The sequence below is a fragment of the Schistocerca piceifrons genome, chromosome 4, assembly GCF_021461385.2.
Source record: "Schistocerca piceifrons isolate TAMUIC-IGC-003096 chromosome 4, iqSchPice1.1, whole genome shotgun sequence".
NCBI classification, from domain to species: domain Eukaryota; kingdom Metazoa; phylum Arthropoda; class Insecta; order Orthoptera; family Acrididae; genus Schistocerca; species Schistocerca piceifrons.
In genome coordinates, this window is record NC_060141.1 from 303,474,895 (window position 1) to 304,628,327 (window position 1,153,433).

Genomic DNA, 1,153,433 nt, shown 5'->3' on the forward strand with positions numbered 1-1,153,433 from the left:
GTCAAAATTGGAGACACGTTCGATGACACCGATGATCTGCCAATATCTGATTTGTTGCCCGAAATCAGTTGTGATATTCTCAGTTGGCGTGACTTTGAAATGTATGCAACAATAGATGATTACCTTGTTACCTTCAAGAAGGGTTTCCGTCATGCGGAAGGCACAACTGAAGGAGTAAATACCGTCAAAATTGAAGACACGTTCGATGACACTGATGATCTCTCACTATCTGTTTTGTTGCCTGAAATCAGTTTGATATTCTCAGTCGGTGCGACTTTGAAATGTATGCAACAATAGATGATTACCTTGTTACCTTCAAGAAGGGTTTCCGTCATGCGAAAGGCTCAACTGAAGGACTAAATGCCTCCAAAATTGAAGACACGTTCGATGACACTGATGCTCTGCCGCTATCTGATTTGTTGCCTGAAATCGGCTGTGATATTCTCAGTCGGTGCGACTTTAAAATGTATGCAACATTAGATGATTACCTTTTTACCTTCAAGAAGGGTTTCCGTCATGCGGAAGGCACAACTGAAGGAGTAAATGCCGTCAAAATTGAAGACACGTTCGATGACACTGATGATCTGCCACTATCTGATTTGGTGCCTGAAATCAGTTGTGATATTCTCAGTCAGTGCGACTTTGAAGTGTATGCAACAATAGATGATTACCTTGTTACCTTCAAGAAGGGTTTCCGTCATGCGAAAGGCACAACTGAAGGAGTAAATGCCTCCAAAATTGAAGACACGTTCGATGACACTGATGATCTGCCACTATCTGATTTGTTGCCCGAAATTAGTTGTGATATTCTCAGTCAGTGCGACATTGATATGTATGCAACAATAGATGATTACCTTGTTACCTTCGGGAAGGGTTTCCGTCATGCAGAAGGCACAACTGAAGGAGTAAATGCCATCAAAATTGAAGACACGTTCGATGACACTGATGATCGGCTACTGTCTGATTTGTTGCCTGAAATCAGTTGTGATATTCTCAGTCGGTGCGACTTTGAAATGTACTCAATAATAGATGATTACCTTGTTACCTTCAAGAAGGGTTTCTGTCATGCAGAAGGCACAACTGAAGGAGTAAATGCCGTCAAAATTGAAGACACGTTCGATGACACCGATGATCTGCCAATATCTGATTTGTTACCCGAAATCAGTTGTTATATTCTCAGTTGGCGTGACTTTGAAATGTATGCAACAATAGATGATTACCTTGTTACCTTCAAGAAGGGTTTCCGTCATGCGAAAGGCTCAACTGAAGGACTAAATGCCTCCAAAATTGAAGACACGTTCGATGGCACTGATGCACTGCCACTATCTGATTTGTTGCCTGAAATCGGTAGTGATATTTTCAGTCGGAGCGACTTTGAAATGTATGCAACAATAGATGATTGCCTTGTTACCTTGAAGAAGGATTTCCATCATGCGGAAGGCACAACTGAAGGAGTAAATGCCATCAAAATTGAAGACTTGTTGGATGACACTGATGATCAGCCACTATCTGATTTGTTGCCTGAAATCAGTTGTGATATTCTCAGTCAGTGCGACTTTGAAATGTATGCAACATTAGATGATTACCTTGTTACCTTCAAGAAGGGTTTCCGTCATGCGGAAGGCACAACTGAAGGAGTAAATGCCGTCAAAAATGAAGAAACGTTCGATGACACTGATGATCTGCCACTATCTGATTTGTTGCCTGAAATCAGTTGTGATATTCTCAGTCGGTGCGACTTTGAAATGTATGCAACATTAGATGATTACCTTGTTACCTTCGGGAAGGGTTTCCGTCATGCTGAAGGCACAACTGAAGGAGTAAATGCCATCAAAATTGAAGACATGTTCGATGACACTGATGATCTGCTACTGTCTGATTTGTTGCCTGAAATCAGTTGTGATATTCTCAGTCGATGCGACTTTGAAATGTATGTAACAATAGATGTTTACCTTGTTACCTTCAAGAAGGGTTTCCGTCATGCGGAAGGCACAACTGAAGGAGTAAATGCCGTCAAAATTGAAGACACGTTCGATGACACTGATGATCTGCCACTATCTGATTTGTTGCCTGAAATCAGTTGTGATATTCTCAGTCGGTGCGACTTTGAAATGTATGCAACATTAGATGATTACCTTGTTACCTTCAAGAAGGGTTTCCGTCATGCGGAAGGCACAACTGAAGGAGTAAATGCCGTCAAAATTGAAGAAACGTTCGATGACACTGATGATCTGCCACTATCTGATTTGGTGCCTGAAATCAGTTATGATATTCTCAGTCAGTGCGACTTTGAAATGTATGCAACAATAGATGATTACCTTGTTACCTTCAAGAAGGGTTTCCGTCATGCAAAAGGCACAACTGAAGGAGTAAATGCCTCCAAAATTGAAGACACGTTCGATGACACAGATGATCTGCCACTATCTGATTTGTTGCCCGAAATTAGTTGTGATATTCTCAGTCAGTGCGACATTGAAATGTATGCAACAATAGATGATTACCTTGTTACCTTCGGGATGGGTTTCCGTCATGCAGAAGGCACAACTGAAGGAGTAAATGCCATCAAAATTGAAGACACGTTCGATTCCACTGACGATCTGCCACTATCTGATTTGTTGCCTGAAATCAGTTGTGATATTCTCAGTCGGTGTGACTTTGAAACGTATGCAGCAATAGATGATTACCTTGTTACCTTCAAGAAGGGTTTCTGTCATGCGAAAGGCACAACTGAAGGAGTAAATGCCTCCAAAATCGAAGACACGTTCGATGACACTGATGATCTGCCACTATCTGATTTTTGTCCGAAATCAGTTGTGATATTCTCAGTCGGTGCGACTTTGAAATGTATGCAACAATAGATGATTACCTTGTTATCTTTAAGAAGGGTTTCCGTCATGCGGAAGGCACAACTAAAGGAGTAAATGCAGTCAAAATTGAAGACACGTTTGATGACACTGATGATCTGCCACTATCTGATTTGTTGCCTGAAATCAGTTGTGATATTCTCAGTCGGTGTGACTTTGAAATGTATGCAACAATAGATGATTACCTTGTTACCTTCAAGAAGGGTTTCTGTCATGCGAAAGGCACAACTGAAGGAGTAAATGCCTCCAAAATCGAAGACACGTTCGATGACACTGATGATCTGCCACTATCTGATTTTTGTCCGAAATCATTTGTGATATTCTCAGTCGGTGCGACTTTGAAATGTATGCAACAATAGATGATTACCTAGTTACCTTCAAGAAGGGTTCTGTCATGCGAAAGGCACAACTGAAGGAGTAAATGCCTCCAAAATCGAAGACACGTTCGATGACGCTGATGATCTGCCACTATCTGATTTGTTGCCTGAAATCAGTTGTGATATTCTCAGTCGGTGCGACTTTGAAATGTATGCAACAATAGATGATTACCTTGTTACCTTCAAGAAGGGTTTCTGTCATGCGGAAGGCACAACTGAAGGAGTAAATGCCGTCAAAATTGAAGACATGTTCGAGGACACTGATGATCTGCCAATATCTGATTTGTTGCCTGAAATCAGTTGTGATATTCTCAGTCGGTGCGACTTTGAAATGTATGCAACAATAGATGATTACCTTGTTACCTTCAAGAAGGGTTTCCGTCATGCGGAAAACACAACTAAAGGAGTAAATGCCGTCAAAATTGAAGACACGTTCGATGACACTGATGATTTGCCACTATCTGATTTAATGCCTGTAATCAGTTGTGATATTCTCAGTCAGTGCGACTTTGAAATGTATGCAACAATAGATGATTACCTTGTTACCTTCTAGAAGTGTTTCTGTCATGCGAAAAGCACAACTGAAGGAGTAAATGCCTCCAAAATTGAAGACACGTTCGATGACACTGATGATCTGCCACTATCTGATTTGTTGCCTAAAATCAGTTGTGATATACTCAGTCGGTGCGACTTTGAAACGTATGCAACAATAGATAATTACCTTGTTACCTTTAAGAAGGGTTTCCATCATGCAGAGGGCACAACTGAAGGAGTAAATGCCGTCAAAATTGAAAACACGTTCGATGACACTGATGATCTGCCACTATCTGAGTTGTTGCCTGCAATCAGTTGTGATATTCTCAGTCGGTGCGACTTTGAAATGTATGCAACAATAGATGATTACCTTGTTACCTTCAAGAAGGGTTTCCGCCATGCGGAAGGCACAACTGAAGGAGTAAATGCCATCAAAATTGAAGACATGTTCGATGACACTGATGATCTGCCACTATCTGATTTGTTGCCTGAAATCAGTTGTGATATTCTCAGTCGGTGCGACATTGAAATGTATGCAACATTAGATGATTACCTTGTTACCTTCAAGAAGGGTTTCCGTCATGCGGAAGGCACAACTGAAGGAGTAAATGCCGTCAAAATTGAAGATATGTTCGAGGACACTGATGATCTGCCAATATCTGATTTGTTGCCTGAAATCAGTTGTGATATTCTCAGTCGGTGCGACTTTGAAATGTATGCAACAGTAGATGATTACCTTGTTACCTTCAAGAAGGGTTTCCGTCATGCGGAAGGCACAACTAAAGGGGTAAATGCCGTCAAAATTGAAGACACGTTCGATGACACTGATGATCTGCCACTATCTGATTTGTTGCCTGAAATCAGTTGTGATATTCTCAGTCGGTGTGACTTTGAAATGTATGCAGCAATAGATGATTACCTTGTTACCTTCTAGAAGGGTTTCTGTCATGCGAAAGGCGCAACTGAAGGAGTAAATGCCTCCAAAATTAAAGACACGTTCGATGACACTGATGATCTGGCACTATCTGATTTGTTGCCTGAAATCAGTTGTGATATTCTCAGTCGGTGCGACTTTGAAACGTATGCAACAATAGATAATTACCTTGTTACCTTCAAGAAGGGTTTCCGTCATGCAGAGGGCACAACTGAAGGAGTAAATGCCGTCAAAATTGAAAACACGTCCGATGACACTGATGATCTGCCACTATCTGAGTTGTTGCCTGCAATCAGTTGTGATATTCTCAGTCGGTGCGACTTTGAAATGTATGCAAAAATAGATGATTACCTTGTTACCTTCAAGAAGGGTTTCCGTCAAGCGGAAGGCACAACTGAAGGAGTAAATGCCGTCAAAATTGAAGACATGTTCGATGACACTGATGATCTGCCACTATCTGATTTGTTGGCTGAAATCAGTTGTGATATTCTCAGTCGGTGCGACTTTGAAATGTATGCAACATTAGATGATTACCTTGTTACCTTCAAGAAGGGTTTCCGCCATGCGGAAGGCACAACTGAAGGAGTAAATGCCTCCAAAATTGAAGACACGTTCGATGACACTGATGATCTGCCACTATCTGATTTGGTGCCTGAAATCAGTTGTGTTATTCTCAGTCAGTGCGACTTTGAAATGTATGCAACAATAGATGATTACCTTGTTACCCTCTAGAAGGGTTTCTGTCATGCGAAAGGCACAAATGAAGGAGTAAATGCCTTAAAAATTGAAGACACGTTCGATGACACTGATGATCTGCCACTATCTGATTTCTTGCCTAAAATCAGTTGTGATATTCTCAGTCGGTGCGACTTTGAAACGTATGCAACAATAGATAATTACCTTGTTACCTTCAAGAAGGGTTTCCGTCATGCAGAGGGCACAACTGAAGGAGTAAATGCCGTCAAAATTGAAAACACGTTCGATGACACTGATGATCTTCCACTATCTGAGTTGTTGCCTGCAATCAGTTGTGATATTCTCAGTCGGTGCGACTTTGAAATGTATGCAACAATAGATGATTACCTTGTTACCTTCAAGAAGGGTTTCTGTCATGCGGAAAGCACAACTGAAGGAGTTAATGCCATCAAAATTGAAGACATGTTCGATGACACTGATGATCTGCCACTATCTGATTTGTTGCCTGAAATCAGTTGTGATATTCTCAGTCGGTGCGACTTTGAAATGTATGCAACATTAGATGATTACCTTGTTACCTTCAAGAAGGGTTTCCGTCATGCGGAAGGCACAACTGAAGGAGTAAATGCCGTCAAAATTGAAGACACGTTCGATGACACTGATGATCTGCCACTATCTAATTTGTTGCCCGAAATTAGTTGTGATATTTTCAGTCAGTGCGACATTGATATGTATGCAACAATAGATGATTACCTTGTTACCTTCGGGAAGGGTTTCCATCATGCGGAAGGCACAACTGAAGGAGTAAATGCCATCAAAATTGAAGACATGTTCGATGACACTGATGATCTGCTACTGTCTGATTTGTTGCCTGAAAGCAGTTGTGATATTCTCAGTCGATGCGACTTTGAAATGTATGTAACAATAGATGTTTAACTTGTTACCTTCAAGAAGGGTTTCCGTCATGCGGAAGGCACAACTGAAGGAGTAAATGCCTCCAAAATTGAAGACACGTTCGATGACACTGATGATCTGCCACTATCTGATTTGTTGCCTGAAATCAGTTGTGATATTCTCAGTCAGTGCGACTTTGAAATGTATGCAACAATAGATGATTACCTTGTTACCTTCTAGAAGGGTTTCCGTCTTGTGAAAGGCACAACTGAAGGATTAAATGCCGTCAAATTAGAAGCCACATTTGATGATACTGATGATCTGCCACTATCTGATTTGTTGCCTGAAATCAGTTGTGATATTCTCAGTTGGTGCGACTTTGAAATGTACTCAATAATAGATGATTACCTTGTTACCTTCAAGAAGGGTTTCTGTCATGCAGAAGGCACAACTGAAGGAGTAAATGCCGTCAAAATTGGAGACACGTTCGATGACACCGATGATCTGCCAATATCTGATTTGTTGCCCGAAATCAGTTGTGATATTCTCAGTTGGCGTGACTTTGAAATGTATGCAACAATAGATGATTACCTTGTTACCTTCAAGAAGGGTTTCCGTCATGCGGAAGGCACAACTGAAGGAGTAAATACCGTCAAAATTGAAGACACGTTCGATGACACTGATGATCTCTCACTATCTGTTTTGTTGCCTGAAATCAGTTTGATATTCTCAGTCGGTGCGACTTTGAAATGTATGCAACAATAGATGATTACCTTGTTACCTTCAAGAAGGGTTTCCGTCATGCGAAAGGCTCAACTGAAAGACTAAATGCCTCCAAAATTGAAGACACGTTCGATGACACTGATGCTCTGCCGCTATCTGATTTGTTGCCTGAAATCGGCTGTGATATTCTCAGTCGGTGCGACTTTAAAATGTATGCAACATTAGATGATTACCTTTTTACCTTCAAGAAGGGTTTCCGTCATGCGGAAGGCACAACTGAAGGAGTAAATGCCGTCAAAATTGAAGACACGTTCGATGACACTGATGATCTGCCACTATCTGATTTGGTGCCTGAAATCAGTTGTGATATTCTCAGTCAGTGCGACTTTGAAGTGTATGCAACAATAGATGATTACCTTGTTACCTTCAAGAAGGGTTTCCGTCATGCGAAAGGCACAACTGAAGGAGTAAATGCCTCCAAAATTGAAGACACGTTCGATGACACTGATGATCTGCCACTATCTGATTTGTTGCCCGAAATTAGTTGTGATATTCTCAGTCAGTGCGACATTGATATGTATGCAACAATAGATGATTACCTTGTTACCCTCGGGAAGGGTTTCCGTCATGCAGAAGGCACAACTGAAGGAGTAAATGCCATCAAAATTGAAGACACGTTCGATGACACTGATGATCTGCTACTGTCTGATTTGTTGCCTGAAATCAGTTGTGATATTCTCAGTCGATGCGACTTTGAAATGTATGCAACAATAGATGATTACCTTGTTACCTTCAAGAAGTGTTTCGGTCATGTGGAAGGCTCAACTGAAGGAGTAAATGCCGTCAAAATTGAAGACACATTCGATGACACTGATGATCTGCCACTATCTGATTTGTTGCCTGAAATCAGTTGTGATATTCTCAGTCGATGCGACTTTGAAGTGTATGTAACAATAGATGTTTACCTTGTTACCTTCAAGAAGGGTTTCCGTCATGCGGAAGGCACAACTGAAGGAGTAAATGCCTCCAAAATTGAAGACACGTTCGATGACACTGATGATCTGCCATTATCTGATTTGTTGCCTGAAATCAGTTGTGATATTCTCAGTCAGTGCGACTTTGAAATGTATGCAACAATTGATGATTACCTTGTTACCTTCAAGAAGGGTTTCCGTCTTGTGAAAGGCACAACTGAAGGATTAAATGCCGTCAAATTTGAAGCCACGTTTAATGACACTGATGATCTGCCACTATCTGATTTGTTGCCTGAAATCAGTTGTGATATTCTCAGTCGGTGCGACTTTGAAATGTACTCAATAATAGATGATTACCTTGTTACCTTCAAGAAGGGTTTCTGTCATGCAGAAGGCACAACTGAAGGAGTAAATGCCGTCAAAATTGAAGACACGTTCGATGACACCGATGATCTGCCAATATCTGATTTGTTACCCGAAATCAGTTGTGATATTCTCAGTTGGCGTGACTTTGAAATGTATGCAACAATAGATGATTACCTTGTTACCTTCAAGAAGGGTTTCCGTCATGCGAAAGGCTCAACTGAAGGACTAAATGCCTCCAAAATTGAAGACACGTTCGATGACACTGATGCACTGCCACTATCTGATTTGTTGCCTGAAATCGGTAGTGATATTTTCAGTCGGAGCGACTTTGAAATGTATGCAACAATAGATGATTGCCTTGTTACCTTCAAGAAGGATTTCCATCATGCGGAAGGCACAACTGAAGGAGTAAATGCCGTCAAAATTGAAGACACGTTCGAAGACACTGATGATCTGCCACTATCTGATTTGTTGCCTGAAATCAGTTGTGATATTCTCAGTCGGTGCGACTTTGAAATGTATGCATCAATATATGATTACCTTGTTACCTTCAAGAAGGGTTTCCATCATGCGGAAGGCACAACTGAAGGAGTAAATGCCATCAAAATTGAAGACTTGTTGGATGACACTGATGATCAGCCACTATCTGATTTGTTGCCTGAAATCAGTTGTGATATTCTCAGTCAGTGCGACTTTGAAATGTATGCAACAGTAGATGATTACCTTGTTACCTTCAAGAAGGGTTTCCCTCATGCGGAAGGCTAAACTGAAGGAGTAAATACCGTCAAAATTGAAGACACGTTCAATGACACTGATGATCTGTCACTATCTGTTTTGTTGCCTGAAATCAGTTTGATATTCTCAGTCGGTGCGACTTTGAAATGTATGCAACAATAGATGATTACCTTGTTACCTTCAAGAACGGTTTCCGTCATGCGAAAGGCACAACTGAAGGAGTGAATGCCTCCAAAATTGAAGACACGTTCGATGACACTGATGATCTGCCACTATCTAATTTGTTGCCCGAAATTAGTTGTGATATTTTCAGTCAGTGCGACATTGATATGTATGCAACAATAGATGATTACCTTGTTACCTTCGGGAAGGGTTTCCGTCGTGCGGAAGGCACAACTGAAGGAGTAAATGCCATCAAAATTGAAGACATGCTCGATGACACTGATGATCTGCTACTGTCTGATTTGTTGCCTGAAATCAGTTGTGATATTCTCAGTCGATGCGACTTTGAAATGTATGTAACAATAGATGTTTACCTTGTTACCTTCAAGAAGGGTTTCCGTCATGCGGAAGGCACAACTGAAGGAATAAATGCCTCCAAAATTGAAGACACGTTCGATGACACTGAATATCTGCCACTATCTGATTTGTTGCCTGAAATCAGTTGTGATATTCTCAGTCAGTGCGACTTTGAAATGTATGCAACAATAGATGATTACCTTGTTACCTTCAAGAAGGGTTTCCGTCTTGTGAAAGGCACAACTGAAGGATTAAATGCCGTCAAATTTGAAGCCACGTTTAATGACACTGATGATCTGCCACTATCTGATTTGTTGCCTGAAATCAGTTGTGATATTCTCAGTCGGTGCGACTTTGAAATGTACTCAATAATAGATGATTACCTTGTTACCTTCAAGAAGGGTTTCTGTCATGCAGAAGGCACAACTGAAGGAGTAAATGCCGTCAAAATTGAAGACACGTTCGATGACACCGATGATCTGCCAATATCTGATTTGTTGCCCGAAATCAGTTGTGATATTCTCAGTTGGCGTGACTTTGAAATGTATGCAACAATAGATGATTACCTTTTTACCTTCAAGAAGGGTTTCAGTCATGCAGAAAGCACAACTGAAGGAGTAAATACCGTCAAAATTGAAGACACGTTCAATGACACTGATGATCTGTCACTATCTGTTTTGTTGCCTGAAATCAGTTTGATATTCTCAGTCGGTGCGACTTTGAAATGTATGCAACAATAGATGATTACCTTGTTACCTTCAAGAAGGGTTTCCGTCATGCGAAAGGCTCAACTGAAGGACTAAATGCCTCCAAAATTGAAGACACGTTCGATGACACTGATGCACTGCCGCTATCTGATTTGTTGCCTGAAATCGGTTGTGATATTTTCAGTCAGAGCGACTTTGAAATGTATGCAACAATAGATGATTACCTTGTTACCTTCAAGAAGGATTTCCATCATGCGGAAGGCACAACTGAAGGAGTAAATGCCGTCAAAATTGAAGACACGTTCGAAGACACTGATGATCTGCCACTATCTGATTTGTTGCCTGAAGTCAGTTGTGATATTCTCAGTCGGTGCGACTTTGAAATGTATGCATCGATATATGATTACCTTGTTACCTTAAAGAAGGGTTTCCATCATGCGGAAGGCACAACTGAAGGAGTAAATGCCATCAAAATTGAAGACTTGTTCGATGACACTGATGATCTGCCACTATCTGATTTGTTGCCTGAAATCAGTTGTGATATTCTCAGTCAGTGCGGCTTTGAAATGTATGCAACAATAGATGATTACCTTGTTACCTTCAAGAAGGGTTTCCCTCATGCGGAAGGCTAAACTGAAGGAGTAAATGCCGTCAAAATTGAAGACACGTTCGATGACACTGGTGATCTGCCACTATCTGATTTGTTGCCTGAAATCAGTTGTGATATTCTCAGTCGGTGCGACTTTGAAATGTATGCAAAATTAGATGACTACCTTGTTACCTTCAAGAAGGTTTTCCGTCATGCAGAAGGCACAACTGAAGGAGTAAATGCTGTCAAAATTGAAGACACGTTCAATGACACTGATGATCTGCCACTATCTGATTTGTTGCCTGAAATCGGTTGTGATATTCTCAGTCGGTGCGACTTTGAAAAGTATGCAACAATAGATGATTACCTTGTTACCTTCAAGAAGGGTTTCCGTCATGCGGAAGGCACAACTGAAGTAGTAAATGCCATCAAAATTGAAGACACGTTTGATGACACTGATGATCTGCCACTATCTGATTTGTTGCCTGAAATCAGTTCTGATATTCTCAGTCGGTGCGACTTTGAAATGTATGCAACAATAGATGATTACCTTGTTTCCTTCAAGATGGGTTTCCGTCATGCGGAAGGCACAACTGAAGGAGTAAATGCCGTCAAAATTGAAGACACGTTCGAAGACACTAATGATCTGCCACTATCTGATTTGATGCCTGAAATCAGTTGTGATATTCTCAGTCAGTGCGACTTTGAAACGAATGCAACAATAGATGATTACCTTGTTACCTTCAAGAAGGGTTTCCATCATGCGGAAGGCACAACTGAAAGAGTAAATGCCGTCAAAATTGAAGACACGTTCGATGACACTGATGATCTGTCACTATCTGTTTTGTTGTCTGAAATCAGTTTGATATTCTCAGTCGGTGCGACTTTGAAATGTATGCAACAATAGATGATTACCTTGTTACCTTCAAGAAGGGTTTCCGTCATGCGAAAGGCTCAACTGAAGGACTAAATGCCTCCAAAATTGAAGACACGTTCGATGACACTGGTGCACTGCCAGTATCTGATTTGTTGCCTGAAATCGGTTGTGATATTCTCAGTCGGTGCGACTTTGAAATGTATGCAACAATAGATGATTACCTTGTTACCTTCAAGAAGGATTTCCATCATGCGGAAGGCACAACTGAAGGAGTAAATGCCGTCAAAATTGAAGACACGTTCGAAGACACTAATGATCTGCCACTATCTGATTTGTTGCCTGAAATCAGTTGTGATATGCTCAGTCGGTGAGACTTTGAAATGTATGCATCAATAGATGATTACCTTGTTACCTTCAAGAAGGGTTTCCATCATGCGGAAGGCACAACTGAAGGAGTAAAAGCCATCAAAATTGAAGACTTGTTCGATGACACTGATGATCTGCCACTATCTGATTTGTTGCCTGAAATCAGTTGTGATATTCTCAGTCAGTGCGACTTTGAAATGTATGCAACAATAGATGATTACCTTGTTACCTTCAAGAAGGGTTTCCGTCATGCGGAAGGCTAAACTGAAGGAGTAAATGCCGTCAAAATTGAAGACACGTTCGATGACACTGGTGATCTGCCACTATCTGATTTGTTGCCTGAAATCAGTTGTGATATTCTCAGTCGGTGCGACTTTGAAATGTATGCAAAATTAGATGATTACCTTGTTACCTTCAAGAAGGTTTTCCTTCATGCAGAAGGCACAACTGAAGGAGTAAATGCTGTCAAAATTGAAGACACGTTTGATGACACTAATGATCTGCCACTATCTGATTTGATGCCTGAAATCAGTTGTGATATTCTCTGTCAGTGCGACTTTGAAACGTATGCAACAATAGATGATTACCTTGTTACCTTCAAGAAGGGTTTCCGTCATGCGGAAGGCACAACTGAAGGAGTAAATGCCATCAAAATTGAGGACATGTTCGATGACACTGATGATTTGCCACTATCTAATTTGTTGGCTGAAATCGGTTGTGATATTCTCAGTCGGTGCGACTTTGAAATGTATGCAACAATAGATGATTACCTTGTTACCCTCAAGAAGGGTTTCCATCATGGGAAAGGCACAACTGAAGGAGTAAATGCCTCCAAAATTGAAGACACGTTCGATGACACTGATGATCTGCCACTATCTGATTTGTTGCCTGAAATCAGTTGTGATATTCTCAGTCGGTGCGACTTTGAAATGTATGCAACAATAGATGTTTACCTTGTTACCTTCAAGAAGGGTTTCCGTCATGCGGAAGGCACTACTGAAGGAGTAAATGCCTCCATAATTGAAGACACGTTTGATGACACCGATGATCTGCCACTATCTGATTTGTTGCCTGAAATCAGTTGTGATATTCTCAGTCGGTGCGACTTTGAAGTGTATGCAACAATAGATGATTACCTTGTTACAACTGAAGTACAAACTGAAGAAATTGCAAATGAAGTGAAGAATCAGGGCCACAGTGACCATGATGTGAGCGATGAAGATGCAGTAGTAGATGAAGAAGAATGGAATTAAGTGCATATCCCTACTAGGAGTGAGTTTTTAGAAACTATTAGTATTCCGACAGTTTTCTATGAAGCAAGGGGCGGGCGCAGTGAAACTGCAAATAAAATAATGAACATTGAACGCAATGTAGGAGTGTATGGGGCAAATATACCACAGAGAAAAATGACTACTCCAGTCCCAAGTAAAGAAGTTTGGTGAGTACTCGACATACTGCTGTATACACTGTATTCATGTACGATCAGGAGAGAATACTGTATGTAAAATAAAACAAGGCTAAAACATTTTTTCTTCTCCGTTTTCCACCACAACATACTGAAAATACGACTCTCGGTTAAAACTACACTTTTTTATAACAACATAATTTTCAAGGCTCATGAATGTTGTTACAGTGAGGTTCCACTGTATATCAGAACGTTTTTCCACAAAGTTGTTCCTTCAATTTGGGAGACAAATCGAAGTCTGGAGCGCTCATATCAGGACTGTTTAGTTGGTGAATAAGTATTTCCCATCCATATTTGTCACTGGTAGGTCAGTATGAAGTATGTATTATCGTGCAAAATGAGAACACCAACTCCAAACATGTCAGGCCATCTCTGACGACTGTTCGAACGGAAAAAGATTTGCATGAAAAGCGTATAGTACGCACCTTTTACAGACTTCTCCTGGAGCACCCTGTTTGTAACTATGACTCCATTTACGTCATACGCAAAGATCATCATCAGTTTCACATTTGATTGTTGACGTCGGGATTTTTTGCGGGCGTGGAGAGTCGGAATTTTTCCACTGTGACGACTGAGACTTCAGTTCTGGCTCAAAATTCCGTACGCAGGTTACATCATGTGCAACAATCGTTTCCAGAAACAATTTTCACACTGTTCGATAACTTTGAAACAATTCTCCTGCGGCTGTTTTGCGATCTGCTTTCTACTCTTCACTCAGAACGTGCGGAACCCACCTGGCAGCAATTTTTCTCATCTTTAACTTTTCAGTTATGATTCTGTAAACTGAAGTGACATACATTCTGGCCTCATATGCAATTTCTTCACATGTTTCTCGTCGGTCTTCTCTCAAAATGTCATTGACAATAACCTGACAGGTGTAGACTGCTGCAATTCCACTTCTTGGGTTGTCCTCAAGTGGTCACCCGGCCTTCACGAAAACGAGCAGACCAACGGGATGCTGTGCTATGATCCACTACACTATTCACACACACCTCTCTCAAAGCGTCGTAAATTTCCTTCAAGATCTTTTCACGTACGGATTCGATTGTGATGTAGGAACGCTGGTCACTACCTGTAATCCAACCTTACTCGGTTTCAGCTTCCAGTCTGAAACTGAAATACTCACGACGCAGCCACACCAACCAGCGAACACATAGATGACGGTCACGCCTAAAGTTTCGCTCACAACTAACATGAATTTCAGCTTGATCGCGCCAACGTAACGCTCGTGCATGCGCAGTGTGTACAGGACTTTCGAAATGACTCTCGTACAATACGCAGCTATACTGCCGACCTACAGAGGGTATTATCTTCACCAGTAAATATCCCTCAGCTTGCAAACGACAGGATTCTACGTCCCAAGCAAATAAATGACTGATAATATTTCTAGTTTGACTACCACTATAAAAAATTCTGAAACAGTATTTACACTGAAATACCTTGGTTATAGCACCGTAAAAATCAGTTTCAGTTATCTTTTCCAACAGAATGACAAATCTCTACACAAGAACTACGTCATAAGGTGGCAGATAAATGACGCTGTAATCACACGCCCGCTTCTTGCACAGGATCCTTGGTAACAGAGTCGGCTGGACGTTGCAAATCAACGTTGTAATAGCTTTGTGTGAACAGGCACTAAACGCCTGCATCTACGTCTACATCTGCATCTACCTCCACATCTACAAACCACTATGAAGTGCATGGGAGGATACGACCCATTGTGCTAGATATTATGGCTTTCTTCAGCTCCATTCACGCAGTCCCGGATCTAAGATATTTCCGAACCTGGGCTAAAACTTGATAGAGCCCTCCCCCCCCCCCCCCCCCCTTTCGAGCGGTTGAGATAGGACGTCAAAAATTCAAAAATTTTAAAAGATCTCTATTTTTCAAGAATATATTCATTCTACAGGGCACATCTCTCTGAAGAGTTTTATATATAAAACATATATGCTCGAGGAAATGTAAGACATGTTATTTGGCCTTAAGTGTACAAACGTGGAATGCCACGTCTCTTCACACAGCATTCTTCCATCGCACATCACTGTATTTCGCTCTGTTGAACTCAAACGTGTATATTTTGTAATGGAAGCCATCAAGCTTATATTCAGGACATGTCCTGTGGTGCCTTCCTGCTCCCAATCGCCTGGTTTGACATCCTATCCCCTTAAAAAATACTTCGTAGATTTATTAGTGGCAGGGAGAATACGAACTCTTCAGAAAATTTGAACTCTATATTGCCTATTAGCTAGTAACTTTCTTTTCTACGTGACATAAAAGTAAATATAGAAAACATAAAACCAATAAAGACAAGAGACAAGCAAGACAGAACACATTTCTTCAATCCTAAGGTCCCAGCATGGTTTTTCTCTAGTCTTGCTACAGTTTTGCATGGCGTGCCTTTTTTTCTGCGAAAGAAACTATTAACGTCATCTGAGTCCGTCAAACGTTTTGCTGCATGAAAAATCAAAATGTCGCTGTCTAATACTGAAAAATCTGTTAATACGAATAGTACCCAAGACTGGCGTGGTTTCTCAATTTGATTACGTCTATTTTGTTGCTTTCTGCTAGGTAAAACGAAATACGCCATGTTAATATTGCAGCAGTTGTAACACACACAAAATAAGCGAGACTTTTTGGAGCACAAATGGTCATTTTATGTACCTCATTTACATAAATAACAAGACAGCATATAATTCACGAAGAACCAATATCATATGCCTATTAGAACTACAACAAGCAAAAATTTTAATGTTAGTAAATAGTTTTACATTTCATTCATACGCTTCAGTTTCTCAAGCATGAGATCAAAAAGCAGTAATAGGAAATTTTTATATAAAGTTGTAATCGTCGTCTTCTTCCATATAATTTGTGTGATGTTCCCGTTTCTCCTCTTTCCTCGTTCTAGCAAACTATCTTGTCATCACTAATTCTGTAACTATTCCTGCAGTTGTCAAAATTTATTCTCCAATTAACTTCAAAAATCCTGCCAGAATCACCAATTAAGTTATCCCGCGTTTATTCTCCAGTTAAGTCTTATTACGTGTTCGTACAACGCCTTTTCTGCGGTATTCCGAGAACAGAACCTAAGCGGCTGCTAATTAGGGACTGTACAATTCAGCGATCTGGCAAAAATTTTATGTCAAAACTTCATTTTCTTGGATACACCGAAAAGATTCACATGTAATCTTCCTTACCGGTTATTCCCGTTAGTCGTTTACTTCCACTCTGATAGTCTGAATCTATGAATTTCGCTAACAATTATAACAACGCTGATCATTCGCACACCCAGTCAACCACACTAAACAAACAGCGATTGGAGTTCACCCGTTCGGGTTATTCGGCTCAGCCGTGTCCCCTTTTGTCTGTGGGAAAGATTTTTTATTTCTATATGCGACGGGGTTCCCCTGGCAGAGACATCATGTACGCTCTGCACGCATTCAAAAATTAACTTATGATTCCTTCAGAAATCAACTTAGAATATGTTCAAAAATGTTTAAAAACCAACTGAGATGCTTTTCAAAATAACATGAATAATCGATAGACCAACATGCGCTGGATGCCAAGCGCTCTGTGAAGCAAGGTTTTTTCCTTCAAGAATATGGATCTGGCGCTACCTGAAAATGCCGGCCGAGGCACATAACCCGGTTTACCCTCTCCCCCGTCCCCCGTACATCTGGGACTGCATTGAAGTACGGAGCGTACGACGAATGATTATTAATTTCTTCTGTGCGTCTTTCATTAAGTCTAATGTAGTCTTCGTGATCCCTACGCGCGATATGTAGGGGCTTGTAATAGTGGGTAATTCTAAAAGAACTTTAGATCTTAACTTGCATTACAGGGTGACAATAATTGAACTGTACGAAAAAAAGTAAATTAATTACAAACTACGGCGTGCACACACTTTATTCAGCATGTAAACACCACTACAGATATTCGGATTTAGGTTATGACGCGTTCAATATTCTTGCCATCATGGACGATGATCTGGGGCAGATGAATAACGAAATTCTGCATGGCCCGCTGAAGAGTCGGAAAATAGATGCTATCGATGACCTCCTGAATGGCTGTTTTCAGCTCAGCAGTGGTTTTGGGGTTATTGTTGTACACCTTGTCTTTAACGTAGCCCCCCCCCCCAAAACAAAAATTAGTAGATGTCTTCAGATCCGGAGAATATGGCGGCCAATCGAGGCTCTTGCCAGTAGCCTCTGGGTACGACAGAGCCAGGATGTGGTCCCCAACGCGCTCCTCCAGGACACCAAACACTCTCCTACTTCGATGGCGTCAATCTCCTTCTTGCATGAACCACATCCTGTCGAAATCAGGGTCACTTTGGATAATAGGGATGAAATCATCTTTCAAAACCTTCACTTACCGTTCGGTAGTCACCTTGCCACTATGGAATATCCACTGATCATTCCTTGACCGGACACTGCACATCACACGGTCAACCACTGAGGGCGAAATGCGGATTCTAAGTCCTTGAAATGCGCCAATTTTACTTACTGATGAACCTATCCAAATGTAAGTGGGATTCGTCGCTAAACAAAACCATACTAATTGCCATCATGCCCCGCGGGCAACCACGCAGTTTGGTCGTGCGAACGCAAACCGTTCAGGAGGTATGACAATTTTTTTTTTCATACAGTTCAATAATTGACACCCTGTGGAATTTTATTGATACGACTTAGACGTGTAATTAACGTACCATCTTGTAACAAAAACTTCAGTCAGTTACTGTTGTAGTACCAAATTCCACCACTAGGAACAAAAATTGAAAATAAAGTGGCAAACTTCACAGGAATATGCTATATGAAGTGTAGCAAGAAACTAACCCCCTCCCACCCCCACCCCTCAGCATTTCATAATTATGTAAGCGGTGCAAATACAGCCACAGAGAATGTCATGGTTGTCATCTCACTGATAGTCACGGATATCATAGCGACGATATCGAACCCAGATTTTTGGAGAACCCATCTCTCAAGATTACTTGTTCCCCACAAATCTCTAGTTAGATCTGGGCTGTAATGTGGTTGCTTTTTGTAACGTAACGCCAACGTCAGAGAGCTTTACAAGATAGATCGACTACAGTACCGCAGTGTCAGGATATGCTTGTGTACAATGGAAACGACGCCCACCAATGCAATCTTCACTGAAGCTCTCTGGGAATGGTCTTGCAAATGAGAAGCTGTATGTTTACAGCCCGTTATGTGATAGAACCTCTAGCATACACAAACCACTCACTTCACTAACTCTTTCATGAACTCTATACGCCGTCCGCAGGTCATAGTCGTGCGGTAGCGTTCTCGCTTCCCGCGCCCGGGTTCCCGGGTTCGATTCCCGGCGGGGTCAGGGATTTTCTCTGCCTCGTGATGACTGGGTGTTGTGTGATGTCCTTAGGTTAGTTAGGTTTAAGTAGTTCTACGTTCTGGGGGACTGATGATCATAGATGTTAAGTCCCATAGTGCACAGAGCCATTTGAACCATTTGAACTCTATACGCCAGATAGAAGACGATTGATGAGAGTACCAGTCATCATTTCCCAGTATGAAGAATGTCCTCGGCTATGCAGCAATGTGTCATAGTCAACACTCATCTCAGTATTCGAGTGCCACTATTTCTTGCTAATAGGAAATATTCCCGTGCATTCTGTTTACTTTGTAGAAGGAAATGTCGTATAAACTTAACACGTCAGAGCCTGGTTAGGGGTACTATGGCAGGTTTCAGTTCATTTTTATTTAGTTGGACCCAAACTAAAGGATGTAGATAACTCGGTATACACGTACTTTCCCCACAGTTACGTACTAATAGATTATTCCATCCGCCAAAAGAAGCGTGTGTTTTCCTTATGGAAGTCGTTGCTATCTTGGAGCCTATTAAATACTGCGGAAGCAGGAGTTGTTAAACTACAAATTACAGTAGGCTATCATAGACTATCGTAGGTAAGCGTATTCTGCAGTAAGTTTCCTAGTAGCCTTGGTCAGTTAAGATATTGACAGCGTTACCTGTTCGTCAGGTGTTATCAGGCGTCACCTCATTTGAATCCCTTTGTCTGAGTACGCAATTAGTGTCTTACTACATTCACCTCGAAACTGGAAGCGGTGAACCGTCTAGTAACTAAGTGAGGATGTACAAAGGGCCACATAACCTATATAATATGTTTGCTCTACACACCTATCCTCCTGTCTCTTACTTAAAAATAAACAATATTTACAGTAAAATTGAAATCCTCAATACAGATGTATCATATAGCGCTAGAAAACGTAATTTCCTCAAAAAAGGAGAAATTAAAAAAACGCTAAACAAAAACATATCCAACATTGCTTCAGTACTTCATTGAGCATATGTAAAAATGTTTCATAATTATCAATGGCTTTGATCATGATGAAGAACGTTCTGTTGCGTACAAAATAATAATAATTACATATGTTGTTTTCTGTGTTTGCTTACTTAAATTGTACTTGTAAGAAAAGTAATTGTTTTGGTGACATAAAAAAGCAGACGTTAAGCGACCAACTAATTATTCTTACTTATAAAATGCAATTTATATTTTGTAAGGATATAGAATGCACAGTGGACTAGCATAGAATGAAGTGCGATTCTAGTAATGTGCAAAACAAACCAACAAACAAATAAAAAACAAACAGCACTCGTCGGCTCCCACTTTATCTCCCACACATCTTTTAATGTTTCTTTCCCTACCAATGTTACCAATACTAGCGATAATCCTATTATTTACTAAGTCATTTATGCAATGTACCAAAACTACCGAACTGTAGTTTTTGCGGAGCACAACTTTGGTCAAAACCCATCTTCTAAGCCGTCATTTATACTCGGGGGCCGGGGGGAGGGTCTAGAAGTGCTCTATAACCTGCATCTACCTCCCAATGGAGCAAGAGAACAAATAAACACACCTTGCAAATCCATTTGGGTGCAGGTACACTCTGGTATCTAAAGCAATGAACGAATTACTGAATAGTGAACTGCCATTTATAGAATTAAACCGTTTTATCAGAGAGACGATTGGCTCTGAGCAGCAATAAGAATGGAAACTTACATCTTGCTTCAAAGGATTAAATCGAAAAAGTACAAAGAAGGGCGGCTTGTTTTGTATTATCGCGAAATAGGGGAGATAGTGTCACAGACATGATACGTAAACTGGAGTGGCAATCATTAAAACAAAGGCGTTTTTCGTTGCGATGGGATCTTCTCATGAAATTTCAATCACCAGTTTTCTCCTCGGATTGCGAAAACATTCTGTTGGCACCCACCTACATAGGCAGAAATGATCATCACGATAAAATAAGAGAAATCAGGGCTCGCACAGAAAAATTTAAGTGCTCTTTTCTCCCGCGTGCCGTTTGAGAGTGGAACGATAGAGAGATAGCATGAAAGTGGTTCATTGAACCCTCTGCCAGGCACTTTATTGTGAATAGCAGAGTAATCACGTAGATGTAGAAAGGAAAGCATTAAACATATCTTCACTACAGTACCACAATAGCCATGGGTCGTTCAGGTTAACAGCTATAGAGAGGGAATATCCCATATCTTTAGAACGAAACTTATCCATGCCAGTTCCCGAACTCATCAAATCTCTCCTATGAAACAACGATTGACGAGGTACTGGCAGAAGTAAAGCTGTGAGGACGGGGCGTGAGTCGTGCTTGGGTAGCTCAGTTGGTAGAGCACTTGCCCGCGAAAGGCCAAGGTCCTGAGTTCGAGTCTCGGTCTGGCACACAGTTTTAATCTGCCAGGAAGTTTCAACGATTGACAAATATTTGCTGATAGTTTGGGATATAGTTTTGGAGCGCAAATTCAGTTGTAATTATACAGGGTGTTCAAAATTCGCGTTGCAAACTTCTAGGGCTTGTAGAGGGGAGTGAGTAAATAATACGTCGGGAAGAGTACCGTTTCTGTGCGACAATCATTTGAAAACTTGTTGGTAACGCGACCAGTTTTACAAGTAATTAATTAGACGTGACCTAGTACGCCACTTGTTTTACTCTTCCATTCTTTAGTCGCCGAAGAAATTGCTCGAGTGCTCGTTGTCGGGTTCTCTTCAACGTTATGCAGTACGGCCTCTTCCAGTTATGGTGTGCGGCGTCTCCCTGGACCATGACAGTCACGCCTGCTGGCGCCAAAGGTACTCTTTCTCGAAGCCGTTGCGTAGTTGTGCCTGTAAGGTTATGCGATGGAGTCGGACGTTGCGGAAACGGTCTCGATAAAGGCGACGGGCAGCCCACTCATTACCGTGAGCCTTGCCATTCAGAAGGATCATGTCGGTGTATTCTGGAAACATGTGTTCAGTATTGCTCTTTCACGACACGTGAATGAGGCTCGAACCAGTTGAGAAAGGTAGGACAGACGTCAATGGCATCAGCGGATCCGACATAACCACTCCCTCCCCCCCTCACCCGCCCCCCCCCCCCCCATGACTACCATGTTGTATACTTACCTAACAAACATGTTTTCAAACGGATGTAATACGGATACGGTACATTTCCGGACATGGGTTTCTATTCAAAATGTTATGTACTCACTCCCCTGAACAAGTCCCATAAGTTTTGAAACACGTATGTAACGTAGCAGCGATGGCGAGACATTGCAGCGTCTCTGACCAGAGAGTCTGCGCTTGACCGCGCGAGTGTTGCGAGCAGTTCGCTAGTTGTCGCTATGCAGAGCTGTACTCTGTCAGTAGTCGTTGCGAGCAGTAGCTCTGTTCAGTCGAGTGGAGATGTGTGTGTAAGGAGTCGGCAAGCGTCGACATGGCATTCTGGTCAAGAGGTTAAATGAGGTATATTCTGAATTAAGGTAATCAATAGATAATGTAAAGTTTATTTATTGTAACTAATCTCCAACAAGTGCCCCAATAATAATTTTTTATTTCAAAAGCATTTTTTCAAAAAATTTAATTTTTTTATTGAACTAAAGATTTCGTTGCACTTCCCATTTCATTCCACTTCTTTTGAAGAAAAATTTCAGTAAAATCACAGAAAAAAGGAATATTATTATTTGCAATGCAGTTCCTCCAAGCCGTGCGCACGAATAAGAGCAGAAATTTGACATCCAGTTATTCTGAGGTAAGACTTTAATTCTGATTGTTTTACACAGGGCCAAAGACCAATATTTCGATTTAATTGAATTTTTTTATCACTGAATAGACTTTAATTTTTTGTGAAGAACTTATATTTGAGTCAGATTGCGATTCTCATTTTTATTGTCATTAAATTTATTTGTGGGGAGGTTACACTCGGCTCCCATTTGTATTAAGTATTGTCTTTTTCTTTTAAAATTATTGTGGGGAGGTTACACTTGGCGACACCCAGTCCAGGATCGTATTTCGTTGAGAGTCTTTTGAAAAACAGTCAGATATCTGCTCTTATTTGCTTAAGTATAATTAGAATTTGGCGCAACGCTTTTATTAATCTTGTGACTTTCTTTCCACAGATCAACGACAATTCGTTTGCTCTGTTGTATTTGTGTGTTGTTTTTGCATTGTGCTTATTTATTTTGTGAAAAATTTTGACTATTGTAAAAATGCCGCGAAAGACTGTGAATAGTGTATCGCGAGGTATTATGAACGAAATTACCGACTTAAACAACGTGACTGATAGTAATTGTGACACGCAGTGTAATGATGTCAATCCTGCGTTCACTAACAATCAGTGTATTCCAACCACTAATGATGACTTTTGTCTTAATGATGAACAAACGAACTCGATTGTGTCTTGTGTTGATTTGACGGCAATTGATGACGCGGGACGCTCCATTGTAATGAGCGCTACCCAGCTTAACACAACCGGTTTGGAAAATTTAAGTAACATACAAACAAATTTTTCGAATGAAAATGGTCAGTGTAGTGAAAGTACGACGGATTTATTTAATTCCGAAATAGGGACTGACAGTGTATGTTTAACTGGCAAACCTTTTTGTAAATTACAGAATGACCAAATGGTCACGCAAAACGAGACAATTCCAGATCGACCATTGAATAGCACAGAGAATAGAAATGCCAATTTTGAATCGGATCCAATTATGGCATTTTTGCGGCAAAATTTCAAACAGTTTAATGAAAAACTAGACAAACTTATTGAACAGATCAGACAACAGAGTGAAAGTTTCGACAACCATGACAAACAACTTAGCGAAACAATTGATAAAAGTTTCGAGCTCACAAACGAAAAACAAGACGACCTTAAAGAACGGAACAAACAAGTTAGTGAGCAGATTACAGCTGTTACCGTGCAATGTCAGGACAGTAAAGGACAATTACGTGTGGATACTAAGACTTGTGCTAATAACAGTAATGAAGAAGTTGGCACTGTTGCACAAGAATTAAGTAGCACACGTGTAGGCACAACAGAATCACATAAAGACGGGATTATTGCAGTCACCGAACAATGTTCAGCAAACGAAACACAGGTACACGAAATTAATGCAATCACTGAACAATGCCCTAAAAACGCAGTACAGATTTGCGACGAAGTTAATTTAGAGTCAGTGGAAGTTTCACACACTGCGAATACGGAAGTCAATTATAAAAGTGAACGACAGAACAACCAAAATGTCGAAAGTGTTACAGTAACAGAGTTGAAAACTATTTCAGTCACCAATACGTCACAGAATCCGCCACGTTGCGAGCATTTGCCTGACTCACGCAGCGTGTATAATGTGAACAATTTACAGAGACTACGCGAATTAAAATCCGAGAAGCTACGCGACTCAAAATATGAAAAGCTACGTAACTTGAAGTACGAAATGACACAGACAAACAGACTTGCACACAAACCTGAACGTGTTCTCAAATTCAGTGACGAGAACGTTGATTATAAGCAATTTGTATTTGTAAGAAAATGTAAAGAATTTAATAATGACAGAACACAGGTACACGCTTTGAGCTGTATACGACAATTTGTTTTTGTACTTTCACCGCTATTACCTGTAATGCAAAAGCTAGCTTTGAACCAGATGCGACAATTTATTTTTGCATTTTCATCAGCACTACCTATAATGCAGAAATTTGAATTAGCACGGATACAACAATTTGCCTTTGAAATTTTACCGCTATTGCCTGCAACGCAAAAGCTAAAATTTATTTGCAGTACGTAATTGACCTCAGGGGATTCATTACGCTTTAATGAATATGTGCCATAGCGAGCATAGGGCCCCGAGCTGTAGTAGTGCTGTTTCATCTTTAGTTTTCTGCACTGCTGCCTTTTCTTCTACTATCCTTTATATCTATCAAAACTGCTCTTTAACTATTGCTCTATCTAGGATTAAGAAACATTGTAATGAAAACCGGATATGACAAATATTTTACCGAATGTGACAATTTTCAGTAGGCACTCCCGTAATGACAACTACCGCCGTAATTTTTAATAACAGATAAAATCGTAATCATCAGTATGTGTAAAATTAACAGCAAACGCATTTTGGTAACAATAGACCTTTTCACCACAACAGTATGAAAGTAAGCCGCTTAGCATACCTAACCAACAATGCAGTCTACAAGGTCAACCAAACTTTAATGTTTCGCCGCGTGCACGTATAGTCCCAGCTCCAACAAATAGTAACGCACGGGAGCAAGGAAACAACTATGTACAGACAACACACTATTTCAACTCGCATCGCAATGCGCCGTATAGAAATTACTATCATGACAGACGTAAAAAAAAAATGATCAGGACAATTTTCAGCGTACATTTAATAACAGTCGATCTTATGAGCAGCAACAACGAATAATCATGAATGGAACAGACAATAGGTGTCATATATAGCGTAACACGTCAATAAGAAATAACAGAGCAGTTCATATAGTGGATATGCCACAACATTCTCCCGTAAATAATAGGACGTACGACAGAATTTGACCAGACACAGTACAGGTTTCATATTCCAGTAACGTAAGCAATAATTTTGACACGCAGAATCTTCTTCACGAAAATGTTATTAATTTTGACGCCATCCGACACACGTTTGCATTAAGGACAGAATTACGACGTATGTAGACGACATTCTTATTGCAGAAGCTAACTGGTCTGAACACAATCTGATTCTTGAACGTCTGTTACAAACTTTCCATGCACAAGGACTTACAGTTAATCTTAGTAAATTGCACTTTGGCAAAACTTCTATAAAATTTCTTGGACACGTAATTTCAGCAGAAGGCATTGCACCTGATCCGGAAAAACTTCAAGCTCTACGTGACATTACTGTTCCTACGACGAAGAAACAATTACGCAGTTTTTTTGGGCTTAATTAACTTTTTTCGCAAATTTATTCATCACTCTGCTTTAGACACACCCAGATTATGCCAATTAACAGGTAAAAACACTATTTGGTCTTGGGATAAGCAAGCACACTCTGAATTTATGAACCTGAAACATGCTTTGTTGAATGCACCACTTTTATCGCACTCAGATCTTACGAGAAATTTTTCCATTGCCACCGACAGTTCTAACACCGCTTTAGGCGTACACATTTTCCAGGAAATTGAAGAAGATGGTTCAACAGTAATTAAAAACATCGCATTTGCAAGCCGCATTCTGTCACATACTGAACGAAATTATTCCGTTACAGAACTGGAAATATTATGTGTTGTATGGGCTTTTACGAGATTTCGGCATTTTCTTTATGGCAGACATACCACAGTTTACACAGACCATAGAGCTATACAATTTTTGCTTTCAGCTAAATTTACTCACGACAGATTAAGTAGATGGAAACTTTATTTACAGGAATTTAATTTTACAATAGTTCACATTCCCGGCACACAAAATGTTATAGCAGACGCACTATCGCGTTCTCTCGGCAACAATCAGCAAGACGTAGCAACCAACTTCTGCAAAACAAATTTCAGTGTCATGTACATTCAGCAAGTTGCATTTGAAAACTTTATTTCATCGTCATTACAGGACATAGCACAAGAACAAAATAAAGACAATGTGTGGAAAGAAATTAAACACCTTTGGCAAGATAGAAAAAATGTTACGATTAGGAACCATTACACTGTACGCAATGACATTCTGTTTCGCCGCTCTCATCCTGACAGCAACAACTGGTTATTATGCATTCCTGACGAACTGGTTAACAAATTAATTTGGTACATTCATTTAAGTTACGCACATTACGGAGCACGAAAATGTTTTCTTATACTGAGACAGAACTGTTATTTTACCAACATGGAGAAACGTATACGACGAGTTTTAGCGTCTTGTAAAATTTGCCAGAAAGCTAAATCAGACACCACTTCACATATTCCTCCATTATATCCCATTATACCTGTTAAATTAAGACATATGGCCGCAGTAGATATTTTTGGTCCGATTCCCAGAACTAACAGAGGTTTTTGCTACATATTTGTCGCTGTTGAGCTCACTTCAAAATTTGTTACTTTCACTCCATTACGCAAAGCTACTGCTAAAACTGTTTCGAAAGCATTTTCATGTAGGGCATGTGATGAAAGTAATTTCTGACAATGGATCACAATTTCGTAGTGCCATATGGACACGCATGTTACAAGCCAGAAACATTTCTCCGATCTATATATCCAAGTACCATGCTTCTTCGAACCCTTGTGAACGGTTAATGAAAGAAATTGGTAAACTGTGTAGAATATACTGCCACAAAAGACATATTGATTGGGATACACACATACTCTCATTCCAAGATGTAATTAATTCCATTCCAAATGAATCCACTATGCTATCTCCGTCTGTTATACTGAAAAACGTTGAACCACCAAACAAAATTAAAGAATTAGTAAAATTCCCCAAATGTCGGCGACTAAGACACCACGAAATAATTGACATTGCGCTGAACAACATCAAACGTGCCGCAGAGCGCCGGAGAAGACAGCAAAAACAGGTTTGTACACGCCGCGACTTTCACGTTGGACAGAAGATATTAATACGTACACACTATTTATCCAGCAAATTAAAAGGTAAGTGCAGTAAATTTGAACTTCTATACGCAAGTCCATATCGGATTCGCAGCATTCCTCATCCCAATGTTGTACACGTCGAAACTTTGAGAACCAGAAAATCGAAAGGCAATCACCATATCTCAAACATTAAACCGTTTATTGAGTGAAACCACTTTATGATTCAACACACTATGATGTCATTTACTAATGCAATTATTTCACCTGACTAATTACTGATGATTATCGTATTTTTTCTTGGCAAGTGCCCGGCAAGGTAAGGTTAGCAGGTCGCTTTTCTTGTCGTTACACATCAGACCGTGCATATTTTTCCAGATGAACTTACGTATTTTATGAATAATTATGCAATTGTATGTAATGACGTATTAATTTTATCAAATTCTCTCTCCATTAAAGTCTTTAATTCTCGCCTCTATTAACTACACTACATACAAGCTGAACACAACGAACGTCACATTTTTGTCTTTTTTATGTACGATTGTATTCCAGTTTTGTTAGTATGCACTGTGAAATAGTTAAGATATAACACACACCAGTTGACTTTGACATTTTTTGCCTTATGACATCTCAACATCGTGACTGTTTTACATTTTTTGCTGCTGCATTGTATTATTCTGTGTACATTTTTGCATCTGAACACTGTCAATGTCTTTGATATATTACGTTTTCTGTCATGTTATGCTGTATGGTTAATTATGTCACCATAAACCAGTCTTTATTTAGAGGGTATATGATTTAAATGCAAGACATTAATCTTTGTTCATGAATTTCAGAAAGAAATGATGCGTGTAAGAAATAAATTTAATAGAAATGGGAATTTCACCTACGAAATAAACGATAGAAGATGCAATAACTTTATGAGGAAGAGTAAATGGATCAGGATTAACAAGCATTAACAAGAATATACTATACTCATCATAGAATAGCAGTCTTAACTAATTTTTTCTTTCAGAATACAAGGTGATTGATGCAGGCTGTCAGACTGAACTACACATCTTAGTTTTAGTGATGAAATATGCTAGAGATAAGGAATAGTTGTATAATGAGTAATGAAGTGATTTTTTGCAGATGATAATGAACACTGATGAATAATGATGAAGGAAATGGTATTATGAATAATGAAGTTTTTCTTTACAGGTGATGATAATAGTGAAGTTATGATGATATTGATAATGAAGTTTTTTTTTCTTTACAGATGAGGATAATGTTGAAGTTATGTATTTATGCTATGTAGTTATTTAAGTATTTGTTGCAGTTTGTTTTGACAGCAGGTGTTACATTGCATAGTAGGATGACGGAAAGTTTAGGAAAGGACAGCTATGGAACACATTTTTATACACATTTCACTACCTGTTAATTCGAAGTTCACTACTTTTCAGCATAGTGCGCGTTTCTTCTTTCAGGTCAATAATCCATGTTGTATTTTTTCCAGGAGAAGCTTTTCATGATACTTACTAAACCTGTTAGTTATTATACCTGTTCTAGTACTTGCATTTTCATTTTTTACCCATTTGTGTTTATGATTTATAAATGTGATCACATGTACTGCCTTGTTACATAACCTTGCTACAGCTGACTCATGACGAATGACGTTACCTATCCTCATTTGCAGCAATAGGTCAAAAACAAATAGTGTTATGCCTCAGCAATTAATTATCGATCCCAACGCAATGCATTGCTAACAAAAAAAAAAAATGTATTACCAGTCCCAAGTAGTGATACCAGTTTGAGAAAATTCTGAATAATACTGATTAGCTCTGAATAGTATGTCACTTCAGTAATGACTTCTTAATGAGACAAACAAAAAAGTATATATTTAAAATAATGCTTTGTCACTAGCTAATAACTGGCACTGTTTATTGTAATGAGACTACCTATAACGCCCATGAATATTAATGCTATGATTGTAATTAGCTGATTTTTAATAATGACTTCGTAATGATCTGAATAATACTGAATGATGATTCTATTCAATACTTGCTGGCCACTGAGTGCCAATAATTAATGTCACTCGATGAATTGTTATTAATTATGCCATTAATTAGCTCTTGTTTTCCATGTTCATACTTTGTTATTGGAAATGAATGTGACTGTTTAATAATGCTTTGTAATTAGGAGAAGGCTAATGAGTCTTACTATATTGGAATGACAAATGATTAATTAACTGTAATTAGAAGAAGGCTAATGATTCTTACTAGATTGGAATGACAAATGATTAATTAACTGTAATTAGGAAAAAGCTAATGATTATTACTATTGAAATGACAAATGATTAATTAACTGACACATAATTGATTAACTATGCTATACTTTGTAACTGGAAAAGAATATGATTCTTACTATATTGAAATGACAAATGATGCTATGCTTTGTAATTAGAAGGCTAATGAATCTTAATTACTGTTTAATAATGCTTTGTAATCAGGAGAAGGCTAATGATTCTTACTATATTGGAATGACAAATGATTAATTAACCATGCTATACTTTGTAACTAGGAAAAGAAGACTACTGATTCTGTGTAAAACAATTAATGAACATTTTTCTGTAATACTACATACTTGGTACAGAAATGTTCAATAACTGGGCTATGAATGCCACAAACTATTAATGAAGACTGTAATTGTCAATATTATGTGACATAATGTCCTTCACCTCATGAGCTAACTACCCTGAATTACTGCAATGTCCATTTTGTCCTGTTTATCCCAGTGATCATGGAGCACTATCTTTGGTTTTGCACTAATTCAACGTTGGTGTGCCTTGTAAGAGCGTGGTGTTGACACGACATGCTGTCCACCACCGTGAGCGATGAAGACGTTATTATGGTCCCACCGTTTGGTGTACCTAATGTACTGCCAAAATGAGAACATGAAATATTACTACGACAATTCAGTGTCTTGGCTACGCTGATAAATTCTGATGGGAAAAGAACTTCAAGTTGTGTCACTTTGTGTTGTACTTCTGTGGAAAGATATGGACTTTCAGAGCAGCTGTGTGCAATCTAAAGTGCTACAACCATGATGCAATCCTTCCCTTTCCTATCCTAATTCTTGTCACATAGTGAAAATCATTTTTTGCTAACATTATTTATGTTCATGGCTATACATTTTTTTAGATTTGCTCAACTCCAGTGTGAGTACACTTATGGCACTGGTCGACATGATGTTTTGCCATTATGTTTATTTGTTGTGAAAATGCTAAAGACATTTTTCAGTGCGTGTGCACTTTGGACATGATTTTTTGCCATTATGTTTATTTATTGCGAAAATGCTAAAGACATTTTTTCGATTTGTTCTGAAGTACAGTATATGTACACTCTTGTCTTTTATATTGTATATACATTTTTATTTTAATGATATATTCTGAACTTCAGTGCCTGTGCACTTTTCTCATTTTTCAATATGATTTGTACTATTCTGTATATTCAATACTTCAATGCGTATGCACTTATGTCATTTGTTACTAATTGTATATACATTTCATCATTTACTGATATGTTCTCAACTGCAGTGCATGTGCACTCAAGTCACTTGTCAACATAATATTTTTTGCCAGTCTGTTTATTTGTTCTGAATATGCCAAAGAATTTTTTCAGTGCCTGTGCACTCTGTTATCTATCAAATAATTTGTATATACATTTTTCTGATTTGCTACTATGTTTTGTACTCACATTTTGTCTTTGTCTGATATATTTTGTACTTAGTGCGTGTGCACAACATCTAATTCATGTACTACATCTAAATATTCTGTAAATTGTAGAAGTTTATTAATTAGAAAAAAATTTTGCCGCGATTGGCAAGTCCAAATGACTCACCATCGCTGCCAAATTTTTGCCCCCCCAGTGGAGGGTTATGAAACACGTATGTAACGTAGCAGCGATGGCGAGACATTGCAGCGTCTCTGACCAGAGAGTCTGCGCTTGACCGCGCGAGTGTTGCGAGCAGTTCGCTAGTTGTCGCTATGCAGAGCTGTACTCTGTCAGTAGTCGTTGTGAGCAGTAGCTCTGTTCAGTCGAGTGGAGATGTGTGTGTAAGGAGTCGGCAAGTGTCGACATGGCATTCTGGTCAAGAGGTTAAATGAGGTATATTCTTAATTAAGGTAATCAATAGATAATGTAAAGTTTATTTATTGTAACTAATCTCCAACAAGTGCCCCAATAATAATTTTTTCAAAAATTTAATTTTTTTATTGAACTAAAGATTTCGTTGCACTTCCCATTTCATTCCACTTCTTTTGAAGAAAAATTTCAGTAAAATCACAGAAAAAAGGAATATTATTATTTGCAATGCAGTTCCTCCAAGCCGTGCGCATGAATAAGAGCAGAAATTTGACATCCAGTTATTCTGAGGTAAGACTTTAATTCTGATTGTTTTACACAGGGCCAAAAACCGATATTTCGATTTAATTGAATTTTTTTATCACTGAATAGACTTTAATTTTTTGTGAAGAACTTATATTTGAGTCAGATTGTGATTCTCATTTTTATTGTCATTAAATTTATTTGTGGGGAGGTTACACTCGGCTCCCATTTGTATTAAGTATTGTCTTTTTCTTTTAAAATTATTGTGGGGAGGTTACAGTTTGTAACGTGAAATTTCCGAACACCCCTTCTAATGCCTATTGCGCTATTTTCGTTTCTTTGCTATGGAATGTCAACATTAAATTTAAATATATCGTTAATGTGTACCAACAGCATGTATTTTATGTTTTAAGTAAAATTTCACCTCATCTTTATGTTACAATTTATGTACATCGTTTGTGATTCTGCATTACGTTGCCCAAGGCTAAATAATTTATATAACTTGGTAAGACACCACTCTTAATACGATGGTTAACTGAATTTTTTGGACACATTAATTGTTTTACTGACAAGTGAGACAGCTGTAGGCGTAGAACTTGTAGAGCACGCAGGAGGGAGTGTAGACTAAGGTCTATACCAAGATATGCTGCTGTATAGGGTTAAGCCGAACGTAAGAGACAGACTTGCTTGTTAATCAGAGAATTCGATAAACGAAATAATTATAGGCAACGATAATTATGTACTGAAAAGATGTATGATGGTGACCAAATGTCAATAAAAAGAAATATGCAGTTATCAATGTTCTGTAACGCTGCAGGAATGGTACAGTTAGTTTAAAGATGATCTCATTAATATCGAGCTAATATCGTGTCTGATAAAAAGATTGTGATACTTAACTGGTTTTACAATGTGTCTGCGTAACCTTACGTCACGTAACTTAGTTGCTTATCTCCTAGTTCAGTCTGAATGTCATTGAACAGATAAGATATTTAAGAGCATTTCAATGCCAAGATTGATTTATGGAGATTAAAGCGCCAAAGAACAGGACAAACACATAAATATGTTAATAACCAATATTGACTTTTTTTGTAATCCAGTGTTGCAGCGGAAATGAAATTCACAGTGACAATCCTACTTGACTGTATGTAAATCTAATAACGACAACAGCTGTTGTAGTTCGTTGTTCAGGTGACTTTTCTGAACCCAGCCGCACTGCCTTACCATTACACATTTAATATTTCTAATATCCTCACTTCTTTCCAGTATTTTAAACAACCTACATTTTTTTGTTTGATTCTCCCCGGTGAAATTTTTGCCCAAACTTGAAAAACAGTCGTCGTAGGCATTGTTTATTTAAATAAACAGAGCGCTCCTATTGGTTTCATATAATTTAGGAGAGTGTACTCTACGTCTCTCCCCCCCATGAACCATGGACCTTGCCGTTGGTGGGGAGGCTTGCGTGCCTCAGCGATACAGATAGCCGTACCGTAGGTGCAACCGCAACGGAGGGGTATCTGTTGAGAGGCCAGACAAACGTGTGGTTCCTGAAGAGGGGCAGCAGCCTTTTCAGTAGTTGCAAGGGCAACAGTCTGGATGATTGACTGATCTGGCCGTGTAACAATAACCAAAACGGCCTTGCTGTGCTGGTACTGCGAACGGCTGAAAGCAAGGGGAAACTACAGCCGTAATTTTTCCCGAGGGCATGCAGCTTTACTGTATGATTACATGATGATGGCGTCCTCTTGGGTAAAATATTCCGGAGGTAAAATAGTCCCCCATTCGGATCTCCGGGCGGGGACTACTCAAGAGGATGTCGTTATCAGGAGAAAGAAAACTGGCGTTCTACGGATCGGAGCGTGGAATGTCAGATCCCTTAATCGGGCAGGTAGGTTGGAAAATTTAAAATGGGAAATGGATAGGTTGAAGTTAGATATAGTGGGAATTAGGGAAGTTCGGTGGCAGGAGGAACAAGACTTTTGGTCAGGTGACTACAGGGTTATAAACACAAAATCAAATAGGGGTAATGCAGGAGTAGGTTTAATAATGAATAGGAAAATAGGAATGCGGGTAAGCTACTACAAACAGCATAGTGAACGCATTATTGTGGCCAAGATAGATACGAAGCCCACACCTACTACAGTAGTACTAGTTTATATGCTAACTAGCTCTGCAGATGACGAAGAAATTGAAGAAATGTATGATGAAATAAAAGAAATTATACAGATTGTGAAGGGAGACGAAAGTTTAATAGTCATGGGTGACTGGAATTCGAGTGTAGGAAAAGGGAGAGAAGGAAACATAGTAGGTGAATATGGATTAGGGGACAGAAATGAAAGAGGAAGCCGCCTGGTAGAATTTTGCACAGAGCACAACATAATCATAACTAACACTTGGTTTAAGAATCATGAAAGAAGGTTGTATACATGGAAGAACCCTGGAGCTACTAAAAGGTATCATATAGATTATATAATGGTAAGACAGAGATTTAGGAACCAGGTTTTAAATTGTAAGACATTTCCAGGGGCAGATGTGGACTCTGACCACAATCTATTGGTTATGACCTGTAGATTAAAACTGAAGAAACTGCAAAAAGGTGGGAATTTAAGGAGATGGGACCTGGATAAACTGAAAGAACCAGAGGTTGTACAGAGATTCAGGGAGAGCATAAGGGAGCAATTGACAGGAATGGGCGAAATAAATACAGTACAAGAAGAATGGGTAGCTTTGAGGGATGAAGTAGTGAAGGCAGCAGAGGATCAAGTAGGTAAAAAGACGAGGGATAGTAGAAATCCTTGCGTAACAGAAGAAATATTGAATTTAATTGATGAAAGGAGAAAATATAAAAATGCAGTAAGTCAAACAGGCAAAAAGGAATACAAACGTCTCAAAAATGAGATCGACAGGAAGTGCAAAATGGCTAAGCAGGGATGGCTAGAGGACAAATGTAAGGATGTAGAGGCCTATCTCACTAGGGGTAAGATAGATACTGCCTACAGGAAAATTAAAGAGACCTTTGGAGATAAGAGAACGACTTGTATGAATATCAAGAGCTCAGATGGAAACCCAGTTCTAAGCAAAGAAGGGAAAGCAGAAAGGTGGAAGGAGTATATAGAGGGTCTATACAAGGGCGATGTACTTGAGGACAATATTATGGAAATGGAAGAGGATGTAGATGAAGATGAAATGGGAGATACGATACTGCGTGAAGAGTTTGACAGAGCACTGAAAGACCTGAGTCGAAACAAGGTCCCCGGAGTAGACAATATTCCATTGGAACTACTGACGGCCGTGGGAGAGCCAGTCCTGACAAAACTCTACCATCTGGTGAGCAAGACGTATGAAACAGGCGAAATACCCTCAGACTTCAAGAAGAATATAATAATTCCAATCCCAAAGAAAGCAGGTGTTGACAGATGTGAAAATTACCGAACTATCAGCTTAATAAGTCACAGCTGCAAAATACTAACACGAATTCTTTACAGACGAATGGAAAAACTAGTAGAAGCCAACCTCGGGGAAGATCAGTTTGGATTCCGTAGAAACACTAGAACACGTGAGGCAATACTGACCTTACGACTTATCTTAGAAGAAAGATTAAGGAAAGGCAAACCTATGTTTCTAGCATTTGTAGACTTAGAGAAAGCTTTTGACAATGTTGACTGGAATACTCTCTTTCAAATTCTAAAGGTGGCAGGGGTAAAATACAGGGAGCGAAAGGCTATTTACAATTTGTACAGAAACCAGATAGCAGTTATAAGAGTCGAGGGACATGAAAGGGAAGCAGTGGTTGGGAAGGGAGTAAGACAGGGTTGTAGCCTCTCCCCGATGTTGTTCAATCTGTATATTGAGCAAGCAGTAAAGGAAACAAAAGAAAAATTCGGAGTAGGTATTAAGATTCATGGAGAAGAAATAAAAACTTTGAGGTTCGCCGATGACATTGTAATTCTGTCAGAGACAGCAAAGGACTTGCAAGAGCAGTTGAATGGAATGGACAGTGTCTTGAAGGGAGGATATAAGATGAACATCAACAAAACCAAAACAAGGATAATGGAATGTAGTCTAATTAAGTCGGGTGATGCTGAGGGAATTAGATTAGGAAATGAGGCACTTAAAGTAGTAAAGGAGTTTTGCTATTTGGGGAGCAAAATAACTGATGATGGTCGAAGTAGAGAGGATATAAAATGTAGGCTGGCAATGGCAAGGAAAGCGTTTCTGAAGAAGAGAAATTTGTTAACATCCAGTATTGATTTAAGTGTCAGGAAGTCATTTCTGAAAGTATTCGTATGGAGTGTAGCCATGTATGGAAGTGAAACATGGACGATAAATAGTTTGGACAAGAAGAGAATAGAAGCTTTCGAAATGTGGTGCTACAGAAGAATGCAGAAGATTAGATGGGTAGATCACATAACTAATGAGGAAGTATTGAATGGGATTGGGGAGAAGAGAAGTTTGTGGCACAACTTGACCAGAAGAAGGGATCGGTTGGTAGGACATGTTCTGAGGCATCAAGGGATCACCAATTTAGTATTGGAGGGCAGCGTGTAGGGTAAAAATCGTAGAGGGAGACCAAGAGATGAATACACTAAGCAGATTCAGAAGGATGTAGGTTGCAGTAGGTACTGGGAGATGAAAAAGCTTGCACAGGATAGAGTAGCATGGAGAGCTGCATCAAACCAGTCTCAGGACTGAAGACCACAACAACAACAACTGTACGTCTCTTAGAAAGGAAGTAAAAACGCACATACACTGAAGAGCCAATGAAATTGGTACACCTGCCTAATATCGTGTAAGGCCCCCGCGAACATCCAGAAATACCGCAACAAGACGTCAGATGGACTCGACAAATGTCTGAAATAGTGCTGGAGGGAACTGACACCGTGAATCCTGCCGGGCAGTCCAAAAAACCGTAAGAATACGAGGGGATGGATATCTCTTCCGAAGAGGCTCCATAATGATCATGTCCCGGGAGTTTGATGACCATCGGAAGTGTTTGAACTGAGATGAGTGCTCCTGAAGCCACTCTGTAGCAATTTTGTACGTGTGGGGTGTTGCATCGTCCTTCTGAAATTGCCACAGTCCGTTGGAACGCTCAATGGACATGAATTGATGCAGGTGGTCAGACAAGGTGCTTACGTACGTGTCACCCGTCAGAGTCATATCTAGATGTATCAGGGGTCCTATGTAACTCCAACTGCACATGCTCCACACCATCACAGATCCTCTACCAGCTTGAACAGTCTCCTGCAGACGTGCAGGGTTCATCGATTCGTGAGGTTATCTCCACACCCGTACACGTCTATCCGCTCGAAACAATTTGAAACTAGTGTCGCCCGACCAGGCAACATGTTTCCAGTGATCAACAGTCGAATGTCGGTGTTGACGGGCAAAGGCGAGGCGTAAAGCTTTGTGTCATGCAGTCATCAATGGTACACGAGTGGGCCTTGGGCTTCGAAAGCCCATATCAATGAAGATTAGTTGAATGGCTCGCTCACTGAGACTTGTTGATGGCCCAGCATTGAAATATGCAGCAATTTGCGGAAGGGCTGCACTTATGTCACGTTGAACGACTCTCTTCAATCGTCGTTGGTCCCGTTCTTGTGGGATATTTTTCGGCAGCAGCGATGTCGGTGATTTCATGTTTTACCGGATTCCTGATATTCACGGTACACTCGTGAAACGGTCGTACGGGAAAATAAGCACTTCATTGCCGCCACGGAGATGCTGCGTCCCATCTCTCGTGCGCCGACTCGCTTAAATCTTGGTAATCTGCAATTGTAACAGCAATAACCGACCCTTCAAATGTGCCAGACACTTGTCTTATGTAGGCGCTGCCGACCACAGCACCGTATTCTGCCTGCTTACATATCTCTGTATTTGAATACGCTTGCCTATACCAGTTTTTTTGACGTTTCAGTGTAGAAGAAAACAGAGTTGGTGTCTTATGATAGAGGTGAGGCACTTGTTGTCTTATATAGGCGCTGCCGACCACAGCACCGTATTTGAATACGCTTGCCTATCCCAGTTTCTTTGAAGCATCAGTGTAGAAGAAAACGGAGTTGGAGTCTTATGACAGAGGTGAGCTTATTGTACGTATTCCAGAGAAGAAATGAAGACATACGTAAAATAAGGAAAAATATTTACGTAAGGAACTATATGAAGGCCTGAGGAAAGGGCATAGCAGTAGAAGTCGGCAAAAAATTTGCCTTCCTTGCCCCAAGATGATTTTCAAAAATTAAAACTATACATTGACATTCAGAATATGAAAGTGAGAGAGTTATTTATTTCACCAAGTTTGACTCGTGCTCCTAGAATCGCGTAGCGATAGCCAGTGCGTTTCTCGTGAAAGGTGATCTGAAAAATAGGAACTGTAGAGTAGCAAGCGCCTGTCTATCATCTACAGATGCAGAATACAGTACTTTGATGTTCAGTCTTGGACAGCTGAACAGAAATGCGCAGTAACAGCAGCACTGAATGAGAATTCTATTTTGCACTACTTGACCGTTGCGGCAACATTTTGTTTTCTTGTGATAGCGAATAAGGATATATCCTGCGTAGGAAATGTAAGAATAACATGTGTTGTCTGAAGGGCAGATACCTAGTTCATGACCACAGCCGTATATACATTCTTGATGAAACTGAAATTCCGACAGTAGCCGCAAATCAGACATCGAAATAAATTCAGTGGTGACACGTGAAAATTTGTGGCGGAGCGAGACTCGAACCCGGATTTCCTGTTTTATGCGAGTGGACGCCTTAACTGTTCGGCTATCCAAGCACGCTTCCCGTGCAATCCAAATTCCCAACTAGTCGCATACTGCAGACATAGTGCCCCCAGCCCATTACCCTCGTTGCTCGCAGCCTCATACTTATTCCCACAAGAGTTCGGACGAAGAGTGCATCTGCATTGAATGATCGTTAATTGCCATCGAGGCGCGTATATTTATATGAGTGGTGTTTCATGATTAGATAGCCAAAGCTGTTAAGGTGACCACTCGCGTAAAGCGAGAAAACAAAGTTTGGTCCTGGTCCGGTACAAATTTTCACTTGTCACCGAATTTATTTTAATGTACGGTTGCGGCTAAGGTCGGAATTTCAATGTCGTATTAGACAGCCAGTTTTCTCTGGTGCATTAGAAAACTAATTTTCTCTGGTGTTTGAGCAGATATGTATAGTTTTCTTATTTCGATGTAGATACTGTTAATTAAGTATTTCGAACGACGCACAGCTTTAAGGGAAAACTTTTGTTTCTTTCTCATTACAGGGAAAAAAAAAAGTTTTGAAAAGTACAATTTTATATGCTCATTCGGGAGAATAGCATTAAATAGCTCTAATGAGATATTATGTTTAACAATATGTATTAACATGGACAGCAAAACACAAAATACAATCAGTTCCCAGCCGCGCTGGGTAGCCGCGTGGTCTAAGGAGGCCTTGCCACGGTTCGCGCGTCTCGCCCTGTCGGAGGTTCGAGTCCTCCCTCGGCCATAGGGTGCGTGTGCTGTCCTTAGCGTAAGTTAGTTTAAATTATATTAAGGGGACCACACCCTGCCTATCTAACCCATGTTAATTTAGGCAAGTGTTTGACGCATTTCTGAAAAAACTATGTGATGCAGGACCTTAATATTTTTACTGTATGTTACATGATTCTAATATAGTCAACTGTACTAGAATCTACTTTATCCATTTTATAGTTTTAAAGAAATACATTTTTAAATTCATTAACAAAAAATATTAAGATTTTTCTGTAGAAAATATTTTTTGTGAACTTCCTAATGGGGGAATATTAATGAATGTAGTACCAGAGTGGTTTTTTATGTTATGCAGAGTCTCTGAAAATTTCATTCATTTATCTATGATAGTTTCTGGTATAATGGGGCATATGCACTGAAAATTTTAGTTTGCGGGATATTGACTTTAAGGAAAAAACTTTTGAAATTTGTTACTTACAGTTAATTAAAACTGTCCTGCTGCATATGATGGCCCTTCTTTGGCCTCTAGCAGGTCTTCCAGCTTCTTTTTCACCTTCCTGGATGTTTGTCTTGCTTTCTTGGCCATATTAGATGCAGGTCTGTCTGCATCGGCTATCCTCATTTTATCGCAATGTTGCATCCCAGTGATCATATTTTCACCAGGATTAATTCCCAGCTTTTTCAGTACCCAACACTTTCCAATATTACCACAACTGAATGTAATAACAGCATCATGAACTCCTAGTTTCATTGTATGCATGCCTACAAATACATTTTTAGGAAGGTGGTTCTAAATTATGCTGTTGAAACATTCATTTAGGTTCTGAGTGTGCCCATGCAGACATTTCCTTAGAAGATCAGGATGAGCCAAGTCTCTGAAAATAGGTTTAATTGCTGTAATAATAGCAGCAGATTCTCCAGTACCTGACCCCTATTGTATTTGCAGAACGAATTTTCTCCTGATGGACACAATCCATGACATGGCTTATCATCAGTAGAGGACTTATTGAAGAATATGGCCCAAACATCTCCCTTCATTGCCTCCAGATTTTCTTTATTTCTCCTAACTGCTTGCCCATAGTATACCTGCAAGTTTTCTATAACAACTACTCGCAATCACACTTGAACAAAACTAACCAAGTGTTTGAAAGCGTGTTGTTTACAAACAGCAGAAACAAAAAAAAAAGAAACCGACCGTTGCATTCCAAGGATAGCCAACACACTAGGGAGTGTGTTATGTTACTAAGCTGTTGTATCCGAAGCTTCATGTTTATCATGCCTTTAATCAATGAGATACAAAAAGCTGAAGTTAAATCTTTATTTGCAGTTTCTTTTTTCGGCTTGTTTGCCTCAATTTATGTAGCATTTACCTCTTGCTGAAAACTTTACCCTCAGTTCTGAACGGAGGGGGTGTTTAAAACACGTTGTTTTGAATTAGACTGGTTTTGAAACGTTAATAGAAAATGGTCTTTGTAAAAGAAATGTCGAACGTACACTATTTTTACCTTTTCGCAAAAATCGTCATCTTTTCGGCGAATTTGCTGAATATTGAAAAACAGGAGGTCAACGAAATTTTGTATTCCACATAGTTATGCTACAGAGCTATTGCGTATTGAGTTTTATTTTGAGCATGACTTTACGAGGTATAAGGATCCAAAGCCTACATTTTTTTCACACTGCAATTTTTGCGCCCAACTTTGATTCAAGTTATTCAGCATTGTTAATGCGCGTTGGATAATCAAATACTATTTTTCGGTTAAAATAATGGTATTTCTAATGAGGGCAGTTTGAAAAGACACAAAGATTTTTGCAAAATCAAGTCGAAAATACCGTATTTTTTACCCTTTTACGATGTATTCAACTTTGCACTTAATTTATTCAGTACTGGTAAGTGGTACATAAATGGAGCTTCATATTTGAGAAACTTGTGTTGTTAGGTTACCACATGCCAAGTTTCACGTTCGCCACACCTTTAGTGTCTGAGATATAAGAAGCAAACTGAGATTCTTACGGACAACGGTTTTTTTCGGGCGAGCTTGTCTAAAATATGTTGGTTTAATACGGCTCGTAAAATTCTTTCCATTATTATGCTTAAGATAAAGCATACAGTTGCACAAGGTGGCCAAATTTCATTTCTTTTGCAAGGTATTGCCCTAGATATAGCAGCCGAAACTCGCCAGAAATTCACGCTCGCACTGTGCAAAGTCCTGCATGGAGTCAAACGAGTAATTATATTTCGGCCACTATTGCTTCTACGAACATTAAATTTTATCGATGTTCATTAGGGACATCTGCCAACATTCACAGAAGACATCGTCGAAATCCGTGAATCCTAGGTGAGTGGGCATGGAATTACCTATTCAAAAGTTTTCTGTATCGACTCAATGAATGCATTTTGGTACAAAGTACAACAGCGAAATAGTACATTACGTGGCTCATGTTAGGTATGACATAGCATAACGTACGCCTATTGAAGATAGGGTTGATTTAATTGCCTCAAACAGTGGAGAATCGTGGCTCCATTTCGTTCAAAACGTGATTACGCTCCAAAGCTATCACATTATGTGAAGTTAAGTGAACAAATCAATGAATAAAAAGTAAATATTAGAAGTGTTCAGTTACAGTAGTCTGCATCCACCTACATGTATACATTTTAGTTTTGTTGTGACTCCATTTTTTGTCCTTTTATTCCATGTGCCGCTATCGGCATGCCTCATTTGGTCTATAGACTGCTCGGAAAACATGCAGTCAGTGTAAAGAATATTTTAGTCTGTATCAACACCGTGGTTTTGGAACGTTTCACGTATCTCTCTAACTTATGTGCATTCAGGATATTTGTTTATCTTTGCTGATTAATTCTAAAACATATTCCTCACCAAGGTAAAAGTATTATTGCCTGCACGATCATGGAAGTAAACGTCGAAGAAAACTGAAAGCGAAAAATAAGTGAATCACAGCATCACACAACGAACTATATTTTTCCAATTTAGTAGCGCCGTCTTTAATCAGATAGAGTTTGATGCGTTACTGAAACAGAACCATGAAACAAAAACAACTGTACACAAAAAATGTCGCAGATCTGGAAATCTCACTTTAGTCAGGGGAAAAACTGAAAGCACTTCTAATCACGTTTCGGAGGGTAATATTTACAGATGGGAGTCAGTTTCAATGAATAAGAGTTATCAATATGCGACAATCATTAAAAAACTGGGTTTGTTTTGAAAATGTAAGAGCTTTCATTAATCTTTTCCAGTCGATGTCTGCACGTTTCATTCAACAAGGCCACGACCAATTTTCTCCGTCATTAACGACCTTTTTGTAGACGAAACAAACGAGACTTCCTTCCTAAGTTGATTTCAAATGAATTTGAATGTTTGACTATTAACCGCTTATCGTCGAAGAAAATAATCATTTTGGAAAGAATCTATATTCTGAGTGTAAGCTACTTCTCGTCAATATTTGTTTCATTGCTGTTAGTCCTGGAAGATAAGTTTCAGAATTTCTGATGGGTTTGGAAAGTAGATGAGAGATGCTGGTAGATGGAAGCCGAGAGACAGGTACTCGTACATGATACAGTTTCAATCTCTCAGAAACGTTCATGCAAATTAAGAACTGTTCGTAATGTGTAAGGTTCGTTGACTTTTTGCAGTGCAACGGCTAACTTATAAAAAAAGTGTATCAATATTACATCTATCACAATGGTGGTCTTTCAATCTTACTGAACCAACAAAACAGCAGATAACGGCAGCAATGGGGATTTGTTTATTTTGTTTTTATTTAGAGGATTAAAAGAAGACAAGCTTAAGCTGTTTTTTTTATCGTTCCACTCATTTTATGCCGCAGAAACAGGAATGAATGAGTTAATGAATAATATCAATTTTGCGCTGCAAATTATGTCATAGTCTCGATGAATCAGCATCTCTAAAGGATGATTCATATAGTGATAATCTTGCTCATGCAGTTTGCACGTATCTCAGTTCTTGTCAGTGCTACTTATAAATTACTCACTCTTAAGTACTGCAAGTGCTGCGTAGAATAAAGTTCTATTGGTATAGCACAATTGGACAAATTCGAATAGAAATACATAGGTTGTCTATGAAACTGATCAGAATGTTTATAGATCAACAAAATTACTATAAAATTCTATCAAACGAAGGAAGAGAAATACAGATAAATTGGCTTAATATTCAACGAAATCGTTTCATCATTTGAAAACTACATAGCGTGTTCTGTTAGCTCATATTTAACTAGGTAATGCCGTTTAGTCAACTCACTTGGAAATCTACATCTATGCTCTGCAAATCACTGTGAAGTGCATACCAGGGGTACATCCCATTGTACGAGTTATTAAGGTTTCTTGTCGTTCCATTCACGTATATAGCGCGGGAAGAATGCTTGTTTAAATGTCTCTGTACGTGATGAAATTAATCTAATCTTGTGCTCATGAACACTATGTAAGCGATACTTAGGGGGTTGTAATACATTCCTAGAGTCATCATATAAAGTGGATTCTCGGAACTTTGTAAGTGAGCTTTCATATCCCTGCGAAGGTTTTCACACGGGTACGTTATGAATTGACCGATTCCAACTGTGACTCATTGATATTACATTCGTAGGCTACAACTTTTTTCGTTTTGTGAAGTGTACAATTTTATATTTCTGCAAATTTAAACAGTTTGCCAGTCTATGCACTAGTTTGAAATCTTATCAAGATCTGACTGAATATTTATGCAGCTTCTTTCAGACAGTACGTGGTTCTAGATAACTGCATCATCTGCGAAAAGTCCGAGATTACTATTAAAACTGTCCGTAAGGTCATTAACATACAACATGAGCAGAAAGAGTTCCAGCATACTTCTCTTAGGTATACCCGAAGTTACTTCTACATCTAACAATGACTCTTCATCCAAGATAACACGCTGCATCCTCCCTACCAAAAAATCCTCAGTCCAGGCACAAATTTTGCTTGAAACTCCGTATGACTGTACTTTTGGCAATAAGCGTAGATACGGTTCTGAGTCAAATTCTTTTCTGAAATTGCTGCGCGCGGTAGCCGCGTGGTCTGGGTCGCCTTGTCACGGTCCGTGCGGCTCCCCCCGTCGGAGGTTCGAGTCCTCCCTCGGGCTTGGGTGTGTGTGTTGTCCATAGCGTAAGTTACTTTAAGTTACATTAAGCAGTGTGTAGTTTTAGCGACCGATGACCTAAGTAGTAGTTTGGTCCGATAAGACCTTACCACAGACAAACTTTTCTGAAATTAAGCAATACTGCATCTGCCTGACTATTTTGATTCAGAGCTTTCAGAATGTCATGTGGGAAAAGTGTGAGTTGGGTTGCAAATGACCGATGTTTTCATAATTCAAGCTGTTTGGCATGGAGGGGGTTATCATCAAATCCACAATTATTAAATTCAAACACAGATCACATTCGTGCAATCCGAACCATTCAAATATTGACATGAACGCTAAATTTATTACATAATACGTTAATGTATTTTTTCCTTTATTGTTGTTTCATGCCACCTGCAACATATGGACCGGTTGGAGAGGTGAGATGGGCTGTCAGCAGTACAGTCAACCCGCTCTTCAGTCAATTGACAAGAAAATGTATATGAGATGAAATAATAATAATAAACAGAAAGGACAGATATTAAGAACAAATATAAAAAAAGCAAAAGGTGAAAATAAAATGAAAATTTTTATATATAAGAGACACGATTTCATTCGCTTTTAGTTAAAAATGTTTGTAATGATTTTAAAAAACAGTACACAATAAGCTTACATTTAAAAACAGTTTTACAAACCTTGATGCAAAACACTTAGGTTAAAAAGGGGCACTTCACTGGCACTAAGGGGGGAAGGACCTGCCCTGGCTTAGGTAGTCTGCTGTTCAAGGGGAAAGGTGATAGTTCAGGAGGGTAGAATGGAGGTGTTATATAGATGGTATGAAGGGTGGAAAGGGAAAAAGGGGGGATGGGGAAAATATGGGGAAGGGACAAAGAGGGAGCTGTGACAAGGTGGATTGAGTGGGGTGGATTTATGTTGATAAGAGAGGTAAATGTTGGCACAGAGATCATGAGCTGGAAGGGGGAGATGTGGAAGATGGGAGACTGTGTGGAGGGTGTGTAGGTGTAGAGAAAGTGGGATTTAGTTGGGAGAGGTGCCGCAGCGTACTGGGGTTAGAAAGTGGAGGAGAAACTGCAGCATTATTAGAGTCGATTTGTGGATAATTTAGGTTGTTCAGAGGTGTTCAGTGTGTATGAGAAGAGGAGGGAATTTGATGAGTTTGTAGAGGATCCACATGGAGGAAAGTAGTCAGTTACAGAAGGCAAAGTGGAGTGCATGGCGCTTAAGTATCTGGAGGGACTTATAATACTAAGGGGGAGGGGCAGATATCCATGCAACATTTGCATAGCAAAGGATGGGTGGGACCAAGGTATGGTGGGTGCAAGGAAAATGGAGGGGTACAGTCCCCAGCTTTGGCCAGTTAGTAGTTTTAGTATATTGCAGGCTTTCTCTTGGATGGTTAGTAGATCAGGTTTACATGTTAGCTGCCAGTCAATGGCTGGGCCAGAATATTTCAGTGTGTTGTTTGACTGGATAGGACGGTCGTAAATGGTAAGGTTGAAGTCATGGAGACAGAAAGTGCAGGTGGTGTCTCCTACAATTATTGCCTGGATTTTCGAAGCACTGATCTTCGGGAGCCATTGGTTACACCAGGAGATAAATGGGTTGAGGTGGGTTTAGAGGGACTTCAAATGGCTCCAAGCACTATGGGACTTAACATCTGAGGTCATCAATCCCCTAGACGTAGAACTACTTAAACCTAACTAACCTATGGACATCACACACATCCAAGCCTGAGGCAGGATTCTGAGCTGATCATAGCAGCAGCATGGTTCCAGACTGAAGCTCCTAGAACTGCTCGGCCACAGCGGCTGGCTAAGAGGGACTGTTGAGATTTCTGAAGTGTAGGATAAAGGGCGAAGAGAGAAATGTCATCAGCATACTGAAGTTGATGGTTTGGATACATCAGCAGTGTAAAGGAGATAAAGGTGATGGAGCCATGGCGGTACACCTGCAGTGGAATGGAAGGTATGAGAATTGATGTTGTTAATGGCGATAAAGGATTGGCGCTTAGAGAGGAAGAATGCAACAAGGTGAACATAATTAATTGGAAAGGCATAGGTCCTGAGTCTGAAAGGGAGACCAGAACGCCATACATAGTCGTAAGCTTTCTCCATATCAAGGGAGATGAAGACAGCAGATTTATGAGTATTAAGTGATGAAATAAGAGATGGATGAGGTGCAAGAGATGGTCATCAGAGGAGAAGGTGGAATGGAAGCCACACTGATTAATGGTAAGGCGGTGGTGTTGGTTCAGGTATTGATGGATATGTCAGGAGAGGACAGATTCTAAGACCTTGCTGAATAGTGAGGTGAGGTAGATGGGGTGGTAGAAGGAGTTATCAGTAGGGGGGTTTGTGCAGTTTGAGGAAAAGTGGGACAGTGGAGGTTTTCCACAGATCAGGATAGTATCCTGAAGAGAGGACAGTGCTATAAAGGGTTGCAAGAGGACTAGAAAGGAGAGAGGGCTTTTTAAAGTGCCATTAAGTAATGGGGTAGTGACCAGGAGGTGTGTTACATTTTAAGTGAAGAACTAGTTTTATGTCATGTGCTGTGATTGGCTTGTTTAATTCGTTCTTGGTATGCTATTCAAGTACTGAAATACTGGAAGCTGGGACATTGGTATTTGTGCGTTCGTGGATGGTGGAGAAAAGGTTTGCGTTAATGTATTTTTTCCTTTATTATTGTATCATCCCCCATGCCCATTTGTGGGTTTGGGGGATTGTCAGTGGTACAGTTAACTATTCTTCAGCCAAGCTAATTTTAAACAATTACAGTGAGAAATATAAATGGAAATATGTACATTTTAAAGACACATCACAAGAAGGTAAAAATTCTTCTGATAAAAACACCAAAGCACTGCACTTTCACTTAAAATCTGAGAGCCTGCTCTAGGGTGAGAGGTATTGCTGTACAACAGAGTATGTTCCATATGTGAGTAGAAAGATATGCGTCTGTTAGATACGAAAAATATGGACATGAGAGGTAGGAGTTGAGACCGATAGTGGGAAACACAATCAGTGGGAGGACAGAGGGTGAGGAATAGTTCAGTGTGAATATGGCAGTGGTTGCGAGAGGAAAGGGATAGATGGAGAGGAAAAGGAGAGAGGAGCCTGATGTGGAGTGGGAGAAGAATTATATCTGGTAGGAGGGATAAATATCTAGGCGGTGCTCATTGTCTGGGAGAGGGAGTTGGTTGAAGTTCCACTGGGATAGTATATGGAATGTTTGTGGGTTTAAGGATGACGGAGTGTGTTTGTGAAGGCACAGCAGCACATCAAAGTTGGTGATCAGAGGAGATACAACGAGGTGATTGGAATCTAGTTTTTAGGTAGTATAGGAAGTGAGGTGTTCATGTTGGTCAGGACGAGTAGTCATTTGATGAGATGGTAGGGGATCTGGGCGGGGGAAGGCAACCAGGTGTGACAAACAAGATGGAAGGTTGAGTTACAGCATCACCAGTGGATCTGAGTCTTGCTGTCTTGGTGTAAAGGTAAAACTGTTCTATTCTACAATGGTATCATTCTAATGACGACAGTGGAATGCACGTTGAGGATGTGGTGGTGGGACTGGAAGTCCGCGCAATAGATAGCGCAACTACAGATACCACACTATCCTCTAACACTGGTAGTGCAGGATAACAGGCAATTGATAACTCAACTACAGTTGTACTAATACTGTTTTTTTTTTCTTTATTGAATTTCGATTCCCCCCATAGGGTGCCGGCTGGCAGCAGCTTAGTATGTTGCTCTTCAGCCTATAGAATTTTTAAAATATAAGAAGATAAGAAACAATAAAAGCAGGTGATAAAATGGTGACTTAAATTGAAAAACAGCGGAAAAGCGTGGAAAGTTAAAAAAACAAAAACAAAGGATGGGCGATGTTAATAAAATACACAGGAAGCAGACAGGTAAAATAGTAGACTGACAATTAAAAAAACACGGCGACAGTCTGGTTTCTGTTCGCAAAAGGTATAAAAATCACACCCAGTGACAATATGATGTCCGTTCGCAACAATTCAGAAATGACGCACAACACTTAACAATCACTGGAAACCTGAACTAAAAAGTCGGTACAAAGATGATACACCACAGCCAAGGGCAGATGGGGGGGGGGGGGGGACCTGGACAGATGAGGGGAAAAAGTGGGGAGGAGAGGAAGAACGAAAGGGGGCGGGGAATCGACGGAGGGAGAGGACTCAAAAGGGGAGGGACAGGGCAGATGCGAGAGGGAATGAAGAAAGGCAGAGGAGGGAAATTCAAAAGAACTCGGGGGAGAGAATGGAGGCAGATGGAATGCGGGGAAGAGGGAGCCCAGGAAAAGGAGAGAGGAAGGGAGGGAGAGGTGAGAATCAGAGTTGATAGGAGGGGTAAATGGAGGGAGAGAGGGCACCATCCAGGAGGGGGAGTTGATGGAAGCCACCTTGGGAAAGGAGATGAAGGGTGTAAAGACAGAGGGTAGGGGGGACACAACAGTGAAGGTGTGGCAGAGGGCGAGGGTTAGAGAGGAGGGGAGCAATCAGAGGATGAGGGGATCAAGGCGGTGGGAGGTGTAGAGTATGCGGATATGTTTGAGGAATAGGAGCAGATGGAGGAAAGGAATCTGGTTGTTGAGGATTCGCGTGGGGGATGGGAGGCATACACAGAAGGTGAGGCAGACTGCATGGCACTCGAGGATCTGGAGAGACTTATAGAATTTGGGGGGGGGGGGAGGCATATCCAGGTGGGACTGGCATAACAGAGGATGGGATGGATTAAGGATTTGTAGGTGCGGAGGGTCGTAAAGGGGTTCAACCCCCTGTCTGGCTGGGGGAGCAGGGGCATATCCAGGTGGGACTGACATAACAGATGGGATGGATTAAGGATTTGTAAGTGTGGAGGGTCGTAAAGGGGCTCAACCCCCTATCTGGCCAGAGAGGAGTTTGAGGAGTTGGAGGCAGTTGTGGGCTTTGGATTGGATAGAGTGAAGATGAGGGATCCGGTGAGGTGATGGTCAATGGTGAGGCCAAGATAGGTGAGCGTGGGGGAGAGGCGGACAGGACGGGCGCAGGTGGTAAGGGAGAAATCAAGGAGCAGGAAGGAGCGATTGGTATGACCTACAATGATTGCCTGGGTCTTGGAAGGATTGATTTTCAGGAGCCACTTGTTACACCATGTGGCAAAAAGATCAAGATCAAGGTGATTCTGGAGAAGGTGTTGGGACCATTGGAGGGTAGGGGCAAGGGCAAGGAAGGCAGTGTCGTCAGCATACTGCAGGGGGTGTACTGGAGGGGGGGTTGGGGCATATCTGCCGTGTACAGGAGGGAGAGGAGAGGGGAGAGGACAGAGCCATGGGGCACACCTGCAGAGGGGTAGAAAGTGTGAGAATCGGCGTTATGGATGGTAACATAGGAGGGGTGGCGGGAGAGGAAGGAGGCAATCAGACAGACGTAGTTGACAGGAAGGGTGTAAGTCTGGAGTTTAAACAGGAGACCAGGATGGCAGACACAGTCGTAGGCCTTTCCGAGGTCGAGGAGACAAAAATCGCCGAGTGATGGGAGTTAAGCTGGAGGGAGAGGAGATGATTGAGGCATAGGAGTTGCTCATCAGCAGAGAAGGAAGGTCTAAAGCAACATTGGGTGTTGGGGAGGAGGTGGTGTCAGTGGAGGTGGTGATGGATGTGCCGGCTAATGATGGCTTCCAAGAGTTTGCTGAACACTGAGGTGAGACTATAGGGCGATAGGAAGAAGCATCAGATGGAGGCTTGTTAGGTTTGGAGAACATCAGGAAACGGAAGGTTTTCCACAGGTTGGAGTAGGAGCCGGTGGCAAGGATTACGTTGTAGAGGGTGGCAAGGACTGTAAGGAAGGAGGAAGGGCAGTGTTTAAGGTGGTGGTATGTAACGCGGTCATGGCCTGGAGCAGTGTTGCACTTGGTGTGGAGTGTGAGGCTGATGTCCTGTGTAGTGATGGGAGTGTTAAGTTCAGATGGCGGTGTGTGGCCCAAGTACTGGAAACTAGGAGCAAGAGGAGGAACAGAGGTATCTGTACGGTCGATGACATCAGGGAAGGGGGAATAATCAAACTGGGGATCATCTGGGATGGAAAAAACATCAGATAGGCGAGAGGCAAAGTGGTTTGCCCTATTGAGGTTGTCAGGAAAGGGACGGTCATCAAGGAGGAGAGGGTACTGTGGGGTGGGGCGGTTCCCAGTAAGGCGGTGGGAAGCAGACCAATACTTGGAAGAGTTTATGTGGAGTGTGGTGTTGAGTTGTGTACATGTCTGTCACCATGAACTGCGTTTCTTCGCAGTAAGCAGGTTGCGGATGTGTCGTCGTAATTGTCGGTGGCGGGTGAGTGTGTCCCAGGCACGAGTGAGGAGAAAAATGTGGTAGAGGCGGCGGGATTCACGAAGGAGAAGGACAGCTTGTGGGGGCAGGGCTGGGCAGTGAGGGTGAATGGCTTTGGTAGGGAAATGGGTGGCGACGGCGTCAGACAAGGTCTGGGTCAGGAAGGCAGCAGAGCAGGAGGTGTCATCAGGAGATTGGAGGGTAGGGTCGTGGCCTTCGACCTGAGTGTGAATGGAGTCCCGGTAGGCGTTCCAGTTGGCATGGGAGTAATCATGGACAAGTTTAGCAGGGATGTCAGGGCGAGGAGCGAGTGGGGATGGCGACCATTAGAGATAGTGAGGAGAATGGGAGCATGGCCACTACCAATGAGGTCAAAGACATCTGCTGTGATGCACCAAAGGAGGTTGGGAGAGGCAAGGATCACATCGGGAGTGGTGTTGGATTCGGGTCAGGTGTGCTGGGGGAGGGGAACCAGGTCTCCCTGGAGGGTGGTGATAAACAGATGCCACTGCTCGAAGTCAGCAGGAGCACAGATGTGAATATTGAGGTTGGCGGCAATCACGTAGGTGGAGAAAGTGTGGTCAATGTGGGCCAGGAAATCATACAGTATGGGGGTTCGAGAGCAGACATAAATGGTGGCACAGGTGACAGTAAGGGTGGGGAAGAACAGGCTGAGGCTGAGATGCTTGGCAGGATTGTTGAGGAGAGGTTGGGGCCAAACAGGGAGGTGCTCGAGGAGGCCTATAGCAAACCCACCACGCGCCAGAGGGTACGAGTTATTGGTGCGGTGAAGGGTGTAAGGAGCTGTGGAGATGGACATACGGGGTTGAAGGAAGGTTTCATTTAAGATGAAGGCATCCACGTGGTGCTGATGGAGGGTGCGGAGGAAGAGGAGTTTGTGGTTGGGCAGGGAGCGGATATTATGGTACAGGATACTGTAGTGTTGTCACACCATGGGAGGGGAACGGTAGATGAGGGTGGTGAGGGGGGTGAAGGTGAAGTGGGCCTGGTTGTGGGAGTAGGTGGCATAGGTGGTAAGATGAAATGGGCAGCGAGGGCGATTTGGATAGGGTGTGGGAGCGTTGGAAGGGGTGGATGTTTTGGAGCACAACGGTGGTGAAATGGATGATGTCCTCTGCAGTAGGGGGAGGGCGGAGCGAGTTGTTGGGGTGAATGGGCTCATCAACGGGACGCACAGGGACAGTGAGCTCAGTGGTGACTGGAGGAGGTTTCGCTTTACACTGCGAGGAGTGCATGGTGTTAATGTATATACTGTGCAAAATAAATAGCACAAATTATAGGGAGATTATGCTGAGTAAGAAACATTCTCGCCACAAATGGTTGAAGTTCACGCTCGCTAGTAATATCTCTGTTAACATACCAGAAACCAGTTTTTCCCCTAGCTTTTGTGAAGACTATCTCTTTTACAGTTTTCCATTAAACTAGACATAATAAGCTTTTGTAACGTACTTCTCCTTAGTGACTAGATGTACTATTAAGACGTTTACGCGTGGTGCTGACAACAGATGGCATTATAAGAGGTTGGTTTACGCTTACTAAAGGTCTGCATCTGACATTTACGCTCACTCGAATTACTCGGTACATGTAGTTCCGTCAGATGTCAGTACAGTCGATTTGGAATGAGGGGGCAACCGCACTAGACTTCACGACGCTCTTTCGAGCGTCACACTCTTGAATTGCTCGGTCGTTTGCTGTAGTTATCCGAGCGCCACTCGGTCGCCCGCTGTAGAATCACGGCAAATGAACGCGATATGAATACGAGCGCGAAATAATATATCCTGAGTGAGAAAGACGGTTGCTGGAACACTGTTTGGGAGAGATTTTCACCAGTGAATGGTAAGGATATCGGCTGCAAGTACTGTAGCAAGCGCTCTTCTTGCTCTCATGTCTTGCAGGTGCGTCACCGCAAATCTGAAGGCACATGTCTGCAGATTACGACAGAGTGTAATTTCTGGAGTATTAGCAGTTTCAGTGAAATGTGCGTAGAAATGTGTGGCAGAGACTTTTATCGATATAAGTGAACATTAGGTGAAGCATTTTGCGTTTTATATTAGGAGCTTCTAAATATCTGTTCAGAATCTGGACATGTACATGTTTGCAACATTTTGCCTCATCCTTTGATAGTAGACAATCCGATGAAATAGGAGCAAATATGATGCCCAGCATTAGCCAGGCCATAGGGGTGAATGCATGTCGATTTATAGCGGATATATTGACCGAGAAATATCGGAAAAATGTGTTACCTATCTAGTACTGTGCACTTTGCTTATCGAGAGTAGGCGCTGCGAAATATGGCATTGGTGACAAATCAGTTTTATGAGAAAAAAAAGGGGGGTAGGGAAGTGATTAAGAACTACTTCGAGGAAACATTATTCAAACTGTTAGGAGTAAATCCCCAGCATTTTAATATAATTTCAGTTCCCACTGAAGAAGACGCTAATATACGCAAGGTACTGCAATCCTCTGGGCATTATTCATGCATTGCAAATGTTTTGAACACAGCCCTGAAACACTTCCTAGACGACGATTATTTGATAGATGGGCTTGCAGTGATTTATTCCACATCTTACGCTGCTATAGATAGAGACCGTTTCATGAAGAAAACTGTTGACGTGAATGCGATACAGACAAGCTTGAAGTAAGAAACGTAAGGTGTAACACCTTGTTTAGAATGCTACAGCAGTACGGCAAAATCCTGGAACTGCTTCCGGAGAGGGGTCTATCAAAAACTTACTGGTTACGACCAAAAAACTGCGAAAGAACTCATGACAATTGTAGAGCCATTCAACGGCGCAGGAATGCTGGAAGGCGAGCAGTCACCAACAGTTCAGTTTGTTTTGTTACGCTTGCACAAACTGAAAAGTCGTTGTAATATAGGAGAAGATGCAAAGGTGCTTGCGTTTAAATTACTGTAGACACGCTGCGTGCCCAACCAATGAAAATTGCGCTTAATTCCTAAACGCCAAATTCAGTGTCATCGGTATTTTGACAGTACAGAACAACGGTCGTATTGTCACCTATTAACTGTAAGTACTACAAGTGCTGAATCACAGCTGTCTCCGTCTCACAGATGAGAAAGTCAAAATTCTGGCGTTGCACAGAATACAATCCTGTGGTCGCACTTCTGGTTATTGTAAATCGTATCTGTTTGTGATAGAGATGAGACTTTAAGTACCGTGTGCCAAATGTGTGATGAAGTTTCAGGTTCTAATAAAAAAATAAAAAAATTCTGCGCGGTTTGGAACATTATTTCTCACTGACGAAGTAAACTTGATCCCAAACAAGTCGATTCATTGTAATTACGCCAACAGGAAATAATTTGGAGACAATTTTGTTCTTGTTGGACTTTAATTTATTAGGTGCTCAAGTTCAAATATGTACATTTGAATCAATACACCAGATGATGTTGCAAAAAACAGCAATGTGATTTTTCATTACGAGACCGACAAAAGTTGATAGTTACTTAGTTTTCCTGTGAAATTCCAAATTGTTTCCAAAATTTCGTTACTGCATAACGCAAGCTACACTCCTGGAAATTGAAATAAGAACACCGTGAATTCATTGTCCCAGGAAGGGGAAACTTTATTGACACATTCCTGGGGTCAGATACATCACATGATCACACTGACAGAACCACAGGCACATAGACACAGGCAACAGAGCATGCATAATGTCGGCACTAGTACAGTGTATATCCACCTTTGGCAGCAATGCAGGCTGCTATTCTCCCATGGAGACGATCGTAGAGATGCTGGATGTAGTCCTGTGGAACGGCTTGCATTCCATTTCCACCTGGCGCCTCAGTTGGACCAGCGTTCGTGCTGGACGTGCAGACCGCGTGAGACGACGCTTCATCCAGTCCCAAACATGCTCAATGGGGGACAGATCCGGAGATCTTGCTGGCCAGGGTAGTTGACTTACACCTTCTAGAGCACGTTGGGTGGCACGGGATACATGCGGACGTGCATTGTCCTGTTGGAACAGCAAGTTCCCTTGCCGGTCTAGGAATGGTAGAACGATGGGTTCGATGACGGTTTGGATGTACCGTGCACTATTCAGTGTCCCCTCGACGATCACCAGTGGTGTACGGCCAGTGTAGGAGATCGCTCCCCACACCATGATGCCGGGTGTTGGCCCTGTGTGCCTCGGTCGTATGCAGTCCTGATTGTGGCGCTCACCTGCACGGCGCCAAACACGCATACGACCATCATTGGCACCAAGGAAGAAGCGACTCTCATCGCTGAAGACGACACGTCTCCATTCGTCCCTCCATTCACGCCTGTCGCGACACCACTGGAGGCGGGCTGCACGATGTTGGGGCGTGAGCGGAAGACGGCCTAACGGTGTGCGGGACCGTAGCCCAGCTTCATGGAGATGGTTACGAATGGTCCTCGCCGATACCCCAGGAGCAACAGTGTCCCTAATTTGCTGGGAAGTGGCGGTGCGGTCCCCTACGGCACTGCGTAGGATCCTACGGTCTTGGCGTGCATCCGTGCGTCGCTGCGGTCCGGTCCCAGGTCGACGGGCACGTGCACCTTCCGCCGACCACTGGCGACAACATCGATGTACTGTGGAGACCTCACGCCCCACGTGTTGAGCAATTCGGCGGTACGTCCACCCGGCCTCCCGCATGCCCACTATAGGCCCTCGCTCAATGTCCGTCAACTGCACATACGGTTCACGTCCACGCTGTCGTGGCATGCTACCAGTGTTAAAGACTGCGATGGAGCTCCGTATGCCACGGCAAACTGGCTGACACTGACGGCAGCGGTGCACAAATGCTGCGCAGCTAGCGCCATTAGACGGCCAACACCGCGGTTCCTGGTGTGTCCGCTGTGCCGTGCGTGTGATCATTGCTTGTACAGCCCTCTCGCAGTGTCCGGAGCAAGTATGGTGGGTCTGACACACCGGTGTCAATGTGTTCTTTTTTCCATTTCCAGGAGTGTATTTTCTCTTATGGATCACAATGATGTCACGATTAGAAACTGCGCCCCGGAGTATACGTCTACAGCGTAATCACATATATTCAATCACTTGCAAATGGCATAAAAGGCCGAAACATGGGTCGTAATTAAATAAAGAACAATACAGTCAAATAGAGTTGTGTTAATTTAAAAATTAAAAAAAAGTGAGCTGAGTGTAGTTCCGTCAACTGGCGAGGAGTATGTCAGGAGCGAGACCAGCCTGCAGACATACGGAGCTGCTACTGAGATGGTCGCAGCGAAAGCGATGCGAGCGCGCCACCCCTGACCGACCCACGGCGTCTCGTTCTCCACAGCCTGCCAGCTTCGATAGTTCGTACTCGGGGACGCCGTGCCTGGGCGCGGTAAGCTGGAGCGAGTGTGAGCGAGCGATGTGTCCTCTTCCCAGGCCTGTGATGCCTACAGTCCTAGCCCTTCGTAAACGCCACGTGCTGTCTTACGCCAAAAGTGCGAGCACCCGCCCTGCATTTTCTGCCGCGCGGCTTAACCGTCCTGTTATTCCTCGGTATATCTAAAATTTTAGCGAAATATTTATCGTCATCGTTGAATTTTCTCTTCATCAGTACTAATTTCACGAGTAAAATTCTGTACTGGACAATTCTTCATCACATTTCGGAACTACAGTTCACAGTCAATCGTCGGCGTCTTGAGGCCGTGATAGACGCTTAGTATGGCATTAGAAGTTACTTCAGCGTCAGCATCAGGAGCGTCTGTTTGAGTCAGCGTAGCTTCAGACGCCTTCATCAGTTGCTAAGTGGTGTGTTTCATAGTGAATGGCTTGCTTGTTGTACAGCGCCTTTCCTTCGATGGTACTAAGATCAGGATGTCGGCAAATCTTACGTACAGTGGAACAGGGGCGTCCGCAAAAATTTATCTAGATGAGCGTGGGGCATAACGCTAAAATTGTAATTTTTTATGTAAATGAGTTGGTCGGTTTCGGGACGTCTAATACGACAAGAACTAAATTCAATATGTGCTGCAATTGGTTACAAAAAGCGTTTAGCAGAATCCTGTAAGGAATAGAAACGCTGTACTCCAGATGTCAGGTTAGGGGGGGGAGGGGAGGGGAACACAAGTGTGTCGTCTTGCCCCTTCCCCTCCTCGCGCACGTCTATGTGTGCAGCTAAGAAGATTCACCTGCCTATTGCGCATCTAGCATAGTAACGCTGGTCGTATCTGAATTCTTTTTGCCCGGTGGTTGACCTCCAGCACTGATTTCTCACAGTCTGCGTCATAAGCCAACACCTAGCCATGACATTTTCTAATGTTGATGATCAGAGACCAGTTTACTTGCACCATAAAAACCTTAAAATATGCATGAAAATATTCATGAAAACGCTTAAAAATGCATCAAAAGGGTCGAAATAAGCAAGATAAAATTATAAAAAGACATGGTAGTTACTGACTGCATTATACCTCAAGTCGAATCTACGCATATCAGTTATAAGGGGGAGCACCGGCACGCGAAAAATCGGTGCATTTAGAACGCTGAAATCATTTTCTGAATACTTACTGGTAGAGGTTTGGAAGGGGGCCTTTCTGGGATTATTTTTTAAAAATTTGAAAAGTGGAGAAGCATACCGTGTTCGAGAATTGTTCCGTCTTTGCCATTATTGTCGGTAACAAGCGGATGGGCTGCGAGTGAGTCGCAGCGAAACAATCGATATGTACAGGGCCAACTTCGAGAGATATCGCACGCACAGGGGCACGCTCAAAAACTCCGTAATATTTAATTTAAAAAAACAACATACAACCATGAATTTTTTATCAGCCTTAACTTTTAATTAATCGTATTGGACAAAATCATTATTTACAATTTATTTTACATGTTTCTACTATTGTAAACATAAAGTACCAAGTACTGTTCCAAATGTTCGGTAGTAAGATTGTGTCTTCGCTTTTATAATCAGAAAAGGACCATTCTACATTAACTGAGGTAACTGGGCAGGATTTGAATTTGAGTGCTCCGTTGGCATTTATTGTTTCTGGTAAACGTTCACCCGTCCTATTAACAAAACTATCAGTTTGGCACAAGCGTTCAAAGCCTGGGTTATTGTTTAAAATGTTTTCAAATTTTCCTTTAAGTTTTCTTGGTAACACCTCCGACAATGACGAGTTCAGTAGAATAATTTTATTCATTAAGTGAATAGCTTTATTCATCGCCAAACCTCGAGTTTCAAGCTTTTAATACATCCAGGTATATGGGAAAAATAATTGCTAATCACAGCAACGTCTTTTTTAGTATCGGAATCATTAAAAGTTTCCTTGCACCGGCAAACTGTCAAAGACTCTGCGCTGTCGGAGTCGTTACTACCGCTCTAATGGCCTCGAAATGTTCACTGTAAAACAACACAACTTCGACCTGAGTGGCCGTGCGGTTCTAGGCGCTGCAGTCTGGAACCACGAGACCGCTACGGTCGCAGTTTCGAATCCTGCCTCGGGCATGGATGTGTGTGATGTCCTTAGGTTAGTTAGGTTTACGTAGTTCTAAGTTCTAGGGGACTGATGACCTCAGAAGTTCAGTCCCATAGTGCTCAGAGTCAACCAACACAACTTCGACACCACCCCAACGACTTACCACCGGTTTGGGAGGTAAAGGCACATTTGGTAGTTTTTCTTTGTTTGTCTTTATGGGAGCAGGAGCCTTTAGAAACACTTTCTTTGTGGATGAAATCAGTTTATTTACATTCACAAACGTGGAACGTACTTCTTCAGCAAGGCGATGTACTCCATGAGCAAAGCACATCACATGAATCAAATTGGGATAAAATACTCGGAGGGCTTTTCCTATTTTGATCATATAGGAAGCAGCATCTGAAATAAACACAAACACCCTTTCATCTACAGAAGATTCTGGAAATATTTTTCTTATACCCTCAGGCACAAATCTGGCAATCGTAGAATGATTAACTTTTTCAAGTTCTTTGAAGGCCTCGAAATAGGAAGGAGGTTCTTCTTATAAAGTATCAACAATTAAATTTGCAATGTAACGGTCACAAGTGTCTGTAGTTTCGTCAACTGATATACAGATAATGCAGTCCTAAAGTTTATTGCGTATTTCTTGCAGAACATTTACGTAAATTGTCGGAATGTAATTTTTAAGCAATGTTGATTCATCTGGTATATTTTGACTTAAGCAATATTTCAGCAGGAAGCCGTTGAGGATAGGTTTGTAAATTTGTGATGAGAAATATTGCTTGCAATGAATGCTTCACATAAATCCATGTGAAACCGACGTTTTTGGTTACCTTTGGACCAATGCCTGCTACTGCAACTTGGCTGTTGTCAGATGTTATTGTCGAGGTCCTTTCTTTTGCATCCCTGCGGTATGTCTTGACATACTGGTCTATTTGAAACCTTTTTTTGTGCGAACGTTTTTCTCGCAAACTCGACAATAAAAAACAATTCTGTCATATGTAAATGTTCCAGGATGGTCAGCTATCCACGAAGCGACGTTTCTTTTTTCGGGGGGGAATGGCGCACAACACGTTACACACCACACGCCGTAAAGCGTATGGTATGACAACGAGGAGGATTAACCGGGGGCGCGGGCACAGGAGCATTCACTCTTGTCTGCCTGTTCCTGTTCCTCATATGTGATGATTTCGATAGGCAGTGGCCTCTCGGTTAGCGATTGAACACAGCTCTAGGTCGTGGTCAATCTGTGAGAAATCAAAACTAGATCGAGCTAGAGACCGCCCGTCAAAATTTTTAAAATATGTAAACATAAAGCGAAAATATGTATCGCCACTAGTTTTTAGTTAAAATATGCAAAAACCGGTGAAAGGATCCAAATATGCAAATGCATTTACAACATGAAAATGCATATAATCCGGTCTCTGTTGATAATACAACCTTAGGACTCAGTTGCCATGTTTTTATCTTTATTTTTGAGAACCAAGTGGGCTATCAATCAGCTCTCGTGTGGTGTTGTAAGTGCCATGAAATTATGACTTCTCTTCCCCGTAGGACGTAGTGCTTGCATAATCACGCGATACACAGATGTTCGCTAAGCTGTTATCGAGCGTGTTTTATTTGCGACCACTATCATACACTTGACCGAATATGTACCGCAACAGGTGTGCGACGATACTGCCGTTCGTTATTCACTGTGCTCGTCGGTTTTGGTTTGCTAAATAATTTACATTGCTGCTGCATCAGCATATTTTCTCTCACTGTCAGTTGTGCAGCTAGTTAGTCATAAATACAATTAACTAAATGCTCGTGCGTAGACTATTCGAGTGGCTCCTCTTATGTACATAGAATATCTACGCTCTGCTTTACACAAATGGATTCCCGCCGTTAAAATAGAGCATGTGCTTCCCGGCTTGACGTTTCTGCAGCTTGCGCGTAAAATTTGGACATTTTGTTCGCGTGGCCCCTCATTCGGCGTCAAAAGCTTTAGTTTTACGCTTTTCCACCAAAGGCAAATCTGAAGAGGTATCCGACAATCGAACTTGGGACTTCCGCAATCTTAGCCACTGACGTTGACCGATCGTTATGAAGGAATGAAATTTACTGATGAATTTTAGACTAGCGAATTGCCTCCTGGTAACTGGTTGGGAACCGTTTTATCAAATATTAGAACTCCTACGTAAAAAGTGTTTTAGTCTACAGTCGCACTTTACCTTTATTTTGCCGTAGAACGTAGGGGAAGATTGGGACTGTAGACTAAAGGAAATACTTTTTTCTAAGTATATTGGTCGCTTTTCCAACCGGCAGTAAGTCAGTAATAAGTAAAACATTACTACATTAACTTAAGCTCCCACAGCTTATTTTCGATTTAGGTCTACGTATTTTGATTAAATAATCAAATGTAAGTCCAAAATTTGTGTTATGGGTTAATATTATCGTGCATGTAGCCTTCGTTTGCTTTTAGTTTCAGTTACGATACTCACAGGTTCATTTCACTCAGAGAAATGTAGCTAATGACTATGAATGGAATCTTCTGAAAACTGCTTCAATAATTTATCCTTGATCAGGAGCCACAAAAGAGATGCTGAAAACTGGACAGGACAAAAAAATGGAATTTGTTGCACTAATGTGTTTGGCACATCCACTACCACTGTTGATCCCATTGTCTTGTAGACTTTTAGACTTCGGTGGCCGGCAGAATTTAACATTACCCTCCAAATATCTCCGTCCACCTGCTAGCACATTCATGGGCACAAACGATCTTCAGAAATAGAAAAAGCTATACATTCGTAAATACTCATAATATCCACGGTATCCTTCTGTGCTTGTATATGTTTTCTGTTCAGGACGTAGATGTCTGCAAGGGGCAGACAGATGACAGTACGAAAGTTCCATCTTCTGACATCAATGTAGGCTTACGCAGTGCTCTGTCAAAACCTTGACGCATTATGAGAGAGAGAGAGCAAACCGCAGTCTCAGAAAGAATTTTTACAAATCTTCAATTGTCTATGAGCACTATGGGACTTAACATCTGAGGTCATCAGTCCCCTAGAACTTAGAACTACTTAAACCTAACTAACCTAAGGACATCACACACATCCATGTCAGAGGCAGGATCCGAACCTGCTACCGTAGCCGTCGCGCGGTTCCGGACTGAAGCGCCTAGAGCCGCTCGGCCACATCGGTCGGCTACAAATCTTCATACCATGGGAGTCGATGAGGAGGATCAACGGGAAGGTAATGCTTATACATGACATTTGTGCCGTAATCAATACATCAGAAATTGTAACTCGGATAATGGCGAATGCCAGTGCAATCCCACACTCCAGCTCAGACGAGAATTAGTTGAAAAGACTCGGCTGGACTTTAGAACCAGAAACAATAAAGAGTAAGGATAGATAGAGAAAGTAAAATTTATGGCTCTGTCGTGGTCTACAACGACAGCTGCCAGTGTTAAGGTAGGAGAAAGCGAGCCCCGAAATAAGAAGCGCTAGCTGGCGAAGTGTACATACAGTCTAAACGCAGGTGCTGCTCCTCTGCATAGGCGCCGACTCCATGGGGTCTGAGGGGGCCCTATCCCCCTCAAAAATTCGTTTGCCAGAGTGGAGCCCCCCCCCTCCCCCTCCCAGTAACTCAAGAAAATTAATAGTTGCTTTGTAAAATCACAAAATTATGTTGGAACTTTTTATTTTCCTTGTTTGACGATAGTTACCTTTTTAAGTACATTCAGTAATGAGTTAAAACAAATAATTAATACGGTAATAAGCAGGTTAACTGAAAACGAGTGGTGTGAATCATGAGAGTGTTACGGTGCTGCGGGCTCTATTAGAATTTGAGCCGGTGCGCGAACCTCCGGGTAAAGTCTGACGCCGGCGGGCCAGCGCTGCGGCCGCGGCGACATCTTAAGGACTGGAGCAGAAGCGCCTGGAACCCTTCGTCTCGCGTCGCATTGACGCTTCGAGACATCACGACGCCGCGGCTATATAAAGCCCCCCCCCCCCCCCCCTGCTGTCGCAGTCATTCATTGTGGATAGTTTCGTTCAGTGCATGCTGCGGATGTGTTTAGTATTCCGACTTTAGTGTCTAGTCGACAATTTTATATGACTATATTTTATTCGTTTACTTTAGTCTCTTAGTGTATTGTGAATTAGGTTTGCAACGGATAAATTTGCTACCAAAAAGGCGTTTTCCCCCTCATCGGTCACTCATCTGCCCGCGTGTCGCCTCTATAGTGCTGTTTTAAGTGAGTGTTCAGTGTTGTGCATCCCCTGTCGGTGTTGCGAACAGCCACCATACTGTCACTAGTTGTGTTTTTATGTTGTGCTAACAGAAACCAGACTGTCGTCGTGTTTTATTAATTGTGCCTGTCTATTTGATATGTGTTTCAATCAGCATCACCGACCGTTTGTTTTTATATTTTCTTCTCATCTTTTTCTCCATGTTTCAGTTTTTAACAGACGCCGTTTTATCGCCTGCATTTATTGTATCTCATATCTCCTCATTCTGTTAGGCTGCAGAGCGGTATATTGTGCTGCTGCCAGCCCGACCCCCTTCTGGAGGGGAATCGTAATACTAAAAAAAAAAAGGCGCGCTAGGAAGTTGATGATACTGCAAGTCAACCTCCAACATTTATTGTGTCGTCAATTGTGTCGTCTTCAGGCAAGAACCGTTCACAGCCGAAACCTGAACAATCCGGTAAGAGAAGATCATTTCAGAACTCTTGGTTGATCAAATATACATGGCTAGAATATAATGCATCTACTGAAAAAGTTTTTTGCAAAACCTGCAAACAGGCAGATGCTAAAAATCTATTACAATTTTCTTCAAAAAAAGAATATGCATTTACTTCCGTAGGGTTTTCTAACTGGAGAAAGGCTTTGGAAAAACTCCGTCTTCATGAAAATACGTTTATGCATGAAGAAGGTGTTCCGAAACCAAATTCTATCACTAACCGAAGTGTGGCCTTCATGGGCGTACCCGGTGAGGGGCAGGGGGAGGGGCAGTTTCCCCCTCCCCCCCGTAGAAGATATTTGCAGTTTTTCACTAGTTTACTGTTTTATTTAATAAGAAATGCTGCATGTTTTCTCGGATTGTACAAGTGCATTCTTGTATTTAAAATGTTTATTAAAAGCAGTTTTTCACTGGTTTACTGTTTTATTTAATAAGAAGTGCTGTATGTTGTCTCGAGTCCTTGTTTCCTGAGACTAGTATGACCTGCCCCCTCCCGCTAGTTCAGATCCTGGGTACGTCCCTGGTAGCCCCCCAATTGAATGAACAGTTAGACAGTGATATGAAGAAAGGCCGTTTAGCTCTTGAGACAATTTTTACTACCGTGCAATTTCTATGCCGACAAGGACTAGCAATTAGAGGGCACGGAGATGTAAATTCAAATTTTTTTCAATTGTTGGAACTCCGAGAAAATGACATACCTTAGTTTAAAGATTGGTTAGGGCGTTCGGGGTATAAGTGGTCGTCCCACGATATTAAAAACCAGATCATTGATCTACTAGGAAAGTCTGTGTTGGGAAATGTATTGGCTTCTATCAAGAAGACTGAACATTTTTCTATTATGGTTGAAGAAACAAGTGATTCATCGATTAACGAACAAGTGTCATTTTGTATTCGTACTGTCGACGATTCCTTAATCATCAACGAAGACTTTATTGGCTACCCCAAACACGGAATCACAAACTCTGTTTAATATTTTAAAAAGATGTTTTTGCACGTCTTGATTTGTCATTGGATAACTTAAGAGAACTGTGCTATGATGGTGCCTCGAATATGAGAGGTAAGTTCAAAGGACTAAAAAAGTTAGTTGTGGACATACAACCAAAAGCACGTTATGTGCACTGCACTGCTCACAGTTTAGATTTGGCAGTTGTAGACAGTCTCCGCCATCTTACGTCTATGAGCGCTATTATGGCTTCAGCAAAGGACATAATAAACACCGTAAGGGAATCTAACAAAAGGACGGGACTTTTCAGAAGCATACGCTTGAGAGCGCCAACGACCAAGCTGGTCTACGACCCCTTTGCCCGACTCGATGTCAATGCGAGCTTCTAGTATCTTGAGAATATTGAATAACTTTGAAGAACTTCTAGAGTTTTTTGAGACATTTTCTGCAGAGGACAAAACAGAAGCAAGTTACAAATGTGCAGGCTACGTTGAGTCAATGTTACAATTCAAGACATTTCTTTTTACGTCTTTATTGCCATGCCATGAACCCAGTAGAGGATGTCAATGAAAAAATTCAATGCCTCCATCAGGCGTTCCCCAAGGAAGTGTTACAGGCCCTCTATTGTTCCTGATCTATATTAACGACACAGGAGACAATCTGAGTAGCCGTCTTAGATTGTTTGCAGATGATGCTGTCATTTACCGTCTTGTAAAGTCATGAGATGATCAAAACGACTTGCAAAATGATTTAGATAAGATATCTGTATGGTGCGAAAAGTGCGAAGTTATTCACATGATGTGGCGTTTATCTTGTGCATGTTACAATGAGTACTAAAAGAAATCAGCTAAATTTCTATTACGCGATAAGTCACACAAATCTGAAGTCTGTAAATTCAGCTAAATACTTAGCGATTACAATTACAAATAACCTAAATTGGAACGAAGAGACTGCTTACAACACGCTTGTCCGCCCTATTCTGGGGTAGGCCTTTTGCTGTGCGGTGTGGGATCCACATCGTGTGGGACTGCGGATGACATCGAAAAAGTACAAAGAAGGGCAGCTCGTTTTGTATTATCGCGAAATAGGGGAGATAGTGTCACAGACATGATACGTGAATTGGAGTGGCAATCATTAAAACAAAGGTGTTTTTCGTTGCGACGGGATTTTCTCATGAAATTTCAATTACCAGTTTTCCCCTCCGTTTCCGAAAAGATTCTGTTGTCATCCACCTACATAGGGAGAAAAGATCATCACGATAAAATAAGAGAAATCACGGCTCACAGAAAAATTTAAGTGCTCGTTTTTCCCGCGTGCCGTTCGAGAGTGGAACGGTAGAGACACAGCTTGACGGTGGTTCATTGAACCCTCTGCCAGGCACTTTATTGTGAATAGCAGAGTAATCACGTAGATGTAGATGTAAGTGTTGCTGGTCTGTAAAAAAATATATGAGGGCTTGATTAGTATATTGAATGGTCGCTTCCTCGGAATCGAAGTATACCAAAGAAATATGAAAACAACGAAGCCAGCTCACGGCACACTTTTAAAACCCCAAAGGAATACTACAAAGCTATTTAATTGAAGTTTGTGAAACGGTGCAATCTTGCATTAGTGACCGGTTTCCTACAACTGGTCTCGCACAGGTCATTGCAGTTGAACAAGAGTGCTTGCTTTTAGTAAACAGAGGTGAAACAAATTTGGAAAAATCAACTGAGTTTTTCAAAAGTGACCAGGACATTGAGAGATTACGCTTACACTTGAATATGTTAGCCGATGTCGCTAATTAAAAAAAACCGGTCTTAAAAAACATGTGTGACTAAGCAAATACGTTACACGAGAGCCTGCAGTTGGAGAAATGTTATGTGAAGTAGTGAAGTGCATTAAGCTTCATTTACTGCCGTTAGACATCTGAAGTCATATCTCCGATCAACAATGGGACAGAAGCGATTGAACAACTTGATTGTTCTTCATGCCCACAGAGATGTTTTGGATGAATTGGATATCCGACCAGTCATCAACGACTTCATATTCAGTAATCCTGTCAGACGGTCGATATTTGCACCTTTCTAAAGACACTCTAGCCCTAATAATGGCATTTAGAGCAATATTAAAAATCTTTATAAAATAGAGAATTAAATACATACATAATGTTAAATTTTCAGTTTCAAAATATTCTTACTAGTTTAGTGCTGTATTACTATAATATTGTATCAGTTCTTTCCAAATACTTAAATATTTTTAGAGTTGTTGTTGTTGTTGTTGTGGTCTTCAGTCCTGAGACTGGTTTGATGCAGCTCTCCATGCTACTCTATCCTGTGCAAGATTCTTCATCTCCCAGTACGTACTGCAGCCTACATCCTTCTGAATCTGTTTAGTATATTCATCTCTTGGTCTCCCTCTACGATTTTTACTCTCCACGCTCCCCTCCAATACTAAACTGGTGATCCCTTGATGCCTCAGAGTATGTTCTACCAACCGATCCCTTCTTCTAGTCAAGATGCACCACAAATTTCTCTTCTCTCCAATTCTATTCAGTACCGCCAAATTAGTTATGTGATCTATCCATCTAATCTTCTGCATTCTTCTGTAGCACCACATTTCGAAAGCTTCAATTCTCTTTTTGTCTAAACTATTTATCGTCCACGTTTCACTTCCATACATGGCTACACTCCATACAAATACTTTCAGAAACGACTTCCTAACACTTAAATCAATACTCGATGTTAACAAATTTCTCTTCTTCAGAAACGCTTTCCTTGCCATTGCCAGTCTACATTTTATATCCTCTCTACTTCGACCATCATCAGTTATTTTGCTTCCCAAATAGCAAAACTCCTTTACTACTTTAAGTGTCTCATTTTCTAATCTAATTCCCTCAGCATCAGCCGACTTAATTCGACTAAATTCCATTATCCTTGTTTTGCTTTTGTTGATGTTCATCTTATACCCTCCTTTCAAGACACTTTCCATTCCGTTCAACTGCTCTTCCAAGTCCTTTGCTGTTTCTGACAGAATTACAATGTCATCGGCGAACCTCAGAGTTTTTATTTCTTCTTCATGGATTTTAATACCTACTCCGAACTTTTCTTTTGTTTCCTTTACTGCTTGCTCAATATACAGATTGAATAGCATCGGGGAGAGCCTACAACCCTGTCTCACTCCCTTCCCAGCTACTACTAGCCTTTCATGTCCCTCGACTCTAATAACTGCCATCTGCTTACTGTACAAATTGTAAATAGGCTTTCATTCCCTGTATTTTACCCCTGCCACCTTCAGAATTTGAAAGAGGGTATTCCAGTCAACATTATCAAATGCTTTCTCTAAGTCTACAAATGCTAGAAACGTAGGTTTGCCTTTTCTTAATCTTTCTTCTAAGATAAGTTGTAGGATCAGTATTGCCTCACGGGATCCAACATTTCTACGGAATCCAAGCTGATCTTCCCCAAGACTGGCTTCTACCAGTTTTTCCATTCGTCTGTAATGAATGCGCGTTAGTGTTTTGCAGCTGTGAGTTATTAAACTGATAGTTTGATAATTTTCACATCTGTCAACACCTGCTTTCTTTGGGATTGGAATTTTTATATTCTTCTTGAAGTCTGGGGGAATTTCGCTTGTCTCATACATCTAGTTCACCAGATGGTAGAGTTTTGACGTGACTGGCTCTCCCAAGGCCATCAGTAGTTCTAATGGAATGTTGTCTACTCCCGGGGCCTTGTTTCGACTGAGGTCTTTCAGTGTTCTGTCAAACTCTTCACGCAGTATCTTATCTCCCATTTCATCTTCATCGACATCCTCTTCCATTTCCATGATATTCTCCTCAAGAACATCGCCCCTGTATAGACTATCTATATACTCCTTCCACCTTTCTGCTTTCCCTTCTTTGCTTAGAACTGGGTTTCCATCTGAGCTCATGATATTCATGCAAGTGGTTCTCTTTCCTCCAGAGGTCTCTTTAATTTTCCTGTAGGCAGTATCTATATTACCTCTAGTGAGATAAGCCTCTACATCCTTACATTTGTCCTCTAGCCATCCCTGCTTAGCCATTTTGCACTTCCTGTTGATCTCATTTTTGAGATGTTTGTATTCCTTTTTGCCTGCTTCACTTACTGCATTTTTGTATTTTCTCCTTTCATCAATTAAAGTCAGTATCTCTTCTGTTACCCAAAGATTTCTACTAGCCCTCGTATTTTTACCTACTTGATCCTCTGCAGCCTTCACTATTTCATTCCTCAAAGCTACCCATTCTTCTTCTACTGTATTTCTTTCCCCCATTCCTGTCAATTGTTCCCTTATGCTCTCCCTGAAACCCTGTACAACCTCTGGTTCTTTCAGTTTATCCAGGTCCCATCTCTTTAAATTCCCACCTTTTTGCAGTTTCTTCAGATTTAATCTACGGTTCATAACCAATAGATTGTGGTCAGAGCCCACATCTGCCCCTGGAAATGTCTTACAATTTAAAACCTGGCTCCTAAATCTCTGTCTTACTGTTATATAATCTATCTGAAACATTTTAGTATCTCCAGGGTTCTTCCACATATACGACCTTCTTTCATGGTTCTTGAACCAAGGGTTAGCTATGATTAAGTTATGCTCTGTGCAAAATTCTGCCAGACGGCTTCCTCTTTCATTTCTTAGCCCCAATCCCAATTCACCTACTATGTTTCCTTCTCTTTTTTTACCTACTGCCGAATTCCAGTCACCCATGACTATTAAATTTTCGTCTCCCTTCACTAACTGAATAATTTCTTTTAGCTCATCATACATTTCATTAATTTCTTCATCATCTGCAGAGCTAGTTGGCATATAAACTTGTACTACTGTGGTAGGCGTGGGCTTCGTGTCTATCTTGGATTACGGCTGAAAGCAAGGGGAAACTACAGCCATAATTTTTCCCGAGGGCATGCAGCTTTAGTGTATGATTAAATGATGATGGCATCCTCTTGGGTAAAATATTCCAGAGGTAAAATAGTCCCCCATTTGGATCTCCGGGCGGGGACTACTCAGGAGGACGTCGTTATCAGGAGAAAGAAAACTGGCATTGTATGGATCGGAGCGTGGAATGTCAGATCCGTTAATCGGGCAGGTAGTTTAGAAAATTTAAAAAGGGAAATGGATAGGTTAAAGTCAGATATAGTGGGCATTAGTGAAGTTCGGTGGCAGGAGGAACAAGAGTTTCGGTTAGGTGAACACAGGGTTATAAATACAAAATCAAATAGGGGTAATGCAGGGGTAGGTTTAATAATGAATAAAAAAAATAGGAGTGCGGTAAGCTTCTACAAACAGCATTTTTAGAGTGTAAGACCCAATTAAGAGCCACTATGTACGTACTTTTTGACCGAAAGTATTAGGCGTACTGTATTAACTTTATTAACTGTATTAAAACATTATCTTTGTGATATTGTTTTTATTTAATGAACCCTGAGTCTTATTCAAAGTAAGCTATTTCACTTAGTAATGAAAGTGCTATTACTGTGTGACAGCAATATTTTACGTTTTATTCTTTTAATGATATTTTAGGATATGTTTAAATATAATTTCAGTCTTTTAGAGCTGTATATTCATTGCTCTATAATAGTCAATAAGCATGATTATTACTGTAAATTAAATTTGCTTTTTACGAAAATACCGTGCATATTTATGTTTTGTTTCTTTTTTCAAAGCCAAAAATTTTGTCAGGTTTGTCAAGTTTCCCGGAGTGTCGAGTTATCGAGAGTCCAGTTTTTAGTGTTGTAATGTTGATCATATGACTCTAAAATACTTTAAAAAACTTTAAAACTCACTATTTTTCAGCTAAAATTTAGAAAATTTCCCAATGCAAGACCCCCAGTATGCCGCCCCCCCCCCTCCCTAATATTTTTTAAAAGTCAGCGCTCCTGCACCGCTGAAGAAAGCATTTATGTTACCCGAGAATCTCTGACGATCACGCTTGGTTTTACGGTAACATATTTGTATCAGGCTTGCTGTTAGTAAGAGGTTGATAACTCGTCATCGTGCGACTTCATGACTCAGTCCTATGTGCCCTAATGTCTGCAGTTATGTGTTCCAATGCTCTCTTTTTGTGGACAGTTTTTCAATCTTTTGTTCGTTTTCCAGTCAAGATTGCTTGACGACCGCAACTTACATTAAGAAGACTCAAATTGTGGGCTAAAACAGCAAAACTCAATTTTCCTCCTTATAAATGTGTGTGCATGTGTAAGCGTGTGTGCATTTTAATCATTCACGGCAGGTCATATTCCGAATTAACCTGAGCAGCAAGGAACCAGTGAAATTCTCCAGTGATAAACTCATCTTATTGCTATTACAGACTGAAGGTAGTTGGCATACTATTTGGTAGAGTAACTTCAAATCAAGCATAACTACAGTTGAGACAGTAAAATGGCAATGGAAGATTGGCTATCACAATTTTTAAGGAGAAATCCACAAATTTCTTCGTGCAAACCATCTGCAACAAGTATTAACAGAGTGACTGGGTTCAATAAAAAGGCCAGTCAGTACAAAGAAGGTTCAATTATTTTTTAAAAATCTAAATTCATTTGTGGATAAATATAAATTTGAACCATCCAGGATATTCAACATGGACAAGATTGGCATTCCTTCAGTGTAGAAACTGGGTCACATTTTAGAGCATACAGATCAAAACAAGTTGGAGGTGTGACCATCTTGGAGGTAATACTACAGTTGTGTGCTCTATGAGGGCTTTTGGAAAGTATGCCCCCCCCCCCCCCCCCCCAATGTTCATTTTTCTCAGAAAAAGGATGATTCTCCAACTCAGGAGAGGGAGATCAGCAAGTAACTTATACAAACATTCACACAATGAATGGTCTGATGAAGACCTTTTCCTTGGTTTGCTGAAACACTACAATAAATTCACTAAGCCATCAAAAGAAGAGTCAGTTCTGCTCATACACGATAATCATGGAAGTCACTTATCACTGGATTAGTATGAGTTTTGTCAGCATCGTGTGTCATCAGTTCCTCCGCATACATCCCAGAAAATGCAATCACTTGATGTCACATGTTTTGGTCCACTGAAAAATGTTTCAATAAGGAATGTTACAAATTCATGAGATCAAATGTATACAGAAAAATAACACCTTATGACATTGCTAACTTATTCAGTGTTGCATACATGAATGTGGTAACAACTGAGAAAGACAGTTTTTGGTTTTAAAGTACTGGAATCTATCTAGTAAAAGCAAATAAGTTTAAAGACGAGGACTTTGCACCATCTCAGGTTGTATACCCTTTCATGATAGATGTCCAGGACGATGAAGAGGTGAATCATTCCAACACTAATCATGAATCTGCAGAGCTTCATCCAAACATGAGTAGGTCTATACTGCAACAGAGAATCTACCCTCAAAAGACACAGAACACCCCTTTGGAAGCTAAAGGGCTCGTGTGTACACAGTAGATAGTTTGCTTGGAGTTCATGGATGCTCTGGAACGTCATGAGGAAGTAAAGTTGGGAAAATGTTTTCACAACTGTTGGATAAGCTGTCACCAGGTCCCAAAGTGCCAGTGATCAATGTTAATGGAAATACAAAGCAAGAAAGTCACCCTGCTATTCGAACATTCACTCCTATTAATTTTTTTTTTTAAGATAGCGAATGTAAAACAAGAGAAAAAAGTATCAAGAGAGAATAAGCTGTCAAGAAAGCTGCAACAAATGGTTTGGAAGGAAATACAAAAACTTTGAAAAAGAGGTATTCTAATAAAAAGAAGAATGCTTCATTAAAGAAAAACAAACCACTATCTTCCTGCCATACAATTAAATTTGAGGGGCTGTCAAATGAAGACAGCATGGATTTAGACAAAAAAGCCATATGCAATCATGATGAAGACGATGTTATTGACACAAGACAGATTATCTTGAGCTTGCCTTGTTTGTGAAGAGTACAGCTTCAGTGAACTTTGGTTCAAATGTAAACAGCATGGACAATGGGCACACTCCAAATGTTATCTTCTTAATGTGTATTAATGGTTGTAAACATTAACTGTATAGATATATATCATTATAGAACACATTTTTCATTAAATTATTCATTTTTTTTATTTTCTTTCTCTTGATGGTATGATCACCCCATGGGTATGGCAGAACTGATCAGGTACCTGCGGAAATCTCACCACTGTGCAGACATTTAATTAAATATTTCAATGCACTAAGAGTGAAAGTAGAAGAAACAAAAAAATTTGAGGAGAACTAAAAAACTTGGAAGGAATTCAAAAACCATGAAAAAGAGGTATTCTAAAAAAAAAGAAGAATGTTTCATTCAAGAAAAACAAACCACTATCTTCCTACCAACACTAATAAGTGCAGAGAAAATGTAAATTACTAGAATTACAAATTGCAAGTTTACATCTATAAACTCACACCTTCAAAATCATCAAAAGAGCAGGAAAAAAAAATTCAGAGCCTAAGTGTATGACGAGTGAGCCAACTCGAAAAACTCAGAATGTCTGGTACAGATCAGAAGAATATACTCAGTCATGAGTAGGAGTATAGCACAAAATCAGTCAGCCACATAAACCAGATTAGGTAATGATATGTAGACTCTTGAAAGGAGAAAATAATGGAAAAATATTAGGGCCTATACTTACGATGTCGGGACTGACCCATGAATCCAAACCACACTGGTACACACCAGCAGAAATGTTTTGACACAACAAAATGAATAAAGTTCATAAGCATATATCAATAAGTTCAATCATATGTAAAGAATAATTAGAGGAAGCATCTAGCCTCAGTCCATAGTTGCACACTCTCCATGAGTATACACACAGTCTCGATGACCAGGTGTATCCAAAACAGAATTAAGCATGAGTTTGCACACAACTCAAGTTCCAAGTAGCTTGAGGACCAAAATCAGTGTGTGAAATCAGAAATGTATACATCTTGTTATACAGTCTATACTTGATTTATGATCACAGTCATAAATGTCTTCCACACTATTTGTTAACTGTTCATGCAAACTAACCTACACACATAGAAGCCTAGAAGATTCATTTTCAATTGATAAAAAAAATATATACTGAGTGCTGACATAAGAAAATTTATCATAATATATGACTACTAACCTAACAATGCTTAATTTTATCAGATTCTGATAATTATTTACAACATGATTCATAGAATGCACTAGTGAACTAGTTTTCACATTTCTGTGTTGAACATAAGAGTCATAGAACATCAACCTTCCACTGCATTATTTATAGTTACATAATGTATTGGGAAGTTAATCTTCCCACTTGAAAAAATATTTGTTTATGTGGAATAACCATGTCCATAGCAGTGACTACTTTTCTAAACAAATAGTTCCACGAATCCTTCATACAAGGTAATTTCTTGGTGAACAATTTACAAATTTGAGTCACACGACTGATGTAGTTGACAGATGCTTGAGTACATTACCCAGCACCTATGATGTCTTGTAAGTTGACTTGACCAGCAAGAGTGCAGCCATACAGGAGTGTAGGAGTGGATCCACACACGTCTTTCAGTTTCCTCCCTAGATTTCTCATCACACTCTTCAGTGGATAAGTACCTTCCCATCTAGCTTTCACATCAAATCCTGAAACATTGTTTTGTGTACTAAGTGTGATGTGCAATACCTTCCTCACATCACACAGCATACGTTTTGCCTATCTATACTGAAAAAAAAAGTATACTGGGTTTACGTCAGAATGGATTAAAAAGTGTTCACGTATACAGTACATTTATAAACAGAGCTAAATACAATGAAAAAACAAACTAGTGTGGTAATATACACAGATATATTTGCACATGTGAAACTTTCAGATATTATTCCTAATATAAAATATATAATATAAAACGAGTCTTCACTCAATTTATCTCAACACCCATGACTTTACCCAACAGAGCTCATGAGAAATTTAATTATTTTCTGCAGAGCACACAGGCATCATAATAATATTTAACACTGATGGGATTCTAAGATAAGAAATTTATTACTAGACATTTAATGGCATTGTCCCTTTTCAAAACTGTAAAAGGATCTACTCATTTAGTCACATGGCATGTTGTTGTTGTTGTTGTGGTCTTCAGTCCTGAGACTGGTTTGATGCAGCTCTCCATGCTACTCTATCCTGTGCAAGCTTCTTCATCTCCCAGTACCTACTGCAACCTACATCCTTCTGAATCTGCTTAGCGTATTGATCGCTTGGTCTCCCTCTACAATTTTTACCCTCCACGCTGCCCTCCAATGCTAAATTTGTGATCCCTTGATGCCTCAAAACATGTCCTACCAACCGATCCCTTCTTCTAGTCAAGTTGTGCCACAAACTTCTCTTCTCCCCAATCCTATTCAATACCTCCTCATTAGTTATGTGATCTACCCACCTTATCTTCAGCATTCTTCTGTAGCACCACATTTCGAAAGCTTCTATTCTCTTCTTGTCCAAACTGGTTATCATCCATGTTTCACTTCCATACATGGCTACACTCCATACAAATACTTTCAGAAACGACTTCCTGACACTTAAATCTATACTCGATGTTAGCAAATTTCTCTTCTTCAGAAACGATTTCCTTGCCATTGCCAGTCTACATTTTATATCCTCTCTACTTCGACCATCATCAGTTATTTTACTCCCTAAATAGCAAAACTCCTTTACTACTTTAAGTGTCTCATTTCCTAATCTAATCCCCTCAGCATCACCCAATTTAATTTGACTACATTCCATTATCCTCGTTTTGCTTTTGTTGATGTTCATCTTATATCCTGCTTTCAAGACACTGTCCATTCCGTTCAACCGCTCTTCCAAGTCCTTTGCTGTGTCTGACAGAATTACAATGTCATCGGCGAACCTCAAAGTTTTTATTTCTTCTCCATGGATTTTAATACCTACTCCGAATATTTCTTTTGTTTCCTTTACTGCTTGCTCAATATACAGATTGAATAACATCAGGGAGAGGCTACAACCCTGTCTCACTCCTTTCCCAACCACTGCTTCGCTTTCATGCCCCTCGACTCTTATAACTGCCATCTGGTTTCTGTACAAATTGTAAATAGCCTTTCGCTCCCTGTATTTTACCCCTGCTACCTTCAGAATTTGAAAGAGAGTATTCCAGTTAACATTGTCAAAAGCTTTCTCTAAGTCTACAAATGCTAGAAATGTAGGTTTGCCTTTTCTTAATCTTTCTTCTAAGATAAGTCGTAAGGTTAGTATTGCCTCACGTGTTCCAACATTTCTACGGAATCCAAACTGATCTTCCCCGAGGTCCGCTTCTACCAGTTTTTCCATTTGTCTGTAAAGAATTCGCATTAGTATTTTGCAGCTGTGACTTATTAAACTAATAGTTCGGTAATTTTCACATCTGTCAACACCTGCTTTCTTTGGGATTGGAATTATTATATTCTTCTTGAAGTCTGAGGGTATTTCGCCTGTATCATACATCTTGCTCATTAGATGGTAGAGTTTTGTCGTGACTGGCTCTCCCAAGGCCATCAGTAGTTCTAATGGAATGTTGTCTACTCCCGGGGCCTTGTTTCGACTCAGGTCTTTCAGTGTTCTGTCAAACTCTTCACGCAGTATCTTATCTCCCATTTCATCTTCATCTACATCCTCTTCCATTTCCATAATATTGTCCTCAAGTACATCGCCCTTGTATAAACCCTCTATATACTCCTTCCACCTTTCTGCCTTCCCTTCTTTGCTTAGAACTGGGTTGCCATCTGAGCTCTTGATATTCATACAAGTGGTTCTCTTCTCTCCAAAGGTCTCTTTAATTTTCCTGTAGGCAGTATCTATCTTACCCCTAGTGAGACAAGCCTCTACATCCTTATATTTGTCCTCTAGCCATCCCTGCTTAGCCATTTTGCACTTCCTGTCGATCTCATTTTTGAGACGTTTGTATTCCTTTTTGCCTGCTTCATTTACTGCATTTTTATATTTTCTCCTTTCATCAATTAAATTCAATATTTCTCCTGTTACCCAAGGATTTCTATTACCCCTCGTATTTTTACCTACTTGATCCTCTGCTGCCTTCACTACTTCATCCCTCAGAGCTACCCATTCTTCTTCTACTGTATTTCTTTCCCCCATTCCTGTCAATTGTTCCCTTATGCTCTCCCTGAAACTCTGTACAACCTCTGGTTTAGTCAGTTTATCCAGGTCCCATCTCCTTAAATTCCCGCCTTTTTGCAGTTTCTTCAGTTTCAATCTGCAGTTCATAACCAATAGATTGTGGTCAGAATCCACATCTGCCCCTGGAAATGTCTTACAATTTAAAACCTGGTTCCTAAATCTCTGTCTTACCATTATGTAATCTATCTGATACCTTTTAGTATCTCCAGGATTCTTCCAGGTATACAACCTTCTTTCATGATTCTTGAACCAAGTGTTAGCTATGATTTAGTTATGCTCTGTGCAAAATTCTACAAGGCGGCTTCCTCTTTCATTTCTTCCCCCCAATCCATATTCACCTACTATGTTTCCTTCTCTCCCTTTTCCTACTGACGAATTCCAGTCACCCATGAGTATTAAATTTTCGTCTCCCTTCACTACCTGAATAATTTCTTTTATCTCGTCATACATTTCACCAATTTCTTCATCATCTGCAGAGCTAGTTGGCATATAAACTTGTACTACTGTAGTAGGCATGGGCTTTGTGTCTATCTTGGCCACAATAATGCATTTACTATGCTGTTTGTAGTAGCTAACCCGCACTCCTATTTTTTTATTCATTATTAAACCTACTCCTGCATTACCCATATTTGATTTTGTATTTATAACCCTGTAATCACCTGACCAAAAGTCTTGTTCCTCCTGCCACCGAACTTCACTAATTCCCACTATATCTAACTTTAACCTATCCATTTCCCTTTTTAAATTTTCTAACCTACCTGCCTGATTAAGGGATCTGACATTCCACGCTCTGATCCATAGAATGCCAGTTTTCTTTCTCCTGATAACGACGTCCTCTTGAGTAGTCCCCGCCCGGAGATCCGAATGGGGGACTATTTTACCTCCGGAATATTTTACCCAATAGGACGCCATAATCATTTAATCATACAGTAAAGCTGCATGCCCTCGGGAAAAATTACGGCTGTAGTTTCCCCTTGCTTTCAGCCGTTCACAGTACCAGCACAGCAAGGCCGTTTTGGTTAATGTTACAAGGCCAGATCAGTCAATCATCCAGACTGTTGCCCCTGCAACTACTGAAAAGGCTGCTGCCCCTCTTCAAGAACCACATGTTTGTCTGGCCTCTCAACAGATACCCCTCCGTTGTGGTTGCACCTACGGTACGGCCATCTGTATCGCTGAGGCACGCAAGCCTCCCCACCAACGGCAAGGTCCATGGTTCATTGGGGGGCTCACTTGGCATATATGTATCAAATTCTAAATCACAAATCTATTACCCAGATTCTGGGCTCACATGGCATATATGTATCAAATTCTAAAGCACGAATCTATTACAAAACAGAATTATATAATTGTATAAAGCTGCACATATGGTGTGGCATAAATTTAAACTCAGTCGATAGATAAGGCAGAACTTTGGAAATCACATCATCATCTTACACACGACATTCTTGACAAGTGAGAATAGAGACACACACACACACACACACACACACACACACACACAGTACTGGACATTAAAATTGCTACACCAATAAGAAATGCAGATGATAAACAGGTATTCATTGGACAAATATATTATACTAGAACTGACATGTGATTACATTTTCACGCAATTTGGGTGCATAGATCCTGAGAAATCAGTACCCAGAACAACCACCTCTGGCCGTAATAACAGCCTTGATACGCCTGGCCATTGAGTGATACCACAGTTCATCAAGAGTAGCGACTGGCGTATTGTGATGAGCCAGTTGCTTGGCCACCATTGACCAGATGTCAGTTGGTGAGAAATCTGGAGAATAAGCTGGCTAGGGCAGCAGCCGAACATTTTCTGTATCCAGAAAGGCCCGTACAGGACCTGCAACATGCGGTCATGCATTATTCTGTTGAAATGTAGGGTTTCGCAGGGATCGAATGAAGTGTAGAGCCACAGGTCGTAACACATCTGAAATGTAATGTGCACTGTTCAAAGTGCCGTCAATGCGAATGAGAGGTGACCGAGATGTGTAACCAATGGCACCCCATACCATCACTCCGGGTGATATGCCAGTATGGTGATGACAAATTCACGCTTCCAATATGCGTTCACTGCGATGTCGCCAAACATGGATGCAACCATCATGATGCTGTAAACAGAATCTGGGTTTATCCAAAAAAATTATGTTTTGCCATTCGTGCACCCAGGTTCGTCGTTGAGTACACCATTGCAGGCGCTCCTGTCTGTGATGCAGTGTGAAGGGTAACTGCAGCCACGGCCTCTGAGCTGGTAGTCCATGCTGCTGCAAACATCGTCAAACTGTTCATCCAGATGGTTGCTGTCTTGCAAACATCCCCATCTGTTGACTCAGGGATTGAGACGTGGCTGCATGATCCATTACAGCCATACAGATAAGACACCTGTCATCTCGACTGCTAGTGATATGAGGCCGTTGGGATCCAGCACGGCATTCCGTATTACCCTCCTGAACCCACCGATTCCATATTCTGCTAACACTCATTGGATCTCGACCAACTCGAGCAGCAGTGTCGCGATACGATAAACCGCAGTCGCAATAGTCTACAATCTGACCTTTATCAAAGTCGGAAATGTGATGGTACGCATTTCTCCTCCTTACATGAGACACCACAACGTTTCACCAGCCAACACTGGTCAACTGCTGTTTGTGTATGAGAAATCCGTTGGAAACTTTCCTCGTGTCAGCATGTTGTAGGTGTTGCCACTGGCACCAACCTTGTGTGAATGCTCTGAAAAGCTAACCATTTGCATATCACAGCATCTTATTTCTGTCACTTAAATTTTGCTTCTGTAGCACGTCATCTTTGTGGTGTAGCAGTTTTAATGGCCAGTAGTGTAGATACTTATGGATCATGTCTATAACCTTTCAGTTCAGTGATGTTGTGTAATCCAAACAACTTCTTAGATTAAGGATACACAAGTCCATGTGCATTAGGATGCAGATATTCAAGAATTTTGAATGGTCCTATATAAATATTGAAAAATTTCTTTATCTCAGATGTCAACACTTTAGATTTCTGTTTGGTTTTTGCCAACACAAGATATGCTACCTCAAACGTAGAAAATCTGACTTTACCATCATGTCTCTGATTTCTCTCATACTCCTGCTTTTTCATCATCTCCCTGACAATTCTTCACTCTCTTGTGGTGACAGAATTTTACATGGAGGAAACTCAACATTCTCAGAAATAAAGTTAGCTGGTCTGCGACTAAACATGATTTCACATGGTGAAAAGACTCTTGAAGAATGTTGCAAGCTACTCATGATGTCCTCAAAATCACTGACATTATCTATCCAACTGGTATGATTCTTATACGCTCTACACAGTCTTCCAATTTCTCTCATATATCTTTCCGTAGGACTATTCGACAGATAGTACACAGAGGTTAGAATATGCCTTACTTTTGCATGATCAACAAAATCTTCCCATGCTTGTAATGTAAACTGAGAACTATTGTCAGATAAAATTGTTGTAGGAATACCCATCTGATGAAAGTGTGTGTTTTCGAACTTAGAAATGATTTGCTTACTTGTACTTTCTTAAGAGGAATCAGATTTATGAACTTTGTAAATATATCAACCACCACAAAAACATAACAAAGTCCATTCTTAGACTTAGGCAAAGGTCCATAAACGTCCACAGACATGAGATCTAGGTTACTATTAGGCAGTATGTTTTGCATTTGGCCTTTACTTGTTTGGTTACTTACCTTCACTCTTTGACATCTTTCACAGCTGCCAATATTCTTCCTATGTTATAAAAATAGATGTTTTGTGTACATTTTGTTGATCCACAGTGATCAAAACTGTCATGCGTATATGTAATTAAAGTATCAATACACTGTTCCGGCCAACATAGTTTCCAATCATTTGAGTCTGTCTTATGTCTCCTGAATAAAATACTCTTGTGTACCTTATAATACTGTTCTGTCTTTTCTCCTTCTTTCTTACCCAAAATTCTTTTAACAAATTTCCAAATTTGATCATGATTTTGATACCTGTGGATGTCTTTGCAAGTTTTCAAGATCTCTTTTTCCTCTTTCACACCTCTCAAGTACATAATTTTAAACTCTTTCTCTCCTTCTCCAAAGTTGTTAGATGATTCAGACCCTACAGGTAGCCTTGTTTGTGCTCTTAATATATCTGATTTCATAATTGAACTGCTGTAAAAACAAGACCCAATGAGTAATTCTTTTAAGGTATAGCTTACTTACCTGGAGAGAACATAATGCTTTGTGATCAGTATAGATGATGACTTTTGAACTAGTAAATAATTTTTTAAGTTTTCCAATCCCAATGTACAGCCAAAATTACTTCCTCAATTACTGTGTATGTCCTTTCATGCTTCTGCAATACTCTGCTAGCAAATGCAAAAGATCTGTGTTCAATAACACCTTCAACTTCAACCTCCTGAAATAAATGAGCACCCAACAAACATTGCTACTGTCTGTCATGATAAAAAAAGGAAGAGACAAAGCCAGTCTGAACAATATCTAACTTTGACATACTGTCCTTTGATCTGATCAAAAGCATCCTGACATTCCTTATTCCAATCCCAAATAGTATTCTTCTTCATAAGTTCACACTGGCATGAAGCATTCAATGCTTGGCTGCCACAGAATTTTCTATAGAATCCAGTTAACACAAAAAATTATTTAAGCTGTTTTTGTTGCGAGGAGTAGAAAAATTAGCAATAGCATCAAGTTTCTTTTTATCAGGTGCAATTTCTTTCTCAGATATGTGGCACCTAGAAGCCAAAGGGCCCAAGTACAGAAAACATTATTCCGAGATAAATGAAGTTAAAGTTCAAAAAAATTCCAGTAGGTCATGTTTGGAGTTAGGTAGTTTTGTTTACATTACCATGTACCTCAAGGATATAGTTCATCATAAAAGCATATTACAACATTATTTTAATTATATGTAAACATATTTTTACATGCTGAAAGTTCACCAAGTTTTGCACACTGCATTTGGATCTCTTGTATACGTGCGCTTGGACCCCTTGGCTTCTAAATGTAGGTCAATAATGAAATTATTTTGAAAGTAGAAAAGTACTTCTCTTTATTTTTAAGACCTAAAAATTGGTTTTACAAAAAATAAAGATAAATAAAAAACATACAATCCAAAAGACGGGACAAAATACAAATTTTCATTTTCATTCATCCTCGTCAGTTCCATAAACACCATCCAGAGCTTCATCTTCTTCATCTGCATCACTTAGTTTTGCCTCTTCATCATTGTGGCTTTCTGCTTGGGCTTGAGGCCAAGTGGCTGCATTTTTTATTCCAGGGCGCCTCTGCCTATTTTCGTGACTCGTCCCGCATTGTCTCAACTTATTTTGACTTTCTAGGTGGGGGGGGGGGGGGGGGGGGGTGATGTAGTGATTCGTGAATTTCCACATAAATTCTGGAACCACTTGAACTTCTGTCACCTTGAACACATGATGTTTTAAAGATAAGTGTGAGAGAGATCCTATTTACTTTGCAACACATGTCTGTGTGTGCAGGATGGACGTTGGTCATGGGAGGACAGGAGCTGCGTCAGACAAGCGATGCCGACAAGTGTTTGCCGCTCACAAAAATATGCCCTTGTAAAATACTATGTTTTGAAAACTGTAATTTCAATATTAAAACATAATAAACAACTGTGAAACATCTAAGGATATTTATGAGGCACTTACTGAACATATATCAGAAGTATGCAGACCAACAAGACCCAATTACTTGGAGAGTTCTACAACTTTGATATGACAAAGTCGAGAAATGATGTCCAGTGTTGCTAAAGTGAAAGCCCTAGCTTTCACATCGAACTGTTTGAGGCAGAATTTTGATGAAATAGCATTCATTACACTAATAATAATCAAGTTGCCTGATGAATATAAAAATTTTGCACGTGCTTGAGACTCTACAACTAAGGAAGAGAAAATGTTGGAAACCCTAAAACCAAGACTTCAATCTGAAGGGAAAGAAAAGAAGAAATAAATGTTTCATTGAATACTGCAGTCTACAAGAAGAAAGACTGGGATAAAAACAACCAGAAATAAGTGATGTGCTTTGGATATGGATGGTTAGGTCACTAAGTAAATGAATATTAAAAGAAACTTAGTGATAACAATACCAAAACACCTTTCAGGAGTGCTAGTTCTGCAAGGTTCGCAGGAGAGTTCCTGTAAAGTTTGGAAGGTAGGAGGTGAGGTACTGGATGGTTAGGTCACTAAGTAAATGAATATTAAAAGAAACTTAGTGATAACAATACCAAAACACCTTTCAGGAGTGCTAGTTCTGCAAGGTTCGCAGGAGAGTTCCTGTAAAGTTTGGAAGGTAGGAGGCGAGGTACTGGCAGAAGTGAAGCTGTGAGGATGGGGCGTGAGTCGTGCTTGGGTAGCTCAGATGGTAGAGCACTTGCCCACGAAAGGCAAAGGTCCCGAGTTCGAGTCTCGGTCCGGCACACAGTTTTAATCTGCCAGGAAGTTTCATATCAGCACACACTCCACTGCAGAGTGAAAATCTCATTCTGGAAACCTACGGTAATCATCAGGGAGAGTGTTGGGCAACAAAGGGACTGCCTCCATGGAAAAATGTTAACTACAAAGAGAAACGTGAGAAGATGAAAAAATCGCCAGAGGTACTTGTGACAGAAAAGCAAGAAAAGAAGATTGATAAAATAGATGCCAAGTTTGTTGTAGACAGTGGTAGTAACGAGCACATGCCACACAAGATGAAAGATACGTCAAATGTGAAGAGGTGTGAAAGTACAAAAATTAAGATTGCAAATTGAAATGTCTTGTGTTCTAAACTTGGGGAGGTTTAATGATAATAGGCGTAGCTGATAAATGTGCAACACTGGTTTAGGCCCAAGTGACACAAGTGACCACTTGGGGTGCCAAGTGAGAGTGACACCAGAGGTGTCCTTAGTGCAAAATTTGTGCACAGCATGTATGTAAAGTAGTGAAAAAAAGCAGTTCCACACTCACCAGATTTAGATTTAATTTTAAAAGTCTTATCAAGAGCCTGAGGAATGGTAATTAATATACATGGGGGGAAAGGGTGCCAAATGATGTATCATTTGTGTTGAAGAATGGTGGTGTGGGGTATAAGGAGTCACCCTTCTCTAACATTACCTTTTTTTTTTTATATAGAAATAACTGATAACACGTATACTATTGATTCTTGCATAGATTAAAATTATCTCAGCTGTTTTACAAAAATAATTCATATGATTTTGTATATGGTATATTATATTTCAGTCAAAAATGTATAAAAAGAAATTAATGTGTTACAATCGATGCATACTAACAGTTAAAATTACTCTTCTTTCAAGAATAATCGAAATTACAAAATTTCTGGCATACTTAAAATTCATATTGTCAATTGCACAACCAAAAGCTAATTATTAAATATGTTTCTGGATTTATTTATGAAATAATGATATAATGTGGTAAAAATACTTCTCCTGTTGAGAAAGTTTGTAAACTCTTTTGCTTTGTAAACTCTTTGGAATAATGTGAGTACCACAGAATGTAAGTAGAGGCAGGCATGACTCAGATGGAAATGCATATATTTTGCTAATCTTGTCTCTAATAACGTAATTTGTGAGTGACAAAAATGGTAATTCTGAAGTCAGTGTGGTATAGAAGAATGCGATTAAATGAAAAGATATTTGTAGCAACAGGCAAATCTTCATCACTTATCGAGTGAAATAAGAACCCAAAACATTAAATCAAAATTTTCAGCAGCAAGAATGTACTCTTAGACACAAAAAGACTTTGAGCCAGCATCGACAACAACAAGATACTCAAGATAAGTAAAAAAGTTCTTTTGCAATCTTACTCCTCTCAAAGTTTTCAAAATTTGTGCAAAGAATGAGAACTTTAATGGTGATGTGTTGGAGGGTAAGATTACTAGTGGGGGCATCAGCCATGATCTGTTGACTGATAGCGAAGTTTTGTCTGTTGCTGAAGAAGAAAGGACAATTATATGTCATTTACAGCTTTTATACACATACAGAAACTCCAATTACTTTAAGAAAGAAGACAACGAAGTTGTATCAACAGAGAATTTCATATGATATCAACAATGATGGACCAAATGAATTGAACGAGGACTTTACAACTACAATGAAGGACATCAGAAAAGATAAGTCCAAACCATTTGTGAAATTAGTTCTTCTTTGTGGACTTGTGTAATTGCTAGCAAAACGAACAGAGATGAGGGTAGTGGTGATGAAGTGAAAGCTGTAGGACATAGGCTACACATGTTTGAATGAAGTGAAAGTGTAGAAAGCAAACAGACAGTGAAAACCAATATTAAGCCGTTGATTTTGGCAAGATTAGAAATAAAAACAGGTAAGAAAAGCAAATTTAGTGCAGTTAATGATCAGTTAATGGAAATACAATCTGAAAACAATAGTAAAATGGACAGGGTACAATACCAAATAGACCAACTAAGTAATCAAGTTTTGGAGATAAAAAACTGGTTGTCAGATGGATTAAAAAGTGTGAATGAAAAAGTCAATATATTAAAAAAGAAATTTATTGTTTTGGAAAATGAGTTAGTTGCACAATCTTCACAACAGGAGAAGAATTCAACAGAAGGCTGTAAAGGAAAAAATGGAACAGAACTTCAGTAGTTTAGATAAAAAAAATTTAAATGTTAGAAACAGTATATGAATGTTCTAGATCAAAAAATTCCAGTAATTCAGGCAAATTTCATTCACAATAATTTGCATTCAAACAATGGTATTGCATGGTCCAACATTCCAATCAAAAGTTCTCCATCAGACACGTTACATCCAGTGGACTTTCTACACCACTGTAGAGATAGTTTTGTGTCAGGCATGAGTGATGACCAAAAGATTAAATTTTTTAAAAGATGTCTTGAAGGCGAAGTTCTGCCATGGGTAAATCTAAATTTAAGCCAATGGGAGACATACCAATGTGTTGAAAAAGGTTTTTTAAATAAATTTTGGTCAGAAGCTGAACAAGAGAGAATTAAAAGTGAATTTCTGAATGGTCCAAATTCTAGGAATAGGAACGGTACACTGAAAGAATTTTGTAAGAATCAAGTTAAGAAATTAGCACACCTTGACAGTTAATGAAATGACATGAACTGATGCACTAAAAAGGAGATTACCAGAAAGGTTGCAGTGGGATTTAAGACAGACCTGAAGATTGTCTAGAACAATTTTTACAACATGTAGACATGCTGGATAGGGCAATAAAAAGAAATATGTACCATAATAATCGAAATGATACAGATCACAGTGGTAACAAGTGTAGACCAGATGTGGCTTGGATGCAGAGAAATAGTATTAGCAGTAATTGAGAGATTTATACCAAGTAAATGAAGAAATGATGGAGCTGATCCTCCTTGATACACAAAACAGGTCATAACACTGTTGCAGAAATAACAAAACGAACATGCCAAATTTAAACAGACACAAAATCCCCAAGATTGGCGATCTTTTATAGAAGCTCAAAATTTAGTGCGGACTTCAATGTGAGATGCTTATAACAGTTTCCACAATGAAACTTTGTCTCGAAACCTGGCAGTAAATCCAAAGAGATTCTGGTAGTATGTGAAGTATGTTAGCAGCAAGAAACAATCGATGCCTTCTCTGTGTGATAACAATGGGGATACTATCGAAGACAGTGCTGCCAAAGCATAGTTACTGAACACAGTCTTCCAAAATGCCTTCACAAAAGAAGATGAAGTAAATATTCCAGAATTCAAATCAAGAACAGCTGCCAACATGAATAATGCAGAAGTAAATATCCTTAGAGTAGTGAAGCAACTTAAATTACTTAGTAAAAGCAAGTCTTCTGGTCCAGACTGTATACCAATTGTGTTCCTTTCAGAGTATGCTGATGCATTAGCGCCATACTTGATCATATACAACCATTCACTCAACAAAAGATCCGTACCCAAAGACTGGAAAGCTGCACAGGTCACACCAATATTCAAGAAAGGTAGTAGGAGTAATCCACTTAATTACAAGCCCATGTCATCAACATCGATATGCAGCAGGATTCTGGAACATATATTGTGTTCCAACATTATGAATTACCTCGAAGAAAAAGATCTATTACACACAGTCAACATGGGTTTAGAAAACACCATTCTTGTGAAACACAAATAGCTCTTTATTTGCATGAAATGCTGAGTGCTATTGACAAGGTATTTCAGATCAATTCCATATTTCTGGATTTCCAGAAGGCTTTTGACACTGTATCACACAAGTGGCTTATAGTGAAATTGTGTGTTTATGGAATATAATCTCAGTTATGTGACTGGATTTGTGACTTCCTGTCAGAGAGGTCACAGTTCGCAGTAATTGATGGAAAGTCGTTGAGTAAAACGGAAGTGATTTCTGGTGTTCCCTGAGGTAGTGTTATAGGCTCTTTGCTCTTCCTTATCTATAGAAATGATTTGGGAGACAATATGAGCAGCCGTCTTAGGTTGTTTGCAGACGTCACAGTCATTTATCAACTAATAAAGTCATCATAAGATCAAAGGAAATTGGAAAACGATTTAGAAAAGGTATCTGATTGGTGCAAAAATTGGTGTTTACCCTAAATAACAAAAAGTGTAAGGTCATCCGCATGAGTGCTAAAAGGAATCTGTTAAATTTTGGTTACATGACAAATCAGTCAAATATCAAGGCTCTAAATTCACCTAAATACCTAGGAATTATAATTACGAACAACTTAAATTGGAAGGAACACACAGAAAATGTTGTGGGGAAGGCTAACCAAAGATTGCGTTTTATTGGCAGGACACTTAGAAAATGTAACAGATCTACGAAGGAGGCTGCCTATACTACGCTTGTCCGTCCTCTTTTAGAATACTGCTGCATGGTGTGGGATCCTTACCAGACAGGACTGCTGTAGTACATTGAAAAAGTTCAAAGAATGGCAGCACATTTTGTATTATTGTGAAATATGGGAGAGAGTGTCATTGAAATGATATACAATTTGGGTTGGACATCATTAAAAGAAAGGCATTTTTCGTTGCGAATGAATCTTCTCACGAAATTCCAATCACCAACTTTCTCCTCCGAATGCAAAAATATTTTTTTGACACCAACCTATATATATGGAGAAATGACCACCACAATAAAATAAGGGAAATCAGAGCTCGTACAGAAAGATATAGGTGTTCATTCTTGCTGCTCACTATACAAGATTGGAAAAATAGAGAACTGTGAAGGTGGTTCAGTGAAACCTCTGCCAGGCACTTAAATGTGATTTACAGAATATCCATGTAGACGCAGGTGTAGATGTACAGCAACAGAGATGCTGGTAACTTTCATCAGTGTCAACATTGTAAAAAGTGACAGAAATTATGAACCTCGGCAGAACAGGAATAATAGGGATAACCATGTGCAGTATAATGGAGAAACAGTCATAGAGGCAACTATTCAGGAAATGGTGGTCCACCTCAGTGAAGGTTCGCAGTTTTGGGGCGAGAAAACTGATCAAGTACAGAGATTCTTCTCCTGTCAAGATAGCTTGTAAACTCTTTTGCTTTGTAAACTCTTTGGAATAAGAGAGTACTGCAGAATGTAAGTATAGGCATGGACACAGGAGAAGAAAAAAAACACTCAGTGGCACAAAAAACTAAGACATCTGAATCTTAATAAACTGAAGAAACTACCAGAACTACGTGGGTGAAGCTGTGTCAAAAGAGAATGTACCTTATTGTGAAAGATTTGTCGTGGCAAAAAATAAGGAAACTATTCAATGTTATGTGGCACAGGACAACAAGGCCTCTTAAGATTATGTGCACTTACATATGTGATGAGGTAATCCCATTAACTTATCTCAATTAATATTTTTAATGTCTTGATGACTGTACACATTTCTTGAAAGTGTATGCTTTAGATACAATTGGTGAAATGGGAGACTACATCTGGGAATTTGTAAGTGAAAGTGAAGCTCATTTAAATTTGCAGACGGAAAAAATAGATTTAACAGAAAAGGAGAGTACAGAACAACTGACTTTAAGGAATGCTTAAAAAAACAGTGTAGTGATGGATTATACAATTAAAGGGTCTTCTTAATTGAATAGTAAGGCAGAAAGAATAAATCTTAATACCACGAACAAAGGAAGGGCTTGTTAATTGATTCAAAAGTTGGAAAGAAAATGTGAGAATTGTAATCCACCCCTCCCTCACATCATTTATTGACCGTCAGTGACTTTATAATTAACTATTTTAATAAAATTATAGGGGAGTAAGATTTACATTAAACTTTTGACTTATCCTCTTTTCTCATAGTTTGCTCCAGTTCTCCACATCTAGGGGCTGATTCTTGAAGTTGAAATTTTTGACATTGTAGGTCTTCATGGCTCCAACTGACGTAAATAATGCTGAAGTAATGCCTGAGCAGTTAATTTTATTCTCTCACATTTTTCTATATCACACTGTCTTTACAATTTCCACTCCAAAACCGAAAATTACATTGTTAATGCAAAAATTAAAATACGCCCGATTACATCAGAGGCATGCCCACTACTCATCCTTTCTGCGGTACTAACAATATGTCAAAGAGTTTAAAAATTTTCTTGACAAATGAATCTCCACCAACTTATATCATTATTTTATAAATGAATCCAGAAGTAAACATAATAAATATCATCAGGTTGCACAATTAATAATAAGAATTTAAGTGTGACAGATATTATGTAATTTCAAATATTTGTAAAAAAAAATAAAAATAAAAAAAATGGAAATTTAACTGTGCATACATGGTACACATCGATAATAACAACGAAAATAAAGTAATTTTTTAAATTGATTGTAGACTGAAATATACTACATTGTGTACAAAATCAAATTAAATTCTTTTAGAAAAACAGCTGAGATAATATTAACCTGTTTAAAAAGGTTGTTATTATTTTTGGTATCACCTACTTCTGTTGAGGAAAAGTAATGCTAGAGGAGGGTGTCCCTTTACAGACTGCAGCTTAGCTCATGGACAGAAGTCTTATTACAACAGATGATGTGATTCTAGCTCAAATTGGTTATGGAAGAAGAACAAATTTGTCAAGACTGGGTATTTTTGGATCTGTGATGTGTACAAAACAACTTGGGTATTAAAAAAAACTGAGTGTAAGAGAGGAAATAAGTGTTTCTGTAGGATGTGCAGACAATGGCTATCATACGACTATTAATATAAGGACACAATTGGTATCAGTGCATTGTTTCTCTAAGAAACTGGGAACATGACTTGGTTGTTATTTGAATAAAAATAAAGCCAGTCATTATTTGTTGCTATCTGCTTCAGTGTATTCTATAATGGAGAAATCCATATATTGTCTCAAGCAATAAAAAACACTCCCCTGATTTTACAACAAAATATCTTGACAGAAAGATGGTTCAGTATCCTGTTGTTTCCTACTTTCTCAAAATTTTGAGAACATGTGAAGCAGTGAGACTGGTCTATAATTAGAGGTCATCTGCTTACCTCCACTTTTCTATATTGATGTTACTACTACATATAGTACATCAGTCTTCCAGGGGATATGCCTTAACACATAGAACAATTACAAAGGTAACTCAAGGGCTGCATTACCAAGTCAGTGCAATATTTTAGTATTTGACCAGGATACCATCATATTTAGAAGGGTCATTAGCTCTTAGTGATTTCTGTGGTCTATCTAACAGATGTATTGGAAAAACTGTTACCTGATAGTAGAGTATGCATTTCCTCTCTAAGCAAGTTTAGTGGCTCTGCTTTCAGTGGGTGATTTTTTTCCTGTTTTTTCCACTGTTAGGAACAATGCAGCCAATTTAGAAACAATGGTTTTAATTTTTTATCACTTGTGTCAGTGCTACTGCCACCTAAAAGTTCAATATCATTTGCCTTGTCAAGTTTGTTTTGTGCCTAATAATGCCTGATATTGTTCATGTCTTGTTCATGGAATTTTGAATTTTTTGTCCGCAATACATTGTTTGTACTCTTTTGATGACATGGTGAAAAATATTGCTTATAGTATACTTTTAAGTCTCAATAGAGCTAGTTCTTTGCATTAGATGAAGTTCTCTTTACCAAGCACAAAGTATTTTAAGCCCAGTTATAAGCTACCCTTTTTCTCAGCTTCCATTGAAAATGTCCCTGACCAGCTGCAAAAGAAAGCTGGGTTCATAATGTTGTAAGTATATGTTTAGGAATGAATTAAATTTGTTACATACTGTGTGTCCTTGGTAAGCTTCTTCCCATTTTTTAATCCTATAAATTCTCTCTAAATAGTGTAACTGAGTCACCATGTACAACTCTGTTAAATTTTCCCCTTCTTTCCTCAGTTATAACTAATTGATGGGGATGGGTTATTACTGCCATTTGAACATCATGACAAGATAAACCATTTATTATGGTGCTCACATCAATTCTGTTCAAGACAGATGCATTTAGTAAAACTTTGTGTAGATGAATACTTCACAAGATACATATATCCAACCCTTTTTTACAGTCAAACATATACATAGGCATCCAAAAGGAGGAACAAGATGGGGCACTGATCTACCCTCCCCTTTCGCTGAAATCCGGAGTAAAGAGTTTTTATTCATCACAGAATTCTCACACATTTCAGTTCTGTGGGTAAAATACGGCAAGTTTTTTGTCTCACCTATAAAATTTATTTATTGTGGCATGACACATCTCAAAACAGATCAACACAGTTGTATAAAAAAATTGCAATTTTAGAGTCTCTATTTTTTCAAGTTATTTAATTATTCAGACTTTTAATACTTAAGGCCAACTGAATGAAAATCTCCATTCCTCATGCATATCTCTAACAACTGACAGCATACACAGAATATCACTTCTATTTTGGGATTAGCCAGCATAGGGATCTTTCTAGGGTGCTGAGTGCTGAATTAGGGCAATATATTTCAGTTAAATTAAGTTGTTTATCATAGTTTATAATTGGGATACCAAATACATATCTGTGCTTGCTATTCAGTGTGAAATTACTTTGTGACCACTTCAGCTTGCAGACAGCTACTAATTGTGGTACTGTATACTTCTGCTGATGGTGTATCTGTTACTCCTTTCTGCTGCATGTTTCATACTAAACCAAGTTTTTAGTGGTGGGGAGTGGATGACTGGGATTTTAGTAACTGACAAAGTTGATCTGAATAGCATTTATTGAAAAATTTAATTGTGGCTGGTACATTAATCTCAGAGGCTACAGTAAAGATTATGTCATGGTTACCAGACCACCAGCCTGGAAGATGATGTCAGGCACCACTGATCCACATGGCCACATATACTCTCCTGTAACTGAGATTAGTATAAGAACCATGGCACACTTACATTGTCAATACACTTAAATATGACAAATAACACAAGATTTTGGGTGAATATCAGAAGATTAGATAACTTTATATTGAATGTATTATGAAAATATTTTTCCTTTAAGAGTTCATAAATCAACATCAAGAAACTATACAGTCTTTAAAAAAACTCTCTAAAACCCACAGATTCTCATTTAATACTAAAAATTTTAAAACTGACTGCCACTTATGCTGTTACTCAAAAGGCTAACTTCAATTGTGTGATAATACACATTCAAATTTGATGACTAATATCCGTGCTTTAGTTTGCCTTTTGACAGACTTCCACTTTTAAACATGGTAAGTCGATTCATCACGTATCCAATTTATCCTCATCAACAAGAATTACTCCACACTACAATTTACACCTCATGTAACAACTAATGAACTATGGTTACCGATTGCCGCAGGACACAACATGTAACATGGGACTACAGCACATAATGTGTCACCTTAACAGTAAGGCACTACAAGCAGTGCTCTCTACATGTCAAAGCATCAGCAACTCAGACTATCCATAACACTTGCAGCAGAATTTAGATAGCTTAGCAGACCTTAAGAGAGCTTTATTCTAAATCAGGCCAGCATAGCAGCACTAGATGTCCATAGATACCACTTACGCTAGATAACTAACTAGTATACTAGCCTAAGAGAGTGAGGTGCACCACATCTAACTTAGAATTACGGGGCAGCCCTTTTGGATGCAAGAATATGTCTTATACTAGTACCCGTAATTTAATTAAGTACAACACTGACAACCAATATGAGAGGGCAACACTGAATGTTCTTTACCACAAATTACAAAGTCACCAGTTCTTTACTCACAATAAATTTGCCAAACTGCAAATAAACTTCCTGACGTATATTTCATATTACATAAGATGTGTAATACTTAGATTACGTAAGATGTGTAATACTTTCACAGCCACTGTCACTAAAGGTGCAACCCTCCACTTTTATCACATGTGTGGTGCCAGAAAATCAGGCTGAACAAGAATCTCAACTACAACCATACAAACCAGCACACGTGTATAAAACTGTAATCACATTTCACCACATGAAGCCTGCAGTTAATCTGTAACGTCTACTGTCCAGGTGCTTCCACAGAATTGCAGTCTTGGTCACTGAATGTGCAATAGTACCTCTCTTCACTGTAAGATATTTTCTCTAAACCAATAGTGAATGCCTGTCAAAACAGTAAAACCAAGGGGCTCACATTAACAACAGTTATGGAGCAAAATCCTCCAACTGCACACCAGTCACAATTTCTCTGACTGGTGTGCCTACACAAGATGACCACCACCAATGGCAATGATGTTAAATCAATCCTAAAATTCAATGCAAACCATTCAAACTCAATATAAATGAATGGTATCCATTCATTGACCAGATACTCTGGTTTTTGCATCTTTGACCCTTCACACTATTGTAATACAACCTTATGAAACTGATAACTCAGACAAGACATGTGAATTCACAGTGCAAAAACTACAGATCAACACTGTGTCCACAGACATTATCCATTAACACTTTGTCCTATTATGCACAAGCTGCACAATGCTACTTCCACAATTAACAGGAGTGTCTCATTCTCAGTAAGTCATAGGGCTGACAGACAGCTCCCCACCTCAGCTATGCACCATGAGCCCACCACAGAGAGCACTCACTCAACAGCCTAGAAGCTAGTTTCCCACCAGCACCTTCAAGTGCAGTGCCCATCAAGCAGGCATTCAAATTCAAATCCCTATAATGATGGACATCCAGGACAACATGATACAAGAGTAGATCTTAAACATCCAAGCATAATATAGTTTTGAAACCTTATTGTACTATTGTATCAGTGGTGTGTTTAGCTTGAGGACAGGCAGGTTCCGTCAGAGAGCTTTATGAAGGAGAATGAAGTGCACAATATAATAGGAACTTATGAACAGCGAATACCAAGTGTGATTGCACTGTTGGTGCAAAGTCAGTATGTTAAATCTTGGGCAAACTGTAATCCCTCCTTGATAATAGTCTATAGTTTCATGTCACAGGACATTCAGACTTTAATTTGTATATTTTACAAGCAAGATACTTTTCATGAATGAGGTTTAATACATTTGAAAACATGATAATTCATTGTGTCTTAAACATATTAGTTCCTGGTTGGTTTTAGTAACCCTCTTATGTGGGTACTGGGTGAACAACACACTTAGTTTTAACTTCAGACCACCAACAGAACCAGTTTTTACCTGTCACAGATGGAATATCCTACGAATACAGTGTCCCTATGTGGCATAATACACTGTTGTACCGTGTGACCGCTAAGGTCGCAAGTTCAAATCCTGCCTCGGGCATGGATATTTGTGATATCCTTAGGTTAGTTAGGTTTAAGTAGTTCTAAGTTCTAGGGGACTGATGACCTCAGAAGTTAAGTCCCATAGTGCTCAGAGCCATTTTTTGAACACTGTTGTAAATAGGTTGCTTGCAGCATTTAACATGGAGCTGTTTGATAGATTTCCACAACACTTTAATAGTATGAATCCACAATGGTATTTTAGAAACTGAATTGATATGATTTTTACATTTCTATGTCTTTTAGAATGTTACCCTGTTTAATCATGAAGTTTCAATTTAGTTCCTGATACAAAAATACATGGGGACACTTGAGCATGAAACATGCACTGTCATTGTGAATATTTGTTATCTGACAGTATGTCCTACCAACCGGTCCCTTCTTCTCATCAAGTTGTGCCACAATCTCCTCTTCTCCCCAATTCTATTCAGTATCTCCTCATTAGTTATGTGATCTACCCATGTAATCTTCCGCATTTTTCTGTAGCACCACATTTCGAAAGCTTCTATTCTCTTCCTGTCCAAACTATTTATCGTCCATGTTTCACTTCCATACATGGATACACTACATACAAATACTTTCAAAAACGACTTCCTAACAACTCCTTTACTACTTTAAGTATCTCATTTCCTAATCTAATTCCCTCAGCGTCACCTGACTTAATTCGACTACATTCCATTATCCTCGTTTTGCTTTTGTTGATGTTCATCTTATATCCTCCTTTCAAGACAATGTCCACTCCGCGCAGCTGCTCTTCCAAGTCCTTTGCTGTCTCTGACAGAATTACAATGTCATCGGCGAACCTCAAAGTTTTCATTTCTTCTCCATGGATTTTAATACCTACTCCGAATTTTTCTTTTGTTTCCTTTACTGATTGCTCAATATACAGATTGAATAACATTGGGGAGAGGCTCCAACCCTGTCTCACTCCCTTCCCAACCACTGCTTCCCTTTCATGTCCCTCGACTCTTATAACTGCCATCTGGCTTCTGTACAAATTGTAAATAGCCTTTCGCTCCCTGTATTTTACCCCTGCCACCTTTAGAATTTGGAAGAGAGTATTCCAGTCAACATTGTCAAAAGCTTTCTCTAAGTCTACAAATGGTAGAAATGTAGGTTTGCCTTTCCTTAATCTTTCTTCTAAGATAAGTCGTGTTCCAATATTTCTACGGAATCCAAACTGATCTTCCCCAATGTCGGCTTCTACCATTTTTTCCATTCGTCTGTAAAGAATTCATGTTAGTATTTTGCAGCTGTGACTTATTAAACTGATACTTCAGTAATTTTCACATCTGTCAACACCTGCTTTCTTTGGGACTGGAATTATTATATTCTTCTTGAAGTCTGAGGGTATTTCACCTGTCTCATACATCTTCCTCACCAGATGGTAGAGTTTTGTCAGAACTGGCTCTCCCAAGGCCGTCAGTAGTTCTAATGGAATGTTGTCTACTCCTGGGGCCTTGTTTCGGCTCAGGTCATTCAGTGCTCTGTCAAACTCTTCACGCAGTATCGTATCTCCCATTTCATCTTCATCTACATTCTCTTCCATTTCTATAAAATGTCCTCAAGTACATCACCCTTGTATAGACCCTCTATATACTCCTTCCATCTTTCTGCTTTCCCTTCTTTGCTTAGGACTGGGTTTCCATCTGAGCTCTTGATATTCATACAAGTGGCTCTCTTTTCTCCAAAGGTCTCTTTAATTTTCCTGTAGGCAGTATCTATCTTACCCCTAGTGAGATAAGCCTCTATATCCTTACATTTGTCCTCTAGCCATCCCTGCTTAGCCATTTTGCACTTCCTGTCGATCTCATTTTTGAGACGTTTCTATTCCTTTTTGCCTGCTTCATTTACTGCACTTTTATATTTTCTCCTTTCATCAGTTAAATTCAATATTTCTTCTGTTACCCAAGGGTTTCTACTAGCCCTCGTCTTTTTACCTACTTGGTCCTCTGTTGCCTTCACTACTTCATCCCTCAGAGCTACCCATTCTTTCTCTACTTTACTTCTTTCCCCCACTGCTGTCAATTGTTCCCTTATGCTCTCCCTGAAACTCTCTGCAACCTCTGGTTTAGTCAGTTTATCCAGGTCCCATCTCCTTAAATTCCCACCTTTTTGCAGTTTCTTCAATTTTAATCTGCAGTTCATAACCAATAGGGTGTGGTCAGAGTCCACATCTGCCCCTGGAAATGTCTTACAATTTAAAACCTGGTTCCTAAATCTCTGTCTTACCATTATATAATCTATCTGATACCTTTTAGTATCTCCGGGATTCTTCCATGTATACAACCTTCTTTTAGGATTCTTGAACCAAGTGTTAGTTATGATTAAGTTATGCTCTGTGCAAAATTCTACCAGGCGGCTTCCTCTTTCATTTCTTAGCCCCAATCCATATTCACCTACTATGTTTCCTTCTCTCCCTTTTCCTACACTCAAATTCCAGTCACCAATGACTATTAAATTTTCATCTCCCTTCACTATCTGAATAATTTCTTTTATCTCATCATACATTTCATCAATTTCTTCATCATCTGCAGAGCTAGTTGGCATATAAACTTGTACTACTGTGGTAGGCGTGGGCTTCATGTCTATCTTGGCCACAATAATGTGTTCACTATGCTGTTTGTAGTAGATTACCCACATTCCTATTTTCCTATTCATTATTAAACCGACTACTGCATTACCCCTATTTGATTTTCTATTTATAATCCTGTATTCACCTGACCAAAAGTCTTGTTCCTCCTGCCACCGAACTTCACTAATTCCCACTAAATCTAACTTTAACCTATCCATTTCCCTTTTTAAATTTTCTATCCTACCTGCTCAATTAAGGGATCTGACATTCCACGCTCCGATCCGTAGAATGCCAGTTTTCTTTCTCCTGATGACAATGTCCTCTTGAGTAGTCCCCACCCGGAGATCCTAATGGGGGACTATTTTACCTCCGGAATATTTTACCCAAGAGGACGCCATCATCATTTAACCATACAGTAAAGCTGCATGCCCTCGGGAAAAATTACGGCTGTAGTTTTCCCTTGCTTTCAGCCGTTCGCAGTACCAGCACAGCAAGGCCGTTTTGGTTATTGTTACAAGGCCACATCACTCAATCATCCATTCTGTTGCCCCTGCAACTACTGAAAACGCTGCTGCCCCTCTTCAGAAACCACACGTTTGTCTGGCCTCTTAACAGATACCCCTCCGTTGTGGTTGCACCTATGGTACGGCCATCCGTATCGCTGAGGCACGCAAGCCTCCCCACCAACGGCAAGGTCCATGGTTGATGGGTTGGAAGTATTCATAATAATGCATGTGTAAATCTCCTATTCACTTGAATACTCAAGCTACATTCTCACAAATGACAATTCTATAATTTTCTGAACAGTAGCACTCTGCCTCAGTAGTTGTTTATTTTGCATACACTACTGTACAGATTTATCTGTGTAGCCATATTCAAGTGACTGCATAGTGTAACTCATCAAATGGACATACTTAGGCTTCAATCAAAGCATTTGTCAAATTACATAGTAGTAAAAAACTAGAGTATTCGGAGGGGGGGGGGAGGGGGAGGCACTCAACAGTTAAAGAAAAGACACTACATGTTTCTTGAACATCAGTGACATCACACAACAGGTAGGTTCATAACATTGTACACTGACATCTTACTCCCTGGTAACTTTGGTGTTCAATGGGTGAGACTTTTAAATGCAAAATATGTTGAAGTGACTTTTGTGATTAGGCTATCTATCCACTGATTGCATTTCAACTTTTAGGTACATTTGCACATAATGCTACATTTACTGAATGGTCATTAATGAAAGAGAAATACCAACATCAGACACCTGAGGGCAGTGAAATAATTCAGTGGTGACAACTGCAAGTTAGTTCTGGAACAGGACTCGAACCTGCATTTCCCACTTTATGCAAGCAATCACCTTAACTGCTTTGGCTATCTGAGCGCATTTCCTGTTGAACCCATATTTCCAACCTGTGACACACTGCTTCCATAGCACCACCTTTTCCACCACCCTTGTTGCTCACAGTATTTAGTGTGGCTCCAACAAGAGGTCAGGGTACATTCACACTAAAGATATCATGAAATGATGCCTGAAAGAACAGATACTACACATCTAAGAGTAACATTTAATCTGTTTGCTGTGAACCAATTATAGGCTTGTACAGATTTTATAACTATTATTGTTTGAGCAGTCATTTAATATCACTGGAAGATTACTTTTGTGTGTTAGGAGCAAGAGTGGAGACTATACAGAAATTTTTGTGCCTCCTTTCTAACTCTGGTTTTGTTTATGTAATTGCAGTTACAGACCATCTGCTTACTGTTATGCCCTTGATACCATTAGACTTTTTCACTCAAGTAGAATGTCAAGACAATCAAAGGCTGATCAATGTAACACTATGTTGTTGTTGTGGTCTTCAGTCCAGAGACTGGTTTGATGCAGCTCTCTATGCTACTCTAACCTGTGCAAGCTTCTTTATCTCCCAATACTTACTGCAACCTACATCCTTCTGAATCTGTTTAGTATATTCATCTCTTGGTCTCCCTCTATGATTTTTTCTCTCCACTCTCCCCTCCAATACTAAACTGGTTATCCCTTGATGCCTCAGAGTATGTCCTACCAACCAATCCCTTCTTCTAGTCAAGATGCACCACAAATTTCTCTTCTATTCAGTACCACCTCATTAGTTATGTGATCTACCCATCTAATCTTCAGCATTCTTCTGTAGCACCACATTTCAAAAGCTTCTATTCTCTTCTTGTCTAAACTATTGATCGTCCACGTTTTACTTCCATACATGGCTACACTCCATACAAATACTTTCAGAAACGACTTCCTGACACTGAAATCTATACTCAATGTTAACAAATTTATCTTCTTCGGAAACGCTTTCCTTGCCATTGCCAGTCTACATTTTATATCCTTTCTACTTCGACCATCATCAGTTATTTTGCTCCCCAAAAAACTCCTTTACTACTTTAAGTGTCTCATTTCCTAATCTAATTCCCGCAGCATCACTCAATTTAATTCGAGTACAGTCCATTATCCTCATTTTGCTTTCATTGATGTTCATCTTATATCCTCCTTTTAAGACACTGTCCATTCCATTCAGCTCCTCTTCCAGGTCCTTTGCTGTCTCTGGCAGAATTACAATGTCATCGGCGAACCTCAAAGTTTTTATTTCTTCTCCATGGATTTTAATTCCTACTCCGAATTTTTCTTTTGTTTCCTATACTGCTTGCTCAATATACAGATTGAATAACATCGGGGGCAGGCTACAACCCTGTCCCACTCCCTTCCCAACCACTGCTTCCCTTTCATGCCCCTCGACTCTAATAACTGCCATCTGCTTACTGTACAAATTGTAAATAGCCTTTCGTTCCCTGTATTTTACCCCTATCACCTTCAGAATTTGAAAGAGGGTATTCCAGTCAACTTTGTCAAAAGCTTTCTCTAAGTCTACAAAAGCTATAAACGTAGGTTTGCCTTTTCTTAATCTTTCTTCTAAGATAAGTCGTAGGATCAGTATTGCCTCACGGGATCCAACATTTCTACGGAATCCAAACTGATCTTCGCCCGAGGTCAGCTTCTACCAGTTTTTCCATTTGTCTCTAAACAATTCATGTTAGTATTTTGCAGCTGTAGCTTATTAAACTGATAGTTCTGCAATTTTCACATCTGTCAACACCTGCTTTCTTTGGGACTGGAATTATTATATTCTTCTTGAAGTCTGAGGGTATTTCACCTGTCTCATTCATCTTGCTTACCAGATAGTAGAGTTTTGTTAGGCCAGGCTCTCCCAAGGCTGTCAGTAGTTCTAATGGAATGTTGTCTACTCTTGGGGCCTTGTTTCAACTTAGGTCTTTCAGTGTTCCCTCAAACTCTTCACACAGTATCATATCTCCTATTTCATCTTCACCTACATTCTCTTCCATTTCTATAATATTGTCCTCAAGTACATCACCCTTGTATATACCCTCTATATACCCCTTCCGCATTTCTGCTTTCCCTTCTTTGCTTAGAACTGGGTTTCCATCTGAGCTCTTGATATTCATGCAAGTTGTTCTCTTTTCTCCAAAGGTCTCTTTAATTTTCCTGTAGGCAGTGTTTATCTTACCCCTAGTGAGATAAGCCTCTACATCATTACATTTGTCCTCTAGCCATCCCTGCTTAGCCATTTTGCACTTCCTGTTGATCTCATTTTTGAGACGTTTGTATTCCTTTTTGCCCGCTTCATGTACTGCATTTTTATATTTTCTCCTTTCATCAATTAAATTCAATATCTCTTCTGTTACCCAAGGATTTCTACTAGCCTTCGTCTTTTTATCTACTTGGTCCTCTGCTACCTTCACTCTTTTATCTCTCAAAGCTACCCATTCTTCTTCTACTGTATTTCTTTCCCTCATTCTTGTCAATAGTTCCCTAATGCTCTCCCTGAAGCTCTCTACAACCTCTGGTTCTTTCAGTTTATCCAGGTCCCATCTCCTCAAATTCCTACTTCTTTGCGGTTTCTTCAGTTTTAATCTACAGTTCATAACCAATAGATTGTGGTCAGAGTCCACGTCTGCCCCTGGAATTGTCTTACAATTTAAAACCTGGTTCCTGAATCTATGTCTTACCATTATGTAATGTATCTGAGACCTTCCAGTATCGCCTGGCCTCTTCCATGTATACAACCTCCTTTTATGATTCTTGAACCAAGTGTTAACTATGATTAAGTTACACTCTGTGCAAAATTCTACCAGGCAGCTTCCTCTTTCATTCCTTCCTCCCATTCCATATTCATCTACTACATTTCCTTCTCTTCCTTTTCCTACTATTGAGTTCCAGTTACCCATGACTATTGAATTTTCATCTCCCTTCATTTCTTTTATCTCATCATACATTTCATCAATCTCTTTGTCATCTGCTGAGCTAGTTGGCATATAAACTTGTACTACTGTGGTAAGCGTGGACTTCGTATCTATCTTGGCCACAATAATGCGTTCACTATGCTGTTTGTAGTAGCTTACCCACGTTCCTATTTTCCTATTCATTATTAAACCTACTACTGCATTACCCCTATTTGATTTTGTATTTATAACCCTGTATTCACCTGACCAGAAGTGTTGTTCCTCCGGCCAATGAACTTCACTTATTCCCACTATATCTAACTTTAACCTATCCATTTCCCTTTTTAAATTTTCTATCCTACCTGCCTGATTAAGGGATCTGACATTCCATGCTCCGATCCGTAGAACGCCAGTTTTCTTTCTCCTCATAACAACATCCTCCTGAGTAGTCCCCACCCGGAGATCCGAATGGGGGGACTATTTTACCCCCAGAATATTTTACCCAAGAGAACGCCATCATCATTTAACCATACAGTAAAGCTGCATTCCGCCGGGAAAGGTTACAGCTGTAGTTTCCCCTTGCTTTCAGCCATTCGCAGTACCAGCACAGCAAGGCTGTTTTGGTTAGTGTTATAAGGCCAGACCAGTCAATCATCCAGACTGTTGCCCCTGCAACTACTGAAAAGGCTGCTGCCCCTTTTCAGGAACCACACATTTGTCTGGCCTCTCAACAAATACCCCTCCATTGTGGTTGCACCTAAGGTACAGCTATCTGTATCACTGAGGCACGCAAGCCTCCCCACCAATGGCAAGGTTCATGGTTCATGTAACACTATATCTAGCCTAGTATTCTGCTGTTGTCTAGCTCTTTCAAATTTTTGTATGAGAGTTCACAAATGGCTTTCTCTTTAGCTAATCATTATGAAAACTAAAATGAAAGACAGCTAGCAATTTACATTTCAAAATATTATTATGGGCCATTTTGTCATGTTTTTCCTTGAAGGCTGGAGGAGTGACATTGGACTGTGGTTAGAGAAGTCATTTAGTAATACAATGCTTCCTGAAGCTTCCTTTGGTGTTCTGTTTTTTAAAGTAATGTCTATTGTCAGAGTAAAGAGTGTATACAGAGTAAATCTAATGTCTACGAATTTGCTTGTTTATTTATAGGCATCATGTTGGATGCCAAAGTGGGAAGTAGTCATTTAAACGAGTGGCCAATGATTGCAATATGTCATGATTTCAGCCATTAATAGCTATTCTTGTTTGTTGTAGAGAAACAAGATTCAAAGTGCTGAAGAACTATTTTTAAGAAAGAGGCCAACTTTTCATCAATACTGTCTCTTTGGAAATCTCTTCACACAGTTCTTCCTGTAAGTTTTATCTAAATGCCAAGATCACCTCACCAGTTTTGTTTCTGTTACAAACTATTTTGTCATGATTTGAATCTAATTCCTTTATGTGTTTTATTGTCAAAATTTCACTGCCATGGTCATTTTATTGCTTTTACTTGTAAATAACTGAAGGTGTTCGAGTCTGATAACAAGTTGCCAGTAAATGTTGTAGTATGACATTCAATCCTTGATGGAAATTTTACTGTCAGACATAATTAAAAGGTGGACATGGTCATCAATATATTCTGGATTAGTGCTATCATACAGAAAATCGTTACAAATGTCACCACAAATAATGAGTCTTCTGTTACACCTTCACAATATTATTAACTATATCACCTACTGTTTGTTGGAACTTATGACATTTACTGCTGTAGGGCTGTAATTTGTCACTATAACTAATCTAAGTGTTTGAAGATCCACTGTTGTTGCACAACATTTAAATATCTATTTGATACAATATTCAGTCATCTGTAGAGCCCATGATTTCCATGTGGCATTCAGATAAACATAACAGTTCTGCTGATATCGCAACTGTATTGATTTTTCTTTATGACAAGCCTTATGTTTTGATGAAAGACACTAAGCGAATGGTCATTCAGAATGATGGAGTTGTGCTTTCCTGGTGTCTGTTTTCATCATAACTGTATTTACTCTGCAGCTCTGTCTTTTGGAAGAATGTATCCTGGAAAAAACTCTGTTCAAAACACTGAAAATTGCTGGGAATAGATGGATATTGTTTTGTTTTGCTCACACTGAATGATGATTATGATTATGATTATTATTATTATTATTATTATTATGGCAATTACATGTGATAGTAGCCTCTTACCAGAAGCACTCTGATGCAGATCCCACAGCATATATTGCCTCTAAAAAAAAGAGGGTCAATGCAACCATCATACCCATGTGCAAACACTCTCTTCTCATGAGTTGCTAACAAAGCTTTGCATTATGCTATATATGCTATGGGTCATCCAAGTGTTGCTGCTCTGCTCAAAGAGTGACATAATCTCCACACTAGTAAGAGGAACATTCCTTGCAGTGTGCATAATGGCATCCACCATTGTATTATTATGACTATAGTTCAAAGCATTTACTGCAAATCCATGTATAATTGCATGATCATCTTTTGTTACCAAGATCCTTTAAAGAATCTAATTCACTGGTGACATTGCTGAATTTTGCATTTGATTTAAAAAGTATAAGTAACTTTAAGAGCTGAATAGTTAAACAACCATTTCATAGTAAAAAATAAGTCTTAATGCCAAAAGACTATACTTATGGTACTGGAATTTTATTTCTCAGTTGTGGCTACTTTTACACATTATGAAGGATTCCATTGCCACCCAAAATGGAAATAACTGCATATATAAACACATTTGTGCATCTTAAACAAGTATACGATGAACACCTAATGTTCTAATCATATCACACATCTAGTTGCAACTGTGATCTCTCTCTCTCTCTCTCTATCTCTATCTCTCTATCTATCTATCTGTGCATTCTGTCCACAGCCTTACACTTGCACCATCACTATTCTTATTTTTTTCTTTTTGTTCCTGTAGGTTCACTCCAATAGGCTGGTGTATACCTGGTTGTGCTGAAACAGTCAAAATATGAAATCAGCAGTGGAAACATTCTTTAGTGAAACAGCATAGTAAACACAGCACACATAGTGGAAGACCATTATCAGAGTTAGTATGATATATTCCTCATTGTTATAGAAACTAGTACAGATTTATATCTTCCACTTGCCTCCATCTACTGTTTTTAGATGAATTATGTCACACTAAATTTTATGCATGTGCGTTTTATAGGTGCACCTGATAACCTCAGTGTCAGCAGTATTTCATTTGAAAAGACATGTATTAGACCTCTTGCTTACCAAACTACCAGAAATGGTGAAATTTAACGCATCTGTACATATCCATGATGGATGGAGCGAGGAGGACATAAAAAGCTGACTAGCACTGGCAAAAAGGGCATTCCTAGCCAAGCAAAGTCTATTAGTATCAAGCATAGACCTTAATTATAGGAAGAAATTTCTTGGAATGTATCTTTGGAGCACAGGTTCCTATGGCAGTGAAACATGGACTGTGGGAAAACCAGAAAAGAAGAGAGTTTAAGCATTTGAGATGTGGTATTACAGAAGAGTGTTGCAAATTAGGTAGTCTAATAGGGTAAGGAAAGAGGAGGTTCTCTGGAGAATCAGTGAGGAAAGGAATTTATGGGAAACACTGATAAAAAGAAGGACAGGATGGTAAGATGTCCATTAAGACATAAGGGAATTACTTCTGTGCTACTAGAGGGAGCTGTAGAGGACAAAATCTGTACAGGAAAACATAAATTGGAATACATCCAACAAATAAGTGCAACATTGGTTGCAAGTGCTACTCAGAAGTGAAGAGGCAGAAACACTGTGGATATAAATTATTACTGTTATCCTAGAAAAGTTGTCCAACCATAGAATACTTAATGTTACCTGTGCAGATCTGGGATGGGTCACTAGTATAATACAAATCTGCCACCCCATGTGAGGCACTAATATTATCCAACATGTTTTACAATTAAACATATCATTATTCTAATGCAATGAATTCATTATTTGTCTCTCCTATTGCAGCACCGAACAGAATTGCAAATAAGGCTGTATAATGGTACATATGGCCCCCATGAAGATGAGCTCACGGGTCATATAGTGATCAAGTACAACTTATCAGCAGATCTGGAATACAATGGAAATTAGCAGACAAACTTACCAACTCACTGCAGTTGTCAAGGAATGGAAGACGATGAAACATAAACATGAGGAATGTGTCACGTCATAACAGGATGCAGGGCCTATCTAGCACATTTTTAATAAGGTGCATAATAGGTGTTACTACAGTGCAGAAAGCATGCCAGTGACAAATGGGTCATTAAGAAAGATTCTGTACATTGCAAAATGAGTGAGAAAAGTTTTTACAGTCAAAAACTGTACCACAAAAAATATGATGCAGCACTAATCTGCAAACATACCCTAAAGATTGTACACGAGAATGTATTAACAAACATAGATGATGGAATAAACACTTTTTTTAGCAGTGAATGGAGGGATGCTTCACTTTTATGTTTCTTGTGAACATTGATTTCAGATTGATTATTGCCAACACTTGAAAATAATATATTTGAACCTTGTAAACTGTTTCTGTAGAACAAAATAAAAGTATGAAGGGAGCTATATCTATGTACAACAAAATTCATGCACATAAATTGTGTTGTGAAAGAGATTTTGAAGTGTCACAACTACTGAGTGGCAGAAAAAATTATTGTTTTATGTGTATACAGATACCTGATAACAATGTAGTCTTTCTTTCTTTTTTCAACCAGTGTGCAAACTATTACCCACAGAAGGGGTTAGAGTCAGAAAAATATTGAACACTTCCAATCCCTAATTAGTGAACAATCTTCGTCAAAATTATATGATATCTCTATTACCAACAAAAAGATGGGGAGTTGTTTACCATTTTCAAGCATAACTTTCATGTAGCTTGTCCAAAATTGAAAGTAATCTCCACGTGTAACAGTAAACAAGAACTTTTTTCTCTAAAATAAACAGCGACCTGGAATTTCTAAGTTATTTTAAAAAATAGTTCTGAGATGTGTCATAAAAGTGGGTCAAATAAAAGAAAACAACAAATTTTTCATGGCTCATCCAATGAAAATAAGTCCATGTGGAAAACTGTGCAAGATGATATAGGGAAGAAGAAAATTCACCAAATATTGTGTTAGCACAAGGTAGAGAAAAACGTCACTGATTCCAAGTCAGTTATAACAATTTTAATTCTTATTAGGAACAGTTGCTGACGAATTAGTGAAGGAAAAGTTTTGAAATCCAGACACTACATCAGAGAACTTTCATGTATTGAAATAAACATTATGTCTACAGAAAAATCTTGTATTTTATTGTATTTGTTTTCATCTGATAACATACATTTTACAGATTATCTGATTGTATTGTACAGGAAACATGTTAATTTTTGGCTTATGGGATATGTATAGATACATATACACACAATTTTTTAAGAGTAATTTTATCAGCACAGGTTTATGTTGAACAAATTAATAAATTGTTTTTACCATAATGTACAATACTTAGCGTCTAAATTTTCAGTCATTTTTTATACATACAATATTATACATTACACTATGATGCTAATTACTCACACTGTTCAAATGATCATCTCATTGTTCACAAATTCTCCAACTGAATAGTAGCATTTTTCAACCTATAGACCCATTTTCAGTATATCCCTACCCTCGAGTTTGTTGTAGACTTTAATTCCCATGTAGTTGGGTGTCTGTTGGTAGGGTCTTAAGTGATCTGTTGGAAACAGGAAATTTTCTTTGTGTCTAGTGTTGTACATTTGTCTGAAACAGTTTTCTTGTGTTACCTCAGGACTTGTGTGTACAAGGACAATGATCTCAGATATGCACAATGCAGGGAAAGGTTCTTGAAGACTGGGCAGTAGGACATTCTTGGAGAGGCAGCAAACATTTTTCTAACAATTCTTTTCTGAAGTAGTAGGATTTGTGACATGTGACTTGAATTCTGCCCCCCCCCCCCCCCCCCCCCCAAAAAAAAAAAAAAAAAAAAATTACCATATCTAAGTACGAATTCAAAGTAACAGTGGTACTTGAGCTTCCTGCTGTTTATGTCTGCTACACCAGATAGCAGGTCCACTGTAAAAGCAAGGCTATTTAATTTAGTTTTGATTTTTGATTGTTTGGTTTTATACTGAGGAAAAAGTATCCTTGAAAATTTAAGTTTAAGACAGCATCCAGAATTTCCCTCACATTTTCTCTTTCAATAAGTACTGAAGTACCATCTGTAAACGTGACTGGTTGGGAACTGTTATGGAGAGGTAAATTATTTATGTAAAGGAGAAATAAGCCTTGAGGGCTCCTTGTACAATTGTATCTCACTGAGATGCATAACTGATGGTATTAGATTTTATGATTACCCTTTGCTTCCTGTTTGTCACATAAGGCTTAAGTCACTACAGAGCACTTTATCTGATCCCATACCTGCATAATTTATGAAGCAGCAGGGAGTGATTCACTGAATCGAATGCCTTTGTAAGGTCACAGAAGATAACTGCCAATTGATTGCTTTTGTCTAGTGATGAGCTGATTTTTTCCAATGAATTCAGTGATTGCATTCATGGTGTTTTTCCCTTTTTCAAACCAACACACCTTGGTTTTTGGGAATAACATTATGTTTTGTGATAAAATGTATATCTGGACTGTAGCTAGTTTTTCAAATGCTGTGGATAACCCTGAGAGGATAGAGATGTTGTTGGTGTGGTCTACAACCCAGAGACAGGTTTGATGCAGCTCTCCATGCTACTCTATTCTGTGCAAGATTCTTCATCTCTGAGTAACCACTGCAACCTACATCGTTCTGAATCTGTTTAGCATATTCATCTCTTAGTCTACCTCTACTATTTTTACCCTCCACGTTTCCCTCCAATACTAAATTGGTGATCCCTTGATGCCTCAGAACATGTCCTACCAATTGGTCCCTTCTTTTTGACAGGTTGTGCCACAAATTCCTCTTCTCCCCAATTCTGTTCAGAACCTCTTCATTACTTACATGATCTACACATCTAATCTTCAGCATTCTCCTGTAAGACCACATTTCAATAGCTTCTGTTCTCTTCTTGTCAAAAAATACTTTCAGAAAAGACTTCCTGACACTTAAATCTATACTTGATGATAACAAATTTATCTTCTTCAGAAACACTTTCCTTACCATCGCCAGTCTACATTTTATATCCTCTCTACTTTGACCATCATCAGTTATTTTGCTCCCCAAATAGCAAAACTTCTTTACTACTTTAAGTGTCTCATTTCCTAATCTAATTCCCTCAGCACCACTTGACTTAATTTGGCTACATTCCATTATCCTCGTTTTGCTTTTGTTGATGTTCATCTTATATCCTCCTTTCAAGACACTGTCCATTCCGTTCAACTGCTCTTCCAGGTCCTTTGCTCTCTCTGACAGAATTACAATGTGATTGTCAAACATCAAAGTTTTAATTTCATCTCCATGGATTTTAATATCTGCTCAAAATTTTTCTTTTGTTTCCTTTATTGCTTGCTCAATGTACAGATTAAATAACATCAGGGATAGGCTACAACCCCGTCTCACTCCCTTCCTAACCATTGCTTCCCTTTCATGCTCCTCTACTCTTACAGATGCCATCTGGTTTCTGTACAAATTGTAAATAGCCTTTTGCTCCCTGTATTTTATACCTGCACCTTCAGAATTTCAAAGAGAGTATTCCAGTCAACATGGTCAAAAGCTTTCTCTAAGTCTACAAATGCTAGGAACAAGTCTTAGCGTCAGTATTGCCTTGCGTGTTCCAACATTTCTATGGAATCCAAACTGATCGTCCCCAAGTTCAGCTTCTACCAGAATAGAGATAGGATGGTAATTTTCCATACGCTCCCTTGACCCTTTTTTATTTAGTGTTTTAACCTCTGCATACTTAAGTACTTCAGGAAAGTTGACTTGCTCAAATGACTGAATCATGATTAAAGATAGAGGGCATCATAGACAAATTAAATTACTTTAGTAGGTTCTTGATCCCACCCTGCAGAGTTTTTGTTTTTGAAGGACAAAATAGCGTTTTTACATCTTCAGTAGAGACTTTATTAAAGACCACAGCGGGGTCACTATCCTGGTCCATGCCAGATATACACTGTTTTAATAAGTAATCACATCAACACTATATTTTGCTACATTCATGAAAAATTTATGAAAGCATTGAGACATTTGAACAGGATAGAAAATAGTGTTGTTGTTTTGTTTAATTTTTGAAATTCCGTGTTGGTTGATTGCTGTACCTAATTCATATTTAATAGGCCATACTGCCTTAGACATTATGTCATAAAATAAACTTGTCATTTGACGTTCTTTTGGCAGTTTTGGCAAAACTTTTAAGTACAACTTTATAACATTTCACATAGTTAATAAAGTCAGGATTCTAATTGTATTTCATCTCTTTATGTAGATCTTGTTTTGTAGCACTAGATATTTTTAATCTTGTAATACTTCAGTTTAGTTTACTTTTGGCTATTTGGTGCCAGATCCTTCGTGTGAATGATTCGCTGAACATCTCTAGAAAACTGCTCAGAAATTTATCAAAGTTCTCAGTGCTTGATACACTATTATCTATGTGCCATTTTACTGCATCTATCTTTCATAAAAGTTTATTCTCATAAAACCTTTCTTAACATTTGGTTTAGTTATTCCTTACAGCTGAATAAACAATGCAGAATGTCAGAAATTAGTTGAATGAGTGTTTTCTCTACTGAATTCACAAAAATTTAGTTCAAAACAAGAGTTCTGCATTAAATCAATAAACAGTTTTGAGTTATAGTCATGACTTCTCACATTTACATTAAAACAGCTGCTATGATAATATTTTTCTTCCTTTTTTCCTTAAAGGGTGATGTAATGGAAAATTTAAACATTTATTTAAAAAATCATTACAGCCATATTTATTAATGTACAAATCTAAAATTTGCATGTGTAAAGCAAAAGAGCTGTGCTTTAATGGAGAAATACAATAAAATAAGCAGGATCAATATTTTGCCAGAAATTTGAATTTTTAATAAAAAGCCATAACTCAAATTCTATTCATACCATTAATCTGAAAATTTTATTGTAGTGTCCTGAGAAGGTTATAAAACCACTGTACTAGTTATCAATTTATGGTACAAATCGTATCATTAACAGAGTTTCTAACTTTGTACATCCACAATTAACTTTTTTTCTACATACAATCATCTAAAAATCAGAAAGTAATTGCAGGATCTCATATTTTTTAGTTCCAGGGAGACAGCAACACACTGCAAACAGTTCCTGAAAATTTCATACCATTAGCTCATATACTTTTTGAGAAAAGGCTTCTAATAACACAAAAAAAGAGAAAATGTAAAACAGAGGAAAGGAGATTCAAAGATTTCCTTCTCATACTTCTACATGTAATAAGCTTACCTCTGATACTCCTCATCCTCCAGGGTTTTCTTCTCTCCTCTTCGAATCTGCCTGGCCTGTATTTGGAGATAAGACACAGATTTGTTAGCTTTCTTGACCCTGCTCTCATCAATGGTGTAAAATGTTTTTGTTTTAAACACACCAGGATCTACACCAACTTTCTTCAGCACTTCAATTCTGCGATCATTTCTGTTATTGTAACATAAAACTGCAACATAGACACCTATTTTGAGTACTTCAAGTCCACAGAATATCCTTTTTGAGCATCTATTCCAAATTAAATTATTGTGGCTTTGATTTGCATTTTGTGTCTTCCCATGAAGATACTTCCTCAATAAATGACTGTGGGCTTAACTGCATTCGTAACATGTCCTGGTAATGAGTTTTTATGTGAATACATCTCATTTCTGTTGTTGAACTTACATCAATCGTCTTTTAGACACAGATTGAGCATTGCTGTTTGGTCAGTGGATAGTTTGTGGAAAAAAATGCCCACACAGCACGACTCGTTGCCTCTAAATTATGTGTGCTTTTCCTGATAGCTCTCCTATAAAATAGCTGAAGAGAATCAATTTCTTTCAGAGTAAGCCTGCCTTTTCCTCCTAGTGGTTTTTCAGCATCAAGTACTTCACCTTTCTTCTTTTTCACTAAGGACAAGGAATGAAGCCTCCCACCAATCCTACGGCCAACACATTCAAACTTTTCTATTGTTTTATTTTACAGATTTTTACCTGTTACTGCTTTGAATGAAGAAGAGTCCCCATCACCAAGGTAATTAGGATATCTAACACCATACTGGTCCTCAGATCTGGAGAACATCCTCACAACTGCAGCAGCCTCCATGCCCCCACTTGAGCCACTATAATTTTTAGAGCATGCTACTGCTGCGTGCTTTTCTTGCCATCGTGTCTGCACTGTCTTCATTGTTGGACATTTTCCTTGTTGCTCGCTGGTGGCAATATTTAGACATAATTTCTACATCTAAAACTTTACCTGAGTCAATACCGATAATAGATGCAACTCCATACAGAGATGTGTGACAACTTTTCATCCAGGTCCCATCTACAGACACACACAGTTCAATAACATTTGTAGGAGATTCAGATTCACTGTCATGAATATCTACCCCAGGATCTATTCCTCCACTGCTTTCTTCATAGAAACTTTGGCAGTATCACATACAGCATCAGACATTTCTTTATTTATTTTTTCAAACCTTGCACAAGATGGAGGCATGTTCAGAAAACCACAAAATAAATTACCTCTTTCCCTGACCTGTCCAAGGCATCTTAGAGCATATGACAACCGAAAATTGCTTTCATAGGTATCAGTGTCAGACTTTTTGGCTATGAAAATTCATAGCCACAAGAATTACAAATTAATTTAAAATCACAAGCTATTACCACTCTTCTTTCTTCAAAACACTCATAATTCCGTATTTTTACGGCTAGCAGATGAACATGAAAACTTTATAGCCTGGCAGAGAAGCTCTAAATCAATAAGTCTGAATCCAGTGGAATCAATATCAACATCATTCATGCAACTGTGTAGTTCTCCTGTCCCAAGTTTCGATACTGAAGGTGAGAGCTTATGTTTTTCATTTTGAGCTGCTTTCTCTTTTTTGTTGGTAAATCAATTTCCATGAAACCTCCATTCCCTAAACACAGTTTTTCCACCAGCCATTATGTATAAATCTTGATTTCCAAGTAAAGTTTTGCAAATTCAACCTTCCACATACTAATATGTGTTTGTATTATCAAAACGTAAATAACCCACATGCATGAAAGTTTTCAGGCAAAGATATAGATGTCAGCCAGAGATATAGATGCCAGCCAGAGATGATGTTGTTGTGGTGTTCCCTCTACAAATTTTACCCTCCACACTGCACTCCAATACTAAACTGTTGATCCCTTGATGCCTCAGAACATGTCCCACCAACTGATCCCTTCTTCTAGTCAAGTTGTGCCACAAATTCCTCTTCTCCCCATTCCGTTCAGTACCTGCACATTAGTTACGTGATGTATCCATCTAATCTTCAGCATTCTTCTGTAGCACCACATTTCGAGATCCTCTATTCCCTTCTTGTTTAAACTATTTATCATCCATGTTTCACTTCCATATGTGGCTACTCTCCATACAAATACTTTCAGAAAAGACTTCATGACACTTGAATCTATACTCAATGTTAACAAATTTCTCTTCTTCAGAAACGCTTTCCTTGCCATTGCTAGTCTGCGTTTTATATCCTCTCTACTTCAACCATCATCAGTTACTTTGCTCCCAAGAAAGCAAAAATCATGTACTACTTTAAGTGTCTCAATTCCTAATGTAATTCCCTCAGCAACACTTGATTTAATTTGACTATATTCCACTATCCTCATTTTGCTTTTGTTGATGTTCATATTACATCCTCCTTTCAATACACTGTCTATTCCATTCAAATGCTCTTCCAGGTCCTTTGCTGTCTTTGACAGAATTACAATGTCATTGGGAGACCCCAAAGTTTTAATTTCTCCTCCATGGATTTTAATTCTCACCCCAGATTTTTCTTTTGTTTCCTTTACTGCTGGCTCAATATACAGATTGAATAACATTGGGGATAGGCTATAACCCTGTCTCACTCCCTTCCCAGCCACTGCTTTCCTCTCATGCCCCTCTACTCTTATATAACTGCCATCTGGTTTGTGTACAAATTGTAAACAGCCTTTAGTTCCCTGTATTTGACCCCTAACACCTTCAGAATTTGAAAGAGAATATTCCAGTCAACGTTGTCAAATGCTTTCTGTAAGTCTACAAATGCTAGAAACATAGGTTTACCTTTCCTTAATATATCTTCTAAGATAAGTTGTAGGGTCAGTATTGCCTCATCTGTTCCAACATTTCAATGGAACCCAAACTGAACTTCCCCAAGGCCAGCTCCTACCAGTTTTTCCATTTATCTGTAAAGAATTCATGTTAGAATTTTGCAACTGTGACTGATGAAACTGATAATGTGGTAATTTTCACATCTGTCAACACCTGCTAACTTTGGGACTGGAATTATTATATTCTTCTTGAAGTCTGAGGGTATTTCACCGGTCTCATACATCTTGCTCACCAGATGGTAGAGTTTTGCCAGGACTGGCTCTCCCATGGCTATCAGTAGTTCTAATGGAATGTTGTCTACTGCCGGGGCCTTGTTTCAACTCAGATCTTTCAGTGCTCTGTCCAACTTGTCACACAGTGTCATATCTCCCATTTCATCTTCATTTACGTACTCTTCGATTTCCACAATATTGCCCCCCAGTACATCGCCCCTGTATAGACCTTCAATGTACTCCCTCCACCTTTCTGCTTTCCCTTCTGTGCTTAGAACTGGTTTTCCATCTCAGCTCTTGATTTTCATACAAGTGATTCTCTTTTTGCCGAAGGTCTCTTTAATTTTCCTGTAGGCAGTATCTATCTTACCCCTACTGATATACGCCTCCACATCCTTACATTTGTCCTCTAGCTATCCCTGCTTAGCCATTTTGCACTTCCTGCCAGTCTCATTTTTGAGACATTTGCATTCCTTTTTGCCTGCTTCATTAACTGCATTTTATATTTTCTCCTTTCATCAATTAAATTCAATATCTCTTCTGTTAGCCAATGATTTCTACTAGCCCTCATCTTTTTACCTACTTGATCCTCTGCTGCCTTCACTATTTCATCTCTCCAAGCTACCCATTCTTCTTCTACTGTATTTCTTTCCCCCGTTCTTGTCAATCGTTCCTTAAGCTCTCTCTGAAACTCCCTACAACCTCTGATTCTTTTAGTTTACCCAGGTCCTATCTCCTTAAATTACTAACTTTTTGAAGCCAAAGATATCAAAGGAAAATAGCCTTCACACTGACAAAAATTCCGCTGAAGCAAGCAGTTTCCCAAGTTTCAGAAAAGGTGGGAGTGGCCCCCAGTGCAGAGTTAATTATTTTAACAATTTAAAGGCATTACTAAAGCTGCTATCATGATAAAATTCACACACATCATAGAATAAACTGTGTAGATCAAGAAAATAATATTTTTGAAAGACCAATTTTTTGGACCAAAATACATTACATCCCCCCTTAAGTTTACATTGGATTTCTGTTCGGGTGGGTGCATTGAAATAATGTAACTTTTGATGAGTGTTACTCACATCACATTCTATCAAAGTATTGAGTTGTATCAAAGTCATGGTCATCTATCTCAATCCCTTTGTCCTTTAGTGGGGATCAGCCCAATGATGTGGGGTGGACTGCCATTTAACACTCAGTGCATTTATTCTTTCTCAAAGCTGCAAAGCATTAATTGTTAGGCACATGCTTTGTGTACAGCTGCTAATGCAGGGTTCCATACCTCACACAGCTGGTAGCCCATTCACTGTTGAGATTGTCTTGGAGCCTTACAGTGCTCCCCCAAAAGCCACTTGCTAGCAGAACATTTTCGTTTTCTCAATCTCAATCATATCTCCTTCATTGGCACTGTGTTCTTTCACTGCTTACTTGTCTTTATTCCCAAGACTTATGCAATTAATGTGTTCCATGCAGCATTATGATGTACAGCACTGTGTTCTTCTGATGTACTGGAGTCCACAATCACAAAGGATGCTATATATAGTTGATATCTGCAGTTGCAGATTGTCACTTATCAAGCCAAGCACATCTTTTATTTTTTTCAATGGTGAAAAGAAAGCTTTAATGTTTTTTCTGAGGGCTGTCTCAGTTTTGGCTGAAGGAGGCCCAGTAGAGAGGATAAGGCAAGTTTATCTTTCTCTAACTCTTCCTTGCACATGCCTGTATCATTTGTTTTCTTCAATGCAAGTATAATCTGCACTTTTCTGTAGGAATTTTAGTGAGACATGTCTTTAAGGAGCTACATGTCAGCCGAGAGAGTGTCTTTTACACAAATGACATATGTCCTTGTACTGTAACATAACTAAACCTGTTGTGGTACAAGCCTCCAGTAGCAGCACAGTTTCACTGAATGACAATCTAAAAAGGCTGATGTACGATCTATCCTTAAAACAAATAGTCAGAAGCTTCTTTTTAAGTTCAAAAGAGGAAGTTCATCAGTTTTTAATCATGTCCTTAAGATCCTACTGGTGATGGTGAGGTCTCTTACAGTCTCTAATAACATTTACACACAGGTAGGTAGTACAAACATATATGGAGCTTACTCATTCTTATTTCATCAAAAGATAAAATAGTGCACAATACAGATGAAGTGATTATACAAGTAGGAAAAGTCACAGAACTATTACTGTAGTGATAAATATTATTCAAATTAACCACAACATATATAAATTTTGATGTCTGCTTATCATAACTATTAAATATGTTCTCACGATCTGAATTTTTAAAAATGGAAAGGCACCACAAATTGTTCCCAAGCTTGGGATAGAATACAGACTTGCTAGCCTGAAGCTATGCCAGAAAACAAAGACTAAGAGCAAAGTGGCCAGAATCATTGAAATGGTGTGAGCATTGTTCAACTTCTATAATTTATAACAGTTATAAATTTTATAGGTGAGCATGTTTTCTTTTAAGTGCCTGAGTAGATTATTATTGTATTTTGTTTATATATTATTTGGTAAGAACAGCAGCTAATAAAGCACACAATTCTAATTTATGCCTATGCAGTGGAAATCTCAGGTTTAGACCCACAAGATCCATCTTGTATGTTAAAATGTTTTTATTGAAAATTAAATGATTTTTAATGAGGGACTCTTGCTCATTAATATTGGTGTCAACTTATTAAGAAAAATCATGTGATTAAAAGTATATCAGCAGATACTGGAAATTTATAGTGGTTTCACTCTATTTTTTCCACTAAAAGTTTGGACAAGGTGAAATCATTAGTAATATCTTTTAAATTAATTAAGTTTGGGATAGTGGGAATATATTATTAAAATTGGAAAATTTCTGTTTATACTAAAGTTTGTATTTCCTTCTGAATTTACCTACTAGCTCATAACATTTTCTCTATGGCTATATGTAGAAAATTTTGTAATTGCGGTGATTAATGACCTTCACTTTTGATGAAATTAATTACCTCAATTATAGTGAGGACAACAACCTGAATGATTTGAATGATACAGTTTTGTGGCGGGAATTTGTTTCTACAATTTTTTTGAAAATTCGTGTAACATCAGCTTAACGTAGGAACTTTAACATTGAAATTTTGGAAAGAAAATAAGTGAAAATTTAATACAGATCTTAATTCATGAAATAGGAGTGCACATGAAGTAGGATGTGGGTGTCAACCACCTCTGTCACATCCTATAAAGTAGAGCTGTTAGAACAGTGTACCAATGTGTCTGATGATGACAGCTCATTGCATGCAGGTACATATCTGTGTGGGCCTTCTTTGTGTAGACTGCATATTCTAGAACACCATTTGCTTTTCTTTTTATTAGAATGTATGCAGATGGAAGACAACCAGTTTGTTATAACTCCTTTGTGAACTTGTGAACTGTATGTTTTAATGGACACTCTTCATGTGACAAAGGAACTCCTTCAGGGTTTCTCTGACAAGTCCCCACACAACAAAGGTGTCATCCACTTAGCAGGAGAAGTGTTTGGGTTTGAGCAGTAGGGTTTAATATCATCTCTTTAAAGTGTTCCTTACAGGGATTGGCAATCCCAGGGGTCACTTTGTAATACGAGTATGTCATTGATAAAAATGTAATCATTTTATGTAACTATGGTATACATATTACATAAACATTGGAAAATAGAAAAAAATGTATTTAAGGAGTTAAGTAGTAGCATATGGAGCCATCTCATCTTGCCATGTCTCATTATCCCCACTCTCAATGGACTGTATGGTTATATGTTGCCAATAGCTATCTGGATAGTATAATGTACTCATAAAACAAAAGCACCCTTAAAACATTCAATACTGTAAGAGTAGATGGACATTTTCAAAATTATCAGAATGATGCTATTTTGAAACTTATACCTATGAAAATTACATGACAAATATGCATTGAAGAATTTATATTTTGTGTGAGAGATGCAATTTTAAAATGTGGTCGGTAATCATTCTGTACATTACCTTTTAACATATTAACTGAAAACTCCGCTGAACAAGCCATAAGGCTCCATGGTACCAACTGGCTGCCGTGTCTTCCTCAGCCCACAGGCATCACCAGATGTGGATATGAAGGGGTATGTGGTCAGCACACCGCTCTCCTGACCGTATGTGTTTCCGAGACCAGACTCGCTACTTCTCAATCAAGTAGCTCCCCAGTTTGCCCCACAAGAGCTGAGGGCACCCTGCTTGGCAACAGTGCTCAGCAGACTGGATGGTCACTCATCCAAGTGCTAGTCCAGCCTGACAGTGCTTAACTTTGATGATCTGACAGGAACCGGAGTTACCACTGCAGAAAGGGTATTGGCACAGTAAATAAAACCAAGCTGATAATTGTCATACAAAGTAGCTTTTACAAAAAAAAAAAACCATCAATTACATATTTCATAAATTAACGGAAAATTTTAAATAAAAAGAAATAGTAATTTGATAGATTCTCATCCAATATTAAAAATGTTTTTCATAAAAAAATTTGAAAAAAATGTTGTAGCTGTTTTTTCTTTTCACTTTACATTCATTATGTTTCACTCACTTCATTTGTTTGAGTACATCTTGAAATGAATCTGCTACACAAAAAACAAAAATTATCAGTTAATTAATTGGCTCTTTGACTTTTGTCTTTGACAAAGATAAGACAGGTACTGCCTTAAAAAACTCTCTTTTGAACTTTTTTTGTCTAGATGCATACATTATAAAATTTTTAGCTGTCTAAAGCAAACAATCTGTGAAAAAATTTGTCTATAGATGAATATGTTTCCTTCACAGCTGCTGTAAAGAGAGAACAGGTTTGGTACAGGATGAGTTGGTGGTCGGAGGTTTCTGCTTCTCCAGTTCTCAGAGAACACCAGGTGAAGTCGGAGAAAACTGCTACAACTCGTGATGAAGATATCACAATATTCACAGTCACCGTAAGGTTTTCTTTTCTGGAAACACTTTCAGAATGATAAGGTTGAACAACAGTGGAAGTATGATATCTTCTGACTAATAAACTGGTCACTTAGGAAACACCTTGAACATACAAGATGACGGCGAAATACTGCACGTTGTTCTGACCATGATAGTAGCAGATTCACCCTTGTTAATTCGAGAAAAAAACAATATGCACTGTACTGCTAAACACACTAATAGTTTTTATGAAGGTATGAGGATCCAACATTGAATAAAGGTTCATAAAGGTATTTACCTTCATTTTTTCCACAAATTGAATTTTTATTCTTGATAATCTTGATTACATCTTGACCTCTGCACTTCAGATTACTTCTGTATGCAAACTTATATGACGCCAAAAAGGCACAATGTTCAATCAGCATTTCTTATCACCAACAATTACAAGAGAACCCAGAAAATATTAGATACAGGCTCCCAGGTAGATGCTATTTTTCTTGACTTCCGGAAGGCGTTCGATATAGTTCCGCACTGTCGCCTGATAAACAAAGTAAGAGCCTACGGAATATCAGACCAGCTGTGTGGCTGGATTGAAGAGTTTTTAGCAAACAGAACACAGCATGTTGTTATCAATGGAGAGACGTCTACAGACGTTAAAGTAACCTCTGGCGTGCCACAGGGAAGTGTTATGGGACCATTGCTTTTCACAATATATATAAATGACCTAGTAGATAGTGTCGGAAGTTCCATGCGGCTTTTCGCGGATGATGCTGTAGTATACAGAGAAGTTGCTGCATTAGAAAATTGTAGCGAAATACAGGAAGATCTGCAGCGGATAGGCACTTGGTGCAGGGAGTGGCAACTGACCCTTAACATAGACAAATGTAATGTATTGCGAATACATAGAAAGAAGGATCCTTTATTGTATGATTATATGATAGCAGAACAAACACTGGTAGCAGTTACTTCTGTAAAATATCTGGGAGTATGCGTACGGAACGATTTGAAGTGGAATGATCATATAAAACTAATTGTTGGTAAGGCGGGTACCAGGTTGAGATTCATTGGGAGAGTGCTTAGAAAATGTAGTCCATCAACAAAGGAGGTGGCTTACAAAACACTCGTTCGACCTATACTTGAGTATTGCTCATCAGTGTGGGATCCGTACCAGGTCGGGTTGACGGAGGAGATAGAGAAGATCCAAAGAAGAGCGGCGCGTTTCGTCACTGGGTTATTTGGTAACCGTGATAGCGTTACGGAGATGTTTAATAAACTCAAGTGGCAGACTCTGCAGGAGAGGCGCTCTGCATCGCGGTGTAGCTTGCTCGCCAGGTTTCGAGAGGGTGCGTTTCTGGATGAGGTATCGAATATATTGCTTCCCCCTACTTATACTTCCCGAGGAGATCACGAATGTAAAATTAGAGAGATTAGAGCGCGCATGGAGGCTTTCAGACAGTCGTTCTTCCCGCGAACCATACGCGACTGGAACAGGAAAGGGAGGTAATGACAGTGGCACGTAAAGTGCCCTCCGCCACACACCGTTGGGTGGCTTGCGGAGTATCAATGTAGATGTAGATGTAGATGTAGATGCACCTCTTTTTTTCAGCAAATTACGGTAGTGCATAATTGCTGGTACTCGCAGCCGGAATATTACACTCATATTACATTACATTGATACATTACGAACTTTTCATGAGGTTTTCCTCATTTCAACAACCATCATTTGCAAGTTCTGGTATCAGCTCCCACAACTCAGTGTCTATTACAGCTATCATCCAGAGTCCAGCATCTCAAAGATTCACATATGACAAAGAAACAACAAAACTTACATTAGTATGCATACACAGAGTGATTCCAAGATGATGTTACAAACTTTGAGGCATGATGGAGCAGGGTTAATGTATCAGTTTGAGGTAAGAAATCCTGGTATGGAAATGAAAGAGTTGAAAATTATAAAAAACTATCATTCTGATGCCTGTGACAGTGGACATCTTCTATTCCAAGCACTTTGCTTCCCATATTTTGGGAGGAGGTAGTATGGACCAAAACAAGAAAAAAATGTCCAGTAGACAAGATCTCCAAAGTGCATACATGAAGAGCTATGAGTGTTTGTTTATTTTTGCTACTATAAAACATCTTTTTTACTAAACAATTGCTCATAGGTCTTGAGGTATACATCTTAGAGACCACATTTGCTACACAATTTTTTCTTGTTAATACAGAAAGCAAACAGGTTGCAGTAGAAGAGGTCCACTATCAGAAATATCAGAGTGATTTTTGCTTGTAACTTTTGACTTGGTCATTTCAGATCCCATGTCCTTTACCTCATATTGATACAAAACCCTTCTCTAGCATGCCTGATAGTATGTAACATTATCACACAGTTTCTCTGTACATATCTCAGCTTTCATTCTACTCGTTTTCTATTGTGAGATAGTTGTCTATGTTACATCAAAACTTAGCAAACATTTACACAAAGTACACCAACACAGATGCATCCATTGAGTAAACATCTGGAAGTCACATTTCTCTAGCAATTATTATCCAAAATGCTATTCATTATTCTTTTCTTTACACCAAATGCTTGTATTCAGAATTCAGAATTAATTCTTGTTTGAGCAGTCCACGGTCTTTCACTGTAATTACTCAAATGATTGTTAAACCAACAGGTCTCCAACATATTTCAAGACAAACACAAACAATGTATTAACACAAAAATTGTGAGGTCAGCTATGATACCATTATTCTGAAGGCAAAAAAGTATTATTAACAACCATGAAAGAAACCTAGTCTCATATCCACAACATTTACAAAACATTCTGAAAAGAAATCTTAATATTACAGAGTACTGCAGACATACAATGCTATACAAATCATTTCTGTTCTTTAAAACATTTATTTCTCCCCCATCACAAACATTTCATTTTATTGGTTTACCTATTGTTTAATTTTTTTGACACGTTATTTTCTTCAGTCAGTGCTACTTAGGGTATATTTATCCAGTTCTCTTTAATGGATTCCACAGTTTTTAGGTTAAACAGCTATTAAAATATGTGTGTGTGTGTGTGTGTGTGTGTGTGTGTGTGTGTGTGTGTGTGTGTGTGTATGGTATATGGTATATGTATTCAGCACTTTCTTTTATCATAGTATTCTACTCTGATTACGAGGTCTGTTCGAAAAACTTCGTAATTTTGCCTGCAAAATTTTTCCTCATTTACATTTTACTTATTGTGCATGGTTTTCTTCAAAATACACTTGCCCACAATTGAAACACCATTCCCAATACCATTTCCACTTCCAGAAGCAGTCTTGGTATGCCTCTTGATGGATCACATAAAATGCCGTCTGTGAATTTTCTTTTATCTCTTCTATCACTGCAAATCACTGGAAATAAAAAAAAAAAGATGTCCATAGGGGACAGGCCGGGAGAGTATGGAGGATGAGTCAGCACAGTGATTTGGTTTTTTGTGCAGTAGTCATGCACCAATAGGGATGAATGGGTGGGTGCATTATCATGATGTGAGGGCCTGAATTGTCTCGTCACATTTCAGACTGTCCCCTTCTCACATTTTTGTTGCAGGTGTCACAACATGTCCTGATAGAACCATCAATTAACAGTTTACTCCTGCAGCATGAATTCATGATGAACTAATCCTTAAAAGTCAAAGCTTTGAAATTTGATCCGACATGACAAGCTTTTTTTGGTCCTGCAGAACCTTTCACAACATGTTGTGGAGGTTAGACCTTGGTGGTGACATCATAACTGCAGACCCACATCTCATCACCAGCTATGATTCTCTTGAGGAACATCTTGTTTTCATTTGTGTGATCCAAAAACTCTTCACAGATTGTGAGGTGAAGGTCTTTCTGGTCTTGACACATGAGCCATGTGACAAACTTGGTGGCAACATGATGCATTCCGAGATCCTGTGCCAGGATTTCATCACATGATCCAGCTGACATGTTACATTAGTCTGCAATCTCTTGGAGAGACAGTCTTTGACTGGCATGTATAGTTTTGTTGACATTCCTGACATGAACCTTATTGAGATGTCGAAGGGCATGCTGAATGACTGTCATCTTAAGTTTTCATCTGGCTATTTTTTAAACCATTTGAACCACTTGTAACACCAAGTATGGCTTAAGCACTCATCACCATAGGCTTCCTGCATCATTTTATGTGTCTTTGTAAAGGTTTTCTTGAGTTTCACACAAAATTTAATGCAGATGCTTTGCTCCTCTAACTCTGCCATCTCAAAATTCACAAACTGTGCTACACAGTGTTCTCCTCAATAGAGCACTGAACAATAACTAATAGACATACAAGAATGAAACTTCTGGTAGTTACACAATAAAGCCGAGCGGTTCTTGGCGCTACAGTCTGGAACTGTGCGACCACTATGGTTGCGGGTTCAAATCCTGCCTTGGGCATGGATGTGTGTGATGTCCTTAGGTTAGTTAGGTTTTAGTAGTTCTAAGTTCTACGGGACTGATGACCTCACAAGTTAAGTCCCATAGTGCTCAGAGCCATTTGAACCATACACAATAAACACAGGCATGTGCAGGGGTGCCAACTGCATTTTGATCCAACACACCATTAGTACAAAATTACAAATGTTCTGGAAATTTTTGAACATGCCTCATATTTGGCAAGTGTCTTGTTACCATAACTTACCCATGTGATGACTTATTCAAAGCTATTGTTTTGGTTACTCAGTTTTATCAGTTCCTGTGATGCATGTTATTAACTGTTACTTTATGTATAACTTCTGCTGAGTTGCCATTCTTATATTATTATACTTTTACATTAACACAGATACTGACTATTCACTGGCAAGATCCCCAACAAAAACACCAACACTGAAAACTGTCATATTATTTCTTCTTGTTCTTCATTTATTATTTCATTAGCTCTCATTTATACCTCTCACATAAATGAGCAATTCTTTTGCCATTGTTTGTCAAGTTCATCGTGTCTTTTCAATAATTATAAATCAACTATTATACCTTTCAACTACAACAAAACATACTATCATAAACTTTCATTCTTTCTTACTAAAACTCTGCATTTGAAGTTACCTTCTTTCAATAAAGGTTTTGCTGTATACTGGCCACATAATATTACAATATTACATGATATTCTTTACAGTTTTTATTTACTTCAGTCATCAAAAATGTAAAACATGCAATAACACAAACTCTCTACATCTACTTATCCAGATGGAAGCATTATACAGATTAAGCTATTTATTTTAGTACGCATATATTTTAGTTGAGTCTTAGATCCTACTTCTAGATTTATGTTGTAATCAGGTCATATGCTTAGTTTCATTTGCGTTATATGTTCATAATCCATTTATATAATCATCGAAGAATATTCGCAATAAAGATTAATAAAAGTAAACTGTAATTCAGGAAAGAAAGAAAAGTCATAACAGTCTGAGACTCCATGTTCACCATATCATTTAGTCACAAAGACTGGCGGTTGTTAAACACTTTTTCATCCAGAATTTTTTCCTAAGTTGTGAACAAATGACATTTTACCGAAATTCTGCAATACTAGAATTTCGTCCTCTTTGGGTCTGAGTTACTTCAGACTGTTTTCTAGCAAACCGTAAGGCTGAATTTAAATTATTCCTCAAACCATATAATCTTTTGGATTTAGAATAAATGAGCATTTTCATAGGCAGCTTGTGAAACTTTGAATGTTCCATGGTAAATGTATAACAATTTTCCTATTTGTGAATCCACTTTGCTGGATGTTTATTTGGTTTTCAGCAAAACGATATCTCCTATTCTAAAATTTAGAGATGCTCCTTTACAATCATATCACCTTCTTCTTTCATTTGCTTCCTTTTTCATCATTTCTTTGGCCAGGCCTATTTTGTCTTACTTGGTTATTACACTTAAGGGGACCACACCATGGTTCAGGTCGAAATAAATTGATTTTCGGTTTTCACCGTATTTCGATAGATTAAGGTTTTATTTATTAGCAAAATAGAATGTGTAGGCCATGTTAAAAAACGTTTGGGAACAAAGCAGAGGAAACTAACTGTTGTTATGACAGGGAAAAAAAGAAATTAGAAGATGGAAAATTGTTGACCAGACGGGGTCGGTTAACTAAAACTGAAATAGAAAGCTTGCTGGCATACTATGGGCAGGCAATTAGGAGAAATAAAGAAAATCTTGAGGCAATGAAGAGAGATGTGTGGACCATATTCTTCCTTAAGTCCTCTACTGATGATAAGCCACGTCATGGATTGTGTCCATCAGGAGAAAATTCGTGGTGCAAATACAATTGGGCTCAGGCAACTGGAGAATTTTATTCTCACCAGCATTCTCTTCCTGCTGCTGTTATTACAGCAATTAAACCTATTTTCAGAGACTTGGCTCATCCTGACCTTCTAAGGAAATGTCTGCATGGGCACACTCAGAACCCAAATGAATGTTTCAACAGCATAATTTGGAACCGACTTCCTAAAACTGTATTTGTAGGCGTGCATACAATGAAACTAGGAGTTCATTATGCTGTTAGTACATTCAGTTGTGGTAATATTGGAAAGTGTTGAGTACTGAAAAAGCTGGGAATTAATCCTGGTGAAAATATGATCACTGGGCTGCAACATTGTGATAAAATGAGGATAGCCGATGCAGACAGGTCTGCATCTAATATGGCCAAGAACACAACACAAACATCCAGGAAGGTGAAAAAGAAGCTGGAAGATCTGCCAGGAGCCAAAGAAGGGCCATGATATGCAGAAGGGCAGTTTTAATTAACTGTAAGTAACAAATTTCAAAAGTTTTTTCTTTAAAGTCAATTTCCTGCAAACTAAAATTTTCAGTACATATGCCCCATTATATCAGAAACTATCATAGATAAATGAATGAAATTTTCAGAGACTCTGCATAACATAAAAAGCCACCTCTGGTACCACATTAATTGATATTCCTCCATTAGGAAGTTCTCAAAAAAAATTTTCTTCAGAAAAAACTTAATATTTTTTGTTAATAAATTTAAAAAAAGTATTTCTTAAACTCTATAAAATGGATAAAGTAAATTTAAGTACAGTTGACTCTATTAGCATCATGTAACAAACAGTAAAAATATTAAGGTCCTGCATCAAATAGTTTTTTTCAGAAATGGGTCAGATACTTGCCTAAATTAACATGGGTTAGATAGGCAGTGTATGGTCCCCTTAAAATAGGAAATTCTTTATCTTTGCTGATTGTATTAGAAGGTTTCCTACCAAAGGGCAGCCTACATGGACAAAACTGTGTAACTATATTCAATAAATTATTAATAATTTCTTCAAAATTTACAGTATTCTTGGGCAACAAAGTCTGACTTTTGCTACAGTAAGTTCTACACAACATACTGATCTCCTTCATTACTCCATCACTCACATTGGCCTGTGGAGAGTAGTTTGATATCCTTATGCGTTTACTCTTGTGCATTCCCATGCATTTTATTAATCATTCATAAACAAATTGAGATACATTGTTAGACAACAGTGCTTTCTTAACCCCCACTTCGAGAAAGCCACTTTATTCTACTTTTTTCTCTGGCTGTTTTAATAAGAAAAAATTTTGCAACCTTGGAAAAGATTTCAAGAGCTGCAAAAAACATGAGTTGCCCTCCTATCAAAGTCAGTAATTGGTCTAATAAATCTCCTGCTACCGAATCTTCAGGAGCATTTCGTGGTACTGAGAGCACCAAACCTTTCATCATAACTGTGGATGCCATAACCCTTCGGCATATGTCATGGGTAGTCAATCTTTCTCTTACTCTTCTCCACGTATTCTCAAACGTTACTCGTTCTGGCAATTTGGAAAAATTTTCCTAGCCCCATAGGGACTACAGCACTGGTGTAAATAATTAATCATTTTATCTAGAAACTGCTGGAGAAAACAGTTTCTGTTCCTGGTTACCCAGAATTTCCTTCTAAATTGTATCCTTTTATAAATAGCAGAACATTGATTTACATTTGGATGACTTCTTGAGTTATAGTAATGTTTATCTTTCCATAAGTTTTCATCTCCATTCTGTTCTCTTTCCATATATTTACATACTTTTCTAATTATCTTCTCCTGCTTTATTCCAGCCTTGATACTGATATTGTTTACATAGTAATCCTGTGAATCCTCATCAACTTTCCCAATAGGCATTCTAAATGAAGTATCACATATTGTGTTTTCCTTCCCTTTTATGTATTTCATTTTAACATCAAAGCAAGCAAGAAAGCAAAGCTCTGTGATCTGGCCCACATGGGCCAATTGGTATCAACTGACCAGCAGGACATTCAATGCCAGTGGTGTCATTCAGATGTGATACAGAAGGGTATAGGGTCAGCATATCACTCTCCCAGCCACTGTTAGTGTTTTTGAGCTTGGAGCTGCTGCTTTTCACTCAAGTAGCTCCTCAATTGGCATCACAAGGCCATGCTCCAAGCTTTGTACCTCCCACCAAGTAAAAATCCCTAGCAGTACTGAGACTCAAATTTGTGTCCTCCACATAGCAACTGGACACACTGACCACTGAGCTATGGACCACTGAACTTCCATATCAAGCTGTTGGAGAATTAAGAGCTCATCTTATCAGTTTTGGATGTTTTAATGTACTATTTTGTAAGAAGCTCAAAGCTTGACGATCTCTAAGCACTATTGTTTTCTATTCCTAAAAGTCTTCTTCAATTTTTTAAAATTTGTATACTGTAGTTGATGCTTCAGGTTCTGCAATATAGTGCCTTTCATGTTGTCAGAGGGTTCTACCAGCAAATGCTATAGTTTTATGCATTCTTCCACCTTCAATGTCTGCAAAAGCACAGTTGGCATACAAAATGGTAATGGAAATTCTAGATGGTATAAAATTTTAATGTTAAGTGATTCTTTATTTTCACTTCCTGAAAACATTTTCGCAGTCCTCATTAAAAAACCATATCACATTTTCTTTAATAATTTACTCAAATATGGTACACTAAATGATTTTTCATTTACAATTTTTGCTAAAACCCAAATAATCCTAACATGCCTTTAAGTTGTTTCATATTTCTTAGAACAGAAAAATCATGTCACTTTACTGTAGTCTGGCATTATAACCTTTTTATTTAATGGAAAGGTTATAATATGGCCCAAAAGTGAAATCTCTTTTTTCACAAATTCTGACTGTAACATCTTGTAGGACAAAAAGACTCAATGTGTGAATTCAGTCTGGCTATTGCGTTGCTGTTTTCAGTCAGAGCCCTGAGCGTGCATATTGTTACCGCTGCTGCCCTTCAGCTATTCCAAAACTTCTTTTCAAAATGATTAATTTTAGAACAACACTTTAACCTTGTAGTGGGTGGAGTAAAATAGCACTGTTAAAGAAGAGCCGATATTATATTAATTGATTCAAAGATTTTGTAATCATGATCGTACTACTGGTAGACTTGGCTACTTATTCCATTGTTTTGTGAATGGCAATAAACCACATGATAATGGTGAGAACTGGCAATCAAATACTTATTATTTTAGATAAAAATGTTAATCATGCTTCTTATTATTAGTATCACATGTATTGATGAATATATATGGTATGGCTATTATTCAGTGAGTTAATGCAAAAGCAAAATTACAGCCTGCTATCTTTAGAGAAAATTATTCACTTCCAACTTACAAAAATAAAAATCTTGTTGTTAACTGTCAGCTTGTCAAGCAAGGAAACTTGTTGAGTCATTGTGATACACTGCCAGCCATGGAGGCAGAAAAGGTATGAAATGAAATATGTGTGTAAAGATGGTACAGTACAATTGTTTCCATAACCCCAAAAATAAGAATCTATTATATCATGAGACATCTACAAAACGAGACTCCATAAGTTGCAATATCATGAATATTCTTTGAATATTGTTGTTCTACAAATAATGAGTTTTCTTCTGTTTTATTCACTGGATAAACTAGTGGAGGAAAGAAATCAAAAGTAAGATGTGGAGAATTTTTCTTAGTCGAGAACTTTCCAGAGGAGCAAGTTGGAAAAATATATATTACTTGTCTCTGTGAGCTATCTGGCTTGAAACAAGTTCTATTATGCAAAGTTCAGATTTCGCTTATATTTGTAGGCAAATTCATTGTTATAGCAGAAATATATTCTTTTTCTGATTTTGTGGAAAAACTGCACACCATGTAAGTATAATAGCCAGGTACTCTTAGATTGTTTTCAAGGTAACTGAAAATTTGAAGGTAATATTAGAGCTCAATTGTTGTAATAACAAACGAATACACATAAGTTTGGGTTGGTTATTTATTGTTATTGTTTTAATAGTTGGTGGTTTTCGAGCTTTAGGTGATACTTTCAGCTATGATGGTAAAATTTCCAAACAAATGAAGATAGGCATAACATTTAAAAGCACTGCCCAGCCAGTTAACAAAATTATTACTGCATGCGTCAACATAAAGACTCAATAATGGAATTATTTAAAAAACTGTGAAGTCATCTGGTACAATGTCTGTAGTACTTAACCAAGTAGCTGTCATGTTTAAAAAGCAGGAAAAATTGCTGCAGGGAAATTCTGTTATCCAATCCACTTTGGTGAAGGAACTTTCCAAGCTGAAAGCCACAATGGCAAAAGCAATTTTTGAGAGACAAAATCAGACTTCTAATGAGATGACCAAACTGATAACAGCTCAAAATGGTGTACCTGAAGATATAATTAAATTAACTGACGAGGTAGGAGAGATAAAGCAGGCTCAGGAATCACTATATGAAACTATTTGTCAGTTGGCAGAATGAGTTATCAACCTTTCTATTGAACAAGAAAAGAAAAAAAAATGAACAATTTGAGTTGCAATGAGAGCAGTTTGCAGCCAGACTTGTAAATCAGACATCCATAAATGATGAACAGATTGCCAAGGAAATAGACAATAAAGTTGAGACCACAACTAATCTCATCTCAAAGGAACATAGTGGTTCAGCAGACACAGTAGATAATGAGCTGCCTCAGAAAAAATGTGAATCAATTGACCTAGTAAACAGAGAATCAGCTCATGTTAGAGAGGTTGTGCATGATACTCAGTCAACTATGCACAAAGCCGAGAAGATACAAGCTTTTGCACCACTGACAGATCAAACACAGTGAGAGCACTATGAGGTTGCATCAAATTTGTGATGTAGGCTGCAAAAAACTGTACATTGGTACCCATGAAAGCGAATTTAATTGAGCACATGGCGTTTCTGACCTTTTCACCAGACAAGATGAGTGTACATCCCCTTGTATTCATTTGTGCATTACATGGTATGTTGCCATGCTCTTGGAATGATGTAAAAAAATAGGCTTTGTTTTTGGATGTATTCACAAGATGCTGCACTGTGGGATACCGAGGCAGCAGAGTACTCTCACACCAATGATGAGCTGGGAAGAGCATTTGCAGTCAAATACAGGTCAAATGGTATTCATGAATGCCTCTGGAGAGAAGTGTTCAATCAGGAGCCTTTCAAATTCTTGCAAGGGAGTCTCAGACATTATTTCAAGAAAGGCCTGATACCCGGATGAGCTGATGTCACATTGTGAAATTCTGCAAACCTTAAAGAAAAAATTAGCAGCTGATGAGTGACAGAATCTGATTCATGCATCAGAGTTGATCTCAGAGAAATTTACGTCAGTACTCAACTCAGTAGATCTGATACACAGAGATGCTAAAGTGAGAACATGTCAAGCAATAAGTCAAGTGATTGTTGGTGGCACTAGCAATGGTCACAGATATAGTGCATCCAGTGCCTGCCATGAGCATCAACCAAATTCTCAGCATCATCAGTGAGACAACAGCTATAGTAAGGACCACAGCAATAACTGCAATAAACAATAGCAACAAGCATTTGGGTTGTATGCCAAATGGTTACATACAAACAAAAATAATCAAAAGTGGCACAACAGCCAGCAAGAAAGGCATAACAATCACAAGAGGAATTAACTGCCAGTAAACACAGAAGTTACTTATGGTAACAATCATTTGACCTACTCTACTGACATGACTGCTTCTAGCCCTGAAATATCAGTCACAGAATGTGCTAGTGACTGAGACAGAAATGTAAGTATATTATCTTACAATGATGATGCAGACATTAGGTGGTAAATGTGCTCAGATATAAATAACTGCAAAACAAATATGTCAAAATTTGTATGAGGTGAAATTTCTTAACAGAATTATGCAAAATTTATAATTAAATTGATACGTTTATTCAGTAGTTATAGAAAATATTTCTCATCTTTGCAGTTGAGTAGTTTAAATATATTCAAATGATACTCAAAGAACTGCAAGTGAACACAAAACCTATATATAGGAAAATACACATATATTTTCTATAACTCTGACCTCCAAATACCTTTTCATGTATTTTCCTCAGTATATAATATAGAGATAATATTGGGTTGGTCCATAAGTTCATAGGTTTTCCCATAAGTTTAATAAGTACAACAGATACACACAACAGAGACTTAAGTCATCAATAATATATTCTCCTTACAAAAGTATATTCTTGTTTACAGTCTGTCAATGCTGTGGCAACTTTCCAATTCTGTGAATGCAGAAATTATGTGGTTTTGAGGTTAAGATCTTGTTGAGCATGTTTGGAGTGCATTTTCACCCGGAAAGGAAGTTTCTTGAAAGTTTTTGAATAGAGAGTAGAAAAGGTGAAAATCTGAGGGTGTGGTGCTAAGGTGAATAACATGGGTGTGGAATGACTTCCCAACCCAACACGTCTCAGTTGTTGTCAATAAATGTGAGCAGTGATGATTACACCTGAGGGAAGCAATTCATAGTACACCACACTATAGCTGCTTCACCAGGTACATAAGACTGTCTTTTGTCATTGTCTGCAGGTCTTTGTACTGGGAGTTTCTGCTTTGTTAGGACTCAACCATTCCCTTCCTCCCTTGTGTTAGTATAAGGATGCCACTTCTCATCACCAGTAAAGATACAGGATAGAAATGTTTGGTGTCATTCATGAGCCAATTCATGATAAACAAGCAGTGATGCACATATGGCCACCCACTGATTTTTGTGATTTTGACTTAGAGCATGTGGTAGCCATTGCACCTGAGTTTTTAACCTTCTCCAGTACATGCAGGTGTTGCATAAAGGTGTAATGATCACAGTTCATTACATTTGCCTGTTCTTGAGTACAATGATGTGGATCATTGTGAATTAATGTGTATAACCAGTCTTCATCAAACCCTGAAGGTCTTCATGAATATTGGGCCACTAAGGTCCAAACAATCTTCCCTAGAATGACACTGTCCGGCAGTATTATCCTCACACACAGTACAAATGTTTCTGGCTGCCTCCACTGCTGTCACCCCTCTAATAATGTCAAACAGAAGAATATGTCGGAAATGTTGTGATTTCTGCTTTTTGAACTCCATTTTCTAGCATCCACAGACTTGAAGAATGTATTTTTTTGCGCCAAGCTGATGTTTCAAGAGGATGTTCCAGAGGAACTTAGGGATGCAGTAATGCAGAGCAAATTTTTCCTATAATGGAAACATAAATATACTGATGACTGGCTGTGAATATGGTGGACTAAGAGATCAGAGAGGTATTGGTTTGATGAAAGAATGTTTTGAAAAGGAGCAGAAAACCATGCTTACCTACATTTTGCTTTCATGCAATCTTTCAGCAGCCTCACTCTTTTTTTGTGAAAGTATGAGATAGAACAGGAGTTAAATCTGAAATTTGACCAAAGATAATAAAACTGTATTAATATGGGAAATGAATCAAAGAGGTAGAATAGTTGGGCACATTGAGTGAATTGTGTCATTGTTGGAAACTATTTTAAGGATGAGTGGGAAGAACCGCTGCATAGAGCAACTCTCTTGGAACAAATGTCAGAACGGAGAGCCACTAGTTATGTGACATGGTAATCATTATTTTGGATTGCTGACAGATACAACTTATCTCTTTCTGCTGAGGCACATAGGGGCACAATCGGCCCAACTTGAGGCTAGCTCCGACATAGTGGAAAGGGTGCTACTTCAGTGAGGGCGAGGCAGTGGTGGGACAGATGAGGCATCTGTGGGCCAGCTCAAAGGTGCTGATGAATTCAGTCTGTGCTGTACTGTCTCTGCCATGAAGAGGCAGTGTCTGTGGGCTTTGGTGGCCATTGGAGACGCCCACACTGGATGCTAGCCAAGGGTTTGCATCTATACTGTGGCGCCCATGCAGAAACTATGGTGTGTGATTCCTCCTTACGCTACTGGGTTGGAGGGGTATGGGAAAGGTTCACAGGTGTCTGCCATACAGGAGCTCCACTGAATCATAAAAAAAAAAAAAAACAATGTTAGGGCACATTCTGTGGATATCAGCTGGATCACTGCCTTCATTTTCTCCATAAAGGTGAAGACTAACTGCTACGCCTCCCCATTGAATTGTGGGTCGTAAGGAGTAGTAAGGAAGCGAATGCCCCATTGTTCGAAAAACTCTGTAGAGATGCCATACTTGAGCTGGGAACCATTGTTACTGACTGCTGTCCTTGGCAGTCCTTTGATGGTAAAGACTTGAGTTAATACCTTAACTATTGTCTACGCTAGTATTTGGTACACATACTGATTTCTTGAAAACAAGTCCGCCACTATAAACCACACCACAATGAAATCAACAAACAGTTGGTCCTAAGGATCAGACAGTTGAAGTCATTGAGGAGGAACGTTTGAAGGAGATCTTTGCTGAGGTGCTTAACCCCTCCAATTCCGAGTATTTTTTGTTACACTGAGTACCATTGGGGTATTTAGTGACCCCAGCAGAATTTATTTCTTATTAAGGATAGTTTTAATAATGGTTGAATAAAATCACATTCCTTATTTTTTCCACAATCTAAAACATGATGTCAGTGACATTACATTAAATTAAAATGTATTTTTTTAAAATTATTTATTTCTGTAAAATTTACAAACGATTCTCATGAAACTACAAACACTTTTGGTTAAATTCCGAATTGACATTTATGACTCATTACACTTACAGAAATAAATTGCAGAGTGGTTTTTACATACAGAACATCCACATTTTGAACATTTATCGGTGAATTTTCTATCCTCAGACCTTTTGCAAAATGGACACTTTCCTCTTTTTTTGTCTGTACTGTTGATGGAAGTACTGCGGAAATAATTTTGTCTGGCTTTCTTCTGCTGAGCTGCTTTCTGAATTCTATGAGAAATGCGTCTCTTGTAGTTGATCCCTTCTGCCCAGTCTGTGGTAAGAAGTAGCACTGATCTCAGTCATGTTGTAAAATAATACCATTGGCCACTGTCTGCTCATCCTCTTTGTAGTGTATGTTCTAACCAGCTTGTCCATGGTACCTACTCCTGATTTTGTTTCATCATAATCCAGAATCATTACTGGATTGAATTCTTCACGATCTTCCACTTCCTTCCTTGAATGAATTATACACTCCTGGAAATGGAAAAAAGAACACATTGACACCGGTGTGTCAGACCCACCATACTTGCTCCGGACACTGCGAGAGGGCTGTACAAGCAATGATCACACGCACGGCACAGCGGACACACCAGGAACCGCGGTGTTGGCCGTCGAATGGCGCTAGCTGCGCAGCATTTGTGCACCGCCGCCGTCAGTGTCAGCCAGTTTGCCGTGGCATACGGAGCTCCATCGCAGTCTTTAACACTGGTAGCATGCCGCGACAGCGTGGACGTGAACCGTATGTGCAGTTGACGGACTTTGAGCGAGGGCGTATAGTGGGCATGCGGGAGGCCGGGTGGACGTACCGCCGAATTGCTCAATACGTGGGGCGTGAGGTCTCCACAGTACATCGATGTTGTCGCCAGTGGTCGGCGGAAGGTGCACGTGCCCGTCGACCTGGGACCGGACCGCAGCGACGCACGGATGCACGCCAAGACCGTAGGATCCTACGCAGTGCCGTAGGGGACCGCACCGCCACTTCCCAGCAAATTAGGGACACTGTTGCTCCTGGGGTATCGGCGAGGACCATTCGCAACCGTCTCCATGAAGCTGGGCTACGGTCCCGCACACCGTTAGGCCGTCTTCCGCTCACGCCCCAACATCGTGCAGCCCGCCTCCAGTGGTGTCGCGACAGGCGTGAATGGAGGGACGAATGGAGACGTGTCGTCTTCAGCGATGAGAGTCGCTTCTGCCTTGGTGCCAATGATGGTCGTATGCGTGTTTGGCGCCGTGCAGGTGAGCGCCACAATCAGGACTGCATACGACCGAGGCACACAGGGCCAACACCCGGCATCATGGTGTGGGGAGCGATCTCCTACACTGGCCGTATACCACTGGTGATCGTCGAGGGGACACTGAATAGTGCACGGTACATCCAAACCATCATCGAACCCATCGTTCTACCATTCCTAGACCGGCAAGGGAACTTGCTGTTCCAACAGGACAATGCACGTCCGCATGTATCCCGTGCCACCCAACGTGCTCTAGAAGGTGTAAGTCAACTACCCTGGCCAGCAAGATCTCCGGATCTGTCCCCCATTGAGCATGTTTGGGACTGGATGAAGCGTCGTCTCACGCGGTCTGCACGTCCAGCACGAACGCTGGTCCAACTGAGGCGCCAGGTGGAAATGGCATGGCAAGCCGCTCCACAGGACTACATCCAGCATCTCTACGATCGTCTCCATGGGAGAATAGCAGCCTGCATTGCTGCGAAAGGTGGATATACACTGTACTAGTGCCGACATTGTGCATGCTCTGTTGCCTGTGTCTATGTGCCTGTGGTTCTGTCAGTGTGATCATGTGATGTATCTGACCCCAGGAATGTGTCATTAAAGTTTCCCCTTCCTGGGACAATGAATTCACGGTGTTCTTATTTCAATTTCCAGGAGTGTATGAGCAAAGTTACAACTTTTCCCTTTTTTGGACAATATGAAACAATTGAAGCATGCTCTTGGAATCCAAAAATAGATGAATATTTGACTCGACCTTTGGTCTGAGTGAAAGCTTGTGGTAGTTCTCCTTTATTTTTCCTAATTGTTCCTAAGAGTGTGAGACTGATTTTCAGAAGTTCTCTTGCCAAACTAATGCTAGTGAAAAAATTGTCAGTTGTTACATTTCTGCCACTGTTTTCTAAGCCTTTCACCATATCTAAAGCAATTCTCTTACCATGACCAACTTCACGAGATTAATTTTCTTGTCGATCAGTGTAAACTTGGAGATTGAGAACGAAAGATGTTGAACTATCACATACAGCCCATAATTTCAAACCATATTTTCCTGGTTTTGAAGGAATATATTACCAAAATGGACATCTACCTCGAAATACCACAAGTTGTTCATCAATTGTTACGTTGCTGTGAGGAACATATGCTTCTTGAAATGTGTGTACCCACATTTCAAATATTTCTCTAATGGGAGCCAGCTTGTCAGGAGCACAGTTGTGACGTCTCACATCTGCATCATCAAATCAGATGCGCCTTGAAATTTGCGTAAAGCAATTTCTAGCCATTGTTTCACTAAAAATGGGTCTACTATCCTCTTTGTTCCACAGATGTGTAACTGCTTCATTATGGGCCTTGTAAGCACCTGCTAGGATCAAGACACTGATAAAGCACTTCAGTTCAATGGCATCTACTGGTTTCCATTTACTACCGTAAACAAGACTACCCTTTTTTTTAGTCCACTTTAGAATTATATCAACAATGTTTCTCCTAAGAAACAACTGAAAAGCTGATTTTATGGAGTCTACATTTTTCACTGTGAATTTTTTTGGACCTGGCTTTACTTGCATTATGTTCTATCTCTCTTCGCTTCCACGAGCTCTTCTCAACTTGTGTTTGTGCCACAATTCTTCTTTGTTTTTAGATCTACACAAAATTTAAAAAAATATAAAGGGTATATCTTGGCGCTAGACCTAACGCACATTTACAAAAATACAATGTGTACTTACATACAACAGTGAGAAATATGTGTAACTTTCTGTTCAGGCTGGACGTCTGCACTGTCTAAATCTTCTTCTGAACTTCCATCTGATTGAGAAATATTCTCTTCTAAGACGTCAATTTCTCCACCACTGCATCAGACATCAGAAACTTTTGTTGTTGTTGTTGTTGTGGTCTTCAGTCCCGAGACTGGTTTGTTGCAGCTCTCCATGCTACTCTATCCTGTGCAAGCTTCTTCATCTCCCAGTACCTACTGCAACCTACATCCTTTTCAATCTGTTTAGTGTACTCATCTCTTGGTCTCCCTCTATGATTTTTACCCTCCACGCTGCCCTCCAATACTAAATTGCTGATCCCTTGATGCCACAGAACATGTCCTACCAAACAATACCTTCTTCTAGTCAAGTTGTGCCACAAACGACTCTTCTCCCCAATCCTATTCAATACCTCCTCCTTAGTTATGTGATCTACCCATGTAATCTCCAGCATTCTTCTGTAGCACCACATTTTGAAAGCTTCCATTCTCTTGTTGTCCAAACTATTTATCGTCCATGTTTCACTTCCATATCAGAAACTATATCGCTGATATCACTATTTGATTCTCCAGATAGAGGATTATCCCGCACAAATATTTCAAGCACTTCATCTTCGGAAAGGTGACGAGACATTTCCCACTAGATGCAACACACAATAGTAGCCTCCATTTGTATGGAACAAATAACTGTCGGCTTATAAAGTATTGGCAACAATCATACGTTACAACAATATTTACAAGAATAAAACAGCAACAGTTACGGATTCAGTGTAGCATTATTAGGTAATAATACCACAAGAGAGAAATGGGGTCGCATTTAACCCCAATGGTATTCAGTGGTTCTGTCTTGAATTTCTGCAAAACTAAATATTTTCAAAAAGTTGTATTAATATATTATGAGCCCATTTCTTAATTCAGGAATAGTCTGAATTTTTCATAATTTTTAGAAATAGGAAATAAGTTATATTTTACATAAAATTATAGACCCCACAGTATTAGGAGGGTTAATTAAAAGATGGATGGACAAGATGTTCAGTTTCCTTATTTACAGCAAACCAGAAGATATGGTGGCGGGCTAGGGTTCTACATACAGCAGTGAAATAATTTTAGCACAGAGGCCGAGGCAGGGCTTAATTTCTTTGCCAGTTAGTAGTATACAATCTTGAGTAGTTAAGTGACGCCTCAAAGCATAGTAGCTTTTCAGCATCATATAGATCCATGCTGGTAGACAATAAGGCCAGTCTAACTTCACCTGTTGCACAAGTTGTCAAAGTATGGTATCCTTCTTCGACTATGCTGTAATTGTTCATCCCGCAACATGAAATTCTTGTAATGTGTGGCATGGTTCTATGTTTAATTTTAAAACATAGAAATCTTATCAGTCAAAATCAGTGTCTGAACCACATGGAAGCCTAGATAATGTTCCTGCATTGGTCTGCCAACTGATAGGATTGTTCCCAATGTGACAGTCATATGCTGATGAGAAAAGAGCTCCCTGAGTATGAATTGGACTGGTTTATCCATTAGGACCAAAGAATGGCATTTATGAGTTGTGGTCCATCATGAGGAGGAATTTGTATCTATCATAGATAATTTAATATTTGTACATAATTTTGCAGGACTGAGTTCAATACCTTTGAATTACACACAGCTTGTAACTATCTCCTTCACAGAGAACAAGGCTGTCTCAGTTTCATAGTGAGAGGTTGTCAGTGCTAATATCAGCAGAGTCCTGGAGAGTGCAGTGTTAGACAATGTGCTGATGCTATCTCTTTTTGAGGATGCGAAACTTTTTATCATTCCTTGATGATCATGTCAACTAGGGTCCGCCGGCCTGAGTGGCCGTGCGGTTCTAGGCACTACAGTCTGGAACCGAGTGACCGCTACTGTTGCAGGTTCGAATCCTGCCTCGGGCATGGATGTGTGTGATGTCCTTAGGTTAGTTAGGTTTAATTAGTTCTAAGTTCTAGGTGACTGATGACCTCAGAAGTTAAGTTGCATAGTGCTCAGAGCCATTTGAACCATTTTTGAACTAGGTTCCCTTCTTCCAAAGTTCATTGAGAGGATTCATGATATGTGCTTCATTGACAGTGAACCAAGTGTAATAGTACACTTGTACCACAAAGGATTGCAGCTCATTCAGACTGGGAGGAGGGTTGGCTAGTCAATGACCTGTACATGCTGTCAAATAGAAAGAATATCATTTGAGTGATTATGAAACCTAGATACTTCACAAACTGTCTGAAAAATTGTAATTTCTGTAGACCATATTTCAGGCCTGCATTCTATGTTGTAATGAGTAGTATGTGGAGGTTCTGCACAAGTTTGCTTGTATTGCCTCCTATGACAATTACGTCATCAAGAAAACTGCTTTATGCAGGAATATTGCTGATCATCTTGTCTCAATAGCGCTGAAACATAGCTGAGCGTTAGCTATTCCAAAGGGAAATCATTGATACTGACATAAAATTAATGACTGTATAAAACTGAAAGTTGTTGGGACCCTGGACGCAATGGAAGTTGTAAATATGCAGTGGACAGGTCGACCATGATATAGCATTTCCCAGCTTTTAGTTTGAAAAATAAATCTTTGGAGTACACTAAACTGAGAATTTTCTGTTTTCAAGGCCCCACAAAATATGATGTAGCCGTTTGCCTTTTGTACAATTGCTAACAGACACTCCTCAGAGGTAGATGAGATCTACATCTACATCTACATCTACATCTATACTCCGCGAGCCACCTTACGGTGTGTGGCGGAGGGTACTTATTGTACCACTATCTGATCCCCCCTTCCCTGTTCCATTCACGAATTGTGCGTGGGAAGAACGACTGCTTGTAAGTCTCCGTATTTGCTCTAATTTCTCGGATCTTTTCGTTGTGATCATTACGCGAGATATATGTGGGCGGTAGTAATATGTTGCCCATCTCTTCCCGGAATGTGCTCTCTCGTAATTTCGATAATAAACCTCTCCGTATTGCGTAACGCCTTTCTTGAAGTGTCCGCCACTGGAGCTTGTTCAGCATCTCCGTAACGCTCTCGCGCTGACTAAATGTCCCCATGACGAATCGCGCTGCTTTTCGCTGGATCATGTCTATCTCTTCTACTAGTCCAACCTGGTAAGGGTCCCATACTGATGAGCAATACTCAAGAATCGGACGAACAAGCGTTTTGTAAGCTACTTCTTTCGTCGATGAGTCACATTTTCTTAGAATTCTTCCTATGAATCTCAACCTGGCGCCTGCTTTTCCCACTATTTGTTTTATGTGATCATTCCACTTCAGATCGCTCCGGATGTGTGGAAAATTCTGCCTTGATTACATCTTGGACAAAATGGGGAACTGTGGTTTATTTGATGTGAATATTGGACCATCTTTTATATATTTGTGCCTGGTCTTGCTTGCTCATTTGTCACAGCTCCTTCCATGCCGCTTTCTCAGTTATGGGGTCAGCAGTTGCACCGTTTGACTCAGGACATCACTCACATGAGTTGGCTGTGTTTGAGGAAAATGACCACACATGCTGCAGATGGGAACACACAGCTACTGCATTAACCATGGCACTTCCTGCACACCTCTAAGCTGCTTTGATGGTGCCTCACCCATCCTGACGCTCCCACCGCCCAAGACTCAGCTAGTATGCACTCACTCCCTCTGGCATTTGACAACACTAGAATGCCTCCTTCATATTTCTGCACTTTCAAAAGTTTCTTTCCCTGCTGCCTCCAGCCTGTTCGCCTCTGGCCCATCTGCCTCTAGCAGACTTGCCATCAGTGCTGCCTGCTCTGTCCCTGCCCCAGTGTCCCACTCCCTGCTGCCCCCTGTCCCACATGCCCTATGCAACAGCAGCCCAAGCCCCAGGGCCCACTGCGCCCACACTCCCTACCTTGGCATCCATTACATTGGCACCTCTGCAGCTGCACCACCAGCTCCTGCACCAACAGCTCCTGTACCTTGGGCTCCACCAGTTCCTGGACTTCAGGCTCTACCAGTTCCTTCACCATATCCCTGCAAGCTTCTGCTCTGCAGGCCTTAATGGCTTCTGCCCCACTGGTGCTGCTAGTTCCTGTGCCCTGGTCCCCATTGGTTCCAGTGCCTCATGCTCTGCTGGCTCCTGCATCACGAGACCTGCTGACTTTGGCAACATCAGCTTTGGCACCCTTGCTCTGGTGCTACTGATACTGACACTGCCCACTCTGGTGCTGCTCGGTATGATGCCACTCACTCCAAGAGAACCTGCCTCGGTGCCACTCATTTCAGAGCCTCCCCATCTGGCACCTCCCACTTTGGTGTCTCTTGCTCCAGCCTTCAGCTACAGCACCTCCAATTCTGATGCATCCCACTCCAGCACCTTCTGCTCTGGTGCTTCCCACTCCAGCACCTCTGACTCCGGTACCTCCAGCTTCAGTCCATCCTACTACAGCACCTCAAGCTCCTGCACCTCTCACTCCTGGGCCTCTTGCTCTGGCACCTCCTGGTCTGACACCTCCCAGTCTGACACCACCCAATCCAGTGCCTCCCATTCAGGAGACTCCCAATCCAATACCTCCCGACATTGTGCCTTCTAACCAAGCACCTACTGATCTGATGCCTCCCAATCCAGCACCTCCACTGCAGTACCTCCTGCTGCAGTGTTGCTAGCTCCTGCATTACCTACACCAGCACTGCTGCCACTCTCACTGTCACATCCAGTGCACATTCGAGTTCCAGAGTGGATGGTGCCCTAGCTGCCAGCCTCAGCACCTCATCATGTCCCAGTACCATTGGCACCCTCTCTGCCACTGGTCAGCATGTCACTCACCTGGTTCCATTGGCCAACAAATTGTCAGCCCACATGCCACAGGCATGCATGGCACTGGCCCACTCAACACACTCCTCCATTGGCCATGTCCTTGACCTTCCTGTCCCTTTGCTTCCTTTCATGTCTGTGACCTCACCTGCTCGGTCTGAGGGTGATGTCACTCTGTTCTCTGTGTCTTCACAGTCCACACATTATTCTCTCTAGGCACACTACCCTCGGTTTAGCCCTCATCCTTCGAGCCATGTTCTGGGCTTCTTCCCTTTGGAGTATAGGTCACACTCGCCTCATGCATTTGGTTCCTCCTCCAACAGGTGCCTCCTGGCACACAACATACCTACTCTGAGATTGTGCTCCACGTTGGTCCATCCTGGTCACTGGTCTCAGATGTCTCCAGTCATGGTGATCTCTTGTGCCCTCCAGGATTTCTCCTTTTCACAGAGCGCCTGTCTCTTCTCCTTGGGGCAGCTTCCATGAGTCTTGAGCTGCTCCAGTTTACAAGCTGTGAAAGTCCACTGCAAGCCTGGTCTCGCCATGTCCCACCACCTTCAGTGGTCTGGCCACCCCTTGCTTGATGATGACTCTGCATGTCTCTTATTGTCCAGGTCCACCCCTCCCAGTTTTCCACCAAGTGGGTATATCTCTTTGTGGCAGTCTTCCCACTGCCAGCCATCAGTCCTGCTTCTAGTTGAGGGCTCCACTGCTGCAGATACCTGTTCCAGTATCTGCTGTCCCAGGCTAAGACATTTCCTTCGTCAAGGAGGTGCTTGTTCTCCATGATGGCTTCACCACCTCTCTACTGGAGAAGTAGGGACGCCACATCTGAGGACGTCATCTACGTCACAGCTGCTGACTCCAGTGAGACGGCTCTGCCATCTCCTCCATAGGGAAAGGGATGCAGCATCCTTGGTTGTTGCTGTGTCATAGCTGCCAGCTACACCTGGAGATGGCTTTCCTCCAATGGAAAGAGGGATGCAGTAGCCAAGGCTGGCATTTTACAATCGAGGCAACAACCATACAGCAGAGAGCTGTGGGTTGTCGTGCTGTCAAGGCACTCGCAACTCAGCAGATATGGACTTTACCTATGGCAGTTTTTCCTTGCTGTGACTGACCGTGTACTTAAAGTATACCTTCAAGAACTATTGTCGAGTAGTTCAGTTTTTCATCAGATCAGGGCAGTCTCTCAGTTCCATTAATTCAGAAGCTGTTCAGTTGTTATTCAGATCCTAACGTTATGATGTATTTTTTGTACTAGTAATAAATTTCTATTGTTCTTGATTATCTGGGCACACTTCTCTTCTTATAGCGTGCGTCATACGACAGGATATAAACCAAAGTCTAACGCGACGAATCACGTGCAGGCACACTCATCTGCAAATGAGAATCCACCCAATACAACAAACTGTAGCTACAGCTTACTGTAGCAGTAGTTGTCGAAGGAATGGCCAGCTTGCAATTGATGAGAATTAAGTGCAAAACACACTAATCTCTTGGAGCTCGCTGCACTGGCTTATGTGGCGCCCAAGGGTGAATCTGCTGCATAGAGTGTTGCTTTCAGTACAATATTGTGAATACCACTGGTGGATGCGTGACATGACAAATGTTGCCGATGGAATCTCTGTCAGAGTCACTGATAGATGCAGAAATAAGTACATTATTTCATTTAGAACCATTAACTCTAAAGGAAATTCCGTAACACAAAAGGACTTACAGGTTGTACAAAGCTGGCTCGAACCCTACTCTGCATATCAATACAATACGAGACGCTTCACGGTAAAAACTTACGCAAGAGAGCTTCTTGATTAATGTATCTATACGTTTACTCAGTTGCTGAGTATAATCCACCTGGGTACTAAGGGCTTTAACTTACAATGGTTTCAGTTAATGCATAACCATTAATATATGTTTCTTATACAAATATCACATAAAATGGTTGTTGATTGCATTTATCATTATCATAGAGGAAGAAAAATAACTGAGTTGTTAAATAGAGGTGTTCACGTTAAACTTATAGAAACATAAAGTGGTATGGTTCTACAACTATGGTAACGCAAAACGTTTGTTTACACGCATAATATACCTCGATAAGCGTATCGTTAATGGCCCGATAGTCATCCAATCTGTATTCCGCTACTCTCCAAATATTTTGCAATACTGTAGGTGTTATGTTGGCAATGTCTGGACAAATGCGATGTCACCGATCTGGTAGATCACAAACTGGTGCTTGGTACACTTGATTACTGATAAACCCCAACAAACGTTGTAGTAATATAACATACTTCAGCTCCGAGAGACAAAGCACACAGAATACCTTCTGCTACGGAGACCGCATGGCTGCTTAAGCGAGTTTAAGTGAACAAAGTAGTTTCGGGCACGAACATGTGGTACCACCTGCCGCCAGGAAGTTACCATACTTGTAGAAGCAAACCGACAATAAATATCTCAATTACGCTTCAAGTTATTACATTTTATATTATTATGTGTTTAACCCTGATACCCTGTAAGTTGCCAAAAAAGTCTGTACATGTAACCTTGACAGGTAATAAATATTCTGTCGAAACAAAGGCTGATTCTGGGGTTCTCCTAAAAGGTCTTCAAAATATGCACAGTATATTAATTTAGAAGTTATATAAGTTTCCAAGACGGTTTACTTAACTTCCTACGGAAAAGAAACAGCCCTAAACTTTTAGTGAAGACTTTAGTAAAATGGTGTTAAATAGAGTTACTGATATCTGCTTATCTCTCGCTATTTATCACTATTTCTGGAGTAGAAAGAACACTTATTTCTGTGCAGAACAAATGATTTGTTGAAATGTTAACGTATAAGCTACTGCAAATAGTTTGAACTACTAAAATTGCTCAGAAGACAAAAGCTCTCAAACAAAATTTCGATCTTCTGATTATTATATGCGAGTAACTGAATTTGTACATCATCTCTCGGTGCGTTTTGCGACGTAAGTTTTTCAAAATCTGGTTTTGTTTACGTAAACTTGTGATGCCGGGTTAAAGTGAAGTGAAAAAGATATGAAAAACCATGCATGGTAACACGTGGAACAATATTACGTCTTAAGACGACCGTTAAGGAATGTTTTATACTTGCTTACAACTTTTGCTGGAAACCACGCGGTTAGATCTAGTCTGTGGAAATGTTTTAATTCTAAACTCTTAAGGATTCCTTTGTCCTGCTGTGAAGAGAAGGGATGTGACTGTTGGATAAGTCTCTAATTGCCTACGATAATTTGGTCGAATTGGACTACATCTCTGTACAATGCTGCAGTTAAAATGATCATGGTAGGTGCGCAGACTAGCCGACAACTAGTCTTTCAATTGCTAGCTGTAAATATGCACGTTGACTGTGTGACTTTTTCAAGAGAATATTGTCGAGAAGACCTTCTGTTATTGCCCTTATTATAAAGCGAAGGAGCAAAAAAAATTGAGAAATTACTAAGCCACAGTCATTGGGTACCCCTAGTATTCGGTGCTATGTTGGTGCGAAGAACGCTTTACACACTGCATTGTAAACTACTACAACAGTGGTCGTCAAACTGTGGGTGCGGACGGCATGCGGCCTGAATCAGGTATTCGCGCGCCCGTGGTTCTCAGCCGCGTCGAGAAACTTAACAACGAAATCCAAAAACGTCAAATATCGTTACGAACTTTTTAACTGCGGAATTTTCCTACTTGGTAACAAGTAAGAAATGCTTACAGAGGCAACATTACTTAATTTTTATTAACGTTGGTGAATTCGGCCGCGGTCCAATGAAAGTTAGCCGCTTGCCTGACGAGCAGACAGGCAACTATTGCTGATACTTAAGTGTTAAGATGATGTGACTGAGGGAATGTTTTAATGTTTATGTTCCAATACTGATTACCACGAGCGTGCGTGACTCGTAGACTACTGATCAAACGCTGTGGTATAAATATCAAACGGAAGTAACATAGATTCATGAATGCGCATTATAGACACGTTTATCTTCAAGTGCGTTACTTATCTGTAGCGAGAAGAACTAAATTAAGGATGTTGTTATAATACAATGCAATGAGTAGAAGAAAAATGACATTCAAAACATTTAGTAAATATTTGTCTCGTGTCTCAATTGCATAATGCATTTAGATATAAGTACAGTTACTGTTATTAATCGATCAATCATATTCTCATACAGACAACAGAACACTCTTTCGTCATACTGTACTGTTTCTCCTGGGTGGACATGAATGTGAAATGTATAGATTACATGTTTTTACGATAAGTATTCTAGGAGTAACTTGCGAGTTTTACCAGGGAACAATATATTATGCTACAACGTATGCCTGTTCCATGGAATTGAGATTGTGTTTGAACTCTGACCTCTTTTGTTATTACTACTCTTCCTTCTATCTTATGATGTGGACGCGAACCGTAAGGAGCGTTTAATGAAGGTTCATCTTGCTGTATCAGCCAATGTAAGTTATTAACAAAACCGAAAATAGAGTTGTTTGTGACTTAAAAATTGTGTCTGTGTTGCTTGTCTAGAGTAGACATGGGCCTTTACAGAAATTCTTCGTTGTTAGGTGCCACCTTAAAAAATAATTAAGAACTTTCTTTTAGCTCATCGTCGAGACGTGCCGCCGGTTAGAAAACTAAACTTTTCTTTCAGATTCTACGAGCCTGGCGGCCGCTGCATATAATTTAATAAGATTCACTTTCAGATTTTCTCAAAGTTGCGAGATAACAAACCCAGGCAGGAAGGCCTGGTCACAGGATTCTAGTTCTGGTATAAGATTTTATTTGCAAAAGCTACGCTTGTTATATCGGGAATCAAGACGAAACGACGATTTTGAGTTACGGAATTTATTGTTGTACTGTGAACAGACTGATAAAATATTGTCTGGTGCTATAAGCGCGCGACTTTCAACTTGACGTCGACTAGGCAAATATTGAGGAATATCTATGGTGTTTTAATAGTTAAATAAATGAATATTTACAATTCCGTAACCCCTGAGAACTGAGCTAGTTTACTGAGTGCTTACACGCGTCGGGCTAAATTAAACAACATAGTACACTGTTAATAATATTCCTACATTACTTATTTCTCTTTTATGCTGAGCCATTGCATTAATGTGTGTTTCTTTTTTATATAAGTCACGGCTCATATACAATTACATTACACTGATAGTAAAGAAAAAGAGTCACAACTATTTTTATTTTATTACATTACAATACAGTTACAATGTCATAACTTTGGGGGTTACTGAGATTGGGAGCAATGTAAAACAGAGAACAGCCGACAAGAAGTGTTGGGAATGACGCCGACTTCTAACGATCTGTACTTGGGTGCCAGCGGCCAACTTCAGAGCTTGGTAAATTAATGAGACTACATAAGGGAAAAAAGAGGATACAATTTTACGACGTCATAATGTCTGTAGAAGAGAGAGTGAGTGAAACGTCAAGGCAAGTAAAACATATATTTTCTGTTTATAGATATATTTATTATTTAATTAAGATACATGTTTCTTAGAAATCATTTAATTCAGAAGCATCAGTAAAATTGGAGTAATATGATTGTACAGAGTCACTGGGTCATTCGGACGATGTGAAGTTTTAAGTGTCCCATGTTCTGTTGGCAAATTCGGTGATGAATAGTTACCACTAATATGCGAAAAATCATTTGTTTGATTTATCACCAATTGCGCTGGAAAATTGGTCGGTCCGTGGACGATGAACCAGAGAAGAGGGCGAAGTTGATTGGCGTCTGTTGTAGCCGCCTGTACGTTGCAATAGTGCTTTGTCACCATCATCAAGAAAAATACGATTCTGTCAGAGACATTTTTTACGTCGAGGGTGTGCGACTGGTGCACAAGTAGGAAGTCCACACGCATTGTCAGGTTCAAGATCATAGTCATTCAGAGAATGTGCCTGTCCTATGTTACCTTCTGTCGAACGACTGCCGATACATGAAAGTAAAAAAACATTTTGTCAAAGTAGACATATTTTCATCTTTTGCTCGAGGCCTGACCCGGCGTCGTATTCTTTTATGCATTCAATTCTCTAGGAAAATAAGTTCGCAAGTGTACCACTTTTTCTGTTCTTCGTGGCGTGCAGCTATAATAATACAATTTAGCTGAGAGTAATAGAGAGACTTTCTAATTGTTGCCATTATTATTATTGTTATATCGTTTTTCAGGTATCCGGCTACTGAGTCTAATTTCAACATGCTGTTAATCGAGTACCTTATTGGGGTGTCTGCAATACGAGACAGTGTAAAAACAACGTGCAAGCAAACATGGAACATAGGCCTATTTAAACTCTGTGGATGTCAAATAAAGATGATGAATTTATAAATTTCTAGCGAATTTTGTTGTCGTATTAATTTTCAAAACGTAACTGGAGTGGTCGACGGCAAGCATCCACGAATGGTGCAGCCACATTTCGGATCTTCACATTATATCTATAACAAGTTCTTATCGTGTTCTGATAGCTTGGGTCGACGCACATTATAAATTTGTTTACATAGAGATCGGTTCTTAGGGAACAATTAGTAATTCAGAGGTACTCTTAGAATATCTAACATGGTTGAACGGCTCTCAGGAAACCAATTGAATGTTCCTCCACCCCACCTCCCACAAGAAAATTGCACGGTGATGGACGGAGAAGCTATACTATTTTTTGTTACAGGCATTTGGGCTAGAAAATTACATACGTATATATGGAAAAAAATTACACCAACATGATTTTTAATACCAAAGCTCACCGCCTCGTCCAATCTACTTTCGATTTTATAGTAAGAAAGTGGCGTATTTTTCACTGTCAGTTAAACAACAATATAAATTTTTAAGTCCGCATTACAAAAGCTTGCTATTCCCTACACATGTATAAGGGAGTGCTGTTAAGTCCTAATTTTTGCTGCCTGATGTCTGACTTCTCAGGACAAGCACCGTCTTTCAGAAACAAGATTCCTTTTATCAGCTTCCATTGACGTTTCTAGATCAGTTTTTGCTCCATTTTGTCGAGAAGTTCAACATAGTGCTTTGCCGCGATGATTTTACGATTTTGTAAATGGCCAATAAGAAGGATTTCTTCTTTATCCGAAAGACGGATGCGAGGAACTTGGTTGCTTATCTTTGTGTTTTGAACAGCTTTGGACGTGGAGAACCATCACGTCTCCGTTCTTCGGACTTTTCTTTGGTCTTCCATGGTGACTAGTCGATCTAAAAATCCCACAGCACCCCGGCGAAACTTCATCAAAATGGACTGTGAAGCAAGCACTCATTTGAGCGTTTGGCCTGCATCAAGACATCTAGGAACCCATTTGACAGATAGCTTTCTCATATCCGAAATCTCATGAATAATGTGACCCATACGTTCCCGGGATAAACCCAGGGCCTCTGGTTTCTTTTTGGCAGTTATCCTCTGATTATCCAGGTTCATGGAATGAACAGCATCCGCGGTTTCCAGAATTGTGACTTGAGTTGGCCTTCCAAGATTCTCTCCGGCTTCAATGCTGTAATGCCCTGTTTTAAATGCACTAACCCAGTTCGGGGCAGTGGAGTTGGAAGGGCAGCTACCACCCACTGTACCATACAAATCATCATAAATTTATTTGGCTGTGTCCCCTTTCAAAAAAAGTTACTTCATCACAGCACGATTCTCTTTCACTATGAATTCTCTATATTCTTGCCCCATGCTCACATCAAACCAGAAAAGAAAAATAATGTACCGCTACGCACTTACTATGACGCATAATGCAATGAACAAAGTTTATTGCAAAAAAATAGTATTAGTCTACACTCATTTTAACTAGGAAAAGCCAGACAACCGGCCGGAGTGGCCGAGCGGTTGTAGGCGCTACAGTCTGGAACCGCGCGACCGCTACGGTCGCAGGTTCGAATCCTGCTTCGGGCATGGATGTGTGTGATGTCCTTAGGTTAGTTAGGTTTAAGTAGTTCTAAGTTCTAGTGGACTGATGACCACAGCAGTTAAGTCCCATAGTGCTCACAGCCATTTGAACCATTTTTGAAAGCCAGACTTATCAGCAGGCTCTTTTACGTACGTATAAAAGATGGAGTGAAATTCGCAGATACGCTCTACAATTGCCCTATGGATAATTTCATAGTTATGAAAACAAACGAGGAAAGAATAATGCGACTGACACACGACAATACTTGTCGTCGTATTCTACTTCATCACAAGACTGTTTCATTTCAATATGATAGTGTTATGCTGTTAAGAGATGTATAAAATACTAAAAACACAAACTAAAATAAATGAACGCCATTTCGCTGCCTCAGAGTACGTACAGAAAAGAGTATCAAGCTAATAACTTACCTTTTCAACAAGTCTGCGCAGTCGTACAGTGCGGCGTGTTGTATAAAGCAGTCGGCCGATTGTTGGCAAACAATGAAGCTTGAAGGGAATCGCAAGGTCCATTAAACTTTGTTGTTGACCGGTTTTAAATCTTTTGAGTGTGCACCCTTGCATTTGTCTTCGTGGTAATTAAAAGACCCCTGATACCGGTCTGTCTCTAAAGGCGCCTACAGGTGCTCACTTCTAGTGAGTCCTCTGAAAATCTTAGAAAAGCGTATTTCAGGGCTTCAGTCTACTGGGATGATCTGCCTTATTCATGTGAGAGTGTATATCAATTTTCTTTTTCCCTTGCTTTATGCACTTTTATTTCATGACTATTATTGCAAAAGTTCTGGATGTCACTTCTTTTTTAGGTGTAGCCACATTTCGTCACACTTTCAATGATAAATACTGATTACGAACTGATTGAGATGCACCAGCCCATAATAGTTCTTAGGAATCATAGAACCCAGAGCCTTCTGATCCTGAGTTAGATAATCAACCGACTGCGAAACATCCTGGCATGAAGGTTCATATCAAAGACGGCGATTCAATCATTGTCACGCACTGAATAGATTGGCAGGTGTAGTGGGTGCTCTTTTCAATAATTCTTCGAAAATGAAATTTGTTTTGTTTGGTAGCGCTTGTTCCTGAGGTCAATGAACAATTTTAATGTTCGAAAACATTTCATTTGTGTCTTATTTCGTTGATTTTGATTACGTATGGAAAACTATCCCCAAAATAATGGCTGACAACACTGATTCACTCTCAAAAACTATTTCGCAACTCTTAACAGTCAGTGCATGAGCATATTCCAGCTCTGCCTCGACGATCAGTAGTGACTGAATTCCAAGCAACGCACAGTGGAAGTTCTTTCACTGCTTCTAATAGCAATTCATTATCAGAACCTTTCAGAATAAATCAGACCACATGTTGGCGTATGTTTAATTCCTTGTAGTGCAAGCAAAACCAGTCGATCTACAAAATTTCAGCGTATCCTTCCCAAATCATACGTACCTAATGAAATAAAATATGTTACATTTTTCTTGTTTGATTTTTCTCAGTTAGCTTTTTCTATGAACCTTGTTCGTGTATATCATTTAGTTATTTTATTCGGTTTAGATAAGTTTAATTACGCAGACAAGTTCATATGCAATGAATCTAGTTTTATTATCAATTAAAGGAGAAGACTTACGATATGGATTTGAAAAAACGTCCCTTAAAGCTGCTTATTCGTAAAAAATCTGAACTTGTATTTGTCCGTTACTCACTATATAATTATGATGTCGATGCTGCTGTTGAAAAACATTGTAGCCTACACAAAGTTTCCTGCTGTTGAATGTACTGTGTGTATTCTGGGTTGCTAGAGTCATTGCGCAGACATAACACTTAGCGCACTAATAAATCTTCCGTTTTTAGAATCTAATTTTTGAAGTGAGTTGTGTATTTTAAGCGAACGCAAGACGGTAGGTACGACTTCCTACTTCCGTTGAGTTATGTGAAGTGAGTTTACTGGTTTGAACGATATACTATCTCAGCTAACAGTGAAATGTACACTTTCAAACTGAGAAGATTGTCTCAAGAATAAAGTTACATATGGTGCACGTTGCGCAGTGTATGAACTACTATTGTGCAGTGTAAGTACTATTATTATGCCATCTTGCAGCAATAACGCATAAGTTATGTCTTTTGTTTGATGACAGGATGGATCTCCCACAAATCCAGGTAGTTAAAGAGATGAATGAAGGCTAAAGCCGTCCAGGTATTGGAAAAGGACTGGGACGCAGCATGCCTGCAAAAGACTTTTGCTGTTCTTCAACGGACATGGAACTGAATGAATAAGTACTTGCAAAGTGGATTAGAAGCTAGAATCTGGCTTCCATACTGAGCTAAGAGAACATTCTTTTCCGAAAACAAAGCTGAAATACAAAAACTAGCGCTCGAATATTAAGCTCTAGTACTTGGCACGACTTCACCTCTCTTGAATTGATACAAAACGACAAAAAAGTCCACTGTTGTTCGGACTTTATATTTGATTTGAATGCCTTCATAACTATGTGAGTCAAGCAACATAGCGGAGGATGGCAAAAGCATTTTATCTGCAGCTAGGACCAGACTTGCAATGCACTGTGGTGTTTAAACTAATCTTCGTGTTGCTGCCCGCTTTACTGATTTCGGGATGCTGTAATAACGCTATTAAATAAACGAAGTCTGCGTAATGCGAACTTGTCAAGAATGAGTGCGCAAAGTGCATGTGAAAAGTAGAATTTATCTAAACACATCCAAACGATGCATGGTGTATTGCCGGTTAAAATATCCTGAGATACAAGTAGCTGTGACACAAGCCCTCACACTTTATTGTTCTCAATGAAATAAGATAAAATAAAATAAACATACCGTTATGGTAGTTATTTCTAAAACCAAAGTTGAGGATCTTTTCCTGGACACATAATCACATTTCATGTGAGAGAACAAAAAGTTAAGAAATAACGTCACATAATAATAGTGGTCAAGAGTAATATATAAGGAAGTCTTAATTAGACCATTCAATAGAAAAATAAATGTGCTCTATCCTGTAACTAAGAAAGTCATCAGTAGTCAGTAGCCAGACATCTGACTAAGGAGCTAGTCAATGGAAAGACATAATCGAAAAGATTTTAGTAAGTTGAAAAGCTTTTTAAATGTTTTCAATTATGCTTTTCCATTGACTTGCTCCTTAGTTAAATGTCTGACTTAAATGACTACTGATGACCTTTTTAGTTGCAGGGTAGAGCACTTTATATTTCTATTGAATGGTGTAATGAAAAAATCAAAAAAAAGGTAGGAGGAGACCTAGGAGTGTTTGTAGAGTGCTTATAAGGTCGAGATATTGCAGAAGTATTCGTCATTAGTATATTTCGTGCTTATATCGACTAACATGAATCACGTACATACGGGAAAGTGATAGAAAACCTAGAAAGACCACAGGTATAAAGAGCAGGTATCGAGTTTCTAACCCCCGTCACATTTAATGGTAAGATGGCCCAGTAGATAGCCCATCAAAAACTGAGCACATATCAAGAGTGAACACAGGGGAAAGGTGTACCGAACTGTGAAAAAAAGCAAAATAGAAACATTGGACGGTCCTATCCAAGAACAAGTGCAATAAAGAGCAGCTTTAAACAGCAACGACGTGCGACGTGTGGGTAAGTAGTCAAGGTGAAAAAAATAGATTATACTGCCAAGCGGACGAGCGATGTTCAAATCTCCCTCGTGCCGTTTATTTATTACTTTTTTCACAACGTTATGAATCTACCCTTCCGGTTATTGAAATGTTTGATCTCGTTCTGTAGTCTTGGCAGTTGTCCTTGCTTATAGAATATGAGCCATGTGGTAAGAATGCCTTACTGTCGCAAGAAAATGTGATGAATATCGAGAGTAGGCGAGATACCACATAGACGTTTAAACAGAAATGGAAACAACAAACAAACGCGTGTGAACTTTGTTTCAACAAAGGAATTCAATAGTCAAGACTTCCAAAATGGAACGAAACTTCAAATTTTTTTTTCTTTTTTCTTTTTTTTGACAGAGCACAGAGAAACTATGTGTTTGTGAAATTGGTGCATTCATTTGTTGCAGCTTATGCGAAAAACTATTATGTTTTTATCAATTCCTTGGGAGTGATCACAATCACATTAGTACGAATAGCTATATCAGGCAAGGAGGCATATCTCAATCACTTACCGGCCGTACAAATTAGGTGTGTCGATAAGAGATTCCTAACAAATGACACACGTACTGTCGCTAATGCCGTGTATGATACAGCAGACGTGTTTTCCGGCGGAGAATTCGGTTGACTTGTCATCGAACGTTTGCGGTTCCCATTCGAAAGCCGCTTCCTTACGGCTGCTAAAATGTTCAAACATGTGTGAATTCCTAAGGGACCAAACTGCTGAGGTCATCGCTCCATAGACTTAACATACTAACTTAAACTAACTTGTGCTAAGAAAAACACACACACACACACACACACACACACACACACACACACACCCGTGCCAGAGGGAGGACTCGAACCTCCGATGGGACGGGCCGCACAATCCGTGACATGGCTCGGCTGCTAATACAGTAGTTGTGCAGAATCAACTGTCATTTTACGACCCTACCTTACACCTCGCTGTTGAAAACGGATGTTATACCACAACACAGACACAAATCTGAATAAAGCGAACAGCGGAAAAAAAGCCGGCACGAAGGAGGTTTGACCACGGCTCGGCCGCTTCGCAGTCCTGTACCGTAACCCCATAACCTCAATACCAGCTTCTTCACGGCTGTTCTATATTAGACTTGGTTGTTCTTGGATCGTTCACTAGATTTTCTTCTTTTTTCACGGTTCAGTATAACTTCTTCTTGTTTTCATGCTTGATGTGTGTTCAGTTTTTGACGATTTGTCCACTGGGATCTCTTACCAATAAATCTGAAGGGGTTGCGATGGGGAGTTTCCCTTGTAAGAAGTTTTGGAATGAAGTCTCGATAAGCATGGAGAAAAATTTTTACGATCAAGAGTGCATTAAGTGAACTAATAACGAAATTAGTAAATACTTCAAGGAAGTTTTTAGAGTTGGTGTAGGAAGATAGATAACCTTGACTGTGGAACTATAGGCGCATCGAGGAAAATTAAGGCACTACACACACTACATAAGATGAAAGAAAATAAACAGTTGATGACGGTTCTTAAAATCGTATTTATCGTACGTAGCATTGCCAACACAGAAAAATTTATTCCGCTAAACTGAAGTTAAAATTCCGCTAAATGATTATTATTGTTATTTACCCTCCTAAAAACGAAATTTCAATGCACTGATAACTTACAAAGAAATTATTATTATTATTATTATTATCACTTCTACTACTGAAAGGAACTTTACTAAGTTCAGGTTCCACTCACCACGTTAATGTAGTTCAAGCCACAGTATTTCATTTTCCTCCTCATCCTGCAGTAGGTTGTCTGCTAAAGTACTGGGAGCGGTTGAAGATCTCCCTGGGACATATGCTCTCATGGTGCCGATTTCTAGGAGAACATTCGTGACAGCACTTATCAACACGATTAAGACCAGCTCTTATTGTAATCATGGCGTTCACCATAATAGTAGTTAGTCTGTTCCGGAGGGACATTTTTATCAAATTTAGTTGGCTAAAGGCCCTTCCCAACTCTGCATTGGACCGTGGTAAAACTAAAAGCATAATAGACAGATATGAGAGTTCTTGGAAAGGATTTAAGCCCATGGCATCTCTGTGTGACCTACTTTTATTCCAGAACGCCGCAGTATTGTTGAATTGTTTTCTCTGGACAGTAGTGAGCTTGGAGCAATGAAATTCAATTTCTGTTACTGCACTGTCTGACAAGCCCATTTCTTAGCCAGCGATACTATCGGTTCTTTTATCACTCTCAAGCATTCTCTTGGAACAATTAAGGATGCTTTTTGCAACACTTTTACATTTTGGGGCAAGCGGCGTTGCAACTCAGAAGCAAGGGAAACAAGGAAATGTTCACATATTTTCCTTGCAGCATTCTCAAACTCAGATGAAATTTTGTTGGAAGTATTCTTATCCCGCAGTAAGACTTTTACTTCATGACCTAAGTATATTCTTGCCAACGTACTGTATATTTGCGAACATCTGCTGTTAAAAGATCGCCTCTATACCCTGGCACAGGAGTTCTCCTTACGATCCCACTGATCAGTAAAACAACATTGTTTAGGAGCCGTGATTGGTCTGCAGAATTTGGCTGAAATTCCTGATTTACCAGCTGACATTCTTCCAAATAAGATTTCACAAAAGTAAGATAAATTTTGTTCACGACATCACTGCACATATTATGGAGGATTTGGGCAGTGTAGCACTTCTCATGAAGCGCTGCCATAGCAAAGTGGGTTTTTAGATCAAGCCACTGAGACAAATCACGAGAATCAGCCTCTAAAATACACATCCATTGTGTATTGCACTTCTGAACTATTTTCAACGGATTAGCTACGTCATTTATTGCACTGAATAACGAGATGAAGACTTGGAAAACCAAGAACATGTTCCTGACAACAAAAATTCCAAATTCCGGGGCAAAGTTTCAGCTGCGGCAGAAGATACCGCCAGCTTCAAGGAATGGCAGACGCGAGGAATTAAGACAAGATGAGCAACTTCTCTTTTCAAATTCTGGTACACACCATTATTGATGCCTACCATAAATGCGGCATTGTTAGTATCCAAACCCCGCATTAAATGAATGTTCAAGCCGTACTCGTTAAGCAAAGGTTTCAAACCATTGGTTACTGCCCCTGCGTTGCCTTCCTCTGTCATTCCCAAGAATGTGGAAACAATGCGACCTTGGGCCTCAGAAAAGTATATCACACACGCAGCTAACAATTTACTGGTACTAATGTCTGTAGATTCATCCAAAAGTACACTGAAATATCCGTCTCCTATGTCCTTTTTCAGACTGACCTTGAAATGTGGGTAAAGAACGTTTTGAACCACACCACTACACTTGCTTATATGCAAACGCATCCGCGACATGGCCAGCACCTATAAACCACCTTTTTGAAAGGTATCAGAGTTGATCCACAGATCTTATTGCGGAATGGTTAAATGCAGCTTCTGCAACAGAAACTTCATTGGACTGCGTAACTGCATGTGCATCTAGTTTCAACACGCTTTTTGCTTTTTGAATGATTCAATAAATCCGACAGACGCGAATTTAAATTGCACTGGAAAAATCGAATTCGCACACTTGAAGGATCAGCGGGGATCTCAAGAAGCATGTCTTTCAATTGTTTGTTGCTAAGCCACTCTTTTCTAAACTTTTGGGTGTATTTTTTGTCCTTTTGCTTCGATATTTTATGAGACAACTAATAGAAAAAGTAAAGAAAATCACTAACGCAATTAGCTGCACCATAAACATTAACAATTCAACACTATACACTGAACCGACTTCGGTGCACGGTAACTTGTAACTGCAATGCTAAAAGCAAAGAAGTAAGACTGGAATGGATTGTTCTGTTGTGCTGAGGCAGGGAAAACACTACATCGATATCAAATTATTAAGAGTTAGCTGGAGCCATATTGTTGCCACTTTAGGATTTTTCATGCTAAATATAATTTCAAATTGTATAATGAAAAGACTGAATTAAACGGAAAAAATATTGTTGCCGACATCAATCCACAAATCCGTTAAAAAATCCGTTGACCGCTAAATGCAAAATTTCACCCACTGACAGTGTGTAAAATCAGTCAAATTTAGCGGAAATTCCGCTAATTTGGCAACCCTGATCATACTTCCTCATTGTCAATAAATAATCAGCGTGAATTATAACACACATATATTGCAAAGGCTGGAGTGACTTTTGTAAAGGAATGTTTGACCAATAGTGTGGACTGTGACCCTTCAGTGCACTATTTGAGCATGCCTCACGAAGTGTTTCAAATTTCCATTTTAGCACTCATTCTTCTTCACACGTACACACTGCTCTTTTACCATCATGATTTTCTGTAAAGAGATTTTTAAATTTGAAAGAAGAAATCAATGTATTTACTTAATTAAGATGCTCTTCACAAAAGTTGTCGCTTCAAACTAACCAAAACCTAAGCATTTTTTAAACTGAAATTAGATTTTAGGGGTTCAGTAGTTTGGGGAGTACGTCGGAAGATATATAAATGAAACAACAAAAAAGATACAATAAGCTTTATTTACAACTGTAGTAGCAATAACGAGTTTTCCGCTACAGATTAATGTAATACATTACGTCATGATTAGCTTGGTTCCTTTAACCATCTGAAAATTATCCCAGACACGTCGCATTGTCGCATTTTTCTGTATGAGCTACTGTTGTCAGCTGCTTGTGTATAATGTTGTTTCTAAGTTACAGACTTGCAATACTTCTCTTATGGAACACAAGTTTGCTGTTATGCACATGGGTAAATGATTAAACATGTTGAGCATCTTCTCTGTTTAGCCGATATGACTGTTGCGGCACTTTTGTGGCGCTGACACTGAGGTAAGTTGCTCTAATCTGAGTGACAGGTAAAATTTTCATATATGGTTCTTGACGCGTGTACAGTTCTTGAGTAACAAAGTGTTGGGCAACATCGTGCTTTGTAGAGTGAGGGCATCTGAACATATGTACGGTGAAACGTCCATGCGCTGGAAGGCCTCAAACTTGGTGGCCATTTTCGTGCAATTTGAGAGGAGTAGGCTATGATCTAGCACCAGATTTCAACATCCTCCTTACTTTAATTCCCATAACCAATCATAAAAAAGAAAAACAACAGAGCAATAGTAGACAGTACAAAAACTCATGAGGACACCCACACGACACAAATACACTTGAACACTGCATTGGTGGGAAATGGAGGGTCATATATTATTACTTAGTAATTTTCACGACTTTTCTTCGTTCACGGTTTCAATTAATGACTGAGCAGAGGCGGAGAATACCTGATGGAAGGTGGTTATTCTCTTTACGAAACGATATTTCTGATGCAAAAATAAATACGTATAGACAGAAAAACAAAAAGAGAAAAAATGCTCACAAGTAGGTCTATAACAGTTAGTGAGCAGTACAAAGTTAGAACTGGAGTTCCTCACAGCAATGGTCTTTCGACAGTGCTTTTTCAAAGTTGCATAAAATCTTAAGATACTGGGGAGAAGCAATACGAGGGAAAAAGAGCCACAAATAGTACTACAGAAATTCTCAATGGAGTTACGGCGAAAACGAGACTATAAATTAAATATGTGGAATTTATGCACCGTGGACAGGAGCACAATGCGGAAAGAAAGAGAGAATTGACAAATTTAAATTCGTAGATGAGCGGATCCAGTCAATCGGACTAGAGGGCATAATCAATAACGAAAGGTTAAGAAAGTACTGCACAAACTAACATAAAACGGTTACGGCCAAATTTATTGAAGCAGTAATTAAGCCAGAGATATTGTGTGGACGGGAGTACCATAAGTTGAAAATGTGAAAAAAAAATAGGAAAGGAAAATTAGGCGGCTGAAGAAGAATAACGAAAACACCTGAAACAAGAGAAAGAACAAAGATTTGCTCAGAAACAGATTAAAAAACACAAGGCTAAAACCTTACGGACGCCTGCACACACTGAACAATAGGTTAACATAATAATTTGTAACTTCATTTTTAGTTTAAGACAGCGACAGCCTGGCTGGAAAAGATAGGACGGCATTTCAGAAGCCTTAAAATCACATATCGTCGGGAATGTATCTGAATCTGCGTAAATTCAGCAAAATTTCGGCTGAGTTATGAAATTAATCCCTTAAGAGGATAATGATTGACTATGAGAGTGCATAAAGAGAAACGCAGTTCTAAGACAACTACAAATGGTAAAAATAGTAAATTTATGAAAGAGGGACTTATGTTAACGTTTTCCTGCGGTATATCCAAAGTGAGTGAGAAAAAAGGACGAATGACTGCCAACAGGAATGTCCAGGAAGCGAAACACTCTCGTCCAACAAAATCGCCTTGCGGTTCACACGAACACTGGTTGGTGTGGTGGGGCTAGTGCGCCTTCAGCTTGCCGGGGGATCCCCTGCACAGTGTGGTAACTCTCCTGGTGAGGAGGCGGCAGCACAGCAGGACGGAGGCGACTGCTACCGCGAGTGCAGCCAGCACGTCGAGCAGCAGGTACTGGGGGAGCGGCGCATCCACCGCGGCCGAGCGCAGGTGGGGGGCGCCGCCGTGGCGCAGCACGTACTCCGACCAGAAGACGGCCGTCTCCAGGGGCGGCGTCCGCCAGTCTCTGAAGGCGCGCGACAGCTCCACGGCGCGCTCCTTGTACCTGTCCGACAGTCACACGCTCAAGTCTCGCATTCGGGACGGCAGTACGTCGTATTCCAATCGTCAAAGCACCAAGACAATTATATCGACTGACTTACGCCGATTTACGACGGGCCTTCAACAATTAATGCAACACATCTTTTTTTTCTGAAAACAGGTTGGTTTTATTCAGGATTCCAATACACCATATTAATCTACATCTACATCCATACTCCGCACGCCACCTGACGGTGTGTGGCGGAGGGTACCTTGAGGACCTCTATCGGTTCTCCCTTCTATTCCAGACTCGTATTGTTCGTGGAAAGAAAGATTGTCGGTATGCCTCTGTGTGGGCTCTAATCTCTCTGATTTTATCCTCATGGTCTCTTCGCGAGATATACGTAGGAGGGAGCAATATACTGCTTGACTCCTCGGTGAAGGTATGTTCTCGAAACTTCAACAAAAGCCCGTACCGAGCTAGTGAGCGCCTCTCCTGCAGAGTCTTCCGCTGGAGTTTATCTATCATCTCCGTAACGCTTTCGCGATTACTAAATGATCCCGTAACGAAGCGCGCTGCTCTCCGTTGGATCTTCTCTATCTCTTCTATCAGACATATCTGGTACGGATCCCACACTACTGAGCAGTATTCAAGCAGTGAGCGAACAAGTGTACTGTAACCCTCTTCCTTTGTTTTCGGGTTGCATTTACTTAGGACTCTTCCAATGAATCTCAGTCTGGCATCTGCCTTACCGACGATCAACTTTATATGATCATTCCATTTTAAATCACTCCTAATGCGTACTCCCAGATAATTTATGGAACTAACTGCTTCCAGTTGCTGACCTGCTATATTGTAGCTAAATGATAGGGGATCTTTCTATGTATTCACAGCACATTACACTTGTCTACATTGAGATTCAATTGCCATTCCCTGCGCCATGCGCGCTGCAGATCCTCCTGCATTTCAGTACAATTTTCCATTGTTACAACCTCTCGATATACCACAGCATCATCCGCAAAAAGCCTCAGTGAACTTCCGATGTTATCCACACGGTCATTTATGTATATTGTGAATAGCAACGGTACTACGACACTCCCCTGCGGCTCACCTGAAATCACTCTTACTTCAGAAGACTTCTCTCCATTGAGAATGACATGCTGCGTTCTGCTATCTAGGAACTCTTCAATCCAGTCACATAATTGGTCTGATAGTCCATATGCTCTTACTTTGTGCATTAAACGACTGTGGGGAACTGTATCGAACGCCTTGCGGATAGTCAAGAAACACGGCATCTACCTGGGAACCCGTGTCTATGGCCCTCTGAGTCTCGTGGACGAATCATTCTTGGCTACAAAACATTATTTTTCAACCTTGTCTCTGTTCAATGTCTTCGTTCCCTTCTGGGAGGTCCTGTGTGACCTCATGTCACCACTCTACCGGTCGACATCGGAGTCAACGTCTTGTTAATCAATAACCTCCCCACCAACCACATTCTGCTTCTCGCCTTGGGGCAAACAGATGTGCAGTGGTTGGCACACTGGACTCGCATTCGGGAGGACTACCGTTAAAACTCGCGTCTGGCCATCCTGAATTAGGTTTTCCGCGATTTCCTTAAATCTCTTCACGCAAATGCCAGGACTGTTCCTTTGAAAGGGCAAGGCAGATTTCCTTCCCATCCTTCCTTAATACGAGCTTGTGCTCAGTCTCTAATGACCTCGTTGTCGGCGGGACGCTAAACACTTATCTCTTCCTTGGTTCAAATGGCTCTGAGCACTATGGGACTTACCATCTATGGTCATCAGTCCCCTAGAACTTAGAACTACTTAAACCTAACTAACCTAAGGACATCACACAACACCCAGTCATCACGAGGCAGAGAAAATACCTGACCCCGCCGAAAATCGAACCCGGGGACCCGGGCGTGGGAAGCGAGAACGCTACCTCACGACCACGAGCTGCGGACATATCTCTTCCTTCTCCTCCGTAAACAAATGGAAGTCGGAAGCGGGCACACACCTCTGATAACCCAAATGGTTGACGAGTGTGTCAGCGCTACCAACAGCTACGTTTAGTTATTCAGGGAGGTGTTTGATTGTGAACTTTGATCACCTCGAATGAGCGTGTCCGCACGTTCAAAAAGGAAGCTGTGTGCAGCCGGTCGGCACGCAGAAGATCGGACAGGTCTGCAAGACCTTGTTGCGATGATGACAGACGCCTTCCCCAATGACTCAAAGTTCTTTTGTTCACATCCAGGTCTCAGTAGATATTCTGCAAGCGCCTACGAGTATCTACGATGCTCTGGTTTTCCGCCAAAAGAAACTCAGCGACAGCTCTCTCCTCGGAACGTGTCTCCGTTATGGTCGCCATTTTGCAGGTTACGTATAGCCTCGCCACCTATGACAACTTCATGAAACTATAGGGGATGAAACGGGAATATTCTACAATGTCTCACAATAAATTCTGCATTTTTTTAAAACCGAAATTGGCCGAGAAAAGGAAATGTGTTACATTACTTATTGAACGCCCATCGTCGTAGTATTAGCGGTTCTATTCATCCATGCATCACTTTTACAAGTTACTGGTGGCGTCATGGTACCAGAGGTCAAGAACAATAACCGTAGTTCACACATCGAAAACTCCCAATTATCCAGGTGCGGATTATCTCGTTTGCAATCTGCTTTGCAAGTTAGTCGAGCAAAGTTCAGCTATATTTGTCAAAATTGTAAATTAGGTTTGTGGTATTATATTGTTGTTATTAGAAGAAATGTTAACGTCTAGAATACACTATTATGCATTTGACTGATGTTACAGCGTCGGAAGACGACTTGGGTCCCAATCCCACTGCCAGACACCAAGAAATATTTTTCCGTTGTTTCCCATTTCATCTTCCGGTACATTCGGGCACTCCGTCCTTGCTACATGTTCGCGGTCGATTTTCTGTGTATATATTGGTCAGGACGTTTCCCTAGGAGCTAAAGGTCGCTAATTTCAATCGGTCGTTTCCAGCGCGTAGCACATACACTATCTCATCAATAGTATCTGGATACCTATTTGTAATGCGGAACACTTCGAATGTGGACTGGGCGCTGGATGTCACCTGAGTAACAATACCATCACGGATATTTCAACCATTCTAAAGCTGCCCAAGTAGACAACTGGAGATGTGACTGAGGAATGGAAACGCAAAGGAACAACCTGAGGTAAACCAAGAACAGGCAGACCTCACGCCCTGACCGACAGGGGTCGTGGAGCATTGCAGAGGGTAGATGTAAAAATTATATGAAATCCGTGAAAGTATTACTCGTGAGCTCCAAAGTGCTACCAACAGTCCGTGTGCGTAAGGAGTTAAAAAAGAAGGACAGTGATCCAGATATTCTCATAACGTTTCTCTGGTCAGTGCTAAGCGATGATTCAGGTGGTGTAAAGAGAGAGGCCACTGGATGGTGTATGACTGGAAACGAGTGACTTGGAATAATGAATCACGCTATACCCTGCGGCAATCTGATGGAAGGTTTTGCGTTTGGCAAATGCCTGAAGAACGTTACCTGTCGTCGTGCATAGCGCCAACGGCGAAGTACGGAGGAGGTGGTGTTAAGGTATGTGTTTCTTTCATTCTTAGGGTGAGGTTAGCCTGTTACCCTTAAGAAAATGATAAACGCGGAACGATATGAACACATTTAACAGCACTTTATACTGCATACAGTACAGGAACAGTTCAGAGACCATGACTGAATCAGCATGACAATGTAAGATATCATGAAGCATTTGTGAGGCCGTGGTTTGTGGACAGTAACGTTTCTGAAATGTACTGACCTAACCAGAGTCCCGACTTGAACCCAATGGAGGACTTCGGGATGAATTAGAAAGTCAACCTCGCTGCATACCCCAAGTTCAACATTCACTACCTTCGCTGGATTCGGTTCTTGAGGAGGAATGGGCGGTTACCGTCCTCCACAGACATTCAGACATCTCACTGAAGGAGTCCCCAGCAGATTTCAAGCCGTCGTAAAGGCGAGGGATGGTCATAAGACAGATTAATGCCCAGTAATATGTGTCTGGATCTTTCTACTGAAGAAGTGTAAATAAAGTAGTGGACTTTCAAAAGAAGTCTGCAGTATGTTTTGTAAACGTAGGTCATCCGGATCATCGAAAATCCGTATAATCCGGTAATTTAGAACATATTAGAATGACTAGCGTTAAATGCCAAAAACACACACATTGTATTTATTTTAATGTAAATACACGTTATACATTATTTTCACATAAAATATGACGAAATACTGAAAAAGTAAAACGAGTTTCACAAGGGTCATTTGATAAGTCTGGTAAATTTCCATGAATGAATGGAATATTTTTGTTACGCCTTCCATAGTTGGTAAGCTTGATTATTCCAAAGATCTTATAAGAAATTTCAGCAATGTACAGCGTACAGTTTACCGCTGACAGCCGTTTGAATTGGTCAGTGTGTCGACTGCGATTCAAAATTGAGAAAACCGAGTTTCTTGCTGTTATTAAAATTTTCATTTGGAGGGTTAGACTGCCGCACAGATCAAAACAGAACTGGATGAAGTTCCACCAAAGACGAGGAGCGCTCCGGTCGTCCAAATAACGTCACCACTAAGGAAAACAATTAACAGAATCTGAAGGCTGGTGAAAGTGCGCCGAAGGAAGCTAAGGCCATTTTGTCAGCTGGTAAGGTGGTGGCAACTGTTGTTTGGGATTCCCAAGGAACAATCGTCATAAATTACTTCGAAAAAGGGAGAACCATAACTGTACCCTAGTTTGCTTCGTTGTGGGATCGTTTATAACTTGTGTGGAGAAAAGAAAATCAAGGCTGGCACGCAAAATGTGTTCTTTCATCAAAACAATGCGCCATCCTACACATCTGCGATAACAACAGCGAAAGTGCGTCATCTGACCTTTGAATTGGTTCCCCATCCATCCTATTCACCAGACTTAGCGCTAAGGGACTTTTTCCGGTTCTCTAACTTGAAACTTTGACTTGCTGGGAAGGAATATTCATAAAACGATGAAGTGATGGTTGCAGTCAACGAATAATTTGCAGAGTTTGACAGAACCTATTTTTCCGGTGAAATAAGAAGGTAGGAGGATCATTGGATCAAGTGCGTTTCCCTCAAAGGAGACTATGTCAAGAAGTAAGGGGATATGTTTACGAGACAAACATTTCTTCTTGCATTTTTAGCTGACTTATCAGACCACCTACACAATCAAATAACGAGTGAGTTTCTTGTCAGTCCGATTAGTATGTTGTTTATTGGCAGCAGGATCACACAGTCGTTTCACCAGCAAAATTTCGGACGAAGTATTTTCCTCCAAGTGTTTCAAATAAATAATTATTTTTTCCACCTGCGTTGTGGCATGTGTTTGTATCACAATTTCTTCAGATTGAACACCGACATCACTATCATCATCAACATCATCACCAAGCGATCAAATGGCGATAATTTCGTAATCCGAAATCATATCCTGTAGCAACCTGTCATCTACGTCATTAACACAAACGTGTGAGCCTGCTGGGAACTACATAAATGCTTCAACGATATAGTTTCTCAACAGTTATCCATTATCAGCCTATGCAGAGCCGCTAACTGTTTGTCCTTACACAGTACCATCTACTTTATCTTTGATGCAATTTTACATTTCCAACAAATGGAGGTAGTACAGTTCTCTATAACTCAGCGTTAACTGGCACTGTGTCAAGATCCGCGAAATGGCCGTTGGTTGAATTTAAACTGAATAACTGACGTCATCGAGTGTTGCCGCTGTTACTGTACTAAATAAAATTCGGATTCAGGGTTGGATAAACGAGGTTATTATCGAAAATCAGTTTTCTGATAAAAGCTGATTTCTGGTAAAAAACATGTACATTTTGTATTATTCGTGTTTTACGTTTAATCGTACAGTCTCGGGTCCGCATTAACCAGACGAACTAGTATAAAGGTACGAGGCGAGCTCAGGAATTTTTAAGGGAGAGTTAGATAGTAACAGCAAGCAAAATAAGCCATCAGTTAGGGAAGACGTAAATCACACAATGATAATACAAGAAATTACATATTTTGATCAGGGAAGTTCGGAGCGGCCAGTCACAAATTACCTAGATAATACTCAGAGATCAAAATGAAGCAGATCCAGTATCGAATGAGATATGCCATTATGACGCAATAATTCAAATGTTTCAAATGGTGAATGGTATATTAGTATATGCTTTAACCCATCAAATGCACAAAGTGATGAACAGTAAGATAGATTCTTCAAATAAACCAATAAATTGTGAATTAAAAAGGGAAATACTGTCACTGTAAAGTAGGATGAACTAATTATACCTTGGAACAGATTCTTTGAATGAATTAATGGACAGTAAAGTTAAAGAAATTAACGACAAGCTGGAGTTGTATGCCAATGCTCAAGCAACTGTTTGTTATAACCTTGCGGAGAAAATTAATCATGAAATTAGGATCGTCAGCGGAAAGCAAGGAACTACGAGCAAGGATATTCTTATTGAACCGAATTAATCTGTAGACATTTTGAAGGGACGAGTTCAAGCAAACAGAAAGTGCTGTCACAAAGTTTCCAGACAGCAGTTGACAACCAATTGTCCGATATTGTAATTACAATTAATACAGACTTTCATGGTCTAAGCCAAATTTGAGAGAGTGACATAGACCATCAAACCACTGACCTTAAAAACGAAGATACAGAAAGTTTGAAATCCGATACATCATAAATAAATAAGAACGTTGAAGGTCTAGAGAATGTCAAAAGCTCGATCTGACAGGAAAAATCTACCCACAGTCATTTAAGGACGTGCGTAGGAAATTGATTCCTTGAACATTCCCTGAAAAGAATTACATATTAATTGCACAAACAAAACTCAACAGATATAAGCGTAATTGGATATGTGGTGTAGTGGAAGATTACGAATGCTTAGAAGAATGTTGTACTATATTTGAGGCTGAGTTCTGGTCACACAGTGAGAAAAGCGAAGTACACTGCCGGAAAAAAAACAATATACCCTTTTAGAGGTTTCTAGTTCACTCAAGATTTATTATTGCAATAGTGCGTATGGCGTACATGAAATGATTGCGTTTACAAAAATACGATCAACTGTGTGTGAAATATTATGGGACTTAACTGCTAAGATCATCAGTCCCTAAGCTTACACATTACTTAACCTAAATTATCCTAAGAACAAACACACACAACCATGCCCGTGGGAGGACTGGAACCTCCGCCGGGACCAGCCGCACAGTTCATGACTACAGCGCCTTAGACCGCTAGGCTAATCCCGCGCGGCGATTACGTTTACAGATCAATAGCATAAGCGGTTCAGAGGTACCAGGTATCGAACCATGCTGAAATAACCATATTAGTGCGAGGTGTAGCCTCTACGGGCGTCAATACAGCTGGCATCCAGTCGATCGTACAGATTGCGAAAACTGTTCTTGGATACGTTATTCCACGCCTGCCTGACCTGTTCACGCAGTTCTGCAAGAGCTCTTGGCTGACGTGTCGCACGACCCAGTTCTCGTCCCATCATATCCCACACATTCTCGATTTGAGGCAAGTGCAGAGCTCCTACTGGCCAAGAATGTTGCTGCACGTCTTGCCGAGTAAGTTGGGTTTCAAGGGCAGTGTGTGGGTGAGCATTATCCTGTTGGAATAAGTGATCATGGGTATGCCAAAATTCTGCACATACCGAGAATTAGCTAGCGTCCGTCCAAAAACATCAGTGGTGAATGAGAGTTGTAGGTTTTCGCACGCCAGACTATAAGGCCTGGGATGGCACCAGTGTGCCTTGGACGAACCGAATCTACAAGACAGCGTTCACTAGATCTACGTACTACACGCAAACGACCATCACTTTCATGCAGGCACAACGTACCTCTATCGCTGAAGACCACGACGCACTATTCCATCTTCCAAATGATTCACTGACGGCACCAGTGCGCGGAAGACGGGCTAGAGGTGTGCATGCCCGTAGTCCCACATCCAGTAACCGGTTCTCAATAGTTCGTGTTGACACGTCTGGGCTCACGTCCTCTCGTCCGTGCTGTGGTAGCTGTACGATCTGCCACTGCTGCCCTCACAGTACGACGATCCTGGCGGGCGTCTGTGCTCTCATCTACGGCGTGAGAACGTCACGTGACCACTGATACCAGTATTGTTGCAAAATTGACGCAGCATGTACAACTTGTGTGGTAATTCCCCAAAAGGACCATCAAACCACTCGGAAGGCCTCAGTATGTCCCGTTTCAAACGCGCTCAAGGGTGTACGAAGCACTTATGTATTTCTGTGGCGTACTTGCCTGTTTGCTTCACGCGATTGCACCAAACTGAGCCTTTTGGCTGTAAGCACTCCTATTAAAGAGTAAACACAGGTGGCGCCCCGGTAGCTATGCCTCTATGCTTTCCGTTGCCGGACGACTTGAAACCACTGTCATCATTATCGGTATCAGTGCATCTACTAACTTCCAAGGTAGCATGTGCCTTCATTGGATCAAAATCGATGTCCTCTTTCCAGGTGTACTAGTTTTTTTCCGGCTGTGTATCAGGAATTCCTGAATGCTCCTCCATATCGAACAGACAGAGAAAATGATACAAAATCTTGATGTGGACAACTATCAGAAAGGTTGAGAATCTAAAAGATCTTTTAATAGCAGAACATCTGTTGCACATACTGCATATAAAATTCCCTAAGAATATTCAAGGTAACTCAGGTTCTGGCAGACAGTGGAAGTCAAACCAATGTTGTATCTCAGTCGTTTTACGAACATCTTAAAACAAAACCTGATGTGGTTGAAATGCCTGTTATAGCCGTGAAATTAATAGCTATCTGTATAGTTATCCCATCAAGTCACAAAATTTCGCGCGTTGTTTCGACCAAGGTGTTACTTTTGAACACAGATTTTTAGTAATACTTCAACTGAGTATGGAAGAATGGATCGATTGAAACACGTGATCGTTGACTATAATAACAATTGAAGTCAATTTTGATGAAGTAAATGAAATAGCTGACAATGAGTAAAAAAACCTGTGACTAGTTATATTGCCTGCATGTAATGGGTTAGGTAATAGAGCAGAGTACTATCATGTTCAGAACTTCAATGGGACTTCCTGCTTAAAGGATGAATTACAGACATACTAGACCAAGTTTTGGAATCATCACAAAACTAAGAAGTTTTGCACAATATTCCGATTCAGTATAAACAGCTATTTACAGACTAACTAGACACACACTGCAATTATGAGTATAAAGCAGAAACTCTATCGCACGAGCCATTTTGCGTGGATCGGTATCACAGTTATCTAAAAAAGAGACAGTGCAAAACGAAACAGACGATGTGGAAGAGTGACAGAATGACGAAGGATGTAAGAGCCAGTAAAATAATCCAATCATTGAAGCAACTAAAGAGGATGGTAGAGTTACAGTGATGACAGACACATGTACTCTGAAGAAAGCTGTTAAACGTGAGACAGACTGTCCAGAATGTTTAGATGAGATGTTGCAGAGATTTCATAATTTACAGTATGTGTTAAGTTTAGATCTGACAGCGGGCTGCTGGCAAATTCCTTTGGAACAGGAATCGAGAAAATTTATGGCTTTTCTCTTAGCCGGGAAATGCTATCAGTATAACGTTATTTTTCTTGGACTGAACATATCAGAGTGCTCTTAATAGCGTATTGGTAAATGAACTGACTGCTGGAATTACAATCTATGCCGATGATTTACTGATAGCAACTTCTTTATGGGAAGAACACTGCGATTAATGAACAAAGTTTTCCTTGAATTTAGAAGTGGTGGAATGACATTAAAAATAAAGAAATTCAAATTTGTGAAATTAGAATTACAATTTTTAGCCCTTCTTATAAAGACATCAGATAACTAAACACCCTCATAAGGCAGAAGCAACAACAATGTGCTCACCTCCAAAAACAAGAAAACAATGACAAGTGTTTCTAGGATTATGCAAATTTTATCACAAATTCATGGAGGGGCAAGTTTCCACTGATTCAGATTTTTGTCATTTGCTAAAGGAGATAGTATTTGTTGGGGGCAGGCAAATGCCGAAGTTTAAGGAAGTTCTCATGAAAGATCAAGTTTTACATCACTCTTATTTGATTTTACCATTCAATGTGAGAACAGATTCTTGCAAATAAGGCATCGCAGTTCATATATTCCAAGAAGCACAGGAATAAGAAAACGGAAAGCATCGTACAATAGCTTCAGCGAATAGAACACTAAGTACATGTAAAATTATACATTTTTTAAGAAGAAAGCCTTAGCGACTCTTTAGGGTTTTGAAAGAACGAAAGGATTTTTGTGGAGACACAAAGTTCTGGTTCATACTGATCGTAAGACCTTTATGTTTTTAAAAGAAATATTGTCTGCTCCGCAGCAAGATGGTTGTTATTTACACGACAATTTGCCTACGATATATATTACGTAAGAGGTCGGACAATCGCGTTACTGACACATTGTCTTCATTACTATGGGATTCTAGTAATTCAGTCAGCAAAAGTAATATAGAGAAAAAGTTTAAAATAAAGCATTTAGAATATGTCAAAGAGAGAATGAAAATAAAGAATGTATGTAAAGGCATGTGCCACCATCAGAATGTGGATGAGTGTTTGAAGTTAGTTAAGATGAAGTCTTACGTCACAGATAGTGACAGTGTGAAGTTAAGAGAATACTACATGACATATACTACCTTTGCGAAAGAATTAGAGTAGAGAAGAGTGGCGTGTATGTCGACCAGTCAAGTAAGAGTCTGATCTGATCGACTATTGTCATATACGTTTTGGCCATTGTGGACTGAAAAGTTGAGTACATATGACAACAATCCGTGACTTTCAACACGTAATGAGAAAGGTAACTGAGAGGATATGAACGTATCATAGGCGTCAAAAAGTAAAAGTGACCAATATGAGTGACTGTGATCCAATGCAAAGTTTTCAACATAGATGTATTACGAATATTGGCTACCAATTTGTGTGGACTGTTACCCATGACCTCTGGCAGCTTCACATACATATTTCCAAATTCGTTGAGCTAAGTACTTTACGTGTAGCTACGGCTAAAACAGTATTCCATAAAACTGTAGAAGATTATTGGGAAGCTGAAATCAGTATTATCTCATAATGGGCCTCAATTTATTTTTAAAATTTGGAATAATGTTATAAAGAGGGAATCACTAATCACGTATCTTCCTGCCACGTAACGAGCGATTTAGGCAGATAATTTAAATGTAAAATCGAAAAGTGTGATGGAAGAATTAATTAACTTACCACCATGACACGACCTGGATATTCCCTCCCTCCTCCAAAAAAAAGTGAAAGCTTGCTGAAGTGAGGATTAAAAGACGTGAAAAGGATCTCAACCAACAGACTTCTAATTAGGAGACATGCAATTTGTTAACACATGAGAAATTGAGTGAAATAGACAATGTGTCTGTGGTATCCACATTCCTATGGAATACTAAATGTGTGTGACAATGTAGAGCTGACACGTTGTCATAGCAGAAATTATTGGTTGAGTGTACTAAGTAATTTTATGCACAAACGACTGAAGTGTTTAACATATAATACAGTATGTAGAAATAAATCAATTTTATCAAGTTTTCGACCAACATTATTCATAAAAAGATTTTAGTAAAGAGCAAACAGTTCCTTGCTGTAATGGCTGTTATGTTAGCTAAGAAGCCAAAACATTTTCAAGTTTTCTTACTACATTATCAAAAGAAACTTGATTAGAACAGTAATCCACCACGATAATTGTTAGCTTTCAACGAGTTAATAACGTATGTGAAGTGTAGATTCAGAAGTACTGATACATTTTGTATCAGTTTCGGATTAAACAAAATGCTGCCAATGTAAAAGATCGCTAAATAAGTTAGTAAGTGATGACTGAACACATTAAGTGAAAAATGTTCAACAAATGTCGATACATTAGAGGAAGTGCATGATATGATGCTGAAATAATTACTTTTGCTTTCAGGAAAAGTTGTTGTTGTTGTTGTTGTTGTTGTGGTCTCCACTCCTCAGACTGGTTTGATGCAGCTCTCCATGCTACTCTACCCTGTGCCAGCTTCTTCATCTCCCAGTACCTACTGCAACCTACATCTTTCTGAATCTGCTTAGTGTATTCATCCCTTGGTCTTCCTCTACGATTTTTACCCTCCACGCTGCCCTCCAATACTAAATTGGTGATCCCTTGATGCCTCAACACATGTCCTACCAACCGATCCCTTCTTCTAGTCAAGTTGTGCCACAAACTTCTCTTCTCCCCAATCCTATTCAATACTTCTTCATTAGTTATGTGATCTACCCACCCATCTAATCTTCAGCATTCTTCTGTAGCACCACATTTCGAAAGCTTCTATTCTCTTCTTGTCCAAACTATTTATCGTCCATGTTTCACTTCCATACATGGCTACACTCCGTACAAATATTTTCAGAAATGACTTCCTGACACTTAAATCTATACTCGATGTTAACAAATTTCTCTTCTTCAGAAACGCTTTCCTTGCCATTGCCAGTCTACATTTTATATCCTCCCTACTTCGACCATCATCAGTTATTTTGCTCCTGAAATAGCAAAACTCCTTTACTACTTTAAGTGTCTCATTTCCTAATCTAATTCCCTCAGCATCACCCGACTTAATTCGACTACAGTCCATTATCCGCGTTTTGCTTTTGTTGATGTTCATCTTATATCCTCCCTTCAAGACGCTATCCATTCCATTCAACTGCTCTTCCAAGTCCTTTGCTGTCTCTGACAGAATTACAGTGTCATCGGCGAACCACAAAGTTTTTATTTCTTCTCCATGGATTTTAAAACCTACCCCGAATTTTTCTTTTGTTTCCTTTACTGCTTGCTCAATATACAGATTGAATAACATGGGGGAGGGGGGGGGGCGGTAGGCTACAACCCTGTCTCATTCTCTTCCCAACCACTGCTTCCCTTTCGTGCCCCTCGACTCTTATAATTGCCATCTGGTTTCTGTACAAATTGCAAATAGCCTGTCGCTCCCTGTATTTTACCCCTGCCACCTTTAGAATTTGAAAGAGAGTATTCCAGTCAACATTGTCAAAAGCTTTCTTAAGTCTACAAATGCTAGAAACGTAGGTTTGCCTTTCCTTAATCTTTCTTCTAAGATAAGTCGTGAGGTCAGTATTGCCTCACGTGTTCCAGTATTTCTACGGAATCCAAACTGATCTTCCCCGAGGTCGGCTTCTACTAGTTTTTCCATTCGTCTGTAAAGAATTCGTGTTAGTATTTTACAGCAGTGGCTTATTAAACTGATAGATCGGTAATTTTCACATCTGTCAACACCTGCTTTCTTTGGGATTGAAAGTAGTATATTCTTCTTGAAGTCTGAGGGTATTTCGCCTGTTTCATACATCTTGCTCACCAGATGGTAGAGTTTTGTCAGGACTGACTCTCCCAAGGCCGTCAGTAGTTCTAGTGGAATGTTGTCTAGTCCGGGGGCCTTGTTTCGACTCAGGTCTTTCAGTGCTCTGTCAAACTCTTCACGCAGTATCGTATCTCCCATTTCATCTTCATCTACATCCTCTTCCATTTCCATAATATTGTCCTCAAGTACATCGCCCTCGTATAGACCCTCTATATACTCCTTCCACCTTTCTGCTTTCCCTTCTTTGCTTAGAACTGGGTTTCCACCTGAGCTCTTGATGTTCATACAAGTGGTTCTCTTATCTCCAAAGGTCTCGTTAATTTTCCTGTAGGCAGTATCTATCTTACCCCTAGGGAGATAAGCCTTTACATCCTTACATTTGTCCTCTAGCCATCCCTGCTTAGCCATTTTGCACTTCCTGTCGATCTCATTTGTGAGACGTTTGTATTCCTTTTTGCCTGCTTCATTTACTGCATTTTTATATTTTCTCCTTTCATCAATTAAATTCAATAGTTCTTCTGTTACCCAAGGATTTCTACTAGCCCTTGTCTTTTTACCTACTTGATCCTCTGCTGCCTTCACTACTTCATCCCTCAAAGCTATCCATTCTTCCTCTACTGTATTTCTTTCCCCCATTCCTGTCAATTGTTCCCTTATGCTCTCCCTGAAACTCTGTACAACCTCTGGTTCTTTCAGTTTATCCAGGTCCCATCTCCTTAAGTTCCCACCTTTTTGCAGTTTCCTCAGTTTTAATCTACAGGTCATAACCAACAGATTGTGGTCAGAGTCCACATCTGCCCCTGGAAATGTCTTACAATTTAAAACCTGGTTCCTAAATCTCTGTCTTACCATTATATAATCTATCTGATACCTTTTAGTATCTCCAGGGTTCTTCCATGTATACAACCTTCTTTCATGATTCTTAAACCAAGTGTTAGCTATGAGTAAGTTGTGCTCTGTGCAGAATTCTACCAGGCGGCTTCCTCTTTCATTTCTTAGCCCCAATCCATATTCACCTACTAAGTTTCCTTCTCTCCCTTTTCCTACTACCGAATTCCAGTCACCCATGACTACTAAATTTTCGTCACCCTTCACTATCTGAATAATTTCTTTTATTTCATCATACATTTCTTCAATTTCTTCGTCATCTGCAGAGCTAGTTGGCATATAAACTTGTACTACTGTAGTAGGTGTGGGCTTCGTATCTATCTTGGCCTCAATAATGCGTTCACTATGCTGTTTGTAGTAGCTTACCCGCATTCCTATTTTCCTATTCATTATTAAACCTACTCCTGCATTACCCCTATTTGATTTTGTGTTTATAACCCTGTAGTCACCTGACCAGAAGTCTTGTTCCTCTTGGCACCGAACTTCACTAATTCCCCCTACATCTAACTTTAACCTATCCATTTCCCTTTTTAAATTTTCTATCCTACCTGCCCGATTAAGTGATCTGACAATCCACGCTCCGATCCGTAGAACGCCAGTTTTCTTTCTCCTGATAACGACATCCAGGAAAAGTTAACTATTTGAAATATTATGCATAACAGAGTAAACTACTTATATGATCAAAAGACTGATTAACTCTTTGTCAAAGACAAATATTCTCTTGGGGACACTCGTCAACACTGAATTCCATTATCGTGTAAACAGGTTGCTGTGATAGACACTAATAACTTTTAGCTCATTGAGGAATTAACTAATAAAAAATTTAATATGGTAATTAAAAATAAGAACAATATTAAGTATCTGCTTAAGTTAAATTAGCGTCACAGTGTGTCTAACAAAACGTTACACATGTTAATATAATTTGAGGCAGTAACAAATCTGAAACTTAAAAATACAGAAGACAGACACCTTCACGTACCTCTGTGTCAACGTCAACCAACAAAACCTTATAAAACAAGAGATAGTAACAAGAATTCAAGCTGGGGGAAGATGTCAAGGAGGTATGCACAACATCACGAGATCGAAGTTACTATCTAGGCAGCCAAAAACAATAATATGCCAGACCATCATCAAGCCAGTAGTGTACTATGCAAGTGAGACATGGACCCTGACAAAGAAAACAGAGAAAAACTCATCACTTCTGAAAATGAAGTACTGAGAAAAATATATGGACCAGTGAAAGAAAATGAACAGTGGAGAATAAGCAAAAACAGAGAACTCAGAAAATTATACACACTGCCGAAGCGAGTGTGAAAGTTAACAGACTAAGATGGTATGGACATGTGAGGAGGAGATGGCAGAACACAGTAATAAAGGCTGTAATGGATGGAGAAGTTGAAGGAAAGATACCACTGGAACGGCCGAGAATGAGATGGGAGACATGCAGGTACTGGGTCTGGGAGATGAAGATGCAGATGACAGAAAAGTGTGGAAGCTGGACTGAGTGAGGCCAAGGACTGGCTGCAGTTTGTGTGGCCAGTAGAAGAGTAAGAGTAACAATTAGGATTTTTGGCGGTATGATTTTATGCCTTATGTATATATCAATGTTTTTTACTTATCTAACAGAATCTTACAATGTATACTGTTTGTGGCAAGCAACAATCTTTATGCCATTACTTCATAACGTATTTACTTAGCAAGTAATGTATTCTTTCTTTGTAAAATTATCATGCAGTGCATGTGTATTTTCAGAATTATTACAAGTACAGACAACACATGTAACATACAGACAACTGTGGTGCAATTTCTGGCATTTCTTTGATCTCTTCTTGTCATTACAGATCAATCAAATGTGGGACACATATAACACAACAACACAGTACTTCATAATTATCACATTAATTCTTTTTGCTTTTTCTATATTTTTTCATATTATAATTGTGTATAATTTATCATTTTCTTGTCTATATTAAATTTTTAAGGGTTTGTAAAGTAAATTAATTACAAACTATTTAAAAACAATGTTGGAAGCAATGTAGTTGACACACAGGCATAGTCACGATCTCTGCTACATAAACAACAAGCAATAACCAAAGATACTATCAGGATGGCACTAACATCTTTGGTATGTGAGAGTGTGCACAGCAAAGGGAGACAGAAGTTAACAATGAGTGAGGTGAGATGTGAATAACTGTGAAAGTGTGAACAAAATTTAGTGTGTGACCTTCATGCTGAGAAAATGTTTGACAAAAGTCTTTGTGAGGAGAATGAGTTACCAGAGGTATGGGCCACAGTAAACTGTTTATTTGAGACTAGTTTCCAGAGTATTAATGGAATAAAAGTACTGGGTGCTCAAATATATTTAATTCTGCTCGTAAATGGAACAAGAGACTTGGCTAAAGCTGTTGTCATCAACTTATTACATGGTGCCTAAAGCAGGTCCACCTCAAAGTAAGCCGGCCGGAGTGGCCGAGCGGTTATAGGCGCTACAGTCTGGAATCGCGTGACCGCTACGGTCGCAGGTTCGAATCCTGCCTCGGGCATGGATGTGTGTGATGTCCTAAGGTTAGTTAGGTTTAAGTAGTTCTAAGTTCTAGGGGACTGATGATCTCAGAAGTTAACTCCCATAGTGCTCAGAGCCATTTGAACCATCTGAACCTCAAAGTAAGGCTGCAATTTCAGAAGTTTAGAAATGTAAAATACTTTCCAGCATAGCAGAATCATTTACTGAACATCACAGTTTTTATTAATTTTAATTCTTATCATTTTCCAGTCATTATAATAGCTGAGTGGCAAGTGATTTAAGCAAGGTCTGTTATGAAAATACTCATTATACCAGAAGTAAATTTTTCATTATGCTACTTATGTGAAAGAGAAACTTTACAATCTAACTAAAAGCATTCATCAAATTTTGCAAGCTTGACTACGTTTATTATCTTCTCGATAAGAAGACTTATTAAGCATCAAAATTAATTTGTCTGCCAGGTAACAGCATGGTCAGGTGGCACAATTACGATCATTTCGGACAAATGTTATTGTAGCTGGAGATATATCGAGAAAAGAAATAATTTTAACTGTGGCACTTGTTCTTGGATTTTTAATGAATATGTAACACAAATATCAGACAGTTACAAATGTTGGTATAACCACAAAAAAGGGTTACAGAATTGAGAAAAATCGATCGAAATTGTACTACACTAGGTACAATTGTGATAACTTTCTGGTACAACTTTGATCACTGACATCTTCCACATAAAAAGAACTTTTTCCTTCGGGCACCAACACATACATTGTTCTTGTTGCATTTGTTCTTTGCTTTCCTTGCGCCCTGTTGAAAAAGTTTTGCTGCGGAAGTTTTCCAGGTTTTCATCTGAAGTGAGTCTAGCTGATGTCTGTGTTTTCCTCTGCCGAGACGATAATTTTTTTTCTGGACTTTACAAAATGTCCTTGACAGCATCGTGCTGAGAAATGGTACTGGACCGTGGCGTTACGGATTTGCCGTGTTCTTCAGTTACATCTTTTGAAGATAAGGGTTCTTCTCCCATAATGCTGTTAGTAGCTTGAGTGGTGGAGATTGAAGGAGCAGAAGCCTCCAATATCGTTGATGGTGCAAATTTCTCTTCGGGAACAATGTCTTTGCAAGAGGCATTATTCCTGTACATTGGAACCCTTTGACTGCGCACCCAACGAACGCAGTTTTTCTCCAGGCCTCACAGAAAATATTATAGAATCGTTGTTTTGTAATGCTTTCATTGGGATTGCGATGAACCCAGTCAGTTGCATTTCTGTGATACTGAGCCTTTAGGGGCTCAAAGAAAGTTCTGTCTAATGGTTGCAGTACATGTGTACTGTGCGGAGGCAACCCCAGAAGTTCTGTTCCATTTTCCCGACAATACTCTACAGCATCTAAGCTGGTATGGCTGCCATGGTTGTCAATAATAAGAAGTGTAATAGGCCTACCCATTGTTTTGTATTTCTTGAAGTGTCGAAGCCAGACCATGAACAATTCTTCATTAATGTACCCCGATTCACTCATCTCCGTAATGGAACAAGGAGTAAGCCACTCGAAATTCATGACGTTTCCTCACACCTTTAAAAATTACCATTGGTGGTAAATATATACCATTTGCATTCATGCATGCAGCAACAGTCACATTTTGTCCTCTTTCCACGTTTGGTAGTGAAACAACTTCTTGCTTTCCTTTACGACTTACTATTTTTGTGAGTCTGTTGTTAAGAGGAAACCCGGATTCATCCATATTATAAATACGCTCTGGTTTATCAAAAAAATCATATTCCTTTAAGATTTCTTCTCAATTCTGAAAATATTTACTTACTTCTGCTTTATTTAAGCCCTCAACTCTGGCTCGTGAAAGACCCTCGGGTTTTCTCAGGCTAGGGTGAGTGTGTCTGTTAACAAATGCTCTAAACCAATCAGTTCCAGCAACCTTGCTTTCTAAGTTCCATGGATGATTCAAATTATTTTTCTCAGCTAACCGAAATGCAGCTTTTCGTAACTGTAGTGGCGACAGACCCAATCCTCACTGTTATAGGAATAAAGCTCTCTGGACCAAAGCATCTTCCATTTCAGAACGGAGTACCGTTGGATGACCAATTCTGTTTTCTATAGGACTAGTTGGAGTTAATCCAGCTGGCATTTTCATTTTAGTTTGCAGTTCACCATGTAAAGTGCTGAAAGGAATGTCATGTAATTCTGAAGCAGCTCGAAGGTTCGAATGTCAACTCATTACACTCTTTATTGCCTCATCTAATGCAGCTGGACTCCATTTATTGTAGATTTTCATTTCTGCTCGTTTTCGTGGCATCTAGAAAATGAGAGGTGGCTTTAAAATCGTGTAGGAAAATGTTTAAATATACAGAATTTATCTGCAATAATTGTGTTATGTGTCTGTGGTGACCAATCGTGACGGACTAAACTAAAAATGTGCACTGATCGAAACTGTACTAAGGTATCGAAATTGTACCAATTTTCAGATCGAAAATAGTAGTGAATTGTGCCAAGAGATGCCAACACATATCACAGAGGCTTTCTCTGTAGGTGCCTCAGAACACGCTCGAACGGAAAACAAGTTTATAACCTCACTAATATAAAATTTACAAGCGCGTGGAAACTAGAACATCTGTAAGAGAGTATTATAATAAGTAGCTTCACTTACCTCTTAACACAAAAAATTTATATCTCCGTAGCACAAAGTGGTGTACTCTTGGAAAAGACAGGAGAAGCTATAGTAACCTGCTACACTACAACGCCACACGAAGCCAAGTGCTACCAACACTACGAGACTGACAAATGGCGCGAAACCTTATGTTGATCGGAATTGTACTTACATTGAAATTGTACCACCTTACCCTACATGATTATTTCAACAGTATTATGTAACTATGTGCTTATTTACGTGTTGTGGAAACATGGCTTTCGTGCCTTTGTCATTGCCTGCTCTAATTGCCGATAACTGTGATGTAATCAATGTTCAGCTATTTTTTTCCAGTAACGAGCTTATTTATTAGAAGGAAGTGGTTAGTGAAATTTGAAGACATTGAACATTATAGGGCAATATCGTTCCTCTGCTATTACTGCATTACTTGTTGCAGTTAGCAGATTACTTCTGACTCTGACTTACTGCAGATTGTTCACTGTCATGATAATTAACTCTGAAACATTTTGTAACATATTGTTTTTCCAGTTTAGTTCCTGCTTGCAGAAATTTCTATGATTGTTAGATAAATTCAGTTTCAACACAACATAATCAGTTTCATAACTTTTGTCCGTAAAGGGACTGTTGACCGTATTATGTCATCAAAAACTACAGTTTTGCTAAATTTCAGGTTCATAAATGATAGAATTCACGTTAACTAATTGAAATTAGTTAACCATTTTACATATTTTTGTTTATGACATTCTTAGTACAACTTATTTGGACGGAATTACAAACTTTCAGTAGAACACTATCCGCATTCCGTCGGTACAAAATTCTCCACAATAGACGGTTATTCTGAAAATTACAGAAAATCTGGTTATACGTGTCATCAATGAAGCAGAGAGTGTAGTTATGTTAGAAATTGAGCCATAAATTCTGTACACTGCCAAAGAAAAATTCATACATCATAAAAGATAAATTTAAACGATAGTAACGATCTACGTGTAGACCACTGTTCAGACGTCTGGGAATAGCAGTACCCGTACGTCTATACCATCTCTTGGTGTCTGTATTATCTCTCCTCTTGCTGCTCCATGTGTGACTAATGACTGTTCCACAATAACTTGGATAGTGAAGGTTCAGATATAAGAACACCTACATTAACGGTCACCAACGTTAGTTTACTAATTCTTTTATCATGCAGCCCCCCACAAAGATTCGCAATAAATGCTATTAGACTGCGCGCCACAGGGTATCACTAAATTTTTCACACCGTATTTTTAGATGGCATTACGACTCCTGGCACAGATACACAATTTCAGTTTACAATGTATCTCTTGTGCAGTATGCTCATTACTTCTTGTTGAAAAGTTAATCGCGTTATTCAGTCTGTAAACTTGTTGGACTGCTGCATGTTATCGTATGAAGTAGCCAGACTGGACAAACAGTTGGCCACTCCCAGGGGTCATCACGCTAATACCGTGTTAAAACGCCACTATTATTGATAAAGGTTTCATTTCAGTAAGATGTAAATGTCGTGTGACTACGTCACTACGGGCTCCCGCCGGGTGCAAGTCTTTCGATTTGACGACATTTCGGCGACTTGCGCGTCGAAGAAGAGTGTCCACAAGTTTCTTCAGGTATGCCATATTCAGCACAACCCACGCAACTATGATTAGATCCTGGAGAGCTGTCAGATTGCGGGGATGTTGGTTGCTACATTTCACCTGCTGTTCCACATGGTGCCACACATTTTCTACGGGATTAAGACTGGGTGACCGACAGGGTACGGTTCAACCCGTCTCCGGCCATCCTGATTTAGGTTTTCCGTGATTTCTCTAAATCGCTTCAGGCAAATGCCGGGATGGTTCCTTTGAAAGGGCACGGCCGATTTCCTTCCCCATCCTTCCCCCACCCGAGCTTGCACTCCGTCTCTAATGACCTCGTTGTCGACGGGACGTTAAACACTAAGCTCCTCCTCCTCTTCCTCCACCGACAGGGTGCCTAAGTATTCACCAAACCAGGAACTCAGCGAGCCATATGAATGCAACTGATGTATACTTGGAAGACGAGAGTGTCGTTAGAGTGTAGATGGAAGGTCAACATTTGCTTACCGAAAATGTTCTAAATATTTTCACGGTACCGTCTCTAATGACTTCGATGTCGACGGAACGTTATACTCTAATCTTTCTTTCTTCATTTTCATGATAACCTGAATATGTGGGCTCAAGTCATAGAACGAGAAAAACCTCCCCCTCCCTTCAAAAAAAAAAAAAAAAAAAAAAAAAAAAAAAAAAAAAAAAAAAAAAAAAAAGACAAAAATAGAAAGAAAGAAAGAGAAGAAAGCCACACACAACCATGTAATTCGGAACTATTCCGGACCTTTGCGAGGTACCCAACTCCTGATGTACATTTCATGGCGTTCCTTTCTAAATGTTCTCTAGGAATCTGATGAGATGGAACTGCACTCACTGATACCAGCCATTCCTGTCCGGTTTGAAACTTTTAGTAATTGACAAGGCACGGCATTTGTTCAAGTCCCTGTCAGTTGGGATTTTCCAAGACGACATTTCTTACGCTATGTTAAGTGGTTTGAGTGATCATTCCTTGTAGACATGTTGAAGATGCCGGCAACGGCGCAAATGGCTTTTTAGCGCTAGACAGACAAAGCTGCTGTCAGTACTGCTTGAAAGCCACACTTGCCGTGTGAGCGCTTAGGCACTGCGCAAGCAACATTTCGTTACGTGACTGGTCGTGTTAGGCGTGCGAAACAGCTGCTCAGAACCCAATTTAACTGACAGCGGTCTTCTTTCGCCTTAGGGAGCGTATTGGCTCACACTTTCTAGTGTTAAAAACCCTTCCTTTCAAAATACTACGAAGGGTGTATATAACACATATTTATTGTGAAAGCAGGTTGCTTTTGTTCATGATTTCAACACACCATATTATTCTCCACTCTTTTGATTAAAACAACCTGTTTTTTAACAGGATCTCCATTCAATGAGGCGACATTACGCCACCTCACAGTAAGGACCTGTACACCCGCATGGTACCAGTCTACCGGCCAACCTCTGAAACAACGTCTTGCTGGATCAATAACCTCCCCATCATCCACATAATGCTTCGCGCAGTGTACATCCTTCATTGGGGCAGACAGGTAGAAGTTGGAAGGTGCGAGATCCGGACTGTAGGGTGGATGGGGAAGAACAGTCCAATGCAGTTTTGTGAGCTCCTCTCAGGTGTGCAGACCTGTGTGAGGCATTGCGTTATCGTGGAGAAGGAGAAGTTAGTTTGCATTTTTGTGGCGACGAACACGCTGAAGTCGTTTCCTCAGTTACCTGAGGTTAGTACGATACACTTCAGAGCTGGTCGTTGCACCGTGGTTGGGGACATCAAACAGAATAACCTCTTCAGAAACTCAGAAGAACGTCGCCATGGCTTTACCTGCTACGGGTGAGGCTTTGAACCTTTTCTTCTTGGTAGAGGTGGTGCAAAGACACTACATGGATTGCTGTTTTATTTCCGGTTCAAAGTGATGAGCCCATGTTTCATCACCCGTGACGACGTTCGACCAAAAGTTGTCTTGATCAGCCCAAGCAATTCCCAATTCCGCATATATGGTCCTTCGTTGCGTGTATGATCTTCAGGTAGGCTGCTAGGAACCCAGTGAGTACACACTTCTAAGTACCCCAAATTTTGAATGAATGTGTCAGCACTACCAACAGAGACGTCTAGTTGTGTGCCAAGGTGTTAGATTGTGAGCCGTCGATCACCTCGAATGAGGGTGTCCGTACCTTTCAACATTGCAGGAGTCACAGCTGTGTGAGGCCGGCCGGCATGTGGGAGGTCGGACACGTATGTGGGACCTTGTTGCGATGATGATCGGCGGCTAGCCCAACGAGTCAGCGTGCTTTTGTTCACTGCCAGGTATTAGTACATATTCTGTAAGCGCCTAGGAATATCTGCGATGCTCTGGTTTTCCGCCAAAAAAAAAAAAAAAAAAAAAAAAAAAAAAAAAAAAAAAAAAAAAAAGCAGCTCAATGACAGCTCTCCGCTTACAGAGGTCGTTTTGAAGGCTACGTATAGTGCAGCCACCTATGAGAACTTCATGAAACCATAGTGGCTGAAGCAGGCATATTCCTTGGTCTTCCAAAACAAATTCCACATTTTCCGACAGAAAACGCTCCTTATAGTACTGGTCTTTGCAATGTCCTACACAGCGACAGCAGCGGAACATACAAGATCAAGGTGACAAGTGCCAATCGTCCAGCAGATATGGAAGAATATCCCACCAGACGCACCCTTCGCAGATGAATGGGATCATAAATTCCCTCAAATAGGGACTTGGCACCAACTATGTCATGCTAGTGTTCCAAGCCATCAAAATCGCATTGGGCCTTGCTTGTGCTACATCACTGTTTGCGTCTCTCTAAGCAATTACTCTAAATTCCACTGGCTCGTTGTCTATCTGTCCTCAGAATCGTTTCTAATCTGATTTCTTGTTGTTCTCTTACTATGCAGAAGGGTGATTTTGCTAAATGGGGAAAAACGACGATAAGGAGCCAAAATGGTCGTAGGGAGATATGACCGGAAATGCTTTACTAGGAAGGTACATAGACTTGAAGGTGGAGATAAAGAAGTTTGAGAAAGCCTCCAGCAGCAGCATCAGGCAGAGGATCCACCAGCGTGGGGTCAGCCAGACGACTGTGTGTAACATTCTCCATGTCAAATGCCACCATCCATATGACTTATAATGCGTGCAGGACTTGCCTCCTTGGCGACGATTTTGTCGCTGGTTTGTCGCAAATGCCATCACGGAGCTGGGATTACTGTCATCCTTCCTATTCACATATGAGTCAACCGTTACGAAGGGCGGTTTTGTCGACCTTCACAACACTCACTCACCTGTGAGCTACAGTGACTACCCATGGTATTGTGGCCGCAAACTATCAACTCCGTTTCTGCCTCTTTATGTAATTGGTGACTACTGGCGACCATCGCGTAGCACCACTCGTCCTTCCGCAACACCACTTCCTGCACGTCACCCTAAACCCCTCCTCCCCCCTGGAAGACGTGCCCTTGGTGATACGATGGGCAATGTGGCTGTTACGTGCAAATGCTCCAACTCACTGTCCTCTTAAATATGGAGCTAAACACATGTCCAGACAGAACATCATGTGTGCTTTCAGTCATTGAAACCTACATTGCCATATGCCTTTTATCTCCACCTTCAAGACAATGTACCTCGCTTGGAACCTATGTCCGGCCATATGTCCATATGGGTAGAGTTATACTTGACAACCACAATGAATTAATAATTGGTTCCTTTTATCGATCCACACGACTCAAATGATTCACTTGCTAAACCGTTCAAAGAAAACTTGAGTATCATCTCAAATAGGAACCCCATTCATACAATGATAGTTGGTAGTGACTTCAATCTACCCTCGATATGGTGGCCAAAACGCATGTTCAAAGCCGTTGGCAGGCAAAAAACGTCATTAGAAATTGTACTAAACGCTTTCTCCAAAAAATTATTTTGAGCAATTAGTTGAGGAGCCTACTCGAAGTGTAAATGATTGCGAAAAGATACTTGATCCCTTAGAAACCAATCGGTAGCATCATGACGGATACAGGTGTGATTAACCACAAGGTCATTGTAGCGATACTGGCCACCGCAACATCCAAACCCAACGCAAAACACATCCATGTAAAAAACCAGACAAAAATTTCCATGATGCCTTCGTTAGAGATGGTCTCCACCCCTCCCCAAGTAGATATATGTGTGTACACCAGATGCAGCTTAAATTCAAGGTCATAGTATCGGTTGCAAATCGAGTGATTTAATCAAAATAATTTAATAAAAGATGGCACTGATTCCCCATGGAGCACAAAATCTGTCAAAACACTGTTGTAGACGCAAAGGAAAATCCAGCCAAATTTAAAATTACACGAAATGTTCAACATTGGCGATGGTTTACTGAAGCTCAGTGCGAGATGCTTTTAACAGCTTCTGTAAAAAAATTCTATCTCGAAATCTAACAGAAAATCCAAAGAGATTCTGGTCGTATGTTAAGTACACCAGTGAATCAAGAACAGCTGCCAACGTGAGTAACATAGAAGTAGACACCCTAGGCGTAGCGAAGCAGCTTATGTCACCAAATAACGGCATGTCTTCCAATCCAGATAGTATTCCAACTAGGTTTCTTTCAGAGTATGCTAACACAACAGCCCCTTGCTTATCAATCATGTACAACCGCTCGCTCGTTGAAAGATCCGTACTTAACGACTGGAAAGGTGCACGAGTCACACCAATACTCAAGAAAGGAAGTAGGACTAATCCGATGAATTACAAGCCAATATCACTGACGTCTATTTGCAGTAGGATTGTGGAACATATACTGAACATTATGAATTACCTTGAAGAAAGTCAGCACGGATTCAGGAAATGCTGTATATTCCTGTGAAACACAACTAGCTCTTTATTCGGACGAAGTAGTAAGTGCTATCGACAAGGGATCCTAAATGGATACTATATTTCTAGATTTTCAGAAGACGTTTGACACCGTTCCTCACAAGATATTTCTAATCATATCGCATGCTTAAGGACTGTCGGTTCACTCAAGCAGCTGGATTCGTGATTTCCTGCTATTTCTGTCAGAAGCAATTCAAAGTATGCTGATACAACAGCTCCGTATCAATCAATTATGTACAAATGTGGTAATCGGTGGAAAATAATCGAGTGAAACAGAAGTGATACCTGGCGTTCTTAAGGAAAGTATTTTACGTCCTCTACTGTTCCTAATTTGTATAAGCGATTTAGGAGACAATGTGACCAGCTCTGTTAGCATGTTTGCTGATGATACTGCCTTTGATCATATAGCGAATAGAGGCAGTTGTGTCTGAATAAGGAACAGTGTGAGCACGTCCACATGAGTACAAAAATATATTCGATATATTTCGGTTACACGATAAATCATACAAATTTAAAAGGTATCAATTAAAATAAATACCAAGGAATTACAGTTACGAACAACTTAAATAGGAACGATCACATAGAAAATACTGTAGCGAACACAAACCAAACACTGCGTTTTATTGGTAGAACATTAGACTGTCTACACTACGCTTGCCCATTATCTGCTATTGCTGTGCGGTATGAGATGTTTAGTAAATATAAACGGTGTCACTGACATGATAAGTGAGCTGGGATGGCAATCGTTAAAACAAAGGCTTTTGCGACTGCGACGAGATGTCGTCACGAAATTTCAATGAGCAGCTTTCTCCTTAGAATGTGAAAGTATTTTCTCCAATCTACATAGGGAGAAATGATCATCGTAACAAACCAAGAAGAATCGGAGCTCGTACAGACATACTTAAGTCTTTGTTTTTCCCACGCGCTGTTACAAGTGGAACGGTAGAGAAATGGTCAGAAGTAATTCAAAGATGCCTGTGCAAGGCACTTATGTGTAATTGCACAGTAGTCATGTAGATGTTGATTTTTGTTGCTCCTTATCTTTTCAGTGTTCGTTTCTTGCACTTTGTACCCAGTTAGCAAAATCATCCTGTACAAACACATTCCTTATCTTCATTTAACACATAAGACTTGGTTACTCACAAATTGTGCTGGATTTTCATGAAACACTGTACGTGACATATTGGGAAAATATTACGATGAAGTTGTTTGGAAACGACTTGCTTCACGAAGGTGGTTAGTGAAAGCTGTTCGGCTACCAAAAGCTTTAACATATTTGACAATGAGAACAGCCCTCGTCTTCTTTCATGACAGTGCATTCCATTAGTGTCAACAGCATCAAAGAAAATTCGTTTTAATGAATTCCTTTACCGGCAACTGGTATCAGCATGTGATGAGCAAAGCAACACTAGACTCATACGGAGAGATTCACCTTGCGTATTAAGTTTACAGTGTGGATACTGAAATGTTTTCTGACAGTTGTAGTAATATGAATAAAGCAAATATCTTCATGAATGCAGGTTTCTGGCCTTACCCAGGGTCGTTCAATACTTGTCGCAACGCGGACAAGATGCGTTCCTTTGTGGTTTCGAGGAGGGGTAACAGCACCGCGACGCCCTTGTCGACCAAGGCTATGCTGTTCCTGTGCTGGTCGGCGAAGAGCGGAATAGTTACCATGGGAACGGCGTTGTACACCGCCTCTATGACTCCCAGCTGGCCGCCATGCGTCATGAAGACTCGAATCCCGGGGTGACCTAAGAAAGCAACAAAAAGTTTACGTGTTTACGTTCTGTTGCTTGTTCGCCTAATGGGAACTTGCGCCCCTATGCATTTGTAAGTGTATCAAAACCTACCTTTGGACCCAAAGTGCTTTGACAATGCATTAAATTTCTAATGCTTAATGAGTAAATGACGAGTGTCACGCACCTTCGTAATATGAACTGAAAGTTCATTGTTACTTTTTTATCTAGTACTAATAAATGATTGAGTGGCCATGTGCACTGTGCATGTGTGCATTCTGATCTGCGCTGACTGTAATGTGAGGTGTGGCTATAAAAGAACGGATGTGTTGGTGTCAAACATATTATTTCAAACACATACATATTTAGTTATTGTCACGCTCAGTATATTCCCCTCTTCCATGGCTACAATAGTCGATGCGAATTTTCTATTGATAGAAACAGTGCTGGAATTCTTCCTCTGAGAACTTCTTGATGACTCTTGCCACCTTTCCTTTCACTGCATCAGCGGACTGAAATCGTGTTCCTTTTAATGCAGATTTCACCTTGGGGAATAGAAAAAAGGCACGTGACGCTACATCAAGGGAATGAGGTGGGTGCTCTAGCAACGGGTGCTGCAGTATGCTAGAAACCTCTTTGACAGATAATGCGGTATGAGCCGGTGCGTTGTGTTGATGCAGAACCCAGGAGTTGTTCTTCCACATTTCCGGTGTTATTTTCTTATTTTCTCAACGAGTTGACCCACAACCTCAAAGTATTAGTATAGGTCAATAATTTGACTTTATAAACCCAGTGAAGATACACAATTCCATGAACATCGGAAAAAAATAATCATAATCGCTTTGAATCTTGATTGCTCATGCGAGCTTCTTTCGCTCTCGGCGAAGTTGGTCTTCCAGTGCATGGATTGACGGTTAGTTTCTGGAACATAAGTGAAAGAAATTAGGATCATTTGCATTGGGGCACAGTGTCAGTAAAGATCGTGAGAATTTTCGGCATAACTTTGGCACACACTTTTCTCACGTTAAATTGGTTACATAAAATTTGTCTTGCGCGTTCTTTGTCCATTTCTACAGTTTCAGCAGTCGATCAAATACTCAAAAAACGGCCATATCGAAACATATTACCTTCTTTTTCGAGATTTTCATCCGTTTTTGATGTTGAATGGCGTCCCCGGCGTGAGTCATCTTCGACGTCAACTCCACAATCTTGGAAACTCTTGAATCACTCAAAAACTCGCGTACGTGATAAACAGTTCTAGCCATAGACATCTCTTGCTAAACGATAGGTTTCAGTAGCAGTTTTTCCAAGTTACATGTGAAACTAAATGACAGTTCATTGCTCTATTATTACACTTACACTTACAAAAACGAAGGCCACACTGGTTTCTCTACAAACACCAGAGACGCCGCGTTCCACTGAGAAGGCTTGACGCTTCACAGCTATTGGCTGTTTACCTTTTACGCATGAGTAATTACTCTGTGATAGCACCAGTCTGGTTATTTTACAGCCACACGTAGCATAATATTGAAAAAAATTCGAATATCTAATCGCCAGTCCTTCCTAATTTGTCATCTGCTCTCCATATTTCGTTTCTATTCTCTGTTTCAACTTGTAACTTAATTACCACCGTCATTCAGGTCATATTTTAAATAATATAGGCAACTTCAAATTTTTTATCAAGTCACCAAACAAAGTACAAGCACCCTTCTGGCTTGCGTCCACCCTCTACGACAGCTACCAGAATAAGCAGGATAACTACACTACTGGCCATTAAAATTGCTGCACGACGAAGATGACGTGCTACAGATGCGAAATTTAGCCGACAGGAAGAAGCCGCTGTGATATGCAAATGATTAGCTTTTCAGAGCATTCACACAAGGTTGGCGCCGGTGGCGACACCTACAACCTGCTGACATGAGGAAAGTTTCCAACCGATTTCTCATACACAAACAGCAGTTGACCGGCGCTGCCTGGTGAAACGCTGTTGTGATGCCTCGTGTAAGGAGGAGAAATGCGTACCATCACGTTTCCGACTTTGATAAAAGTCGGATTGTAGCCTATCGCGATTGCGGTTTATCGTATCGCGACATTGCTGCTCGCGTTGGTCGAGATCCGATTGTTAGCAGAATATGGACTCGGTGGATTCAGGAGGGTAATACGGAAAGCCGTGCTGGATCCCAACGGCCTCGTATCACTAGCAGTCGAGATGACAGTCATCTTATCCGCATGGCTGTAACGGATCATGCAGCCACGTCTCGATCCTTGAGTCAACAGATGGGGACGTTTGCGAGACAACAACCATCTGCACGAACAGTTCGACGACGTTTGCAGCAGCATGGACTATCAGCTCGGAGACCATGGCTGTGGTTACCCTTGACGCTGCATCACAGACAGGAGCGCCTGCGATGGTGTATTCAACGACGAACCTGGGTGCACGAATGACAAAACGTTATTTTTTCGGATGAATCCAGGTTCTGTTTATAGCATCATGATGGTCGTATCCGTGTTTGGCGACATCGCGGTGAATGCACATTGGAAGCGTGTATTCGTCATCGCCATACTGGCGTGTGCCATTGGTTACACGTCTCGGTCCCCTCTTGGTCGCATTGACGTTACATTTTTAGATGTGTTACGACCCGTGGCTCTACCCTTCATTCGATCCCCGCGAAACTATACATCTCAGCAGGATAATGCACGACAGCATGTTGCAGGACCTGTACGGGGCTTTCTGGATGCAGAAAATGTTAGACTGCTGCCCTGGCCAGCACATTCACCAGATCTCTCACCAATTGTGGCCGAGCAACTGACTCGTCACAATGCGCCAGTCACTCCTATTGATGAACTGTGGTATCGTGTTGAGGCTGCATAGGCAGCTGTACCTGTACACGCCATCCAAGCTCTGTTTGACTCAATGCCCAAGCGAATCAAGGCCGTTATTACGGCCAGAGGATGTTGTTATGGGAACTGATTTCTCAGGATCTATGCACCCAAATTGCGTGAAAATGTAATCACATGTCAGTTCTACTATAATATTTTTGTACAATGAATACCCGTTTATCATCTGCATTTCTTCTTAGTGTAGCAATTTTAATGGTCAGTAGTGTAATTTTTTTCTTCTTCCGCTGATGACAAATGAAAATGAGCAGCACCTTTCAGGTATTCTGTCACGCTTCCACGACCCATATTACAGCGCTGATTACATGCAACCGACTGGCAAATGCTTTCCACTTCACTTTCTTGACTTCGTCACAGTTGGACGGTCACGTCACGGGCTGGCACCACACCAACTACAGCGTTCCAAAGCGAGCAGTGTGATTTTTTATGGATGTAACAGCTTTTTTGATGGATGGGCTTGCCTGTGGTTGTGGTAATGCGGATGGTTTACGAAGACGCAGTGGATCACGATTGGGAAGCATTAAGGACGCTGGATCCCAAAGCAGCACTGAGGAGTGAGTCGACCAGGCGCCAGTGTCCAGTTTACGAGACAGTCGGGCGCAAGCACCATGTTGCCCACCCTGCCCGCCATTTCGTTGATATGCAACGGAGACAGTTCCGCTTCTATCACTGAAGGAAACATTGTTCAGTGCTGTTCAGCTCATTAATCCAAGTGATTAGAAGAAGGTGGTCTCAGAGATGGTACACTGAAATGTATAAACGATTGCTACAGTAGACCCCTGCTGACGTGTCATCATACGCCCAGGGATTCTGGTAGACAGTGACTGTTTACTGGGGCAGTTTCAAGATAGGTACAGTCGTAGAAAACAGCATTAAATAGTTCGGACGTAATACATAGGCAAGAGAAAGGCCGACGTCTTAGGCACGGGTGCGAGAGCGTGCGCTACTACTATGTTCCAAAAACCTCACATTAATGAAATAAAGTGTCATGGTTACGAAAGTATGTGCTGAGGGCAAACTGGAAAATAACTTTAAAGTAATGTTTAAAGAGCTCAATAATAAAGAGAATGGTACGTTGGCGGTGGTGCAGCACTTCAAGAGCAAGTAGCATTCGTTGGGTAAGTTCACAGACAGCATGAGGACATTGCACTTTGGAGATAAAGGGTGGTTGTTTCCCAATTTAGAGGAAGTGGGGAATTTTTGGTCTTTGAGAAATGAATGCGTCCGCGTCTTAAATGAGAAAACAGAAATGCGCAAGAGGCATTTCTGGGCCCGATTTAGCGATGTTCCCGTTGGGAAGCAGTCAGCAACTTCCAATTAGCGGCGTTAATTTTATGTTTCCTGTTGGCCATTTTATCTAAATGAACGCGATGCAACAAAGCTCAAGTATTGGTTTTTAGAACTTGTTGGGACTTGACGTATAATGTTCATAGATCTTGCGATAGACAGTAGCATCAACGGGGATCGTGACGTATGCGCTGCAGGAAAGTACGTTCTTTGGTACGAGGGTTGCCCAGAGAGTAATGCACCACATTTTCTTTTCTCAGCCGAAAACAATACTACGAATGCGAAACGTTCCATATGTATTACTTGAAGTGTTTTGAGTGAGTGCGCCAAGTTTCCGTCACTTCCGACAAATAGCGTAGCTGCAGGACAGTATCAAAATGGTGTCTGTAGGTGATGTACGTTAGGGTACGTTACAAGTAACTTGCCGTCATTGCATTTCTCACTGCAGAGAAAGAAACTGTAGGGAATTTTCACGAACGCTTGTGCAAAGTCTATGGAGCATCTGCTGTCGAGAGAAGTAGTTAGTCGCTGGGCACGGAGTGTAAGGTCATCAGAATTCCGTTCGGTGGAGCTCCATGACTTTCAGCGGTCGGGGAGACCATCCACGACTGTCACATCCGCATGTTGCAGCGAGCTGATGTTGTCATTCGCGAGGACAGACGCATTACAACTCGGCACTTGGCGCTACATCTGTCAATCAGCAAATGAGGTGTGGATGCAATTATCCGCACCCTTGAATATTCAAAAGTGTGTGCAAGATGGGCTACTCGGGATCTAACGCTGGATCACAAATCGCACAGAAAAAAAACATTTTCCTTGCTTTGTTGCAACGTTTTGAAGCTGAAGGGGTGGCCTTCTTGTCCCGGATTGTGTCAAGTGAGATCTGGGTTCACCATTTTGAGCCCAAAATAAAACGACAGTCGATGGAATGGCGCCTTCCCACTCGCCACAGAACGAAAAATTCAAAGCAGCTGCTTCCCTCGGTAAGGCGATGATCACCGTGTTCTGGGACTCAAAAATGTTCAAATGTGTGTGAAACCTTATAGGACTTAACACACTACTTAACATAAATTATCCTAAGGACAAACACATATACCCATGCCCGAGGGAGGACTCGAACCTCCACCGGGGCCAGCCGCGCAGTCCAGGACTGCAGCGCCTTGGACCGCTTGGCTAACCCCGCGCGGCTGTTCTGGGACTGTGGAGGTGTGAGTCTCATTCATGTGATGCCAAGAGGCGGTACCATTAATTCAGAAGCATATGTCCACACATTAACAAAACTCAAGACGCGCTTCCGGCGACTTCGGCGCCACAGCAACCCAGGAGTTGTTTTGTGCATCACGATAAAGCTCGGCCCTACAGAAGTCTGAGATCTGCTGAACACATCGCAAAACAGGGTAGGACAGTGTTACTCCATTCACCCTACAGCCCTGACCTAGCCCCCTCAGAGTTCCACTTGTTTGGGCCATTAAAGGATGTCATTCGTGGAAGACATTTTGAGGACGATGAGGAGGTGATTCACAAAGTGAAGCACTGGTTCCGACATCACGACAAGGGTTGGTGCCGACAGGGCATACAGACCCCTGTTTCGCGCTGTAGGAAGGCAGTATAACGGGATTACGTGGAAAAATAGGGTGTGTAGGTAAAACACCATTCTTTTGTGTGTGTAATTCTCATTATGTTCAGTACAGAATTGCTGAAGGAAAAAAATGCGGTACATTACTTTCTGGGCAACCATCGTAGGTGCAAACGGCTACCTTCAGTTTACAGCTGTGCTTTGAGAGTATAACAAGTATAATAGGCCACTTTCCGAGCGGGAAGGAGCGCCGGTCCCCGGCACGAATCCTCCCGACGGATCTGTGTCGAGGTCCGGTGAGCCGGCCAGTCTGTGGATGGTTTTTAGGCGGTTTTCCATCTGCCTTGGCGAATGCGGGCTGGTTCCCCTTATTCCGCCTCAGCTACATTATGTCGGCGATTGTTGCGCAAACAAGTTCTCCACGTACGAGTACACCACCGTTACTCTACCACGCAAACATAGGGGCTACACTCGTCTGGTGTGAGACGTTCCCTGCTGGGGGGGGGGGGGGGGGGGGTGTCCACCGGGGACCGAACCGCACAATAACCCTGGGTTCGGTGTGGGGCTGCGGAGGGGTGAAGTGGACTGCGATAGTCGTCGTGGGGTTGTGGACCACTGCGGCTGCGGCGGGGACAGAGCCTCTCCGTCGTTTCTAGGTCCCCGGTTAACGTAACATAACACAATAGGCCAACATGAAATGCATATTTGCTGCTGGACTTTTACTTTTTCTTGTGCCTGATGACAAAGAAGCTTTGAATTATGTTATAGTCAGAATGATATAAATATTTTTATATGGCGGTTAGTAGGTATCGTACTGTGATTTATTGATTAGTTTCCACGTTTTGTAATATTTGCGAATGGGATAACATTGTACCGAAACATGCTGTACTAAAAATATCACACATTTGACAACCGGTAGCGTAACATTCTCTGTACTGAATCTTGAGACAGTTGTACGATGGCTTCACAACATATATTTTTTGCGTTTGGTATTTGTGTACTTACGAAGGACGTCGGTCTGTGGCAGCCATCTGCGCACCATGACGTTGGGGCTAAGGTTGGGGACGCCATCCGCGTTCCCCTTCCAAAGCACACTCTGCGGCAGCTCGGCGAAGGCCGCCGCCATTGCCGCCGTCACCTCCTGGGGTACGGCTTCTGGCCGGATTGTTGAGCCAAACGTGAAGAGGATCACTCCATGCTCGGCCTCGTCCATGAACGTCTGTATGTCCTGCGGGTTTAAGTGGGTTATGGCTGATCAAGCATGTAATTCTGTCGTATAAGTCGATCTACATTAAATGTTTGATTGGATACTAAACTAAGCTGAATAATTCCATGTACCGCACGACAGCAACAGTGTATAATTACGAGGTGCGTTCAAAAAGTAATGCAACACTCTTTTTTTCTGAAAGCAGGATCGTTTTATTCAGGATTCCAATACACCATACTGTTCCTCACTCTTTTGGCTTCAAAACCCACTTTTTCAACATAATCTCCACTCAATCCGACGGCACTTCGCAATCTTACTTGGAGGGCCTACATGTCGGCATGGTACCACTCTCCTGGTCAATGCCGGAGCCAACGTCTTGCTGCACCAATAACCCCCCCCCCCCCCCCCTTCCCGACCCCGTCATCTACGTACTGCTTCCTGCGGAGTGCATCCTTCGTTGGGTCAAAGAGATATAGTTGGAAGGTGCCACTTCCGGCTGTCGGGCGGATGACGAAGACCAGTCCCATGAGGCTTTATGAGGCCATTTCGTGTGCGTAGACTTACGTGAAGCCTTGCATTGTCCTGGAAAAGGAAAAGTTCATTTGTATTTTTGTGCCGATGAACACACTGAAGTAGTTTCTTAAATTTCAGGACGGTAGCACAATACACTTCAGAGTTGATCGTAGCACCGCGGAGGAGGCCATCAAACAAATAACTCCTTTAGAGTCCCAGAAGACGGGCGCCATGACTACTGGCTGAGGGTGTAGGTTTGAACTTTTTCGTCGGAGGATAGACGGTACAGTGTCACTCCATGGGTTGCTGTTTCGTTTCCGGTTCGAAGTGATGAAACGGTATCTCATCGGTTGTGAAAATGTTCGACAAGGAAATTCTCACAATCAGCCTCGCACTGACGGTCCTTCGTTGCTCTTTGTGGTCTTCAGTTAGGCGGCTAGGAACTCAGCGGGTACCTGCTTTACAGTGCCATAACCGGTGGACGAGTGTGTCAGCACTATCGACAGAGAAGTCCAATTATGCAGCGAGCTGTTCGATTGTGAGCCGTCGATCGCCTCGAATGACAGTGTCTGTACATTCCAAAATTGCAGGAGTGACAGCTGTGAGCTGCCTGCTGGCACGATGGAGATGGGACAGGTTTGTGTGACCTTGTTCCGAACGACTCACCGTGCTTTTGTTCACTGACAAGTATCCGTAGACATTCTGCAAGCGACAGTGAATATCTGCGATGCTCTGCTTTTCCGCCAAGACAGCCAGTGACAGCTGTCTGCTTAGAACGCACCTCTGTTACAGACACCATTTTGAAGGCTTCGTATAGCGCCGTCACCTGTCGGAACTTCATGAAACTATAGGGGCTGAAGCGGGAATATTCCACGATGTTCCTCACCAAATTCCACATTTTTTCAACTGAAACTAGCTGAGAAGAAATGTGTTGCTTTACTTATTGAATGCCTCTAGTAAGTGTTGAGTGTACGGCTCCGACGTGTACTTGGCAGGAGGAGAGCATACACTGATCAGCCAGAACATTTTTACTACCTACGCAACAGCCTGTATGCCCACCTCTGGCACGGATAACGGTGGCGATTCGTCGTGTCATGGAAGCAATGAGGACTTGGTAGATCGATGGAGGGAGTTGGCATCACATCTGCACAGAAAATTCACCAATTCCAATTATTTCCGGAGAGGGGGCGACAGTGCTGACTCCACTTTCAATCACATGCCAGATATGCTCGACCGGGTTCAGATTTGGTGAGTTGGGAGGCCAACGCATCAGCTAGATCTCACCACTGTGTTCCGTGAACCACTCCAGCACACTCCTGGCCTTGTGACATCGCGCATTATCGTGCTGAAATATGCCATTGCCTGAAATATGCCATTGCCGTCGGGAAACATTACGGTCATGAAGGGGTGTACGTTGTCTGCAACCAGTAAATGATTCTCCTTGGCCATCATGATGCGTTGTACGAGCTCCACTGAACCCTTGGATGGCGACGTTAATGTTCCCCGGAGCGCAATGGAACCGCTGACAGCTTGTCTCCGTCCTGCAGTACAGGTGTCAAGGAGCTAATCAGCTGAAAGACGACGGATTCGCGCCTTCCCATCAACACGATGAAGAAGGTATCAGGATTCATCAGACCATGCAATGCTCTACCATTGCGCCAGCGTCCAGTGCCCATGATCACGTGACCGTTTCAGTCTAGTTGCTGATGTCGTGGTGCTAACATTAGGACATGCATGGGTTGTCGGCTGCGGAGGCCCATTGTTAGGAGTGTTCGGTGCACTGAGGGCTCAGACACACTTGTGCTCTTCCCACCATTAAAGTCTGATTTTAGTCCCGCCACAGTTCGCTTGTCCTGTTCTACCAGCCTGCCCAGCCTACGACGTCCGACATCCCTAACGAGAGGTGGCCCCCAATCCCATGACTTCTGGTTGTCTCTGTCGGACCATTGTGGCCAGGGGACATCTACTGGTACGTACTTTTCAATACAATAAAATTTACCAACAGCAGCACGCTTTAAGATATTTTATTTTATTTCAAACACAACCATTTTCAGCAATTCATTTTGCCATCTTCAGGCCCTATACGCTTTTTTAGAATCAATGAGCTTATTGTAATGCGCATAAAACTGGATATAGTGAATCCCAATCGTTGTGTAGATGATTCATACTAGAGCGTGACAGTTACGCAGCGAGCTGTTCGATCGTGACAGTTGCTGTCACACTCTCTTATGAATCAGCTGGACAAGCGCATGGGGCCTGAAGATGGCAAAATGAATTGTACCGAAACTGGTTGTGTTCGAAATAAAATAAAATATCTTAAAGTGTACGGCTGTTGGTAAAGTTTATTGTATTGAAAACTTGTCGATGTGGTTTAACCATGGTTTCGTCGCATGTTGAAGACAATCGCCACTCCACTCTTCGAACACTCGAGGAGTATTGAAGTTTCAGAAATGTTCGTTCCGAGCCTCTGGGCCATCACAATCCTCCCGCAGTCAAACTCAAATAGATCGCGCTCCTTCCCTATTCTACACACGGACGGCACTTTCATTGATACTACACTGAAGAGCCAAAGAAACTGGTACACCTGCCTAATACCGTGCAGGGCCCCAGCGAGCATGCAGAAGTGCCCCAACACGACGTGATATGGGCTCGACCTAATGTCTGAAGTTGTGCTGGGGGGAACTGACACCATCTTTCCTGCAGGACTGTCCATAAGTCCGTAAGAGTAGGAGGGGTTGGCGACCTCTTCTGAAGAGCACGTTGCAAGGCATCCCTGATATGCTCGATAATGTTCATATCTGGGGAGCTTGGTGGCCATCGGAAACTCCTGGAGCCACTCTGTAGCAATTCTGGAGGTGTGGGGTGGCGCAATGTTCTTCTGGAATTGTTCAAATTCGTCTGAATGCACAATGGACATGAATGGATGCAGGTGATCAGACAGGATGCTTACGTACGTGTCACCTGTCAGAGTCGTATCTAGACGTATCTGTGCCCCATATCACTCCAACAGCACACGCCACACACCATTACAGAGCCTCCATCAGCTTGAACTGTCCCCTGCTGAAATTCAGGGTCCATGGATTCATAAGGTTGTCTCTACACCCGTACACGTCCTTCCGCTGGATACAATTTGAAACTAGACTCGTCCGACCAGGCGACAGGTTTCCAGTCATAAGCAGTCCAATGTCTCTGTTGACGGGCTCAGGCGATGCGTAAAGCTTCGTGTAGTGCTGTAATCAAGGGTACACGAGTGGGCCTTCGACTCTGATAGCCCATATCAATGATGTTTTGTTGAATGGTTCGCACGCTGACACTTGTGATGGCCTAGCATTGAAATCTGCAGAAATTTTCGGAAGGGCTGCACTTCTGTTACGTTGAACGATTCTGTTCAGTCGTCGTTGGTTTTGTTGTTGCAGGATCTTTTCGACCGCAGCGATGTCCGAGATTTGATGTTTTACCGGATTCCTGATATTCACGGTACACTCGTGAAGTGGTCGTACGGGAAAATACGCACTTCATCGCTACCTCGGAGATGCTGTGTCCCATCGCTCGTGCGCCTATTACATAACGTTCAAACTCATTGTCATTGTAGCAGTAGTAACCGATCTATCAACCATGCCAATCGCTTGTTGTCTTACATAGGCGTTGGCGATCGCAGCGCCGTATTCTGCCTGTATTTCAGTGTTTGAATACACATACCTACACCAGTTTCTTTGGCGCTTCAGTGTACATGCACCGTGCGTGTGTCTGACGGGCAGTCACTCCTTGCAGGTAACGCTGTTATTGCCCGGATTTATGTTGACAGTGGGTCGGTGGACATAATGTTTTGGCAGTTAGCGTGTGCGAAATAAGCCTACATTTTCTTTTAAGGACATTTAACTTTAAATCATCACAACACATGTACATATAAGATCGGGATGAGACAGAAAGAATGATAAAACCAAAGTTTTATTTATCAGAAAATATTACTATGGCAACACGACTGTTTATAGAGAGCCGGCCGAAGTAGCCGTGCGGTTCTAGGCGCTGCAGCCTGGAACCGCGAGACCGCTACGGTCGCCGGTTCGAATCCCGCCTCGGGCATGGATGTGTGTGATGTCCTTAGGTTAGTTAGGTTTAACTAGTTCTAAGCTCTAGAGGACTAATGACCTCAGAAGTTGAGTCCCATAGTGCTCAGAGCCATTTGAAGCATTTGTTTATAGAGAATCTTGTGGGTGTTCGGACTGGCGTGGAAAAAGTAATATTTCTTGAGTGAGATGAATGTTTGGTGGATATAAACAGGTGTACAGTATATGAATAGTGCACTTGAGTTACTTAATGATACATGCGCCTCCATTGTCGATGACTCTCTTTCAGCGCTGGAGCGAGGCCATATTGCAATTCTGAAGAAATGTATCGGTTCAGTCAAAAAGCTTCCAAGTCTAATTTTAAACTATATTTTCTTTATATAACGGCTTTCCTGTGCCATAGAGAAAAGGAAGGGTGGGAATCGGATGACACAAACACGGAAAAGTATGGAGAATGTGTAATTTACGTCCAATGGAAATGGAAATGAGCGTTCGACGTCATTGGCCGGGAGGCCCCTTACGGGCCCCTTACGCCACACTAGGCGACCTGCGCGCCGGATGGGGATTGAAATGATGATGAAGACTACGGAACACCTAGTCCCGGAGTGGAGAAAATCCCCAACCCAGCCGGGAATCGAACCTGGGCCCCTTAGGACAGCAGTCCGTCTCACTCAGCATTTAGCTATCGGGGCGGACATTAACGTCCAATAAAACCGAGCGAGATGGCGCAGTGGTTACACACTGGAATCGCATTTGGGAGAAAGACGGTTCAGAAACGTGTCCGGCCATCCTGATTTAGGTTTTCCGTGATTTCCCTACATCTGCATCTACATCGTACTCCGCAAGCCACCTAATGGTGTGTGGCGGAGGGTACTTTCGGTACCACTATCTGATCCCTCCAACAAATAATGCGTGGGAAAAATGATTGTCGGTAAGCCTCCGTATTGGCTCTAATTTCTCGAATTCTCTCTTCGTGGTCTATACGCGAGATATACGTCGGGGGAAGTAATATGTTGTCTGACTCCTCCTGAAAAGTGCTGTCCCGAAATTTCAATAGTAAATCTCTCCGTGATGCACAACGTATCTCTTGTAACGTCTGCCAGTGGAGTTTGTTTAGCATCTCCGTAACGCTCTCTCGCCAGCTAAACGATCCCATGACGAAACGCGCTGCTCTTCTTTGGATCTTCTCTATCTCCTTTATCAGTCCTACCTGATAGGGATCCCAGATAGATGAACAAGACTCAAGATTCGGGCGAACGAGCGCCTTATACGCCACTTTTTTCGTCGATAAGCTACATTTCCTTAAGATTCTTCCCTTGAATCTGAGTCTTGTGTCTGCTTTTCCTTCTATCTGTTTTATCTGGCCATTCCACTTAAGGACGCTGTGGATAGTTACGCCTAGATATTTTACGGCAGACGCTGTCTCCACCGGTTTGTCATCAATAGTGTAGCTATACAGTAGTGGATTTCTTTCCTTATGTACGCGCAATATGTTACCTTTATTTACATTTAGGGTTAACTGCCAGGGTCTGCACCATTCATCAATTCTCTGCAGGTCGTTCTGCAGATTCTTACTATCTTCTGACGTTGCTACTTTGGCATAAACAACTACATCATCTGCGAATAGCCTTAAAGGGCATCCGACGCTTTCTACTAGATCATTTACATACACTCGTGGAAATTGAAATAAGAACACCGTGAATTCATTGTCCCAGGAAGGGGAAACTTTATTGACACATTCCTGGGGTCAGATACATCACATGATCACACTGACAGAACCACAGGCGCATAGACACAGGCAACAGAGCATGCACAATGTCGGCACTAGTACAGTGTATATCCACCTTTCGCAGCAATGCAGGCTGCTATTCTCCCATGGAGACGATCGTAGAGATGCTGGATGTAGTCCTGTGGAACGGCTTGCCATGCCATTTCCACCTGGCGCCTCAGTTGGACCAGCGTTCGTGCTGGACGTGCAGACCGCGTGAGACGACGCTTCATCCAGTCCCAAACATGCTCAATGGGGGACAGATCCGGAGATCTTGCTGGCCAGGGTAGTTGACTTACACCTTCTAGAGCACGTTGGGTGGCACGGGATACATGCGGACGTGCATTGTCCTGTTGGAACAGCAAGTTCCCTTGCCGGTCTAGGAATGGTAGAACGATGGGTTCGATGACGGTTTGGATGTACCGTGCACTATTCAGTGTCCCCTCGACGATCACCAGTGGTGTACGGCCAGTGTAGGAGATCGCTCCCCACACCATGATGCCGGGTGTTGGCCCTGTGTGCCTCGGTCGTATGCAGTCCTGATTGTGGCGCTCACCTGCACGGCGCCAAACACGCATACGACCATCATTGGCACCAAGGCAGAAGCGACTCTCATCGCTGAAGACGACACGTCTCCATTCGTCCCTCCATATACGCCTGTCGCGACACCACTGGAGGCGGGCTGCACGATGTTGGGGCGTGAGCGGAAGACGGCCTAACGGTGTGCGGGACCGTAGCCCAGCTTCATGGAGACGGTTGCGAATGGTCCTCGCCGATACCCCAGGAGCAACAGTGTCCCTAATTTGCTGGGAAGTGGCGGTGCGGTCCCCTACGGCACTGCGTAGGATCCTACGGTCTTGGCGTGCATCCGTGCGTCGCTGCGGTCCGGTCCAGCTAGCGCCATTCGACGGCCAACACCGCGGTTCCTGGTGTGTCCGCTGTGCCGTGCGTGTGATCATTGCTTGTACAGCCCTCTCGCAGTGTCCGGAGCAAGTATGGTGGGTCTGACACACCGGTGTCAATGTGATCTTTTTTCCATTTCCAGGAGTGTATATTGTGAACAGCAACGGTCCTATCACACTTCCCTGTGGTACTCCGGATATTACCTTTACCTCTGTCATTTCGGTGCCGGTGTGGTCGCTGAGAGAATGAATAGATGATTTTGACCTTGACCCACTACTGATTTTACATACGACCAAAATCTCTTAGGGTTTTTATTCAGGTCGGTTGACAACATCTTACTTTCGAGATCATTGAATGCTTCTCTCATTGCTCTCCTTACGCTCATTTTCGCTTCGTTCAGCTTTTGATATCGGTATAAATGGTTAAATAGGTTTTGATATAGGTCTAAATCGCTTCAGGCAAATGCCGGGATGGTTCCTCTGAAAGACCACGTCCGACTTCCTCCATCCATCCTTCCCTAATCAGATGGGATCAATGACCTCGCTTTTTGGTCCCTTCCCCCAAATCAATCAACCAACCAGCCAACTTCCGATAAGCTCTTTAATGTCTTTTGTCTTTGTATTAGCGTCATGTGGGTGTATTTAACTGTGTTGTAGCGACTCTTAATGCAACGTTCTCTGTCGATTTTCTTCAGTTGCGTCAGCAAGATATGTGATTGTAAAACAATTTAGTAGCTACGAGTTCACTTTTGGGAATTAGTCGGAAGTCAACGACTTCTGCTTTACTCAGCCAGAGAGATTTGTCCGTCTTCTGTTTGTGGAGGTACACTTTTGTATAGGTTGTTGCTATTTTTTTTTTTGTAGAGCTGAACCATTCCTGTGTGTTGACGTGAAGAGCCATTGCTCGTCACTGGTAAGGACGTCCGCAGCTCGTCGTCTAGTAGCTAGCGTTGTTGCCTCTGGATCACGGGGTCCTGGATTCGATTCCCGGCCGGGTTGGAGATATTCTCTGCCTGGGGACTGGGTGTTTGTGTTGTCATCATTTCATCATCATCGTCATAATTTGTGATAGTGGCTAGCTTGGATTGTATCAAACTTGGACCGTACAAATTGGGGATTTGTACGGGGGCTGATGACAGCGTGGCTGAGCGCCCCACAAACCAACATCATCTTCATCACTAGTAAGGACTATTTCGGACTTGACTGATGTAACTTATTCGCAAATTATCTCCCGCAGACTTTTCTGAATTGACCTAAAGCAAGCAGTATCCATACACGGAATCTTTGCAGACGAAACGTAGAAGCGGCGTACTGCATCACTGGCCAAGACCCTCCTCTGAATGACAGTGATGTTCATGGTTATGGTCTTTATCAAAGCCTGACGGTCTGCCGAACGTCAAGGCGGTCTTCTTTAAACTGCGAGGTTCAGTTTCTTGCAATGCGTACACCCTGAAGTTCTTTGCTTAACGCTGCTTGTAAGCATCTGCTTAAAAGAATAATATTCTAAAATGTAACTATCTACCTGAATTTACATCTTCCGTACCTCACTAATAGTACATTAATTTTTTCTCAGGAAAATTCAAGACTCTGTTGCAAGTGAAACGTGGGTAAATGACATAATTCAAGGGCAAACAATGTCCTTTCAACATACAATTTTGGTACCGAATAAAAAGTCTATACACTTGATCGCTAGCCCAAACTTTTAATGATCATCAAGAACGAAGTAATAGTGTTCGCATCAGCATTGCAGAACGGAAGTACAACTGGGTAGTAAGTGCTGAGCGACAATCTACACACAATGTGGATAATAGATTACGACTACTTGACCATTTTTTTTAATCCCAGCGCAACGTAACAGAGGTGGCGCTGAACTTAAAGAAAACCTCAGGATTATAAACTGTAGATCCTACAGTAACAGTACTACGCATAGGAACTAAGCTGAATGAGGTTCTTGAGGACATGCAAACACTGATGAAATGTGGGCATTGGGACGGTGTTATCCTTCCTAGCTGAAGAAATACGGGATTGGTACCATAACCTGTTTTCAGTATAGACGTTCGACTATGCAATATGTTTACTATAACTGACGACTAGAGAACGCTGCTCTCTACGGCAATAAATCTAGATGTAGATTAGCACCAAAATATTACAAATATCAAGAAACTGCATTAACAGATATGAGACAATCCTTATCGCCGGTACACTCGAATTTATTACAACAGGTGACATTTCAGAAACGTTACTCTCTATTTAGTGCCTGAGACTCTTAACTATACCACAAAATATCATTCAGTAATACCTAGTCAAAACTAGTTTACGAAAGAATATATGGACTTCCAAGTTTATATCATAACTCGCAGTATTCTCCTCTGTAAAAGGTTTTCCAACACGTCGTTCATTTACGAGTGGTTTTTGCATGAACTAGTTAATGAACTAATCACCTAAAAAAAGCAATTAACGACGTCAAGCACTCTATAGATAGTTCAATATTATCAATAACGTACCACTGGTAATTTCGTCGTATTCATGATGACACGTCAGGCTATATGCAGTTCGAAAGCCGCTTACCACCCTTTGTTATCTAGCACAAACTATTAAAAGTATAAGGTGGTCATGAAAAACTAAGAGGGCTGTTCAATAAAGAATGATTATAATTTTTTTAACAACATACCTTTATTCATCGTCATAATTTCCATGGTCCTTCTCAACATAGTTTCCCATGAATGCGATACACTTGTCCCAGCATTTATATTTTTTGAGAGGTCCTTTAAAATCGCCTCCTTAGCCTTCAACACTGCTTCTGATGATTGATAACGCCTCCCACGAAGGTGTTTCTACATATTAGGGAATAGAAAAAAGTTCCATGGGGGTAAACCGGACTATAAGGGGGGGGGGGGGGGTGAGGGGTGCACTTCACGCTTATTTTTGTAAGATACTTGGCAACAACATTGGTAATACGTGGCGGCGCGTTATACTGGTGCAGCATCCAGCCTGCTTCACGAAATGTGGTATTTTGCGGCTGATTTGGAGTTGCAATGTTTTCAGGACATCCCTGTAGTATTGTCCAGTTACTGATGTGTGTGCAGGTACAACATGCTGATAAACCATTCCATGAATATCAAAGAGTGAGATGACCATAACCTTCCCAACAGAAGCAACAACTTTTTCTTTTTGGGGGGTTGCTGATGAAGGAGATCTCCACACTGAGCTTTGCTGTTTGCTCTCAGGATCAAAAAGATGTAACCAAGTTTCATCAGCAGTGATTACATTTGAAATAAACTCCGGATCTTCCTCTAACATCAACTTTAACTGCATGCAGACCTGCACGGGAATGTCCTATTGTTGGGGAATCAACAGTCTTGGAACCCATCGCGCACAAACAAGTGTCATGTGTAATTTTCTGTCACCAACGTGTGGGTGGCAACCAATGAAATGTTCAGTATTTCGGAAAGTGATCTTAAGGTAATTCGTCGATTCTCTCTCACAATGACAGCAGCAGTGTTGAGGTTTTATTCCGTAAGAGCAGTAACTGGAGCAGCGGGTCCACCTTCCTTTGAAATTGACTGTCTCCTGTTTTTAAGCATTTTAAACCACCATCGAGCTGTGTTGTAAGGAAGAATAGACTCCCCATAGGCTTCCAGTAACATTGTATAGGCCTCAGCTGCAGATTTTTCGAGACGAAAGCACAATTTCAAAGCCACATATTGTCTGTCGCGTGTTACCTCCATTGCAGCCGTAGGCGATACTGAACATATCTGACCTTGACTGCCTCTCAGAGGCGGGAACCAGGGGTTCTAACAATGAATCTACTAGGGCGTGATTGTTGCACATTAAGCTAACAGAATATGATAAGATTAGACTTTAGCGCGAGAAATTATGACCATAAAAATTATGATCATTCTTTACTGAACAGCCCTCATAGTTGTCTGGATTGTATTATTCTGAATACGATTCAAACCTAGCCTTTATAGCCAATACAAAACAAGCAAAGTTTTCATGTCTGATGGAGATTCGAACACAGCACTGATCATTATTGCTGACTGAGCATGAAGAGAGGTGGAACATAATTTTTTTTTCAGATGACAGTTAACAGCATAAATATATGCGGAGAAACGTATAAGCATACAAGACTTACAAGACAGCACTGTGTTACACAGTACATTTCTCCAAATAAAATTTTTTCCCTCTATCAGCAAGACTCACCTTGAAATTACATGACGAAAATTTGGTGCTGGGTTGGGACTCCTGTCCAGCAACTGTCGTCCCTGGAAACTAGCTACGAAATATATTAAATATGGTTTCATTCAAAGTAACAAACTTGCAATGGCGTGACCTAATGTTTTGTGTTGAGAATCAGAACGCATCGCCTAACAGAATTATTACGCAAGTACAATCAAATGTTGGATATCGAGTTTTTTCACAAGTAGCGAGATGTTTGTAACTGAAATGATGAGACACAAAAGCCGGCCGCTGGACCGAGCGGTTCTAGGGGCTTCATTCCGGAACCGGGCTGCTGCTACGGTCGCAGATTCGAATCGTGCTTCGGGCATGGATGTGTGTGATGTCCTAAGGTTAGTTAGGTTTAAGTAGTTAAGTTAGGGGACTGATGACCTTAGATGTTAGTTAAGTTAGGGGACTGATGACCTCAGATGTTAAGTCCCATAGTGCTTAGAGCCATTTGAACCATTTTTGATGAGACATGCCTTTCTAGCGTTAGAACCAGGCGCTTATTGCAGTTGTTTTCTATCTATGACGTTGATTTGGTGCGGTGTGGGGGGGGGGGGGGGGAGGGTGAGAGGAGGGGGGGGGTGGAGGGTGGGCGAGAAACATTCTCACGGACATAGTTGGCTACATACGAAGAGAAGTTAACTATAAAATTCATTTTCACTGGTAGCTAGGAGTGGTACGCTTCAACCTGAAAAGATGTGATTTAAGTTTTATGTCTGACTGGGAGTCAGAATCGGCACCTAGGCTGTTGTTGACAACACATGAAGAGAGATAAAATAAACACTGATTTGTATATGCAGACTGAAGCGATGTGGCTGATGCTTAGATGGAAATTTGGACTAAGGAGGGAGGGGTGCTAGCGTAGTCCATGCAGTGGTGCGAAGCTACTGTGACGGGATGGCGTAGTGGTTAGTGTATCTACCTCGTCAGCAGAAGACTTCGGTTCGCGTCCTGGCCCTGGCACAAATTTTCATTCGGCGCATACATAGATACATCATACATTTTTGTGTCTTCATAAGGTCTGTGGAACCATACTGTTTCATTTGATTAAAATCAGAATTATTTTTCACTAACAGTAATGTGTGCAAATGCTGGAACTCTAAATGACATTACGAAGAAAGGTATAGCTTTGGACTTGTTCTCTCTAGTGGAAATAGATTAGTGCGGTGGTGCAAAGAAAGGCTATTGGCTGCTTAGCAGATTTTTCAGTTTTATTCCCTCATGCGGTGCAGAAAGAAATCATTAGCATAGAATAAAAGAACAGGATGGTAAGGATAACAGGAATAGAAATAACACAAACCGTATCTCTGGACCTGCCGATTGATACAACTTTTGATAATAAAAGTACTCAGCTAACTGACATCCACTAAAAGCCTGAAGCCCTCCTCTAGACATTTACATCCATGTTGCTTCTCCGTGTTATCTAATGTCGTCTCTATCTTCTTTTCTGTCTCCAAAAGCAGCAGAATACTTCAGAAGATGAACGAACATTAGAGTTTGACATGCAATCGTCAACAAGGTTATTGCAAAGGACAGAGAGACGAAAACAAAACACGCGCATTTCGTGAAGACCTTGAGGAATTTGGGAACTTTGGGAAGCAACGAAATGTTGGAACTGTGTTGTCCTGATTGGGTCAAATCCCTCACCAATATTATCAACGACTCAGGCTCAGCTACAACTAGAAATAAGTGCCGTATGACCTTAAATTATGATTGGTGTATTAAATGAAATAAACTTTCCAACGGCCATATCTTTCTGGTGAGCATGCACCGAAAAGCCGGCCATGTTGGTCTCATTGTTTTCGTATCCTCCTCTAGTACTTCAAGGTCACGATGGCTCATGAAGCTACTTACATGCAAATAAAATATATATTGGCTACCATTTGAATGTCTGTTTATAAGTTACATACGGAACTGTTTGTATTTTATTTATCATTGTGCTTTAAGAGTCATGTGCTATAAATCTAGTGTAAACAGCTTGCTGGTGACAGAGATTTATATATCTGTAGAGTGAAGCTACGAACGAAAATTTGTACCAAAGTCTGGATTCGAACCCAGATCTCCAGCTCACTGGGTAGATGGGCTAAAACTTCGCCACACTGACACAGTGGCTTTGCACAACTACATGGACTAGAACTTGATATTTTTAGAAATATCGGGAATCTGATACATCAACATTTTAAAATATATTTTCATCAGATCTCGATCTATCGAAAGAAGTATTGGTGTATCGTTATGTCGCCGGAAAGAATATCGACGTACGACCCATAAAAAAAATCGACTGCCAATTGTAAATATACTGCCAGTTTTAGAGCTGTATGTTTAAGTACTCGTATTATTATAAGACATTCCCTACATCAACAAGCTAGCACCCTGACAATCCGCCTTAGAGCAAGAACTGGAAGGAAAACGATGCACGTTCACGCTTGGCGATAACCACTTTGCTGACAGTAGTAACTGCATAAGAGTCACAGTGAAAGCTGTCTTATGAGTGCGTATTCGGTTTCGTCACGTATCGGTATGTCCAGAACACATTACATCGACTTCTCCTTTTTTCATTTCTGCCAACGCCAGCGACCTAGCAGGCGTAGTGTCAAAATTGCGTGTTGAAGCTAAACGTTGCAGTTTCTTTTGGAAGCGCCGATTACGTCAGCATTTTCTGTCACACTTCACCACCCACAGCAAAGACCAATATTCTCATTCAGATTTTTGTTCATAATTTTGAGTATCTATTTCTGGAGAACGCCGATGTGAAGGAATAGCATACTAGTTGCGCTAAAAATTGTTTTTAACGCGAGTGGTGTGCTATTTCTTCACATCAGAAATCTCGTTATTCCATTCACATCGCCACTCCCCAGTGCAATCTGACTTCCGCTTTTGTGCCACCTATACTTGCATCACACATTCAAAGAGCAAGGTTGGACGTGATGAAAGCACCAAAAGTAATAAGACTCCTTCACATAGTGAAAGTAAAGTTACGTTCTACTACAATTTGGAAAGAGCAACCTCAAATATTTACCGACAATTGAGGAAAAGATATACTATGAAACAAGAACATTGGCACTCAATGTTGCCATTTTGATATCGTTATATTGAAGAAAATAATTTCACCGTTATATGTCGATAATCTTTAGAAAGCATACCAATATGTCGGTACCTTATCAACAGAACTTGCGCGGACTGCCCCAGCACACGTAGCACCTCAGTCCAATTTCCTATTCATACCTGAGCCCGTTTGACGTTCCCTCTACATTGGAACACAACTGTAGAGGCTCTCCAACGATACTGGAACAGCAAATCAACAGCAAATCAAACACCGACGCAGACTGACCTCCAGTCAGTAGCGAAGGGACATCATGTTTGATGTGGATTTGGAACCACGTCTAGCATGGCACCGAGATGGGGTCCGCACTCCATTCTGCCCCATCTACCTTGATTATTGACTTAAAGGATTTCAGGAGCCAATGCGGGTTTGGCTTATTAAAATTCAAAAAAGACAATGTGGTTGATTTGAGTGTAACTAATTTCATGAATTAACGTGAGCCCGAATAATGCACCAGAGGAGGATGCGAAAATTTTCAGAACCAACATGCCTGCCACTGCGGCGCATGCTCGCCGGAAAGGTGGTATATGGCCGTTGGAAGACTTCCAGGCACGTTTGCAGATTACCACTTTCGAGAGTTCCTTAGCTTGAAAACCCTTTCTTGCAAGACGGGAACTGTCCCTTTTTCCCGAGCAAGGAAAGACGCAAGGTAGTTTGTAGCTTTTTTACTTCTTACAAGCGCTCTTCTTAGTGTTGCATGAAAGGACGTGAGGCAACGAGCACGAATTAACTTTATTTACCTAGCTATTTACAGAGGGCGACGTAGACAGAATATTAGTTGTTCCTCGATGAACAGGAGCTTCTGGTATTCAAGAAGAAAGCGTTGTTACTGGGCACTCGACAGAAGTCTCTGTGAATGCTCGATGAAGACAGCGACGTAGCCGAGATAAATGTTCTGGAGGCGCTCACTACAAGAGTTACAGTGATTCTACCAGACTCGTCTGTGTTCCACCAGACTGAAATACGCCGAGGGAAGCTTCGGCGTCGGCAAGTCATTCCAGCAGCAGCTGCACCGCCATCCCTAGGAGTGAATGATGGCAATACTGCCCTGCAGTTTGCTTGACGTCTCACGTAAGTCTCCGGCTCGCTAACGTCAGTGTATGCATTTTCTCGACAGTAACTAAAATCACAGAGGGCCGCTGGGTCGCTATAAATAACGTTGGGTGCTCTAACATTTGGAGAGATCCTCGAGTAGAGAAATAACATGAAAGTCCAGTATGGTAGGACTAAAGTATGGGTCTCTTTGCTTTGCTGCCAGGCACAGATGTAACTGGCGAAGTGCTTTGCGCCTTTTCTCGTTTTAAGAAGCCACTGTGCTTCAAAGAAAATGATTTCCTGTGAAAAGTTAAATTTGTTCCGATTGACTCATGGTTCCAAATCCTTTCCTAATGAAGGATAGTGTTATTCCGTTCTGTAACTGTGTCATGTACGAATATATTACTACTGAACGATACATAAGTTTTTTCTTTTCCCTGCATTTACTTTATTCTCTGTTTTACTTGCATGAAAATTTGAAAAAGTTATTTCATGATGAGTTTTGCAAAATTTCTTTCTTTCTACAACTATGTGTCTGTTTACGTCATTCACTTGCTGTGAATGTAATTGCTACTTTCATTTGTACTGATGTATGCTCTCACTTTTTTTAACATGTTGTTTAAATTTTTTTTTCATGAACAGAATAACATAAACTCGTAATTACGCACGAAACTGTAAATCTGTGTACTCAGATTTTTTGAAAGTGTAATGTGAAGCGAGACATCTTGAACAGTGTAGACAGGTCGACAGAGAACAGCATCAACAAAGGGTCGGGAGCAGGGAGAACATGATGACTATCGTGACACATGAGTGCTGGTGTGTATTGTGCCGGTGACCGATGTAAATTAACTGTTTGAAAAGTGATACGATTTTGTGGTGTCGGTGTGTACCATGTATACATAATCAAATAACCATACGTGTTGCGTTGCTTGTTAGTCGGAACTGCTTATCACAAAAGTATGATGTGCTGATCGTCAAACTGTGTGAATGTTGTGAGGCCACTGTTTTGATTGTAGACAGCATGGACTGTTTAGTGTATACCGTGTATGGTAAAATTAAACAGAAATATGGTAATGTACTTCCTTATCACTAAGTGATACTAAGAACCCTAATCTTTAATGTATACCAATGAGGCAAAACATTATATTCTGTACGTCAGGGATCCGACAGCTTGTTGGTAGGTTTGTGGAGGTGTGTAGCATTAGATGTCTATGCGCAGGTCATATAATTCGTGTAAATAATGGGCCACCGATTTGCGCATGCGGTGATGGCGCCCGATAGCGGCACACACGGTTCCATAGGATTTACATCAGGCGAATTCACTATAATGCTCCTCAAACCACTGTAGTACGGAGATAAAAATACTATAGTTTCTGTGGCTAACGAGAAGACAAACTGTTGCTACCCAGCCTTGTGATCGTTTCTTTCAGAGCTTTATATTAGATATTAGATACAGGCTCCCAGGTAGATGCTATTTTTCTTGACTTCCGGAAGGCGTTCGATACAGTTCCGCACTGTCGCCTGATAAACAAAGTAAGAGCCTATGGAATATCAGACCAGCTGTGTGGCTGGATTGAAGAGTTTTTAGCAAACACAACACAGCATGTTGTTATCAATGGAGAGACGTCTACAGACGTTAAAGTAACCTCTGGCGTGCCACAGGGGAGTGTTATGGGACCATTGCTTTTCACAATATATATAAATGACCTAGTAGATAGTGTCGGAAGTTCCATGCGGCTTTTCGCGGATGATGCTGTAGTATACAGAGAAGTTGCAGCATTAGAAAATTGTAGCGAAATGCAGGAAGATCTGCAGCGGATAGGCACTTGGTGCAGGGAGTGGCAACTGACCCTTAACATAGACAAATGTAATGTATTGCGAATACATAGAAAGAAGGATCCTTTATTGTATGATTATATGACAGCGGAACAAACACTGGTAGCAGTTACTTCTGTAAAATATCTGGGAGTATGCGTGCGGAACGATTTGAGGTGGAACGATTATATAAAATTAATTGTTGGTAAGGCGGGTACCAGGTTGAGATTCATTGGGAGAGTCCTTAGAAAATGTAGTCCATCAACAAAGGAGGTGGCTTACAAAACACTCGTTCGACCTATACTTGAGTATTGCTCATCAGTGTGGGATCCGTACCAGATCAGGTTGACGGAGGAGATAGAGAAGATCAAAAGAAGAGCGGCGCGTTTCGTCATAGGGTTATTTGGTAAGCGTGACAGCGTTACGGAGATGTTTAGCAAACTCAAGTGGCAGACTCTGCAAGAGAGGCGCTCTGCATCGTGGTGTAGCTTGCTGTCCAGGTTTCGAGGGGGTGCTTGTCTGGATGAGGTATCGAATATATTGCTTCCCCCTACTTATATCTCCCGAGGAGATCACGAATGTAAAATTAGAGAGATTAGAGCGCGCACGGAGGCTTTCAGACAGTCGTTCTTCCCGCGAACCATACGCGACTGGAACAGGAAAGGGAGGTAATGACAGTGGCACGTAAAGTGCCCTCCGCCACACACCTTTGGGTGGCTTGCGGAGTATAAATGTAGATGTAGATGTAGATGTAGATATAGTCTTCACAATGTAAACGATGTATATAGTTCTAAAATGAAAATTCCACTTTCTTACTATTAACGCAATTATATTTCTTCTAACGCACTAAACAGTGATTGTTTAGCACTTAAAGAAATGAGTAATTGCTTCTGATCAAAATTACTTTTTTCGTATTTAACTCAAATCAACAGATAAAGGTGTTGATGCTAGCTGATGAAGTTGAATTTAAGGTCTTTTTAGAAAGATATCAACTGCAACATAATGTTTTATTGTTATAACGGACGGAATCATTTTTTTAGACAGCCCAAGAATTGCAAACTAGTACTCTGCTGCTTTTGAACAATGATGGGGATTGATTGCTAGGACTTTCTTGACAGAAACTGGAAATAACAGAACCTGTTTAAGGCCTAAGCGACGCAAGCTACCGCTTCGGGTGCCAAGCTGAGAAGGGTGCCAGAGGCACTAGAACAGATTTCTCTACAGGACGAATCACAATTAGCAATCGGCATTTTGGATGCCAAGTTGAGAGACGCAAGATTTTTATATAATGCGTATCACAATTAGTAGCGAAAGCTGCCGTAGGTGAAAGTACAAGAGGAAAGAAAAGGTAGGGGGCGCCAAATGATATGTCGCTTGTGTGGAGAAATATTGATCAAAACAAAATTGAGGTTTAGGAACAGTACGATTAGGATATACTGGAAAAGATCGGAAATATAATACTGAGAAAAGCAGACGTGTTGTCATTGTTGTGGTTTTCAGTCGGAAGACTGGTTTAATGGTAGCTCTTCTCTCTAGTGTGTCCTATGCAAGCGTCTTCATCGCTACCTAACTAAGAGGCAGTCAAATGGAAACGAGACAGACGGGAAAAAGAAAGTGAGCTGATTATAATTTTAAAAGTAATCGCCGTAACTGTTAATACATTTATCCCATTGTGAACAAGACGATCAATGTCTCTTCATGGAAATATGTTTCTGGTTGCTTACAGAAGCATGATTGTACCCAGGCACACATCTCTTCGTCTGAACCTAATCGACGGCCACGAATACCTTTCTTCGGGGCTCCAAAAATGGAAATCGCGTGGGAGAAATCGGGAGGATGTGTAAGAGCTTTCCAACGAAACTTCTACAGCATATTCGAAACAGCTTTGGCAAAACTGTGGGCGGGTCGCGGTTGCTTCGAGTACGCTGCAGAGGTTTCGTCGGGAAACATTTAAACATCATTAATTCCCACTCGATATTTTTGGAGTCCCGAAGAAAAATTCGTGGCCGTCGATTTGTTACGGACGAAACGGTGCATGCGTGGGTACAATGATGATTCCTTAGGCAAACACATCTTTTTTCATAAAGGCACTGGCCGGCTAGTCTCACAGTAGAGTAAATACATTAATAGTTATGGCGATTACTTTTGAAATAACAAACATTTTACTTACTTTTTTCTGTAAGTTGTAATGACACATTCCGACGCAGAGACATAAAATACCTTAAAGGCTGCGCCAAAGATTAAATTGAAAGGGATGTAGAATATAATCTCTGTAATGTTCATATTGGATTCTCTTTTGTTTCATACTTCAAGAAGGAATTAAGAGACACTTTTGATTGTTACCTTGTAGGGGATGGACGTAGTTTTTGCTGTGTGCGGAAAGGCAGCCATCTTGTTAGTATTTATGGTTTGTGCGACGAGCAGAGCAAGTCTTTTTGTGTTGTGAATAAAAAATAGTGAGAAGTATCTAAGTTTTATGAGAGTTATTTAAAGCGACGTAGCATTGTATTCCTTGGTTTCCACCGTCTTCGTGAAGTGAACCGATGCCGACTCAGGAGGACACACACGGTCAACAAAGAGAAGAACATCGATGGCGACCAATGAATTAATATTGTGGCAGAAGGACGAATTATGCGTCTAAGGTGAGAACTCTGAGTAAATCAACAACGACGTAGAATTCAAAAATGTAATTAATCGGAATTGTAAATTATATTACAAGCAAATTTCACGCAGCACTTAATTTGTCCGCATTCAAGCCGGTCAATACAGTCCGTATAAAAGCCTATCAAAAATTCTAAGGTTTCAGTTCCATATCCATAATTTTTTCTCTTTTCAAAAAATCAATAATTTTTTTTTATTTACTTCGCCACAAAGTCTCGTTTTTATTTGGCTACAGCTGGCCGGAGTCGCCGTGCGGTTCTAGGCGCTATAGTCTGGAGCCGAGCGTCCGCTACGGTCGCAGGTTCGAATCCTGCCTCGGGCATGGATGTGTGTGATGTCCTTAGGTTAGTTAGGTTTAACTAGTTCTAAGTTCTAGGCGACTGATAACCTCAGAAGTTAAGTTGCATAGTGCTCAGAGGCATTTGACATTTGACATATTTGGTTGCCCCTTATACTGCAAATTTCTGTTCTCTCCGTTTTTGTTTAGCACCTCTTCATTAGTTACTCGATCTACAGAACTAATATTAAACATTATACCCTAGCACCACGTTTCAAGAGCTGTTATTCTCTTCTTGTCTGAATTTTTGTCGTCTACGTTTCACTTCTCTATAAAGTTACACTCCAGACAAATACCTTCAGAATAGACTTTTAAGTATTTTTTCGATATTAGCAAATTTCTCTTCTTCAGAAACACTTTTCTTGAAGTAGACAAAACGTGTTTTATAGCCTCTGTACATCGGCCATCGTTACTTATTTTACTGTCCAAACACCAAAACACAGCGATCAGTTTCTAATATCTCATTTCCTAATCTATTGGGTTGGTTCGTAGTGCTCTACCATAAGTTTATTAAACACAACAGAAAGACGTAACATGGACTTTTGTCATCAGTAATATATTCTTCACGATTTAGAACAGTTTGCAACGGTGGGACAACTTTCAGATTCCGCGACTGTAGAAATCACGTGGTTTTGAAGCGAAGAACCCGTCGAGTGCATTTTCATCCGGAAAGGAAGTTCCTTGAAGGAGAGCAGAAGTGGTAAAACTCTTGAGGTCGTAAGGTCAGGCGAATAAGGTGGGTGCGAATGACTTTCCAATTCAACTGTTGTGAAGTGTTTTTTTTGTCAGCGGGCGGGTGTTCTCGTGGAATAGCTTCACTTCACACAGTCCCCCTGGTTGTTCTTGCATTGATTCTGAAAGACCTCTCAGTTGTTGGCAATGAATGTCAGCAGTGATACGATATTGCAGTCTCTGTGTTATTCTGATTACGATGCAAAATTCCTTTGGACATGTGTGTATCTCTAAAGGAACAGGCACTGCGGCGACTACAGCCGTTACGAAATATATTAAATGAATTCCCAATTGCGAATAAGGACAAACCATCATCATGTGGTATCCCTACACCCAATTTCTGAATTTTTCCCATTGCATGCAAATGCCGCATGATGCTCGAATGACCACAGTTCATCACATTTGTCAGTTCTCTGCTAACCTGCCGCGGGTCATTGTGGATTAATGCATTTAAATGATCTTCATCAAACCCCGTAGGTCTTCCTGAATGTGAAGAGTCACTAATGTCGAAACGATCCTCCTTAAAACAAGAAAACCATGTTCTTTCCGTGCTCTATCCAATTACATTATCCTAATAATCGGCGCACATGTTTCTGCTTGCCTGGATTGCTTTCACCCCTCTATTGAACTCAAAAAGAAGAATGTGTTGGAAATGTTCCCATTTCTTCACTTAGCACCCCGTTTTGTAGCGTCCACAGCTCCACTCATATCACTAAATGACTAAAGGAAATTGTGTAAACGGAAATAGCAACAGTGAACTTAAAAAAAAATGATAATCGATAACATACTAACAGCAATACCAACACGCAAAACAAAAATGCTACGAACTTATACATCAATATACTAATTCTGTCGGCATCCCCTTATTTAATTGTATTACATTCCATTGCCTTTTTTACTTTCGTTGGTTTCCATTTTATAACATCTTTTCAACAAGCGATCGATTCAGTTAAACTATTCTTCGAAGCTCTTTGACGTCTCTGACAGAATTACTAAGCCACCGGAAAACCTCTAGGCTTTTATTACTTCTCCCTGTATCTAGATTCCCTTTCCAAATTTCTCTTTGTTACCTTTACCGTTTGCTAAAGGTACAGACTGAATAACACTGGGGACAGTCCCTTGTACTTTATCCCTGTTACTTTCAGAGTATGTCAGACAACATTATCATATGCTTCCTCTAAATCTAGAAATGTGACAAACGTAGGTTCGCCCTTCTTGGACCTATCTTCTGACATAAATTGTAGGGTCTGTATTAGCTCTCGTATTCTTACATTTCTTTAGAACACAAATTCGTTTCAGTACTTTACAATATTCACATTTGTCCACAGAGGAGAGTGTTGCACCTTGGAACACTTTTTCGTCTATAGGCCACTCAAAAATACAAGTTTAACTTATTTTCTTTTTCCATTTTTCAGTGGTAGCATTCACTTTTTGAGAGCTGCAGTCCTCTTCCTAAATTGCAAAAATTAGTTTGAAAAAGTACGGTTTCTCCAAATCTGCAAAACTGTTCCAAGGTACAACATGGTCACGTGCCTAGGGCCAAATATTCTATTGAAATTTAAAAGTGCTGCAACAAAGGAAATCTTGACAATACTGTATTAAATTATATTTGTTACATTTCTGATCCACTGCTTACTAATGATCAGTAAATGAAGTTAAATTTAGCTGAATTATTACCAAATCCAGTTACAAGTTAAATATATTTAGAAATACAGGCTGTTGCAAACCAACGTAAATTTCCACTTTCAACACTGGTAGGATTGCTTACATACTAAAGAGGTTCAGTTTATTTGGAAATATCGCATTTTGGAGCACGGCTTAAACGTCGACACGTTATGTAACGAGTTTTAAAAATTTACAGAATTTTACTCGTCATAAAATTCTGCAATCGAAGAATTAACAATAACATTCAAGTAACTTCAATATATTATAAGACACTTAAATGTGGAGAACTCCAAATATTTTCGAACGCCACTCGAAAACCAACCTCATATCTCACAACAACACAAACAAGAGACTGGCAGCTGTTTAAGGTGGTCTTTAGTGCACATTCTTTCATGTGATTCTAAAAACAGTCACTAGATGTAAACACCGATCAGTAAGGATCATGTACACTATCAGCATAGGGTACACTATCTTCAAAGTACAACAGTCTCCCTATCTACTGTGAAGACGTCTGTTGATTGTGAGTGGTATATTTTTCTTTGGTTTATTATCTTTACTGATTCAGATGTCTTGTTTTGTAAAGAGTAACTATGCATTACTTTTATCGTGTTATGATTCATTAACTATTAAAATGATTTTGTTAATTCTTTTGGATACACAACTGCTCGACTAAATTGTTTGCTGTGACGTGTGCGCATTAAAACACTAGCAGCCGCTATAAAAGTAATAAAGCAGTTCCCTACGTTTGAAAGTCATTCGCCAGACTGAATTCGCGAATGTGATACGTGCGGCAAAACTGATGAACTGCAGCTTCTCGACCTGGCAGTTGTAGTGGATACCGTACGCTTTCAAACACTGTGCACTTGGCGTTATTAACTGCATCATGTGTCCAAAATGTTATCGTCGTACGCGTATGAACTATACAGTACCAGCTGTTTCCGACCAGCCTATACCAGAAGGAAGACGACTGAACAATAGTATTACCGTCTGGTGGATCATGCTCTAGGTAACAGTATGAAACAGCTGCAGACTGCCACTGATGGACCTGTTATGATTACGTCACAGCCAACGCACAGCTGCTGACGTCATTAAACGTCACCCGCAAAGCACAGATAAGCTCTCTCTCTCTCTCTCTATCTCTCTCTCTCTCTCCATCTCTCTCTCTCTCTCTCTCTCTCTCTCTCTCTCTCCCTCTCTGTCTCTCACTCTCTATATCAGTTTGCGAATACGTATTGACGTCAGATGTTTGTGATATACTGAAATTTGTGTCAGACCAGGACTCGAACCCGGATTACCCACTTAACGCGAGCAGTCACCTTAACGACTTGGGCTATCTGTATACGCCTCGAGGACCGACCCAGACCTCTATACGGCACGTTGTCCACAGCTCTTATGCTCACACAATTCGTAATGCATACATGTCTGAAGGACATTGTAGTGTAATGATACGGACACTACATGAACACAGACGTTGTTATTATCAGTTCACTGACGGGCTACAACGACGATAATAAAATATTTGTCTCTACCTCTGTGGGAATCACGAAATGTGCCAACGTAAGAGTCGTGGACAATGTGACACATGAAGGTTCGCGTCAGTGCTAGGGGCGAGGGCAGATAGCCGAAGTCGTTAAGGTGGCAGCTCGCATTCAGCGGGAAATCCGGGTTCGAGTCGGCACAGAGTTTCATGTGTCACAGGCAGGTGACGTCAAAACGTATGAGCAAACTGCGAATCCACTTCGTAATATTTACAACAGCTGCAATCGTCAGAACAGTGTTAGTTCTTTGAGAAACGCATGCAATGTAGAGATAAAAATGGTTCAAATGGCTCTAGCACTATGGGACTTAACATCTGAGGTCATCAGTCCCCTAGACTTAGAACTACTTAAACCTGACTAACCTAAGGACATCACTCACATCCATGCCCGAGGCACGATTCGAACCTGCGACCGTAGCAGCAGCACGGTTCCGGACTGAAGCGCCTAGAACCACTCGGTCACAGCGGCCGGCCAGTGTAGAGATACAGATAGTATATAAACATATATGTTGTAATCATGAATGCTGTATTTATGGTGACTGGTATAAAAATTTCTTTTTGTCATTGTTTGCCGTAGTATTATTTTTCTACCATTACTGTTTGCTAACTCCAGCTCTTTTTATTTTTAATTTTTGTTAGCCACTGCTTATATATGGCGCATCTTTTGGGGGATGTGCTTTGATATGTCTGTGGGCAGTGATTATGTTAGGTACTTTTACGTATTTAAATATTGTATTTGTTGAAATGGATTTTCTGCGGCGTCCATCGTTTAGTTTCCGGACTGCAACCAATCATAACAACGCAGGTCATTGCTCATTGGTGCAAGAATAAAACTCAGTGGGAATTTTAAATTTGACAGCTTTTCGACTACAGGAAATTATGTGTACATTCTGGAACCTGTCATGTCGTAGCATTCTCAAAACCATGAGTGAGTTAATTTGCTTCTGTAGATATTAATGAGTGAACTTTCAGCATTGCAGCGTGTCAGCAATCTTAAGTATCGAAATAATTATGAAAAATCCGCCTCGATTGCACAAACTACCTGGTGTTTACCTATAGTCTGGGAGACGAGTCTTTGGTATTGACAGCTCGGTAGCGTCTTTCCGTTGCCTAGCGACCGCAGGCAGGCTGCCAATGACGGCCTGACTTTGAGCGGGTAGCAAGGGCCACGTTGCCGCTCTGAAACCCGGTCGCGCGCGCTTATGAAACTTACCAGTGTCTCGCGTGCAGGCGGTGCGGTCGTTCGTCGTTTGTCTGAAGTTGAATTCGCAGTTTATTTCGTTTTTGTTGTTTTTAGTGTTTCTTTGTTTATGTTTAGTTGTAAACAATGTCTAGTGCGGCGGGTAGTACCAGCCCAACACAAGAAGTGAAACGGAGGAAGAAAAGTGTACTACACACCCAGGCCCGTGAATTCGTGTGCTCTGTGAAGGATTACTTTGAGAAAGAAAAGGACAAAGGTGGGCCCTTAATTCCTGTTGTTCAGGTTGTGAAGAGAACTGCAGCAGCATTGAAAATAAGTAAGAACACTGTTGTAAAGATAGGGAAAGAACAGTATAGTGTAGATTGTGACGAGAGTGGCACAACAAAGCTGCACACACCAGGAAAGAAGCGACCGAGAAATAAGCAGGTGACAGCTTTGGACGATTTTCAGAAAGACGCTATTCGTCGTCATATATACAGCTATTATAAGAGAAGGGAACATCCCACTCTATCTAAATTACAGGTGTCGCTTCAGAAAGACGATCTTTTTAAAGGGAGCAAATTTTCATTGCGTACAGTGTTGAAAGACATAGGCTTCAGCTATTCACTGTTTAACGGACGCAAAATATTAATGGAACGGACAGATGTAGTTGCATGGCGGTGCAGATTTCTGCGCAGGATCATGGGTGTGGAATTCGAAAGTATAGTGTGGTTAGATGAAACTTGGGTCAATGCCAGCCATTCTTTACGTAGAGGCTGGAATGATGGAACGCCCGAGGGGACAATGGCAGTGCCTGTTGGCAAAGGAGGGCGTATTATTGTCTTACATGCAGGAACACCGAAAGGTTTTGTGCCAAGCTGCTTGAAAATGTTTCGGTCAAAAAAGACGGGAGATTACCATGAAGAAATGAACAGTGTAGTATTTCAAGAATGGTTCGTGACATCGCTTATGACGAATCTGAAAAGTCCATCAGTGATTGTTATGGACAATGCGCCTTATCATTCCGTTGTTCACGATAAGGCACCAACCTTGACAACAAAAAAAGACGATATCATTCAGTGGTTGAAACGGCGAAAAGTAGATTAAAGAGAAGATTTAAGGAAGGCGGAACTGCTCGAAATTGTGGCACAAAAGAAACCCCAATTTCCAACATATGTAATTGACGAGATTGCTAAAAGGCACGGGCATGAAATCGTTCGGCTTCCTCCATACCACTGTCACTTCAATGCAATTGAAGGAGTGTGGGCGCAGATAAAAAATTACATTGCTGCAAACAATAAAAAATTCACGATCTCTGAAGTGGAAACTCTCTTTCCAGCAGCTATCAATAAAGTGACAAGCTAGACGTGGGCTAAAATTTTAAACAGCACTGCAAGTGCCATCAGAGAGGCGGCCAAAACCGAAGGGGTTGTGGAAGAATGCATCGAAAATTTAATTATACATCTGGGAGAGAGCAGTGATAGTTCGAGTAGTGCTGAGGAACACAATGTCAAATCAGATTCTGACAGTGATGTGAGTGGTGTTTTTCCATTACAGTAACTACAACGTATTCAGGAATGTAAGGAGGGAGTTTGCTATCGATCTACAACCAGATCATCATATTGTGAGTACTTTCTTCAGATTATAACTCTTAATACACTGACCAATTATTCTGTAGCTTGTAGTAGAACAAATTAATAATGCTAATACTTAACAATGGAAACCAAAACTGCTAATGTTCAACAACTTGCGAAAATAGTTTTCATTTCAGTTGTGAAGTTTAACAAATAACTTTATTATGTTTCAGCATCTTAGATACTTGTACGAAATAGCTCTTATCAGTTTTCGAGTTATTATATTTCAAGCATCAACTTTAAATAAATTCACGCGTACCAATACGACTAGTATTTTGTCTCGCTTTTATTTCTGCTGCTAGAGAATACGCGTGTAGCAGACAGGGCGCCGCGTGCTGTGAGCCACGTTCGGCAACAGCGCCGTCTGCCCGCCGGAACTGTCAGTACCAGTCACTCGTCTCACGGACTATAGGTTTCAGTGTGGGTAACCACGCCTTCTTCAGAACATATATAAAACAGCTTGCCTAAATAGGCATAGTCAAAGACTAAAATCAACACCTACAATACATGGTACATATGCACCAAGTCAATAATAGTACTTATCTCAACCCTGTGTGTGCTGCCTCGCCCCAGCCAACGTACGATGGTCACAGGCTCTCCACCGAACTGAGGCACCGCAGGCTGCTCACATGCGCGGCTATCGAAATCACTGCGCGGCCAGGAAACGCTCTTCTTATGCATGGGAGCGGGATTACAAAGTTAACACGGATCGGGACCTAACAGATTGCCAAACGTTGTCACAAATAGCAAATTGAGCAATTGATAAAAGCCATGATGCGGGAATTAAGACATATTTAATAGCAACGCACGACAAACTTTGTGCATGCATTTTAAATCAGCCAAAAGCTAATATGGAGGCCCTAGAATTAGGTAGAAATTACAACTAAACTAAAAAGATAGCTATGCTAAGGACGTTACTGTTAACGGATAAAACTGCACTAATAATATCTGCAGCAGAAACAACCATAGTCGCTACATCGCCATAATACTAAGCAGCCGACAAGGCAGTAATCAGAAGTTAAAGATTTATAACATACCTTGGCTCCATGACCTTATAATTACATAGAAGCCAACGAAGATATATAAAATACCTCCTAAAAGCGCGCAGCAATAAGAAAATACAAATGGTGTTCTTCTTGGCTAACCAAACCCTCAACACAGTAGGAGGGAAAACGTACCAAACCGGGGGGGGGGGGGGGGGGGGTCGTTACCATCCGTGAACAGTCAACATCGTGCGCGTGTATCAACCAACTTCCACGTCATGTAACTTAATGTGAAGAATTAAGTAAGGGACCCAAACCTTCAAAGAAATTTCTGTTTTCTAATTGGAGCTGATCGTTAAGGACATCGTCTTTGGCATACTGCAGGTGTTTAAAAATCTGCATTTGCTCTAAGATGTCCAATTTTAAACCCTTAACTTCAGCATGAAGTAACTCGGCCACTTAGTATTATGGCGATGTAGCGACTATGGTTGTTCTGCTGCAGATATCATTAGCGCGGTTTTATCCGTTAACAATAACGCCTTTAGCATAGCTATCTGTTTAGTTCAGTTGTAATTTCTACCTAATTCTAGGGCCTCCATATTAGCTTGTGGCTGATTTAACTTCCGCTACACGAGAGGGCCCCCATGAAAAACGAATGATCTCAGGACAATGTAACTTCGTCGAAACATTTGTAAGGACATTCAGAAGAGAAATAACAAATGAGCAATTTAAAGAAACACCTTCTAGTTTGCACGCGACAGAGTAATATCTGTTAATTGCGCAGCATTTTTACATTCCGGGTTACAGACGTTGCGCAATGTGACGGTCATCTGCATTCACGACACCTTGGAACTGCACTAGAGTTAACATTTCACAGTTTTTTATAGCACTTTTTGAATGGTGCACCGTGGAATTTTCAGCTGTGGTGACGCAGTAAGTGCACTGACTGAAGATGGCACTTTACGTCCAGAATTCTCAGCCACGGCGACAGTTACTTCTTGAGCAATTTGTGGCGCAAATGGATGTCGTCCTCTCCCAGGAGCAATGCCCAAATCACCAGTTAATTCGAATGTTCGAATCATGTTCTTCAACCTGCCCTGCTGACCTTGCTCAGATCTATGTTGACTGTCTGCAACTGTAATGCACGCGGATGCTCGTGTTTCATCCCTCCGCAGCCGTACCAGCACCGGTACCTAACGGCAATCGTGACGCTAACACTGCTAACAAAACAAATCATGCAGCACAATGTCCGAACAGCATTCCTGTAAATTTGGGTTCCCACACGGTAAATAGTTTCCCGTCTACAATAGCGCAAGTAGTGAAAGCTTAATTACAGCCGCCCAGCACTAGGCACATTCAACGTCAAAATTCAACATTTAAATCTCTCCACAGCCACTTTCGTTATCCTTCCTGTTTTGGAACTGGAATAATTACATTCTTCTAGGATAGAGTTACCATTACAGATTATAATTGTAACGAACGGATAAAGGAAATTGAAGAAATTAAATAATTAGAGAAAATACGCAAATTAACGGAAAAATAATGTGGTGTGATGTTCCCCATGCAGTGTACACAAAAATATTCACAAACTGAAAGAACCGGAGGAAGATCTTTAAGACGTCCAAAGAAACGACGGGCAGTTTCACTTTATCATTACATCACAGCAAGAAAAAAGAGCTGTATCATATTGACCACTGTAAGGGGTCCACCATCCCCTGCTCAGAGATAAACACGTTTTGCCTCACACGAGTCGACGGTAGGCAGAATCGATTGCCAAGTGCCACGAGCGCTAAGTGAGTGAGTATAATAATAATCAGGGCGTAGCCTTCGGTCAGTGGGCATATCGTGGTCGGAATGGCGGGAGAAAGTATCTCGTGATGTCCTACCGGCTGAGTGTGCTCTCACCGCTGCTTGTTGCCCCCAGTACAACGCAACAGAAACATTATACAGAAACGCGACAAGTGATATCACCGAAGAGTCTTGAGTACATTTATGGAGTGACGAAAATACGCATTCGCGTCAACCGAACCAGCGGCTCAATAGACTGCAGTGATGACTGTGTACGCTAACTATCAAAATGGTTCAAATGGCTCTGAGCACTATGGGACTTAACATCTAAGGTCATCAGTCCCCTAGAACTTAGAACTAATTAAACCTAACTAACTAAGGACATCACACACATCCATGCCCGAGGCAGGATTCGAACCTGCGACCGTAGCAGTGGCGCGGTTCCGGACTGAGCGCCCAGAACCGCGAGACCACCGCGGCCGGCGCTAACTATCGTTACAGCGTGTGACGATATACCAAAGTATATAATCGTGTTGAAATTAACAGTAATTGGAAGTCTAAGACGAAAGTAGTGTCTGTCTCACTTGGTGTCTAACTAGAATACGTAGCTCAAACAGTGTAAATTATCTTGACAGTGATTATTGCAAGAGCCCCTCTACATGTTGGTGTTGTGGTCTTCAGTCCTGAGACTCGTTTGATGCAGCTCTCCATGCTACTCTATCCTGTGCAAGCTTCTTCATCTCCCAGTACCTACTGCAACCTACATCCTTCTGAATCTGCTTAGTGTATTCATCTCTTGGTCTCCCTCTACGATTTTTACCCTCCACGCTGCCCTCCAATGCTAAATTTGTGATCCCTTGATGCCTCAAAACATGTCCTACCAACCGATCCCTTCTTCTAGTCAAGTTGTGCCACAAACTTCTCTTCTCCCCAATCCTATTCAATACCTCCTCATTAGTTACATGATCTACCCACCTTATCTTCAGCATTCTTCTGTAGCACCACATTTCGAAAGCTTCTATTCTCTTCCTGCCCAAACTGGTTATCGTCCATGTTTCACTTCCATACATGGCTACACTCCATACAAATACTTTCAGAAACGACTTCCTGACACTTAAATCTATACTCGATGTTAACAAATTTCTCTTCTTCAGAAACGATTTCCTTGCCATTGCCAGTCTACATTTTATATCCTCTCTACTTCGACCATCATCAGTTATTTTACTCCCTAAATAGCAAACCTCCTTTACTACTTTAAGTGTCTCATTTCCTAATCTAATCCCCTCAGCATCACCCGATTTAATTTGACTACATTCCATTATCCTCGTTTTGGTTTTGTTGATGTTCATCTTATATCCCCCTTTCAAGACACTGTCCATTCCGTTCAACTACTCTTCCAAGTCCTTTGCTGTCTCTGACAGAATTACAATGTCATCGGTGAACCTCAAAGTTTTTATTTCTTCTCCATGGATTTTAATACCTAATCCGAATTTTTCTTTTGTTTCCTTTACTGCTTGCTCAATATACAGATTGAACAACATCGGGGAGAGGCTACAACCCTGTCTCACTCCTTTCCCAACCACTGCTTCCCTTTCATGCCCCTCGACTCTTATAACTGCCATCTGGTTTCTGTACAAATTGTAAATAGCCTTTCGCTCCCTGTATTTTACCCCTGCCACCTTCAGAATTTGAAAGAGAGTATTCCAGTTAACGTTGTCAAAAGCTTTCTCTAAGTCTACAAATGCTAGAAACGTAGGTTTGCCTTTTCTTAATCTTTCTTCTAAGATAAGTCGTAGGGTTAGTATTGCCTCACGTGTTCCAACATTTCTACGGAATCCAAACTGATCTTCCCCGAGGTCCGCTTCTACCAGTTTTTCCATTCGTCTGTAAAGAATTCGCGTTAGTATTTTGTAGCTGTGACTTATTAAACTGATAGTTCGGTAATTTTCACATCTGTCAACACCTGCTTTCTTTGGGATTTGAATTATTATATTCTTCTTGAAGACTGTGGGTATTTCGCCTGTCTCATACATCTTGCTCACCAGATGGTAGAGTTTTGTCATGACTGGCTCTCCCAAGGCCATCAGTAGTTCTAATGGAATGTTGTCTACTCCCGGGGCCTTGTTTCGACTCAGGTCTTTCAGTGCTCTGTCAAACTCTTCACGCAGTATCTTATCTCCCATTCCATCTTCATCTACATCCTCTTCCATTTCCATAATATTGTCCTCAAGTACATCGCCCTTGTATAAATCCACTATATACTCCTTCCACCTTTCTGCCTTCCCTTCTTTGCTTAGAACTGGGTTGCCATCTGAGCTCTTGATATTCATACAAGTGGTTCTCTTCTCTCCAAGGGTCTTTTTAATTTTCCTGTAGGCAGTATCTATCTTACCCCTAGTGAGACAAGCCTCTACATCCTTACATTTGTCCTCTAGCCATCCCTGCTTAGCCATTTTGCACTTCCTGTCGATCTCATTTTTGAGACGTTTGTATTCCTTTTTGCCTGCTTCATTTACTGCATTTTTATATTTTCTCCTTTCATCAATTAAATTCAATATTTCTTCTGTTACCCAAGGATTTCTACTACTGGTAGCCCACGTCTTTTTGCCTACTTGGTCCTCTGCTGCCTTCACTACTTCATCCCTCAGAGCTACCCATTCTTCTTCTACTGTACTTCTTTGCCCCATTCCTGTCAATTGTTCCCTTATGATTTCCCTGAAACTCTGTACAACCTCTGGTTCTTTCAGTTTATCCAGGTCCCATCTCCTTAAATTCCCGCCTTTTTGCAGTTTCTTCAGTTTCAATCTGCAGTTCATAACCAATATATTGTGGTCAGAATCCACATCTGCCCCTGGAAATGTCTTACAATTTAAAACCTGGTTCCTAAATCTCTGTCTTACCATTATGTAATCTATCTGATACCTTTTAGTATCTCCAGGATTCTTCCAGGTATACAACCTTCTTTCATAATTCTTGAACCAAGTGTTAGCTATGATTAAGTTATGCTCTGTGCAAAATTCTACAAGGCGGCTTCCTCTTTCATTTCTTCCCCCCAATCCATATTCACCTACTATGTTTCCTTTCTCCCTTTTCCTACTGACGAATTCCAGTCACCCATGACTATTAAATTTTCGTCTCCCTTCACTACCTGAATAATTTCTTTTATCTCGTCATACATTTCATCAATTTCTTCATCATCTGCAGAGCTAGTTGGCATATAAACTTGTACTACTGTGGTAGGCATGGGCTTTGTGTCTATCTTGGCCACAATAATGCGTTCACTTTGCTGTTTGTAGTAACTAACCCGCACTCCTATTTTTTTATTCATTATTAAACCTACTCCTGCATTACCCCTATTTGATTTTGTATTTATAACCCTGTAATCACCTGACCAAAAGTCTTGTTCCTCCTGCCACCGAACTTCACTAATTCCCACTATATGTAACTGTAACCTATCCATTTCCCTTTTTTAAATTTTCTAACCTACCTGCCCGATTAAGGGATCTGACATTCCACGCTCCGATCCGTAGAATGCCAGTTTTCTTTCTCCTGATAACGATGCCCTCTTGAGTAGTCCCCGCCCGGAGATCCGAATGAGGGACTATTTTACCTCCGGAATATTTTACCCAAGAGGACGCCATCATCATTTAATCATACAGTAAAGCTGCATGTCCTCGGGAAAAATTACGGCTGTAGTTTCCCCTTGCTTTCAGCCGTTCGCAGTACCAGCACAGCAAGGCCGTTTTGGTTAATGTTAGAAGGCCAGATCAGTCAATCATCCAGACTGTTGCCCCTGCAACTACTGAAAAGGCTACTGCCCCTCTTCAGGAACCACATGTTTGTCTGGCCTCTCAACAGATACCCCTCCGTTGTGGTTGTACCTACGGTACGGCCATCTGTATCGCTGAGGCACGCAAGCCTCCCCACCAACGGCAAGGTCCACGGTTCCCCTCTACATAGTGTTTGATATTGTTGTGCAGCAGCATTCTGATTAGATACGACTCCCAATTAGCGCTTATCTATTGAGTCACGCTCACATAAAAATTAGAAAATGGTTCTGAGCAATATGGGACGTAACATCTATGGTCATTAGTCCCTTAGAACTTAAAACTACTTAAACCTAACTAACCTAAGGACATCACACAACACCGAGTCATCACGAGGCAGAGAAAATCCCTGACCCCGCCGGGAATCGAACCCGGGAACCCGGGCGTGGGAAGCGAGAACGCTACCGCACGATCACGAGCTGCGGACTAAAGATTAGAACTCAGGCTGCTATTCAATTGCCGGCCGGTGTGGCCGAGCGGTTCTAGGCGCTACAGTCTGGTGCCGCGCGACCGCTACGGTCACAGGTTCGAATCCTGCCTCGGGCATTGATGTGCGTATTGTCCTTAGGTTAGTTAGGTTTAAGTAGTTCTAAGTTCTAGGGGACTGATGACCTCAGCAGTTAAGTCCCATAGTGCTCAGAGCCATTTGCTATTCAATTATTAACAATCGACGGAATTTAATATGGAGTACATGGGAACGGAGGCTTTGTCGGCGAATCTCGATGAAGGATTTTTCTCGGGTTATTAGTCGAATAAACCCGTCGTTGGCGGTAACGTTTTCACAGGTTTCCACTCGTCATCTTCAGGTGAAGTGTCGGGTTCATCTCCATTGTGTGTCTTTATAGCCGCTGGACCACAGACTGCTCTGTCTCGACTGCAGACATGCAATAGACATGAATCCGACACTTCTCCTGAAGTTGACGAGTAGGAAACTTATGGACACATTGCCGTACAACGACGCCTTGACTCGGATGATAGACCGAGAAAAATTCATCGTCTTTTATCGGGAGTATTGCAACACGAAGCCGGAAGAAGCGCCAGCAGCTATGATACCGACCTGTGGAAGCTTCTTAAGTTGCGGCAAGTGGATTCCAGCCACCTCCACTATCGCGGGCACCATGGCCCGAGGAAGGTTCAGCACTGGACTCGTGTTCAGCAGCAAGAGGCTGGTGTTCTTCGCAATCTCGTGCATTGGTGGTAGCGACTCGCCAAAGTATTTCGCTGCCATAGCGTTGATGGCAGGCTCCACATACCACTCGTAGTACCAGTTTAGGTACACGGAGAAGAACGTGTTCTTCACGCGCTGGAGGAAGTTCATCCTGTAGATTCCTGGAGAGAACTGGGTAGGGATGTAGGAAGGGTTGGTCGGATTGCCGAACCGGTAATCGGTCCACGTCATGTGGACGGACGAGAACATGGCGATGTGGGGCGCCTGGAACTTGTGCACGAAAGGCAGCATACAATCGGAGTGGAACATTTCAGTAAAGACGAGATCGAACGACTCGTTGGATTTCATAAGTTCCTGCATAGCACGAGACTCAAGTGTAGCCTCGCACGTGTTCAGAGCTGTCGCCTCGATACCGCACACGTCTGTGAAAATGTTGTTGGTTCCGATCCCTGGGAAGAAAGGGACGTTCTCTAGCACTAGGGGCATGGAGCCCACCAAGCTGACGTCCGTGTAGTTGGGCGACGGCTGGCGCTGTGGGAAGTGGCTGTAGACGGTCACTCGGTGCCCTCGAGCAGCCAGGGCCTTCATGAGGGGCTCGTACACCACGAAGTGGCTGACGCCCGGGTACGGAAACAGGCCCAGCACGTTTGCCGCACCAGCTGGATCCAGGGGCGCGGCGCAGAGCAGGGCTGCCACCAGCACCCACGTATTCATCTAAACAGAAAGCAAACAACCGAAAATCCAGAATGGAACAACGACTATATTATGAAAAGGACAGATTGCTACTAAACATCTCCTCTGAGGAGACAGAGGAGATAGAGAAGATCCAAAGAAGAGCGGCACGTTTCGTCACAGGGTTATTTGGTAAGCGTGATAGCGTTACGGAGATGTTTAGCAAACTCAAGTGGCAGACTCTGCAAGAGAGGCGCTCTGCATCGCGGTGTAGCTTGCTGTCCAGGGTTCGAGAGGGTGCGTTTCTGGATGAGGTATCGAATATATTGCTTCCCCCTACTTATACCTCCCGAGGAGATTACGAATGTAAAATTAGAGAGATTCGAGTGCGCACGGAGGCTTTCCGGCAGTCGTTCTTCCCGCGAACCATACGCGACTGGAACACGAAAGGGAGGTAATGACAGTGGCACGTAAAGTGCCCTCCGCCACACACCGTTGGGTGGCTTGCGGAGTATAAATGTAGATGTAGATATAGGTGTAGGAGTAGACAGGCACAACAAAAAGACTGCTAAACATGTGAGCTTTCGACCAAAAGGCCTTCTTCTAACGTAGGAAACACACGTACACTTCCACGTAAGCACAACTCACACACATGACAACTGATCCAGAATAACATTTTCACTCTGCAGCGGAGTGTGCGCTGATATGAAACTTCCTGGCAGATTGAAACTGTGTGTCGGACCGAGAATCGATCTCGGGACCTTTGCCTTTCGCGGGGAAGTGCTCTACAATCTGAGCTACCCAAGTCCTCACAGCTTACTTCTGCCAGTACCTCGTCTCCTACCTTCTGGAGCACTTGCCCGCGAAAGGCAAAGGTCCCAAGTTCGAGTCTCGGTCCAGCACACAGTTTTAATCTGCCAGGAAGTTTCATGGCAACTGATTCTGGTCACTGAGATCCGGCTTCGGCGACCAGGGACAATTGTGAATGTGTGTGTGTATTCTGCATTAGAAGAAGGTCTTTTGGCCGAAAGGTCATAAGCAATTTTTTTGTCGAGTCTGTCAGCGAGTCAGCATTTCCTCTGTATGACGAGCAGTAATCTCCCCTACTCAAAATGTTGTCGGTAAACAGAAAGTAAGATTTTTTTTTAGTTTCTTCCTTGCGTTTCCTACTTTCATTAAAAGGTGCACGCACGATGAACCTCATTGTAGATTTGACACTTAGAAAATGAAGTAGATAAGAAATAAATAAGTCTCCACCTGTGCAAGATTTGACGAAATTTCGGAGACTTTGTAACGGAACAACTATGCCAGATACATAAACATTAACTGCTTTTAAATCGCTTTCGATACAAATATTAGTTGATTAATCTTGAAACTACGAGTATATGTGAATGCTGCCAATGGATGTATCTCAGTAAACTTGTAAAAAGTGTTAATTACAATATGCGCATTATTTTAAAAAGACGAAAACACGTAAAAGTTATTTATCAAATTTTAAGCGACTGCTTTACTTCGGGGGTTTAATTAATTCTTTAATGAAGAGAAAAATTAATACTGCGAAAATCTAGCAATCGGAATGGACGATTGGTTTGGAGCGCTCTGTTGTGCTCTGTGAAAAAAGGCGACAGTGGTGAGGGGTTGAACGGTTGTACACGCACTGTTGATGGCCACGGTTGTAAAATTATTGTGGTGCTAAAAATCCGTCGAATCTTCAACAAAGTGGTGTAGCTTTTTCCTTACACGCCAATAAGTCGTCCCTGCAACCATCAAGTCGCGGATGCAGAATTTTAAGACTTACAACACTCTGAAATTTAGTAAGCCATACTGCTACTGGAGCAACGTCTCTGGGAAGAGTAATGTTGCTTGGAGCATATTAAGCTATCAGAGACGTGAAGAAAGGGTGTGAGATCTTCGCTCGCCACACTTACGATAGGGAAAACCTCGACAAGGCAAGACTTGCAGTTTTTTCAGAAAAGTTTTTTTCTTAACAGAGTATCAGTCACGACAGGTCAAAATGAAACAACAATTAATTTTAACATTATAGTTTATTACTAACAGTGATTAGACTTTTGTCTCATCAGTATCTTACTGTATTATCTTCAGTCCTTCTTCATTGATTAATAACAATATTTTGTATAAAAATTACTGTCTTTCGAATCATGATATATTTAGGTTATAGGATTACAGAATGCAATGCTAAAAATCAGCAGTTTTAAGTACCTATGCACTGATTGCCATTTGCTGACGTAAATTTTGCTAACTGAAAGTCCACAATCCAGTTAATAATTTTCAAAAATTCATTACATAATACGGTTTAAAGATGGCTGCCAGTAAATTGGATTAGAATCAGTTTGGCTTACTTCCATCGTGAAATCCTGAGTAAAAAGTACAGTTAACAACTTTGCTTCTAAATTCACAGTAAACTTACGAATTAATTAAAATCAAATTAACTCCTACAGAACTTGGTAATAATATGCACCTAGACGTTGTATTTTTTTCAAAGGATTTAATAAGGTAAGGCACAATCTTCTCTTTCCCTATACTTACAAATTAAGCTGTTCAACGCATGGATATATTTAAGTATCACAACGATACTGAAGGTAGACAGTGTTATGATTAAGGAGTGAATTTTACTATTGAACTCCTGTGTCCCTCAGTCTGTTCGGAATCAGTAATCAATCGCCTTAATTGTTTAACAGCAATACTTTTAGTAACCGCGCTGTTCAGTTCATAAAGAAAAGTAATAATAATATCGTTATTTGAACAAATAAATAAATTCAAATGCTCCAGTGAGCTATAGGGAAATTTTTTTGTGTTCGCTGATAACTTTTGCGAAGGCTAAAAATTACCATCTTTGCTACAGTCAAGCGCATGCGCCACAGCTAAGCAGGTGCCAGCCATAGCGTCCGAATTCCCATGCAGCGGCCGATGACCAGAACAACAGCTTTCGTTATTCAGTATAAAAGTTATGACCTTGCTTGGTCCATTTAAGCGATATTAACACATGCAACAAACAACTGTAAGACCAGCTTGCCAAACAACATGTTTTATAATAGCTGTCAAATAGAAAAATTGCAAATTGAATTTACGTAAAACCATGAGGATTTTCTCACAACATGGACGTAAATTTCGCTGCTTATTTATCCTACGTAATTACTGCTCATTTTTGTCAGCGATTTACTAAAATTCTGAAGCTACATCTCTTTGACAATAAAAATGGGATACTGTACTGACGACCATGTGCGCAGAGAACAGCATTATTGTGTGCTGTGGACGGTTGTTTGCAAGAATTTGTCTATTACTGAAATAGCAATTTCATTAAGTTCCGTTTTAAGGTTGGTCTGGGAAGCTGCTGGTGGAGATGGATGTATGAAAATGTGTAAATAATGTGTATGTGTAAATGGACAAAAGGAGGGACACTGCAAAAAGATAACTGACAACAACAAAAATTCTGTAAGTCAAGAGCACTATCTTGTATTTAATAATGTTTTTCTGTATATGCGATTTGTGTGAGCGTGTAGTTTTTATAACGAGATTAAAATAACTGAGTGAGTTCATCTTACGAAATTTTAATAAATACGGAATAATATATACATGTTTCTTTCACAACAGTAAAATAATTGATATTTATTATTTAAGCGAAAAAAAGGAAACAAAGAAACACATGTTCTCTCTCTCTCTCTCTCTCTCTCTCTCTCTCTCTCTCTCTCACACACACACACACACACACACACACACACACACACACACACACAGAGAGAGAGAGAGAGAGAGAGAGAGAGAGAGAGAGAGAGAGAGAAAGTATTTATGCGTTTTCAAATGCATTTGCAAATCAAGTCCGATGATGGAAATAAGTAAGTAGATGTAAAAAAAAAAAAAACAAGACAGAATGTCATCGAAATTCCTTTTCAACACAGAGATGTTTGGCTTTGTGGAAGAAGTTACAATATTGTTTTCGTAACATTCCACATTCGTGATCGGACATTCCTTTGACTGGGACACGCGTCCTGCATTCCACTGTAGCACTGTAAGATGATCTTACTTGAAATCCTTTCTTCACATTCTCCCCAACCAGAAATCTAAATATGAGAAGTTCCATCAAGAACTCATTTGAAACAAATTCGCGTTAACTGGGCTGTAGCACGTAGAGGTATCCAAATGCGTAAGTAATCCATTGCACAGACGTTGTGCACGGAAAAATGGGCTTCTGAAAGCAGTGTAACTTAGTGATTCACTATCGGCCCTTCAACGTATATATTCAATTGAAAGTTCAAAAATGTTAACAATCGCCACAAGTTTATCTAGTGTAAATTCATTATTAAAGGAAGAGTAATAAGCAATCTGTCAACGGGTATCATCCCACGTTGGGATTCATGATAATGAAGATTCAGAACAACTAGCCAAGAAAAATACTTCAGTACAACAAACTAACGTTCAAAACGACCAGTACAACCTATAATAAAAGTCCTATGTGAAAATGTTCGAGAAGATTGCTTAGAATGTCTTACGGCACTGAGTGAAAATGAGAAACGTAAAAACCTTTTACACAATTGAGAAGTTATTCTAAAATGTACACTGAACGAAATAATGGCATCACAACAAATAAATGCAGATTATCTTTCCCTTTGCTGATCATTGCACCGAACTGCTGCGTTTGCGTAGCCTACATGTGTGACGAAGACACTGTTATGAACTGGCGTCAGCCGCTGAGCTATGAGACATTACAACGATGTGAAAGACCACCAACTGGAACATTGTGCTGAGTTGTAAGCAAATGTTTACGTAATACTCTCAAGAGTATACCTTCAGCGCCAGTATGAACATTTTGCCATTACAACGTAGCTTCCGACGTACTAGTATCCATCTATCAGACTGTGCTAATGAGTACCGTGACTCGTACGTACCACTCAATAATATCTTTGTACGGATCACAAATGTTTTGTTAATTTAATGATGCATTTAGTCCACTCTAAAGGACTGTACAAGAAAGACAAAATATCAGAAAAATAGTTCTGTATTTAAATACACTACTGGCCATTAAAATTGCTACACGACGAAGATGACGTGCTACAGACGCAAAATTTAACCGACAGGAAGAAGATGCTGTGATATACAAATGATTAGCTTTTCAGAGCATTCACACAAGGTTGGCGCCGGTGGCAACACCTACAACGTGCTGACATGAGGTAAGTTTCCAACCGATTTCTCATACACAAACAGCAGTTGACCGGCGCTGTCTGGTGAAACGTTGTTGTCATGCCTCGTGTAAGGAGGAGAAATGCGTACCATCACGTTTCCGACTTCGATAAAGGTCGGATTTTAGCCCATCGCGATTGTGGTTTATCGTATCGCGACATTGCTGCTCGCGTTGGTCGAGATCCAATGACTGTTAGCAATACGAAACGCCGTTCCGGATCCCAACGGCCTCGTATCACTAGCAGTCGAGATGACAGGCATCTTATCCGCATGAATGTAACGGATCATGCAGCCACGTATCGATCCCTGAGTCAACAGATGGGGACGTTTGCAAGACAACGACCATCTGCACGAGCAGTTCGACGACGTTTGCAGTAGCATGGACAGTAAGCTCGGAGACCATGGCTGCGGTTACCCTTGACGCTGCATCACAGACAGCAGCGCCTGCGATGGTGTACTCAACGACGAACCTGGGTGTACGAATGGCAGAACGTCATTTTTTTCGGATGAATCCATGTTCTGTTTACAGCATCATGATGATCGCATCCGTGTTTGGCGAAATCGCGGTGAACGCACATTGGGAGTGTGTATTCGTCATTATCATCACCATACTGGCGTATCACCCGGCGTGATGGTATGGGGTGCCATTGGTTACACGTCGCGGTCACCTCTTGTTCGCATTGACGGCACTTTGAACAGTGGACGTTACATTTCAGATGTGTTACAACCCGTGGCTCTACCCTTCATTCGATCCCTGCAAAACCCTACATTTCAGCAGGATCATGCACGGCTGCATGTTACAGGTCCTGTACGGGCCTTTCTGGATACAGAAAATGTTCGACTGCTGCCCTGGCCAGCACATTCTCCAGATCTCTCACCAATTGAAAACGTCTGGTCAATGGTGGCCGAGCAACTGGCTCGTCACAACACGCCAATCACTATTCTTGATTAACTGTGGTATTGTGTTGAAGCTGCATGGTCAGCTGTACCTGTACACGCCATCCAAGCTCTGTTTGACTCAATGCCCAGGCGTATCAAGGCCGTTATTACGGCCAGAGTGGTTGTTCTGGGTACTGATTTCTCAGGATCTATGCACCCAAATTGCATGAAAATGTAATCATATGTCAGGTCTAGTATAATACACTCCTGGAAATTGAAATAAGAACACCGTGAATTCATTGTCCCAGGAAGGGGAAACTTTATTGACACATTCCTGGGGTCAGATACATCACATGATCACACTGACAGAACCACAGGCACATAGACACAGGCAACAGAGCATGCACAATGTCGGCACTAGTACAGTGTATATCCACCTTTCGCAGCAATGCAGGCTGCTATTCTCCCATGGAGACGATCGTAGAGATGCTGGATGTAGTCCTGTGGAACGGCTTGCCATGCCATTTCCACCTGGCGCCTCAGTTGGACCAGCGTTCGTGCTGGACGTGCAGACCGCGTGAGACGACGCTTCATCCAGTCCCAAACATGCTCAATGGGGGACAGATCCGGAGATCTTGCTGGCCAGGGTAGTTGACTTACACCTTCTAGAGCACGTTGGGTGGCACGGGATACATGCGGACGTGCGTTGTCCTGTTGGAACAGCAAGTTCCCTTGCCGGTCTAGGAATGGTAGAACGATGGGTTCGATGACGGTTTGGATGTACCGTGCAATATTCAGTGTCCCCTCGACGATCACCAGTGGTGTACGGCCAGTGTAGGAGATCGCTCCCCACACCATGATGCCGGGTGTTGGCCCTGTGTGCCTCGGTCGTATGCAGTCCTGATTGTGGCGCTCACTTGCACGGCGCCAAACACGCATACGACCATCATTGGCACCGAGGCAGAAGCGACTCTCATCGCTGAAGACGACACGTCTCCATTCGTCCCTCCATTCACGCCTGTCGCGACACCACTGGAGGCGGGCTGCACGATGTTGGGGCGTGAGCGGAAGACGGCCTAACGGTGTGCGGGACCGTAGCCCAGCTTCATGGAGACGGTTGCGAATGGTCCTCGCCGATACCCCAGGAGCAACAGTGTCCCTAATTTGCTGGGAAGTGGCGGTGCGGTCCCCTACGGCACTGCGTAGGATCCTGCGGTCTTGGCGTGCATCCGTGCGTCGCTGCGGTCCGGTCCCAGGTCGACGGGCACGTGCACCTTCCGCCGACCACTGGCGACAACATCGATGTACTGTGGAGACCTCACGCCCCACGTGTTGAGCAATTCGGCGGTACGTCCACCCGGCCTCCCGCATGCCCACTATACGCCCTCGCTCAAAGTCCGTCAACTGCACATACGGTTCACGTCCACGCTGTCGCGGCATGCTACCAGTCTTAAAGACTGCGATGGAGCTCCGTATGCCACGGCAAACTGGCTGACACTGACGGTGGCGGTGCACAAATGCCGCGAAGCTAGCGCCATTCGACGGTCAACACCGCGGTTCCTGGTGTGTCCGCTGTGCCGTGCGTGTGATCATTGCTTGTACAGCCCTCTCGCAGTGTCCGGAGCAAGTATGGTGGGTCTGACACACCGGTGTCAATGTGTTCTTTTTTCCATTTCCAGGAGTGTATATTTGTCCAATGAATACCCGTTTATCATGTGCATTTCTTCTTGGTGTAGCAATTTTAATGGCCAGTAGCGTATATTAGCTATCATTAGTTTCAAACTGTCATGGACAGAATAGACACAATGTAACATATCACAGTTTCTAACAAAACTGAAGTGTAAACTGAAAGATATGGGAGAATCGGCGATAGACCATTTTCACAGCACTGTATGAACTGGAATAAAGTATGAGAAAAGCAATTACATAAATAACATTAACAATTGCTAGTTTAGACCCCGTGAAATAGAAGGTGAAAAGTATCTCCTGGATGTTGGCGTTACAAACCACGGGTGCAACTGACAGGTCTAGGTAAGCAGAGTCCCATAAGAAAACAAGTAGGACACCATTTGTCTCTGTAGATTACAGGACATTAAATAATATGATATTCACTATAGGACAATTGTTTAGAACACTTTTGATGTATTCGATGTGCTATACTTTTCCATCGGTTACCTCGCATGTTACAATCAGTAGATAATAAGAACTACATTAATATACTTTGACGAAGACAAATATGAAATCACTAATGCAACAACTGTAATACCGTTCCAATATAAAGCCTATAGTTCCCATGTATTGGCATAATTTCCAAGTTTTGTGAATAGCCAGACACACAATCTCATGTCGATCCTATCACAATCAGGTGACATGTGTGGATTCTCCTCGTAATTATAAATGTGATAATATACAAGAGAGGCAGTACAAAATACAACATTGTTTAACCAGTGTGTACAACAGAAAACTGTTTGCTAATTATGCAGGCTCTGACTGATTATACAATAATTAACAAAGGGGAGATCATATAAATCTTACAGTTTTCTTCGTACGTTTCATGGAAGTCATATAATATCCATTCCATTAATGTAAACGACATCACGTAGGCATCAATACCTTTATAGTGGTGTTGCTAATATGAATGGCATCATACGTACATACATGAAACATATGAGAAATATAAAAATCCAGGCGACCTTTTTACCCTTGCTTCGAACATCCAAAGACGTTGTTCCTACGCTTATGCTAATGAAAGTGCATCGTGGCCGTCAGTGACTAAAGGTGCACGTGTAGAACCCTGATTTCTGGGTCCTACAGGAAAGATATGGTTGTTGATAGTATGGTTGATCACAGGTGGTTATTACCTAGCACTGAAGTTGTGGGGCGGCGGGTGGAAATTAATTGCTGTTATTTATTTGAATGTAGAAACACTGCAGAAAAGATGCATTTCCCTGCCGATGCTCCAATTGTGGGAGGCTGGTGGAATTAATTGTTATATAAATGTTCCTATTATTTATGCTGTCTTTTGCCGTTCTCAACACTGGCTCTCTAACTACAATATTGGCAACCAGAAAGTGATTAGCAAAACGTGAAGCCTGTAATTAGAATTCCTAGTGCCCACTTCATCTGAGAAATACACTTACAGCTACAGCTTATAGCTCTGAGGAATTAGGAGATTGTCTGGGATTCATAATCAAAATACGATCCTGTAAAAACGTTCGCTATATTCTGAAAGTCACAGATGAAAAAAAAAGAATCCACACAATCCAACTACCAGAGAAGTTCAGAGTCTAATGCGCTGATGCAACTATAACTGTCCAAATTAAATGTTTAAGTGAATGCTCGCCATAATTTGATGATAATGTTCATCAAACGCCACGCTAAATAATGGTAGAATGTTTGTCCCGCGGCGGCACGTGAAAATACGACATACGCAAACTGAAGACAGATCATTAAAGTCATCCCAGAATTAACACTTCACTCGAAAATGATTTCATGGTTACGCGTATCCCGAGTAACTTAATACGGCATCCGAGGCTGTTTATAGCAATGATACCGACGCGACGCGACTCCCGGCACAGGTGGTGTGCTAATCTGCGTCTGGAGAGAACTGGGGACTTTCTTCCTCGCGCAGCGTTCTTATATATACGAGGTGCATTCAAGTTCTAAGGCCTCCGATTTTTTTTCTAATTAACTACTCACCCGAAATCGATGAAACTGGCGTTACTTCTCGACGTAATCGCCCTGCAGACGTACACATTTTTCACAACGCTGATGCCATAATTCCATGGCAGCGGCGAAGGCTTCTTTAGGAGTCTGTTTTGACCACGGGAAAATCGCTGAGGCAATAGCAGCACGGCTGGTGAATGTGAAGCCACGGAGAGTGCCTTTCATTGTTGGAAAATGCCAAAAGTCACTAGGAGCCAGGTCAGGTGAGTAGAGAGCATGAGGAATCACTTCAAAGTTGTTACCACGAAGAAACTGTTGCGTAACGTTAGCTCGATGTGCAGGTGCATTATCTTGGTGAAACAGCACACGTGCAGCCCTTCCCGGACGTTTTTGTTGCAGTGCAGGAAGGAATTTATTCTTCAAAACATTTTCGTAGGATGCATCTGTTACCGTAGTGCCCTTTGGAACGCAATGGGTAAGGATTACGCCCTCGCTGCCCCAGAACATGGACACCATCATTTTTTCAGCACTGGCGGCTACCCGAAATTTTTTTGGTGGCAGTGAATCTGTGTGCTTCCATTGAGCTGACTGGCGCTTTGTTTCTGGATTGAAAAATGGCATCCACGTCTCATCCATTGTCACAACCGACGAAAAGAAAGTCCCATTAATGCTGTCATTGCGTGTCAACATTGCTTGGCAACATGCCGCACGGGCAGCCATGTGGTCGTCCGTCAGCATTCGTGGCACCCACCTGGATGACACTTTTCGCATTTTCAGGTCGTCATGCAGGATTGTGTGCACAGAACCCACAGAAATACCAACTCAGGAGGCGATCTGTTCAACAGTCATTCGGCGATCCCCCAAAACAATTCTCTCCACTTTCTCGATCATGTCGTCAGACCGGCTTGTGCGAGCCCGAGGTTGTTTCCGTTTGTTGTCACATGATGTTCTGCCTTCATTAAACTGTCGCACCCACGAACGCACTTTCGACACATCCATAACTCCATCACCACATGTCTCCTTCAACTGTCAATTAATTTCAATTGGTTTCACACCACGCAAATTAAGAAAACGAATGATTGCACGCTGTTCAAGTAAGGAAAACGTCGCCATTTTAAGTATTTAAAACAGTTCTCATTCTCGCCGCTGGTGGTAAAATTCCATCTGCCGTACGGTGCTGCCATCTCTGGGACGTATTGACAATGAAGTCGGCCTCATTTTAAAACAATGCGCATGTTTCTATCTCTTTCCAGTCTGGAGAAAAAAATCGGAGGCCTTAGAACTTGAATGCACCTTGTAAAGCCGCGGTGCGGACGGCTAAGGGAACGCCTGATCAAATCGGCTCTCCCGACTAGCCGCTGGGCTAGTAATGCACCACTTTAAGTTATTGAATAAATCATCGCTTCCTTTGCTGATGGCCGATGAAGCTCTCAATTTAAATGTGCAATCAGCACACATGTAAGTAATCATAATAAAAGTCTGACGTGGCTAAGTCAAATATTTTGGGCGAGAGAATTAATTTAATTACACTACACGCAGTAGACGAGCTCTGAACTTGCCCTTTGGAGATACGCTATCGCTATAGTCTTATAGTTATTCAATTGGAACTTCTCACATCTTTATGATTATAGCGGATCTCTATTCTACTTAAATTTAAACATCCTAGCCTTATTTATTAGCCTACTTAACCTATCTTGCTTCCTTAATTTTTAAGACAAAAAACCAGAAAATCATGAATGTCAACTAAAATCTTAATTTGTGAGATACAGAAGACTGTTTCTACTAAATTATTATGAAAAAGGAATCTAAATATAAAATTTTAAGTCTCTAGCTCTTTTCTGTTGCGCCAATGATTTTTACAGAAAAACGTCCAAATTTCGAAAATGGTTAAAGTTGTTGAACTGACATTCAACACATATTGATTTAGTGTTACTCCTGGCATGCCAGAAACGTTTCAGGTTATTTACTTGATTTTTAAAGTATTGCGCAACATTTATGATGTCAGAGCTAGTTACAGCAGACTAGGCTGGCACACAATGGAAAGACTGATGTGAATTTTATACGGCATGAGTAGGCTGCTTCCCTACATCACCCTCTACTTAAATTTTTTTTGGATGTTAATGAACGAAAAAAAATTAATTACAAAAGGGGAAGCAAGAGTACAGCTTAACTCCCTATGAAAATTAAAATTGAAATGTGAACATATAGAAATATTAAAAGAAAACTGATTACCTACTTCAATTATTTAAATTGCTGGCATGTTCACTGCCTCATAAGCAACATTATCACTCAAAATTTAAGCAAAATCAGTGAAACACTTTGGCATACATATTGCCTTAGACAAACAAACACATAAAATATGTAAAATTATGAAAATCTTAAATCCATTAAACACATTTTTACATTCACAAATTCAAAGAAAATAACACAGTTATTCATGATACATAAACAGATGATTATATCTTAGCAGTCTTTTCTAAACCTGAAAGAAAATTTCACAACTCATGACAATTTCCTTTTTACACTTGTGGTTGTAGCCGCTTTGGCCGCGTTCTACACTTCCATTCACAAGGGTAGAGGAGGGGAAGTTGCTATGGAGTGCGTCCTTCACGTTCACGCTAAATTACATGGGGAAAGGGGAGTGGTCACTGTGAGATGTGTCCAAGTCACTCCACGCTTTCACGCAGCTACCAGGCTGCCATTATCTGGTTTGTCCTGTAGAACAAACAAAGAGAGTGCCTCAGACTCTGTTCACTTAATATCTATGGGTGGGTCACAATGAAATGAGGATATATACATTTTATCTTTCAATATGTTACTGGAACAAAGTTAACAGAACTTTTTCAATTTTACTCACGCGGTTACTTAACTGTCATAAAATCGATAAACAAATGGCTCAAAACGCCGTTAGTCACGTACTAGAGAAAATTTATGCTCAAGGCATACAATCATATATCCTATTTAATTTCAATTTATTATTTCTGGGCCGGAACACTGAACCAATGTTCGGTACATTCTTGATACATTTATATTTTATTTACTTAGCTGACTCATCTTTGATTACCTTATTCTTAGAGATAGTATGAATATATTTGATTAGTAATTGTCTTCTCAGCCTCTTTGTACATGTGAGTAACTTGTGGTAATAGTACAGTTCTGAGTGTTCAAAACACACTACGTTTAGTTGACTACTAAATCCACTTATTGGTCCTCTGCTGCTGTGTCAGTTCCACATCTGCAATTATGTACTTACTTCATCAAAGTGTATTTATGCTGAGCTATAAATAACCTTTCATGTCTGCCATTATGTTACTCAATTATGTTGCTAGTGTATGTACTTATTTAACACTCACTCTATTAACATTTAAAGCATAGGATAGCACATTTATTTCATATCTATTGTGTATTGCAGCTGATCAGTTTGCTCACGTGGCAATCCATTTCCACTCGATCGGACGCTGAAACCACAGGTAGTCTCTCTCGACCTATCGCTAAAGTGCATTAAGTAATTATGGACGAGCGTAATGCTAAATTCTTTAAACCTATAGGACACCATGAGCTGCTCTGTCTCATCTAACATAAGGGTACCTATGGTCACATTCACGCCTCCAACTCATAACCTCAATACATGTAGGTGTGTCCTGTCACACACTACACCAAATTACGGCCAGCTCCAACCTTATAAATATTTCAAAGACGTGTCCTTCGCGTCTCAACCACAAACACTGTTCAATTCTATTACACTGCTACACAAGGTGAGTTCATTCTTACGACGTATCTGCATATTTTTCATAACACTTAGCAATCTCTTTTACTATTAATTAGTTAGCTCTACAGCATACAATAGGTTTCACTGCCACTTCAGATCGTGCTTGTACACGAATTTGTACATCTTTTTAAAATATTATTGTGGGACCCTTTCCAATACAACAACACTTTGTACTTACAATATTACCAGAGTTCTATACATACTTGTTACTCAAAAACCTTTGTATCTTAATTACATCATACTTCTCTGTTGTTTATGTCACTGTTAGTTTTGTCACATTAGGTATTTTCTTCACTAATCGGTGGATTGATAGCCATGACAGAAAATTTTAGTATTGCAAAGAAGGAGTCGAAACTTCGGTGGATAGGAAAGGTGAAGAGCGAGTGAGACCTGAAATGGAAAGAAGATCTCACACAGCTGGGACTGCACAGCTGCCACACTGTGTAGAGGTTACAGAACAACCTCCCCCCTTCAGAATTCATTGGTTTATTAAAATTTTCATATTGGAAAGAAGGGGCCGAAATTTTTTTGGATAGGAAAGATGAAGAGTGAGTGAGACCTGAAATGGAAAGAAGATCTCACACAGCTGGGACTGCACAGCTGCCACACTGTGTAGAGGTTACAGAACAACCTCCTCCCTACAGAATTCATTAGTTTAAGAAAATTTTCATATTGGAAAGAAGGGGCCGAAATTTTTGTGGATAGGATAGATGAAGAGAGTGTGAAATCTGAAATGTGAAAGAAGATCTCACACAGCTGGGACTGCACAACTGCCACACTGTGTAGAGGTTACAGAACAACCTCCTCCCTACAGAATTCATTCACTACCTATGAACTTCTTTAGGTCGATCACGTTCCTGAGACCTAATAGCTTTTTACTCTTAGGGTACTCTAGCCTATATGCATTGGCATGTGGTTTTCCTATGATCCTGAAAGGTCCTTGGTATACAAACATGAATTTCTTTGTTTCTGCATTTATTTTCTTTGATTTTTTCTTGGTTTTGACAAGGACTAACTGACCTATTTCAAAACTGGTGGGTACAGCTTTTGTGTCATGACGCTTCTTTCTTTCTTCTGTGTTTAGCATACTTTTACTAAGATTAACACCTTCGTCCCAATAGCTCCTATTTTTCAGAACTCGTATAGGCAGCTCCCAAGTTTCATCATTAGTTACTACATGTTTATCAATATAAGGTACCGTAATTACTCCGGTTATCGGCAAGACCATTTTTAACTGGCTTCTTTCAAAGTCAACAACACTCTGATATTTCGACAAGAAATCTATGCCAATTAAAACCTCAATACTGAGATTATTTACAATTAAGCATGAATGATCAATTAAATTACCATTAATGTTAAAGTGCAGCAAAGCTTCTTGCTTTACCGTTTTTGACACCTTGTCAGTAGCACCAGTTATTCTTAGTCCTGATACCCTCATTACTGTAAGCTTGTCTTTACCAGGTAACGCATCAAAGAAGGACTGAGATATCGCACTCACCTCACTTCCACTGTCTAAGAGACAACGTACATTGATACCCAACATATTCACTATTATTATAGGGTGGCTTATTCTAGGTTGTACAGGTGGTTCCTCAAACCCATCCAATAGTTCCTTTTGGATTTGTCTCCAACTAAAGTGATCGACATCTGTCTTCATTACATTTAGGTCAAAGTGTGTAGGGGTTTCCTGAATTACATTTTCAGCTGCCTTTTCCAGTCGGTCTATTAATTTCAAATCGAAACACCGCACGACTTCATTACATTTAGTTTGCTGAACATGACCCAAATTACTGCAGTCTGAGCGATTCTGCGGCTCCAGACCGGGCATAACACTAGTTACAGCTAAACCACTTTCATTATTATCGTCGGGTTTCTTCTCAAGTGACAACTGGTCACAGCTACTGGGTTCATCGACCCCCAACAGGCTATCCTCTACACTCTCACTTACCTCCTTTCCTAAATCTATTAGTACAGTATCAACATCCTGCACAGGCACTTTAGATAAGAGCACATCATCCTTATCGTAAATATAAGCATGAATTTCTTCTGCTTCTTCACCTGACAATTCAGTATTTTGTAGCTCTTCCCTACTGTTACACTGCTGCGCCTTCTCTTTCTCTTCCCACTTAGAAAGCGTCTCCAACACGGTATCTATCAAATACTGTGAGTGATCTAATATTTCTGCTGTGTCCTTAGATGCTACCGACCCCTCATCCACATGTTCAGTCTGAGTATTCTGATCTGTCTTACCAATTAACGTAACTACTGGCTTAGGAAAAGTATGTGTCTGGTGAGCGCCAGTGTCCTAATAGACGGGAACTAGTTTTCCTGCCTCGGCCTACTATTGTTTCCTTTATTTACATTATAATTAACTGGCACAGCATTGCTTTCCGCACTGTTGTTTACCTGCATAATTTTGTTCTGAACAAAATTACTATCATTTGGTTGCCATTGTTGGTTCTGATAATTATTTCTCCAATTCCTACCTCTCTTAGGATGGCGAACACCTACTGCTCTGATGTTTACATTGCCCTTCTGCTCGTTCTTAAAATTACTACTAGTGTTATTAGCACTTCTGTTATTACGTGCTTGCTCCTCATTGGCAGCCACACGCTCCACACGTTCCAAATATTCAATGAAACGATCCACATTGTCTCTAGGGGCAGATATAATTCTAGTTTGCCAATACCATGGCAGTTTGGCTTCAAGACCTAGTATTATCATTTCAGGTTTTAGATTTTCGGCCAAATGTGACAAACGTGAGATCCATGGCCTAGCTAATTCTTTGATAGATTCCTTGCCTACATTGAAGCGTTTTCCACTCCAAAATACTTTCAACACTTCATTTTGCCTATTACTAGACCAATACACATTAATGAAAGCTGTTTTAAATTCCGCTAATGTTTTACACTTCAACATAACATCAGCTGACCAACGCATGGCGTCACCTGCTAAATGGCTTCTAATAAATGAGATTTTCTCTCGTTCAGACCAAGTTGGTGGAATCACATCTTCAAAATCGTTCCAGAAATCTAGCGGGTGGATATTTTTATCTGGATCGAACCGCAAGAACTGCCGACACACGATAAAAGCGGCGTTTGCAGCTACAACTTGTTGTATACTACCATTACCAGAAGTTACTAAAGCTACTTTATACCCAATGTTAGCAATGTTAGCACTAATATTTTCTACTCTCATTTCAACATTATCTACTCTTTGCTCAATATGAGTAGTGTCAGTTTTGATTGCATTTACTTCTGCTTGACATATGTATACATTTATATTAACATCTTTAAACCTATCTGAGCACAGTTCAGATTTCGCCTCGATCTTTTCTGTTAACTTGTGCTCCAGCTTCGCATCTTCCATTTGGAAGTCTTTGCGAACCTCAGCAACTTCGGATTTTACTGTTTTATACATTTCAGAAAATTGTTGAGCAACCTTTTTCTTAACATCCTCATGGTTGTAATCAATTTTATAATTCAAACTGTCCAGATCCTCTTTCAACTTATTGCAACCAACCTTGAAGGTATTGTCCATTACCTCCAATCGTTTATTAAAATTAGTTTGGCTGGCCATAATCTCATACTTTAATTCAGCATTATTGGATTCTAATTTATTGTCCATTGCCTCAAACCGTTTATTAAAATTGGTTTGGCTGGCCACAATCCTGATATTTACCTCAATTATATCAGACTTTAATTCAGCATTACTGCTTTTGACCTGTTCACTTATTTCAGACTTTAATTCAGCTGTCATTCTAGCATTACTGGCAGCTATTGCTTGTAATATTACATTTAAATCCATATCCCCAATATCTTTGGGTTGCTCACTAGCTGGCTTTTTATCGCTCTCAGGTGACGAAAAACTAGCTCCAACACCAGAATCATCAAAACTAAATGAAACATCTTATTGGTCAGTCAAATCTAACTTCTCCTTCTTAAACTCTACCACCTCTGATGACTGTTTCGTTTTTAATTCATCAGATAAACTATCATCCAATAAATTAACAATTTCTAATTTCTGCTTTACTATAGGGGTCTCTATTATTGAATCACTGCCCCTTTTCACACTACTGCCAGGAGACAATACTTCATATTTCACCGTAACATTGCTATTTTCATGCATATTTACACTTGAATCGTTGTCTGGATTTACAGTTCCCTCAACAGACATAGGTTCTGATTTAAGTTTAACCTCAGTTTCTTCTGGCTGTTCCATCGCCGAAAGTTTTTTTAGTGCAGGTTAGTAAAATTTTTAACAGCTTTTCACTTAACTTAGTTCCTTTTGCAGGACGTATGGCGTTGCCGGCGTGGCGTACCACGATTACTGATGCGACGCGGCACGTTGAACTGCAGACGGCACTTCGACGGCTGCTGTGTGTTTGCGTGGCCCGCAACTGCAGGCACGGCTCCGGTTGCTCCGGCGGACAACTGCGGTGAGGCGAAACTGGCTTCTCGCGATGCCAGCAGCGCCGCTAGACTCAGTGCCAGCTCCATCAATCCAGATGCGTTGTTAATCCAATTGCGTCGTCCACATGCACACGTAACACTATCACTGGTCTGTCACTCAGTTGCGTGTCGCATTTCACACCCGAATTCGAATATTTAAAAATCACTTTCACTATTACTCAGTTTCTTTCCCAGCCGATGCACCAATTGTGGGGCGGCAGGTGGAAATTAATTGCTGTTGTTTATTTGAATGTAGAAACAGTGCAGAAAACATGCATTTCCCTGCCGATGCACCAATTGTGGGGCGGCGGGTGGAATTATATGTTGTTATATTTAAAATGTAGAATGTAATGTAGAAAAGATGCATTTTCCGGCCGATTAACCATATGTGGGGTGGCGGGTGGAATTAATTGTTATATAAATGTTCCTATTATTTATGCTGTCTTTTGCCGTTCTCAACACTGGCTCTCTAACTACAATATTGGCAACCAGAAAGTGATTAGCAAAACGTGAAGCCTGTAATTAGAATTCCTAGTGCCCACTTCATCTGAGAAATACACTTATAGCTACAGCTTATAACTCTGAGGAATTAGGAGATTGTCTGGGATTCATAATCAAAAAACGATCCTGTAAAAACGTTCGCTATATTCTGAAAGTTACAGATGAAAAAAAAGAATCCACACAATCCAACTACCAGAGCAGTTCAGAGTCTAATGCGCTGATGCAACTATAACTGTCCAAATTATATGTTTAAGTGAATGCTCGCCATAATTTGATGATAATGTTCATCAAACGCCACGCTAAATAATGGTAGAATGTTTGTCCCGCGGCGGCACGTGAAAATACGACATACGCAAACTGAAGACAGATCATTAAAGTCATCCCAGAATTAACACTTCACTCGAAAATGATTTCATGGTTACGCGTATCCCGAGTAACTTAATACGGCATCCGAGGCTGTTTATAGCAATGATACCGACGCGACGCGACTCCCGGCACAGGTGGTGTGCTAATCTGCGTCTGGAGAGAACTGGGGACTTTCTTCCTCGCGCAGCGTTCTTATAAATAAAGCCGCGGTGCGGACGGCTAAGGGAACGCCTGATCAAATCGGCTCTCCCGACTAGCCGCTGGGCTAGTGATGCACCACTTCAAGTTATTGAATAAATCATCGCTTCCTTTGCTGATGGCCGATGAAGCTATCAATTTAAATGTGCAATCAGCACACAGGTAAGTAATCATAATAAAAGTCTGACGTGGCTAAGTCAAATATTTTGGGCGAGAGAATTAATTTAATTACACTACACGCAGTAGACGAGCTCTGAACTTGCCCTTTGGAGATACGCTATCGCTATAGTTTTATAGTTATTCAATTGGAACTTCTCACATCTTTATGATTATAGCGGATCTCCATTCTACTTAAATTTAAACATCCTAGCCTTATTTATTAGCCTACCTAATCTATCTTGCTTCCTTAATTTTTAAGACAAAAAACCAGAAAATCATGAATTTCAACTAAAATCTTAATTTGTGAGATCCAGAAGACTGTTTCTACTAAATTATTATGAAAAAGGAATCTAAATATAAAATTTTAAGTCTCTAGCTCTTTTCTGTTGCGCCAATGATTTTTACAGAAAAAAGTCCAAATTTCGAAAATGGTTAAAGTTATTGAACTGATATTCAACACATATTGATTTAGTATTACTCCTGACATGCCAGAAACGTTTCAGGTTATTTACTTGATTTTTAAAGTATAGCGCAACATTTATGACGTCAGAGCTAGTTACAGCAGACTAGGCTGGCACACAATGGAAAGACTGATGTGAATTTTATACGGCGTGAGTAGGCTGCTTCCTTACAAAGTGGCGTGCTGGCTAATATGCTATATTGTGTCCTATGTAGTACACTGTAGATTTAGTGGCCCACAGCAGTCGGCTTTGACTGTGGTAGTTTCAGCCGAACTGTAAGTAAACCTGAACTTCTAAAACAATAAATAAAACATACGGACTCCAAGTTACGTTACATAATAGTTGACAGAGGAGCGGTTCTAATTCTCATTCTTTACGGGCGCAGGCAGAATAGAGTCGAATTATCCGTTGCAAGATAAGAACAAATTGTAGGGCCTAAATTAACCCTTTGCCGAGAAAATTAGAAACAGTATGCATTAGCAAAATTCAGGAGATGCGTTTTATAAAAGGGCTCATCTGTGTAACAGACATTGTGTATGACTGTTTCATAACAACGTCATTCTTGATAACCATTCTTTATGTTCAGTGTCATTTACATATAGTCAGATGCAGTTTAGTTTAACTAGTATCATATGCATCGTGTATCTCCAAATGTAGTAAAGTGTAAATTAATGCTGATGAGTAGGAAAAACAAACCCGTAATGTTCGGATACAGCTTTAATACTGTCCTGTTTGGTACAGTCACGTCCTTTAAATATCTGGGCGTAACGTAACAAAGCGATATGAAATGGAACGAGAATGCGAGCATTGTAGTAGAGAAGGCGAATGGTCGACTTTGGTTTACTCGGAGAATTTTGGGAAAGTGTCGTTCATCTGTAAAGGAAACCGCATATAGGACGCTAGGGCGACCTACTCTCGAGTACTGCTAGAGTAATTTGGGATCCGTACCAGGTAGGATTAGAGGAAGACACCGAAGCAGCTCACAAGCGGGCTGCTAGATTTGTTACTGGTGGGTTCGAACAACACGCAGGTGTCACGGACATGCTTCAGGAACTCAAATGGTAATTCTTAGTCGGAATGCGGTAGTCTTTTCGAGGAACAATATTGAGAAAATTTAGAGAACCAGCACTTGAAGCTGACAACAGAACAATTCTACCGCCTCCAATATACACTGCGCGTAAGGACCACCAAGATACGAAAGAGTCTTATTTCCCTCGAGCTAATTGCAAGAGGAACAGGAAAGGAAATGACTAGTAGTGGTACAGGGTACCCTCCGCCAAGCGCCGTATGGTGAATGTGGAATATCTGTGTAGCTGTAGGAAAGTAATTTGCACAGTTGTGTTCATGTATAAAAGTAGGACAGCAAAACTGATTCTAGATCAGACACTGTAATCGTAATTGAAAAGTACTTGCTTTCACTTTACTGGCGAGAGTTTTTGACATATAGTTCACGGTTAACAATTTCAGTAGTTCATTAGTTTCACGGTTTGTGTCGGAGGTTACTTTTGTACCACTCGCGAATGGCATTGTTACTTTCTTATAGACAACCCCATCATCTGCAAACGGTCTTAAACAGCTTCCGACGCATCATTCATTGTAAACACTAATGTTCCTATCATATTTCCTTGGGATACTCCCGAAATTACCATTACATCTGCCATATTTGCTCCGTTAAGAGCGGCGTGTTGAGTTATTTCTGCACGGAACTGTTGAACCCAATCCCAAATCTGGTCCGATACTCTGTTAGCGCGTATTTTTTCACTAAACTGGAGTGCGCGACGGTGTCAAACGTAAAGGAATGCGGCGTCCATCTGAGCGCCGTTATCTACAGAGCTATGGATCTCAAGAAGAACATAGCGAGCTGAGTATCTCAAGATCTCTGTTTTTTGGAATCCATCTTCATTTTTATAGAGCAGATTTTCGTTCTCCAAAATCGTCATAATTCTTGACGATAAGACATGTTCCATAACTTCACAACAGATTGACTTCAACGATGAGACCCATAATTGTGTTCATCTGTGCTACAACCCTTCTTGGCAAGGAGAATGACCTGTGATTTTCTCCTGTCGTTATGTATCCTTCTTTGCTCCAGCGGTCTAAAACTTCTGCTAGAAGGGGAGCAAGTTCTTCTGCATAATGTTTGTAGAATCTTATAGTTATCTCGTCTGATCCTAATGCCTTTCCACTACTAAGAGATTTTGTCTGCTTTTCTATTCCGCGATCGGTTATCTCAAAAGGTGTCATTTCGACGTTCGTACCATGATTGAGAAGAGGGACCGTGTTACGATCCTCTCCGGTGAAATAGTTTCTGCCCTCTCTCTGCCATTTTCCGTTTCGCACGTGCAGAAACATCGATCGCTCACACAGATGCCACGTTACTGTAGGAGGAGAAGGCGTACCCGCCCAACAGTCTATAAAGCACTAGACAATGTTTCTATCAAGCCGAGAACTATGTAGGCTCACAAGTCGTGTTGCACGGCCCATCAGTTTTCTGTGGTGGAGTTCTGAACTTGATCCTGAGCAACAATGATGCCAATCAGTAAGGTAATGGCTGGGTCATCATTGCTTTAGTACGTGGACCTAAAGTCGGTAAAGTGGCAGGTGAACATCTTATTGATTTATCAGAACCTCTTAGGGTTTTTACTCAGATCGGTTGGCAAAACTTTACTTTCAAAGTCACTGAACGCTTCTCTCACTGCTCTCCTTATGCTCATTTTCACTTCGTTCAGCTTTTGTGTGTCAGCTAGGTTTTGACTATCCTTGAATCTGTGATGAAACTCTTTGTTTTCTAACACGGCTATCAGACCACGGCTGGTCTTCCCGATCCCTTAAAACCTTGCTCGGAACATACTTGTCTAAGGCATACGATGCTTTTGAATTTTTTCCATTTGTGCTCTACTTCTTCATCCTCAGTTGACTACTCAGGTATACTGCAATTTATATCCTGTCACTATTATTAAGGAAAAAATATTTCCCTATCTTTCTTAACAATCCTTATCACAGCTTTATGATCACTGATACCGTCCTTTGCGGTAACTGTTGCGATAGGTTCAGGTCTGTTTGTTGCTAGGTGGTCTAAGACACCCTCAAGAGTTGGTTCTCCACTTATCCGTCCTAAGCAATTTTCGGACATGACATTCAGGATAATGCCACACGATTCCGTGTCTCTGGCGCCAGTTTTGATAGCATGACTCTCTTAATCTATACCTGGCAAGTTGACGTTGCCGTCGATTACAACAGCATGATCAGGAAAATTATTAACGGTATTTCCTGTAGCTCCTGAGCCAGGCGGTTGGTTAGAAGACGGTTGTGAGGAACAGTGTCGAAAGCCATCTGGAAATCTAAAAATATGGAATGAATTTGACATCCCCTGTCGATAGCACTTGTTACTTCATGAGTATGAAGAGCTAGTTGTACTTCACAAGAACGATATTTTCTGAAACCGTGCTGACTATGTGTCAATAAATCGTTTTCTTCGAGGTATTTCATAATGTTCAAATACGGTATATGTTCCAAAACCCTACTGCAAATCGACTTTAGTGATATAGGCCTGTAATTCAGCGGATTACTCCTACTTCCCTTTTTGGGTATTGGTGTGACTTGAGCAATTTTCCAGTCTTTAGGTACGGATCTTTCTGTGAACGAGTGGTTGTATATAATTGCTAAATATGGAGCTATTTTATCAGCATACTCTGAGAGGAACATGAATGGTATACAATGTGGACCGGAGGCCTTGCCTTTATTAAGTGATTTAAGCTACTTCGTTACTCCGAGGATATCTACTTCTATGTTTCTCAACTTGGAAGTTGTTCTTGATTGGAATTCGGGAATATTTACTTCGTCTTCTTTGGTAAAGAAATTTCAGAAAACCGTGTTTAATAACTCTGCTTTAATGGCACTGTCATCTGTAACTTCACCGTTGTTATCACGCAGTGAAGGTATTGATTGCGTCTTGCCACTGGTGTGCTTTATGTATGATCAGAATCTCTTTGGGTTTTCTGCCAGATTTCGAGACAGAATTTCGTTGTGGAAATTATTAAAAGCATCTCGCATTGAAGTACGCGCCATATTTCGAACTTCTGTAAAACTTTACCATCTTGGGGATTTTGCGTTCTTTTAAATTTGGCATGCTTTTTTCGTTGCTTCCGCAACAACGATCTGACCCGTTTAGTGTACCATGGGGGATCAGTACCATCACTTATTAATCTATGTGGTATATCTCTCTCAATTGCTGTCGATACTATCTCTTTGAAAACATTCCACAACTTATCTACGCTTATATGATCACATCGGAAAGACTGAAGACTGTCTCTTAAAAAGACGTTAAGAGCATTTTTATCAGCTTTTTAAAACAGATATACTTTGCGTTTCTTTTTGATGGTTGTAGGTGTTACGGTATTCAGCCTAGCAGCAACTGCCTTGTTGTCGCTAATCCCTGTATTCGTCACAATACTCACTATTTGTCCAGGATTATTTGTTGCTAAAGGTCAGCTATGCTTTCGAAATTCAGTACAATTTAGGATGACGTTTTATGCCACCCTTTGCAGCCTGTCGCACCCAGTGTGGTCGTTAGCCACCGGCAGAGCCTCGTTCACTTCATGGACGAGATCCTGCGGCAGATGTACCTGCATGCAATTCCCTGAGGGGCTCAATTACCCGACCAATCTTGGAGTTCCCACGGTCTAGCATATACACCCTCTGCACTTTTTCGGACTGGACACGAAAACTGGCCGCTGGAGAGGCATACCGTGCCGGCTAAGAAGGATTATCGGTACTGTGTAGCACCTCGTACCTATTTGCAAAGGTGTAGGGAGCCAGCAGTGCGTCTGTTCCCTCTTCCACCTTCCGCACAGTGACAAGCGAACCCACCACTGTCTGTCACTCACTTTCATTCGTTCCCGCTTGATCTTCCGCATATAGGTAATGGGGTAACGGTGTTAATTGTTAGTAAATTTTGCTACTTCAGCTAGCATACTTATTGACGAGTCAGAATAGTGTAACTTAACGATGTGTAACTTAACGATGACATTTACGAAATCTTCACGTCACACGTCACGATAAGCAGGCCGAGAGACTGTTCAAAGTGGGAAGAGTAAAAACCTAGTATTTAATTTACGTGAGCAACATTCGGATCCAGTAAGTATGCAGACTGAAACCAAGTCTGAGTGGAAGTAATTGGGCACCGCCTGATGACTTGTAAGCACAGTAGGATCCTCACACAGACTGAAGTCTTGTTTCCCAGAATGGCGTTGTATACAATCTCAGCAGACGGATTCTGCCAATGTGATGTGTAGCTACATCGTGTGTGGCCACGACGCACTTATTTATTTACTTGGCCTTATGCATTAGCCATTTTTCCAGCGAAATTGAATATTTACAAATTGATTTCTTTACCAAACGTTGAAAATAGGCATTTCAGATTAAACTAATACCATTTAAACATCATGCTAGTTTTGAATTGAAGTGGGAGAAGTCAAACCACTATTATGTTTCACTGTTCACAAAATCACAATAGCAGTGAGAAGTAATTGCTGGTTCAAATGGCTCTGAGCACTATGGGACTTAACATCTATGGTCATCAGTCCCCTAGAATTTAGAACTACTTAAACCTAACTAACCTAAGGACATCACACAACACCCAATCATCACGAGGCAGAGAAAATCCCTGACCCCGCCGGGAATCGAACCCGGTAACCCGGGCGCGGGAAGCGAGAACGCTACTGCACGACCACGATCTGCGGACTGAAGTAATTGCTCTCCGGCGCTGTAGACACTTCTCCATTTACATCGTGCATGAATATGTTCTTCATACGAAATCCCATAGAGACTGTACGAGCTGACAGCTGCCCATTTTTCAATTTCAAGAGTGCACCTCGACAGCATCCTTCTTACTCACCACTGATTGCTCAACGCCGTCCACGTGTCATAACATATCACGCTGGAGTGAATTATCATCTAGTCTTACGTCTGCTTTATGTATGTATATCCACTACTTTCATTTAACCGGCAATACTGAGGCTCTGAAACAAATCTGTCTGAAAAATAGTCACGCGCGGAATCGTGGAGGGGGGGGGGGGGACGAAAAATTGGGTAGAAAGCTTTTGGTTTAGCCCTGACTAGCGGCCATTTTTATAGCCATAGCTATGATACAGCATTTTAAGAAATGTTCGAACGACGAACCAGAGCTGGCGCCCAGACAACTTGTGCGAATCGATTAATTCTTTCTGCAAAATATTTTAATTGGACTGAAATTAATGCTCAGCTAATGACACCACCTGCATGTGCACCGTTCGGATATTAAGTGTAGAAACTGCCACACTTAAATAGCTCCGTACTGGAGCGAGGCTGATGGTTCATATTTGGATCACCGGTGTGTCGGATCTTCGCCTGAGACAAATCTTAACAGCTTGATTTGAATTTTAAGTGCAGACACATGTTTTTCTTTAAGGTTTTTGAAGTGCGCCACTTCAACACTTGAATGTAAAGTCAAGACGAAATTTTTTTATCCATTAATATTTATCCATTGTCGAGATACGACGCCTTGAAGTCGAGCTTAATGTTGCATGTAAAATTCGTTCTTACTTGAACTGAATGCGCAGCAACTGTTTAAAGTGAATCAAATAAACAAGAAATGCATTCTTGCTACAAAATTGAAATTTGCAAGAAGGTAGACAAGTACATGTACTTAATGGTCATCCTGTTGTTTTGTGAAAGCATTATCCGTATCCACGATGTAAGTAACAGGATTCTAAAGACAATTAAAAATCCCATTCCAGATCAATCTACGCTCAAGTAAACAAAAATGCACATAGGTTGTCAACCTACGGCGGCCTAATTTCAAAATTATGGCAGGGTAAAAGTTGGGAACCAGAATGAAAAATGGTCCTATAAAAGCGCAAAAAGGCAACTATATACAGAGTTAGCGCTTTTTTACGTTTTGTAGTTTATTGACACTGATCCTGTTCCTAAAATCCAGAATATTCGCCAGCCTTAGTAACCAACATGTTACGAGTGCTGTCCAGAAAGTAAGTTCCGGTTGGTCGTGAAATGGACACCACGGTGAAAACCCGATGAAACTTTGCACAGATGTGTTGGGTAGTGTCTCTAGTATGACCGCCGATCGCATCAAGACGCTCTGTACAGTTGTGAGCGACTAAAGGTGCCTAGATCAACGATGTCTCCCTTCAAGTAGGAGGGCCAGCTGAGAGGCTTCATCTTACTGAATGCAGCCCACCTAACACAACTGCCACGCACTTCCTTCTTCATGGCAATTCTTAGCCGCACTCTGCAGGGGCAGTGAAGACGCTCCTGCAGCCTTTTCGATGGGAAGTGTTCGATCACCCACAACACAGTCCTAATTGGCTCGTCCTGAGTACCATCTCTGTTCACATGAAACGCTGGATACTAAGACAACACTTGGGCGCAGGCTACGCGCTATAGACCAGCGCAGAGAATTATCAGAATGCAACAGGTGGCTGCCTTCTATGACGATGATGTTGGAAATTTGGTATAACGCTCCGACAACTGTCTAAGTCGGAGCGGCGACTATACAGATAAGTATCTGGAAAGTGTAGCTAACTCTTGAAAATAAAATGTTTCTGATTTTCACCGTGGTTTCCATTTAGCAACCGATCGGAACTTACTTTCTGGACAACCCTCGTATATCATATGGCTGCATACATGACACGATGCATTACTGTACATTAGGTGACGTTGGTACTATAACAAGTGAAAAATAGCGGATATATTAAAATATTTGATTTAAATGTCTTTGAAGTTGCGAGATGCGTCGAAAAGCTTCTTTTACAAGCCTAACTCTGCCCAGGACATATTAACCCTTTTTATGCTGCGATAGAAATGTTTTTCTTTCTGTACCACATGGCTGAGGTCTGGGAACTCATCGGGAAATTCGTCACAGTACAGAGTTGCTAGAACTTTCTTCCTTTTTAGGTGCAAAGGATAACAGTCATGATCCAACCTGACGCTCGTTACAGTTGTGGTGTCTCGTCTAAACAGTTTTGACAGTGAAAACCAAGTTTCCGACGGAATGATGGGTTGTATTGATGCTCAATATTTTCCTTTCGATTGTTGAAAGATCTGACACATCGGTGTATATTTCGGAAGGTTTATATTTTTAACCCACCAATGAAACCCGTACAGACGAGTAGAATAAAGTTAGCCATAAAACATACCAGTTTTCGCCTGGTGATCCACCATTTTGATACTTGATCCCATTTCCATAGTAACAGGCTATGGCACTCACACTGGTAGACCAATTTAAGTATGTCAAGGACATGGCTGTTAGTTTTCGAGCACATTCCCGTTTTTCTATGATTTCCAGGGTCCTCTGTACATACACTGAAGCGCCAAAGAAACTGGTGTAGGCATAGGTATTCAAATGAAGAGATATGTAAGCAGGAAGAATACGGTATACGGTGCTTTGGTCCGCAGCGCCTATATAAGACAACAAGTGTCTGGCGCATTTGTTAGATCGATTATTGCTGTTACAATTGCAGATTATCAAGATTTAAGTGAGATCGAACGTGGTGTTATAGTCGGCGCACGAGCATCTCCGAGGGAGCGATGACGTGGGGATTTTCGCGTACGATCATTTCACGAGTGTACTGTGAATATCAGGAATCAGGTAAAACATCAAATCTCCGACATCGCTCCGGACTGAAAAAAATTCTTCAAGAACGGGACGAACGACGACTGAAGAGAATCGTTCAACGTGACAGAAGTGCGACCCTTCGGCAAATTGCTGCTGATTTCAATGCTGGGCCATCAACAAGTGTCAGCGTGCGAACCATTCAACGAAATATCATCGATATGGGCTTTAGGAGTCGAAGGCTCTCACGTGTATCCTCGATGACTGCACTACACAAAGCTTTATGCCTCCTCTGGGCCCGTCAACACCGAGGTTGGACTGTAGATGACTGTAAAAATGTTGTCTGGATGGGCGAGTCTCGTTTCAAATTGCATCGAGTGGATGGACGTGTACGGGTATGGAGATAACCTCATGGACTGTTAAAGCTGGTGGAGGCACTGTAATATTGTGGGGCGTGTGAGGTTGGACTGATATGGCACCCTGATACCTCTTGATACATCTCTGAGAGGTGACACGAACGTCAGCATCTGTCTAATCACCTACGTCCACTCATGTCCATTGTACATTCCGACGGACTTGGACAATTCCAGCAGCACAATGCGACATCCCACACGTCCAGAATTGCTACAGAGTGGCTTCAGTTACACTCTCCTGAGTTTAAACACTTCCGCTGGCCACCAAACTCCCTGAAATGAACATTATTGAGCTTATATGGGACGCCTTGCAACGTGCTGTTCAGAAGAGATCTCCAACCCCTCGTACTCCTACGGATTTGGCTCGAAGACTTCGTAAGTAATAGGACCCAGTACGTTGTCCTCGGTGGTGAGTGTTCATCGGGGGTGAGGGTATCATCTGGAGTGCCCCAGGGATGTGTGGTAGGTCCGCTGTTGTTTTCTATCTACATAAATGATCTTTTGGATAGGTTGGATAGCAATGTGCTGCAATTTGCTGATGATGCTGTGGTGTACGGGAAGGTGTCGTCGTTGAGTGGCTGTAGGAGGATACAAGATGACTTCGATAGCTAACTCTAAATATAGATAAATGTAAACTAATGCAGATGAATAGGAAAAAGAATCCCGTAATGTTTGAATACTCCATTAGTAGTGTAGCGCTTGACAAAGTCACGTCTATTAAATATTTGGGCGTAACATTGCAGAGCGATATGAAGTGGGACAAGCATGTAATGGCAGTTGTGGGGAAGGCAGATAGTCGTGTTCGGTTCATTGGTAGAATTTTGGGAAGATGTAGTTCATCTGTAATGGAGACCGCTTATAAAACACTAACACAACCTATTCTTGAGTACTGCGCGAGCGTTTGGGATCCCTATCAGGTCGGATTGAGGGAGGACATAGAAGCAATTCAGAGGCGGGCTGCTAGATTTGTTACTGGTAGGTTTGATTATGACGCTAGTTTTACGGAAATGCTTCTGAAACTCGGGTGGGAGTCTCTAGAGAAAAGGGGGTGTTCTTTTCGTGAATCGCTACTGAGGAAATTTAGAGAACCAGCATTTGAGGCTGACTGCAGTACAATTTCACTGCCGCCAACTTATATTTCGCGAAAAGACCACAAAGATAAGATAAGAGAGATTAGGGCTCGTACAGAGGCATATAGACAGTCATTTTTCCCTCGTTCTGTTTGGGAGTGGAACAGGGAGAGAAGATGCTAGTTGTGGTACGAGGTACCCTTCGTTACGCACCGTATGGTGGATTGCGGAGTATGTATGTAGATGTTGATGTAGATTTATGGACAGCCCTGCAGGATTCATGGTGTCAATTCCTCCCAGCACTACTTCAGGCATTAGTCGAGTCCACGCCACGTCTTGTTGCGGCACTTCTGCGTCCTCGCGAGGGCCCTGCAAGATATTAGACAAGTGTACCAGTTCATTGGGCTCTTCAGTGTATAAGGGCTCTCTTGATAGCGAGAGCTTCGGCAGTGAAGAGCTGGCTTTCGGTGGGAGCTCAAACATAGCCCAAAATAGTGTATCCTTCCAGAAATCAGCAAAGCCAGTGAACTGTCATCCACGACGGACATGTGAATATTCACATCTCTTCTTCGCCCTAGCTGCTGTTGTCTCCCAGCTGTGATAGCAACTCCACGTTGACATCTTATTACAGACCAAATATGACGTTCATAGTAGGAATTGATGTAGTATGCAATTTAAAAGAGAAGGTTGCAAACAAGTAAATCGTTCCAGAGCATCATGACCCCGGGAGTGAGGATGCTTTTTACAAACAGAGTAAGATGGTGGAATGGTGCGTGTAGAGTTTGTATGCTGTTCAAACATGAATTTTTCGTGGTTTAGGTAGAAGATTAGTTTCACCAACAGAGCAGTAAACACAGAATTGAACAACACGAACACTAAAGGAGAGTGGACAAAAATATGGATATAGCAAGAACCCAACACATCACCATGCCTAATACGGTGCAGAATACTATTAGCATTCAAAACAGCTTTCAGTCATCTCGCCGGCCGAAGTGGCCGTGCGGTTAAAGGCGCTGCAGTCTGGAACCACAAGACCGCTACGGTCGCAGGTTCGAATCCTGCCTCGGGCATGGATGTTTGTGATGTCCTTAGCTTAGTTAGGTTTAACTAGTTCTAAGTTCTAGGGGACTAATGACCTCAGCAGTTGAGTCCCATAGTGCTCAGAGCCATTTTTCAGTCATCTCGGAATAGATAAATACAGGTCCTGCGGGGTTTCAAGAGACTCTTACACTCTTCTTCCTGCAAAATAGTGGCATGTTCTGGTAACAATGGTGGAGGTGGAAAGCGATCGTGCGCCATTCTCTCCAAAGTAGTGCGCTAAGGCTCAATTGTACTGAGATTTGGCGGGAGCTGTAGCCAGGCGAGAAGCAACAGTTCATCCTCGTGCCCACAAAACCAGTCCTGGACGATGTGAGCTGTGTGAAGAAACGCCCTGTCATCTTGTAACACAGGTTCACCGCTGAGGAACAAACATTGTACCATGAGATAGACGTGATCAGCCAATCATATATATATATATATATATATATATATATATATATATATATCTTGGTGTCTCGGTTATTGTTCGTCACCGACACAGCGCTTGACTGGTCTGAGGAATCGTGTTATCAAATCAGTACTCGGGATTTTGAAATCATTCAGAATTTTCCTCTCTATTTTCGATGTATTGCTAAAGCAGATACTTCCGACCCATGTCTTTAGATAGTTTTGCTGTACGTAAGCCACGAGTGACCATGTAATTTGAAACAAATTCACCACCCAGTGGCGCGTCGCTACTTTTCGCACAGTCACGCTCTATCCATGTGGTCAGGTGTTCTAATACACCATATGGAGAGTGACGATGCTTGAATTGTGATTCATCACTCGCTCCAGAGGAAAATTTTGTTACTGTTGCATCAATAATCAATGGGGTGTGGTGTGAACAAAGCAATTCGTTCGACGTCATTCTACTCGGCAGCGCATGGAATCCCAAATTCAGCAAATGACCTCTCGTTGTAATGTCTGTGCAGAGCATCAACTCGCTGCAACTTAGCGCTTCTTTTAGTGGCCATAGCTACACATATACACTCCTGGAAATGGAAAAAAGAACACATTGACACCGGTGTGCCAGACCCACCATACTTGCTCCGGACACTGCGAGAGGGCTGTACAAGCAATGACCACACGCACGGCACAGCGGACACACCAGGAACCGCGGTGTTGGCCGTCGAATGGCGCTAGCTGCGCAGCATTTGTGTACCGCCGCCGTCAGTGTCAGCCAGTTTGCCGTGGCATACGGAGCTCCATCGCAGTCTTTAACACTGGTAGCATGCCGCGACAGCGTGGACGTGAACCGTACGTGCAGTTGACGGACTTTGAGCGAGGGCGTATAGTGGGCATGCGGGAGGCCGGGTGGACGTACCACCGAATTGCTCAACACGTGGGGCGTGAGGTCTCCACAGTACATCGATGTTGTCGCCAGTGGTCGGCGGAAGGTGCACGTGCCCATCGACCTGGGACCGGACCGCAGCGACGCACGGATGCACGCCAAGACCGTAGGATCCTACGCAGTGCCGTAGGGGACCGCACCGCCACTTCCCAGCAAATTAGGGACACTGTTGCTCCTGGGGTATCGGCGAGGACCATTCGCAACCGTCTCCATGAAGCTGGGCTACGGTCCCGCACACCGTTAGGCCGTCTTCCGCTCACGCCCAAACATCGTGCAGCCCGCCTCCAGTGGTGCCGCGACAGGCGTGAATGGAGGGACGAATGGAGGCGTGTCGTCTTCAGCGATGAGAGTCGCTTCTGCCTTGGTGCCAATGATGGTCGTATGCGTGTTTGGCGCCGTGCAGGTGAGCGCCACAATCAGGACTGCATACGACCGAGGCACACAGGGCCAACACCCGGCATCATGGTGTGGGGAGCGATCTCCTACACTGGCCGTACACCACTGGTGATCGTCGAGGGGACACTGAATAGTGCACGGTACATCCAAACCGTCATCGAACCCATCGTTCTACCATTCCTAGACCGGCAAGGGAACTTGCTGTTCCAACAGGACAATGCACGTCCGCATGTATCCCGTGCCACCCAACGTGCTCTAGAAGGTGTAAGTCAACTACCCTGGCCAGCAAGATCTCCGGATCTGTCCCCCATTGAGCATGTTTGGGACTGGATGAAGCGTCGTCTCACGCGGTCTGCACGTCCAGGACGAACGCTGGTCCAACTGAGGCGCTAGGTGGAAATGGCACGGCAAGCCATTCCACAGGACTACATCCAGCATCTCTACGATCGTCTCCATGGGAGAATAGCAGCCTGCATTGCTGCGAAAGGTGGATATACACTGTACTAGTGCCGACATTGTGCATGCTCTGTTGCCTGTGTCTATGTGCCTGTGGTTCTGTCAGTGTGATCATGTGATGTATCTGACCCCAGGAATGTGTCAATAAAGTTTCCCCTTCCTGGGACAATGAATTCACGGTGTTCTTATTTCAATTTCCAGGAGTGTATATTCATTTCAGACCACAGCTTCATATACACATTGATTTCTTGGGTCCGTTCTACGATGATGATTGTTTTAGAAGCATACAGTAAATTTTCTTTTGTTGTCCCCATGACATCCACCTTTACTGCAAGCTCTGTATCGGCTTTGTCTTCTAGTTTTTGTCTTGACGGTCCTTGTCTCGGACAATGGACCACAGTCAACGTCAGCCGATTTTCAACAGTTTTGTGACGAGAACGGTATACAGGTTGTAACTACTGCTCCTTTTCACCCTCTGCCTAATGGTGAAGCTGAATGTTCAAAAGTCATTTGGATAAACTCTGTTTCTACCATACACAGGAGCAAGGCTTAAAGATTTTTATTTCCTCCTACTACTCCTTACTACATGATGGGGAGTCGCCGGCAGAATTATTACATGATCGTCGTCATCGTAGCCAGTTACATCTTCTGCGGCTGCCGCGGGAACGGTTTATTCCGCCGGTTCAGACGAAGTTTCAATAGCGGTGTGAAGTTTTCTTTAAAGTTTTTGGCAAGAAACACCTTTGGGAGGACGGTGTCATCGCACAGGTCTTGGGCCGTTCCTCTTACGTTGGTGAAAGGTCCTCTGGGCTGCATCGGCGTCACCAGAATCAGCCGCGGAGCTCTTATGTCTGTGATTCTGCAGCAGCATTTTTGTCCACAGATTCAGCTCGCCGCTGAGGTCCGCAACAGCAGTCGGCTCCGCCTCTCCGCCCGTCTCGGTAGGTGCAATACAGGGCGGTGCCGATGAAGATCGACGTCTCGCCGTCGCCTCCGCCGTCGCTGACGGTCCAGCTGCCTGAGCCGATGTCCGTGGAAGCGCCGCTCCCGGACAGCCATCTCGGGGCCCTGGAGTTCCGCATGCAGTCAACTCGACAAAGCGGTTGCGTCACTGGATGCACCCTTGCATCCTGACGCCGGTTCTTCGCCTGACGTTCCTGGTCACTGGATACCAAGGTGCGGACAGGGAGCTACCATCGGTCGTCATTACGCTCCCTGTCTCCTCAACTAGGTCCGCATTCAGGTCTTGCCCCACGACGACGGTTCGGAGGTTTGAGGATGAGGTGAGGGGGTTGAGACGGTGGTGGTGGTAGTGGTGGTGGTGGTGGTGGTGGTGGTGGTGGTGGTGGGGGGGGGGGACATGAGGAACATGGTGTCGTCCGAAGAACGAGGTCCCATGTCAAAGTTGGAACCACAAGTAGGGACTGTCGCTGTCACACACAGCAACGAGTGAGATATGTTGGCGTAGCCACACCCTCAAGATGTTCCATGCGCCGCGCGGGATTAGCCGAGCGGTCTGAAGCGCTGCAGACATAGACTGTGCGGCTGGTCCCGACAGAGGTTCGAGTCCTCCCTCGGGCATGGATGTGTGTGTTTGTCCTTAGGATAATTTAGGTTAAGTACTGTGTAAGCCTACGGACTGATGCCCTTAGCAGTTAAGTTCTATAAGATTTCACATACATTTTAACATTTTTTTGAACATGTTCCATGCGTCGCCGCTGCTGGATGAGTTCCTACGTCAGAGCTCAGTGTCACTCAGCCCACTCAGCGATCATTGTTTATGACGGCAGCACAGTTTTACTTCAGATCCAGCAGCACGAAGGCTACCCAGATTATAATGACGTCTTTTTCTATCGCTGAGGTGGGCGGGGACACGGCCGCCATTCTGGTACTATAACATTGCGGCAGTGGTAGGGTATTGCCTGTGTCTCTGACACTTTTCTTTGTGTAACGCGTTAAAAGTTGCGCGTTCGTTGCCCAATTGAAATTTATCGCTACCTTTGTGATCTGCACGGAAAAGTAATAACGAGTGAAAACGAGGTAAGGAATTGATGCTTTGATTTAAAAAAATGACCGTACCAATGTTCACCATGAGGACCGCAGTGGTAGGCTTAGCCTTGTGACTGGCGAACTGACGATGAAACTCGTCGTTTTACGATTACGTAACTTTCGCAACATTTTCCTCAAATTTCAAGGACTTTGATGCACAAAACTGTGACGGAAATGCTTGACCACTACAAATTTTGTGCTCGTTGGCTACAGCACTAACCTTTCTCAAGGATCAAATCCTTAACTTCTGCACCAATATACCAGTAAAAGAAACAGTCTCAGTAATTAAAAATAATTTGCTTGAATGTAAAAAGATCAGTCTACCTAAAATTTATGCAGTTGTGAACTTCTAACTTCAGTGCTATCAAATAATTACTTCAGCTTTAATAACAATTTTATGAAGAGGAAGATGGCCCCGCAATACGCAGTTGCCTAGTTAGCCCGCTAGCCAACTTTTGCATAAATTGTTTAGAAACATCCTTTCAGAACGCTCATTTGACAACAAAGATAAAAATAATGTTTTACAAATGCTATGTGGATGACGCACTTACGTTATTTGATGGAACAGTGGAAGAAATTGATCAGTTTGGAAAACAGCTTAACAAACTCCATCAGAACATAAAATCTTCTCTTGAAAATGAAACCGATAATGGCATAAACTTCTTGGCTGTGAAAATTAGTAAATACAATGGTAAACGTAAATTAAAAATATGCAGAACCGACTACAACAGAGACCACAATCAACAACTCATCATGTCACCTCAAAGAACATGAAATGACATATTATAGGACAATTGTCAACAGAATGGTAAAAACCCCTTTCAACACTGAAGATAGACTAAAAGCAATGAAACAAACAGCCTACAATAATGGTTACTGACCTGACACCACCATAAACTTCACAATAGAATTAAAAACAAATTCAGTAACAAAGATAGTTCTATGTCCAAAACAAACAGCACTTTAGCACAAATAGCTCCTCAAAACTCTGTGAACTATTTCCGCATACCACTCCTTGACCAAGTGTCACATGAAACTGCGAATTTTTGCTGTGCCAGAAATATCAAAATAATTTTTGGCACAAACAATAAAGTGAAACACAAAATTGTTCACAGCTTAAAAACTGAAGTGCAAGCACACCATAGGTGTGGCATTGATAAACTAAACTGTTCTGTGTGTCCCAAATTTTACATTGGCCAAACTGGTAGGAGTTTAATGTGTGATTCCAGGAACACATGGATGTTGTCAGGCTCAACAATTTAAATACGTCCACATTCGCTACTCACTTTTTCCAATATGGAAACACTGACATAAGTATAAAAGAAAACATAGAAATATTTCATTTCGCCAAAAAAGGACTGCAGATGAATTTCTTAGAGAAATTAGTAATATAAAGCCACATTCACAATAAAAGTGGCTGCATACGGAATGATCAACTACAATAAGAAAACCAAATGTACATCAAAAATTTCAAACAATTCTTATAATTTGAAACGATAGAAACAGTTACTCTACCGATCGAAAGTTCTTCATTGGCTATTTGCAGCGCCTTCAAACCCAAATTATAAAATGCTAAACTGTGTAAAATATCTGTACTATGTAGAAATGTATTTGAAGTAACTCCAGAAGGTATATTTTGATGTATACTCTTTCGAATATTCTCTTTGTTAGACTTAGGAAAACAAATTCTTATGACAGTATATGTATGTGCTTTGTTGAAAGAAATATTCTATCATTAACTTACTTATTACTACACATATTTCTATAATCAAATTTTCTCCTTATGTCAAGTCCAAATGACTTAACGACGTAGCAAAATTTTAAGGAAATCCAGTGGAAGGTTATGTAAGATGTGTATATTTCTATTGTTTATTGTCAAATCACAATTTATGAACGATGTTTATATTTTATTAATAAGATTAAGTAGGAATAATTAATATTTGTCATGTTGGAAATAATTGTGGTAGCAGGGAATGTCTGCACCAAAGTATTGTTGACAAGAGAGACCGCAAATTGATATAATTTTAAAAAGGGCGGGAGAGACCGCGTATGGATACATTTTAAGAAAAGAGCGGGAAAGACCGCGCATTGATACATTTTGTAATGGTATCAGGGATTGTCTGCACCAGAAAACATTGTTGGCAGGAGAGACCGCACTTTAGCGTTCGTAGGAAGTCAGTAGTTTGGTGCAGATATTCCCTGCTACCACAGTTATTTCCAACATGACAAATATTAACTGTTCCTACTTAATCCTATTAATAATATATAAACATCGTTCATAAATTGTGATTAGACAATAAACAAAAGAAATATACACGTCTTACAAGTGTAACATATCCGTACACATATTACATTCTTTGTCACATATCAGCAACCTATGTACATAAACGCATCAGCCATCTTGTTTTTAGTTCAGTATGGCGTGTAAAAGAAAACAAAACCTCTATCTTATAATACTTAAAGGTTGGCTTCTCAGAAAGTAAGGGTAATGAATAGAACACATGGTACAGTAACACTATGTAATCACAAAAACTTTGTTAATTTTAGGACGCAAATGTTAAATGAGAAACCTTTCGTAAACTATGGATTCCAAAAACTACGTTGTACTTTAGGACACAAAATTAAAACCTGTCTGCTGTTTGATTCTTATGATGAATCTAATATATATTTGCTGTGAAACAGCCATGTTGTTTCAAACTGTACAAACGTAAAACTTGCAAGAAGTCAACGCTACTATCTGACGATAGGCTCAGGCCTGAAACTGGTAACTGTATAATAAAACCATTCTAAGAAAACTTGTGTCTAATTGCAGTATTTCCTACAGTGTAATTTACGAAAACATCTGAAGTGTTCTCCAACCAAAATGGTGAAAATAATTGTTTAAAGTGACGACCGCCAGTCTCAATGTATGCATGGTAACGGCGCATGAAGTTCTGCCACATTCTCTCAAACATCCGAGGTATCTCTTGTACCAGGAGACAAATAGCTTGGACTGCAGCAAGCAGGTCTTCATCCATTTCTGAAGAGGTTTCGTACACGTACTTCTTGAGGTAACCTCGGAGGAAAAAATCCAGAGTTATGAGACCCGGCTGTCGCACTGTCCGTGAGATAGGACCTCCGCTTCCAGTCGAATGATGAGGGTACGTGTTGTTCAGGTGCTCGTAGACTTTAACATCGAAGTGGGCTGATGCACCATCGTATTGAAACGACATCCTTTTACGGACTGGATGCAGTCTCCAAGAATTGTGGCAGTACATCTTGCAGGAACAGCAGATAATGTGAACCAGTCAAATGGGGAAACAGCAAATTATGTTCTGTTAGGTGATCTTGGACAATGTGCACCCATACCTTGACAGAGTTTATTTGCTGGTTTGCACTGATGTATGTGGCGTTTGGACTGACCTCACTCCAGTTGCGGCTGTCGCGGCAGGTGAAAGCACCATCACGGCTGAATGAGGCCTCATCTGTACGAACAGCACTGCTGTGGCTAATCCACTGAGAGAAGTGAACGTGAGGCTCAAAATCCGTTGATCCCAGTATTTGCAAATATTCTTATGATAAGGGTGTAATACATGTTTCACTAGTACTCTCCACACTGTATCCTTCAGATTGCGTGTTTCACACACAAGTTGATGGATGCATATTGCTGAGTAGTCGGCCATCTCCTCAAAGTCTGATAATTGGATATGTCACTGGCGGGAACCTTTGCCAGCTCTCTGTGGTGTAAATGACCCCCATCTCCAGTAAGCTAGTATCCACAGAAATAAACTTCTTCTAATTGGGTGTCGCCTATTGGGAAAGCATTCTCCATGCATTCGTACTGCCTTACGGACAATACATCCTGCCACATGTAGTGGGACTTTGAATTTCGCCGCGCTACACTCGTTCCCTCAGATATAAATTATACCGTCGCAGCTGTATGAGCGCTCGACAGCAGAGAATATATATATGAAAATGAAGGTACAAAAATTGTAACCTCTTTTTGTTTTCTACCCGCTCTTGTCTCTTGAGAGCGGAAGCTTAACTTACTTATTAGCTAGTCTTCGTCGGATTAACACGGAAAAACGTATTGATGTGCAGACGTATTGTGGAAGTTTGTATGAAATTTGGAGAATGGAAGCAGCAACGTAAAACGCATTGCATTCAATATCAAGATGGTTTTAATTTGTATACATTAGTAATTCCTGGACAATGAAATTTATTGCAAGATTTCGGAGCAGCTACGACTTTTCACGCAGAAATGAAGCAGGAGATTTTTGGAGAACAAGACCTGGACGCCGCACGAGAGAAGACATATTAACATGGTAAAGAATGAACTCTTATCTACGCCATTTCCCCATATTAATCACATTTTGTTATCCTCTGTTCTCTTTCAAATAATTTTTGTAGCGGAAATTGGTTTGACTTTTGCTCAGAAACGCCACAAGGGCCACCCGAACAACAGCTTTTCCGAATCACAAAGTCCGATAACTTTTCTGTAATACGAAGTCCGATTTGCATTTCATTCTTTCCCTTTTTCAAGGTAATTAACGATTTTAAAACCCCCTTTTTATTCAAAATTTCTTCCCACATTTTCACCCTTTTCTTTTCTTCTCTTTTTCTTTTTTATTAACCACTACAACTGGTCACCGTGACACGACAGATTGTCTGAAATAAACTTCTTCCAATTGGATGTCGCCTATTGGGAAAGCATTCTCCATCCGTTCGTACTGCCTTACGGACAATACATCCTGCCACACCTTACATTAAATGCATGTCTGTCAACTCTTGTGACGAGTAACGTACTATCTTTGACTATACTCATGCACCGTAAACAGCAACATCCCTCACCAAGGACAGATCACAAGCTGTCCGATGAATGGGCAAATGACGCCTAAGACAGTGGGATGCATGTGGTCATACATGAAACACGGGCTATGAGCTAACTGAGTACAGTATGTCTCTTCCGTTGTCAAGAGCGTACGCTATTTATCACCCGTTGCCTGTTCCAGTGTACATCAGACATCCAGAATTTTTGCGAAGCTGCCGCAGAACTGCATGCGCCATTGCCATGCATGCACTGAGATTGGCGGTCGTCGCTTTGAACAACACTATGAGGCGCGTTGTTGTTACGTACACAATAAATATTCATTTCCGACCACTGGTTTCCTATCTCAACATAATCGGTTTCGAACCCACTGTCACCAGTATCAGTCCGATGCAAAAGATTTGAGAGACCCTGTGTATCACTAAATCACTATCCCAGAACCAAACACTGTCGCACGTTGCCCGTGTAACAAATTCCAGAAGTAACAAGAATTTCATTTTTAATATTTCGCGTAATTATTGACCGAATTTAAAAATTTTAAATGCTTTCATAATCTGCTCATTAAGAGATATAATCTTATGTTAGAAGTTTACAATAAGATAAATATTACAGTCAGAAACTGTGTGTTTAACTTGTATGTAACTGACGGCGCGCGAACATGCGGACTTTATTTATGCAATAGTTGAGAATACGAGCACTTAGCGACTTCCAACAAACTTCACACATAATTTCGAACTGTTGCAAAACTTTTTCTTGCTGACACCCACCACAAAATGATGGAAGACAAATAAGGCTTATCGCTTAATATATTTTCTCTGTTGATGCAGTCAGACTTCAGCATCAGACATGACGTTTTGATTTAATTCCTCTTTACTTTTGACTCTATTTGCTATACAGTTAGCACACTGTGTTCACATACACTACTCAACGTATCTCCAAAAAAATTTATTGTACGGCGCATAATTCCGGAGCTATGAATATTTATACGAGCTTTTGCTTAAGATTTCGTGCAGTAACACTTCAACATCAGACATGACGTTTTGATCTTTACTTCATAACTATTCGATCCATTCGCAACGTACTTTGCAGACAGTATCTACATACATCATTGAATGTATCTACAGCATTACATCATTGTACGACTCGAAGTTCAGGAGCTATAAAGTCATAAACATTGAAATGCGCTAAGAATAGCTGTTGATGAGCGCAAATTATATAGACTATACTCATCCAATAATATTTGAGAACATTTCTCATGGAGAACAGCGGCCTGGCAAAAGTATTTTAAAAATGAACACCAACAGTGGTAGGCAGTGGCGGGTTCGTACAGTTACAGCACACACTCTATTCACCGCCACTGCCTACCATCATGGTATGAGGGTCTGAAGATAGCCAAAAACTGACTGAAACTGGCTATCGCAAAATAAAGGCTTTTCCGGTCGAGACTCTTTGGTTCTTTTTTAAAGTATATTCATCGAATGTTTTATAATAAGAACACTTTGCGTTCAGGTGCTCACTTAAAGCACAATTTCAAACCTTTCCTACACTTTTTCTCACTTACATGCTGAAAATCAAATACTAATGTTCAACACATTATCTCATTTGTAACGTAATCAGACGTTTGAAGCAGTTTTATTTGTGGGTGCTCAATTCTGCATAGAATCTGGGATTTACTGGTGTATGAGAAGCTCAAACTCTTTCGCAAATCACTAAATAGCAGTTCATGTGTGCTACCAATAAAGTGAGTGGGTATACCACGTTTGGAAGAAAGATGGAAGTAATATGTTAATGCAAAAAATTAAGATAGTATTACGTTTCCTATACGGAAGAGCATCGTGCGATCTCACCAATCAAAGTAGCAGACGACTCTGTCTTGATCTGCGTCCGTTCAGGTCAGAAATCCCATCACGAGTGCTAAAGCAAAAAATCGCCTTTCAAATTTCCGACGTCCGAAACGTGATTGGACAATAATTGTAGTAAATCACGATTATCGTCAGTTTTGTCTTCACTCGTTCGTAAGTTGCTTCTGAATTATATTTATTATTATTAAAATTATTGTCATTATTTTGTTAGGGACTGTGGCCCGTCCAAGCAACTAAGTAAAAAACTGTTTGTTTTCACTGAATATGTGGTTTGTTTCCTTTTATTTACGATGATCCTCAGTGGCCTGTCACACATGTTTATTGCATGTTTGTAATAAATCTGTTACAAAATATTTCCAAATACCATAACGCACCCGGACGGTCAACCCAAATTCAAATAGAGTAAATGACTGTGTAATCAATTGTTCACCCAAGCATACAGAAATCAGGATCAAGAAAACTAAATTCACATCATTCTCGACATCAACTATACACTGCCTGACAAAAAAAGTGAAACATGCAGAATGGGCTAAGGAAACGAAATGAAACAGCACGGCTTGAGAGGGTGCGTGATGCTATTTTAGTGATTAGTAAATGAAGTCAGTTTTATAAAGAACTTGGCAGTAAGAGTCCATTTATTAGTACGACTCTGAAAACCCCCTCTGGCCTGAAAGCATGCAGTGATTGTTGGAAAGGCTGTCAAAACCGTTGTATCCTCAGCTGAGGCAAGCTAGCCCACAAATACTGTAATTGGTCCTTCACATCCTCGATACCCACAGTGGGTCGGGGTTAATATCTGAGCTGGTCCCACACATGTTCTATTAGGGACAAATCTGGCATCTTGCTGGCCAAGGGAGTACGGCTACATCACGCAGGCAGTTAGTAGTGACACGTGTCATGTGTGATCCAGCATTGTCCTGTTGAAATATGACACTACGATTCTGTCGCATGAGAGGTAACACATGAGGGCGCTGAATGTCCTTGAGGTACCGTTGTGCTGTCAGAGTTGCTTCAATCACTACCAGCCGTGAAGTGATGTAATGCCCAATGGTCCCCCCCCCCCCCCCACACACACACACTGACGACAGGATAAACAGCGCTGTGCCTCTGCAAAACGCCATCCTACGTCGGGACGGCAGGTGTGTAGTGCGGCTGGTGCTAGTTTCCAACTAATGGTTGCAGAACGACACAGAACGTTGCTGGGTGTTCACTACATGTTCTCAGACGGTAGGTGGAGATGTGAATCAGTTGCAATGTGATTGACGCACACTACGGTGATCCTCCTCTGTAATGATCCGAAGTGGTCCAATGGAACCTTGACAACGGGTATACCGGCCCTCTCTTTCCCCTGAAGTCAGTCACCGGTCCATTGTCACTACTGAATGTCCAACAAATCTGGATATTGCGCGATTAGACCAGCCAGCTAAATGGACACATAGAATGAGATCACTTTCAAAAACTGTGAGATGGTGATGCCAGGGTCTCACATGAGTACGAGGCCTCTTTCTGTCCTTCAAAGTGATCACTCACCGTCTGACACTGTTTCACGTCCCTTACATGTCGTGCGAGGCTTGGTGACAACACTAAACCCAAACAACACAAATACACTCTGGCGGTTATTATATCCGTCACAGAGAACTACAACTCTAGTGATTTATATAACCGACAATGGTGTGGAGATGTATGATGTTGTATTGATATATATGTCTTCTGGGCGCTTCACTCTTTCTGTCAGGTAGTGTAGTTGCCACACGTATGTAGTACAAATGCTGCTGAATAATAAGTATGCTTGCATCCAGAAATGCACTTTGTCACTTTAAATGTATTGTCGTGCCAGAAGCATGCAACTCACACAATATTGTAAACAAACCAGCCTCAAACACATGTGCACCAGCCGTTATATGTGAACCCCGCGCGGACTGTGGTTCTCGGCCAAAAGGAACAAAAATTTATGATTTGCTCTCGTGCATTCCGTACAATGATAGTCGGCATATTTGTTCACTTCAGGAAAACATTTGTTTACTGTTTGAGAAATCACAGTCTATGAAACAGGGTTAATGTACTAAATAAGCGGGATAAATAGAAATACTGTAGGGAGGAATGTGGGACAAACTCTACATTTATATTTTGGTACCGTTGCAAAAACGACAGTGCTGTCGATCTAAGGCAAGAACAGGAACAGAATTTTATTTTAAAGAGAAAGCAAACAACTTTTGTAACTCATACCTACCTTCTATTCACAAGTTATAAGAGTCTCTGGTTTGGCTGCACCTCATTTCGTTGCTGGATTTCAAGATAGTGTGGCGATGATTGAGCTTGATACTTGCGGTGAAGATAATTTGAAGAGAAAGTCGCCCACTCGGACTTCGCAGAGCGGTACCTCACATGCTAGCCATACAAAAATGTCTGTCACAAAATTTCGTCCTGCGCATATTTCCGGTAGTAAATGGATGTTAAAGATTGGCAATCTGGCAACACACTAATCATAAGATAGTAACTATCTCTGTCAGGATAGACCAGCAGTGCTGTGCAGCGGATAGCGTTAAGGATTTGCTTGCAGGAGATCGAAGGGTCTATTCTGTGTCGAGGTATATTTATTTTTATTCGCCAGTTTCATTCTTCCTTATAATATTGTAGTATATACTGCGTCTTAAACCACACGTATCCGACATATTCGTAGTACAGGTGTGAACATAACAAAAACGTGGTCAGACTATTCAGAAATAGACAGCTGAAATCAATAACCTGTCATAGGAAAGAAAAACTACATAAAAAATATCATTTACGAAATGCTAAAGATGATTGCACGGTTAAATACCAGTCGTTTATACTAAATGCAGTACGTCCGCTCAGGTGTAACACATTAGCAAACAGTGACAACAGTAGTTTCCATTGAATGACCGAATGACGTTTACAAAAGAATATGTTGTCCTCGCAGCAGACGCTCAAAGCGACCCCCTGCACGTCCAAACATTGCTCTGAACTCTGTGCAACATGGCTGCATCCACAGATACAAGAGCAGCATGAATACGTGCAATCTTTTCTTCCATATGTGTCGGCGGTGTAGCATACACGTGCTCCTTCAAGTGTCCGCCAGGAAGAAATCCAGAGGATTCAGATCAGGTGAATGCGGGGGCCATATATTCACAATTCACAATATACATAAATGACCTTGTGGATAACATCGGAAGTTCACTGAGGCTTTTTGCAGATGATGCTGTGGTGTATCGAGAGGTTGTAACAATGGAAAATTGGACTGAAATGCAGGAGGATCTGCAGAGAATAGACGCATGGTGCAGGGAGTGGCAATTGAGTCTCAATGTAGACAAGTGTAATGTTCTGCGAATACATAGAAAGATAGTTCCCTTATCATTTAACTACAAAATAGCAGGTCAGCAACTGGAAGCAGTTAATTCCATAAATTATCTGGGAGTACGCATTAGGAGTGATTTAAAATGGAATGATCATATGAAGTTGATCGTCGGTAAAGCGGATGCCAGACTGAGATTCATTGGAAGAATCCCAAGGAAATGCAATCCGAAAACAAAGGAAGTAGGTTACAGTACGCTTGTTCGCCCACTGCTTCAATACTGCTCAACAGTGTGGGATCCGTACCAGATAGGATTGATAGAAGAGATAGAGAAGATCCAACGGAGAGCAGCGCGCTTCGTTACAGGATCATTTAATAATCGCGAAAGCGTTACGGAGATGACAGATAAACTCCAGTGGAAGACTCTGCAGGAGAGACGCTCAGTAGCTCGGTACGGTCTTTTGTTAAATTTTCGAGAAGATACCATCACCGAAGAGTCAAGCAGTGTATTGCTCCCTCCTACGTATATCTCGCGAAGTGACCATGAGGATAAAATCAGAGAGATTAGAGCCCACACAGAAGCATACCGACAATCCTTCTTTCCACGAACAATACGAGACTGGAATAGAAGGGAAAACCGATAGAGGTACTCAGGGTACCCTCCGCCACACACCGTCAGGTGGGCCGGCCGCGGTGGTCTAGCGGTTCAGGCGCTCAGTCCGGAACCGTGCGACTGCTACGGTCGCAGGTTCGAATCCTGCCTCGGGCATGGATGTGTGTGATGTCCTTAGGTTAGTCAAGTTTAAGTAGTTCTAAGTTCTAGGGGACTGATGACCACAGATGTTAAGTCCCATAGTGCTCAGAGCCATTTGAACCATTTTGAACCGTCAGGTGGCTTGCGGAGTATGGATGTAGATGTAGATGTAGATGTAGACCTCTCCGTCCGAACCATTTCCCTGGAAATGTTCTGTTTAAATATTGTCGCACATTAATTCCAAAGTGTGGAGGTGCACCACAGTGTTGGAACCATAACATCTGCCGAAAATGAACATCTTCCACTGCACCAGGCAAATAATTTGGGAGGAATACATGATACCTCCGTGCAGTAACCGTTTGGGCAACAAGTAGGAACAGAAACTCCTGTCTTCCAATATTCCGGCCCAGCCATTGATGCCAAAGCGAACTTGATATCCACGGTAGCGGGTGACGTGCGTTTTAACGTCATACCAAAGGTGAGAATTGTGCATATTGAATACACCCTCGCGAGTGAACGCTGTTTCATCCGACCACATTACAATGTCTATGAAGTAGTCGTTGGCTTCCTGTTGTAGTTGAAACCATTGACAGAATTGCTTCCGTAGACGGCGGTCTACAAGACGCACGTGTTGCGTTAAAGAATAATGATAGAGGTGCAGCCAATGACCGTGCAGCACGTCAACGACCGTGCGATGCGAGACACGTAGACCTTGCTACGCTGCGTGTACTTCGCTGCAGTTCTTGGTGTATGCCCCCAGAATAGCTTCCTCTGTAGCTGGAGTACGGCGAGTCCGTGGACGAACTCTGTCACGCGATGGTGGAAGGAGAGAATTTGTTTCCTGAAAGCGAAGATCCATACGAGGGATCACATTTTTTTCTGGATGACGTCGACCACAATATCTAGCAGCATATTTATAAGCCACGACAGCAGCCTGATTATCAGATGCACCTACGACCAGAACCATATCAGCATATTCATCATTTCCGTATGCTACACATCTGCCACAATGTTTTTGGAATAACACAAGAAGAAAATTTGATATGTGTACAAATGTACATGGAGTTTGTCACGGTAGGATTAATCCGCTAGCAATTAGTCCCTTTGTTGAACAGAGCATTCAGTATAAACACGTCATTAGTCGCAGTGGGCTGTTCCGCCTAACGCGCATTACCTCTCTTACACCTTTTTTTCTGCATGTTTCGTCCTGATACTGCTAAGTGTAAAATGTTTTCCAATTACCCTGACGGTAACGGGCGCGATGTTTCCACATTTCCATCCATTATAATAACAACGACAGTAACAATATTAAATATATCTTATAAAAGTAAGTGTTCAATGTGCGTGCCGCTGAAACTCAGAAATGGTACGATAAGGGGGGGGGGGGGGGGGGCTGGTATAGTGCGGTAGTAGCCCTTCCATATGAATTGTTTCGATGTCTTCCTAAAACTCTCCCAATTAAATCCTTACGTGCTCGTTCCAGTTCATATCGCTTTATAATGTTGCTCCTAGTGTTTAATCGACCTGACTATGTTAAGTAGCACACTACAAATGCGGTATTCGAACATTACGGGATTGTTTTTCCTAGTCATTCGCATTAACCTATCTGTTTCTACATTTAGAGCTAGCTGCCATTCATCACACAAACTAGAAATTTTGTCTAAGTTATCTCGGATCCTGGAGTCACTGAACGACGCCACTATGCCCTACACCATATCACCATGAGCAAAAAAGCTGTTCACCCTGTGCGTCAGACATTTGTCTGTAAGAGAATAATAGCGGTGCTCTGACACTAAACTGGGTTCATTTCCGACGATACCCTCATCTCTGATGAACTCTCGCCGTCGAGGTCAACATACTGGGTTTCTATTATGAACGAAGTCTTCGAGCCACTCATATATATGGGGACCTATTCCGTATGCTCGTACCTTCGTTAACAATCTGCAGTTGGGCACCCTGTGAATCGCTTTAGGAAAATCTGCCCGTTGCCATTCATACATAATTCGTAGGGCAAGCTGAGTTTCGCACGAGCGACGAGCGATGCTTTCTAAAATCGTGCTGATTTACGGACAGATGCTTCTCCGTCTCAAGGAGCTTTATTGTACTCGTTCAAGAATTCTGCAGCAATCCGACGTTAAGAATGCTGGTCTGTAATTCTGCAGGTCACTTTTTTTACTGTTCTTATGTACAGGAGTCACCTAAGCTTTATTCCTGTTGCTTGGGAATTGGCGCTGGACGAGAGATTCGCGATAAAAACTAGCTAAGTAAGGGACCATTGCCGTAGAGTAATCCTGTAAAACGGTAAAAGGGATTACGATTTCGTCCGCACCTGGCGACTTACTTGTTTTTTTAACTCCTTCAGTTTTATCTACGCCAGGGATGCCTACTACTCTGTCTTCCGTAAGGGAGTCTGGAGTCCGTGCGATGGTCAAACGACGGTATGTTTGTACGATTCTCCTGCGTGAACGATTTTCTTAACTTGGAATTTAAAACTTAAGATTTCCTTTTGCTGTCTTGTATTGCCACCCCAGAATGGTCAACGAGTGACTGGATAGAAGTCTTCGACCTGCTTAGCGTTTTTATTTAGGAAGAAGGAAGGAAGGTTAAAGTTTAACGTCCCGTTGACAATGTGGTCGTTAAGACACTTACCCCTCGTAATGCGAAGGGCAGGGGCGGAGGGGGGTCGGAGGCGGGTGGGGGGCGTGGTGGGCCTAGGGGGGAGTACTTTATGTCCATCATTCGAAAATATTGTAATGTTGTTGTTGTGGTCTTCAGTCCTGAGACTGGTTTGATGCAGCTCTCCATGCTACTCTATCCTGTGCAAGCTTCTTCATCTCCCAGTACTTACTGCAACCTACATCCTTCTTAGTGTATTCATCTCTTGGTCTTCCTCTACGATTTTTACCCTCCACACTGCCATCCAATCCTAAATTTGTGATCCCCTGATGCTTCAGAACATGTCCTACCAAACTGTCCCTTCTTCTTATCTAGTTGTGCCACAAACTCCTCTTCTCCCCAATTCTGTTCAATACCTCCTCATTAGTTGTGTGATCTACCCATCTAATCTTCAGCATTCTTCTGTAGCACCACATTTCGAAAGCTTCTATTCTCTTCTTGTCCAAACTACTCATCGTCCATGTTTCACTTCCATACACGGCTACACTCCATATAAATACTTTCAGAAACGACTTCCTGACACTTAAATCTATACTCGATGTTAACAAATTTCTCTTCTTCAGAAACGCTTTCGTTGCCATTGCCAGTCTACATTTTATACCCTCTCTACTTCGACCATCATGGGTTAATTTGCTCCCCAAATAGCAAAACTCCTTTACTACTTTAAGTGTCTCATTTCTTAATCTAATTCCCTCAGCATCATCAGACTTAATTTGACTACATTCCATTATCCTCGTTTTGTTTTTGTTGATGTTCATATTATATCCTTCTTTCAAGACACTGTCCATTCCGTTCAACTGCTCTTCCAAGTCCTTTGCTATATATGACAGAATTATAATGTCATCGGCGAACCTCAAAGTTTTTATTTCTTCTCCATGGATTTTAATGCCTACACCGAACTTTTCTTTTGTTTTTTTGTTTCCTTTACTGCTTGCTCAATATACAGATTGAATGGCATCGGGGAGAGGCTACAACCCTGTCTCACTACTTTCCTTTCATGCCCCTCGACTCTTATAACTGCCATCTGCTTTCTATACAAATTGTAAATAGCCTTTCGCTCCCTGTATTTTACCTCTGCCACCTTCAGAATTTGAAAGAGAGTATTCCATTCAACGTTGTCAAACGCTGTCTCTAAGTCTACAAATGCTAGAGACATCTTTAAAATTTTCAGTTAGACTTAAACTAAACATGTAAGTCGCAGTAGTATGAGCCACTTTCCCTAATGTACGTCGTATTCAATGTTTCCAGGTTCAGGGCCTTCCTTATGTATCAGAAGCTCTTTGAAAAATTTGTTAAATATAAAGGTCAACAACATTGAATGAAGCTTGCATTTTTAAATTTTTTATGATGCTCACGAAGTTGATAACACACGTTGTTGAAAGTGAGCTGATGTTTCTAACAGTATGCTGAAGGTATTTCTAGGTTCTGGACCCTAGTTACACATCAGTACCTCTTTAAGAATGAGTTATTAATATATTTCAAGAATAATTAATCAGTTCTGTTGTTTTCTTTTTTCGGGTTAGTATAAAATCCTCCCCCCCCCCCCTCCTTCCACCTCCCTGATAATGCGCGTTACGGGAAAAGCGTTGCTATTGCTAGAGTTAAAATCTGAATAAATATCTTCATGGGAGAAAAAAATAAGAAATTACTTCTCTCTAGAAGTACCCGAAACAGTCAGTTGATGGTAGCAAATGTCAGCAACCGTTGTAGCTTCCTGCATGCTTCTACCATCTCTGGTACTCAAATATAGTTCACCTTCCATTTATAGGCGTCGCAGTTGTATGCCGCGAGTTTTCAACGTTCGGTAGAAAGGGGTTAAAGAACACATGCTTCAAATGAGGAAGGATGGGGAGGAAAATCGGCCGTGCCCTTTCAAAAGAACCGTCCCGATATTTGCCTCGAGCGATTTAACGAAATCACGGAAAACGTAAATCTGAGTGCCGACACAGGGATTTCAACCGTCATCCTCCCGAATGCGAGTCCACTGTGTTGACGACAGCACCACATCGTTCGGCGAATGTACTGATATTTATCACTAAACGTGATGAACGAAACAAAACCGTAAAGGAAGAAATATTTACGTGGTCTCCCTAGAACTATATTTTTGCCGTATGTTTCTGTATGAGATTTTTTTTTTGTTATTCTCCTATTGTTAGGAAAGAAAGAGCTTTTTAAGGTTAACTTAACTGTTTGATTCTGCTTACATACATAAATCAACACACAGGAAACCAAATACAGTAAATAAACAACGATTACATATAGCCGATTACGTATAGCATACAGAACAAGAAATACACTCCAGTCACATTTACGCACAACAATGCAAAAACTAGACAAATACAAATGAGCCGGTACATACTAGTTAGAATGTCAGAATTAAAAATCAGTGTACCTGAGACGACAGCCAGAAATTTCAGAACTAGACACAAAGAATAGCCGGCCGCGGTGGTCTAGCGGTTCTGGCGCTGCAGTCCGGAACCGCGGGACTGCTACGGTCGCAGGTTCGAATCCTGCCTCGGGCATGGGTGTGTGTGATGTCCTTAGGTTAGTTAGGTTTAAGTAGTTCTACGTTCTAGGGGACTTATGACCTAAGATGTTGAGTCCCATAGTGCTCAGAGCCATTTCACAAAGAATACACAACGAGCTAGAAGTAAAGAGTAGCCATTCTATCTTTGATGAACGCCTAATAAAGCATGAGCAGGAACTGTTAACAAGGAACAAGACACGAAGATTATTAGAATCGAAAATCGAAACAGAAAACTCCGAATATCCCAGGAAAATTTTCACATACGGTATATTTTCTTGCAATGAAAAAGAAAGTAAAAAGTGACCAGATCAATGTAAGAAACGATTCTCTGATCATATTAGTTACTGAAACAAGAACAAACCGAAATGATAAACATAACCGATCTGACAGCAACCATTTCAATCCCCTTAGCACGAACACTTTAATTAAAAACAAACTACAGATACTAATACAGACCTACATAAGAAAAGGGTATCAGACAGCATACAAGCACGACAGCGCAAACAAGACGACTGAAAAACACACAAAAACACTATAAACAGTAAGCATACACAGCTAACGCATTTTAAAAAGAAACACGTAGTGCAAGTGTAGTGTTCAAGTGAATTGTGTTCACAAACGCCGAAAACTGGACACACTGGTGTAGGCGGGACAACGAGGCACTATCACAGGGCGACACAAATGGGGTAATAAGATCTCAGAAATTGTAAGTAGAGCCAAATAGTAATGTAACATTACGAACGCTCCAGAAAGTTATTTCTTACCTGACAAAAAGAGAATGGCAAAAAATTGTTATTTAGCAATACATTTATCATATAGGTATAAGAAACGTATTACAGGTCACTAAGGAAGCTTCGTTAATAAAAGCAAGTAAAACGTGCAAGGCATAAAAGCAACTAGCATTTTATTTATTAGCTCAGACGGACCACATCTCCTAGAAGACAACAGTAAGAATAAAATAATGATGAGATCGTGTGGTAAGATGTGCAGTTGCTGATAAATATGTAAACACACAATGATTCCATCAGATGAAGGGAGATAAACTAATGAAATCCCGTTGCTCTAAAATACTTGGGTCATTTTAGATGAGAAACACCAGACTCCAAGTCAATCTAAACTGCGTCATAAAACTGTCGGCAAACATGAAAAGAGTAATCAGATTTTAATTACTCAAATTGCAGTTGCTCCTTAACCTACCTCTGTTCAAGTTCCTGTGACTTCGAAAAGCAATGGTATACTGGATATGCGGATGAAGGTACGTTTATTGTTACTGTAGAGAACGTGGACTCCGCAGAGGGACGCGGTCTAGAGTTGAAGCTGCAAATGAATCTCGAGATGGGAAACGCATAATGCTAATGACGGAAGCCTAAACGATAGGGCAGTAGAAGGTTTCAGTTCGTTACTCTAAGACAAAGGGTCAAGGCTGGGCCATCAACTCGTTAACATCGCCGCCGGACGCAAATAAAAGCACTCATTATCCAGCGAGGACTCTGTTAAGTGTTTATTGTTTATCCCTTTGGTGTTTCAACGACCATACTATAACCGGATGTACTTTATGCATTATTCAGAATAAACGCGGAAGATTATAGCGCGTCTAATGTAGTTATTCATCGCTTGTGTTATCGAGCGGCAGTCCGTTGTTAAGCTTCGTCGGCAAAGATGTAGGTTTTACGTAGCTCAAAGGGGTGCGCTCTTGCTAAATTTGCAAACTGTTGAATTGTAAATCATCGGTTTAGCATAAAATCAATAGCTCTCTTTTCTGCGAGCAAAGGAATACGAATTCAATAGGAGACGAGCCATTACGTAGCAAGAAATTGAAAAGAAATACACTTCGGGACGCCGGGACGGACAGAAAATTGAAGGAAAATAAGAGCCTGGCACTTTCTCAATAAACTGTGTCTGCACGACTTCACTGAAAATGTAATCGGTTAGCATACATACATTTTATTACTTCTGAAAACCTTTCACCGTTCTGGTACTGGGATGAGTAATGAAAGATGAACAGTACCGGAACCTGCAGCAGTTCAGTTTCAGAAACTGCGTCCTGATTCACAGCGAACAGAAAAATTCAGCAGGCTTGGTTGTATGGCTACTCCTCTACCATTAAATGTACCGTTTGTGACAACAGCTGCCGTTACATGACAGCTACAGAGCCAGTAATCGGCTTGCCTCGCAGAATGAGCTGTTTGTTAGTTCTGGATGTGAGATTTTCAAAATTAAAACGTCTGTGGGCGATGTGAAGTTTTCACTTCCATGAATGTCAAATTGTCGTTTAAAATATCATCTGCTGTCACAATAGAAAATCGGTTCATAATCTGAAAACAAAAACTATTTCTTTAATATAATCTCAGTACTATGTTTCAATACTACAACTACAATTTTTCAGCATAAACTCGTAAGACACATATCTAAATGATCTATTTTTAAACTGAATGTCTTGGTACGTATTCAGGTACACAAATAAAATATTTCCACTAAAAACTGCAGATAACTATAATCATTATAAAATGAACAGTCCTCGGTCGACATTTTTTGTAGCCTGACAACAGTTGTTACAAAAGATAAATTAAATCTATTATTCGTGCCAGTCACTTTTATTTTATCCCATGACGCGTTTCGAGGGCTTATACCTTTGTGCATTATATTACACTTTTATTTGATGGATGTAGCCATTTGTCGCTATTGAGTTTCATTTTGCTGCAAGTAAGTTGTGACTGGTACTTGTTAATGTAATATGACACTAGAATTACAAATTTTAAATAAAGCTACTTACCAGATGTGTCAGAGAAAAGAACCCTGAGAGTCATCATAAAAAAAAAAACATTGAAACATGGCACACGAAACAACATAAACAGTCCAGAGATAGCACAGATGTAGAAATACAGTGCCTTGTTAGTCAAGCAGCATGTATATAGAACTTATAAATCTATATCTCAGCATGTTTAGTTGATAATGTATACAGTAGTTGATTTGGATTTGTTTCCATGATTTAGGTCACTAAAAGTATATGGTAGGAAAAGTTGCTGTGCATGGTCTAAGAGCATGAGAAACTTCTAAAAAGTTCATTACCACTATCTCAGCTTTGTCAGTGCGTATGTTCTGCCCATGTTTTCTGTGGTAAATAAAAATTTCTAGTTATTCATAAAGGTTCAATTTGTGCCATTTGTCTAATTTGTGAAATATTATTGAATTACTATCAGTATTGTTAAAAACAGGTCATGTGTCGTTAATTGAGAATCTATAGCAGATTTATTGGTAGTATTGTACGTAGATGCGTGTATGTGTTTTTTAATTTTAGTTCGGAAGCTTCGTCCAGTCTGACCCACACACCATACTAGGCACATATGCATTTCACGTTGTAGACGCTTGAGATGTCTTTGTTGGATGTTAGGTTGTGTGGCTGTCTATTACAAAATTTATTGCATCTCTTACGTTGCATAGTCTCATATATTAGCGATTTTCTATTATATGACATCAAACGAGGAGTCTACGCACATGCTTTGTCACATTTAACAGCAGAAACTGATACAGTTCCTTTGGAAAACTAGTGCAGTTTAGAGGAGAGACTACACGACGTTTAGTGAGGGCTCTTATTACAATTTGTCTGAGTGAAAACTGAATTACGGTATCTTAAACGGTTTCGGGAATACTTGAAGTGAACAGCTAGTATGCTCCACCACGTATCTGAATAGTAAAGCTCTTTGATTCTTGTATTCTTTCGCAAATATAAGAAAATCGGTTCTGCGAGGCAGAAACTTGTGTGAATCAGGCAGGGACAAAATGATGGTGGCTGTGCGTACTGTGATGTTTGATTAGAAAAATATGTAACTGATGTTTGTTAAAGGTGATACGTTCAGGGAGCTTACATTCAAGAGCAACGTTACAGACTGCAATTTCTTTGCGCAGGGCTCTTGCAATGTACCTTAAATAATCCAAGTAACATCAAACGGTTTGCACCTGTTAAGTAACACACTGCAGGCAGGCGGTAAAAGCACTAAAAGGAGAAAAGCAAAGGGAGGCATAATTGTTAAACACAAGAGGGTTGACGCTGTAAAGGTGTGATTGCATTCACTCTGAGAGTTGCAGCCTTTTACTGCTTGTAAATGACAGCATTTCGTTCATCCTCCGTGCGCGCGAAATGTGAATTGCAGTGCGAGTTGCTTCCCGCTGTGGCTAAATTCAGCGCCTTACAGCTGCCACGCTGCGCTGACTACGTTCTATAGCTTAAGAGGCAGTTGCTTTTGATGCAGCCAGGTTTCTGATATCAATGCCTTTTAGCAGACAAATCCAACGGAACTCCCACACGTGTTATACAAAGTTATAAAGTTTATTTTACAAATAATAAATAGAACTTCGACATGGCCTCCTTTAGTTTTGCAGAGGATGTCAAATCCTTTAATTCTCCACCCACGTCCACTCCGAAGTCAACGATTTGCGTCCAAAGATCTTTCAAGTTACGTAGTGTAATGTCAGAAATGTCGTCGCAGAAGAAGGGGAAAAGTGGTGACCTCTAGCAAGCTTCAGTTTCCCTCACCCCTCTACCCCTAATTCCCTCCCATCTTCCGTCTTGCTAAAGTTTCACGCAACACACCTGAATGTAAAACAAAAAGTATATGCAAGGAGGTATAAACTGTGCAAAATTATGTGAACGTCGTGGAGTACAGCAGCAAAAACTTCTAAAACTACAGAATCTCTAAAATCATTGGGGTAAGTGGCAACAAAACGAGTATTCACGTTGGTGTGTAGCATATATGAGGCTGGCGATATACCACCTGGTATTCAGAACAACAACATTCAAACAATTCCGAAGATTGCAAGAGCCAAGAAGTGCAAGAATTATCGCATAATCAGCTTAACAGCTCATGCATATGCATTACCGACAAGAATAATGTACAGAGGAATGAAAAAGAAAATTGAGAATTTCTCAGATGACGATCAGTTTAGCTTTAGGAAGGGCACCGGAGACGCAGTTGCGATGTTGTGGTTGATAATGGAAACAGGACTACGGAAAAATCAAGGTACGTTCGTAGGATTTGTCGACCTGGAAAAAACGTTCGACAATGACAATTGGTGCAAGATGTTCGAAATTCTGAGAAAAATAGGGGTGGGCTATAGAGAAAGACTGGTAATATACAATATGTACATGAGCCTAGAGCGAACAATAAGAGTGGAAGACCAAGATCGAAGTGCTCGAGTTAAAAAATATATAAAATAGGGATGTAGTCTTTCCCCGCCGCTGTTCAACCTACACGTCGAAGAAACAATGACGGAAATAAAAGAAAGGTTCAAGAGTGGAATTAAAAAATCAAGGTGAAAGGACGTCAGAAATTCAAGATGAAAGGATACCAGCGTTAAGATTCGCTGATGATTCTGCTGCCCTCTGTGAAAGAGAAGAATTAAAAGATCTGTAGAATGGAATGGTCTAATTAGTACAGATTATGAATTAAGACTAAATCGAAGAAATAGGAAAGTAATGAGAAGCAGCAGAAACGAGGACAGTGAAAAACTTAACATCAGGATTGGTAATCACGAGGTAGATGAAGTTACGGAATTCCGCTATCCAGGCAGCAGAATAGTCCATGACGGACGGAGCAAGGAGGACATCAAAGAGGTAAGGAGGACATGAAAGACTAACACTGACGAAAAGGGCATTCCTGGCCAAGAGAAATCTGCTAGTATCCAACGTAGACAGTAATCTGTGGAATAAATCTCTGACAATGTACGTTTGGAGCACGGCACTGTATGTTAGTGAAACATGGATTGTGGGACAACGGGAGCAGACGAGAATCGAAACATTTGAGATGTGGTGTTACTGAAGAATGTTGAAAATTAGGTGGACAGGTAAGGTAAGGAAAGATGTTCTCCGGAGAATACTAGAGGAAAGGAATATATGGAAAACACTGCAAGAAGAAGGGACGAGATGTAGGACATATTTTAACGTATTAAGGAATAACTTCCGTGGTAATGAAGGGAGCTGTAGAGGGAAAAAACTGTAGAGGAAGATAGAGGACCGGATTACATCTAGCAAATAATTGAGGACGTAGGCTGTAAGTGCTACTCTGTGCCAATTTGAGAGGTTTGCACAGGAACCAGTCAGAAGACTGATGACTAAAAAAAAGAAGTCATTCCTTTCTCTTTTTCCTTGTAATCATATAGGATGAGAAGCCTGAAGTCATTGAAATCACCGTAGCGCGTGAACATGCTAGCAATGTTTGGTACAATTTTGCCCACGCTACGCAAATGGACATCGCGATTATTGAGTTGTGTATGCTCATTACTGAATTTCTGAAACCTACACCGCAGGGAACTCCACTGTGTGGCTGGAATTGCCCCTCCACACACCATGTACGATATAGCTGCATGTAGAGAAAGGTATAAGATTAGAGAAGTTATAAGGTCTCTATCCCCAGTGAGCATTCATTATATGGCCACTATATTATTCCCTTAAGAGTACCGTCCAGGAAACGTTTCATGACGACAACAACAACGGCCAACAGATGCGTTCCCGAGTATCTACATGAAAGATGAGGTCTGAACATGGGTGGATGCCACCATCGGAAAATACAGCAGCTGATTTCTATGAAGAATGGCCCAGATGAAAAACTCTAAATAACCTCAGAACAGGGATTTCTCGGACAAAAGATAATTTGCGGAAATAGGGCTATTCAACATTATCAATGCTTAATGGCTGTTGAGTCCAACACAGATGACTTTATCAATGCAGAATATGTCCTATAAGCTGTACCACTGTCTTTAAATTTTAGAGTAACTGTTAGCTGATAAATGTATGTATGTACGTATATGTATCTCGTATTCTGAAGTTGATTACTTTTCTCACAAATAAATAATAATAATAATAATAATAATGTAGTAGAACCCCGTTCCTCAGCACTCAGGGGAGTGGAACACCGCTCTGATGCCATTAGTAAAACTACAATTCTGCATTGCTGTGGAAGCCATATTCGGTTTGCATCTCTCGGTAGGTTAGTACAGTGATCGTCTTCTACTTGCTGAAAATTGCTAAACGGTTAAAAATGGCTCTGAGCACTATGGGACTTAACATCTGAGGTCATCAGTCCCCTAGAACTTAGAACTACTTAAACCTAACTAACCTAAGGACATCACACACATCCATGCCCGAGGCAGGATTCGAACCTGCGACCGTAGCGGTCACGCGGTTCCAGACTGAAGCGCCTAGAACCGCACGGCCACACCAGCCGGCGAAAATTACTATACTGATCAAGTTACACATCAGAACCTTCAGTCTAATCGTGTATTCTCGGGTATTAGGTAGGTGTTGTGAACTGTATTTTCGGGAGCTATTACCTTTTTGCTGATCGCACCTGCTTCCCAACTGGCATTTTGTGCACGAACAGTCTACGTTCTGCAGAGACCATGCGTAGTCTGCATGCGTCTGAAGTTCCGAACATGTGTGTGTGTGTGTGTGTGTGTGTGTGTGTGTGTGTGTGAAGCTGACAAGTTAAATTCCCATTGATGATTGTTGATTTTAATTTTTTGTAGTTGTAGTGGTAGTAAAGAAATCCAAGACTGATACCGTATTTTTTTAACCTTCTCTGCCTTAACATTTTTTTTAGTTAGCAAAATAGTGCAGTGGTTGAGACACTAGATTATTAATCGGGGAAAAAAGAGATTCTACATCAACGTCTTCATCTATACTCCGCAAGTCACCTTATAGTGTGTAGTGGAAAGTACTTTACATACCACTGTCTCTTCCCTCAATTTCCTGTTCAGTAGCAAATGGGTCAGCGAGAAAAACGATTTCCGGTAAGCTTTTGTGTGAGCTCGAATCTCTCTGAGTTTACTTTCATGATTCCTTCAACAAATATACATGGGAGGGAGCAACATATTGGTTGACCCTTCCAGGAACGTACGCTCCAGGAACTTTTAACAGTAAAACACACCTTGATGTACAACTCCTCTTTTGTAGCGTCTGCTCTAGACTTTCCTGAGCATTTCCGCGAGGTTTCCGCACTTACTAAATAAACCTCTAACGAAACGTGCTGCTAATCTTTGAATCTTTTGTGTGTCCTGTGTCAATCCTATCTGGAGCGTATCTCAGACTGACGAGCAGTAGTCAAATATTAGTCCAACCATAGTTTTGCAAGCTACGTCCTTTGTGTATGGCTACGCTTTCTATGGTTTCTTCCGATGAATCTCAGTCTGGCATCTGCCCTACCTGCGATTAGGTTTTTGTAGTCGTTCTACTTTAAGTCGCTCAATATAAATACTTCTAGATATTTAATGGATGTGGCTGCTACCAGTGATTGTTCTGCAGACGTGTAATCACACAGTAATGGGTCTTTCTATCGATGTGCAGTAAGTTATATTTGTTTACATTGAGAATCAACTGCCAATAATCACTGCATGAATCGACGATCCTCTACAGGCCTCTATGCAGCTTTCTACAATTCTTAGCGTTGCGACTTCTCGGTATAAAACAGCACCATCCGCGTAAAGCCTGCTGGGACATACAACGTTATCCGCCAGGTCACTTATATGTGGTCACTTATATATACATATAAAGCGAAAAGTTACATCGGTTGCACAATTTTCTTCTGTCAGTTGTCCATGGTTTCGATTGACCTAGTACAATCAAAACTATGGCCAACTGACAAAAAAAATTATGCAACCGATGTGGCTTATATACATCCGGTAATTAAATAGCGTACGGCTGCTGGATCACAGCCAATCAAAACGTTTAAAATAGTGAAAAGTAATGACCCTATAACACTCCCTTGAGGTACGTCCGAATTTATTTTTACGTCTGAAGATTTCTTTCTCTTGTAGATACGACGGGTTTTCCAATAACTACTTCGAATAATTCAGGTATCACACTGGCAAAGCGCTGTGAGTACAAAAACATTTGGCGAGTAAAAGATTAGTTTCCTCTTACAGTACTATACCCTGTGCAACTGTTTATCATCAATTGGATTGGAAGCGTTTCTTAGTAATCAGCAGTGATTACTGAGAATGAACTCGCAAACTGCGATTATAGCTCTGCATCATTTGCAGAACATTTCAAAACAGACGAGGATTCAAACCCCGATTTCCCGATTGTCGCAAGTGGTCGCTTTATCCACTTCGGCTATCCGTGCATGCTTCCAGGATCGACAGCTGATGCAGAACCATAACCACAATTTGAGCGTTCATTCTTAGGGGAACGCAGCTGTTGATCGTGAACGCAGTGTTTCAGACACTGCACTACGGTTATTATTGGAAATAAATTAGTTTTATTATTATTTTACCCTTTGTAAGATAGTCAATAAGATGAAACGCTTTTGCTTCCCAGAAAACACTGACCTATTGCACTTGAAATCAGTCTCGCCTACTCATTGAGTCGCTGGATTCAATTCATCCCTTCAACTGCAACTTCGGTTTTGAAATTAATTTGCTGACTGACGTCTCACCAACATTACCTAATCAGCGCATAACGTCAGCTGGATTCATTTTGAAAGAATTTTATTTAAAACTCATGGTTACAGCTATTTCGTATTCATTTCATTATTGATATCCCAATACCATATGGTGCGCTTTGTTATCTTTTTCATATACGGTTGCAGTTATGAGACGTCCATCACGTTGATCATCTTCGAAGGAACTGGTTTCAAATGGCTCTGAGCACTATGGGACTTAACATATTAGGTCATCAGTCCCCTAGAACTTAGAACTACTTAAACCTAACTAACCTAAGGACTTCACACACATCCATGCCCGAGGCAGGATTCGAACCTGCGACCGTAGTAGTCCCGCGGTTCCGGACTGTAGCGCCTAGAACCGCACGGCCACCGCGGTCGACTCCGAAGGAACTACGGTACGTTTGAGTCTAGGTCCCCCTTTCCCTGAAAGTTAAAAAGAAGACTCTTTATAAACCCACATTTACTTTAGGTCAATTTATTTTACTGGTAAATCGTCTGAAAGAAATGGTTCAAGGTTGTCAAGTAAAGGTTGTCAAGGTATTATAAATTATACATTTGAGTGAAAAGAAGATTTTGTGACTCCTTTCAAAGGCCCCATAAAAAACAAAAGAAAAATATTCCGCACATATCTAACACTCGACTTGTCTTGTTACAAAACCTCAATGAAATTTATCAGGCCTACAACGTTTCACATTGCCCTCGCATACAGCTCGCTGTTATTATTACTGGGCACAAAATTTGCATCACCGAAACAACAGAAGGAAAAGCATGAAGAAACACGTTTGTTTTTAAAAAAAATACATTCTCACGATGAAATTAATGGAACTGTTTTTGATGACTAATATACCCCCAAAAGAAACAGACTTGGAAACTAATTCAGAATCAGGCATGACAACTTGAAAGAGCATGTGCGGTGTGTCACCAGTCGTGCTAGAGTAGGTGGTTGCAGTTCAGTGGAGATTCACTTAAGCGATTATTGCTTGTACGATATAAACTGTGCCAGGGCACTCTGGTTGAGCGGGTCCCATATCTCGTCGAGGCTTTGAGTGATGGCAGTTTAACGCTCGCCTCGGTGATTAAGGCCCCGTCATTAACACGGCCTCTCACCCTGCGTGATGTGCGGCTTGTGCGCTGCACATCTCTGCCATCTAGCCAGGGTTTCATTCCAGGCTAGCCTTAATGCAGGGGGTACTTGTTGGAATCCCAGGTGACATTAAGCGTGGTTCCGCATTTAATGATGCAAAACTACCTTCTTAGCCTTACCGGTAAAAGCAGCCACATTATATGTTCTTTACCTGCCTTCTCACAATACAGGTTTTCTATTCTCTCCGGTAGTGTGAAACAACAAAAACTAAAGGTATTTTATTCGATCATGGACTTAATGCATATCAAGTGTCTTCTACCTTGATACGCCATAGAGCCTAAACTTTGATGCTACAGTGTATGCTCGAAGTTGTTTAAAGACGTATCTTTCTTGCGAGTTTTTAGTTAGATTTATTACTAAAGATCGCATCACAAAAATGCAGAGAAAAAAAAGGAATTGACTAAAAGCATTGCTGAAGATACACAGAAAGTTCAGAGAAAGATAAAACAGGACCAGGTTTACAAGAAAAACATAGCTCTTCAGAACAACCCTACAACGAAATCTCTAGCAGTAAAATACAATGGGGTAATATCACTGTTGGATAAAGGTGAGATATGTGTATGTTGGAAAGAACACACACAAGAATTGTACGATTATAAAGACTTCAGGTACGAAAATAATCCAGTTGAAAGCAGCAATGAGTGTGAAAGAGAAATGCAAGGTCCCCCAATCGTGTGACGTGAATTTTAACAGGGTGTCAGATTAAAAACCTTTCAGTCGTCTAGTTTCCAAAATTATTTTCTTTTATTTGGCTACCAGTTTCGGTGATTTACTACGCCATCTTCAGGCCCCTGACTGATGTGTAGGAAAATCCTACCTCGGTTCTCGTCAAAACAGGAGCCACCATTCGAATACTGGTATCTGTAGGTTTCTACTTGCTAAAGCGATCACTTCAACCATTATCCCCCCTTTAGCAAGAGGAATCGCGCCAAAAGACTTCACACAACACAGAATCATAACCATACGTAAAATACGAAAGGCCGTTGACTGCAGCAGTACAGAACATTTCAATATGTCAAACAGACAAAGTTGCAAAATATCTCTTCTAATTATTTGATGATGACTGGTTTCGGGTTTTTATTCATAACTCATTCTCAAATCATCCGTCCAAAAAATCTGAAATTAGTCATAATCAACTATGTTGTTGTTGTTGTGGTCTTCAGTCCTGAGACTGGTTTGATGCAGCTCTCCATGCTACTCTATCCTGTGCAAGCCTCTTCACCTCCCAGTACATACTGCAGCCTATATCCTTCTGAATCTGCTAAGTGCATTCATCTCTTGGTCTCCCTCTACGATTTTTACCCTCCACGCTGCCCTCCAGTACTAAATTTGTGATCCCTTGATGCCTCAGAACATGTCCTGTTAACCGATCTCTTCTTCTAGTCAAGTTGTGCCACAAACTCCTCTTCTCCCCAATTCTATTCAATACCTCCTCATTAGTTATGTGATCTACCTAACTAATCATCAGCATTCTTCTGTAGCACCACCTATTGAAAGCTTCTATTCTCTTCTTGTCCAAACTAGTTATCGTCCATGTTTCACTTCCATACATGGCTACACTCCATACAAATATTTTCAGAAACGGCTTCCTGACACTTAAATCTATACTCGATGTTAACAAATTTCTCTTCTTCAGAAACGATTTCCTTGCCATTGCCAGTATACATTTTATATCCTCTCTACTTCGACCATCATCAGTTATTTTACTCCCTAAATAGCAAAACTCCTTTACTACTTTAAGTGTCTCATTTCCTAATCCAATTCCCTCAGCATCACCCAACTTAATTCGACTACATTCCATTATCCTCGTTTTGCTTTTGTTGATGTTCATCTTACACCCTCCTTTCAAGACACTGTCCATTCCGTTCAACTGCTCTTCCGAGTCCTTTGCTGTCTCTGACAGAATTACAATGTCATCGGCGAACCTAAAAGTTTTAATTCCTACTTCGAACTTTTCTTTCGTTTCCTTTACTGCTTGCTCAATCTGTCTCACTACCTTCCCAATCACTGCTTCCCTTTCATGTCCCTCGACTTTTATAACTGCCATCTGCTTTCTGTACAAATTGTAAATAGCCTTTCGCTCCCTGTATTTTACCTCTGCCACCTTCAGAATTTCAAAGAGAGTATTCCAGTCAACATTGTCAAAAGCTTTCTCTAAGTCTACAAACGTTGGAAACGTAGGTTTGCCTTTCATTAATCTTTCTTCTAAAATAAGTCGTAGGTTCAGTATTGCCTCACGTGTTCCAACATTTCTACGGAATCCAAACTGATCTTCCCCGCGGTCGTCTTCTACCAGTTTTTTCATTCGTCTGTAAAGAATTCGCGTTAGTACTTTGCAGCTCTGACTTATTAAACTGATAGTTCGGTAATTTTCACATCTGTCACCACCTGCTTTCTTTGGGATTGGAATTATTATATTCTTCTTGAAGTCTGAGGGAATTTCGCCTGTCTCATACATCTTGGTCACCAGATGGTAGAGTTTTGTCAGAACTGGCTCTCCCAAGGCCGTCAGTAGTTCTAATGCAATGTTGTCTCCTCCCGGGGCCTTGTTTCGACTTAGGTCTTTCGGTGCTCTGTCAAACTCTTCACGCAGTATCTTATCTCCCATTTCATCTTCATATACCTCCTCTTCCATTTCGATAATATTGTCCTCAAGAACACCGCCCTTGTTAGACCCTCTATATACTCCTTCCACCTTTCTGCTTTCCCTTCTTTGCTTAGAACTGGGTTTCCATCTGAGCTCTTAATATTCATGCAAATGGTTCTCTTTTCTCCAAATGTCTCTTTAATTTTCCTGTAGGCAGTATCTATCTCACCCCTCATGAGATAAGCCTTTACATCCTTACATTTGTCCTCTGGCCATCCCTGCGTAGCCATTTTGCACTTCCTGTCGATCTCATTTTTCTTTTTTTCTGCTTCACTTGCTGCATTTTTGTATTTTCACCAGTCATCAACTAAATTCAGTATCTCTGCTGTTACCCAAGGATTTCTACTAGCCCTCGTCTTTTTACCTACTTCATCCTCTGCTGCCTTCACTATTTCATTCCTCAAAGCTACCCATTCTTCTTCTACTGTATTTCTTTCCCCCATTCCTGTCAATTGTTCCCTTATTCTCTCCCTGAAACTCTGTACAACCTCTGGTTCTTTCAGATTATCCGGGTCCCATCTCCTTAAATTCCCACCTTTTTGCAGTTTCTTGAGTTTTAATCTACAGTTCATAACCAATAGATTGTGGTCAGAGTCCACATCTGCCCCCGGAAATGTCTTACAATTTAAAATCTGGTTCCTAAATCTCTGTCTTACCATTATATAATCAATCTGAAACCGTTTAGTATCTCCAGGGTTCTTCCTTGTATACAACCTTCTTTCATGATTCTTGAACCAAGCTATGATCAAGTTATGGTCTGTGCAAAATTCTACCAGGCGGCTTCCTCTTTCATTTCTTAGCCCCAATCCATATTCACCTACTACGTTTCCTTCTCTTCCTTTTCCTACTGTCGGATTCCAGTCACCCAAGAGTATTAAATTTTCATCTCCCTTCACTACCTGAATAATTTCTTTTATCTCATCATACATCTCATCAAGTTCTTCATCATCTGCAGAGCTAGTTGGCATATAAACTTGTACTACTGTAGTAGGCGTGGGCTTCGTGTCTATCTTGGCCACAATAATGCGTTCACTATGCTGTTTGTAGTAGCTTACCCGCACTCCTACTTTTTTATTCATTGTTAAAGCTACTCCTGCATTACCCCTATTTAATTTTGTATTTATAACCCTGTATTCACCTGACCAAAAGTCTTGTTCCTCCTGCCACCGAACTTCACTAATTCCCACTATATCTAACTTTAACCTATCCATTTCCCTTTTTAAATTTTCTAACCTACCTGCCCGATTAAGGGATCTCACATTCCACGCTCCGATCCGTAGAATGACAGTTTTCTTTCTCCTGATAACGACGCCCTCTTGAGTAGTCCCCGCCCGGAGATCCGAATGGGGGACTATTTTACCTCCGGAATATTTTACCCCAGAGGACGCCATCATCATTTAACCATACAGTAAAGCTGCATGCCCTCGGGAAAAATTGCGGCTGTAGTTTCCCCTTGCTTTCAGCCGTTCGCAGTACCAGCACAGCAAGGCCATTTTGGTTAGTGTTACAAGGCCAGATCACTCAATCATCCAGACTGTTGCCATTGCAACTACTGAAAAGGCTGCTGCCCCTCTTCAGGAACCACACGTTTGTCTGGCCTCTCAACAGATACCCCTACGTTGTGGTTGCACCTACGATACGGCTATCTGCATCGTTGAGGCACACAAGCCTCCCCACCAACGGCAAAGTCCATGGTTCATGGGTGGGATCATCACCTAATAAAAATATATAATTTGCATCTTTGGCTGTTTGTCACATTGAAATAGTAACACAAGTTTCTGACTCTTCAACTTCCCGGCGTTACGGAAATCCTTAAATTATAGAACAAGGAAAACCTACTCAAATTGAAATTACTTTAATTTTTATAGAAGGAGATTGCTAGTAAAAATATATATACAGACATCGTCTGTGTACGTGTACCTCTATTAGTGTGAATAAAAATTGAAAATCCGAATAACTGCGGGACATTTTCTCTAATGAGCCATCGATGTCGAAACAATTTTGGCATTACGTCGGTTAAATTACTCTCTTTCGTTTAGTAGCAACTCTTTCATAGCAAGACAAACTTTTACTATTTCGTTTTGTGCTTTGAAGAGGTTTGTATGTGTCTGCTTGACACAGAATGACTGAAATTGATCGGGATGGTGTTGGAGACAAATATAGTATAATGATACTGACATGAAGTCATCACGTAATTTGAAGCGGTTCTCTTCCGTGTGCTGAGTCCTTTGCAGAGTTGCGAGTCTGCCAAGTTCGTTTTATAAAGCGCGCCAAAATGACACCTCCATTGAGTTCCGTAATGTCGTACAGCTTGTAACACCTATTTTCGACCTATTTTGTATCCGTATCGATATTTCTATGTCAATTTGTAGTGTTGTTTATGTAGAGTGTTGTATCTATCATGCAAATTCTTTGACTATGTATACTTGTTTTAGTTACGTGAACTTTCGAATGATGTTGTTTAAAGTATGCTTGTGGATTTAAATAACTATTGGAATGATTGTTATATAATGTGCTACGAATGACTTGGTCCGTAGTTAGGGAACGTAGTATTGAATGTAAAAGATATAGGGAAGCCCTGCAGCTACGGAAGTAGCATGGCGGAGTGGAAAAGGTGTGGTTGGCGCGCAAGTGGCAATTCGTTCTTAGTGACGGTAAAGAGTCTGGGCTGAGCAGTGCTGTGGTTAACATCTCGCTAGCAGTAGCGGAACATTGTGGCTCATACTCTTGGAGTTTAGAGGGCAGAAGAGCTTAAGAACAGCAATTATGGGCCTCGGATATTGAATTTTGTGATAATGTTATCATGGCACGGTTTTTTGGCCCTGTAAAGATATAATTCCGACGCCAAGAAGATTAGTAATAGGGCTAGGTCAGCAGTACTGCCATGACTGCATCGCCGCCATGTTAACAGCTACTGGAGATTAAGTCTCCAGTACCATCAGCCTTCCACTAAATTGTTTATATTTGGCACTCTGTAAATGGACCAAGTATTTGTGAAATTTGGTTGATATTAATAATGATCGTGGTCTTAGTAAAAACTCTGCCTTACACCCGTGATCATCTCAAGTCATAAACCTGGGCAGCAATCCTGTCCTAGTGAATTTAATTCCGAGTGTCCTATATTATTATGGAAATACTTATTTGACAGCTGTAAAAATAGTTATGACTGCTTTCTAATGTGTGGTGTTATTGTGTTTAAAATTCAGTTTTATAGTTCGAGAAGTACTCTATTTGCAGTATATTTTGAGACCAATCTACTGTCATTTCCTTAAATAATTTGCCTTACTTGAAAAGCTGCCTAAAAATAGCGAAGTTAACCATAAATGAAAAAGATTATTAAATGCGGCATTTATGTGCACTTTGATCAGAATTACGAAGTTGTATCAGTGTTCATTTCATGAGAAAGTGGTTGAACTTGTATTTAATTTTGTGTTGAGATTTGCACAGCCAATTATATTTTGAGTAGGTTAAAAGACTACTTATCAAGGCACATTTTTTATTTAAAGAGTTATAGTTTGTTGTGCTTTACTTAATTAATAATGATTTATAAGAATACCTCCCATTTCTCTTACATACTGGTGTAGTTTTGTTATGAGCATGGTTCTTCAAAACATAAAAGTTTAAGGTTCCTCATGTAGTAGACTAGTTAGTTAATGAAGCAATGCAAAGACTCCCTCATAGTCAGTGTAGTTAGATTTGAAAAGAAATATTTACTATGTTAGTTATTCTAATGAAGGTAGTTAGTACACAGGCATACAGACCCTGTACTAAGCAATGATGTATAGAATATGATCATTAACAGATACCTTGTGCCGGCCGGTGTGGCCGAGCGGTTCTAGGCGCTTCAGTCTGGAATCGCGCGGCCTCTACGATTGCAGGTTCGAATCCTGCCTTCGGCATGGATGTTTGTGATATGGCTCAGAGCCATTTGAACCATTTTTTAAGATACCTTGTCTTAAATTAAAATCGTTTCATGCTTTTCCCCGTTCAGTATTGCTACTAGTTTCAAGCGTGTTGGTGACTGGTTCTATAAACTGCTGCATCTAGTTCATTTAAGGTACGTGTTGTTGAGAGGCATATGTTACTGTTTGCTATCTCACTGGCCATTTGTTGGTCTGACTTCCAAGTTGGCGTTACACTTATCTGCAACGTTAGATTACTGTGTTTTAGTGTGAACAGATATAAAGAAAGAGTTTAGTGACTGTGTCAAGGAAGGTTAGGTTATCCTTAGCACCTCCTTCTGCTTTATTATGTTGCTTGATATTTGAATGCCTCATTAGGCTGGCGACCGATTTCAGTATGTAATGTTACAACTTGCTTTTGTACTGGGAGTACGTCTGTCCCTGAACCACCTGTTTACTGTTAGGTATACTCTCCTGGAGTGTTTCCGAAACGAATCGCAGTTTGATTGTTCTGTTTCCATTAGGTTATCTCACCGTCACAACTCATCAAAAATTCCTCGCTGAAGTATAACGTTAGCATCGATTACCTTTAAAGGTAAGCGGCAATACCGTTACAAGCTGTTACATACGAATGAACATCGAGTTGCACAGCTCCACGAAATAACCGACCTGCTACAAATAGGTTGTATGAAGGGCCTCAAAAGGAGTGTATCCAGTTGCTTGTGTTTCGCGTGAAACTTCCTCTGATTCAGCATCATAATCCGAGCTCTTCGTTCTTAGTATTCCACTTTCATTGTTTCCTCTTGGCCCTTGTAAATAATGTACATCAAGCGTCTTTCTCTTTAATTTATCCCTATTTTGCTCAGAATTTCGAACATCTTCCACTATTTGACATTTACGAAAACTTTTTCCAGCACAAATTCTATTAACGTATCTTGATTTTTTGTTAGTCTTGCTTACATTATCAACTGTGACGTGAGAACTGCCTCTCTGGTGCTTCTACATATCCTAAAGCCAAACTACTTGTCATATAACAGACCCTCAATTTTCTTTTCCGTTCTTCTGTATGTTATCCTTGTCAAAAAATTCGTTGCATGAGATGTTAAGCTGATTGTGCGATAACTCTCGCACTTGTTAGCTCTTGCAATCTTAGGAACTGTATGGATGATGTTTATCCGAAAGTCAGATGGTATGTCGCCTGACACATAATCTACACACACCAACGGTAATAGTCGTTTTCGTACCACTACCCCTAATGATTACCTAGCGAGGAGGAGCAGTGTTTAGCACACGGGACTCGCATTCGGTGTGGGGGACGACGTTTCAAACCTGCATCCGACCATCCGGATTTCGGTTTTCCGTGATTTCCCCAAATCACTTGAGGCAAATGCCGGAATCGTTCCTCTGACAGGGCACGGCCGTCTTCCTTGCGTAATCCGACGGGACCGATGACCTCGCTGTTTGGCCCCTCCCTCGAATCAACCAACCAACCAACCAACCAATCCTCTAATGATCTTAGAAATTCTGACAGAATATTATCTATCCCTTCTGTCTTATTTGATCTTAACGCTTCCAAAGCTCTTTTAAATTCTGACTCTTAAATTCTGTCTCTTCTATACTGACTCCTGTTTCTTCTTCTATGTTGTCATCACACAAGTCTTCCCGCCCCCACTACCACAGAGTACTTCAATGTACTCATCATTCCATCTATCAGTTTACTGCTCTGCATTTAAAAGTGGAGTTCCCATTGCACTCTTAATGTTACCAGCATTGCTTTTCATTTCATCGAAGATTGTTTGTTCTACATGCTGAGTCAGTGCTTCAGACAACCAGTTCTTTTTCGATTCCTTCACATTTTGCATGCAGCGAGTTCGCCCTAACTTCCATGAACTTCCATTATATTTCATACCTAAGTGACTTGCATTTCTATATTCCTGAATTTTCCTGAATATTTTTCTACTTTCTTCTTTCATCTGTCAACTGAAGTATTTCTTCTGTTACCCATGGTTTCTTGGCAGTTATCTTCTTTGTACCTATGTTTTTCTTCCAACTTCTGTGATCGCCCTTTTCAGAGATGTCCATTCCTCAGCAAAGTTACTGCCTACTGAACTATTCCGACTCCCTTTGCCTGTACTTCCTGAATTTTGAGGGCAGTTTTTGTATTAAATTGGACATATAAAATCTAAATAAAAGTCTTGATTCGGTGATTACGTTTTTGGCGGAGTCTTGTGGTTTTTTAGGCGCTAAAAGTTGTCTGGACTGTTGACTCTCACCCCGCTGTTATCAATGGTTCGGTCAGCGCCGCCTCGTCTGCGAAATCCGTCGACTCGCATTCTACCTGCGTATTACAAAGCGCTATTGCGCTACAGAAACCGTAGGTCAGCCTCTGTCTGTCCGACTTTCCGCTGCTACATCCATCCTCACACCTTTTTTTGGGACAACCACAGCAACTGACATTAAACTTTTTGTGTCCTTTGATATGTGCTGTTACAACAGAACAGTGGACTACGCAGTACGAATGTCGATGTAGATGCAGATGTAGGTGACACTGTCTTGACCGATACACCGAAAGACATATACACGGTCCAGTGACATTAATGTGACCACAGACTCAGTATATCAACAAGCACAGACGTCACGTGGCAGCACTATTAGTGGAGGGTATATAAAGCGTGTCGGTGGTCGCGGGCTACAGAACTTGCGAATGTAGGCCAGGCCCTATCACAGTATTGTCACAAATACAATGTGCCTCGAGCCATTATTGCACCCCCACAGGACCATCAAAGATGATGCAATCTTCAGTTATTCGTGGTAGTTGCTGTCCATCAGTCGTACGACTACCTAACCAACATCCTCAAAGGCCTCAAGGACACACAGGGAGACCAAATCCCTTTGCAAGCGAATACACAATAAAGTGAAACCATTTATCCCACCTTGCCACTCCAGAAGAAAAAATCGCGAGTAACAAAGTCGTCGTATGCGCAAACGGAGCAATTTATCTGACGTCAAAAAGGACTTGATCACTGACTTTCGGGCCAAGAGTGCATTTGCGGAACGGCTAAATTTGTAAACTCTTCGCCTACCGTCGTGATTAAAGTATACGGTGCATAGGAAAATGGCTTTATCGTAAACCGGAGCCGGGCAACCGTAGTGTACCAAGGGCCGTAGATGACAGGAGTGAACGTCGGCTGAGGAGAAGCGTACAGGCGAACAAACGTGCCAACTGTTGAGCAACTGACCACCCAGATCAAGGCGCTTCCAACAGTGCCTCATCAACGACCGTTTAGAGAATGTTGCTGTGTATGGACCTCTACAGCAGGCGCCTGGTTCATGTGCCCATGCTAACCGCCGGAATTAGCACGTCAGTACCGCGGCTGGACGTTCACTGGCATGTGAGTGGCGACAGGTGACCTTTTCAAATGAATCACGTTTTATGCTCCATCGGACAGACGGCCATTGGCGCTTAAGGCGTGAAACGCCTGAAAGCAAACACCCACGCCGGAGGAAGGATCTGTGGAATGGTTTCGTTGCATTCCCTAGATGATATCGTCGTTTTGGAAGGTAAAATGAATCAACACAAGTATTCATCTATCCTTGTGGACTATACTGACTCGTAAAAGCAGTTTTACTTTTCTTTGGCACGACGGCCTCTACCGGCAGGATAATGCAACGTGGTACACAGCTCGCAGTATGCGTGCGTAGTCCGAAGAGTATCAGGATGAGTTTACCGTGCTCATCTGGTATCAAACTCCCCGCCGGATTTAAACCCCGAGAACCCGTGGGACTCCCTCTAAAGGGCTGTTCGTGCCGTGTATGCACAACCGAGAAACCTAGCGCAGCTAGCCACGCTGCTGGAGCCGGCATGGCTCCATAATCCCTGTCGCTACCTTTAAGAACCTAACTGACTCTTCGTGCACGTCTCGTAGCTGTCTGCGATGCAAAACGTGGTTGTTCAAGCCTTTGACAGACTCCGAACTGTGTATTTTAAAACGGTTCGTTGTAGATTTGCGAAAACATTACATCTTTCCCAGCAAGTAGAGGGATTATTGACCCTCACGCAGAAATTATTCAGTCGTTGAACCCACCATGGCTCTCTGTAAAAAAAAAAAAAAAAAAAAAAAAAAAAAAAAAAAAAAAAAAGGTGCCAGTGCCACCATCCCTTAAAGTTAACAGTTATGATTATCTGCTGCGTTTTATATATGTTATAGTGGAAAGGTTATGTTGGCAACACTACAAAACACAAAGAAATGCATACTGCTGCAAAACAACTAAAAATTAAACCAAAATTATTTGTGTCTCAGTGTCTAGCGCAGAAAAACGACGATGTGCTAGCAGACTGCATTTCCCGATGTAAGCTAGAAATCAACCGAAAATCACCGTAAGTACTAATCAACTTACTTTTAACGAACCGTTTTTCGGTTTAAAAGGAAATCAAAGGGTAAATAACTTAATTACAGACCACTGATTATGCTCTAATTCAATAAAGCGTGTGGTGGAAAAAATCACACATTTTTGTAGTTGCAACGACAGAACAAAATACTCTCAAGAATTATCAAGCAACTACGAACACTACTGCCCTACAAATGAAGACTTGAAAGGTGGCTACACTGAGTCACAGCGCCAGAGATTGCGCCAAAAGAGTATTATTCAGCCGCCTCCACTGGCAGTGTTTGTTCAGAAGTTCCCGTAGTTAGTGCTTGTCGAGAAGTCGTCGTGGAGAGAGCTTATTGAGAAGTGGGCAGTGCTTGTTCAGAAGTGGTGGTGGTTAGTGCTTTGCTGAGAGGATGTTGATAGCTGTACTTTTTGAGGCCATGTCGTGTGCAGTTGTTTTGATGGGCTAGACAGCAGATGTTGTTCGATTGCGGATGTTGTAATGATCAGAGTGTATGTTTCGTCAATATATATGAAGGTAAAAAATTTTTTTTAAAAATTTCAAATGTCTTAAACAATAATGCCTCTTGGTCACAGGTTCAGTCAACAAAGCATCTGGCTTGTGTTCTTGTATTAAACTGTAATTCTGGTTTCTATATGCAATTATTGTATTTCTGGTTTTTTTTAATTACTTCAGGGTAAATGGTGTTTAAAGCATCTTGTCGTATTGAGGAAGAACCGTGCCAGATGTGTACGTTGAATCACACTTCCACACACAGAACAGTTACACTTGTGGTTCGTTGTTCGTAGTTTTGTTTCGTAGCTTTTATAGTTGCTGGGGACTTAATTAATTAATTGTGTTAACGGAAGTTTTGTTTCATTCTTTGTTGTTATTCTATGCAGTCAGATTGCGTACTAATACTGATCAGGGCCCACCGGTTACGAGACTTCGTAACCGGACAGACAGTGACTAAAATTAAAAAATATTTGCATTGTATTTAATTAAGCCCCCATGCAGACTACGCTTAAGACTACGTAAGAGCGTGGTTTAGGTTGCAAACCTTGCACAACAGAAAGATCTGAAGCTCTAAAACTAAACGTTAGTTCAGCAAAGAACACTGACAAGCTCGAAAAAACTGCACCATGTTTGGTCACCCGTACAGGGGAAACACACCATTGACCATCTTCCTGCCACCCAGTGCTCAGAGTCAGCATCACTAATAACGATTGAAGGCCATTAGTTGCAGGATGACCTGTTGACGTACAACGAAGTATTTCCAGGTGATTCCAGTTTGGAATCTACTTCCACGAGGCCACAGCCATCCGGCGGCGACAGAGGAGAATCCTGATAGCGGTTAGTCCTCCCGGTCACAATGGTCGCTGACTGAAGATGAGGGCCGGAAAGATCTTCCATGGAAGAAGCCTAAGTGCAGCAACCTGAGGCTTCGTCGGACATTCACAAGCACACCAGCGTGTGGAGACACACTGACCGTTGCCCCGCTCCGCACGAGGCCACGTACGCAGCCGCGGCCAACACTATGGGATTCGATCGCAGAGTCCATGACTTGCAATGACGTGCCATGGAGAGGCAGCACGGCCGCTACCAGTGTAGCCTGATTCACTGTAAAACTCTCAGAAATAAATGCACATTGGTTTAATGCTGTCTCATTGGCAGGGGCTCTCGTCACCGCTTCCCCACTCGATCGTCCTGAACTGTAGAGGGGACACAGGAAATGAATCCCTCTAGTGAGATTGTAAGCAAGACATTTTCCATTTTCGGCAAGTGTGCAGTATCAGAATACGATCTCTAACCTATTTTCCAGCCTACAGCTAACATTTCGGCGGTGGATTCGTTGTTTAACATAATAGTGTATGAACGCACCACGACTCACTCGTGGACATCTTCCTTCAGGAGGAGGCATTTAGTAACATGCAACAGATTTAACACGATTGCAACTTGCAGTGTGTCATCCCAGGAGTCTTTGTTACATATTGAATGGTGTCAGGAGGTCTGTAGTCTAACAGTGGGGCAGAATGGAACAACAAAATCCCACCAGCTTATGGACAGGACGCCAATGAGGGTCGACACGTGCTACGTTGCACGGGAGGGGGGGGGGGGGGGGAGGGAGCATCACGGGGAATAGTGTGTTAAGCAGTAGCAGGTTTTGATTTCATAAAAGTGCAGAGGATTTTGTTTTCGATCAGACTGCGTTTGTTTTGTTTACCATATTCAGGCACTTCATAAACGGCCGGCACTGCGTGAAAATGAAAAGAAAAACCATAAAAAGACACAGGTGCGAGTGCGCGCGCGTACACACACACACACACACACTGAGCTGCAGCAAGAGCAATCAAATTATAAATCCCTGACTTCAGCGATTTTCGGTCCCTTATGTATTCATATACTTCGATCGAGATGTTACTACAGTAATCACGTTTTCGCGCTTTCAGCGCAGTGGTACGAGTAGTGTCAGTGAGTTACAAGATTTTGGCTCTTCGGTAAGTTTGGGGGGGGGGGGGGGGCGTTTATTACGGTTAGGGAAAGTTGAGGCAGATGTATGTATCACGCTAATTCGTTTCCATGCACGATGTAAACTTCTGCTTCTAAAGTGTTTTCCTTTTGAACGGCGGGCGTATAGGGAATGGAAACTGAATAGTTAAAGAGTTTCTGCAATGAGTGACTTGTTCTCCGTTGTGCTTAAATATTTCAAATTTAGTCATGTGCAGTATTCAGTCTTAGTAGGATGTAATATTAAAATGATAGGCAGACGCACTTTAATGCACATAAATGACCAGTAATGCACATAAATGACCAGTATCAGTCAAATATACCTGAATATTCAGTGATGGACGAACGCAAATTTACAACGTACAACGTTGAAGAAACTACTTTTAGCACATGTTTGTTTAATAATTATTCTACCTGTTGATTAAACGGAAATTGAATGAAGAATAAGGTAGTTTAGACTCCCGGACATAATCACAGTGTAACACATCACTTCCTGGCACCTATATGTGCTAGCCCTATTTTTGGAACAGAGTTTTTGCTCGACCACTAGATGATGGGGCCAGACTTCCCTAATCCTCCTAAGTGGGTTGTGACTGGAGCCTACGTGGCTGGCTTACAGGGAGATTAATTTCTCCACGCCGGCTGATGTTGTAGAAAAAGCTCTTAAAGACGTGCAGGAGAGACACTGTTGGCAGTGAGAATCCCTACATACTGCTCCTGATTCTGGTTAGCTGAAAGTCCTGTACGGTATTATCACAGGGGTAATCAACCTCTTTTACCTAATGCTCACTTTTGTATATCTGCCGGCTGGTTCCACTGTACGTGTTGTATACAAAATGCGGAAGTAATTTTACTTTATAAAATTTATAAAGTAGAGCTACAGCAAGTCACAGCAAATAATAATAGTTCCTTACATCTACATCTACGTCCATACTCCGCAAGCCACCTGACGGTGTGTGGCGGAGGGTACCTTCAGTACCTCTATCGGTTCTCCCTTCTATTCCAGTCTCGTATTGTTCGTGGAAAGAAGGACTGTCGGTATGCCTCTGTGTGGGCTCTAATCTCTCTGGTTTTATCCTCATGGTCTCTTCGCGAGATATACGTAGGAGGGAGCAATATACTGCTTGACTCTTCGGTGAAGGTATGTTCTCGAAACTTCAATAAAAGCCCGTACCGAGCTACTGAGCGTCTCTCCTGCAGAGTCTTCCACTGGAGTTTATCTATCATATCCGTAACGCTTTCGCGATTACTAAATGATCCTGTAACGAAGCGCGCTGCTCTCCGTTGGATCTTCTCTATCTCTTCTATCAACCCTATCTGGTACGGATCCCACACTGCTGAGCAGTATTCAAGCAGTGGGCGAACAAGCGTACTGTAACCTACTTCCTTTGTTTTCGGATTGCATTTCCTTAGGATTCTTCCAATGAATCTCAGTCTGGCATCTGCTTTACCGACGATCAACATTATATGATCATTCCATTTTAAATCACTCCTAATGCGTACTCCCAGATAATTTATGGTATTAACTGCTTCCAGTTGCTGACCTGCTATTTTGTAGCTAAATGATAAAGGATCTATCTTTCTGTATATTCGCAGCACATTACACTTGTCTACATTGAGATTCAATTGCCATTCCCTGCACCATGCGTCAATTCGCTGCAGATCCTCCTGCATTTGAATACAATTTTCCATTGTTACAACCTCTCGGTACACCACAGCATCATCTGCAAAAAGCCTCAGTGAACTTCCGATGTCATCCACCAGGTCATTTATGTATATTGTGAATAGCAACGGTCCTATGACACTCCCCTGCGGCACACCTGAAATCACTCTTACTTCGGAAGACTTCTCTCCATTGAGAATAACATGCTGCGTCCTGTTATCTAGGAACTCCTCAATCCAATCACACAATTGGTCTGATAGTCCATATGCTCTTACTTTGTTCATTAAACGACTGTGGGGAACTGTATCGAACGCCTTGCGGAAGTCAAGAAACACGGCATCTACCTGTGAACCCGTGTCTATGGCCCTCTGAGTCTCGTGGACGAATAGCGCGAGCTGGGTTTCACATGACCGTCTTTTTCGAAACCCATGCTGATTCCTACAGAGTAGATTTCTAGTCTCCAGAAAAGTCATTATACTCGAACACAATACGTGTTCCAAAATTCTGCAACTGATCGACGTTAGAGATATAGGTCTATAGTTATGCACATCTGTTCGACGTCCCTTCTTGAAAACGGGGATGACCTGTGCCCTTTTCCAATCCTTTGGAACGCTACGCTCTTCTAGAGACCTACGGTACACCGCTGCAAGAAGGGGGGCAAGTTCCATCGCGTACTCTGTGTAAAATTGAACTGGTATCCCATCAGGTCCAGAGGCCTTTCCTCTTTTGAGCGATTTTGTATGTCAAAATTTTATGAAAACTTAATGAAATTGTTTTTAAAACCCCTTAAGGCCTACCACCCACCATGAAAGTTAGAACTCCCACTAGTTGACAGTAGGGAACAGGTTGACTACTAGTCGTTAGATAGTTTCCAGAAGCGGTGTAGTGTTTGGAGCTCTCGAAATCAAGGAATCGGCTGGCAAGTGTCGTGGGGTCAGGTGCAAAGTTGTGACCTCCTGGGGTGGAGTTTATGAAAGTGGTCATCATTTCGGATGTCTGTGGTCCTTTGTGATCAACGAGGTTATTAATCCGGAACGCAAAGCTCACAAAGGATTCGAAAGTGTCTTCGCATACAGGGGCATCGAATTCGGCTTGGGCACTTTCCAGACTTTCCCGGCTAGTATTGCAGAGTTTTGAACGGCGACTTGTTCGGTAAAAGTAGGCCTCAGGAAAGAGCGCGGTTTGATTAGCTAGCTGGAGATGGTACTGCACTAAAGTGGTGGCTTGAATAGGGTTGATAAACGCCAATAAATGTCATTTGTTACTATGAATATTGGAGTGTGGTATTTTCATGAGACTTTATCCGATACTGAGACTGAACTATGTTGCCGTTTTGCTGTGTGAAGATTATCGGCAAGAGTTGCTAGTAGGCGGCTGGAGGCGGTGTGCAGAACTATTATCAGTGAACACACTCCAGTCCAGTGTCCGAGCCTTGGAATCTTCCCTGAAAGTAGTTCGGTTGCTACAGAGCATTAACTGTTGACATTGGAATAGTGAGAAGCTTATCAAGGCTCCCTCAAGGGTCAAAGTGAGGCTGGAGATCCTTATTTATACTGGTTTTATACGCATTGCAGCTTAAAAGTCCACTGATACATGATTCCAAGTAACCTGAGGAGCAGTACGTCACACTGTTTCTCTCGCACGTCGCACATCGTCAACAGGGAATACTGAACGGGTGCAAAGATGGACAAGCACGAATGTTCTCAGCTTTGTTCGACCCAGGAAAGAGTGACATGAGGTTGCTGAAGGAACTGAACTGACGGTCGCTTTTAAGCAGACACTGACTATCTCATGAAATCGACTTACAAGGAAAACTCACCATCGCACTCCCTTCAGATTTAGTTGTAAGATGGCCCAGTGGATAACCTGCCAGAATTTGTGCACGGACCAAGCATGAAAACAGGAAGACGGTATACTGAACTGTGAAAAAATAATAAAACTCGAAACAGTGAACGGTACAAGCTCAAGATTTGCAACACTGAATGAAGGTGAATAGCTGCGGCGTCGTTGTTATATGGTCAAGAGTAGGACTGAGACCCGGGAGGTTCGTGTTCAAACATCTCTGGTAACCAATTATTTTTTTCGCAAAATTATGAACTGCGCGTCCAGTCATTGACATGCCTGTTCGGCGTATTCAGATATATGGCTGTGTTGTGGTGTAACGTCCGTTAGCAACAGTGAGATCTAAGGAAGGGACCTACAGACGTACATACCTCGTGTTTGTTCTACACAAATACCACATGTTAGGGCTCCTGCGTTCCGTTTTGGAAGTTTTGACTCTTGAACTGCTTTATTGTAACAAAGTTCACATCCGATTATTTCTGTGGGAAGTCTATGCCATATCTCGCCTGCTCTCACTATTCATCATACTGATTGCCACCGTAATATATTCCCACCACAAGACCCTTATCCTATAAGCAGGGTATGGTATGACAGTTGCCAGGATTACAGAAGGAGAACAGACACCTCAGTGACCGGACGGAAAGTTCATAATTTTATGAAGAAAAAAAAAAATCGGATTTCAACACCGTTCTGCAGTCGAACGCTGCGACCACACAGTCACGACTCCGTGATTCCCGTAATTCGCACGATGTGCACATGTTGAGGTTGGACCGATCATTATTTTTATTTTGCTTCTTTTTTCACAGTTCAGTGCACCTTCTTCCTGTTTTAGAGCTTGACCTTTGTTCACATTTTGAACGATTTTTTTTCTTTACTGTGTTTTCCCTTTATACAAAGGTGGGCCGACAGTGGCGTACAGATGCCGCTCTTCGGCTAACAGAATAAACGCATAGCGAACATGGAGACATAGAAACAGAAATAAACGAATGTTAAAAACACAAGACACACACAAGAATAGTAATGAAGACGTTCGTCGGAAGGCACTGGTTTCAGAAACAAGGTCCACAAAGCACAAAAACGAAGGTAATCCGTTTTAAACTCGAACGAAGGAGCACACCGAAGATAACACTGACGCACAGAAACGAAGAAAACATCATCAAACTAAACACTGAACACTGGTGACGATCTTTGGCACAGAAAACACTGAACACACTTTGGGGGGGGGGGGGGGCTGCAACCGAGTGTAGGGGACAGACAGGGGGGGAGGAGGGGGGGAAAGAAGCCAGTGGAAGAAAAGAAGGGAGAGGGAAGGGAGAAGGTAGGGTTAGGTGTGGAAGCCCAGGGAGGGGGGGGGGGAGAAAGAGGGAAAAATGGGAGCGGGGAGGGAGGAGGAAGAAAGGATCGTGAGAAACAAGAGAGCCCTGGAAGAAAGGAAGGGGGAGAGGAAGGGGAGGATTAGATCTGGTAGGAGGGGTATATAGAAGGAACGAGGACATCGTCAGGGAGGATGAGTTGGCGGAAACCACCTTGGGCAAGGGTACGGAGAGTGTGAAGATGGAGAGTAGGTGGGGTGCAATGGTACAGATGGGGCAGCAGGGTGGGCTTTGACTGACTATCCACTGTGCCATTTTACCACAAAATGTGACGGGGTGCAATGGAGAATTTCCCTTGTCAGCAAATGTCTAGAACCAATTGATGAATTTACGAATGTATTACTATCCACTATGCATTGCATGCTGGATCCATCATTACGAACCTGAAACAAAACGCCAGACTGTGGAATGGGATCGCTTGGATTCACCATCGAAGATTAAAGAGAAGGCAGTGCCATATGCAGGCAAAGTTATGGGCACTGTCTTCTGGTATGGACAGGACTGAATTATGACTGATTTTCTTGACCCTGGACAAATCATGAATGCTGCCCGCTATACTTAGAATCAGACACGTTTAGTGCATGGGTATAGCGAGCAGCTCCGACATGAGTTGCACGATAAACGCCGTGGGAAAAAGATCGTCCCGCAACAGGAACGCCCATTGCCGCACTGCTCGTGTCACTATGGAGAAGTTGATGACATTTGGGTGGGAAACTCTTCCACATATCCCTACCATCCTGACTCGTCACCCTCCGACCACTATTTTCCTCTGTTAAGGAGCTGATGTGAGACCTATACAACGAGACGGTAGAGGATATTTGGCAAACACAGCACCAAAGTATTCGGAAAACCAGAATAGAGGCTACTTTGCAACTTGCAGAACGATTGGAAAAATATGTGAAAAGGAAATGAAGACTATGTTGCAAAGTGACAAACGGCAGTGAATTTCTTGGTAAAAAAAATCAAGCTTAAAAATTCTATTAATGTTGAAATAACTACGCCCGCACAGGCAATGAAGTCCCAACGGTACCGACCGGCCGGCCGCCTATCATCCTCCCGTATGTCAGTTTTCGAGACCGGAGCCTCTACTTCTCAGTCAAGTAGCTCCTCAGTTTGCCTCACAACGGCTGAGTGCACCCTGCTTGCCAACAGCGCCCGGCACACTGGATGGTCAGCAAGCCAAGTGCTAGCTCAGAGCTTAACCTCGGTGATCTGAAGGAAACCGGTGTTTATTAATATTTGCTCAATACTTCTAGCATAGCCCTCGTAGATTCTACCCGAGGCCACGAGTGTGACTTCGTACGATGCCATGGAACATTGTAGTGGAGATGAGAGGACCCTTTCAGATGGTGTAGTGGAAAAATATCATTGAGTCCCTGTAGAACGTTCAAATCAAAAAGGTAAACGAGTGAAATTCAATTTCCCATTGACATCGCACCGAGAAATAAATGCAAGTTAGGGCACAAAAGCAACGTACTGTTATTAAAAGGCACACACACACACACACACACACACACACACACATACGACTTACTTATTAATTTATTATCCATTTCAGCATACTCCCCTTGTAAACTTAAACACTTTTCCCAATGTTACAAGCCTGTGACACGTAATTATTGTGGCGGCGTTCGCATCTAAAGAGTGACTGTTCCTTACATTGCTGCAATCCTACAACCGATGTGCCCTGGGGATAGCGAATTACCGCTACTTGTGGAAACTATGTCTCGTGTACTGAGATACCACACTAAAAAGAGTTTGCGACAATTGGTATCATAAGTACCGTGGACGTCCGTTCGCAACGGGAACGTCACGGCGCGCAAACCAATGACGCCACCAGCGAGAATCACGCCCCCTGGGGTGGCAGTGCCACCAGGAGGTGTGTTTGTTTAATCGTGTACGAGCAGAAATCGGGAGCTGCAAGTTGTTGGTCAGTCCGAGTCTGGCTAGGGAACTCCTGCAGAACGTTCGACGTGTCTTCAAGTTGTTAAGTCGTCGAGTGAGATGTGTGTGTGTGAATTCCTAAGGGACCAAACTGCTGAGGACATCGGTCCCTAGACTTACCCACTACTTAAACTAACTTATGATAAGAACAACACACACACCCATGCCCGAGGGAGGACTTGAACCTCCGGCGGGAGGGGCCGCGCTGTCAGTGACATGACTCCTCAAATCGCTCGGCCACCCCGCGCGGTAGTGACATAGAAACAGTAGTCAACGGATAGGCAGTGGTTAGTCTTAAATAGAAATGGAACAGTGAAGAGACTTATCTTGTATGGACAGAGATCACCTGCCTAGCATTTAACTGAATACTGTTTGGAGCTGTTCTTCGAATAGTACACCAAGACAGGAAACTAGTTTTCTTCCATCATTATTTAGTTGTGTTCATGGATCTGTAATCAACGTGGGATGGACACGCTAAATCTTCTTTCTATAATTGCTGTAACCAGGGTACCAAACCTGAGTAATATATTTTACTATTCACTTATGTGTTACTTTCATTGTGTGTATACTGCCCTAGAACCCACGCATCCGTCCTACAAAGACATCTGTCTTTGTCTTTTTGAGCAGCGAGATTTTCATGGTAGTGGAAGCCCCCAGCCCACAACACAATGTGCCATCAATGGATAATAAGCGACAGGACGCCCCCTGTTTGCGATTTTTCTTGTCCTTTCCTGGACTCCTCTATCCAATTGAACACATATTTCCATTAAATACAGTTCAATCCATATACGGGACGAATTTCACTACGGGCGTGCTCTGCGGATAGTCCCTTGCTTAACAAAAATCGCGTTGTTGTAGTCGGGTACACACTCCTAACACACCTGCCATCTTGATCTAACTACAGATCATTAACTATTGGGCGCGGAATATTGTGTATCGGCTGCTTTCCACGCGACACGCGCTGCCACGTTCTAGATGCGTACAAGCGCTAAATTTAAAACGCTTTGCGGTATTTTGGCGTTGATGACTTATTTCTTGACTCACCCCTGTAAAATTATTGCAGTCAGGTCAAGATAGCGCTGTGTCATGAGTATGTACCCTACTTCAACAGCGATTTTTCTTAGCCGAGGGACTGTCCGCAGAGCACGTTCACAATGAAAGTCGTCCCGTAGATGGTTTGAACTGCGTTTCGTGTGTTTCTATATATGTACAGCACGGTCCATTGATAGTGACCGCGCCAAATATCTCACGAAATAAGCATCAAACGAAAAAAAACTACAAAGAACGAAACTCGTCTAGCTTGAAGAGGGAAACCAGATGGCGCTATGGTTGATTAGCCGTGTTAAAATGGACCGTTTACCAATTGCGGGAAAAGTCGATATCGTGTTGATGTATGGCTATTGTGATCAAAATGCCCATCGGGCGTGTGCTATGTATGCTGCTCGGTATCCAGGACAACATCATCCAAGTGTCCGAACCGTTCGCCGGATAGTTACGTTATTTAAGGAAACAGGAAGTGTTCAGCCACATGTGAAACGTCAACCATGACCTGCAACAAGTGATGATGCCCAAATAGGTGTTTTAGCTGCTGTCGCGGCTAATCCGCACATCAATAACAGACAAACTGCGCGAGAATCGGGAACCTCAAAAACGTCGGTGTTGAGAATGCTACAACATCGATTGCATCCGTACCATATTTCTACGCACCAGGAATTGCATGGCGACGACTTTGAACGTCGTATACAGTTCTGGCACTGGGCACAAGAGAAATTACGGGACGATGTCAGATTTTTTGCACGCGTTCTACTTAGCGACGAAGCGCCATTCACCAACAGCGGTAACGTAAATCGGCTTAATTTGCACTATTGGGCAACGGAAAATCCACGAGGGGTTCGACAAGTGGAACATCAGTAACCTTGGCGGGTTAATGTATGGTGAGGCATTATGGGAGGAAGGATAATTGGCCCCTATTTTGTCGGTGGCAATCTAAATGGTGCAATGTATGCTGATTTCCTACGTAATGTTCTACCGATGTTACTACAAGATGTTTCACTGCATGACAGAATGGCGCTGTACTTCCAACATGATGGATGTCCGGCACATAGCTCGCGTGCTGTTGAAGCGGTATTGAATAGCATATTTCATGACAGGTGGATTGGTCGTCGAAGCAGCAGTACCATGGCCCGCACGTTGACCGGATCTGACGTCCCTGGATTTCTTTCTGTGGGGAAAGTTGAAGGATATTTGCTATTGTGATCCACCGACAACGCCTGACAACATGCGTCAGCGCATTGTCAATGCATGTGCGAACATTACGGAAGGCGAACTACTCGCTGTTGAGAGGAATGTCGTTACACGTATTGTCAAATGCATTGAGGTTGACGGACATCATTTTGAGCATTTATTGCATTAATGTGGTATTTACAAAAATTCAAATGGCTCTAAGCTCTATGGGACTCAACTTCTGAGGTCATCAGTCCTCTAGAACTTAAAAGTACTTAAACCTAACTAACCTAAGGACATCACACACATCCATGCCCGAGGCAGGATTCGAACCTGCGACTGTAGCGGTCGCGCGGTTCCAGACTGTAGCGTCTAGAACCGCTCGACCACTCCGTGGTATTTACAGGTAATCACGATGTAACAGCATGCGTTCTCAGAAATGATAAGTTCACAAAGGTACATGTATCACATTGGAAGAATCGAAATAAAATGTTCAAACGGACCAATGTTCTGTATTTTAATTTAAAAAACCTACCTGTTGCCAACTGTTCGTCTAAAATTGTGAGCAATATGTTTGGGACTGTTACAGCGCCATCTGTCACAAACCGCAAAAAATGGTCCAACTAAAACATTCATATTTCTTTACGTACTACACGAATATGTAATAAAAAATGGGGGTTCATATCTAAAATAAACGCAGTTGACATCCGTTTCATCTATGGCAGCACCATGTAGCGGGCCAACCATAGCGCCATCTGGTTTCCCCCTTCAAGCTAGACGAGTTTCGTTGTTTGTAGTTTTTTCGTTTGACGCTTATTTCGTGAGATATTTGGCCCGGTTACTATTAATGGACCACTCTGTATATGTGTGTGTGTGTGTGTGTGTGTGTGTGTGTGTGTGAACATTAAAGTTATAAGTGAAGACACTGTGGGAGTGGAATGAATAGTATAAATCTGGCTGTCTGGTCGGAAACCAAAGAGACCTGCGCCCGAAGAGACACCAGGCGCCTGCGCTCGCCAGAGAAAGTGTCGCAGGCGGTGGGAAGATGGTTTCTCAACCGACGTTTAATTTTGCGCGTGGCGCTCGCGCTCTCAGACAGGCTTAACGCTGTTAGCCGTCGGCACCTCTAACCAAGTTTGCTGCAGAGCAGAGCAGAGCAGAGCTAGCGGGGCAGGGCAGACACGGGCGGTGACTGGCCGCGCGGCACTGAGCTGCGCCCGCTCACCTCCCTGGCGTGCCGTCTCGCCGCCGCGCCCAGCTTTTAACGCGATGCTGGCACTAGCAGACCTCAACCGGCGCGCCGTCATAACCGAGTTACAGCGAAGACACGGCCCGGTACGTGCCCCGGCGACGGCTGCAGCAGGGGACCGCCGGAACAATAGTCCGCTTGGCAGCGAATTGGGCACAAAATTCTACCCGGACGCCGCGCTCGGTCCCTGTGGCGCCGTGGCCAACCTCGTTCTGACGCTGTTGTTCACTGTTGACTTCCATTTCGCTGCAAGTCTCCGCAGAAAATACGCGACTCTGTCACTCAAGTCTTGCGGGGGAGAAAATGCCGTGAGTGGTTTCAGTACAGCTGCCAGCACTACCGCAGGGAGTCTGAAATCAAAGTGGGCTTTCAGTGAGTACTGATTGTTAAAAGATGCCATAAAGCAGTGGAGAAGACACTATAGTCAGAAATCTTTTCTAATTATCTATATAACACAGTTTATTTCACAGTTTTTATTGTTGGTTCGATAAGCGGTTTCTGCCAGTATACACTATCTCATCAAAAGTATCCGGACATCCCCAAAACATACGTTTTTCATATTAAGTGCATTGCGCTGCTACCTACTACCAGGTACTCCATATCAGCGACCTCAGTTATTAGACATCGTGAGAGAGCATCATGGTGCCCTCCGCGGAACTCACGGACTTCGAAAGTGGTCAGGTGAGAGGGTGTCACTTGTGTCATACGTCTGTACGCGAGATTTCCACACTCCTAAACGTCTCCAGGTCCATTGTTTCCGATGTGATAGAGAGGTGGAAAAGTGAAGGGACACGTACAGCACAAAAGCGTACAGGCCGACCTAGTCTACTGGCTGAGAAAAAATGGTTCAAATGACTCTAAGCACTATGGGGCTTAACGTCTGAGTCCATCACTCCCCTAGACTTAGAACTACTTAAACCTAACCAACCTAAGAACGTCACACACATCCATGACCGAGACAGGATTCGAACCTGCGACCGTAGCAGCAAGGCGGTTCCGGCCGGCACTGACTGACAATTGAAGAGGGTCGTAATGTGTAATAGGCAGACGTCTATCCAGACATCACACAGAAATTCCAAACTGCATCAGGATCCACCATAAGTACTATGACAGTTAGGCGGGAGGTGAGAAAACTTGGATTTCATGGTCGATCGGCTACCCATAAGCCACACATCACGCCTATAAGTGGCAAACGACACCTCGCTTGGTGTAACGAGCGTAAACATTGGACCTTTGAGCACGTTTTTCATGGAGGGGGCTTGCACCCCTTGTTGTTTTGCATAGCACTATCACAGCACAGGCCTACATTGATGCTGTAAGCACCTTCTTGCTTCCCACTGTTGAAGACCAATTCGGGGTTGGCTATTGCGTCTTTCAACACGATCGCCGGCCGTTGTCGCCGAGCGGTTCTAGGCGCTTCAGTCTGGAACCGCGCGACCGCTCCGGTCGCAGGTTCGAATCCTGCCTCGGACATGGATGTGTATCATGTCCTTAGGTTAGTTAGGTTTAAGTAGTTCTAAATTCTAAGGAACTGATGACCTCAGCTGTTAAGTCCCACAGTGCTCAGAGCCATTTTTCTCAACACGATCGAGCACCTGTTCATAATGCACGGCCTGTGGAGGAGTGCTTATACGACAAAACATCCTTTTAATGGGCTTGCCTGCACAGAGTCCTGTCCTGAATCATGTAGAACACCTTTGGGATGTTTTGGAACGCCGACTTCGTGCCAGGTCTCACCGACCGACATATATACCTCTCCTCAGTGCATCAGTCCGTTAAGAATGGGCTGCCATTCCCCAAGAAATCTTCCAGCACTTTACTGAACGTATGCGTGCGAGAGTTGAAGCTGTCATCAAGGCAAAGTGTGGGCCAGTACCATATTGAATTCCAACATTCCGATGGAGGGCCCACGAACTTGTAAGTCGTTTTCAGCCAGGTTTCCGTATACTTTTGATCACATAGTGTATACTGCCCAGTCACGTTAATGTGATCACCTGTCAAAAGCATCAGTAGGCACCTTTTCCAGCACGAGACGAACAGGAAGACACTCAGTGAGGATGCTGTTCATAAGCCACACATCACGCTGATATATGCCTAACGACGCCTCGCTTGGTGTAACGGAGCGTAAAAACTGGACCGTTGAACAGTGTAAAAACGATGTGTGGAGTGACGAATCACTGTACAAAATGTGCAAACAGAACACAGCAAGTTGTTCTCAATGGAGAGACGTCTACAAACGTTAAAGTAACCTCTGGCGTGCCACAGGGGAGTGTTATGGGACCATTGCTTTTCACAATATATATACAAATGACCTAGTAGATAGTGTCGGAAGTTCTATGCGGCTTTTCGCGGATGATGCTGTAGTATATAAAGAAGTTGCAGCATCACAAAATTGGAGCGAAATGCAGGAATATCTGCAGCGGATAGTCACTTGGTGCAGGGAGTGGCAACTGACCCTTAACATAGACAAATGTAATGTATTGCGAATACATAGAAAGAAGGATCCTTTATTGTATGATTATATGATAGCGGAAGAAACACTGGTAGCAGTTACTTCTGTAAAATATTTGGGAGAATGCGTGCGGAACGATTTCAAGTGGAATGATCATATAAAATTAATTGTTGGTAAGGCGGGTGCCAGGTTGAGATTCATTGGGAGAGTCCTTAGAAAATGTAGTCCATCAACAAAGCAGGTGGCTTACAAAGCACTCGTTCGATCTATACTTGAGTATTGCTCATCAGTGTGGGATCAGTACCAGGTCGGGTTGACAGAGGAGATAGAGAAGGTTCAAAGAGGAGTGGTGCGTTTCGTCACAGGGTTGTTTGGTAAGCGTGACAGCGTTACGGAGATGTTTAGCAAACTCAAGTGGCAGACTCTGCAAGAGAGGCGCTCTGCATCGTGGTGTAGCTTGCTGTCCAGGTTTCGAGAGGGTGCTTGTCTGGATGAGGTATCGAATATATTGCTTCCCCCTACTTATACCTCCCGAGGAGATCACGAATGTAAAATTAGAGAGATTCGAGCGCGTACGAAGGCTTTCCGTCAGTCGTTCTTCCCGCGAACCTTACGCGACTGGAACAGGAAAGGGAGGTAATGACAGTGGCACATAAAGTGCCCTCCGCCACACACCGTTGGGTGGCTTGCGGAGTATAAATGTAGATGTAGATGTACCGACAGGGATGTGGAGCTATGCTGACCCCAGTGTCGTAGCCAGCTGCGCTACGTTTCTCGGCTGAGGGTCAGTTGGGCGAACAGCTTGTTCACGGTGGTCCCACAGATTCTCGATTATCTTTAAATCTGGGGGTTTAATGGCCATGAGAGTACGGTAAATTCATTCAGGTGATCTTAGAACCACGCACGCACTCTGCGAGCTGTGCTGACACGTTATATTGATTATCCTGCTACTGGATGCCATCGTGCCGAGGAAAAACAAACCACATGTAACGGTGGACGTGAACCCCAAGGATAGATGCATACGTGTCTTGATCGATGGTGCCTTCTGTAATGACGATACCGCCGAGGGGATATCACTAGAGCATTTGCCAGACCATAAAGCTACCTACTCCGGCCTGGATCCTTCCCACTATTATTTCAGGATGTTTGCCTTTTCACATGTCACACCGATGGAGCATAAAAGGTTGTTTAACGGTAAAGTTAACTTGTCGTCACTCAGTGGACGTGGCGTGCAAATTCGAGCCTTTGTCGCCGATGAACAGCAATTAACATGGGTGCATGAACCAGTCGTCTACTGCGGAGGTCCACACGCAGCAACGTTCGCCGAACTGTCGTCGAAAAGACACTACTGGTAGCCCCCTGTGTGCGGGCAGTTGCTCAACAGGTGCACTTCTATTCGCCTGTACACATCTCCACAGCCATCGTTCACCTCATTTACCATGCACGGAATACTTTAACCACGGCGTCATGCAAACAGTTTACAAACATCCTATTCAGAAATGCACACACCCGTGGCCCAAAAGCCAGTCATGATGCCTTTCAGGACGTCAGATAAATCGCTCCCGTTTCCACACTAGGACAACAACTGTTCTGTTTCCCGTCCTCCATTGCTACGGTTGACACCTACCGTCGTTATTGCATGTTGACGTGGAACAGTCATCGGATCAATGTGACTGGATCACTAATAGACCAATGTTAAATAGAATTACACTGAAGAGCCAAAGAAACTGGTACACATGCGGAGATCCACACGCAAGGTCCTCGCGAGCACGCAGAAGTGTCACATCACAACGTGAAATGGACTCTACTAATGTCTGAAGTACTTCTGGAGGGAACTGATACCATGAATCCTGCAGGACTGTCCATAAATCCGTAAGAGATCTCTTCTGAACAGCGCGTTGTAAGGCATCCCAGACATGCTCAATAATGTTCATGTCTGGGGAACCTAGTGGCCAGCGGAAGTGTTTAAACTCAGGAGAGTGTTACTAAAGCCACTCTGTAGCAATTCTGGACCTGTAGGGTGTCGCATGGAATTGCCCAAGTCTACAACGGTCATGAATGGATGCTGGTGATTAGGCAGGACACTTACGTACGTGTCATCTGTCAGAGTCGCATCTAGACGTATCAGGAGGCCCATGTCACTCCAGCTGCACACGCCCCACACCATTACAGAGACTACCAGCTTGAATAGTCGAACAGTCCCCTGCTGACATACAGGACCCATGGACTCATGAAGTTATCTCCATACCAGTACACGTTCAACTGCTCGATACAATTGGAAACGAGAGTTGTCCGACTAGGCAACATGTTTCCAGTCATCAACAGTCCAGTGTCGGTGTTGACGGGTCCAGGCGAGGCGTAAAGCTTTGTGCCGTGCAATCATCAAGGGTACACAAGTGGGCCTTCGGCTCCGAAATCCCATATCAACGATGTTTCATTGAATGGTTCGCACGCTGACACTTGTTGATTACCCAGCAATGAAATCAGCAGCAATTTGCAGAAGGGTCTTCTGTCACGTTGAACGATTCTCTTCAGTCGTCGTTGGTCCCATTCTTGCAGGATCTTTCTCCGGCAGCAGCGATCTCGCAGATTTGATGTTTTTCGGATTCCTGATGTTTACCGTAGACTCGTGAAACTGTCGTTCGAGAAAATCCCCCACTTCATCGCTACCTCGTAGATCCTGTGTCCAATCGCTCGTGTGCCGACTATAACAGCACGTTAAAACTCACTTAAATCTCTATAACCTGCCATTGTAGCAGCAGTAACCGATCTAACAACTGCACCAGACACCTGCTGTCTTATATAGGCGTTGTCGACCTGCCTGTTTACATACCTCTGAATTTGAATACGCATGCCTATACCAATTTCTTTACGCTTCAGTGTAGTTATGCGTTACAAACACTACCTGTATCAGCTAGCAAAATAAACTAAATAAAACAGGTTATAGGTGAATATTCGAGGGCGTGCTGAAAAGTAATTCCTCCTAGTTTTATACGCGAAACCTCTTAAACCTCTCTAAATAAAACATACTTTATTAATATTCTGCATCCATATTCTTCACGTCTATATATTTATTTCTCAACAATGTTCCTCTGACGACGATCACATTTCTCCCAACAAGGGACCAGTTTTCTGATGCTGATTTTCGAGTTTATTGATGGAGCCACAACTTCACCTCTGCTTACCCTGCTTCATCAGCATCAAACTGAAGTCCTCGAAATGATCTTTAAGTTCTGGGAACAGATGAAAGTCCGATGTAGCCAAGTCGGGACTCTATGGAGGATGATCGATGACAGTGAACCCAAGACGTGGGATTGTTGCAGATGTTGCATCGTTCGTGCGTGGTCTCACATGGTCTTGCTGAAGAAGAGGATGCTCCATGTGTGGATGAACTCTTCGCATTCGAGACTCGATCGTGGCAGGCAGTTTCTCATGCACCACATAGTTTCGTTACAAGTCGCCACGTTACTCGCTACAATTCTAAGGCCTCTAGTGGCAGAGGGCATGCAAATACGTAGACATGAAGAATAAAGATGAGGAATGTTAATGACGTTTGTTTTATTTAAAAATATTCTATATTTTTCACATGAATAATTCGGACGCACTACTTTTTAGCAACCCGCCGTCTACCTCGTCCCAGCAAACGTCGTAAACTATCAACTGAACTGTTAACAGTACTTAAATGAGTAGTAAGAGCTTCTTACTGGAGACGACTTACTTTAATTTACTTATGTGGATAGAAGTTTAAAAAGTTTGGGGCATGTTTGTATTTTACTAGGCATAATGTCGCATTGTAATAACTGTGTAGTACACAGTTCCTCCATCTGTACTGCCAGAGACGTTTGTATTTGTTTGAACAGTTAGTCATAGTGGATAGACACATCAGTTAGACAGCAGCTTCCGTCCCTGCAACAACGTATTCGTTTGTGAATTATTTACACCTTCTAACTAAAGCCGGCCGGAGTGGCCGTGCGGTCTGGGCGCTACAGTCTGGAACCGAGCGACCGCTCCGGTCCCAGGTTCGAATCCTGCCTCGGGCATGGATGTGTGTGATGTCCTTGTGTTAGTTAGGTTTAATTAGTTCTAAGTTCTAGGCGACTGATCACCCCGGAAGTTGAGTCGCATAGTGCTCAGAGCCACTTGAACCATTTGAACCTTCTAACTAAAAGCGACATATTTTGTTTTGCTTATGCGGTTTATAGTTTAATTTTTAATTCTATTGCGTGTTTGTGTATTTGCTGCGAAATATCTTGCTTTTCAAAAAGTGTGTAGTATGTAGTTCTGACGTCACTAATGTGGATATGGACTACAATTTCTGTGATTCGGAGCGATCTCTTTTGGTAACATTTCACTGACAGCTCCAGGTGGTGCTGGCGTTGCTCACCCAGCATGAGACTTTTGTCAATCAGCATCATTGAGAGGGCCAGACGTGTGGATCCAAAGCACGTCCAACACGTCCCAAGTGCCCCCGATTAGTCCACTAACATAAGTGGTCACCCCGATTATTGCCAGCACGGAGGTTGAGCCTCACCCACGGCCGAGTGGAAGGTCACTTCAAGCTGTAACAAGCAGTATAGGGCTTTCTGGGGCGGACAACAAAACGCTTTTTGGAGGCCGATCGAAAGGTCTCCCCATTTTACCGACAAACAAGTATCAGCCTTAATCTGTGGACAATAATGGTCCTGAGCCAGATGCAGCACCTGCCTTGTTACAGAGGAAGCCTCTCAGCCTGAAACATCCAGGCATTCAAAGAAGGTGGAATTACTGACGGTTGGGAGCTCCAGCTGTTTTCCAAGAAAATATTCGTAACTAACATTTTAATCTGTCTCATTTTGATTTGCAGTCATATAGCGCATGTAAATTTCACTGAAAATGGAATGTTATTTCGCAGGCTAGTTGTTTGATGTACCGGCTAGTCTGGATTTCGCAACGTGTAGCGTGTGTTTTTCATACTTCCGGTCAAATTTTAATTTTAACACAGTTCCGTTGCCCTCCTCTGAAGTTTACGAATTTTGATATCAGAATAAGTTTTACCAAATTCTCAAATACCAACCATACACTTACAAAAACAAATTTAGAAGTTTAACATCAAACTTTCAATTACTTTCGTTTTTCTTCATATTCTATACTCAGCCGATTGTTCATTCCATTCAGCACATCCTGTAGTTCTTCTTCGCTTTCACTGACAGTAGCAATGTCATCAATGAGTCTTAATACACTTCTGAAACTTTCTTTTATTTCCGTCTGGCTTCTTCGATATATAGGCTGAACAGTAGGGACGAAAGACGACATCCCTGTCTTACATCCTGTTTAATTCGAGCAATTCATTGTTGGTCCTCAACTCTTATTGTTCCCTCTTCGCTCTTGTACATATTGCATATTGGCTGTCTTTCCCTAGCCGGCCGCGGTGGCCGAGCGGTTCTAGGCACTTCAGTCCGGAACCGCGCGACTGCTACGGTTGTAAGTAGGCTGTTTAGGTTTTTATGTTGGTAACGCCACGTAGCACTCTGTATGAAAATCACTGGCTGTGCTGTGTGCAGTCTGTGGCAGGTCTGAGTACATTCAGTTTTGCTAAAGCTGTTTGAAAAGCAAACAATGTAAGAGGTTTATCAGCACAGTCATTCATAAATTTTTCTAAGGGGAAGTTTCAAATGTCGACCCTTAGCTGAGGATACCTTACTGGAATCTTCTGATTTTTTCTTGTAGTTTGTGTGATTAGTGTAGCTTTTGTTTATTGCTAGCGCGTAACTATAGAGAGAATTTTCTTTGTAGTTGTAGTTTTTCATTGTTGTACAGTAAAACAGTAATGGCATGCATGTAGATTTGCACCAAGTATTTCGCAGTTGCGCTTGCAACTAACTAGATATTATTTTCAGTGCTATATTAATGTGTTTTCTTATTTTGCTCTTCAAATTATGCTTTTCTGTGTTATCGTGTGAAATATTGTGACAATAATGGCGTGTGGAAAACGTAACACTAGCCTCCAAAGTAAACTGAGAAATAATAGTGACGACGAGCGTAGCTTATCAGCACCACTGTGTAATGAATTAACAGACATTCAAAGTAGTAATTTGGTAATTGTACATAGGGAAGTGGAGTGGGCTGCAAATAAAGGTGTGGACAGTGAAACAATTAGTGAACAGGGAAGCATTATCGATCGATCGGTTGGCAACAGCTCGCCTCAGGAATCCGAAATGACAGGACACAATCTCGCAAATACTGTAGATTCAGGTTTTGGGTCCTCACCGTTTTCTCAAATAAGTCAAGACACATTTTCTGCTTCTCAAAATGCGAATATTGCCGGTTCAAATGCACTGCCGAATAGCACTGCAGAACATGTTTCAGACACCAGTGCACTGTTATTACAATTAGTGCAACAAATGGGACAAAAGCTTCAAAAGTTAGATACAATGGAACAAAATCAGAGACAAACACAGCAATAGCTTCAAAAGTTAGACACCACGCTTGAACAAACACGTGAAGGTTTAACTGCTGAGTTACTTAAAATCGAATCTAAATGTCAAAAAGTCTGTAATGACGTAAAAACACAAATTTGTGAGGATTTCCAACCTATTTTTTCGCGTCATGAAAATTCATTACAGAATCACGAAGCAGTGATAAAATAACTGCAAACTATTGTTCATGAAAATCACGACACCTTGCAAGCTAAAATTGACTCAGTTGCATCTACTGATACGGTTACGCAACTTGCAAAAACTCAGGAAAACTTAAAGGACACAGTAGATACGATTTCAACACAAATGGACACTCTGAAACTTGGTTCAGAAAAACACGATGAGGAAATCAGTTCACTATCGGAGAAAGTAGCCGAACTTTCGGATCAGTTCACTAACTTATCTACAAAGGTAGATGATGATCTGAATGACACAAGACCCCTAGCCTTCAATGACACAGAAGAATATGAACAAATTAGGAAATTCAAACAAAATCAGAATGAAATTAATACGCAACACAAAAGAGAAATCCGGGAAGTACAAGAGCAGTTGGCACAAATAATACAAGAATTAGATATTTCAGAGGAGACACGCACTCCAACACGGGAAGAGGGACACAGAAATACGGAACAGCGCCAAAATAATAACACAGGGCACTTCGGAAATTATAAAAGAAATTGGCAAGGTACACCGAATTTTGAGATGGAACCGTCGAAACGAAGTAACAATGACCGATATGCGACTCGCCGACATGACGATTTTGATTATAAGCTGTTCATTACTACATGTAAATTCAAAACATTTAAGAATTCTGGCAACGACATTCATCCACAAGCATGGCTCCATCAATTCTCTCATTGTTTTCCTCCCAACTGGTCATTGGAGCACAGGTTAGAATTTCTGTGTGGCTACTTAGAGAATGAACCAACTGTAAGAATGCGATCGGTCATTCACGATTGTCACAGTGAAGGAGAATTTTATCATGCCTTCCTCTCAGCATATTGGTCTCAAGCTACACAAGACCGATTAAAACATTGCATCATAATGATGAAACATTTCGAACAATCTGAATTTTCCAGTCTTGTCAAATATTTCGAAGACATGTTACATAAGAATCAGTATCTTTCAAACCCATACAGCCCCTCAGAACTCATCCGCATTTGCTTAATCAAATTGCCTGAACATTTACGACATATTATTTTGGCGGGACGTAGCAAAGACGACACTGAAGCTTTTCAGGGACTGTTACAAGAATTGGAAATTGACACTGACAATCGCGGAACTCGAAAACAGGAGCACAACAATTACAGGTCACATCCGTCACAATTCCGCGATGACAGAAATAATAACTGGACACGACAAGGCTATTCTTACAATTTAAATCGTGACCAAAACAGACACCACCCGTATGACAACCGTTGGCAGAGTAGTAATAATTACAGGGAAAGATCACCTCTCGCGGTAATGACTATCACAGAGACAATCAGAGAAACATATAATATGGGAACCAAAATAATTATTATCAAGGGAGACAGAATAACTTCAGACGCAACGGTCCACAGTGCAGTTACGATTGCGGGAGAAATTCTCCACCACATGACCGACGAAAAAGAAACTATGTAAACTATCGACAAAACGACAGACCTGAATTTCATCAGAACTGGCGGGATCCAAACAGGGCAGGGTCATCTCGACACGGTGAATTTGTAGAAGTTAGATCTCCAAATCCTAATAACGACGCGCGCTAACAAAGAGACAATAGACAATGACTCACACCACTGGCAGCCACGAAACGTACTTATGAAGCTGACGACGTAGCTGCCGTAGCTAGTAATTACGTAAAAATGGAAGACATTAGGGACATCCTACTCCAGGAACACAACGTAAAACATAACAACATTGCGTATCCTGTAATTCACATTACCGTAAATGACTTAGAATTTACGGCAGTACTTGCTCTGGCAGTCCCATTTCAGTAATTAGTGAAACAGCCTTTAGCAAATGCAACAAATCGAAAGATTGCCCCACACTTCCATTACGTAAGATTAAATTACAAGGTGCAATCGTTGGTAAAAGTGTAGATGTACGCCAACAAACCAACTTAGAATTCTTTTGTCAAAGTCACAGATTCTCTATGAACTTTCTTATTGTTCCATTATTGTCGACGGCAGTTATATTGGGAGTAGACTTTTTGAATGAATACAAAGCAATCTTAAACTTTCACGATGCTGAAATAAGTTTAGAGAAAGAAGGTAAGTCAATAGCTTTGAAATTTGAGGATTGGCTCTCAAACCATGACGAGGAAATTAATCGACTTTACCTCCAGTTAGACAACAGTTCGGAATTTTCGACGGAACTTGACACTAACAATCATTCTGCAAGTACTGACAGGGATGATATCGACGGCGTATTTGATACTAATGAGTTAATTCAGAATAAAATTCAATCAACTGAGAATTGTAATGACACTGATAGGCAGGACCTTCCACAGTTTTTACTCACAAAACAGGAACAATCAAGGGATTTCAATACCAATTTCGTGTTCGTGAGCATACTAAATTTTGTGTTAGACCATACGTAATTACAGCTCATTATAGGGACCGTGTTAGAACAGAAATACAATCTATGCTTGACGTGGGCATTATTGAGCCTGCAGTAAGCTCATAAAACAATCCATTACATGTTGTTGAGAAAAAAATGGATCAATCAGGCTTGTCTTAGATTCGAGACAAGTCAATACTATCATCATTCCTGAAACAGACAGGCCGCAAACGTTGGAAGAACTTCTTCAAAATTTTAATGATGTAAAAGTGTTGTCTTCTGTTGATCTCAGATCCAGTTTTTATCAGATGGAACTTCATCCAGAATATAGAAAATACACAGCGCTTCTTTGTTTCGGCGTTTGTTATCAGATTCGGAAACTTCCTTTTGGTTTGAACATTTCTTCGGCAGCATTCATTCGCGGGCTAAATTCCATATTACCTGAGTTCTTAAAACGTCACATCACCTTATATGTGGACGATATTCTGATAGCAGAAGCCTCATGGGAACAACATAATCGCATCCTTAACAGTATGTTACGTATTTTTGCAGAATCTGGAATTACAGTTAACTTGGAAAAGTCTGAATTCGGTAGGACAAAGGTGAAGTTTTTGGGACATACTATTTCTTCTGAAGACATTCAGCCGGATACTGAAAAGTTAGAAGCAATCAGAGCCATTCCAGTTCCATCCACATAAAAACAAGTCCGCAGTTTTCTAGGTCTCGTAAATTTTTACCGTCGTTTTCTGAATATGCAAAATCTATTAACACCAAAACTTTGTTCTCTCACTGGAAAAAATACTATTTGGAACTGGGACGAACAGGCACAGTTGGAATTCATTTCTTTGAAACAAGCGCTACTTAAAGCGCCAATACTAGCTCATCCAGATCTGTCACAAGAATTCTGCCTTAGCACGGATTCTTCTAAAGTTGGTCTTGGTGCCCATTTATTTCAAGAAGCCATAGAAAATGACACTACTGTTCAGAAAACCATTGCTTTTGCTAGCCGAGTGCTAACAAAATCTGAAAAAAATTATTCCATTAGTGAATTAGAAGCTTTAGCTATCGTTTGGGCATTTAACAAATTCCGTTTCTTTCTTTCTGGTAAGCACGTAAAAGTATACAGTGATCATCGTGCATTACAATTTCTTATGTCTTCAAAATTAAATCATTACCGGTTAAAACGTTGGACATTGTTTCTGCAAGAATTCGACTTCACAATAGTCTACATTCCTGGCAAGGAGGACATTGTTGCAGACGCACTGTCACGCGCACCGGCTGGGCTTGAGAAAAGTAACACAGAAGGCAACCTCGAGAAAAATTTCAGTATTCTTTACATTCAGAAAGTCGCCTTTGAAAATTTCATCACCACATCTTTAAAGGACATTGCTCATGAACAAGATAAAGATCCGATTTGGAAAGACATCAAAAGTAAATGGCATGGAAAGACACACACTCAGATTCGGCATTATTACTCTTCAAACGCTGCACTGTTGATGACAAGCTATGGGTACTTTGCATTCCTGACGATTTAGTTAATAAGCTCATTTGGTACATTCATTTCAGCTACGCACATTTTGGTCCAAGAAAATGTTATTCTTCGGACGACTTGTTATTTTAACAATATGGAAAAGAGAATTCGAAGAGTCTTGTCTATTTGTAAACTTTGTCGAAAAGCTAAACCATCTACCATCTCACATCGTGCTCCGTTGTTTTCTATCATCCCTTCTAAATTAAAAGAATTTGCTGCTGTTGGTCTCTTGGGACCCCTTGTCAGAACATCAAATGGATTTTCGTACGTTCTAGTCGCTGTTGAACTTACTTCAAAATTTGTTTCTTTCACTCCGTTACATAAAGCCACTGGACGGTCTGTATCCAACGCCTTTGTTAAAAATTTCTTACGTGAAGTTGGACACGTTAGTAAAGTCATTTCAGATAACGGACTGCAACTCAGATCTGCTGTTTGGTCACACACGCTTCGGAATCATAAAATCAAACCTGTTTTTATTTCGTTGTAGTCACCACATTGTAACCCGTCTGAACGGATTATGAAAGAAATCAAAAAGCTTTGCAGACTGTATTGTCACAGAAAGCATCAGCATTGGGACAGATATTTACACTTATTTCAAAACGTGCTGAATGAAATGCCTCATGACTCCACTGCTTTACCACCTATTCTTGTACTGAAGAATGAAGAACCACCGAACAGAATCAGAGAGCTTGTACCTTTTCCGAATACACGTAAACTTCGACACAAAGACATAATTGATTTGGCTATTAAAAATATAAAATCTGCAGCAGACAAAAGGAGAAAATTGCACGGTAAAGCAAATGCAAAGAAACTATATATTGGTCAGAAAGTTCTCATTAAAGCTCATTCATTGTCACATAAGAAGAAATACTTGAGTCACAAATTCTTTCTGGTTTACAATGGACCTTACAGAATCCGACGTATACCACATGATAACTGCGTTGAAGTTGAAACTCTGCTTACTAGGAAGAGTAAAGGTTTACACCACATTTCACATGTAAAACCGTTTATTGAGAGATAATCTGCTTTTTAACTTAGTCTTTGCTATAAAATTTGTCACTTTACGTTACTAGTATGCTTTGTCACACTTAGAAACTGTTAACATGCCAGAATGTTTGAAGTTAAATATCCAGTGAATAACCTAGAGAACTTATTTAAACAGATATTACGAATGCATTGTTATAGTCAACAGACGACACAGTGTTATTGTGTGTGTACATTCTTGCTTGTTAGTTGCACGATTAGTAACGACTATAAGGCTTACATACTTAGAACATATACTGCTAATGAGATTTTAATGCAACATTTTGGTTTCCTTGAAAAGACATTCCTTATTTGAAGTACTTTCTGTGAGATTAAAGATGACTTAGTATTTGGGTATTTGGTTTCTTTGACAGCTACACGATTATATCACGACAGTACTAATGTGTGACACAATTTACATTGTTGCTTTTGCGGTGTATCTGTTTTATATCTGCACAGTTTTTCTGTATTATTCTGGAAAGTAAAACATGTTTTAGTAGTAACTTTTGTGGTATAGCTTAGGGTGACCAAACGTCCCGGAAAACCGGGATTGTCGCGGTTTTCGTTCCTGTGTTCCGGTGTCCCGAAAATTTGTTTCGGGACGCTCAAAAGTCCAGGAATTCAGTTTTTAAATACATTTCGTGAAACTTTCTCAATTTTTTGGGATTTCGCTATATTAAAGGAAATACAACACAAGACATTAATATATTTTAGCTTATTTGTCTAAAACGTCCATTGTCCCATACTAGTAATCACAGTATCAGTATTTATAAACTCGGGCAATAATTTACTTTGAGCGGCACTTTGGCGAACAAGTAGTAAGTTTTATTATTGTAACAGAGCTATGAAACCGCCCGATTGTCGCGTCACTTACTCACACACTCATTGTCAGAACAGTGTAGTGGTTGATGTTTTGTCAGACAAACTGCAATAGTATTTCTCATATTAGTGGTATTATTGCTGCAGTACTGTGATGCGCAATGCCGAAACGTGCCTGCAAGTTCAGTGACTGTTATTCCAAGGAATGGAATTTCATTAAGAAAGGTCGTTTGATTACGAAGCAGTGTTCCGTATGTAACTGTTTTATTAGTATAAGTCATGGTGGACGTTCCGGCATAGTTGATCACATCAGGTCAAAGAATCACATTAACAGATACAGTGCACCGAGCTGCAGTAAAACTCTACAAAATTATTTTGTGAAACATCAGTCAAGTGAAGAGACGAAAGTTCGAGCAGCCGAGCTTACACTAGCCTACCACACGGTAAAACATCACCAAACTTATAGATCCAGTGATCGTGCTAATAAGCTTAACAGCATTATGTTTGATGATTCTTCCATTACAAAAAAGTTTAGTTCAGGAAGAACTAAAGTGTCAGCCTTAGTGAAAGGAGTTATTGCTCCCCGGAGTGTAAAGGAAAGCCTTGAATACATCAAAGTCTTCTTTCTACAGGATATCCACTGATGCCAGCAATCATAAGGCCACTATAATCTTTCCGTTTGTTGTTCAGTTTTTCGATATTAATCAGGGAATTCAGACCAAACTTTTGAAGGTGAGTTCCCTCTTTTGTATGAATACTATCGAAATGTTTGATCTTGAGAAAAATAAATGTGCGGCATTTTGTGGAGACAACACCAAAACAAACCTTGGTGGTTTAAAAAGACAAGGCAAATGCAACGTATTTACCAAATTAAAGGCAACATTGCATGAAAACATTGAAGGCATCGGGTGCCCTGCACATGTTTTACACAATAGCGTGCAGACATCTGCTGACAGTTTAAGCTGTGATGTTTAAACTATCGTCATGAAGGTATACTCACACTTTTACATATATACTGTTAGAACAGAGAGGCTTAAGGAGTTCTGTGATTATGTGGGAACTGAATATACGAATGTAATATCACTCGAAAACTCGCTGGTTATCACTTTTCCCAGCAGTTGAAAGAGTAATCCGCCTGTTTGAACCGTTAAAAGACTTTTTCTAAATGAAGACAAAGCCCCCAAAATATTGGTTCAGTTTTTCAGTAACCCCTGTAAGTGAAGCCTACTTATGGTTCATTCACAGTCAGTTTAGCACTTTGCAGCATGGGATAAAGGAAATAGAGGGAAGCACGAAAAGTGTAATAGAGGTAAATAATGTATTGAAAAATACTCTGGAAACTGTTACTAAGAGGAGAGAACAGCTGTTCATTTCTTTTAATGTTAAATCTGTCCTTAAAAGAGCAGAAGTATCAGAAGCAGCGGAAAGGAGTTTTAGAAAAGAAGTTAACAACTTTTTTGACACTTGTGTAGAATATCTCAGCAAGTGGAGCGCCTCATATTTACCCTCATCGCCGGTGTTTGATTGGATGTTACTGAAGAGAGTGCCAAAATGGGAAAGTGTTGAAGAGACAGTTTCTTATTTGAAGAGTAAAGAGATTGAAATCGATGATTCCATTCTCTTTTATCAGTTCGGCATACTGACAAATTTTGTTGAAGAAAGTCTTCACAAGTGGAATGATGAAAAAAAAACACCATTGGAATGTCATGAGAAATGGGTGAGCTTTTTAAAAAGCTGTGACTGTCTTCAGCGTTACTCTGAGTTGGTAATAATTGCAAGGTATTTATTTGCAATCCCAGCCCATAATGCCAATGTGGAAAGAATATTTTCGTTCATGAATATCCAGTGGACTGATGAAAGAAACAGAATGGAGGTGGACTCTCTTGAAGCAATCCTGCAGATCATGTACAACTACTAAATGGATTGTGCCGAGTTTTATCACTGTATCTCAAAGAATAAAGACATGATCAAAAAGGATGGAGACAGTGAAAAATACCCTTTTCTCCAAGGACAGTCAATTCCGTCCACAAGTGGTCAGAAATATTAAAGCTCATGTTAATATAAATTGATTAAAAGTTGAATGGCTGTGAAATTTTGTAAAATCGTAATACATTTCTTTATTACTGTATAAATTTATTAAATGTCATTAATTATACGAATAATCTAGATTATATCAATCTTTTGTGTCCTCTTATTAGTTATAATAATCGGGTTAACAAAATGGTTCAACAAAACAATATTTGAAAATTAAGAAACCTGGGTACATGCGGAATGAGTTGTCCATTGGCACCCGGGTGAATGTGTCCCGATTTTCACCGAAAATAATTTGGTCACCGTAGTATAGCTACAATGAGACCGCCTCTTCCGTAGCACAACAATACATTACATTACAGTACTTTCTTGATCACGGTACTGTACGTAATAACTACGATATCTATACGCATAGCATTTCGCTTTTGTTTATTACGAGGTAAGTACATTGACTTCCACAGAACTTTGCTTACGGACGACGATAATTACGACACTTGGCACATTTTTTACCCTCAAGTAATTACAGAGATTATGTTACAACAAGACGCACAATTTAGCGCGGCAGTACACTTATTTGAGTGATTAATTTTGTACTTGAAACATTTATTTTTAAAGATTTTTGAATTACGAAGAAAGTTTTCCGTGATACATTTCATTCCAAATAATTACTATTAAAAACAGTCTTGATCACAATTTATTTTATAAGGTGACCGGTTTCGACCACTGCTGTGGTCATCTTCAGACCATTGAGTGGAAACCCCTTTCTGTTGTGATTCTCCAACAGAAAGGGGTTTCCACTCAATGGTCTGAAGATGACCACAGCAGTGGTCGAAACCAGTCACCTTATAAAATAAATTGTGATCAAACAGAAAGGGGTTTCCACTCAATGGTCTGAAGATGACCACAGCAGTGGTCGAAACCGGTCACCTTATAAAATAAATTGTGATCAAGACTGTTTTTAATAGTAATTATTTACAATTTTATTGATCACTGTTGTTCCCATAATGCATTCAAAAGTATTACATTTCATTCCATTTCTGTTATCTGTAAACCTGAGGGTATAATTACATAAATCCTCAGGGAGGTACACACTTACTTTGTGTACCATGTGGCTGGCAAACACAAGGAGCCCTAGCTAATATGGTATTTGCTTATACAACTTTACACATCGGTACCATATTTCTCTAACACATAAATTACACAGCTATCTGATCATTTAACTGAGAGAGACAAACATTTATTTTACTACATCAGTGACAGATGTTTACGTAATTACACAGTTGGATAACTTCACACATATGAAATTGTATTTTGTATGTACTTCGTGAACTGTTCATATATTTTTCGGAACCATTGTGATACTATGAGAGCTTTGAATGACGTATTTGGTATGGGATCATGATTTTTAAAGTACGTTTGAGATAGATGACACTATTGAAATGAGCAGAGAATTTTTTTAAAGTTTTGGAATTATTGGGGGAAGCTACGACGATTTTGAGATTTGGCTGACGTTTTATGATGTTATTGTTACGATGACGATGTCTATTATGCTGTTGAGATATGTTTGTGATCAATAAGCTGATGCTATATGAGGAATTTGATTATGCTACGTATTTATTATGAAGATATATTGAAGAAGTGTCGACGAATATGTACATGTGTAATAAGGTAAGGAATAATGAGCAGTGGTTATGGATGCTGATTTGTGAAAAAGGATGTTGGAAACAAAGAATCATACTTTAAGAGTTATGAAATGTGTGTAAATGCGTGAATGTATTACAATGCCGACGAAAAGTTTTTGGACACTGTTATTTTTATAGGATTTTGTTTCTACACATTTGCATCGCAAATTCTCGACGTGTGAAATTTTTTATGTGAGACTGTCACTGTAGTGCAAACTGGTGTCGTAAATATTTCGGTAAGAAAGCTATGTGAGCTTGATGTAATGCATTATGGGCGACCAGCTGTGCCAGTCGCCTGGAGAAAAAGCCATTAGGAAAAAAAAAGGAGACCATTAACCTCGCTATTGACATTTCTTTGTAGAAAGCATTTCAAATAAGACACGATCATACCTGAAACATATGATTACAGTTTTGAGCTCATACTTTCTGGTATTTACTGAAATGCCTAATGAAATGATGAGAAATATTTTATGTCTATACACCTGATTATGACTACTATCTTTCTAGTTGAGAGATTTTTTACTGCCTTATGAAATGCCATATGGCTAGTGAATGATGTTTAATGCTTTGCTTTGTATTTATATTTGCCTATTTTGTTTCATATCTAGTTTCTAGTTGCACTGCAGCATTGTTTAACTTATAATTTAATAGATGTACTAATAGAAACGTTTTCTGTCTACAGACCCATTAAACAATAATTTTATGATCTACTTTCTTAAAAAGGGAGCACAAATAGACACTTCTCTTCACAGGAATTGCATACATAATTTTTTTCAGTGACTGGGTAACTTGTTTCATAGAGTAATTTATTGTGATGCATCAGTCTAGTGTTAAGTTCTGATGTAGGTATTAGACATGGCCATCTTTACTGTAATATTTTTTCTGCTTGAACTTTGTCATGTTTAGATATAAGTTATGGCATTTGCTGCTGCTGTTTGCCAGGCATAGTGCTACTCAATTTCACTTTGTATCACTCTGTTAAGCCAGTATTACTACTGATTTATTTTTCTTGTGGATGCACATTGGCTAATATTAGTTGTAATGTTGCATTTGCTCTGCTAATTTAGATATACTGCTGCTTGCTTTGCCAATTTGCATTTTTTTGTCATTGCTGTTTGTGTTAATTGTTTTGTGCTGCTGCATTGCCTCGTCCCTTAGTTTAGCATTTGAGCTCAGTAGATTTAAGTTAGCTTAAGAGGGGGTAGGCTACATAAGAGAATGAGTTGTCATGAATTGGAAGAAATGCATTGACAAGATAAAAAAAAGGTGAAGTAAGAGGAAACATCTATGAAATGAAGTTTTGGGTTAGACTGCAGCACCAATTGTCACACTGAAAACAAACGCTGTCCTGTCCTTTTGTGTTTTTCTACTATGTGTCAATGTACCTTGCGTGTTTGTGTTCTTCCTGTCTTTATGTGTTTATTTGATAAGACTTATGTTGTTGAATTTTTCTAATACTGAGCTACATTCACTATGATGAGGAATACTGTTATCCTAAAATATAATTTGCATTAATAATATGTTATTTTCTTTGTAAAGATGTTTATTGGCATTATTAATTCTGTTCTGTTTCAATGCTCATATCTGAAATTAATGTTTCGAAAACTATTCTCATTATTTTATATATTTACTTATGTCATAATTCCTGTAACACTGATGTATATGTTTATTTCTATTCTTCTGTAAAGCCTGTATTACTACAAATGTTATCTGTATTATTATGTTTTAATGATGTTTTCTGTATCTTTGTAATTGTATTCTCATGTTATGAAATTGTAATGGACACCAGTTCGTCAAATTAAGTAACTTATAACCATACATTTCACTGCACACATTTCTGTTGGTCATAGTATATGCACAATAGATGAGAAGTTGGGACTGTTAGTGTTTGCACGTGTGTTGAAAATTCAGCAAAGGACTGGTTAACAGCATTGCTGGTTCTAAGGACATGCCAGAAAGTTTGTGAGTGCACAAGTGGTGGTTTATGGACTTGCTATATTGTCCGCAAGACTCTTCGGTGATTATTGTGCACCTGCACAGTCGCAACAGATGGCTGCTGGCCGTCTCTACAAGGACTGCAGTGGGTCTGCACCTTTGATGGTCCACCAATACCATTATATCTACAAGGACTACACTGGGTCTGCACCTCTGGTGGCCTACCTGTACCATACTCTCTACCAGGACTACAGTGGGTCTGATCTGTGATGATCTACCTACCAATATTCTTCAAAACTTCGACTGACTCTGCTGTGGGTTTGCTCTGTTGTGGCCCATTACCTGCCTGCATGTTAAGAGACAGCATTGTCTATCCGTTGGAAGGAAAACACTGCTTCTTCAAGACTGCATCGAAATCCACTACTTCCGTGTGCATTTTCTTTTACTGTTCAGACTTTGAGAAAAAAAACACTGCAATTTTACTGTGATGAATGATCAGGACAGTCTTTATGGACTGTGAGAAAATTTTAGCTTTTGACCAACAGTATATCAATAAGTGTGTGCATTTGATATCTTTGTTACTGTAATTATGGAAAATTTTTTCAAATCTGTATTGGCCACTGCCCAAAACAATTTGTAAAATTTTTGTGGGGAGCATGGGGGCTATGTAAGTAGGCTGGTAACGCCACGTAGCGCTCTGTATGAAAATCACTGGCTGTGCTGTGTGCAGTCTGTGGCTGGTTGCCGTTGTTGTAATATTCGCTATTGTAGTGTTGGGCAGTTGGCTGTTAAGAACGCGTAGCGTTGCGCAGTTGGAGGTGAGCTGCCAGCCGTGGTGGATGTGGGGAGAGAGATGGCAGAGTTTTGAGAGCAGATGGTCTGGACGTGTGTCCATCAGAGACAGTAAATTTGTAAGACTGGATGTCATGAACTGATATATAATGACTTTTGAACACTATTAAGGTAAATACATTGTTTCTTCTTTATCAAAATCTTTCATTTGCTAACTATGCCTATCGGTAGTTAGTGACTTCAGTAGTTACAATCTTTTATTTATCTGGCAGTATTGGCGCTCGCTGTATTGCATTAGTTCGAATAATGAAGATTTTTGTGAGGTAAGTGATTCATGAAAGGTATAGGTTATTGTTAGTCAGGGCCATTTTTTTGTAGGGATTATTAAAAGTCAGATTGCGTTGCGCTAAAAATATTGTGTGTCAATTTAGTGATGATCAGAATAAGTGAAGAGAGAAATGTCTGAGTACGTTCAGTTTTGCTCAGCTGTTTGAAAAGCAAATAATGTAAGAGGTTTATCAGCACAGTCATTCATAAATTTTCCTAAGGGGAAGTTTCACGGTCGCAGGTTCGAATCCTGCCTCGGGCATGGATATGTGTGATGTCCTTAGGTTAGTTAGATTTAAGTAGTTCTAAGTGCTAGGGGACTGATGAACTCAGATGTTAAGTCCCATAGTGCTCAGAGCCTTTTTTTTTGTCTTTCCCTATAGCTTACCCCTATTTTTCTCAGCATTTCAGAACATCGTGCACCATGTGACAATGTCGAACGCTTTTTCCAGGTCGATAATTCCTGTGAACTTGTCTTGATTTTTCTTTAGTTTTGCTTCCATTTTCAACCGAAACGTTAGAACTGCTCCTTTGGTGCCATTTACCTATCCCAAAAGGAACTGATCGTCATCCAAGACATCTTCAGTTTTCTTTTCCATTCTACTGTATATTATTCTTGTCAGTATCTTGGATGGATGAGCTGTTAAGCTGATTGTGCAATAATTATCGCACTTATCGGCTCTTGTAGCCTTCGGAATCATGTGGATGATGTTTTACCGAAAGTCAGATTATTTATCGCCAGACTCATACATTCTAGACACCAAAGTTAATAGTGGTTTTGTTGCCACTTCCAATGATTTTAAAAATTCTGATGGAATGTTATATATCCCTTGTATCTTATTCGATCTTAAGTCTTTCAAAGCTCTTTGAAATTCTGGTTCTGGTACTGGATTCCCTATCTCTTGTAGTATCGAGTCCGCCGCGCGGTTAGAGGTGGCATGTCACGAATTGCTTGGCCCCTCCCGCCGGAGGTTCGAGTCCTCCCTCAGGCATGGGTGTGTGTGTGTGTGTGTGTGTGTGTTGTTCGTAACATAAGTTACTTTCAAGTAGTGTGTAAGTCTAGGGACCGATGACCTCAGCAGTTTGGTCCCTTAGGAATTCACACACATTTGAACAATACCGAGTCCTGTTTCTTCTTCTATCACATTGTCAGACAAGTCTTTCTCCGCATATAGGCCTTCAAAATACTCTTTCCACCTACCCACTCTCTCCTCTAACTTTAACAATGGGATTGTCACTGCGCTCTTAATGTTACAATCGTTGCTTTTAATTTCAGTGAAGAATGCTTTGGCTTTCCTATGAGCTGAGCCAGTCCTCCCAATAATCATTTTGCTTACGATTTCATCACATTTTCATGCAACCATTTCCTTAGCTTCCCATTACTTCCTATTTATTTTGCTCAAATTATATTTGAACATTCAAATTAATTAGCCTACATTCGTTATCTAAATTCTCTCGTAAGTTTTTGAATGCTCAATACTCTTTCCACCTTAAAACTTTACGACAAAACCTATTTTCTTATCCTTAAACTCACTGGACACAGCACACTGCATTTCTAAATCCAAGAGCATTCTTACAAATAAGAAATTATTATATCAATGAATAATTTTATTTATAGTTACGTCTGTGCCGCTGATTTTAATAAAAACTCGGTGCCACTGCTTATGTTTTCTCACTCGCTCACAGATGTCAGTATCGCCGACAGTGCACGTCTTCGCTATCGAGTCCTTCTTAATCCCAACAGATGGCAATACTCTCCTCTATCACGAATCATCTCTCTCGTTCTCTCCGTAGTTTATGGCATGAAAAACGAAATTTAGGTACTACTTCCTCTTTACCTATCTAATTGAAAACATTTTACTTAAATTATATTCCATGTGTGTATTGCTAGAAATTGTCTGCATTCATGCGATACAAAAAACACTGCTTCCGAACTAAATTCGAGTTGAAGTAAATAGCTTAATTTAGACAGCAGCAGTTATATTACTGAAGTGTTAAGGCTGGCAGCGTTGTTCTATATTTATGGTCTCTGTGACATTTCCTTCAACACGATAATGAAACCCACATGTTGTACATACTGTCCTGATCTATCTTACTTCTGAGTGTGCTGGACTGTTGATGTGGTCTGTGCGTTCTCCAGATCACTTACTCGTTGAAAACATACGTTGCCGAGTGACAGGTACCCCACTGGTCATTAGCCGCTACGATTGGTAAACCCTGACGTAAATGATGTATCTGTCGTTCAAGTGTAGCTCGATTCGATGGACAGCGGTGTTGCAGTTCTGTGTACTAAATTTTGAACCTAGTCTACCAGCAAATCACATACCAATTTAATCATAAATTCTTCCTGCTATAGAGTATACGGACAATATTGCACAAAATTTGCTGTACTGATTGGTTTTGCGGTTTTTGATGGTGAACACTACAGATTCTGCATCAATCTTCATACTTTCATATATACTATTACTTCTAGCAGCGCTATTGCGTAACATGACTTTGCATACTATGCTAAACCAGTAACTGGTAAAACACAACACTGTTTCACAGCACTTTCTGCAGACTGACATAAGCTTAATTCTTTAGCTTCGTCATAGCTTTCCTTCCTTGTTCTTCCTGATCTGTCAGTGTGCCTATAAATGACCGCAGTTGTTGCATAATAGTAACCCTTAAAACTCTTACCTGTCCCCGTAAGGTTAAGCTTCCTCCTGGCGACGATACTTATGTCTCACAGCGTTGACCAACTTCATTATACTAGTCTACACGTCGACACATTCGCGCGAAAATTATAGAACCAGAAATCAGTTGGTCTGCATAGAATGATAAAGAAATAAACAGAAGATATGAAAGCTGATAAAATGTGCCCATATACATGACAGCAGGAAAGGTAATGTCTCGCGACAGATGTCAATACGAACCAATCAAAAGTGATTAAAATTTGTTTGTGGTTTCACATATTTGCGAAATTCAAAATAATCTAGTAAAGAAATATTAAATCTAGAAAGTAGCATTCTGTGTTATATAATGCAAGAGAAACATAGTATCATTTAATGGTAATGACAAATACAGAACGTGAAGCACAATGTGGTTTGTGTAGCATTGTGATCCATCACATAGGTAGTGTCAACTAAGCTGAGCCTTCTAAATTATGTAGCTTAATCTTGAAAGAAATAGCAGACAGCGAAAACATCATTTAGCTTTTATTGATCATTATCTAATGCGCGACCATCCATTTGATTTTGAAGGAGTCGTTATCGGCGTAGCTAAGTAAGGCACTATTGGAAATATGAGAAATCAGTAACCATGTGACTCGAAGTTTAAGCTTTGTTTTAAAAGAAAAGGAGACACAGTTTCCACTCATTGCCCTGATAAATTTTCATTTGTCTGTTCGTTTGTGAAAATACAAGAAAACTTGGAAATTAACACACAAATTTAATCTTCCCGTATTGAATGTAACATAGAGATTTGGTGTTATGTCCGTACCTCATCAAGTTTGCATTTCTAAATCTCGAAAACTCTGTTATCTGTCTGCGAAACCTAAGACAAGTCCCTAAGACATACATAATGTAGCTTTAAATTAAGAAAATACTTCTTTGGCAGCAGTCAAATCGTATGTTAGCTGTAAACCATCACTTTATCAAATAGTTTACAGGAATGGAGCAGGGTGATGTCTTCGTTAATCGCCGGCCGCGGTGGTCTAGCGGTTATAGGCGCTCAGTCCGGAACTGCGGGACTGCTACGGTCGCAGGTTCGAATCCTGCCTCGGGCATGGATGTGTGTGATGTCCTTAGGTTAGTTAGGTTTAAGTAGTTCTAAGTTCTAGGGGACTGATGACCACAGATGTTAAGTCCCATAGTGCTCAGAGCCATTTCTTCGTTAATCGCCGATGTCCGGACGAATGCAGAAAGGTAACACCTTGCAAGGAAATTTAAAACCACCGCATGCACAGCATTTCGGGAAAGATAAAACACACACACACACACACACACACACACACACACACACACAAGCACACATGCACTCTGCAAACACTAGCGCCACCTCACAACCATCTTGAAGACTAAAGGGGTACTTCGTTCCTCTGTTCACTGATCCCACGTCATCTCATACCGTAAGAGGTAAGAGTAAGCTGAAGTTACCCATCTTGTGCCACCTTTCCTCAGAGTGGTTATAGTGAAAGATTAGGTGCTCATTGCGCTGTCGACCAACCGTCCACTGAGTGAGTAATGATAATATCGAGATGGCATCGAAGTCTATGGTCTCTTTGCCTTACGCGGGAAGCATTTCCAGTGGGACAGCTCGTATTTTGCAGAAACGTAATATGAAATCTGTTTCTCCACCACCATCTGAGACTAGGGTGTTCTTAGGGTCCGGAAAGAATGATCTTGGTTCGCGTCAGGCGGGTATGTATAGTGTATACTAGTCAGACGATCTGGACCGTGGAGGTCTCGTGCACTGAGCAAAAGCGTCACACATGCTTATAACACCAGTCATCCTATTGAATATAACGACACGGAGATTCTGACGTGCACTTTCAGCTATTGGGATAGAGTTATTAAGAAAACAGCTGAAATTAAATGATTTGAAGTTGCCATATAAATAAATGTGGAAATTTTTGTTTAAATTCTGCGGTGGAATCCTGCTTTCTCTCTCTCTCTCTCTTAAATCTACCTCACCCGTTGGTTAATAATTTTCGCTACCGATAACTTCTGACGTTAGTCATCTTGGTTGTGTGGTGGTACTAGTGTCAACAGTGTGTGTGTGTGTGTGTGTGTGTGTGTGTGTGTGTGTGTGTATGTGCTGTCTTTCCGGAAATGCTCTCCATATCGAGGTTTTAAATTCGCTTCCACAAAGCTTCCTTGCTACATTTGTGCCTTGAATATGTCAGCGTGTGCATCTGTCGAAATATCTATGGCCGTCGCATAAGTCATTTGAACGTTTTGTACTCCGGGAGAAACTCAGGTTTCACAGTAATTTTACCAAGTTTTTGAAATGAAATATTATCCCAATTTTTGAGTCTTTTAAAGTTCATCATCGTATTGTAAAGAACAACAGTAACTTTTTTTATAGAGCAGATGTGTTACTCGTAGAAAACCTGTTTCAGTTGTTGAACAACCGTCGACGGATAACAGCTTTTAACGCAACTGGTACGTTAACGCACGTTCTGCGGCGTAACCAACAAGGTTGCATTGATAACAGCAAATTGTCAAAGGGCTGAGAATGTTCCCAATGATCTATCAGCATGCCAGACAGCTACCACGAAACTGAGCTCTGTGCCCCCCCCCCCCCCTACTTAAAAAAAAAAATACACAGAACAAGCGAGCCCTGCAACACAATCCGACACAGTCTACAGTGGGATTCGATACCTATGGAGGAGAAACCGAAACCGCATACCTCCCATATACCGGAGCCATTTCCGGAAACATCGGGAGAATGTTTTGTAAATGTCTAGCCTCCAATGAAATTAAAATGTCCTGTATGTTGACTGAAAATTCCTGTAAGCGATGCATACGGTATGCTGGAAATTCCTTAAGAAATGTTGGACGAATGTATATAGACCACAAGCGCAACACCAAACTTAAGCAGCTACTAAATCAGCTGTCGCTGTACACTGCCTCACCTGTGAGTATGGAACGAAATACGAAGATGCAGTACAAGCATCGTGGCGCAGCCAACCAATTCCTGGAAGAGTGTAGTAAAGGAAGGAACAGTGGCAGGTGATGCAATCAACAAGTTCAGATGCCTTATCTTAAGTAAAGTGTCATATCCGCAAATGACGCCAGAAAGCATAACTATGTTCTCTCTCTACCTCACAGAAAAGGGCTTACTAAATAGTTTTTGGGGGCGGATACTGTATTGTGGTTTTCCCTTTACTTCTAACTTCTTTTTATTATGTGGGATTGCTGTTAATACGACAATATCTGTGAGTGCTTTATTCTTTTACAGAGCTGGAAAACAATCTTTTGGCCCATGCACATTATGTCCCGTTCACAATTTGGTTGTAGCTCGAACATCAAGCAACACCTGAGGAAGAAAAGTAGGAAAGTTATCGAAAAATTGTGTAAAGAAAATAATAAATCGGCTGCAAACACCCCCCCCAGCCCCCTCTCCTGATCCAACCCCCCCCCCCCCCCCAGCAATAAAACCTTAAATTACCTTTTTTACAGGCGTAGCCGAAGAGCTCACATTATAACTTTATTTAGTCAAATTAATAAAAGTTTCTTTTAATTTACGTCTATGGTCACAAACTTTTTGTTACCAGATTACCGGTTTTGGTCTTTAATGACAATCATCAGATCTGCAGCAAAAATGTGAAAAACATAAATACACTCGCAAACTGTCTACAGCTTAAGAACAATACACAGACCATAATGAAAAGTAGTACTGACAAAATTTGCATTTGTGCGCTTTAAATATGAAGAGGCATACCTGTTTCATAAAAGCAAATGTCGTAGCTTATGAAAACTCGATAGCTTTACGATTGCGCTCATGGAAGCACGTCGACTTAGGTATGACATTTGACTAGCCTTGAGATGGTGTTTTATGTTTAAGTTGCGAAGATGTGAGCGGATACAGTCGATCATTCACACACAAAAGGAGGGATAGAGAGAGAACGGTTCACATAAAAGGACAGGCATCTTTCACAAGTTCACATTAGCAAAGACGAAACTAACGTTCACTAAAATTAACACCGTTCAATCACTTCAAAGTAATTAATTATAGCTAATTGCACTTCCTCTTCAAATTAAACACTATTAGGCAACATTCAATGTTGAGCGTGGATAATGAGTATCTTCTTTCATTATTACCGTTGTTATGCAAGGCATAAACGGGAAATACTGCTAAACTCATAACAGATTTAAAATTAAGACACACAGGAATTACAGACATTGGATGCGAACGGGCAACGATTGAAATCAATGGAGAAAGTTGAATATTAATGCCCGACCGGGATTCGAAGCCGAGTCTTCTGCTTACGAGGCACACACTCTGACCACTACGCCATCTGGACGCAGTGCTCATTGCAATTGCACGGACTACCACAGCGTGCATCCTGTTAGATCCAAATTCTCAACTTATCGACACACTACTTATGTGGCGTTCCGTGCCCATGATCCAAATTACTTGCGGGATTTCGACGGTTTCCGTAAGAGTTATAGCATCTACACTGAAGAGATCATTAGCTGTCTCACCTTAATTATACATACATGTTGCGTTCCTTCGGACATGTCTGAAAGAACAGACACCACATGTCTGTACGACTTAAAATTGTACCCACATCTACCCTGTCACAATTTGTAGAAAGAGGTAGGCTTTGCGAGTAAAATGACGATCACTCATTTCTTAATGGAAAACTGCCGCAATTTTTGCCTACAGTATGTGTTTCATGTGTTATTTACTTTTTACGAATTAATACGGTTCTGTACCCGTAGGAACAGAAATTGAGAGCTGCCAAGAAACACAAATAAATCTGGCTGCTTTGAGTTTATTGTTATGGTACAGGGCGGTGGGATCAGACGGCGATCTGGGGACGGAGACGGCGTTCCGATGGAGGCCGCACGGAGATGAGGGGACAGAGGACGTGGTTACCCACTGGGGATAGGCGCTCCCTCTGAAGGTGAATGGGATATGAAGTTGAGGCTAAGACATATCGGCTGGGCCGCCGGCCCGCCGTCTGCATGCCTTGGCCAAGCGCCGCCGATAGATATTGGTTTATTTATTGCGGTCCGGGAGCCTCCGCGGTCCCCCGGGAGATCTTGTAGAAGGGGCGGCTGGCAGAGTGCGCGCGCCCCGCTCACAGAAGAGGGCCTGCCGCCCACGGGCCACTGCCAAACTACCCCATGTTTCTCACGAGGAACGGTATCACTGGAGATATCGACAATTCGATGCCGTGACGCAGGTACTCAAAAAATGTTCAAATGTGTGTGAAATCCTATGGGACCCAACTGCTAAGGTCATCAGTCCCTAGGCTTACACACTACTTAACTTAAATTATCCTTAGGACAAACACACACACACACACACACACCCATACCCGAGGGAGGACTCGAACCTCCGCCGGGACCAGCCGCACAGTCCATGACTGCAGCGCCTAAGACCGCTCGGCTAACCCCGCGCGGCGCAGGTACTCTGGCCAGTCAAGATGTACTCAGTCTCCCAGCCAGCATGTTGTTCTCAATGGAGAGACGTCAACAGACGTTAAAGTAACCTCTGGCGTGCCACAAGGGAGTGCTATGGGACCATTGATTTTCACAATATATATAAATGACCAAGTAGATAGTGTCGGAAGTTCCATGAGGCTTTTCGCCGATGATGCTGTAGTATACAGAGAAGTTGCAGCATTAGAAAATTGCGGCGAAATGCAGGAAGATCTGCAGCGGATAGGCACTTGGTTCAGGGAGTGGCAACTGGCCCCTAACATAGACAAATGTAACGTATTGCGAATACATAGAAAGAAGGATCCTTTACTGTATATGAAGCGGATCAAACATTGGTAGCAGTTACTTCTGTAAAATATCTGGGAGTATGCGTACGGAACGATTTGAAGTGGAATGATCATATAAAATTAATTGTTGGTAAGGCGGGTGGCAGGTTGAGATTCATTGGGAGAGTCCTTAGAAAACGTAGTCCATCAACAAAAGGGGTGGCTTACAAAACACTCGTTCGACCTATACTTGAGTATTGCTCATCAGTGTGGGATCCGTACCAGGTCGGGTTGACGGAGGAGATAGAGAAGTTCCAAAGAAGAGCGGCGCGCTTCGTCACAGGGTGACCGTGATAGCGATACGGAGATGTTTAGCAAACTCAAGTGGCAGACTCTGCAAGAGAGGCGTTCTGCATCGCGGTATAGCTTGCTGTCCAGGTTTCGAGAGGGTGCGTTTCTGGATGAGGTATCGAATATATTGCTTCCCCCTACTTATACCTCCCGAGGAGATCACGAATGTAAAATAAGAGAGATTCGAGCGCGCACGGAGGCTTTCCGGCAGTCGTTCTTCCCGCGAACCATACACGACTGGAACAGGAAAGGGAGGTAATGACAGTGGCACGTAAAGTGCCCTCCGCCACACACCGTTGGGTGGGTTGCGGAGTATAAATGTAGATGTAGATGTAGATGTACTACTCCTTCCCTCCTGTAAACTCTCACCTCACTATTTAAACACACAAACACACGCATGCTCACGCACACACACAAAACTACAGATCAGAAATGAGCTCTGTACACTCACTGTAAACTTGTCAGTGAGTCTCCGTGTGCCCGGAGGTTCTACTGTTGAGTCTCCGCCGCAGCTGAGACTTTTGTCGGGTGGAAGTGGACTCTGCTCGCTCAGAAGGGTGAGAGAGTACACGAGTTCGTAAGTATAAGAGCGGACACGGGGCATACCTGCTATGTAATGCAACCGTTTTGAAAGAAAATCCACCATTAAATTATAAATTACTGGTCATTTACTTCAGGCAATATTTCGGCTTGATAGCCATTCTCAAGTGCAAGTTGCAATGCCAAAAAATGTATGACCGGTATAAATGACAGAAGTAAGTTATATATCAATACAGCGACTGAGCTGTTAACAGCGAATATTATTCTGTTTTTACATACAATTATATACAAAAAGCTTCTTCGAAGACTGCTGTAGATTTATTTTAATATTTAATTTCTACGCAGAGAATGTCAAACAATTACGTTGAAATATACGCACTTTCGAGGCATTACCGATTTTCTAACGACGGTACCAGAAAACGTGACATGAAGATGAAATCAGTCTCTCCAGAGTGAGTGATTATTAAAGTATCTTTCAGAAATTAATCATGAACTACACAACTCGCTGTTAGCCCATAAACGCAAGTTGCAGTGAGTAAATGACACAATTTGATTGAATTTTCTCAATTTGAGAGTACTGAAGGGCGATCTGTTGTAATTGCTAAAAACCATTCAACAATCAAGATCGCATAAAACATTTATTTATTTAAGACAATCGGTTTCAACAGATTTTGCTGTGATCTTCGGGTCTTAAAAACCGTTTAGCTATAAAATATGTTCATTTTACACTGATCCTCACGTCAAGATGTCAAGTGGATAAAAATCAGCACATTATAAAAGGTTTCTCATCGCTAAAATATTTAAAAACATAAAGCAACTTGTTAAAAACGCCTTTTACATATCTTTCATAATGTGCTGATTTTTGTGCGTTTGACATCTTGACATAAGGTTCAGTGTAAAATAAACACGTTTTACAACAAAAAGATTTTGAAGACCTGAAGATGACAGCAAAGTCTGTTGAAACCGGTTGTCTTAAAGAAAGAAATATTTTATGCGATCTTGGCTGTTGAATGGATTTTGATTTCAGGTGTGCCGCAGGGGAGTGTCGTGGGACCTTTGCTGTTCACAATATATATAAATGACCTTGTGGATAACATCGGAAGTTCACTGAGGCTTTTTGCGGATGATGCTGTAGTATATCGAGAGGTTGTAACAATGGAAAATTGTACTGAAATGCAGGAGGATCTGCAACGAATTGACGCATGGTGCAGGGAATGGCAATTGAATCTCAATGTAGACAAGTGTAATGTGGTGCGAATACTAGAAAGAAAGACCCTTTATCATTTAGCTACAATATAGCAGGTCAGCAACTGGAAGCAGTTAATTCCATAAATTATCTGGGAGTAGGCATTAGGAGTTGGGGTTGGGTTGTTTGGGGGAAGAGACCAAACAGCGAGGTCATCGGCCTCATCGGCCTAGGGAAGAACGGGGAAGGAAGTCGGCCACGCCCTTGCAAAGGAACCATCCCGGCATTTGCCTGGACCGATTTAGGGAAATCACTGAAAACCTAAATCAGGATGGCCGGACGCGGCATTGAACCGTCGTCCTCCCGAATGCGAGGAATGGAATGACCATATAAAATTAATCGTCAGTAAAGCAGATGCCAGACTGAGATTCATTGGAAGAATCCTAAGGAAATGCAGTCCGAAAACAAAGGAAGTAGGTTACAGTACACTTGTTCGCCCACTGCTTGAATACTGCTCACCGGTGTGGGATCCATACCAGATAGGGTTGATAGAAGAGATAGAGAAGATCCAACGGAGAGCAGCGCGCTTCGTTACAGGATCATTTAGTAATCGCGAAAGTGTTACGGAGATGATAGATAAACTCCAGTGGAAGACCCTGCAAGAGAGACGTTCAGTAGCTCGCTACGGGCTTCTGTTGAAGTTTCGTGAACATACCTTCACCGAAGAGTCAAGCAGTATATTGCTCCCTCCTACGTATATCTCGCGAAGAGACCATGAGGATAAAATGAGAGAGATTAGAGCTCACACAGAGGCATACCGACAATCTTTCTTTCTAAGAGACTGGAATAGAAGGGAGAACCGATAAATGTACTCAAGGTACCCTCCGCCACACACCGTCAGGTGGCTTGCGGCATGGATGTAGATGTAGAATACAGAAGTAGCACGCTTTTTGTAGCGGTGATATAACAGTGACATTGCTCTGTGCCCAGTTTTCGTTTGCCGCAGCACACATGTTTTCTCATGATGGCGGTGGAATGAACAAGAATACAACCATTTTGTTTGCATTGCACCAGACTTTTATGTTCCTCATCAACAGCGAGCACTATGTTGTGAATGGTTCAAATGGCTCTGAGCACTATGGGACTTAACATCTGTGGTCATCAGTCCCCTAGAACTTAGAACTACTTAAACCTAACTAACCTAAGGACATCACACACATCCATGCCCGAGGCAGGATTCGAACCTGCGACCGTAGCGGTCACGCGGTTCCAGACTGAAGCGCCTAGAACCGCACGGCCACACCGGCCGGCCTATGTTGTGAAACTTATTCAAGATATCACTACTCCTCTAATGGAACACATTTGCTAAGCGTCCTGCACGATGTATCACAAAAACAGCTTCGTTAAAAGCCATCTGATTACGACAGTCAGCCATTTCGCTTTCTCAGTGATACCTTACAGCAGCAAGATCGTGTTCTCATCCTTCGTACTAGCAGTAACTCTCAACTAGCCTCACACTCCTGCACGCTTCAGTAAGAGAGAACGAGTTCACGAGTATGAAGCGACCACTGCGCCACAGTAGTCCCACTCGTCCGCGGAACTACAGCGTGAACGAAGGAAGCCCGTTAGCCCTGTTGTAACAGCGGCTCCTTGATTTGTGAAGTATGCAATCCCAACTTCAGCTTCGTACTAGCTCCGTTTCTGATTTCTGACACACACACACACACACACACACACACACACACACACAGATGTATAAGGTTGGTTGGTTGTTTTGGGGAAGGTGACCAGACAACGAGGTCATCGGTCTCATCGGATTAGGGAAGGACGAGGAAGGAAGTCGGCCGTGCTCTTTGAAAGGGACCATCCCGGCATTTGCCTGGAGCGATTTAGGGAAATCACGGAAAACCTAAATCAGGATGGCCGGACGCGGGACTGAACCGTCGTCCTCCCGAATGCGAGTCCAGTATCTAAGGATGTATAAGGTTACCGGGCAAAATGTGTCAGCCGCTTAAAAGAGTACACTGGTCGCTATGAAGCGGTCTAGATGATTCAGTACTTGTAGCAAGAGGTCACGTGATCCTCCGTCATGGCTAAGAAGCTGTATTTATGTGCCATTCCGTTGTATAGAATTAGCATAATAAGACGTGTCGAGATGGAGAGGCGGCAGAATTGCAGAAAGGTGCTTTCGTGCTTGGATTACATCGTGAATGAAGTTACTCGATTTGCTGTAGACTTTCCACCTCGTCTACAAGGAATAGTGTACCATTCGAAGCCATGAACTTGATATACAAACAATGGTCGTAAAAGGGTACTAAATCCAGTATTAAAAGACGCACCTGATATGTACAAGTCCGCTGTAGCTAGCCAGTTAGCGGCAGAAAGGATGAAGCTGCGATTTCAGCAGACGGTTTATCCGCCGGCGAATAGTAGGAACCGTTCTATTCTGTCGTGGATCCACGTAAGCGCAGAAGTGAATGCGCGCAAGCGCAGGACGCAGCATTTTGAAGAGGCTATCTGCTTGTTATTGTTTTCACTAGTGGTCAACGACGAGAAATACGTGAGCTGTTGAGCACTATTTTGTCTGCTATGCTACACATTTTTCACCGAGAATTTATTTTGTAAATACAGTAATAAACATTCTCCTTCTCGTATAGCCAATGGGAAAAACTGTATAATGTTAACTTCTTATTGTATAAATTGAATGAAACAAAGAAAATTTAAGCCTGATTACTAAGAGATATGGCAAGGGAGTTTGTCTATATGATCCTCTACGTACGTTGTATCACAGTAAAATACGTCTACAAAATTATGATTGTCAGTTTACGTGTGTTACTTAAATATACATTTAATTTTAATTTCGATATGTGTACCTATCGCCTTAATTAATGAAAGTATCGCAGTTGTTTGCTTTGATTGCACCTTTTGTATAATTTCAGCTTGTCAGGCATGACAGTACTGACAGAATAGCCACGAGAGTCAGAGCTGCTGCGCGGCCACGACCAGTGAGGACTGTAATAGGCATTTTGCATCTCAGCGGCCGCACTATCGTGAAATGACTCCCATCATTACTGTGTCACTTGCACCAATCCCGTCATGTACGGTCGACAGCAGCTTGTCGAAACAAGGCACATCCATTCTGAAGAAGCTCCTAAATTTTTGTCGACCTTCGGGCCTCAACTCCTACATTAACATGGAGTATGTGTCAGTGCCTTCACCCCTTCTTCCCACCGAGCGGGGTGGCACAGTGGTTAGCACACTGTACTCGCATTCGGGAGGACGACGGTTCAAACCGACATCCGGCCATCCAGATTTAGGTTTTTCGTGATTTCCTGAAATGAATCTAGGAAAAGGCCGGGCTGTATCCTTTGAAAGATTGGTGTTTACACTCCATGGACGCTGAGGTTCCATCTGACGAAGCCAATGGCGATAGTCAAGAGACCAATAGTGCGTGTTTCGATGGTTTAGCTGGCCCTGATTGGTAAATGTAGCTTGACACAATCCGAGCATGTGCTCCGTCTCTAATGACCTTGACACCGACGGAACGTTAAACCCAATCTTCTTTCCTTCCCTTCTTCCCAGCCCTCCTCCTAACAACTAAGACGGACTCAGTTACGACAAATGTTGCGTAGACAATTGCGTCCTCCATGTCGAAAATGCGGTGAAACATCAATGTAGCCAATAATTTGCTTGTAGCAGCACGGCATGTAATTTCATTCTAGGTGCGCAATATAAAAATAATGCTTATAAATACCAACCTAGACTTCTTATAAGCAGCAGCTCAACGTGAGTAAGCAGCAACTTTACAAAAATGTCAACTTCCACGCTCAATGACGTAAACAAGCCTGCAATTTCGAATCAGTACCCTAGGGGCGCTGGTGCAGACTTGTACATAATAGGTGTATCGTGTAAATACCAGCTTAACTATTTCACAACAATAATCGGTTTCAAACACGACACGAATTTCTTCGGCCAGTGAATACAGGTCCATCTTAACCAGTTTCCGAGGGAACGTTGCGAAAGAAACTGCATACAATTGATATTTGTAGTCGGGTACCTTGCAAAAGTAAAAGCTAGGGCGCCAACGGAAATTCCATTGTTAAACGTGGAGGACTTGCGTCAGACACTGATTTTGTCTGTTAAACATCCTGAGCCAGATGCAGGCGCTTGCCCTGTTTCAGGGGAAGCCTCTCGGTCTGGGCAGTTACAGAGGGTGGGATTGCTAGCAGCTGGGAGCTCCAACGCTAGGTGCGTAATGAAGCCGCTTAGGGATCCGGCTACCGAGGAAGGAAGAAATCCAGTGTGCACTCTGTGTGCATACCAGGAGGAGTCATCCCAGATGTGGAACGAATGCTTCTTCATGCCATAAAGAGCACAGGGTACAGCCAACTGCGGGTGGTGGCTCACGTAGGTGCCAACGATGAGTGTCGCTTTGGATCGGAAGAGATTCTTTCTGGTTTCGGGCAGCTAGCTGACATGGTATAGTTTACCAGTGTTGCTTGTGAGACGAAGGTGGAGCTCACCGTTTGTACCATCGTCAGCAGGACCAACTGCGGACCTTTCGTATAGAGCCGAGTGGTGTGTTTGAATCAGAGGTACAAAAGGTTTTGCGACCCTGTAGGCGGCAGATTCCTCAAAGAGGAGAAGCTGACGTAACATCTGATCCCGCCGGTAGATTCTGAGAGTATTTAAAAATGTACTACAAAACCTGGTAGTGTATGTGTTGCACTGCCACCACGCTCTGTGCACGAACCATCACAAAAATCTGTGCTGGAAACGACTGTGCTTCGTTAAGAGGGAAAATAAGAAATACGAAGGTTGGAACTTAAATAGTGGCAGCTTTTATTCACAACCGATACAAAAGAGTTACATGTTTGCACCTATTACTGTCCTTCAAAGTAGTCACCAGCGTTGTGTAGAACCCATTGCCAGCGATGTGGAACGCGTTGTATACAGTTAGCAGACCCTATTCTATTGATGGTGCGAATGGAGCGGTCTACTGCATGTCGAATCTCTGGAACAGTTCTCAAGCGAATGCCACCATCAATGCACAGTACTACTGTTCGTTTTTGGAGCATCACCTGCGACTAGCTTTGCGAAAGAAGCAGCGACACTTCCTGCGCAACCCACCCATCATTTTGCACGACAGCGGAAGCTGTGGCTGCTCTGTTCGGTCGATGAGACTGGGAAGTACTGTACCATCCACCATACGCCCCAGAATTAAGTCCTTCTGACTTTGATTTGATTCCGAAAATGAAGGGACCATTTCGTGGCATACGCTTCAGAAGTGTTCCAGAGATTCGACAGGCAGTAGACCGCTCCATTCGAGCCATCAACAGAACAGGCTCTGCTAACGGTATACTACGCCTTCCACATTGCTGGCAACGGGTTCTATACAACGCTGGTGACTACTTTGAAAGACAGTAACAGGTGCAAACATGTAACTCTTCTGTATTGGTTGTGAATAAATAGTTGCCACTATTTAAGTGCAAACCCTCGTCTCATGGTATTTGTTGAATTATGTATGAAGTGATTTCCAATAAAAATATTAAAATGTTATTGAGGTAACTTGATAAAACGTTACCTTACATTTTATCGAATGGTTCATGGTAAACAAATCCACCACAGTCGTAAAATATTTTATTGATAGAAGTCTTTCATAATCTATTGTTGCCTGTACAGATAATATCAGCTTATATATGGTGTGTTGTCCTGCTAAAACTGACTATAAGTGAGTAACATCTATAATACGGGGTGTTTAAAAAGTGTCTCGCAGTGCCGTATGATTGTTAGCCGCGCGTGCCATATGCCGCAGTGAATATACCGAAATGAAACTCAGTGAAATACAAGTTATTAATTTATTGAATATTCATTTTTACTTACAAATTTTCACGTTAAATGTTGAAAGTGCCCCCCCCCCCCCTTATTGTTGAATACACAATTCAATTCGTCTAATCATGTTTCCAAACACAAGCTGTCACAGTTCTTCTGTAACAGAAACAGTGAATGTGGATATGCAGTTTTAAATTCATCGATGGATTTTGGACGGTTTTTATAGACAGTTGCTTTCGCTGCATCCCAGAAGAAAAATTCAGGTGGTGTTAGGTCAGGCGATCGTGGTGGGCAAAGTCCCTGTGAAATTATGCGATCACCAAAAAATCAGCAAGCAGTGACACTGAAACGCGAGCTGTATGCGCGGTTGCACCATCTTGTTGAAAATAACCGTTCAGCATTTCACTTAACACAAGTTCTCCTATGAATGGGTACAGAATATCACTGCAGTATCATTGTGCGTTTATTGTTTCGCTGAAAAACCCATGCAGGCGAACAATCATACGGCACTGATGACAGACTTTTTGAACATCCCGTGTGAACGTATGTAGAGAGGCAGGTATGGCAAGTATTGATGGCACTGAACATCTCTCCAACGTTTGATTGCATCTTTTTATAGTGTAGTAGAGTAGGCTGTTTCAGTTCCGTGATGGTGTTTGGGGGGATGATCTATTGAACAATAAAACAACAGAAGGAAATTACATATTCTATGTCCATGCAAAAGTTTAGCTTAGTAATGTGAATACTCTTCATCATTATCAGATAGAGAGGTTGCACCCAAAAACAACATTCTTTTTCATTTATACATTATCCTCCATGTTCCGAAAGCGTAAGCAAAATCTCAATAGTTGTTTACCACTTAACATCGTACATTTTGAGGTTCACTTTCACGCTCCTTTGTCGTCAACTGTTAGACCCTGGGTCATTAAAAACCACAATTACATATATTCGATTTTCATTCCACGCAATGTGGAACACGTCACGATAATGCCATGGCAACTCGCTTCGCGCTTCTTCCTTTCAGCTGACTTACTCCATGCTTTCTCTTGTCCCTCTGTTTTACAGCTACGTAGTAATTTCTGTGCAAATATTCTACAATATATGTTGGATACATTATTTCATTCAGTTCTTCCTCCTCTTCTTATTCTCGCTACGGATTATCTACGACTGGTTCCGGTTCTCCGACCACAGTCGTGATCATGTCTTCACTTTCTTCAGCATTCATATTCCTTGCCTCCATTGCCTCCTCCACATCATTTTGCTGCATCGCAAGCGAACCCTTTCTTCAGATAGGATGGTTCCATCGTCTTCTGTCTTCATTCATCCAACTCAATTGGTCAAACCACATCAGCTGTTTTTGTTGAATGCCGTCTCAAATATCCATTCTCATCTTTTGTCGAATTACAGCATTTCTTATCCTAGCATAGCTTGAGCTTCGTATTAAGTAATCCATCGTGTGTGTGTCATCTGCTCCGTACAAAACTACACTCTGAACTATAGTTCTAAAATTCTCTTCTTCGATCTTCTTCTTCTTGTCTTTTTGTTGCGCAGAAGAAGAACAGAGTTCATAGCCCAGAAGAAGAACAGAGTTCATAGCCCTTGTTACAGCTCGTCCTTCATTAATCCTACCGATGATTTCATCATTACTTGTGCTCTGTTTATTAAATAATACTCCAATACATTTTGCCTTTTTCACACCTAAAATTACTTCTTCATTTACCTCCAAATCGTGAACTTTTTACACTCAACGGCCAAGTACTCACACTTTTTATGTTCAACTTCACGACATCATATCACTCTTCGAGCTTTCTTACCATATAGCTCAGATTATCTTCATCTTCTCCTAGTAAAATCTGGTCATCTTTAAAATACAGGCTAAATATCTTGCTGTCCTCACTTTCACTCCGATAACTTGGCATTTTCTGTGCCAAATCTACAGCATTACTTTTAGATACAGCTTAAAGAGGGTTGGTAACAGCCCACACCCCTACCATTGCCAGAAGTCGGAAACAGTGCGAAAGAAGACTCATCCCATCTAATAACGTCCTTCCATTGCTCGACAGTCCATGTTTTATGGCTTCGGCACCACACATTTTCCTACGACAGGCATTTGCATCATCGATGAGTGGTTCTGGAATTCCATCTCGCCCTGCAGTTTCATCTTATGCAGCATTTTTCAGCTTGATTTTGGGGTAACAGGATTCGTAAGCGCGACATTCAGTTCTACAGTACTTTTGCAGGAGTCTTTCTCTTATTTTTCGCGACAATCCTCTTTAACCACCACGATCACGCAACTCACACTTAGAGGATGATGTTTTTCCCCTTTCCCTGTATGTGGTATAGATCTTAGATACGGAGCATCAGAAAACACCAAACACTATGGCTGCCGTGGTCACGGAAGCACCAACCGTACGAGTACCAACAATTTGCCCACGTGAGAATTCATTTAGCTCCAAAATAATGAACACATGACCTCACAGGACACTGTGCTGAACGCAGATGATACTTGCAACGTATTGAGGGCATTGCACAGGAGCAGTTTGTGGTCAAAAACAACAGCTAACAAGCTGGACTAGCATCCGCGTATGTGTTAAGCCCAATCCAATGATTTTGAAACAATTCGTGAAGATATGCTGTGGTACTTCGTGCACTATGTGGTGGACAGCATTCACGTTGGTACCAAAGGTTCCTTCTAGTCTGCAGGGGAACGTCTTTTAGCATCCGTGGAAGATGGTCTGTTAAGAAGCTGCGATACTTCCGCGTGTTCAGTGTTCTGTCTATGAAAAAAGGACCTACGAGTTGATGGTTCACCATCCCACACCACACGTTTACACTTCATGTACGCTGACGTTCCATCTGACGAAGCCAATGGGGATAGGCAAGAGATCAATAGTGCGTGTTTCGACGGTTTACCTTGCCCTGATTGGTAAATGTGGCTTCATCACTAAACAAGATACACGATACGTCTGGAGTATCCTGTCTTAATGCCCATATGTAGATCTAACACGTCTGTCATAATCGTTTCCATGCACCTCGTAATGGAGAGAAATGTGGTAGGGATGGAACATAAGTCGATCGAGAAAGCCTGGGACACTTTCCTGACTCATTCCGCTCCCTAGTGCGATTGTACTGGAGCTAACGTGTGGATCAACTGTAACAGCAACAAGAACATTAATTTCCCCCTCTTCCGTCGTCACTTGTTTCCTTCTGTTACGTTGTTTAGGTGTTACACTACCAAATTCACGTAACTGGTTGATGTGCTTGGTAAATAATTGCCGAGATGGTTGACGTCTATTGGTATATTTTGCCGCATACACCGTGCAAGAACGAACAGCATTCTTCCTACATTCTCCATACACCGAGAGAATGTCGGCCATTTTCTGCATTGGTAAATCCCATCATCCATCCACAACGTGCTGCATGGACTATCATATGCTAACAGACTAGCAAGTCACAATGCACTTAAGGAACACAAGCGCACTGTAACCAAACATAACGGCATCGTATCCAGCAACTATGCTCCTTGAATGACACGAGTGTCGCCATGAAAGCCTTTCAAAACACGGAAATGACTCGCACTACAATCCTGCATCACGGATATTCTTATGTATTTTACATTTGCTTTTTTAATGTCAGTAGGCATTGTTCCATTTTAAAAGTGTATTCTTGTACAAAAAATACTCTTTCTAAGTATTATTATAATTTTTTCTTGCCTAATAATACGAACCCCTGACTATCAATCCATTCGGTTAAATGTACCTCAATAGAACTTTCCACTTTCGCAATACTTGCTGTGGAAGTTTTACGTGATTCACACTGTACGCAACTACAGTTGCTGAAAATGGGTAAAATAGATAGAAGATAGATAAAACAGATAGAAGATCAGTCTCACCAGATAACTTCCCGTCAGTTACTACGAACTGTGGCTTTCTGACAGGAAATCAAGAATCCAGTCGCACAGATGAAACGATAATTCACAAGCAAGCAATTTGATTGCTTGTGAGAAACGGTGTCAAAGGCCTTTGGAAATCTAGGAATATGGAATCAATTTGAGAATCCTTGCCGGTAGCACTCATTACTTGGTGCGAATGAAGATCCAGCTCGGTTTCACAGGAACTGTCTTGTCAGAATCCATGCTAGTTGTGTGTCACTTTTTCGTATTCTTTATCGTATTTTTCGAGGTACCGGTACTTTGATAATCTTACTATCGTTGTCAATGATGTGGTTCTATAACACATCAGATTGCTTCTAGTTTCTTTCTTGTTTATTGGTGTGACCTGCTCAGCTTTCCAGTCTTTATATAGAAATCTTTCGTCCAGTGAGCGGTTGTTTATCCTAAAAAAGATATACTGAAAAATTTAAAGACTAAATGGACCCTAATTGGTTTACAATCAGGACCTGAAGAAGTTCCCTCGTTACCGGAGTTAAAATGCTTCGCTACGAATGGTATCTACTCGCGTTGGGAGCCGTTTTTAATTCGAATACCATGTCGGCACCGATTTTGGTGGAGAATTACGGAAAATCGTGTTTGTAATCCGCCTTGAGTGACGCTGTCGTCAGCGACGTTACCATTGCTATCACTTAGTGAAGGTATTGATTGTATCTTACTGCTGGTACAATCTTCTGCCAGAGTTTCGTTGCGGAAAATGTTAAAACCATTTTGCACTGAAGTCTGCTCTATGTCTCGAACATCTGTAGAACGTCAGCAATTTTGGAGATCAGTCCTTTCTATTACCAGTTAGGGGAGAGGGTGGGGAGGAGGGAGAGAGATCTTCGAAAGCGGGTAACAGTATTTTGTGTAATTATTGTTCTTGAAGATAAAATATTAGAAAATGCAATCAATGTTTATAAACAGAGATATGTTATGAGAACAATCTTGGTAACAAAGATGTCATCGAATTATTTCTGGGGTTACGCTACTGTTTAGGGGGTAGTACGGTTAGAGCAAAACTAACGAAGGAACAAGGATATTGAGCGAAAAGCAAAGTGTAGTATAGCTTAATTGGATAGATGAATTGTAAAAGATGAGAGGGAGTACTGACAAAGTGTTAACCAAGTCTGTACACACTACAGACTATAACTACCCTAAGCATCAGTATCATAAGTCAACAATAGCTTCATATCGAAGCTTCTTAGTGTATTTATCTGGTCAGTGTTGCTATTTTAACGTTTTCTTTCTATTGAATCACTTAAGCTGTAAAAGACTTTAATGACGCAACTCTTAGTGGACGCGGATTATTGATGTTACTCGTCCCTCTTACTTTAATAACCTGTAAAGCCGTCGTGTCGAGCAGTTAGTAGTTTCAAGTGCTTGTACGATAAATTTTACGGGACGACGTGTCCGCGTGTATACACCGCCATCGCATGCATAGTGGATTAAACACACAGTGGATTCCGCACTCGTGTACTGTATCGTAACAAAGGCCGGCGTGCAGTTCCCGGACAATGAAGCGGCGATGCGCTAATATAGTCGCTTTGCTAGAACGCTGCGCTGCGGTTGCATAGTTCGCTACTAGCTCTCAACGGTCAGAGCTATGACTACATAATGACGAGGCTCGCAGCCCTATGAACTATGAGGGACATTCAGTAATTAAAGAGACAAACTGATGTAGAAATGAAACCGTTCGTAAGAGGAGTTTCGTATATCCATGACGTTAGGTTGGTATCACTGTGATGAAATGTGAACAGCTGACTACTTAAAATTGTTTTGTTTATAATCTCGATATCCCATTTAATGATGACGTGTCTGCTTGAAGTTTCTACATTACTAGAACAACGCCCATCGATGAGTCTTTTTTCTTTTTGATTTCTAAAGGTGAAAAACTGGCTAAAATCTTTTCTCTAATGATTTTGCAGTGTGACCAAGGCTGTAAGAACAGCGGAAATTTTTATAAGCATGTAGACCAATCCAAAAACGGTCGAACCTCAATGACTGACGAGCAACTTCCTGGCCGGTCAGTTGAAGTGCCTTCGCTTGAAACTCGCACTGACGACATTATTCGTTAAGACCGACGCATTGTAAATGAACATATAGCATTGTAGTAGGTGTTAGCACTTTTAATAAGGACATCAAGACATGTGCAAGGTGCGTCCCGAAAGAGTTTCCGCGACAACAGAAGGAAACAGCACCCAAAGTGTGTAGAGATCTGAGAAGGCTATAAATTTGTCCTCCATATAGTACAGATTTGGTTCTTTAAGATTTTGATTTTTTGGTCTACTGAAGGGAAAAAAAGTTCATTAACCACAAGGAGGTCAAAGAATTAATGGAGAAACGACTCAACAACAAGATAAATACTTCTTTTCATCATGCACAAAAAAGTTAGTTCATCCTTGGTACAAGTGTGTTAATATTAGTGCGAATTCATGCCATCAATACCTATCACAACTACCTCTTTAAAAATTCTTTGATTTAAGAACTATTCGTTTACATTTAATACTAATATTACAACATGCCAGATAAAAGTTGTTATTGTCCCATGTTGCAATAAATTACTTACTCTTCGTGCATTTAAATGTATCAGTGATTTTCATTACGTGCGGGTCCCTGAGTGTGCTAAGTGATTGGTTTTACGTCCAACGGCCTGCCTAACTGCCCTAATGCCAGTAGCATATCCATAAAGCGTTGCTATACGACGTATGTTGTTTACACCAATAAAAACATTAATTTCGGAGCATTAGTTCCTTATCTAAAAAACTCACTGTTGGATTCTCTATACTAACGGCTTTAGTCGGCCTGCATAATTTTTCTGGTGAGCTTGACTCAGACATTAAGATCAACTGCTACCGTGAGAGCCAGTATTGTTAAACTTTGGATTATTTCGTAGTACAAGTAGTGTGGAATTTGTACTTTTTAATTCAGTACTTTTCTGATGTACTGCTTTGTATCAGCATCGCTCCACAAAGTAAATTAGCTTTCCAGTGTTGGAAGCTGTAAGAATATTAGGCAACTCGTCTATCAGTTCTGGGGTGCGACTTAGAAATTGTCAGAAACAAACTGTATTACGATGGACATTCAATAATTAAGGAGACAAATTGATGTCGAAAAAAATTGTGTACTTTATACATAATTAGACTTTCCTACTATTTCCCAACATAATGACCACGAACAATAACACACTTCCCCAAGGATAAACTAAGTTGTTTGCACCTGATAAACAGAAATATTGATTTCGTCGTTTGGGCCGTTTTTCCCTAAATTATTTGACTTCCTAGTGGTTGCTCAACTGTTTTTCCTTGATCAGACAAAAAAAAAAAAACTAAAATGTGAAGAAGCCTAATGTGGAACTTACCATTCTTTCAAGCCTGTACACACATATCGAATATTGTCTGCTCGGTTAGTTACATATTGACATACCACATCGCCACCACAACTGTTCAGGATATGTTTAACTGCAGTAATAATGCATGTCCAACGTCACTCAATCCTAGTGCTTTCCTCTTTTGTAAGATAAGCCTTAAGATCAATATAAATAACTGCGAGAGTAATCTTTTTTCTCGCTTCTCAGTTCGCAAATTTTGTAGAATCTGTGTTTCACTGCTGTCACAGAAACGCAGTTTTACTAATTAATTTTGTCCATTGTGGTACGGATGATCAAACTGTTTTACACAGCATCACCACAGAGTTGGAATATCTTCAGAGTGAGCATTATGCATTGCGCATGGGGCTAACAGCAACTAATGACGTCACGTTACATATGACGTTGCCGTTAACGTTTTGCTCTAAGATCTAAACTTTAATTTTGCACGTAGTCGCCAATTTTTTCATACTCTTGTTTATTAGCAACGCCAATGATGTTAAAGTGTTGCTGCTACAGATGAAAATAGAGATTAGTTGAAGAAGGAAAACTTATTTTTCGCAAATAAGTAACATGAACATCAGATTATAGTTATCACAGTCAATTAATAAGAATCCTTTGGGAAGGTTAATATTATTATATAATGAGTCGCACTGAGAACCAGTGCAATGAGAATGTCGAGTCGTAAAGCTAATCTGAGTGACTGGGTGGCCACGCTCACTGTCTAATGAAATTTATCCGGACACCTTTTAGTAGACGTTAACATGACGCTTGTATACTCTTCGCTTTTATAGCTTGAACTCTCCTGGGATAACTTTTAATGGCGTTTCTAAAAGTCTGTGGAGGAGTAGTAGCTCATTCTCCCTCAACAACCGATTTTAGAGAGGGTTGGACGCTGGGGTCTTCAGCGAAGTCGACATTCTGAAACATCCCCCAAGTATTACGTTGGGTTAAGGCTGGGACTCTTGGTAGGCTAGTCCATTTCAGGAACGTAGTTGTCTCACAGGTGGGGTTTATGACAGGGTGCACTGTCAAGCAACCTATTACCGATTCCAGCATTTTTGCCAGTCCCGATATTACTTTGTCTCAGCACACTCAAAATACCACAGCTGATCTCCAAACTTCCGCTCAGTCTAACGGTTTGCAAAATTCTCCTCAGTCTAATAATAATGTCACGAACAATACGCATATTTTACCACACAACACAGTCTGCAATGCAGACAAAATTAAACAATCAGTTTCGAAACCAGAAATTTCTTGCACTAATACAGATATTAAACTCACGTTTCAACAAAGTATGCAGCAAAACATCCAACAATCCGAACAAAGCAACCAAAAGCTCTAACAAATTTTGCTGCAAAACATCCAACGATCCGAAGAAAACATAAACCGACTTGAACAATTGATGGAGCAAAACAACCAACAAACCCTCCAACTCAGACAGGAAGCTTGCTTCGTCTAACTTTCCGTAAAACCAGTCTCCAAAATTTTTTGAACATGAACACGCCAAACCGCATTATCAACAATTGGGCCCACTCAGACGTGATAGGAACTTTTCTTTTGACGACGGATTCTCTCATCCCGATTTTAACAGACAAAAATTTGGTAAATCACCGAGACATGAGGATTTCGACTTCAAACACTTCCTCTAATTTTTTTAAGTTCAAAGTTTTTCGAAATACTGCAAATTATTTACATCCATACGATTCGATCATCAATTTACTTATTCTATCTCACCTCAGTGGGGGTAACTCAAAAACTGGAATTAATATGCAGCCATTTAGACGGTGAACCAGCTATGAGAATGCGGCCAATTGCGCGTCAGTGCTACTCGCTGTAAGAATTTCAAAACCGTTTTCTAGACAAATATTGGTCAGAAATAACAAAACGTGGCACGAAACATGAACTTCTTAGTTTACCATATTTCCATGAGTCACAATTTGCAACCATCATACCGTTTTTTGAATACATGACACAGCAAAAGCAACACTTAACAGATTCGTACAGTCCATCCGTGCTTATACAACTTTGTATTTCAAAACTATTGAAATCTTTACGCATTCCTTTATAGGCTTATCATCAAAAGGATAACACAGATGTATTTTGCTACGTCTTTCAACTTATAGAACTTGATGATTCGCAAGATTCACGGCGAAACAATTTTTCTTCACGTAATAACCGAAACACATATGATATCCGTTATTGGAGACAACACTATTCTTTCTACAGTTCTGATCAGCGCTGTGCTAATAACCGGCCGAAATACAATAATCATAATCACTATTCCAACAACTAGTTTACAAGAAATAGAGGCCCAAACCGGAATCAGCAAAACTACGTGCAGCAACAGCCACCCCCGCAATCCTTTTCACGGCAGAATAATTTTAGCAGCAATTTTGGGCACAGAAACGACAACTGGTGAAATAATACACAGCAACCGTACCTTCACAATCAGTACAACAAGAAATAGCAAAATCTTAATCACTACAACAACGGTTAGTTTAACGGTAGGAAAAATGTTGACGAACGACGTAATAATCATGATAATCAGCAAAATTTCACCCCAAATCAACTGGATACTCGTTTCCATCCGGAACAATCATCCAGCTATTCCGAACCCCAAATATCAGTGCAAATAATTCAATCGGGAACAAACAACTTGCAAAAACAACGAGGTAGTGGAAATCAACAATGACTAGCCGACCAATATCCGAGTCATGACCAATCTGTGATTACACAAGACCCCACAGTTTCACAGGATATTACCGAAAATTTTATTTCCTAACAAGACGTTAGGGACTCTCGGTTACCGAAAAAAGAAGAACCTCAAAGCCACATTTTTCATCCAGTTGTTAACATTCAGATAGGCAACAATACGATAAATGCAGTTCTTGATTCCGGTTCTTCCGTGTCAGTGATCAGTGATTCCGCATCCAATAAAAGTAATTCTGATGACAATTGTCCAGCACTACCCATTACATAAAACAAAGATTAGAGGTGCAGTTTCTGGCAGAAGTGGGGATGTCAAACTACAAACTCACTTGGAATTTTCTGTTCAGGGACATTCATTTTTCGCCAACTTCCTAATTGTCCCTCTTGTTACTACCAAAATAACCTTAGACACCGATTTCTTACATTTCCATAAAGTAATCTGAGATTTAACTATTCCTGCTTTCCTTTCAGAAAGTTGACATTCTGATTACTTTGCATTTTGATCATAATGTGTCTATGGAAAACCACGATATCAATCGATTACATGTCTTAAGGTTAAGCAAAAATACAAACTGGTTCACATCCCACTTTACTTCAGCAGATCTCCCTTTTTATTCTTCAGACGACCAGTTGCACTCTGATATCGTAAAAATAACACAAGCCAAAGTTGAAACCAGTGAGGAAGCATCTGCCAATGACAAATCCCAACTACAACAAATTTTAACCAAACACTCTCACGTCTTTGACAACGTTCCTGGTACCATTCGTGGATTCCTGTACGAATTTCATGTTGAACCCTATGATACTTCTGTCGCCCGTCATTATATTATTCCTTTCTGTCATAGAGACCAAGTACACCAAAAAATTGAGTCTGTGTTACGGAAGGCATTATTGAATCAGACACCAGTCCTTATACCAGCCTTGGACTTGTGATTGACTCACGACTCATTAACGACGTCATTGTTCCAGAAACAAACATCGAATGAATTACTACGGAAGTTTCATGGCATTTCTTTTTTTTCTACACTAGACTTGAAATACGGTTTTTGGCAAGTTGAGTTGCATCCAGTTGCCACAAATACACCGCATTCCTTTGTTCTGCAAATTACCATTCGGCTTAAAGATCTCTTCACCAGCCTTACTTAGAGGCTTACATCCGCTTCTACTAGACGACATACACAGCAGAATTACAACATATGTTGGTGACATTCTTATTGCAGAGAAAACTTGGCAACACATAACAGCATTTTGCACTCCCTTTTACAGTCTTTTGCAAAAAATGGGATTATCATCAACCTGCAGATATCAAATGTTTAGGCCACGTTATTTCCGCTTTTGGTAGCCAACCGGATCCAGACAAATTCCAAGCCATTCTCGACATTACAGACCAACAAATAAACGTCAGGTTAAGAGTTTTCTCTGACTCATTAATTTACTTGCCGTTTTATTCACTACAAAGCCTTGGACACTCTAAAATTAATTGCATTAACTGGTTAAAATACAAACTGGAGTTGGGATGGGCACACACAAAAAGAATTCGTCACATTTAAACAAGCCTTGTTAGACGCACATTTGCTTTCCCACCCTGACCTTTCTCATGCCTTGCACTGTCACAGACAGTTTAAAGATAGCTGTTGGTGTACATATTTTCCAGGAAACTGAAAAAAACGATATTGAAGTCTTTGAAAACATTGCATTGGCCAGACTTGTTCTTTCACCAACAGGATGTAAGTATTCCATCACAGAACTGGAGCACTGGTAGCCGCATAGCCTTCAACAAATTTCCGCACTTTTTACCACGAGACATAACATGGTTTATAAAGGCCATTGCGCATTACAGCTACTGTTGTCTGCCAGTTATCTCACGATCAGTTGGTCAGATGGGCTTTGTTTCTGCAAGAATTCAGTATCACAGTTATACACATTCCTGGTACAAACAGTGTTGTAGCCAACGCTTTCTCACAGTCACTGGGAGGCTCTCAAAACGAGACATCTGCAGATTTATGTCAGTCTAACTTCAGTTTAGTATATATTCAGCATATAGTTCCGGAAACAATGTATCTTCAGCCTTACATGTCACTGCCAGAGAGCAAGACAAAGATGAGATTGATCTTTTTTTTTTTAATAGTGATTATTCAACAAGCAACACATTTTTTTTCTCTTTCTTGCGACGTTTAGCGTTACGACTTTCAGCTCTTGTTCAGATTCAGCACTTTTTTTTAGCAGAATGTCTTGTGCCATTTTCCATTCTTTTCTCTAACATGCCAGTCTTGATGTATTGGTGATAAGTTTATAATACAATATGTCTTATTTTTAAAAGTATACATTCAATAACAAGACCAGCTGTATTTCTTTTATACTCTCACTCTCACGTGATACCACTTTACTTTTGCAGATTAACATACATTTTTAATAAGCCACTGAACTTAATTTTTCCTATGCAGCTCTATAATACAGAATTAATAGGTAAGAGCCTTGTACAAGGATATAAGAAAACGAATAATTTGCACCACCTTTATGCACCAAAAAGAAGAAAGGGTTAACTGCAGGTCGGTTTTTGACTAGGTTGATGATGAGTTACAGTGGACTTTAGCCCATTTTTTTGTTGAAGTATAAAGAAAACGAGGTAAAAGTGTCTTTACTTTCAGGTAATTAACTGAACTAGGATGATGACGTTTTACGATTTTTTGCAGATGATCACAAGACTTTTTTTCTTTCGGATATTCAGTACATAAGAGATAAGTGAATGATTATAGAGGTTTTTGAGATGATGATGATGCTTATAATGATGATGCTATGAATAGTTTGAGATGAGTATTGGGTTTATGAGGATTATAGTACGAGGTTGAAGTCATGATGTTTATGAAGATTTTTATGGATTATTTTGGAGGAGTTCTGAGAAAGCGAGTGAAATGATGGAGAATTTGCAGGGACTTGTGGTTCTTTTGCTTATAAGGCTGCGACCCGGCAAAAGAAATGAAATTCACCTCTAAGGAGACGGCGATTGGCTGAAGCCATACTGGCTGACGCAGGTGCGACATCGTGGGGAGATCCCCATTATACAAAAACATTTTGAGAAATAAAATTTCTAGACATCTCTCTTGTCTTGTGGCGGACTGCACAAGTGTGTGGAAAATAGTGAGAGTGTTAAGAGCTTTGATTTCTGCGAGGTATGGACGATACGTTTCACATATCGTGGCGACAGATAGCAAAGAGGTAGTTAATTATTCCTGGGGGAATTTTTGTGGGCGAGGAAATTGTGCATGTCACTCCAACTCTTAGCGAGCGTGCAATAGCCATTATTTTGACTAGGGAAAAATTAATGTTCTATGGAACACAGGAAAGTTGAGACTGAGTGGATTCAGTCAAGGCCAGAGTGGGGAATTAGCGTTACAGATCCAGTATGGAGACAATGCTGTTGCAGATGCCACTTGTTAAAGTACTATCATGCATTAGGCCACAGTAAATCTAAAGGTTTTGCTCACTCCAACTTGCGTATGCTTTGACCATTGAATATCAAAACTGCTCTTCCAAGTCCTTAGCTGTCTGTCACTGCCAACTCCAAAATTAGAAGTAATTTAGTCCACTCAACATTGTCGCAAGGTTTTTCTAGATCCACAAATGCTATAAATGTAGTTTACCTTTCTTTAACCTATCTTCTAAGATAAGTCGTAAGAGAACTGTTACATCGCGTGTTCCTACATTTCTCCAGGAAATTAACTGATCTTTCTGAAGGTCAGGCTCTGCCTGGTTTCCCATGCTTCTGTAAATAATTCGTGTCAATATTTTGCTACCATGACTCATTAAACTGGTAGTTCTGTAGTATACACGCCTGTCAGCACCTGCCTTCCTTGCAACTGGAATTATTAATTCTTTCAAAGTCTGAGTTCTACCAGGCAGAATAATTTTGTCATGGCTGACTCCCCATTGAGCCTAATAATTCGAAGGTAATGTTTTCTACGCCAGGGGCTTTCTTTCATTAGTTCTTTCAGTGCGCTGTCATGATTTTCTCGCAGTACCATACGTCCTAGCCCGGGTTCCCGGGTTCGATTCCCGGCGGGGTCAGGGATTTTCTCTGCCTCGTGATGGCTGGGTGTTGTGTGCTGTCCTTAGGTTGGTTAGGATTAAGTAGTTCTAAGTTCTAGGGGACTGATGACCATAGATGTTAAGTCCCATAGTGCTCAGAGCCATTTGAACCATTTTTGAACCACACGTCCTAACTCATCTTCATCTACTTGTTCTTCTCTTAAAATAATACTGTCCTCAAGTTCTTTCCCTTTTATGGAGACCCTCTATGTATTCTTTCCACCACCCAACTTTTCCCTCTTTTCTTCGTAATGGGTTGCCATCTGAGCTCTTGACATTCATACAACTGATTCTTTTTCTCCTGAGGTCTTCTTAATTTTTCTATATACGGCATATGTCTTTCTCCTAGTTGTGCTCGCTTCTACAGCCTTAAACTTGTCGTATAGATATTTCTGCTTAACGATTTTGCACTCTCTGGAAGTTCCTCATCATTTAGGCTTCTCTGTTCCCTTTCGCCACCTTCATTTTCTACTTTTTATGTTATCTCTGAGTTATCCAGATATTTCTACAGCTCCTCGGCTTTTCACCCGCGTGATCCTCTTCGGTGTTCCCTATCTCTCACAGCTACTCATTCGCCTTCTGTTTTATTCCTTTCCCCTGTGTCTGTCCAAAGTTGCCTAATTGCACCATCAGAAACTCTCAGCAACCTCTGGTGCCTTGAATTTATCCAGGTCCCATCTCTGCAATTTTCTTCCTTTCTGCAATTTTTTTTCAGTGTTAATCCTCAGTTTGTAATCAATAAAGTATTACAATTTTAGTAAACATTTTTGGAATACAGTGATCAATAGATTATTATATTTTAAATAAAGTTCAGTCTTGATCACAACACTTATGCCTCAATAACATAGGTGACCGGTTCGGTTATATTTATATAACCAGCTTGAGACCTATGGGTTCCTTGGAGGATGCTAAGCGGACCTCTCCTCAGCTGCTTCCTCCAAGGAAGCCATGCGTCTGAAGATGGTTATATAAATATAACCTAAACTGGTCACCTATGTTATTGAGACATAAGTGTTGTGATCAAGACTGAACTTTAGTTAAAATATAATAAAGTATGATCAGAATCCACGTCTGCCCCTCGTAAAGTTTTACAGTTTAAAATACAGTTTTCGAAATGTCTGTCTTGCCATTGTGTAATCAGCCTCAAACGTTGTAGTGCCCTCAAGTCTGTCTCATGTGCACAACCTTGTTACACATTCTCCAGCCATGGTGTCAAAACTCTACCAGGCGGCTTACTCTATAATTTCTTTCCCCCACTCAATGTTGTCCTGCTATTTTTTCTTCTCTATGGTTTTAAATTCCAGTCACCCATCACAATTAAATTTTTGTCTCCTTTAACTCGCAGAATAATTTCCTTCAACATACACTCTTTCAATCTTTCCATTACCTGTGGAAATGTATGGCATACAAAGTTGTACTTGGCTACGATCATGCAGTTACTATTCTTTTGGTAGTAATTTACTGGAATTGCTGTTTTCTTGTATATTATCAGGCGTCCTCCTACATTACCTCTGTCTGATTTTATGTTTATAACCCTGTATTCACCTAACTTGAAGCCTTGTTGTTCTTGTCATCGCACTTTTTAATTCCCACAATATCGAGCTTCAACCTATCGATTTCCCTTCTTAAAATCTCTAACGTACCTACTCGATTAAGAGATCTAATATTCCTCGACCCACCCTCAGAATGCCCTACTCATTTCACATCCCTACAAACTCTTACACCCACGTATTTGTATTAGTTGGCTAATTATAGTTGAGACTAATGTTGTAGTCGAACGACTCTTCTTTTCTGTTTTACAAAGTGTGCAATTATACATTAGTTCAAATTTAAAGGCAATTTATCTACCTTTGTAAGATTTGGAAAAGTTGTCAAGATTTGACTGGATACGTATGCAATTTTTCTTGAGATAGTAGTTCATTAAAGATGACTCATCAGCTGTAAAAGTCTGTAGTTACTGTGTTGTTGCTGTTGTTGTTGTTGTTGTTGTTGTGGTCTTCAGTCCTGAGACTGGTTTGATGCAGCCCTCCATGCTACTCTATCCTGTGCAAGCCTCTTCATCTCCCAGTACTTACTGCAACTACGTCCTTCTGAATCTGCTTAGTGTATTCATCTCTTGGTCTCCCTCTATGACTTTTACCCTCCACACTGCCCTCCAATGCTAAATTTGTGATCTCTTCATGCCTCAGAATATGTCCTACCAACCCTTCTTCTTGTCAAGTTGTGCCACAAACTCCTCTTCTCCCCAATTCTATTCAGTACCTCTTCATTAGTTATGTGATCAACCCATCTAATCTTCAACATTCTTCTGTAGCACCACATTTCGAAAGCTTCTATTCTCTTCTTGTCCAAACTATTTATCGTCCATGTTTCACTTCCATACATGGCTAAACTCCATACAAATACTTTCAGAAACGGCTTCCTGACACTTAAATCTATACTCGATGTTAACAAATTTCTCTTCTTCAGAAACGCTTTTCTTGCCATTGCCAGTCTACATTTTATATCATCTCTCCTTCGACCATCGTCAGTTATTTTGCTCCCCAAATAGCAAAACTCCTTTACTACTTTAAGTGCCTCATTTCCTAATCTAATTCCCTCAGCATCACCCGAGTTAATTCGACTACGTTCCATTATCCTCGTTTTGCTTTTGTTGATGTTCCTCTTATATCCTCCTTTCAAGACACTGTCCATTCCATTCAACTGCTCTTCCAAGTCCTTTGCTGTCTCTGACAGAATTACGTCATCGGCGAACCTCAAAATTTTTATTTCTTCTCCATGGATTTTAATACCTACTCCGAATTTTTCTTTTGTTTCCTTTACTGCTTGCTCAATATACAGATTGAATAACATCGGGAAGAGGCTACAACCCTGCCTCACTCCCTTCCCAACCACTGCTTCCCTTTCATGTCCCTCGACTCTTATAACTGCCATCTGGTTTCTGTACAAATTGTAAATAGCCTTTCGCTTCCTGTATTTTACCCCTGCCACCTCTAGAATTTGAAGGAGAGTATTCCAGTCAACATTGTCAAAAGCTTTCTTTAAGTCTACAAATGCTAGAATCGAAGGTTTGCCTTTCCTTAAACTATTTTCTAAGATAAGTCGTAGGGTCAGTATTGCCTCACGTGTTGCAATATTTCTACGGAATCCAACCTGATCTTCCCCAAGGTTGTCTTCTACTAGTTTTTCCATCCGTCTGTAAAGAATTCGCGTTTGTATTTTGCATCTGTGACTTATTAAACTGATTATTCGGTAATTTTGACATCTGTCCGCACCTGCTTTCTTTGGGATTGGAATAATTATATTGTTCTTGAAGTCTGAGGGTATTTCGCCTGTCTCATACAGCTTGCTCACCAGATGGTAGAGTTTTGTCAGGACTGTATCTCCCAAGGCCGTCAGTAGTTCTAATGGAATGTTGTCTACTTCCGGGGCTTGTTTCGACTTAGGTCTTTCGGTGCTCTGTCAAACTCTTCACGCAGTATTGTATCTCCCATTTCGTCTTCATCTACATTCTATTTCCAGAATATTGTCCTCAAGGGCGTCGCCCTTGTATAGACCCTCTATATACTCCTTCCACCTTTCTGCTTTCCCTTCCTTGCTTACAACTGTGTTTCCATCTGAGCTCTTGATATTCATACAAGTGGTTCTCTTTTCTCCAAAGGTCTCCTTAATTTTCCTGTAGGCAGTATCTATCTTACCCCTAGTGAGATAAGCCTCTACATCCTTACATTTGTCCTCTAGCCATCCCTGCTTAGCCATTTTGCACTTCCTGTCGATCTCATTTTTGAGACGTTTGTATTCCTTTTTGCCTGCTTCATTTTCTGCACTTTTATATTTTCTCCTTTCATCAAATAAATTCAATACTTCTTCTGTTACCCAAGAATTTCTACTAGCCCTCGTCTTTTTTACCTACTTCATCCTCTGCTGCCTTCACTACTTCATCCCTCAGAGCTACCCATTCTTCTTCTACTGTATTTCTTTCCCCCATTTGTGACAATTGTTCCCTTATGCTCTCGCTGAATCTCTGTACAACCTCTGGTTTAATCAGTTTGTCCAGATCCCATCTCCTTAAATTCCCACCTTTTTGCAGTTTCTTCAGTTTTAATCTACAGCTCATAACTAATAGATTGTGGTCAGAGTCCACATCTGCACCTGGAAATGTCTTACATTTTAACACCTGGTTCCTAAATCTCTGTCTTACCATTATATAATCTATCTGATACCTTCTAGTATTTCCAGGAGTCTTCCATGTGTACAACCTTCTTTTATGGTTCTTGTACCAAGTGTTAGCTATGATTAAGTTATGCTCTGTGCAAAATTCTACCAGATGGCTTCCTCTTTCATTTCTTTCCCCCAATCCCAATTCACCTACTATGTTTCCTTCTCTCCCTTTTCCTACTCTCGAATTCCAGTCACCCATGACTATTAAATTTTCGTCTCCTTCACTACCTGAATAATTTCTTTTATCTCATCATACATTTCATCAATTTCTTCATCATCTGCAGAGCTAGTTGGCATATAAACTTGTACTATTGTAGTAGGTGTGGGCTTCGTGTCTATCTTGGCCACAATAATGCGTTCACTATGCTGTTTGTAGTAGCTTACCCGCACTCGTATTTTTTATTCCTTTATTAACCTAATCCTGCATTACCCCTATTTGATTTTGTTTATATAACCCTGTATTCACCTGATCAAAAGCCTTGTTCTTCCTGCCACCGAACGTCACTAATTCCCACTATATCTAACTTTAACCTATCCATTTCCCTTTTTAAGTTTTCTAACCTACCTGTCGGTTAAGGGATCTGACAATCCACGCTCCGATCCGCAGAACGCCAGTTTTCTTTCTCCTGATAACGACGTCCTCTTGAGTAGTCCCCGCCCGGAGATCCGAATGAGGGACTATTTTACCTCCGGAATATTTTACCCAATAGGACGCCATCATCATTTAACCATACAGTAAAGCTGCATGCCCTCGGAAAAAATTACGGCTGCCGTTCGCAGTACCAGCACAGCAAGGCCGTTTTGGTTAGGGTTACAAGGCCAGATCAGTCAATCATCCAGTCTGTTGCCCCTGCAACTACTGAAAAGGCTGCTGCCCCTCTTCAGGAACCACACGTTTGTCTGGCCTCTCAACAGATACCCCTACGTTGTAGTTACTACACACATCAAAAAGAAGTATTGCGTCACCCAGGTTCCCAGAACTCCTGAAGATAGACGTTGACTGTGGATATTGTATCACAGACACTTTCCCTTTGACTGTTCAGAGATCTCACTATCTCCGCCCAAAGATGTAAGGAACCATGTATGAGCAGCGCCTATTAGACGGAGGGGTCCGACAGCCTGTCATTTCCAGTCTTTCTACGAGGAAGGAGATACACGGCTTGTGTTGTCTGTAGTTCAGCCATGCCTAGACGGGCAATACCGCGGTTCTATCGCGTCCATGTCATTACTTTGTGCCAAGAAGGGCTCTCAACAGAGGAAGTGTCCAGGCGTGTCGGAGTGAACCAAAGTGATGTTGTTCGGACATGGACGAGATACAGAGAGACAGAAACTGTTGATGACACGCCTCGCTCAGGCCACCCAAGGGGTACTACTGCAATGGATGGCCGCTACCTATGGCTCGGACGAATCCAGATAGATTGAAAAATGCTGTTTATGAACGACGTGACCCACAAACCACTCTGAGGGATCCATGCCGAATCGCCGTTGAGGAGTCGGACAATCTGGAGCAATAGTGCCTTGATGAATTTGTGGATAGTATTTTTTTTATTAATAATGAAATTCCTCCAGCTGTACTTAAGATTTTTTATTTACTTCGCTACTAGTTTTGACGTTGTGTCAACGCTATCTTCAGGCCCGTACACTTTGATGAAATCAGTTGTATGTGGCTCACTCTAGAACTCTGCAGTGAGATCAACACGTGATGTGGAGCACGTGTTGATCTCACCGCGGACTTCTAGACTGAGCCACATACAGCTCATTTCATCAGTGTGTACGAGCCTGAAGATGGCGTTGACGCAACGTCGAAACTAGTAGCGAACTGAATAAAAAAATCTTAAGTACTGCTGGAGGAATTTTATTTTTAGTAAAAATTATACCAGCTGTGTCCCACGTTCATCCAGTTTCAATATGGATGTTCGAAGATTTTGGATAGTATGCCACAACGATTACATGTATGCATCAATGCAAGAGGACGAGCTACCGGGTATTAGAGGTACCTGTGTATACAGCAATCTGGACCACCATCTCTGAAGGTCTCGCTGTATGGTTGTATATAACGAGCGAGGTGGCGCAGTGGTTAGTACACTGGACTCGCATTCGGGAGGACGACGGTTCAATCCCGTCTCCGGCCGTCCTGATTTAGGTTTTCCGTGATTTCCCTAAATCGCTTCAGGCAAATGCCGGGATGGTTCCTTAGAAAGGGCACGGCCGATTTCCTTCCCCATCCTTCCCTCACCCGAGCTTGCGCTCCGTGTCTAATGACCTCGTTGTCGACGGGACGTTAAACACTAATCTCCTCCTCCTCCTCCCTCCTATGGTGGTATAACATGCAGTGTGTGGTTTTCATGAGCAATTGTCGGAACCGAGGTGATGCAAAACTTCTTTTGATGTGTGTATTATAACCAGGTCACTATATACAACGTGAAGAACAAAAATCCCAGTACACCTCCCTGGGATACCTCTGAAGTCACTTCTGCTCCTGTCGGTGACTCTCCATCCTAGATATCATACTATTCTGCCCTATCAAGAAATCCCTACTCCAGCCATAAATGATGTTTGATTCCATATATGGGGTTGCTTTTGTTAATAAAAGTGATTGTTACTGCTCTCAAACGCGTCTTGGAAATCAAGATATACTGAAACCACCTAACTGCCTTATCTCAAGGCTTGCAGGATATCGTGCGAGAAAAACACGAACTGCTTTTTACATGGCCGATATCTTGGAATCCAGCCTTTTTGAGATGCAAGACGACATTCTTTTCCAGATATCTCATTATGTATGGCTGTGAATACGTTCTACAACGGATCATCGTTCTCAATGGAACATCATATTATCACCTGCCAGTATTATAAGCATAGACAACATGGGAGTTACTAATATGAAACTTGTCTTGAAAAATGTAAGTCATACGCCCCAAATGTCTTACATTGTATTAGATTATCATTCGTTGGGAGCAGAGTCTGAATTTCAGTTAGCTCCCCCCTTGCCCCCCCACTCCCAAATTTTCACATTCAGATTGAGTAACTGTTTTATGAATTACTTCAGTTCGCTGATAGCCCTAGAGCGAGAATCTCAGCAACTCGGTGATTCTGTAAAACAAACATGGTGTTAACAACAAGGTACTCAAAATTAACAGAAAACATGAAAAAACTGTCACAAATCTACAGTAATATGGAATACCATTACGTTTCATGGCTCGCAGGTCTCTGTAAATTAACTGGCGCAAGTTCTAAAATTAACAGAAAACATGAAAAAACTGTCACAAATCTACAGTAATATGGAATACCATTACGTTTCATGGCCCGCAGGTCTCTGTAAATTAACTGGCGCAAGTTCTAAAATGTGGCTGGAAAACGCATATGTACTTTGGTTCCTTATTTATTTATACAGGGTTATTACAAATGATTGAAGCGATTTCACAGCTCTACAATAACTTTATTATTTGAGATATTTTCACAATGCTTTGCACACACATACAAAAACTCAAAAAGTTTTTTAGGCATTCACAAATGTTCGATATGTGCCCCTTTAGTGATTCGGCAGACATCAAGCCGATAATCAAGTTCCTCCCACACTCGGCGCAGCATGTCCCCATCAATGAGTTCGAAAGCATTGTTGATGTGAGCTCGCAGTTCTGGCACGTTTCTTGGTAGAGAAGGTTTAAATACTGAATATTTCACATCACTATGCGTGAAACTTGCCCATACGCGTTCAACCGTTTCTTCGCCTACTGCAGGCCGACCCGTTGATTTCCCCTTACAGAGGCATCCAGAAGCTTTAAGCCACGCATACCATCGCCGAATGGAGTTAGCAGTTGGTGGATCTTTGTTGAACTTCGTCCTGAAGTGTCGTTGCACTGTTATGACTGACTGATGTGAGTGCATTTCAAGCACGACATACGCTTTCTCGGCTCCTGTCGCCATTTTGTCTCACTGCGCTCTCGAGCGCTCTGGCGGCAGAAACCTGAAGTGCGGCTTCAGCCGAACAAAACTTTATGAGTTTTTCTACGTATCTGTAGTGTGTCGTGACCATATGTCAATGAATGGAGCTACAGTGAATTTATGAAATCGCTTCAATCATTTGTATTAGCCCTGTATTTGCTGCTAACACTCACTTTTATTTGTTTTATTTTTATTTTAAGATAATGCATCGCATTTCTATCATTTTCTGTCCGTCTTCAGGGGTTTATACACATACAAAATGGTTACCTTCGGTATGAATAAATGCCTGAAAATGGGCAGAACATGCTGGAAAAGCCCTGCGTTTCGTTAAGTTAATCGTAAAGCAAGTAAAGGTGACTGGTGGCAGAAAATACAGATAAGTAATTATTCCACAGAGTCGCGGTTTCCATCGTAGTCAATGTATTCACGGTTAAATTTGTTCATACTACGATGAACTCGTGCGATATAAGGCGAAATGTACGGGTGTGTAGGACGACAGTAACTGGGTATTGCTAACTATAGAGTCAGCGATTTGATTACAGTATGAAGCTGCTCCCAATAGCAAATCGAAAACGTTACCTCTTATCGTTGTGCTGGGCTTTAGATTCTTGATTGGACGGTTGGACATTGGACCATTGGACATTTGCTTTTCGTATTGTGTCTGGCTGATTCGACGCTGGAGCGGATAATTGCTGTTGGCTCTGTAATCAAATCGAAGCCCAACGCGATTAAACGTCTGGAAATGTGTTTTCGAGGGGGACAGGTTCAGCTAGGTGCCAATATAATTTTCACATCTTGACAGCGACAAAGCACTGGCTACAACATCTTTGTAGCGAACTGCCCGGCAATCTCAATTTGAACTGTTACTGAGCTCATTAATAGTCGCTGAAATTCAGAGCAGCAAATAATGTTCCCAGATTTGGTCTAACACACACATCTTTCAATGACGAATATTTGAATGGCTGACGAAAAAAAAAAAAAACTGTATGTTATAAGGAAGGTAACCCATCTCGAACCGCTAAAAGCGAATAAAAATTATTTTAAAATTCGGAAATGCGTTCGTTCTACCACTTATCAAGATTTTTATCTGTAAATGCGCACACTCGATGTTTGAAGGATAGCAAATCTAAAGAGTGCATGTGGGTAACTCACTAAAGAAACAGTACCGCCTAAAAGACAATAGTAGATAGTAGATCCACCAGATTGAGGCGAGGTATTACGTGACGAAAAGCTAGACATTTGCTCGAATCAGTAAATGTTAACAACAGCAGAACATACAAAATCACATTTCTCAAAATAGAAATTACTGCGTTGTACGTTCTTCCCTTATTCATTGTCTTACAACGGGCCCACGCCTACCACGGATTTCGTCCAAAATTGTGATAATACACCTAGTCAGAAATGTCAGAAATGGGAACTCCAGATAGCCAAGCGTTTAGAAAAAAACATTTTTTTGGTGAGTGTTGGGCCATGCCTGTGCCATTTATGTTAGATTACTTGCGAGGCAGCGCTTGGCGTAGTGGAACTAGCACAGAATAGTGATCCGAGGGTGGTGGGGTCGAGTCCGAGAGCACAGCCTTTCCTTTTTGTTTTTTCGTCTTCAGTTCTTACGTTACCTACGCTGCAACCATACCGAAAAAATGATCAGTATATCGTATTTATTAATATTTTCGTAAAAAGAATAAAATGAGAGGCAATGCAAAATTTGGAATTGCAAATAAATTCACACGAAGGGATTGTAAGGCGTACACGAGAACTTCGTACACAAGTTGATAGTTTTGCTATTTTAAGTTGATGATTTACCCATGCTGTTCTGACATTGATTGTAAAAACAGTGGAAACAGCAGTTATCTCGGCATCTTGCACACGTTACAAACGACAAATTTTTACTATTACCTGGATGTTTTAAAGTTTCTGTACAAAAACAAAATTTTTACATTCATAAAAGGTTCTCTCTAATCGCACACTTTGGCTGCAACTAAACCATAATACATCATTTCGCCAAATACTGGTGAAGTTATAACGCCATTTGTTTATGATTCATGTATATTTTTATATATTTTTTTTAATTTTCACATATTGGTACTATAATTTCTGTATATGTAATGTAAAGTGTGCTATACTGGAGACTGAAGTTCTATGCATGGTATGTGAGCAATATATGTAAAATACTTTGTAAATTGTTTATTACGTTAAATAATTTGCTGATGACAATTGTATTTAAAAATATTTGTGTGTATAAACTATTCATATTAATGTAAATTTGACAATTGTAAGACATGATCACACTTAGGAGCAATGTAAAGAATATGTGTTACGTAAAAGCCAGTGTGCTTTTGTTTGAAACGAAAGTGGCTCTGGGTCATGGAAAACGTGTCAAGGACGAATTGGGGCGCTACCTTGAGCAAGCGCGGGAAGTAAGTCACACAGTCTGTAGGTAGCAGTGATTGAGGCAACACCCTTGTGGAGCAGGAGAAACTTTCCTGCAAATTTGCACAAAATTGCCTCGGATGAAGACTGCAAACGGCCTACGGCATACCTGCGAGTTGTTGGGCTACTGTATGTAAAGCTGAACGACACCAAGAAGAGAAATGGAGCCCATACAGCGAGATATTTGCAGGCTGTACTGTGGGTAGTGTAACCTTCAAAATTTTCGCCACACCCAAGCCTACAGCCACCAGATAAAATTTTTTTAATATTTTACTTTTGTACAGCGTGAACCAATAATTTATACTGTGATTTTAATATCATTCTTGAACTTTAAAGAAACTGGTTAACCCTGTGATTACGAAGGCTTTCCCGGGGTAATAATTGATAATATTTTTCTCGGGTGTGACAGCCGGATCATAACTTCATCTTGACACTATTTCAGCGGTCCAACTGGCCACCATCTTCAGGTGAGAATGCTGGTAGACGATCTCGCTGGAACTGACTTCTCAATGCAAGCTAGGCCGCAGAAGGCCCACAACGTGTGCGTGAGAAGGTGCGGTAACTCCCCTCTAGCGCAAGTAAACATACCGCGCCGCCAGTGGTGGATCCAGGTGAAATCGAGATATCGCTATCAAAAATTAAAAATTATTCCGACGATCGAAACACAGACAGTTGTTTTTTAATGTCTGATAACACCGGGTTCCAAGTTTTACTTAAAAGGGTGCCCTTTATTAATAAGATTATCAGATAAACGAATCTCTATGGATTCTTTTAAAACACAATCCCAATAGAGAGATGCAGGGGCAACCATTTGTGTCTCGTCATACAGCATTCTATGTCCCTCGGTGAGACAGTGCTCCGCCATTGGCAGATTTCTCAGGTTAAAGCAACCGTGTGTGCTCAACACATCGGTCCTGAATGGTCCTTATTGTCTGACCAATATAAGCCTTCCCACAGTGGCAAGGGATCTTGTATACAACGGGTTTCCTCAAACCCAAGTCATCCTTAACAGAGCCAAGAAGCGCTCTAATCTTGGTTGGCGGACGAAAAATACTTTTGATATGATATCTTTTTTCGAGGAAATGCTCCCAGCAAAAGGTAGAAAAGCCACCGATTTGAAGACATCTTCTGGTGGTTCAGGCGAAAGTCCAAACTGGAAAGCACGACGGATCTGTTTACCTATATAGCCGTTCTGCTAGAACACAACCTTGAGATGGTCCAATTCTTGTGTCCAGCTTTCTCCGTCTGAAATGGCGTAAGCTCTTCTCGCCAACGTCCGCAGGATCCCCGTACGCTGGAACGATGGATGGCAGCTAGAAGCATGCAGGTAACGGACCGCGTGTAGACTTTCGATAAACACTGTGTCGCAGTGTCCCATCATCCTTTCTGTACACCAGAACATCCAGAAACGGAAGCTTTCCATCACTTTTCACCTCCATGGTAAACTTGATGCTAGGATGCAGGGAATTAAAATGATCTAGGGGGCGGTCAAGAGCTTCTTTCCCATGAGGCCACACCATAAAGGTATCGTCGACGTACCTTCAGCGCCGTGTCCTCAGAATCCTACCCTGTCATTTCATCCTAATCATACACCTATATAGAGTTCCTTCCTGGTTTTTGATTAATCCGAGTATCCTGTTTTACAGATTTATGAAGTGTCAAGTTAATATGAAGAGCCACCACTTACATTGTTTTTGTGTAAATAATGTGAAATTTTTCTTAACTATTGCTAAGTGTTATAGTAAAAGTTTGCTTGCATAAAATTCGATCAGAGTGAAGCCAAGTTAACAGAATCTGTTAAATGACTATGCAGGGTTAGTTCAAAAAAATAGTAGCTTTTGATAGTAAATTCCTTTAAGAAAGCGGTTTCCTTGAAGTGAAATGTCCAGTATAGAAACTGAGTGCTTTAGTATCTAAGTATTTTAGTTTTTGAGTTTGTTGATTATGGAAAGTTCTTTACTATAGGTACCCCCTGGTCAAAAGTTTTTAACTTCCTTGAAGTTATCTACTGGGCTTTTTCTCTTTTAAAAACGTAATGTATAGGGGTGTAGTCGAACATTGTTTAAGCGGAGTAATATTTATTTGAATAAGCAACTTAAACAGTAGCAAGAAAGTGGTCAACGTTCGTACTTCTACTTTTCCAATACTTCGCTGTCTCATTGCCTGGGTAGGCTGGCCACTATTAGTACATATTTTAAACCACTAAATGAACTTGGAACTGAGTTGCCTAGCTTCAATATATTACTAGGTTTCTTTCTAGCCGCTGCGTAAAATCTTAGGAAAAGAACTGAATAGTCTGATTAACTCTGTTGATTAGCTTTTCCTATTAACAGGACTATCCTTGTTTTTATTTGGAAACTAAACTAAATTTAGTGCGAGGGTTATATATGGCAACACAGAGACAGGGCTTTCTGTTATTTAAGTAAAAGCATACTAAATTACGAATACAATAGTTGTGGTAGGTTTATAGTTAGCTGGCGATGTACAGTGTTGTGTGTTTTGACGCAGTCTTCTCGGAAAGCGATGTATTTTGCTCTCTCGATGACATAAGAGCAGTTTTGAAACTTTTTGATCAAATCCTTTACCTGGTGGCGAAAATAGACATCGCAGGGCTGCTCTAGCGGAGTACATTTGAGGGAATCACTTTACCTCTGTACGATGGCATCCTCCTTTACCATGAAGAATCTGGTCGTATAATTGTGGATTCTCACCCACAACTCCACGAATCAGTTGTCCTTCTGCTCGAAGGGCTTTTTTTTTTATTCTCTTAACGTTTCTTTCCATTTCATGTTTTTTTTGTGGAAATATTGATAAATACAATACATTGAGCATTATTTCGGTTTATTTGCATTGTACGTAATGTAAAGGTAAAAATAAAAAAGTGCCGCATAGGGCTTCGGACACACGACCTTCGGGTTATCAATCTGTACCCTTTCCACTACGCCAACCACTGTCTGGAAATAGCATATGTGGTCATTCCTCGCCCGACACCCGAAAAAAGTTACTCTTTTTTTAAAAGCTTGGCCATCTGGAGATCCCTCTTCTGTCATTTTTATTTCTAGGCAAGATCTGCAAATGCCATAAATCTGGAGGAAATCAGTTGTGGCGTGTAGACACGGTCCCCCTGTAATGCAAATTTATTGTCAATGAAGCGACTAAACGCAGCAGAACGGACGGTATGCACATTTGACGAGGACGACATGTGAACGTGCTACATAATTTTCGATGCACTAGTACTACAGCAGTCCAGATCGGAAGCCGCAGTTGTAAGCGTATTGTCATATCGCTGGCTTTGTCACGGAGTATCTTTCCGAGCGGCTGCATTTGCATAGTCGAACACGGGACACGGAGCTGCTATGCTGTGTTGTGGGTAGCTCTGCGTGGGAAACGCATTATTATGGAAGTGAGGTTGCAAGTACTATTATTGTGAAGTAAGTATGGAAGTGGATTCAGTGAAAAGCGCGTAAAGAAGTAATTAAGAATTAGCAGGGCCACCGATAACGTATTTGAGTATCCACCCGTTTGAGTGTCGAACCGTGCAACGTCAGTCATCTGTGTCGTGTTCGGCCCCCAAGAATGAAACTAATGTGGATCAGTATAATAGTTTACCACAAACGAAAGCAATCAAGTGCCAGCGTTTTGTAGCGAGCAACATGCGTTCGGTCATCGGGTTTCCGCATCGTCAACGATCAGCCGCGTCGCAGCGCTCGTACTATTGAGAACAGTGAACTATAAATTAACTTTTATGAACAGTGTTACAGTGTTATATTATTTCAAGTGTCAAGAAGGACTGGTACTAGATATCTGTCTTTACGTGACGAGCCTAAGAACTTTCGTTCGACCATTTGGCTTCCGCATCATCAACAATCACGAGCGTCATGTCGGTTACGTGTACGCTCTTCCAAGTGATTACTGCGGCAGATAGTCATCATACTTGCGTGTGTCTCTATCACCGAAGGTTCGGCCAGAGTAAGACTGTGAAATACGTGTGACGGTTTGAAGTACAATAGTGACAGACATTAACATCGTCAAGAATACTATAGAATAATAAGGGAATGATAACTATGACCTCTCATCAAATTAGCAAGAATGTTAATTGGCATCAACATTTACGACTCAGTGTGTAAACAGTGCAACCTGCAGTTTTATTATAGTCTCAGAATATAAGTTTTCATACAAGACGTAGGACAGTGTTGTATTTAGTGGTGAGTGGCTCGCCTAAACCCGCTTGCATATTTATATACATAATTTCAGGCAAGCCAGCTGCAGTGTGGAGCAGGAATACTACGACCACCGTGGGAGTATCAGGTTTGTGGCGTGGACAGGGCGCGCGGTTAAAGTGAGAACAGTTTAAGGGTCCTCCACCAGTTGTACCCCCGAGCGTGTTACGTAGTGATCATCTTATTAACGTGTTTGTCGTGAGCTGTTCCGTTTATCTGTGTTGTGAGGTACTGTTTCAGCAGTGACGTGATTCTCCAAGTTTTTAGATTCGTTAACTTTCAAATACAGATTGTGCACACGAATAGTGTTTTGCCGAAAAGTGACCTTGATGGGTTGTAGCACAGCCACATCTCTGTATTTTAAAACCTTTCTAGTGGAAGTACGTCCGTTTTTAGAGACAGCGTACGTGTTAAGCTTAATCTAAAATCTGGAGTGTGTTCAACAATTTTGTTGTAGTGCTGCTAGTAAACGTTACAATGAAATACACGTATGTTCAGATAAAACCGAACACCTTGAACGACTAGAGATAGAACGTTCATATTCACAGGACGTATATATTAGTATGTTCTGCAGAAATGATTAGCATTTCAGTCAACTCGGTTCAGAGCGTCCCGTTGCCTAGCAGGCACAGGGTCTGCCATGGGCCTGATAACTTGTTCCATGCGTGATGGCATCGTCGCGTATAAGGCGCGAATGGTGTCCTGTGGTATAGCCATCCATGGTGCATTCACCTGGTTGCAAAGTTCATCTGTGCTGGTGGCATTGGGTCATAGCGCTACACCTGTCGTTTCACCATATCCCACGCTTTTCGACTGGCGCTAATCTGGCGGGTCAGGGCCACAGGCTGATATCCTGTGACATCAAGAAAGCACGTGTTCGTACAGCAACATGTCGTCGTGCATTGTTTTGCTGAAAAATGGCGTCTGTGATGTTGTACAGAAAGGGTATTGATAACGGTTGCAGGATGTTATTCACGAACGTCATACTAGTCACAGTGCTCTGGACACGCACCAACTATGATTTGTGGTAGTACCCAATAGCACCAGACACCGTAAAGCCTTGAGTTTGGACTGTACGTCTTGTGTGGATGCAGTCACTGTGATGCCGCTCCGTCTGTCTGCGGCGAACCAAGATGAGGTCATCATTATCAAACAAATAGAACCTTCATTCGTCCCTAAACACTATCTCATGCCGTTCCTCTTTCCAGTGACGTCGTTCCATACACCATTGCCGCCTTACATGTTTCTGCACATTCATCAAAGGTGGACGGAGAAGTGGATGACGCGCGCGTCGCCCATGCCGCAATTAACTGTTAACTCTTATAATGTACATTGTGTTACACTGTTCCAATGTTACGCCAGAGCCAAGGAGGATGCAGATATGTCCTGCAATGGCATTCGGATGAGGAATCGATGTACTCATTGCTGATCTGGGTGTTGCTACTTGACTCATCTTGTCATGTTCTACGACCTTCGTGAACCATTCTGCGAACACCCGTTGCACTGTCTAAACACTTCGTCCCACACGAGTAGCAGTTTTTCGAATGAGTGAATCACATTCTCTCTTACCGATCATGAGTCCTCTTTCAAACTGACTGATTAAACGGTATGGTTCGCGCATATATCTGCGAGGCATCCTGGATGTCTGCTCAATTCACACTGATGCATTACCTTCAGTTTATAGCGACAACGAGACCCGCAGGTACCTTTTACCGGTAGGTGGTGTTACGCCGCGATATCGATGCTGTCCTTGAGCCCGCTGACCGACATGGTTCAAATGGTAATCATTTCTGCAGAACATAGTAATGAAAAAGTCCTGTGAATATGAACGTCCTACCTTTAGTGGTTCAAGACGTTCTATTTTTTTCTGAACATGAGTGTATGACCAGATGTTCATTACTTCCACCCCCCCCCCCCCCCCGCACCTTGCTCGCTCCGTTACGAGAAATACATAATATTATGCATCTCTCATTCTGCTGACTTGTGCTACGTCTATAAAATGAAGAACTTGTAGCAGTATTTGTGTCCTGCTTACATTAAATATACTGCATATGCTCCTTTTGTTACAGCTTAAACATTGTTCTCATTTAATAGAAAACCTGAGACAATCACTTCCAATTTAAATAATTTTGTCATGATTAAAAATGAATTCGCAGAATTATTGTGGTTTTTATGTGCCTGTGTGTCTATCTAACGCTGCAACTGGGTGAGAGCTTACAGTACCGGCCACTACTGTGATTTCCCTTTGCTCCTTCGAATAGCAGAAGTGTGCAGTAAGCAGAAGCATGCTTGTGTATCCTTGTGCACTGGAGTCAGATAACTTCTTCCACTCTTCAGTGCTTTGCCTGCTCTGGCTGATTGATGAGGTTGCTGTAGCTCTAAGTACACAGAAGTTGTTTTGAGGCGCGTTGTAGCCGTTTTTGAGGAAAGTTATTAATTTAGTTGCTATATTTTAGTTAGCTATGTCAACGGAAGGGTATCTGTTGAGAGGCCAGACAAACGTGTGGTTCCTGAAGATGGGCGGCAGCCTTTTCAGTAGTTACAGGGGCAACGGTCTGGATAATAGACTGATTTGGCCTTGTAACATCAACCAAAACGGCCTTGCTGTGTTGGTACTGCGAATCGCTGAAAGCAAAGGGAAACTGCAGCTGTATTTTTTCCCGAATGCTTGCAGCTCTACTGTAGGGTTAAATGATGATGGCATCCTCTTGGGTAAAATATTCTGGAGGAAAAATCGTGCCCCATTCCGTTCTCCGGGCGGGGGCTACTCAGGAGGACGTAGTTATCAGGAGGAAAAGAAAAACTGGTTTTCTGCAAATAGGAACGTGGAATGACAGATCGCTTAATCGGGCAGGTACGTTAGAAAATTTAAAAAGGGAAATCGATAGGTTAAGGTTAGATATAGTGAGAATTAGTTAAGTTCGGTGGCAGAAGGAACAGGACATCTGGTCAGGTGAATACAAGGTTATAAATACAAAATCAAATAGGGATAATACAGGAAAACGTTTAATAATGAGGAATAAAAATAGGAACCCGGATACGCTTCTATGAACAGCATAATGAGACATTATTGTAGCCAAGATAGACACGAAACATACACCCACCACAGTAGCAGTAGTTTATATGCCAACTAGCTCCGTAGATGAGAAGGAAATTGAGGAAATGTCTGATGATATAAAAGAAATTATTGAGGTAGTTACGGCACTCGAAAATTTAACAGCCAGTGGAGAGTGTAATTTGATAGTAGAAAAAGGAAGAGAAGGAAAAATAATACGTGAATATGGAGTGGGGGAAAGGAATGAAGGAGGAAGCCACCTGGTAGAATTTTGCACAGAACATATTTTAACCATCGCTAACACTTGGTTAAGAATCATGAGAGAAGAATGTGTAGGTGGAAGAGTTCTGGCATCGGAAGATTTCAAATTGACTATATAATGATCAGACAGAGATTTAGGAACGATGTTTTAAACTGTAAGACATTTCCAGCAGCAGATGTGGACTCTGACTACAGTTTATTGGTTATGAACTGCAGATTAAAACTAAAGAAACTGCAAAAAGGCAAGAATTTAAAGATATGAGACCTCGATAAACTGAAAGAACCAGAGGTAGTGGAGGGTTTCAGTGCGAGCGTTAGGGAACGATTGACAAGAATAGAAGAAATGAATACAGTAGAAGAAGAATAGGTAGCTTTGAGAGAAGAAATAGTGAAGGGAGCAGTGGTTCAAGTAGGTAAAAAGACGAGGGCTAGTAGGAATCCTTGGGTAACACAATAGATATTAAATTTTCATCGATGAAAAAAGAAAATATAAAAATGCTATAAATGAAGCAGGCGAAAGGGAATAAAAACGTCTAAAAATGAGATGTACAGGAAATACAAAATCGCTAAGCAGGAATGGACAAATGCAGGGATGTAGAAGCATACATCACTAGGGACAAGATAGATACTGCCTAGAGGAAAATTAAAGAGACCTTTGGAGAAAAGAGAACCACCTATGTGAATATCAAGAGCTCAGATGGAAAACCAGTCCTAAACAAAGAAGGGAAAGCAGGAAGGTGGAAGGAGTATATTGAGGGTTACAAGGGAGATGTACTTGAGGGAAATATTGTGGAAATGGAAGAAGACGAAGGGGAAGAAGAGAAGGGAGGTATGATAATGCGTGAAGAATTTAACAAAGCACCAAAAGTGGCAGTGGACAACATTCCGTTAGACTTACTTATAGCCTCGGGGGAGCCAGCCAGACAGAACTCTTCCATCTGATGAGCAAGATGTATAAGACAGGCGAAGTACCCTCAGACTTCAAGCAAAATAAAAACTGAAGCGCCAAAGAAACTGTTATGGACATGACTATTCAACATAGATAAGTAAACAGGCAGAATACGGCGTTGCGGTCGACAACGCCTATATAAGACAAGTGTCTGGCACAGTTGTTAGATCGGTTACTGCTGCTACAATGGCAGGCTATCAAGACCTAAGTGAGTCTGAACGTGGTGTTACAGTCGGCGCACGAGTAATGGGCTACATCATCTCCTAGGCAGCGATGACGTGGGGATTTTTCCCTTTCGATCATTTCATGAACGAACTATGAATATCAGAGCCCCGGTAAAACATCAATTTTCCGACATCACTGCGGCCGGAAAAAATCCTGCAAGAACAGGACTAACGAAGACTGAAGAGTATCTTTCAGCCTGATTGAAGTGCAGCCCTTCCGAAAATTGCTACAGATTTCAATGATGGGCCGTCAACAAGTGCCAACATGCCAATCATTCAACGAAACATCATCGATACGGCTTTCGGAGCCGAAGGCCCTCTCGTCTACCGTAGATGACTGGACGACACAAAGTTTCACGCCTCGTCTGGGCCCATCAGCACCGACATTGGATTGTCGATGACTGGAAACACGTTGCCTATTGAGATGTGCCTCTTTTCAAATTGTATTTAGCGCATTGACGTGTACGAGTATGGAGACAACCTCATGAATCCATGGACCCTCCCTGTCGCCAGGGAACTGTTCAAGCTGGTGGAGGCTCTGTAATGGTGTGAGGCGTATTGCAGTTGGAATGATAAACGACCCCTAATACGTCTAGATATGACTCTGACAGGTGACATACGTAAGCATCCTGTCTGAATACCTTCATCCATTCATATCCATCGTGCATTTCGACGGACTTTGACAATTCCAGCAGGACAATGCGATACCCCATACGTCTAGAATTGCTACAGAGTGGCTCCAGGAACACTCTTCTGAGTTTAAACACTTCCGCTGGCCATCAAATTTCCGAGACATGAACGTTATTGAGCTTATCTGAGATGCCTTGCAAAGTGCTGTTCAGAAGAGATCTCGATCCCCTCGTACTCTTACGGATTTATGGACAGTTCTACAGGATTCATCGCGTCAATTCTCTCTAGTCGAGACCACGCCACGTTGTATTGCGGCACGGGGAGTCGCTACACGACATTAGGCAGGTATACCAGTTCCTTTGGCTGTTCACAATCCCAATTCCATACAACGCAGATGCTGACAGGTGTGAAAGTTGGCGAACTATCTTTTCAGTAAGTCACGGTTGCAACTAACACAAATCCTTTACAGAAGAATGAGAAAACTGGTAGAAGCCGACATCGGGGTAGATCAGTTTGGATTCCGGAGAAATGTATTAACTCACGAGGCAATCAATACTAACCCTGCAGACAAGTCAAAGAAAGGCAAACCTTCGTTTATAGCATTTGCAGACTTAGAGGAAGCTTTTGACAATGTTGAGTGAAGTATTCGTTTCAAATTCTGAAGGTGGGAGGGGTAAAATACAGGGAACCTAAGGCTGTTTACAATTTGTACACAAACAATATGGCAGGACACGAAAGGGAAGCAGTGTTTGAGAAGGGAGTGAGACGCTGTTGTTGCCTATCTCGGATGTTGTTCAATTTGTATTTTGACCAAGCAGTAAACGAAACAAAAGAAAAATCTGGATTGGGAATTAAGGTCCAGGAAGAAGAAATAAAGACTTTGAGGTTCGCCGATGACATTATAATTCTGTCAATGACAGAAAAGGACTTGGAAGAGCAGTTGAGCGGAATGGACAGTATCTTGAAAACAGGCTATAAGATGGACATCAGCAAAAGCAAAACGAGAATAATAAAATGTACTCGAATTAAATCAGATGATTTTGAGGGAATTAGATCAGGAAATGACATTTAAAGTAATTGAGTTTTGATTATGGAAGCAAAAAACTGATGATGGTTGAAGTAGGGAAGATATTAAATGTAGAATGGCAACGGTAAGAAAAAGTGTTTCTGTAGAAGAGAAATTTTTAACATTCAGTATAGATTTATGTGCCAGGAAGTCCTTTCAGAAAGTATTTGTATGGATCGCAGCCATGTATGGAAGTGAAACATAGACGATAAACAGTTCAGACAAGAAGACTGGCTCTGGGCACTATGGGACTTGCATCTATGGTCATCAGTCCCCTAGAACTTAGAACTACTTAAACCTAACTAACCTAAGGACATCACACAACACCCAGCCATCACGAGGCAGAGAAAATCCCTGACCCCGCCGGGAATCGAACCCGGGAACCCGGGCGTGGGAAGCGAGAACGCTACCGCACGACCACGAGCTGCGGGCTCAGACAAGAAGAGATCAGAAGCTTTTGAAATGTGGTACTACAGGAGAATATTGAAGATTAGATGGGATGATCACTTAAAACAGAAATTTGTGGTAGAACCTGACTAAAAGAAGTGATCGGTTGGTAGGACACATTCTGAGACGTCAAGGACTCATCAGTTTAGTACTGGAATGAAGCGTGGGGGGTAAAAATCCTAGAGGGAGACCAAGAGATAAATATAGTAAGCAGATTCAGAGGGAAGTAAGTTGAAGTAGTTACTCGAAGTGGCTTGCCCAGGATAGAGTAGCCTGGAAAGCTGCATCAAATCATCCTTTGGACTGAAGACGACAACAACAGCAACAACATGTTACGTAACAAATGACATTTAACTAGCGTTTCATGATCTTTTCGATAAAAGAACGTTTAATATGACTAAATCACACCGTGTGTCTATTATGTAGTACTGACCGCCCGGTTACATTTCACTGTCGGCTAGAACCAATTTCAGTTTTTAATTTATGTTTGGTTCTTCTTACTTCTTTTCGGACTGAAATGGCAGAAAATGAGAAAAAAAGGTGGAGTGAAGAGAGCCTGTATATAGCTGTTAGCATGAAACTTCCTTGCGGATCAAAACTACGAATAGGACCGAGACTCAAACTCGGGACCTTTTTGTCTTTTTTTTCTTCGCGTGCAAGTGCTCTACCAACTGGGCGTTTATCCGTTACTTTACACCTTCAAGATGTTTCCAGAAAGATGACCTCTGTTAGAATTGAATAACTTTTTTGTTTACATTGATGATGACTGACAGCCGTTCGAGATTAAATCTAAATAAATTCCTTGAATTCCAATAGTTTGGCGTCAGCTGCTTTAGGTGAAAGTGTTCCACCAATTGGTGCACGGATAGCCTAATGGTAAGGCGACCGCTTCCAAAAAGCGGAAAATTCGAGTTCTAGTCCCGGTCCAGCATAAATTTTTACATTTCACCAACACACAGAACGTCTGCACCTAATACAGTAGACGCCAAGTTATTCGCATTCAGTGAATCTATTTAGGTCTTGAGAAAAGTCTGGAATTCTCGGTGTATCGTCTCTCGAAGGTTATTAATTGGATTTTTGAAACATGACTATTAGGAAAAAATAGGAAATAAGAAATCAGAAGAATCCAAGTGTTGATTTAGGAAACTAGGTGAAAGAAAAACATTGAAACGGTTTTTGTATAAAAGCTATTATTTTACTTGTGAAAGATGTATTATTTTTCATATTTTCTAAACTCTTACGATGAAGCAATCACTCAGTTCTAATGTTGTTTGTAATTCACAGAAATTGTATACGAGAAATCTTAAAGATAGTCTCTACATTTCTTTCAATTTTTTTTTCTTAAAACAAAAGTTTGGAAAGTGACGACTTGTACTTCTTGGATTTAACTCCAGTTGTTAACTACGAGACAATAGGAGATATGTGGGATTGGGTTGTGTGTGGTGTGCTACTTATTTAATAACAATTATCACTTTTCTGTTAAATGTGTCAGCATTCATTGTAGAACTCTTCTAGCGAGAACTATTAATTCTGTTATGTGAATTTTATGTTACAGATCAAAGTGTCACGAACGTGCACACATTAAGAGCAGACTGACCGATAGTTTATCGCCTTGTGTCGTTGAATTATTATGTTCATACGAAGTTAAGCCTGTATATCCTTTTCTACGAAGTCCGAATTAACACTTGTTATCACTTTTTACGTGGAAATTAGTATAGTATTTTCACGAATAAAATGCTTTCAAACAATGACGATGTAAAGTAGCCACCAGAGTCTGATACATTAAAGGAAAAAAAAAAAGCGGTGGTCTACGAATGTCTGTGAATGCAATAAAATATAATACGACAACTGATTACGATTTTATTTATGTTATAAGAGTAACCGCATCGTGCCATAGCATTTGTGTTGTATCTTTCCCGAGACAAACCGTTGTTAATGCAATGCATATTTTTACATTTAAATTTGTTTTCACGTTTTGTTCTGCCAGTGAGGCAAGATACATTACAGAGCGCAAAAAATGTTTTTCAGAAGAGGAGGAAAGCTTTTTAAATAAGTCATATGTAAAGGCATTTCTCAGAATTTCAGTGATGTTGCCAGACTGAATGGTGCGTCTGGTGTACAATCGTGGTAAATGGCGATACCCTCCGGTGTCTCTAAACTGTACTTTATGTCTAGGTAACAAAATATGCAAATTTTTGTGTTCAGTAATTAATGGCCAATAATAGCCCGGGTCTTAACACGTGTAATTAATGTCTAATTGAAATGTTATAATTTTTTCATGTACAGTGCAATTGTTTGAGTTCTTTGAAGCATTGTCAGAATACATGCAAGCGTTTTCCAGCTATCTGGAACTTCCCTACTTCCCACATTGTTAGCACTTTCAGCTACAAGGTGTTGCATTATGGATGGTTATGACAGCCTGTGTACAATCGAAATGTGAAATATCGACAATGTGTTACGGATAGGATATAACGAAATACTACCTGCGTAAGGGAAAGAAGCTGTAGACTTCACCTCTTCGACGTCTTCGCGTCCAACGATTGCACAAAATTACATCCGGTCATCTTAATGGACTGTAATGATGCAGAGAGCCTGACGTGCGTTTGCTGTCAGTTGGGTAGTGATATTAAAGTAAGTTGTTGAGATTAAACTAGTAAGTGACCCTGTAACCAGAGACGGAAGTTGGATTCCAGCTCTCTGCATGATTAAAATGCTGGAGGAACAGAGTCAGTGGTACTTACTCACGTGTTTTTAGTTAATGTTTCACTGTAGATAACGCCTGACGTTGGTCACATTTGCTATTAGTTTACTGCGTGTGTTGTCTTTTGGTTTCAGGGTCGGCGCAGCCTCATCCATCGAAGATTTCAAATAGCCATGCACGGTGATCTCTTGTTGCATTTGTGCCTCGTAGATGGCAGGGTGTTCAGCTGTCGAAATATCGGCTGTTGCCGAGGACATCAACCGGCTGCATGACCGTGAATTATTTCGACTAAGATTAACAACAGTTAACGCAGGCTGCTGAGCATAGAAGGGACGCAGGATTAAGGATAGCAAGAACTTGAGTGGGAGACCAGGAAGTTGCAGGACTTGTGACTTAAGCGAGGCTGCTCTTAAGCACCTTTACAAATGCGACTTATTGTCTCAAATGACTGCTTGTGTAGAGTGAGTCTACTGCAGCGCCCCTGGTATATTGTTCCTGTAATGCGATACCCTTGTCAGGAGTGGCTATTTTCGTTTAGACGTCGGCACGAAAATTGCATGTAATGTTAGTGCTGTCTAATACGTATTTGGACGTCTGAGTGATATCTCTTAGAGATCTTATGTAATAAATCCATATTGCTGCTACAGTAGTTTAATGATGTATATTTCGATATATAGCACAACAAACCGGTTTCAACCCAGACAATACAGATACAAAAAAGGAAAACTACACCTACGCAACGAGAAATTCAAAAGGACATAAAATTGTCGAGAGAATGACCAAAGAAGACCAGACCAACATGCATACAACATATTGGGATACAGTGGCAAAGAAATTAAAGTCACTAATGAAGAATACAATTATCCAATTCGCGTATAGAACTAATAACAATATTCGGCATAGGATGTCTTCAGGAAAAACAATATACATTAACATTTACAATATACAAAAGTCCTGGCGTATACAAAATATAATGTCAGGAATGTAATATTTTTACATATGGACAGAACACGAGAATTAGAGAAAATAACCCATCTACGTTCTTCAGCTGTTTGAAGAACAATAACAACAAAGCAGAGCGAATGGAGTTAGTAATGAACATTTTACACATATTACCTAACCGCTTAACAGTGAACGTATTTGAAGAGACAGAAATCTACATACATTCAAACAAAGCCCTGCTGATATTTCAAATGAACAAATGGATTTTAAGCATAAATATTTCATAGAAAATTCTATTGAATTCCTAACCAAAGATAATGGATGGACACAAACAACTACCCACAGGCACGTATATTGTAAAGATCACTCTTAAAGCCCGAAATACCAAATCAATACACCATAGAAACTGTAAACATATAGCATCTTTGTCCAACAGTCACAGCTGTCAATTGTCAAATCAGACTATAAATTGAAAAAAAAAATTACCAGAAGGACCACTAACAACAGGAGAAAACGACGAAACATCTTATAGTGTAAGAGTCCTCAACCTACATTGTGAAACAACATGGACTGACAGCGACCACTGATATAGGGACGTAAGTGCCAAATTTGTAAATACGAAGACATGATTAACCAAACTTATAATAAAAGTAAAAATGTTATTTAAGTTTTGCAGATGGTCTGAAGATCTGAAATCTAGCCGAAATGGAACCTTCACAGTAAATATAACATTAAAATACTATAGCTGCGATCTGGATTTTATTACATAATGTTTTTAAGATGAGACTGCACTTATGAGGCAATATGCATACTACAAAAAGTTGACATATAGTAAAAGAATTAAGAATGATAATGGAGTTTAATTATGACAAAATCAAAATTCATAATGGACGTTTTTGACAAAGGTCGCACGGTGAATTCTCCAGACTGCTGAGAACTGAAAGAACAGAAAAAAGATCATCGAAACATTTCTGAACATCAACTTTTATTTATTACACAAAATATATTATACATACATACAATTAAAGCAATATTTAGAATGCAGTATACAGAGCCCTTTATTTTTACCATTCCTCTCTTGTTTTCTTTCCAAGGACCAGTAAACATAAAAAACTATTTTTTCTATCAGTAACCTTGGCTTGTTCCCTGTTGAAACAGTTTTCGTGAAAAACATTTTCCATTTGTTTTTAATTTACTGACTGTGTAGCATTGTCTTTTCCTTGTCCAGGTTTGCATATGCTGGAAATTGATGTAGACAAAGACACTTATATCATTAATTTTGTGTAGTGCTGACATCTGTGAAATGATCGATTGTTAGCTTCTTGTACCATAAATTCTGTGACTGTAAATAATGAGTTGTTTTCTACTGAAATCACTACTTACTACTGACGTCACGGCAACAAAATTGCAATAAGTTTTTGCTTTCAGATATTTGACTTCTCTTGTGGGAGAATAATCGAAGGATATACTCTATGTCAAGTCGTGATGCAATCTTCACAGTTTGACGGAAAACAAGCAATAAAGTAAGGACTGTTGTCGTGGTCTTCAGTCGGAAGACTGGGTAGAACGGTCCCACGCAACTCTCCACGCTAGTCTACCCTGTGCAGCGCTCTTCACTTCCTAATAACAAGTGCAACCTACGTCCTTTTGAAGCTGCCGACTACATTCATGCTTACTTCTCCCTCTGCAGTTCCCCTCACCCCAGCCTGTCCAACGCACTTCCCTGCATTACCAAACTAATAGTTTAATGATGCTTCGGAGTATGTCCTAGCCACAGATCCCTTCTTTAAGTCGCGTCATTATCTCCTCATTGGTTATTCGATCTACCAGTGTAATCTTCAGCATTCTTGTACAGCACCTCACCATTCCAAGCTTCTGTTTTCGTCTGAACTGCTTATCGTTCGCGTTTCACTGCCATACGAGGCTACTCTCCAGCCACGTATCTGTAGAAGAGATTTGCTAACCTCTAAAATTATTAATAAAATAAATGTAAGACATATAAAACATCTAATTTTTACGTCTAGTGAAAAATAATTTGACAATTATCACATGTATTACATTACCACATATATTACATTACCACACCAGTAATACACATGTGCTTGTAAATGACAAGTCGTTGAAGTTAGCTAATCGCACGATTTAAATAAAGATCGTCTACATTACAGCCTACCACGGACCTTGTTTCTGTTATTTTATTAAAAACAAAAAAAAAACATTAAAATTATTTTAAATGTTAACAATATCCTTTTTTCAGGTTTTTTTTTTTTTTTTTTTTTTTTTTTTTTACTGCCTGGCTGCATTTTATATCCTCTCGGCATAAGCCATTATCATTTAGTCCGCTGTCCAAATAGCAAAACCCGTCTACCACTTTTAGCGCCTAATTTTCTAATGTAACTCCCTCAGCATCACCCGATGTAATTCGTCAACATTACATTACCCTTTTGTTGATGTGCTTCTTGTAAGACACTAACTATGTGATCAGAAGTATCCGGACACCCCCAAAAATATACCTTTTTCATATTGGATGTATTGTGCTACCGCCTGCTGCCAGGTACTCCAAATCAGCGACCTCAGTGGTCATTGGACATCGCGAGAGAGCAGAATGGGGCAATCCGCGGAAATCACGTACTTCGAACGTGCTCAGGTGATTTGGTGTCACTTCTGTCATACGTCTGCACGGGAGATTTCCACAGTCCTAAACATCTCTAGGTCCATTGTTTCTGATGTGATAGTGAAGTAGAAACGTGAAGGGAGACGTGCGGCACAAAAGCGTACAGGCCGACCTCGTCTGTTGATTGAGAGAGACTGCCGACAGTTGAAGAGGGTCGGTCGTAATGTGTAATAGGCAGACAGAAATTCCAAACTTCATCAGGATCCACTGCAAGTACTATGACAGGCACGAGACAAGAAAACTTGGACTGCATGGTCGAGCAGTTGCTCATAAGCCACACATGACCCGGTAAATTCCAAACGACGTCTCGCTTGGTGTAAGGAGCGTAAATATTAGACGATTGAACAGTGGAATTACGTTATGTGGAGTGACGAATCACGATGCGCAAAGTGGCCATCCGATGGCAGTGTGTGGGTATGGCGAATGCCCGGTGAGCGTCATCGGCCTTCGTGTGTAGTGCCAACACTAAAATTCGGAGAAGATGGTGTTATGGTGTGGTCGTGTTTTTCATGGAGAGGGCCTGCACCCCTTGTTGTTTTGCGTGGTACTATCACAGCACATGCCTACATTGATGTTTTAAGCACCTTCTTGCTTCCCACTGTTGAAGAGCACCTGTTCATGATGAACGGCCTGTGGAGGAGTGGTTACAAGACAATAACATCCCTCTAATGGACTGGCCTACACAGAGGCCTGACCTGAATCTTATAGAACACCTCTGGGATATTTTGGAACGCCGACTTTGTGCCAGGTCTCACCCACCGACATCGATACCCATCCTCAGTGCAGCACTTCGTGAAGAATGGGCTGCCATTCCCCAAGAAACCTTCCGGCACCTGATTGAATGTATGCCTGATAGAGTGGAAGCTTTCATCAAGGCTTAGGGTGGGCCAACACCACCTTGAATTCAAGCATTACCGATGGAGGGCGGGCACGAACTTGTAAGTTATTTTCAGCTAGGTGTCTGGATACTTTTGATCACATAGTATATCTTTTAAAGACACTGTCCATTCCGTTCAATGGGACTTCTCAGTCCTTTGTCGACTCTGACAGTATTACAGTCTCATATGAAAATCGGAATTTTTTTATTTCTTCTCCTTAAAATTTAAATACGTTTGAAATTTCTCCTTGGTTTATTTCGCTGCTTGCTAAACGGACAGATTTAAGATAGATTAAGATGATACAAAAATACGGAGTGCATTACTGTAACGGGATAAAGCGAAGTGAGTGACTACTGGTTAACATCCAATGTTGGAAGATGATGCTGCCACCCATGTTGCATTCACAGTGTTCAGTATACTGAGGATTTTAGGCCTCTACACTCGACTCTATCAAGTGATTGCTGACGTCATCGACGTGATTTCCGACTTGTTTACACGATCTTGCGTGATGCTGAGAGATTGCAGGGCACTCTCACTTCTGATTCGGTGTAGCGAATACGATCTACGGCGATTTGACTTCATACATTGTGATGAAATGGTGGGCAGCAGTTTATGGTCTTGTTTGCGTGCTCTAGGGAAAGAAATACAGTAAGCTTTACCTGCATTCAAAGGAACAGGGTGCCGACTTAAACGACTGCAGTAAAAGCACGGAGTTGGTGGGCTGACAAAACACGTTTTTTTCTGGGGAACAATGAGGTGTTATTTCCAGATGGCCGTGTGCAGTGTTCACGTTGTGCAAAACACATTAGCTTGGTGCCAGAGAGGGGGCAGACATCCAGGTATCCGACCTAGCGCCAAAAAGTCACTGACAGCGCATTGTGGACCTTGTTAGCGAGCAAACCACCAAAAGAAATGTAAACGTTCTGCAAATATCCGCGGGACAGGGAAACTGGCGCCCAGACATCCAGACTCTATTTCAAAATATACTTTGTCAGTGCACGAAGCTGTCTGTGTGTTTATGGCTGTTCTTTGCAAACTCTGAAATGGACTCAACAGGGAGGATAACAAGCTGTTTATGGAGGGCTGTGCTTCCACCCTGTATTGTGTTAGCAAAAGACACGGCAAATGTGTGGGAAAGAGGCCGTAAAGCTGAATTTTTTCCGTTTTCTGCCAATTAATTTTAAAGTATCTGATTGGTCAAATCGGTTTGCAGTGCAAAGACCATTCTTCGAGCTTAGAATGCCGGGCTCCAGTTCGTGATTGGCTTGTGCGAAAGCGAGGGAAGTCAAAAAAAGAGAAATGTGCTTTTGGAACCGAGCTGAGGAGGAAACACAGAGAAAGGGAGATTGAAACTCTTGTACAAGTCTCTTGTACTGGTGCTTCGCTAGTAAGGAACTGCAGGTCCCTACCTAAACGGTGAGACTTGTGTCCTTTGCTAGTGTGCGACTTAGAGCCTGTGCCAGTCACATTGTGAACCGTCAGAGGTACTGCTTATATCATCATGGTCACAACGAGTGACGCTTGGGTGTACTTATTTGTCGTGAGTCGGCCGCTTAAACATTTGATGTAGTCTGATAAGCACAGTCGTGGCACGGAGTCAAATTGGTTTTGCAGACCAGCAAACGGGTCCACCTGCACACTGGAATCCATCAGGGTTTCAGAGGGTCTTTGGGAAGTAGCTGCGTTCTGAATTAACCGAACGCGAGACTGTGTACTTGCATTTTTCGGGAACGCGCATTTAATAACAGATTGCCGCCGTCCATGACTTCAGTCGCCGAACGCATCGTGGTGTGTCGCCTTGACCTGTAGGATGGTAAAGTATTCGCTGCTGCGACGTAGGGCTATAATATCTATTTCTCAGCACCCTGTTCTTTCGAACCATATTTTTCCTTTCTTTTTGTACGGTAGAATATAGATACTTGGTGGTGGAGTAGTTTGATGCCATAACCTGGATTCACGTATATGAAGTGAGATAGAGCGAGTAGTGTTCCGGTTAATGTCGCGTAACGATCCCCAGCAGATCACTTTGTCCACCATAGATCCCATTTTAGTAAGACTTTTGTTAAATAAAAATTTTTTATATGATGTTTCTTTAATAATGTTGTTGTCTTGTCATGTTTAAAATCAATAAATCGATTGTGAATTAGACTACAACGTCTCCCTGAGTTCTGATCAACAGTTCCTTCGCGTTTTTGTGGCAGTCTAGATCAGAAACATAAGGCGTAGCTTTTTCATTTGGTGTCCACTTCATGGACCTTTACTTCATTTACAATAATCATCTTTCATGTGTACTTAACAGAGCAGTTGGTTTTAAGCGGAAAATAGTTGTGTGAAACAGGTTTTAGACTGTAAAAGCCTCTACACCTTTGAAAGTGCTACGAGACGTAGCTGAAACTCCTGAAATGCGAGTCAGAGACCGAGTGCGGCTTCCGGTGTCTCTTTCAAAAGGGGGGGGGGGTGGAAGTGGACGCGACGCGAGATCGCGGGCTCACAGAGAGCAAGCCAGATGTGACGCCTACAGAGGGCGGACGCCGGTTCGGCAGTCGGCGTGGCGCAGCGCGGGCGCCGTTTATCGCTGGCGTCGCGCCGCTGGTCGCACGCGGGGCTGTCGCGATTGATCGCAGGAGCTGGCCTTTGTGTTAGGTATGTGTCCGTGCTCAATCTCGGCGGGGGTCCGCCGATAAGGGGTGGGAGCGAGCTGTCAAGGGGGTGGAGGGTGTGGGGGAGTGGGAGTGAGGCAGGAGTCTGTTGCCTCCGGAGACCGTCTACGTCTCGTGGTCTCTCGTTCTTCCTGGGACAATCCGATATCAGCATCCTCATGACTCATATCCATCCTAGAGCAATAATGTGTAAATTGTCAGAAGACGGCAGGACCAGATGGGATGCATTCTGAATTCCTTGTCTGACGAAGTACAAACACAATGACTGCCAAATCTGTTCAATAAAATTCATAATTCCGGTGTCATTCCTCAAAAATTGGTTCAGTCAGACTTCGTAGTTTTAGCAGAAATTTCAGAAGTAAGTTTCATCAGCGATCTCCTGAAAATACAATACTGGCCATTAAAATTGCTACACCACGAAGATGACGTGCTACAGACGCGAAACTTAACCGACAGGAAGAAGAGCTGTGCTATGCAAATGATTAGCTTTTCACAGCATTCACACAAGGTTGGCGCCGGTGATGACACCTACAACGTACTGAAATGAGGAAAGTTTCCAACCGATTTCTCATACACAAACAGCAGTTGACCGGCGTTGCCTGGTGAAACGTTGTTTTGATGCCTCGTGTAAGGAGCAGAAACGCGTACCATCACGTTTCCGACTTTGATAAAAGTCGGATTGTAGCCTATCGCGATTGCGGTTTATCGTATCGCGAAATTGCTACTCGGGTTGGTCGAGATCCAATGACTGTTAGCAGAATATGGAATCGGTGGGTTCAGGAGGGTAATACGGAACGCCGTGCTGGATCCCAGCGGCCTCGTATCACTAGCAGTCGAGATGACAGGCATCTTATCCGCATGGGTGTAACGGATCGTGCAGCCACGTCTCGATCCCTGAGTCAACAGATAGGGACGTTTGCAAGACAGCAACCATCTGCACGAACAGTTCGACGATGTTTGAAGTAGCATGGACTATCAGCTCGGAGACCATGGCTGCGGTTACCCTTGACGCTGCATCACAGACAGGAGCGCCTGCGATGGTGTACTCAACGACGAACCTGGGTGCACGAATGACAAAACGTCATTTTTTTCGGATGAATTCAGGTTCTGTTTACAGCACCATGATGGTCGCATCCGTGTTTGGCGACATCACGGTGAACGCACATTGGAAGCGTGTATTGGTCATCGCCGTACTGGCGTATCACCCGGCGTGATGTTATGGGGTGCCATTGGTTACACATCTCGGTCATCTCTTGTTCGCATTGACCGCACTTTGAACAGTGGACATTACATTTCAGATGTGTTACGACCCGTGAGTCTACCCTTCATTCGATCCCTGCGGAACCCTACATTTCAGCAGGATAATGCACGACAGCATGTTGCAGGTCCTGTACGGGCCTTTCTGGATACAGAAAATGTTCGACTGTTGCCCTGGCCAGCACATTCTCCAGATCTCTCACCAATTGAAAACGTCTGGTCAATGGTGGCCGAGCAACTGGCTCGTCACAATACGCCAGTCACTACTCTTGATGAACTGTGGTATCGTGTTGAAGCTGCATGGGCAGCTGTACCTGTACAGGCGATCCAAGCTCAGTTTGACTCAATGCCCAGGCGTATCAAGGCCGTTATTACGGCCAGAGGTGGTTGTTCTGGGTACTGATTCCTCAGTATCTATGGACCCAAATTGCGTGAAAACGTAATCACCTGTCAGTTCTAGTATAATATATTTGTCCAATGAATACCCGTTTATCATCTGCATTTCTTCTCGGTGTATCAATTTTAATGGCCAATAGTGTATTTCTAAAAATTATCATTCACCAAAGAACATACAGGGGTATGCTGAAAAGTAATGACTCCGAATTTCTTTTTTTTTTATTTAGAGAAACATACGTTATCAACGTTCTACATCTTTATTCTTCACGTCTACATATTTGCAGCACTCTGCCGCTAGAGGGCTCCAAACTGTAGCGTGTAGCATGGCAGTGTGTAACGTAACTATATCGGTGCATGAGAAACAGTGTGCAGTTATCGAGTTGCACGAATTCGAAGAGTTAGTCCACTCGAGGAGCACTCTCTCCTTGAGCATGAGAATGCCAGAACACACGTGAGCCATGCGACCTTTGCAGCATTCGACGCCTCGGGGTCACTGCCATCGATCATTCTTCACACAGTCCGGACTGGGCCCCCAACCGATTTTCGTCCGTTTCCAAGACATCAAGAACTCGTTTGAGGACTTCACTTTGATAGTGATAGTGATAGTGATAGTGGTGCAAGCAGCCGTGAGGTTGTGGTTTCGCCAACGAAGTCAAACAGTGGAGGTATCGACAAACTGGTCTTCCATTGAGAGAAATGTGTTCGTAGCCGGTGTGATTACGTCGAGAAATAAATATCAACATGAAGAATAAAGATGCGCTAGGCTAATAACGTTTGTTTTATTTAAAAGTATATGAGTTTTCAAATAAAAACATCGGAAGTATTACTTTTCAGCACGTCCTCGTACGAAGAACGAATGATATTTAAGCAGTTTTCTTCAAAACTGCTGTCGGTACTGGAGAGGCTCTGTTCTGCACTGGCATCTCATCCCAGAGTTGTACAGATCTGAAATGTAACGTCTATGCTTTTTTCATTGATTATTACAAGGTTTTAGATAGAGTGCAGCACTACAAGATGCCGGAGGTTCTAAAAATAGTGAAATAGATGACAAAAAAACCTCCGGAGGAAAATTAAGCAATAATGGAATCAATACGCTGCTGTGGGAGCAGAAAATGAGAAATGCATCACATTGAAGATACACCGAGGAATGATACAGCCGAAGAATGATACAGGGCCGTATTTTGTGGCCGCGGCTATTTCCTCCTTATTCGGAATATATTATGAACAATGCCCTTCGAAATGTCTAAGAAGGAATCGCCTTGAATGGAAAGATGCTGAATAATACCTGCTACGCTGATACTATATTTGCTGACAGCTTGAATAGACTTAAACATCTTGTATCTCGACTCAACGAACGTAGTCGGTGTTACGGCGCGGAAATCAAAGTAAGTGAAACGAAATTAATGGTCATCAGCAAGAAAAACATACAAACTGTTATGTAAACATTAATGGAAAATTTTTTGAACAAGTAAACAAATACACGTACCCTATTTTGTCGAAAATTGACGCTTTGAGACAATGCTGTAATATTATAACGTTTATAATCTAAACGAAAACAGCCACAAATATGCTTTAATAAGGAATAAGTAATTTTCGTCCAACTGTTAAAAATCGGACATCGTATGTTTCTAGAAGTTCTAGGAGATGTGGTGGCTACAGCAGAATGTTGAAAATAATGTGGACCGTTAAGGTGAGAAATGATAAGGTTCTCCAAAGAATCAGTGAGGAATATATTGAAAACACTGCCAAAATTTGGTTCAGAATGCCAGCACATCAGTTATGGCATCAGGGAATGACTTATATAGTACTATAAGGAGCTGTAGGGTGTGAAAATTTTAGAGGTAGTATATACAGAAAATAATCGAAGATATAGGTTGCAAATGCTAAATCGAAATAAAGAGGTTGGTACAGGACAGGGATTCGTGATGGGCCGCATCAAAATTGATCACTCAAAATCATTCCTTTCTCTTTTTCCTTTTAATTATACCAGACGAGAAGCTTGAAGTCATTTAATTAAAAGTTGGAAAAATAGTAGCGTGTAATTTTGTATTTGCTTGGAGCAGAGGAAATTACACAGTTGCTTGGAGCAAAGGAAATTACACAGCGTTTCGCTGCAGTGTGCAGCCCTATAGCGCTGATGCAACATTGCGTTTTTTGGGTGCAATTAACTAATCCCCGTCTGTTTGAAATGTCGGCTGAAACCGTAACAGCCGGCCGCAGTGTCCGAGCGGTTCTAGGCGCTTCAGTCTGGAACCGCGCGACCGCTACGGTCGCAGCTTTGAATCCTGCCTTGGGCATGGATGTGTGTGATGTCCTTAGGTTGGTTAGGTTTAAGTAGTTCTAAGTTGTAGGGGACTGATGACCTCAGATGTTAAGTCCCATAGTGCTCAGAACCATTTGAACCACTTTTTTGAAACCGTAACATTGCCTAGCAGTTCGTGACGCAAGAATTGTGTTTCCGTAAGACTGTTCTCTGTTACAATTAACGTGTTTGATGTTTCAACATACTATACTCTGCAGCGAGTCCTTTAAATTGCGAATGGTCTCTATAGGGAGTATTAACACAACGGGTGTTTTACGATTTGGTGTAAGTAGAGTATACCCTTACGCAGTGAAAGGCACCAGCGCACTGTTGCTCGACGAAACGAATCAAATCTGAAGAACAAGCAGCAGAATCTCATCCTCCATTTAGCTCCTGGTTCGAGAAGAACATCAAGATACTGTGGGATACGTAAACCGTTTAAGTCACCTGATTATTAATAAATAGCTAGTAGTTTCCAATGCTTGGTAACAGGAAAGAAACCCTGTTCGTGTTCTCTATAATTAATATCGAAAGTTTCTCCAAAATATGACGTTGTTACGGGAGTATCTACACAGACTACCTATAATAAAGTTATCCACTTTTACCCTTTGTCTTTGCAATTCATAGTTCGTTAACTTTAAAGAAGTTTCAGCGCGTATTTCAGCTACCACAGCAACTTCCAAGACAGTACATTTTCTTTACTCGCCCATCTCTTACATTCGCCGGCTAACATCGATGCAAGTAACAAGGAACTGGGTGGAGATGCCATTACGATAATTTTCATACATAAAAAATTTGTTAAGATGCTATTACGAGCTTTAAAAATCGTTGGTGAAAATTACTTCCATCCCGGAAAACATCTCCGTAAAGTAAATCGTTGTGTTTGCTAATACAGGAAGTGGTCTGTTGCCCTGCCGCATCTACATCTACATTTGCATATGTACTCCGCAAGAGACCTAATGGTGTGTGGCGGAGGATACTCTTTGTGGTATTGTCACTTTTCCCCCTCCATGGGGACAGCAGCCGGACATGAAGTACTTCAATAGTGATAACTGAAACAAGCAGATATATTGTAATCCAATGTCGTTTATTCAAAACATAGCACGACAGTAAAGTATGAGAGCACAGATTACAAAAATCGCAGTTTTTGATTAAAAAGGAGACAAATCATATTAAAAAATTAATTATATGCTATCGTTATCCATACAATACAAATTCAGGATCTAAGTTACATTCTACCCGTGGCGAACGCACGCGTACAACTAATTACACGAGCAAAGCAGTGAAGTCACACATATGTCTAACCGCAACACCTAGGAGTATGGGATATATCGATACCACAAAAAGGAAACAAACTAATAACATAATACCAAACAGCTAGAGTAAACAAATGCAATGAAAACCTAATGAACGAACTTTCACTGGATAATGCAAACCTACCGGATTAATAACATATACTCTAAGACCTGTAATGCCTAAAAATGTTAAACACTGTCTACAACCTAGTATACAAATAGCACAGGAGTTACAAAAAACTATAAACAAATGCTTCACTGATATTAATAAGCACCAAACCAGTCATATCCCTTAAGTCCGCGACCACGACAGCACAGCAAAAGTGCGGCTTGTGTAAGTAAAAGATCCTAAATGCTACCTGTCCGAAGTAACAACGAAAAAAGTCACCAACGTTTCTATTAAGCCCAGGAAATTTAGAGGACGTAAAACAGTGTTGCCAACATTAATCACATCCACTGTCATCATATACTCACAGGGTTAAAAATAAAGTACATGATACATGTCGACGAACAATTGCCGAAGAACGTCTCGTGCTAAAAATCCTCTATTTATGTGTAACAACAACCTATAAAGTAACCTTGCAGAAGTCGATCAATAAAACCAGTAGCTACATTTGTATCACAGGCACATGCAGGACCATGAAATTAGAAATGGCCTGGGTATTTAACGTCCTTTTCCTGTTTTTAAGATGTGTGAGCATATCGTTTATTTTACCTTTCACTACTTTCTGCATACTTGTGCAGTGTTTGGTTGTGACTTTGTTTCAGGTGATGTTATGCTGTGTAACGAATGACTTCGACTACCGCTTTTATTTCGGTTTTGAATGTAGGGTTGAGTCTGCTTCATTAGTACTGCGAGTGGGTTCAGTGTTGATTTTCTCTGTACGAAGTGTCGTTTGGGCCCACAATTTGGTTTCGTGCTGATGTTCCACTATCACAGTATAGTTTAGGTGTGCGGAGTTTTAATGTACGAGTTCCGATTAATGTTAATTCACGTAGATTGAGATTGGGTATTAGACGGATGGCATCACATTTTTCTAGGTTAGCAAGAACATATAACGCTCGATACACGGAATTTGTCACGTTTGTGTGTTATTGTCTGGGATCCTCTTCTTATGAAATCTTCGGAGTTCATTGTCTTGTTCTTGTGTGTTAATACGTACGTGTTCTTGGTTTTATTCCGCTGGATTTCCATATGGGCGTTTCTGAGTTCATAGTCCTGTAAGTTTATTTTATGCACATGTGGCTACTCGTTTTACAGTTTGACTTCTACTAGGTTACTTTGTAGGCCACTGTTACACATAAATAGAAGATCTTCACTACGAGATGTTCTTCAGCATAGGTTCTTCGTCATGTATCGTGTATGTTACTTTTAACTCTGTGGGTACATATTGGCGGCGGATGTCACTAATGTTGGCAACATTGTTTTAGGTGCAGCATATTTCACAAAATTAATAGAAACATTCGCGTTTTGTTTCGTTGTTACTGTGGAGATACCGCATTTAGGATCTTTTATTTAAACAAGTTATACATTTGCTATGCTAGTGTAGTCGTGGACCTTAGGGATATGACTGGGTGTGTAGTAATATTAATGAAGCATGTGTATATAGTTTTTGTAATTTAAACGCTATTTGTAAACATGGTTTTAGACTATGTTTGACATTGTTTATGTCATTAGATTTTATGATCTTATTTCGGTGGATTTGTATTATCCAATGAACGTTTGTTCTTTTGGTTTTTGTTGGATTTGTTCACTCCAGTCGTTTGGTGTTACGTTATTTTGTTTCGCTTTCTTTTATTATTGGTACACCCCATAGTCGTTGGTGTTCCAATTGGGTATCTATGTGACTTAGACTGCTTTTCTGGCGCAACTCGTTGTACGTTTGCGTTCCCCTCGGGTACATTACGTCACTGGGATATGGGAATATTAGATTAAAATAAACTATAAAAATATAAGTTAGATACTGAATTTCGTTTTGTATGGATAACGATAGCATATTTTAATGTAATTTTATGATGTGATTTTTTTATGTCTGTACCCTCATGCATTACCGTCATGTACTGTATGTTTCCATATACTGAGACCCATAGGTTATGTTTTTGACTTCGAAACCGATGGCAGGTTTTGAGTAAACAACGTAGAATTTCAATACAGCTGTTGGTTTCAGTTTTAATTATTCAAATACGTCCCTCTTCGCTGATCTAGTCGCGAATTGTGCGATGGTTGAACGATTGTAAGAAAGCCTCCGTATGACCTCTAATCTCTCTAAGCTTACCTTAATCTGATACTGAAACTTCTGGGAACATACGCTGTACTATTTTTAACAGTTGGACAAATAATACTTATCCCAGTGAAAAAGTTAACTAAACATGCTGCCTGTCTTTGCATCTTCTTTCTTTTCTCTGTCTGTCCAACCTGGTAAGAGTCCCACACTAACGAGGGTATTGTAAGCTGAGTGCATTCTTCCGATGAAGATCAGTGTGCCATCTTCATTTCCTACGAGTAGTTTCATATGGTCACTCTACTTTAAATCATCCACGCTACAATACGCCCAGATATTTAAGTGATGTTACTGCTTCCAGTAACAGTTCAGCAGTCTTGTAATCATGCAGTAACGGATCATTCCAGTTACTTACTTGCAATGCGTTACTTCCCTTTTATATGCCGAGGGTCAATCTCCAGTGCCTGCACCAAGTGTCGATCCCCTGCGGGTCTTCCTGCATTTCGCTACAGTTTTAGAGCGCTGCGACTTTTCTTGCAGCAAGTATTTCGCAGCTGCGCTTGCAATTAACGAGATATTATTTTCAGTGCTACGTTAATGTGTTCTCTTATTTTTGCTCTTCAAATTGTGCTTTTCTGTGTTATCGTGTGAAATATTGTGACAATAATGGCGTGTGAAAAAAGTAATACTAGGCTCCAAAGTAAACTGAGAAATAACAGTGAAGACGAAAGCAGTGTGTTAGCGCCACCGAGTAATTAATTAACTAATGTTCAAAGTAGTAATTTGGTAATTGTGCATAGGGAAATGGAGCGGGCTGCAAACAATGGTGTAGACAGTGAAACAATTAGTGAACAGGGAAGCATTATCGATCGATCGGTCGGCAACAGCTTGCCTCAGGAATCCGAAATGACAGGACACAATCTTGCAAATACTGTAGATTCAGGTTTTGCGTCCTCACCGTTTTCTCAAATAAGTCAAGACACATTTTCTGCTTTTCAAACTGCGAATATTGCCGGTTCAAATGCATTGCCGAGTAGCACTGAGGAACATGTTTCAGACACCAGTGCATTGTTATTACAATTAATGCAACAAATGGGACAAAAGCTTCAAAAGTTAGACATAATGGAACAAAATCTTCAAAAGTTAGACACAATGGAACAAAATCAGAGACAAACACAGCAAAAGCTTCAAAAGTTAGACACAATGGAACAAAATCAGAGACAAACACAGCAAAAGCTTCAAAAGTAGACACCACACTTGAACAAACACGTGAAGATTTAACTACGGAGTTACATAACATTGAATCGAAATGTCAAAAAGTCTGTAATGACGTAAAAACACAGATTTGTGAGCATTTTCAACCTATTTTTTCGCGGCATGAAAATGCATTACAGAATCACGAAGCAGCCATAAAAGAACTGCAAACTATTGTTCATGAAAATCATGAGACCTTGCAAGCTAAAATTGACTCAGTTGCATCTACCGATTCGGTTACGCAACTTGCAAAAACTCAAGAAAACTTAAAGGACACAGTAGATACTCTGAAAATTGGTTCAGAAAGACACATGGAGGATATTAGTTCATTATCAGAGAAAGTAGTTGAACTTTCGGATCAGCTAAATAATTTATCTACGAAGGTAGATGATAATCTGAATGACACAAAACCGGTAGTCTTTAATGACACAGAAGAGTGTGAACAAATTAGGAAATTCAAACAAAATCAGAATCAAATTAATACGCAACACCAGAGAGAAATCCAGGAAGTACAAGATCAGCTGACATAGGTAATACAAGAATTACATATTTCAGAGGACATTCGCGCTCCAATACGGGAAGAGGGACATAGAAATACGGAACAGCCACAAAATAATAACACAGGGCACTTCGGAAATTATGAAAGAAATTGGCAAGGTACACCGAATTTTGCGATGGAACCGCCGAAACGACGTAACAATGACCGACATGCGACTCGGTGACATGATGATTTTGACTATAAGCTGTTCATTACTACATGTAAATTCAAAACATTTAAGAATTCTGGCAACGACATTCATCCACAAGCGTGGCTTCATCAATTCTCTCATTGTTTTCCTCCCAACTGGTCATTAGAACACAGATTAGAATTTCTGTGTGGCTACTTAGAGAATGAACCAGCTGTAAGAATGCGATCGGTCATTCACGATTGCCACAGTGAAGGAGAGTTTTACCACGCCTTCCTCTCAGCATATTAGTCTCAAGCCACACAAGACCGAGTAAAACATGGCATCATAATGATGAAACACTTCGAACAATCTGAATTTTCCAGTCTTGTGAAATATTTTGAAGACATGTTGCACAAGAATCAGTACCCGTCAAACCCATACAGCCCCTCAGAACTCATCCGCATTTGCTTAATCAAGTTGCCTGAACATTTACGACATATTATTTTGGCAGGACGTTTCAAAGACGACATTGAGGCTTTTCAGGGACTCTTACAAGAATTAGAAATTGACACTGACAATCGCGGAACACGAAAACAGGAACACAACAATTACAGGTCACATTCGTCGCAATTCCGCAATGAAAGAAATAATAACTGGACGTGACAAGGCTATTCTCACAATTCAAATCGTGACCAAAAATAAACACCACCCGCATGACAACCGTTGGCAGAGTAGTAATAATTACAGGGAAAGATCACCTCTCTGCGGTAATGACTATCACAGAGACAATCAGAGAAACAGACAATATGGGAACCAAAATAAATATTATCAGGGGAGACAGAATAACTTTAGACACAACGGTCCAGCGCGCAGTTACGATTCAGGGAGAAATTCTCCACCACGTGACCGACAAGAAAGAAACTATGGAATCTACCGACATGACGACAGACGATATGATCGTAACGACAGACCTGAATTGCATCAGAACTGGCGGGATTCAAACAGAGCAGGGCCCTCTCGACAAGGTGAATTTGTAGAAGTTAGGTCTCCTAATCCTAATAACGACGCGCGCCAACAAAGAGACAGACAATGACTCGCACAGCAGGCAGCCGCGTGCGCCAGCTGGCTCAGAGAAAAATAACATAGATGCTAACCTTGAGAAAAATTCCGGTATTCTTTACCGACATATACCACACGATGATTCCGTTGAAGCTGGAGCTCTGCATAGTAGTAAGAGTAAAAGGCTTGCACCACATTTCACATGTAAAAGCGTTTCTTGAAAGATAATCTGCTTTTTAACTTTGTCTTTGCGATAAAACTTTTCACTTCACATTTCTAGTATGCTTTGTCAGACTTAAGAAACTGTTAACATGCAACAATGTTTGAAGTTAAATATCCAGTCTAGAACCCAGGGAACATTTTTAAACAGAAATAACGAATGCATTGTTATAGTGAACAGACGACACAGTGTTGTATTTGTACATTCTTGCTTGTTAGTTGCACGATTACACAACGACTATCAGGCTTACATACTTAGGACATATACTGGTACTGCTAATGAGATTTTAATGCAACATTTTGGTTTACTTGAAGATACATTCTGGATTTAAACTACTTTCTGTGAGATACCAGATGACACAGTGGTTAGTTTATGTGACAGCTACACGATAATACCACGATGTTACTAATGAGTGACAATTTACAATGTTGCTTTTGCGGTGTATCTGTTTATATCTGCACAGTTTTTCTGAATTATTCTGGAAAGTAAAACATGTTTTAGTAGTAACTTTTGTGGTATAGCTACAAGGAGACAGCCTTTTCTGTAGCACAACAATATGTTACAGCACAGTACTTTCTTCATCACAACAATAAGCGTAATAACTAAGATATCTATACGCACAGCATTTCACTTTTGTTTATCATGAGGTAAGTACAATGACTTCTGCAGAACTTAGTTTTCGAAGGACGATAACTACGAGAGTTCCACAGAGATTATCTTACAACATGACGCACAGTTTAGCGCTACAGTACACGTATTTGAGTGATTAATTTTGTACTTAAAACATTTATTTTTAAAGATATTTGAAGTACAATGATACTAAGGTTTTCCGTGATACATTTCATTCCATTGCTGTAATCTGTAACACCTGAGGGTATAATTACATTAATCCTCAGGGGGTACACGCCTATTTTGTGTATCATGTGTTTGGCAAGCACAAGGAGTCCTAGCTAATATGGTATTTGTTTATACAACTTTACACATCGGTACCATATTCCTCTAACACAGAATTACACAGCTATCTGATTATTTAACAGAGAAAAAAACTTTTTTTTCACTATGTCAGTGACAGATGTTTACGTAATTACATAGTTGGATAACTTCACACTTACGAAATTGTGTTTTGTCTGTACTTTGTGAACTGTTCATATTTTTTCGGACCCATTGTGATATTATGAGAGCTTTGAATGATATATTTGGTATGGGATCACGCTTTTTAAAGTACGTTTGAGGCAGATGACACTTTTGACATGAGCAGAGAATTTTTTTTAGGTTTTGCAATTATTGGAGGAAGCTACGACGATTTTGAGAGTTGACTGAGGTGTTATGATGTTATTATTACGATGACTATGTGTATTATGCTGTTGCGGTATGTTTATGATCAATAAGCTGATGCTATATGAGTTATTTGATTATGCTACGTATCTTTTATGATGAAATATTGAAGAAGTGTCGACGAATAAGGTAAGGAATAATGAGTAGTGGTTAGGGACTCTGGTTTGTGAAAAAGGTTGTTGGAAACCAAGAATCGTACTTTAAGATTTATGAAATGTATGTAAATGCGTGAATGTATTACAATGCCAACGAAAATTTTTTGGACACTGTTATATCAATAGGATTTTGTTTCTACAGATTTGTAACGCAAATTATTGACCTGTGAAATATTTTTATATGAGACTGTCACTGTAGTGGAAACTGCTGTCGTAAATATTTCGGTAAGAAAGTTAAGTGACCACCTTCACGTAATGTGTCGTGGGCAACCAGCTGCGCGACAGACGCCTGGAAAAAAGCCATTAGTGTGTGCCTTTCAGAGGCACAGGTGGAGAAGAAAAAAGATAAAAGAGGCCATTATCCACACTATTGACATTCCTTTGTAGAAAGCATCGTAAATACGACACGCTCAAACTTGAAAACATGATTACACTGTAGAGTTCTTAATTTATGATATTTACTGATATGAAATGATGAGAAACATTTCATGTCTATTGTCTTGCTAGTTGAAAGATTGTTTACTGCATTATGAAATGCCTTATGGCTAGTGAATGACGTTTCACGCCTTGCTTTGCCTATTTTGTTTAATATCTAGTTCCTAGCTGCACTGCAGCATTGGTTAAAATAAAATTTTATAGATGTACTAATATAAATATTTTATGCCTACAGATCCAGTAAAAAATAACTTTAGGATGGATGTACTCCAAAAAAATGAGGGAGCACAAAAAGACATTTCAACTTCACAGGAATTGCATACATAATTTTTGTCAGTGACTTGGTAACTTGTCTGCTAGAGCAAGTTACAGTGATGCATCACTCTAGTGTTAAGATGTGACATAGGTATTAAACATGGCCATTTTTACTGTAATATTTATTCTGCTTGAGCTTTCTAATGTTTAGATATAAGTTATTGCATTTGCTGCGGCTGTTTGCCAGGCATAGTGCTACTAAATTTCACTTTGTATTACTCTGTTAAGCTAGTTTTACTACTGATTTATTTTTCTTGTTGCTGCACATTGGCTCATATTAGTTGTAATGTTGCATTGCTTGGTAATTTAGATTTACTGTAGCTTGCTTTGCCAATTTCCATTTTTTTGTCATTGCTGTTTGTGTTAATTGTTTTGTGCTGCTGCATTGTCTCATCCCTTAGTTTATGCATCTGAGCTCAGTAGATTTAAGTTAGCTTAAGAGGGGGTAGCCTATAAGAGAATGAGTTGCAATGAATTTGAAGAAATGCACTGAGAGGCTATACGAGAAAAGTACAGAAAGCAGGTATAGATAGGACTTTTTGGAAATAATGAAGAACGAAGGGAGATCTCCGAGAAGTAAAGAAAGTTTTGTTTGCAAAATACTGCAGTAAAACAAACCCTGTCCTTTCCTTGTGTTATCCCACTATGTGTTTGTGTACCCTTGGGTATTTGTGTTCTTCCTGTCTTTATGTGTTTATCTGATGAGAGTTATGTTGTATAATTTTTCTGATAATATGTTATTTACTTTGTAAAGATGTTTAGACATTATTTATTCTGTTTTGTTTTAATGCTCATGTGTGAAGTTGATGTTTCAAAAGTTATTCTGATCTTTTATGTATTTACTTATGTCATAATTCCTGTAACACTGATGTATATGTTTATTTCTATTCTTTTGTAAAGCCCCTATTACTACAAATGTTAGCTGTATTGTTATGTTCTTTAATGATGTATTCTGTATCTTTGTAATTGTATTCTTATGTTATAAAATTGTAATGGACACCAGTTCATCAGAGTAAGTAACTTGTAAGTTACATTTCAATGCACACGTTTCTGTTGGTCATAGTATATGGACAATATGTAAGAAGTAGGGACTGATAGTGTTTGCACGTGTGTTAATAATTCAGCAAGGGACTAGATAACAGCATTGCTGGTTCAAAGGACAATTCGAGAAACTTTGTGATTTCACAAGTGGTAATTATGGACTTGCTATATTATCCGCAAAACTCTTCAATGGTGATTGTGCACCTGCACAGTCACAACAGATGGCTGCTGTCCATCTCTACAAGGACTACAGTGGGTCTGCATCTTTGATGACCCACCAGTACCATTATTTCTACAAGGACTGCAGTGGGTCTGCACCTCAGGTGGCCCACCAATACCGTAATCTCTACCAGGACTACAGTGGGTCTGCTCTGTGATGACCTACCTACCAATATTCTTCAAAACGTCGAATGACTCTGCTGTGGGTTTGCTCTGTTGTGGCCCATTACCTGTCAGCATGTCAAGAGTCAGCACTGTCTTTCCGTTGGAAGGACAACACTACTTCTTCAAGATTGCATGGAAATCCACTACTTCCGTGTGCATTTTCTTTTACTGCTCAGACTTTGAGAAAAAAAAAAACACTGCAATTTTACTGTGATGGATGATCAGGGCTGTCTTTATGGACTGTGAGAAAATTTTAGCTTTTGACCAACATTGTATCAATAAGTGTGAGCATTTGATTTCTTTGTTATTGTAATTGTGAAAAAAATTTTAACAAATATATATTGGCCAGTGCCCAAAGAAATTTGTAAAATTTTTTGTGGGGAGCATGGGGGCTATGTAAGTAGGCTGTTTAGGTTTTCTTATTTGTAACGCCACGTAGCGCTCTGTTTGAAAATCACTGGCTGTGCTGTGTGCAGTCTGTGGCTAGTTTGCATTGTTGTCTGCCATTGTAGAGTTGGGCAGCTGGATGTTAACAGCGCATAGCGTTCGGCAGTTAGAGGTGGGCCGCCAGCAGTGGTGGATGTGGGGAGATAAATGGCGGAGTTTTGAAATTTGTAAGACTGGATGTCATGAACTGCTATGTATATTATGATTTTTCAACACTATTAAGGTAAATACATTGTTTGTTCTCTATTAAAATCTTTCATTTGCTAACTATGCCTATCAGTAGTTAGTGCCTTCCGTAGTTTGAATCTTTTATTTAGCTGGCAGTAGTGGCGCTCGCTGTCTTGCAGTAGTTCGAGTAACGAAGATTTTTGTGAGGTAAGTGATTTGTGAAAGGTATAGGTTAATGTTAGTCAGGGCCATTCTTTTGTAGGGATTATTGGAGTCAGATTGCGTTGCGCTAAAAAATATTGTGTGTCAGTTTAAGCACAGTCATGTATAATTTTTCTAAGGGGACGTTTCAAACTAGAGACATACTATCAGACTTTCCGAAATATCATCCATAAAATCACGATGAAAGAAACGTTAAGAAAGTGCGAGAATTATCAGAGAATAATTTTAACGTCTTACGTACCCCAGCTTCTGGCAAGTATAATATTCAGAAGAATAAAAAAGAAAATCGAGGCGCTGTTAGATGACGATCAGTTTGGCCTTCGGGAAGGTAAAGTCAGTGGAGGGGGAATTCTGACGTTGCGCTTGATAATGGATTTCTCGACCTAGCGTTCGACAGCGAGGAATGGTGCAAGTCGTTCAGTGTTCTAAGAGAAGCAGGATTAAGCCTTAATGAAAATCTGGTAGTATACAAAGTGTACAAGGACCAAGAGCTAACAATAAGAATGGAAAGCCAAGAACAAAGTGCACGAATTAAACGTACTATAACATAGAGACGCTGTATTTCGCCTCTATTGCTCGATTTATACAACGAATCGAAAATGACAGAAATAAGAGAAAGTTTCAAGAATGGGATTAAAAATCAGTTTTAAAAGGTAGCAATGATAACAATCGTTGACGGTTTTTGTATCCTCAGTGAAAGTGCAGAACAGGACCTGTTGAATGAACGCCAACTTAGATCACACTAAGTATTTTGAGTAAATCAAAGAAAGGCTAAAATAATGACTAGTATCACAAACTGGCGATCACGAAGTGGATGAATAAAAGGAATTATGATGCCCTGGAAACAAAAAACCCTTGACAGACGAATCAAGGACACAAAAAGCAGACTAGCTCAGACGTAGAGGGCATTCCTAACCAAGAGGTATACTATCAAGCAAGGGTCTTTATCTGAGGGAGAAATGTCGGAGTGCATGTTCGGAGCACAGCATTTTGTGGAACATGGTCTATGGGGATACCGAAGAACAAGAAAACTGAAGCGTTTCAGATGTGTTGCTGTTGACAGATACTCAAAATCAGGCGCACCGATAAAATTAGGAATATGGAGGTTCTATGCAGAATCAGTGATGAAAGGATCATACGGAAAACACTAAGAAGAACAAGGGAAAGGATAGGTGGACATGTATTAAGATGTCAGGGTATAACTTCCACGGTACTAGAGGGAGCTGTAGAGGATAAAAGATGTAGGGGATCATAGAGATTGGAATATATCCAACAAACAACTGAGAACGTTAGACGCAAGTGCTACTCTGAGAAGTAGAGGTTGGCACAAAAGAAGAAGCTTACTGTCAGGAAAGAACCGCTATGGAGATAAGAATCTCCTCCTAAATATCTGGATCGATTTCAACCGAATTTGGGATACATATTGTCAGGAAAGGAATACTGTGGGGTAAGAACCGGCAACCTCCTATTGCGGTGGAGGTGAAAATGTGGTGAGAGAAGGCAGAGCTGGACGCAGAGGTGACGAAAGAGATGGACACAGATAGGGGAGAGGACGAGATAGACCAAGAGGGGAGAGGAGGAGATTGTCAGAGGGAGGGGAGAGCAGGAGATGGACAGAGAGAGGGGAGAGGAGTTGGACAGAGAGAGGGTCAGGTGGAGAAGGTGGACAGATGGGGGAGGAGGCGATGGACACAGGGAGCGGGAAGAAGGAAGTGGAGTAATAGAGTACTTGAGTCAGCTGGAATATATATATACGTTTTAGTTGCATTAATGTGAACAACGGCTTATGTTCGATGTCAACGTGCAATGACCACTCATAGACGGCAAGTGGCAGTACTAACAGTGGAGGGTATATAAAGAATGTTGGACGGGGTGGGAGAGACGCAGACAACAGCGCAGTCATTGTCGTAATGCGGAAAAGAACATCATAAACGGCATGATTATTAGCTTTCATGTCAAAGGTGGGCTAATTGTGAAACGGCTAAGTTTGTAAACTCTTTGCATCGTGCAGTTGTTAAAGTGCAGTATATCTCACATGGCGAAATAGCGCCATCCAAAACTAGCCTCGAGGCAACTGTGGTACGCCACGGGCTATAGATGAAAGGAGTGAATGACGGTTGCGGCGAGGCGTGCGTGCGAACAGACGTGCACCTGTTGAGCAGCTGACCACCCGGATGAACCGAGGAGCTATCAACAGTGTCCCCTCAATTAACGTTCTGTGAACGTAGCTGCGTGCAGCCCTCCGCAGCAGGCATCTGACTACTGTTCATTGGATGAAATTTGCACGTCATTGCCACACCTAGGGGAGCAATCAGTGGCGACAGGTGTCCTTTTCAGATGAATATTTTATGGGGCAGATGGTCGTTGGATCATCCGACGGGTTCAGGCAGCGGAAAGGAGCGCTATTGTCGGGGGAATATTTTAATGGCATTCCCTGGTGCTCTCGTCATTCGGGAAGGCACGGTGTATTAACAGCATCGTGCATCTATCCTTGGTGACATCACAAGCGGACTGACTTTCGTCGGTGCGATGTCGTTTACCAACAGGACAATGCACCGTATCACACATTTCGCAGTGTACCTGCGTGGTTCGAAGAGCGCCAGGATGAGTTTACTCTACTCCCCTGGTCACCAAATTCCGTAGATTTTAACCTAATCGAAAATTTGTGGAACAGTCTCGATAGGGCTGTTCACACCACAGAAGCTCAAGCGAGGAACCTAGCGCAGCTCGCCACGGCACTGAAGTCGGCATGGCTCCGTGTAACTGTCAGTACCTTCCAGAATGTCAGTGACTCACTTCCTACACGACACACATCGGGACGTGTGTGAGTTTTACCTGCTGTCGCGGTTAATCCGCACATCAGTAGCAGACAAATTGCGCGAGAATCGGGAATCTCAAAAACGTCGGTGTTGAGAATGCTACATCAACATCGATTGCACTCGTACCATATTTCTATGCGCCAGGAATTGCATGGCGACGACTTTGAACGTCGTGTACAGTTCTGCCACTGGGCTGAAGAGAAATTATGGGACGATGACAGATTTTTTGCACGCGTTCTATTAAGCGACGAAGCGTCATTCACCAACAGCGGTAACGTAAACCGGCATAATATGCACTATTGGGCAACGGAAGATCCACGATGGCTGCGACAAGTGGAACATCAGCGACCTTGGCGGTTAATGTATGGTGCACCATTATGGGAGGAAGGATCATTGGCCCCCATTTTATGCTGATTTCCTACGTAATATTCTACCGATGTTACTACAAGATGTTTCACTGCATGACAGAATGGCGATGTACTTCCAACATGATGGATGTCCGGCACATAGCTCGCGCTGCGGTCGAAGCGGTATTGAATAGCAAATTTCATGACAGGTGGACTGGTGGTCGAAGCACCATACCATGCCCTGCACGTTCACCGGATCTGACGTCCCCGGATTTCTTTCTGTGGGGAAAGTTGAAGTATATTTGCTATCGTGATCCACCGACAACGCCTGACAACATGCGTCAGCGCATTGTCAATGCATGTGCGAACATTACGGAAGGCGAACTACTCACTGTTGAGAGGAATGTCGTTACACGTATTGCCAACTGCATTAAGGTTGACGGACATCATTTTGAGCATTTATTGCATTAGTGTGGTATTTACAGATAATCACGCTGTTAACAGCATGCGTTCTCAGAAATGATAAGTTCACGGTACATGTATCACATTGGAACAACCGAAATAAAATGTTCAAAGGTATTTACGTTCTGTATTTTAATTTAAAAAACCTACCTCTTACCAACTGTTCGTCTCAAATTGTGAGCCATATGTTTGTGACTATTACAGTGCCATCTATCACAAAGCGAAAAAAGTGGTCCAACTAAAACATTCATATTTCTTTACGTACTACACTAATATCTAATAAAAATAAGGGTTCCTATTTTAAAAAAACGCAGTTGATATCCGTTTGACCTATGGCAGCGCCATTTAGCGGGCCAACAATTGCGCCATCTAGTTTCCCCCTTCAAGCTAGACAAGTTTCGTTCTTTGTAGGTTTTTCGTTTGACGCTTGTTTCGTGAGATATTTGGCCCGGTCACGATCAATGGACCACCCCGTATACATCCGAGACGCAGAGTCTCACGCACACACAGTGTCTAACCTATTTAACAGGGGTCAGCGTTTTACTATCATTATTAAGACGTATAAAATTATTGGTGTTTAATTATGGTAGTTTCCCTAATATACAGTATCTTCTAGTGGACCAAACATCCAATACTTGCGTGCCAGATCGCAGTGAGGATTTCAATAGTGGTAGACGCAGGCGCTGAGACGCCATCTGCAGACTGGCGCCTCATTTCCGCCAGGAGGAGAAGTCTTTCTGACGTGTGTGCAGCCGAGCGTGCGCCACATCCAGCAGCTCCTCGCCTGAATAAAATATCCTGCCTCCAAAATCGATCTGGGTAGTGCAAAATGTGGACCCTACCGCCGGCGCAGGGCGCCCAGGAACAAATCGTTTGCGTGACTGGTGCTGATAGGGGAACATTTATCTCGACAGGCCGCTGTGTAATAGCTGCAAACTGTCAGTGGCATAGGGGACTGATGACCATAGCTGTTAAGTCCCATAGTGCTCAGAGCCATTTGAACCATTTTTTTGTCAATGGCTTTGTTTTCATTATAGCTTTGTGTATAAAAACCAGAAGTGGCATGTTTTTCTTCAATCTATATTCTTGAATATGTGTGTCTGACTGACTGATTCTGTAGAAACTTCCAGTTTACTGAGCAGAAAAAAAGAGCAAGTAAACGTTGTTAGTGCAAGAAACTCACGTTACATCCTTTCAAACATCCTTGGCTGATCATTTTCTCTAGAGAGTTTCCAGTTTTTCTTTTCATTGGAAAAATATGTTACGTTAAACTTTGCAAAATACTATTCAGTGATAACGATTAGTACTTCATTCGACAGAAATATTTTCCGATAAAGACAAGCTTTCTTGTAAGGACAGAAAAACGAGCCACTCGGAGTTAAAGAGGAAAAAATGGCTGAAGAACCCGTCTGTAAACCAGTTCACACACTTTTATCATTATCGTTGGTGTAGTGGTTGAAGATACAGTATTTGTAGAATACATAACTTTTTTCACGCTAATTTTGGTCGTTTTTTTATGTTCAAGTTTCAGATTGTTGAACAGGAAAGTATGATAAGATCCATACTTGGTTTTGTCCTTTTCCAAGTTAATTGTAATTGTTGTGCTGGGTATTACAACAGACATTGGTTTCCAGGCATATCAGCTGACAAAATAAGTTTAGCAATCCCCACAGAAACCCTTTTTTGTCTTCATCCAGCGTTTTGACTCACATGTGGCAGGTGCTTTTGTTTAGCTGTGGTATTTTAAGCACTTCGGAACAACGTATTAAATAGCACTGTAATGGGTAACTTCTCTTCACTGTAGACCATATTTGTTGATTCATGTAGAACTAGTTATTAATGATGTCACTGCACATGGAACACTTCGTCTTTAATTTTTTTGATTAAAAATATAGAAATCAAGTGGATTACTACAATTAATTTGCCCGATTGCAACGCGTTACACTTAAATTCATGAATTATAATCAAGTGTAGTGTAAGTTATCCACCTAAGCCAGCTAAGATTATAACCCCATCAACAAAAAAGTGAAGTCCATGGAGTGCTGTTAAAAAAGTACAGCTGTTACATTAAGTTCCCAATGAGAGTCTGACAAATTTTGAACTGCATAAAACTTGGCTTACAACATAGGGCTACCCGCATATTGTTACATTCGTTTTTCCGTATTCCCTAATTTTATTTGAAAATAAGTTCTTCTTCAAATAATAAAGGAGCGGAAGAACAAATCGCAGTGGCAAGTAGTTCTCAGTAATTTTATAGACAGAAAACGTAAACGAATTTTGTGTGTTAACTTCGCTGTGCATGTGTTGTAAAGACGGTTTCAGTTGCAACTTTTGCGTATATCTTTCTATGGCATTTGGCTTTCTGATTGCAGTTTAAATGGCTGGAAAAGATTATAGACGTAAATATTTTTTTTTTTGTGTCAACGACAGAAATGAACAAGAGCTCAGACGAAGCAAAGGCCGGAAGAAAATCGAGAGTGAGGAAGCCAGAGCCTGCGTGGCCCGACGTGGTGCAAGAGAATACAGTGAGATTCGTAATCCAAGGAGGCACTAGTCAAATCAGCGTTCTCTCCCTTCCACCACACGTTTCTAGTACGCTGCAGAACTTTCGCTGCCAAGCCCTTACACATGCTCCATTAAATCCCAATCCCTCCCCACGCGACTTCCATATGTTTGGAGCCCTGCACAAAGACATACCTGGCCGTCCATAGGCGTCGGAGGGGAAGTGCACGCCTGGGTACAAACATATTTCCGTAGGCAACTGCAAACATTTTTTCATGAAAGCATTGACCGTCCTGTCTCACAGTCGGATAAATGTGCTTTGCGGCGATTACATAGGAAATAATAAACAGTTTACATCCTTTTTCCAATCATTTGCGTTCCCATCCGACTGCCTCTTATAGAATTGAAGTACTGCTAAAAAAAAAGAAAAAATCTAGCTACAATTCCATTAAAATATTTGATATGTTGTAACACGTTAAGACGTTCGTTGAATAATGTACATGATCATACTGTAAATAAGTTCTCTAATGTTTGAGTCGTCAGATGAAAGAGTATTTTGTTGTGGAGTTTCTTTTATTCATTTTGCAATGCGACTCCAGATTTCGATTGAATAAACGGCAACTGATTACGCTTTTCAAAAGCATGCGGCTAAGAATGAAGACAGAATGAGAAAACTTATGGTTACTTATTACTGTGAGGAACTTTCTATTAGATGAAAACATCTGACATTCCATTGTGATTCAAGTTGGCAGTCATGCTATTTCAACTCTGCTTCTGATTCTCAAGGTCTCTCTGACTTTGCGCTGCGGAGGCATGTCTGTTTGTTTTCTGCTCGCTCTTCAGACTTTGATTCTGGTTCCTAATGTTACTTTCCATTCAATTTTGAACGGCTTTCCTTTCTTTCCATTGTTCGGGATCATGAACGTCTGACTGTACTTCTGCTGCATGACTAAAGACTCTAAATGTGACTTGGACACCACCTCTGTAGCCGAATTACTGCAGAGAAAAGACGCTGCATGAGCATCGGAAGACTTCGATAGGATGTTGTATTCGGGACAATAGAGGTACGTGGTGGTTTACCTGTAGAGGACTATGGAGAAAGTTACGGACTGGTTACAGGGTGCCGCGCGTGATTAGCCGAGCGGTCTTGGGCGCTGCAGTCATGGACCGTGCGGCTGGTCCCGGCGGAGGTTCGAGTCCTCCCTCAGACATGGGTGTGTGTGTTTGTCCTTAGGATAATTTAGGTTAAGTAGCGTGTAAGCTTAGGGACTGATGACATTAGCAGTTAAGTCCCATAAGATTTCACACACATTTGAACATTTTTTTTGGTTACAGTGAAGCTACTCCGAGCAACGCCCATGAAGCCACAGGTAAATGAAGATGAAGTATGACGGATGTCAGATAACAGCAATACGACCGTCCCCTATTATCTGGAGATCAACAAGTTTTGCGTACATCCTGTCTCATTAAGCAACGTATAGAGTCCAAGTAATTGATAGTGCCCCATTCCTCTTTTCAAATGTCCAATTACTGAGCTGTGTTTCCGTCCAGTCAAATTCTCACTAACGATAATGAACTGACAATTTACATGTCACCGTCCAAATGAATAAACTTAATTGTCAGCCAACATCACTGTTTTCATCTGAATTTTTTTTTAATTTTTTTTGCAATCCCATTACTTTTTTCCATGTAATGATGAAGTTATGGAACCAGCTGAGACTCCTTTGTATTAGGGAATTTCAAATCAACACCTAGACTGACGGTAAAAGAAACAAACACTAGAGTAAAACTGATCTTAGTACATCTAATAAAAAATATTTTATTTCACAACCAAGTTTCCAGTCTGTCTCTAAACGAAGATATACAATCACTGTCTATGGCCAGTACGCAGGAGTACCGATTGGGCACTGGATTTCTCATTCACAAATCGAATAATAATGTTGGTTGTAGCGGAGAAGACCATGTTATGTCTTGTGTAGGGATAAGAAACGTTTATCAATATGTCTCGGTATTCGACAATAGCAAGATTAAGGACTGTGAAAACTTGTTTACCCTTCCGCAATACTGCTCCTCGCACTGGTCAGAATCCCAGGTATGTCACGCAAATATGAAATCGATGGATTCAGGAAGGGTATACTCAGCACTATGCAGAATCTTACTAGTCCTGTGGTACATGTGCCATAGGAGACAGACGTATTCTTCGCTGACAAGGAGAACAGGTATAAGCCTTAACCTAATTTCCCAGAAATTACGTTCAGTGGAAGAGAGTTCAAAATAAATGAACACGTATCTCGGCTCATCCGTAAAAAATTCGACCGTTTTTGAGAAAACAACGGTCAAAGTTTTGGAGGTGATTTATGTCCCTTTTAGCAAATGAATAGTCCAACTGATGGGGTTGTTAGTGGCTAGCGCCGTGGTTTCACACTTTTCCTCCCCGTGTTCGAAATCAGATTATTACTTTTTTTCTCTTTTATCTACCCTTGACCGTACAATATTACTATACGGATGTTCTCCAATGTACACTGAGGTCACAAAAGTCATGGGATACCATCCGTTACCGTGTCGGATGACCTCTTGCCTGGCGTAGTGCAGTAGCTCGACGTGGTATGCACTTAATAGGCCGTTGGAAGTCCCATGCAGAAAGATTGGGCCATGCTGCCTCTGTAGCCGTCTATAATTGATGGCGCAGGAGTTTGTGCACAAACTGATCTCTCGACTATGTCCTACAAATGTTCAATGGGGTTCACGTCGGGCGATCAGGGTGGCCAAATCATTGGTTTGAATTATACAGAGTGCTCTTCAAACCAGTTGGGAACAGTTGTAGCCCGATGACATGGCGAATTATCATCCATAAAAATACCATCGTTCTTTGGGAACATGAAGTCTTGGCTGGCTGCAAATGGTCTCCATTTAGCCGAAAATTAACATTTCCAGTCAATAATCGGTTCAATTTGTCCTAGCCCATTCGGTTTAAACAAACCTCACACCATTACGAACCTGCCACCTGTTTGCACAGTGTGCTGTTTATGGTTGGTTGATTGAGGGGGGGGGGGGGGCACCAAACGGTGAGGTCATCGACCCCGTCGGCTTAGGGCAGGGTGGGGAAGGATGCCGGTCTTGCCCTTTTAAAGTAACCATCCCGGCATTTGCCTGAAGCGATTTGAGGAACCTGAATCATGATGTCATGACGCGGGTTTGAAACGTCGTCCTCCCAAATGCGATGCCTTGTTGATTACTTGGATGTAAGGCTTTGGGGAATATACGCCATATTCGAATTGTACCATCAGCTCTTACCAGCTGACATCGGAACTCATCGGACCAGGTCACGGTTTTCCATTCGTCTAGGGACCAACCGATATGGCCACGAACCCAGGAGAAGCGCTGGAGGCGACTCGAGTAGATAGCAAAGACACTCGCGTCGATCAGCTGCTGCCATAGCCCATTAACGCCAAATTTCGCCACACTGTCCTAACGGATACGTTAGTTTCTGAGGTTGCTTCAGGCAGGGTTTGATTGTCTGTTAGTACTGACAACTCTAAGAAAACGGCGGTGTTCTCGGTCGTTAAATGAAGGTCACTGGCCACTGCGTATCCGTGGTGAGAGCTAATGCCTGAAATGTAGTACTCTAGGCACACTGTTGACACTGTCGATCACAGAGTATTGAATTCCCTAATGATTTCCGAAGTGGAATGTTCCATGTGTCTAACTCCAACTACGATTCCGAGTTAAGAAACCTTTTCACATGAATAACCTGAACACAAATGATAGCTCTCCAAATGCAGTGCCCTTTTATACTTTTCAGAGCGATACTACCGCCATCTGTACATGTGCATATCGCTATCTCATGACTTTTGTCACCTCAGTGTGTAATAAATGAATGACGCTTGCCGGCCGGGGTGGCCGGGCGGTTCTAGGCGCTACAGTCTGGAACCGCGCCACCGCTACGGTCGCAGGTTCGACTCCTGCCTCGGGCAAGGATGTGTGTGATGTCCTTAGGTTAGTTAGGTTTAAGTAGTTCTAAGTTCTAGGGGACTGATGACCACAGCAGTTTAGTCCCATAGTGCTCAGAGCCATTTGAATGACGCTTATTGTGAAACCTACTTGTAAGTTTACATTTCATATAACAGCCTTTTATCCCCTAACTTAATAAGAAACGGAAGCCGCAAAAATGGTCGCCACACTGACAGTTGGTGACATGCCAGTGGCCGCCGCACTGTCCGTCTTTCTGCAAACGAGTCCTTTAGCAGACACAGGGCATGTGAAGTGGCTCTATAGTCCACTGCTGCTCACGAGGAGAACACGGCAAGTGCCATAACCCGATTTCCCAGAAACATCGTTCAGTGGAAGAAGAGCCAAAATAAGAGAACACTTGTCTCGGATTTTTCGTAGATAAACTCTACTGTTTCTGAGAAAACGCCTGTCAAATTTTTCGGCGTAATTTAGATGCCTTCTTCCAGCATGCTATTAGCTCAACCCACTTAATGCCATAGCACTGTCACTGGTCTCATATTCGGAAAGATGGTGGGTCAAGTCCCCGTCCATCCATCCACATTCAAGTTTACTGTGTGTTCTCCAAATCGCTTGACGTGAACACTGGGACGGTTCCTTTGAAAGGGCACGGCCGATTTTGTTCCCCATCCCCTCGTCAAACGAGCTTGTGCTCCGTCTCTAAGTACCTCGTCGTCGACGGGATGTACTTACATTATACGCACAGGGTAAATAAATGAAAAAATAAAATAAATAAAAACAATAAACGGATTTTGAACACAAGATGCAAAAGGTGAGAGATCGTAACCCAGAGATAGGTCCACCGACAATGGTGTGCCCAGTGACAACCCCATACACAGAAGTAGTACCATGTCGTCACAGTTCTATCTACAGCGTCACAATGGACATTTTGAAAAACTTTTCAGTCACACTGTAGACGCCAGTGATAGCTTGTTTTGAAATTAATTTATTACGTGTCACAATCACAACTATTTCAACACGAGATTACCGGTTTCGGCCGTCACCACCCATCCTCATATCAAGAGACGGATGTCATGGTTCACTTCTACCAATGCGGAAACCTCTTTGTCAGTGACAGGCAACATATCATTTTGAGGCTGCGAGGAAATTGAGTGTTGCCAGATTGCACTCTTTATCCTCAAAGGGGCTCGGTACCTAGCGTGATCACGCAATCATTCCTGCTTTACATGGCTGGCAATTTGAACAGCAGTCATTACTTTACTCTTCTGGCTAGAGGCTTTGTACGATTCTGTAACGTTATTTTTCGACAATATAATAAAAGACCTACCTTGATATGGAGGGCATTTGACTGTAGCCAGCACGTACTGCAGATTCTCGCCCACTGAGAACATATGGTAATGGGTTGCTGGGAGACTGGGATGCCATCACTTTGCAGCAGATATTATTGATGAATTCTGGGCTAGAGCAAAAGCGGAATCGAATGATATACGCATATCTGTCAACCAAGCGCAGTTGGATTCGATACCTGTCCAGGTTATAGCAGGTGGTTCTGCTGAAAGAGGTTGCCTCTCTGTGAACTAAGTTTCTCACTCAGTATTTCCCTAAATCAACTACAAACTTCATAACTTATTATTTCTTTTACATTGCCCAGTGACCTGTCAAAAGCCTGAACAACCATCGTTCGCACAGCAGACCGCTGCGACACATGCAGGAAGAGAGTCAATGAGGTTCTGGAACGTACCGATAGTGATGTGGAACCAAATGGACTCCAGTGCCGTGGTCAGCCGCGCTAGGTTTCTCAGTTGACGATTCATGGCGCGGACTGCACAATCGAGATGGTCTACAGATTCTCGATTGGGTTTAAATTCTGGGATTTTGGTGGCCAGGGAAGTACAATAAACTCTCCCTGGTGCTCTTCGAACCACATATGTACACTGAATGCTGTGTGACATATTACTGGTAAATGTTACGTGCCAGGGAAACAAAAACTACTCGTAGTGGTGGAAGCGGTCTCCAAGGATATATGTATACTTGTGTTGATTCATCGTGCTTTCCATAATGACGAGATCACACATGGAATGCTACGAAAAGATTCCCCAGACCGCAACGCTCCCTTCTCTGGCTTGAAGCTTTCCAATGATTGCTGGATGGTGTTTGCTTTCAGCCGTTTCAAGACGATGGAACCTAAAACGTGATTCATCCGAAAAGGCCAGCTCTTGTCAGTCAGTGGAAATCCAGCTGCGGTACTGGGGTGCAAATTCCAGACTTTCGTCGCCGGTGAACAGTCGTCAGCATGGGTGCATGAATTACGTGCCTGCTGCGATCGTTGAGGAGTCATTGATTTTAGCCCCTTGATAAATCGCTCCGTCTTCACGCTACAACGACTGCACTCTTTATCCCGTCCTCTCAACACGTTTTGTATACCCTCCACTGCTAGTGCTGCCACCTGCCGTCTGTGAGTGATTACTGAACGTTGAAGTCGAACATGGGCGGCGGTCTCTTTAATGTGACTGGAACGTGTATACTGAAAATGCACAATAAGTAAAGTTTCATTATTTGCTATGCTTCTTGGTGTTGCAATATCAGTGGCCAGTAGGATGAGCCAATACGTACGACAGTAATATCCAAATTTTTCTTAAGTCTTGCTTCCATTATAGGAGAGTGGTGAGAAACATTGTAGCAATTCACATACTGTGACAAATATTGAGTAGTTCAAAAGGACAATGTTATGAACATAAGGACAAATGGACTAAATTAAAGTCAAATTAGGGTGTAATGTCGTGTAATTTCCGTCCCCCTCTACAGCTGAATGGTCAGTGCGGAGCGCCCAGGTTCGATTCGTAGTAGCAAGGATTTTTCCTTGATGGGAGAGCTGAAACTGGGTGAATTCGCCCTTGTGATGCCAATTGATGAGCTACCTGAGAGGGTAGTAGCGGTTCCAGGTCACGAACACTGACAACAGCTGGGAGAGCGGTGTGCTGGTGGTGCGCTCCTCCATATCGCATCCAGTGACGCCAACGGAAGACGACGACACGCCGTTAGGTCGGGACCGATGGGCCCGCCACGGTGGACGGAGTTTACGTTTAACTCGTTTAACTTTATCTCTCTAATTGTCTTTGTACATGTTTTCCAGTTTAGATATACTTATACTGATTTCTAATACTTCTTTATCCATATAGAATTTCATTGGTTTCTACAATTCGCCATTTGTTTTGAGTTTGACTGATTTTTAGTACTCATGTATTCACTTCATTTACGATCTCTGAAGACAGTAAACAACGTCACTGGCATAGCGTAAAATCTCTAAATGTAAAAGGCAATGTCCTGACTGACTGACTCATCATCGCCCAGCCCAAACCGCTAGGAACAGAAACTTGAAATTTGGAGAAAGCGTGCATCTTATGCTGTAGGCGTCGTTTAAGAAGCAGTTTTCTAAGTTCCTATACTAAGGGGGTGAAATAGGGGATGAAGGTTCTTTGTCGCTATTAAGGCAGTTTTGAAGCTAGACGTACGAAAATTGGTATTTGGTTCTCGGTCAGAAATAAAAGAAATACGTGTTTCAGCATTTTTGGAAATTTAACCCTATGGGGGTGAAATAGTAAGTGAAACCTTTTTTGAAACTATATCACTATTAAAGAACTACTTAAGTATTTTTATAGCTACATCTATGAACATTGATATTTGATTTCTCGGTTATAAATAAAAAAATACCTGTTTCATTGTTTCTGGCAATTGAACCCCTAAGTGGGTCAGATAGGGGAGGAGATTTTTTATGAAAATATTTTATTATGAAAGCACTTTTAAAGCTAAATCTATGAAAATTTAAATTTGGATTCCAAATAAAAAATAAAAAATACTTGTCTCACTTGTTTTGGAAATTCAGCTCCTATGGGGATGAAACAGGGAATGCAAGTGTTATGGAAATATGTCATTGTACAAGCATTTTAGAAGCTAAATTTATGAAAAATTGTATTTGCATTCTCTGTAAGAAATAAAACATACCTGTGTCATTGTTTTTGGAAGTTTAAACCCTAAGGAGGTGCTATAGGGTCAGACTGTTTCACTGGACAGGAACTTGAAGTTTGGAGAGGGTGTGGATCTTACACTGTATGCATCGTTTAAGAAGGGATTGCCCGAAATTCTACTTCTAAGGGAGTGCAGTATGGGACGAAAATTTTTAAGAAAATATTTCGTTATATTGAAAAAATTTTAAAGCTAAATTTACGAAAATTGGTATTTCACTTCCCCCTTAGATATAAATAAACATTTGCTAGGGGATGTAAGTTGCAACGTAAATATCTCCACAAGAACGCAAAAGGTTCGAGTAACAAAAACTTTGAACTACAGCTACCAGAATCACTTTTTGGTCGGAAGTATATTCGGAAACGGCCTTAATTAGGTGAACTGCAATTTGTAAACAACACAAAAATTAGATTAAATAAGGAAAAACAAAAAAAGACTGCAGGGCATACAGGCTACGCGAGCGAAGCAGCTCGCACTAAATTAGTAATGTATAAAATGGGCCATATAAATTTGCTGTAAATGTACCTCACACACAAGCATCTGGTGACAAAAATGACAAATGTTACACTTATTCACGAGAAACTACACCACTACGACTGTATCCTAAGAATGTCTTTATAGTTTCATATGACTAGTTTCGGCGGCACTTTACCGCCATCCTCAGGCCCCACCACTGCCAAATACTATTCTATTTCCTTGCCGCATTTATTGTGGAGTCCTTGTTACTAATACAAGTAGGCTAACTTTCCTCAGGAGTTTCAACTCGACACCATGGTGTCTCCAGTGCCAAAAACAGCAACACGACAACACTTTGTCGAGCTGAGACTCCTGAGGAAAGTTAGCCCACATGTATTAGTAACAAGGACTCCGTAACAAATGCGCTAAGGAAATCTAATACTCTTTTGGCCTGAGGATGGCAATAATGTGCCGCCGAAACTAGTCGTCTGAGACAATAAAAACATTCTCAGGATGCAGCTATAGTGGTATTTCTTCTCGTAAATAAGTGTTACATTTGTCATTTTTGTCACCAGATGCTTGTGTGTGAGGAAAATTTATAGCAAATTTATATGGCCCATTTTATGCTGTACAAACTTAATGCCTGCTGCTTCCGTGCTGTGCTGGTACATTTTCTCATATACACTACTGGCCATTAAAATTGCTACACCAAGAAGAAATGCAGATGATAAATGGGTATTCATTGGAGAAATATATTATACTAGAACTGACGTGTGATTACATTTTCACGCAATTTGGGTGCATAGATCCTGAGAAATCAGTACCAGAACAACCACCTCTGGCCGTAATAACGGCCTTGATACGCCTGCGTATTGAGTCAAACACAGCTTGGATGGCGTGTACAGGTACAGCTGCCCATGCGGCTTCAACACGATACCACAGTTAATCAAGAATAGTGACTGGCGTATTGTGACCAGCCAGTTGCAAGGCCACCATTGGCGAGACGTTTTCAATTGGTGAGAGATCTGGAGAATGTGCTGGCCAAGGCAGTAGTCGAACATTTTCTGTATCCAGAACGGCCCATACAGGACCGGCAATATGCGGTCGTGCATTATCCTGCAGAAATGTAGGGTTTCGCAGGGATCGAATGAAGGGTAGACTCACGGGTCAGAACACATCTGAAATATCCACTGTACAAAGTGCCGTCAGTGCGAACAAGAGGTGACCGAGACGTGTAACCAATGGCACCCCATACCATCGCGCCGGGTGATACGCCAGTATGGCGATGACGAATACACGCTTCCAATGTGCGTTCACCGCGATGTTGCCAGACACGGATGCGACCATCATGTTGCTGTAAACAGAACCTGGATTCATCCGAAAAAATAACGTTTTGCCATTCGTGCACCCAGGTTCGTCTTTCAGTACACCATCGCAGGCGCTCCTCTCTGTGATGCAGCGTCAAGGGTAACCGCAGCCATGGTCTCCGAGCTGATAGCCAATGCTGCTGCAAACGTCGTCGAACTGTTCGTGCAGATGGTCGTTGTCTTGCAAACGTCCCCATCTGTTGACTCAGGGATCGAGACGTGGCTGCTCGATCCGTTACAGCCATGCAGATAAGATGCCTGTCATCTCGACTGCTAGTGATACGAGGCCGTTGGGATCCAGCACGGCAATCCGTATTACCCTCCTGATCTCACCGATTCCATATTCTGCTAACAGTCGTTGGATCTCGACCAAAGCGAGCAGCAATGTCGCGATACGATAAACCGCAATCGCGATAGGCTACAATCCGACCTTTATCGAAGTCGGAAACGTGATGGTGTGCATTTCTCCTCCTTACACGAGGCATCACAACAACGTTTCACCAGGCAACGCCGGTCAACTGCTGTTTGTGTATAAGAAATCGGCTGTAAACTTTCCTCATGTCAGCACGTTGTAGGTGTCGCCACCGGCGCCAGCCTTGTGTGAATGCTCTGAAAAGCTAATCATATGCATACCAAAGCATCTTCTTCCTGTCGGTTAAATTTCGCATCTGTAGGACGCCATATTAGTGGGGTAGCAATTTTAATGGCCGGTAGCGTACATCAGCTGAAGTCCCACATCGGTGCAATACGCTTATTTAGTTGACAAACTATCAACAGGGCCTGAATAAACTACGCTATATTGACAATCTCTGTATAACTTTAGCATTAGATTATCAGAAGTATAGAAGTAACAAAAAAAGAATCCATTCTTCAAGTTATTCCTCCTACTCCAACCACCGAACGAGGTAGGCAGCAACGTGAGCACAGTAGAATGGCGCAGTGGTGCGGAGACAGCAACACCGTCCCACGTGCCCACCATAAACACTAGCGAAGATCAAGTGTTGTCGCTGGCGGTACCGTCACGACGCAGCCCCCCCCCCCTCCCTCTCACACACACACACACACACACACACACACACAGGCTGGCTGAGAGAAGCGCCGCTAATCTCGGCGAGCAATCGCGCGCCGTGGCGAGGTCCGGCCGCTGGGATATTGGCTGCTCCTGGCGGGAGGAAACTTTAATCTGGCCGGTCGCCTTTCTTCGGCCCGCAGCCATTCCTCTTCCGACGGAGGCAGCGCCGCCACGCCACGCGGTTTTCTCGTGGCCCAATCTCCGCGGGGACCGATCTCCCAGAATGTCGCGCGCGGCCGCAGCGGGCCGCAGGTCAGCACAACAAGCTCCGCGAAATTATTTCCCACCTCTGCGGGTCCCGTCGACAGCTCGTTAACACGAGGAGGGAACTGCAGCAAGCGAAATGCGGGAAAACGATTTCTTCTCAAAAATTGTGAGGCTAGAAAAAAATGAGATTACGATATGCTAATTATGTCACATACATATAAGTACAATAAACGAAGGCTATACCACATGACTGTATACACAAAGAGAATTGTAACAATGCCTTTTACGAGACCTCATGTGAATAAAAATAGTGACGACTAATGTGGTAATACAACAGGTCAGCCACTTTAATTATCTGGGATGATATCACGTAAGACTACGATAAAGACGTAGACGAGAAAGTAGCAAACTCTGTGAAACAGTAAAAATGTACCTTAGAAACAAGACACAAATATAACACGAATGAAGTGGTCTATGGAAGTCAGCCTTGGATCATTTACAAATGACAGGAAAGTATGAGGGAGGCAGCTGAAATGAGGTTTTTTTTATGGCTCCCAATGATTGTACATAGTAAAAGAAATCCACTACTGTGCAACTACACTATTGATGGTAAATTGCTGGAAATAGTATCTAACGGAAAATATCTAGGAGCAATTATCCAGTGCGACATCAAGTGCAAGGACCAAGAAAAACAAATAGTAGGGAAATGGATGCCAAACTGGGATCAAGAGGACGAATCTTACGGAAATGTAACACATTCACGAAGGAAATGGTTTACAAGTCGCTTTTCGAGTGATTCTTGTGTATTGTCCATCAATCTGCGGTCCTTAGCAAGTAGGACCGACAGAAGAGATAGAGAAGCTCAACGAAGAGGGTACCTTTCGTCACGGGATCATTCAGTCGGAGCAAAGCCTGAACAAACTCCAGTGGCAGACATCACAAAAGAGGCGCTGTGCATCACTGTGAGGCTTACCACTGAAACATATTACTTCCTCCCACATACATCTCATGAAAAGAACACGATGAGGAAATGCGAGAAATTAGAGCTAGTATAGAGGGGTACCGATAATAATTCTTCCCACGTTCCGTTCGCGAGTGGGAACGGGAAGCGGGTAATTGTCAGTGTTACCAGAAGCATCCTCCACCACACACCCACACACCATCAGGGAGCTTGTGGAGTACAGATGAAGATGTACCGGAGTACATAGACTACGAAACAATGACATCATGAAGGATTTAGACATATTTAAAGTAAGGAATAAAATTGAAGACCTAAAAAATGGAGTGGACATCTTGACAGAATGAACAGTGGTAGATTACCTTACAAAGATGAGATTATAATCCGGTAGGCTGAAGAGGTCTCGAAGGGCCAAAGTAGGGGATGGTCATCGTAAGAGGTGCAGATGGTTCAAATGTCTCTGAGCACTATGGGACTTAACATCAGAGGTCATCAGTCCCCTAGAACTTGGAACTACTTAAACCTAACTAATCTAAGAACAGTACACACATCCATGCCCGAGGCAGGATTCCAACCTGCGACTGTAGCAACCATGCAGTGGGTCGCCCACCATAGAGTTCCGAACAGAACGTCGCTAAAAAAATTATTACAAAAACGTAATTGATTCTTATTCTCTTTTTTGTTTTCACGTGGACTCGTGTTAATGGTATAAGTGCAAGGCCGGATGCTATTACCGACATAGAGTGAGGTTAATAATCACTGAAGGCTAGTCAGAGAAGAACTGTGCTTGGGTGTATTAAATACGAAATACCGCAGATATGTCACAGTAAATAATGGTTTTTATCACTGGTGATTCGAAGCGATTGGAATGTTTGATTTGTGTATCTATTTGATTTCAATTTATGTTAAAGTGTTTTACTTAAGTGATACCGAAGAAAGTATTTAGTACGATCTACATGTCTTTCTACTTCGATTTGATATACACTCCTTGGGGTCGGTTAATTTTGGTCTTTAGAAGTCTCAGTGGGATCAGGAACTTCTCTCTAGCTGAAAGAAATAAGATTATGACAATAATTTACTATCTAATTCGCTAATAAATTGTCTTCTTTCTTAGGGGATTTACAATGAAGCACCAAGAAACTGGTAAAGGCATACATATTCAAGTACAGAGATATGTAAACAGGCAGAATACGGCGCTGCTGTGGGCAAAGCCTATATAAGCAAGTGCCTGGCGCAGTTTTTACATCGGTTACTGCTGCCACAATGGCCGGTTCTCAACCCTTAGGGGAGTATGAACGTGGTGTTATAGTCTGCACACGAGCGATGGGACACATCATCTTCGAGATAGCGATGAAGAGGGGATTTTCTCGTACTATCATTTCACGAGTGTACCGTGAATATTAGGAATCCGTTAAAACATCAAATCTCCGATAACGCTGCGGCCGGAAAGAGATCTTGCAAGAACGGGACCGACGACGACTGAAGAGAATAGTTCAGCGTGACTGTAGTGCAACCCTTCCGCAAATTTCTGCAGATTTCAGTGCTGGGCATCAACAAGTGTCAGCGTGCGAACCATTCAACAAAACATCATCGATATGGGCTTTCGGAGCCTGAGGTCCACTCATGTACCCTTGATGACTGCACGTCACAAAGCTTTACGCCTCGCCTTGGCCGTTAACACCGACATTGGACTGTTGATGACAAGAAACATGTTGCCTTGTCACACGAGCCTAGTTTCAAATTGTATCGAGTGGATGGACGTTTACGTTTATGGAGACAACCTCATGAATTCGTAGATCCTGCATGTCAGCAGGGGGCGGTTCAAGCTGGTGGAGGCTCTGTAATGGTGTGGGACGTGTGCAGTTGGAGTAAGTGGGACACCTGATACGTATAAATACCACTCTGACAGGTGACACGTACGTAAGCATCCTGTCTCATCACGTGCATCCCTTCATGTCCATTGTGCATTTTGGCGGACTTTGGCAATTCCAGCAGGAGAATGCGACACGTCACAAGCCCAGAATTGCTACAGAGTGGCTCCAGGAACATTCTTCTGAGTTTAAATGCTTTCGATGGCCACCAAACTCAGCAGACATCAACATCTTTGGTATATCTGGGATGTCTTGCAACTTGCTGTTCAGAATAGATCTCCCCCTCTACTCCTCCCCCCCCCCCCCAACCCCTCGGTAGTTACCGATTTATGGACAGCCCTGCAGAATTTATTGTGTCAGTTTCCTCCAGCACTACTTCTGACATTAGTCGAGTCCATGCCATGTCGTGTTGCGGCACTTCTACTTGCCAGCGGTGGCCCTACACGATGTTAGGTGTACCAGTTTCTTTGGGTCTTCATTGTAATTCAGATTCCTTTCTGTTTTTGATCTCCCTGAAGTGACAGTTAAATCGTGAAACTTCTTGAACTCAAACAGGGAAGTGGATAGACGGAAGAACATTCCGCCAGTATACGAGAGATCCTATTGATAAGAGGTTTCCAGTATATTCCAGAGCTTATTGATAGGCGATCGCCACAAAGGATAGACTGGACCAAATGTACTTCGCAAATACACTGCTTTCCACAATTAAAGCAAAAAACCGCTGTTTCCTCGTCCTCTGTCTAATTCACAATATAATCATACAAACTGTCAACCAAATGTCCGTACGACCGTCCTCTGCATGGAAGATGACATTCCGGTCAACAGGCAACCACATCATGGACGGCGTCAGAACACCTATGAAACGAGGTAGCTATTGCTGGCTAGCCCCAAATCCACAGTCGCTGTGTACACAGTCACAGACGGTGCAGTATAGCACAGAGAAGATGTCTACCAGACTCTCTGCTGTGGAAGACCATGGAAAGAAAGGAAGCAGGACAGTCGGAAACTGATGTGACGCGATGGCTTAATGTGAATCGTTCTGTTGTTTCTCGGATGTGGTGACATTTTATAGAGACCGAAACTGTATCCCGAAGACCAGGGCAGGGCCGGTCACGTGTGACTTTAGAAGAGAGGACCATTATTTGGCTGTAAGGGCACGACAGTACCGTACCAGTACTGCACAGCAACTGGCATGTTAGCTCGCCGCATCCACTGGACGTGTTGTATCGAGGCAGACGGTGCAGAAGGCTTCGGCAGAGTGTTCTTTATTGTAAGAGACCTACTTTATGTCTACCTCTGACGCATCTTCACAAAAGGGAACGCCTAGTGTGGAGTCATCAACATGCCACCTGGATGGTCGAACAGCGGGCCAACGTTGTTTTCACAGAGGAGTCCCGATTTAGTCTGGAGAGTAATTCCCGATGGATTCACCTCTGGAAGGAATGTGGTACACGATTTCGGGACCCAAATATTGTGGGAAGCGACCGATATCGAGGAGGATCCCTAATGGTGTGGGCAGGGATTATGTTTACCACTCGGACTCCACTTCATGAAATTGAATGAGTCAGTCGGCTAGGTTTAGCTGCTATCAGGTATCGTGACGGGATCTTGGGACTTCATTTGCGGTTGTTGTGAGGTGCTCTGGGCCCAGACTTCGTATTGATGGACGATAATGTTCGACCTCATGGAGCACAGGTGGTTGACCTTTTCTTGGAAATGAGGTATTGCATGTATGGCGTGGCCTTCTCGCCCTCCTGATTTGAATTCCATAGCGCATGTCTGGGATGCACTTGGGAGACGGGTTGCTTCATGACAGCATCCACCAACCTCTCTCCAAGACTGCGAGCAGCTCGCAGGAAGAATGGGGGTTATTAACTCACCATGACACTGATGTCATAATTCACACCATGTCCCGTTGTTGTCAGGCCTGTATTGATGCCAGGAGTGGTCACATCCCATACTGAACACATTAAACAGTTGTCCGAATGTGTGCGCAAATCCGGTAAGTTGGAAAAAACGAAGAACCTGGAGGACATGGACTGAGACTGTAGATGGATGGAAATGTTGATCGGCAGAGAGGCGTGCCGAGGTAGTCCACGCAGTTGCGATAAACAATATGTCCAGGTGGCACCGTGGTTAGCGAAACTGTCTGGTAAGCAGGAGATTCCGGATTCCAATTCTGGTCCGGCAAACATTTTCGCTGGTCACTGCTGATTCTGCATGAAAAAGTCCTGATGCAGTTGATATCAACAGTTCCTTTCCCTCCTTCCTGCCCCTTCCACCTTCAGTTTACATATGTGTCATAGCCACGGATTCCGTCAATATTCATTCATACAAATAAACCTCTGGATTTAAGTACTAAGGAAAACAAAGGTCGCTAACTCTTAATGTGGATAGTTATATAAAATATGGAAGGAGTAACATTGGTGTGAATGAAAGCAGATGAGGAAGACTCTACGATCATATTCCTGGGAATTCAAGGGAGCTACTCTTTCGGCCAAGCTGAAAGGCGTGTCATACTGGCACTCTTATATTCTAATCGATTCCTTCCAGCCAGGATGTAAATAATACTATGCGAAAATGTAGACCATTTTTGTTGATATTCAAGAAACATCACACCCTCCATCATAATATTATCTTTGCCTGACTAACTACTGTTTTATTAACGTTTCTGTCAGGTTCATATTTCTTTCTCACATGCCGTTGCTTGGAGGAGTATTTTCTGCTGGGAATGTGTGTTTCTTATCCATGAAGTCCGTGAATAGTTTTGCATTAATTCTTTCCCTGAGATCATAAGACGTGACTACGTGGGCATAATATTAATTCATTTTGTTCTAGATACAGAGATGAGCAAATGTGTGATTTTTCTTAACATGGTGTCGGGTGCCATGTGGTCACAGGCCACTTAAACCATTCTGTATGCAGCAAGTGCTGCTTAGGTTTACTTTATTATAACTTCATTGGATGGAGTGAACTCAGGCCCACGAGTTCAACGTCTGCCTATAGCCTACTCATTGTATTAAGACAACAACTTTCTTTCAGTCTGGTGTTAAGTTTTGTAATAAATAACCAGACTTCTGAATGCAAGTTAACTGATACTCAAGAATGTTCCCCTTCAAAAATGGTTCAAATGGCTCTGAGCACTATGGGACTTAACTGCTGAGGTCTTCAGTGCCCTAGAACTTAGAACTACTTAAACCTAACTAACCTAAGAACATCACACACATCCATGCCCGAGGCAGGATTCGAACCTGCGACCGTAGCGGTCACACAGTTCCAGACTGTAGCGCCTAGAACCGCTCGGCCACTGCGGCTGGCTTGTTCCCCTTCCATTTCTTTCAGAGAGCATAGACTATGTAAGATGTCACTAATCTGCCAAATAAAATGCACACTGAATGAAAGTAGAGAGATCCATTACCGCACTGTCGTGCTCTTTTTTGTTGTTCCTTTGCCAGATCAGTCAGAAAGTGTAGGGTTTATATATTTTTCCGTGACATGTCAGGATCCAGTAGAAGCCTTGCAAGTGCAGTGAACAGTTTAGCCAAGGCGAACTACGACGATTGAAATCTTGTCCTGTGTGCTGGCCCAAATAATATTCCCACCAATTTATGTGACAACAAAGCACACGATTGACCTGATAATTCAAGCATGTGGTACAGTTAGGATAGACCCCTTCGCATACAGTGACTGCTGCTTGCGCTTGCTTTATTATATGTATTAAATGGTAGCTAAGGACCAAATTAAGATATCCTCCTTTCATATGACGGCCCTGCTTAGCATGGTTTTATATAATATAAAGGCGCACAACAGATCAAATTTAGATACCCCCTCGTTTCACTACCATAACTTTTATTTGGCCATTCAATTTTATGCCGCTCCGTACGGATACTCATAGATATTTTAAGACGGTTTCTGTTGATTTTTTACCTATCGTGTAGTCAAGCAATAACGGGTCTTCCGTCTTCTCACTCATTTATGTGCAAGAAGTTACATTTATTTTTGTAGATAGTCCACTGTCTCTGATAGCGACAAGCATGGATCTACTAAACATCTTCCTGCATTTAGCCATCCTCTTTTTTACATCGAGACTGTCCTGTATCATACGCGATCAGACTAACAGAGTTCCGACGTTATCTAACAGAAAATCTGTTGTTAATTTAAACAGTAGTGATACTTATCACTTTTTTGTAAAATAATTGTGCAGAAATAACTTCACGTTATGTGTGCGATTTATCTCCTTATGTACTGGGTAACTGGCGTCCATACTCCAGGTAACGCAATTCGTTGTTTCTGTCCTGCTCCCTCGGAGTGACCGCTCTCGCCTATGTTCTTGTGTTGCCGGTGTCATTGTCTACCAAATAGTGCACAAGATCGGATACTAACTGTGCAGTAAGTGGTAACAATATATTATTATTAAAATAGTGATGTAAAACTACAAAGAGCTACTGCTACTCCATAGTAGAGCCACCGCTATTCCGATTGCAGCTGCCGCACTTTTATACTGTACGAAGTGTCCGGAAATTTGTCGGCAGAGTTAGCTTCCATCTCGTTAGCAAACTTTCCCGACAAATTTCCAGACATTATTCAGCGACCTCTGCGTTATATGATACTACCATGGGGGGTGTCGTGAGTCTCGTTACATCACAAGCCGACCGGAGATTCTGTACGCGTCACCTGGAACACATCTTTTCACATTATTTGCATGTACCTCTGATAGTTAAAGTTATTTTGCATTAATATTTTGTGTAGTGGTATCGGGATTTTCGCAAAACTTGTGATATCCCCAAATATACAGTTTTCTTAGAAATGGGTTACGCCAGACGTTCCCGTTCCGCAACTGTCTCTATAGCCTGGAATAAATTCCGTGAACCTAATCTTTTGTCACCGTGGAAGTGTGTAGAGTGCACGACCCCTCCAGCAGACACACCAATGGATGTGAATTTTAAAATTCGATGGCTCAGCTGAAGGTGACTGCCCAATCGAAATGGCGTGCGATGAATTAAACGACAACCGGTTGCAAGCCCGAAGTTTGTCTGAACCTCAGTGGATTTCGGTGCTGCAGTTGAAGAGCTGACACTGACGTTAAAAATGTATCTAAGTTTTCTGGAACGTGAAATTCGTTGCACTGTCCCTCATGTCTTCTGCATGGTATTTAGTATCTATTTTAAAAGCTATGAATTATTGAATTTCATAATTATACTTTACGAGAGCTCACCACTTAGTCTTTGGTTCAGACCTCCAGTTCCTGGCTTGGTGATCAGGTGAGAGAAATTTTTCTATCATAAATTGATTGATTGGTGAGGTCACCTACAATCGAGAGAACAAAAGATTTAATAGCATCAAAGAATTGTTGTCGAAAACAATCGCAAAAACCGGATAGGCACATATAAAAGAGTCAGTTCCGAGAATTTAATTGCCGTTGGCAATGGATGGCGTTTCGGATTGTGATGTCATGGGAAGCAATTATGCGACGTTTACGGAGCCAATAGCAGATGTCCTTTGTATCTCTACAAGCCAAACAAAGTGTTTCCTCAATGCGAAATCATAATAATTGCGTTATACAGCTTGGATGCGTGTGATCAGGTCTCAAACATACTTGTGGTAGCATACTCGAGAAACGCGAAGTTAACGTCGGCATGTTGCTCGTGCGTGAGCACTGAAAAACGTCTGAAGCATTGCCAGTATGTTGACAGGTAGTCCAGATAAAATTTAAAAAAATTATATTTACCTATTAGGACGGTTTGGTCTACACCGCTACAATGGTTGCGGATCTGGGAAGCGTTGGGAAACAACATAAAGACCAACAGTTGATATGGCCTCGGCTTTTTCGTATTCACTACGCTGTTTCTTTGTTTTTGGCGTGAGCAAGACAACCAGTTGTCCGTATTGACCCAACAAATGCTTAAAATAAGAAAAGGTTTCTGGAAGAACACACGCACGCACATTCCACGGGTGACTGTCTGACCGAGAAAATCACCCAATTTATTTAATTTATAGACAAACGACCTACTTGTGAAGCGCAAAGATTAAATACAGTTAGGAATCAAAATAAAATCTACAGTAACATTAAATACGCAGTTATATGCCAATAACCAGGTAATTATACAGGAAATGGAGGCTAATTTACAAAGAGCAGTATATAAATTAAGTCGAAATGCGATGTATTACAAGTTGACTGTATCTGAAAAGAAGACATAGACAATGGCTTTCAATGGAAAGAATCCAGTCAGATCGAATATCATAGTAAACAAGGAAAGTTTAGAACAAATATTACACCAGTTACCTAGAACGTGATATACTTTTAACTATGACAAATACATTGAGAAGAAGGTTAATAAATATTAACCTGCCTGAGGAACAGTTGCAGACTCTAGGAAGAAGAACAATAAAAGAAACAAAAATGAAATTCTATAAAATTGTGGCTGTGCCTACTCTTATATAAGGTTCCGAATCATAGACAGTAAGCAGAAAAAAATCACGTGTATAAGCAACGGAGATGAAGTTCGAGAAATATGTAAGAGCCTGTAACAAAATTGATAAAATGAGGAATGAAACAATAAGATCTGATTTAAAAATCTTTTTACTTAATGACAAGCTAGAATAGAACAGAATGAATTGGAAGGATCATGTTGATGGAATGGGTAAACACATGTTGTTAAAAAAGATAATGAATTATCCGCTGAAAGAGAGAACTGGGTAGACTTCATAAAAGATGGATGGATGGATGATGGAGACCGGAACAGGTAGCTACAAAACCTAATTGTTGGAAGGAGATGGTAGTGATTGTCTGATCGACTGAGATTGTAATAATTCCATTGTAATTTCTAACTTTTTGATACTTCCTTTGGAAAGCGTTCTGAAGCAATTAAGGTATTGCAGTCGATGCAGAAGTCTAAGTACCTCAATATATGTCACTTACATGGACGATGTTTTAATTAATTAAAATATCGATAATTCATGAAGTAATTTTGTTATGTGTGAATCAAATCCACAGTTTTGGGATAAACTACAATTTTATTCTGATATTTTTGTAGCGACATTCGTCTTTGTAGGGTTACGCTCCCCAATAGATAAAAACAGAACGTTTATAGGTTTACGTCGGTGGCCGTCCGTCTCTCTGTGTGTCTGCACGGCTATTAAATACCATTATTTCAGGATCAGTTGGACGTATGAAGTTGAAATTTATGTCACATAGTTAGGCCTATGGTCCCTTATCGGTGTAATAAACGTTAGCTTCGAAGTCAGTGCAACAAAAAGTTACGGACATATATGTCACATATTTTGACACTCGCAAATTCACACTTCAAAACCTAGAGGGTACTTCCCGTTGGTGTAGAATCAGGAAATTTGGCAAGAAGTAAGGTTTTCCTGGATAAGTAAAAGAATAAAATCCGGAAATTATGAATTTGTAATTATATCATACAAAATATTTATTTCCCTTTGAAGGAGTATACTGGGGCGCACTTGTATGTGGCACCAGAATAAGATAAGAATGTTAATAAATTAAAATCAAACTAGTATACTATAAACGATGAATGTCTCTGATAGGCTCGATAATGCGGATCGCAGGCTGTGCGCGACCGCAGAGCCAAAAGATACTGTACTGCTAGTGTTGGAGTAAGAGAAATCTTGGCGCACCGTTGTAGGTAGCTGTCTGTGAGGGAAAGACGATGGTGGCCGAGCGGTTCTAGGCGCTACAGTCTGGCACCACGCGACAGCTGCGGTCGCAGGTTCGAATCCTGCCTCGGGCATGGATGTGTGTGATGTCCTTAGGTTAGTTAGATTTAAGTAGTTCTAAGTTCTACGGGACTGATGACCTCAGTAGTTAAGTCCCATAGTACTCAGAGCCATTTTTTGAAAGACGATGGAGTAGGCAGTTTCTGTGGTGTGCTGTGTGAAGCCACCAAGAGTTAGATTAATGTGGGTATCTCAGTATTGTTGGACGTGGAAGCAGACGTCTTCAGGCAATTAAGGTAAAGATGTTCAATAAACACGATTTCTGTTTTTGCCAGCGCGTTAGTATAGATGAGTTGGCTGATAATTTGTAATTTTTGAGTAACCCCAGAATGTACGTAAACTGTTTTGAGAAAAAGACTAGTTATATATTTCATTTTTGTAATGCTTTTAAGATTTGTTAACAGAGCTGTACGTAATTTGAAGATGTACATTAATGTTGGATTAATGAAGTAAGATAATACTTGCTGTTTAAATCTCATTGTTTGTGGATCAATTGTGAGTAATGTTACTTCAATTGTCAAATGTTTTTTAAAAGCCAAACTTAACTTGCAATATAATTTTGCTAAAAAAACTGAGAGTTAGTAATTCACCATAATCAGTGCCTCCTCCCACTCCAGGTCATGTATGTTTTTAAGGAAGTATTATGGCCGCATTGCACACTCCTGAGCTTGTAGTTAACATAGTAGTATTTTTTATGAGATACCAGAATCTATCGCGTTACTCAGTTGCTGCTTTAGAGGTAAGACAATTTAATTTATTTGTTATGTGAACAGGGCCTTCGGATTCCATGCTTAAGGGGCTGAGTGTATTTTGTAGTGACTGTATTTCTTTATTGGTACATATTGGGAATTGCATTGCCCAATCGATTCGTAAAGTTTGCTAACAATAACACAAAGTAAGCACACCACTTGCAGTTACAACACGCCACACGACAATTAGAGTTTTGTATCCATACCACAGTTCAGACCTCATTCAACGTAATCGTATAGTTTATTATTTCATTATTTTAAGGATATTTACACTTGAGACAGGTCTGCCAGTCGTTCGCTTTGTGAATAGTTTGATATTAAAATAGTCAGATAAATATGTTCTGTTATCTCTGTCACAATGTAGCGATAATAGTTATTAGATTTTTTGGCGCAACGCAGTTTTCTGACTTGTACAAAATTTTTCCAACGTTCATCGGCAATTGTATGCTCCGCCTTGTTTTTTTTTCTGTTGAGTTGAGTGTTGAAATTTTGTCTTTGTATTTGCGTTCTGTATTTGATTTACGATGCCGTGGAAAAGTTTCAAGGTTACGGCTCGTAATCTTACTATTAGAGATACCGCAATAGATGATTTTCCGATTTCTGACAATAATGTTGACAATGACTGTGATCACTCTGCTGGTCAGCAGTTACAAAGCACCACAGAAAACGGGAGTTCCGTTTCTAAAAGTAATGTACAGTTTCCTGACACTGTAATTTCACCCACTAATTTGACTAGTAATCAGACGGTAGATTCCGGTATTGCGGACGCAGCTGATCTGCACGTGGCTGATGTGCACAATTGAAAACTTGACTGTTTACCGAGTGAGGTCGGTGATTTGCCTGCTTTTCACACAATTGGTCTGATCGCCAATAGTATGTCAGAGGAAAAAACAGTGCAAGGTGCTCAGTCTGTTCTTAGAAATCCATCAGATATTGTTAACGGTAATTGTGCAAATAATGCAACAAACGAGACGTCGATGGTTGTAGATGAAGTCTCCACACCAAAACAAGGCGACACCTGACGTATTAGTTGAATAGAATACAGAAGCGACGCGTCAGACCCTCATGCAAATGATCGTTAACCTGAATACTCAGTTCAATGAACAATTTTCGGGCATACGAGAAATGCGAGAAATACAGGTTGACACCACGAATCAGTTACGACAAGAAATACGAGAAATACAAGTTATGTATATATAATAAATATATTCTGAAGCAGTTATAAGTATGTGTATTATGTTTCTCACGTTTTTTCCTTGTTTTCCAGGTTAGAAACAACTATTCCAGGACAAGTTTCGTAAGGTTAAATTATCGTTTACTGTTACTTACCATTTAGAATGTTGCTAGTTCCCGTGTTCATTGTGTGTTGAACTTGTGTTTACAGTGTGTAGTGTTGCCAACAGTCGCTTTATCTTTATCTTCTGAATTTTGTTTGTGTTGTGTGTGTGGTTTGATATTAGTTAATGTGTGCGCGTGTGTGCTTTGTTTCGTGTGAATATGTTATTCTTTATGTGAGTGGATTTTGTGTGTAGGCAAGAGGGCAGCTATAAAGAAACAAGGATTACACATTGCTTACAGAATAAAACACACACCAGTCAAATTTCCAAACAACAGATAAACCAGATAAATATCAAGGAGCAGGTTTATACTAGAGTGTCAAGAATACGTATCAGTATATCTGGGAATGAAGGCAGGAATATCAAAATTTTGTATAAAGAACATGTAAGAAGCTGGAAGTATGAAAAGAGCAAATTTACCTTTGCTGAACACTTGATAAAACATTGACCTGACCCATCCAACACGGAAAATTATTAGAGTGAACAATTACAACAGATAACTCCTTAATATTATGAGATAACTTTTATATACGAAGAGCCCTTGTGATGAAAAAGAAAGTGGTTAATACAAGCAATAACTCACTGATCACGTTAGGCACTAAAACAATAACAGAAATATGAAACAAAACCACATAGCCGCGCCGGATTAGCCGAGCAGTTCAAGGGGCTGCAGTCTTGGACTGTGCGGCTGGTCCCAGCAGAGGTTCGAGTCCTCCCTCGGGCATGGGAGTGTGTGTTTGTCCTTAGGATAATTTAGGTTAAGTAGTGTGTAAGCTTAGGGACTGATGACCTTCGCAGTTAAGTCCCATAAGATTTCACACACATCTGAACATCATCATCATAACCACGTATATAATATAAATGAATCTCCCCATCCTCTCTCTCTCTCTCTCTCACACACACACACACACACACACACACGCATACACACACACACCCACACACACACACACACACACACACACACACACACACACACACAGAGAGAGAGAGAGAGAGAGAGAGAGAGAGAGAGAGAAAGACCAAATGCAGAAATGACAACCCGCGCACACAACACAAATAAAAGACGAAAGACAAACACACAGCGACAGATGGCAACTCTACGCACCGTTAACATTCACCGTTCAACATACAATGAAACGTGCAAGTGAAGTGCTGTAACAAATGACGGTGAAAAAACGAAAACGCCAGAGATTGGCCCTCTACAATGTCGGGATAAGGTAAACTCATCTCCAGGAGGACACACATGGACTAGCAACATTCAAAACCGTAACACAAAACGATAATTTAACCTGACGAAACTACGAGATTTGTTTCTAACCAGAAAAATAAGAGAAAATGTAACCTAATAATATACTTGTAACTACTACATACTGCATTTATTTATTTAGAAACGGATATATATTACAGGCCACTGAAGATGCTTCCCAAACAAAAGAAGCGAAACCCATGTGGCAAAAAACAAATTGCCTTTCATTTAGTTACAAAGATGGAACGTTCGCCAAATAAGTAAGATATTTTGATTAAATTTAAGATAAGTGTCACATAAAACTGAATATGAAATGTAACACAAGGAAAAGGATAAAGCATAAATAAAAGAAGAGAAATAATGTGTAAACCAAATAACTGCAAAATGCGACCAAGACGCTGTCAAACAACCCGATCTCCGCCATCAGAGGAAAAGAAAAAAAAATGAAATAAGAACCAAAAATTCATGCAAATGACATGAGACTGTAAGTCAGTGGATTACTTCTACTTCCTTACTTGTGTGGGACCTCCCAAGTCCTTTAGTCTTTAGGTACGGATTTACGTCTAGTGAACGTTTGTATTTGGCTGCTTAGACTGTGGCTATTTCATCAGGATATACCTGCAGGAATCTGATTGCTATAGAGTCCGAAGTGTATTAAAATGGTCTTGGACTTGGTCAGATGTGTGAGCGAAGGGATTGCATATACCAAGACGGCGTCGACGACTTTCCGCTCTGTGCCAGGAGGACATTTCGAGCTGAGGATCCTACTTTGCAAGTACGCTGGAAGGAACAGCGGGCAGTAACACCGCTAGACCTGGCTGGGTAGGGGTGCGGTGGTGTTCCAGATGAGAAGAGACAGATATGAAGGGCTGGGACATTACACCGGCCGCACCGCCGGCAGCAGATAGGGCAGCCGCTCGTATTACGGAGACTCGAGTGGCCCGCAGCTTTTGTCCTCGCCGCACGACAATGACTGCCGCTATTTGCATAAGCACCGCTCGTCGGCTAAAGGCACTCGCCGATGCCTGCGCACCGCCGCGGGACACGGAAACTGCGGAGGAAACTTCGTGCGCAGGCAACTGCAAGGAAGAAACAGAGCCCTTCAAAGGAAGACGTTGCTGGGTCGTCTCTTTGCACTACCGCCAACAGTACCGCAAAGGCGAATTGGCTTTTAATGCTGGCAACCTCTGCAGCGCTGTACTCAGCACATTCGAGCAGACGGGCGTGCAGTTAGCAGATCTGGGTGACTACAGTCTAATCTGAAATATTATGCAGTAGGGAGCACATGCATAAATAAAACGAATAACGGCATGTGTTCTTTATCTTGTAATTCATAAACTCGTACCCTTAGTATCGAATTCAAAACTCGTGGGTGAAGCGATGTTAACGTCGCTCATATTCATCATAAGAGAAGTAATTTCCAATAGTAGGCGTCGTTGACTACATAGGTTCTACGCAGCGATCGAAAACGTGGCATTCTCACCCTCCGTATCCGCCTCCCGACATGCACTGTAATTGTGGTCCTCAGTCTGAAGACTGGTTTAATGCACCCTTGCACACTGCTCAGCCCTGTAAAAGGATCTATCTATCTACAGGGTGTTTCAAAAATGACCGGTATATTTGAAACGGCAATAAAAACTAAACGAGCAGCAATAGAAATACACCGTTTGTTGCAATATGCTTGGGACAACAGTACATTTTCAGGCGGACAAACTTTCGAAATTACAGTAGTTACAATTTTCAACAACAGATGGCGCTGCAAGTGATGTGAAAGATATAGAAGACAACGCAGTCTGTGGGTGCGCCATTCTGTACGTCGTCTTTCTGCTGTAAGCGTGTGCTGTTCACAACGTGCATGTGTGCTGTAGACAACATGGTTTATTCCTTAGGACAGAGGATTTTTCTGGTGTTGGAATTCCACCGCCTAGAACACAGTGTTGTTGCAACAAGACGAAGTTTTCAACGGAGGTTTAATGTAACCAAAGGACCGAAAAGCGATACAATAAAGGATCTGTTTGAAAAATTTCAACGGACTGGGAACGTGACGGATGAACGTGCTGGAAAGGTAGGGCGACCGCGTACGGCAACCACTGAGGGCAACGCGCAGCTAATGCAGCAGGTGATCCAACAGCGGCCTCGGTTTTCCGTTCGCCGTGTTGCAGCTGCGGTCCAAATGACGCCAACGTCCACGTATCGTCTCATGCGCCAGAGTTTACACCTCTATCCATACAAAATTCAAACGCAGCAACCCCTCAGCGCCGCTACCATTGCTGCACGAGAGACATTCGCTAACGATATAGTGCACAGGATTGATGACGGCGATATGCATGTGGGCAGCATTTGGTTTACTGACGAAGCTTATTTTTACCTGGACGGCTTCGTCAATAAACAGAACTGGCGCATATGGGGAACCGAAGAGCCCCATGTTGCAGTCCCATCGTCCCTGCATCCTCAAAAAGTACTGGTCTGGGCCGCCATTTCTTCCAAAGGAATCATTGGCCCATTTTTCAGATCCGAAACGATTACTGCATCACGCTATCTGGACATTCTTCGTGAATTTGTGGCGGTACAAACTGCCTTAGACGACACTGCGAACACCTAGTGGTTTATGCAAGATGGTGCCCGGCCACATCGCACGGCCGACGTCTTTAATTTCCTGAATGAATATTTCGATGATCGTGTGATTGCTTTGGGCTATCCGAAACATACAGGAGGCGGCGTGGATTGGCCTCCCTATTCGCCAGACATGAACCCCTGTGACTTCTTTCTGTGGGGACACGTGAAAGACCAGGTGTACCGCCAGAATCCAGAAACAATTGAACAGCTGAAGCAGTACATCTCATCTGCATGTGAAGCCATTCCGCCAGACACGTCGAGACGCCTAGTATTGGAAATTACTTCTCTTATGATGAATATGAGCGACGTTAACATCGCTTCACCCACGAGTTTTGAATTCGATACTAAGGGTACGAGTTTATGAATTACAAGATAAAGAACACATGCCGTTATTCGTTTTATTTATGCATGTTCGGGTAATTTCATTCAGAGACTACGCCATATTATTGCTACGCATGGTGCATATGTGGAAAATATCGTACTATAGAGTTTCCCAGACCGCAGCGCCATCTGTTGTTGAAAATTGTAACTACTGTAATTTCGAAAGTTTGTCTGCCTGAAAATGTACTGTTGTCCCAAGCATATTGCAAAAACGGTGTATTTCTATCGCTGCTCGTTTAGTTTTTATTGCCGTTTCAAATATACCGGTCATTTTTGAAACACCCTGTATCTATATCCGAATCCCCCTACAGCTACTGCCGGGTCTGGGTGCTGACGAGTCCTCTCCATTTGGCTCGGTTCTCCCACCACTTTTCTTCCTCCACTTGCTGCCAGGTCACACCTCTCCTTTCGACTGATATTCTCACTCCCATTTTCCACCGTGTTCTTGGGCGCCCCCTAGGTCTTTTCCCATCCATCTTTAGTTCTTCCATAAGTTTGGGGAGTCTCTGCCCATGCATCCTTTTAACATGCCCATACCATCTTAATCTCTTTTTTTTCAATTTCTTCTTTCATACTTTCTTGTTTAAGGTCCTTTCTAATCTCTGCATTCCTTACTCTGTCCATTCTTGTTTTTCCCTTAACTGCTCTGAGAAATTTTATTTCCCCTGCTTGCAGTCTGCTCCAGTGCCTTTCTGTCATTGTCCATGTTTCTCCAACATAGGTGACAATAGGGAAGTAATAATTCTTATACATAAGGAGTTTTCCTTTTTCTGAAACTTCCGTATTCCAAATCAGGTGTTTCATTGTTCGGTAGAAATTGCCTTCCTTCTGTAACCTCCTATTAATTTCGTTAGTTATTCTTCCATCCAAAGATATTTCACTCCCTAAATAAGTGAAACTTTCTACCACTTTGAGGAGTTCTCCATTCAAGTTAATATTTCCGTTGATCCCTTTCTCTCTTCCAAATACCATTACTCCACTCTTACCTTTATTTATTTTTAAACCGTACCTTTTCATTATTTCCTTCCACGCATAAAGCTGTAACTGTACATCTACCCCTTTATCACCCCATATTACCGTATCATCTGCAAACATAATCTTTTTGTCTTTTTCTTTTACTATATCTTTAACTGCCCTGTTCATTCCCTCCATCACAACATTAAAAAGTGGCACCATACACAATCATTAACCCGGCTCCAGGCAGGTAGGGTCGCATTCCCTATTCCTCCACTGGGGTAATTCCTGTCTGGCGCGTCCACGTCGCGGGGGTGGGCATCCTACACTTCAGTAGGCCGGAGTGCTAGGATGGCTGAATTCAGACAGGGACCCAATCCCGTGGGCTATAACACGGAACTCATGCCCAGGGTTACGGGTGAAGACCTTAATGGCAGCGACGGCGGAGATGGAAGACTTCAAAACGGCGTAGCTGGCAGATGAGGCAACCCTCCTTTCTGGGGATAAAATGAGAAGGGAACCACTGCCTTGTGGTGGAGGAGAAACTCCAAAGGCTAAGGGAGACAACCCCAACAGAAAATCCTTTCTTGCGTTAGGCCTAGCAAGCCAGTAGGATAGTCTTCATGTATTGCTTTCAAAACACAGACGAGCCTCGGAACGAACCACTCAGGAAAAGGATCTTTACCTCTGTTTAATTAACGCAACATACGTACACCCCAACCTGTTTACTGTACAAAAATCTTGATCTCCACGATTTTCACTCTCTCCACAATTTTCTCCTTTTGCGCATTTTCTTCCACAACCTAGTAAATTAAATATCGATGCCTTTGGAGTTACCTATCAGCAAATCCACTATTTTGCTCAAATTATCCTATAACTTTTCTTTTCTTTCAAATTAGATTATTCATTAATTATCCACCCTAACCGTCTACCTTTCAGTTTTCTTCTGTGGCATCACATTTCAAAAGCTTCTGTTCTCATCTCTACTGTTTATCATCCACGTTTCACCTCTATGTCGAGATACGTTCCATGTAAAGTTACATGTGTTCCTAACACTTAAATTTATATTAAATGTTAAACTATTTCACTTTTTCAGAATCAGCAGTTTATTTCCACTTTATTTCCCCGATTGTCATATTCTTTATCATGTGACATACGATTTACATTCTTTGACGTATTTTAGACTTCATGATGTTAGTAGTGCGTAACAGAAATTGTTTACATATTGACGATGCTTTTTTGTGGATTAATTACATCTGGATACGGCAACTTGTTACTGATGCCGGAAAATGAATATTCTTATTCGGAAGTGAGGTAATAAATAATTGTAGTGACTGTACGTATGGCGGAAAGGTATGTCCAATTCTTCACGGATATCTAAAAAGTGAGGAAGTGAACCACTGCTTGCTCTGGGTGCTGTTTAAAGCTTTAGCGCTCAAAGAAACAATCGATAGACAAATGTAGCTCTGCTTTTTATGACCAATCTGTGTCTCTTACGGCAGTTCTGGAAGGACCGGTCTTCGGCATTAAGTTGCTAGCAACTGCCGTCTCTGAACTAGAAACTTAACTTTGCAGGTGTATCCCTGCTCTCCAAAGCCTTCACGTTCCCGCAGGAAATGGAAATCACCATCTTGATTATTAGTTAGATACCGACTCTTAAGGTTAGGAGATACTACACATACAATCCACTGTTACAGTGGAGATCACTGCACATGTCGCTGTAATCTGCAGAAAGTTCCTCCAGCATGCGTGGCTTACGTCGATAGACGTTATCTTTCACAGTTCCCCACAAGTAAAAGTCAATACGTGTTAGAACTGGCGACCGTAGAGGGAACTCAATGGGCCCTCTTCGTCCAATCCAAGGCCCCGGAAAATTGTCATCCAGGAAAACTCATTTGGCTCGGTGGTTGTGTGGTGGCGCCCCGTCCTCTCGGTAGAAGACCACTTCACCAGCTCCATAAAGTGCACGTATACCTGGCAAAATTGATGTGCCTAACATTTCCAGGTACACTTTTCCAGTGACAGTAGCATCAAAGAAAAAGAGTCTTACTAAGCCCCCAGATGATAGTCCTCACCACGAGTGAACCCCTGGTAGATTGACCGCTTTATCCACATAAACATGCGGATTTTCCGGTGCCCAGTACACACAGTTGTGCCGATTCATGGTTCCATTAAGTTTAAATTGTGCCTCGTCACTCCACACCACATTCGTCACAAATTGTTCGTCATCAGTCTCCATCTGCTGATACCATTCGCAAAATCGCATTCGGCGATCAGTATCATTGTCATCAATCGCGTGCAGTAATCGTGGAATGTAAACTTTCCACTTTGCGGCTTTTGGGATTTTTCGTATACTTGTACTGCTAACTCCCACTTCGCGTGCACATTGCGTAGCAGACTTCTGTGGAGAATTAACAATAGTTTCCAACACGAGAGCCGACGAAGCAGGACTTTTAGCTCTACGCAGCCTTCCTGATCTTCCTGTGTAAGTATCACAAATCGTCTCATTCAATTCAATGATGCATTTAATTGATAGGGGGGGTTGGCGGTTCTGTTTCAAACTCCCGCCTCCACTGACATTGCACCTCAACGGCATTATCAAACTTGAAAAACCACTTCATAATACATTTTCTTTGCTCGAATATCAAGCATGCTCCAGCCGTCTTGTTTTCTCAATACCAAGATGAAAATACTAATATCTGTTGAGCCAAAGACTATACTACAAAACACTCGTAACTGAAATCGAACGACAATATCGATATCACGATAGAGCCTGACGAAGAGTGTATACATTTTTCTGGCGCACTGTGAGTGTGGACCATTACTAGCTGCACTACTCCACACATTGCTGTGGCTCAGTGTGAAGCGAAACCACAGTGTCTAATACGTATGCGAACTAGATATACGGTCTGATCTTCTTTCGTCCCATGACCCTGCCCAACTCCTTCTGACCCCTCTCTTTGTCTATCTCTTTCTTCCTCGTCTCTCTGTCCATCACCTCCTTCCCACTATCTCTGTCTTTCCCTACCCCTCTCTTTCCATCTTCGCTTGCCCCACCTATCTGTCCGTGCGCTCTCTTCCGCTATCTATGACCACTTCCAACCACCTCTCTGTCCATCTGTTCTTCCCTCCTCTTTGACCTTGAGGGTTGTTTATAGTTATTTCAAATTCAGATTCTGTACTAGTATTCATAAGCCTATAACCAAGAAAAACATCTTTCTTGTTTTCTGTGAAAACCATCTGCGTGGAAGAAAATAAAAGAGTACAATGTTGTGTATACAATTTATGTTTAAAGTATATACAATGAGAAAGAATATTATATATCGGAGGAATAATTTGTCAAATAACTGAAACGCCCCGCTATCGTAGTTAAACTTGGCTGCGACAATATCCGCACAGGGCAGCGCTTTCTTTCTGACAGTCGCTTTTAACAGAAGATCTGTACATTGTTGTTTCAAACAATATATAGACTGTGTGTCTGAATGTTTAACAATGCATCAAGTTAGCAATAACATTCGCTCTTTGGCAATAACATCCGACAGTCAATAACACAAACCAAAACATTGTATCAACAGAAGTATTCAGTTCCTACAGCTGTGAAATTTGGAAAACAAAAACGCCAAGTGGTAATTATAAGAAGAGGAACAGCACCAAAAAAGAAACAGAAAGATAACATGTAGAAAATCGTCCACGCAACCTGTAAGTAGAATTTGAAATATTACTACGTCATAGAAAAAAACCAACCACCAAGCTGTTTATAGCCTGTAGGTATATTGTCCCAAAACGTATAATAAATAGTAAAAATATGTACATTTCCAGGCCACTGAAAATGCCTTGCAGGGAATAAAGGCGAAACGCTTATGGTACGGAAATTGTGTTTCATTGAGCTGTAGTTAGATGGCCCAAAAGTAAAAGTTACCAACATACCGTAATATTTCACGCAACTGAGGAAGACAGAACTGCAAAAGTTGAACACGCAGACACATGTCTCAACTGCCGGGATAGTATTTCATGGCTACATTATAATAGCCTGTAATATGACGAATATCTAAAAAAAAATTTCAAAAGTTTCAAATGTAATTATTAAGTTTACAGAAGCAAAGTTCTTTTTTTAAAAAAAATTATCTTACAAACCATGACTTTCTTTAAAGTTCGACCACAATTGCGACAAGTTTTTTGAATGACTTAATGATACTTGTAACTATTCATATTACTTTTATTTTCGTTCTGTTTCGGCCTTTGGCTGTTTTCAAGCATCTGGAGACATTTTTTAGCATTTTGGTCATAAAATGCAATGGCAAATGGTAAACAATTACCTAATGGAGCTGGCTTTACAAAAAACATACGGAAGTGCAACACTGTGTGTTTAATTACGTTGAATATTAAATTCGAAGTGTAGCATTGGCGTAAGTTCTTTGTAATTGAATTAAGAATATTTACCAACCGAGATCTTCTATTCTCAAAGAGCTAGCAAACATCCTTAAATACCTAGAAGTGGCCTGAGATCGAAATAAGTATTAAGAATTGTAAACACCATAGCCCTCAAGTCCACTTTCTTAATTAGTTTTTCTCCACAGTTTTCACAATTTCATTCGCTTTTTCGTATTGTTGTAGAAAAGCCACGTATTTGTATTTGGGCAGCAGAGAAATTATTCAGAAGTGTGAACTGAAACGGCGTTGCGACTAAGTATATTATGTGACTCATTGCGTGTTCTAGTGCTGCCGTCATTAATACCTATCAAATGTCGAAAATTGAGAGCGTTCGATGAAATGGGAACACTGTGGTTAGTACATCCATCGCGAATTCTTCTAACAAGAGAAGTACATCATCAGTGTGTCAGTGTTGAATCCACGACATCTTCAGTTTCGGTTTTAAGGGATCGGGAATACATTAATTTTATCATTAAATAGTGTAGACGAGTTGCTTGTTCACCTGTTGAACGATCATATAGAAAAGGTGTATACACTTGAAACATGGACCGCAGGACTTGCATACACATTCCATTAGTAGCACTGTTATGCAACGTTTGATATTCAGCTGGATTCCCTCGAAGCAGATGATTCTTACAGTAACCCTCGTGATGTCAATATTATTGTTGAAAATTTGCATAGGTGAGTTTATACTCTACGTGATATTCGTTAGTGTTATTTCTTCTCATGTTCCGAAGAAGCACGTTAGCCAAATAAACTTGATCATAGAAAGAGTAACACAGAACTCACAAAATGATGTGAAAATTTAAAGGAATGAAAAGTCATTTTTTCAGTGCTATACAGAAAAAACATACACACATAAAAAAAAGTAGTTGTGCACCATCTCGGTTCCGAGAGTTCCTGAACCTGTACAGAAAATTGGAATAGAGATCAACATAAACCTCATTTCCGCCTTTTTTATTGCTCATAAAAACCACCCATTGCATGTTGTACCACCATACAGAGAGACCTTCAGAGATGGTGGTCCCGACTGCTGTATACACTGGGACCTCTAATACCCAGTAGCACGTCCTCTGGATGCATGCCTGTATTCGTCGTGGCATACTATCCACAAGTTCACCATCAAGGCACTGTTGGTCCAGATTGTCCCACTCCTCAACGGCGATTCGGCATAGATCCCTCAGAGTGGTTTGCGGGTCACGTCGCTCATAAACAGCATTTTTTAATCTATCCCAGGGATGTTCGATAGGGTTCTTGTCTGGAGAACATACTGGCCACGCTAGTCGAGCGATGTCGTTATCCTGAAGGAAGTCATTCACAAGACGTGCACCATGGGGGCGCGAATTGCAGTCCATGAAGACGAATGCCTCGCCAATATGCTGCCGATATGGTTGCACTATCGGTCGGAGGATGGCATTCACGTATCGTACAGCTGTTACGGCGCCTTCCATGACCACCAGCGGCGTATGTCGGCCCCACATAAAGCCACCCCAAAACAGCAGGGAACCTCCACCTTGCTGCTCTCGCTGGACAGTGTGTCTAAGGCGTTCAGCCTGACCAGGTTGCCTCCAAACACGTCCCCGACGATTGTCTGGTTGAAGGCATATGCGACACTCATCGGTGAAGAGAACGTGGTGCCAATCCTGAGCGGTCCACTCGGCATGTTATTGGGCCCAATGCCGCTGCATGGTGTCGTGGTTGCAACGCTGGACCTCGCCTTGGACGTCGGGAATGAAGTTGCTCATCATGCAGACTATTGCTCACTGTTTGAGTCGTATCACGACGTCCTGTGGCTGCACGAAAAACATTATTCAACACGATGGCCTTGTTGTCAGGGTTCCTCCGAACCATAATCCATAGGTAGCGTTCATCCACTGCAGTAGTAGCCCTTGGGCGGCCAAAGGAAGGCATGTCATCGACAGTTCCTGTCTCTCTGAATCTCCTCCATGTCCGGACAACGACGCTTTGGTTCACTCCGTGACGCTTGGACACTTCCCTTGTTCAGAGACCTTCCTGGCACAAAGTAACAATGTGGACGCAATCGAACCGCGGTATTGACCGTCTAGGCATGGTTGAACTTCAGACAACGCGAGCCGTGTACCTCCTTCCTGGTGGAAAGACTGGTACTGATCTGCTGTCGGACCCCCTCCGTCTAATACGCGCTGCTCATACGTGGTTGTTTACATCTTTGGGCGTGTTTAGCGACATCTCTGAACCGTCAAATGGACTGTGTCTATGATACAATATCCAGTCAACGTCTACCTTCAGGATTTCTTGGAACCAGGGTGATGCAAAACTTTTTTTGATGTGTGTAGTATTTTTCAGCGAAGGGCTTTAACTTTACGAAACACCAGCACAACTGAAAAGAACGTGCTACAAAAAATTACTTTCAACTTAGATACGCCAATCTCTCTACTTTCATTCACATTATTCATTTTTGAAGGAAACATATTAAAAAAATTGCAAAGGGAACCTGTAGAATATCACACACGGTTACAGCGATCATATAAAAATTTGGGAACACCGCGACAAATGTTGCTTGCAAATACATGCAGATACTAGCCAAGCCTGAAGGTTGCGCAGTTGTGTTTGACAACGACAGCATCTGTGCAATGGTCGCAGTGTGTTGGAAGTGTGATTCGGGTTTGGAACATGTGCTATGTAGCTGTGTCTGCATTATGTCAGAGACACGTGAATTCGAACGTAGGCTGATTTGTTTTGCTCGTAGGACGGGTTCTTCTGTAGCCAATGTAATCGAAGTTTTTGATGCTTCAAGGGGGACCGCATTGATGATTTATTCTGCATTACGGGAAGCGGAAAAACATGATACACTAACTCACAAAGAGGACTACTGTGTGTGGCTAGCGACCATGACAGATGGTTACTAAAACGGATTATAAGGAAAAATAAGAGGATGACAGCTGCGAAAGTCACCGCAGAACTGAATGTCGCGCTCTCGTAACCTCAGCACCAAAACAATCCGAAGGTAACTCCATAAGCAGAGAATTATCAGTGACGCAAATGCCCGTGACAGGAAAATGTGGAGCCAAAGCCACAAATCTAGACTATGGAGAAATGGAAGAAAGTAATTTGGTCGGATGGGTCTCGTTTCACACGAACCAACTTCTGACCGAATGAAGTACTAAGAGTGGCGCAGATTGAGTCATAATTTGGGCAGGCATATTGTGATATTCCATGGGCCCATGGTTATTCTGTTCGCATTACTGCCAAGGATTTTGTGACCATTTTGGGTCATCAGGTCCATTCCATGGTACAATGTTTGTTTGCCAATAGTGATACTCGGCCCAAAAACGACGGGGCCCCTGTTCACAATGATCATTTCGTCCATGAATGATGTTGTTGTGGTCCTCAGTCCCGAGACTGTTTTGATGCAGCTCTCCATGCTACTCTATCTTGTGAAAGTTCCTTCATCTCTGAGTAACTGCGGCAACCTACATCCTTCTGAATCTGCTTAGTGTATTCATCTCTTGCTCTCCTTCCTCGATTTTTACCTTCCACGCTGCCCGCCAATAGTAAATTGGTGATCCCTTGATGCCTCAGAACATGTCCTACCAACCGATCCCTTCTTCTTGTCAAGTTGTGTCACAAACTCCTCTTCTCCCCAATTCTATTCAACACCTCCTCATTAGTTATGTGATCTACCCATCTAATCTTCAGCATTCTTCCGTAGCACCACATTTCGAAAGCTTCTATTCTCTTCTTGTCCAAACTATTTATCGTCCATGTTTCACTTCCATACATGGCTACACTCCATACAAATACTTTCAGAAACGACTTCCTGACACTTAAATCTATACCCGATGTTAACAAATTCCTCTTCTTCCGAAACGTTTTCCTAGCCATTGCCGGCCTACATTTTATATCCTGTCTGACTATCATCAGTTATTTTGCTCCCCAAATAGCAAAACTCCTTTACTAATTTAAGTGTCTCATTTCCTAATCTAATTCCCTCAGCATCACCCGAGTTAACTCGACTACATTCCATTATCCTCGTTTTGCATTTGCTCATGTTCATCTTATATCCTCCTTTCAAGACACTGACCATTCCGTTCAACTGCTCTTCCAAGTCCTTTGCTGTCTGTGACAGAATTTCAATGTCATCGGCGAGCCTCAAAGTTTTTATTTCTTCTCCATGGATTTTAATACCTACTCCAAATTTTTCTTTTGTTTCCTTTACTGCTTGCTCAATATACAGATTGAAGAATATCGGGGAGAGCCCACAACCCTGTCTCACTCCCTTCCCTTCCCTTTCGTGCCCCCCGACTCTTATAACTGCCATCTGGTTTCTGTACAAATTGTAAATAGCCTTTCGCTCCCTGTATTTTACCCCTGTCAACTTTAGAATTTGAAAGAGAGTATGATTTTCTGAACAATAGGATGAACTGTCGCGTATCTCCTTACAACTAGTCACCAGATCTCAACATTATTGAGCCGTTGTGGTCTACTTCGGAGAGAAGGATGCGTGGTCGTCAATCGCCTGCATCACCTTGAAGTTGCCACTATTTTAAAGGTAGAATGATGTAAGATTCCCTTGAAAACAATATAGGACATGTATATTTATCCATTCCGAGACGACTGGAAGTTGATTTGAATGTCGACGAGTTTCTTACGCCATATTGTGCATGGTAATATGTTGTCAGACACATTTTCTCTGTCGTTTCAGCAGATTTTTAGTTTCTATTAATTCAGCCATGAACGTTCTTTGACATGTAGTGCCGCTTACAGGCCTCCTTCAGAGTTCTCCATGCATTACAGTCTTGAAACCGATAATACTCCACCCTACTCATCCATGTTTCCTAATGCCATCTACTATCTTTCAGTAGGTTGTTGCCCATTCTCTTACTACGCTTTGCAATCCAAAAAACTATTCCTTGGTCTGTATACCAACCATTCACCGGGATACATGTCCTACCCACCACCACATCATTTTATACATCAAATGTTTTCTCAGCTGAGAATATGGGTTACCATCAGCTATATAGTAGTATAACGACGATTAAAATTTGTAACGGACCGCGATTGGAACTCCGATTTTCCGCTTATCGCTAGCCGTCGCTTTCCCATTTCGCTATCCGAGCACAACTCACGGCCAGATCCAATTTGTCATATATCGTCATGCATTTATGCATGCATGCCCGAAGTAACTATGCATCACAATTCGGAATAACACTGGCACTACGTAAATGTATTTATTCGCCGACATCGAACAAGCGACTTTCAAGTAAAATGTCTCCCCAGTACGGGAATATACATAATGGATGTACGAGGACAGGTTGTAGACACTCGATTGACGACGAAGTTTGGGTCTGTTCGTGAGTTGTGCTCGGAAAGCCTAATTGTAAGGCGACCACTCATGATAGGCGGGAAATCGTTCGAGTACTGATTTGGCACAAATTTTCATTGTGATTCAATTCTACAACTGATGGTAGTTCATTTTCGCAACTGCGAATACATTTCATGTATTTCAAGACGGCTGTAGTCGCAGCAGTACCTGTTCCTTCGGACAATCAGGCATGTCCGAACTAACTTTGCATCGTAATTGGGAATAACTCAGGCACTGCAATAACGTATTTCATTTTCATTATAGTTATAATTATGAATTGCACTTCAGTATGCTCTCTGATAAATTTGTCAGTTTTCCTGCTTCTTTTAGTAACAATCAGCATGACGTTCGTTGAGATAACCCCAATTTTAGATAGTTTTCAGATTTATAATCTTATTCTCCAATAAAGTCGTCAGCAGCACTTGCAACTGCAACACTGTAAACAACCAGTAATAATAATACTTCGGTAGTATTTAAGGAACTTATTACGAAGTTCAGTGAGGAATATTTCATGGTATAAAAAATGACAGACGTTATAAAGAGTTCTCTTACTTTATTCAGTATCATTATACTTAGTGAGTTAGTAAAGATATGGCTATTACATCAGAAATAGTGTAAATGAAGGAAACGAAAAATGAGAAAAGCTAAAATGAAGCATTAGAGACTATTGGGCTACGTGGCTCACATTGGAGTAATCATTTGCATCGCACTAATAGGCTAGAGCTGGGTGGTTAATGAACACTATCAAGATCAGAGAAGCTGATCTTCGAAGATAACTGAGAAAAGACCGAAATACTGAATTCGTTCTACAGAAATTGTTTCACCGCGGAAGATCGTAACACGGTCTCTCCTTTCAATCATCGTACGAACATCGAAATGGGAAGATATTAAGATAACCAATGACGGAATGGGAAAGCAACAACAGTTGCTTAGTAGCGGAAAGGCGTCAGGACCAGATGAGATACCTGTAAGATTCCACAAAGATTGCTTAAGATTTGCCCATTTCCAACAGTAGCTTATCATAGGGTTCTTTATTTATTTATTTTATTTTTGTGGAGTTATCACCCTACTTGCCGCTGCCCGCCACAAATTCCTCTTTTGTGCCAATCTTTTCGTCTCAGAGTAGCTCTTGCGACCTAGGTTCTGAATTATTTGCTCCATGTATTCCATTCTATATCTTCCTTTACATCTTTTACCCTTTAGAATCATCCCATTCTTGTCGAAGGTTTTCATATATTCCTTTCCTCGCCGATTCTGCGGAGAACCTCATCCCTTACCTTATCAGTCCACAAGATTTTAAACAGTCATCTTTAACGCCACATCTAAAATGCTTCGATTCCCTTCTGTAGTTTTCCCACAGTTCACGTCTCACTACCGTACAATGCTGTGCTCCAAACGTACAAACTGGCTCCTCAAATTGAGGCCTACTTTCGATACTAGTAGATTTATCTCGTACAGTAAAGTTTCTGCTTCAGCCACTTCTTTACAAATTTTGACAACGTAGACTATGGAGAGGAGTGACCTGATGCTATGTTTAAGTTAAAATGAACAGACGAGATCACAATATTTCTTTATTAACCGGTTTCGGCTCATGTGCAAGCCATTTTCAGAATTTTTGGCTATATCGTACATTCACGGTCGTGGTGTCACGAAAAATCCGAGGAGCCGCTAGCACTCGCTATAGGGAGCCAAAAATTGTGAAAATGGCTCTTACATAAGCCGAAACCGGTTAATCAAGAAATATTATTGCGATCTCGACTGCTCATTTTAATAAAGAGTCACTTGTTTGTTTTTCCATTACGCGTTTCGATGGTTCACCCCATATATTTAGGTGGAGATGTGTTTATTTACATACCGGATGTTGGTAAAGAGTAGAAACGTCTTTTAACAGTAGCAAATCAAGGACAGTGTAGCTTACGTTGCGTTTTTTAATAAAAATCTCAAAAGTGTCTTTTCTAAGTAAAGAATTTTTATCATTAGCAAATCATGCAACATAACCTACACGGCCCTTGGTCTGCTACTGTGAAAAGACGCCTGTACAATTCACCAACAGCAGCTATGTAAACAAGCAAGTTTTTACCTGAAGATAATGGTGCGAACCTTCGAAACGTGTAGTGGCAAAATGAATAAGAGACTGACGCAGAATCTGTTTTATTTGCATTTATCGACAGTTGCAGCCCTCATAATGGCGCCAGGTATGGACGAAATATTTATACAGATTTCTCTTGACTAAGAATGTCTTTTTTTGCCAGTGCTAGTCTGAATTTTATGTTCTCGTTTCTCAGTTCGTCATTGGTTATTTTGCTGTGTACGTAACAGACTTCCTTAACTTCATATACCTTGTGATTTTCAACTCTGATGTTAAACTTCTCGCCATTCTCATTTCCTCTACTTCTGATTACTTTCGTCTTTTGTCGAATTATTCTCAATCCATTTTTCGTAGACCGAATTATGGTGCAAACTGTTCATTGCATCCAACGAACCCTGTAATTCTTCTTCACTTTCACTTACGGTATTCTTTCACCTTGAATTTTAACTCACTATTGAACCTTCCGTTTATTCCCGTCATTGCTTCTTCAGTGTACAGGTAGCAGGGCAAAAGACTACATTCGTGTCTTACGACCTTATTAATCCGAGCACTTCGTTCTTGGTCTCCCAGTGTTATTGTTCTCTCTTGGTTCTTGAACATATTATGCATCATCCGACTCTCCCTAAAGCTTAGCCTTACCTTTCTCAGAATTTGGAACATGATTGTTAAGGCTTTCGTGGCCACTTGTTGACAAACTGCCTGTTGGCTTCTGTTTTGGGTTCTTCGGCGAACGTTCGTCCGGTGATTTTTCTTACGTTTCGCCAGCACGAGTGGCTGGCATTGTCAAAGTTTCACCATCCATTGCTGGTGGTGGAGGGTGAAACTTCGACAATGCCAGCCGCTCGTGCTGGCGAAACGTAAGAAAAATCACCGGACGAACGTCCGCCGAAGAACCCGAAACAGAAGCAAACAGGCAGTTTGTCAGTTTGGAACATCTTGCACCATTTTCCGCTGCCGAACGTTTTTTCCAGGCCCACAAATCGTAAGGACCTAAACTTATCCATTATGGATGTTTTAGAACCCATGAGTGTTTATTCAACGTAAACACTTTAAACAGCAACCAGTCACTTTTTAAAAAATTAGTTATTTATTCATTCCATGAATCGGTTTTGGAACAATTTCAGGCTCATCCTCAGATGGTTTCCCAGAAGTTACTTAGCTATTTCAAGCATAATGCTGGGTGCTGGCTAGCGACAGTAAGGGCGGCTTTTGTTGCTAGTATCCATATTGTGATGGCCATTTGGTACCACATTACTCATTTTTCCACAATATGTAGATATAAACACTGTGATAACGAAACTTTACCAGGATCCAATATGTGCTATGCAACTTTAACAGTTGTAAGCAAATGCCGATGCTGCATAGAAAAAGAAATCCACTAATGTTCAGCTGCACTATTGATGACAAACGGCGGGAAACAGTATCTACCGTAAAATATCTAGCAGTAACTATCCTGAGCGACGTTAAGTGGAGTGCCCACATAAAACATACCGTAGGAAAGAAGATGGCAGATTGAGATTCATAGGAAGAATCTTCAAGGCTGGCTGCCTGATTTGGAGGAGGGAGCCAAAGAACAAGGTCGTCGGTCCCATCGGACTAGCGAAGGACGGGCAAGGAAATGGGTCGTGCCCTTTCAAAGGCACCATCACGGCATTCGCCTTAAGCGATTTAGGGAAATAACGAAAACCTAAACCAGGATGGCCGGACGCGGGTTTGAACCGTTTTCCTCCCGAACGCGTGTCCAGTGTGCTAACCACTGCGCCACCTCTCTCGGTGAAGAATCTCAAGGAAATGTAGCTCATCCACGAAGGAAGTCGCTTACAAGGCGCTTGTTCGACCGACTCTCGAGCATTGTTCGTCAGTCTGTAATCCTTACAAAGCAGGACTAACAAAAGAGAGAAGAATGGAGCGTTTCGTCAACGGATCGTTTAGTCGGCGCGATAGTGTTACAGAGAGGCTCAACAATCTCCAGTGGCATACGTTACAACAAAGGTGTTGTGCATCACGGTGAGGTTTACTATTTAGATTTCGAGAGACACTTTCCGGGAAGAGTAGCACAACATATTATTTCTTTCCAAATACATCTCGCCAATGACCAAGACGAGAAAATTCGAGAAGTTAGAGCTGACACAGAGGCTTACCGAATATCATTCTTCTCAAGCGCTATTCGTGAGTGGAACAGGGAAGGGGGGCAAAATTAGTGGTACCAGAAGTACCCTCTGCCACACACGATTTGGTAGCTTGCAGAGTGTGATGTAGATGTAGATACAGAAGTGTATCAAACTTTATGATAACTCACCCATTGCGGCGGGTAAGCGGGCTTTATCGTGGCAACGGCTACGCAACTGATTCTTTTAAGCAAAGTGGTAGGCTACTGCTCGGAGTGAAAGAGAACACTTGAGGAACCGATAGGACAGATATAACTCAAAAAAGACGGACAGAATTTGACTGCCGCAGCGCGCAGTAACTCATTCGGCACGAGCTCTTCGGAAGGCTCAGCAGACAGGCAGACGCGCGTTAGACTTGTATGAGGCCCAGACAGAAGACGGAAATTTAATTCCGAGAGGCGCACGCGGGATGCGATGCGGCCCACTCGTTTATTCGGCTCGCCCACCATCACTCATCCCATTGTTGTGGCCTCAGAGCCCACGACGCGACGTCAGCTTCTATATTGGTCCACCGGATCCTGAGGTCCAGCGCGGCCTGTCTACCGGGATCTTGGTGCCTTCCATCCGCTCTCAGGCTACCCTGGGCGACAACAGAATGAATACATTCTTTTCTTCAGACTGCTTCCGAATTCATGACCAGTCATCATCATATTTATGCCTACGGGAGTAATTGTGTAGCTTCAGCCAGTTGTAATGGATATTAGTTCTGCTTGTCTATGTTTCACAATTTCTTTTATTCGTCTCCGTACTATAACTCATACTTTTTCCGATGGTGACTGGGATGAAGATAGTAGTTTCATATCCCGGTGGTCACAGAAAATTTCATACCATAATACTGCACGCAAAAGAAACACGGTTAGTATAGTAAACTTACAAATCACTTCATGTTTTGCAAATGTTTTGAATTTTACATACGTCATATCTGAGTGTTTGTCGTGGTTGTTTATGTGCATTCAGCCGTCGAATGAATATTCTAACATATTCGACTGCTTGCTCCTATTCGAGATGGGTAGACGATGTACCAGCAAAAATTTTACTCAAAGACACAACCCTAGTACCCGCGATCACTGACACGAGTACTGGCAAACATCGACATTCTGCAACATCCATATAATTATATGCATCTATTCTACGACCCACTGAGGAAACGGTAATAACCTAACCTTTCTTCCAGTCGCTAGGTACCTACGCTAGGTACCTTAACTGATTTTCTGCAATAAATTTCATCTTGCAATAGTGAATACTCTGGTCAAGCATACTTAGAAAATGCCGGCAGATACGGGAAGATTTCAGATAGATTACATCATGGTCAGGCAGAGACTTCGAAACCAGATATTGGATGGTAAGACGCACTAAGGAGCAGATATAGACTCAGGTCACAATTTAGTACTGATGAAGAGTAGGCAAAAGTTTAAGAGACAAGTCAGGAAGAATCAATGCGAAATAAAGTGGGATTCGAAAACGCTGATGAATGAAAGGCTCGCTTGATGTTCTCTGAGACTATAAACGCTGTGATAATTAATAACTCAGCAGGCAGTTCAGTTAAAAAGAAATAGCTATCTCTAAGAAGGACAACCGCAGAAATTGGAAAGGAAAACAAAGGAGAAAGGAAGGTAACGGCGAAAAGACCAAGGGTAACAGAAGAAGTACTTCAGTTGATCGATGAAAGAAAGAAGCACAAAAATGTTCAGAGAAATTCAGGAATGCATGTCGCTTAGGACTAAAATTAAAGGGAATAGCAGGGAAGCTACGGCGAAATGGCTGCGTGAAAAATGAGAAGAAATCGAAAAAGAAATGATTGTCGGAAGGATCGACACAGGATATAGAAGTCAACCTTCGTTAGAATCAAAAGCATGGATGGTAACATTAAGAGTCCAATGGGAATTCCACTGTGAAATGCAGAGGGCAGAGTGGACAAGTGGAAGGAACGCACTAAAGGCCTCCTTATGAGAAGAGGAAATCCTACATTTAAAACAGAATTTAAAAGCCTTTGGAAGATTTAAGATTAAAAAATGCAGAATAGGTGGATAATATTCCACTGGAATATCTAAAATCATGCTGGGATGTGGTAACAAAACGACTATTCCCGTTGGTGAGTAGAATGAGTGAGACTGGCGATACAGCATCGGACTATCGGAAAAACATCATTCACACAATTCCGAAGCCTGCAAGAGCAGACGAGTATGATGATTATCGCATAATCAGCTTCACAGCTCATGCATCTACGGTAAGGATAATCTCATCCGCCAGTTTTATTAGTGTATTTAAACACATATTCACTAAAAATCCATAAAGACGCCATGTTTATCCATATAGCGATTTAAGTGTATAGGTAGTACGACTTTTTAGGAGAGGAAATATTGTTCACCCTTTTAAGATGTCACAACAAAATAAATGACGTACGGAATTTATATGTAATTAATACGACCAATTTGATGATGTGAATGAAGTCGATGAAAGTTGATCTACAGCCCTTAAAATTTTTGATAAATTTTGTCATTATTTTACTTAATCCTCTGACTATTAATTTCATTTCAAAAATATTGACATATGGTTATTTTAATTAATGCTGTAGCCAAAAGTAACGAATATGAAAAGAATATTTCCCGCAGTTTCGTTTTGGGGGAGGGGAAAGGGGTAGAACATGAAGGATTATTGATAAGCACTTCCAGGGATCCAGAAGATGACTGCGCGGTACCTGCATGACATACTGAAAACAGAGACACATTAGTGAACAGAGCAACTCTCGAAGTTTGTAACTCACACAACAGGTACTTAATATGGGCTTCGTTTGTGATGTGGCAAGCGTCAATTTGTGGATGCAAGTCGTTAATGCCATGTGTGCGGGAAGCGGCGAAGGCAGCCCGCCTTGCGAATCTGGAAACTGTGTTGCCTACCTACAGATGCAAACCAAAGCAATTCGATGTGACAATACGGAGGCGAGAACAACACAACCTATAGGTGCAGTCTGTAATTATAATAATTCTGTTAACCATCAGTAGGCTTCCTTTTACCAGTGGGACACTAATACATAGAAATAACATGCAACGAATTTCAATTGGTTCTCTAATAACCTATCGTAGGACGCATACACCCCATTGGTATTCTAAGGATCAAGGAAAAAAGAAGAAAATTAATCGAAAAAAGTATGAAGAACAGGGCTACCAGCAGACGAAATTTCAGGTTGTGTAACCATTCAAAAAATGGTTCAAATGGCTCTGAGCACTATGGGACTTAACTCATGAGGTCATCAGTCCCCTAGAACTTAGAACTAGTTAAACCTAACTAACCTAAGCACATCACACACATCCCTGCCCGAGGCAGGATTTGAACTTGCGGTCGTAGCGGCCGCGCGGTTCCAGACTGAAGCGCCTAGAACCGCTCGGCCACCACGGCCGGCGGAGTAACCATTAATTATGGAATTACATGATAATTTCCTATCAATATATACATCTACATCTACATGGATACTCTGCAAATCACACTTAATTGCCTGGCAGAGCGTTCATCAAATCACCTACACAATTATTCTCTATTATTCCACTCTCGAACAGCGCGTGGAAGATACGAACATATGTATAATTTCTTACGAAATCTGATTTCCCGTATTTTATTAAGATGACCGTTTCTCTCTGTGTAGATCGACGTTAGCAAAATATTTTCACATTTGCAGGAGAAAATTGGTGATTGAAATTCTGTAAGAAGATTCCGCCGCAGCGAAAAACGCCTTTGTTTTAATGATGTACACCCCAAAACCTGTATCATATCCGTGACACTCTCTCCCCTGTTTCTCGATAATACAAAACGTGCTGCTCTTGTTCGAACTTTCCCGATGTACTCCACTAATTATTTCTGGTAAGTACTTCACACTACGCAGCAGTACTCCAAACGAGGACGGACGAGAGAGGTATAGACAGCATCATTAGTAGATCGCTCGCATCTTATAAGTGTTCTGCCAATAAATCGAGGTCTTTGGTTCCCCTTCCCCACAACATTTTGTGTGTGTTCTTTCCAGTTTACGTTTTTCGTAGTTGTAATTCAGAGGTACATAATTGAATTTACATGTAATAAATGTAAGGATGGCTTGCTCGTGCGTGCCGCTATAATTCCACAGTCCACCCTTCCAGCCCCATAAGTGTTTTACGATATGGTAGCCTTCCATTCCTCATCCATGAAGAAGGTTTCAATTTGGAACTACAGGTTTTAGAATCAAAGATATGGTTGTAGCACCAATGGACGTCTTATGGACCACCTGCACCCCTTCACGCTTGATGTATTTCCCAGCAGCTATGGCATCTTCCAGCATGATAACTGTTACTGTCACGAGAACAGGAGCATGAAGAAAACTCACGCCAATGTTTTTTCATCTGATACAAAACCGGATGCAACACAGTTTTGATGTAATCGGGGCACCAGGTACAAGCACACAAACCAACAGGTTTTAATTTACGGGAACTGTGTGACCCATCTTCCACCTCTGGTACAACATGCTTCCGGAAACGTTCCAAGGACTTGTTGAATCTATACCACGCATAATCACTGCGGTTTGCGCTCAGAGCTGAGCCAACACGCTATTAAGCTAGTTGTGGTAAAGTATTAGGCCATCAGTGTTTATGCCGGAGCACAAAGTCCCCATTATTGAGAGCACAAGAAGCAGAGATGGGGACATGGTCTGCTCGGCGGTGACTCAAGTAAATTTACTATCGGCATGCAAATGTAATATGTTTCTATTAAAAACATCATACTCAGAAAAACATTCCCCAAAAATAAAACAATGAAAATAAATTTATTCAAAACGATTAAACAGTATTCACTGCATTAGTCATAACTTATTTGCATTCATGGTCGCACATCTTATTTACAAGATGACCAAATTAATATCTAAACAGATATTTAAAAAAAATACAGATACCCAGTATCAACTTATTAACCGTTGTCACTGTTAAGTAACTTCAGTCATCAGAAGGTGATCGATACAGTAGCAGTACGATACTGCTTGATTGTAATCAGACGTCTCTGCCATGATTTGCCACTTATACTGGCATATGCTAGAGGGGAAGAGGATAAGGAGGAGGTAGTCGAAGGAGGATGAGGAGGAGGAGGAGGTAGTCGAAGGAGGATGAGTGACAATTACGCTTTTGGTGGTTGTATATGTACAGTTTTATTTTAATTTTCTTATAGGTCAGAAGATGGTCGTCTAGACCGCAACCACTCATTTTGTGAGTGACATATGCTACTATGACTCAAGTATGTAAACAGCAATTAACAAAAAGAATAATCAGAAAAGGAAGTTAAACGAAGAAGAATAAAGTTTTCTATTTTTAGCAGAAGAAATACTTAATGGTGAGTGCTTCTTAGGTACATCCAATCTGTCCCGGAAAATCGTACGAGGAAAGAAGTTGTTATAGGATATTGCAATGCTTGTGTTAATCCGAACTACGATGCAAACTACCTTTGGATATGCAGCCTCCGTTTTCAAGTTGTGGATACGGAAAGCGGCAGAAGAAGAATGGGCACAGGAATGGCGCTTCTCAGTCTGCTATAAAGATCAACAGTACACTGCAATCCAGCCAGTAATTAGAAGGTTACGGTGGTTTCGGAAACTGCATATTCTATTATGTGCAGTTGGTCAAGATCCTTTTGCTACAAGTATTGTGCTTATGCGGATAGCGTGAAACAATCATGCGCCATTGTTCAAACTATTTATTATGTGATTTTATATTCCCACGAAGCTATTGACAGTATGGTTCAATAAACCGAAGCCAGACTAAGGAACAAACAAATAAAGGTAAGCAGACATGGAAAAGAATTTACCGGATCCAATTAGTTTAGATATACACGCTTCTACCCAATGGCGACTGACTGGCTGCCTGATTATGGACGTAGCTCCCCTACAGTACATTTCCGCCTTAACGGTTATTAGCAAAATTTTACTCTACAAGTTGTCCCTTACCCTCCTCTGACCTCGCAGTTTGCTTTCCTCCATCCCGTACAGTACTATGGTTTTGCATAGAATATTGTCAGTAAAACAAGAAACAGTTTTCAGCAGCTTCCAACCACATTCAGTCGTCATAAGTTCCACAGATCTGTCGGACTGACGTACTTACAATTATCCACGCGATGGTTGCAGGTGATATTTTCTTTCTCGCAGCGTCTTTCTCATCGAATATGTGGTCTGCTTTCTTCTGAATTTGGCAGTTTTATCTTATTGATAACTTAGCAACTGAATGCCTTTCTTGATGCCACAGTAGTCAAGATAACCTAATGGAGGGAAGCGGTGTACAGCCTCTGTATTTGTCCAGTGTTGTTCCGTGTAAAAGTCTGAGAACGTTTTAAAAATGTTTGCAAACTTTTTAGCTGATGTAGGCCGTGGCTACCTGCCCGGTATTCACTAAATCGGATGTGGTAAATCGCCTAAAACCACATTCAGGATGGTCGGCACACCAGCCCTGGTCGTTAATCTGACGGGCGGGGGCGCGTGACCCCGAATCCTGGAAGCGACAAGCTAACGCTCGCGGCTGTCTGGCCGGGTATACTGATACTCCATCTTGTTAAAAAATATCACAAATTGCTTAGGGCAAATTGTTCAATTTTCATAAACAAATTTAAAATTTCTTTTTTCTCTGATTCGAAATTCATAATCTTTTCCATTCTATACTGAGCTTTGGTGATGCCAGATTGCAGTAATACTTCCCGAATTATGCGATCACGAAGGCATACGAACAAAATTTCTCTCTAATCTTTCATGATGTGGTATTTTTATTTTCTTAAACTACAAAGTTCCTGATTCAGGATTTGTAAGTTAGGCCATCATTGCATTTATATTAATAGATACTTTTTTTTATTTAAACATAGTTGGTATTTGTGACCATAGTCCTTCACTTTGGATTTCCATCTTAGTTATGCCTTCCCCACATGTTGATGATAACTCTCAGGTTATACACACACACACACACACACACACACACACACACACACACACACACACACACACACCAATCACCGTTTGTTTATAATTTTTCTGCTTGGGTATTTGCCTATCCGTTGTTAATCAGTGGTTTTTGTAATTTTTGTAACATTTATTCTTTTTATGCCCTCTGATCTTTGATGTGTGTGACACTCCCGTTTAAAAGGAGCATGTAGTTGGTACCAGTATAACTTATTATAATACTCGATGGTTAAGTCGACTAGAATTTTGTGTTTTGTGCTCACTTGGCAGTCGTATTATTTTATTTTTATTTTCATTTTACTTGGAGACAACATGTTTTAGTAATAGGTCTTCCTTGATAATTACTGCCGTGTATTACGCCCGAGTTGTAAGTATGTGTTATGCTGTGGGCTGGGCATCTCTGCACACCTCCTGTCACTGCTGGTTCTGTAAACACTATGTTTTTAAATATAGGTTCACAACTTCCTTGAATAATGTTTATTTATCGCTGGAATTCTTTTAAAGTTTGGTTGTGTTCTTAGTTTCCCTGTTTGTTCTAGGTGACATCTCATCTGTAGTCCACTGTCATGTTGTTGGGGACCGCGTTTTTACGCCATGATCAGCATGATGACAAAGGACATCCATGTTTTATTGATGGACAGCTTCCATGTCCAAAAAAAGAAAAGGTCTGTAGTCTTTCTTTTCTTATTTACAATATAATGTCATATAATTAGCCTATGTAGGTTAACAAAAGGTTTCTTGCATCTTCTTTAGGACACGTGCTTACCACCTGGGGATGTGACTTTACTGTCACGAAACGTCTTGTGAAACCATGGGAGATCAGTAATTATTCTCACGGTAACTGTCGCTGCTATTTATTGTTCAAATGCAATAATACTGACTTGCGCATGAGAATCATCTCTTCCGCAGAGCTCTAAAAGCCTGTCACTATTGCTCTTAATTATTTTACTCTCAAATATAGTTGCGTTTTTAAAAAACATTCTAAATATTTGTTGTAGTGAATTACTGTATATTTTTCCTTTTAAGCTGACGTTTAACGACGTTATTAGAAAAAGAAATGTGGGTTGAATTTTAAGAAATTCCTTAATCAACATCTTTAAAACACTTCGCTGGCTGTTAAAATTGCAATACCATGAAAGCGGTGTCGTAGCGGCCCCTTATTGTTAGAGGGCCCGCAGAACCGACTCGTAAGATGGATTGCCGACCCCTTTTCAGGAGCGCGGAGAGAAACATCGTCAGCGGACAGGAGCAAAACGTACTTTCCAAATAAACACGGAACTACTTCGCTAGACAACATGTGACAGTGTTCCACCATCGGAACCCATACGACTGATGTAGTACTCCGCATACCTGGCTTTATAAGCACGCCTAGACGGTCAGACCGGCAGTTTTAGCCAACCACAAGGAACAGCTCCGGCCAGTACTTACGCCAGCTCTAGCCTTGTAGTCACTTGCCGTAGTCTTGTAGTAGCACGTTGTATTTTGTAGAATAGTTTTGGTCAGTATTCTCTTCCATTGTCTTATTTCCTTATCTATTTTGCTGCCACAGTATTGTGGGGATTTTTTTCTGTTTGTTCTGCGTTTAAAACTGTGTGTATTCCAAGAAGGCATCTTTTCCTTAACTGTAGTAAAGTATTTTCAGATTGACTGTTAGTTCTTTCCTGCCGACCGCAGGACACTACAAGAGGCTTGGTGCAAGCGTCTAAGATTCTGCGTACAAGGAAAGGTTACACGACAGATTTTTAATTCGAAACCACGTTTCAATGTTGTTTGTTTGTGAGAAGATGGTGTTGTGCTCCGCATTCAATAGCTGCGGGATCAAGGCACTGCTGGCTGCACTCGGCATCCCACGACAGTCTTGCGATTATGAAATAGACGAAGGGTCGTAGTCACGGCCCAGTACGACCAGCACCCAAGAGAACAGACATATTTTTCACCTAGTCGTACGGGAACTAAAAGCACTTCAAGAAAATTGTGTCAGGAAAAGACTTCCTTTGCAGCAAGGCAAGACGGCGCGACTACGTCACGAACGTCACTTTCAGAACGGCGAACTTCGTTGCAGCTTCCCTCGACGTAGCACCAGTAGTGTGACCAAACACAGTTACTGTGGGGTGGCACTAAGTCTTCTTATGACGAGTAACAGTTCTGCATTCGATGGAAGTATCCGTGTGTGGAGGCTCTAAAGAGAACGAACAGTACCAGATTTCATTCATCATCTTCATGTTGGCGTGATCGTACGAGTGTACGTGGATTGTGTTGTATTGTATTAAACTGGGGACCCAGAAACGACGGAGAGGCTCTCAGTGGTTCACAACCCCACAACAGGTACATAAGGCCACCTACCCCACCACCACCCCACACCGAAACCAGGGTTATTGTGCGGTTAGGCCCCCAGTGGACCCCACTCCCCCTCCCCTCCCCCCTCGGAAACATCTCATACCAGACGAGTGTAATCCCAAATTTTTGTGTGGTAGAGAAATTATGATGTACGCGTACGTGGAAACGGTGTTTTTGCTGCAATCGCCGACATAGTGTGGCTGAGTCGGAATAAGGGGAACCATCCCGCATTCGCTGAGATAGGTGGAAAACAGCCTTATAAACCATCCACAGGCTGACCGGCACATCGCACCTCGACATAAATCCGCCGGGCGGATTCGTGCCGGGGACCGGCAAGCCTTCGCGGACGGAGAACAGTGCTTTAGACCGCTCGGCCATCCGGGAGGGCCTTAAGTGGATAGTAGGTGTTACACATGTTTAGTAGCTCTTCCATATATTCAGGGTGTCCTCGATACAATTTTTCAGCAAGATAACACAAGACTGCATGGTGCCCGTGGTGTTCCGATCTATTCGATACAGATAGTATTAGACAGTGTGGTCATGGGTTGCCGAGAGATTGTCGTGCTATCACTCGCTAACCACTAAGATAGATCTACTCTGGCATTCAGTTGGAGACATATGGATTGCCGCATCCTTATTAGTCATCAAAGCTCAGTTCGGCTCGATGACCGGCTGAGTTAGAGCTACTGTTGCTAAAAACTCTGTATATTAAATTTTACACCATGTGTTATCTCCAAACTACGTAGTAATACTCTTCAGCCAGCTTTCACAATCATGGTAGCTTTCCTCTTTCAGATGTCCCTTCCTCATCATTCCAATTACTCCAGCTCTCCATGTGAATCTCAGCGGTCCACGCTTCCACCTTCCTGGCGGCGACCCTTCCATGACAGCTTTTGGCCATCGTCCTTGCTCCATTCGCTGTACATTGCCATACCATTGAAGAGCTCTATTCTAAATTCTTTGCACGATTGGTCGTTCCATATCCATCATCTCCCTAATTTTCTCGATTGCTCTCCGATCTGTTCTGGGTATCCCGGCTGTCCTCCTTACTTCCTCTATCTCTATGCCTGTACTATTGTTTCCTGCCGCTCCCCCAGGGTCCGCCCATCTCCACTGTGCGTTGGTACAGTTTCCAACTACCGTCTGCAGAATCGTCATCTTTATTTCTTTTGATATTGCCCGACTTCACAGAACTCCATTTAGCATTTTAATTGCTCCTTTGGCCTGCTGGATCCTGCATCCCACATCAGCTTCACAGCTTCATGAGGAATGAATAATCGGTCCTAACCATTTAAACTGCTTTACAGTTTTAATAATTCCTTGCATCAGTACTATGTCCCTTCCATTTCCTCCCATTACTAGATATTCGGTTTTTTTCGTATTTAATCTGACCCACTTCTTTTCCATCAAATTCTTCGTCATGAATTTGAAATCCTCTCTACTTTGTACGAGCAGTAACTGATCTTCGCCAAATAATGAGTAGATAATACCATGCTGGAATGAAAATCCCCTACCTTCGCAAGACTGGTTCCATCGTTCCGATATACACTGAAGTGCCAAAGAAAAAGCTGTATGCATGCGTATTCAAATACAGAAATTTGTAAACAAGGAGAACACGGCGATGCTGTTGGCAACGCTGCACAAGTGTGCAACTGCTGCTACAATGACAAGTTATCAAGATTTAAGTGAGCTTGAAAGTAGTGTTGTAGTCGTCACATGAGCGATGGGACACAGCATCTCCGAGGTATCGATGAAGTGGGATTTTCCCGATTTCACGAGTGCACCGTGAATCTCATGAATCAGGTAAAACATCAAATCTCCGACATCGCTGCGGCTGGAAACAAATCTTGCAAGAACGGGACCAGCGCCGACTGAAGAACCGTTTAACGTGAAAATTGCTACAGATTTCCATGCTGGGCCATCAACAAGTGTCAGCGTGTGGACCATTCAACGAAACATCATCGATATGGGCTGTCGGAGACGAAGGCCCACTCGTGTACCCTTGATGACTGCATGACACAAAGATTTACGCCTCGCCTGGACCCGTCAACACCGATGTTGGACTGTTGATGACTGTAAGTATGTTGCCTGGTCGGACGAATCTCGTTTCAAATTCTATCCAGCGGATGGACGTGTATGGGTATGGAGACAACCTCAGGAATCCATGGACCCTACGTGTCAGCAAGGGACTGTTCAAGCCGGTGGACGCTCTGTAATTGGACCCCCGATACGTCTAGATACGACTCGGACAAGTAACACGTACGTAAGCGTCCTGTCTGATCAACTGCATCCATTCATGTCCACTGTGCATTCCGGCGGACTTGGGCAGTTCCAGTAGGACAATGCGACACCACACACAGAATTACTACAGAGTGGCTCCAGAAACAGTCTTGTGTGTTTAAACGCATCCGATGGCCACCAAAATCCCCAGACATGAACATTATTGAGCTTATCTGGGATGCCTTGCAACGTGCTGTTCAGCTGTTCAGAAGAGATCTCCACCCACTAGTCTCTTACGGATTTATGGACAGCCCGGCAGGATACGTGGTGTCAGTTACCTCCTGTCCTTCAGACATTAGTCGAGTCCATGCCACGTCGTGTTGCAGCAGTTCTGCATGCTCGCCGTGGCCCTACTCGATATTAGGCATTTAGGGCTCGTACAGTTTCTTCGACTCTTCAGTGTATATTGCTTAAAATATATATGTAAATGGGGCAATGCCAGAGGCAGGATTCGAACCTACGACCGCAGCAGCAGCGCGGTTCGGACTGAAGCGCTTAGAACCGCTCGGCCACAGCGACCGGCAATATAAAGCAGGGTGGGTGACGCACTGCACCCCTGTCTAAGTCCTGTCGATGTTTGGGATATCTCATTCAGCTTTCTCCCTACTTTAACTGCTGCGTGCGACTGGTGGTATATTCTTTGAATTAGGGTTTTCTGTTACGTTTATATCCCTGTATATTCGATCGCTTCCCATATTCCTTTGATGGGTACAGAATAATACGTTTTTTCTAAATCCACAAATATTAGTGTACGTACTGAGTCTTAGGATACACCTTCTGACTTATTTGTCTAAGGCTAAAAATATGATCCATACAAGATCGTCCAATTGCAAAATCTGTCTATCCTTCTCGCATCTTGCCTCAGTCTCATTCTCCAATCTGTTTTTCAGTACAGCACTAAAAGGTCTGCTGGCAGAAGCCACAACACCTTCTATAACTATTTGGGTGCTTCTTGTTTAATTTTTTGTAGATAGCAAATATTAATGATACACACCACTCTCTTGGTACTTATTTTCCCTCCACAGTCTGACTGAAGAATTTAAATATACGTCTCACGACTGAGGGGGGCCCATATTTCCAGAATTCCATCACAACTCCTCCCAGTCCACTCGTCTTGCAATATCTTGCCTTTTTTCAACATCTCTCTTACCTCATCCTGTAGTATAGGTTCTATATTACGTAATGTAGTGCTTTTGTGATTTACTAAGCTTCTTAGTGTTGTAATTTTAATGGTTAGTTGCATATTAACCAAAACCACATGCTTTCAACAAAATGCTGAGGTTTTAAGACTGCGGCTTGAGATAACAAAAAAAGGTGTCGATGTTGATGTGGTGTTATTACATATGTGATTTTTCAAATAGTGATTTCCCCCTGTAAAAATTTGTATGAAGATCAGTCGTCCATTTGCACATGTACCACTAACTTCAGAAAAGGCATAACGTACCTCTGGGTCTTACACTAATGTATGTATTTTTGACAGCCAGTTGCCAACTTCCGTTCTTCATATACATTTCATGCATATTTCGCAAGCCACTGAATAGTGCGTGGGAAGGGTTCCTTATACAACAACTATTCATTTTCTTTCCTATGCTAGTCGTAAATAGATCTAGAAAATGTGTTCCTGTACGAGCCCTAAATTGCTTTATCTTCTCGTCTAGTCCTATCGCAAAACTTACATTGGTGACAGTAGAATCGTCCTGCAGTTAACATCAAATGGCGGTTCTCTAAGTTTTCTCGATAGCGTCCGCCCCCGATAGCTGAGTGGTCAGCGCGACAGACTGTCAATCCTAAGGGCCGGGTTCGATTCCCGGCTGGGTTTGAGATTTTCTCCGCTCAGGGACTGGGTGGTGTGTTGTCCTAATCATCATCATTTCATCCCCATCGACGCGTAAGTCGCCGAACTGGCGTCAAATCGAAGAACTTGGCGACCGGTCTACCCGACGGGAGGCCCTCGTCACACGCCATTATTATTCTTGATAGCGTTTCGCGAATAGAACATCTTCCCTCCAGGAATTCCCAACGAGTTCGCGAAGCTTCTCCATAATAATTGCGTGCTCATCGAACCTACCGGTAACAAATTAAGCAGTCCGCTTATGAACTGCTTTGTTGACCTGGTGCGTTGAAAACTCAAGCAGTAGTCAAAAATGGATCGCACTGGTGTTCTATATGCGGTCTCCTTTCCTAATATTCTCCCAATAAAGCGAAGTCAATCACTCGCCTTCCCTACTACCATCCACACTTGCTCGTTCCATTGCATATTGTCTTGCATCGTTACACCTAAATACTTCAAATGTGTGTGAAATCTTATAGGACTTAACTGCTGAAGTCGTCAGTCCCTAAGCTTACACACTACCTAACCTAAACTATCCTAAGGACAAACACACACACACAAATGCCCGAGGGAGGACTCGAAACTCCGCCGGGACCAGCCGCACAGTCCATGACTGCAGCGCCTTAGACTGCTCGGCTAATCCCTCGCGACTCACCTAAATACTTAACAGAAGTGACTGTGTCATTCAGTACACTGGTAATGATGTCTTCGAACATTACAGGTTTTTTCTGCATTAAGTTACGTTTATTTACATTTAGAGCACGGTGGCAAACATCATGCCAGCTAGAAATCTTGGACCTTCCTGCAGTTACTCAACCACGACACATTACTAAACCACAGCGTCATCATCAAACAACCCCAGATTGCTACTCACCCTGTCCGCCCGATCATTTATATATGTACAAAATAACAGCAGTCTTCTCTCACATGACTGGGACACTCCTGGAGATACCCTTGTATCTGGGGAACACGCCGCTGAGGGACAGGATGCTTGGTTCTGTTACTTACCAAGTCTTCGAGCCACTCACCTAATCCGAATAATCGTACCTTCGCTAACAGTCTGCAGTGTGGCACCGTCTTAAATGCTTTTCGAAAATCGAGGAACATGGAATCTGCCTGTTGCCCTTCATCCATGGTTCGCAGAATTACCATACGAAAAGAGGATAAGCTGGGTTTCACACGAGCGATGCTTTCTAAATCCGTGGTGATTTGTGGGTAAAAGCTTTTTCGTTTCACGGAAATTTATTACGTTCGAACTGTGAATATTTTCAAGAATACTACAGCAAACCGTTGTTAAGGATATTAGTCTGTAATACTGCGGTCAGTTCGTTTATCCTTCTTTCGTGCAGGAGTCACCTGCGCTTTCTTTCTTTCATTCGCTTGGGACTCTGCGCTGGACCAGTAAGTCGTGATAAAAGCAACTAAATAAACGGCTAATGCAGTAGAGTACTCTCTGCAAAACTGAATTGGGGCTCCATTCGGACCTTGCGACTTACTTGTTTTCAAATCTTTCAGTTAACCAGGGATGCTTGTTACTACGTCCTTAATACGGGAGTCTGTTCGACTGTTTAACGACGGTATGTTTGCACAATCCCCCTACGCGAATGATTTCTCAAACGTGAAATTTAAAACTTCCTAAGAAGCAAAATATCATTTCGTTACCAAACGAAAATTTCGATAAAATTTTACTACCTCTGATCTACATCTAGTTTTAATATGGACCACAATTTTGGCCGGTTTTGCATGGGGATTCATCCCAGTAGCCCTGATGAGGGCTGTTTGTAGGAGTTTCTGAATCACATAGCTGAAGGATTTTACGCGGAATGACAACATACTCAGTAACACACGCTTGCAAATAATCACTGTTGCATAAAATCAGTGAATAATACGATAAATTCTAAAGATTTTTGAGCCATACTACACCAAATACTGTGTCCGATCAAAAGTATCCGGACACCTATTACTGATCCACCATTCGCCTTTTTGACGGATTGAACTCTGCTGGCGACAGTTTCAGTGAGGTGTCTGTATGTTGGGAGGAATGGCAGTCCATTCTTCTTAAAGAGCCAAGACTAACGAAGGTAACGATATCGGAAGCTAGAGTGTGGAGCGAAGCGGATGTTCTAAATTATCTCAAAGGTGTTCCACAGGGTTCAGATCGGAACTCCGGGCAGGCCAGTCCATATCAGGAATTTTACTGTCCACAAACCATTACCTCACATATACTGCTTTATAACAGCGCCCACTGACAGGCTGATGCAAATAATCATTGCCTCCGAATAGTTCCTCTACTATACGCACGACACAATGCTATAAATGTTGTTCATATGCTTCAACATTTAGCTTCTTCTTAAGCGCAATAAAGGGACCACAGTATAACCACAGAGAACGCCTCCATACTACAGTACTTCCGCCCCTGTAGCTCACTGTTGGCATTACGCGTTTTGCGGGTGTTCGCGAAACCGAAACCCTTCCATTAGATTGGCACAAGGTATGGCATGATTCATCGCTTGAAATATTTAGTTTCTAGTCATCCTCTGTCCAGTCGCGTTGGGCTTTACACCAACTCAAGCGTCGCTTAGTATTCACAACAGAAGCATGTGGTCTATGAGGAGGTCCTCGGCCATTGTTCCTACTGACAGTCATTGTGCTACGTGGACTGCTGGTAGGACTTTGCAACCCATGAGTGATTACTTTCACTCATTTCATGACATTTTTTTCCCAACCAACTGCCGCAATAGTCCGTGGTCCTTGTCTGTCTGTATATGAGATTCTCGGTTTAGCTATGGTTGTTCCTTCACATTTCTATTTCGTAGTCAAATTACCAACAGTCGACTCGAGCAACTTCAACAGAATTTTGTGGGAGCTTGCAACCAGTTACTCGAATGAATGCATACCAATTTCGAGTGAATTTTCACTTGCCAATAAAAGTTATACTTGCTGTAATGGAGCCGGCCAGTGTCGTCGAGTGGTTCCAGGCGCTTCAATCTGGAACCGCGAGACCGCTACGGTCGCAGGTTCGAATCCTGCCTCTGGCATGGATGTGTGTGATGTCCTTAGGTTAGTTAGGTTTAAGTAGTTCTAAAATGTAGAGAACTGATGACATCAGATGTTGAGTCCCATAGTGCTCAGAGCCATTTGAACCATTTGCTGTAATGGGTATAAGTACAGATGTTTGGCGACTGAGGGCAGTGCACTAAACAACATTACATCAGTATTTATGTTATTTCCAGACTAATAATTATAGCTGCTAGGAGCAGCATATTCTTACATTGGTTAGTACATCCAGACAAATGCGGAAAGAGCCAAAGTATTAATGCCTGTTTTTTCTCTGGGTGGTAGGTCAGGTGATCAGGTATGGCCACATGGACGCTAAACGGTTAGTCTAACCGGTTAGGCGTAGTCAACTTAATGGTCAGTTACAATTGTGCAGAAAACATCGAGTTCGAAAGCTTGAGACATTTGTTGTGGGAAGACTGTTTGTTGCAGAGGAGAAAACAGCTCACACGGTGATGTGTGTATATCTCAGGTACATCTACATCTACATTTATACTCCGCAAGCCACCCAACGGTGTGTGGCGGAGGGCACTTTACGTGCCCCTGTCATTACCTCCCTTTCCTGTTCCAGTCGCGAATGGTCCGCGGGAAGAACGACTGCCGGAAAGCCTCCGTGCGCGCTCGAATCTCTCTGATTTTACGTTCGTGATCTCCTCTGGAGGTATAAGTAGGGGGAAGCAATATATTCGATACCTCATCCAGAAACGCACCCTCTAGAAACCTGGACAGCAAGCTACACCGCGTTCCAGGTACCACGTATAATAGTTTTTGAACTTTTACCCGTTACACTTTGTATATCGCAGTCTGTCATTACCCACAGATTATGTGTATAAATATTCCTAAATTAGGGGCCTCCTTCAATTACGAAGAGTATGGAATTATAGTTCCTAGTTGTAGGAATTTTTAGCCTTTGCGAAAACGTATGGATGGCAGTTTTAATCTTTCAGCTTTTATAGTGAAATTCTGCTCCTTGTCATGCGCTTTAATCAGCTAATCTATTTCCCATTTCAGCGCAACAGTGGAAAGCTCGCCATCTGTCCCATTTATTTGCCAATACCTTGATTCTACAGCAGCGTCCCTGTGCATTTCGGCGCGAAATTGGAATCGAATACGTCACATGTGAGTGACTGACGGCAATCTTCTCACCTTGATAAATTAGCAAGAGCGCAGTATCACGTTTAGCGTGATGGTGACCGGGTGGGGAGGGGTGAGAAGGGGGAGAGAGGAGGCAACGTTTGTAGGCGAACCAAAATGATTAGCGGGGTAACCGGCAGCCGACCCAAATTGAATCGTACGGCCGGTAATCAAAATTGGTTTATGCGTCTACTACATCAAACAGATATGCAAACTACAGGTGCACCGCACCGCGCCGCGGACACCGGCCCGGCGTCCCCTTGGAACCGGCGGGCGTCTGATTAGCGCTGCTATCGCGAAATACGATTAGGCAAATTCCATCGTTTCTGTCGCGAGTTACGAGCGGCCCAATTAACGGTTCGATAGCGCGCACCTGCTATCGACAAGGACGCGTTGTCCTACGTAACGCGACCGGCCTGTCAGAATGCAGGTTCGTCCGCTCCGATTGCGTGCACGCATTATCGCTGCCGGGGCCAATGAGTTGACTGCGGGCGTTCTAGCTGCCGATGTACGGGCCCTACAGTACGTCACGCCAGTGGAAGGCGGCTGTCAGGAATCTAGCGCTTATCAATCCTCCGGCACACACTGCATGTCAGCTTGGCTCACAATTGAAATAATGGTTCACTGGGAGACCGCAGAATAATTTGCTCGATATTCAGTTATATTGTAGACAATTTTAAAAGCAGGGCAACCACAGTAAGTAATTATACATAACTGACTGATCATTCATACAGTATAACACAAGTGTTCACAATATGGTGTTATACTTTTAAAAGAGAAAACTCAGTGTAACGTCCACTAGTCCACAACAGGTGTATTTACTGAAATCGATTAGAAATTCACACACCCAGTGTGTCCGGACTGGTTAAAATATGTTGCTTGATACAGGCCCACAGGAATCGGTCAGTTACACAGTTCATAGCGATCCTAACATAGATTGGACATTCATAAGTGGATGACTGTTTGACCAGTGGAAGAAAACTGAGAACTTTACCTGCGGCACTTTGTAATAGCTCCGCATACCACAAGATATAGCATTCTATACACCTCTAAACCAGAAGATGCAACTTAAAAGTTGAGAAACCGGTTGTGTGATGCTCTAATCGGCTTCAATAAATTCAACTATTGTGGGCTATCGGTCTTCTCCTTTAGTTTTTCATTTTAATAGTTTTAACATCTGCCGGCCGGAGTGGCCGAGCGGTTCTAGGCACTACATCTGGAACCGCGCGACCGCTACGGTCGCAGGTTCGAATCCTGCCTCGGGCATGGATGTGTGTGATGTCCTTAGGTTAGTTAGGTTTAAGTAGTTCTAAGTTCTAGGGGACTGATGACCGCAGCAGTTAAGTCCCACAGTGCTCAGAGCCATTTGAACCATTTTTAACATCTGAATGTGAACACCTGTGCTATACTGTATGAATGGTCATTCAATTATGTATCATTTATAGTATCTAAATAATAAAATTCTGCCATTAGCTGCATGAGCCCTCTTAAGGTAAATAGTTTTTTTCTGTCATTTACATTTGCACACAGTGGTCACTTTGCCGCTCTTCATCTTTCAATTTTAATACGATTTTAGAAGTGTACTCAAAATGTCTGATAGAGACTAAAAAGTTGATTATGAGACGAATGTCAGCAGGTTGGCGATGTGAATTAATCTGTATCATGTGGAAATGATGATGATGTGGGCTCCTGGTAATGTACCGTCGCTTGTAAAAGTTCGATTAAAACTGTGTCCCATGAACAGAGTGTAGGAACGTAAGAGAAATAAAAACAGCATATTAATCTAAAAACGCCGATTAACTACAGGTGTCAATAAACTTGAAACCGCAGAAAGTGAAAACGCTGAGCCCAGAGAGGCCATATCCTATAAAATCGGTGACAATGAACTATGTCTGGTCTTAATTCTTCTGTTCTGGAACCGAAAGTTTACGGAATTGTTTTTTTGTAGAAGTCGATGTATGTAAGTGTCTTTTTACAATATATGCACAGAACGTAAGTGTGTGTTTCTTGATCTCTCTCTAAGTGACGTAATTAAGAAGGTAACAATATAAGAAACCTGATATGGAGATTCTTTTGGTCATCTGCTTTTCGTATGTCGTAATGGCTCACAGGCAACCATTACATTAAAGTTGGAAAAAGTGATTATTTACGGGCTTCAATCGACAAGATAAGTAGAGGGAACAACTTTAAATAGTTTTGCTTAATATTTTAAAGTCATTAATTAAGCCAGATTGACTGCAATTTGAATCAAAGTGAGAACAAATTTCAAAGCTCTAACCTGTGTGAGCATTAGTATCTCAACAATATTGAGACAACAGCTTTCATTAAAGAAGTAAAATTAATTTTCATTAAGTTACTGAAAAACATTTCACTGTTAAACTAAGTCAGGAAAGAACATTGCTATTATCATTACAACAATACACCTACGTAGGCGTTTATGTTGTCTCCCTCCGTAGTATTGTTTTGTAGTGGACAATATTTATAGATATTTTTTAGACAGTACATTTGTATGTTGGGAGCATATTTGTATTAAGAAACGAACTTCGGCAAATCAGTATTTCAATCTGTTGTCGCCCACGTAGCACATTTCATTGTTGACAGCATATAAAACTATCCGTTCATACGAACAGGTAAAGGCTGATACGAAAAAGTATCGACACACTTAAATGAAGGAGAGAGGGATGATACAGTAAGGAGGTTAGGTGTTACAGAGAATATGTTATAAGGAATAGGTGAATAACGAGATAGTTTTTAGAGGTTGCGTAAAATTCATTCTTGCTCAGAAAGGGGTGTTGGTTTTGGACTAAAGAGGGAGTTAGCTTTGTGGGCTGTATAAATTTCAGGGATGATTTCATGACCTGAAAGAGGGAAGGGGAAACCCTCATTTTTACTTTCTGTGCAAGTTTACTAAAGGCGAATATTTTCTGTCCGTCTTCAGAAGACACGGCTTTGAGCAAGCACTGTTACTGCAGACTGCCACATCTGCGTGCTCGGATGACTCTGAGCGCCATATTGAGGGTAGTGTAGCGTAAATGTTTCATAGTAGTGCCTTCTAAGCCGGATGGGTCTCCGACAATGAACCGGAAGAAGAGAGTCTCACAACAGTATTATCCCAGTGCCTATCCTTCATTCTCTCGTATTGAAAGGTGTGGATAAGTCTTTCTCTTTAGGGGAGGCTTCAGGATGGGGAATAAAGTTATGCACCCCCTTAATTTGTGAAAGTACTTTTGCAAAAAAAGTTAGTAGCCTCAGAGAAAGATGGATTAACAGCGACAACGGTAAAGGACTATGAGTTTAGGGTGTAGCATCATACAAGTCTGATTATAAAATATCGTAAAGTCCTCAATAATTCAAAATGGAATATTGTAGGTTTGAATGAAACAAAGAAAAATGTGGGATCAGTGGGGATAAATAATTGAAATCTGGGTGGAACATATTGCTACAAGCCAACTACTTGAGACACATTTACGGTTGTGAGGCTGATGGGCTGTGGAGCCATAAACGTTTGGTAACTGACATATATGCACCAACTGACGATACAATAATTGCAGGAAGAGACAGGGCTCTTGATAAATTGATATCCCACTTGATAAAGAGAAGAGGAAAGAGAATGTGGTACGCATCCGCTATTTCGATGGTCGTGTTGATAGCAAAAGTGTATAAAGAGTTGTTAGACTTTTGGAGAAAGCATTTTGAATGAGATCAGAGCGTTATTAATAGAGGTATGTGACCAATTTCACTTAAGAATCTTTTTTTTTCTTGTTATGTAAAAACGTACACGAGTATCCTGGGACTCAGGACTAGAGAAACCTGCCGTCAGTAATTGACTACATAATTATAAAGCAACCTGCTCGCGTTACATAGCTGACAACATGGATCACGCCACCCCTTTGTGAAAAAATGTTTATTTTTTATTTAGAGCACATTAACAACAAAAGAGGAAATGAACTGAGAATGAGTACCAGTGAGGTAGATAAAACGTAGAAAGGTTATACAGTGGGTCTACAGTCTTCTTGCTCAAGCTGAGATTTGTAAGAAAATGGCAAAATAAGCTTGCGAAGTATTCGTATGAAAACATAAGGGGCGTTCTAAGACAAACGAGCCGGAGGTATAATTACGGAAGCCAGTACTGTATGTTACAAGTATTGACCCTGGCTCGGCAAAAATTATGATATTCTGTTAAACTAGGGACCAATTCAAGGGAACTAACTACGAAAATATGAATACGTGGTGTCTGTAGTTTTGGACATGTCCGAATGGACAGACTACTCAGAATTCGCAGCAGATGGGAGTGTGGATCAACCTTGAGGCGTGCCGAGATAGTCCCTGCAGTTGCGATGACTCTGTGTCCCGGATGGCGCATTGATTAATGCACCTGCCTAAAAGGCAGGTGATCCTGGTTTCGAATGCCCTTTGGGTATACGTTTTCACCCGTCGCCGCTGATTACGGGTAATGTCTCCCACTGCGGCTGACAGCAGTGATCCCCTTCGATTCACATATAACTACGAACTAGTAAAAACTAAGAAACGAGAAAATAGTGTAATAAAGAAAAAAGTGACCAGAGAATTTAAAAATATGAAGAAAAACAAATCACCGGAGCTTGGGGAGTATTCACTGAGCTGACGAGGAATTCCCCGTTAGTGCCATTTGAATATCTTGCAAGGGTGTTCTGAATGGAGAGGAAATACGCGAGCAATGGGAATTAGCTTGTGTTAGTTCAGTGCAACAGGAAATAAAAGGGACTGGAATACGCGTAGGGGATTAAGTTTTGTATCCTTTGTGGGTAGCCTCTACGGATGAGTCATAAAAATGAACAGAACAACAGGATTTGGAAGAGAAAAGTGAATTTAAGGACATGAGAAATGCCTTTGATAGCTAGCAGAAAAAGTAGTAAGAGACGGAAGAGAAATCTATATTATCCATTGATTATAAGAAGGCAAAAGTAGGATATGGAAGAGAAATATGCTATCTGTTCATTTTAAGAAACCTTATGACAGCATACAAACAATACTTACTGGAAGCACTGGAAGACCTAAAATTTTCCGCAATTGATATCAGTGCTGTAAGACTGCATTATCAGGATCATAAAAGCAGAGTTAAAATGGGTGACACAATGTCGTAAGAGGTGACAGTGAACAAAGCATGACACAAAATGATATCCCTCTTATGGTGATCGAATATCATAACGCTCTTAAAATAATGAGGAGGTAAAGTGAAAGTACGGGACTGTTAGTAAGAGATGAGAGTACATATAATCTAGCGTTTGGGGAGGAAAATGATTGTAGAAGAGAACAAAGAAGACGTTTTGGTCCGTTACACATTGATAAAATTGGTGGTGGAATACGAGGAGTTTAATATTAAGATAAACGTCGAGAAAATGCATTCTATTATGCGGGAGAGCTTGGCGTAAAAAACGAGAAGGGAATTACTGACAGTACCTGATAGAAATTTGTGTGTGTCACATTGACAGCTGATGCATAAGGTGATGATGAATACAAGCAAAATAAATGATAATAACCTTCCCTTATTATCATTTATTTTGCTTGTATTCATCACCTTATGCATCAGCTGTCAATGTGACACACACAAACTTCTATCAGGTACTGTCAGTAATTCCCTTCTCGTAATGAAACAGCTACATCAAGTATTATGGGCTGACAGGAATCTCCAAAGTTACAAAAAAGTTGCAGCACGGGACGTTTGTGAATTGCAATGGAGAGAGCTGTATGAGAGAAGCAGCGTAGAGCTGGTCAAATGTCAGGCATTGGTACTGAGAATAATCCAGCAACATTATGAATAAGATAGTGACACTGAAACCAAGCCAGTAAATTCAAATTATTTTACATGCCAACGATATTAGTACTTTTCTATCATAGGAGAGGCATTGAACGGACTGGAATGAAAATTATGTCAGGTTGGATATGTTAAAGGATGTGCAAGGACTGGTGAATCGGAAGAGTCTCACAGCGAATGTGAGCAACTGTATCTGCGTAGGCGTTACCTGCCATTATTGTTCAACACAGCGATACGTCCACTAGCAGTAATCAAATTTGTTCCTTAACATTAGTCTCATCATAATGTAATCTCGATGATACTTGTTTGCATCTCCTGGAAATGGTTTACCTCTTGTATTTTTTTGGGTTGGATGCCTCTCATTTGTCACTCTCAAAACATAATCTCTATTGTTAACATTATATTATTGGAAATGTGGTTCATCTAAAAGTGAAAAGGCTCTTTACTATCTTTGATTTCATAAGGAGCCGTTGAGCAAAGCAACCATAAATTAATTTATTATTCTTGCCATTTTCATTTCTAAAATAAAAAGAAATTACAGAATCAGGATTGATTTACATGAAAAATAAGTAAAACGCCACGTTATCAAACAGCAATGATCCATTCTAATCAACATACTATATGAGTGAGTTACCATCCAACAAACTTGCAGCAATACGGGCCACCAAACGACTTTACTGGTGTACAGGCAGAAGGAAACTGAGGCTGTTGTTTACAACAAGTTCAACAGCTTCAGTTTGCGTCATGTGCTATATAACTTATTATTATCAGTTTACCGTTTTGTCTTCCATTCTGTTGGTACTGTCCTATGTTACATCGGTTTTACCATCAAACATATAAAACACGATTCAGCTATTAGCCTTAGGGGCAAGATGTAAGGTAATTAGTTATATCGTTCTTTGCAAGCAGCGTACCGCAAGGTGGAGTTACACTATGTGTTACGGGAGAAGTTTTCTTCAGTAGAGGACGTTTGTATGTTTTTATTGAATGTTCCCAGTTAAAGTAGCCATGTCTTGATACTCTTAAGTATTTCACTCGTATGTTTACAGATCTTAATAAAAACGATTTGTATGAGCTTCTTTATGTTTCTTTTAAATTAATTATTTAGGGGATCTCTTAACAACTACGATGCATAAAACGACGGTAGATTTCAGGTTTTGACGAATTTAAAATTGTCATGGAACAATGTTTTATCAAAACTATCTTGAAATTTTTTTTTAATTTTTAACTTTTTATTTCTTTGTGATGTTCAATTCTGTGCGAAGAGTTGTAGGAACCTATTAATGATCTTTCGCATAAAATTTTGTCGATCGTTTCATCACTAGCATATGCACAAACACATTGTAAACGGTATTTCTTGCTGTACTTTAAAGGAGATACGCTAATATACTTGCTGAATTTTATTGATTAAAAAAGGGTTTTCAACTACTATAATGGCATGGAATGAAACTGGATTTTGTAATATAGAGGGCGTTGCTCATACTGCATGACGCAAACTGAGATTGCTATGCTTGTTGCAAACAACAGCTTCAGCTTCCCTCTGCCTGTACACCACTAAGGTCGTATGGTGACATGTACGGCTGCGAATCTGTTGGATGGTGACCCACTCAAATGGTATGTTGATCAGAATGGTACATTGCTGTTGGGTAAATGGCCTTGTACTAATTTATCATGTAAAACTACTCATTCTGTAGTTTCCTTTTATTTTAGCAATGAAGATGGCAATTTGTAGCTGAAATCTGGATCTGCAAGACTAATACAAAACCAATGGGATTACACTGATTACTGAGTTCCTATCCTTTCTTAAAGGGGTTTGTTTATGTGTCATAGCATTCTGCTTCCTGTTATTTACGAAACATCCTCAATGGACCGTGATACGCGTTTGTTGTATTCATATAATAAATTATGTTTGCAAATATGTTAAGATATTACATCTTTTTTGATATTCTACAGTGACATAAAAAACCGCAGCACTAAAAAATAGTAAAATTTCGAATGCACATTTGTCTAGGTGATTAACATTGCAAGATCACAGATTAATGTAGGCGCGAGATAAGCCACTGAAAATGTGAAATGCTGGTACATTAATAACCGGTGTAATCGCCTGAACGTTGAATGCAATCATTCAAATGTATATGCATTGCGTTGTACAGGTCGCAGATGTCAGTTTGTGAGATGGAGTTTCATACCTGTTGAACCTGATCGGTCAATGCAGGGACGGTTAATCCTGTTTGTGGATGATACTGTAGTTGTTGTCCGATGATGTTCCATATGTGCTCCACTGGAGACAGGTCTTGAGATCGAGCAGGCCAAGGCAACATGTCGACACTCTGCAGAGCATGTTGGGTTATAACGCGGTATGTGGGGGAAAGTTATCATGTTGGAAAACACGCCCTGCAGTGTTGTTCATAAACGGCAGTACAACAGGTCGAATCACGAGACTGACTTAGAAATTTGCAGTCAAGGTGAGTGGGGTAAACACGAGAGGGCTCCTGCTGCTATACGAAATCGCACCCCAGACCGTAACTCCAGGTGCAGTGTGTCTAGCATGCAGACAGGTTGGTTGCAGGTCCTCAACTGGCCTACTTCTCACCAACACACGGCCGTCACTGGCACCGAGGCAGAACCAGCTTCCATCAGAAAACACAACAGACTTCCAACCTGTTCTCCACTGAGATCTCTCTTGACACTACTGAAGTGACAAATGGCGGTGGTTTAATGTGAGACGCCCTGCTAAACCCGCAAGACAGGACAAGTAGAATGAATTGTGGAAGGGGGCCAGAATGAGCGGCTGTCACTTACACTCCAAGCATAACACTTTATTTAGTTGTCCAATCATTACAGCGCAACTTCTAAGCTTGACTATCGACAGAAAAGTCTTTAATTCTAAACCGGCTGAAGGCCCATGAATTAAATACAGATGCTATAATAATAATTATTTTCTTTTTTGAGACAGAAGGCTCTAGGCTCTAACCTTAAATAGTATTTAAGGCCAAGCGATGTGAGACTTGAGTAGTCAGATAGAGTAAGTTCTCTTAAAAGCGGCTGAAACACTATAAATTTAAAACAATATAACTACAATAAACTTTCAACAGGCAGAAGGCCCAAGCTTTATGACCAATAAGAAAGCTTACTCCAAAACGGCTGAAGCCCTATGTTAAAGAAAAACTGCAACCAATTTACGAAGGCAGAAGGCCCAAAGCGTTTAAACTTAAATAGTATTTAACCCCAAGTGATGTAAAACTTGATAAGTAAGAACCCAAAATTTTAAAGCGGCTGAAGGCCCGTTATTTTAAGAACAATACAAATACGATAAATTTTCAACAGGCAGAAGGCCCAAGCTTTATCTTCAGAAAATGTAAGACTTGCCCAATTTAGAAAAACTTACTTTTAAAACGGCTGAAGACTTTGATTTTAAAAAACACAGTTACAAGCATACAAATTCCAATCATCGGCTACGAGCCATTAAAAATACACAATTAAACACCAATAAGAAAGGCAGTATAGGCAACGGCGCTCAGAAGTTTCCAGGGAGCTCGGTCTGCCCTTGAAATCTTAACGTTCGCTTAGGTGAGACAAGAAGTCAGCCCAATTATACTCGATCCGCCGGCAGCACAACCAAGAGACAGTCAGGGACCCACCGTCAAGGTGACTAGCTAACCACCGACAAGTATACCAGAATTCCAAAGCCGATACGTTACAGACATAGCCACCCACACCCAAAAATACATTAATCTGTCAAAAGCTACACATCATGTCGGACAGCGACAAGTGGTGAGGAAAGGACACTGCCTGAATTTACATCAGCGACCAGGGCAGGTAACCAGAACACTAACGGCCACAAGGCAGAACATTCCGCTGGTACACTTTAATTTAAAAACCGACAAATATCGTTAATTCCACCACACGGCGGCTAAATCTTCACCAACTCGAACACTCGATGTTGCTCCCAGGAAAACCACCAACAGCGTACCACCAACCAAGGAGACCACGTGAACAGATGTGGCTTCGGTAAGGAGATCACCATTCAGCTTTCATGTCCTGGGTCGGTGAGCCACGAACCCTGTAGCACTCGGAACAGTCCCCATACACTCCGGCACTGCGTAGAGACCGCCAGTGGCCCAACCGACTGCGCCACGCGGAGACTTGCTTGCTGATCCGCTCAAACCGACCGACTCACTGCCAGTACGCTGGCAACATTTAAAACAAGTTTTCAGTGAAAATGACACTAACTACACGGACAGTTTGACAAACACTTGCACGAAGACTTGAACGACACTCAGCAGTGGCTGTGCAATCACAAAGACAAATCGGGAGTCGATACACACACACCAGCCAACCCATAACCGATGGGCGGATCAATTCACATCGTCCAGTAGGACGACTGACGGACGATACACGAAGACCGTCCGCGGCTCAAGTGATGCGTGAGGGCAACGATCGGGCGAGCCATGGACATCCAGGCCTCACTGCTGCTCCAACCCGACTCAACTAGTGCCGTGTTCCAACTCCACGACTGGCAGGTCCGAACTGCCCTCCTGGCACATTCCAACTGACTCCGCAACAGATGACAACCGGGAAGTAATAGCAGGGCAGCAAAGATAACGTGTGAGGGCTATACTGATAGGCGCTGCTGCTGCAGCTGATGGGCAGACAAAGCAGCAACTCAGTGACAACAGAAATTGAAATTAACATTAAGAGGTGGCAACACGAAAAAAAAAAAACAGGATGTAAAATAAGAGATGACACGAGCGCGAGCCACGCACGGCTCATAGGGTCAATGGAATGCACGCTACAGGACGTGTGGCTCGGAGCTGTCCATGATGTAACCGATTTATAACAGTTCGTTGTGTCACAGTTATGCCAACTGCTGCTAAAATTGCTGCTGCAGATGCGACAGTGCCATACCCCGAATACGATGGTCTTTCCTCTCGGTAGTGCCACGTGGCCATCCGGAGCTCGGTCTTCTTGGGAGCGTACATTCTCGTGACCACCACTTCCAGTAATCATGTACAGTCGCTAAATTCCTGCCGAGTCTTTGTGTAGTATCGCAGAACGAACATCCAGCATCTCGTAGGTCTATGACACGACAACTTTCAAACCCAGTGATGTCTTAATAATGACGCCTTTGTCAGCTTATAGGCATTCATAGCTAATATCATCTGACCATGTTTAATCTCAGAGGTAACTAACGCTCACAACCCCTCTACTTAACGAAAACCTGATTTGAATCCTCACCGTGGTACTATTAGCGTCTCTCTTATGCGACTGGCGTGAAATCTGCATAGACATCGTCTTTCAACTGTAAATACACGGCTGCCAAGTTTCGTTTATGTCGCACAATTCATTCTTGGTCTTGTGATTTTTTCTTCGTCAGTGTGTTATTGTTAGGTAAGAAACGGACTACATATCCAAGTAGATATTAGTGTTAATAATATAGAAGCAACTAAGGAACGACAGAAAATATAAAAATAACCATTTTGTCTATTGGCTTAGGACAGCGTTTCCTCTCTGAGAATATTATTTTGAGGTTATTAGTTCTGTAATATCTGACTCTCCCCGGTTTGCTCATGAATTCCATCTATTTTTGGATTATAAACTGGAATGTAAACTTATTGGCATGTATAGGTTTTAGCTGCTGGTTAACGCCTACATTCCGTTGCTCTATTATTTGTACGTGTAGAGTGGCGTGAGCTCCACTCGCTGCCGTAGCGCACGTTACTGCCTTCCATTTACTCTAGAAACACGTTTGCAATGATAAGCAGCTGACACTCGGGTTTTCTTGTGATAGCTTGTCAGCCGTCTGGGGATTCATTGTGTGCAGAATTTCAACAGCAGATCAGTCCATGCGCGTTTCGTTACGAGACCTGACACTGCTGAACATTCTTTGCATAGCTCATCGATCGGAACTAGAAACCGCTACGCTCACCATGAGCCGACTCTGGAGAAATAGCAACACTAGTAATGAGAGCAGCTACGGTGGGACATGCCGCACAAGTAGTAGCAGAGCTGCGATCAAACTTTTTATCGCAGCTTTTAAGAATCATTACCGCTACAGTTCACTGTCATTTAAATACCTTTATCGTTGTTTAAATATCATAAGCTGTATTATAGGCATAACATACAACGTTTAGGATTCTATTGTTTTTTACCTGTGAAAATTTTCTGGCATATTTCAACTGTTTACCGGTACAAGTTTTTTTCATGTTAAAAGAAAATTAAGAAATATTTTTAGATACACCTAGCTATTAACATACAACTAACTGAACATTGAAATGTTTTTATAACTCAAAAAACGTACTATTTTCCTATGTTTCACCTCACAGTTTTTTGTTTCATACGACCTAGGTGTCAGATTGCGAACCCAAGTGTTACTGCTTCAGCGATGTATATTTTATATGCCCGATTTAATCTACTTCATTTACTTCTTTGTATATCTCCGTTATCAGAGAATCTCTTTAGAGCTATAATTCTCAGGATTTCTAATTATAAAATATTTCAGGTCAAGGTAGTGTATTGTGAATCGAAGGCTCTATATCCACAGCAGAAATTAGTTAGTAAATCGAAGTATATAAAAATGCTGCAACAGAAAGAAGAAATTATGAAGTGAAACAACGACAGTGTAATATCCGACAAACTTTACACTTAAAAATATGCTGTTTACAACGATATTGTGTAGATACATTTGTTGAGCACCTCACAGGGAAGCCCTAGTATGCAGTCGAAAATTTCTTAAGCCCACGCTGGGCCGCTTATTTAAGTGTTGTGCAATTTGTTTGGATATTCAGCTGGGGAAGCTAATTTTGTCAATTACATTTATCAGTTATAAAAATATCACTTGAATGCAATATTTTCAAACAATTTGAAATAATAGAAATAGCTGTACGAATATCATTACGATTCATTTAACTTTTATTTTCGCGAAAGTTGGTCTCAACTAGAGATAAATTTTTGGCAGTTATCTTTTACAGAGCATATTCTGAAGCAATCAGTATCGCACACTGAGCTTAAAAAGAAAACGACAATATGCTCTTCTGCATCTAAATGTATACCTATACTATGCAAGCCACCTTACGGTGTGTCGCGGTGGGTACTTTGCGTATCGTTGTCAGTTCCCCATTTTCCAGTTCCAGTCGCGATTGGATCGCGGTTCAAATGGTTCAAATGGCTCTGAGCACTATGGGACTTAACATCTATGGTCATCAGTCCCCTAGAACTCAGAACTACTTAAACCTAACTAACCTAAGGACATCACACAACACCCAGTCATCACGAGGCAGAGAAAATCCCTGACCCCGCCGGGAATCGAACCCGGGAACCCGGGCGCGGGAAGCGAGAACGCTACCGCACAACCACGAGATGCGGACTGGTTCACGGGAAGAACGGTTTCTGGTAAGTCTCAGTATGACACAGAATCTCTCTGATTTTATCTACATGGTCTATCACCAGATACACGTAGGTGGAAGCAATAAGTCGGCTGATTGTTCTAGGAACGTACGGTTTCGGAATTTTAGCAGTGAATCACGTCGTGAAGCAGAATGTCTCTCTTTCGGAGTCTGCCAATGTAGCATTTCCGTGACGCTTTGGCGCTTACTAAATGAGCCTGTAAAGAAACACCCTGCTCTTCTTTGCACCTCTATTTCTTCTGCTTGCTGCTGTGTAGCCTATACTGACAAGCAATATTGAAATACTGAACGAGCGTTTTGTAAGCTATGTCATTTGTGAGTGGCTACATTTCCTGAAAAGTCTGTCAAAGAATCGCATTCTGTCATCTGCCTCAGGGTATTAAGATGTCGGGGTCACTTTGCTCGGTGATATTATTACTTTGAGACACATGTAATGTTGTCAGATGAACATGGATTTTATTTCGATGCGGGATGTCAACAAAGTGGGAAGCTACAAATCCCTTCAAAAGCTGATGCTTTGTATAGATGTGGGACAAGTACCCTCCCTTGCAGTAGGCGTTGCTGTCTACGACACCTGCTTCGGTGCCTATAGAGTTCAACAAAAAAACTGTCGTACGCCACGTTTCTGCTGATCATTATTTCCAGAAAGTGTCAGTAATGTACTGTATCATAATCTGCTGAGAGTCAGTAACCAGGGGTCATGATCTACTGCTGTCACCTAGGTGCTGAATTCCTCTCAGTCACTGTTGAGGCCGACTGGCTTGAAGTTGTCAGTTGTGTACTTCACGAATAAGTTCATAGATAGATCTTTAAAACACACGGCGTTCTAGGATAAAACACTTTGAGTTTATTATTCTACTTCTACATCTACATTTGCATGAATACTCTGCAAATCACATTTAAGTGCCTGGCTGAGGGTTCATCGAACCATCTTTTTAATTCTCTATTATTCCAATCTTGTATAGCACGCGGAAAGAACAAACACCTATGTGTTTCCGAACGAGCTCTGATTTCCCTTATCTTATCGTGGTTATCGTTTCTTCATATGTAGGTCGGTTTCAGCAAAATATTTTCACATTCGGAGGAGAAATTTCATGAGAAGATTCCGTAGCAAGGAAAAAATCCTGTATTACTAGAATGACACTCTCTCCCATATTTCGCGATAATACAAACGTGCTGCCCTTCTTTGAAGAGCCGGCCGCGATGGCCGAGCGGTTCTAGGCACTTCAGTCCGGAACCGCGTGACTGCTACGGTCGAAGGTTCGAATTCTGCCTCAGGCATGGGAGCGTGTGATGTCCTTAGGCTACTTAGATTTAAGTAGTTCTAAGTTCTAGGGGACTGATGACCTCAGATGTTAAGTCCCAGAGTGCTCAGAGCTATTTGAACCTTCTTTGAACTTTTCCGATGTACTCCGTCAGTCTTATATGGAAAGGTTCCCACACCGCGCAGCAGTATTGTATACGAGGACGGACAAGCGTAGTGTAGGCAGTCTTCTTAACAGATCTGTTACATTTTCTAAGTGTCCTGCCAATAAAACGCAGTCTTTGGTTAGCCTTCCCCACATCATTTTCTATGTGTTCCAATTCAAGTAGTTCGTAATTGTGATTCCTAGGTATTTAGTTGAATTTACGGCCTTCAGATTTGACTGATTTGTCGTGTAACCAAAGTTCAACGAATTCCTTTTAGCACTGACTTGGATGACCTCACACTCCTTGTTATTTAAGGTAAACTGCCAATTTTCGCACCATTCAGGTATCTTTTACAAATCGTTTTGCAATTTGTTTTGATCTTCTGATGACTTTATTAGTCGTTAAATGGTTAAACTACAGCGTCATCTGCAAAAAAAACCGATGACAGCTGCTCAGATTGTCTCCAAATCGTTTATATGGATAAAGAACAGCAAAGGACCTATAACACTACCTTGGGGAACACCAGAAATCACTTCTGTTTTACTCGAAGACTTTCCGTCAATTACTACGAACTGTGACCTCTCTGACAGGAAGTCACAAATCCAGAAACATAACTGGATGATATTACATAAGCATGCAATTTCACTATAAGCTGCCTGTGTGGTACTGTGTCGAAAGCCTTCCGGAAATCCAGAAATACGGAATCGATCTGAAATCCCTTGTCAATGGCACTCATCACTTCACGCGAGTAAAGAGCTAGTTTTGCTTCACAGGAACGATGTTTTTTAAACCTAGGTTGACTGTGTCAATAGATTGTTTTCATCGAGGTAATTCCTAATGTTCGAACACAATATATGTTCCAGAACCCTGCGGCATATCGACATTAATGGTATGGGCCTGTAATTAAGTGGATTACTCCTACTACCTTTCTTGAATATTGGTGTGACCTATGCAACTTTCGAATCTTTGGGTACGGATCTTTTGTCGAGCGAACGGTTGTATATGATTGTTACGTATGGAGTTAATGCATCAGCATATTCTGAAAGGAACCTAATTGATATACAGTCTGGAACAGAAGACTAGCTGTTATTAAGTGATTTAAGTTGGTTCACTACTCCGAGGTTATTTACTTCTACGTTACTCATGTTTGCAGCTGTTCTTGATTCGAATTATGGAATATTTACTTCACCTTATTTGGTGAAGTCATATCAGAAGGCTGTGTTTAGTAACTCTCCTTGAGCACCACTATCTTCAACAGTATCTCCATTGCTATCGCGCAGAGAAGGCTTTGTTGTTTCTTGCCGCTGACATACTTCACATACGACCAGAATCTCTTTGTATTTTCTGCCAGGTTTCGAGACAAAGTTTCGTTGTGAAAACTGTTGTGAGAATCTCGCATTGAAGTCTGCTCTAAATTTCGAGCTTCTCTAAAAGATCGCCAATATTGGGGATTTTGCGTCTGTTTAAATTTGCCATGACATACGGTTATTCAGCATCATATTGATGTGAGAGGTTCAAAGTCAAAGTAGTCCTACGTCCAGGGAATAAGCGTAGGGCGACTGATGCAAGATTCTTACATCGCCATTCAAGGTAATATTCTAGTGCAGGTGGTAGCAATAGCCTTCCTCCATTATGAACTGCCACGGTGTATGTCTGTGTAGTGTGGCTGAGTGTCATGAGCACTTGTACAGTGTGGTGTTGGATTTGTGCTGTTATGGATCGGAGGAAGGGAGCGTGTGAAACCAGGTGCCAGCGCATAGTCTTTTCCTCACGAATAGCACTAAGGGGGCATCGGGCTTAACATCAACATGTCACATGTCCTCACTTTACGAAACACTAGGGAAAGGTGAAGGAACATTCTGTAGCATTAAAAAATTCCAGAAGTTTTATCTTTGGTTTTCTCAAGGCCTTCTATACAATACTACGGCCGAGACATACGGTTTCAAACTCTTCTTCCAAGTCAGTATGTAACTGCAATTGAGCTCTTTTGATGAAGAGTATGTAACAGCAGAAGAAACATTTCTTTTCCTGTGACGACCTGCTCTGGTATCTTTCTGTGACATCACTTCACTTTTCTACTGCATATTTCCTAATTGCAAGCTTGCAAGTCATTGTCTTCATTTTACTATTCCTTAGCACCTCAGCATTTGTTTTTCATACCCTTAACCGAAACAATAACCGAAGCAGACTGGTTTCATTAACAGTTCAACATCTCATGTAGATGGAGCCAGAAGGACGTCTTTTACGAAGCTATGACTGATAGAAATTCGTATTGAAGGGTTCGTAATCAACAGAAACGAAAGTGACCGGGTATACCCAGAAGAAGTATACTAGAACCATTAAGTCATTAAACGTAAGTAATTTATACGGCACGGTGAGCTGAGCTCCTTAAACCGTATCTCGACTTGACGCGGAGAGTGATGCTTCACTTCGTCTGATGATGGGCATTATAAGAGGAATTTTACGAAACTATCTGATAGCAAGAAGACCTCCAAGCATGTTACATCGTCTAAATACGTGGGAGCGACACGAAATGAAAACTATCGCGTATGACAGTAGTAGGGAAGATAGTCAGAAGGCTCGTCTAGGAGATTCTAGGAAAATACAAAATATCTGTTAACTAAATTGCATGCTCCAGTCTAGTGCGATCTATTTTGAAATACATAAGCAGTGTTTGGCGCTCGTATCAAGTATGCCTGGTAGAAAACGTCGAAGCAATTGAGATTCCTTATGCTAGAATTTTAGTAGTTTTGTAGAGAGAAAGTTCAACAGTGCTAGGAGGACTGAAATGGAATTTTCGGATGGAGGGTGAGAGTGTTATTATTTTTGAGAAAATTTAGAGAACTAGTGTTGGTCGTAGACTCTGCAACAGTTCTAAGTCGTCCACTACATATCTCGCATAGGAATCATTAAGATAAGTAAGAGAGATTACGAGACGAATGAAGGTGTTTAGAATGGAACACACGAATGGAACAGATTCGAAAGAATGGGTGCCACTGCATTACACAGTCGCTTGTAGAATATTTATGTCTCACAATCTGTCCAGAGATGAAACCGATGTTACCATCTCTACAAAGTTATAACAATAGTTATAGAGAAAGAGATGGAAGTAGCGTTCCTATATGTACGCCGTTGGACTTTCAAGCGCAGTCTGCAAGTTTGTCTCACTAGTTTCTTGATGTTTTCGTACACGAGTTAGGCAGCTTTGGCTGTTAGGTCAAACCTGCTCCTGACGTACATAACACGAAGTTCCTTCCCTCTATTTTCCCCCTATTGATAGAGCCTCTGCTGGGGTGGGCCTTCGCATTGCTTTCTGACTGTCCAGGAAATCTCTAGTTAGGAACCATTTCGTTCTGGTCCTACTGACGTACCGTGTCCGCTCTCTGTAATGTGGAAATGTCGCTTTTCGTGACGGGCACTGATCGACACGAACGCGCTATCCAGCCGCGACCAGTGAGCGGGACATCGATCTGGACTGGTCGGTGGCGCCAGGTCGTTGCGAATTCGGCGCACCTTTGGCGGTGAGCCGACGGGATCAGCCGGCCAATCCCGGGGGCGGCGTGCAAACAACAAACACGTCGTTACGGCACCTCGCCGGCCGCCGCGCGCCATTAGGAAGGCCGCCCCTCCGAGGCCGAGGACCGCCACCGCCACCAGTAATTGGATTGCGAGGTGGAGGCGGCGGGGGTGGCGGGGGGTGGCGGGGGCGGCGGCAACTCGCGCTCTGGCGGCGGTGCCGCGGCCTCCGCCACCGGCCCGATACGCCATTAACATCTTTGTAATGGGCTCCGTGAGCCGCCCGCCTAAGGACACGACGCTGCAGGACCATCCCGCTCCGAATTGTCAGACTTATCAGGCCAACCACCGGGGACAAACAAGGTGCCGAGAACTTCCGCAGCCAACCCAGCTGCATTGAAGCACTGTTTCAAACCATTAGTGATCTCAAGAGCTGCGTTATAACAGGTTGCAAATGTTGCTTCGCGCACTAAAAGTAATTCGCAAGCGAAACTGTGTTCCATTATACTAAGCATGCTAGGTAGTGCTCACGTACTACTGCATAAACTCAGCTCCCTATCTCTCCAGAGAGGAAAACAATGTTGCCATTGTTTAAAAGTTGTATTAAAAGATACAAATAAAGAAACAAAAATTACGCGTTACAGACGGTTTAATTATCGTTGCCAATGTAGAAAAAGTAACCGATGATGAGTATGTGTCAAAATAATGTCCTGATTTTTGGAGAGAAATAGATCACAAGCAATACTCAACGCATTGTTATACCTCAGGCCAGTATCCCCAGCGGACACTAGAAGTTCGTCTCAAGTCCTACCTTGTTAGTCATACCACCTGTGTCAATGACCACTAGACAGCTGGGGGCAAATTCTGAGTGAGTTGCGGCAAAGAAGGAAGCTATCGCAGCAAGGGGGGAACGGCCAAGCGCCCAAGATAGTAAGAAAAGCAAAATAATGCCACAGAAGCGCAGAGATACCGTCATACTAGGGACAAATCAGTGTCGTAAGGTAGGCCAGGTACAAAGCAACAATAAGTTGCCGAATCAGCAGTAAAGAGCCACTAAAGGGGTTGGGGAAGCCTAAAGTCACTAGGGGAGCTGACATAAGAGGGACAACTAGGACACACGATGTCATCACCATACCCACCACTGCAGAGTGCACAGAAAGAGCCAACATAAATATCTCACCCTCCTTAATAAATGCCTGACTACTGAGTGCTGATTGACGACTGTCCAGTGTGTAGTCTCAGCCCTTGTGTTAGTTGCAGCTATCCAGTCAGAGGGAAGGATATGGAGATCGACCCTCAATATGCCTAGCTGTCTTCGATTATCTATGGGACCATGAGTCTGGCTGGAAGGACACTGCTGCTGCCTGGTGCACTGCCAACTTCTGAGGCAAAACTGATGGGGCCCAGAGGCCGCCATCACCCTACAGATTTGACCTGCGTGACCTGTATGCTGCCCATCATCCAACTATGGGAGAGGAGAGCCACAGCTGCTGCTCATCCCATACCTGTCGCAGACACAGATGCTGTCAGCTCCTCTCTCCTAAAAGGCGGGTAAGAGGTGACCCCTGGCAGCCATCGAATACTTCAGGTGAATCTGGGGCGACTTCTGAGTGCAAATCTTCGCCGTCAACGAGAGCACTTTGGAGACTGTTACGTAGAGCTGGAGGCCGCCAGAGTCCATGGGTCGACGACCACCCCATGACGCAACAGCCACCAACCGACGCTTCTGTGCAAGTCGAGCCGGCACCAGCCTTCCACTGTTGACGAGGCACTGTTCCGCTGGCCCAGCCGAGGCGCTGAGCTTTTGGAGACAGTCCTGCATTACTGCCTAATAAATACGTTTCAGTGATATTTTCTTGGCTCTCTAGAGCACAGCTAGGTCATCACATCTTCATCCCTCCCGGCTTTCTCCTCATAACTATAGTAGTGTCAGACTAGGCACCTATAGTATCTTCAACAGGCACTTAGGCACTTCCAGAAGTAGAAATGGGACATGGAAACTGTCGATAACTTCGTCTGCACCTGTCCGTATTTGTTTGATGATATCAGAACATTTGAGAGTTTAGAATGCCGTATTCACAGAGGCCAGAAATAAGCGCTATTAATTCTGTCAAATATTTGGCCAGCCAATAAGCTGAAAACTCAGTTACACTAACTAGTGCGTATTTAGGACCACCAAATAATGTTGGTGGCCTTGGAGCCAGTTGTCTAAAATTTAAAACGTCACTAGCAAACCTGACTAACTGTCCTGCCTTTCTAGTAGTAATTGCCGTAGTGACTAAGATTGGAGAATAATGACGTCCAGCAATAAACTTTCTTGGCCGGCATGAGTGGCCAAGCGGTTCTAGGCGCTACAGTCTGGAACCGTGCGGCCGCTACAGTCGCAGGTTGGAATCCTGCCTCGGGTATGGATGTGTGCGATGTCCTTAGGTTGGTTAGGTTTAAGTAGTTCTAAGTTCTAGGGAACTGATGACCTCTGCAGTTAAGTCCCATAGTGCTCAGAGCCATTTGAACCATTTGAACAAACAAAGTAGTAAAAGGGCAAACAAACAACACAGTCACACACCTTAAAAACAGGGAACATACAGACCAAAAGGCCCACTGGTAAACTTGCAAAATACCCAGTAACCACAAACTACAAATGACCCTAGTAGACCTTGAAGTAAACTTTCTTCTGGAAGCAGAAAGATATATTCTAAGACTAGTCTTTGGAGAGACGTCAAACGAAATTGAAATGTGATGGAAACTCTCGGTGTACCTTTCATTATACATACTTTAAGCAATGAATGATACTGGCCAACAGCACATTATGATGGTTTATGTGTTTGATGACTTTGTAGAGCAAAAAGGACAGACGCAGAAATAGCCTTTGATATGGCACATGGTTTCAGTTGCAGTATTTCATCTGTGGCATGTCACAACATGAGACTGGGGGGAAAGAAATGAATGAAGAAGCCACCTGGTAGAATTTTGCACACAGTATAATTTAATCATCGCTTGGTTTAAAAATCATGAAAGAGAATTATATTATTGGAAGAGACCTGTAGTAGCATTAAGGTTCCAAATAAATTACATAATGCTAACACAGAGTCCGGAACCAGGCGGTAAATGGCGAGACTTTTCCAAGAACGTACGTGGATTCTGCCAGTAATTTATTAGTGATACGCTGACTATTAAAAACGAAGATATCGCAGAAAAGTAAAAAAATTAAGGTGAGACCTGGATAAGTTGATAGATACAGAGGTTTCTGAGAATGTGAAACAACATTAGGCAACTACTGACTGAAACAGAGGTGAGGAATTTGACATAAGACGAATGGGTACCGTTGAGAAATGAAACAGTGAAGGCAGCAGATGATCAAAAAGGGAAAACGACAAAGGACTGTAAAGATTCATCCACTGGCAGTAATCACTGGAGAGACTGGCGACATATTGATCACGTAGCCTACAATCACAGATTGTACCCTCTTCATAGGCCTGTGGTCTAATTCGTGAGTGGCATTTACTTTAGTTATCTACAGATATTTGGCCATGTGGGAATATTTTATTCTATACTGTTGGCATTAAAACTGTAACAGACATTAAACTGGCATGATGTGCACTACATGTTTGGGTATGGATATGATCAGCTTTTCAGCGCAACAGTGCAAATTAGGTAGAAATAATGCTTTCTATATTCTGTACATAAGGGAGGTTTTCGCAGCGCGTTTCTCATTCAGAAATGGCATCTGAATATTGACTGGTTCGTGTAAGAAGGAGAATTCGACATCAACAGGGACCTGGGCTGTCGACACTGTTCTCGTCGATCAGAATCCCAGGACTGCCACATGAATATGGAATCAGGGACTTCAGGAGCGTCATACTCAACACCATGCTGTATCTCAACAGCTCCACGCGGCTAACGCTCGAGAGGACCGACTTACTGGTCATTGGACTTTGCAGCAACGTACAGCAATGTGGCGTTCCTTGATTCAGGAAACGAGCTTGATGGCGGCAAGATAAATATCCGCGCGGACAGTGCGACAACATCTGCAGCAGCATGACCTGTAACTACGGCGACCGTTGTTGCGGCTTCCCTTGAAGCGGTAGCAGGACAGGCGCGCTGAACATGGTGTGACCAACGACAGCACTGGACGGAGAAGTTGGACCACATCGTTTTTCGGAATAGTCATAGGTCTTTAAAGCATCTTGTTTGTCGTACAGCCATATGAAGGCACCAGGAGAACGAGTGCTGCCAGATCGCACTATCATATTAGCGCGGTTGTTGGGTGCCATTTTGTAGTCAACGGAGTCGCCCCTGGTCCTCATAGCCGACAGCAGGCGTTACATTTGTGATCCGTTACGGCCTCTGGCTATATTCTATCTATGAGGTATCCGTCGTATCATCTTTCAATAAGATAATGCAAGACCACATATTGCTCGTTCTGGCCTAAGTTGATAAGAAAGGTATCCGCCTGTTGCCCTGCACGTTTTACAAGTGTCTCAGACACTGAAAATATCTGGCTATGGGTTGCCGAGAGACTGCCATGCCATGACACGCCAGCCACTACAACGTATTCGGGTACAGGATGACTCAGGAGGAAAGATGTATGCTTTAAGGGGTGACAGTATTATTGATTCTGAACAAAAAACTTCAAGCGAACCTATGCTGTCCTCGAACCATACACGAAACATAACTGTTTGAGAATCACAAACGTAAGTCGCATATCCGTCATCAGCAGTCACATGGGAATACAACCAAAGGGACATTAGGCTACCAAGTGTTGTCTTTACTGAATATTTCAAAGCGCACTTCACTTGCGCATGGTGGGGTGATGAGTCCTGAACGTGTAAATTGAGTTTACCTCGCTATTCGATACTACAGTGGTTGCACCAGTGTACTACAATGTTGTTACGTGTACAGTCAAAACAGTATGTGTCAATGTAGTAAAAATGTGATGGGTCTTCACACATCCGTAGTATGGTGACGTGACCTTTGTCTACGGGTTTTTCAAAGGAAATTCCAGAGCTGCTGTTCGCGAATACGGACGATGATTTCTTAACCGCAGAGTTCCAGATAGCAGGGTATTTAGCAGTGTGTTTGACAGACTGCTTGAGCGTGCTGTGCTTCCTAACGTTCCATCCAATAAGATAAATGAGCACAGTACCTGAGCAGTGTCTGCATCCGGATTACTGGCAGTGTGTGTAACGTCTGCATGTGGGAGATGATGCCATACGAAAGGCATTCTGTCAGTGTATCATTGAAAACGAAACCGTATTCCATTTATTCGAAAATGCATCGATATATGCGCAACTTTCATGTCTGGGCACGTCAACATCTTCACGCTCCCGTGGTAACAAATTTTCAACGATATTTCTCACAGAACATGTGGTGTATTATTGATGAACAGCTCATGGATCCAGTTGTTTTAGATAACAGTCTTAATGGATTACGGTATCTTTATTTCCTTCAAACTGTGTTACCAGAATACTTGGAGGATATTCCTTTGGCAACACGACGTCGTATGTACTTTCAGCAATACGGAGATCCTGCTCATTCCGTACGGTCAGTGACTCAGTACTCCACTGAAGCGTATTCTGCGCGTTGGATGGGTCATCGTAGAGCCTGTTCTTTATTATTAATCTATTAGATTACTGTTTGTGGAGCCGGCTTAACAACGAAGTCTACAAGTGCAGAGTGGACACAAAGGAGGAACGTCTCGCTCGTATTTTACATGCGTGCGCTTAAGTAAAAGACCCTACAAATGAACTCAGATCAGCACCACTGTAGCTGTCTACAAGAGCTTAAAAATGCATTCCTGTTGACGGTGAACTTAATGAACGCGAGTGGGAGGAAACGTACACGAAGAAAACATCAGATCACAATGTATCATTAACTATCGCTTACATTTGTCCTGTTCCCCATTTTTCCATTAGTTTCCTCGGAAACTGATAAGAACAGAACATATGATCATATGATGCATTTTGTTCAAAATCACTGTACTAACATTCCTCGAAGCATGTACTTTTCTGACTCACATTGTATGTCCCACTTTTCGTTTGATGTGATGTCCATCAGTGTTAGTCATCATTGATGCCAGAGGTGGCAGCCATGTGTACTAAAATTTCACATCCCGTATACCCAAAACTCACCTACAATTTAATCACATATATTCCTACTGTTCTGTATACTGACAGTAAGTAAGATTTTGTAATTTGCTGTCCCTCCTGGTGGTTCGGTTTTAATGACTAGCAATATATGATTGTGGTAACGCTTCGGCCGGAGATACTAAGTATCTACTGATTCCGTGCCAAACATACAGGGGCTGGAGAACATATGGAGACACCGTGAGAAATGCATGCTTGCATGTAAATACAGATGCTGGCCAACTCAGTAGGTTGCGAGGTTTTATTTGATCACGAACGGTAACTGCACAATGTCCCCACCACGTGGCAAGAGTCAGTCATGGTCAGAACAACGCTCTGTGTAACTGCGAGTGCATTATGTCGGAACTAACTGAATTCGAACGTTTGCAAATTGCTGATGTTGATATGATGGGTGCTTCCGAAACAAAGGTAGCGGAAGTGTTCGGCGTTTGAAGAGACACCGCATCCAAGATTTATACCGCGTACAGGGAAGGCGGAGGAACATCATCTGTTAAGTCACAGCTCTGGCGGAACTGTGCGTTGAGTGCTGGTAATGGGCGGTCATTGAAGAGGACTGTGAAAAAGATAAGAGGACGGCAGATGCAAAAGTCAAGGTGCACCGGAATGTCACACTCGCGAACACTGTCAGCACTAAAACAGCACGGGGTTTCATAAGCAGCGAATTGCAGGGTGAATTGGAATTTCAAATTCACTCATTAGTGATGATAATGCACGAAAACTGGAAACCTGATGCCGAAGCCGTATATGCTCTGCTGCGGAGGAATCGAGGAAAGTCATTTGGTTCGGATGAGTCTTGCTTCATACTGTTTCAAAGAGTGGAACATTGCTGGGGTTCGATGATGATCTGAGCAACCACATCATGGTATTCCAAGGGCCCCATGGTTAGCTTGCAGTGTCCTTGCCAAGGGTTACGTGACCCTTTTACCTTTTCAGGTCCGTCATATGATGCTGTGTCCCAAGACGACAGGGCCGGTGTTCACGCAGCTCGCGTCGTCCACGACTGGTTATGAGGGAACGAAGATGTACTGCCCCATCTCCCCTGGTCGCCACGGCCACCAGATCTCAATATTATTGAGCCTCTGTGGTGCACTTTGGAGAGAAGGCTGCTTGTTAGCTATCCACCTCCATCATCGTTACCTGAACTTGCCAAAATTTTGCATACAGAATGATATAAGACTCTCTTGAAAGCTATGCAAGACTTATATTTATCCAGTCCGAGGCATCTATAAGCTAATTTGAGTGTCATCTGTTTTCCTACACCGTATTAGTCATGCTAATGTGTTGTGTTATTTGTGGTGTTTCTGTATTTTTGTCCATCTCCTGTAAGCGAAAAGAGCGTTTATAGGATTAGTTTTCTCAAAACTTCGACTGATTTATTAATCAAGGCAAACCGAAAATTATTCTAGTAGTTATCTATTTCATATCTTGAAAAAGTGGGTATCAAGATGCCATCGTACATGAGGAGGTCCCTAAAACATAGGTAGGAATGTACACTACTGGCCATTACAATTGCTACACCAAGAAGAAATGCAGATGATAAATGGGTATTCATTGGACAAATATATTATACCTTAACTGACATGTGATTACATTTTCACGCAATTTGGGTGCATAGATTCTGAGAAATCAGTACCCAGAATAACCACCTCTGGTCGTAATAACGGCCTTCATACGCCTGGGCATTGAGTCAAACAGAGCTTGGATGGCGTGTACAGGTACAGCTGCCCATGCAGCTTCAACACGATACCACAGTTCATCAAGAGCAGTGACTGGAGTATTGTGACGAGCCATCAACTAGAACTCATTAGTGATGATAATGCACGAAAACTGGAAACCTGATGCCGAAGCCGTATATGCTCTGCTGCGGAGGAATCGAGGAAAGTCATTTGGTCGGATGAGTCTTGCTCCATACTGTTTCAGAGAGTGGAACATTGCTGGGGTTCGATGATGATCTGAGCAACCACATCATGGTGTTCCATGGGCCCCATGGTTAGCTTGCAGTGTCCTTGCCAAGGGCTACGTGACCCGTTTACCTTTTCAGGTTAGTTGGCGCGATGGTTCGTAAGCCAGTGCATTCCAAGCTGTACACTGATGTTAGTAACAGCAGCTCATACGGTTGCAGCTGACTTGATGTTCGCTAAGTAAAAAAAAACCGAACCAGAAAGAAAAGAGCACAGAATATATGTCACAAACAGCGCCAATAATTGCTTAAAACATGCTGTAACATACAATAAATAAGGTAGTATGAAAGAATCAATATAAAACTATATTTCAAAAGACGATTTGTAAAAATGTAGTAATGTTTCACTGTGTTTGTACAACCATACCATTTTCTGCATGGTTTAGATTAAAAGCCCCACTGATGATGGTGATATTTGTCGCCGAAGCTAGTTTGGGATAATAAATAAATAAACGAATAACAAGGTGTTTTGCATCAAGGTGGACTCAGTTTCTGATATTACTGTTTTTTTATGCAAACACGGACCAAATGGAAGAGTACAAGATAATATTACGTACGTAAGCGTTAGCCCGTGATGAGAGCGCTACGCTTGTCACTCGACATCGGGATCTGAAAATTTGGAGTCCCGCGCATTTACAGAAATTAAATTCCTTGCTTAATATGTTATTTGTTTGCACTAGAGTTTAATTTGTCAGATATATCCGATTAATGGCATAATTAATTACGCAATGTAATTTTGTGCTGTGGGTGCTAGTTTTGCTCTTCTTTTTGTCAAAAAAGTTCGAACTTCGATAACTCAAAGTTGTACATGCCTACAAATGAAATTGCAGCGTTCCGTATGACGCTAACTTGTTAGTTGGCGCGATGGTTCGTAAGCCAGTGCATTCCAAGCTGTACACTGATGTTACTATGGAAATGTTCTTTTGTTTTAATTTATTGGCTTTCGGGACGTGACCATGTAGCCATCTCAGTCGCATAATGTCAGTTCCGACAATACGAACTGAGGACAAAACCCAATCCCCGGCCGGGAATCAAACCCGGTCACTTTTGTTAGAAATCCAAAGCGTTAACCGCGCAGCTAACGATGCAGACGAATCTGAAAAATGAACTCCTAGGGTAAGTGTAGCTGCAGTTCGAGCCAATGTACTCTGCAAACAGCAGACGCCAGACATTTTGGGGAATTATTAAATAACATTTTACTTAGTCTCTGTTGCCCGGTAAAGTGTTTTATGTATCGTATATACTTAGAAGTGATTTTGTTATTTTCCGTGAAGTTATCAGAACCTGAAAGTTTGAAAGGGGCGTTACTGGCAGTCTCCATTCGGCTAGCTGGTTGTACTAGCATTTCTGGAGCTAGGCAGACGCGCGTATACGAAGCTCTCGCTAACTTAAGTGATTAATATTGAAATAAGAACTAATTTAGTTAATATTACATTTTATACTAGTGTATATACTTCTCCTCTAGGCTGTCTATGGATAGATCCGCTTTTTTGACCGTATTTCGATCGAAAGGGAAGTATTTCCTAAAAGGCCGGTAGTCACTAGTTTTGTTTACGTTTTTTAGGCGTAAATTTTGCGCGAGTGTAGATTTTCGTTTTTGACTAGTTATCGCTTCAAAGTCAAATTAATTCGTGTCCGTCATACTGAGTTCAGGTAGTAAAAACTTTCGGAAGTAAGTTTAAAAGTTTGTTTGCGTTAGTGTTTACTTACGGATTAGTAGGTTACAGGTTACGAAACTACTGTGGTCTTGTGCCAACTTATTCTCTGCTTTTGTGTTAAGTTTGTCTATCAAACCATGTGTGACAAATGTGGTGGTTGCCGTAGAAATTTGAAAGAGGAGTGCTCTGTGTAGACTGTAAGTTATGGTTTCATTGGGGCGAATGTGGCGGCGAGGAAACGAGAGTAGAAAATGAGTTTCTTCCATGGCTGTGTAGATTATGCAGAAAGGACAGAAAAATAGCTGAACGGGAGGAAAAAATGTTTGCCCTTAAGGCTGAATTAGAAAACGTGAACTTGGAATTATGTAGGTTAAGGGAGGAAAAAGAGACTGGGAACTGAGAAAAGGTAGCAAGCAAAGGGCAAAAAAGAGAAACACTTGTAAAAAATCCAGAAATTCAGTTAGTAAATCAGTTGGGCTTGCTATCTGAAGTGGAGGTAGGGCCTCATCCAGATGTAATTGAAAGTAGGTTGAAGCAGAATATTACCTTAAAGAAAAAAGACAGGTCGTGATCAAACCAGAATAGGAAAAGAAGAATCCTGCTTATAGGCAGCAATCATGGGAGGCGTGTGGGCCAGCAGGTTCAGGAGAAATTAGGTGCAGGGTACCAGGTCACAAGTTTTGTGAAACCAAGTGCTAGCCTTTGCCAGGTGACAGAAAACTTAAGTCAGCTGTGCCGGGACTGAGAAGGAAGATCAGGTAATTATAGTTGGGGGAGCAGGAAACAGCCTGGCTATGAATCCAAGATAGAGTATCAGGAGTGACCTGGATGAAATAGGAGCAGAAACTGAGCACACAAATGTGGGATTTGTGGAGGTCTTTCAGCGCCGTGATCAGACCTGGGTAAACACAGCTGTAAAGCATGTTAACACTGAGCTGAACAGGATGCTCCAGACACCGGCAAGAGTTGGTAGGTGGGGATACATTACACATGGGCTGCACCTGAATAGGAAGGGGAAAAATGAGTTAGTTTCTCTATTAACGGAAACTGTAAGGGGGTCCACAGTCACACAAGGGGTGATCCCTGTGGTTAATGGGTCCAGGCAGAGAGGTTTTGTAGGTTAAAGCCAAAGTCCAGACAGATGCCAATCAAGATAAATAGAATAAAAGAAATTTCATGTACAGTAAATAGGGGTGAAGCTAAGAGCAGTACCAACTTACTTCATCAAAATATTAGGGGAATAAAAAAAAAACTAAATGAGCTGTTAGTGTGTTTAGATGATCTCAAAAATAAGAATGACATTGATGCACTTTGTCTGTCTGAACACCAGGTAACTGTGGGCATGGACAGTGTCAGTATAAGTGGCTAGTCTATAATTTAACATTTTACACTTGTAGATCTAGGATGGATAAATGAGGATTATCTATTTTCATAAAACAATGGTATAAATGCAAAACTGTAGAAGTAAGCAAATTTTGTGTTGATCAGCACTTTGAGGTTTGTGCATGTGAACTTCAGCTAGATAATGTAGTCTCGATATTAACAACAGTGTACAGGTCCCCATTAGGAGACTGGGAGATATTCATAAAAAAGTTTGACGCCCTATTATGCTGTCTGTCAGCCAAAAGAAGAAATTATTAATCTGTGGTGACGCCCTGACAAAATCAGTATTATTAAATCACATAGGCTGCGATGGGTGGGTCATGTAGCTCGAATGGATGAGGGCAGGGCAGTGCGCAGAGTACTGGTAGGGCACATAGAGCGAAAAGGTCCTGTGGGGAGACCGAGGCGTAGATGGGAGGACAATGTGAAGGCTGACTTAAGGAGCCTAGGTATTGAAGGTAAATGGAAGGAAATAGCCCAAGACAGGGACAGGTGGCAAAAATAAGTTGCTGCGGTAATGGACTCTCGAGTACGGTATGACCAGTGAGTAAGCATGAATGACTTCAATGTAAACTTTCTATGTAATTCGGATAGGAAAAGTGAATCAGAAGTGTTATTAACAACATATAACTTAGGATCAGCGGTCAATTTCCATATATGTATAGCTCAAGATAGTAGCACGCTAATAGACAATGCATTTGTACAGACAGAGAATTTAACACAAACACATGCCTTCCCTGAGGTAAATGGATTGTCTGACCATGATGCACAACTGATTAACTTACAAAACCTAACAGGGTGTACAGTTCGGAAACCATTAAGTAAAAGAGTGAGGTCGCTCTACGCAGTATCTATAGAGCACTTCAGAGAAAGCTTAAGAAATGTTAATTGGAGAGATGTATATAATGAGCCAAACGCTAATGATAAATGCAACATGTTTCTTCATAAATTTATATCCCTTTTTGAACATTGTTTCCCAAAGAAAATTACTAAATGTAACACCACATACTTTTCTAAGAAACCTTGGATTACTACAGGTATTAAAGTGTCTTCACAAAGAAAAAGAAAACTGTATGAGACAGCAAGAACTAGTAAAGATCCATAAGTAGTTTTAAGCTATAAAAATTATTGTAACATACTGAGAAAAGTTGTAAGGAAATCAAGAAATATGTATGTTAGAGAAAAAATTAACAACTTTGGCAATAATATCAAATCAATATGGAACGTTGTTAGAAGGGGGACAGGAAAAGTAACCATGGGGGTAGGTAGTATTACTATTAAAGAGAACGAGACCGTCATAACCAACAGTACACAAGTAGCTAATGTATTTAACAACCATTTCTTAAGTGTGGAGAAAAAATTGATGAGAACAGTTAAAAAGAAAAAGCCAGGCAGTACATGGAAGAGTTTGTTTTTAGTCAGATTAAGTTTCACCTAACAACCTCTTGCGAAATAAGTTAAATTATTAAATCTTTGAAAAATATATATTCTGCTGGAGTAGATGACATCTCTCATAAGATATTAAAACAATGTGGAGCAATTACAGCTGATGTACTGAGTCACATACGTAATGCGTCACTAACTCAAGGTATTTTCCCAGACAGGTTAAAATATGCCATTTTGAGGCCTCTCTGCAAAAAGGGGGACACCACAGATGTCAATAATTATCGACCAGTATCCTTACTTACAGCTTTTTCAAAAATCTTTGAGAAAGTAATGTACTCAAGAGTGCTTAGCCATCTCAACAGTAATGGGATACTTAATAAACCACAGTTGAGATTTCAAAAATGCTGTTCCACTGAGACAGGAATACCCAATTTCACTGTCCACATAATAGAGTCTTTAAATAGTAAAATGTCATCAACAGGAATTTCCTGTGACTTGTCCAAAGTATTTAATTGTGTGAACCATGACATTGTGTTACAAAAATTACAATTCTATGGTATAAATGGAATAGTATATCAGTGGTTTAAGTCATACCTACAGAACAGGAAGCAAAAAGTTTCCTTATATGGGTCAAGTGATTTAAATAAGTTTGCCACTTCATCTAAATGGGGTGAAATTACTTTAACTGTTCCACAGGGATTTGTCATGGGTTCCCTTCTGTTCTTGATATACACTCCTGGAAATTGAAATAAGAACACCGTGAATTCATTGTCCCAGGAAGGGGAAACTTTATTGACACATTCCTGGGGTCAGATACATAACATGATCACACTGTCAGACCCACAGACACATAGACACAGGCAACAGAGCATGCACAATGTCGGCACTAGTACAGTGTATATCCACCTTTCGCAGCAATGCAGGCTGCTATTCTCCCATGGAGACAATCGTAGAGATGCTGGATGTAGTCCTGTGGAACGGCTTGCCATGCCATTTCCACCTGGCGCCTCAGTTGGACCAGCGTTCGTGCTGGACGTGCAGACCGCGTGAGACGACGCTTCATCCAGTCCCAAACATGCTCAATGGGGGATAGATACGGAGATCTTGCTGGCCAGGGTAGTTGACTTACACCTTCTAGAGCACGTTGGGTGGCACGGGATACATGCGGACGTGCATTGTCCTGTTGGAGCAGCAAGTTCCCTTGCCGGTCTAGGAATGGTAGAACGATGGGTTCGATGACGGTTTGGATGTACCGTGCACTATTCAGTGTCCCCTCGACGATCACCAGTGGTGTACGGCCAGTGTAGGAGATCGCTCCCCACACTATGATGCCGGGTGTTGGCCCTGTGTGCCTCGGTCGTATGCAGTCCTGATTATGGCGCTCACCTGCACGGCGCCAAACACGCATACGACCATCATTGGCACCAAGGCAGAAGCGACTCTCATCGCTGAAGACAACACGTCTCCATTCGTCCCTCCATTCACGCCTGTCGCGACACCACTGGAGGCGGGCTGCACGATGTTGGGGCGTGAGCGGAAGACGGCCTAACGGTGTGCGGGACCGTAGCCCAGCTTCATGGAGACGGTTGCGAATGGTCCTCGCCGATACCCCAGGAGCAACAGTGTCCCTAATTTGCTGGGAAGTGGCGGTGCGGTCCCCTATGGCACTGCGTAGGATCCTACGGTCTTGGCGTGCATCCGTGCGTCGCTGCGGTCCGGTCCCAGGTCGACGGGCACGTGCACCTTCCGCCGACCACTGGCGACAACATCGATGTACTGTGGAGACCTCACGCCCCACGTGTTGAGCAATTCGGCGGTACGTCCACCCGGCCTCCCGCATGCCCACTATACGCCCTCGCTCAAAGTCCGTCAACTGCACATACGGTTCACGTCCACGCTGCCGCGGCATGCTAACAGTGTTAAAGACTGCGATGGAGCTCCGTATACCACGGCAAACTGGCTGACACTGACGGCGGCGGTACACAAATGCTGCGCAGCTAGCGCCATTCGACGGCCAACACCGCGGTTCCTGGTGTGTCCGCTGTGCCGTGCGTGTGATCATTGCTTGTACAGCCCTCTCGCAGTGTCCGGAGCAAGTATGGTGGGTCTGACACACCGGTGTCAATGTGTTCTTTTTTCCATTTCCAGGAGTGTATGTGAACCACCTCCCTTCCTATTTGAAACAGGAAGCCGAACTGACACTGTTTGCTGACGATGCAAGCATCATTATTAAGCCAGTAAAAGAAACTCGAATTAAAAATGATACAAATAAGGTCTTTGGAAAAGTCATTAATTGGTTTTATGTAAATGGGCTTACTCTGAACTTTGAAAAAACACAGTACATCCAATTTACTGCTGCAAAAAGCAACAGATCCTTCAATAAATATAACACATCAACAGAAGTCAGTAGACAGTGTAGAGCGTACTAAGTTTTTGGGTGTACATATAAAATCTTAATTGGAAAATTCATATTTTTGATTTTCTAAAGCGACTAGGTTCAGCAACTTTTGCAAACATATTAATTGCCAATTTTGATGATATAGAAACTAGTAAGCTAACATACTTTGCATACTTTCACTCTGTGATGTCATATGGAATAATATTTTGGGGTAACTCAACATTTATACAAAAAGTATTCACTGCTCAAAGAAAAGTGGTTAGAATAATGTGTGGGGTTCATAGCCTGACATCTTGTACGCATCTTTTTAAAAGATTGGGATTTCTTACAACAGCCTCTCAGTACATCTACTCACTAATGAAATTTGTTCTCGACAACATAGACCAGTTTAAATACAACACTGACATTCATGATTATAATACCAGAAAAAAGAAAGACTTACATTATCCTTTACTCATCCTATCTTTGGCACAGAAAGGGGTAAAATATGCTGCTATAAAAATTTTCGACAAATTACCAGATGAAATAAAATGTCTGACAGACAGCAGTAATAGCTTCAAAAATAAATTGAAATCATGTCTCCTTGAGAAGTCCTTCTATACCCTAGACTAATTCTTGAATAGGAATAAATAAATCTATAAATATAGTATATGCATTTTGTGCCATTTAAAGGAATGGGGTACATAACAGAATATTAACCTTTAATTCTGTACTGTAATATATATGCATTAAAAAATTTTGTTTCATATGTTCATTTCTTGTGCACTTGATACGTTCCACATCATAACAGCTACCGTACTGTGCGATTGATCAATGGAACACGCAACCAACCAACTAACTAACTAAGTAACCAAGGGTGCAACGTTCAGATTTCTGAGGTGATCGGACGTGACATTGGCCCGATGTTGGACTGCGTGGTAACATGAGGGCAGCTGGTCTAGGGAATTACCGTCCCATGATTAGGTTGCTGTTGCACCACAAGACAAACGGCCGCGTTTGGGGTGGTGTCGGGAGATGCTGATTAATGGCGTCGCCTTGGATTCAACGATGACTCGCGGCTATGCTTTACTCCAGTTGTAAAAAGGCAAGAACTCAGTACATTAAGTGTTAGACGTTTCCTCCGGAATCTGAAGCATGTTGCCTGCCAGAGCTAATGTCCCTGTTGGCTTCAGGACACTGAATGTCGAGGAATATAGTGATGTGTCCAAATGTTTTTAAGTATTGATACCAAGGACACTCGACTAAATCAGGTACAATGGATCAGATATGAGCCTATTGCGGCGTAGCAGGGCACCTGAAGAATATCTGTCCAAAAAGGAACGAAAAACGTGTGTGTGTATTCCATGCTCATACAGGCACAGGCCTTGTAACGGAGTAGGAAGAGAATGTGCAACGTTTGCATCACTGCTTGAACGAGAAATTGGTAGACTATTATTTTTTGGGTGCAACACTGCGTGATGTGCAATACTAATTTACAGGTGGCAGTACCTGGCAAGAAGATTAAAAATAAGAATCCTTGTTAGTAATTACGTAGAAGACTATTAATATCTGATGATGGAGCACTGCAAGATGAGATGAAAACTTGCCAAAGTGTAAGAGGCAAAAAACTCCGTCAAGGAGAAAGCGAAATGCGGAGAGAGTACGGAGACTCTGGCAGAAAACGAGAAACAAAGCTTATGCCAGAGACGCAGCTAGTCAGAGCTACTCTGTCGGAGAAGAATCATTCGTTACAGCACCATATAAACGACTGAAATCTGTGCAAAATTTAGCAACCTTGAAGCGTACGCTGCTCATTGAGAAACGGTACAATAATGCACCAACATAAGAAGGTAGGAAAATTGTGTTCAATAAGGTGTCGAAAACAACTAGCAAAGGCGGAAAGCACCGCAAAGCACAATCCCATTGCAGCCAAGTACCGGCAAGGGAACAGAATCACAAACAAAGAGGAATATCAAATTCAACAGATGAGAAGTCAATGCACCTTAAAGTCGTGAGTCAGCATAATCAAGAGTTCGTGACACAGTCATTGACATAGGATAGACAGCGATGCACAACTTTAACGGAGAGTAAGACGGGCATAAACCCACATCATATCTATGAAGGATTTGACGACAGACTCTGCCTTGGCAGGCTGGAAGAACCTTCACATCTGCTAACAGCGCTAAGAGAACATTAAGACCCAACACTCAATAGGAAAATCCATACCATTTCCTATATCCGATGCTGTGGTACGTATTCAGCTGGGATCGAAGATCCTACCTACTGACCCTGAGCTTCTGGAGAACTTAGTGCGTAAAGTTTTTGGTACAAGAAATACAGAATTCGATACTGAGGAACTGTCTAACATATTTGAATATCGCATGGTAGGCTGGGATCTGACTTTCAAAAAGGATGGGAACACTGCTGTTGTCATATATATTATCCCTAGCCGGACACAAGTTGTCTAAAAATAGCGCAGCTAAACTGTATGAGAAGTCAGGACGTCACACTTGAAATTCAGGAAGTAGTTGAGGAAATGAATACAAGAGAAGTGGAAAAATCCCTGGAACTCTGGTCGCAGTCAGATCATCACACACGGTTAAAAACCGATGACATCTACGGTGTTATTCAAATAAGAAAATGTCAGGCGTAAAATAGCGTAATACTGTAATGAAGACGAGAGTCATGTAGAGATTCTGACAGCCAATGGAAGTCTGATTCTGTCTCAATGTATTTCCGGTTCAGTGATACCCTAGATGTGTATATTGAGCAACTAAAAGACATCAGTCACCTTGGTGAAAGGACACCACTGGTCTACACCTTGGGATACGAAAGCTGTGTCACCATTATGCTTCAGCTCATTGCAGGATAAAAGAGGGATTATACTGCAAGAAGGCATAATAGAATCAAATATGGAAATGGCCATTGGAAGCGGAAATCCATCCACTTATGAATGGATGGCGGGTGTAAAGACCAAAATAGACGTCGCAATAGTTAACGAACATGTGGTCAGAAAAATCAGGGCATGGAAAGCTGAAAGACACCTCACCACGAGTGATCATAACGTCATAATTTTCACAGCTGATACCTGCAAAAGTGAACTCAGCAATGACGACAAATGAAACACGATAAAAACGCGTTACAACAGAAGGAAAGCCAACTGGAGCTGTCTAAGGAATATTTTCCGCTGTCTGGACCCGGTAGATGCTGAAGTCCAAGAACTCCTCACTGCTACTCAGAGGCCATGAAAGGTGCAATACTAGCCGTAGGACAAAAGGGCTGGAGTTTACAGGTACCATGGAACGAGGGTGCCCAAATACTGAGAACAGAAGTCAGAAGGGCAAGAAGATTCTACCAGAAAGGTCGAACTGACTGCGGAAGAAAGTGTTCGCAGACTGGGCAGATACAGACATTGATCAGCAATATAAAAGCCACCTGCGGCAGGCAAGCAAAGAGAGATGGAACCGATTCGTGACACAGAACTTACATCTTGATCTATGGGGAACGCTGTATAAAATTGTCTGTCAGGAGTTAAAATCTTCAACGATATTATCAACGCTAAAGCGAAAAGACGGCAGTATCACAGAAAACTGGTGGCAATCCACACGGTTATTGATGAACACTCTCTTTCCAGACGATGTTGCGTAGGACAAATTTGACGAACATAGAGAACTGCGGAACAAAAGTAAGGAAAGATGCTTAGGAGATGGGACAGTTCTTCCATTTTCGAAACATGTGGTGAGAAAAGAAGTACTGAAACTGAAAATTAATAAATCACCTTTCCCTGACGACATCCCTGCTCAAATTCTACATGCCCTTCATTTACACATTACTTTGTGATTACGGCAACTATAAAACACGTGTTTCTTGCCGGAAAGCAGGTAGTGCAGCATAGCCGAACGGCCTGAGGCGCTTTGCCACGGTTCGAGTCCTCCCTCAGGAATGGTTGTGTGTGTTGTCCTTAGCGTAAGTTAGTTTAAGTTACATAAAGTAGTTTGTAAACCTAGGAACCTTAGCAGGCCACCACCACCAGGAAAGCATACCAGATACATGGAAGAAAGAAAATTTGATAATCTTGAAAAAGGATGAGGACAAAGATCCCCTAGTCCCAAAATACAGATAGACTTGCTCTCTCGGTGGCTCAGGGATGATTTTAGAGAAGCAGCTATGTGGTAGACTACAGGAGAAAAGGATTGCTCATGGAATGTATTCGCAACATTATGGTTTCAGAAACGGGAAGTCAACAGAAGACGTTGTAAATGAGGTGACAAGACTTGTGAAAAACGATCCACATAAACGTGTAGTAGGCATAATGGTGGACATCGCCGTAGCGTTCGCTCACTTACGGTAGCCAGCACTTCTTGACCGCCTGTAGAATTCGGACTGTGTTAGGCACCTGGCTTAACAGATGTTGAGAAAACGGAGAAGCAACACTGTCGAACCCAGAAGAGACCCTAATAAAAGAAATTTAAAAAGTCTGGCAGCAGGGCTCCGTAAGCGGCCCTGCTTTGTGGGGTCTTGTACTCGACTCAATTTCAGGAAGCCACAGTGTGATGAATAGATCGTCATAGTAGCAGCATACGCATACAATCTGATGGGCCTTGTGTAGGTAAGCTTCGTTTGTTGGACGTAACGTAGTCTTTCAACAATTACATCGGTGGTGCCAAAGAGTCAAATAGTCTGTTGCGTCTGAAAAGACCAGGTGCTAGCATACCCAAATTTATCTGAACGACCTGAATTGCGTTTCATCTGATCTGCAAGGTGCCCACCTAAAGTAGCTCTCTTGCAGCTCCTCTAACCTCTTTGACCATACAAAACGGGTACCACAATAAATCATAAGAGAACGCTGTTTTTTTGAGGTAATCACTCTGTATGTGAGTCAACGCCGCGACAAAATAAATACTAGGGAACGCGTCGTTAAACTGACACCGTCTTTAACGCTTGTAAACTCAATTTCAAAATCACTACCACACTCTATAGAATTTGAGTTAACTAATTGCGTTACATAAGTCATTCCAGCAACTTTTAGGCAAAATTAAATATTTTTATGAACTAGAGATTTTAAGACAATATGTGAAGTTCTATGACAATTCGAAGTATTTTTGATCTTTTAAGGTTTTCCCACATATATGGAACGTCGTTCCAGATACTAGTGATTTGCCGTAAACTGGAGGCGCTGCAGTCGTGGACTGTGCGGCTCGTCCCGGCGGAGGTTCGAGTCCTCCCTCGGGCATGGGTGTGTGTGTTTGTCCTTAAGATAATATAGGTTAAGTAGTGTGTAAGCTTAGGGACTGATGCCCTTAGCATTTAAGTCCCGTAAGATTTCACACACATTTTTTTTTCGTAAACTGGACGTTGAACTAACCAGTTAAAAGCAACCCGAGTAACAGCGACAAGCGCTCTGTTGATGCCTTAAGATTAGCATAACATTACCACCAATTTCTCTGTACTCATAACTGAGCTATTATTTGCGCATATGTCTGAACTTTAAACGACACGAGGAACTTTTTTTGTTCTGGGTCTGAATTGAAACTTATAGGGCACTGTAACTAAGCAAAGCTTTAGAGCCTGAACGATAGTCGATCATAGCAACGATCATCATTGGTGATTACGCATAAAGAATCGAGAAATATTGAAGTTTTCGCCTTTATCAGTTACCTGCTCTGAACCTGAAAATTTCTGTGCTCTGCCTGTGCTCTCCCTATTAACTAACCACGAAAAACGTTTAATATAATTTCAAGCGATAAAGTTTACACGTATTTAAAACGTAGTGCCACCATATAAAATTTTGTGACGAGGACTCGAAACCAGCACGTAATCAGATTGTTAACTAAGACAAATAAAATGCTAGATATCGAATTTTTCACCAGCAACGAGATGTTTGAATTTGAAATGAGGATACAATATCTTTGCCTTGTTCTATCCACGAACTAATTGTTCACCAGTAGCGAGATATGTGCATGTATGAATACAGATATTGGCACCTATCATTATTGTTGACAACGCATGAAGAGACATTAAAAGTAAAAATTATTTATCACTAGTATTTTGGTGTAAAAATCATAGGTCTTAAAATGAAACCATAGATATTTTTGCGTTGGACTAGGAGTGAACGTCAATACGTGCCTTTCGTGGAGACTTAGAGAAGATCGCCATCTTAGAGTAAACACCGAAATGATCTTCAGTATACCGTTCCATGTTGGTAAGATACCACGAAATAGGAGATCTGAATCCCAATCCCAGGCCATTCCAAATTTTTCAGCATATCAATTTCAAATAAAATAAGAGTCCTATGACCTTAAATGACCACTGGCTCGTTAAATAAAATAAAAAAAGTGTAAGGAAGCTCACTGGTGTCAGAGCTTCTGTTTGTCGCGACTTCCGCCTCTGCTATGGTCCAACCTAAATCGTTTCTGCCTCACTTGGGAACGAAGGGACGTGGTGTTTATAATGCGGATTCTGAACAACGGTGCAGCCTGACTTTCTTCATTTGGCATTACTAGACGAGGATGAGATCTGTTCGTGTGAGTTTAAAATACTTGCCGGAAGTCGAACCCATACCCCGCAACCAAGAAACTAGGATCATGCCACGAGACCACTGATGCCAACATTTCTTATATTCATGATTGTGTCGTAACGTATGATGCGCTTAGCTTTCAATTTTGACCGGTGAAAAAATTAAGTTCTCTATCAACTAGTTAATTACCAATTAGCTGATTTCTGAGACGGAAATTATGCTAGTCTCGTATCAGCAGAACGTAAAGATGCTTTTAGCCATCATAGCCTCGATTGGAAACCGTTTTGAAATTTTAACTGTTTCAAGAAATTTCTCAGGTCGAGAAGTACTATTCAAGATTGTGAAGTTACCAAATACTTCGACTATTACTGCCATTATCGCTATTAACTTCTTATTCTGCTGCTGCTGCTACATGTGTGCTTGAAGGAAATATTTAAGGCTTTTGGTCATTTTTAGAAGCAGTTGCCCAAGTAAAGGGAATATTTAGTCTGCAGCTAATGGTTCCGGAGTTATGTGGCAACTGGACAGTGCTTGTCCTAGTCATTAGTACTCCAAAATACTAGAGAATTTAATGCTGCCTTTTGTTCGCCAAAGATTTAGTGAGGCAGAATAATCTTTCGATATGACCGTTCTCCTGTCCATACAGCGAACTGTGTAAAAGACTAGTTTCAAATGAACGGAGACGCTGAGCTGTAGGATTAGCCTCCCAAAGGTGCTGACATCAGTCCCTTAGGGCACGTATGGACAGAGATGGAGAAAATTATTAGGTCCGGAAGTCTAGAACCGACAGCCAAGACAGTGCTGTCCGAAGCAGTTGATGGGAAGTTTTTCACAGAATGACAGTTTCCTCGGGAAATTTGGAGTCTCTGTTCGCCAGCGGCTAAATGCAGTAGTAGAGTTGGACGGGAACTGGAATTATTATTTTGTTAGGGAGAAATCGTCTCTAACAATTGAATGTTTTGTTCTTCGTCGAAGAGGAGGTAAATTTATTGGTCTTCTCTCTCTCTTTTTAAGAGGAGTAGAATTTCCTTAAAATAAGGCTGTCTATTTCATGCTATTTCACTCTTTTTAGTCGGTCAATTGACACTTGATTATTATTTTAGGACATTTGATCAAAAAGACTGAGACAGAAATGAAACTAATTTTTTTTTCACATGGCACATGACGTCAGCGCCGCTGAAGGCATCAAAGAGTAAGTATAAGTTCTTTTACGTTGACAAAAAGCATCATAATAATTTGTGTTCTCTTTATTCACATGCAGCTAGTACGCCAAAACCACCGAAAACACAAAAGAGATATTGTTTTCTTTTGATGCCAAGCAGAAATCACAGTGCATAAAGACAAAATATGATGCAGTATCGACTGTGTAGACATAATACTTTAAAATTGCACCTACACAATAATTCTCGTTGTTCTTCTAAACTAATAACTCTTATCACTAATTAAAATGAATGGAAGTGATAGGATTCAAAATCCCTGCCTACAGTTTACAAACTGACTGCCTTAACCACTACGCAGTTCTACAGATAGCGTCCGCTGGGCTTTTCAGACAGTATTATATGTTCTGTAATGTCACAAGTTTTGCATGAATGGAATAGAAGGGAGAACAGATCGAGGTACTCAAAGTACCCACCGCCACGCACCGTCAGGTGGCTTGCGGAGTATGGATGTAGATAGATGTAGAGGTAGAAAAAGAAGTGATATAACGAGTGAAAGTGACGCAGTGCGACCATAGAGCATGAGTGAAAGTGACGCAGTGCGATCATAGAGCATTTTGCAGCGAAGAACTGTCAGATATTGCGATTGTGTCGCGGTTATGGTGAAGGTTAGCGGTGTTGATGCTATTCACGCACTGTTACGCAATTCTTTCACAAGTAGAAATTAAGTGTGGCCTATAGTCTGATGTTGTGGTAGTTTCGCGTTATGGTTCAGCAGCATATGGATAGTCTCTGCAAATCTAGAACTGTCTGCCCATCTGTGCTGCCACAATGAAACTGGATAATTCTCATACAGCGTCGTTAACATTAAAAACTTAAGGGCTAAATTAATAACACTCTCAGAAGCGATGCATAGAATCCCACCACCACGCACAGCTTGGTGAACCAATCGTTATTTTGGGTTCTCTCTGTCTTAAGCACATTGCACGTTGAAAAGCTCCTCAACATACAAGCCCTTCGCTCTTATTGAGAAAGCATCAGCAGCCGATACATTTTAATTATAACGAGTATGTGGTATGTATCTTTCTTTTAGTATTTTTGCACAGAATGTCAATTTTACTCGAGGTTGACTTATTCTAGATATTACTGTCAGCGTTTTGGATTCCTTGTTCCACTTTCTGATGGCAATTGCTTTTCCTTTCAGATCAGCAAAAGCTGAAATCGAAGTTGCGCTCCATACAATTTCCTATGGTTTCATGCATAACAGTTTTTCTTGATTTCGAACTTCATGTTATTCACATATTAAGAAGTCTCGCTGAATAAGTTACAATTTGCAATCGACGCTGTGCTGTAGTCTCATCGTTTGTGCGCCTGTCTTTCATGGATAGTGGCGCTGACATCGGTCGTAAGAAAATTGTCTTCCAAGTCTATTATTACAAAAAAATGTGTTCCCTGCTCATAATATTTACAGTATAACTACTTCAGATGATCTAAAAATACGAAATATGTGTGGGGGTGACCGTTTTGGTTTCAGTACGCTTAAGACAGAAAAACGTAAGTAAGTGTGGCAGTTAATGATTTGTGTTGTTTGGTTTGCAGATGGCACATCTGAGTATTATTAGTGTCTATGCTGTAGTCACTAAACGCATTTACCGAAGGGTAAATAAGGCTCATTGACTTTAGATATTTCGGCACATGCCCGCCAAGCCTTTGAGACACGAACTGCAGTCACTTCCTAGACCTCTCAAGGCTGTTATTTCTGCTAGAAGTAGAACCGAATCTTGGGAGTAACGCAGAGTGTGTTTGGCAAACATGTGACTGAAGAGTTACTTCCTGAATGACACAGAATTAGCCTTCAGAATTCACTTGATATATCATTTCCATTAAATAACCTGAGTGCTTTTCACATAAGGTGTGAAATAACATTATCAATTTATGGTTTTCAGTGCAGAAAAGTCATTCGATGTGAAACTCGTCGTTTACGTTGCGACCTTACCTGTCATCGACAGAACTGAAGCAACAAGGGAGAGCACTACGCTGCAGTGCTCCGCAAGCTGTGAGGTAACGTCGTGTGCCTATAAAGTGGTGGCTGCTCCCGTCTCACTGGAGGATTCATTTTTAGCAATTTCGTGTCAGAGCTACAAGCAGTCAGATGGAAAATCAATAAGGAAATTTTATTTATTTTATTTATGAACTGTCGCATTTCCATACTACTTCATTGTGACACAGGGCAGCACGTAAACACAGACTATTTAGGAATCCCGTATGAGTAATATCTTACTAATTCGTACTGGTGTAGGCACACATCTGTTACAGGTACTTTATAATTCTTTGAAATAGGCTTTCGTCATAAGGATATCGTGCTAATCTACATTTCATTTCAATTTTCACGGTGCATATTTTAATGGTGCAGTCCATTATTTTATTGCCGGCCGGTGTGGCCGAGCGGTTCTAGGCGCTTCAGTATGGAACCGCGCGACCGCTACGGTCGCAGGTTCGAATCCTGCGTCGGGCATGGATGTGTGTGATGTCCTTATGTTAGTTCGGTTTAAGTAGTTCTAAGTTCTAGGGGCTAATGACCTCAGATCTTAAGTCCCATAGTTCTCAGAGCCATTTGCACCAAGCCATTTTTATTGAACAAAACAGTAAACATCACAAAGAAATTAGTCATCAACAGTATATTCTCTCTCATTACCTGAAACAGTCTGACAATGCTCAGGTAGTTTGTTGATTCCATGCCTACCTACTGGAAATGTGTTAAAGATGTTGTCAACCAAGTCTGAAGCGCATTTTTGTCTAGAGATAAATTTTCTTGAGTGTTTTTCGATAAGGAAATTGAAGGTAAGCATTTGAGTGCGTAAATGCATGACATCATCCTGTCTCTCCCATCACCTACGCCACATCTTTCTAAACGACGGCCCTCCAGCGTCCCCCTTCACGCCCCTCCCCATCTCCACCTCCTTCCCCTCCCAACTCCTTTCCCTTCCATCGCTGTCCCATCTCCCTTCTCCCTTTCTTAAACGTCACCAATTTTTGGAATGTGAGCAAACCAGAGAGCTTCCTATGAGAAGGGTGGGTGGTACAGAACGTAATTTCAGTCCAGTGGTGTTAGCAACTGCGTATTGTCTACACTGTGTCGGAAATATTTCTTCGTTCCAAGGGTCTCAAACATTGAAACATTATAATGGGTTGATGCATAAGTTCGCAGCGTTTTCCCACCAGTTTAATAAACATAAGAGGACTTTAGTTATCAATAACATATTCTTCTGCAATATCTAAACGATCTTACAATAGTCTGCCAAAGCGGGGTAACTTCTTGATTCTGCGACTGTGGAAATAACTTGGTTTTAAGGCGAAGAACTCGTCGCCATGTTGGGAGCCCTTTTTCATCCGGAAAGGAAGTTCCTCCAATGTTGTTCGATACAGCGAAAAAGTAAAAATGTGAGGGCGCAAGATCAGATGAAAAAGTCACTGTCGAATGACTTCCCAACCCAGTTCCCGTATAGTGTCTTGTCAGTCTAACAGAAAGCAGGCGGGCATTATTGTGGGGTAGCATCGCTTCACGCAGTCTTCCTGGTCGTTGTTCTTGGACTACGTCTGCAAGACCTCTCAGTTGTTGACAACAGATGTGAGCAGTGATTGTTACATCTCGGGAAAACAGTCTGTAGTACACAACACTGTCGCTGTTTCACGAGATGCATAGCATTATCTTTTGTGGATGCGCGCAGGTCTTTGTATGTGGAGTTTCCACTTTTTTTTGGCTCAGCCATTCCTTTTTTTCCCTATGATAGCATAAAGACACCATTCCTCGTCGGCAATAACGATAGAGGATAGGGAGGGTCGGTGTTGTTCACGAGCTAACTAATGACGAGCAAGCAGAGCTACACATATGGCCATCTGCTGATTTTTTTGTGATTTTTGCTTAGAACATGCGCATTCGGTAGTCAGACAACCGATTTTTGAACCTTCCCAGTGCATGCAAATGTTGCGCGATAGAGGAACGATCACAGTCCATCATATTTTCAGCTTTCGTGTGTACTGAGGTGGTTCATTATGGATTAATGGGTTTAAACGATCTTAAACGAACCCCGAAAGTCTTCCTGAACGTGGAGAGTCACTAAAGTCAAAACGATCCGTCTTGAAACGCGAAAACTATTTTCTTGCAATTTCTGTTCAACAGCATTACCCCGTACATGGCGCAAATGTTTCTGGCTGCCTCCACTGCTGTCACCCCACTACGGAATCCAAACAGAATAATACGTTGGAAATATTACGATTTCTCCGCTTGGCACTCCAGTTTCTAGCGTCCACAGCTCCACTGTCTGTCACCAAAAGACAAAATGACAATGTGATAACTCAGATACTAACAGTGAACTACAAATAAAAAATGACAATCCATAAAGAATCTCATAACAAGAGGAATATCAACGTGCAAAACAAAAACGCTACGAACTCATGCACGAACCTAATACTAAGAGCAGTTTCAATAGGAAATTATTGACTTATTGTGCTAGATTTCTGTTTCTGTTGTAGCTATTGTGCGTAGAATGTGCCTACACATACGTGTTTAAGAAATTTAAGTTCTACTACTGGAGGTCTTGAGCCATCACTTTAGATGAAATGGGGAGTGGTTTTAAAAACGTTCTTGTCTTTTTATTGTTTGATTGCAAGGGGCGATTGCTCCGGTTACAATACCATACACATGGATTTTGATAATTAATGAATCTTCGCACCGGGTAAGACAAATGGTTAAACAAAATTTATTTGATTTGGTCACTGATGTCATTAGCATCGAATTTATGCGCAACAGGAACTTTCATTGTCTTACGTGCACAAGAATGCGAGATGGTGCAGGGAGGAAATTTTATTACAGATCTCAGTGATAGACTTCGTTTACCTTTGTAACAGTTGTTACATCGAGGTAACAGGATGGTATACAGAGAGTGGAGTAATCCGGATCTTTCAGGTTCATTTACAAAAGAAATGTTCAATAACAACGATAATGGGCGTTTACTTTTTAAACAAAAACTATAGGAATTGATGTTTGTCAAATAGGCCAATAAAAGTGGCTTCAGGCAGTGAATGATGAACTATAAGGAAAACGTTAAAAATTATATAGACCCCTGAAAGCACTGGTAAATCAGACTCGGTAAAGTAGGGATTCTACTGCAGACGTAGTTTGTTTTGTATGCACTATGCGTAGGGATAGTGGTGCGCCAAAATGGCAACGGAAACAACTGATTCAAACTCATGAAAATTGCCGTACTAGGATTCAGAAATCGAATATTCAGCTACTATCATGGAACTGACTAGGGTGAAAATAGGACGTGCACAGGCATTTCATTCGTCACCGACAAAAAAACATGTTAAATTCTAAAGGAGGAGAAATTCATTATTCTTTTCGTTCCATAATTTTATGTGAAACATAGTATTGCTTTTTGGGCCCGCTAAGGGACATACGCCAGATTTTGCAGGAGAATGAAAATCCCTTACCTCGAACAGAAATATGCCTAGAGCGACGGCCGTGAAACGACTAAATGCAATCGCTTGAGGCGGCGATACATTACTTTAAACACTTCAAGATGAGCTTTGATCGACTACTGTGCCGCGTGGTGAGGTCACCAACACGGGATCATGGCTAAGACGTGCGAATACTCATGAGAACCACACGAATTTCGATAGAAATCATTTCAGCACTTTCCGGTAAAAATAAAAATATCAATTTAAGTAAAACATGGAACACGAATTTTGCTGGCCTTTAAGTGCACGTGCTAAGATACCTCTAAAGACAAAGGCTCTCTGACACGTAACCCTATGAGAGCGAGACCGCAAAAGGGCCTAAGGTGTTTATGGCATTCGACACCCTACATATTGTCTACCATGCAACCACAATATTGGCTGCTTTGGCAAGAGAGGACGGTATTGGACGTATCCAATGCTGGCCACAGCATGAAGCCACGAAGAATTGCTGAACGGGATGTTCGACGACTACTTCACAACAATGTACAGTGCTAGTGGTGTTCATACGACGCAGAGCGACGGCAACGATAAACAAAGCAAACATTGCATTGTATCTACAACAGCTGCCGAAGCTGACATTTCGTCGGAAAGAAACCCGAGGAATTTCGCAGAATGAGAAGGAAGTGGCAGATAAAATATTAGTGTTTCTGCAAAATCAGTCAGTGGAATGTGTAGTGTCATATATACTCGACTGCACGTTAGGACTACAATGACGACGATACGTGCTTAACAAATGAAGGTGGGTGAAACAGGTGTCGAGTCATGTAGTTCATTGGACAGGGAGCCACAAATCCCATCTCCGTAAAACGTAGTAAAGGATAATCGTTGTCCGCGGAGCGGGTACTAAACATAATTACGTACGTGGAAGATCATCAGCAGGATAGTAAAAAAAAATTAATAACAGATTTCGAATAAATTCGAAGCAATATGGCCGTATACTGCCTAAGAAAAACTGCGGATATTCAAGGAAGGACGAGGCACAAATACCAGTGTTTTGATGGTGCTCGATACAATTTACAGGATGTGCAAGATAGTGACCTAATACGTTACGTATTTCAAAATGGAAGACGTAAGATAAGGAAACTTCAAACAAAGCATCAGCTTGACGATGCCCAGCAAAATGCGGAATAGGCCCGGCAATTTGTAGACGAGGTAAAGAAATTTATGCTGTTGTTCAGTAAGGCATTTGTTTTCAACTTCGACCAATTGGGATTAGAAGATGAAATGCTTGTAAAAGGAACTCTGGAAATTGGAGGTTCCAAGAGAGTTGTATGAAGATCAAAAAAATTTTATTTCTTAACGCAATCGTAAACAATTACGCCGACTGTTAGTCTGGATGCTAAATCGGCTAGAAAGTTACTTATTGTGTTGCGAGAAGTTGGAGGTGCTCTGCCCCGTACGATTCTTTCCAGTTTGCGTGATCTTGCAGGGGCAGTACGGAATATTTACGTCATAGCAAGCAAGAGTGGGAAAATAGGCGTAAGAGAAGCAACTATGGTATGAGCACTGCTTTTGGTCAATAGCTGGTCAAAATAACTTTCTTTTGCTTGATTCCTGGTCTGCGTACAAAAGTTACACTCCTTTAGAACAAACCACCCCTCCTGAAACGTATGTGACATTACAATTTGTACCCCCTGGAACTACTGGAAAAATTCAACCGCTGGTTTTTTTTCCTATGCCTAAAAAACATATTATGGCACTACCTGCGGCTACTTCTTAAACGACAGCCAGTTTCACCATAAGCTCCACGACAGACTTTTTGCATTCTGTTGCATGCCATCAAATTGCATCAGTTCTCATCCCACCTTTACACCAATACGACTCTATAGGCATTCTTTAAGAGTGGACAATGTCCATTTCGTTGAATGTAATACACACATACGGCAGAAAGTTGATCTGTGAACGTCTCGGACTCACATTTTCTGTCGCCCTCTTGATGGACATGGTGAGCCGTCAGCAGATAATGTTTAACCTTTCATAATAGTGAACACAGTAGTTGCAAATGAGCCTCACTAAAGATTGAACTTTCGACCTTGCACTCAAGGGTTTCATTGTTAGTAAGATACCTTCTACACGTGGAATTTAATTAAATATAACCGAAAGTGTAGCAACGAAAGTAATTACTAAAACAAAGCACTAAAATGAAAACCGACTGAAAGTATTACATTACGAAATAATGACTCGAAACCCAACTCCAAACTACACGGAGTGGACAAAAATTTGCAAATACCAAAACACAACAAATAAGCGTACTGAATACCGCATAGGAAAGCTGTGGGCATTGAATATAGCTTCCACACGTCTCGGAATGGTTCAAATAGCTCTAAGAACTATGGGATTTAACATCTGAGGTCATCAGTCCGCTAGACTTAGAACCACTTAAACCTAACTAACCTAAGGACATCAGACGCATCCATGCCCGAGGCAGGATTCGAACCTGCAACCGTAACAGCAACGTGGTTCCGGACTGAAGCGCCTAGAACCACTCAGCCACAGCGGCCGGCTGTCTCGGAATGGATAAACACAGGCCTCGAATGGTTTTCAAGGGAATTTTATACCATTCTTGCTTCCAACTACGAGGGGAAGTTCCGGTAAAGACGATGTAGCTTGATCGAAGTCATGTAACCTTCTCTCCAAAGTAGACCAGAAACGTTCAATAAATTTCAGATCTGGTGACTGTGGTGGTCAGGGGAGGCGACACAATTAATCCCCGCGCTCACAAAACCATTCCTGGACAATGCGAGCTGTATGAACAGAGACCCCGTCGTTTTCGTACTCAGCGTCGCCATTGGGGTCTAACACTGTATGACCACAAATTCCTTGGCAGTAATGCGACCTTATAGAGTAACATTGAGGAACATGGAATAACACTGTATGGCTACCTGAATCATCCCCGAACCCCTGACATTTTTCACTCTTGAAATTGAAACTCGGCCAAATGTTGAAACCAGTGTGCATCGAGACCCATCCTACCGACGACATTCTTCCATTATCCCATAGTCCACGTTTTATGGCTTCGGCAATGCGTTCTCCTGTTACGGGTACTTGCATCTGTGACGTGTGGTTTTGGAATATCACCTTGCTATGCAGTTCCCAGCTTATGGATCTCCCTTCACGTTGTTTTGATGCTGACAGAATCGGCGAGTGCGACATTCAGTTCTGCAGCAACTTTTGGAGCTGCCAACCTCTTACTTTTTTGTCACAGTCGTCTCCAATGACTGTTTGGCACGATCGCTCACCACATACATTCATCCGCATTGTAACTTGTTTGCGATACAAATTTTCGATACGGTGCCTCCTGAAACGCCAACACTTCGACTACCTTGGCTACGGAAGCATGTACCATCCGAGCATCAACAATTTGTTCACTTCGAAATCACTTAGCTCCGACATAATGCACTCGAAACAACATTGATCAATGTTCTGACCACGAATGACACAAAGTATTGCAGGCATTGTACCAGTGCTTGTCACATACAACAGCGCACTCTGCAGGCTTCGCTAGCATCTGTATTTTGATTCAAGCGTGCATTTCTCGCTATGTTTCCATATTTTTGTCCAACACCTATGTAACAATAAGTTCAACTCAAAAGCCATTCCATATTTGCAGTCTGCTAATTTCTTGTGGGGATTCGTAAAAGACATTGTTTATAAAGACGTTCCAACTACACCTGAAGATATGCGAGGGAGAATTGTCAGAGCATGTGCTTCGATAAGCGCCGAAGTGATAAGGAATACCGCTAAATCCATGATAAGAAGATTGCAGTATTGCATTGATACCAATGGTCATCACTTCTGTAAATGGATGTTCATGCAACCTTTGCGACCTTCGTTGACCTTCAAAGACCTTACTCTTACACATCATTGGATTCGTCTCTATAACTGCTGTCAGAAAATAAGCACCAAACTACAGCATCCCATAAAAAAAAATTAAAAAAAAACAAGGTTGACCTTCATATCTCTTACGCGACACCACCTAGCAACAAAAAAACCGTCATCTTGTGGCTCCCCTTGTCCCATGCAACATTTGTTCCACAAACTTTTCAGCTACTATCATACTTTAGGCGTTATTCTAGGTGGCAATAGTTAATGACTCACCCTGTATATGGCGCCAAAAGACACGAACAACTTCTGTACAGCAAAGTATGCAGTGGGCAATAAGTACCTTCATTGCTCTTAGCCTATGAGTCTGTTGCAATTGATTGACACAGAAAAACTGACAAATATTATCTATCGTAGACAACAAGACACCTTTGTAGGTGTTGCCCTCACACGTAATTACTTACGAGCGTGCGCATATGGCTGCCTATTAGTTTTCTATGGTGCTGCTGCAACCATTGTAATTTATTAATAAGAACTTTAAAAAATAAGGGAATATCAAATTGAAATAATTATTTTTATACAAAATAACATAGCGTCCATAGGGAACATGCAAAGCCAGGAGGCTACGACATAGTGCTCCCTCCTGTATACAATCGCCGGCCGCTATGCTCGAGCGGTTATAGGCGCTTCAGACCGGAACCAAGCGGCTGCTACGGTCGCAGGTTCGAATCCTGCCTCGGGCATGGATGTGTGTGGTGTTCTTAGGTTAGTTAGGTTTAAGTAGTTCTAAGTCTAGCGGACTGATGACCTCAGATGATAAGTGCCATAGTGCTTAGAGCCTGTATACAATCCTCCATTTCTGTAGCAGGGTATAGTAGCTTGCATTCCTACCTTGCGTAGAGGGAGTCAGTGTTAAACCTAAAATATGCTGTTCATTATTGTATGTTAGCCATATACTGTCTAGAAATGAAATAAGAAGAAAGACACAAAACAGTTACAGCTTTACAAATTACATTACAAGTGTAATCTTTGGTATCAAACATACAGTAGTGCATTAAATAAACATTAAACAGAACCCATACTGAGCATCATTCGACACAGTCATCATCCATGGCGTGAAGGCCTCATTAAAAGCCAAACAATATTTGTGCACTGATCATTTACACGTAGTAATCTGGGGTAAACATATTATATGAAATGCCTGTAATACATCAGTATAGAGGATTTAATTACAAAAGAGCACGTTACAAATAATATGCAGCATCAAGAAGTGTGCAGATTTTGATGATACGCATATGAAAAAGTGTACCAAACGGTTACGTATGAGCACACCATAAGCGTGCTACTAATGTAATAACATATCCTTTTCGCTCAGAAAGGGAATAACCATAAATACCGCAGACACATACAGCACAGCACATATTTTTGTAACCAGCGCGTACTATACCATACAGTGCCTGAGTTGTGGAATTGAACCCCTTAACACTTTTCGTATCATGCGTTAAAAATTTTCTTATTAAAACCAGATTTCCCGCATCTTACAAGCTTTCATGAATAAGATATTAACGTATTATAACAATGTAGTGCTTGCAGATATGCAATTACACCAACAATGTTATCACACATGATATCTTCCTTTATTTCAATACATAAACAGTTATTGTATGCTAATCTGTATGGTCAGTACTTGTGACATGGTGCCATACATTAGAGCACCTTGAAATGCAATAGCCTAGTTATTCCTAGTGTAATACAGTCTACTGCATGGCGGTCCTGTGCCCTGAAACCCATCACAGGTTTCTGGACTCAAACCCCCAACCCACTTATATATCTGGTGTTAGCTACTATGAACCAGGAATATTACAAATAACTTATTGCTTACACATCAATGCCACTGCATTTTCAATTATAAGTGGCTACTTATGGCGATATTACATGACATTAACAACCAAACATACGTAACAAATCATATCTGATCCAGGCATATAAGAATATATGCAATGTAGACGGTGGTACATATCTGTAAGGTCATGTTGACAGTTGAAGTTTTAATGAAGTGCCAAAGCATGGATCATGTCTACAGGTTAGTCATGACCATGAACCACCATATTTATCTGCTCCAATCATATGAAAACATGCAAATAGCATAGTACTGACTGCCTCGCAGTCTGCTATGGCCATTTTCGTTACTGTATTATTCAGAATTTCTGACAAGAGTTTGATCATCAACTGCTAAACGCATAATAATAATGTTACATATACATAAAACATTTACAAATACTCTTTATCTATGTACTATACATCTTTATTCTAATCCATATCTACAGTCAAGTGCATGTACTAGGCGCAAACCCTGTACCACCTGTAACGATACTAATACCTTGCAACGTCAAAGTCACAACATACCGATGAGCAGTAACCATCATTTTACACTACTGGCCATTAAAATTGCTACACCACGAAGATGACGTGCTACAGACGCGAAATTTAACCGACAGGAAGAAGATGTTGTGATAGGCAAATGATTAGCTTTTCAAAGCATTCACACAAGGTTTGCACCGGTGGCGACACCTACAATTTGCTGACATGGCGAAAGTTTCCAACCGATTTCTCATACACAAACAGCAGTTGACCGGCGCTGCCTGGTGAAACGTTGTTGTCATGCCTCGTGTAAGGAGGAGTGCGTACCATCACGTTTCCGACTTTGATAAAGGTCGAATTGTAGCCTATCGCGATTGCGGTTTATCGTATCGCGACATTGCTGCTCGCGTTGGTCGAGACCCGATGACAGTTAGCAGAATATGGAATCGGTGGGTCAACAGTTGGGACGTTTGCAAGACAACAACCATCTGCACGAACAGTTCGACGACGTTTGCAGCTGCATGGGCTATCAGTTCGGAGACCATGGCTGCGGTTACCCTTGACGCTGCGTCACAGACAGGAGCGCCTGCGACGAACCTGGGTGCACGAATGGCAAAACGTTATTTTTTCGGATGAATCCAGGTTCTGTTTAAAGCATCATGATAGTCGCATCCGTGTTCGGTGACATCGCGGTGAACGCACATTGGAAGCGTGTATTCGTGATCTCCATACTGGCGTATCACCTGGCGTGATGGTACAGGGTGCCATTGGTTACACGTCTCGCTAACCTCTTGTTTTCATTGAGGGCACTTTTAACAGTGGACGCTACATTTCAGATGTGTTACAATCCGTGGCTCTACCCTTCATTCGATCCCTGCGAAATCCTACATTTCAGCAGGATAATGCGCGACCGCATATTGCAGGTCCTGTACGGGCCTTTCTGGATACAGAAAATGTTCGACTGCGGCCCTGGCCAGCACATTCTCCAGATCTCTCACCAATTGAAAACGTCTGGTCACTGGTGGCCGAGCAACTGGCTCGTCACAATAACGCCAGTCACTACTCTTGATGAACTGTGGTATCGTGTTGAAGCTGCTTGGGCAGCTGTACTTGTACTCGCCATCCAAGCTCTGTTTGACTCAATGCCCAGGCGTATCAAAGCCGTTATTACGGCCAGACGTAGTTGTTCTTCTCAGGATCTATGCACCCAAATTGCGTGAAACTGTAATCACATGTCAGTTCTAGTATAATATATTTGTCCAATGAATACCCGTTTATCATCTGCATTTCTTCTTGGTGCAGCAATTTTAATGGCCTGTAGTGTACGTAATATAACATTCCCTTACTACAGTACACTTCATACGCTGTAACATATTTTAAAAAATTTAAAAATCTACTATACTTAAAGTCTGTCTGCTCATTTAGCAGCTTGTCAGGCTCTTGGACCTTCGCCCTATCTATTTCCACCTCTTCACGCATATCTAATTTGGCCGCTTTTTTGCTTTATGTAAAACGCTTATCGTATTCTCTAAGATATCTGGAGCATGCCTCTCAGTTCTTACATGCTGTCTGTAACCAGTTCTGTTCGAAGGACTGCTGTGCTCTTTATTTCGTATCTCGAAACTTCTGCCCGTCTGCCCTCACGTAGTGCGTATCGCTGGTACCATGTTGTAATTTGCAGACACCTGCATTTTCGAACTTATTGTACCTTTTGCCCTCGGCTGGTTTACCTATTGTATGTCTGTGCCTATTCGTTAATAGATACGTCGTCCTGAATACAATTTTGCATCGCTTCGGGTATGCAGGAACCAATTTGTTGGTGACGTCCACACGACATTGTATCCTAACACACTTAGTCCTTTTTTTATGAAGCACCCGCTTCTTTTGTTTACGCTTATGATATGAATTGCTTACAATTTCACCCCTGTAACAGTTGGTAACAGCTAGTTACCCGAGCGTACTGGGTTCGTTGCCTATTCCGTCTCATCCAAGGAAGTTTGTATACGAGTGCCGCCATTGCGATAAAGAATGCCATCTTATGGCGTCTAGAATGGTTAGAGATATTATCGACAGTCGTGTCGGCATGAGTCTGTTTCCTGTAAGTCACAAACTCTGAACGATTCTCTTTTCTGGACACCCTAAAGTCTAAAAAATTAATTTTCCTTGTACTTCATGCTGCAGCGTGTATACGATGTTCCTGTGATGTGAATTAAATACCGTCTTCAAATTATCCAGTGTTTCTACTGTGCCCTTTACGATGATGAACGTATCATCAACGTACCGACTATAACAGATGACCCTGTTACACATTTCTGAATTGTGTCTGAAAACCATATTTTCCACTGCATTTGTATAAATATCTGCCATAAGGGCTGATAAACAGTTACCCAACGCTAGACCGTCACATTCCCTTCAAACTCGAAATAATTATAATTAAAACTACAGTAAATTCATAAACTCAGTTGCTTCCCACACACTCATTGTCCCGTGGCGGACCAGACTGTCTCGTATTACGCACTGTGTACCATTAATAGGAACATTAGTACATAAATTTGCGATGTCGTATGATGCCATTAACATATCTTCTGTAATTTGTAGCCCCATTGCCTGATTCGCAAAGGGTACGCTACTAGCACGCTATAATCCATCTCATACTTACAGATTTCCTCTAATTTCCTGTTCAATAATTTATTCAAACTCGCTAAGGATGGACATCTGCCATTAATTATTACCCTCGTACACTCATCGTCCTTATGCGGTTTTATTTGTATTGTTCACAACAATTCTGTCTCCGTTTCTCCCACGGCTGCAAGATAACTGCGCCGCCTCCACCTTCTTCTTAAGTGTCACTTGAAAAAATTTTGTCTGGGCTTTCGCTACCGACTTTATATTGTTTTCTTTCAAAAACTCGTTAACTTTGCGTTCGTCTTCTTTCGTACGTAACTTTTTATTGATGCTGTTAACAAGTTTCACATGTTGGTCCCTCTCGTCCCCACTGCGACCACAAGTCACTTCCTTGTTCAGTAGTCCTTAAGCTCTAACCGCTATTTCTGCTTCCTCTATCTCAATGAACTTACCGTAAGCAGAAATTAACTTAATATCCGCAATAACATCCACAATATCACCATCAGAAATCCTAACAGTGCGAGCAAACAGCATTCCTTTTCTCAGCAGCATCATTTTCCTTTAACTGAATACAATATCTGTCCTTTTCACTACCGTGTCATAAAAACGATGAGTAATTAAGTTACCATGAGTATTGTTATTTTGATTATATTCAACATTATCAGTCGTCCAGTTTTACGATGTTGTCTTAGCTTAATTGTTCTACGTAGAGATGTTAACTTCTCATATACTTTATCATAAACAGTGCCAAACTGTCTGAAACAAAATATGTTAGACAGTTCCCAGTGTAATTTATAAATATCCTTATTCAACCTATCCTTTAGGTCATACGATTCGAATATCTCTAGCTTTATCTACATGAACTTTGCCCTACTTCTCACAAGTTTAGCATTCTTAGACTTTTTACGAATACACACTTTTCAATACTGTACTTTGGTACCACGTTGTATGACAAACATTTACGGTTAAAATCAATTTTAGCACTGACTCGTGATACGCAGAGTCGTGTATTCCAACGGAACTGACAATACAGATTCACTGTCACCAACAGAATCGCACCATAATGCTCCGGTTGGCTTTATTTCGTATTTTCACGTTGTGCCAGAAAAAATCTTTTAAGTTAAAGTTAAATCAGTAACTTACTGTTTATTTTCTTATATCTGAAATGAAGTTTTAGGTATGTGTGAGCCAAAAGCACTGCTCTGTTTACGCATGTTATTAGTCTGTTTGCCTCTAAACGTCCTGTATGTTATACTGGAATCCATGGCATGCTCTGCATGTGGGACGTGGCCATTATTTAAGTAATGACAGATGTGATGTTGTGGCCTAAACTGTTTTACCTCTGTAAGTTTCCACGAATATATTTTTGACTTCCTTGGAAAATATTTTGTAACGTGTCCTGTACACTACAAGAATATTTAGTATCTTTGGATCGAATGCATGAGGATGATCTGTGACTGAAACCGGTTGATATTTCGGTTTTAAATAAAAAAGCAGCTAATGATATATATATATATATATATATATATATATATATATATATATATATATATATATACAGGGTGCTCCATTGATCGTGACCGGGCCAAATATCTCACGAAATAAGCGTCAAACGAAAAAACTACAAAGAACGAAACTTGTCTAGCTTGAAGGGGGAAACCAGATGGAGCTATGGTTGGCCCACTAGATGGCGCTGCCATAGGTCAAACGGATGTCAACTGCGTTTTTTTTAAATAGGAACCCCCATTTTTTATTACATATTCGTGTAGTCCATAAAGAAATATGAATGTTTTAGTTGGACCACTTTTATCGCTTTGTGACAGATGGCGCTGTAGTAGTCACAAACATATGGCTCACAATTTTAGACGAATATATATATATATATATATATATATATATATAACATGCATGTTTGACCATCAGCTGCTTTTTTATTTAAAACCTAAATATCGACCGGTTTCAGCCACAGATCATCCTCATGGATTCTGTCCAAAGATACTAAAAATAATTGTAGTGTACAGGAAACGTTACAAATTATATATATATATAGGTACTGGCTTGTTCCGTAGCCTCTCGTCTACAGCTCCAGTTGGCGGGAAGCCTTAGCATTGAACGATTGTGTTGTTACAGTGTTAAGTATGGAACAGTGTGCAGACGGTCGGTCAATGCGATTTAAGCAACGTGCAGTCATTGAATTCTTGACAGCAGAACGTGTCGCCCCAAAGGAGATTCATCAGAGAATGAATGCAGTTCATGGTGACTGTACTGATGTGAGTGCTGTGGGTCGTTGGGCGAGTAAGTTTAGAAATGTTGAGGCGGGAACATCTGACCTGCGTGACAAATAAAGAGTTGTACGTCCTGTGACAGCAATCACCGAGTTTCACGAGAAAAATGTTGACAAATTGTACAGGATTATCGTCGTATCACTCAAAGAGAAACTGCAAACACAATCGGTATTTCACAAGAACGTGTGGATCACATTATTGCTTTGCTTGGTTATCAGAATATCTGTGCACAATGGGTACACCGGATGCTGACCCCTGAAATGAAAGCGTACAGATTTGAAATGTACCAGGAACTCCTCTCGCTTCACGAGATTGAAGGTCACGCCTTTCTCCATTCAATTGTGACAGGAGACGAAACATGGGTATACCATTACGAACCGGAGACGAAAAGTCAGTCTATGGAATATCGACACAAAGACTCGGCCCAGAAAAAGAAATTCTAGATGCATCCCTTAGCTGGAAAAATCATGGCCATAAATGTTCTGAGACACAGATGGTGTTATCCGTGTTGATTTCCTTGATCGTGGAACAACAATAAATTCAGAGAGTTACATCACAACGCTGCGAAATCTGGAACGACGGCTAACAAGGGTCCAAAAGGAAAAGGGAAATGTTTTCCTGCAGCATGACAATGGCAAACCACACTTTACGTGCCACCACGGGAGAACTTCAGAGACCTAATCTCACTACCGTACGGCATCCTCCATACAGTACGGATTTAGCACCGTCTGACTTCCATCTGTTCCTGATAATGAAAGGCGATCTGCGGGGACTCACGTAGACGTTAAGAAAATTGTGAGACTGTGGTTGCGGAAACAGAATGTCGACTTCTTCCCAGACGGCTTTAGAAAACTTGTTCATCGTTGGCAGAAATGTATCCAATTGGCTGGTGATTATGTGGAAAAGTGAATATTGGTAATAAAGACCACATTATAAGGATTATTTCTGCTTCTCATTTATAAAATATTCCCATCCAAACCAAATTAACGAAGATGGAGACATTACTTTTCATTCAATCCTCGTAAGTCATTGTATTCCAACTAAACGCGGAGAGTTATGATGATAGGATCGTCTGTGAGCAGCGGAGTAGGTGATAGTTTTGTGGACTGGCAAGACAGCCAATCCACGAGGACGGGAGGCCGAAGGGCACGCGTTTAAGCTCACGCAGGATGGCGTGAGGTCTGGAAAATGACAAGGTCTTTATAGTAGCAAAAATAGTACGTAGCTTCTGGAATACTTAACTTTAATCCATAATTGGTGAACATCGGTCTGACGGTACATGCATCACAAGATAAATAGCAGTTGATAATGGCGCCTTGCTAGGTCGTAGCAAATGACGTAGCTGAAGGCTATGCTAACTATCGTCTCGGCAAATGAGAGCGTAATTTGTCAGTGAACCATCGCTAGCAAAGTCGGCTGTACAACTGGGGCGAGTGCTAGGAAGTCTCTCTAGACCTGCCGTGTGGCGGCGCTCGGTCTGCAATCACTGATAGTGGTGACACGCGGGTCCGACGTATACTACCGGACCGCGGCCGATTTAAAGGCTACCACCTAGCAAGTGTGGTGTCTGGTGGTGACACCACAGATAGTGCAACGTGTTCTACACTACCAAAAATATAGATGATGATGTTGTCTGGCTAGTATAGCTCTCCATTAGATTCAATTTTAAGCCTAGGTCCAGACGTGCTGCGCAAATTCAACTGTAATTACCTGACGCTTTTTAGATGTGGTCGCTTCTCGTTACTTTAGCTAAGATCCTGACAAAGGAAATACCTTTGCTATGTTCATATGCAGTTCATTCTCCATCATTACTCGGATTGGGTGAAAGACAGAAGATCCCTCTACATGTTTCTGTGTAATAGGCAAGTCGCTTAAAATCTACGCTTACATCGACAACATAGCGTTTCATCGAATCAAACTTTCGGTATAGTGTATAAAATTTGGAAGTTGTCAAAATGAATATTCGAAGAAAATAATTCTTCAAATCATTTTCAACTTTTTTGCAGTCGGACAGCTACAGTAGTGATTAATTCGCTCTCATGTCAAGTAACAGAGCCAGTGGCTCCCTATACTCTTTATACGGATTCTCGTACAGCATAACTCTCCATAGTCATTAATAATGGGCATTACTGCGAATAATAGTGTCGTACGTTTCTCTGCAGTATAAGAAACGTCGCCGGTGAGGAGATTTTCTGCTGCGCGCTTCCACGGCAAGCATTCGGCAGAGTGCAAGATGAATGCTCCGGCCGCTGTCTAATTCGGGCAGAATCATACCCCGCAGGTGATACATTGCCTCCGCTAAGCTACGTCCATAAGCCGTCCCTCTAGCGTTGTTAATCGCTGCTCGTTGATCAAACACTGTTGTTCCTAATGCCCGGACAATCTCGAATGTCACAGCAGCAACGAGGGGAGAAATCATTCCGACAGGAAATTTCCGTTATAAACGCATTGTAACTTGACTTTTTAGCAATGGAAATCGCTTAACAGGAATTGGCTGAGTATGCAATATAGATTTTGATGTGAAACCAGCTGGTTATGAAAGTGCCACGACATTCTGCAGTGTACACTTAAACATTGTTTTTGTGATAAATTAGCGACCGAATTACAAAACGATGGAAAACATTCACACAAAATTTATTTTTCAGCGATCACTAATTTGTGTTCCTTGATTTTCTTAACACTTTTTACACAATGTAAATTTCGTTACCTCAGATGTAGAATTTTATCTATCAGGGGAAGGTGGCAACAAGTAAGTAAGTTATGAAACTTCCTGGCAGATTAAAACTGTGTGCCGGACCGAGACTCGAACTCGGGACCTTTGCCTTTCACGGGCAAGTGCTCTACCAACTGAGCTAACCAAGCACGACTCACGCCCCGTCCTCATAGCTTTACTTCTGCCAGTACCTCGTCTCCTACCTTCCAAACATTACAGAAGCTCTCCTGCGAACCTGCACTCTACAGCGGAGTGTACGCTGTGAGGACGGGGCGTGAGTCGTGCTTGGGTAGCTCAGTCGGTAGAGCACTTGCCCGCGAAAGGCAAAGGTCCCGAGTTCGAGTCTCGGTCCGGCACACAGTTTTAATCTGCCAGGAAGTTTCATATCATCGCACACTCCGCTGTAGAGTGAAAATTTCATTCTAGTAAGTAAGTCATTTATTATTATTAACAAGGGAAATTAGTGGTAAGTTGGCCCATTGGATAGTCCATCAGAAACTGAACACAGATCGAGTACGAAAACAGGAAGAAGCTGTACTGAACCGTGAAAAAACAGTGAACGGTTGAAGCTCAAGACGTGCAACATTGAGAGAGTTGGACTAGCCACGGCGTCACGGTTATGTGGTCACAGTGTTGGAGTGCGAATAGAGAGATCCATGTCTTTTTTACAAAATTATGAATCCTTTACTGAAAACTTTCAACCACACTAGATCTCGCCTGGTCGTGTATACTGGTTGGAAACCCAGTTCTTAAATCTAAGCTACATAGCTATAAAGCCAACGAACCTCCCTTAGAAAGTTGTGCGTGATACGAGAAATTCACAATATTCCAAAAATTGTTCCTTGCACCTAGCCGTAAGGATACCGGGTGTATTATTACTTTATTTTGATTTATCCTGTCTTTACTGGTAGGGCTTGCATTGGCTGGTGAGGAGTAGTTTTCGTAGACTCTATAGGTTACGAGCTGCGTTTGTCAATCAACCTTCCTCTAACATAATGTGTTTGTTTGGATGAAAATCTTCCGTAACACGCTCTGAAGACGGAGAAAACAAGTAATAGGTGATTTATGACATGTAACAGTTTGCAAGAGTGTGATGCTGTTGCTATTGTACTGTCGCTATTTTCAGAGCGACAGTGGATGTAAATATGACAGGAATTTTATATGTGCGCTCTAGGCCTTTCTGGTTGATTTGTTTACTGGCGGTGAAGGGAAGTATTGTTTGAAATGAGAAAATTAATTTGTTATATTGACATGCCGACTGAGAGTAGAGAATCAAAAATTCATATGAAAGAAAAGGGAAGAAAAATATAGACTCTCATAATTTCTCCTGGTTCCCGTCACTACACATCATGCCATGAGGCAGAAAATGGTCACTCTGACAACGACGGCGTCGCGTCATAATACTGACTTCACGAGCCACTGACAACATTGGTGAGCTATCGTGATCCATCGGTGTGCCACCGCCACACGTGACTTAAGCAAATTGGTCGGAAGAGATTCCAGGCCGAACCTATCTATTGCTCGATGGCGACTTAAATATTTTGTAACTTGAAGTCTGGTGTCTTTGGGAGCTTGGCAGGTGTCACGTTTTGAACTTCATGAGAAACCATTGTGACACAATTACGGAATGATGATTGCTGAATTTACCTGCTGAAGTTCCGTGTCGCCTATCAGGGTACTGTAGGTGAATAAAAGTAAGCACATCACTAAATAGTAGATTTCTGCATAGTTCATCAGAATGACGAAACCGTATGAGGAACTCATTGCATCATTAGTAAATATGTATATATTTTCTGCATGTGCCAAAAAGGTTTCTTGTTTGTACGCATCAAGTATTCCAATTTTCATTGTACTTCCAGCGCCAAGAGCTTAGCAACGTGTAAAATAGTAGGGGAATAAAGAAAAAACGGTGCATTGTTGCCAGATTACAGCTGTCACCCACCTCCTCTCCGGAGGGGGGGAGGTTAGAAATGGCAACGTAGTGCTGATGACATCACCACCATCACCCTTCCCCCCTCCACCACATCCCCACTTTCCTCCACCCCCACCCCCTCCACAATGCCACTTCACCTCCCCTACGCCGCTTGTGAATTGGCAGGAAAAAGACTGAGTCTGTGCTGAGGACTGCAGAGGAAGGGCATCACGTAATGTCTTTATTTACAGTATTTATATGTAGAGTGTCCTACAGCTGTCTCCAACCCCCCCTCCCCCCCCCCCCCCCTCATTTGTAAAACTGCTGGGGAAAGCTCAGTCTGGGTTGAGCTGCCTCACTTGGAGGATCTCATGGCATGAAATGGGCAATAAATTCTAGCAATATTTTCTTTACTTATTTATGCATTAATTAAATTAATTAATTAAACTGGTGGAAAAAGATGGGCTCTGGTTCTCTTTATTTGGGTGGGAAAAACAGCCCACTCTTATGATGTCACAGGGGAGAGGGGGATCTGGCACAACTGCGATATCAGAAATGGCGGGAAATAGTCTATTTCCACTACCTTAATCAAATTAATTGTTTCAGAATTTACCGGAGGCAATATAGGGAAAAAGCTGTGGAAGGTGTAAGTCAAATAGATTGCTGAGGCCACTCACCACCACCTTACGATGATTCTACTTTGTAATAAAACATGTATGAGGTCTTTGACACTTGAGAATCAGATACATTCATTTTGCAAACCGAGTAATTTAATTTAGGCCATAAATAAATCACAGCACTAAATACATTTGAGGTATTGTATTCACCGGCGTTTGAGAACTCAGGCACCCTACGCCCCGATCTATGGGAGCCTCACACAACACCTTGTCCTTTCGCTAGTTTCCCCAGAGGGCTCACTTTGGTGTTAGGGCTCAGCTGAGTTTAATTATAGAGGGTGTTCGAAGTCGGCGGGTATGCAGCATTCCTCCACCTGTGCCAGTCAGTGGGTAAGTAAGTGGTTTCTTTACTTACTTGCAAGGGCAGTATCTTATAGCGGTCACCTCCAACGTCTGACATAAATTCACCCTGCAAGTTTCTCTCTGGCACACTATGGTGACAACCTTTAAGGTGTTTAAAAAACTACCTTGTGCACCAAACAAAATATCAATTCATTGTAACACAGCCAGGTGCTCCTTGCTGTATGCCATACTCCACAATACCACTCGACAAACACTCTGCTTTCGACGATGTTATCATACAGCTGCCTCCACGCTTCACTGCTTCCAGCTGCCCTCGTTGCCGTCATCTTGTACATGTCTGCCATGTGTAAAATCGATGAGACATCCTATATGAATCGAAAACTTCCACGATTTGGGAACGAAAACTACCGATTACCGCAGAATGTCCTTGTTGTCTTGAAATATCCACTTGAGTAAAAGTGAGACTTTGTGGAACTCGACTCGCTGTGTTTCATCGCAAGATGTATACAGAGACGGATTGCGCTTTGATGGGCTTCTTAACTGGTAAAGAACGTAAAATTTAGTCGATACCGGTGCACATATATCTGTGATTAGACCTCGTGGGTGGGAGAATACTAAGAAATAAAAGGTATAAGAAATAAAAAGGTATAAATTACGTGGAATGGTAAATAATGATTCGGTATCATCAGGGACAACACAGCAAATTTTTTTGTTTGGAACTATAGTTTCGTGAACATATGGAAGTGTTGCCAACTGTCCGAAGGACAACACAGGCAATTTTTAGGTTTGGTACTACAGAGTTTCGTGAACATATGGAAGTGTTGCCAACTGTGCAACATGGGTACTCCACCATTCTCGGACTGGAGTTCGTCAGTGCGCAGTTTGACTTAGCGGGATCCTGTTTCGGATGAGTTTCCCTTCATCTTCTTCCGGATTATCTACGGCTGGCGCAGCTTCTCCTCCACAGACGCCATCTTTTTATGTCTTGACTTAACATTCATATTCCTTGCTTCCATTGCCTCCTAAACATCATTTTGCCAGTTGTGGCGTGGACGACCCCTTTTCTCCCGATGGGATAGTATCCATCACAGTATCCTATTTGGTATCCTTTCTTCATTCATCCTAGTAATGTGGCCAAACAACATCACCTATTTTTGTAGATAGTCGTCACAGATATCTCCATCAATTGTCATCCATTACGTCCATATAGGTACAGTAAGTACAGCTTGAGCTTCATCTCTTCCTTTTCTTTTTGTTCAGGTGGGATATGGGGGGGGGGGGGGGGAGTTGACCGAAGACACCGGAAGAGTAACAAGAGTTTTGCTCCGTACCCTTAGCCAATGGGTTCGACTAAGGGGCAGCTCGTTTCGAAATAGAGGGCAGACAGCTGTTAATGCAGTTCATAGTTTTACTCCTCTTTTCTGACATGTATGAAAGTATCTGTTCTGTATTGATATTTCATCTGTCTTAAATGTATGTATCACCTACATGCTTGACAGTTTATTTACAATACTTACACATACACTAATTTTGAAAGTGAGGATCACTCTCGAACTATACCAATTTGTCCATCAAACTGAAAGAAATCATTTGTATCTGTTGCCATGGAACCATGACTGCTTTACTATCGTTGCAATTGTGTTTTTTAGTGGCTGGTGGCTTATAAGAGGTAGGGTTGACGTTAGACAAGACTGTTCCCGTGAAAGTTTAGTAACACAGCAGCTTATAACATACATACTTCATAGCTTAAAGTTTGACCCAAAATAGTTCTCACTTTAACTCAGCTTGATGTTCTGGAATAACAAGGACATTCTGCGGTGATCGGTAGTTTTCACTCCAAAATAGTGGAAGTTTTCGATTAATTTAGGATGTGTTATCGATTTTACACACAGCAGACATGTACAAGAGATGTGTAATAGGGTAGTACATGTATGGCGCAGATGTCGAGTGGGAGGCTGGAGGCAATGAAGTTTGGGGACAGCTGTAGGACAACAACCTCCAAACGAGGGTGTTCGTCGAGTGGTATTGTGGTGCAGAGGATATAGCAAAGGGGTGTTCCTGTTTTTTTCACACTACAGTTTCTCACTTTAATGCATCAGAGAGAAACATGCAGCTTCAATGTGTGTCAGATGCTGGAGGCGGTATCTGCAGGATAATACCCTTGAAAATGAATATAGACTCCACCTCACCTACCCACAGACTAGTATAGGTGGATGAGGGCAGAATTCTGCGTTCCCACCAAGTTCGAACGCCCTCTGTAAACCAGCTCAGTTGAGCCCCAAGCACCAAGGTGAGTCCTCTGGAGCAAGCAGCAGAAGGACCAGCAGGTGTTGTGTGAGCGTCACATGGATTTTTACTGTCGATAACGAGTCAGCAGTAGACCATCCACATTGTGAGTCTTTTCCTGAAGGCACAGACCAGTCCAAGAACAACCACAACTGCAAGCTTGGTCATTGGACAAAGTGAGGCAGCTGCAGGACAATTTCTCGCCAATTTTGAGTGGTATTGTGGACCAGGGCATACAGCAAACTTAACATGTGCTCACATATGCAAGACTGGAAAATGTGAGTGTGTGACGGAGTGTGGAGCAGATGTAGGACAATGCAGCAGGATAACACGCTCAAAATCAATAAATAAATATCTTACATTCTTCCTCTACAGTGACTCAGCATAGACTAAGTCTTTTTCCTGCTAATTCACAAGAGGGGAAGTGAGGGAAGTGGGATAGGGTAGGGGTGCAGAACGCCTTGGTCTATGGGCTTGAGGGGCAATTGTTACATCAGGAAGTTACCACTTGAGAGAGAGAGAGCCGAGGTGGTTTGGTGGGAATTTCTTGGGTATCAAATATCAAAAGACGCCACAGTCGCTGGACTGTGAGATCAAATGAAGCCACTTCACTGTATCCGCCAGCTGAGCAGGTGGCCACACACCGTCGTGTGGACAAGTGGCGGCGCTCATGATGGGTTCTGGGTGGCTCAATAGTGACCTAACCAGTATGCTCCTTGAGTGGCAGCAGAAGCAGTTGCGTGTGTTGGGTGTATTCTCCGATCTTCATGGTGGAAATTTGAGAAGTGACTAATTGATTGCTGGCCACTCATGGTGACAGTCCCTTTGGACAATGAGCATTTGTTATGGACAGCATGTGTATACTGAGAGAAGGGCTCGCAGCTTCCAGTGTGGGTCAGGGTGGCTGAGAGTCCCCAGCAGTCCTGCAGTTGGTAGACAGGGCACAGTTTGTAATCGCAAGTGTGTGCAGTTGGAAGGTTCTTTTTTCGCCAGAAATGTTAAGTGGGAATGTTGTTATGGTGGAGGATGCTCGTGTTCTCAAATGTAGGTGCAAACAAGATCCAGATATATTTAGCGCTACGATCCATTTGCGCGGAAATTTAATTACTTGATTTGCAAAATGTATGAGTATGATGCTCAAATGTTGACAACCTCAGATATGTTTTACTACAAAAAGAGTCTTTGTAAGGTAGTGGTTAGTGTTTTATGCTATGTATTTGACTTACACCTTCCAGTGCTTTTTTCCCTATCTTCTCTTGTGTGAACTGTGAAACAGTTACTTTGGTAAGGTAGTGCAAATGGGCTATTTTGATAACCCAGTTCTGCCAGCTTTCTCTTTTTCCTGGGACACCATAAGAGTGGGCTATTTTCCCAGCATGTGTAAAGAAAACTCCAGATCAGCATATCCCACCAGATTTATCAATTAATTTGATTAGTTAGGTTAGGTTAGGTTAGTGTTGTTTTAACGTCCCGTCGACAACGAGGTCATTAGAGACGGAGCGCAAGCTCGGGTTAGTGAAGGATGGGGAAGGAAATCGGCCGTGCCTTTTCAAAGGAACCATCCCGGCATTTGCCTGAAACGATTTAGGGAAATCACGGAAAACCTAAATCAGGATGGCTGGAGACGGGATTGAACCGTCGTCCTCCCGAATGCGAGTCCAGTGTGCTAACCACTGCGCCACCTCGCTCGGTACAATTTGATTAGTGTGTAAATCAATAAACAATATATTGCTCGAATTTGCTGCCCATTTTGTGTCTTGAAATCCTCCAAGTAAGGGAGCTCAACACAGAGCTTCTCCCACCAGTTCACAAGTGATACAGGGCAGGTGGCTAAAGGACAATCCATATATAAATATTGTAAATAAAGATAGAATCTTACACCCTTCCTGTGCAACAGCTCAGAAGAGACTGTCTTCTACCCGCAAATTCACAAGTGGGGAGGTGAAGGGAAGTGGGGTCTGGGAGGACATGAGGGAGGGGAGGGAAAACTGGGAGGGGGGAGGAGTGAAGATGGTGACATCATCAGTGTGACATTGCCACATCTGCTCATCATAGAGAGCAGATGGGGACAGTCGCTTTCGTGAATAAATTTGGCAATGACAACTGGTGTCATTCTCTTTTTATTCCACTACTTCCTTTGTCTCAATAGTCAAGAGGAACTTTGTACATGTTTCGATTATTCAATGGCGGACTTCTTGCATAGGCTCTGATCTCAGTGCCTTGTGATACGCAGTGAACGGAGATGCACATATGACAGAACTATTTGTTACGCCTACAGCGCCGAGTTCTGGATGGTGTAATGTGGCTTGGCTATCCACGGTTACAATGTCCGATAACGACAGCGACTCCAACTGTCAACACTTCGTTGCCCACAGTAGTTATATTGGCGGTGGTTGAGTTTTTACTTATCAAGATTCATCCTTTAATGAATAAATGTTTCTTGTGTTGGACTTTGTCATTATGAAACAATAAAAACTAAAAAAATCTAAAGAAACATTACAGCTGGCGACTAACCTGCTGTTAACCTTACGGTCTAATTTTATAGCTTTCTGTGTCTCATAATGACGCAGATTAACACCCAAAACCATATTATTCCGACTGACGCTGGCCGCAGTAACCTACACATACACTACTGGCCATTAAAATTGCTACACCAAGAAGAAATGTAGATGATAAACGGGTATTCATTGGACAAATATGTTATACTAGAACTTACATCTCATTACATTTTCACGCAATTTGGGCGCATAGATCCTGAGAAATCGTTACCCAGAACAACCACCTCTGGCCGTAATAACGGCCTTGATACGCCAGGGCATTGAGTCAAACAGAGCTTGGATGGCGTGGACAGGTACAACTGCCCATGCAGCTTCAACACTGTACCACAGTTCATCAAGAGTAGTGACTGGCGTGTTGTGGCGAGCAAGCTGCTCTGCCAGTATTGACCAAAGGTGAGAGATCTGGAGAATGTGCTGGCCAGGGCAGCAGTCGAATATTTTCTGTATCCAGAAAGGCCCGTACAGGACCTGGAACATGCGATCGTGCATTATCCTGCTGAAATATAGGGTTTCGCAGGGATCGAATGAAGGATAAAGCCACGGGCCGTAACACGTCTGAAATGTAACGTCCACTGTTCAAAATGCCGTCAATGCGCACAGGAGGTGACCTAGACGTGTAACCTATGGCACCCCATACCATCACGCCGGGTGATACGCCAGTATGGCAATGACAAATACACGCTTCAAACTAACCAAACTAATCTAAGGACATCAGACACATCCACGCCCGAGGCAGGATTCGAACCTGCGACGTAGCGGTCACGCGGTTCCAGACTGAAGCGCCTAGAATCGCTTTGCCACACCGGCCGACTTCCTGGAGTCCTCCTGAACTTCTGCAAAAAGCCGATTCTCTAGCATTTGAAGGTAGCTAATTCCAATCACTGCGTTTTCTTCAAAAAAGGAGGGACCGTATAATTTTTCATGAGAAATTGCACAAAAAACGTTCACATTAGGTGAGTCTCTTTCGTGCTCAGTAATGTCACGAGGATTCTGGACGTCCCATATGTGCACGTTATGTCGGTTTACTTTACTGCTAATATGAAACGTTGCTTCATCAGTGTATTATCAACGCCGGATAGGATAGGGGGTCCGAGATACTACGTCTCATCTTTCTAGTATGTTTTTATCAATAAAAATGGAGTTTTTAAAAAGCTTCTGTAAAAGGAGATACATTGTGTATAGTTTATGACGACTTAAGCTGTCGTATAGATGTTGTTCGCACTGCAGCTGGTGGACATATAGAACATTTGTAAATGCATTCGTAAAACTTTAAAATTTTGTGAGTATTTTGCAATTCATCCCACCTTTCTAATATGTTTTTATCGATAAAAATGGAGTTTTTAAACAGGTCGTTCTTTTTTGGAACAACTTGTATAGCTAGTTATAGTTAACAACGAGGGCGTGTGGTTCGAGAATGGACGAATCAAAAGAAAACCAGTAACCACTGCAGCAATTAGCTGGCTATTCATGCAACTAAGACGGACAAAATAAAAATTTATGGAATTTTCCTCAGTACTATACAGTTGCCGACCTATTTTCCCGAAGCAGCGGGCCTAGAATGAGCAACTTTTAACTGTTTGCACTACACACTGTAGCTGTTCCGTAGGGGCAGCGCGCGTGGGGCGCCAGAGATGCGGCAGGCGTGGAGTGGAGTGGCGCTGACACGGGCTGCCGGCTAATAATGCATCCGGCCTGCCGTCGGCCGCGGCCACTTACAGTTAACTGCGCAGCCTGCGTTGGGGCTGACAGCCCGCAGGCCGCGTGACGTCAGCGTTCGCGCTCCGACAGACTTGCGGGGAAGAACCTCGTTCACGTCAGCGCCAGCTCGCGGGCTATCGACTGCGGCGCCCCCGTATCGATATCTGCCTGCGGGACGTCAGGCGCAGAGGACGGTGGGCCTCCGCCACTGTGCCCGCGGAACCACTCCCTCCCTCCCGGCAGACCACCAGGCGAGCCGCTAATGCAGTCGACGGGGCGTTGCGTTGCTGCATTTAGCCCGGTCCGCGGCTCCTTTGTGTGCAGAATCGAACCTGTGCGTCGAAGCAAACTTCCTCGACAGCGTATTTCATCGTCCTACGGTACCGTAATATAATGGACGAAGGGGAGGCTGTTGTACATCTCACTCGGTAGATTGATTGTGGGAGTGAAGTTCTATTGGCTTTTTAGCAGTCAGGGCGTTGTCTCATTATACAGTAGCCTACATCTGAATAGCACACTCAAAATTTCTTGAACAATTACGTAATTAAGGACGTCACGACAAGATTTACAGCAAGAGATAATGGGTAAAAGAACGTGTGGTTTTCTCTATACATGGTGAAAAGTATTTAAACCGACAAACTCTGGGAGGTTGTAGGGGACATCAAAACAAATATTTTTCCCTAATGTCATTTTTTCCTATGAGGAGTATTTAAACCGGTAGAAGGAGAATTCTCTGGCGGCAAATTAATTAAACCAACAAACACTTTTCCATTTTTTTATGACCAAGAGACAACACATTAACACAACCCAATACCAATTACAGTAGATTTTCAAAAATGCTTCCATTGACACGTAAACAAAGGTTACACCGTCGGATCATCTTCTGTCTGACACGGGCAAAAACCCCAGGACTATCCTGAATTGTTCCTACTGCTGCTACTATCCGGGCAACCAGATCCTCTTCCGATGTAACAGGAGTTGCGTAAACAAGGTTGCGCTTCTCTCCCCACACAAAAAAGCAGAGAGGGGACATATCTGGGGATCGAGCAGGCCATGGTACAGGACCACCTCTGCCAATCCACGTTTCTGGGAACCGCCGTCCAGGAATCGACGCACACGACGACTGAAATTTGCCGGCGCCCCGTCATGTTGGAACCACATGCGTTGTCTTGTAGGGAGCGGGACGTCTTTCAGCAATTCTGGCAATGCTCTGGCGAAAAAATTGTAATAGTGCCTGCCATTTAATGGCCTAGATATCAGATACGGTCCAATTAAACAGTCCCCAACAACACCCACCCACACATTAACGAAGAACCGCAGTTGATGAGCACTAGTAACTTTGGCATGTGGGTTATCCTCACTCCAAACATGCGAATTGTGCATGTTGAAGACTCCATCACGCCCGAACGTTGCTTCGTCGGTAAACAACATAGAGGATGGATATATAGGATGTATTTCACACTCTTCCAGGTACCACTGCGAAAACTGTGCTCTGGGTGGATAATCAACTGGTTCCAGGTTGGGGACACGCTGTAAGTGAAGTGGAAGTAACAACTGCTCTCGAAGGACTGTTCTTACATTCGTCTGATTCGTCCCCATGTTACGTGTAATTGCACGAGTGCTGATTGAAGGATCCCGCTCCACATGCTGCAAGACAGCTTCCTCAAATTGCAGCGTTCTTACCGTGCGACGGCGTCCCTGTCCAGGTAATCTCCTAAATGACTCGGTCTCATGCAGACGTTGGTACACAGCAGCAAAGATCGTATGATGTAGGATACGGCGATTAGGATATTGTTGTCGATAAACCCGAGGTGCAGCTCGTCCGTTGTGGTGCGCTGCGTAGTACGCACCAACCATATCAGTGTACTCGCTCCAGGTGTATCGCTCCATTAGTAAACAGAGACTATGTACTACTACATTGGTGGACAGCAGTTGCCTACAACTGAAGAGCGTAATACGCCCTCTAACAACTGAAGATCGTAGTACGGCCTCTAACAACTAAAGAGCGTAATACGGCCTCCACCGGTTTAAATAACCCCCATAGGGAAAAATGACAATAGGGAAAAATATTTGCTATGATGTCCCCTACAACCTCCCAGAGTTTATCGTTTTAAATACTTTTCACCCTGTATTCATACTCGTAACTTCTATAATCTCTGAGAAACAAACTTTATTTCCAGAACGATCTATTATTAACATCATTCATTAACCACAGAAAAATGAACAATGTAGTGCTATGGCATTTGTGAATACTTTTAGCGAATGCAGGTACGAAATGCAAAGAATACGAAGTACAAAGCCGTCAACACACTCCCAGTTTCATCTTCTTTTGCCACTAAAAACCGGCTAACGACGCAAAACTTATGGTAAACAGCAGGTACTTGCTTTCAGATTTTGCGCTTTCTTTTACCGAAAACTTAATAAACGTCTTATTCATTTGCAATAACCCAACGTGACCTCAGTATATCGTGACAAACAGACCTCTGGTTGAGAAACTGTTGTCGTTCCCTTATGCTGTTTACGAAATATTAGGCGTGGCCACACTATAATGCCCATGTTGCCCTCTTCGTAGTTACGCACTTTCGTAGACGCCCCTAACACAAATGGTTCAAATGGCTCTGAGCACTGTGGGACTTAACTTCTGAGGTCATCAGTCCCCTAGAACTTAGAACTACTTAAACCTAACTAACCTAAGGACATCACACACATCCATGCCCAAGGCAGGATTCGAAACTGCGACCGTAGCGGTCGCACGATTCCAGACTGTAGTGTCTAGAACCGCTCGGCCACTCCGGCCGGCACCTAACACAAATACTTTCCTCTCTGGTTATGCAATAATTATCACAGAGGAAACAGCGTAGATGAAACGCTTACAACTTCCTGTCCATACGCAATCTTGCGACAATACAAAACCATGTGGCCTATTGAACGTCGGTACTTTGCCGTTATTAACTCAATTAACTTAACCAAATCTATCTTTTTCATGTCACAGACACCCATGTATTTCTTTTGCCTTGTTAATATTTGAAACAAGAAATAGAGAAGATCCCTCTTGGATCTGTCAGTTGGATAGCGGCCTACGTGAAATAAAGACCGTGCTTATTAAACCCTGAACTGTGGGTATAGGCCAAGAAAGGTTACTTGCCTTAATTCATCGATCTCTGTAGGGGCTTCTCTGATTTAAATTTGTAACATTCGAAAGGACACGATTTTTTGAATTGTGTTTCTATGTAATCTTCCGAATCTTTCAATATTGTAATGTTAGCAACAGTTATACATTAGTCAAACTTTGGCATCTGACTATGTGTAACACTGCAGTGTATAGCAACGAACTAAAGTCGTATAGCGTTCCACCATTCGAATTCTTTCATGTGAAATGCTGTACAGTCGGTGGAATGCCACAATACAACATCAGTGCCACCTCATTTGGCCCACACTAATAGTAAAGATTTGATCTGTCGCCTCGCCGAGCTGGAAATAATTACCCACGTTAACGTTTTCTGCCATAAGAAAATTACCATTAATGTTTCCTATTGAGGGTTGCAAAGTGAAAGAAAGGGACTGACGTGAAGTCATATTGTAGATAAAAAAAATGGTTCGAGTGGCTCTGAGCACTATGGAACTTAACATCTGAGGTCATCAGCACCCTAGAACTTAGAACTACTTAAACCTAACTAACCTAAATACATCACACACATCCATGCCCGAGGTAGGATTTGAACCTGCTACCGTAGCGATCGCGCAGTTCCAGACTGAAGCGCCTAGAACCGCTCGGCCACAACGGCCGGCCTGTAGACAAAAGAACATGCCATTACATTGAAGTTTTCTCTGAGACACCCAATACGTACAAAACTTATGCATGTAACACTGGTGCTTTACTGACATGATACCCTATGTGAGCCATGCGCGCTCGGGAATCTTACCATTTCGCCCCTCGTTACCTTTCTTTGTCTCATTAACTTTGGAGGTTCGCTGGTAGCGCCATAGGTGGAAAAAAAAGCCGTTAAGCAGAAAGGTTTTCGCGAGTGAATGTGTGGTGTGCGGAGCGAGTCAGCTGGGGGCGCTAGAGGCTTGGAGTTCTGGATGGTACACGAGAGAAAGAATTGGCTCTTGTGAAGGCCCCGAGCCTGGTTTTGAGTGTCGGTTATCGCCTGCTCTGCAGAGCGGTTTCTGTGAATGGACATGATATTTCAGAAAACACACCAGCGACTTGGAGGTTATTTAGCTGGTTCGATACTACTGAAGGCAGTTCGAGCTCTTGCAGGCTTAAAGAGTGGAAGGACGGTGGCCATCCTGTCCAAGTTATGTAACTAAAGTGCATGTCCTTATCTCTCGCTCTCCCTGACTGAAAGTCGCTTGGTTAAAAATTGATTTATGAATATTTTGGCTAACCGTAGATGCCCATTCAGTGGCTGTTAATCATTTTTTAATTCTGTATTTTGCTGTCTACTGAACGGCAGGGTTTCATAATTAATAGTACCTGTTTGATAATCATGTGCTTAAAATCTGAACACTGAATTGTGGTTAACGATAGCTGTCTATTCAGTGACTGTGAAAGGTGGCTACACTGAGCCACAGCGCCAGAGATTGCGCCAAAGAATATTATTCAGCCGCCTCCACTGGCAGTGCTTGTCGAGAAGTCGTAGTAGGCAGTTCTTGTCGAGAAGTCGTAGTGGAGAGTGCTTATCGAGAAGTCGTGGTGGAGAGTGCTTGTTGAGATGTAGCAGTGGTGAGTTGTTGTTGAGAAGTTCCCATGGGGAGTGCTTGTTCAGAACTTGTAGTATTGTTTTGATGGGCTAGACACCAGATGTTGTTGGATTAGGGATGCTGTAATGTGCTTTTCGTCAATGTATATGAAGGTAAAAAAATTCCTTTTTTTAACATTTATTTCAATGTCTTAAACAATAATGCCTCTTGGTCACAGGTTCAGTCAACAAAGCATCTGGCTCGTGTTCTTGTATTAGACTGCATCTCTGGTTTCTATGTGCAATTATAGTATTTCTGTTTTTTTTAATTACTTCAGTATAAATGGTGTTTAAAATATCTGCTCTTATTGAGGAAGAACCGTGCCAGATGTGTACGTTGAATCACACTTCCACACACAGAACAGCTACACTTGTGTTTTGTTGTTTCCTAGGTTTTATAGTTGCTGGGGACTTAATTAATTAATTGTGTTAACGGAAGTTTTCTTTCATTCTTTGTTGTTGTTCTATGCAGTCAGATTGCGTACTGTACCAGACAGGGCCAACCGTTTACGAGACTGCGTAACCGGACAGTCAGCTACAGAAAATTAAAAAGTATTTGCATTCATTATATTTAATTAAGCCCCCATGCACGTGGCGGCAGCTGCTTCGGATCGTCCCTTGGAGTTCTTCTGATTGTAAAAATAGCAGACAGTAGTATTGTTGGAGTAATTTGTAGTTTAGTAATTGTAGTCTATGTTGCATGTGTAGATTTGGTAATTGTCATTCTTCTAATGGTATTTGTTGCAGAATTTTTTCTGTCTTTTATACGGGTTTGACAATTTTGTGGAATTATGAAGATTTGAATTGTTCGTTAATCGTGTTTGAGGGAAGCAATTCGTGTGAATGGTATTGTTGGAGATAAAGTGTCATTGTGTGTAATTTTCGTATAGTGACGAGTTTTGCATGTTTTGTAAATGATTACGCGATCGATGAAAAAGGCAAAAATGATGGATAGTCAGAATAACGAAATTGTTGACATGGCGAACTCGCCAACACAGGAGAACAGGATGATGAATAATGAAGTGGAAAACAATTTAATAAGCAGGGAAAATAGTCCAGAACCAGTTCAAAACTTTTCACAATTAAAGAATTTTCAGAATACGAGATTAATGACAGAAGATTCTGGAATAGTATCGAACACAGATAGCTTTATAGCTATGACGAAGGAAGCTGGTTTTGCGGGAAATGTTAGGGGCGAAAAGAATTTCGAACCAGTCAATGTGGAGCAGTTGATAAGTGTAGTATTAAATTTGGGAGCTGAATTAAAAACAGTGGGATCACAGTTACGATCTGAAATTAAAACAGAAATAGGAACAACTAAAACAGAGATAGGAACAATTAAAATTGATATGGGAACAATGGAAACACAGTTAGGATCTGTATTAAAAAGAGAGATGGGAACTTTGGCAACACGGTTAGACTCACAAATAGGAACAATTAAAACAGAGATGGAAACAATGGAAACACGGATAGGTTCACGAATAGGGACATGTTTCAAAAACATGAAAGATGAATTAAAGAAAGAAATTAGAGAAGAAGTGCAACCGATTTTGAATTCTCACAATAATAGATTAATTTCAATAGAAATCAGACAAAAGGAACAGGATAGAGAACAGGAAGAAAGAGATCGCGTGATAGTACAAAAATTTTCAGAGTTTAATTTACAACGTGCACACGATAAGGAAGAAGTACTTGAAAGAATCGAGGAATCCGTACCAAATGACAGAATAAATAACCTAACCCAACAGTATGAACAGTTAACTACTAAATGTGTCAATACTGAAACCCGAGTCGCGACACTTACGGAAGACGTAAATAAACAGAAAGAACAAATAGGTGACTTATCGGAAAGAGTTGAGGAGATTGCAGATAAATTGACAAGTCTTAGTTTAAATGGGGACAGAGATTCAGATGATACAGCTCCATTGCCATTTGCAGAAACCGAAGAGTACCAGAACGTAAATAAGCATGTTGAAAAACAGGGAAAATTTAATGAACACGTTGAAAGGGAATTTGAGGCATTACAAAAGCAAGTCAAACAAATTGAAGGCGAAATCGTAGGAAAAGACAGCAGAAGAAATTTAGAATCACAGATAGCAGAAGGCTTTGAAGACAATAATTTATTTCATTTACGGGATGCAACAAGAGAGCGCCAGGCGCGTGAACTTGACAATAATCGACATTGGGACTGGGACAGACGCGGTAGGTCTTTGTCGCCACGAGGAGAAAACTTTGACTATAAACACTTCTTAACTGTTCGGAAATTTAAGATCTTTCGCAATTCTAAGAATGACATACGTCCATGTTCATGGTTATATCAATTGATGTACGCACTTCCACCAAATTGGCTACTAAGTCACAAACTGGAATTTACGTGCGGCTATTAAGGTCCTCAGGGGATTCGCTACACTAAGTGAATATGTGCCGTAGCGCGCACTGGGCCCCGAGCTGTAGTAGTGCTATTTCCCTTTTAGTTTTCTGCACTGCTGCCTACTCTTTTACTATTCTTTGTGTCTATCAAAACAATTCTTTAACTATCAATCTATCTAGAGAGTCGGTAAAGAATAACCGGATATGACTATTTTACCCAAAAGTGATTTCGGAAATTACCGTTTGGACTTACTATATTTTCTGTAGCATTCATTCGTAGTTTAAATGAAATTTTACCTGTTTATCTTCGTGACAATATTACTTCATATGTTGACGATATTCTTATTGCTAAACGTTCTTGGAGTGAGCACAACAAAATTTTGGATTCATTATTACCTATTTTTGCAAGAGTTGGCATTACAGTGAACTTGAAAAAATCTGAATTTGGTCGTTCTCGGGTGAAATTTCTTGGTCATATTATTTCTACAGAGGGTATTCTTCCTGATCCAGAGAAACTAGACGCTATTTGGTCGTTCTCAGGTGAAATTTCTTGGTCATATTATTTCTACAGAGGGTATTCTTCCTGATCCAGAGAAACTAGACGCTATTTCTAATTATGCTGTTCCTACCACAAAACGCGATGTTCGTAGTTTCCTTGGTGTCTGTAATTTTCTTAGACACTTCGTTAGATTGGACGATTTGGCCACACCTCGTTTATGTGAACTATCTGGAAAGAATTCTAATTGGTGTTGGGATGAGGAAGCTCAGTCAGAATTTGAACAACTTCGTGATGCTTTAGTTGCTGCTCCACTTCTTTCACATCCGGATTTATCTAAAGATTTTTGTTTGGCGACGGCCTCATCATACAAAGGCCTAGGTGCACATTTATTTCAAGAGATGGAAGAAAACGGCGTTGTAGTACAGAAAACTATTGCATTTGGAAGTCATGTTCTCTCTAAATCAGAAAAGAATTATTCGATTACGGAACTTGAAGCCTTGGCTGTTGTATGGGCTTTCACAAAATTTCGCACATTCTTGTTTGGCAGACATACTAAGGTTTACACCAATCATCGAGCTCTGGAATTTCTTATGTCAACAAAATTAACACATGGAAGATTGTCACGATGGGCGCCGTATCTACAGGAATTTGATTTTAGTATTGTTTACATACAGGGTTCTTCAAATATTATTGCTGATGCTTTATCACGTGCACCGATGGGTTTGAAACAAAGTGCTGAAGAGGACTGCAAAGAAAACAATTATTGTTTGATGTATATTCAAGGTGTTGCGTTTGAGAATTTTATTTCGTCTTCGCTCCAGGACAACGCTAAGGAGCAAAATAAGGATCCAATCTGGAAGGACATTAAGGAGAAGTGGAGGTGAAAGGAAAGCGTAGCGATTAGACAGTATTATTTAGTTCACAATGATATTCTGTTTAAACGAAAATCGGTCGACAACTCTGTTTGGTTAGTTTGTATTCCTGATGAGTGGGTCAATAAATTGATTTGGTACACACATTTCAGTTAAGCACACTTTGGTCCCAGAAAATGCTTTCATAAATTACGAGAAAATTGCTCCTTCAGTAATACGGAAAAACGTATTCGATCTGTTCATGCCAAATGCAAATTATGTCAAAAGGCTAAGCCGCCAACTATTTCTCACAGAGCACCGTTGCTTCCTATCGTTCCAGCGAAATTAAAGGAGATGGCTGCAGTCGATTTGTTCGGTCCAGTGGTTCTTTCTACTAATGGTTTTGCGTACGTTTTGGTAACAGTGGAATTGACATCAAAATATGTGTGTTTTACACCTTTACGCAAAGCAACAGCTCGTTCAGTATCTAGTGGTTTCATCAAACATTTTCTTAAAGAAGTGGGTCATGTTGATAAGGTTATATCAGATAATGGATCACAGTTTCGCTCTAAAATTTGGCTTCGTACTCTACGGCGTCGTAAGAGTAAACCAATTTTCATTACACTTTTTCACCCTCAATCTAATGCTTCAGAGAGATGGATGAAGGAAATCAGTAAATTGTGTCGATTTTATTGTTATCAGAATCACAGAACGTGGGATCAGTATCTTCATATTTTTCAAAACATTCTGAATGAACTCCCTAATGATTCAACTTCTTTACCGCCTATATTGATATTAAAAAATAAAGCACCGACAAATCGCATTTCTGAAATCGTTCCTTTTCCGCCTACACGGGAACTGCGGCATTCTGAAGTTGTCAACCTGGCTCTGCAAAATATTGCATCTGCAGCTGCTAGAAGAGAGAAATCAGCTAAACGTCCTGGTCGTTTAAAAATCTTGTCAGTTGGTCAAAAGGTGTTAATTAAGTCTCACCGTTTGTCTCACAAAGGAAAAGGGTTGTGTCGCAAATTTTTTCTGCTTTATAATGGTCCATATAGAGTTCGCAAAATTATTCATGATAACACTGTCGAAGTAGAAACTCTTAAATCTCGGCGCTCTAAGGGAATACATCACATATCGAACGTTAAAATTTTTGTGGAATGACATACTTTCGAGAAACCAACAGTTATACGTAAACATGCGGAGAGTACAAGGATACCGCGCCGTGTTCCGGCGGCGGCACAGACTCAAAGCAACAGTCAAGTCTGCGCGCCGCACAAGGCAGTCGTTGACCGCAAACAATTACTTCCTACGTCACGCGTACCTACAGCTGATCGAGCGCTCAGTGCGAATGCACTGACAGCCGTAAACTTGTTGACATTCTGTTCTCCACTGGTATATTTACTCGCTATTGCATGTTTTGCTTACGCTCAATGCTTTATATTTTAAGATAAGAAAATGAACTGCTATAATTCTACGAACGACATTGGTACAAGAAACTTCATGTGTCAGGAGTGTATACACTCCTGGAAATTGAAATAAGAACACCGTGAATTCATTGTCCCAGGAAGGGGAAACTTTATTGACACATTCCTGGGGTCAGATACATCACATGATCACACTGACAGAACCACAGGCACATAGACTCAGGCAACAGAGCATGCACAATGTCGGCACTAGTACAGTGTATATCCACCTTTCCCAGCAATGCAGGCTGCTATTCTCCCATGGAGACGATCGTAGAGATGCTGGATGTAGTCCTGTGGAACGGCTTGCCATGCCATTTCCACCTGGCGCCTCAGTTGGACCAGCGTTCGTGCTGGACGTGCAGACCGCGTGAGACGACGCTTCATCCAGTCCCAAACATGCTCAGTGGGGGACAGATCCGGAGATCTTGCTGGCCAGGGTAGTTGACTTACACCTTCTAGAGCACGTTGGGTGGCACGGGATACATGCGGACGTGCATTGTCCTGTTGGAACAGCAAGTTCCCTTGCCGGTCTAGGAATGGTAGAACGATGGGTTCGATGACGGTTTGGATGTACCGTGCACTATTCAGTGTCCCCTCGACGATCACCAGTGGTGTACGGCCAGTATAGGAGATCGCTCCCCACACCATGATGCCGGCTGTTGGTCCTGTGTTCCTCGGTCGTATGCAGTCCTGATTGTGGCGCTCACCTGCACGGCGCCAAACACGCATACGACCATCATCGGCACCAAGGCAGAAGCGACTCTCATCGCTGAAGACGACACGTCTCCATTCGTCCCTCCATTCACGCCTGTCGCGACACCACTGGAGGCGGGCTGCACGATGTTGGGGCGTGAGCGGAAGACGGCCTAACGGTGTGCGGGACCGTAGCCTAGCTTCATGGAGACAGTTGCAAATGGTCCTCGCCGATACCCCAGGCGCAACAGTGTCCCTAATTTGCTGGGAAGTGGCGGTGCGGTCCCCTACGGCACTGCGTAGGATCCTACGGTCTTGGTGTGCATCCGTGCGTCGCTGCGGTCCGGTCCCAGGTCGACGGGCACGTGCACCTTCCGCCGACCACTGGCGACAACATCGATGTACTGTGGAGACCTCACGCCCCACGTGTTGAGCAATTCGGCGGTACGTCCACCCGGCCTCCCGCATGCCCACTATACGCCCTCGCTCAAAGTCCGTCAACTGCACATACGGTTCACGTCCACGCTGTCGCGGCATGCTACCAGTGTTAAAGACTGCGATGGAGCTCCGTATGCCACGGCAAACTGGCTGACACTGACGGCGGCGGTGCACAAATGCTGCGCAGCTAGCGCCATTCGACGGCCAACACCGCGGTTCCTGGTGTGTCCGCTGTGCCGTGCGTGTGATCATTGCTTGTACAGCCCTCTCGCAGTGTCCGGAGCAAGTATGGTGGGTCTGACACATCGGTGTCAATGTGTTCTTTTTTCCATTTCCAGGAGTGTATATTGACGAAAAGCACATTACAGCATCCCTAATCCAACAACATCTGGTGTCTAGCCCATCAAAACAATACTACAAGTTCTGAACAAGCACTCCCCATGGGAACTTCTCAACAACAACTCACCACTGCTACATCTCAACAAGCACTCTCCACCACGACTTCTCGATAAGCACTCTCCACTACGACTTCTCGACAAGAACTGCCTACTACGACTTCTCGACAAGCACTGCCAGTGGAGGCGGCTGAATAATATTCTTTGGCGCAATCTCTGGCGCTGTGGCTCAGTGTAGCCACCTTTCAACTGTTAATTGTTTTAGAGTTCTGTATCCTGTGTATGTTCAAGTGTTCAAATGAATGTGAAATCTTATGGGACTTTACTGCTAAGGTCACCAGTCCCTAAACTTACACACTACTTAACCTAAATTATCCTAAGGGCAAACACACACACCCATGCCCGAGGGAGGACTCGAACCTCCGGTGGGACCAGCTCCACAGTCCATTATTGCATCGCCTCAGACCGCTCGGCTAATCCCACGCGGCACCCTGTGTACGTCATGAAGCTGCCCATACAGTGACTTTTAAATCTTTTTAAAATTCTGTACCTTGTGTGTGTTCTAAATAACAATAGGTTCTAAATGACAATAGGTTCATAATTAATGGCAGCTGATTATAAGTCATTTGCTTAAAATCTGATCAGTGAATTTTGGCTAAGTGTAGCTGCCTATTTAGTACTGACATAGTTTTTAAAAATTCTGCATTTTGATTTGTAGAGTGGGTTCATAATTAATAACATCTGTTAAAATTAATTACCTTAAAACCTGGTTAGAGAATCTTGGTTAATTCTAGGTAACAGCTCAGTGACTATTAATTTTTTTTCTTTATTTCTGTACCTCTTCCGTCTACTGAGTGACTGTGGGTTCACAATTAATGCAGCAGTTTAAAAGTCATTTAGTTAAAAAAAGCTGCTCATGAATTTTGCTGACTATAGCTAATTTTTTAAAAAGTTCTGTACTTTTGGTGTATAGTTAATTGTTGATGACACATAATTGGTGGCTGTTTTTTAAAAGTAATTTTTCTAAAGTTTGCACAGTCAGTTTTACTGTTGATTGTTTTTAAAACTCATTTGGCTCTACTAAAGTCTGGTTATGCATTAAAGATTATGAACGCTGAAGCAATTATGTGGGGTTCCAGTCCTTCCATTTGGGTGACCAGGTCTCAAATCTTCCCTCCCGAATTCTTAGTTATCACTATTTCGCTAGGACTAGCAGCACTATAGTACGATGCTGTATATCATGTAGTCCGATTTGGTGTCTAGCAAAAACTGACGTCACAACAACAGTAAAATAGTCATGCATCCTTTCTACGTTAGTTGGCTGCTGTGCCGAAAGACTGCTTTACGTTAACTGATTCTTTCATCGCTTCTTAGTAGAACATCATAATAGTAAATCAAAGGCATTATATTGCTCAACAGAATTAATTTGTTCAACTGAATCCATGAATAAATTTAGCCTGTAGAACATAAGCATGTAGTATTTTTCATTTATTACGATTTATTCTTATGCCTTTACATTTTTTGAGAAACTAGTCTGCAGCACTTCCTCAGATTACGGAACGAAAGCCATATTTGCTTAATATGCCTCAAGGCATTTACATGAGTAGTACATAAACTGATTGAAGTACAGAGTCAACTGAAGATGAGCAGTTGGAGCAGATGAGCAAAAGTGGAGGATGTAAGCCGAATATATGCGAATTTTGCAAATAAGCCTTCACAGTTTCGTAGTATATACTGCGGAAGAACGAGGAAGATTATGATGTATTGTACCGACGACACGATATCACTAGAGACAGGGCCGAAGCCCGAACAGAGCAGAGACTGGAAGAAAATCTGTTGGGTCCTGTCGAAAGGACATACCAAAGAATTTATCTTGAAGATGTGGGAAAACGAGGGAAAATCAAGCTATTCATGGCATATGAGTAACTGAGCCTAACTACATCTTTAAAGATAGTTGTATGCTCGCAGACGTATGCTGATGAGCCAAAACATTGTGACTACCTCCTTAATTGCCTTTTAGTCTACGATGCGAACGCAATACAGAAGCAATTCTTCGTGAAAAGAATTCAACAACTCCGCGATAGTTTCCCGGCGGTGTGCGTCCCCAGATGTCTGCTCACAGGTCACACAATTCCCGCAAATTTACGGGCCGATAGTATGTGAGCGCGGGGATGGTGACCGAGTCATTCCAGATCTGTTCCATCGGATTCAGGTCAGGCGAATTTGTTGGCCAAGACGTCAACTTGAGTTCACCAGCATGCTCTTGTGACATGGTGTGTTATCCTGCTGAAGATGCCATTGCCGTCTGGGAAGACGTCTAACATGAAGAGGTGTAGAGAATTCGCAATAATTTTCACGTTTTATTATTTTATTTGTAACTGTTGTTTTTTCAGCAACTATAGTGTATATTTCAGAATAAATTTCAACAAATTTGTTTCTCATCTTCAGACCCCTATAAAATTATGTGTATTATAAAGCGTTAGGTATTGGCTGTACATTTATGCAAAGTATAAAAAGTGTGTTATACAAATTTTCTTAACACTGGATCAGCAGATGTCAATACCTTCCTCACAGAAGCGTTATGTTATGACATACCCCATACTATGCATATTGTATGTGATTGTCGTTAACACTGATGGGACGTGTATAAAGGCATATAAAAAATGTAGTTAAGGTATACAGGGCGGTCAGAGACCCTCTGAAACTATAGTAGGGGTGTTGCAGGGTAAGTAATGCTGAGGAATAATCTTTAAGAAAAGAGTTCGATACGTTGCACCATATCTGAGTTAATTAGCACTGAAGACATCCAATCAGGCCGTTGCGAGCGCAAATTCAAGCGGTCCGCGAGATACAATTAGTATCGCTTGTTCTCAGAGCGTAGCTGATAGCACACCAGTCTGCCCAGCCTTTGTCTCGCGTTCGATCCTTGCCATCGTCCCATGTCCAAGTTTTTTATCGCTTTATTGTTCGGTTTTCGGGAAACCAAATGAAGAACACGTTCGGCGACACCGTCTATGGCGGTCGCTTGATTTCGAGAGTGTAATGACCTGATTGGCTAAATTCAATGCCAATTACCTAGGAAACGACACAACGTACAGAATTTTTTCTTAGCAGTACCTTCCCAGCACAACATACCCTGCAACACCCTTACAAGCTTTTCGGGCTGTTCCTGACCACTTTGTATAAGGAAGTAATATCTAATACATCTGAAAAACAGGGCACATAGTTCCAATATCTAAAAGGAATGGTTGAAATTAGATCGGAGAGGCACGTTTATTGCAGTGCAAAGCAACCAGTTTCGATCATCACCTGCTCATCTCCAGACCTTCAAAACCATGTTGACGGACATTGGCCTTGTGCGTAGCAGGAACCGCTGAATGAAAGCAGTCAAGCGACTCTCGTCATTCAGCGATTCCTGCTTTGCATACAGCCACAGTCTGTCAATATGGTTTTGAAGGTCTGAAGATGATCGTGTGATGATCGAAACCGGTTACGCTGTATTAAACGAACCTTTGCGACCTACACTCTTTTATAATTAATTTCCAATATTTTTGAAATTTTGTAAGAGATGGTATACAACCAAAATAGCGTCAACTTTTCAATGAAAGCTGATCATCATCATTTTGATTTAAGGTAGGAATGTTTATATATTCCAAATTATACTAAAAGGTTCATTTTGTAGCCCTTACCAGCTGTATGCAATATTTCCGTGTTAATCAAGGATGGAGAAAGAAGAGTGTGTTTCTCGATTTTGAGATGTTCTGAAAAAACTGACTTATACGAATTCTCACCGTCTTTATTAAGTAAGTGCTCACGAAAGACTGTCTTAAGTACGAGGTTTTATACGAGGGCAGTTCAATAAGTAATGCAACACATTTTTTTTCTCGGCCAATTTTGGTTGAAAAAACCGAAAATTTCTTGTGGAATATTTTCAAACATTCCCGCTTCGTCTCGTATAGTTTCATTGACTTCCGACAGGTGGCAGCGCTGTACGGAGCTGTTAAAATGGCGTCTGTAACGGATGTGCGTTACAAACAATGGGCAGTGATCGAGTTTCTTTTGGCGGAAAACCAGGGCATCTCAGATATTCATAGGCACTTGCAGAATGTCTACGGTGATCTGGCAGTGGACAAAAGCACGGTGAGTCGTTGGGCAAAGCGTGTGTCATCATCGCCGCAAGGTCAAGCAAGACTGACTGATCTCCCGCGTGCGGGCCGGCCGTGCACAGCTGTGACTCCTGCAATGGCGGACCGTGCGAACACACTCGTTGGAGATGATCGACGGATCACCATCAAACAACTCAGTGCTCAACTTGACATCTCTGTTGGTAGTGCTGTCACAATTGTTCACCAGTTGGAATATTCAAAGGTTTGCTCCCGCTGGGTCCCTCGTTGTCTAACCGAACACCATAAAGAGCAAAGGAGAACCATCTGTGCGGAATTGCTTGCTCGTCATGTGGCTGAGGGTGACAATTTCTTGTCAAAGATTGTTACAGGCGATGAAACATGGGTTCATCACTTCGAACCTGAAACAAAACGGCAATCAATGGAGTGGCGCCACACCCACTCCCCTACCAAGAAAAAGGTTAAAGCCATACCCTCAGCCGGTAAAATCATGGTTACAGTCTTCTGGGACGCTGAAGGGGTTATTCTGTTCGATGTCCTTCCCCATGATCAAACGATCAACTCTGAGGTGTATTGTGCTATTCTTCAGAAATTGAAGAAACGACTTCAGCGTGTTCGTAGGCACAAAAATCAGAACGAACTTCTCCTTCTTCATGACAACGCAAAACCTCACACAAGTCTTCGCACCCGAGAGGAGCTCACAAAACTTCAGTGGACTGTTCTTCCTCATGCACCCTACAGCCCCGATCTCGCACCGTCGGATTTCCATATGTTTGGCCCAATGAAGGACGCAATCCGTGGGACGCACTATGCGGATGATGAAGAAGTTATTGATGCAGTACGACGTTGGCTCCGACATCGACCAGTGGAATGGTACCGTGCAGGCATACAGGCCCTCATTTCAAGGTGGCGTAAGGCCGTAGCATTGAATGGAGATTACGTTGAAAAATAGTGTTGTGTAGCTAAAAGATTGGGGAATAACCTGGTGTATTTCAATGCTGAATAAAACAACCCCTGTTTCAGAAAAAAAATGTGTTGCATTACTTATTGAACTGCCCTCGTACAACCCAGATTTGAGAAATTTGTCAGTAAGAGGCGTCTCATTACGTATAAAGAACAGCTTGGTAACATTGTTGGTAGTTAAGGACACAGTGGTAGCATATTTTTAAACAAATTAGTTATACGATATAAAACGTCACCCACAAATGGGATTTTAGTGTATTTCTTAAGAGTAAGACATTTTGTATTGAGTGTAGCGGAATTTATACTCTTTTTGATTTAATTTTAATCAAGTTTTTGCACAAAGTTTGTCTGATGTCCGTTTGTAACCGCTATATACTTTAAATTATTAAGTCCGCTAACAATAGCAGAGCCGGCCGGGGTGGCCGAGCGGTTCTAGGCGCTTCAGTCTGGAACCGCGCGGCGCTACGGTCGCAGGTTCGAATCCTGCCTCGGGCATGGATGTGTGTGATGTCCTTAGGTTAGTTAGGTTTAAGTAGTTCTAAGTTCTAGTGGACTGATGACCTGAGCTGTTAAGTCCCATAGTGCTCAGAGCCATTTGAACCATTTTGAACAATAGCAGAAAAGATTAGGAGCATCTCAATAACACGACCGATCATAGTGCGAAAGAATGCCAAGTTGTGCCTCAAAGAGTAAGAAGAAGAGGCATGAATGATGATATCTCTTATGGTGGTTTTATTGTAAATGTCAAAGTTAATTTTATCGTCTTTTCAGCTTCAGAGAGCTAAGCTCGTTACTTTGATTTAAGGTTTCATAGGTAAATTTAATGTTAGTTTGGAAGCAGTTTAGAGACTCACTAAATGATCAGACGTTATTCGTATCTCCTTTTATACCATGATGGTATCGTCAAAATATCGTCTGCAGAAAGAAACTGTATTCGCTGGAGTGGGAAGAGAATTTAAAAAAAATGCATTTCAAAACTATTAATGAAGATGTCAGCTAGAACTCTATCGATGGGGTACCCCAAGGAAGACCTTCACCTCGTTGATGTAGCTGATCATTGAAACTGTAGTAGTTGTACTTTAGAATGATTTTCTGGCCATTAAAATTGCTGCACCAAGAAGAAATGCACATGATAAACGGGTATTCATTGGACCAATATATTATACTAGAAATGATATGTGATTACATTTTTACGCAATTTGGATGCATAGATCCTGAGGAATCAGTACCCACAACAACCACCTCTGGCCGTAATAACGCCTTTGATACGCCTGGGCATTGAGTCAAACAGAGCTTGGATGGCTTGTACAGGTACAGCTGCCCATGCAGCTTCAACACGATACCACGGTTCATCAAGAGTAGTGACTGGCATATTGTGACGAACCAGTTGCTCGGCCACCATTGACCAGACATTTTCAATTGGAGAATGTGCTGGCCAGGGCAGCAACGAACATTTTCTGTATCCAGAGAGGCCCGTACAGGACCTGCAACATGCTGTCGTGCATTATCCTGCTGAAATGTAAGGTTTTGCAGAGACCGAACGAAGGGTAGAGCCACGGGTCGTAACACATCTGAAATGTAACGTCCACTGTTCAAAGTGCCGTCAATGCGAACAAGAGGTGACTAGACGAGTAACCAATGGCACCCCATACCATCACGCCGGGTGATACGCCAGTATGGCGATGACGAATACACGCTTCCAACGTGCGTTCACAGCGATGTCGCCAAACACGGATGCGACCATCATGATACTGTAAACAGAACCTGGATTCATCCGAAAAAATGATGTTTTGCCATTTGTGCACCCAGGTTCGTCGTCTAGTACACCATCGCAGGCGCTCCTGTCTGTGATGCAGCGTCAAGGGTAACCGCAGCCATGATCTCCGAGCTGATAGTCCATGCTGCTGCAAACGTCGTCGATTTGTTCGTGCAGATGGTTGTTGTCTTACAAACGTCCCCATCTGTTGACTCAGGGATCGAGACGGGGCTGCACGATCCGTTACAGCCATGCTGATAAGATGCCTGTCATCTCGACTGCTAGTGATACGAGGCCATTGGGATCCAGCACGGCGTTCCGTATTACCATCCTGAACCCACCGATTCCATATTCTGCTAACAGTCATTGGATCTCGACCAACGCGAGCAGCAATGTCGCGATACGACAAACCGCAATTGCGATAGGCTACAATCGGACCTTTATCAAAGTCGGAAACGTGATGGTAGGCATTTCTCCTCCTTACACGAGGCATCACAACAACGTTTCACCAGACAACGCCGGTCAACTGCTGTTTGTGTATGAGAAATCGGTTGGAAACTTTCCTCATGTCAGCACGTTGTAGGTGTCGGCACCGGCACCAAACTTGTGTGAATGCTCTGAAAAGCTAATCATTTGCGTATCACAGCATCTTTTTCGTGTAGGTTATATTTCTTGTCTGTAGCACGTTCTCTTCGTGGTGTAGCAATTTTAATGGCCGGTAGTGTAAATTCGTTAATTTCATTTCAATGTAATTTATTATGCTTTGTGAAAAGAGTAATGTGGATCGTTTAGTGTATTGGAATGTTACAGCAGATATTTGTAATATCAAAAGACGCGAATATATGGCCAGGCAAATGTCGCTCACAGCATAATATTGTCCTTAGCGGCTTACATCCGTAGCGCGGTGCATGTTTCGAGTGGCCGTTCGCCTGGATGACGACGTACGCGGACATGATCTGGCGTAGCAAGAAACGTGAGATGTTATTCAGTCCTCTAGTATAATGTGTGAAGTCATAATGCAGAAGGTCATTAGCCCACTACCTAACTAATAAGGTTGTTGCCTCTCCAAAAGGTAGTCCAGGATTGGGTGGCGAGCCAGCTTCAGTGTTTCGCACCTGCCTGCACACGGCGCGTCTGTGAGTACTCGGTTTACTCGGCAAATGATTGACAAAGTTACATGAAACACTAAGTAAAATGTGAGCTCGGTGTTAGTGACACTATAGTTAGGTAGCTGTCAGTGTGGATAATGTCGTCAGTATAGTTGTAGGCGTGTACAGACATTTAAATAGTGCCGCCAAGCCTTGGAGTGTGTACCACCACTCTCTCTTTACGCTCCAGTACGACACGTCTCCTACTCGCACCTTTGTTCCCTCGCTTATTGACTATGTGTCGTTTTGTGGGACGGAAAATGTTAGCGATCTTAAATGCTTGTTGGCTTACAGAAACATGATGAAATATGATAAAATATGGGACAATATGAGGCATAAATGTGACAAGGCCAACGGAGATCGCTGAAGAAGTCATTTGAATTGACCTGCCAGTGACGCAAAATATCCGCTGTTGCCGAAAACGAATTACCACACGACACTCCAAATGGAAGAGGACGTAGATGAAGATAGCGTGGGTGATACGATACTGTGAAAAGAATCTGACAGAGCCCTGAAAGAGCCGAGTCGAAACTAGTGGCATGCAGTGAATTCAGATAAGTGAAGCGCTAAATATTATAATTATACTATTATACTTTAATTATGTATTATTATATGTTAATCATATCAGTTAATTTATTACTTAATTATGTTAATATTATTATATTAAATAAACGGTGGTAAATCAATATATCAAAATAATTAAAGACTAAATATTAAAGACTGCCGTCACAACTGGTAACAGTTTAAATGGAAATAGCTGGATCTAATATTACTGTTTATATTACTACAATGAAACTTTTATAGAAAATAACTAATATCTGGCTTCATTCTTTAGACTGACAGTTTTGTAGAAGACCCCCTCTGCAATATGAACGGGATTGAAATTCTGTTCTCTCCTGCGAAGCAAATTGGCGAACCATCGCTTCAAAGAAATGTCCCTTCTTTCTTAGTTCTTCCAGCAGGCGAGCTTCAGTTGAAAGATGAGACAGTCTCTCTTTACCATTTTAATTAAGAGAGTAGCTTTTGATTCTCGTCACAGCTGAAAACTACCTTTTCACTGAAAATCTATTCACAGGAATGGTGCAGACACCATATTAAACTGCTGAAAACTTTCGTTTTGAATTGATTTAGTGTTGAGTAGTTTTGTAAGTTCATTCGTGGTTATATTCTTAAACCCTTAATGCTGTACACTTCTGAATCGAATGACGTTGGAGAACTTTACATATGCATCTAATGGACTTTGGAAACTGCTTTCGGGAAATTAGAGTACTGTCCATAGTTTTCATGTCACAATAAATTTAATAACTTCACTTTTGCATAATCTTGAAATCTTAAGTCAAAGTGGGTATGAATGTTATCAAACACTTTGCAGTACATGCGTTTATAGTTGATCTTTTTCCTCTTCGTAAGATCTCCTACATGAGACATGGTTTCTTGGAAAACTTGTCACAGTCGTCACGTAGCACGACTATGGAGCTGCAAGATCCTTGGGTTTTTTGCTCACAGAACAAAATATAACTTACTTGACTCTCCAATATGTAGAACAACGCATCGTTGAAGATTAATATTTTGTCGAATGTGTTCAAGAGAGAACAAATTTGAAGTATTTTCTTTTTTTTGTTTAATAATCAGTCTTCTGACTGGTTTTATGCGTCCCGCCACGAATTCTTCTCCTGTGCTAACCTCTTCATCTCAGACTACCACTTCCAACCTTCGTCCACACTTTTTTGCTGAATATTCCGACCTCTGTCTTCCTCTACAATTTTTACCCTCTACAGGTCCCTCAAGTAACATTGAAGTTATTGCTTATGTTTCCTTGTTCCTGTCAGTGTTTTCCACATATTCCTTTCCTCCCCGATTCTTCGCAGAACGTCCTCATTCCTTACCTTATCAGTCCACTTAATTTTCAACATTCTTCTGCAGCACCACATCTTAAATGCTTCGATCCTCTTCTGCTCCTGTTTTCCCACAGTCCATGTTTCACTAACAGGCAATGCTGAGCTTCAAATGTACATAGTTAGAATTTTTTTCCTCAAAGTAAGGCCCATCTTCTCTTGGCCAGGAATACCCTCTTTTCCAGTAATCTGCTTTTGATGTTCTTGTTCCGTCAGTCATTGGTTATTTTGCTACCTAGGTAGTAGAATTCCTTAACTTCGTCCACGTTTTGACCATCAATCCTCATGTTAAGTTTCTCGCTGTTCTCGTTTCTGCTACTTCTCATTACTTCCGTATTTCTTCGATATACTCTCAATCCATATTCTGTGCTCATTCCACCCATCCGCTCTCTCCTCTGCATTTAACTGTGGAATTCCCGTTGCACTCTTAATCCTACCGCCCTTGCTTTTGATTTCACCGAAGCTTGTTTTGACTTCCCCATATGCTGAGTCAGTCCTTCCAGCATTATTTCTTCTTCGATTTCCGTACTTCTTCATACAGCTATTTCACATTAGCTTCCCTGCACTTACTGTTTATTTCATTCATCAGCGAGTTGTATTTCCTTATTTTTGAATTTCCCTAAACTTTTCTGTACTTGCTTCTTTGATCGATAAACTGAAGTACTTCTGCTGTTACTCATGGTTTCTTCGCAGTTAGCTTTTTTTTACCTGTGTTTTTGTTTCGAACTTCTCCCACTGTCCTTTTCAGAGAAGTCTATTTCTCCTCAACTGAACTGCCTACTTAATCATTCCTTATTGCAGTATCTATAGGCTTAGAGAACTTGAAGCCTATCTCTTCATTCATTAGTACTTCCGTATACCACTTCTTTGCGTGTTGATCCTTCTTGACTTATACTTCATGCTACTCTTCATCACTACTGTATTGTGATCTGAATCTGTATCTGCTCCTGTGTACACCTTACAATCCAGCATCTGTTTATGGAAACTCTGTCTGATAGTGATGTAATCTGAGTGAAACCTTCCCTATCTCCCGGCCTTTTTTAAGTATACCTCCTCTTCTTGTTATTCTTGGACAGAGTATTCTTTATTATTAACTGAAATTTATTACAGAACTCAATTGGTCTTTCTCCTCTGTCATTCCTAGTACCAAGCCCATATTCTGTGTAACCCTTTCTTCTCTTCTTTCCCCTAGAACTGCATTCCAGTCCCTCAGGAGTGTCAGATTTTCATCCCTCTTTACTTACTGCATTACCCGTTCAGTATCCTAATATACTTTCTATATTTCTTCATCTTCGGTTTGGGGCGTCGGTATATATACCTCAACTATCGTTGTCGGTGTTGATTTGCTGTCGATTCTGATGAGAATAACGCTGTCACTGAACCGTTAACAGTAACACACTCTCTGCCTACTCTCGTTATACCATTTTCTGCTGCTGTGAATATTGCCTACACAACCGACCAGAAATCCTTGTCTTCCTTTTATTTCACTTCGCCTACCCCAAGTGTATCTAGATCGAGCCTTTGCATTTTCCTTTTCGGATTTTTCTAACCTCCCTAACAAGTTCACACTTCTGACATTCCACGCCTCGACTCGTAGTCTTCTCATGTGCCAAAAAAACCAGCATTGCTAGGTGGTAAAATATGTTATTCAGTTTCTTTTAGCACGGCACTAAATACATTACTAGTTTAATTCTGTTCCTGCACAAAGTGTTCACCAATCTTAATGAGTAATGCCACCGCATTGGATAGATGTGTACAAGATAGCGCTGCAAGAATATATCCAAAAATTTAATAGATTTAGATCTTGAAAAAAACTACAATTCTAACAAGCGAATTCAGAAACTATTTTAGACTCCGGTATTTGGCTAGTGATTTGAGACAAAACGAGATGTAGTACATACACAGAACAGTGAAAAAATGTGGCTACAGGATTTGTGACACTCTTTGATGATAGAGTCCCATTCAGACTTCCCGTCACAATCGTCGTGCCGTCAGACTTTGTACAACAAATTTTTCATTATATTCCAATTCTGGCATGAAGTGCTGGATAAGTTCTTCAATAGCCTGGACACGTGTGTCACTACTTATACCACAGAACCCCAAGGACCTCTCCTTATCCCTCCTTCATATATCTATAGCGCAGGGCAGTAGAAAACTGCGCTTTTTTTTAGCCACGTCGAGGTTTCGTCAGCAAAGATGCCTAAAAAGGGCCATCGACAATTTCCCACATTATAGCTGAAGAAACGGCAGAACCTACGGCTTGTATTAGAATATTTTGAATTAGAATAAAAATTCCGTAAAAAACAGTAGAGCTTCTATTTGCACCGCTAAAAGAGGCTCATAATCTGCAAAGTACTTCAACAATTCCACATAATTTCCCTGACTTATAGAATTTGTTGTTTCATTGTGCTATTGAAAGGTCAACTCCTATTTTCCCGGAAAATGCAGTACATCAATAAGCCTTTAAATGATATCCCTGGCCGGCCGTTGTGGTCGAGTGGTTCTAGGCGTTTCAGTCCGGAACCGCGCTGCTGCTACGGTCGCAGGTTCGAATCCTGGCTCGGGCATGGATGTGTGTGATGTCCGTAGGTTAGTTAGGATTAAGTGGTTCTAAGTCTAGGGGACTGATGACCTCAGGTTTTTAGTCCTATAGTGCTCAGAGCCATTTGAACCATTTGATATCCCTGTCCTGCCTCACCTTTTGAATATGTAGAGACTTTTTTCCTTTAAGCTGACCATCAAACGCAGTTCCTATTCTGTTTTCCCCAAAAGCCGACGACCTCCTGCTCTACCTCAGCGTCAGACCTGAAGATATAAGCACTGAAATCTCCAGTAGTGGCATGGGCGAAAAACCTGGGGCTTAAAATAAATGCAAAAAAGGCACAAGTAATCTTAATAGGCCATCAGAAATAAATAAATTCAGATTTCCGCGAACGGCTGCCAATACCATATCAGAAAATAGTTAAGAACCTGGGTGTAACTTTGGATGAGCATCTCAACTGGGCGGAGAATACAGTCGCAGTGTGCCGGAAGACGTCCGCTTTTCTCTATGCTCTCAAAAAGTTTCGGAACGTATTTACACAGAACTTGAAACGCCAGCTCGTGAAAGCACTGGTTCTACCGAACCTCCACTATTGTGATGTAATTCAACAAGGCATGAGTAGTGAAAACAAAAGACGGCTTGAACTAACCATGAATGCCTGGGTGCGTTACACCTGCAACATTGGCCGATATCATCATGTTAGTGCTACATACTCCCAGCTAGGGTGGCTGCGGCCGGACAAATTGCGTGACGATCACACTCTATGTCTACTTCACTGACTCCTCGTGGCGCAAGCACCCCAGTACCTTGCTTCCGAGATTAAACACCTTTCATGCCATCATAATCGTAACACGAGGTAACTCTTATTTGGTATGCTAACTGTGCCCACTCACAAAACAAAAACTTTTGCAAACTCCTTCTCAGTTGCCACTCTCCACCTCTGGAACAAACTGCCCCTTATCTTGCTCAAAATTCTATTCCATGCTGTTTTTAAGAAGTAGCTGAAGCATTTCCTACTATCATCCTCATAAGGTTTTCCACAAAATTAATGTACAAGGCCAATCCTATTCTCTGTCAAATAGCAAAGCCAGTGTCTCCTATTTTGCTCCTTTCTCTTCTTCCTCTTCGTCTATCACTATTAGCCACGCAATCTTCTTTTCATTTATATTTCCTTAAATATGTTTCATCATGTCTCTATTCTTCTCCTCCCTTTACCATCAGTCTCCCCCAAACTCTCTGCTGCTAGCGCTCCTGTCTAAAATCTGTCTCCTTTCATAATGTCTAATTATAACAGTACTTATCATCTACGGATACAAGCTCTATACGTATGTAGTTTTCCAAGTGTGCCTTTGTAATCGTTTATATCACTTTTACTTGTACTAGATGTAGTTTAACATGCCTACTAAAACGTATGAATGTAAAATAAGTAGAATGCCTGGCTAGACGTAAGAGAGGGCCTGATGGCCCCAACCTTGCCAGGTTAAATAAATCAATAAATAAAAATAAATAAAAGAGGCTGTAACCACAGACGCCCGTAGATCGTCAACAGACAGTCCGTTCTTGTTATCGATTCACGAAATTTCCCAAATGCGTGTACTTAGTTTTGGTCCAATCAGTATTTCTATCCGTTAAAATAATAGACAATTCGAGGAAACCATGGCATTTAGGTCACCACTACCGGCTAGCCCGTCACATTTGGTATAAATATTATATAGAGAACGTCTAGAGAACTTATTGGTCTTTTGAACCAAGTTCGGTATTTGTGATGTCGGCCGTCCATTTATACTTATACCTTAAATGTATTAGCAATTGCGAATAAGGGCAACCATCAGCTGCAGAATGGAATGACAATGAATATTTGTGCCGGACCGGGACACGGAGCCGAATTCCTCGCTTATCGCTAGCGGTCGTCTTGCCATTTGGCTATCCGTGCACGACTCACGGCTTGACCCAAACTCCCATATGTCGTCATCCACGCGTCTACGACCTGTACTCGTGTGTCAATTATGTATATTCCTGCACAGGTCAGACGTAGTACATGAAAGTCGCTTTCCTGGTATCGGCAGATATTGGCCGTGTGTTATTTCGATTACGAAGCAAAGTTCCTTTGGACATGTATGTATGTCCGAAGGCACTGTGGTGACTACAGCCGTTATGAAATACATTAAATAAGGACAGCCGTCAGCTCTAGAACGGAATGACGGCCCGGCGCAATTTTTTTTTGTCATCAGTCCATTCTACAGCCGTGCCTGTTCCTTCGGACATGCATGCATGACCAAAGGAACTTAGCGTCGTAATCAGAATAACACAGGCACTGCAATACCTTATTTATTCCTAACTCCTTCATTTCTCAAAAAGAATAGGCACAAAACGGCTTGGGCGAAATCTCTTTTGCAACCCATGTAGACAGTGTTACTGAGATGACAAAAGTTACGGGATAACGATAGGCACATATGCACAGGGTAGAGAAGGACAGTGCATGGCGGACCTTTCTTTTGTACCCAGCTGTTTCATGTGAAAAACTTTCCGACGTGATTATGGCCGCACACGAGAATTAACAGACTTTGAACGCGGAATGGTAGTTGTTGTATTCTCCAACAGTTTATTGAACGTAACTTCTTCTACAATACAATAGATGTAGACGTCCGTCGATCTAGCCGGATATGTGCTTCCCCTCGGTCGGCTGGTACTTTGATCGGCGGTGCAGTACAGTGGCTTCGGTAATATCTTCTCGGAGACTCTGCTATAGCGGTTGCCATTAGCAGCGGACGAAGACTGGTCTGCCTTCGACCGGCCGGGCCTATATAGTGAGCTGGAGCCAACAGAAACCCGGTGTAGGAATCCGTGGCCGGATATGTCACGGCGACCTCTGCAAGGAAAGGTTCCTATTAATCGACTGGAATCTTCGGCGTGTTTACCTGATGTCTTCGCCTGTTTGGCTGTTGGTTTGTTTCCCTCATAGCGTGGCTGTTATGCGGTGCTGCCTGCCATTTAGGGTAACCCGATGGCACACAGTACAGTAGTTAGAACTGGAAGCATGGGGCATCCCATTTCGAAAATCCTTATGGAATTCGGTATTCTGTGATCCACAGTGTCAAGAGTATTTCGAGAATACCAAATTCAGGCAGTACTTCTCACCACGGAAACGCAGTGCCGACCGCCTTTTCTTAACGACCCAAAGCAGCGGCATTTGCGTAGAGTTGTCATTGCTAACAGACAATCAACACTGCGTGGAATAACAGCAGAAATCATTTGGGACATACGACGAACGTATCCGTTAAGACAACGTCGTGAAATTTGACGTTAATGCGCTATGGCAGCAAACCACCGCGTGAGCACATTTGCCAACAGCACGACACCACTTTTGGCGCCTCTCCTGGACTCGTGGCCATGTCGGTTGAACCCAAGATGACTGGAAAACCGGGGCCTGGTCAGATGAGTCCAGATTTCAGTTGTTAAGAGCTGATGGTATGATTCGGGTGAGGCGCAAACCCCACGAAGCCATGGACCCAAGTTGTCAACAAGGCACTGTGCAAGTTGGTGGTAGCTCCATGATGGTGTGGGCTGTGTTTGCATAGAATCGCCGTGTCATACGGTCCATCTGAACCTATCATTGATTGTAAATGGTTATGTTCGACTGCTTGAAGATCATTTGAAGCCATTCATGAACGTCATGATCCCATGACATTGCGCCACGTCACTGGGCAACAGTTGTTTGCGACTGGTTTGAAGAACATTCTGGACTATTCCAGCGAGTGATTTAACCATCCACATCACTTGATATGAATTCCATTGAACACTTATGAAGCGTAATGGAGGGGTCAGTTCGTGCACAAAATTCTGCACTGACAACGTTCTGCAGTTATGTATGGCTTTAGAGGCGGCGTGGTTCAATAGTTCTTCGGGGGTCTTCCAACAGCTTGTTCAGTCTGTGCCATGACTAGTTGCCGCACCAGCACGATATTAACAGTTATCCCATGATTTTTGTCACCTTAGTGTATATTACTACACTCCTGGAAATTGAAATAAGAACACCGTGAATTCATTGTCCCAGGAAGGGGAAACTTTATTGACACATTCCTGGGGTCAGATACATCACATGATCACACTGACAGGACCACAGGCACATAGACACAGGCAACAGAGCATGCACAATGTCGGCACTAGTACAGTGTATATCCACCTTTCGCAGCAATGCAGGCTGCTATTCTCCCATGGAGACGATCGTAGAGATGCTGGATGTAGTCCTGTGGAACGGCTTGCCATGCCATTTCCACCTGGCGCCTCAGTTGGACCAGCGTTCGTGCTGGACGTGCAGACCGCGTGAGACGACGCTTCATCCAGTCCCAAACACGCTCAATGGGGGACAGATCCGGAGATCTTGCTGGCCAGGGTAGTTGACTTACACCTTCTAGAGCACGTTGGGTGGCACGGGATACATACGGACGTGCATTGTCCTGTTGGAACAGCAAGTTCCCTTGCCGGTCTAGGAATGGTAGAACGATGGGTTCGATGACGGTTTGGATGTACCGTGCACTATTCAGTGTCGCCTCGACGATCACCAGTGGTGTACGGCCAGTGTAGGAGATCGCTCCCCACACCATGATGCCGGGTGTTAGCCCTGTGTGCCTCGGTCGTATGCAGTCCTGATTGTGGCGCTCACCTGCACGGCGCCAAACACGCATACGACCATCATTGGCACCAAGGCAGAAGCGACTCTCATCGCTGAAGACGACACGTCTCCATTCGTCCCTCCATTCACGCCTGTCGCGACACCACTGGAGGCGGGCTGCACGATGTTGGGGCGTGAGCGGAAGACGGCCTAACGGTGTGCGGGACCGTAGCCCAGCTTCATGGAGACGGTTGCGAATGGTCCTCGCCGATACCCCAGGAGCAACAGTGTCCCTAATTTGCTGGGAAGTGGCGGTGCGGTCCCCTACGGCACTGCGTAGGATCCTACGGTCTTGGCGTGCATCCGTGCGTCGCTGCGGTCCGGTCCCAGGTCGACGGGCACGTGCACCTTCCGCCGACCACTGGCGACAACATCGATGTACTGTGGAGACCTCACGCCCCACGTGTTGAGCAATTCGGCGGTACGTCCACCCGGCCTCCCGCATGCCCACTATACGCCCTCGCTCAAAGTCCGTCAACTGCACATACGGTTCACGTCTACGCTGTCGCGGCATGCTACCAGTGTTAAAGACTGCGATGGAGCTCCGTATGCCACGGCAAACTGGCTGACACTGACGGCGGCGGTGCACAAATGCTGCGCAGCTAGCGCCATTCGACGGCCAACACCGCGGTTCCTGGTGTGTCCGCTGTGCCGTGCGTGTGATCATTGCTTGTACAGCCCTCTCGCAGTGTCCGGAGCAAGTATGGTGGGTCTGACACACCGGTGTCAATGTGTTCTTTTTTCCATTTCCAGGAGTGTACATACTACGTGGCATCCTGAAACCTGGACACTCTTTTGTACACATTTGGCAAACACGCAAACTGATCATTACAATATCACTATTTATACAATCCCTTACTCTGTATTATATGCCAATCTAAAGCTGGCATCGCTGGTAGCCTTTAGGCAGGCACACGGCCTGTGGATCAGCAGAGGTTCACGTCTCTCGCTGCCCGAAGCTAGCGTCCACTGTAGCAGGAAAACGCGGGCACTGCGGATGACCGATGATAGCGTTTGGGAGAGCCATATCAGACAAAAGTGGTGTGCAAAATGTATGAGACAAGTGAAATACCGTGACACTTCATAAAGAATGTAATAATTCCATTCTCAAAGAAAGCAGGTGCTGACAAGTGTAAATATTATGGAAATATCAGTTCACGCCTGTACAGTACTAACATGAATTCTTTATGGAAGAATGGAAAAACTCGTAAAAACCAGTATCGGAGAAGATCACTTAGCATTCAGGAGAAATATAGGAACATTTGAGGCAATACTGACGCTACGACTCATCTTACAAAATAGATTAACGAAATGCAAACCTCACTCGAATAGTCTTTGAAACAAAGGGAGCGAATAGGTATTTACAGCTTATGTAGAAACCAGACGTCAGTTATAAAAGTCGAGAAGCGTGAAAGGGAAGTTGTGGTTGAGAATGGAGTTAGACAGTGTTGTAACCTATCGAAGATGTAACACTATACGTATACTGAACAAGCAATAAATGAAACCAAGGGAAAAATTGGAATAGGATTCAAATGGTTCAAATGGCTCTGAGCACTATGGGACTCAACTGCTGAGGTCATTAGTCGCCTAGAACTTAGAACTACTCAAACCTAACTAACCTAAGGACGACACACATATCTATGCCCGAGGCAGGATTCGAACCTGCGACCGTAGCGGTCGCGCGGTTCCAAACTGAAGCGCCTAGAACCGCTCGGCCACTCCGGCAAAATTGAATACAGATTTAAATGTTAGGAAGTATTTTCGGAAAATATTTGTAATGAGTGTGGCCATGTATGGAAGTGAAACGTGATTGACAGACAGTTTAGACAAGATCAGAATTGAAGTTTTCATATGTGGTGCTGCAGAAGAATGCTCAAGTTCGGATGGGTAGACCACGTAACTAATGAGGAAGTAATGGACAGAATTCGGGAGAGAGAAATTTGTGGCACAAACTGTCTAGAAGAAGTGATCGATTGATTAAATTCTAAGACATCAAGGGATCAGCAATTTAGTATAGGAGGGATGTGTTGGAGGTAAAAATTGTAGACCAAGAGAATGAATACAGAAGGATGTAAGTTGCAGTAATTATTCGGAGATGAAGAGGCTTGAACTGGATAGACTAGGATAGAGAGCTGCGTCAGCCAGTCTTCGGACTGAAGACCACAACAATAACAACAACAACAACAACTAGGGCGGTGACCTGCGCAATTTTGCTTAGGCACAGCACTGTGGCGTAGGGATTTCAAAATTTTCCAGGACTGCTGGCATGTAACTGCAAATAAATAGGAAACTAATTTCCTAACTGCGCCTCGTAGTTATAACGTTTATATCCACAGTGCAGCGCCAATATCAAAATCGTCACGACTAAAATCATTTCTTGACACAGCGTTCGTAGGTAGTAGCGTATTGTGCACTGATTGTAGAAAGAGCTGCCTTTTGGGCTTTAAACCACGTCCATCGTTTCCCCGAGGGTTGTTGAACGGCACCTCTCTTCTGTGCAACGGCTCTTGTACTCCTACATGGCGCTGACGTGTGCAGGAAAAAAGAGGAGAGAATGTAATCGTCCTTGATGTCACCAGCAATCGCGGAAGAATCAATGGAGTGCAACGAAATGTTTGGAAAAAAAAGTAGAAAAAAGTCCCCCGAGTTCTCGAAGCATCTGCGTAACTCTAAATATTGGTGTTAGCGTCTACAAAAGCGGACGCGTCCATTCATTTGCGCTCTGGGTGAGCGGCGGAACGTGCCTGCTCGGGGGTCCGGCGCCTAATGAATGGATGGGCGTGGCTGGCGGCTCGGAATATGGCGCAGCGGTACGGTCGACCTAGTCAGCGCCGCGGGCCTGCGGGGGTGAGGGGTGAGGCGCGCTTCGGGGGTAGCGGAGCACTGGGCCGCGGGGCGTAACTCACTCGCGCTCCGCTGCGCCACCTCGCCGCCCCCGCAGTTTAACATTCACGCTTCATAAAGCCTATACGCTATACTTTCACCCCTCCTACCTTCCGATGCCGGTCATTGTAGCAGCGGGCATCCCGTCCACCCCAGGTCTGCACTACCTGCAATATACTTCATTCCTTTTGCTCTCGGCAGTTCTTTAATTATAGGTCAAATACAAAGGGAATGTTGTCGACACTTACAATCTAAGGTCGGAAAAAAACCTTACGTTTTTTATTACGCTCAACCTGTGTCTGATGTGGACACAACTGGTTTATGAGGCGATATGCCGAGGCAGTTCTCATTCCGCCATTCATTGTGCTGCTGACACTCAGTAAAAATTTCGCTATGAATATATGTTACTAACCAAGTGGGTCGTCATAGTCGTCATTGAAGCAGGCTGCATATGTAACGGGTTCTAGGTTCATCAAAAGTTAGATTTTCAATATTTCATATAATTACTGACCAAATTTAAAAATTTAATATGCTGACTAAAGGGTGTAGTATTATGCTAAAAGTTTAACACAATAAAGAAAGTATTACAGTTAGACACCGTGTGCAACTCTTGAGGCAGCATAAGTGACGGCCCGCAAATGCCTGGAATGTATTTATCCAGTATTTGAGAGTAACCGCATTTACCGGCTTCCAACAATCTTTACACATAATTTCAAACGTTTTAGAAACTTTTCCGCTGATAACCCTGCCTTCCCCACTCACAAAGGGATGAAATGAAGAACGTTTATTGTTTCCTATACAGGGTGTTACGAAAAGGTACGGCCAAACTTTCAGGAAACATTCCTCACACACAAATAAAGAAACGATGTTATGTGGACATGTGTCCAGAAACGCTTAATTTCCATGTTAGAGCTCATTTTAGTTTCGTCAGTATGTACTGTGCTTCCTCGATTCACCGCCATGATTTCATACGGCATACTCTACCTGTGCTGCTAGAACATGTGCCTTTACAAGTACGACACAACATGTGGTTCATGCATGATGGAGCTCCTGCACATTTCAGTCGAAGTGTTCATACGCTTCTCAACAACAGATTCTGTGACCGATGGATTGGTAGAGGCGGACCAATTCCATGGCCTCCACGCTCTCCTGACCTCAACCCTCTTGACTTTCATTTAAGAGGGCATTTGAAAGCTCTTGTCTACGCAACCTCGGTACCAAATGTAGAGACTCTTCGTGCTCGTATTGTGGACGACTGTGATACAATACGCCATTCTCCAGGACTGCATCAGCGCATCAGGGATTCCATGCGACGGAAGGTGGATGCATGTATCCTCGCTAACGGAGGATATTTTGAACATTTCCTGTAAAAAAGTGTTCGAAGTCACGCTGGTATGTTCTGTTGCTGTGTTTCCATTCCATGATTAATTTGATTTGAAGAGAAGTAATAAAATGAGCTCTAACATGGAAAGTAAGCGTTTCCGGACACATGTCCACATAACATATTTTCTTTCTTTGTGAGTGAGGAATGTTTCCTGAAAGTATGGCCGTAACTTTTTGTAACACCCTGTATTTTCGCCGTTCATGCGTAAAACTTCGCTACCAGACATGACATTTTAATTAATTACTTATTCATTCCTAACCTTTTCGCATCAAATTTTTCACACTATATCCACATACATCACTGAACTGACGGTACCTGCAAAACTACGTCATTGTCTGACACGTAGTTCAGGACATACGATGTCAACATTAAGACGAATGAAATGCTAGCATTCGCTTAAAGCGGAGCGCAAATTACCCACTCATCCAGTGTTCTATAATGAGAATAGTGGGCCATTTCGAACTAGTTTTAAACATAATTTCAAACCGTTTCTTAATTTTTTTCGGTTACATCGTTAAATCAAACATTTAACACATTAAGTCACTTGTAAAATTATGATTAGTTTGAAGCTGTCTTACACATGCGATTTCTATTCTTTAAACCATTTCGGGTTTACTCGTAAATACGTAAATCATCTGCATTAAATTACATTTAATACTTTTTCCATAGATCATGAATAAGACATTTCGTAATGATGTGGAACGTGTCAGTTTTACATAAGTTTTCTTTGCACGATATATGTATATATATATTAATTTTATTTGTTTTACAGTTACTACTTCACATCCAATGCTTTAACACTCGTATTAAAAATTGAATGTAGGTCTAATGTACACATATTGAACAGCAGTGGTGACAACTACGAGCCTTTTGTAACCCTTTACCCGTTCTCCTTGATCCAACTGTTTCTTGCAATGATCAGGCTTCAACAAGAGGCTCATTTTATCAAATTCGCGCTCAGCACTGATGCTATTAAAATATTACAACGTCTGCAGTAAGGGAATTTACATAATTTACTGCATTATAAAAGTAGTTCAGGAGCATTGTCGCCTAAATAAGACTACCATCATGTTTTGTGTGAGGGTGCACAGTGCAATAACGGGAAATGAAGAAATAGGTACTCTGACCAAGAAGGCTGTGTACACTGGGCCAATGAATGCAGTGTTATCAAATCTCCCCTCACATCCTTGATACTAAAATTGCAGGTACAGCAGAAACTTTATAGAGGCAATGAATGACAAGACTTAGATTTAAGCTCGGGAAATTCCGGCAAAATCTCTACCTCTTAAACTTGTTCACATCTTATTCATCTGATCGTGGCAACGAGGAGTATGTTAATCGCTTTTCTGTGCCGACAGAAGACTTCAGGAAACTATGAAGCTAGTTCAACATCTGATACCCACAGGCAATGCTTTACAACAAACACTGATACTGTTTTATCGACAGAGGACATAAAATGTCTAAATGCCTATATGATTTTGTAACAGAAGGACAAATAAGAACATAGGAAAAGTGTTATTTCAATTTTTGCCATGATATTATAGTAAATGAACTGACATGATTAGTATTGTCAGCCCTCCTTTCATATTAATGAATATGTTTATTCCAGGTTAAATGAAAATCATGATCGTCGTTTCCACGATTTCATATTCTTATTTGATAGGACCTATATCGTTGTGAACGGTATAGCCTATCGGTCGCATACGCTAAACAAGCCTTTGTGACATTTGTCACTGAGTTATAGCGATGTTTACGATGTTGCTTTCTGAAACTACAACAGACAAAGAACGTATAATTCGCTGCGCCGAGTTGTGAGCGTACCATACTCACAATGGAATTTATCTCTTATTTCGTTTATTTCTCTACTAGTGTATTGTACGTCTGTTAATGCTGTGCAGGCATGATATTACAGCACACCAACGCATTAGCGAAATCGGTATCTGCTGATAGCAAAAGCTTGTAATTTTAGAGTGCAACGGTACTGGTAGCGGAGGATAAGCGCTTGCGTAAGTAAACAGATAGATAAATAGATAGATAGATAGATAGAGAGAGAGAGAGAGAGAGAGAGAGAGAGACAGAGAGAGAGACGAAGGGTCTCTGTCGCATTTACGAACATAATGAAAGTTCGTACAGCTTTTTAATTAATCTAAGTGTGGCAAGCAGAATTGTAATTTATGCAGTTTTGGAAAATGATAATGTTATTGAGTTCGTCGCGAATTAAATCGATGTGGTGAAGACAAATTCGTGTTGGGTGTTGAAGGAGAAAGCTTTATTAATCATCCAGGTCCTTAAGCTACAATAAACACTGATTAGTATGGCCACATAGACCTAATTATATAATAACAGTGCCGCTAGTATCAGTTTTGCACACCAGAAAAATTATCAGATGCCGATATAGAAAGTTACACAGTGCAACAATTATATCAAATATCCCGATAAAGTATACCAGGAGATTTATCTAAAACCATCTCCGCGCTTATTTCCAAAACAAGACATGCTGTCGGTGTACTCAAAGCCTTTCCCGCTGGAGTCCAAAAGGGAAACTTTCGCAGTGATTTTGAGAACGCTGGAAAATACATCATCTGTACACGAAGAGTATACTTCTTCAACAGGATAACACCTGTGATTTTTTTTTTGTACAAATCTGATAGTTAACGTGAGCTGAACGACAACAGCATATAATTCAAATTGCAAAAAACTCTTACGAATGACGTCTTTGAGCCAACACTAACGCAGTCTGCTACGATCCTAGCAGCGCGTTTCTGAATTTTTTCTACTTGTTTGTCCCTTGTCACTGTTACTTAACAGGGACTCCGTTGGAAGAATCCGCTAGAATTCGTAGCATTAGCATTATATATGGTCTGCACTTTTCCCGCCTTCCCAAAAACGTACTCTTCTACATTGCTGATTTCACCAATTTTGCCTCATTTCCTTATCTCTTCCCAGTATTATTCCATTTATACGATTTGATATACTCAAGATGTTCAACACTAACCTTGTAAACATATGTTGTTGGTGTCGTTCTCTTTAATATGTAAAAAATCTGCCTCAGATGCGAAATGTTACTGGTCTTTCTTCAGATGCATAAAATAAACTAATACATGCCAGAATAAGCACCGTCAAACATAAAAAGCTAAAGTACCGTGGTACCATGTCAAACTACGTTACTTAGCTGAGGAACAGCCCCGGCCCCACTTCGTGGAAAGCGGTCGGCTAGCCGCGGACGCTACGTCGAAACTGCCTTATTCTGGCATGTATTAATTTATCTTATGCTTCTGGAGAAGGCTAGATTACTCTAGGTGAAACCTGGTAAAGACCAGTAACATTTCGCAACTGAGGCGGATTTTTGACATATTAGTTTTTCACAGTTGCTGAGAGGGCTGCAACATGTTAAAAATTCTTAGATTTCGTTTTCTTTGTTACACACTTTTTCTTGCATATTTTCAGATTTACGGACAACTGCTACTCATTGCACCAGTGGAAATTTTGTCCACGTTCTCCTGAATGTCCTTAATTACAATTTCTTTTCTATAGATAATAACATAGTGCTGCTGATTTATTGTTTATGTGTATTGATTACATTGGATATCCTTTTACGATTCCTTAGGGCACACACAACGTTACTTTCAGTTCTGCATAAAATGAGCCATCCAGTAAAACTTGCTGGGTACTATTAGACATTCATTGAGCCAACCACATACCTGCGATGAAACTCCGTGTGATCTCGTCTCGGTTAGCGATTGACGATTTAGTATAATGGCAAGCGTTTTTCAGAAATCTGGGAAGACGGAATCTACGTATTCACCTGCATCTGCACGATGCCATGTATGAATTCAGATTGCTTTGTTGATGCATAACATTATAAAGTAAATATTTCATGCTTTTAGAACATAATCTCCTGCTATTTTCTCTTTCTCAAAAAGAAAAACCAAATGGGGATCCGGTTTTGGGCACTTTCGTATATACCGGGTGATCAAAAAGTCAGTATAAATTTGAAAACTTAATAAACCACGGAATAATATAGGTAGAGAGGTAAAAATTGACACACATGCTTGGAACGACATGGGGTTTTATTAGAACCAAAAAACAAACAAAGTATTGCTAGACGCGTGAAAGTTCTCTTGCGAGCGTCATTTGGTGATGATCGTGTGCTCAGCCGCCACTTTCGTCATTCTTGGCCTCCCAGGTCCCCAGACCTCAGTCCGTGAGATTATTGGCTTTGGGATTACCTGAAGTCGCAAGTGTATCGTGATCGACCGACATCTCTAGGGATGCTGAAAGACAGCATCCGACGCCAATGCCTCACCATAACTCCGGACATGCTTTACAGTGCTGTTCACAACATTATTCCTCGACTACAGCTATTGTTGAGGAATGATGGTGGACATATTGAGCATTTCCTGTAAAGAACATCATCTTTGCTTTGTCTTACTTTGTTATGCTAATTATTGCTAGTCCGCAGCTCGTGGTCATGCGGTAGCTTTCTTGCTTCCCGCGCCCGGGTTCCCGGGTTCGATTCCCGGCGGGGTCAGGGATTTTCTCTGCCTCGTGATGACTGCGTGTTGTGTGATGTCCTTAGGTTAGTTAGGTTTAAGTAGTTCTAAGTTCTAGGGGACTGATGACCGTAGATGTTAAGTCCCATAGTGCTCAGAGCCATAATTATTGCTATTCTGATCAGATGAAGCGCCATCTGTCGGACATTTTTTGAACGTTTGTATTTTTTTCGTTCTAATAAAACCCCATGTCATTCCAAGCATGTGTCTCAATTTGTACCTCTCTATCTATATTATTCAGTGATTTATTCAGTTTTCAAATTTATACTGACTTTTTGATCACCCAGTGTATCGGGAACGTGATAACTTTCGGGCTTATTAATAAGTAGAACAAATTTCCTTTATGAATCCGCGATCTTCATGAATATTTTATGAATAAAACCGTCTACATCACTAAATAAAATGTCTTTATTTTTTGCGACGTTTCGGTAACAGCCGTCATCACATACTGAAAAATTCTGAACTCGCGATAGAGGGGTCAGTGCCAATATCAAAACCTATACTTACCTTGATTAGGTATAAATTTTAACAATGACACTGAACCTCGTTTTGTACGTTCGCAGTTTTTCGATATCTGATGGTGTCAGTTGCCGAAACGTCGTAATAAATAAAGACATTTTATCTAGCGATCCAAACGGTTTGTTGATAAAAAAGTCTCAGCTTACGATATGCTAAAGGGTTTCGCATCAGACGGAGGTCGGCGACATTGGTCTTTAATTCTGTGCGTTCGATATCTTACCCTTTTCTTAAACAGGTGCGAGCTCTGCTACTTTCCAGAACTTCAGGAAATGAGAAAGAAGTGAAAGTGAAACCCAGTTCGTCAATAAGAAAATAAGTGAAATACAATGAAGTCAATGATTTGGTCATGTCAGAAATCCTCCTTGGAATGATGATGATTTGGACTCGTCCGGAGCTCATCTTTTTGAGGATTTACTCCTGTGTATAAAACTGGAGGAGGATTTCATAAGCTGACTGGCGTCTCGCTGTCAAGCCCACGTGGTTTCATAGCCGCTTACTTCTCCTCGGTGTCACCTCCCTCGCCCTCGTTCGAGAAAGAGCCTTCCGCCCTGATGGCGGCACGGAACAGCGTGGCCGCGACAGCGCCCGCCGACAGAGTGGCAGGGCGACGGTGATAGCGCTATCTCCCGGCAAGCCTCGTTAAACTTAATGAGGGACAGGTGAACAGAACATGGAGGGGCCAAGGCGGCGGGCAGGAGAGAGCGGTTAATTAAGGTTTTAATAACGGCCGGATATAAAGCGGCCGCCGGCCCGGGCTTAACAAGAAACGCCGCGCCGTGCCTCGGCCCGGCTCGGCTATCGGGTGATAACGCCGTGCGGCGCCGCCTCCTTCCCGTCGGCCTTGCCAGGCGGGCTGCGTTAAGCCGGAGCGCAGGGGCAGCCGCGTCTCGCAGCATCCGGCGATATTGCCGCTGCCCAGAAAACGTCCTCAGCCCCGCCTCTGGCTTCTTCACCGACGTGCTAACTGCAGAGCGAGGGAAACCTAATGGAGACCACGGAGAGACGCTACTACCACACTCGCTGTACACAACTGCGCCAATGTTACGGGCGGCCTTCCGGTTGTAGGAGCCGCTTACGGTTATTTCCGCGCCTCCCTGTGAAAGTTTAAGCTATATGAGTACGAGGTATTTAAAGCGTTCATCTAGCTATTTATTCAAAAATTAAAATAATTGTCCATAAATGTAAAACGACAAAAGTGGACAAACAGAATAAAGCAGAGGAAATGTATCAGGAATCCAAATTTGACAGAGATAATGAAAGGAAATTAGTAAGTGTGGCATGAAAAATACTAATATCGCGTCAGTCCAAAAAATATCGAGACCGGGTTAGTAAAGAATAGGGAAGAATCAAGATAGTAATTTTAATGCTTCAGGTGTTCTACATACGCTCAACTCTCTTGTGTACAATGCACGGATCCTACTTTGAAATGTTGTCCAACTTACACGTCACATTGGCTTGAGTGTCGGCTGTGTCGTACAGGCGTTCAACCGTCATGTGCATTTCTGCACCTTGTCGTTTTGTGACACGTTAATAATGATAACACCAAGTCTCGTCACCCATGACGATTCTTTTTTTCCATAAATAATTGTCCATGTGTCATATTTCAGTTAAGTCACAGAAGGCGACCACGCGTCGTTGTTTGTTGTTGTGTGAAATCTTATGGGACTCAACTGCTAAGGTCATCAGTCCCTAAGCTTACACATCACTTAACCTAAATTATCCTAAGGACAAACACACACACTCATGCCCGAAGGAGGACTCGAGCCTCCGCCGGGACCAGCTGCATCGTTGTTTGTAATTGGAAGTCATAGTGTATGGGACGAGCTTTGCACACACTCTTCTTCGAAACTTTCTGGAGAAGGTACCGAACACTTGATTTAGGTATGGCCCTCCACTTCGGTTTGTAACACAACAACGTTGACGCAACACGGCCGCCCTTCCACTACTTAACAACTGACTGGTCGAACGAACGTCTGTTGTTTACAGTGAGTACAAGGAGCCACGCAGTCTCCGCGCTGATGTCACTTGTACGCCATACATATTATCGGTCTCGACAGAACAGACAGACTTAACTACATATTTGTTGGACGGAAGGAAAACGTCTGTAGACTCTGTGTAAGGGTACGAATACCATTACTGCTATGAGGTATGAACACTTATCCTTACTCATCTGTCTTGCACCAAAGATCATAGACGGCAGCGGAATGTCCCGTCAGACAGGGAGTGGTGTGAGGTTTGGGCGCCAGCAGAAAAGACACAAAAGCAGCTGGTCTGCCGGGTCAGCTCTTGGAGTACATAAACATGAGTATGGACGTGAAAACTCTCACGCGAATACAGGTACAAAGCCATTACACTATTATAAGCGTTTCTTCCTCTCTCGCGTATTTCGTCAGTTTACATCTGTTCTTTTACTAAGACAGGATGACATGAAAAGAGTGCAATGATTTTGATACGACGATCACATGAAAGGTTTGGTGATTGGATACTAGTTATCGAAATATCCTCAAAGTATCACCCTACAAGTCGTACATTTAAATATGTGTGTGAGAAATTGAGAACAATATCTTTAACGCATCGTCGACATATCCGGAAAACGAAAGTTACTAACGAGGAAACGGAAATTGGTGCTCCTGCAACTGTGGTTCGAGATCCTTGTATCAGTTCGGGTCAAATCGCAAGGGAATCTGACATGAGCCAGAGAAGTGTTGTTCGTGTTCTGCATCGCCATCAATGTCATCCTTACCATATGAATCTCCCCAAGAATTAACTGATACGGATTGTACGCGTCGCATTGAAATCTGCCGATGGGCTTAACTTCAGATTCAGGGGGATGACACATTTATTAATTTGATTTTATTTGCTGAGGGGGCTACATGTTAATTTGTATAACATGCATGACTGGGCTACTGAAATCCATGTTGGCTGCCGCAAGTTGCACACCAAAAACCGTGGTTGGTGAATGTATGATGTGGGATTCTGGAGGACAAAATTATAGGACCCTATTTAACCGAAGGAAATCTTAATGGTAGGAAGTAAACCACATTACTGCAAGAAACATTAGGTCTGTTACTGGTAGAAATACCTTTAGGAACAAGGAACAGAATGTGGTATAAACATGATGTTTGATGTACATGTACCCAAAGGAAATGATTACAATTTCAGAACATTGGATGAGTTATTCAAGAGAAAGAGTTTCACAAATTGAACATGACTGGTCCACCACTGGTCCTCTTGCAACAGGTTACTTGACTTGGCGCTGACAGAATCGTTGGATGGCCTCCTGAGGGATACCGTAACCAAAATCTGTCCAACTGGCACTTTAGATCGTCAAAATCCCGAGATGGTTGGAGTGCCATGCCCATAATGTTCCAATTGGGGAGAAATACCGCGAACTTACTGATCAAGGTAGGGTTTGGCAAGCAAGGAAGACAAGCAGTAAAAACCCTCTCCGTGTGCGGGCGGAAATTATATTGTGGAAATGAAAGTCCAGGTTTGATTGCCGTGAAGGACCCCAAAACAGGACGTAGAATATCACCGACTTACCTTTGCGCTGTTACGATGCCGCGGATGACGACCAAAGGGGTCCTGCTATAAAAAGCGTGGCACTCGTGGTCTAAGTGAACTAGTTCTGTCCACTGTTCGAACCCCGCCAGCGCCTAAATGTTAACCAAAGATCGTCAACAATGGGCGCCAAAGACTTTCGGCATAATAATTCACCCTCACCAAGCCAGCGGCCTTGTCGAAGAGGATCAGACAGAGATTCGGGCTACACTCTTGTATTTTGGGGTGGGAACTGCCCCTAAAGGAGGAAGAATTAGCAATGATAAACGGTATTAGGTTGCAGAAGGCAATGGAAACCACTGCATTAAAGGCACATAATGTAGGTCCACAGGACATGTGGCCTGTAGTTGAAAAAGTGTCACAATGCTCTCTTCGTCCGTAAAAGACTCTGGACTAATTCTCCATTCGGATCTCAAGAAGGGGACTGCTAAAGGGGAGCTGACATCAGAAAGAGATTGAATAATGAGAGAAAGGATACAGTTCTACGTGTCGGGGCCTTGGAATATCAGAATTTTGAATCTGGCAGGGAAGTTAGAAAACGAGAGAAGGGAATTGTCAAAGCTCAATCTAGTTATTGTGGGGATAAGTGAAGTGAAACGGAAAGAAGACAATGATTTATGGTAGGATGAGTATAAGATAATATCAACAGCAGCAGAATATGGTATAAGAGAGGCAGGATTTGTTACAAACAGTGAGCAAGGGTGGAGAGTGAGTTCCTGTTATCAGTTCTGTGATATGGTTATTCTCATCAGAATCAACAACAAACCAGCACCGACAACTACAGTACAAGAATACATGCCGACGCCGTAAGCTGAAGATGAAGAAAAAGAGAAAGTATATGAGGATACTTAACGAGTAATTCAGTACGTAAATCGAGATGAAAATCTAATCGTCATGCCGGAAAGGAATGTGGTTGTAGGGGAACGAGTAGAAGAAAGGGTTATGAGAGAATATGGGCTTGGCACTAGAAATGAGAGAGGAGAAAGACTAATTGAGTTCTGCAATAAATTTCAGCTGATGATATCGAATATTCTATCATGAACGATAAGAGAAGGAGGAGCACATGGAAAAGGCCGCGAGACGGGAAGATTCAAGTTAGGTTACATCAAGTTACGGCAGAGATTCCGAAATCAGACACTGGATTGTAAGGCATACTCAGGAACAGATGTAGCCTCAGATCACAATGTAGTCGTAATGAAAGGCAGGTTGATGTTTAAGAGACTAGGCAGGAAGTATGAGTGCGCAAAGAAGTGGGATACGGAAGTACTAAGGAATGAAGACATACTCCTGATATTCTCTGAGGCTGTAGATAGTGCGATAAGAAAGAGCTCAGTAAGCAGTCAGTTGAAGAGGAATAGCCTTCTCTTAAAATGGCAATCACAGAAGTTTGAAATAAAAACATACCTACAAAGAGGTAACTGCGAATAAACCAAGCGGAAAAAAAGATATTTCAGCTGATCGATGAAAGAAGGAAGTACAAAAATGTCCAGGTAAATTCATTAACACAGAAATGCTTAGAAATGAAACAAATCGCAACTCCAGGGAAGCTAAGACGAAATGGCTGCATGAAAAATGTTAAGAAATCGAAAAAGAGATAATTATCTCAAGGACTGACTCACATATAGAAAAGTCCAAACAACCTGCGGCGAAATTAAAAGCAAGGGTGGTAGGATTAAGAGTACAATGGGAATTCCACTGTTAAATGCAGAGGAGAGAGCGGATAGGTTGAAAGACTATATTGAAGTCCTCTGTGAGGGTTAAGACTTGCCTGACGTGACAAGTAGAAACAGGAGCCAGTATAGAAGAGATAAGGAATCCAATATTAGAATCAGAATTTAAAAGAGCTTATGCAGACTCAAGATCGAATAAGGCTGTAGGGATAGAAGACATTCCTTCAGAATTTATAAAATCATTGGGGGAAATAGCAACTAAACGACTATTTCCGTTGTTGTGTAAAATGTATGAGACTGGCGATATACTATCTGACTTTCGGGAAAATATTATTCACACAATACCGAAGACTACAAGAGCTGGCAAGTGCGAGAAGCACCGCACAATCGGCCTAACAGCTCATACACTCTTGTTGCTTACAAGAATAATATACAGAAGAATGGAAATTAAAACTGAGGATGTATTACAGGAAGATCAGGTTGGCTCTACGAAAGGCAAAGGCACCAAAGAGGCAAATCAGGCGTTGCGGTTGGTAATGGAAGCAAGGCTAAAGAAAAATCAAGACATGTTCATAGGATTAGACGACCTGGAAAAAGCGTTTGACAGTGTCAAATGGTGCAAGATGTTCGAAATTCTGAGAAAAATAGAGGTAGGTTATTGGGAGAAACAGGCAATATGCAATATGTACAAGAGCCAAAACGGAACAATACGAATGAAAGACCAGGAACGAAGTGCTCGGATTTAGATGGGTCTAAGACTGAGCTGTTGTATTTCACCCGTACTGTTCAATCTGTACATCGAAGAAGCAATCACGGAAATAAAAAAAAGGTTCAAGAGTGGGATGAAATTTGTAGGTGAAAGGATATCAATTATAAGATTCGCTAATGACCTTGCTGTCCGCAGTGAAAGCAAATAAGGATTAAAGGATCTGTTGAATGGAATGAACAGTCTAATGAGTGGGGCATATGGATTGATAGTAAACTAAACGAAGACGAAAGTAAAGAGAACTAACAGAAACGAGAACAGCAAGTAACTTAACACGGTTGGTGATCAAGAAGTTAAGGAATTCTGCCACCTAAGCAACAAAATAACGGAGCAAGGAGAACATCAAAAGCAGACTAGCGCTGGTAAAAAGGGCATTCCTGGCCAAGAGAAGTCTACTCTAGTAGCAAACATAAGCCATAATGTGAAAAATAAATTTCTGAAAATGTAAGTTTGGAGCGTAGCATTGTATGTTAGTGAAACACAGACTGTGGGAAAACCGAAAAAGAGAGACTCGAAGCATATGAGGTGTGGCGCTAAAAACGATTGTTGAAAATTAGATGGACTGACGAGATAAGGAATGAGGTCGATCTCTAAAGAATGAGGAGGAAAGGAACATATCGAAAACACGTACAAGAAGAAGGGGCAGGATGGTAGGACATCTGCTGAGATGTTAAGGAACAACTTCCATGGTAGTAGAGGGTGCCGTGGAGGGTAAAAACTGTAGAGGAAAACAGAGTGGAATACATTCAGTAAACAATTGAGAACGTAAGTTGCAAGTGTCAGTCTGAGATGAAGAGGTTGACACAGGCGAAAAATTCGTGGCGTGTCGCATCTAATCAATCAGAACGCGAATGACTAAAACAAAAAAAAATGGCGGGCGACAATCAGTTTCGTATCCCACTGTTGTCCGAGGCGACTCCAGTCCCTTCCTCACTTGTCATAGGGGCTGAATCCGAAGTGAGACTCATCACCGAAGACAGTTCTACTCCAATCAATGAGATTCCAAACCGAAGACGTGCCTTGAAACGCCCTCGACGGTTTTGGAATACCAACCTTATTGTTTCTCACCATACGGTCCAACAACGCTGAATGATGATTTTGGGTGCCATTTCTTTTCCTGGTAGAAACCATCTGGTTCTCATCAGTGACACCATTACAGCACAGAGGTACGTCGACGTTACTCTATGCCCCATTTTGTTGCCCTTCAAGTCACTCTGGGATTACATTTCAGCAAGATAATGCCGGCTCGCACATGGCGAGGGTTTCTACTGGTTGTCACGGTGCTTCAACACCCTACATTGGCCAGAAAGATCGACATATCTCTCCCCAATAGATAACGTTCGTAGGATTATGAGCATGGCTGTCCGTCTCGGTGTTTTGATGGTCTACAGCAACAGCTGGACTGGATTTGGCACGATATGCATTAGGAGGGCACCCAACAGCTATATCAGCCAATGCGAAGCCGAATAAACTTTTCTGACCTACTCGATCTCTGAAGGCCTTTCTCTTCAGCAAATATCCATTTTTACTGAAATCGTAATAATTTTATACCTCACTTCTCCCACTTTCCATCCCATTCGGTTAATTCATTCGTTCTGTGTAATTTTATTTATTTATTTTTTTAGTTTAGAGTGTATTTGGAAAGTTTTGAAGCCTGACGTTGCTGTCACGAAGAGTGGAGAAAATTAAATAATAAAAAAGGATAAAGAAGTATACAAAAGGGTAAAATGGACAATGAGAAGAGATGAAAACCAAAGCTAAGAGACATTACTGCATGCTGACACACTTGGAATGGAGGAATATCATATGAAGAAGTAGTGGTTAATTTAAGGAACAATTCAAGTGAAGGCTGTTTTTCAGCAGATTTATATAGGATGATGACGTTAAAACTATGTGATAGTGTAAGCTCTAGCAGGCATTTGAGTCTTTCGTGAAGTATCTGTGAAAAATTCGGAGCTTTAAACGGCAAATATTCAATGACAGGAATACAGGTAAGTGTGTAAATTCATAGTCACAATTACTTTTACTCAAAATTTGATCTGTCTCACGAAACTCACACCTGTCTCGTTTTGATTAATGCTAGATGCAAAACTAAAGTAAATATCAAGTGAAAAAGCAAACTGTGTCCTCCTAAAGTTTGTTTGGTCATGGCAGAAGCAAACCGAGCAACGCGACACAATTGTTCACGCTGAAATTCCATTTGGGAGGGGTCACACCCAGATTTAGGCTATCTGTGGTTTTCCTAAATGTTCCAAAGAAAGTATCAGAATGTTTCCTTTGAAAGAAAAAGGACATAAAAAGGACAGACTGATTTGCTTCCACATCCTTGTCCAACTCCGTCAAGTGCCCCGTCTTCAATGTGATTGTCGTCGAAAGGGTGTGAAACTAGCATCTTCCCGTAGAAGACAAGCAGTGATTGGAGACTATTTGTTAGTATCAAATTTCCTAAACTAGATCCAGCGTCTATTGTTCCACTCATAACCTACTATTAACACTCGTAGGTCACCTTCTTGTGGGGGAACGATCATACAAAAAGGGAAATGGTGTAGTGCTGGTGCCTTATAGATCGAAGGAGAACTGTGTGTTCCATGAGATCAGACGAGAGAGTTGACACAGTGGTTAATATTTTTTCTCTCTGAACTGGTACCCAATGTCAAAAACTAATACACTTCCGACAATGCTCACCTGTCTTAGGTTGGTGGCAAACATTCGTTAACTTATGTCTTATACATAAAAACATAATAAATACCAAAACGCTGACAGTGCATTCAGACTTTTTGACAAAAATCTATAGCGTGGACAGATTCAGTTTTTGAAGGAATTAATATAAACAGTTTTCACTGAAATTCTGGTGCGTTTCTCTGCTGAAGTGGCTGGACGTAGGTTAACATAGTATCCATCCTATGCTGCTGCTCATTCTAAGATCATACGCGATAATGTGCAAGATTTTGCGTGACGTATAAACAAATGAAATGAGAAGGAATTAATATGACAGAAACCGTCAGATTAAGACTTGAATCCGAAAAGAGCATGCTTGAAATTGCCACCCAACAGTTCTAATTAGCGATTATTGATGTGTTTCTGCAAACGGTCTTTCTGTCTCAACGTACGCGTACACCATAATTATTCCGCCACGCAAACATTTGGGGTTACACTCATGTGGTATGAGACGTTCCCGGTCAGGGAGGGGGGGGGGGAGGGGGTCCACTGGGGGGCCGAAAGACACAATGTGTGGGGCGGCGCTGGGGTGGGTGGACTGCTGTGACCACTGAGGGCTCTCCGTCGTTTCTCGGTCCCCGGTTTAATACACACACTATACACAATACACAAACGGTCTTTTCTCGTATTTGTCCTATACAGAAATTTTTGGGACATTAAACTTTAATGTTTCTCCGTTCACCCAATCCACAAGTGCTTTTGTCCTCAAATGTGTAGGGTGTCACACTGATTGCTAGAGGTGGCATTTTGGTGCTCTTGTGTGAAAAGAGTACAGTCAAGTGGCGTAGGTAATTAAATTTTGCCAAAAAAGCCTAATGGCCGAAAATATATACTACAAGTGATTACCATCATCAGAACTTCATTGGCAAATGTAAATTTTGACTTACCTGTTATTTGTATTTTTTTTAATCTCACCAACAAAGATGAACACCATACGACAGTATAGATAAGTTTGATAAATTAAACACAGTAACCCACATGAAGGAAAAAACTGATTGTGTATCAACGTATCTGACAAGGGTATCCATCCTGCTAGAAACAGAAGAGACTTTTTACGTTTTACAGCTCAGTTACAGCGGTACGCCAGCTTTCAAAAAAATGGTTCAAATGGCTCTGAGCACTATGGGACTTAACGTCTGTGGTCATCAGTCCCCTAGAACTTAGAACTAATTAAACCTAACTAACCTAAGGACATCACACACATCCATGCCCGAGGCAGGATTCGAACCTGCGACCGTAGCAGCCGCGCGGTTCCTGACTGAGCGCCTAGAACCGCGAGACCACCGCGGCCGGTACGCCAGCTTTCATTATTGACGCTTGGGTAAAAGGAGGAACATGGTCCCTTAATATGAAGCACTAGGCACCATACTATTTTCGCGGAGCGGACAGCCGACAAATCGCGTTGAAGTTTTCACACGTCCTTGTACGGCAGCTGTAAGAAATTAGTAATCACGTTTTTATTTTTAACAAAATTTATCTTAAAACATCGGCTGTAGAACGTTCTTCCAACTTACACTGATAAAAAGAGAGGCAACGTCAAGGAGGAGTTGTACAACATAAATGAAAGTTGGCGGGCCTGTTCCTACATCTGAAAGATTCACATTTCGCGCCAGTGACGTGAGTGTGGCGCTAGTAGCGCCACTATGAGGATCGAAATAAGGTTTTCTTTAAATACGTGATGAGTTGATGTCAGTTAAGAGTGGCATTAAGGCGACATAGATGCCATTATCAGCCCGTTAGTGAGTTTGAAAGAGATCGTGCAATAGGGCTACGAGGAGTTGGATGTTCCTTCTGTGGTAGTGCAGAAGACTTGGCTGGGAAACAGCCACTGTACATGATATTTGGCAGCGTTGGTCAAGAGAATATACGGTCGCAAGAAGATCGGACTCTGGAGGACCACGTGTCACTACCAAGAGAGAAGACCATTGTGTTCGGCGTATGGCTGTGGCGCATCGTAATCCATCTGCAGCAGCAATTTGAGCAGTAGTTGGAGCCACGGAGACACAGCGAACTGTTACAAATCGGTTACGTCAGGGGCAATTCCGAACCAGATTCCCTGTAGCGCGCATTCCGCAGAGCCCAAACCACCTCCATTTGCGACTTCAGTGGTTGTCAAGAGAGAGCTCATTCGAGGGGAGAGTGGAGGTCTCTTGTGTTTTCCGACAAGAGTTGGTTCTGCCTCGGCGCCAGTGACGGCCGTGCGTTGGTTATAAGGAGATCTGTTAAGGGGCTGCAACCACCCTACCTGCTTGCTAGACACACTGGACCTAAACCTGGAGTTATGATCTGGAGTGCGAATTCGCATGACAGCGCAAATCTTTCGTGATTATCCCACGCACCTTGACTGCAAATTTGTACGTCAATCTGCCATTCATGAATATGGTTCCAGAGGGTGTTTCCCAACAGGATAACGCTCACCCGCAAACAGCTATTGTAACCTAACAAGCTCTACAGAGTGCCAACATGTTGCCTTGGTCTGGTCGATCACCAGATCTGTCTCCAAGCGAGCACATATGGACATATGGGATATCATTGGACAACAACTCGAGCGTTGTCAACAACCAGGGATAACCTCTCTGTATCGGGCACCAAGCGCAACAGCCATGGAGATCCATCCCACAAACTGACATCGCTCACCCGTACAACACAATGCACGCACATGTGCATGCATGCATTCAACAATCTGGCGGTTACACCGGCTGCCAAGGTACCAGAATTTCACATTCGCAATCGCTGTCTTGCGGTTACATTAACCTGTGATCTTGGGTAGGCTCTGAGCACTATGGGACTTAACTTCTTAGGTCATCAGTCCCCTAGAACTTAGAACTACTTAAACCTTACTAACCTAAGGACATCACACACATCCATGCCCGAGGGACGATTCGAACGTGCGACCGTAGCGGTCGCTCGGTTCCAGACTGTAGCGCCTAGAACCGCTCGGCCACACCGGACGGCTCCTGTGATCTTGCAATGTTAATCACTTAAGCATGTTTCTTAGACAAATGCATTCCCAAAAGTTTATTACTCTACATTAATCGGTTTTTGGTTTTGCGTTTTTTTTCCATAAGTGTATTTGGGTTCACATAATGTATTTTCTTTTGAGGCAACGTGCAGGGAAACCTTGCATTTTGTGCGGAACGATATAAACATCATGTTTTGCATTCTGGTCCCAGACCAAATCGACCTAATGACTTCTCTGGTGATGTCAAGATGTGGTTCTTCTTGCTGTAGATAATTTCCATGGATCGTTATTTAAAATCACTTATATATTTGTCTATAACTAGATCTAAGCTCAAGATCTATTTGACGGAAGTCTGACGCCAAACTTTCTTTGTCATAATAGCTGGTTCTCTTGCCTCTGTAACTGGTCCAAAGCACCAGCCTCGTTTCAGCGGATAACTGTCTATTTTTCTGCTGTCCTACGTTCGCCGACGTGCGATATTCGTGTTCTAAACAACCTGAGACCTGTGACTGGAAAAGTGACAGAAGGCACGTTGGTCTGGTGCTATGTCTGCTTGTCGATGGATATCTCCAGCAATAGGGAGGCGTCTCATTACTCGTCATTCACGCTGGTGTATGTCATCGATAATAAAATTGCTATTGAAGTTAGTGATTTGTTGGCGACTGGAACATTTCCAGCAAAACTGCAGCTTCCACATAATTAAGTCGTTGCCTATGGTTTCTTTTTAACAATAAGGAAAAAGTCCATAAATTGCTGGGATACGCTTTAAGGTTACGAGCCTCTGCTATAATAGACGTAAGTTTTTATTAGGTAATGTGATATCTGGAAACTGTAAATTTAATAGCTATAGAACTTTAGAAAGCTACTGAACTGTTACGCCTACGAATCTCGCTAGCACGTAACACCTGAAATAGTGTGAAGCAATTTAGCAAGTGAGGTTGTTCAGCTCGGTCCCACATTTTTAGCTACAATAATTTTGGCGTTCAACGACTGCCCAACAGCTGCGGTCGTAATTCTACACTAAAAACAGTTGTCAATCTGTAGTTTATCGCTTGCCTACATCGCCAAGAGAAGTTCTCACTTTAACGTAACGTGCTTCAAAAACATACTGACCAGCTTTTTGTTGTTACTGTGTATACACCTGTAGCCGAACAGAGACTTTATTATTCAGCAGCATCTCTGCTGCGCTTACAGGAAGACAACCTAGTACAAAAACGGGGAACAGTTTTGCGAAAACATTTTGCAGCTAAACTTAGACCTTTCGCATAGACAGAGGTGTTTCACCACTCGTGACTCGTCGTAATACTGATCACTGACTATCTGTTTGCGCTAACCAGATCGAGCCATTTCCTTTGTGGTGGAAAAGATTTCCGGAAAAAAAGGAAGTGGATCGAAACAGATAGTGCAGCAGTATAGCTGTCGGTTAATTTCTACATCTCTTCCCAGCCTCAAGCGGATGTGAACATAAGCCACTGTTAATTGAGATCCGTCCATCAGCTTCAGACATAAAGCCTGTCGGTCCCCTGCGTGTCTATCCCGTGAATCGATTACGCGCCCCTGGTTTTCATCCTCTCCTCTGCTCATTCATCGTGAAAACAGCAGGCGCCTTTGTCCTCATCAAAGAAATGAAGCTAATATGTGCATTTCATCAAATGAGACTCCATTTGCTTGTGACAACGCTATTCCCTCAGTGAACGCTAATATTTAAAGGCTTCTGACAAGGGCCTCGTTTGAGGTACTTGGACTGCAAATCAGTATGTGACAGAGTGGTATGATATAATCGCATTAGATCTAAGTACTGCGTAGTGTAGTAATGCTTTGTTGACCAGTTTACGACATGTAAACTGTCATCGGATGGGCTTATATGATATTCGGGTTATACTACTACAGAACAGTTTTCAGGCTGTTAAATTTTTCAGCACTCTCTGTGGCGAAATATATCGATTCGCCTCACGCTTTCCTTTACGTCAGTGTGTTTCACACTTTCCGCCCGAGCACTACATGAGGTTGCTACAATCTGCTCTTATTGTAGCTTCCAAATCTTGATTTCATTTTCATTGGCCACTGTTAAATATTGTTCCTGACCGTGTTGTTTATCACAATTGCTAATCAATGGCACATACGATCACGTGTCGTACCTTCAATTCACTGTTACTTTATTGGTAAAAACAGACTTGGTTGCAATTTTAGTTTTTTTTTTTTTTTTTTTTTCAACTGCGCGTTTCGCCTCATTTAGGCATCTTCAGGTTAATCTACATAGAAAACAGAACAAATACATCTATTTAAGAATTGCGATCGCGTTGTGCAGAATTGGATAACCTAAAAGCAAGTATAAAGAGATCAAATACTGAAAGAGCAAATACCTTAATTTGGTATTTCTTAGAACGATCCTTTAGACAGTGTAGCCAAAGGGCATCGTCGAATACATCAGGCCAACATCGCCTTCATTAAACTCAGTAAAAACTAGAAATATAAAATAGTAAAAACATATAAAAAAATTCACCAGTGATGAGACACTCAGAAATGTTATCATATTGCGAAAGCCTTATGATAAGGCCTTACCTTTTCTAGATGGACGCGAGTGACTCCAAGATCAGCATAACACGTTCGCGTTCACAGGAGCGAGTAACAGAATGAGATGGGGCTCAGGTAGTAAGCATAATGCACCACAGCGTCGTGTGCTAGTACTGACGCCTAATACAGAATCACCTAAATAGGTGGCGCTGCCACGCAGCTGCTGGTAAGAAAGAGAGATCGTAAACTGGATCTACATACCCACTAAAACTTTATAAATGTAATGCACATAAAACTGTTACTTCTCTTATTTAGATCATACTGTTTTTTATGTTTATTCAGATGCTTCTTTGAGATGTAAAGAACCTGTAACCCCTTACTGCAATAGTGATAATTATGGGAAATACTAAACAACCTAATGTATTCTGGACTTACAGTTTCCCTTACGTAGTTAGGCTCACCAGTCACCTCGTTTCACACTATTCAAAAGAGGGTCCTACGGTAGTAGAAATAACAAGGGCATAATTAAGATTCCATGCCGCCATTAAAGGTATCATAAATTTTTCGTGCGACAAGTCTGGGAACCTGTAAAATTACTTCTCTTATTTAGATCATACTGTTTTTTCTGTGGTTTAAAGTGCATATTTGTTCACTGCCGGACTGAAGTATACTGTCGAATGACAAACTGTTTCCGCAACGTATTTCTGAAATCATTTTCCAAAATGCCAGTCGATTTACTTAAAACAATTGTTATGAATATTTCCGGAACAAAGGATCCAAGCCGTGCGCTTTTCCTCTCTGTTTCTATACAAGAATTTAATTGTGTACAGGAGCTAACAATGTTAATCTATGCTGATACGCGAAAAAAAAATAAAAATATTTTAAAATGGACTAAACTGATAATTCAGAAATGTTGCTACGCTTAGTTTGCTGCAATACTTGTACTAGACAAATCGTTTGCTGATTGCTCTGAAAATGTGTAGTTACCAATATACGATATTTCGTTGTTGAAATTTTGCAGCTGCAGATGGACTACTATTTAATAGGAGCATTCATATTTACTTTCGTGGACTTCATGAACTAGTGGAGGTAAGGCTTGTGTGTTTCTGCAACGCAAGCAACTTTTAAGGAATATTCAGGAAAACAACATACAACAGATTTATAAGTGTCCACAACCTGTACTCGTGCGTCCATTATGTGTCCATGTCCGAAGGAGCTATGCCTCGTGATTCGGAATAATCCAGGCACTGCAATAATGTATTTATCCACCGACACCGAGCAAGCAACTTTCAAGTAAAATGTCTCCCCTATACGGGAATAAACAAAATGGATGTACGAGTACGGGTTGTGGACACATGGTTGATGAAATGTGGAAGTTTGCGTCTGACCGTGAGTCGTACTCTGAGAGGCTAATGGTAAGGCGACCGCTCACGATAAGTAGTAAATCCCGATTCGGCACAAATTCTTATTGTCGTCATTCCATTATATAGCTGATGGTAGTCCACGTTCGCAGTTGCGAATACATTTCATCCACGATAAATGTAGTGTCTTCCCACGAACCAGAACTGCACACAAAACAAAATCTTGAGAATATTGTAGGCATTTCAGTGCAGACAGAAAGAAATTTGTAATTAGTAATTACGAAAAAAGAATTAAATGCAATATAATGTTAACCAACTGATAGGTCAATTATCTGGCCAATTTGTTTCATGACATGTTAACTTCCGACGTCTTTAAATGACAGAAAAAATTGCACGGGATCCATGAATAAAAGATTACAACATCCCATTTACTGTGTAATTTAGATGCCTCTCTGTGAAGGAAAGGCTGAGCAATTGTATTCGTTCGCAGGCCGGAGTGGCCGTACGGTTCTAGGCGCTACAGTCTGGAGCCGAGCAACCGCCACGGTCGCAGGTTCGAATCCTGCCTCGGGCATGGATGTGTGTGATGTCCTTGGGTTAGTTAGGTTTAATTAGTTCTAAGTTCTAGGCGACTGATGACCACAGAAGTTAAGTCGCATAGTGCTCAGAGCCATTTGAACCAATTGTAATCGTTCACGAAGTAAATAGATTTTCCCTTTCGTGTTGGATTTTCGTATGGGTGCATACCGACTGCATGGAGACGCTTTCTTTCTTTTCAGTCGGGCCGAAAACAGCGGAGGGCCCCTTATCGTCGCCTGTTGAACAAAGGCAGCAAGCCTGGACTGGCTGGCAGTTTAGAAATCCAGCGACTCTTCGCGATATAGGTCGCGAGTCGGTGCCACTGCGGCACGAGATGCTATGGTAAGACACACCATCCAGTACTGCCTGCCTGCGAACAAGTCAGTTACAAATCTAGGAGCTGTTTTCTAATACACCTGGGTAACTTGCTGGTGTTAATGCTTTACTTGCTGTAGAGGTGTCTAGTGTTTGGGGAGATGTTTGCCTCTTCACTTGCTGATCTATGGAGAAGGATGGAGGCTCTTGTTCACGAACTATTTCTCCAAGTGTAATCTAGTGCCATCTACTCTACAGACATACGTACCCTCGCAACGGTTCTACTGTAACAAAGAGGTACCACACACTTCAGTAAACAACCAACTTTTCCAGTCATGTGCGGTACAATCCTATTAATCACTCCCTAAACATGTAGATGGGGACACCAACTTTATGTTTGTCTCATCAGTTCGGTGGACGGGTGCTTGTATGATTTTGGTCGGATAAAGAAAGCAATGTGTTTTTCTTGTGAGAGGTTAAGTGAAACTGAGATGCGAAGTATGGAGGGGGATTCTGGTGCGAGTCTCTGAGGGCGTCAGAAGTAGGTTCTCATGCCAATCCGTGAGAGAAGTAGTCAACGAGAACCAGGCGCTGGTGGACTTCAATCCTGGCGGTCCATCCTTAGTGGCGCAGATTGTGAGACTTTGGGAGCAGAGTCCATTGTGTACGGACACTGTCTCCACACAACAATGGTGGGCGTTAATTCTGGTAAGCGCGGCGTCACTAAATAAGACACTACGCTCAATCCAGATTTGTCGAGCTTCACGGAATTTATCATGCGTGGAAGACAGATTAGTGAGAAGCGCTTGTTTCACTTCGCTTCGTTACGTTAAATCAACCAGCCGCTTCTCTTTAACAGATAAGTGGAAGACAGATTTGTGCTTGCTTATCCACTGCCCAGCACATAATTTCACCTCATGCATTCTTAGCAAACATTTCTACAGTACAAAATGGCCAAAGCAGCTGCTTTTGCGCCCCATACTGCGAAGATTTTGCGCGAACTCATTTCCAATGACGTCTTTCGTTCAGCTTTACCAGTGTTCCTTGAGGCCAAATCAGCAAAAAATTTTTATGTTTATTCAGATGCCTCTTTGAGGTGTAAAGAACCTGTAGACCCTTACTGCAATAGTGATAATTATGGGAAATACTAAACAACCTAATGTATTCTGGACTTACAGTTTCCCTTACGTAGTTAGGCTCACCAATCACCTCGTTTCATAGTATTCAAAAGAGGGTCCTGCGGTAGTAGAAATAACAAGGGCATAATTAAGATTCTATGCCGCCATTAAAGGTATCATAAATTTTTCGTGCTACAAGTCTGGGAACCTGTAAAATTTCTGCTTGAATTCGTGTCTTAGAATATTCCTCCGCAATAATTTACGTGGATATTATCTCGGAACTACAGCGTGATGTTAAGGACTTGCCGAATTTCTATATGAGCCCGTGGGTCAATCCATTGGTGCACGCATAGCATTTAAACAAGAGTGAAAAACATTGTAATTACTATAAACAGTAATCGCTGTGTATTAAGCCAGTTTCCATTTCGCCAACCATATCTTCCTGCAATTCGGTCAGTTATCAGGAACTTAGTGGAACAGTAATTAGGCGATATGAAGGTTGTTTGTTTGCCCCCAGACACCAAAGTAGCCAAGGGGAATTAAAATCGGTCTACACTTTTACGCAACTGTTTCACCATCTATCTGTAAAAGTGTACATTTGGTGTTGGCGCGTTGAACAGCTTTCACTAAAGGTTGGGAACTGCATCATGGGATACACAGCTGATCTTACATGTAATTTTACTTCGAGTTGAGTCAAAATCTGACCATTTTAGATCCATAAAAGACGAATTTCACTGTGCATTTAGCTTGTGCAACAACTAATCATTCTGGAGATGCTCTGTTTTGGTATAATGTGTGGCTTCACAAACACATTCACTCGACAGCAATGAACTCCAGTGTGTAGGCTGCTCCTGACTGTATGCAACCGACAGGGCTATGCTGTGCTGGTCCTCTAAATACTCTGCAGTACAGTCGTTTGAAAGTATACAGTAGGAACCGTAAGAGACTACTAGAGGACACTGTCCATTATGGCAGGCAGCTCAAATATTAACCAATACCGTCATATAACAAATATTAGAAAACACGTTATTAGAGATGAGACAGTCCTTAACGCTTGTAAACTAAACTTCATTACAAAAAGTGACAATTCAGAAGTCTTATCACACCCATTAACTGATATAACGAGTTCTTGTTGGTGATCTGAATTTGAACCCACTGTTAACCAAACAAAACATGCGTGTCTGATCGATACCCGGCGTAAGAAGACGTTAAATAGTGAAGTTTCTACCATTATCAGTTTATAAGGCCAAATGTCCAAATCTGGAAATAGATGACGATACGTTCAGCACTGCACTGGGAACCCCATCTTGTGGACATGTACAGTCCGTCGTTAGAGATGTTTGTTATGGCTTACCCACTACTTTCTCCTTATGAAGTTACTATATGCTACCTAACATCGCCATAAATCCGCACTTATTTAGGTTTACAATGAGCTCCCTAAATGTGTTGCAGAAAAAGCCAGGATCAGTTCATTCAAAGGGCACGGACGACTTCCTTCCCCATCTTTCCTAGTTCGACATTCTGCTTCACTTCTGATCTCTTCCAGAACATGCTGATTAATGTTTCTCAAAACGATCATACTTGAAACGAGAGAACTTGATTTTCTGGATAACACTCACTCTATACAGGACACAGGTGTACCGAATTGCTCTCACTACGTTCACCCCTTTTTTAAACACAGAGAGAACACAGTGTGACAAATGTTAGACTCTACTCCGCTTTAGACTCCATTTTCTAATCCATAAACGACGCTTCTCATAATATCGAAACTAGGAAATATTCAAGTTGTCATGGGACGAGCTGTACTTGAAGAAAATAAGACAATAGTTAAATAGAGCTATAACATCATCCCATACAAAATTGACATAGAGCATGCTGAAACAAAGTATTGTATCGTACGCAACGTTACATAATAATATATTTGCTACTTCGAGCGCAGAAAAGTTCGCTGGAGATCATAGGATAGGCTCTATGCCAGAAGCATCGCGATCGCTTTTGCGGACGCAGGTGGGTATCAAGTGGCCGCTGGCTCATGGCGCTGAAATTGGTCATACCACGACAGACAGCCAGAATCCCTTTCACAAACATGTTTGTACAGGATTTTTGTATTAATGGCTTAGTAGAAAATGAACGAAACTCTCTCTAACCTTCTTTCAGACTGATGCTCCTAGCAGACAGATGGAACAGCCATAAAAAGAAAGAAAAAGGATGAGTTTGATATGGCTGTTTTGCGTTCGCGCTACATGACGTTGACCACTAGACCGCGAATAGGATATTCAACGCAACACCTTTAGTGGAAGTCAACACTTCTCGTACCATGTGCTGCGTACCCCATTGTGACAGACACATGATGCTAACATATATGAAATTCGCTGGTTGGTTTGACTGAGGCTGGCCTGTAATGACTCGAGTGACGTTTCGACTGCCGCTGGGGGTACGAGATTTTAACAGCCACAAATATACATTCTTCACCTAAAGTAACGCCAAGTAAAGAAGGCAGGACTGTGCCGCGTTGCCAGATCAACATTAAACATGTCCATTCACTGCTGACTGGATCAGAGTTGGATTAGTTTTCGCTGTGAGAGGCGGAAGTCGCTGCTTGCAGGAACTCTGTCTCTATTAAGCTGTACTTAAAAAATTGGAAATTTTTGGTAAGGACTATGGGACCAAACTGCAGAGGTCATCGGTCCCCAGGAAAACGCACTACTTAATCTAACATAAACTAAATTACGCTAAGGACAACACACACACACACCCGTGCTCGAGGGAGGACTCGAGGCTTCGACGGGGGGAGCCGCACGAACCGTGACGAGACGCCTCAGGCCGCACGGCTACACCCCGCGGCCAGCTTTCTTACACTGGTATTGTTATTTTAGTTCACTAACTAATCGTCATGTAAAGTCATAGGACCTTCATTTCTTATTTAAGGTGTCCTTGAAATATTAAAAATATTGGCACTGGACCGGTATTCGAGCTCCAATTCCAAATTTTCTCTGGATTTGAACCCTTAGTGATGACTGTCTCCCTTAATTTCGTTGTTTCGTAACAATGGCAAGCTCATACAGTTCTCTACGAACAGCGTGATTGTAACTACTATGGAAAGAGAGTCTGATAACTGACACCCCTTAACGTGAGGTCAGCATCGACGATACCGTGGAGTTGCACACCCAGACAGCACAGAACTATTCATTGCATTACCTTGCCCCGAACATGTGCACATCAGTGGTGAAGAAACAATTAATGTTTCAGTTCTATTAGCTATAAGGCAACAGGGAAAGGTGTTGGGTTTGAATCCATACCAGACAAAAATAATCTGTATCGTAGTTTCAGGTATCCGTATCATGCTGTTGGTGAACATATTTAATATCTGACATCTGATTGTGCTTAGTTTATAACTCATATAAGTACTGGGTTCTGTTTCCAGTCCATCACCACAACATTACTTCATGGCGTTTCACACTTGTGCGTTGCACTTTATTGCATACCTCTCGTGGATACTTTTTAGTGGCAATATAAGATTCATGGGGTTCCCGGTGCAGTGCTAAACGTTCGGTCATTCGGCCTTGTAAACTGATGCTGGTAAGAACTTCGATATTTAACCTCTCTTTATGCCTTGAAGAGTCTCTAACAGACTCACAGGCGTTGTTTGGTTAACAGTGGGTTCAAATTCAGATCACTAACAAAAATTCGTCATGTCAGTTATGGTTGTGGTAAGACTTCTAAAGTTTCCTTTATTCTGATGAAGTTTAATTGACAAGCGTTAAGGACTGTATCAACTCTAATAACGCATTTTCTAATATTTGTTGTATGATGGTATTAGTTTACATCTGGACTGACTGCCATAGAGAGCAGTGCTCTCTAGTGGTTTGTTGTAACGACTATTGTGTACAGTAAAACTACTGTATCTCACAGGGTTCCAGCGTTCAGAGGTCATGGCTAAACTATGGTTGTTCCTTCGCTTTTCCACATCATCGACAGGCGTCTTGGGGGGATTTGGAGTAGCTGCAATCCCCTGGTAGATTTGTTACTCATGTGTTTTTCAATGACTAGTCCATTTTCAAAGTCGTAGAAGTGCGAAGTGACAAACCTTAGGGTGGTTCCCTTACACAAAACAAGGGAAATACGTCAGTGATACATATGGAGGAAAGTATTTGTAATTGAAAGCAAGCAAGCAAAGCGCCTTGTTCTGACCCTATGAGCTAATCGGTACAGACTGACACCCGTTTCACTGGTGTCATTCGATCCAGCTGGGAGGAGCATGGGGTCAGCACACTGCTGCCCCGGACGCTGACGGTTCTCTTGACGCTGAAGATGCTGTTCCTTACAAAATAGCTCCTCAGTTGGCGTCACAAGGCTAAGTGCACCCCATTTCAGTCTTCACACCAAGAAAAAATCCCTGGCAGTATCAGTAATCGAATTCGGGCCGTCCGCAGAGCAGCCAAGTACGCTGACCACTGAGCTACGGAGGCGGATGGACAATTGAAAGAGCTTTTCAAAATGGTACATTGTCATTTCAACCCAAAATAATTGTTTGCAGTAACAAACGTTCCCACCTTGCCTCGGGACGAGCGTGGATATGTAGGACGTTGGGATGTTGACTCTGTCAGAGATCCTCAAACACTCTAGACAGATTTCGCGATTTTTGAAGCTTCGTAGATATGTAATAGATAATTATTTTACTTGTTCCAACAGATAAAACTCAAATAACTGCTCTAGTGAACTCCAGACCTGTGTTTCCATCTGACATATATTGCTGCCAGTGTACCTGTGACTCTCTGATTAAAATGCACTGAGAAATTGTAAACCTTTAGGTCACGCACAGATTGTTTTCAACGTTGCATGGCGAAGATTTAATGTGCATGAGCCTTGGGAACTGTAGACCCTCGGCGCTACCGCTGAAGGACCGTTGTGGGAGAGCTAAGACTATTTCAAATCCACATATACATCTTGATATATATGGCTATTTTCGGTACAAGTCGCTACCCAAGTACCTTGCATAAATTGCACTTTCTTCGTATCTTATTTGATGTTCCGCCACCGGTGCCTGTCTATGCCTATAAAATTATTTACATGTATCTGTTTTCTATCCAAAACCACTAAAATAAACTGAACGACCGGCAGAAATGTAGTTAGGGGACTATCAGAAAGAAACTATGACGCAATAATAGTATTTATATAGCGTGAACCAGAACTTCACCGAGAAATTTTCAGAGGTTGCTCAGAGATATTTTCCGAGTACTTTACTGTAAGAGGCCGACAGTCTGTGATGGGTCGTTACAGAGCTAATCTGTTTCGTTTGGTTTCTTGCCTCATTTGTCTGTGCATCAGTATTGTACTGAAAAAAATGCACAACAGCGCAGATGTTGCCGGCATGTACTGTGGGTAGTGTTTGCATCCGGTAATGGTACTTGCTGTCGACGACAATAATGTCCATTTAACTCGTTGACTTCAAGTATGCCTACAGACTGCTCGATTTTGTCTGGGGTTTTGTTGTACGGTCAATGTTAATGGTTCGATACACGAAAGTAGGTTGGGTAGGTTTACTAATGAGGAATTGACCGATATACAGTTCGTGTACGGGTTCACCGAACGCAGTGGAAGAGCGGCACAACGACACTACGCAGAGCTGTTCCCTCAGTGATGGCAACCGCATCACATTACGTTTCGTAGGGTGACTAAATCTACCGTATTTCCCGGGATCTCCGTATAGTAGCAATATGTTTTAAATCCTCCCATCTCCCTTCTTGACAACCTGTTTCTCCCGTATATTTCGTCAGTGATAACTGCCGTAAATATTAATCCTGCGAAGTACTATCGACAGTTCAAGATTCATGAATGACACGTATCCAAAACTTTTCGTATAATAGTCGCTGCTACTGTCGACAGCCTACTTTGTGTTCTCGCTTCTACGGAAAGAATACCGTTTTGATCAAAATAATGTGAGGAACGTGGAAGGAATGACGTACCTTAAATGTCTCGAGGGCCCCTGAGAAGGGGTTGTTTACTTGCTTCTCGGCCAGGACTGGAAACTCACGGGAGCGCTTGCCTCGTACCACTCAGCAGCTGTGGTACAAATAACACACGGAAAACTACTGTATCTCACAGGATTATTTTTGTCTGGTATGGATTCAAACCCAACACCTTTCCCTGTTGCCTTATAGCTAATAGAACTCACGAAAAAGGATTACATATAGGGACGTTCATGTTTAAACATGATCGTTACGTTGTTTCTCAATGGACTCCCACAAAACAGCAATATTTCGCAACTCTTCGAAAGAGTTATTTTTCTTTACGAACATAAGTTGACTGTTCAGAGAAATAGTAGCAGCAGCCTCGAACTGATTAATTCAGAGTTTATGACTGAAATCAATTTTGATAATAATTGCAAAGACTTTTTTAAAAAACATTAACAGGAAGAAATGAAATTGCAGAGTTCGGCAACTTCTATAAATAAGTACTTGTAGGTACACAAAATATACATGTGCAAAACTGTTTATATTGTGATCATTTTTGTGTATTTATATGATGAATGAATAAATTGCTTTGATTAGATGGACCCAAGAATTTCTTTCCATGCACCCTAAAATTATAGGATTGTCCTAAGTGTGGAAGATGGCAGAAAACATAAGATATTTAGAGCGCTTGAATATAATATTCAATGAGTCTTATTAAGGCTTTTTCACTCTAAAATCTTTCTTTTCTTTTAGTTTCTGGAGCTACCCAAATTTTGATACCATGTGACAAAAAATAAAAGTAAGCAAAATATGCGATTATATTTATACTTGCATCTCCATTGTGATCCGCTCCAAGAAATTTCGACGTAATTCTGCGGTTGAAATTTATTGCTACTAAATCTCCTTTAAACCTTCCTTAAATTTGTTATCAGTTATTAGTAATTTCCCTTAAAACCATGTTCAAATGTTGGTCGTCCTAGTCTGATAGTTCATGCATTGCTCTGGTCTATGCTTTGTAAGTTTCGGTTATTGCATATTACAGGCTTCTTCACTATTCTTAAGGTATTTTCAGAGAAACAGATGTGACTGCGTTAATAAACCCAAACAATCATAATCAGATTATTACTCTGAAATGAGTCACCGGAGACAGTGAGTCCCTTATACCAAAACACTCAGACGGTAGCCTGAAAAACATTTGAAAGTCTGTCCTTGAAGTCTGGATCACCAGGAATATCAAGTGTAACAATCTACACATCACATTACGTGTGATCAAGTGGTGCAACGCACACAAATGTATTTCGTAAAAAAACTGAAAAGCTACAAATAAATGTTAATAAAGCGCCCCTTTATAATCAAGCCTGCCTCTAACACTTCACATTACCTCCAAAACAATGCATGGCCCAACAACGAAAAAAAGGAGGGGAATGATCGCTGACATTGTCTCACGCACGTCTGCGTTCACCCAGTCTGGGTTTCCGGTAAATAGTATCTGAACAATGTGCATTCTAGGGATCTTTCTTACGTTGGTGCGAAGATACAAACATTGGTTTCCGGCTCAAGCGATCACTTCGAAGTCTCCTCTTCATGTTACTGAATTGACTGATTCAATGGCCAGGCGGTCAAGGTGACATAATCACTTCACATAAATAAAAATAGTGCTTCAAGCGCCCACATGGACACCCGTCAATTTCCGTCTGCATCTATATACATGTGAACTCTTTGTAAACTATCACACAATGCATAGTATAGGGTCCACAGTATGAATATAATCCGTTATCTGCCGTGTTCCATTTATGTAAGGTATGTGGTAAACAGACTGTATGCTTGCTTCCGAAAACACTCTAATGTATATTACATTCCCCAGATCCCTACACGAGGCTTACAGTAAAAGCCGTAGAATTATAGCACTATCTCTGCAGAATACAGTTCCTCTAAATTTACTCATCGGATCGGCCAGAGAACATCGCCGCTATTCTTCCAATGATCGCCATTTAAGTTATCCAATAACGACGGCCACGCATTTACATGAAATGCGCGTACGATCACAGCTATGCGTCTCTGTGTTTCTTCGACGTCTGATGTCACAGCCACTCGATTAGGGCACTTAATACTGGAGTATACTTTCTAGTATCCCTTTCTATGTGTGCTTCTCAACAGTTGCATTGGATTTTGCCTCAAACCTCCGAACAAATCAATGTCTTCCATTATCATTCTCCACTGATGATTTAACATCTTTTTTCACTTCATAAAGCTTCGTAATATTGCCCCTATGTATGTATACGATGTACCAGTTTCCAGGCATTTGCCAGTGACGCTGCAATATCGGATACTATTGGCATCTTTCCTTTTTGAATAATATCTTGAATTTTTTAGTATTTAACGAAACCTGCCAGTCACAATATTCAGTATCATATGAGCGACATGCTAACTAACGCCTTTCGTGGTGGTCTGCCCCATGATGAGAGCCTCAACAATGATGAGTACATCTGGGAACTTGTAGTACACTACACTAATGCTCCAAAACTGCGTTTAATCGAACAAATAACATGTAAACACAGTAGATGCTGCCTGTGTACAGGTAGTATTGAAGCTGCCACAAATTAATATCTTTGGCTGTCGCAACTATAACGATTTGCGGGCTACAGTTAACGTCCAGAAGTCGAGGCTGAAGTAATATGTATAGCTAAACTGTTGACTTTCCTGAGGTACAGAATTTCTATACTTTTTCTGCGTGGGCAATAATGTCTGTCATATTGTGAAATGATTTGAATAGAAGGATTTTCTGAAGTGGAGTTTGTTCGCGGAAGCTTACGCTTTTATAAAACTTCCATCTGTTTGTCTGGCATTGATGAAGCCCGCCTACAATATCGATAACTCTGTCACATATGGCATTAACCCAAAAGAGTTTTATTGAAATCAAAGCACATTAACTACGTGATAAGTATTTGCCTCGATCATCAAATAATTACCGTAATCCTAGTCTTGACAGAACACTTTTTACAAAAATTAAGAGCTTTTCTGTGGATTTAAGTTCATGTTATTGAAAGAAGTGAACTACGGTCTACAGTAGGTTCTGCAACGATCTTATGGTAATGAATTATTTGTGTGTCATGTTCTATGGAGTACTGCCGACAGATTCGATAGTCTGCAAAGAAAATTCGCTAATGATATGGCAAAATATTCCTCGAGTAATGAGTCACCTCGTTTTCCAAATACAGCTCATTCCTGAGTACTTCTATCAAAATGTCCTTATTATCAAAAGAAACTGCAGAGAGTCGCTGATAACTGAATTTAATTCTGAAGTTAAAAAAATGATAATGTAGACGACTAGCCATATGACAGGGACCAATCATGTCGAATAATATATTATGGGAACTAGTTGGTAACTAGAATGACATTTTCACTCTGCAGCGGAGTGTGCGCCGATATGAAACTTCCTGGCAGATTAAAACTGTGTGCCGGACCGAGACCCGAACTCGGAACCTTTGCCTTTCGCGGGCAAGTGCTCTACCATCTGAGCTACCCAAGCACGACTCACACCCTCTCCTCACAGCTTTACTTGTGCCAGTACCTCGTCTCCTACCTTCTAAACTTTACAGAAGCTCTCCTGCGAATCTTGCAGAACTAGCACTCCTGAAAGAAAGGATATTGCGAAAACATGACTTAGCCACAGCCTGGGGGATGTTTCCAGAACGAGATTTTCACTTGGGTAGCTCAGTTGGTAGAGCACTTGCCCGCGAAAGGCAAAGGTCCCGAGTTCGAGTCTCGGTCTGGCACACAGTTTTAATCTGCCAGGAAGTTTCAGTTGGTAACTAATTTAGTGTAATACGTTGTATAAAGTAATTTTTCATAAATGTTTGTACAGAATAAACAATAGAATGCACATGCTGTTGGCTCTGATATTACTGGACGGTCTCTGGCTATGATAGTGGCTCTACGAGGACCAATAGGTTAAGGCCTACGGAACATAGAGGATGTTAAAGCAATTATTTTATGTGAGAGTGTTAAGAAAAGTATATTGATGTGTATACGTAAAATAATAATCTCTTCGGATTACTAAAGTACAGAAATATTTTTTGAATGATTAAGAGAAGCTTAACTCTTTACAATAAGTCTGCAGCATTGCGAACACTACTTCCTTAATGACGCTATTTAAAGGGTAACAAGAAACTCAAATTCTAGCTACATTTCTGTTTGATAAATTAGGTATTGTTTGTTAGTATTTACGTGTGGAGTCATTCAGTTTGGAGCCATTAATTACTCAATAAATACATGTATTTCACTTAAGTGTATAAGGTTTACTAGTTTATTAGGAATAGTGTGCACAGAGAGTAAAATTAACATCGTCTTCAGGCAGATCTAATATTTCAAAAGGACGCTAAGATCCAAAAGTTATGCAGCGATAAAAATGGAGGGATCAAACAAATTTACCGTCGGAATAATTCGTATCCTTCAGAACACGGTAACAACAAGACATTACAGGTCTCATACGTGAAGTATTTTATACTGCCATGGGCCATATACGATTTCATTGCCTTTCTTCAGTATGTGAATGGTTCCCAAACTGATGGCCTACCTGCATGAAACCGATATTGAGAGAATTTTGCATCCGACGAGTTACGGTTGTGAAAGAGATGGTAGTTTGTTTTGCGGCCATTATGTATCCTTACTTATGGACTTACCTTCATAAACCACCAGTAACGCTGATGAATCCTTCAAATTTTAGTCGTGCTTCAGTATCTGCAGTCGTAGAAGCAGAACCTGTCTCTCGTCGTCAACGATCTGTAATAGACAGACAGTCTTTGAAGAGATGTCGCAAAATGGAAGTGCGAAAGACAAAGGTGGAGTGTGAGTAGTTTCTATTTCCAATTTCATTAATATTACAAAAATATGTATTTTCCATCGACGAATTTTTATTATTGTGGTACAATTGATGTTTAAATGGATGACAGCAGTATTCCTACCAATAAGGATATTTCAAGTGCTGAAGATTTCCCTCTAAAAAGATGTTGCTGAGTGTCTAAGGTACGACTACGTATGAAATTAAAGTACGTTGTCTTTGAAAAATGTCAATATTAAGTCATTCAGAAAGCAATTTTAGTCTGGTAGCAGTTTGTTATCCTACAGTCATTTAGTCGATTACAGCAACACCGATTTTAACCTCCAGAGAAAAAGGGACAAATAGAAACATATTGTTGAAGCTTTCCCTTCTAGGATTAAATTCGAAACGCCCTCCCACTTACGGCGTCATCAGCCACTCGGTTGCAATACTGAAACAACACTGAGTGAAGCAACATGTTTTATCCTTTCTTATGCATGAACATTTCCGACATGAGGGAGAGAGTGCTTATTTCTGATCAGCAGAGTAAATGAAACACTCTTGAGTGGCCAAAAATCTCTTGTTCCTCCCCGGCCGATGAGGCCGAGCGGTTCTAGGTGCTTCAGTCTGGAGCCGCGCTGCTGCTGCGGTCGAAGATTAGAATCCTGCCTCGGGCATGGATGTGTGTGATGTACTTAGGTTAGTTAGGTTTGGATAGTTCTAAGTTCTAGGGGACTGATGACCGCAGATGTTAATTCCCATAGTGCTCAGAGCAATTTGAACCATTTTTTTTTCCTCATCTCATTTTCATCGGTATACATTAACAAATGTTATTGCGTGAAGTTGGATGAGAGGTTTAGCAATATACGTTCTCTAACCATTCAATGCTCTGTGATAAATTTAAGTCATTTCCGCAGTGTCTCATTGGGGCGATATTTTTGGCCACGAGCCATCGTTTTCCAGTCTGACTAGCAGTCATAAAAGACTCCTATCCTCCACGGATTTGTCCATGAACACGCATACTGCAGTTTTTATGCTCATTTGCCGTCATTCTCTTGTACGATATAAATAACCATCTCATAGCTGTTTTGCTTAGCGTCACATTTGGTATTTTCAGCAGACAAGTCTGCACGTTAAGGACTATTATGCATGCTAGCAGAACTAGACGCAACGCAAGACCAATCACAATCTGGGCAAACCAGTAAGTGACCGCCGCCCTTCCGATCACTACTTCCAGCCTACAAGCAGTTACTATACACTCAGGTGACAAAAGTCATGGGATAGCGATATGCACATATATAGGTGGCGGTAGTAACGCGTACACAATGTATAAAAGGTCAGTGCACTGGCGGAGTTTTGTACGCAGGCGATTCGTATGGAAAGGTGTCCGACGTGCTTGTGGCCGCAAGATGGGAATTAACAGACTTTGAACTAGGAATAGTAGTTGGAGCTAGACGCACGGAACATTCCATTTCGGAAATCGGTAGGGAATTCAATATTCTGAGATCCACAGTGTCAAGAGTGTGCCGAGAACACCAAATTTCAGGCATTACCTTCCACCACGGACAACGCAGTGGCCGACGGCCTATACTTAATGAATGAGAGCTGTGATTTTGCACAGAGTTTGTCTGTGCTAACAGACAAGCAACACTGCGTGACATAGCCGCAGAAATCAACGTGGAACGTACGACGATCGTATCCGTTTGGAAAGGCGGCGAAATTGGGCGGGCGTTAATGGGCTATGGCAGTGGACGACTGAACCGAGTGCCTTTGCTAATAGCACGACGTCACCAGCAGAGCCTCTCCTATAGTCGTGGTCATATCGGTTGCACCCAAGAAGCTAGAAAACAGTGGCCTGGTCATACGAGTCCCGATTTCTGATGGTAGGATTCGAACGTGGCACTGAACCCATGAAGCCATGGACCCAAGTTGACAACAAGGCACAGTTCAAGCTGATGGTGGCTACGCAATGATGTGGTCAGTTTTTACATAGAATGGACTGCGTCCTAAGGTCCAGCTGAACCTACCATTGACTGGAAATGGTTGTGTTCGGCTACTTGGAGAGGATTTGCAGCCATTCGCGGATTTTATGGCCCAATTTGTATGGATGACAATACACCGCATCACCGGGCTACAGTTGTTGGCGATTGGTTTGATGAACATTCTGGACAAATAGAACGAATGATTTGGCAGCCCAGATCGCTCGACATGACTCCCATAGAATATTTATCGGATGTAATGAGGAAGTTAATTCGTGCACAAAATCCTGCACCGGCAACACTTTCGCAGTTACGGACGGCTGGAGATGCAGCATGGTTCAATATTTCTGCAGGGGATTTCCAACAACTTGTTGAGCCTACGCCATGTCGAGCTGCTGCACTATGCCGGGCGAAATGACGCCCGAGACGATATATGCAGGTATCTCATGAGTTTTATCACTTCACTGTATAAAACGTTATTGAGGTGGGCCAGTAATAATACACTGGACTTGCTGCGGCAAGGATCGGGTTTCAGTTCTCCGACCAGCCATTCAAACTCAGCCTTCACGTGACTTCCCAAAACCGAGAAGGCGAATAATTCGGTCATTCGTCAGAAAAAGAACATAGCCGATTTACTTCTCTTGTCCATTCCGAGCAAGTGCTTCGTCTCTAATGACATTGTTCAAATGGCTCTGAGCACTATGGGACTTAACATCTGAGGTCATCAGTCCCGTAGAACTTAGAACTACTTAAACCTAACTAACCTAAGGACATCACACACATCCATGCCCGAAGCAGGATTCGAACCTGCGACCGTAGCAGTCGCACGGTTCCGGACTGAAGCGCCTAGAACCGCTCAGCCACCGCGTCCGGCACTAATGACATTGTCATGGACCTAAAATTAAATCATAATGTTTCTTTTTACTGTATGTTTCTTTGAGGTTAGTGCTCAACCAACAGGCTATCAAGATGTCTATAGTGATATGTCGCGTGCTGTTGCTCTTTCTTTAATATCCAAGAATATTGTCGTATGAACATACAGGTAAGAGGTTGTAATAATCACAATCTCGCTATTATGCATGCATGACTTCAAAGCCAGAAAATAATGGGAATCATGTGACTGAAACTGTTCTTGCAGAGTGATGATGATGATTGGTTTGTGGGGCGCTCAACTGCGCGGTCATCAGGTGCCGTACGAAGTCCCAATTTTGACACAGTCCAATTTGTACACAATCCAATCCAGTTACTGCCACGATTGATGATGATGAAAAGACGAGGACAACACAAGCACCCAGTCCCCGGGCAGAGAAAATCCACAACGCTGTCGGGAATCGAACGCGGGACCTCGTGATCTAAAGGCCGCAACGCTAGCCACTAGACCACGAGCTGCGGACGTTTTTTATAGAGTGGCAACACGAACAGTACACCGTCGTTTCAGCTATAAACCAATGCGACGTCTTATGATGGGACCTGAGAAGCATACGAATTGTAAGGGATACATCTCAAAGAAAGTGTGAAAGGACGTTTACAATGAAAGTTTCAGAGATGCCTCCATTCAGTTCCTCAGAAAGTGTAATTTCTCACTAAGGGACAACTGGAGACAGGTGGTTTCTTATATCACCAACTCCTAATTGATTAGTATTTATCCACAGTGGTTTATCCATTACCACATGCACATCTATTCCCTGCAAGCAACCGAGTGATGTGTGTTGGAAGACGCATAGTGCACCGCTGTCTATTTCATCAAATTCCTTTTACATATGGTAAACGGAACGGCTGCTGCGAATCAAGTTAGTATTATCTGCTTTTGTCGGCATAATTACTGTGCAAGACGATGTGCAACGAAGCAATATGTCTCTTGTCTCGTCTTGTAATGGAACCGCTTAGTTTTTCCAGAGCGAATTAATCTAATATGGGAGTTTGTTGGGCATTTCCTTAAAGGTCTGACGGACACTAGATGTTTTTATGGAGACTCACGTATGTTTGAAAAATGCATTCAGTTTCAGCCCTTACATCCATTTTTATATACACTGGCTAACGAATAATACTCAAGAGTAGGCTAGATGAGAGTTGTTTTAAGAGAAAAATTGCATAGGTGAATAGTTCCTTATTTTAAAGAATCTCAGTCTGGTACCTTACTTCCCCGCTGTTGGGTATATGTGGTCATCTCACTTAAGACATTCCTGTGTGAAGCCCTTAATTCGTTACCTGATGATTTTTTTTTTTTTGCCTAATGCGGTGTGTTTAGGTATAGAATGTTGTTGTTTTATGAGCATTGTTCGAATCTTCGAATCTCTCGAAATTCCTACAGGCTGTTAATGCAACTATTTCTTGAGCCGAAGTTGAACATTTCTGTTCTTATTATAAGTTCTTACTCAGTTAACAAAGCCTGTTACATGAGTGAGAACACTCAAATTATTGGAACCTTATGACCTCTTATTCTTGCCTATATAGATCCTTTCTGGTGTTCTTTTTCTCCATTTACGGATGGCACCTTAATATATATATTTAAAAAATAGACGTTAAATTATGCATTTTTTATTTCGTAAACTTTGATAAGAGGGTAATAACCCCTGACTAGTAACTAAGAAGCGACGAAAGTAAATTTCTTGCAGTAACAATTAGTTGTAATCAGTTTTCAGAATGTAAAGGTGACGTCTATTGTTAGCGAATGAAATTTACTTTTGTCTCCTCTTAACTTAGTTATTAATCAGTGGTGTTATTCGCTTACTGAAAGCACAAGGTGTATCAAGTATGAAGGGTGTAGTTTATTGCCTATTTTTTAAAATATGTACACTGACATTGCGATCCGAAAATGGAAGAAAAACCACCAGAAATGATCTATGTAGACAAGAATAACTATATGCAATATTGCAATAGACTGATGACATTGTATTCATGGCAAGTGCCGAAGAGCATCTAAACAAACGATACGTCTTTTATACTTAACTGGAGACGATAGCTATTTTAAAACAGAAGCAAATAAAACGAAGACAATGCCATTCTTTGGGTTACACCCAGAGGGAAGATCAGATTTTGGATCAAGTTCAGCACTTCAGTCACGTACGGAGCTACATTACTTTTAGCGAAGCTAAGGATATACATGGACTGACAAGCAGGACATTAAAAAATACAAAAAGAGACACTGATTTTTAATTTATTGACTCTCGGAACGCGCCGATACAACCATCTCAACACTGTAAATGTTACAATACAATTTGGTTTGATAACTCAGGGCATAGATTAGTTTAAATCGTACCCTTGTATAAAGTTACATAGGCTCAACAGAGAACAGATTCTCACATAAAACAAATTTTACACTCACAGTACACTGAAACAAGTAAACAAGACGAAAATCTAACACAAGATACATGGAGGTAATATACAATAAAAATCCTACTGTTAACACAATAAGAAATTACAAATCGCCGTTGGTACACATTCGGGATCTTCACATTTCAATCAATATTAATGACTATGTATCTAAACTAGCAGTAAATAATCTTTTGTATGGCCTGTAAGAATTGTTTCAGACTGCGGGTAGGTAAATGGATATTTTTGCATGTTTATAAGTACCATCGGGACAGAACATGAGAACAATATACAAGAACCCGATTTGGGTTTTACAGCCATACTTATGGATACACCAGTGAGAGATAAAAATGAAATTTTATAAGATTTAGCCTGCACCTGTTCTGATATACGGCAGTGAATCCGGTGTTATGAAGAAAGTTTCCAGGCGTGTTCAGTAGCCTGAAATGAGATTATTATAAGTAGTCAAAGGCTGAAGTTAGCTGGAAGGGACTGCTGTTGAAAACATTAAACAAGGACTGAACGTTTTGCAGTGAACCACGAAGTAGAAGAACGTTAATAAAAGTGGAAGGAACATCTGGAACGAATGGAAGAAATTAGAAATCCAAAGACAAACTCAAGAGAAAGTGAGACACAGAACGGCAAGTTAAAACATGGAAATGAGGCCATAACAGATCGACATGCCTTGTCTGTTAGAGGCAGAAGGGGAAACTAAAGTAACTTTTACACGCTTTCTACTACTTACGCAAGTAGCAGAACATTATTACAGCTGCCATTGTTAGTAAAGGGATTAAGACCTTATTGTGGCTGGTCTCGTCTTGCAAAAACATCTTAATCAATGAGACCTGCATTTCTCCTGGCGTATACAATGTTCAAATAACGTACGGGAATGCAACCGAGTGACAGCGTCGAAAACCGCCGATATTTCGACAAGTGAACCCTGTCATTTTCAAGGCTGGAAAATGACAGTGTTTGCACCTGTCGAAAAACCGGCGTTTGTCGACTACGTCACCTGGTTGCATTCCTGGCTGTTATTTGGACTCTCATGAATCTTTCTCAGTGTCCGTTGACTAGCAAAACTAATGTTTGGTCTTACGGAATTCTTCTCATGACGAGTTAACTCCTGATCATCTAAAATAACATTCCCATTTTGTAGAAACATAACGTCTCACACCAGTAGTCATACCGACACGCATATGGCACAATGGCAAAGTGTTTCCATTCGACAAGGAAGGAATCAGACCATAATCAGGCAAGGCACGAAATCGGCGCCTCTGGTTTTAAAGAAACCATTCCATATTCACTTGGAATACGCTCGACAACACAATAACATGAGCACTGAGGTGATTTTATGCGGTGCAGTGACGTAAATATGACCACCTGTCAAAAGCCTGGATAACCACTGCGTTGCAAGACATGCAGGAAGACATTCCGTGGCGTTCCAGAAACTGGGATGTGGAGCCATGCGAACTCCTGTGACGTGACCACTGCGCTACATTTCTCGGTAGAGGATTCATGTCGCTAGCAGCCCGATCGCAGTGGACACACAGAGTCTCGACTTGATTTAGATCGGATGTGTCTGATGGCCAGGGGAGTGTGGTAAACTCATCCTGGTGCTCTTCGAACCACGCACCCACAGCGAGAGCTGTGTGATGCATTTCAGTGTCCTGTTGGTAGATACCATCGTCTAGCGAAGAAACGTGTTGGGGTGGACATGAACCCCATGCCTTCCTTAATGACGAGATCACGAAAACATGTCCTACGGACCTTAACGCTCCCTCCTCCGGCCTGGACCCTAACGACGATTGTCGCAGTGTATTTTCTTTCAGACGTTTCACAGCTCTGGAGCATAAAACGTGATTCATCTGAAAAGGTCACCTGTCATCACTCAGTGGATATACAATTGCGGTACTGGTCTTTGTCGGTGATGAACAGCAGTCAGAATGGATGCATGAAGCTGTAACAACGGGTACAGTTGAAAATGTATGCCCGGACCGGGACTCGAACCCGGGATCTCCTGTTTACATGCCAGACTCTCTATTCGTCTGAGCCGCCGAGGACACACAGGATAGTGCGACTGCAGGGACTTATCTCTGGCACGCTCCCTGTGAGACCTACATCTCCAAGTTATTGTCTAGATACTGCGTTTGTAGTGCCGCTGTCCACTATACTCTTTACTCGTGGCAGTCAATCTACCGATTCCCGTAACAATTCGGGCAATGTGAGTGCATCTGCACTGAAGATCATTTGCCGGTATGTCTAATCTACGAGGGCTGTCCAGAGAGTAAGTTACGATTGATCGCGAAATGAAAATCACAGTGAAAATCAGAAATGTTTCATTTGTAACAGTTAGCTACACCTTTCAGCTACTTCTCTACGTAGTCGCCGTTCTGACTCAGACATTCGTCGTAGCGTTGTACCAACTTTCCAATACCCTCATCATAGAAGGCAGCCGCCAGTGCTTTCCGCCAATTCTCTACGCTGGCCTAAAGCTAGTTGTCTGTGCCAAAATGTTGTCTTCATAGCCAGCGGTTCGTTTGAGCAGAGATGAAACTCAGTGGGAGACAATTACGGGCTGTATTGTGGGTAACCAAACATTTCCAATTGAAACGATGCAGGAACATCTTCATTGCCCCTGCAGAATGAGGCTGAGAATTGTCTTGAAGAAGAAACCGCACGACAGTTATGTAATGTTGGTTGCATAGCTTCAGGGGAAAATTCTCACCAGGCCCCCGTACTTGGCGGGAGACACTATTTTCTATAACATCTTTACGCGCTCACTAAGAGCTCAGGAATGAAAAGAGCGACATAATTCTACCTAGAGTCATACTAGAGACACTGCCCAACACATCTTTGCAAAGCTTTATCGGATTTTCATAGTCGTTTCCATTTCGCGATCAATCGTAACTTACTTTCTGGACTGCCCTCGTATATGAAGATGGTGTCTGTTCTTTCGGACGTGTCTAAACGAACAGATACCATTGCTGATCTTGCAGCTCTCGAAGAATGAATTCACAATGAAATCCAGACTTCTAGCTGCTTACAGGCGTTGATAAATATCAACAGGGGCAGTTGAAAATGTGTTCCCTGACCAGGACTCGAACTCAGGATCTCCTGCTTACGTGGCAGATGCTCTATCCGTCTGAGCCACCAATGACACAGAGGATAATGCGGTTACAGGGACTTATTTGTGGCACGCTCCCCGTGAGACCCACGTTCCCAACTTACTGTTCACACACTACATTTGTAATTGCCCTGCCCACTATACTCAACTTTCCCCCGTTGATATTTATCAACGCCTGTAAGCAGCTAAAAGTCTGGATTTCGTTGTAATTTTAGTTTACATTCTTAGTCGTTTCGAAGAAGCTTCCACCCTCGATCCGAATACCAATGGTCACGTGAGATAAATCGCTCCGTTTCCGCGTTTTCCACCTACCCCTGATACGATTTATATATCCTAGATGCTAGTACTGCTATTTGCTGTCTGTGAGTGGTTATAGCACTCTGACGTCGGACTTACGCGGTAGTCGCATTAATGTGACTGGATCGTGTATAAAATATGACACGTGGGGGGGGGGGGGGGGGGGCAGAGATATGACAACAGTAAATGGTGGAATGCCTGCGGATATTTCATAAATATTAGTCGTTGTCGAAAAGACTCGTTTTACCAATTCACTGCTCCTCTTTACATAATAGGTGTAAACTGACTTTCATAAGATCATTCCAAATGGAAGGAGCTGGTTTGCTTAACTTCATGCTGATCACGCTAAAGAAACAAGACATCCCGTGAGGGACGGCCAGTATTCAGGGATATAATAGGAACGATCATTGGAAGCACAGAAGTATAATAAAGATGGGCTCCAAAATGCATACCTTATGAACTATGAAGTACTTGTTCATCTTCGATTCTGTGGAATAAATCCCCTACTGCCAGGACTTTGTTCTCCATATTTTGGGAGTACATAGTATGATCTGAAACAAACAAAAATCGTCTTGTAAACGTGGGCTCCATAATGCATTCCTCATACGCTTGAGCACTTCTTGAGGGAAGTGTTTCACAGTAATGAAAATGAACAAATGATCGTAGGTCTTAAGATATGGATTTTAGAGCCCATGTTTACTTGACTTTTTGCCTCGAACAGTCGTTCCTGCCTCATCCTTGAATAGTGACCATTCCTCTTGGGACACCCTGTTTAAAGCTAGAATGGAACTCTTGGATGGGAAGCCAATGCACGTTTGGCGTGTTCATAAATTCATGCAGTTGATGGTGATCAATAGCTCTGAGCATTTAATTACTCTACGAGCTTTGCTGTGCATCGCCAGGCATGAACCGTAAACTGGTTACCGAACTGTGCCTGAGAAAGTAACTTGCTTTCAGTTGTGTTGCTTGGTACCTAACATGTACTTAAATACGGGCTGCTTGACACAAGAAGTGTGTCCTGACTTTGAGAGGAACCAACGCCGCTACACCGGGGAGCATGGTCCCAACGTCGCTTACGCCAATACTTGGGACTCGGGCTTGTGTTATATCCGTTTTAACCGAAAGGGCATGACAAAAAAAAAAAAAATCGGATGTCAATATTTCTTCGTACACGTATACACGATCGAATAGAATGGGCACCAGAGTGCATGAGTGTTTTCGTGTTTAGTTTCGTTACCACACTCAGTAGGGAGTATATGGGGTTTGAACAGTGTTATATGCTGACTGATCACTGTGATCGAATCGTCTATCATCCAGAGCTGTGGAGCATTCAAACGTGATAATGGATCGATGTAGGACTTAATGGGAACGTTAGGGCAGACATACCCCTTGTAAAGGTTCTGACCGGCCACATCTGACCACCAACAGGGAGGATCGCCACACGGTGCACCAAGCACACTGCAATCCATTAACATGTATGACTGCCATCCGAGAACAAGTAATGAACTCCCTGCAATACACTCTGTCATTCCTAACCACTGATTGGAGACTAGTGGCGACGGAACTAGGGAATTATTTGCCCCAAGCGTAGGCTGTTGGTAGCATCACAAAACAAATGGCTGTGTTTAAAGTAGTGCTGTGACCAGGACTTCTTATTAATGACGCGGCATTGTATTTTCAGCTACGAATCTCAGTTCTTCACTACCCCAGATGCCCATCATCAACGAGAATGACGGCAGTTTGGGGAGGGCTCCCAATTTTCCAATAGTTTGGAAAGACACAATGGTGGTACTCCTGGCGCTGTGGGGTGGTAAGCCATCGGGTATAGCTTCAGGTCACGTTTGGTGGTGATTGAGGGAACTCTGACGGCACAACGGTACTTCATGGATATCTCGCGCCAATGTATGTTACCTCTCAAGCGACAGTAGCGTGGTACCATTTTTCATTGGGACAGTGCTCTTTCACACATGGCACGAGTCTCTGCCAACTGTCTACGTGATGCTGAGCTACTGCTGTGGCCAGCAATATCCGCAGCTCTGTCCTCTATAAAACATGTGTGGGATCAGTTCGGATGTCGTCCGCATCTCGTGCTCTAGTTACTGCCTCTGGCTCACAGCGTCCCACGTTCGATTTTCGGACGGGTTGGGAATTTTCTATGCCTGGGGACTGGATGTTTGTGTTGTCCTCATCATTTCAACATCATCATCATGTTTCGTGATAGTGGATAGATTGGACCGTGTAAAAAATTGGACTGTGTAAAAACTGGGACTTTGTACGGGCGCTGGTGATCGCACAGTTGAGCTCCCCACAAACCAAACATCGTCCTCACAGCTCGGCTCTGACCACCGTCCCAGTGCCAGTATCCCGAATGTCAATGGACCAATTAGAATAGGTCGGTGTCAGGTAGGCCAGGACTGAGTTCTACAGCTTCTTTATGACACCCTTCCCAACCGAATCAGTGCATAGTGCATGAAACCAGCCCGAGAGGAACGGGGGGGGGGGGGGGGGGAGGGCGGGGGGTAGGGGGAGAGGGACAACTCCTACTGATAAGTGAGCTGGGATTGATGATTGATCTCTTTTACCAGAAAACACTGACCTACTAAAGTTGTATAGGTGTTATGAATCATTTTTTGGTAAATATTTGACTGATGAGAATTTGTTTCATAAAAATTCGCCCTTAAAAATGGCTTGGTCATTATTCAGTTATAGAAGGCTCATTTGTGTGTGTAATTTACGGATATGCGTGAGACTAAATTAGCGTATGTTAAATATCAACGTCACTTTGACGACAAACAATAATACTAGGCAATTAAGACACGTTGAACACAGAAAAGGGGGAAACGGTAACAAAAAAAAACAAAGAAGCGGCTGTAAAGGCATCGCCAGTGTGGGAGAGCTCCGGTGGGGGACAGTGAAGGGGTGAGTGGAAGAAAGTGAGAACATCTGGCGGCGCTAGTCTGCGGTAACGGCGGAGGCGGCGCAGCCAGCAGGGAAGGGGGGCAGTGTGGTCGGTGTGGGTTTTGTGGGGTGGGACGCCAGAGAGCCAGCAGCCTGCCCAGGCGGCGCAGGGCAGACCAGGCGCTGCGGAAGCTTTTAGCCGCGGTCCGTTTTAAGGCGCGCCGCTCTCCGCTCTTACTACACGGCCGTTGCGGTTCCGCCGGGCGGCGTCCGGACCGCTCACTGCACCATTTCCTTTGCTACCCCTGCTGCCGCGCTTCCCTAAGGGTAAGGCGCTTTCGGGTCAGCCAGTAAAAACAGGCGGGTCAAAATCCATTAAAAATAGAGGAGTAGCAAGATGGTAGTCTTTTTCTTGGAGTTCAGTTTCATCGTGCTCGTGGAGCAATAAATTAGACGGTCCGGTCACGTTAATGAGACGACCTCCTATGTACGACGTCAACATACAAAAACCACTCACCGAGGGCAGGTGGTAAAACCAGCAGTGGAGGGTATATGATGCGTGTAGAAGGAGGGGGGACGCGGAAAACAGAACTGACTGTAATGATGCGTAAACGGAATGATATATGTGTGACGTCCAAACGGGGGCTTTCGAACCAAAGCGGAAGCATTTTCAAAACGGCTAACCTTCTAAATTGTTCGCGTGCCACCTTGATCGCAGTATACAAAGCATGGCAAAGTAGCGATGTCTTAAACCGGCGACGAGGTTGCTATGGTGCACCATGTACCGCAGTGAATGGGGGCGAACGTTGGCTGCGGATACGTGTTCTGGCGTACACATGTGCATCTGTTGGGCAAATGGGCACCCGGATCAACCAAGAGGCTACCAAAGGTGTCTGCTCAAAGACTGTTCAGCGAACGTTGCTGTGTACGGGCCTTCAGAGCAGACTCCTGGTCCAGGCACCAATGCTGACTGATGTTTCTGGCAACGAAGGCTGGAATTTGCACGCCAGCACCTCAACTGGATGGCCATTGAGTGGCAACAGCTAGCTTTTAGAGACGAATCATATTTTTCTCTATTTTGAACGTATGGCCGTTGGCGTGTACGGCGTGAAACGTCTGGAAGCAAACAAGAAGGGGGCGTTATGGAATGCGGAAAGCTTTTGTGGCATTCCCTGTGTGATATCGTCTTTCTGGACGGCACAGTGGATCAAAACAAGTATTAATCTATCCTTGGCAACCACGTCGACCCCTACATGCAGTTTTGTTTTCCTCGGCACGATGACATCTACCAGCAGGAAAATGCAACGTATCACAGGTCAGAGTGTACGTGCGTGGTTCGAAGAGCACCAGTGTGAGTTTGCCACACACCCCTTGCCGCCAGACTCCCCCAGATTTAAGCCCAATAGACAATCTATGGCTCCACATTGATCGGACTGTTAGTACCGGGGGTCCTCAACCGAGAAATCTAGCGCAGCGGACCAGGGCACTGGAGTCGGCGTGGCTCCACGTTGCTGTCGGTACCTTCCAGAAAGTCACCTTCTCCCTACCTTCATGTTTCTCGCTGCAAAAGTGCTAATTCAGGCTTTTGACAGGTTGTTACATTAGTATGAGTTTATAGTGTATTAGTAAGTAGAAGAACGCTTTCAAGATTTTTGAAATTTTAATTTATTTTGTTAGTGGAGGGGATCGGTTGGTAGGATATGTCCTGAGGCATCAAGGGATCACCAATTCAGTATTGAACGGCAGCGTGGAGGGTAAAAATCGTAGAGGGAGGCCAAGAGATGAATACACTAAGCAGATTCAGAAGGATGCAGGTTGCAGTAGGTACTGGCAGATGAAGAAGCTTGCACAGGATAGAGTAGCATGAAGAGCTGCATCAAACCAGTCTCTGGACTGAAGACCACAACAACAACAGTGGACCATGTAACTGCCACGATAACTTTATAACCTTTACGACAGCTTTCCTCAGTTTCTCTTTTTTCGCTTAAACCGAAGGATTTTCGTCAGAGGGCTTCATCTGACCATTAGGTCTCAATTGATCGTTTCTCATCTCAGAAAGAACCAAACGTCACTAAAGCTTTTCGAAAGACGGAAATCTTGTTTGGTGTTTCGGGTCAAAGATGTTAAAGATGTTTTTCGCCCATTTGCGGTCATTCATTATCTTGCGGGGCCATAAAACTGGGCTCTGTGTTTGCGCATTGTACCTGTAATCTAACAAATACCCAATACGAACTAAAACCGTATTTCACGGTCAGATTTTTGAACAAGTTCATCACTTCAGTTATCTAAGGAGCTTTGTTAGTTTCACAGGGCAGTGGATGTGAAGATCAAAATACTTGGTTAAAACCGCTAAATTTCCTTTATAGCGTACTAATTTATCAGCCAGCAGGCACTCTTAATTAGAAAGTAAATCTGTAGATAGTAAATCTGTAGACGGCTCGTCATTGAGCTGAAATTAGTAGCTGCGCGGGATTAGCCGAGCGGTCTAGGGCGCTGCAGTCATGGACTGTGCGGCTGGTCCCGGCAGAGGTTCGAGTCCTCCCTCGGCATGGGTGTGTGTGTTTGTCCATAAGGCAATGTAGGTTAAGTAGTGTGTAAGCTTAGGGACTGATGACCTTAGCAGGTAAATCCCATAAGATTTCACACACATTTGAACATTTTGAAATTCGTAATCAATAAAGAAATTTTAGCGATCTTGACTTAGGATTCTTAGTCACATATTTTAACGTCACAGATCTCCTTTCTCCCGATTTGACAATGTGAAATAACAACCGAAACATGAATGAACTGTACATATCAAATTATAGAAATACCAGGACAGGTGTGCAACAGAAGATAATCGTAGCGTTTGAGATGTGATGCTACAGAAGGATGCTGAAACAAAGGTACAAAGTAAGATAAGAAGTGATGAAGTTTTCTGCAGGTCAGCAAGGAAAAAACCGATTAGAAGAAAAGACAATATCGCAGCAGCGCCTACCGATGCAAACAAGCTGCCCTACCGAGGTGATTGCAGACAGCAGCTGACACAGCATCTTGCGACCACGCCTGCCTCGGTGCGTTGGTACGACGATCCGGTTGCGAACAGTGATGTTAAGGAAATCGAGGACGTTCCTACAGCGTTGCGACAGCGGAGCTACGCTTTGTGTGTGGCACCTCCGTGTCAACATGCCTAACACTTGCACGGTTATGTGCTTGCTGCTAAGTGGCAAAAGGCGTCGAATCGGCGACTGCTGTGTAACAAGCTAAAGCAGTGTTCTGCGGAGAAGCATCTTCGCTCTTCCGTTGTCCGCTGGTCGGAACATCAGACTAGCCATTCTCGTCCATCATGCTAGGAGATCGACCACGATATGTCCCAGGATCAGCTTCGCTTGGACCTTTACAACCACCGACTCAGCTAGCATTTACTGTCCTAAGGCGCATCCAGCCAGATGTCGAGAGCTAGCATTCACTTCCCAGGTACCACCATTCCCGTTATCAGCCGTCGCTGAGACAGTTCGCTGGTACGTTCTGCATGCCACGCCAGCAACTGATGCAGTTCCGCAATCGGCGGGGAATGATTTCCTCGCAGGCTCGCTTCTCCCTTGAACGAGCTGAGCCCTGCTAGCTGCAGGCGAGGTTACTTCATCACATTGCCGCCGAGGACCATGGGTTCGACTCCAGCATCCCACCTGCTGCGCATGGGCAGTGGCTCTAGTATGTCTATCGCACCAAATAAATAAATCAACTAGTTCCAGATTGGGTTACTGGATTTTTATCCTGCTCCTACTGAGGAACCTACATATCCGGGGTTGTACTGACCGCTCTGAAAAGTCTACTTCTGACATTTCCAGCCTCAGCGGGAAGCCGCCACTCAACCCTGTAGACACCTTACATTATGCTACAAAGGGTGTTAAGACATCAGAGCGTAACTTCCACAATATTAAAGGAAGCTGTAGCGGGGAAAATCCATAAAGGGAGACAGATACTGGAAGATACGTAACTAATCTGAGATAAGGAAGTTTTCGCAGGATGCATAGCTCTGGCAGGTCGAATCAGACCAGTTAGTAGATTGACGGAAACAAAATGTGAGCAGAAGCTTTCAAGATTCTGTTTCGTGCAACTCTGATTCAAGTGTCCATTCGTGTATTTCGATTGGAAGCAGTAAAGTGTCTGTGACCATGTTCTGCAGAAATTCCTGCTTCCTAGAAACCGGTTTTCATCCTTAATTAGAGATACACATTGATGCGCGACGTACACCTTGCTGTTAATTCTTGTATCAATTATTTATAGAACACGTAGTTCACAACTGGAATCAGCCGATAATAAGGTAACTGGCAATACAACGACTATCGTTCCATTTTATTACTTTACACACCTGGAAGTAAACTTACTTTTCCACTCAGTCAATCTCTTGTATCATGCGAATCACTTTATAGAAGACGTCACTTCATATTCAAGAGAACTGTGAACCTTAATCAATATTCCCCAACGACTGTGCTTCTCCTCCTCTGATTCTCTTAATCTGTATCACTGGATGTTATCCAAAGCAGTGGCTCCCGTACGTTCTGAGACCACTATCCATGAATGAGATAGCGTATCAGCGAAGACTCACTACAGAGTTCGACATTTAACGAAATTTTACTTTTAAAAATTTATATGCATATTTTTAAAGTTACGGATGCCCACTGATATTTAACGTTCAAACAAATAAAGAAGAATACTGATGGGGAAATATTAACGTCCTAACGACGATGAGTTTATTAGACACAGAAAGTACCATAATAGCGACTGGGGTCCTAGCATTTCCTTTAAGCGTGTTCAGAAAACCATGAAAACCCTAAATCTGTAGGAGGTTACATTAAAAAAGGAAAAAATATCTTGTTCCAGAACGGATTAAAATAAGAATCCAGAAATTGTAACGAGCAGCTAGCAATAGACAGTCGAAAGGAGAAAAACTGTAACTAATAAAAAGAGACTTGAAGAAACTGAGAAACAACTGCAGGAGATTTTGAGACTACACAACGATCCATTACACTTGAGTTAGGGGAAGTAATGTGTAAATCTGCTTGTGTACGAAGCAAGAAAAAAGAGAAAACTGATGTAAAAATTTCAAACAGATTGAACACCAGAAGAATAATTAAAGCGACAGTGTTTTAGCACTTGATCCTAATGCATAACTCTGTTTAATCCGTTGCTAACCCCGTATACAGCAGTTGTTATAAAAACCATTAGCGCACTGCTCCCAAACCAAGAGCTTGAAATCTATATTTCCCGAAGAGCAACAGACTGTTATTTATGTCACCATATTTCATGAATATTAAATTCTATAAAACGATTATTTAATTTTGTTGGTGTCGCGGCGATTAAAACTAAAAAAAGGGGAATTGACGATATTTTTGTAACTGCTTAATCTATATATTAGCTCTGCGGCAGTTAATTTTGATGTAGGACTGGGAGCTTTGAACACGGAGATTTTGAAATAACAAGTTTCTTTCTGAAAGAGTTATTGGTGCAATGGACAATAAATCGTGGTGTCCCTGGCTGGCGATGTGCCGATCTCTTTCCTTGCCAGACATGGTACCACGTTGTGTCCCACTCGCCAAAGTTAGTGGAGTACGAGGCGGAAGTTTGCGTATTACTTCTCAAATACTTAAATGGAAATTTATAGCACTGCAGAACTGTTTGTAGTGCGTTCCGAAAAGAAAGCCCTGAAAATTGGACAGGATGCCTTTTATTTCGAGTCGCATGTTTGCTGGCAGTATACTAGAAAAGATTTTCGGGTTTGAATGTAGATACTCGGCTACAAGAAGGCTTGCTGAACCATACTTTCAAAAATGAAATACATCTCTGTTTTCTTACAGGTAATGCAATACTGTTGCAAATGGTTTACATCTACATCTACATTCGTATATCCCAAGCCACTGTGCGGTGTACGGTAGAAGGCATTTAGCGCCATTGCTGCTCACTAACTACCGGTTCCCCTCGCAAAAGAAACGAGTACATATTGCCCGTCCCTATGGACTTATCGAACAGATCATCTGTTCTTTTTTTTATTTTTTTATTTTTTATTTATTTATTTATTTATTTATTTTGTAGGAAGCCACTGAAGGAGTCCCTTGAACGTATGAAGTGTCTGTTCAGCCACTTTGTGACATTGTAATGTATTGTGTTGTATGTTAACCGGAGACCTAGAAACGACGGGGAGGCTCCGTCCCCGCCGCAGCCGCAGTGGTCCACAACCCCACGACGACTACGGTAGTCGACTTCACCCCTCCGCCGCCGCACACCGAACCCAGGGTTATTGTGCGGTTCGGCCCCCTGTGGACCCCCCAGGGAACGTCTCACACAAGACTAGTGTAACCCCTATGTTTGCGTGGTAGAGTAATGGTAGTGTACGCGTACGTGGAGAACTTGTTTGCGCAGCAAACGCCGAAATAGTGTAACTGAGGCGGAATAAGGGGAACCAGCCCGCATTCACCGAGGCAGATGGAAAACCGCCTAAAAACCATCCACAGACTCGCCGGGTCACCGGACCTCGACACAAATCCGCGCTTTGTGACATAACTACCTGGTAAGCGGACAGTTTACGAACAATCTGAAGATGTAGCAATGGACAGTCCCTTTTCGCCAGTAGAGGTAAATAGATGAAGTGCTTAGTATTTTTAGTTATATGGAAACGTACCAGCTTCTTCTGCTACAATGATGCAGGTTTGCTTTTAGCGTACACAAAATGGAGAGACTGATCGAGTTTCTAGGAATCCGCTATATAAAGTTCACGATTAATCTAGAAAACAATGGTCAAAAAACATATTTGCATAGCTTGGTCAAATGGAGAACCGTTGCCTGTCTCCTAGGAGGTTGTGTGACATAAACGAAAACTGGTAGGCGTGCTTCTATATCTGAAGGATGAACTCTGCTGCACAAGTTGCATACGAATGGCGCTACTAGCGCCACAATGAGGATGCGGATCAAGTTTCTTTAAGTACACTCTGTAACGGTTGTGTGTATTAGCTTCTTCCGCAGGACTGTAGCCACTGACCATGACTGCTGGCAGTGGTAGTCACGAGAATGTACGGTCGCAAGAAGACCGAGCTCTGGACGGTCAAGTGGCTCTATCGAGAGGGAAGACCATCGTGTTCTGTGTATGGCTCAGGCGCATCCTACTGCATCTGCAGCAGCAATTTGAGCAGTAGTTGGCACCACTGTGACACAAAGAACTGTTACAGATCGTTACTTCAAGGACAGTTTCGAGGCAGATGCGCTACAGAGTGCATTCCACTGACCCAAAACTATTACCATTTCGGGCCAGTGGTGTCAAGCGAATGCTCATTAGAGGGCATGGTGGATGGCGTTCTGTTGTATTTTGCGATGAAAGCTGGTTCAGCCTCGATGCCAATGATGGCAGCATGTTGGTTAGGAGGCCAGCTGAGGGCATGAAACCAACCTGCCTGCGTGCAAGACATTCTGGACCTATACCTGGAATTACGGTCTGGGGTTTGATTTCCTATAACAGTATCAGCATTTATCCCATGCACCCTGACTGCAAATTTGTACATCTATCGACCTGCTGTGCTGCCATTCATTAACAGCATTACAGGGAGTGTTGTTCAACGGGATAACGTTCACCCACATAGCGCTGTTGTAGCCCAACATCCTCCATAGCGTGCCGACATGTTGCCGACATGTGTCCAGTGATGCCCATATCGGATATCATAGGACGACAAATCCAGCGTCATCCAGAAACAGCATTAAGCGTTCCTGTCCTGACCAACCAAATGCAAGAGGCATATAGGTCCATCCCACTAACACCATGTGCCATACGGCACCTGCACAGCAGAATGCATGCATGTTTTCATACATGCATTCAAATTCTGGCTATTATTATTGTACCAGCATTTCACGTTTGCAATGACTTATCTCGCGCGTACATTACGCTCTGATCTTGGAATGTTAGTCATTTAAATACACTACTGGCCATTAAAATTGCTAGAACAAGAAGAAATGCAGATGATAAACGGGTATTCATTGGGCAACTATATTATACTAGAACTGACATTTGATTACATTTTCACGCAATTTGGGTGCCTAGATCCTGAGAAATCATTACCCAGAACAACCACCTCTGGCAGTAATAACGGCCTTGATACGCCTGGGCATTGAGTCAAACAGAGCTTGGATGGCGTGTACAGGTACAGCTGCCCATGCAGCTTCAACACGATACCACAGTTCATCAAGAGTAGTGACTGGCGTGTTGCTCGGCCACCATTCACCAGACGTTTTGAATTCGTAAAAGATCTGGAGAATGTGCTGGCCAGGGCAGCAGTCGAACATTTTCTGTACCCATAAAAGCCCGTACAGGACGTGCATTGTCCTGCTGAAATGTAGGGTTTCGCAGGGATCGAATGAAGGGTAGAGCCACGGGTCATAACACATCTGAAACGTAACGTCCACTGTTCAAAGTGGTGTCAATGCGAAGAAGAGGTGACCGAGACGTGTAACCAATGGCACCCCATACCATCGCGCCGGGTGATACGCCAGTATGGCAATGACAAATACACGCTTCGATTGTGCGTTCACCGCGATGTCGCCAAACACGGATGCGACCATCATGATGCTGTAAACAGAACCTGAATTCATCCGAAAAAAATGACGCTTTGCGATTCGTGCACCCAGGTTCGTCGTTGAGTACACCATCGCAGGCGCTCCTGCCTGTGATGTAGCGTCAATGGTAACCGCAGCCATAGTCTCCGAGGTGACAGTCCATGCTGCTGCAAACGTCGTCGAACTGTTCGTGCAGATGGTTGTGGTCTTGCAAACGTCCCCATCTGTTGACTCAGGGAACGAGACGTGGCTGCACGATCAGTTACAGCCATGCCGATAAGATGCCTGTCATCTCGACTGCTAGTGATACGAGGCCGTTGGGACCCAGCACAGCGTTCCGTATTACCCTCCTGAACCCACCGATTCCATATTCTGCTAACAGTGATTGGATCTCGACCAAAGCGAGCAGCAATGTCGCGATACAATAAACCGCAATCGCGATAGGCTACAATCAGACCTTTATCAAAGTCGGAAACGTGATGGTGCGCATTTCTCCTCCTTACACGAGGCATCACAACAACGTGTCACCAGACAACGCCGGTCAACTGCTGTTTGTGTATGAGAAATCTGTTGGAATCTTTCCTCATGTCAGCAGTTGTAGGTGTCGCCACCGGCGCCAACATTGTGACAATGCTATGAAAAGATAATCATTTACATATCACAGCATCTTCTTCCTGTCGGTTAAATTTCGCGTCTGCACGTCATCTTCGTGGTGGAGCAATTTTAATGGCCAGTAGTGTATGTTACATAGACAAATTTATTTCCGAAATTTCAGTACTGTTCGTTAGTTATTGTCTGGCGTTGCGTTTTTTTCCATCAGCGTGTATCGAAGACGACTTGAGCTTACAAAGCCTGAATATTATCGCTTTTTCTATGAAAATACGGACAAGGTAATTACTCGTAAAAATGTCTAGATGCTCAACGGTGCATATTTAGGTTCAGATAAGTGTTTTTCAACTTCTAAAGAATAAATTTATTTCAAAATTGTCCCAAAATCCCCGGGAACTATGCGTATTGCCAGAACTGTTAAGCGAGATAGAGAGAAACTTAGAACCTGTAAATATTTTAAAATGCATTTGAATCATAAAATGTAGCAAGAACAGGAATTATTAAAAGATGCACTGATAGACAGTACGAGGCAAACGGTTAGCCTGGAGAAAATGTGTTGATACGATAGGGCCGTGCAGAAGATCGGAAGGGGACCAAAGAGGCAGCGAAGCTTGGGCCACTTGGTGTTCTCCAAATCACCAGAATCTAAAGGGCTGCCAAGGGATGAGTAGAACTCCGGTGAAAGTATGAGAAATTTCAAAAAAAAAAAAAAAATGAGAACAAACGCTTAACTCAAGTGGAAGTAGTTTTCCGGAAGAACCCTTCGCGAGACTTCTATGAAAACTCGAGACTGATAGAGATACAAACAGTCGCCCAAACCTCATTTTTATGAACAATGATGGAAACATAGTTTAAATTGACACGGAAGACAGTCACATCTTGGCCAACTATACTGAAGAGCTCCCAAGTAGTAAAGAACATCATCGAGCTGACCGTTATTACGAGTAACATTTAGGAAGAAGAGTAGCTTCTAGAAGGGTGGAATATGTCACTGGTACATCCCATACACAGTAAACGCAATACGTCAGAGCCTGTTAATGACAGAGGTATGTTATGAATACTAGTGACCTACACATATTCAAAGTCATTGCTGAAAAATCTGGAATAGCAACTAAATTCTCAAATCGGTCTCAAGGAGACGTCAGAAAGAGCGTATCATGCGAAGAAGAAACTGGAATCTGAAAAGATAAGCGCGTGTCAGATACAGACAAACGAGAATTTCTCGCTCGCATTCGCAAACTTCTAGGAAGTCTGTGATTCAGTAGGTAGAACACCACCTTTCCATATTTCGGGAAATACCAGTTTGTATAGGAGATCCAGTGATGAAGGAATGACGATACTAAGAGAGAGCTATCGTACTAAACTAAATTGTTATGTGTGGTTTCAGTCTGTAACCACTGGTAAGTAAGGGACATATGATTGCCTGATCTTGGCAGTGGTATTGTTAATCTGCGTAGTACTGAACTCACCAGTGACATGCTATAAGGGGCGATCAAAAAGTTTCCTTTCGAAGATGGTACAGTCCAGAACCGTTATGCCAATCGGCAAAAACCGCCGTGACCACTGAGGCAATCGTTCCAAGGACGCACCAGGTTGAAGATACCGGTTTGGTGAAACACCGTGTCCTGTTCCGTGAGGAAATCCGTAACTGCCTCCTGCACATCCTCGTCCGATCGTAATCGTCGACCCTTCACGGCGTTTTATAAGGGACCGAATTATGTGCCGCCCATCCTAATCGCATCATCAAGCATCCACTTGTCTGTAATGGATGAGGCTGCACTCCCTGCTTGCCGCGCCATTCCACGAAGGTTGTTTTCGACAGACAATCTGTCCATAAACTTTCTTCATTCTCCGATGGATGTCTATCGGTGAATGTCCTTCGACAGCCAAGAAAATAATAACATCACGTTGGTCTTGTTTGGAAGCATCTGGAAATAGCGTCGCCGTAGCTCACTTTTCCGTATTTACCGCAAGCACATCGAAAAGACTCGAATACCACACTCATCCCTTGCCTATATGTCGGTGGTTAAATACTCGCATCAGAGTAGCGCTAGAACGCATATATGCTACAGCAAACCCTCGAAATTTTTTGATCGTGGCTTATATTTGCGCTAATGAACGAGTTACAAAGTGAATGAAGGTCAGTAACCTGCTGCAGTGCCTAAAAAAATGGAAAGATTGTCACCGCTGAATTTAACATTTACTTGATGTGAATGTAGTCAACGCAAGCATAATGTTCAGTGAAATTAATGCAGAAGGTGCAATGAGTTTAGAGGTATTTAGATTTACTGTCACTACAGGGCTTGTGGGGACATCAGCGTGTTCTCTAAAAGCAAGGGAAAATAAATCAATACGTATCAGCTGTTACAATCCACATGGTTGACAGGCTGAAACGAGGGTTTGAGCTTCGTATATGCCTGCACAGATAACATAAAGAAGGTGTGCATGATTTGGCACAGTGACACAACTCAGTCGTACAAGTGGCTGAGCCAGACATGTTATGTTAGTTCTCTGCTTGAGTAACAGAACTGTCTTGCAGAGAATCACAAAAAGCTAAAAATTCGCGTTTCCTACTGCTTTCGCTGTGAAACCACGTACGACAAAAATACCGTACTCTTTCAATAAAATGTCTTCTTATAATATTCTGTCTTGTACATACATCAAGAAAATAGTAATTCTAGGAAAGATTTTATCGCTGGTGAACAAATGTCTAATGGTCGCTCGCCTGCCAATAGATAAAGGTTCGCTGATTTCCCCTACTCCTGCGATAGGAAGTGCTCAATCGTGCCTCATGCCCTGTGTGACACTGACCAGCAAGTTTCTGGTACCTTGGCACTATATTCTAGTCATCGTAATCTTAACGTGGAAGTAAACGTTCCTTTATGTATTCCTTCTCGATTTCTAATACGTTATTGGATATCTCTTCCCACGGAACGCAAGTCACGCCCTCTCGAATGCAATGGGTACCACCGTTATTACGGTAAGAATTTTGCTGCAGCCTCGTTGTACTTGTAAGTAGGCTGTTTAGGTTTTTCTGTTGGTAACGCCATGTAGGGCTCTGTATGAAACTCACTGACTGTGCTGTGTTCTGTCTGTGGCTGGTTGGACTCATTGTTGGAATATTCGCTTGTGTAGTGTTGGGCAGTTAGATGTGAACAGCGAGTGGCGTTGGGCAGTTGGAGGTGAGCCGCCAGCGGTGATGGATGTGGGGAGAGAGATGTCAGAGTTTTGAGAACGGACAATCTGGACGTGTGTCCGTCAGAAAAACAAAATTTGTTTAATTCGATGTCACAAAATTCTCGTATATATATATATATATATATATATATATATATATATATATATACGCTATTAAGGTAAATACATTGTTTGTTCTCTACCAAAATCTTTCATTTGCTAACTATGCCTATCAGTAGTTAGTGCCTTCAGTAGTTAGAATCTAGCTGGCAGTATTGGCGCACGCTGTACTGCAGCAGTTCGAGTAACGAAGATTTTTGTAAGTGATTCATGACAGGATGTCAGGGCCATTCTTTTGTAGGGATTATTGGAAGTCAGATACTAAAAATATTGTGCGTCAGTTTAGTGGTGATCAGAATAAGTAAAGAGAAAACTGTTCGAATACGTTGAGTTTTTCTCAGCTGTTTGAAAATCAAATGACGTAGAAGTTTACCAGCACAGTCATTCACGATTTTTCAAAGGGGACATTTCATACTTTTCGCAATGACTTATTTTTCTAGAACATATAGAGTACCTATGTTCCGCTTTTCTTTCCGCGTGCTTTCCACAGTCGATTTAGAAAATCCGGCAGATTCAGACCACTTCATACATTTTCACAGAGCAACTGAGAAAGAGCAAATGAGCACAACTAACTACTAATATTTGAAACAAGAACTACATGAGTTAGATATTTAACACAGTGACTGGCAAAAACAGTGAATATCTTCAATGTTTTAGCCTTTCTCGTTGTATCATTTACGCTAGAATAACAACGAATTAAGTGGTACATAAGTATGGCGTATTCGCAGTGGCGTAACAACGTCTGGTATTGGTGCACTGCAACCAGTCACCAGTATCTCAGGGTTGGAAATATGACGTACGAAGTACAGTTGTAACTGTGCAGTACCTGAGTACCGAGCGGAAATACTACAGGCATAGTGTCATATAGTCTGCATTGATTGTAACAAAGTTGTAGTAAAATGTTGTTTGTTCTGTGGCGGCATAGCGAATTACAAGAGCTGCAGCGGGAGTGGAAATGACTGTGATTAACTTTAAACTGAAAGAAGTTGTGAATAAAATACCCAGTGTAGCTTGCTCTGCCCGCGATACCCAAAGTCAGGCGCAGAGATTGCTGTTGGAGAGTGGTAAGTTGGCTGCTGCGTGAAGTTGTGTAAATGATGTGAGAATGTTCACTTGACAACAGAACTTATGCTTTACTGCAGAAATAAATAGCTGAAACATAGAATGCACCTATACAGAGACGAACGAAAACATGTGGCTGATATTGGTAAATCGAGATCAGAGAAGTTCTTTCGTAAGCCCGCATCTCGTGGTCGTGCGGTAGCGTTCTCGCTTCCCACGCCCGGGTTCCCGGGTTCGATTCCCGGCGGGGTCAGAGATTTTCTCTGCCTCGTGATGGCTGGGTGTTGTGTGCTGTCCTTAGGTTAGTTAGGTTTAAGTAGTTCTAAGTTCTAGGGGACTTATGACCACAGCAGTTGAGTCCCATAGTGCTCAGAGCCATTTGAACCATTTTTAGTTCTTTCGTAAAACGGAATTGAATCGTTGAAAGTTCATATTCTACATTAGGTGTGAAAACTGCACAGACGGGTACTATCTAGGGCCTTCAAGTGTAGAGCTTGTTACAGGACAGAGCACATGCGGTCGCAACAGCCTTATATGAACCCTCAGAAGCTCTGGAGTGGACCAAATAGTGAACGCAAGCACAGCCGCTGTAGATTGCGTAGGAGACACTCGCACGTTGCTGGGAGTCGGCTGAATATATAGGGTGTGAAAAAACTTCGTATATAAATCTGCAGAGTTATTACAGGAGATTATCTGTAGGGTACTGGAAGGACTTGAAACAGCAGTTTCCTTAGAACAACGTTCACAGTCGTTTTGACTACTTTGTATACAACACGTAGGCACTGAAGTCTAATATGAAACACAAGTACGTCTTACAGCTAGGAAGGATAAGTTTTCATTCTTGCAATCCGTGTCCATATCCATAGATAAAAAATTCCATTGTAGTTATTATTATTATTATATGAGATACACTATGTTTACATTACAATTTCTACTGATGTTGCAACATGTCTCTCTGGTTCATAGGCATGTAGGTACCTTTAATGAGCTTCTGCTTATCAGTATCTCTAAGACACAGAACCAGCGCGTCAGGGACACTGCTATAAGAACGATTTACACATGAATGACTACAAAATGCGACCAACCCGTGTAGTGAAAATAAAGACGATGACATTGATTTGTTTACTCCAAGATTACTGCTATTATTTCCCACATAAGTAAATTATTAAAGGTGATGGTTCAAATGGCTCTGGGCACGATGGGACTTAACTTCTGAGGTCATCAGTCCCATAGAACTTAGAACTACTTAAACCTACCTAACCTAAGGACATCACACACATCCATGCCCGAGGCAGGATTTGAACCTGCGACCGTAGCGGTCGCGCGGTTCCAGACTGTAGCATCTAGAACCGCTCGGCCACTCCGGCAGCCAATATTAAAGGTAATCAAGGGATCTGGTCCACTTGTATAATGGCTAGAATTCAATATCATCACAAATTTGTTCATAAAATCTTGAATTAACCGGAACACAGCTTAACATAAAACATCAGTTATATTGTACGCCGTGTTTGTATGATAAAGTGTTCTGATAGGTAGTTGACAAAATTGAACGAAGTGTGGTGACTTGACTTTAATGGCGATTTTGAAAAAAAATTAGGTAACGCGATATGCCAAGGATCAATACGATTGACGATGACTGAGACCTGGACCCTGAAACGAACTACCACAGTGCGCTCAAACTGTAAGACAAATGCTGCTGCAGCGGGTGGGCAGTAAAGATAGAGAAATTCACTATGAATATTTCTAGTGCCAGTGCTGCAAAATGCTCACAATCCACACGTAGAAAATTCGAGATGCAGTGTCTATTGCTCTTCAGCGTCGGGTTGGATGGTAGACCTCCTCTGAATGGGATCCATCTTCGCAGCCACGTTCCAACTCTTAAACCCAATTCCGTGCTCGGTTCATGACTCAAATTAAACCACGCTCCTCGAGTTGGCAACCGAATTTCTACCCTACTGCTCTCTCGTTTGCTACCGGAAACCTCTGTTGCTCACACTATACGCAACCCCACGGAAATCTCCATGTGGAGCTTGCGCCAAAAAGCTAAATCCACCGGTTGGGAAAAAAGGAAAGAACTCTCACTCCAACTGCCCGTCACATCGTGTACTATACAGCCTCGTTCCATAAGAAGGGAAAAAACTGTTCTTCCAATCTAAACACATTTTGCGGCGTCGCACAGGCATCTACTGTAACGATCTCTGACGTCATGGACCGCATTAGAAGCAAAAGACTGTTATTTCGTGCTCGAAGGAAACCAAACGGTGCTGTGCATCTGAAAAATACCACAGCATTCTCGGTCACCCAATGTCCCGCCTCCAGCAGCACTTTTCGAATTGCTTGCGCTGGCCTATCTGATACCGATCTTACATGAAACTTCCCAGTAAAAAAAAAAAATATGAAGGCCCCTGCAGAATAGGCGGAATCCGCTTTGCCTAGGCCGAGACAATTGCCGCTGCCTCCTGACAACTCAAGGAAAGAAGTCGTAAAAACTGTTTTTCTGTAGACTACAGGGACAAAGCCAACGGCCTTGCCTTAGTAGTAACACCGGTTCCCGTCAGATCACCGGAGTGAAGCGCTGTCGGCCTGGGCTGGCACTTGGATGGGTGACCATCCGGTCTGCCATTCGTTGTTGACAAACGAGGTGCACTCAGCCCTTGTGAGGCAAACTGAGGAACTACTTGACTGAGAATTAGCGGCTCAGGTCTCGGAAACCGACATGAGGCCGAAGAGAGCGATATGTTGACCACATGCCCCTCCATATCCGCATCCAGTGACGCCTGTGGGCTGAGGATGACACGGCGGACGGTCGGTACCGATTGGTCCACCAGGGCCTGTAGATGGAGTTTACGTTTTACAGGGACAAAGTGCCGTGGCCCTGCTTTGGTATGTGTGAGCCTTCTACGGTGGTTTCTGCTGTGTGGAGCACTGGCACAGGTCCCCTACGCTCCTCTACATCTACAGCCCACATATTCTCCAAGAAGGCACCATTAAGCTCGCCAACCACAGCCGTGGCTGTCCGACAAAATACGAACTTGTGTTCTCCACCTCAAATAACTTTATGCATGTGGCTGTCATCGAATTCAGTGTTACAACAACTGACAACCCTCTCTAATAGTCTTATTGACCATAGAATATGTAATTATCAGTTCAGGTGAGTAAATAAAGTGGAAGAATGGCGCAGTACAATGACCTGCTTCCTTTTCACTGTTTACATGTTCCTGATGCCTGATCACACTCTGGAATTGGGATGTGGCCTGTCAGCAGTGTGGCCACAACTTTCTCGCAGTCTCACTCCTCCCTTGTTATATGGGTATACAAGATACCGATAGACACTCGTGAAGAACTGGTAGACCATTTGGTTATATCTGCAGCCGTTTTTCGTGAAACATTGGTTGTATTAAGAATGTTAGACGTTCGTTAGGACACAGACAATTTTGTCCTGATCTCTAAAACAATACTCATGACACAGTTTGAACTCCTATCGCGAAAACTGTGCATGTGTGCCACAATTGTCACACAAAAATGTGTTTCTTTTTATTTCCTCTGATTTTGTATGCAGCGAAGGGCGTGACAGAGCCACAGAATATCATATCGGTAGTCAACGTTCACCTATACAAGAAGAATGTACGACAATGTGGCTTTTTCAGTGCTTATAGCCGTTTAGTCCACTTACAAAGTAGGACGGGTGATAACAAATATTAGATTATCACCTCGTACAAATCACGTTAAGTAATTAAGTTTTTGTTTGTTCGCAGGAATGACTGGTGTCCTGATACATGTACAAATCCCTGCGTCCACACCAGCGTAGAATATCGCTAGAGGAGCATGAATAGTGTTGGTGCAGTCCATTGATCAAGTGGAAAGTCGCGCGGTTATCAGTGTTCTACGTTTAAAGGGAAACAACACTGCAACAATCCATTCCGCGTTGGTGCAAATGTACGGCAACAACGCACCATCACAGTACAGAAGTCAACTCGCGCCGACGCTTCCAATGTGATCAGACAAGTCTTATTGACAAAGAACGATATAGCAGACCATCTCTCTGTGAACGACCGGAAGTCGCAAGAGAAATGGAGGTCCTAATGCTCATTAGGGGCAAAGCGTCAGAGGAGCATATTAGCGATATCACCATCAGGGCATGGGTAGCTGTCAGGCCGAAGCATCATGGGAATCTGTCCAAAGGTTGTTTTTGCTCCATGACACAGCCACAGCTCATCCTGCAGAGGACGCAGTGGAACAAACTGACTATTTCGGCTATCAAATTATGCCTCACCTGCCCTTACCCTCCTGACATTGCACCAAGTTAGTCTTCCTCTTTGCTGTTATATGAATGCAAGGACAGAAACCACGCATTCATATAATTGATTCACCTCTATGGACAACGAATCCACCTTCTTTAGTGCGGATGCAAAGTTACGTCTGACCTGCTGCGGGAATGTCACAGTAGCGAGCGTGGAGGACATGGGCAGAAATTGCGGATAGGTGGCGCTGGATCGGAGTGTAGGCCGGGCGAGAGGCGTGCGGTAACCGCTGCGTCCAGGTGGTGCAGTGGTTAACGCAACAGCCTATTAGGCAGGAGATCTGGGTTCTAATCCCGCTGCGGCACACATTTCCACTCACTGCAGCTGATTCCGCCTAAAGTCCTGATGCAGCTGACGTCAATAGCCACTTCCCTTTCCTTTCTCCTCCATCCACCTTCGGTTTACATATAATTCCTCTTTCCTCGATGAAGAAACTCCTTCACGGCAGACGAGAACGTAATTTTACAGGTGGATCGTTTCCTGAACAGCCACAAATCCAGACTACAGTGACGATCTGTGCCAAATCATTCATAACTGGGAAAAGTGTGTCTCCATTGAAGAGTGCATGAAACAGTCTGAAAGCTTTTTAAGATTGTTGTTGTATAGGTTGTGCTGAGAAATTGTTGTTTACGAAAAATTCGACACATCCGTTTCATTGAAGTTGATTCAACAGACCGCAAGCGTTCTTTGTTTGATTTCCTAGAATTGAACAAGACAAAATTAGACATGAGGCTGCATTAAAGATATAACAGGACCAAAAGCCGAGCAGTATCCTGCGCTGTCATCTAGGCTATGGGGACAAATGACACTAATTGTATCTGGTGGACAGTTTGAATTTTCGCGCCCCATGGCCTGATTGGCTAATTTCATCGCTAATTTACTCGTAACGTGTCGATTTTTTTTCTTAACAATTAACCTACGCTTCAACACCGTTACAAGCTTTTCATACTGTTTCTGACCACCCTGTATAGAGGGCTAACACCAAGTTTCAGCGACACACACCGATTTCTAGAAGATTATTAAAATGTTACGACTGCCTGTCTTACAAGTGGTTTAAAGCGTGCGATATTCAATATGAGATTTGATGCAATATACCGGTGACAGTAGACGTAGTTCGTGCTATCAACGGATGTAGTCACGAAAATCTGTAGATTAACTTCTTCTTTTGTTTTCTATCCATATACTATTTCCTTTCGTGTTAAAATGTTTCGTTTTGTGTGTCCTTAGTATTTCACGCTTCTTAAAGTACTCCTAACTCTAAATTGATTGAAATATTGAAACAATTTTTGCTATGTAATTTTAGGCAATAAAGTAACGGTTGTAATAAATGCAACAACAAGTAGGTAAATATCACATCACCGAGCTGTTGCGCTAGGAATTCTCATGCTTGCAGCTGTGAATATGTCCCTAACGCAATATTTTTGTGAAGTAAACATTAATGCCAACATTTTGGCAGTTTTATTTACATTAAACTATAGAGAAATTCATCGTTCAAGTAATTTTGATTCGAATTTACGTTGAGAGTAAAAATTACATTTGTAATGCAGATCGTAAAAGGTAAAAAACAGCTCGAGCATAATTAGAAACCCACACTGGAAAATTTTCTTGACCTTTTAAGTACGAGCAAATGCTAACTAATTTAATCCCGAGCAACATTAGTTTTTAATGAGCATCGAGTTTTCCCTCTTAAAGAATGGAAGTTTCCTTTCAATACACCATTCTTCATGGGAATATCCGCGTTAAAACAACTGAACACGCATAACTTGCTGCAAAAGACGGAGGTACGTTCGCACTGATGATAAAACTGGTTGGAAACGAATTACTCGGAAATCCCGCAATAAATGGAATTGTAGTCCTCTTCTGCTTCGCAAATCCACAAAATACTTAACTATGTAAAAAAGTGCAAGGAATGGTAACGTTGGAACGAAGTTATTCATAGAATCCCAAGTGCTAGAACGGAGTGCATGTGGGAATAAGCAGCAGCGTATATGAATCTGAATTAATATCAGCGTTGAGAAGAAATTATTAGGCTCTAAGGACGCTTCAAGGTTTGCACAGTAAACACGCTGAAAGCTAAAGTTAAAATGCCTCCAGATTCATACTGCAGTAATTTCTTTGAGCTCGCCGTATTAAAACAGTAAGAAATCTGCTAAAAGTGTAAAGTCATTACCTTATTATAATATGACGGACAAACTATTAGAGCTCTGCGATAGTCACGTCTTACTGTAAGTACGTATATACATTACTATTAAAGTGTTCTAAGTTATTAATTCAATACCGAACGTTGCTTCATGACGAAGACTGCCTTTCTGTCTGGAAACGTACGTGTCAGTCCTCATTCTGATCGTTAAACAATAAATTCACTGAATGCGTGCTTTCACATTGCACTCTTGGCCGATTTCCCTTCAGCTACAGGTATGACCCCACCCCCATGAACCATGGACCTTGCCGTTGGTGGGGAGGCTTGCGTGCCACAGCGATACATATGGCCGTATCGTAGGTGCAACCACAACGGAGGGATTCCTGTTGAGAGGCCAGACAAACGTGTGGTTCCTGAAGAGGGGCAGCAGCCTTTTCAATAGTTGCAGGGGCAACAGTCTGGATGTTTGACTGATCTGACCTTGTAACACTAACCAAAACGGCCTTGCTGTGCTGGTACTGCGAACGGCTGAAAGCAAGGGGAAACTACAGCCGTAATTTTTCCCGAGGGCATGCAGCTTTACTGTGTGGTTACGTTGATGGCGTCCTCTTGGGTAAAATATTCCGGAGGTAAAATAGGCCCCCATTCCGATCTCCGGGCGGGGGCTACTCAAGAGGACGTCGTTATCAGGAGAAAGAAAACTGGCGTTCTACGGATCGGAGCGTGGAATGTCAGATCCCTTAATCGGGCAGGTAGGTTAGAAAATTTAAAAAGGGAAATGGATAGGTTACAGTTATATATAGTGGGAATTAGTGAAGTTCGGTGGCAGGAGGAACAAGACTTTTGGTCAGGTGATTACAGGGTTATAAATACAAAATCAAATAGGGGTAATGCAGGAGTAGGTTTAATAATGAATAAAGAAATAGGAGTGCGGGTTAGCTACTACAAACAGCATAGTGAACGCATTATTGTGGCCAAGATAGACACAAAGCCCATGCCTACCACAGTAGTACAAGTTTATATGCCAACTGGGTCTGCAGATGATGAAGAAATTGATGAAATGTATGATGAGATAAAATAAATTATTCAGGTAGTGAAGGGAGACGAATATTTAATAGTCATGGGTGACTGGAATTCGAGAGTAGGAAAAGGCAGAGAAGGAAACATAGTGGGTGAATATGGATTGGGTGAGAGAAATGAAAGAGGAAGCCGTCTGGTAGAATGTTCCACAGAGCATAACTTAATCATAGCTAACACTTGGTTCAAGAATCATGAAAGAAGATTGTATGCATGGAAGAATCTTGGAGATACTAGAAAGTGTCAGATAGATTATATAATGGTAAGACAGAGATTTAGGAACAAGGTTTTAAATTGTAAGACATTTCCAGGGGCAGATGTGGACTCTGACCACAATCTATTGGTTATGAACTGAAGATTAAAACTGAAGAAACTGCAAAAGGGTGGGAATTTAAGGAGATGGGATCTGGATAAACTGACTAAACCAGAAGTTGTACAGAGTTTCAGGGAGAGCATAAGGGAACAATTGACAGAAATGGGGGAAATAAATACAGTCGAAGAAGAATGGGTAGCTCTGAGGGATGAAGTAGTGAAGGCGGCAGGGGATAAAGTAGGTAAAAAGACAAGGCCTAGTAGAAATCCTTGGGTAACAGAAGAAATATTGAATTTAATTGATGAAAGGAGAAAATATAAAACCGCAGTAAATGAAGCAAGCAAAAAGGGATGCAAACGTCTCAAAAATGAGATTGAGAGGAAGTGCAAAATGGCTAAGCAGGGATGGCTAGAGGACAAATGTAAGGATGTAGAGGCTTATCTCACTAGGGGTAAGATAGATACCGCCTACAGGAAAATTAAAGAGACCTTTGGAGAAAAGAGAGCCACTTGTATGAATATCAAGAGCTCAGATGAAAACCCAGTTCTAAGCAAAGAAGGGAAAGCAGAAAGGTGGAACGAGTATATAGAGGGTCTATACAAGGGCGACGTACTTGATGGCAATATTATGGAAATGGAAGAGGATGTAGATGAAGATGAAATGGGAGACACGATACTGCGTGAAGAGTTTGACAGAGCACTGAAAGACCTGAGTCGAAACAAGGCCCCGGGAGTAGACAACATTCCATTAGAACTACTGACGGCCTTGGGAGAGCCAGTCCTGACAAAACATTACCATCTAGTGAACAAGATGTATGAGACACCCTCAGACTTCAAGAAGAATATAATAATTCCAGTCCCAAAGAAAGCAGGTGTTGACAGATGTGAAAATTACCGAACTATCAGTTTAATAAGTCACAGCTGCAAAATACTAACGCGAATTCTTTACAGACGAATCGAAAAACTGGTAGAAGCCGACCTCGGGGAACATCGGTTTGGATTGCGCAGAAATGTTGGAACACGTGAGGCAATGCTGACCCTACGACTTATCTTAGAAAATAGACTAAGGAAAGGCAAACCTACGTTTCTAGCATTTGTAGACTTAGAGAATGCTTTCGACAATGTTGACTGGAATACTCTCTTTCAAATTCTAAAGATGGCAGGGGTAAAATACAGGGAGCTAAAGGCGCTTTACAATTTGTACAGAAACCAGATGGCAGTTATAAAAGTCGAGGGGCATGAATGGGAAGCAGTGGTTGGGAAGGGAGTGAGACAGGGTTGTAGCGTCTCCCCGATGTTATTCAATCTGTATATTGAGCAAGCATAAAGGAAACAAAAGAAAAATTCGGAGTAGGTATTAAAATCCATGGAGAAGTAATAAAAATGTTGAGGTTCTCCGATGACATTGTAATTCTGTCAGAGACAGAAAAGGACTTGAAAGAGCAATTGACCGGAATGGACAGTGTCTTGAAAGGAGGATATAAGATGAACATCAACAAAAGCAAAACGAGGATAATGGAATGTAGTCAAATTAAGTCGGGTGATGCTGAGGGAATTACATTAGGAAGTGAGACACTTAAAGTAGTAAAGGAGTTTTGCTATTTGGGGAGCAAAATAACTGATGATGGTCGAAGTAGAGAGGATATAAAATGTAGACTGGCAATGGCAAGGAAAGCGTTTCTGAAGAAGAGAAATTTGTTAACATCGAGTATTGATTTAAGAGTCAGGAAGTCGTTTCTGAAAGTATTCGTATGGAGTGTAGCCATGTATGGAAGTGAAACATGGACTAGAAATAGTTTGGATAAGAAGAGAATAGAAGCTTTTGAAATGTGGTGCTACAGAAGAATGCTGAAGATTAGATGTGTAGATCACGTAACTAATGAGGAGGTATTGAATAGAATTGGGGAGAAGAGGAGTTTGTGGCACAACTTGACAAGAAGAAGGGATCGGTTGGTAGGACATGTTCTGAGGCATCAAGGGATCACAAGTTTAGCATTGGAGGGCAGCGTGGAGTGTAAAAATCGTAGAGGGAGACTGAGAGATGAATACACTAAGCAGATTCAGAAGGATGTAGGTTGCAGTAGGTACTGGGAGATTAAGAAGCTTGCACATGATGGGGTAGCATGGAGAGCTGCATCAAACCAGTCTCAGGACTGAAGACAACAACAACAACAACAACAACAGGTATGACCGAGTCGCCTTTTTTTCCAATATTACCTTCCAGGCTCCCTAAGGGAGCAGTGGGGCAAAGTGATCCGTGAATGAACTCCTCACTGCGGTAACACCGCAACTCTGAGGTGAGTTAAGAAAGACATTACAAATGAAACCGGAGAAAAATTGTCTGTATTTTGGATTGCGGGACACAATGGCATTAACGGAAGACGTGCCAAAAATTAAGGATATTTTTCTCTCCATCAGCAAACAAATATTCACAAATTCACTTCACAGATTTCGTATTCGCTTGCGGGGAGTACTCGCGTCCAGAAAGAGTTACAATTGAGTAGGTATCTGATGAGGCGTACCGATGATGAGGGCCAGCATCTGAAGCAGACACCTCTCGCCGAATCGCTTACGACGCATATCTTGTTAGTGTCCAAAGTATCACAGACGACACACAGCGAGGTGAATCCTGTGAAGGCATGACCGGTGTACACGCTTCCCATTGCCAGAGAGGTGCCATGCCGACGGGACATCAATATCAGGATAAGGAGCGCACACCGATAGCTGAACGGCTCGCCAGTCGACGTGGGGACGCTTCTCCTCAACCAGATTCTGTTAGCTGTGTTGCCGAACAAAGTCATACGCTACTGGTCATTAAAATTTCTACAACAAGAAGAAATGCAGACGATAAACGGGTATTCATTGGACAGATATATTACACTAGAACTGAGATGTGATTACATTTTTACGCCATTTGGGTGCATAGATCCTCAGAAATCTGTACCCAGAACAACCACCTCTGGCCTTGATACGCCTCGGCATTGAGTCAAACAGAGCTTGGATGGCGTGTGCAGGTACAGCTGCCCATGCAGCTCCAACACGATACCACAGTTCATCAAGAGTAGTGACTGGTGTATTGTGACGAGCCAGTTGCTCGGCCACCATTGACCAGACGTTTTCAGTTGGTGAGAGGTGTGGAGAATGTGCTGGCCAGGGTAGCAGTTGAACATTTTCTGTACTCAGAAAGGTCGGTACAGGAACTGCAACAAGCGGTCGTGCATTATCCTGCTGAAATGTAGGGTTTCGCGGGGATCGAATGAAGGGTAGAGCCACGGGTCGTAACACATCTGAAATGTAGCGTCCACTGTTCAAAGTGCCGTCAATGCGAACAAGAGGTGACCGAGACGTGTAAACAATGGTACCCCATACCATCACGTCGGGTCATACGCCAGTACGGCGTTTACGAATACACGCTTCAAATGTGCGTTCACCGCGATGTCACCAAACATGGATGCGACCATCATGATGCTGTAAAAAGAACCTGGATTCATCCGAAAAAATGACGTTTTGCCATTCGTGTACCCAGGTTCGTCGTTGAGTACACCATCGCAGGTGCACCTGTCTGTGATGCAGTGTCAAAGGTAACCGCAGCGATGGTCTCCGAGCTCATAGTCCATGCTGCTACAAACGTCGTCGAACTGTTCGTGTGATACGAGGCTATTGGGATCCAGCACGTCGTTCCGTATTACCCTCCTGAACCCACCGATTCCATATTCTGCTAACAGTCATTGGATCTTGACGGGGACTCATGACCACAGCAGTTAAGTCCCATAGTACTCAGAGCCATTTGAACCATTTGATCTCAACCGACGCGAGCAGCAATGTCGCGATACGATAAACGGCAATCGCGACAGGCTAAAATCCGACCTTTATAAAAGTCGGAAACGTGATGGTACGCATTTCTCCTCGTTACACGAGGCATCACAACAACGTTTCACCAGGCAACGCCGGTAAACTGGTGTTTGTGCATGAGAAATCGGTTGGAAATTTTCCTCTTGTCAGCACGTTGTAGGTGTCGCCACCGGCTCCAACCTTGCGTGAATGCTCTGAAAAGGTAATCATTTACATATCACAGCATCTTCTTCCCGTCGGTTAAATTTGGCGTCTGTAGCACGTCATCTTCGTGGTGTAGCAAGTTTAATGGACAGTAGAGTATATCACCTTCGTGAATTTCAAGTGCGTTTGCAGTATCCCAGTACAGATGTAGCACAGTACGAGGGAAAAGTGCCGGCAGTAAAGGAAGGGCGGCGGGTCGTCCGATAGCTGGACAGCTGCTGTGGTGCAAGGGCTGGGAAGGTTCAAAAATGATGTAAATGGCTCTGAGCACTATGGGTCTTAACTTCTGAGGTCATCAGTCCCCTAAAACTTAGAACTACTTAAACCTAACTAACCTAAGGACATCACACACATCCATGCCCGAGGCAAGATTCGAACCTGTGACCGTAGCGGTCGCAGGGTTCCAGACTGTAGCGCCTAGAAGAGCTCGGTCACCCCGGCCGGCGGCTGGTAAGAGAAGTAGGACAACGCGCCACAGCGCCATGTGAGAACTGACGAAAAGGGCTATCACTGTGTCAGGCACATGATATAGACCTAACCCGGCCCTGCATTGCGGGAGGGTGAGGGTCTCGTACTTTACCTTGAAAACCAACCCTTGGCAAACATATGAACCTGTGAGGGATACGTAACGGCAAATACACATTTACATATGGTGTCCGCAACTGGCACCCGTGGTCTGGGGGAAGCGTTTTCGCATTAATAATCGAAATGTCCTCGGTCCCGGGCTCGAAACCAGTCGCCTTTCGGCATGCTAGCGGCACGGACGTCTTATTTACGTCCTCACCTCGCAGCTTGCTCGCGGAGTTGTTTACGTGACTCTGCCGTCTTAAGCGCTATATTTCCTTCGAAAGAGAATAGGTTATGCCCACAGAAAATCGACGCTGAAGATTAGCTTTTTGCCTGAATATGCCCGACTAAAAGCACTTGAAATCTAACAGTTTATCAGAGATGAAGTCAAGATTGATTGTAACGGTTTTGTTGGCATGCACCTGTCTATGGTGAGCAGTATGGTATACGTGAAATTGGTTAACGAAGACGTAAGTGACAAAATTATAAGTGCAACTCGAAATGGCCTTAAGTTCTGTCACTCTGATGGAAACATCGGTGTCGTAACTGTGGAACATGCGGGACTTGGACTGCGGACGATCCGTGTATTTGAACTTCCTTTCGAGGTACCTTCAGAGGTAGTGGTATCTGCAAGGTGGTTAGCCACGCAGCTGAAAAGCGGGTTCAGTTCACTACATACCCGGTTCTCAATGGAGTACGACAAATACGCATAGAGCTAACCAAACAGGTGCCGTTCTACTTATACAGGGTGTTAAAAAAATTACGGCCAAACTTTCAGGAAACATTCCTCACACACAAATAACGAAAAGAGGTTATGTGGACATGTATCCGGAAACGCTTAATTTCCATGTTAGAGCTCATTTTAGTTTCTTCCACCTACGCTCAATGGAGCACGTTATCATGATTTCATACGGGATACTCTACCTGTGCTGCTAGAAAATGTGCCTTTACAAGTACGACACAACATGTGGTTCATGCACGATTGAGCTCCTGCACATTTCAGTCGAAGTGTTCGTACGCTTCTCAACAACAGATTCGGTGACCGATGGATTGGTAGAGGCGGACCAATTCCATGGCCTCCACGCTCTCCTGACCTCAACCCTCTTGACTTTCATTTATGGGGGCATTTGAAAGCTCTTGTCTACGCAACCCCGGTACCAAATGTAGACACTCTTCGTTCTTGTATTGTGGACGGCTGTGATACAGTACGCCATTCTCCAGGGCTGCATCAGCGCATCAGGGATTCCATGCGACGGAGGGTGGATGCATGTATCCTCGCTAACGGAGGACATTTTGAACATTTCCCGTAACAAAGTGTTTGAAGTCACGCTGGTACGTTCTGTTGCTGTGTGTTTCCATTCCATGATTAATGTGATTTGAAGAGAAGTAATAAAATGAGTTCTAACATGGAAAGTAAGCGTTTCCGGACACATGTCCACATAACATATTTTCTTTCTTTGTGTGTGAGGAATGTTTCCTGAAAGTTTGGCCGTACCTTTTTGTAACACCCTGTATATTGATGGCTGCCGTGCAATTGTAATTTATGACGGCCAGCCGAAGACATGCTCGGCATGTGGCAAAGACGGACACCTCCGTTCCTGCTGTCTGCAACGCAGAATCACACAGCTGCCGCCTGGGGATTTGCAGGCCACGACCACTCCGACGACGTTACCTCTGACGTTAGTTTAAGTTCTCCATAACGGCCTCCGACCACGATGACCAGTGGCTCCTACTACTAACATATCGTCGTCTCCGGTAATGGCTCAAATGGTTCAAATGGCTCTGAGCACTATGGTACTTAACATCAATGGTCATCAGTCCCCCAGAACTTAGAACTACTTAAACCTAACTAACCTAAGGACATCACACAACACCCAGCCATCACGAGGCAGAGAAAACCCCTGACCCCGCCGGGGATCGAACCCGGGAACCCGGGCGTGGGAAGCGAGAACGCTACCGCACGACCACGAGATGCGGGCTCCGGTAATGCCTCAGACTGTTGCGGACCGACCGACGCCATTGCCTCCTTCTCCCGTCATGTGCAGTGGTGAGCAATCTCTAGTGCAGGGGATGGCCCTTGATTCCATGGTTATGCCTACCGATGATTTTTTCCCTGGCTTTGCGGATCCCTGGCGTCTTCAGACACTGAAGATTACGTGCGCAAGCAACGGTCGCCGAAGAGACGTCGAAAACGGTGGATCGCTCCGTCTGACATCTGCAGGACGCAGTCTCAAGACGATGAGGATCACAACTATCATGATGTTCCCCCGATGGACGATTCCGTGATGGAAGCATCAGCTTGCTCCCCGTCGGAGGTTCAACCATCTTCGCAAGCACCAGGCGCTGTACTTATGGACGCTGGACAGCAGCTGAGTCAGCAACACTCTTCCACCGCCAACGTGACGCCGTCTTCGGACTCAACAGGTACCCCACTGGACGCACACCATCCACGCGCCTTTGCATGGTCTGACGATGTAGACGATGAAACACCCACCATTGTGACAGAAGCGAAGGCTGCTGTTCCATCCAACGACTGGTAATCGACAGGGTCCGTGGATGGGTATGTGCAGCCTGCTGGGACAACTTTCCTGTTCGCTGCTGCTGTTCGGCCTCCATGAGCGTCCCAGTAGTCCCATTTCCCAATTCTGCTACAAGATTACAGGATTGGATCCATCAATGTCAACACCATTGACACCCCTTGAGTTGTGCTGCGACTCGCGTTGGTGCCGTTGCTAGGTTGGCATCATTTAGTTGGTGTAGTTAGGGTTGCCGTCTTCTTCTCGTGTTCATTGGCGCCACTCAGTTTGCAAGCGTTGTCTGTCCGCTAGTGGAAGCAGTGGCGGTTATCGATATCTAGTAATGGTGGTACTATCTTTGGGGTGACGTTTTGGTATTTCCGTGTCGTGTGAGTCGGCAGTTCGGTCCGCACAGCATGAGAACACGCCTGAACCACTGGCGGCACGCATGCAATGCCGGATGGAAGGGCTGTAGTCGCGAGGGCTACAACCACGTTGTCAACCGGATCCAGGAAGTTTAGTTGAGTGGACCTTAATTCAAATAGTGAAACCTCCACCATTGTGAGATCTCGCCATTTGCTTGCGTGTTGCTGCTAGCAGTGTCGCCGAGACGAAGAGCAGCAAGTGGAGCGTTTGGGGAAGGCGAACGTAATTGGTCTTCCTCCACTTCTTACTGTTAATTGTTGCATTCGATTTGTTATTATTTGTGAAGTTCAACCAGTGGTATTTTTCCTGCCTAGTAGCCGCTAACTCCCCAGTATTGTGCCCTGGACCTTTGTGTATGTTACGGCAGTGTACTTTTCCTCGCCTTACCGCTGCTGTCCGGTAAGGCGTGTAGTTCGACAGCTTCCTTGATCTGTGGGCCGGGCACTGTTTTTTTCCCTACTCTGCTAGTAGTGGTTCCTTTCTGCTTCCGGATGCTCTAAAAATCGGAGTCTGAAGACGTAGTGCTGACCGCCGGTTCCGGCTTGGGTGTGTTATTCCATCGTTGCATTGGTCATCGCACGCTATGTAGATTCGGCAAATGATTATCGGTCATGCGTTTAAACTGCCATTAGTCTGAGTTACCATCTCATGAAGTGAATGCAACTCTTGGATGACTGTCTCATGAGGGACTTTCCCAGGTCGATCCTTGGAGCAACGTCTGCGCCCATCCTTCCCATGGGTTTGATCAGATTTGATGTCTTTTTTTTAATTTAAATAACTGTAATTTCAAGTTTGAAGATGTTTAACTAGTTCTTAAAAGATTGCTCTTCAGGTCTTCAGCCGTGAAACAGTTTTTAAGTTATTACTATTGGTGCCTTCAGACGAGAAATAATTGAATTGGTTGTCATTAATGACTTCAGCCGTGAGTGTTACTTGTCTTAAAATTTTAATTAGACAGTTGTATTCTAGCAGTAAGTCTTTGATGATTGTTCTCTTAAGAATACTTTAATAACTATAATTGCAAGTTGAAGTTAACTGGTTTTTAAAAGATTGCTATTCAGGCCTTCAGTCGGGAAACAGTTTTTAAATTATCACTATTGGAGCCTTCAGCCGAGAAATAGTTTTGAATTTGTTGTCATTAAGGCCTTCAGCCTTGGAACACTTCTTAATTTATTGTCACCTTTTATTTGTTGCTGTTTCCAAATAAAGTGTACGTGATTGCAAAATAAACTAACCAACAGTTATTGATTACGGCGCCGCGCACATTCGCAACCAACTACTGACTTCTTGGTACCAGGTCACAACTGGTAGCAGAGCGTGGTCGCGTTTGTAAAATTGCCATTTCAGTTACTGTTTGTTTGAACTGCAAATCTGCCAGTGTTATACTATATTTGTCTTTGGTACTGTGTTCTGTTTTAGGTGACCAGTTCTAATGGCGGTCAGACAGTGACCCGGGATTAGCCTGTTGAGGAAGGACCACCTTATTTATGAGATGACGATAAGACTCCAGGTTATTGAGGGTAGTGTTCCGAACTTAGCAGCCCGATTACGTTCTACCGTGCTTCAGCCGGTTGACGCCACGCCGAAGGTTGTGGGTGAGACAAAGGCAGCCATTGACTTCTTGTTTAAGGTCGTTAGTAGTCTAGAGGATAACATCGGTTTCTTAGGCGGCACTCAACCGAGTGGCAGTCAGTTAGACAGGGTGCGGGCGCAGTTGATACATTTGACCAACAGGCCGCTTTTGAGCACATTAAGGCAGCTATAGCCAGTCCTCCGGTTCTCGGAGTGCTTGATTTTAATAAGAAATTTATTGCCCAAACCGATGCATCTAAGGCGGGAATTTCAGCAGTCCTCCTCCAGGAGTTGGAGGGTCAAAGGCAGCCATTAGCATACGCGTCTCGTCGTTTAACCAGCGCCGAACTCAAATATTCTGTTTACGAATGTGAGGAATTGGCCGTCTTGTTCGCACTGGAGAAGTACCGGTTTTATTTCGAACATAGAGTATTTCAGATAGAGACTGACAATCAAGCCTTAAGCTGGGTGATAGCCAGACCGTGTAAAACCGGGCGTATGGCGAGGTGGGCGGCACGCATTTCGGCGTTTTAGTTCGAGGTTAAACACATTAGGGGCACTGAGAATGTGCTCGCGGACGTCCTCAGCCGTATGTTTGCTGAACATCCATCTAATGAGGGCGCCCAAGAAACTGAGGAAGGCAATTTTAGTTGTGTCGTGTTAGGCGTTATTCCTCATTTGTTTAGTGACATCGCCTACCATCAGGATAAGGATCCGTTAAGAAACGGCTTTCGGAGGGAGAACGTTTGGATGAATACGTTATCAGCAAAGGCATTTTGTGTAAAAGGGTGGGACGTGCCCGGGAGATTAAGATCTGTCTATCAGCCACCCTAGTAAGCCCGATTTTTCATTACTTTCACAACTCTTTGATTGGCGGGCATTCAGGAACCTATAAGATCTTGCAGAAGATTAAGGAGCATCTGACTTGCCTTCAGCCGTGAAACAGTTTTCAAATTATCACTATTGGTCCTTCAGCCAAGAAATAGTTTTGAATTTGTTGTCATTAAGACTTCCAGCCTAGGAACACTTCTCTCAATTTATTGTCACCATTTTTTTGTTGTTGTTTCGAAATAAAGTGTACGTGATTGAAAAATAAACTAACCGACAGTAATTGATTACGGTGCCGTCCACAATCGCAATCCAATCCAACCTTCCTCGGTACCAGGTCACACCCCTGTCAAACTACAATTGCTCCGTGAGATGTTGAGGGGGTCGGACCTCGAAGTACGCATTCTGCAGGAAGTTCGCTTAGCGACGTTTCCTAATATCTATGGCTATGTTTCCTGCCTCACGCCGTGTGCTGGCGGTGGAAGTAGGACGCCTATTCTTTTAAAGGAAAGCATTGAGGTACATGACGTGAATGAAACAACAAGTTTACTGTTACCAGTCACTGGTAACAGTAAACTTGTTGTTTCATTTAATGTCAGTAACAGTCACGGTAAAGCCTAACCTAAAAATGTTCGCATTTAAAGTACATGACGTGATTTACCTACCACTGGCTAGGGGTCTTGCTGTGACTTTCCATGGTGTCAGAATCATAGATGTTTACGCACCCTCGGGCACGGCCAAGCGACGGGAACGGTCGAGATTCTATTCAGAACAGAACAGGTCGCTCCTTTGCTTGTAGGCCGCTACGACAATATTATTCTTTATGGCGACTTCAATTGTGTTTTACCATAGAAGGACCAACTTCCCCATTTCACCGTGTACCAGGAACTCAAGCTGCTCGTGCATGGACTGAACCTCACCAGTACTTGGGACCACGTGCATGGTGGTAGACCTGGATATAAGTACGTCACCAGCCATCCAGCAAGTCGTCTTGACCATGTCTACGTTTACGAAGGAATGGTAACTGCCACGCTTGACGCTGAGTTATGACCTACCACGTTCTTCGACCATATCGCCTACATTTGCACTGTTTCGCTCCAGAGGCAGAAGGTGTGGCGCGGTCGAGACCTGTGGAAGCTGAATGTCGCCCATCTCAAGGATCCGGAATGCAGGCAGGTCGTAGAGACGAAGTGGAACAACAACTGTGTAAGACGCCTTCCAACGTATCCTTCAACACTCCGGTGGTGGCTCGACTACATCAGGCCAGCTTTACGTCGTTCGATGATGAATTACGGTTGCGACAAAATGCTGTGGCAATGATATACCATGGAATACTATTTCTCAATTCTCCGAGAACTCTCAAACCATGCTCCCTCTGTTCCACGACAGGTTGAAATTCAACGGAGTAAGGCGAAGATAATTTCTCTTATGCGGCACCGGCTTGGAGGCACAATGGTACACGCAAGATGTCACGATTGTGAGCTAGGAGAACCACCATCCACGCATCGTATTATCCGAGAGAAGCAGCGGTGTCGGAGAAAGCTGGTCAACGCCCTCGACATGCCAGATGGTCGTCAATTGACGTCCCAGAATGACATCGTAAACGCCTTTGTGGATCACTGCGAACAGTTCAATGCCGCAGAGGGCCAGAACATGGCGGTAACGACTGATGTCCTTCCTTCCTTGACAGGTACCCTTGACGGGGCTGCTCACAGCGACAGTTACAGCAGGTGACGTCGCTGATGCTCTTCACAAGGGTGCGGTGAACAAAGCCCCAGGCCCCGACAGGTTTCCGCTAGAGTTGTGCCACACATTCCACGACCTCATGGGCTCACGCTGGACTGCGATGTATGAAGAACTGATGAATCCTGACCTTCCGCTCTCACCCGAATTCGTAGAAGGCTTGCGTATCCCGGTCCCCAAGCCATCGGGAGGAAGCGGAGTTGGACATTATAGGCCGTTCACTATGTTAAATTGTGACTTCAAGATTTTTACCCTGACTCTAGCCGCTCGCCTTCGGCGCGTCATCCCTAAAGTCATCTCTCTGGATCAAGGTGCTTTAGTGCTAACAGTAACAACCAGACGGCACTCAGCGATTACCGTGACTTCATAGCCCTGGCCACGACCTTCCGCAGTCGCGGTGCCTTAGTGATAGCGGACTTCGACCACGCCTTCGATAGATTGAGTCATGACTTTCTAGAAAACGTTCTCCGACGGATGGCATTCCCCCACAGGTTTATACACATCGTCTTGCGGCTCCTCCGAGGTGCCACGTCGCGATTGCTGGTCAATGGCCATGTGGCGGGCTCTATTAACGTCATGTGGTCGGTCCGTCAAGGATGTCCGCTGTCAATGCTCCTTTCGCCATCGCCCTCGAGCCACTGTTACACGGTTTGAGGAGCCGGCTGACAGGGATAACAATGAGAGGGCATAATTTCATCCGCCGCGTCTCTCCAGATGACGCGGTGTTCTTGGTTCTATCGGAGGATGAAGCGCGAGAGGCACTTGCATGGATCAACCAGTACGGATCTGCTGCGGGCAGCCGTGTGGACCTCACGAAATCTAGCGCTATGTTCGTCGGTAGAGGTCTTCCAGCAGAGAGTTTGGCTCTATTGCCATTAGTGGACAAGCTCAAATGTTTGGGGATCACCTTCACGTGTGATACACAGCGCACGATCTCATTTAACTATAAATTCTTGCTTTAAGCTATTCTCACGAATATTCGTGGCAACCTCATGAGAGCAGTGGACATGTTACAAGGGTGGGTTTGGTTAACACTCATCTAGTCTCGCGACTACCCCATTTAGCCCGGATTTTACCGATGCCAAAGGCAATGGCACACATTTCAGGCGGCGTTTGGATACTTTGTAAGCGCGTATCTTATCTTCAAAGTCCGTTACCACACGCTGACACTTCCTCCTCGAGATGGCGGCCTCGGACTTGTCAACGTCCAAGCGAGAGCAGCTGCCCTTTATGGAAGTATGATTGTTAAATCGTGGACCCGCCACCGAACCGAATTATCGGGAAGCCTGATTGACGAATTGGCCCCTTCCTCTCGAGTGGCACTCGTTGCAGTAGCTCATATTTCTTCCTCTCTCTCAAGTGTCAGGACCTTTTTCATCGCATACAGTTATGTCTACGCCGGCATGCCTAGTACCAGGAACACTACTGCACATGATGTTTTCCGCCTAATGATGAGAAATCATTCTCGGAATGTTGTGGAAAGCCGATATCCTACGATCGCTTGGCCCGTGGTTTGGCGTTCTGTGCACCATGTCCTCCCCGACACCAGGTATCTGGTCGTTAATGGAAAATACATGACAAAACATCGTCTACATGCCATAAAAACGACAGAATCGCCGCTGTGTCCTCGTTGTCACACGATTGATACGGACGAACATCGACTGATGGGTGGATCTTCTGCAGAGGTTAGGCAGCTGATTCAGAAGGTGCTTGCCTTTCTTCTACGTACGGATCCCCATACCATTACACCGAAATCACTTCTGTTCCCAGATGAGACGTATTTCCCACGTACGAAGACCAACGCTGTGATCTGGATAAAAGGCCTCTAGATCTCGTATTTGCTCCATGAACGTGAGAAAAGTGTTCTTGATTTTTGGACGTTCCTGTGAGATCGCTTTACTTTTCTCGTGCACCATCCGCGATACCTTCAGTACTTTTGTAAGTAGGCTGTTTATGTTTTCTTAATGGCAACGTTACGTAGCGCTCTGTATGAAAATCACTGGCTGTGCTGTGTGCAGTCTGTGGCTAGTTTGCATTGTTGTCCGCCATTGTAGTGTTGGGCAGCGGCAGCTGGATGTGAACAGCGCGTAGCGTTGCGCAGTTGGGGGTGAGCCGCCAGCAGTGGTGGATGTGGGGAGAGAGATGAGTTTTGAAATTTGTAAGACTGGATGTCATGAACTGCTATATATATATTATGACTATTAAGGTAAATACATCATTTGTTCTCTATCAAAATCTTTCATTTGCTAACTATGCCTATCAGTAGTTAGCGCATTCTGTAGTTTGAATCTTTTATTTAACTGGCAGTAATGGCGCTCGCTGTATTGCAGTAGTTCGAGTAACGAAGATTTTTGGTGAGGTAAGTGATTTGTGAAAGGTATAATTAATGTTAGTCAGGGCCATTCTTTTGTAGGGATTTTTGAAAGTCAGATTGCGTTGCGCTAAAAATATTGCGTGTCGGTTTAAGCACAGTCGTGTATAATTTTTCTAAGGGGACGTTTCATATGTCGACCCTTAGCCGAGGATACCTCACTGGAATCTTCTGATTTTTTCTTGTAGTTTGTGTAATTAGTGTAGCTATTGTTTATTGCTAGCGCGTAATTGTAGAGAGAATCTCCTTTGTAGTTGCTTTTTGTTATGGCTTGCATGTAGATTTGCACCAAGTATTTCGCAGCTGCACTTGTAATTAACTAGATATTATTTTCAGTGCTATGTTAATGTGTTCTCTCATTTTTGCTCTTCAAATTGTGTTTTTCTGTGTTATCGTGTGAAATATTGTGACAATAATGGCGTGTGAAAAACGTAATACTAGGCTCCAAAGTAAACTGAGAAATGACAGTGAAGACGAAAGCAGTGTGTTAACGCCACCATGTAATGAATGAACTGATATTCAAAGTAGTAATTTGGTAACTGTGCATAGGGAAATCGAGCGGGCGTCAAATAATGGTGTAGACAGTGAAACAGGTAGTGAACAGGGAAGCATTATCGATCGATCGGTTGGCAACAGCTCGCCTCAGGAATCGGGAATGACAGAACACAATATTGCAAATACTGTAGACTCAGGTTTTGGGTTCTCACCGTCTTCTCAAATGAGTTAAGACACATTTTTCCGCTTGTCAAAATGTGAATGTTGCCGGTGCAAATTCACTTCCGAAAAGCACTGAGGAACATGTTTCAGACACCAGTGCATTGTTATTACAATTAATGCAACAAATAGGACAAACGCTTCAAAAGTTAGACACAATGGAACAAAATCAGAGACAAACACAGCAAAAGCTTCAAAAGTTAGACATACTGGAACAAAATCTTCAAAAGTTAGACACAATGGAACTAAATCTTCAGAAGTTAGACACAATGGAACAACACCAGAGACAAACACAGCAACAGTTAGACGCAATGGAACAAAATCTTCACACCACGCTTGAACAAACACGTGAAGATTTAACTACTGAGTTACATAAAATCGAATCGAAATGTCAAAAAGTCTGTAACGACGTAAAAACACAAATTTGTGAGCATTTTCAAACTATTTTTTCGCGGCATGAAAATGCATTACTGAATCACGAAGCAGCCATAAAAGAACTGCAAATTATTGTTCATGAAAATCATGAGACCTTGCAAGCTAAAATTGACTCAGTTGCATCATCGATTCGGTTACGCAACTTGCAAAAACTCAGGAAAACTTAAAGGACACAGTAGAAAGACACATGGAGGAAATTAGTTCATTATCAGAGAAAGTAGTTGAACTTTCGGATCAGCTAAATAATTTATCTACGAAGGTAGATGATAATCTGAATGACACAAAACCGGTAGTCTTTAATGACACAGAAGAGTGCGAACAAATTAGGAAATTCAAACAAAATCAGAATCAAATTAATACGCAACACCAAAGAGAAATCCGGGAAGTACAAGATCAGCTGACACAAGTAATACAAAAATTACATATTTCAGAGGACACTCGCGCTCCAACACGGGAAGAGGGACTTAGAAATACGGAACAACCACAAAATAATAACACAGGACACTTCGGAAATTATGAAAGAAATTGGCAAGGCACACCAAATATTGAGATGGAACTGCCGAAACGACGTAACAACGACCGACATGCGACTCGCCGACATGATGATTTTGACTATAAGCTGTTCATTACTACATGTAAATTCAAAACATTTAAGAATTCTGGCAACGACATTCATTCACAAGCATGGCTCCATCAATTCTCTCATTGTTTTCCTCCCAACTGGTCATTAGAGCACAGATTAGAATTTATGTGTGGCTATTTAGAGAATGAACCAGCTGTAAGAATGCGATCGGTCATTCACGATTGCCACAGTGAAGGAGAATTTTACCATGCCTTCCTCTCAGCATATTGGTCTCAAGCTACACAAGACCGAGTAAAACATAGCATCATAATGATGAAACATTTCGAACAATCTGAATTTTCCAGTCTTGTGAAATATTTTGAAGAAATGTTGCACAAGAATCAGTACCTGTCAAACCCATACAGCCCCTCAGAACTTATCCGCATTTGCTTAATCAAATTACCTGAACATTTACGACATATTATTTTGGCAGGACGTTGCAAAGACGACATTGAAGCTTTTCAGGGACTCTTACAAGAATTAGAAATTGACACTGACAATCGCGGACGCGAAAACAGGAATGCAAGAATTACAGGTCACATCCGTCGCAATTCCGCGATGAAGGAAATAATAACTGGACACGACAAGGCTATTCTCACAACACAAATCGTGACCAAAACAGACACCACCCGTATGACAACCATTGACAGAGTAGTAATAATTACAGGGAAAGATCACCTGTCTGTGGTAGTGACTATCACAGAGACAATCAGAGAAACAGACAATTTGGGAACCAAAATAATTATTATCAAGGGTGACACAATAACTTTAGACGCAACGGTCCAGCGCGCAGTTACGATTCAGGGAGAAATTGTGCACCACGTGACCGACAAGAAAGAAACTATGGAATCTACCGACATGACGACAGACGATATGATCGTAACGACAGAGCTGAATTGCATCAGAACTGGCGGGATTCAAACAGAGCAGGGCCCTCTCGACAAGGTGAATTTGTGGAAGTTAGGTCTCCAAATCCCAATAACGACGCGCGCCAACAAAGAGACAATAGACAATGACTCACACCGCTGGCAGCCACGAAACGTACTTATGAATCTGACGACGCAGCTGCCGTAGCTAGTAATTACGTAAAAATGGAAGACATTAGGGACATCTTACTCCAGGAGCACGACGTAAAACATATCAACATTGCATATCCTGTGATTCACATGACAGTAAATGACGTAAAATTTACGGCAGTACTTGACTCTGGCAGTTCCATTTCAGTAATTAGTGAAACAGCCTTTAGCAAATGCAACAAATCGAACGATTGTCCCACACTTCTGTCACGTAAGATTAAATTACAAGGTGCAATCTTTGGAAAAAGTGTAGATGTACGCCAACAAACGAACTTAGAATTCTTTTGTCAAAGCCACAGCTTCTCTATGATCTTTCTCATTGTTCCATTATTTTCGACGGCAATTATATTGGGAGTAGACTTTTTGAATGAATACAAAGCAATCTTAAACTTTCACGATGCTGAAATAAGTTTAGAGAAAGAAGGTAAGTCAATAGCTTTGAAATTTGAAGATTGGCTCTCAAACAATGACGAGGAAATTAACCGGCTTTACCTTCTGCTAGACAACAGTTCGGAATTTTCGACTAAACTTGACACTAATAATCACTCTGCAAGTACTGACAGGGATGATATCGACGGCGTATTTGATACTGATGAGTTAATTCAGAATAAAATTCAAACAATTGAGAACTGTAATGACATTGATAGGCAGGACCTTTTTCAGATTTTACAGGCACATTCCACAATTTTTACTCACAAAACAGGAACAATTAAGGGATATCAATACCAATTTCATGTTAGTGAGCATACTAAATTTTGAGTTAGACCATACATAATTCCAGCACATTATAGGGACCATGTTAGAACAGAAATACAATCTATGCATGACGAGGGCATTATTGAACCTGCAGTAAGCTCATACAACAATCCATTACATGTTGTTGAGAAGAAAAATGGATCGATCAGACTTTTCTTAGATTCGAGACAAATCAATACTATCATTATTCCTGAAACAGACAGGCCGCAAACGTTGGAAGAACTTCTTCAAAATTTTAATGGCGTAAAAGTGTTGTCTTCTATTGATCTCAGATCCAGCTTTTATCAGATCGAACTTCATGCAGAATGTAGAAAATACACAGCTTTCCTTTGTTTCGGCGTTTGTTATCAGTTTCGGAAACTTCCTTTTGGTTTGAACATTTCTTCGGCAGCATTCATTCGCGGGCTAAATTCCATATTACCTGAGTTCTTAAAACGTCACATCACTTTATACGTGGACGATATTCTGATAGCAGAAGCCTCATGGGAACAACACAATCGCATCCTCAACACCGTGTTACATATTTTTGCAGAATCTGAATTTGGTAGGACAAAGGTGAAGTTTTTGGGACATATTATTTCTTCTGAAGGTATTCAGCCGGATTCTCAAAAGTTAGAAGCAGTAAGAGCCATTCCAGTTCCATCCACAAAAAAAAGTCCGCAGTTTTCTAGGTCTTGTAAATTTGATACCGTCGTTTTCTGAATATGCAAATTCTAGTTACACCAAAACTTTGTTCTCTCACTGGAAAAAATACTATTTGGAACTGGGACAAACAGGCACAGTTGGAATTCAATTCTTTGAAAGAATCGCTACTTAACGCGCCAATACTGGCTCATCCAGATCTGTCACAAGATTTCTGCCTTAGCACGGATTCTTCTAAAGTCGGTCTTGGTGCCCATTTATTTCAAGAAGCCATAGAAAATGACACTACTGTTCAGAAAACCATTGCTTTTGCTAGCCGAGTGCTAACAAAATCTGAAAAAAATTATTCCGTTACTGAATTAGAAGCTTTAGCTATCGTTTGGGCATTTAACAAATTCCGTTTCTTTCTTCCTGGTAAGCACGTAAAAGTATACAGTGATCATCGTGCATTACAATTTCTTATGTCTTCAAAATTAAATCATGACAGGTTAAAACGTTGGGCATTGTTTCTGCAAGAATTCCACTTCACAATAGTCTACATTCCCGGCAAGGAGAACATTGTTGCGGACGCACTGTCACGCGCACCGGCTGGGCTTGCGAAAAGTAACACAGAAGGCAACCTCGAGAAAAATTTCAGTATTCTTTACATTCAGAAAGTCGCCTTTGAAAACTTCATCACCACATCTCTAAAGGACATTGCTCATGAACAAGATAAAGATCCGATTTGGAAAGACATCAAAAGTAAATGGCATGAAAAGACACACACTCAGATTCAGCATTATTACCCGGTTAGAAACAACATACTCTTCAAACGCTGCACTGTTGATGACAAGCTATGGGTACTTTGCATTCCAGACGATTTTGTTAATAAGCTCATTTGGTACATTCATTTCAGCTACGCACATTTTGGTCCACGAAAATGTTATCATATTCTTCGAACGACTTGTTATTTTAACAATATGGAAAATAGAATTCGAAGAGTCTTGTCTATTTGTAAACTGTGTCAAAAGGCGAAACCATCTACTATCTCACAACGTGCTCCGTTGTTTCCTATCATTCCTTCTATATGAAAAGAATTTGCTGCTGTTGATCTCTTGGGACCGCTTGTCAGAACATCTAATGGATTTTCGTACGTTCTAGTCGCTGTTGAACTTACTTCAAAATTTGTTTCTTTCAGACCGGTCCGTAAAGCCACTGGACGGTCTGTATCCAACGCCTTTGCTAAAATTTTTTTACGTGAAGTTGGACACGTTAGTAAAGTCATTTCAGATAACGGACCTCAATTCAGATCTGGTGTTTTGTCACGCATGCTTCGGAACCATAAAATCAAACCTGTTTTTATTTCATTGTACTCATCACATTGTAACCCCTCCGAACGGATTATGAAAGAAATCAATAAGCTTTGCAGACTTTATTGTTACAGAAAGCATCAGCATTGGGACAGATATTTACACTTATTTCAAAACGTGCTGAATGAAATGCCTCATGACTCCACTGCTTTACCACCTACTCTTATACTGAAGAATGAAGAATCACCGAACAGAATCAGAGAGCTTGTACCTTTCCCGAATACACGTAAACTTCGACACAAAGACATATTTGATTTGGCTATTATAAATATAAAATCTGCAGCAGACAAAAGGAGAAAACTACACGGTAAAGCAAATGCAAAGAAATTATATATTGGTCAGAAAGTTCTCATTAAAGCTCATTCATTGTCACATAAGAAGAAGCACTTGAGTCACAAATTCTTTCTAGTTTACAATGGACCTTGCAGAATCTGACGTATACCACATGATAATTGCGTTGAAGCTGAAACTCTGCGTACTAGGAAGAGTAAAGGTTTACACCACATTTCACATGTAAAACCGTTTAGTGAAAGATAATCTGCTTTTTAGCTTTGTCTTTGCCATAAAACTTTTCACTTCACATTTCTAGTATGCTTTGTCAGACTTAAGAAACTGTTAACATGCAACAATGTTTGAAGTTAAATATCCAGTCTAGGACCTAGGGAACATTTTTAAACAGAAATTACGAATGCATTGTTATAATGAACAGCCGACACAGTGTTGTATTTGTACATTCTTGCTTGTTAGTTGCACGATTACGTAACGACTATCAGGCTTACATACTTAGGACATGTACTGGTACTGCTAATGAGATTTTAATGCAACATTTTGGTTTACTTGAAAATAAATTCTGGATTTAAAGTACTTTCAGTGAGATACCAGATGACATAGTGGTTAGTTTATGTGACAGCTACACGATTTTATCACGACGCTACTAATGAGTGACAATTTACAATGCTGCTTTTGCAGTGTTTCTGTTTTATATCTGCACAGTTTTCTGTTTTATTCTGGAAAGTAAAACATGCTTTAGTAGTAACTTTTGTGGTATAGCTACAATGAGACAGCCTTTTCCGTAGCACAACAATACGTTACAGTACAGTACTTTTTTCATCACAACAATAAGCGTAACAACTACGATATCTGTACGCAAAGCATTTCGCTTTTGTTTATTATGAGGTAAGCACATTGGCTTCTGCAGAACTTAGCTTTCGGAGGACGATAACTACGAGACTTCCACAGAGATTATCTTACAACATGATGCACAGTTTAGCGCTACAGTACACGTATTTGAGTGATTAATTTCGCACTTATAACATTTATTTTTTTAAGATATTTGAAGTACAATGATACAAGGGTTTTCCGTGATACATTTCATTCCATTGCTGTAATCTGTAACACCTGAGGGTATAATTACATTAATCCTCAGGGGGGTATACGCTTACTTTGTGTACCTTGTGTTTGGCAAGCACAAGGAGCCCTAGCTAATATGGTATTTGCTTATACAACTTTACACATCGGTACCATATTTCTCTAACACACAAATTACACAGCTATCTGATCATTTAACTGAGAGATAAACATTTTTTTTACTACTTCAGTGACATGTTTACGCAATTACACAGTTGGGTAACTTCACACTTATGAAATTGTATTTTGTCTGTACTTTGTGAACTGTTCATATTTTTTCAGAACCGTTGTGATACTATGAGAGCTTTGAATGATGTATTTGGTATGGGATCATGATTTTAAAGTACGTTTGAGGTAGATGATACTAATGAAATGAGCAGAGAATTTTTTTTAGGTTTTGAAATTATTGGAGGAAGCTACGTCAATTTTGAGAATTGACTGAGATGCTATGATATTATTACGACAACGATGTTTATTATGCTGTTGAGGTATGTTTATGATCAATAAGATGATGATACCATATATGAGGAGTTTGATTATGCTACGTATTTCTTATGATGAAATATTGAAGAAGTGTCGATGAATATGTATATGTGTAATAAGGTAAGGAATAATGAGTAGTGGTTAGGGATTCTGCTTTCTGGAAAAGGATGTTGGAAACCAAGAATCGTATTTTAGAATTATGAAATGTATGTAAATGTGTGAATGTATTACAATGCCGACGAAAATTTTTTTTGGACACTGTTATATCAATAGGATTTTGTTTCTACAGATTTGTAACGCAAATTCTTGACCTGTGAAATTTTTTATATGACTGCCACTGTAGCAGAAACTGCTGTCGTAAATATTTCAGTAAGAAAGGTAAGTGACCTTGACGTAATGCGTTTTGGGTGCCCAGCTGAGAGGTAGTCGTCTGACAAAAGAAAGCCATTAGGTGAAAAAAAAGAGACCATTGTCCTCGCTGTTGACATTCCTTTGTAGAAAGCATCGCAAATACGACACGCTCATTACTTGGAAAGATACTTACATCTGCACACCTGATTACGACAAGCGTCTTTCCACGAGAATTGAGAGAATTTCTACTAACTTATGAAATGCCACATGACTATTGAATGATATTTTTATGCTTTGTACATAGTTGCTTATTTCATTTGATATCGGTTTTCCAGCTGTTTTGCAGCATTGGTTTTATAAAATAAAATTAAATGCATTTGCTAATGTGAAAACTTTCTGTCAACAGATCTATTAAATAATAATTTTACTATCCACGTTCTTCAAAAAAGGAGCACTTGGAAAGGAAAGAATAATAAGAAGGGATTAATAAGAGTAACTGTATACATAATTTTGTTTTCAAGTACTTGGTAATTTCTTTTGTAGAATAAATTGTAATGCTTCACTCTAGTATTAAGATGTGACATAGGTATTAAACATGGCCATTTTAGTGTACTATTTTTTCTGCTTGAGCTTTGTCATGTTTAGATATAAGTTATTGCATTTGCTGCTGCTGTTTGCCAGGCATAGTGCTACTAAATTTCACTTTGTATTACTCTGTTAAGCTAGTTTTACTACTGATTTATTTTTCTTGTTGCTGCACATTGGCTCATATTAGTTGTAATATTGCATTGCTTGGTAATTTAGATTTATTGCAGCTTGCTTTGACAATTTCCATTTTTTTATTGCTGTTTGTATTAATTGTTTTGTGCTACTGCATTGCCTCATCCCTTAGTTTAGCATCTGAGCTCAGTAGATTTAAGTTAGCTTAAGATGGGGTAGGCCATATAAGAGAACAAATTGTGATGAATTGGAAGAAATGCATTGAGAAGTTTTACGAAAAAAGTACAGAAAGCAAGTATAGATAGCGCTTTTTGAAATAATAAAGAACGAAGGGAGATCTCCAAAAAGTAATGAAAGTTTTGTTTGCAAGATACTGCAGTAAAACAAACCCTGTCCTTTCCCTTTCTGTTATTCCGCTATGTGTTTGTGTACTCTTGTATATTTGTGTTCTTCCTGTCTTTATGTGTTTATCTGATGAGAGTCACATTGTAGAATTTTTCTGATAATATGTTATTTACTTTGAAAAGATGTTTCGACATTATTTATTCTGTTTTGTTGCTCATATATGAAGGTGATGTTTCAAAAGTTATTCTGATCTTTTATGTATGTACTTATGTCATAATTCCTGTAACACTGATATATATGTTATTTCGATTCTTTTGTAAAGCCTGTATTACTACAAATGTTATCTGTATTGTTATGTTCTTTAATGATGTATTCTGTATCTTTGTAATTGTATTCTTATGTTATAAAATTGTAATTGACACCAGTTCATCAAATTAAGTAACTTGTAAGTTCAATTTCACTGCACATGTTTCTGTTGGTCATAGTATATGGACAATATGTGCGAAGTAGGGACTGTTAGTGTTTGCACGTGTGTTAATAATTCAGCAAGGGACTGGATAACAGCATTGCTGGTTCTGAGGACAATTCCAAAAACTTTGTGAGTGCACAAGTGGTGGTTGATGGACTTGCTATATTCTCCGCAAGACTCTTCGATGGTGATTGTGCACCTGCACAGTCGCAACAGATGGCTGCTGGCCGTCTCTACAAGGACTACAGTGAGTCTGCATCTTTGATGGCCCACCAATACCATTATATCTACAAGGACTGCAGTGGGCCTGCACCTCTGGTGGCCCACCAATACCATACTCTCTACCAGGACTACAGTGGGTCTGCTCTGTAATGAGCTACCTTCCAATAGTCTTCAAAACGTAGAATGACTCTGCTGTGGGTTTGCTCTGTTGTGGCCCATTACTTGTCAGCATGTCAAGAGTCAGCACTGTCTTTCCGTTGGAAGGACAACACTACTTCTTCAAGACTGCGTGGAAATCCACTACTTCCTTGTGCATTGTCTTTTACTGCTCAGACTTTGAGAAAAGAAACGGCAGTTTTACTGTGATGAATGATCAGGACTGTCTTTATGGACTGTGAGAAAATTTTAACTTTTGACCAACATTGTATTAATAAGTGTGTGCATTTGATATCTTTCTTACTGTAATTATGAAAAATTTTTTCAAATCTGTATTGGCCAGCGCCCAAAACAGTTTGTAAAATTTTTTGTGGGGAGCATGGGGGCTATGTAAGTAGGCTGTTTATGTTTTCTTATTGGCAACATTATGTAGCGCTCAGTATGAAAATCATTGGCTGTGCTGTGTGCAGTATGTGGCTAGTTTGCATTGTTGTCTGCCATTGTAGTGTTGGGCAGCGGCAACTGGAAGTGAACAGCGCGTAGCGTTGCGCAGTTGGGGGTGAGCCGCCAGCAATGGTGGATGTGGGGAGAGAGATGGCGGAGTTTTGAAATTTGTAAGACTGAATGTCATGAACTGCTATATATATTAAGGTAAATACAGGGTTATTACAAATGATTGAAGTGATTTCACAGCTCTACAATAACTTTATTATTTGAGATATTTTCACAATGCTTTGCACACACATACAAAAACTCAAAAAGTTTTTTTAGGCATTCACAAATGTTCGATATGTGCCACTTTAGTGATTCGGCAGACATCAAGCCGATAATCAAGTTCCTCCCGCACTCAGCGCAGCATGTCCCCATCAATGAGTTCGAAAGCATTGTTGATGCGAGCTCGACATTCTGGCACGTTTCTTGGTAGAGGGGGTTTAAACACTGAATCTTTCACATCATTATGCGTGAAACTTGCCCGCACACGTTCAACCGTTTCTTCGCTCACTGCAGGCCGACCTGTTGATTTCCCCTTACAGAGGCATCCAGAAGCTTTAAACTGCGCATACCATCGCCGAATGGAATTAGCAGGTGGTGGATCTTTGTTGAACTTCGTCCTGAAGTGTCGTTGCACTGTTATGACTGACTGATGTGAGTGCATTTCAAGCACGACATACGCTTTCTCGGCTCCTGTCGCCATTTTGTCTCACTGCGCTCTCGAGCGCTCTGGCGGCAGAAGCCTGAAGTGTGGCTTCAGCCGAACAAAACTTTATGAGTTTGTCTACGTATCTGTAGTGTGTCGTGACCATATGTTTATGAATGGAGCTACAGTCAATTTATGAAATCGCTTCAAACATTTGTAATAGCCCCTTACATCATTTGTTCTCTATCAAAATCTTTTATTTGCTAACTATGCCTATCAGTAGTTAGTGCCTTCCGTAGTTTGAATCTTTTATTTAGCTGTCAGTAGTGGCGCTCGCTGTATTGCAGTAGTTCGAGTAACGAAGATTTTTGGTGAGGTAAGTGATTTGTGAAAGGTATAGGTTAATGTTAGTCAGGGCCATTCTTTTGTAGGGATTTTTGAAAGTCAGATTGAGTTGCGCTAAAAATGTAGTGTGTCGGTTTAAGCACTGTCATGTATAATTGTTCAAAAGGGGACTTTTCACTTTTTGGTTAGTGCCTTCATCGATCGGCCCCTGCAGCTGGGGTGTCCCAGGTATGAGAAGGTGATTATGTGCGATTGTATGATACAAGGACCCGGTCCAATGTACCGGCAAAATGCAATGCCTGGAACATGCCTGACTGGCTTGGGATTCAGAGTGCATCTACCAACAAGTTGGCGTTTTCTTTAATTTCTTTAATTCCCTTTATGTTTTGTTTGTTATTGATGGTAATTAAACATCATAATTTTTCGCCTGGAGGGCATCCTATGTGATCTCAACATATATATACATACATATATATATATATATATATATATATATATATATATATATATATATTGGTATGATACATGACCTAAAAAACTGATATTGAAAAGTATACTTATTTACGTTTTCAAGAGATATGTGTTTATTTTATGAAGAAGATCGTCATTTATTTTAGAACACCAGAGATTTTTATTTGCTTTGTCATTAGCCAAAAAAAGAAAAAGCGTTTAAGGAGACTGCTCGCGTAAAGCAGGATATCCGGGTTCGAGTCCCGCTCTGGCATAAAAAAATATCCGCCACCGCTTATATTTTGATTAATAATCAGCATTGACGGCCGAAGACTTCCGGCAGAAGAAGTCACTCTCATTCTGCCAACGGTCTTGTGAAAGAGGGCGGAAGAGCAGATAGAGGTTCAGGGCACTCTCTTATGCTAGGGGTGGAAAACTGCCTCTAAAGGTTGAAGAATCACGAGTGATCAACGGCATGAGGATGCAGAAGGCAATGGAAACCACTGCATTAAAGACAGGTAAAGTGTTTCCACAGACATGCAGCCTGCAATTGAAAAAGTGCAATGATGTTCTCCCCACGGGCAAAAGATTCCGGAATAGTCCTCCATTCGGATCTCCGGGAGTGGACTGCCAAGTGGGAGGTGACCATTAGAAAAAAGATTCAATAATAAACTATAGTATAACGTTCTACAAGTCGGGGCGTGGAATGTCAGAAGCTTGCACGTGGCAGGGAAACCAGAAAATCAGAAAAGGGAAATGCAGAGGCTCAATCTAGATATAGTAGGGGTCAGTGAAGTGAAATGGAAAGAAGACGATGATTTTTGGTCAGATGAGTATAGGGTAATATCAACAGCGGCAGAAAATGGTATAACTGGAGTAGGATTAGCTGTGAATAGGAAGGTAGGGGCGAATAGTGTGTTACTCTCAACAGTTCAGTGATAGGGTTGTGCTTATCAGAATCGACAGCAAACCAACACCGACAACGATAGTTCATGTATACATGCCGACGCCGCAAGCTGAAGATGAAGAGATGGAGAAGGTATATGATGATACTGAAAGGATAATGCAGTACGTAAGCAGAGATGAAAATCTAATAGTCATGAGAGACTGGAATTCTGCTGTAGGGGAACGAGTAGAACAAAATGTTACAGAAGAATATGGTCTTGGGACAAGGTTTGGGAATACTCTGTTCAAGAATCACAAGAGGAGGTGGTATACTTGGAAAAGGCCGCGTGATATGGGAAGATTTCAGTTAGATTACATCACTGTCGGACCGAGATTCCGAAATCAGATACTGGATTGTAAGACGTACCTATGAGAAGATACAAACTCAGATCACAAAGTAGTAGTGATGAAGAGTAGGCTGAAGCTGAAGACATTAGTCAGAAAGATTCAATACGCAAAGAAGTGGAATACGGAAGTACTAAGGAATGATGAGATACGCTTGAAGTTCTCTAAGGCTGTAGATACAGCAAGGAGTAGCTCAGTAGGAAGTACACTTGAAGGGGAATGGACATCTCTGAAAAGGGCCATCAAAGAAACTGGAAAGAAAAACATAGTTACAAAGAAGGTAACTGCGAAGAAACCTTGGATAACAGAAGAAATACTTCAGTTTATCGATGAAAAGAGGAAGTACAAAAATTTTCCGCGAAACTCAAGAATACAGAAATGCAAGGCGCTGAAGAATGAAATAAATAGGGAGTGCAGGGAAGCTAAGACGAAACGACTGCATGAAAAATGTGAGGAAATGGAAAAAGAAATGATTGTCGAAAGGACAGACTCAGCATACAGGAAAGTCAAAACAATATTCGGTGACATTAGAAGCAAGGGTGGCAACATTAAGAGTGCAACGGGAATTCCGCTGTTAAATGCAGAGTAGAGAGCAGATAGGTGGAAAGAATAGATTGAAAGCCTCTATGAGGTTGAAGATTCGTGTGATGTGATAGAAATAGAAATAGGAATCGAATTAGAAGAGCTAGGGGATCCAGTATCAGAATAATTTAAAATATCTTTGGAGGACTTAAAATCAAATAAGGCAGAACGACAGGTAAAATAATTTCTAAAATCATTGAGGGAAGTGGCAACAAAACGACTATTCAAGTCGCTGTGTAGAAGCATGAGTCTTGCGACATACCATCTGTCTTTCGGGAAAGCGTCATCCACACAATTCCGAAGACCGCAGGAGCTGACAAGTGCGAGAATTATCCCACAACAAGCTTAACAGGTCATGAATCCAAGTTGCTGACAAGAATAGTATACAGAAGAATGGAAAAGAAAATTAAGGATGAGTTAGATGAGGATCATTTTGGCTTTAGAAAAGGTAAAAGCACCAAAGTTGATAATGGAAACAAGATTAAAGAAAAATCAAGACATGTTCATAGTATTCGTTGGCCCGGAAAAAGCATTCAACAATCTCAAATGGTACAAAATGATCAAAATGGGGGTAAGCTATAGAGAGAGACGGGTAATACACAAAATGAATAAGAGCCAAGAGGGAATAGTGAGAGTGGACGGCCAAGAACGAAGTGCTCGGATTAAAAAGCGTGTAAGGTAGGGATGTAGTCTTTCGCCCCCAACTGTTCAATCTGTACATCTAAGAAACAGTGATGGAAATAAAAGAAAGGTTCAGGAGTGGAATTAAAATTCAAGGTGAAAGGATATCAATGTTACGATTCACTGATGACATTGCTATCCTGAGTGAAAGTGAACAAGAATTACATAATCTGCTGAATAGAGTGAACAATCCAATGAGCAGAGAATATGGACTGAGAGTAAATTGAAGAAAGACGAAGGTAACGAGAAGTAGCAGAAATGAGAACAGCGAGAAACTAGGCAGCAAAATAAAAAATGACGGATGGAGCAAGGAGGACATCAAAAGCAAACTGGCACCGGCAAAAAAGGCATTCCTAGGCAAGAGAAGTATTTGAGGAAGAAATTTCTGAGAATATAGTTTGGAGTACAGCACTGAATGGTAGTGAAACATGGACTGTGGGAAAACCAGAATAGAAGAGAATAGAAGCATTTCAGGTGTGGTGCTACAGGACAATGTTGAAAATTATGTACACTGATAAGGTAAGGAATGAGGAGGACCTGCGCAGAATCGGAGAGGAAAGGAATATGTGGAAAACACTGACCACGAGAAGGGACTTTTCGATAGGACATCTGTTGAGACATCAGGGCATGGCTTTCATGGTAATAGAGGGAGCTGCAGGGGCAAAAACTGTAGAGGAAGACAGAGATTGGAATACAGGCAGCAATTAATGGAGGACTTAGATCCCAAGTGGTACCCTGAGATGAAGAGGTTGGCACAGGAGAGAAATTCTTACTGGACAGCATCAAACTAGTCAGCAGATTAATGACTAAAAAAATTACTATTTAAAAATGAATTCCGAGAACATCTTGTGGCAGACGCAGTTCGTCCCCTATAAACCGTTCAACTTCATGCAAGTTTGCAATTTAATAATCCAAGCGAAATGTTAATTTAATCGTGGCTTGGCGAGAGGAAAACGTCACGATGATCAGTGAATTAGGACTTGAAGACAAGCCGCTACCCGCTAGTAAACAAAACGCGCGATCGCTCGCAAGCAGCACAGCAGGCGAGACGCAAAGAACGCGTGCTCGCCTTACCACTGCCGAAGACTGATACTAAAGAAAATTACTTTACTATTTTGAAATGGTAGGATTTGTATTCATTCGAAAGAACGAACATTAAAAAAACCTATTTTTAATTTATGATAGTGGTTGAAAGAGATACTTGTGGTTTTGCGCATTGTGTTCAGCGCCAGAGAGTCACATCTTAAGGAATACTCACTGGAATCATGCACTAATAAATTGAGTCCGATTGTAGAGGACAATAATTTTCCTTGTGGGTACTTGCTCAAAAAACGAAGACTGTGGTCATTTTCTGATACTACAATACTATGACGTTTCTAAAAAGGTTAGCGAGAAAATGCCAAAATGAAAACATTATGAATAATATGAATTCATTGAATACATAGTCGCCAGGCATGCAGTTTTTATTGCAGTCTTGGCCGATATCCCTGTGTTCGAGCCGCACGTTACTCGCTGCCCCATTCCCGGCCAGCTGCCGACGTCACGAGTAATGAGGCCCGGCTCACAGGAAATTCGCCCCCCCCCCCCCCCCCATGGGTCTCACCCCAGAAAGAACTTGTGTCGTCAGACACTGCCTTGCTCATCATACATCACGAACGCTCGGCTACTTTCGGGGTCAAGTGGAAATAAGTATTTCAAAGAAAAGATACTTCTTAGCTCTGTCACAGTTTGCCTAAAGCGTGAGTTTGTTTAAATGCACACCCAAGAAGTATTAGAGTACTGTCAAATAGTAACTGTTTTCTGGCTACAGACGGTCACTGCAACTCGTAAGATCTACAGTGTCACGTGCCCTGACGTACGTCACACTATGTCTCGTTGGCCCCATAACTAGCGGGTCTGATGCAACTACTGACTCCCACTAGTGTGAATTCTGAACTAGGGAACTAATATTTGCAACAACACATGCCTCAGTTTGGTTAGGAATGCGTTCGGGAGGAGTGGGATTCAAATCCCCGTATGTCGATGCTGACGAAAGTGTGCCGTCGCTTCGCTAAACCATATCATAAGGCGAACACCTGAATGATTCCTTCGAAAGGGCTATGGTTTATGTTTTATCATGCCTTTGCCTAATCCATGCTTTCGCTCTGTTTGTAATGGTTTCATAATCGATGAGGGGCTGAACCATGTTCTTCCTTCCTTCTGCCGATTGCTTGTAAAGAGTGATGTCGACTAGTGAAGACAGACCTGTCCTTTAGAGTTGCCTGGTGCAGCTACTGCTAATTCATTGATGTATAAATGGAAAGCCACTTACTAAAATGATTCAAATAGCTCTAAGCACTATGGGACTTAACATCTGAGGTAATCAGTCCCCTAGACTTAAAACTTTTTCGCAGGTTCGAATCCTGCCTCGGGCATGGATGTGTGTGATGTCCTTAGGTTAGTTAGGTTTAAGTAGTTCTAAGTTCTAGGGGACTGATGACATCAGAAGTTAAGTCCCATAGTGCTCAGAGCCATTTGAATTTGAACCATGCCCGAGGCAGGATTCGAAACTGCGATCGTAGCAGCAGCGCGGTTCCGGACTGAAGCGCCTAGAACCGCACGGCCACATGTTCGGCGAAAGCAACTTACTGTTTCGTACAACATTTACTAAGAGAGAATCTAATTCTGTAATATTCACTTTAATGCAAAATTGTGCAATGTTTAACAGTGCTCTAAGATGTGCTATACTCAAATGTTGTTTTTAACACTACAAAATTTTAGATTTTACTGTTATTTTCTTACAATTCAGTCCAAATAATTTTATTAAATCAATATACATCACCTATTTCTACTTGCTTTAATAAAAAAAGGTATTACGCATATGATTTGACTAATTAGATCTACTTGCATCGATTTATTCCATATATTGAGAGTTTTCCAATGCACTCGTGTGTTATCAACTGAAAGAGATAACCAACTCTCACCTCTCAGTTTCACAGCACGCCAAGAGCCCTGAAGTGTACCCAACCATATTGGAGTTACATACTTGGTCCTGTATCCCATTATTACATATGATGTATCTGATAGCGACTGGGTATTGTGGTTGGCAGGAGAGCCAACACCGTGTTACTAGAGGAGGCCGATATGCACGCGTTTTAGCTCACGCAGGCTGGCGTGAGGTCTGGAACAGGACAAGGAAATTAGAATTTAGAAAAATGGACGTAGCTGGTGGAATACTTAACTTTAATCCATTAATGATGAACGTCGGTTTTGACGGTACATGATTCACAATATCAATAGTAACTGATAATGGCGTCTTGCTAGGTAGTAGCAAATGACGTAGCTGAAGGCTATGCTAAACTATCGTCTCGGCAAATGAGAACGTAAGTAGGCAGTGAACCATCGCTAGCAAAGTCGACTGTAGAACTGGGGCGAGTGCTAGGAAGTCTCTCTCTAGACCTGCCGTCTAGCGGCTCTCGGTCTGCAATCACTGATAGTGGCGACACGCGGGTCCGACGTATACTAACGGACAGCGGCCGATTTAAAGGCTACCACCTAGCAAGTGTGGTGTCTGGCGGTGACACCACACAGGGTACCACACGTTAGTGGCCTCTAAGGCCGTAACTAGTCACGTATCAATAAATTCTTAAGTTTCTATTAAATATGACAGCTCTAGTGGAAACGTAGTTTGAATATCTACAAAATACTTTAGACCGCTCCAACTTTTCAAAAAAATGTTATTGATCTAATAATGGAGAATTAAAGTACCTTTTCAGCTAGTAATGGATGAGATTCGTTGGCTAAGTGGATATATCTCAGCTTATTAATGTAAATGTTCCGTTTTCCGTGCTCAGAATGTCCTAGGGTGTAACACTTGCCATTTCCATCCGTATCAATGATTTTATAACGTGAAAAACGTGAAATTGTATCGCTATTCACAATCCTTCTACTGTTGTTTGGGTAAGTCAGTTGAAAGATCGGGGAAAGAGAGCAGTATATGACCTCCAGTAGGACGAGGGTCATCAGAGAACAGTTGTGTTCAAATCAAAATTTAGGTTCTGTGCAGCTACACATTTAAGCCAACTAGGAAACCAAGCTGCAGGACCAATGATAAGTCATGCCTCGTGAAGTGATAGCTAATCTACTATACAGTGTGTTCAAGAAGTCGCCTTTCCCCTAGGGCAAAGCAGTATATTAGGATTCTTATACGTGAAAGCTACGTATCCAGATGACTTGTTCATGCACATATATGATTTACACATAGGTCTATGTGGCTCCATATCGTTCTTGATATCTTGCGGAGCGTCCCTGGAGGTGTGCTTCGAAATGCTTGTTCGTTTTGTGCAGTCCTTCATTACTTTTGCATCGACCTTGTGTCACGTGGTATATGGTTATCAATCATAACGAGCTGTCTCAGTTAGGCTGGAGATGTTTCTGAACCACGTCCCATCCCAGTGGCCTTGAAACTGTTTATCAGACAAATAACGCACTTGAATAGCAAAGTGCGCTAGAGCTCTTTTCTGTTGTAACTACACACGATCACGTTTCCGTTGTATTCGAACTAAAGCTGTAACTCCTCTTTCAGACATGACCAAATAAGAATTCCATTTCACTTAGACTTCAAAAATTTTTGGTCTGAACAGGCAGTGTGATGACATCCCGGCCCGTAAAACAGCAGAAGGAGGAGTAGTTTCCGTCTCTTAAACCATATTCCCCCTGTGTGAAATGTCGTATACAGCGCATTCATCAGGAAGCAACATGGTATTAGGAACTTGTGCCAACAAAGCGCAGCAGGCTACAACTCGTTCCTCTGTGTCATCTTCAGACAATTCATTCACAGACATCGATTTAAATTCTATCCTTTTCAAATCATTCTTAATTATGTCATAAATTGTCGTTACGGTGCCTTATCAGGCACTCTGTGTATGGCTTTTCAGAACACACGAAAGAATGATAATACACCGTCCGTTCAAAAAGGTTCGAGACCGATTTTATGCCTGGAGTATAAATGTCGTCAGAACAGTAACTACGGTAACAGCTTGAACTAACAACTCTAAACAACAGAGATGCATTCGACTGGTCAGTTGTGGGCAGGCAGTGTCAGGTAGTGCAGATGCGGCAGTAGTGTGTCAACGTTGTTTTGTCTCAAATCACAGTGGTACTTCAACCAGCGGTGGAAAAATAGAGGAAAACATTCATATAGTTGCGAATTTTTATACAGTGGTAGAACGGATTGCCATCAACAACACACGAAAGATCCTGACCGATAGTGTGTATTAGCGTTTGTATTCATTTCTTGAATAACTCGAAAACCGCGGCTTCTAGCGAAGAAAAGTTTCCTGCACGTAATAAAATATTTAATCCAAAAGTAATCATATTAATTTTTCTCTAGTCCTAGCCATCTTCTACGGCAGCTGTAGTGTTTTTCCGGAAAGTGACTTCCCCCACCATGAGCTCTTCTCGCTTTACGGGTTACAGACAGATTGCGCCTACTCCGAATTTCTCGTCCTGCTCTCTTCTGTGAATTCACAAAAAGCTTCACTGAGATCACATTTATAAAGTGGAATTATTTTCAGTTCATTAAATGAGTGCTTTTAGATAAGGCTGAAACCAGATGTAAACAGTAATGAAATTCGAAACTCAGATTGGAATGTATACCGCAGAGACAGGCTGGTCAGTGAAGGGGGAGGCGTGTTTATAGCGATAAGAAGTGCAGTAGTATCGAAGGAAATGACGGAGATCCGAAATGTGAAATAATTTGGGTGAAGCTCACGGTTGAAGCCGGCTCAGACATGGTAATTGGATGTCTCTATAGCCCCCCTGGCTCAGCAGCTGTTGTGGCTGAACACCTGAAGGATAGTTTGGAAAATATTTCGAGTAGATTTCCCCACCATGTTATAGTTCTGGGTGGAGATTTTAATTTGCCGGATATAGACTGGGAGACTAAAACGTTTATAACGGGTGGCAGGGACAAAGAATTCAGTGCAATTTTTTAAGTGCTTTACCTGAAAACTACCTTGAGCAGTTAAACAGAGAACCGACTCGTGGCGATAACATATTAGACCTTCTGGTGACAAACAGACCCGAACTATTTGAAACAGTTGACGCAGAACAGGGATTCAGCGATCATAAAGCGGTTACTGCATCGATGATTTCAGCCATAAATAGAAATATTAGAAAAGGTAGGAAGATTTTTCTGTCTAGCAAAAGTGACAAACAGCAGATTTCAGAGTACCTGACGGCTCAACACAAAAGTTTTGTCTCAAGTACAGATAGTGTTGAGGATCAGTGGACAAAGTTCAAAACCATCGTACAATATGCGTTACATGAGTATGTGCCAAGCAAGATCGTAAGAGATGGAAAAGAGCCACCGTGGTACAACAACCGAGTTAGAAAACTGCTGCGGAAGTAAAGGGAACTTCACAGCAAACATAAACATAGCCAAAGCCTTGCAGACAAACAAAAATTAATCGAAGCGAAATGTAGTGTGAGGAGGGCTGTGCGAGAGGCGTTCAATGAATTCGAAAGTAAAGTTCTATGTACTGACTTGGCAGAAAATCCAATGTCAAAGCGGTTTGTGGATCAAAACAAAATGTCCAGACACTCGGTGACCAAAATGGTTCTGAAACAGAGGATGACAGACTAAAGCTCGAAATACTAAATGTCTTTTTCCAAAGCTGTTTTACAGAGGAAGACTGCACTGTAGTTCCTTCTCTAGATTGTCGCACAGATGACAAAATGGTAGATATCGAAATAGACGACAGAGGGATAGAGAAACAATTAAAATCGCTCAAAAGAGGAAAGGCTGCTGGACCTGATGGGATACTAGTTCGATTTTGCAGAGTACGCGAAGGAACTTGCCCCCTTCTTGCAGCGGTGTACCATAGGTCTCTAGAAGAGAAGGATTGGAAAAGGGCACAGGTCATCCCAGTTTTCAAGAAGGGACGTCGATCAGTTGTAGAATTTTGGAACACTTATTATGTTCGAGTATAATGACTTTTCTGGAGACTAGAAATCTACTCTGTAGGAATCAGCATGGGTTTCGAAAAAGACGATCGTGTGAAACCCAGCTCGCGCTATTCGTCCACGAGACTCAGAGCGCCATAGACCCGGGTTCCCAGGTAGATGCCGTGTTTCTTGACTTCCGCAAGGCGTTCGATACAGTTCCCCACAGTCGTTTAATGAACAAAGTAAGAGCATATGGACTATCAGACCAATTGTGTGATTGGATTGAAGAGTTCCTAGATAACCATAGCATGTCATTCTCAATGGGGAGAAGTCTTCCAAAGTAAGAGTGATTTCAGGTGTGCCGCAGGGGAGTGTCATAGGACCGTTGCTATTCACAATATACGTAAATGACCTTGTGGATGACATCGGAAGTTCACTGAGGCTTTTTGCGGATGATGCTGTGGTATATCGAGAGGTTGTAACAATGGAAAATTGTACTGAAATGCAGGAGGATCTGCAGCGAATTGACGCATGGTGCAGGGAATGGCAATTGAATCTCAATGTAGACAAGTGTAATGTGCTGCGAATACATAGAAAGAAAGATCCCTTATCATTTAGCTACAATATAGCCGGTCAGGAACTGGAAGCAGTTAATCCCATAAATTATCTGGGATTACGCACTAGGAGTGATTTAAAATGGGATGATCATATAAAGTTGATCGTCGGTAAAGCAGATGCCGGACAGATTCATTGGAAGAATCGTAAGGAAATTGAATCCGGAAACAAAGGAAGTAGGTTACAGTACACTTGTTCGCACACTGCTTGAATATTGCTCACCAGTGTGGGATCCGTACCAGATAGGGTTGATAGAGAAGACAGAGAAGATACAACGGAGAGCAGCGCGCTTGGCTGCAGGATCATTTAGTAATTGCGAAAGCGTTACAGAGATGATAGATAAACTCCAGTGGAAGACTCTGCAGGAGAGACGCTCAGTAGGTCGGTACGGGCTTCTGTTGAACTTTCGAGAACATACCTTTACCGAGCAGTCAAGCAGTATATTGCTCCCTTCTAAGTATATCTCGCGAAGAGACCATGAGGATAAAAACAGAGAGATTAGAGCCCATACAGAGGCATATCGACAATCCTTCTTTCCACGAACAATACGAGACTGGAATAGAAGGGAGAACCGATAGAGGTACTCAAGGTACCCTCCGCCACACACCGTCAGGTGGCTTGCGGAGTATGGATGTATGTAGATGTAGATGGTATTAAGTAAAAATGCTCAACAGCTGGAGCTGTTAACTGTCTACCACACTGAAGAGCCTGCCGCAAGTGTACCATGCTGTCAATAAGTATTCGTCAATGTCAATCTGATTGTATCCACTATCGATGGCTGGAATACCCTTCAGAGCACGAGTGGTACCAAATGCATCACCCCAGCCTCAGCTCTCGCAAGCTCTGAAGAGGCCAAATTCTTGAACTATCTTCTCAAACATCTACATGATGAGGAAATGCAGATATTCCTACATAAGTCAAGCAATGTATTACAGCGGATTACTGTGCTGAACATGCTCAGTCCCATTCTATCAGGCACATCCAGACCGACCTTAAAAGATGTACAGTGGGTGTGTGCTAAGTGGCTGTACTCAGTGCAGCCCACTCTACAAGTGCACGCAATTCCAGAGTGGAACAGATTATACAATCTACCAGTAACACAACTAATTATAAGAGAAGTTCAGGAACTAATTCACCATCAAGTCACTACAACACAGTTACACAGCCTTACAAAAACCTCTCAACGACAGACAGCAGCAAGGCGCACATTTACTAATCTAATCTCTTTCCCACCAACGCTACATAGGTTACTGACAAAGTCAAATTTACTAATTAAAAACTTTTCAGCCGTTGTTTATAGGAAACATTTCACAGCTCCGGCTTTTGAGGCTTTTACGTAATAGCTCACTTAACAACTGCAAATAAGTACTCATTTAATAAACTGAAAAAAAATGTCCACTATATAAACATGAGCTGAGTGAAGTTTTCTGACGCTCACGCAAGAGAACAGGACTGAAAATTCTCAGTAGGCATAGTCTATAAACTGAAAGTCAAGCAGGGCTCATGAGGGCGGGGGGAGAGAGGAAATCGCCCTTTCCGGGAGAACATTACAGCCGTCGTACAGAATGACCAGGTATGCATTGCCCTCCTACCGGTGTAGAATAGCGTGCAGGGATTAATGTAGAATCTGTCCACATGCATTAGGTTTGTTAGTATCTCCTACATACTGATAACTGACTCCTCGAGCTGTCTCACTAGTAAATCATAAGGACAGCTGCGGAAGGCCTCTATAACTTTATGAAATCCCCTGAAATTGCCTCTTGCGACGTAGGTCGCTAGTGAGAATGGGAATCGCCTACACGCTCTTCAGTTTTCAGGCCTATGAAGGAGAGAAGTGCATGACCACAGTCCGGCAACTGACTTCCCTGTCGCTTGTAACCTCCATTTCCTTTTCTCCCCTCTACCCTGCTACATCCCCACTACAATCTGACCTATTGAAACCTACCCCGAAATTTTTCACACATGAAGAATACACCGAAAGAAATGCAATGTCAAAATTTTAACTGCTAGTTTGCATTGCAGGTATCAAAATGTTTAAAGTTACTCAGTTTTGCCTCACGAAGAATATGATATAATATCGGTTTTTACAGCACCTCCTACCGAGCGCTCGATGCGCCGAATAAGTATACACAGCCGTGACAAGAGGAGGTAGCGCCGCATAACGTGAAGTCCCAAGTGCACACACACGAATTTTAAGCAATTAAACCATACCAACAATATCTCAAATCGTAAATTTTTTTGAATAACATGCAGTTCGTATTGACAGCTAAACTGTTGCAGATATAATTGCTACAGAATTTATTAGCAGGTCAAAGTTACTGTATTATGTTACATTACAGATGACCTCCCTTAATCGGGACTTTAATTTGTTGACACGAAATATTTCACAAAAATTCGTGTTGCACAATTCATATGATAATTTTTGAATAACAGTTGCTAACAATGGAGTAGTTCCTGCGTAAGAGTCACAAAAATGTGTTGGAAGACGAAAACAATAATTTTCCTTACGTGAGGCATACCTGATAAAAAATTAATGCATTCAGGAACTTCACAGCAATTACTAGTTTCATTTAGCACAACTGGGATGGAGTAAGGAATGGTCGTGGCCGCTGTTCTGTACAGCGTGAATCATAATAACTGGTGTAAACGCATACAGTTGAAAGTACACGATACTAGAAGCAAAAAGTCTCATTAAACATAGGGTTGAAAATACATACCTTAAGAGCTACGAGCAATTTTTCCTCTTCGATACTGTGAAGCAAATCTCTTCTACTGCAAGCTCTTTGCTTTCCACATTTTGGGCAGTAGTCGTATGGACCAAAACAAGAAAAAATACCTTAAGAGCTATGAGCACGTGCTCATCTTCGCTACTTGGAAACACAACTCTTCTAAAGAACAATTGCTCATAAATTTTAAGGTATGCATTTTAGACCAAATGTTTACTGGACCTTTTTTTCTTGTTTAGGTCCATACTACTACTTCCCAAAATGTGGAAAGCAAAGAGTTTGCAGTATAAGAGATTTGCTTCACAGTATCGAAGATTAAAAATTGCTCGTAGCTCTTAAGGTATGCATTTTCGACCTTACGTTTACTGAGACTTTTTTGCTTCAAGTATCGTTACTTTCAACTGTATGCGTTTACGCCATTAATTATGATACACCGTGAATACTGTGCTGCGTACCAGACATACTTGATCAAATTTGCAAAATGTGATGATGAAAACTAACAATGCACAACTGACTAATGTTTTAACAGTACTGTTACGCTGATAAACCTGAAATGACAGAGAATGACATTTTCACTCTGCAGCGGTGTGTGCGCTGACATGAAACTTCCTGGCAGATTAAAACTGTGTGACGTTCATTAAGTCAGCCTTCAGTTATTCTCGTATCATTTACACAAGAATCAGAATACAGAAACATAATAATAACCCAAAGCAAAGCATTAGTAACGGAGAATATTTGATATACTTTTTGAGATTGATAATGGATGTTACAACTTGCCAGTAATGATAGGTAGCATTCAAGCACCACATTCATACTTAACACAATTCAGCTTTTTTAAGTACCATTACCTGTAACTGACAATATAATGTATTACCAGGAAGTTTTATATCAGCACACACACCGCTGCAGAGTGAAAATCTCATTCTGGAAACATCCTCCCGGCTGTGGCTAAGCCATGTCTCCGCAGTATCCTTTCTTTCAGGAGTGCTACTTCTTCAAGGTTCGCAGGAGAGCTTCTGTAAAGTTTGGAAGGTAGGAGACGAGGTACTGGTAGAAGTGAAGCTGTGAGGACGGAGCCTGAGTCGTACTTGGGTAGCTCAGTCGATAGAGCATTTTCCCGCGAAAGGCAAATGACCCGAGCTGGAGTCTCGGTCCGGCATACAGTTTTAATCTCCCAGGAAGTTTCTGAAATGACAAACATCTATAGGGTGTTTCCGTATGAGTGTACAAAAATGAAACAAGACGTAGAGGATGCTCCACTGAACAATTTGAGGTACGGCACCTAGGGGTCGGAGAAGCCAGCTTAAGGAGATAATAGGAATAAAATCATATTACTGTGTACTTTTTTATTTACATTAGTTACAGTCAACTGCAAATACAACCATTGACACAATGCACATACCATTTGTACTGTATCTTACAAAATTTTCTGAAACTGATGGCCATCACCCTCAATGCAAGCATGACATCAGCGAGCAAGATTCTGACGCATACTGACAAATATCTCTGGCATGTTTCGAATCACATTACAGGCAGCTACAATTACGGCAATTAATTCCACCTCCATATACACTGGGGTCTCATACACAAGTGAGTTTGGATGTCCCCGTAGGAAACAATCAAGGGGATTCATGTTAGGTGACCTCGCAGGCCACGGAATAGGACCTTCCAATCCAGCGACCAGCAAATACAGCACTGAGATGGTTGCGGACATCCACACTGAAGTGTTGCGTTGCACCATCTGTCGTTGGCTCATAGTGTGTTCTGTCATGGGACGATGTAAATACGATGCAAGAGAGCCACCTTACGGACAAGTAAAGTAAACAAAACTTGTATCATGAAATCCTACAGGGTCGTCCTCCTTTTTTCCTTCCAGGAAATAAAGAATGCACAAATAAATTAACAGGTCTGTGGATACTATTAAGAGAAAAAATGACGACTTTTTCTGCAGGAAATTTAACGTAATTTAATTTGGACTGGTAGACATTTTTTCTAGAAGGCGCAGTTTTCGGGTTCTTCAGGGAAAACTTACGAACTCTCAAACACCTGTGGTCTAAATTTTAATCTGTCGTTACTTGCACTTCCACCTACCACGGTACAAAAGTTTGCGACTACACAGATTTTTTCCGCTACTCGAACTATTTTGATCTTCGTTGACTGGGCTATGGAGCAACATTCCTAAATCAAGTGATCAAGACGTTTTCCAGAAAGTTTTCAGGAGGAGGAACGCTTGTGCGAAGTTTGCCTCGCACATCTTTACTCCTGAAGAAAAGCTGCGTCGCGTGGACGCCTACCGTGACTTGACTAGAAAACAAAATTCGGACGATTCTTTCATGCAAAAAATCATCAATGGTGGTGAGACTCGATGCTGCAGATACGAACCTACTACAAAAGGACGAAGTGTAGAAATTCACATAATGTTTGACGGCGTAACCGCCATTGAAGCCACTATGATATCGCAAAGAAGGAATTTAACTGACGCTTTCGCATGACTATAACGACGTTCTGTGCGTTGTGCGCAAACTGGGGAAACCATGCACGGGTAGAATTCCTGTAGCACTGAAACCACCATTTTGACTTTTCTCTACTTTGTATTAATCCGAAAGTTTCAGGACTGACGGGGTAGTTTATAGTTCTGAGCTTCGTCGGCTTTCATGTCTTTATTAAGTACGACTCCGTTCAATTTCGTTTCCTTGTGGCTACGAATCTGCCCTCCGTTTGAAAGGAATTTTTGTCGGACTGTCTCCACTGAGGAGTGTGTGCAGAATCTGAAGGAAAGGCGGTGCTATCAAATCCCCCTCTCACGCTCGGAGCGCTCCCTCTTGAAGGACCGCTAAGCGTGGAGATGGCCAGATACGCATCTGCTTGCGGCGGAGGGTGCCTCCCCCAGGGCACAAAGCGCTCGCTGCCCCGCGACAAGCCCGGTATCGACACGGCAGACGGATCGCGGAACGCGCTCACCGCTAATCTCGTCAATAGTTCACCGGGGAATCCGCCCAATGTATTGCCCCCTGCAGCTGGCAGAAGAAAGCTGGGATAAACGCACCGGAAATATACGGCGAGCCCCGCGCAGCGCCGTTCTCAGCGGCGGTGCTCTTATACGGGGCCACGGCGGGAGCGAGACTCGGATTTCCGCTCATTGTGTTTCTCTGCTCCCTACACCGGGCAGAGGTAAACCCAGGCCGGGACCCGGTGGCCGTATCCTCCAGCAGGGGAAGAAACGCCTCCTCCATTGGTTTCATTTCGTCTCTTTATGCGCAGTGTATTGTGCCACGTTTCTGATACTTCCGCCGATCTAAAATCGACGTCAATCACTCGTTCCACAACCGATCGACTCAAGATAATACAAATTTTAACGTAAGAGGAGTTGGTTCTCCTGTAAAGTACTACAAAATAAATTTGCCTGAAATTGTACAGCCTTCTGCCATAGTTTCTGTATCATCTCTCAAAGAGTGATTCAAGTTTTCACTTTCGGTGGCTCCTTTTTAGAAACTGGGCCCAAAATTAATAACATTTATTGAATGGCAGAACCGCTCTTATGCACAGTGGCAGAGTTGGTTTTGCGGTAGACAGCGTCCAAGAACTAAGGCCACCAAACCATACTACAGGATGGCTCAATTTATTTTTGACATTTTCTATAAAAAGCATTTCGATGCAATTGAGGTATCTCATTCGAAACAAGAGGTCAAATTACTTCGATGCAGATTGGAAGGTTCATATACACTACCGGCCATTAAAATTGCTACACCAAGAAGAAATGCAGATGATAAACGAGTATTCATTGGACAAATATATTATACTAGAACTGACATGTCATTACATTTTCACGCAATTTGGGTGCATATATCCGGAGAAATCAGTACCCAGAACAACCACCTCTGGCCGTAATAACGGTCTTGATACCCCTGGGCATTGAGTCAAACAGAGCTTGAATGGCGTGTACAGGTACAGCTGCCCACGCAGTTTCATCACGATACCACAGTTCATCAAGAGTAGTGACTGGCGTATTGTGACGAGCCAGTTGCTCGGCCACCATTGACCAGACGTTTTCAATTGGTGAGATATCTGGAGAATGTGCTGGCCAGGGCAGCAGTCGAACATTGTCTGTATACAGAAAGGCCCGTACAGGATCTGCAACATTCGGTCGTGCATTATCCTGGTGAAATGTAGGGTTTCGCAGGAATCGAATGAAGGGTAGAACCACGGAGCGTAACACATCTGAAATGTAACGTCCACTGTTCAAAGTGCCATAAATGCGAACAAGAGGTGACCGAGACGTGTAACCAATGGCACCCCATACCATCACGCCGGGTGATACGCCAGTATGGCGATGACGAATACACGCTTCCAATGTGCGTTCACCGCGATGTCGCCAAACACGTATGAGACCATCATGATGCTGTGAACAGAAACTGGATCCATCCGAAAAAATGACGTTTTGCCATTCGTGCACCCATGTTGGTCGTTGAGTACACCATCGCAGGCGCTCCTGTCTGTGATGCAACGTCAAGGGTAACCGCAGCCGTGGTCTCCGAGCTGATAGTCCATGTTGCTGCAAACGTCGTCGAACTGTTCGTGCAGGTGGTTGTTGTCTTGCAAACGTCCCCATCTGTTGACTCAGGGATCGAGACGTGGCTGCACGATCTGTTACAGCCACGCGGATAAGATGCCTGTCATCTCGACTGCTAGTGATACGAGGCCGTTGGGATCCAGCACGGTGTTCCGTATTACCTTTCTGAACCCACCGATTCTATATTCTGCTAACAGTCGATACGATAAACCGCAATCGCGACAGGCTACAATCCGACCGTTATCAAAGTCGGAAACGTGATGGTACGCATTTCTCCTCCTTACACGAGGCATAACAACAACGTTTCACCGGGCAACGCCGGTCAACTGCTGTTTGTGTATGAGAAATCGGTTGGAAACTTTCCTCATGTCAGCACGTTGTAGGTGTCGCCACCGGCGCCAACCTTGTGTGAATGCCGTATTGTTGCATTTAAAAAATTGTATCTTTTTGCTATAACTCTTTGGATAATAACACAATGAACTATGTTCATAGCTCCGCAGACAGAGGAACATTTCTTAAGGTGACCTACCGCAATAAATATTTCCGTCGCCTATTACTTCGTAACTTGAAGAGCCAAACACATTTACTGAAACACCCTATATAAGGGACTCTAGTTTTTAGTTTGTTGCACTCGGTCTTCCTCAAGCGTAGCCTTCAGTGTAATTTGAAGTTATATGAAAAAGATTTTGCAGTTATGACATATAGCTTCCTTGACGACATAGCAGTAACGTTACACGTTGTAATTACAAAAGTATGTGAGTGACAGGTTGTGGCCGGTAGAGGTTGGTCTGACAGCAGCACGGGTAATTGATACCTGCTGTGCGTTGCTTCGAATTCTACTGCCTTTTCGTTTTTGAATGACGGTGTTGAGGCAACACTAATGGCAACCATACTGTAGTGGATGAGATACACGTTTTATTGGTGTTGGATGTTGATTATAAACAAACATCTATAAAGTTATTGTTGGTTATGCAAACCTGACTATCCGGACTGGTGACCCTAGATGAAACTACATCACCTATCACCTAACATATTCCTGGAAATTGCTTTGTTGCGTACCTATTAATATTGGCACGATTAAATATTAAAATGAAGGTAAGTGGATATCTTCGCCTTACTAGTGCTAGGAGACGACGACAGTGTTTTGACTGCTTTAAAAAGTGAAAAGAATTACAGTAGTGTACTGGATATTTTTTAACTTTGAATTAATCTAGTAGTACATAACACAGCTTCGCAGAGGCAATCGATCTGCTCAAGTTATAGCGCCAGATTAAAAATTTTACTTCAACACTCAGTAATATTACAGTCTACATGTAACTTGTAGGGATATCCTGATTGTGTTAAATGGAGTCGATTGTGGAATGTCACGTAAGATCGACATACCACGCTCGAAGTCTTCAGTTTGATGAAAGAAATACATTGAAGCACCAGAGGAACTGGTATAAGCATGCGTATTCAAATACAGAGATATGTAAACAGCAAGAATACGGGACTGCGGTCAGCAACACCTATTTAAGACCAGAAATGTCTGGCGCAGTTGGTAGATCGGGTACTGCTGCTACAATGGCAGGTTATCAAGTTTTAAGTGAGTTATAGCGGTGTTATAGTCGGCGCACGAGCGATAGGACACAGAATATCCGAGGTAGTGATGAAGTGGAGATTTTCCCGTACAACCACTTGACGAGTGTACCGTGAATATCAGGAATCTGGTAAAATATCAAATCTCCGGCATCGATGCGGTGGATGCGGCATGGTACACAACCTGCCTCTATGATCATGTTGAAGGTTGCGCTAACTCACCTAAATTAACTGCCACAATTTTCGTATCCCATGTGGCCATAATGAAAAGAGCTTGGCCCATTTAGTGGGTGAGATAAATATTGATAGACCATCGAGATCTAATGTTATAATTCTACCTAGTGTCAAACCGTGGTAGTGCATAGACTATGATCTTAGTTGCAGGAAGCCAATGATTTGAATCTATACTGGGAGAAAGGTGGTAGAAATGGCAATACAACTAGAAGATTTAGAAACAAACACAGGAGATGTATTCTGAAATTAACGGAGAAAAACGTTCTTTTAACCAAGAACAGCCTTCACTGACACACATTTATAACATGACATATGGAAATAACATTCACGTATAACTACACAAGTTTAACTGAGAAGACTTCGGAGAGGGAACTAAATCTCGGCAACAGAAAGGGTTTTGGTAGTCTACCGTGAACCTTACCCCAAGGATGCTGCTCTTCCGTAATGACGGCTCCCGTAGTAACGGAGATCGGATTCGGGCATCGTTACTAGACAGTGCCCGAAGTAAAGAGCCGTTAAACTTTATAGTAGAATGGCGGAGCGTAACTATAGCCAAGAGCCAGTTGCGGGCGAGACGGTAGCTGGTGGACCTTCCAGGAAGTCGTTGTAGAACGGGTTGGAGTGGAGATGCTCAGGAGTTTTGTTAGCTGCCCGGCATCTCACACAGTGTGCCTACGGCTGGAAAAAAATTGTTCTGATGCCGACCTCCTTGGTGGTCAAGAGACTAGCTGTCACCTGGTGGGCCATAGGAGTCACCGCTTCCATTTGCAACAGGAGTTTCGTAGGTGCGTGCCTTAAAACAAACAAAAAAAAAAACGTTCAGTTTGAAACTGAACCTTTTTAAGGGCCGCTGCCATACTGCACAATACATTAATTTCTCTCAAAATTACAGCATCTGAAATCTTTTTACAGATTTCAGTTCCTCTGTACGTAAGGAATTATCATTACAAGGTTTGTTTTGATTCTGTAATTATTTAGGTGCTTTAATTTGCGGTAGAATCTTTAGATACTGTGAAATAAAATTGATATGCAAATTACGGATAGAGCAACTATTTGTTTCTGATTAAAAGGTCCTGACCTCTCACCTGATTTCATATTCATTAAAGGCTCTTCGACTCATACTTTGGTTCCGGCTTTGCACGGCAGATTAAGCTCTCGTCGCTGCATTTGGGATTCTTGGGAGGGTTAGTAACACCATGTGCCATCAGGTGAGATACCGTAAGTGCTTAAACCGTGACGCCCGTATTTCTGACGTCAGAACTGAACACGGATTTCGATAATTCAGATTTAATTTTTCCAGGGTTTTTCCAAGTCACTTCATGTGAAAATGGAACGGATCCTACAATAGAGCAACAACCAATATTTTCTCCCATCCTTTCCCAATCGACGTATGTACCCCATGTATCAATGTTTAATGATCTCGATGTCGACGCCACGCTGCTTTATACATCCCTTCCTTTCCAGTAACATGCAGTTCTATCTTAGCAAGGGGCTACCATGTCGTACTGGAAGAATATAGACGGCATTATCATGTACGGTTCTCCCGTTTTCAATATTATACTAATAAATGAGTGAAGGTGCTTTGAATTAAGTAAGAAAACTATTATCAGAATGGAGCTGTTCAGTTGCCTAACAACGATATGAAACGTGAATTTGCTTGCGGGGAGTTTCGGTCGCAAGCGTGATTGTCGAGGACCTACAGAAAATTTCCGCATTAAGGAATACATCACCGTAACGGTAGAGAGAAGGGACAGAGAATCAAAAAGTGTGTTATCCTTAACGGCTCCAAAGACGTGATATTCGGCCGACTCTTAGTGCATACTTGAGGCCTGAATTTTATGGATTTTGTTTGCGTTTTATGCATTGTTGAAGCCGTAGTTAATGATTCAAAACTTTTATATGAAACCTTTACACATAGATCAAACATTTTTTTCAGGCCACTGTCAACAACAAGGATATACTTGGAGCAATGCATGGTACACAAAGTGATGCCTTACAATACATTTTGCACAACCGGTTACAGTAATTGAGCATCTTCACAGTGGAAAAATGTTGTATCAACTTCACATGTCATACATGCTATTCAACCAAAAAGTACGCTACAGCTGACTTGCGAACCTCATAAAAAGGTACTTCAGGCCATAATACCGGCTTAAGCCAACAGGAAACATTGAAAACATGAAACTACGTAACAGCAGCTGTGCACTTACTGCTGTTACATGGTTACATGTTTTCCATTTTTTCTGCTGGCTCACGCCGGCATTGTGGAGTGAAGTACCTTTTTCTGACGTTTTCAAGTCAGATATGGTGTATTATCTGGTTAAAAAGTATGTATGACATGTGAAGTTGTTACAATATTTTTCCAGTGTGACAATGAACAGTGATTGAAACCGGTTGTCAAGAAATATATTGTAAGACAGCACGTTGTGTAACGTACATTTCTCCTAGTAACTTTACATGTATACTTCGTCGATTTCAGTGTTTGTTATAACAAAGATTAAGGTTATTCATTAATACTAAAATGTAGACTTTTACGGCCGGAAATATCATGTGCATTATAATTATCCGGGCTGTTATGCCGTGGTCGGTTGATGAATTCCGTGTCAATTCCCAAAACGTTTCGTCTCCGACTGCGGGAGACATCTTCAAGGGGGTCCGTCGCTCGATTGAAGGTCCAACACATCCACTGGCTCGCTACTGACTGCCGCTAAATTCCGTGTCCGCGCGCTTCCACGCCGCGGCGTGACGTCACGTGTTTTGAAAACGTCAGTGCAATTGGTCACTGTCCGTCACCGTCGATCGCCGTTGCCATCACCCAGTAGTGGACGGGTGGTACACATCTTCTCTAACACCGGCATCCATATACCGTTTAATTTCACGCCCTCCTCCTTTCGGTTGAAATTATTTGGGTGTTTAGCGATTTCGATTGCCTCCCTGTAGCGCCTTTCGCAATATCCGCTTGTGGCCGCCAGTACTTGCGTCTCCTCGAAACGAATATTGTGGTCCCCTGGCTAGAAAGCATGCTCCGCAACAGCTGATCGTTCCGTTTCTCCTCTTCTACAATTTCCCTTGTGCTCTTCCAAACGTTTAGAAACAGTTCTTTTAGTGGTACCCACATAAACATCCCCACAGCTGCATGGGATCCTATACACTCCAGCTTTCTCCAGTGGTTTGCGAGCGTCCTTGGCAGGCTTAAGGTATTCCTGTATCTTCCTGGTGGGCTTGTAAATTACGGTGATATTCCGCTTCGTCAAGATCCTCCCTATTCTTTCCGTTACATTTTTAACAAACGGCAGGAAAACCCTAGATTTTGCAGTAGCCTGTACGTCAGTATGATTTCTGCGTGGCTGTCTCAACGCACGTTTTATTTCGGCGGACGAATATCCATTCATCATTAGTGCCTTGTGGAGATGTTCCATCTCAGCGTCAAGCAACTGAGGTTCACAAATATTTCTAGCTCTGTCCGCTAACGTCTTGATAACACCCTGCTTCTGTTGTGGGTGGTGGTTCGAATCCCGGTGCAAATAACGGTCCGTGTGCGTGGGTTTGCGGTATATTGAGTGGCCCAAACTACCATTTTCGTTTCTAAAAACAAGCACATCGAGGAAATGTAATTTGCCGTCTACCTCCTCCTCCATTGTAAACTGAATTCTCGGGTTTATACTGTTCAGATGTTCGTGGAACCGGTTTAGTTCCTCCCTACCATGTCTCCACAGCACAAACGTGTCATCCACGTATCGGAACAATATATTTGGTTTTTTGCTGGCAGTACCTAAGGCCTGTTCTTCGAATTTCTCCATAAAGAAGTTTGCAATTACGGGACTTAGGGGGTTTCCCATAGCCACGCCATCCGTTTGCTCATAAAACTGTTCATTCCACTTGAAGTATGTGGTCGTCAAACAACACTTAAACAGTTCTGAAATATCGGCAGGAAAAATTCGATTCAGCTTTTCCAGTACATCATTAAGTGGAACCATGGTAAACAGCGATACCACATCGAAGCTGACCAATATGTCCTCCGGCTGGACCACTATGCCATTCAATCTGCTGATGAAATGTGTCGAATTCTTTATATAAGAGTCCGAACGAGCCACATGTGGTTTTAACAGCGTAGTCATAAACTTGGCTAACGAGTAGGTGGGCGAACCAATGGCACTTAGTATCGGTCTTAACGGAACATTTTCTTTATGAATTTTGGGCAATCCATAAAGCCTCGGTGGTAGCGCAACCGAATTGCAGAGACCTTTCTGTACACTTTCTTCCATGGAGGAAGATTTTATTAACCGCTACACAGTTCTGAGAACGTTGTTAGTGGGGTCCTTATTCAGCTTCCTATATGCTTGCGGATCCAGTAGATCAGTAATTTTACTCTGATAGTCGGCCACCGTTGCGCTTCCTTTGTCAGCTGGGAGAATCAAAATACTATCGTCGTCATTCAGGAGTTTTAAAGCTCTTCTCTCACCCACAGTTATATTACTCTTCGGCGGGTTTGCATTGGCTAATATTCTCACTGTTTCTATACGGATTTCTTCAGCTGTTACAGAATCCACACTGCGAATTCCTGCTTCTACACTGGCTGTAATTTGTTCCGTGGGCACAAAACGCGGACTAACAGCAAAATTTCCTCCCTTGGCAAGCACAGATGTCTCATCGTCAGATAACGAACGTTTGGACAAATTGATAACGGTCCGGGAAACGTCTAAATGCCGAACAGTCTGATTAGATAGCAAATTATCAAACTTCTTCTTCTGTCTACTAGACGTTGTCAACATACGTTTCCCCATGGTATCATGCAATAGTCTATCAATTTTATCCCAGTCACCGCTGCACAGTTTATTACTGATCGCAATATATGGAGAGACATTAACTTACAGTTTGTGCTTGCCAAGTCCCGTCGGGTCTGCTGAATGCGCTCTCGTAGTAAGGCCTCCTCAGTCCGTTTGAAAATGCGTTGTGCCTTTCCCGAATAGAACAGTCGCTTTATCTTCAGAAACTTCGGTATAACGCCGACGGCTCTGCAACGAGACAAGAATGTGAGGGAACACAAAAGCTGCACTCTCTTCTTCTGGAGTCCTTCCAGGCGTCGCACTTCTCTTGACATTTCCTCCCCGTACCAGACGCCTCAGGATGTAGATGAAGATGAAATGGGAGATATGATACTGCGTGAAGAGTTTGACAGAGCACTGAAAGACCTGAGTCGAAACAAGGCCCCGGGAGTAGACAGCATTCCATTAGAACTACTGATGGCCTTGGGAGAGCCAGTCCTGACAAAACTCTACCATTTGGTGAGCAAGATGTATGAGACAGGCGAAATACCTTCAGACTTCAAGAAGAATATAATAATTCCAATCCCAAAGAAAGCAGGTGTTGACAGATGCGAAAATTGCCAAACTATCAGTTTAATAAGTCACGGCTGCAAAACACTAACGCAAATTCTTTACAGACGAATGGAAAAGCTAGTAGAAGCCGACCTCGAGGAAGATCAGTTTGGATTCCGTAAAAATATTGGAACACGTGAGGTAATACTGACCCTACGACTTACCTTAGAAGCTAGATTAAGGAAAGGCAAACCTACGTTTCTAGCATTTGTAGACTTAGAGAAAGCTTTTGACAATGTTGACTGGAATGCTCTCTTTCAAATTCTTAAGGAGGTAGGGGTAAAATACAGGGAGCGAAAGGCTATTTACAATTTGTACAGAAACCAGATGTCCGCCCCAGTAGCTGAGTCGTCAGCGTGACGGATTGCCGTCCTCTGGGCCCGGGTTCGATTCCCGGCTGGGTCGGAGATTTTCTCCGCTCAGGGACTGGGTGTTGTGTTGTGTTCATCATCATTTCATCCCCATCCGGCGTGCAGGTCGCCCAATGTGGCGCCGAATGTAATAAGACCTGCGATATGGCGGCCGGACCTGCCCCGCGAGGGGCCTCCCGGCCAATGACGCCAAACGCTCATTTCCATACAGAAACCAGATGGCAGTTATAAGAATCGAGGGACACGAAAGGGAAGCAGTGGTTGGGAAGGGAGTGAGACAACGGCCCACATGTGGTTTTAACAGCGTAGTCAAAAATTTGGCTAACGAGTAGGTGGGCCAACCAATGGCACTTAGTATCGGTCTTAACGGAACATTACTCCAATAACAAGAAGATAGCCTTAATATTTACAGGCCACATACTAATTAAGGAAAAATTGGGAGGAACCTATATTACAGGAGAAAGAGTGCGTGAATGCTCCCTCGTGATATTGCAGATATCAGGTTGGCAAATCAGCTGGCAATTTTAGGCAGAAACGTTAAGAATTAGGAAGATAATACTGAGGTGCTGGTTTTGGATTCTGTTAAAACCGGTGGGCAGGCTACCGCCTAATATAGCTCTATAGAGCATGGCTTTTCTGAGAATTTTGTAGCCATTGCCGACTCTACTTAAAGTATGCGAAACCTACAATTTGCTCCTCTTGCCGGAGGAACTTACCGTAAATTGCTGCAGCAAACAAAATTTTGAAGTCATTGGAAAAAGGTTCAAACTATTAATACATTTCTGGAAACATCCCTCTGACAGCTCAGCAAATGTTCACACAGTACTGCTGACGTCAGTGTGTCGTACTAGCATGGAATATTTTTTATGCAGTCATACTGTTACTTTTCTGACGAATGGAAAATTTCTTCTTTAGAAACCAACATAGGTTCAGCGAACATTGCTCTTGTGAAGAACAGATTGCTCTGTTGGTCTATGAAAAAGTAAATAGGAGTCCTTAGGATCCGTGTTCCTTGATATCGAGAAGGCTGTCTGTGTAGTTTTGCACTGGTGCCTACGAGACACAATTCGATATTTACGGGATTTTGGACATACGTTGTGAGAATACTGAAGACTTCCTAGCTAATGGACTGAAAAAGGGCGTGATATAAGACGAATACTGCTTTACGGTCGGAGCGCCTATATAAGACAACAATGGTCTGGGAGACTTGTTAGTTCGGTTACTGCTGTTACAACAAAATAACTTGCACGCACCATGAAAACAAGGTCAGTTATAAAAGAGGATACAAAAAATATAAAATACTTTTTACAAAAAAATAGCTACGAGAGAATGTAGCACGAAACGAATAAAATGGTTAATTACAAAAATGGACTGAAAATAATAATAATGCACTATAGCAGAACTTTAACAAGCGATACCGATAGGCAAAAGGGGAAACGTATTTTTTAATTAAAATCTGCACAAAAACAAGGCGTACTGTCAGTAAGGTAGTACAGAGTCTTTAAGTACAGGATGAAACAGCGTTTCCGAAAAGAAAGTGAAAAGAAACACGAGCCATAATACCATGCAGTTGCGAGCAACAGCTTGAAAGTGTTGAAGATGCTTCTTTTTTCAACTGCAGTTGTTGATTTAAAATAAGGTCAACTTTACTAATCATGTGCCTAAAGATCTCAAGTTCTTCCAAGACATCGAGCTCCCACCCGTCCTTCTCTCTATGCAGGATCGTCATTTCGTCTACTTTTTTTATATTGTGGCCCGATATTAGTACATGCTCTCCGAAAGTAGAATTATGAACATTGGTACCCTACTTTCATCTTTTTTTTTCTTTATTGTGATTTTAACACCTTATACAAAGGCGGGCTGTCAGCAGCACAATACGCCGCTCTTCAGCCTTGAGTTTGACAACAAGTAGTACATAAAGGTGGCACAGAGTAGACAGTAAAAACGGTGGGCAAAAAATGTAGACACTAAAAATCGAAAAAACATGGAGCCGTTCACGCTGGACGAGAAACATCACTAACACTGGGCTACACGATGCACAGAACATGGATGATGGCGACGGCACGTGAACGGTGGTGGCGTGACGGCGAACAACACTACACACAAACGAAGGCACACACACGAAACACTGACGGCGATGATCTCCGGCGCGCGAATGTTCACTGAGCGTGTACGAGTCCGGGGACCTGCCAAGAGAGGAGGTGGAGGAGGAGGAAGGGGAAGGGGAATGGGAGAGGGGAGAGCGGAGATGCCATGGGCAAAGGGGTGAGGGGGAGGGAGGAAGGGGGAGGGGAGGAGGGAGGGGGGAAAGGAAGGGAAGGGAAGGGAGGGAGGGAGGGTGCCTAAAGGATAGGACACAGGAGGTGGGGGGGAGGATCAAAGTTGATAGGAGGGGTAGATGCAGGGAAGGAGGACATCATCAGGGAGGGGGAGCTGGCGGAAGCCACCTTGGGAGAGGGTAAGGAGGGTTGAGAGATGGAGACCGGGTGGGACGTGGGAATACAGGCGCGGCAGCGGGCGGGGGTGGGAGAGGATCGGGGAGACGAGCGGGTGAGGAGGGTCGAGTTTACGGGAGGTGTACAGGATCCGTATCCTTTCAAGGAAAAGGAGGAGGTGGGGGAAGGGGATGAGATCATACAGGATCCGCGTGGGGGAGGGGAGACGGATGCGATAGGTGAGGCGGAGAGCATGGCGTTCAAGGATTTGGAGGGATTTATAAAAGGTAGGGGGAGCGGAGATCCATGCTGGATGGGCATAACAAAGGATAGGGCGGATGAGGGATTTATAGGTGTGGAGGATGGTGGAGGGGTCCTACTTTCATCACAGGTGTTCCATACATCTATGCAGCAGGCCCACCTGTCTGTCCGATGTATAATATATCTTCTATTGCTTTTGTATCCCCTTTTATAATGACCTTGCTTGTACACTACGTACAGTTTATTCTGTTCAAAAATCTAAATGTATATTACACTCTGTAATACTGCCTTATTTACATATTTTATGTTGATTTTCACGTCGCTAGTGCCCAGGAAGTGGCGCGCTCTACGTTTCGTTAACTAGGTATCGTAACTAGTTGCCACACATTTAGTTCAGTGTGTGTTTTTATAACAAACTGTACCTGTGGAATAATTTTTGCCTTTTTCCGTGGAGAGCTTTATCCATGATTTCTGCTATTTGACTTGAGGGCTTTATCTCGTTTTGTATGCTTACGGTTTTAATGTGATGTAAGTTGCATAAGTGTCATTTTTATTGCTCATAATTCTTTTCAGTGTTGTAAGGAACTGGGTATTTTATTTGTTTGTTTGGCAATGTCTTCAGAAAAATTTAGATAATTTTATTTCTTCTGAAGAAGATTCCCCAGAATTTTACTGAAACCTGATTTAGGATTATTACAATAAACTTCGCGCAACGGGTTGGCTGTACACATCATGTAATGGAAATGTTATGAAACTTTGAAACCATAATCCTGATCATGTTATAAGCTCAAACATTGTTTTTATCTGTTTACAAAACTGATCAAACGCAATAGACAGATGACGGCTAACGATTGATCAAAGCTTATAGTCCACACTGAACCTCCGTTTTAATCTGTAACGTAATGAAATCCCATTTACGTTCCTTTACTGTAGACGGTGTTTTCTCTATTACGTTTTTATTCACCGAATTCTAGTAAACTGTTTTAGCCACTAGAGTGTCTCAGCAAAATATCTGGTGATGCTATAGTCGTCTTCAAATGGAGTCCCTATACATTAGACATTTAGGAGATAATTTCGAGTATGTAGTTACGACCCGCCACTGACTTTAGTAAGAAATACTGCCATACTTCGTATTTAGTCGAAATATATACTTTTCGCTTAAGTTACCAACTAACTGAGCTCAAATTTTATCCACGGTGTACTTTAACAAGCAATACCGAACTGCTGCAGCACGTTACATGTCATTACTTAGTATACACTCGAACCCTTTAAAGGAGGTGCTCCTTGTGTAGTACTCGCATTTGGGTGCGGTAGAGTAGTCGTCTTCGAAATGATTAATGAATTATTTCATCAAACACCCCATGATCATCTAGTAAATATTCTTCAATTATTTCAATGGGAGTGCTGTTCACTTCAATTTTGAGACGACCCCAGACAAAAAAAAAAAAAAAATTGCAGGTCCTGTTCGACCTATTCGTTTTGGACAATACTGGAGCTTTAAAGGCCGTCCCACATCGAAGCTAAATGTGCCGGTGCTCCATCATGTGTCTATGTGTCTACCTCACTGCATAAAAAATGCAACACTCTCAAGGACAAGGTCGTTTAATTGGCAGATGAAATGACAGGTAGTTCATCACTGTAGATTGATTATAGGATAATAAATCCAGACCAGATGAAACACACACGTCACAGAAAAATGTGGTAAGGCAATCGTGTATTCTCGCATGAAACAATAACGTGCCGAATGGTATCCCAAGTATTGTTGCAAGCAAACAATTTTAAAGGTGCCTAAACGGCGTACTGCGATGGATTGTCCAGGGCATCATGCGCCTTTAGTTCCCATCCGGCGGAGGTTGTCGCAGGACTAAGCGCCCACTGTAGCATGCCGATAACAAGAGAAAAATTATGTGTATAATGAAACGATTAAATATCTTTGCTTTATTACTTTTTATGTAGTAGTTAATTAAGTATATACCACACGCGTTCAGTTGGCGAGAGATTTGTTGTACATCAGGAACAGCCCATTGCGTCACAGGAGTCGTATGTGGACCTGCACTGTCCTGCTGAAAAAGCAGATCAGCTTCCTGTCGGGGATAACAGCCTGTGTAACGTAGCGGGCAGCGATTACTTTACCCTGTGCAAACCCCAAACGTGACCACCAGTTGTAACTGTTGACTGCCCTCCTCCCAACCGCTCAGACTTTGAAGCCTGAGATGGGACCTCTGATTCGTTGGCGAATGCACTCTGGAATAGGAAGCTCACAAGGTCTATGCTATACACTTGTACGTCCATTACTAACATACAGAAAGAACGCAGAGTGACGTTCCAGTCTCCAATCCACTCTTTTACCACACCAGAGTAGTCATTCTTGGCGACGTGGTAGTGTCAATGGTAACATGGCCAGAGACAAACATACTTTTAATCCTCATACAAGTAGACGGTTGCAGCGGTCTCTAATGACACAGCCGGTGCAACATGTGCCCGGATCTTATCCCTGGATGATTTTCGGTCGGCCACCGCTGCTCGCACATTGCATTTGTACTTCACGGACGTCCAGAGCTTCATTTACACTTGTGGGAATATTCCACAGACGCTGTTGAAAGCAGCGAAATCCGCCAATACGTCCATCCACTTTCCAGCACGCCCAATTCAAATGCCTGAAGCCTGTCAACAGGAGTAAGTACTCGTCGATGGGGCATGGTGATACCATAGAATGAATGTTGCAGACAGTGTTTACCTCTCAGCTCAGCGCAGTCCCTACCTGCAGGACCAAAACAGATGGTGAAAAGACAGGCCTCCTGAGCGTCGTCTAATAACCGATAGCCGTGGCGAATTAAGTGAAACTAGAACTCCACAGTGTGCTCATATTATACCACAGACTGGTGCCACTGATCACAGTCATTGAGGGTCTTACATTTTTTTCCGGCAGCGCAAATTCTTAAATGCTGTGGATGACACCATCCTAATTATGCAAGAACTTAAACGAAAAGTTTAAAATTCAAATACATTGGTTCTAAATAGGACAATATTTCATACTGAAGTCAGTGGTAGCTCGCAGCCATACAAGTGTCTCAAAAACGTTTCGCGTGCATGACCTAGTTTACTGGTACTCTCTTGCTGCTACTATCGTATTCTTTTACCCGTCTCAGCTTTCTCTATAAATTATGATATATCCTGTGTAGAGAACGTTTGATGAAGCCATCAGACCTTTCCGTATCTTATTTAGTAGTAATGGTGAGAGTCACTGTTGGCGGAGGTACTTTGACACGACTGAAACGCATTAGTCACTGATAAAACTTTGTCCAAGAAACATACCGTAGAGTTATATACCAGCAATATGTCTCCAAACATCGCAAAAGGAAACGAAAATGCAGAGATAATGATGAAAAACCGCTACAGTTCAGCTGTGAGACTCAGACACAGTAGGAAACAAGGGACACAGGACGATAATGCCTCAAATGCCACCTCGCAAATTAAGTACACTACTGGCCATTAAAACCGCTTTACCACGTAGATGACGTCCTACAGACGCGAAATTTAACCGACAGGAAGAAGATGCTGTGATATGCAAATGATTAGCTTTTCAGAGCATTCACACAAGGTTGGCGCCGGTGGCGACACCTACAATGTGCTGACCTGAGCAAAGTTTACAACCGATTTCTCATACACAAACAGCAGTTGACCGGCGTTGCCTGGTGAAACGTTGTTGTGATGCTTCATGTAAGGAGGAGAAATGCGTATCATCACGTTTCCGACTTTCATAATGGTAGGATTGTAGCCTATCGCGATTGCGGTTTATCGTATCGCGACATTGCTGCTCGCGTTGGTCGAGATCCAATGACTGTCAGCAGAATATGGAATCGGTGGGTTCAGAGAGTAATACGGAACGCCGTGCTGGATCCCAACGGCCTCGTATCAGTAGCAGTCGAGATGACAGGCATCTTATCCGCATGGCTGTAACGGATCGTGCAGTCACGTCTCGATCCCTGAGTCAACAGATGGGGACGTTTGCAAGACAACAAACATACGCACGAACAGTTCGACGACGCTTGCAGCAGCATGGACTATCAGCTCGGAGACCACGGCTGCGGTTACCTTGACGCTGCATCACAGACAGGGGCGCCTGCGATGGTGTACTCAACGACGAACCTGGGTGCACGAATGGCAAAACGTCATTTTTTTGGGTGAATCCAGGTTCTGTTTACAGCATCATGATGGTCGCATCCGTGTTTGGCGACATCGCGGTGAACGCACATTGGAAGCGTGTATTCGTCATCGCCATACTGGCGTATCACCCGACGTGATGGTATGGGGTGCCATTGGTTACACGTCTCGGTCACCTCTTGTTCGCATTGACGGCTCTTTGAACAGTGGACGTTACATTTCAGATATGTTACGACCCGTGGCTCTACCGTTCAGTCGATCCCTGCGAAATACTACATTTCAGCAGGATAATGCATGACCCAATTTTGCACGTCCTGTACGGGCCTTTCTGGATACAGAAAATGCTCGACTGCTGCCCTGGCCAGCACATTCTCCAGACCTCTCACCAATTGAAAACGTCTGGTCGATGGTGGCCGAGCAACTGGCTCGTCACAATACGCCAGTCACTACTCTTGATGAACTGTGGTATCGTGTTGAAGCTGCATGAGCAGTTGTACCTGTACACCCCATTCAAGCTCTTTTTTACTCAATGCCAGAGGTGGTTGTTCTGGGTACTGATTTCTCAATATCTACGCACCCAAATTGTGTGAAAATGAAATCACATGTCAGTTCTCGTATAATACATTTGTCCAATGAATACCCGTTTTTCATCAACATTTCTTCTTGGTGTAGCAATTTTAATGGCTAGTAGTGTATATTTCTAAGCGCTCTCTCTTGATCTTCATTCACAGCGGCATAAACTGTTACGGCAGAAGGAGATGTTTCCTTCGGAGAAGTTATTGTTAGAAGAGCACAACCGTATTGCTATTACGGTATACAAGTCATTCTTATTAGATATACAGGGTGTTAAAAAAGGTACGGCCACAGTTTCAGGAAACATTCCTAACACACAAATAAAGAAAAGATGTTATGTGGACATGTGTCCGGAAACGCTTGATTTCCATGTTAGAGCTCATTTTAGTTTCGTCACCTACGCTTCCACCTACGCTCAATGGAGCACGTTATCATGATTTCATACGGGATACTCTACCTGTGCTGCTAGAAAATGTGCCTTTACAAGTACGACACAACATGTGGTTCATACACGATTGAGCTCCTGCACATTTCAGTCGAAGTGTTCGTAGGCTTCTCAACAACAGATTTGGTGACCGATGGATTGGTAGAGGCGGACCAATTCCATGGCCTCCACGCTCTCCTGACCTCAACCCTCTTGACTTTCATTTATGGGGGCATTTGAAAGCTCTTGTCTACACAACCCCGGTACCAAATGTAGAGACTCTTCGTGCTCGTATTGTGGACGGCTGTGATACAATACGCCATTCTCCAGGGCTGCATCAGCGCATCAGGGATTCCATGCGATGGAGGGTGGATGCATGTATCCTCGCTAACGGAGGACATTTTGAACATTTCCTGTAACAAAGTGTTTGAAGTCACGCTGGTACGTTCTGTTGCTGTGTGTTTCCATTCCATGATTAATGTGATTTGAGGAGAAGTAATAAAATGAGCTCTAACATGGAAAGTAAGCGTTTCCAGACACATGTCCACATAACATATTTTCTTTCTTTGTGTGTGAGGAATGTTTCCTGAAAGTTTGGCCGTACCTTTTTGTAACACCCTGTATAATCTTAATCATGATATGTTCACTACGTTTGCAGCCAGTGCAGTAGTGAGGCATTTTATTAGTCAATAGGACATCAGGTGTTTAACACTCTGAACGTGTAATTGAGAAACCATTGTGTCAGGTCACTGTACCATAGACCTGTTTTAGCTTTCCATGGTTGCTCTAATTAGTGTTGTCAACTACCGGTACGATTTCTTTGATTAGGCCACGACCCATTCCTCTCCCACTCCTTGACCAATCCGAGTGACCTAATGTAGTCGAAGACAAAGCGATGCTTAACGGTCAAAGCTTAATTCCTTCTAGATATTTATTTAGGGCACGTCTTCACCTTTATTTGATTCATTTATGCTTTGACAGACTGTCGTAGTTCTGTAATAGAAATGTTTAGAGAGATTAGTGAGAGAAGTCAGTTTCTGTAAGACGAGTCCTCGATTCGATTCGGTCAGGTCATCATTCCATAGGCCTAATTTAGCTTTCCATGGTTCTCGATTCGTTCTCCAGCTATGGAAATTTATGAACTGAGTCAGAGGTTACATGTTCAATTAAATCTTTAAATTCCAAACTCTGGAACTATAATGTTAATCCAACATATTATGGCCAAAACAAGGCAATACAATGCTCAGAACCAAGCCTCGATCTTTCCTTTCCGTTTCATTTTCTAGGAAGGAAGAAGAAGAAGAAGGCAGGACCGTTCTCATACTCTTTACATTAGATACTCAGTTTTTCTCTTTATTTTCGGCAGAGAACATTACTGCTGATCTATATTAATATTATCATAAATTCTACGAAAATGAGTCATAATTTAGATACATACCAGTCAAAACCCAACTCTTTAAAACTCCCATGTGTAAAACAGATGCAAACAACTTGTTACGAACGAGTTACTGCGTTAAATATTTAACGTTAAGTACTTAAGTGAGAAAAAGTTTAGGAAAGGTTTAAAATTAGACCTATGTTGCAAAGTTTGTTACAAGTCGCTAAAATGTCTCATTCTCAAGTGCTGGACGAATGATGTCCGGATATTTGCCTGCCCTCAAAACAAACTCACATTTTGTAGCTGTAAAATTTGTCTCATTGTGTTACGCTTGTAACATACGATTATATCTCTTAATGAGTGTATTATAACAGCATTTAAATTTTTTTAATGCGGCCGATAAGTATGCGATATACTGAAGATCACATTTTTGTTGTCCCTGGAGGCCGTTAGATAGCCAATCTCTAATCAGTGTAACGTGTTCCAGGTTTCGGCATAGTCGCTCAGTAACATAAGCCCAAATATTTGCATCCAAACTAGATATGACGGAGGATTTTTTAATACCTTATTCAACGGAACGTGTTAATCTTGTTCTTAATATTAAGTGTTCCATTATTACAACCAAACAAATTCAATAGCACCACCTAAATCATGCACAACTGGTAGTAGAAAATTGAAGCAGTTGATCTTCCTACTTTTGGTGGCCAATTCGTCCATTCTGTTCTAGAAGAAAAGTTTAATAGCCTTTCAAAAAATTCAGCCCCTTGCGGTCATTGCCTACTTATTTTTAACTACGCTCGTAATCAAATGATTTACAAACGCGTACCTAGTAGCGTGTACAATCGTCTAAGTAATAAATACGAATATCAGCAATAATTTGTTACCTGTTTATTTGACCTTGCTCAATAAGCATAAATGATCCAGCTACGCTTTTCTGAAGCTTTTACAATGTTTGAAAATTAATACTGATAATGCACCGTGCGTGTCACTAATTTGTTTAATTTTGTATCTTGATGGAAGATGAGAGTACAGCCTGCACGTTGCAGGATCTGCATACGGGTCGTATCTTATTCAGTAACCGTGTTAACAGTATCCACTGTAATGAACCTCCGTGACAGATTAAACGTTTACGCCGGATGGCGGCTGATTCCGCGACAGGCTCCACAGTAGACGGGGAGGTTTCATTGCTTTATTCATGGCATATTGCCTTACTCTTCTGAATGTACGATTTATATTTGAAATATGACATTAAATAATAAATTTTATTTTATCGTTGCTGGATCTCGTGAACTCCGCGATCATGAAGAGTTTTTGGTGAATAACGAAACCGGCCACGACAATTTTAAAAATGTTTTGTTTCAGTGCCATAATTGGTTTCAGTCTACCATGCTCATCATCAGATCGCTAACGTTTCCCGTTACATTAATGTTTTGGCTAACCGCATGCCGCCCGCTCCTGTAGTGCACAAGAATATTTGAATAATTAGCGCTAATCTGTAAGCATTTTCATAGCAAAAGGAAGCTAATATGTCTGCATTTATTTAGGTATAAGGTGAAACAATTGTACGTTCCAGTGGATGGCGCTTTGTTTTGCTTTGGTCATTAAGCAGTGCAAACAGCACTCATATTCTAAATAAATCACTGTGACACACAAACACATCATAATATTTTTCATGCCAGTTTTAGCCCAAGACATGTGCTTTAAAATCGACGTTTTAGTTTACAATGCAAAGAGTATCAGTTAAGAAAAGACATCATTTATTTCCAACTAAGCAAAGATGCAAAGTAAGCAAAGAAAAAGAATGGGAGGTGCAGCGTGTTAATAACAGAAAAATGCTTTCACACAGGGAAAAAAAAAACACGAAAAAATTATCCGAATGGGACGGAAATCGGTACATGTAATGTGCATGTACGGACCTAAAACTGATTTCAGTTTCAGACAAAGTGTCTGATTTATTCAAGAGTTTGAGCTTCACAAATTGAGCAACTCAGTAACGCTTTTGTCAGCCTCTGGCATTTATGCAAGTAGTTATTAGGACAGACAGAATTTGGGACGATATGTGTGAGCAGACATCCAACAAATCTATGTCAGTGCCAAGCCAAATAACTGCTTGCATAAGGACGAGCCATGGAACAACGCGTTATTGACTTGCTCCATTTGTCAAGCTCTTGCTCTTGAATAAATCATCCAATTTTTCTGAAGTTTTACTCATTTGTTTTTATGTATATGTACATCAAATCTACTGATTTCCATTACGTTGTTCTAGAAAAGCATGATCAAAGCACCTTCCACTAAATTCTGCAAGCGTATGCAATAGTTTCAGTTTATATCTAGTCATTTGTTGTTGTGGTCTTCAGTCCTGCGACTGGTTTGATGCAGCTCTCCATGCTACTCTATTCTGTGCAAGCTTCTTCATCTCCCAGTACCTACTGCAACCTACATCCTTCTGAATCTGCTTGGTGTATTCATCTCTTGGTCTCCCTCTACGATTTTTATCCTCCACGCTGCCCTCCAATGCAAAACTGGTGATCCCTTGATACCTCAGAACATGTCCTATCAATCGATCCCTTCTTCTAGTCAAGTTGTGCCACAAACTTCTCTTCTCCCCAATCCTATTCAATACCTCCTCATTAGTTATGTGATCTACCCATCTAATCTTCAGCATTCTTCTGTAGCACCACATTTCGAAAGCTTTTATTCTCTTCTTGTCTAAGCTATTTATCGTCCATGTTTCACTTACATACATGGCTACACTCCATACAAATACCTTCAGAAACGACTTCCTGACACTTAAATCTATACTAAGTTAGAATTACAATACGGAAATAGCAAAACTCCTTTACTATTTTAAGTGTCTCATTTCCTAATCTAATTCCCTCAGCATCGCCCGACTTAATTCGACTACATTCCATTATCCTCGTTTTGCTTTTGTTGATGTTCATCTTATATCCTCCTTTCAAGACGCTATCCATTCCGTTCAACTGCTCTTCCAAGTCCTTTGCTGTCTCTGACAGAATAAGAATGTCATCAGCGAACCTCAAAGTTTTTATTGCTTCTCCTTGGATTTTGATACCTACTCCGAATTTTCCTTTTGTTTCCTTCACTGCTTGCTCAATATACAGATTGAATAACATCGGGGAGAGGCTACAACCCTGTCTCACTCCCTTCCCAACCACTGCTTCCCTTTCATGCCCCTCGACTCTTATAACTGCCATCTGGTTTCTGTACAAATTGTAAATAGCCTTTCGCTCCCTGTATTTTACCCCTGCCACCTTCAGAATCTGAAAGAGAGTATTCCAGTCAACATTGTCAAAAGCTTTCTCTAAGTCTACAAATGCTAGAAACGTAGGTTTGCCTATCCTTAATCTAGCTTCCAAGATAAGTCGTAGGGTCAGTATTGCCTCACGTGTTCCAATATTTCTACGGAATCCAAATCTAGTCATATACACGCACATTAGCACCTTTTGGCTATCGAAGTAACTTATACTGTGAAGCTAAATATTAAGTTAGCCTTGTGCTGTACTGGGGTGGACGGCATGCCGTTGACGAAAACATTAATGTAAGCGGAAAATCAGCCATCTGAAGGTGAGTATGATAGCCCGAAACCGGTTACGGCATTGAAATAAAGCGCCTCTAAAAGTATTTACGGCTGGTAGCGCTATTCACCAACAATTAAAGAAAAGAAAGTGTGCGACTAAAGCTTTCCTCTTGACTTGGTGCAAATATACATCAGCCATTTTTACAGTCAGATCGTCTATATAATATGATGTCATTAACAGAAAACGTTCAATTCTGGACAGTTAAACTCCTGCAACGGCTTCACAGACTCGTATTAGAGTGAAATGAACGTCGGTGATGGAGGAACAGCGTAAGTTTCAAATATAAAAATGCAAGACTTCAAGTGATAATTCTCTTAGTGTGATAAACTACACAAGACGCAAAAAGTTGAGAGTCAGTTCTTTAATTTTCTGCTGTATACAGTCACGTGACAGCGTGAGCCGTTCCGCTGCAGTGCTCGTTTTCATCAACACAGAAGCGTCCTTTTATTCGGTTTGTTATTAGCGTATGGCCTCACATTCTCATACAAAGCGATGGCGTAAGCTATGTGTTAATATCCCAAAAGTTAATCTGAAAGTTAGAATTGTTTTTGTTGTGGTCTTCAGTCCTGAGACTGATTTGATGCAGCTCTCCATGCTACCCTATCCTGTGCAAGCTTCTTCATCTCCCAATACTTACTGCAACCCACATCCTTCTGAATGTGCTTAGTGTATTCATCTCTTGGTCTCCCTCTATGTTTTTACCCTCCACACTGCCCTCCAATGCTAAATTTGTGATCCCTTGATGCCTCAGAACATGTCCTACTAACCGGTCCCTTCTTTTTGTCAAGTTGTGCCACATACTCCTCTTCTCCCCAATTCTATTCAATACTTCATCATTAGTTATGTGCTCTACCCATCTAATCTTCAGCATTCTTCTGTAGAACAACATTTCGAAAGCTTCTATTCTCTTCTTGTCCAAACTATTTATCGTCCATGTTTCACTTCCATACATGGCTACACTCCATACAAATACCTTCAGAAACGACTTCCTGACACTTAAATCTATACTAAGTTAGAATTACAATACGGAAAGTTTTTTTGGTATAATGAACTGTAAAACCACATCTGTCCATCTGTTGTTCAAGATGACCATTGCTAAGTGTTGCAGCGAAGTTCTCAATTCCGTAAGCCAGACTGTACATCGCTTTTGTTCTGATGAGGGAGAAAATTGTCATTAGGAACACGTGATCAGTAAGGACAGAGTAGTGGCGGCATACAGCTCCTACTCTCCAGAATTTACACCAGAATTTATCAGTTAAGTCCGAAACCTCTCTGCTCAGCTTCATAGGATGAGGGCATTAAATCGTCCGCTGTACGTGAGCATTATGCTTGCTCTCTTCCTTCCTTATTGCTGCTGAATAGGAATGGATTATGTATTTGACTATGCCATAAAATTAACCACAAAGATTTCTCTGTTAGTGCATGTGAATAACAAAATATTCCTTGGGGTATGGGGTTCAGTTTTGTTGCTTTTTCTGTTCTGGTTGGATATATATTGTTAAGAGGATGCCAAGATTCCTGTAGTTTCCATTGTTATAATGTTGTCGAGTATGCCACGAGTCATCCTAACAAGCAAGAGACATAATAAAAGGTTACTGTTATTTAGTTCCATCTTATTACTAAATCCCCTCTCAGGTGTCGCCGATGAAAATTTACTGCTTTTCCGGTGGATATATGAAAAGATGTATCCTTACGGGGTAGTTACCTAACCAATTTGCCACATATCATGGACTTACGATGCTACGGTACTTCTTTTGGAAAGCAGCCAGAGTTTTTCTAATTCCTGTCGCCACTGACGTGCAATGCCGCGTGAAATCGAAAAAAAACACGCCTCACTGAGTGATTTCATAAATAATAACAAGTGATGATGTCACACGATGGGTCGGCAAATGGAGAGCATCCAGTTTCTCTATTCATTTGTCAGGTAGCCTTTATCATTACTAGGAAAATAGTGGAGGATTTGGGAAGGCTGCGGAACGCACATGACAGGGGCAACGAAATCTGAAGTACCTTCTGTGAGTTTTGGCATTTACTATGTCTCAAAATAATGTTTCATAAGTCACTCAACATGAATCAAATGAGAATACCGGTATTCGTTATTGTTCCATAAAGTGGGACGGATGTCTACCAAACATTAACATCGGAAGTATTTTGGTATACATTGTGCTGTAGGCACTCGCATTTTTCCAACATTCATCCTAGTTTGACAACAGAATTACTAGGAGAAGGAACGTGCGTAATAGATAACCCAAACACCGCAGAACAGAAGGATACCAGAATCTAAACTCACCATGCTGAAAAATAATTCTAATTATGCCGACAGGTTTCCAGATCACTAATGCCCTTATCCACGACGGTCGAGGAAAACCATGGAAAGTTACGGTATACCAAAATTACTATCGAAACCGACACTTCGGAATATATCCACGAAAACAGAGAAAATTCAATAAGTATCGCATGCCAGTTGAACTGTTTGTATGGTTATTCATTCTACTCAATTTTAACGCTCTCATTCGACGCTAAAGTGAAGATTTGACGTATGACATTGGACTCGCACCTTGCTAACGAAACAACTGCTGGTATCTCGAGGATTACGCTCTGCACACGTTAATAGTAGTGTTAAGACTCTTGGAGATTGAGTTTCATCAGTCCAGAAGGCACCTACATTAAATTACGTAATCGCTGAGTCGATCCTTATCGAAAATGATCTCACACTACAGCGTTCGCGAATTCACGTAATACTCACCTCGCAGACAAAGCCAGAGTCTCCTGTTGCAAGCTTTCAGAAAGCAGAGCCGTCTTTATCGGGTGTGAAGGTTTTAGCTGGCCCATCACAAAAAACGCCGCAAATGCTCATCCAATCCGATGGACGCCTGGAGCCAGAAAAGGACTCAATGCCTTGTTCTCATCGAAGCCCGCCGGAGTATATCGACAGAAAAGTCAGTGGAACTTCTCATAGCTTCGCACGCACTTTTCAACTCGGCCAATCACAGCTCATACTTTTCAAGAAGGCGGGTCGATTCGTGGCCTACGTGCAGTCCAGACCGTACGCCATGTGTGAAGAGAGAGTCCAACCAGTTGGAGCTAGTTGGAATAGTTACCGTATGACTAACTTTGTTATGCAGATCACGTTACTAGAAGAAAGGGGATACTGTGTGTAATAATGTGCATCCTGAGAGGAAATGTTCGTCGGACGAAAGAATATAACCCATGATCGACAGAGAAGGAGGGAATGAATATGCCCTACATAAGTTCGAAACGGTCCTTTGTTCCCACTGAGCCCTCGTTAAAGTAATAAATACAGCTTTACTTGTGAGATCTCGACAGAGCTGTCAGTCTCGGTTTCATTCCTAGAAAGGGTTGGCATCCTTTGATGTGTTTGGTGTCGTGTCCAACCCAGACGACGTTTTGTACATCACTTGCGAACTAGATCTAGGCATTCATAGGGAGGAGTATTTGTAGATTGGACATGGGAACTTCTCTATTTTAGTTGGACTTCATAGATACGTACCACTAGATACATACACTGCAACACTGTGCTGAGTGTGGAACAGATCTAACTGCAACTCTGTGTCTAAAGGGAGATGAAGTGCAAATAAAGCTATTGTACTGTAAGAAAAAGTGCTTTCAAAATAGGCAAAAAATTTTCAAGCGTGAATGTATACCAAGTTCACTTCAACCTCAGCCTCGGGTTGCAACCAAAGAAAAAAAAGTAGTTTGCAGAAAATGTGAACAAGGGGCAAAAACACCAATTGTCAGAGAATATGCCTTCTAAATAAACGCGAAACGCCTTTGGTGTCAAATTCTCCTTCATTAATTGCAGTAAGCTTAAGAGGGAGCGAAAAAATAATTGAGAAATAATTTATATTGAATGTGACTCGCGTAGAGATATTTTTAATGCGTCTTCTTTAATTAATTAAGTAAGCAAACAAACTAACCAGAAAATCCAGCTGGATTTAGCAGTATAATTCTGGAAACGCCGATGTAATGACTGTTGTCCTGTTAGTTTAGAGCAAAATATTTTTCACGTTCCAAAGCTGCAAAACAATCAGCCGTTGATTAATTTGATACTGAAACAGAAGGCACAAAAAGCTATCAGCTTTTAATTTACACGTTAAAAAAAACACAGAAAAAACCGGATCTGCTGCCACCGCTTGACCAGTGTTTAACTTCCAAATGCGTAATATTGAAATACATACCGCTAGATTTAAAATGTCAGTTAACAAGTAGACTACCTGACCCTGACAGTTCTCCTGCTAGGGTTGCAATTCGTTGATTACAGAGTTAGCCGAATTTTTGCTTGCGTTTACAGCGAATCTCTTTAGACCCTTGAGTTTGCGATTTATAGAGAAAGAGCATTGAACTCAACTGTTTTAAAGAACTGTGGAACGTTTTTAGGGGGCATTTAAGTAGAACAGATATCTTACAAGCATGATATATTGTAAATCGTGATTGCAAGAGTGTAAATAGCTTTAGTTGTCCTAAACTCCTGAAAGGCCGAGAATAAAAGTGGAAGACAGATTACGACAAGACTAAGCAAGCTGTTGTACGGTGAAGATGCTTCAGAATAAAAATCAGTGCCGGTATGGGCCAAGAAAGCATTGTGAGACCGCTAACATTCGACATGGTTGCACGCTGCCCTTAAGCTTTACAGACAAAATAATACAGTTGGTAAGGGATATTAGACTCAGTACGTTGAAACTAAGAAGTGATGGTCAGAAATGAACATTTAGATGTTCATTGGCATAAACAGTTTATAGATTATAGAAACAACTTCATCTCTCAGAGTCTGTCAAAAGTAAAGGCCAGAGACTCATTGCAATCACGATACAGACGCAATAAGATTTCGTACACTGTCTCAAATAACACCGTTCTCTGTCATACAACGATTAAGGCAACTGCCAACTTCTTGCTCTACAGTTACTACTGCAAGTTGCGATGTATGTACACTACTGGCCATTAAAATTACTACATCAAGAAGAAATGCAGATGATTAACGGGTATTCATTGGACAATTATATTATACTAGAACTGACATGTGATTACATTTTCACGCAATTTGGGTGCATAGATCCTGAGAAATCATTACACAGAACAACCACCTCTGGCCGTAATAACGGCCTTGATACGCCTGGGCATTGAGTCAAACAGAACTTGGATGGCGTGTACAGGTACAGCCGCCCATGCAGCTTCAATACGATACCACAGTTCATCAAGAGTAGTGACTGGCGTTATTGTGACGAGCCAGTTGCTCAGCCACCATTGACCAGATGTTTTCAGTTGGTGAGGGATCTGGAGAATGTGCTGGCCAGGGCAGCAGTCGAACATTTTCTGTATCCAGAAAGGCCCGTACAGGACCTGCAACATGCGGCCGTGCATTATCCTACTGAAATGTAGGGTTTCGCAGGGATCGAATGAAGGGTAGAGCCACGGGTCGTAACACGTCTGAAATGTAACGTACACTGTTCAAAGTGCCGTCAATACGAACAAGAGGTGACCGAGACGTGTAACCAATGGCACCCCATACCATCACGCTTCCAATGTTCGTAAACCGCGATGTCGCCAAACACGGATGCGACCATTATGATGCTGTAAACAGAACTTGGATTCATCCGAAAAAATGAAGTTTTGCCATTCGTGCACCCATGTTCGTCTTTCAGTACACCATCGCATGCGCTCCTGTCTGTGATGCAACGTCAAGGGTAACCGCAGCCGTGGTCCATGCTGCTGCAAACGTCGTCGAACTGTTCGTGCAGGTGGTTGTTGTCTTGCAAACGTCCCCATCTGTTCACTCAGGGATCGAGACATGTCTGCACGAGCCGTTACAGCCATGCGGATAAGATGCCTACCATCTCGACTGCTAGTGATACGAGGCCGTTGGGATCCAGCACTGCGTTCCGTATTACCCTCCTGAACCCACCGATTCCATATTCTGTTAACAGTCATTGGATGTCTACCAACGCGAGCAGCAATGTCGCGATACGATAAACCGCAATCGCCATAGGCTACAATCCGACATTTATCAAAGTCGGAAACGTGATGGTACGCATTTCTCCTCCTTGCACGAGGCATCACAACAACGTTTCACCAGGCAATGCCGGTCAACTGCTGTTTGTGTATGAGAAATCGGTTGGAAACTTTCTTCATGTTAGCACGTTGTAAGTGTCGCCGTCGGCACCAACCTTGTGTGAATGCTCTGAAAAGCTAATCATTTGCATATCACAGCATCTTCTTCCTGTCGGTTTAATTTCGCGTCCTTTGCACGTCATCTTCGTGGTGTAGCAATTTTAATGGACAGTAGTCTATTATTCCAGTCTAGCTCACCGTCAGATACAGAAGTCTGCTGAAGATTCATAGTGTTCCAGTCTACACGTTCAATTTGTGGCACTGATCCTGTCTTGGTCTATGACTTTCCCTGTTCTGGCAGACTCTCAGACGATGTGTTCCGAGGTACCAATTTTACCGTGCTCACAAGTGTCTGTGAGGCTCACCAGTACTGTATCAAATGCTTGAAACTGATTTATTACTCGTTGGGTATCGAGTTGTGTCCTTGGGAGGCCAAAAATGTGGCGTACAGAGCGTGGGCTTAGAAGAGGAAATGGTGTGCTACTTTTCCTGTTCCTGTTGTATCACATCTGCTGACATTCCCTCCGCAATTATTTTCTTCAGTGAAGCTGATGCGAACAAAGTCTCCGGAATAATTTTATCACTTCCTTTTTTTTATCGAAGCACATTGTACCGTCTATCCTAGCGTAAGATCTATTAGCTTATTCCTCTTTTCCCCAAACTGCGTCTTAGTCGGTATAATTCTTAGTGGAATGCAGAAATACGCATCACGAACTCGCCTGGGGTCTCTGCTGTCTTTGTGGTTCTCGTTCTAAAGACACATAGCGTAGTAGAACATTATTTTGTCCTTTACAAGGTGACATTCTTTACACATAATGCTATCTCCCAACATTTCACTTCAGTATATTGGCTCTATGTTTAGGCGTACAGGGATATTACAAATGATTGAAGCGATTTCACAGCTCTACAATAACTTTATTATTTGAGATATTTTCACAATGCTTTGCACACACATACAAAAACTCAAAAAGTTTTTTTAGGCATTCACAAATGTTCGCTATGTGCCCTTTTAGTGATTCGGCAGACATCAAGCCGATAATCAAGTTCCTCCCACACTCGGCGCAGCATGTCCCCATCAATGAGTTCGAAAGCATCGTTGATGCGAGCTCGCAGTTCTGGCACGTTTCTTGGTAGAGGAGGTTTAAACACTGAATCTTTCACATAACCCCACAGAAAGAAATCGCATGGGGTTAAGTCGGGAGAGCGTGGAGGCCATGACATGAATTTCTGATCATGATCTCCACCACGACCGATCCATCGGTTTTCCAATCTCCTGTTTAAGAAATGCCGAACATCATGATGGAAGTGCGGTGGAGCAGCATCCTGTTGGAAGATGAAGTCGGCGCTGTCGGTGTCCAGTTGTGGCATGAGCCAATTTTCCAGCATGTCCAGATACACGTGTCCTGTAACGTTTTTTTCGCAGACGAAAAAGGGGCGGTAAACTTTAAACCGTGAGATTGCACGAAACACGTTAACTTTTGGTGAACTGCGAATTTGCTGCACGAATGCGTGAGGATTCCCTACCGCCCAGATTCGCACATTGTGTCTGTTCACTTCACCATTAAGAAAAGATGTTGCTTCATCACTGAAAACAAGTTTCGCACTGAACGCATCCTCTTCCATGAGCTGTTGCAACCGCGCCGAAAATTCAAAGCGTTTGACTTTGTCATCGGGTGTCAGGGCTTGTAGCAATTGTAAACGGTAAGGCTTCTGCTTTAGCCTTTTCCGTAAGATTTTCCAAACCGTCGGCTGTGGTACGTTTAGCTCCCTGCTTGCTTTATTCGTCGACTTCCGCGGGCTACGCGTGAAACTTGCCCGCACGCGTTCAACCGTTTCTTCGCTCACTGCAGGCCGACCCGTTGATTTCCCGTTACAGAGGTATCCAGAAGCTTTAAACTGCGCATACCATCGCCGAATGGAGTTAGCAGTTGGTGGATCTTTGTTGAACTTCGTCCTGAAGTGTCGTTGCACTGTTATGACTGACTGATGTGAGTGCATTTCAAGCACGACATACGCTATCTCGGCTCCTGTCGCCATTTTGTCTCACTGCGCTCTCGAGCGCTCTGGCGGCAGAAACCTGAAGTGCGGCTTCAGCCGAACAAAACTTTATGAGTTTTTCTACGTATCTGTAGTGTGTCGTGACCATATGTCAATGAATGGAGCTACAGTGAATTTATGAAATCGCTTCAATCATTTGTAATAGCCCTGTATATAACACGTTGTTTGTAATGTTACAGGAGGTGGAAAAAAATATGAAAACACCAAACATGCAATACATTATCATGCCCAATAGGGTAATGGAAAAACGTTTATATTCAAATCAGCGTCGAGTTGTCTCATAATGGAAAAACGCAGATTCTGTATAGTTTTCCAGCAAACGTTATACCATTCTTCATGCAAAATAGTGGGAATTTAAGTTAATGACGATGAGGGTCACTTTTTTCTACAGTACAGTTAAAAAGAGAACTGTTCACTGAGGTGGACACAAAACCAGACCTGGACGATGCGAGCTGTGTGAACAGCGACCTGTTGTCTTGGAACATAGCACAACCATTGGGAAACTAATGTTGTACCATGATATGGATGTGATCAGCCAAAATGGCTACGTAATCCTTTGCAGTAACTCGACGTTGCAGAGTACACATGGGGCCCATTGAATACCGCGAAGTGGCTGCCTAAACTGGTTGAAAAGATTGATGAATAAATGCCGAGATGGTTGACGTCTATTAGCGTATCTTGCCGCAAGCGCCGTACAAAAACGAAATGCGTTCATCCTACACTCTCCATACATCATGATAATGTATCTGCATAGGTAAATCCGATCGCCCGCTCACTACCTACTGTTTTGACTGTGACACACTGACCAGCAGGTCGCAATGTACTCGACAGACACAAAAGCACCCTTTAAGCAAACGTGGCAACATCGTACCTGGCGACAACGCAAGTTGAATGGGCAAACAAGTGTCGATGCGGAGACTTTTGACAATACAACATCTCGTAAATGAATCGCACTTGAATCCTGCAAAAGTCACCAATGACAATCTTATTTATCTTACTTTTAGTTTCTTAATGTCAATAGGTATTGTCAGATTTAAAAGAGATTGTTTGCACAGAAATACATTTTCTAAGTACAAGGGTTGGAACTTAAATAGTGGCAACTATTTATTCACAACCGATACAAATGAGTTATATGTTTGCACCTGTTACTGTCCTTCAGGGTAGTCACCAGCGTTGTGTAAAACGCGTTGCCAGCAATTTCGAAGGCGTAGTATACCCTTAGCAGAGCCTGTTCTGTTGATGGTGCGAATGGAGCGGTCTAAAGTTATGGTGGTTCTCGTGCACAACTGTGATGGTGTTATCCTAACACATTACGCTCCTCCACGGCAGACAGACAATGTACAGTATTACTGTTCGTTTTTGGAGCATCACCTGCGACCAGCTTTGCGAAAGAAGCGGCGACACTTTCTGCGCAACCCATCCATCATTTTGTACGTCAATGCGTGGGCGCATACAGCTCAAGCTATGGCTGCTCTGTTCAGTCGATGGGACTGGAAGTACTGTACCATCCACCATATTCCCAGGACTTAAGTCCTTGTGACTTTGATTTGATTCAGAAGATAAAGGAACCACTTCGTGGCATTCACTTCAGAACTGTTCCAGAGATTTGACAGGTAGCAGACCGCTCCATTCGCACCTTGAAGAGAACATTCTCTGCTAACGGCATACTACGCCTTCCACATCGCTGGCAAAAGGTTCTACACAGCGCTGGTGACTACTTTGAAGGACATGTAACTTTTTGTATCGGTTGTGAATAAATAGTTGCCACTGTTTAACTTCCAACCCACGCACTATTTTAATCCGTTTACTGGTTAACAATATGAGCCCATGATTACCAATGCATTATGCGAAAAGCGTAGATCAAAAGCACTTTCCAATTTCGCGATGTTTGAGGTGCCCAGAGAGAGAGAGAGAGAGAGAGAGAGAGAGAGAGAGAGAGAAGAGACAGACAGACAGACAGGGGGCAGAGAGCACAACCTTAGTAATTTTAATGTGAAATATGAAAGGAATAAAATCACCTTTCAGGCTACAACAAATTAATACAAATGTCTATTGTATGCATGTAAGCCCTTTGCACGCTATCTATCACAGAAGGTATGAGCCTCTAGACAGCGTCTGAGCAGTAGATCAGCGTATCGGTTCCTTTTGCAGTCTCAGCATCGGGCCCGCCATCAAGTAAAGGGTGGCGCGGGAGGAAACGTTTCGGCAGCAGGCAAGGCCGCTCGCTGGTTCTTCAGCACTAAAGGTAGGCCACCCTCCCACCTCCCCCTTTCGCCCGCCGTGGATACGGGATCGCAACGTGAGCTGCAACGTTATGGCCCGGCTGCCGTAATCCCCCAGGCTACGTGGCCCTGTCTTTTGCTCTGAGAAGCGGCGGCTCGCAACATGCTGCGGTGTGTGCCAACCAACCCGTGAAAAGGTGGCCCCCAGCAATGTTCTGGCTTAAGGATATTTAGGTATTTTAACATGTGCAGTGACACCTACAACGTAAAAATTAGTGTTGCAATGACATAATGTTGGCATCCATATTGTATCAGATGTGACTGACGAGTACAAAACGTATGCAGTTCTTAACGGTCAGATAAACATATTTCACTCTTTACCTTAAAGTACGAGGGTCACTCCAAAAGAAATGCACACTATTTTTGTAAAAATACAGTTTTCATCCTGCATGTGTGTAAGTTTTACAGTGTGTAGATACATACTTCCCGCTTGTTTTCAAACTTAGTTCAAACTGTTCCCGTGAGTGGCACCGTCACAGCATGTCTTTAAGATGGCTGCTACACTTGACGTTCGTCAGAAGCAACGTGCTGTCATAGAATTCCTGTGCTGTGCAAGGGAAACATCCACAAGAGGTTGAAAAAGATGTATGGAGATGCTGCGGTCGGTGAGCAAGCAAGTTACGTGATGAAAGCGGGCATGGCAATATTGAGGATTGTTCTCGCAGGGGCAGGCCACGTACTGCACACACTCCAGACAATGTGCAGAGAGTTAACCTATTGGTTACTGCTGACAGACGCATCACAGTGAACGAATTGTCACGCTACGTTGGGGTAGGGGAAAGAAGTGTTGGCGTAAAAAAAGTTTGTGCCAGTTGGGTTTCCAGGATGTTGACAGTAGCTCACAAAGGAACAAGATAAACTGTCTGCAACGAACTTTTGGAACAGTACGAGAATGGTGGAGATGAATTTCTTGGAAGAATTGTGACAGGTGATGAAACATGGCTCCATCATTTTTCATAAGAGACGAAGATGCAGTCAATGGAATGGCATCACGCAAATTCACCCAAGAAAAAAATATTCAAAACCACACTTTCTGCTGGAAAAGTTAGGGCTACGGTGTTTTTCGATTCCGAAGGACTTTTGCTTGTGGACATCATGCCAAGTGGGACCACCATAAATTCTGATGCATATGTGACGACAATGAAGAAACTTCAAGCTCGACTGAGTCGTGTTCGACCACATCGGCAAAAGTAGGATGTTTTGCTGTAGCACGACAATGCATGGCCACATGTCAGTCAAAAAACAATGGAAGCGATCACAAAACTCGGATGGACAACACTGAAACACCCGCCTTACAGTCCTGACCTGGCTCCATGTGACTATCATCTCTTCGTGGAACAAGGTTTGAAGATGATGATTCCCTTGTGCACGCTGCCAAACAGTGGCTCCAACAGGCTGGTCCAGAATTTTACCGTGCGGCTATAGAGACGCTGGTTCCAAGATGGTGTAAGACAGTTGAGAGGGATGGAAATTATGTGGATAAATGAAAATATTGTTCCTAAAGGATGTATCTACACACTGTAAATCTTTCAAACATGTAGAATAAAAGATGGATTTAAAAGAAGTAGTGTGCATTACTGTTGGAGTGACCCTCGTAAATCCACTCCAAATAAATAGCCCAAATTCACATCAACAGTAATTATAACAATAAATGTTCAGAATTTACATCACTTAAAACTTCCGGACTAATAGGCCGTGGTCGATGTATGAAACTTTCTCCTAACGTTTCCTCTGCGTCTGCGGGACACTTCTTCAGAGGTATAGCGGCTAGCTAATTTTATCGAACATACGCTATGAAGTAAATTGCTATGCATTGAGGTGACAGAAGGCATAGGATAGCGATGTGCACATATTTAGATGGCGGTAGTATGCGTATACAAGTTGCAAAAGGGCAGTAAATTACTGGAGCTGTCATTTGTACCCAGATGATTCACATAAAAACATTTCCGACGTGATGAAGCCCGCACGACGGGACTTAATAGACTTTAAACGCGGAAATGTGTTTGGTGATAAACGTATGGGTCATTCCATTTCGGAAATCATGAGGGAATACAGCATTCACAGATTCACAGTCTGAAGAACGCACCGACAAAACCAAATTTCAGGTATTACCACTCACACGGACAATGCAGTGGCCGACGGCCTTCACGTAACGAACGAGAGCACTGACGTTTGCGTAGAATTGTCAGCGCCAACAGACAAGCAACTCTGCGTATAATAACAGAAATTATTGTGGGACCCACGAAGAAAGTATCCGTCAGGACTGTGCGGCGAAATTTGGCGTTCATGGGCCATGGCAGGAGACGACCGAAGCGAATACATTTGCTAACAGCACGACGTAGCTTGCAGCTCCTCTCTTGTGGTCGTGACCATATCGCTTGCAACCTCGATGGGTGAAAAGCCGTGACCTGGTGAGATCGGTCTCGAATTCAGTTGCTAAGAACTCATGGTAGGTTTCGAGTGTGGTGGAGACCCCACGAAGCCACGGACCTAAGTTGTCAACAAGGCACTGTGCAAGCAGGTGGTTGCGCCGTAATGGTTTGGGCTGTGTTTACATGGAATGGGCTGGATCCTCTGGTCCAGCTGAACCGATAATTGTCTGGAAATGGTTATGTTCGGCTACCTGGAGACGACTGGCAGACATTCATGGACTTCATGTTTCCTAACAACCATGTAATTTTTATGAATAAAAATTAGCCATGTCACCAGGTCACAATTGTTCGCGACTAGTTTGAAGAACATTCTGGGCTATCCGACCGAATTATTCATCCAGCCAGATCCCCCGACATGCATCCCATCGAACATTTATAGGACTTAATCGGGAGGTCCATTTGTGCACAAAATCCTGCACCGGCTACACTTTCGCAATTATGGACGGCTATCAAGTCAGATGCTTATCTCACTACGGGTAAGATAGATACTGCCTACAGGAAAACTAAAGAGACCTTTGGATAAAAGAGAACCACTTGCATGAATATCAAGAGATCAGATGGAAACCTAGTTCTAAGCAAAGAAGGGAAAGCAGAAAGATGGAAGGAGTATATAGAGGGTCTATACAAGGGCGATGTACTTGAGGACAACATTATGGAAATGGAAGAGGATGTAGATGAAGATGAAATGGGAGATATGATACTGCTTGTAGAGTTAGACAGAGTGGTGAAAGACCTGACTCGAAACAAAACCCCGGGAGTAGACAACATTCCATTAGAACTACTGATAGCCTTGGGAGAGCCAGTCCTGACAAATCTCTACCATCTGGTGAGCAAGATGTATGAGACAGGCTAAATACCCTCGGACTTCAAGAATAATATAATAAATCCAATTCCAAAGAAAGCAGGTGTTGACAGATGTGAAAATTACCAAACTATCAGTTTAATAAGTCACGGCTGCAAAATACTAACGCAAATTCTTTACAGACGACCTCGGGGAAGATCAGTTTGGATTCCGTAGAAATATTGGAACACGTGAGGCAATATTGACCCTAAGACTTATCTTAGAATCTAGATTAAGGAAAGGCAAACCTACGTTTCTAGCATTTGTAGACTTAGAGAATGCTTTCGACAATGTTGACTGGAATACTCTCTTTCAAATTCTGAAGGTGGCAGAGGTAAAATACAGGGAGCGAAAGGCTATTTACAATTTGTACAGGAACCAGATGGCAGTAATAAGAGTCGAGGGGAATGAAAGGGAAGCAGTGGTTGGGAAGGGAGTGAGACAGGGTTGTAGCTTCTCCCAGATGTTATTCAATCTGTATATTGAGCAAGCAGTGAAGGAAACAAAAGAAAAATTCTGAGTAGGTATTAAAATCCATGGAGAAGAAATAAAAACTTTTGAGGTTCGCTGATGACATTGTAATTCAGTCAGGACAGTGGACTTGGAAGAGCAGCTGAAAGGAATGGACATTGTCTTTAAAGGAGGAAATAAGATGAACATCAACAGAAGCAAAACGAGGATAATGGAATATAGTCGAATTAAGCTGGGTGATGCTGAGGGAATTAGATTAGGAAGTGAGATACTTAAAGTAGTAAAGGAGTTTTGCTATTTGGGGAGCAAAATAACTGATGATGGTCGAAGTAGAGAGGATATAAAATGTAGACTGGCAATGGGAAGGAAATTATTTCAGAAGAAGAGAAATTTGTTAATATCGAGTATAGATTTAAATGTCAGGAAGTCGTTTCTGAAAGTATTCGTATGGAGTGTAGCCATGTATGGAAGTGAAACATGGACGGTAAATAGTTTAGACAAGAAGAGAATAGAAGCTTTCGAAATGTGGTGCTACAGAAGAATGCTGAAGATTAGATGGGTAGATCACATAACTAATGAGGAGGTATTGAATAGGATTGGCGAGAAGAAAAATTTGTGGCACAACTTGACTAGAAGAAGTGATCGGTTGGTAGGACATGTTCTGAGCATCAAGGGATCACCAATTTAGTATTGGAGGGCAGCGAGGAGGGTAAAAATCGTAGAGGGATACCAAGAGATGAATACACCAAGCAGATTCAGAAAGATGTAGGTTGTAGCAGGTACTGGGAGATGAAGAAGCTTGCGCAGAATAGAGTGGCATGGAGAGCTGTATCAAACCAGTCTCAGGACTGAAGACCATAATAACAACAACATCAAGTCAGAAACGTTAAGTATTTCCTCAGGAGAATCCAACGAATTGTTTCCATGCCACGTTGACCCGCTGCCCTACTCCGGGCAAAAGGAAGTCCGATACGTTATTTGGAGGTATCCCATGATTTGTGTCATCTCATTCTAATAGATTTCGCATCATGTTGTAAAAATACCGCTGCAAAATAAGCGAACAAACTCCTTTGCCTTTCGAAAATTTTGTGTACTTTCTAATGTGACTTTCACAATTCGGAACCCAATAATTATCATCGATGTTTGTTTTTAATGAATTAATGGTTAACACAAATGTGTATCTATTGAAGCTATTTTAAAGAATATTTATATGTCATAGCTTTGTTAACAGTTTATTGGTATATGCATTTGTTTATATGTTTTGCATTTCACTAAGTTGAACACGAAATGATATGATGTATTAAATACGCCTGATATCCACCTGTGTGCCGGATAGGGCTCTTCTAACTCGGGTACCTTCATTTTGCGCTCAGTGCGCTACTAGTTCCCGTATCTGAGTATGCCGCAGACACATTTAACTTCTTGTAGGTTTCGATTTGTTTTTTTCAAACTTCGCACGACTTCTGTCAGAGGCTTAAGGAAATTGGAAAAAAATGTAGGTCATAGGTTTCTGAGGCGCGAACTCGTTAAACCGACACAGAGAGATATAGATATATAGTTAGAGATATATATTTTAGCGAGAGATAGGAGTGGTTCCCGGGACGGTGGGGCCCTGAGCTGAGTTTGAATCCATTTACTGGTAAGAAGATCCTTCTGTTTTCTCTCCTTACTTTTACGACCACAACGATATTAAGTTTCGAGACCGGAGGGAATCTCTCACCTTCCACTCATACAAAAACCGCCCGCAATCTACGGGAATTGTGTGACATGTGCTTAGACATAAAGTGCAACTCACCTCCGGAAACCCACCAATGACTTTCTGAATGCATTTAAGCGAAATAGTTACTGTAATCCATGAACCAACGCATTATATAACAGGTGGCCATAATATTTTTGTTCATCAGTGCAGTTTAAGCGTTGAGGAGCGTCACAGCTTTTTCAGACCCTGTTTGTTATCCCGTTAAGTTGTCCAAGTCATTAATCATCAGTGTAAACTGAACGCACGGACTGGACCTAATAAATAACGTGTTGAAATTTACGCTATGGACTCCGTTTTGGGGAAATGACAAGTTGTTGGCGTTGGTTTACTGTCGATTCCGATGAGAGCAATTCTGCTCACCCTCTGCTGTACCGTCCAGCTCATGACAAATATTATTTCGTTGCACAATTTGCTGTTGGTTTTGATGTTATCCTATATTCATCCGACCAGAAATCTTCTTGTAATGGTACCCATAAATTACTACAGGAAACTATCATCTTGGGTCCTTCAACAAGGAAACTGTGAATTCCCTACAATTCGAAGTTCTTCTTTGCTACTACTCCGTATTGACTGATAATGTTACTCTGTCATCGACAGGGTGCTAAATCTTTAAGCTGCTTTTCCTCGAGTGTCATTGAGATATACACGAGTTTAGTTTTACTGTGGCTGAACGACCGTGCCTCTCTTGCAGTCCAGTTATATGGAAAGCCTCAGCACTCAGAATGTTGTTCTTATGAAGTGAATCTTGTCGCTTCAGTTTCAAAGAAATAAAATTTGTTTATCGATGTAAAACGAGAGTGTATAGAAGAATACGTTTATTTATTTATTTAAACAAATGTGATTATGGTCATCAGGCCCTGTCTTTATTTGACCTGGATTTCACGGATACCGTACAGTTTTACATTATATAATAATAACGACAAGAATAACAACAATGATAGTGGCAGATGTAAAAGGAATTTACAGGAGTACAAAATATATGTTTTCTCATATATCGAGTTCTGGGGAAAGGGAATTTATGTAAATCGCACCAGCTAAGAATAGTTTATTGATTGTGTAAAGAGGCTACTAAGACATCTGGAAACGAGAGTGACTTTTGTCTCCACTAGACCCTACAAGGTTATCACTGCGTCGTTTCCAGAGTGCTTTTATCGCGTCCTTCAAAATAAAAGAAACTATTAAAATGTATGAATAATCCCAGCAAGCCGACTGCTGCCCTATCTCCTGCTTATCTATGTACATCCTTAGAATTAGAGCGTTTGAGCTGTTTTTCAAGACTTATTGCTTATTTTTTCTCTCAGTTCTGATTTCAATTTCCATATTCCGGAGGATTCAAAGTACCGCCGAGTTACGCAAATGCTTTCTCACAGAAGTGGAAGGAAGAATATCTTGCATTTAAAATGAGACCCGTTCTAAATTTAATCTTAAACTACTTTAGCACTGGTCTAGTTATTTTTATATGTATAAATCATCACGAGATGTATTTCCATACTCGTTTTGGAGGCAACTCACTTTACTTCAGGTTTGATACGTTTCTTCTTGAAGCTAACGGTCACCAGACCCCGATAAGAGATATTTTCATTCAACACATGTGTTAAATCTAAAATAATTTTTTACATGATGTTAAGATATAGTTACGTTTCGGACTTGGCGACTGTAGTTCCGTTTTATTGATAAAACATTATTACTTACAGTGAGTAAGAAAACTAGTAGTTTTAATAGCCAACTATATTCCTACACTTGTCATATCTCTAGATCAATTAAGAGCAGCTATGAACTATAGGAAGTAATTTTGTGAGGGTTTCTAAAAGGGAACTGCTGAGGAATCGTTGCCATGGACAACAGCTGAAACGTATATAAGGGTAATTTTGCTACTCAGTGCGATCTGGGCTACAACAATTTCACATTTAATATCGTGCCATTACAGGTACGAAATGAATGCGATGGTGGAACAGTGATAAGTATTGGGATGTTCGATTAATCTTTGCAGTAATTAATTCCGTGGTTTACTAGATCTGCTTTGTAGGAGGAGAGCTTACTTGTTCCCTTGTGTGACAAATCACAAAATAACAGGATAAAAAATAAGATACATTCAAAGTATTGAACAATTTATGTCGTTGAGTGCAGATAAAATTCGGAGGCTTTCACAGTAGCAACAACCATTAGTTAGGAGAAGGGGTGAAGCCTCCGCTTGTTTTCATATTTTCAACAGTACCGTCACTAAGGTACTGCTTGGTGGCACCAAGCCGATCACCTAGACACGGGAGGGTTGGATGCCATTGACTTGAGGTGACTGAGATGGCTATAAAACTATGATCAAATATTCGTCGTGAATAATTACACAGATTGCACATGGACGAAGAAAGGAAAAGTAGTTTTCACACACTGAAATCGAAAATTACCCTTAATGTAACTTTTAAGCACCGAAACCTACACTACTGGCCATTAAAATTGCTACACTACGAAGATGACGTGCTACAGATGCGAAATTTAACCGACAGGAAGAAGATGCTGTGATATGCAAATGATTACCTTTTCAGAGCATTCACACAAGGTTGGCGCCGATGGCGACACCTACAACGTGCTGACATGAGGAAAGTTTCCAACCGATTTCTCATCCACAAACGGCAGTTGACCGGCGTTGCCTGGTGAAACGTTGTTGTGATGCCTCGTGCAAGGAGGAGAAACGCGTACCATCACGTTCCCGACTTTGTTAAAGGCCGGATTGTAGCCTATCGCGATTGCTGTTTATCGTATCGCGACATTACTGCTCGCGTTGGTAGACATCTGTTATAACCAGGAATAACACAATAACCTCGTCAGTCTGGTTTATTAAATCACAAATCACTTTTTAACAATTATGTTAGCCATGCGTCTACCCAGGCTCACACTCAGAAGTAATGCATAATTAAAGTTCGGTTGTACCAGTGTCCAAATGTGCATAGTGGGGTGCACGTCCCGTAATTATTACCGAGTCCAGTGAAGTTCAGTCTCTCCAAGTGAAGTCGCTAGATTTCCACCGAGCAGCCAGGTAACCTCGGGTGGTGCGGCGAGTCATCCACAAGCAGCTGGAACACGGCGTACTGCACTTCCCGATAAGAACTGTCGTTTGCGGCGGCGGCCGGGTTTATATAAGGCTTGCTAGTTAATGGAGCCGTCGGCTGGGGTCGCTGTTTACCAGGGAAAACCAATCGCAATGTTTCCTGGCGTAGCCAATTGCTGTGTGCTGACAAACGCGCGCGCGCGAAGGCGGCCAGCGATGGTAGGCGCGAGCCGCCCGGAGAAGTGCGGCCAGCGATGTATTTCTCGGCCGCGTAAGGGAGCGTGCGTGTGAAGACGGCCAGGGATGGAAGCAGCGGGCCGCTCAGAGAAGTGCGGCCAGCGATTTATTTGGCGGCCGCGTACTGGAGCGCGTTGTTCGGTGTTTGTTAGAAGTGGTGTATACCGCACCCCTTCCCCCGTGGGGAAGCGTGGAAACATTGGCTGCGAATGAACGCCACGTCCATGGCGTCCTCCTCCTCCAAAACCTCGGCGTCGGCGGTGAGATTGGGCACAGGAGCATACGGGCGAAAACGCCCCGGCCGGGGGCGAAGATTATAACGTGCGGACCGCGGCAGCAGAGGAGGCAGTGCAGGAGGAACCAGTGGCACGTCTTCATCGGCATCCGGAGTGACCTGGGGGTGGCGATCGGGGGAGACCTCGGAGTCCCCGGCTGGCTGTGGCTGGGCCTGGTCCACGTCCGGAGAAAGAAGCTCTGGCTGGGAGGCGTCGTCCGTGCATGGCCAACTGCGAGGACCACCCTGGCGTGTCCTCCTCTGGTTGGCGTGGGGAATCAGGGGAAGCAGGGGACGGGAGGAGAATATGCCGAGGGGGGGAGGAGAAAAACGATGGGGAAGGCAGGCGAGGGCGAAGCTGATTGGCATGTCAAAGAACCTCCCGGTCGGTAAGTTGAACCCGGAAGACTGCCCCTGCTCTGGATGATGGTGGCCGGAATCCAGGCTGGTTGTTGGCCGAAGCCCTTCGCCCACGCCAGAGTACCCGGGCGGAAACAAGAAGCAGACAGCGACGGAGCCAACCGAGGTATCGGCAGAAGCAGGTTCAAGAGGGTCCGGGGCTGCCGTCCGTGAACAAATTCCGCCAGGCTTTTATCTCCGATGGGCGTGGACCTGTAACTGCTCAAGAAAAAAGTAAGAGATGCGTCGGGGGAGTGATCCTGGAGGTATTTCTTCATCTGCGTTTTGAAGGTGCGGACCATCCTCTCTGCCTCGCCATTAGATTGAGGATGGAAGGGGGGCGTCGGAATGTGGCGAATGCCATGCCGGGCACAGAAAACCCGAAAATCCTCACTGCGGAACTGCGGACCGTTATCCGAGATGAGAACCTCCGGCAGACCTTCAATGGCAAATATTTTTTCTAAGGCTGCAATGGTGGTGGAGGTGGAAACGGAGTTGCAGCGGACAATATATTGGAACCTGAAATATGCGTCGACGACAATAAAAAACATGGCATTAAACACCGGCCCAGCAAAATCAACGTGCACCCATTCCCAAGGGCGAGCACATGGTGTCGTGGAGCTGCCCGCTAGCGTTGGCAGGAGGGACATGCCTGCGTGAGGCGTTCAATCTCCTGAGTCATAGCGGGCCAGTATGTGAACCGGCGAGCCAAAAGCTTCGTCCGGGATATCCCCAATGACCTTGGTGTAACAGGTGCAGAACGTGCTGACGTAAAGACTGCGGAATGACGACCCGTGGATGTCCGTCGTCCGAAAGAAGTAGAAGGACCCCGTCAACCAACTGAAGCTGATGGAGGACAGTAAAGAACTGACGAAACGCCGCAGAAGCCGTGGGAGGCGGTCGTTCGGGCCATCCATTACGCACGGGACGACAGACTTGTCGGAGCACCTTGTCGTTACTGGTTGTGTCCGCTACCCGAGAGCTGGTAATGGGAAACGCCTCTACTGCAGCCTGTGCTTCTTCGTCTACGTAAAAACACAGAATTTCCTCTTTGTCGAAATCCAAATCCGGTCCCCATGGAAGGCGGGAGAGGGCATCAGCATTGGCATGCTCGGTTGTGTTGCGAAAGTGGATTTCATACTGGTATCGTGCCAAAAACAAAGCCCAGCGCTGAAGACGGTGAGCAGTCCGGTCAGGGATCTTTGCTGCAGGATTGAATAATGATATGAGTGGTTTATGATCCGTAATGAGGTGAAACTTTGTACCATACACAAAAACATGGAACTTCTTTAAGGCGAATATGATGGCCAGTGCCTCTTTTTCAATTTGGGAATACCTGCGTTGCGTATCGGTTAATGTTTTCGATGCATAGGCCACAGGGTGCTCCGACCCATCTCCCTCCCTGTGAGCCAGGACCGCCCCGATGCCTGTATCCGAGGCATCCGTTGCAATGAAGATTTACTTAGTAGGGTCAAAACGTGCGAGGCACGGGGCCTGCAGTAATTGGGATTTCAACCTGTGGAAGGCGCGGTCGCATGCCGGCGTCCACTCGAAAGGAACCCCTTTTTTGCATAACTGAGACAAGGGGGCAGTTGCCGTCGCAGCCGCGGGTAAGAATTTTCGGTAATATGAAATCTTCCCCAGACAGGAACGAACTTGTGTCAGCGTTGTAGGTCGTGGCAGCTTGATGATGGCTTCTATATGTTTCTCTAACGGACGAACATCCGAACAGGAAATGACGTGGTCCAGGTACTCAATTTCAGGTTGGAAAAAACAACATTTTTCTTTCCTACATTTTAGGCCAGCCTCCCATAAGACATGGAATAAAGATTGCAGGTTGTGAAGGTGTTCCTCCGTCGTACGACCCGTCACCACGATGTCGTCCAAATAGTTAATGCATCCATCCACTTTAAGGACTAATTGTTCCAAAAACCGCTGGTAAATAGCAGGGGCACTGGCTATCCCACACATAAGGCATTTCAGACGATATAACCCGTGCGGTGTGTTGAGGGTCAGGAACTGCTGAGATGCGGCACCAGGTGGGAGCTGTAGGTATGCTTCAGCGAGGTCTATTTTCGAGAAGAATTTTCCACCCTTCAATTTGGACAGCAACTCCTCCGGCTTTGGAATAGGATGTGTCTCGATCTCTGATTGGGCGTTAACTGTTACTTTAAAGTCGCCGCAGAGACGGAGCTGCCCTGACGGTTACCGAACTACGACGAGGGGAGTAGCCCACTGACTAGAAGGAATAGGCTCAAGAACGCCACTTGCAGTGAGGCGGTCCAACTCCTTCTTCACTTGATCTCTGAGAGCTAAAGGAACGGCACGGGCACGAAAATACCGAGGCCGCGCATTCCGTTTCAGTGTGACGTGTGCCTCAAAATTCTTTGCGGACCCGAGGCCGGGGGTGAACAGGTCTGCATAATCCTGGCAGATCCGAGTACGGAACCTCGTCCGACACCAAATTCACAGAATCGTCGATTGAAAAACCAAATTTCCGAAATGCGTCCAGCCCAAATAAATTCTCAGAGGAATTCCTGTTAACGACTAAGAAGGTGACCTGGCGGGTGACATTCCGGTATGTCGTCGGCAAGTCGACTTGACCGCGGACTGGAATGGAATGTTTACGATACGCCATGAGGCGTCGCTGCGTGTCGTGCAAGGGAGGAGCGCCAAGTCTCAAATATGTGGCGTAATTTAGAATGCTCACGGCTGCGCCAGTGTCGACCTGTAATTGAATCGGTTTTCCCGCAATCAGGACTTCAATAAAAAGCCTATTGGTGGTCTCCTGATAATCAATAGCTGCGATCAGATTAACATCCATCGGAAGATCCGAAGGTTGCTGCGGCCGGCGGGACTTTCGACACACGGAAGCTAAATGGCCCTCGGAAGAACATTTGTAGCAAAAGGCCCATCGATCAGGACAGTCATCTCGTTGATGTTTTTTAAAACAATCAGGACATGATGGCAAACGTTTTGGCACCCACGACCGGTTTTAGCGGTTGGAGCGAGGTGGCGGACGGTTCTGCTGAGTGGACCGGCGGCCTGCCCGCACTATCGCTATTTCGGAATCATCACTCGGGTGGGCCTTAGCCGCCGGCTCTGATGTGTTGAAATTGACTGCTGCAATGTCGACCCATGATTCTAGTTTCTTGCCTGCTGCACGGGTCACCTCGAAGCTTTGTGCCAAGTCCAAGACTTTATCCAATGAGGTGTCGACGAGCTGAAGGGCCTCATGTTGGAACTCCCTGTCTGGCGTACCCCTGATTATCATGTCCCGGATCATTTCTTCAACGTAGGAGTCCTTATTTCTAGAGGTAAAAAAGTGACATCGTCGCCCCAAACCTTGCAATTCCGCTGCCCACTCTCTATGCGTCTGATTCGGCTGTTTCTTGCATTGGTAAAGGCGACTCGAGATGAAATAACATGGGTATGGCGCTGGTAATATTTAATGAGCAACGAGCGAATCTCGGCAAAAGTCAGCTCCGAAGGTTTTGATAAGGGGGCCAGTTTGCACAAGAGCCGATAAATCTCGGGTTTAGACCAAGACAAAAACAAAGATTTCATAAGGCCAACGTCAGTTACCTTGAAAGCATGGAAATGTTCCAGCAATCGGGATTCGTAGGCTTCCCAGTCCTCTAACGATTCTTTAAAAGACGGAAACGGCGGTACTTGCTGCGTGGCCTGCGTCTGCATGAACCCTTGTATAAGTGGCTGGAGGGTGGTGAGTCGCAGCCTGTGGTTCTCGTCCTGCTGCTGGAGAAGTTTCTTGAGGAGATCTTCCAACGTCTCCTGGTGCGTGCTCGTCGCCATTTCATTGTGTTATAACCAGGAATAACACAATAACCTCGTCAGTCTGGTTTATTAAATCACAAATCACTTTTTAACAATTGTGTTAGCCAAGCGTCTACCCAGGCTCACACTCAGAAGTAATGCATAATTAAAGTTTGGTTATACCAGTGTCCAAATGTGAATAGTGGGGTGCACGTCCCGTAATTATTCCCAAATCCAGTGAAGTTCAGTCTCTCCAAGTGAAGTCGCTAGATGTCCACCGAGCAGCCAGGTAACCTCGAGTGGTGCGGCGAGTCATCCACAAGCAGCTGGAACACGGCGCACTGCACTTCCCGATGAGAACTGTCGTTTGCGGCGGCGGCCGGGTTTATATAAGGCTTGCTAGTTAATGGAGCCGTCGGCTGGGGTCGCTGTTTTCCAGGGAAAACCAATCGCAATGTTTCCTGGCGTAGCCAATTGCTGTGTGTTGACAAACGCGCGCGCGCGAAGGCGGCAAGCGATGGTAGCCGCGAGCCGCCCGGAGAAGTGCGGCCAGCGATGTATTTCTCGGCCACGTAAGGGAGTGTGCATGTGAAGACGGCCAGCGATGGAAGCGACGGGCAGCCCAGAGAAGTGCGGCCAGCGATTTATTTGGCGGCCGCGTACTGGAGCGCGTTGTTCGGTGTTTGTTAGAAGTGGTGTATACCACCACATCCAATGACTGTTAGCAGAATATGGAATCGGTGGGTTCAGGAGGGTAATACGGAACGCCGTGTGGATTCCAACGGCCTCGTATCACTAGCAGTCGAGATGACAGGCGTCTTATCCGCATGGCTCTAACGGATCGTGCAACCACGTCTCGATCCCTGAGTCAACAGATGGGGACGTTTGAAAGACAACAACCGTCTGCACGAACAGTTCGACGACGTTTGCAGCAGTATGGACTATCAGCTCGGAGACCACGGCTGCTGTTACCCTTGACGCTGCATCACAGACAGGAGCGCCTGCGATGGTGTACTCAACGACGAACCTGGCTGCACGAATGGCAAAGAGTCCATTTTTTCGGATGAATCCAGGTTCTGTTGACAGCATCATGATGGTCGCATCCGTGTTTGGTGACATCGCGGTAAACGCACATTGGAAGCCTGTATTCGTCATCGCCATACTGACGTATCACCCGGCGTGATGGTATGGGGTGCCATTGGTTACACGTCTCGGTCACTTCTTGTTCGCATTGACGGCACTTTGACAGTGGTCGTAACATTTCAGATGTGCTACGACCCGTGGCTCTACCCTTCATTCGATCCTTTCGAACCCTACATTTCACCAGGATAATGCACGACCGCATGGTACAGATCCTGTACGGGCCTTTCTGGATACAGAAAATGTTCGACTGCTGCCCTGGCTAGCACATTCTCCAGATCTCTCAGCAACTGAAAACGTCTGGTCAATGGTGGCCGAGCAACTGACTCGTCACAATACGCCAGTCACTACTCTTGATGAACTGTGTTATCGTATTGAAGCTGCATGGGCAGCTGCACCTGTACACGCCATCCAAGCTCTGTTTGACTGAATGCCCAGGCATATAAAGGCCATTATTACGGCCAGAGGTGGTTGTTCTGGGTACTGATTTCTCAGGTTCTATGCACCCAAATTGCGTGAAAATGTAATCACATGTCAGTTCTCGTATAATACATTTGTCCAATGAATACCCGTTTATCATCTGCATTTCTTCTTGGTGTAGCAATTTTAATGGCCAGTAGTGTATTTCAGTTACCTTCTTCACAAGGTATAGGCCCAATTTGGAGTGGCAACCGTAATAATACTTTACAAAACCTAGTAATAGTACTGGTATGCTTTGAACAACGTAACTGTAACGTTTCAAAATCTGCTCTTTTCTGTATTCTGATTATGGAATGTTTTGGGGATGAGTAAATAACTTTTAGTTCCATTGCTTAAGAAAACCACCAGCAACACGATCGCTGCCAAAGTTCAGTGAAATCATAGCACTAGAGGGAGGCCGCATTATACCACGTCTCAGAAACCGAAGAAATTAGCACAATGGACTCGCATTCGGGAGGACGACGGTTCAAATCCGCGTCCGGCCATCCAGATTTAAGTTTTCCGTCTTTTCCCTAGATCGCTCCAGGCAAATACCGGTATGTTTCGTTTGAAATGGCACCTCCGACTTCCTTCTCCATGCTTAAAATATTCCGCACTGATCTACGTCTCTAATGACCTTGATGTTCACTGGACATTGAAGACAATCTTTCATCCTTTCTTATTTCAATGACCGAATGTGCGTTGACATTCAACAGGACTAAGCTTAAGCCTCTACTTCCTGCGTTTGTTCAACCACGCCTTGCTGTGACCGGCTACCTGTGCACGTGGACCAACTGTAAGAAAAAACCTCTCGCCAGTCTATATTACGTTGCCTACAATCGTAACATACCAGCCCCACCTCTGCACTAAGCTTCCCGCACCCCCTCCTCTTTAGCCACCCCTCTAGCCATGCTTCCGCCTTACCTACACGAAGCCTTGCTTCATAGCGTTGAGGTTAGCATGTTCCGTGGATGATAGCAATGAAGTATTTCTTCTAACAGTCAATACTTAATTTTCTCTTTAAATTTTATAGTCAAAGTCCTGTCTTATTACCCGAAGTTTACGTGCGCATGGATTGATAAAGTAAGGAATGAGGAGTTTCTCCTGAGAACCGGCGTGGAAAGGAATGTATGGGAAAAAAATGACAATAAGAAAGGACAGGATGGGCGGATCGGACATCTGTTAAGACGTCATGGAATAATATCCGTGGCACTAGAGGGAGCTCCAGAGGGTAAAAACCGTAGAGGGTAACAGAGATTGAAATACATCCAGCAAATAAATGAGGACGTACGTAGCAACGGCTGCTCTGAGACGAAGAGATTGGCACAAAAGATGAATTCATGGCGGGTCGCATCAAACCAGTCAGAAGACTGATGACTCAAAAAATAAATAAATAAATAAAAATAAAAATAAAAAAATAGAAATGTTAAACTGGATTGCGCCAGAAGTCTTGGCATTCATATTGCAGAACATTTCACGGATCAATTAGCGAAAAGTTTTCCGCAAACCATAGCAGGCGTGATATAGCTGTGCTGCACCAAAAAATAATTCCCTTAGTTGTATCTTCAGTTGTTGTCGTTGTCGCCGTTATTCGTCTCATAATCTGTTTCCAAAACACTATCCATTCCTTTAGGGATGAAATAATCTTGGGTATTGGACCGCGTCATTGTAAACTACCTAAAACAACTAAACTGTTATCGTTTCGACCGAGTTGCTGCGGTCCTCTTCAAGACGGTTCGCTATTCTTTCCGTTCAGCTGCTCCGTGTCTGACAGAATTACAATGTTAGCGGCAAACTTTAAGGTCTTTATTTCTACCGCCTGAAATTTAATTCCCGGTCCGGATATCTCCTTAGTTTACTTAACAGCTTTCTCAATGTACAGACTGAATAACACCGGCGATGGGCTATAAATTTCACTCCCTCCTCGACGCTGGCTTCCCTCACATGTCCTTCGACTCTTATAAGTACAGCCTGGTTACTGTGCATGTTACAGATAGCCTGCTAAATAACTAGGTCCAGGTGACTGTTCGGCGTTTTAGATTTGTAACGAGATTCTCTCTTCACTTTTATTTTCTTCTTTACCATGCATTTTTGAATAGTTTATAATTAATAAAAAATATTTCATTTAGACTTCTCCTCGTTTTCTGTTCTGATGATGGTTCGTAAGGATCGAAATCGGTAAACTGTTGTAAGCCGAACTAATGCGATCGATACAATTGTGAAGAAAAACTTCCGGGATAGATTGCGTGTTGATATTTGACAATGTCAAACTTAGCGGTCCCTATTTCACCATATACGGCCACATTTCCTTATTTTACTTAAAGGATCGTTGTTGCTGTTGTGGTCTTCAGAATGAAGACTCATTTGATACAGCTTTCCATGCTAGTTCGTTTTTTCGAAGCCTCTTCATCTCCGAACAACTACTGCAGCTTGCATCCATTTGAACCCGTTTACTTTATACATGCCCAGGGCTCCCACTACGAGTTCTGGACACCATCGTCCCCCCACACTTCCATTCATTAACAGTTTGACTCTTAATTGATGCCTGAGAATATGTCCTATCAATCGAACTCTAATTTTAGTCAAGTATCGTCATAAATTTGTTTGTCAACACACTAGTTTCAGCATCTTCTCATCAGTTATTCGATCTATCATTTTACTTTTCAGAATTGTCCTGCACCTCTACATTTCAGATGCTTATGTTCTCTTCTTGGCTGAAATACTTATCTACCATGTTTCAATACCGTGCAGGGCTACATTCTAGATAAATATCTTCAGGAAAGCGTTCGCTGTACCTAAATTTACGTTAGATGTAAACAAATTCCTCTTTTTCAGAAATGCGTTTCTTACCATTATTAACCCGCGTTTCACGTCCGGTGTGAGTAGGACATCGTCAGATATTTTGCTGCTTGTCTACTATTTTTAGCGTTTCATTTTCTAAATGAATTCGCCCAGGATGGTCTGATTTAATCCAGTTCCATTCCACTACCCTTATTTCACTTCTTGGTATTCATGTTATAATCTCTTTTCAAAACACTACCCATTCCGTGGAGCTACTCTTCCAAATTCTTTATTGTCTCTGACAGAATTACAGTGTCGTCGTCAAACCTCAAAGTTTTTATTTCCCCTAAACTTTTAAGTCCTTTCCAAATTTTTCCTTGTTTCCTTTACTGCCTGTTCAGTATACAGCTTTAATAACACCAGGTATAGGCTAAAACACTGTTTCACCTGCTTCTCAGTCACTGCCTCTGTTTCATGTCCTTCAGTTATTATAATTGCAGTTTGGGTTCTGTACGCGTTGTAAGTAACCTTGCGCGCCTTCTACAGGGTGTAGGAAAATTCTAGTTCCAAACTTCTAGAACTTGTAGAGGGGAGTGAGTACACATTACTTTGAACTGGAACCCATGTCCAGAAAGGTAGCATTTTTGTGCTACAGGCGTTTGAAAATACGTTTGCTGTATAGCTTTGCAACACAGTAGTCGTCGTGCGGGGTGCTTGCGTCGGACTGGCTGATGTCATTTGAAGTCCATCCCACGTCTCCGACCTGTGTCTGTGTGTTGAGTAATCGTTTGCATAATACACCAAAATGATCCTTCTTTATGACAAAGCTTACGGCAATAGAACAGCTGTACGTCGCCTTTATCAAGATCGTTCTCCACATCGTTAGACTCCATTGCACACCCTTTGGGCCACAGTCACGCAATAACTTCGAGAAAGGGGTACCTTCATCATCAGCAGGCGTTACTCTGGTGCTCTAAGGAGATGCCGGACACCGGAATTGACAGTGGCAGTAATGCATCATATTGAAGAGAACTCGACAGCAAGTACACGAGCAACTGCACATACAGTGGATGTTTTGCCAGCACCGTCTTGTATGGTGAACATGACCAACAATTATACCCAAACCAGCTCCAAAACTCCATACCGCCCCTAGCACTCACAGGCACATGAATTAGGTTCGAACCAGGTGATAGATATAGGATGGACGACCAATGACATCAGCCAATTCGATTTAAGTACCCCTCACCTTGACTGGTTACGGACAGGGGCTCCTTTTCGAAATAAGATGTACTCACTCCCCTCTACAGGTCCTAGAAATCTTTAACTGGAATTTCTGAACACTCTGTATATTACCCTGTTACTTCAAGATTTTAAGTATTACGCTGTGGGAATGAGGTAAAAGGTGAGGAATTGTTACATTGTCTTTTCATTTACAATACCTGCGCCCCAAGATCATGACGAAGCTGGTGGCCTGACTGCAGGTGTGGCACTGCCTTTCTTCGGCGTAGGACTGGGAGTGGGAGGGTGGCCGGCCATCTCCCCAGTCACCTTTCATCCCCAGGAAAAGATCCCCAGTACTAACTTGATAGCAGCTCGAGAGGAGTGTGTGGAACCATCCCGGAAGGAAAAATTGGCACTCTTGTCCGCAATTGAACCCGGAACCTCCACTGGCAAAGAATAATGTTCTACCCACTAGACTACCACGTCGTTATATAGGGTGAGTCACCTAACATTACCGCTGGATATATTTCGTAAACCACATCAAGTACTGACGAATCGATTCCACAGACAGAACGTGAGGAGAGGGGCTAGTGTAATTGGTTAATACAAACCATAAAAAAATGCACGGAAGTATGTTTTTTAACACAAACCTACGTTTTTTTAAATGGAACCCCGTTAGTTTTATTAGCACATCTGAACATATAAACAAATACGTAATCAGTGCCGTTTGTTGCAATGTAAAAAGTTAATGACATCCGGAGGTATTGTAACTTAAAGTTGACGCTTGAGTACCACTCCTCCGCTGTTCGATTGTGTGCATCGGAGAGCACCGAATTACGTAGGGATCCAAAGGGAACGGTGATGGACCTTAGGTACAGAAGAGACTGGAACAGCACATTACGTCCACATGCTAACACCTTTTTATTGGTCTTTTTCACTGACGCACATGTACATTACCATGAGGGGTGAGGTACACGTACACACGTGGTTTCCGTTTTCAATTACGGAGTGGAATAGAGTGTGTCCCGACATGTCAGGCCAATAGATGTTCAATGTGTTGGCCATCATTTGCTGCACACAATTGCAATCTCTGGTGTAATGAATGTCGTACACGCCGCAGTACATCTTGTGTAACCTCGCCGCAGGCTGCCACAATAAGTTGTTTCATATCCTCTGGGGTTGTAGACACATCACGGTACACATTCTCCTTTAACGTACCCCACAGAAAGAAGTCCAGAGGTGTAAGATCGGGAGAACGGGCTGGCCAATTTATGCGTCCTCCACGTCCTATGAAACGCCCATCGAACATCCTGTCAAGGGTCAGCCTAGCGTTAATTGCGGAATGTGCAGGTGCACCATCATGCTGATACCACATACGTCGACGCGTTTCCAGTGGGACACACTCTATTCCACTTCGTAATTGTAAACGGAAGCCACGTGTGTACGTTTACCTCACCCCTCATGGTAACGTACATGTGCGTCAGTGAAAAAGACCAATAAAAAGGTGTTAGCATGTGGACGTAATGTGCTGTTCCAGTCTCTTCTGTACCTAAAGTCCATCACCGTTCCCTTTGGATCCCTACGTAATTCGGTGCTCTCCGATACACACGATCGAACAGCGGAGTGGTACTCAAGCGTCAACTTTAGGTTACAGTATCTCCGGATGTAATTAACATTTTACAATGCAACAAACGGCACTGATTACGTATTTGTTTATATGTTCAGATGTGCTAACAAAACTAACGGGGTTCCATTTAAAAAAACGTAGGTTTGTGTAAAAAACATACTTCCGTGCATTTTTTTGTGGTTTGTATTAACCAATTACACTAGCCCCTCTCCTCACGTTAGGTCTGTGGAATCGATTCGTCAGTATTTGATGTGGTTTACGAAATATATCCAGCGGTAACGTTAGGTGACTCACCCTGTATAAAGCTTTCTGAATGTCTTAATAGAGAGAAGCCTTTATGCGCGAGTAAATAGTTCAGTCTCTTCACATTCTACTCCTGTAGCAGTGTGGAGTAAACAGTCGGATATACGTTTCTACGACTGTGATAGCGTGAGAGGCCGGGGGACGTTTGTTTTCTTGTTGTTGTAGTGCGGCGCGCACGTAGACGGCGAACCCTGGGGAGCTGCAGCAGGACGCTCTAAATTACAGCGCCGGACTGGTTTTTTCTTTCATTTTCGGCGCTTTGCCTTCCCCATCCCCTCACCTCGCTCAGCCAGCTCTCGCTCCGCGAGTAATTTGGCGCTCCAGTCGGCGGCTTCCTGCGGCGGCAAATTACCGGGGTAATCCCCGACGCACGTCCAGCGCTCGGACAAATGGTCAATTACTTTCGCTGAATTCGGTTCATTAGATCACGGTCAGCGTATGCCTCCCACGGGCGCCAAAAATTAATATTCCCCGGCCGCCGCTGGCGCGTCCGGATTAACGTGCGTTAGCGGCAGGTTTAGTCTTTATCGCGCTGTGTCGGTTTCGAGGAAACAGTGAAGGTGCTGCTAGTAGATACAACTTGTTTAACATGCCAGATCGTAAAAGTGGAATGTTCGCTCTGGCATCTGTACGCAACAAAGAATGGCATCCATTACACAGTTTCTTTTATTAATTTCAGACGCAATCACAGAACAAATGGTTTAATCAAGTCACTGCATGGCTGAAAGCAGTCGAGATTAAATAGTGTTGCGTAACTGTTTCTAAAGAAAACGGCTGCGCGTTTAAACTACAGCACCAGAAAGGAAAGAAAATAGCTACATATTATTCATTACTTATAGTATACTAGGAAGAATAGCATAAGAGGAAGAATTTGTAATTAATTTGGAGAAAGGGGGGGGGGGGGCAATCAGTTTGCTACGTTTAGTACACGCTGCTGCAGCTGTGGCAGGAACTGTTGCTTTAACTCTGCTGAAAGTAGAACTGAATTTAGTTTCCATAACAGGTACGAGTATGTCATTCCGTGCTGCTCGGACCCAACAAGATATATGGGCCTTGCAGCCAACTTGTGACGTCAAAAAAAAAAAATGTTCAAATGTGTGTGGAATCTTATGGGACTTCCCTGCTAAGGTCATCAGTCCCTAAGCTTACACACTACTTAACCTAAATTATCCTACGTACAAACACACACACCCATGCCCGAGGAAGGACTCGAACCTCCGCTGGGACCAGCCGCACAGTCCAGGACAATGTGACGTCACACTAGTCACTTGCCCGCCAAACTTCGCGTTCGATGCCACACGACAAAATTAACACGTTTATTGGGTAACTTTCAATTAAATGGTGATTTCCCGTGGGCCCTGCACGGAGCCAAGCGTTCGCGGATTGTGGCCAACAAGGTGATTAGTGTGACATCAGAAGATTTTGCAGGGAGCCAGTATTTCTCGTGGACCCCATGCTGCTACAGTTCCATGCCAGACATAATCAATCATAGTGGCTAGCAGTGGTGGCTGGCCAGTCTTTCGGAAACACAGTTCCATTTAGCGCCATCGAAGCTATTCCCTGATGTTTAAACGGGTGTCTTATCATCCTGTCCCTTCTTGTTGTTAGTTCTTTCCATATATTCCTTTCATCGCCGATTCTGTGGAGTACCTTACCGTAACTCACCACCTGATTTTCAACGTTATTCTGTAGCACCACAACTCAAATGCATCGATTCTGCTCTGTTTCGGTTTTCCCACAGTCCATGTTTCACTACCATACAATGGTGTGTTCCAAACGTACATTTTCGGCGACTTTTTCCTCAATTTCAGGCCTTTGTTTGATTGTAGAAGACTTCTTTTGACCATAAATGCCATTTAGCCAGCGCTAGGCTACTATTTAGGCCCCCTTGCTCCGTTCATCATGCCTGCCACGGCAGCAGAAACCTTAACTTCGTGTTCTTTGTAATTCTTCTTTACTTTCACTGAGGATAACAATGTCACCTTAAATACTAATCCTACTCTTGGACGTCTTTTTTATTTCAGTCATTGATTCTTCGATGAACAGATTGAGCAGTAGGGGCGAATGACTACATCCCTGTCCTGCAGCCTTCTTAATCCTAGCAGTTCGTTCTTGGGATGTCAGTTTTATTGTTCCTTCCTCATTCTTGTGCTTGTTATATATTTCTCGTGTTGCCCTATAGATTACCTCAATTTTTTTCAGAATTTCGAACCTCTTGCACCATTTGGCATTGTCGAACGCTTTTGCCAGGTCGACAAATCCTATGAAGATGTATTCAATTTTCTTTACTCTTGCCTCTATTATCAACTGCAACGTTAGAAGTGCCTCACAGCTGCTTTTGTCTTTCCCAACAGGGGCTAAGTTTTCTTTTTAGTTTTTCTTGGACGCATGAGCTGTCGACTGTGGCATTTTTCTCGCAACTTGTGGGCACTTGTTATCTTTGGAATCGTGTGGTTGATGTATTTCTGAAAGACTGATGGTGTATCGCCAGTCTCGTAGATTCTACACGCCAGCGTGAATAGTTTTTTTGATGCCACTTCTCCAAAGGTGGACCACAGCACGGACAAAATGAGCCGTCAGTTATCCTGTTGAAAGTTAACGACACGCAGACCTCGAAGATGTTGCACAACTACCGACTTTATCACGGGAGATACATAAATCTGCTGACAAAATTACAAGGTGTGGTAACCAGAGGTGATCGCGTTGTGTACCCAGTGGTAACCAATGCCATCATCACACCACTTGCTGGCCTCATACGACGACCTCCAATGCTATCTGACAAAGTTTGTTCTCCTTGGCGCCTCCACAAAAGAAGGTTTGTAAAGGAAAAACTGGCCACTAGTGACAACAAAAGTTAACTGCGCTGTCCGATACGGAACTCAAACGCCAAGCCCCACGACCATGAAGATAAATAAACTCTCTCTCTGTCTCTCTCTATCGCTGTCAGCGGTACTTAAATATGGAACATGGACCATCTCTATTTTTCGCTTTCAACATGTTGTTGTTGTTGTTGTGGTCTTCAGTCCTGAGACTGGTTTGATGCAGCTCTCCATGCTACTCTATCCTGTGCAAGCTTCTTCATCTCCCAGTACCTACTGCAGCCTACATCCTTCTAAATCTGCTTAGTGTATTCATCTCTTGGTCTCCCTCTACGGTTAGTGTATTCATCTCTTGGTCTCCCTCTACGGTTTTTACCCTCCACGCTGCCCTCCAGTACCAAATTGGTGATCCCTTGATGCCTCAGAACATGTCCTACTAACCGATCCCTTCTTCTAGTCAAGTTGTGCCACAAACTCCTCTTCTCCTCAATTCTATTCAATACCTCCTCATTAGTTATGTGATCTACCCATCTAATCTTCAGCATTCTTCTGAAGCACCACATTTCGAAAGCTTCTATTCTCTTCTTGTCTAAACTAGTTATCGTCCATGTTTCACTTCCATTCATGACTACACCCCATACAAATACTTTCAGAAACGACTTCCTGACACTTAAATCAATACTCGATGCTAACAAATTTCTCTTCTTCAGAAACGCTTTCCTTGCCATTGCCAGTCTACATTTTATATCCTCTCTACATCGACCATCATCAGTTATTTTTCTCCCGAAATAGCAAAACTCCTTTACTACTTTAAGTGTCTCATTTCCTAATCTAATTCCCTCAGCATCACCCGATTTAATTCGACTACATTCCATTATCCTCGTTTTGCTTTTGTTGATGTTCATCTTACACCCTCCTTTCAAGACACTGTCCATTCCTTTCAGCTGCTCTTCCAAGTCCTTTGCTGTCTCTAACAGAATTACAATGTCATCGGCAAACCTCAAAGTTTTTATTTCTTCTCCATGGATTTTAATACCTACTCTGTCTGAACTTTTCTTTTGTTTCCTTTATCGCTTGCTCAATATACAGATTGAATAACATCGGATAGGCTACAACCCTGTCTCACTCCCTTCCCAACCACTGCTTCCCTTTCATACCCCTCGACTCTTATAACTGCCATCTGGTTTCTGTACAAATTGTAAATCGCTTTTCACTCCCTGTATTTTGCCCCTGCCACCTTCAGAATTTGAAAGAGAGTATTCCAATCAACATTGTCAAAAGCTTTCTCCAAGTCTACAAATGCTAGAAACGTAGGTTTGCCTTTCCTTAATCTTTCTTCTAAGATAAGTCGTAGGGTTAGTATTTCCTCACGTGTTCCAACATTTCTACGGAATCCAAACTGATCTTCCCCGAGGTCGGCTTCTATCAGTTTTTCCATTCGTCTGTAAAGAATTCGCGTTAGTATTTTGCAGCTGTGGCTTATTAAACTGAAATTCTCCCTTGTCATTTCTATAAATGTTATATTAATCATAACAGTAAAGCTGATTATGATCACGTAATATGAAAGTGACACAGTACAAAAATATTTCAGTGTGTATGTTTGTATATACTTGAGAATATTAACACTATAAGGAGACATGTTGAACAGAAAAAAATAAGAAAGTTGTGTATTACTTTTTATAGTTACATCTGTGGCTACTGCGTCTAGGCTGTAATGGGCTATATCGTTATTCTCTGCTGCCCTCAACATACGTGAGTTAGAGCACATAAACAACAGATCTCGTATCCCCTTGTTGTGTGTCACTAAAATGAACGAAAAGTGTAGTCTTCAAAACTGAATCTACATTGTAATGTCACACAGAGTTAGAAGTTTACCCACTATAAAGGACTACACTATTACACCGTGAAAGAAGGTTGTACACGCGGAAGAGGCCTCAAGATATGGGAGGATTTCATATAGATTATTTACTCGTGAGATACAGTTTTCGAAACTAAATGAAATATTTGCAGAATACTTCCGTGGGCAGATGTGGACTCTGACCACAATTTATTGGTTATTAGCAATGAAGTGTTGATTAAAACTAAGGATATTATAGTAAGGTAAGAAACTAAGGAGATGGAAGCAAGATAAATTGAATGAACATGTAGTTTTACAGAGTTTTTGGCATTAGGCAACGACTGACTGAAACAGAGAAATAAAATACAATGGAAGACGAATGGTTGGCATGAAGTAATGGATCAAACAGGCAGAAAGATAATGGCTAATACAAACCAGCAAATAACAGAAAAGACATTAATTTAATTACAGAAATAAAAATATGTTGTAATAAAATACAAGCGCACTTATAACCATATGCGTTTCTTCACACAGTATTGATTGTTACAAAAGTATCCTACTATTTGGTGTAGCAAACTTCGCAGTTCACAGGATTTAATGATGTCGTATAATGAATTTAACTGACAAAAGATTAAAATCAGACAATGCAGCAGGCAAAGTGGAAAAAAATATGTCTCAAAGATGTGAGTAAGAGAAAGCGTAAAATAGTACGACAGGAATGGCTAGAGGAAAAGTGCATGGCTATTGAAGCATGCATGACTGTGGTAAAGATAGATACTACCTAAACGAAAATTAAAAAAGCCTTAAGAGGAAAGAGAAGCAGCTGTTTGAATATTGAGAACTCAGGTGACAAGCCAGTACCAACTTAAGAAGGGAAGGGTGTAGGGCGGAAGGTACATACTGAAGGGCTATACAAAGAAGGTCGTAATACATAAAAAAATGTGAAATAATGTGGATAAAGGAAATAAGCATGAGTGGTAGTTCAAACTTTGTAAATGGATGCATTCATAGACCATCTGTCTTAGGAACTGTAGAAGCATACAACTACAGAATAAACTTGGAGAGTACTTACACCAAGTTTTCCCGATAACGCCATTCGAATAGAGGGGACCTCAGTTTGACAGCTACAGCAAGGAAGAGTCATGCGATTCAAACTGGTGCCGATCTGGAAATTACTTGGAGCACATAGCGGGAGAACCCATATGTACCTGTAATGTCTTAGATATCCTCTTACCAAACAGACTTGATCTTTCCTAATCAGTTAATTTAGAGGAGGGAAAATGCGATCATCGTAAGGTTGTTACAGCATCAATGACTTCATTTATTACAAGTAATGTTGAGGAAGGTAACAAAATATTTCGGTTTCGCGATAGTGGCAGGACACAAATTACAGAGTAGCCGATTAGTATACGTCAAATATTCAGCTCTCAGGATAAAGAGGTGGAGCAAACATGAATGAAACTCAGAAGTATTGTAAAATATACCTTGGACCAGTAATGCCGAGCAGAGATGTGAAGGATGATAAAAGACTAACCGTGGTACAATAGCCATGAAAGTTACATATGAAAGCAAAGAGAACTTCATCACCGATTTTAACAAAGTCAAAGCCAAACAGACAAACAAAAGTTGAATGAAGCCAAAATGAACGAGGGGAAAGCCATGCAGAAGCATTCAATGAAATTCAAAGTGAAATGTTGCCCAAGGGCTCGCAACAAATGCTCAGAAGTATTAGTCTTAGGTAAAGTCAGTAAGCGAATCAAAATCATGTATTCAGTCTTTCAGTGAGCACACTGGAATCGAAAGGGAAGATAACAGAGAAAAAGCAGAAATAGTTAATTCAGTATTCCGACCTTTTTTTCTTGTATACTCCGTAAGCCATCGTATGGTGCGTGGTACTCTGTACTATTACTACTCATTTCCTTTACTGTTCCACTCGGAATTAGAGCGAGGGAAAAGCGACTGTCTATATGCCTCCATACCAGCGCTAATCTCTCTAATGATATCTTCGTCGTCCTTACGTAAAATGTAAGGCGGCGGTTGAATCGTTCTGCAGCAAGCCTCAGATTACAGTTCTATAAATTCTCTCAATAGTGTTCCTCGAAAGGAACGTCGCCTTCCCTCCAGGGATTCCCATTTGAGTTCTCGAGCGTCTCCATGTTAACATTCCCATTTGAGTTCTCGAGCGTCTCCAAGTTAACCTGCATGTTGTTCGAACCTACTGGTACCAAATCTAGCAGCCAGCCTCTGAATTGCTTCGACGTCTTCCTTTAATCGACGTGGGCGGATCCCAAACACTCGAACAATAGTAACTAGCCGCACTAGTGTCCTATATGTAGTCTCCTTTACAGATGAACCACACTTTCCGAAAATTCTCCGAATAAACAGAGGTCTTCTATTAGCCTTACCTACTACAGTCCTTATATGCTCATCCCATTTCACATAGTTTTGCAACGTTTTGCCAACATATTTAATCGACGATACTGTGTCAAGAAACACACTACTAACACTGTACTCGAATGTTATTTGTTTGTTTTTCTTACCCATCTGCATTAACTTACATTTTTCTACATTTAGAGACAGCTGATATTCATCCACCAATCCCAAATTTTGTGCAAGTTATCTTGTAGCCTCCTACAGTCACTCAACGACGTCACCTGGCCGTACATAACAGCTTCATCAAGAAACAGCTGCAGATTGCTGCTTAACCTTTCACCGCGGAAGATCATAGTACGCTTCCGTCATTCAAACATGGCAAAGATGGCGAAAAGTCAGATACTGAGATATGCGATGGTCGAATGTTTAATCAATTGGAACTGGTCAGCAGTCTAAAGGCACTTGGACCGGACAAGATAATCTGTGAGAGTCGACAGAGATTATGCGAAATAATTTGTTCCCCTTCTGTCAGTTGTTTACCGTAGGTCTCCGGTACAACGAATGGTACCATTGGAAAAAAAAACGTGTAAGTCATTCCAGTTTTCATGGATGCTCTTGGAACTAATGTCAATACGTTGTAGAATTGTGAAACATAGTCTATGCTCAGGCAGTATGACATCGGTGGAAAACGAAATCCTCTTCCATAAAAACCAACATGGGTTATGTAAAGACAAGTCTTGCTCTGTTCGTCCATGAAACTAGAGCGCCAGAGACAAAGGCGCCCTGCTTGATGTCGTGTTGCCTGAATTCCTGAAGGCATTGGTGCAGATCTGCACTGTAGTTCAAGTAACGAAATACGAGCTTAGCGAATACCTCATATGATACCCCGAGAACAATGGATGAAGGACAACACGAAAATTGCATATTCCTAGATATCCGGAAAGCGTTTGGCAAGGTGCCTCACTGTTAACGAAGCTATGAGTATACAGAATAGATTACCGGATATGCGAGTTGCTCTAAGACTTCTTGCATAATAGAACCCAATACATTGTCAACGGCGTGTGTTCATCAGGGACAAGGGTATCGTCAGGTGTGCCCCAGGGAACTCTGACTGAACCGCACTTGTTGTCCGTGTAAAGGAATGACCTGACGGACAGTCTGACCAGCAATCTGCTTTGTTTGCTGACGATGCTGTAGTATACTGAAAGGTACTGTCGTTGAGTGACTGTAAGAGGATACATGATGACTCACACAAAATTTCTAGCTGATGTGAAGAATGCAAACTTTCTCTAAACACAGAAAAATGTAATTTGATGCAGATGAGTAGGAAAAACAACCCCTTAACATTCGAATGTAGCAATAGCAGTGTACTGTTTGATACAGTCACGTCGATTAAATATCTAGGCGTAAATATGCAAAGCGATATGAAACTGAACTAGCACCGAAAGGTGGTAATACGGCAGGTGAACTATCCACTTCGGTTTTTTTCGGAGAATCCTAGGAAACTGGTTTTTCTGTAAAGGAGACCTCGTATAAAACACTTGTTGATCCATTCTTGAGTACTGCTTGAGTGTTTGGAATCTCCATCTTGTGGAAGTAAAGGAAGACATCGAATAAATTTGGAGGCATGCTGCTAGATAAGTTACAGATAGGTTAGATCAACACGCGAATATTACGTATATACTCAGTGACCTCAAATGGAAACCCCTGGAGTGAATACGACGTTTATTTCGCAGAACCGTGTTCAGAAAATTTAGAGAACCGGCATTTGCAGCTGATTGCGAAAAGAGTTGACTGTCACCGACATACATATCGTACAAGGATGAAGTAGATAAAATAAAGGAAACTAGGGTTCGTACTGAAGCATATAGAGAATCATCACTCACTCTGTTTATGAGTGCAGCAGGTGAAAGGGTCCTGTAGTCCCCTTTCATTATTATTTTATTTTCTTTCCAATGATACAGAACTGTCGGGCATGCGTGAATGAATGAATGTGGGTGTGTTTCAGTTTGCTATACAGTGGTTTAGTCTGCTGCAGAGAATCAGCGGTAGTCGTACAGAATGGCCAACCCTTGTAGTTTTCAGGTAGGCAAGAGGTTTTCTCCCCTTGTGTGAAAGTTACCGGTATGGCTGAAGCCTCATCTCTAGGTTTTCCTGGCTACGGGGTCGCGTGGGAGACGTTGGAGTGTGTGAGACGATCAGTCTGGTTCCAGCTCGCCGAGGGTCTGCAGCCGAGGTCTCTTCGAAGAAGGGTGAGTTGATTTAACCGCGTGGCGCTTTGTCTCGTAGCGAGAGGGGAGCTTTTAGCTTTTGGTTTTGCGTCTCGTCTTATAAATATTGTTTTACTGGGTCGCAGTAAGGAATGCAACGCTTTTGCAGACTTTCAGTTTGATCCCTAATGCAGACTTTGGTCCGCAAGAAGAACGTAGCGCAAAGGAATTGCATATGTTGAAGCGATCTCACGTAGGAAGTGCGCCCTCGGTTCAATGTGAAGGTTTATGTGTCTGCGACTGCGTGTGTGTACATTGTATTATTTTTTGAACTTTGGTAATTTTTGCTTCTTCGTGAATCTTCTTTGTTTCATTAGTAGGTGTCCACTGGAAACCATCCATGTGGGTTAATATGAGAGTTTGTTGATCTTCTGCCATTACGCATTGTCTATTCAAATTTGTACTGTGTAAAATATTAATTGTTTGCCGCTGCGTGGTTTGATATACTTTGTTACCAGGCAACAGCAGTTTTGTAAATGCCTTACATCAATGTTTTAAGGAATAAATAATTTTACCTCCAACCTTATCCAGTCTACCGATGTTACATCTCCGTTACCTACGCCATTTACCTTGTAGTTTTCCTTGTTAGTCCATCCACGACGTTTCCATGCGTACAGGTCCAATAATAAGTGTTCCCTTTTTATTTTAAGCAAATGCTTTAGAATAGATCTTGTTTTTAGGAATGTTGCTGCAAGCTGCTCTTATACAAAGTGTCCACGCACTCTTTGCTTTATTTTAATATTTGATTCGCTTGAACAATGCCGGGATCATACTAATAATTACATCACATTCTTTATGAGTGACTTCAGAATGAATGTTCTTTTATGAGCTTTTCTTATGAATAAATTAAGGAATTTTCAGACTCAGCCCAACCTCTTACCTGTCGTGTGGCTAGAGTTGGTGGCGACCCAATCTTTTAAGTTGACTTTAATGTCAGATAGCATTTTCTTATTCAAAGTGCGCTTCACGTACCTTAGACATAGCTACCCTATACTCATGCTACTTACACAGGGAAGGAAATGACAACTAGTGATACAAGGTCTTCTCCGCCACACACCATACATTAGCTTTCAGAGTGTAGATGTAGATGCAGATGTGGATGTAACGGACCGTATTTATGACTGAATTCACGAGTTTCTTGGAGATAAGACTCACCATGTTTTCCTTTATCAGATGATACCGACAGAGATACAGACAATTTCTGGAATACCCCAGTGGAATGCTATAGGGCCAGAATTATTTACAGTACGAACAAACGAGCTACTGGATGATATTAGAAGCCCCTTGAGGGTTTTTACGTTGTTTGTAAGAAGGCTGCAATGCCACAAGACTGCGTAGAAACGCTAGAAGACGTGGTGGGAATCAAGTATTGGTGCACTGAGAAGCAGTTGATCGAGAACGCAAATAAACGTGAGGTACTGTGAAGAGATCCATTATTGTTCGATTACGCTGTTGGCGGTAAATGACTGGAAACAGTACAACTGCGAAAAACCTAGGAGTAATCGTCAGGAGTGACTTAAAGTGGAATAATCACGCACAAATGACTAGGAAAAGCAGCTCCCAGGTTGGGCTTAAATGGAAAATGTTAAAGAAATTTAATTTATCCACGAAAGAAGTAGCTCAGAAAACACTTGTTCGATCGGTACTTGAATATTGTTAATTAGTCTGGGGCCCTTGTCAAGTAGGAGTAACAGAAGTGTTAGAGAACAGAGGATAAAGACCGGCAAGTTTCGTCACGCGATCGTTTTGTAAGATCGACAGCTTTGGGGAGATGCTGAACAAACTCCAGTGGCAGTCACCAAAAGAGAAACGTCGTTTAGCACTCGGAGAGTTCCTGTTGAAAACCCAAGAGTGAACCCATGGAAAAGAATGGGATGACTATTACTTACCAACACATACAGGGTGAAAAGTATTTAAACCGACAAACTGGGGGAGGTTGTAGGGGACATCAAAACAAATATTTTTCCCTAATGTAATTTTTTCCTATGAGGAGTATTGAAACCGGTAGAGGAAGATTTCTCTAGCGGCAAATTAATTAAACCAACAAACACTTTTCCATTTTTTATGACCAAGAGACAACACATTGACACAACCATCTTTCAGTTATAGTAGATTTTCAAAAATGCCTCCATTGACTCGTAAACAAAGGTTACACCTTCGGATCATGTTCTGTCTGACATGGGCAAAGTCCCCAGGAGTATCCTGTTCCTGCTGCTGCTACTATCCGGGCAACCAGATGCTCTTCTGATGCAACAGGAGTTGCGTGAACAACGTTGCGCATCTCTCCCCACACAAAAAAGTCCAGTGGGGACATATCTGAGGATCGATCAGCCTATGGTACAGGACAACCACTGCCAATGCACGTTTCTGGGAACCGTCGGTCCACGAATCGATGCACATGACGACTGAAATGTGCCGGCGCGCGTTGTCTTGTAGGGAGCGCGACGTCTTCCAGCAATTCTGGCAATGCTCTGCCGAGAAAATTGTGATGGTACCTGCCATTTAATGGCCTAGGTAGCAGATACTGCCCAATTAAACAAACAACACCGACCCACACATCAACGAAGAACCGCAGTTGATGAGCGCTAGTAACTGTGGCATATGGGTCATCCCCACTCCAAACATGCGAACTGCGCGTGTTGAGGACTTCATCACGCCCGAACGTTGCTTCATCGGTAAACAACACAGAGGATGGAAATGTAGGATGCATGTCACACTGTTCCAGGTACCACTGCGAAAACTGTGCTCTGGGTGGATAATCAACTGGTTCCAGGTTGTGGACACGCTGTAAGTGAAATGGACGTAACAATTGCTCTCGAAGGACTGTTCCTCCATCGACTAATTCGTCCCCATGTTACGTGCAATTGCACGAGTGCTGATTGAAGGATCCCGCTCCACATGCTGCAAGACAGCTTCCTCAAATTGCAGCGTTCTTACCGTGAGACGGCGTCTCTGTCCAGGTAAGCTGCTAAATGACCCGGTCTCACTCAGACGTTGGTTCACAGCAGCAAAGGTCGTATAATGCGGGATACGGCGATTAGGATATTGTTGTTGATAAACCCGCTGTGCAGCTCGTCCGTTGTGATTTGCTACGTAGTACGCACCAAACATATCAGTGTGCTCACTCCAGGTGTATCGCTCCATTTGTAAAGAGAGACAATGCACTACTACACTGGTGGACAGCAGTTGCCTACAACTGAATAGCGTATACGCCCTCTAACAACTGAAGATCGCAATACAGCCTCTAACAGCTGAAGAGCGTAATACGGCCTCCACCGGTTTAAATAATCCTCATAGGAAAAAATGACATTAGGGAAAAATAATTGTTTTGATGTCCCCTACAACCTCCCAGAGTTTGTCGGTTTAAATACTTTTCACCCTGTATGACCGAGACGATAAATCAAATAAATCGGGGCTAATATGGAAGTTTGTGGAGTGCTTAGATGAAGATAAAACTGGAAATATGATACTACAAAAAAAAAATGACGGAGCACTGAAACACCGAAGTCGAAACAAGCGTCTTGGGGTAGTCGTAAGTTGCCAAAGATGCATTCGTAGTTTTCATGTAAGTGAAATTATAAGTGTTTTATCATCACTCTTTCTTACCTGCGTTCTTTATACGACATTTGTATGTACGAGTATAATGCACGTGACTGATGAATGCTTCTTAGATGTGGTACAGCTTTCAACTTGTTACGGAAATATGTGAAACTGTAAAAGAGAAAAAGTGATAATCGATTGTAACTTTACTCCCATCGGAATGTATGATTAGGTTACTCAACTTTATGTTCTGCCAGGAATGTGCGGTGTCGTCTCTTGTCCCTTGACGACCGGATTCCGATATGGAATCCAGCGCCACTTCCCATGCCTGTTACAGCTCCTTTAATGAACTACGCCAAATCTCATTTCAGAGTTGCGAGTACTGCTTCACATTTCTTAGTCTAAGACGGCGACTGATCCATCCACAATGTACTTATTTACCCGTACTTGTTCCGTGTCTATTCGGAGCAATATTCATTCCTGATTTCCTGCTGCCAAAACCATATGCACTTAAGCTCAAAAAGTCCTCTTGAAAATTTCATGAAGGTGCGATCCTTGAGTGCCGAATCAGTCCTGTCGATAGACACAGGATTTGCTAGTATTTCGGAGAATACATCCAAATCCGTTGCTTCAAATAAGCGATGCTACAAGAATGTGTCAGGAGAGGGCGATCACATTTGGGCAGTTCTTATATGTCTTTGATCACTTCATGTGCGTTCAAACTTGTTCAGCTATGATTTCGAGAAGCCTTATTAAAAAACAAAAACTGAGGACTTTTTGAGCTTAAGTGCATATGGTTTTGGCAGCAGGAAATCAGGAATGAATATTGCTCCGAATAGACACGGAACAAGTACGGGTAAATAAGTACATTGTGGATGTGTGTGATGTCCTTAGGTTTAAGTAGTTCTAAGTTATAGAGGACTGATGCCCTCAGATGTTGTCCCATAGTGCTCAGAGCCAGTTTTGAACCAACACATCCCACACGTGCTCGATGGGATTTAAGTCGAGGTAACGAGCACGATAGTCCATTTGCCGAATATCCTCTCCTTCCAAAAGCTCTTCCACCTGCGCTGTTCGATGCGGTAGCGTCTTGTCAGCTATAAAAATTAAGTTAGGGCCAAAAAGATGGACATGGGAAGCAGTACACTGTCAACAACGTTGGTCGGTGTGTGTGCCGCGTTCAAAGACGAGGAGGTCAGCACGTCCATGCAACATTATACCTCCCCACGTCATAAAATCTCGACCACCAACACGGGAACAAGTTGCAGTGCTTTACCGCCCCTGATGGTCACACATCCCATTAAGAAGCGTGTCTCGCAATTTTTGATGTTCTAGGGATCATAATAAATCATGATGCCCTCAGTGTAATTATTGTCTTTGAATAAAAGTGTCTTTTCTGTTCGTCTTTTTGCGTATTTCCTTCAGTTATCTTCCGTGCTATCTGTTGCTGTTCTTAATGTGTGTGTGGTCCAAGTTTCATGTTATGTGGTAGTGACTTATTGTGCGAAAGTTAGTTCTGTCCTTAAGTTCCGTACAACAAAGTATATGTGTGCGCAGGGACCAGTGGTATGTAAAGGAGAACTAAATGACAAAGTTAGTAAGAAGGCGCTAAACGACAAAAAAGTGTGCACTGATTAGTCACTAAACAGTAAATTTACTCCACCCGTGTTGTTGAAGATTAGGATAATCTCCGCTTGTGGTACCGGCAATATTTCCAGATAAGCATCTACAAATCGATTTGAGACATAGCAGGAGTTACTCTAGGCAATCAACGAAGATCCGTCCAAATTACTGAAGAGGTAAGACCGTACAGCAGTGAGTGTTACTGAAGTGAATAATTTTCGATGGATCCGGCGAAACTTAATCAATAACTAAAATCTTATCCCCTCAAGAAGAAAATGTGGCCTTGCAAATATGCGTTTCTGAATTTGACACCTTCTCTTTTTCTTATCCGAAATTATGCAGCACTATATGAGCCATGTCACACTTTTTTAGAACTTGTTCCTTACATGGCCTGCTTGCCACAGCTCGCATTTTCTGTCGGTGTCGCTTCCGTAGAGCTATATTCCTGCTCTCCTGTTGCTTTAGTGTAATCTCTTTTCCCGTCGATTAACTTCGTCGGTGAACTTTTCTTCTGTTGCCCTACTTCACAATCTGCTCTTCATCATAACTGGATTGCAATTTACAGTCCTATATCTTGCTCCAGACAAGATAAAGTGTTGTACTATATGAATAAAACGTACGAGTATATACGATTTGGACAGAAGATCATGCAATTATCTGCCACAAGCCACACGTAGTCTCCTGACCATTCTCGAATCAATTGCTTTGTCGACATGAGAACTTATTCATACACAGTACGCCAGGGCTGTAAGATTTTTAGGACGTGAAAGTTTTGGTATCGTAAGTATTTAAAGCCTGTGGGTGCGAGTAGGCGCGTTTCACAGCGAACTTACAAGTGTAATCGTGCATGAAACACGTTTTATTCCCTTCTGTTCATATCCTGGTTAATTGGCCAAAACAGACTCTCTATTATTGAAGTATAGAGAAATGGCAACATATATCTTCAAAGCACAACCGCTGCTGTTACCATTTAGAACAATACCACTGTGTTCTTCATAACTGTTCTGGACTCCCACAGATAATAGTTTTTGAGTGATGAAGGGAAGAGTATACGAGGGTGCCTCGAAATCGGAAGCTTTGTTGAATGTGTACCTCGTTCAAGCGACTTCGAGGTCATTAGAGCAATTACTGTTGCATTTGGGCAAAGCTTCTTGAAGTTGATAATCTGATGAACTTTGTAATGAAATCACGTCATGATGTATCCATAAACACGCTTTCAAATTAACGTTCACTTTGCTGACTTTTTGTTACCTTCTCTCTCGTTTTTATTACGGAAGAGATAGCTCATTAATACTTTCTGCCCAGTACTCAGAGTGGCTTAGCCGACTCTGTATTCAAAACTTCATTGATTGTCTCATTCTGTTGCTCCGAATGCAGTTAGAACTTTGTAGCGATTATATCCTGGCATACCATCTAGCAAGGTAGAAATTGGTACGTCAAAATTTAAGATATATCCAGATTTTTTTGATAAAAATAGATGTACTAGCATAACGCAAGCTACTACGGTCGCGTAGTCTTTATAGTCTGCACAGATGTTTTGTTATGGTTTTCTTTACTCAAATTTTTATGTTCAGAAACTGCAACAGCTTCTAAATTTCCAAGTTAATTAAGTCCATAGAAACTTGGTCGTTTCTGAATGTACTTCTGACCTAAAAGTGATTTTGCCTTTTCTTAATCATGTCCTTTTGCATTATTGTGGTGATATTTCTACAGAAACTTTGATCTCCTAACGCATATTTCTTTATATGTAATAGAGATTGAAGTATCAAATTTCCACGTATGTAGCTTTAAAGATTTTTTAATCTAATGAAATATTTTCTTAAAAATATTCACCCCCTGCATTTCATCCCATAAAGGGTTGAATTTCCAAAAACAATGAAAAACATATTTTTTTCGATTCCAACCAAGAAGCCAAATAGCGATTTTCTTTTATTTAGTTTAAAAAATGCTTTCACAATGAAATATTTTCTTAAAACATTTCACCGCTATTTCTTCCTATTACGGATTGAATGTCCAAAAACAGTGAAATTCGTGATTTTTTTATTTGTAGCAATCAATACAAATTTTCATGAACTTAGTCTACAAATTGCTTGCTTAATGAAATATTTCCACAAAGACTTTGGTGAATTTCCAAAAACTGTGACACAGGTATTTTTTATTTCTAACCGAGACGGCAAACGAAAATTTTCATAGATTTAGCTTTGAAAATGTTTTCATAATGAAATATTTCATAAAACATTTCATCTTCTACTTCACTTCCTTATGGGACTGAATTTCAAAAAAAGTGAAACAAGTACTTCTTTTTATTTTCAGCTAAGAAGTTAAATTTCAGCTTTAAAAATACTTTAGTACTTTACTAATGACTTATTTTTTTAAAAAAAACTTTCACCTTCTATTTCACCAACATAGGGGTTAAATTTTTAAAAGCCTGAAACGCGTATATTTTTAAATTTCTGACCGAGAAACTAATTAACACTCTCTGTAGGTCTGGCTTCAAAATTGTCTTAATATCGATATATTTTGAAAAAAAAAACAAAACACTTCATTCCCAGTTTCATTCCCTTAAGGGTGCAATTTGGAAAAATCCTCTGTAAACGATGCCTAGAATGTAAGATCAAAACCATTTCCAAATTCCAAATTTCAGCTGTTGGGCTGCACGATAATGAGTCAGTGAGTGAGGCAATCAGTCAGAACACACCCTTTTACACTGAAGAGCCAAAGGAACTGTTAGACCTGGCTAATATCATGGAGGGCCCACGCGAGCACGCGAAAGTGATGCAACACGACGTGACATGGACAGTGTCTGAAGTAGTGCTGGAGGGAACAGACACCACGAATTCCGCAGAGTTGTGCATAAATCCGTAAGAGTACGAGGCGGTGCAGATCTCTCCTGAACAGCAGGTTGCAAGGCATCCCAGATATGCTCAATATTTTCACGTTTGTGGAGTTTGGTGGCCAGCGGAAGTGTTTAAACTAAGTGTTCCTGGCGGCCCTCTCTAACAATTATGGACGTGTGGGGTGTCGCATTGTCTTGCTGGAATTTCCCGAGTCCATCGGAATGCACAATGGACATGAATGGACGCTGGTGATCAGACAGGATGCTTACGTACATGTCACCCGTCAGAGTCATATCTAGACGTATCGTATCAGGGGTCCCATATCGTCCCAACAGCACACGCCCCACACCATTATGTAGCGTCCACCAGCTTGAACTGTCCCCTGCCGACATGCAGAGACCATGGATTCCTGAGGTTGTCTCCATGTCCGTACACGTCCATCCGTTGGATACAATTTGAAACGAGACTCATCAGACCAGGCAACGTGTTTCGTCATCAACAGTTCAGTGTCGTTGTTGACGGACTCGGGCGAGGATTAAAGCTTTCTTGTCGTGCAGACATCAGGGATACACGAGTGCTTCAGCTCCGAAAGCCCATGTCGAAGAATTTTCGTTGAATGATTCGCACGCTGACACTTGTTGATGGCCCAGCATTGAAATCTGGAGCAATTTTCGGAAGGATAGCAGTTCTGTCAGATTGAGCTCTTCAGTCGTCGTTGTTCTCGTTCTTGCAGGACCTTCTTCCGGCCGCAGCGGTGTCGGAGATTTGATGTTTTATCGGATTCCTGATATTCACTGTACACTCGGCAAATGGTCGTATGGGAAAATCCCCGCTTCATCGCTGCCTGGGAGATGCTGTATTCCATTGCTCGTGGGCCGATTGTAACACCACGTTAAAACTCACTTAAATCTTTGACAAACTGCCATTGTAACAGCAGTAACCGATGTAAGTACTGCGCCTGACACTTGTTGTCTTATATAGGCGTAAAAGACCGCAGCTCCGTATTTGCATGTTTACATATCTCTGTATTTGAATACGCATGCCTACACCAGTTTAGTCGGCGCTTCAGTGTATATACAGACATGATAAACACGTTCTATAGAACTTATTTTTATCAATTTCCACGGTGTTCCGCATACCGAATAAAATTAATTTGTTTCTTTTAACAGACTTCCATTCGAAGTTAATGGCGCAGACTGTATTTTCCACACGCATATCGAGTAAAATCTGATCCCAGTTTGTATATTGACCAGATACAATGAAAGCCAGTAATGAGAAATAGAATGAGCACGCACAGACCAACCGAACAGGAGAGCGCATTCGTTGGTAGTGCGGTGCCAATCCCTCTCTGGCCATCAAAATTTAGGTTTCACTTTGTTTTATTACAACTAGACACATTTACACTTGCACTAAAACTCCGCAAATGCCTAACGGTTGTGGAGGAAGGTACTTCTGGTACCACCACTTGATTCCTTCTTCCCTGTTCCATTCACGAATGGCTTGTGAGAAGAAATGGAAATGAGCGTATTGCATCGTTGGCCGGGAGGCCCCATCCGGGAAAGTTCGGCCGCCAAGTGCAAGTCGACGCCACATTGGCGAATTGCGCGCCGGTGCTGAGGATGAAATGATGATGACAATACAACAGGCAGTCCCCGAGGGGAGAAAATGTCCACCCCGGCCGGGAATCGAACCCGAGTCATCTTGCATGGGAGGCGTCCACGTTACCACCCACCTAAGTAGTCGGACTGGGTGAAGAATGATGGTCGGTTAGCCTCTGTAGTAACTCTAATTTCCTGAATTTTCTCGATGTGGTCATTCCACGAGACATGTATGGGAGGTTGTAATATGTCATGTGTTGGCGAAAGCCTTGAAAACTGTATTGATCGATACGACTTGAGCTCCATCGCGAATGCTTTCTTAATCGACTCGAACCATAATCTTCTCTATTTTATGAGACGGAAACTAATGAAAGACAAGTTAATCGACAAAGTTATGAAATACTCTCGATGGTACTTGGGATTCCAAAAAGCTACGTAATAATGCATAAAAGCTGCACAACGTCATGAGAAATATAGTTTCACCAGTCAAATAAAAACGAGACACGTGGAAAATTGTTCATTATCTCAAAAGTAATTGCTGTAACTGTTAATGCATGGATTCCACTGTGAGACAAAACGGCCAGTGCCTCTAAGGGAAAATGTTTGCAGTTGCCTACGGGACCGTTATTGGACCCAGGTGAGCAAAACAGTGATCCAAAAATACGGAAATCGTATGGTAAGGATCGGGACTGTACGGCGGATGTACAACTACTTCCCAACAAAAATTCTGTAACGTAATCGAAACAACCTTGGCGACATGTGTCTAGGCGTTAGACAGCAGCAGAATGATGCCGTACGCAACATCCCTGAGCGTTTGAACTTATAACACCCTTCAATTTTAGCGAAGTTTCCACGTCACTGGGCGTTAATCGTGAAGTCAGGTTAGCTGCGGGCCCTTGCACTCGAAGAGAAAGGTCATTAATTTCCCGGAGTTGGCGTGTCTGTATTTTCGACTGTGACGCAAAAGTTTCGCTGGGAAGCCCTTACACTTCCCGCATACGATTCCGATCTCTCCCCATGCGATTTCCGTATTTTTGGAGCCTTAATTAAAGATACTAGTGGCCATCGATTCACTGTGGTCGAAGACGTGCAAGCCTTGGTACAATCATGGTTCCGTAGGGCAACCGCAAACATTTTTTCATGAAGGTACTGACCGTCCTGTAGCACAGTCGAATAAGTGTTCTAAAAGCTATCGCTACAACAGTGAAAATAATAAACAGTTTACTTAAATTTTTTCCATGAGTCTCGTTTTCATTTCCTAAAAGTTGAAGATCATCAGTAACCCAACTTCATATCAACACACAAACTTCAGTGCGAATTATGTAAGAGACGCAGCTACTCGACATCTTTGGCGGCTTGATATTCCGAGAGAAAGTTTGTGGAGCTATGCAGTCTTAAAGGACGTTTCCGAATGATTCATCCGATTTCACAAACGGTGGTAGAAGCTTTGAGTACATTTTTACTTGCGAATCGAAACTAGAAGTTTTCCTTGTCGCTAGTTGTAAGCTGCCAGTCCATGCGGTTACTCTTAATGGTGCAGTTATGTAGCTAGCTCAATCATTACCCAATGTGCGTCGAAATGAGTTGGCAGTAACATAGCACCAAGCGGTGCTAAGCGTTCTGTGATTTGGCAGGTGAAATCAGCTAAAATAAGTGGTGGGGGTTTTGTCTCGAGTACGTCAATGTATTTCCTACAGCTCAAAACTTTCGACGCTGTCACCGGCAGTTTCGTGACACTGGTTCGTTGTGTGATAGGAAATCCACAGGTCACCCTTTCCGCCCGTTTAAGACTCAGAGTGTTTTCAAAAGGCGCTTGCGCTTAGTCCTCAGAAGATTTTTTGTGAATTGATCCTTTACTTGGATGAGGAAGATAACAATTTACTTTCACTTTTATTGTCTATGTGGTGGGTCGAAGTTTCGCGTTCAACAGGGACTTGGTAGCTACGAGCTACTTACTACGCAAATTTAGTGGTTAATACTGCATACCTGCCTCTGAGTGCCAAATCTATATATCAAATATAGCCCCAATTTTTACCACAAAGAAAAACGCGCAGCGGAGATCTAACTACTGAACTTCCGACATAACGGTCAGGGATTACACCTTACTAAATATTTCCTGGTACATCTCTCTTACACGGTACGTCCAGTCAGAGATCACAGGCGGAGGAATGGCGTGCAGGTATGCATATTATGGCGAAGTGTAAAGAGCTAAATAGCTACATGAAAAACATTTATTTACAAAAGTGGAGTGCACTACTGAGCTGCATTTGGTTCAAAAATGGCTCTGAGCACTATGGGACTTAACATCTATGGTCATCAGTCCCCTAGAACTTAGAACTACTTAAACCTAACTAACCTAAGGACATCACACAACACCCAGTCATCACGAGGCAGACCACACTGTGTTTTCTCACAATCCAACTGCATTCACGAAACGACCAATATCATTCAGCAAGTATTGGGTTGGCTAAGGAACGTGACATGGACTCGCAACTGATCACAAACAAAGATTAAAAGTCACAGAGACGTCGAAAGCGAAGTTCAAAACATGCGAGTAATGACTGAATCGATAAAACTGACTTTTGATTGGCAGCGAAAAAATCGTTAAATATTTTGGTGCATGATGCACGAAGTGAATCGTGACCGACTAGAGAAACAAGTTCGGTTCCATAAGAATCTCAAATTACAACATTATCACCTCGACCTTTTATTTTAAGGGGGAAGAAGCACAGCTGCAAGATATCAAACCCCGCGAATCGACCCGTCGTGAAAAATTGGGGCACAATGCTGAAGGTACCCAGTTACGACCTTCTGAATCAATATACAGTATTTTAAACTTATTTGTCACTCTCTTCGCACTAGTGCAGCCGCCTGGTGCTCGAGCGTAAAGTTGCACTCCACCGAAACTACAGCTCGGTAATTTTTATACAGTTCATAAGTGACGTAGTAAATATTAGGATTACCGGTAATATTGGTAGCTTTGGTTGGGGAACAAACATGGATGTATGAGATACAAACAGGGAGCCGACGACACCTCTTGGTTTTTTGTCGGTTTGTTTTCAACTTAATTAGGACTGCACAAAGTTCAGTATTAATCCATTGTGTATTTTATATCCTCACCAGTATGGATTTCATTTCAAGTAGTTGATAGCGTAATTTTGCGCTTTTCCGTAACCAGAGCTATTACTTGTGATGCAAGTACAATTTACATGCACAAACAAATAACTCTATATAATTATTGTTGCTATTTTGTATTCAGTAAACCATTCTTCATAATGATCAAAGTCAAAATTTTCCTATTATTATTGAGAATTCGAAAATTGTTTCTTAATAACAGAAACGCGTTTTGTACAGGCTGGGCGAAGTACCGAAGAGATGTTAGACATGTTTTGTTTCGCATTCTTCTCATGTTTCCTTTTTTTTTTTTAAAAAATCTGCCTTTCCTAGCACTATATGATAAATCTGTAATGTTTTTGATATTTCCTGCAACATCCCTCTGTTTCACGTTACAGCTCAACAATTTTCCGATAAAGCTTGAATTACTCATTAAACGTTTAAATTTTGCTACAAACACTGTTCATTTTTATATAACAAACAAGAGGTAACTACAAGACTATTCAAAAAGAAGGAACAGATTTCAAAAATTTACTGCTTCCAAACTACAAAAGATAGAAACACAGTTTCAACGTTCCTGGAGAGAAAAAAGTTTCAAACTTATGTGAGCACCAAGTTACACGACGACTATCAAAAGGGTGGCTCATTTCCTACCACACACGAAGCTGCTGGTCTCTCGTTATCAAATTCACAGCTTGAATAATGCGACCGCACTGACGTTCAACAGTATCGGGCAGAGGAGGATAAAAACGGGGACTTTTACCTAACCCCACAGATAAGTGGAGATCTGGATATCTGGGAGGGATATTTATTGTGTAAGATAAGGTGCTCGCATGGAATGCATAAAAATCTGAACACTTCTCTTTCCAGGAACGTTGGAATTATGTTTCTATGTTTTGCAGTTCGGAAGCAATAAATATATGAAATGCGTTCGTTTTTTTTTTTTTTTTTTTTTGAATAGGCCTGTATGTAGAACAAAAATGTTCTATAGGTTACCAGTTTCTACATGATCAACTACTTCCAGTTTCTAGGGGGAAAGACACTAATCGCATACACAAACAAATCGATCGAAATAAGATAACACCCATTAGGTATGCAACACATCCAACGTACAGGAAACGTGGTTACGATCATAACTGACCGAGGTTACAAGGAAAATTGCCACAGACTAAACTTAACTTATGTAGTCTACGGTAGGCTGTGGTGGTGTTACAACTGCATGCGACCGTGAGGTACTGTACACCGGAACGACTAAGAGGTTTCTGTTCATAATGTCGACGAACGAACAAGCGATATTGCTTTGTTCCTTCTGTCAGAATGCGCACTTCCTAGCTTGCAGTTGGTGCTAGAGTTCGCTTTGCTTTGAACACTTTTATGTTGCGATTCACAAATGCAGTGTAGATTAATGAAGTGAATGAGTGACTCATTAAAGAAGTAGGAAAGTGCTATATAATTATTAATATCACTTTTGTGCGTTATTTTCTTTTAATGGAAAACATGACATTTTTAAAGTAAAGTACATTTGCTGCAGTTGCAACGTGACTGGCAAGGTTAAATTATAACTCGAATACCATTAACTCCGTTTCGTAGTAATTCTTAGCTTTGTTCATCCGGCTTTCAGGCATTAATGTTGAACATACACGTGCGTGAGGTTGACATATTAGGTGCCCTTTTCTTGTCAAACAAAGTGTTCTGAAACAAGATTTCAAAACACATGCGGCAGAAGTTATTCCCACGCTCCCCCCTTCCCTCCCCTTCCTTCATATTCCCTCGCTGTCAACACACCGCGAATAGGAGGGCTGCTTGTTGTTTCTCTGCTGTGCAGTGCCTCATGCTTGGACATTCAGGTACCGCTGTGGGGCAGAGAGTGAAGAACCCTTCTGAACATTCAGAAGGTCAAAACTGCGTACTACCTCAGTTATGGCCCAAATTTTGAGCGGGTTCGATTGCTGGGGCTGATATCTCGAGAGGGCGGTTTCTATCCTCTTACAATATGAACTCAAGTTGGTGTGTTTCCTTGTCAGTGAAAATGCGGAAAATGCACATATCGTGAGAATCCCGCACTGCTCATAAAGATTATTCGTTAGAACACTAATTCAAAACCGAACTAACTGACTAACTGCTGTCCAAAGTCGCCTTTCAGGTGTGCAAAGAAGCAGCACCTGATAGTTACGGAACAGCGACTCTCTCCTGCGGGTCGTCGCGTCCGAGCCCTCGTGATTCCTAAAATCTAAACTGCCTCGCTGCCCCGTCTGTGCATACAGAGAGCGAACGAACTTCGTGGGGGGAGGGGGGGGGGCCTCTGACCGTTTAGTAACATGAGTTTCTGTAATAACGCGTGTGTTTTCCAATGAAAATACAGGAGAGACCACGCCTGGTTTTTTTCGCCTCCAAGTTTTCCGCTACGTTTAACGTCTGAAATTAGAACGAAAGCGTCCCTGTCGGGCAGACTGAGAAAACCAGTCATGATACTCTCGTGTACCAAAATAAGCGCAGTAACGCCCCCACGTCCGCAGGACTGGCGCCTGGAGCCAGCTTTGAAACTTCAATTGCCGTTCCAAGGCACCTTATGCAAAGGTAAATCAAAAGTTTTCACTTGAGTTCACTCAGTAGCATTCGGTTTACGAGGGGCGTTCAGTAAGTAATGCAACACGTTTTTTTCTCGGCCAATTTCGTTTGGAAACGAGCACAACAAAGGCACATCGCGGACTATTCCCGCTTCAGCCCATTCGTTTCATGAACTTCTGATAGGTGGTGACGCTATACTAACCTCCAAAATGACGTTTCTAACAGAGGTGCGCTCGAAACAGAGAGCTGTCACTGTGATATTTTTGTGGAAAACCAGAGCTTTGTAGATATTCATAGGTGCTTACAGAATGTCTACGGAGACCTGGCAGTGCACAAAAGCAGAGTGGTTCGTTGAGCGAGACGTCAGTCATCATCGCAACAAGTTCGCGCAATCCTTTCCCATCTCCCGTGTTCCGGCCGGCCACTCATAGCTGTGACTCCTGCAATGTTGGAACGTGCGAACACTTTCATTCCAGTTTATCAAAATACCAAAATTAAACACTTCGCTGATTAGCTGCACGTCTCGGTTGGTAGTGCTGACACACTCGTCCATGGGCACTCAACGTAGGCCCGCTGGGTTTCTCGTCGCCTAACACAAGTGGAATTTTTGTACGTGGAACATCGTAACAGGCGCTGAAACACGGGCTCAACATTTAGAACCGGAAACAAAACTGTAACTGTGTAGTGGCCCCACACCACCTCTCCGAAGAAAAAGATCAAAGCCGCAACCTCGGGCGGAAAAGTCGTATTCACTGTCTTCCAGGGGCCTGAAAGGTTTTTTACGCTTGATGTCCTCCCTCATGGTGCAACGATCAACTCTGACGCGTATTGTGGTAGCCGCAGGAAATTGAAGAAACGGCTTCAGCGCGTTAGTCACCACACAAATACAAACGAATTTCTCCATGACAACAAGTCTATGCATCACAGAATAGCACACAAAACTGTTTTTCCTGGTACACCCTATACCCAGGATCTCACACCTTCCGAATTCCCGCAGTTCGGTCCCACAAAGGATTCACTCCGGGGGAACTAGTACGCGGAAGATGGGGAGGTTAATAATGCAGAAAGGCGCTGGCTCTGACGTCGACGAGTAGTATGTCCCATGCGGATGTACAAGCCCCAGTAACGTGGTATAAGTCTGTCGCACTGAACGGGGATCATTTCGAAAAATAGAGTTTTACAGCTAAAAAAGTGGAAAATAATATAGCATTCTGTAATCGTGAATAAAGCAAACCTGCATTCAGAAGGAAAGTGTTGCATAACTTATTGAAAGCTCCTCGTAATTACATCAATATTCGTTCAAACCAGCGATCACCCAAGTTCATAACAGGTGGATGCATGAGCACAGTATGCTGAAATCTAAGCCTTCAGACTCGCGCTTAAGTTCGTAACCGCCGTGTTGAACACACGCAGCCGCGAGGTGAGATGAGGCAGCAGCCGTCGAAGGAAACTCGAATGCTGTTTGCCACGGAACTATGACGACAAGGAACACCTTCTACGAAAATTAGCAGACGGGATGAGCGGTCTTCTAGTCTACTTATCATGCGAGCAGTTTTCAGTCCCTTGTCATTCACTGTCTCATTTCGCCGAATTACCTTCGACTACGAGTACGACCGAATCGCTTGGCTAGCGAATGCCGATGTTCGAGCCGCGAGTTGCTCGCTGCCTCTTTTTCCCGAGCCTCTGCCGTGCTCACGAGTACCGAGCGATCTTAAGAGTCCAAATTACTCTCACCTTCTGTGACTGTCTGGCCATAACTTGATTAGTTAAGAGAGTTTTACAAAGTTTAGTTGAGCTTTTGAACCGTCGACGTAATCTACAACTGTAACTAATAAATACGAGTGCATTTAGTGCTCTGATAACAAGATTTCACTATGATACCATAGATACTTACCAGTTTTATGCACAGCGTGGACACATTAATACCTTACTTACAGAAGTTAATTCGAGTTACGGCGTCCCTTTCAACTGGCTGGCTTATTACGAATAAATAAATCACTGAAATCGTCTTGTGGCTACTCTTATTCCTTATGCCTGATTGAGATGAGCAAGATGACAAACTAAAGCACTTGCATTCACTTTACAAAACAACGAATACAAATAAATACATATACAGATATAAACATACAAGTGCAAGAAAGCTCCAAAGTAATGATGATTATGGGTAAGTTAAGCTGTTTGTTATTGTGAATTGATATGTGGACAAGTATCTCATTAATGATCGATGTAGTTGTTATCCGAAGGACAAGTGAACAGAAATGCTGTGCTCACGTGTGTGGCTGTTCGGTGTAGTTAAGATATTCAGGTCGGACGCAATAACAGAATGTTATCCATTGTAAATGAGGTTGAAAATCTTAACCAGAGTAAAACAGATTAGTGTAGCACTTAAACGCGGCGTTGATATTGTCATTTCTGTATGAAACCTAAACTCATATTCTTCTGTCAGCTAAAGATGCGCTTCTGTTACGTTTCACAATAACACCCATCTTCAATCTTCATGTCAAATTCCTATCGTCATTAACCATACTTAACTCCCTCGAAAATTTTCAAATAAATGTGTGCCATTAAATGCGATTCACGTAGACCACAGCGTAGCGCAACACTTATCATCAGTGAATGATTTACGTGATATCAGCTAATTATACACACCGTTTTATTTACTACGTCGCGAAGTGACAGTTTCTTTGTATCACATGACTGCAAAAGTCTCACTGCGAGAGAGAGAATACTATCAATGTAACATAACTGATATGCTGCAAAATGGGGTTTAGGGGTAATGTCATTGACTAGTAATTAAAAGTTCCAGATTCCAGATTCTAACCCAACAACCCCCGAACTTTTGAATAAAAAAATATCAGCAATGGCTGCCAAAGACTTCCGGCATAATAAAACACCCTCCTTTTGGCAGTGGCTTTGTCAAACAGGGAGGAATAGCGGACAGAAATTAAGAGCAGTCTTTTGTTCTGAGGGTGCGAATATTACCATAAAGGGCGGAAGTATCTGCAGTGATCAATGCCATGAGGATTCAGAGGGCTGTGGAGACCACTGCATTAAAGACATTTAGTGTGTACCCACAGGGTACGTGACCTGAAACTGAAAGAAGTTCCATTAAGATCTCTCCATTGGCAAAAGAGTCCAGATTATTCCATATGGATCTCCGAGGCGACAAAGCCAAGGATGAGATGACCATCAGAAAAAGATGGAATAACCAGCAGAGCGATAACATGGTACTAGGCGGAGAATGGAATGCCAGAAATTTAAGTGTGTTAGGAAAGCTAGAAAGTCTGAAAAGGGGAATGCACTTATACGTCTGTTCTCACCAGATTCGAGAGAAAACCTACTCCGACGACATCGGTGTAGGTATACATGCCGACGTCGCAATCAGAAAATGAAGAGATAGGAAATATGTACCAGGATAGAGAACGGGTAATAAAGTATGTAAATGGAGATGGAAATTTAATAATTGTGGGGGATTGTAACGAGGTTGTAGGGAAGGAATAGAGGAAAGGGTTACGGGAGACTGTAGGCTTGGCAGTAGGGTTGAGAGAGGAGAAAGACTAGTGAGTCGTGCAATAAATTTCAGATGGTAACAGAGAATACACTGTTCAAGAATCACAAGAGAAGGGAGACACGGAAATATTCCAGCTGGAGATTCTGAAATTAGAAGTTCCATTGTAATGCGTACCCAGGCGCAGATGTAAACTCAATTTAGTGATGACGAAGAGCAGATTGAAATTTAAGAGAATGGTACAGAAAAATCAATGGGGAAGCGAGAGACATTGAACTATTGAGAAATGATGATACGCAGTTGAAGTTCACTGACGATCCGGAGAATGCAATGAGGAATACCGCAGATGACAAGTCAGTTGACGAGGAGTGGACGTCTCTAAAAAGACCCAGCAAAGATGTACTAGGAAGATAACTGCAAAGAAACCATGGGTAAGAAATGAAATATTTCAATTGACAGACGAAAGTAGGAAGTACAAAAATGTTCAGGAAAAGAGAGGAATACAGAAATATAAATCATTTTGGAATGACGCAAATAGGAACTGCAGGGAAGTCAAAGAAAAACTGCTGCAGGAAAAATGTGATAAAATCGGAAAAGGAACGATCGTAAGAATAACTGACTCAGAATCCAAAAAAGTCAAAATAACCTTCAGTGGAATTAAAAGCAAGGAAGCAACACTACGAGGGCAGTGGAATTCCACTGTTAAACGCAGAGGCGAGAGCGGATGGGTAGAAGGAATACATCGAAAGGCCTCAAGGCACCGGACAGTTTGCACCCATGGCCTAGGGGACTATAGCGTCTTAGATTAGTGATCAAAACGTCCTCGGCCCCGGGCCCGAATCCGGCCACCGCTTAAATTTTGATTAATAATCAGCGGCCGAAGAGTTCCGGCATAAGAAGTTGCCGTCATTCTGTCAACAGCCTTGTCAAAGAGGGCAGGGGAGCGGACAGAGGTTTAGGGCACCTCTCTTGTCCTTGTCATTTTGAAGACAATGGAAACCACTTCATTAAAGGCACAAAACGTAAATCCACAGGACATGTGGCCAGTAATTGAAAAAGTGTCATGATTATCTCTCCACTGTCAAAAGGTTCCAGAATAGTACCCTATTCGGATCTCTGGGAGGGGACTACCAAGGGGGAGATGAACATGAGAAAAATATTGAACTACCAACGAAAGGATAACGTTCTGTGAGTCGTGGCTTGGAATGTCGTAAACTTGAACGTGGTAGGGAAACTAGAAAAGCAAAGGCTCAATGTAGTTACATTGCAGCAGGGGTCAGTGGAGTGAAATGGGAAGAATACAGGGATTTCTGATCAGAGGAGTATAGACTAATATCAACATCAGCAAAAAATGGTATAACGGGAGTAGCGTTCGTTATGAATAGGATTGTAGGACAGCGAGTGTGTTACTGTGAACAGTTGAGTGATAGGGTTGTTCTTATCAGAATCGACAGCAAACCAACATCAACAACGATAGTTAAGGTATATATGCCGACATCGCAAGCTAAAGATGAAGACATAAAGTATATAAGGATATTGAAAGGATAATACAGTATATAAGGGGAGATGAAAACCTAATAGTCGTGAGGGCTGAAGTGCAATTGTAGGGGAGGGAGTAGAACTAAAGATTCGTTCCGAGCGGTTCTGGCGCTACAGTCGGGAACCGCGCCTCGGGCACGGATGTGTGTGATGTCCTTAGGTTAGTTAGGTTTAAGTAGTTCTAAGTTCTCGGGGTCTGATAACCTCAGAAGTTAAGTCCCATAGTTCTCAGAGCCATTTGAACCATTTTTGAACTAAAGATTACACGAAAATGTGGGATTGGGACAACGAAAGAGAGATGAGAAAGACTGACAGAGCTCTGTAATGAATTTCAGCTAGTAACAGCGAATACTTCGTTCAAGAATCACAAGAAGAGGAAGTATGCTTAAAAGGGTCGGATAAGGCGGGAAGATTTCAATCAGATTACATCATGGTCATACAGAGATTTCGAAATCAGGTACTCAACAGTAAGGCGTACCCAGGAGAAGATATAGACTGAGATCACAATGTAGTAGTGATGAAGAGTAGGCCGAAGTTTAAGGGACTAGTCAAGCAGAACCAATAATACGGAAGTACTAAGGAATGACAAGGCACACTTGAAGTTCTCTAAGGCTGTAGATACAGCAATAAAGAATACTCCAGTAGGCAGCTCAGTTGAAGAGGAAGGAACATCTCTACAAAGGACAATCACAGAAACTGGAAAGAAAAATATAGGTACAAAGAAGGTAACTGCGACGAGGTCATGGGTAACAGAAGAAATAATACAGATAATCGATGAAAGAAAGAAGTACAAAAATGTTCAAGGAATTACAGGAATACAGAAATAAAAGTAGATGGGGAATGAAATAAATAAGAAGTGCAGGGAAGCTGAGAGGAAATGGCTACATGAAATATGTGAAGAAATCGCAAAACAAATTATTGTCTGAAGGACTGACTCAGAGTATAGGAAAGTCAAAGCAAATATAGTTGAAATTAAAAGCAAGGTTGATAACATTAAGAGTGCAACGGGAATCCCACTGTTCATACATCCAAGTTGTTGACAAGAATAAAATATACAGAAGAATGCAAAAGAAAATTGAGGATGTGTTGGATGTCGATCAGTTTGGCTGTAGGAAAGGCACCAGACAGGCATTTCTGATGCTGCGATTGATAATGGAAGCGAGGCTAAAGAAAAATCTAGAAGATTTGGTGACATGGAAAAAGCTTTCGACAATGTAAAATGGTGCAAGATGTCCGAAAATCTCTGAAAAATAGAGGGAGGTTGTAGGGGGAAACGGGTAATATACAGTACATGCAGCAGCCGAGAGGGAATAATAGGAGTGGACGACGAAGAACGAAGTGCTCGGATTAAAATGGGTGTAAGGCAGAAAAGTAGTCTTGTTGTTCATTCTGTACATCGAAGAAGCAACGATGAAAATAAAAGAAAGGTTCAGGAGTGGAATTAAAATCAAAGGTGAAAGAATATCAATAATATGACTTGCTGATGACATTGTGAAACATCCCCTTAGAAAAAGTTATGAATGGCTGTGCTGTAAAACCTCTACGTTATTGGATTTTCAAACAGCTGAGCAAAACTGAACGTACTCAGACAGTTCTCTCTTTACTATTCTGATCAACACTAAACTGACACACAATATTTTTAGCGCAACGCAATCTGACTTTCAATTATCCCTACATAAGAATGGCCCTGACTAACAATAACCTATACCTTTCATGAATCACTTACCTCACAAAAATCTTCGTTACTCGAACTACTGCACTACAGCGAGCGTCAGTACTGCCAGCTAAATAAAAGATTCTAACTAGTGAAGGCACTAACTACTGATAGGCATAGTTAGCAAATGAAAGATTTTCATAGAGAACAAACAATGTATTTACAATAATAATGTTCAAAAGTCATCATATATATGCACTCCTGGAAATTGAAATAATAAAACCGTGAATTCATTGTCCCATTGTCCATTGACACATTCCTGGGATCAGATACATCACATGATCACACGGACAGAACCACAGGCACATAGACACAGGCAACAGAGCATGCACAATGTCGGCACTAGTACAGTGTATATCCACCTTTCGCAGCAATGCAGGCTGCTATTCTCCCATGGAGACGATCGTAGAGATGCTGGATGTAGTCCTGTGGAACGGCTTGCCATGCCATTTCCACCTGGCGCCTCAGTTGGACCAGCGTTCGTGCTGGACGTGCAGACCGCGTGAGACGACGCTTCATCCAGTCCCAAACATGCTCAATGGGGTACAGATCCGGAGATCTTGCTGGCCAGGGTAGTTGACTTACACCTTCTAGAGCACGTTGGGTGGCACGGGATACATGCGGACGTGCATTGTCCTGTTGGAACAGCAAGTTCCCTTGCCGGTCTAGGAATAGTTGAACGATGGGTTCGATGACGGTTTGGATGTACCATGCACTATTCAGTGTCCCCTCGACGATCACCAGTGGTGTACGGCCAGTGTAGGAGATCGCTCCCCACACCATGATGCCGGGTGTTGGCCCTGTGTGCCTCGGTCGTATGCAGTCCTGATTGTGGCGCTCACCTGCACGGCGCCAAACACGCATACGACCATCATTGGCACCAAGGCAGAAGCGACTCTCATCGCTGAAGACGACACGTCTCCATTCGTCCCTCCATTCACGCCTGTCGCGACACCACTGGAGGCGGGCTGCACGATGTTGGGGCGTGAGCGGAAGACGGCCTAACGGTGTGCGGGACCGTAGCCCAGCTTCATGGAGACGGTTGCGAATGGTCCTCGCCGATACCCCAGGAGCAACAGTGTCCCTAATTTTCTGGGAAGTGGCGGTGCGGTCCCCTACGGCACTGCGTAGGATCCTACGGTCTTGGCGTGCATCCGTGCGTCGCTGCGGTCCGGTCCCAGGTCGACGGGCACGTGCACCTTCCGCCGACCACTGGCGACAACATCGATGTACTGTGGAGACCTCACGCCCCACGTGTTGAGCAATTCGGCGGTACGTCCACCCGGCCTCCCGCATGCCCACTATACGCCCTCGCTCAAAGTCCGTCAACTGCACATACGGTTCACGTCCACGCTGTCGCGGCATGCTACCAGTGTTAAAGACTGCGATGGAGCTCCGTATGCCACGGCAAACTGGATGACACTGACGGCGGTGGTGCACAAATGCTGCGCAGCTAGCGCCATTCGACGGCCAACACCGCGGTTCCTGGTGTGTCCGCTGTGCCGTGCGTGTGATCATTGCTTGTACAGCCCTCTCGCAGTGTCCGGAGCAAGTATGGTGGGTCTGACACACCGGTGTCAATGTGTTCTTTTTTCCATTTCCAGTGTTACAAATTTATTCTCGCTGGTGGACACACGTCCAGATCGTCCGCTCTCAAAATTCTACCATCTCTCTCCCCCTCTCCCCACATCCACCACTGCTGGCGGCTCACCTTCAACTGCGCAACGCTACGCGCTGTTCACATCCAACTGCCCAACACTACAGCAGAGAATTCCAACAATGCAAACCAGCCACAGACTGCACACAGTACAGTCAGTGATTTTCATACAGAGCGCTACGTGGCGTTACCAACATAAAAACCTAAACAGCCTACTTACAGTTGCTATCCTAAGTTAAAGTAAAGAAGAATTATATGATCTGCTGAATGGAAGCAACAGTCTAATGAGTACAGAATATGGTTTGAGAGCAAATCGAAGAAAGACGAAAGTCGTGAGAAGTAGATGATCCAATATCAGTCAGAATTTACAAGAGCTATGGAGGACAAATAAGGCAGAAAGCATAGGTAACATTGCATTAGGATTTCTAAAATCGACTGGGGAAGCGGCAACCAAGCGTAAAGCTGCTATGTAGAAACTAGGAGACTGCCGGCGCACCATCAGACTTTGGAAAAAATATCATCCCCACGATTTCGAAGACAGCTAGAGCAGATCGGTGCAACAACTATCACACAATCAGTTTCACAGCTCATGCATACAAACTGTTGACAATTATACAGAAGAATGGGAAATAAATTAAGGAGCTCTTAAATGTCAATGATACGGCTTTTAGAAAGTTGAAGGCACCACAGAGGCAGTCGTGACTGGTCGACCTAGAAATAATTAAGACAATGTAAAATGGTGCCAGATGTTGGAACTTCTGAGGAAAATAGAAGTAAGCTATGAGGAAATATGGGTAATATACAGCACAGCGGACTAGGCTATGCTTCGCAGTTGCTAAATATGTGTAGGAACTGAATATCCGCTCTAATCTTCTTCTTCCCCTCTCTCTGTAGATATCCTCCTCCTAGCCACCTCTCTCTGCACATCACCTCCTCCCCTCTCTCTCTGTCAGTGTACCGCTCGCCCCTTTATATCTTCCTGTCTTATATTGACATCATCCTTGTTCATTGTTAGTGCAAATTCAGATTTCGTAATGGCACTTTAATGATAATCCTGTGAGCCTAAACACGACTTTCCTTTTATCTGTGAAAACCCACTGCAAGCTAGAAAACAAAACAGCACGTTGTTGTGTAATGTTTCACATTCAGGAAACATATGGTTTAAATGCCCTGCTATCATAGTTAAAACTGACTGCCAAAAAGAAAGAAAACCGCACAATTTCACAACAAAGCACAGCAATTTTCTTTCTCGCAGTCGTTTTTAACAGAAAGCCACTTAAAAATATTAGTGTGTAATAACACACCGATGTAAAGTTATCTATCATTTGTCTTCGAGTACAGTTGTTGAGTGTAGATGTAGAAGAGCTGGTGTAGAACAATTATTTTTGGATACTGAGAAGTGCTAGGATTGAAAACGGCGTGAGATAGGTATCATTTGTCTTCGAGTACAGTTGTTGAGTGTAGATGTAGAAGAGCTGGTGAAGAACAATTATATTTGGAAACTGAGAAGTGCTAGGATTGAAAACGGCGTAAGATAGGGATGCATAACAAATAGGGTTCAACATACAGCGTGGATACAGTTAAAATTTCTCTACGTGAGAGGTCCCCCATGAAAAGCGAGTAAGCACAGGGAAATGAAAGTCGGTGGAAACATTTGAAAGGACATGCGGAGGAGAATTAACCACTGCAAGGAGATCAGAACATTACACATGATAGGGTAGCATTTGTTTATTGAATACCATGTTTACGCCCAGGTTACGAACGTCACGTGGCGGGTAGCTTCTTCAAAAATTTGTAGCGCAATTGGATGTCGGCTTCTCCCAAGAATTCTCTGTATGGGAAGAGGACCTCTTTGTATTCTTTTGATGCGTCGTTACTCTCGAAGAGCAGTACCGATATTGCACTTATTTTGATATAAGAGATCTGTGAGTAAAGTCCTGCTCACCCATGTTGACTGCAAATATAATTCATGCTGGTGCTTGCGTTTCAACCCAACGTCGCTGTACCAGCACCGGAGCCAAACTGCAAGTCATGACACTAAAGCTACTAACAATGCAAATCCTGCAGCGCATAGTCTAAACAGTATTCTGTAACGTTACACGTGTTTAGGCGAACTATTCGGCCATCTTGGGTTGGTATGGAGTAGAGGTGGATTTGCTGGCCTGGCTGGGTGCGAGTCGTTGGGGCGATAATGATTGGCGGCGTCCCCAGGCGAGCTCAGGTACCAACCCAGTCAGTGCGTGGCGGATATGGGTAATCGCAGAGCAGGGCGACTTGGACGGCGAGAGCTCGCATGGCTTGAGTGCAGAGCATAACAGCCGTAATGGCGGCGTTTAACGCAGTCTAAAAATATGCCTATATACAATGCTTATAAATTCAGTGGAAATGGAAATGAGCGTTTGGCGTCATTGGCCGGGAGGCCCCCCGCGGGGCAGGTCCGGCCGCCATATCGCAGGTCTTATTACATTCGGCGCCACATTGGGCGACCTGCACGCCGGATGGGGATGAAATGATGATGAACACAACACAACACCCAGTCCCTGAGCGGAGAAAATCTCCGACCCAGCCGGGAATCGAACCCGGGCCCAGAGGACGGCAATCCGTCACGCTGACCACTCAGCTACTGGGGCGGACATAAATTCAGTAATATATCTCTATTGTGCTACAATCTGCGGTCTCAGAACATAAGGTGTGTCGAATAAAAGAATAATATTTCCAATATCTTAAAAACTACAGAAGTTAAAAATTTATAGTGACTGAAAATTTTAACAATGAACCTTACAACTAAATACCTCTGAATGCTTCTTGCAGTATGAAGAAACTTTGTCTCAGATGATAAAATTACATTATAGCTACCAAACATGAAAACTACACATGTGTACCTATATTATTAATTGACTCATTAGATTTTTCTATATTTTTTATTATGCTAATGTTTGTCAGAACATCATATTCTCCATGATACCACAGCAACTGAATGTAACTTGGCATGCCTCTATCTTATTCTACTTGTGTAGTTGTCTGTTGAATATCATATTATTTTTTTGCAAGTATCTTTATTTAAATGTCGATTAGAACCGATACTTCAAACCATTGTGTTTTCAAAGTGGTCAGTCGCAAGTACGAGGTGACAGCACCAATGAATAGGGCGCCAAACAACGCCTAACAAGCCAGTAAAAGTTGTAGCTCAACAATTATTTGGCAACATTTTATAGTCATGTAACGTAAGAGTGAGAATTCTGTCTTATTTATTTATGACGAAGCTGTTATTTACAATTATTGTAAATGGTCTGAGTGGGACTGACTGTTAAAACATTCCATGTATTAAATACTGTAATAATATATTATTTTAACACGAAAGGTAGTCAAGTTCAATTACATCAAGATTTTATAACCTAAGAAAACTGTATAATTTGGTGGAAATGGCCTTCAGCCAATGAGAATCAGGCAGTGGCGGAAGGCTATAGCTGTGCAGACTGTGCAAGATGCCGGAGACGAACACTCAGTTCCAAGCGCTGGGGGAACGCAGACCAGCATGAGCTAATTTGTAGCATTCAGTCGTGAAGGTGAACGGCCGCTCGAGTGCTCTTAATTTTCAAGAGGATTTTAACTACGCGAGTTCTAAATGTTTTCCAGTTCTGAACTTTGATATTTCTCTGCTTGCATTACAGAATTAAGACTGCACAGAGCATACCTCGCTTATGTAGGTGTATAGAGTGCCATATCGAACTCTAAATTATTTTGAGCTGCCGAATATTTCGTGTTTTTTGGTCACGGAACGGTACTGAATTCTCGTGCGTCCTTGATGCCTAGTTAGTTTTTTGGGGATTCTGTTACCATCCCTGTAGAGCGCTTAATACGCCTTACTCTGGTTTTCAATACCACCTCTCCAATATTACCGATTATTTAATGCAATTAACCAAAATTATTCAACTTAATCCACTGGTGTCGTCTGCATCAATTTCAGAGTTTAGAATAAAAACCGTAATTATTTATCTTTCAAATTTAATATGTCTGATTATTTCATTACTTCGCTGGTTCTAGCTAATGCACAGACTATTTGACTCCAGGATCACACGTACAATTATTTCTTGCAGCGAATTTTGCTGCTGGGCATGAAAACGGAACGCCTCGACAGACGACTTCATCGAGCCATCCTTTGTAAACAGTGCAGTGCATAACCGAATTACTGTTCTTTTCTATTTTAGCCAAATTATTTAGTGTAAATCAGTTGTAAAAGACTAATAACGGCAGAATTCCTATAAAGTTGAGTACTTACTTGGAGAATGGTTTTCCGTCTACACTGGCCCGAAATGATATGACATTGGTATCCTCTGTGAACACGAAAAAGATTTACAGAATCTGTTGAATGGAATGAACCACTCAACGATTACAGAATATCGATTGAGCGTAAACCAAAGAAAGACGAAAATGACAATAGCAAGATACTTAACATCAAAATCGTCGATCAAGAAGTAGACGGGGTTAATGATTTCTGCTGCCTTGGAAGCAAAGTAACCCATGATGGACGCAATAAAGATAACATAACAAGGAGACTAGCACAGGCAAAGAGGGCATTCTTGGCCAGGAGAAGTCTACTACTATCAAAAATAGGACTTAATTTGAGGAAGAGATCTCTGAGAATGTACGAGTATAGCATTATATGGTAGTGAGTCATTGGCTGTTGAAAAACCGGAAACTAAGGGAATCGAACTATTCGAGATGTGGTACCGAAGAATGTTGTAAATTAGGTTGACTGATAAGTTAAGAAATGAGAAGATAGTCAGCAGAATCGGCGAGGAAAGTAAGATATAGAAAACACTGACATGAATAAGGAAAAGGATGATAGGGCATCTGTTAAGATTTCAGAGAATAACTTGCGTGGTACTAGATGATGATGATGACTTTTGGTTTGTGGGGGGCTCAACTGCGCGGTCATCAGCGTCTGTACAAAGTTCCAATTTCTACACAGTCCAATTGTTTTTACAGTCCAGTCTAACCACTCTCACGAATGACGATGATGTTGGTGATTATAACAAAGCAAACACCCAGTCCCCGGGCGGAGAAAATCCTCAATCTGGTCGGGAATCGAATCCGGGACCCCGTGATCCAGAGGCAGCAACGATAGCCTCTGACTACCATCTACATCTACATCTATGTGATTACTCTGCTATTCACAATAAAGTGCCTGGCAGAGGGTTCAATGAACCACTTTCAAGCTGTCTCTCTACCGTTCCATTCTCGACCGGCACGCGGGGAAAACAAGCACTTAAATTTTTTTGTGCGAGCCCTTACTTCTCTTATTTTATCGTGATGATCATTTCTCCCTATGTAGGTGGGTGTCAACAGAATGTTATCGCAATCGGAGGAGAAAACTGGTAATTGAAACTTCATAATTGTTTTAATGATTGCCACTCCAATTCACGTCTGTGACACAGCAGTATTCCAGAATAGGGCGGACAAGCGTGGTGTAAGCAGAGTCTTTAGTAGGCATGTTGCACTTTCTGAGTGTCCTGCCAATGAATCGCAGTCTTTGGTTTGCGCTACCCACAATATTATCTGTGGTACTAGAGGCAGCTACAGAGGATAAAAACTGCAGAGGAAAAGCGAGGTTCGAATACATCCAGCAGTTAACTGATGACGTAGGTTGCAATTGCTACTCTGAGATGAAAAGTTTGTCACAGGACTGGAATTCGTGGCAGGCCGCATCAGGCCAGCCAGAAGACTAATGACTTTAAAAAGAAAGAAGAAAAAAACGGGGTTCTTCCTTTGATGTGTCACGACCGATTTCAGTTGCTATCCTTCCGCAACCAGAGCTCGTGCTCCATCTGTAATGACCTTGTCACTGACGGGACACTGTACCCTAAATTTTCTTCCTCATATTTTGGGGCTGGAGTGAGAGAGGATCTCTTCCGTGTAACTCTACTCCAAGTGTCACTGGTCTGGAATGGTCCCAGTAGTCTTCGTTTACAAAACAATCGAAGGCAGCGAGCATTGACATGCTGCTTGATATCGCTAAATATCTGTCACAGTCCCGGTGTGTCGTGTTGTGGCTGCAGTTATTAGGTGAATTACCTATGGGGCGACACCTGTACCACTGCTGGCAATCGCGTGGGCAGAACATAGTACGGCAACATCAAAATACGGAGTTTCTTCATAGGTTGAAGTTTTATTTGAATAAGACTATTAATATTGTTTGCTACGTCTTTATCTAGGCCTTCTGCACCTTATTATTTACAACAAACGACCCTCTCACTACTATGTCCAACTTATGTAGACACTAAGAAAATATGTTTGTATTCCAGTCAACCAGTAGTTGGTGCATTATCTATATCCTATCAAGTGATCGGTGCTATGTTTTTCATCAATTGTCATTTTTGTGTAACACGTAGTATGGTGCTTCATGACATTCACTGTCTCACAAGAGAACCTTTCTTTTGAGTCATCAGTCTTCTGTACTGGTTTGATGCGGCCCTCCACTAATTCCTCCCATGTGCCAAACTTTTCACCTCATAGTTGCACGTGCAACATATGTCCTCAATTATTGCTGGATGTTGTCCAACCTGCGTCTTCCTCTACAGTTTTTACCCTCTATAGTTCCTTCTGTTACCATGGAAGTTATTCCCTGATGTCTTAGCAGACGCCCTATCGTCCTTTCCCTTAATCGTGCCAGTGTTCTCGAAACATTCCTTTCCTGACCAGTTCTTCTGAGAACGTCCTCATTTCTTACCTTGCCAGTCCACCTACTTTTCAACATTCTTCTGTAGCTCCACATGTCAAAAGTTTCAGTTCTCCTCTTTTCCGGTTTTCTGCATGGCCCATGTTTCACTATCATACAATTCTGTGTTCCAAACGTACATTCTCAGAAGTTTCTTCCTCAAATTAAGGCCTGTGTTCAATACGGGTGGACTTCTCTTGGCCAGGAATGCCCTTTTTGCCGGAGCTGTCCTCTTTGCTTCGTCTATCGTGGATTACTTTGCTAACTAGGTAGCAGTATTCCTTAACTTCGTCTACTTTTTCATTGCTAATTCTTGTGTAGAAGTTGCTCACAGTTTTCATTTTTGCTACCTCTCATTAATGAGCCATCCTTCCTTTTGAGAAATTGCCCTCCTCGTCCAAGCGAGTTCGCGGCCGAGGTATAGAGTGTGCTGTTCATCTAGGGGCTGGTGTTGTTGTTTTTGTTGTTGTCCCAATCGAGGAAGCTAGGCGCTGCAGCGTGGAGTAGTGAGCTGGAAGTGGTGGTGCTTGGACTCCGACGTCTTCCTTCTCGGTGTCAAAGGCGGTCACCTGGTTCGAATGTGTGGCGAGGCATACTGGCTTTGATCATTGGGAAGTTTGTGTGGATAGAATGGTTTTGTGGGGTCAGGCACTTTCTTAGTGCGGAGTTCACTCAAGTCCTCCCGAATTGATTAATATGCTACGTGGTAATCTAGTGGCGCATGATAGCTGATCTGTGACCGTGGAATTAAGCTCCCTTGTTGCTTGTTCGACTAATGTGAATTTTGGGTCCCAGAAACCCACTTTTCGTCTGAAAGCGTAGAATGAACTTTTGCAAGTGAGCGTGATTGTTCTGGCCGTAAGAGAGTCTTATTGCCCGCCTGTCTCGTTGCCAGTTCCTTTGTAAACTGCAGAGAAGCCGAGTTGAGTTGCAAATTTCTGGTTGTTCAAGATTCTTAGTTGATGCTTGGTAGTACTTCTGGAAGTATTTTTCTGTTCTAAAATTTTGCTCTGTGATACCAACAGTGCTTGTGTAATACAGGGTGAGTCACCTAACATTACCACTGGAAACATCTCCCAAACCACAACAAACACTGAATAACCAATTCTACAGACCGAAACTGAAGGGAGGGGCTGTTGTAATCGGGTAATAGAAAACATTGAGAAATGCACGGAAATCTGATTTTCAACACGTATTTGTGTTTTTTTAAAAAAATTTGAAACCTGTTATTATTTTAGCACAACTGAAAATAGAAACAAATACTTAATCAGTGCTCTTTGTTATATTGTAAAATGTTAAATACATCCAGAGTAATTTGTAACGTAAAGTTGACGCTTGAAACGTCAGACGTTCAGTCGATTTTTGCAACAAACTAGATCTATAGGGGTATGTTTACGAATACTGATATGTTGACGAGTTTGGCTGTCTCCATGTCTGCATGTAGCGCTTTCTGAATTAGCCCTTGTACTCAGACTAACTGTAATAGACTGTGTTACCAGACGTCTGTAATAGTGTACTGTACACAAATAAGAACAGAGGTACGCACATTAGGAACGTGAGAAGGTCGCAAGCACAACAGCATGTAGTATTGTAAGAAATGTGAAAATGGTTTATTCTAACTCTGAAAGTGCAGAGATGATACTCATCTATGACGAGTGTCCACAAAATGAAGCTGTAGCCTACAGGTTGTACGCAGATAGGTATCCTGACAGAGATCATTCAACGTGCCGCACATTTGAAAACATCTGCAAACAATTGTATGCAACAGGTATGGTCGTACTACGCAAACGGGTCCGTAACAAATCCATCACAGGAGAAGCAGGTGCCGTTGGTATGTCAGCTGCTGTTGCCGTGAAACTACACATGAGTTCACGTGACTTCGCTAGAGGCAGTGCAAAGAGTCAAAGTAGTTTAATGTGCATACTTCATCGTCATAAATTTCACCCGTATCATGTGCCGCTGAATCAGCAATTACATGAAGATGACTTTAATAGTAGAGTGAATTTCTGTCAGTGGGCATTAACAGAGAATGCGTTGCAGTTCTACCTGTTTACCGATGAAGCAGGTTTCACAAACCACGGTGCAGTGAATTTACGAAACATGAGTTACTGATCCGTGGACAATCCTCGCTGTCAGCGACAGTGACCGCGGAATGTAAATGTATGGTGTAGAGTAAGTAGGGACTATCTCAGTGGCCTCACTTCATTGAAGGCAGGCAAACAGCAGTAAAATGCATCGAGTTTCTACACAATAATCTGCCAACATTGCTAGAAAATGTCGCGCTGGAAACACCTTAGACGTATGTGATATCAACATGATGCTGCTCCTGCACATTCTGCAATGAACACTAGGATTAGCCTTGACAGAATGTTCTACGGGCGTTTCGTAGGACGTGGCGGACGCATGAATTGGCCAGCCTATTCTCCTGATGTTACACCTTTAGACTTCTTTCTGTGGGGCACGTTAAAGGAGAACGTGTAGCGTGATGTGCCTACAACCCCAGAGGATATGAAACATCGTATTGAGGCTGCCTGTGGCAACGTTACACCAGATGTATTGCGTCGTGTAAGACGTTCATTACACGGTAGATTGTAAATGTGTGCAGCAAATGATGGGCACCACTTTGAACATTTATTGGTCTGAGATGTCAAGACACACTCTTTTACATTCTGTAATTGAAAACAAAAAACAGATCTGTAAGTTTAACTGCACTCTCATGTTAATGTACATTTTCTTCTAACAAATCAGTACCGTGCAGTATTCTTCAGAGAAAAAGACTAATAAAAATATTAGCATGTGGAAATAACATGCTGTTCAAGTCTCTTCTGTACCTATGATACATCACTGTTCTTTTTGTATCTCTAATTAATTCGGTTGTCTCCGATACACACGAGTGAATTGCTGAGGAGTTACTCAAGCGTCAACTTTACGTTAGAAATTACTCTAGATTTAATTAACATTTTACAATGTAAGAAACGGCATTGATTAAGTATTTTTTTCTATTTTTCAGTTATGCTAAAAATAATAACTGGTTTCCCTTTAAAAAACACGTAAGTATTAGTTGAAAATCGTAGTTCCGTGCATTTGTCAATGGTTTGTATTAACTAATAACACCAGCCCCTCTCCTCAGTTTTATTCTACAGAAATGGTTATTCGGTGTTTGTTGTGGTTTGGAAGGTGTTTCCAGTGGTAGTGTTAGGTGACGCAACCTGTGTAACATGTTTACTCAGCTTTAGCCATGTCGCTGAGGATTGTAACTGTGGCAGTGTTGAGCGCGCAATGGTGGCCAAGAGACAGACGCGCCTTTAGCCTGGGTTATTATTTTTAATCATCGCTGCTTTTTTATTGTGTTTGCGTATCGTAAGTCATTGTTGTAATTAATTGTGTTCTACTTCCAGGTGTACTAACAAATATGCTTTGTGCCACTCTTCTGATATTTCCCCTCCTATGAAAGATCATTTGGCTTGTGAGGCCACTACACGACAGCTCTCTTATGATGGAAGTGTCAGTGATTTAGTGGCTCGTCTGCATACAGCCTAGGACAGCCCACTGCTCCTGACAGTTGACACCACAGGGGAGGTAGGTGCCGCACTGGTTGATTGCGCCATTGCGTTATCAGACCTACGCCGAAAGATAAACTTCTTTGAAACTAGTCAACCCACCCGTAAACTAGTTTATTGGATCGAAGCTCAACTAATTCACTGGGACATCCATCTGAGCGATGTTCAGCAGTTTAAACTCAGTTCTGAACAGGGTAAACTCACTCAAGATTTGCATGAATAGATGCGGGATTTATAAGCTAGTGCAAGCCGATTTCTTTTAGAGCACTTGGGAACAATGATTTGTGAGCGGAAACTTCGTCCGGACAAGTAATGCTCGAGAGCAATGGTCAGGTGTCAGACAGCGTTCAGCAATCAGCTAGGGGTACCTTTGGCAATTGCGTCACCCTAAGGGCTTTTGCGAAGCAACTCTTCGTGGAGCATCTGAGCGAGCTAACATCCGTTTTGTGGCTTACTGTTAAGCTTGTAGTCCATGCTAACGCTTTGGGGATGTCACATGATATTGTACTTAAGTTATTGTATCCTTTAACATGTGGGGCGCAAAGCAGTATATTTTCCGAAATTTTGCAAGAATAATGCGGCTGATGGGTCTGCGAAAGCGTATTATTGAGCTTAAGCTTTCACCTCATATTATAAATTAAATTGAGCGGAAGCTGTTTTTACCGGTTCAGGCCTCCATTGACACATTGGCTAGGTATATTGAGCATATTCGAGCTGCAGTCTCAATCTTGAAGTTGCAGATTACTGAAACTCAAGTAGTTGATAATATATTGGAGTATATGAGGCCGGTCAACCGCTCGCGTTTTACCTTCGTTTAAGACCTTCCACCTTCCTTTAATTGCGTGTCTTAGTTTCCGCTATTGAGTGGTTAGATTTCGCAGATACCAGCGTAGTGGTATGGAGGGTCATTGTGAGGACGCTGGTGTGGATTCTAAAGAAGACCAAGATGCCAGAATGAGATTTTCACTCTGCAGCGGAGTGTGCGCTGATATGAAACTTCCTGGCAGATTAAAACTGTGTGCCCGACCGAGACTCGAACTCGGGACCTTTGCCTTTCGCGGGCAAGTGCTCTACCATCTGAGCTACCGAAGCACGACTCACGCCCGGTCCTCACAGCTAGGTAGGAGACGAGATACTGGCAGAAGTAAAGCTCGGTCGGGTACACAGTTTTAATCTGCCAGGAAGTTTCAAGACCAAGAGGATTCCTTGAAAAGTGATAGGGTTAGGACATGTTTTCAGCGCTATGAAATGGGGCATTTGGTACGTGATTGTCCTATTCAACAGAGGACTAGTCCGAACATCTGACGCCATCGGAAGTAGAGTAGGGTAGAAAACCTACTCTCAAAATGCTATTCCCACATCACGGCTGTGGTAGGTGAGCCCTTACCTTATATTAACACCCCGCTTAACCAAGAGCCTATTTGCTCATTTATTGATTTGACAGTACAGTTTCCAATCTTGGCTAGCAGTCGTATTTGCAATACAGGGCTATCTGTAAATTACCTTGCTTGCGCTCTTCCTCCCAGATATGTCAGGCTATTAACCGGCAAGTGTTGTCTCTGGCTGGGGAATTGCGAGCCAAGTTAAGTATTGGTAAGTTTTCATGGCTGAGCAATTTGCTGGTGGTCAAGAACTTGTCAGTAAATTTAATTTTGCAGTGCGATTTTATTCATATCGCTGGATTAACAATGGATTGTCGGAATAGAGTAGTTTACTTCAAGTTTTGTCCCGTTGAGAGGTTTGCCTTGTGTTCCTACATAGCTCTTTGGAAGTCTGTAATGTCTTGTGTCTATCTGGAACATTTGAGGGCAGTCACTTGAATCTGTATGAGGCCAATCAATTGTTGCAGCTTCTTTCTCATTCCCCACAGATTTTCAATGACGAGATTGGGATAACAAATAAGATTCAGAATAAAATCATCCTTACTGACGAGGTGCCAGTTCGGCAAGCTCCATGCAGGCTACCCATTCCGAAAATGAAGAACTAACTGTTTTTGATTGGTAGCATGTTACGTGATGGAGTGATCAGACCTTCTACGTTGTCGTATGCATTGCCAATATTTCTAGTACCTTAAGCCAAGAGTGGGGAGTGCCGTCCTGTATTTGAATATAGATTGGTTAATCAAAAGGTTGTTTTAGAATCTGTACCCTTGCCTGATTGACACAATTGTTTTACGTCCTTCACTGGGACCAAGTTTCGTGGCACTAATTTCTTTATGTTTTCGATATTAATCAGGCATAAAGTTATGTACGTTATTCAGGGTTCCTATTGGCTTGTCCTCTGGTGCGGCTATTTTGTCCCGCCTTTTAGATTATGTATTGGTCATCCGAAACTTAAATGTGTATGTAACTACAAGTCTCAGGTCACAATGTGGTAGTGATGAAGAGTTGGCTGAAGTTTAAGAGACTGATCAGAAAGAATCAGTATGGAAAAAAATGGGATACGGAAGTACTAAGGAATGACGAGATATGCGTGAAGTTCTCTAAGGCTGTAGATACAGCAATAAAGAACAGCCCAGTAGGCAGTACAGTTGAAGAGGTAGGGACATCTCTAAAAATGGGCCATCACAGAAGTTGGTAGGAAAAACATAGGTACAAAGAAGTTAACTGCGAGGAAGCCATGGGAAACACAAGAAATACTTCAATTGATCGATGAAAGAAGGAAGTACGAAAATGTTCAAGGAATTTCAGGAATATAGAAATGCAATTCGCTGAGGAACGAAATAAATTTGCAGGCAAACTAAGACGAAATGGCTGCATGAAAAATGAGAAGAAATCGAAAAATAAATTATTGTCTGAGGGACTGACTCATGATGTAGGAAATTCAAAACAACACTCGGAGAAATTAAAAGCAAGGGTAGTATCATTAAGAGTGCAACGGTATACCACTATTAAATGCATAGGAGAGAGAGGATAGGTGGAAAAAGTACACTGAAGGTCTCTGTGAGGGACAAGATTTGTCTGATGTGATAGAAGAAGAAACAGGAATAAGTATAGAAGAGATGGAACCTTGTATTAGAACCAGAATTTAAGAGAAATTTAGAAAACTTAAAATGAAATAAGGCCGAAGGGATGGATAACATTCCACTACAATGTCTAAAATCGTTGGGGATAGTGGCAACAAAACGAATATTCACGTTGATTCGTAGAATGTCTGAGTCTGGTGACGTCCCATCTGGCTTTAGGAAAAAAATCGTCCACACAATTACGAAGACTGCAAGAGTTGATAAGAGCGAGAATGATCGCGCAATCAGCTTAACAGCTCATGTATTCAAGTTGCTAACAAGAATAGTATACAGAAGAATGGAAAAGAAAATTGAGGATATGTCAGATGAACGTCAGTTTGACTTTGGGAAAGGTAAAGGCAGCAGAGAGGCTATTCTGACGTTGCTGTTGATAATGGAAGCAAGACTAAAGAAAAATAAAGACACATTCATAGGATTTTTCGACCTAGAAAAAGCATTATACAATTTAAAACGGCGCAAGATGTTCGAAATTCTGAGAAAATTAGGGATAAGTTATAGGGAGAGACGGGTAATATACAATATGGACAAGATCCAAAAGGGAATAATAAGAGTGGACGGCGGAGAACGGGGAGCTTGGATTAGAAAAGGGTAAGACAGGGATGTAGTCCTTCACCCCTACTGTTCAGCCTGTACGTCAAAGAAGTAATGATGGAAATAACAGAAAGGTTCAGGAGTGGAAGTAAAATTCATGGTGAAAGAATATCAATAATATGAATTGCTGATGATATTGCTATGCTGAGTGCTGAGTTAAAGTGAAGAAGAATTACATGATCTGCTGAATGGAATGAACAGTACAATGAGTACAGGTTACGGATTGAGAGTATCCAAGAGAGACGAAAGAAGTACGTAGCAGAAATGACAACAGCGAGAAACTTAACATCAGGATTGATGGTTACGATGTAGGTGAAGTTAAGGAATTCTACTATCTAGGCAGCGAAATAACGCATGACGGACGGAGCAAGGAGGACATGAAAAGTGGGCTAACGCTGACAAAAAGGACATTCATGGCTACGAGAAGTCTCCTAGAATGAAACATACGCCTTAATTTGAGGAAGAAATTCCTGAAAACGTACGTTTGGAGCACAGCATTGTATGGTAGTGAAACATTGACTGTGGGGAAACTGGAACTGAAGAGAATCGAAGCATTTGAGATGTGGTGCTATAGACGAATGTTGAAAATTAGATGGACTGATAAGGTGAGAAATGAGGAGGTTCAGCGCAGAATCGGGGAGGAAAGAAATATATGGAAAACGCTGACAAGTAGAAGGGACAGGATGACAGGACATCTTTTAAGACTTCAGGGAGTAACTTCTATGGTACTAGAAGGAACTGTAGAGGGCAAAAACTGTAGAGGAAGACAGATTGGGCTACATACATCAAATAATTGTGGACGTAGGTTGCAAGTGCTGCCCTGAGATGAAGAGGTTGGCACAGGAGAGGAACTCATGGCGAGCGGCATAAAATCAGTCAGCAGACTGACCAGACTGCTGAAAAAAATGAAAAAAGCTATATCGGCGATATGGTGGCCTATAGCGCCACCTTCACTGGTCGTTTGAAACACCTGGAAGGGCTTCTTGAGCGTCTTAAGGAGGCAGGGTTGACCGCCTAACTATCCAAAATTACGTTGGGGCGTCGGCAGGTATCATGTTTGGGGCATTTATTTTCTGCTGGCTGTATTAGGTTCGATCAAGGTCACACTAAGGCTTTGTGTAGATTCCTTGTGCCCAGGAATGGGAAGTCTGTGGCTAGGTTTATTGGCATGTCGAATTTCTTTAGTAAGTTTCTCCAAAATTTTGATCAATTACCTGGGCTTCTTAATTTCCTTCGTAAGAAAGGGATTTTTCTCCATTGGGTTGGGAGTCATCAGACATCCTCTGAGTCAGTTAAAGAGTAATCCTCCTGTTTTGCTTTTCCCTGTTTTCAGCGCCCATTTGTTGTCCAAATGGGTGGTTACTTATGGAATAACAGCAATTCTGCAAGAACAAAACGGGCAGCGTCGTCCTATAGTTTACTCGTCTAGGAAGCAATTATCCACTGAAACTAAATATTTCGATTATGACTGGGAAACATTGGCAGTCCTTTTTGTCTTCGAGATATTGAAGTTTTATCTTAAACACAGGAAGTTTCTTGTAGAAATGCATAACAAGGACCTTAGTTGGGTTCTGTCACGCCCTAGAAGACTGGGCGAATAGCGTGCTGGACGGTTCGGATTTTCGCCTTTCGTTTTAAGATCGGGTATATTAGGGGCCCCGACAATCTGAAGGGTCAATCTGAAGGGGTGCCTTAAGCTGTATGTTGGATGGCGAGGGCAGGATCACCACGAGCAGCTGGGGTCTTTCATGGATTCGGCATTAGGTGTGTCCCTGAACTCTGCTAATTTGAAGAGCAAGCAAGATATTGACCCTAGAATTGCCGGAATTAAACGGAGGTTATTACGAGGGAAACAGATCTCTAGGTATAGCCTGCGCTGCGGGCTCGAACCTAAGATCCGTTTGCCTGTGGTACTTCTTAGTCACATATTCCGTTACTTACACGATACTATGGTGGGGTGGAGGTGGGGGGGGGGGGGGCATTTGGGTATTCATAAAACCATTGCTAAGGTTAAGGAACATGTTTCTTGGCCTACCTTTTATAAGGATATTCGGAGATTGGTGAGGAATGTGAAAGCTGCAAGAGCGTTAAGCCCAATTCCAACTCTCGTAAGGGGCTTTAGCAGTCGACTAGGGAGGATTGTCCTATGCAAAACTTTTTACCGATTACCTAGGATCCTTTTCTCGTACTCTTGCTGGTAATTGTCCTGGGGATTGTTGATGCCGTTTCTCATTTCTGCTGGCTGAGGAGCGGGGTTGCGGCTGCCATGCAATACCTTCTGAGTTTTTCGACCACCTAGGCCTCTTTTGGATGATAATACCCCTTTTGTTTTCTAGTTTTGATATTGGAGGTTGACGCGTGAGCATTCACTTCCAATGTGTTTAAAAGGTTTTTGAAAACATCATTCACCATTTCACCACAACTAAATATTACCCATCAGCTGCCTTTTTGGAGCGAGTCAATCCTAATTTGAAGGCGGCACTGATGTTTTTCATGGGAGTTCTCAAAGAAGTGGGATCTTTCGATACTCTGACTCAGTTTCACGTCCAGTATGTCCCAATACGAGTCTCTCAAGGCCTCCCAGCCTCACTTACATTTGCGTATCGGCTGAATTCCCCTATAGCTAACTTATGGCCTATTAATGACTTTATTCCAGAACAGGTTAAACCAGAAATTATTTAGCAGAGTTGCGGGAGGGTGAGACGCATCCTCCAGAAAGCCCATCAGAATTCAGCGAGGCGATGCAATGGGAGTTTTGTGAGGAACCCCAACGTCGCATTAAAAGGGAAGGCGATTTATGCTAGCAAATAGCAAATGTGTCACTTGTGTAAGCAAAAGACCCAAAATCATGTAGTTCCAAAGAAACGACGAAACAAGCCAACGGTGTTTCTACTAATGCCAGGAAATTTACTGGATGTAAGACATTGTTCCCAACATTAGTAACATCCACCGTCAATATGTACCCACAGGGTTAGAATTAACAGACATGATACACGTTGACAAATAAATCGGAAGAACATCTCGTGTGACAAATTCTTTATTTGTATGTAATAATATCCTAGAAAGTGGCGTAGTAGATGTCAATCAGTCGAACCAATAGCCACATATGTACTACACACACGTACAGGACTATGAACTTAGAAACGTCCATATGGAAATCCAGCAGAATAAAACTAAAAGCACATATGTATTGACACAGAGGAGTAAGACAATGAATTCAAAAGATTCTGCAAGAAGGCGAACACATGCAATAATTTACACAAATATGACAAAGGCTTAGCCCCTCTTTATATGTTCTCTCTAAGCGAGGCAAATGTGGCGCCATCAGTCCATACCCAACAGCAATCTACCTGAAGTCTATCAAAACTAGACATGATGGTCTTAATGGGAATTCCGCGATCGTTCATTAAATAAAAGTATGGCGTTTCAGTCTTTGATCGCTATTCTTTATTTTCAATTACCGGTTTCGATCAAAGACTGAAACGACGTATTTTTATCTACCTGAAGTCATTTTACACGAAATGCATACTTCATCTATTAAAACTCCACGCATGTAAACTACACTGCGATAGTGAAAAACCCATGTACAACCAAATTTTGTGCCCAAATGGCTCGTGATACACTGAAAATGGAGACTAAACCCACTTCCAGTTACTAATGAACCAGACTCAACCATACACTTAAAACAAAGATAAAAGTCGCAGTTGAAGACATTCGTTGTATAGTATAACATCAACCACAACAAAGTCACAACAGAACACAGCACAAGCACACACAAAGTAGTTAAAGGGCAAACACCAGTCACACGGGGAACATCCAGACGAAAAGGTCCACTGGTAAACTTTTAATATATCCAGTAACCATAAAATACAAATGAACTTAGTAGCTACTTGGAAACAACATGTCAACCACCGAACTAAACATTTTTATTCAAGCACCACAGAAACAGTAAAAACATAAGAACTTTTAAAAGTATCCAAAAACTAAATACATACACACACCAGGAACGACAAGTCGTAGGAAACATATGTAGGTCTTTAAAAACATAAAACGACGAAACATTTGAATACCTACAAAGCAAAGAGTGGCATACACATCATCAACTGAGGGCTTAAAAAAATATGCATACGGAAGGTAAAGTGACGGCACATGGATAGTTTAACTACCCACAATATGACACTTCCGGACAGACAAATAGTAAGTACTACCACCATACCAGGAGCGTCGGACAGTAATGACTTAGTTCAGTGGAACAAATGAGGAGGCCGAACGTGCTACATATACCACCTACAGTTCGGGAAACACCCATGTGCCACAACAACAACAAAAAACATAGTAATCACCGCTGTTGGGATTAATATATATATAATAAAAAATGAGCAGTACAAATTAGATTCTGAATGTTGTTGTGTATGGACAATGATAGTATATTTTTGTTATGTAATTTTATGGTCTGATTTAGCCCGATTTTAGTCACACACTGAGATTTTTGTTTTCAGTACTCTCATAATTTATTATCGTGCTGTGTTCATTGGAAGAATCCTAAGGAAATGCAATCCGAAAACAAAGGAAGTAGGTTACAGTACGCTTGTTCGCCCACTGCTTGAATACTGCTCAGCAGTGTGGGATCCGTACCAGATAGGGTTGATAGAAGAAATAGAGAAGATCCAACGGAGAGCAGCGCGCTTCGTTACCGGATCATGTAGTAGTCGCGAAAGCGTTGCGGAAATGATAAACTCCAGTGGAAGACTCTACAGGAGAGACGCTCAGTAGCTCGGTACGGGCTTTTGTTGAAGTTTCGGCAACATACCTTCACCGAAGAGTCAAGCAGTATATTGCTCCCTCCTACGTATATCTCGCGAAGAGACCATGAGGATAAAGTCAGAGAGATTAGAGCCCACACGGAAGCATACCGACGATCCTTCTTTCCACGAACAATACGAGACTGGAATAGAAGGGAGAGCCGATAGAGGTACTCAAGGTACCCCCCAGCCACACACCGTCAGGTGGCTTGCGGAGTATGGATGTAGATGTAGATGTATGTTCCCATATGCAGGGGCCTGAGGATGACGCTTTTTGGCGTCCAAACTAGTAGTTAATGTGCAGCTGCTGTCCCACTGGCCTCGATTGCTTAACAAAGGCGTAAAAAATTAAAAGGAGAACGAGATTTTCACTCTGCAGCGGAGTGTGCGCTGATATGAAACTTCGTAGCAGATTAAAACTGTGTGCCCGACCGAGACTCGAACTCGGGACCTTTGCCTTCCGCGGGCAAGTGCGCTACCAACTGAGCTACCCAAGCACGTTTCACGCCCCCTCCTCACAGCTTCACTTCTGCCGGTACCTCGTCTCCTACCTTCCAAACTTCACAGAAGTTTTCCTGCGAACCTTGCAGAACTAGCACTCCTGAAAGAAAGGATATTGCGGAGACATGGCTTAGCTACAGCCTGGGGGATGTTTCCAGAATGAGATTTTCACTCTGCAGTGGAGTGTGCGCTGATATGAAACTTCCTGTCAGATTAAAACTGTGTGCCGGACCGAGACTCGAACTCGAGACCTTTGCCTTCCGCGGGTCGTGAGTCGTGCTTGGGTAGCTCAGTTGGTAGAGCACTTGCCCGCGGAAGGCAAAGGTCCCGAGTTCGAGTCTCGGTCCGGCACACAGTTTTAATCTACCATGAAGTTTCAAATTAAAAGGATCTTCGGTCGAAATCGCTTCTAAGACGTTCGTAGCTCTAAGTTGTGCGGTGCTACGCCACTCTTACAACTTCTATGGCACTGAAAGAGATGAAGCCTTTAGGAACGTTTTGTAAATTTGAAAAGTGCTTTACTGCACAGTGGTTCACTTACGATAACTTCAGTAGTTTGACGAAGAGAGTTGGAGATACAAGGAAACAAGGAAATGCAGCTTCGTCGAATTCTCTTCATAACGCTAACATATTAAACAGTCAACGAGATTACTTGGTATTACTGAACTATCTTTCATCTTGTACTTTTTCGAAATACAGCTCTCTTTCCTGGTAGTAAGGGACCTGTGGGATGTAGCGTATTAATAAAGAACCGTGCCGCAGGAGTCCCGCAGTGAACCCGACCGCCGTGTTCTGGTCGGTTAATTTGGTAATCTCGGTAACTTTGCTTCCGGGGCAGGGAACGTCTCTCACTGCGCACTGCACGAGCCTCGCTCCAGGGTCCGCACGCCACCGCAGTGCCGGTCCCTCGCTCCCCGTACACTCGTTGTGCGAGTCCAGAAACTTTCCTGCGAGATTTCCTCCGAGGAACGTAATATCCTATTCACCTGCAATATCACATTCGCGGGTGGCGTTGGAGATCGCATATATCCTTAACTTACATGGCCATTAGCCTAGTTTATTTTCTAAAACCACTTTGTGCTGTGAAATATGAGCAAAGTGGCATAATGTCTTCTTCGGAAAAAAGCAGGAGTTTATACTACAATGTAACAGTCTTTATAGCGCCTTCGAGAGGTTAACTAAAGTCGGCGATCACAATGGTTTCTCGCCATTAACAGTGAAAACTGTAGGCGAATTATGAGATTTTTCCAAGAAAGCTCTTGTTGTCTAATTACCTGTATCAGAGAAAATAATACTGCAGGTTTAAACTATCCTATGATTATAAATGAATAAATCAGTAGCTTCATCTGGACTCCTTTTATTTTGTTCTCTTCTGTAACAAATGTGTCCTTGACAGTGAGTTGCTAATAGTTTTGTATTGCCGTGGGCACTTCCTCCTTTACAAACTGCATATTGCAACATAATAGTGTCTCTCAGTAAGTACAGGCTTGTAAATAAAAGCCGATTTCAGAAGCTTCTACAACTAATTGGCTTGGTTCAAATGGCTCTGAGCACTATGCGACTAAACTTCTGAGGTCATCAGTCGCCTAGAACTTAGAAATAATTAAACCTAACTAACCTAAGGACATCACACACGTCCATGCCCGAGGCAGGATTCGAACCTGCGACCGTAGCGGTCGCTCGGTTCCAGACTGTAGCGCCTAGAACCTCACGGCCACTCCGGCCGGCACACCTAATTGTCATCGCATTTAAATGCTGGTAAGTCATATAGCAGTACAATATTCGTCGTTTCGGGAATTTGTGTCATACCATTGTTAGGGCAAACACGTGTGCACGCGATTCGAGCTGTTAACATAGTGGCGAGCACCGGAAGAGTAATCTGAGCTTGCACCTAGCGCAACAGTATCAGTTCGTTTGAAAGCTGAGATTAAAACGTAAATTTATTTGTTCTGTAGAAGTGGTCTGTCTGTGTACGGCTTCACAAACAAACTATGTTTATTTGTAAAGAAATAATTGTAATTATTAAGTGGGAAGGAATCAGGAAATGTGTAATACACGTATTTTTGGGGAAATTGCTAAAATTATAAGCTGCACAATGAAGTGTCTATTTGTACAGTATGTTATCAGCCATAACAATACGCAGACGTGTCTGCCATTATCCCGGTGATGTAATCCAGCTATAAATGTGGTGGTGGTGGCGATGGGTCCTACAGCTACGCACAACTACGGCGCGAGAACAGTTGTATTGCTGTAGATCGCACGAGCGAATAGTGAACCAACATCAAAAATATTAGGCCTAAGAGGAGAAGGCATACTGTGGACTAGATACTGAAGTTTAACAGTGAAACAATTATAGCTTTTTTGTCAGAACTGTAGGTGAATCCTTTCTTTCATTCATAGTGATGTTTTGCAAACAATAAAGTCTTGCAGTTATAAATTCATTTGCTGTGTCGTCAATTGTTAATACCAATTAACTGTTTCATTCTCATTGCCACAAAAGTAGCAGTCGTTGAAGTGTAAAATTTTGTGATCACTAGCAGTAACATTAATTGATAGTTGTGAATTAACTATCAGTGAGCGTGATACCCTGCATAATTAACTTAAAAACTGGCTTAGTATTGTATACAAGTATGTGTCATGACACACAGCACTCTAACTCATACTAGATTTTGTTCAAAATGTTCAAAAATGGTTCAAATGGCTCTGAGCACTACGGGACTTAAGATCGGAGTTCATCAGTCCCCTAGAACTTAGAACTACTTAAACCTAACTAACCTAAGGACATCACACACATCTATGCCCGAGGCAGGATTCGAACCTGCGACCGTAGCGGTCGCGCTGTTCCAGACTGAAGCGCCTAGAACCGCTTGGCCACAACGGCCGGCTATTCAAAATGTATTTAATTATTTGGTATAGCAGTGAAGTGCTCTTATTAGTGTGGCTGTGTTTCCATTTCTGTTTCATTTAGTATTGTTTCCATTCTTCTTTGCGATCGTTAAAACTGGCGTGAAGAACAGCGTTGCCTATTGTTTTGCTTGACTTGTTTTCAGATTCAAGCCACAGTTGTCTGGAAATTGAGGAAAAACTGATTTATTTGTTACTACGGAAAAATGACGTGTAAATAGTTGCATGTCACATTTATATTGTTCATAACTGTTTAATAATTTTGATAATTACATTAATATTTATAATTACTTCTGCAACAGTTCTAAATTCGTGAATAAAGCTACTACATACCAAGCTTGAGCAAAGAGCGTAGCCTAGCTTTCCCAAGTATGTGATTTAGCTGACAGCGTTCCGCGATTGTACGACCCACATACATTTCATTTTAGCTACAAATGTCCTGAATATCATTACTGAAAATCATCAACCAGAACGCCTACGGCTACATCTACAGTGTCATTTTGCTAAATGAGTACAAACCGCAGGAAATGATTCCTGAGAGGATAAGATAAAACTTTGAAAAATGTATCTGTTTTGTACAATTTGTAAATAAATAGTTCCACTGAGAGAGGATGAGCAAAAACACTAAACTACATTTTACTATGTGACATCAGAGCACTGTTTTTCTTTTTTCTCAAAATATTACTTCGTTGTATCTGAAGAAGAAAACATCGTTTTAATTACAAAAAATACGCGCATTCGGTTTAATTATGCAATGATTTGACAGAATCTCACACACTACAGTTGATGTTTTACATTAACAATTTCCCGTCTTCTATTTGTTCCACGTACACGTACGTTTGCTGATTCCTCTTCACCCAGTACTGGAGGATTGTTGTCATCATCAATAGGTGCCTCAAAATCCTCATACTCTATAAGTTTTGCTACGTTGTGCAAAACAAAACAGGCTATTATCACATTGGGGATTTTTATTTGGGAAAGCCTTATTTTATTTTGCAGAATTGGGAAACGCCTTTTTACCTGTCCAAAGCACTGTTCGGTTATCACCCTTTCCTTAGAGTGAAGTCTGTTGTACGTCCTCTCATCAGGTATTTCGTGATTTTGAAACGGTGTCATTAAGCATGGCGCAATGCCACATCCTTTGTGTTGTAAAATTAAGGTAGTGAACTGGTTCTCTCGCAACATACTGTACGCATCTGAGATTCTCCACACCCTAGCGTCATGTAGGGGAGACCGGGGATAGTTGTTAACACGGGGCAAGTTGTTACTTGACAATAAGAATTTCCTCGCTAGAGCAGTTTACTCGTTGCTCCGCCAGATGGCAGCACTAAGAGACACCCCCCCCCCCCCTTTCCCATCCTACCTATATCAGCCGTCAGTTGGTAATAAGGCGCTAGTGACAGAAAACGTGTTTTTCCTGTGCTGGAGTAATTTTTTTACTCTGTGTGAATTTTTTCATAGTTCACAGGAAATTGCTGATTTCATTTTAAATTTTGCAACATATCAGCGTCCAACATTCAGGAACGTAGTAGTATACGTTAAACTTCCAAACAAAAATTTATGTTGTTGATTTCGACAGTAAGAGAAAATGGCGTAGCATGGGGTCAGTTGTCACAAAGGCGCGGGGGCAAGTTGTTACGGTGTAACAACTTGCCACAAAGAGTTTTTGTTTCCTTTAATGTAAGCAATTATGTCCATCTACAGGTATAATGCGTAATTATAAGAAGAAGACTGACAGAGGCACTATTCCCAAGGAAACATATGCTGAAGCTGCAAATGAAGCTCTAAGTGGCTTTTCTTCACTGCGGAAAGCTGCCCAAAAGTACAGCATAAATTTTATTTGGCTGCAGAGGTTTTGTAAGCGAATGGAATCGACAAAGGGAGGTAGGCAGCTTATTTTTCATTGTCAGCGTCGCCAACTGTGGCGTTGTAGATTATTGGTGTTATATAACGTGCAAATACGTCAGTATATCTAAGCAAATTAATCTCTTCTGACATAACAGATACGTGCAGGAAAACGTAGCCTATAACAGCCTATTACAATTTTGCTTGTCTGCTTACTTTCAGAATCGGGAGAGATGATTGTGCCAAACGTTGGTTATAAGCGATCTCGGCAGGTTTTCTCAGACGAACAAGAAGCAGAGCTGGAAGAATACATTCAGAAAGCTGCTAAGCTCTACTATGGACTTTCTGCGAAGGAAGTGAGGAGTCTAGCATTTCAATATGCCGTGAACAATAATGTCAAGTTTCCCGTTGGTTGGAGCGATGTAGAACTAGCTTCCACTGACTGGTTTGGAGGATTCCTCAAGCGAAAGAAAACGCTTTCCATCCGCACACCAGAAGCTACCAGTCTAAGCAGGGCTACAAGTTTCAATAAGCACAATGTAGGGAGATTTCCTACAAATCTAAGTGAAGTTTATGATCGATACAAATTTCAATGTCAAGAAGTGTATAATGTGAACGAGACTGCCGTCACCACGGTACAAACGCCTGCCAAAATTGTAGCAAGGAAAGGAATTAAACAAGTCGGTGCTATAACGTCTGCTGAAAGAGGAACTCTAGTTACTGTTGCCTTGGCAGTAAATGCGTCTGGAAACTCAATCCTGCCTTTCTTTGCGTTTCCAAGAAAGAACGTCAGGGATTATTTCCTTCGAAATGGGCCAGAATGTAGCGCAGGGTCTGCAAACAAGTCAGGGTGGATGACAGGGCAAGATTTTCGCTCGTTCATGCTTCATTTCGTTCATCATTCCAGGGCTACAAGAGAGCGACCGGTTCTCCTTCTTTTGGACAACCATCAATCGCACCTTGATATTTCAGTGTTGGATGTAGCCAAAGAAAACGGGGTTGTCCTTTTCTCTTTTCCGCCACATATGTCTCATAAATTGCAATCTTTAGACAGAGCTGTGTTCGGCCCATTTAAAAAATATATTAACTCTGCATCAGATGCGTGGATGAAAAACAATGCTGGAAAAACTATGACAATATATGACATTCTATTTATAGTTAAACAATCTTTGCTTAGCGCTGCTACGCCAAGGAACATCATGGCTGGATTTCAAGTGACTAGAATATGGCCATTTAACAGTGACATTTTTACAGACGATGAATTTTTGCCCTCTGCCGTGACAGACCGCCCATACAGGGAAGATGAAACTCTGCTTTCTGCGTCTCTTACGAACTCAGCAGGGTATGGCGTTCCCAGCACATCAACAAGTGTGGAATCAAGTCCGACGCCTTGCACCTCAACAGTTGGTTCTGCAAACTCCATACACACACATGTGCCACCTGAAGAACTGAGGTCTTTCCCGAAAGCTCCTGCCCGCAAGGAATAAACGAGTGAGTGCTATCCTGACTGATTCACTAGTAAAAGCAGCATTGACAGTTGAGGCAAGTAGACAAAAGAAACCTGCAAGACGACGACTGGTGTTGGCGTCGAAAAATAAAAACAAGAAAGCAAAAACGGGGAAACGAAAATGTGAGATCGTAGAATCATCTGATGAGGAAGACGACTGCGTGCGTATTGAGTGTATGGAACCATACCCTCTGCCAAGACCACCAGCCACATGGCTACAGTGCACAAAATGTAAAAGGTGGGCACATGATAGGTGTGCCAAGCATGACAGTTTTTTTATTTGTATAAACTGTAGCTCTGATAATGAACTTGATATTTCTTCGTCAGATTAATGATGACCGTATGTCAACATTAGTACTGTGTTTGAAGTTTTATGATTCGTTACCACCTCTTGAATTAAAACTAATGATTAAATAAATCTGTGTTATGGAACCAAAAATATGTTTTTTCTTAATTATTATGTAACAACTAACCCCATATGTAACAAGATGCCCCACAGTGGAGTAGGTTGTTACATCATACAAGTTACCAAAAAAGTTGATATAGAGCTTAACAATCTGGGCTTACATTTATGGCAAAAATTTCATTGTGAAGACTAAATAATGGGCTAACTTTTGGCATCCGTGTTCTGTGTCGAGGTATACGAGATTCCAAAAAAATTTGTAACAACTAGCCTCGGTCTCCTTTGGAAATCAGATCCACAACAGTGCCTTTCTGTTAACCTGCTAAATGTTAGTCATACTGTTGTCTGGTGTATTAGTAAGTCTTAACCTACACCAGTCTGAAAGCCTCGATCCGCTAATAGCGCAAAAATCTTTTCATTTTGCATTCCTTAGAAAGGGCGCCTCCTCTTCGTTCGTAATTTTTGGGAAGAAAGTGATTCGCCAGCCGCATAATGTTTTTACTGTTAAATCTACGTAAACGTCTACAGTTTCTTTCTTCTGTGTTCCTTCGTGCTACGTATAATTTTTTTGCCTTTCGAGAACCACAAATTACGCCATTTTCAATAAAAACACTCGGTAACACTTAACCACAGCACTACTTTCTCAGGTCGAAGTATGCTACGGAAGTTACAAAAAATGATAATGTTCTCCGCTTGTGAGAAACTTCTCTGGTTTTAATCATACGAAATCAGAGAATATTCTTTGCTTTGAGCAACTTTAACTCAGCTGAGAACGTACTCCGGTGAAGTATACTCTCAGACTCGCTTTATTCATGCCAACCAGAGAGCTTATTCCGAACTTCTGAGTATAAAGTATATTCATAAGACCCAGTATATCTGCTAAAATATTTAGATTTTGTTGCTTTTGTCATTCAAACACTGACAGCATTAGGGATATAAATGTCGATAAGGGAACATATTTTGCACAACATAATTCAGTTATGTCTCATGTGATAATATTCTGGGATAGCTCCGCACTTAGTAAACAGTATTTATTGCACAAAAAAGTTCTTACAGTTTAGTATACGAGTACACATATATCTTCCAGAGGTCTCCGTAAGCGGCTGAGAATTTTAAATACATTCTCACAATACTTTTATTCGTCAAAGAAATTTGTTATTATCACTCGACCTGGGTTTGATAGTTGCACGGATGTTCACAAGCATAACTTCAGGAGAAAAATTAATGTGTATTACTCTTTAATTAAAATGTCTTTGGCACCGTTTTGTGACACATACCTATAGAAAATATTAGCAATCAAACCCATAGAAATAATATGTCTGACTGGGAGGAGAATATTGTTCCTGTCTGTAGCTGGTTTTCGGAGTTGCTTCTTCAGTTATGCTTTCTGCTATAGAGAACGGAAAAACTGTGTGTTTTGGAACTGAATATTTTATGTTTGTCTACCAGACACGTTTCGCATATTCTTGTTAGACACCGCAAGTGGTTTTCATCTCTACGTTCTTCTCTTGTATCAATGTTTTCTTCTGTGTGTATTAGATAAATATAGTACAGATTTGTAAGTAATATGTCTCATTAAACATTCCACACTACAGGACGTATCCTGTACCACACTACACATTATGTTGTTTATATACTGCACACGCTCTAGGATTGAGTGTAGAAGAATGTAGATCATAGATTTTTCACCTTCACACCTTCTTCTATACCACAGAGGAATTTCTGGATAGAAATAATTAGATATTTATACAGAGAAAAGCCCGTGAGTGTAGCCTTATACAGGGTGTATCATAATTAATGGCGTAAGCTCACACAACTGAAAGTACACAATACTAGAAGCAAAAATGTCTTTGTAAACATATATTCTAAAACGCATATTTTAAGAACTATGACCACTTCTTCAACTTCGCTACCGCGAAACACATCTCTTGCTCTCAAGAAGTGCTCATAATATGTGTTTTAGAGCCTATGCTTCCTAATACTTTTTTGCTTCTACTATTGTGCACTTTCAAGTGTACACCTGTACGACACCCTATCACCGTGTGCAGGGTGTCGAATACTTTCGAGTTGTAGTGGTACTCATCGGAACAAGAAACGAATGTCCAATAAACATGGGTCCGGAAATGCATACCTTCATACCTTCTGCGATAAACACATGTTTATAGGAGGTGTTCAACGTGGCGCCAATTCATGATATGCTCCCCTCTGCCCTCCGGCGTAAGGAATGACGCATCCTTTGAAGTATCCCTGGTTCTTGTTTTACCTGCTCGTACCCTTTGAAGAAGCGCCCCTTTAGTGTCCGCACATCGTTGATGGGCGTGACGCAGACCAATTCCTTCAAGTGCCCCATAATCAAACGTCTAGGGGATTCAGGTCTAGGAAGCTAGCAGGCAGTCCTGAAAAGTGTGTCTCGGATGTTCGTGCACATTGTGACGAAAATGTGCTGGTACGCCACCATGAATGAACCACATTTGAATTCGTTGGTGTAGCGACACAGACTCTAGCAAGGTAGGCAATACCTTAATGAGAAAGTCGAGATAATACGCTCCAGTTAACCTTTGTGGTAGCACGTATGGCCTTATTAAGGGGCTCCGGAACGCCCTATACTTGCAATGTTAAAATAATGCTTATAAATTAAATCTTTCCTCACAAAGTATTTGAGGTAGGAAGTTGAACTTTTTACAGGTTATTTATTGGAATATGGGCTACAACTTAACACAGGGATTTTACAAAATTTTAGTTCACTTATTAAAGATGATTTTTTTTCAATTGTAATGAAAATTCACAACATTTTTTTGCAATTTTTTATTTATATATTCAAAAATATACAGTTTTTTGGAAAAAGGCTGTGTTAAATTATGCAGAAGGTACTGCGTGACATTTACTGAAAGTTTGAAACAAATATGTTTGGAAGATCCTTAGAAAACATGTAATTAGTATGAGAAAATAAAAGTTTTGGGAATCGAGCGACAAAGATTGGATTAAGTTTTTAGTGCATTTCAGGTCCGTAGGATGGATTATCTTCATCCTCTGCAAACTCCTCCTCCAGCTTCCTCTTGTTCCTCCTCCTGTTTACTCTTGCTTGTATTTCTAGACTCTTTACAGCCCTGTCTGCAGCCCGAAGGCGTTCCTTGTCTAAAGCAAGCATCGCTCGTTGTTGTGTTCGTAGATTTTGCTACCATTTTCTTCAGTTGCAGTTACTGCATCACTGTTCCAAAAGGTGGTCATGTATGAACACTTCTCACATTTCAGTTGTATTTCACTAGCAAGTCCTACGTGCTTTATTATGGAGAGTTCCAGACCAACTTCACTACAATGAATACATCTTACACAGTTTGAAAAAATTCCTTTGAGAACCGACATATCAAATATTTCATTCACATCCGATTCGCCCATAAAACATTCATAGTTTTCACTCATTGAACCAAGCTTCTTCTGTGAAGTATTTTCTTTCCCACTTTGACTGCTATGGGCAGGTGTACTTGAGAGGTTAGGCTCACTCACTTGGTTATCGTCTTTATTGTTTACAGTAATAACACATACCTTTGGCTTTCCAACATTTCTCCTTTTCTTAAAAGCCTTCAGAGGATTTCTAATAACTTTACTTTTACTCATTATTATACTTCAACAAAACAGAGACTCAAGAAACAGAATTAATTACGAATATTTTCGAGATAACGACAGAGTAAATAAACATGAAACAATCGACAATCACACCAGCGATATATATTGAACCATCACAGGTTAGCCACAACACATACTTTATCTCACATCACTAAAATGTACCTGATGAACACGGACGTTAATAATAACACCATTTGACAGCAGTTTAACAGCGCCACAGTGGGTCACGCCCATGTAGAACACATTTCAAAAAAAAATTAAAAATAGTTGTAGTCTTCGGAATTGAATAAATTATATATCTATTAAAAGGTAATAGTCTGCAGATTCAGAAAACGCAAAAAAGTAAAAATTGAACTTTTCATGATTTTGAGCCTTTCCGGAGCCCCTTAATCTATCGCCGAATACACCTGCCCATACGTTGATTGAGCGCCGCTATTGATGACCGCTTTTCTGAATTGCTTGGGAATTTACATCAGCCCATACATGTTGGTTATCGAAATCACAACACCATTCGTGTGAACCTCGCCTCAACGGTAAATAAAATCTTGGATGTGAACAGTGGATCTGTGGCACACTTTTCAACAGCCACTGACAGAACGGTCGTCTGCCATGATGATCCTGTGGCCTAAGGGCCTGAACACGCTGTAAATGATACGGGTCGAACAATCGTTCATTAAGTACCATCCATATAAGTGGAACATACCTTCTGCTGTTGTTAAATGTCGCACGGTGGTCTCAGGTGTTTCTTCCATCGAACGTGCCACATGCTCCCTCACGTCAGGCGTGCGGATTGTACGGCGCCTTCCACTGTCAGTCTTCCGATACTGTAGATACGATGTAAATGTACAGACAAGTAAATCATTACAATTTCAGGAAAAATGGATGATTTATTGAAGAGGAAAAGCTTGACAAACTGATAAGCTCTGGACCTCATTCAAGCAGTTACTCGGCTTCGCATTGATTGAAAAAGTTGTTGCATGTCCTGCAGAGGGATATCACCCTAAACACTCTACAACTGGCGCGTTATACAGTCAAAATTCCGAATTGGTCTCGAGGGCCCTGCTCATAATGCTACAAACTATTTCAATTAGGGAGAGATCCGGCAACCTTGATGGCCAAGGTAGATTTGGCAAGCACGAAGGAAAACAATAGAAACTCCCACCGTGTTCGAAAGGTAAGCCGAGGATGGCTTGCCATGAAGGGCAACAAAACGCTGCGCGACAATATCGTCGACGTACCCCTGTGCTGTAAGGGTGACTCGGATGACAACCAAAGGGGTCCGGCTATGGAAAGAAATGGCACCCCAGACCATCACTCCTGGCTGTTGGGTCGTATAGCGCACGACATTTAGACTGGTATCCCACCGCAACCAAGGTCGTTCCCAATAGGACATTGGAGCTCAGTTTGAAGCAGGACTCACCGGCAGGACTCACCGCTGAGGTCAACGAGATTCCAGGCAGGGCGAAGAAGAGTCTGGAGACGCCCTGGACGGCAGTGGGTTACCGACATGACGGCCACCCGCCATATGTCCTGACAACCAGGAGTCTTGGTCCGAGGTCTTTCTTTTCATAGCAGGACCTCTCTGGTTGCCACCTGTGGCACCCTTGAAGCACAGCCGAAAGTCGACGACATTCTACGTCGCGTTCTTTTGTCCTTCCTGAGTTTACATTTCTGCAACATAAAGCCTGACTGCACATGGTGAGAGTTTCTACTGTTTCTCTTCGTGCTTGCCAAACTCTACCTCGACCAGCAAGGTCGCCGGATCTCTCTCCAATTAAGAACACGTCTTCTTCAGTTCATAGAAATGGTTCAAATGGCTCTGAGCACTATGGGATTTTAACTTCTGAGGTCATCAGTCACCTAGAACTTAGAACTACTTAAACCAAACTAACCTAAGAACACCACACACATCCATGCCCGGGGCAGGATTCGAACCTGCGACCGCAGCAGTCGCGCGGTTCCAGACTGTAGCGCCTAGAACCACTCGTCCACTCCGGCCGGCTCTTGTTCAGTTTATGAAGCTCATTCTCTTGAAGAGGTTCCCATACTGTGAGCTTTCACGGAGATTCATCCGAAATTTAGATTTCTTAAAACATTACTTTAACACTTTTTTGAGCATTTTAAAAGTGTGAATAAAACATTTGTTTTACATCTCTTCAACCACATCTCAAAATCTATGCTTCCAATTTTTTTATCGTCAGAGGTAATGGTACGGCGTACAGGTGTGTAGTGTCACAAATATATACGAGTCTGTTGAACAACGACGTTATTATCACAGAGAAGCTGCATCACGCTGGCGAGTATTGGGGTCAATGGATGTCTGGCCCCATGGAACTGCGACTTGGTTGTCGTCGTCGATGGTTAACGATCGGGTTAATATGGATCAGGATCAGGTTGACTCGTGTGTTGGATCAGGTGGTTATGGGTTTGCATGGGGATCAGGGATGTGGTACATGTAAAAAATATTTGTATGTGTATTTTTGTGGGTTCTATGTTCGTTAATAATCATACCATTTATCGTGAAAAAGTTATATGTAACACTTAACCAACTAATTGCCGTCAGTTGTGGAGGGTAACATGGCCACTTAACACTTTTCTGTCCGCACGTCTCGTACGAATTTATCCACTTGGTGCCGGCAGCGCTAATTCGGATTACTTGGCTTGTCGCCTGCCGCTTGTCACCTTTCTGTTGATGACGAGCTTCAAACACATTGACTATTGCGCGGTTTAATTTTTACGGAAATCCTCTATTTTTCCGTATCGTTCCACAAACTGGAATTTTCAAGTAACTTCTCTGCAAGTTCTACACTGTGATAATAACCATCCATGTAGAGGTGATGCCACTTTCCATAAGAAGGTGTCACTAGTTCCATCACTGTTTTTGCTAAAGGTTGTCCAGCGCTGGAATATACCTTGACTGAGGAAATGTGTCCTGTACTCAAATCAAAGAGCATCCGAATGAGTATGCCATATTTCGTAATTTTCGACGGATTGTAAACTTTAAAATTTAACTATCCACGCCACGGCATCATTGCTTGACTTAGATTAAACGTTTCTTTAAACTGTTTGAAAAAATAATCAATTACAAATTGCACTTTGAAAAGGTGGTCGACATTATCCAGTTTATTGTTGTTGTCGGAAAAATGTAAAAATGATAATACTTGTCTGAATCAGTTGCAGGACATCGTTTTGCGAAATATGGGTGTGTCTATCAACGGATTCGTTGATCAGTAATCATCGTTCCTTGCTTTTCTACAATTCCCATCAAGGTAGTAAGCCCAAACTATTTTCTAAATTCGGGTCCCGTAACGTCAACAGATTCGGCATTTTTTTTATCCAGTTCCCTTCTGTTGAAATTTTGACTGTAATACTTGTTGGTTTCGTTGCTAATATATTCAAATAGATCGTTCCCAATATATAATTCTATGATATCAACGACGCTCTGTGTATCTTTGGGAAATATGTGTGGACCCGGAGATCCTTCAAATTTATTATTGGTGCTCAATAAATCACAGTCTGTCTTCTTCGCCTGATTCATCCGAATAAGTTGGCAACCGTAGCGCTCGCCGGATTGTTCTTGGGTGTATTTCACTATCTTCCGACGATTCTGCTTCACTTTCATTTTTTTATATGTCCATTGTCTTCTTCCCAATTGGCCAAGTCGTCCGGAACGTCAGACAAGACGTCCGCGCGGTCATCGTAAATAATCGTATCGTCTCTTTCCTCTGCCATGATCAACGTACACAAGTACTTATAAAAACAAAAAACTTGTTGACGTGTAACTTATTGTTACCTAAATAAAACAGAATGAAAAAGATACCGAAGTGCTGTCACCGGCCACTGCGTGATACTATGCACACGACACCACTGTGGTGTCGCTGGCTGTTGACTGTTATTTCGTGCATGACACCACTGTGGTGTCGCCGGTCGGCAAAGTGTTAATACCAGTTCTGCACCATACATGCCACTCACCTGAAACCAGTGTGATCGTTCAAAGGGGTGACCAATGCCTTGAACTGTGAGCCATTTTTTTCCCTTTATTGTGATTTCATTCCCCTGCCCCATATGGGCAGGGGAGGGCTGTCAGCGGCACAATCCGCCGCTCTTCAGCCGAGTGACATGACAACTTAAAATAAGAAGAAAATGTTACATGCATAAGGCGATAAAAAGGGGGACTTAAAACAGAATAATGGGAGAAAATGGAAGTAAAAATAGACTGACATGGAGTCGTTCATGGAAGACAGTTAAAAAAAGTCACCAGAAAGTTAAAAAACACAGTTGGCGATTCTTAAAACACAGAGAAGACGCTGAATGGACATGCACAGGTTAAAAGTCGGCGACAGTATTAAAAACTCTCCAGAACAACACACTTAAAACCCACTTGGAGCACACACGACGAAGAATAAAACTGCCACGTGGGACCTGCCGAGGTCAGAGGATGGAAAAGGAGGGGAGAGCATGGGGCAGCAGGGGAAGCGGCGGGATGAAGAGAGGAGGGGCATCAGCAGGTACACGAAGAGGCAGGAGACACGTGGGGCGGGAGATGAAGAGGGAAGACAGGGCAGGAGGGAGTGCAGAGACACTGAAAGGGGGGCACAAGAGAGGGAGGGGGATTAGGAGGGGGAAGTCGCACAGGAGTAGGGAGGGGGAGGAGAGGGAGCCCTGAGGAGGAGGCAGGAAGATGGGGTCAGAATTGGTAGGAAGGGTAGATGTCAGGGCGAAGCTCATCATCCAGTAAGGGTAGATGGTGGAAGTAGAGGTGGGAAAGGAATTAGAGGGTGTGGAGATGGAGAGAGGGTGGGACACAACGGTAAAGGCGCGGCAACTGGTTGGGGGTGGAGAGGGGCGGAGACACCAGGGGGTGAGGGGGATCAAGGCGGTTGACAATATATAGTGTGCGGATGTGTTCAAGGAAAAGGAGAAGGTGGGGGAAGGGGATGAGATCGTAGAGAAATGTGAGCTAATGTTTTTAGCCTTTATATTTACACCTGCTATTGCATTCGAATGTTGCAGAACTAGAAGTGCTTGCCGTTCGAGGAGGGCGAGGCAACACCGGAACGGGGGTGGCAGTCCAGACGGCGAGAGCCGCGTGCCTGAGGCGGCGTCGGACGGCTGGCCGAGTTACTCAACATCGAGGCGGCGCGGCCGGCGTCCCGTGCCGCCGGTCTCGCGGTCGCCGCTCGACCCAATATCGCGGCCGGTCACATCAAAGGCGCCCCGCTGGGACCTGTTTGCCGCGCTGATTAAAGTGCCTGCGCCACGCCACGGGCCGGCGCCAGGCGCCGCGCAAATGCGAATGCGAACGCGAACGCTCGCTCACCCGCAAGAAGCGGCTGAGGCGATTACGTGCACTCCAACTTCGTAAGCTAACGTGCTTGTATAGGGAAGGAGTCCAACAGTAAAGGAAGCAGGCGAGTCCTGCAAGGAATGTTAAGAAAGGTAGGAAGATTTGTTTACTCAGCAAAGGCTACAGGATACAAATTTCAGAATATCTCAGCAGTCAGCATTGTACAGGGTGTTACAAAAAGGTACGGCCAAACTTTCAGGAAACATTCATCACACACAAATAAAGAAAAGATGTTATATGGACATGCGTCCGGAAACGCTTAATTTCCTTATTAGAGCTCATTTTATCTTCGTCAGTATGTACTGTACTTTCTCGATTCACCGCCAGTTGGTCCAATTGAAGGAAGCTAATGTTGACTTCGGTGCTTGTGTTGACATGCGAATCATTGCTCTACAGCACTGGCATCAAGCACATCAGTACGTAGCATCAACAGGTTAGTGTTCATCACGAACGTGGTTTTGCAGTCAGTGCAATGTTTACAAATGCGGAGTTGGCAAATGCCCATTTGATGTATGGATTAGCACGGGGCAATAGCCTTGGCGCGGTACGTTTGTATCGAGACAGATTTCCAGAACGAAGGTGTCACGACAGGAAGACGTTCGAAGCAATTGATCGGCGTCTTAGGGAGCACGGAACATTCCAGCCTATGAATCGCGACTGGGGAAGACCTAGAACGACGAGGACACCTGCAATGGACGGGCAATTCTTCGTGCAGTTGACGATAACCCTAATGTCAGCGTCAGAGAAGTTGCTGCTGTACAAGGTAACGTTGACCACGTCACTGTATGGAGAGTGCTACGGGAGAACCAGTTGTTTCCGTACCATGTACAGCGTGTGGAGGCACTATCAGCAGCTGATTGCCCTCCACGGGTACACTTCTGCGAATGGTTTATCCAACAATGTGTCAATCCTCATTTCAGTGCAAATGTTCTCTTTACGGATGAGACTTCATTCCAACGTGATCAAATTGTAAATTTTCACAATCAACATGTGTGGGCTGACGAGAATCAGCACGCAATTGTGCAATCACGTCATCAACACAGATTTTCTGTGACGTTGTTGGTGATGTCTTGATTGGGCCCCATGCTCTTCCACCTACGCTCATTGGAGCACGTTATCACGATTTCATACGGGGTACTCTACCTGTACTGCTAGAACATGTGCCTTTACAAGTACGACACAACATGTGGTTCATGCACGATGGAGCTCCTGCACATTTCAGTCGAAGTCTTCGTACGCTTCTCAACAACAGATTCGGTGACCGATTGACTGGTAGGGGCGGACCAATTCCATGGCCTCCACGCTCTCCTGACCTCAACCCTCTTGACTTTCATTTATGTGGGCATTTGAAAGCTCTTGTCTACGCAAACGCGGTACCAAATGTAGAGACTCTTCGTGCTCGTATTGTGGACGGCTGTGATACAATACCCCATTCTCCAGGGCTGCATCAGCGCATCAGGGATTCCATGCGACGGAGGGTGGATGCATGTATCCTCGCTAACGGAGGACATTTTGAACATTTCCTGTAACAAAGTGTTTGAAGTCACACTGGTACGTTCTGTTGCTGTGTGTTTCCATTCCATGATTAATGTGATTTGAAGAGAAGTAATAAAATGAGCTCTAACGTGGAAAGGAAGTGTTTCCCGACACATGTCCCCGTAACATATTTTCTTTCTTTGTGTGTGAGGAATGTTTCCTGAAAGTTTGGCCGTACCTTTTTGTAACACCCTGTATATTCGGTGATGAGGACGAAGATGTGGAGACCAAATGGAAAGGTATTCAAAGGCATCGTTCAATATGCCCTAGACAAGTGCCGGGTGATCAAAAAGTCAGTATAAATTTGAAAACTGAATAAATCACAGAATAATGTAGATAGAGAGATACAAATTGACTCACATGCTTGGAATGACATGGGGTTTTATTAGAACCAAAAAAATACAAAAGTTCAAAAAATGTCCGACAGATGGCGCTTCATCTGATCAGAATAGCAATAATTAGCATAACAAAGTAAGACAAAGCAAAGATGATGTTCTTTACAGGAAATGCTCAATATGTTCACCATTATTCCTCAACAATAGCTGTAGTCTAGGAATAAAGTTTGAACAGCATTGTAGAGCATGTCCGGAGTTATGGTAAGGCATTGGCATCGGATGTTGTCTTTCAGCATCCCTAGAGATGTTGGTCGATCACGATACACTTGCGACTTCAGATAACCCCAAAGCCAATAATCGCACTGACCGAGGTCTGGGGACCTGGGAGGACAAGCATGACAAAAGTGGCGGCTGAGCACACGAACATCAACAAACGACGCGGGCAAGAGATCTTTCATGCCTCTAGCAATATGGGGTGGAGCGCCATCCTACATAAACATCGTACCTTTCAGCAGGTGTTTATCAGCCAGGCTGGGGATGATGCGATTCTGTAACATATCGGCGTACCCCTCACCCGTCACGGTAGCAGTTTTGCTGTCCAGCGCCTCTGTCGGACATTTTGTGAACTTCTTTTTTGTTCTAATAAAACCCCATGTCATTCCTAGCATGTGTGTCAATTTTTACCTCTCTATCTACATTATTCCGTGGTTTATTAAGTTTTCAAATTTATACTGACTTTTTGATCACCCGGTATTTGCTCAGCAAGGGTGACAGGATACAAATTTCAGAATATCTCAGCAGTCAGCATTATATAATCGGTGATGAGGACGAAGATGTGGAGACCAAATGGAAAAAATTCAAAGGCATCGTTCAGTATGCCCTAGACAAGTATGTTCCGAGTAAGGTTTTAAGAGATGGGAAAGATCCACCATGCCCTGTTAGAAGCGCTACGTACACAAAGAGCTCTACATCTCAGATTCAAGAGAAGTAAAACCCTAACTGATAAACAATAGCTGCAAGAAGCGAAAATGAGCATAAAGAGAACAATGAGAGAAGCGTTCAATGATTTTGAAAGTAAGACGTTGTCAACCGATCTGAGTAAAAACCTTAAGAGATTTTGGTCGTATGTAAAAACAGTAAGTGGGTCAGCGACCATACCGGCACCGAAACGGAAGATAAGAGAGAAGGCCGAAATTCTGAATTCGGCTTCCGAAGTTGTTTCACCGAGGTAGATCGCAACACTGTCCCTCCTTTCAATCGTCGTACGAACGTCGAAATGGCAGATACTGACATAACCGATCGTGGAACTGAAGAGTATCTAGAATCGCTTATTAGTAGAAAGGCGTCAGGACCAGATTGAGATACCTATAAGATTCTATAAAGATTATGCAAAAGAACTTGCTCCCTTTTTACCAGTAATATATCGATCGCTTGGGCAACGAAAGGTACCTAACGACCGGAAAAAAGCGCAAGTCGTTCCCGTTTTTAAGAAAGGCCGTAAGACAAAATTGTAAATTTGCGGTAAGATCTTATGGAACCAAACTGCTTAGGTCATCGGTCCCTAAGCTTACACACTACTTAATCTAACTTAAACTAAATTACCCTGTGGGCAACACAGACACCCATGTCCGAGGGAGGATTCGAACCTTCGACGGGGGGAGCCTCGTGGACCGTGACAAGACGCCCAAGACCGCGCGGCTGCCCCGCCCGGTCCGTAAGACAGACCCACACAATTATAGACCTATATTGTTGACGTCAATCTGTTGTAAGATTTTGGAATATGTATTATGCTCAAGAATTATGACGTTTTTTTTGGAAAAAATACAAATCCACAGGCATTCCGTAAGACAGAGGTCCTGCGAAACTCAGCTCCATGAGATCCACAGCACAATGGACGGCGGCCCCCAAGTTGATGCCGCGTTCCTTGATTTCAGTAATACATTTTATACCGTCCCGCATTGCCGTTCAATGAAAAAAAAAACGAGCATACGGAGTATCGGATTAGAGGCTTTCTTGCAGACACAACTCAACATGTCGCTCTTAACGGAACTAAATCCACAGATGTAAAGGTAATATCCGGAGTTCCACAGGGAAATTTGATAGGACCGTTGTTGTTTACAATATACAGTATATAAAAGATCTAATAGAAAGCGTCGGATGTTCTTTAAGGTTGTTCGCGGATGATAAAGTTGTCTATACCAAAGTAGCAACGCCAGAAGATAGTAACAATTTGCAGAACGACTTACAGAGAATTCATGATTGGTGCAGGCTCTGGCAGTTGACCCTGAACGTAAATAAATGTATCATATTGGTCATACACAGGAAAAGAAATCCACTGTTGTACAGCTAGACTATGGACGACATACAAGTGGAGAGACAGCGTCTGCCGTTCAATATCTAAGCGTAACTATCCAGAGTGACCTTAAGTGGAATGACCACATAAAACAGATAGTGGGAAAAACGGATATCAGGCTCAGATTCATCGGAAGAATCTTAGGGAAATGTAACTTATCTGCGAAAGAAGTGGCTTATAAGGCGCTTGTTCGTCCGATTCTTGAGTATTGTTCATCTACATGGGATCCGGATCAGGTGGGCCTAATAGAGGAAATAAAGGAAATCCAACGAAGAGCAGCGCGTTTTTTCTCGGAATCGCTTAGCTGGCGAGAGAGCGTTACGGAATTTCTAAACAAACTCTCCTGGCAGACGTTACAATAGAGGCGTTGTAGGTACGGAGAGATCTCCTATTGAAATTTCGGGACAGTACTTTTCAGGAGGAGTCGGACAACATATTACTTCTCCCCACATACATCTCGCGTATTGACCACGAGGAGAAAATTCGAGAAATTAGAGCCAATACAGAGGCTTATTGACAGTCATTCTTCCCACGCACTATTCGCGCGTGGAACAGAGTTGGAGGGATCAGATAGTGGTACCGAAAGTACCCTCCGCCACTCACCATTAGATGGCTTGCGGTGTATGATGTAGATGTAGCTGACAGGTGTTAATGTTACCGAACTATCAGTTTAATAACTCGCACGACTGATTAACAGAACAATGGAAAAACTTGTAGAAACCGACCTCGGGGAAAGGGGGGGGGGGATCGGTTTGTATTCCGGACAAATGCTGGAACACCCCTCCATTCCGTTCAGCTGCACTTTTGGGTACTTTGCTCTGTTAGTCAAAAATATAATGTCATCGGCAAACCTCAAAGCTACTTATCTTTTACCACAACCTTCCTTCCTCTTCCAAACTTTCCTATGGCTTTCTTTACTGCTTCCCCACTGTACAGATTGAGTAATAGGCTGCAACCCTGTCTCACTCTCTTCTCAGTCACTGCTCTCCTTTCATGTCCTGCGACTGATGTAACAAACGTCTGGTTTCTGTACAGAGGAGGCGAGTCCAGTAAGTAATGCGATACATCGTTTTCTAGTTCGAATTCCGTTGAAGAAATGTGGAAGTTGTTGAGGGACACCGTGGAATATTCCCGCTTCAGCCCCTATAGTTTCATGAAGTTCCGATAGATGGCAACGCCATACGTAGCCTTCAAAACAGAATCTGTAACGGAGGTGCGTTCCAAGCGGAGAGCTGTCATTGAGTTTCTTGTGGCGGAAAACGAGACCATAACAGATATTCATACGTTTTTGCAGAATATCTAGCGAGACCTCGCAGTGAACAAAAGCACGATGAGCCGCTGGGTGACTCGTCTGTCATCACAGCACCCCGCTCGCGCAAGCTCTACGATCTCCCGCGTGCCGGCCGGCCGCACACAGCTGATACTGCAACGACGTTGGAACGTGCGGACACTCTCATTCGACTTGATCGACGGATCACAATTAAACATCTGGCTCCTCATCTGTACTTCTCTGCTGGTAGTACCGACACACTCGTTCACCAGAAGGGATACTCAAACTTGTGTGCTCGCTGGGTTCCTCGCCACTTAACAGAAGAAGATAAAGAGCAGCGAAGGACCATCTGTGCCGAATTGCTTGTTCGTAACAACGCTGATCGTGACAATTTTTGTGGAATATCATCCGAGGTGATGAAACATAGGTTCATCACTTCGAACTGGAAACAAAACGGCAGTCCATGGAGTGGCACCACACCACCTCTCCTCCGAAGAAAAAGCTCGAAGGCGCACGGTCAACCGGGGAAGTCGTGGCGACGGTCTTCTGAGACTCTGAAGAGGTTTTGTTTGATGCCCTTCCTCATGGTGCAACGACAAAGTCTGAAGCGTACTGTGATACCATCAGGAAAGACCTCACAAATGTCTACGCAGCCGAGAGGAGCTCATCAAACGTTACTGGACTCTTCCCCAGCCACTCTACATCCCGTATCTCGCACCTTCTCACTTCCATCTGTTTGGCTCTCCGCCTGAAACAATACGTGGGTGATGGGGAGGTCAGTGATGCAGCGAGACTTTAGCAGCGACGTTGACCAGTAGAGTGGTGCTGTGTGGGCATACAGGCCCTCCCAGTAAGAAAGCGTGACTCCATCTCATTGAACGGAGATTATGTTGAAAAAAGGGTTTGGTAGACAAAAGAGTGGGTAATAACATGGTGTACTGCAGTTCTTAATAAAAACAGAAAAAAATTGCATTACTTATTTGCATTACTTATTGATTGACCCTCGTATATAACTTTTTACTCTAAATCTTTCATCTCTGCTACCTTCAGAATTTCAAAGAGTGTATCCCAGTCAGTGGTGTCAAATCCGTCTATAAGTTAAAAAAAACCTATAAACGTAGATTTGCATTTCGGTAACCTATATTCTAAAGTAATGATAGGTTTGGTACAAAGTAGCGTGTAGATCTACATCAAACTAGTCTTCAGACAAAAAGCCACGAAGAACTGATTGGGAAAGCTAATATGTAATTCCAAATTCGCCTTCTTCATTCTTCTATCGCATCGACTCGTCGCTGCTAGCTGAGATACAACTGTTTGCACACGCATTTACTGGCGTGTGGCTTCTCCAAAGGTGAGTGACACACAAGGACATAGCAAAAGGATGAGGGCGAGGGTGGGAGGGGAGAGTCCAGAGGGTACGGGCACCCCTCCCCCCTCCCTTATCACGTAATTGAAATTACAGACGGCATATTTCCCGTCTGGGGAAACCGATAAATATTTTCGGTGTTCAACAAGGCCAAACAGATTTAAACTATCGCTATGTTGATAGCGCCACTGGCTATGCCCATACCCATTCCCTACTTTAGCCAGGACCAACTACTGTACATTGTTGACCTTTCTTACGCTCAGTTGTTCTGTTATTCAGTTCGGTTCTTACTTGCGGTTGTATTTTATGTTAGTGTTACCGTTTCTTGTTTTTCTGATGTGTTCTGTTGTGATATTTCCTAATTTTGGGTACGTTTGTAGCAAGAAAGAGAGGAACACTGATTTTGATTCGTCTACTAGCGTTACGTCATGTTACAAATATATACGCACTAATGTAATAGCCTAATTATCTACCTGTAGCCGTGTAATGTTACCATTGGAGTCGTTATTTGGAGGCTGGTAGAACGCTGGGGTTGCAATATTTCAGTATTTCACAAGGCAGTGTAGCGTTAAATATTATTACAAGTAATATTAAAATGAAATCAGCGCACAAAAATGCAGTTAGATTAGTCGTTGTCTCCCAAAATTCACAGTGATCAACAAAACATCTATCAGACGGCAATGGTTGCTTTTCTATAAAAATTTTGCTCAATAGTCTATCATTAGTAGACCAAAAAGCATAAATTCGCTCAAACTGGTTACCTGGGCGGAATTCAGTTATGAAAACCAGTTCTGATACGAAGCAATTGTGAGGGGTTTGTGGAAAGAGAAAGGGGTATGTGCTGCTAGTACATTCTATAGTTCACATAGATTTCTTCTGCGGGCTACTTGAATTCGCCCGAGCCAACTGCGCCTGGCATCTGTCGGCTACCCCACACCTATCCTGCCTCCCCCACCCCTCCCCCCCCCCCCAACACCATAGCCGCACTTTATACTATAGTAAGCGAATCCAGAAATTATATGCACAATTTTATCTTAAAATTTGCGTGCTTTCATACTCAATCAAATGACCACACAAGCACAATAAAAGAAAAAACATGCAATATCAGAATTCCATATTTTTATGATGCGATTTGTTTTATGAAACAATGTACGACAAGCATTTTTTCCAAATTCACCACCGACCGCGGTAGCTTTACGGGTTGATCCGATGAGCTAGCAGTCCATGGATTCAGAAAGCTAAGTGGTTCGAATCCATCTGCCGGCAGCCATGAAAATGATTTTCTGTGGTCACCCATTTTAAATTTAAGGAAATATCCGGACTAATCCCTTACCATAGGTCACCGCCAATTCCTTCCAAATACCTTTCTTTCGTGACTGATTCCAGTTTACGTAAAGATTCAGTCTTTTTGCTTCAAAGAAATGGGCTGCATCAAAGGCGGGCCGAACATCTCTTCAGGGACTCCCGACACTAAAAGTCATAAAATAAATAAACAATAATGCAAATTCTTCTCGTTTAGGTTCATGCATTTGTCTGCCGGGCCATTCTTTAATTCAGAAAATTATCCTTCTACATTGCAAGATGTGACAGCGCGAAAGTGTAATGTTGAATAGTTTCAGATACTTCCCATTTTCGCCACCAAAAATTGATCTGGCTTTTCTGTCGAACAGGAATCTCTATTCCAGCACACCTGTCGGTAGTAATTATTACGCTCCAAAATATTTACGTTCGCCCATTCCTGATCAGTTCCTCAGCTCAAATCCAGATTGAAGGAAGAAGAGTGGAAAATGACCTTCGAGGGTGAAGGGAGATTAGAACATGGCAGCTTCTTAATGGTTTGCTAAAATACTGCAATCCTAAGTGACGACATCATTTATCTGCTTGATGAAAACTTCGAGTTCATTGTCCAGTAAAATGCCATATCGTTCTTTATGGAAATTTTCAGAATAAATGAAAAATATGAGTCTTTTTAAGGTAATTTTCCTATCATTCCTAACTAGATTCTTCTTTTCAGTAGTTTTATGCGAAAATGATTAAATACCATTTTTCGTAATGATTACAGTTTTTACATGGACTGAGGACTTAGAAAGTCTGAGTGGTTCTGCACAAGACGGCCACATTGATCAATGTGTTAACACGACGTTTGCCCATCAGTATTTCCATTTGAAAAATGGAAATGAAACTAAATTAGCATTTGCAGATGATATTTTGTTAGCATAATTTATAGACTTCTCCTTAGGGTTTCTCTGTACATCTTTTCTTAGATGTAGTTGGAAACCATGTGTATTCAAAATTAGTTTCACTCTGTATATCATCCACATGTTTGCTCGGGAGTAATCAAAAAATCATACCATGAAAGTAGATTTCCTTATTGTTTTTCTTTTTAAATTTTTCAGTGAGACGAAATCCTAAATGTTGTGAATTTAGATAGTCAGCAGACTTATGTGCAATTAATAATTTCCTGTGGTGGTTGGCGAGCTCCATTCATTCTCGCATGTGTCACTATTTGTTGAATAAACAAAGTATAAAATTTAATTTTGGCTAAATGAGTAGCTTTTATGTAATTATATTAACATCTTCTTACTGTCCATTACTGGAGACCATCTTAAGTCTATATCAAGCTCTGATTATTCAAAGGAATTACTTTTTCTTATCATTGACTTCTCTCCATATTGTAGTCTCTTGCAGCAGAACAGCTCTGTTTAACGTTCCTATAATTTTCAGGTTCATTAAGTTCAGGTAGGTGTGACCAGGTACAGTGAGGCCTGGTGTGGAACTGGGTTGAGGCCGGTGAAGGCAATTAAAATTTAATCAGTGCTTCAGCTCTCCTTTGAACTTGTAAACAAAGCAATGGAGATACACTCCTGGAAATTGAAATAAGAACACCGTGAATTCATTGTCCCAGGAAGGGGAAACTTTATTGACACATTCCTGGGGTCAGATACATCACATGATCACACTGACAGAACCACAGGCACATAGACACAGGCAACAGAGCATGCACAATGTCGGCACTAGTACAGTGTATATCCACCTTTCGCAGCAATGCAGGCTGCTATTCTCCCATGGAGACGATCGTAGAGATGCTGGATGTAGTCCTGTGGAACGGCTTGCCATGCCATTTCCACCTGGCGCCTCAGTTGGACCAGCGTTCGTGCTGGACGTGCAGACCGCGTGAGACGACGCTTCATCCAGTCCCAAACATGCTCAATGGGGGACAGATCCGGAGATATTGCTGGCCAGGGTAGTTGACTTACACTTTCTAGAGCACGTTGGGTGGCACGGGATACATGCGGACGTGCATTGTCGTGTTGGAACAGCAAGTTCCCTTGCCGGTCTAGGAATGACAGAACGATGGGTTCGATGACGGTTTGGATGTACCGTGCACTATTCAGTGTCCCCTCGACGATCACCAGTGGTGTACGGCCAATGTAGGAGATCGCTCCCCACACCACGATGCCGGGTGTTGCCCTGTGTGCCTCGGTCGTATGCAGTCCTGATTGTGGCGCTCACCTGCACGGCGCCAAACACGCATACGACCATCATTGGCACCAAGGCAGAAGCGACTCTCATCGCTGAAGACGACACGTCTCCATTCGTCCCTCCATTCACGCCTGTCGCGACACCACTGGAGGCGGGCTGCACGATGTTGGGGCGTGAGCGGAAGACGGCCTAACGGTGTGCGGGACCGTAGCCCAGCTTCATGGAGACGGTTGCGAATGGTCCTCGCCGATACCCCAGGAGCAACAGTGTCCCTAATTTGCTGGGAAGTGGCGGTGCGGTCCCCTACGGCACTGCGTAGGATCCTACGGTCTTGGCGTGCATCCGTGCGTCGCTGCGGTCCGGTCCCAGGTCGACGGGCACTTGCACCTTCCGCCGACCACTGGCGACAACATCGATGTACTGTGGAGACCTCACGCCCCACGTGTTGAGCAATTCGGCGGTACGTCCACCCGGCCTCCCGCATGCCCACTATACGCCCTCGCTCAAAGTCCGTCAACTGCACATACGGTTCACGTCCACGCTGTCGCGGCATGCTACCAGTGTTAAAGACTGCGATGGAGCTCCGTATGCCACGGCAAACTGGCTGACACTGACGGCGGCGGTGCACAAATGCTGCGCAGCTAGCGCCATTCGACGGCCAACACCACGGTTCCTGGTGTGTCCGCTGTGCCGTGCGTGTGATCATTGCTTGTACAGCCCTCTCGCAGTGTCCGGAGCAAGTATGGTGGGTCTGACACACCGGTGTCAATGTGTTCTTTTTTCCATTTCCAGGAGTATATTTTATCATCATCAGATGGGTAATTCCCATTTCCTCATTTACCAATGCTCTTAGTTTTCGGCTCGAAACCATTGCGACAGTCTGTAGTTTCACTGTTGTAAAAGCCTCGCGGGATTAGCCGAGCGGTCTCGGGCGCTGCAGTCATGGACTGTGCGGCTGGTCCCGGCGGAGGTTCGAGTCCTCCCTCGGGCATGGGAGTGTGTGTTTGTCCTTAGGATAATTTAGGTTAAGTAGTGTTTAAGGTTAGGGACTGATGACCTTAGCTGTTAAGCCCCATAATATTTCACACACATTTGAACGTTTTTTTTGAACTGTTCTAAGATCTTCAGCAGATCATGTAATTCTTCTTCACTTTCACTCAGGACGGCAATGTCGTCAGCGAATCGTATTGTTGATATCCTATCACCCTGAATTTTAATTCCATCACTGCTTCTTCCGGTAACAATTTGAACACTAAGGGGCGAAAGACTACACTTCTGTCTTACACCCTTCTTAATCCGCGTGCTTCGATCGTGGCCGTCCACTCTTATTATTCCCTTTTAGTTAGTGTACATATTGTATATTATCCGCCTCTCCCTATAGCTTACCCCTATTTTACTCATAATTTCGAACATCTTGCACCATTTTACATTATTGAAAGCTTTTTCCAGGTCGACAAATCCTATCAACTTGTCTTGAATTTTCTTGGATGCATCAGCTGTTAAGCTGACTGGTCGGTAACACTCGCACTTGTCAGCTTTTGCAGTCTTCGGAATTGGGTGGACGATATTTTTCCGAATGTCAGATGGTAAGTCGCCAGACTCATATACTCTACACATCCACGTGAATAGTAGTTTTGTTGCCATATCCTCCAATGATTTTAGAAATTCTGGTGAAATGTTATCTATCCTCTCTGCGTCATTTGGTCTTAAGTCCTCCAAAGCTCTCTTAAATTCTGATTCTAATAATGGATCCCCTATCTCTTCTATATCGACTCCTGTTCCTTCTTCTATCACTTTTCATTTTTATGATGACGAGTGGATATTCGATGAATGGAGTGGCCTGACCGTCCCCCCGCGTGCACCACCACCCCCGCAACTTAAATGTCATCGAGCAGGTGTGGGGTGCTTGGTGACACGCACTTCAGTATGTCCACATGCCCCAACGACCGTCCCACAGTCGTCAACCGCACTGCTGGAGGAATGGAACGCCGTACGACAAGAACTCGTTACTAACGTCGTGACCACTGGAGAAGCACGTTGCTGAACGTGTTAATGGCCGCGGTCAGCCGTCTTCAGGCTGCTGCCTCGGAGTATAGCGGCAGTGGGGAGTCTGGTGCGTCGCATGGTACACCCCAGGTGTTACAGGTTTCACCCCCTGCTGTCGAGACATCTTCGCGGGTACCGGGCGCGGTTGGCCCACCCTCTCCCCAAGGGGAGTGGCGGGTTCAGCGGCGTTCGCGGCGCACGAGGCGGAGGGTCAAAGTGGAAGCTGGCCGTGTGGCATCACCCGCTCTGCCTGTGAGTGGACATGTGGCCGCTCCTTCGGCAAGGTCCGAGCGGGCACACAGGGGGTGGGGTTTATTAGTTATTGGGAGCTCCAACGTTAGGCGGATGATAGAGCCCCTTAGGGAAATAGCGGAAAGGTCGGGGAAGAAGGCCAGTGTTCACTCTGTCTGCTTGCCGGGGGATTTCATCCGAGATGTGGAGGAGGCCCTGCCGGCGGCGACAGAGAGCACTGGGTGCACCCGACTGCAAATTGTTGCTCATGTCGGCAGCAATGACTCCTGCCGTCTGGGTTCAGAGGTCATCCTCAGTTCGTACAGGCGGTTGGCGGAATTGGTGAAGGCGGAAAGCCTCGCTCGCGGGGTGGAATCAGAGCTAACTATTTGTAGTATCGTTCCCAGAACCGATCGCGGTCCTCTGGTTTGGAGCCAAGACTTAAGCCAGAGGCTCAGACGATTCTGCGGAGATCTGGGGGTGCAAATTTCTCGACCTCCGCTATCGGGTGGAGAAATGAAGGGTCCCCCTGAATAGGTCAGGAGTGCACTATACGCCGGAAGCGGCTACAACGGTAGCGGGGTACGTGTGGAGCGCACATGTGGGTTTTTTAGGTTAGAGAATTCCCTCCCTAGGCCCGATAAGACGCCTCCTGAGACGCGGCAAGGTAGGAGTAGGCGAAATGCAACAGGGAATAATAATATTAATGTGCTAATAGGAAACTGCAGGAGCGTCTATAGAAAGGTCTCAGAACTGCTCTCATTAATAAACGGTCACAATGCCCAGAAAGTTGGCTGAAACTAGACGTAAACAGTAATGAAATCCTAAACTCAGAATGGAGTGTATACCGCAGAGACAGGCTGGACAGTGAAGGGGGAGGCGTGTTTATAGCGATAAGAAGTGTAATAGTATCGAAGGAAATTGACGGAGATCCGAAATGTAAAATAATTTGGGTGAAGGTCACGGTTAAAGCAGGCTCAGACATGGTAATTGGATGTCTCTATACGCCCCCTGGCTCAGCAGCTGTTGTGGCTCAGCACCTGAAGGATAATTTGGAAAATATTTCGAGTAGATTTCCCCACCATGTTACAGTTCTGGGTGGAGATTTTAATTTGCCCGATATAGGCTGGGAGACTCAAACGTTCATAACGGGTGGCAGGGACAAAGAATCCAGTGAAATTTAAGTGCTTTATCTGAAAACTACCTTGAGCAGTTAAACAGAGAACCGCCTCGTGGCGATAACATATTAGACCTTCTGGTGACAAACAGACCCGAACTATTTGAAACAGTTGACGCAGAACAGGGAATCAGTGATCATAAAGCGGTTACTGCATCGATGATTTCAGCCGTAAATAGAAATATTAAAAAAGGTAGGAAGATTTTCCCGTTTAGCAAAAGTGACAAAAAGCAGATTACAGATCACCTGACGGCTCAACACGAAAGTTTTGTCTCAAGTACAGATAGTGTTGAGGATCAGTGGACAAAGTTCAAAACCATCGTACAATATGCATTAGATGAGTATGTGCCAAGCAAGATCGTAAGAGATGGAAAAGAGCCACCGTGGTACAACAACCGAGTTAGAAAACTGCTGCGGAAGAAAAGGGAACTTCACAGCAAACATAAACATAGCCAAAGCCTTACAGACAAACAAAAATTACGCGAAGCGAAATGTAGTGTGAGGACGGCTATGCGAGAGGCGTTCAATGAATTCGAAAGTAAAGTTCTATGTACTGACGTGGCAGAAAATCCTAAGAAATTTTGGTCTTATGTCAAAGTGGTAGGTGGATCGAAACAAAATGTCCAGACACTCTGTGACCAAAATGGTACTGAAACAAAGGATGACAGACTAAAGGCCGAAATACTAAATGTCTTTTTCCAAAGCTGTTTCACAGAGGAAGACTGCACTGTAGTTCCTTCTCTAGATTGTCGCACAGATGACAAAATGGTAGATATCGAAATAGACGACAGAGGAATAGAGAAACAATTAAAATCGCTCAAAAGAGGAAAGGCCGCGGGACCTGATGGGATACCAGTTCGATTTTACACAGAGTACGCGAAGGAACTTGCCCCCCCCTTCTGGAAGCGGTGTACCGTAGATCTCTAGAAGAGCGTAGCGTTCCAAAGGATTGGAAAAGGGCACAGGTCATCCCCGTTTTCAAGAAGGGACGTCGAACAGATGTGCAGAACTATAGATATATATCTCTAACGTCGATCAGTTGTAGAATTTTGGAACACGTATTATGTTCGAGTATAATGACTTTTCTGGAGACTAGAAATCTACTCTGTAGGAATCAGCATGGGTTTCGAAAAAGACGGTCGTGTGAATCCCAGCTCGCGCTGTTCGTCCACGAGACTCAGAGGGCCATAGACACGGGTTCACAGGTAGATGCCGTGTTTCTTGACTTCCGCAAGGCGTTCGATACAGTTCACCACAGTCGTTTAATGAACAAAGTAGGAGCATATGAACTATCAGACCAATTGTGTGATTGGATTGAAGAGTTCCTAGATAACAGAACGCAGCATGTCATTCTTAATGGAGAGAAGTCTTCCGAAGTAAGAGTGATTTCAGGTGTGCCGCAGGGGAGTGTCATAGGACCGTTGCTATTCACAATACACATAAATGACCTTGTGGATGACACCGGAAGTTCACTGAGGCTTTTTGCGGATGATGCTGTGGTATATCGAGAGGTTGTAACAATGGAAAATTTTACTGAAATGCAGGAGGATCTGCAGCGAATTGACGCATGGTGCAGGGAATGGCAATTGAATCTCAATGTAGACAATTGTAATGTGCTGCGAATACATAGAAAGATACATCCCTTATCATTTAGCTACAAAATAGCAGGTCAGTAACTGGAAGCAGTTAATTCCATAAATTATCTGGGAATACGCATTAGGAGTGATTTAAAATGGAATGATCACATAAAGTTGATCGTTGATAAAGCAGATGCCAGACTGAGATTCATTGGAAGAATCCTAAGGAAATGCAATCCGAAAACAAAGGAAGTAGGTTACAGTACTCTTGTTCGCCCACTGCTTGAATGCTGCTCAGCAGTGTGGGATCCGTACCAGATAGGGTTGATAGAAGAGATAGAGAAGATCCAACGGAGAGCAGCGCACTTCGTTACCGGATCATTTAGTAGTCGCGAAAGCGTTACGGAAATGATAGATAAACTCCAGTGGAAGACTCTACAGGAGAGACGCTCAGTAGCTCGGTACGGGCTTTTGTTGAAGTTTCGGCAACATACCTTCACCGAAGAGTCAAGCAGTATATTGCTCCCTCCTACGTATATCTCGCGAAGAGACCATGAGGATAAAATCAGAGAGATTTGAGCCCACACAGAAGCATACCGACAATCCTTCTTTCCACGAACAGTACGAGACTGGAATAGAATGGAGAACCGATAGAGGTACTCAAGATACCCTCCGCCACACACCGTCAGGTGGCTTGCGGAGTATGGATGTAGATGTAGATGTAGAGTATGCATTGCCCTTCGTGGTGATCACACACTCTGTACCAGGTTCAGTCTTTTTTACTGTACAAGAGAGTTCCATGAATCGCGTTGTGTTCGGGTGATTATGGTCTTTGAATAAAAGTGTCATTTCTCTTAGTCTCATTGCGTGTTTCCTTCAATCACCTTCTTTACTGTACTGTACTGTAGCAATATATTCTTTGTGTGGTCCAAATATCGTCTTGCTATGTTGCTTAGCAGTCACACATAATGAAAAATTATCTTTGTTTTCGTTCGTTGACGTATTTACCGCATGTGCGATATTATTTGCCCTGATGTGGTTAAAACATCAGAAAATACGTAAAGTTAGTTCGTTCCTGTGTGTGAGCACAGGCGCGATGTCCGAATCATATAGTTGACTTTCGTTCTCAGTTATTGGTACACGCAGTTTAACTTACATACGACCATTAAATAAACTGTTCGAAGAGATTTTGGGCTCACCTGAAGATGACTGGCATGTGTTGTCGTCGTTAACTTCACTCCACGATATTTCAGCTAGACACCTGCCAGCGGAAATATAGTGGGGTGACGTTTACGACGACCGGCTGCATTCCCGAAATCTCTTCGAATACTTAATTCACCTGGCAAATTTTAAATTTCACATTAAATAACTTGTTTTTCCTCTTTTTTCTAAATCACAAAACCTGTCTCGTGGAATGCTACCCTCGTTAGCATTTTGAGTGACACTGTTCAACGAGTTCATAATTATGATCTGTGGAATCTTGTATGATTTTTCAGAAGCACATTGCACTAACGTTCTGCCTTGGAACTTGTCTGTCATAAGTTGTTTTCCAGGTCGTAAAGTAGTCCTGATGCAATTACAGTTTTCTCCGAGGTGTTTATGCAAGGATAACATACAACTGGCAAGCATTAGTATCATGTAAAGACAGTTTCGTAGGACGTGAAACAGTAATAAAAGACCACTATCGGGAGTATAGAGTATCAGTGTCGATATTTACCGTTACACTTTGATATAATCGAAGTTGGAGCGCACAGTTAATAATTCGTGTTTAACGTTCAGTAAGACTTCATTATTAAATGGTTTTCCTCCTTGTCTGTTGCGGTCTTGCGTAAGCTTGCTTTCCTGTCACTATTCTAATCCGATCGTGCTATCCTTTAAAAATGTTTTAATATATGGGAATGGACTGGAAGGCCTAAATGATTACTCTTAATTCTTAATGTGTATGTATATGAAAGTGCTAGTTCAAACAATTGTGTGCTGCTTAAGTACTGTGTGACGTCTGTAGGTGAATGTTTTATTCGTGTGCTTCTTGTGCGTGCGTGTGTGTGCTTGTGTGGGTGCATGAGAGAGACAGAGATTCATTGTGGATTACGGTTTGGTCCACTTAATTTCAGAATATATATATTCCAACAAGAGTCCAGATACACCTCTCGAAATGAAAATGAATGTAGAACTAGAGACGTTCGTGGCCATACGAAGACTTCACACGCATCATTTGCGAAATTAATAGGAGTGGGGGGAGAAAAAGTGGTGCCTGAAATGGACCACACTACTCACCGTAAGGCACCTTGTGAACTACATATGTAGATTTATAACAATCGTTGAAAAAATGTTTCAGCGAATCTTTGTCATACCGTTGGCAGGGGTTCTATGGTTTGAGTGTAGGCGTTGCCTTGCTTGGTGAGCTGTGGTGATCGACGTGAGTAGCTACAGGGGCGCGCCGGCCGTTTGCAGCTGCTGCAAGGCCATCGCCACAGCGGCCGGGATTAGCGCTGATCTCGGCACATCCATCACGGCGCTGCTGGCGCCAGCCTGACGAACAGCCCCCGCCTCAAGACGGACTGCTGTGTTTGCGCTATCCTGTTTGCCAGTGAGTCCGGTAGCTCGCCGTTAGCTGTAACGTGCCTAAGAGGGCGTATCGCACTTCTAGAGTCTTCTTTTTCCATTTCCTCCTTCCATATTAACGGGGTAGACTAGCTTTTTTTCAGTCTAGCTTTTTTACTGGCTGAAACTATTCCTTAGAGTGTCTGTTTTTAAGATTCATTCATACACTGACGGAAATAATCGCAACACCAAAAAATAATTAACGCAGAGTAATGAAATTTCGTGAACACAAAAATCTAGATAAAAAATTTAAGTCGTATCAATTGCAAGAACACAGTTTAACGTAAGTGGGAGATAAGCCGTCGCAAATGTGACATTCTGGTACGTTAATAACTTGTTTAACCGCCAGAATGTTAAATGCAAGCATGCAAAAGTGCATACATTGTGTTGTACAAGTGCCGGATGTCAGTTTCTGGGATGGAGATTCATGCCTGTTGCATAGGGACAGTTAACGCTGTTTGTGGACGATACCGGAGTTCTCTTCCGGTGATGTACCGTATGTGCTCGACTGAACACAGATCTGGTGATCGTGCAGGCCAGGGCTACAGTCGACACTCTGTAGAGCATGCTGGGGTACAACAGAGTTATGTGGGCCAACGTTATCCTGTTGGAAAGCTCCCCCTGCAATGCTGTTCATCAGTGGCGGCACATCAAGTGGAATCACCAAACGGACGTACAAATTTACAGAGAGTGCTCCGGCTGTCATAAGGAATAACACCCTGGCCATGACGACAGATGTAAGTCCAGTGTGTCTTCGCAAGGAAAGCAGGTTGCAGGCTCCCAACTGGCGTCTTACCAACCAACACACGGCCATCTCTGGAACTGAGGCAGAACCAGCTCTCATCAGAAAACACAACATCCACCTCTGCCTCCAATAAGCTCTTGCTTGACACCACTGAAGTCGCAAATAGCGATGGTTTGAGGTCAGTGGAATGCACGCTGAAGTGCATCTCGTTTGGAGGTGTTCTTGAAGTAACCTATTTGTAACAGTTCTTTTTGTCACTGTGGCGCCAACTGCTGTTCAAATTTCTAGTGTGAATAAGATCACAGATATGTGAGTGTCTCGAAGAATTCTTAAGTAATAGAACCCAGTATGTTGTCCACGACGGCCAGTGTTTACTACAGACTAGGGTATCGTCAGGAGCGCCCCAGGAAAGTGCGATAGAACAGTAGGACCACTGTTGTTCTCTATACACATAAACGACGATTTGGCGGACTGAGTGGGCAGCAATCTTTGGTTGTTTGGTGATGATGCTGTGATTTTCGGTACGGTATAGAAGTTGAGTGACTCTAGGAAGATACAAGACGACTTAGACAAAATTTCTAGTTGGTGTAATGGATGGCAGCTAGCTCTAAATGTGGAAAAATGTAATTTAATTCGGTTGAGTAGGAAAAACAAACCTGTAATTTTCGGATAAAGTATTACTAGCGTCTTGTTTGACACAGTCAAGTCGTTTAAATATCTGGGAGTAACGTTGCAAAGCTACGTGAAATGGAATGAGCATGTGAGAACTGCAGTAGGGAAGGTGAATTGTCGATTTCCAGAATTTTAGGAAAGCGTAGTTCATCTGGAAAGGAGACAGCATATAGGACACAAGTGCGGCCCATTGCTGAGTACTGTTCGAGGGTTTGGGATCAGCACCATGTCGGAGTAATGGAACACGTCGAAACACTTAAGAGGTGGGCTGCTAGATGTGTACCGGCTAGCGGTAGTTCGAAAAACATGTAAGTGTTACGTAGATGCTTCGGGAACTCAAATGGGAATCCCTGAAAGGAAGGAGACGTTCTTTTCGAGAGAAAGTACTGAAAAAATTTAGAGAACCATCATTTGAAGATGATCGCCGAATGATTGTACTGCCGCCAACAGGCATAGCGCGTAAGGACCACGAAGGTAAGATTAGAGAAATGAGGGCTCATGCAGAGGCATACAGACAGTTTTTCCCTCGCTCTATTTGCTAGTGAAGCAGGAAAGGAAATGACTAGTAGTGGTACAGGGCTGCCACCGCCTCGCACCGTACGGTGGCTTGCGGAGTATCTACACTATTGGCCATTAAAATTGCTGCATCACGAAGATGACGTGCTACAGACGCAAAATTTAACCGACAGGAAGAAGATGCTGTGGTATGCAAATGATTAGCTTTTCAGAGCATTCACACAAGGTTGGCGCCGGTGGCGACACCTACAACGTGCTGACATGAGGAAAGTTTCCAACCGATTTCTCATACACAAACAGCAGTTGGCCGGCGCTGCCTGGTGAAACGTTGATGTGATGCCTCGTGTAAAGAGAAGAAATGCGTACTATCACGTTTCCGACTTTGATAAAGGTCGGATTGTAGCCTATGGCGATTGCGGTTCATCGTATCGCGACATTGCTGCTCGCGTTGGTCGAGATCCAATGACTGTTAGCAGAATATGGAATCGGTGGGTTCAGAAGGGTAATATGGAACGCCGTGCCGGATCCCAGCGGCCTCATATAATTAGCAGTAGAGATGACAGGCATCTTATCCTCATGGCTGTAACGGATCGTGCAGCCACGTCTCGATCCCTGGGTCAACAGATGGGGACGTTTGCAAGAACAGTTCGACGACGTTTGCAGCAGCATGGACTATCAGCGGTTACCCTTGACGCTGCATCACAGACAGGAGCGCCTGCGATGGTGTACTCAAAGACGAACCTGGGTGCACGAGCGGCTAAACGTTATTTCTTCGGATGAATCCAGGTTCTGTTTACAGCATCATGATGGTCGCATCAGTGTTTGGCGACATCGCGGTGAACGTACATCGGAAGCGTGTATTCGTCATCGCCATACTGGCGTATCACCCGGCGTGATGGTATGCGGTGCCATTGGTTACACGTCTCGGTCACCTCTTGTTCGCATTGACGGCACTTTGAACAGTGGACGTTACATTTCAGATTTGTTACGACCCGTGGCTCTACCCTTCATCCGATCCCTGCGAAACCCTGCATTTCAGCAGCATAATGCAAGTCCGTATGTTGCAGGTTCTGTACGGGCCTTTCTGGATACAAAAAATGTTCGACTGCTGCCCTGGCCAGCACATTCCAGATCTCTCATCAATTAAAAACGTCTGGTCAATGGTGACCGAGCAACTGGCTCGTCACAATACGCCAATCAGTACTCTTGATGAACTGTGGCATCGTGTTGAAGCTACATGGTCAGCTGTACCTGTACACGCCATCCAAGCTCTGTTTGACTCAATGCCCAGGCGTATCAAGGCCGTTATTACGGCCAGAGGTGGTTGTTCTGGGTACTGATTTCTCAGGATCTATGCACCCAAATTGCGTGAAAATGTAATCACATGTCAGTTCTAGTATAATATATTTGTCCAATGAAAACTCGTTTACCATCTGCATTTCTTCTTGGTGTAGCAATTTTAATGACCAGTAGTGTATGTAGATGTAGATGTAGTGCGATGAGCGCGTCCTGTGCCCGATCTTCTTGCGACCATATATTCTAGTGACCACAGCTGCCAGCATTCTTTCTGCAATATCGCACAAGGAACATCCAGCTTCTCGTAGCCCTATTACACCACGTAGTAAAATTCAGTGGGATATTGATAATGGCCTCTTTGTAGCCTTAAAGATAGTCTTGACTCACCATGTCCGATCTCGAAAGTAACTAATACTCACGACCGTTACAGCGTGTATCTATAGAAAATCTGATTTGTATCTTCGTAGTGGTGCTACTAGCGTTACTCTTACGCGACCGGTGCGAAATATGAACAGACATCATGTTTCAGATGTAGAAACACGTCTACCAACTTTCGTTTATGTCGTACAACTCCTTCGTGGCATTGCGATTTTTTTCCCTGCATTGTGTAAAGTGTACCGTAAATGTTAAAATACGATAAAACCACGGTTTACTGCATGGAAGTCTGGCACATCATAGCGCTAGAATGCAACCGATGTAATACTGTAACAGTAACTGCCGTAAAAGAAACCCTGTTAGTTTCGGACAGTATGGCAGAGGGCATTTGTATCAACTAAAATACTATTCTCAACAAGATGTATCTTCGTAACATGATTCGTTCATGGTAACCAGCCTAAAAGCTTCTGCTTATCTAGCGTCCGCTTAAATTATCATTTGCCGGCCGCGGTGGCCGAGCGGTTCTGGGCGCTTCAGTCCGGAACCGTGCGACTGCTACGGTCGCAGGTTCGAATCCTGCCTCGGGCATGGATGTGTGTGCCGTCCTTAGGTTAGTTAGGTTTAAGTAGTTCTAAGTTCTAGGGGACTGATGACCTCAGATCATTTCCCTTGTTTTTTATACAAAGCAAAACTTTCGTGCTTGAAAATGACAAACAAACGTATTTATGCGGGCGTAAAAGTTTCGAAAAGTAATCCCAGCCGTGCAAAAAACGATTTAGTTGGTTAGCGGAAGCCAAGTAATCGATATGGTTTTGTCAAAATGAGAGTGTTTTGACATCGATGGGAAAAAGGCCAACAGTACGACGATGCTGGCATTCCTGATTAAACGTCTGTTCAGTTTCAATATTAAAAAACCAGAAGCTGAAACTTTAAACGCTTTTTTCAAAACAACATTTTTCAAGTTGGCGCTAGCTATAGCTCATGAAATGTACATCCAGTTGCATTATACCTCTTTGTTTTCCGTATGTTGGCGTATTTTCTACTGTAGCATTTAACACTTTTGCGGTATATGTTGTAATTTCGATTTTTCATGCAAGATTTTATAGCGGCTTTACTGTCGAAAAATTGACTTTTATTTCAGAGTGTCACCATATTGTTGAAAACAATTTCATTCAATATCTTTACGCACTACGTAAGGCTATGTCATCAATCTGAAAGCAGTTTTTGAAATTTTGTTCTAAGTTGATAATTGTGGCGCTCAGAACCTAGATTAACCGCCCTCGCACTCGACGAAGGCTTTCCATCGATGTTATGTAGTGAACTGGGTGCTAGTATTTTACTTAAAAAAATACATCATACTATCAAAGGTGTACAATCGAGGCCTCAAGTCAGTTTTGTAATTTAGTTGTTATTTTATTGAAGAAACTCATGAATATCGGGTCCAAAATCGAGCGTCGCCCTGGTTTACCCCTTGACATTAACATCAGTTATCCAACTACAGGTATTAGAAATGAATTCGTAAACTGCGAGTACGTATTGACGTCAGATATACATTTTATTAATGACACATTATGCCAGACCAGCACTCGAACCAGGATTTCCCGCTTACCGCCAACGTTCAAGTCCCGGTCCGGCACAAATTTTCATGTGTCATTAATAAAACATACACCTGACGTTAACGCACATTCGCAATTTGCCAACCAAATTACGTATATTTATAGCAGTTGTGAACCGTCAAAACAGTTTCTGTTCCTTCAGACATTATAATGTAATGTACGGACACGCTATAATACAGACATTGCCTAAATCAATATTATATACGTCTCGACGGGTGAAAATAACGATAATAAAAATTGTCTTTCACTGTGTGGGAATCACAAAGCGGATTTGGGAAATTTACTGAGGAGACAAAAGTCGTGGGGTGCCTCCTAACATCGAGTCGGACCTTCTTTTGCCCGGTGTAGTGCAGCAACCGGAAGTGACATGAACTAAAAATGTCCCCTGAAGAAATAGTGGGCCATGCTGCCTCTATAGACGTCCGTAAATGCTGCTGCAGTATTTTGTGCACGGACTGACCTCTTGATTATGTACCATAAATGTTCGGTGTGATGGATGCTGGGCGATCTTGGTGGGCAAATCATTCGCTCTAATTGTACAGAATGTTCTTCAGACCAATAACGAACAGTTGTGGCCCGAAGAAATGGTGCTGTGTGATCCACAAATATTTCCATCGTTTTTGCGAACAGGAAGTCCATGAATGGTAGCAAATGGTCTCCAACTAGCCAAAGATAACAATTTCCCGCTACGGTCGCAGGTTCGAATCCTGCCTCGGGCATGGATGTGTGTGATGTCCTTAGGTTAGTTAGGTTTAAGTAGTTCTAATTCTAGGGTACTGATGACCTCAGATGTTAAGTCCCATAGTGCTCAGAGCCATTTGAACCATTTGAACAATTTCCCGTCAATGCTCAGTTTAATTGGGCCAGAGGACTCAGTCCTTCCCCTGGAAATACAGCCCCAACATTATGAAGCCACCATCAGTTTGCACAGTGCTTTGCTGACAACTTGGGTCCTGGCCCTCGCGCTGTCTACGCCACATTCTTACCAACTAAAATCGGGACTCATCCGACCAAGCCTTGAGTTTCCAGTCTTCTAGATTCCAACCGATGTGGTCAGGAACCCAGGAGAGATACAGCAGGTGATGTCGTGATGTTAGCATAGACGCTCGTGTCTGTCGTCTGCTGCCATACCTTATTTCGCCGCTCTGTCCAAACGGCTGCGTTTGCCGTGCATCCAACATTGATTTCTGCGGTTATTTCAATTGGAGTTGCTTGCCTATTAGCACCGACAAGTCTACTCAAACACTGCTCCTCTCGGTCTTTAAGTGAAGACAATCGGCCACTGCACTGTCCGTGGTGAGAGGTTATCCATGAAATTTTGTATTGCCGGCACACTCTTGTCATTGTGAGTATTAGAATATTGAATTCCTTAACGATTTCCAAAAAGGAATGTCCTATGGATCTAGCTCCAACTTCAGTTTTGCGTTCAAAGTCAGTTAATTCTCATGTGCGGCCATAATCATGTCGGGCACTTTTTCACACGAAACATCTGAGTTCGAATGACAGGTCTGCCAGTGGACTGCCCTTTTATACCTTAAGTACGCGATATTGCCAGCATCTGTACATGTGAGTATCGCTATCCAGTGAGTTCGGTAACAGTTTATATGACATGTGTAAGTTTGGGTCGGTCTGTCAGTCGTGGACGGATAGTCGAAGTACAACAGTCCGGCTTTCTCCGCCGTGCAGTGCGGACGTGCTGTTGTTTCCGCCTGTGGAGCGCGCTCACTCGCAGTTGTTTACTTTTCAGCGGCTGACACGTGTCGCTTACGTGCAGTAGAACCATGGCCAACCGTTTCAGAAAATCAACACTACGATTCAGCTTCCTCAACGACTACACACGACCAAAGGCCTTGGAAGTGGACCGTTGCCTAAGCGATGTTGCTAAGATCCCAGCTTCCAACATCTTGGGCATCAATTTGTCCACATTAAGCAGTACGGTAGACGTCAAAGTCGTCAATGACGCGATGTGCGAAAGAATACTTCGTGACAACAAACACGGACTACGCTTTTGCCACGCCGACCGAAATGTCGGTGGGGTCGCTGTCGACCACGCAGGCTTGGGATTGCACAGCATACAAGTTTTCGAACTCCCGTTCGAACTACGAGTGGAAGACGTTATCGAGGCTTTCCGCTCCTATGGCACTGTACATGGCCACACTGTCGAACGCTGGGCTTAACTGAAAACGTATCCCGTTCTTAGCTTTGTACGGCAGATCACCATCGATCTCCATCGCCACGTGCCATCTTACCTGCAAATCAACAGGTGCCGTGCGGTCCTCATATACGACGGCCAACCCAAGACTTGTTCCGGGTGCGGCAAGGAAGGCCACCACAGTTCTGAGTGTCTTCAGCGACGAATCACCCAACTGCCAGCCGCTAACGTGGCGCCTCCGACTCCAACGACGGTTTCACCGATCACCTACTTCTCGGCTCTTCTCCTCCCACCGGCCACCGCCCGTCGGACCATGTACCACTGACCATTCCTGCTGCTACGGATACCGCGCTCAGAACCCGACGCTACTCCGGCGACTCTACCAACAGCGAGGACTTCCGATCCCCACTCGGCCGATGATATGGACGCCCCGTCACTTTCGTTCCCACGACGACCTTCCTCCAGGACGGCCGCGGCTCTCTTCCGACACAGAGGGTCAAACACGCAAACAAAGCTCACACAAAAGGCTCCAGAGGCCGTCCGGTCTGACGAGGCCTCGGAGAACTTGCACGACGACACGAACGACGTCAACATGACGCCGACTGTGGCTGTGCCGGTGCCTACCGTGCTGCCTCGCCCAGGTGCACCTGAACCAATGGACTCCACCGATGTGACTGCCACCGGGACGTCCTTCGCTCCTACGAACGAAGGGGAACGTACGAACATCGCAACGACAGCGCCTTCAATGGCGTGGAGTGACGACGTCGACGTAGGCCTCAACCACATGCTGCATACTGTTACCCCAGACGGAAGCCGAGTTATGTCGCCGATAACGCCGTCAGGTGGCGTACGACATGAATCGCCATTGCTTCGCCCCTCTTCACCCTCCGCTGGAGTTCGCCTCCAGGGCGGGGTTCGGCTCCAAACCTAACGAGTAGCGACGATCAACACTAACACCATTAGCTCCCCTGTGAAACTTCCAACTGTTGCGAGAGATGATACGGGCATCGGACTTCGACATCGCAATTCTACAGGAAGTACACTTGGCCACGCATCCAGACGTCGCGGGATAGAACGCTTATCTTTCTCCTGGTAACCACCTGGGACGTGACGTAACCGTCTACGCCGAGAAGGCATTCCGGTGGATGATATCACATACCATCCATCCGCCAGAGGCATGGCTGTCACCGTCATGGAGACGCGTATTGCCAACATTTATGCTCCGTCAGGCTCCACCCACAGACGCGACAGGACACACTGCTGTTCAGGAGAAATGGCCCCTTCGTTTCTTGGACGCTGTGACCATTACTTGCTTGGGGGTGATTTTAATTGTGTCCTGCACCCTAAGGATCAGATGTCCCACTGCAACACCTGTCAAGAAGTGCGCTTTGTAGTCCGTGATCTGTTGCTCCGCAGCACTTGAGAAGATCGGCACAACGACATACCTGGACATACTTACCAGACGAGTCACTCCACGAGCCGCCTTGAAAGGATTTACGTCTCTCGGGAACTCACACCTGCAGTCCAAGGTTCTGAACGTTGGCCCTTGTCATTTTCGGAACGACTACATCTGCAAACTTCTCCTCCCACAACAAGTGGTTTGGCGCAGTCATGGAAGCTAAACACTTCCCATCTTCACGATCCTGAATGTCTTCAACGTGTTACCGAGACATGGGTCACTTGTGAACGTCGCTTACCTAAGTACTGCACAACCTTGACTTGGTGGCAGGATTGTGCCAAGCTTGCCATTCGACGTACCTTGATTCAGTATGGCAAGGAAGTAGCTGCGTGGCGCCGGCACACTACCGTCAATTTCTACGCTGTCCTCCGCGGCCTGGACGCCCAGCGGCCCACCCCTAAAGCCCAGAGGGAGCGCAGCAGGACTAAGGCACAAATTGTAACGTTGGCACGCCGTAGACTGCATGGGGCGATCGTGCGGACTCGGTGTCAAGATTCGGCGGAACAAGAACGTCCCACCATGTATAATATGACCTGCGACAGGAAACACCGACGACAACGACTCATCACCGAGATCTACACTTGTCGCGCCCATCAGGTCACTTGCCAGGCCGAAATCGTCAACGCCTTTGTAGACCACAACCGCACAATGTACCAGGAGGAGACTACCAACAACCGCGCTGAGGAGTTTGTGTTACCACACGTACCTCGCACCCTAGCCAGCGACGAAGAGGATGAGCTGCTGGAGCCACTAGCGCGCGACGAAGTCCACAATGCCATCACCAAAGGTGTTCTGAATAAGTCACCTGGTGTGTACGGCTTGCCGATAAAATTTTATCGCGCTTTTCTGGCGCTAATGGCGTCACGGTGGATGACGATGTTTCATGAACTGATGAAGATGGGGAACTCCGTAACGCCGTCCTTTGTCACGGGAATTATTATACACATCCACAAACCGACACCGGGAGTGACGACAGCACATCACCGTCCCCTGACTCTGCTTAACGCAGACTACAAAATTTTTTACGCGACTCCTGGCGACGCCATGCCGCAAGATGCTGCCTAGCATTCTATCCCCGGAACAGACAACTCCGGGTGGGTCAGTTAATATACAAACGGCCACAGGAGAATGTCGTGATTTAGTTGCACTGGCAGCGGCGTGCAGATTCCGCACCGCGGTGGTTGCCTTTGATTTTGATTGCGCATTCGACAAGGTGCAGCATCGTTCTCTGTTCTCAGTAATGATCCGAATGGGTTTTCCACCCGCCTTTATCGATGTCATCCGGTGCCTGCACGGCACCGCCGAATCCCTGATTCAGGTCAATGTCCGTGTGGCGGAAGCAGTGACGATCCGGCGTTCCATAAGGCAAGATTGTCCACTTTCGACCCTACTCTATGCCGTAAACCATGAGCCAGTCATCGGGAGTCTGACGAGCCACCTTCCTAGTTTCACTTTGCGACAGCACAGTTTTCGGTGTCGTACGTATGCGGACGACCACCTCCTCTTGGTCCGCTCACGGAATGAAACACAAACTGTGCTTGATTTGATATGAACGTACGGAACTGCAGCGGGCAGTAACATGAATGTCGCTAAATCCATGGCCTCTCTCACGACGGCTTAGCACCTCTCTCGTGTGTACAGGAACTACGATACCTTTGTATCATTTTCACATCCACCATGCCCCGTTCCGAAGCCATCAGTTCTCAGCGTGCACTCCAAATTATCCGCACTGCGGTGCACCAAAATCTCCTCCGCCGACTCGATTCTTTACAACGTGTCCAATTCCTCAATCACCGTGTGGCGTCCAAAATGGTCCACATCGCACGGGTACTCCCGCTGCCACCAGTTATTGGACGCGGCCTCCAGGCTGCTTTCGGATTCTTTCTTACGGCCGGTACGCTCTTTTAATGTCCGCTACGAAACGCTCACGCTGCCCCCGCGAGCGGGAGGCCTCGACCTTGTCAGTCTGCGACTGCGAGCGGCGTCCTTGTGAATGTCCACCATGCTCAAGCAGTGGAACGGGTGCCCCTCCCGTGCGGGCAGCTTGCTGGAAATTCTTATGCCAGCGACCAATACCAGTCGGATACATCAAGCACCATCTGTCGCACGTTTCTGATTTAATCGTCAACCTCAGTTATGTCACACACACTTACCGAATACTCGTTCTCCTCAAGCAAAGATTTTTTACACCCCCCTGCTTCGTTACATATCCAGCAACAACACCGAACTCAGACATCCATCGACGCGGTGGCTCACGGTATGGCGTCATGTCCACCAGCTTTTCCTTCCCTCCAACGTCCGGGCAACATGGTACCACGTCGCATGTGGAATATTCGCCACAAATGAACGTCTTCACGCCGTCGGACTAACGAACTCTCCGATTTGTTCCATTTGCCACTCATGGATGGCGGTGTCCAGCTACTGACTTGTGCTGCCACCAGTGACGTCTGAAAACTTGGCCGACAGTTCGTTGCCTGTTACCTCCGCGTTCCGCCGGATCTGATTGACCCATGGACTTTTATGCATCCTGAGGATAATTATTTCCCCGCTACCAAAAATCATGCGATTGTATGGGTCAAGGGGTGGACGATCACCTACGTGTATAATGATGGCGAAAAGTCACGCCTTGACTTCAGGCAGTACTTATAAACCTCTCACAGTGAAGTCGAGCACCGACCGCGCTACCGCGCCTTCTTCGCCCAGCACCTACGCGTGGGATAGCCAAGCGGTCTGAGGCGTCTTGTCACGGTCCGGGCGGCTCCCCCGTCGGAGGTGCGAGTCCTCCCTCGGGCATGGGAGTGTTCGTTGTCCTTAGCATAAGTTAGTCAATTTAGATTAAGTAGTGCGTAAGCTTAGGGACCGATGACCTCAGCAGTTTGGTCCCATAAGGCCTTAACACAAATTTCCAAAAACCTGCACGCGATCTTTGCTGCATCCCCCGCTCAGCCGGATGGTGCCACACGAGGGCGACACACACCCCCTGCCACCCCCCCCACCCCCCGTGCTGACATCTGAGACTCTCCGCAGTACTTTCTATATCGTAACTCACAATGGAGTAGGCACATGGACACGCGCCCCCTTTCTTTTATGCACTATTCGAGAGCACGCTGGTCATTCCCCAACACTACTCTTCGGTTCTGCCCTGCTCCCGGGAGCTTCTTCACGGCAGTGGTGCCGGGGATACAATGGCCAGGCCTCGCATGTTGACCCCTGCCCATTCTGCCTCCACACTCCATCTGACGGGCAGTTTACCTGCAAGTCTTATCATACCCCCGCACCTTGTTCCCGTTATGTCTATTGCCTCACAACTTTAACTTACTTCAGTATTATTGTTCTTATTTTTTTCCGGCACCTTCTTAATAAAGACTTTTGCTCGCCTTGTACGAGTGTAATGTCTCGTGTTGATTCCGTTCGAAGGACGGCATTTCTGTTGTATTTATGCTTGTACAAATAAAGATATTTTGTTTACTTACCCTGTTCCCAGTAAAAAAAGCTAGAGGGGAATCATTCAGGAATGAGAAGGTGGAGGCATCGTGGCCAGGCCTCGGGTTTCGACCTCTGCCCACCCTGTCTTCACCAACTCAGAACTGACCACACTACTATTAAAAAAATGAAAAATAACAAAGAAGGGGTTTTGTCTTTCACTCATAATCAGAACTTCTTTGGTCCCGGTTTCGAATCCCGTCGCTACTTAAAAAAATGTTAGGGGCCGCTAGCAATAAGCGGGAAATTCGGGCTCGAGTCTCGGTCCGTCATAAATTTTCACGTTTTATTAATTCGATGTAGAGCTGACGTCAATACTTGTTTCCAAGTTGCGAATGCATTTCGTAATATCTAAGACAGACGTCAGTCGTTCAAAACAGCGTCTAAATGGCATTGTAATATACTATACAGACACTGTATGAATATAGACTTTGTAAATGATTGGCAGCTACAGATAGGTATCCCATCAGCCGAGACCACAATCTACCTAATGCTTCTCTCCTTGGGTGGGACCAGTAAGTGACGTAGAGCTTAGAGTGTAATGAAGAACACAGAATGAAGCACCTTTATTTTAAAGGGAATAGCTGCATCGCATACAAATACCAGAAAAATGTTTCCTAAATACAGGGCTTCTTTGAAAAATTCATCCGTTTTCAAAGCTCCTTATTTTCCAAAGTATTTCGTGTAAAAAATGATTGATACCTGAATAGAAAACTAAACTCACCACGTTCGAATTTCACACTGTACAAATATTCTTTGAGTGTAAGTCTGGTCACACGACACACATCTAAGTGGTAGTGAAGTTCGTCCCATATCATAGATAGCAATTTTCTGTCAATGGTCAGCACAGCAGGAATGATGCACTCTCTGAGATGTTCCAGTGTTCATGGTAGATGGAGTACGTAAACAGCTCTTAATTCCCCAAAAGGAAAAAGTCTCTGAAATTTTCCATTGTTCTTAGTAGAAGGGGTACGTAAACAGGGCCCTAAATGTCCGAAAAGGAAAAAGTCACGAGGTATCAGGTCAAGCGACCTCCATGGCCATGGGAACAGAGCCCGTCATCGTCACCACTACACCCAGTATAGCGATGCAGAAGCTAGTAGCGTTTAGGTAGTGACGAACATTGATGCTTCGATGACAGGGTGCCCCATCTTATTGGAAGATAAAATTCTCGAAATCAGCAGTGAGTTGTGGAAACAATTGCTACTTATGAAGGTAAGAGGTATACGTCGTTCCTTGTCAAAGAAGAAAAACGTTCAATACAGGTCTGTGACATTGCACACGAAACATAAATCTCTGGCGAATCTCGTCCATGCGCCATAATCTCATAAGGATGTTGACTCTCATTGTGGTGACTAACCTTTCCAGATAAATGGGTAGTTGCTTCGTCACTGAAGATCAGCCTAGAGGCGATATCTTCATCCTGATGTGCTTCCTGCATTCTGATGCAAAATTGAAGCCGCCAGCTATAATCTTCCGGTTTTAACTGTTGCACTAGCTGCGGATGGTACGGTCTGAAATGCAAGCGTGTCGCTAAATTTTCCACCAGTTTGCTGCGGTATTCCAGTTTTGTGGCTAGCGGGGAGCGTTGAAGTGTGTGGGCTGTGCACGAATATTTCAACTGCTCTCTCTTCGGTAGCATCTGCCACACTTGGTCGGCCGGCACTTTTCTGTGTACAGAGACACCCAGTGGCCCTAAATTAACGGTACCAATGCTCTGTTTACATGGCGATTCTTTTCCATAAGTCCTTCGGCTTATCGTAATGGAGAAACATCTCGCATGTTCCAACACACAAAAGTTCTGTTATTACTTTGTCACCACTTCGTCAAGCCACTGCACTCGTAACGCCTATTCATGCATCAATCGTACTTGCACATTAATACTTCAGAAAATACAGAACTTTGAAAACGAATTAATCATTAATAGTAGCCACATACTTACCCTGTAGCTAATACTTCACTAGAAAATTAAACTTTTGTAGTTCTGTCTTCCTCAGTTGCTTATAATATTACGGTATATTGATAATTTTTACTTATGGACCGTCTGACAGCAACAATTGCTGTCAGACGGTCCATTAGTAAAAATTATCAATATACCGTAATAGAAAGTTAAAGTTTACTTGAATCTAGACGCTTCACGGAATCATTATCAATAGTTCGTTCAAATGGTTGAAATGGTTCTGAGCACTATGGGACTTAACTTCTAAGGTCATCAGTCCCCTAGAACTTAGAACTACTTAAACCTAACTAACCTAAGGACATCACACACATCCATGCCCGAGGCAGGATTCGAACCTGCGACCGTAGCGGTCGCGCGGTTCCAGACTGTAGCGCCTTTAACCGCTTGGCCACCCCGGCCGGCAATAGTTCGTATTCGGTATTTGATTTAGAATTATGCGAGAGGTAGTAATAACGTTTAAACAATTACTTGTAAACAATTAAACTTGAGTAATTAATTTTTTATTTGTTTGTAGGTTCTGTGGATTACGGTCCCTGGATATCTGAAGTGAATAATCCAAGCGTCCTCTTTAAGTAAGTTTGAGAAATATCCAGTTTCTGGATCCTTTATTCTACAAAAAGTACTATTTTAGAAATTATTTGTAGTTAACGCTACAGTGCGAGGAAGAATCTAGACGTTCCTTTTATACCACTGTGTATCATGTGTCTGACATATAGCCATCTGACTGTTATCAGAATGACAGGTAATATACAGGGTGAGTCACGAACTATTGCCACTTAGAATAACACCGAAAGTATGATAGGAGCTGAAATGTTTGTGGGACAAATGTTGCATGGGACAACGGGAGCCATAATATAACGTTGATTTTTTGTTGCGAGGTGGGGTCGCTTTGTTTTTTTATTTATTGTTTTAAAATGGGATGCTATAGTTTGGTACTTATTTTGTGATAGCGGCTATCGAGACGAATCCGATGATGTGTAACAGTAAGGTCTTTGAAGGTCAGCGAAGGTCACGAAGGTGGCATGAACGTCCATTTACAGAAGCTGTTCCAAGTGATGACTATTGGTATTAATGCAGTACTGCAATCTTCTTATCATGGATTTAGTGGTATTCGTTATCACTTCGGTACTTATCGAAGAACATGCTCTGACAATTCTCTCTCGTATCTCGTACAAGTAATGAAAAACGGCAGAATTCGACACTTCCATCTAACGTGCTATTGACATGTAAACACCATTCGACGGTTGCACTACGCAATGCTAATAGGAATGGGAAGACTAATATCGTCGAAGTGAGCGAATGCGAATGATATATTCCTTCGAAGAACAATCGATGTCCTTCTCATTTACGTAGAAATTCAGTGAGAGCTAGAGGCTTATACGCTGAAAGATAACCTCAACGTACTCACCCTACAAATCGTACATTTAAAAATGTGTATGATAAATTGAGAACAACTGGATCTTTAACGCATCGGAAACATATCCGGCAAAGGAAAGGTAGTAACGAGGAAACGGAAATTGGTACTCTTGCCACTGTGGTTCGAGATCCTTGTGTTAGTTCGTGTTAAATCGTAAGGGATTCTGGCATGAGCCAGAGTAGTGTTGTTCGTGTTCTGCATCTCCATAGTTATCACCCTACCATATCAGACTCCCCAAGGATTAACTGGTGCGGAGTGTATGCGTCGCACTGCATTATGCCAATGGGCTCAACTTCAGATTCACGGGGATGACACATTTATTAATTTGATTTTATTTACTGACGAGTCTACATTCACGAACCACGGAAATGTTAATTTGCATAATAAGCATTAATGGGCAGCTGAAAATCCATGTTGGCTGCGGCAAGTTGCACACCGAAAACCGTGATCGGTGATTGTATGGTGTGGTATTCTGGAGAACAGAATTATAGGCCCCTATTTCATCGAAGGAAATCTTAATGGTAGGAAGCACACCAAATTCCTGCAAGAAACATTAGGTCTGTTATTAGAAGAAATACCTTTGGGAACAAGGAACAGAATGTGGTATCAACACGATGCGTGTCCGGCACATTTTTCGCTGATGGCTGGAAATGAGTTGCAGAGACAATTCCCAAGTCGTTGGATTGGGCGCGGAGGAGATGGTCGTGGACGGCTCGTTAGCCAGACTTGACACCTCTGGTTTTCTTCGTATATCCATAAGTGAAATGGTTTTCTTCTTGCGGGGATTCGTAAAAGACATTGTTTATAAAGACGTTTCAACTACACCTGAAGAGATGCGCCAGCGAATTGTCAGAGGATGTGCTTTGATACTTGCTGATGTGATAAGGAATATCACTCAATAAATGATAAGAAGATTGCAGTTCTGCATCGATACCAATGGTCTTCACTTGGAACACCTTGTGTAAATGGGCGTTCATGCCATCTTTGTGACCTTAGTTGACCTTCAAAGACCTTACTGTTACACATCATTGGATTCGTATCGATAGCCGCTATCAGAAAATAAGTACCAAACTATAGCATACAATTAAAAAAAACACAAAGTTGGCCTTCATATCTCTGAAGCGACACCACCTAGCAACAAAAAACCAACGTCATATTATGGCCGTTGTCCCATGCAACTTTTGTCCCACAATCTTTTCAGCTCCTATCATACTTCCCGAGTTATTCTTGGTGGCAATAGTTAGTGACCCACCCTGTAGTTCCAATGATTTACATAGGGTGACTGAACTAAAAAACACTATCTGCAAATGTCTTCGAAAGTATGTAAGAAGTTTGCAAAGAAAATGAATAATGAAACCTATTGGAAACATTTTTCTTTGTTAAAATTGCAGGTGGCATAGTAAGAAGGAAAAGAGAGAAAATTGTACAAGTGTATAAAAATATCTTTGAATGTTTGTACAGTTCGAGACATACATTAAAAACGTTAATAGTTAATAAAGAAAATATTGATCTTCCAGCAGTATTTTCCATATGGGGTTTATACCAATAAACTTTTTGCAGCAAGGAAAGATGGCATAATATTATGATATTTCAGTACAAATGGTTAAAACCCGAGGTTACAAAATGAAGGTAAAGAATTCATTAAAAAATGTCGTCAATGGAAGACAGTTTGCAACACTGTAAAACGCTGTACCTATTCTTCTGCTTCATTATGAAGGAGACAGACGAGACACAAAAACCGTAAAGTCTTGTTAATGTACAAAATTACAATCATCATTTAGTAGTCGTTATAAATCAGTGTGCTATTTGCAAACCTCAAATGATATTATAAAAAAGATCAATGAACATGCATTATTAATTTGACTGGAAATAAAATTCTGAGCTTTTAACTCAGCGACCGGAATAGGTCTCTTGCAATAACTGGATATGTCAACCTTTTCTTTTTGTGGACTAATTGGTCATTACCGATGACGTATGAAAGTTCTGATCTGTAGAAAGTTGAAAACACGTTTTAGCAGTTTCTGGTTTTGAATTTAATTCACATGAGGCAACATTCGCATAAGCTTGCAGAGGAGAATAAATGTTCTTAATTTAAACAGCAAAGAAACAGAAATAGAAACATGAAACGAACTTGAACTGAATACAATAGTAGCCAAAGTGTGAGGCGTAAAATGGCAGATGATTTGGTGAAAATGGAAAGCCTTGGGAATTTCGGAGTGAGACATTCTGAGAGAGACTGGAGCAGAGGGTGCAGCCTACTTTCATAAAACATGTAGATTTGAATGGTGAGAGGTATGGGTGAGATATTGGCGGTTGTGAAGTGACGTCATTGGTGTAATACGAAGAAATGCTGGAACGTAAAACACAAATGATCCATCTTTGTGCCAATGTCTGATAAATTTCTGAGGGCGGCTTTGTACGGAGTGTTGATATGATCCGCATTAAAGCGGGAGGCACCAGAGCCGTTACAAGAGAAATAATGAAGAAACATTTTAAAACTGTGGCTGCGAATCCGGAAAATCTGAGGATTCAGGAAAGGCAGTTTTGGTGACAAATCAAATTAATAGTTATCTTAGTAGATTTTAATACTGAAAAAAGAAGAGGTGCGTAAGAATGTGAAATAAACTGTTGTTAAATATCAACGGCAACCAGAAACTATATTAAACCAATTAAAAATATGAAAAGTTTCACAAGGGATGTGGTACTCGTAACTACAAACGACATGAACGAGGAAATGAATGTCTACGTTTATTGTTGAATTTGGATAACACACTGCAAGAAAGTTAAGGACATTGGCGGAGAAATGATTCTGATATAGTAGATGAAACGTTATTAACGCAGATACTAGGGAGCCACGACGCTTCCCAGTTGCAGGCAATTTATTTGAAATTAAAGAGGTTTCAAACAAAGATGACGGAAGATTAGATGAACCTTAACGGGACAGATAAGAAAAAGAAAAATACAGGTAATACTGAGATCAAGCTGCGCAGTTACAATATGTCTCTAAGTCTGTAACTAAAACTGAGAGTCTCAAAGAGAAATAAGTTCCCTCTCATCATGACATGACGCCGTTATAAAAAGAATGGAAGGTGATACTTTGACTATAATGTCGCTGTAAAAGGGTATAAAGGAAGGACCTTGGGAATAACGAAGTTTCGGATAAGGAAGGTAAAGTAAATGTGAGATCGTTGAACTACAGCAGAAGAGGAGAACATCAGAAGGCGCTAGAAAGACAGTGTAATGATTACCTGGGGCCGAAACTCACTAACAAAAGACTGTGTTTTAATTTAAGAAGAGTGTTGCCTTGTCTAAAAGGCGTTCATGACTCTAGAGTAGTCTGTCCTTTGTGGAACTGATGCGCGGTTCCTTCATCAACTGAAGAAAAAGGTGGAATAATAAACCAGGTAGTTCGTAAATATAATATTCCTTAGAGCAGTAAGCGATGGAAGCTTTTATGAGGACGACGCTTTAATTTCAAGAAAGAGAAGCAGCAGATGATTACTCGTTTAACACCTTTTATATAAAGAATAACGTTAGTATTCAGCTATAGTAATTCAGTACCTATGGACTGAAATTAAAACTGCTATATTTTGTAGCACGAACGTAATGTACTCCATTCAAGTAAATGCTATTTAATTTTAGGAAAGAGTTTGTCTTTCATTCCATAAGTTGCTTGCACGAGATTAAAATCGGACTAATTCAGTAGTGGAGTGGATACCAATGCGCTTAAAAAGTAAGATCTAAGTAAGAAGTCGTAGCCCACAGTTTATAATGCCTCATTTATGCAGTTTATAATAAAACAATCTAACATAGTTACCAGATAAGAAAGGTAAAAAGTAAGAAAAAGTAAAAAAAATAAGCATGATTTGATCTCAGACTCTAACTCTCACAGTCATTTAAAACGTTATTATGTATACAATGAAAAAATGAGCAATCCTTTTGCAATTTTAACGTCTATAAAAGGAAATCACGTGCCTTGAAATCGCAAGAAGGGAGAGATAATAAGGAAAGATAGAGAGGGGACGGAAAATAAGAAATGGAGAGAATAATGGAGGAAAAGAAGCAGGAAAGTATGTTGAATAGAAAAATTAAGACTGACTTATAAAAAGTATGTGTTGTTATACACGGAAGTGCCAAAGAAACTGATATAGGCATGCATATTCAAATACATAGATATGTAAACAGGCAGAATACGGCGCTGCTGTTGACAATGCCTATGTAAGATAACAAGTATCTGGCGCTGTTATTACATCGGTTACTGCTGCTACAATGGCAGATTGTTAAGTTTTAAGTGAGTTTGAACGTGGAGTCGGGGCACGACCAGTGGGATACAACATCTCCGAGGTGGCGAGGTAGCGATGACGATGATGATTGGTTTGTGGGGCTTTCAACTGCGCGGTCTTCAATGCCCGTACAAAGTCCCTACTTTTACACGGTCCAATTTTTTTACCATATCCAATCTAGCTACTGTCACGAATGATGATGATGATGATGATGAAATGATGAGGTCAACACCAACACTCTGTCCTCGGGAAGAGAAAATCCCCAATACGGCCGGGATTCGAACCCGGGATTCCGTGATGAAGAGACAACAACACTTGCAACTAGACCACGAGCTGCGGACCCGAAGTACCGATGAATTGGGGATTTTCCCGTACGACCGTTTCACAAACGTACCGTGAATATCAGGAATCCGTTAAAACATCAGATCTCCGACATCGCTGCGGCCGGAAAAAGAACTTGCAAGAATGGAACCAACGACCACTGAAGAGAATCGTTCAACGGGCCAGAAGTTTAACCCTTCCTCAAATTTCTGCAAATTTCAGTGCTGGGCCATCAGCGTGCGAACTATTCAACGTAACATAATCGATATGGGCTTTCGGAGCCAAAGGCCTATTCTTGTACCCTTGATGACTGCACGACTAAAAGCGTTACGCCTCGCCTCGGGCCGTCAACACCGACGTTCTACTGTTTATGACTCGAAACACGTTGCCTGGTAGTACGAGTGTCGTTTCAAATTGTATCGAGCGGATGGAATTCGTGGACACTACATTTCAGCAGGGGATTGTTCAAGCTGGTGGAGGCTCTGTAATGGTGTGCGGCGTGAGCAGTTGGAGTAATATGGAACCCCCGATATGCCTAGATACCAATCTGACAGGTGACACGTTCGTAAGCATCCTGTCTGAATACCTACATCCATTCATGTGCATTGTGCATTTCGACGGACTTTGATAATTCCAGCAGGACAATGCGACACTCCACACGTCCAGAATTGCAACAGAGCGGCTCCAGGGACACTCTTCTGACTTAAAACACTTCCGTTGGTCATAATACTCCCGAAACATGAAAATTATTGAGGATATCTGAGAGGCCTTGCAACCTGCTGTTCAGATGAGAAGTTCACCCCCTCGTACTGTTACAGATTTATGGACGGCCGTGCAGGATCCATTGTGTTAATTCGCTCCAGCACTACTTCAGACATTAGACGAGTCCATGCCACGTCGTGTTGCGGCATTTCTGCGTGCTAGCGGGGGGCCCTACACAATATTAGGCAGGTGTATCAGTTTCTTTGGCTCTTCAGCGTATACCTCATCATTTACAGATGATATGGAGGAATTGTACAAAAGCACGCAAGCAAGATAAAACTGATGTTCAATGTACAGTTACAGAATTACTTAGATTGAATGACAAAGAGAAGTAACTCTCAACGTGTGAATAAAATTATATCTGACAATAAGGGACAAAAGAGCATCATTTCAACAACGTAATCCCAGAATTTCAAATGGTAAAATGTTAAGTGGCAGTCAAATGAGAAACAAATACACGCCACAAAAGGACTATGGAATGGTTACATTCAAAAGTAATCACCACACGCGTTGTTATTCCACTGCGGGACGAGACGATCAATTCTTGTTTTGTAGAATGCTATTGGCCGTTGACGGGTTTACAGCGGCGCACTTCGTCGTCCGACTGAAACAGACTCCAATGTTGTGTTCAGTACGCCAGAGGTGTGAAACTCGCAAGATGAAAGACCCGGGCTGTACGGAGGATGTTTCAGTGTTTCTCAAACAAACCACTGAAGCGTAGCCTCCGTTTGAATGGCACTGTGGGGATGGGTGTTATCGTGCAACAGGCTGAGGCCGTCCGACAGCATTCCGACAGCCGGATGGCAAATGGCAGAGCTAGCAACACAAATATCCCATATCTCTCCCACAAAAGAAATCCAAAACTGTTCACACATGTCTCAGTAAAGTCATGATGACCTTCTCGACTGCAGTGGCTCTCTACGCGTTGAGTTCTTCGAGGGTGCAAGCATGATCAATGTGCAGCATTACGAAGACACTTTGCGGAAAGTGCGACACCCCATCAACTCAAAACGCCCAGGAATCTTCCTGTTGCACGATAGCCCGAGCACCCCACACTGCCAATCGAACGAAGACTACGCTTCAGCAGTCTGATTGAGAAACATCCTCCGCACAGGCCGGATATTTCACCATGTGATTTAGACGTCTTTGGTAACTTGTTCTTTTTTCATTTGACTGGTGGCTAGCTCTGAGCACTATGGGAGTTAACATCTGAGGTCAACAGTGCCCTAGAACTTAGAACTACTTAAACCTAACTAACCTAAGGACGTCACACACATCAATGCCCGAGGGAGGATTGGAACCTGCGACCGTAGCGGTCGCGCGGTTGCAGATTGCAGCGCCTAGATTTGACTGGTCCTCGTATTATAGGGCAAACAGTGAATAATGATTGTGGGACTGAAATGAGCTGATTTCAATATGTAAGAATATGGTTAGTGTCAGAACAGAAGTACAGGAGCCAAGTGATAGGCCTCTGTGGTGCGTAGTGGGATAGGTGGAGGTCAGGATACTAATAGTCCACCGCTCTGTGCTTGGTAGTTTGGCGTCTGACGTATTGTTACAGAAACACGTTTGCTAGAACTTTTATTTATTGTACAGTATATCATCTATAACATCTGTGGTGGTGTTCAGAGAATTCAGTGCTCTGAGGACAAAAACTCAAAGTGGCGCAGCCAGTAGCGGAAGGCCTAACAGTTTGCAGTGTCAGGCGGCTGCTGTTCGCGGCAGTAGCTGTGCAAGGACGCTGATACAGCAGAACTTGGCTGCTTGTAAGGCAAACTAGAGGCAGCCCAGAAACCCAGGACTTAAGTCACGTCGTGGACCCAGGCTGGATGAAAAAACTTCCAGCAGCAGTGGCTGCCGACACGGACAGAGACAGGTAGCTTGGAGTTTGCCTGCATTGGTGACGGTAGCTGAAATCTGCAAGGTAGAAGGTCGGCAGCAGCTGAAATAGGTCGCGAGATGGCCCTCTGGTTGAAGGACGCTAAGTCCTCAGCATCGGACTTGGCACCAGCAGCAAATCCGCATCTACCAGTGGCAGACTCCAAAGATGACTGATTGAGACATGTAGACTCGGAGACTCATAGTCACGTAGATTTCTGGACCGACGTAGGTCTTTCCTCGGGACTAATGGCTTTGTTCTGTTAATCTAAATGTGCCAGGATTCGGCTTAAGTTATTCGCGTGGCTTCTCCCCTTACCACCCCCCCCCCCCCCCCTGGAGGTTCGAGTCCTCCCTCGGGCATGGGTATGTAAGTTGTCCTTAGCGTAAATTAGTTTCAGTTACATTAAGTAAGTGTGTAATCAAATGTTTCAAATGGCTCTGAACACTTCGAGACTTAACGTCTGAGATCATTAGTCCCCCAGACTGTAGCGCCTAGAACCGCTCGGCCACACGGACCGGTAAGTGTGTAATCCTAGGGACCGATGACCTCAGCAGATTGGTCCCATACGAAAGTACCACAAATTTCCCAATTTTGCAATAATTTTCTCGTCTCTGCAATGCGTTACAAATTTCTTCAGACACTAATGGATCATTTCGTAAATTTTGATAAGATTGTGCAACTGGCTGCTGCAGTTCTGCGGCCATATGAACTAGGATGCTGTACATTTCATTTTTGAGCTATCCACAAGCTGAGAAATCGAGAGGATGAAGGTCATGTGATCTTGGAGGCTAAGGTACAGGTCCTGCTCGACCTTTTCTCTTTAGACCATGATGGCGCGTTTCACCGTATGTCATACATAACCAGCAAAAAGTGCCCCAATATGCATGCATCAAACTCACCTTCCATCCGCCGTGGCCAGACGTTAAACCAAATTAAATAGGAACCCAGTCGAAAAGTTTACATTTCAGATAGGTTTTTACCATGGAAGTAAACATCGTGCTCCACGTTCCTCGGGGTTTGGTGTTTCCTTATTGGAGTCTGATTCCCAAGGTGCTGTGGAGCAAAATCGCGTACAATTATTGCGGTATTTCTATGCTGCAATCTCGCGTGGCATGTACTGATAACTTACTGAGTTCATCCTAACAGCAACCCTCGATTTTTCAGTTAATACCCTCCCCTTAAAATATGTTATTGGCCTTTTTTTTACCGACGGTTATTATTTCAATAAATTAATGTTGCCTGTTATTCTTCGTACTTCATTAATTATAAAGTCCTTGTCTTTGTATTAACTAAAGAAGCGCTTATTTAGCCTTTATTATTCCTGTACAACTCACTTTTCTGGCTATAAGCCCATTTTACACAGCTGCTCCGATAGGCAGCACCAAGCAAAGATAAAAACGTCAACTTCTTAATCTATCGAGTCTCAACTTAAACTGTGAAGGTTATCTTCGTTGACAGTTTTCACACAGCTAAGTTTGTATTCTGCAACATACATTACGACAGCATTCACAATAACTATGAATAACACGCAATGTAGTAGAACTACGCAAGTACTTATAGTTAGCGTCGCTGTCTCTAGATTGCGGGGTAACGGGTTCGATTCCTGGTGGGGTCGGAGATTTTCTTCTCTCGTCGTCCTAATCATGCAGTTTCATCTTCACCACAAAGACGGGCAAGTCGCCGAATGGGCGTGAAATAACAAGACTTGCAACTGGCGTGCGAACAATCGCAGGCGTAGTATCTCGCCCAATAATGCCATACCATCATATCATTCACAACGTAGGGAACTTTAATGTGCACATATCTCAGTCCTTATTTTCGTAACTAAAAACTAAGAAATACTTAAACCTAACTAACCTAAGGACATCACACACATCCATGCCCGAGGCAGCATTCGAACCTGCGACCGTAGCGGTCACGCGGTTCCAAACTGTAGCGTCTAGAACAGCTCGGCCACCCCGGCCGGCTTTCGTAACTAAACCTCATCCTAACAGTAATTATAATACTCTCAAAAAACAGGTTGGCCAATATCGCTTGAAAATCCTGTTTTATTCACTACCGGTTTCGACACATCTGTGCTGTCATCATCGGATTTTGTAATACGTCGAAACCGGTAATCAATAAAAAGATTTACAAGCGATCTTGGCGAGCCTAATTTTTAAGAATAATATAAAAATTCAGATCGCCCCCAACAGTTACAGCCGGCCACTGTGACCGAGCGGTTCTAGGCGCTTCAGTCTGGAACCGCGCTGCTGCTACGGTCGCAGGTTCGAATCCTGCCTCGGGCATGGATGTGTGTGATGTCCTTAGGTTAGTTAGGTTTAAGTAGGTCTAAGTCTAGGGGACAGATGACCTCAGGTGTTTAGTCCCATAGTGCTTAGAGCTATATGAACCAACCAACAGTTACACAATCTCAAACAGATTTCAGGCATTACCTCTCACCACGGACTATGAGGTGGCCGACGGTCTTCTCTTGACTACCGGGAGCAGAGAAGTTGCGTGGAGTTGTCTTTACTAGTAATTCTGTTCTCAACACACTTTGCAGACAACATGCACGTGTATCACTGAACATACTAGCAAAATAATAGCCGGCAGGGGTGACAGAGCGGTTCTAGGCGCTACAGTCTGGAACCGCGCGACCGCTATCGTCGCAGGTTCGAATCCTGCCTCTGGCGTGGATGTGTGTGGTGTCCTTAGGTTAGTTAAGTTTAAGTAGTTCTAAGTTCTAGGGTACTGATGACCTCAGCAATTAAGCCCCATAGTACTCAGAGCCACTTGAATCATTTTGAATTTGCAAAATAACTGTGCGGCACATAGTCCAGGAGATACGACACGATGAACATTGAAGAGCATGAAACACTTTCTTTTCCTCAAACTAGAGCGCAAATTACTCAGTTAATGTTCATCCAGTGTTTCGTAATAAGAGCACTTAGTGACTTTCTCTCGCTTACATGGTTAACTTGAAGTATTTAAAACGTTAGGCCATTTGAAAAGTCATGAGACGTCCGAATCTGTTATATATAAGGGAGTTTAATTCTTTAATAAATCGGACATTTCCTGTTATATATGTAAATAGAACTACATATTAAACCTATGGAAAAGAGAGCCCCGCAGATGACTCAGATATTGGGGATCATTTCAGTGGCGTAAGAGTCACGGGTGAACGTGGGGGAATCGACGCTGGTTTCCAGTTGTCATCGTCGCACACAACGGATGCAGGAGAGCATGGACACTAGACTACGCATTGGGTAAAGGGGAGTGGCGTGGGTTGGTGTGCAGCGGCAGAGAGACTCGTAAACTCGCTTTTACACGGCGCGGGCTTTCGCCTACAGCGGGCTGTACGTAGCAGACACCCCCCTGGAACAGCGCAACGCAGCGCTTTTCGCTTTTTCGCCGCCCGTGTTGTACGGCGCGACTCCAGCCAACCGTGACCCACATTGCACAGATCAACGACACCGCCGCGGCAGCTGGGGCGAAGGGGGCGCTGGAGCGTCAGCGCGAGGCTCGCACACGTGTGTGCGGGTGTGGGTGTGTATTTCATATTCAGCTGAACGCGCGGCGGACGAGCAGGCAATTTAGCCGGTGCGGCGCGTAAACACGCGTGGCCACGGATACGGCGAGTGGGGAGGTGGGTGGGGCGCATGCCGCCTGCGGATCAGGCCGGCGAGGCGGTGAACGTGAACGTGAACGTGGGCGCAGGGGAGCGATTCAGAAGAACCCCAGAACCCCTGCTGCTGGGAGTTTCTGAGACGTAACCAGCAAGGCGCGTCGGTTGCGTCATGCATGGCGAGTAACCTTGCGGGAAGCAGAACAGATAGCGGCACTGCCGCTTCCTACGCCAGCAGGCGTTGGTTTCGGTGACGGGGGTGGGGGTGAGGGGTCAATTAAGAACTCCTGTGCTGTCAGACCTGCAGACAGAGCACGGCTGGGCACAAATTCTTAAAACGAAAGAAACTTTGCGCTAAGAGCATTACGATGCAGACATCCATTGTACTATCTTCAGACCTCTCACCGTTTAACATTCCAGACCAGAAAATATTCGTAATGAGGCCTAACCTCTCCTACGTCAATATCGCGCGGATATCCCCTTCCATGATTTTATCACTCCCTCCAAAAACTTTGGACACCTGCAGTCTCTTTGGCTTTTAACATCCGTTTACCTTGTTCCACGCTGATTCTTTTTCACTTCATGCAATTTTCATCTCTTATAACTCACATTGAACACCTCTGCACATTTCCGTTATCCGCAATCTCGAATCCAAGAGTCGTATTGCCTGTTTGTTATAAATAGTAGATCTCTTTTTCCGACTAACTGCTTAGTACACAGTATCAATACTGGGAATAAGAACAATATACATAAAGATTTAAAATCACTTATTCTTGCCCAGAAAGGAGTCCAGTATTCAGCAACGCATACTTTCAGTAAGTTACCAGCAACCATTAAGAGTTTAGTTTCAGACAAGGCACAATTTAAACATAATTTAAAAAAAAATTTTTGTGGCCAGCTATATCTATTCCATCCATGAGTTTCTCAACAAGTGCAGTAAACCATTTTAATGAAAATTTATTGTACTTTAATTTTTGCCAATACTTGGTTGTAACAGCCAAGTAACTACTTACTGTGTGAATGATGGATGTATGGAAAGCAGATGTAAGTCTTAGGCCTGTAAATAGTGGAAGTTTGATTTTAAATCTTGTACATAATCTGACTGTTCTTAACTGAGGAACACTAGAGTGAATAATTTACTTTAATTTTTGACAATACTTGGTTGTAATAGCCAAGAAACTAGCAAATGTCTGAATGATGGATTTAATAAAAGCAGGTGTAAGTATTAAACCTGTAAATATTAGAAGTAGAAATTTAATTCATGTACACAATTTTACTGTTTATTGACTGAGGATCATTAAAATTAATGAAACTCAAGTTTTTCTAATTACATTTTTGTAATGTGTTTATCTGACATTTATATAGCCAGTAGAGACTTAGATGGTCTAACTACGCTTGAAGATGGAATTCAAAGTAAAATTCACAAGCATAGCGCAAAAGCAATTGCAGGGTTAGGCCTCGTGGTTGTTAGTCCGAGTTTGCAATAATCCCATGTTTCGCTTGTCAGATAAAGAAGCCTCCTTATCCTCCAAATAATAATAATAATTCTCCACATCTCATTGATAAATAAATGCTATGGTTATTAAATGTTAATGTAACTGTGAAATTTAAGTAATTTGTTAACCTGGCACTCAGCCATTACTGGCACTTATGTAATTGTCATTATGTATCATTGGTCATTAGAATTTCTACAGTTTTAAATAGACTTAATTTATGAAATCTCTTCTCACAAGTTATTTAGTAGTTAACAGGACTCATGCAAACTCATTTTTATGAAATTCAGTCTTAGTAACAATAAGCTTTAGCCGCTGCTGCATGCTGCTGCGAATTTCTGTAAATCACATGGAAAAAGGCAGTCATCTAAAGAGGTTAGTGCAAAACGTAGGGTCAAAACAGAGACACTGACACACCACAACATGTCACATACTGTAATCCAGTAAATTCCGTTGCACAAGCCAGATTCTATGGCACTTCTAAATTATTACTCAAATACGCAGTCAGATAGCTTATCCAAATGTTAGTTTTAAGTTTTTCACGTAACGATCTGTTGAGGGCCTAAATGACAGTGAAACTGACACTCATACAAAACGCACACATTGCTATGCAGGTTAGATTCCGTTTACTGATAGCTCAAGTTGCTTATCGAGTAAACCTTCACTGACGAACATAGGTCCATTGGTTGTAGCTACGCTATATATTAGTAGCATCTACGTTACATTTTATCAACCGAATTAAACATCTGTGTCTTGTGTAATCCGATATAACGGTAAGTTTTGATTCGGTCTCGCAATTTACGCGTGCGCCTATCAAAGACTGCATAAATCTGCTCTCCCACTTAGTCGATCGTAGAACTGTGGGACTCTTTAAGCACACATTGAAATCATCATATGTCTCATACGAGGCCAATATTTCGACCAGTTGGACGATGTGGGGATGGGAAGTCCGTTAGTGCTACCCATAGCCAACTATTTTACAGGGATATTTGAAGACATCGCTTCGGACACGGGTCTAGATAAGAGAAGTTGCTTTTGTCGTTTCGTTGACGACACATTCATTATCTGGCCCCAAGAACATGAAAATCTGGGCGAATTTTTAGAACAACTGATCGGCATTTACGACCATATGAGGTTTACGATAGAAGCGGAGACAGACGTCGTTCGCCGGAAATCCAATAGACACTTCAGCCACAGTGTACACAGGAAACCTGCACACATGGATCTGTACCTGCACATTCTTAGCCACCACCATCTGGCATAAATTGTGGTTATCTGAACACGTTTATCCACCGTGCAAAAGTTGTCTCAGACGCTGAAAATCTGCCACTAGAACTATGTCACCACCAAAAAACCTTCCGGGAAAACGCTACAATCACCGCCCGCCGGGTATCACAGGCTATTTCTGGCGAGACGTGGGAGAAGGACACTACCGAAGAAGAGAACAAGAATCTTGCGTTTTTGCCTTTCTGTGACACGCTGTCGGGAAAGATAAGCCGGCTCCTGAAAGGACACTTCTCATCTGTGTTCAGGCCCCCAGCAAAAATAAGACAGCTCATGAGGCCTGCAAAGCACGATCTAGGGCTTAAAACGCCTGTAGTTTACAAGATACCACGTCAGTGTCGCTGCCACTTCGTCGGCCAAACACTAAGCACTGTGGAGCAAGCCGGACGGAACACGCGAATTGCTTACGCCTACACTACCCTGAAAAATCAGCCGTGTCAGAACACGCTTTAGAAAACTGACGTCGAATTCCAGTCGACGAAACATCTGTCATTATAAGGACGATGGGATTTTGCGATAGAGTCATAAAAGAAGAGGTAGAAATAAAAATATCTGAAAACACCACCAACATATACATGACACTGATGATGTACGCAGCTCCCGTCTGGGGATACGCAGCTCCTACACGCTTGCACCACCTGCAGACATACAGAACAAAGTGCTACACATCATTAGCAACGCACCACTACACACGAACCGTGGATCTTCACATTAAATACCACCTTGAAACCCCCAAGAAAATATTAAAAAAACACTCCACATGACTATACAGGAATTCGAGACACTCAAACTATCGTTTCATTCTTACTCTGGAAAACTATGATCACAACCACAGGTGGAAGCATAAGCAGCCAAAGACTCTACTAGCTAGGGCTTCCACCTATGGAAAGCTGACATACATCCACAAGCGGCAAAATTGGCAAGCCCCTGCATAACAGCAACTTTGACTGCATATGCCAGGTACTATTAAAGCTGAGCAACAGGCTACACCAGGGAAACCGATAACCTCACACACTGACTCACAAACAAACTGCCAACATTACTCTACACTGTGAATCTGATACGTGACCTATCGAACACAAAACGATGATGAACCTAACTGTTACAGGTATGACGCCGACCAAGAAGTCAACATCGGCAACCAGCGACAGTCGCCGAGTAACATCACAGCACAAAGACAAGCTATCGACCTGCATGATACCCACTACTAACAAAGCTTACCCTTGCGTGACCTGTCGAAGGCAGCAAGAAAACCGCTACCGCTCTTACTAACCGACCCAACTATCGAAGAGGTTTTTTTTCCCTTGGCTCCTGCATTCGCAATTGTTTTCCTCTGCCCTTCAAACCGCTACCCTTCATTCACCTTTCGACCCAATCTATCTCCAGACGAGCGCGTGTTAATGGTTAAGCTTAACGAGTCTTACACAAACATCGCAGAACCCACATCCCACGAGACCTCACTTTAGTGAAACTAACTCTTATGCAGAGATGGCAGTAGACCTATTGAGTTGGCCATCATTCCAGTGTGGGCGTGCAGGGGCTTGACTTCTGAAAAAAAAATAGCCAGCAAGGGCAGCGTTTTGCAGCTCAGTACAGTCTGTGACCTGGCCACCGTGCGGCAGAAGCGAGTTCACCGGAGGCTGGACGAAAACATTACCACAGTTGGCGACGAAGAAGGCACCACTGACGTTACAGCCAGCAGCGCGTCTATACAACGGTGCTGCCACAGTGACGCGCCAGACATTTACCACTTGACAATGGCCGAGGAGTTTTCGATCGAAAGCTCGTGTGAATTTAAATCACTGACTCGTCTGGAAGCGCGAGAAGTTTTTATTAGACAACACTCCTTGTTCTCTCCCTGCGAAAATTTGACTGATCTCCTTTCTCAGACAATGAAATCCACCTAAACATTTATCCTTCCTGTCAACTATAACTCTTCCCCTACCTATCTCTCCACGTCAGGACTCCCCCTGCCCTCTCTATCTTTCCATATGCATCCTCCTCATGTTATGGACGTGCCGACACCTACAACCTTCCTGTATCTGCGTAGATACAATAAAACGGACCACTCTGCATGTACATAAACCGTATGGCACGATGAAACATCTAACGTTCGCCTCTCCTAAATATTTTTCCCAGTCCAGGTCCTTTAACTATTTAGTGAAAGTTCAGTGTTTCTTTTCAAGATCGTCACCTTTCTGCTATACCCTTTCAGGATCTTTCTATTATTGTTTAATGTACTTATTTTGTAGAATTGTTGTACATGTCATTTTTCAGATCAGATATTTTCCTCTGTAGCTTACAAAATAATAAATGAAACGAAGTTTTATTCAGATAGGTAATCGTAAGAAAAATTACTTTTACTATATAGTTATGAACACAGTTTATTTATTTATTTTTCAGACAGTTACAGTAATGTGTAATAATTTTTTTAATATAAAATTTTTGTGTTGTGTAGCTGATGTGTTCAATTCATATTATACAATGTACTTATAATGTATGCAATATATGACACACATATACAGGATGTTAACTAATATGTGAGAATGCTCTCCCGGGTAATGGATGGATGACTTAAAAAGAAGCCAAAAAGTCACATTTTTTTCTGTCATTTTTTATTTTCTTAGTTACAGACTTTTTTGTCGTTACGTGTTTGCTTCGTATCTGCATTTTTTCTTTCAAATTTTTGGCCTGGTTCTAAAAGTGTTTTTTTCCAAGTATTGCCTTCCGATGACTAAATGGAACGCTCAAAATGTCTACTATTAGCTCTAACACAAGCTTCTTAGTCGGAAACATGGTTTATCTCATTCGTTCCCATATACAAGTTTCTGCTGTAGTTGCTGAAATCCTTCTTGAACTGTTCGTCGCGGGCGCACACAAATGAGAGACTGATATGTGATTTCACACGAGTATTTCTGTATGGTACTTGGCAGTCTACAGTACTGAAGTGGGTTCAATGAAACGATTGTTTTAAATGACATTATGCACTTTCCGTGAATCGCCAGCTTTTTTTTATTTCCCACCCGCAGAGCCTCTTTGCAGGCACCTTATCTGGTACAAGTCTAGTACAATTAACAGGGGGAATCAGATAGCAGACATGAGCTGACAGCTGACTAATGTTAGTGAGCAAATGACTAATGGTGCACCACGAGAAACCTTGTATTCTCGGCTCCCTTTAGAAAACAATTACGTTCTCAACTAAACACGAGTTACACGGCCAGTACACTTGTTTAGAACGTTGATGTTCAGCGGTGCATAGCTCGTTCGAGAATCCTATCTGACTTTATTTCTTTCCATGCTGTTCTGACGTAAATGGTGTTCCTTCGAAGAGATTCTTCGAACTGCACTTATAACGACGCAATCAATTCGAAGCATTGACACACAACTCATTTTGCTCTCTTCTTTCTCAATATATTATGCAATTTCCTTTGAACATCTCATTATATAGGTCATTGTATTATATAAGTAACAACCCGTTTTTATATTGGCTGCACAAAAATTTCAGTTATACATATTCATTTATTGTTGAATATTTATGTAATATGTAAATTGCAGAATGAGTATCATGAAAAAATCATAACCATTTCTGAGCTAGCTGCAATAGGTAGGGCAAATTCACTGTTTGTGACTTCGCTTGGGTATGAACATTCAGTCAGTAGCTGGTAGAATCTGTGGTCAATAGTGGTGCCCAGTGGATGATATGTATCTTCCTGAATAAAGTGGCAGTGTGTTACGAGGATGAAGGAAACCATTTAATGTCATGGAGTATTAGTCACAAAATTTCATCGAAGCACTGTGGCAGAGCAGCAAATGTCAGTCTTCCACTACAATTACGAGTCCTACTTCGGCACAAATAAGCATAACAACTTCGTGAAATGCCGCTCTCGACGTTCCTCGAAATTTGGAATCAGTCTCAGATCATCTACGATAGAAGACGTTCCCAGAGCGAAAATGAAACACCATGTTCCTATGGACTTTAACCTGTAATGAGTTGGTAGGTACACTGTGAAAAATTTGTTGCCACTTATCCGTATCACTGATATTTTTTCATGGCAAAGTGGGCAGGAGTTGCAACCCGAGGTCTGGGCTCAATATCTCCTCCCTCCCATTCCTGGGGATGTGGTACAAGGGATGCAAAGGTTTTATTGTTCTGAATGTTTATTTCCATTTATTTTTATTTGGCTGTTTTTTTCACAAAATATAAAAAAGGTATTGATAGGGTCCAACAATATTAATTCTGAACTTAAATTTTGGATCAGTAACCGAAGATCTATTGTCATTTTCGAAGTAGGTCTTTTTCTACAGATTTCTTAATTTACTTATTTACAGATACGGTGCGTGATGTGGAAGCATTTCCTGTTGTGGAGAATGAATCTACAGCTACAGCTACAGCTACATCTACATGGATACTCAACAAATCACACTTAAGTGCCTGGCAGAGGGTTCATCGAACCACCTTTTCAATAATTCTGTTATTCCAATCGTTCACACGGTGCTACCAACACAAATTTTAAAATTTCCTGTTTCTCTGAATCACCCTGCTCAGCGTTAGACGACGACTTGTAGAGAGAGAGAGAGAGAGAGAGAGAGAGAGAGAGAATTTTTTTGTGCCATTTCTAGCGAAAAAAGGTACGCTCCCCCCTTTTTTGAGGAGAACACAGTGACTGGGATAAGCTATCTTCAAATGCTGCAGAATTGACTTTTTACACAACCTGTTATTTTATTTATTGAATTACTTTTTTAAGCAATAAGTATCTGAAACTAATAAGGAGACTCGATGCGTCGAATTGGGAATGCACATAACTGAAAACGTACTGATAGGTGCAGCAAAGGGCAAAAGGAAAGAGATCAAAGTGTGAGGCTAAGGAAGCGCTTAAATAGAACGTAAGGGTGGAATCCGTACCACCATCAATTGGTACTACATCTTGCACCGAATGGGAAACAAAAAAACTGAGAAGAATCTTTCACACTGAGTACAAAAAAAGAAAAGGGGCCAAAGGCTGCTACACAGTGCGATGGGTCACGACGAAACTCGCCATCTGCTTTATCATCCAGGTACGACTTCCCGCAATCAAAATGTTCAAATGTGTGTGACATCTTATGGGACTTAACTGCTAAGGTCATCAGTCCCTAAGCTTACACATAACTTAACCTAAATTATCCTAAGGACAAACACACACACCCATGCCCAAGGGAGGACTTGAAACTCCACAGGGGCCAGCCGCACAGTCCATGACTGTAGCGCCCTAGACCGCTCGACTAATTCCACGCGGCCTTCCCGCAATGGCTAAGGTAGATCCACGTTGTACCGTGTAGTGTTCTATCATCGTCTTGTAATTTTAGCTTCTCTTACCCGTCATGATCCAGCTGCGTGGAGGGTCGTGGAACGCACTCTACAAATAGCTGGAAAAAATATTGTCGATACTTTGGGTTACAGTGTCGTTCTTGCAAATAGTTCCGAAAGTCCAAAGTGCCCTTAGTACCGTCTTGAAACAAATAACGTGATGTGTGTCCACGAAGCCACGTCAAGGCATTAGTTTACATACGTGGGTAATACGTCTCATCTGGTAATAATATAGTTTCCGGTTCGATATGATTCAGTGTAACTCGAAGGAAGTACGCTGACATTTGCTCCACGAAGTGCCACATTGCCATAGACTCGCCTCAGCTAAGACGGTGTTCATCGTTGTCTTGACGCCATAGCTTGTGCACATGGGTGAGTCCACCATACGGATCGCATGTAGCCTTGATCTGGCCACCTGCTTATCGTCTACAATGATATACCACATCACCGTGACGGCAGTGTCCAATGTTACGTGGTAAATCGTCCTCTACACCACTCGCCAGTTAACGTTTGGGTGTTGCATCTCCACGATATTATCGAGTCGTTCACACTGCAGGACACTATAAACCGTCCATGCCGTCACCAGTCGAGTCGCTGGTATGGGAAGTAGAACGTAACTGAGGTCGAGGTAAAAGACACCACCGAGCGGGGTGGCGCAGTGGTTAGACACTGGACTCGCATTCGGGAGGACGACGGTTCAATCCCGCGTCCGGCCATCCTGATTTAGGTTTTCCGTGATTTCCCTAAATCACTCCAGGCAAATGCCGGGATGGTTCCTCTGAAAGGGCACGGCCGACTTCCTTCCCAATCCTTCCCTAATCCGATGAGACCGATGACCACGCTGTCTGGTCTCCTTCCCCAAACCAACCAACCAACCAAAAGACACCGATGAAGAAGAGTGACGAGGGGACGTAATGTATTGGCACAGATGGTGAGATGGAGGGCGGCGCTAGTCCTTCTAATGACAAACTCGTCAGACTGTCGGTGCCATAGTCTGATTAACGTGCTCACAAATAGGGCGACCGCTTTGTCATGAACGTGATAAAGGCCAAGCCCTCCACGATCCGGGGGTCAGAGTCTCATATTTGATCTTGAAAAGCGTTCCTGAACTCACGGAGAACCCAAAAGCAGATAGTATACGGCGAGCTAACATCACCGATATAGGTAATATCTGGGTGATGTGCAGAATTCGTGACTGTGTGCGGAATCGTCCGTTGGACGATGTCCAGTGCTCTTTGGCGGATACTGGCTGTCCCAGTCCGAACATTTCGTAAATGTCATCTAAAGTTGTGAGCAGCGGTTCGTCGTATATCGTCTGTGAAATCAATGCTGAGGCATTTCAAAGTATCTCTGAGTTGTAAGGGGGTGACACTGTCCTCAGGCATTCCGACCCCGATGTTCATCGCCACTGATTTTGCGACGTTGGTACGACTACCAGTGGCCATGCTGTATGTAGCTATCCAATTAAGTGCGCTGGTGGTGTCATCGCCGTTGCAGATCACAATCACCGTTTCGTCAACGTACGCTTTACATCGGAAAGGGTGGCCTCGTAACGTCATACCCGTGAGTCGTCGGCGCAGGCCGCATAGGAGTGGTTGCATGCCCACTGCATAAAGTGAAGTGGACAGCGGGCAGCCTTGGCGTATCGGTCGAGAAATGGTAAGGGGCTGCGTAGATCGGCCGTTGACAATCACCTTGGATGTCGCGCCACGGAGTAATCGCTTGACGACAGTGACAAATGGCTGTAGGTATCGCGTAAGTTGCAGGACCGCTTCCAAATAGTCGTGCTCCACGCAATCGATTGCCGCCCGGGCACCCTAAAGACGACATGCCCTCGCCAGTGAGATCAAGTCACAATATTCACTGACTGCTGTTTGAATGTTATTGTCACCTCCTAATGACATTTGATCGGGTGAGATGACGTGTTGCAAGATCTGGGGTATCCGCGCCGCCAACAGTCGATAAATCTTAAAGACACAATTCAATTCACTGGGCGGTATTCCTGCATCCTTGAGCCACCGGACGGTTTGTGAATAGGAATAATCATCCCTTCTACAAGGGGCGCAGAGAGTGGCACGTCTGGGGGTAGTACTTCGCGACAGACGTCTATCAATCGCGTGGCCAATAAATATTGAAAAATCCTTAAAATTCCAAGGGAAGGCCATCAAGACCCGGAAACTTGTTTACAGCTCCTTTTCTAATGGCGTCGATCACTTCTCCTTCCGTAATTTCTTCCTTCAAGGCCGTTTCCATTGCCGGGGTGACGGTGCCGTAAATCGTCTGAGAGACGTCCTCCAGTGCTGTTGGATCAGGGGTCTGAACTGAACAGAACTGGGAATAATGATCGTAGAACGCTGTGGTTATGTCTTGTTGCGTTGTGAGGCGACAACCGTTCTCCGTACCGATGAAGCGTACCAGCGCTCATTGGCATCGTTTACGTTCACAAGTCCGTGGAACATAGACGGGCGTTCACTCGCTATCCTATCCTGCGTCCTCGAGCGGATGACCACCCCCTCTATGTGGCGTCGCATATGAGCGACGGTCTGAGCCTTAGAGCGGTGGACGGCCATTTTTTGTCGTTCCGGGGACGGTGCCATAGCATCGCAGTCTCGCAGTACCCTGAAGTAAAAATCACGTGCATGTCTACGGCAAGCAGCGTGGTCGCGACCGTGCGTTATCAACGTTCGCCTCAGTGCCGGGTTGGCACAGTCCAACCACCAGCGGATCGTTGTTAGATACCGCACGATGGCGATGTTCACACGAATGCCAAGTATGCTCAATGGCTTGGCAGCAGTCCGGGTACGACAGGTGAGCGACGTTTAATTTCCATGTGTTGCGGTTTCTCCACACTTGTTGTTGCCGTAGGGCGATGGCACAGATGTAAGCTGAGTGGTCCGAGGATGTTCCAGGGAACAGTTCCTATTCTGTGTCCCAGTGGCAAGAGAGCGGAGACATAAATTAGGTCGTTGCGACTTGAAGATTGACTCGTGGAGTGTATGAATCCCGGTCGGTGGCCGTGAAGATGTTTCCAAGTGTCCACCATCTGCAGGTCTCGGATTACCGTCTCGAGTTCCGGGCACGGATTATGTCGTGAGAGTTGGTATCTGGATGCCAGTATGCGATTGTAGTCACCCCCAAACACCAGATGGTCGCGGCGGCCTTGGAAGAGCGCGGCGTCGTGTTCCGCAAAGAATCGTGAACGTTCGCGACGTTTGTCCGTCCCGGAAGGTGCGTAGATATTGATAAAGGGGACACCCAGTACTGTGAATGCCACTCCTCTTGCCATAGGCAGAAACAGGATATCGTCCGCCACTATCCCTTCCCGAAGAAGTACTGCGACGCTGGTGCCTGCGAGGGAAGTTGGAGAAACGCATGCGTCATAACCGTACATGCCTGGGAAATCGTCGACGTACACCTCTTGGAGAAGGGCTATATCGATGGAAGCAGAATTCAGCATATCCTGAAGCAAAGCTACATCTACTCATCTACATCTACATCCATACTCCGGAAGCCACCTGACGGTGTGTGGCGGAGGGTACCCTGAGTACCTCTAACGGTTCTCCCTTCTATTCCAGTCTCGTATTGTTCGTGGAAAGAAGTATTGACACTATGCTTCCGTGTGGGCTCTAATCTCTCTGATTTTATCCTCATGGTCTCTTCGCGAGATATACGTAGGAGGGAGCAATATCCTGCTTGACTCTTCGGTGAAGGTATGTTCTCGAAACTTTAACAAAAGCCCGTACCGAGCTACTGAGCGTCTCTCCTGCAGAGTCTACCACTGGAGTTTATCTTTCATCTCCGTAACGCTTTCGCGATTACTAAATGATCCTGTAACGAAGCGCGCTGCTCTCCGTTGGATCTTCTCTATCTCTTCTATCAACCCTATTTGGTACGGATCCCACACTGCTGAGCAGTATTCAGGCAGTGGGCGAACAAAAGTATTTAACCGACTTCCTTTGTTTTCGGATTGCATTTCCTTAGGATTCTTCCAATGAATCTCAGTCTGGCATCTGCTTTACCGACGATCAACTTTATATGATCATTCCATTTTAAATCACTCCTAATGCGTACTCCCAGATATTTTATGTAATTAACTGCTTCCAGTTGCTGACCTGCTATTTGTAGCTAAATGATTAAGCATCTATATTTCTATGTATTCGCAGCACATTACACTTGTCTACATTGAGATTCAATTGCCATTCCATGCACCATGCGTCAATTCGCTGCAGATCCTCCTGTATTTCAGTACAATTTCCATTGTTACAAACTCTCGATACTCCACAGCATCATCTGCAAAAAGCCTCAGTGAACTTCCGATGTCATCCACAAGGTCATTTGTGTATATTGTGAATAGCAACGGCCCTATGACACTCCCCTGCGGCACACCTGAAATCACTCTCACTTCGGAAGACTATTCTCCATTGAGAATGACATGCTGCATCCGTATAGTGTTGATGTTTATAGTAGCCACACGATACGTTTGAGGTCTATCCATAGCACCATTGTTGGTCATCAACAGCCTTGTAAGGGCTGTGTGCACGCGACGTCAGGTGTCTCATCGCTGTCACTGATGGTACATTGGAAATTTGTGGTAAGGACTATGGGGCCAAACTGCTGAGGTCATCGGTCCCTAGGTTTATGTGCTACTTAATCTAAAATAAACTAACTTACGCTAAGGACAGCACACACACACACACACATGCCCGAGGGTGGACTCGAATCCCTGACGGGAGGTGCCACGCGGACCGTGACAAGACGCCTTAGACCGCACGGCTACCCCGCGCGGCCACTGATGGCGGAAAAGAATCAACACTGGTAGGGTGAATTCCCCCGCCTGTCGTCCGACACGATGGGCAAGGAGTTTTCCTCACCGTCGTCCCCCCGGTGGCCATGAAATACCTTCGCCTGTTGGTGACTGTTGGTGACTGCTGCGGCACTCAGCACAGACTCCTTTCGCGCTACTGACTGGTAGTCGGCAGCGGTAGTCTGCATGTCATCCTGCTGTTCCGTGGGGTCTGAGGGACTGAAGCGTCATCAGGGCGATCTGTTGGATGGGATGCTACTGCGGCCTCGTCGTCGGATTGTACACTGTCCATGTCAGACGTTCGCTGCAGGCACTCGTCCGATGGAGCATGCCGCCGACTCTTGTGTTTCCACGGGGAACGCTATTTACGGACGTGTGTTTCAGTATCCGAATGTGGGTGGATATCTTCAGCTGCTCCTGTGTCTGGAAGAAAAGCCACTGTCTGCACAACCCGTGGGTCAATGTCCATCCTGTCATCCATGCTTTCTTGATTGTCCTCATGAGGGAGCGCCGTTGTAGTGGTTGAATCCGGTACTGCAGAATCCATCGTGGCCCCGCTATTGGGGCCGGCTATCTGACGAATGTGGCATCGGAAAGGGTGGCCACTCGTGCAATCCGGGAATAATTGAGAGGAAAGGTCATCACCGTAGCAGTCATAGATTCACCTGTCGAGATTTGAGCAAGCCGTCGTCGGAGAAAATCCGACTTGACGTGTCCTTATTGACCACAACTGGAGCAAGCTGTGGCTGTTCGTCATACATAATAATCGCCTTACATCCACCTGTGACAAGATATCATGGTACATGTTTTGTCAGTTCAATTTTGATCTGTTGTACCCCGATAAGAACCGGGTACTTTGTAAAGGTGGTCCATATTTCGGCCACGTGGCTGACCACTCTACCGTAAGGCTGGAAATCCGTGGAGATTGCGTCCGGTGGTACTTTGAAAGGGAGTTCGAAGACTCGTATCGTACGGAGGCCAAGCCCCGCGTGATCGATAGAGACTGCCCCAATATGGCCAGCAGAATGTATGAATGTAACATCGTTCGAATGTGTGAATGTGCGATTCTGTTGCACACCTCGTCACTTACTAACTTGACGTATACAACACTGCTCGTGATAAACAGAGGCATATCAAGTATGTGCTGCGGATCAATTTTAACGTCGTCACGTAGAAAACGTTCCACTTCAAAAGCTCGCGGCCGTGCACGATCGGGTTGAAAACTGATCTTGACGGTGATTTGTCTGTAAGAATGTGCCATATTACGTCGGTAGTGATGGACTCTAAACTAACGGCGACGGAGTAGTAAACAACTACGGACACTCGCGACCGTGCGGACGGGACGTAAACAGGACGTCCTCGCCGCAGCGTTGCGGAAAGCAAACTGCGACCTCAGTAACGGACGCAGGTAGGTTGATGCACTAATTTTCGATTTTCGAAAATGCATTTGAGTCAGTACCATATTCAAGCTTATTATCAAAACACGATCTCGTGAAGAATCAGGCTAAATTTGTTACTAGATTGTGGATTATTTGGTAGCGATGACGCAGCATATTATCTTCGGTGGAAAGTCATCGACAGATGTAGGACTTCAGGTATGCCTTTGGGAACTGTGTTTGGAACCTTGCTGTCCATGTTCTGTATTAATGATCTTGTATGTTAATAGTAACCTCAGACATTTCACGAATGATGGAGTGCTGTCTGGAAGAAAACTGCACAGTAATTCACTCAGAGCTCGACATGATTTCAAATTCGTGCAAATATTGGCAGCTTGCTTTAAATGTTCAGAAATTTAAGATTCTGCTCTTCACAAGACGAAAAGACTTGGTATCCCATGATCACACTATCAAGGAGTCACTGTTTGAATTGATCAACTCGCACAAGTGTATCACTTCATAGGGATATGTAAGGGAACGATCACATGGGCTCAGTAGTATATGTAAAGCAGGTGGCACACTTCAGTTAACTGATAAAATGTTAACTGAAACGCTATCTGTCTACAAAGGAGAATTGTTGCAATTCACTCGTGTGACCAATCCTAAAATATTACTCTAGAGTGTGGGACCCGTACCAAATATCACTAACAAGGGATATTGAAAGAATACAAAGAAAGGCAGAACGAATGGTCACAGGTTTGTTTGACCCGTGGGTGAGTGTCACAGACAGGCTGAAGAAGCTGAACTGGCGAGCACTTGAAGCTACGCGAAAACTATACCGTGAAAGCCTTTCAAGAACCGGCTTTAATAGTTGTCTCTGGGCATATGCGACAACCACCTACGTATCGCTCCCGTAGGGACAGCGAGGAAAAGATTAGGTTAAGTACAGCACGAACAGAGGCGTTTGTATCGCACTTCCTTGACTCTTGTGCAGAAAGGTTTGGAGTTTACTGCTGCATCCATTTTCAATAAGCTACCACAAGAATTCAAAAATGTTAGTAGCAAGCCACACGCTTTCACATCGAAACTGAAGAGTTTTCTCACGGGTCACTCCTTCTATTCTGTCAAGGAATACATTGAAAAATTAAGTTACATGTTATATTGTTGATAGCGTTTACATGAACTTATGACTTGTCCTTTTATGGGTTCATAAACATCTTATTTTATCTGTTATTAATTTTGTGTTGTAATTTCATGAACTTGGAGATATCCTCCTTAATTTGGTCCTATGGAACTAGATGTCTAAAATAAAAACTAACAAAACATTCTTCCTGCGCTCCATACACGAATGAAACGGTGCAATGGGACGTTACCACTGTCACTCACTTGTGTGTGGTTTTCGGAATACGGATGTAGATGTAGGTGTAACATACTATACGCACTTTCTACTTGAGCCATGTTTCTCTCGAATTAACTGCTGTCACCACAAATATAACATAATGAAAATGTAAGTACACGGACAGTTTTATAACTCAAAATGCTTCGACATGTTATAAGTCTACTACACTCCAACCCTATAACTTCCCGCCTTCCGGGGTGGCCGCGCGGTTCTAGGCGCTTCAGTCTGGAACCGCGCGACCTCTAGGGTCGCAGGTTCCAATCCTGCCTCGGGCATGGATGTGTGTGATGTCCTTAGGTTAGTTAGGTTTAAGTAGTTCTAAGTTCTAGGGGACTGATGACCGCAGATGTTAAGTCCCATAGTGCTCAGAGCCATTTTTTATAACTTCCTTTCGCAGCTATGGAGAACATCTTCAGCAGAAGTACTAGACTCTTTGAGATGGACTGTTAAGTCATGCAACACGTCCAGTGATTTTGAATCGTGCAACACGTCCAGTGATTTTGAACTCAACTTCCAGGAGCAACTCCAATGTCATTCGAGCACGATGAGGAAGTTCCACAGAGAAATTTCATGTACGTAGTTGCAACTTTCGGATATTGTGCCTGTGGTGTACAACAAAAGTATTAATCATACGTTTCACCTGTTCTACGTGGCACTACTTGACGCACAATACGCGGAAGTACTTAACGGTTACAGACTACCAGCCACAATCACATTATAAGCTTTTGAGTCCGTTAACGTAAGTTCATGTGATAGTTGTAACTCATATTGTTTAGTTTCCGAAAGAAATGTTAATTAACGGAATTAACTGAAGATAACAGATTTGCTTGTTGGCAACGATAACGTGTGCAAAGTGGTTTTTCAATTGTTTCCTCTAAGTGATTCAAGGTACTCCTCGAGATGATGCGGCAGACATTGGAAAATTTTTCTAATTTCATTCAGTTATAAAAGAAGCTTAATGTTTTATTTTTAAGAAGAGGCGAATGTGTCGAAAAAAATGCACAATGAAACTGTGTGGGCGAAGTGAGAAGTGATTGCATGAAATTTTGACACTCATTCGGTGGTACTCGCCTGCTTCGGTTTTAATTTTTTGCGTGCTACAACATCAATTTAAAGATTTCATCATTGTCACGGTTAGTAAGCATACTTTACTCTTAACCATTTCGATCGCTTATTATGAGCTGTTCGGGAGAAAAGCGAGTCGTGGTCTGCACTTGCAGTCATTAACTCACGAAACAACATCTGTTTCACTATAAGAAAGTTGGATCAGGTTCATCACCAAGCGTTCTTTATTGCACTATAAAATAGTTCATTACTTCGTCCTATACAAATCTTCTGTCATTGGGTCACTGTCTCTCTCTCTCACACTCACCTCTTGGAAGCGACTGTGCTAGCAGCTAGATACATGCATTGCCTTCCAGGGACGTTGGACATAACTGGAATTTAAATCTTGTATCAAGATTTTATCGTGGTGTAAATAATTTTATTTGTGGAGTCTGTACTGAGGAATTTCTGATTTTTAACAAATTTATTGCTGAAATAATCGTCGGTTCAATACCAGAACACAGTAAATATTTGTCATTACGCCACCATGTTTGCTTATGTAGCAAAATTATGGCTCTTGCAGCCCCAAACGGAATTTTTGCGGACTGCTTACTGCCTCTTACAGTTTTTGTAGACAATTTCGGCAGTACTATGTAAACAAAATCATACTCTGCGTGGCAAAGATATAAATAAAGAAACTCTTCGTTTCAATAGACGAAAACACACGCACTGGGTTTCAATTATTTTAAATTCACAGGCCTCAAAAATAATTGACTCTAAGATGAAGAATAGAACAGGATCTACCTTTTCATTTGAAAAAAAAAAATCTAATTAGCTCAAAGCTTAAAACAAACGTTTTCCGTTGAAATGAATTTTATAATAGTTCACGATTGATTATGTCCATCAGTACATCTAAGTATATGACCTAGTAACGTCGTCCTTAGTTCTCCATGCAGATACCTGCGGAAGCTTCTTCAACTTCGAAGGAGCTGTTTCAGTTTTCCTATAAGCTATATTGACTACTTGACATATATCAGAGCAAACAGATTGTCCCACAGTACATTAAGCTTAGAGATGCGTGACAATAACTTAATTTATTTCATAATGCTTAAGCCGAAACTCGCTTGAAGCCACAGTTTATCGGTGAGAAACTTTCTGAGATTTGATTTATGCATAAACGGACACGCAGTCACTCGAAGAATGAGATAATCTGTGTGACTTATGCGGACTGTTTTCCTACCTTTTCAGAATGTGATGTCTTTCTGTTGCACACAGCGAATGAACTCCATCTGCAATAACGAACACTGCACAACTAACCTACACTTCGCTTTCGTAGTACATCCAGTGCTTCAGGCTTATCAGTATTGCTTAAGCATTCGCTCAGCCAGAGCCGGTTCACTGATAAACTATAACGAGCTCGAGCCAACGGCTTTGTGACTTTCCCACGACAACAAAGCGAAATTTTTGTATGAGAAACTATCGCTAACAAGTCAGTCTAATGGAAGAACCACAAATTTCTGAAGACTGGGAGGCTATTGAGCATTCGTCCTGCACTTTCTACCTCGCATACCCTACTTAACACGACAGGACGCAGATACAAGCGATTTTCATAACATATCAGCTTGTACAGACAAAAGCAAGTTTCGCTGTTTAGGAAGCACAAAGAAGAGGACGGGGTTTCCTGGATTTAATTAGGCACGCTCTCAGATACGCTAACGTAAAGAGAGGAAGAATAGAAAAGTCTGAAACACTCGTCGTTACCTTCTGGACAGAACATGCTCTGAACCAGACTCGGAGATTTTTCTCAGACAGTGTCCAGCGGTAACACTACTGTTGCTCGGGATAACACCGTCTGTCACTACAAAGAAATCGGCAGAGAGAATTTCATACTTAACGATGGAAAGGACAGTTACTTGTGGAAGCAGAATTTCACTCAAAAATGGCTCATATGGTTCTGAGCACTATGGGACTTAACATCTGAGGTCATCAGTCCCCTAGAACTTAGAACTACTTAAACCTAACTAACCTAAGGACATCACACACGTCCATGCCCGAGGCAGGATTCGAACCTGCTACCGTAGCGGTCGCGCGGTTCCGGACTGAAGCGCCTAGAATCGCGTGGCCACCGCGGCCGGCAGATTTTCACGCTTCTGATGCTACACTAATAGCTCGTAAGCGTATAAATCGAAGTATGTAGCGGATCTTAGACAATGTATCAAAGTAAACTTCCTTCTCGCTTTTCAATCGAATATTCGCAGTTGAAAAGCAATTTCTTTGAGAGGAAAGATTCTAATTGCCATGATCAAACTAGGGGGAATTACGAAGATAGCAGCGGCAGTTGCAGAGTCTCGTTTACTAGCTGTGATAAATAAATGGGTTACCTAGGAACTCAATAAATTGTATAGTTGCTTCCATTATAAGGTTAGAATAATTTGATACCTTTGGGGATACACGGTGTTCTGTTTAGAATTATGGTTAATGATCTATAATGCTTCCAACTGAAATACGATGTCATTCATCTACTGAAACGACAAACCACACGACATTATCAATACTTCATCCGATTTTCCAAGCATTACATGCTAGATCCATGCTACAGGTTGTTCACATTTTTAATGCTGATGTACGTTACAGTTGGCCATCTATTGGTGAACGTAACAAAGTGCTTAATTTGATTACACATGCTTTAAATGTTCTAATGAATATTTGTTGTATAAAGGTTGTGAGCGAGAAAAGTATTTAAGCGAGAGGCAACTGTGGTATAATGTGAAACAGACATTGGTTACATGTAAGAATGCAAAGATGTTAATAGGGTCTTTGGTCGGAGTTCTTTACCGAAAATTCGGATGAATAGTCAAGTGTTAAAACCAGCGCACAGAATAGTCCGCCAGGCGTGAAAGTGTCGGTCTGGAGTGTTTACGATGGCCGAACGTCCCTGAGGTGCTATGCTGGAAGACACTTTGTAATTCTACCGAAAATAAATCTGCCTGACCGAATCATGCCTGTACCAGGAAAATGAGCATGTTGTGAGGATCCTAAAGCCTCACACTTGGGGGAATTTACTATATTTTTTTTAAATTTTATTAGATTATTTTTGGTTGAGCCACCTTTTTCAGCGGCTTAAGCTTTCGACAGCTGACAAAATTGTGTAAATTGTTTCTCTTGTGTCGCGGGCGCTCTGGATGTAATATTGGAGCCGGCCCAGTTGAATGGCACCATGTATACTTCGATACAATCCGGATAACATCACATCCATTTCGAGAATAAGTTCAGTCTAATTATTCGCGCCTCGTTTTCATTATGTTAGAAATTTCAGTATAAATGAGATTGTTGCGTATTGTGGAATACGAGTTTTTCTACATCAAAGAGCAATTTAAACTAGCATTTGAAGAAGGAACAGATCGAATTAGAAATAATACGTTTTGTGATCCGTAATAATTTTTATCAATTCAAATCCTTTGTAGTTCCTTTCATAAGACCCTATAAAGAAATGTATCTGAGTGTCCGTCTTAAGAATCGAATGTGTAAAGGAGGAATGCAGCACTGTCGTTACTATCAGCGTCACAGTGTTACATATGGGGACTTTGGTCTAAAGGCGAGGATTATGTAATAAATCTTTGAGGACGTGGTCCAATGGCTGACAGGAAGACTCGGTAACCGTGAATTAAAATTTTAAGCAACATTCACAATGTTATATGTCACAACGCTGGACAGACTGAAAAATTACGAACTGTGGGCTTTGATTGCATTAACTAAAAATTGTTTTAATATTTCTGCGATTACGTGCATTTTCGTGAGTGAAATAACCGCATAAAAATGGCGCACGTATCTTTTAACAGTAACCTAATACTGAAATGACGATAATAACCAAGAATCTACAGTATGTAACTCCGATTGAGCTGCTATGGAGGCTGTAGATTCAAATTCTATTGTGCTGAGTGCAAAGAGTATTATGATGTTGTAAACGATGAAACACGTATGTTGTGTGGCGGCGATGGCGAGGCATTGCAGAGTCTCTGACCAGAGAGCCATTTATCGTGGTTAGTCTGCGCTTGACCGCGCGAGTGTTGCGAGCAGTACTGTCAGTAGTCGTGCAGTACAGTTGCGAGCAGTCTGTCAGTGGGCAGTCTGTGAGCAGTGCAGTATGTCGGTAGTAGCAGTCGAGTGCAGTTGTGTGTGAGGAGTCGGCAGGCGTCGACATGGCATTCTGGTCAAGATTCAGGACGAGGTATATTATTTTTCACACAAGGTAATGAATCAGCAATGCCCTTACCTAATAATGTAAATTAATTGTAACTAATTTGTGCAATAATCGCCCCAATAATAATTTTGATTTCAAAGCAATTTTTTTTACAAAGGAACCATTTAATTGAACCAACGATTTCCTTCCATTTTCCTTAAAGAAAAGTTTCAGTTAAATTTAAAAAAAAAATATTATTTGCAATGTATTTCCTCCAAGCCGTGTCCAACAATAAGAGCAGAAATTTGACATGCAGTTTCAATGGGGTAAGAAATTAATTATGATTCTTTGCACAGGGCCAAAGACCGATATTTCGGTTTAATTGAATTTTCATTGTCACTGAAGTTTCATTAGCATTGAATTGTTTTTCATTATTTTCGTGACAGCTTATACTTTGAGTCAGATTGCGATTCTCATTTTTATTGTCATTAAATTTAATTGCTAGGGAGGTTTCGCTTGGCTCCCATTTCTATTAAATATTGTCCTTTTTCTTTTAAATTTCTCTGGGGAGCTTACACTTAGCACATTGTCCATTAGCATTTAAAATATTATCATTAAAATTTTTGTGGGGAGGTTACAACGTTGGTAGTAATTATCTAATTCTTCAGCATTTGGAATAACTTAACAGTGAATCAGACGCAAACGTCCGCGAAACGACCAATAAATTACGCTCAAACTTCTGGAAACTGAACAACAAAACAGGCGCAAACGCTCGAAGATAAAGAAAGTGCAGTGCGAAATAAAGGAAGATATGTGAGAGTTATTCATGGATTTGGGCTGCCAGTACCGAGAATTATGATTACATTCAGGAAAATAAGCAATACAATCAAGAGAAGGAATAAAAGGTAGTGGGATTTCTGCTTCAATTGATCCTATAGCCATAAAATGTTCAATAATTCAAGATACCATCGTTAGCATGTGAAAATCTCGAAACGAAAGTAGTGCTGACGTCTGATGTTTGACAACATTCTTTTGACCTTGAAATAAGTGTTAATGAGATTGATCAATTTGTCAAACTCGTAATACCGGAACTGATAGAAGGTGAATAAAAGAGGTGGTTAACTCTGTAATGCAAGAGAACTTCAGTGATAACTATTACTCCACCATAATAATTTTCAGTGCTTAATTTTAACTGTCCTATAACCACTATTGTTGGATGCACGGACTTACCATATCTGTTTCCTATTATTTACGTTTTACCCAAACATTTTTGTGCTCAGAACTATCTCATTGTACTGTTGTGTCTCGTTAAACACCCATTCAAAGTAAGTCTATTGCGATAAAAAGTCTTATTGAAATATCTGTAATTAATTGTATCTGACGGTAATCCGTAATGATTTGGCTGGTACATACCGGGTACGACGAAGTGAATGGCTCATTTTGTTGTAGTATGGTTTTATTTACTGCTTAGCTCACATGATAAGATTAATTGTTCTAAGCAGCATTGCTCCTTTTACTCTGTTTTAGTGACTGATGTGAATTATTTAATGTTAAAATAATTATCAGGATATTAAAAATTTATAGAGCACATCTGAATTCGGAACAGAGTTCTTTCAGCATTCTTAGTATTTATGGCTGAAGCGTTTCCGTGTTGATCGCTTCGGAAGTTGCCTGATTCCTTCAGCATTAAGAGTTTCCTTCAGCATTAAGAGCTGGACTCAGTACGTGGAGTGACTATATATTTTTTTCACTTTTTTATCTAAACGGTACACTTATTTGTACAGGCAGTCAGTTCGCAGCGTGATAAATAATTTTACAACGCTGAGTTATACATTCATTGCGTCTACTGTTACTTGGGTGCTTTGCTACATTTGCTTACCAGATGGTAGGCTGCTAGTTACTAAACCACGAGTGGTTTCACAGTGCATACATGAGACGACTGTGTATGTGGTAGATAAATTAGACTCTTAAATGACCAAGCTAAAGAACCACTTCAGTTGCACTGCAGCAATATTTTCAAGTGTACTTCAGTTGTATCGTATTCTACAGTGATCCCAAACGACCCAGTGGTCCAAGATAATTCATGAAAATGCACTAGAGTGTGGATGGAGGAAAGTGGGGTCCTACATCCGTATATTATATTCCTGGCTCACCTTGATGGTCTGTTGGTCTCAAATTGATATCTGAAATCCAGGAAAGTGCGATTATAATGAACATATCACTGTTGTATCAACAATCTTATATGTGTTGAAATCGTTTTCGTTGTTTAGGTTCAAAGATTTCACAGTAAGCTAGCATCTTTGTAAAAGGCAGCTGTCATTAATTTAACAATGGACCAAAAAAGATAAATTTTGTCAAAATAAAAGCTATTTTAATATACGTATATTTGTTATATATGATCAGCTGTCGTACCACATTAGTTATCAAATTTATTCCAAATGGTCCACTTAAATGTTTTGATCAAATTTAATAAATAAAATTAATGGCAACTAATGGATAACATAATAACATAATAAATACTAATAGATAACATAATAAACACTCTAACATATAACTAACTTCGCAGGATGTGCTTTATGAAGTCCATCATCTAAAACATCTTTGCAACAAAGGGGGAAAAAGTTCACTATATAAATTATCACCAACGTGGAGCTAACAAAAATAAGATAAAGTATTGTGGTTTTGAGTGCAATATCCCAAGAAGAGTGGGAAAGAGAGAGAATCCCAGTTGGCTTCCTTTGGGAGGAGATATCTGTTTCCGGTATCGCCTGATGACCGAGGGAAACCTCCTGAATGCATTCGTTGGGTTGGGACTACTTGACTCTATTTCTGGGAAATATCTAAATTTTGGGGTAGATGCCTCGGGTGGCAGGCAGTGTGGCAGAGGGAATTCCAATCTGGACTGTCTATACAGATTGCAGTAACAGGCTAATATTAAGTACCCTGTATATAGTAAAGTATAATTTTGCAACATGGAACATTTTTCAGACCTTCGACTGTAGCAAGCTCTGTAAAACGAGTTTAATACATTTTTTATTCCAAGTTTAAATTATTACATACAATTTTTATGCGCTGCACTCTTTATCTAAAATTAAAAAAATTGCTCTGGAAAATTAAGGTTTCTTTAAATGTGAAAACTCGTTCCAAGGTACATGTTCATGTACCGAGGAACAAATATTTTTTTGAAATTTAAAAGCTTTGCACAGGAGAAAATTTTTTCAGTACTTTATTTCATCGCCTGTCCGTTACATTATTCTCTGCTACGGATCAGTAATCAGCAACTGAAGTTTAGTTAAATACATTTTGAAACTGAAGCTATTGGAAACCAACAGTACCTTCCGTTTTCAACGCAGACAAAATTTTTAAGACATTAACGAAATCCTGTTCATTTGCTAAAATAACATGTTCCATGCTAAAAGACCTCCTCCTGTTTCGAAGTACAAGATGGTGCACTATCTACAAAGTGTTGGTATGCGTCCATACGTTATATAAATAGTTTTAAAGTATGTAGAATTTTACTTGCTATTAAATACTGTGTAGGAAGAATTAACAATACATTCCAATACATTCCAAATAGGTTTAATGTGCTATACAGCATTTAAATATGTAGAACTCTAAATATTTACAAATGCTGCACACGACACAACCTCATACCTAACAATAGAAACCGCATAAAACGTATAGGAAACCGCTTACGGCGGCCTCTCGTTTGCATTCCTTTACGTGGTTCTAAAATCAGTCACTAGACTGAAGTATCGAGCAATAAATTTCGTTTGTTTTTAGGTACACCGTCTTCTATGTACAACTCTCTCTCCTACCTCATGCTAGAACAAAATATGTTCAAAAGTCATGCTCTCATCTACAAGCAGTGTCAGACGTGGAATTGTGATCTGATGTTGATCCTACACACATCAGTAAACGAGCAGAATCCATAACGAGTCGAAAAGCAAACATACAATCATACACGTGAAGTGAGCTGGCACTGTGACTGAGGAACTTCTGAAAACGTGTCTAAACCGTGCGTAAAATTATTATACCATACCTTACTGCATGGTATAATTATTTTACGCACAGTTCAGACACTTTCTCAGATGTTCCTCAGTCACGGTGCGAATGAGAGTTTAGCAGTTCCGCCTTACTCATAAAACTGATAGCTGTCGCTTGAAGGTTTTGCGTACGCTCGTGAGCTGCGTCGAGTTTTATCACAGTTTTCCTGGTATTATCGGTCACCTTGAGCCTTTTACAACCGGCTTCTCAGATACAAGCCATTTCCTTTCATTCCAGTTAAATTTCTCAATATCTTTGTGACTGCGTGAGTTAATTGTGGGCACAAAAGCGCGACTGCTAAAACCAGCTGTTGGAGGTCGTCTCAGTTCTTTGGCTGTTTCAACGAAATTATTTTCCAATCAAACATGACTCTGCGTTCAGTAATGGCCCCGATTCAATCAGAATGTTTTGCATTTATAATACTAGCAGAAATGACATACATTCGCAAAAAAAGAAAGAGATATAGAGAGATGAAAGAACCATGCTTTTTACAAAGCAACGTTTTTGTAGTAACTGTCTAATCTCCTTTGTTCACAAAATTTAATATAGCCTAAAACGTATAAAATACGAATAAATTTGCATAATTATCGGTCTATGATAGGACTGATTAGCATAGATTTTACAGCTGCCGTTCTAAAGGTCTAAAATAACAATTGCAACACGGCGGTATTCCTCTCTTTTGAATAATGTGATATATATATATATATATATATATATATATATATATATATATATATATATATATATATGTATACACTCCTGGAAATGGAAAAAAGAACACATTGACACCGGCGTGTCAGACCCACCATACTTGCTCCGGACACTGCGAGAGGGCTGTACAAGCAATGATCACACGCACGGCACAGCGGACACACCAGGAACCGCGGTGTTGGCCGTCGAATGGCGCTAGCTGCGCACCATTTTTGCACCGCCGCCGTCAGTGTCAGCCAGTTTGCCGTGGCATACGGAGCTCCATCGCAGTCTTTAACACTGGTAGCATGCCGCGACAGCGTGGACGTGAACCGTATGTGCAGTTGACGGACTTTGAGCGAGGGCGTATAGTGGGCATGCGGGAGGCCGGGTGGACGTACCGCCGAATTGCTCAACACGTGGGGCGTGAGGTCTCCACAATACATCGATGTTGTCGCCAGTGGTCGGCGGAAGGTGCACGTGCCCGTCGACCTGGGACCGGACCGCAGCGACGCACGGATGCACGCCAAGACCGTAGGATCCCACGCAGTGCCGTAGGGGACCGCACCGCCACTTCCCAGCAAATTAGGGACACTGTTGCTCCTGGGGTATCGGCGAGGACCATTCGCAACCGTCTCCATGAAGCTGGGCTACGGTCCCGCACACCGTTAGGCCGTCTTCCGCTCACGCCCCAACATCGTGCAGCCCGCCTCCAGTGGTGTCGCGACAGGCGTGAATGGAGGGACGAATGGAGACGTGTCGTCTTCAGCGTTGAGAGTCGCTTCTGCCTTGGTGCCAATGATGGTCGTATGCGTGTTTGGCGCCGTGCAGATGAGCGCCACAATCAGGACTGCATACGACCGAGGCACACAGGGCCAACACCCGGCATCATGGTGTGGGGAGCGATCTCCTACACTGGCCGTACACCACTGGTGATCGTCGAGGGGACACTGAATAGTGCACGGTACATCCAAACCGTCATCGAACCCATCGTTCTACCATTCCTAGACCGGCAAGGGAACTTGCTGTTCCAACAGGACAATGCACGTCTGCACGTATCCCGTGCCACCCAACGTGCTCTAGAAGGTGTAAGTCAACTACCCTGGCCAGCAAGATCTCCGGATCTGTCCCCCATTGAGCATGTTTGGGACTGGATGAAGCGTCGTCTCACGCGGTCTGCACGTCCAGCACGAACGCTGGTCCAACTGAGGAGCCAGGTGGAAATGGCATAGCAAGCCGTTCCACAGGACTACATCCAGCATCTCTACGATTGTCTCCATGGGAGAATAGCAGCCTGCATTGCTGCGAAAGGTGGATATACACTGTACTAGTGCCGACATTGTGCATGCTCTGTTGCCTGTGTCTATGTGCCTGTGGTTCTGTCAGTGTGATCATGTGATGTATCTGACCCCAGGAATGTGTCAATAAAGTTTCCCCTTCCTGGGACAATGAATTCACGGTGTTCTTATTTCAATTTCCAGGAGTGTATATATTAAATGAATTACTTGATTTAGAATTAATCCGATTAATCAAGGGTGATCACAACGAGTTCTTTTTCCATGATGTAGGAAGATAATAACAGATTTAGGATTCAGGTAAAAGATTTAGGATTCAGGTTAAGCCCAGACAGCATTAAATCAGTACACATTCGCAGCGCAGAAAAATAATTTTATGTGTAGTTGTGCATCAGGGAGGAATTAGGAGGCTGCGTTAGCAAGCATGATCGTGTTAATACATTGACAATCAAATCTGGTCTGCATTATACGTCAGTTTCAACAGGAAACAATGCAGGAAAACACACAAACATAGCCAACTGAGAGACTTCGCATAGGGACCAAATCGGAAATGAAACCATGACGTCCAGTGTCATTAACAAACTGGACGCATTGTCTATGGCAGTTAACCGTATTGGATGCACAGAGAATGTGGTAATGTGGACCTTGGGTTAGCAATCTTCATTATAAAAACACATAACATTTTGTTCTAAAATGAAAGCAGAAAGATCAACACAGTTACAAGAACGATTTCCACGAAAGGCAGAGGTATGGAACTGACTGTTATAGTTCATACAGTTAATAACAGAAAATTTCAGATGAGTACTAATTTTTTATCTCTATGTCGTACTGCTGTCATGATATAAACATAATATGCTGGAAATGAAAAAGCAATGATCCTACACTGTCACGTCGTTATCACAATCGAGTCAAAATCAGAAGCATGCTCATCAGTGCAGTTAACATTTAACACTGAAAGCGCGTTTATGTCGGACACCAGCGTACAGAGAGAACGGAACTGCTTCCTGGGCGGATGTGCAGAATACGCAAACATTACAAAAATAAGAAAGCTCCAAAACCTTCTACAAGTGATAAATAGTAAATAGGAAACATTTCCTGGTAACCGAATTCGAAATGACGACCTACAGCACGCCAACCAGCGACGCTGCCTGCTATCCCACACGACGTGTAGCAGATCTCGCGGCAGTGTGAATATGAGTATTTGGAAACTTCTTATTACAAAATTCTTATCATTAGAAGGTAATATCTAATTGCAGTCAAAATACTATGGCCTGTGTTTGAGTCCTGGTCTAGCACATAATTTCAATGCGACAGGAACATTTATAGCACAGTCCAATACGGTGTAGAGTGAACGTTTTTTATGAGCGTCGTTGCCTTAAATTATCAGTGATTTCATTTGCACAGATATGAAATACTCTGCCTGAGTAACTGCCTCTGGAAAAAGAACACACACACTGATCTGCAAAAACATTATGACTGTGGCCCACTGCGACATTGGACGCGGCTTTCTGCCGTTGCGCGCGTCTGACGTGGTACGGAAACTATATACGAGGAGCAGAAAAGTATGGGGAATCATTCTATAGACGATGCAAGCCGCAAAAGGGGAAATCATCTGACGTAAGAGACTCTGACAAAGGGCAGGTTGATATGGTATCGGCGCGTGGCCTCTTAGAAACGTCGGAGCTGGTCGGTTGTTCGTGTGCTAATGTGTGAGCGTCTATGGAAAATGGTTGCAGGGTGGTGAAACTGCGAGTATGAGAGAAGGTCTACGTTCATGTCTCATCACAAGAGGGGGAGGTCAGAGGGTCGTAAAATAGGAAAGGCAACGATCTGTGGAGAAACTGACGAGAAAGTACAATCCTGGCGGTGGAGTATCGCCTTAGTGTTTCGGATCACACCGCTCGGCGCACAGTGTTGAACATTAGGCTCCCCAGCAGACCACCTCCTAAAAGTTCCCGTATTGACCCCAAGACCTCGTCAGTTGCTATAAAAGCAAGGAAGGAAGATTGGGTTTAACGTCCCATCGACATCCAGGTCATTAGCGACGGAGTAAGTGCTCAGATTGTGTCAAGAATGGTGAAGGAAATGGGCCGTGCCCCTTAAAAGGAACCATCCAGGCGATTTAGGGAAACTTCGAGAAACCTAAATCAGGAGAGCCTGACGCGGGTACGAACGTTCGTCCTTACGAAAACAAGTCCATTGTGTTATCCACCGGGTGATCAAAAGGTCAATATAAATTTGAAAACTTAATAAACCACTGAATAATGTAGATAGACAGGTAAAAATTGACACACATGCTTGGAATGACATGGGGTTTTATTAGAACAAAAAAAAAGTTCACAAAATGTCCGGCAGATGGCGCTGGACAGCAAAACGTCAGTGACTGCGCATGACAATCGTGTATAAAAGGAGCTGTGATGAGAGAGAGTATCAGATGCGCCAGCAGTCGCAGCATGTTGACGTTACCTGAAAAGGCACTTTTGGTGAAGCTGTATTATTAGAATGGGCAATGTGCTAGTTCAGCGTTACGATCCTATCGCCATAGGAAGGGGATTCGAACGAGTAAAGGTCCGTTGACAAATGCAGCTGTGGCGAGAATGATTTCGAAGTTCGAAGCCACGGGCTGTTCAGACGATAGGCCCCGTAGTGGCCGACCAAGCACAAGGCGTGATGCTGCTGAGAAAGTTCAGAAAGAAATAGAGACTGTAGCGGGTTCGTCTATGCACGGGGAAGTTAGCGCTCGTGCAGTCGCACGTCGCACCGGCATTCCATACACTACTGTTTGGTTGGCACTTAGGCGTACCCTCCGATGCTATCCGTACAAAATCCATCGGCATCATGAACTGTTACCTGGTGATTTAGTGAAGCGGAGGGCATCTGCGGTGTGAGTGTTCCAAAAGATCGTGGAAGATGACGATTGGTTGAGTAAGGTGTTGTGGACCGACGAAGCTCATTTCACGCCCCGAGGGTCTGTCAACGCTCACAAGTGCAGAATTTGAGCTACCGAAAAGCCTAGAACTGTCGTGGAAACTCCATTGCACGACGAGAAAGTCACGGTATGGGTTGGATTTACTTCATCTACCGTTATCGGGGCTTTTTTCTTCGAGGAAATGCGTGATTCTGGTTTTGTAACTGCTATCGTGACGGGTGAGAGGTACGCCGACAAGTTACAGAATCGCATCATCTCTAGCCCGCCTGATAAACACCTGCTGGAACGTACGATGTTTATGCAGGATGGCGCTCCACCCCATAGATCTCTTGCGCGCGTCGTTTGGTGATGATCGTGTGCTCAGCTGCCACTTTCGTCATGCTTGGCCTCCCAGGTCCCCAGATCTCAGTCCGTGCGATTATTGGCTTTAGGGTTACCTGAAGTCGCAAGGGTATCGTGATCGACCGACATCTCTAGGGATGCTGAAAGACAACATCCGACGCCAATGCCTCACCATAACTCCGGACATGCTTTGCAGTGCTGTTCACAACATTATTTCTCGACTACAGCTATTGCTGAGGAATGATGGTGGACATATTGAGCATTTTCTGTAAATAACATCATCTTTGCTTTGTGTTACTTTGTTATGCTAATTATTGCTATTCTGATCAGGTGAAGCGCCATCTGTCGCACATTTTTTGAACTCTTGTATATTTTTGGTTCTAATAAAACCCAATGTCATTCCAAGCATGTGTCAATTTGTACCTCTCTATCTACAGTATTCCATGATTTATTCAGTTTTAAAATTTATGCTGACTTTTTGATCACCCGGTATATCAACTGCATCGTGTCCAGATACACCGGTACACCGTCATACAGACGAACGTTGCTCGAAACATGTACCGCGGCATAAACTCAGTGCACTGGGGCTGCTATTGTGGTATTGGGGACACTACTCAGTGAGCCAGCGGACCTAATGTAGTAATTAAATGCACCAGACAGCTGTGTACTACATCAACATTATTATGGAATACTTGCATCCCTTCTTGCTTGATATCTTTCCCTACGGTGATGGCATCTTCCTGCAGGATAACTGTGCCACAAGAACAGAATCGCAAAACAGAATGCTGCTACGGTCGCAGTGGTTCGATGGGGATTACAGTAAACCCAATTTCTCCTTATTTGAACCCGATGAATCACATCCGCGACTCTCACTAGTGTATCTGCCTTCACGATAAAGCACATATGGTTTCCTAAAAAGGGATACAGGAATTAAACTTACCTGTATACAACGCTAAGGAGAGTAGTACAACATTTAGCCTAAATAAACACAGAAAAACGAACCTATATTAATTACAATTTTACACTAAAGTGGTACAGCGTATGTCCCGTTCGGGAGACTGGATGTATTACACTAATGTCTTAGTTCGACCTATTCGGTGTTCACAAAGGTGGCTCAAATTAGAAAGACGATCTTTTATGGTGTTGACTGATCCCGATAGTTTGTTGCCGTATTGGTGTGTTCAGTCACGTAGATAAAAATGTAAGTGGGTACTTTTCTGGAAGATTCCTAATCACTAGTTCAAAACCTGGTGGTGTGTACTAACCGACTACGTTCTGTGATCAAAAGTCGGTGCCGGCCGTTGTGGGCGAGCGGTTCTAGGCGCTTAAGTCCGGAACTGCGCTGCTGCTACGGTCGCAGGTTCGAATCCTGCCCCGGGCATGGATGTGTGTAATGTCCTTAGGTTAGTTAGGTTTAAGTCGTTCTAAGTATAGGGGACTGATGACCTCAGATGTTAAGTCCCATAGTGCACAGAGCCATATCAACCAAAGTCGGTGTAGTTATTTGATAGTGGAACACTGTGAAAAATGATTGGATTTCGCAGTTTGTGTTGTGATTAATAGGAAGGAAATGGCGAAACGTGACGACATTATATAACGTTGAATGACGGAAGTACCACCATCACCAGCATCGCACCACCTATGGAAGGTTTGGGGATTTAACTCCCGACATCACCACACAGTCAGATGATCTGGAAGTGTACACTCCTTCTCTAGCTTTATTTGGGAGTCTAATAATCCTGAAGAAAAGTTCTTCCCTCGTCATATCGATCATGAGCTAGCTTCTAGTTATACACTGAAGCGCCAAAGAAACTGCTATAGGCATCTGAATTCAAATACAGACATATGCGAACAGGTAGAATACGGCGCTTCGGCCGACAACGTCTGTATAAGACAACATGTGTCTGCCACGTTTGTTAGATGAGTTACTGCTGCTTTAATGGCAGATTATCAAGATTTTAATGAGTTGGAACGTGGTTTTACAGTCGGTGCACAAGCTATGGGATACAGCATCTCCGATATAGCGATGAAGTGGGGATTTTCCCGTACGACTATAGCACGAGTGTACCGTGAATATTAGGAATGCTGCAAAACATAAAACCTCCGACGTCACTGGGGCCGGAAGCAGATCCTGCAAGAATGGGACCAACGACGACTGTATTCATCATGATAGAAGTGCAACCCATCCGCAAATTGCCGCAGATTTCGATGCTGAGCCATCAACAGGTGTCAGCGTGCTAACCATTCAGCGAAACATCATCAATATGGGCTTTCGAAGCCGAAGGGACACTTGTGTACCCTTCATGACTGCACACAAAGCTTTACCCCTCATTTGGGCCCGTCAACACCGATATTGAACTGTTGATGACTGGAAACATTTTGCCTGGCCGAACGAGTCTCGTTTCAAATTGTATCAAGCAGATGGACGTGTACGGGTTTGGAGACAACCTCATGAATCCATGGACCGTGCATGTCAACACGGTACTGTTCAAGCTGGTGGAGGCTCTGTGATGGTGTGGGGCGCATGCAGCTGGAGTGATATTGGACCCCTGATACGTCTAGATATGACTGACAGATGACACATACGTAAGTGTCCTATCTGATCACCTGCATCCATAGATATCTATTGTGCATTGTGACCGACTTGGAAAATTCCAGTAGGACAATGCGACACGCCATAAATCCAGGAACACTCTTCTGAGGTCCGCTGCTCGTGGTCGTGCGGTAGCGTTCTCGCTTCCCACGCCCGGGTTCCCAGGTTCGATTCCCGGCGGTGTCAGGGATTTTCCCCCTGCCTCGTGATGACTGGATGTTGTGTGATGTCCTTAGGTTAGTTAGGTTTAAGTAGTTCTAAGTTCTAGGGGACTGATGACCATAGATGTTAAGTCCCATAGTGCTCAGAGCCATTTGAGCCATTTTGAACTCTTCTGAGTGTAAACACTTCCGCTGGCCACCAAAGTCCCCACACATGAACATTATTGAGCATATCTGGGATGCCATGCAACGTGCTATTCAGAAGCGATCACCACCCCATCGTACTATTACGGATTTATTGGCAGCCCTGCAGGATTCATGGTGTTCCCTCCAGCATTACTTCGGACACTAGTCGAGTCCATGCCACGACGTGTTGTGGCACTTCTGCGTTCTCACGGGGCCCCCTACACGATATTAAGCAGGTGTACCAGTTTCTTTAGCTCTTCGGTGTAAAATATTTACTTAAATTTGACACACTTGTTCCTCACAGGAGTACTGGATATTTTACAATTGGCATTTGCTAGCAAATCATCAGGTGATGCACTAACTAACCAACAGTACAACGTATCACATAAGAAACTTTGACAGTCACTGCTGTACTCGATGACGTTGATTGCTATGGCTGAGGTCTTGAAGTGGATGAGCTCTGGTATTCTCGACCCGCATCGACATTAATGTGAGGACGCTGCAGAGCAGATAGAGGAAGCATGGCCTTCAGGAGCGTCTCCCACACGTCACTACGGATTGCTGCCTGCCCTTGTTAATGTCTGTGGTTTCGACTCGAGTTGCCAAATTTGGTATGGCAAAGTGTCCTCTGTACGACACGATATTCTTCCCCTCGCGAACATCTAACCCGTCGTCGTGTAGGGAGGAAGCACGTGATGGCCGCAGGAGGGAGGACTGGATGAGGATACGGGTGAGTAGGCAGAGAGGAGAACTGTGGCTGGTGGCACTTCCCTACCAGCATCCCAGTATCCATCGGCAGGGAGTCAGGATCAGCAGTGCAAGACCGCATCCGGAGACGTAGACGCTGTAGGTGGCTGGACAGCAAGGGGCCGACCTTCGGGGGGCCACTCGTCCACGGATAGGTTCAGGCAGTTGAGTGGGTGCTGACGTCAGCGGCTGTGGCGGCGAGGCGTCGATCTCCATGGAGACCACAGAGGAAAGTGCCGGCAGCGACTGGCGGAGAGATGACTGCGACTGCAACTGAGGACGCCAGCGCTGCTCTGGATCAGTGGACAAACATTACGCTGCAGAATCATTGATGTACGCGCGGCCCTGGTGGTTTTGATGGAGACTCAGTAGCCCAGCAGAGCCGTGGATGACTTAAGACGAAGGTCCGAATGCGCTGATAATGACTACACGCCCCCAAAGCCTTTGCTCGTCAATGACTCTATAAAAGGCCTCATCCTGCGGCTCACGCTTTGTCCGATCTCGCACAACGAGTTGTTTCCGAGGTGGCCGTAGAAGATGTAACAGTATACGGTGCCTTCGACCGTGTAACAGTTCTGCAGGCGACTTCCGATCGTGTGGTAAAAGGTGGTAACAGCAAAATTTTCAACTCATGCTTTCGTGTATGGGAGGAACGGAGTTTCTCAATGTGATTTCTGAACGTTCGTATGAACCGCTGAACTTCACAGTTACATTGTGGTTAAAAAGGTGCAGTCGTCATATGTGTATGACATTGGTGGCACAAGCTATTGGGAAACGGCCTACGTGAGTTGTGGAGCACTGTCCGAGACAGTGAGCTCAGAAATACCTTCAAGATGAAAAACGAAGACAAAGCCGGTACCGTACTTGCAGTAGTGGTGGATGGCATGGAGACAACAAAAGGAAATTTACTGTAAGCTCCTACCACTAACAACCGGACGCACATGGTCACACAAAAAACGTTTCGGCAGAGGTGACTGACTTTCCTCACGAACTCTGAATGAGCCATTATTTGGTCAACCTGAGCCTCCATGTTCTGCCAAGTACAATGACGGCGGGCTATTTGCTTCGTGCGAATTACACCACAATGACCATAGTGCAGTAAATACAGAACTTCCGACTGTAGTGTTTGAAGAATCACAACCTGAACGTCGTCGTTCTCTGTATGTATCAGCAAAATACATGATAGCGAGGATAACGCGTGACGATGAGAAAAACAGTCACGTACCATTGGGTGGGGAATTTCTTTAATGATGATGTTTGGTGTGTGGGGCGCTCAACTGCTCGGTCATCAGCGGCCGTACAAAGATTTTTTCACAGTCCAAGTTTTTACTCAGTCCAATCTAGCCACTGCCACGAATGATGATGAGGGTGATGAAATGATGACGACAGCACAAACACCCTGTTCCTGGGCAGAGAAAACCCCCAACCCGGCCGGGAATCGAACCCGGGACCCCGTAATCCAGGCGCAGCAACGCTAGCCACTAGACCACGAGCTGCGGACGCGGGAATTTATTTCAAACTACAATCCACCCATAGTGGACGTATTGTAAAACAACCTGAAGAGCTACATCAGAGGCAGTTAATGAGGCAACACGCCGAAAGTTGACACGAAATTTTTGAAGTCATTCAATGTTCTGAGAATCTATTTCAAAACATGATTACTCAGAGAAATCAGCCGAGACAACATGCCAGCGCTTGAGAATGTGCATCCACAGCTAACGCGACAGGCTTGGTTTGGGCAACGTGAATCAAACGTCTGCGACGTAACAATGCCTCTTTCGAGTGCTGAAATGCATTCTGCCATTCTTTGGACCACACAAAGGGACATTTCCCCAGTGCAGCCGGTTGAGCAGAGCAGAAATTTGCACAGCGTTAGGAATAAATTTTGTATAACACCTGAACTTCCCCATGACATTGGAGTTGCTTAATGTTACGGTGCGCCGGCAGATCTCTGATCGCAGCCAATGCGATGCAGTCCATTTATTAAGTGTCCTACATAGTTTAATTCTTCCTGGAGAAGGAGCACTTGTCCTTGTTGCACTTGAAGTCAGCTGCAGAAAGAACTTGGAACAAACAGTCTAAATTTACTAAATGTTCAGCAGGCGTGCGACCTACGACCACAATGTCGTCTACATAGTTTGTGGAAGATGGGACTTTCGCTGTTAACTGTTCAAGGAACCGTTGAAAAACTGTAGGAGCTGAAGCACTTCTAAATGGTAGTCTTTGAAACTGGAAAAATCATAAAACGTTGTTTATCACAAAGTATTGCTTGGATTGTACGTCCAGCGGTAACTGTACATGTCCCTTTCGCAAAATCTATCTCTGAAGAGTATCTGCCCTGTCTCACTCTGTCCAATTCCTTACGAATGGCCGCACGGGATTAGCCGAGCGGTCTATGGCGCTGCAGTCATGGACGGTGCGGCTGGTCCCGGCGGAGGTTCGAGTCCTCCCTTGGGCGTGGGTGTGTCTGTTTATCCTTAGGATAATTTAGGGTAAGTAGTGTATAAGCTTAGGGACTGATGACCTTAGCAGTTAAGTCCCATAATATTTCACACACATTTGACCATTTTGAGCCTTACGAATGTGGAAGGGGAAAAGAACCACTACAGCTTGTGGGTTTGCTGTTGTCTTAAAGTCGGCACACAGATATAAACTACCTGCAAGCTTCTTCGGAATGACCAAGGATGATACCCACTGACTTGCAGAAACCGGTTGGATAACCCCTTCGTGTTGCCATCTTTGTAGCTCCTGAGCAACTTGCTCATGTAATGCATGGGGAACAGGTTGTGCGCGAAAACTTGGCGGCTGTTCATTGTCTTTCACAGTTAAGTGAGCTTCCTATTCCTGGTTCTAAAAGTATCTTCGTACTAAACAAGTCGGGAACGTTAGTTCAAATGGTTCAAATGGCTCTGAGCACTATGGGACTTAACAGCTACGGTTATCAGTCCCCTAGAACTTAGAACTACCTAAACCTAACTAACCTAAGGATATCACACAACACCCAGTCATCACGAGGCAGAGAAAATCCCTGACCCCGCCGGGAATCGAAACCGGGAACCCGGGCGCGGGAAGCGAGAACGCTACCGCACGGGGAACGTTAGTGTGAGGCACAGGAACAGTGGTTTGTATCACATTATTTTCAGTGAACAAACTGAACGAATCAAATAAATGTAACCCAGAATATTTGCACTGTTTTTGGAATTGGGTACATGAACACTTTGTCACTTCCTGAAAAGTAGTTGCCAACTTATATACCCCATGGACTAGCATTTCTTGACCGATGTAGGAAGATAAAACAGAAGTAGATTGCTTTAGCCGATTCGGCATGAGTGTCTTTATTTATTCATGGAAACCGAGACACCAGTGTCCAACTATAGCTCAGTTGGCTTTTGCTCCACTGTTAAACGAACAAAATGTTTGTCCGCTTGCTGGCGTATCGCAGAGTAGGATTTCCTCAGTGCGGAAGTATTTGGTTCAGCGAGCGCCTGAGTTAGTGGCATGTCCTGTACTGTGTACGCCTGTTGATAACACAGCTGCTGTCGCCGTGCGCTTGCAAGACGGCGGCTATCGCCATTGCCCTGCCTCACTCGTAAACAAATAATTTAAATGTGACCTTCACGTCCACACTGAAAGCAACTAGCATTACGGCACGGACAGTCCTTCCGATAATGCCTTGAAATACGCTGAGGACACGATTTTCTCCCAGAGTTTTGTAACGCACTCCGTGTACTGTGAGACAAAGTTCGTACTTATATTATTCTTACTTTTTTTAGTGTATCTCTGAGCACTATTCTAAATTACTTGAAAAGTATTCCGTACGTGAGACTGACTGTCTGCTGCACTACGAACAAACGAAATACATGGAGCCACAAAATCAACCTTTACTGAGGCCACAATTGTTCGAGATTCCCCTATAGATGGAACTGTTTTTAAAGCGAGGTCTGTCATTTTTAGAAGTGCAGGGCAATTGCACGCATCGGATACATTCTGCGTAATGGCATCACGTAACATTACTTCACTACTGTTAATTTTACACCAACATTAAAACTTGCAATGCCTGGTGAGACCTCAGAGTTCGGCTATCCACTGTTCGACGATCTGAGCAGCTGCTTCTTCAGACGTAACTTTGTCACAATGCTGTCGTACTTGTTTTCTAGAAGAGTGTCGGAGCACAACGTAACACACATCCCGCAAATTTTGGGATCAATGAAAGACAAAAAGTACGCATACCCTTTGTTTGGTAGGCATTGAAGTGTGCCTCTGACTGCACCCTGTAGTTCGACCACTCTTCGTCTTTGCTGTGGTATGGGCGAGGGTTTGGAGCAGCTCCGGCGGCAGTGCTACCTATTTGTTGAATAGTGAAGTGAATGGGCTGGCAGTGAGCAACAGGCGTTCTGTCTGCTTCTCCTGAAACTGTGCAAGTTCGGTTAGAGACACTTCCTGTGACGGCTCAGGTGCTTTGAAATATTCTAGGACACAACAGATTAGAAGCAGAGCAACAAAACTGAGAAAAAAGACGTGTTCAACAGGCAGGGAGGTGGTGTGAATTAGGAGCCAGTTAATTCCCATTCTCGTAGCCATTTGCTGTGACCAGGTAAAACTACTTCCGTCTGCCCACAACTGAAGGTTCTTTGATAGATGGTAAGGTGGCACATCACACCAGCAGAACACATGAAATATTAGTTGACTTCATTACATTAACGAATAAAAGATTTACTTAACTCTGACACATTTCTTTGTCAAAGGAATATTGGATAATTTACAACTGTCACGGAGACGGCCGGAGTGGCCGAGCGGTTCTAGGCGCTTCTACGTTCTTCCATAATCCGAGTCTGTGGTCCATCTCTAATGACATCTTTGTCGACGGGACGTTAAACACTAATCTCCTCCTCCCGCAGTATTCGCTGTAACCAGATGAAATATATTACAGAACACAATTAGTCTTTCTCCTCTATTATGTAGTACCAAGCCCCTAGCCTCCGTAATCATTTCTTCTACTCTCCCTATGACCACATTCCTATTTCCCAAGACTATTAATATCCCTTTACGTACTGAAATTCTCTATCCATATACAACATTTTGACCAACGACCCGCTATCGATATAAATCCGCCCAAGCGATAGCAAAGTCACCTGCCGAGGAATTGCTGCTAGTCGAACACACGCACGGCGTTTGTAGTACCAGTGAGCGTGCTGTTCGTGCGTAGAATGGGTAAGGCTCGCGATAAATCTGAGTCTGACCGTGGTCAAGTTGTGATGGTCCGGAAGCTCGGCACGAGCATTTCGGAAACTGCGTGACTTGTCGGGTGTTCGAGGATTGCTGTGGTAAATGTCTTCAAAACGTGGCGAAACCAAGGTAAAACCATGTCCTGACGTCGTGAGGTTGGGCGGCCACCCCTCATTAATGATGGCGGACCCTCATAGGCTGGGCAGACTGGTAAAAGAGTAAAGACGGCGAGCTGTAGTGGATTAAACATCAGATCTTAATGCTGGGCAAGGTGCGTCTAGATCCACAGGTCACCGAACTCTCCAATTGATGGGCTTCCGCAGCCGAAGACCCATGCATATGCTAATGTCAACACAGCGACAACTACGACTAAAGGGGCACATGACCATCGACACTGGACGTTGGCCCAGTGGCAAAGCGTTGTATGGCCTCGTGAACCCCGATACCTTCTTCATCATGCCGATGGGAGGGCGCGAATTCGTCGTCTCCCAGGAGAACAACTCCACACCTGTATTGCGGAACTGAGACAAGGTGGCGGAGGTTCCACTATGCTCTGGGAAACATTCACATGAACCTCCATCGGTCCAGTGGAGCTCACGCAAAGCACGGATGGCCAAGGAGCATCGTACACTGGTTGCAGGCCAATAACCCCCTTCATGACGATCATGTTTCCCAACGGCAGTGGCATTTCTCAACAAGATAATGTGCTATGTCACAACGCCAGGAATGTAATGGAGTGGGCACAGTGGCGACTTCCAATGGATGTGCTGGCCCCCCAACTTGCCAGATCTGAGCCCGATCGAACACATCTAGGAAGTGACTGAACGTGGCGTCAGAGCTCATCCCCACCACCGGACTTAATGGGAGTTAGGTCCGCCCAGCGGCCTACCAAAACCGAGCGAGGTGCTGCAGTGTTTATCACACTGGACTCGCATTCGGAAGAACGACGGTTCAAATCCACGACCGCCCATCCACATTTAGGTTTTCAGTGATTTCCGTAAGTCACTTCAGGCAAATGCAGGGATGGTTCCTTTGAAACGGCACGGCCGGCTTCCTTCCCCATCCTTCCCTAATCCAATGGGACCGATGACCTTGCTGTGTGGTCCCCTCCCCCAAACCAAGCAACCAACCGTCCTACCAAGGCCTCATTGCTCCCATGCCAGAACGCATCGCCGCTGTTATTTGTGCCAAAGGTGGACATACCGGCTATTAGGTAGGTTGTCATAACTGAAAGCCCCGCCTTCGTTCTTATTTCTCTATTCATTTGTCTGCTTTTATTCTTTGATTATCATGGCAGGCTACGAGAGCGATTACTTTGTTTTGAATTACATTTTCTTGGCGCTGCTTTCGTAAAAAACAGTAGGCACGTATCTATGTTAGTGACGAACCTTCTTTGACTGCTTATTATGCCCATAAGTGGAAGGAAATTTGGCGTACCTGATAATAATTTAATCTACACTCGACTGAAATTGTTCCCCGGTACCAACACGTACCCACGGATATTATTAAAACACGCAACAGATAACACAAAAATAGGTAATTGGGTGCTGTCAGAGAAAGTTATATGTTTTTCTTTGGCTAGAATTTTCCCATGGATTTGAATTAGGATTTCGTGAACCTGCGATCCTTACCTCCTTAATATTCATTATATTATTCAAATGCTTACAAAAAAGGAATCTCTTTACGGAATGGCTCTTGAAATGATGTAGGTGAGGGGGAATTGCTACTGTTTTAAAAGGACGTTTATTCCATCAGTAAACACAGTTAGGCGATCGACAACGAAGTTGAATCGCATGGTCTTTGGAGGTTCAAAATATTTCTATACACTTTTACACTAAACCAATTGAAATTATATTGATTTGTTGGCTTTATCTAGCACGTTTCTGTGGGGACAGGGGTGTATCTTAAGCTAACTATCGCATGCAATGTCGAGAGAGGAACAGAGAGGCAACCTCTACAAAAGCTACGTAAGAGAAAAGTGTACAGAACCTTTCGTGGTTTAGGCACTGAGCAGGGACCTGCGCCGGCATTTGACATGCGTGAAGCGCCTATAAAAAATGTTATTGTGATGAGTGGCTTTAAACGCAAATGGTTACAGATGAGTACTAAAAATCAGCAACGTTTCCAACAGATATGAATCCATTGTAACCATGGGTGAAGCCTAGAAAAAGTTTCTTCGAACATCGGTTTTAAGCTGGCGAAGTTTCACAATGTCTGCCGTGAAGCCGCGGAATAGATTAAAATTATTTTAAAAGGATACAAAGGCCCAGTTTCGAAGTATCTATAATTGTGTGAGGCACAGCTGCATTCGTTACAACGCTCTCGAACGACCTCATTCTACTTAAAGAAATGCATCGTCAGGCGGTAAATACGAAAATTTAGAACCCAATAATACAAGAACCGAACAAGCTATTGGATCTAAGAAGGACTCAAGATACAATCTGGAAGCCAGGTGGTCTTGCCTTGTTCCACGTAGTTAAGTCCCTATTCTAATCAGAAGAGTCAATAAAAATCATGATCTCTGTTTTAATAACTCACTAACAATAACACGTGAAAACAAATGGTTAAACTTAGTTACGAACTAAAACATTCAAACACGTTTGTCCAATATTCGACACAACCATTCTGAAGGAACGTCTGATCGCTTGCCCCTCTTCTTGCAAACTCAACAACGAATGGCCGCGCGGGACCCTCTCCGAGCAACAGGAGTGGTGCGGGAAGCCTACGACTAACTTCTGCTTGCAAAAATTTTAACTAGCCTCCCTGTTCCTACTCTTTGCCTACCTCCGGCAGAATATAAGTTGGTAGAAGATTCAGAAACACACTACACCTCTTTGGCTTGTCTACTACTTCATTCATAACATTCGTAATTGACCACAAACTTTGAGGAAGGACCGAAATGGAAAAAGGTCACAAGACATGCTCAATATAAAAATAAACAGATTTGACTCTTAACCGTTTCCGATGCATTTGGAAGTGGGGTAGAAACCACAGCACGGGTCATTGAACACACAAAACAATTAATTTACAGTCGTGTTGAAATAGCAGTTAAAAGTGTAAATCATGAACAAGTATGGATGTGCTGCTTTTTAAATTATGGTATGGAATCTGTTGCGAGGTTCCTCAGTGTTCTGGCTGATCAGTGAATACTTGCTCTATCTCTTTATCATCTGCTTGCGACATCGGCATGTATACTTGAGCTATTATTTGCTGTGTCGGTTTGCTGTCGATTCTGATGAGAGCAAACCAATCACTGAACTGTTAAAGTTAAATCACTCTCTGCCCTACCCTTCTATTCAGAACAATTCCTTCTCCCGTTGTACCATTTTCTGCTCCTCTTGATATTACGCTATACCCTGACAGAAATCCTTGGCTTTTTCCCATTTTACTCCACTAACCTCCATTATATTTAAATTGAGCAGATTTTATAGCTTCCCTACCACGTTAAAACTTCTGACATTCAACGCCCCTACTTATTGAACATCGCGCTTTCGTTGGTTGTTGAATCCTTTTCTCATGGTCACTTCCCAAGGCAGCCCCCTACCGGAGATTCTAATGGGGGACTAGTCCGGAATCTTTTGCCAAAGGAAAAATCATATTTACACTTTTTCAGTTGCTGGCCACATGTCTTGTGGGTACACATTATGTGACTTTAATTCAGTGCTTTCCATTGCTTTCTGTGTCGTCACACCGTTCATTCTTGGTTATCATTATGCCCTTTCGGAGCAGTTTCCCAACCCAAAGGCAAGAGAGTCTTCTGAACCTCTGTCCGCTCCTCCGACTTCTTTGACAAGGCCCTTGGCAGAGGCTGACTTTTTATGCTGAAAATTTTCGGCCGCCATTGTAATGGTAGTTAAGGAAAACGTAATTAGTGATTTGAGATAAATTCACAATAGATTTTTTCCCGAATTTTCATAGCCATGCTGAGAGTTGGAAACGTGCAGTGAGGTATGAAACTGACTGGCGTGAGGTTTATTTTTCTAAAAGGGGTTAATTCGCGTAAAGGTAACTACGGTAATTCACAAAAAGTTAGTGATTTGAGAAAAAATGAAGCGAAGAGTGGGAAGTGGATAAATGAGGTATCAAATTGACCAGTGTGAGGTGTAGTTTCGCAAAAACATATTTACTTGAAACTTCTTGCTAGATTAAAACTGTGTGCCAGACGAGGAGCCGAACCTTTAGGGGGCACCTCCGACTGAGCTATCTAAGCACAACTCAGGACCCGATCTCACAGTTACGCATTTACCGGTACCTCATCGCATACCTTCCAGGACTTGGCAGGAAGTCTGCATATCTTGCGGAACTAGCACTCCTGGAGGAAGGGATATAAGTTTGGAAGGTAGAAAGGTAGAAGATGAGGTAATGACGGAAGATAAGCTGTGGGGATCGGATCGGGAGTCATGCTTGGATACTCAGTCGAGGCGAGCACGGTAGCTCAGCGTGTTCTGTCAGGGTGCTGTCCACCCTGCGTAATAATCTTAAAAATCTGAGTGAAGTTCCCATCGAAGGAATCTCAAAGACGTCAAGGACACCCGCGTACAACCACTGACGAACAAAGGACGAAGAAACAGATCAACAGAAAGAAGACAAAAAAAAAAAAAAATCCATGGAGCACTTCTCTGCGAAAGACATAGGTCCCAGGTTGGACTACCTGTCCACATACGGTTTTAAGTAGAGTTGGGTTAACGCGCCAGAAGCTTTCTGATCAGTGCACACTGTGCTGCAGAGTAAAAATATATGCTGGAAAGGATTTAATTGCTTGAAAGCAATCAGCATAATGAAGAAAAATCTACGAGCCAAATATCCTTTAGTACTCTTTAAAATACTAATGTAACCTTGTTTTTCAATTCTCCACAGAAAACTCTTTTGATTTCTCTTGATCTGTATTCTCTTAATAATTGAATCCGATCGATATTGAAATATAGTCCATGCTTTCTGAAAAAAAACATGAAAATGAAAAGAAAAAAATGAATGTTTTGTGGAACGATTTACTTAGAAGTAAGAAATAAAATAGATTAGAGAAACATTTGACTCGCCTTTGTGTGATATTCGAAACCATGTGCACCAAATGCGGTGCCGATTGAGGATTTAAAGCTCAATGTTCAGCTTAAGGTTTTAAAGAGTTGCAGATGATGATTTTTGGTGGATTACGTAGACCATGCAGTCTGCTGTTGTATGGCCTTGACATATGTCTATCATCTACGACGGAAGGTGTAAAAATGTTTCAACAGTTTTTCATTTTCAAATATTTTTGATGGGGAATCGTTCAGATATCAGCAAAAGGAATGTGTGTGGCAAAAAAAAGTAATGTCTCCCTTACAAGTTCTGTCGACAGTGTTGTTTTTGCTCAGTCTCTTTTCTCTTTAGAGAAAACGAATATAAAAAATAACATAAATCAGATCCGCAAATCAGTGTCAGTTGCAATAGCACAGCGCACACTACTTGGTGGTCTTTCAACGTAACTAACGTATTAACGCTCCAGCTGCTAGGTTCTCTATTTATGGTTTTAAATTCTTGATTCCTCAAAGCAATGTCAACCACAATTTTTCTTCAATGTTCGGAACGCTCTGCATGATCTGAAGCATTATTCAAAGGCGCGTTAAATGTTTCCCTAATATTTATCATTGCACAAAATATTTGACTGTCTTTTTTTAAAAATTATTTTCAGCCTTGCTTCCCTTATCAAGCATGACGCCAGAACTGATTCCTAGACCCTTTTACCTTTCCGAAATCCAAAGTGATTGTCGCTCAACAGGTCCTCTTGTTTCTTTTACATTGTCCAATGTGTTATTCTTGTGAATTCCTTGCATGCTTGAGCTGTTAAGCAGATTGTACTATAGTTCTTTCATTTATCTAGCCTTAATATCTTCTGGATTGTGTGAATGATTAGGTTCAGTGTGGGCTGTGCTTATTATTATCGTATGAAGAGAAACTTGGTAGAAATGCTAATGCGCTAATGCGGAACCGATTTATACAGGAAATAAAATTATTTCCAATTTAGGCCACCGGGTGCTAATCTGACGCTGTACAGCACGTCGTCGACGCCTCGGGTGCTTATACTGAACAACTGTGTAAGCGGTGGTGAATGATAAAATCAAAATTATGCCTCTCACACTCGTTTGACATTTTCCGCCCACGCCTCATTCCTAATCCATTACATAATGAAACATTTCTGTACCTTTCTCTTTTATTCATAGTGACAAATTTAGATTTGGTGGCCAAAAGTGAAACAAATTTTTTCCCAGCTATAATCGGCTTCGCATAAAGGCATTAGAATATTTACAAAATTTCGCTGCCATATGAGTATTGCAGCCTACACTGGACCTGAGTGAGTGGCTGCATTTTAACTACAATCACCCAGTAAAATCTAGACAAAAACTTTAATTGTAACTTGGTTACCACAGCCCCCAATGACTTTTGAAGTTCAGAAGGAATGTTATCCATCTGTTGATCACTAATCTTTGAAAGCTCTGTTGAACTCTGACACTGATATTGTGTCCCCCGCGTGTTCCTTATCGACTCCTATTTGCCTGTCAATCACGTCATCAGAAAAGTCTTCCCCCTCATAGAAGCCTTCTGTGTACTTCTTCCACATATCCCATCTCTCCCCTAGTTGAACAGTGTAATTGCTGTTGATCTTCTAAATGGACACATTTGCTTTCAGTTTCATCTGCAGTTAATTTGAAGACTGTTTCTTTTTAGATTTCTTCACCTATTTCCAGCAGCCACTTTCCCTTGGCTTTCTTCACTTCCTACTTTCTCAATTCCTGAACGACTCGTACTGCAATATTCCTGCCCTTTCCTGGATATTTCTGTATTCCCTTCTCTCGTCTAAGACTAATGTATTTCCTGGGATTTTCACCGTTAACAGTAAAAGAAAGGGTAGAAAAAACTCCACGAATTTTATGGAGTGATCTTGTATATAAACTTATTTGATTAGATGCAGCTTCCTAGTAGCATGTGACAAGCTATTTTAACTGGATGATGGCATCGGACAGCCGAAACGTTGCTTTGGTGCCTAATTGTCCGTTGGTCGCTAGTCTGTCAGCAGCAAGCCAGTTATACTCGACATTACTGAGGTTACTTTAGCTAGATTACTAATCACTCGAGTCAACTCAGCATTTACTGAATCACTGTGGCACAGTTGCGAATGTATGGAATAATTCATTGCCTGTTGGTCTGTTGAGGATACAGATATCTAGTGAGAATTAACTATCAATTATGCAAGGTCCGCCAAATGTTTCCAGTATCACTGACGAAAAGACAGTCTTTATACAGTTCTGTTTACATCCTATTGCAAAATACTCCAGTAGAAGATACATAAACAGTTCTGAGGCGTCGATTGCTGGAATTGTCCTTTTTTACGTAATCGTAACTTACCACCAATAAAAATCCACATGTAATACGATAAAACTTTCTAGACAACACCCTTTAATGCCCGGCAATATCCCTGGGCCGGTATATTCTGTTAAACTTTCGGTAGTACAAAGCTAGTTACGAGGACACTGGCTTCTGTTGTTCCTGTTGACGACGATATGACCTGTCCATACGTTGAAGGCAAGACATAAACAGGTCAGAGAATTGCTGTCCAGCGGTAAGGCAGCTTTAAAACGCCTCTGTTAACCTGGAGTGAATTTCACTACAGTCCTCCGACATCATCGCTTACTATTCTTTCATCAATAACCCTGGTGTTGACGAGTCATTGAAAGATAACCCACCTGCTTTATTAGTAACCTCAATGACTGCAACTATATTTGTAATCTCGTTCTTGTCCAGTTAGTATGCGTACGTCGCTCTGATAGCCAATGCTTCCATAAGAATCCGTAGAAGACACGTGTATGCCACCTTCATAACACGTCAGCTATGTGAGCTGTCTGATTATCGATATGTGTCAGCAAATGTAGATTCAGGACAAATGCAACCTCAAGTTTGTACCACACTTGTCATAACTACGTAACACATTTTTAGGATGGCGGTGTCGCAATTCCTGCCAGACCATATCGTAGAAATTAACGCTCTCTTAATTAATGAATTTATTTATTAGCCTCACTCAGTCGAACAAAACAGCCAATATATTTAACAGTTATTGAAGTAGTAAGCATAAAATATAATAGCGGATGAATACTAGATATAAATTAAAGTATATGTTAGAATATGCTGTTGCATGGACAGTATGATCATTTATTTTCGTGGTTTGATTTTAGAATAACATGGGATCACTTCATAACTTATAAAATAATCTTTGCCTAAGACAGATAAGAAGCTAAAAATTAGAAAAACATTATTCTTATGCTAACTGCACAAAAACTAGATTACAAATATAGTTGCAGTCATAATTAGGAGGGTTGTCTTTCAGTGCCTCGTCAAAATCACTGTTAATGGTGATAGAATAATAAGCGAGAATGGTAAACGACTGTACTGAGATTCACTCTGTGTTATTAGGTGGGTTATAAAATCAGACTTTCTGCTCATCAGCAACTCTCTGACGTGTTCTTGTCTTGCTTTCAACACATGGATTGGTCATATCATTATCAACAGGAACTACAGAAGCCAGTGTTCTCGTGAATAGCTTTGTGCTACCGAAGAATACATGGGCACCAGGACACTGCCATTATTCATAACGACCTTCCACCTTTGGGGGCGTCATCACATTGTACAAATTTAGCTAGATATGTAACCCATCTGTCATAAGATCATATAAGGTGGATAATGGACGCAAAAGTAACTGGATATGACGAACAGGTTACATCCAGTTAGGCAATGTGGGGATATCTCAAAATGGTGAAACGTGTTCTTGATATAAAAATTAATTCACAAACAAGGCAGTTTATATTCTGAAATAATTCGAAACCGGTTGCCGTAGCACCCTGCCACAATGGAATGGAAAAAAATAATTTTTATGCAATAAAACAAATGCTGTCATGTGGAATACAACTCCTAGATTCCCATATTCCTTCCACAACTTCTCTTGCTCTCCCATGCTGTTATTTTCATGCCAAAATGATGCGTTTGAGGTCGACCTTTAGATGGCGGAAGTATAGATCATACATAAACCTTAGCCCACGGAGAAGACTCATATAATAGCTTTGTACAAGGTGTATTTAATGTATCTATGCACTGACTACTTTACGCATTGCTTACTGCTATTTCTCTGAGAGTTTCTAACATCTTGATCCATTTTACAATGGCGAACGCTTCTCCTAGGTCGACAGATCCTATAGCGTATTTTGATCATTACGAAGTCTTGCTTCCATTACGAAGCGCCACACCACAATTGCCTTTCTGGCACCTTTATATTTCCTAAAGCCAAACTGCTCGTCGTGTAGGAGATCCTCGATTTTGTTTCCCATGCTTCTGTAAACTATTATTGTCAGTAGCTTGTATGGATGCGCCGTGGAGCTGACTGAGCGATAGTTCTCGCAGTTACCTGTCCTTGCTCTCTTCGGAATTGTGTGGATGATATTTTTCCGGTAGTCTAATGGTACATCACCAGTTCATAGATTCTAGTTTGGTTGACATTTTCCCCAACGATTTTAGAAATTGCGATGGAATTTTATCTGCCCCTTCTGCCGTATTCGACCTTAAGTATTCCAAAGCTCTTTCAAATTCTGACTCTTATACTGGCTCCACTATGTCTTCCTTATCGATTTCAGTTTCTTGTTCTGTCACGTCTTGAGACAAGTAATTCCCCTCTCAAAGGACTGGACGCCCACTGAAAATGAAACCAGCAGAATATTACGTAAGGAGATGTTATGTAAGTGCCTAGCGTCTTTAAAGTCAGTGTTCACTGCACGAATTTTGCAGTTTCTTTAGAAAGAGTTAATACTATTAACAACAAATTCCATGGTGGATTATATGTACAGGACCGACAGAGCAACGGCTGCGAGATACCTAAATAAAGACCTACTTGAAGTTTGGGAACTGACGTGTCAGATCACTCCACGTGCCCTTTCAGAGAGTAAATTATTCTTGGGGAATGCGTAGAGTTACCCAGAATACAACACCATACGGGACAAAATTGTGAAACTAAGCAAAGTAGACAATGTCTTTCAAAAATGTGTAAGTTCCTGAGTATTTTTTACATTCGTGGGGTTTTCGAAAACTAATACCTCTTTTAGTTTCGTATTTAACAACTTATTCAAATGCCCAAAGAATCTACGTTAAAAACCTTTGACAGAACGAACCTCTGCACCAACATACCAATTGAAGAGTGTCTTGCAATAATATACAATAATTTGTTAACTCATTGTAAATTAAGTCACGGAAAATCGTTGATCAGATCGAGCTGCTTGAATTATCATTGTCTTACAATTATCACCAATCTAATAAAATAATTTATCTCGAAAATGAGGGATTGACCATCAGTACCACCCCGGCTGGAGACATGTCAGACATGTTTATCAACAACTTAGGAAATAACTTTGTTCGTCTGAATGGTGATTTCCTATATTCCTGAAATGCTGCAAAGATAACATTATCGTGCTGGTAGAGGGTAGTGAAGGAGATGTTCTGAATTATATAACAACTCTGAATAGAGTGCTTAAGAATATACAGTTTACATTAGAAATGGGAAAAGATAATGCCGTAAATTATTTGGATATCACCATTAAGAAACAGAATGCTAAGCATGTGTTCAGCATATTTCGGAAAGCGACAAATACTGATATAATTATTAACGATTTCTCGTGTCGTCCACTGCGTTATGAGACGGCTTATTTTAGTACAACGTTGTACAGAATGTTAAGGCCACTACTGGAAACCAAAAGTGTCGAACAGGAATTATTAAAACGTATCGCTCTAGCAAATGGCTACTTTCAGAGCTTAGTCAAAGATTATTTTGGCTAAATAAAAAAGTTGAGGAAAGATAAGAAAGATAATACTACTTCATGTCAATATAAAAAGCTGAATCCTAAATTAAAATACATTGCCGTGACATTTAGAGGGAAGTTATCGAACAAAGTTGAACGACACTTAAACTTGTAATTCCTGCATTTAAAAATTCCCGTTTAAGACACGAAACTGAGATGAGTGATGGCAAATATAATAGAATGGATGTTTGCAGATTAAATTTTGGCGAGTGTAGTGGTTTTTATGTGGGACAGACGAATACGCTTCTTTTTATCACGAAGTTTAAGGGACACACTGGTAACTATAATAAAATCACTCCAGGAGATCATTTCAGAGACAGGAAGCATAGCATTACTAATATTCTTCGTAACGTGACAGTCATACATAATTTTTCCAAAGGGAAAAGATTAGGTATCTTAGAAAACCTAGAAATTTATAGTTAGAAAACTCCGATTAATTTATTGGATGACCAACTGGAATCTAATGAGAATTATTTGTTTACTATTTTTAGTAATCTTTTTTGATATGCTTTTACGAAATTTGTCTTGTCAAGATTATGTTTTTCTATAATATCACGAAAGATGCTGTCTTCTTATTTTAGATATTGATTCCCTTTCGATTATACGTTGGAACTGTAGAAAGCCCACAGTGGAAAGACATTGTGTTTCCTCTTGGTCTGACGATGTTCGTAGCAAACATTATGTTACAGCCTCACGTCACATACCACGTAGACACTGGGTGCCACGCTCTCAGGTTGTGACATTTCTGGTTACATTTTTTTTGGTATTTATTTATTTACAAAATGTATAGAAATATTAAACTTTACAACATGACGATTTTTGGGACTATCGTTCCGTTCCGTTTGTCCCTGTGAGTCTCTTTCCCACAGACCTCGAGCCTGTGCTAGTAGCTAAAACTCGAGGTACAAGTTGATAGCTTAACATAGTGTGAATTGAGTATAGCAAGCCACATGGCACTGTTTGAGTAGCTGTTATGACAGTAACGACTTGGCTGGTATGAGTAGAATAAGTGGTTAGTATATTAGGTGGCAAGTTTATTTCTATTGTACTACATAGCAAGTTTCAGGATTACGCTATTTATTCCTGTGGTTTTGTAATCTGCGTCCTTCACACCCAGCACTCGAGCACCATGCTGGTCTCTAAACGTCGAGCTGCGTGTTGATAGCGTAAATATTGTGATTTGTACAAAACCAGCTACGTGATTTCATTGTTTGGTGGCTGTACTTGTAATGATATGTTTGTGATGGTTATGAGTTCCCCTTTATAGTTCCTTCATGTTGGTTTAACTACAATGAGGTACCGAACAACAGTGTATGGTTGTTGAGGCTTTATGCTGCCTGCATATTATGACATGTATATTTCAATGGTATTCGTTTTTATAATGCGAACATGCCATATGACTGGTTCACTACTTGTGTAATAAACGATATACTGAAGGTCAAAGATGCTACTCCAGGCGGGTGTAAAAATAAATGTGCGCAACGGAAAATAATAAACGCCAAAATGAAGATTAGGCCCTGTCTGACTACCCCCTAAAGCAGATTTTAGGATCTCTTAATGGGCCTTAACATACAAAATTACAACCTAAACATAAATGAATGATTAAGGCCACTAATACTAGTAAATGATAAACGTTGTTCCTGCTTATATATTTACTGCAGATAAAAAAAACTTTATATTACAAAGTTTACATTTCCTAAGTAAAATTACTAATCAATTGCCCAATTCTGCCCCCTATTATGACTGCGCGATCTAATTTCAATAACGCTAAATGACTGACATCATCTATGTACCAAATACTAGAAGACACTACTTTCGAAGATGATTTACAGAGGTGTGAAACCTCGATAGAAATAAACTAACGTGATCACAGCTGTTTAGCTTTTACAGCCCTAATAAGCCGAAGCAATTTGCAATATCACAGTATGTACTGCGACAGGTGCGTTGAAGTGATGGTTCTCGTACTTGTACAAAGTATGTGGATGGGTGCTTGTAAGGTGCGAAATTATAGGCACCTTACGTAGGTACAGTGCTTCCTGTAATGTTTTTTAGATGGTTTCAAATTTTATATAAATTAATTACAAATTATTATAACAAAATAAGTTAACGTTCTCTGATTTGGTTTATTTATTCTATGTCTGCACTGTAACATTCTTGGATCGCTGGTTTGTCATCATACTTCATATGATGCGAATGGTGGGTGGTTGGAATGCCAGTGATGTTTACTTGAAAATCTCAGTCTTCATACTGCTAATGTAAGAACACGAGCTTTTATAATGAGTGCAGTGTGTACGTTGTTTTAGGTAATAGTCATTTTATGCTTGACTCGCTGATATACTATGGTTCTCGTGTTAATGAAGTATAGTTCGATAATATGACACGGTATAATACGCATTTTATTAAGATTCAGTGAACGGTACTGCAGAAGGTATATTATATTCCATGGTATAGTATTATGGATATTTACATCTCATCCCAATGTGATTGAATATGTTGGTCTGTGCTTCACAGATCTGGTGGTGGCAAATTAGTTTGGTGGAACTGGTCATCAGAATAAATGTTCTATAATAGCAAACTTGGCTGTTTGAAGGCGTACATCTGTTTCTACATTAATCTAAATAGCCCCCTAACTTGATGATGCCAAGTGTATATAAGGCATGTGACATAAGTTGGTTTAGAAAACTAGGTTTCAGGTGTCCTGAGTGTTCAGTTTCACCAAAAAAAATAGATTTAACTTGCCGACTTCAGACAATAAGTGATTATTAAATATTTTACGCAACTTTCAGCTTCAGTCTCATGCAAGGCAGATGCAATTGTTGAGCACTCACATAATGCCTTGATATGTCACTCACAATTTCTCATATCATTTCAGTTGTGCTCTAAGAGCTTTCTTTTTTATCGGTATAATGCGTTATTGTAGCATGCGTGATGACATTCCGTGCAAACAGCCTTTTGATGACATTCTCCTTCACTAAGGCATTTGCCGTTTTGTGATGAAAGGTCTAAATACGAGACTCTGAGAAATTATGCATTAATATTATGGTAATAACGAACATGAACTATCATATGCAAACGAGCTTTAGTTTGACTCCGATAATAGTGAAGCAAGTTGCTGTACCGAAGGAAGTGTTAGATGCTGTTATTTATCAGCACTTCACTTTAATTATTTGGGCCATCGTTCTTCATTGGGCCTGTCACCTTAATCACATTTTCATAGAAGACCATTCATATCCCTTAGCCGATGAAAAGAGGAATAAATATTCATAAGCGAACTTGGCGTCATGTAGCCTTTCCCTCTCTGCGGTGCAAGTCAATCGCGACTGAGCGTGTGATATGCGCCAGCAGTGAACGCAGCTGGCAGAGAGAGTCGACACCCCCGCCCTCTCCACGACACACACACACACACACACACACACACACACACAGTGTGAGGGGCAGATTGTGATTTATGCTTGGCGCCGATCTGGAGCCAGTGGCTGCTCCCAGCGCTGTTATCATCATGGAGGGAGAAGTGTCTGTCAGTGCTGTCGGTTAGAAGCGTTAAGTTGCTCAGTAACGGCAGCGCTAATCGACGTCCTAAACAATCCAAACAACGACACAAAGTCTACCATGTCCAACACACATAAGAAGTACTATCTTAGACTTAGATGACGTCGTACTGATCGTAAGAAGGAAGCCCAAAAGTGTTAAGATAAATTCAGGAACACAGAAATAGAAGTTACTCAGGAGTGAAACAAGCAGTAAGTGAAGGGAAGCTTAAGCGAAATGTCTACATGAAAACTGTGAACAAACCGAAAAAGAAATGATTGCCGGAAGGAATGACCAGAAGATTCAAATCATTCTTCCGTGAAAGTAAAAGCAATGGTGATAATATTAAGAGAACAATGTGAATGTAGAGGAGAGAGCGAATAGGTGAAAATAGTACATTGAGAGCCCCTATGAAGGCAACGAGGGGGGATGACTTGTCTGATTATGTAGTAGAAGAAAAAACAAGAGTCGATAGGGGAGAAGCAGATGGTCCAGTTTTAGAATCAGAATTTAGAAGAGCTCTGGAAGACTTAAAATCAACTGAGGCACAAAGGATAGATAACATTCCATCGGAATTTCTAAAATCAATGGGGAAGTGGTAACAAAACGGTTACCACATTTGTGTATACTATCTGACTTACAGAAAAACGTTGCCCATAATTTCCAGCAGCGCGGAATGGCCGCTTGGTTTGAGGCGCCATGTCACGGATTGTGCTGTCCCTCCCGCCAGAGGTTCGAATCCTCCCTTTGGAATGGGTGTGTGCGTTGTTCTTAGCATAACTTAGTTTAAGTAGTGTGTACGTCTAGGGACCGATGACCTCAGCAGTTTGGTCCCTTAGGAAATCACACACATCTGAACATAAGTTCCAAGTTTGCAAGAGCCGAGAAGTGCGAGGATTATGGCCCTGTTAGCTTAACAGCACATGCATCCAAATTGCTGACCAGAATAATACACAAAAGAACTGAAAAGAAAATTAGTCTCTATTTAGGAAATGTAAAGCCATCAGAGCGGCAGGATAGGATTTGTCGACCTGGAAAAAGCATTCGACGGGTAAAATGGCGCAAGATGTTCGAAATCCTGAGAAAAATAGGGGTAAGGTATAGAGAAAGACGGTAATGTACAATGAAGCGCCAAGGAAACTAGTATAGGCGTGCGTATTCAAATACAGAAATATGTAAACAGGCAGAATACGGCGCTGCGATCGGCAACGCCTATATGAGACAGGTGTCTGGTGCAGTTGTTAGATCGGTTACTGCTGCTACAACAGCACTTTTCAAGATGTAAGTAAGTGTCATCGTGGTGTTATAGTCGGCGAACGAGCGATGGGACACAACATCTCCGAGGTAGCGATAAAGTGGGGATTTTCCCGTACGACCATTTACGAGCGTACCGTGAATATTTGGAATCCGGTAAAACGTCAGATCTCTGCCATCGCTGCAGCTTGAAAAAGATCCTGCAAGAACGGGACCAACGACCACTGAAAAGAATCATTCAACGTGACAGTAGTGCAACGCCCCACCTGGGCCCGTTCACACCGACATTGGACTGTCAATGATTGGAAACATGTTGCCTGGTCGGACGAGTCTCGTTTCAAACTGTAAGGAGCTGATGGACGTGTATTGGTATTGAGACAACCTCATGAATCCATGGACCCTGCGTGTCACCAGGGTACTGTTCAAGCTGGTGGACGCTCTGTAATGGTGCGGCGAGTGTGCAGTTGGAGTGATATGGGACTCCTGATACATCTAGACACGACTTTGACAGGTGAGACGTACCTAAGCATCCTGTCCGATCACCTTCATCCATTCATGTCCACTGTGTATTCCGACGGACTTGGGCAATTCCAGCAGGACAATGCGACACACCCCCGCACGTCCAGAATTGCTACAGAGTGGCTCCAGGAACACTCTTCTGAATGAAACACTTCCGCTGGCCATAAAACTCCCCAGACGTGAACATTATTGAGCATATCTGGGATACCTTGAAACTTGCTGTTCATAAGAGGTCTCACCCCCTCGTACTCTTACGGATTTGTGGACAACCCTGCAGGATTCATGGTGTAAGTTCCCTCCAGCATTACTTCAGACATTAGTCGAGTCCATGCCACGCCGTGTGTTGCGGCACTTCTGCGTAGTCGCTGGGACCCTGCACGATATTAGGCATGTGTAACAGTTTCTTTTGACCTTCAGTCTACAATACGTACAAGGACCAAAAGGGAACAATAAGAGAATAAGACCAAGAATGAAGTTCACGGAATAAAAAGGGTGTAAGATAGCGATGTAGTCTTTCGCCCTCACTGTGTAATCAATGTGTCGTAGAAGTAATGAGGGAAATAAAAAGAAAGGTTCAAGAGTGGGATTAAAATTGAACGTGAAAGGATATCAGTAAGGTTTTCTGATGACATCACTGTTCTCAGTGACAGCAAAGAAGAATTACAGGATTTGTTGAATGGAATTAACAGTCTACTGAATGCAGAATATGGACTGGAAGTAAATTGAAAAAAAAGGCGAAAGTAATGAGAAATAATAGGAATAAGAACAGCCGGAAACTTAACATCAGGACCGGTAATCACCAATAAGTGGAGATTACGAATTCTGCTACCTAGGCAGCAAAATAACACATGTGGGACGAAGCATGGCGGACATAAAAAACAGACTTCTTTTTTTTTTTTTTTGGTCATCAGTCTACTGACTGGTTTGATGCGGCCCGCCACGAATTCCTTTCCTGTGCTAACCTCTTCATCTCAGAGTAGCACTTGCAACCTACGTCCTCAATTATTTGCTTGACGTATTCCAATCTCTGTCTTCCTCTACAGTTTTTGCCCTCTACAGCTCCCTCTAGTACCATGGAAGTCATTCCCTCATGTCTTAACAGATGTCCTATCATCCTGTCCCTTCTCCTTATCAGTGTTTTCCACATACTCCTTTCCTCTCCGATTTTGCGTAGAACCTCCTCATTCCTTACCTTATCAGTCCACCTAATTTTCAACATTCGTCTACAGCACCACATCTCAAATGCTTCGATTCTCTTCCGTTCCGGTTTTCCCACAGTCCATGTTTCACTACCATACAATGCTGTACTCCAGACGTACATCCACAGAAATTTCTTCCTCAAATTAAGGCCAGTATTTGATATTAGTAGACTTCTCTTGGCCAGAAATGCCTTTTTTGCCATAGCGAGTCTGCTTTTGATGTCCTCCTTACTCCGTCCGTCATTGGTTATTTTACTGCCTACGTAGCAGAATTCCTTAACTTCATTGACTTCATGACCATCAATCCTGATGTTAAGTTTCTCGCTGTTCTCATTTCTACTACTTCTCATTACCTTCGTCTTTCTCCGATTTACTCTCAAACCATACTGTGTACTCATTAGACTGTTCATCCCGTTCAGCAGATCTTTTAATTCTTCTTCACTTTCACTCAGGATAACAATGTCATCAGCGAATCGTATCATTGTTATCCTTTCACCTGGTATTTTAATTCCACTCCTGAACCTTTCGTTTATTTCCACCATTGCTTCCTCGAAGTACAGATTGAAGAGTAGGGGCGAAAGGCTACAGCCTTGTCTTACACCCTTCTTAATACGAGCACTTCGTTCTTGATCGTCCACTCTTATTATTCCCTCTTGGTTGTTGTACATATTGTATATGACCCGTCTGTCCCTATAGCTTACCCCTACTTTTTTCAGAATCTCGAACAGCTTGCACCATTTTATATTGTCGAACGCTTTTTCCAGGTCGACAAATCCTATGAAATTGTCTTGATTTTTCTTTAGCCTTGCTTCCATTATTAGCCGTAACGTCAGAATTGCCTCTCTCGTCCCTTTGTTTTTCCTAAAGCCAAACTGATCGTCACCTAGCGCATTCTCAATTTTCTTTTCCATTCTTCTGTGTATTATTCTTGTAAGCAGCTTCGATGTATGAGCTGTTAAGCTGATTGTGCGATAATTCTCGCACTTGTCAGCTCTTGCCGTCTTCGGAATTGTGTGGATGATGCTTTTCCGAAAGTCAGATGGTATATCGCCAGACTCATATATTCTACACACCAACGTGAATAGTCATTTTGTTGCCACTTCCCCAAATGATTTTAGAAATTCTGATGGAATGTTATCTATCCCTTCTGCCTTATTTTACCGTAAGTCCTCCAAAGCTCTTTTAAATTCCGATCCCCTATCTCTTCTAAGTCGACTCCTGTTTCTTCTTCTATCACATCAGACAAATCTTCACCCTCAAAGAGGCTTTCAATGTATTCTTTCCACCTATCTGCTCTCTCCTCTGCATTTAACAGTGGAATTTCCGTTGCACTCTTAATGTTACCACCGTTGCTTTTAATGTCACCAAAGGTTGTTTTGACTTTCCTGTATGCTGAGTCTGTCCTTCCGACAATCATATCTTTTTCGATGTCTTCACATTTTTCCTGCAGCCATTTCGTCTTAGCTTCCCTGCACTTCCTATTTATTTCATTCCACAGCGACTTGTATTTCTGTATTCCTGATTTTCCCGGAACATGTTTGTACTTCCTCCTTTCTTCATCAACCGAAGTACACTCCTGGAAATGGAAAAAAGAACACATTGACACCGGTGTGTCAGACCCACCATACTTGCTCCGGACACTGCGAGAGGACTGTACAAGCAATTATCACACGCACGGCACAGCGGACACACCAGGAACCGCGGTGTTCGCCGTCGAATGGCGCTAGCTGCGCAGCATTTGTGCACCGCCGCCGTCAGTGTCAGCCAGTTTGCCGTGGCATACGGAGCTCCATCGCAGTCTTTAACACTGGTAGCATGCCGCGACAGCGTGGACGTGAACCGTATGTGCAGTTGACGGACTTTGAGCGAGGGCGTATAGTGGGCATGCGGGAGGCCGGGTGGACGTACCACCGAATTGCTCAACACGTGGGGCGTGAGGTCTCCACAGTACATCGATGTTGTCGCCAGTGGTCGGCGGAAGGTGTACGTGCCCGTCGACCTGGGACCGGACCGCAGCGACGCACGGATGCACGCCAAGACCGTAGGATCCTACGCAGTGCCGTAGGGGACCGCACCGCCACTTCCCAGAAAATTAGGGACACTGTTGCTCCTGGGGTATCGGCGAGGACCATTCGCAACCGTCTCCATGAAGCTGGGCTACGGTCCCGCACACCGTTAGGCCGTCTCCCGCTCACGCCCCAACATCGTGCAGCCCGCCTCCAGTGGTGTCGCGACAGGCGTGAATGGAGGGACGAATGGAGACGTGTCGTCTTCAGCGATGAGAGTCGCTTCTGCCTTGGTGCCAATGATGGTCGTATGCGTGTTTGGCGCCGTGCAGGTGAGCGCCACAATCAGGACTGATTACGACCGAGGCACACAGGGCCAACACCCGGCATCATGGTGTGGGGAGCGATCTCCTACACTGGCCGTACACCACTAGTGATCGTCAAGGGGACACGGAATAGTGCACGGTACATCCAAACCGTCATCGAACCCATCGTTCTACCATTCCTAGACCGGCAAGGGAACTTGCTGTTCCAACAGGACAATGCACGGCCGCATGTATCCCGTGCCACCCAACGTGCTCTAGAAGGTGTAAGTCAACTACCCTGGCCAGCAAGATCTCCGGATCTGTCCCCCATTGAGCATGTTTGGGACTGGATGAAGCGTCGTCTCACGCGGTCTGCACGTCCAGCACGAACGCTGGTCCAACTGATGCGCCAGGTGGAAATGGCATGGCAAGCCGTTCCACAGGACTACATCCAGCATCTCTACGATCGTCTCCATGGGAGAATAGCAGCCTGCATTGCTGCGAAAGGTGGATATACACTGTACTAGTGCCGACATTGTGCATGCTCTGTTGCCTGTGTCTATGTGCCTGTGGTTCTGTCAGTGTGTATCATGTGATGTATCTGACCCCAGGAATGTGTCAATAAAGTTTCCCCTTCCTGGGACAATGAATTCACGGTGTTCTTATTTCAATTTCCAGGAGTGTATTTTTTCTGTTACCCATGGTTTCTTCGCAGCTACCTTCTTTGTACCTATGATTTCCTTCCCAACCTCTGTGATGGCCCTTTTTAGAGATGTCCATTCCTCTTCAACTGTACTGCCTACTGTGCTATTTCTTATTGCTGTATCTATAGCGTTAGAGAACTTCAAACGTATCTCGTCATTCCTTAGTATTTCCGTATCCCACTTCTTTGCGTATTGATTCTTCCTGACTAATGTCTTGAACTTCAGCCTACTCTTCATCACTACTATATTGTGATCTGAGTCTATATCTGCTCCTGGGTACGCCTTACAATCCAGTATCTGATTTCGGAATCTCTGTCTGACCATGATGTAATCTAATTGAAATCTTCCCCTATCTCCCGGCCTTTTCCAAGTATACCTTCTCCTCTTGTGATTCTTGAACAGGGTATTCGCAATTACTAGCTGAAACTTGTTACAGAACTCAATTAGTCTTTCTCCTCTTTCATTCCTAGTCCCAAGCCCATTTTCTCCTGTAACCTTTTCTTCTACTCCTTCCCCTACAACTGCATTGCAGTCGCCCGTGACTATTAGATTTTCGTCCCCCATTACATACTGCATTACCCTTTCAATATCCTCATACACTTTCTCTATCTGTTCATCTTCAGCCTGCGACGTCGGCATGTATACCTGAACTATCGTTGTCGGTGTTTGTCTGCTGTCGATTCTGATTAGAACAACCCGGTCACTGAACTTTTCACAGTAACACACCCTCTGCCCTACCTTCCTATTCATAAAGAATCCTACACCTGTTAAACCATTTTCTGCTGCTGTTGATATTACCCGATACTCCTCTGACCAGAAATCCTTGTCTTCCTTCCACTTCACTTCACTGACCCCTACTATATCTAGATTGAGCCTTTGCATTTCCCTTTTCAGATTTTCTAGTTTCCCTACCACGTTCAAGCTTCTGACATTCCACGCCCCGACTCGTAGAACGTTATCCTTTCGTAGATTATTCAATCTTTTTCTCATGGTAACCTCCCCCTTGGCAGTCCCCTCCCGGAGATCCGAATGGGGGACTATTCCGGAATCTTTTGCCAATGGAGAGATCATCATGACACTTCTTCAGTTACAGGCCACATGTCCTGTGGATACACGTTACGTGTCTTTAATGCAGTGGTTTCCATTGCCTTCTGCATCCTCATGTCGTTGATCATTGCTGATTCTTCCGCCTTTAGGGGCAATTTCCCACCCCTAGGACACGAGAGTGCCCTGAACCTCTACCCGCTCCTCCGCCCTCTTTGATAAGGCCATTGGCAGAATGAGGCTGACTTCTTATGCCGGAAGTCTTCGGCCGCCAATGCTGATTATTTATCAAAATTTAGGCAGTGGCGGGGATCGAACCCGGGACCGAAGACGTTTTGATTATGAATCAAAGACGTAACCCCTAGACCACGGGTGCCCAAAAAAAAAAAAAAGCAGACTAGCACTGGCAAAAAGGGCATTCCTGGCGAAGACAAGTCTGTCAGTATCAAACGTAGGCATTTATTTGAGGAAGAAATTTCTGGGAACGACTTTTAGATCACAGCATTGTATTGTAGTGAAACATGGACTGTGGGTAACTGGAACAGAAGAGAATTGTAGCATCTGAGATGTGGTGCAACAGAAGAATGTTGAAAAATACGCAGCTACTAAGGAAATGGATGAGGTGGTTTTTCGCAGAATCGTTGAGGAAAGGAATATATGGAAAATACGCACAAGGAGAAGGGAGAGGATGATAGAACATCTGTTACGGTAATAGAGGAAGCAGTAGATGGTAGAAACTGTAGAGGAAGACAGAGACTGGAATACATTCAGCAAATAATTGAAGTCGCAGGTTGTAAGTACTACTCTGAGGTGAAGAAGTTGATCACAGCAGAGGAATTCGCTTCAAACAAGTCAGAAGACTGATGATAAAGATGACTAAAAACAACTGATAACAAGTTTTACAACTTCTTAGTGACATTCGACTAAGGGATTTAGGCTGCCATTTTGGAGCTTATTTTCTTACAGGGAAGAGACTGCAAGACGGTATGCAGGTAGCTTTTTGAATTCTGTGGTATTAGCGGAAACACCGGCAACATTAACAGCCGAACTTGTGATACACTCCAGACCCAGTTAAAACTCGTGAAGTCGACCGAAACCGGATCCTGAAGGGTCTCCGGTTTTTAAATTGGCTTTTTTTTAACTTATGTCGGAATTATTTATTTGATATTTACACTGTAACACAGCTTAAGGACTGTGGTCGTTAAAATGTCGTAATTTACTAAGCCGGACATGAGTGTCGCTTAGGGATGGTAAAAACTAACCGGTTAAAATCGATACCGGTTTTTTAGTTTCGAATGACCAGTATTTTTCGGTATGTATTTTGTCTCAGTTGTGACACATATTTCCTCTTTAACTAATAACTAAAAGAAAACGAAACATCAATTAGCCTTAGCGGCAGTCTTAAAATTTTTGGTTTTTAAATAAAATTTTTTTAAGAAAAGCGAGTAATTTTTATTCGTAATATTTCCATTGCGCTATTACATAAAATGGGGAAAGCGATCAGTGGTACTTTCATAACAATGGAGACAGAAACGAGCAACAAACACGTAATTGGTACAGAATTACTGAAACAGTAATGAACCTGTGATTACATGGCATGATTTAACGCTTCTGGTCTATATGGTAGTTTCACGCTGTCATCGTCAGACATTAGATGTACGAGGGTGAGTCAAATGAAAACCTTAAATTAGCAATAACAAATCGAAATTTAGCGCCGTTATCCTATAAGTTGGTAAGCGTGCTACATACAACGTGCAGAATGGCCTGTAGGTGGCAGCATAGTGCAGATGCACACATACCGTCACAGTATCAGTATAAACATGGCCGCCCCACTTGCGACTTGCACCAGGGAAGGACAGCGTTCTGTTATTCGGTTTTTATGTAGTGAAGGTGGGAAACCTATTGAAATTCATCGACGAATGAAGGTTCAGTACGGTGATGCATGTTCCACAGAGCAGCAAGTCTACGAATGGAGTAGGAAGTTCGCAAATGGTGTGACTTCAGTGCAAGATGCTCCTCGTCCAGGTCAGGCACAACGAGTTGTGACTCCATAAAACATTGCAGCAGCTTAGGCCATAGTGAAGGACAACCGCCGAGTGACACCGAATTACATTGCAGCATGTTTACGATTAGCCATGGGTCAGCACACCACATTGTGAATGATGTGCTCCAGTTTCACACAGTGTCTGCAAGATGGGTGCCACGGCAGCTGACTCTTGAAATGAGAGAACGACGTGTTGATGCTTGTGAAGAACTTCTTTGGCGCTTTGAACGAGAAGGTGATGGCTTCCTTGCAAGAATCGTTACTGGGGACGAGACCTGGGTTCACTTCCACCAACCGGAGACCAGTGTCTTCCTCATCCACTATACTCACCAGACTTTGCCCTAAGTGATTTTCATGTGTTTGGTCCACTGTAAGACGCAATGGGAGGAAAGAAGTTCCGTTCTGATGAAGAGGTACGCCACGCGTGCATGAGTGATTGTGTGGACTACGAAAAGAATTTTTTTCTAAAGGAATTTATGCACTTTTTAAGCGCTGGAGGACTTGCATTGAGCGTGGTGGAGATTATGTTGAAAAGTGATACAGCGTTGTACCACTTCTGCACAATAAATAATATTTACAAAATATTTAAGGTTTTCATTTGACTCACTCTCGTACTACAGACTGGCATCATCCCTAGTCTGGAGGTATTTTACGAAGTGCGGTACCAATGAATTTCAGTACTCCAGTTATTTTAAAAGATTAACAACGAGAGGAGCCACAACGAGCTTCCGACATCATATAAGAAGAAAACTTATAACCTAACATTTCCTTCATAGTTTACAATCAAAATTGAAATTAGTAGATCTGCTGCCTGTGTTTACGTAATATTACGTAATGTGCCATTATCTGGTTGAAGCCATAGAACAAATTAACACGAAAAACAAGAGTTCTTCAACCTCAGTTTCCACCCTTTAGCAATGACTATCCCTAATGCTCAAATTCTGGTTTGGTGCTCGATTACAACATGATTTTTGAGCAGGGTTTCAGGTGATACTGGCATCGAAAAAAAATGGTAAAACCGAAAGTCGGTTGTTTCAGCGGTAAATCTGTGTCAGTAACTATCAGCCTCAAACCACAAGAGAAGTGTTACTGTCAGTGAAAAGGTCATTGCTCAGAGCGTCGCATTGAGACTTATGTTTTCGTTGGGTGAAACAACACAATGCTTTGATGATGGTAATACGACTGAATGGTGTCTGTTCTTTGGACATGTTCGAAAGAACAGACACTTCGCGGAATCCGTGAGTAAATTGAAGGTGGAGGGGGAGAAAGGAAGCGAGAGGAATTACTGATGTCAGCTACATCGGGACATCACGCGGTATCAGCGGCGACGAATGAAAATGCGTGATCGACCGGGATTCAAACCCGTGATCTCCTCCTTATTAGGTGGCTGAGTTAACCACTGCACCACCCGGACACAGTGTTTGTCGTAACTGTGCGGATGACCTATGCGCGCTTCTGGGCCTACCCACATTCCCTTCCAGCGCCACCTATCCGCAGTCCTGTGCATGTCCTCCATGCTCACTGCTTTGAGATTCCCTCAGGATGTCAGACATAATCGTGCATCCGCACTGAAGAAGGTGGATTCGTTGCTCACCGAAGCGAATGAATTGTATCGATATGTTGTGTCTGTTCATTCGGACATGTCCCGATGCAGCTGACAGCAGTAATTGCTTACCTTTACTTTCTTCGCCCTCCATCTTTAGTTTACATATAACTGATAGAGGCTGACTGGGGGCGTGTAGTGTGGTCCGATGGGTCGCTCTTCAAACAATGAGGGGCGTCGAGAACACGGACGACACATCGACATTTAGCTGCAGTGTACAAAGGTTGTAGTTAAGGCTAGGGACGATTCTGCATTATTTGCTGGTTGGGCGGGGGTGGAGAGATATTGTATGAATTGAGATGTTTATTTGAACAAGCTTAGTGACCAAGTGTCGCCGTTTCTTCTACATCTTGATGATGAGTATGCTGTAGACCAGGGCTTCCCAATGTGTGGTCCGCGGACCCCTTAGGGGTCCACCGGCTCTTTCTAGGGGGTCCGCGGCCACCTTTCACCAAATCGTGTAAAATAATGAGTAAAATTATTGAATAAAAATGTGAAAATCAAATTCATCACTATTTTTTTTTTCGCGTGGAAAACATATGCACTTTTACTTCAGGTCGTATCCCCAAGCAGCCTTTGCGGTTCCTAAGTGATAACGTATACACAGTTTAGTGCTGGAGAATGCGGCTTCTCTGATCGACTGTTTAGCAACAATAAGGGGGTCGTTTGTGCGCCGGCTCAAGGCGCTAGATGCGCTGAAACGTTTTACGCATGCGCGAAGCGAGCTTTGTCGACCAATCACAGCGCTCGCTGGCACGTATGCGGCCCCAGGCATCATTAAATGTTAAACTTGCCTTGTCAGTGCACTACCTATTTCATAAGTCGATTTTTGACCAGTTTATTACTTCTAACATGAATCGGTGGCTGAAGTCAGGATCATTGAAGAAGGCTGCAGTTTCTCCATCGCCTTCACAAAAAGGGAAGTTTCCAGTTGAAATGAATGAGGAGGGAGGACGACCAAAGGAAGACTTTACATACATTTGAACATTTTTCTTCAGATTTCACGGAAAACCACACACACACATACACGACTGTTACGAAATATTCATGCTCCTTACACAGCAGTAGCCAAATAGTGGAAGTGAACAGCGGCAGCTTGTCAACAGCGAACAGTTTGGACGTGACGTTGATTGCTCTTGGAGGAAGACAGCTCCATCATATGAAATTTCAATTACCAAGTAATTTTAATCAGACTATAGTGTTTTGAACAAAGTGAGTAAATCCACTTGTAAGTGTCTGGATACAGTGGGAAGTCAAATGGGATCGTTAATTTCAAGTTGTTTTCATTCAACCAAAGACTACTGATACTTCGTGGGGTGGGGGTGGGGGGGGGGGGGGGCTTGCATTAAGAAGCTTTCAGTTCCCATAGGTTTCGCTCTGAAATTTAAAGTTACTGTGCTCTTGACTGACTAGGAGTCCGCCATGGATTTTCGACTGAAGAAGGGGTCCGCCAGCTGGAAAGGTTGGGAAGCGCTGAACTAATTAATCTCCCAAAACAAATACCACCAATGGGTGGTTTGGAAATAGTTCTCAAATAAATGAAAAATACGTAAACTGAAAGTGGACGCAACTAACAAGGCATTCAAGTGTGCCAGCTCTGCTGGACGCCGGGGCATGTCACAGCACCAGCTACACGCAGCAGCAGATTGGGCGCTAGCGTTCCAGTCCACAGCAGGTCACTGGTTCGACCCTCTGAGGCCAACGTGTGGTCCGCTGCCAGCCAGCGGCGGGCCACGCCACAGCTCGCTACTGTGGGCATTCTTGTTGGCTCCCAACACACGCCGAAGGTATCCCAAGGCGAGGGCCGCAGATTCGGACGCCGGATTGTGGGCGCTTGTTGTCGCCGTGATCTTAGCCATGTCGGCGACAAAGCACTCTGCGTGCATCTTGCAGCTCCTGGTGGGCAATTCTGAGGCGGCAGGGATGGAGATCACTGAGTCAACTGCTAGCGCATCCTGACATAGTCACAATTCTGTGGCCGTACAAGGCCGACACACTGCAGGGCGTTGCATGGGTGGCTGAGGCATCCATTTTGCACCAATCCGTTTCGCAGACAGCAAAGTGGTATCGTCAGCATTGCGGGACCCAGTGACACAGACCGAGAGGAACGGGGGCGCTGTAGCTGGAAATAATAAATCACTTGTGAAACTCGGACGAGTTTTAATACGGCGCATCCTGACAGTTTCCACCCTCGTCCAACATTACCTCTACAGTAAGAACTTGGCAATAAAATCCCACTTATCCGTATGTCGTTGCAACCGCTCTGGCGTGGATGCGTACATTCTGTGGGAGATATATCACTTTCAATTGACTAGCCAGCACCATCGCCTCAGACTGAAATGGACACTTGAACGTCTTCACGGGCATACTGTGTGGCAGAATGTATTGTTTTGGAAGAATCTCGGTTCAGATTGTCCTGCAGTGACGATGGCTTAGTGTGTTTTATTGTTTTATTTCAGTAAGCAATTCATATTGAAAAATTTGCGACAAAAGAATGCTGAAATTATTTTTATTTGTATATTATGTCACAAATGGCAGGCCATAAATTGGTTACTGATTTAGTTACCGCTACACATTTTTTGGTACCATAGAGTTGAAAACACGAATATGGGAGCATTTGCGAGGTGTGTGTCTGATTATTTGTGATGAGTTAGCAGGCTTTCACAACCAGTCAAGGCTAAGATGCCGCGACAGTAGTTCCATTGCCGCCAAGAAGACAAGAGGTACGAAAGTTGCATAAGGAAATGTGGCCCTTAAGAAAGATTCTCAATGTGGTCGACTCACCTACGAACTGTCTTTAAAAACCTGTCTTTAAAAACATAGTCTAAAAGCCGCACAGAGTCTTACATTAAGAATGCCACACATTTTGCTCGGCTGATAAGGTAACAGTAAGTGCAGGGTACAGATTAATAGTCAGCTTTGATATAAAATGATTGTTTACTAATATGCCTAGAGCGAAAACCATATACAACCTACATGACCAAATACCACCAGGCATCTGGGATTTGAGAAGTTGTGCTTGTCATCTACATATAAAGGGGTGATCAAAAACTTTCCATTAGAAACCTGTACAGTCCAAAATTGGTATACCAATGAGGCAAAATGGCCGTAAGCGTTGAGACAATCATCCCACCGAGGCACCAGGTTGAAGATACCAGTTTGGTTAAACACCAGGTCCTGCTGTGTGAAGAAGTCCGTAACTACCGGCTGCACGTTTTCCTGGACTGGAACCGTCGACACTTGAAGGATTTGTTTATGGGACCAAAGGCGTAATAATGGCATGGAGAGAGACCAGGACTATAGGACAGGTGTTAGAGTGTCTCACTTGCGTTAGAGTAGCTTCTGGCTGGCCTCCCAGATCGACGGGCGTCTTGAGCCGAATCGCTAACAGCACGCAGCTTGGAGTACCGTTCCGCAATTGTGGATTGCGACAGACATTCTGCCTCATGCGCAATCTTTATTCTCCGATGGATGTCTACCTGTGTCTGTCCTTCGGTAACCAAGAAAAAAAGTAACTGCATCCTGATCCTGTTTGGATTCGTTTGGTAATAAGGTTGCCACAATTCACATTTCCGCGTTTCCCGCAAGCATGTCGGAAAAGACAGGAATGCACACTAATTCCTTGCCCTTATGTCGGTGTTTATACAAGGTGTTCATTTTATTGAAGGCATTCAAATATCTCGAAAACTACACATCGGATGAAAAAAGTTCTACTTACAATTTGTTTGTCTCGGAGAAGGACATCAACGATACCACACTCGACCCGGTGTCCCATTCCGTACGTGGCTACTGAGGGGCAACTGCTAAATCTGTAATGAGAACGCCGGTTTTTATCGCAGATTACGATTCTACGGAAAAATTTAGATACATTTTGTCTGAAGAATTTTCTTCCTTTCGCCATAGATGACGCTGTAATCGGGGCAATAGAAATGGGTACACAGTCGTAATTTCCGACAAGCTGCTCAGTGGCCCTTGAATATCGAATTCCACGTGGGACTCCACATCCATGCTGCGAGTATAGGATAGGTGAGTATTTCATAACTTCTATTTGGAAATCCCATTCGTAACGTTGTTTTTCCGAGCCACCGTGGTCGTGTAGGAAACTACGACGTACCAGTACAACAAAAAACCAGTCCAAAGTTGCTAATTTTACATTTTTCATTCACTCGATTGATAGTTTCCGGCAGAGATCCGGTTTCAAATCATCGTATCTTAGTGAAAAATGGCATTTCCGAAGATGTGAAAACCATGCCAAAAATGTGCAACAAACAGTTACAGCGCATACAGACAACGACGTATCATAACAGGTAGTAAACTGCTACTGGAGCTCACGCATCGAGCAGACGCAGAACAGATAGCGGCTCTAAACATTACAATACCTGCGCAGTGTTAACGCCTGCACACCTGCCTACTGTTTGGAGAACCGACTTGCAAGTGTATGAGGAATGTTGCAACCACAGAAGAAACAACTGAAGCGATCCTGATTTACGGAGAATGTAGGAAATATGTTGAAGCTACTGTTGTCCTGTATGCCAAGAGTTTATCAGAGGAAGCTCGCTCTCGTTCGTTCTTTTACAAGGTCGTAAATGCCTTTATTTAAGATGGCAGCGTACAGACCTGCAAAATGAAACGAAACCAACGTGTTACAGGAGATGCTAATGAAATAGTTGTACTAGCGGTAGTGCATCACAACCCACGGAAAATCGCCAGGAAATGACATTGCGATTCCGATATGTCCTCATGTAGAATTGTCACAATATTTCATCCTCGTAAGTGTCGTCCATACCACGTGTCACTGCATCAAGAACTTCATCGCGCCGATTTCCATAACCGAGTAATGCTTTCTGCAAGAGCATCTCAACAAATTCAAACGACCCCCATGTTTCCAGAATGAGATTTTCACTCTGCAGTGGAGTGTGCGGCAGATTAAAACTGTGTGCCGGACCGAGACTCGAACTCGGGACCTCGCAGGAGAGCTTCTGTAAAGTTTGGAAGGTAGGAGACGAGGTACTGGCAGAACTAAAGCTGTGAGGACGGGGCATGAGTCGTACTTGGGTTGCTCAGTTGGTAGAGCACTTGCCCGCGAAAGGCAAAGGTCTCGAGTTCGAGTCTCGGTCCGGCACACAGTTTTAATCTGCCAGGAAGTTTCGACCCCCATGTTGTTTGCCGAGGCACTATTTTCCGACGAGTTTTCATTCACAAACGACGGCACATTAGCATAACATGCGTTACTGAATTGTAGACAATCCCACATTGGTTACGGCCAGTTGCATAGACGTCGTTGGTCAATTAACATATGGTGTGGCGTTATGGCGAAGAAACTCATCGCTCCGTAGTTTATGGACAGCACATTGAATGGACGCAGATATCGAACGTTTTTGGTACAAGGCCTATCGGTACTAGTGCAGTATGTTGACATGACTTTCGACAACATGTGTGGTTTCAGCATGACGGTTGCCCAGCATATTACGCAACTGAAACACGGGCGGTTGGTCGGTGGATTCGCAGAGTCAGTCCTTTTAATTGTCTCGCTAGGTTACCGAATTCGAGGTGGCCGGATTTCTTTTTGTGGGGATATTTAAAAGATAAATTTAAAGAGCAAGTGCCGACATGCCGTGAGAGCATGGTCGACCGCATCAGAAACGCCTGTGCAGACATTCCCGCAGATATGTTTCTGTCCTGTCATTTAAAAACTGGATCACTAAGCGTACTGAAGTTGCGGTACTACTTTTCAATACTTACTCTAATTGGAGGAGTAGAGTGGTGCACGCCTCGAGCCACGATAAAGGGGGCGCGTTGAGTAGTTCCTTGTTCGATGTATCAGAGAACTATAGCGTTGCCAATGGGGTTTCCAATTAGAACTTATGAAATACCGGTCTGTCCTACCCTCGCAGCACGGAGATGGAGTCCCACGTGCCATAGGGTATTCAAGGGCCATTGAGTAGCATTTCGTAAATTACGATTGTGTACCTGTTCATATTTCTCCGATTACAGTGCAATCTGTGCCGAAACGAAGAAAATGCTTCATATAAAACGAATGTAGATTTTGGCGTAGAATCGTAATCTGCAATAAAAACTGGTGGTTTCCGTTGAAGATTCCGAAGTTGCACCCCGCCACCCACGCACGGGAGGAGTATGGCACTGTTGGATGTCCCCCTCTGAAACAAGCAGATTGGAATTATAATTGTTTTTTGAACCAACACGTAGTTTTCGAGATATTTCAATGTCTTGTGTTAAAATTAACACTCTATACACCCGCATAGGAGTAGCACTACGTTGTGTATACGCTGCAGTAACGCCCCCAAACGGACTCCTCTTGATCGTCCCTTATAATTTAATTGACAGACCATGTTGTGCGAGAAGACGGGCGGAGTTTCAATGCCTTCACTCCTTTTACATGTAGCAGATGATGTATTCATGGAAGCATTCTAAAAAACAGCACTAAGTTCCTCGCCACTGCGCTCACTTTGGTATAAAGATTCTAAACTGAGCACCCAACTGTGTAACAACAAAAGCACAAAGAGACACATGAAAAAGTCTACAGACTACATTCGCTACAAGGTCCAAGCGTTAGGTGGTTATACAGAAAATGTTGGGATGAAGTACTAAAACATGTGCAAGAAATACAGAACATTAGAGAAGAGTGGAAAGAAATAGCAAGAATAATACGCATTGCTGCCGGTGAGGCTTTAGGGCAATGGATGAAGTTTAAAAACCAAAGGAGACTCCCAGTCTGGAATCATAACTAGCAGACTTCTTGAAACGTAAGAAACAGACCCACCTGAAATGTCTACAATCAAAGAAACAAGGGGATTATATCCAGTATTAGCAACACACAGACGTGGTCAAAACAGAGACAAGAAAAATAAAACGTCAAAGCTGGCAACATTTTCTGAGTGTACAGGAACATGAAGTACATGGGAAACAAACTAAAACCTGTAGAATGATGAAACAACTAATGAAGATGAAGGAGGCATGGTTTAAATTAACCCCATTTCAGAAAATGAGTGGTTGGATTATCTCTAAAATCTGTGGGCAGGTAATGAGAAGAGTGTGGAAACTGCAGTTAGTGAGGAGTATGTTGATCTTATATCAATAAAAAAACTGAAGATTACATTAAATACAGCTAAAAACAGTAAATCCCGAGGGGAAGACAATCACAACGAGGAATTATTGAAATATATTTCAGAATCATTACTCACAATACTGCTGAATCTTGTAGATACTTGTTGAAAATACAGCACCATAACAGAGGTTCAGCAAACAGCAATTATTATCACAGCATTTAAAAAGATAGAGCGCAGAAACTGGAACAATTATCGAGTTACTAGCCTTCTGAACTCTGGATACAATATATATGCAAAACTGATAATAAATAGACTAAAGGTGCTTTCGGAAACGTTACATACTGAAGAACAGAATGGATTTCTGATGGGAAGATCTTGCTTAGACAGTGTTTTTCCAGTTTCCTAAATTATTGCATAACGCAAAGTACACAATCATCCTACATACATAGCCTTTATTGACGAGGAAAAAGGTTTCGATAAAGTAAACACAATTAAATTAGGGAAAATTTTAGAAAATAATGGTACACCCCAGCATCTAATAAGGGTAATCCAGATCTTGCACATACACAACAAAATCAAAGTACAAAAAGTAAGTCCGTTCGCGAGAAACATCTGTCAAGGAGTGAGTCAGGTGTGTCCTTTACCACCAACATTATTTATATATACTTAGGTGGCGTCATTAAGATAAGACAGAATAAAGTAGTGCGCGGTTATAAGCCTAATAATAAAGTTGTAAAAACACTCCTATTTGCAGATGATCAAATAATCGTAGCAGGATCTGAAAGTAAATCATTGAGAGCAATTTGGTCCTTGGTGCTACATAATCGTAATATGATAATATCTAAATCTAAAAGAAAAAAAAGCAACCATGGTGAGTAGTATTTAAGAGGAAAAATAATATTTGATGATAAGTCGCTGGAACAAATAAACACTTTTAAATACCTGGGATGTAAGGTGTCATTACCACGAACAATGATGTACAACACTAACTGCAAAAATTCCAGAAGTTATCAGGTACTTTCAATCGCGCTCTCATCAAATGAGTTAGAAAAGAGAAGGTACTAAAATTTTATAACGTAATGGAAGTACCAGTTCTAATGTATGGGTCAGAAACTTGGACTCTAACACCAAGCCAAAGGGGGAGGACTGAGGCAACAGAGATGAGATTCCTTAGATCTCTAGTATGTTACAAACTCGCAGATCGGATAAAAAATGGTGAAGTAGGGAACGAATTGACCGTCAAAGGCATACTTCAGAAAATAGAGGAGAACACAAAGAAATAGCATGAACACATTCAAAGTATGACAAAAGAACGAATTCCTAAAATAATATGCAAATATACGTACACCTCAGGAGACAGTAATGTTGGGCGTCCTATGAAGCGATGGAAAGGTCAACTGCAAACTACCTGAAACTCAAACAGACAAGAATTCCTAGACCAAAACTGGATATTATGATGATGATGAAGTATACGGATCTAGCGACAATCTCGGACATAAAGTGTATAGGAAATCGGTGCAGGTCAACAAGTATCCCCACGCAGAGCCGCACCACTATACAGTGCAAAAGGACGCTGTGTTACGTGCGGTAACATCCGACCTCACCAGATTATCAGTGATGCTTACCATCTCCAACAGGAACTAAAGCAGCTGCATCCAACGTATCGTGTGAGTGGACACTACAGTAAGAACATGAAACGAACTTTGAGGTTCAAATGGTTCAAATAGCTCTAAGCACTATGGAACTTAACATCTGAGGTTATCAGTCCCCTAGACTCAGAACTACTTAAACCTAAATAATCTAAGGACTTCACACAAATCCATGCCCGAGGCAAGATTCGAACCTGCGACCACAGCAGCAGCGCGGTTCCGGACTGAAGCGCCTAGAACCGCTCGGCCTTAGCGGCCGGTGAACTTTGAGGCACATAGAGATAAAACGAAATAAAATTGTTCTGTTGCTTACCTTACATAGAAGCGTCAGTGCCGGGTATAGGGAAGGTGCTGCGCCAAGGAGGAATTAAACCATAAGTAGAGACCAGTTGCAAGATCGGGGATCTGTTGAGAATCACGGAAGTTCTGTAGATGCTCTCCATACTGCATGCGTCTATGAATTTCGATATGAATGCGACAAAGGCTACGTTGGCGAAACCAGGAGATCGATGAACACTCGCGTCTCGGAGTTTGAACGCTACTTGCAACTGCAGCCACGTCACAGGTCACCTGCAGCTGGACGTCGCCGGGACTGTGGTTGTTGTATCAATTTTCAAGACTGCCTAACACAAGAGAAGTTATCGAAATAACTAAACGCTCCGACAAGATGGGCACGGATTATGTCTGAAAGTTACCGACGGTCTGGCCGCCTGTGATCCCAGACGAACAAACCGCGTGTGTTCGCCAGCCAGTTGCTCCACAAGGTCAAATTTCAACACAAAGTAGCGGCAACAGGACAACTGCCGTGATGCATCAGCGTCTCGCTGCAGGTAAACGTGACTCTTGGCTGAGTGCACCAATCTCGATTTACACGATTAACAGTTAACCGCGGTAAAGTCGATATATAATCCTGTTCAACGCCATATTCTGGTCACCAACATAGATCTAAGTTAAAGGAGGGAATCGACCGCGGTTATATTTAAGCGGGACTCTTTCCCGGTTTTCTCGACATAACCGTGGTTTTAGAAGCATACGCTATTAAGATGGCGGCGCGTTTTGATGTTATGGATGGCACTGAGGAAGAATTGTTATACCTTGACCATTTAAATCGTGGCCGAAACCATGTTGGAGTGATTGTGGAATGGGGAAACCCTTTTGAAGATTATAGTGACAAGGAAATTTGAAGAGAGATTTCGTCTGTCAAAAGAATCAGTGTGGTGATTATTAAACCAAATTAATGATAGGTTAGAATTTCCTGCTGATCGGAATAACCCTATTTCGCCGATGGACAGACTTTTGATTACTTTAGGGACATATGCAACAGGTGCATTCAACATTCTTATTGGGGACAACAGTAATGTACATCGTACAACAGCACAACGAATCATCAGTGATGTATCAGACATCATAGCATCAATGTCTCCTCGCTTTATAAAATTTCCTACAAGAGAAGAAGTGCGTTCTGTGGTGTATGATTTTAGTCAATTGGACCGATTTCCTGGCGTGCTTGGTACCTTGGATTGTACCCATATAAGAATTCAGTCTCCTGGACGACACAATGCGGAACTTTTCTGCAATAGGAAATCGTATTTTTCCTTTAATTGTCAAACCATTTGTGATCAAGATTTGTTCATAAGAGATATTGTCGCTCGATGGCCGGGCCTCTGTGCACGAGAGTACCATATTTCTCAACTGCGCTCGCAGAGCTCAATTTGAAAACAGAGAAATACCACTAGGTCACTTATTGGGAGATAGTGGTGACGCATGTAGATCCTACTTGTTTCACAAGCTGCGACATGGTCGTGAATCGAACATTGACCCGAATATAGAATAAATTTCCTTTACTTCACGTGTATGTTCACAAATTTTTTTGCCATCAGACTACCGGTTTCGGTCTATAATGACAATCTTCAGATATGTGCATTTGTGCGCTTCAAATATGTAAAGGCATATCTGTATATTAGGACATGTATTTATAAAACAGATACGCCTCTTCGTATTTAAAGCGCAAGAAAGCACATATCTGAAGATGGTCATTATAGACCGAAACCGGTACCATAGATGTGAAATAAAGGAAATTCTGTCTACTCAGTACAGAATGTAGGGATATCAGGAAGGCGGTCTGTGCAGTGCAGTGGAGCAGGACGATCGGAGCGCTGGGCGCTAATAATACAACTTTAGCGGAACAAGAATTTATTACATTAAGGTTCACACTCTTGTAGTATTTTCTGTGGCGGCGCCCAGGCAAAGACGGCGCAGCGCACGACCTCGGAAAGTGCCGACACACTCAGCAAGTTTTGGAAGGACGCCGTTCGTGTGAACACGCTGTTGGCCGGCGTAGCCTGTACAGCAGGTGCTGTTGCTCAGGACATCGACTGTGTATTACCAGAGCACTCTCGTAGCTGCCGTAGGAGGTGCTTTGTTAATCTCTCAGCCGCTGTGCACGGTATGGAGATGAACAACAGCGTATCCCTTTCACCAAGAAATGTCAGGTATGTCGATGGCTGCTTACAGGTACTTGTCGGGGCAGCAGCGGTTAGCAGGTCTCCGTAATATTGCGACTGGTGGACGGAGCGCCAAGCACCATCGGTTCAGCTCAGAAAGACAGAGGTAGAAGTCGCCAAGTCAAGTTAACAGTGGATGAGATGTGGGCAGCTCACAGCGAGCAAGTATAGCAGACCGGAGAGGCTGCAGTTTTGAAGGTGGCAGTCTTCTTGGTGAATGGTAGCAGGGCATCACACATTCGCTCTCATAGCTGGTACAGCTTATTTTCTGGGATGTCCTGTATACACGGTATCCCATGTACCTAGCGCTATCTATTATTCAGCCATTCTGAAGATGAATGAATCAGGCAGAGAGGAACATACACACGGTCCTTACATGAAACCCGAGAGAAAGAAATTTAGTGTCGTCAAGTCCGGGGAGGGGGTGGCCCTCCACGGCCAGCCACTGACCTAGGAAGCGATTGTCGAGGAAACCTCGAACTTCTGTGAGGAAATGTGCTGCACTACGGATTTTCGTTGCCCTATATTCTACGGTTGTGGGCATTCACCATGTCACTGATATGAAATACTAACTCATTATTGCGTTCAGGAGTGTTTTGTCGTCCTCTATCCAATGCGACATTTTCGCACAGAATTCCCCATGAGGGACCTTAACTGCATCACTAATGTGCTGTGTCACTTTGAATCTGTTTGGTTTCAAGTGTATACTGCGCAGTCTTTTGTGGAATGCTCTTCTCGTGAGACGCATGTCCGTTGATTTTTGTGGACTGCAGACAAAGGTCTCCCTCACGTGTTCGACATAATCATCAACACGCAAACGACCTGGTGATTTAACAGGTCGCAGTGAACAACCGGTCTCAACAAAATTCTTGTGCCAAGAGTAAATTGTATGGCTGTTTGGAGATTCTTTAGAGTATTCGGTGCGAAATTTTCTCCGAACAGTTCTTGTAGAGCTCGTTTCATGCAACCGAAACGCACACCGTGAACACTCCGCACCAGTAAAAGGAGCCCTCTTAACTGTGCACTACGCTGGCGCTCCTGGCGGCGGAATGGGACACAGAAGCACTACGTGAATCAAAAGTGGTTCAAATGGATCTGAGCACTATGGGACTTAACATCTGAGGTCATCAGTCCCCTAGAACTTAGAACTACTAAAACCTAACTACCCTAAGGACATCACACACATCCATGCCCGAGGCAGGATTCGAACCTGCGACCGTAGCAGTCACGCAGTTCCAGACTGAAGCGCCTAGAACCGCTCGACCACACCGGCCAGCCTACGTGAATCAAACGTGAGGCTGTTTGCTACAAAATGACACCTATACCGATTCTGCAAGTTATCTAAGTAAATTTCTATATAATTCCGAAGTTGTGAAGTCCTTTTTTGATTCACGCTGCACATCCCTGCAATCAAGGCTGACTGTCTTACTTTGTAAGCTGTTGCTATGTGATTACGTTGTTTGCCTCAGCGTCTGAAAGTCTGTTGTGTCCCGGACTGTGAAGCAAGTTCAGGCCAGCGGGTGGCTAAACGCATGGAGTCTGCTGTATTAATGCAGAATAAATCCAATGTGTACCGAAATCATTCTAGTTCCTTAAGATTACACGATACGGGAACTTTCCGTAAGGCAAGAGAGTGGTGTTTATTTTGTTCGAATTATCGGAAACTTAATTATGTGATTCCTACATATTACGTTCTTTTGACAAAGGAAATTATAGATGTAAATTGTCGTAGCTGCATTGGGGAAGAACCAGAGCTAGAAGTACCCTAGCAAAAACTGAACTGGCCGGCCGAAGTGGCCGTGCGGATAAAGGCGCTGCAGTCTCGAACCGCAAGACCGCTACGGTCCCAGGTTCGAATCGTGCCTCGGGCATGGATGTTTGTGATGTCCTTAGGTTAGTTAGGTTTAACTAGTTCTAAGTTCTAGGGGACTAATGAACTCAGCAGTTGAGTCCCATAGTGCTCAGAGCCATTTGAACCGTTAGCCAAACACTGAACTAAAAGTCGTTATTCTACAGGTACTGAACACTGGCTAAAGCCGACAATACGTTCATCCTAAGTCTGTATCAAGGATCTAAAGGTCTTTAGAAATGGTAAATTCAGTTGGGTGGTGATGGCGTGTCTGTTTCTTTTAGAAGCAGTGTATCTTGTGGTGAAATTAAAGTAGACAGTTAATGGAAGCAGATGGTGTTAGTACGGATGGAGGGTATGCTCGAAAACCGGAAAAATTAATAACTGGTTTCTTTTATCGACCGCTCCCCTCTCCTTTTTTCTACCCAGATCGAAAAGTTCGAAGAATACTTGAGACTCGTTTCGAATAATTATGCAACTTATACAATCATAGTTGGTGGTGAATCGAATATACCTTCGATACGCAGAGAAAATATCTGTTTAAAATCGGTATAGTCATAACACATCGTCGGAAATTACTTTCTCCGAAGACTATTTTAAGCAATTAGTCCACGAACCCACACGAAGCATACAAGACCTCTAAGCAACAAAAATCCTGAGCATATAGAGAATGTCATGACAGATACAGGAATTACTGAGCACAAGCACGTTGTAACGAGACTGAATACCGCACCAGCCAGATCCACGAAAAATAAGCTCAAAAAATCTATTGAAAAAATCTAAACACATAATTCTTTTCTCTGTGTGTCATAAATGAGTTCTAATATCTCTCTCGATTTACAAACATTTACGTGATGGGTCCTACATGATTTACATTGTAGGCGTTATTTTACCGAAAAGATGTTTGAAGAATTGTATTCACGTGATGTCTTTATGCAGAAGGGGAGCAAATAACCGTCTGTACGACGGATAGTCATTAAGTTTTATGAGCTCGAGAAAATCAAGCAGAGAGCATGAAAGTTGTTGTTATCGTTTCTGTAAATATTCACCTCTCAATGTGACACATTTTTCCAATGACGTATGACCTGATGGAGACGATTGCAGAAGTATTTTCCATTTCAGAAAACATTGCAACTAGAAAATCATCTCGTCGCCATTACTTTCACTCAGTAGTTCCTTGATACATGCAAGCAATGTCTGACAACCCAAAGAAATAATATGAGTGTCTGTTCTGTGCAATGACCTAAGGTGTCGCCTTAGTGCAAAAACCTCCTCTTGGATACCTATCTACGAAGATTCGTTACTTAACCTCGTCAGCATATTCAGATTATATGCTCCCCTTACATGAGGGTAATAGTTTATCTCTTACAAGTAAAATATGTCAGCATAACACCAGGGTAGCGCCAAAATCGCTCAGTATTACCTTGGCCGAAGATGCTGAGTCTTCGCCTGTTAAGGCAGTGGTTAAACCACATGTTTCCCGTGCTTGCTTTGTTACATTGTTTCGGGTTCTTAGTGATACACCCAGCACTCGTCCATTGTGATTAAGGAATCGTCTGGATTGGCCTGAAGTAGTTGCAAGATTTTCGCCACTGCTTCGGTTCGACGAGCTTGTTGATCATTCTTGGAATCCAGCGGACGGCAATCATTTTCATGTTCAAAATGCCGTAGAATATATCGAAATTGATTGATGACTGATTTTCATTTTTTCCGCCAATGCCTCAGTTGTGATACAACAGTCTTCGAGCATCAGGACCTCCATTCCTTGTCCCAGTCCTGTACCGACAGACAGTCTGTCACTTTCTTCTTCATCATTCAGGGATGTTTGACGATACTGCAAGCATCTGCACCATCTATTATATTGTATGGCGGTATATTGTTACTATACACTTCCACATGGATGGCTGCAGAGATGTTCCCTTTCTAATGGAAGAACCAAATGCCGCACGATAATCAGCATTTACCAGTCGGCTGCGCCACACTGTTTTGGTCCCTCTAACGACGTGCCGTGGACATCAACGTGCACCAAGACTGCTGATGTGTAACCGCCAACCCACAACCAACAGCGAAAAACTTAATATAATTATAATAGCTTGTCATCAGAGGATTCTTCAGTCTTGCACTTTCTCCAGAAACGGTCAATGGTAAATTTAGAAGCATCATCAGTCAGTTTGTCAAGCATTTACTAGGCTTTATTTTATTTGTAATTACATACGTACTGTCTGACTCCCCATACAGACACAAATGTCTTACAGAAAATAATAATACGTACAAGCATAGACTCCTGAAGTTTAAAGAGGATATTTTGACTACGTCTTACAGAAAATAATAATACGTACAAGCATAGACTCCTGAAGTTTAAAGAGGATATTTTGACTACAACATGCGTACTTCACACATTGTCATAGTATTTTCAGAACATATATCATCACACGTTTACCGAATACTAAAATATAAATTAGCGTAACTAAGAAGTGTGTTTCATGCTGATTTATGCTGAACGTGTTACGCACTATTTTTTTAAGTATATTATGGTAAAAGCTGTACAAATATGTTGCCGAAGTATGAGAGACTGACACTGTTTTAACATATCTTTGTATTAATCACAACCCATCTGTTGGGGACCGTGTGTATTGAAAATGAAATTATTTACACTGAGGTGACAGAAGTCATGGAACAGCGATATGCACGTATACAGATGGCGGTAGTATCACATACACAATTTACAAATTTTCATTTGTACTAACGGGATCCATGTGAAAGTGTTTCTGACGTGGTAATGTCCGCACAGTGGGAATCAACACACTCTGTACGCGGAGTGGTAGTTGGAACTAGACGCATGCGACATTCCATTTAGGAAATCGTTAGGGAATTCTAGTACATATCGAGATCCACACTCTAGAGCTTCTGCCGAGAATATCAAATTTCAGGTAATATCTCTCACCACGGACTACGTAGTGGCCGACGGCCTTCACTTAACGACCGACAGCAGCGGCTTTTGCGCAGAGTTGTCATTGTCAACACACGAGCAACACTGAGTGAAATAACTGCAGAAATCAGAGACTTACGATTAACGTATCCGTTAGGACAGTGCTGTGAAATTTGGGTTAATGGACTTTGGCAGCAGACGACTGACTGGACTGCCTTTGCTAACAGCACGACATCGCCTGCAGCGCCTTTCGTGGGCTCATGAATATATCGGTTGGACCCTAGACGAATGGAAAACCGTGGCCTGGTTGGGTGAGTCCTGTAGAGTATGGCGCAGACCCCACAAAGCCACAGATCCAAGTTGTCAACAAGGCAATGTGCAAGCTGGTGTTGGGTGTTTACGTGGAATGGAGTGGATCCTCTGGCCCAAGAGAACTTGTCATTGACTGGAAATGGCTATGTTCAGTTACTTGGAGACCATTTGCTGTCACTCATGCGCCTTATGTTCCCAAAGAAAGTTGTCATGTCACCGGGGTACAATAGTTCGCTATTGGTCTGAAGAATATTCTGGACAATTCGAGCCAGTGATTTGTCCACTGAGACCGCACAACATGAATCCATCAATTATTTATGGGACATAATCGAGAGGTCAGTTTGTACACAAGATCTTGCACTGAAAAGACTTTCGTAATTATGGACAGCTATAGAGACAGCATGGCTCAGTGTTTCTGCAAGGAACTTCTAACGATGTTTTGAGTCCATGCCACGTCGAGTTGCTGTACTACTCCGGGCAGAAGGGGGTATGACACGATTTTTGGAGGTATCCCACGATCCCAACGTATTTTGAAAAGTGTTATGTAATACAAACTGAGTAACTAAATTAACTTCCGGAAAAGACTTTCTGTATGTTTGAAACGGTATGACCAGTTAACAATGTGTTGTAACAAGTAATTAAATTACGCATCATTTACAAAAACGTGGTCCTTTACTCAATGCACATTATGAAGTATTCTTTGGTTTTTGCTTGTGTCTACCACATATCTACCACACAACGTATCAGCAGGAGATGAAGTTACGTGACATCTGTGATACCATATGTGACACGTTACTCACTGTAGCTAATTTATTCTGATATTCCTTCTTTTTACACTTTTTGGTGCTACTTGTGATTCCACTACGAAAACTATTCATGACGCCGGCAAAGTAGTCAGTCAAAGCGTGACAGTTGACCGTAACTAAGACTAAAGAATTAGTTTGAACAAAGTGTTAGAACACAATATGATATGTAACTTGGATTCTGTAGTAGCTTTAAGCTAGACCAAACAAGATGCAATGTCTACTGCTGCAACAAAGGAAGTGTTGTCGTGCGTTCTACCTGAGAGAGTGTACTGTATCCTATATAGGGGAGGTTATGTCTACAGCGAAGTGTGCTGCGATCCTGTTAGGCACGTCCATCCAGTATTGGTTGCGGTCGCTGAGTCGTCCCGATGGTGCTGCTAATCCGGCATGTGACAGTGGGAGGCCGACACCTGCTCCACAGCCCCACATGCACTAACCTAACTACAGCTAATAATATCAGATACGGGTCACAGGACCCAGTAAAATCCCAGAGCAGTATCCCTCACCTGTTTGACGAAGCATACCAAACACGTGCAGCAAAGATAATACGTCCACTACGAAGATAAGCGTACTTGCTCCCTATTTTTACAAGATAAAACAAGTATTCAGAAGTTAAGAAAAGTTACCAAACATAAATGTTGAAAATTCCCAGAATTCTTTAAATGTTTACGGTAAATTAACCCCTCCTCTGCAAAAACAAAACAAATTTCGAGTTTTATTAAATCCCAACACGAAATTCACAATAATTCAACGAACTGTTGGAGATACAAGAAAGATCTAAAAACACCTTACATTCAATGCACCATCACGTACTTCATTGGTTTGTGTGGGAATGAGGTATGTTTCCAGAAGTTTGTTTCGTTTCATAACGTTAATGGATTATCATTTTCTACTTGCTCTATTTCAGCATTACACGAGTAGCACTTACATGCATCGTCCTCAATTATTTTTTGTGTATATTACACTCTGCATTACACATTACAATTTTTGACTTCTATCGTACTATTACCGCAGAATTTAATCCATGATTCGCAACACATGGCTCTCACTTGCTTCCCCCAAGTTTTGTGTTAACTTTATAGCCAATCTCTTTAATATTTTCGTTTTCCTTTGGGGTGCTCTCATTCCATATTCTTTGCTCAGTCGAGTGTAAATTTCAATCGGTATATCTTGTAATTCTATCTGAGTTTCAGAGGGTGTAGTGACTTATCAGCGATTCTTAAGATTGGTATCTATTCACCCTAAATAACAGTATCACCTTTGAACCATGCTTTTATGTTGTTAACTGCTTACAAGTCAAACAGTAAACCCGAAAGACCGTGTCTCTCTCTTATGACATTTCTAATCCGAACACTTCTCTCGTAGTCTTCGATTCTCTTTTTTTCTCCTCTTGGAACTTGTATATACATACATAATGTAAGTATCTCTCAATAGTTGATACCGATTTTGCATGGAATTTCAGACACTTTGCACTAATTTGCACAGTAGAACTTGGTACCAGTATCTTCCTAAAGTCCGGTGGTAATCTCTAGTCTCACAGATTTGGCATATTGTATCCTGAATAATCGTTTATTTCACACTTCAACCTGTGATGAAATTTGTCATCTACCACGTCTAATTTTGTCCATCACGTCTTCAAAAGATCTGTAAGATTATGTCTTATGTTTTAAAACCCAACCCCCCTAATTTTCTACTTTTACGTTATCCGTCCTCTTGGTCCCCGTCTGTGAAGCCATCAGAACACTCTTTCTGCCAATTCACTCGGCTCTCTGCGTACAAAAGTGGATTTATGTTGCGCTCTTCATGTTGACTTATTTGTTTTTAAATTCTCCGAAAGTTAATCTGACTATTCGACAAGCATGTCTTTTTTGTTTTCTTCAGATATTTACCAGATAAATTTTACTTTAATTTCCTAATGTTTCCTTTCTTTTCTGTAGTCACCCATTTGTCTGGTATGATGCCCATCGTCTTCATCTAAGAATTATAGTCGACCCTACATCCTCAATTATTTTTTGGATGTATTCAAGTCTCTCTCTTCCTCTACAGTTATTAAACTCTTTAGCTCTTTTTAACTCTGCAGAAGTGTTGTGTTGATGTTTTAACCTTTGTCATATCATCCTGTCCTGTCGTCACATCAGAGATACCCGTATATTGCTTTCATTGCCAAATATGCGGAGAACCTCTTCTGTAGCATCACATCTCAAATGCTTGTGTTCTCTTCTTTTCCAATTCTCCCACAACAGCGATTCACTCTCATACACCGCTGTGTAAGCTGTGGCGGCTCTCTGGACATCGACCCTAGCCCTCTGTTTTGATCTCTGGTCGTCGATTGCGACTCGAGCGCAAGGTGGCGCGCTCTGGCGCCGAGAAAAGCAGTCACTGGAAAGAGGTGAGGGCAGTACGAAGTGTTATAAGATTTGAATTTTGTCACGTGAGGTGGTGAGGTGGTCGTCGATTTGAGCGGCGTTGGCAGCACTTGTGGTGTGTTGCAGAGTAGCCGGGGAGCTTAGGCTCTCGGGGACCGGTTACAGCTGTTGATGTGTGGACCAGGTTCACTTACCCGTTAATTGGAGGATACGTGCTGTCAGATATGGACTCTTTGAAATGTTTTGAGGCGATTTTCCTGTGCTTACGTCGTTTTATTTGAACACGTTTACTGTTTGAACATGTTGGCTGTTTTTTTCCTGAACTCGGAAATCATATTCACGACTTATTGTGCGGGTCGGTGGTACGATGCGTTAAGTTCAGAGTGGTGTTGAATAGTAATTCAAGGTATCTGTAGCAGGGTTTTGAGCTGTTTCACTGACACTGTTACCTTGAAAATCTGTGATCAAGGTATTTATTGTTTTTCCCTCTCTGAGTACTGGCATTTAATCTGTTCCAGGCAGTACTACGTATTGCCCAGCAGAGGTAGTATTCGACAGCCTGGTTATTCGCCATATGTTTTGTGGGTAGTTTTCGGTGTTGCCTCTACACCGGATAAGCAATGACCGTAAGGCAGCTTTATAACTGGATGTTGTGAACTAGTTTTGTGGCAATTTTGATGTGTATTTCATCCAAGTATTATAAGATTAGAATTTTTTTGTGTTGTTCACTTGATCTGGCTCTATCTCCCCATGTGCTTGTAATTTAAATTTTGCACACTCCATTGAAATTTTGACACCGCACTTAGGGGTTCATTGGAGCCTTCTGGACTTATTGTCAGTTGTGTTAATTTGATTTCGTGTGCACGCAGTTGGGGGTCACAATAATTTAATATTTACTAACGTACGCTCTGTACTCTAAATATCTACGCTTAACTTGACTGCTTGTGGGCTTTGTACTGCTTGGCCCATGCGTGAGTCTTTACGCCTTGTTGGGGCTTGTTTCCAGCTTGTTATACTTGTTTCGTGTGCACGTGATCTAGCGATGCACCGTTTGCCCCTCCGCCGGCTGTAGAGCGATCGGACCAGCTAGGTACATTTGTAAGTAGGCTGTTTATGTTTTCTTATTGGCAACGTTACGTAGCACTCTGTATGAAAATCACTGGCTGTGCTGTGTGCACTCTGTGGCTAGTTTGCATTGTTGTCTGCCATTGTAGTGTTAGGCAGTTGGCTGTTAACAGCGCGTAGCGTTGCGCAGTTGGAGCTGAGCCGCCAGCAGTGGTGGATGTGGGGAGAGAGATGGCGGAGTTTGGAAATTTGTAAAACTGGATGTCAGAACTGCTATGCATATTATGATTTTTCAACACTATTAAGGTAAATACATTGTCTGTTCTCTATTAAAATCTTTCATTTGCTAACTATGCCTATCAGTAGTTAGTGCCTTCCATAGTTTGAATCTTTTATTTAGCTGGCGCTCGTTGTATTGCAGTAGTTTGAGTAACGAAGATTTTTGTGAGGTAAGTGATTTGTGAAAGGTATAGGTTGATGTTAGTCAGGGCCATTCTTTTGTAGAGATTATTGAAAGTCAGATTGCATTGCGCTAAAAAAATATTGTGTGTCAGTTTAAGGACAGTCGTGTATAATTGTTCTAAGGGGACGTTTCATATGTCGACCCTTAGCCGAGGATACCTCACTGGAATCTTCTGATTTTTTCTTATAGTTTGTGTAATTAGTGTAGCTTTTGTTTATTGCTAGCACGTAATTGTAGAGAAAATCTCCTTTGTAGTTGCAGTCTTTCATTGTTGTACAGTAAAACAGTTGTGGCATGCATGTAGATTTGCACCAAGTATTTCGCAGCTGCAATTAACGAGATATTATTTTCAGTGTTATGTTAATGTGTTCTTTCTTATTTTAGCTCTTCAAATTGTGCTTTTCTGTGTTGTCGTGTGAAATATTGTGACAATAATGGCGTGTGAAAAACGTAATACTAGGCTCCAAAGTAAACTCAGAAATGACAGTGAAAACGAAAGCAGTGTGTTAGCGCCACCGAGTAATGAATTAACTAATGATCAAAGTAGTAATTTGGTAATTGTGCATAGGGAAATGGAGCGGGCGGCAAACAATGGCGTAAACAGTGAAACAATTAGTGAAGAGGGAAGCATTATCGATCGATCGGTCGGCAACAGCTCGCCTCAGGAATCGGGAGTGACAGGACACAATTTTGCAAATATTGTAGACTCAGGTTTTGGGTTCTCACCGTTTTCTCACATGAGTCAAGACACGTTTTCCGCTTGTCAAAATGTGAATGTTGCCGGTGCAAATTCACTGCCGAAAAGCACTGAGGAACAAGTTTCAGACACCAGTGCATTGTTATTACAATTAATGCAACAAATGGGACAAAAGCTTGAAAAGTTAGACACAATGGAACAAAATCAGAGACAAACACAGCAACAGTTAGACACAATGGAAAAAAATCAGAGACAAACACAGCAAAAGCTTCAAAAGTTAGACACAATGGAACAAAATCAGAGACAAACACAGCAAAAGCCACTTGAACAAACACGTGAAGATTTAACTAGTGAGTTACATAACATTGAATGGAAATGTCAAAAAGTCTGTAATGACGTAAAAACACAAATTTGTGAGCATTTTCAACCCATTTTTTCGCGGCATGAAAATGCATTACAGAATCACGAAGCAGCCATAAAAGAACTGCAAACCATTGTTCATGAAAATCACGACACCTTGCAAGCTAAAATTGACTCAGTTGCATCTACCGATTCGGTTACGCAACTTGCAAAAACTCAGGAAAACTTAAAGGACACAGTAGATACTCTGAAACTTGGTTCAGAAAAACACACTGAGGAAATAAGTACACTATCGGGGAAAGTAGCCGAACTTTCGGATCAGCTCACTAACTTATCTACAAAGGTAGATGATGATCTGAATGACACAAGACCTGTAGCCATCACTGACACAGAAGAGTATGAACAAATTAAGAAATTCAAACAAAATCAGAATCAAATTAATACGCAATACAAAAGAGAAATCCGGAAAGTACAAGATCAGTTGGCACAAGTAATACAAAAATTTCATATTTCAGAGGACACTCGCGCTCCAACACAGGAAGAGGGACTTAGAAATACGGAACACTCACAAAATAATAACACAGGACACTTCGGAAATTATGAAAGAAATTGGCAAGGTACACCGAATTATGAGATGGAACCGCCGAAACGACGTAACAATGACCGACATGCGACTCGCCGACATGATGACTTTGACTATAAGCTGTTCATTACTACACGTAAATTCAAAACATTTAAGAATTCTGCCAACGACATTCATCCACAAGCATGGCTCCATCAATTCTTTGATTGTTTTCCTCCCAACTGGTCATTGGAGCACAGGTTAGAATTTATGTGTGGCTACTTGGAGAATGAACCAGCTGTAAGAATGCGATCGGTCAGTCACGATTGTCACAATGAAGGAGATTTTTATCATGCCTTCCTCTCAGCATATTGGTCTCAAGCTACACAAGACAGAGTAAAACATAGCATCATAATGATGAAACATTTCGAACAATCTGAATTTTCCAGTCTTGTGAAATATTTTGAAGACATGTTGCACAAGAATCAGTATCTTTCAAACCCATACAGCCCCTCAGAACTCATCCGCATTTGCTTAATCAAACTGCCTGAACATTTACGACATATTATTTTGGCAGGACGTTGCAAAGACGACATTGAAGCTTTTCAGGGACTCTTACAAGAATTAGAAATTGACACTGACAATCGCGGAACGCGAAAACGGGAACACAACAATTACAGATCACATCCGTCGCAATTCCGCGATGAAATAAATAATAACTGGACACGACAAGACTATTCTCACAACACAAATCGTGACCAAAACAGACACCACCCGTATGACAACCGTTGGCAGAGTAGTAATAATTACAGGGAAAGGTCACCTCTCTGCGGGAGTGACTATCACAGAGACAATAAGAGAAACAGACAATATGGGAACCAAAATAATTATTATCAAGGGAGTCAGAATAACTTTAGACGCAACGGTCCAGCGCGCAGTTACGATTCAAGGAGAAATTCTCCACCATGTGACCGACAAGAAAGAAACTATGGAATCTACCGACATGACGACAGACGATATGATCGTAACGACAGAGCTGAATTGCATCAGAACTGGCGGGATTCAAACAGAGCAGAGCCCTCTCGACAAGGCGAATTTGTAGAAGTTAGGTCTCCAAATCCCAATAATGACGCGCGCCAACAAAGAGACAATAGGCAATGACTCATACCGCTGGCAGCCACAAAACGTACTTCTGAAACTGACGACGCAGCTGCTGTAGCTAGTAATTACGTAAAAATGGAAGACATTAGGGACATCTTACTCCAGGAACACGACGTAAAACATAACAACATTGCATATCCTGTGATTCACATTACTGTAAATGACGTAAAATTTACGGCAGTACTTGACTCTGGCAGTCCCATTTCAGTAATTAGTGAAACAGCCTTTAGCAAATGCAACAAATCGAACGATTGCCCCACACTACCATTACGTAAGATTAAATTACAAGGTGCAATCTTTGGAAAAAGTGTAGATGTACACCAACAAACCAACTTAGAATTCTTTTGTCAAAGCCACAGCTTCTCTATGAACTTTCTTATTATTCCATTATTGTCGACGGAAATTATACTGGGAGTAGACTTTTTGAATGAATACAAAGCAATCTTAAGCTTTCACGATGCTGAAATAAGTTTAGAAAAAGAAGGTAAGTCAGTAGCTTTGAAATTTGAAGATTGGCTCTCAAACCATGACGAAGAAATTAATCGGCTTTACCTCCTGTTAGACAACAGTTCGGAATTTTCGACCGAACTTGACACTAGCAATCACTCTGCAAGTACTGACAGGGGTGATATCGACGGCGCATCTGATACTAATGAGTTAATTCAGAATAAAATTCAAACAATTGAGAATTGTAATGACAATGATAGGCAAGACCTTTTTGAGATTTTGCAAGCACATTCCACAGTTTTTACTCACAAAACAGGAACAATCAAGGGATTTCAATACCAATTTCGTGTTCGTGAGCATACTAAATTTTGTGTTAGACCATACGTAATTCCAGCACATTATAGGGACCGTGTTAGAACAGAAATACAATCTATGCTTGACGAGGGCATTATTGAGCCTGCAGTAAGCTCATACAACAATCCATTACATGTTGTTGAGAAGAAAAATGGATCGATCAGGCTTGTCTTAGATTCGAGACAAATCAATACTATCATGATTCCTGAAACAGACAGGCCGCAAACGTTGGAAGAACTTCTTCAAAATTTTAATGGTGTAAAAGTGTTGTCTTCCATTGATCTCAGATCCAGCTTTTATCAGATCGAACTTCATCCAGAATGTAGAAAATACACAGCTTTCCTTTGTTTCGGCGTTTGTTATCAGTTTCGGAAACTTCCTTTTGGTTTGAACATTTCTTCGGCAGCATTCATTCGCGGGCTAAATTCCATATTACCTGAGTTCTTAAAACGTCACATCACCTTATATGTGGACGATATTCTAATAGCAGATGCTTCATGGGAACAACATAATCGCATCCTCAACAGTTTGTTACGTATTTTTGCAGAATCTGGAAATACAGTTAACTTGGAAAAGTCTGAATTCGGTAGGTCAAAGGTGAGGTTTTTGGGACATATTATTTCTTCTGAAGGCATTCAGCCGGATCCTGAAAAGTTAGAAGCAATCAGAGCCATTCCAGTTCCATCCACAGAAAAACAAGTCCGCAGTTTTCTAGGTCTCGTAAATTTTTACCGTCGTTTTCTGAATATGCAAATTCTAGTTACACCAAAACTTTGTTCTCTCACTGGAAAAAATACTATTAGGAACTGGGACGAACAAGCACAGTTGGAATTCAATTCTTTGAAAGAATCGCTACTTAAAACGCCAATACTAGCTCATAAAGTCGGTCTTGGTGCCCATTTATTTCAAGAAGCCATAGAAAATGACACTACCATCCAGAAAACCATTGCTTTTGCTAGCCGAGTGCTAACAAAATCTGAAAAAAATATTCCATTACTGATTAGAAGCTTTACCTATCGTTTGGGCATTTAACAAATTCCGTTTCTTTCTTTCTGGTAAGCACGTAAAAGTATACAGTGATCATCGTGCATTACAATTTCTTATGTCTTCAAAATTAAATCATGACAGGTTAAAACGTTGGGCATTGTTTCTGCAAGAATTCCACTTCACAATAGTCTACATTCCCGGCAAGGAGAACATTGTTGCGGACGCACTGTCACGCGCACCGGCTGGGCTTGAGAAAAGTAACACAGAAGGCAACCTCGAGAAAAATTTCAGTATTCTTTACATTCAGAAAGTCGCGTTTGAAAATTTCATCACCACATCTTTAAAGGACATTGCTCATGAACAAGATAAAGATCCGATTTGGAAAGACATCAAGAGCAAATGGCATGAAAAGACACACACACAGATTCGGCATTATTATCTGGTTAGAAACAACATACTGTTCAAACGCTGCACTGTTGATGACAAGCTGTGGGTACTTTGCATTCCTGACGATTTTGTTAATAAGCTCATTTGGTACATTCATTTCAGCTATGCACATTTTGGCCCACGAAAATGTTATCATATTCTTCGAACGACTTGTTATTTTAACAATATGGAAAAGAGAATTCGAAGAGTCTTGTCTATTTGTAAACTTTGTCAAAAGGCGAAACCATCTACTATCTCCTATCGTGCTCCACTGTTTCCTATCATTCCTTCTAAATTAAAAGAATTTGCTGCTGTTGATCTCTTGGGACCGCTTGTCAGAACATCTAATGGATTTTCGTACGTTCTAGTCGCTGTTGAACTTACTTCAAAATTAGTTTCTTTCACACCGTTACGTAAAGCCACTGGACGGTCTGTATCCAACGCCTTTGTTAAAAATTTCTTACGTGAAGTTGTACACGTTAATAAAGTCATTTCAGATAACGGACCGCAATTCAGATCTGCTGTTTGGTCACACATGCTTCGGAATCATAAAATCAAACCAGTTTTTATTTCATTGTACTCACCACATTGTAACCCCTCCGAACGGATTATGAAAGAAATCAATAAGCTTTGCAGACTTTATTGTCACAGAAAGCATCAGCATTGGGACAGATATTTACACTTATTTCAAAACGTGCTGAATGAAATGCCTCATGACTCCACTGCTTTGCCACCTACTCTTGTACTGAAGAATGAAGAACCACCGAGCAGAATCAGAGAGCTTGTACCTTTCCCGAATACACGTAAACTTCAACACAAAGACATAATTGATTTGGCTATTTAAAATATAAAATCTGCAGCAGACAAAAGGAGAAAACTACACGGTAAAGCAATTGCAAAGAAATTATATATTGGTCAGAAAGTTCTCATTAAAGCTCATTCATTGTCACATAAGAAGAAACACTTGAGTCACAAATTCTTTCTAGTTTACAATGGACCTTACAGAATCCGACGTATACCACATGATAATTGCGTTGAAGTTGAAACGCTGCGTACTAGGAAGAGTAAAGGTTTACACCACATTTCACATGTAAAACCGTTTATTGAAAGATAATCTGCTTTTTAACTTTGTCTTTGCCATATAACTTTTCACTTTACATTGCTAGTAGGCTTTGTCAGACTTAGAATCTGTTAATATGCAACAATGTTTGAAGTTAAATATCCAGTCAAGAACCAAGAGAACTTATTTCAACAGAAATTATGAATGCATTGTTATAGTGAACAGATGACACAATGTTGTTATTTGTACATTCTTTCTTGTTAGTTGCACGATTATGTAACGACGATAAGGCTCACATACTTAGAACATTTACCAGTACTGCTAATAAGATTTTAATGGAACATTTTGGTTTACTTGAAATTTGGTGTATCATGAGGTAAGTACATTGGCTTCTGCAGAACTTAGCTTTCGGAGGACGATAACTACGACACTTCCACAGAGATTATCTTACAGCAAGACGCACATTTAGCGCTACAGGACACGTATGTGAGTGATTAATTTTGAACTTAAATCATTTAATTTTAAAGATATTTGAAGTACAATGATACAAAGGTTTTCCGTGATACATTTCATTTCATTGCCGTAATTTGTAACACCTGAGGGTGTAATTACATTAATCCTCAGGGGGGTACACGCTTACTTTGTGTACCATATGTTTGGTAAGCACAAGGAGCCCTAGCTAATATGGTATTTGCTTATACAACTTTACACATCGGTACCATATTTCTCTAACACACAAATTACACAGCTATCTGATCACTTAACTGAGAGATAAACATTTTTTTTACTACATCAGTGACACATGTTTACGCAGTTACACAGTTGGATAATTTCACACTTATGAAATTGTATTTTGTCTGTACTCTGTGAACTGCTCATATTTGTTTGGAACCATTGTGAGACTATGAGAGCTTTGAATGATGTATTTGGTATGAGATCATGATTTTTAAAGTACGTTTGAAGCAGATGACACTTTTGAAATGAGCAGAGAATTTTTTTTTAGGTTTTTAAATTATTGGAGGGAGCTACGACGATTTTGAGAGTTGACTGGGGTGTTATGATGTTATTTTTACGACGACGATGTGTATTATACTGCTGAAGTATGTTTATGATCAATAAGCTGATGCTATATGAGGAATTTGATTATGCTATGTATTTATTATGATGAAATATTGAAGAAGTGTCTATGAATATGTATATGTGTAATAAGGTAAAGAATAATGAGTAGTGGTTAGGACTCTGGTTTGTGAAAAAGGTTGTTGGAAACCAAGAATCGTACTTTAAGAGTTATGAAATGTGTGTAAATGCGTGAATGTATCACAATGCCAACGAAAATTTTTTGGACACTGTTATATTCATAAGATTTTGTTTCTACACATTTGTAATGCAAATTCTCGACCTGTGAAATTTTTATATGAGACTGTCACTGTAGCAAACTGCTGTCGTAAATATTTCGTTAAGAAAGGTAAGTGACCTTGACGTAATGCGTTTTGGTCGTCCAGCTGAGAGGTAGTCGTCTGACAAAAGAAAGCCAGTAGGTGGAGAGAAAAAAAAGGGGCCATTATCCTCGCTATTGACGTTCCTTTGTAGAAAGCATCGCAAATATGACACACTCATTACTTGAAAACATGCGATTACTTGTACTTTGTGCTACTTACTGAAATGCTTATGAACTGATGGGAAATATTCGTACATCTGCACACCTGATTATGACAAGTGTATTTCTACGAGAATTGAGAGAATTTCTACTAACTTATGAAATGCCATATGGCTAATGAATGATGTTTCATGCCTTCCTTTGTACATATTTGCTCATTTTGTTTAATATCTAGTTTCTATCTGCACTGTAGCAATGGTTAAAATAAAATTTTGTAGATGTACTAATATAAATGTTTTCTGTCAACAGATCGGGTAAATAATAATTTTTTCCAAACAAATGAGGGAGCACCAAAAGACATTTACCTTCACAGGAACTGCATACATAATTTTCTTTTCAAGTACTTGCTAATTTATTTTGTAGAATAAGTTGTGGTGCACCACTTTAATGATATAGATATTAAGATGTGAATAGACATTTCCCTTATCGGCATTGTTGTCTTTAGTGTAATATTTTTTCTGCTTGATCTTTGTCATGCTTAGGCAACGTTCCGTAGCGCTCTGTATCAAAATCAATGGCTGTGCTGTGTGCAGTCTGTGGCTAGTTTGCATTGTTGTCTGCCATTGTAGTGTTGGGCAGCGGCAGCTGGATGTGAACAGCACGTAGCGTAGTGCAGTTGGAGGTGAGCCGCCAGCAATGGTGGATGTGGGGAGAGAAATGGCGGAATTTTGAGAGCGGATGATCTGGACGTGTGTCTATCAGATACAGTACATTTGTAAGAATGGATGTCATGAACTGCTATATATATTATGACTTTTGAACACTTTTAAGGTAAATACATTGTTTATTCTCTATCAAAATCTTTCATTTGCTAGCTATGCCTATCAGTAGTTAGTGCCTTCAGTAGTTTGAATCTTTTATTTAGCTGGCAGTAGTGGCGCTCGCTGTATTTGCAGTTGTTCGAGTAACTAAGATTTTTGTGAGGTAAGTGATTTGTGAAAGGTGTAGGTTAATTTAGTCAGGGCCATTCTCTTGTAGAGATTATTGAAAGTCAGATTGCGTTGCGCTAAAAAAATATTGTGTGTCAGTTTAGTATTAATCAGAATAGGTAAAGAGCGAAATGTCTGAGTACGTTCAGTTTTGCTCAGCTGTTTGAAAATCAAATAATGTAAGAGATTTATCAGCACAGTAATTCATAAATTTTTCTAAGCTGCCGCTGCCCAACACTACAATGGCGAGTATTACAACAATGCCAACCAGCCACAGACTGCACACAGCACAGCCAGTGATTTTCATACAGAGCGCTACGTAACATTGCCAATAAGAAAACATAAACAGCCTACTTACATGGCCCCCATGCTCCCCACAAAAAATTTTACAAATTGTTTTGGGCAGTGGCCAATAATCATTTGATAAAATTTTTCATTGTTTAGGTTTTTATCTAGGTAACGCCACGTAGCGCTCTGTATGTAAATCACTGGCTGTGCTGTGTGCAGTCTGTGGCTAGTTTGCATTGTTGTCTGCCATTGTAGTGTTGGGCAGATGGATATGAACAGCACGTAGCGTTGGCCAGTTGGAGGTGAGCCGCCAGCAGTGGAGGATGTGGGGAGAGAGATGACGGAGTTTTGAAATTTGTAAGACTGGATGTCATGAACTGCTATATATATTACGACTATTAAGGTAAATACATCATTTGCTCTCTATCAAAATCTTTCATTTGATAACTATGCCTATCAGTAGTTATGCTATGTACACTCCTGGAAATGGAAAAAAGAACACATTGACACCGGTGTGTCAGACCCACCATACTTGCTCCGGACACTGCGAGAGGGCTGTACAAGCAATGATCACACGCACGGCACAGCGGACACACCAGGAACCGCGGTGTTGGCCGTCGAATGGCGCTAGCTGCGCAGCATTTGTGCACCGCCGCCGTCAGTGTCAGCCAGTTTGCCGTGGCATACGGAGCTCCGTCGCAGTCTTTAACACTGGTAGCATGCCGCGACAGCGTGGACGTGAACCGTATGTGCAGTTGACGGACTTTGAGCGAGGGCGTATAGTGGGCATGCGGGAGGCCGGGTGGACGTACCGCCGAATTGCTCAACACGTGGGGCGTGAGGTCTCCACAGTACATCGATGTTGTCGCCAGTGGTCGGCGGAAGGTGCACGTGCCCGTCGACCTGGGACCGGACCGCAGCGACGCACGGATACACGCCAAGACCGTAGGATCCTACGCAGTGCCGTAGGGGACCGCACCGCCACTTCCCAGCAAATTAGGGACACTGTTGCTCCTGGGGTATCGGCGAGGACCATTCGCAACCGTCTCCATGAAGCTGGGCTACGGTCCCGCACACCGTTAGGCCGTCTTCCGCTCACGCCCCAACATCGTGCAGCCCGCCTCCAGTGGTGTCGCGACAGGCGTGAATGGAGGGACGAATGGAGACGTGTCGTCTTCAGCGATGAGAGTCGCTTCTGCCTTGGTGCCAATGATGGTCGTATGCGTGTTTGGCGCCGTTCAGGTGAGCGCCACAATCAGGACTGCATACGACCGAGACACACAGGGCCAACACCTGGCATCATGGTGTGGGGAGCGATCTCCTACACTGGCCGTACACCACTGGTGATCGTCGAGGAGACACTGAATAGTGCACGGTACATCCAAACCGTCATCGAACCCATCGTTCTACCATTCCTAGACCGGCAAGGGAACTTGCTGTTCCAACAGGACAATGCACGTCCGCATGTATCCCGTGCCACCCAACGTGCTCTAGAAGGTGTAAGTCAACTACCCTGGCCAGCAAGATCTCAGGATCTGTCCCCCATTGAGCATGTTTGGGACTGGATGAAGCGTCGTCTCACGCGGTCTGCACGTCCAGCACGAACGCTGGTCCAACTGAGGCGCCAGGTGGAAATGGCATGGCAAGCCGTTCCACAGGACTACATCCAGCATCTCTACGATCGTCTCCATGGGAGAATAGCAGCCTGCATTGCTGCGAAAGGTGGATATACACTGTACTAGTGCCGACATTGTGCATGCTCTGTTGCCTGTGTCTATGTGCCTGTGGTTCTGTCAGTGTGATCATGTGATGTATCTGACCCCAGGAATGTGTCAATAAAGTTTCCCCTTCCTGGGACAATGAATTCACGGTGTTCTTATTTCAATTTCCAGGAGTGTATATTATGATTTTTCAACACTATTAAGGTAAATACATTGTTTGCTCTCTATTAAAATCTTTCATTTGCTAACTATGCCTATCAGTAGTTAGTGCCTTCCGTAGTTAGAATCTTTTATTTAGCTGGCAGTAGTGGCGCTCGTTGTATTGCAGTAGTTCGAGTAACGAAGATTTTTGTGAGGTAAGTGATTTGTGAAAGGTATAGGTTAATGTTAGTCAGGGCCATTCTTTTGTAGAGATTATTGAAAGTCAGATTGCGTTGCGCTAAAAAATATTGTGTGTCAGTTTAAGGACAGTCGTGTATAATTGTTCTAAGGGGAACACCAAAGGAACTGGTATAGGCATGCGTATTCAAATACAGAAATATGTAAACAGGTTGAATAGGGCGCTGCGATCGGCAACGCCTATATAAACAAGTGTCTAGTGCAATTGTTAGATCGGTTACTGCTGCTAAAATGGCAGGTTATCGAGATTTAAGTGAGTTGGAACGCTGTGTTATAGTTGGCACACGAGCGATGGTACACAGCATATCCCTGATAGCGATGAAGTGCGGATTTTCCCGTACGACCATTACATGGGTGTACGGTGAACATCAAGAATCGCGTTAAACATCAGTTCTTCGACATCGCTGCGGCTGGAAAAAGATCGTGCAAGAACTGGACCAACGACGAGTGAAGATTAACGTTCAACGTGACAGAAGCGCAACCCTTTCGCAAACTGCTGCAGATTTCAATGCGGTCAACGTGCGAACCATCCACGGAAACATTATCGATATGAGCTTTCGGAGCCGAAGGCCCACTCGTATTCCCTTGATGCTTCCGCGACACCAAGTTTTACGCCTTGCTTGGGGCCGTCAACACCGACATTGGACTGTTGATGACTGGAAACATGATGCCTGCTCGGACGAGTCTCGTTTCAAATTGTGCCGAGCAGATTGAAGTGTACGGGTATGGAGAAAACCTCATGAATCCATGGACTCTACATGTCAGCGAGGGACTGCTAAAGCTGGTGGAGGCACTTCAATGACGTGGGGTGTGTGTGGTTAGAGTGATATGATACCCCTGATATGTCTAGATACTACTCTGACATACGACGCGTACGTAAGCATCCTGTCTGATCACCTGCATCCATTCATGTCCATTGTGCATTCCGACGGACTTGGGAAATTCCACCAGGACAGTGCGACACCCCACACGTTCACAATTGCTACAGAGTGGCTCCAGAAACGCTCTTCTGAGTTAAAACATTTCCGCTGCCCACAAAACACACCAGACATGAACATTATTGAGCATATTTTGGATGCCTTGCAACGTGCTGTTCAGAAGAGATCTCCTCCTCCTCGTACTTTCATTTATGGACAGCGCTGCAGGATTCATGGTGTAAGTTCCCTCTAGTACTACTTCAGACATTAGACGGGTCCTTGTCACGTCGTGTTGCGGCACTTCTGCGTTCTCTCGGGGACCCTACACGATATTAGGCAGGTGTATCAGTTTCGTTGGCTCTTCAAAGTATTAACTGTGTCTACCGTTGTGTGCGACCGTCTTATCGTTTTCCACTCCCGCACAGAATTCGTATGCAAGATAAGTTTTACTTGTTTTGTACTGTCCCTCAGTCTTTGACACAATTTTGCAATATTTGCTTAAATAGCTGGCGCTCTCCTGGCGGTCACTAAATTCTATGATAAAGATAATAATTGAGATAAATACATTGAGATTGGTATATTTTATTACTGTTGCTGTGTTTTTATATTTAAGATAGAAGCACGGTTCATATGTTAATGCTTTCCTAAAAATGTTGGTGGGCATGAAGAATTTAGCCTGTGGTTTTCACTGAGAGTATGGGGGTTTCTCGTCCCCGCTAACAGCGATTATCGCGTATTGTTCATAAGAATTTCAATAAGGAGGGCTTTTGACTCAGTCGTTTACCTGGATCGAGTTCTTTCTCTTTATAGCCGTTGGCTCGTTCCCTCTACAGGCGAACTATTATTAATATGGCTGCGCTCCTTGCGGCTTGTTATTTGTTGTAAATATAGTTTGGGAATTGTCGTTAATCAGTCTACCCTGTGTTAGTTGCTAAATTGTTATTAACAGGTTCATGTGAGATGAAGTGTTACTGAGCTCTTGTCCTCTAAGGGGTTATTGTTAGGTCACCCAGACAAATTTTGAAGTTCCTTTAAATTACTGTTTTTCTATCTGAAACATTTATATTGTGTAATTGTTGTTTTAAAATCGTTAACATTGCTTTTCAATTTAAAGAATCCCTGTATTTTCAGGTAAAGTTTATTGCTTGTTTTAATTTTGAAGACTTTAGTGAATAAATCAGTTTGGTGCAATAAATTTTGAACGACGAACCAAACCATGCCGACCAGTCCTTCCACTAGTATCACTATTGGCGATTTTAGGGCGCCACTGTTTCCCCATTCTACTGTGCTCCGAATGTACATTGTTAGCAATTACTTCCTCAAATTAAGGCCTATGTTTGTTGTGTAGTTTCTTTTGGCCACGAATGTCCTGTTCATCTATGCTAGTCTGCTTTCTATATCTACCTTGCTTTTAAATTTCTTGAAGTCAAACTTGTAACACCATAGCTCTAATGCTGTAGGGATTTATTTTGCTTTTGTTTCATTTAATGTTACATCGTTGAGCTTCTGTAAATATTTTTGATTGAATAGACAACACAAAATTGTTTACTCCTTTCTTTGTTAAAACTTTGATGTCATGATTTGATTCTATGCAATGTAGTGTATCTGTCATTTAAATTCTTTGTCTCATTTAAAGGGAACAAAACTTACTGTATGTAATTGTAATTTCTGTGCGAATAATTTTTTGTAGAAATGTCAGTATGTGCAAATGTTCTGTTTCATTTAACGTATTTGTTTGCTGTTATGTAAACTGCTGATCCTCACTTAGGGTTCTTAGTTATTCTGTATGTAAAAGTTGTTGTGGTTCCCCTCGGGAACGGAACTGTGTAGCGCGCGCAAATTGTGGTTGGCCTAAGTGAAAAGGTGGAACCAAGAGTCAGTCGGGGACGAGCTACCAGTCGGGGACGAGCTACCAAACCGTGCACTGCCATGTAAAAGATGCATACTGTGCTGGTTCGGAGAGAGGCTTTTTCTGCTACTTTCCAATGCCTCGGATGGATGGATAAATAGCTGGAACTATTCTGGAATTTGTATCTATCATCGCCACCAAGAACTGACAGAGTCCAGCAATTCTACCTGCAATTCCACCTACCAACATGCAATCGCCACCTCATTGCCCAATCACTGTAATGGAGCACTATAGTAATGTACAGTGAAGGATCAGCTTAATGGATGTGTTAGTGTGCTCAAATATAAGGTAATTTATATCTGAATTTATGTACCTACCTTGATTTTTCTCCTCATCATAACACCTCTCAGGTTCCTCTCCGTTTGAACTAAAGTGATATCCGAGTGACCTTACTGAAAGAATATTAAAGCCCAGTACTTTGCTAATTGATGCCTCTTGAACATAGTAAAAAGAAAGTTAAAGTTAGAGTGAGTTAAAGTTAATGATGCGTGCTGAAAAAAATTTTACTAGTAAAACTGCTTATTAATGTGTTGTTGCCAACTTCAAATTAAAAGTTCTTAAGACTGAGGCTTAGTTTTGCTTAGTAAATGATCACATTACTGCCTGTCGTAAATCGCAGAAGGTGAGTCAGTATCTTACATGTATGTTAATTTTGTGTCTCACCGCAGTAAAAGTGGAAAACTGCAGTTGTGAAACGTTATATACTCATATTTGCTAAGTGTTTGTCTCTCTTGTGTATGAAAAGTGCATATTAATAGTATAACAGGATCCACAGTTTGGCTATTGTGTTAATGCTCGGTAACAAGTAACGGAAGGACCACTAATTATGAGAACCATAACTTCTTTATTCAAATGATAATGAGAAGCAACCTGTTAGTGGATTCCAATTTACTTTCAGTTTTAAATAGTAAAGTATTTAACTGAGAGAGACTTAACCTAAGTGCAATTAATGATTCTGCAGTGAATAGTAATAATAACGTTATAAAGACCATTCAGTATGAATAAGCACTGAAAGTAATAGTGTGTTTCGTTATTTGTTATATTTATGCAAATAGTTTGTGCTGCTCTAGGTGTTCGTCCCAACCTTAACGTTAACCTATGCAGGTGTCAGAGTTCATTGCACTCGCGTGTGGCCAAGTCTAGGTTGTGTTTGTCCGTTGAAGTTACGCATACCTACTTTCTTAAACGAGAATGTTAATCATTCTCTTGCCTAATTAGGCTGGCGATCGTTTTCTGTATCCGTTAAACAATGCAGATAGGCAAAAATTTTGTTTGTTAGTGTTCAATTACTTACGTAATTCTGACTTTCACTTCCGATAAGCCACCTCCGTTAGGCACAACACGATCAACATAACAAAATTCCTCTCAGAGGGTAACACTGCTCTGTTGCTTTATACCATAATTCACTTAACGAGATCGTTTTGTTTCACTACCTGCCTTCAACTTTAAGGTTATGGTATAGCAGTAGCAGACGGAAGTGTTATAAACTGATCTTAATCTAAAGCTCCTCGATTTTCGTTTCCGTTTTTCCCGATATTATTCTTGTCAGCAACGTAGATCTAAGAGACGTTTAATTGATTTTGCAATCGTTATAGTACTTAGCTCCCATTACTATCTGCGGTATTGTGTAGACGATATTTGCGAAAGTCTTATGGTATGACTCCAGATTCTTAGATTCTTGATTTTAGATACTCTAATGTAATGTTAACTATTCCTTTTGCCTTATTTGATCGCTTGTCTGCCACAGCTCTGTTAGACTACGATTGTAATACTGGACCCTCTATGTCTTCCATATCGACTATCACTTCTTCTTCCATTACGTTAACAGGCACGTTTTCCACCCTCATAGTGGCCTTTCTTCACCACTCCCCTCTCCACCTCTGCTACTGATTGCATATCCACGTGACCTATGCTGCTGTAAACCTTTCGTTTCCTCGAAATTGTTTTGTTTGGTTTTGTCGATCAACTGAAAATTTTCTTCCGTTATCCTTAATTCATTTATATGTTCAGGCATACTTCAAACTTATATTTATCTAGCATCTGTAATTAATCTTTCTGAATGTGTCAGTTACTCCACAACTGCATAGGCTGCTGTGGCATTCTCTTAAATATAAGCCTTCTCTTCATGACGACTTACGTATCTGAGTCTTCATTTGCTCCAGTGTGTACCTCAAAATCAAATAAGTGGTTTCGGAATTTTCATCTCATTATGATGTAATCCATTTCGTAATATCCTGTGTCTCCTGGTCTTTCCCAAATGTACATCATTTTGTTATTTTTGAAATATGTGTTTGCTTTTTCGAACTCTCTAATGCGTACAGTCCGGTCTAAATTCTGCAGTAACTCTGGCACCTAACCTTCATCCTAACATAGCATTCTCAAATTTTATTCTTCTTTTGTTACTGAATAACACTTTTTCCGATGAATGAAATTTTCACTCTGCAGTGGAGTGTGCGATGTTATGAAACTTCCGTCCTGTGTGCCGGACTCGGGACCTTTGCCTTTTGCGGGCAAGTGCTCTACCGACTGAGCTACCGAAGCACGACTCACAATCTGTCTTCACAGCCTGAATTCCGCCAGTACCTCGTCTCCTACCTTCCAAACTTCACAGACTCTCACCTGCCAAATATGAATTACGAAATAATGATATAATTTTTTCCATGCTCTTTACAAAAACATTCGACGCTTTTATCCCATAAGTAGATTACCTTACCTTGTATTCCACAACGGTTTACGTCTCGTGGCTCAATTTACGCGATTGTACTTTGGTGTCCATATAATGTTTCCATAGGTGTACTACACGTTTTATGCCTTTATTCACAGGATCCACATCACCACATCTTTTTCCTGCACAAATCAAAACGGATCAGCTCTTCCTTTCGAAAAACGTGATATTTAACATCATCCTCAGCAACATGATTCCGAACAGCCCGTTTCATCATTTACGTTAATATATTAATTTCTGACTTCTTCGTCTTCGTTATTGGAAGATGGCTTAGATACTCTGTTGACCATAGTGTCTTTACGCTTGTTTTCCCAGTTGAGTGTCATTTTATACAAACATCCTTTCCTTCCTGAACGATAGCTCACTCTGCAGCAGAGTGTGTGCTGAATTAAAACTTCCTTGCGCATTAAAGGTCTGTTCTGGACCCGGATTCAGACGTGGGACATTTGTGTGTGGCGGCCAAGTGCTCCACCGACTGAGCCATCCAAGATCAGCCCAATTTTAATATGCTAGGAAGTTCCAAATCACAGCACAATTCACTGTAGAGCGAAAATTCATTCTGGAAACAACTCTCTAGGCCAGGGACGGCGCACCAGTACCAAGCGAAGAAATAATTTGGGCATGGCATTAACGAGGGAATTAGGTAGGCCTCCCTAATCGAAATAATTCATCTGTCTGTCTGCGTTTGAAGTCATGGTACCAAAGATCATTGTGAACGGGCTATGGTGCCACGGTGTATAGATGCTATAGACAAGTGACCTTCGGTCTTGTTTACTCAGTCTGAGCCACTGTGTAAGCATATGCATTAATAACAATACATCGTTTCCACCGTTAGATCGCATACTTTGGCGGCTGTTTCATCAGCGACGACTTCCGACCTCTACCGACAAGTGCCGTACTGCCAAATTGTCGGGGCGAAACAGTGTTCACCTCTCTGTCTTTGCCACATGCGTATGTTGTGTGCTGCAATTGTACATATTTAGTATCAATTTTAAACTCTTCGATATTTTTCAAGATAGCTAGTTTGTCAAAAAAAAAAAAAAACCGTGAAAGATAAGTGTAACAGAGAACTTCAAACCTGGAGACCTGAGAAATATGGCATGACTAATGAAGGTAGTATGTAGACCATTGACTGTAAAACGGCGCTGAAATCAGGTTGTCAAGAAAGCAAACCAGAACAAAAGGGATTCATAGAACACGCTATCAAAGAAAGGAATGGGCAGTCGACATCGGCGGAAAATGCAAAAGTACGACGGAAAAATTACGTGAAGTCATCTCCTGATATTTCGCTGTTTCTTGACAAAAGTACAAATGTAACTAAATCTGCCCGTTTAGCTGTGTTTGCTCGATACTGTGTGCAAACGACATGAAAAAAGGAATGAGAAGAATTGATTGCGATAACATCGTTGCCACCAACTACTAAGAGTCCAGATATATGGACCGCTTTTAAAAAATCCATTGCTGAAAATGAAATAGAGTTAAGTAAAATGGCTTCGATAACAACTGATGGTGCTCCCAAGATGGTGGAAAAAATGTTTTGTTAGTTTATTCGAAGCAGATACTGGTCCCTCTATACTTGAAGTCCGCTGCATCGTACATCTACAAACCTTGTGTGTAAAGGGTGGTTTCACTTCCCGTGATATGTAATGGTCGTAGTCGCAAAAATAGTGAACCTTATTCGTACCAAACTCCTAATATAAGTAAGTTTGGAGCTTACTGTCATTTAACAATGTTCGCTGACTGAGCGGAAACAACGTATTTCAAAAATTGTGGATTGTTTGGAAGAAATAAAGCTGTTTCTACAAAATGAGGGAAAAATTGTGCCGTATTCATTATTAAGGGTTCTTAAATGACTTACACAATTGATATTTTTTACGGACATGTGGCAGCATTTCACTGATTTGAATGTAAAGCTTCAACGTCTCACCCGAGTTTTTCAGGCTGAACAGCAGGTTTTTAATAATTATGTTACAAAAACGATAAGAGTTTCCTGAATTTGAAAAACATTTGCCGGTGATTAGGATCTACACGAAAAGCCAGGCGGAGAAAAAGTCACTAAGGCGTTTTCTTCAGTAATACATTCTTCAATGGAGGATATGTTCTCATTTCAAAGAGTTTTCGGAAACACTTAAATTTATTATGTATTCAGATGTAACTTCATTAGATTAAATAAATTTGTATAAATTTGATTGGTTGAAAAGTGAAGAAACTGAAATGCAGATGATTATTTTCCAGTGTAGTTCAATAGGGATTCAAAAGTTTATTGAAATAAGAAAAGAACTGGAAGTAAGATAATTGGAAAGACTATTAGGCAATACGAGAAAAAATGCCGACATTAAAGTGATGGAAACGTATAATTCAATTCCAGATGTATATAGCTATCTAAAAATGCTAGCGTTTCCTATCATGACATTATTTTCATTTTTCTATGTATGTGAGTCTTATTTTCTGAAACAAATAACATTAAAGGCTCGCTAGGGAACCGTTTGTCAGCTGACTCGAGTTCGGCTTGCATTTTGCTAAAAGCTATAAAGTATTCACCTTATACACATTTTTTTACATCGAATTTTTAACAACAGAAAACGCATTAACTTTTCTTTCACTTACATGAACTAAAAATTCTTATTTTATGATTGCTATAGAAAATGTGTATTTATGGTTGTAAATAAAAGGTATTCATATGGAACTATTTAGTTTTTCTTCATTGACCGGTAGAGCTCAAATATCTGTCGCTATAAAATATTAAAACACGCATGCATATAAACATCCACAAAATAAGCAAGAAAAAAAGAGTAAATGAGGTATCAAAAGTTAGTTTGATGGCATGTCATGGCCATTTTAAACTCTCCTTTGGCAAAACCTACCATAGGCTGCTGTCAATAAGGGATTTGTCTTAAATAACTTATATAGATTAACAACGAAAATATAAAATTGCTGAAGAAGCCAACGGTGGTGAAAAGATAAGGTCCCAGGTTCGAGACCTGGTCCAGCACACAGCTTTAATTCGTCAGGCTGTTTTATATCCATTCCTGTCTTTCATCATTCCTCAGTCATGTATCGACTATTTGTAAATCTTTGATTTATGACAGCTGTATAGAATACAATGAAGATGTCAAGAATATATTTCTTTTTTCTAGATGCACATATTCTTTTGGGTCACCAGTCTTCTCACTAGTTGTATCCAGCCTGCCACGAATTTCTCTCCAGCGCCAACCGGTTCACTTCCACCCTGCATACCCAATTATTTGTTCGACGTATTCTAATGTCTGTCTTGTTCTACAGTTGTCACCGTCTTCAGCTCCCGCTAGTACCGTGGAAGTTACTCTCTTATGGCTTAACACATGTCCTACCGTCCTGTCCCTTCTTGCCATTGTATTCCATACATTCTTTACTTCGCCGATTCTACAGAGGCTCTCCGCGTTCATTACGTTATCATTCCACCTTGTTTTCAACATTCTTCTGTATCACTACATCTCAAATGATTTTTCTTCTATGGGAATCCACAGCCTCAGTTGTAGGCTGTGTTGAGCTTTGTTAAAATAGCTAATAGCACGATTTCAATAAAACACAAAGCAGACCGCAACGGTCAATGTATTCTTTTATTAAACATCTTCAAAGCTTCGATTCTCTTCTGTTCTGGCTTCCCTACAGTCAATGTTTCACTGCCATACAACTTTGTGCCCCATTCTCAGAAATTTCTTCCTCGAATTAAGACCTGTATGACACAAGTAGGCTAAGAATGGCCTCTTTGTCCGTGTTAGTTTCGTTTTTATGTCCTCCTTGCTTCCGCCGATTTGGATTATTTTGCTTGAAAAGTAGCAGAACTCTCTAACTTTGTCTAACTCGTGGTTATCAGTTTTTATAAGCTTCTCGGTATACCGATTGTTTTCTGCTAGTCTCATTACTTTCGGTTTGCTCTGTGTCCATATTCGATACTCATCAGACTGTTCAATCCGTGATTTTTATTCATCTTCACTAAGAATAGCAATGTTATCAGCAAATCTTATTATTTGTATCCTTTCACTTGAGCTAAAATGCCACTCTTGAACCTTCTGTTTATTTCGATTTATAGGCTAAACATTAGTATGTATGCCGCTTTTACACTTTAAGGCGGCTTCTTGTTACTTCGTCTTCCATAATGATTATTCCCTTTTGATTCTTGTAAATTTTGCACATTACCCTTCTTTTTTCTATAGTTTATTCCCAGTTTTCTCAGAATTTCGAACATCTTTCACCATTATACATTGTCGACCACTTTTACCAGGCCAGAAATCTTGAAAAAGTTTCTTGATTTTCCTTCATTCTAGCTTCCATTGCCAAGCGCAACGTCAGATCTGCCTCGTGCTGCATTTACCTCATCTGAAGCAGAACCGATCGTTCTGCAACAGAGCCCCAATTTTCTTTTCCATTGTGTTTATATTTCCTAACGTAAATACGTGATATTTTCAGTGAGAATTTAATTTTTGTTTAAAGTATATAAACTTTTTGTATTTTAATAGAATTTAACCGCTTATGTAAAAACTGAAGACATCTCATATTGTTTTTACATTTCCCTAATTGAAACTTAGTAGTTCAGTTATACTATTGACAGTAATATGTTCCTCTTTTGCTTCAGTTAATGAAGAACAATGGTATATTCACCCAAATTCCAGGTCTAAACTGGGACCTTTCTTGTAACATAGGTTGTTTCTTGTTTGGGTTAATTTAATTATTTCTCGTTATCCTAATTTTTATGTGTCGTCTTATTGTAAGAGTTTTTGTTTCCCTCAAAATGACTAGAAGTCGTTGATCGCTTAGTCGTCTTGCATTTTAACTGCAGAATTCGAAATTGAAACCCATTTAGCATCGATATCTCGCACAAGTCAGTCAACATGCTGTCCATATCTGGTCCAAAAATTTGTACTTTTACGCACTGCAGAAGAGCACGTCTCTGGAAAACGTATGAGTGTTCGTTCAACAGAACATCCAGTGAGAGGACTCACTCAGTACCATACGAACTGCGACATTCGTTCAGTGTGACGTCTGCCATAAGCGACTTCGGCAGCACTTCGTATTTTAAACGGAACGTAGCACCTCCGCCGCTGGGAAGCTCCTTACTTTCCCATTGAAAGTCGGACCTGGGAGGCGGCAGCGGCCCGGCCTCCCCCGATCTGATTAATATTTTCTCGCAGCGCCGGGCCCGCGGGCACGGCCGCCATAAACGTGATGGACGATCGGCGATTAGTTACATAACAACAGCGTCGGTGGCGGGGCGGCTTCTCTCGCAAGAGGCGGAAATATATGGGCGGAGCCTCGGCCCGAGTCGCTCGCGACGGACGCCGCGCCCTGCTATAAATTCACCGCCCCCGGGGGCGGAGCGCGCCCATATTACAGGATGAGCATCCGTCTTGATTTCGCCGCGCGAGCGTCATCGGCGGCCTCAGGTTCGATTCCCGGCCACCTCCATCACGGCAAGTGCTCCGTAGTGGTGGGAGACTGTAGAGTGTATCGCGCCGCGCTTCAGGCATACACATGAGCCCCGAGCCAGCGACACTTTAATCACAACTGCCATTCCTCAGCCTAAGCTCTTGCCTCCCCTCCTCACAGCGCTTATTGAGGGAACTTCAGTGCTCGGCGAAGGTCGTAAAGACAAGACAACGTTCGCCATATTGCTTCCGCAAGAAAAAAGGAATGGTCGCTTGGGGCTACGTCGTTTTCATATGTCTGCAGTAACAGTTGGCTTCAGTGATATCTCCCGGCTCACCAGAGACGCTTTTAGGGGCGAAAATTTTAAAATCTGTAGTTCCATATAAATAAAAGTGGTAGTTTAATGAAGTTACTAAACAATCTTGGAGAGTTCTTGACCGATTTACTTCAAATTTCTTCATGACACTCTAATAAACGTTCGGACAGCCATAGACTCCACATGTTTTAACGTATGCTGTATATAAATATACATACGAAACCTATACTTTTATGAGAAGACAAGTCGTAGTGTAACGTGATTATCAAAAATCTCGAAAAATTCGTGATAGACCTACTTCAGATTTTTACGTAGTACTCTAAGAAACGCTCGGACGGACGTAGGCTTTAAATGAGAATGATTATTATCGAAAATTTCCATAAGTTTTTAGACGATACTCCAAGAAATGTTGTTAGCATAATTCTTCAAAAGTTCTTGATTGATTTACTTCAAATTTCTACTCGATACTCTAATAAGCGTTCCGACAAACAAATGCTACGTAATGTGTAATATATACGAATACAAATATACATTTGGAAAAGGCGAAATTTAGTTTGCAAAAAACTCGAAATGAGCGGGCCGGGGTGGCCTAGCGGTTGTAAGCGTTACAGTCTGGAACCTTTCGACCGCTACGGGCGCAGGTTCGAATCCTGCCTCGTGCATGGATGTGTGATGTCCTTAGGTTAGTTAGGTTTAAGTAGTTCTAAGTTCTAGGGGACTGATGACCTCAGAAGTTGAGTCCCATAGTGCTCAGAGCCTTTGAACCATTTTTGAAACTCGAAATGTTCATGGCCGATTTCCTTAAAACTTTTTCGTGGTTGACAAACGTTCGGATGGACATAGACTACTACACATATAAAATGTAAATAAATGGTGTGTAAAAAGCCATATCAGTGCTATTATATAAAGACGAACTACGGTTTACCGTAGTTAGTAAAAATCTCGAGAACCTCTTGAGCCATTTGCTTTAAATTTTCATATGATACTCTAACAAACGTTTGTATGGACGTAGTATACATATTACATATACATATATGTAGTCAGAGATAGAATGGAAGAGGGAAGAAGGAGAGGGGAAGGGGGAGAAAATGGACAGAGAGAGGGGTGAGGAGGAGACGAGACAGAAGGAGGTGGACAGTGAGAGGGGGAAGGAGGAGGAGAAGGACAAAAAGAGGGAGGAATTGAAGGAAATGGTCAAAGAGAAGTGGCAGAAGGTAATTAGGATGTAGACTATATACAATTCCCATACACATTTAGCAGCTGCGAAGCATTACCGGTTTCGTTAGTATCCTTATAACGCTGTGTTCCACAACGAAACCGTTAGTGATTGTTGGAAGACTAAGTTTAGCCTTTATACATAGTGAGTCAGGAGGAAATACCCATACTTGATACGTCAACTGGGGTGACAATCATTAAAAACAAAGGCATTTCTCTTTACCACAGAATCTTTTCGTGACATTTCAATTACCAACTTTCTCTTCCAAGTTGCGAAATTATTCTGTTGGAGCCCACCTACAAAGGAAGAAATGATCACAATGATAAAATAGGGGATATCAGAGCTTGCAAAGAAAGATTTAAGTGCTCGTTTTTCTCGGGTGCTGTTCGAGTGTGGAATAGTAGAGAAATAGCTTGAGGGTGGTTTCGATGAATCCTCTTCTCGGCACTTAATTGTGATTTGCAGAGTAATCATATAGATGTAGATGTGAATCTACATCTAGATCTACATGGATACTCTGAAAATCACATTTAAGTGCCTGGCAGAGGGCTCATTGAACCACCTTCACAATTCTTTATTTTTCCAATCTCGTTTAGCCCGCGGAAAGAATGAACACCTATATCTTTCCGTACGAACTCTGACTTCCCTTATTTTATCATGGTGATTGTTCCTCCCTATGTAGGTCGGTGTCAACAAAATATTTTCGCATTCGGAGGAAAAAGTTGGTGATTGGAATTTCGTGAGAAGATTCCGTCGCAACGAAAAACGCCTTTCTTTTAACAATTTCCAGCCCAAAACCTGTATCATTTCTGTGACACTCTCTCCCATATTTCGCGATAATACAAAACGTGCTGCCTTTCTTTGAACTTTTTCGATGTACTCCGTCAGTCCTATCTGGTAAGGATCCCACACCGCGCAGCAGTATTCTAAAACAGGACGGACAAGCGTAGTGTAGGCAGTCTCCTTAGTAGGTCTGTTACATTTTCTAAGTGTCCTGCCAATAAAACGCGGTCTTTGGTTAGCCTTCCCCACAACATTTTCTATGTGTTCCTTCCAATTTAAATTGTTCGTAATTGTAATACCTAGGTATTTAGTTGAATTTACGGCTTTTCTATTAGACTGATTTATCGTGTAACAGAAGTTTAACGGGTTCCTTTTAACACTCATGTGGATGATCTCACGCCTTTCGTTATTTAGGGTCAAAAGCCACTTTTCGCACCATTCAGATATCTTTTCTAAACCATTTTGCAGTTTGTTTTGATCTTCTGATGACTTTATTAGTCAATAAACGACAGCGTTATCTGCAAATAACCGAAGACGGCTGCTCAGAAAGTCTCCCAAATCGTTTATTTAGATAAGGAACAGCAAAGGGCCTAAACACTACATTGGGGAACGCCAGAAATCACTTCTGTTTTACTCGATGACTTTCCGTCAATTACTACGAACTGTGACCTCTGTGACAGGAAACCACAAATCCAGTCACATAACTGAGGCGATATTCCATAAGCACTCAATTTCAATAAGAGCCGCTTGTGTGGTACAGTGTCAAAAGCCTTCCGGAAATCCAGAAATACGGCATCGATATGAAATCCCTTGTCAATAGCACTCAACACATCATGTGAATAAAGAGCAAATTGGGTTTCACAGGAACCATGTTTTCTAAACCCGTGTTGACTGTGTGTCAATAGACAGTTTTCTTCGAGGTAATCCATAATGTTCGAACCGAGCGAGGTGGCGCAGTGGTTAGACACTGGACTCGCATTCGGGAGGACGACGGTTCAATCCCGCGTCCGGCCATCCTGATTTAGGTTTTCCGTGATTTCCCTAAATCACTCCAGGCAAATGACAGGATGGTTCCTCTGAAAGGGCACGGCCGACTTCCTTCCCCATCCTTCCCTAATCCGATGAGACCGATGACCACGCTGTCTGGTCTCCTTCCCCAAAACCAACCAACCAACCATAATGTTCGAACACAATATATGTTCTAAAATCCTGATACATATCGTCGTTAACGATATGGGCCTGTAATTTAGTGGATTACTCATACTACCTTTCTTGAATATTGGTGTGACCTGTACAACTTTTCAGTCTTAGGGTACGGATCTTTCGTCGGGCGAAGGTTGTATATGATTGTTAAGTATGGAGCTAATGCATCAGCATACTCCGAAAGGAACCTAATTGGTATAGAGTCTGGACCAGAAGACTTGCTTTTATTAAGTGATCTAAGTTGCTTCACTACTCCGAGGATATTTACTTCTACGTTACTCATGTTGGCACCTGTTCTTGATTCGAATTCTGGAGTATTTACTTCGTCTTCCTTTGTGAAACCATTTCGGAAGGCTGTGTTTAGTAACTCTGCTTCGGCATCACTGTCTTTGATAGTATCTCCATTCCTATCGCCCAGAGAATGCATTGATTGTTTCTTGCCGCTGCGATACTTCACATACGACCAGAATCTCTTTGGATTTTCTGCCAGGTTTCGAGACAACGTTTCGTTGTGGAAACTGTTGTAGGCATCTCGCTAAATATCGAGCTTCAGTAAAATATCGCCAATCTTGGGGATTTTGCGTCTGTTTAAATTTGGCATGTTTGTTTCGTTGTTTTTCTGCAACAGTGTTCTAACCCGTTTTGTGTATCAAGGAGGATCAGGATGTAAGGGGTGATCGTATTGGTGAGCCAGAAAAAAAAATTTCAAACGAATATAACGCCCTTCTCTTAACCGTATCGGAGATACAACTGTCTGAAAATCACGGACGCTAGTCGCATGGCCTTTACCAGCTCTCACATACGAAAACAACCAAGGCGACATTAGGCTACGTAATGCTAGGAGCATTTCAGTGCGCACTTCACTAGCACCCGGGTCGGCGAAGCGTCCTGCAAATGACGGGTTTTTTTACCTCACGTCTCATTACCACTGCGGTTGCACTAGTGTATTACTGTGTTGCTACGTGTAGAGACAAAACGATACGGGCGAGTCTAAGGTGATGCCACAGATCTCCAAACATGCAGAGTATGGTGAAACCGTAATTGTCTGCCGGTTCTACAATGCGAATTCCAGAGCTGCTGTTCGCGAATACGAAAGACGATTTCCTAATGGTAGAGGTGTCTGACAGATATTGCGTGAGCGTGGTAAGCTTCCCAGCGTACACATTGCATCTGATCGTTCCGTCCAAGAAGATTTCAGTGAAGTTGTGAACATTCTTCAAGAGGTAGAACGCAGCCCAACTACCAGCTCGGCAATAAGTAATTACTGCTTATTATATTCGTCCTCTCATCATATTCATGTGGCCATTCTGGTTAGCATAGATCTTTTTGAATGTAAGTAGACGAGTCTGTCACATTTTGAAAACAAACAAAAAAATTATTTCATTAAAATTCATCGGTACTGTCGCGTCCACATACTGTAGCGACCATATACCAAATATTTAAAACACTGAAGTTATATTCATATGTTTATGCTTACTCTAAATTAAACATGTGAGTTCCATTGGGTTTCAAGGTTCGAATATTCAGAGTTGCTCAAATTTAGTAAGAATTTGTTTTACAGGACATTATCTGCGAAGAGACCATCATAAAAAATGTGAAATATAATCCCTGATTTCCGTTTTGATAAAGTACACATTAAATTAAAACGTTGAAAAATCAAGCAGAAGAAGGAACATTTGATAATATCTTATTGTGTCAGCAGCGGGGTGATGAACTCTTCATGACACAATATTTCCGCTGTCCACTTATCCACCATCTTCAGGTGAATAACGCTGTCGCAAGAACTCGCCGGAACTGAATTCAAACTGCGAGCGGAGACTCCTTTAGACGCTGCAGAAGGCACTCTAGCGGAAGTGAACATATAGCCCCCCCCCCAACAGTGTCGGAAACTGGTGATATCGATAAGTCGCTATGAAAAATTAGTGAAGTCACAGAAGAAACGTTTGTTCGCAGATTTAAACTTCGTAGATTGTTCTTCTGTTTGCTTAAGTTAACCGTAATTACAAAGTGGGAGGGACAGTAGCCGCATTTTCACTGACAGATTGGCTAATATATACGCTATCAACTTGTCTGATTATTTCGATGAAACATCTTCAGTGTGTCCTTTATTTGTATTCCTTCACTGCTTAACTCGTGTGCGTGTCCATAGTCTACTGGTTTAGGAAAATGCGAAGATGAGAAACGTATTTTTGGATCTATGCATTAGTTAACCATATAAAGGTTGTTAGGGATGAGAAATCTTACTACGATAGCAGATGCAAGTTTAGTATGATACTGATCACTTATAACTGACAATAAAATAAGTTTGTGGGTATAGACGTCTTATGTTTCGAACACAATGCAAGACGAAACAAGCGGCAAAACTAATTTCCAAGTCCCATCGTTAGTGATCCTCTGCATATCGCGCTCAGCTACAGAAAGAAAGTTTCATGGACAACTTCAGATACCACCGAATATCGCTAGGGCTATTGACTGGCGCTTCCGAACAGATTCATATGCAGAGAACGCCGGGGGCGAAGCGTTCTCCTCCTCAGATGTCGCCTACGTACAGGAAATCCCATCAGGGGGCGCTGTAGATTGCGGCTCAGCGGTTGCCACACCACCTCGTGTTACGTCTTCGCTCCAAACTACGCGAACCTCGTCTTGCTTCAGCCGCCTCGTCCCACTTGCCACGCGCAGGCATATTGGAGCGTCTCCATCACTGAGGCCTCCGGAGCTGATCTCCCTTCGTGGGCCTTACGGCTTATTTGTCATGCATGCGTCACCAGCTGACAACATTGCCTCGTTCATTTTTATAGCGCATCCTGCATGCAAAGTTGGCTCTGTTTGCGAGTCTGCTTTTTTTTTGTCTTTGCTGAAAAAGGCGCTCCCACAGAATTTGTGACGGAGCATTTGACTGACGCAACCGAATAGATATTTGTATCTTAAAACAGCTTACAGGAATGCAGCCGGGTGATGTCTTCGGCAATCACGATATTTTGACAGGTACACATCCAGTTACTTTCAAGACAGAGCGCTGTCAAATGACATATGAAGCCGTGGTATGCGGGCCTACGTCGTCCAAGAACAGTTGTTCAGAAAGACAACAAACACACAGTAGTCGACTAGCGCCAACACACGCCCGTTGATTACTAGGGAACGACGTTATCGACAGTACACTTTAACTAATAATAAAAGTTGTTATTGTTGTTGTTGTTGTGGTCCTGAGACTGGTTTGATGCAGCTCTCCATGCTACTCTATCCTGTGCAAGCTTTTTCATCTCCCAGTACCTACTGCAACCTACATCCTTCTGAATCTGCTTAGTGTATTCATCTCTCAGTCTCCCTCTACGATTTTTACCCTCCACGCTGCCCTCCAATACTAAATTGGTGATCCCTTGATGCCTCAGAACATGTCCTACCAACCGATCCCTTCTTCTGGTCAAGTTGTACCACAAACTTCTCTTCTCCCCAATCCTATTCAATACTTCCTCATTAGTTATGTGATCTACCCATCTAATCTTCAGCATTCTTCTGTAGCACCACATTTCAAAAGCTTCTATTCTCTGCTTGTCCAAACTATTTATCGTCCATGTTTCACTTCCATACATGGCTACACTCCATACGAATACTTTCAGAAATGACTTCCTGACACTTAAATCAATACTGGATGTTAACAAATTTCTCTTCTTCAGAAACGCTTTCCTTGCCATTGCCAGCCTACATTTTATATCCTCTCTACTTCGACCATCATCAGTTATTTTGCTCCCCAAATAGCAAAACTCCTTTACTACTTTAAGTGCCTCATTTCCTAATCTAATTCCCTCAGCATCACCCGACTTAATTAGACTACATTCCATTATCCTCGTTTTGCTTTTGTTGATGTTCATCTTATATCCTCCTTTCAAGACACTGTCCATTCCATTCAACTGCTCTTCCAAGTCCTTTGCTGTCTCTGACAGAATTACAATGTCATCGGCGAACCTCAAAGTTTTTATTTCTTCTCCATGAATTTTAATACCTACTCCGAATTTTTCTTTTGTTTCCTTTACTGCTTGCTCAATATACAGATTGAACAACATCGGGGAGAGGCTACAACCCTGTCTTACTCCCTTCCCAACCACTGCTTCCCTTTCATATCCCTCGACTCTTGTAACTGCCATCTGGTTTCTGTACAAATTGTAAATAGCCTTTCGCTCCCTGTATTTTACCCCAGCCACCTTTAGAATTTGAAAGAGAGTATTCCAGTCAACATTGTCAAAAGCTTTCTCTAAGTCTACAAATGCTAGAAACGTAGGTTTGCCTTTCCTTAATCTTTCTTCTAAGATAAGTCGTAAGGTCAGTATTGCCTCACGTGTTCCAGTGTTTCTACGGAATCCAAACTGATCTTCGCCGAGGTTGGCTTCTACTAGTTTTTCCATTCGTCTGTAAAGAATTCGTGTTAGTATTTTGCAGCTGTGACTTATTAAACTGATGGTTCGGTAATTTTCACATCTATCAACACCTGCTTTCTTTGGGATTGGAATTATTATATTCTTCTTGAAGTCTGAGGGTATTTCGCCTGTTTCATACATCTTGCTCACCAGATGGTAGAGTTTTGTCAGGACTAGCTCTCCCAAGGCCGTCAGTAGTTCCAGTGGAATGTTGTCTACTCCGGGGGCCTTGTTTCGACTCAGGTCTTTCAGTGCTCTGTCAAACTCTTCACGCAGTATCATATCTCCCATTTCATCTTCATCTACATCCTCTCCCATTTCCATAATATTGTCCTCAAGTACATCGCCCTTGTATAGACCCTCTATATACTCCTTCCACCTTTCTGCTTTCCCTTCTTTGCTTAGAACTGGGTTTCCATCTGAGCTCTTGATATTCATACAAGTCGTTCTCTTATCTCCAAGGGTCTCTTTAATTTTCCTGTAGGCAGTATCTATCTTACCTCTAGTGAGATAGGCCTCTACATCCTTACATTTGTCCTCTAGCCATCCCTGCTTAGCCATTTTGCACTTCCTGTCGATCTCATTTTTGAGACGTTTGTATTCCTTTTTGCCTGCTTCATTTACTGCATTTTTATATTTTCTCCTTTCATCAATTAAATTCAATATTTCTTCTGTTACCCAAGGATTTCTACTAGCCCTCGTCTTTTTACCTACTTGATCCTCTGCTGCCTTCGCTACTTCGTCCCTCAAAGCTACCCATTCTTCTTCTACTGTATTTCTTTCCCCCATTCCTGTCAATTGTTCCCTTATTCTCTCCCTGAAACTCTGTACAACCTCTCGTTCTTTCAGTTTATCCAGGTCCCATCTCCTTAAATTCCCACCTTTTTGCAGTTTCTTCAGTTTTAATCTACAGGTCATAACCAATAGATTGTGGTCTGAATCCACATCTGCCCCTGGTTCCTAAATCTCTGTCTTACCATTATATAATCTACCTGATACCTTTTAGTATCTCCAGGGTTCTTCCATGTATACAACCTTCTTTCATGATTCTTAAACCAAGTGTTAGTTATGATTATGTTGTGCTCTGTGCAAAATTCTACCAGGCGACTTCCTCTTTCATTTCTTAGCCCCAATCCATATTCACCTACTATGTTTCCTTCTCTCCCTTTTCCTACACTCGAATTCCAGTCACCCATGACTATTAAATTTTCGTCTCCCTTCACAATCTGAATAATTTCTTTTATTTAATCACACATTTCTTCAGTTTCTTCGTCATCTGCAGAGCTAGTTGGCATATAAACTTATACTACTGTAGTAGGTGTGGGCTTCGTACCTATCTTGGCCACAATAATGCGTTCACTATGCTGTTTGTAGTAGCTTACCCGCATTCCTATTTTCCTATTCATTATTAAACCTACTCCTGCATTACCCCTATTTGATTTTGTGTTTATAACCCTGTAGTCACCTGACCAGAAGTCTTGTTCCTCCTGCCACCGAACTTCACTAATTCCCACTATATCTAACTTCAACCTATCCATTTCCCTTTTTAAATTTTCTAACCTACCTGCCCGATTAAGGGATCTGACATTCCACGCTCCGATCAGTAGAACGCCAGTTTTCTTTCTCCTGATAACGACATCCTTATGAGTAGTCCCCACCCGGAGATCCGAATGGGGACTATTTTACCTCCGGAATATTTTACCCAAGAGGACGCCATCATCATTTAATCATACAGTAAAGCTGCATGCCCTCGGGAAAAATTACGGCTGTAGTTTCCCCTTGATTTCAGCCGTTCGCAGTACCAGCACAGCAAGGCCGTTTTGGTTATCGTTAGAAGGCCAGATCAGTCAATCATCCAGACTGTTGCCCTTGCAACTACTGGCAACTATTGGCAACTACTGACCTCTCAACAGATACCCCTCCGTTGTGGTTGCACCTACGGTACGGCTATCTGTATCGCTGAGGCACGCAAGCCTCCCCACCAACGGCACGGTCCATGGTTCATGGGGGGGGGGGGGGGTACTGAACAAAAAGGATATGTTTTATAAATGAAAGATTTTTGTTGTACTTAATCTAAATCACCCGATATTAATTCCAAAGAGAATAACTGGGCGTGTTACGAAGAGCAGATGAAACATAGCAGTGAACATCACTACCGCGCGCTGTCTCTACAGGCTCTCATTAACAAGTGGTTTTAGTTGCATGAGGCACATCTGAAGAAACTTGTGAATTCTCTTTCTTGCTGGATTGAGGTTATTATCAAGACTAGAGACATTATTGCCCGGTGTCTGCTCGGGGTCTTCTTGAAGGGTGATAACTTTTTGTCCAGAGTGGCTGGAAGATACCTCCGAATTTCCTTACAGGAAGTTATCATCGGAAATGCCAGAAATTACAAATAATAAATTAATTTATTTATAAAAACACTGAATTGTATTTGAATGCTTCATGTAAGCTACGATCGGTACGAGTTTGACCTTACACACTTCTTTCTTAATTTCATCAAATGCATCTCCACTTCTCGACTGCAATCCCAAGCAGTAGTTTTCTTCAGTAAGTTACACAGACAAGTAGCATTCAAGTTTAATCATTGCTGAATTTTCTGTAGAAGCCTATCAGATTTAAAGATGATTTTAGCTACTTCTTGTTCTTTGGAACTGTAAATTTTGCAATGACTTCAATGTTATTTTTATCTGGAAAATTCCTTTTTTCAGAAATAAGGAGTCCCAAAAATTTTCGTTCACCTACCCCAAATTTATTCTTCCGATTTCAGTATCATTTCCCTCCCTCCCTCAATTTTAACCAAACTTTCCTTAATATTTCAAAACATTCTTCCCATTTATTCAGTTACTGAAATGTCATCTACGTAGACACTAACCCTTCAAGTTAATTCATCACTCATAAAAAAAGTAATGCTGTAATAAATTCAGCAACTGACACATTTAATCCAAATGGCAGAACATAACACTGAGAACATTTGCCCCCGTGTAAAAAAAAGTGTGTTGTCGAGAATCTGAATAAACAAGGATTTGATGAAAACCCGAAGTCAAGTATAAACTGGTCATAAATTTACTATATTTAAATTTATGTAGGAGTTTATCGATATTTTCTGAATCGTTATTTTTCTTTTGTTAAAAATTATTTAACTGCTTGAAATCGACCACTGCCCTAACACCTCCATCTCATTTTGAAACGGTTAAAGAAGAGTTCACTATTAATCTATAATTTCCCGTATTTTCATCTTTAAAATTTTTCTCTCCACTGCTTACCATATGGTTACCATATGGTTTTATGAAGAATGGTTGATGTGGTCTAAACTGTAATATACAGTCACAGTTTTTGTCTTTGCTGGGTCTTTCACAAAATGCATCTTGAAATCGTCATTAAATTTCCCTGAATTTTCCGTTTTGATCTGAGTTCAATCTCGCAGTCTCATTCAATTTACAGTTTTCTAGTACTTCAAAGTATCAGTTACATTAAGTAGGCTGTAAACTTTTCCTCAGAAAAATATTGGCTTTTCCCATAACTTGATTCTCTCCTAATGTCATTTTACTCATTGCCACAGTCTAAAGTGATGATTTTCGTTTTGAAATTAATTTTCACTCCCTTTATATTCAAATCAAAATATGAATTTACCTTTAATACAGAGTCCCATCCCCAAATAAAATTTTTGGATAACTTTAGAGTCGCTAAGCGGCGTGGTTCAAAAGTTAAGTTATCAAATTCAGATGTTAACACTTGATTTTTACCATATTACTATGTATTCCTTTAGCTCCCTTAGTTTTCACTCATATTACTGCAAATTCCATAACGTTATTTCGATTCATAATTTTATACCTAAGTTTTTCTGTTATTCCTGAAATGGGTTTTCCTTTGCCAGTTAAACATGTTCACTGTAATCTTTGGGTGTATATCTTTCTCTTTTCCTTCGGAATCTTCATATAGAAAATCAATTTCAGTATCCTTATAATCCATTTCTTTCATTTTAACTTTCTCCCAATTTTTTTTTGTTCTCAGTTTTTAATTCTTAGCTCATTAGGTGTGGTCTCTCAGACTGAGCGAAAATTTTCGATCTCGCTGCCTGAAGTAATTTCTAGCTGAATACTTCTATGCTCCTCTTTCCCTCCTTAACCTGTCAACCCTACGCTTTATTGTCGGTTGCATTGCAGTCTTCTTCTTTTGTTGTTGTCATGTGCAACTGAGACATGTAAGGATCTCCGAGATCATATTTCATGAACTATGAACCTATTGTCTTCAGTATAGTACAAGATGTGTCTGCAGGTATGTGTGAGTTTTAATTATCAAAATTTTTGTGGTATTAGTAGTCGGTGGAATTAGGAAGATGTCAGCAATACAGATCGTGAAATATAACGACTTTACAATAACCAGTAATCACAGTTCTACTATCAAAGAAGACAATTATTCTGAGGAAGAACTTCAGGACAGTTCTGACTGGGACCTTTCCGTTCCTCAAATACGCAGTGTTAGCTAAAAACGAATGTATTCATAGTGATGATAAAAGAAAAATGTAGATTCTGGCACTAAATGTCAATTTTGAAAACATTATTTTTGGACCTACGAATTGCAATTATTATTAACAGCTTTAATTTCTGTAATTTATCTTTATATGGACATTTGCTTGCTACAGAGAATACTACAGTGTTTTATAGAATGTACAATTCTGTCCTCTAACAGTTCGTTTATCTGTACTACTTAAAAAACTGTACAAAAGTGATAAACAATAAAATACTGCAGGCATTAATTAGTGCAATAATATCAATAATAAGTATTTAAAAAACACTTAAATAATCGTAAAAATGTTTATTACATAACTTAAACTAAAAATTTCAAATGATTTCTGCCTTAACATTGGGCTACTGGAGATCCCACATCATAGTATACATTTCAGAAAATTCATCCCAGGAGTTAAGGGTTAACAAACTAACAGATGCACCAAATGCTTCACTATTTACATTATTCTTAAAGGTTGGCTGTTTACAAAACAATCTACTAATGGTTACACACTTTTTGTTTTGTTCATTTCTAATTTTTCCCTTAAGTCTGGATCTAATGCTTGACTGATTTCTTCAGGTTTTTTTCCACAATTCTACCCTGTCATCATCATTCACATAGTAATTCCTCAGTAGTCTCAAAACTCTTTCAACTTCGCCTTCTAGGTCTGCATATAATTTCAAATTTTCCAAATCTACAGAAGCCTCATTTTCAAATTCCTTAGTAATTAATGACTGACCAACACAAACAGGCAGTAACAGCTTTTCAGGTACAAGCTGTTCAACAACCCTCATATCCCTAACCTCATCATTACTACTTACATTTATTTCTTTATCTTTATTTTATCAGAAAGTCACCAGTTATGATATATATACACAGTCTGAAGTGATGAATGAAAATTTGCACCATTGGCGGGATACAAACCCGGGTCTCCCTCTCATCAGCTTGATGTGTTAAGCTCTATGCTACCATATACATGTAATATGTGAGTGTTTGGTACTTGAAAAAGACTCTGCGGCCATATAGTTTAATTTGATGAGAACGTCATGAACACAAATCCTCAACTTTTTTCTTCTCTCTACTTTCAGGTTGTTTGCCCATTTGTATCTTGTCTTCTGGACCATGCAACTCAGTAATTCTAACCACTAAATCATATCTTATTTCATCAAACAGTTCCGCAGTTCTGAATGAACATGATCTTTATTTTAATTATTTTATTTTATACTTCAGTTTTAGCCCAAACATAAAAATCTGTAATAGCATCAATATCCAATTCTGAATTTTTTATGCCGTTTATGTTCCTCGTTATTTATTAATGTATCATTTTCCATCATGATTTCTTGAAACATTATATCACTGCTCAATCTACGTGGTATTCTTGAAACGGTAGGGAACTAAGTTGGTGAGCGGTAGTGTGCTGGATCAAAGAAACTGATACAGTTTCAATTATTTTATTCAGTAATAAAACCAGACATCAACAAAAACGTGAAATTTTAACGCTCTTAACGTTCCAGGAGGACACTAGGAAAACAGCATACATCCTATCAACTTTTCTGCACTGCTAAATATTCTGAATAATGAAGAAACAAGCAATAAAAAATGAAATTCAGTTTGCAACTGTTAGCTGTCTTAAAAGACAGACGAATAAAAAAAAATACTCTAAATAACCCATCTGTTCAATGGTGGCCACTGAGTTTAACTTCATCTTTAAAAAAATTACAGTTAAAAGCTCTCCTTGGTTAACATCCAAGATAAGTAAAATTAAAAAGGAAAAACAGCATTTTGTGACTAGCTGTCTGCCTCAGGTGACCAGTTACATTTCAAAAGAGTTACCTAAACTTATGATACAGCTCTTAAACAGACATATTTAGGAAACAAGACCCTATACAAGATACCTTTTAAGATTTTAAGTTCCTTACAATGTAAAGGTAAATAAACTACAAGAAGGTGCCGAAAAAAAGCAACCAAAAGTCCTGAAGTTTTTTAAACACTGCTTCAACACGATTGATTAAACCTGAATTTGAAACACACAAAGCAGATCGAATATGTAGGCTTCAGACAGCGAAACAAAAATAAATAAATAAATGAAATACACCAATGAGCAACCACCAAACTGCCACCAGCACGAGAACAACCAAGAATCAAAACATAAATACCATTTAAAGCTAAAGTGGCAGAGAACAAGTCGAAAGCCAAGTAATAATAAACGTGAGCAGTGCCCCTGCCAATGCCGCTGGGCTCACGCAGTTTTATGTACAATACACACATAAATGAAATTGATTGGATATGCACAACGTGTGTTCGCTGCTCTAATGTTGCATACCGAGAATGTAACCCTCCGCCAAATGAGCGGCAGAATTTTATAAAAATTTAAGAAATAGTAAACTCTTGTTTATTACAAGAACAGTGCTTAACCAATGCACCCACACAGGTCGGGAGCACAAAATACTACATCGCAATTCTCGATAGCCAGAAGGTTGGAACTTTGCTGCAGAACACAGGGGTTTTCCAAAATTCCACCGCCAGTACCCGATGACTGTAAATCAGATGCTCACCGTTGTATCCACGTTGTTCCTGGATGAAATTAAAATCCCCTCAATCCCATTGTCCACCAGTAGCTTTCAAGGCTTGGACACCAACTTATGACTAGCTCCTGTCCAAGTAAGAAGCAAATAGTTACTTCCAATAGCATTGTCAAGGCGTTAATGGTCAACTCGTCATCTTTGACACTCCAAGTGGATCCAACCTGCCGAAACCAGTCCTCGGCCGTAACGCGGGACTATCATCGAAATGTCACATACAAGTCGCAACACTGCAGTGGACACTCGACTCCCTTGCCATCGCACATGCACAAGCATTTACCCTCGAGAACCACTATAGCGCTGGGACCTAGTGGGAGCGGACCAAAGACGTCACTCTAGAGGCACAGGCTGTCAAGGCTCTCAGGTACCTCAGCTCTCTCCTAATGCTCTGTACCTTGATGTGCTATGATTATAACTGCTTTGTGTATTCCAGCAAAAGGCAGTGGTCGTTTTTATTTAATTTATTTACCGAAAAGCTGTCGATCCTCATTGGAGCGATCTGGAGTTCGCCAATTGGCTTCCCCTATTATCCTGTCTCTTATTTATTGGCATTCTATTCTTCCCAATCCATCTTCTGTTTCTGTAATCCACATGTCTTTGCTAATTTCTTTCTCCTCTATTCGCATTAGAAGCTCTTCTTGTCTCATTATTTTGATACTCATATCGATAATTTCCATATTCTCTTCTCTCATGATGTCCATCATCAAAATTTGAGTTTCTCTCCCCGTGTTTATGAAATTTTGACTATTTCCCCTTTCCAAAGTCTTTTGTAATAGGTCAACATACTTAAGGAACTGGTCCATGAATTCATCTGCTCCATGATTTAAATCCTATTGCAGTCTTTCAAGTAATCTCACTCTAAGAACATCAATTTGAGCCATTTCTTCAAAAGCTTTGTCTGGATGTACTAAATTCTTTAGCTGGTTTTCACTCCTCCATTTATTTCTATATAAATAGATCCATTCAGAAATTCACTCTAAATTGTTCAGATTCTGATAACTTTTCGGCTTTTGACAAAAATTTATTCTAAAAACTTTTCTCGGAGTCATTAAATGTTACCTACTGGCCAAGGTTTAGGGTTTCCCTTGACAATACTTCCCGTAAAGGAACTTTCTGAGGTAACATTTTTAAATATTCTGTAGTCTACAAGACACAAAGTTAACTTCATAATGCTGCAAAAATTCAACAGGATGGACACAATTACAAGGAAAACTTTTGACTGGTAAGTAGGACTACACAATACCACTATTTGTTTACAAGCTTCTAGACAATATTTTCTAGGATTTTGTTTACTTTATCCGCAAAAACACCATTTACAAGAAGTTTGTGCTATGGCGCACAATCGTGGTGCGTTTGAAACAGTATTGCTTCCAGAATGCCCCAGAAATTTCAGTGCATCAGATTATTAAGGAAAACAGTTTAAGCTTTTTGCAGTTGAGAAAAATTTACGTGGAATTGCAGTTTTTATGACTGCAAAATTTTTGGAAATAAGAAACAAACAAAAAACCAAGATAAATTCAATTATTTTAAAACATACTCCACCCTATGGTTTGTACATATTTAGCTTTTACATCAAGATGATTTGCTTCTGAAGAAGCCAAGACTGTTTTTGAAATACAATGATGAGTGGCATACTATCCATAAGTACATCAAGGCACTGTTGGTGTAGATTGCCCCACTCATCAACGGCGATTCGGCGTAGATCTCTCAAAGTACTGAGCGATGTCGTTATCTTGAAGGTAGTCATTCACAAGATGTGCACTATGGTGGTGCGAATTGTCGTCCATGAAGACGAATGCCTCTCCGATATGCTGACGATATGGCTGCGCTATCTGTCGGAGGATGGCATTCACGTATCGTAGAGCGGTTACGGCGCCTTCCATGACAACCAGCGGCGTACGTTGGGCCCCATAACGCCACCCCAAAACGTCATGGAACCTCCACCTTTGTGCACTCGCTGGACAATGTGTCTAAGGCGTTCAGTCTGACCGGGTTTCCTCCAAAAACGTCTCCGACGATTGCCTGATTGAAGGCATATGCGACACTCATCAGTGATGCAAATCCTGAGCGGTCCATTCGGCATGTTGTTGGGCCTATCTGTACCTCGCTGCATGGTGTCGTGGTTTCAAAGATGGATCTCGCCGTGGACGTCAGGAGTGAAGTTGCGCATCACGCAGCCTTTTGCTCACAGTTTGAGTCGTGCATGAAAATCATTATTCAACATGGTGGCGTTGCTATCAGGGTTCCTCAGAGCCATAATCTGTAGGTAGTGGTCATACACAGCCTTAGTGGCCCTTGGGCGGCCTGAGCGAGGGATGTCATCGACAGTTCCTGCCTCTCTGTATCTCCTCCATGTCCGAACAACATCACTTTGGTTCACACCGAGACGCCTGGACACTTCCCTTGTTGACAGCCCTTCCTGGGACAAAGTTACAATGCGGACGTGGTCGAACCGCGATATTGACCGTCTAGACATGGTTGAACTACAGTGAACAGGAGCCGTGTACCTCCATCCTGGTGGAATTACTGTAACTGCTCGGCTGTCGCACCCCCTCGTCTAATTGGTGCTGCTCATGCAGGGGCGTTTACATCTTTGGGCGAGTTTAGTGACATCTTTGAACAGGCAAAGGGACTGTGTCTGTGATACAATACCCACAGTCAACGTCTATCTTCAGGAGTTCTGAGAACCGGGGTGATGCAAAACTTTTTCTGATGTATATATATTTTGGGGTTGTGTCCCTTAAAGTTCTTCTTAAAAATGAGGGACATAGTAGTACAGTTCTGAAGCATGATTGAAAAGATCAATATTCGAAGTCTAGGTAGCTACCTAAAAGTGATCTGCACAGTATACTACGAAAATTTTCAGCACAAATGGGAAATTTAAAGCCTGTGGCACGATGTAGTATAGTTTCCTCGCATATAGGCGAAATAATCAGAGACAATGATCGAAGGAATGACGTCAGCAGTCATTTCTACAGAAACCAAGCATTGCATTGTTGTATACCTATAAAAGAAAAAGCGTTGGATATGCTGAACTGCAGTCTCGCTGGCACACAGATGGAAGGAAAGGACATGCTACAAGCACATTGAGGTGATGCACACCTAGACACAAAGATGTGAGCACAGCTGGAGGTACAACAAAGCCAAGTGGACATCGTCACAAGCAAAATAGAAAAGCTGGTGCTATAACTAAGCCAAATGGGAATCGTCACAAAGAAGAGAGAAAAGCTTGTGCTACAACCAAGCCATGTTGGCATCGTCACAAAGGCGAGAGAACAACTGATGCTACAACGATGCCTACTGGGCATCGCATCGACACAAAGAAGAGAAAATCCAATGCTGCAACGAAGCTAAGTGAGCATCACAGTGATAGAAAGAAGAGAGGACCAGTGATAGAAAGATGAGTGGGCCAGTCATCAGAATGTGAGCTGCGGCGTTACCGTGAGTGTTCGTGTGTGGAAGATGCCTCTTGAGTTCTTGGGAACCCTATGTCGAAGTTTTGGATGCGCTATCGTTGCTGAGGGAACCAAATGTTACCATGTATTTTATCAACCAGTAATGTAATAAAACTTTAAACTAAATGTGACTGTGCTTAATAAAGGTTACATTGAGAGTGATAAAATTGAGTACAATATTCTGCGAATGTTTATCTGTCGTATTACGAGAGATGAGTGTCACGAGAGATGAGTGTCACGAGAGATGAGTGTCACGAGAGATGAGTGTGAAGAGAGATGAGTGTGAAGAGAGATGAGTGTGAAGAGAGATGAGTGTGAAGAGAGATGAGTGTCACGAGAGATGAGTGTCACGAGAGATGAGTGTCACGAGAGATGAGTGTCACGAGAGATAAGTGTCACGAGAGATGGGTGTCACGAGAGATGAGTGTGAAGAGAGAAGAGATGAGTGTCACGAGAGATGAGTGTGAAGAGAGATGAGTGTGAAGAGAGATGAGTGTCACGAGCGATGAGTGTCACGAGAGATGAGTGTCACGAGAGATGTATGTCACGGGTTATACAGCGAGGGATTTTTTCACATAAGGATATAAATGAATCAATTTTCATCAAGAGAACCATTCACGTAGCGTCTGCTTCACACTGAGTTGCGCGCATACACTTTCAGAATTGCATAGCGATTACGAGCAAAGACTTATCTAAAAACACTATTTATTTACTGTAACTGCATTTGATAGCACATAGCAAAAGTATTCTGCGCGCAGGTGGTGAGCGCAGGCCTGCGATTACTGTACCCCTCCCCCTGTCCTCGCCATTCATCCGGCGTTACAGGGAACAGGGTTTGGAATCGTGTGGAGACTTGTGTAAACGAGGGATACACTTGGCGAAATTTAGGATGTCTTTATATTATCTGTCACCTTGTATTGCTTCAAGCTGCAGATCTGCGCGAACTGGATACTGGAAGCTTTTTTCATTTTCACATTCAGTTACTCTACGAATTCTAGTTTATTCCACGAAGTGAGTGGGGCTCCGTCTCTAGGCAAACAGAGTAATAAATTCCATGACAAACTGACATTTTCTACACACTGCTGAAAATGTCACAAGTAGCTGTGTGCCTGTAGTATCTGTTTCTTTTTTCTTTTTTTTAATTTAACGGCTTTCAGTACTTGCCCACTGAGTCCTGTCAGTTCGTTTCCAAGCTGTTATTTCTTTGTTTAGTGCCGCAATCCGGTTTTCCTGTCACACCACAGGGTAGCTCTTCGGTATAAGGACATTTGATTTTGATGTTTTCTTTTAATCCCTCGCCTGTTAATGTGCCTTATATAGTGTTGTCCCTTTTAGTTGCTGTTTTAACCCTGTGTCTCGCATTGCATTCATAACTTAGTCTGGGCGCTAATGACCGCTGTAGTTGTGCGCCCTAAAACCACAAAAAAAAATCTGTCTTCTTGTAGTTGACTCTTTGGTTAGAGGCTGTTGGAGGCACCTTATTGACGGACGGTGTGGCAGAGGATCGTGTGACGAACGGCAAGCGTGCCATTACTGGACCTGATCGGCGGTCGCTCGTCCAAGTGGGTGGCTATTTATACCCGGCCGTGTTGGTGTGGAGTATTGTTTTCTATGCTGTTGCGCCTGATAAACTATATAGATTTAGGAGTGACCACATGATGATGTGGGCGTCGTGACCGCGTTGGTTTTCTCTGGTAACCGTCCGTCGTACCTTATATCTGGGTAAGGTACTTATGTTTATAGATTTTGGCACATTTGCTCCGGTGCTGGATTTGCTACCGTTTGGCTGGTTTGCCGCTGTTCTCTGTCACTTCGCAATCAAACTACTTGTTGTAACTGCGACCGGAACGGTCGCGGGGTGGCCGTGAACGAAAGTGCGGCGGGACCGAACGGGAGCGGCCCGTGAACAAAGAAGATGGACGAACGGGAAAGAATGGACACGCACAACGATAAACGACCGAGCAAGACACCAAGAACAACAACATACAAGAAGCAAGAGGGTCACAAGCGAAAACCTCACGAAATCAATGACATCCAATTGTACACGGAAATAAGCAAAGTAAACATAATGTCTGTAAGCAAGATATCGAGAGACTCACGCGAATATCGGATTGCCTTGCTGAGTGAGAGGCAGGCGATTAAATACATGATAGGGTACGTCTCTATTGGCCGCTGGGACCACGCGCTCCACAGTTGAGCCCTCACATTATACTCGGGCCAGGAGCTTGCGCAACCACGGCTTACGGCGCGACGGCTGCAGAGACTTCTAGTGGTAATCGAGTTCCACGACGTCTGGCGCGAATTCGAAACCTGCGGCGCTCCGTACCAGACTACTAAATTCGCCCCCCCCCCCCCCACTCTGTGTGAACTCCCCTTGTGGATGATATATTTGAGTGTATTTAAACTACATTTTCCTTTTTATTGCAATTTGTTCAGCATTTCGGCGATGTTTGTCGTTATTGCTTGTGCGTGTAGTTAATTTGGATGTAATATGTTCTACTGCATCACATATATTAGTGACAACTGAGGTCGAATATCGAACCTGATCTTTAGGGTGGCAAGTTCTTGCTTACCCGACTTGTGCATGAATTGTAACATCGGGCATGGTCGTGATAGGCAAACACCAGCGGCCGGATGAGTGTTGGTTCGTTTTCTGAACTCACGTTGGAAGGAATTTATTGTTTGCTGTTGTATATTTTATTGCTACTGTGATATCGTGCTTAGGTACTAGTGCTCAAGTGTTTCATGCTGCTTTTAAGTTTACGTAAGTGTTTTCTTTTTTGTGGGTCGCGTTAACAGTTGGCTGTCTAATCAAGCTGTTATGTTTGGTCATTACTGTTAAAAGATTAACCTGTTATTCACCTTTGTTTTAATTATGCAGTCATTGAAACAGATTTTGGTCGGTGCCTTGGGAGGGGTATGCTTTTTGTATTCTTGTGTCGGGCCTTGAGAACTTATTTGTTTTGATGCTCAGTCTTGCATGAATGATATGTCTGTTTGCCTTCGGCTTCCCGATTTGTTCGTAGAGTTGGAGCCATTGGCCCCGGCGTGTTATCCACTACCCGTCGATTCAACGGGTGTGGCTAGCCCATGTCGGCTGTGTAGTTGTGTGCGGTGTGGCGTTCGCCCTGCTCTCCTGCGGTACCAACTGAGGCAACGCGGCATCCTTGCTTGCTTCGGCATCTCTCTGCACGTTGAGGTCTTAATATTTATGACATTCGGATTTAAGTTAAAGTGTCCGCTACCCTAAGGCTTCATAGCGAAGCGTTGCCTCCGCCAGCTCGGCCATGTGCTGTTCTTGCTGATTTGCATGATTTGAAGATTGTGGACAGTTCAAAATTTATTATTGTTGTTACCTTTCTTTTCCAGAACTGTTAGTGCCAAGGGCGCTCCAAATATTTTACAGTAAGCGTGGACCTGTAAATTTTAAAGTATTGTCAAATCCTGCACTTGTAAAATTTTGAATATTGTTACTTTCCTGTTTGAAAAATTGTTAATGTCAAAGCGCTCCACTTTTGTGAAATACTGAACCTGTAAATAAAATAAGGTGGTTATCCTTCGGTTTTTAAACTGCTAGTGCCAAAAGCGCCCTCAAGTTGTTTTAATCGTAGTCCTGAGATTGTAATTTTTTTCTGAATAAGGATCACCTTTCTTCTTCTAATAATTTCCGGGTAAGCAGCCGGATCCCGTCGACATTCGGCCACGATATTTCGGCCCAGACACGTCCATCTATCATCAGATGAGTACACAACTACTGAAGAGCCCAGGTGCTGTCGCGCTATTTATGCCGAATCTCGCGCATGCGAAATGTACTAGCATCCTACAGTGCATGCATCTGGTGTTGACATGCGCGGCATAGCTGAGTTGTACGTGCTGCCCTCGGTGGTGAGAGTAAAAGATCATCTAGTCACTGAGTATCGAATGACGCCGTCGATTCCGCTATGATTGTATAATTTTAATAACAGAATTCCAATTTTTATCCAGCTGGAAGCCGTTTATAAGATTATCGGCAAGACGTATTTCCACTGATTCTTTGATTACAGAATCCCAAAATCCGGAAACCGGAGCTAAAATTTTTGTTCCACTGTATTCCATTGAATACCCCAAAGAAATACACTGCTATGCTACTGCCGATTTTGACGGTTGCCGCAGACGGGTGTATCTTTCATGTTCTGTACATCGTTCATGGACAGTTCTTGTCGTCTGGCCAATATATGCAGAGCCACATTCACAGGGAATTTTGTAGACGCCTGCTTCCTTCAGTTGTAAATCAAATCGTCTTTAACGGATCCAACTTCGGCCCGGTTCTTTGCTGGCGGACGGAAGATAACCTTCATTTTATTGTTCTTCGATAATCTGCCTATTTTCGACGACACATTCCCGGCGTATGGAAGGAACGCAGTTGTTTTATAGTCGTCATCAGCGTCCTCAGTGCGTTGCTTCTTGTATGACAGTTGCGCATGGCCTTCCTTATTTGGCGTGAAGTGTAGCTATTCTCTTTAAAAACCTTCTCCAAGTGTTATAATTCTGCGTGGAGGTTTTCATCATCCGATATTACATGCGCTCGATGTATTAAGGCACTGAGAACACCGGCTGTTTGTGCTGGGTGATGGCAGCTTGACGCCTGGAGATACAGATCTGTGTGAGTCGGTTTCCTGTACACAGAATGTTCTACTGACCCACCATTTTTACGGCGTACTAGCACGTCTAGAAATGGTAAAGTGCCATCTTTTTCAATCTCTATCGTGAATTTGATGTTCTCATGTAATGAGTTTAAGTGATGAAGGAAATTCTCCAGTTCCTGACTGCCATGAGGCCATACAACAAAAGTATCATCTACGTACTGCCAGAAGACCGTAGGCTTTAAAACAACAGACTCAAATGCTTTATCCTCAAAATCATCTATAAAAAGATTAGCTACCACGGGGGACAAAGGGCTCCCCATGGCGACGCCGTCTGTTTGTTCAAAGAATTCGTCATTGAATAAAAAATACGTTGAGGAGAGTATATGTTCAAACAACGCCGTCAGTTCTGCACTGAATATGTTACCAATAAGATGTAACGATTCCATTAAAGGCACTTTGGTAAAGTGTGGGGTATAGGGTGGGGTATAGCACACTATTTTGAGTTTCAATCATTTTTTGAATTTACCGCCGTTTTACACCAAGGACAATTGGGCAATGTCGTCAGTGGGTTTGAGGGAAGGAAGTCTGGCGTGAGGCGACGTCCTTGACGTCGTAGGGATCATGGTAGCGGGATAGGGAAAAACCTGGTATCAATGCTTGTATAAGGAGACTTAAACATTTACAATTACGGATCGCATCGCACAAGCCTGACTGTCAGGTAATCAAGAAAGCTAGATCAATGCAGGCCAGTCCCAGGCCTAAGGGACCTTCTAGTTTTGAAAGGATATATAGTTGAAACAAATATCTGTTTATCATAAATATTGGAGTGATGGATTATTGCACATGTAGTCACTGTCCACATGATACCGACAAAACAAAAATGGCATTGCCATATCGATCTCTATTCATAACAACGGCAGAGTTGTGATTTATCCAGGGTTTCAACAAACGAAAAGAGCATAATGCGACTCATCCCTTAACAGGATGGTGCCCTACCTATCCTGGGCCCATTTAATGAAGCCAAAGTTACACGATATTTTTTTGGAATGGCAACTGCGACGGTCACAGAACGTACACATCAAGCCGAAGCCTGTCTAATGATAAATGCGCTACACGGAGGATGGCATGAGTTAGCTTTGCAGACAGATGCTTAGTGGCTTGGCTGAAGGAAACTGTTTTGGTGCCAAGGATGTAGCACGTGCTCGCCCACCTTTTGAACTGTGGAACGTTTCCTGGCGCCTTGAATTCTGCCTACATCCTTGTAAGAATCAATTAGACGATATGAAAATCCCTGCTTATCCCATAGGTGCTGTGCTGGCTGAACGTCTCTTGATCTCTTAGGAAAATGTAACGACTCAGATACCCAAGTTTAGAATCTTGAGAGTACTCTCTGAGCGATATTCAACTCTCGGCATATCTATCGAACTGTATGCGGCACTAATTTTCCAAAGAGCCAAGCGCACATATATCTCATCGATATCTTTTCGCTGTTTTCTGCTTCCCTAATGCTCGGAAACTGTCTGCCATATCCACACAAAAATTACTCGGAAAAATTTTTAAGCAATACCTGTGCTCACATGGACTATTGAATGCACACCACTGCGCTGATATTCTTGCTTGAATATCGCACATTTTTTCCCGATCAGCACTGCCTTCCTTAAAGAACGCTATTCGATGCGTGACCGTGTGGTAAGAATACTACAATATATGAATTAGCATGTGGTTAACGATTTTCGTGGTTAACATTCATAAATGTGTTCTTACGTTCCATGTGTTTGAGGACGCTGGAACGATGACGGCGGACTGGCAGCGGCACGGTAACGGCAGCTTCGGAAGTTGGTGGCTGTACGCGCCGAGCCGACAGCCGTGCTACGCCAGAGGACGACGTCGCTGGGCCAGCAGATTCGACACGAATAAATTATAACACTGTTAATACGAGAAATAACTCGTTACTACTGTAATTTTATTTTATTAAAGCCAGCCGCTGGATGAAAATGTATGCCATACTACGTGTATTGAGAAGACTTACCAATAACCAACGGAAAAGATAATTTTTTTGAAAAGTAAAAAAGAATTGCGGTTGAAGATTGTTTTGGAAATGTGCATGCTTGAAGTTTGTTATCAAAACTGAATGAAGATCCTAATCCGCTAAAAAGGAGAATAAAGAGTTAAATAATACACAACCAAGAAACATTGGAAAAACAAATAACTGCTCTTCGATACATTATGGAAGTATCAGTGATCAATGAGTTACAAATATTTACTATTAAAAACAGTCTTGATGACGATTTATTTACTAAGGTGACCAGTTTCGACCACTACTTTGGTCATCTTCAGACCATTTAGTAGGAACCTCTTCCTGCTGGTTACCTTAATAAATAAATCGTGATCAAGACTGTTTTTAATAGTAAAAATAACTGCTCAGTTTTTCTTTCTTTTCTTTCCCCTGATTATTACGTTGTCACGACAGTAAGTTTTTTGAGAACAGTTGGAATAGTTACAACTAATCTAAGAATTCTTGAAAGTTTTTAAAGTTTATTGAAAGTTTAATAGCGAAAAGTGAAATATTTTGAACGTTACGCTACGGGAAGGAGATATACTTAACGCTATTCCGCGCTTGACTGTTTAGTAATACGCGAGTAACTGCAATATATCCGATTTCGAAAAGTGTTTTGAAATATGTATTTAAAAAAAGTGGTTCAAATGGCTCTGAGCACTATGAGACTTAATATCTGAGGTCATCAATCCCCTAGAACTTAGAACTACTTAAGCCTAACTAACCTAAGGACATCACACACATCCATGCCCGAGGCAGGATTCGAACCTGCGACCGTAGCGGTCGCGCGGTTCCAGACTAAAGCGCCTAGAACCGCTCGGCCACACCGGCCGGCGAAATAGGTATTTACAACATAAATCTTTATGAGAGAGTAAAAGCCAGTGCGTGTCCAGGTGTCCGCGAGTCGTACTACGCTGTCTCGAACATGCGTGCCATTTACGTCACACGTTATGACAGTAAAACTCAAGCCTACATCAACAAATGTCAAGACTATGCTTGTTTTGTACGGACACTAGGAGAATGGGCCGTTCTGCGGGAACAGCTGAAAGCTATGTTGACGTGCTCCAAACAGGAACCTTGTGGTACCAGTGGCGACAACAATGACACTTTTGGTTACGTAGTATTCTATAGTATTTGCTAGTGATGTAGTTTGGTGATCATTCTGGATTTAGGTATCGAGTTCACTTCTGTTGACAGCAAATTTAAGTGCTCACATCTTTCTTCGGCACGTGGAATTTCTTCTGATTGTAGAACAGCGACTTTCTCACACACTACAGAGCGACATGTCAGTCAAGCCCAGTTTTCCTGTTAAGTGGGAATCGTGGCGATCGGAGGCCCGGAGATTATCCGCTGGCTGCGTCTGGTCAGTGTAAGATTAACCAGAAGGGTCTCAGACGAGCATTGGTTACAAGAACAACCAGTACCTCACGACTAGTCGGGTTGCGTCCCAGCCCTCGTTGAAGCTACCAATCGGCGGTTTTGGCCATCCACAACTAAATTGTTCTTGTGGTGCTCTCTTGTTAGGCCAGAGTTATTGTAACACGTGGCCTTTCAAAATATAAACGCTCCTTCCCTGAGAACGAGGCTGGTAGAGCTCCTAATATTTGGAGAATTACCTCTCGTGCAGAACCGTGCCAAATGAATCTTCGTCTGGTACCTGGGCGGTAGGGAACCAGTTTCCGTGTTTGGATTGGTGGTACGCTTAGGCTTCTTTTCTGATTGGACGCGCTTGGGTCTTTTGCAAGGGCTATTCTGAGATGACGAGGAAGGTCTCACGTGCCATAGTAGATGGTAAGTGGGCAGTAAAGTACAGGAGATGATTAGACTTCCGCCTTGTGCTAGGTCATTGCAAAGTATAACATCATAGCAACTTATAAAAGAGATTATTCAACCTGGACAAGATGACGTTATCGGCTTCGCTTAGTCAACTCGCCACAACCAGCGGAATACTAGCTCGCATCCCCTGGCGGTCGGTGCCTCCACCTTCGGCTAAGATTACTGTGGCCACGGTAAAACTGCAAATTGCGATGCGTCTATTCAATTTCAGGTTATGCAGCAGAGTGGAGAAAGAGAGCCTTAACTTCGCTCTACAGCTCAGTATTTCTGAGGCATGGCTTGAGTTACTGGAAATAATGCATGTTTTTTCTACAAGTCAACTTTTCTTTCCTTGGGGATTTTCAGACGCTAACCACACATGATCCATTAATTTGATGCTGTTATCAGCTACAGGTCCCGCCGCAGTTCTAATGATTTTTCAACTCCTTTAATTCCAAATTCCATTTCAGTTGTGTACTCTAATGGTGTCAAGCTAATCTGATTCTTTACTGCCACGGTAAAAGTAATTACTTGTGTGTCTGTAAGATGTTTTGTGACTACCATTTCAATCGACTTGTCCAATGTAATTCTCATCCCGGCCGTTTGTAATTAATTACTCAATACACATTTTGTTAAAGAAACCCATACTTCAATAGTTCTTGTGTTTCCAGTCTGTTGAAGTTTACCGATTTATATAGTTTCTTCTTAAGCAAAAATAAAATGATGTGTGATACAACTCTCTCATTTGGTAGTTATTAGATTACCCTGCATATTGGTTGTCCAAAGTCTCTAACTATAGGCTAGTAAAATAGGGGGGCCGCCTGATAGTTTCATGAATTTAATTTCAGGGCATAATATGTGCAACAGTCGGTATATTTGTGTATTCCACGTGCTTCTGGAGGGGGGGGGGAGTTTATCTTCTCTCAGGTGAGGTATGATAAATTAGCAACATTTGATCAATTGCAGCCGGCCGCTGTGGCCAAGCGGTTCTAGCCGCTTCAGTTCTGTACCACGCGGCTGCTACGGTCGCAGGCTCGAATCCTGCCTCGGGCATGGATGTGTGTGATGTCCTTAGGTTAGTTAGGTTTAACTAGTTCTAAGTCTAGGGGACTGATGACCTCAGATGTTAAGTCCCATAGTGCTTAGAGCAAACTGAACCATTTGAACAACTGCATACTCATGGTGAAATCGCTGAGGCGGTGCTCGTGATCTCAGAACACCGGCTTCAGGCAGAAAATCGTGCTTACATGTTGGAAGACAGTATCCCGTAATTTGATCTCTGATACGCTCATCATGACAGAACTTAGCAGTTGGATCAAAATCGGTTTAATCACTCGAATCCACAGAAAACTAGGACAGCACCTTTTTCTTCAGAGAAGGGCCTTGATACAGGAAACGTTGGTTGGCGTCAACGCGGGATGGAAGACCTCTGAGGAACGTAGGCATCATCTAATTTCTGTGTCTGATCCATGCTTAGTATCGCTCACTCCCAGGTCGTAAAAGTCCGAAAGAAAACCATCCTGCCCACTCTCCTCATTTGGACATCGGCGGGTGCAGTCAGAGGCACAAATAAAAGATGCTTCTGTATTCGACTCCCAACACCTGACACCTGGAGTTTCGTTAAAATTTTGCTATTCGCTATGTCGGACAGAAGCGCATAATGACGTCCGCCATAAAGCGTCACCATATCAATGGGGCTCGGAGCGTTGCAACAGCCTGGTGGATGCTGCAGCCTACCTTTGACATTACCATACGGTAAGAAGACATCGAAACCACCCCTCTCCCCACCGAGATTTCACCTTAGCACAACTGTTAGGAGAGTAATCACCTCTCTGGCTTATATCGAAAGCTTTCCCAACCGTACCTGCAGTGTATGCATTAAATTTAGCTTTAGGGGTGGTGGCATGTTCTTCGATACTCTATAACCACTGTTTATTCGGTGACTTATTAATAATGACTCTTTCCCTTTAAGTGCCAGTGTTTTGTTTACGGTTTTCTGCAATGACTTCTTGGCTACAACCATATGTTTGTAATGTAACACCCCACCCATCACTTTGCCTTGGTTTCCCCTCCAGCAAAATCACTTACTCCAATTGCAGCGCAAGTCGCGTTAATTATGCGTCTCTTCCCAGTGCCAACAAATGCCTGCTCTGGGAAGTGAACAAATTCCCAAAAAATTTCTCTTTCTCTCAACTTCTGCTATTTAGCTCCTGCCAGGCCACCCATCAAGGTTAGCATCTGCTCAAACACCAATTTTTCCAGAAATCTGACTCCCAGGAGAGTACTTCAAATTCCTTGGTCCTACGTTCCCATCGGAGGCCAGCGTATTTCATTCTGTCACTCTTCACCTGATTTACTTCAGACTCTGCGGACTGTGAATTCAGCGTGAAGTTGCTGTAGTCACGAACACGCATATTTTGACCTCTGTTGACCGCTCCACTGTGGCTTTGCGCGGCTTTCTCGCATGTTTCCCTGAAAATGGGATGACGGACATTTATCAACAGGCATACAAGTTCTCCATCTGCTTCCCGGTACAACAGCATGGGGTCGGAGTCAACCACCCCTGCTGTCACTCATCTTAAGGCGGCTGGAGGCCGCGCTGCGTTACCACTTTCTCAGAGCTTGAGCTGCCCTAAGCTGCCTATTGTCGCATCCCTTCGGCGTTCCCCAGCTGGCCATGGTCAACTCTAAATACTTCCCTGGGGTAAACTAGCGTCCAGCAAATCGACTCATTTCCACAAAGTTTTCATGTCGTGTGGATTACTTTAAAACCATCACCTGACATTAATTAATCCAATACGTCCATACTATATCCTCTACAAAATGCATTGTGCCTTGTCAGTCATTTTGTTCAGCCCTACCGTTCGCTCAACGTGAGTTAGGTGATCTTTAATGACTTCATGTAAGGGGCATAGTTCTTGCCATCTTACAGTAAAGAACATTCTCCGCAATGTGAAAGTTTCTGGACCTATGTGGTCGAGTCACATTAAAGTGACCACCGTCAATGTTCGGTGCGAACGTGCTATAGCCAATCAGGTAGCAGCACTAGCCGTGGAAGATATACAAAGCATTTCGGGCACACGCGGTAAACAATGCAGTCATTATTGTAATGCGAAAACAGAGCGATTTATCTGAGGACCAGAAGGGCATGATCATTAGCTTTTTCGTTCGAACTGTGGAAGCTTTCCGAAAAAGTAAGTTCATAAACTCTCTGAGTGCCGTCGTGGTTAAAGTAGATCCTGGATGACAAAATGACGCCAGCCAAAACTGGGCTCAAGGTGGTGGATCGTGGGCCATAGACTACAGGGGTGAAAGACAGCTGCAGAGATGTTTGTGCCAACTGATGAGCAACTGACCGCCCAGATGAACCAAGGGGCTACTAACTGTGTCTCCTCAACTACCGTTCAGCTAACGTTGCTACTGCTGCGCCCCAGAAATCTGCCTACTGTATCGCCATTTCTCTCACCCACCCTGACACATTCTGACGCGGAATAGGCCGGGTCATTACACTGCGTATATCCGCTGCAGGCGCCTGGTTTCGTGCACTCTTGTGAGCGCTGTGCAAGGCAACGAAGGCTGGAATTTGAACTCCAGTACCCTAGCTGGACGTCCACCGAGTGGCAGCAGATTGCCTTTTCAGGTGAAATAAACGGTTTGTGCTCTATAGGATAGATGCCCCTTGGCATGTAGGGTGACAAACATCTGAAAGCAAACAACCGCAGTTGTCGGAAGGACTATGGTCTGCGGACATTCTCGGGGTGATCTCGTCAATCTGAAAAGCAGGGTGGATGAATGCAGCAATCCCTTCATGCAGGGCAGTCAAACGTGTAAGCTCGCAGCGTACATGCGTGGTTCGAAGAGCACAACGACGAGATTCTCATACTCCACTGAGCAACAGACTCACCGGATCTAAGCCCAATCGAGAATCTTTGGGACCTCCTTTGTCAGGCTTTTCATGCCATGGATCCTCAACTGAGAAAGCTTGCGTAGCTGTCCACGGCACAGGAGTATGCAAGGCTTCACATCCATGTCTGTACCTTTCAGAACCCCACTGACTCTCTTCCTACGCTTCTCGTAGCAGATCGGGCTGCAAAAGGTGGTTATTGAGGCTTTTGACAGGTGGACACATTAATGCGACTGGGCAGTGTAATAAATATTTTGCAAACGTTGTCCATGTCCTAGTTAAGCAGTTTAAACCCCTCTGTAATAAGGGACGAAATCTGTTGCCTTCTATAGCCATGACTGAGACCAGAAATCACACGAGCAGCAGACACTCATCGCCCCTCAAAGGGAATGATTGTCTAGAAATCAAAAAGAATTGAAACATTAGTTTACCGACTGCGTTTGTGAGATTATTTTCTGACGTATCTCGAAGTTCCTTACATCATGGTCGTGAGTGCATGAGAGTGGAAAGCCAAATTTGACTGGGTCCAATTATTTCAGGGCCTCGTCACAGAAGCCTTTTTCGACTTTTATTTCTTTCCTTCAGTTTCATGTTTAGGTTGGATGCAAAACAGAGAGAGAGAGAGAGGCGACGCGTAAATTTGTTATAGCCTACGTTCCTTCGTTTAATTTCAGAAGACGACGAGTTACGGCGACACCTTCTTGCCATTTTGTCCGCCGCCTCCGCTGTGCCTCCAGAAACGTGATAACTGCTGGCCCTGCGTACGTTCCCCGTGTGAAGAGTCCGCGCGACACTCGGGGCCGAGTGGCTGCGGCAGACGTATCGACGCCGCCAGCGGCTGTGATTGGAATTCCGGGCCGTGAACGGCTCCCAGGGGCGTACGCACACCTGCCACAGCCCGGCGACAGCAGAGCCCCGAAGAAGACTCAGGTGCGGGCGCAGGCAGCGCGGGGAACGAGAGGAGGAGAGGGACCGCCGTTGGGGCAGGCGCCTCAGCGGCAGCCCGTCTGTACCGACACTCTCGCTAATCACCTGTGGACACCCGGAAGGTGTTTCCGAACAGCACTTAAGCAGGCCACCTTTTGCTGATAGTGGTCGAAATGAATCACAGCAGAAGCAACGTTAGTGTGAAGCCGTTCCTTTCGTGATAGTCATTTAATATCCAAGAGAATGGTATTTTTAAAAGCATACATCGCTGGGATCAACTGCAACGGTGGTGGAACAAAAATGTTTTCCACGTCCGATGAACTACTTGAGTTCTCATAACTTCTCTAAAATTTCGTTGTAAATTGCTTGTTTATTTCCTTTCATTTAAAAGGCTGAAGCTACAGTCTAAGAGCCATTGATGGTCGTCGGTATGTTTGAGTATCTATCGTCACGTCACCAAAGAAACCGCCTCCAACTTAATTAAAAGGGCCAAAGATTTATTATCATGATTAAGTTAAAGAAAAAAATAATAACAGGTGAATTACTTTGCTGAAGTAATAAAATTTTGAATTAGACACAACGTCAGTATTCATAAAAATCACACAGTGCGATTAATTTCCATCTGCAACGTTCAGCATTTACAAAGGGAAGCATGAATATTTAAAAACAATCTCACGACATTGGTTCTCCTTTATTAGACAGATAATTATTACTTGAAAAGATGGTTGAACATAACATCACTGTATTTAGCGTATTTTGCTTTCTTGCTATAAGTTGGTTTCAATAAAACGACATCACATTATGAAAACTTTTAAAAATAATAACTACACAGTAGCTCATAAACACGAATTTTTCTTCAAATTGCTTACGGCCATTACAGCCGGCTGATGTCGACAACCGTCGATGTTTTGATAGGAGTAGTCCTGTCATTTTCAAGCCATAACTGCACATAAATTTTGCACCAACACCCAAGCGTTTGCCAGTAGCTTATTTCATTAGTAGTGTTGAACAGTGTGTTTTTTTACACTACCTCCTGACGTTGCAGAGGAGGCTAGGAGGGAGGTACGTCGTGTGGAGACTGGAGCACGTCCACCCAAGAGTAACATCACCGGAGCTGTGATGGCTGCCTTAGGTTCACTTGGACGTAACCTGGATATTGTTATTTTACCTCAGGGAAGAGAAATATATACACGTGTGTGTCTATTCCTAAGGGACCAAACTACTGAAGTCATCGGTCCCTAGACTTACACACTACTTAAACTAATACTTCAAATGGCTCTGAGCGCTATGGGACTTAACATCTAAGGTCATCAGAACTTAGAACTACTTAAACCTAACTAACCTAAGGACATCACACACATCTATGTCCGAGGCAGGATTCGAACCTGCGACTGTAGCGGTCGCGCGATTCCAGACTGAAGTGCCTAGAACCGCTCGGCCACACCGGCCGGCACTTAAACTAACTTACATTAATAACAACACACACACCCATGCCCGAGGGAGGACTCGAACCTCCGGCAGGAGGGTCCACGCAGTCCGTGACATGGCGCCTCAAACCGCACGGCCACTCCGTGGGGCAAGGGGAAATACTACCCTTGCTTTGGAAAAAGAGGATTACGTTCAAAACATGTCACGTTTATTGCCCGATTCAGCGTATGACAGCAACGATACTGACCCTACAAAATGTGTTGAGAGGAAGACTAATTGCTGCGGCCGGCCACTTCATACATCGTAGCACCTACAGCATCGGCATCCTACTTCGCGTCCAACCAACGGAGGATGCCTGCATCACAGGGCGTATATTCACCAGGAAAACCTACGTGCTCTGTGTTGTCAACACAAATATTTACTGGTGGTCACAACACAACACAATACCAGGTCTCCACCAACGGCCGTCAGGGACCGCTACCCGCCCGCGGAGCCTGCAGAACAGCGTCACCAGAGGTAGGTCGCAGCTAGCCCAGGAAATACTTTGATACCCCAGGCAAGTGATTGCAAACAGTTCCGACAGATAGATCCGGCAAACTGGCTTTATACGGCGGCTCACTGCCGGCAAAGGGCAGTTCGACGCTCCGCTTTCAAGTATTTCAAGTATACAGAGCTGCCGCCTCCCCCCCTCCCCCCCCCCCCCCCCCCGGCAGCCACGGCCACAGACGCCCCTTCTAGCTGGCCGATTTCTTGCAGATGGACTTGGTATAGTCGACAGACATCTTAACATTGTAGAGACTGTATTTGGTGAGTCCAACAAATTGTTTTCGGACTTGTGTTTTCCGCATTTCTATTATGCTAGTGCAGATACTTCACAAACAGACTCTTGAAGAAAAGTTTCTTCCCTTAGGAGACTGTCAAGAGACTTAAGTCTTACTGTGCTGTTTCACCTAGATTATATGACCTTTCTAAGGTCCACAAGTAAGGGTTTCCTCTTCGTCCGACTGTAACATTGGTGCTCGGACATATCGTGTAAAAAACATCTCGTTACTCTCTCGAGTCCTATAGTAGGTCACTGTGAGCACCATAGTAAGAACTCGGCGGATTCCTTACGTCGATTGATTGTGATGCGTTTGAATTATTCTGATATTCTAGTAAATTTTTATGTGGTTCCCTCTCTTCACTCAAGTTCCTCTGTCTGATTCGTTACAGTTGATTGAGGTTAGTTTTAGTGTTTCACCAGAGTGAAAATCTCATACCCGAATATGTGTTTCACGATGGTGGTGGAATAGGATAGCTGTCCTCACGTCGTTGATGTGTTGGTGAGGAGGATGGTTGATGGTACTTTGGGACGTGCTGTTTACAGGAAGCCTACTCACACTGACTTGCATCTGCAGGTTGACAAATGTCACCATCCGGCTTCAAGTGAAGGGGTCTCCGTACGTTGATTCACAGGGCCCAGGTCATCTCGAACCCTGATAGTTTGTCCGCTGAGTTACCCTATCTCGGTGTCAACTATCATCGGAATGGTTATAGCGATGGACAGATCAGACGTGGGCTGCACAATCGACCAATTGTGCAACCGGTGAGTGGTGATAATACAATGGTGGCACCAATGTCTGCAGCCTTTTTCTGTCTTACTTAGGGAGCTTTTCGAACAGGATTGATCATATTTTGCGGAAATCTGAAGCGAAATGTGATATTTGCCACCGTCTAAATTCAGGGTCCTTTAGGTTCCATAAACGATGACCTTGGTTTGCGTAAGGCTGGGGTCTACCGTATTCCCTGAGAGTATCACTACTGTGGAGGACCAGTGTACTGGTCATAAGCTAGCTACTGCCAAGCAAATCGTCCATTACAGAACATTGTGTTGGCACTGGTCATCCTATGGAACATAACAACATAGAGATTTTGGCACGCACTTCCAACTGTCGGGACAGTGTCATTAAGGAAGGACCTGAAATTAAAGGTGGTTTTTGTTTAAATTGTGCATGGATTCCTATTCTCTCCTATGTCGATAACTTCTGACATCGGTCATATCTGGGGGCGCTGGTGTTTGGAGCGTGCGTGTGTGTGTGTGTGTGTGTGTGTGTGTGCGTGTGTATGAGAGAGAGAGAGAGAGAGAGAGAGAGAGAGAGAGAGAGAGAGAGAGAGTTTCTGTGCATACCGCGGTTTTAAATTACTTACCTGCTGCAGCTATGCCCTGAAAATGACAGGGTGTTCTGTCAAAATTTCGGCAGTTAAATTTAGGTGGCTGTTGACGACGTCACCCGGAAGCATTCCTGTAATTTATTTGCACGTTCTAACTGTGAGAGATACTCAGGTCTGACAGGGATCTGTTTAATAGTACTGTTTCGTAAGGAATCAACGTCTGGCGGTGGGAGAATGGGGCTTGGGGACACTTAGTGGCAGCAGCAGTAAACGGAGTGTACCAGTAACACTCTATAAATTCACTGAGGAGGGGAAATTTTGATTCTATGTGAATGTGTGACGATGGAGAAGCACCTTGTAGGACTGGATAATAAGATTGAAGACGGAAGTTCACCGCAACCTTGTTGTAGAGAGCATCTCAGTATTAATAATGTTGGCCAGTAAAAAGCAACATCACGAAGGCAGCATGCAACAAACGTCAAATTCGTATGAAGTGTACTACCGGTTTGGAAGTGCGAATGATCGGACCGTAAGTGCAACCACATATAGTAGTTTGAAGAAATCCAGCAACGCACTGTACATAAGGGGCAACCAGAAACGAATCATAGACTGTGAAATACAAACCGCTGAAGAGGTCGTAATGATATTACTACAGAAGAAGGTGATGTCACTATAACAGCGCAGAGTCCCTAAACTCGCCGCTAGAGGACTGGGGGAACATCGACGAGACGACAGCGCGGGAATTCACGCATCGACCGTCCGTTGCATTCAGTAGTGCGGATAACCGAGAAACGGGGGCTTCAAAAGAAGAGCAGAGGGGTGTAATGCGTTCTGTTACAGCGGAAGGAGGGCGAAAAACGGAAATTCGTCGAAGAATGGCACAATGAACGGAGAGAACTGAATTTCCGTCACAATTCGGTCGCTCAGTTCGACCTCTGGGGCAAAGGCCGCAACAGTAACTCGCGCATAATCAATAATGGGGGCATCTGTCTGCTGGACAATGATACAGATACTTTAATGTGGCGTTCCATCAGTCAGCGTTATGCATCCTTCCTTGAATTAATTGTGCAAGAATTCCATCTTTGTCATGAATGTACAGTGCTCCTCGTACATTTGTGCCATCCTCTAATGAATTTCCATTCCTACGTCCTACCGTTAAAAGAAACAACACTACATCCCTTAGCCACTATTTCTGTAGCATACTGGCCACAGGAATTAAAGTCCATGGAGAAGAAATAAAAACTTTGCGGTTCGCCGATGACATTGTAATTCTGTCAGAGACAGCAAAGGACCTGGAAGAGCAGCTGAACGGAATGGACAGTGTCTTGAAAGGAGGATATAAGATGAACATCAACAAAAGCAAAACGAGGATAATGGAATATAGTCCAATTAAATCGGGTGATGCTGCGGGAATTAGATTAGGGTATGAGAGGCTTAAAGTAGTAAATGAGTTTTGCTATTTGGGGAGCAAAATAACGGATGATGGTCGAAGTAGAGAGGATATAACATGTAGACTGGCAATGACAAGGAAAGCTTTTCTGAAGAAGAGAAATTAGTTAACATCGAGCATAGATTTAAGTGTCAGGAAATCGTTTCTGAAAGAATTTGTATGGAGTGTAGCCATGTATGGAAGTGAAACATGGACGATAAACAGTTTGGACAAGAAGAGAATATAAGCTTTCGAAATGTGGTGCTACTGAAGAATGCTGAAGATTAGATGGGTAGATCACATAACTAATGAGGAGGTATTGAACAGGGTTGGGGAGAAGAGAAGTTTGTGGCACAGCTTGACTAGAAGAAGGGATCGGTAGGTAGGACATTTTCTGAGGCATCAAGGGATCACCAATTTAGTATTGGAGGGCAGCGTGGACGGTAAAAATCGTAGAGGGAGACCAAGAGATGAATACACTAAACAGATTCAGAAGGATGCAGGTTGCAGTAGGCACTGGGAGATGAAGAAGCTTGCACAGGATAGAGTAGCATGGAGAGCTGCATCAAACCAGTCTCAGGACTGAAGAGGCCGGCCGCGGTGGTCTAGCGGTTCTAGACGCGCAGTCCGGAACCGCGCGACTGCTACGGTCGCAGGTTCGAATCCTGCCTCGGGCATGGATGTGTGTGATGTCCTTAGGTTAGTTAGGTTTAAGTAGTTCTAAGTTCTAGGGAACTGATGACCACAGTAGTTAAGTCCCATAGTGCTCAGAGCCATTTGAACCATTTTTTTGACTGAAGACCACAACAACAACAACTGGCCATATTTGTTCAAAAACACGTGGAGTAGGAAGTAGATTGCAGCAGCGCTAGACGCTATGCCGTAAAAAACACAACACAGTCGTCAAGACGTTGCCAGACGAAGCCTGGTGAGGTGTGGAAAGAGCTGACACAGCAACACCTAAGTGGAAAAAGACGGAAGCCGTTCCACAGCGGTTTCCACGGAGGTGTTCAGCATACATGTCGCAAGGCATAACAAAGATCAAGGGCGTGCAGCTCTAAAGAATTTATAAATAGCTGATAATTTTATACTAAAATCACTTGTGCTAGTACTGCAGCTCTATAATCATGCGTCTATGACGCTTAGGGTGCCGTTAGGAATTCTGCTCTTGGAGCATAGCTGGATTCTGCGAGGGGATAGTCCGCCCTGAAACCACAGCAGCTGGAGCCGCCATCTCACCAGGCCAGTACCCCTGAGAACCAGTTTGCTGACCATCAATGTGGAGCAGTGGGACACAGCTGTTATCTCACCTACCTGCTGCCTGCTGATGAGGGTCTAGTCTTCCCAACACACTTGTGGCCGTATCTGGTCGCTAGGACCAGAATCATGCTGACCGAGACAGTCGCTGACACACACACACACACACACACACACACACACACACACACAGGGAGCCGCTGGACGCGTCGCCACGCTGCTGTGAGCAGTGACGGGGAGCAGTAATAAAGATATTTTTGGTACTTCCAGCTCTTCGTCTGGTGCCGCAGAGCGTCTCCCTGCACTCCACTGGCTCCAGTCCACTTCATTGAGAATCCTCCATTTCACCGATTTCGTCAGGACTGAGTGCATTGGACGGTCGGCACATGTACTTGCTCTCTTTGTAGTTACCTTGACGTGTGCCCGTGTCTATCTAGGGGCAAGTTTGGGATCTCAGTGCTGTTATAGAGACTACACGTTCTTCCATGGACAGTTGTGTTATCATCACTTCAGCGGTTTTCATTACACAAATTCCGACTCGTTTCTTGTTGAGTATCTCTAATATAAGGAAAGATTATTCAGCAGGTTTATCGTTTAGAAATCCCATTTGAATGTTGGTTGTTTGCTTTGACAGCTGAGTGCAACAGTGGGAGAGAGCTGCACTTAGCCCTGCGAGGAGATACTTTACCGAGTAGTAGCTGTTTGTTCCAATGTTAGGAAACCGGACAACGACAGAGAGAGCAGTGTGCTGACGAGGTGACCATCCGTACTACATCCAATGTCACCTCTGACAGAAGATGACGCAGCTCTCATTCGGGCCCAATTAGCCCGTCTAGGGCCATAAAGCGGAACTGTACCTTTGTCTATCTGAGTGTTGCTTGTTTCTGAGAAGAGTGTTATGCCTCATGTGGCATCGAGTAACATTCACCAGCATATGTCAGAATTTTACAGAGAAGATCGTGGCCTATCGAGACTCCGTCATACTGTTCTGTTATATTGTTGATGACAGTGGTAGGCATCCCACGACTGCCGTGCAGATATGAAATGGATGGATATAAACATAGGCTTCCGCGGCCATTGTCACAAACAATACAATTTTTCTGGGTTAGTGAACGCAATGTCGATATGTAAATCTACCAATTTTTCGGTCACTGTTGGAAGTGACCTTCTGCAGGGTGTTGCAACAGTGACCGAAACGTCGATAGTTTTACATATTGACAATGCGGTTAGAAACTCAGGAAAATTTTTACTGATTATCAGATGGATGGGTTTAAGAGAGCCATACTTAACTGGAAGCAAGTTCTCAACAGCCGTATGAGACTAGTACTCGAGAGGACACACAGAGTCCTTTCAGCCCTGAGGAGTTATCTCAGAACATTGTTGTACAGAACATCCATAACTGAAAATATGCTAAACACCTTAACTTAGGGACTTCTATTCCCACAAAGCTGATAATTATTCTTAGAGGAAAAGTAACTGAACCTAAGTAACATCTTAAATCTTTAGTCTGTATAGCAAGATCTGTGGTTGTTCTATGCTCTTGTAGTTTAGGTCATTATAGGTGTATTATAATATTTGAGAGTTGTAACATCGCGTTTTAGTACCTGAATAGTGTAAAATCGCGTAGTCTCCTTCCGTCGCCGAGCAGTGTGTCAGCAGTGCGCAAGTAGCACCATTACTGCATTTACTAGGCAACCTTGTATTTTAATAACCATTTAAAATTTGTGTCGAATTGTTTGTGCTCTCTGTAGATTAGTTCAGACGTTCTTTGCACAACAGCTTTTTCATGGATAGGGACTGCAACTGCTGTGTTCGGATGCGGGCTGAGTTGGCATCCCTTCCCTCCCAGCTACAGGCAGTGTTGGCTTCGGTCACACAGCTTGAGGCTGTTGCCAATGGGCATCACTGTGGGGGTCTGGATGGGGGTTTGTCGGGGACGGCCAGCTCGTCCCACGCATCCCCTGATCGGACTTCGACTGTGGTTGCCCGGGATACTGCCCGCATTGAGGCTGATCCCTCACCTGTGGTAGAGTGGGAGGTCGTCTCAAGGTGTGGCAGGGGGCGAAAGACATTCCGGAGGGCTGAACGGAAGGCCTCTCCAGTTTGTCTGACGAACCGGTTTCAGGCTCTGTCTCAGGTTGACACTGATCTTCGGCCTGACATGGCTGCTTGTCCTGTTCCAGAGGTTGCCCCTCAGTCTGCAAGATCCGGGCGGTCGCAGAGGGTGGGCTTACTGGTAGTTGGGAGCTCCAACGTCAGGCGCGTAATGGGGACCCTTAGGGATATGGCAGCAAGAGATGGGAAGAAAACCAATGTGCACTTCGCGTGCATACTGGGGGGAGTCATTCCAGATGTGGAAAGAGTCGTTCCGGATGCCATGAAGGGTACAGGGTGCACCCATCTGCAGGTGGTCGGTCATGTCGGCACCAATGATGTGTGTCACTATGGATCGGAGGAAATCATCTCTGGCTTCCGGCGGCTATCTGATTTGGTGAAGACTGCCAGTCTCGCTAGTGGGATGAAAGCAGAGCTCATCATCTGCAACATCGTCGATAGGACTGACTGCGGACCTTCGGTACAGAGCCGAATGGAGGGGTCTGAATGAGAAGCTGAGACGGTTCTGTGACCGTGTGGGCTGCAGATTCCTCGACTTGCGCCATAGGGTGGTGGGGTTTCGGGTTCCGCTGGATAGGTCAGGAGTTCACTACACGCAGCAGGCGGCTACACGGGTAGCAGGGGTTGTGTGGCGTGGACTGGGCGGTTTCTTAGGTTAGATGGCCTCGGACAAGTGCAGAAAGGGCAACAGCCTCAAAGGGTGCGGGACAAAGTCAGGACATGCGGGGACCAAGCAGCAATCGGTATTGTAAACTGTCGAAGCTGCATTGGTAAAGTACTGGAACTTCAAGTGCTGATAGAAAGCACCGAAGCTGAAATAGTTATAGGTATGGAAAGCTGGCTGACTTGTATTTACAAGCTACGAGCTGTTATCATCCCTCACAGCGCAGCGGTGTATTACGGACGCTAGTTCATAGGGCTAGAGCCATCTCAGATTAGGACAGCTTATCGGCAGAGCTTAGCCATCTCCGCTCTGTGTTTGCCCAGAACGGGTACTCCGAGATGCAGATCCGGAATTCATTTCGACCAGCACGCTCCAAACCTCAAGAACGGTCTGAAGAAGCAGAAAACACCAAGGGATTAGTTTTTCTACCGTATGTCGGTGGCGTGTCTTTTAAGATGGGCAGAATTTTCAAGAAATACCGGATTGAATGTGTTTTCCGGCCCCCAGCACGAGTGCAATCAATGCTGGGCTCTGTTAAAGACAACCTCTGCCTGAGGAGACCAGGACTATATAAAATCCCGTGCCACTGTGGGAAGTCTTATATTGCCCAGACGTGTCGTACGGTTAAAGACAGATGCGACGAACATAAACGTCACACGATGTTTGGTCAGCCACACAAATCTGCGGTTGCTGAACACTGCCTTGACACGGGACACGGCATGAACTATGAAGAAACCAAGATCCTCTCGTATGCTTCCACACACTGGGACTCCATCATCAAAGAGGCGGTTGAAATATGTATAAGCAGTGACCTAATAAACAGAGACACGGGGTTTCACCTGAGCAAAGCCTGGGAGCCAGCCTTGGCGGCATTAAGGAATCTTCAGCCGAAGATTAGCAACTGCACCGAGTCAACGCACGTGGGGAACCTTACCGCAGATGCTTCAATCGCCCGCCAACACCTCGCGCGCGCGAACGGGGTCCGACGCTCCCGGCCGCATTTTCCCGCGCCGCGGCGCACTTCCGCAGACCGCGACCCGTTTCTCCAGCAGAGGGCTCTGATATTCGACGCCGTCCACGATTGGTTCCTCGATGACGTGATGCCCCCGCTGGCGCCTGCGCTGTTTTAGAAAGCCAACGTATAAATTGACGAGCTTCTCAGCGACGCGATAGTAGCACCTGAAGATGGCGGGCAGTTGTCTCGCTGAAATATCGTGCGGTTTCTACAATATTATCCGGCGTAATTCCCGGGAACCTATCAAGCTGAACAGATATTAATAATAAGATTCACTGATGACATTACTATCCTGTGTGGAAGTGAAGAATTACAGGATCTGTTGCGTGGAATGAAGTTAGAATATGGATTGAGAGTAAACAGGAAAAAGACAAAAGAAATGATACGTAGCAGAAATGAGAACGGAAATAACTTTATATCAAAACTGGGGATCACGAAATAAACGCAGTTAAGGAATTCTGCTACCTTTCAAGCAAAATTATCCATGACGGACGAAGTAAGGAGGACATAAAAAGCAGACTAGGAGAGGAAAAAAGGGCATTCATGGTCAAAAGAAAGTCTACTGGTATTAAACGTTGGTCTTAATGTGAGGAAGAAATTTCTGATAACTTACATCAGAGCGCCGCATTGTATCGTAGATAATCCTGGACAGTCGAAAAACAGGAACAGAAGAGAAGCGAAGCATTTGAGATGTGGTGAAACAGAAGAATGTTGAGAATGAGGTGGTTTTATAAGGAATTAGGAGTTTCTCTTCAGAAGCAGCTAACGAAGCAACACACGGAAAACACTGACCAGGAGAAGAGACATGATGATAGTACCTGTGTTAAGGCATCAGAGAATAGCGTCCTACGTACTGGAAGGAACTACTCTTCTTCCTCTTCACTTCGTGTATTAGACAAATTACATTGTATTGTACTCCATCTCTTGTATGATCTTCTATGTTTTTTCTTCCAGCTTATTTACAATTAAGAATCTTTACCAGGAATCTTTCTCCACCCTTACGGTCTACACGTTCCTTCCATTTTCTCCTACTTCTCTTCATTTTTGCGTCTAGGTTGTATGTGTCTCAATCTTTCCTTATATCTTCATCTCTTTTCCGATCTTCCCTTGTACATACTTCCACTCTTCTTAGAAATCTTCTTATTAAGCCTGGGTTATACACTCTTGGATTATTGTTGTTGCACATCTTCACTTCCATGAGTAAGGGTTGGTACTACTCCATCTGGGTTTCCTTCCTGGCTTCATTCTGCTGACTTTTTCTGATGATTTCTCATATGGAAGTAAATTTATTTAATTTTTGGCCAACGTCATGGTTATATTCGTAAGTGATGTCGCTTCTTAGATCTTTAAAATGCTTTACTTGCTCCAAGATTTTATTGTTCAAGACTACTTTAGATCGTCTGTTCGCCATGAAATGACATCAGTTTTATCTCCCTACAGTGTTAGGTTTTAATCTGAGGCTATCTGCAGTAACTTATAAACTCCTACCTGAAGGTAATCTTCACTCTCTGTAATCAGAGTTAGATCATCTGAATATACTATATAAAATATCTCCATTTATGTACAACATGTTCCATTCTCTGGTACCTTCATCTATGTGTGTATTGAAGAATGTTACAGAAATACAGCATCCTTCTGGTACACCTCTGTATTCGTAGGCTTTGTTGCTATATGTCCCATATCTATAGCAATTTCGGTGTTTGTGTATAGACCTTTAATAGCATTTGTGAGGTGAGATGACTAACGTGAGACAGGAAACTTCATTCAACAATGGTATCTCATAGTTTTTCTCTATTCACACTATCGAAATATTTCTCAAAAATCGACAAAAGCAAGACGAGCTTCCGTACTGAACTCTCGTCTCTTTTCTATCAAATGTTGCAGTGTAAAAACATTGTCAATAGTTTACCCTCCTTTTCTAAAACCTAGTTGTTCTTCAGATATGAGCTTTCCCATGATATTTTTGAGTCTTGCGTTTAGGATTTTTGCGTACAATTTATAGTCTGAAGCCGGGAGGCTTATAACACGATAGATACTACATTTATTTTTACCGACGTTTTTGAAAGTAGATACTACTTGGTCTCTCAGCCAGTCTGTCGGTACCTTCTTATTTCTCCAACATCGATAAAATGGGTGAATAAGTTTTAGATGTAGGAGTAATCCTGCATATTTCCACAGTGCCATATTAATACCATATAAACCAGTGGTTTTTCTAGTTTTTGTAGCTTTTAGAGCTTCTGTCAGTGTTCTCATTTCAATATCATCCAGGCGTTTTGTGTCATTTAAATCTGCATCTATACAGATATTCCGCAATCCAACGTATGACGCGTGGCGTAGGATATTCCGTACTACTACTGTTCATTTTCTTTCCTGTTCCAGCGCAAATAGAACAGTGGGAAAACGACAGTCTATATGCCTCCGTATGAGCCTTAATTTCCCATGTATTCCCTTCGTGGTCCTTACGGGCAATGTATATTGGGTGCAGTAAAATTGTTCTGGAGCCAGCTTGAAATGCCAGGTCTCCAAATTTTCTTAATAGGTTCTTCAAATAGAACGTCTCCTTCCCTCCATGGGTTCCCATTTCAGTTCCCGAAGCATGTTCATAACCCTTAAACGGTGTTTGAACCAAACTAGTAACATATCTAGCGGTTCGCCTCTGAATTGCTCCGATATATTCCTGTGATCTGACCCGATGCGGATCCGAACTACTTGATCAGTACTCAAGATTAGGTTGCGTGAGCGTCCTGTATGCAGTCTTCTTTACAGATGAACCACACTTTCCAATAACTCACCCAATAAAGGAAAGTCATCCATTCGCTTTCCCTATCACTATCCCCACATGCTCGTTCCATTTTATATCACTTTGCAACACTACGCCCAGATAATTGAACGATGTGACTGTGTCAAGCGGGACGCTACTAATGCTGTATCCGAACATTATGAGTTTGTTTTTCCTACTCATCTACATTAACATACGTTCTTTTACATTTACAGCTTGCCGCTATTCACCGCATCAACTAAATATGTTTTCTAAGTCACCTTGTATCCTCCTACAGTCACTTAACTTCACCATCTTACCGTACACCACAGCGTCATCAGTAAACAACCGCAGATTGCTGCCCACCATGTCCGCCAAATCGTTCATATATAGGGTGACTGTAATTAAGTTAAGCTTCCAAACCCCTGTAGAAATAACACCACTGGTCAGAATGACTTGAAATTGCAACGGAATATTATCGGAGGAGGGGGAAAACGTACGGCAGAAGAAAAATAAATAGTTACAAAATTAGCAACAAATGGCGCTGTAAGCATCATAATTTAATAGTGGTCGGCTACAAATGACAAATGACTCATACAACAATGAGTAAGGTATACGCTCGACGTTAAACTGTACTACTCAGTGTGCATGGATATACAGGTGTGATATTGTTAGTTATGTAAGTCCATCCACCGTGGCAACGCCACATCACATCGGATAGGAAAAATCGATTTTTAATTGTAATGAGGCCAAAAACTGCATAAAAAGCTTCAATCAAAATCAAATCGGTTTATTAATTTCCGTGTGACTGGCGCAAAACATGTTCAATATCTTGTCCACGGTTTTCTGAAACAAGCTGAAATCGAGAAACAGCATGTTCCACACGTTCAGAAAGTCTTGCGGAATGCGTGCCTTCAATGCAGCTAAGTCTGCAACACTGAACACAACGTCTTTCAGACAGCCCCACAGCCAGAAGTCACACAGATTAAGATCAGCTGATCAGGACTGCCAGGCTGTAGGGAAATGGCGGCTGATAATTATAGCACTTCCGAAATGGCGCTCCAGCAGCTGCTTAACTGGATTTTCGTGTGCAGAGGTGCGCCATCTTGCATAAAAATTATCCCATACACACATCCACGCTATTGGAGAGCTGGAATGACGTGGTTGAGCAAAAGACACTCATAGCGCTTACCAGTGACGGTACAGGTAACAGGACCGGAAACAGCTGTCTCTTCGAAAAAATATGGCCCTATGATAAATGGTGCCATAAACCAGCACCACACTGTGACCTTTTCAGGATGAAGTAGTACTGCTTGATTTGCCTGTGGATTTTCCGTTGCCCATATTCGACAATTCTGTGTATTGACATGTCCTGTCAGATGGAAGTGTGGTTTATCTGTCCACATAATCTTCCACGGCCAATAATTGTCCACTTCTACGCGAGCAAGAAATTCTACACCAAAGGCCTCTCTTGCTGACAGGTCAACAGGAATCGACTAGTACACATGCATAATTATGAATGGATAGCAAAGGATGACGTTTCGTAGGAGTTTACGCACCGTGCTCACGGGTATGTCGTATGTTCCGCGCAATTCTCCGCGCACTACACATTTGCACACCACCACTCGTCTCCTCCTGCAATGCTGTGGCCACTGATTCCCCTGGCGTAGAATCATTTCATTTCCTCCCTCTACCAGGTTACACACAAAAAGAACCCGTCTTTCCGAATTCCCGAATCATCTTCTCCAGACCCACGGCAGTCATCGGACCAACACCTTTTTTCAAACCCTTCAGTGTCCTAAACTTTTGCAGAGCGACATGTGCACAGTAATCATTCTTGTAATACAGCTTTACAAGCATAGCGCGATTCTGTATTGGGACAGTCATGGAGAACGTCGCAGACGCGAAAATAGGAAAAGCCGTGTACCCGACGTGTTTATATCAACTTCAGTGGGTCGTGCGCGTGACGGGTGTTTTCATTTACATATTCTGACACATAGAGCACTATCGATTGATCAATTTTTACACTATCTTTTTCTTCTGCCTATGTTTTCCCCCTTCTCCGATAATATTCCGTTGCAATTTGACGTCATTCTGACCATTGATGTTTTTCTACAGCGTTTTGAAAGTTTAATTATAATCATCCCGTATATAGAGAGTAGTAGCGGTCCTATCACACTTCCCTGGGCCACTCCGGACGATAGCCTTGCCTCTGATGAATACTCGCTATCTGTAACGTTATGTGTACTTAGGCGAGCTGACCTGCCACCCGGTATTGGTACGAAATAAGATGAATTTGTTGCACGGCTGAACGCAAGCGGGCTGAGGGCCCAGGGAGCGCCGCGGCCCGCCCGGATAGGTGACCGTTTCCAGTAAGCCAGGTGCTGAAACAATTAACGCGGGGATTTGAACGGCTGATGCTCGCATTGCCTTTGTGCAGAATGTGCTCCAGGAAATGGAGTGTCAGACAACTTTAAAGTTAGAGCTCTTTGATATTCGACAATAACTCAGTCAACTATTACTCATTCTGAATACACCTGCGATTTCAGAGAAATGAAGCACCTCAAATGATGCAACAACATTTAAATACCTTTAAAACAACAGAAGTTAATATTTTACAGTGAATAAACGGTTACAGAATGAACCTCTGAATTAACAACTTTTAATCGCTTTATGCGATTGCAAACAAACGATATCTCAGATGATAGCATTGCACTACAGCTATAATTCCTGAAAGTTACATGGCTGTATCTATTTTACTTATTGATTTACGAATTCTTTTTCATCTTTTTCATTATGCAAATGTTTTTAGATCATCGTATTCTCCACATTTACGCAGCTAATGAATACAGCATTTTGTTAAACTTTTTTTATTTAATGAATAGTTTACTATTTTTCCAGTAAGTTTATTTATTAAAAAACTGTGCTAATTTAAAAGTGGTCAATCGCATGTTTTAGCGGACACCACAATTGAAAGAGTGCCGGGAGACGCTTCTGTCAAGCAGGCATAAATAATTCTTTAAGCAATGTTTAACGACAATCTGTTGTTGTTTAACGTAAGCGCGCTTGCCCCGGAATACTAGTTTATTAGTTTTTGAACTAACTATTACTTATATATATTGTAAATAATCATAATGTAACAGAGCGTTTATGATATTTATTGATTAAAATATTGTTGTAATATATTAGTTTAGTCTGTGATGTTGTCATGTTGAATCAAATCATATCTGTAGCGCTTGAAAATGATGTGTTAGTCCTTAACGAGTGGCATTCGATTGTGGAGGTGATTGATTCCGGGCCTGAACGATGCTACCATACTGTGCAGGGAGGAGGCACCCCCCAAGAGGGACCATTGCCGACAAAATTTTATTAAATAATTTTTTTTATGCATAATGTTCGGCCGTTGCCGGCTTGGGCATACTGTGGTGGAACGTGCTGGCCGGAAGACCATGGTCGGCACATTCCTGCCACGTGCTCCTCGGTCAGACTCAAGTCCCACGGGTTGGTTGCGCTGACGGGGGTACGCTACTAGCAAGGTGCGTTGGCGGAATCAATCCTCCAATCAGAGACTAATCGTGTGATCACGTGGGGACGCGGCCGGGAGCGGCGAGGGCTGCTTGGAAACAGCTCCGCGCGCTCTTAACTTCTGACCTCGCCCCGAGTAGTCGCTCCTCTAGCCTCTGCCTCTCTGATGATCAGACGGCAACCCCTCTTGGGGCTGCTCGGCCCTACGTAGGCACCACTGTATCATCATTACAGGAATAAACTGAGTCCATTCCACTTCATTACTTTTCATTTTACAACCCCCTCCGCTCCTGACCTCTATCCTGACGAACAAGTGGTGCCAGAAGTTGGATGCGACCCACCTTACGGTTGTAAAATCAACTCATCAGTTGAGTATGAGTACTACAAAGGGACCGAGGCTGAGCAAGTAAAGGGAACTAGACCGAACGTGGCGAGGCTGCAGCGCGCCATGCACGTGCCAGCCGGTCGCCTGCGTTGCAGAATGTGCGTGGCCGCGCACTAGCGCGCCACAAGCGTGACGCAGTTCGCCGCCGGACGCGAGCCGAGGAGGGTCCGCGATGCAGTCACGCTCGCCGACGCCGCCGCCGCTGTCCGTAGCTGCCACGGGTCACCGCCTGCGCCAGGGTCCGGGGTGCGGCCCTCGCGCCGCCCCGCTGTCGCAGCTGTCCGTGCTGTCGCCCGCTTCCTGCTGAGCCCTCGCGTGATCAACTCGCCTGCCGCCGCTCGTCGACACCGCCGCCGTCCGTCGTTTGCACGCCACCAAATAATGTAAGTCGCTAGCGACGCTACGGTGGTGTAGATGCCCACACTATGGTAACATGCCGATCACCAGGCAGCAATCGGAGGCAGGAGCAGCCGGAGAGGATTAAGATCCCCTCTTGGCGCTGCAGTCCCAGTTAAATCAATTAATTTTAAGTAACGCGGAGCTTAAGCAACAGATAGATGATCTTAAAATGGCTTCTCCGCAATCTAATGTTGCTAAACAAGTGCTAGTGGAAGAACAGCCGAAGCAGGTGACTCCACCACTCACTAGTGCAGAATCACCTGTGGCAGTAGCCACCTCTACTTTGATGCAGAGCTTTCCAGCAGTAGCGTTTATTCCGGCGTTCGTTGGAAAGCCGCACGAGGATATTCAAACGCTCGTCCAGAATATCCAGGACATCGGAAATCTTTGCGTTTGCCCAGATGAATTTCTCTTTAACGTGATGAAAATGAAACTCACCGGCGAAGCGCGGAACTACGTGCAGTCGGTCGAGAGCTTGAAAATTGCCCCTACCTTCCAGTCCCTTGCAACAGGGTTGATTGAAAGGTATACAGACAAACGTGGTACTAGTTACTATCGCGACTTGCTTTCCACCCTTAAGCAAAAAACGGGTGAAGATTTAGAAGCATTCGCGGACAGGATTAGAAGCGTCGCATGCCACACGTACGCACTAAGTGCCAGTTCTGCTCGTAACGAGGTTCTGTTGGAAGAATCAGAATGTCGTGCGATAGACGTGTTTATTCGTGGCATAAACCCTCAAATAGGGGGCGAAATCAAGGTAGCTTCCCCCCGCACCTTACACGAAGCCGTGCGATTAGCACTCTTGAGAGAGGAGGCGAGCCGATTTGTGGCCGTCTCCGCGCGGCAAAGTGAGCCCCGACGTGTCTTTTCGAACGATACTAAGTGTGGGCGCTGTAATAGACAAGGACATGTGGCAGAGCAATGTCGCGTGCCATATTGTCATCAGTGCAGGAACATAGGTCACCAAAGCGTGCATTGTCCAAATAGTAGGCCACAACCGCCTGCAAATTCCAGGCGAAATGCACACCAACCACAGAATTCGGGAAACGGCCGCGGGGCAGGAAGTGCCACCCCTCCCGGCCCCCGTTAAAAATAGTGACCCCCCCTAGCTTATAAGGGAATCACGCATGTGGCAAGCGTGGTTGTCGATGGTGTTAGAGGCCGCAAACCAATACGCGTGCTAATTGACACAGGCGCACAGATCAGCTTGGCATTTTTATCGAAGAGAGATAAAAGAACATTGCAACCGCCGCGGTACCATATCAGTGGTATTGGTCCCGGCATAGTGAAACCTGATGGCAGCTGTGGCGTTGAGTTCATGTTGGACTCCACAGAATATGCTTTTAAGATGGAGGTTGTACAGAACAGGCGCACGGATTACGACATCATCCTGGGAAGTGACTTTCTGCGTCATTTCCAGGGGGTTATTGACTATAGGTTAAATACCGTCCAATTCGGCGACAACGTGCACCGTTTTGGACGTGACTGCACGTTGCGGGCGAGCGGAGCTGGAAAGAAAGGATCCGTTTCCCAAGTTTCGGAGTCTCCCGTAACGATGCTAAAAGCCGATAATCCCGTGGAGGTACCAGAAGGCACAGGAAGGATCCTTTGGGTGCCTGTCGGGATACGTGAATCCGAAGAGGTTCATTTCTTGGTAGATCCACTCTGCCAGAATGAAACTCTTGACCAGATTCAGGTCCACGTAAAACGTAGCCTGTGCAAAGCGCAGCAAGTACAGAAAGAAAATTGCGTACCCGTGTGTTTAGACAATTTTAGTCACAAGCAAGCTTTAATACTTCGTGATACAGTATTAGCAAGCTTACAGGTTATCACAGAAGATGAGTTGCCAATGAGAACCCCTTCTCTGAAAAAGAAAAAGACTGCTGCCGTCTCTCAACACCTTTTGACAATCACGTCACATCTGACAGTTAAGTTTAACCCTAGCATTACCAACGGGGGGGGGGGGGGGGGGGGGCCTCGTAGGCCCACTGACTCAGTTTTTCTATGTTGTATCCACACCCTTTGATATATGAACTTGAAAGCAAAGGTAATTGTTCGTTATTGAATGTACTATTGAGTCATTACAGAATTTCGGAATAAAAATGTAATTAAAATTCATTTACTTGATTTAATTCTCTGTGGGTCTTAGAAGCCCACTCGTTGGTAATAGCAAGGAAAGATTTACGAGGTTGAGTCTCTCGTTTCAAATTCTTACCATGAAACGAATTTTGGCATTGTTGCCTTCAGACATATTATTATGAAGCGGACCATTGTTATTTTCAGTGTTTCTGCTGCTGTTGAACCAGCAACATGAGTAGACATCGTTTACGTGATAGTTTCATTGAAAGAGTGCTAGAAGAAGTTTTGAACGAATCAGATTTAGAGGAAAGTGAAGTGGATGATGATGTGGAAGAAATTAGAACTGATTCATCGTCTGAGAATGAAGATGAGGTTGAAGCCAATCCACCAGATGATAATGATACGGAGTGTGATAAATTCATTGCAAAAAGTGGACGAGAGTATATTACGAAGCCATCTCGACAATATCGGCGTTCTGTACAAAATATAGTGCGAGAAAGAATGGGGCTAGAACAAGAAGGAAGAATTGCGTCTCCGAAAGAGGCTGTAGAGCTCTTTTTTACACCTCAAATTATGAATCTAATAAAACTACACTCAAATGAAGAGGCTTCTCGACTAGGTATTCAGCACACAGATGAAGATGAGTTATTTTGTTATATAGGACTCTTGCTAATCATGGGTTCAAATCATGACAATAAGATACCTGTCCAAGATTTATGGTCTTTGCTTCAGGGCCGACAAGTGTACTATGGATCAATGAGTCGGACCCGATTTTTCGAATTGACTAAAATATTGAGGTTTGATGATAAGAACACAAGAGAAATTCGTCGCCAGACTGACAAGTTTGCTCCAATGAGGGAAATTTTTGGAAGCTTCAATTCTTCACTTCCATTGTATTTCATTCCTGGTCTACATACAACAGTGGATGAGATGTTGTCTTTGTTCCGTGGTCGCTGTCCATTCAAGGTGTTTCTAAAAGAAAAACCTGGAAAATACGGCATTCTAATTCGAATGCTGTCTGATTCTGAGACTAGATATGTGATCAGCATGGACAAGTCAGGAAATACACAGCATTCAAATGGACCGATGGAAATTGTAAAGAGACTAATAAAACCTATTGAAAAATCAGGCCGTAATGTTACCACAGATCGGTACTATACTTCAGTGGAGCTTGCTGAGACTCTATGGAATGATTTTCACCTCACACTTGTTGGCACCCTACAGTCTAACAGACGACACATACCTGAAGAGCTGAAGACTACAACTGGCCGCAGTTTACACTCTTCCATCTTTGCTTATACTGACCCTTAGACACAGAGGCCACCAGTTACTCTTGCATCAACGCTAGTCCGCGAGAAGCCAAAACGACTGCTGTTGATGCTTTCAACTTATCACTCAGAAGGGGTGTTGAATGAAGACTCAAAAAAGACTAACAAAAATCTTTTTTATAATTCTACAAAGGGAGGCGTGGACACCATAGACCAGATGGCAAGACACTACAGCACAAAGAGAGGAACAAGAAGATGGCCTTTGTCCCTCTTCTACACACTCATTGACATAGCAGCAATAAATGCATATTCACTCTTCCTCCTCAACTTTCCGAATTGGAAAAAGAATTTGCTAAACCGCAGAAGAGTTTTTATCACTAACTTAGGTCTCGAACTAATAAGATCTCAAGTAGATAAACGGGCACAAAATTTGTATGGACTTCAGAAGCCAGTAATAATGGCAATGGAAAGCATCACACAACGGAAGCTCAGCTGCTCTGTAGAACCATAATCCTCAACAGCAGAACCAGGAACACGTGGACGGTGCCACCTATGCTGCCAAGAAGCTGCATCTAAAAAGATCAAGTACAACAAGCTGGGAAAGTCAACTGTTACCTGCTCTCAGTGCCACAAACACGTCTGTGGGAAACACTGCAGGAAGACAGTGTTGTGTGAAAAATGCGTTGCAGAATGAGACAGTAAATTTTGTTTGCTTCATGTAGTGTATCGAATTAAAAAAGTCGTTTTTATAAGAAAACACTATTTTGAAACATTATTCCAAAAAATATATAAACTGAATCTCGTGATTTGTTCATTTTATTCCTATTATAATAACATCTTTTATTATCCAGTATACAAAAACAATGTCTAAGCATTTTGAATTGTTATTAGAGGTATCAGAAGTAAATAAACTTGATTTATGATAAAATAAATTGTGGTATTCTTTATGGGCCTTTGAGGCCCCCCCGTTGGTATTACATGTAACAAAAAATACGTTGGTAATGCTAGGGTTAAAGCTAAGCTTAGTCACCTCCCATTGCATGAACAAAAGCTAATAAATGAAGCATTGAATGAGTATTCGTGGTTGTTTGAAGACAGGAAATATTTAGCACAAACAGATCTAATCCAACATGAGATTCCAACCGGAAATGCTAGACCAATAGCTCAAAAAGGGTACCGAATTCCCTACCATCTTCAGTCAGTGGTAGAGGAAACTATACAACAGCAACTAGAAGCAGGAATAATACAACCCTCTTCTAGTGCGTGGTCTAGCCCAGTTGTAGTCGCTCCAAAGAAATCTATAGACGGAGAAAAATCCTATCGCCTCTGTGTAGACATGCGAGCAGTAAACAAAGTTACTACTCCAGATCATTATCCATTACCCCGGATCGATGAAACACTCGATCGTCTGGGCAATTGCCGGTACTTCACAACATTAGACATGCGCAGTGGGTATCATCAAATTCCAATTGCTCCTCAAGATCGAGATAAGACAGCTTTTGTAGTTCCTGGTGGCTTATATGAATTCTTAAGGATGCCTTTCGGGCTTCGCAACGCGCCAGCAACCTTTCAGCGATTTGCAGATCTGCTATTACGTGGGTTGAAACCTACTATGTGCCTTGTGTATCTTGATGATATAATTATATTTTCAAAATCCATTGCTCAACACGCTGAACATCTACGCAGTGTACTGTTGCGCTTGCAAAATGCTAATTTAAGCATACAATTAGAAAAATGTTCTTTTGCTCAATCACAAGTGCAGTATTTAGGTCATGTCATCAGTTCCAGCGGAGTCAAGCCAGATCCACGATTAACTGAAGCAGTAGACACTTTTCCTATTCCAACAAATTTAAAGGAATTACAATCCTTCCTTGGTCTTGCAAATTATTACCGCCGTTTTGTTAAAGATTACGCTACTATTACCAAACCACTTACTAAATTGTTGAAAAAGGATACTCCTTTTGTTTGGACGGATGAATGTTCCACCGCCTTTCAAACAGTGAAAACTATTTTAACTAGTTCACCTCTACTTGTTTACCCAGACTTCGCTGAACCTTTTATTTTATCTTGTGACGCATTTGATTTTGCTGTAGGATGTGTCCTAAGCCACGTGCAAGATGGTGAGGGAAAACCCGTTGGGTATGCCTCTCGTCAACTGAATAAAGCAGAAACTAATTACAGTACTACAGAAAAGGAATTGCTTGCCCTTCTTTTTGGAATTAATTATTTTAGATGTTACCTTCATGGTTGCAAGTTTACAGTTCTTACCGATCACTCTGCTCTGCAATGGTTATTGAATCTTAAAGACCCTAGCAGCAAACTTATGCGCTGGGCCATGAAACTGTCAGAATATGATTTTGAAGTTCGGCACAAGCCCGGTCGGTTGCATCAAAACGCTGATGCGTTAAGTAGAAAAGTGCGTGTCATTCAATCAGATGAGGTATCAATTGAAGAGTTAAAAGAAGCACAGCAGGTGGACGTTCAATGTCAAAGATACGCCACCTTGCCAGAATTTGAAGTAATAGACGACCTTTTGTATCGAAGAACTCCCCATGGAAATCGTTTGGTAATACCGGAATGCTTGCAGCAATGTATAATACGGCAATGCCATGATACAATCCAAGCATGTCACAGCGGAAAACGTGCTACGAACGCTCGAATTGCGACACGTTATTGGTGGCAATACCGACAACGTGACGTGCACAGGTATGTAAGATCTTGCCTGCCGTGTGCACAACGAGCACAAAATAGGCATCCGCGAGTGCCGCTGCAAACACTTCCTCAGGCATCTTCACCCTTCAAAAAATTCTTGCTTTAGATTTCCAAGGTCCTTTTCCTCAGTCACAACAAGGTAACAAATACATTTCGTCTGTTATTGATCACTTTTCACGTTATCTAATTTTGGTTCCCCTCCCCGACATGACAGCTGAAACTGTGGCGAGTTTGTAAATCGTGTGATACTACCTTTTGGAAGTCCTGATGCCATTTTAACGGATCAAGGAACCAATTTCATGTCTGCTTTATTTGTACAAGTTTGTAAATTGCTAAGAATCCAAAAATGGCGTACAACTCCCTTCCATCCTAAAGCCAACAGTCGCGTTGAACGCGTACACCGTACAATTTGTAAAATATTATCCTATTATGTTGCAAAAACGCACGCTGATTGGGACAGATATGTACCGTATATTTCTTCTGCATACAACACCCGAATACATGAATCCACGGGGTATACCCATTACGAAGCTGTGTTTGGACGGCCGATGAATTCGCCGTTCGAAATAGACAAACTACCTCAAGGTGTAGAAATAAAGGAAGTAAAAGATTTAGCCCGCCGGCTAAAAGCGATCTGGTATAAGGTAAAGAGGAATAATATCAAAGCTACTAATAAACAGTTGCACAGGCAGAACAAAAATGCTGTTTTACCGACTTATCAAACAGGTGATTTAGTGTTACTACGAAACCCGGCAGTCAAAAAGGGACGAACTAAAAAGTTCCCTCCCCGCTTTGAAGGCCCGTATCGGATTGTACGGTTGACCTCACCAGTCAATGCAGAACTGCAATTAACCGATCGTACGGTGATAGTGCACTTTGACCGCCTGCAACCTTACCACGGTATGGCTGTGTCACCACAACAGGTCGCAGCCCCCGATCCGCCTGTGTCACCTCCACCTCAAGTGTAGCAAAGACGAAAGAAAAAACGGAGGAGATTACCTCCACAGGGTTGTAGATACCCTTTGCGGAATCGACACCCTTATGGGTTGAGGTCGCGTGATTAATCACGCCAAATTAGAGTTTTATGTTATGTTTTATTGCAGCTTAGTTTAAGTCATTTTCTCCAGGGACTTGGAAGCAAAACGTGCCTGGCCACCACGGAGTTCCCAGCCATTCTCAATTGTCAATTTCCAGTCCTGTCATGTATTTTTTGCTCATTTTTATATGTATGATTATGTTTTGTGTTTTGCAAGCAATGCCACGCATTAGACGTCACGCAACTGACTTTCTTCAAATGCAACCATTACACTTGGTGTTGGCAGTACCGCGGCTACTAACTCCGAATAATATTCTTCAATGTCCTCTATTGCCATCTCTTTGGCAAACCAATACATGTGGAGTATTTTTACTCCGAGCTTTTCTTAATACTTGTTACGTTGACGTCTAGTGTATTGTACTATATGTCGTAGTTCTGTATTTGCTGCAGCTAACCCTAAGTAATCGGAACAGATAAAGCCAGGACTTGAAATGCATACGCCTCGTACGCTTTGTTTACGGGACCAGCTGTTGGCGGGGCAACACATCAGCTGTCGCCTCCCCTCCTCTCTTCAGCGCTGTCCCATCTCCTCGCCAAGAACTGGCCAGCGGCCATCATTTTCTCTCAGCCAGTAACAGCGCTCCGCGCGATGACGTATCTTATCACCACGTGCGCTGCCGCCTCCAGCTTCTGAACACGTGGCGCGTCCGAGTAGTTACAAAAACAAACCGCAAATTACTGCCCTATCCTCCGTGTATGAAGACTACAATGCATTTACCATCATTTTATATAACTAACAGCCTTTTAAAAAAAACTCTTATTCTGGATAATTAGCAATTTCTAATTCATCGTTATTTCTGGTACACGCTAAGCGCGTGATATTTGTCGCTGCAGTAGCGGCCGGTCTCTCGCGGCTACACGCCGTCTCACATAAGCGCTGACGTGCCGGTGCCTACTCCGCACCTACGCGTGCGCTGCGCGCTCGCTAACAGCTCCAGGCTGGTTTCTTTCATGCAGCCGGAAGACACGGCAAACAAAATTCATTCAAACATCCCAATAAATCTTAACATAAATATTAAGTAGATGTGATTCATTGTTTAAATTCTTTTCCTTGTTTTGTTTCACATTAGCTGGATAAATCACACGAAGTTCTTAACGATTTACATTATGCTGCATACCTTAGTCTGCCAATCCTATAAGTGAAGTTTCACTACCGCTTTGATTCATTGTATAAGCTACAAACTACAGCCCTAACCCTCTTACACATCGAACTATGAGGACATTTAACGTTATCTTCCTTGGACAAGGCCAGATATGGGCAAACCAATGCAATGCCACGGGTTTCTCACGCTACTGACGAGGCACAAACGACCAATCGTCCGGGCTGCCGTATATCGGTGGGCGATTGTTCCTTGGTTGCTACGCAGTTATTTTTGCCCTCCCCATTTATTTTAGTCGACCGCCGTCGTCATTGTTCTATCCTGTTTTCCTTCTTCTGTCGATGAGGAGCCCCCTACAACATGTTAGGTACCCTCTTCCGACAGTACCGGTCTTTTAATCTTACTACCCATTTACACCGAGATATTGCTCTCCCTTGCACTCTTGCCCCAAAATATCGGCCGATGATCCATTGTGAGATACGTACTTTGCCTCTAATTAGCCGGTGATGTAAGCGCTACGAGAACTGTACCGGTTATCGTCAGTTTTAAAACTAACACACACGCAGCTTAGCAGCCAGCCCCAGGTGGCCAGTGTTATATGTTAACGTTGAGCGTTCCGACTACTTACAGCGTTATTCATATACATCAGTGTGTTTTTATTTTCCTGTCAATATATGTCCTTGTGTTTAATTATGTCATTATGCTAGCGCTAGTGATTTATAGTTCATGATTTTCATTTTATGTAGTGTTATATACTGCGCGTACAAAAAGTGACGCTATTTATGCATGTATGCTATTCTAGCTTCAGAGCTATTTTTATTGCTTGAACAGTCGACATTTTACTAGTACAGCAGGTCGCTAATAACGCCGCTGATACTTTTATTCCATGTTACGCAGGAAACCCAAGTGCCTACACTAATTCTTATTAAGTCAGACGGACGCCCTTAGGCCCGCTGAACCACGGTATCGCAGATAGCTCCAATGCACTGCCTACCACTCAATTATTAGACAGGTTGCCTTAGCACTGTCCTCAGGTTGCTCCATTGCCCTGCAAATTATATAATCATCAATCCAAGTCTGCAGATTGCACTAATACACTGCTGAACTTATTAGTCGAGTCACTCGCAGGTAGCTCATCCGCACCGCGAACTTGTACTTACACGTCACCGAATCCTAGGCTCCTCGGTTGACCACAAAACAATTCATACATCAGTTACCGTGAGACAATTTGCGCTCACACTACGCCTTTGGCACTCAACCACAAATGAACTGAGCCCCAGACGCTCTTTTATTACATTTTATACAACGCCACTTTCTTCTACATGGCAATTCCATTGCAAAATCATCGGATTCTGCCAAAGATTCAGATACCGTTCCAGAAATGGCAGCCTTTTCCGTTGCTGAACGGATTCGTTGCTTTTCACCATCTGACAGTGCAAACTGCACTTTTAAGAACAATGTTGTTATATACACACACTGTCGGATTCTATTGACGTAGTCCCTTATGCACTTCGTCAAACGACTAGAAACCAACATCCCCTGACGAATTTCGTATCCGATTCGGAAGTTTATGTTCGGGAAATATTCCTTTTATTTTATTTCTTGTCAATTATTATTACTTCAATGTCATGTTTTATTGTTATCAATTTATAGTTATGATTAATGTTAGTACACTTTATGGTTATCCGCTATCAGCTACCATTAGTCACACATTTACACAACACTTCATACGCCCAATAACAACTTACAACACACTCACACTGTTCATATCCACACTACCTTGGTGTAACTTGTTGATGTTACCAGACCCCTATTGTCATATACTAAGTACATGAACAAGGATTTTATCGTTTATGCCCTCCGCTCTTCGGAGGGGGAAAGGGAAGTACGTACGTATGTACGTTATCTGCAGTAGCAGTTTCTTTCAATTTACCTGTTGAACACTTAAGTTGTTCTGTTAAAATGGAATCAAACGTCTTTGTGACATCAGCTACTCGTTTATTATTGCTTTGCAATAAACTGTTACTTTTAAGTTGCACTTACAATGTCTTAGTCTCGGACGCAGAGCCACTAGCGCTCTCCGACGCTGTTATCTGAGCTCAGCACTCTGCCGCCTCAGCGCTGATAAAGCTGCGCTGCGCCGCCTCCACTGCTTCACGCCCAGCCTCTGTAATCACGAGCAACAGACTCGCTCTCGCTAACATTCATTTCCGACTTCAGTACAGTTAATCTCTCTATTGACCACTTCCGTAAGTAAAGATCCTATGATTATTGAGTTAACTTGAGTTGTCCTACCCTCATTCGGGTTTTCTACAGCCGAAAAACCACTCAATATTATGAAATTTATGAAGTACTTCACCTGTCTCGCCGTGTCGAGCCTTAGCGGGGTGGGTGCCCCTGCGTAGTGGCCAATGCGTGGGAGGTGCCTAGGCTGTGCAGGTTTACGCCGCGATCATAGAATTCCTTCTCATTTTATTCATTAAAAAAAAAAAGACTTTCTTCGTACAAAATCTCAAATTAATTAACGACACTTGGCCTTCGTCCCATAGCAGGTTGAAAAATTTTTCCAGCGAGTTACGCTTAGTCTGCGCTGCGTAGTACTGTCTCCGCGTTCAGCGTCTTTTTTACTGACGCGTGATTGATCAGCGGATACTCAGTGTTGAATTACACCATTGTCTTGCCGCCTTGCTACCCCCACGGCTGCCAAACTGTTGGTTGCCTGCCGTGATTCTACTTCGTGGCCTACTTCATCAGTAAGCGTGACTGAACTGGTCCATCGTCGCTACTTGCCAGGTAATTATTGCTACAACGTTGTACCCCCTCTGTCATCTCTGAATTACTCATCAAGTAAGCCAGGAAATTTTTACTTGTAGGGTCACTAATACTTTCTCTCGCAGTCGACCGTTGTCAACATTGGAAGCTGAAAGCAACCTCCGTTGAAATGGCTGTGAATTTATCATCCGCAATGGGAAGCATGTTAATCTCAATGGTTGTCGGCGTCGCCGTTAAGGCGCCTCCATTTCACGTCTACCATTCCACATATGGCGTGCTTTTTGGACGTCGTCATAATCTGGTGCATACTCCACATTATGCTATTGTGTTAGCTGATGTCAACTTAACATTATTAGAAGAGGAAGACCGTGCTTTATATGATACAGCTCAGCAATTGTCAAAATATGAAACCTTCTTGACGCAGACGAAGGAACATGAGTTTCTCCGATCTTTGTGGGAAATGGCTAGAATTATTTCAACCCTTCGAAGTCAATTGAACAGTATTAGGGATGCAGTACCACGGCCTCGTTTCAAACGGGCCTGGTTGCCCGTTGGAGGTACATTATTAAAATCTGTCTTTGGGACTCCTGACGAAACAGACGCAAAATGCTGGGATTTGGACACACAGCAAGCGCTTTCGGAAACACAAGTTAATCACGAAGTGTTGGTACATCAACAGGTGCGCCTGACACATCTTGAGAATAACCTGTTAGCCACAACTAGACAAATACAAGTTGTAGCCGACAGATTAACACGACACTATGGTGCACTTGAACAATCCTTTAACCAAGAGTGGACTCATCTTCGCTCGGGATTACGTAATCTGACTATCACATTGGACATTGTGAAGACCACGCAGATTATTTTATTTAATATACACACAGCACAGTTACACGTGCACATGTTACACTCGGCCATTCAACTCGGGCTGCAAGGAAAGCTCAGTCCACATCTGTTACCCTCAGAGCCCTTCTTGCACATCCTACACAATGTGTCGTCGCAAATTTTGGCCCCTAAACAAATGCTTTATGCCGTGCGGGAAAGCAACCTTCCCTTTCACTATGCTGCGTTGGAGGTCCGACTTACCCGTAATTCGGACGGTATTCGGATGCGAATGAGGTTGCCAATCACGTGCGCAAATTGCGAATACGAGTGCAATCAGATATACACTTTTCCAGTCTCTTGGGCTACCCTTCACCACCATGTTGTTTGGCAGACTCAAGAATTTTTAATAGTTAGTCGGGATCGACAAACTCACGCCACTCTCTCTCGCGCTGAACTATCCAGTTGCTTCCATACAACACATTACTTATGCTCCACGCTAATTTTACACACTAACACTACTGAGTGCGAGATGTCATTGTTTTTAGCTGAAACTACTACACCTCCATGTCCTCGTGTTCTAGTCTCACTTCGTCAACCAATAATTCAGCCTGTTGGCAACAGTTTTCTGTTCGCTGTTCCACAGACTGTCACCGCCACCCTGGTGTGCCACCGTTCAATGTCAGAGACTGAATCGTACCGGGTAACACTGAATAATAGTGGCCTAGTGTATAATAGTTCAAGATGTGACGTATACGCTGCTTCTATGAGGATATCAGCTCAATTGCACTCCACCTTTCATGTCACCATTCCCACATTTACCTTATACCTTCCTTAACTTTCTTTTAAACCCCATCACCATGAGAAGCTAAAGAATTTACCGAATACCAATGATTCAGGTCTACTCCAATCGATCAATCATCTCCTTACCCAGGAACACAACCAAGTTGCTCTTGACCGAGTGGCCTCACATATCGCTGATTGGCACCAAACCAAGCGATTAACCACCGTTGTATTACCCAGCGCTGGTTCGGTAATCATCATTGTAATGATTATGATTATAGTATCCTGGATACTCCGTAAAAGAGGGTTTTGCAAATGTTTCACTTCCTTCCGAGAAGTAGTACCACCCCCACAACCTGAAGGTGAATATCACACCTGAAACTACCTGCCAACCTTGGTGCATGCGATCAGGCATGACCCCCCCCCCCCCCCCCCCCCCCCCCCTTAGAATTAAGTTGTAGTCTAGGTGTCAGGTCAATGAACTAATTTTGTAATGGATTTGTATTTCTATGTAAAGTCTATGGAATCACAATTTAACTGTCGAGTCTTAACCCTCATGTAAGTCATTTTGTTTTCTCTTTAAATTTTTGTCATTTTGTAATGTTCTCGTTCAACCACTTGGGCAATTACCGTTGTAATCCTAGATTTAAGAACTCAGAGTAATATTACGGGGAAAAATCCCCTTGTGACTGTTAGGCCTGGGAGCATTCTCTCACCCCCACGAGGGTGGAGTGTTTCAGTGTGCTGTGCTCCGGTGCCCCTCATCATCGCCTGGGTACCCACCACCACTGATACCGCCGACACACACTCACAGCATGGCGCCGTCCCACTGCCGTCGCACCAACTTCACAAGTTTGTTATTCAAGAGCCTTCCTTCAGGCCCCTCAGGCCACTTTGTAACTTTTGCACATATTGATATTTATACTATGTTATGGATGTTAATTTCTGGGACCCTTCATAATGATCATATATTTTTTAAATGGAATAATCAATTAGAATAAGCTCATTCATTTTCATCCAGAGAGCCTTCTTCGGAAGGGGAAAGGATGTGCAGGGAGGAGACCCCCCAAGAGGGATCAATGCCGACAAAATTTTATTAAATAAATTTTTTTATGCATAATGTTCGGCCGTAGCCGGCTTGGGCATACTGTGGTGGAAGGTGCTGGCCGGAAGACCATGGTCGGCACATTCCTGCCATGTGCTCCTCAGTCAGACTCAAGTCCCACGGGTTGGTTGCGCTGACGGGGGTACGCTACTAGCAAGGCGCGTTGGCGGAATCAATCCTCCAATCAGAGACTAATCGTGTGATCACGTGGGGACGCGGCCGGGAGCGGCGAGGGCGGCTTGGAAACAGCTCCGCGCTCTCTTAGCTTCTGACCTCGGCCCCGAGTAGTCGCTCCTCTAGCCTCTGCCTCTCTGATGAGCAGACGGCAACCCCTCTTGGGGCTGCTCAGCCCTACGTAGGCACCACTGTATCATCATTACAAGAATAAACTGGGTCCATTCCACTCAATTAATCGTCATTTTACAACGCCCTCCGCTCCTGACCTCTATCCTGACGAACAATACTTTAACGTCTGAAGTGACTTTATATTTCGAGAGGTCTTAATGTTCTCCCGAGTAGGTCTCAAACTTCTGCCGCTTGATTTACGGGGCTGAGAATAGACAGATTATGAGTTACTATTTTTCGCATCACCTTTGTTTCTTTGTGAATCATCACATTCAACGCTGAAGTATTTTCAGCCGTGGAATCTTTCGTGTATTGTGACCATAAAATGCACATATTTTCACCAGTCTTTGATGACCATTTAGTTTGGAAATTTTGCTACTATTCTCATAACACTCTCAACACAACTTTACTGTATTTGATAAGGGCATTTTCTGTCTGTATTTTAACTGAATATTGTAGGCCCACTTCACGTTTGAGATGTCCTTTCTCGAATTAACATTATTCATTACAATTCTCTGTCATCTACATCAAATACAGACGTTGCGTAGAACCATTTTTATTAAATTATTCGTTTATTTTTAATTTTACATTCCTATGTATTTTACTAACTCGCAATCCTAGACAATGCGTAGACTATTAGACTACAGGAACGCAGCTACTGATTATTACTTGTAGCAAGTTTGCTGCGGTACGTGAAAGCAGACGTACACGGCTCGATCCTATGACTACATCGAGCTATTCTTTTGAAACAGAGCCTTGCATAGCCTCAGGACCTAAGGTACGGGAGCCAAAATCAGGCAAAGTGGCGACCGGCTCGTTCTTGCGGGATGCTGTTTAGGAAGAGGAACTACTCAGCAGTAACAGTTAAGTACCATCGCACTCGAGGACAACGTACTGGTTTCTACAACTTGAGAAGTCTTCAAGCCACTCACATATCTGTGAGCGTATTCCACATGCTGATAGTTTTTTAACAGCCTACTATGGAATTTGCCTGTTGCCTTTCATCCATAATTCGCAGTATATCATATTTTGCAGTATATCATGTGAGAAAAGGGCAAGCTGAGTTTCGCACAAACCGTGCTTATTCGTGTTCATAACATTCTCGATCTCGAGAAAAATTATTATATTCGGATTGAGAATGTGTTCAAGGCTTCTGCAGAAAAGCGATGTGGGATATTGGCCTGTAATTTTAGGGGTCTGTTCTTTTGCCCTTCTTATATACAGGAGTCACCTGCGCTTTTTTCCAGTCTCTTGGAATTTCGTGCTCGATCAGAGGTGCACGATAAATGCAAGCAAGGTAAGGGGCCCATGCTGTAGAGTACACTTTGAAAAAGCGAACTGAATTCCATCCGGACCGGGTGAAGTATTTATTATGGGGGTCTTTCAATTGTTTCTCTACGCGACGTATTTTTATTACTATGCCGTCCCTAAGTGACCCTGTCCGACGGTCAGATGACGGTATGTTTGTACAATGCTCCCGTGTGAACGGTTTTGGAATGTGAAATGGAAACTTCGACTTTCGTTTTTCTGTCTTCAACTGCCACACCGGACTGCTCAACAAGTGATTGACTCGAAGCCTCAGCGGTTTGACATAGGACCGGAATTTGTAAGGTTCTCTGCCATATCTTTAGCTAACGTATGACGGTGATGGTTGTTGAATGCTTCACGCATAGCTCTTTCGACAGACGCACGAACCTCTTCTAACCTTTTCTGGTCGTCATTTGCGCGCTCTCTTTTGCACTGAGGGTGCAACAGCCTCTGCTTCATCAGCATTTCCCGAATTTCGTTATTAAGCCATGTGGGTCTTTCCGGTCCTTAATCCATTTACTAGAAATATTAACTCTCCTGAGAAAGCTGCTTAAGCTTTGCCCGTAATTCCTCTACGTCCATCTTAATGCAACTAAACGATGTCAATTCACTGTCTAAGTTGGATGATAACAACTGCCTACCTGCTCTTCTCGCAAAAGGACGCTCATACATTTGTTGATGATATGATCGCTAATCCCCGTTTCTATAACGACACTGACGATAAGGTCGGGCGTATTTGTAGCTACAAGATCTAAGACATTGCTATTGCTTGTGGGCTGCTGAACTAACTACTCAAGACAGTTTTTAGAAAATCTTTTCAAAAGTACTTCGTATAACTGTCTGTCTGTACCCCCTACGATGAATCCATAGGTATCCCGGTTTGTACTCGGTAGTTTAAAGTCGCCTCCAACTAGTATTACATGATCTGGATATCAATGCGCTATTGACCGTAGACTTCCTTCGAATGACTCTAGAACTGTCACAGTAGAATCTGGTGGCCGATAAAAACATTCAGCATTCAACAATTAACTTGGTTTTACCTAGACTTGTTATACGCGACCAAACAACTTCACCGTCACACTCACCATCGACCTCAATAGTGACAATGTTTTTGTCAATTGCAAAGAATACTCCTCCTCTTATGGTGCTATAGTCTGTCTTTCCGACTATTGTCCCATTACTCGGTAAATACCTTATAGCTTTCCTCTTCGGATTTCAGCCAGCCCTTGATCCCGAGAATAATTTTAGCGCGAAACTTTCCACGGGGACAGAAAATTCGGGAACTTTGCTACGAATACTTCGAAAATTTACTGATAAAAATTTTGACAGTCTATGTGTCTACTCTGAATGCAGTATGACTTCCTTGCTGCGTATCGACTGGCGAGTGTTCATCAGAGTGCCTCAAACTAGCGCCTAGCCTAAAAAGACCTCATGTGCACTCCAAAAGTACTGTGCTACCAGACCAACTGCTTCCTTTGTGTAGGGGAGTCCTAAAAATGCCCAACAATAACGCAGGTCTAGAAATAGGCACCCAAGACAGTCACAGAGAGGATGAAATCTTTGGTTGAGACCTTCCAATCGGCTGCAAACCAAAGGACACTGATCAACTCTGGGAACAACGCTGCTAATTGCGAGCTCTGCTTGCGCCCTACGCTTGAGGTAAGACGCCTGTGTGAAATGAGGGTGGCGTCAGAATGCAATAGACAGACGTCGTTGGTGCCGATGTGAGGCACAACTTGCAGACGACTGCAACCTGCTCGCTTTATGGCCGCAGACGAGGCTGCGTTCACATCTTGGACGAGAGCCACAGGCACACACTCCGTGAGCACATTGGCTTTCTTTCCGGCCCTGAACGCTATCTACCTAAGGGGCTCCATAACGCACCTAGCGTTGTAGCTCTCTGTATGTCTGCTCGGACCCTCTGAAGCAGCGGCCACATGTGCACTCACATTGTGAATGAACGAAGCCAGACGACCAGTTTCCACATAGGCCCTCCGCCTCGAACAACGCGCATGCGTCTAACTTACCTACAATTAGTATGACGTAGCTACAAAAAATATTGACATGTTCGTCCTGAGCTATCAATAAACGGAATGTAACCTGCATAACACTGTGTGCGTGTTGTATGAATGTCAGTTGCACAGTCATTTAAGTCCTCAACAGATCGTTACATGAAAAACTTACAACTGACATTTGGATAAGCTATCTGACTGCGTATTTGAATACGAATTTACAAGTGATAGAGAATCTGACTTTTGGAACGGAATTTACTGGATTAGGGTACATGACATGTTGTGGTGTGTCAGTGTACTTTTGGCACGAAGTTTTGCGCTCACCTCTTTAGATGATTGCGTTTTTCGATGTGGTTTACAGCAATTCGCAGCAGCATGCAGCAGCAGCGGCTAAAGCTTATTGTTACTATGAATGAATTTAATAAAAAGGTGTTTGCTTAGGTCTTGGTAACTACTAAATAACTTGTAAGAAGGGATTTTACACATTAACTCTATTTAAAAACCTCAAGAATGATCATGACCAAGTATTAATAGTGGCGAAACGCCTCACAATGACCGTATAAGTATCAATAATGGCTCAGTGCCAGATTAACAAATTATTTCAATTTTCAAAGTTAGATTAACATTTAATAACCACAGCATATTTATGAATGGGATGTGGAGGATAACGAGGTTTCTTTAACTCAAAAGGAAAACATGGGATTATTGTGAACTCGCCGGCCGCGGTGGTCAAGCGGTTCTAGGCGCGCAGGTTCGAATCCTGCCTCGGGCATGGATGTGTGTGATGTCCTTAGGTTAGTTAGGTTTAAGTAGGTCTAAGTTCTAGGGGACTGATGACCACAGTAGTTAAGTCCCATAGTGCTCAGAGCCATTTGTGAACTCGGACTAACAATCACGAGCCTAATCTGGCAATTGCTTTTGCGCTATGCTTGTGAATTTTGCCTTGAATTCCATCTCCAAGCGTAGGTAAGTCATCTAAATCTATCCTGGCTATATAAATGAAATCAGGCCGTGAGTGTGATAAGATATGCCACCGCCAACGTGAGGAGAGCATGACACGTCTTCTGTCCACGAGCTCTCGACCGACGCTACTACTTCCACTCTCGCAGACAAACCTCGTCTCACAACAATGCTTAGAATCGCGCTCCCGTATTTCGGCCTCAAATTGTTACTATCGATATCGGAGTCCTTATTTATTTCCAGTCTTACACAATGCAAAGAGTGGAGTTAAGTTGGCTGTATTGTTTTCAGTGCAATGGAGAGTTCTCACACACTGTTTACACTCGTTACCACCCCCCTATTCACTCTGCTGTGAGGGCAAATCCACCGTGTCCGGCACACTAGGAGGTGCCTCGGCAGCAGAGCTCCTGGATGGAACAAGCAACAGCTAAGGCGTCCCACGCGACGCACCAGGTTCTCCACCACCGCTGCACCCCGAGGTTTCCGCCTGAAGGTGACTGACCGTAGCTGAAAGTGCATAGTTCAGGTAACGTCGTAATTGAAGTATCATCATACCACAATTTTCTTAATTTTTTTAAACGTTCTCTCCTATATTATTAATATACATACTCGCCTGTAGAATGATCCCATCAGTTCGTAAGTAACAGTTCGTATACCATGTAAACGATGCTCTATACTGCTAATAAAGTGTTCCCACGATTATATGTGCACTTTCCAAATCATGTATTTCGCATTATTTCTCTTGTATATATAGCTTTAGAGGGTAGAAACTGTAGGGGAACACAGAGAGTTGACTACATCTAATAAATACATTATTGGCCATTAAAATTGCTACACTACGAAGATGACGTGCTCCAGACGAGAAATTTAACCGACAGGAGGAAGATGCTGTGATACGCAAATGATTAGCTTTTCAAAGTACTCACACAAGGTTGGCGCCGGTGGCGACACCTACAACGTGCTGACATGAGGAAAGTTTCCAACCGAATTCTCATACACAAACAGCAGTTGACCGGCATTGCCTGGTGAAACATTGTTGTGACGCCTCGTGTAAGGAGAAGAAATGCGTACCATCACGTTTCCGACTTTGACAAAGGTCGGATTCTAGCCTATCGCGATTGCGGTTTATCGTATCGCGACAATGCTGCTCGCGTTGGTCGAGATCCAATGCTGTTAGCAGAATATGGAATCAGTGGGTTCAGGAGGGTTATACGGAACGCCGTGCTGGATCCCAACGGCCTCGTATCACTAGCAGTCGAGATGACAGGCATCTTATCCGCATGGCTGTAACGGATCGTGTAGCCACGTCTCGATCCCTGAGTCAGCAGATGGGGATGTTTGCAAGACAACAACCATCTGCACGAACAGTTCGACGACGTTTGCAGCAGCATGGTTCAAATGGCCATGAGCACCATAGTGCTTAACTACTGAGGTGATCAGTCCCCTAGAACTTGGAACCACTTAAACCTAACTAGCCTAAGGGCATCACACACATTCATACCGAAGGCAGGATTCGAACCTGCGACCGTAGCGGTCTCGCGGTTCCAGACTGTAGCGCCTAGAACCGCACGGTACTCCGGCCGGCGCAGCAGCATGGACTATCAGCTCGGAGACCATGGCTGCGGTTACTCTTGACCCTGCATCACAGACAGGAGCGCCTGCGATGCTGTACTCAACGACGAACCTGGATGCACAAATGGCAGAACGTCATTTTTTCGGATGAATCCAGGTTCTGTTTACAGCATCATGATGGTCGCATCCGTGTTTGGCGACATCGCGGTGAACGCACTTTGGAAGCGTGTATTCGTCATCGTCATACTGGCGTATCACCCAGCGTGATGGTATGGGGTCTCGGTCACCTCTTGTTCGCATTGACGGCACTTTGAACAGTGGACGTTACATTTCAGATGTGTTACGACCCGTGGCTCTACCCTTCATTCGATCCCTGCGAAACCCTACATTTCAGCAGGATAATGCACGACCGCACGACCGCACGTTGCAGGTACTATACGGGCCTTTCTGGATGCAGAAAGTGTTCGACTGCTGCCCTGGCCAGCACATTCTCCAGATCTCTCACGAACTGAAAACGTCTGGTCAATGGTGGCCGAGCAACTGCCTCGTCACAGTACGCCAGTCACTACTGTTGATGAACTGTGGTATCGTGTTGAAGCTGCATGGGCAGCTGTAGCTGTACACGTCATCCAGGCGCTGTTGACTCAGTGCCCAGGCGTATCAAGGCTGTTATTAAGGCCAGAGATGGTTGTTCTGGGTACTGAATTTTCAGGATCTATGCACCCAAACTGCGTGAATATGTAATCACATGTCAATTCTAGTATAATATATTTGTCCAATGAATATCCGTCTATCATCTTTATTTTTTCTTGGTGTAGCAATTTTAATGGCCAGTAGCGTAATTACTCTCAGATGATCAGGTTAACACAGGAGAAGAATACCTGTTACATGTGAATAAAAATCAATTTTAATTGAATTAGTGGAGAAAATCATTACGAATATTTAAATGCTAGTCTCTGGGAAGCTCATGTTATTCACAGTGTTCATGGCTTCTGTCTTCGGGGTGGCGTAGTGCAGTGACAGCGTCGTCGAGACGCCCGCGCGTGGTTGGGGTCCCTTGGTTAGGCCGAGCCAAGCGCGTGTAGCCCCGTGCCGTTACAGGCAGTGCTGAGTCCGCAGTCACGTGTCCGACTCGGTGATCGCTCGCCGTGAATGGAGAGCAGCCGTGTCGCCGCGGTGCTGACACATCGCGCGCCATTGTGCCGGCGGGGGCTCGGCAGCCCACGGCTCTCCTACTAATACCGCCCGGCGCGGTCGCCAGATGGCGGGCACACGCTCGGCCGTAAACGCTGTCCGCCGCCGTTACGACCAATAAAGCAGCCCGCCGGCCGCTGGATGCCGCCGGCGATTTATGAACTCCGGCCGATGAAATCCTCACCACTTCGCGTCCCGCGTCTCACACGCAGAAGAGCGCCCTTGCCAAAAACGCCACCGGCCCGCTTAATAAATGCGAATATTAAGACTTCAAGATGTCTACTCTGTTGCTTTACTACTCACAAGGAGAACGCCGGAAGTGCCAATACCGGACTTCTCAGAAATTTCGCTCAGTGGAAAACGACTGAAAATAATTGAACACTTGTCTCGGCTTATACGTAGATACCCGTTTTTTCCTGATAAACCGACGGTCGAAGTGTTCCAGCTAAGCCATGTGCCTTTTAGTGCGTAATAAGTTCGACCGAAGAGGTGGCACTGTTTTGCACCCTGTGTTCGAAACCTGATTATTATTTTTGTTTTTGTTTTTGATTTATCTGTCCATATCCGTAGAAGATTACTACACCAATGTTTTTCAATGTATATTGAAACAACATTGCTCTTATTCGCGTAATAAAGTGAGCGAATTAAAAATAAATAAATAAAAATGGTTCCAATGGCTCTGAGCACTATGGGACTTAACTTCTGAGGTCATCAGTCCCCTAGAACTTAGAACTGCTTAAACCTAACTAACCTAAAGGCATCACACACGTCCATGCCCGAGGCAGGATTCGAACCTGCGAGCGTAGCGGTCACGCGGTTCCAGCCTGTAGCGCCTAGAACCGCCTGGCCATTCCGGCCGGCAATAAATAAAAGAATGAGAAAATTATCCATAATTGTTTTCAGTGGAATGCCTGTAGTGTAGTGTAGTGTGGTTCGTAATCAGTTGCAAGCGCCAATTTAGGAAAAATAATCAGTTATGCATGGTTTGTCGCAAAATTATTGCCAATGCGTGAAACCTTCGGCAATGTTAGCGATGCTTCTTTCCGAAGTGCGAGCCATACGAAGAAATGTCACTGTGGTAAAACTGCCTTCTTTCAATGCTCATGGTGTTCGGAATTTGCATGTTTCGAATGTTTCTGCTGTCAGTATCATCCAACGTCAAGCAACAAATTTACCTGACGAATAAACATAAGAATTAATATAAGAATCGTAAGAATGAAATATAAGAGTTGGAGAATTTAAACAGACTGTAATCCCTGAAGATAACAAAGACATATATGTTATGTAATAAAAGTATGACACTGATTTTGAAACCCAGTTGTAATTTTTTAGTTAATATAGCGCCCTTGATTCCAGAGTTTGATATGAAACATTCCTGTAGTAACCTTCTACGAACATGGGCAGATAAATCAAATAAAATATATTTAAAAAAAAACGTGTTTCGAACACGGACGTAAACGTGTGAACCCGCGACGCTAACCACAGTGCCACCGCTTCGGTTTAACTGTCCACGTGCTACAAGACACATAAATCACGACAAAAATTTTGACCGTCGTTTTCTTACAAACGGTCGAGTATCCACGTGTTCGCTGATTTTCACTCCTTGTCCACTGAGCAAAGTTTCTGAGAAATCAGGTTATGGCATCTGCCGCGGTCTCCTCATCAGTAACGACGATATTCCACTGCCCCTTGTACCACATGCAGGAGGCCACAAAGCAAGAAAATCTTGGTGTGAAATTTATGAGTTAAACTTAATTCAGATTCTTTGAGTTTATAGCTGTTTCCAATCAATATTAAGCAAGCGATAGTCATGTTGGAATGGGACTTGTTAGTCCATAGTTACAAGTCATTCTCTTATCATGTATCACTTTTCATGTAAAAAGGGTAACTTTACTTATGGAAAATATACAATATCGTGAAAAGAGCGCATGATAAAATCTGTAGGCGATTTGAAAGTACAGACGTTGCCAAATTTAATAACATAGTTGCGACCTCTGACAGCAACAACGGGCCTAATCCGTCTGGGCATCGAGTGAAAGCGGGGTTTGATGACGGGTACGCCATTCCAGGCTGATTCAGCTCTGTACCAGAGTTCATCCAACGTAGTGGCCTGTGAGTGGTCACGTGAGCGTCTGTTGACAACCCGTGACACGATGTCTTCAGAGAATGATAGATCTGGAAAATATACCTGACAGAGCAACAGTCGAATACTCTATGTGAGTTCAAGGACAACGTGGGGTATTGTACTATATTGTTAAAAAATAACGTCACGGATCCCTCGAAGGTAGGACACAGCCACTGGACTTCAAACGTCTGGAATGTGTCTCCTGCTCTCCAAGTTACTGGCTATGCGAACTGGCTAAGCGAACTAGAGTTGACTGTGTAGTATAACCAACGGCACACAACATACGTCGGCCGGAGTGGCCGAGCGGTTCTAGGCGCTACAGTCTGGAACCGTGCGACCGCTACGGTCGCAGGTTCGAATCCTGCCTCGGGCATGGATGTGTGTGATGTCCTTAGGTTAGTTAGGTTTCAGTAAAGTTCTAGGGGACTGATGACCTCAGCAGTTAAGTCCGATAGTGCGCAGAGCCATTTTGAACCAACACAACATACATTCGCACCAAGTGATGTCCCTCTATGACGATGACAAATGCAATGAACCATTTCACGAATATGACCTATGTACCTGTAGTTTCCACGTACTTCGTTATAAGACCCGGAAAACGTATATTGGTATGGTTGTACGCGGATTAGAACCCAATTGGGAGTCCAGTTTTTTAACCATTGTGCTGCCATTATTGATACAATTAGCGTACATGGATATTGTGGGAGTTTTATTTCATGTCCGTCGACAGAAGAAACGAAACTACAGAAAACTACATAAGGAACTGCATTAACTCTAATGTGAGTCAAATATCGTCTCTACTGTACTACCACATGAGAACCATTTCGCGAATGCAGTGCTATATGACAAGTGTTACGATAAAGGAAACCAAAAAACCTAAATCTGAATGTTTGGACCAGATCAGGATCGCGTTCACCCTAGTAAGAGTTCAATGTCTTATTCACTTTACCCCCATACACAATCGATTCACGAGTGTAGATTCTGCAAGCGAAGTCTTCAGCGTTCCTTGTCATAAAAATAAGCATAACCACACAGCAAGGCAGTGTTAATTCTCATCTAAGCATTCACACACGGATTCGTCTATCGAAATGATATACGCCGAACTGACACTACCCTGTAAAGATGACGTGGTACCACTCCTGTGTCCAGTGTTGCCATCAGCCGTACCACTGTTGGGGCGCCTCTCTTTGTTGAGGCGACAATCTGTAGCGTTCCAGATATGGTCGTAGGAACCGTGTGGATTGTTGTCTTGCTGCAAATAAGTCAATTTTGTGAACCAAGATACGAGGCGAGGCTGTAGGATCCCGTAAAGCCGAGCTAACAGTATGCCTATCGTCTCATGAGCTACTCACCCAGAACTGCTGATATCCCACACCGAACATGGCCTCTAGTCAACCCAATGATTCCATAATCCGCTGTCCGACAGATGCTGATAGACATCTCTCCTTCTTATATATGACTAGCACCTTCGTCTCACAATTAATTAACTATCAAATGAAATTTATGAATGAGAGACCCCCACGTACCGGAAGAGAATAGTACACCTGGAAAGATGACTTTAATTTTGATCCGATGACACCATATCCCACCTGGCGGGTAATAGATATACTGATAATAGTTTCAACGTCGTCCGCCAACAGATAGCGTAGAGGCATAGCTACCAGGAAGCCATTTGTGTATACAATTTAGTAGGGTATGTTCACAGAGAAAAGGCTCAGTGTGGTGCAAATATGTGAAGGTAACAGGCAACCATGCCAGGGAGACGCACTCGGCTCCCTACAGCAAACAGAATTAGATTGAAGGAGATCAAATTGTTGACTTCCGAGTGGCGGGAGGCTCCTTTCGTAGAACTGCCACACAAGTTGGACGTGCTGCTCCAGATGTGCAACGATCCCGGTATCAGTGGTCACGTCAACATTCTCACACCCGTAAACGAGGTTCTGGACGTCAACGCAGCACAAACGCCTGCCAGGATCGTCGTATTGTAAGGGCAGCAGTGGCAGATCGTACAGCTAACACAGCACAGATAAGAGCACTTCTGTGCCCAGATGTGTCAACACCAACTGTTTTGCGAACCGATTATTAGCAGTGAGACTATGAGCCCGTCTTCCACTCACGCCACAGGGTCGACATGCATGGCTGGACCTCTGCCATCAGAGGATCACTTGCAAGATGGGATGATGTTCTGTGGTTTTCAGCGGTGAAACCAGATTCTGCCTGCACGCAAGCGATGGTCATTTACGAGTACGACGTATACCTGGTGAATGGCATCTTGTAAAGTGCATTGGGCCAAGACACGTTTGGCGATAGCCTACAAGTCCTGCTCACCTTGATGTTTATGGAGGGAACGCTAACCAACGGTTGGTCCGTGCTGAACGTTGTTAGACCCGTTCCTTTGCCACTCTGGCAGCAGGCAGGTGATGTGTTGTTCCTACAGCATAATGTTCGCCCTCACACTGCCTGTACAACTCAGTGTCCTCTGCAAGACGCGCAACAACTTCCTTGGCAAGCACTTTCTGCGGACTTGTCTTTAGTCGAGTAAGTGTGAAATAAGAGTGACGAGAAGCGACTCGTCCAACTCGTCAACCAACAGTTCTTGCAGAACTATGTGAACAGGCTGAGCAGTCGTGGCATAAGGTATCCTAGGACAGTATTCGCCATATTTACGATCGACTGGATGCCAGAGTCAGCGCCTGAATTGCCGTCCATGGATGCTACACTACAAACTAATATGGGTGTGTCTGCAGGGTGCGATACCTGGTACCTCAGAACCATTTGTGCTATTGGTCTCTAAATTTAGTGATTTCATGTATTCCATATGCGCTGTTGCAACAATTAAAGGGAGATCATGATTCAAGGGACCGTCGATGACGAGGTCACTGTAGCACAAGTATAGATTAGACTACGTTGCAGATCGGAGAAAGCTCTGTCCTCTGTCGAACCATCCCCCCACCCGTGTTAAGCTACTTAAAGAAACCGTGGAAAACATTAAACTGGGTGACTGGACAACGATTAGAACCATTTTCACCCTAATGCCAGGTCAGTGTTTTAACTCTTATTCCACCGTGCAAGTAGTTGATTCTCGACCGCAGATTGTCCAAATGAAGCCATCTGCAGCCGTTATTACAAAAAGGAAAGCAATTCTCATTTATACTCACTTGCACACTTTTGAATACATGGCATGTTTCAATCTCCTTGGGTCATCATAAGTTCTATGTACGATGGGCGTTCAGTAAGTAATGGTTGAAATGGCTCTGAGCACTATGGGACTTAACTTCTGAGGTCGTCTAGAACTTAGAACTACTTAAACCTAACTAACCTAAGGACATCACACACACATCCATGACCCAGGCAGGATTCGAACCTGCGACCATAGCGGTCGCGCGGTTCCAGACTGAAGGCCTAGAACCGCTCGGCCAACCCGGCCGGCTTAAATAAGTAATGGAGCACATATTTTCTCGGCAAATTACGGTCGAAAAAGTGAACAATTTGTTCTGGATCTTCGTGGAGTTGGTTCAAATGGCTCCATGGGACTTAACATCTGAGGTCATCAGTCCCCTAGAACTTAGAACTACTTAAACCTAACTAACGTAAAGACATCACACACATCCATGCCCGAGGCAGGATTCGAACCTGCGACCGTAGCGCAGATTGAAGCGCCTAGAACAGCACGGCCACACAGGCCGGTCTTGGTGGAGTATTCCTGCTTCAGTCCCTATAGTTTCATGAAGTTTCGATTTTAGGTGGCGCTATACTAGCCTTCAAATTGGTGTCTGTAACGGATATGGGGTCCAGGCAGAGAGCTTTCATTGAGTTTCTTTTGGTGGAAAACCAGAGCATAGCAGATATTATAGGCACTCGTGGAATGTCAGGGAGACGTAGCAATAAAAAAAAGCGCGATGAATCGTCGGATCCTCGTCTGTCATCATCGCAACAAGATCGTGCAAACCTGCCCATCTCTATCGCACAAGCCGGCCGCACACAGCTGTGACTCCTGTAATGTTGGCACGTGTAGACACTCTTATTTTAGGTGGTCAATGGCTCACAACTAAACACCTTGTCGCACAAGTGGATGTCGATGTTGGTAGTGTTGACACACCCGTCCACCAGTTGGGGTAATCAAGTGTGTGTACCCGCTGGTTCCTCGCCATCTAACAGAAGACCACAAAGAGCAACGGAGGACAATCTATGTGGAAATGCTTGAGCATTACGGGAATGATGAGGAGGTTATTGCCGCAGCAAGACGGTGGCTCCGACGTCGACCAGTAGAGTCGTAGAGTGCATGCAGGATAACGTGACTGGTGGATGCGCAGTCGGCAGCAAGTGCGGGGAAAGTGGCAACGGCGGCGGCGTTGCGGTGGTGGTGGTGGTGGTGGTGGTTGTGGACAGCAGACAGCTCTCTGTAAGGGAAACGCCGAGCGCTGGAGGGATAGTGCCGTTCTAAACTGAAGCCTATGCTCACATTTATTTTTTGTAAAGATTCGGAGCATCTCCACCCCCACAGTTGGCACGTTAACCATCAAAAAGGTCTACTGTAACCTAGGCTTTGGTTGGCATCTAAAAATAATTCAGCTGGAAATACAAAAAAAACAGCGATTTACTTTCGTTTGAATTGTTAACTATTTGGAACTTTCAGAGATGCGTCGCGAGTGGCGAAGTTTGAGCGAAACCTACATTTCTCTTGTTGCCATATTAAAATTTGCCAAAATACGGCAGCGTGTACATAATGTCATCTCACTAACATGTTGTACAGACAGAGCTACGAGAGAATTCACAAACACTGGTTTATTAATTTTATTAATGGAGGAAGTGGGGACAAGTGAGGTGAAATGATTAGGAAAAAGTACATTTTTGGCACAAAAATAAATGAGTAACGTCATAACTTACGTTGTTCCAAAACTCATAGCATTTCTCGTTCATCCAGGTATCGTTAGTCGTTAAAAATTACGTTCTCTCATTGACAAAGCCTGCAGTTAGTGGTATAACACGACAGATAATGAAGTTTCACATAGTAAACATATGGCAAAATACTTTCCTCTTTGCATGGTATCATTTGCCAAAATCTCCTTTCGATAACTCAAATTTTGAGATTTGAGGAGTGTTTTTGGATATTTCCGTTTGGCTTTACGCTGGCTCCCGCTACCGCAAAAGAGTGTACTACGTAAGATCGATTTTGGTGACAGAAAATTTCAGTATTTTAGCAGAGTTTCATACGCAGCTACATATTACGTAAACTGCACCAAACGCAATATCATAGCGACCCTTGTTTTTCGTTGGAAACCTATTCGAATTTTCCTAAGTGTCTTACGTAAATGCAAATATAACAACAATGGCCATTAACGAAACAATGGGAACGTCATCATGAAGCTGACATAAAGGTTAGACGTAAAGAATAGTTTCTATAAAATTGTTTGAGAAAGAGTGCAGGGCATGCGCATCTACTCCGTCGCGCAGCTACGCGCTAACTGGCCCAAGCGGGCAAACAATGTGTGGCCTGCTCCTCCGAACAAATGAACTCTCCCAGCGCTTGGGACGAAAACTGGTTACTGCACAACGGTCACCGTATCCTGCACGCACTGTACAACGTGGGCAAACAGGACATCCCAATGAGTTGGCGTAAGGCCATCGCATTGTACGGGGAGATTATGTTTAAAAATAGGGTTTTATAGCCAGAACAGCGAGGAATAATGTGATGTACTGGACTCTCGAATAAAACTAATCTGCTGTCGGAAAAAAGTGTTGTATTACTTATTAAATGCCGCTCGTAGTTTTGTCGACTATCCACAAAGTCTGTGTCAGAATCTCAAATGAGTCAATTGTTCTATATATCAATACAGCTCCTGTTCTCTACATTGAAAAATAAAATCATTGGAAACATAAATGGGATGGTTATACAGAGCCGGTCGCTGTGGCCGAACGGCTCTAGGCGCTACAGTCCGGAACCGCGCTGCTGTTACGGTCGCAGGTTCGAACCCCGCTTCGGGCATGAATGTGTGTGATGTCCTTAGGTTAGTTAGGTTTAAGTAGTTTCTAAGTCTAGGGGACTGATGACGTCAGATAGTCCCATAGTGCTTAGAGCCATTTGAACCATTTGGTTATACAGAGATTAGCGGCGTTTTTGCCATAATGCGAGTCCAACGTCTTAATTTCTACGCCTCTAATCACGAACAAATCCACAAACAAGGATTGTGCAATTATAGACTTCCAGTCTCACCATATATCAGTTGCAGGCATGTGAGTGTTTTGTGTAACCGAAGCTTCGGTTGCTGTTACAAGTAACCTTCATCAAGACGGCGTATTTTCTGATGAGAAACTTCAGTTCTTAGGTTCCTGTCTGACGACGACTGATTGTTGCAACAATAAATAAATAAATAAATATTAATACAGGTAGCGATTTCACCTGACAGGATCAGTGGAACTTTTTATTCATTAAATACAACTCCATAAAAATGATTCAGCTTCTGCTGTGCATGTCGTCACGGGAACCTAATCGTGTGGTCAAAAAATTATGCTCTCTATGCGGGTAAGAAAGGCAGAAAGATAAAACTGCTGGAAACACTATACACTTACAATATTCTAAATTTAAATCAAATGAAGCTTAGGGATTTTGATTAAGAAATCAGACATTAAAAATACTAGACTAGTTTTGTCATTTGGGTAGCAAAATAATTGGCATAGCCGAACTGGAAATGATATAATATGCTGACTGGCAATAGCAAAACAAGCGTTTTTGAAAAAGAGAAGTTTTGATACCCTCTGTCCTAATCCTAGCCACCTCGAACTGCAGACCAAATACCCATGGGTCTCCTTTTAATGCGGTTGTACGAAAACGTTTTGTCTGTGTGGTCCATTTGCCTAAAACAGTTTCAGAACTCAAAATGTGCATCTTTTATTCCCTTGCGTCGTGAACTCCACATGTGATTCAGAACGTTTGATTTACCAAGGGTAATCATATAGAACACTATAAAGTATATAGAAAAATTCTACTTCATTTTACTTTCTCTGTAATTGCTATCAATGTATCGGTATCCATTAAATAGCTATAGCCAATCGCAGTATTCGCATTGAATAACAGTGTGTCTTCGACTCATCCCACATTCTTAGCGACTCCTTCACGATGCAGTTAATGAACATAGTTATGGGTGTATGAATTAACGTTGGTATGACCGAATAAATAAGTATATCAGACAAGCGGAACTATCTATTTCGTCTAACAGATTGCGACGGCTCTTCTGTGATCTATTACCTTTCTCGTATTGGTTCTATATGAGTACAGGATTGTACGCTGTCAGAAGGAGCCCTGAGTGACTGAAATACATGAAACTGTGTAGACGAAAATTATAGTTTAGGATGATGGATAACTGTCAGCATAATGCAACGATTGTTGTTCTATCACAGAAATGGGATACAGATTTAATATGACACGAACGTTCATTACATACTCATCTCTGTCTTCCTAGGTGTCAGAAATTAGAGTGTAACTGTATTACGCTCATCTCTAGATATATTTACAGGCAATTAAACGGCATGCTACATTATCCCGTATTAGGCGGTACTTAATCTAATATTTGATTTCGTAACTGTTTTCGTTCACAACAGATCACAGACTGTCTGATAATATAATGATAAAACACGTGAGTCAAACATTTACTCTCATCATTAATAACAGGGGACAACACGTCTCAGTAATGGTTTACATTATACATTTCCATTAGCGCAATTTTCGTGACAGTTATTTATAACTTATTTCCAAACGTGCTGGTACACAGAAAAAGAATGTTAAAGTAACAGTCATTTCATATGAAATATTTTGCTATGTTCCTCTGTTTATATCATCACCTCGAAAAAAAATCAAGCCTCGAGCGTGAAACGTCGTCACACTGGCATCCCTTCTGCACATATTCACCAGCCTATATGTCATAGTTTTCTTGACGATGGATGACTTGACAGGCACTTTGGTGTAAAAAGTCGGCATTATGTTTGCTCAGTAAAAGTTTAATCTGAGGAAGCACTTCATCATTATGAAAAATACCATCACGCAATAATTTCTTCATAAAAGGAAAGAGGAAGAAGTTAGTAGAAGTCATTGACAGCGCGAGGATGCAGCGTGTGTGACGTATGATTGTGTCTTGTATAGAGAGATCGGGAGCTTTGTTGTGCAGTAGAAACGTCCACTACAGCGACCTTCCTCGACGTTTCGTCAGCTTCTGTAACCTCGGCGAAAGATATCAGTGGTATAAACATGTGACGATTTGGGAGTTACGAGCTCACTCTATTAGTGCTACATCATTGCCATCACGAAAACCACTCAGCATCACACTGCCCCTTTGCTCGGGATCATAGCGATGGAAATATCACTTCTACACTAAAAAGCCAAGGAAACTGGCACACGTGCCTAATATCATGTAGGGCCCGCGAACACATAGAAGTGACGTAGCACGACGTGGTATGGACTAGACTAATGTCTGAAGTAGTGATGGAGGGAGACCACTCCATGACTCCTGTAGGGCTGTTCATAAATCCGTTAGAGTATGGGAGGGGAGGGGGGGGGGTGGAGATCTCCTCTGAACATCAAATTGCAAGGTATCCCACATATGCTCAATAATGTTCATGTCTGGAGAGTTTGGTAGCCATCGGAAGTGTTTAAACTCAGAAGAGTGCTCCTGGAACCACTCTGTAGCAATTCTGGACGTTTAAGGAACGCATTATCCTACTGGAACTGCCCAAGTTCGTCGGAACGCGCAATGGAAATGAGTGGATGCAGGTAATCTGATAGAACGCTTACGTACGTGTCACCTGCCAGTGTCGTATCTAAACGTATCAGGGGTCCATATCACTCAAACTGCACACGCCCCAGAACCTCCAGCAGCTTGGACAGTCCTCTGCTAACATGCAGGGTCCATGGGTTCATGAGTTTGTCTCCATACCAGTACACGTTCATCCTCTCGATACAATCTGAAAAGATATTCGTCCGACGAGGCAACACGTTTCCAGTCATCAGCAGTCCAATGTCGGTGTTGACGGGCCCAGTCGAGGGGTAAAGCTATGTGTCGCGTAGTTATCAAGGGTACATGAGTGGCCCTTCGGCTCCGAAAGCCCATGTCGGTGCTGTTTTATTGAATGGTTCGCACGCTGACACTTGTTGATGGCCCAGCATTGAAATCAGCAGCAATTTGCGGAAGGGTTATACTTCTGTCACGCTGAACGATTTTGTTGAGTCGTCGTTGTTCCCGTTCTTGCGGCATCTTTGACCGGCCGCACCGATGTCGAAGATTTGATGTTTTACCGGATTCACGGTACACTCATGAAATGGTCCTACGGGAAAGACAAAGCTACCTCATAGATGCTGTATCCCATCGCTCGTGCGCCGACTATAACATCACGTTGAAACTCACTTAAATCTTGACACCTGTCTTTGTAGCAGCAGTAACCGATCAATCAGCTGCACCAGACACTTGTCTCCTATAGGCGTTGCCGACCGCAGAGCCTTATTCTGCCTGTTTACATATCTGTATTTGAATACGCAAGCCTACACCACTTTGTCACTTTAGTATGTATGGAGATTAAATAGCGACGGAAGTCATCTGGATTGGTATAATACAGCTGAACATGTTCAGTCAGTCCTGCGCGCACTTACACAACACGGCGGGCAGCGACCTTCGTTACGTTTAAAATGTCGTGCAACAAGATGCAAAGCGAACAGTAGCTGGTTCTAACTTTCTCCAATACCGCATTGAGTTTTATGTGATGGTCTGGGATTCCCAGGATCCCCACTTCTTTTGCACTTCCCGGTTCTTCCTGGAGGGGTTGTCGGACACTTCATCCTCATCATTCAGACATTTTTGAAGACAATGGATGGGTCTGCGTCACCGAACAACTGTGTAGCACACCGTCCAGTCACATTAATAAGACCACTGCTTATCTTCGACTTCAACTTGCAATAATATCTCACGGACAGCAGGTGGTAGCACGGTCGAGTGCATACCAGTGTGTCTGGGAGTTGCGGCAAACAGTGCAGTAGTTGTCGTAATGCGGAAACGGAGCGACTAAGACGACGTCCAAAAGGGCATGACCATTACTTTCGGGTGATTAAGGTACACCGGGCCTGGCAAAATGTCACTATCCAAAACCGCCAGCGACGTAAGTGTGGTGCACTACGGGGTAAGGACGACAGGGTGAACGACGTCTGCGGCGTACAGACGTGCAACTGTCGAGGAACTGACAGCCCAGATGAATCAAGGACTACTGACACTCTACGTCCAATTTGGTTTGCCTCGGCACAATGCCATCTACCATCAGGACAATGCAACGCGTCACGCAGGTTGGAAGGGCATCGGGATGAGTTTACCGCACTCCTCTGGCCAACCGACTCACAAGATTTAATCGCAATTGAGACTCTGATGGACCACCTCGATGGAGCTTTTAGCGCCATGGATCCTCAGCTGAGAAAGCTAGTGCAGCTGCCCACGACACTGGAGCCAGCAAAACTCCCCATTCCTGTTGGTGCCCTGCAGAACCTCACTGACTCACCTGATACACTTCTTCAGCGGTCCACACTGCAAAAGGTGGTTATTAATACTTTTGACAGTTGGGCACATTGATGTGACTGGATAGTGCATGACGATGCAGATTTCCGCGGAAGACAGTTCCACCAATTCGACATGGCGTGTTTCAGTGTTGTTCCGTTTTAAATGTAGAAAACAAATTACCGCACGACACTCTTGTTAATCAAAGAGTTATGTTGCATTGTTTTGACTGCAGTAGTGACGTGCTATAAGGCGTGGGGATTTGAAAGTAGAAATGAAACAATTACTTACGTAATTTAATTTTTTCAGGGTGAGAATAAAGACATGACGTCTACCACTTGAATAACAACGACATGATTGACTGTGCTGTGTAATGTGGTCATCATGACCAACCACGTATCTATAGAGACAGAAGCTACATTGTGAATCCTGTCCGCACCACAAAAGGTAATTAAAGTACGTTAATTTAACAGGAACGTAGAAAGGCGTCCGTTTGTATGCTGTTTGTAAATCACCCACGTAATTTAGAGAGGCATCGAATTTCATTTATTGAGAATCCGCTACTAAACCAACGCGAAACACTGGTAAAAGCTACTAATGTAGACTCAATCAATGTTCTGTTACCATGCCTTGTGACATTACGTTACTTGTAATCTGTGGTCACATGGGAAGTAGTCCCTGGGATATGGAATTAAGTCAGTGATGTACATTTACTTTAATTTAGGTGTGACATAGAAAATGACGTACCTTTACCGGAGACTCATGCAATGCAGTGCGGCTTCTAGTTATGCACTAAAAGACTTAATTCAAGTTCCGTGTAGACACATTTCAGTGGAGAGACGTTTCCGGGTAGAAAGTTATTTCAGTCTTAAACTCCACCACATCATATATGTGTAATGTGGTCTAGCAGCCGGCCGCGGTGGCCTCGCGGTTAAGGCGCTCAGTCCGGAACCGCGCGACTGCTACGGTCGCAGGTTCGAATCCTGCCTCGGGCATGGATGTGTGTGATGTCCTTAGGTTAGTTAGGTTTAAGTAGTTCTAAGTTCTAGGGGACTGATGACCACAGAAGTTAAGTCCCATAGTGCTCAGAGCCATTTGTGCTCTAGCAGGTCGTTCAGTACATGTGGAACAATGTAACAGGCTCCTTTCTGTGTTAACTGTAATCCCTTGTTATCATTATAAAGTTTCTTTTTTATCCTTATCTTGTGTTAATGCTGACAAGAATAAATCCATATCCAGTCAAGAAAATGATTTTACAAACAATTGCATCAGTATACACGATCGTAATTAAAAGTGTGTATTGTGTTGTAGTCATTTACACGTTCCATAGTTCATTTGAACGACTTTTTATCAAAATGACGTAGGTCTAACCAATTTATATGATTAATTTTGACATTAATTAACTTTTTTCATTCGTAGTCATGCAGCTACACCAAAAAAATGTGACCCTTGCTTTTCCGGCTACCGGTTATAAATAAAATTCGTCTATGGAATAGAAGAAATTGCCCAGGAGAAATGATTTTAGATTAGATTTAAAACTTTTTTTGGGCACCGGCCAGACATGTAATGTTTTCGGGCAGATGATCAAAAATTTTTTCATGCCTAAAGAATCCATTTCTGGGTCACGTACAGCTTTAATAATGGGTAATAAAAGTCTTTTTTCTAGTGTTGTGAAGGTGCAAGTAAAATGCGTAATGCCGAGAGGAATAGCCGCGTGGTTTGAGGCGCCGTGTCACGGATTGCGTGGCCCCTCCCGCCCGAGGCTCGAGTCCTTCCTCGGGCACGGGTGTGTGTGCATTGTTCTTAGCAGAAGTTAGATTAAGTTCGTTTAAGTCGAGTGTGAGTCTAGAATCCGATGGCCTCGGCAGTTTGGTCCCTTAGGTATTCACACACATTTGAACATTTGAATGAAATGCCTAGCTCCTTGAAGAGATTCCTGCAAGAAGATTGAGAGTGGACGTCACACATTATTCTTAGTGCTCACCATCTTTCTAAGTGACAGAAAACCTCAGAAAAGTATTCCGTAAGACATTATTGACTGAAAATGTGCGAAGTATGTGAAGACGTTGATTCGTTTCTTTGCAGACTAGCAATTAAAGAGAGGACGAAACCAACTACATTTAACTGTTTGAGCAGCTCAGTAATATCCTTGTAACAGCACAAGTTTTCCTCATTGTTATTGTTAATTGTTTCCGTATCTTGATTACCCCATTGTTGTTGTTGTGGTCTTCAGTCCTGAGACTGGTTTGATGCAGCTCTCCATGCTACTCTATGCTGTGCAAGCTTCTTCATCTCCCAGTACCTACTGCAACCTACATCCTTCTGAATCTGTTTAGTGTATTCATCTCTCGGTCTCCCTCTTCGATTTTTACCCTCCACGCTGCCCTCCAATATTAAATTGGTGACCCCTTGATGCCTCAGAACATGTCCTACCAACCGATCCCTTCTTCTAGTCAAGTTGTGCCACAATCTTCTCTTCTCCCCAATCCTATTCAATACCTCCTCATTAGTTACGTGATCTACCCACCTTATCTTCAGCATTCTTCTGTAGCACCACATTTCGAAAGCTTCTATTCTCTTCTTGTCCAAACTAGTTATCGTCCATGTTTCACTTCCATACATGGCTACACTCCATACAAATACTTTCAGAAACGACTTCCTGACACTTAAATCTATACTCGATGTTAACAAATTTCTCTTCTTCAGAAACGATTTCCTTGCCATTGCCAGTCTACATTTTATATCCTCTCTACTTCGACCATCATCAGTTATTTTACTCCCTAAATAGCAAAACTCCTTTACTACTTTAAGCGTCTCATTTCCTAATCTAATTCCCTCAGCATAACCCGATTTAATTTGACTACATTCCATTATCCTCGTTTTGCTTTTGTTGATGTTCATCTTACATCCTCCTTTCAAGACACTGTCCATTCCGTTCAACTGCTCTTCCAAGTCCTTTGCTGTCTCTGACAGAATTACAATGTCGTCGGCGAACCACAAAGTTTTTACTTCTTCTCCATGAATTTTAATACCTACTCCGAATTTTTCTTTTGTTTCCTTTACTGCTTGCTCAATATAAAGATTGAATAACATCGGGGAGAGGCTACAACCCTGTGTCACTCCTTTCCCAACCACTGATTCCCTTTCATGCCCCTCGACTCTTATAACTGCCATCTGATTTCTGTACAAATTGTAAATAGCCTTTCGCTCCCTGTACTTTATACCTGCCACCTTCAGAATTTGAAAGAGGGTATTCCAGTTAACATTGTCAAAAGCTTTCTCTATGTCTACAAATGCTAGAAACGTAGGTTTGCCTTTTCTTAATCTTTCTTCTAAGATAAGTCGTAAGGTTAGTATTGCCTCACGTGTTCCAACATTTCTACGGAATCCAAACTGATCTTCCCCGAGGTCCGCTTCTACCAGTTTTTCCATTCGTCTGTAAAGAATTCGCGTTAGTATTTTGCAGCTGTGACTTATTAAACTGATAGTTCGGTAATTTTCACATCTGTCAACACCTGCTTTCTTTGGGATTGGAATTATTATATTCTTCTTGAAGTCTGAGGGTATTTCGCCTGTCTCGTACATCTTGCTCACCAGATAGTAGAGTTCTGTCATGACTGGCTCTCCCAAGGCCATCAGTAGTTCTAATGGAATGTTGTCTACTCCCGGGGCCTTGTTTCGACTCAGGTCTTTGAGTGCTCTGTCAAACTCTTCACGCAGTATATTATCTCCCATTTCGTCTTCATCTACATCCTCTTCCATTTCCATAATATTGTCCTAAAGTACATCGCCCTTGTATAAACCCTCTATGTACTCCTTCCACCTTTCTGCCTTCCCTTCTTTGCTTAGAACTGGGTTGCCATCTGAGCTCTTGATATTCATACAAGTGGTTCTCTTCTCTCCAAAGGTCTTTTTAATTTTCCTGTAGGCAGTATCTATCTTACCCCTAGTGAGACAAGCCTCTACATCCTTACATTTGTCCTCTAGCCATTCCTGCTTAGCCATTTTGCACTTCCTGTCGATCTCATTTTTGAGACGTTTGTATTCCTTTTTGCCTGCTTCATTTACTGCATTTTTATATTTTCTCCTTTCATCAATTAAATTCAATATTTCTTCTGTTACCCAAGGATTTCTATTAGCCCTCGCCTTTTTACCTACTTGATCCTCTGCTGCCTTCACTACTTCATCCCTCAGAGCTACCCATTCTTCTTCTACTGTATTTCTTTCCCCCATTCCTGTCAATTGTTCCCTTATGCTCTCCCTGAAACTCACTACAACCTCTGGTTCTTTCAGTTTATCCAGGTCCCATCTCCTTAGATTCCCACCTTTTTGCAGTTTCTTCAGTTTCAATCTGCAGTTCATAACCAATAGATTGTGGTCAGAATCCACATCTGCCCCTGGAAATGTCTTACAATTTAAAGCCTGGTTCCTAAATCTCTGTCTTACCATTAAATAATCTATCTGATACCTTTTAGTATCACCAGGATTCTTCCAGGTATACTTCCTTCTTTTATTATTCTTGAACCAAGTGTTAGCTATGATTAAGTTATGCTCTGTGCAAAATTCTACAAGGCGGCTTCCTCTTTCATTTCTTCCCCCCAACCCATATTCACCCACTATGTTTCCTTCTCTCCCTTTTCCTACTGACGAATTCCAGTCACCCATGACTATTAAATTTTCGTCTCCCTTCACTACCTGAATAATTTCTTTTATCTCGTCATACATTTCATCTATTTCTTCATCATCTGCGGAGCTAGTAGGCATATAAACTTGTACTACTGTAGTAGGCATGGGCTTTGTGTCTATCTTGGCCACAATAATGCGTTCACTATGCTGTTTGTAGTAGCTAACCCGCACTCCTATTTTTTTATTCGTTATTAAACCTACTCCTGCATTACCCCTATTTGATTTTGTATTTATAACCCTGTAATCACCTGACCAAAAGTCTTGTTCCTCCTGCCACCGAACTTCACTAATTCTCACTATATCTAACTTTAACTTATCCATTTCCCTTTTTAAATTTTCTAACCTACTTGCCCGATTAAGGGATCTGACATTCCACGCTCCGATCCGTAGAACGCCAGTTTTCTTTCTCCTGATAACGACGTCCTCTTGAGTAGTCCCCGCCCGGAGATCCGAATGGGGGACTATTTTACCTCCGGAATATTTTACCCAAGAGGATGCCATCATCATTTAATCATACAGTAAAGCTGCATGTCCTCGGGAAAAATTACGGCCATAGTTTCCCCTTGCTTTCAGCCGTTCGCAGTACCAGCACAGCAAGGCCGTTTTGGTTAATGTTACAAGGCCAGATCAGTCAATCATCCAGACTTTTGCCCCTGCAACTACTGAAAAGGCTGCTGCCCCTCTTCAGGAACCACATGTTTGTCTGGCCACTCAACAGATACCCCTCCGTTGTGGTTGCACCTACAGTACGGCCATCTGTATCGCTGAGGCACGCAAGCCTCCCCACCAACGGCAAGGTCCATGGTTCATGGGGGGGTTGATTACCCCGTGTTACATAATTTAGAACCAAATTTCTTGAACACTAATAGCTAGTAACACTTTACCTTTGCAGTTATTTAACAAAAGAACGTCACTTTTAATAAAAATTATTACAACTAGGCAGATACTTTGAATTTTGCTGTTAAGCGGTTCTGTTGTCTCCATTTATAAGTTTGTTGCTCTTGAATGCTTTTTCGAATGCCAGATTTGATAGGCACAAGACATTTTGATGCATTTGATAGAATTTTGGGTAGATAAGGAATTCCTTCACGTGACAGTTTATTATTTTTGTACACAATGCAGAATAAAAGCTAGTACAGTATTGCTGGCAGTTCACAAATATACATGCTTAATATTTTAGTAGATCAACATTGTATCATAATTGCCACATCACATCAAAATGGCTCTGAGCAGTATGCGACTTAACTTCTGAGGACATCAGTCACGTAGAACTTAGAACTAATTAAACCTGACTAACCTTAGGACGACACACACATCCATGCCCGAGGCAGGATTCGAACCTGCGACCGTAGCGGTCGCTCGGTTGCAGACTGTAGCGCCTAGAACCGCACGGCCACTCCGGCCGGCCACATCGCATCGTGTCATAAGTCGGCGTACGAGCTGTAGACTTATACTGTGTAGGTTAGTAAAGTATGCCAAACGTGATCAAGCAATGGTACATCATACTACAGCAAACCTTGACGAACAAGTTCTAATATCCGCCAAATGTTAGTAGTCTGTACTCAGCTTTCCCATATGGACCTCAGTGTCACTGAATCGAACACTGATCTACTGTGGAAGATGCAATTTCTAGTTATAAGCTGGACGGTCAACCATGCCGTGATGGAGTGCCCACTTCGGATGTTCCGACGTGGAATTTTAAGTCCTCTGGACTTACAAAAATGAGTCTTCCTCTTCCCTTTAGTGACACAAATATCCTTCTCGTTCTCTTACTTTGCTTTTATTGCATTATTTTGTATATATATTGTAAATTGTATGGGTTTATTTTAATACATGCATATTTCAGTTTTGTTTTTCCATCGTGACGTTGGTCTGCAAACCCACTACGGGCGGTAACACTAAGCAGTAATTGGGGAACATTTAGTGCTTTCACATGGTAGGAGTTGCAGGCAGGGAGGAGAGTGAAAATCTAACAAAAATGCGAGTTCCTTCTGTAATATTCCTGCCTCGAACGTTATCTCTGATGCAGTAGCTAGTCATTATATTGCTGTAGAATCAGAATAGGCCTACATGATATTCAGATTCATACTGTTAGTCACACACAGTTCCCTAGTAACAATGCCACCCGTAACTATGCTCTCAGAGTACCATGCACGACAAACCAGAGTGCGGAAAATTGCAGAGACGATAAGAATGATATTTAGAATAAGTAACTAACTACTTTAATTAATTAAATTGGTTATGTACGTTTTCGTTCTAGGTCTGTTAATATTCATGCAGTTGATCTCTGTGGGTTCGTATTTGAGTTTCGTTATTTTTTGTTTGTTTGTTGCACTGTGTATCCTCGAATTATTGGATGTACCACTGTGTGATACTCTTGCAAACCGCACATTGCTGTGCCAAATGACAAACTACAGCATTTTCATACATTACGTTCTCATAATGAGTAGACACGTTTTCGTATGCCATATATTTGACAAAAAGAAGGTTACTATAAAACCATTCACAAATGATGAAAATTACGCGCCCGATATTCATTCAGAAGTGGAACACGGTCCTCCTGATTTGATTCGCGAGATAGAACTGTGAATCAGTTTTTAAAAATTCAGTCCGGTCGCAGGGCGATTGCGTGTCTCGCGTTTCCATATCGCGGCGCTGTTGCAGTTCGCCGTAATGGCCGAACGTGGGCGCAGTTTTCATTAAAGCGAACGACCCTATCGCGCCAGTTATTTCCCGCCCGTGACACGAGCGGCCCCCAAAAGCCGGACACTGGGTCGCGGATTCAGAGGGCCGGCCGGCCGCTGCAGCGGGCATCTCATTCCGGCCGGGCCCTCAGCGTCAAAGTGAAATTGATGCTGCTGCTATCAGGCCGTCGTTTGAGGATTTCAAAAGAGAAATGTGCTCGCAAAAAAGGGCAGCGTAATGCGTGGTGCTTTCAACCATACCTTCGCACAAACAATGTATTTTAAAAAGGCCCTTTGTGAATGACTGAACAGACTCATTGCATTAGTCGTGTGTTCCGTGAAAGATAGTAGGCTTTAAAATCGGCGACATCCTATTCTGGAGAAACTGGGAGAGTGGTTTTCAAGAGCGGTTACCGCTAAAATTCCATAATACACTCATAAATCACTAATACATTTATACAAATTTCTCTGTGCTGTGATTGAACTCATTACTTCGAGGAAAAAGACGTTCATTGCCTTTCGCATTTATTCTTCATCTACTTTCTTTATTACAGTTTTTCAGAGTTTATTTTTAAGTTCAATCTTTGCCTGTTCTGTTCATAAGAGAATGGAATGTCAGCTGAACTCTAGTTAGAGGTTTAACCTTTTTCCGGACGGTGCATATAATCCAAGATCAAATCTTATTAATTCAAATTCTTAGGGTAATTCTAATCACTTTCAAATGTCTTGACTACACTTTTATTACCCAAATCGGCTTTCACGTTTTTCGACATTCCATCGTTTCCAAAGGCTACAAAATACAAGACATTCTTAATCACGAGACAAATGGAAGCTGTTACCAAGAAACCAATTTGGAAACCAAATGGGCTAAAATGTTAGGCGTCGCTGAATACGTGGTGCACTTTGGATTTGAGTGTTCACGACTTCATTTTCCCTTATTAAAACGTATAAAACAAATTCATCAGTAAACAGTATATGGAAATCACTTTACAGTGTTTTAAAAAACGGTATTTTTTTACAGAACAATGTGTAAAGGATTTTTGAAACGTCGAAAACAATACAATGGAAAAAGCCGACGGGCATCGCTTGGGTCCATGAGGCCAATTTTCTGTTAACAGGCATAATTTTTGACAAACTACAGCGTATAAATTAACAGATTAGAATAAGTTCATTAAAACCGTTGCATAACAATTTACGACATATCAGAATCCCGGGTGAGGAATCTAGCACTCACTTTGCTATATTCGTCAACGGGAGCAGATGCATAAGCACCATACAGGAAATTCAAACAGTTTGAGAGAGTGCAAACTTGGAACCCCATACATCAATAGTATGTGGCAACCACCCCAGACTGCATTGTCTAATTAAAACTCCTTATCCTTGAAAAATCAATTTAACTAAAACACCATCAAGAATTAGATTACATCTACATGATTACTCTGCAATTCACATTTAAGTGCTTGGCAGAGGGTAATCATGTAAATACCAGTGCCATATCATTGGTAATAGTAAACTAGCAACTGTGCTACCTTACACAACTTCTTTCCATTTACTTACATTATTTTCCTAGGAATCGAAGATAACCGTTACAGAGATAGGTGTTACTATATAATAATGTATAAGCTGTAGCGGTACGTATCATTTTAATAAAAATTAAAAATATGGAACTTAGAAGCGGGTTGGGAATGGAGTACGCTTAGAATTGACATATTGTTTATTGATGAAATTGTTTTATTCGATCTAATGACGAAAAATGAAGTTGGTAACAAACAAATGAAGCATGTATCACATATTCACCACCGCCCAGCGGTTTAGTCGTATTGGTTTCCAATTTGTTCCTTGGAAGCGGTTTCCACTTATCTCGTGACTAAGAATATTGGCGAGTTAAAATGTATCAGCTGAACGGTTTTATGTGGTTGACACAACACTGGTAAGCTAGAAAACCATATTCTACTTACTAAACTTTGTCTGTGATCAATGGCGAAATGTAATATATTTTCGTGTATTATGATACCAGTTTTGTATTGGATTTTATGACCTTTAAAACTGACGGGAAGTTGAAATGCGGAAGGCAGTTTTGGAAATTTATTAAAACGTGTGCTCAAGACATCTGAAAGTTATTAAAGTGCATCCACTTGAACACTTCCTCTCAGTGCATTTTCATGCAAATAGCCAATAGGAGAGTCACTTGGCTTAACTCATTGCTCGAATGAGAAATTTTCGTTCAGAAGAACTTTATGCTCTTCTTTTATTTTGTAATGTCTCTGTCTGACCAGATGTTCAGCCCAACGCCCACATACAACACCCCCCTGACACTGGGATCATTGAATACGTGTGCGGTTTGGAGTTGCAAGCTAAGTGACGCCGCGTTGTGCCTATCCGGCCTCTGTTGGGTGTCCGAGCAGGTACTGGAGTGATGGGATACCCAAACTTGTATTTCAGACTGAGGTAACAACAGATGTTTGCAAACACTTAATCGGAGATGTCAAATTGACACGTTCGGTAGCTTCTGCTACACTCGATGTCAATAACTCATAAAATTCTGGGTCCGCATACTACTATGCAACAAATCCCTTTTTATGCATTTCACTGAGAAACAATGATTAATTATGCCTGCTATAGTCCATCCCAGGGGCTTGGTACTGGGGCTCGCTTGTGTTGGCAATGAGTTCCAAGTAGCACATAATGACTCAAAGCAAGTATACGAATAATTACATTTATTACATAAACACATTCACGAACACAGTCACAACACCAGCATTCATCGGCCATGTTTCTGCGATGATGCCAACCTAACTTTGGGCGACAATTGCAAAAACAGAGTTACTGTCAGACTCAATGACCCACCTGAACATTAACCCTCAATTGCCTATGGGGTCTCTTAAAAATTGTAGACATGTCACTTCACCAACTTAATGGATGTGAGGTCAAGAAATGTACAAATATGTACTTCAATGCTGAATTAAGATGCCTCATGGCTATAACTACTGTAATTTACATGAAAGGGTTTGTCTTTCCTATATTAAATTAGTCTTAATGTATATTAATGTGGTAGTAACTATATTTGATACATCCCACTCCACTAATTTAAGGGATGTAAGGTCAAATAACGTACGAATATGTACTTTGTAGTAGAATTAAGTTGCCTTATGGCCACCACTACTTTAACTTATATTGCAGTTTTTACATAAAAGGATTTGTTCATTCAAAAATGGCTTTAAGCACTATGGGACTTAACATCTGAGGTCATCAGTCCCCTAAACTTAGAACTACTTAAACCTAACTAACCTAAGGACATCACACACATCCATGCCCGAGGCAGGATTCGAACCTGCGACCGTAGTAGCAGCGCGGTTCCGGACTGAAGCTTGTTCTTTATATACGAAATTAATGTTAATGTATATTGATGTGGTAGTAACTATATTTGTGTCAACTACTGCTTCGACAGCTCGTACTCATATCCTGGAAAAATAAAGCAGATGTATTTTTTACTAAATTCTAGACGACTATAAAATAATGTGTATAATGTCTTATGTTAAAGACAGTTATGTGCCGATTCCGTTCTAGATTTTGCGAGTCCATAACATTTTCGAAGTTGTAGAGAATTTATGATTAATACATTACTAATATTAATTCAAGCTGCTGAGTTGAAGTTAGAATAGTATGTGTGCAAATCGATCTTTTGTTTTCGTTTTCGTTTTCTAGTATTAGTAAACGAACGTTACGTTTGAAACAGTCGTTTAGTTGAATTTAAATATATCATCATAAATGATTTCCTGATACGCGACAAGACTTTGGAATTAACCAAATGAATAGATCCCCAACGAACCCTAATATCCTTTCCTTTAGTCGTTGTAAATCTTCAGTTCGTGGTAGCAAAATATGGGATGATTAATTTCACTGGTGATAACATTCGAAATATGAACTTCTTATGTGAAACCTAAAATACAATTTCATGACGATTTTGTGGTATCTGTGGAATGAGCAAGTAATCACCAGTGTTGTCTTTTTGTTATAAACACGTCTTATGTGTAAGAAAAATAGAATTTACATAATGTCACCTTAGATGAGGGTCAAAAAGTCTGTCGCTAATGGTACGATCGATTGTGCAATAATAATCGGTAGTGCACTATGAAACGATATCACAGACCACAGAACACTGGATGACAACACTTAACGGACGACGTACACGTTGTCAAGCTAAGGAATGCATTCTAATAATAATTTTCTTTGCGTTTTTGAGTAGTCTTCAGGACGTGAGAATATTGTGATCGATACGCACAGTTGAGGAGGATGTTGAAAAATGGTTTGTTTGGCCAGTTGGATGCGTGGTCAGACCCAAAGTGAGGGGGTTTTCCCGTTTGTGTTCACTGTCACGCAGCGCGGGGAGACGGTTGTTATGGAATTTTTATCCCCTTTACCCTTTTAACACGGAACCCTTGGCTACATGACGACACTGGGATAAGGATGAGATCACCCGATGAAGTGATTGTAATTTTTACACCAGATGATGGAACTTAAACGTTCCAAATCCGGTCATGTACATAATAAAAGATTGTGGATTCAAAAACTGTCCTGCGATTTCTTCATTTTTCAAAATGGACTTGTACAGCTGCGGCTGTTCTGTAAGAAGAACACTTTGAGAGAGCTTTTCTGAGCTCTAGGAGAGAACTCGTCTTAGTGTTAGTGTTAGTGAGATGATCGACTACGTGACAGCAGAGGAGACATTTGCTGGCGACAAACGTTACTAGACATTTTAGTTGGACATGTCAGAGTAGAGACGTCGATGATGCCCCGTGATGATTCTTCTCTTCTGAGCGTCGTTGCCGCTAACGCCGGAAATCCAGCTCTGCTCGCAGCTATAAGAGGCGGCCTGTGCACTGCATCCAGACCTCAGTGGCGAGATGAAGCGTGGCGACTTCAGCGCGAGTTCAGCCGCATCGCCAGCAGCTGCCATCGCCCGGTGAACGGCTCGAACAACAGCCCTCTCTCCAAAGTACTCCCGCCAGTTCCTTTGTCTCTTAACAAGTACTACTAAGCCCTGATATTTACGCCGAGTTTTTTATGTATTGATAATAGGCTTACTAGTGTATTATTTTATTTCATCAGTAACATTAACTTCTAAAGTATGAAATACCCATCGTCCGCAACACTTTTGTCAAAAGCGATCTTTGTGACAGTCTAATAACATCATTGTTGTTGGCGCTTCCAGTGCCTTTAATTAAGATCCAGATGCTATACTCAGGTGCAGCTTAAGATACTGAAATTAGTACATTCCAAATAGACCATTAAAAGTTCTTTTAAATTTTTTACATGAAATGAATTAGCAATAGCGAATATGAATCACCACTGGCTGTGTATTAGAATCACATCAATAAAAATATGTGACGAACCGGGACTCGAACCCGTATTATCCGCTTTATGCGAGCGGTCACGTTACCTGTCTCGGCTATCCGTGCACGAATCACAGCCAGACCCAAATTTTCATACGTCGACGTCAATGTGCCACAATCTGCACTCACATGTTACGTATATTTCTGTCCAGAAAGGAAGTATTTATTGAGAGTCGAGGACCTGGTATTGGCGAATAAATACGAAATAACAGTCCCTGTTATTTTGCAGTAGTATTATTTCTAAAACTTAAAAGGTATTCTGAAATATGTCTTCGGAATCGATGTAGGCGTGGTTTCCATTTTTCGTAGATGCACAGTTTCTCTGTAACTAGTTAAAGAGTAAATTTCACAGATTTACTTTTGAATTCAACAGGCCTTCTTCATAAAAGACTTTGAGATGTTTCGTTGTGTTTTCTGATTTCTCCATTAGATTTCAACGAGACTGAGAGATAAGTTTGGTTTCGGCTATTATTTTACAGTTTCTCAAGAAATGGTAATTTCGCACTCCCGTGTGCGGCAACAATATTACGAGTAGATGAGGACGTACATATACCAAGCTCCAATGATCTAATTGTCTGTCTCTTTGAAAAACGGTGTTTGCATGCATCGATAAGGAATGAAGATAAAACGTAAGGAGCTAGCATTTTCCATCACAGAATTTTTGCACGCTATGCTAAATGTTGTGGAATGACAAGTACAGAGCCGTAGTTTTGTCCGGCTCTTCGAAAAGCGCGCCAGGCGGAGTGCTTTCGCTTCGCGTTTAGTGTTTGCTGTGGCGCTTTCGGTTTGGCGCCTTGTTTGGATCGCTACTGCCCTCTGGCGGGAGGTGGAGCAAGTGTACGGTCGCGTGACAATCTAGGCAGTACGTACTGGGCGGTGACCGAGGGAAGTAGTGGCCAAGAGGCGCCCTGTTGTTGGGGGTCGTCAACTGAAGGGGTTTTTCAAGTTCTAGTGAAGTGTATGAGTTTCTTCACCAGTTGTTTCGTTTGCTTGTCCGCGGGAATGCGGTAATTGTTCTTGGTCGGGCCGTTTCATTCACACCTCGATTGGGTGATTTAGGGTCAGTGTCGCGTGTCTCTGTGGTTCGGAGTCTGTGCAGGCAGGCACCGCCCTTGCTACATGTTCTGGTTTTGGGTTACTCGGCAAGGTGGCGGCTTGTAATGGAAGTTTTGGGGAAGATCTGCTATGGCACTGTAGACCACCGATAACTATTCCGCCTATTGTGATTTGAGCCCCTTTACACTTGTCACTCCCTCACCGAGCTAAGGATTTTTTTTTTTTTTGGGAACTGCCTAAATTTGAAGGTTTGTATGCTGTCTTATTCACATTGATCTTGTAACAACTGACAGTTGTAATATAAGTTATTTAATTGGCAAGAGACAACTATTTTAACTTAAGTACAAACTAGCTACTTAAAGGTTTTTTTAAGGAATTATTCTCTTATATATATATGAGTTTAAAATCTTATTATTGGGAAGTTGTTAACGTCATACTTTGCAACCTCCTTTTCATAAAGAAAATTTGTCAGCTATTGGAAATTATTTTTAAATTGTTTTTTAAAAAATGCCAGACTTAAAAATTTATGATTGAGAAAGTCTTTAAAATAAAGAGGTATCATTAGCAGTGTGTGTTATTTCATCAGCACCTCCTGGCCCCTACTTCCACGATAACGTTTTTGGAATAACACGTGTACTTAAGTTGTTGTTTGTGAATCGCCCTAATTGACGGTTCAAGTATGTATAGTTCTTTATTTTTTACCGATACCGCTATTTTCAACCCACCTTTACTTCGTGTTGTTTATGTGATTCATTTCTGTATGAATAATTTAACATGCACACTTTAACAGCGTTTTGCATCACGCAAATTTCATTTCCCTCTGCAGTGTATGCGGGTCGTTTCAAAAGTCCTACACATGCGTATGCGCGACCGTTGACAGTGCGCGATCATGTTAAAATTCATGGCAGTTGTGAGCGACACTTTATGCGTGACGAGGGTGTATATGTTCGCTGGTTCACATGGCAGTGTAATCAGTAATTTAGTTTTCAAATGGAAGCTGAAACCGAGTCACGTCGGATTACACTTAGTGACCAGCTTTCCCCAATCAAAATCGAATCCCTACGTGGAAATTATGAACCATGGACCTAGCCGTTGGTGGGGAGGCTTGCGTGCCTCAGCGATACAGATAGCCGTACCGTAGGTGCAACCACAACGGAGGGGTATCTGTTGAAAGGCCAGACAAACGTGTGGTTCCTGAAGAGGGGCAGCAGCCTTTTCAGTAGTTGCAAGGGCAACGGTCTGGATGATTGACTGATCTGGCCTTGTAACAATAACCAAAACGGCCTTGCTGTGCTGGTACTGCGAACGGCTGAAAGCAAGGGGAAACTACAGCCGTAATTTTTCCCGAGGGCATGCAGCTTTACTGTATGATTACATGATGATGGCGTCCTCTTCGGTAAAATATTCCGAAGGTAAAATAGTCCCCCATTCGGATCTCCGGGCGGGGAATACTCAAGAGGATGTCGTTATCAGGAGAACGAAAACTGGCGTTCTACGGATCGGAGCGTGGAATGTCAGATCCCTTAATCGGGCAGGTAGGTTAAAAAATTTAAAAAGCGAAATTGATAGTTTGAAGTTAGATATAGTGGGAATTAGTGAAGTTCGGTGGCAGGAGGAACAAGACTTTTGGTCAGGTGACTACAGGGTTATAAACACAAAATCAAATAGGGGTAATGCAGGAGTAGGTTTAATAATGAATAGGAAAATAGGAATGCGGGTAAGCTACTACAAACAGCATAGTGAACGCATTATTGTGGCCAAGATAGATACGAAGCCCACACCTACTACAGTAGTACAAGTTTATATGCCAACTAGCTCTGCAGATGACGAAGAAATTGAAGAAATGTATGATGAAATAAAAGAAATTACTCAGATTGTGAAGGGAGACGAAAATTTAATAGTCATGGGTGACTGGAATTCGAGTGTAGGAAAAGGGAGAGAAGGAAACATAGTAGGTGAATATGGATTGGGGGACAGAAATGAAAGAGGAAGCCGCCTGGTAGAATTTTCGCCGATGACATTGTAATTCTGTCAGAGACAGCAAAGGACTTGGAAGAGCAGTTGAATGGAATGGACAGTGTCTTGAAAGGAGGATGTAAGATGAACATCAAGAAAAGCAAAACAAGGATAATGGAATGTAGTCTAATTAAGTCGGGTGATGCTGAGGGAATTAGATTAGGAAATGAGGCACTTAAAGTAGTAAAGGAGTTTTGCTATTTGGGGAGCAAAATAACTGATGATGGTCGTAGTAGAGAGGATATAAAATGTAGGCTGGCAATGGCAAGGAAAGCGTTTCTGAAGAAGAGAAATTTGTTAACATCCAGTATTGATTTAAGTGTCAGGAAGTCATTTCTGAAAGTATTCGTATGGAGTGTAGCCATGTATGGAAGTGATACATGGACGATAAATAGTTTGGACAAGAAAAGAATAGAAGCTTTCGAAATGTGGTGCTACAGAAGAATGCTGAAGATTAGATGGGTAGATCACATAACTAATGAGGAAGTATTGAATAGGATTGGGGAGAAGAGAAGTTTGTGGCACAACTTGACCAGAAGAAGGGATCGGTTGGTAGGACATGTTCTGAGGCATCAAGGGATCACGAATTTAGTATTGGAGGGCAGCGTGGAGGGTAAAAATCGTAGGGGGAGACCAAGAGATGAATACACTAAGCAGATTCAGAAGGATGTAGGTTGCAGTAGGTACTGGGAGATGAAAAAGCTTGCACAGGATAGAGTAGCATGGAGAGCTGCATCAAACCGGTCTCAGGACTGAAGACCACAACAACAACAACAACGTGGAATAAACGGAAATTTAGAAAACTTTGAGAGAGATGGATGGGAGTAGTTTAGTGGATCGTAGCGCAGTATCATAGTGGTCTTCTCGTTTCAGTGATGGTCGCGTAAGGACAGCCCAAGAAGGGGAAGGGTATCAACTGCAACAGACTACCCCTCTCAGCTTACTGTTGATGACATTTCGAGAGAGGATCGACAAAGAACATCTGAGCAAATTGCATATGAGCCCAGAATGTTTGTCACTTCTGCTTATAGAATCATAACTGAAAAGTTAAAGATGAGAAAAGTTTTGCCAGATGGGTCCACATGATCCGAGTGAACAACAGAAAGCAGGTGGCAAAAGAATAGCAGAAGAAACACTTCAAGATATCGAACAGAAGGAGAACAGTTCGTGAAAAGGATTTTTGCACTTGATGAAACCTGGATAAGAGATTTTGACCTATAAATGAAGTCTCAGTCGTCACAACGGGAAAGTTCCAACTCAGCACTTCCGAAAACATTTCGTCGGCAAGAATCAAAAGTGAAACTGATGATGATCTTTGCGTACTACATGATTGGAGCTATAGCTAGAACTAAAGTAAGTCAGGGGACGACTGTATCAGGCACGTACTTGAAGCTGTTTCTGCTAAATGTTTTGCTCCCGAAATTTCGCCAAAGAAGGCCTGAACTGTTTGCAATTGGTGTCCTCATTTTGCATGATTTTGCAAGGCCGCATGCTGCTATCAGTGAGAGAAACGCTCGACAAATATGGATGGAAAAAACTTCCCCACCCACCATAGAATCCTGATATGAGCTCACTAGCCTTTGATTTGTTTTCTAAATTGGAGGAACTCCATGGGAAATGTTCTGATACAATTGATGAAGCTTCCGATGAGCTCAACCGAGTAATCAGACAGCTCAACAATGAAGGTGCCCTGTCCGAAGTCCAGAAGTTGCCAAAACGTTGGTAAGCTGTCATAAACAAGAGTGGAGCCTATGTTGAAGGTTTGTGAAGGTATTTTATAAAACAAATTACTTTTTTCACTTGTATGTTACAGTGTGCAACACTTTTTAAATGAACTTCGCATTGTACTATTACATTACAGTGCTCATAAAGTGTTTTGATTTTTTCGTTAGATTTTTCTCGGTACGTGGAAGTTATGTCTAGCTTTTCGTCCAACATCGCTGCCAGTCACAAAGATCGCTGTCAACATTCCATGAGATACTGTGCCAGACTAGTAGGCAACTTACGTATCATGAACTATGACCCATAGTAGCTCGTCCAGTTAGCCGAGCGGTCTAACGCACGGCTTCCCGGAGTGGGAAGGAGCGCCTGGTCCCCGGCACGAATCCGACCGGCGGATTTGTGTCGAGGTCCGGTGAACCGGCCAGTCTGTGGATGGTTTTTAGGCGGTTTTCCATCTGCTTCGGCGGGTGCGGGCTGGTTCCCCTTATTCCACCTCAGGTACACTATTGTCGGCGATTGCTGCGCAAACAAGTTCTCCACGTACGCGTGCACCACCATTACTCTACCACGCAAACAAAGGGTTACACCCGTTACCTGGAGGGTCCACCGGGGGCCGAACCGCACAGTAACCCTGGGTTCGGAATGGGGTGGTGGAGGGGTGAAGTGGACTGCGGTAGTCGTCGTGGGGTTGTGGACCACTTGCTGCTGCGGCGGGAACGGAGCCTCTCCGTCGTTTCTAGGTCCCGGTTTCACATACAGTACTATACAATACAATGACCCACAGTAAAGTTGATTCATAAAGAATTTTAGACTATTAGTTGTACCGCTCAATCTTCATCCCGCTCGTGAAAAAATCTCTTACAACGCTAGTATTCTATCTTCGGCGATAACGACTAGCTTCTGCCGGACTCAGATTCCTACTTTAGTCTAATGTTTATCGCAAAAAATGGTTCAAATCGCTCTGAGCAATATGGGACTTAACATCTCTGTGTGGCTAATCCCAGCGGAGGTTAGAGTCCTCCCTCGGGCATGGGTGTGTGTGTTTGTCCTTAGGAAAATTTAGGTTAAGTAGTGTGTAAGCTTAGGGACTGATGACCTTAGGAGTTAAGTCCCATAAGCTTCCACACACATTTGAACATTTTTTTGAGCTTAACAACTGAGGTCATCAGTCTCCTAGAACTTAGAACTACTTAAACCTAACTAACCTAAGGACAGCACACACATCCATGCCCGAGGCAGGATTCGAACCTGCGCCCGTAGCGGTCGCGCGGCTCCGGACTGAAGCGCTTAGAACCGCTCGGCCACACCGGCAAGCCGTTTATCGCAAATAGCCACCTTAATCATTCACATTATACAATAAAAAAAAAAACAACGACCCACCACGTATTGTATCTTCGATGATAACGACTAGCTTCTGCAGGACTCAAATTCCAATCTTAGTGTAATGTTTGTCACAAATAGTCGCCTTAATCATTCACATTATACAATAAAAAAAAAAAACAACGACCCACCACGGAGGACTTATCCGACTGGTACGCAAATCAGTGGATGTTATGCAAATTTACGACAAATAAATGATTATACTCTCAGAAAAATTCGATGATTTATTCAAGAGAAACAGCTTCACAAATTGAGTAAGTCAAGAACGCTTTGGTCCACCTCTGGCCCCTATGCAAACAGGCATCCGGCTTGGTATTGATCATTGGAGTTGTTGGATGTCTTTCTAAGGGATATCGTGCCAAACCCTGTCCAATAGGAGCTTTAAATCGTCAGAAACTCGAGCTGGTTGGAGGGCCCGGCTGACAATGATCTTCACGTTCTCAATTGGGGAGAGATACGGCGATCTTCCTAGCCAAGATAAGGGTTGGCAAGCACGAAGACTAGAATAGAAACCCTCACCTCACGCACGCGGTCATTATGTTGCAGAAATGTGAGCCCAGGATGGTTTGCTGTGAGGATCAACAAAACGGAGCTTACAATATCGTCGACGTTTCCGTGAAGTGAAAGGGTGCAGCGAATGACAAGCAAAGGCGTCCTGTTATGAAATGAAATGGCGTCCCAGACCATCACTCCTGGTTGTCGGGCCGTATGGTGGGCGACAGTCGGGTTGAGCCCCACCACAGCCCCACCACAATCTGGTGTGTCGCCAGACACGATTTCGCTGTTCACTGGGGCTCAGTTATAAGCTGGATTCATCATTGAAGACAGTTCCACTCCAATCAACGAGATTCTTGGCTGAAGACTCGTTTGGACGCGCCACGGACTTCAGTGGGGTTCCAACCTGTTTATCGCCCGCCCTACAGCTCGACAACCAGGGATGATGGTCTGGGATGCCCTTTCTTCTTGTAGCATAACCCCTTTGTATGTCGTCCGCGACACACTTACAGCACAGTGTCGATATAAGCAGTTTCTTCAAAGCCGTTGGCCTTCATCTCAATCTGGCGGCATCAAGCTCTGGACTTCATTTCGTATCACAATCTGGGTAATATCATTTATATCCTCGTCTTACGTTTGTGCTTTTCAATATTCCACACTCGTTGTTGGTTGGTTGGTTTGGGGAAGGAGACCAGACAGCGTGGTCATCGGTCTCATCGGATTAGGGAAGGATGGGGAAGGAAGTCGGCCGTGCCCTTTCAGAGGAACCATCCCGGCATTTGCCTGGATTGATTTAGGGAAATCACGGAAAACCTAAATCAGGATGGCCGGACGCGGGATTGAACCGTCGTCCTTCCGAATGCGAGTCCAGTGTCTAACCACTGCGCCACCTCGCTCGGTTCCACACTCGTTACGCGTCTGTTGTCCTGTTTCAGTACTCAACTCTGACTGGACATAAAACTGCCCCCCCCCCCCTCCTCATGTTGAGATGAGCCCTCTACATCTACATCTACATATATACTCCGCTAGCCACCAAGCGGTGTGTGGTGGAGGGCACAATTCGCGCCGAAGTCATATCCCCCCCCCCCTGTTCCGGAGAAACGACTGCCTGAAAGCTTCATTACGAGCTCTAATTTCCCTTATTTTGAATGGTGATCATTGCGAGATTTGAAACTTGGTGTTAATAATATATGTTCTACATCCTCGGCGAAGTTCGGCTTGCGGAATTTAGTGAGTAGCCCCTTCCGTTTAGCGCGTCGTCTATCTGCAAGTGTGTCCCACTTCAATCTTTCTATCAGGGCCCGGCTGACAATGATGTAAAAGTTCTCAGTTGAGGAGAGATCCTCGTTGGCTGCACTGTCGGTATATCGTCGCGGACATCTACTTCGTGTCTTTGCGCAGCATTTATCGATTGATAATTTCTACATGGCGCATTTTAATATCTGTAACCTCCAAAGATACCTCGCTGGGCGTCTCCATTCGATCCCTGTCTTTTTCACCTTCGAGGTGTTGGAGTGACTACTGTTGTTGTTGGAGATGAATCTTCGCGGTTTATTACATCGTCGTCAGGCTATGTGATTTCGGATTTCGTTTGTTCCACGTCATCCATTTTTGCTTTTACCTCGACAAGCATACATTGTATGTGTGCCGGGAAATGTGATTTAATGGCGTCACACCATCCTCGGTCAGACATGTAAATGTGTAAATATCCTACGAGAACTGCTAAATTAGAGATTGTACTCTGCCTTGAATTTGAATCGTACTGCAGGCATGAAACTTTGAGCTTTAGGGCTGTCTGCGCAGATGTGTTGCAATATGTCGCCAGGGTTGCCAGGAACTACTCTCTAAATTCTTGGTATATCGTCTGCTCCGTACAGAGACAGCGAACCTCTCACCTTCCTTGTAGCCTAGCACCTGGTAGATTACGAATTTATCATAACCCTTACTAATTAACTTAACGTGAAGATATACTTTCGACATTTGCGAGAAACGCTTTCGGGTTCACGTTTTCGTTAAGTCCGCATCTAGGCGAAAGCATTTCAATTTTCATGTCCAACGATCGTATCTACTCGTTCGTGTACAAATTTGCAAATGACCATATCTTCTGGGTGATTCATTATTTTCTAAGCCACTGTAAGAGAGAGAAGTTCCATAAAAGAGTGACACGTTAGGTAAAGTTTTAGTAAGCATGAGACCGTTGCCTAGGTTTTCCTTATGCTACAGCGAGGGACTTAATAAGAGACACATTGTGTAACAGTTGAAGGTTTATTATGGAAATTCCGAAAGCATACGTTGCAAGAAGAGGCGTCTCACATACATTTCGCAAAGTCATCATGAGGCAAGAATGAAGGAAATTGGATTTCATAGAGAAAGTCGTTCTTTGCAAGCATTATTGACAAAGAACACGGGAAGCAGGAAGGGAGTGATACGGGAAGTATCGACTCACAACAGGGTAAGGTGCCTTATAGAGCACACTCGTAGATGTAAAAGGTATCTAAAGCACAAGAAACCTAAACCAGTACGACTGGATACATCTTCGAACTCGACTTCTTTCGAAAAATAACATCTTAGCAACGTCGCCATCTCTTTCCGTGCCATACTTGAATTCCTTGATAGCATGATCACGAAATTACGATCGTATTCTTTCTGTCAACCGCTTCGGTTGCATCCAACCTCTCTCTTCATCATCATGTACATTTTCGCGTTGGACGTCTTTGCTTGTTCCAACGACAGGTAATTTAAAGCTGGTCGCACCATCTACTCCGTGGTCTTCCTACCCTTCTTTTACACATGGCCTGAAGTGACCATGTAAAGTCTCATTGACAAAATTATGGCGTGTCCCGTCGAGATGGGGCTTGGATCTCTGAGGCAGAGATCAAAAGAATGGGGAAACACAATGTCTGTGAGAAATATTGTAATTTACTCAGTGCAATGAATGTTCATCGAAATCCTTGTACAAGTCCTTGGGCGACGCCGGGAGAAGACAAGCACCCGAACAATTGACAATTTACGCCTGGCTTGCGATCTGCAGAATTAAAACTGTAAGCCAGTTTTAGACGCCTGTTCTGCCGCACTATCCTCGCAGGGAGAGCTCCGACTTCATCTACGACGATTCTGGACTGCCGCTAGACTGTAGCCTCACGAATGGGGAGGGCTGTGGTTGGGCAGACTCTTAAACAAATGACCCGTGGCGCTAACCAGGAGGCGCGGCACTCGCGCAATGGGCGGTTGAGCTGTTGCGGAAAACAGTAGAATCTCTAATTTCCGCCTCTCTCAGTACCCGGAACGATTGCCCCCTGTGTGATGTCGACAGGCGATAATAGAGGATGGATCTATAGCCGTAACTTCCCTTTGTATCCGGCTTTGATCTATACATCGTGGACGTTCATGCCATTCCTTCCTATACTTTTGATGCGTTCTACTGTTCCTATAACATAGATTGCTCACTGTTTCACTTATGATCTTTTAATTTATATCCAGCCTAAAGTCTTAGTTAAAGCCCATATTTCCGACCCATTGAGCATTAAGATAAGTTCATAAAATATAAGAATTGACTTTTTCGTGGTTCATTTCCAGGATCATTATCGTAAGCATAGGAAATACTACAGGGCAGGAAGTTGAATATATGGTGTAGTGCCAATATTTTACCCTCTATTATGATTTAGGAACCAGGTTTTAAATTGTAAGACATTTCCATGGGCAGACGGGGGCTCTGACCACAATCTATTGGCTATGAACTGTAGATTAAAACTGAAGAAACTGCAAAAAGGTGGCAATTTAAGGATGGGACCTGGATAAACTGAAAGAACCAGAGATTATACAGAGTTTCAGGGAGAGCATAAGGGAACAATTGACAGGAATGGTGGAAAGAAGTACAGTAGAAGAAGAATGAGTAGCTCTGAGGGATGAAGTAGTGAAGCCAGCAGAGGATCAAGTAGGTAAAAAGACGAGGGCTAGTAGAAATCGTTGCGTAACAGAAGAAATATTGAACTTAATTGATGAAAGGAGAAAATATAAAAATGCAGTAAATGAAGCAGGCAAAAAGGAATACAGACGTCTCAAAAATGAGATCGACAGGAAGTGCAAAATAGCTAAGCAGGGATGGCTAGAGGACAAATGTAAGGATGTAGAGGCTTATCTCACTAGGGGTAAGATAGATACTGCCTAAATGAAAATTAAAGATGGAAACCCAGTTCTAAGCAAAGAAGGGAAGGCAGAATGGTGGAAGGAGTATATAGAGGGTCTATACAAGGGCGATGTACTTGAGGACAATATTATGGAAGTGGAAGAGGATGTAGATGAAGATGAAATGGGAGATACGATACTGCGTGAAGAGTTTGACAGAGCACTCAAAGACCTGAGTCGAAACAAGGCCCCGGGAGTAGACAACATTCCATTAGAACTACTGATGGCCTTGGGAGAGCCAGTACTGACAAAACTCTACCATCTGGTGAGCAAGATGTATGAGTCAGGCGAAATACCCTCAGACTTCAAGAAGAATATAATAATTCCAATCCCAAAGAAAGCAGGTGTTGACAGATGTGAAAATTACCGAACTATCAGTTTAATAAGTCACAGCTGCAAAATACTAACACGAATTCTTTACAGACGAATGGAAAAACTGGTAGACGCCGACCTCGGGGAAGATCAGTTTGGATTCCGTAGAAATATTGGAACACGTGAGGCAATACTGACCTTACGACTTATCTTAGAAGAAAGATTAAGGAAAGGCAAACCTACGTTTCTAGCATTTGTAGACATAGAGAAAGCCTTTGGCAATGTTGACTGGAATACTCTCTTTCAAATTCTAAAAGTGTCAAGGGTAAAATACAGGGAGCGAAAGGCTATTTACAATTTGTACAGAAACCAGATGGCAGTTAGAAGAGTCGAGGGGCATGAAAGGGAAGCAGTGGTTTGGAAGGGAGTGAGACAGGGTTTTAGCCTCTCCCCGATGTTATTCAATCTTTATATTGAGCAAGCAGTAAAGGAAACAAAAGAAAAATTCGGAGTAGGTATTAAAATCCATGGAGAAGAAATAAAAACTTTGAGGTTCGCCGATGACATTGTAATTCTGTCAGAGACAGCAAAGGACTTGGAAGGGCAGTTGAACGGAATGAACAGTGTCTTGAAAGGAGGATATAAGATGAACATCAAAAAAGCATAACGAGGATAATGGAATGTAGTCGAATTAAGTCGGGTGATGCTGAGGGAATTAGATTAGGAAATGAGACACTTAAAGTAGTAAAGGAGTTTTGCTACTTGGGGAGCAAAGTAACTGACGATGGTTGAAGTAGAGAGGATATAAAATGTAGACTGGCAATGGCAAGGAAAGTGTTTCTGAAGAAGAGAAGTTTGTTAACATCGAGTATAGATTTAAGTGTCAGGAAGTCGTTTCTGAAAGTATTTGTATGGAGTGTAGCCATGTATGGAAGTGAAACGTAGGCGATAAATAGTTTGGACAAGAAGAGAATAGAAGCTTTCGAAATGTGGTGCTAGAGAAGAATGCTGAAGATTAGATGGGTAGATCACATAACTAATGATGAAGTATTGAATAGAATTGGGGAGAAGAGGAGTGTGTGGCACAACTTGACAAAAAGAAGGGACCGGTTAGTAGGACATGTTCTGAGGCATCAAGGGATTACAAATTTAGCATTGGAGGGCAGCGTGGAGGGTAAAAATCGTATAGGGAGACCAAGAGATGAATACACTAAGCCGATTCAGAAGGATGTGGGTTGCAGTAAGTACTGGGAGATGAAAAAGCTTGCACAGGATAGGGTAGATGGAGAGCTGCATCAAACCGGTCTCAGGACTGAAGACCACAACAACAACAACATTATGATTTTAGCTTTAAGATGTTATGTTTCACAAAACGCCATAACTTTGTTTTCTTTGTGGACGTGGTTAAGCTATGTTGTTTTCTTTTATATGTAAGGACCATACATCTGGTTGTCGATTGTCTTCTGTATACACGAGAGTAGCACGTTCATCTGCAAGATGGAGACAGATAAGAACTTTACATCTCGGTTGGTAGGTATTTTCCGCTTCCTTTTGCCATTTATTGATAATGTAATTTATGTGTACATTAAATAGTACGAGTGATAAAGGAGGCCTTTCTCTGATGCCTTGTTTGATTATCCTTCTCTCTCCTTTACTTATGGTTGAGCCGACGGGTGTGTTGATAGTGTTACCAGCCTATAAACTCTGAACTGATATTATGTCTTTAACGCCAAAAACCTGGCAGGAGCGAGTAAGACTTCCACTCTGAGGCTTCCGGCCAAACTTAATTATGTATATAAACAGTTCATCCACCCACGGTATCGAGAATCTCGACAGTATTAGGATACAGGTTGTCTGGTAGATACTGACGTCTGACACTTCTACAGGGAATTTCGAAATTTAGTGCTTGGACTAATTCCCGTAGAAACTAGAAGTAGGTTTTGAAGAGTGAGTATGCGAATATCAAAGTATGTGACGTACGAGGGTTGCCCAGAAAATAATGCACCGCAGTTTTTTCTCAGCCGAAAACAATGCTACGAAAGCGAAACGTTACGTATGTATCATTTGAAGTCTTCTGAGTGAGCGCGCCAACTTTCCGTTACTTCCGACAGATAGCGTAGGCGCAGGACCGTTTCAAAATGGTGACTGTAGGCGCTAGGTACGTCACAAGGAATGTGCCGTCATTGCATTTCTCACTGCAGAGAAAGAAACCGTGCGGAATATTCACAAAGGCTTGTGTAAAGTCTATGGAGGATCTGCTGTCGACAGAAGTGCAGTTAGTCGCTGGGCACGGAGGGTGAGGTCATGCGAAGGCGGTTCGGCGGAGACCATCCACGGCTTTCACATCTGACATGTTGCAGAGAGCTGATGTTGTCATTAACGAGAACAGATGAAAGGATGCCATTCGTGGAAGAGATTTTGAGGACGATGAGGAGGTGATTAACACAATGAAAGATTGGCTCCACCACCAGGACAAGGACTGCTACCGACAGGGCACGCTCTTGTTTCGCGCTGGAGGAAGGGCATAGAACGGGATGGAGATTACGTGGAAAAATAGGGTGTGTAGATAAAAAACCACCCTTTCATGTCTGTAATTCTCATTGTGTTCGATAACGAATTGTTGAAGAAGAAGAAAATGTGGTACATTACCTTCTGGGCAACTGTCGCAAGTGACCCTGTCTTTTGACTACGTTGACTTAGAAGCTTGAATTTTTCTTTTTATTTTCTTTTTATTTTCTTTTTTTTTCTTTTTTTTTAACCATTAAGATCTCGTAGACCCTAGTATCTGACATAAATGTTTACTCAATGTGTTAACCCTTTCCTGAGATGAAGGGATTTCAATAGTTTGATGGACAGGCAGAGAGACGACAAAGTGATCCTAGAAGGATTATGTTTTTACCGATTGAGGTACGGAACCATGAAACGGACTTCCATACGAACGATCAAGAATCACACGTTCTGATACCTCTAACAGCGTGAAAGGTTTGTAATTATCCGTAATAAACAATGCAAAGTTCGCAATGGGTTTTATCAAAAAAATGGTTCAAATGGCTCTGAGCACTATGGGACTCAACTGGTGACGTCATTAGTCCCCTATAACTTAGAACTAGTTAAACCTAACTAACCTAAGGACATCACAAACATCTATGCCCGAGGCAGGATTCGAACCTGCGACCGTAGCGGTCTTGCGGTTTCAGACTGCAGCGCCTTTAACCGCACGGCCACTTCGGTCGGCCGGGTTTTATCAAACGCAGTAAAAAGTTGCTGAGAATTGTCTAGACGTGATGGAGATGGGTGAGAAAGAGCAATTTAATCCTTCAACGTTTCCAACAACGGTTCCGTACGATATCAACTAGGAAGGTCTCACTTGTATCAAATGGTACTGTCACAGCATCCCCACCGCGAACTAATCCTGTAGATGGATCCGTGGACAGGAATGCGAAATGGGCCCGCGGCTTGTTGCACGCAGAGGACAGAAGCGTCGCAATTGGCGACGTCTGAAAGTTGCGGCCGCCCGCGGGGATAGGTCATGCTCGCACAGTGAATCAAAGCGCCGCTGCCTGTGTTGCAGCTTCGGGGAGTGAAATGTGGCGCGCACGAGCCGCGCATCCGAACTAGTGGCGGCCGCACTTCGCGCCTGGATTTATCGCCGCGCGCGCAGACTTGCTACAGCTGTCAGCCGCCTCGCAGTTTCCGCCGGCTCGGGCAACTCCTCAGTCACGGGACACGGCCGGGATTTTGCCGAGCGCTTGCTTTCTCCCGCAATTACTGCTACAGCCGCTGTGAAGTTCCTTCGCCGCATTTCTCTTCTGGGATTGGACGCTGCGGTTTTGTCGACCTCTCCTTACCGCAATTATGGCAGAGTTGCTGCCAAGTTCGCACTCCGGGCCGTCCTCTCGAGATAGTTTCTACCAGCGTCGCGTTTAATCTTGAAACTAGAGAAATTAGCTCTTAGTGCGCGGAACAGCTAAGAAATGTTGACATGTTCATTGCTTTTGCATGCATAAGGACCACAACAAAGAAAATAAGGGATCTCGAAGAAGTTTTCGAGATTATGAAAGCTCTTGAGAAAAATGTTGTATAGTAAATAGGTATGACTTCTGAAATTTTCCCGGCGTATTTCTTCTTCTCATAATTTCCGGGTATGCAGCCGGATCCCGTCGACATTCTGCCAGAATGTTGACGGGATCCGGCTGCATACCCGGAAATTATTAGAAGTAAATAGGTAGATCGGAAGTCGAAAACATCCACAAAGAATTTAAACACAATAAATGAAATCGAAACATTAGAGCTGGGTCTAGTTTACTTTTCCTATACTCCTAGTACCAAGCTCAGTAAAGGTTGAGAGGTGAGCAGAGAAAAGAAACACCTGGCTGCACTGTGGCTACACAAAGGGTGAACACCGTGAAATTCGGCAATTCCGCGCATAAAGCCCACGTTCAACAAACTGGTATGACAAATCCAGCCAGTCTATTACACCAAATATAGACGAAGCTTGCAGCACAGCTCGTCAACATTGAGTAACTCTAATGGCCAGTTGGTTGGTTGGTTGGTTGTTTGGGGAAGGAGACCAGACAGCGAGGTCATCGGTCTCATCGGATTAGGGAAGGATGGGGAAGGAAGTCGGCCGTGCCCTTTCAAAGGAACCATCCCGGCATTTACCTGGAGCGATTTAGGGAAATCACGGAAAACCTAAATCAGGATGGCCGTAATGGCCAGTGAGCTAGGTGCTTAGGGGAGTGGTAGGGCAAGGCCTTCGAATAAACGCCATTCGCCCAATAATAATTTTATTAAAATAAACAGGCACTGCGTTCATTAAGTAACAAGTTACAAATAGTTGCCCGAAAGATTACAATGAAATGCTAAAAGGCAGTAGGCGTCCATTTAGCTTGTGGGCAGCACTCAAACACAGCAACAGTTACAAACCGTGGACGCACTGTTAAACAGGACGCTGGTCTAACAGCGCAGTCCCTGGTACTTCTAAAACATATTAATGAAGTATATTTAAGAAACGCACAATAATCAGTTCACAAAAGCGGGCAGCTCTTCAGAGTTTCGCAGGATTACACACTACATTCCCCTCACTCAGAAAATTACTTACAGTAACCTTTCACAACACTAATAAATAATTTAAACCCCACAAATAAGATTAAGTTAATACAGCAGTGCTTATATCTAACGTCCTTTGCTATTAACTGTAGAATAATAAACCAACAAAAACAGATACTGGAAAAACTAATACAAGCACAATCCAGCAACATGAGAGAAACAGTACTGATAACGGAAGCCTAATTAAACACACCTAAGCAAAAAGTAGAGCATCGACTAAGCCAAGTTACAATACTGTACACGCAAATCTATTCTCCACGTATACCACGATATTCATACCAGTAAATGGACAGTTTAAACACAGGGAACATTAAACTCTGACCAGTGGTAACAGGAACAAATTATTGGGCGGAAGCAGTTTAACACCAAACAATAAATAATCAATTCTTTTTCGCTCTGATGGGGCCAATGACAAACACCAAGCAAGAAACCGACTAAGACCTACAGGGAGTCCAATTCCGGCAAACAGCACTAAACAAAGAAGACCTGAATTGTGTTTCGCCTTATCCGCATGCAGCCCACATAACGCAGCTATTTTGCAGCTCCTCTAGTATCTTCGCAATAAAAAAAAAAAGAGGTTCAGATGGCTCTGAGCACTATGGGACTAAACTGCTGAGGTCATCAGCACAGTGTATGTAATCGCTCTAAGCTTGTGGTTATAGCTTGATACCAGTGCCTATCAATTTTAATTGTACATTACAGCACTGAGGATGGTCACTAAGTGCCCGAAAATCGATTTTGCTGAAAATAAAACAACAAAATACGCACAATGCTGATTTTCCTTCTAATGGGTTTTACTTACTCACGGGTCACGTCTTAAATGGAAACCGTTTAGAATATTTCATCAAGATGACAAGAAATACAGTATTAGACACAAAATGTGTAAAATCTGGCACTGTCTGCCCCCTCACGACGAAGTCTGAGTCGTTCACTTAAGGCAGCCACGCGGCATAGCTGCGCGGTCTCAGACGCCCTGCCACGGTCCTTGCGGCTCACCCCGTCGGAGTTTCGATTCCTCCCTCGGGCATGGGAAGTATCTTTAAATCGCATATCGGATATCTGCTAAAGTTATCAGTCGACTGGAACCTCAAATACAATCGCTTCTTGTTCTAATCCACCTACAATAGCCAAAAGTTACAGAAACATTTCTGGCAAACAGCTTGGGGCTGCGTCAGTATCAGAACAGTTTACGCTCGAGACTTTCCTCGCCCCGCTGAGCTACCGGCTACGGACCATACGTCACCCGCTGTCACCATCAGACGCATCCGAATAGCTGAACGTGCAGCGGCGCTATTGATGTATTTACTAACCGTCCTTTTCCTATTTGAAGTTCTCGTATTTATCTCACAGACACGATTTGAATATTGCATGCCTCAAACTTATGAGCGTTGTTAGAGTGTTTGGATCTAGCAGAGGCGTGAAAGCAACAGAGGCAACTCTGAACCTTTGTATTGTATGTTAAACAAGTGATTTTGTGCAAAACACGCCAGAAAAAGACTTTTTTGCTTGAAGAAACATCGTTCTGGCGTGAATGATGTTGCACATTGAAGAAGCCTCAATAACAGATATATTTGATGGGGTGAGGCCATTTCAGCGTCGTTTGATATTTACAATGAACAGGAAACGTTCATAAGATGGGAGCAGTAATACTGAATGCTCCAGTTTAAAACAACAGAAAGCAAAGATGGACTATTAATGCATGTTTGCTTGATCGTCATCAGTTATCTCATTAAAAATTCCAATGCGGTATTCCTACTGGTGACTAGTTATGATGTCTTTGTATTAACTCCTTGCCGGCCGCGGTGGTCTAGCGGTTCTAGGCGCTCAGTCCGGAACCGCGCGACTGCTACGGTCGTAGGTTCGAATCCTGCCTCGGGCATGGATGTGTGTGATGTCCTTAGGTTAGTTAGGTTTAAGTAGTTCTAAGTTCTAGGGGACTGATGACCACAGATGTTAAGTCCCATAGTGCTCAGAGCCATTTGAATTTTATTAACTCCTTAGGAAGAATCAATGTCTGAACCCTAACAAAAGACTTAAACTTGAGCAAAGGGCAATGTGAACATAATATTTTGTATATAGCGACTGAAAAAAATGTGTTGTGGATTATGAAAACTTACCCGGGACTGTGGGGTATATCACAGCTGGTATTTTTGGCAACAAATAAGACAATCGGTTGCAATGCAAGAAAAACGTTCTACAAAACTTCATCAATTGTTCATTCTACAAGAAGAAGCACGCTGCAGATTACACTTACAAAACGATCCAGGAGTTTCAAAAGTCACCCATCACGCACTTTTTCTTCTGATCTTCTGCCCTCAAATGTTTACCTTAAAAGCTCGTTGTCGAAAAATAGTCAAGAAAATTCCTCAATGAACGGAAATGCACTTCAAACCTGGTTCGACGACGTGTTTAACTCAGATGCAGTAGCTAGGCATGGAACTGATAAGCTATTTGTATGCTGTGAAATTGTTTTAGAAAATGTGAGACAATATCTCGTTAGCGATTAATTTATCTCTGACGTTTACTCTTGTCTTCAATAAAATAATGGACAATGCCATTATAATATGCACTGCACTAATTCGAATAAAATGTAGGTTATTACCACATCCTTACGGCGAAAGACTGTCTTAATGAAACACGAAGTGTGCGTAACAGGAATGTGCGTATGTCGGCATGAATTAGTAAGATATTTTTCATTCCGGATTTTGAAACGGTCTCCTTTTATTTGCTGTCCTGTGTCACATTGAAGGAGCTTCGAAATGTGACATTTCATAAACAAAACAAATAAAATTCCCTACTGATTTTCGATCTGGCTGCTTGTAGCTATTCTCCAGTGAAACTGGAACCAGGAACTAAAGCAGCCCCGACTTTACAGGCGAGGACGTTACCTCACAGCTAGCGAATTGCTGCAGCTTTGTGCTTCCTCTTATTGCTCCCGTTCTAGCTAGGACAGACAAACAACGTAAAAGACGAGATTAGCTGCAGTTTCCACGTCGAATGACTTTCCTGGACTTAAAACCATAAAGTGATAACTTCGTTGGACACCTTATGTGGAATCACTCAGATTACTTAATGGGAATAATATGAATATATCAAATGAATTTTATAGGCTAATTCTGTGTCATCCAGGAAGTAGCTCATCGCTCACAGGGTTGCAAAACATGTCCTACATTGTTGCCAAATTTCAGTTCTACTTGCAGAAAGAAGAACAATAGCGTTGAGCGGTTTCGGAAGCGGCAGCAGCGCGAATCTCAAAGGCTAGGCAGGCGAGCTCTGAAATACACAAAGTGTGTGTTAATGAGTGATATTTGCGTTTCTTTAACTGGTTTTGGGTACTGCACCGTCCTCACTAATAATATTCAGATTAGCCGAGTGCAAACTAAACAAGACAAACTATTAACTGTCACAATTATTTGTGTTTTTCTGTATTAAGTGTACTGAAACTAAAAAGCCCGTCCTCAGACGTATTTCACAATTTTAGAACATCTCCAGTAGTTGTACTGTAAATGACATGAGTAGGCGACACATCTTTTTTATAATAATAGACTCGGAAAATATTTTTTTGTGATCGACATCAACAGCACTATTCACGAAAGATAGACATACAAAGGAAGAGAAGACAACACAGCTCTGGTTGCAAAACGTAACATCCTCAGAGAGACTTCGAAGCTGCGAATAACATGAAGTTCCAAATCAAGAAATGCAGGAAAATGACAGAAATTGCAGGTTCAAAATTCTGTTGAAAATTAAACTACAAATGAATGGAGCGTAACTTCGTTTCTATCTTCCGCTTACCCGAAAGATCTAGCAGTTCTTACGAAAGTAGAACAAGGAACATAAAACGCTGACACTAATGTGTAGAGTAAGTCATCCTCTAGTAGAACTGTCATTCAGTCCATAAATATTAAAAGAAAAACGCGTATCATCTATTCGTTACGATTAAAATGTGTTGGCCATTGATGCTATGTCAATAAAAGCGAAAAACGCATAAGTTGATGAGCTTTTCGATGTGTAGTGTGCTTAAGACAGAGAGAGCTCGAAATAGCATCAGGTTCACCAAGCTGAGTGTGACGCTGAGATTCTATGCACCGCTTGCGAAGACCGTTATTGATTTAGCCGTTAACGTTTTAATGTTAACGACACCTTTTGGTGACAACAATAGTCATATGAGAATTATCGAGTTCTAGATTTTGCGGAGACTATCCATATGTGGCCGAATCATAACGTCAAACGACCATTACATCAGGTTATAAGTCATACTTAACTTCTACTTGTGAAAGTGTAATGTCTCTTGCAGCGGTCTCTTTTCAGAAATTTTATAAATTATATAACTCAGCACATATCTCGAAATATGTCTTCTTATCTTACCGATTCCTAAACTTTAATATACGATGATTATCAATGAAAAGTAGTTTCAAGCCCTATTATTCCTTGGAGCGTGCATTTACTCCATGGAATAGCTTCTCTGCTATCTATGTTTTTCTCTTATAAAAAAGAATGATGGAGATCTTGCCGATTAGCCGTGAAAGAACGAAGATGTATATGTATGTATTGTTGAGCTAGTCGCCATCTTGATAAGATTCTGTATGAGAAGGAATTTAATACATGAACTAAACTAAAGTAAGCGTGTTCGCGTATTATTTAACTGATTATTATTGACAGTGTCTGCTTACTACGCTGTGTTGCACGGGGTGAGTGAGAAACGTCTGATTTACACTGGACGAACCTGCCGTTTTGCACGCTCAAGATATCCAGTTTATTACTTTCAATAAATGGGCTAACACGGTCTTACCAGCAGATCTCCGGTCTTTCTCATGTGATCACCGAAAGTTAATAATTATTACAAATGTTTTCAGGAGATCGACTGACAATTTTCGTCGCACCGACACTTAGAAATTGCTTCACTGCCTTATGGAATTTATGTTAAGCTCAATTTAATCAGGATAGAACAGTATTGAACTGTGTGAATGTGATAAGCCTGCTTTGTGAATGAAAATTCTTTTAATATACGCATGTTTTTTTACCATCCTGATCAGTGAAGCTAAATCAGGCCGGTGTGAGAGAGGTTTTTAAATTTCAGATCCTCTTGCTCAAGAGCAAGTGAATAGTGTCAACAACACTAACTCTCACCTTACTCTCAACACGATCACTGTATATGGCAGTTAATTGCTGCAAAATGCTCTATGATCACATCTTTCTCCCAATGAATTAATTATGACTCCGTTACCGGGGCGATAAACCAATTTTATGGTCTACCACAGCATCGTTCGGACCCATTCCCTCTCCCCCACACGCGACACCCACTGTAAGTCTCTCGTAAATTATGTAGCAAACGCCAGTGTATACCTAAATGAACCAGTTTCTTGTGCTATTTTCTGACTGGATACTCTGCCGTTGCTCTGAAGAGAAATACTTATGGTAATCACGAATATTCTGCATGGCGATCATCGAATGTTTCCATTGTTCCAGGTCCATTATTCGGAAATTTTGTTAAAATAAGTGAAAGAGAAGAACGTATGTATTAATAATGAGTGAAATGTGGCATAAAAGGTCGTGCCGCAGTGGAAACACCAGTTTCAGTCAGATCATCGAAGCTAAGCGATGTCGGGCTTGGCTACCAGTTCGATGGGTCACCGTCCGCTTCTACCGACAGCTGTGGCAAGCTAATTGCACTCGGCCCTTGTGAGGCCAATTAAGGAGCTAGTTGCTGAGAAGTAGCGGCACCGGCCATGAAAACTTATAACTGCCGGAAATCGGTGTGCTGACCGCGTGCCCCTCGGTATCCAGTGCTGACGCCTAAGGACTGAGAATGACGCGGTGGCGGATCGGTAAGGCTGGGCCTTCAAAGCCTGTTGAGACGGTGTTTGCGTTTGTTTGAAATGTTGCATACTCAATCAGTCAACTGGCGATTATGGAAAACTGCGTTTTCACCTACATGGCAATGCAGTAAATAATTAAGGGTTTCGCAGGAATCTCTTACTTAAATTCTTCGCGGTCTTTATCAGTTAAGATAGTGGAGGAGGAAAACGTCTGATTTTAAAGCTGCTATTCCAGAGGTATTTGAGCCTATATGTACAGCGTTAGTGGCACTGAGCTACTGCGGAAGCAAGAATAAGTTCCTTCTCTCATTAGTGTAGTAGATACTAAGGCAGTGAGAGGCATTTTAATTACTTATTGTATGATTTAGCTAAAAAGTGCAGCACATCTTGACATTGTTTTGCTAACCATTTGGCGTATCTCCCTACAGGAAACTGTTACACGAAAATAATTATCTTAATCTAACTTTGCGGAGAACTGTTCTGTTCGCTGTTGGATGCTGGAGCGGCTATTGGAGTATCTGGTGTGGGCATGTCAGTGAGGGGCCATAAATCAAGGTCCATTTGTACCGTCTTCTGGCATGGAGCCTTATCTCGTTGTGATTGAGACCATAGCCTACTTGGGAAACACATAGTTTTGCAACAATTGTTGCGATGCGGTATCGAGTGATACACTTTATATAAGTCACTTGTTCACTTACGATTTAGGCTATCCAAACTTCATTTACGTTTTTGGTACTCTGGAAGAGCTGTGTCGTAACATTACACTATTGCAATGCTCGACCCGACACTGATTTGGATGTAATTATTCCACAGATTCTTGGTTACTAAACTTAGCAAGCGTGACGGCAATTACTGAAGAAAGAAGTAGGTTTCTCACAGAATTCTGCACGTGCTTTGAGTATCCAAACTCTATTCGCATATCTGACGGACCAAGTGGAACGATTATCATGTCATCAAACATCAGAAAACTAACCAATGGTAGTACCCACTCTCTTTTGGCCCAGGGAAAAAAAATAACCTTCTCACAAAGTAACATAAGGTGACATCAAAATTTACGCAATACACTCACACACACACACACACACACACACACACACACACACACACACACACACACACACAAATAGGAACATTCCTGCATTTGATAGCAGTATGCAAGGAAATGCTTTATCTGAAATGTTTTTTCTGAGAAGCATATAATTCATTTCTTCCTCTGATATCATTGCACTCGTTTTAATATGACGTGAGAAAATAATCGTTTTAGGATTCTGAAGCTTAACGTGACACCAGATCCTTATTATAGACCCAATCGAGGTGTCACAAAAAACAACTGTCTTTTCATTTCCTGCATTACTACTGCTCGCAATTCTTACGGAAGGACTTTCGGGCACGAAGTTTTGCAGCAGAATCAGCCATGTTTTATGTTGCTAATTACGGTATGGGGAATATGTAAGAAAGGAGAGTAGTCGTTTTGTATGTTTACTTTCAAAACTGACTGATAGCTGTCAGAACCCTTCACAGAACTGCTGCGGTATGGAACACCATTATCAAAACATTCCAGTCATCTTTCTTTAGGTCGTCAGGAATGGACTGAAGTCCAACTAACGCCGCTTTCCTGTTCATATTCAATCCATAATTGAGTATTACTTCGGGTAGTCGCATGTTACAGCAATTACACTGTGACAATTCCCATACGAGTATTCCGATGACCGAAAGTACCAGTTAGTATGTGAAACTATCAGGCATTATAAGATCAAGCTGCAACAACTCGAGGCGTACTGGGAGAGGAAACTCTCATTCAAAAGGCGTGTTTCGCTCTTCTTAGCAAAGCATCCGCAGCAGTTATATTGAAATAATCAGTAGTAGATGTTATTTACAGCTGTATGATCAGAGTGGTATGGGCTCTTAGAGAATGTGGAAGTGGTAGACGGTCCATCTGTTGTAAATGACAATAGTGTTTGTGCGTTTAATCTAACGCTGCCTACCTAAGTAAAGACGGCGTGTTGGCGTTGTCGCTCCTTATGACCACTCGTCCTGGTTAAGCACTACCTATACCTTCCTCGTCCACAGGTTAGCATGCACTATGCACTGATGTGAGACTATGAACATGTGCCCTGATTTGCTGACTCATGTCACCCTCCAGAAAAAGCAATTATTCAAACCAAAGCTCTTAACATTGGAAGAGTAACACAAGCAAATCGGCTCAATGTAACATATGTAACAGCTATCACATCAGCACCAAGCAGACACGAGAGTTCATTCTTGTAATAAACACATGAATTCTGTAGATATTTCCTTAACAAATAACCGTATGCTATGCAATTGAAATGACACCTGCTACACGAGTTCTACATGTTACAGTTAGTCTAGGAATCAGCTTGTTGTAGTATTGCTTCCACTGTTCTGAAATATACTGACCATTAGTTACTTGAATACATAGACGCTACGCCGTGGGTAACAAGTAATTGACATGTTTTGGCACCATCACAAAACAATAACTAAGGAAAGCCCCATTACGGAGATGGTAAAAGAAATTTTCGCAAGTCGATTGCATTTTCTCAGAAAACGGTTACATATAAAATGCCATCCGAAAAATATTTGTCCACTCAGTGATAGACAACGGACATTCGGGAATGGAACTAAATTATCCAGCACGATTCACTAGACATTTATTTGTAATTTCGATGAAATTTCTGGACGATTCGCGCATAATACGTAACACAGGTTGTGAATTTTAAATTTTGGACTGCAAAAAGTTATTTAACGGCAAAACTACGATATCCCTCGTCGGTTACACTGTGGGAAGCCCGATTCTTTCTTCATTAATTGTTGCCACGCTTTATAAGTTTAAGAACCAGGATACTGTGGAATAATCACGTCCAAATGAGTATCAGATTAAACAGTGCAACAGTATAATTTACGACACAGCTCGTCTAGAGTACCAAAAGAGCAAATGAAGTTTGGACGCTTGACATAAGAAAGTGTATCACACGATACCGCACCTCAATAGCTGCTGCAAAACTATCTGCTTTCCAAATAGGCTAAGGTGTGAGTCAGAACGAGATATAGCTCCACGCCAGCAGAAGGCACCACTGGACGACGATTTTTAGCCATTCACGGAGACTCCCACACTCAAATACTGCAGTAGCCGCTCCAGCAGCTAACAGTGGACAGAAAAGTTCTATGCTAAGTTAGGATAAGATAATATAACATTATGTAACAGTTTTCTGTGTGCATAAGCGTCTGATGAGTAAAACATGCTTGAAATGCGTTGCAATATGTTAAATTAAACATACACTAAAGAAATAAAACTAATTCTCTCTGCCTTAGTCTGAACTACACTAATAAGAGCCGCTACAGTTGTAGGTATAGGCTCAATTCCCTCTGGAACATTATATTTAAAGTCAGACCTTATTGTCCTCCTCTACCTTAACTGATAAAGCCCAACGAATTTGAGTAAATGATTCCTACAAAGCCTTTCTGTTTGTACTGCAGTGCCTTGTAGGTCAAAGAGCAGTTTTTCAGTCGGGTGACTGATGGGGTATGCCACATTTCACCGATTGTTAAGACATAAGTATTTCTCTGACGCTTATTTTAACAAGTTTTCGAATAATTCACTTGTAGGCACGGAAATATTCGATGATCGCCTTACAGAATATTCGTGTTTATTTTAAGAATTTTTCTTCAGAGCAACGGCAGAATATCCAGTCAGAAAATTTGCTAAGAAGCTGGTTAATATAGGTATAAATCGGCGTTTGGTGTCATACATCTACAGTGAGTGTGGCGGGTGGGGGTCAGTGTGGACTTGAACCATGATGTGGTAGACCATAACACTTGTTTGTCGCCTCAGTAACGCGGTGACAGTCCTGTGACAGAAATTAAGTCGTTGGCAGAAGGATTGTTGCACAGAGAATTTTGCAGCGATTAATTGGTATATACTGAAACTGTGTTGTGTGGAAGGTGAGGGTTAGTGGTGTTGATCATATTCACGTGCTGATGAGCAATTCTTTCACAGGTAGAAATTAAGTTTGACCTATACTCTGATATAGGGGTACTTTGGCGTTAGCTTTAGCTGCATATGGATAGTCTCTGTAAATTCTAGAATCGTCCGTCCATCTGCGCCGTCGCAATAGAACTCGATAATTTTCATATGCCTACTGTGGACACTAAGAGGCGTCGCTAATATTAAAACGTTAAAAGCTAAATTACTAACACTCTGTGCGAGCGATGCGTAGAATCTTAGCACCATGCTCAGCTTGGTGAACCTGATGTTATTTCTGATTCTCTGTGTCTTAAGCACGCTGCACCTTCAGAAGATCTTCGACTTTAGTGCTTTTCGCTTTTTTGGACAAAGGACCAGCAGCCGATACATTTTAACCATGGCAAATAGATGATAAATACCATTTTTTTAAATATTTATGAAGTGAATAACAGTCTACTACAGGATGACTTATTCTATATGTTAGTGTTAGTGTTTTGTTTACCCTTTCCCACTTTCACAACAATTGCTACTTCTTTCGCATTTGCAGAAGCTGAAAGTTGCGCTCCTTACATTTGCTAGTCCAATTTTCAACGGAATTTTTAGCATGCATTTTCTGTAATTGTTTATGGTTTCCTGTACAGCATCCTTTCTCGATTTGAAACTTCATGTTGCTCATAGCTTACTAAGTCCTCATGTCGATCTTACGATTTGCAATCGATGCTGTGTTGTTATCTCTTCATTTGTGTGGCTGTCTTTCATGGGTGTTGCCGTTGACATCGCTGCCAGGAAAAATATTTTCCAAGTCTTTTCTTATGAAAAAGATGTGTAGCCTACTCATGACATTATATAACTACCGGAAATGTTCTAAAAGTGTGTAACGTGTCTGGCAATGAGCTTTGTAATTCCGGGAAGCTTAAGGCATTAAAAAGCACGTAGTTGTGACAGTTAATGATTTGTATTGTTTAGTTTGGATATTGCGTATCTACCGCATTCAGTGAAAAAGTTACAGCAGCAACGAGTTGCAACCGAGCAAGTCGCATTGCGAAGCGAAACATGGCCTACAGGCATTACGAAGCAGTGTCAGCTGATGCTGCAATATACTGTTGGAAGGACGAAATCCTTTCCTGACTAGCCATCATGGAAGTATTTAGAGTACGTGTCTTATGCCCCAAACGAACATAGTCTGTAGTGTATAAGTACTCAGCCGTTCATGTACTAAAATATTCTCGTCACAGTATCAGGCCCTACACGACGAGCCTGTGACACCTGTAGCGACATCGCGAAAAGCTGAACGGGGTTTGCTGTTCGATCATGAGACAGGGCAGCCTTCCCTGAGCTCTGCCAGAGCAGAGGGCCTCACGCTAGCTGCATGGAGGTCACAGTCGCCCCCACGCCGTTGTCAGCCGTGCTCTCACACTGTAATCACGGTTGTAGCCAGAGGCGTCACTGACTGAAGCATTCGAGTGATGCCACCCTCTGACCCGATCTTTGTGCTGTCAGCAATGCTGGACGTCTATTGATTTATCTTAGAGGGAACTGGATGTCTCCACGAAGTTGTTCCTGATGCACTATAGTCGACAGCTGGAATAATGAAGTTAAACAAATCTGCTGTAACCCTGATGTGTTATTTCACTCTCCAGGGGTGACAATTTGTGGGTCATCTAACATATTATTAGTGAGGATGCTCAATACAGCTACGGAAACTGAAACACAGTTACAGAAACTGAAATAACACTCATTGACATACACTATGGGTATTCCAGCGCTCAGCTGCCAGGTCATTGAGACTTTCTGGACTGCTCAAGGCTGGTATTTTCTGATACAAATATAACTGACTCTAGGTAACAAGGCAGGATATGTTTGGAAACACTGTGACCAACGAGCTACTGACTGGAGGAGAAAGAATTAGCGTAGAAAATTCACCTGATATATTTGTGCAATTTCCATCTGAGCGAGTTTCGCATGCGCTGTTATATAAAGTTTTCAGTTTATGTTTTGAGCCCAGCAAATTCATTTGACATGGAATTACAATTAATTTCGTCCTTTACCTTGTGAGCTTATTCGCCATAGGCAGAACTGGAATAATCCGGGGTTGCACACGGCTGTAGTATTTCGCTAAATGTGAGGCAAGGTCTTTGCCCAGTGGGCTGCTTTCTATGCTGGCTCCAATCTCACCATAGGATACATTATTAGCCATTTCGTGAAACAGCTACAAAGAGTCAGATCGAAAACCAATTAGTAATTTTTTGTTTTATTTGTGAAATGTAATATTTCTACACTACTTCATTGCGACACAGGACAGCAAGTAAACTCAGACGGTTTCGAAGCCCAGAAAGAATAATATCTTATAATTCACGCTGACATACGCCCACTCCTGTTACACATACTTCATGTTTCATTAAAATAGACGTCCATCAAGGGGATAGTCTGCGTTTCGTTTGAAACAGTGCATATATTAACAGCGTTGTCAGTTATATTCTTTAACACAACAGTAAACGAGAGGGAAATTAATCGGCAACAGGATAGTCATTCACATTTTCTAAAACAATCTCACAACACACCAGTAGTTTACTGATTTCAGGCCTAACTCCTGGAACTGAGTTAAAGATGTCGTCGAACCAGGTTTGAAGTGAATTTCCGTCCAGAGACGAACTTTCTTGATTTTTTGACAGGGAGCCTGAAAGGTGAACTTTTGAGGGCATAAGATCAGTGGAATAAAGGCATGATGGATGACTTTTGAAACTCCTGGATATTTTTGTTAGTGAAATCGCCAGTGTGCATTATCTTCTAGTATCAACAAGTGATGAAGTTTGGTAGAACGTCTTTCTTACACTGCGACCGACTGACTTATTTGCTGCCAAAAAAAGAGTTGTGATACATTCCACATTGGGAGTTTTTCGTAATACAAAATACTTGTTCTTAGCCGCTACAGGCAAAACATATTCACATTGACCTTTCCTCAAATATATGCCTTTTTTAGGGAGGAGACACTAATTATTTGTAGGAATTTAATACACAGACGTCATTACTAGTCACCATTGGAAATATTTCATTGGAAGTTTCAATGAGCTAACTGATGACGATCAAGCAAACATGTATTGTGAACAGTCCACCTCTGACTTCTGTTGCTTTAAAGTAGAGCATGCAGTATTACTGCTCCCCTCTTCTGAACGTTATTTATAGAATGTAAATGACAAACGAGGCTTAAATGGTCTCACCCCATCAAATATGTCTGTTACTGAGACTCCCTCAATACGAAAATCATTCGCGCCAGAACGATGTTTCTTGAAGCAAAAAAGTGTTTGTCTGACGTGTTTTGTCCAAAATCACTCGCGCCACACACAATACAAAGTTCAGAGTTGCCTCTGTTGCTTCCACTCCTCTACTAAACCCAAGGCGAATAATATGTAGCAAAAATATATGTGGAAAATGTTAGACCTTTTTTCACTCGCGACTAAATTTTATCACATTTGAACAACGTTCAGAAGTTTGAGGTACGAAAAATTAAAATCGTAAGCGGGAGATACATAAGAGAACTTCAGATATCAGTTGATAAATGCACTCACAGCTCCACGCCACGTTCAACTAGTGGGAGGCGACTGATAGTATCAGCGGGAGACGTATGGCACGTAGCTGGTAGCTACGAGGACAAACTGTTGTCATACCGACGCAGCCATGAGCTGTTTTTAGGAAATGTTTCTGGAACTTTTTGCTACTGTAGGTGGATTAGAACAAGAAACGAATTCTTTCTGAGGTTCCATCAGATTAATAACTTTAGCAGATGCCTGATATGCGATTTAAAGAAAGTAATGAATAGAGATGACTTGAACGTGCTTTACGTTTCCAGAGCACGCAGCTTACCGTAACACCTCGAGAAGGCTGACAGAGCTTCATCCACACACTTATGCGCTTCTAGAAAAGTTGCCAGATCGTGGATGTGGCCGGACTTGGAATTCTGAAGGGCGGCCGGGTGTACTGGCAGTCTAAAGTGAACGCCTCAGACTTCGTCTTGAGTGGGCCGGTCGTTGGCCAGCTTTTGTGTCTAATACTGTACTTCTTGTCATCTTGGTGAAACATTCTAAAAGGCTTCCATTTAAGACGTGGCAGTGAGTAAGTAAAATTTATTGTTTGAACCCACATTTGACGTTTGGCACCTAAACAAAGATTGTTCTGTAATGTAATATTCCAAGTAATCATCTTCAGGGAATGTGGACGTAATGAAAGAAGGTACACTGCAGCAGTGTCATTTGGCTTATTGGTAACTTTCTCGATTTTCACTGTGCTGATTGATATACAAGTCAATTCAAATCTCCCTGCAACAATACTGCAGTTAGTGACTCTTTTGACTCTTTTTCTCGTTTTCTTTATTCGATCTGCAGACAACCAGAACAAAGTTCAGTGACTAAGTCGTTTGACACGCTCTGCATCATAAGCCATCTCACTGACTCTATTCAATATATTGTAGGGTTGAGCAAAAGTGTACTGAGCCATTTCGCAATAAAGGCCAAATAAACCTCCGAGGGTCCATTAATAACAGAAATTTGCGTGTTGTTTGTCTTTAGGGAATCATCACCCAAGACAATCGTTACGGAAGCAATGATCATACTGAGGTAAATCTGGAGGTGAGAAACGTGATGTATAGCAGAACTGCTCGTCTGTCCATTCCTTTGTATTTGAACATGCATCAGAAGAGATAAGTATAATTTATATTCATTTCGATTACTGTGACATACTTGAATCATACTGAAACGATCAGTTTTTTTTTTTTCATTTCATCAAACTTCGTTCGTAAGATTCATAGGATAAATGTATAATTCAACTGTATTTTATGATAAATTTCAATCATGGTGAAAGTCTATAAATTTCAAAGATTCTGAAGCCCTTGTTCGCATGAAACATGAGTAAATTTGCCATGACTGTATCGAAGTTTAATGTCAGTGCCGTTAGTAGCTATTGCGTTCTGGCACTCTCCCACACAGGGCATCTTCAAAACAAGAATATCTGATTACACCTAGCAGAATACTTACTGTATCACATTCAGTTAGCGTCGTCATAACACTGTTTATGGAATTTAAAGTCAGATGGGCTGTCTGCATTTCACTCAAAGACCGCATTCAATCAGTATATCATTTCTTTTTCATGGAAAAGGTATGACATAACAGACCACGCTATACCGTTTCGTAACGACACCGTACGAGATTGGCATAATGATGTGGGGGTTAAAGTGGTCACTTTCTGTTCTGCGGGGTAGAGGATTTGAATCATGTCACTTCCAAAACTTTATCATTTTGTAAGAGTTGTTAGTTGAGGAGGACAACAAGAATAATTAAGCATGCATAATTTGAAAGATTTACATCCACACCGCCGGTGGTGCACAACTCGTTTTCATTTTGTACTGTGATTTCTCCCCCCCATGAACCATGGACCTTGCCGTTGGTGGGGAGGCTTGCGTGCCTCAGCGATACAGATAGCCGTACCGTAGGTGCAACCACAACGGAGGGGTATCTGTTGAGAGGCCAGACAAACGTGTGGTTCCTGAAGAGGGGCAGCAGCCTTTTCAGTAGTTGCAAGGGCAGCAGTCTGGATGATTGACTGATCTGGCCTTGTAACAATAACCAAAACGGCCTTGCTGTGCTGGTACTGCGAACGGCTGAAAGCAAGGGGAAACTACAGCCGTAATTTTTCCCGAGGGCATGCAGCTTTACTGTATGATTACATGATGATGGCGTCCTCTTGGGTAAAATATTCCGGAGGTAAAATAGTCCCCCATTCGGATCTCCGGGCGGGGACTACTCAAGAGGATGTCGTTATCAGGAGAAGAAAACTGGCATTCTACGGATCGGAGCGTGGAATGTCAGATCCCTTAATCGGGCAGGTAGGTTAGAAAATTTAAAAAGGGAAATGGATAGGTTGAAGTTAGATATAGTGGGAATTAGTGAAGTTCGGTGGCAGGAGGAACAAGACTTCTGGTCAGGTGACTACAGGGTTATAAACACAAAATCAAATAGGGGTAATGCAGGAGTAGGTTTAATAATGAATAGGAAAATAGGAATGCGGGTAAGCTACTACAAACAGCATAGTGAACGCATTATTGTGGCCAAGATAGATACGAAGCCCACACCTACTACAGTAGTACAAGTTTATATGCCAACTAGCTCTGCAGATGACGAAGAAATTGAAGAAATGTATGATGAAATAAAAGAAATTATTCAGATTGTGAAGGGAGACGAAAATTTAATAGTCATGGGTGACTGGAATTCGAGTGTAGGAAAAGGGAGAGAAGGAAACATAGTAGGTGAATATGGACTGGGGGACAGAAATGAAAGAGGGAGCCGCCTGGTAGAATTTTGCACAGAGCACAACATAATCATAACTAACACTTGGTTTAAGAATCATGAAAGAAGGTTGTATACATGGAAGAACCCTGGAGATACTAAAAGGTATCAGATAGATTATATAATGGTAAGACAGAGATTTAGGAACCAGGTTTTAAATTGTAAGACATTTCCAGGGGCAGATGTGGACTCTGACCACAATCTATTGGTTATGACCTGTAGATTAAAACTGAAGAAACTGCAAAAAGGTGGGAATTTAAGGAGATGGGACCTGGATAAACTAAAAGAACCAGAGGTTGTAGAGAGTTTCAGGGAGAGCATAAGGGAGCAATTGACAGGAATGGGGGAAATAAATACAGTAGAAGAAGAATGGGTAGCTTTGAGGGATGAAGTAGTGAAGGCAGCAGAGGATCAAGTAGGTAAAAAGACGAGAGCTAGTAGAAATCCTTGGGTAACAGAAGAAATATTGAATTTAATTGATGAAAGGAGAAAATATAAAAATGCAGTAAGTGAAACAGGCAAAAAGGAATACAAACGTCTCAAAAATGAGATCGACAGGAAGTGCAAAATGGCTAAGCAGGGATGGCTAGAGGAGAAATGTAAGGATGTAGAGGCCTATCTCACTAGGGGTAAGATAGATACCGCCTACAGGAAAATTAAAGAGACCTTTGGAGATAAGAGAACGACTTGTATGAATATCAAGAGCTCAGATGGAAACCCAGTTCTAAGCAAAGAAGGGAAAGCAGAAAGGTGGAAGGAGTATATAGAGGGTCTATACAAGGGCGATGTACTTGAGGACAATATTATGGAAATGGAAGAGGATGTAGATGAAGATGAAATGGGAGATACGATACTGCGTGAAGAGTTTGACAGAGCACTGAAAGACCTGAGTCGAAACAAGGCCCCCGGAGTAGACAATATTCCATTGGAACTACTGACGGCCGTGGGAGAGCCAGTCCTGACAAAACTCTACCATCTGGTGAGCAAGATGTATGAAACAGGCGAAATACCCTCAGACTTCAAGAAGAATATAATAATTCCAATCCCAAAGAAAGCAGGTGTTGACAGATGTGAAAATTACCGAACTATCAGCTTAATAAGTCACAGCTGCAAAATACTAACACGAATTCTTTACAGACGAATGGAAAAACTAGTAGAAGCCAACCTCGGGGAAGATCAGTTTGGATTCCGTAGAAACACTGGAACACGTGAGGCAATACTGACCTTACGACTTATCTTAGAAGAAAGATTAAGGAAAGGCAAACCTACGTTTCTAGCATTTGTAGACTTAGAGAAAGCTTTTGACAATGTTGACTGGAATACTCTCTTTCAAATTCTAAAGGTGGCAGGGGTAAAATACAGGGAGCGAAAGGCTATTTACAATTTGTACAGAAACCAGATCGCAGTTATAAGAGTCGAGGGACATGAAAGGGAAGCAGTGGTTGGGAAGGGAGTAAGACAGGGTTGTAGCCTGTCCCCGATGTTGTTCAATCTGTATATTGAGCAAGCAGTAAAGGAAACAAAAGAAAAATTCGGAGTAGGTATTAAAATTCATGGAGAAGAAATAAAAACTTTGAGGTTCGCCGATGACATTGTAATTCTGTCAGAGACAGCAAAGGACTTGGAAGAACAGTTGAATGGAATGGACAGTGTCTTGAAAGGAGGATATAAGATGAACATCAACAAAAGCAAAACAAGGATAATGGAATGTAGTCTAATTAAGTCGGGTGATGCTGAGGGAATTAGATTAGGAAATGAGGCACTTAAAGTAGTAAAGGAGTTTTGCTATTTGGGGAGCAAAATAACTGATGATGGTCGAAGTAGAGAGGATATAAAATGTAGGCTGGCAATGGCAAGGAAAGCGTTTCTGAAGAAGAGAAATTTGTTAACATCCAGTATTGATTTAAGTGTCAGGAAGTCATTTCTGAAAGTATTCGTATGGAGTGTAGCCATGTATGGAAGTGAAACATGGACGATAAATAGTTTGGACAAGAAGAGAATAGAAGCTTTCGAAATGTGGTGCTACAGAAGAATGCTGAAGATTAGATGGGTAGATCACATAACTAATGAGGAAGTATTGAATAGGATTGGGGAGAAGAGAAGTTTGTGGCACAACTTGACCAGAAGAAGGGATCGGTTGGTAGGACATGTTCTGAGGCATCAAGGGATCACAAATTTAGTATTGGAGGGCAGCGTGGGGGGTAAAAATCGTAGAGGGAGACCAAGAGATGAATACACTAAGCAGATTCAGAAGGATGTAGGTTGCAGTAGGTACTGGGAGATGAAAAAGCTTGCACAGGATAGAGCAGCATGGAGAGCTGCATCAAACCAGTCTCAGGACTGAAGACCACAACAACAACTGTGATTTCTGTTTGACGAAGATATCTCTTTTGTTCTTTCGCGAGTATGCTTATTCTCGACGTAAAATCACTAAATACTTTCTCTTTAATGCCTTTATCATCGCTGACTACATACGCGATTTGACAAAAAGAAATTAGTTTCTTATTTGTCTCAGTCTTTTTGATATAATGTCGTAATATAATTTAAAATGAAGTGTCTATTGAGCGACTGAAAAGACTGAAATAGGGAGCATACATTTTTATGTATTATCTGCTTTCTTTTTTTCAAGACGATCGAATATTCCTCCTCTTCGTGGGAGAACAATACGTTCGTCCTAATCACGTTTCGCTAACAACACAATAATTGACTACCGTGTCTAGTTTCAGACTTCCTCTACAACTACAACTGCATTTATCTATCCGTCGGGGAATAGAGGCACTAAGTTTCCGAATGTCTTTCTTATTCTACAACTCTTCTCTTGCGTCATGAATTGTCACGGTCAGCGCTGTCTAGGTTGTCGATGAAGGTCGCCTACCCCTAATAATTTTCTCCATCTCTGCCCATACGTGCTCTATGGGACTGAGGTCAGCACCTTTTGGAGGACAGTCCAACATCTCAACGTCTCTATTCGTTTGAAATCAGTGTTTTACACATATCGCTGTATGGACGGGAAAACGCTCTTGTTGGAAGATTATTCTGCCTCCGTATAATACCTGACGAACATAAGGAAGCATTACGTTCTCCAGTATTTCTCAGTAGTAATGACTAGAACGCTTCAACCATTTTCTGCAAACTAGATATTTCCTTGTTTTGGGCCACTCCTTCTAAAATTTGCCTAGACGCACATAATGTTTCCTCGTGATGACTGGGTGTTGTGTGGTGTCTTTAGGTTAGTTAGGTTTAAGTAGTTCTAAGTTCTAGGGGACTGATGACCATAGATGTTAAGTCCCATAGTGCTCAGAGCCATTTGAACCATAATGTTTCCTTCAAGCACACTCGCAGCTGCAAGAGTATGAAGAAGATAATAGCGATAATGGCATTAACAATAGAAGTATTTTGTATTTCAAAATGGCTTACAATGGAGGCTGTTATGGCTAAAAGCATGTCCACATCCTGTTGACACGAGACTACTACATTTTCTGTGTCAGAAGCCTGCTGATAATTAACCAGTTAATAGACAACTGAATTTCTTTCGTGTGCAATTTGTAGGCTAAGCGCATCGTATGTTAACATAGAATCAGGACTGTGAAAAGGTGGGCTTCAGTAGTTTCGAGGATGATCCTAGTTTCTTAGTAGTGACGTATGGGTTCGATTCCCCCTTGTGGCCGGCCGGAGTGGCCGAGCGGTTCTAAGCGCTACAGTCTGGAACAGCGCAACGGCTACGGTCGCAGGTTCGAAACCTGCCTCGGGCATGGATGTGTGTGATGTCCTTAGGTTAGTTAGGTTTAAGTAGTTCTAAGTTCTAGGGGACTGATGGCCTCAGAAGTTAAGACCCATAGTGCCCAGAGCCACAACCCACTTGCGGCACGTATTTCAAAACCATACGAACAGATCTGTGTCACCTCTATTAACGCGAAATGAGGGACGTCGGGTTGCACTTTAGGTCAGCATCCGCATTATAAACATCATATCCTTTCGCTACCAAAAGAGGTAGAGCCTGTTTTGGCTGGGACGTAGCACAGGCGGAAGTCGCGGTAAACAGAAATTCTGTCGGCAGTGAGCTTCCTTACACTAGACACTTTATTTTATTTAATGAGCTATTGGTCATCAAGGTTAAAATACTCTTACTTTATTTAAATTTGAGACGCGGAAAAATTTGTTGCTGGACTGGGATTCGAATCCGGATCTCTTCTATCGTGGTTTCTGATCCACACGCAACTTTATAGTTCGATCATTTCGTTGTTTTACCCAAGATGGCAAACTCCTCTAGGTCTCCATGTAAGGCACGTAAGTGGGTTCGAATCCCGATCCAGCACAAAAATAGCCATGGTTTCATTTCAAGTTCTACCATTTGCAAACCGAACTAAAATTGATAAACAATTTTCATTTTTAATATAACTTGAACGTGTTGTCAACAGTAACGATAGGTGTCGTTATTTCTTGTCAAAGGTGCACACATCTAACTACTGGTGAACAAACCACTCGTTACTGAAAACAACGGCGGTAGGAGCGGAGTTCGACTCTTGGTCAGGAAAAGAAATTGTTCCCTCATTTAAAATTCAAACATCTTGCTGCTGGTGAAAGTATTCGATATCCAACATCTGATTTTACTTGCAACCTGATTACGTGCTGGGTTCAGGACCCTGTCACAAAACTTCATATCTTGGCGTTATATTTCAAACACGTAGGAACATTGTCACATGAAATTATATTGAACGTTTCTTGTGGTTAGTTAACTGGGGGAAAAGAATCTTGGGAAGATTCCTGGCAGAGCACAAAAATTTTCATGTTCATATTTGCTGATACTGGAAAACTTCGATATTTCTCGACTCTTAATGCTGAACGTTGCTGTATTCGAGTCTCGTTCACATCCGAAAGCTTTGCTTAGTCACATTGCCTATAACTGTTTTGTTTCTTTACAGATCCAGAACAAAAACACTCGTCATATCCTTTAGTTTTGAAACATGAGCACAAATAATTGCTCAATTATGAGTATAGAGAAATTACTAGTGATGCAACGTTAATTTTAAAAGGTTGCATAGAGCGCTTGCCGCTGTTAATAGCAAAGCTTTCAACTGGATAGTTCTACATCCCGTTAATGACAAACCATTCATATCAGGAACGAAATTTCACAGGTGTCGGAAAATCTTTTGAAGATTAAAAATACATCGAATTGTCATAGAACTTCAGGAGTCCAGATATTTTCTCAAAATCTCTTATTCATAAAAATATTTAATTTTGTCTAAGGCTTGCTAGAATTACTAATGTGACGGGGTTATTTAACTCAGATTCTTTATGCCGAGTCACCAATGACGAACGTTGGTTTTGAAATGTCATGTGATTTTGAAAAGTCACTTGAAGGACTGTCTCATCTCTGATGATGCACTTCCTAGTATTTACGACGTCTTGGTGTTGATTGACATCTGTGCCGATTACTTTTATTACCTCTATTGGTCTCTCGTGGGTATCCGTTTTGTATAGCCAAACGACTGTACTACAAAGACTTGCAGTACGCTGTGTGGGCTGCAAGCAGATCAGGCGAAACGCAGTGCGGCTGCTTTTGGGTATTTCAGTACGTTCAAGTCTGATCCGTGGGGCATGCGTACAGCAGCAGGAAATGTTGTGAAATGTGCTCACCAAATTCATTTCTTTTTGGCTTGCAGGGGCTGTCCCAAGAAGTAACTGGTACAACAGTTTTCCGTTGGTCGCGCCCTGCTACCCGACGATTCGCCTGTCATACATCAGTCCAGTTCGCCTAATGTCTACACACTGCACTAGGTCACATCCTGCTCAGGGGGGTGATCACGCATATGTCCAATCGCAATGGACTCCGCGCTCCTCTTGCCAGAGGAAGCCTTCTATCTTGACCGCCAGACCAACACTCCTTTCCATGGTCCCGGTACGCCTGTAAAAGCTCGAAAGTCGCGGCGCACGCCTTCTCGGGTTGCACGAATAAAGCTGTTGCTGGGTAACAACCAAAGAGCATAAACAGGTGCAATGTCGGTAAGAGCGCACAATATCGGTAAGAGCCGTCAAGACTCACTGTTGCGTATGTTGTAGGCATGTAGACTGAATATGACGCTATCTTGTTGTCGCTGTGTAGCTAGCCTTATCGCCCTCCTCACGTGACATTACACGGCAGGGGAGTGAGTGCTTCCAACCGCTGCGGTGTGCTCGACTTGTTTGAGCGTATGTGGCGCCACCGATTATGGTAATGAGTAATTGTCGCTATCTGAGTAGCAGCATACAGCGTCCTTGAAATTGCATGTCGACGTAAAAGTGAAGGAATTGCCGGAACATTTTATGAGGTGAAAATAGGTGCAAGGTCAAATGATACCTACTCCACGGTTTTTAAGTGATCATACACATCCTGGTCGATGATATGAAGAAAATGCGTTGAACTGAGTGGACAGCATGCGAAATATCGAGTGTCGGTTTGGAAGCTCCAAGTATAAGTTTTGTTCAAATGGCTCTGAGCACTATGGGACTTAACATCTGAGGTCATCAGTCCCCTAGAACTTAGAACTACTTAAACCTAACTAACCTAAGGACACCACACACATCCATGCCCGAGGCACGATTCGAGCCTGCGACCGTAGCAGGCGTGCGATTTCGGATTGGAGGGCCTAGAACCACTCTGCCACCGCGGCCGGGATAAGTTTGGTAATCGTGATGAGCGTTAGTTTTGTTAATATTTGAGGATGGTACCATGGGCAGGCAGTGAAAGAAGTGTCCTCAGTAGTAGATAAGATTACACACTCAGCAGAAGGAATGAGGACATCGCAGGCTGTTTTGTGCAGGCAAAGAAATCCTCCTTCGTCAAAAAGCTCAAATTTTATGAACAATGACCTGCAACTGAGGGAGGACTTCAGACGCTCGTATGTCTAGTGGATGGAAATGTACGGCAGTGAAACAGTGACCGAGCTAAAATAAGAAAAGAAGATAACGTAGAACGTTGTAACGCCGTCAGCAAGAGCCGTTAAATTCGTAATAAATGGAGATAAAATGAACCGCAAGACGGCTGTAAGGGTGAATTCTTTATTGTCACAACCGGTTTCACTGCATTAGAACAGCATCTTCAGGAGGAAACAGTGTCACGTTACCGCGTAAAAAGGTGCTCCCAACTTACTTCTCAGTACACACTTGTTTGCCTTCCGTATCATACCTTTGCCTTTCAGTATTATACTCTTGCAACCACCCCGATGTCCTGTTTTACTTATTTTCGTGACCTACCCTCTTCAGGGGTTTCAGCTTTGACTACGGACATTGAGGGAGTCTTGGTGCGCCAATGTGACACTGTTTCTTCCTGAGGATGCTGTTTTACTGCAGCGAAACGGTTGTGACAGTAAAGAAATCACGAAATACAAATGTGTTGCTGTTAATTTTGCTACCATTCGTTAAGAAAAGAAGAGCCTAGAACGAAAAATTTAATTTAAGTATGAAATGAAACGGTGAAACAAAGTGAGGAAGGAATCTGTTGCTGTGGTCTTCAGTCTAGAGACTGGTTTGATGCAGCTCTCCATGCTACTCTATCCTGTGCAAGCTTCTTCATCTCCCAGTACCTACTGCAACCTACATTCTTCTGAATCTGTTTAGTGTATTCATCTCTTGGTCTCCCTCTACGATTTTTACCCTCCATGCTGTCCTCCAACACTAAATTGGTGATCCCTTGATGCCTCAGAATATGCCCTATCAACCGATCCCTTCTTCTAGTCAAGTTGTGCCACAAATTTCTCTTCTCTCCAAATCTATTCAATACCTCCTCATTAGTTTTGTGATCTACCCATCTCATCTTCAGCATTCTTCTGTAGCACCACATTTCGGAAGCGTCTATTCTCTTCTTGTGTAAACTATTTATCGTCCACGTTTCACTTCCATACATGGCTACACTCTATACAAATACTTTCAGAAACGACTTCCTGACACTTAAATCTATACTCGATGTTAACAAATTTCTCTTCTTCAGAAATGCTTTCCTTGCCTTTGCCAGTCTACATTTTATATCCTCTCTACTTCGACCATCATCAGTTATTTTGCTCCTCAAATAGCAAAACTCATTTACTACTTTAAGCGCCTTATTTCCTAATCTAATTCCTGCAGCATCGCCCGATTTAATTCAACTACATTCCATTATTCTCGTTTTGCTTTTGTTGATGTTCATATTATATCCTCCTTTCAAGACCCTGTCCATTCCGTTCAGCTGCTCTTCCAAGTCCTTTGCTGTCTCTGACAGAATTAGAATGTCATCGGCGAACCTCAAAGTTTTTATTTCTTCTCCATGGATTTTAATTCCGAATCCAAATTTTTCTTTTGTTTCCTTTACTGCTTGCTCAATATACAGATTGAATAACATCGAGGAGTGCCTACAACCCTGTCTCACACCCTTCCCAACCACTGCTTCCCTTTTATGTCCCTCGACTCTTGTAACTGCCATCTGGTTTCTGTATAAATTATAAATAGCCTTTCGCTCCCTGTATTTTACCCCTGCCACCTTCAGAATCTGAAAGAGAGTATTCCAGTCAACATCGTCAAAAGCTTTCTCTAAGTCTTCGAATGCTACAAACGTAGGTTTGCCTTTCCTTAATCTATTTTCTCAGATAAGTCGTAGGGTCAGTGTTGCCTCGCGTGTTCCAGCATTTCTACGGAATCCAAACTGATCTTCCCGGAGGTCGGCTTCGACCAGATTTTCCATTCGTCTGTAAAGAATTCGTGTTAGTAATTGGCAGCAGTAGCTTATTCGGTAATTATCACATCTGTCAACACCTGCTTTCTTTGGGATTGGAATTATAATATTCTTCGTGAAGTCTGAGGCTATTTCGCCTGTCTCATACATCTTCCTCACCAGATTGTAAAGTTCTGTTAGGCCTGGCTCTCCCAAGGCTGTCAGTAGTTCTAGTGGAGTGTTGTCTACCCCCGGGGCCTTGTTTTGACTTAGGTCTTTCAGTGCTCTGTCAAAATCTTCACGCAGTATCATATCTCCTATTTCATCTTCATCTAGATTCTCTGCCATTTCTATAATATTGTCCTCAAGAACATCGCCCTTGTATAGACCCTCTATATACTCCTTCCAACTTTCTGCTTTCCCTTCTTTGCTCAGAACTGGGTTTCCATCTGAGCTCTTGATAATCATGCAAGTGGTTCTCTTTTCTCCAAAAGTCTCTTGAATTTTCCTGTAGGCAGTATCTATCTTACCCCTAGTGATATGTGCCCCTACATCCTTACATTTGTCCTCTAGCCATCCCTGCTTAGCCATTTTGCACTTAGGAAGAAAAGTAATCTTCAGAAGAAGAAGGGACATATGATACTGCTTACAAGAATAGTCAACTCGTCCTGAGGAAGCGATAGAGAATACATGTTCCATATTATGAAGGATGTTGAGTATTTACGGGTTTACCTGAAATGCTAACACAAGATACGAAGCAATATCGTATCTAACCAGCCGAAGATTAGTGGTTCAAAATGGTTCAAATGGCTCTGAGCACTATGAGACTTAACATCTGTGGTCATCAGTCCCCTAGAACTTAGAACTATTTAAACCTAACTAACCTAAGGACATCACACACATCCATGCCCGAGGCAGGATTCGAACCTGCGACCGTAGCGGTCTTGCGGCTCCTAGAAGATTAGTGAAATTACGTAAATAAATATATTCATTAAATAAGAATATATATATATATATATATATATATATATATATATATATATATATATATATATATATATATATATATATATAGTCTTGCGCCGCATTTATTTCTGCTTCTTATGAACGCTTTGGTCGTCAGATGCATCCTTAATGATTCACTGGGTGTATGAGTTTGGCAATGGCACTTGTAAAAACTGTTATGCTTATGTACGCGACAATTTTTTGGATTTATTTGAAAATGTGTCATCAGTGTTTTCCCTATTTCGTTAATTGCTTACATGTCGTGTGTGTGACACCTATGGGCTCTCATATTAGAAAAGCTGGATATCTAGAATTAACGTAGCATAGTACGACTGCATCCACACGCTGTGTATTTCTAAGTAGTGCAACAGGTGGTTTGTTGTAGTGATAAAAATAATTACTATAGTAATGTAACAAATTTGTAATACATATAGCTGAAAGAAAGTAGCACTGAGAAACCTAATAAAGGAAATTTTGACCAAGAGCATGTTGCTGTTCCAAAATATATTACTGATGAAACGTGCTAATGGTTAACGACACCGGGCAAGACAAGAGCTGAGTGCCATATCCAGGAAGTGAGTCGCAGCTAGCCGGTGCAGCATTTCGCCACACTGGTAGCGTCGTCAATAGTGACCCACTTCACCGGGGAATGACACTCATTCAGGAAGTTTGGAGGGAACTGAAGGATGCGACAGTAGTCGCCTCTACATTCACAAAAGCCCATTGACCGTATAGACAGGACATCCACATGGCAGGGCTATAAATCAAATTCCACAATGTCTTGGTCTCGGCCGTGAAGCCACCACCACTCTTGTGCTGCAGATATATTCTCCGGAGCCAAGTAGCAAACAAACGATCCCTGCCTGGCGGACATCAGATCGCTTTATCTGCCGCAGTCTTCATGAGCCCCGTATTGTACCGCCACCTCCCGTCCGAGTTACGAATTGAGGCCTTCCAAGCTCCGTGCCCGTGGGGTACAACTCAGCGGTGCAGCCGTCGGTCCAGCGTTCGGCACTCTTGGTAACACCGCCGTCTGTCACGTGACTGGAGCACCAGGTCCGCACGCCACAAATGACGTTAGCCGAGACACACGGCCGTGACTGCCACCGCTGTCTCAGCAGCTGGCGTGTCAGCCTCACCCAGTAATTACGCTGCTTCCAGCAGCATGCGTAAACTCCCTGGACTTCCGCCGCTCCTCCTGTATTGACGCTAGATCAACATGGGATGGATCCAAGTCGAGGGCGCGCAGCTGTAGCCGTTCAAGCGACTGGAATAAAGATTTTTCATGCACGCCGACCGTCTTGTTACAGCCTTATACCACCCACAATGGAGTCCTGAATCCCTCACCAGACATACGAAGCCGGTAGACCTAGTTTGGAGAGCCGAGTGCATCCTTACTAATCAGAAGAACGCCTCTTGCACCAGATTAATTTTTCAGTAGTTACTTGGACGTATTTCAGCATAAGGGCGGTATCAGCATCTTGATATATTGGTTTCAGTATGTCTTATGTGCCTAGATGTGGAAAAGTGGATCAGTACGTAAAACTGTAGCTATGTACGTGAAAACAGGTTCCAACACTGAGATTTAGTAACAGCGAGAAATAGTAGACTAACGCTGGTGAATAATGCTATCAGCCACAAGTGCTTTTTTTTTAGATCCATAATCGGTTTCGCGCATTCGTGCCCATCTTTAGATGGCTAATGATTACAGTTAGATAACTGTTTTTAACAGCAGCACGTCGTCTGCTCAGCAGTGCCGAAGAATGTTTGAATATTTATTTACACTTTCCTGTTGCTTCATTGGTAAAAACATGCTGATACGCCTGCATTTATTAAGTTTAAACAGTTGTATACAATGTTGTATACAATGTTCCACAGAAAGGCACTTCGTCTTTATATGGTCCCTTCCAGAACAATCTGCAAGCTGTTGCATTGTAAACACGTATCTTAATGAAGTGCCGTGGAATATAAAATATATTTCATAATATTTGTCATGTCAGTCTGGGAATTATGCATGTGTTTTTCACTCGTTGCTTTTATTTACAATGTACAGAGCTCCCACTAAGCAAAGGTACCACTGACTTCTCATTGAGCAACGATTTAAACCAGGCAAAATAATATGTGGGAGTTGCAACATGTTAAAAATGGAAAAAGCTTTTACTCTCAGAATGAACTTATTGGTTAAGGACTCTAGGATGAATAGTTTACAGGATTATTGAAATATTCCTTTTATTTCAAAACTGGCAGCGGAATTTTCACGAGCTTAATGAAACCATCAGGTTAGGTTTCATATATATATATATATATATATATATATATATATATATATATATATATATATATATATATATATATATACAGGGTTATTACAAATGATTGAAGCGATTTCACACCTCTACAATAACTTTATTATTTGAGATGTTTTCACAATGCTTTGCACACACATACAAAAACTCAAAAAGTTTTTTTAGGCATTCACAAATGTTCGATATGTGCCCCTTAAGTGATTCGGCAGACATCAAGCCGATAATCAAGATCCTCCCACACTCGGCGCAGGATGTCCCCATCAATGAGTTCGAAAGCATCGTTGATGCGAGCTCGCAGTTCTGGCACGTTTCTTGGTAGAGGAGGTTTAAACACTGAATCTTTCACATAACCCCACAGAAAGAAATCGCATTGGGTTAAGTCGGGAGAGCGTAGAGGCCATGACGTGAATTGCTGATCATGATCTCCACCACGGCCGATCCATCGGTTTTCCAATCTCCTGTTTAAGAAATGCCGAACATCATTATGGAAGTGCGGTGGAGCACCATCCTGTTGAAAGATGAAGTCGGCGCTGTCGGTCTCCAGTTGTGGCATGAGCCTATTTTCCAGCATGTCCAGATACACGTGTCCTGTAACATTTTTTTCGCAGAAGATCTTTAAAGCGTGAGATTGCACAAAACATGTTAACATTTGGTGAATTGCGAATTTGCTGCACGAATGCGTGAGGATTCTCTACCGCCCAGATTCGCACATTGTGTCTGTTCACTTCACCATTAAGAAAAAACGTTGCTTCATCACTGAAAACAAGTTTCGCACTGAACGCATCCTCTTCCATGAGCTGTTGCAACCGCGCCGAAAATTCAAAGCGTTTGAATTTGTCATCGGGTGTCAGGGCTTGTAGCAATTGTAAACGGTAAGACTTCTGCTTTAGCCTTTTCCGTAAGATTTTCCAAACTGTCGGCTGTGGTACGTTTAGCTCCCTGCTTGCTTTATTCGTCAACTTCCGCGGGCTACGCGTGAAACTTGCCCGCACGCTTTCAACCGTTTCTTCGCTCACTGCAGGCCGACCCGTTGATTTCCCCTTACAGAGGCATCCAGAAGCTTTAAACTGCGCATACCATCGCCGAATGGAGTTAGCAGTTGGTGGATCTTTGTTGAACTTCGTCCTGAAGTGTCGTTGCACTGTTATGACTGACTGATGTGAGTGCATTTCAAGCACGACATACGCTTTCTCGGCTCCTGTCGCCATTTTGTCTCACTGCGCTCTCGAGCGCTCTGGCGGCAGAAAACTGAAGTGCGGCTTCAGCCGAACAAAACTTTGAGTTTTTCTACGTATCTGTAGTGTGTCATGACCATACGTCAATGAATGGAGGTACAGTGAATTTATGAAACCGCTTCAATCATTTGTAATAGCCCTGTATATTAACTACAATTGCAATGTAGCTTCCTCACCAAAAATTACATATCTTCACATGGAATTATGTCATCTTTAAATGAAAGAAGTTCTTCCTGTCTTAGAACACAATTCAAAGACAATCTAAGCACTGTGCTCAACAAAGAATGATTTTCTGTATTTGTTCTTGTGCTTTCAATGAGGGTATAATGTGTTCTCTCCAAGTCTACGTCATGCTATAAGGAAACCATGTCACTAATCTAATAGTGTACAAGTGCAGCTTGCAACAGTGCAAAGCTGGGCACATTTATTGTGGAATCAGTAACATCAAGACTGGATTGTGAATGGAGAAAAGTTACGTACACCAGTATTATTTGAAGTCATCTAAGTGAGTGCGTCAATTTTCCGTCACTTCCGACAAATATCGCAGGACAGTTTCAAAATGGCGTGTGTAGGTGATGTACGTTACAAGCAACATGTCCTAATTGAATTTCTGAGTGCAGAGAAATAAAATGTAGGGAGTATTCACAAACTTTGATGCAAAGTCTATGGAGCATCTGCTGTCGGCAGAAGTACAGTTAGTCGCTAGGCACTAAAGGTGAGGTCATCAGAAGGCAGTTTCGCGGAGCTCCACGATTTGCACTAGTCGGGGAGACCATCAACGGCTGTCACACCTGATGCGCCTGGCCTAGACCCCTCGGAGTTCCACTTATTTTGGCCATCAAAGGATGGCACTTGCGGAAAACATTTTGAGGACGATGAGCAGGTGATTCACACAGTGAAGCACTGGCTCCGTCACTAGGACAAGGGTTGGTATCGACAGTGCATACACGCCCTTGTGTCGCGCTGGAGGAAGGCTGTAGAACGGGATGGAGATTACCTGGAAAAATACGAGTGTAGATAAAACATCATTCTTTCATGTGTGTAATTCTCATTACGTTCAATAAAGAATTGTTGAAGAAAAAAATGCAGTGCTTTGTTTTCCGGGTGACCATCGTACTTTTCCCCTTCCACTGGCAATTTAACTATTCTAGGATGCCGCAGTGGATGTCCCGTTAATCAATCCCTTTTTCTGCTAAGAGTTTTGCATGGACCTCTTACCACACCTACTCTTTTCAAGGAGCAAAACGAAGATTAAAACAGAGATTTTCTACAGCGCACTCAATAGAGATGGAGCACAATCTCGTATCACAGAAGCGACAACAACGGCAGGTGCCTAGAGCCAATTAGAGAAGTCAAGGAAAACCTAAATCTGGATGGCCAGATTGGTATTTGAAACGTCATCCTTCCGAATACGAGTCCAGTGTGCTAACCACTGCACCATCTCTGTCGGTGACTTTTCAGGGTTTTTTCATTGCGTATACCATCTGTGTACCTAATATTGAACATCCTTAGAGAGCGCCACATTTATAAAGCTTCCAGTCTCTCCTTCCAGACTTCTGATGGCTCACGTTCCACTGTAATCCCAGTTTCAGGAACATTTCCCTGATTTACTTTCCTTTTTCTGACACTCTGATACCTTCTTTGCATCAGCCATCCTTTGTAAACTTAATTCCTAGGTATGAGATTTATTTCACTTCCTCCACCATGCTTTAACATCAGTTAAGTCGTTGTTATCTTTCTCTACTAATTTTCATCATCTTCGTCTTTACCACATGTACCCTCTACCTACATTTTGTGCTAAGTATGCTTTCCATGCCCTTCAGTTTCGTTGTATCTTCCAGAAGGGCTGTGTCGTCTGCAAAAATAAGCGTTGGTGTCAGTTCCCCTATTAGTTGTTGTGTCACCGCCAGACACCACACTTGCTAGGTGGTAGCCTTTAAAGCGGCCGCGGTCCGTTAGTATATGTCGGACCCGCGTGTCACCACTGTCAGTGATTGCAGACCGAGCGCCGCCACACGGCAGGTCTAGAAAGACTTCCTAGAACTCGCCCCAGTTGTACAGCCGACTTTGCTAGCGATGGTTCACTGACAAATTACGCTCTCATTTGCCGAGACGATAGTTAGCATAGCCTTCAGCTACGTCATTTGCTACGACCTAGCAAGGTGCCATTATCATTTGCTATTAATCTTGTGATGCATGTACCGTCAGACCGATGTTCACCATTTATGGATTAAAGTTAAGTATTCCAGAAGCTACGTACTTTTTTTGCTAGACTCAACTCCTTTAACTGTTCCAGACCTCACGCCAGCCTGCGTGAGCTTAAACGCGTGCCTTTCGGCTATCTCATAGTGGCTTGGCTGTCTTGCCAGGTCACAACAGTTGTATACCCCTTTCAGTATCGTGGTTACTTATTCGACTTACAATAGCTAAATGTAAAATAGCGTGTTTTACAAACCAAAATAATGTAGTATCCTATGTAGTCTCAGTGAATCACAACTGGAATCAGTCAATTGATAAAATGCCTTAAGTGTAACGTTTTGTAGAAATGTAAAATACAATGATTACACAGCGTCAGTCACAGGTAAAAGTAGTTTAGACACTCAACTAATAGGATACTGGGAAACTGCAATAAGACCACGAACAAGATACCTTACGAAAACTCTCGTACGATTCAACCGAGAGTGTTGCTCAAATAGCACTAATAGGGGGTATCTGACGTACACAAATAAGGGAAAAGGAATGGTTACAGGACGTTCTGACCCAGGAGAGGCTACAAAATTGAACTGGCTGACGGTTGAAAATATACACCAAATGTTCCACCAAAGCCTGCTTCCAAAGCTTCAAGACACGTTATTATTAAGTGAAGAACCTAGGAATAGACTGCAGTCCATCGCGGTTCGCTTCGTTAGGAACTTCAAAGACAATTACAGCGTTCCGCTGCACGGTGGTTTTCGAAGTACAGATGTAGATGTAGAGTGATGGTACGCAGCAGTCCTGCCTTGTAACTTTCCTAACGCAGAACCGTGGTTCTTCATGTTCCATGTTTATTACTGCCATCTGAGGTTTGCAGATACCGATTATTCACCTCAGCCCCAGTTTTGAGTGCACTGTGACCGAGTGATATGGCGCACTGGCTCACTGCAATCGCATTCGGGAGAACGACGGTTCAAGTCCACGTCCAACCGTGCACATTTAGCTTTTCAGTGGTTTCCCTAAATCGTTCCAGCAAAATGCCGGGATGGTTCCTTTGGACACCCTTCCACCTTTTCTTCCTTTCTTGCTTCCTTCCCTCCCTCCTTCTATAGGTTGTCAGAGGTTTTCTCGAGGTGCACAAACTTAAGAAGATGTTCTCAGCTATCTTCAGTCTGACCTCCGCTAACGAGCACAGTGTCACAACATATTTTCTGGCACTATTCGCCTTCCTGAAATCATACCGATATTCTTCCAGTATGACTTCAGTACTGAGTTCCACCGCAGTACACTTTATAGGGGTCAGCAGTTTACAAGCATTACTTACCAGGCTAGTTCTCTGATGAGAAGTGGAAATGTAAAATTACTGATCACCGGACTGAGTGCCAATGCCCTGCGTTAAATACTGACCCACATTGCAATGTCTCCCACAGGGAGAACATGTGATATCCCAATAATTTCTCCGTCGGTTGGATGAGCTAATTCCCGTAGCCCCTTTTCTGCTTTTCCAAAAGTGTTGGCTACTTACCTGCACCTCCACTTCACCATCCTCATAATCAACAAAACAAAAACGGTTCCAAGGACATTTTCGGCCAGTATTAAACATCTACATGATTAATATGCAATTCACACTTAAGCGTTTGGCAGTGGGTTCATAGTATACCTTTCAGACTACTTCCAGTTTCGAAAAGCACGTGGGAAAAATGTACACGTAAGTATACCCGAGGGAGAAGTGATCTCTCTTATTTTGTTACGATGGTCTTTTCTTTCTATATAGGTGGAAATCAACAGAATATTCTCACATTTAAAGGAAAAAGGTAGTGATTAAAATTTCGTGAAAAGCTCTTGCTGCAACGAATAATACCTCTATTTTAAAGAGTCCCACTCCAACTTATATATCATGTCCGCGACTCTGTCCTCTGTTTCGTGACAACAGAAAATGAGCTGCGAATCTTTGAACTTTATCGATGTCCCCCTCAGTCCTCTCTGATAAGGATTGCATGACGTGAAGCGATACTTGAGTAGAGGACAGACAAGCATAGTGTCTTCTAGATACTTTTGTTGCGTATTCTAACTGTTCTACCAGAAAAAACACAGTCTTTGGTTTGCTATCCTCGCAACATTTTGTATGTGATGTTTCCAATTCACGTTGTTCGTAACTGTATTCTTAGATACTTCGCTGAATCGGCAACCTTGAAAGTTGTGTGAATTATGGAGTTACTGAAATTTGACAATACTGTGCTAGTACCCACACTTTTTACTGTTTAGTGACAATTACCACTGTTCGTATGATGTAAATTTCTGGTATAAAACATTCTGCAAGTCGTTTTTATCTTCTGATGATTTTAATAGAAGGGTGCTCAAATTGCCTCCTACATCATTTACAGAGTTCAAGATCAGCGTAGGTTCTACAACATTTCGCTGGGAATCCTAGACATCACCTCAGTAAGCTTCCACAGTTTAGGTTTATTTTCTTTTCCATTTCCAATAACTTCTCCTCATTGTTTGTCTGGCTTTTCTTATCTTCATGCTCGGCAGTAAGAAGTAATGTGCTCAAGTGACATCATGCGCGCAGCACTTGGTGAAAATACGGCGTACGGAGGACATTGAATGCAAATAATATATCGGAAACAGTTCAAATGGTTCAAATGCCTCTAAGCACTATGGAACTTAACCTCTGAGATCATCAGTCCCCTAGACTCTGAACTATTTAAACCTAACTTACCTAAGACCATCACAGACATCCATGCCCGAGGCAGGATTCGAACCTACGACCGTAGTAGCAGCGCGGTTTCGAACTGGAGCGCCTAGAACAGCTCGGCCACAGCGGCCGGCTCAGAAACAGTGAATTACAAGATAAATTAATGTCGAGAAAGCTGGACGTAATACACACAAAGGCTGGCACACCGAAGTCGACCACAGATAGTACTACACAATCGGGCTGATATAAAGAAAGTAATTGTACCACGGAAAAGACAAATGCTGTATTTTCTTGGTTTTCAAACTCTATGACTAAAGATAGATCGCGCTATTCGAGTATTGACCCACTGGAGAGACGGGGACTTTACAGTCAAATACCAGACTAGCTGGCTGGCGAGAAAAACAAGTCCCAGTTGAGAATGTTGTGGACGGTATCTCTCCGAAGAGACGTCATGCGCATTTTCTCTGATGTTTCGACAGAAATTTTGCAGTTTCGTTTTGGCAGTGTGTAGGTGGAGTCAATATACACAAATATTGATCATGTCTTTCATGCAACACCCAATAACGATGGAATACTTCGGTTTGTTTCCTTTTGCAAACAAAATGATTTTTAAAGCGGTTTTATACATCTCCATCTACATCCATACTCCGCAAGCCACCTGACGGTGTGTGGCGGGGGGTACCTTGAGTACCTCTATCGGTTCTCCCTTGACGTGTCGTTCCGATTGAGCGAACTCATCTAGTGGGACATTAGTCTTCTGGACCTGTATTAACAGTAAAACACGAAGGATAACCAGTACTGGAAACGCAACTTTGTGGTAAGTCTTATGGGACCAAACTGCTGAGGTCATCGGTCCCTAAGCTTACACACTGCTTAATCTAACTTAAACTAACTTACGCTAAAGACACACACACACCCACGCCCGAGGGAGGACTCGAACCTCCGACGGGAGCAGCCGCGCGAACCGTGACAGGGCGCCTTTGACCGCACGGCTGCCCCGCGCGGCTAACAAGTTCTCCAGCAGCGCTTTATCACTACTGCTGCATGTTGGTTGCAGTCAGCACGGAATATGGCGCTGCTGTCACTACTAAAGTTCTACTTATTCGTCCTGTTTTACTATCCCTGTCAATACGCAAACAATACATATTGATAAAACCAAAATCGCACCAGGCTAATTTGAGAATGCTCTATCGAATGGGTACGTAAAATTCCTCTTTAAAAATCATTCTGTTTGTAACGGGAAACAAACCAAAGCGTTCCGTCGATATTGGGCGGGGCATGGAACAGCTGATGGTGCAGCATTGGTTTGGGCTGACTCAAACTACACAATAAATAAACAAAATTGCTAATATTTGCCGAAACAACACAGGAAGTGCGCCTGACGACTCGCAAGATAGACATATATATGTAGGCTTTTTCTCGTGCGAGTCGACAGGCACATTTTCTCTGGTGTTTCTGCAGATATTTTATGTTTGTGTAAGTGTAATAAGACGTAATGTGATATGTAAAAGCATGTTGGGGTTAGATTACTACCGCCTTTCGACCGGGACAACACATATTTTATTGACTACTAGCTGACAAACCTGGCATTTTGCGAATCTTCTATTAGAAACGAAAGCAGAAGATAAACCGTTTCTGTAGTGTAATATAAAAAAAGATTTCACTTCCATGCAGTCGTGAAAACACCTTTGATATTATGAAAATGTCGTACAAACAAATATGCGTAATGTACAATGCGATTTTGTAAACGACCCTATGGCAACGCCGCTTCATGGCTCTAGAGACAGCTATTGTTTTCACCTACCACTGTCTGCGCTCTTGGCCGTTGAAATCTGTCAAAAGCGTTATGATGTATCAAGAATTTTCTTAAGTTGATTCGACTGTAGGAGTGTGACAATAGTGAAGAATACATGTATTAAAACTTCATGCGTGATGCGACATTTTTTCACGCATCTCATTGTTTATGACGTCATATCTCCTGAATTGTGTGTGGTACGATTCTATACTTTTGTAGGTGCATTTAGAGGCATATGTTGATATTGTTCGCGAATTTTAGTACGAAGAGAGTTATTAGGACAGATGAAAGACATTTAAGCGTCATGTATAATGCGTCAGCTTTCACCCGTGTCATTGTTTAAGATGAAATAGGTAGGTGCTTCTTACGCCACAGCTGTTCTTGCCTGACGTTATAGTATAAGTGTAAAAAGTTTGGTTGAAATAGCTCCAGTGGTTTAAGACAAGATGTGGAACGTTCACATCCACATACACACATCCATTTTTATAATATGCCAGGAATTTAAGTCATTAAGAGCCTATATTACGAAACAGAAAACATAGCAAGCACAGGAAGAGAGAAGAATGTAACAGTTCATAGAGTTGTGTGACAAGGGTGTAGCTTATCGCTAACATTTTTAACAACTATATCGACGTTACTAGACAATGGAAATCATGGTCAACCGGGGTATTCAAACAGTACCAGATAATTATACAAAAACTACGATGTCTGCTGACGACCATACAATTTCACAAAAGAGCGATGTCGATCTGAAGAGTTCATTATATTCTCTAACCCAGATAAGAAACGACTGCTACCTCGTTTCTCTTAGGAAGACAATAATTATGGGTTTCAAGGGTAAAACGCTCTACGTTAAAAAGTGGTGCTAAATTGCAATGTTTTACACTATTTTTGCATTTCAACTTCTTATATAGGATTGTAAGCTACTAGCTGAAAAATGACATGCAGAATAAATGAAATAAACATCAAATGATGACTGGTACAGTAAACAAAACACAAGGAAAGGAAGTGCCGAAAGAAAAAAAAAACTATAAAGTACTGGCTAAAACTGTTTTTGTATACAGTTCAGAGCCGCGAACATTTCGAAAGCAAGGCGAAAGGGTACAAAGGCCACCGAAATGAAGAATATGAGACAGGACAAAGGTTGAAATCTGAGGGAGCAGATAAGGTATAAAGACTCAAGAGTTGAGTTGGGAATTCATTCAAATGATGAATTAATAAAACACGGTAGAGTAAAATGACTTGAACATAGGAAACTGTAAGGAAGACTAACAAAACGAATAGCGAACTGCAAATCACAAGGGATACGATATCTCGGAAGACACTGAAGTAATATCTTGACAGAGATAGGAATACGTGTGTGGTCAAGTCGTTGAAGTGAAGAATGAGAAGGCAGAAAAGATGAACTTAAGTTGGAAGAGGATTGAGCCTATTCGATGACGGTAGAAGTAGAAAAAATAGTAAAAGCGGATGAAGCAACAGATGAAAAACTTGTCGCCGTACACTACACGCACACATATTTGTCACTGCACGAGGCAGTTACAATTGACAAAGTGGACAGCAGGCAAGTGGTAGTTTTAACCGTAAATCATTAAGAGAATGAAATCAGTATTGCGCTTTCCTGTCCTTGCCGTGGCCTTATTAGTACAGAAGATATGTTTGTTATGTCTTAGTAATCTGATCATTGTTCCGAAGGTGTTTTCTTTCATGTATATTCATTTCCAAACTGTACATACGATAAAGTATTGCACGTTAGGTATTGGGTATCAAGGATATCGTCGCATTTGTCGGGGAGCACGTAAAAGCCGGATTCCCAGCTGCAGCTCGATCGGCCATGTATACCGTTCGTTCGGTTAATAAACAACAGTCCAGTAGCAGTCCTACTCGCAATTGCATTCCTCGGCGAGCAATCTGCCGGCAGTAACACTGGTCGGGGCGCGTGTTTGGCGTAAATGGAAGCAGAGAGCACGAACTGAACGAAATACTGCTTACATCTGCAATTTTGCAGTATTTATTCAACCTGGCGCGCCGCTGGCTGGCTGTTTGCAGAATTTCCCGGTATTCGGCTTTTGCTGTGCCTCCCAGGGGTGACATGTGGCTCTTGGCTTTAACCAAGCTACGCAGTTCATGCAACACTCCATCTCGTCTGCACTAAAGCGGCGAACGTACTCGTAATTACAGGCGTTTGAAAGCGACGGCTGTGTTGTTTACCAGATATCCGGAGAAAATCATCGGGATGTTGACAAATTCTACACGTTTCTACGAGGGATGACGTTAATTCCTAGCCTCTTCTGTTACTTTCAGAAGAGTTTTCGAGGTAATAGGATGGCAAGGGGAAAAGCTTTTAATCATTTACGAAAGGCTGTATCTTCTAGGTCAATATTGCAGGTACTCCTGTTCCCAATCCTCTTTTCTGACAACGCACTTTGGACAATGTGAAAACTGTTTTATAGCTTTATGCACGGCAGACCGTCACGCCATTTAACTCAGCGGAGGGCATTGTCTCCACCTTGTGCCCCGCCCGTAGGAAAATCAAGTATAACTTCCCGTCTCTTTAATGACGGCTTTTTATTACTTTATTTACTAATTTATTTGTGACTGATTTCATGTGCCACGCCATAAAATCCCCTCTTGTGCCATAACCTTCATCTCAAAGTAGCACTTGCATCCTGCGTCATAAATTACTATTTGGTGTCGTCCTCTAGTACCACAGAAGTCTTTCTCTGATGTATTAACACACGTCCTGTCATCCTCCCGTTCTTCTTGTCAGTGTTTTCCACACGTTGTCTTCTTAGACGATTTAGCCGATTCTGAGGAGAAAGGGTAATTTTGCCTCCAAGGTAGTAGAATTCCTTAACTTCGTTCACTTTATGGTCATTAGTTTTGTCGTTAAATTTCTCGTTATTGTCGTTTCTGCTGCTTCTCATTACTTCCATGTTTCTTCGGTTTACTCTTTAGACATTTCATTCCAATGAACAATTCCTGTAGATCTTCTCCACCTTCAGTGAGGCTATCAATGTCATCAGCGAATTCTGTCACTGATATTCTTTCACCCTGAATTTTCACCCTATTCACGAACCTTTATTTTATATTTATTATTCTTTCTTCGATGTATAGATAGAACAGTACGGGTGAAAGACGGCATCCTTGTTTTACCCATTTTTTAATCCTAGCACTTCGTTCTTGGTCTTCCGATCTTACTCTTCCCTCTTGGTTCTTGTATGTATTGCACATTACTGGACTTTAGCTTACTCTTACGTTTCTCAGAATTTCGAACATCTTTGCTTTTAAGTTCACGAAGGTTGCTTTTACTTTTCTGTATGGTGAGTTATTCCTTACGACTTTCATATTCTTTTCGATTTCATCACATATTTCCTGAAGCTTTTGGTGCCTTGCACTTCCTATTTGTTTCATTAGAAAAGGGTAACTGTTGCTGTACTTCCTTTATTTGTCGATCGGTAGAAGTATTTCATTTGTTACAAAAGGTTTACTCGCACATCTTTCTTACATCTATGTTTGTCTTCGCAACATCTGTTATTACTCTTTTTAGGTATGTTGCCTTTTCAAAGTATATCCCCCTCCTTTTGGGATTTTAAAAAGTGTATTTGCTATTGCTAACTGAAATTTATTGCAAAACTCAATTAGTCTTCCTCTCTCATTCCTACTGCCAACCCAGTGATATCCCGTAACACTTTCCTCCACTGCTTCCCCCACAACCACATTCCTACCCCCCCTCAGTATTAGACTTTCATCTCCCTTTATACCGCGCGACTGCTACGGTCGCAGGTTCGAATCCTGCCTCGGGCATGGATGTGTGTGATGTCCTTAGGTTAGTTAGACTTAAGTAGTTCTAAGTTCTAGGGGACTGATGACCACAGTAGTTAAGTCCCATAGTGCTCAGAGCCATTTGAACCATTTTCTACCTTTACGTACTGAGCTATCCTTCCACTATCATCAAGAACTTTTCTATCTCTTCATTTTCTGCTGACTTTGGCATATACACCAGTACTATCGTTGTCGGTGTTGATTTATTCCGGAATTTGATGAGAAAAGCCTTGTTACTGAATTGTTCACTCTCTGCCCTACATTACTATTCATAACGAATCCTACTGCCACTTTACCATTTTCTGCTGTTGTCGACCTTAGCCCATACTAGTCTGACCTGAAATTCTAATCTCCTTTCAATCTCACGACTATGTCCGTCTCTGTATCTAGACTGCCTTTGAATTTCCCTTCTTACCTTCCCTACCATCTGCATTCTTACATTCCATTTCCCGTCTCGTACAATATTAACCTCTCGTCTTTTTCCAATTTTCACTTCTTCCTTGGCAGTCTCACCTCGGAGATCCGAAAGGGTGCCAATCCGTAGTGTTTTGGCAATAGGGAGATCATCCTAACACTTTTCCAACTGGAGCCCAAACGTCTCGTCTATTCACATTATATGTCTTGTGTTCAGTGGTTTTCTTTGCATCATCATGCAGTCCGTCGTTACTGATTTTTCTGTCGGCTAGGGACAATTTCCCACCCGTAGGGCAACAGTGTGCCATTAACATGTCCGCTTTTCCGTCCTCTTTGACAAGGCCGTTGGCAGAGTGACGATGATTTCTTATGCCGGAAGCCTTTTGCCACCATTGGTGATGATTATCATTTAAAATGTAATATATACGAAGACAGTAACTTGTTCTGTTGATCACCGTGCAGCTTTTCCCTGGAATAAATGATGACTAACTGAAAATATATATATCAACAACACCTGTCGGCAGCTGAGGTTTTCAGTTAGTCATCATTTAAAATGTAATGAGTGGTGAGCTTGAAACCAGGAACTCATGACTTTTCGACTATCAGTCAAAGACGCTACCTCTATACCATGAATCCTGCAATGGAATCCCTCTTTGTTTACAGGCCTTCTAGAGTCACCAATTAAAAGACTGGAGAAGTGGAATGGACAGAGACTACAACACACAAACGAAAAGATTGTCATTAATATGTTTGTATATAGCAACCTACATCTTTCACATTGTGAAGAGCAGCATTCACAAAATCACGGTGACATGCAGGAATTGGTTGCAGGTATCCCTTAATCAGAGAACTGTCACTTAATGGGAAGCGGGTATTGTTAATAAACTGCTTAATGAGTGGTAGTTGTCGAGTGCAAACATGGATTTAGCCTCAAAACTGGAAATATTCATGAAAAAGCTGTCGAGACAAACTAGAGAGATCAGGGAGACCATCACAATCAAGAGTTTTTCGTAGAACTGATAAAACGTGGATGGCGGAGGAAGGGGGTGAGGTGGAGAAAGATAGCGATGCTTTCTTACCGCATCATGACGACATGGTGGCTTACAAGATCCAGAGGCTGCTAAATGCAGACTTCTCCAGAACAGCTGCTCCCTTTGGAAGAAAACTAGGGCTCTTCATCGCAGGTAACATGCGCGTCTGCCCCAAGCTGCAAGTGTTCAAAAATGGCTCTGAGCACTATGGGACTTAACATCTGTGGTCATCAGTCCCCTAGAACTTTGAACTACATAAACCTAACCAACCTAATGACATCACACACATCCATGCCCGAGGCAGGATTCGAACCTGCGACCGTAGCGGTCACGCGGATCCAGATTGATGTGCCTAGAACCGCACGGCCACACCGGCCGGCCGCTGCAAGTGTCTGGGAATGTGATAATCCTCGGTGTCTTCTGTTCGTGCTGTCTAATTGCAATCGTTGATGTCCAAACAAGAAGAATTGGGAAATTTGTGCTAAGTGCCTATGGGACCAAACTGCTGAGGTCACCGGTTCCTAGGCTTACACACTACTTAATCTAACTTAAACTAACTTACGCTAAGGACAACACATACACCCATGCCTGAGGGAGGACTCGAACCTCGGACGGGGGCAGCCACGCGAACCGTGGCAAGGCGCCCAAGACCACGCGGCTACCCCGAGCGGCTCAAAGAAGAATAAATAGGTTCACACGGCCGCGTTCCCGAGTTTTATGACTTTGGAGGACCCCCTTCTAAGCAATCTTCTCACATCAAAAAATAGGTCTCCTGCCAGCTGCTGAGAAAGGCTGTGGCCAAATTTTATCAACTGCAACACAGGAAGCAGATAATGCCATCATCAGAAGCTTCCAATCCTGCCTCATCGTCTACCGAGAAAATGGGGGATGTTTTCTACATCAAGGCGCCTCATTAAGACAGAAGGAGCCGTCAAATTTTCAGTGGATTGCAGCGATTGTGGCCATTTTGAGGAGATTGCAGTGTTGGTTGTAGCGGTGGCGTCAATATTGCATAGGAATATAAATCAGATTTTAATTAATTTGGGCCTCTTTCTTTGTTATTTGATCTCGCACGACCGCTCAGCTATGCGTTTCGGCACGTGGTGTGACTGGCTTGAGCTGCGGTATCACAATAGAATAGATTGCATCTCCACGCTGCAGTTATGCAAACCTCAAGATCTGCCATTTCCATGGATTCTTAAGATATTCCAATCACAGTTGTCTTTAATTCTGGAATAAGTAGAAGTTAGATGTAGTCAAATCTGTTGAATGTCATAGGCGTCATATTTCATTCTAGTCTCTCTGTTTTCTCATTGTAAAAGCACATTTGCATATTGTCTTGTATGACAATATCGGGATTTTATAACACATTTAATGTTTTGAAAAAATGGTTCAAATGGGTCTGAGCACTACGGGACTTAACATCTATGGTCATCAGTCCCCTAGAACTTAGAAATACTTAAACCTAACTAACTTAAGGACATTACACAACACCCAGTCATCACGAGGCAGAGAAAATCCCTGACCCCGCCGGGTATCGAACCCGGGAACCCAGGCGCGGTGAGCGAGAACGCTACCGCACAGCCACGAGCTGCGGACTTAACGTTTTAAACAGGCTTTGAAACTTCCTGTTGTAGTTTAATACTTTGTAGTTCTAATACCCCTCCATTCGACATAAAATGAAGCGCCAAAGAAACTATTATAGGCATGCGTATTCAAATACAGAAATATGTAAACAGGCAGAATACGGCGCTGCGGTCGGCAACACCTATCAAAGACAACAAGTGTCTGGCGCAGTTGTTAGATCAGTATCTACTGCTACAATGGTAGGTTATCAAGATTTAGTTGAGTTTGAACGTGGAGCTATAGTCGGCGATGGGACACAGCATCTCGGAGGTAGCGATGAAGTGGGGATTTTCCCCTACGACCATTTCACGAATGTACCGTGAATATCAGGACTCCGGTAAAACATTAAATCTCCGGCATCGTTGCGGCCTGAAAAACATCCTGCAAGAACGGGATCAACGAGACTGGAGAGTATTGTTTAACGGGTCAGAAGTGCAACCCTTCTGCAAATTGCTGCACGGCACAAAGCCTTACGCCTCGCGTGGGCCCGTCAGCAACGACGATGGACTGTTGATGAATGGAAATATGTTGCCTGGTCGGACGACTCTCGTTTCAGATTGTATAGAGCGGATGGACGTGTACGGTTATAGAGACAACCTCATGAATCCATGGGCCCTGCATGTCAACAGGGGCCTGTTAAAGCTGGTGGAGGCCCTATAATGGTGTTGTGTGTGTGCAGTTGGAGTGACTCTGACAAGTGACACGTACGTAAGCATCCCGTCTGATTGCCTGCATCCATTCACGTCCCTCGTGCATTCCGACGTACTTGGACAACTCCAGCAGGTCAATGCGACACCATACACGTCCAGAAGTGCTACAGAGTGGCTCCAGGAAAGCTCTTCTGAGTTTAAACGCCTCCTCTGGTCACCAAACTTCCAAGACATGAACGTTGTTGAGTATATCTCGGATGTCTTGTAACGTGCTGTTCCAAAGAGATCTCCACCTCCTCGTACTCTTACGGATTAATGGATAGTCCTTCAGGATTCATGGTGTCAGTTCCCTCCAGCACTACTTCAGACATCAGTCGAGTCCATGCCACATCGTGTTGCGGCACTTCTGCGTGCTCGCGGGGGCCCTACACGATATTATGCAGGTCTTTCAGTTTCTTTGGCTCTTCAGTGTATGAAGAAATGGACTGAGAAAACATTGGCACTATTGTGTATGCCACTAGTAGTTTAAACATCGGCTTTCTGGATGTGGAATTTGATTTCAGAACTCCATTGGAATATGTGTAGTTGTACCAGTAAGACGATTCTGCCTTCCGTTCGGCTTACTTATACAAATTCACGGCATTTGTGGTCGGAAAGTTTGTTCTCTGATGCGTGTTTGGCTACCAATTCAGCTTCGATCCTGGTTACCAAATGCTGCGTGGTTTGAAACAGTGACCTACTTAGGCTAGTGTCACGCACGTCGCAATGTAAGTGTCGCCGCGTGACACTTTTCCACATCAGAGTCATCTTTCCTCAAATTGGTTCCTGCGAGCAAACCACAGAAGCGCCTTCCATTGACTCCAATGACCAATCTTGCCTAGACGATTATCACCGATACTTGCGAACAATCTGAAATAAGTCAGATCCTTCCTGGTAATCTATATTATATAGTAAATACCATATTTCCAATAGTCAGTCGTTAAAACGTAGCAAGAATACTGACTTTGCACGTTTTGTGTTCACAATATAGCCTAAGGCAAACTTTGTAATTAATTAGGAAACTTTGGAATAACGAGTACCATTCTATTTACAATTGTATTCAACGTATAATGTACGTATTAAAAACCCTCACCGAGGTAAACACATGAGACGATAAGAACGTAATGGTTGGACAAGTAGTAGGGGAAGCTGCCTATCTTGCCCCACCCCGTCTTCCCCCTATCATGCTGTCAGGTTATGTTACGCCTACATGAACACTATATAGTGAACACTGGCTACTGACACAGCAGTTTATTGTTAATAAGACGTACTATTCAGTGCTATATATACAGTCTGGACAAATGTTCACGAAACACATGTTTTAGGACCTCGAAAGGTGTAAAATATTGCAAAACAAATGTACGTACCTTGAAAAGCTCACAGAAACCGCCGCGAAATGTCAACACACTGGGACCTGTGTATTGATGATGTTGACGTAGCTATCCACAGACGGCATCACACTAACTGTAGCTTACAGCCCTTCCACGTACTACCCCACCTCCCCGTCTTGCCCCGCCTTCCCCTACAACTGCAGTGCAAGCAAAAGAAAAGTTCGTAAGTCACAGCTGTAGCGTTTGTATGACGGCCAGTCTTCCACTCCCGTCGTGGCCAGGCGGCGCGGCGCTTATATTCTCTTCGTGTAGATGCTGCTCCTGTCTAGGTGTCGTCCTAGTCGGCGTACTATTAGCTGACGTCGTCTCGCAGACATCTCTGCTGTATCGTTCCAGGCCGACGTGCCGACGGTTGATGTTGCGCCGGAACAACACAGACTAGGCATTCTGCCACAGGTAAAAACATTGTCTGTGTTGCGACTTCTTTTCATTACGTATTTCAGTCAAAGATCATTCTGAAGGCATCATTATAGGTTTCGACTTACTACCAGGTCATTATCAGATGATCTCTCAAAGGAGAGAAAAAGTGTGATGGCAAAATATTAGGAAACTAAATTAAAAAGCAAACCAATTTCTATACACAACCATAGGTACTTTAATACGTCACTTAACTTCTAGATGAACTGCTCTTACTCTGAAACAAGTTTTCGTCTTTGAGATGAGCCTCACGTAACTACGCGTTAAGGCATATGAAGCGGGCTTAATTCACCAATATATTATTCTAGCACCTGAAAGTGATCTAAAAGAGATGGTACAAAAAAAGTTCACGCGATATCGTTGTTTCCATACATTGCAAGTTTCAAGGAGAATATCAAAAAATAACCTGTAGCTCTCCTCGAACACAGCATGCATGACACTAGCTAACGCCATGCGAACAAAATGGGTTCCTGCTTGAAAAGTGTCACAACGTCTAACGGCAGCAACACGGGACCACCGCTAACGGCACCGCCTAGCTTGCGTGCAGCAGAGGACGTGTCCAGGAGAGGAATCGCGCCCGTCGAGCGGCCAGTGGGGAATGTGATTGGAATTCCTGCACAGCTAGCGCCGGCAGTCGGTCCTGGTCCCGCTCTGCGGAGGTGGACGTCGGTCACAGATGTAGCCAAGGCTTTGTCCCTCCTGCGCAGCTAGAGGGCAGTCACGAACCATTCAGAGGTCGGAATGTCTGCCGAGACTGATAGTAACGGATGCTTCATTCTACCGTGAAGGCAGGCTGTTGCAGTACAGAGATACCGCAAAATAATTTAAAAATACATCAAGATGTTAAACTACTTGTAAGTCCTCCTTCACACAACTGGATTTTGGGAAAATATGTTTGATCGTTTTGGTGTGGGACTAACAGAAAGCAAAATTTGGCAAGGGTATCGTTTCCGAAGGACAATGTAGGCCGATTAGTGAGGGAACGGTTTATAACAAGTTATTTCTGAGGACAGCTTATTACACACACTCTGCTTTCAGTTAAATTTAGTTCAATTATCAAAAATTGTGCCATTATTCATATACTGATCCAAAGAAAAGGGGTGGCACTGGATTAGGGATGCAAAACAATAAACTGTAGCAATACTTTTGGAATAAATGAAAAGACCGCCGCCAGCCAAATTGGGCACTGTCTGTTCAATAAATAACTAATTTTGCGAACAGCAATGAGTAAGGAATAATTCGAATACGTGGGGCAACAGAAGACTACACACACGTTGGCAGTAACTAAGCAGGTCACGAAATAATAATGAAAAAGAATTTCAGTTATTACTACACTCGTTGTTAAACACGATGAAATGAATTTTGAATAAATAAATCTCACACTGACTGACTGGAGAGTGCCTGCTGTTATGCTGAATAGGTTCGTAACCTCAAAATAGCGTTTACTCACTTTTTTTGACTTGCGAACTGGTAATGAAACAAGAAAGATAACTTCAGTTATCTTTAGAATTTTTTAAACAAAAGAACTAGCGCCGAATATCAACCAATTGCTAAGCCGAAATACAAACCAGGCCAACATACAAAACAACATCACATGTTATTTTATTTTATAAATATGTGCCAGGAATTAATTTACTTTCAGGTACTTGATTTTACTTTTGATCTTCAAGAATGACTTTGCCTGTAAAAAATATTTATCTCAGCACTGAAGTTACTGAGGTGCACTAAAATGCTTTTAATTCTATTTTAAAATTGTTAAGAAGCGAACAGGCACTAACGTTAATTTTGATATATTTCTTTCTTTTCAAATAAACGACAGTCGGCTTCCAGAATGAGATTTTCACTCTGCAGCGGAGTGTGCGCTTCTTTCAGGAGTGCTAGTTCTGCAGGATTCGCAGGAGAGCTTCTGTAAAGTTTGGAAGGTAGGAGACGAGGTACTGGCAGAAGTAAAGCTGTCAAGACGTGGCGTGAGTCGTGCTTGGGTAGCTCAGTTGGTAGAGCACTTGCCCGCGAAAGGCAAAGGTCCCGAGTTCGAGTCTCGGTCCGGCACACAGTTTTAATTTGACAGGAAGTTTCGACAGCCGGCTTGTTTCTATAACAGAAACGGATTCATACTTGGTAATAATGGCTTGGAATAATAGTTAGGTTAAAGTTTCTAGGTTTTGACAGTAATTATTATTAAAACTAAAATTTCGTTAGTATCACTGGATAATACACTCCTGGAAATGGAAAAAAGAACACATTGACACCGGTGTGTCAGACCCACCATACTTGCTCCGGACACTGCGAGAGGGCTGTACAAGCAACGATCACACGCACGGCACAGCGGACACACCAGGAACTGCGGTGTTGGCCGTCGAATGGCGCTAGCTGCGCAGCATTTGTGCACCGCCGCCGTCAGTGTCAGCCAGTTTGCCGTGGCATACGGAGCTGCATCGCAGTCTTTAACACTGGTAGCATGCCGCGACAGCGTGGACGTGAACCGTATGTGCAGTTGACGGACTTTGAGCGAGGGCGTACAGTGGGCATGCGGGAGGCCGGGTGGACGTACCGCTGAATTGCTCAACACGTGGGGCGTGAGGTCTCCACAGTACATCGATGTTGTCGCCATTGGTCGGCGGAAGGTGCACGTGCCCGTCGACCTGGGACCGGACCGCAGCGACGCACGGATGCACGCCAAGACCGTAGGATCCTACGCAGTGCCGTAGGGGACCGCACCGCCACTTCCCAGCAAATTAGGGACACTGTTGCTCCTGGGGTATCGGCGAGGACCATTCGCAACCGTCTCCATGAAGCTGGGCTACGGTCCCGCACACCGTTAGGCCGTCTTCCGCTCACGCCCCAACATCGTGCAGCCCGCCTCCAGTGGTGTCGCGACAGGCGTGAATGGAGGGACGAATGGAGACGTGTCGTCTTCAGCGATGAGAGTCGCTTCTGCCTTGGTGCCAATGATGGTCGTATGCGTGTTTGGCGGCGTGCAGGTGAGCGCCACAATCAGGACTGCATACGACCGAGGCACACAGGGCCAACACCCGGCATCATGGTGTGGGGAGCGATCTCCTACACTGGCCGTACACCACTGGTGATCGTCAAGGGGACACTGAATAGTGCACAGTACATCCAAACCGTCATCGAACCCATCGTTCTACCATTCCTAGACCGGCAAGGGAACTTGCTGTTCCAACAGGACAATGCACGTCCGCATGTATCCCGTGCCACCCAACGTGCTCTAGAAGGTGTAAGTCAACTACCCTGGCCAGCAAGATCTCCGGATCTGTCCCCCATTGAGCATGTTTGGGACTGGATGAAGCGTCGTCTCACGCGGTCTGCACGTCCAGCACGAACGCTGGTCCAACTGAGGCACCTGGTGGAAATGGCATGGCAAGCCGTTCCACAGGACTACATCCAGCATCTCTACGATCGTCTCCATGGGAGAATAGCAGCCTGCATTGCTGCGAAAGGTGGATATACACTGTACTAGTGCCGACATTGTGCATGCTCTGTTGCCTGTGTCTATGTGCCTGTGGTTCTGTCAGTGTGATCATGTGATGTATCTGACCCCAGGAATGTGTCAATAAAGTTTCCCCTTCCTGGGACAATGAATTCACGGTGTTCTTATTTCAATTTCCAGGAGTGTATCATCACAGCTCTAAAAATCGTGAAGCAAGTGTAATGAACTTACAGTCGTTCGTTGTTGAGGAGATGAAGCCGTAGCTTTCTTCGACAATGCTGAAGTAGCTCTACACAAAATTTGCGAGCACAGATTTACTCAGCGATGACCGTTGGCGGAGGAGGATCGTGACGTGAATGGAGCTGCCTTTTCATTTGCCTGCTCTTGTCAATTGCTACCGTGCAGCTACTTAAAACTTCTCCTTACACTGACTTGGCACGAAATTCGCGCATCCAATCGCGTCAGAGCGCGCAGCCAAGTGCTTGTTCCGCGCTTGCCGAGGCCCACGAGCAAGACAGAAAGTGGCGCGTACGTCACAGCACGTGGCTTTGGAGGTTTTACGAGTGCCAGGGTTCAAATGTGCACAAGTTCTCGATAGACCTATTTATTGATTTTATTTAGACGTCAAGCTCCGTGGGTCCAAATTGAGAAGCAAAATCTCCAAGGTAATGGAACGTGTCAGTACATGAAATTACAACATAAAAGTAATAAGAGATAAGAATAAAGTGCTTATGAACCCGAAAACAGTCAGTCCAAAAAGAAACGCAATCAACAATACAAGAAGAATCAGCTTAATTTTTCAAGGAACTCCTCGACAGAATAGAAAGGCTGACCCACGAGGAAACTCTTCAGTTTTGATTTGAAAGCGCGTAGACTACTGCTGAGATTTTTGAATTGGAGCGGTAGCTTATTGAAAATGGATGCAGCAGTATACTGCACACCTTTCTGCACACGAGTTACGGAAGTCCGATCAAAATGCGGGTTTGATTTCTGCCGGATATTAACTGAGTGAAAGCTGCTTATTATTGGGGAGAAGATAATATTGTTAACAAGAAATGACAGTAAGGAATATATATATTGAGAGGCCAATCTCAAAATACCCAGATTCGTGAACAGGGGTCGACAAGAGGTTCGTGAACTTAAACCACTTGTTGCCCGAACCGCCCGTTTCAGAGCAAAAAATATAATACCATACGACATAAGAGAATGAAAATAAGCAAAGTAGACTAATTTTCGTGTCGAACGATCACTCACTTCAGATACCGTTCGAATAGTAAAAATGGCAGATTAAGTCTTTGAACAAGATTTTGAACGTGGGCTTCCCACGACAGTTCGCTATCTAACTGAACACCTAGAAATCTGAACTGTTCATTTTCACTAATCATGCGCCCATTTTGTCAACTCAAAACATCAGGTTTTGTTGAACTGTGTATTAGAAACTGTAAAAACTGAGTCTTGCTGTGATTTAGCGTTAGTTTATTTTCTACAAACCATGAACTTACGTCATGAATTGCCCTATTTGAAACCTGGCAAATGTTGCACACAACATCCTTTACTACCAAGCTAGTGCGTCAGCAAACAGAAATAATGGAATATTTTAGACTTACCTGTAATACTAGAGGGTAATATCATTTATGTAAGTAAGGAACAGGAGTGGCCCTAACATTGATCCCTGGGCACCTCCCATTTGATTGTACCCCACTTGGACCCCACAACACAGCCATTCTCAACATTGTGAATAATGACCTTTTGCTGTTTGTTGCCAAAGTAAGAGGTCAATCAGTTGTGAGCCACTCCCCATATTCCGTAATGGTCCAGCTTCTGGAACAATATTTTATTATCAACGCAATCAAACGTCTTAGTTAAATCAAGAAGTATGCCTAGCGTTCGAAACCTTTTGTTTAACGCATCCAGGACCTCACAGAGGAAAGAAAATATAGCATTTTCAGTTGTTAAATGACTTCTAAAGCCGAACTGTACATTTGATAGCAAATCGTGTGATATAAAATGATCAATTAACCTTATATAAACAGCCTTTTCAATAACTTTAGCTAACACTGATGGCAAAGAAACAGGTCTAAAATTGTCCACATTATCTTTTTCTCCCTTTTTATAAAGCGACTTTACTACTGAGTACTTTAATCGTTCAGGAAACTGACCATTCCCACAGGAAAAATGTGCAGCAGAGTCCTTTAATTTGTGCTAGGCTCTCCATCATATCGATCAGCGTCCTTAGTCTTTAGTGATTTAATTATTGACTCAATCTGCCCCTTGTCTGTATCCCAGAGGAGTATTTCAGACATCAGTCAGGGAAAGGCCTTTTGTTAAGAAAGTTATATGATTCCCTGTAGAAACTAAATTCTTATTTAATTCACCAGAAATTCTCAGAAAATGATTGTTAAATACTTTACATATTCTGATTTATCAGTAACAGAAATATTTTTAATGCGAACTGACTTTATATCGTCAACCTTGACCTGCTGATCAGACACTTCCTTCAGAACTGACCATATGCTTTTGATTTTATCCTGTGAATTAGCTATTCTGTTTGCATACCACATACTCTTTGCCTTCCTAATAACATTTTTAAGCACCTTACAGTACTGTTTTTAATGGGCTACTGCAGCCTGATTGTGACTATTTCTAACATTTTGATATAGTACCCTCTTTGTTCTACATGATATCTTTATCCCACTAGGTAGCCACCCGGGCTGCTTATTACTGCTAGTACACCGTTTAGAACGTTGTAATGGAATGCAACTCTCAAAGGGCATGAGAAATGTGTTAAGGAAAGCATTCTGTTTATCATCTTTCCTACATAGTTTATAATTATATGTGATATTTGTTTGAGTACAAAAGCCTTTTAGTGTTAAAATTCGTGCATCATAGTCTGAAAGGCCATTCGCCCTTTTACTAACGGAATGCCCATCTAAAATGAAGAATGAATAAAAATTTTGTCTATGGCTGTGCTACTGTTCTCCTGCACCCTAGTTGGAAAAAACCAGTGTGTATCACATCACATTAATTTAGGAAATCTACTAACATCGTTTTTCTTGCTTCATCATATACAAAATCAATGTTGAAGGCACCACATATAACTAATTTCTGCTACTTCCTATAAAGTGAATCAAGAGCCCTCTCTAGCTTGAGCAGAAATGCTCTGAAGTAAGAGTTAGGGGACCTATAAACAACAACAATTAGAAGTTTAGTTTCACTAAATTCAGCTGCCCCTGCACAAAATTCAAATATCTGTTCAGTGCAGTGCCGTAATACGTCTATGGACTCAAATGGAATACTGTCTTTTTTTGCGTACTTTTTCAATTAAATGTTGGTTTCCCGTGGGCGCTGCACCAAGACGAGAGTTCGCGAAGTGTGGCGGACAAGGCGGCGAGTGTGACGTCGCTACTTCGTTGCAGGGCCCGTATATCTCAGTGCCCCCCCTCCCCCCGCGCCAATGACGTCACATCACTCGCCCCCAGGACCACCGCTACACAGTGTGTTTTTACTCTTTGATACAGACCTCTAACATTTCCCTAATACTTCCCTAACAAGCATTGACACAGTATAGATTAAAGATATTTGCCTTATTATTTATGCATATCAATAAGCATTATTTACACACACAAAAACCTTTTAATGTTTACAAGAAAATCGAAATACAATGTTTATAGCATATAACGGCAAAAGTTATAAATGCGTACATCCGTATTAAGGTGTTAGATATTTCACTTTTGCACAGTCTTCCAAAACATCTTTTGCCTTTTGCTTTCCCTTCAGTCATCTGCAGTCTGAGGGATAAAGCACAACATCTATTTAATCTTCGTGTGTCACCCTAAATCTTACCATATCTCATTTGGTATTTCAAGCCTTATATTTCTATGTCATACATGTTTCATGGCTCATGCTAATGATCCCCACTCTGACATTCTTCCACATAGTATTTCTATTTAACTCAATATTCATATATTTATTTGATCAATTTTTTGGTCAAACGTTTAACTTTTTTATAATATCAATATTCATTTCATTTACTGAACTTTGTACATTCACAGCTCTTAGGAGTCTAATTTCAGATGCATGGATCTAATTTCTCTATCGCTTGATTCGCGTCAGACTCTCACTGTAGTAGAGAATTTTAGGGACTGTTGTGGTTTACGTGTACTTTAATTTTGATTAGTTCTTTTTCCTTTTTTTAAAAAAGTTCTATTTACAGCGACACTCATATATTGGAATTTCAGAACTTTTGTTAGTTACATAATGAAGTTCTATACAACTTATTTGATTTATGAGATAATTAAACCTTTTTAGTTGTCCTATTATGTTGTCATGAATGGCAGTTTTTGATATTCCGTGTTTGACTGCTATTAACGCAGTCACTTTTGTCTGTTCAAAAGAGTTTTAGAATAGTATTCAAAGCACAGGAAGCTCAGCTCGTGCACAGTAAATTTTAGTCTGTCATCTTCGTCATATATAATTAACAAGTAGATAGCAGTTGTGGGCTAACCTCACAAAGGGACTTGAATATATAAGTTCAACGAACATTAAATCAAAAACATTGAAATGAATTCATCTCCGCTGGTTATTCTGCTCTGATACAGGCAAGATATGACCAAGCTGCGCATTGCTTTCCACACGTAAAACCGAAGCAACAGTAGTACTTCACTTATTGGCCACACGTCTGTTCCACATAAATCACATTAAATACTTAAATAAACTACCAGGACCCTAAAACACAATTAAAATGATGACGACAGTGTAACACTTAATATTTTAAAGAAATAAAGAGACTCAGTGCTTAGTTTGCCCTAAGACTTTCATCACGCGCCCACAAGGGCCTTACAAAGTGAAAATTACTAAGTCAGTTAATTCCTTGTGCTGCGACACCACCGCCGTGGCTCGATGCCAAACAGTAACAACAAACTTCTGAACTTGAGATTGGAACGGGAGATCCACAGAATCGCCTGTGACCTGCCAACACTTTGGCCCCGTGCGATGACGGGAAAGCCGCCGAAGCAGAAGTAAAACATGTCCTTGCCCCGGACCAGCAGAATGGCATCGCGTCAACTGCTGTCGATACAAGGCTGTCAAGATCTCCCAAACAGTAAACTGCAAAACAAGTTTAATAAAAAAATTAACACACACAGTAATACATAAACGGGCAGTTGAAAATTCAACTATTAACAGTTCAGTATGGGAGCGGCCTGCTCATAACACTCGAAGTTAACCTTGCCAGCAATAACAACAAGCAATGTTAAACGTGTTTTAAACTAATAATTACATAGCAATTCAAGCAACATTTAAAAACTGAGGACATACCTTACTAAGCCTTTTATGGTCGATAAACACTAGAATTCGGGCAAGCTCCAAATGGCAGATGGCCTGTTAATGTGTACGCCCATAAAAAGCAGGCTCCTCAACACGGAGTAAGAGTGAGTAAAAACACAAGCACGCGCACACCCACAAGTGACCCACACGTGCATATCTATAGGCTGAGTGCACACAGCTTTAGTTACAGGTCACATCCAATAACTCACTCCAGGAAGGTCCGTGAGGTTTACAACATACAGAAATTACAATCATTAGTATCAAAAAACTCAATAAGAGCAACCAAGAATTCAAATACAACATTAACATTGCAAAATATTAGCTTGCCACATACAGAAACCTCCAGATTGGGCGCACAGCCCCAAAGGGGCCACTGAAAGACATAAGACACTAGATTACTGGTCAGCTCACACCGGGCAGAATTAACAGTTTCGAGTACAGTACTTACTAAACAGACTTCATAGGTAACTTCATATCAATGCAAACGAGGCCAACAGCTTGAGAGCTCCAGGTAGCATCCGGATAATACTGCCATGACGCTCGTGGCTGCTGACAAGTTGTTGAGTACTTCTTGGCCTATTTAGCGCACCATTTCATACAAACACTGCACACACCTTTATGGAGCCAACACCAGCTTGTAGAGTGCCTTGTTGACACCATAGGTCTATGGATTCGTGAGATCTGCGTCGCACTCGAACCATCACATCAACTCTTATGAACTGAAAACGGGACTCAACAGACAGACGACATGTAACACGCCTTGGCGTACAACCAGTGTAGCACCCTGAAACTGTTCTGGCTTTGACCGTGCGCCCTGTCCACGCCACGCACCTAGTACTCCCGCGGAGGTCCTATTATTTCTGCTCCACACTGCTGCTAGCTTGCCTCGAATTGAGTGTATAAATGTGCAAGCGGGTTAAGCGAGCCACTCAGCACTAAAATACAGCACTGTCCTACGTCTGGTATGAACACTTATATTCTGAGACGATAAGAAAATCGCAGGTTGCACTGTTTACACACTAAGTCGTAAGTGTTTATGCCAATTAACATTCTTGCTAATTTGATGAGAGGTCATACTTATCATTCCCTTATTATTGTACAGTATTCCTGAAGATGTTAATGCCTGTCACTATTGTACTTCACCGCGTCACACATATTTCACAATCTTACGCTGGCCAAACCTTCGGTGATAGATACACAGGTAAAGATGATTATCTGTCCACAATTATCACTTGTACGAGCGTGAGCGTAACCGTTGCGACGTTGCTGCTTGTTGATGATGCGGAAACGCAATGACCGAACGCATGTTCTCACGCTCACTTCAGGATACAGGCACTTGATTGCTCTCCTTTGTGGTAAACTATTTTACCGATTCAAATTAGTTTCATTCTGGGAGGCCGAACACGACGAGGATGATGGATGTTGTACGGTACGACACACAAACGGTCGGATACTCAAATACGTTATCGGCGACACTGCTTCTTTACGCACTTTTCACTGAATCCACTTCTACATCTCATTACTTCGCAATAATAGCACTTGCAGCCACGCTTGAACATCCATAATAATGCTTTTCCCATGCAGAGCTACCTAGAACACCACATAGCAGCTCCGTGTCCCGTGCTCGACTCTGCAATGCAGCCGCTCGCAAAGATACTCCGCAACCACGCAAGAGATAGGAAAATACGCTTAAAGATGTTTTTCCAGTCGTCTCGGATCCGACCGGTATGATCACGATCCCAGGAGAGGCGTTGTAGGATATGTCATGCTGTTAGCAAAGGCACTTGCGTCGGCCGTCTATTGCCATAGCCCATTAACGCCAGCTTTCCCAGCAATGTCCTAACGGATACATTCTTCATACATCCAACCTTGGTTTCAGTGATTATTCCGCGCAGAGTTGCTTGTCTGTTAGTACTGACGACTCTATTCAAATGCTGCTGATCTAGTTCGTTAAGTGATTGCCGTGAGCCCTACGGCGTCCATGGTGAGAGATAACGCTTTAAATGTGATATTCTCGGCAGATTAGTCGGGGTTGGGTTGGGTTGTGTGGGGGAAGAGACCAAACAGCGAGGTCATCGGTCTCATCGGAGTACGGAAGGCCGTGATTTTTCAGTGGAACCATCCCGGAATTTGCCTGGAGCGATTTAGGGAAATCACGGAAAACCTAAATGAGGATGGCCGGACGCGGGATTGAATGGTCGTCCTCCCGGATGCGAATCCAGTGTGCTAACCACTGCGTCACCTTGCAGATTCTTGATATTGTGTGAATTACGTAACTCTTTCCGAAATAGAACTTTCCATGCATCTAGCTCCTACTAGCACCTTCGCGTTCTGCTAATTTCCATCGTGCGGCAATGGTCGCGTCGGAAACCGTTTCACATGTTGTAACCTTCCCGCAAAAATGAATGAAAATATTTAAAATGTGAATGTTCATTCTGCTAAGTGTAATCTTCCCGTAATTATTATTAAATGATATGAATTGAATGAAAATGCAAATAGAGCCAAATGTTATCTTCCCACAGTAATAAAACTCAATGATAATAAAAATGTGCAAAAATGTTGTCTCCACAACATTAACGTTAAGATCAACCTGATAAATTGATTCTGGGAGGAAAAGCAAAGGAAATATTGTTTCAATTGTAATGATTATTTTCTTAAGAAGATTGTTTTGAGAACAAAATTATTATTGGGACAATTCTTGAACAAATTAATTACAGTTAACATACATCACATTATCAGTTGTGCGCAATGTTGCTTCATTACCTTATTTAAAAAATATACCTCATCCTGAACCTTGACCAGAGACCCAAGTCGACGCCCGCCGACTCCTCACACACAACTCTGACTGTCTCGCGCGCGCTACTAGCACGAACGAACTACATGCTCTCGCGACTCGCTACGTACAACAACTGCCTCGCAACAGAACTGAACTCTCGCGCGGTCAAGCGCAGACTAGCAACGATAAATAACTCTCTGGTCAGAGATTCTGTCATGCCTCGTCATCGCTGCTACTGAGTACGTACGTGTTTCATAACCCTCCACAAGGGGGGGGGGGGGGGCAAAAATTTGGCAGCGATGGTGAGTCATTTGGACTTGCCATGAGCAACAAATTTTTTCTTAACTAATTAACTTTACAATTACAGTATATATACAGATATAGAACATGAAGGAAATATGGTGCACATGTATCAAGTACAAAACATATTAGACAATGACAAAATGTGAGTACAAAACTAATAACATAAGTGAACACGCACTGAAAAAACTCTTTAGCATTTTCACAACAAATAAACATAATGGCAAAAAAATGATGTTGATAAGTGACGTAAGTACACATGTACTACAGTTCAGCAAATCGAAAAAAATGTATAGGCCATGAATATAAATGATGTTAGCAAAAAAATGATTTTCACTATGTTACAAGAATTAGGATAGGAAAGGGAAGGATTGCATCATGGTTGTAGCACTTTAGGTTGCACGCAGCTGCACGGAATGTCCATATCTTTCCACAGAAGTACAACACCAAGTGAGACAATTTGAAGTTCTTTTCCCAGAAGTATTTATCAGCGTAGCCAAGACACTGAAATGTCGTAGTAATATTCCAAGTTTTCACTTTGGCGGTACATTAGGTACACCAAACAGTGGGACCATAATCACGTCTCCATCGCTCACGGTGGTGGACAGCATGTCGTGTCAACACCACGCTCTTACAAGGCACACCAACGTAGAATTAGCGCAAAAACAAAATACAGTGCTCCATGATCAGGAGGATGTACAGGACAAATGGATATTGCAGTAATTCAGGGTAGTGAGGTCAGAAGGTGAAGGACATTAAGTTACATACTAGTCTTCATTAGGAATTACATTAGTAGTTTACGGCATTCATAGCCCAGTTATTGAACATTTCTGTACCATGTATGTAGTATTACAGAAAAATGTTCATTAATTGTTTTACATTGAATATTTGCACCCATTCTCTAATTACAAATCATCAGAAGTCATTACTTAAAACGGGAGGTAGTCAATAATAATGTTGATACTCAATCATTGGTCATCCCAATACAGTCATCATTTCTCAGTTACAAAGCATTATTAATTAGTAGCATTCATTAATTAATCATTTGTCATTTCAATATAGTAATAATCAGTAGCCTTCTTTTCCTAGTTACAAAGCATTATTAAATAATCGCATTCTTTTCCCAGTTACAAAGCATAATGAATAGCATTCAGTTTCTACTTACAAAGCATAATTAGTAGTTCTTTCTAGTTACAAAGCATTGGTCATCTCTATACAGTAATTAGTAGTATTTTCCTAGTTACAAAGCATTATTAGTAGTTCTTTCTAGTTACAAAGCATTGGTCATCTCTATACAGTAATTAGTAGTATTTTCCTAGTTACAAAGCATTATTAGTAGTTCTTTCTAGTTACAAAGCATTGGTCATCTCTATACAGTAATTAGTAGTATTTTCCTAGTTACAAAGCATTATTAGTAATTCTTTCTAGTTACAAAGCTTTGGTCAGTAATTAGTAGAATTCATTTTTCAGGTGACATATTATTCATAGCTGATCAGCATTATTTAGAACTCTCTTAAACTGGTATCATTATTTGGGACTGGTAATACATTTTATGTTAGCAATGCATTGCGTTGGGTAATTATAAGGGAAAGCAAGAGAGAAAAAATTTGCTTCTGGGTTGTTGGTGTAAATGAAAATGTGAAACGTCATTCGTCATAAGTCAGCTGTAGCAAGATTATGAAACAAGTAGAGTATATGTAATCACATTCATAGATGACATAGATTTAATGAACCACTGCTTATAGCACATTAATTTCATAAATAATTTCTCCTGCAAAAATATATAAAAAAATGGATTATTAAGCTGAAAGAAGAAGCGCATTTTATGCTGAAAAGTAGTGAACTTCGAATTAACAGGTAGTGAAATGTGTATAAAAATGTGTTCCATTGCTGTCCTTTCCAAAACCTTCTGTCATTATACTATGCAATATAACACCTGCTGTCAAAGCGAACTGCAACATATACTTAAATAACTACATAGCATAAATACCTAACTTCAACATTATCCTCATCTGTAAAGAAAAAACTTCATTATCCAGCACTTCATTACTTATATTATCATAACTCCATTATTATCATCACCAGTAAAGAAAAACTTCATTATCCATAGTAGCATATTCTTCATCATTATTCATCAGCATTCATTATCATCTGCAAAAAAAAATCACTTCATTACTCATTCCATAACTATTCCTTATCTCTAGCATATTTGATCACTAAAACTAAGATGTGTAGTTCTGTCTGACAGCCTGCATCAATCGCTTCGTATTCTGAAAGAAAAAATTAGTTAAGACTGCTATTCTACGATGTGTATTGTATATTCTTGTTAATGCTTGTTAATTCTGATCCATTTACTCTTCCTCATAAGATTTTTGCATCTTCTTTCGTTTATTCCGTAGGTGAAATTCCCATTTCTGTTTAATTTATTTCCTTTACACGTTATTTCTTTCTGAAAATGACGAACAAAGATTAATGTCTTGCATTTAAATCATATATTCACTAAATAATGACTGGTTTATGGTAACATAATTAAGCATACAGCATAACATGACAGAAACCGTAATATGTGAAAGACATTGACAGTGTTCAGATGCAAAATTGTACACAGAATATCACAATGCAGCAGCAAAAAAAAAAAAAAAAAAAAAAAAAATGTAAAACAATCATGATGTTGAGATATCATAGGGCAAAAAATGTCAAAGTCAACTGGTGTTTGCTATATCTTAACCATTTCATAGTGCATACAAACAAAACATGAAAACAATCGTACATACATTAAAAAAATGGAAAATGTGCACGGTCTGATGTGTAACGACAAGAGGAGCGACCTGCTAACCTAACCCTGCCGGGCACTTGCCAAGAAAAAAAAACGATAATCATCAATAAGTAGTCACATAAATATAATTGCAGAAATAGTCATAAAATGTGTAAATGGCATCATAGCATGTTAAATCATAAAGTGTCTTCATTCAATAAAGGGTTTAATGTTAAAGACATGGTGGTTGTCTTGACTTTTTCTGGTTCTCAGAGTTTCGACAGGTACTACATTGGGGTGAGGATTGCTGCGAATCCGATATGGTTCTGCGTATAGAAGTTCAAATTTACTGCACTTACCTTTTATTCTGCTGGATAAATAGTGTGTACGTACTAATATCTTCTGTCCAATGTGAAAGTCTCGGCGTGTACAAACCTGTTTTTGCTGTCTTCTCCGGCGCTCGGCGGCACGTTTGATGTTGTTCAGCGCAATGACAATTATTGTCAGAAATTACTTTCATCACATGCCCTCCATGAAATAAAAAATGTTTTACAAATGCTTTCGAAACAGTTTTAGCAGTAGCTTTGCGTAACGGAGTGAAAGTAACAAATTTTGAAGTGAGTTCAACAGCGACAAAGATGTAGCAAAAACCACTATTGGTTCTGGGAATTGGACCAAAAATGTCTACAGCGGCCATGTGTCTTAATTTAACAGGTACAATGGGATATAATGGAGGAATATGTGAAGTCGTGTCTGATTTAGCTTTCTGGCAAATTTTACATGACGCTAAAACTCGTCGTATACGTTTTTCCATGTTGGTAAAATAACAGTTCTGTCTCAGTATAAGAAAACATTTTCTTGCTCCGTAATGTGCGTAACTTAAATGAGTATACCATATTAATTTGTTAACCAGTTCGTCAGGAATGCATAATAACCAATTGTTGCTGTCAGGATGAGAGCGGCGAAATAGAATGTCATTGCGTGCAGTGTAGTGGTTTCTAATCATAACATTATTCTTATCTTGCCAAAGGTGTTTAATTTCTTTCCACACGTTGTCTTTATTTTGCTCTTTTGCTATGTCCTGTAATGACGATGAAATAAAATTTTCAAATGCAACTTGTTGGATGTACATTACGCTGAAATTTGCTTTGCAGAAGTTGGTTGCGATGTCTTGCTGATTGTTGCTGAGAGAACGGGATAGTGCGTCTGCTATAACATTTTGTGTGCCGGGAATGTGAACAATTGTGAAATTAAATTCCTGTAAATAAAGCTTCCATCTACTTAGTCTGTCGTGTGAAAATTTAGCCGAAAGTAAGAATTGTATCGCTCTGTGGTCTGTGTAAACGGTGGTATGTCTGCCATAAAGAAAGTGCCTGAATCTCGTAAAAGCCCAAACAACACATAACGTTTCCAGTTCTGTAACAGAATAATTGCGTTCAGCAGGTGACAGAATGCGGCTTGCAAATGCGATGTTTTTAATTACTGTTGAGCCATCTTCTTCAATTTCCTGGAAAATATGTACGCCTAAAGCGGTGTTGGAACTGTCGATGGCAATGGAAAAATTTCTGGTAAGATCTGGGTGCGATAAAAGTGGTGCATTCAACAAAGCATGTTACAGGTTCATGAATTCAGAATGTGCTTGTTTATCCCAGGACCAAATACTGTTTTTACCTGTTAATTGGCATAATCTAGGTGTTTCTAAAGCAGAGTGATGAATAAATTTACGAAAAAAGTTAATTAAGCCCAAAAAACTGCGTAGTTGTTTCTTCGTCGTAGGAACAGTAATGTCACGTAGAGCTTGAAGTTTTTCCGGATCAGGCGCAATGCCATCTGCTGAAATTACGTGCCCAAGAAATTTTATAGAAGTTTTGCCAAAGTGCGATTTACTGAGGTTAACTGTGAGTCCTTGTGCATGAAAATTTTGCAACAGTCGTTCTAAAATCACATTGTGTTCAGACCAGTTAGCTTCTGCGATAAGAATGTCATCTACGTATGTCGTAATTCTGTCTTTAAGTTCTGTCGGAAGTATTGTGTTCAAACCGCGAATAAAAGCTGCAGAAAAAATAGTTAATCCGAACGGTAATTTGTAAAATTTATAACAGTCACCAAAACAGAGAAAAGCTGTATACTTTCTGCAATTCGGATGAAGCTGAATTTGCCAAAATCCCGATTTCAAATCTAGTGTGGAATAAATAGCCGTACCATGAAATTTCTGTAGTAGCTCTTCTAGTGTCTGTGGTTGATCTGATTCATTAATCATGTCATTGATGTGACGTGAATCAAGTACGAGGCGAAGTGAGCCATCTTTTTTCTTAACAATATGTAGCGGGTTTATGTACGGACTAACTGCCGGTTCTATAATTCCTTGGTCGAGCATATCCTGCAACTCTTTCTTAACCTGTTCTCTATGAATATACGGAATGGGATAATGCTTGGCTTTAAATGTGTCGTGCTGTTTGACTTGAAATTCATACATAAAGCCGGACATAGTACCAGGAATGTTGTCAAAAACTGGAGCTTGCTGTAAAAGAATTTTGTGTAGTTGCGTGCGTTCGTCGTCTGTATTTGCACTGCTTTGTTTAACTTTGTCAGAAATCATCTGTATTACGTCGTAGTCGGCTTCATCTGGAGTATTATAGTTATGCACATACGTATCTGTGAACAATGTGGAGTTACAGTCTATGTTACGCGTTGCGGAAATGACCTCTGTGCGGTTAATTGTTTGTTCTTCCGCAGATAGTGAATGCTGAAATTCTAAAGCAAGTTGTACATTTTCATCCTTCAACATTAAATAGTAATTCTGAAAATCAACCACTGCGTCGTCTTGTACGAGAAAATTGGTACCTAAAATAGTGAAAAGTATGACCTGCAATACAAAATGATAAATGTGTCTGTAATTTAACGTCTACTCCTTTACTTGATACTGCTCCTTTCACTTTCGTTTTGCCTAATGGTAATGTAGGATGGGTATTCTCTTTGTTACACTCGTTGAAAGTTTCTTCATTTATAACTGACATAGGTGATCCGGAATCGATTACTGCTGAAAATTTCGATGAACCAATTTTAATTTCGATGACAGGATGTGAAATAATTTTCTGAACAACTGGTCTTTTCTGCAAGAGAGTGTCTCTGATGTCGTCAAAAGTAATTACATTTTCGTGAACAACATTCTGCGTGTCTAAAGTAGTGCTTGTGTTACTGGAAGATGCGACCTGTACAGTATCTAGTCAGATTCTATCTGATGTGGTATTATTATCAGGAGGATTCTGTGGCATTTCCACTATTTGAACTGTTCTGTTACTTCTTCCAGACGTGTTACGCTCTGGATGATACCTACTGTCGGGTTCATTCATGAGAATATGTTGTTGCTGATCATTTTGCTGCTGGTAGGACCGACTGTTATTAAACGTATGTTGGTAATTATGCTCATTATTTTTACGTCTGTCGTGATAGTCATTCCTATACGGTGCATTGCGATAGGAATTGAAATATTGTGTTTTCTGCACGTAATTATTTCCTTGCCGGCGTGCGTTACTATTTGTTGCAGTTGGGACTATATGTGCACGCGGCGAAACATTAAAGCTTGGCTGACCTTGTGCATAACATTGTTGGTTAGGTATGCTAACCGACTGGTTTTGATGTTGTTGCGGAGAAAAACGTCTATTGTTAACAAAATGTGGTTCCTGTTGCTGAAAATTTTGACGATATTGATAATTAAAATCTTGTCTGTTATTAAAGTTCTGTTGGTTGTCATCCCTAAAGCGTCTATTACCTTTACTACTGAAATTACGTGACTGATCGTAATTACTGTAAGTTTTTTGGCCTTGGTTATTATGTGAAAAATTTCTGTTTACAAAGGAATAATCAGATTGCTGTACTTCCAAAAGCTGTAACAGATCTCTGAATGCCGAAATGTTTTCTTTTTGCTGACCCGTTAGAAGTGACACTCTTAATGACCGTGGTAATTTAGAAATGCATAATTGTATAAGTGCAGATTCACTGTATGGTTCACTTAGGTACTGGTTTTGTTGCACCATGTGCTCAAAAAATTGCGTGACACTGGGAAAATTTGGGTTCTCATAATTTGGTAAACTAATTAGTTGATCTTTAATTCCGCGCTGTGTCGTCTTCGACCAATACGCTGACAGAAAAGCCTTCTGAAACTCTTCTACCGAGTAACATTGTCTCGCGATCGGTCTCATTCGAGTTGCCGGTTCGCCTTCCAAAAAACTGCAAATAAATTCAAGTTTGTGTGTTACGGGCCAAGTCGGTGGAAATGCAAAGCTGAATTGTTGTATCCAATCCAGTGGGTGAATCTGTGCTCTGTCATTTTTAAACACTTTAAATTTTCTCACTGACAGAAAATGTTTGTAATCGAAATTATCGTCTCTGTATGATGGAACAGGTTCAGTATTGTAAGAGAATCTATTTGTCTGCGTCTGTTCGGAATCTAAGTTGTGTACTCTCTGTAGATTACCTAAATTATACACGCTGCGTGAGTCTGACAAATGTTCGCAAAGTGGCGCCTGCTGTGATGTGTTATTAACTGAAATATTTTTTATCTCTGCTACCTCTTGCTGTAAACTAGACAATTTTCTATGCAATGTGTTATCAGACGAATCGATCTCATTGATTGTTTGTTTTAGATTTTGTAATTCAGGTGTTTGGTTAAACAAAATCGGTGCAGTATCGTCTAATTTGCTGTCATTATTACTTTCAATAATATCAATACGACTGGCCAATTCATCACATTTTTCAGTCAGTATTTTCACCTGATCATCGGTTTTAGTGTCAGAGGTGTTAATCTGTTTTTGCATTTTACGTGTGGTTTCGTTCAGTTTTTTAACGTCAGCTTTGATGTCATCGGAATCCTGTGTTAGTTGTAATTGTTCGAGTCTGTCTGTCACTGTCTGAAAGTCTGTTGTGTATGTGTCTGTTTTCGATTTAAGATCGGAAATTTCGTCACGTAATTCTGTGTTCGACTGTTCGATGGTATTAATTTCGTCGGACACTGAAGCAATATTGTCGTCTACGTATGTTTTTGCTTTCGCAAACATTTTACGTTTGTCTTCTTGTCTCTGTGCAGTGATTGTTTCCATTACTTGACGTTTCACTTTATTTTGATCCTGAATAAATTTGCGGAAACGCGTATCACTGTTTTGTATGTGAAGATTAAAACGTTCGTCAATTTGAGTGTTCTGTTGGTCGAATTTCGCGTCAATCTTTTCATCCATTGTGCGCGAAAGTTCTGCTGTCATTGCTTTAAACTCGTCGCGTAATTGTGTAGCCTTTTCAGAGCATTGTTTACCGACTGCGCTAATTTCTTCTCTAAGTGTTTCTGTTGTAACTGTTTGCATATCCCTTAATTCTTGAGCAACAGATCTAATTTCTTCGCTACTTTTCTTTGAACAAGCCTCAATTTCCTCGCGTAACTGTTCCTTAGTATCATGACATTGTGTGGCAACGGCTCTAATTTGTTCACTAAGCTGTCTGGAATTGTTGTCTAATTTTTCATTTAACTGTCTGGAATTGTTGTCTTGTTTTTCATTAAGTTGTTTAAAATCTTTACTAAATTGTTGTTTGAGATCTTCACTAAGTTGTTTATTCGTTTGTAGCAACAATGCCATAATTTGATCCAAAGTAACATTACCTACTCTATTATCTGTGCTGTTTGATTGCGTACCTGCAATTGTCACGTTTTGTGTGACCATTTGATCATTCTGCAATTTACAAAAAGTTTTGCCAGTCGAATGTACACTGTCAGTCACTATTTCGGAATTAAATAAATCCGTCCTACTTTGAGTATCCTGTTCATTTTCATTAGAAAAATTTGTCTGTACGTTACTTAAGTTTTCCAAACCGGGCGTGTTAAGCTGGGCAGCGCTCATTACAATAGAGCGCCCCGCATCATTGATTGTCGTCAAATCAACAGAGGACATAACCGAGTTCGTTTGTTCATCATTAAGACAAAAATCATCATTAGTGGTTGGAACGCACTGATTGTCAGTGAATGCAGGATTGTCATCATTACACTGCGTGTCACAAGTACTATCAGTGAAGTTGTTTAAGTCGGTAATTTCATTCATAATACCTCGCGATACACTATTCACAGTCTTTCGCGGCATTTTTACAGTAGTCACAATTATTCACAAATGAAATAAGCACAATGCAAAAAGCAACAAACACAAATACAACAGAGCAACGAATTGCCGATGATCTGAGGAAAGAAAGTCATAAAATTAGTAAAAGCGTTGCGCCAAATGCTAATTATATTAAGTAAATAAGAGCAGATATGACTACTTTTCAGAAGATTCTCAAAGAAATACGATCCTGGACCGGATGTCGCCAAGTGTAACCTTCCCGCAAAAATGAATGAAAATATTTAAAATGTGAATGTTCATTCTGCTAAGTGTAATCTTCCCGTAATTATTATTAAATGATATGAATTGAATGAAAATGCAAATAGAGCCAAATGTTATCTTCCCACAGTAATAAAACTCAATGATAGTAAAAATGTGCAAAAATGTTAAGTCTCCACAAAATTAACGTTAAGATCAACCTGATAAATTGATTCTGGGAGGAAAAGCAAAGGAAATATTGTTTCAATTGTAATGATTATTTTCTTAAAAAGATTGTTTTGAGAACAAAATTATTATTGGGGCAATTCTTGAACAAATGAATTACAGTTAACATACATTACATTATCAGTTGTGCGCAATGCTGCTTCATTACCTTATTTAAAATATATACCTCATCCTGAACCTTGACCAGAGACCCATGTCGACGCCCGCCGACTCCTCACACACAACTCCGACTGTCTCGCGCGCGCTACTAGCACGAACGAACTACATGCTCTCGCGACTCGCTACGTACAACAACTGCCTCGCAACAGAACTGAACTCTCGCGCGGTCAAGCGCAGACTAGCAACGATAAATAACTCTCTGGTCAGAGATTCTGTCATGCCTCGCCATCGCTGCTACTGAATACATACGTGTTTCAATGTATCACTCTAGTAAAAATGACAGCTCCTCCCAAGTACTGCCTTTTTATCCCTTTTGCACGGTATACTAACGCCATCTGTTTATGTGCATATCGCTATCTAACTGCGTCTGTCACCTCACTGTATATCTACAATGATTGTGTCATTCCAAATTCAGTGTTAAGCAGGTTGAGAATTCCCTTCCACTACACACTGTCTCCCTTAGCTTCGTCTGTCGTAAATTCCTCTCATAGACGCCTTTTTCTTTCTGTTCCAGTTTAAAAAATCTTCCATATTTTCCTTCGTTTTGCCTAGAAAGACAGTGTCACAAACGTTCTGCATTTTATTCTGTTTCTCCTGCACCGCTATTCTTTTCTCCGAAATTTACTTTCACTTTGCAAACCATGAGTATACGCCGCAACCATGCCTTACACGATTGTTAACACGTGCACATCTTTCTTCATTTTCCAGTATTATTACATCCACTTTTTATCTGTGGTTTAGACCATTGGTCTGCCACTCTACATAGCCTTATTCGTGTCGTGATAGTAAACATCTTACTTCATCTTACACAGAATGGTAAATTGATAGTGGCCGGGCCAAATATCTCACGAAATAAGCATCAAACGAAAAAACTATGAAGAACGAAACTTGTCTAGCTTGAAGGTGGAAACCAGATGGCGCTATGGTTGGCCCGCTAGATGGCGCTGCCATTGGTCAAACGGATATCAACTGCGTTTTTTTAAATAGAAACCCCAGTTTATTATTAAATATTCGTCTAGTACGTAAAGAAATATGAATGTTTTAGTTGGACCACTTTTTTCGCTTTGTGATAGATGGCGTTGTAACAGTCACAAACATATGGCTCACAATTTTAGACGAACAGTTGGTAACAGGTAGGTTTTTTTAAATTAAAATACAGAAGGTAGGTACGTTTGAACATTTTATTTCGGTTGCTCCAATGTGATACATGTACTTTTGTGAACTTATCATTTCTGAGAACGTATGCTGTTCCTGCGTGATTACCTGTAAATACCACAATAATGCAATAAATGCTACAAATAATGTCCTTCAACCTCAATGCATTTGGAAATACGTGTAACGACATTCCTCTCAATAGCGAGTATCTCGCCTTCCGTGTGTTTTAGCTGCTGTCGCGGCTAATCCGCACATCAGTAGCTGACAAATTGCGTGAGAATCGGGAATCTCAAAAACGTCGGTGTTGAGAACGCTCCGTCAACATCGATTGCACCCGTACCATATTTCTATACACCAGGAATTGCATGGCGGCGACTTTGAACGTCGTGTACAGTTCTGCCACTGGGCACAAGAGAAATTACGGGACGATGACAGATATTTTGCACGCGTTCTATTTAGCGACGAAGCGTCATTCACCAACAGCGGTAACGTAAACCGGCATAATATGAACTATTGCGCAACGGAAAATCCACGACGGCTGCGACAAGTGGAACATCAGCGACTTTGGCGGGTTAATGTATGGTGCGGCATTATGGGGGGAAGGATAATTGGCCCCCATTTTATCGATGGCAATCTAGATGGTGAAATGTATGCTGATTTCCTACGTAATGTTCTACCAATGTTACTACAAGACGTTTCACTGCATGACAGATTGGCGATGTATTTTCAACATGATGGATGTCCAGCGTATAGCTCGCGTGGGGTTGAAGCGCTATTGAATAGCGTATATCATGACAGGTGGATTGGTTGTCGAAGCACCATACCATGGCCCACACGTTCACCGGATCTAACGTCCCCGGATTTCTTTCTGTGGGGAAGTTGAAGGAATTTGCTATCGTGATCCATCGACTACGCCTGACAACATGCGTCAGCGCATTGTCAATGCATGTGCGAACATTACGGAAGGCGAACTACTCGCTGTTGAGAGGAATGTCGTTGCACGTATAGCCAAATGCATTGAGGTTGACGGACGTCATATTGACCATTTATTGCATTAATGTGGTATTTACAGGTAATCACGCTGTAGGTATGATAAGTTCACAAAGGTACATGTATCACATTGGAACAACCGAAATAAAATGTTCAAACGTACCTACGTTCTGTATTTTAATTTAAAAAAACCTACCTGTTACCAACTGTTCGTCTAAAATTGTGAGCCATATGTTTGTGACTATTACAGCGCCATCTATCACAAAGCGAAAAAAGTGGTCCAACTCAAACATTCATATTTCTTTACGTACTACACGAATATATGTAAAAAAATGGGGGTCCCTATTTAGAAAAAAACCAAGTTGATATCCGGTTGACCTATGGCAGCACCGTCTAGCGGGCCAACCATAGCGCCATCTCGTTTCCCCCTTCAAGCTAGACAAGTTTCGTTCTTTGTAGTTTTTTCGTTTGATGCTTATTTCGTGAGATATTTGTCCCGGTCACGATCTATGGACCACCCTGTACTGCCGAATAATTTATGTAGATGTATAATTATCGAGAATGTAATTTTTGTTCTTCCTTTCAGTCATAATAGCCTCTATGGCATTCTTGTTGTCACTGATAATGTCTTCTGTGGGACATTTCCCATCTCTAAAATTTACTCATTTTCGACCAATAGCACGATAAATTTTCCTTCTGCTGGTGTACTCAGTAATTACAATCTAAACATCTCAAGACTGACAGTCCTATATTTTCCACATTCATTCGGTCTGTAAATCTAATGACAAGTGAATTTTTCCCCATGACAACGAATAGTCAATTAGTCTCTCATTTATAAGGTCCTGCCAAGTGAATTAAAACATTATGAGAATAAACGCAGTAGCACCATTTGGTATGTTTTAATCCTCTTCATAATCGAGAGGGAATACAGGAAAACTCTACGCACAACTTGAGCCGCGGTGCCATAGTGGATTCTTATGTCTGGCGCAACTGGCTCAGGTGAGTATCGATTATCCCTCTTGTGGCCCCACAGTCAATATCTATGAGGAATAGTTGGTATCTGTGGGTTGTGTCCTTAGAAGTTCTTTGCTTGCCGATATATATACGTGCTTCGCGGGCCAGGGAAGGAGGCACCAAGTCTGCTGATTGGCGGTAGCGTCGCGACAAGAGGTGGTCACAAGGTACGAGTGGCCGAAGCCACGAGCTGCGCAAGGAGGACCTGCGCAAAGCGAGGATACCGGAATACTTATTAGGGGTCAGTGTTGACTACAAGTAGAAGGCTGACATCCCGTCGGTTGGTTGGCAACATTCGTGTCGGACGACCGCTCGTGGCCTGGATGCCCTCTTCTACCTTGCTTTCATCGGCACCACTCACAAGGGAACCTCCCCATCGCACCCCCCTCAGATTTAGTTATAAGTTGGCAAAGTGGATAGGCCTTGAAAAACTGAACACAGATCAATCGAGAAAACAGGAAGAAGTTGTGTGGAACTATGAAAAATATTAGTAAAATATACAAACTGAGTAGTCCATGTGCAACATATGCAACATCAAGGAGTAAATGAGCTCAGGTGCGTCGTGTCCTGTGGTTAGCGTGAGTAGCTGCGGAGCGAGAGATCTTTGGTTCAAGTCCTGCCTCCACTGAAAATATTACTTTCTTTATTTTCGCAAAGTTATGATCCGTCCGTTCGTTCATCGACATCTCTGTTCATTGTAATAAGTTTAGTGTCTGTGTTTTGCAACCGCACCGCAAAACCGTGCGATTAGTAGACGAAAGGACGTGCCTCTCCAATGGGAACCGAAAACTTTTGATCGCAAGGTCATAGGTCAACCGATTACTCCACAGGAAAACACGTCTGATATATTCTATACGACACTGGTGACGGCATGTGCGGCGCATGACAGGAATATGTTGTCGACCCATCTAACTTGTACACTTAGCGAATGGGTAAAAAGATTCTTCTACCTTGCCCGATTTAGGTTTTCTTGTGGATGTGATAATCACTCCCAAAAAAGTGACGAAAACATAAGAGTTTGTCACATAAACTGAAAATAAAAAATTAAACTTTTCACTAGAAGGAAGACTTGAACCTAGGACCTCCCGTTCCGTAGCTGCTCTCGCTAACCACGGGACCACAGCACTCCTTGACTCCCATTGTCCTTGATGTTGCTATCTTCGCATGGACTACTCAGTTTGTATATTTTACTAATTTTTTTCATAGTTCCACACAACTTCTTCCTGTTTTCTCGATTGATCTGTGTTCAGTTTTTCAAGGCCTATCCACTGTGCCAACTTATAACTAAATCTGAGGGGGGTGCGATGGGGAGGTTCCCTTGTCAGTAACCGCTGCGACGCACCGTAGATCCATGGAACTGCTTGCTGATAAAGGGGAGCAACATTCTATAACCCTCGTAATGATTTGTTTCGTTGTCTACCTGCCCTCATTATTTTCTTGTTTGTACCCGACCCTCAGAGTTTTACTCAGTCGGCTCCTTGTCGTAAATATAGGCAGTAGTATTGTACTAAGACACTAGTTGCCGTTTGAAAAGTTGTCCCGCTACTATATTGCCTTTCCTCTCTGGTTTTTACCAGATCATTAATGTTTTAATTAATCAGCCCTTGGTCGTGAATACAGCAGGAACAATTGTAATAACGCACAGCTTGCCGTTAAACAAAAGAGGGACCTTGTGGTTATATTTAGCAGTTAACCGGTTCAGTTCTTTGATTTAATTGCATTTCTCAGTCATTAGTTATAATCTGAACAACCTGTTGTACTAAGCTGTTCGTTTCTGTGTTTGAAAGACCGAATCATCATTAGTGTATTTTAGTTGGAGCTTGTGGTTCCACGGAGTGAGTTCTCTTGTAATAATTGTTAACAAGTAATCTTTTAAGACGTCCCTTCAGAGCGGTCTTAATAAATGACAACCTGTTTAACTGTGAAATTATTGACAGCCAACTGTCACCAGGGCTTTAGCCAAAATAAAGCTGTCTGAAGAGACGGATTGGGATCCAGTCGGACCTTGGTTGCCGATTGAAATTAAGAGGTTGTTTGCTTTGAAGTAAGCGTTGTTATTGTCATATTCTTCGCCAATGTGTTTAACCTTTAAGCACAGCTGCGTATCTTAACCCCGAACCTTTCGACACACAGCGTTCAAAATAGAAATTAAGTCATCTGTTTTCAGTAACTGAATCCCTCTTGTCATCAATGGCGCTTATATAGTTTTCATGTGTTGCACAAGGGCATTTAGTAAGACAGACTGTGTCCAGCGCGGTAGCAAACACCGCTGTTTCACCAGATAGCGGGCGGGGTGTAGGTCCGGCCGTCTTTTAATCATTGTCATAGTGTTTGCTGTTTGCAATACAGTACTTCAGATTCCCTTTGCGAAGATTAAAAGCTTAATCAACTTAAGGTTTAAGGTCAAAAGAATTTTGTGAATTTGTTCATTTGTTAAAGAAAATTTTATGGTTAAATGCTTCTATTATCTGTAAAACACAGTTTATGTTGTTAAATAAAAATGTTGTGTGAAAAGAATGTTATATTAGTAGGTCCTCCTTCCCACGTTTTCCTTAATTCGAGTAAGTACCACGTATCACATCTGATGACACTTCCCTTCAACTCATGAAACAACTGCTTACAGAACGTGTAACGGTATGAACTGCACCTGCGTTCTGTGCTATATGTGGTAATATTCGCCGGCCGGAGTGGCCGTGCGGTTCTAGGCGCTACAGTCTGGAACCGAGCGACCGCTACGGTCGCAGCTTCGAATCCTGCCTCGGGCATGGATGTGTGTGATGTCCTTAGGTTAGTTAGGTTTAATTAGTTCTACGTTCTAGGCGACTGATGACCTCAGAAGTTAAGTCGCATAGTGCTCAGAGCCATTTGAACCACTTTTTTGGTAATATTCATTTGTGACGTAATTAATTTGTACAATTAATCTGTTTGGAAAGAGTTTCTAAAACGATTCCTTCCAGATACTGATAAAGAGCAAAGCGGAATGGCCACCCAGCTAGGCAGCCACCGTACTTTTATTCTTGGATAGAGTATTTCAAGTTTCAGAGTGGTTCCTTGGACTTTTCTGAACATTCTTGCAACACTTAGGTCAGACCAAAAGAGAATATCGAACACGTAGAAAACTTCCGTGCAGGTGGTGTATGTTCGAGATCACTAAGCGAGGAAATGAATTAGTGAAGAACCCCAAGTTAGGAAGTTGATAACAGTGACCTAGACATGAGTTGTAAACTTACTTTGGAATTTTAAAGAACTTATGTTGTGTATGAGGTTGAATCATTACAAATGACACAAAGGCAACACATCCGATGCACCATATGTATAAATGGAGCATTTAGTGTGTTTCACACAAAGCGGAAGTACACTGAGGTGACAAAAGTCATGGAATAGTGATATGCACGTATAGAGATGGCGGTAGTACAGCGTCCACAAGGTAAAAAAGGGTAGTGCATTGGTGGAACTGATATTTGTACTTAGGTGATTCATGTGAAAGGTTTTCTGGCGTGATGCCCGCACGACGGAAACTAACCCCAACTATGAGCAAAGAGTGGTAGTTGGAGCTAGACACGTGTAGCATTCCATTCCAGCCTTCCCTCTCCCCCCTCCCTCCCCCAGGGAGCCCACTACTCTTTGGTGAGTACGTGCTTGGCTACCACGGGACCACAGACTTAGCAGCGCTACTTCTCTTTCCGTGCTGCATGTCTGACCTCCTTCTATTCTTTTCCCTTCCCTCAGGGGCTGAGTCGTATGCCTTCTTCGGGAACGCTTAGTTCTTGTTAAAAATGTGTATGGATTCGTCCTGTCCACTAATCTTCCCATATCTGTCCTTCTTTATCTTACCTATCGTCCAGTTTGGTGTTTTATTTTTCTTCTTCTTCCTGCATGTGCGTTCCTGAAGGCCGGTCCGCGCGTTTGACCCGTGTAAGGCGACTGGGTAACTCGCCATTCTCAGCCGCCGGTTGACATATAGCAAAGGACAGACACAGGGAGGAGTGACTGCCTTAACTGGTATCTTCCTCTATGCCGACTGGTCCCTCTGTCTGGAGTCCCGGACAATCACTTGAGGCGAATGAGCTGCACCCTGATACCTCGTGGGGTCACACACGGAAAATGATCAGTATTTCACGGCGGATAATCCATTTGTCATTCGGAAGCGTGTAGATGCCACTGGCAGTCCTGTGAAGTGCTGCTCTCGGATGCGTAATTGGACCTTGCTTTTGGAGACGGATAGTGCTCTTCAAGCACAGAAGCTGCTTAATACAACAGCTGTCCTCTTAAAGTAGAGGCCCACCGTACTCCGAATTCCTCCCGAGGTGTAATATCAGCTTCTTGCTGAGCGTTCTGAGACTGAAATAACAACCTATCTCACTGACCAGGGAGTAACTGCAGTTCACTGCATCATGGAAAGGGTTGATTAAGAATTAATGCGAATCCGCAATCTATTCAAAATGATTCAAATGGCTCTGAGCACTATGGGACTCAACTGCTGAGGTCATTGGTCCCCTAGAACTTAGAACTAGTTAAACCTAACTAACCTAAGGACATCACAAACATCCATGCCCGAGGCAGGATTCGAACCTGCGACCGTAGCGGTCTTGCGGTTCCAGACTGCAGCGCCTTTAAACGCACGGCCACTTCGGCCGGCCGCAATCTATTCCTCAGATCTGAACAAGTGGTACTTCGATCAAAAATTAAGGCTGGCTACGAAGCTATTACTGTCAGACCATATACCTCGAAACCCATGCATTGCTGTGAATGTCAACGCTACAACCACACTCTTAACTTTTGTGAAAATGCTATCAAATGCGTAACCTGCGGCAGGAACACTCCGTCCCCTTACTGTATCAATTGCAAACTTGAAGATGCTGCTTCCTTCAATGACTGTCTAATCTACCTCACTGAGAGAGGCGTTCAGGATATCTGGGTGAAGGAAAATGTACCTTCTCACATTGCTTGGAAAATTTTGGCTAGCTGCAAAAATTGTACACTACTCATTTTTTTAAAAAAATTATTATGGGACTTAACTTCTAAGGTCATCAGTCCCTAAGCTTACACACTACTTAACCTAAATTATCCTAAGGACAAACACACACACTCCCATGCCCGACGAAGGGCTCGAACCTCCGCCGGAACCAGCCGCACGGTCCATGAGTGCAGCGCCCGATCCCGCTCGGCTAATACCGCTACTCTCTGGCAGTTATAGTACAGTTCTCCTAGCTCACTCATTTGTTACATAGTTTAATTCTTAATTTCTTTGCGTGTTTTTGGTACTTGCATTGTTTAATTCATAAATTTCGGACGTATTATAGTATTTGAGAGTTGTAGCATCGCGTTTTAGTACCTGAATAGTGTAAATTCGCGTAATCTCCTTCCGCCGCCGAGCAGTGTCAGCAGTGCGCAAGTAGCTGCATTACTGCATTTACTAGGCAATCTTGTATTTTAATAACCGTTTAAATTTTGTTGATTTGTTTGCGCTCTCTGTAGATTAGTTCAGTCGGTCTTTGCAAAACAGTTTTTAGCATGGATAGGGACTGCAACTGCTGTGTTCGGATGCAGGCTGAGTTGGCATCTCTTCGCTCCCAGCTTCAGGCAGTGTTGACTTCGGTCACACAGCTTGAGGCTGTTGCCAATGGGCATCACTGTGGGGGTCCGGATGGGGGTTTGTCGGGGACGGCCAGCTCGTCCCACGCATCCCCTGATCGGACTAAGACTGTGGTTGCCCGGGATACTGCCCGCATTGAGGCTGATCCCTCACCTGTGGTAGAGTGGGAGGTCGTCTCAAGGTGTGGCAGGGGGCGAAAGACATTCCGGAGGGCTGAACGGAAAGCCTCTCCAGTTTGTCTGACGAACCGGTTTCAGGCTCTGTCTCAGGCTGATACTGATCTTCGGCCTCACATGGCTGCTTGTCCTGTTCCAGAGGTTGCCCTCAGTCTGCAAGATCCGGGCAGTCGCAAAGGGTGGGCTTACTGGTAGTTGGGAGCTCCAACGTCAGGCGCGTAATGGGGCCCCTTAGGGAAATGGCAGCAAGAGAGGGGAAGAAAACCAATGTGCACTCCGTGTGCATACCGGGGGGAGTCATTCCAGATGTGGAAAGGGTCCTTCCGGATGCCATGAAGGGAACAGGGTGCACCCATCTGCAGGTGGTCGCTCATGTCGGCACCAATGATGTGTGTCGCTATGGATCGGAGGAAATCCTCTCTGGCTTCCGGCGGCTATCTGATTTGGTGAAGACTGCCAGTCTCGCTAGCGGGATGAAAGCAGAGCTCACCATCTGCAGCATCGTCGACAGGACTGACTGCGGACCTTTGGTACAGAGCCGAGTGGAGGGTCTGAATCACAGGCTGAGACGGTTCTGCGACCGTGTGGGCTGCAGATTCCTCGACTTGCGCCATAGGGTGGTGGGGTTTCTGGTTCCGCTGGATAGGTCAGGAGTCCACTACACGCAACAAGCGGCTACACGGGTAGCAGGGGTTGTGTGGCGTGGGCTGGGCGGTTTTTTAGGTTAGATGGCCTTGGGCAAGTACAGAAAGGGCAACAGCCCCAATGGGTGCGGGGCAAAGGACATGCGGGGACCAAGCAGCAATCAGTATTGTAATTGTAAAGTGTCGAAGCTGCGTTGGTAAAGTACCGGAACTTCAAGCGCTGATAGAAAGCACCGAAGCTGAAATCGTTATAGGTACAGAAAGCTGGCTTAAGCCAGAGATAAATTCTGCCGAAATTTTTACAAAAGTACAGACGGTGTTTAGAAAGGATAGATTGCATGCAACCGGTGGTGGAGTGTTCGTCGCTGTTAGTAGTAGTTTATCCTGTAGTGAAGTAGAAGTGGATAGTTCCTGTGAATTATTATGGGTGGAGGTTACACTCAACAACCGAACTAGGTTAATAATTGGCTCCTTTTACCGACCTCCCGACTCAGCAGCATTAGTGGCACAACAACTGAGAGAAAATTTGGAATACATTTCACATAAATTTTCTCAGCATGTTATAGTCTTAGGTGGAGATTTCAATTTGCCAGATATAGACTGGGACACTCAGATGTTTGGGACGGGTGGTAGGGACAGAGCATCGAGTGACATTATACTGAGTGCACTATCCGAAAATTACCTCGAGCAATTAAACAGAGAACCGACTCGTGGAGATAACATCTTGGACCTACTGATAACAAACAGACCCGAACTTTTCGACTCTGTATGTATAGAACAGGGAATCAGTGATCATAAGGCCGTTGCAGCATCCCTGAATATGGAAGTTAATAGGAATATAAAAAATGGGAGGAAGGTTTATCTGTATAGCAAGAGTAATAGAAGGCAGATTTCAGACTACCTAACAGATCAAAACGAAAATTTCTGTTCCGACACTGACAATGTTGAGTGTTTATGGAAAAAGTTAAAGGCAATCGTAAAATGCGTTTTAGACAGGTACGTGCCGAGTAAAACTTTGAGGGACGGGAAAAACCCACCGTGGTACAACAACAAAGTTAGGAAACTACTGCGAAAGCTAAGAGAGCTCCACTCCAAGTTTAAACGCAGCCAAAACCTCTCAGACAAGCAGAAGCTAAACGATGTCAAAGTAAGCGTAAGGAGGGCTATGCGTGAAGTGTTCAGTGAATTCGAAAGTAAAATTCTATGTACCGACTTGACAGAAAATCCTAGGAAGTTCTGGTCTTAGTTAAATCAGTAAGTGGCTCGAAACAGCATATCCAGACACTACGGGATGATGATGGCATTGAAACAGAGGATGACACGCGTAAAGCTGAAATACTAAACACCTTTTTCCAAAGCTGTTTCACAGAGGAAGACCGCACTGCAGTTCCTTCTCTAAATCCTCACACAAACGAAAAAATGGCTGACATCGAAATAAGTGTCCAAGGAATAGAAAAGCAACTGGAATCACTCAATAGAGGAAAGTCCACTGGACCTGACGGGATACCAATTCGATTCTACACAGAGTATGCGAAAGAACGTGCCCCCCTTCTAACAGCCGTGTACCACAAGTCTCTAGAGGAACGGAGGGTTCCAAATGATTGGAAAAGAGCACAGATAGTCCCAGTCTTCAAGAAGGGTCGTCGAGCAGATGCGCAAAACTATAGACCTATATCTCTGACGTCGATACGTTGTAGAATTTTAGAACATGTTTTTTGCTCGAGTATCATGTCGTTTTTGGAAACCCAGAATATACTATGTAGGAATCAACATGGATTCCGGAAACAGCGATCGTGTGACACCCAACTCGCTTTATTTGTTCATGAGACCCAGAAAATATTTGATACAGTCTCCCAGGTAGATGCTATTTTTCTTGACTTCCGGAAGGCGTTCGATACAGTTCCACACTGTCGCCTGATAAACAAAGTAAGAGCCTACGGAATATCAGACCAGCTGTGTGGCTGGATTGAAGAATTTTTAGCAAACAGAACACAGCATGTTGTAATCAATGGAGAGACGTCTACAGACGTTAAAGTAACCTCTGGCGTGCCACAGGGGAGTGTTATGGGACCATTGCTTTTCACAATATGTATAAATGACCAAGTAGATAGTGTCGGAAGTTCCATGCGGCTTTTCGCGGATGATGCTGTAGTATACAGAGAAGTTGCAGCATTAGAAAACTGTAGCGAAATGCAGGAAGATCTGCAGCGGATAGGCACTTGGTGCAGGGAATGGCAACTGACCCTTAACTTAGACAAATGTAATGTATTGCGAATACATAGAAAGAAGGATCCTTTACTGTATGATTATATGATAGCGGAACAAACACTGGTAGCAGTTACTTCTGTAAAATATCTGGGAGTATGCATGCGGAACGATTTGAAGTGGAATGATCATATAAAATTAATTGTTGGTAAGGCGGGTACCAGGTTGAGATTCATTGGGAGAGTGCTTAGAAAATGTAGTCCATCAACAAAGGAGGTGGCTTACAAAACACTCGTTCGACCTATACTTGAGTATTGCTCATCAGTGTGGGATCCGTACCAGATCGGTCTGACGGAGGAGATAGAGAAGATCCAAAGAAGAGCGGCGCGTTTCGTCACAGGGTTATTTGGTAACTGTAATAGTGTTACGGAGATGTTTAATAAACTCAAGTGGCAGACTCTGCAAGAAAGGCGCTCTGCATCGCGGTGTAGCTTGCTCGCCAGGTTTCGAGAGGGTGTGTTTCTGGATGAGGTATCGAATATAT

General features: G+C 42.1%; 1 protein-coding gene and 1 non-coding gene across 2 annotated transcripts; one reads left to right on the forward strand and one right to left on the reverse strand.

The window, feature by feature from the left end:
- Positions 1 to 156,706: 156,706 nt before the first annotated feature.
- On the reverse strand, positions 156,707 to 873,408 carry LOC124795392 (UDP-glucosyltransferase 2-like). The gene is made up of 7 exons (XM_047259404.1): positions 873,346 to 873,408; positions 806,194 to 806,314; positions 615,117 to 615,216; positions 228,273 to 229,097; positions 193,240 to 193,462; positions 186,269 to 186,488; positions 156,707 to 158,797 (listed from the first exon to the last, which is right to left on the reverse strand). The coding sequence occupies exons 3-7, from the start codon at positions 615,120 to 615,122 to the stop codon at positions 158,518 to 158,520; spliced, it is 1,554 nt and encodes a 517-aa protein (XP_047115360.1). The 5' UTR covers positions 615,123 to 615,216; positions 806,194 to 806,314; positions 873,346 to 873,408; the 3' UTR covers positions 156,707 to 158,517.
- Trnap-cgg lies at positions 795,485 to 795,559 on the forward strand. The gene has a single exon. It is a non-coding gene; the product is annotated as a tRNA-Pro (tRNA).
- Positions 873,409 to 1,153,433: the final 280,025 nt, after the last annotated feature.

Coding starts and splice junctions, on each gene's coding strand:
- LOC124795392 (XM_047259404.1), bottom strand. Junction 186,489..193,239: donor GCCACAGACCGACGTCCTTC/GTAAGTACACAA, acceptor TTGCTTTCTTAG/GTCACCCCGGGATTCGAGTC. Junction 158,798..186,268: donor CAAGTATTGAACGACCCTGG/GTAAGGCCAGAA, acceptor ACTGTCGGACAG/GTACAAGGAGCGCGCCGTGG.